This window comes from Anser cygnoides, chromosome 6 (genome assembly GCF_040182565.1).
Source record: "Anser cygnoides isolate HZ-2024a breed goose chromosome 6, Taihu_goose_T2T_genome, whole genome shotgun sequence".
In the NCBI taxonomy this organism is placed as follows: Eukaryota; Metazoa; Chordata; class Aves; order Anseriformes; family Anatidae; genus Anser; species Anser cygnoides.
In genome coordinates this window covers 7977304-8923793 of record NC_089878.1, presented here as the reverse complement: position 1 = coordinate 8923793, position 946490 = coordinate 7977304, and the positions used below count along the sequence as shown (strand labels likewise).

Sequence of the window (946490 nt, the reverse complement as noted above, 5' to 3'; positions counted from 1 at the left end):
GGGTCAGATAATGTATTCAAGTTCAGATGGAAAACAAAAACTTACCTATCCCATACAAACTCACTGTAGATGGACTTGGTTGCAAGAAGGATTTCCCAGCTTGCAGCCAGCTCTGAACATAACCACATGGCTAACTTGGAGACCCATCTGCAATACCATCCCTTATACTTATCAGAGAGTACACAGTTAGATGATGGATCTTGATTTTCACACAATGGCAGTCAGGTGTATTTTTAATTTATTTTTTCTCTCTGTGCACTGTTTCTCTAATCTTTGTTACTTCATTTTTAATTCATCATGTCCATTATTCCCTTCTAAACAATTTATCTTTTAGCTTATTTGCGGATGGAGGTGCAGAGAAAGGGAGGAGGGATTTGCCACTCTCATTTTTGCACCTGCTTGCTTACACGTACAGGGTGCTCCTTTTTCATGATCATTCTCTTATGTCTCTTTCAATTATAGGCAGTTTTCTTCAAAATGTCACCTCTAAGTAGCCTCACAAGGAGGGCGTAGCTGCTTTTGTTCCCTGCATTCCTCTCATCCAAAGATACCATTTAAGGGTTTCCCTTAGGATTTAGTGATGGTCTTCCCACAAAACAGACTACCTATTGTCATCCATCTGGGGGATTTCTCATTCCCCAGAAAGTATTTTTTTTCTGAATTATAATACTCACAGCTGCATTTGTTGGAAAATTCGCACCACTGGCAAAGGCCGAAAAACAGGTGACACTTACATGAGATACAGATCTTGAGATAGCCCAGTAAAAAGGGATACATTTCACCAACAAATAATTCATTTCTTACAGTTGTGCAATCTGACTTGCTCACAGTCATAGCTACAAATGATGCACTGATCTCAATTTCCGGATCTGTGGATAGCATATGAGTAGGAAGTCCTTAACTGAGATCCCTGTCTGGAACATAAAATAGTCCTTTTTCTAAACCAGAAATGACTGCAGAGGAGTGAGCCCGTTTTGGCTGGGTTTACTTGACCTGAGAGTGCACACACATATTGGCCATGGCCAGTGTGACATCATGTAACATCTCATTCCCTCAGTAACCAGAAAATACGCTCATCTGCTTCTTCACCTGGCACATGCAAATCATGGGCTAGGACATTCATTTAGTAAGCAGTCAGAATTACCTAGCTGTCATTTTTAACTACCTACCTCTTTTTCAGCTTTGTTTTTTGAAGATGCTGAAGACAAGCAGCCACCAGTCTCTCCAACAACTTCCTTCCTTTGTGGGAAGGTCAGGATGCCCTTGGTACCAATTGGATTGACACAGGAGTCTTCCCAGCACCCAACATTTATTTCTCCTTTCCACATTTGTCTACGTCCTTCCTTGTTCTCCCATAACTCTATCACCTGGGATGGTTTTGACAATTCTTTCCTACATGCTCAATCTGATTTAGTTTCCTTATATTTCCCTGGGGACTTGAATTGCTGTTCATGCCCCATTTAGTTTTCTTTTAGAGAGAACACCGCTCGGTGTAAATGTAGTGTCCCTAGCCCCAGGAACATAAAGAGGAGAGTAGAGCAATTTCAAGGCTGCTCAATTTCTTTGGCTCTTACTTTGTTCCCTTACCTACTGCTCTTCAAGAAGGATTCTTCACTAGACCTACAGAATTTAGTCAGAGCACCTATTTGATTTCTCATTTCATGCATTCTTTGCATTGTCTGCATGAAAACATAGCCTAGTCCCCTTGCTCTCAGCAAGATGCCACACATTTCAACTACACAATCACTCCTTGGGAAAAAAAGGAAGAAAGGAAAAGTCTTCAGGCAAGTAAAGAGCATCAAGTCCTATAAAAATGCAAGGACATTGTTTCTTAATAACCAAAGACTACCTGTGAAAGCAGTAGTTCCTTTTGTGCTCTTACGAACAATTTTTTTATTTCCTTTTTTTTTATTTTCTGGCCACCGAATGGTCAGCTGACAGGGTAGCAATGGCTTCTCACAATCTTCAGTGAGACAGGTACTACTGAAAGCAGTGGGACCAAACACTTCGCCCATGTCCAAGAATGCCAAGAGGCACTGAGACTAGAAATGCAGATCTTCAAAGTCCCAGTTGATTTTCCAAAGGTATATGCAACTTGCATTGTTCTTTGGACTGGCCTTTTCCTCTCTGGGTCTTCTGCCTGGTCTACTGTTCGGTTTGCTTTTGTGGTACAGCAAACACCTAGAAACCCATGCACTAGATCTCATTAAAGAGGCTTAATTACAAATGCTCTGATTTCCCCCAATGAAATTTCCTGATCCAAGAGGGGAACTCAACGTGGAGCCTTATAATAAATACCAAATCAGTAACATTGGAGTGTTCTCAAGTATGGCCAGTCCCCCACTACTCTCAGTTGCTCTGCCAACAGTGCAAACCTCTGGTGTGAATGAGCAGGACTGCGGCATTTCAGAGAAGTACTTGCTTGTCTCACAGGCAGGCTTTAGAAATGTAAACGTGTGTAGGAGGATCCACGCTTCAGGCTGGCTCCTCAAAACAGAACAACTTTTAATTATTTTTTTTAAACACTGCCACAGGCTCCTCTTAAATTGATGAGAAGTGTATTCCAATTTTCTTTACAGAAAAGCATTGTATATTACACTTAATCTGATTAGGTAGGAAAAAGGAAGAAAGCCAGCTGTGCTCCTAAGAGCTTTAAATATCTCCTTTTAAACAGAGAACACTGTTTATATCAATTCATTTGAATATGCGGTAAAACACATATAAACAATCATTTTAAAATACCAGATAACTATTTTGTCATGGCAGTCCCCTCATGAAGACACCTTACAGTAAAAAAAATAAATAAATAATAAATTCTCAGCAAAAACTGCTGTCACCAAATTGTAATTTACTGACTCTGAAAGTGTTAAAGAATTAGAGCAATAGAGATTTAAGATTATCCACCAAGGAAATGAGCCTTGAAACCTGTATCACAATGTATTTGGTTACAATTTCATTTCTGAGGGAAATGATATTAAGAAAAAAAAAATCACATAAATCTTTTCAAATAAGGAAAGAGATACCAGGGAATCAGGATGAGATTATATTCCTGGCCATTACTTCCATCCAGAGGACTTTATTTTGCAAAGCAGTTGAATAACCTTGCCCGCATGAGCAATGAAAAGCCAGTTCATCACTTTAAATCAATGGTCCCAGTTGACTTAATTGCACCTTAAAAAAGGCCCCTGGGGTTAGACTGTGATGGTGAAGGCTGCCCTGGTTATGGCGTTCGGGCAAAGCAAGGACCAGAATCCCAGCCTAGCTCTTTTTCAACTTTACTATACCACATGCTTGTTTGCTAATGAAGAAAGTGTGAACATAAAGACTGTCATTAACAAGAGAGATGAAATTGTAACCCAGCCTTGTAGTGTGGATATTTGTCCCACACAAACAAAAACAAACCCAACATTTAGCCAATGACTCTGACACAATCTCTTCTATGAGGTAGAGACCAGTGCATGAGGGGATGTTAAAGAAAAGGTTAAAAAATTACAGCTACAAGTAGCCGTCAGTGTTTAGGAGGTGAATAGGTGCACTACGTGACCAAGCTCTGTGTGTTGTAGAAGGATGCAATGGACTGAAACTAAAAAGAGGTAAATTGTAATTTGTATTATGTAACATGACTAAAAGGAGGATAGAATAGAATAGAATAGAATAGAATAGAATAGAATAGAATAGAATAGAACAGAACAGAACAGAACAGAACAGAACAGTTCAATTGGAATGGACCTTCAAAGATTATCTAGTCCAACTGCCTTATCAGAAATCAGTAAGGAAATGGAAAAATTTGCCAAATGATTTACAAGCATCCAAAGGAAGACAAAGTACTTACAAGTGTGTAATGTTGAGGACAACCCTTCACTTTTGGAACTGGCTGGACAGTGGCATTCAGGAGTACTTTGTCAGCTCTCTTATTTGTTTGTTGCTGGTGGCCTCTGTCACCTGATATTCAGAAAACCAAGGAAAGGTTGTATTTTGTTGCTGCTTTTATATTTTTTCCTTTCCCAAAATCCTGTGAGCCACAAGATGTAAGGCACTTTGGGGAATCTGGTGTCATCTGGAGAACTCTTAGGATAAACATTGCTGCAAAGAGCAGAAAATCTGGACCCATTTCTACACTCACAGCCACACCCAAGCTCTTACTAGTTTCTTCAAAGTCAACTTAAGGCAAGACTCTAAGCAGACTCTAAGCAGCATGGTCAGAAAGTTCACACCAAACAGGCTATCAGATCACCTTATAAAGCACAATACCCAGTTAACAAGATGTCCACATTGTTATATACTTTATCCAGCACAAAATGATACATGAAACCTTATCATCTTTACCCCGAAGATCAATAGGAAATAACAATAAAATAGGAAAATAATATTAACAACAAAATAGGAAATAGGAAGATAACAACAGCCTACATTCCTGGAAAAGCATGGCATAAGCAGCATAGGACATGTAATCAGCCTGGCCCTGCTCATTCAGTGAGATCCTCTGATCGGACACTTACAGAGCCAACTCCTACCCCTTAAAGATGATACCATTTATTTCATTCCAGAAGCAATCCACCTTCTAAAATCATGTCCTACCTACTAAAATCATGAAATTCTAGAACATTCAAATGTTCTCCCCATACAGAGTTTTAATCACTTCCGCTTTGAAATTCAAATTGGGCATAACACTTGAGCACCTACAATTGTCTTTATGATAGCGAAGATCTCCATTAGGTTAGGGAACTTTACATACATCAGAGAAATTACAAGACTCAGGGACCAAAAAATTGAAAATGTATAGGGGCTCTGATTCAAAATAAGATTCACAATTTCAGCGATGAAGATAATTAACTACAGGAACATAGGAGTGTGACGGATTTACCACCACTTTATATCAGAATTGCACGACCTTCATCAGGGCCTGCTGTAGCTCACATGCAAGTCACATGCTCACACGGAGCGAGTAGGTGTTATCAAAGGACATTTTTCATATTGTGTTATACATGACATCCAAACATCTGCAATGACTTCCTCTGTTTTTATTTAAAAAAACAAATTGCAATTGTTACTATATGCAGTCCATTTAGAGGCTTTATCATAGAATAAACTTAAAAGGAGGAGGTGATGTTGTTAAACAATAGAGCTCAGCCAAAGACACCAGTGCATGTCATACAGCTAGTTTTAAGATTAAGATGTAAAATTGGTATGTCGATATCCTACTATCATTCATAATTCAAAAATCAGCCAGTAGGGCAGGAACCAAAATAACAAATGTATGAGCTGTAACTGTATCACTAGGCACCCTTTATGTCTCTAATAAAATACTGGAGCTTAGTTTCTGCTGGGGGGGGGGAGGGGAAACGTGATAGTACTCTGGTTGGTGTTGCAGTGCAAAGCAGAGAAGCCTCATCTGCAGATAAAAGAAACATAAGCTCTAATGAAGACATGCTTTAAGAAAAAAAAAAAAAAAAGAACCCCCTCCAAGTCTAATAGCCTAAAGGCATCTTAACTAAAATGTCTGAGAATGAAAACTGATCTGTTTAATTAATGCTGAGCTCTAATCGTTAACAGCAATTACATAACAAAAACTATCTCAAGACAGGGATTCATGCACTAGGAAATTAAATACAGTAGACAAAACAATAATTAAAGAGCTTCTGGAACATTGCTTCTGGAACAGCATCTAGTACATGTACATTTCTGTAAATGCAGGACTGTATCCTTCAACTGTGGCACAGAAGAACCATCTGGGCTGGTGATCTACGTGATGCTGGACTTCCAACATGGTCTGTGAGGTGCACCGCTATGTTTTGCTTCTATGCATGTGAAGAAGCCAGAAGCGGCCATTTCCCATGGTTAAAACTGGTTCAAGAGTTAGGTGACCATTGCTACCTTTGAGAGTAGCATAAGCCACAGCAGAAGGAATTGAAAGGCATCAAATGAAGTCAGGAAGTAACAAGTTTAGAATAAATAGAGACGTACTGAGACGTACTTCAAATACCACAGAAGGCTATGGATCCTACAATTGAAACAGATTCCAACAGTGACTGGATAAAGCAGTGGTATATCATCATCATCAGTGCAAAACCACAATGCTTCTGACTTGGAAGTCGAAGCTGCAAAAGGCAAAAAACAGTATGAAGACTCAGGAAGTACTAAATGACTGCCTTGTTCCTGTGGCCTAACCCTTTTCTGTGGCTACTGCTGGCACACAAGACACAGGGCCCTTTCAAAGTCACCCTTTTACTTGGAGATTTGGAGGGAGGGCCTGTCTTTATTTCGTCCCTCCAAATTATTATTTTTTGTCACAACAAATTAGAAATCACTATAACGATTTCAAAAGGCTGGAGTAACACGGTTACTTACTTGGCAGATTTATGCAATTTCTTGGCAAATGGCTAGCACTGTGGCCACCAGCCTTGACAGCAGCACATTTTCATCTTAACTGCACCTTGAGGCCTTTGCCTTCTGCTGGGGCAAGTACTGGAGATGCTTTTCTCATGGCAAAGGTGACTGCTGCCTCGACAGCTGCAGCAAGCTCTGCTCTCCAGGTAGGGCTGGAACTGCTGACTGCCTGCAGCTAAAATGATCGCATCTCTCCCTTGCACCATAACAGATAATGTGTGATTACTGGGCTCCTGCAATCTTGGCTTCCTGAGCTATTTTCAAGGGAGCGCGTGGATCTGCTGGAGCAGCAATCTTCACTCCCAAATACCTGCATCGCTCCCCGGCTCTCCCTTTTGCCTCCAATACCTTTGCTCCCAGTTGCTGTTCCCTCCTTTAAGTCTAACTGGATGGACCGAGCCATCCAAAAGCGAATCCAAATGGATCATTTTCTTGTCTGACTCGGATTTCTGCAACATGCGAGGCGTACCCCTCCTGCTGCTTGGTGTTCCCCCAGCATCGAACCGCAGCAGTGCCTCCAAGAGACACAATATTTGATGTTGTCAAGAAACTCTGCTGGGCTGCCATGGCTGATGCACTCCCCACAAAGCAGCCACTCCCACCCAACCTAACACACAGCCCGGGGTTAGCTCGCTCTTTCCCTTCCCAGCTCCCACAGACACTTGCTCAATGTAGGTCATTTGGTCAGAATTGTCTCGGCTCACCATGTAAAGAAACGAACAGACCCCCTTCCCCTCCCTCCCTGTTTATATTTTCTCTCCACTTTCCACAAAAAAATGAGAGCAGAATTTGGCTCAGTCCATGTTCTCCCTCCTGTCTCCCACTCCCCGCTCACAAAAGCTTCCCTTTGTCAGATTTGTTGGCCTGTGACTGACAAGCAATTACAATAAGTAATTTCATTTCAGTGGAAGATAATAAAACGTGATACCATAACTACCCACAGAGCCTCCAAAGTATTCATGTTCACTCTAATAACCTGGCGAGATGCTGTTAATCTTGACAGAGGCTGCCCAGCAGGTGCCAGGGAGCTGAATCTTCATATTCCTTCACTGTTTGCTGATCCTTCCACAGGGAAAGCTCCAAGCTGTTAAAATGCAATGGCCCTGCTCTATTTTTTAATTACATTTAGTTTATTAGAGGCACAGTCAGATGCATAACTAATTCTGGAGCCTGCCCTGCCTTGCTGAGGAGGGAGAGGAAGGCCTGGCGCAGTCAGGCTCAGCCTTGTGGAGCCGCTTTCCTCTGGGACATGGAGACACAGGGAAGGGAATGTGTGGTGCTGGGGAACTCTGCTGTTTTCCAAAGCTGATGGTTTTTACTAATACTTCCCTCCCCTGCCTGGAGACCCCTTCAGTGCAGGCTGGTTTTGTTTTCCACTATTCTTGCTGAAGTACAGATTGGTGCTGCTTTGTCCCTTCCACTCCGCCCGTCTGTCCCCTCAGGAGCAGAGTGCAAATGGGATGTGCACAGGCAAGGGGACGGGGGCACGTGGTACTGAATAGAATCATAGAATCATAGAATCACAGAATATCCCGAGTTGGAAGGGACCCATAAGGATCATCAAGTCCAACTCCTGGCACCACACAGGTCTGCCCAAAAGTTTAGACCATGTGACTAAGCGCACAGTCCAAACGCTTCTTAAATTCAGACAGGCTTGGTGCAGTGACTACTTCACTGGGGAGCCTGTTCCAGTGTGCAACCGCTTTCTCGGTGAAGAACCTCTTCCTGATGTCCAGCCTAAACTTCCCCTGCCTCAGCTTAACACCGTTCCCGTGGGTCCTGTCACTGGTGATAACGGAGAACAGGTCACCTGCCTCTCCACTCCCTCTCACGAGGAAGTTGTAGACTGCGATGAGGTCCCCCCTCACCCTCCTCTTCTCCAGGCTGAACAGGCCCAGTGACCTCAGCCGCTCCTCATACATCTTCCCCTCTAGGCCCTTCACCATCTTCGTTGCCCTCCTCTGGACACTCTCCAACACTTTCACGCCCTTTTTGTGCTGTGGTGCCCAGAACTGCACACAGTACTCGAGGTGAGGCCGCACCAGCGCAGAGTAGAGCGGGACAATCCCTTCCCTCGACCGACTAGCGATGCCGTGCTTGATGCACCCCAGGATATGGTTGGCCCTCCTGGCTGCCAGGGCACACTGAATAATTACAGACATCTCCCTTAGGAAAGCTGCATTTACCAATCCTGTGGGAACAATACTGCCTTTCCCTGAGATGCCTCCCAAAGGTGCCCATCAGCACGAGAGGAAGGGCAGGGAGAAAGGAGAAGAAAGGCAGTGGCAGTGATTGCCTAGGAAAGGAGGCCACTGCTGCACTTCTCAGCTTTCTGCTCCCCCTTGGAAGCACAGGGGGAAATGAGGGCCTTCCGGCCAAGTACCGGGTATGTACGGCCCCTCTGCTCCCAGATGCCTTACTGGCTGTTCTGTATGGCAGACCCTAGATCTCTGAACTGAGAAAGCAGCACTTGTACCACGAGCACCTCAGTGTCCTGACATTCAAATGGCGATGCTCATTCCTCTTCAAAAGCCTGGTTACTTCTCAGGCCATGCATCGCTTTGGTGCACAAGCAAGCTCTGGCCTCCCCTCCTGAGACAGCAGAATCCCACCCTGCTGCCAGAGCAGAGGCAAAACCGCCCCACTCAGCATCCTGCAGCACTGCGGAGGGGAAGATTTAATGCACGTGAGCTGCTGAGTCCAGCAAGGAGCTCACAGAGAGAAGAGCAGTCTGAGTGGTGGCCTTCCCAGAGACCAGCCTGACCTCCCCGCCCCCATGCAATGCCGAGAAGGCAGCAGAGGGAGGGCAGGGCACAGTTTGGCTGGACATGTTTCCACAGCATCAATGGTGGTAGTTGGCTTTTTCTGACAACACTATTTTCAAAATTTCTGTAACCAGAAGCACATCAAAACAGAGGTGAGATAGCAAAGATCTCTTTGGGTGGTTTGAGGACTAAAAACCAGATGAGATGGGCGGTTTGAGGACTAAATTGTTGTAAGGATGTGTCTTTTAAAGAGGGAAAGCCAGAGGAACTGCTCCCAGACAAGGGCAAAAGATCTAAAAGGCCATTGCTAACACTTCCAAATGCTAAGCAAGAGTCCAGCTATAAGATAAACTGAAGTACCAGATTAAAATCCACCTGGCTGCTGTTCTGTAGTTTCTTGTTCTTGTTAAATCCACAATTGTTATTAAATTGTGTTCCAAGCTCTTGAGAAGTAACTGAAATGCTTAGAAATACTCTGAAGGAAATTACAACAACAGTGATAGGACTGTCTCCATCTTCCAAACACGAAGATATAACACGAAGATCTCTATCTGCCAGTGGGTGGGTTCCATAATAAAACCTGCAATATTAAGCTCTTTGGAAAGAAAGTTACATAGGGCCCAGGTCTGACTTTTTCCCAAACCAGGGAGTGGAAAAGGCAAGAACATCACTTCAGTCTTCTATTCTTCAACCAGTATACCTCTAGACCCTTCCAAATTTGGGTGGAACTCAGTATTCATGGTGGAGAACACTCCCATGAAGCACACTTCATGGACCTCTCAGAGAGTTAAGTCCTTTGCTCTCCTGTCATTTCTTCACAGCTGGATGAAGCTTTGGAAGGGAGGCGTAATACTTAATTTGAACATAGTTGAGCTGTGGTTTTCTCCAAATAATGCTCAAAGCGAAAGATATGGGATGTTCCTGGTGTTGTTTGGAAATCTACTTATCTTACAACTTTAGACATACTGCCCTTTAATCCAGAGGGCCTTCCTGAGTTTGCATAGTGAAAATGGGAAAAAAATGAAATTCTGTATTTTTGAATAGTGAGAACACGGGAAATAAATAACCTTGGGCTTTCTCTCCTCCAAGAAGAGAGGTGATGTAAGAGCAAGCTAAGTGCAGCTGACTTGTCTGGATTCAGAAGTATGGTCCAAACCAACAAGAGAGCCTCTTGCATAAAATAAAAAGGTCAAGAGTATAAAGATGTGATCTCGCTGGGGGAAGAGAGCCAAGAAAACAGTTCGCTATTTAAAGAGCTGATTAAACAAAATATAATTAGGGCTAACTTGGCCCCTTTCCCAGAGTTCATAAACCCACACAAGGAATCTCCTCTGGGGGCAGTACAGCCTGACGTGTGCCTTATTTAAATCAGGCCATTTAAATAGCTGACCTTTTTTAGTGTTGGCTTCTGCTTGTCCATACACCAGCACCTCTTTCTGCAGCTAACCTTTTAAATTGCAGCCTGCCTGCTTGTGTCTCCCACACCTGTAGTCACAGCACTGAGGTAGCAGGAGCCAACTGAAGAAACCAGAACTACAAAAGAATGTGAAGTTCCAGGAAACCCTTTGCTGCATTTTTTTTCCTCTGTCCCATTTGTCAAGCAATGGCCTGGATTACATAGCCTCAGAGGACTGGGTGAGCCCAGCTCTCTATAGACTGAAAATCCCAAACTGAAAAGACAAAACTAACTTTTGAGGGCAGCATTGTGCAGAGCTAATCCAGGTGGGGATCTGGCCTGTTGTCATCAAGCTTTCAGGCTCTCCAAAGCCTCATTTTGCCTTCAGCAGCCTGATGTGCTCCCTGCTGGACTGATATCAGTAACCCACTGCTCTGCTAAACCTGAGGAACAGATTTTTAGCAGCAAATTAAATGACTTGGGCACAAACCCAGCCTAACCTGTTTCACAGCTTCCAGGCAGGTGGCTTGCATTTTATTAGCCCATTGCTCAGGTAGAGTTGGCTTTCCATGCCAGCACTGACCATACGGACATGTCATGTTTCTTTGTCCTTGGATGGAGCACAGGGAATTCCTCCTCTGAAAAGAAAAAATCACATCAGAAAAGCACCTGCAGGCTCATCACCATGAAAGCCAAGAGAAAGAATGGGAGAAGAGTGGGATGGAGAAGCTGTAACTGCTTTTCTCTGTGTCTAGAAAACTCACTAATGTCTGACTCAAAACCCTTGAAGTCAGCAAGAGTTTTTGCATTGACTACAGGAGGCTTTGGATCAAAATTTGATTTGGGAAGGAAGAATTGCAGCTATCAAGGGCTTTCATTAAAGTAAAACAGTGATTACAGAATAAGAGCTAGAGTTAACAAAAGAACAAATGATGGTGCACTGCTTGGCGAGACATGTATGCTTATCCTGCACAATAAGTTGTGCAGTAGACACCTCCCTTCCAGGTTGTTTGGATGCTTTTACTTTATTTTAATTTGTCTCAAGGCTTATTTGCAGGAGAACGATGTAAATTCGGCAAGCGATCTCCCAGAGATACACATAGAGAGTGTAAAATATGTCCATTCAGTAAGTCCAAAAGCTAGTCAAATATCCCCTCCCACCTTTTTACAACACTGCAAATATTTTCTGAGTTCTTGATTGAAATATATGTAATTATACTGATTTTAGTCTGAATTGATACTCCTCCACATATTCTGCACACACGGCTGTTTCTACACTCTTCAGCGGAACACTACTGTCAAACGTTTTCAGAAGCAGAGTGGACACAGTCTAAACAAACAGACCGATTCCAACAAACTGGTGTCGAACGAGGCTGATGGAGAGAAGGAGTGTTTGCCTTTTTGTATCACAGACCCTGGGAAATGTCCAAGGAGCCTTTATTATCCCCATCACAGTAGGCAGTGCAGATGGATCTGTGAGATGGAAGGCCATGGACAAAATGCACATCAATATTGTGGAGCTGCCCAAGGCCAAAGAATAACTCACAGCAGCTTTACCAGACCTTCTGGATTTACCGCTTGTTCCTCTATCCCTCCTGTATGAAGTTCCTTTGAATTGTATCCGTTGCATGTCAGGACCAGAATGTCCACATGAAAACTGACTCTCCTGGCTAGCAGCTTCACATCCACTTAGTCTTCCTTTCAGAGAGTTACAGCCCCGAACTGGAAACACCAGAAGAAAGCTTCTTGGAGATTTCAGCCTATTAGTTTAAAGGTAGAGTTAAGATGAATTGAAACTCCCATTTTAGTGGCTCATTAAGTAAATCTAGGGGTGCCAAAAAAGGCACAGACCACAGCAGTGTAAAAAAAAAAAAAAAAAAACCAGCAACAACAACAACAAATACCCCTCTTGCCCCATCCTTTAGCCACCAGCCAGCATGTTTTCTAACATATGAAGTGAGGTTTTTTTAATAAACAGCTGTGCCTGATCTGAAGTAATGGCCACAAAGCTATTTTCTTGCTAATTCCCATACTCATTTAGATTCATGTCTAAAATGTTTATTTTTTTTTAATGTGTCATAATTAATAACATTTTTTTTCTGACTGACCTATTGTCCCTACCAAAACATTTCTCTTTGTTTTCTCCCTTGTAATACTTTAGAAGGGAGGCAATTTCTTGAAACAATTATCTAGGGTTAACAACACGGAGCCTAAGAACACTTACCTCCTCCAGAGCTGCAGGAGACTGGGGTTTCACTGAGGGACACGCACCACCCTGAACACAAACAGGCCCAAATAGTCCATTCAGGATCATTCTGATTTTCCTGAATTTCCGTGGATGCCTTCTCCAACAAGTTTCGTTTGTCCTGGTACTTTGTGACCCCAGGAGGAAGGAAGTTGCTATTACAATCATGAAAGAATCAAAAGATACAGCCCAACTCCAATTCAAGCCAAGTCTTTATGCCAGGCTCCTGTTCCGATCACAGGGCAGTCACACAGGAGGACTGGCAGCCTAAAAACCTGCTCAAAAATCCCAACTTCAGTCTGAGCCAGTTTTCCATTTGTGGCACAGAAAGAAATAAAGACACATAGGCTCTTCCTTCCCTCCTTGAGGTAACCCCATCTCCATCCTCCCTCCGAGAAACAACCACATTTCCAAACACAGACAATGACAGACTGCAAAATGCAAATTCTGCACATTTTGCCAAATATCCTGACTTACACGTCAGCATAATGGCTTCCTTCTCTCAGGAGAAGATTCTGATAGCCCAGATCAATCTATTCACAAAGGTTAAGAGAACTTCTCTTTATCCCCTTAACAAAATTATCTTGGTCATCAGATCTACAGTAGAAATTGGCTTGTGCCTACTGAATTTGCAGAGTCTGCTTTTTCTCACATGTGTGGTTTGTTTTATACCTCACTTATATAACACTTATTTATCACAGCCACACAGGCTAATTCATGTATATGCATTTAGTATAAGAGCATTTGAATTAACGTTCCCAGCTTGTTTACTTTGAAGGACCGAATGCCCCCTCAGGAAGACATATTGATCTTGAAGGAGGCCGTTCTCTGATGAACACTGGTTCCTGCAATATTTATGGCATCTGAAGCCTTTTCTCTACTCTTGATCTTTTGAAAAGAGATCCCAAAGGAGGGTGACAAAGCTTGGAGAGGGGAGGAGGGAGAACAAGTACAGGAGGGGTCCCTTTGCTCCAAGTGCAATGTTGAAATGTAAACAGGACAGTGATCAAGGACTGTGTCTGTTTCTAAATTAAGCATTTAGAATGTATATTAATGAACGTGAGAGGAAAAAACCATTGAGCCAACTTTATAGAGAATACTAGAATGGAAAAAAAAAAAATCTGCAGCTTTTCTCAGTTTTGCAGCTCAATTCTGCTAATTTAGGCCGTATAAACTGTGATTTTGAGGCCAGCCAAAAGAACTGATGTCAGTGGAAACATCAGAAAGTAACCTCTTCACAGTCTAGCACTTGCCATCTTTATAATTACTCCACATGGCTATATTAATTATTAAAACTAACATTTGTTCTTGCTAGGATTCTGCTTCCTCACCATAAACTGGGGTAGTTTCTCCCCCTTCTGTCCTTGGGCTACTTGTAAATCTCCAGGTGCAGGAGCAGGTACTTGTTTAGAGAATGCCTAGCAAATGGGATCTTCTTTCTCAGTTAAAGCCATTTTTATTGCATTGCAGAGGATGGACAACATACAGGCAGATCGTGCCCAAATTCCACTGAGGAGCTATTATCCCCATTCCTTTCAATCCCTCGATGAGCAGGAAACATCCAGTGTCTTGTGGCTCAGGAGAAACCAGTGCTGGCGACTGCAGCTATATCCCAAATTCATTTCACCCTCTTTGTGGCTATAAACAAGCCATAGAGCAGGGGTGGTTGAAGACATCAGATGGGACCACCACTTCTCTCTGAGTCTCAGCCCACATGGACAAGGAGCAAAGGCCAAGGCAGAGGGCAAATGGCTTTGCTGCTGGGGTGCTCCCATCTATCCCCTCCTCCATGCTTTTAATTCTCTTTATCACATGCTGTACACAAGCCTAGGGCTAACCCACCTCGCATATCCAAGTGTGGATATCCAAGTGTGTCTGCATATGCTGAGATGGGACAGGTGAGCAAGGCACGCTGCACAGTTACCAGCCACAGCCCTTTGTGTTCTCATGGCAAGGTACAGGCAATGAGCAGAAAACCATATCTTTCTCCCATTTCTGAAGGATGTGCCATGATATCCTGCAAAACAGGTAATAAGCAGAGTCATTTGCCCTGCTCTGTTGAATGGAAGAGGTCTGTGAGGCTGCCAACTTTGAGCTGTGTCTCCTCTCTGTATTTTGTCAGGAAAATCCACGCTAACATTCAGAAACCATGGCTGAGCCAGGCTGGGAAACAATGAGGCCAGGGGCCAAGGTTACATTGTAAAAGATGCATTTTTCACTCAAAGAGCTTTGTTGCACCTAGCTGAAAAGAATTTGATGGAAGATTTGATCAAAACAAATTATTCATAGGTGCAATGTGATGAGAAAAGTAAAGATTCGGGGATTTAAAAAAAAAGTGTGGGGGAAGGGGTGGATTTTAAAAGCATTAGCTTCAAAATGAGTCTGGCAAGTTCTGATTCCTCAGAATTGACCTGCATTTGAAACTTCCTTGCAGGGACAGTGGATGCAGATGGGATTTCTAAAGAGGACAATAAGGGAATGATAGAGGTTTAGAGCATCAAGAGCAGGATAAAGAAGTTGATGATGACACATATGCTCTTGCTAGCACCTTTTCCACACAATACGAAGGAGATTCATCTCCCTGCTATATTAAGATGAGCTACTGAAAGAAAATTTCTCCCCATAGACTCAGTCAGTGGAATGGACTGCCCCAAGGTATTTTGGTGGCCAAGAGCAAAATCTTTTTAAAAAGCTGTTACAAAAACCATTACTCATATTCTTGCAGTTACAGCCTGTGTGGAATATATATCCTCAGCAACAAACCTCCTGGTGAGTCTTATTAAGAAAATCCCTCTAAATTAGGAAACCAGAAGTGTCACTTGTCTCGGGCATCCCACACCAACCTGAAGCTCTGTATTGCTGCAGCTGTTCCTGTGCTCCCCAGGGGCTGTAACACCACACATCCGAGTAAAGAAAGGTCGCTCTCACCTGCGTAAAACACTCCAGATCTCTGTGGCTGCAGGATGGGGTGACCAGGAATGACCAGAAGCTGTAGAGGCACAGCCTGCTGTCTGTCAAAGCCAGCATCAGCCCTCTCTCTGCTTTCAGTGGGTTTCTGCACTTATTTTGTTCACACGTCGAGATCTGGTAGGGTTGTGGTGTACTGTCAAGATTTCTACCTGAAAAATTAAAATAACCAATTTTAGGTTAGCTTTGTGTTTAGTTACTTGTTGCAGCTTGTCACCAAAGCTCACGCCTCTCTCAGCTGTGTGAGGCACATCCCTGGCTCAGTCGCACGGAAGAAAGAAGTCGAAGCGCTTCTTTCATCCAAATATTTGTTTTAAAGGGAGATCAGAAAACTTAACCATGGCAATGACTCTACAGGAGAGGTGGGAAGACCAGTGTTCATCAAGCAGTTCAGCGCTGAACAGAGAAATGGACATTCAAGCTCATTTCACTACATAATGTTATTAGTTATATGAAATTAGACTGTCAAATACAGCTTTATAAAACGCGAGGGGAACGCAAGAGGGCAAGGAGGAGAATGAACACACAGGGGACAAATCACTGTCACTCACAACGGAGTGCCTGGCAGACTAAGAATTAAGTTCACTCCTCAGGGCAAGCCATCCCCAGCTGTTATAAATACATTTTAATGCCCCTGTCAGAATGCTGAAAGAGTGAGGCAGCCTTCCCCAGCGCAGGATGTCAGGTGTTTTCCGTCATTCAGAGAGCTCGAAAAAGCCACATTACGATGGGGGCTTTGTCACTTTTCCCTCTAGCAGTGCTACGGTGGCTTCTCCAGCAGTCAGACGGGGCGGGCGATGGTGTGTGAGAGGGCACGGGCTGCTGCCATGCTCCACCCTGCGCTGCTAAGGCAGGCAAAGGGTTTGTTGGGCTCCTTCAGTCCCCCTCCGGACTGTATCGCCAAATCAGCATTTAAGAGGCTGCCTGGGCTTCTCCTCGGGGGACTGACGCAGCAGGAGGACTCCAGCCATGCTTGGGTGGTGACAGCCAGCCTCTGGGAGGCCTTGTTCAAGATCGCACCACGAACTGTGGCTTCCCAGAGGAATGAGGTGAGGCCAAGCCTCCCGTGCAAACAACAACCCTGTGCAGCCCCCAGAGTATGGTGTCACCTCCCTTTCCCTGTTAGTCCAGGTCCCACGCTCCTCCCTTAGCTGCAGCCCAGCTACAAAGAGCTTTGTGGTGACTGTGGTGGCTGGAGCCAATTCTCTTTGCTGCTACTTTTATTTTTTCATTTCTGAAAAGTCTTTCTTCAGAAATGAATGCCAGGAGGGGACCTTTCCCCCCGCTGCCAGGTGTGCCCTGTTACAGCTGCCAGCCCACAACACCCTCTCCAGCAAAAGCAGAGCCCAGGTCAGGGCTCCTGCAAACCTCCAAAATGGAGATGGGCTCTCTTCTAGATCAGCAGCTCTCAAATACGGTTCTAACAGCCCAAGAGTGAAATGGCATCCCCACTTTTGGGTTCCTGCTGCCTTTCACTTCCCTGTGGAACACAAATCTGCCCTGGCTAGACTGCAGGCAGGAACGACAGGGCATTTAGCACCCAGGAGACCAGGCACATCGACAAAATTGGAGGTAGCCATGAACAGGAAACCCAAATGGGCGACTCTGGAAGAGGAGCTCATTTCAAATAGAGAGCACTTCCAGCAGGAATGGGCTACTGCCAGGCAGCACGCAGGCAGCTGCCAATCCCAGGAGAGGGGCTTCCAGGGCTAAGCACTCCTCGTGTTTTCTCTTTGGGTTCTTGTCGGTATTTGGTCCTCTTGCTGGCACCAGGATGACATGGCAAACCCTTCCCAGTTCCCCCAGTTATACCAGTACAACATCTTGCAGGGTTTTCCCTAACCAATGAAACAAAAAAAAACAAGCCTTTGGAAGTCGCTGAAATGCCCCCACCTCTCATCACTGTGCAGTTATGAGTGGAGAGCATGGCCCCCGGAGGACAAGAGGGAGGCAGCGAGGCTCACTATTCCTGCCAGAGAAGCCCAGCTGTCAGCACGAGGCACGCGTTCAGAAGCCGAGCCTCTGCCTTGAGAGGCAGACATTGCCGACTTCCCACTAAGTCGCTGCTGAGGGTGATAAAAACGAGCTTGCTGCTCTTGCACTGCTACGTCTGCGGCTTTGCTGATGTGAATTTCTGACCTCGGGTCTCGACTGGTGCCAAACCAAGCAAGAAGATGGACAACGCAGCAGCTACCGACTCGATCCGCGGTGATGCTCAGGGCCGAGAGACAAAGGCATCCTTTTGAATCAGAAAGCCTTTGTTTCTATGATTTGTTTCATTCCCATTTCATTTCTAAATGGCTCCTGTTTGCCTGCAACCGCCTTGGCGATAGTTCACGTACAGTAACACGCCAACCTACCGCAAAATGTCTCGGGGAGAGATATTTCACTTGGCTCAGCAGCCCTTAAAGGGAAGCGTCTGCCGTCGGACGCGTGCGCTCGTCACCCGCTGATGCATGGGCCTGTCTGAGCACAGACTGTGGTTCAGCGCGCGCTCCCTGCGAGAGGCAGATTTTATCAGCATTACTGTTGCGGCAGTTCTTTAAAAACCAATGTGGGATCTCATATTTCTGGGAGCACACGCGTGCGATTTACAACCTCGCAGCCAGCAGCACAGAAACACAGATTACTCAATTCATCATTTCCCGGGAAGGGAAGGCAGCTGCTGAGGCACGAGGAGGCTTCAGTTGGGTGAGACCTGGTCATTATCTACTGAAGTAACAGCTTCAGGAAACACACTCTGCTTCCTAAACTTCAGCTGGAAACAAGACTGCATTCCCAAAACTGGAGCTCCCATCCCTCCCTTAGCTCCACGCAACCAAGACCCATTGTTGGAAGCAGCCACAGCACTAATTCTACTTAAAAATGCTCGTGAGACACACAAAGATAAATAGCAAGTCTCTAAGGCTAATCCTCCTGAGCCTAGGGATATGGCACTGGGGCCCCTCCTGAGCCTAGGGACATGGCACTGGGGCCAAACTACCATGCTCCAAAAGAGAAACTCTCCTCTAGCACGTGGCTTTTTAGTGTCCCCCTAACCCATTTTTTTTCCCAGTAGGTATCTTATTGCCACCACTGATGATGACAAAACAGCCTAAAGCATTTCAAACTGCTTCTCCTTTTGCTATACTGGTTAAACAGCAGCACAATGAAGGGAAGAAAAGTGTTTTCTAGTTATATACTACCTCTCTGGGACACCTGGCCACAGGTCACTGATCCGATCAGAGACGGCTGATAACAAGATTGAGATGTGAATGTCTACTCTTCGCTGGTGAGAGCTGAGAAAGCTTATACTTGATTACACTGAGTTCAAGTCTTCTGAGTTAAACTTGAGAAGGTGAAACTTCTGGTTCATCAACCTGACACTACGCTGTGTGCAAAGAACACTGCAAACAAAATTAACATCACGTTATGCAAAGTTCTTGTCTTCCAGCCTCTGCACCCTACGCTGATTTCATCCTCGAGTATCCCAATCCACAGGTGTCCCGTTTTCTCCGGGAGTTTCCAAGGGTTCTGCATGCAGAGGGTACCAGAAGCACAAACACAGCTCTGTGAACGGCCACCAGTACAAGATGTTATGTATGACCTTGCTCAGCACTTCAGAAATCCTGCCCTCCCTTCCTGAGAGAAGAACTGGCTTCATCACAAAGTGACACAACCTTCACAACATCCAGCAGTCTGATTTTGTAATATGTAACTTCTCTCTTACTTATACAGCTGAAGAAAACTACTGCACACCTCTCCCTGGGCTTGTAGCCATAAGGTGGAGGCTTGTGCTATCATACTGCCAGCCCCAGCACCAGAGAGCACCTGGTCCAAAGAGGCTCCATGAATTCTGCAAAGCAACATGAAGGAGGAAATAAAAATGCTTCAGTGCCTTTGCAGCTCAGCAGATGGCATGAATGACGTGGGGTTAATTAGGCTGCATGTCCCTAGAGATGTGTCACTGGGCTGCGTCTCCCTTCTCCCAACAAAATATTATAAAACCACAGCAACTATTTCTTCACTGAACCAACACTCTCTTACAGGAGATCCTCAGCCGTTCCCATTGGGGGAAAGGTGATTTTTTCTGTTTGACACAGGATCACTTTTTCTACTTTCTAAAGTTCACCGGGCTGGTGGGCACCAGGAACTCCAGGTTACAATGTGGAAAAACAGGTGGGAGGAAGGGGAAAAAGGGATAAAAAATCACAACTAGTACAACTCTGTCCTAACCTTTCAGCATATGAGCATAGAGCTTAATAAAGCCATAATGAATATATTCTTGGGTACATGTGCTTTTCCAGCAGCCTTTGCAGCTCTTGTGTAAGAACGACAGCTCTGTCTCCTGGGGCATAGCTCAGTCCCTGGGCCATTAACAAAGTCCTTGAAAGGGCTCCTTCTTTTTTCCTTTTTTTTCCTAGTGTTGAAGAATCCCCTGTAACAGTATGCAGAAACTGTGTGGGAGTGGGAGGAAGGAGAGCATCTTGTTTTGCTGGTTTTTAGACTTCAACCCTTCAGAGGTGGTTGACACGGCATTGCCAACATTCAGCTTGCAGGCTTGGGGCTTAGAACGAAGGCCATGACCCACTGGTTCATTTCAGGGGAAGCTCATGTCTGTCCCTGGCAAACTGGGTAAGTCTTTCCCTTCTACATCCCATCTTTCTGCCTGGCAGGACAAGGAAGAGCTGACCCTACCACCTCATTCTCAGATAGGATGCGAGTTTGCACCCATCCGTGCCTCTGGGGCTTTGGGTTTGCCTCACTCACACTACAGCTCTCAAACCCCCTTGGCTCCTGAAGCAGGGGCTGATGCACAAGACTCACAACCAGAAGGCAGGGTTTGGTTAGATTTGTTGACTGAAAAAACAGTGGCAGTTTAAAGGTGTAGGGCATATAACTACGAAAGGCAAAATATTTTAGGGGAATACATTGCAAGAGTTAATACCCAACATTAATAATGAATTCTTGCAAATAAAGCAGAATATGGTCTAAAAATGCTGGCTGCAAGTACTTGTAATAAAATAATGACAAGATAAAACCGCAGCTATTTTTATTAGAAAATATTATTGAGTTCTTATGAGGACAGTGTCTAGCAGCTTCAGCTGGGGCAGGACTCAATTACAAAGAAAAGAACATTACGCCTCAAGGCATCTACATGCCTAATTCCCACTCCAGCCAGTATCTTCAAAGATACAGCCAGAACGGCCTTGCCAGGGAAAGCCTGCCGTCCAGTCCTGCAGAGGACACGGCGACCAGGGCTACACACCTTCTGTAGCACAGGGGTGACAGCTTCCATCAGCCCTGGGACTCCTGAGGCACCGCCTGGTGCTGCCTTTCAGTATTCAGGACTACGCTGCAGGGTGGCAGCCCGGGGTGGCAGTTAATGCGATGGGCGAAGGCATAATGCTGGAGGACATTAGAAGGCAAATCATAAAAATAATTTAAAAGAAATTACTTTACAGCTTTACAATAAAAATGAGCATATAAAAGAGGTTCAGAAGAGATCACTGCTTCATTCTAAAGCAAGTCTGGAAATTAGCTAGAATTTATCAGACAGCTTTTGGATCAGAGACACAATAAATGCTGATGTAGTTGTTACAGAAGGTCTCTGATCTATTGTTCAGAATAGAAAATATAAACTTATCTACAGTTTATCTTTTCCCTTGGGTTGCTTTTTTCATTGCTTTTCTCTTTGCTCCAGACAATTAAATGACGCTATCTTTAGTGCCCACTTGATACAGATACCCCCAGCCAGAGTGGTGTTAGTCTGAACTGTGTAAAATAAGCTTGTACATGTATGCCCCATATATATATTATATATAGATGCCCCACAGTGCTAGCAAGCACAGGTCAATGACATACATAGGTGACACAAATTGCCCTTAAACAGTCTTAACTATCTGGGGGAGGAAGGCTGGGGGTAGGAGGAAAGTGTGCAAATGTCAAGAAAGAAACATTATCACTTTCCCCAACAAGTCATGTATCCCATCCCTAGCAGCTTATGATCTGCTTGCTCTTCTCTTAAGCTGAAGCTCTGTCTTTTGTGGGATAGGAATTAATCTCTACCTATTTACTAGGCAATATTAAAAAAACCCGTGAGCTCCACTTTCTTTTTACAGCCAAAGAAGCTAGAAAAAAGAAGATCCAGGGTGAGATTTTTCCACCAGTTCTCATTACTGTCATCCCTCTGCTCTTGACAGCAAAGGGCCAACTGATCCCTGACCTGCGCACGGATGCTCCTGGTGCCCGTCAGTGCCTGTATAATGTGAACATTAATTTTGGCCAAAGAGACTGTTTCAGCTACTATAGACTAATAGAGCTGATGACTTTAATATTCACATGGAAAGAGCCACCCTTTAATTTCAAGGCCCTGCCAAAGATGTTTCGTGGCAGTAAAGCGTGCAGGAATTGCTCTAGGCAGGAGCATCCCTTTGCCAGGACCCAGACTGACATTTCAGGGAACCAAGGTTTATAGAGACACCCAGACCTTTACTCAAGGCATCTGGCACACTGGGACAGATCAGGGGTATGTCTTAGCCCCTGTTAACCCTAAACTTTCTTCTAAAGCTCACTGCTCCAGAGAAATGTTACATTTCTCCACACTGGCTCCAGGCATCTGTGCGTAGCCACACTGGCCCAGGGACAGTGGGAATAAAGCCATCCGGAGCCTGCCACCAGTCATCTTATATCCTGACGCGTGAGGTTTAATTACCCGTGTCATTAGCACAGTTTGCTTCAAAAGTAGTATTTAACAGACACCATAAAAGACCATCATACAAGTTCATTATCTCCTGGCTAGATGGAAACATAAGAGATTAATTTGGTATAAATTATTTTTTTTAAAAGCATAAAACAAAACACAATACAACCATTACCTAGAAGCCAGGGGGTAGAGCTAAATGCAGCCCTGCATTTCAAAAGGTGCTTTTGGAAGAAATGTTTAAACACAGATAATGAATTTCTTTTACCCCACTCTTAAAAAAGGGAAATTGCAAGGGTTTTGAAAAACACCTAAGCACAAATATTCATCACACAGATGAACATTTATCCAATAAGAAACCTCTTTGGATGCTTTCATCCAAAGCAGTGTGTTTTGTGGTACCTTTAAGTATGGAAAGCATTGCTCCTTTACTCTCCTGACTTGCACAATCCGCCGGTGGCCCCAGGTCCCCACAGGGTTCTACCACTGCTTGTTTCCCGTGGCAGTAGTTAGTGCTTCGACTGCACCACCAAGAATGAAAAAATGAAAAAATAAACTGGATTTGCCAGGGCTGCTTGTGCCAAAGAAGAAGAACAGGAAAGATGAAGGGAAGGGAAAACCCCTACTGATTTTTCTCCATTGCCAGGACGCTTGCTGGGGGAGAACGGAGCCAAGACATCTCTTTTTATTTCCTCGAGATGAAGTTTTAAGGGGCAGGCTGAAAGCTTGTGCTGATGCCAGACTCCGTGTGGACAGGGACTCCGTGCTACCGCTGGGTCAGATTCACTTCTGTGCTGCCTTGCCAATGCCCTCAGCGTTTCCTCCTGCACAGACAGACCCAAACCACATGAGATGGAGTCAAATTAAATTACTGTGCGATTTCTTTGGTTTGCACAGACGGTTTGTGGGATGGAAGTAAAACAGGCCCACGGTGTCCCCCAGACGTCAAACCAGTCGGGAGCCCACAGGCAGCAGGGCCCCTGCAGCCTTGATGCAGTGCCCGTGGTGAAAGCCTCATCCCTGGGAGCCACAGGGAGTGGGAAGGAGGAGTGGGCATAAAAGAGAAGAGGGGCAGATTCTCAACAGGACAAACCCGCCTTGCTCCACTCTCCAAGTCCAATTGCTTCAGGTGAACATCAATCCTGCAGTCCAAAAACCACTTCCAAATGCATCGAAGAAATTCTCTTTGCTTTCTGAAGCTGCTCAATCCCACTCCACAAAGGCATATCTCCATTTCCACTCCCTCTCCCCTTCCAACCTCACCTCATTAAGAGTTTTTTAAATGCATCCCACAGTGCCAAAACTTTAAAAAAAAAAAAAAAAAGAAAAGAAAAATCCCTCTCTCTTCTGCTCCAAAGAGCAATTAAATCCCATTACCCTTCAGCTGGCCCACTCAGGCACGACGGTCACTGACAGCCTGTGAAACTGTCACTGAGCTATCAGCAGCACGGTGGCTCCGAGCTGCAGTCGCTGAGCCACCAGCACCGCTCGGAGAAGCCTCGTTCATGGATTTGCTTCATGTTCACTCCATACTTGCATGGAGCTGTCTGCTAGGATTGGCACGGCTGTCTTCTCGCTGCAGACGGGAGCAAAGAGCACACGTGTGAGCACCTAACACCCAGGGGAACCACGGGCTTACAATTACACAGCTATTTCTGGAAGCAAAAAAAAAACCAAACAACAACATGGCAAACAGCGAAACACAACAGCAAGGCTGTGAGCTGTCAGAAGCTGGCTGCATGGGTGGCAATGCCATGAAATGTCCTGCTTTGCCTCTGCTTGAGTTAGTGAGGCATTGCTTACCCTGCTTGTTTTACAGCTAGGATTGGGGTAATGTACTGAATTCCCTTTGACTCTTCTTGCTAGCATTTGGAGGGATTTTCAGCAGGTGCTGTAGGCATGATACAATTTGTGGAGTCTTTAGCAGCATTTCGCTGTTCCTCAGTGTTCCTAGAGGTCAAGAAGAAAGACTTAAATAAAGACAAACCCACCAGCATGATGCATATAACAGAAAATAATGAAAAATGGATCTTGGTCAGGCAGAAAATTACCCAAAGGAAAAGGAGGGCTAAGGGTTCAGAGAATAGCCCCCAACAGACCAATCTCAGCTGATCTATTCATGCCTTGGGCTCAAAGGTGGCTTTGCTTTGAGCCGCAAGCAAAATGAAATTAAAAAAAGAAAAAAAACTCTCTTGAGGAGTGCCTAAGAAGAAAGCAAAAAAGCCATCTGGAGCATCAAGTCTGTTCCACCTTGTTTCAGGCAGCTCCAGAAAAGGCATCGTGCTACCTCAGAAGGCCAGGCCAACTTGTCCAAGGGCACGTTCCAGGGGCACACCCAGGGAAGACCTCATCCCTTCCCAGCTGGGCCCTTGGATCAAAGAATGGGAAGTTTATATTCCCTCTGCACTGTTTGCTGGTCGCTACATGCAACTCAGTAAATAGCACAGTGAAGACAGGCATCACTTCTCTAAAATCTGCAGCCCTTAAGATGTACCAAGTTATGTATCAAACAGTGACATCTTAAAATCACAAGTGTCTCCTGAAAGTGTTGGCTTCTATTTTTGGAAGGCAATTCCTTCCCTTGAAGCATCTTGTTTAAAAAAAAATAACAGTTTTTCCTTCCTTCCATTGATATTTGTGATAGAATGATCGCAAGGTCTCAGTTACTCTGTATTCAGTGTGCTAATCCCCTTGGAGGTAATGTGTTGCAGTCATCACAAAACCAGGCACTTAATGAGATGATGGAAAATAGGAATCAGGCACTAGGTGAAATGCCTAACCTCTGGCTATTTGGGATTACTCACTCCAGAGGACAACTTGAATTATTTTTCTATTACATTTATTCATACATCCATACAAGCTTTTTAAACTAGCTTCCAAAATATATAAGCAAAGTGTTTCACTTCACAGAACTACACTTACTGCCACAGCTGAGACCACAGGTCAATGTGGCTGAAAATGTAAGTATCAAAACCCAAACTTACCCAGCACATCTGTGCTTCCTGGCCAGGAACCTTTCCTTCCCTGAATTCCTCCTCTGCGGTCAGTTTGCATGGTGGTGGGGAGTTTGCAGACGAATGCCCACTCCTGAACGATTTCAACATCCCTGTACTTTCCATGTTGATGTCTTCCCGTGACTGTGGCTGCCCTAGAGGGGAACAGCCAGCTCCTCCACAGCCCTCAAGGGTCCTGGTTTCAGGCTGGCAGGGAGCATCCAGTGCCAGCCAACAGAAGAGAAGTTGCTGGCACCACAGGAAGCAGATAGGAACCAAATCTAGTAACAGGGCAACAGCTCTGGGCCTGCAAGACAAAGACTCCTGTCCAGAAGCTCTTGCTGACATGCCGTGGTCTACACAGTAGATGTTTCTCCAACCTCCTTAACACAAGATGACCAAAACAAAATACAAATATGAAAGGAAACGGTCTCAAAACTAGAAGTTTTTTAGGGGAAACAAAAGTAAAGGAGTCTTCACCTCAAGCTTAGACTGGCTGAGTGGAAATGAGAAGAGAGGCAAAGATTTTCTTTAAGGATTTCCCCTGTTTATGTGCACCCCCATCAGTTGGGACTTTCTGGGGTTGCTCTGTTCCTGGGAAGACTCCACTTTTCAGGCTCACAGAATAGCTAAAAGCCCACGCAGCAGCTGTGTCAGCCCTCCACAAAGCAGGCCACGACCCACAGGACATCCCAGGCTCTGTATGTTCACCCACCCCACAGCTTGCCTTTTACAGCAGACACGACCACCACCAGCTCTATAAGCACTACATCTCAAGACATAAATAAGAACCTAAAGCAACCAGGCCAATTTCCCCATTAAATGCATATTGCCACCATGAGGCTAAAACGAAGGCCTGGGGCTGAATGTATTGTTGACAGGAATCCATTTCCAGAGGCATCAATTATTTACAGCTGCAATAAATCATTTACATAGTGCTGTAAATTCCAAACAGGGCTGAACAAACACAAGGCTTCATCATCACCCATTTCTCTTACAGCCAGAGCTGGGCTGGGAAGAGGTGCCTATCTTGAACAGGATTTATTGGAGGTGTTGTACTCAGGGCTTTGTACTCTGACTACAGTGAGAGGTAAAACTTTATAAAATAAAGGGTAAATTAAGGTTAAACCTCGTTCTAGCAGTTCCAGGACTGCCGTGTTAACTGGTAGCAACATGTGAAGTTGGTTTGTTACGGCCAGCTTGGGGATTGCTGGAAGAGGACCAGATAGGGTTATTCTGCCATAGAGCCATGTGAGTGCAGAACAGGATCTGAAAACTCTGGAAAAGTTTGGAAAGCACTGCCCAGCATCTTCCACCCAAACCTGGGGCGTCACTGCACGGAGCTGTGACTGTGCCCAAGTCACCTGGGTAGGGACAGCCTCGACCAGTGGTATCTGTCCACCAATATTAGGGCTCAGAACTTCTCTTACCTCCACTTGCATCTGAAATTTGGGGCAGATGCTGAGAACAAAGCCATGTGAGGGTTTCACAAGGCATGCAGTAAGTAATCTGCAAAACAGGGGAACGCTTTTGCCCAGTGTGACAGGAATCCCAGATCGAGATGCTGCAGCCCAGCTAACCCAAGGTCGGATCCTGCTCACGCTACTCAGGAGCTCGCTGGCCGGAGTCTGATCCAACTGGGGGGACCCACTGCCAGGATCAACCTTTGCAGTATAAAAAACAACCCCTGGGCTTCGGGAGCTTCTACAACTTGGCTGCTATCCTGCAAACCCCCTCCTTATAAATAAATAACTAAAGCAACAGATAGATGACGGTGACACAAGAGAGCAGCAAAATCAGTGCGCCTGTTTAAATCATTTGCTGTTGGGGATATATTTTCTCTGCCAGCCTGTTACTCGGAGCCCTGTGGTTCACTTTCCCTCTTTTTTTTCTGGACCAGAAACCTGCTGCTGTTTCTGTGTGAGCCCGAGTGCTGCCGACTCCTTTGTCTGAGCCAGATGCTATTAGTCATTTGGGGCTAATTCCTGCCAGGGTTTTATTCACTGCAAGACCCACAGAGGGATTTAAAGCTTTGCAGCAAGCCACAAAGGCCTCGTTGATCATTTAGCCAAACCTGGGGCTCTCTGTCACCTACCCACATCAGCTGAGGGACTCGAGCAAGACGAAGGGTGACGTGACACCGCAGTGGATCCAGCCTTGTGGCAGTGAGATCAGAGCCCAACCTTCAGGTCTGAGAGGCCATCTGGCCCAAGAAGGAGGCACGGCCATGATTTCTCTTCACAGGGGCATCACTGGCAATGCAACAAAGCAGAAACAGGACATTTGGAAGCAACGAGAGCTGTGATCCAATGTCACAAGACTTGGCATTGACACCTGCACCACCGAGCCAGCAGTGCTTTTCCCATACAGACTTACCTTGAAAACATCCCCAGCATGCTGGCAGTGACTCGGAGAGACACGCTGAAATATTCTGGACCATTGTGTATGCCATATATCACGTTTCAGTGCAATTTTAAGAACTGCAGCATCAGCCACATCTCCACAGAATATTAAAGATATAAAAGAATTTATAAATATTTCACATTAAAATTCATTGGTGACAGTTTGCGAGCTTCCTGCCGCAGCCTAAAGCAGTCAATAGGTGATTCGCTTTGCTCGGTTTGGGGGAACATTCGTCTGGTCATGTAATTTCCAGATTACCCATGTGTTGTGGGCAGTAATGGTCCTCCCCAGGGGCACAGGCATGGCACACAGCACAGTACTTACAATGGAGTGCTAAGAAACAAACATGAGGAACAGCAGCAGAGGAAGAGCGGGCTCTCGTGATGAACAACTGGTGAAGACATCAAGATGTGATTCCCCTTTGTCTCTCTCACTGCCTGATTGGAAACCTCTGCCATGCATTACTTGCAGCCAGGCTGTCAGTCCTGGTCGTACCACGGTTCCTGGGGTCCCCCTGCCAAAACTGAGAGCCTCGGGCCATGCATCCACGGGCTGAGGCAAGGAGCTCTGCCTCGTCCACGTGCTTTCTGCTGAAACGAGCAATCTGTGCTCTTCTAGCAAGGACAACAAGCACTGTCTGCAAGGGGTCTGGAGTTTCCCACAAAAAAAAAGTAGCAAATAAGTTATTCCCACCAGAAAAGGACAGAAGGAGAATTAACTTTGTTTTTCTGATTGACATGAAGGCATTTGAAAGCCATTTTGGGTTCCCCCTACTTCCTTTCTGTTCGGCTTTATCTGAGAGCTTGCCTTTGCACTTTCTAAGCAGGGACACTTAGTGACTTGAGAGGGGAAAAAATGCCCAATTTGCCTTGCTTCTCTAGAACCAAAATAACATCTAAACACATCAGTATTCCTCTGAGAGGCACTTCACTTTCTGAATGTCCACAATCACGTGTCTGTATCTGCATACGTGCATTTTCTTTCTTAGAAAATATTTGTATCACCCTTTGCAAGCAGACAAAAGGCCACTGTGCCTATTCTAAAACCAGCCAAATGCCATTTACCTGTGCAAGGATGGCATTAGACCAGTACCAGCACACCCAGCACTGCTCGTGGGAAGGCACCACCCTTGCTCAGACTTTTCTGGCCTTCCTCCTTCAATTTTCCTAGCTGTGCATGAAAGTTACACAATTAAATTCTTGCACCTCTTTTGATATTTTGGCTAATTATCATTGCCTTCTGGGTGACCTGAGATCACACGGGTTTCAGGAGTATTCCACCTCCCTTCTGAAGCAGCCAAATCTACAGGCGAGGAATTTGGCCAGTCGTCTTAAAAGCAAGCAGTGCATACCTATGGCAAAAGCGAGCCCGCAGGCCATGCAAACAACGCCATCAGACTTTGGGGTATGCTTCCCGTTTGCATGCTGACTACACACAAACCTTCTAATTTCCACAACCCCCCTGAAATCATGTCCCTTCAAGCATGTGAGGAAGTCTGAAAGTACAGAAGAGTTTTTCTGTCCAGCTCGTTCAGTAGGAACCCCTAAAGGGGAAAGAAGGAAACCAATGCTCTTGCCCAGAGATTGGGAATTTTCCAGTTGGGGCTTTTGTGGCTCCCGCCCATCTGCACTAGGACAACAGTGGGGCCATGTCTGGCTCTGTGGCAAACTCACATGCAATTGGCAGAAAGGGGGAAAGATATAATTGTTTTTCTCCATGGAAAGTGGTCATTAGGAGGGTATTATCTGGATGGTGGTTACATAAACCGTGGCTGAATGGGCTCTATTTACAATAAGAAAAACTGCCAGAAAGTGATCAGAACATATGCGATCTGATGAAAAGGCTGCACTTGAGCAACACGAAAAGCCAATAATCTGTGAGGAAGTAGCTGTTGGATAGCTAGGAATTGTAAGCAGGGACACTGCTGGGAGAGGGATTTCAAGCTAATCAGACCACCAGCTTCAAAATTTCTCAGTAGTCCCAAGCCTCTTCTGAACCTTGGAGTGACAGAGAGAAAGACTGAGAAGGCTGCTGCAGCCTAGGGGCCAGGCTCCGACCTGCTCTGTACTTTCTCCAAATCCTCGGTGTTTGTAACAGTGCATCCCTTGCCGTTTGGTATATAACCTTTTTTGTCGAGGCAAAGTCCTGTCCTCACACGTTCACTATCGTGGAGGTCGCACACGCTTGGAAGAAGAAATCTGTCCCATTACACCACAGTTCGCCCCACTAGGCCAATGTCAATTGTGACATCTCTGTAATAACTCCTAGCAGCCCCGAGATTCAGTCTCTCAGTATCTCTTCTCTACTTGTAGCCTCAAAGCACTGCATCAACCCCAGTCAAATTCCTCTTTCATATCTCGCTGAAAATGATTGTGAATGACTGCAAGCTACACTCAGGAGGTTTTATCTTAGATACCTGCCTTCACTGCACACATCCTAGCATGGCTTCAACAGTATTATTTTTCCTTAAGACAATACTTTCTAGAAAGAGGCACGATATTTTTGGCACTATCGTTGTGAATTTGCAGGCACAGACTGGGTCATAAAGAATGTGGCCTACCAGAAGAGCTCAGCTCAGTTTGCCAGGTTTGAGACCTTATGGGGAGAATTCTGCTGAGGTTTTAAGCAGTTCAGTGAAGTCAGACACATACTTGGGTGCCAAGGTTTCTAGGACTATGGACTATAAATCACCAACTTACTGCACATACGTGAACCTCATAGAGCAGCACAACCTCCTCTAGGCAAAGGACAAGCTCCCTCTGAGGTTTTGCCATGCAGACTTTTTCCTTTCCTTCCCTTGCTGTCAACAGTGCTGAAAACCACAAGATACAGTACAGCATACTCCGTGGACATGCAACGTCCACTTTCCCACAACGTATCTATATTTTTGGATGTTTAGTCTCAATCTTTTCCTTCTCTCAAATGTAAAGTCTGAGAAACCCTTTCTCTGCAGATCACCGAGTCTTACTGCACATCCTACGTAATGGCCACCTGCAATTTTACACACAGCATACAGAGGGAGATGGAGTTGTACTTGTATGAGTCTCATTCATTCAGCTTGATTAGTCCTTGATCTTCCCGTGCAGATGTTAACACATATGGCCGCTATCCTCTCATGCTCATGAAACAAGCAAAACCAACTTGCTTGTAACTTCAAGTTTTAGAGTACTTCCAGGCTGACAGTCCTAACCCTAATTCCCCTTCTTGTTATTTTCCTTCTCTGTTCAGCTAGACAAATGACCACTGCACTCTCTGAACTGAAAAGAGAAGCACGATGACTATCCATTTGGAAACGAGCATCTGATTTGTGAGAAATGCAGACAGTTCTACTGGATTTCTTTTTTTTATGAATTGTTCTCACAAAAAATAACTTCCAGCTGCCCTACAAATGCACAAGGTTGTACTTACTCCATATTTAGAGTCATTTAAAGGTGACCTTTAAGAAAAGATGGAGTATCAGTGATTCAATAAAGTGTCTCCTTCTCTTTCAGAGTTAATGACGAACAATAGCCCGTTCTGCAGTTGACTGGAGGAAAGAGGTTGGTTTTGGTACAGTGTCAGTGAGATGGTCCAGCTGTTCTGCTTATTTGTACTGTTTGAGTATCTGATGCTAAAGCGCTGGGACAAAAGAAATAATTTTAATAAAGCTGTTGAAAATTTTCTTTAATTTGTCAGCTTTCGAAATAGTCCATCTTGCAGCACTCTTACTAAGAGATTTGAGAACTTTTCTGCTGCGTTTGTAAAACCAAACCCACTTCCCAGACCACTTTCTGAAGTTTAACGAGAACAGCAATTTCTTTTCAAAATAAGAGTAGTCACATGCAATCTCTAAGATGTTGCCAAAACTAGATACACAAAAAAGCCCTCACAACACAAATCCTATCGATCAGCCACTTGAACGCTGCAGAAGCATTTCTGGTGAAAATCTGCTTAGCATAATTACACCCTAAGCAAATTTCCTCACAAGCTCAACCCGAAGTTGGGTGCTGCCTGTCCTGTCATAGCACAGAGATGTTTGGTAGCATGGCCCACATCTTTACCTGGATGACTACCTCATTTGTGCTATGTGTTTCACAGCAAAGTACACTGAGCACCTACTACACCATTCATGAATGCACCATGTTCCCATGACAGCCTAAAGCCATTGCTTATATCCTAAAATATTAGGACATACGTATATATATATGTGTGCGTTCTTGCTTCTTTTCCCAGATGCAAACAGTGAAAGGAGTGTCAGCTCAGGGAGAGAAGAAGAGAAGCTGTAAATCTGTTTGATCCCTTCATATCTCGGGAAGTCACCCTCTGAGATCTCCATCAAACCCAAAGAAATTAATGGAAAATCTTCCATGGGGATTTACTGGGCTTCAGGTCAGAAACTGCATCCCCAGTACAGATATTCACAGATGCATTCTTCAGCAGAACAGGGAATACCTGCTTTTTCCTGTTTATCAAGGAGGAGAAGAGATGAAAAAACAGATCTGAATGGGATTAAGAATCCCAAAATAGGTTTTGGTACAAATTAGGATTTACAAAAGTATGCAACTTCCACTGATCTGCATTGTTAGATACCTCATTGCTTTAAAATCGTGGTCCTAGGTGACTACTGCCCCGAATGCTACCTGCTGCCGTGGCGCTTTTCCCTGGCAAGCTGTCAGAAGCGCAGGACTGCCTTGGCCAAGACTTGGCCAAGACAAGGGAGCTGCTCCTTGGCTGCATGCCTCACAGCTCGTCCCTAAGCACCACGTGGGGGCACTGGGTGAATCGTCAGCCCGCGACGGGCTTGCAGAGATGCCACTGAGGATGTCACTTGCCTGCAGGATATTTACTATCAGAGATTAGGAATAAAGAGTAAATAAACCAGCAGGAGCCTGCCGGCTCAGGTTGGATTTGCAGGATTGCCAGCAAAGAGGGAGGGCACGAAGGATGCACAATGAGAAAAATTCAGTAAAACCTTTGTGCTTGTAAGCAGAGCGCATTTTTGGTTGTGTGACTGAGAGGCAATAAGCAGAGAGCCAAAGACAATAAGCAGGAAGGTGTTTTCACAGAGCCTCTTCTCAGATTAATCTTCATTTCCCACTAGCTCATCATTACTTTGATTAGAGGACTGTTGCTACTGGTATATCATAGCCTGAGACAAAACACTGCCAACACACGAGAACACCACAACCCCTCACCAAGTGGCTCTTCCAGGAAGCTCGCTGCTATTACGGGCTGGAAGCACTCTAGAAAACACTTCCAACCTACAAGAGGCCAGCTCACTAGCAGGAATTAGGAGAGGTAAACTGTACCATAAATCCAGACAAGGAAAACCAGGTTAGAACTCAGTGGTGTTGGACTAGGACCCAAAAAAATAAAAATTAACTCTCAACTTTGCAAGGGGTTCATTGCATCAAGTGGGCTGGGAGGCTGCCCAGGGCTTTCCTTTCTTTGCCTGCATTCCCCAACGACACCAAAGGAAACCAGGAATAGGACAGAAGTCAAACAACAAGGGAGCACCATCAGCTCACTGGTCTGCTACAGGACCCCAGGGGATGTTCCAAGGAGACCTATAGATAAATGCATTTTCCTTGCAATCACACATATCTGCCCATCAGCACCATCAATCTGCTTTAAACAAGCCACAAATGACTTGACGAAGCCAATGCTGTAACAATTTAAAACACCTGCTGCCAAGCTAGCTATTCACTATCTGGCTATAAATCTTGACCTGACATATGCATGTGCTATGTTTTCCAGCTTTCTGGCTTTCCAGCCTTTGTTTTGCAATCCCAGAATGATTGCAATTAAGGAGTACTACCTCATCAAAATGCCTATCAGCACACTAGCCCGTAAACACTCATAATAAGTATGGCTAATAAAATACAGTTTATTAGCCAACCTTGTACAGTATTTTTACAGCCTTTTCCACTCATCATTGAGAAAAATAAATCCTCCACAGCTGTGCTGGAGCTGGCATTGCTGCCAGCCTCCCTTGGTCTCACCTGTAACGAGGTGAGTAATTAAAGTCCTTATTGGAGCAGCAGGGATTTTTTATTGCCTGCCACAATCCCATCCTCTTGCTCTCCTGCCTGACTCAGAGAGGAGCTGCCACAAATGTTGTTTCCAAAATAGCTCAGCAACGAATCTTGCTTTTGTTGCGTTGAGCAATGGAAAAATTCAGTCTCAGCTGCTCAACAATTCTCATTTCCAGCCCCACAACACCAAGGAGAAATTGAATGGCCCCTGCCAACTCTGGTCCAAAATTCCTGGTCGGGAGCACCGAAGAGCTGCCTGCAAATCACTGCAGCTGAAATGGGAACAAGCAAATTGCTGGAAGCAAGCAGTGGGGGGAAAATGCCTTTGCTCCATAAAGTTCTCAGGAATCAATTAGTCTGGAGTGATGGTAGATAAGCGATGATTTGTTTGGGGTTTAAGGGAACTATAAACGTTTTGCTTTTATTTATGCCATGACCTTGCTTGTTCTCAGCCACCAACTGGGCAAATGAACCACTAAATAGGAACATTGTAAAAAGCTTAAACTATTGATTCAAAGGAGAATGTTTTACTTAGTGGAAAAACCATGCACAGTCTCCTCTCACACAAGATGTTGTTTTGTAGCAGGTTTGTTTTTTCACCCCCCCAAAGGTACTTGGTGAAGTCAATTATCGTGATATATGGAGTTACTTTCCATGAGATAAACATAAAAACAAATGCTTGGCAGTAAACATAAACCTCCCAAGTTTTTCCTCCTTCTTCTGGCCTTTTATCTCTTTTTATTACCACATTCAGAAGTATAAATTGGTAACTTATTGAAAAATGAATGGCAACGTTTACTAAAGTGGCACTATTTGCTACCCATTTTACTGTGAAGAGCCTGGTTTTAGGAGCTTCTTTCTTTATGTTTTTAAGACAAATGTAAACAAAAACGATCCTCAAAAGATGACTTAAATATTTTCCTGGTTTTCTTGTGTTCTTTAGAAATAGAGACACTGGAGGAAAAAAAGAAAATCATTGAAAGGAGTTAAGATTTCTGTATGAATCCTTTTCCCCTCATCAGAGCATGCTGTGGCATGCCAGCACCGCATCCTAGAGGAAAGACCACAGAGATGGGCCCTGGGCGCCTGAGAACCAGTCAGCAAAACAGAAAAACAGCTTCGCTCTGGGATCCTGCTCCGGGGTAACAAAGATTCCTGTGACCCCAGGTAAGAATGGAAATGTTTGACCTGCTTAAGGCAATGAAGTCATCAAAGAGATTGCCCCCTCTTGGCAGCCAAGCTGCTGGGCTATACCTACTGCCCTAGGAACAGCACGTTGCTCTTTCAGCTGATGCCAGCAGTCACTTGCCTGCAGCAAGGTTTGTAGGGAAGTGAAAAGTGAATTGCTGTTGGTGGCACAATCGACAGACCTGGGGGGGATAAAAAGGTAGGGGCATGGAAAAGGGATGGGGAATCACCAGGGAGTGAGCTTGGAGTAACTGAGCTGGCCCTGAGACCTAAGTGGCCTTGAGGACACTGAGTCAGAGACACGTCCCAACAGCCAGTGTGTTCCCCAAAGACATCAGTCCATGAAGCTGGCTCATTTTCCTTGACACTTCAATGTGCAATGCATGCACACTCCATCAGCTACTGCACTGCAACAAAGGCCAGGTTGTCTCCAGATGCCACCTGGTAACTTCTGCAGACCTCAGTTCCTTGTGGAGGAGCTCAAGGTTATCATTTTTTCCCCTCCCGCAGGGATCAAAGTGATTGTGTGATGCTGCTAAATCACAAAGTGCTGTAAATAGATGTTCCGCATACAGCCTTGCAAGGTTCCCTACAGAACATCACCTCCTGGTCTTCCTGAGGCTCCTTCTTACCCAAGCCCCTGCCGACAGATTAATGGCTGAACTGAGCAATTGAGGGCACTCCTCGCTGCCTCTTACACATAATGAAACTAGTTTTATTAATGTCTTCACATAAGTAATTCAGCTGGACTGGAAGCTGTCCACATAAATTCTCTGTGACTACGCTACTTACCCCCTAATACTCCCATTTCTAAAGAGCAAATCACTCATACCTTCTGCTGTGTCCTGGAGCTGAATAGACAGTGATAACTTTCTACAGGACAGATAATAAAATTAAATCCATTCAATTCCAGAAGTTATCACAATTCAGAGGAAGGAAGTCATTGCTATATTTTCCTTGTTTGTAACAAAGAGCCCATATAATTCCTATAATGACAAGTGTATGAAAATTGTGTAGGATTTTTCCATAAGAGCAGCATCCTAGATTGAGAGAAAACATCTCCTTCTAAATTCATCCTCTAAAGCACTCTAACCCTCTAAAAATACAGTCTAAGAGTGAAGTCACACTGTATTAAACACTGTAATATTCTATTTTATACAGTTCTTACACAACCCCCTTCACCAGATGCCTTACGCAGTGCCCTCTAATGATTCAGGCATCCTTAAGTTGTCCTCTCCGCAGTGGAGAACAACCACATGTGAGTAGCCTAGGGATGGATTTGGATTGGGTTCTCTGTCTAAATGGATTTTATACAGCTGCCTGTTGCTACACTTTAATGTCAGAGATGTAAGGCAAAACGGTTCCACTGTGCGTGGAGGGAAAGGCTGCAGGATGTGTGTTTAGAAGAGCAACCCACAAAAAAGCATGAGGACGAGGAGCCCTGCTCTTCAGTTGAGCCCCAGGAGCACTGCTGTAAGCGCTGCCCTCAGCCTGCAGCTCCTGGAAGCTGCTACATGGGTTAGAGGCTCTTGGACAGGAGGCTTGGGATCCTGGCCTGCCCAGATAGTGTTTGAGAGAGCTAATGTAGGATTAAAACCAAGTTTCTTTTCCAGACGCCTTCCAATACAAACAGTTACCAGGTGGTAAGGGAACACAAGCAGTGAAATGAATGCCATGCAACAGGGGAAGACCAGGAATTACACCCTGATCCTTTCATGCTGGCTAGAAGGGCCCTGGACACTGCAAATCAAGGGGCAGTGGGAGCTTTCTCAGGCAAACCCCAACAGGCAAGGGATGAGTACGGACAAAGAATGAGATGTGGCTGGTCTGCCAAGGCATACTCTGATGCCATGGGAGGGCTGGAGGATTTGCAAGTCCCACCCAGTACCCAAAATCAAGTTTAATAAAAGGCACAGCTCTAAGGATTGGAAGGGCAGAGTCAAGCCCAGCAAACTAGTGAGAAAGGGGTCTTAAATCAGTGTAACAGCAACTAAAGCCAACTACCACACTGCAGCACATGAGCAAATGTGTAAAACATCTTCTCCCCTACGCAGGATTAATCCTCAGATTAGCACCACAAAACCACTTAAAGGAGAATTCAAATATGGCACTCAGTCCTAATGCATGACTGTGAAAACCTAACCCATGTGGCAGTGGATTTCTCCATCACCTTCCCTGCAAAACAAAATATTTCTGTTTAAACATTGGGAGAAGCCATTCTGTTCACTTAATCCCGATCTGTTGAAGAAGACAAATCCACACCTGTCATTTTTTTTTTTGTAACTCCTCAGAGCAATGGATTTACTCTGTGAGGAACGTAACAGAAAGGGATTGTGGTAAATGAAGGAATCCTGCAAAAAGCCACTCCCAATTTAAAGCAGATAATGAGCACCAGAGCTCGTGTGGAAGCAATTAATTCTAATCACTTATGAGACAATAAAATTTAATTATGGGTTCTTTGAAAACTAAAAACCCAACAATTACTGTTAATAGGCTTTTCTTGATGGCAGATAGCGAACAGAATTTGTTGAGGCTGTTTTTCCTGCAGTTAATTAAAAAAAAATCATCTTTTAGTTAAGATACATTATACTCCGCTTACACCGATACATGAAATGGTGCTACTGCACTTAGTTTAGATTCACACAGGACAGAAAAACAATCTTTGAGCAACTCAGCTCTTGGATATGCTTTCGTATAATTGGCATTTTCCTTTCTGCCGAGGTTTCAGATCTTTATTATGTGTTCAGAGGTACTCTTCTCCCATCTCAGAACAGCTGGATGTCTCCAGCTTCATTTCAGCTACATTCATGCTAGTAAGAACAGAAATTGCAAGTGGTTTTTTCGTCATGCACTCATTTTGGAGCTGTAGGAGAGCTCTGGTTGGGGAGTAACACTGCTGCTAGCCTGGAACACAAAACAACCAAGCAGCTCCTTCTCTGGGGTGACAAGGCTGTGGCCCATATTCATTCTTTCCCTGGACCTGACGGCACTGAGAAGTTTGAAATAAACTATTTCCCTTCAGTCTAGCAGCATATCTCCTCTCACCCAGCCTGAACTGCACGAGGATGGAGAAGGACCATCAGTTAAACTCTGGTATGTCTCATTTTGATGCTCCACTCATTTTCTCTCCCAGATATGTACAGAGCCTCACTTCTCTTGCAGTTGAAGTATCTTCTAGCCTTTTCAAACTGTGATTCTATTGTATCTATCAGAAATGACTTAAAAGCATTTACTAATAAATGTAAGCTAACAAATCTGGAATCTGCCCAGTAGCTTAAACATCAGTCCTTCTTCCCCAATACTCTTTATCTATGCCCTCTGGGACCTGTACCTAAGTGCCCTTAGGGGTCTGCATTGTCTCTGTCTACCTGCACAGTGTTCAGATAGTTAATTATTGTACTACACGTCACTGGTGTCCGTGATATCATGGGCACATACCTCCTCCCCTCCACCTTTACAGAACGCCTTTGCTTACCTCTGCCAAGATCTAACAGCCATATTTTGTTGTCTGCATGAACACTGCACAAGAGACACTCCCCATATTACTGAGGCACTATGTGCTTGGTGTCCATGTAGCATCTTAGAAGGAGATGTCAATGATACAGGACTGCTGAGGCCTTCCATTCAGGACTAACAGGCTAAGCTGCAAAACAGATAAACACTGGTACCCTTATAGATGCTGGAAGCACTACGAAAGACTTTAACACTTATTTTAGGATACACTAAGAACTCAGACCTGCCCGCAGTAAGAACACGCTATGTATTTGCTTTCAGCTGGCCACATCAATACATTTAAAATTTGACTAACGGCTCAGGTTTGATCCTCAGCAAAGGTCAGCTTTTGACCATGTCATCGTATTTCCCACCTTCACCATTCTGTCTCCAATGAATCATGAAAGGTAGCAAACATTTCATCCCACGCCACATGATGCTTAGTCAAAACATAACCCACTTTTCCAAAAGTTGCTCTAAGATGCTTCTGTCGTAAGGGCATGGACTATAATGCCTCTCTCTCAGAGATGGTGAATAGCAGAGGGCCATTTTAAGCTCTAATGAGGTCTCATTACTATAAGAGATCTTGGAGTACAAGAGCTTGGCAGTATTTAGTAATGCTCAGGAAGTCAGAAAAAAGAACAAGATTGTCTAGAACTGGAAGAGCAAATGTTTTTTTTTCCTGAAAAAAAGCATCTGATTCTCTTTAATAAATAACTTGGGCAATCATTTACACCAGAGGCTAAAAGCAGCATAAAAGCAGCACATTATGCTGGCTTTGCACTAGTGTTAGCAACTCAGTAGAGCCTGACAGAAACCAGATCTGGAGTGTTTAAGAAATTTCATGCTTCAGGAGTAAAAGCTTGACCTTTAATAACAAGAAACTTACCCTGGTAAAATGAGTTGTGCCAGAACTACAAACTCTCAGCACTCCTCGCAGCTCCCTGTAAAACAGTTGGCACTTGCTGCTCTTGGATACCGGTTTAGATGAACCAGAGCATTCATCCAAGATTGTGATAACCCCAAAGCACTGGTTTACTCCCTAACAAATCTTTGTCATTTCCCCAAAGCACATTATCATAACGCTCGAACGTAATTTGCAACAAATGCTTTTGTCTCTCAGTTTCATCTTTGCAAACTTCCCTGAATTAAAAGAGTTTATCTCAACTGGTATTATCACTCTGCTGAATTCAATATATTTTAATTATGAGGATGAGGTAGAGTTTAGCCTACCTACCTAATGACAAAATATCATGTTCTCCATTTAATTAGGACAAATTAAAAGGTTCGTATTTAAATTCTATTCAATGGTAAGAGTGAAACAAATGTTCCACTGTAACTAGATTATTCCCTGTAAATTGCCTTATGCAGTATTACACATTAAGATGCAGTAGGAACAAAACCAGAAGCTTTGGGTAATATTTGGCAGCAGATCTCAACGTCCTGCAGATGGCTACAGCAGTAGCACTTGCATGCTTCATATGGCATTGCAGTGCCTCCTGTCCTTGCAGTGACAACAGCAGTAATTATGTCTGCTGAAAGCTTCCCAAGGTCAAGGGCTGCTCTGACCACGATTTGGTGTTATAAATGCTATAAACAGGAGGAGACAGAGGTGCTCTTTCCTTTTACCACCTCATCTCAGCTGTTCCCTGAGCCCAGCTTCCTGCTCGTGGTTGTTTGCATATGGCAGGGATACAGGTAGAAGGTACGCACCGAGCTGCTGATACTGCACACTGCAGCTGTGGGTTTTGGTATAGTGCTAACAATTCCTTCCCTGCTTTTATGAATCACTTTACCATACAGACATAGAGGTGGTAAGCTCCCAGCCAGACTGCTAGATGCCTCTGATGCAAGCACAGAGAACCCATGCACAAACAGGCTTTTTAACCCAACATCCAGCCCAGCAAAACCTGAACGCCAAACAAGGCATTGCTCTGCTTGCTGCCAAGAGCTTTTTCAGATCATGAAGTCTTTCCTACTTGTGTACTTCCTACGACTTTCAGAAACCTGATCTTGATAGTTACAAATGGAGCAAATAAGTTTCCCAAGATTTCCACTGCTTGTTTCACTTACATAAAGCGTACACCTTCCTCTCCCTGTGTTCTAAGACCTCTGCCAAGAAAGCAGAAAGTAATAGCACTGAGTTGTCTTCCCTCTCTTACACTCTTTTCTTCTTTCTTTCAATACACCAAACTATGTTTGCTCCAATCTCCAAGTGATTTAAATGATGCTAACTGCAGAGGAGTAAATCCAGGGAGCTGAACAACTGGGTGACGACCCTGACCTCCGTAAGTCGAGCCTCCAGAGCGTCCTAGCACTTAGCACCCTTGGAGAGAGACAGCTCCAGGGAGTGACTCAGCAGACAGACTACTGAGAAAAACACATCCCTGTTATTAAAATTAGGTTCCTTCTTATTTCAGTATGGCTCTTGCCACCTTTTATTGTGCTGATCTCAGAAGTTGTGCTTCAGTCTCTTATACCTTCATGTGTCTCTTTATCATCCCTTTTTTGAAGACACTAAAAAAGCATAAAACAATTTGACAGCTCATAGATTAGCAAATGGCCTTTTCTTGCTCTGAACAGTATCTTCTTTCATCAGTCATTGTCACTCTCCACAAGATTAATAAGACAGACATTTATAAGGCAGAATCTGTTGAAAGCAGAGATAAGCATGGTAGAAAAGATACTAATTGTAACTTTTTTTTTGCACATCTGCATTGATCCCAACAACTGTAAGTATTTAAAAATTTTCCTATAGTGTCGGCCCCTTTGTTACTGCAAAGAAGAAAAGGATATAGAGAAAAAAATAGCATTCACTGTTGGCACAAGGTAAGCTTGGGGATGACTTCCTGGCTCCTCCTGACCTTTATACGAGGTACAGTTTATCTTACATCAGTTGGGGGAAACAAAAACTTTTTTCTTCAGCAGGGGAAGGAGAAGAGGCACCAAAAGGAGATGTAGGAAAGCACAGCTCAGGATGGTGTATGGGTCTGCTTAAGTGGGGAGCGTAGCAGTGACACCTGCTTTGGAGGAGCAGGGAAGGGACTGGTGTTTAGCACTAGCAGCAAAATGTTAACCCTAATGCATAATTACAGAGTACTCAGCATATATTCAGCCCTGGTGTGTTTCTCTACTAAATTCCACTCTAATTTTATGAGAGTCTGTGGACACCAAAGAAGCTGTGGTTTAAGTACCTGCAGCTGCTGCAATAAATAACGGGACTGTATAGATAGATGTACACGTAGAGCTTTGTCATCAGTGCTTAAAAAACAACAAACCTTTTTATTAAAAAAAATGAAGATTTCGAGAATGAGTGGCTGTGACAATCCAGGGCATTTATTTCATTTTCAGCTCATGAGGAAAGTTACAAAATAGAAAAAAAAGAACAAGAGAATACAGACATTTGAAGATGTCACTTTGTTCAGTACTAGAGGTAAAGACAGGCTGGGAAGATGTGAGATGACAACAGTTGTTAATGGGATTTTTGCCACTGGAAAAAAAAGTGCAGGATGCATTTAGAGAGTACTGCTTCATTAAGCACCGTTAGTCATTCCTTTCACAGCTGAATGGGTGAACAGTTGATGGCTCTGGCCTCTTCTGGATTGGTGGTTTTGTTTTTTGATTTTGTTTTTGTTTGTTTAATAACATTTCTACTCTAGAAGTGCAAAAGCTTTCCCTATGCACAGGGGACAGGATTGTGTTCATCGCAGAAGTTAGTCCTGACAACAAGCCCACGATCAGAGCACTTGGAACATCAACCAGATCAGGAATAAAGTCTACACCTAGCTCTAAATTTGGTCCTGGCACTCAGCATCAATTGTTCGGGGATCCCCAGGGTACTCAAAGTCATCACAGCCTCTGTCCCTTCCTTTGCACCTTTCGATAACAGCTCTCATCAGATTTAGTAACCTTCCTGAAATGTTTTAGCATTAGTCCAACTTTGAATCTTCTGGCTCCAGGGTATACTGTGCACATACTGCAACATGGGGGAAAAAAGACAAATGTGTGGACCCTAGCTGGTAAGCACTTAGGGGCAGGTACAGTGTCTGCTGCATACATATGTAGGATGAAGCACTGTTGGCCATGGAGCTGCTAAAGCCTTCTGCTGTGCTACCAGTACATGATAATGTGCAACACATGGCACAGTGGGAGTCTGCTCTGTGGGCAGCATTTTCAGGCATTGCTAGAGCTGAAAAAGCAGCAGAGAAGGCTGAAGTGGAAGTGAAGGGGTCGCTTAGCTGGAAGGGTTAAAGCACTGCAACACTTTCACCTCATTCTGAGAAGATTCAATTTTAATGCCCAGAGTCACAGTACAAAGATGTCTTCGGGGAGTTCCCCACTTTTGAAGCCAGACACAAAGCTGAGAGCTTTTACGATACAGTGATGGCAGCTTGAATTCAGAATGATGAGCTAGAATTTAAAAAATAGTAATAATAACAGCCTGAAGGACTGAGCAAAACGTGGAAGCAATTCCAGCACACACACGTAGCCTCTGTCCCTCATCAGATCTGCAGGCTGCAGAAGAAGATGCTTAGCCAGGGTTAATAAAACAAACAAAAGTAGGTGAGTCATGCCCCTTAGCTACTGCAGGGAATCGTGGGGAATTTGTGTTCCTTTATCTTTAAAGAGCTTCTATCACACCCAACACCCTCAGCAGTTCTGTACCATGACAGGTGTCCATGGTATAAGTTGAGCAGGAGGATTTCTAATCATTATATAAAGTATATATTATATAAAGGAGCTATACAACTTGCTATGGAAGTTTGGGGCCAGGCTACAGCAGTTCAGCATGAGAACAGCTGGGAGTATGGACCCAAAAAAGGTCTTTCTAAGGAACAGGCTTGGTCATCAAAAGAAGGAGCTACTCGCATATAGGAGCATTTGTATCTCCTTCCGTCTCCTCTGCTATGGTGGTGTCCAGATCTACCCATCTAGTAAGTGATATTTGTTCCTAAGTGGAAGTGGAGACAAGACGGTGGAGAGGCTGAGGAGAGGATGGGTTTCCAATGAACAATCAGAAGTATTCACTGGGAATTAGTTTGTGTAAGCTGGAAAGACAAACAGTGCAGATGCTATAAAATGCACGGTTAGGTGGATGATCTGAGATCCCCTCTCCCATGGTGCCAGAAGCAGTAAGATAGCAGGCTGGACATAGCTCTTCTACGCAGCATTTCCATTGTCAAACTGTCTGTAGTGGAAGAGACTCTTGGAGTCCAATTTCCCAGAGTATTTGACAGCTTCAGCAAAAAGCTTTGTCACCTGTCAATACAAAGCAGAGGAGGACTGAGCATTGCAAAGCCTTCTGCAGAAGACTAACAGCAGGCACCACACTTCTACACCCTCACCCGGGAACTGCCCTGTGCAGGTCCACTCCTCTAGTCCATCCATACTGATACCAATTTCAAGGTGGCTTCACATAGCTGTTGGCTCCAGCATGCTGGAGCCCTCCTGCCCATCTGGAGGGATGTAGAGCTGCTGGGCTGCTTTGGCAAGACGGTTCTGTCCCATGAGAGCTCTTGTTCCCCCTACCACCCAAGCCTTTAAGAGAACACAGGGCTGTTCTTCTCAAACTCAAACTCTGTAATCGAAAGTGCTCACCTGCATCAAGCAGGTCTGGTAATAAATTTTGGCTAGAAGCCCTGTCTTGGCTGTCAGTGTGTGTTTTGCTAGGAGGCAGAGGATGGGTCTTCAATTCCCCTTTCCTGCTAATTATGTTTGGCATTATCCTGTCTAGGAACTTAGAGCTTGGCACTCCCTCTGCTCTCCACTCACTCCAATCACAGCAGAAGATTTTGCACAGCTGGACACAAGCTCAAGTCACTGGGTTCTACATCAGTGCCCAGTGAAATCAAGGGGAATTTGGTTGCTGTGTTCAATGAGAGCTAGATGAGGCCCTTTTGTGACAGTTGAAGCCACTTGCAAAGGAAGTCAAGCTACCCTGGCCAGCAGGAGTCCCACTTTCATTTCTAAATATCCCTTCCCCTATCAGTATGTGAATGGGGTTTGTCAGGAGCTACAAACACAGAACGACTTGCAACTGGGGACTACAACAGGACTAAATACACAGGCAGCAATTCCGTTTGGATGGTACTCTGGAACTGGATTGACCCATGGGTCATTCAAGAAAGCTCAACTACATCCTGCTTGAAGCTTTAAGAACCACGAACTAGAAAAACACCCCACTAAAAAATTCTTTCCGTGCATAATTTAAACATGTTGCAGGGAATCCTGTGAAAGAAGTTTGCTCCGAATTGAAAATGATACAGCAACAATTTCAGGTGCATTACAGGACCCAAGATAATTTTTTCTTCTATGTTCAATTTTGAGCAATGTTATTTTGCATAATAACAAAACGAAAATACACTCAATTGTGTTGCCCTGATTTTCTGGCACATTATTATTTATCAGAAATAACGAGGGTCCAAATGTACTGGAACCTAGTGCTTCAAGTGCTTCAAAGCTCTGAAGGCTCCTGTGACTAAGAACAACATGGGGAGTACCTGGAAGTTAGTGAGTAGAGCAATCCCGCTGTCAATAGCCATCCTCCGGATCATGTAATTATCATGGACAAACTTGGTGTTGCTGTTGGGCAGGTTAATCACCAGATCTATTTTCCCATCCCTTATCAGCCTGAAGAAACAATGCACAAGATAGTATCACAGTGTATCTTGCTTAATGAAAATCTGTGATGAATACAAAGGCATGCAAGTAAACAACACTGAAAATTTTCATTCGCATTTGGTTTTTGATGTCAAGTCCTACATCCCAAGAAGGGAGGGTTGAGGCACTAAGCCAGGACTCGAGAATTTGGGCTTTATCTCTGTTCTATTCATTGATACAAAGCAATATTCAGCCTTCACACAGCTCAGAACAACTCTGTTAAAGGTGGGATGGTCTGTTATTACAGGCTACATATCTAGATCCCACATACTTTTGCATTGAAACGTAACATGGAGCAATACATCCATGCTGTATTAAATAGGACTGTTCAACAAGATGTCCGTTAATTAAGCTAAAACCTCCCTGCTGTCCCAATTCCAGGCATAATCAGGTAAAATTTTTGCACTGAATCCTTAAGTCCCGTTAAATCACTATTAGTGATCCCAACAGGACCACAAATTTGCCCCTTGTACTTGATATCCTGGATGTTAATGCAATTTCAACAAGGTGAGAATCACTCCTACCTCCTGACTGAAGGGAGGCTGGGATGCTGGTTTTCCTGTGATGGCCATGCCACAGGGTTTGCTGGGATACTGTTTGCATTGAGCCAGTCAGAGGTTGCTTCTGTGGCATAAAGCTGTTGAGGGAAAAGAAAAGGTTACCGTGTGCCTCATAATACGGAAACGTTTCATTTAACTCATGTGAGTATGACCCAACGCACAAATCTTGTTGTCAGAGGTGATTTCGGATGGCATTTTTCATCACAAGGGCATCTCTCCACGTAAAGAGACACACACAGAAGAGCATGACTTTCCCAACTTTCTGTTATCTATTGTCTGCTGATGGATGACAGTCAGTGAATAGTAGTAACACATCCAGAAACTGTTAAGTGGCTTAGGAAAACCTAAATCCTTCTGAATTTCAATAGGGCTTACGTTCCAACCGCTTATGATTTTTTTTGCCCTTTTTTTTTTTCTTCTGCCTGGCACTAAGTTTTGAAAGGCAAAACTGTAAATCCAGTAGTTACACTAATGCCACTGAGGAAAATAGTGCTTAAATACTTAATACTATAAACCTCTCCCCAGTCTTCTGCGGTCATGTTGTTAACTTTCTAAGTATGTGGATTCAAAATGATGTAATTACAAAAGGGATGTAAACACCTCAAATTTCCTACGTCTGCAGCTTGTGAGTGTCACTGAAGATGAAGCACTGTGAAGAATTTCTCTCCATATAACAAGAAAGTTTTTCTTCCTCTTCCTGGCTTTTTTTGTTTGTTTGTTTCTTGGAAAACTTATTTTTTTAGTGTGACACCCTGGCTGCTGGCTGATAGCAGAGCCAGGGTTGTTCTTGCCATGACTTGTGACTTAGGCCTGCTTGTTCAATTTAACGATCATGAAAACTTTTAGTTGGGTGATACCTACTGACTTGACAGATCACTCAGCCAAAAATCCCTGTTGTACTTCGAAAATTTCCTTTTTTTCTGTCTCCAAATAAACTCCAAAGTTCTCCCATTCCTATGGAAGGCTGAGTACGTTTCAAATTTTGAAAACTCTCTAGCTCTAAATAACTGAAACCACCTACCTTGAAGCCCTCCTCACACAGCAGTTCTGCTACACTGAGGAATTTGGGGCGGAAGGACTTCTGAAAAAGGAAAATAATTAGATGAAGTATCAAAGCTAGGATTTAGAAACGGGATTTTGTATACCAACGCGGAGTTCCTCCAGCCTGTGCAGAGACAAGTACCTTTCTGTACACAGCATGTGTACGCACACATGGCTGAACATGCCTGTCCAGTGCCATTCCAAGAAAACTGTCTGGATCCCAAAGCCCAGAGTCACTCTCAGCTGAGACATGTTTCATTACAACACCAGGGCGTTCCCATATTAATTTCTACTGCAATTACAAAACAGCCCTGTATATGAAATATTAGAGCAATTGTCTTCTCAAATACACAAACCAGAGTCCCTTCTACTCTTAATTAAACATCTTTTCTAACACTGCTCAAACATTTAGCCTTCTATTCTGGCAAACAGCATGAACAGGCATTGGGCTGCCTATGGATGCTCTGTTTGCAGATTCCCATGACGAAGAGCCCATATATACACAAGTTCATTTTTAACTCCCATGGCCACATGGAAAGGGCAAACTCAAAACCACTCAGGAGACAGGAACACCCTGTTCCCATGAGGACGCGAATGCCAGGTACTTCGGGCACCCGTGAAAGATTCAGGCTGCACACCTAGATCTAACATCATTTAGAAGAAATAGAGATAAGACGACCTCCTGTAGACACCTGCACGTGAACAAGCCACTTTAGAGCAACTGATGAGCAAACATTTGATCCCAGCATAACTTTTGTCTGGACGTTGAAGGTACAGCAATGAAAAGATCAGAATCAGCACACGCCCTACTCACTGCCAAGCCTGGCTGAACCTCGCTTATAACTTTAGCTTCATCTGGCCATTTTGCAAATCAGATTACTGCAAGCTCCTTTCTCAAGCTACTCATGGCTTAACCTTTATGGCTGAGTGCAACATTTTGAAGGGTGAACTATTTCCTACAAAGAAAAGGAGTCAACAGGGGTTTTTTTGAGCAGTATAGGCTTTGGAAAGAACCTCATTCTGAAGCCATCCTGCTTTCTACACTAACTGGAGAATATAAATATACAGTGTGACAGGGTTGGCAGCTTCCCAGTCAGAGAGAACCGTTCTGCCTTCTGGTCAGGGGGCTGGCTTTCACAACAGTATTATAAACTTATATCAAACATGTACTGAACACTTGTGACACATAAAACAGCCTCTCCATGAAAAGAAATTACAGCTGTCAGCTCGCATCCGAGCAGCCTCAGATTTACAAGCTGACTGAGAGAACTTGTGTAAGAAGCCATTAGTTACTAAAGGTGAAAAGTACAAGCAGATTTATTTAGTGGAAGATATTTATTGCAGAAGAATTGTATTCTTTTTCCATTATAGCAAAAGTTCTGCTACACCCTCTCTGTCATGTTTGCTAGCATGCCTTGCTATTTGTAGAGGGCTACATCCTCAGTTCTTTAAACACCACTATGCCAGTTCTCACTAAGATCAGGCTCAAAATGAAGCCAGCTCATCTTCTGTGCTCATCTTGAATTCTGTATCCAAATCAGCCATGGAGCATACTAAGCTTTCCATACTTAAGGAACCAAGAGAGAAGGTTACCTTGAAACAACAGACTCGGAGTGCTGGGATTTAAAAATAAAATACTCCATTAGTGTTTTCCGCATCTCGTGGTCACCACCACAGATGTAAGACAGATGCACTCCCTCCCAGAGATAGCACTGAATAGCCCAATCAGGAAAGAAAATAAAATGAGCTTTTCAACTCCTCTTGCATAAAATATAAATTATTTGATGGCAGACTCAGGGTTTTAGCATCACAGATTTCTCTGAATTGTGAAAAGAAAAGAGGTCAGATTATCATCTCTCACAAACTGGCAGCAATTCTTTCGTCTAACAAGAAAGCCATGCCCCATTTAACCTGGGAGGGCACAAGGCTTCTAAAATTCTGGGGAACCTTGATGTTTGCAATGCAAGGCAGCGCTCACAACTGAGGAACAATCCAGGGGGCTTGTGGTCCAGGCTGGCTGCCGTTCCACCTGGTGCTGGCCAGCAGATGTGAAGGAGTGCTTGCCCGCTTGATCTTGAGGATGACTGCTTTGTTAGCAATAGTTTTGAGTGGCTACTGAAATAGGATTACCACTGGAATTGCAAACTGTGAGTACATCAACATGGAAAGCTCTCAGCAAGGCTGGGTACGCTACCTGAGTTCACTACTCTTGATCTGCAAAATACCCTAGACCAGAACATTTGCAAGGAAGCTAAGATTTTCCTCTCTACTATTATTAACTGCATCTATGTGACTTTTGTCCTCGCTTAGGCAGCTGCCTCCCACCCCTACATAATTAATACTGAGGACAAAAATGCGCACTACACTGAATAACTTCAGTATGTTGAACCAGACACTTCTGAGGGAAGCAGAATTTACCACTATTTGGCTTCTTATTTCTCTTCCTGCAAGACCTAATAATCCAGCCTAAAAAACAGAGAAAGTAGCTAATTATAAAGCAATGAAGTCTCCAAAAGGGGAGTTTTGACCTGACCATCCACAGCAGAGGAAATAATAGCACCTGCAGCTTGAAAGCCAGGGTCTCCACCTCATCAGCCCTCAGAGCTATGCAGTTTTAAATATTGAGCAGTCATGGAGACTGGTGTCCTGGTATCTGCCCTTCTGAACCTGTATTTCCCTTCTGAGGATGCACTGCCACCTTTGCAGTTTGAAGCATATGACCTCGTGTTTGGGATTAAAACAAGAACCAGGCTGCTGGCGGTCTCTGCCCAACCTGTGCCTCCTGTCTGTGCAGCGAGGGGCTTCTGTTTTCTCCAGCCTTTACTGAGGGAAGACCACTCACAGCTTACGCATCGGGTTCAGGTCAGGATGTCAACCTTCCCTTCTTACAAGGTTTAATTTCTCCTCTCTGTCTGCAGAGCTGGCAGATTTTCAAGCAGACCACTGAAAAGCAGGTAGGCGACAAACTCCAGAGTGGTACAGCAATAGCTGCTTCTCAGCACTGCCTTTACACTTCTTGTTTCAGAGTTTAATTATGTAAGAAATATGCCGAGATGGAAAGAGACATTTCATCAATTGATCTGTTGTTTTTCAGACTCTTTCCCAAGAAAATGAACTGTAAACCACTCATTACAAAAGACAGAATCTTGTTATTTTTAAAAGGTTTGTGGGCTTGAGCTTTTGGGGTTGATTTTTTTATTACTTTTTCCTTAAGACCTTTGTACAAAGAACATTTGGCTCAGTTTAAGAGACACTGACACCAAAGCTACATAAATGCTTTCCACAGCTAAAATTACTCTCTGCTGCCTGTTCCCTTTTAGCTGTTATCAGGAAAATAAGCTTAAATTTTAGACACTGGGCTCTTCCTTCTCCTGTTTTTTTTTTTTTTTTTTTTTTTTTTTTTTTTAAGTACTGCAGTGATTAGATATACATGTATCAACTACCCAGAGTCTCATACTGAAGTTTTAAAGCAGGTAGCAAGCAAAGACTTTTTTGCTAATTTGATGTAACTTAGAGCAACAGCTTCAATCTGTGTGTCTTTTTTTTTTTTTTTTTTTTTAAGGACTAAGTGGTGATCTGTGTTAGCAGAAGTCACGTTCCTTCCTGGCCACTTTTCACACACATCCCTTACATCCCCTGCTGGAACAGATAGCCCAACACATTTTTCACACCCCCATTGTCTGACAGGAGTATTCATGGGCTCTACTTTTTTGTTTATTGGCTTTATGCAATCATGGCATAAAATTATTACCAGCACAACAGGGATATGGCAGGAGGCATTCAGTCGTCTTTAAGCAGCCCAAGAATGTTATAGTTACAGAGGAAATGTTTGATTTCTTTTTTTTTTTTTGAGTAACACACATACACCTCAAAGTTTATAAGTCTATCTACCCCCAGCATCCCCTACCATTGGTAACTATGCCTCGATAAGGATTTAACCCTTTTTGCTTTTCTCCCTGGCCACCTTTCCATCCCGAAATGCATATCCTTTTTATTGACACAACACTATGAAGAGAACGGGGCTGTTCCTAAAGCTAACCTATCAAGTAAAGGCTCTCTGCAGAAGCCATTGCACTGGAGGACGTTCCTGAAATTACACTGTTTTAACTTGTTGTCACGTATAGCAACTGTGAGGGATGTAGACAGCAAGAGATGAAACCCTAGACTCCAAGGTCTGCTCTGATATGGAGTCACTGGACCTGTAGGGTATATATCCAAGATGTGGTCCCAATATTTCTATCGTGACTCCAATGAGGAGAGGAATGCAACAGTGCCATACCTGGTGGAGGTATGGTGGCTTGACAGTGTTATAGCCACATAATAACCTAGCAGCAGCATGTTTTTCGCACTGCTGGATGACATTACAGCTCTGCCTGGAATTAAATCTGCCATTTATGGGGAAAACTTAGCAGGTCCAGCTTTGTGATATGGAAACGGTGCGCTGACAGGAAGCGGTTTCAATTGGTTTCAATGAATGGATCATCTTTATGCATTATTCCCTTCAGAAAGGTGGCTTCTAATTTCCCAAAGCCTCTGCTTACAGTGATCTGAGGGTCCTGCCCTCAGCAAACCCTTGCACCTCTCAGCAGAAACCACCAGGAGCCAGAGGAAAAAACACTGGGCTAGCCCCAGTAAAGATCTCCCTATTGTGTTTGTTCCTCTGTCTCAATGTACTTCCAGACAGATTGCAGAGGAACACATTCACAGACGTGTGAATGAAAACAAGACAACAATTACTCAGTTCCTCTGTCAGTCCTTCCTCAACTTTGGTTTTTAGCAGTTACCTGGATTCCGATCAAAATTCCTTTCTTAGGAAACGTAAACCCAGTGGCAAGCATAGCTTTCTGGAAGGCAGAGTACACATCCTCCCCGAAGCATGCAACCTAGGAAAAGGCACAAAGAAGAAGGCATGAGTGGAGAAAAAATAAATACAAAAACAACCCAAGAACAGTGCTTTAAAAAACAACAAGGTGAAAATATTTAAATACGCTCTTTTGACTTCTTCAGGCAGAATAAGACTGCTTTTGCACAGAGTCTGCAGGCATGGGAAAAAATAAATCAGAAAATCATTGCAGACAAATCTCAATTTTAATGAAGCAATAACGAAGGAATAGACAACACTTTAGTTTCAAACGGCACACCAAGGAGTAACAGCAATTGATTTTGCTGAGTTATGTGAATGCTGCACACAGCTTCTGCTCCAGTGTTTGTAAGTGCATTAAAAATGCTTAACGTTATATAATGCTTAAATACCAGTGAGTGTTCTGCATGCAGGCGTGCCTCTGTGTGTGGACACAGCAAACTCCAATAAAACTGCACGTGTGCCGTCATGCACTCCTGGAAGTTTCTTGTGAAGATAAGCCACAATAAATAAAAATGTTTTTCCATTAGAATTTCACAAACTCATGAAATACAAGCAAAATGCCAGTACATACTGAAGAAAATAACAAAAAGAAATGTCCCAATTCATAAGATTTTTTTTTTTTTAACAAGTAAAAACCTGATAAATCATTAAAAGTCATTTAGCAGTTCTCCATCACTCAGAACTGCCTTTGGAGCTCAGTTGCTTACAGACCATCAGATGATAATGATTTCTGCAAGAACTGAACTGTGTTCCTTACCCAAATCTGGAATTCTGATGACAGAAAGAGGTTTTTTGAAAGTTTAGGAAAAGAAAACAGCCCTTGCCTTTTCTGGCCAACTCCACACTTGTTGAAAAACAGGCAGAAGCAGAAAGCATCACAGCTTTTTCTCTTTGAAATAACAAATCTACACACATATACAGATGAGATAAAGAGGCTGATTGAGAATTGCTCTCCCATTTTCCTCTTATGGTCCTTCCCATCACAGAGTGAGCCTTCACATTCATGGTCTCACTGTTACCATGGTGAGCAAAAACCAGAACGTCACGTACAAAGAACAAATGGTGATTTGCCAGATCTTCTGAAGTGGAAAAAAAAATATATACAAACAAAAATCCCACAAGGGAATGGAGGGAAAAAAAATCATGACAACTTGTTTCTCAGCTTCTCTCTAAAAACCCACCCTTGAGTGTTCAGTATGTTCTCCTGTGCTGATTTCCTGAGGGGTTATGCATCTCCTAGACTTTCTAGATGGTGGAGAGTCCTACCCTATACGCTTGGGCCAGGGGCTTTCACCCAGGAGAGGATTACCTAATATTACAGGGGGACCAAAACACCCACAAAACTTGAAGGGACCCCCAGGACTGTGTCTGCTACTGTTATAGGAACCGAGACTTCCAGTAAAACACATCTCTCCCAGGTAGACGTGACAAATTCAAGCCCAAATCAAGCCGTTTGTTAAAAATGTCTTTGAGGAATAATTGAGCATTTTACCCAAGGAGAGTTATTATCCTTACTTCACTCATAAGAAAGACCTTCATAACTGTCACATTTTACGGCATTTGTGAATATGGATCTTTCCAACTCATAAAAGTTAATAATCCCTCCCTTATGACCAAGGTAATCTCTGACTCCATATAAAGCACAGAAGGATAATTCTTGCCCTTAGTTACATTTTTATTCCTTCTTTTGGGGGTGGATGGGGGCAAATGTTTTCTGTGTAGTCATTATTGTTCTGAAAATAAGGAAGTCACTTGGCTTTTTTCTGCCCATTAACTACATTGAAAGGAAATCTTCCGCAATACTGATTTCCCACACGTTAAAAAGAGCAAAATAAAGTAATTCTGGAGAGATGTAGGAGACCTAAGGCTGTTCTAACCATCTATTTGGGTCTAATAATGTTTCATACTAAAAGGGTAAGTCTTTTCTAACAAAAACAGCTCATGGAGACATACCCAAGCTCATGTCAAATGAAGCTGCCCAGGCTCTGCTACCTGCCTAGCTATGGCAGAGAAGACCTAATGTAATAGCTTCATCATCTAATCACTTCCCAAGTGGGCTTTCCAGAGAAAAATCTGTTATTGCAACTCTTCTCAAGAAGTAACTGAGCAAGCAAGTTTAGAGGTATCTTGGATATGTCTGCAGAAGCTCTTGGTAGATCAGGAAGAACTCAAAAATCCCTCTTTGTTCCATGTGAGCTAGTATCTCTTCAAAAGGTGTATACAGAAACATGTACCTCTTGAAGGGTAAGGGCTCCCATCAGTGCCGAGCCCATGCAGGAAGAGGAACAGCTCTGTGCCTTTACAGCGTGCTATTTGCATGCCAGACACGTTTCAGAAGCACCTCGCAGCCCTGCTGCAGAAAGAGCGGGTAAAGCAGCCCCGTCTCCCCCTCGTCCTGCTGACAGCCAACACTGCAACCATTGCATTTTATTTGTTCTTTCTCACCTTTTGCGCCTTGGGACATGTCTTGATGGTTACCAGGCAACAACAAAAATATCCCCACATGTAGTTGTTGCCTTTAAGTAACCAGCACGTTCCAAGACGAAAGGCTTGTGACCTGGAATCTTGATATTGCTATTCTGGTATGTGCCAAGGGGGGGGGCTCGAAAGCTGAACATGCTTGTCTGTCAGGAAGCAGGTGATTAATAAGATGGACTGATGCACTGAGAACCTCCCAGAACCCGACAGCTCTCAGACAAACTCATTCCAGGCTGTCACACCAACCAGGTCCAAGTCAGGGAGTCAACATGCAGGTAAAGAGGGACATCCAGTGGCTGAATCAATCGGGTTTTCCAGAACAATGTGTTTTTACAGATAAGAAAGATGTTTTCAATTTTCCAAAGAAGCTACAGATGCCATTGTGATTCAGGCAGCAATAAGATCACTTTCAAAGATTCATGTTTACAGACAACTTGTTAAAAAAAAATAATCTAAAAGATACCTCCCCAGTAGAGGCCATTTCACATCGCAGAACAGGGTCTGCATCTCTCAGTCGGGTCCAGGAAAACATCGGGGCCTGGTAAGAGAAAGAGGGTGGGCGTGAGAAGGGGATGAACCATATTTAATGCATCAGTGCAAAAAAAAAAAAAACAGCTACATTTTAAGCGACAGAAAGAGACAGACATGAATTAATCCAAAAGAAGCGCTGGTCAAGGCTGATAAGCAAAGGAGTACTTGGCAAAGGAGCTTCCCCAGCATCTCGATGGACTGGAACAAATAAATACCTATTTCACCAATAAATCTTCCTCTTAACTATTGCAATCTTGCTCTCTCGCTCACATCCTGACAGCAGATTTCTAATCTGTGATAACCGACTATCATTTTTAAGACACATTTTGAAACAGGAAGTGTGTGAAGTGTTTAATTCATGAAACAAGAAGAGATACTATCTGAAGCAAGTAAGTTTTTCTGAGAAAACATTTCTCCGGCAGAAATTTTCATCCACAGGATCAAACCATTCCACAGGAACACACTCTTTTGGTGGAAAGTAGCTGAATCTTGGCAAACAATTTTCACATCTTTTTATTCTCTCCTCCAAAAAACACGTATCACTACTTCTTTGACCTTTCATAAGGATATGTTATAACTCCTGGTTATCTTCATGATTATTCTGAGGATATAGGACACTGCAGTCTTTGTTAGCCTCTGAGATCTCATCTAACTTGACTATGAAACAAACAAAAAACAAAACAAAACAAAACAACTCCCTCATAAAAAGCCAATGACCACATGTTGCAGATATTCCAAAACAACTTTCTGCTAGCAAATAACTTCCTATAGGGCTTCTCTATCTTAAACTACTACGGGTATTTACATTAGGACAACATCCTTAATGCTTAGAAAATATTCTGCTTTTAAATCCAGAGACACAATTCTGTGCTTGGAAGTCTCTGAGGCAATGCTGCAGACAAGACAGATGCTGTTTCACAACACCTAACAATGACCAACTAAAATGTGACAGCAGAATTTCTCTGAGGAAGGTTTGTCGATAAACGTCACCTGTCTTGGTGAATTTTAGACCAGTTTTGTTTCTCTTGTAAGAGAAGATTTTTACAGTAGCCAATTCTACAGTCTTAAGCTAAGCTCTGACAGTCAAAGTGGATCATTTTTAATGCATATTTTGCCTTGAAAGGGAACAATCAAGAAAAGCCTTCCAACCAGTTCCCTAAACTTTTGTCTGCCACAAGCATGAACGTGAATCAGCAGGAACAGACTCTGGTACTGCAAATAAATCTTATTTAAAAACTTAGTCAGTGATGCTCTACCCAGGATTTAAACTTAGGCAGGCTGTACTTGTGTCACTCTGAAAGCAAACATGGCATAACAGTATTTCAGTCACTAAAGCTAAAATGGTGGGAGTTCAAATTCACAAAGGAGCAGCTACATCGAGAAAGAAACCGGTTTCATATTCTCTTTTCAGAGCACTTAAGAACTGCTGGAGAAACAAAATCCCATTTCCATGCAAATATTCCTAGCAATAAAACCATTAGAGGACAAAAAATATGACGCTCAAATAACAAGAACCAGGTTTAACAGGAATATTTTTCAAAGTTTAGCATTTCCAAAGGCATTATCAGTTTTTTTACATCTGACAAATCCATACAGAACACCAGCAGTACAAAAGCCTTTGTAGTGAAGTTTTCAAGAACATAGCTGGGTTTTCCATTCTGTAGCCCACACTCCCAGGAGAGACCAAACTCTTGACTGGTTAGCTAACAACAGCACAGGAGCCCTAAGCCTAAATAATTGAAATCTATAGAAACGAGACTCAAGAATAAAAAAATCTCAGATTAGAATTTCAGAAAAATACTCATCTGTGGCTTCAAAATAAAATGTAAAACTACTTCCAGGCTAACTGGCTTGCCAATAACCTGAGATGGCTTGGGTCATGGATGTGGCTTGTATTTTAACAGGTCTGAAGATTTTATTAGCAGAAAGATGTTAGCTATTTTCTGTTTCCTCAGTTTTCACTTATTATGGGAACTATTAAAGCTGGAAAGTGTCTGTATGAACAATTTTCATTATCAATCATGTTTTCTGCACTGCTGTTCTAGATTTTTATGATTAGGTACTTCAATTAATTTTTTTTCTTCCACCAAGCTTTCAAAAACATCTAAAGTACACTTTGGTATCTTGGGTGCCGTATAAGCTCAGTAATTAAGAAGAGGGAAAACTTGGTGCCACTGAAAGCAAAGGATCCAGTACTTTCACCCCCTTTAACTAATTGGTCATACATATAAGGGAGATTCTGTGCATCCAACAGCCCACACCCCAAATCTTGAACGTAAAATCTAGGGGTACTCAAAACATAAATTTGTGCATGTCCAAACATATTTCAGACAGCATTACAAAAAAGCCTGAACTTCAGTATTCAATCCCACAAGTACGTATTTTTCAGGCAGTTTAGAAACATAATTGAGTGGGTTCAAAGTAAGAAATAAAAGGAGATTGATTTTGTTAATAAGCACTGGAAATTTTTCCTTTGATGTCTCTAAAATTCCCAATGTACATTGTAACAGAAACTGGAAAGGGTCAATTTGGCCCTTGGCTAATGAGTAAATTGTTCTCCAGGCATTAAAATACTATAACCTATTAATGTGATAAGTGCTGACACTGTTTTGTTCTTTTGTGTGCTTTTTGAAACCATACCTTAATTCCAATGTATTTGGAGGGAATAATGGGCTGCTCCAGCGTGGGGAGGGTTGACTCGTTAACCTCTTTTCCAATCATCACTTTCGTGGCCACATCGATGAAATCCACACCCAGAGTCTTGGATACAAAAGGGAAGGAGCGTGAAGCCCGCAAGTTGCACTCTATCACCTGATGGGATTATAAAGGAGAAATACCAGGGTCAGGCACTGTGCAGTGAAAAAACAGATTACTTCATGTTTCTGGAAATCAGTCCTTACTCCTCTTGGCAGAGATGCTCTTCAGATTGCCAAATAAGAGGCACAGAAATGGTGTTTGGTATTACAGACACCAGTGAGGAATGGGAAGTGGACAGTCTGAGACAGGACTCCAGGGTTCCGCAGCTGAGTTTCAGCTCTGTTGTCTGAAAATTAGACCCCAGATTAATTTAGAAATCACTCTGGAAATTGTGTTGTACCATACCCTAAATTAGTGCACAAGAAGCAAGGGAATTTATGCACCTGTATTAGGTACAAGCTTTAGAAGCCCACCTTCTTTTTCCATGGTAATGTTACTTCCCAAATGCCCAGGTTACCACTCGTTACTGACTTTCCTCATCTACGTTTGGGAGTCATTGAGTGACCCAAGCAAGAAACAGAAGTTCTGCACCCTGCTGAGAAGCATGCCACGGAGTTCATTAGCAAGAGAGAAATTGCTGTAAGTTAGAATGAAGGGGTAATGAACCAGGGCAAGACTAGGTAAGCCAGGACAGGAGGAAAAAGAGGGGTTATCCAGAGAAAAGGCAAACACCACTGAGGGACAGCAAGGAAGGAAAGACTCCATTCTGTCCCTCTGTGGAGTTTCTTCTGTTTCATAGTTATTCAGGAAGGTGAAGAACAGTTAAGAACATTCTTCTCAACTACTAGCCCAAACAGAATCTTTCACCAGTACTCTTCTATACCATGGCAGAATTTCCTTCCATTCACTGCTTCCTCAGTCAAACTGTTCGCATTCCTCTGACCTTCCTCCATTAGCCACAGAAAGCTAGCTGTTACCCATAAAGGGTCAGACATCTGCCGTACTGCTCTTACTGATAGTTTCCTACGTAGTAAGGTCTTAGTAGCTATCTTAACAGCTTATATTAAAGGCTTAAACACGGAAATTGTCTGTCTTTCTTTCCAGTGACATGGAAGACTTATCTTAACAATCAAAACATATAAAGATCAGAGAGGATAACAGAGCTGAAAGCAATGATATGCTGTTTATAGGATGAGGCACAGGTCTCAGTGCTGTCCATCACATTAAACACTGATGATTTGTGGAAGGACAAAAGCCTACAGTGAAATGAAGCTATTGCTGACAGACAGTGCAACCAGACTCACTTCGCTCTCAGTGGCAGCACTGCACAGGCATGGAAGGATGTTCTCTCCCAGCCAGGCAGGGAGAACTGTGTGTCACAGGGATGACACAGGTGAGCCACACACAATCAGACAAGGCAGGTTAGAAACCCACAGCTGGGACTGCCACAGAGCTTCCGTGACAGGGACTACAGAAACCATGCACCGAGCTATCCAGAGCAGAGTCTGATTTCCTTCGACAGTCACAAGAGCTCTTACCATCACATCATTGCCTCGCACCAAGAACTGAATGTTGAACGGACCAGAAATGGCAAATGCATTTGCAATCTTCTTTGTAGCAGCTTTTACCTACAAAAAACAGTATGTGTGTGGTTATTATATATGAAATAAAATCCTACAAAGCAGCCACACGTCAATAAATGACCTCACGTGTATTTCTTTAAATCCCATCTCTCTGCTATAGCATAGCTTTTCACTATACCCTCATTTTGGCAAGAGCATTATCTTTCAGAAGCAAACAGTGTCAAATCTGTCTGATAATCCAGAGCCTGGGGCTCCATTTGAGGGCAGAAGTAAAAACACAGCTTCATGTGCATGTGAGAAGGGGAGAGAAAGACAGAATAAAAGCCTGTCCTGTCTGTTGTAATTCCTACATTGCACACTGGAGCCTGTATAACTCTCTTTGTGAAATAATGAATAATGATGTTTTGCCATTCGAGATTAACTACTTGCTATTATAGGCATCCCAAGAGTCTTCCACCAACAAGCCTGTCCCATCACAGATAAGTGGAAGGTGTGTCAGCAGAAATACTCTGGAACAAATTGGGAGAAAACGCTATGGCCATATTTTCCAAGTTGTCAAGAAATCACACCATTTCAGTACAAGTGTTTGAATAGCTTGGCTCCAGAAGATGGCTATTTTCGGAAGCAAGGCCTTGAATATTTTCATAAATAGAGTTCGAACACAGGCAGGATGACGTCACGGAGGACTGCACATTTTGTTTCGAAAATGCATGTTGACAGCTAACTCTGTATTACTAGGTTTATTCTTCAAAGAGGAACAAGTCAAAATTAGGTGAGGTTCATTCATTCCAAAATCCCTTCCAGAAAAGGCAGGCAGCTATAAACTCATGCATCTGACCTAATCACTTAAAGACTAGGAGAAGTGGACCACAGCATGCTCATCAATTAGACACTCCTCCACTGCTATGAAAGTTTGTCCTAAAAAGGATGAAAAAAAAAATATCTAAAAGCATGTACCTCTACCCCTAAATTTAACGGGGTACAATTCAGATGATCAGTACAGTGCAGTATGTACAGTAGAGCCATTCACAGGGTACACACTAAAATCATACATTCACAGAAATCATATTGACATTTAAAAAGCATTGTTGATTTGATTTCTCCTGAATTCCTCTTTTAAGTTCTCCCAAGCAAGGAGAAAGGTGATTCAAACTCTTATTTTCCTTTTCTTTTCAGTGCAAGAGCAAAACCTACCTTCTCCAAGGCTCCCTGGCTAATAGTCTGTGTGGGTAACATGAGAGTGGCATCTCCAGAGTGAACGCCTGCATCCTCCACATGCTCTGAAACAGCATGTGAGATAACCTGCATACAATAATGACACAGTAATTAGTCCCCTCACACACTCTCATGAACTGTGCCCCGAAGTCCAAACCCTCTGCTGTGTACAGAGCGGCAGTCTCCTGAATAGAGCTCTATCCAAAAGTCAAAAGAGATGGGTCAAAAACGGAATCTCCCAAGATTTTGGGAAGAACAGGCCTACAGCAGACACAGGGCATAAGAAAAAGAGGATCGTGTTAGTGTCTTTCATACTGTGGTTAAGCAAACTGAAAATGATAGAAGCTACCACAGTCTGGAGATCCTATGACCCCCTCTAACACTGCTGACTCAGAAGGCAAGGCCTCATTAGGCTTTAAACCAGCTCTTTAAGTTCTCCTTGCCACAAACACAAACAAGTTGTCATTCCCCATCATTTGTAAACATTTGCTTACTCTTTCATGGGGTTTTAATTGTGGAGAAAAACCAAGCAGGGGAAACTCAGGCCCTAAGGTTTTAAGCTAAATGACTTGCATCAAGGTGCACTACCTTGATATCCAAAAAAGACAATAATCTTGTCTGTTGGTTAAAAATGAATATTGAAAACAGTATTTCTATTAAATGACAAGTTTGTGAGCTTTTTTTTGGGGAGAACTGTATTTGATTAGTAACGACATGCAAGGCGAAGCTGTAGTAATAAAACTGTGGTGATACTGTAAAACATGCTGACAATTCTGATACAAGTCATTTGCGAAGCCAGTGATTTGTGAATCCAATAGAAGTTATATCCTAAAGGATTCAGGCATGTGGTTAAGCAATGTTTAAAACAATTATTTAGGTGTATACAATAAGGTAGGCTGAGCTTTTCAAGCATAATGTTTTTGGACCTCAGAGGAATTCATCTTTTCTTGTTTCTCTTCTCTTCTAGGCACAAATCCATGGCTGTATAAAATAAATCATTAAAACCCACATATTTTTGCAAATTGTTGATCTTTTATAAAAAAAAAAAAAGTTTATTATTAATGAAAAGCAAAAGTTCTTACTCTTCCTGCCTTGGCTACAGCATCCATTTCCACCTCACGGGCATCTTCAATAAATTTAGTGAGTACCACAGGGTGATCCTGTCATGACGACAAACCAAAAGAAGCAAGCTTTTAGTTGAGAGTATTTGTGGATCATCCAAGTGCTCACTATTCATCACTGCAAAACCTTTGGAAGCAGAATCCCACAAGGCCAATCTATTAATATCCTTATTTCCAAAGATCAGCGATCTTTGCCAAGGAAATAATAGGGGGAAAGTTGGCATAATTTCCCCAAAGCCACTGAAGCACTCCATAAAGTGTCACCATGACAGTGAATATTTGGGGAAAAATGCAAAGAGCTTTTAGGTGAGACCATGATAGAAGGAAGATAGTGGAACACTTGCATGGATCCAGGGGCCTCTGATCTTGTCTCCCAAAGATGTTCCTTACTTCTAAGATCTTCAGTTTGTCTGCGAGCCTCAAGGGCACCTCACTTGCCTTTTGTTAATTCAGGTTGACTAAAATATGTGACTTAACTATCTACTCCTTTCTCATTTATCTGCCCGGTTTCTTATGTCTCCCAGGGAGAAGTTGCCACTAATTATAGCTGGCCAGGAATGACCCGTCCTTGAGTTTCAACATGTTCCCTGGTATACACAGTTTTCCTTCCTCTTCCTTCTGCCTGTCTCTGGGATGCCAGCACACACTTCTCCATTGCTTTCTTCTCCCAGGCACTCACTCCAGCAGATGGTTAAAAATCTAATCCACATTCTTCCAGGCCAGCTTTATGTCTCAACATTTTATCTGTCCCATCCACTATTAACTGTCTGTTATTTATTAGAGAATAAAATGGAATAAATGACAGCTTATGCATGCTCAAAAGGCTCCTCTTGAAAAAATATAAAGCAACTTCAAAAGTTACAAGACACAATTCCTTACATTTATCAGTGCAAGGGTAAATTCACAGGCAAGGACAATGCCACAGCCTAGGTTGTTTCATAAATTTAGTGGCCTGTGTCGTGTAACTTTCTGTCTTGCTGCAGTTTTTCACCAGGAGATTTTATATGTGCACACAACCTTGTCTATTCCAGTCTGTCTCAACTCTTGCAAGAAGTTTGGACCGTTATTGACAACATATATAGTGAGACAACATATATAGTGAGACAACACCATCACTGCAAAGTGGCTAAAACAACACATTGCAGGTCAGGCACTTTATCTGGAGATGCTTTGTTGGGTGGAACAAAAATAGATAAGGCTTTGTAACCAGAAAGATGAACTCTGTGTCTCACACACAGATGCTCACATTCAGTTCTATGCTCACAGGTAATTCAGTGGAACCAGTCACGGCCTATAAAGCCTTGACAAAGTTAAAAAACCTCCTTAATTTAGAAGCAGAATACAGTACTTTTGTTCTGTTGTGCTTTTTGCCTGCTTAGCTTCTACTATACTAAGGCTGTTGTCAGTACAAATATACTACACAAAGAAGGAAGTCTTCCCTTTGCAGTCTGACTACACTAGCAAAGATTTAGCATGTAAATCTAGCATACTTTTCTGCAGGATCAAGGCCAGAGTACCCAAAACCTCACGGTGTGGCCACGAAGCACAGCTGGTTGTGTTTGCAGCAAGCATTGATGCCTTATTTGTGCAGCAGGACCGGCCATCTCAAGGACCCCGTGCAAACACCCACTCTTTTCCCCAGGAAAATGCTCCCACAGCTCCTCTCCTTCAGCTCCCCATGGGGCCTCCTGTGCCAGGGCTCAGACCTCTCAGCGAGGACGAGCATCATTGCCCAATTAAAGTTTATCAAGCTGTGACAAGTTAAGCTGACCAAGGGTTACTTTCCTGGGCACTACCATCATAAAGATGCCCACAGAAAGTGTTCTGTCCCACTGAGCACTGCTGTCTGCTTTGTTTCTGTGAGCGCATGGGGAAATACAAATGAAGTACAGAGAGAAGCTCAGTGTTTTGGGTGGCTGAGCATTGCTGAAAATCTGTTTTCCACCACTGTTTGCAAATGAAACTGAGTGGTCTTCTTTCTTCCACATTAACCTACCCTTCAGGATATTACTACTTTGCAAGGTCTCTCCATTTGACTAGCTCTTTTCTTACCAAAAGGTTAAACTTCCATCATTTGCCTCATACATTTAAAAATCACGTTGGTTTTTTTTTTTTTAATTCTTGCTCAAACTTAAGAAATCCACCACCTAAGAAATCCTCTGAGTAAGCAGCAATGTGTCTGCTTCCTCAGCCAGTTGTGTTTTCAGAGAGCTCCTCTAACTACTTAACTCCAAGATTCCCCATGAGAGCAGTGTTTATGGCATTACAGCACTTTTCTGAACAGGGATCATTCCAAAAAACACAAAAATAAAAAATGCGGGAGAGGTTGGGGGGAACAAGAAAACAGGCCAAAAGGCCAAGCCAAACTCTGAGGCTGTTGAAAGGTCAGACTCCAAATTCTGTATATTGTTCATTCGAGCTCAATCATTTCACTTTTTCCTCCTCCCACACTCTCAGCTCTCCAAACATCCCTTACACACTAACACTGATAGCAAGGATAGAAAAAAAAAAGTCAGCTTTGAGCTGTTTTACTATGTTTTGAAGCACTCAGGTCTTCGGGAAATTGCTCAGATTTTTTCTTTTCTAAATTTCAGTGTTCTAGACCAAAACCTTCCCCTTGCTGGAAAAAAAAGACACTAAAAAAGCCAAAATAACTTTTAAAAACATTTAAAACTGACACCTTTCATCTTCTGCTTTACATACTCTGCAGATCAGTAATCCCACTGGATTAACAGTAAGCAAGCACCAGTCTGCTTCTGTACCAAAGGAAACTCAGTACGTGATTTGGAGAGCTAAATGCCATAGCAAAAGCTTGCAAAGGTTCCTGCATTCAAGATCCACCCTTTGGGGAATGAACAGAGGGGTCAAACTTGAATTTCCCTGGCTCCTCCCCAGGCAAGGAAGAGAGTTGGGAAAAAGCAACACAGAAACAGAAGGAAAGCACAGCACGGGTGGAAGAAACACAGCAAACACAAAAAGCAAAAGCAGTGGCAGGGCAAATACCAGTACCTGAGAGACTCTTGTGGCTTCTGCTAAGAACTTCTTCATTTCATCTTCGGTGAATACCACATTCATTGCAGAGCCACTGTAAGAATGACACATAGAAAAGAAAAAAAAAGGTAAACCAAAACCAGATCATCCTCCCTCATAATGATAAGGGAGACATTATAGCATTAGACAGCCCAGCACAACCACCTTTATGTGACAGGCTAGCTGAGCAAGACCCTGGCTTAAGCTACCTGCTCCTTCTACTCTGGACTGAAAGAAAGGCAGAGCTGGTACCTCACGAACCTCCACCAGCCTTCCAGAGATGACAGGTAACTTCCAGAGATGACAGGTAACCTCCAGAACCATGATGAAAAATCACGCAATGAACTGGAGCTGTGCAGCCTTAGCACTGCTGGGAAATCCCCTTTCTGACCCAAGCTTTTGAAGCTCCCCCTAAGCTGGAGAAGGTGGCTAGTCAACCACATATCCCCGCTCAAGACGCAGCCTCCTTCACCATATCGTGCGGCTTAGCTGTGAGCTCATGACAAAACAGACTCTTTGCCCACTGTCAGCCTGATTGCTCTTCAGTGGCCAGGCCACTGGTGATGGTTGTGACAATACAAATGCAGGTGACAACGGGCTGCTCTTTGCTGGCTGTCTTCTTAGACTATAGGGGAGGGGCACAGCAGATACAGATACGGTGTCTGAAAGCTACTTTGAAATGTAGCTCTCTGTAGTATCAGACAGGGATTTGGCAGAACATAGATTGACAGTAGTTCAGTCCCTTTGAAAGGCAGGATGTTTTTAAATTTATTTCTTAAGATCTAACATTGCCCACTTCTACTACTGCCACTCAGCTTCCCCTTTGCTTTGGTGGGTAAGCCCACAGAGGCTGTGGGGAAAAGTGAAGGAAGGACCTATCCCATGAAATCAGGCCCTTGAACCTAAGATAAATAGCCACAAGTACCTACATGCTTATACTTTATTGGAGTACAACTTCAGCTGATGTAGATCAATAGAGTTCAATTAAATCCAGGGACCTATGTCAGCCGCACCACTGAGGATGTGAACGGGTGCACACGGTACATAAATGGTGGGGAAATGCATTTAGTTTTCAAAGGCAACTGGCAAATATTAAAGGCCATATCTGTACAAAGGATGAAGAAGCCTAGCTGTGGACCTGCTGCTGTTCTGCAAATAGAGGCCAGACTATATGCTGTGCAAGGGCTTTTCACTTTATATTTCTTCAAGTTTGACATTCTGCAGTTTCATCTCCCTGAAATTCCCCTAACCTTGAAATGCTCAAAATACCTTGGAAATACTGCGTTAAGAAATACTTACATGGTAAGGGGCTATGCTTAATTTGATACAAATGGAAACAATAGGCTAAAAGGAGTGTGCCCTAAAAATCTAGAAAGTGACATCAGGAGCACTTTCTAAGTTGTCCTCCTGATCAGAGTGCTGGCTTTTAACTTTGCTTTGCAACTCCACTGCAAGCTTCAGAAACTGAATAGAAAAGTCACAATCAGCAGTCTTCTAAGAGATATTTTCTTGAGGTTGAACATATATGAAATGCTTCTTTTTTCCCCTGTTTTAAATGAAAAGATTTTTTTTGCTCCCCTGAAAATGAATATTGTGTCTCCTCATTTTGATATGTTTCTTTTCATATGAAAAGGATCCTGTCTCCAATTTATTTGCACTTGTAAATTGTGCCCAGCAAACTGCCTCTTTGTGCCTAGTCAGCTATGAAGAAACTCCTCACAGAGAAGAGTGATCATTCAAAACCTGTTTGAGCACTGATGTAACTTCTTCAAAAAGTCTAGCTGTCGGAAATGTGCAGTTCTGTACAATGTCTATTTAAAGAAAAACAGCTGCCACAGTGTAGGGACATAAAACATGCCTGTAAGCAGAGAAGCTTGGCAAATAAGAAGCTGAATTCAAAAGACATGCTGTCATTTTCTGATAACAGATGTCAACCCCAATAAATGGCCTCAGCACACTGCCTTCTGTTTTTCCTGGTGGCAAACAATCTTCTGGCTTAATTGTACAGCTAGGCTCAGGAACCTTAAGGAGCATCCCAGATGGCTCATGTTTTTGGTCTTCAGACATGAAGAAGGCAGTTCAGCTAAACAGACATTCTTAGGATTGTGTTCTGCCTTTGATCTGTGCCTGATGGACATAAGGGAACCATTGGCTCCCTTTACTGGTACAGGCAGTCGTTCCACCTGTTAAGACTGGCAGCTCTATACTGCGTGTACCTAGCACAGTGTATTCCAAGTTCCCTAAAACAATTCTCTCCCTTGACTCAAAAAGGCTTTTTTACTTCATACCCCCCAGCTTGATGAGCTCTGATGTTTGAGCCTTACCTCAGAACATAGGAAGGCCTCAGCAAACATGGGTAACTCACAGAGCCTGCAAATTCAACTGCATCTCTCTAAAGACAGGGAGGGAAAACATGCTGTGAACAAGAACATATTTTGAAGTCATTCCATAGTATCACTCTAGCTGCATTTGCACTTGAAATAAAGAAAGATGTACGGGACTGAACAGGGACTGAACAGAATACACAGCTTCTCTGTTCCAGAGTTGTCCTCTTCAGAACCTCCCTGTCCATAGAGCTTCACTGGGAAAAAAAAAAAAAAGGTGCTGACATGTCTCTAGTCCTTTGCCATCTCCATGTAATAGAGTAGTTTTCAAGGCCAGCAGAATAAACCAGAGTAGCCTGACAGTGGTGCTAACATTTGCTGGTTATATATCCCATGATGTGTGAGGATAATATGAAGACACTTCCCTTCCAGTTCCCATTCCACTCCCGTACCTGAGCTACAGCATCATTTTGCAAGGATCAAAAAGTTCTTTAACATGGATAGTAAAAAAATGTCAAATATCTTCAGAATCTTGAAACGTATCAGTAAGTTGGTCCCTCCAGCAGATGCTCACAACACCTAGGAACTTTATCGTTTCCCAGATCATTTCCCAACTTACCAGAGTGCTAACTGCCTTCCAGGGAGCCTGGGCCACACGCAGCTCATCCAGAACAGCTGAGAAAACAGAGCGATCTTCTGCCCGGTCAATCTGCAAAGGATTCGTGCCAAGAATCTTCACTCCACTCTGGTACAGTGGCACTGCCAAGTTATTGGGAATCTGCCCACCTACAGAAATAATGCAACCACTGCATCCCTGTTGGCAGACAGAAAGAAGCACAGTCACGTCCAAGTTAGCTTAACATTAAAAACTGTTATAATTAGGGACCCAGCCTATAGATTATTCATTTTTAGATTGTTATGAGTAAAGGCTGATGATAACTTTTCTGATCCAGAGGTACCCAGATTGCGAAGTCTGATTCAGAGCGTAGCCTCTCTAAAAACACACTATCCTCCTTGATGTCATCAACAGGCAGCAGTAACTTGAGGTCAAATTCCCCAGGAAACCAAAGGAGTCTGCAGTGTTCACATCTCTTTTGATATCAAACCAAGATTCTATCATTTCTGCCAGAACCACAGACTACTACCTTATTTTCATGTCATGTCTGGGGTCTTCTGCTTTCCCAGTGAGGATAAGCACAGAGCTGACACATGCTCTCTCACTTTGCAGAGGAAAGGAGCCATGCTACAAGAATATTACAGCCTGCAAGAAAACTCACAGCTCTGCTCACTGGGGGCAAGTCTCCCTCCCTTCCTCCTGCATGTGTGGACATGGAGACCTTCACTTCAGCCAAGTCCTGCTGTGGCCACTGGACACCATAGCATGGCCACACGGGATGTTTTAGGTCCTCTTCTCTCATAGACCAGCTCTTCAGGGAAAGCAGCCTCTCCCATGGCCAGGGACTGCCAGAGCAGCAGACGTTCACAAAAACTCTTTTGTACTAGGGTTGCAAGGCAGTAACCTCCAGCAGAGGGCCAACAGAAACCAACTGGAAGACTTCTTTTTCCCCTCCCATGCCAAGAGCATTATTTGCTAAGCAAACACCCTCCCCTGGCCCCAGAAGGCAAGCTTTAGGGAGCCCTCACTGCTGACCCCTTGCTGTCCTGCACAGAGCAGGGCCTAGCTCACCAGAGCCCAACCCACCAGGCAGCCCGTGGTGGTGAGTCAGGATACATTCAGCTCTTTATTTTAATTTGTCTTCATTATTTGTGCCTAGCTCTTCGTTGCTGGTAGCACACTCCACAGTAACAAATATTTCAGCCGAACTCTCACACATGCTCATTGCCATGCAGGTTGGTTGCAAGCACTTAAATTCTGGAAACAGATGAGTCAGGACAGGTGACACAGCATCCTCCAGCCTCAAAGGCACGTTTTGTGTTTGTGGCTGGGTAACCACAACATTTTAAGCAAGGAAATAATAAACGTCAAATAACAAGGAGACAGCTGAGCTTCCTCGTAAACGTACATCCTCCTTCAGGTGCAAATATGGCTTTTTTTTTTTTTGCTCTTTTCCTTACATAAACCCCTGAAGGCTTTCAAGTACAGTAGAGTTTGGTGGGGAAATTTTCAGCGGTAAAAATAACAGGCTTTGGAGAACCTGCAACAATTATAAGGATGTGAATTACATTTAGATCATTTAATAATTCAGGGTAATTAAATAACGGGCACTTTAATTCCAAATTAAAGCTGGTGAAACTTTGCCCAAAGGAGAATCCGGCCTGCAGTACAGCTGTAGCGATGGGCTCCTTTGAACCAAATGTGTTTTACACAGTTTCACCCACCTCTAGCAAATGAGAAGCATAAATCAACATCCAATGCGCAGTGATCCACGGTTTGGCTCTATCCTTTAGAGTATCAATGTTCTTTTAATTAACAAGTGTGTTTTTCCTGAAGAAGGTTAACCCCACTGGCCTTCCTGGAAGAGGAACTTCTTAATGAGGGATTGAAAGGGATTTAGAGTGGGAGATCTGTGAGCCGCGAGCAGGATGGACTAGAAGTGACTCAGAAAAAAAACAGATGATAAATGCTAGAACAAACCCTGCTTAACTTTAATGTGGATAATTTCCTACCATAATAAGGATCCACTAAAAAAGCTTGGCATTTAAACAGCAGTTATTATCCCAAGGTCTACAAGATTACTCATTTGCCTCGCATGCTAATAATATATAGTGATGGAGCTGATGTTTTTTCCTACTCTCCATGCATTCGTTTCTGGGATGACGTGCAGCTGCTAGCCAACAGCAGCCATCTGAAAGAGCTTAGGACTGGGAGGGAAAAACACCTCGTTAGCAGAGGGTGGGGCAGGGACAGAAGCTGTTTGGTGCTCACTTGGGGCTGGCCCGTGGCATCAGAGCTCTCCTTCTCCAGCTCTGAAGAAAAATCTGTTCATTACTGGGTCTAAAACCCCCTCAAGCTTCCAGAGCCATCCAAAATACAGAACGTATCTCCAGTCTCTGGACTACTTAGCATCCCAGATGGAGGAGAACCAGATAACAAATAAGCAAACCCCCCTCTTGCAGCTTGGAACCATTCTGGTTTGATAACGACCCAAACTAGCTTTGATGCCAAGGTCAACCATCATCACAATGTATCCCAAACATATTTCAGCCACAAATGTCCCAGCTAACAGCCTCTCTTCAGCTGCTGCTTATTTCTTCCTTTAAAACAATTCCAGCCACTGAGCCCCTAAAATCAAAACGCTGCCCACGTCCAAGCTGGGATGGCATCGGGGTCACCAAAGAGACAGAGGAGATGGCTTCTCAAGCAGATAGCAAAGAATCACGTGCTCATTTTTACTCAAAAAGAACCATGAATTGAGACCCAGCTGCTGCATATTTTTTCCTTCAAAATTCTGCTTTTCTTTCCCAAAGAATGCCTTTGCCCAAGGAGCAGCCCGTTGCCCAGGCAGGGAACAGGTCTGTGCTGCTGAGGAACGTGGGTAGACTGAAAACGGACTCGACCGCATATCACTTTGTCATCAGCCATATTTTAATTATAAAGAAAATGAATAACATCCTTGCCAACAGAAAGCTTTAAAATATACACTGTACATAATCTAGTGAAAGAAGTCTGGGGAGAATTATTTTCCCCTTTATTATAAAAATCACTCTTTTTATTACTACCTTGCTTTTATGTCATTAGTAATAGAGTTGGGTTTTCTTTTTCCCTGAGTTTGAAAACAAATTAGACCATTAAAATTGTACCTAAGAGCCTCCTTTAGTTTTATGAATTGTTTCAGAATGATCCTAGAAACTGAAAAAGAACCAGAAGAGGCCCTCAAGCAGAGAGATATTAAAATAAAAAGGGAACATCTTCTCTGGAAACAAAAAGCCAATAAATCTGAGGGAAGGGACTTTTTTTTATTTTATATTTTTTTAATTGTTATCCTCACAGACTACCACCTAACTTTGCATGTTCCCAGTAAATTAAACTTCCCTCCAAAGCACAGCTCCGTCTGCAGAGCTCAGTCTCTGGTGTGTCAGAGCAGCTGTGGATGTCAACTAGCGAGGGAGATGTGAGGACACAAGGGACAGAAAGAGGAGCAGCAGCTGAGGACGTCCCTGGGACAGCACCGTGCCAAACTATGAGCAGTACTTGGAAGGCAGGTTGGGGTCCCCATCATCTCATTAGTCAACCCACCTCTCAACGTAGCCTAATTTGTCTAATTAGAAAACTGGGAGTAGTTGCCCAAGGTTTGATGTTAAACCTAACAGCGCTTAGAGAGTTGATGCATCACCCCTACTAGGGGACGAGGGCTTTGTCCTTTGTTTACTGGTGGTTCTACCTAGGGTGCACCCACGCTCCAGGACTTTTAGAGTATTTGTCCCACTGACACTACTTATCGTACACTGAAAAACTAGAGGAAGCTAATTAGCAGCAAAGTTTAAAAGCCTGGACTGAAACCCTGGCAGTGTTCCATTCATGTGTTCCATACTAAACTGGGATAGGAAGGAGGTTATTTGCAGGATCTTTGAGGGATCTCAGAATCAAATCCTAAGTTTTTAACTTGGTTGTTTCCTTAGGGACCAACTTCCAGCTGCACTTGCCTGAGGAAATGCTCTGTTAACAGGGCATTAGCAATTGGCTCACTCATTTTTAAAAAATGACACAGCAAATAGTGTATTTTAGTCTATACTTTGCTGGAGGTCTGGAGTCTGTCCCCAGGTCTGCCCACATCCTTTGGCAGACTCTGTGCAGTCTCTCCCCTCCTCAGAGATTCAGTTTCCTCACTTGCAAATTAGGCATAACGATGCCATTCCCTGTGGCCACTGCTTAAGAAGTGCTCTAAAACAGTTAAGTACTTATTCTTCTTCTTGGGATTTACTAGACAGTACACCCTAACTTTGGACGTTTAGACTCAGACCCTAACAGGTTTAATGTCTCCAGAGAAAACCCCTTCAGTTCCAGGTAGCACAGCATGCTGCTATTAGACCTGGAGATCCACAGCACATCCCAGCATAAGCAAGGTCAGCCTACAGGCTGAGAAACGTGACTTCCAACTCACCAAACCCTGCTGCAACAAGCAGGATGCTGCAAGCTTCAATACGCGTGCATTATTCTTTTCACATATTTTTCTTACCCGACTTGCTAATTGCCAGCACTGTGTGTTTAAATGAGTAGTTGCTCCTCATCACCTATACCTACCTTCTCTTTTGATCCTGCAGTAATTAGATGCTGTGTTTCATCAGTGTTATTTCTCTGACAAACTGTCACACCAATTTGCTCCATGCCCCAAGTTCAGAAGTTCAGTTTTGGTTAAATAAACAAGAGTTCAATGTTTATAGAGCTGGGCCTTGGGGATACTCCTAAAGCATTCAAAAATTAGCCTTTAAGACTCCAGCAAGCCACTAGAGTCTTTTAACCCACCCTAAATCAACACTTTGCAGTAACTGCATCTGTCTTTATGAAAATTTAAAGAAGAGGTACAACAACATGGAAAAAAGAAAGTATGAAGATGCAATCTAAAAATGGTCCCCCTAAAGTATTTTGCAAATGGCTTAAGAACAGAGCCTAGGGACTGGGACTTGACTTGTGATGGGCTTTTGCTTGGTCCTGTATTTGGGAATGATCAAAATGTAGCCAGGTTATAAAACCTTTTTGAGAACTACCTCCCATTCACAAAAGGGCTGAGCTCAAATTGGCATGTACTGGAAAAGAGACAAGAAAAATCACAAGCTTGATATGACCTGGGCTCCTCAATGTCACTTCAGCAAGTTACAACTCACACTGAATTTCAAGGAAGATTAAAGTTCCTGTAAGCACCTCTGAAAACTTCAGTGATAAAATCTAAGATGAGTGTGTTACCAGCTAGAAATACAAATTTTCCATAGTGGAACCACCTGTTTTCACCACGTACCCTCCCATCATCAAATCTCCCTGGGACTCATCTCTGTCTCTTAGTATTGGCAGCTCTGAGCACTTGAAAACTCCCAGCAGACAAGGGCAATATCTGGATCAGGAGCCAGCCCATCTTTCAGTTTGATGGTGATTCAGCTGCCCTTCTGGCCTGCCTGCACGCCGACGATGTTCACCACACTGCCACTGTACTGTAAGGCCCAAGACTGCAAGCTCCTGAGCACGCAGAAGTGTTGTTCTGTTTGCTTCAGGGGGAGCACTTGTGCTTAAAGTCAAGGATATGCTTAAGTGCTAAAGCTCAGCACTGCAAGGGCAGAACAATTTGTGCGATAAATGACTGTGCAGCAAATTAAATCTGCTTGTAAATATTGCACAATATGGCATCTTGCAAAATAATTTAATATTTATTTGGCATTCATTATTGAGCAGTCTGCTAGGAACATCAACGATGTGTAAAATGCAACACTGGGATCCAAACCAAACAGCTTTAGCTAGTAAGCTCTCCCCTCCTTGCCCACAGCTGCTCCGCCAAAGCAAGCTGGTGACATGAATTTTGAAAAATTTGGGCCACTTCGTGGCTTTTTGTTGCTGCTTCTGCTTTTCTTTACCTCATATTGGTAGATGTCCAGGATCCTTTCCAACGACAGCTCCTCAAAGTACAGTCTGTCACACTCATCAAAATCCGTGCTCACCGTCTCCGGGTTGCAATTCACCACGACGGTCTTGTTGCCAAGCTGACGCAGTGTGCGGATGCTGGAGACAGCACACCAATCAAACTCCACGCTGCTGCCTGCCAGGAGACAGAAAAGTGGGCAAGGGAAGGATAGATGCACAGAAGAAAACAAACAGACGTTCTCAGCATTCACGCTGAAAAGAAAAAGAGGAAAAAAAGCCAACAGTGCCTCCTGTCAGCTCAGAGCAAGAAATCCAACTGTCCTCCCACGGAAACTAATCATCCCCAAACATGGTCTTCCAAGAGCATCAGGTAAGCTGGCTCAGCTCCTCCAGCTCTTGCTGCCTCTCAGCTGACACACTTTGAGAAGGACTCAAGAGGCAGAACCTAGAGGTGACCAAAATGAGTGCACATTACAAGGCAGCACTGTTTACTCCAGGGAACACAAAGTATTTTTATAGATGCTATTTTAAAAACAGAAGACTGGAGTGGTTTTGCCTCTTAGAAAAGCAGAGTGTGGTTAACCAAGAAGAGAGATTACAAGGTTTGACTTTCCCAAGCACTGACTCTAGGTAAGGCAAATTGATGGATGAACTTTTGAAGCCACTCTGCAATCCTTTTACCTTGGTTTAAAGGCCTCAGCAACTGTGGCATCACTGGGGCAGGCACATCCTAACTGTTCTGGACTCCGAGTAAGCACTGTGCCTGCCTCCAAAGGAAAGGGAGAAAGAGGGAGTCAACTGGCACACTGTAAATGCCCTGCTCTATGCAACTTTTGGCAATGCTGCAGGCTTCAGGCAGTGCCAGAGTCTAGACATGAGGTAACAGCCACCATCCTATAAATTTCTGCACACAAACATCCAAGAGAGGTACCATAAACAGAGAATGATGCATTCTAAAGAACATCATTAAATGGTTATGCTAATGGTCTACAAGAAAACCTTGACCTCATCGTGATATGTTCACAGTCATTACATGATCGTTAACCACTGATTTAATATTTTTATATATATATATTTGTGTGACAAGATGCATTGGAAATTCAAGCTGTGCTTAATTGCTGCCTCCACAACACCTAGTTACAAACAGATGGCTGGCACAGGTCACTCACTGACAAGCACAGTATTTATTTCCCTGCTTCTGTCAAACGGGGATCTCAAAACATGCCTGGACCTCAGCTAAAACCCCACAGAAAAGACAGGGAAATCAATTTTGAAACAGGATGTTTCCCAGAAAGGTCACCGTTCACCTTTTTTATTCCACCTCAATAATGCAGGCATTCTTATACATAAGAAACCTCAAATATAGGTCATGATGGTAACCTGCAGTCCCCAGCAGACTGCCTTGGATACTACCTGGGAAAACAGCTGAACATGCAGAGGTCAAATCCAGCTGCATCAAGTAAGGGTCATATCCAAGCAGTGGAAAAAGTGAAGACAACAAATCATTAGTAATGCTTGTAATGTCTCGTGTAACATAACCAGACGCTGCTCCAGAGAAGGTAATTACTACAATACAGGCCTGGTTTTGAACTCACTTTCAGGTTTCAGTCGTGTTATGTTTGAGTACACCACACAATTAACAGCATTCTGCTGGTCAAGAGGCTCAGTGCAATTGCTTGTTTGTACTCTTTTCAGGGCTGCCTCTGACACAGACAAAGCTTGATCGGGTTGTTCCCTGCAGAGGACAGGACATACCCTCCTGGCAGGAAGTGAGGGGCAAGCAATCCACAGCTAACACTCAGCTGATCCCACTCAATTATGGTTGTAATTCAGAAGGTGCAGAGCAAAGCCAAGCATGCTGCTCACTTGCCTTCAGAGGATAACAAAGAAAAAGAATCAACTTGACTAGAGCACCTAGAAAAAAATCTTTTAGAGGTGTTAAGTAATGGTTTCCCCTATTAGCAGGCTTTATTTAGTTGCAATCTCTTTCAAAGATTGATCTGATCTTCTTCCAAAGTCCTGATCTAATCAGCTACAGAGCAGATAAGACCAGTATCAGATGTGAATGCTTGATCTAAACAATTACAAGTTTTAGGCAAACAGCACAAAATGCATTTGCATAAATTCGATCAAGTTACTAAACAATATTGCCATCCTTTTCGTGTTCACATTTTGCAGCCATCATACACAGCCTGTTGACTGGCAGAAGCATTCACAACAAAATTAGTGCAATCTTGGAGCGTTCCTCCTGATTTCACTCATCTCAACATTCACACTGGAAACTGAGTTAAAAAAGACACATCCTACCAACAGCACCAGGAGCACACCACGTGGCCCATCCATCCAAGCAAGACAAATGGATGCAGTTTATGTTTCAGCTTTCAAAACCCATCACCGTTACTTGTGAGATGCAGAGCAAAAATATTTTTGAAGAACAATCTTTTTCTTGTCAATGATAGTGAGCTATTTGGAGGGATCCATGAAAAGAAAAAGTAGTAATATAAAGAATTCAGCATGGTCTGTCTACCTAATATCCATAGCCATGAGGAAACTCTTATGCTGCATAATCATCAGAGTGGATTGAACCAAGCTGCATACACAGAATTGCTTACTCGAAAGTAGCTGAAGTTATCCAAATCTTTATTGTAGTCACCTATACTTACAATATTAAAATGCATAATGTACAACAATGCAGTCATGAGCTGACAGTATACTTATCTGAGATGTGTGCAGCAGCAGCAAACTTCCATATGAGGTATCAGTTTCTGAATGCCTTAACATTTGCCAAAAGTAAGGTTAAAAAAATTCCCTAAAACTTTGTGGAAATCACAACCAGGTGACATGCTCCTGAGTTTCAAGTAATAAAAAGTCTCCTGTTTTTCCAGGGCGTGAAATGAAGTCTCCAAGCAAGTGTAAAAGGCAAACTTTCTGCTAGGAATTGATGTCCTGTGCACTGTGCTCCAGAGGGTTTTGTCACCATATGAGAAGAGGAACAAATGAACCACAGGAATATCCAAAGAAGGCTCGGGGGTGCAAGGAAAACAGAGGAGTTGTAAGAAAGATTTACCTATGTGATACGGTCCGCAGCCCAACACCATCACTCCACAGTCATCAAATTTTACATCGTGTTCCTGAGGAGGGAGGGAGAAAAGTCATTAGGGCCCGCACTCAGCAGCACCTAACTCCGTGCTTCTCAGAACAAACAGTTTCTGGCATTCAGCCCGTATCCAACAGCCTGATCCTTCAGGGCTCAAGTCTGATCTAATTTACTGCGGTGTAAATGAAGTGCTACTCCACTGGAGCTAGTGGTGCTGCACCCAAACCAAGGGAGACCCAGCACCTTTGACTTGGCTATCCGAGCAGCCCAAGGAGCTACAAGTTTTCATAAAAAAATGCTAGGACAAGATGAGTGAGACAAGTTCTGCATTCCTAGCGCCTGACCTGGGCACAGAGGATATCAGTACAGGTATTACAAGACAGAGTCATAACAACACAGGAGCATTAACTCCAAATGCACTGGAGCACAAGGCAAGACACAGTACCAGGCCTGCTGAAAGAGGATTCTATGTAATAGCATTCAAAATAATTGCTACAGAGACTGAGGCATTTTTGCAAGATCTCCAGAAATACTGCAGCACAGGGGAAAGAGATCAAACTAGACAGCAACGAGAGTGTTGTTCCCAAACGCACCTACCTGCCCACTGTACGTGACGTACAGGTAATTAGTTACTGCAGGGTACTCTGCCGCCAGCGTGTCAATCTGTAGGGGAGGAGAGCAGGGGCTGTGACTTGTCCAGTGCAAGATTCTTATGTACTGTTTCTTCCTCCCCCGCCCTCCTCTTTTCATATTTTTTACTTACTATTTTTCCCACCGTGCCTTTCCTCAGAAAGTGACCTGAACTGTGATGTGCTGGCAATGCAGCAAATGCCTGCCCTGCCCCCAGGCCTTGCAGTTCAGCCAACAAGAGGCTCTACCATCTCTTTCTAAGCTGCAAACTTAGCGCTGCACCTGCTTGGTAAAACATCTTCACAGCCCAGAAGTTTTTTCTAGCAATCCCTTCTTGTCTCAGCCTTCTTCATTCTCTGAATAGTTTGGCAGTATTAATTACAAAGACCTCTATTCATCCAGGTCTTTTGTCTTCTTTAGCTATGCCATCTTGGATCTCCACACTTGGCTCCATTTACTCACACACTGACCACAAACATACACACAATAACACTTTGAGATCACCCTGAGTAGCAGACAGCAGTGGAAGTACTCCATAGTTATGTTAGAACATACCTCTTGCTTTGGTAATTAAATGGTGCACAAAGCAAGAGTGATTTTCAACCACCCCTTATATGTAGTTTTCAACAATCTCCTATGTAATTAGTCACCAGAGAGTCCAGAAGAATCATTTGCCTACCAGGCTGTTCAAACTGTTTGTGTCAACTACTTACTGCATGTTATACACAGTAACTGGTCCATCTAGGTCACCCTACTGCTCAAATTTTCTGAATGAACAGCTGAAACATTTCTACACAGCATACTGAACAGGGAACAACGTTAAAGCAGCCCTGACATGAATTTTTACATGCTACCACTTAAAAATCTTTCCAATTGTCAAGTACTTTCATGAATCCCCACTGGCAGTGCAAATCCTTGTGAATAATGAAGAATGTGACCTTACGTCATTAGCGCTGTGTAAGTGTCTGCTGCTCATTACTGCTGCTAATGCTGCAACTTGTACTTCATGGCTCAGGAAGAAACATATGCTTTGATGCCACAACTGCTGCGTAAGTCAAATGACCTTATTAAGGGTACCTTGGCACACAAATCAATCCTGCACTGCAGTGCCATATGCAAGAAGGAACGTAGTGCAAGAGCAGGCACGTTCCTGCAGGCCAGGTGAGGACAAAGAAGGAAAACAGCAGCTGGGGAACAGAAGGAGATTTGGCATCTGGAATTGGGCCTGAGGATACAGATGGGCTTTTTCAGAAACATTGAGTAGCTTGGTTTGTTTCCCCCCCCCAGCTTTAAGGACAAAAATCCCAGCTGGTGGCAGTTTAATACCACCGTACCTTAAATGCAGCGACAGAACACCTAGCAAAGCATTTGTGACACTGCCATGAATACTAGATGAGCTCATTACACTCAGTACTATTACAATGAATAGCAAATGAACCCATAAACAATAGGGCGCTTCAAATAAAGTGCTACCCTGTAAAAAGTTACTACCAAGACAAAATACATATTACACCTTACATTGTCACCCCATGGAGGGCCAGTATCAGTCTTCTCAGCCTTTTTCTGAAGCCAGGTAGCTGTGTCTCCACCTCAGCCACAAAGAAAATGAAAAATAGTTTGTATCTCTTTGGGGATGTTCAATCTATAGATGGATGGCACTATGTTAAGGCGTGCAGTGCAGAGGTAACAGCTAGATGGGCAAAATTTGCTCTTCTCTAATGTCAATGTCAAAACTCCCGTTGATGACAACAGAGCCTAGGTTTTCACTTTGTTTACCTCGACTGTGTCTAAGGGCAGAGAAACCTCCTGCTCCTTGCCCCCTTAGAAGCCCTCACCCCAAAGAGGGAGGTTTCTCCCGGTACCTTTTTCACCCAGGGAGCTATGTTCTTCCTCAGTCTCAGCTGCCGGCACTGCAGTTCAGTCAGCCCCAGGCACTTCCCAACTTGCTTGTCCGAGAAGCCGAGCTGTTTGGCCCTCCTCAGGGTCTCTTCTGGAATGGCTTCACTGGTATGAAACAAACAAAGAAAAATGCATGAAGCTTTACAGCAATACTTCGAAGACATACGTGTACTCATGTCTCCCATACTGCATTGGGGGGCAGTCGCTACAGGAGCATGCACATGAAGGCCAGAAAAGGAAGACAACCCTGCTAAGCCATGCACTCCTCATACACAAAAGATCTTTTCTTGGGCTGGATGTCCCATGCAAATACTTACTAGGAAAAGCCTGCAGGCAGACTAGTGGTGCTGAAAATGAAAGCATTTCTTTCACTTTGAGACAGGAGTGACTCACGCCAGGCCTGCGATCTCCCCAGCAGCATTCTCCACCAAGCTACTATAAGGTCACCATATCCATGTCTGTGTGGCCTTTTACCATTACAGCCTCCACAGAAGACTCACAGTGGTTCCTTTCTTGGATTCCTTATCCCCACATCTCCACGTCTAAATTTTAACTGAGTCTCTCCCTCACCTTCCTCCTCCCAGTCCAAATCTTAAAATATAGGCCTCACCTCACTGTGCTGGCTCCGTAACCGTGAATGCTCATGCCTCCACCACACACAAAGCAGTGAAATTCCTAAAGCTCTGGGGTGAGCCACTCAGATGTCCCCTGACCCTGCCAAGCTGTGGGGCAACTTGCCTCAAAGCACCACAACTCATCCCAAACACGCCCTTCTTTCTGCTCTTTGGGCTGCTCTGCATTCGGATACGGCCGCTGCTTCGAAAAACCATGTCACTTCAGAGATGCATAGCAAAAATGGCCTTCATCTGCGCACGTGCAGAGGTAGGTTTTTCCCTTTTGCCAGTCTCAAGCAGGCTTTTTCCCCATGTCGCCTGTGCTAATTCTTGCATTATGAAAAGGGGGAGAGGGAGATAAGGTGCCCCAGTTTACTCTTTTTGGTTTCATATCTTTGTTTCAGGGTCCCTCATTACTTCCATATGTTCTTGTTCTCCCACTTTTTAGCGCTCCTAACTTTTGCTGTTTATTTCACATGCATTGCTTTCCCCCAGACATCTCTGCACCTCGATGGTTTCTTGTCCGTTTTGATTTTTCCACCTTCTCCATCCTCTCTTTATTCACTCTATCGCACACTTTTTTCTCCCATGCTCTTTTTGTTTCACTTTGTTTTGACTCCACCTATACCCCTGGTAGTTCCTGCCTGTCTCTGTTTCTAAGCTACCTTTTCTAAGCTTAGCTTTTAGAAAAACATAAAAAGCCTATGTATTTTTATCAGCACTTCTGCTTTTCATCTTCATTGCCAAGAGCATCCTTGCCTGCCCAATAAATCAATATTTTATGAGCAAGCAAGCTCTGAATCAGGAAAAAGGAAATGATTAACAAACAAGCAATTTTCCTAAATCAGAGCTTTTGAATTATGTCCTTTGCTTGATGGTATTTTTAAATAAATAGCATTATGTTATTTGAGTGGGAGGAGAGGGCTAAGGCCGCTTTATTGGAATGTGTCAGGAAGCTGAAGCATGAAAGAGTCACTGGATTTTCCACTTCAGCTTATAGAGCAGCTCCACTGCCCTCAGTGAAGCCAGGCAAAACAGGTGAGAGGCACAGAAGTGTTGAGCCAGCTAATTCTGAAAGCAGAACTGGGGACCAGAAACTTTGGAGTTCAAGCTCCTGGGTAGGAGTTCTAACTGCCCCCATCACATCACTCCTTACTCCAACAGATCCTGCTCCTTGCTACTCTCTTAAGGAAACGGCCCTGCCTAACCCAGCAGGGTGAGCTTCCCAGGATTTGGATCTAGTCCTAAAAGCAGAAAGGTTTCCCGAAGACAGACCCGCTTTCCAGCACCCCAGCAATTAAAGCCTGCAGTTTCCACGCGCTGACTCCTCTGCTGCAACAACTGCCCTGCTTCTCCAGAGCCCTTCCTCCTTTCTGATTACAGCTCAGAGGCAGGACTTCTTGCGTGAAGTGTGAACGCCAGAACTGAAGGCATGGATGAGTGCTTTACAAGAGGAAACACAGCAAGCAAAATCTGCCTACTCCCTGGCAAAACAGATGCTAGTCATCGCCAGCTGTTAGAAAGGATGCAGCCATGTTTGATTCCTCTCCTGAATTTGGCATTCCTTAAGTACAAGTGACCAGACCTGACGAGGCAGTTCCCATGCATGTTTGCTCCCTTGCTCTCCCTCCCTTCTGTCTCAGAAACACACATTGCTGGCTGCCATCTGATTAGCAACAGAAAGAAAATTGCCTTCATTTGCAGCTGGTTTCAACTCTTTTTTTTAAATATATCATTATAACAATATCATTCATTGTCCTCCCCATCAGCAGGGTGGGCAGAAAAGCAGCAGTGATAATTTTGCAACACGATTCCTTGCCTTGGGCTAGCAGCTCAAGTCAGGTCAGGACATTTAATGGCACATCCTAGTCGGGTTAGGATGTCCATGCAAAAAGGGAACAGGTTTTGCACAGGCCAACCAGCTTGCAAGAGAAAAGCTGAGTACCTAAAGGGGAGATAAAACTGAGTTTTGTCTCTAGTAGTCCCAGTGCATGATAAAGGTAAGAGATGTGGCTTTCAACACATCCTTAATACAAGGGATGCATGTGGTGGGAAGGTCTGTTCAAGCAGCACCTAGGCAGGAAAGGTTTCCTCTTTTCTCACTGCCATGGAGGCAGCTTAATGTGGAGGAAACACACGAGGATCACCACCAGGCAGGAGAGATTTGAAGTGACAACCCAACCCCATGGATATAAGCAAGACTTTTGCCATATAACAGTTAAAGAAAATCAGCACAAGTCAAACACCCAGCAGTGCTGCTTTCCAACTACTTGAAACGATGATCTGCCATGAGATTTCCATTTCCTGATACTGATGATTTTTAGCATTTATATCCCAACTTCCATGTGAAAAATATCAAGAAACATGCAAACAGTAGGTAGGGTGATGATTATATTGCCAATAGCAAGACTGAGACACACAGAGGTGAAGGGGTGATGATTTTTCAGATCTAGCATTAACCTAGTTCTGTTCCCACAGCCTCTGCTCCCACCCAGCCCTTTAGACTTGCTGGGGACACTGAATCCAGAAAGGGCACTATCAGGCTGATCTCTTTGAAGGCTTGAGTGTGTATGACCCTTTCAAGAGCTCACCAGAAATCCAGCACTAAAATGAGAAGAGGAAATCTCAGTTCTTCCCCTGGAGTGTCACTTACTCTTCAAGTACAGGCCAAAAGACTTCTAAAGATTGAACTTCCTCACTAATTTATAATCAATTCTGAAAGAAGGGAAGATGAAATGGCCACGATTCCTCTAACACTCCTTCTCCTAACAGTCACCTTTGCAAAACGGCCGGAGTGTCAGAGCTTCAAAACCAGATGATCAGCCTTCTTCCACGCTGCCACAATCACTTAGTGGCCATTCACTTCTCAAAAAGCCAAGTCCACGCCCCCATTTCTCAGTTTATAAACAATATAAGCCTTTCCCAAACCTTGCTCATGCCCCTTTTCAGCTTCCAGTGTTGACTTGTTGCTTTTTGTTTAAAATTCTACCCTGTCATCTTTGGAACGCCATCCACTCCCTTCTTCTTCAATAACAAACGATAAGAGGAAACGGAATAAATTCCCCTTAATGAGGAAATTTTCACCTGGCACAGAGGACCTGGGGAAATCTATTAACTGACTGGAAGAATGCTGGCAGCATTGCAATTACCAGGAGAGGCTGCTCGCTCCAGCACAGCCCTCTCTTCCACTTGACTGGCTTTCATCTGATCCACCAGTTTAGGAGTAAAGCTAAATAAATGGGCTGGCAGAAAGCCCCAGCTCCATATGGAAAGCAGCGCTCTTCTTAGCCCCCAGATCAAGCTCTGCTTCATTTTAGGTACATTGTCATGTTTATGCCCATCCTGCACATTACCTAGGCACATGCTAGGGAGCCTTAAGCAAAATAAAATAAAATGAAATTTAAGAGAAAAATAAAAATCAGGACCAGTTTGTGAACTGAGAGGCAAAGCCTGGACTGTGAGCATCTGGGACATGTTTGGGCTTTGGTTCACACCTGCCCTGTACGCCCATGGGACACTCCTGCAGATCACCTCTGGTTTATCCCAGCAACTATTCCCGTGGTATGGGCACACAGCGGGGATCTGCACAGGTGAGCCAGCTTAGTCCTGAGCTCAGCTCCCCCTAAACCTGGAGGGGGTGAATTCAACACCAGTTTGGCTCTTGCAAGCAAAGCAGACCAAAAGCAAGAAGTGCTGGAGCCAAGATTCCTGATGTCCAGTCCTGAGGGATCTCTTCTTTACCCAGGAGTGTCACAGAATTGGAGCCTACCTGACTTCAGGGTGGACTGCCTACAAAGAGGTCTTCTTCCTCTCTCCCTCTCTGTCCCTCTCCACTAAAGACTCCTAATGGCTTCCTTGATGCTCCTGATGTTCTTACACAATTTTGAACATGCTACAATTAAAATAATGAGACTGGTGTGTAAATTCCCTCCCTGCTTCACTTCTCAAGGAGACAGATTGTTACCACCTTTCCCCTCCTGAGAAACTCAAAAAGCTGCCAAAGGGGGTTCAGGAAAGCAGGAGCTGTAAACCAACAAGCTTCACTCACTGAACTATCACCACTTCAGTGCTCTGCATCTTTAACGTTCACATCTTTGGCTAATAAATCTCGTGGAGATCCTCGATTTAAGTAATGTTACAGCCTCACGTTGTGCCATAAGACCCGAACAACTCACACCTACAATTAAGCAATGTGCTAAAGCAGCAGCTCGAACAGCAGCACTGCCAAGAAACGGGTCCTAGATGCTTCCTCCAAGCTTGTTTCCCACCCCAGGTAAAGAGAGATCTTTGGGGTGTTGGCTGGGATGCTGCACTACAGACTCCCCACAGCAGTATGTGCAGTACTGGAAGCAGAGATTCCCCCAAATGCTTTTGAAGAGCAATGCCAGGCTATCGTGAGTATCAGGGAAGAAAATGCATACTGAGTTTCCACAGACGTGCAGATGCTTTAAAGGAAAATACAGCTGTGAAGTTACCAATGGCTCTATAAGACAAATAGAGAGTATCCTGCGTTGGATCCTACGAAGCACAAACCGCCCTGAATGACTACTTGTACTGTATTCCCCTCATGCACTGAATTCCTAATTTGTTCCTCAGTCTGCCCTGCCCTCCAGTTCACTCAGAAGACAAAAGTAATCTTCCCAGTTAGTTAAACAACAAATATGTCAGCGACAGCTCCTCAAACAGCACAAACCCGTGCAGCCCCGTGTTGAGGCACTGGGCCCGCTCTGCTGTATACCCACGCAAGATCTGACCTGGGCTCTCTGACCTGTCCCAAAAGCACCCAAGTCAGCAGAAAAACTGCTCCTGAGGGGAGCAGATGTGCAACGCCCACTGTGGAGCAGCACGGTTTATTGATGGCCTGTCTGCTTTTTCCTCTGGTTTCTTTCCTGAGTCACCTGCTGGAGCTGGGCTTTAATTCCAGCACCTGTAATGCTGTGGCTACTCCACCACAGCAACATTTTGAAATCAAGTCATGCTTTCAAAACACACCTTTCACAGACACAGGCTTCTAAAAGGAATTCACAATAAACCACGGGCCGCTGAGCAGAGCACCTGGCTCCAAACGCTGGGCTGAGGCGGGACTCCCACTTTCCTCTGCTTCCCCACTTCCGAGCCTGTGTCTCCTGAGGAAGGAGAAGGGCAACGCTCAGGGCTGCACCTACCCCTTTCAAACACACCACAGGCCAGGAGGTGTTTTTATTCCCTGTCCACAGAGCAAGGACACGCTCTCCACCAGAACAAAGCTCTGAAGTACAACACTATAAACTATGGTGGTGTCATTATTCCCCACTGCTAGCGGGCTAGCAAATTTGTTATCCGCCAAAATGGAGGATCTGCTGTTCTTATTAATATTAACCTGAGAAATTGAGCTTTAAGGAGACAGAGTTCAGCTCCCTGCTCTGCCAGACTGTCTTTGAGACTTTGGGTAAGCCTTACCATCTGTACTCACAGCTCCACTGCAAAGTGGGGGTTTACCATGCTCCTCTTCTCTCACTGGAATTCAACTAGACAGCCTGTTATCGATACCAAAATGTTCCTTTTGGGGCACTATGCTCACACTTCTGACTACTGCAAGATGGCCCAACCTCCCCTAGATCTCGTTCAGATTTACCCCAGGAGAGAACTGGACCCCACTATCCCTTCTTTTCACCCATCCATAACCCCGGCCTTAAAGTCCCATCTCACTCCCGGTTGTCTCAGACACCTAGATGTCATCTGTTCAAATTTCCTTCTCGATCACAAGCTGACAGCGTGACGAACAGCCACTGGGGTCACTCCAGGGCCCTCCCCTCCATTTTCTTTCATGAGACAGGCAAGGCCAAATCTAGGGAAAGAATTTCCTGATAACTGCACGTCCTATTGCACGCCACTGCTCTGTCCACCACTGTCCAGTCATGAACTGGCAGCATGAGATCAGGCTTTTTCTTGCCATGCGCATACGTACACATGTAAGTGCAGTGGGGCATGCTGCACGTAAGATTTCTTTACTGAAGGTATGAAGGTAACAGACAAAAACAACAACAATGCAAGTCATGACTTAAAATGAGAAATACGGAGGTTACAGGCGAAACGTGTTTGATGTGTGTGATATTACTGGATATTCTTGAAGGTACCCTCAAAACGTCTCTCTTTTCCCCATTCAACTCAGGCCATTTGCTTTCCTGCAGACAAATTGCAACACCTGAAGCAACACTTCCTCCATCTTAGAGGACCCAGAAGCAGGGCTGAATTGAAACATTGCTGCAGTATGACCAAACCTACGCAGTCTCATAAGCACCGGGTCCAATCCTCCCTAGAAAGAAGTTTGCTGGGACAAACATAAGTGAGGCAATGGGTGCCTTTCCCAATTTCTGCTGTTTCTGCAAATGATTGGCCTTGCCAAGACAACAGTGAGACCAGACAAATGTTTGTAAGTTAGAAAGGTCTGTTGCCCCCCTAATGTTATTCCATATAACACTTCACACATGGAAACAGCTTCCCTGCATAAATCAGTGAGGCCTGGTGCTACCTTTTTAATCACTCCATGCAGGTCTGGCATGGCAGCACGCAGTGTGAGTGCTGCCTGCTGAACTGCTCACAAAGGTCTCCCTCTGCTTCCGATCCCCCTTCCCCACCTGCCTGCCATACCTGCTTGTTCTAGCTCTGAATTTCCTCTTGGCAGAGACCAACTCCTTGTTACCAGTTTCTACAACAGCTCTGCTGGGCCCAAACCAAGACTCTGGACAGAGCTGTTCTTCCAACTATGTCCAAAATCTTGCCACAGAGCACCCCCAAACCAACCAGGAGACAAAAAGGAAGGGATGGGCTCAACTGAACAAAAAGTATTGTCTGTAACCAGCAGCAGTGCCTGGGAACAGAAAAATGCTTTTGCTTATGGTAACTGTATTTCAACAACAAAGATTTGGAGCGACGATTGTATCACAGCCCATTCTTTTCAATTGGAAATAATCCCACAGCACAGGTAAAACTCGATGCCAGGCATGCTGGGGGACTGGAAACAGCTGGCTGCAGGAGGAGCACAGGAATGCCAAGTCTCATTTGCATCACTCAATTAGCTTTCCCTTGGCTATTGCGGAGATGTGCTTCCTGATGTGGCTTGCTGGACCAGCCTCCTAGCTCGGGTCAGGAGTGCTTTTTCCCAGCTCTTTGTCTCTGTGCCAATGTGCCTTCAGCATAACGCAGCCGGACAGTCTGTCCCCACTCTTCAGTGCAGTCTGCGAGGTAAGAGTTTCCTTGGGAAGGTTTGAGTAGGGATGCCAGACTGAAAAGCTGCACTGACCAGTGAATAAAACTGACTGTATTCATACACCTGAGCCGCGTTGCATGAATCCACTTACAGGGGACACAACACTGGCTGCGTGATACAAAGGCAAGGCTGGATACCACAAAAGGGCTTGCTGGAGCAGGTCAGCTCTGCAGCCTGTTGCTTAGTCACCAGGAGGATGAAAAACAGTGTGGGATGGCATTGGCTACTGGTTGCATTACTAGAACTACTATTTCCTGCCACCCATAGCAGAGAAAGGGAAAAGAACCTCAGTGATAAAGAGCAGTTTGGCATGATTAGCATCTCTGGAGTGATGATGGTGGATTTAGAGCAGCTGAGGCTGGGACCAACCTCTGGGGTCCAGAGTGCACCGTTCCTGAGTGTGCCACTCCAACAGCAAGGAAATCAAACTGATTTGGGGCTTTTTTTCTTTTTCTCCTTCATCAGGAGCTGCACGTATATTTTTAAGGCATTCAAGACAAATGCAACATGACACAGATGTTAGAGGGCAAAAGCTTGTGCAGCTGAACAACAGACTTCTGTAAATAATCAAGCTACTCCTTCTCTTCGACATCTCCCTCCACATTTATTTCTGTTTAGCTCCAGATCCAGCTTGTTCCGGGGGGCAAAGGAGACCGAGAGCTGCTCAATTAAAACCGTGCAGCTGGTCAAAGAAGCAGAAATCACAGGAGATGAAGTTAGTGACGCGCTGGCTACAGTGCGCTCCCAGTGCCATCATGTGGTGAATCGTGGTTAAGACAACAAAAATGCGAAGCAGAAAAGCAGGCCAACACACAGCCAATAACTCAGCAAGGAGGTTCTCCCAACCTCATAAACCATGAAGGGAAAGCTCAAGTCAGCAAGAGGCTGGAACTGAAATATAGCTGAGCACTCTAATTTACTGCTATCTTTCCGACTTAGCTTTAGATGGTCATTTTTCTCAAGGAAGGAAGATTTATATTTAAATATGTCTGAAATTATAGGTGTTTGAAAGTGCAGCGCTAAAGCAACACATACCACATGAATACATACCACATGATCACAGCAAGGCAGAAAAAATTAAAAATCCATCAGCCAGGCCCAAAACAAGCCCTGCATTTGACCCTCGCGTATAGTAAGGAGAACTTGTTAGTGTTAGGTCAGAGGTTGGACTACGTGATCTTGGAGGTCTCTTCCAAGCTAGATGATTCTGTGATTCCGGATGAGTCCCATGTTGGAAGGCAAACTCTGTCCTAGGTACGTGAGTGCAGCCTGTTGTTACTACTGCAGGCCATCCACATCCCCAGTCCCAGCCTCAAAGATGCAGTAAGGATTTTCCAAAGTAAACCAGCACTTACAAAATCCCCATGGGCAGCGAGATGCCTGAACCCTCGAAGTTCTTTTCCCCAAAAGCACATTCTCGGACATCTCCTTGGTTTAGGTGAGGCAGTCAGCTGGGGTTTAAGGCAACTCCACTTACACTGAGCACCAAAATAAACTCCTCAGCATCAACTGCATCAGTGCCCAGGGCCTACCACGGTTTTCCCACCAGTAAGACCCCTAGTAAGAGCAATATGTTCTAGGACAAAGCTGTTTTCTCTTACCTGTTTGCTTCCTTCAGGATCTTCTCCATGTTCACAATGCCACGCATCTTATACAGGAACCACTTGTCAATGGCTGTGAGCTTGCAAATGACATCCACAGGGACTTTGTTAGCCAAAGCCTGCCAAAAAGAGGAGAGCACCAACCACACATGAATCCACGCTCTGCAAATAGGGCAAACAGCAGCAGCAGCTGTGGAACAGAGACATACGTAGTGGCACAGGTCAACAAATCAAAGGTCTGCCAGGGGAACCCAAAACATGCCCCTCAAGCAGGACATAGGGAGGGACCAAGCCACTTCTGCACACCCTCCGGTAACGACAGCTGGCTCCTGTTTGAAGAGCTGAAGGATCTGCTTTTTACAGAGCCAGCAGCCAAACTTCAACTGATGGCAGCAAGGCCTGGTGGCCACGGAGTATGTGTCTTAACTACCTCTGGCCAGGCACGTTCAGTCTGCAGAACTGACTCCTCAACTGTACCCCTTACCCCCAAGTCACTTAAATCTCCATCCCACTGTCACCTCATACCTGGAGATATTAAGCAGGAAGGTCCAGATTCTCAGCTGTGGAGCAACTCACTGCTTTGGAGCATAAGTCTCAATTCACCTTTGAAAAACTAGACTGACTCAGAACACATGGCCTTGAAATACCCCTGAAGTGAAGGAGAGTCCAGTCCTCGGTGACACTCAGCCACAGTTATGCTGTAGCTGTGGTCTTGCTGGAGCTGTTTTATTTATTTCTAATTTTTATCCAACTACCCACACAAAGGATCCTCACAGAGCTATGCAAAAGACAGCATTTGACAGGACACCACACTATTTAAAAAAAAAAAACTCAGAAATTTGTTAGACAGTGCCCCAGCATGGATACAGTTTTATCTTCTATCACTGATACTTCCTGGGTCTCACCAGTGGTGTACGGCTACAACTCTCCTGATAAAACAACCATAATCAACCTTGATGATAATACCAGCACACTATCTTCGCTGAGCTGAAGAAATCAGGCTCATTAATTTGTTACCATGCTTAATTGTTTTCTTGCAGGGCAACATCCCTGGAACAAAGCCAGAGCAACGCCACTGAAGAAAACGCCAACAGTAATCCAGGGATGAGCTCAGCCACTGCACACCGGCATCATTCCTCCCAGTCACCAGGCTGCAGACACGATGTCGTACTGTCAACACTTGCTTCGGTGCAGTGATAGGGTGATTTTATGGCAGCAGAGAGAAATGTGGGCCACGTCACTGCTGTGCTCCACAGTGACATTAAATAACTGAATTTAATTTGGGATGGGGACAGCTCTCTCATAGGGCACTGCAAAATACTGACACCACCTCAAAGCAACTTCTGCTTTCTCTAAAGGATTCCCAGGTTGCTCGCCCAGGCCTCCCTCTCATGTCCTGAGAGGTAGTAAGTTGCTGACTGAATTAATGGCCTGCCCTTAGCACCCAGCAGCCACTGGGTGTTTGGAGGGTGAGGTCACACTGCAATGTTAGCGGGATTCCTTCTGCCCACCTGTTTTCACAAAGTATGGGCATGGTTTTGGGATCTCCAACCTTCAGTCATGGGTCGCTGAGCCAGACACACACAGGTAACATGACCACACACACTTATTCTGCTTAAGATACTTTATTTAAAAGTCCTTCATGGGAAACCGAAGAAAACAAATGCCTACCTCTCTTTCATCAGAGGAGGGGAAGAGAAACTAAATTACCTTAGTAGTTTAGCTCAGCCACCCGTGCTGTCTCTAGGGCACCCTTGTTCCTTCTGTCTCATCCCTGCTCCCCAGAGGAAGTATTTAGCTGTCTGTGGATGGGAGCACGAGTGTAAGCTAACGTGGCTGCAGCATGGACACCTAGGAGACCATGACCCTTGTGTGAAACAGTACAGACTGAGTCCACAGCATAAATCTACTTACATACAAACCCTAAGAATCACAAAAAAAAGCTATAACCCAAACAGCCCTCCTTGCCCATCAGGTGCAGCTACACCCTTGCAGCACTTGGCCACTTCTCAGAGAGCAATTGTCATCTATTTCAGCCTCTCTCCCAGTGGCCTTTTTCTTCTTTTTTGAAAAAAACACATTACAACAGGGAGTCTCACTACAACAGCAGTAACTCTGAATGACAGCTGAACTGCCTTCTCTTTCACCTGAACAGTTACTGTTTTCATCAGTCAAGGAGACAAAGGAGAGGGAGAGAAAGAGCAAAAAGCCTTGGAGAGCTGGCAAGTGGGGCTTGCGGAGGGGAGGAGAAGACACACAATGAGGCTCCATCCGGTTTCAAACAAAGCTGAGGGCTAATAGGGACTAGCTATTGGCTTTTAAATGTCAGCAAGCTGGAAAGGGATTTCCAGGCCCAATGCCCCAGCTGCTGGAGGTACCCCTTCCTGATATTGCTCGCCTCAGTTATTAATGGAGATGAATTAGTGCACAGTGTCAGACAGAGGCAGCTCTTTACAGGGAGGGATTAAGACTTTGATCTGGCTTTTTTTGATAGCTGACAGTGAAAATGCCACCAGCTGGGAACACCCAGAATGTTAAGCTTGGCCCTAACTCACCTTTATCTGCCTGAATCCCCTGTGTTAACATGGGGCTAAGATTAACCTTTATAAAAGCCCCCTGAGCCACTCAGAGAGATGAGAAAAGATTTTCCCTCAGTTGCAAGAGAAAGCTGTAATAGAGACCAAGCGCAGCTGCTGAAGGATGTTGTACACTTATGAAGACGCATATTTCCCCAGCTTGAAAAGCAAGAGTCAACAGCTGGACAAGCCGTACGCTCACAGAACATCTTGTGCTTTTCATTCAGATCATTTATAAGAGGGACAGCAACGTGAAAACCTTTTTACAGACACAGTACAACCCCAGCTCCCCACTGGAGTAATGAGTTATTTACATGAGCACAAGGGTCTTAAAGACTCTGCCATGCCAAGTCAGCAACAGAAAACACAGTAAGTGGGCTTTTCTACCAGGAAGGCTTCTGACCCTAAAAAAAAAAAAAAAAAAGGCTTGCAAACAAAAAAAAAAATGTCTTAAGTGTGAGCTATAGAAGACAACTGTCCCCTTTTCTTCAAAGACGGTGTGGGCAGATGGACAAGTTAACTGCAGAAAAGCCAAGAGGTGAAATTGCCTCTACTCTGTACATTGACTAACCCCACACTTACCATGAGATATAGACAGGCAAACGCCATGGAACTGAAGGCAGAAATAATTTCGTACCCTTGCTCCTCTTACAGTAACACGAACGCTTACCCAGAAACCTTGAAAGATAAAGTGGTTTGCCTACTGTGACAGGAGACAGGTTAACGAATGCTAGGGAAGAAGTTGAGCCTGTTTCAAAGAACAGGGGATTCCTGGATGCTAAATTTAATGTGGAGTCTTAATTGCTTTCATGTTTCAAGCCGATACCAATGCAACAATTGCAAAAAGACAGTACTCTCAGACTGCAGCTTATCACTCCATTGTCCTTTGTTTCAGTTCGCTTCGTTTTTTTCCTTCATCCCTTTCCATAAAAGGAATGGCAACCTGCCAAACTGGCCAACTTGACTGTAGCTTCCGCCAGTGCAAATAAGGGCTGAATATTGGCCAGCATTTAGCAAGCAAGTGTATTATAGAAATAAACAAAAGCAAGCGATCCAGATTTCCACCAACACTGCCACAGACTGAACTGCCAGGACACAGGAACACAACAAGCATGGACTTGGATTGCATCAAAAGGCAAACATGTTACCTGAATACCAAAGATCCAAGAAAACACAGATGTCAGCAAGAGAAAGTAAATATATCCCCCCAGCTGTTGTGCTCTACAGAAGAAATTACGCGTGATAGAGATTACCTGGACTTGAACAGCAGCAAAGACGCTACACAAACAGTTCAAGTGTGCTTGACAGAGGAAAGCAAGGGGGTGAGGAATGCTTGACCTCTGCCACCTCAGTGGACCCAAGCCCTTAGCAATCATTCAAGGCACATCGGTCAAGGGCTTTTGATCTTTTGTTACCTTGGCCATTGCATATATCCGAGTGCTGGATGGCTCAGAGAGTTCCTTCTGGAGATCTGTGCTGGCTGGCCAGGCTTTATTCAGGGGCAGGAGTGAACTGAAGCCATCTACAGAGGGGTGGCACATTCTCAGGGCTTTTTGGAAGCTCTCTTCAAAAGTGCGGCCGATAGCCATAACCTGTAAGGGAGAGCACATCAGTTACGGTGAGCTGCTGCCCAGCTCTCCCCGGAGTAAAAGATGGGTGCAAGTTTAAACCACAAGGATGGACAGACAGAAAGCTCACAGCCTTCAACCCGCTCCCCAAGATAGCCATACTGGCTTTAAAACAGGTGCAGCTGGCTGAGCCTTGGGAGTCCCACCGCTAGGCCTGCCTCTGCCAGTAATTACCGACAGGGAGTTTTGGACAAGTGACTCCTATCTGGTTTTGTCTCCCTACCTGTAAAATACAGGCAATTGCTGCTCTCCTCATAAACTGCTTTGAAGCGCTGCAGTAGCAGAAAGCATTATGCAGCAGCATGGGTGTAGTAATACAGAAGGATATTTCTGTTTAACAACCTGTTAGAGGGAGAAACTCACAGGGGGAATTTTAAGGTTCAGAAGAAATCTGCTCCTCTTCCTGTAAATTACATTTAACAGTGACACTCCCCTGTGAGGGCTCTCTTAAAGCATTATTCCTCCTTGGCACAGCAGCACTGGGGTTTCCCACCTTCAATCTTGACTTCACGTCCAGTAAGAAAAAGAGACTTTCTCTGTGGAAATCTGTGAGGTAACAGAGCCCTTTCTCAAATTTCTACATTTATATTTCCCAGTGCGGCAAAACCCTAACAACATAAAAATCTTCTCAAACACAATGTTGAAAAATGTCAAAGAAAAAAATAATATTGTTTTCTCTTTTCTCACAGCTCCAAGCCCATTGCCCAGCACAACAGAGCTCTGGAGAAGAAAAAAAAACAAAAACCAAATCAAAACAGGCAAAGCCAGACTGTTCAATTAATAAAAATGCAGTAGGTGCTGCCATCTGCTTTCAGGTTCAGGCCTAGGAAGATGATTGTGCCATACTAATAGAGACAACGCTGCAAGAAGCCCTTTGCTTTGCAGACACCCTCTCCTCCCGGAGACTAGTCTTTCTGGTGAGTGCCTCTGCCAGCAGCAAGCTGCATCTCCTAAGCTTCTCCATCCTTGTGTCAGTTCACCCCCGGCAATGGTAGACCAGAACAGTCGGGACTCTTTCCCCTCTCTCTTTACCCAACATCCCCTTTTAAGAAGGATAAGAAGGACAGGGGATTACGTGGTTCTGCTTTTGTGATAGACAGCCACAGGAAGGAGTCAGTATTTTCCCCCTGCAAATGCCTATGGCCAGCAAGTGATGGCCATACGGCTGATGGTTCATAAGACAACTGCATTTAGGAGCTGCAGCTCTACAGAACAGTCCAAAAAACCCTTAAGCAGAAAGAGTTAATATCAGTAGGCATCAGCTCACTGAAAAAAAGCTCATTAACATTAAAAGCCAAAACTGCAAATGAAAAACGAAGTTCTAATTAATCCTTCTAATTGTGATGAAGGTTCATTGTGTGAGCAAGGTAGAATTGATGTTAGGAAGGTCTCGTGTCAAAATAATTTAATAAAATAGCTACTTGAAAAGCATTAGGAAAAAAAAGGCAGCTAAAAAAAAACACAAAATTAATTATTTTGCTTTGGTAGCTGATATGTAATTAACTAATTAAGAGCATAATTTATCCATTTCCCTCCCTCTTAAAACTTGGTCTGAAAATGCTGCTATTGTCCCAGACACATTAAAATCAGGGTTTAAAAGTCCCACTATCATGTTCCAGACATAAGAGACTTAATCATGAAGATAAATAAGTCAGAACTTCAGAGCCATATCACACATTGTGTTTGGATTTCAAGAGCAGAAGTAGGCCAACGTTTGGCATGTGGATTTAACAGGGAGGACAAATAACTACGGGAACAACTGAGAGCTGTTGTTCATCTACATCACTGAAAATCTTAAACTACAGTTCTTAAAGTTATACTCAAATTAACCATCACTACAGAACTCCAAACAAAGAATAACTCTGGGAGTCCTGTCATGAGCGTCAAGAATGTAGCAAACCTCAGGTGATCCAAAGTGGTCTCTTCCTTTAATAGTCAAACCATTTATGAATCCTCACTGTGATATCCAAGATTACACAGCCCAAACTCCTTTCATTTAGATAGAGTACTGGATACAAATCTTCTGAATGGAATTGATGTCTTCAAAAGCCTTTGGGCCCAGGAAGATAGATATCCTGAGGACTTTCAAGAAAGAGAAATGTCTTTCCCGAGTGGTACAGTGGAAGGGAAGGAGAGGATCTCACACTCACCTCTCCCACACTTTTCATGGAGCTTCCAATTCGGTTAGAAGTGCCCTGAAAGCGGTCCAGATCCCAGCGGGGTATCTTGGTAACAACATAATCCAGGCTGGGCTCAAAGCAGGCCGAGGTGTTTCCTGTCATCACGTTTTTGATTTCCGGTAAGGGGATCCCCAAGGCAATTTTGGCAGCGATGAAAGCTAATGGATACCTGCCACAGAGGAAAGGTAGAGAACAGTAGAGTGGGAAGTACTTGCTTTTGCATTTTGCTTGCACTTCAAATGACAAGGAAACGTCATAAACCCCTCAACCTGCTTTATTTAAAGTATTTGCAATACTAAATTGCAACAGTTCTGTGTTCCTGGCACATTTCTGTTAGGCGTAAACTCAGACTTGTCTTCCTAGATCAGCTTCTGGAGAGAATTTCACCCTGCATGCCTTCACTCTCTTGATACAAATCAGCTGTTGAAAAGAAAGCAGAGCCCCAAGCTTAAGCTGCAGCCATAAAGTTCAGGACATTTGGATCAGGTTCCTGGGTTTTGCCACCAACTTCTTAATTCCCCTCTGCCTCACTTTGCACATGTAAAATTAGAACTATGAGTTGTTTGGTTTTGTTCTTCTTTCTTCAAATAGTGAGCTTCTGAGGGCCTGGACTATGCTTTGCAGGTGGCTAGGTGACATAATCCCTGCTTGGTTGCAGTCACAGGCAGTCTACCAGTAAGAACACTTAGACTAATTGCCCCAGAGTCTTAAGGACAGACCCTCTAAACAGGATGCCCTGTGCCCCAGCTAAAAGGTGTTTGATACACAGTACTATAACCAACCACAAGTGACCTGGTGTGGTACCGTGGCTGACCGATCCCCAAAACTGGGAGATCAGTGTTTCTCCTTTCCTGTTTTTCATTTAGCAGATGAAGAAAATGAACTTCATTTTTTTTGCCCCTTCTTTTTTCTCCCTTTTCTTTTTCCTCAAAAGGAAAGGTGGCTTCCCCACACTGTTGCAGAAAGTTGTAGACTTCCTCCAAGCCTCAAAAGTGTTACTTTTCATTTGAACACAGGAATCACAAGAGGAAAAAAATTATACTGGGGGCTTCAATAGTCTACAAAGAATTAGACTTAGTTCAAGGATGGCATTAGGAATGGAGATGACCAGTCTGCAAAGCTGGCCCAGCTGGAGTGGAGGGAATGCAGTCAGCCTGTAAACCTGCCTGTTATTCTCATTTTGCTAAGGATGTCATCCTTCACAATTTTCACTTGGCTGGAAAAGTCTCATCAGCGAACAAGCTGCTTTATTCCAATATTAGAAGGAAAGTCTCATCTTGAAAAATCACCTGCAATATTCCCCACATCTTCTTACGCCACATACTTTTTTATGATGGGTACTGACAGCAGAACCACTCCATTATAAAATACACACTGAGTAAGCAGCCAGAGCACTTCTGTATCAGGTGCTGTATACATCAAACAGCCCTCAGCCTAACTTCCTAACTATGATACTGTAAGCATTTCCTTCCCCATAAATCTTCCAGAGTCTTTTGCTCATTCACTGGAAAGGATATTTGAGGTAACCAGTCACCAGCACCATCTGCAAGAAGCCTCTAGCTTGATGAATCCAGGTATCGCATTGCATCACAGGCCTAATCCAAACGTGCTTTTTGGAACCTTCCTCTGCACAAACAGTTCCCTCCCTCAGGACCATTTTCCTGCAACATTTCCATCAAAGCCAGTTTCACAATGACTTGTTTGAGGTGCTTCCAGTCACACACAATCCATTTGCAACAGCTCTTCGGAAATCCCCCAGTGCTTCACCACACCCAAAGTGAGTCCAAGAACTCAGCACAAAGCTGCCTGAAACCCAAGCAGCTTCAGCCTTTCCAGTGCATCATTCAAAAGCGAGATCCTGGTTGTTTTTTGAGAATCCCAGATGCGTGGTGATTGTCCCTCCTCAATGCAACAGAAGGGTACTGCTTCCTACCCTAATACATTGCAGAGCTACCTACCTAGGTCTGGATCTCGCTTTAATACCCACAAAGCCACCATTTTAAAGATGTATCATGCCCGCAGTGAGACCACACAAACAGGTATGTTTTGCTGCAAGTCTGTCATCCAAAAAGAAAACAATCCAACGCCCACTGTCCAGCATCCCGGCTTATCTCCGCTCTGCTATGGCACTGCAGCAACACAGGAGTTGTTGAAAACTGCAAATTACAGATTAATTTGCACCTCTCAACAGCATCTGCAAAGTGCAATTAGGAAGCCAATTTTTAAACTGCCTGCTCTGACCATCCTTATCTTGATTAGTTTATGATTAGCCAACAAAACAAAGCAGCTAGCAATACCATTTGCATCAATCTGACAGGCAGCTCGTTAATTACTGTGTCCTCTGGGTCCCAGAGATGATTTGCAGCCAACGTATGGATACAGTGGATATGCTTTGTAAGGAGAGCTAGTGGGCTCTCCTCCCACACACCTCCTGGGAGTTTTTCCATTTGCAGCAACAGCATCGGCAGGCAGGAATGGACCTGGAAGGCTCACTAACCCCTTCTTCCACCTCCCTGCAGGACTGATTCTCTCAGGGTCATTCCTAGGAGGTGCTGACAGGGACCACCATCCTTAGAAACTTCCCATGCAAGAATCTACATCTCACTGCTCTGACTGCTACAGAGTCGCCCCTAATAGCCACCTTTAGTCTTCCATGCTGCAAATTAAGCTTGCACCTCTTTGTCTTAATGGCATGGACAGCAGATGCAAGAGCTCTTCTTCCTTGCAGCTGTCACTTACGTATTTAAATAATACCCCAATCCAAGTCATTGCCTTAATTCTCTTTCTGATCTTCTTCACTCAGTTTCTGTTTGCTCATTTGTTTGTTTTGTGATTGTTCTTTAGATAAACTTACCCTGTTGCCTTGGATGCCAAAGCTGAACTTCTCGAGAGTCTGGCATTAACTTCAATGATGTAGTACTCCAGGGAAGTTGGATGCAGAGCAAACTGGATATTGCACTCTCCCACAATGCCCAAATGTCGGACAACCTTGATGGCACGATCCCTCAGCATCTGAAATTCCTCATTAGCAAGTGTCTGGCTCGGAGCCACTACAACAGAATCCCCTGTTTGTCACAAGGTAGCAGAGAAGAAAAATGAGAAGCAGTTCAGCAACAGAAAATTCTAGCCACATAGGTCACTTTCTTTGCTAACCCATTGCCAGTAATGAAGTTATCACAAACATTCAAAAGTGTGGATGCAATGAAAAATACAGATAGTCAGAGTCCCAGAACTGGATTTTGGAGAAGCCAAAAGCCATCTTAGGAAAAATGAGATCTTGGGGACAGGTTCAGCCTAACAATGTCTGTTTTACACACTAATTGGCTGCATCAGAGAACCGAAGAGCATTTCTAGAGCCCACTTCATCGACACAACTACATAAACTACTGCATAAAAATAAACAAGAGCAATTTCCAGTGAGCCAGTCTATGCCCAAGCCTACCTGTGTGGACTCCCATGGCATCGATGTTTTCCATACTGCAGACAGCAATACAGTTATCAACAGCATCTCTCACAACTTCATACTCTATCTCCTTCCAGCCAACAACTGACTTTTCCACCAGAATTTGGTTAGTCATTGCAAATGCCTAGGAATATGTTAAAAAAAAAAACGAACAGTAGAAAAGAAAACTTTGTTAGAACATGCTTTGTTACACCTTGTTAGAACATATTCAAGGCTTCTGTTCTTCTCCAGACATCCCAGGCCAACATGAAAAGTGAAAGATGAATATAAGTGAAGTTCATAGCACCAATGACAAGCACTCCATGCATTTCTTCAGAAAAAAAATCATTAGCTTTATACGAAAGGCACAGAAAATATTTATGTGATCAGATGGTTAAAAAAGCAGGGCACTTGGGCTCACAATGGCATGTAAATAACAAATAGGAATACAAAAATATCTAAGGCTCCAATCACACAATAGACACATGCTTTTGTTTGTGCATATAAGCAGCCCCATGGGATATTCATGGGAATTCAGTGGGATAACTCTGCAGAATGCTAAATGACTAAGTGATGGGAAGTGTGGGTGCCAGCAAACACTACTTAATTAATAGCACTAATAATGTTGCTTATCATTGGCATACTAACCAGAAGCAAGATTCGTGATTTATTCTGAAACTAATCTTGCAAGTACTCCTCAGCACAAGAGACAAAAATGAAAAATACAGTTTGTTGGTAAATGAGCATAGTCTAAGTGAATAAATGGCCTTAATATTAGCAGATAGAAAACATTAATCACATCTCGCTTAAAAACTTAGAAAGTAACGGGCACATTATCAATCCATCCTTTAGCAAAGCTTCTTCTTTTAATGCGGCACATGAATCAGTTTTCAGCCTTGTCCCCTCTGCAGTCAGCTCAAGCTGTTATTCAAATGCTACCCTTAGGACAGTTGCCAAACTCATGCACAAGAAAAAAAGAAATAGTTTGAAGAGTGGCACTTCACCCAGCCTAAGGAGGCACTGAATTTGTGGTGATGTATCAGGAACACCTAACCGTGCTTGTAGAACAATCTATGCTTCTCTTCTGGTACTGTCTACTGCCTCCTCTCACTCAAATTGAGCTGATGCAGGAGACATGAACTCAAGGCCAGGTTACTTGAGCTAGCTGTGCTGTGAAGAAATACACCCACAGGTGTTCAGTTGTCTGAACCTGCCCAGAGTCCAGTGTCTGAAAATCTGGTTCACAGAATTACTGCAGACCATCTCCATAGCTGAAATGGGAAGACGAGTGTTTCTGCTGGGCTGCTGAAATGAGAAACCAAAGCTGAGCTAATCCAAAAACACCCAAACTGTTTTTCACTGTCAATTTTGAAACATGGTTCTTCACTCAGAATGCTGAAGTTCTCAGTATCAATTTTGAAAGAAATGAAATTCTTTAAAGTAAAACAGAATCAGACTTTTGATAAAAATAAAGTTTCAGAAAGACCAAAATTTTCCTAAAATATGAAACTGCTCCATTCCTAAAATTTTACAAAAGCAAGATGCTTATGAAATGCTATTGCTTTACTTTTGTTCACGGAAAACTGGAGACGTTCTGAACCACAAAGGATAAAGTGCTGATCAAAACCATGTTCTCTTATGGAAAAAGATTTTGATATAAACCTTCCAGACAGCTGCACTCACAAGCTTTCTGGGTGAATTTCTGCCTCCTCTAAACAGAAGACCGTGTGTAAGCTTGGGTGAGTGAAGTGTTTCCAACCTCAGCCATCAATCCTTAAGATAGGGTTACAGTACCCGCTGCCACCTCCTGCATCTGCCAGTCCTGTCCACTGAGCCTCCCAGGGACAGGCATTGCCTAAGCAGATGTTTGCTAAACACTATGTACACCGGCCCCAGAATTTGTTTGCATGACAACAGTGTAAAGGAGAAAGAAAAAAAGGGCTATTTTCACATACAGCTCTTAAAGCCATCAGCAATATTTCTTTCTAGAGATACATGAAAGATTAAGAAGGTTAGAAAATCAGGAAAAGAGAAAAACAGGAATTTTAAAGACTTTGATGGAGACTTATTTCCTAAAATTCAGGATTTGGGGCAGGAAGAAAAAAGCATTTTATTTTTTTTTTGATCTTCCCAAATTATTTTACTTTTCATGGCAAATTTAAAGAAAACAATCCCAGATTTCCAACAGAAAGTTGTTTCTTCACAGCCAGACACAGCTGGTAGATGTCAAATTATGAAGAGCATCATCCCATTAAATTTTTACATCAGCTTTTGACTTAGAAAAATACTTTAGACTGAAATACAGCAGAGGCCCAAGTCTCTCAGCTCTTCTGACTCTGACACTACATTATCACTGAGCTCTTCAAAGGTTTCGACTTCCTTGACATCTGTCATGTGCCATTCACTCCTGAAAGCAGGTGAAAATAATTCACTATGATTCTTCCCAGACTAAAATTGCTGAAACACTTGCTCAGATGAAGACTAGTTTAATCATTTTCATTACCCAAGTCAGTAGCAGGAATTACAAAAAAAAAAAAAAAAAAAGAGAAGGGCATTAGAAGGAATCAGGATAACATTTTACAGGTAAGATGAAAGGCAGGGTATGTACAACTCCAGTATCTGTGACTATCAGGTGAATACCTATTTAAAAAAAAAAAATCAGATGTCCAGACTATACCTAGAACTTGCAATCACAGACTTACCTTAGTACCAAGGTCCAGCAAACTTTCCTCATCAGGACATATGCCTGACCCCAGACCACCAAGGGCATAAGCAGAACGTATCATGACAGGGTAGCTGATCTTCTCAGCTGCCTTCAAAGCATCTTCAATCTTAAAGGAGATAGGAATACATTTCAGAGACAATGAGAACAACTCAGATGGATAAAGTCAACCAACTCAGGTTACTCTGATAACTGGAAATCCCATCAATAAGACATTCAGCTGTCTGAAGACAAAATGAAAAGAACGATGTTGGCATTTTAACATTACTTTGTTCTGCCTAATAGCAGAAAAAATGAAACATGGGCTCAAGAAGGTGACTTCTGTCCTCACCGTGGCCTTCCTCACTGATTTCTCATGTCCTTACCTGGTCTGTCTTCACAGACTATAGCATCGAATAACCCCTCCGACAGACATCCTGGTTTGAGACTGTTTCCTCCAAACTCAAACATACCTTCCACTGAACTAATTACTTTTTCACACTCTCATCCTCAAGAGGGATTTCAGAACTAGGGATTTTTGAGGACTTGAAATCCTAAGCCTAAATGGCTTGTATAAGATTTTTAAAAAAAAGTGGCCACTGAAATTTTATAAACCTTTGTACTGCAGCACAGAAGTCACCCAACCCTAATTTACTCTTCCTTTCAATGGATAAATTAGCTTAGGCCTTCCAAGTGCTTAACTGCATTTTCATCCATTTTAAATCACTGCGAACCAGCACCAATCCCCATGAAGTGCCGATGAAAGAGCACAAGCTACAGTATCCACAGTTGTATTTAGCTTTCACTGAACAAAACTAGAAATATTTATTTTTTTGCATAACTCTGGCAACAATAACAGTAATGACATCTTCAAAATTGTCTGATTTACCGATTCCACTGCAAAGCTAGGAGCAATCTTTTCATTTAGCTCAGTCAGTTTATCAGAAAAAAGCTTTCTATCCTCTGTAGCCATGATGGATTCAACTGATGTACCTAGGACCTTCACACCATACTGCTGCAGGACTCCTTGCTTGAAGAGTTCCACTCCTGCAGAGCAAACAAAGCCACAGCTTTGAGGGCTGATGGTAAATGAAGAAGAAAGCATTCAGAAGATATCTGACTACCTGACCACTTGTCTGGCAACATCAACAGATACAGTTATTATTCTTTGTCAATATTAGAACTCAGAACCATTACACAAACATTTCTTCTCTAAAATCTAAGAAACACTGGGTTACTACTAAAGTTACTGCTTGGCAGTCATCTAAGAGACAAAGCAGTATAGGTGGATACTATTGCAAGAAGGTTAAATGAATCACAGAATCACAGAATTGAAGAGGTTGGAAGGGACCTCGAAAGATCATCGGGTCCACCCCCCCTGCCAAAGCAGGTTCCTTAGAGCATGCTGCCCAGGTAGGCGTCCAGATGGGCCTTGAATATCTCCAGAGAAGGAGACTCCACAACCTCCCTGGGCAGCCTGTTCCAGTGCTCCGTCACCCTCACTGTGAAGAAGTTCTTTCGCATGTTGGTGCGAACTTCCTGTGCTCTATCTTGTGGCCATTGCCCCTTGTCCTGTCCCCACAAACCACTGAAAAGAGGTTGGCCAAATCCCTCTGTCTCCCACACCTCAGGTATTTATACACATTGATGAGATCCCCTCTCAGTCTTCTTTTCTCCAGGCTGAACAGACCCAGGCCTCTCAGCCTTTCTTCATAGGGAAGATGCTCCAGGCCCCGTATCATCTTTGTGGCCCTCCGCTGGACTCTTTCCAGGAGATCCCTGTCTTTTTTGTACCGGGGAGCCCAGAACTGGACACAGTACTCCAGGTGAGGCCTGACCAGGGTGGAGTAGAGGGGGAGGATCACCTCCCTTGACCTGCTGGCCATGCTCCTTTTAATGCACGCCAGGACCCCATTGGCCCTCTTGGCCACCAAGGCACACTGCTGGCTCATGGTCAACCTGTCGTCCACCAGGACCCCCAGGTCCCTCTCCTCAGAGCTCCTCTCCAGCAGGTCGTCCCCCAGCCTGTACTGATACATCGGGTTGTTCCTTCCCAGGTGCAGGACTCTACACTTGCTCTTATTAAACCTCATTTGGTTTCTTCCTGCCCAGGTCTCGCTGAATGGCAGCACGGCCTTCTGGCGTGTCAGCCACTCCTCCCAGCTTTGTGTCATCGGCGTACTTGCTGAGGGCAGACACTATTCCCTCATCAAGGTTGTCGATGAAGATGTTGAAAAAGAGTGGACCCAGCACTGAGCCCTGGGGAACACCGCTAGTAACAGGTCTCCAGCCAGACTCTGCGCCGCCGATCACCACCCTCTGAGCTTGGCCAGTCATCCAGTTCTCAACCCACCTTACTGTCCACTCCTCTATCCCACACTTTCTCAGTTTTGCTATCAGGATGCCATGGGAGACAGTATCGAAAGCCTTGCTAAAGTCAAGGTAGATGACATCCACTGCTCTCCCCCCATCTACCCAGCTGGTGATGCCGTCATAGAAGGCAATGAGGTTGGTCGAGCACGATTTCCCCTTGGTGAATCCATGCTGACTACTCCTCATAACATTCTTATCTTCCAATTGCTTGGAGATGGCATCCAGAACAAGCTGTTCCAACACCTTCCCAGTGACAGAGGTGAGACTGACTGGCCTGTAGTTTCCTGGATCCTCCTTCTTGCCCTTCTTGAAGACCAGAGTGACATTGGCTATCCTCCAACCTTCAGGCACCTCTCCTGTTCTCCAGGACCTTTCAAAGATGATAGAGAGCAGTTCGGCGATCACCTCTGCCAATTCCCTTAGCACACGTGGATGCATCCCATCGGGACCCATGGATTTGTGTGCATTGAGGCCACTCAGACACTCCCGAACCACTCTCTCGTCAGCCAGGGGGGAGCCCTCCATTTCCCAGACCCTTTGTCCTCCCGCCAGGGTCGAGGAGTCCCGGGGGGGGACTAACCTGAAGCTAACCTTTCCTTTTGATCTCTGCCTGCATGGTCTGAGTACCCCCAATTCAGCTATGGTAACCAAGAGATGAGCTTCCAGAATGGTTTACTTTTAAGTACTGAAAACAGTGATTAGATGCTACGTCCGTAGCTTAGCAATCACTCATTCTGCCATGATCAGCATCTCTGCCTGTGCCTATAGGCAACACAACAGAGACACAGGTCTTGCACATTTGCACATGAGGAGTCTGCTGAACGTGTGGTGAGAGCAATGAGCTGGCCAGCAAGGGCTGCCGAGGCATCTGTACTGTACTCACCACAGTTGAGAGCTGTTTGGCCACCCATGCCCAAAATTAATCCATCAGGGCGTTCTGCCTTGATGACTTCCGTGACAAAGTGGGGAGTGATGGGGAGGAAGTAGACAGCATCAGCCTGCTTTATGCCAGTCTCATTGGTCTGCACTGAAGCAATGTTAGGATTCATGAGGACAGTTCTCACATTTTCTTCCTAAAAAAAATGAAAATCTGCATTAAAGCTAGGTAGGCCTACATGGAAAAAGAGCTAACAGCAGCAGCAAGGACAGAAGGCGTTCAACAAGCAGCTCCATCAACAGCAGAATGTAGAAAGCCTGGTTCCTCATGATATTGTGTGCACTAAAAGATAAACTCTGCCTCTATATGCAAGAGGAAGGTTAGCCAAAACTTTATACCCTTTTTTCTCTATCACAGATGAGAAACTGAGATAAAGAGATAATAAAGTTTATCATGTTTCCTGCTATAACAGTAAGAGGTTTACAGCTCTTTTGGCTGCAGATGGAATTTCACTACAGTTTGCTCAACAATGGAAAAGTTTGAGACAGAGCTAGGCAGATCAACTCTTCTCACTCTCAAAATACCAGTGCATAAAGAGGAAGCCAACCAAGTTTTGCTAAAGAGTCCAGCATATGGTCATGCTTAAAAGAAAAAACAAAACCCAGCCAACCCCCAAAAAAGCCAACACACCAACCACAGGCAGATAAAGAGCAACACATTACTGCTTTGTTGAAAAGACGTACTGGGAAGCACGCCTCATTTTTATGGGAACTCATTATAATCTCCAACTATGTCTGGTAAGGCAATACACTTCTACAGATGAATAAACCCTTTACAAACAAAGCTAGCTATGGATGCAAAATACTTTTTAAGAGAAATATTTGCCATATAGGAATAGTGAAGGCTAAGAAACAAGAGAGGAAACTTTCAGAACAAACAGGAACTGTGATCAGAAATAAAGAAAGGTAAGAAGAAAGAGGAAAAGGGTTGGTAGATTAAGTCAGCCACCATTCCTCAAGCAAGTGGTATGGAAGAGTTGCTGGGACTGGTATAAAAATTACTATTTTTCTTCTGTTCACAGAAAGCACGAGAACATTCTGAGATTGTTTGACCCACTGGTTTGGGGAAACAAATACACAGCTCACTTAGAGCAGTGGGATTCTTACTCAGTGCTCTCTCTGATTACTTATTTCAGTTACTGGGTAACATTTCTTCTTCTTCCCTTGATAACTTAAAATACCGCTTTAAAGACTGACTGTAAATTTCTGTTGACGCTTTTTTTTCCCCAAGAAAAGTTGGATTTTTTCCACTGAACAGAGAACTGTGCTTTCCTTGAAAATGTGCATAGCCGGGAAAGGAATAAAAAGAAAATCCTTACAGAAAAGATTTCAGTTTTAGACTAAGGACTCCAAACTGGGCAGTTTTCTTGCAGGTGCTGAGGGAGAAGGGTAGCTCACCGACCATAACATTCTTCTCTAATAAATATGCTCAGAAATTCATAGCTATACTTCTGCTGCAACAAACAGGGAGGGGAAAGGTACAGCACTTTCCAATAAGCTGGTGTATCTGTACATCTCAGCCTTTTCTTTCCTACTTATCTGGGGCAAGGTGTCTTAAGGACCAGCTGGCAGTGATGAGGAACATAATTAATGAGCAGAATTAATGCCCGCTGTGCTAAGAGAGAAGTTTTTACTGATATCACATCCCCAGGCCTAGTTATTTGGGATTCTAGATTTGAATCCACTTGCTGTTTGCCCTTGTAACCCTTTCCTTCAACTTCTGCCTTTTTAATTTTCCTTTTTTGTTGTTGTTGTATGCACATAACGCTACGTACAACGTCCACCCATCCTAGCTGGAGATCTTTATCACAACTTAATTAAAACAGCAAATTAATAATGGAGTCTTCCTGAAGTATTCTTCCTTTTGTGCAATAGCCACCTGTACACAGAACAGTTGGGAGAATCCCCAGCCCAGGTAATCATGAAGATTTTTCAGATGACCACGAGCCACTCTCCGCTGTTCACAGATGCTTCCTGGCCTCCCTCTTCATAGTTTGTTCCTGCCTTCGATGAACATTCTTGCAAATACAAATTCACCAACTGGGGCAGCCCCAGCTCCATGGGGTCTTACTCTAAAAAGAGGCACACACGTAACTGTGTAGGACTCAATGTAAACTGCAGCACCTTCTTGTAAGGACCTGGCATCCAGCAGACTAGGAAGAACAGCAATGCGTAGCAGAGTGAATCAGAACATCCAGCAGTGAGAATCAATATCGATTTTTTAAACGAAAATAAAACTAAGATGTCTAAGGGGAAAGAAATCTCTTTTTTTTTTTTTTTTGTCTCCTGTTAATTGTCCCTGTTCTCTCCCATCCATGTTCTGCAGCTTTCTCCTGGCAGCTACTGACCAACTGCCTTCTCTCCTGCATGCAGCTGTAAATCACACTGCCAGAGGCAAGGTCAGGAAGAGCAAGTGTTGCTGCTGGAATGGCTGATTAGCCTGCAGCAGATCAGAGCAGCTGGCTGGTGGCCACAGAAAGGGAAAGAGCACTGCAGGAGGTCAAGCTAGGGAGATTTATCATAAAAAAAATAAAACAACACACACACACACACACACACACACACAAAAACAAAACAAAACACTTTTTTTTCCCAACAAACCGGAGCTGAGTTTGAAGTACGAAAGAGAAAAAGAAGGGGAAGAAGGGACAGAGAGGCCTCTTGTCCAACCCAGGTCATTATCTGCACTCACCAGCTCTGGGATCCTCCACTCCTAACTTGTCATCATCTTGACAACATGGCCACTTCAAGCTAGCAGCCAGCAATAGCAATACAGGACACAAAGCACATACAATACGTGTTGTAACATTAAGACCGATGCAGACCTACCCCAGACTGTATTTAAGATTACTGTAATTGATTTTTTCCCCTTTGCTGACTCCAGGGTCAGCACAGGAATAGAATGGCCCTGACTTTAGTTAGCTTCAGTGCAGATCACAGTAATCACCTTGTCTGAGGGCAGCTGCTATAACTGCTCTGATTCTGTCAGACGGACCCATACAGTCTCTCCTTCTTCAAATTAGGAGAATAATAAAGCTCTCCAGGCTTCAGAAAGGGGACTTCAGAAGTGGGATATTAAATTTATTGGACAAAAGTCATCCAAAAGGATGACTTTTCATTTATTCCTTTCAAAATCATGAATTCACTCTGGAAACAAAACTTGGCATATGTGAACTTTAAAACACTCATTCCATTTAAAATAAACATTTAGAAAAACTGTTTTGATAAGGGGTTCAAAATCTTTTGCATAATGGTCTTGATAGCAGCCAACTGCTCTGCTGCTGTTATTATTTGTCTGCCTTGCATTGTCAGCACACCACAAGTTTCAGTGATTTCAGCTCAGCTGTTGCTAACCATATTCCTCCTCTTCATTCAACCAGAGTGCAGGACAATATGACAAGCCTGGAGTGATCAGTCACATAACAAAAATAACAAACCATCTGAAGGCTGAAATGGAAACCTCAAGAATGTCGCTCTTCAGTTGATACTTCTGAGTGGTTAACTCAGATCACACAACCAACAAATTCATAAACCAAAAATGGGTAATTTTATTATTTATTCTACCAGCTTCCCTGACCCTGCAATAACAGAGTTGGACAAACATTCACTGTGACAAGGGAAAATAAATTAAATAAAGTTAGCATTTCTGAAGTATCTGTCTCACCTTCATGGCTTTCACAGCCTGAGATCCAGAGTAATCGAATTCCCCTGCCTGACCGATGGACAAGCCCCCAGATCCAAGAATGAGAACTTTGGAGACCTAGAGGTGTGAAACAGTATGGAAAAATTCAGTCCCATGGTGGTGGATAGTAAAATGAACAGAGACTGTGCAGCACAGAACAATCTCAAGTTAAAAATCTTAAGTTCTAAAAAGAAAATAAAAGTCACCTCCAAGAACTCTGCAGTTTTTACTTCTAAGAATATTTCTACAGGAATTGTCCCATATCTCTCTGGTTAGAGAAACACAGCTTATGCATAAGGCATGCAATACATGTGTTAATTTTATCATGTGCTCATAGACAACCATGCCTCATTTTGGCTGATCACAAAGTCCAGCTGCCTTCTAAGATAGCAAAACTGTCTGAAATTCAGCTCACGCTAGGTATTTCAGACTTCTTTGCCAAGCAACAGGGCATCAATATTATGATGCTGGCACAAGATATCATGGCTGGATTATCCCTGGGCACCTCCTATACTGCTGTGAGAGCACCTTTCTTGGGAGAACTAGAAAGAAAAATACACAAAATGTCAGATCTTACAAATTTCCAAAAGAAAAGGGAGTCAACAACACAAGAAAAGCTAGATGACTCTAGGACAGGCCTTTTGTACAGGGAGGAATCCTTTGACCTCCATGGCCTGCTTTTTATGCCATTTAGTACAGTGGGTTCAGCAGGAGTCAGCAAGCTTCTAGCCTTACTGACAGGCAGGAACAAAGACCGTCTGTGCACTGACCTCCACTCTAGAAGCTGCTGCTCCAGCCTTGGGCAGGACCGAAGCAATGGTAGTGCCTTTCCCTCTCTTAACCAGTGAAATAAATGAGTCAAACAGGAACTAGGAAAAATAAACACATGAATTTAATCTCCAAAGTGGAACTAAACAAATAATATGCAAAGAAGAAAAAAAAAAAACAGGCCATTTGTGAGCTCAAGCTATCAACTCTGCTCCGCTGCCTTCTGAAGGCACATTCATACCACCAGAGAAGAGGGGACCATTATTTATAATGACTTTGCTGTATCTGACAAAGCTGCATTCAAGAAAGTGCGGTCATATCAGGGAGAAAACACTTATAAATCATGTCTGTGAGCTCTGCTTATATATGGCTGGCAGCATAAGGAAAGAGTGTGCACTGAAAACTAAAATACAGAAGAGCAGATGCTTAACTAACTCAAGCGAGCGATGTGGAATGGAGTCTGCTACAGAGCTGGGGTCTGAACAGGTGTGTCTAAGTGTCAGCTGTTTGGTCCCTCCAGAGGAGATCCCAGAGCAGCTGTGAGGGAAGTTTTCTCTAGCTTCCATGTGCCTCATCCCACAGGAGAAGCAGCAGCAGGACACAGCGAGGCAGGCTGTGACTGCATCTGACTGATGGGGCCCACAAGGGGTCCAGGTTCCCAAATCCATCCAAGCAGTAGAAGTGCATATACTTGGAGAAGCCAGAGCCAAGGGTTGTTTCACATTCTCTGAGATTTACAGGTCAGATTGGTAGGAAACGTCTTGATATCAAGAGATTTACTTGCAGGTTTAATCAACAACATCAAACTAAGATTAAAATAAGCACTTCCATGTATTCTTCCACCTTCTCAAGAAACACTAAGTGTATTTCTGTTCAGATGTGCTTTCTCTGCCTTCCACATCCCCTGCTGCTGCTTAGTCATACTCTGTGACTATGCAACCAGTTGTTATAGAATTTGTGCGAAGTCACAGATGGGGGATTAAAATTTCATTTCACTTAGGAGAACCAGAGTGAGGAAGTGTGAATTCATTTACATAACTCTACAGTAATTATAAAATTTGAAAGTGGAACTAAAATGTATTAGAAAGTTAATGATTTTATTACAAAACATCTGGCTAGTGTTTTTTCTGTAAGATGAAATCCTTTTCCTTTTGCAATCACCCCAGGTACAAGAGATTTGAGCCTGATCCTGCAAAGCCTTAAGCACTTCAGTAACTTCCAACACACAAATAATCCCACCAGGACTCAAAGCATGCGCATCATGTGAATGGAATCATTGATCCAAAGCACACAGAAGTCAATAGACGCCTTGCTGCTGATTGTAATTAGCTGTGGATCAAGCTAAGCAGACACAAGCCTATGCATGACTGGGTCCTCTGTGAGGATTCTGACTTCTCCGAAAACAAGATTTAGAACCATCAACAACATAAAGACTTGTTATTGTAGCCGATACGTATCTGCACTCCCCAGGCCCCCTAAAAGCAAGCCCAGATCAATCCTCATACAATACCTCTGTGTCTGTCGGCCCGGGATTTGCATCTGGGTAGAACTGTGCTGTGAAAATTGGTCTGGTCTCATGCATAATTCCCTGCGGGAATAAAAACAATCATCGTAGATGACTCCTTGCAAGTAGGAAAGACAGCAGAAAGCCAGATCTTATCCCTGTAAGCACTGAAGGCCAAGGGGCTGAGATGTTTTTAGTGGCTGCCAAATTGAAACCTGTTTCATGCACAGTCTTCAAACTACGTCCTACTTGAGGAGCCTTACCATGGAGCCTTTTGCTCTTCTGCTAATGTTCCAATGCGTGCATTACCCACTGAGCTGTGCGTGGCTGAGAAGCATGGTAGAGACATCACTTCCATTACAGTAGCAAACCCTATTAAATTGCATGCACTTAGCAGAACAGATAGGCTGGTCTCCCTCCAGAGGGGATCCTGGACCAGGCAAAGAAGCAAAAACATGCAGAGCGAGTAAAAGATCACTCTGAAGAAGGCTGTTTCACTGTTTTTACTGCTCTGATTTGGCTGGTGCTGTTACAGAAGAAAGATATTTTGGTCATGCTCTTTACTTCCATAACTCACTTCAAATGCTGACACAAGGCCATGCCCTTGGGTCATTTGCAGGCCTGTGACGAAGTGGGACCACTGCTCTGGATGAGCAATGGTATGAAAGACCTAAGCTGAGTTTGGAGATGGTGCTTGTATTTCCACTTGGAGCCAGGCAAAACAAATCTCTCATTTGCATGGCCTGACAGCACCAGGCAGTGTAGTCCACTGGCAGACTACATTGTAGCTGTCACTGCTCATGGCCCCTGATTCCAGATGGAAGAAACCAAGGTTCCCTTAAGAGAGAATCCCGGAAAAAATAGCTCAGATATAAACCTGTTACCCTCACGAACAGGCAAAGGAGCCCCAGAAGCTCCTACAGAGTAACAGTGCCATCCCAGGCTGCAGGGATAAGACAGGGACATGAGATGAGCTCCTGCCCACAGTAAGAGTTACTGCCCTCAGAGTAAAGAACATCCTGAGTCTGCCACATTTTCCCTGAATGCTCATGTTGTTTCTAGTTCCGTACTAACACCTTTTCAAAATATATTCACTCCATGGCTTGTCAGTATTTAGAAACCTGTGCTGGCCCTGTCCAACTGTGTTGTGCCAGGTCGGTCACAGGAAGTGTTTCTTCTCTTCCAAATAGAGGAATGCAGACTGCAGAGGAGAGCCCATCCAGTCCTGTTCCTGTTTGTGCACCCCATGCTAGAACTGCAATGTCTCTTGTCCCTCTCCACCATATGGACAGATCTATAAAGGTTTAGGAGCCTGATGCTGCTTTGGGGGTTGCAGAAATGCTTCGTTCAGGTCACATAAAAGAATATGCTTCTAGATCCAGAAGACCCACGTCCAGCCTTACCACCTGATTTAAGCAAAAACACCATGACATTTGTCCCCAAAATTCACCTAAAGCAAGCATGAAAGGCCTGAGAATGGAAGGGTTCAGTGTGCCAACACAGCCAAAACAAAGTCACTTCAAAAACTGAATGACACTTGTAAATCCTTTGTATTAATACATTGTTTGGCAACATTTGTCTCTGCTTAAATACACCTGCAAGGACAAAGACAACACGAAGTGATGAACAACAATCTTACTCTCAAACCATCAGCTGGAAATTACTGCTCCTTGATCCTGCAAAGTATAGCCGGGATATGCCAGAGCAGCACTGTCCGTTCTGCCAGACTCAATGTGGGGCATTTATACGAAACAGAAGACCCCTCCACACGGAGTATTACTTGGCATGAGGCCTCTTCATCAGATCCTGTAAATTGTTCTCTAAAGGCAGTTACCTGTCTGCCTCCTGATCTTTAGGCCTTTGGATTCTATTTACATTAACAAAACAAACCAGACTCCAGTAATATCCCTTTTCTGTGCAGTATAAAACAGAACTGACACAACATTACAGTGGCACAGGCTAGCACCCTTGCAGTGGGGAAGTCACAGAAGTTAATAAGGCAGCACTTCCAGGGAAATCATGAGGTCACTGCTGCAGTCCTACACGTTGGGCTAGCATGGACAGAGGTAATGGTTCACCCCCTTTGGGGCTGTAAGGCAGGACCCCGAGTAAAGGATATGGCCATGTCATCAAGTTTAGTTTTGAGGACTAATTGTAACCTGACTGCAAGCTTCAAGGAGGAAAAATAAAGTGAGACAGTCTTTGTTTATTAGAGGCTGCTATGTGTAGGTATCTAGAAAGCATGCACTCACCTCATTTGTTTGATCATTGGCATTGACAAAGAGAGGTTTCCAGCCAGGTGGGAGGGTAGAGCTGTCGATGGCATAACCGTGGTTCTGAGCAGTGATGACAGCCTGTCCATTCACTGCATTCAGGACAGGTTGGTTCTGTCCTCTGAAAGAGAAAGGCAGAACGAAAGGGTCAGAGAACAGAGGACAGAAGTGCTGGATATGTCTAAAAGCCACAATTAGTAGGGACTCATAGCTGAGGAACTATACATAGCAGTTCAGCAGTAGCTGTTCAATACTGGTAGCCATTCTCAAAATGATAAATCCTGGGAGAAACTTTGCTGTCCTTCAGTTTGGTGGGGGACCAGTTACTCAAACTCAATGAAGCACCTTCAAAAAAAAAAAAAGCAATGCACACCATGGCAGTTTAAATTAAAGGCAGATGAGAATGGCAAGAATGAAGAATTAACATTACTGCCAAGCTAGCTCCTGTTAAGGCACTTTGAAGCAAGGCACTGCTACTGTGTGTTCAGCACTGAGCTGGTCTGTCCGGGCCCCGGGGAGCAGAAGAGATGCCGTACCTGTTGGCCGTCTGCATCTTGTAGGAAGTAGCTCCGGCTGCTATTCCAGTGATTACATGCCCCATGCTAATTCCAAACAGAGGCTCTGGGCGATTGCTCTCCAGCACCTGTAATGAAAAGGTTTTCAAAAGCTATTGGAGTGTCACTGTTCAGCACTTCCAGCATAACCCATGCTACGCTCCTAGCCCTCCTGCACTTCCCCCACAGCAGCCACACAGCCTTTGGGAAGTGGAGAAGGGAAGAGTGGAATGAAAGGCTGGCAACAGCCTATAAAGGAAAGATTTCTCCTCTCCTCAGAGGGAAAGCTCAGAGCACAGCTTGGTGTCTCGGTCTACTCAAGGGGAATGAGCAAGGATGCTTTACATTAAAGCACGACATTATTTCAAACGGGAGCACTGTGAAATCAAGGCTCTTCTTTCACAAGGTCACAAAGGTGCTGAAGGACCAACTGTTTAGACCTCAGACACTTGGAAAAGAAGGCAAATAAACATGAAAAAATGGCCTGTGGCTATCATACTCTACCTTTCTGACACTCTGAATCACCTCCTGGGCATTCATCGGATTCCCTGGACCTCCAGAAATTACAAGGCCATCATACTCCATGCTGGTAAAATCATGGTCCCATGGAACCAGATGTACTTCGGCACCTCGCTGGGAGAAAATCAAAGGGAAAGACAAGCAATGAGGGGAGCAAAGGAACAAATGAATGTGTGTCTGGAGGCGGCTGAATTGGGATTTCAGCCGTTCCCTTGTCAGGAACAATAACGAGGCTATTATTAATTATGTCCAGATTATTTCTACAAGCCTGCTACGATTTTTCGTCTTTGAGCCACCTCAGTGTTTGCCAAGTATTTTTGAAATTCACTAATGAGATCAAAAGTTAGTAATTGAATGCAAAAGAGGTGTGTATACACAAGTAACACATTCACTTTTACACAGTGCATTCATCCTAACTGCCAACACAGGGCTTCTCAGCCTCTACAACATGCCAGCAATAGTCCTGCACACCTTAAAGGGGATGAACATACACATTAACTAGAAAACTGAAACAAGTAAACCTTGTGCATCTAAAGAATAAGAGGACACCACCTTCATTCCTCCTGTACAGCTAGAGAAGTAAGGACTGCTCCATGTCAGTGCTAACAATAGGAAAAGATTTTCAAAGAATCCTAGAATTAAAGAATCTGGCTGGAGGGAGCTCAGGACGTCATCTGGTCCAATCCCTGCTCAAAGCAGGGGTGACTTCCACTTTAGGGCAGTTTTCAGCATCTTCGGGGACAGACATTCCACAACTTTTCTGGTTACCTGTTTCAGCCATTCACCAACCACTCTCACTGCAAAGTTTTTCCCGTTTATTCGTTTTTGGCAATGTTGGGTTGGTTGTTCTTAAGAGACAGAGCACCACAGCTTCTCTAAAGATCATCTTTCTGGGATTCTTCAAGGCTGAAAGGTTGCTGCACAATTCCTCTTCCTCACCCCCCTCAATACCATGCATCAAATTCAGAAAACACCTCACAGTCCATAAAAATCATCCTAAAAATAAAACCACCTGTACCTCATTTTAGGAGGGAGACTGCTATTGGAATGAATGTGTCCAGCTGAAAGGAAGGCTACCGAGTACAGGCAAGGTTCTTATCAAAGCAAAACAGGAAATAAGGATATAAAGCACTGACCTACCTTTACCAGCAGACGAATAACGTTGTACTTCAACCCACAGTCAACTGCTACAACTTTAATTGGATTCCCTCTGCCATATACCTTGACTTCCTACAAAAAGAAAGGCCATGCTGTAAATGACAGATCACCTCCTGCCCCCCAAAACACAGGGAAGGTGAGCAGCAAAATAACTCTTCACCAACATGCAGCAACTGGTGCTTAACAGTCCTCTTACAAAGAAATCTCCAAAAGTACCACACATGTTAACACTTTATATTTTTTTTGTTAAAATAAAAGTTACAATACCATTTTATATACTGTTGATTACAGCAGTAACAGCAATCCCTAAGAAACCACTTGTTTCCATAGCTAATGACAACCTTTTTTCCAGTGTTTCACCTCATTAGCAGTGAAGTAGCAAGTCGGTTCTCACAGATCATTGCAGCCCAATCGAATTGCCAGATACATGGGGAGAGGTTTCCAGCTGAAGGGAAGTCATCGTGCTGATGCCAGTGGAGCAAGCCTGCTTCACAACCACCAGCTATGGCTCCATCACATTAAACACAACCCTGAGCCTCCAGTCACAGCAGGACCAAAGCACGGCATGGCTGGATATGATATATTCTGCGATAGACCTCCAGTGGGTGCCACTGAGCATCACAGATGTTCGTGTGGCAGCAGCAGTTGTACACATCAGACTACACTTCTGGCACCTTCTCTTCCAGCTGTTGTTCCCATCCCACAAAGTAAATTGTCACTACACATCCCCTGCCTCTGGACCATTTCAGTACACCCACTTATCCTTCCTGGTTGCAACCAGGATGGAAGATGATGGAGCCAAACCACCATCTATTTTATGGGTCTTGATACTGCAACATGGAGACATTGAGAGATGGCTCTAGCACTGATGTTGGGATCTTTATGGACAGCTTCTTTCTGAAGTTTCTGAAGTCTGCTGAATTATTTTACTGGTTATACAACTGCGGTTAGTGCCAGCATGGGATGCCGCTCACCAATAAGCACATAAGACAGCCTTCTACTTTCTAAAAGCAAACACTGTGCTTACCTTCAGCTACTCTCAGCTCCTGAAAGTTGATATTCATAAGTGTACTTTATCTAAAGTGTCCTTCCTCTTGTGCAATACACCATTTTTTTTATTTTTTATTTTTTGTAAGCTAAAATCTCCCTTTTAATTGGCTTCCCTGACATTGAAATTTCACAGCTGGGCCTTTTTAGGAAAAGATGCTAAAGACCATTCCCAATATGCCATGGTGCTGGTGACAAACAATCTTTTCAAGGGAGATTAGGACCAGCCAGAAGGAAAAAACATCCCCTCTACAGGGAGTATAAGAAGAAGTTTTAGCAGCATATTACAGTCCCTCACTTTGTGTTATCCTAATTAAGTTCTTGTTTTAATTGTTTTCTTCTCAAAAAACAAGAAGAGATTTTTAATGATGGAAGCAAGAGCATGTCCTGTGTGAGGACGTCTCGGATCATCATCAGGAGTGACTGCCTGTCGTTTCAGGAGCAGAGGTGAAAGAAACGGGGTGCGAGAAGCCATCTCCCTTCGCTACAAGGTTTCTAGCTGCTGCTCACCAGCCATCATTTGGTCTGTACTCCACCCTTACATGGGACAAGAATCAGCACAGAGCCAGCAGTGTTACCACTGCTGTTGCGACTCCTGCTCTGTAATGCTGAAAGGAGATTTTGTATCAGAACATCTCATAGCTCACACCACATAAAGCAATGGCAAAGTGCCTCACAATCCCTTTTTTGAGAATGAGTACAGTGAATCTGCTATTGATACTCGGCCTTGAGAGGTATGACAGTACCTTCAGTCAGGAGTACACAAGCAGATTCTTCTTGCATAGGCTGGTGGAACTGCATTGCTGCAAAGCAACTGCAAGGGTCTTCTACCTGCTGCCTTTCAACCTTCTAGGGAAAAGGACTTCAACAATCCCAAGAGAATCGATGTACCCAGTTTTCACAGAAATTAACTTTGTGCTATGTGCCAGAGTCCCTTAGGAAAAACTCACCCACCTTTTTAGAAGGGCTTTTGGGGACTCCTCATTTCCTCACAACACCCCTACTAAAAAAAATCTGTGAAACATTATGAACCAAACATCTCCCTCAAATGTTCTCCTTGGCTGTTCTAACGGCCAGAGAGAATTGTGGAACAAAACTTCTTTGAGTTATTTTAATTGCTTCCTCCTCAAAACTTTCCCCTGTCCAATTAATTAGGCTATTATTTGTTAACACCTTTCCCAACTGATTTTAGGTGCTGCTGTCTTCACAAGCCTTCCCCCACTTCTCACACTTACTCTTCCTCTGTACTGCAGAGCACTGACCCCTACATCTGGTCGAGAGTATGTCTACGCAGAAGCTAGACCAGAAGCTCAAGTAGGGAACTGTTAAAATATATTCCTTCTAAAGCCAGAGGATTTCCCTCATGTGGTCACAGCACAACCTATAAAAAACTTCCCAGTCCGAGAGGATGATGCGGGAAGGTTCTGAGCCAGCAGTCAGGGAGAAGAGAAAGTCCTGCTGGCAACAGTGGTGACAGCAAAAAGACTACATGGGACTATATGTGTAGATAGAAGTGACCTATTAGTTTCAAGCATTTAAATACCTCTCATATGCTCCAGGACCCCGAACATCACAGGCACCAAAATAAATCTCCAACAAAAGTTCCTGCAAAACACTGGCAGTTTTCTACATTCCCCGCCCTGTATAAGTAGCGTTAGTCTATCGAATCTATATCACTAATACCTAAAGATGTGGGGGACAGGAAGAAAAAAATAAATGATTAAAATCACTCCAAAGGTACAACTGATGAGCAGGTCTTACTGTATTCTGGTTAACACAAAAATAGCTGTTTAGAAACAGATAGATTATCCTGGCCAGTAACTACCAACACTGAACAGCTTACTTCATTGTCAGCTTCATTTGTGATGTTGCTTTTTAAGCCTACAAAATGAAGTTATAAACATAATAAGATCACCAAAGCTCCGTTAATCTTATCATATTGCCCTTTTAGAAGCCATTTTCAGCATCTTTAGAGCAATTCTGTCTTAGTAATTGCTGAGTTTAGCATCAGCAACCTTACCTATTGCTAAGTTACTGCTCAAAATGACTTCACCTGCATCTTGCAATTACAGATCACAAACACCTCAATAAGCAACTGCCATATTTCCGTGTAGCAACAAGGACCTAACTCAAAATACAGTGGAGGCATGGCATAAGTTGGTGAGATCCCTGACTTGCAAGGCTGCCTGTGTATTCCAGTAGCATTTCAGGTAACCTGTTAGTATTGTAAATCCAAGCCTGGCTTCAGGCTTGCGCTTCATTTTCCCACCCTTGCCACTCACACATCAGCTTGTGTGAGGAACCGTACACAAGCAATTATTTGCAGAGCTCTTCCACAGCCTCAGTGATCTTAAAGGAATTGTAAGCATCACAGTAAGCATGGAATTTGCAAATGGGGACTCATGCTCAGTTGTCACCTCAGTCAATGCACCTATGGCAGTCTATCCTATAATTAAAACCCCAAAGGGTCCACGATTCAAGACATTGACCCTTGCATTGGTAGAAGAACAGTTACCATTTTTAGCGTAAGCCTGGTTTACTACGACCTGGTAAGTTACAGTGCTCTTCTCAGCTTGTGGTTGAGCACAGTTTGCATGTCCTGCTAACAGGAGTACAAACATAGCTGCTGTTCAGTCCACAGCTATACAAAAAGCAGCTAATGCCAGCAATATTAGAGCCAGGGAACTCCTACGCTGGTCTCTTTTTGAGGCCTACGAATACCTTCTGGAATCACCTCAACAGAATTATGCCTGAGCACAAGCTATCAAATGTGAGCTTTCCTGAAATTCATTCAAGTAAAGCAACCTTTCTTTTGGTTAGTTGTTTGAAAGTGTGCCCCCCACACCAGGTCTAACTGTATCCCCAATACTTCTCAGTCCTGTCTTCGAAACAGACAGTCCCCTGATCAGAGCACTGTTCAGAGTACATCCAGCTCAACGTAGCCTATTTTACAGCTTCAGCACAGCACCTAGTAAGCCACAGGGACCATACAAGGACCATGTTGAGGTCACAGCCCTCCAAAGCTCTAGAAAGGTGAATGGTTTAAAAAAGGTCCCCAGATTGTTTAGAAAAATTGGATGATCCCCAGAGCAAATGGGGAGCAGTTAATACCTGTAGTGTATAGACCTGGGACTAGAAAAAGTTCTCACCTTTGTTGAAACTTCTGCTATTAAGTTCTGCTTATTTGGGTCTGCAAACTCTGTGGGTTGACCTTCAAATTCAATCTTCCCAAGTACTGTGCCCTGTGGAAATACACCAGTAAACAAAGAAGCACAAGTAAAGAAGCTGTGAACACTGGGGCAAGGTGCTGACAGGCACAGCAACCTGAGCAGCTGTTAGAGATGGTTTCTTGACAGCTTATAGCCACTTCCAGCATCTTCAGAAGTTTATGATCCCTTCCTAGTATTAAAAACAATTTTCAACATCCTTCTTCTGAGGGAGAGGCAGTGCCACCAGTAAAATCTGTAAACAGCTTGGCAAGCCGTCTAATGACAGTAAAACAGGTTGCCTTCCAAGAAGATCAGGTTTCAGATGTCCAAATAAGATCTGGGAGTAATCCCCAAGGCAGTTCGCAGCTTTTTGGTTTTAGACACCCACTGAGAGGTCTTCAGCCACATACTGTAGATAGCTATAATGCAGCAGAGCTGTAAAGCAAAGCTGTGTGGGAGGCAGGTCAGCAGAGCTGTTCGCTGAATAATCTGTTAAAAAAAATTACCTCCAGCAAGCTCTGCTCTTTACTGCTGTTATCACCTCACAGAAGCTAGGACACCCTTGATCTGCCAGCAGCACATCCTACTCTGTGTTCTGTTCATTAAAGTTCAGTGGAAAAAAATCCCCATTTTGGCTTTGCTCCACTCCTAGAATAAGTGGGATTAAGCTAGGGTTAAACTCTCCTCAGCATGGGGACAGTGTGTGCAATACAGAACTTTCCAAGGATGGAAGGGGATGGTCAAGCAGAAGAAGTCAATGTTTTGTGATAACTCTTGACATATCACACTTCCTTGAGATACTTCCATGCTTGGTCATACTTGAAGTATCCTTGCCAACTTCTGAAGACAGGAAAGTGTCATGACCTTGCATTGCCAGGTGCACTATTAAGGGTAAGTTCTGAAGACAGATCTTAACAGTGACTGACATTCTTCGTCACCTTGAGGTGGCATCTTACACCACAAGGTGCTCCAAACTGCTTTGTGTGCATCAGAGCTGAGCAAGTCAGCATCACCTTAAAGAAGTCAAGTTCTTGGGAGCCACAGAAACAGCCGAGTGCCACTGCATTGCCAGTCCCGTAAAAGCTGATGACAAAGCCCTAAAGCCTTTCTCACAAATAGTCTGTCTTACCTTGCCACTGGATTACTCAGCCAAATGGTGTTCTGCATTTATCTTTAGAGTAGCTTTAACAAATTGCTGCTCATTTCTGCATTTGTCACAATAAAGCCCTGTTCTCTCCCCCAATTAATATTTCATTCCATGTCTAGTTATAAAGTTTTTGTTTGTTTGTTTGTTTCCCCAATCTGACTGAGAAGTCTAGGAGACAAAGCTACATTATCCACTATTTTAAAAGCCATAAACCAATACCACTCAGAGTCCCAGTATAACGGGCATTACTGCTCTACACTGTCTGATAAGCTACTGGATAAACACTGAAAGTGTATTTACTTTGGATGAAAGGAACACGGACCCATTAAACGGTATGTCTCAAGAAAGCAGAAAAATGTATTGCCGTTTTCCATTGCATTAAACTGCACTTGTCTGCTGTCTGTAAGAGCAGGACAAACCCTTATCTTCCCATAAGAATTAATTTCTACAAATATTCCTCTATTCAGGCTTGATATTCATATTTTGTTGTGGAATGAATGGGGGAGTGGACTTGCACTACAGATTGCAGACTGGTCAACTGAAGAAAAGAGCAGCTTCAGATAATCCATTACAAAAGAAAAGCCTCCGAGGCACAACAATTTACCTTCGGAATGGCTTTGATCACTGTTTGAGCAGATGTGAAAGTACCTTAACACCACCTTCCATTCAGTAACATAATCGTGCTGATGTCCTTCAATTGTCAGCTCTCAGAAACCAGAGAAAAGTAATGGCTATTATAAATAATGAAAGGTTTCAGTCAAAGAAAACCAGCCTGAGTTAGGAATCCAGGTTAGGTTAACATAGCCATTCCTTAAGTCTCTGAGGAACCGGAAAATTTCCATTGACCAAAGCTGGTGCTGTCTATGAACTAATATGCACAAAATATCACAGAATTTTTGCCATCTCTGTTACTACCTGAGGCAACAGGCAGGTGACACTACCAGCTGTTGTGTCTGACACAACTACCAGAGGAGTTTCATGTACATCAGCACGTGCTGGTTCACTCTCATGTGGAATAGAAAACCCAGAACCTTTGGAAGAGCATGGGGATCTGAGCAGCACCTGAGGTCCAGGCAACCCAGCAGCAGCATTGCTACCTCAGGTTTGCTGCACTGTTAGAAAAATGTCCCAGAAAACGGCAAGGTTAATGAAACTGAATCGAGGGAAGGGGATCATACCTTGTCACGAATTAATTTGGACAGCATTCTGGTATCGATCCCATAGAGAGCAGGCACCTGAAGAAATCAAAAGAGAAGTATAAGTTAGAGAACAAGCAGCTAAGGCACGTGAAGACAACAGCCAGATCACTTTGCTGAGAAGAACGTGCCCTTTGTTAAAGGGCTCTGGCTCTTAGCAGCTCTATTGCCAAGGCTGCCCCACTTGCAGTTCTTCACCTTTCCTCCCTACTCCCCACTCATAAATAGCTTGGTTCTTCAAGACTTCTAGTTTCTGCACTAGAAAGCTCAAAATAAAAAGCTTATATGGCAAATATTGGTCTCATTTCTGAGCCACATTTTTCCTTCCTCCTGAACACCTAACCCTCCCAGCTGTTACAAGTCAGTTGCACTCCACTGGCATATCCTCAACTCCCGCCGCTTCAAGTCAGAGGGATTCCTGCAGCTAACAGCTCTTGAGGTTACCACCATGGCAGTCACTAGGAGCAGCAGTACAGAAACATCTGATGAGATGCTGGAATATAATCGAACGTGGATCATTTTTTTATTAAGAACCAAACATCCCCAAAGAACCAGAGAACTAAGGAACACAGAACAAGCCCAGTACAGACTGGTGAAGACATCTCAAGAGAAAAGTGGTTAGCAGCTCAAAGCTGGTTGTTCTTTCCCTTGTTCCCAGACACACAGGCCTGTTCTCTTCATGTAGTTATCCCTGGATTTCTCACCTTTTCTTCCTGCAACCACTCCCCAAGACTCCTTGCAGCCTGCCAGTGACTGTACTCATTGCTGTAATCCAGCACCAGCAAACCTGAAACCTGCAGAGAGAAGAAATGTAATTTTGCACTGAAGAATCACTCTGTACTAGCCATGTGCCTTCTGGTACATTCATCCGCTGCAAACCGTATCACGTAAGACACAACGCCAGGCAGACTTGGTGTGGCTGTTCTGACAGAACAAAAAGACAGCAAACCTGATAGTGCACAGTGGGAGAGCATAGAAGAGATACCAGGCAAAGGGGTAAAGACATCAGCAGTTTATCATTAATGTACCCAGGCCATTTTAATTATGAAATCCACAGAACAGCGTGGCTTCCAAGTAACTAAAACTGCGAATTGTATTGAATGAAGAAAACAGTTCTTGTTAGAAAGGAAATGGAAGTTTAAGACAAGACAAAACATTCCATTTTGATTCATTTTTTAAAGAAAGCTTTTCACTTCCTTAGTGACATTTCATTTCAAAAGTCAACTTCATTTTCCAGTGGAGTTAGATAGTTTATAAAGGAGTCATTTCACCTCAGGACAGATAAAACATTTCACTGGCTCTGCAATTACATGGGTTTTATTTCATTTTTCAGTACTGCCACAACAGCATGGACACAGTCTTGATCTTAGCCCATGTGCCCTGTCACCAAAGCACAAACTAGTTCCTGCACTAGTAAGGGCAGCCTTCTTCACACAGGTATCACCTCCTCTATTTGTGGCGGAACAGGCATATGGAAAAGAGTTTCTGCACAGAGAAACTTCTCATTCTTAACAGCATTTGCTCTCCCTGTGGAAACCAGTCCTGGACAAACCCAGAGAAATATGAAGCAGACATGAATGTGAGAAAAAAAGCCATCAAGGGGAGCAGTTCACAAAAACTGTGTCATTTGTATCATTGAGGGGAAACACACCACTTCCAGACAGAGCCTAGCCAGGTGCAGAAAGCACAGTGATTACCTTTTGCCACCATTTCTCCAGAAGACAACACCCAGAGGAAGAAAGAGAAAAGTTGAGTATCATTGATTCATTTTAACTTCTATGAGGTGCCAGTAAATTCTTACACACACACACACATTCACACACTCAGGCTCCTAGCACCGTCCTTCGCTCAGCTCCTGCGTTGCCACCATTACCTTGATTCCATCAGACTCCAGAAACCTCCTGAGGCCCATTTCGTCCAAGACAGCTGTGTCAGGCACCCCACTGTTCCCAACAATGGGGTTAGCCAGAGTAAGAATCTGTCCTTTGTAGCTGGGATCTGTCAAGGCTTCGGTGTATCTAGATGAAGAAGCAACAGAAGAAAAAGTATGTTGTTCTGGAGTTGAAAAGAAAATAAAAGAGCCAGTGAGAGGACAGCCCTGATTTCTCATATGACAAAAGACAAAAACAGTAGTCATGTGAAAACATCCTTAGTAGCAAGCACATTTGTGAATACACCTCATCTTTGCTATCTGCAATTAAGCATTTGACACTGAGAACAAGGAAAGGCTTTTGCTTCTCCTGCTTCATCGAAGAAAAGCACGAGAGCTATTCGACTCAGACCCCTTACAATTTAACATATCGCTTGAACCACAGATGACAGCTGGGGCTTGGCCATTCCCTGGGCACCCCATGCGGCCACTGCTTTGTCACCACCATCCCTTCCTTCCACGTGGTGTAAGAACTTCCCCTCTGAGTAGGGGTAGAAAGCTCAAACTGAAAAGCCAGCTGACAATGCAGTTGTTTGCCCAGTCTTGTTCCCTTCCCCAGCCTGTAGTCTTCAGATGTCTGGGGCTGTAACTGCCCTTTCCACGACGGAACAGGCAGATTAATCAACATCCGTCTTTTCCTCTGGGCTCAGGGAAGCAGCTACAATCACCCTTACAATTCCTCACTACTTCTCTGGGTTCTTTCCTCCTCCCTGTTCTGTCAGAAAGCTCTGTCAGGGCACCAGTTCTGCAGCTTCTCCCAGCACAGAGGCCTGACATCCCTTCCAGGCCATCTCCTGGATCCCATCCACGGGACAGCCCACGTCCCACCTGACCAGATCCCTATGTGCTTTGAAGGCGGTTTGTGTATCGCTGAAGAAGGCAGGCTGAAGACAACGCTTTGGGATTCAGCAGCCCGTGCTTGTCCCATAGCCCCAGAGCCCTCATCTTTAGCCAGAGGAAGAAGCCCCAGAGACTGCAACTCTATTCCAGCACCTGCCTGAGCACTGTTCTCAGCAAGGACAGATCTACAAGTGCAGTGGAACATCCTCCTGCAATGGAGGACTGAACCTAAGGTTTTATCAAACCTACAATTTTTGCATAGTCTACTGGATCAGCTCTTGATCCAGTGGATCCAGTTGGTCCTGTCTCACTTTCAACCCCAAACAGGGTAAATACATTCTACTTACTCATGCCCCTAATTCTGCAGCTTCAAAGTGAGCAGCCTTTCACTTTCTCCCTTACACCCTAGCATACTGTTGCACCAATCTGTTAAGCATTTGCTGTCTTTCTACTCAAAAGCAGCTGTAATTTAGCAACAGATGAACTTATCCATATAGATATTAAGCCAAATGCATCAAGACACTGCAGAATGAATCTGCCCTATACAAAATATAATTTATTATTGTCATCGCTGTTTAAACAATACATAACTGGCAACTCCAGCCATCTACCAGATATCAGCAAGTCACAAGAGACATTTTTATGGTGCTTTGGACTTACAGCCAGCAGATTAATTGTCAAACACTGGGAAACTCTTCACAAAACCCGGAATGGTTGCAGGCAGATACATACAACGCAGCACACCAGCCAGCTCTGAGAAATGACACATCGAATCAACAATGGCCATGAGATATTTCCAGGTAGGCCTCCCCTGCTGTTCAGATCTATACTTCCTGCTGCAGGTAAACAGCCACACAAAGTGCAGTGTGATCACAGAACTGCAGCAAGCGTATGACGTGCACATTTAGCATCTCGCTTTCCTTCCGAGTCAATTGGTTATGCTTCCAAAAGCCTCTGTTAATGACGAAGGCAATGTAATTAACCTTTGCATGTTATTTGTAATCAGCAAACAAGGACAGAGAGCCACTGGGTTTCGCTGGGCTATGAAGGCGCAGCTCTGCATTAAGACAAAATGCCCTTTAAGCAGGCACAACGCTCGTGGAGCAGAGAGGAGCAGATGGGAGCAGGAGCTCCAAAGATGCTGCAAGGTCCAACCCCTGCTGTGCCTGCCCAAAGCCCTGCCTGACTTCAGTAAACTCCCATCAATCAGTTCTCTCAGAACATCATGTGAGGCACACACAGTGGCACACTGGAGGCAAATGCATTTACCGAGCTGATGCAAACATGGTCACATTTTACGGGTTGTAGTTCTTCTCTCATCTGAAAACCTCCCCCCTTCCTCTCCCTGCCCCATTCTAAACACTAGGATTTTTTATTTCAAACACTTCTGAGAAGTTCATCCTTGTGCTCTTCTAATGAAAATTCAACATTGCACCCCCAAAACATTGCTCTCTGGCCTCTATTCTAGGGTAATCTGACAACATTTCAGCCAGCTTCAGCTACTTCAGACCTGAAAGCTAGGTGTACATAAAGTGCTTTGCCTCCCCATTCTGATACGGATCAGGACGTGGGAGTCCAGATGAGGAGACAAGGTGCAGAGCAGCACACCAGTTCCCTCCACACAGAGCTCACACTGACTCCACCCACGGTCTAGAAACACCCAGTTCACAGAAAGCAGTGGTCTGAGACCTAAAGCCAGCCATGGCAAAACCACCCCTGCACTAGCCTCCTGCTGGCTGTGCTAATTGCTACGAGCCCAGACAATCTGCAAAAGGCCCCAGCCCTGGCACAGCACCTCCTTCCCACAGGCACAGCCTCCTGCTGTGTCAGGGAAGAGAGGTAGCGGGGTCCTTCGGATACGTGAGGTCTTGATCTCTGTGCTCACGAGCACGAGGCAGAGCTGGAGGGTTTCTTTCACCGGCCAGCAGTGCCACGACTGGTAGCAAATCCTGTCACTTTTATGACCTACAGCAATTCTGCAAGCTCTTATCCTCCTCTTCCCTAAACCAATCGAGTTCACATTCCTGGAGTGCGCTCTGAAGACACAGCCCTATGTTTTGAATGTTCTCTCCATCCCCATATGCTCCCCAGCCCAGAAGAGATCTCTCATTTCACAGGCATCCTCTCCAAATCACTAGAAAATGAGCAAACAGCTTCTGCTGCCACAGTAACATGTGGAGGGGAAATTAATCCATCAGGTCCTCCTTGACTTTTGTGATGTGACAAGATTTATTGCCCATAATCCATCACAGAGAAGAGAACTCTGGTGCCCTCCATCACTCTGATCTATATTAAACAGTTGTTTGTTGGCAGGTATATTAACAAAGCAAGTAATTAGTGCTGTCAAAATACTTAAATAATTGCCTCCTAATGCAAAGCTTTGCAAACAGATTCCCCTCTGCAGCTATTTAACATCCTCACCAATGAGATCATTTAAAACTCATCCCGTGAGTACTGTTTTCTCCAAAGGAGAGCAGAATTTGGGGAATACAAGGCAGCTGGGCAAAGACTATTATGAAAGACTGCAGGCAAAGACAGCTATGGATAGCTGCAGAAAAAGCTCAAGCTTCAGCAGCCTCAGAGCTGTCTCACCTCCCCAGAACACACCCCGCTCCTAACCAACAGCCTCAATCCTCTGGGCAGCTTTCTCTCTGCTCAAGCAGTTCAACTTCGCAGCCCTGGGTTGCAATCCTAAGCCAGCTATCAGCTTCTGTCACTTGAGAGGACACACAGTCATGCCAGGTTAGGAACAAACTTGATCCTCCCCTATCCCTGGAAAGGGCAGAGGGCTCAAATACATCCTCAGCTGTGCTGTGAGCCACCACACACCAAGATGGATGGTTCATATATGAGAACCCAACTTAGGAACATTAGGAGTTAAGAATTTTGCACTCAGAGGCCAAGTTATGTTATTCAGGAGGCTGCAGATACTTCAAACCTTTACTTTCGATCTGAAAATGGGAGGGAGAACAACGACGCGTCAGATGAAGGTTCTTGCTGTCCTGGTTTTGTGTTACTCAGCAGTAACTCTGCTCTGACTCAGCAGTGGCTGCATTTCATGGGGAGATGAGCAGATCTCTCCACACCTCACTATGACAGTTAGTTATATGAGTCCTTAAAGTTGCCTGTCAGCACAAATGTGATGATGCAAGAGGACTGCCTGAAGTCTTACTGTTAACTGGCTCCCTCTCTGCATTCCTAGAGCACGGTGTTTTCTGTACAGCACATCATTTGCTTGGATTGGGACCCTATAATCTTGAGAAAAGCATCTGCACCAACTACCCCTTTCACACTTTTACAAGCTCCCAAAACAGTTTTCTTCCTTATTTCTCAATTGCTTTTGCCTTACCCAGAAATACCAGTGTTGAATACGACTTCCCCTGCTGTGGAGGATGGATAGCCAAAAGAATAGCCCTTCATCTTCGTTCCATCTTTCAGCACCAAGTTCGCTGTCTGCGCCTAGAGAAAGGCACATGAAGAGACTCAAATACAGGAGGAAAAGGCTTGATGTTTACACAAGTCACGCCGAGGACACCTGCCTTTCCTGCCTTGTGCTGTATGTATTTTTGCCCCCTCCCATTACCAGCTGCCAAGGTACTGTCTCTTTTACTAGTCTGATGCTCTTTTTCTTTCTAATACTTAAACATTGTGCTCCTAGAGGTGGCAAGGAAGCTGGAAAACCTCACCATGAGCAAAGCATGAGCTCCTTTTACTACTGGACCACCCTGGCTCTTTCCACATCGCTTTGTTCATTTCTTTCACTCAGCGTATCTTGCAATTTTCCTACAGAGTTAAAATATTGGTTAAGAGTTGCCTCTCCTCAGTGTTTGCTCAAGGCTAGCTGCTGAGTACACTGGCTCTCATCCAGTCACGAGCTTCTATAGGCGCTTAACTTCTGTTGTAACCATACAGCTAAGCCATTAAAAAGCAGTGCATGCATAGGCGGACTGGCGTCAGAAGGCAAAATTCACAATACAAGTCCATCCTGCTGTAGGACACGGGTAGAGAGGAGCTCACAGATCAGACACTCATGGTCCCAGTTACCTCAGGGATAGGATTAAATTGTCCTGGCAGAGAGGTAGCTACCTAATGAGCAGCCTAAAGGAAAGCTTCCCATAAGCAGCAACACTTTCAAAAAGTGTTTAGCAGAACGGAGTCCCAACCAAGAAGAAGGGATGTTGGGTTCTGATGGGATAATCTGCCAGAATTTGATAACCCTAACAAAATTAGCAGTGCTGTTGGGAGCTGAAGGCAGAAGCAGCTTTTGCTTTTTGCTGATCAGCATCAGGTTCCCTATCACGCAAGGAGACACAGGTACAGTGCCCGAATTTAAAATAAATGCTGTGAGGCAGCAAGTTACTGGTATCAGCTCTCTAGATCACACTTCTGTTGTTTTTTGTTTTTGTTTTTTTCCCCTCCAGCAAGCCCCAGCCAGGGAAGGAGGGGATCAATCTCCTTGATCGTCCACCAAGTTTGTCCACCAGGCAGTAGCTCTTACCTTCATATCAGGGTGCATCTGGGTTTCTTTTTTGGTAGTTTTTTTTTTTAAAACAGAATTCCTTATGTTGGAATCTTATTAAAAAGAAGAATTAAGTTCAGTTTGCTGTAGAAGGGAGCAGGAGAGCTACTTTCCATTAGCTGTAAATCAGCTGAACAATCTCAGCAAGGAGACATTTCAGCCCCAGCATTGAACATTTTGTAACAATCACAGCAAACATTCATCTAGAGCTCTTCTGCAGTTATAAATACTGCACAGATCAATTACTAATGTACTTCAAAATACACTAAAAAAATCAAACTACACTGCCAAGTAATTGAATTCTGTGCATCTGGGATGGTTTTAGCCTTGCATTTGTTTCTCATTAATGTCAAACATTGAGTCATTCTCAAAAGGTTTAGCCATCACTTTCTGAGCCTTCTTGTATGATTGGATGGGATAGTCAGCAACACCACAATCCTCCCACAGTTATTTATACAATTTTTATGGCCGTAGATCTAGCCCAAATAAGAATTACAGGTTGGCCAGCCCCCTAATCTCTTTAAAAGCCTCTCACCACAGAAAGCTGCCACATACTGAAGGTGTTACGGAGGAAGAGCACCTGGGTGCCTCAGACTGAGCTTTGGGTAGGACTTCTGCCCCTTCTGAAGCCTGCTCAAAATCCAGCCCACACTACCGACATGGGAGAGTGACTGTAAGAACCAGCTTCCCTCAGGCTTGACTTCAAGAGACGGATCCCTCCCCTCAGCAGAGCAAATATTTGGAGTCCACCCAATTATCAACTCCAGTTTCAGGCAAGTCCCAGCACCCAGAGCCAGTTGGGTCATCGCTTCAACCAGCCACAGCTGCAAACACAGCCTGGCAGGATCCTCCACAATGGGGGAACGACCTGAAATCTAAAACCCATCTAGCTCCTGAGGGCTAAAATGCAGCACAATTAGCGTGACCTTCAAGTCTCACCCTCATCTTGGCAGTTTGCAGGCATCTCCTGCAGACTTCCTGCCCGCCTCTGCACCAGACCAGCACAGAAATCATTTCTGCCAAACAGAAGCCCCGCTGTACTATCAGAGCCCCTACACAGTGTTCGGGTAATGCAGAGGGATGTCCCTGAGCTACCATAACCTGCCTGCAAGTTCAGCTACAGAAGGGATAGATGTTCAGATGGATCCCTCCTCTCCTTGATTTATTATTCTTAATTAAGAGCTTAGTTTGTTTGTTGAGCATTTCTGAAGCAATTATTCTTGCCTACATATCCAGCAGAGGTGTTACCACATCCCTCAGCTGCCAGCCTACCTTGTCTTTTCAGTTTTGTCTTTAATGTGAAAAGTGATTTACAGGCTATAAAAAAGGCCAATTGGCTCAATCGGGGATTAGCTGGAGAGATTTTCATTTGTAAAAAAAAACAAACAAACAAACCAACAAGCAAGAAATAAACAAATATCCCGGAGTTGCCTTGAGGTCCTTTTGTCTCCACTCCTCAGAAGCATCCCTATGCCGTCTAGTACCGATCTCTGCTGTAGTCCCAATTTAAATGTTTCCCCCACTCACAGCCCCGCTGCAATCCCATTTCTCTCCTACACACCAGAGGCTTTAACTCAGCAGAGGTCCCTGTTCTCCAGAGAGGCTGCAGAGCTCTTGAAGAGCTTTAAGGACGGAGGTGGCTAACAGAAAGGGTGACTGCTGCAGCGTTGCAAGATTTGGTGCATCTTTCCAAAGCAGCTTGAAGAGTTCGCTGGCTCAGGTCCCGCTTCACTAAGCACTTCACACGTGAGGTAAAAGCACTGTAGCAGTTAAAAATAACTAAATAAATGAATTTAGTTCTGTTGGCTTCCCTGCTCTAGCAGCCCTTCCCATCTACAAAATAGATGATAAAGATCTGCTGAATCCAAAAAGTTCTGCAGTATGATTTGTTTTTTAAAGCACGTCTGCCATAAACGCCTGTTCTGGAAAGCAAGCAGGTAATTTTCGTTCTTTCACACGTGCCTCACAGAGTAAACAGTCAAGGAAGTCAAGTTTTTCCTCTCCAAAGAAATCCCTCAGCTTGTCTTGGCAAGGCCAAGCTGACCCCTGAACGCTGGGCTGCTGCAAAAGATGTATGCCCGGAACAGAGGGCACTGGTGTGTGGCAGGGACCCAGCTGGGATTTGCTCTCAGCACAGGCCAGTTTACTTCCCTGCAGCACGAAGGCGGGGAAATGCCTCCTTCCTCAGGCAGGCCACGATTCCACGCAGCACAACAGCCTCTGGCACGCTTCTCAGCACACAGATCACGCAGATCTGGCTAGCTGCATAATGGGCAGCATATCACAAGTGCAGAAGAAGCCCAAAGCCACCAGATTTCCAGCACAGCAGAAGGCTGGTGCCAGGGCTGCGTTGCACTCTCTCCAGACCAAATAACCAGCAACAATCTTTGCTAGAAAAATGTCTTCTTGTGCGCACTATGTCATCACAGGCTGGAGATCCATCTGGACATTGCTAACAGTCGGCTTCCTTCGCCAGCCTTTTCTTTCCTCCTTTAAATACATATTATCACATTTGCTTCTAGCTAAAATTAGCAAGTAGAAAGGAACTAAAAAGGAATAAAGAGCCAATTCAAGGTCTTGTATATCCCCAAGATGATTCACACTTAGGCTAACTTCAGGGAGAAGCTTTGGATTAGCTCCATTACTGTCCATGTCAAAGAGAAAGCAACGCCAGAACCACCCCACAGATACCAGGGCAGAAAAGTCACATTTCCTACAACCTGAACTCTTAAAACTTCTTAAGGCTGTTCACAACAATGCCACGGATAGTTGTTCCTGACAAAAATCAGAGGGGGAAGGGGAACCAAGACAGGCAAGGCAGCTAGTGGAAGTCGTGAAGCACCTGAGGAAATGAGCATTCCCCTTTTCTCCCCATCTCTGGAGGAACGGGCCCCACTTCACACACAGCCCCATCACTTTCACCTCCAAAGGGAGAGGAGCAGAATTACGTGAGTGATCCTTTACCTTCTCATCCACCTCTCTCCTTCCCAGTCATTTTCTCAGTTACTTTCCACCTGCCTCAAAACGTATTTGAAGAATCCTTTAACAGTCATCTGAAATAGTTTCTAAAGCCAGTGCTCAAAAATTCGCTCCCTCTCATTTCTAGCTATATTTTTAGCTTGCTCCTGGTGCGTGCTTTTTTCTTTTTCTTTTTTATAGCTCTCCCAATCCCCTCCTTACTGAGCCGGCTATACTGTTACAAGCCACCTATTTATTGCTCATACTACTCTTTACATCCCCGTATAACTGCACGGGCCTCAGATGAGCATTAAATGATACGAGCTTCAAGCTGCGATCTCTCTGCCCATTACTGAATTACAAAGAAGTGTGATTACCTTGAAACCACTGATGCAAAGCAGCCCTACGGAGAGCCCACAGGGGTCTCAGCTCTGCTCCCCGTGCCCCCCTTCCACCCATGGATGCTCCATCTCTCCTCCAGAACTGACGGATGGGATGCAGTAAGGGAATACGAACCTCTGAGTCCCCGTATCTCTGACTGCTCATGTACAATGATGTTTCCTCACATATGCTGAGCTTAACTGGACAGAAAACAGACTTGGGAGAATAAATATTAGGCACTCTACTAAACCTACCACCTCTCCCTCATGCTCTCTAATACTTTACTTAGCTTATACATAGATCAGAACTATGTTTTCATTGCATTTTGTTTTGCTCCCTAGAATAGCCTACTGAGAAAGAGCAATCAAAGGCAACTAAACACTCATTTAAGCCTACAATAATGCAAGAACAGGATCATTACCTATACTGCCATTAGCCCACACACCTTAATTACTCTGCATTTCAAACCCTCTCCAAAATTCTTACCAATATCCATTACCCTTAATGATGGCTGGAACTCCAAACCCAGCCGTAAGTCACTACTCAGCCACTTGTGTCACAATTCCAGTCAACCACCTTGCTCCTAGGCAAAGCTAGGCAATAGGTCGGCCCTTTAAGACCACTTATCCTTAAATTCTCCCTCAGGCCTGCTGCTTTACTGCTTGCATATGTCTATTAGAGAATCTCTGACTTCTGCTTCTGTATGTGCCATAGAAGGAGGTATATGAGCCTGGTACTGCCTTAAAGAAAAGCCCCGAGCAGGAAAGGTTCAACATTTTGTGTACCAGATTCTGAATTCAAACACACGTGTGGCCCCTGGCAAAGGTGGAGTTAGAAATAAGAACTGAGGTCTCAGATTAAACAAGTTATCAACCCTGTTGCTTTCTGTGAGTTCAAGCATCCACTTGGGCAGCACGAACTCCTTTAAGTATTAAACTCAAATAAGCAAATCCAACATGGAAACAGCTTTCCCCAGAGTCAATGCCAAGGCAGAACACAGCACATAATGTCAGAAAGACACCTCTGGGGCTGGCTGGCTGGCACCACAGCCAGTCACTGTGCAGATACTCCACTGGACTCAGCACTTGTAGTGCACATTAGGTCTTGGATACCCCGCAATAGGTCCTGTCATACACCTTGAAATACAAGCGGGCCCCATTCAGTCTCATGCTTCTGCGGGGTGTTTGCTATCACTGACACTGAGGTTAAAATAGCTCCGAAGGGTTTCATTGGCCTTGTCTTTTGATTTTAAAATATATATTCATCCTCTTCGCCATTGAAATTGGTGGTGTTGGCTTTGAGCACTCACTTCACAAGCACAGGATTAGGTAGATGCTAGACCAGCTGGTGCTGTAACTCCATCAGAGTTGGACAGCAATTTTCCATGAGCCTAAAACTTCTTAACTGGGCACCTCAGCATTACGAGGTATGACCTTGTAGGTCTGTCACTGTGCAGTCCTTGAATGAGTGACAAAACATCCACTTAACACATCAATCTGTCATTTAAGATGCCAAATCCAAACTTCACGTGCTAATCCACCAGTAGAAAAACACATCAGATCCAGCCTGCTACAGATGCCTACCAGGATTATCCTGGGATGTATAAAGTAAGATGCTATCTCATCAAAATCTGAACCATCGATCTTAACCAGGGGCTACACAGCTTTACCAGCAGAAGACACCTCTTCCTGTAGCAGACTTACAGCCACAGGCTGAAGTGCCTGTGAACTCACCTCTCTCTGCATCACAAGACTTCCAGCTGCTGCACTCTACAGAAGACGGCAGAAGTGACTGAACCAGCTCCAAGCAGCGAGATAGCTATCAAAGGCAAGAGACAAGCAGGGATGGCCTTCCAGCAGAGCTCTTCAGTCCCGCTTAGATGGCTAGACAGTGTCTAGTGTATCTGCAGGGACTTAAGTGCATCTACATGGACACCTGTTCTGCGATACGCAACATCAGCATACTGATGCTCTACTCTGTCAGCAGTGACAAACCAAGCTACGAAGTAGGAAACCTGGCCTCCTATACTTCAGACACTGATTTTTGCCACCAGTACCTCTCAGTGCATTCACAGTTCCTCTTATCCAGCAACACTGGCAGTAAAATCGTCTCCATTTTCTCCTGGCCCATTCCAATTTGAAGCAAAAAGCCCAGAGAGGAGAGGTGGTTGGAAGTGTGTTGCTCTGTCACACCAACAGACATTTTCTAGCTCAGTGCTGAGATTTCAAAATGGCACAGAAGCTGGCATCTGCCCTGGAAGAGCTGATGTAAGAAATGGCACTGCCCTACATGAGATTTTGTATAGTATTAACGTATTTTTGTCAAATCAACATAGCTTCAGTAGCCTGCAGAACTGCAGAGGAACTTGCTTCCCACATCAGAGACCTACTTCCTCTTCAAGTAGTGTTGCAGGAGAGACTGGTGCCCTCGGTGGCTTTACAATTCCCAAACAGGACTCCTGTTGTAATCACAAGGAGGAAAAACATCCTGCTCAGCCAGATCTAAATGCAGAGGAAGGGGAAGATTACCATGCTGTGCTTTAAGATGGTGAACGAGGTAGCAGTTCACGACTGCTGTGCGCTCTCAGGGAGGGGAAGACGGGTCCATTAACAAGTACACTGGCCACAAAACAACCTGTCTTTAAAAGCATGAGGCAAAACTGAACTGAAAACTCACACGCTAGAAGAAGAAATAAGAATAGTGATGCCTCTTTCCTAGTTCAGTTTTTCTCTGCAGCCAATTTTGGTTTAAGAAGTAACATGTCTTTTGCCAGGAGCTCAGAGAACTTTTTATTGCAAATCAGTGCCCACGGGACCAGCAAGAGAAACCTGAGCCCTCAGTGGACAGAAGTGATATTAATCAGGCCTCTACTCCACCCACCAGCTAAGGTGGCACCCTCTGGATATCCACAGCCCAAATCTCCCAGAGATTTTCCCCACTACCCACTGAAACATCACTCCTCAGGTTGCTAATCCTATTACACTGGTGATCCACAAACAGAAACGTGCAAGAGCCCCTTTTCCATGCAAAGTGCCAAAGCACCTCGAGTACTGTGGAATTCACGAAGTCCTAGTTCCCCACTGTGCCATGCTGCACCCGCCTGAGTTGCACTAGCGAAGCTGGTCAAATGCAGCTTTTGCATTTGAAGAAACTGGGGATGTGAACCGAGGGGTTCAAGCCCCTAAAATCAAGGGCTGATACCATGATGCATTCAAAAAGAGCCATCTACTTCTCTGATTAAGCTGAGCCAGCTTGTTTTCCAAGACATTGAAAATGGATCCTACATGGACCCACTGGGATTGCTCGCATGCTTCAAGTGATGCTCGCTTTTAAATACCTAATTGATTCATGATGACGTGGAATGAAAGAACTGCTCTGTAGACTATCAGTCCTATAGAAAGGTGGGGTGTTTGTAGAGAAAATACTATATAATAATTAACTGAAACCTTGAACTTCTACCTTTTGGTGCTATTTACCCTATAATTTTCATTCCAGACTACACAAAAGTGTTTGCTTATCTAATGGAACTGTTTAGCCAAGCAAACCCCTTGCTTCAGGTTCAGACAAATCTCCTTCAGTTCAGTTTTACATGCCTATGTAAACCCTGTTATCTGCAGCAAGCTATCTCTCAGCATGCCAAACACCTCTATCAGACCACAGTAGCTCCCTGTTAGCAGTTACTGTTACCTTGATGCTCAACAACCTGGTACCAGTCCTTGAGAAACTCCAGTGATCAGCAGACACTTTGCAAAACTCCAATCTGCCTTTCAAAGTCTTCACCACTTTGCAAGCTGTCAAAATTCTTGTCATCTTGAGAGTTGCTGATGGGTAACTGAAGTTTCGAGAAAACAAAAGTAAAAAAAAAAATCCACTTGTATGTGTTTCTTCAAGATTTAGTGCAGATAATACGCTCTTGCAGAATGCAGGGGAAGAGAACAGAGACAGCTGGTGGACTGACCGTACAGCACTGCCCTCCACCTTCCCATTTATTCTGCCATTAAAAGTCTCTGGTGCAGCCCCACCTCCTCCCGCCCATCCTTGGAGGGGCGCTTGCTTAGAGCCCTTGCAACACTTTTCTTTAGGTTTGTCTGTGAGCAGGGGTTGTGTCACAGGCCAGGTACAAGCTTCACCTACTGGAAGACAGCAAAGCTTGCTGAGAAATTGCACCCACAGCAATGAAGACAGTCCTCACACACCAAAACACACACCTTACATTTCGGTAAGAGACCAAGAACCTGTAAACAGCCCGTGGTCTGTGCAAATTAGGAGTCTGTCCATAGTGTGCTTTCTAGAGCTCTCCAACATGTGATCTGGGGTCCACCATTAGCTAGTGGGACAGCCTGGGACTGCTGGAAGCATTCTTGTACTGGAAGATGGAGAACAGGAAGACTAAATTCTGCAGAAAGCTGTAGTCTTTTTATTCTGAGTACATAGCCACCAGCAGCCCCAGCGCAGGTCCCAAAGTACTGCCCCCTCTCCCCAAGAAAATGAAAAAGACATCAATAGGAAAAATAAACAGTTGCACCAGGAAAAACACCTTTTGTCAAAATGCTATTGGACAACAGCTGAAATAAGGCAAAATGTTCCATCTCCTAACTGACCGCAGGCCTTTGTAACTATCATATTTCCTATAACCCTACACTGTAGTCTTCAGAATCATGGTCCTCATTAGCCAGAGAGGAAAATGCCTAATGAAGACAAAGGCTATGGGAGAAGCATGCATATTATTATTCTTTATGAACTAAGATGGTGCGCCATCTGAAATCCGACTGATCCGACTTCAATTAGCACAGAGCAAGGAAAAAAAGCTTTTTCTTTTGCCCCCCATTTTTTTTTTCGCAGCTGGACACATGCTGCTCTGAAGGATTTAGGTAACCTTTTTCCATCACTGACAGTACCAACTAGGACTTCTCTGTACACAGTTGAGATTAGCCTGAGTTGATGCCAGCATCACATGAAAGCATTTCCTGCACAGCTCGTTATCGCACCGAGCTGAAGCATGGCACACAGAATAAAAGGCAGAAGAGAGGACCGTGGGTTTAGGTGCCCTCTTTGATGGAGAGCATAGTGGAGACTTGGATGAGAAAAGCATAGGAAAAGCCTGAATCCAGACAATGGAAAGGGATGGATAGAAATATGGTGGAAGACAGGCTGTAGAGAACTTCAGCTTTACCATGAGCTTTACAAGTGTGCAGAGTTGAGAGACGCAAGCCAACAATGTTTCATGGGGACTAGAGCATGGTTTAGGAAAGACAAACTTTTTTCCAACAGGAAGATACCTGACAATCGTTCTGACTCATAGAAGGAGCTTGAGAGATGTGGAAACATGGAATCTATTTATTCAGCAAAGATCTACAGGGAACTGGGAATTGGTTTGTTGTTAAATAGTCCTCTACATGCTTGACTTTAGCCTGTAGCGATCCAGGTTGGAGATGCACATGGGAGAACAGATGTACAAAAAGCAGAGGTACAGCTATAAGTGAAAGGACTGCAAAGACACCTTGCACAAGAAAAGTCATCTTAATATCCAAACACACGTGCATTCACACATGCAATTCAGAAACTAGTTTTCTTTTAAAGCCACAATTCACGTTACGTTGACTTTACGCTGCTACACACATGGTGTTTGGAAGGTTACAAGCACTGCCTTTTGTTATGGCTATACTGAAGGGCGAATCCTGCACTCCATTTTACCAGCAGGAAAGTCACACTGAGCGCCAGGTACACATGTATTTGAACCAGAATCAGCCCACGCTACCAGCTTAAACACCCTGACTGCCAATTCCTCACTTTCTCCTTCCACTGCAGGACTTTTAATGCGGCTGCATGAGGCAGACAGATCAAGCTAAAAAGCCTACCCTTTCCTTTTGCTGGGAGGCCGTTCATGAACGGAGAGGGACAGAAGTGAGCAGAAAAAGGACAGAGCAGAACTTTTTGCCAGGTGAAAGCAGCTGTAAGACCACATCATGAACTAGGTTCAATATGTCAGGGATCTGCAGTACATACTCAGATCTCTTGTGGCAGCCGTATATTATAAATGAAGTGCTGTATGTGGGAACAACAGCCAAAAAAATACTTTCCTTTATCACCTCCACAGCAAGGATGCCACATTCCCTACTGCTATGGGTTTTACCCTGCTGTTTTTCCCTTTCATCAACCATGTTGTATGAGAATTGATTGATAAAGCCCACCTCAGACCTTCTGAGATCAGGAGGGTTATTCCTTCAGTGCAAGAACCACGTTCCAAAGCTTCCACCAACAATGCACGGCAAAAGGAACTTCTACCAAAACCAGGAAAAAGCATCCAAGCCATATATTTCATTGCCAGTGCACTAAAAAGAGATAATTTACCAGCCTTAGAGTCAACAGTTTACGTATTATGTATTCCTGACAGAAGCCTCAGTTCAGAAAAGCCTGTCAACGTACAAACAGGCCTTCTGTGGCTTAGACAGATCTTAAATATGTGCTGCATTTAACAAATATTCCGTAGAGGTGATGGTAAAAAACAAACAACAAAAAAAATCACATAGATGAGTGGAGAAAGGAAAGCAGAGACCAATGGTTTTACTGGAAATGCAACCAGAGCATATAGGCTTTAAACTTGCCTGCCAGTACACAACTTGAATTTGTATCATCTTTTCAGGAAATGAAGGTTGGACAGGGGCTGAGGAGGAAGGACACATATCAGAGAAGCCAGGAATGTAAAGCCATGAAGGTAGATGATCACTCAGACAAGAACAGCTCAGATGCTAGGAAATTACACAAAAAAAAGTAAACAAAAGTTAGGCTTCCTAACCATTGGATTTATTTGGCATAGCTGTTTAGAGAAAGGCAGACTGCATTTTGTTTCAAATTCACTTGTTCTATATCCTACACAGATAGGGAATAGGGCAGAGAGAGGAAAGTGCTCATTAAAATGAAGGGTTTTTTCTTACTGTTTACAAGTGAAAAACACCAGAAATGAAATTCATCATACAGTACCACTGTACCGTAAAATCAAAGTCAATGGTCTGTAGCTTTGTAAATCCCCAAGGCTAAGATATTCAAAGAAAACTAAGTGCCTGCGCTTTCAGAGGCTTAAAACCAACTGCCTGATTTTCAGAAAAGAAGTGCTCAGAGAGTATTTGAGGCCCTGCTTAGGTGGCACCCCAAAAAGGGAGCTCCTGAAGCTGCTCGTCACAGCTGGGAAGCTCTGCTAGAAGCCACCAAGCTCTGCAGGACTTCCATGCTGCAAGCACTTATCTCCTGGAGAGTAGGAAGTGTCTGGTAAAGGAACGGAAAAGGGGGGAGAACTTGTCACCAGGCCAAATTAAACAGCCCTCCATGGAGGGAAATGCTGCAAACCTGCCATTTTGCAATGTTCCCTGCAGCAGAAGTAGTAGCAGATCACATCAGGCCTGGCATCACGGTGGCAGATGCTGGCAATGGGAAACGGGAGTAGTTGCCCTGTGTGATTTCATTCGTGCCCATCAGGGGACGTCCCTCGCTCTGGCTTAGCACTGTTTTATTCCACATCAGCGTAGTGCTTTGCAGTAAACCCAGGAGCAGGAAAGCAGCAAGACACTTCTGCACAGCCACCAGCACTCCCCAGACCTACACTGTTTGGGATGTGCAGGGACAGCCCAGTACTTTCTTCTGGAAGAACTCAGAGGAAGTTCTCCAAACACATGGAGACTCCTAATGCGGAAAGGACAAATTTGGATTACGACTCTGAAAATGAAGACAGGGTAATTTTATGAATTTCTGAATTCTGAGCAACTTTTCAAGTCTGTGACAGAAGGGGAAAAAAGCCAAGACTCTCCAGACTGTGCCTGTTCGAGCAATTACCACACACTCCCCACCCAAGGTTAGCAATTTCTAGCTGCCTTTGCAGAACCCAGTAACAGGTCTATCCACACATCCATGTCAACTTTTACAGCCATTACAGTAAAAAGACTGTCCTTTCCAAGTTCTCCGTAAAATAAATAAGTAAATCCCATGATCCGTTCTGTTCTTATTGGAAGAGAAGAGATCAGAGCTCATTTGTAGGCACGCTGGCCCAGCTCCACGCCAGTGGAAGTCCCAAGTAACTGCCTCCAACTCAGTGGAGCTCCAGTGGCACAAATCTCCCCTGGATTGGGATCAGTGGAACAAGCAGCCCACAGGAATTGCTTGGACTTCCCTCCTTGCAGCTGAGATCTGAGGGGAGTTTTTTCCAAGTGTCCTTCAGACGCTTTTGAAAATCTCCCCTGCCATCTGTCAGGCCACATCTGATTTCTGACCACCCTGCCTTGCCCTGACTAAAACACACTCCAAAAATCGTGAGGGGAAAAGCAGAGGAGTTGAAGTAGGAAGCAAAAATGAAATTTTCTGCTGCCACAGGGAACAAGACAAATTCTTTCCTCCCCTCAGCTAGCAGAAAAGCCCTCAAAGTGATTTGGAAATGCTGCCTTCCATTTCAAGGGAAGGTCCAATTGCTTCCCAAGGAACTTGGAGGAAAAGTTTCAAAAGCACGTGAATTATGCTAACGTTCCCATCCATTTTCTTATCAGGTGTTTATCAAGTAAGATCAGTGCAGTGGATACAACGCTAAGTTTAAGATAGGTAACATTTTTTTTTCCCCACAGCACACTGCTAACAGCTCTATCAAATCCATTACCTCAGAGACCACAACTTTTTATTTTTGGTATAGCGGAGGGGGGAAATAACCTAAAATTATCTTGTTCCCTTGCAAATGAACTAAGAGCATCCAGGCATCCCCTGTCACCTGTTCCTCTTGGACTGCTGCAGAAGAGAAAGCATGCTCAGTCACACTTGCAGATCTGCTGCTCTGAGCCAATCTCAGATCAAATGAAGCATTTCAAGCAAAACCCACAATGTTTAAAAACCACAGTAATTGTGATGCAAAGTGCCACAAGCCAAGAATTTCAAAACTAGGGCTGATCTTCACCTGAGTACATGACGAGAAGCTGAAAGGAGTAAGAATCGAGTACAAGCCTTACCCCTTGGCTCTCCTGACTTCTCTTATTTAAGCGACAGCCAGAATGTTTTTCCCCCACATAGTTTTTTTTATATTTTAGACGAGGTCTGGGGAAAATACCATTTTAAAATTTAATGGGAGAAGTTCACAGTAGATCAAAAGAAAACCTTCAGATCTGGGAGCTGCATTCTGATTCACCCTTAGCAAGTCACCTGATGTTTTTCCTTTTTCCTGAAGTCCAGCCAAACAGTATCAGTTTGTTATTAGAAAACTTAAGCTCTCATAGAAAAAGTAAAAACAGTTTGTAGATGTGATAGAGAATTTTGGGACAGTTCCAACCACAGCACAGAAGATTAATTAAAAAAAAAAGTTACATTTCAAATGATTGCACATTCAAGTCTTACCAGACCCTCTCTTTTCCAGACAAAAATCCTGCATTAGCAGAAGCTGATGATTTTATATACCGGTTCAGGATCTCTGCAAAGCTAGAAATCCCGATTGTATCCTCTGCCTGTACAGACTGACTGTCTAGAACTTGCGCATGATGATTCAAGTTTTGTGGAAGCATCAGGCCTCCCGCATGTGCACAGCTCAACACCACACCTGCTTCAAAGGCAAGCCTAGCACTGCCCTGCCATCGGGAATTCACAAGAACTATGCTGCACATCTGCAGACGTATGACTGGGAAAGTTCGTGAAAGCTGGCAGAACAATACACGCAGGTTAGTGTGTCAGGATTTGGGGGAATGGCTGATCTGTTCTGCAACACCTGGGACCCAACAGTTCCTGACAACTGGTCCTTCGACAGAAGTTACTACATACAGATTAAAAAAGGAGATCAAAGTTTGCCTGTAGCAGTTCCTCTTCCGTTTCAGCTGCATTTTGAGTAACCAGTACACTCTGAAGCCTGTGTGCTCTCTTATTGTTTCAGAGTGCCTTCATGTGGCATAAAAAATTGATAAGCACTGTCTTCACTTGCCTAACTTAGTGACAAGCCAAATAAAGCTTATTAAAAATCCACCTGCTTGTTCCTCAGAGATGGAGAGACTGACAGTTACCCAAAAGGCCAAACATTGCTGATTGTTGACTTTTCTTTTACTTATTATCCTATCATTGACCTGACTGCATTTGGGTAAACTGTGAGCCTTCCTTGCACTATTCCAGTTTCAGCAGAGCAGAGAATTGATGCAACAATAGCCCAAATAACCTAGAACTCTCAAAACTTTACTCTTCCCTGAGCTTCCCAAAGAAGACCAAATTAATTCTAAACTGATTAAAAAAAACCACACAGGAACGATCAAACAGAAACCATGATGATTTATTTTTCTTAGTTGGAAACAATCCCAGGCACCAAGGAAAGCAAGAACAGGAATTAAAAAGGGACCGTGCCTACACCTGGCTTCCCACCGTGTCCCTCCAGGTGCACTCTTGCTTGCAGGTTGTTTTCCAGCCACCCCATTCTGTTGCTGTGCTGCTGCAAACTGCCCTGTCCTCTCCCTAGTCTTTTCAGCCCCTGAGACCTGGCTATTTACTCTGTTTCCTTCTGTGGTTTCTCTACATGAATAACCTTCTCCCAGCTACTTGATGGGACCCTCCTGCCCACCACATTTTTTATGGGCGTTGAAAGCTGCTTTCCCTTGAGCACACTTCAAGGTTGGACTAGATGATATTAGAGGTCTTTCCCAACTAAATGGTCCTGTGATTCAGAGGAAAGAACTCTCCCTCCCTGTCTGCAGGAATTCAGTTTCCCCAGTTATTTCTCACTTACAGGAACATGACACAAAGTAAAAATGAACAAATGAGTTGTTGCTTTTTTTTGTTTGTTTTTGGACTTTGCATAGTGATGGCCTTGGTGCTTTACAGCACACTTCTGTGATTCCTCAAAAATCTCTGTGATCCCTCTGATCTGTTAATCAATACCACATCAGCCTGACAGGGCAGCTGATGTCTTACTTTATGAATAAGCATGATGCCTTCACCAGGTCTATTCTTTAAAGTCACGTACGACTTTGTAAGCACAGCAGCATTTAACCATAAACTTTTAAATGCAGCTTTTCACCCACCAGATTAAAACGCATCAGGGCACCATCCTCTGCAGTCCTCCACAAGTCCACTTCATTGTTTCCTCATGACGAATGTTTTACCTCGTGAGAGTTTCAAAAGATCGGCTCTGCTCTTTTCAGTTGAGTGTCTCTGAGAAAGGCCCTCCTGTTGAAGAAAAGCAGCTACAAAATAACATGGTTGAGTAAAAATTGTTAGGGAGAACCATCTGGAAAAATCTTACTCCTAGCCATCATAATGATAGCAAGTTCAGATTGGTTACACGATCGGATGTTTAATTTTCGTTTGCCTTTTTCTATCTTCACTCTCATTTATTTCCTATCATCTGTATTTACTAGCCAAAGACAGCTAAATATGGAGAGAACACAAGGGCAGTTTACCTGCTTCCAAAGACAAAGATGTAAAGCTTTTATTGACAGCTGTAACTGGCTTGTACAAGTTCACCAGCAGAACTGACTCCCACCTTTTCCCCTTGTTTTCATATTCTTTTTATTTGATGCTTTTCCCTGCAAGGACACATTCCGACCCATCTCTGCTGAGCAGACCTTGCATGAGAAACGGCAAGAATCCTACTGAAGCAGACATAACAGTTCAATGCAGAAGGGAATACTCAATATGAAAGAGTGCGAAATCCAGTTTTAACAGCACAAAGAAATTTTATTCCTAAATCCCAGTGCTGCAGTTCTCACTGACAACAACATGGGTGTCTGGGTGAAGGAGAACTTCCAGATCTGAGCCCTGAGACAACTTACATTAATGGAAAACACAACATGCAATTATTCTTTCGATAAGATGCACAAAACTCAGGTTGGTGAGGGTTTGAGATACAGTGCAAAATTCAGCTTGTTTTTCCTCATAGGTCTTTGCCTCGAATGCCTCAGTCTGAAGAAAATAGATACCTTCGTACTTTTGGATGGAAAACACAGCAACTGTTAACTCAAACCATCTTTCCAGTTCTGACCGAAAGTTTGGGAATCCAAGGAAACAAAGCAACAACAACAACAAATGTTTAAAAGAGAATTGTCACATTTCACTGAAATCAGATTTTGGACAAGTAGTTATTTGAACTTCTGCTGAACTTTTTCTTTCTTAATAGAGAATCATAATTTTCCTTTTAAATTAAAAATTTCCTTACTTTCTTTGTTTTCAAAACAGAAACCAAAAAAGCAAATTAAGAAATAAATGAAGATTTTGATTGTGTTTTTTTTGTTTGTTTGTTTGTTTAAACCGACATGTCAAAAAGCATTAGAACCAATCTAGAATGCAGTTTCACTTCTCTTCAGAAACGTTGGTTTGGCCTAGCTGACAGCTAGTAGTAACTTAGGTCTGCGAGGTAAACAGCTCTGGAAACATACTCTCATGGCCAATGCATGGTTTCACAAAACGAAGGAAACGTGCCTCCAAATAACCAAAGTATCCAGGGGCAGCTGCAAATACGAAAGGGATTCAGGACACAGTCACTGATCACCAGGGCCCTGTGACACTTTCACTTAACATCCTATGTAATGCTTTTAAACAACAATAAAGACTTCTGACTTTGTAAAAGGTTAAAAAAAAATACTGTGACAAAATAATCGAAAAATCTCAAACCAAAATCACATAAAGAGACAGCTTGTACAAAACAATAAAGGATAAATTTCTTGTTAACTGCAACCACTATGGCACCTCCCTTCTTTTCCAAATTTTGCGTATAAGCTGTGATCCAGACAGCTTTTGACCAGGAAGGTTTATATAATGCTTGACAACACGACTGTTATATCTATTCTCAGGTTAGAGAAAATCCATTTTCAAGGAGATTAAACTTTTCTTTCAGGCTTGAGTATCTCAGGGCGTGCTGATCTGCTGTCTGGAATATGGAGTCTATGCCTCACCCAAACTTGACAAAGATAAGGCTCTTATCTTTAGCAAGAGAAAAAGAATCAAAGTCTTGAAAATGGGTCGAATTCCATTGCCACTGGGATTAGCAGCTCCTTTTAGATCAGCTGACTTGGAACAAAAATAAAGAAAACCCTTAGAGCATCTGAAATTACTCCAAAAGGCCAGCTTCAGAAAACCCTTACTCAGCTAAAACTGAGGGCAGCCAGAAGAGCACTGCCCGTGGGTAATAATGACCATACAAAGTGCAGTTTGCTCCCAGCACCCAGCTGAGCACCACACCTCAAACACAACTCTTATTTTCACAGCAATACAACTAAGGGAGACCAGCCCCAGGAGCCCTGGAGCCACCCACATAGGAGTCCTGCAGTGTCTGACTTCAGTCCAGAGCTGAACTCTATTTACTGGACGATGTTTGGAGCCCGCAAGATTTCTCCTTCCCTGACATTTTGTAAAAAGACATTTTTACAAATGAGGGCCAGGATTAGGAGTCATCCCTTTTCCCTTGTGGTTACAGAGGCTCAGCCACTTCACCGGCTTGTTCCCATGGATCACTAAAAAGGCCAAACTGGCTTTAAGAAATAAAAACAAATCAAAAGGGCTGCACAAACACTGTCTCCCCTATGCTACTCATTCTTTACCCAGTTTAAAAATAACATGACCTTACAACGCAAGATTAGCTACATTTGCTCAAGATCTGTGCTGTGCTCGCTGCCTTCTGTGGCTGTCCCATCATGGGTGAATATTTGATAGGTTATCATACCCCACTGTTTGCTCCAGGAAAGGAAAACAAAACTGCCTTGCCCTTGATTAGACTGTAAATAAATAGATTTTTATCTGGAACGAAGGCCACAATGTAAACAGTCCCTTAGCTGCTAACTTATGCACTCAAAATTGTGTGCGCACATTCACACCAGCACACATTGTGGGACAACACGGGACAGTTTTGTTTTTCTTTTTGACTTGATAATCACTTTTCCCCAGTTAAACATAACTTCACTGAAATCAAAACTTTTATGACCAAATTGTTTTCCTGGGCATTTTGATGTGGTACAGGCTGGTCAGTCCAACTTCATGGTGGAAGTCTACAGAGGATGTTGGCAAGGCCCATCACAACCCACCCCGGGGCTGGGACCTCAGAGCTACGACCAGGACCCAAAAGGGAAGCCAGGAATGGAGGAGAGCGAGCAAGCATCCACCAGAAAAGAGAACCAGATCAGAAGAGCATGTCATGGATGTACGTTTCCTAGAACAACAGGGCATCACAGCCAGCTCTGAAATCCAATTCACCGTAACTGCCACTGCTAGGCCAGTTTATTGCTACCTAGCCCCTGTACTAAATAAAACGCTCCCAAAACAACATGCTTGCTGGTCCCAGCACATACGGATGGGCCAGGCCTAAACCTAGGCTCAGGAAAACACATCAGCTCCACTGAAACAGTGGAACATGTGTCCAGTTCCAATTGTTGGGCTAATACCTTGAGTATTTGGGTAAGTTTCATCTCCCAGCCTCATTCAACCAAACTCATCCTAAGCAGGAAATACTCTGCTATAATAGGCTCTAACGTTTCTTTTACTGCAACAAATGTCACGTGAGAAGATACGGAAAGCTTTCCACAGAAAGTTTCTTCCCAAAGTTGGAAAGCTTAAGAGTCATTTAATCTTCCCTTTTAGAAATAGTTACTCTTTGAAAAGGAAATACACATCATCTCTTCAGCCTAGTTTTGTATCTTTTTTTTTTCCTCCCTTCTTCTCCTTTTACCCCCTTTAGCACCAGCCCAGGCAGTGCTGGATGTTCCCGGGTTTGGTAGGAGCGTAAGTTAACATTTCATAGGTGTTACTTAAGGTGGCCTTGGCCTCTCACCATACATACAGCATCCCTGATCAATCAGCACTTGCCTTGTTGCTTCATGCCTGGTGCCCCAGACTGGCAGGATTTGCAAAATTGGGTTGTTTTTTTTGTTTGACTGATTTTTTTTTTTAAATTCTTCTTGTTCCTACTCCTCCCCCCTTCCTACGGTTACCCTGGGAGAGAAAAATATAGGATAAAAAGCTTCAAATGCTGTACACAGGGCTTTGCATTGAAGCATTTGCCTCAACTTACAGATAGATAAGCACTAAGCAGATACACTTGCTTGAGGTTGGCTCTGTCTTTAAACAGGACAGCAAACATAGGCGATATGGATCTATAATGGCATTTAGCTGGGAAGGAGAGAAGGGACATGATTTTGACAAACTGGAAAACTTTTTTTTCTAGGGCAGGAGAGCAGAGAAGTTTGAAAAAATAACTGAGGCTCTCAAGTAAGCTTTCAGGACTTTAACCCAAGAACCGCAACTCTGTCTATTCAGCTGATATCTTTATAACAGTGAAGAAACTTTAAGAGTAAGGGAATTAATTAATTGTGTAATGGCATCATCATCCATGGGGATGGGAGACACTTTGATCACGTGTTATACGCAACAATATATACTAATGTTTCTGCCCTTCAACAAACACACCCCTCTGCACTAGCATTTTCCTTAGAGGAACCCCCAGAAACAGGCTTCTCCCCACAAAGGCCAGTTGGCTTAAGCAGAGTCTGTGCTTTTGAGCAGGGGCTTTTATTGCACACCATTACAGAGGGCACAGGAGCGGAACTTGGGCTGGAGGCTTTGGGTGCAGTGAAGACTGCCTTTCCCTGAAGATGTTCTACACTGGGGTGTCCTTGTCACTCCTTTCACTCTGGCACTAACCAATGTTCAGCAGGATTTAAATTAACCACCCCATGGGAAGAAACCCATTTTATACCCAAAGGCAGCAGGGTCCTAGCTCTTTGTTCACTTGAGGAAGGCAGGATCTGAAATACTCTACCATGTCATCTCATTCACCTTCAGGACAGACAAAGCAGATGATCACAGAGGAAAACTAGGGAACGCCAGTCCCAGCTCATAAGGCTGAAGCAGCAAGATGCCTTTTCTCCCTCTGAGCACACAGAGATCCCCGCACAAGAGCACAGCAACTCTTCCCACAGAGCTGGAGACATCGAAGAAACCTATCTGTTAATGCTCCCCCAACAGCCATCTGAACTCCTTACACAGCCACTCACAACAGTATCAACACGGTATGGTACTATCAGGAAAAAAAAAGGCAAAAAAATCTGGGATTGGTTCCACCCCACGAGAGTCAAAGCTGTGGTGTGAATATATCAAATGCACACTGACTGAAATTGCCTGTCCATGCCTACTTCAGCTGAGAGCTCTAAACACAGGAGTCAAGTGTTCAGCTAGTTAACTTCATGAACTGGTGCAATTACAACACTACCAGACATTAGCAAAATAAGCAATCGAATTGTAAAGGAAAGCAGAACAGAAGTAGCACATTCACTTTCCTGTATTGATTTAAGTCATCTAAATACTCAGATTTTCATGTTTATCTACTGCCATAAATAAAATCAATTTCATTAATTTATTTCCACTTCCTATGGATTCCACCATGCTACAACCCATTATAGCCAAAGCAATCATCAACTACCACACCTAATGCAATAAGATGACAAAATCCACAAGAGCTAAATATGCTCGGAAAGTTTTCATCTCATTAGTCAAACGCCAGAGGTCTCAACAACAGCGTGTGCTTGTGAGACCCCAGCAAAGATCAGGAGTTGGCTTACACAGGCCATGTGGTTAGGAAGAGCCTCAGCTTGTGATTTCTAGGAAATAAAGGAAGGAAATAAAGGCTGAAAAATGTAGATCCCTCGGAAGTGGCAGCACCTGAATAGCATGTACACATTTCCTCTGAGCAGCAAGTCCCAGGAACAGAAAGCACCGTCTGAATTAAGCACACAAGATTTAGAAAGGACACAGGGGAAAGAGTGCATTGGGCAATGGGCAGTGTGGGTGAAAATGTCATTAGGAATGTCAGCTGCAGGAGTGCTTTATATGAGTGTTAGCTCTATCCTGTTCCAGTCAGGGAGTCAGCCAGTCACGCACTCCTGCTATCACATTTAACTTTTCCAGTCAACCCAATTCTCTCTCTCCTTCCCTTCCGCCCCTCACAAACCCCCGGCAGCTATGGCACCCCCAGGAGTATGCTTTGAAGAATCTGGAAGCTTGTTTCAGGCAGCATGGGTCTGATTTCCATCATCAACAACAGAAGAAATTGGTCTCAAGCCAGGCTCAGAATGACCTTGGAAAAGACCCAAACTTTTTCCTCTGCTGATTTGCATGAAGCTTAGCAACTCTGCTCATCCAAGTTCCTGGCTTTGCCCCAGCCCTGCTCCTCTCCTGACCCTTGCCACAACACCTTGTCCTGGCAAAACACACTTTCCGTCAGAGCTCTGCCCCTAACACATTTACCTGTGTGATCCAGCAAGTAGAACAGCACTGCTGGTACACCCCAAATGCTTCTAGTTTTGTGTTTACCACAGTCATCCCTCCATGAGCTTCCTACAACAAACGGAGATTTCATAGGCACAAGAAGATTCAGTAACTAGATGGGAGAAGCAGGAAGGGCTGCTGCTTCAGTAGCAAGAACCCAGATGAAAAAAAAAATCCCAAAGATTTTACAAGAAACATGGAGAACTGTGTTTAAGCACCCAGGCCAGCATCAGCTATGATTATACCTCCACCTCAGCCCATTCAGTCTGCCTTCTGGAGCTAGTTCTGCCTTTTCCAGGGAAACGGGTTCCACAAAAAGCAGCTAAAGACGTGCTAAATCTCAAACTATGTTCCTTCTGTTGGGATCACATCCATTTTACTAACATTAGCCACAGAGATCTCCAGTAAAGGTCCCTAACAACATTTTCATCCATCCTGCCAGTCAGCTAACAGATACTCTCCCCCACTTCACAAATGACCAGGAGGGGAAGCAAGATGAATTTCCTGCTTTTGTTGCTTCCATCCCCCCAGAAATGTCACAATGCAACTTTTTTTTAGGTTTCTCCAAAGGGCAAACAAATAACAACTAAAAATCATCCAAGCAAACTAAGGACTGAGAAATTCTTCATGTTGTGACAGTCATCAGCTTTCAAACTCACCACACTGGAAATGCTGTGGTGTTGCACACTCCCTTTTCCCGCCCTATACGTGCCTAAAATAACACGTATGGAATGATTCCATCAGATTGCTCCAAGCCTGCCAGTAAAGGACCGTGTCGCTGTACCTTCCTCGTTCCAAAAGGAAACAATATCAACCGATCTAGTCAAGCGAACAAGTGATAACCTGCAGACGGGCTCACATTTTAAGTGTCAAAAATCTGCACTCTGCTGCCCCCTGAATCCAGGAGCCTTCTTTGGGAAGAGTCCCTCCATATGCATCAGGTTCCTTCTTGTTAGCTTGCTGATTTGAAAACACCTTGGGAGGGATGCAGAAATCCCAAAGGAGAAATATCTTCATTACTACATGTCCACCTACACCACAAGCAGTTCATTTCTCTTCAATTCATCTGCATTGTAAGAAGAGCCCACAAGAAAGTGAACTGAGATGAAACATTACTTGTGTCAGGTTGAAAGCCATGAGGTTGGAAATTTCGCAAGAAAACTGCCCCTTTGCTTCAAGCAACTTTATGAGCTGCCAAATACTTACAATTCTTAAAAGCTTAGCTTTAAAAAGCCCATCTGAAAACAAAAACACAGTAAAATACATAAAAGACGAGCAGCAAGCAGCTCTCCAGCACAGACCAAGCCCTGTCCCCACGTTCCAGGCAGTGACCCATCAGCAGGTGTCCTGCTGGTGCTGCACCCTGGCACGGGCAGCACAGCTCGGGGCTGAGCTGCAGGCAGCTGGAATGGCCACGTGCCAGCCAGGACCAGCCCCCCAGAAAGCCTCAGCAGCCCAGCAGCTTGCTTGTCATGAGGAGAAAAACCACACAGGGTTATTGCACAGCTGACGTATGACCACGTTCTCCAAGGTCACGTCCGTGTCCATGCTGGCATTTCAGCAGTGTGTTGGTCAGGGGCAGCTCCTTCCCTGGAGAGAGATCCAGCCCCAGCAGAGCTTTTATTTTTATTTTTTTTCCCTGGGAAATGCTCTTTTCATCCACTTTCTTTCTGTGCCATGCCTAAAGGGCAGCAGTGCACAGAGCAGCACCAGGCCCAGCACCACAGCTGAGGAAGAGGAGCCGCACTGTGCCTGCCTGTTGAGACGCCCAGCAGCTACTACGACCAGTGATCCCAGCACGCTTCTGTTAGAGCTCCAGTCCCGGAAAACCAGCAAGGCAGTTAAACGTGTCAGAAAGGACAACCCCGCCGCCTCCATCTCCTACATCCCAGGTAACTCCAAGCCCAGCTTCGCTCCAAGAAGCCTCCAGCTGTAACGGGGGCACACCCAGCACTAGAAAGTCTCTGCAAAGAGAACCGCTATGAACCATGGGGCAAACCCAAGCCATTCTGATTCTGTTGGGAATCACAGGGTTGGAATCAGAGGATCTTTAAGGCCCCTTCCAAGCTGAGCCATTCTATGGGAAAAAGAGCTCAGCAGAAGTTCTCAGCTTATTAGTCCCTGGAGTATTCAGCAGGAGACAGATGGGGGGATAGGATTTGCCTTAGAAGCTGCCTCTGGGCTTGCGTGCGCTGACACAGCTAACTGCAGCTATTTCCAGCCCAGGGGCTGTCCAGTGATGCCAATGACGACCTGCCTCTCACAGGTGTGCCTTACTGACCATACCTGCAGGAGGGAGAGCGGCCAGAAGAGCCTCTGTAAGCTACAGCAAGACTTCTAGCACACCAGTTGTGAGGAAACATTTTGGGCTGAAATTGAGCTATGGATTTTATCAGTACCAGTCTCCGGGCAGCAGGATGCTGATTGCACACCACCTGCTCTGGCTTGCTTTGCGTTGGAACAGGAATCCCTTCTTCCTCACCAGCTGCCTTCTCTTCTCTTTCTAGCTCTGAAAACACTGACCGCAATATTCACAAAGCGCACCAGCTGGGAGAAGATCCAGAAGGAGAGACCTTCAGAGAACTGCAGAGTGCCCAGTGCTTTCACGGCAGATACTCAAAACCTTCCTGAATGGCAAACCTGGCACCTGAAGCCACAAATTTACTGACCAGGACAAGTCCAGGCAAACCTATTGCCCTAGTGGTGGCTGTGGAGAATGAACATCAAGATACTGGCACGGGTGCTGAAGAATTGCTGCGTCAGAGAAGGCCCTGCAACACTGTCAGGGTGTCCCAGGGGGGCAGGCACTCCATATTGAAGGTTCATGAAAAACACGACCCCCAAAACATTTGCACACTGCGAGCAATACGTTATTTTACAAGGTATACAGTACCAGGTACCTTCATAGTGTACCAAATGAAACACCAGGGGCTTTTCAGCGCTACTCGGAGACCTTAGGTCACCTGTCAAGCTTAATTTTATTGCTCAATGTCATGAAGACCCCGGTCACTGCCACCCTAAACTGTCCATATAGCTAAGCAAACAAGACAACAGTCATGCTCGTGCACTGCTCACCCTCCAGACGTGCAAAGGTGAGCACAGGTACAGACAGATGTCAAATACAGAGTCAGGCTGAGCACTGAGCCATATCCATATCATGTTTTCATCGGTGATCACATCCAATCCTGACACTGAACTTTAAAGACATCATTGAAGATGCAAGTGTCTGATGCAGAACTGTGTTAGTCATCACAGCAAAGCAAAATAGATCTGATATGATGTCAGTTCTGTCCGGGGAGCAGAGTCGATTAAAGTCACAGCAAGACTTACTGTCTTCCAGACGTATTTTGCATTGACCTCACCACCAAAACAGAGAGCTCGATCCAGCTCTCAGCAGCTTTCTGCCTGGTTCTCCTTGCTTCTGCCCACATGTAGCCGTTCCTGATCTCTTCTCACCCAGGTCTGCTCTCCAAACTCTCTCCTTCACCAAGAAAGGATGGATTCCCACCCTAGCCGAAGGGTGCACTGCGGGCTGATGCCTCAAAGAGGTGGAAATGACAAATGACAAAATGTCACAGAGGACTGCAACATGCATTTCTCCAAGGAGCCGTGGCCCGATGCTCAGAACCACCGATCTCCCCTCGTCGCCTACTGCAAAAACAGCCACACGAAGCAGCTGCTTTCCCACTGCAAAGTCTCCTCCGGTTTCCTGCTTGTGGGACAGGGGCACCTAGTGGCTGAGCCCCGAAAGAGCAGGGCACAGCCACAGCAAGGCAGCTAACACCTACCCACACTGCACCTAGCGACGCGTTGGTAGCTGGAGCGAGAGGCGGCTGCTGCTGGCACGGAGACAGACCATTACAACGCCCTTAGGCTACTAACTGCTCTACCCAGACTAACATGTAAAGCAAAATATAAACACACAGCATCAGGCATACCGAAACCCTCTCACACCAGCTTCCATGCCAGATGCTCAGGGAACAGGATAGTGAAGGCACACAGCGATATCCCCTAACTCCGTGGCTCGGGAGCCTCCTGTGCACAGGCACAGCGGTATGTTTTTACTAAACAGCCTGCCACAGCTTAACGATGTGAATAATCTTCACCTTGGAAGGCTGCTCCGTCATTTCAGTTGACGTCTGTTAGCTTTGAAAGCCAGCGTGCCACCTTTCCCCATTAGGTTCGCAATGCTGTTTAAAGACTACAGACATCACCTAGAACCGGCTTTAGATGACTCTTTCGGTTTGAACAGCCCTAAGCGTGGATACTTACTCCGTGTACATTAAGCCATTCCACACAACTTATTTTTGGCCTGGTCAGTTCTGTAATTTGTACCTCTCTTCTAGTTCTGCCACACTTTTTGAGATAGGAAGTAAACGCGGCATTTCAGAAGCAGGTGAGCCACCAACATACATAACAGCGCTCAGTTTTGTTCTCTTTTCCCTTCCTAATAAAAACTGACTTTCTGCTGAGCAGAACGCTGGTGCTTTTGCAGAACCACCTACCACATCTCCGAGGTCTCTTTTCTGGATGAAAATCACTGCTCAAAGCCCACCACTGTGTGTGCTTAGATGGGATTATTTTTTTTAACCAAATTCTCAGCCTACCATCTGGCCCCAATAAATGGGGGCAGGATATGGCAAGGTTTGCCCCAGATATACTATCAATATAATTGACTAGCTTCGCTCAGCTTCTCTGACCAATACTCAGGCTTTGATCTCTTCATAGAAGCTGCTAAAATAAAATAATCAATGCTACCTGCAATCATGCTTACAGCGTACTTGGAAAGAATGAATCCAATAAAATAAAATATAGTTTTCCCCCTGCTGGATATCCTAAAATGAAAAATTTTGTCATCATAAAGCCAAGATACAATACTTGTTTTACTTTCCAAAAGCAAGTCTTCTTAGCTTCAGAATGGCACTAAAAGTTTCAGTTTTTTAATATAAATTTGAGGTTTTTATTGAGATCAAATACAGTGAGCCAGAACTCTAGTATTAAAGAATAGCATTTTTTCTAGAATTATCACTGTTTTATACACAGTATTACAGAGAAAACAATGTCCGATATTCTTAATTGTAATTTTTAAGGAAGAAAAGGACATTTCTGGTTTTGATCTTTCATATGTCTTCGTACACTTTGGACTCCAAGCCTAATTATGTAGTAACTTTATCCATGATGTTGCTTAATAAATAATGTGTAAGAGAGGCTGATCAATGCAGATGGGAAGCTTCGTGATGTTACCCCGTACTATCCGAAGCTTGAGTGCAAAGGAGCCAACACAAAAATAAAAAAACTAAACAGAGATAGAGAGATGAATACAACCTTGATCCCTTGAACCTTGAACTACAAAATTTTGTACTGCAGTAGTTCTCCGAAAGCCCCGAGACATCCCCGGGGTGATTTTCCGCAGGTGAAACTCCTCCCACCACCCAAGTGCTTCATCTGGGCAGTTTTCTTTAATACCCACCCCCACACACACACACACACAGAGCATGTTCTCTGAAACACTTCCACATGGAGCCTCACAAATTCCTTTTTCTATCTCAGGAGGCCCCGAAGGACAAGTCATCCTTGCTCACAGCACTCCCTCACATCCAGCACACAGTAGCAAAAACAGGACAAGCAAGCCTTGCATTATTGTTACTGGGTTACCACGCCAAGCCCATCTGGTCCACAGCAGGGAGGCCGCTGTCTGAGGTCAGTCTGACCCTGACAGGAGAGGTAGATGCCAAACCACCATTTTGGAAAGGCCACGTGCAAGTCTGCATCTACACTGCCCAACCTGGCATCTGCTGACCGGAGATCAGCTGTAGGTGAGGTTACAAACCCGAAGGATGCCTACCAGCAGAGGCCCCAGGAGGAGCCATTTCCTCTCTGGCAGGAGGTGGGTCAGCCAGTCCTCAGGCAGGACGCCAGGTAGTCAGCAGGCAGCTCTAACAACTGGCAGAGACTTGGAATTTGCATCATCACAGGATAAGGAAGGAACACACACTCAGGCATCCTGATGCTTTCTTCAGGGAGAACCGTGAAACATGAATTTTAGTCACGTAACTACAGGACCCACAGGCACGCTACCAGTCTAGTAGGGACCACCAACACCCAGGACTCTTATGCTGCTAAAACATGGTAAAGATTTGTACTTTAGCTGTTGCAGTGGACAAGGAAATATTACACGCTGTTCTTTTCTCACTTGTAGAAAGATTCTGGGACATCTTTTCAGCCATTGATTGCAAGTCACTTCAGGAACAGAGATTTTTTTCTAAGAACAACTTCGGGATGGGACTGCCAGGAAGACCAACTGAAGCCTGTTTTCTTTCCGTTTTCTCTGTCTACTCTGACAGTTGCTTCCACACAAAAGTAGTTTCTAGATGTGTTCTGAACATATTTTCTCTCCTCACTTTTTCCCGATGAATCCAGCATGACCCTTTTCAGATGCAACAAACAAGAAAGTCCCCCCCCTCCACACCCAAACACCTCAAAGTGACTGAAATTGCAGTAAGAACATGGGAACAGATTCCCACACCTCATTTGCTTCTTTCCTGCCCTATTCTGCATAGGCAAGTTATTAAGAGCATCTTTTTCTTGAAGTGATCTGAAGAGAAAAGAAAATATGGAAGGAATCAAAGATAAGACAAAGATTCTAAAGTTGAAAAAAAAGATTCTAAAGATTTCAAAGATTCAAAGATTCTAAAGTAGCATTCTTTACACTAAAAGTTTATATTGAACTGTGCCTGGGGGAAGGAAGGTAGGAAATATAATTTTGACCTGCAGATGGAAGACTAACACAGGCTATGAACCTGGCCCTACATTATTTTGTGCTTGTTTATCAACATTCCCTGCAGTATTTTTTTTTCTTTGAGCTCTGATTTTACAAATTATAATAAACAGACATACAGTCAGAAAACCAGAATCCCTAATATAAAGCAGTTGCCCCAAACATAAATGCAACTGCCTAATGCATTCCCATAGGTGTTCCTGACCGCCACCAAAAGGAAAATTCTTAAAGCAGATGTTTCCCTCTAACCCACCCAGATGGGTTCAGCTCCCACATGGGAGGATGCCACTGCACTTAGACCTCTCTACAAGCCACCAAAAAGTCATGCACTTCAGCAAGCCAGACCCTAAGCAGGGCTGCCATGCTGTGCCAAAGGTCTGCAGGGTTAGAAAGGGAACGGGGCACAGTATGACCCCAGACAGAATCAGAAACACAGCACGTAAGGGCAACTTAGCCCAATTCAGGCTAATGAACACCATCCCACAGACTTTCACTTTACATGGTGCACAGGGACACGCATCACAGGAGGGCTGCAGGGAGACCCCAAACACCAGGACATTACTGCTACGGCGCATTTGGGATAAAAAGCAGGACAGGTGGCACTGCTCAGGGCTGGAAGTCACGGTCACCTACCCTTCTGTCACAGAGATGATGCAGCTCAGCTAGCACAGGCAACAAGCAGCAGCACTGGAAGTGAGCAGCAGCAAGCGGAGATCTGTGCTGTGTCTGGCCCCACAGCAGGGTGAAGAAGTGCTGCTGCTGGAGGGGAGCAGGGCCCAACGCGTGCTCCTGGGACAGACTCTCTGTCACCACCTGCATCAGGCAGGTACCACATCCACGGGGCCTCCAGTTCCATTGGGTTAACTATGTGGGGCCCAAAACCCCACTGGGGCCCCTGAAACCCCACAGGGCTCAAGCTTGAAAGATGGAGCCACAATGGGCCTCTAAATCCCACAAGGCCAGCCACAAGGGGCCTCTAAATCCCACAAGGCCTGCAAATCCCACAGGGACATCCATAAGGGAATCCTAAACCCCACAGGGCTCCTAAAACCCAATAGGGCCTGCAAACCTCACAGGACCCCCTCATACAGCTGACCACACAGCCTGAACACTACAGGGACTCCTAAATGCCACAAGGCCTGACTCTCTGGGCCCCCAAATCCCTCAGAGCCAGCCAACAGGAGCCCCAAACCCCACAGGGGCAGCCGCATGGGGGCTCTAAGCCCTGTAGGGCCCCCAAACCGCTCAGGATCAGCCAAAAGGAGCCCCAAACCCCACAAAGCCTGCAAAATCCACAGAGCCAGCCACATGGGGCCTCTAAGTCCCCCAGAGTCCCCTAAATCCCAGGGTCAGTTACAACAGGCCCCATATACCACAGAGCCAGCCACAAGGGATTCCCTAAATCCCACAAGAACTCCAAGCCCCACAGGGTCAGCCACAAAGTGCCCCCAAGCCCCATAGGGCCTGAAAACCCCACAGGGCCTGCCACATGGGGCCCCTAAAGCCCAGCGGGCCCCTTAACCTCATGCAGCTACCATGCATCCTAAGCCTCACAAGGCCCCCTAAATGCCCCAGGATTTGCCACATAATACCCCCAAAATATCCAGGTCCAGACAAAAGGGGATCCCTAAACCCAATGGAACCCCCTAAACCCCTCAGGGCCAGCCAAAAGGTGCCCCAAACCTCACAGCACCTACAAGCCCCACGCAGCTAGCTAGACATGGCCCCCAAATCACACAGGGCCAGCAAAAAGGTATCCCCTAAACCCCCCAGGGTCCCCAAATTCCACTGAAACAATCAAAATGTACCTCAAACCCCACAGGAACACTTGCAGAGAATCCCTCAGTCCCACAGGGCCCCTAAGCCCTGCAGGAACAGCTGCAAGGTGCCCATGAATTCCCCACGTCCCTCAGAGAGGGTCAAAATGGCTCCCAAACCCTCACAGGGCCCCCAGATCCCTTGGCATCAACTGAAAGGAGCCTCAAGCCCCATAAGGCCTGCAAACCCCACAGGACCTGACACATGGGGCCTCTAAACCCCACCAGGACCCTTAACCTCATGCGGCTACCACACAGCCTAAGCCTCACAGGGCCCCTTAAACAACACAGGGCCAGCTAAATGGTGCCCTAAACCACACAGTACCTACAAACCCCACACAACCAGCTAGACAGGGCCCTGAAATGACACAGGTCCAGCCAAAAGGCATCCCCTAAACCTGACAGAGTTCCCAAGCCCCACAGGAACATTTGCAGGGAGTCTCACAGGATCCCTAAAACCCCCCAGAGCCAGCTGCAAGGGGCCCACAAATTCCCCAGTCCTATGACCCTCTTAGCCAGCCAAAATGGCTCCCAAACCCTCAGAGGACCCCTAAAACCCTAAGATCCCACCCCCTCGGCCCCACGAGGGGTCTCAGACCGCGACCCAAGCCTCACGCAGCCCCATAGGGCCGGGGCTGGCGCTGTGGGGCGGTGTTCCTCGGCCCGGCCTCCCGCAGCCTCACGGCGGCCTCCGCCATTTGGGCGGGGCGGGCAGCGAGCGGCCGGCACCATGATGGCGCAGCGGGCTCTGCCCAACCCCTATGCGGACTACGATAAATCCCTGGCCACTGGCTACTTCGATGCCGCCGGGCGGGTGAGTGGGGATGCGGTGACCGGGCTGGGTGAGGGGGAGCGGCTGGGGACTGTCGCTTTTCCCCGGCCGCCCGCCGAGTCCCTGCCAGCGCGGCCCCGCGCCCGGCGGTGGCTGCGGGGAGAAGCCCCTCAGGCTGGGGGGGCTGCCCTGCGGTGGTTCACAAGGTGGGCTTTTTTAAGCAACAGCAAAAAGAAGTGGATTTTCTTTTTTTGAAGCAAAATAAAAGGTGTTGTGGTCATCTCGGTGACTGTGTTTTGTACTGAGGGTCTGTTTGTCAGGGGGTGGCAGCGGGTGAGGATGTGTGTGTGTGGTGTTGTGGTCCTCGTCTGCCCATGGTAAGGTGAGAGCTCGACTGCTGTGTCCTCCTTCAAGGTGGGCAGTTATCGGAGCATCTCCTGTGACACTGGCAAAACCTGAGGTAACAGAAAATCTCTGTAGGTTTTTCACTCTCTCTGGTGTGGTAGCCCAGCTGTTTCTGAGAGGTTAAAGACCTGACAATCCTATCCCAGCAGAGCTTTCCAGAAAGAAGAAGGTGCCCAGGACTTCCAAGATAGCTTCCAACCTGCCCATCTCCAGCCTGGCTATGGTTTAAAGCCAGGACAAGAAATTATCTTCCTCCAGCATGGCTTTGAGGCCTTACAGGTGCTGGCACTGCAGCCCCAGGGCAGGGCATGGCCCTGGTGGTGGTGGGGTAGCAGTTGCCAGCAAAGACTTCTCAGATGCTTGCTAGGAGGTGAATGCTACCAGTAGTTAGAGAAGATACCTGGTGTGTGCCCCCCTGGCTCTTCCACATGTGTTCAGCCATTTACCAAGACCTCCCCCAGTGTGCTGATGTTGCTTTTCTCTGGTGTTTCTTGATTCTGCACAGCTGACGCCTGAGTTCACGCAGCGTCTGAACAACAAAATAAGGGAGCTGCTCCAGCAGATGGAGAGGGGCCTCAAGTCTGCTGACCCACAGGACTGCACGGCTTACACTGGCTGGACAGGTAGGGTGGCCCCCTGGGCACAAAAATCAGCCATCTGGTCTGAAGGGAGCTTGACCCCGCTGAATCTGTCCTCAAGGTTAGGCTAAGTCAGCCCCTGTTTCTTTGTAGTTTGATGACAGTAGATCTGTACCACGAATGGCACTTCTCCCGCATGATGGTTTAATCTGTTAAACCAAGGGTTCATCGTTCAGTGACTCACCTTTTTTTGGCAGCAGAACTCAAACTGCAGAGGGAGGACCATAGCACTGCAGATTAAGTAAGACTAGATCTTGAGTAACAGTGCCAAACTTCTGCAACAAATAAAGCCAGAGGATTGAAACGTATCTTCTTGAGAGCAAGTATTGGAGCCTTTGAAGAGACTAGTTCCAAATGTAGGAACTAGGTGAGGGTATTTACAATTACTACTCTGTGAAGTACGCATATATGCCTAGTAGGCCATTTCCCTGTAAGGCCTTCTTGCAGAGTGGCAGTTATGAGCTTAGAGCCTGAACTAATGTCCGTCGTTTTGGTTTGGGCTGAGTTTTATCTTGTGATGCTGTTTGTCAAATTGTGCCACTCCTTCTCCCCAGGTAATGCCCCTCCACTCAGCCAGGGCTAGTTCTGCTCCTGGAGCTGCTAGAGGGAGCGGAAATCCAAATATAACCATGGATGGAAGCCTTCTTCGCACAAACTCTTCTATCCTAAGCTTCCAGGACCTTTTCTTTTTCCTGTGGTGCGTTTTCAATGCGCTCTTCCTACTTTGGGAGCGTGCCCTACCTTCTCCACCCTATTCCTACCCCCTGGAGCCAGGGAGGACACATTTCTCTGCCTCGTCCTCTTTGGCTTTTGGCTTCTGCTGTGCGCTTTGTCAGCTTTCAAGGTGCTTTTTTCTGCACTGTGCCAGGCTCTAGGGAGGGATCTTGGGATAGGTGCAGTTACTTTTGTGACTGCTGCAGGATTTTTTTTTGCTGTCGTGGCTTTTTTTTTTTTCCCAATACACTGCAATCCTAAATGGCAATTTTCCATGTTATAATCCAGGCGTGGCTGGTTTGTGCTTAGATACAATGGAACTTGATGTCAACGGTTTGCTTGGAAGAATAGTGACCATTGTGTTGACGCTAAGCTAATGTTGCAGCTTGGTGAAAGCAGCACCAGAAATGGCTGCTTGAAAATTTTGGTAAGGTAAACAGGCACTAAGAGCACTCCAACACAGTTCATAAGAAATGCTACCATGCCACTGTTGAATTCCAGCGTGGGAGAAGACTATTGTGTGTTGTCTTTTTTTTTTTTTTTCTTTTCAATTGCTGCCTGGCAGCACTTTGATGCTGCTGCGTGTGAATTTCTGTTCAGTACTGGCTGAGTTCATCCTGGGAGAGAGGGGTTCAGCCTTCCCTCAGCTCCCTTCATGTGAAAAAGCACTCTGGATGTGATGATGGCCTTCACGTGTGATGACACTGCTTGGCTTGGCAGTAGAGTCTACCTCTGGCCAGAGGAATTCAGGAGGTAAAGCAGGAGGACAGCTAGCTGATGTTAGGTGTACTCTGAAAGTCTGCAGGGAGAAGGTAAACACTTTCCTTTTAGTAGGGTGGCCTTAAGGAGCTTCATGTTGGAAAGTGACAGTGGCTGTGAGCTAGTAGGATTTCTGCTTTCTTTTTTTTATTAATTTTTATTATTTTAGAAAACGGTTTCTTGAGAGGCATTTCTCTTTTCTTTTCCTCCCTGGGATCATTCCTATTTGGGCATACAACCTTCTTGCCTTGGCTAATAGGATTAGAAAAAGCCTGTGGACAGATTTCCTATGGGTCACAGCCGAAGAAGTGAAGTTTGCAGATATTACACTGTATGCGAGTCATCCTCCTTTCTTTTCTAATCCTAGCTATATTAATTTATTCAGTGCTGGTTTCCAGAGAGCAAATTAATTGGGCCAAGACAGCAGCTTTTTCCCTTAATTGCTTAAGTAGAAGAGGCTTGTTGAGTATCTTCTCATGTAAATCATTGCCCAGCAGTCTGAAATCAACCCGCACTCTTGTGACTGCTAATAAGAGAGATTTGAAATGTGCCTCTCTTAGCATAAACTCTGCGTGAAATGTAACATACTTGAGCGTACTACATTACACCCCGTAATATGCAGCATATGCTGGCATTTTACTTTGGTGCCTGTTTCTTTCCCAACACACTTGAGAGCCCTGCTCCCCCATACAGCCACAGCTTCTTGGCACGTGAAGTTGGAGCAGAGGGAAGGTAGGACTTGCATTTTCAGCTCAGAGGCAGTGACAGTGCGCTTCGGATCCAGATTATCCAGTGTACAGCTGAATGCCCTCAAAACACGTTTGAATCTGCTCGTTACGGTTTCATTCAGTTCCCCATAGCGATCAGGGCCCTGTAGGCAAAGCCTGGTACGTGCCTGGCTGTAGATCAGGCTCAGCTGTTGTGTTCCATTTTGTCTTATAATCAGTTTAGCTAGACTGCTGCAAAAGCTCTTGCAGTCTTCATCTGTTTCACTAGTATCAAAGTATTGACTGAGGAAAGGTAAACTGCCCTAAGTTAATTTTGATTCAGAAGCAGTTCAAATCCTTGCAGAAGTATGACGCTCTTGCCTGTTTTCAAACATGAGGATGCCTAAGAGTTACCAGTATGTGTTGGTCTTTCTTGTAGCGCAGGAGGCTGTGCTTGAAAGACTACCTAGACTGGAAGGACAGATGGTGGAAAAGAAATGGAACAAGTCACACTTCACCGTTGTCACCTCTTTGCTGACTATCAAAGCTGGGAAGCTCCTGAGTCTGCTCCCTGTTGGCTGTTGATGTCCCAAGATGATGGGGTGGTCTGCCCTCTGAAATGTTGTAAAAGGGAGAGATTCTCCTGCCTGCACATTTTGGCAGTGCTTTTGGGATTTGTTTGCCATGCAAGCATTCCCCTCCCTAGCAGCATACTAGTCATGGCTTTTAGAGCTTGAGGGCGTCTGAACCAAACCAGTGAGTCCAGGTGGCTTGCCCCTGCTGCAGCTTTTGGCTGGCCTCTGGGCAAGTGGAGAAGAGAAGGGCTGAGCTGCCTTTTGAAAGGACTCTTCAAAGGACACGCTAGATGAAAGAAAAGCGACTTAAGAATGAGTAAAAATTCTGACAGTACCAGTTCAAGAAGGGTTCTGGAAAAACGCCTTTCGTTCACTTCAATGTAATATCCTAGTTTTAACCTCATAACCCAGAGAACTTGCATCCCCTTACAGCTCTGTTCAGAAAAACAGAAACGCTCAGATAATCCCTACAGAGTAAGATGCAGTGGGGCTGCATTTGAGGAGAGAGAAGAGAATGCTTTGTGTCACCCACATCCTGCCAGGTGCCTGGTGGGTAGTTTTTGTGAAATCTCCATTCTTGGAGATGCTCAGTATTAGACTGGACAAGGCTCTGAGCAATGAGGTGTAATTTTGAAGTTGGCTTTAATTCCAGGTGTTGGATCAGATGATCTCTGTATGTCCCTTCTAACCCAGCCTCTTCTAGGATTCAGTGATGAGGTAAAGGGTTGTTGTTTTTTTTTTTTCCTGGAAGGAGAAAAGTAAGTGTTATTACCAGGTTTTCTTGTCGGAGATGCTGAGGGATCCTGAGAGACACCCTGTATCCCACAACACACTAGGAAGGCAAGCTGCAGTAAAATGCACCTGTGAGCCCCCCGGCAGTTTCAAACACAGGACTATAGACCCTCTATAGAAGACAGCTCATTTTCCCATTCAGCACGCCTTTGGCATGCATTTGTGAGTGTGAGATAACATGCCACACCTCTGCACCAGAAAAGTTGCTCATTATCCTTTGAGCTGGGCAGTAGAGCTTTTCCACCCCCTCTGTAACTTTCACCCCATGCCTGACTCATTAAAATGTCATCAGGTTTCACGCTAAAAACCATCAGGCTTTCTTGCTATGTGCAGAGATCAGTTTCTGCTTCTTCCCTCTAAATTTGACATCCTGCTTTAAGGGTGCTGGCTGGCTGAGTGACCCAGAAATCTCCTCCTGTGGCAACCTGGGGAAATCTGTGAAAGGACCACGCTAGGTCAGCTGCTGGTGTGGTCCAGCACCTGAACTGGAATCAGCTGTCAGGCACCAGCAGCTGAACCAGCATGGTCCTTTCACAAAGGAAAGGAGGCGCATTCAGAGCAGTCCCATGGGTGTCCCTGCTGGTGTTGTCAACAGGGGGACTGCAGCAGAGCTGACACCAAGCAGTGCTTCCTCTCATCTTCATCCAGCACGAGGAGGGAGCTTTGTCTCACTGCTGTCTCCCGCCAGCAGAACTGTTGGCAGTGGTAGTGCAACCCAACAGAAGGAACCTGGGGGGAAGTCCATACACAGCTTTACTTCTGTTTGACCAACAGAACGGTCATATGATTGAGGGTTTTTTTCAGCCTGTTGCAGTGCTTTAGCTCTTCAGCAAGAACGTGTCTTCTGTCTACAGCAATGTCTGCTCTGTTGGAGGTAATGGCTTCTAAAATCAGGACCATCAGCGTTAGCTGATTGATGCAAACACATCTGTTCCCAGTGCATGCATTTAAGTCTTCTCCTATGCCTCCCCAAAAGAAGTCTTTAACACAAAGCAACCCTCTACATCTGCTCATATAGGATGGCAAGAGGAGAGAGATGCTGCTTACCGTCCTAATGAAGGTGTTAAATAAACAGGCTTTGATGTGAGATACACAGAACTGATCTTTGCCTCGTGATTCTCTGCAGCTAGCGGGTGTCTCGGTCATTCTCTCTCCAGTGCATTGGCTCCCTGCACCCTAGGGATGGCAGTTTTGGTTATCAGAGCCCTAGTAAAAGGATGCGCTGTCAATAGCTCACATGTTCACCACTGTCCCGCACCACCAAGTGATGTCTGATGCATTCTCTGCCACATGTGGGTATGCAGCAAGGTCTTACACTGCAAGGAGAAAAAAAATGAAGTCTGGAGAAACTATAGTGAGGAAGACCAATAATAACTGATAAACAGAACAAAGCCCCTAAAATTTTGGCAGTAGCAGATGACAGCTGCAGTGTGGCAGTTCTGCTGGGAACAATCAGGAGTCTCAGAGGTCACCAAAACAGGTCACAGACATTTCCAGCTGTGACACTGAACGCAGACCTCCAGGGTGCATGGCAGTGGAGCAGATCCACTGTCTACAGGGTTCCATTTGATCAAGGATGCAATGTTTGTATGGCATGGAAAGCATACCAAAAACCCACCATGTCAGCCTGCAAACCCTACAAACCTCATAGCTGGGGTGAGGAAGGTATTGGAGAGGGATTGAGGCAGAGGTGTGGGTTAACTTCTGCAGAGCAGCACAGCTTACTTGAGCCAAGGCCATTGGGGGAACTCTTGTCTGCAAACTGCACTGCTTCTGAAATGACCATCTGCATCTTGGCAGGCAGGTCAGTACGCAACGTTTCCCATGCAGGTGACTGCGTTTTGTATCCTTCTACATGCATCTGTAAACACCGCGGTTTTGTGCATGCTCCTGCTCTCCTCTGCTGATTTTCCCTATTTCTGGGTTGACAGGCAGCAACAGAGCAAGCTGCAGGCAGCACTGCCCCATGCCCTGCTGATCGACCTGGGAGCATGAGTTCCTTGAGGCATGAGTTGAGAAAGTTGTCTTTAGATGCAGTTTGACGGCTTTTCTTTTTTAAAGAAGAAGGAAAGACAAATGATTTGGGCAAGCAAAGGTTTTAGTCCCATCCCTTAATACAGGTTAACGTTTTTTGGAGTCTTCTCCAAAAGAGCGATTGTTGGAGAATGCTTGGGCTGGGAGGGAAGGATGGTGAGAAATGTTAAAAAGAGGAGAGGCAACAAAGTCAGAGGAAAACAATGGTGAGACATTTACTTTCTCAAAATTCAGTCCTAGCAGCTTTCTTGGTGTGGTAGTTACGTACATAATTAGGGTGGTATGATGGCAGTGGGAATAGAAGCTACTTAGAAAGCAAAAAGTTGTATATTAAAGCAGATAACTCAAGAGTGCAAGTTGTGCGCAGACAGCTATCAGGCCTATTAAGAGCCTAGAGGCTGTGCTAGGTGCTAAATAAATCAAGGAGAGTCGCTTTGCATTTGCTGGCTGGAAGAGGAGGGTTCTCTTTAAAGAAGGGCTTCGTGTCCATGTCCTTATAAACCTGAGTGATGGTACCATGCAGCTGGGCTTCTCTCCCTGGAAATACTGACACTAAACTGCTTTGAGAGAGGACAAGGTTATTAACTTCAGTGGGAAATGGAAATTTGCCCTTAATATACATGTGAAATTGAATTGTCTGTAGCACAAAGCTTTGGAGATTACCCATGCAAAATGAGAAAGTGATCTAAATTTAAAATTGTCCTCGCTACCTTATAAAGTAATTTTGCAGCATGTTTCTTCCTACCCTACCCGCCTTGCAACACCAAAATCTGCGGAGGTTGGCTCAATTAATTTAGGCTTAAACACAGAACCCATGGCTTCACAGAAATGGTTGCTGGTGAGGAGAGAAAGGAGCCTTTCTCAGGGGGATACAGACCAGTAGCTTTCTCCAGTGCATGATCAAGGATGCTTTCCAGATCAGAAGGATGTTTGAACGTGGCAGACCTTTCAAATGCAGTTACATACTAAAAGCTTCAAGAGCTGGATGAAGGCAGGGCAGACAGAGTCCAGGGATAGCAATTGATGCGACTTCTTAGTAGCAGAGCTGTTTCTGTAACTGCCCACCCCACTGAAAACATCCAGGGAAGACCATGCATCTGTTTCCAGCATTCCAGGTAGCTTATCTTTTTCAGACCAGGACTACTCTCGACAACAATGTGCAGCTTCTTTCCTTTAGTAGGATGCACCAGCCCCTCTAGTAGGGCTCGGGACCTGCTCATCAGCAGCTGGTGTCCACAGAGTTGTAGCAGTCCTGCTGATACTTCCCAGTGGGAAGGGTAAAAATAAAAAAAGTAGAGCCAGGTAGGATGCTTCTCAGTGCTGATGATCTGTCACTTTAATCAGATCCAAGCTAAGGGACCCAGCCCTTCACTTCCTGGCATGGGAAAGAGCAGTTGAGACAGGGAAACACCTCAGCACCACTCTGCCACAAGTTCTGTCTTGCCTGATGTTTTCTGCTGTTTTGGTGGTTTGTTTTTTTTTAATTCCACTGTTTTGCAACACAGTCCCAGGTGCAGTTTGTAGGCTTAGATGGGTTTGTCTAGGTCTCCTCTTTTGCTCCCAACTACTAAAACAGCGTGTAACCTGTGTATCAGGGGCTCTGCTGTCCTCCAGGCCTTCCTGGGTCAGACACTGCTGTTTGTCTCCACTTGCAGCCCATTCAGGAGCAGCATGAGGCACAAAGAGGTCACAAAGCAGGAAAAGAAGCTGTGGATACTGCAGCAGGGGGTTACGCCTGAGATGAGGCTGAGGGCCAGACTTTTAGGGTTGTTAAAGCAGCCAAGGTGCAACTAAGATGCATACTTTTCTGGGGGTTACAATCTTAGTGTTCCTTTTGCAGGCATTGCCTTGCTGTACTTGCATCTCTATGATGTGTACGGAGACCCAGCCTACCTCCACGTGGCCCAGGAGTACGTGAAGAAGAGCTTGAGCTGTCTGACGAGACGATCCATCACTTTCTTGTGTGGAGACGCCGGGCCTCTGGCAGTGGCTGCTGTCGTCTACCACAAACTGCAGAACCAGAAGCAGTCAGAAGACTGCATCACTCGGTAAAACGCGTGGTTATGTCTTTGACTTGACGTTCATCCTGCACTTGCTTGTAGAGCTGGTCTGGGCTTGTTCCAGGCCCTCTTCTCCAAGCCTGAGTAGATTTTGGCACTGTCTTAGAGGCAGGGAATCCATTAACATAGCAAGGCAACGCAAACTTCTGCCCTGAAGAAGCTTGCCTGGCTGGGGCTGCAGGTAGGGGAGCCAGGATATTGCTTAGCTGTCATTGCCACTTTAGAAATAATTCAGGTAACACAGGGAAAAAATTGCCCAAATTAAAGAATAAATAAATAAAAATAATGGGAGGTTTGGGATTTTTTCGGAACCCTTAAATTTAGCTTTACAGCCATTTTGATAAAAAGGAGAAGCGTGTCACTTGCTTCCACTTGCTATTTGTTAGTTGGCTTTGACTTAGACCTATGATTGACAGCATCCTTTTCAACTGCTGAATGCAGCTGGTTATGATTCATTTATTTCTATTTCCTGCCTTTCTTCAACTGTTTTCAAATGTATTTTTGTTGGATACTTAAGAAAAAACAGGACATACAAGCAGTCCTACAATCAGATCAGCAAATAGCAAAGGAAGGAAAAAAAAAGAGAGGAGGAGATTGCAGTTGCAAGCTTTTCTTGCTTAAGGGAGATAAGTTTAAGAGGCTGAGAAACAGCCCTGCGTAGAGATGCTGTTTATGAGCGGTCAGCACACAAACAAGACAAAACCCAAGCACTTCAGAATGACGCTGAATGTCCTTAAAACAGCCATGAGCACATCATGCATGATATGGATTAAAAACACCACGGATGGCTATCTGAGGGTCTGGTATGACTTGGACACCCAGTTCCCACCCCTTCAACTAAGAATAGCTCCTCATCACATAGATATGGTCAGTCTGAAGACAGATCTCCCTTTTTTATTCTTAAAATACTCTGTGGTTTGGGTTTTGCTTAAGACTGTGTCAAAGTGGTGAATCTCACTATGATTAATATATTTGCTAACAAGGCAACCGATCTGTCAACCGTTACCAGCCAGTTGTGGTCAGTACATAAGCCCCAAGTTATGGAAAATCCATGATTTTTCTTGCTGTAGATCTTCCCCTCACGTATCCCTGTTCTGCTTACAATGTTGTGGCAGAATGGAAACTCGTGATTAATCCTGCACTGCCATCTAATGGCATAATGAGGGCAGAGCCTTGGAAATGGGTTTCTTCATACATCTGAGAGGAAGAAAGAGAAAATTGTGTCATTATTGAAGGAACTGTCCTTGCTCTACCACCAATTCCCAGAGCAGTTAGCCTGACCATGCTACCTTTAAAAAGAGAGTATTTCTCTTTGAGAAATAGTTCCCTTGATCAAAGCTCTTAAGTGGGTTTTGAATATGCTGTTTAGTTACAGAAGGGTTGCTAAGTTATGCAGTGTCTGGAAAGTGCACTTCTGTTACAGCTGTGGAGAAGGAGAGCCTCTCTCCATTTTGTTCTGCCTTTTAAAGCGCCTCATCTTCGGGTACTGAGGAGAGAATTCATCAGTCAGGTTCTCCCTGCAGTGGGAAAGACAGGAGCTTACTTTTCTTCTCTCCTTGCTCTCGCCTAAATGAGTTCATGACCAAGAAATGTGCTTTTATGCTCTGGAGAGTAGCATTTCAGGGCAGCCCATTTTCCGAGACCATGTGAAAATCTGAGCTGTGTTCCAGGAGCTCTTTTCCCTGCTGTCTCGCACCAATTCAGCAGGTCAGAGGTGTGCTTTTAGAGCCAGTGGCGTACAACCCCCCCCCGCCTTGCTTTGCAGCTGCCTCACTTTCCCTCTGACCAGAAACTAGTGGTTTTTGGCAGTTGAGATAACAGGCTGATTTGCGAGCAGTGGCTCTTTCTTTCAGGGTCCTTGATTTACCCCCTCACACCTGAGAAACACATTCAGATTGTAGTCTGTACAGCAGCACCCTGGGTATGTCTCACTGCACACATGCTGTGCAGCCCTGCCCCGTGTATCTAAAGGACAGAAACTGCTGGTAAGCTTCTCCCCTGATGGCCCTGGCTGGGAAGGCAGCTAGAAGCAGTAATGTGAAGGGAGCAAGAATAGTAGCTGCTCCAGATTTCTCAGTAAGAGAAGATTTGACATGCACACTGCTGAAAATCCCTAGCATGGGTGTTACTGTTTATGCAGCCACCCATTCCTGCTACTGCACCTGACATTTTCCTGACATCCTCAGAGCTGAGCATCGTCACCAGACAGCATCTGTTCCTGTCAGCTTGCCGCTGGGCACAGCCCGTCTGCTGAAGCGCTGCATTCCTCCTTGGAAGCCCTCCTTGTCATCTGCTTTCCTTGGACATGGGGACAGGGGACATGGGGAAGCAGAGGGGCTTTCCCTTCAGCCCATACTGCTAGGAGCAGGATCCCTGCCAGATAGGCTTGCCAGGACCCTGATTATTCCTAGTCATGTGTGCAAAAGCTGTCTCTTGGGTTTAGTCTGTGAGAAACCTCCCCAGGGATCGATGCAAGAGGAGACGGGGCCAATCCACCTCAAGATGTTGTTCTCTCCTTTCTCCTCTGATATCTCTGCTCGCTTTGAGTCCGGTGCCAAGGGAGACTCTCCTGCCAAAAGGAGTCAGAGCCCAGCGTCCTCTCTGTGCTCTGGGGGTACCTGGGACATTTGCTTGCCTCTTTCCCTCGCAGCACCTAGTTCTGCCTGGCAGCAAGGGCTGCCAAAGCACCTCTTCTGTTCCTCACACTGCTGTGATGGGGAAGCCCTGCACACAGTGCTCTCGTGTTTTAGCCCTTTCCCTCTTGCAGCCACAGCAGGAATCAGCTGAAGAAACAGCCTTGAAGCTGCTTATGGTGGTGTTTCAAAAGTGATGGCATTTTTCAGAGTGCCATCATTTCTTGGAGATGAACAGGAAAATAAAGCTAGAACCAGGCACAGCCCTGCCTGCTGCTCTGACACGGAAGGACATCCAGCCGTGAGGGTGGTGTGGAGAGGGGCGAAAAGGAAGAGTTGCACTGAGAGTGAATTGGACTATGGAGTACCATCCTGAAGAGCTCTGTCACCATTAGCACAACAGGAATATCACCAACTTCACAACATGATAATAGACAGAAAAATGGCTCGGAAAGTTTCCGACTCCAGCAGAGCTCCCACTCTGCAGCTGTGGGCTAAAGCCTGGTGCCAGCCCAGCAGTTGTCATTGTGGGGCTGCCCCACAGGCAGCCCACAGCACTCATACTCTCCTGAGCGGTCCACTGTTGTTTAACTCTTCCTATAGAAGGTTTCTTCCATGTCCTACAGAAGCTTGATGTTAAACAATGTGTCCAGGTGCTTCTTCCCACCTCTTACCTAGATTTTTAGCTCACACAAGCACCTCTCCCTCCACTGACAGCGTAGTTCTGGACACCTGCAGGCATAGCAGTAAAGGGGCTTTGCTATCAGGACTTCGGAGAATAAGGGGTGAGCTTTTTTCACATACGTGCAGCACTAGCTTGACTTTCTAGCATGCAGCATTGCAGGGAGCTAAACAGACTAAAGCAATAAGCCAAACAAAAAGCAGAGGAGAATGAGAGATTTTTCACCTTGCATAACTGGGACACTGAGACACAGGGACTTGTCTGACAGATCTCAGGGCGTGGGCAGGACTGGGGGACAAACTTTTGTGTTTTTTTTAGCTCCGGTCTCACTGCTTGTGTACATGGCTTTGACTGTCCTCTGATCTCCCTCATGAATTTTTCTTTATAGTTTGCTCCACCTACACAAGGTTGACCCTCGAGTGCCAGACGAACTGCTGTATGGCCGCATGGGCTACCTCTATGCACTGCTCTTTGTGAACAAGCACTTTGGAGAGGAAAAGATCCCTCAAAGTCACATTCAGCAGGTACTATGGCTTCTCAACAGTGGAGGCTGAATTAGCCACCTGGTGATTTGTTAGCTGTCTCTTCCCATCCTGCTCACCTTTGAGCAGGTAAAAAATCAGTGCCAGATGCAGACAATTCTGGCAACAAGTGAGAAACCACCTTGAGGCTTCCCTGCTGCTGTTCTTTTTAAGAGAAGCAGCAGTACATCCCCTCCTCCCCCCTTACTCTATATAAATGCCCAGACTGAATTGACATCACTTTCACTCCACCCATGCTCCCCACTGCATGAGGGGAGTTAACAGCAGCTTTGTTCTTTACCAGGATACCCACTGTGCTGGCTCCAAGACAGCAGCATTTCCCTCATCCACATCTCTTCCCACCCACAGGTCTGTGAAGCAGTTGTGGCCTCTGGAGAGAGCTTGGCCAAAAGGAGGAATTTTACAACTAAGAGCCCACTGATGTACGAGTGGTACCAGGAGTACTACATCGGGGCGGCCCATGGCTTGGCTGGGATTTATTACTACCTCATGCAGGTAAGAGGCACCTGGAGGGAAGAGGCTGGTAGCACTTGTTTCACTTTCCTACAAGGAGGGGCATCTGAATAGGCTCGTGGTGGTGTCAGGCTAAGCAAGACCCCTTGCCTGAGAGGCTTACTCCTGTGTTTGATCATGTATCACCAGTTTTGATGGTTTTCTCCAAGTATGTGAGATTGTTTTTTCCACCTCCATGGAAATCTGTAGGATCTGTGTTATACCAGCACTTTCACATAGTGAAGGCCTGTGGGTCAGCAGGGTCTGAGCATCCCTACCTTGTATTAATTACTTATAATGTATTTCCCTTTGTTGGTATCTGGGGGCTTTCTGCATTATTTGGTTGAGTTGGTTACTTAGAGCAATCTCAGATCATTACAGAACAATAATCTGTAAGAAAAACATGGTGAAAGAGATTATATGCATAGAAGAAAAGTGGGAAATGCCTTCCAAAATCAGGCCTTCTATCTAAACGTTAAAGTGGTGGGACTTTTTACTTCCATAAAGCAGCTGGGAGCTGCAGTGCCTTTTTGCTTTGATGCTGTCTTACAGTTTTGTGCAACTCAGTGGAGTTCTAGGAATCTTCCCTTCCCTAGCTCTGAAATCAGTGTGATAATTCCCCTGTGTGGGTCACCTTGTGCATAAATTTACAGTGCTTAAGCTCTGTAATAACAGCAATAAACAACATTGCATCTTCAAAGCATTAAGAGTGCCCAGCGAGCGATGCAATTTATTTTAACATAGCAAGGTTCATAGATATAGGTGGGGGGTTTTTGGGGTATTTTTTTTTTTTTAGACCTAACTCACAGCAGGTGGAAAAAATTCACCAGGTTTCAAGGGCTTTAGCTTTATTTCAGGTCTGAAGTAGGAGCCTCAAAGTTAATGCCTACATACAGGAGTGGAGTTCCTGTGAATTTAACTCTCTTATATGACTCAGAGAGTAAGGGGTGGTTGGTGCTTTTGAAGCAGAAGGAGATTTGCAGAAGAGGATGGTGGGTGATTATTGCCCAGGAGTAAAGAACAGTTGACTGGGGGCAAGGAAGACAGCAGTGTGCTGTGAGCTCAAATTTGCACTGAGTTTTAGGCTGTTTAAATTTTTTTTAAGTCTGAGTCTCCCATAAAATGCCATGCTGTGTGAAGCACAAAGAGCACAGATGAGCTGAACATAACGTACAAAAACCCTTGGGGGAAGCAGACAAGGGGAACACAGAGAGGAGGATGTTGGACTCCTATCTCCAGTGCTTTTACAGCACAAGTACTGACTTTAATTTCCAAGTTACCAGCCTGGGAACAGCGTGATCCCTAGATTGGAGTCCTCCTTGCAGCCTGCCACAGGAGGTCAGAGCTGTGCAGTTTTCATTTGGAGAGGACACTGAAGCCACTCCCTTGCTCTCATCTGAGGTCAGTGGTGAAGTCACTGCCTTGCAATTACCTAGAAACATCTGTGAAAACGCAACATCACAGCCTGCCAGAGGGGCTGGCCCAGCAGCTCTGAGCTGAGGTGCTCTAGGTGCTAGGAATCATTCCTGGTATTCACCCTTAATGCTGTTTTTATACAATTTAGCTCTTTACTCCAAAGCCGGGTACCTGAGACTATTCTTACTTTTCTTCAGGAAAAGACTTTTCTTCTCTTGCTTTGAGGGCTGCATCACACTCTTGGGGAAGTCTTTGTTTTTGGGGATACATGAGGTATCTGGGAACGAGTCCCTGCTGAAGGGCAGCCTGGGGCCAAGCAGGTACTTGGGACACGTGAAAGCCTGGACTAAAGAAAACACTTCATTTACAAGGAGCAAGAAGGGACATAGCCATAGGTGGCTTCGTTTCTACCTTTCAGGTGGATTTTGGACCTTTTAGGGAGGGACAGAACGGTCTCCCGGATTTAACACTTTCTCTCTTTTAGCCTGGCCTGGGAGTGAGCCAAGTAAAGCTGCACAACGCAGTCAAACCCAGCGTGGATTACGTCTGCCAGCTCAAGTTCCCATCGGGCAATTACCCTCCCTGCATCGATGATACCAGAGACCTACTCGTCCATTGGTGCCATGGGGCACCGGGTGTTATCTACATGCTTCTCCAGGCATACAAGGTACCGGAAATCTTGTAAAGATCCTTTGGGGGCCCCTAAATGTGGAATTTCATCATGCAGAAAACATATGAGACCCCCCCTGCCTGAAGGCAGGATGGCTTCTGACAAAGAAATAACATCATCATCCCGCAGAGCCCACTGACTGAGGCAGATAATGTTTTAAAGACTTCATTTTCTTAATGATTTTTATAATTATATTGTTTTTTAAATTATTAAATTATGTTTTTTAATTTATTCCTGAAAATAACCCATCAGCCTTGCAGGGTGTCCCATTGCAGGTGGCTGATGGTGATAGCTAGTAGTATGGTAAGTAACGGTCACACAGCCCCATTCATCACATCGAAACATCCTCCAAAACAGGCAGCAGAGTCGTACCGTTAAGCAGGAGAGGAGCTAATTAACCCAGGCCTCCCGACTCACACAGGGATGCTCTCTCTGTGTGGAGGAAATCGGCTCAGCATGGAGGAATATTTCTTGTCTCTACAGGTGTTTGGGGAACAGCAGTACCTAAATGATGCCCTGCAGTGTGCAGAAGTGATCTGGCAGTACGGGTTACTGAAGAAAGGCTACGGGCTCTGTCACGGGACGGCCGGCAATGCCTACGGTTTCCTAGCACTGTACAACCTCACTCAGAACATGAAATGCTTGTACAGGGCCTGCAAGGTGAGAGCCTGCGTGAGGAAGGGAGAGAGGATTATTCACTTTTGCATATTTTACATCACGGCCCTTTCCTTTGAAGCCTCATTTCTAGCATGGCAGAAGTGCAGCTAGCTCTGACCAGCTCCACCAGCATAGTCCTTGAGCAGCGCAGTCATTGCCTGACAGCCTGCACAGAAGGAATATCCTGCAGAAGCCTTGTCCTGCAAACAGATAATGTGAAGATGAGGGTGGTATTTGTTTTAAGACATCTCCAAGAAAATGTAGATGCTTTTTGTTCCTCTTTTCCCAGTTTGCCGAGTGGTGTTTAAGCTATGGTCAACACGGGTGTCGGACTCCAGATACGCCGTTCTCGCTCTTTGAAGGTAACCTCCATTTCTAAGCTTGTGTTTTGCTCCTGGGCCTGAGCCAGTCCAGCACTGAAAAAAAATGAATACATGCTCCACTGAGGTCTTTGCAAAACTCAGCATAAAGAATGGGAGGGAAATTGTGTTCACTGATTTTACCCTTTCCCAGAAGCAGATTCTTGTAAGACAGGCCAGTAGCTCCAGCTGGAGGGAGCATCTTGTCCTCTTGGGCCTCCTGCACAGATTCTGCATACAGATCTTGAGGGGAATTCATTAATGGGTGTGGGCCAAAGTCTGCCATATGGTAACTCGTACCCTGGCTTCTCAGGCAGTCTCTCCTCTGTGCCTTTTTAAGGATTAAAATCCTCCATGGGCTTTCCAGTTCTATTTCAAACATGAGTGAAGAACAAGTGGGGCCGCTTTTGTAGGCTTTTTTGGCTCCCGTAGAACTTTGTCACTGCTGCTAAAGGCTCCCCAAAAGTCTGCCATCAGCAGGTGTTGCTGAAAGAACTGGCTCCTCAGGTAACCTAAGTCTCCCTAGACCTGCTGCAGGCCAACAAACAAGGGCAGATGCATCTGTGAGGATCTGAGGCAACAGTATCACGGGGTCCAAGACGCAGGGTGCAGACGTTCAGATTCTTAAGCCAGGTAAAGCCAGAAGGGAGGGGGTTGGAAGGGGGGAGACCCATTGTGTTTTCCCAGGTGTTTTTCAACATTTGATTAACTTCAAAATGCTCTCCCTGCAGAAGTACCTAAGCTGCTTGGGAAACCTAGGCTCAGACTTTGGAAATTATCTTAGGTCCTTCTGAAAACGTTTTCCTGTCTTCTGTCTTCCTGACTCATTCACACCCTAGATAACCAATAGCATTGGTGCTCATACAGAATCTCCTGAAGCACATTGCCTGTTTTTCTTGTTCTCAGGAATGGCTGGAACCATTTACTTTCTTGCTGACCTGCTGGTGCCAACCAAGGCCAAGTTCCCGGCATTTGAACTCTAAACCTGAGCTTGGCAGCTCCTTGCCTGAATCCTTCTGCACTAGGAAGAGCAGTTCAAAGCTGCTTTCTCCTCCTTCCAAACTCATCGTTGTTTACCTAACTAACTGAACATACATCCATCCCTTGGAGGGCACGCTAAGTTCTCTGATATTTCTAGTCATCTCATTGCGTTGTTTCAGTTTAAAACACAGAATGCAGGGTTTGCTGGTGTCTCTTGAAAATGTGGGGCTGCAGTTGGGAGCTGGGGGAAAATGTACAGTATTTTGTTGGCTAGAAAGTTTTGCTATTTTCTGTATCCCATTTTCTGGGAGAAAGATTTATATTGAATGTAACTTTGCCTATTTAATTTAATATTTTTTTTCTTTTGTGCTGACAAATAGTTGCAGGAAGATGCCTTTGGAAAACAAAAGATGAAATACTGAGACCATTGCCCTGCAATGCGCTTTTAAGTGTTTTATTTCTGACCGTCCATGGAGTAGGTAGTTTAGGAGCTGGGCTGCTCCATAAGAAGTGAATGTGAGGGGCTGTGGAGTCTTTATATATGCTTTTTTAATGTCAGATTGCAAGTGGTACAGCTGGAACTGACAAGCCAAAGCTTCGTCCAGAATTTACACCTGTCTGCTTTATAGGCAAAGGCTCTTACGTATAGCTTTTTTGTGCATTTTTTCCAGTGACAGACGAATAAATAATCCACTGGTTTTTGTGCTTACTTGCTGTCGTGCAAAAGTCCATTGATCATTTAATGGAAAACTCCAATTTAAGTAAGCTAAGACTGCTTGCTGGTGTGGTTGCTGCTGTTTAGCTTTGAAAACTTACTTTGCAATCTTTCTTTAAAACTGTATATGAATATTACAGGTGGCTACCAGCAGCAGCATAGGAAAAGAAATGTATTCCACTGAGTTCTGTCAGTGTTTAGCCTGTTACCTGTGTAGCTGTTGTTTAAAGGCTTTGTTTTAATAAGCTTTCCTGAACCTGGTTAATTTGAGTCACTTGTTACTGCTTCCTGGAGTTTGGCATGCAAAATGTACCCATCCAGCTGGAAAATCTGTCCTAGGTTAAATAGGTTTGGCCTGTCAGCACACTGTATAGGGATAAATATGTTTTGTTGTCCTTTGCTGATGCTATGCTAATGTGCAGCAGCTGGGGACCTGACCCCCTTCAGCCACTTTCTTAGCACCAAGCATGACCCAAGTGCAGAGTACAGCAGACCTTACTGACTCCACTTTACTCCCTTGTGCTGTTTGATGGCAGCTCCATGGCCCGCACAGGGGTGGACATGGGTTTGGTCTTTAAAGGGCGCAGCTGATGATTGCCCGAGGCCACCTACAAGCAGGTGAGCAGCTACAGGGCGGCGTGGGCAGCCTCCAAGCCAGCAGCATGAAGAGCAGCAGCAGTCCGAGCCCTCTCCGGCCAGCATAGTGCACTTGTCCTGAGGACCAAAGCTGGCATGCTCACAGCTAGCTCATGTGTGTCTGAAGGCAGGGCAGTCTCTTCTTTAGCAGTGGAGTAGGCAGACCTGAAAGAACCTCCGCAAAGGGTAGAAAGCATTACCTGCAGGCTGCCACCGTCTTCAAATCCCAGCTTTTTGCAGAGGAGGTGGTTCATGCAGCCTGATGTTGTGGCAGCATTGCATCCCAGGGTTCATACAAGGGTCAGGTAAATCACCAGGGCTGATATACAACTGACAAATGGAGCGCTGATCAGTAAAATACTAAAATGACCAAGCTTTGGGTTATTTTTTCCCCCCCGCTTTGTGACAAGGATTTATTTCTGAAGAGATCAGGATATGCAACAACCACCACGCTGGTGAAGTTGCTGAAATGTTCCCAGGTGCATCCATGAGCTGGACAGTGCCTGTGGATTACAGGAACACTGTTAGCAGTTAAATGCTGCTGGGACACTCTAGACAGTTTTGACCCTGTCATTGCAGCAGTCCAAAGCAGCTTTATCACAGGTGCTTTCTCTTTTCAACAAGCTACCTGAGACCGTAGTTGCATAGACTTCATAGTCAGAAGCGTACACATTTAACCATTGACTAAAAACTACACATTATGTTACTCATGGTACTGTTTTGGTTTAAAAACCTAGTGCTGCATACTCCCAAGAAATAAATGAAAACCACAGCTTGGAGGCACTGCCACCCAGCTCCATTTGTGGTACCAATAAGATGGAAAACATCCCAGATGCTGCCAGCCAAACAGCATCCGCAGGTGTGCATTTCCCCGCAAAACCCTGCTGTGGTTTCAGCTCTCCAGAAATGACAGCAGGCTCAGTGATGTGTGATGTATGAGGTGACAAAGGCAGAGACAGTGTGAGGGAACAGATCTGTTACTGTTCCTTCTGCCCGACTTTCTTTAATCTCCCATTCCCACACTCGGTTTGGGTACAGGGCAGGCTTGGGGCCCCAAAAAGCTGCTGCTGGAGAAGCAGCCACACAGGGCAGAAAATTACTGGCACAGGGCTTCTTTTACATGAGTTACCCAGCCAGACTCCACTTTTCTCCAGCATTCCCCCCATAATCTCACCTTTCCCCTTCCACTTTTAATTTAGTTTCTTTTTTCATCCAAAGGACAACAACCTGGCCAAATTTGAGTGGGATTTTCTTACCGTAGCAACCAAGGGAACATGGTTAGTCCCAGTGAGACCACAAATCCTGCTCCAAGCCTGACGTACAGCTGATTAGTTGCAAGAGAATACTTTTTAACATTGGGGAGAACAAGATAGGTTGCTTGGATCTTCCCGCCCACAGCAGCCGAGCCCTTTAGCCAAAGTGTTGCCCTGGTCCCTGCAGCCGCACCCAGGAAGGAAGCCCTGACCTGAAGGCCAGCAACCAGACTGAACCCCCAGGAATTACAGCTCACAACACTATCAAGTGCCCGAAGATAAAATCCAACTGAGCACAAGGCAGCAGATTGAAGATGCAGGAGGGGGAGAGCAGATCTGACTGAACTGCATGCCGCAGGGAATGAGCTGGAGCCCAGCTAGGCTTGCTCCTGGCACGGGAGTGGGCTTGGAAGCTGCCCTCATCTAAGCTTGGGTGGAGGTGGCCTCGGAATGGGTCTGTCCCCACCAGCAGGTGGCAATGCAGCCAGACCGCTGCTGCACTCCTGCTGTCACATACCCACAGCCAGGGTGGCCCTGAGCTGGGCTGCAGCTGCGGTGCGTGCTTCCTCAGCATCCTCTGCATTTATACACACACCAGGTCCTTCTGCCCTCCTCCCAGGATGCCAGGAGCTGGCGAGTCTGTGCCATGCCCTACCTGGGTCCAGTTGCCTGTGGCTCGCACAGAAGCTTTGCACACACTTAGCTTAAGGCAGCCGAGCCCGGCAGCTGGGCAGCCGCATCCCTGGGGCTGCTACGAGCAGGGCAGAGCCCTGCAAGGTTCTTGCAGCACCCCAAGGGGTCTGCCTCTCCCTTGCAGCCACCTCTCTGTGCTTTCCAGGCAAGCACAAGCTTGCTGGAGCCACCCTGAGCCCCAGGAGCTCTCAGTATGCAGGGGGGAGAGTGGGATTTTCACAGCTATACCCTGCATGGGCCTGCCTGCTCATCCCAGGGCTTCTCATTTGACCTGAAGCTGTGATACTGCAACAAGCAGGAGCAGATTAAGTCTTTTCACGAGGCAGCTCTTAAAACAGCTTAAACACACAGAAATGTCTGATCTGGAACCAATAGGGGCCATGAAAAGGGTAAGTTACTCCAAGCTAGCCCCTCCTGATTTGGCCAGGGAAGGCTGTGACCAAGATTGTGCTCACAAAGAAGACACCACCACCCCAAAACATCTAGACAGAGCCTCCAGTAAAGAGTTACTCTGAGGTAACTGATTTTAAAAGCAACAGGAATTCTTTTTAACAGGATATAGGCGGTGCGTCCCACCTCCAATGGAGCAGTGTGTCAGGGCATGGAGAATCTGAGGTGACAGAAGGGCTGAGGGGGGCACAGCCCCTTCTCTCCTCCTTTGCTACCAGGAACGAACACTTCTCAAAGACTGCAGCGTTAGGAAGAAAGAAAGAGAAGAAAAGCCCATCCAAAGCAGAATTCCCAAATAAAATCTTTTTACCCTGATCTAAACTTAAACCTCCGATGACACGACCTTATCCAAACACACAGCAAGCTTCACAGAGACATGTAGCTTAGTGCAAATATCTGGCCATTTACTGCTAGGTGCAATGTACTCTCCAGGTATAAGAGGAAATGTCATGCTGGATAGAAGGGGCTAATTCAGCAGGCTGCTAAAACACCAGGAATATTGCAGGAAACCTAGCAAGAAAGGAGAGGCTTGTAGTTCAGTTGCTACATCATGCCTGAAAGAGCTGGGATTCAGTTCATGTAGAGCCCTGGGAAAGTCGCAGGAACCAAAAAGCCCACGTGGATGAGGTTGTATTCGTACAGTGTGAGGAGTGAGAGGGAGCTGAGAAATGTGGACGCCTCTCAGAAGTGCACAGCCTCAAAATGAGGCTTGAAAAAACACATCTTAAAAAGAAAAATAAAAGTAGGCAAAACAAATGCATCTTTCCCAATCCTACCTGCAGCTGCCCAAACTCCTCCACAAGCTCCAGCAGGGGGAGGACAACAACTCATTTCCTTTCGCCATGCAGACAGGATTTCAAGAAAATGCTTCACATCACACGGAAGTGCTCTGTGCCTCCCCAGTTTTCCAGATGTTGCACAAATATTTCCCCCATCCCTACAGGCTGCTCCGGGCTCTGAGAGGTCCTCCTGCACCAAACCTGCCTCCCCAGGACCCTCATGTGGCTTGGAGGCATCCCACAATGGCAAGAGCTTCAAGAAAACCCAGCTCATTATGTGGAAGGACGTCAAGGCTCACCATGGAAATATTTGCAGTGAGCTTCCAAATACGTTAGCTTCCAAACTCACTGTCAAGCCAGGAGGAAGCATACCTAGCGTCTTCAGAGCTGGGCTTTTTAACGTACGAAGCTTTTTAACCTTGGCAACAGGGCTAAGCATGGATTTTCAGATTACAGCTGAATCTGAGAAGATTGCTTCATTAGCTGTTCTCTTCCTGAATCAATCAAAATAACACATTTAATACCTTCTCCTTTTTTTTCCTTTTTTTTTTTTGGTAATATTTTTATTTTTCTCCTTACTACCTTTGTTTTTCTCAGTAGCAGTGATGCTGTGGAAAAATCATCTCTGTGGGTCAGATCTGGAGCCAGTGCCTGAGCTGAGTAAAGCCCATGGAATTAAGCTGGTTTAGAGCAGTTTAGGACCCAGCCCGTCTGCAACAGCTGAGCGTAGGAGTCATGGGGAGTTCAGTATACTTTGAATGGTTGATCACATTTCAGGCCTACCTAATAAACGTGTTTGTGCCTGACCTTAAAAGCAAGTCTTGTTATATTAACTAAAGGACCCCAGTGTCAAAGACATGACAGGCATGGTTTGGTTTTGTGTTTGTTTTTCTTTTTCCCTTTTAGAAAGAACAGGTGAACTCTCCCATCATTGACACAGCAGCAGAATGCCCCCCAAATACCCCTTTTCCATAAGCTGGAAAAAAGACACAACACTCTCCCTTTAACACAAACACGTTTATATCCCATGTGTATGCTCCAAGGCCCTTTGGCAAAGGCAGGGAGCTTCTTTGTGGCTCTGGAGTGAGAATTATGGATGCTGCCACTGCAGAAGTGACATTGCTTGGCTTGGGTGATGCTTTGCAAGCCCACAGGGGAAATGAAGGGTAAGGGGCTTGCTGCACTGGTGGTCATGCTAGCACCACTGTGAATATGTTGTTTGGTGTCTGCAGACAAGCATCATCCACCATCCTGGTACCAACCCAAGGGTGTAACTGACCTGTGAAAGCAGAGGGTGAGCACCAAGACCTGGGCAGCTGCTCTGAGACCTGGAGAGGACCATCACGTCATCGCATACTCGGGGGTTTCTGCTGCTTCAGAATCAAAACCACTCCCTTGGAAGCTGTTGGGGAGAAAACAGGACAAAGTGGCTGTCAATACAGCTGCTGCTTTAAGGCAGAGCCTGCTTTTGCATCACCCACAAAGCTCAGTATTCCCAACTGCTGCTCAAGCCACCCTTCACTCCCAGTGTAGCGGTCCTTGCCATTTTCTTCTGTAGCAGAGCTGTCTGAAGACAATTCTGTTTCACCTCTCTCCCCACTTCACCCTTGCCCACTTATTTCTGCCTCCATGCAGCCCTTTTGGGGGAAGAAGTTGGTAGTTTTTACTCTGGATCATTTCAGAACTCCAGTTCACAGCATCGCAGCAAGGGAAAGGCAAGATGCAGTGTGGGATAAAGGCTTAACCCAAGGAAACCTGTGTCCTCCCTGCTGCTCGTGGGGAACAGCACCCCCAGGAGCACCCAAAAGAGACTTCATACTCAATATTTAGGTAATCTAGATGCTAAGAGGTTCCAGCAGAAGGCGAGATGAATGAACTCTTTCTCATGTAGCCCTCAAATCCAGGGAGGGGCATTTCTTTTTAACACCCAATGCCGGAAAGGACACCTTGCAGCCAGCCCTGCACCCTCAGATGCTATGCATCCCCTCTGCTCTTTCCAGAGGGGAAAATTCAGCAAATTTGCCCCAAAAGTCGAACAGAGACTGTAGTGAATGGCCACCTTTCATTCATACACAGTCACTCGTGTGGATGATAGGGCACAACTTGGCTTCCTCGTGGTGAGGAAGACAACCAGCGATAGAGAAGGCCCTGAGGTGCTCCAAATGGTGCTCTGAAAGCCTTAAGGAGAGAAAGCCACGCCTGCGGGGAGCCATTTCACTCCATCTCCTCATGGCCGGGGAATTTCTCACCAGCAGGACCCGCGTCATGCAGCCCACACTTTGCGGCCGTTGCAGTTTGCTGCAGCATTTGCAGAGATCTCAGCCGGTAATCGAATCTGCTGGTAGGGCTTCATCCTCCATAAATCCCGTTGGAGCCTGGCCCATAAATAGTTACACTATGGCATGCAGCTGCGTACGGGGCAGGAGCAAATGTTCCACATAATGGCTGTTGGCTCTAATCGGATTAATTGAGGGGTTGATCATATTTCCACCACTTGGCCAAGTTTTATTATAGCTGCTCCCTCCTTAAGGCATGCTTCTGCCAGCAAGGGGGAGACCACGGCACCAGCAAGCAGCTTCGTTGCAGGAGACCCCCAGAGCACCTCTTAGCTGCAGGGGTTTCCCCATTCCCCGGGTTTATTTGGGGCTGGTTTTTTTTAGCACTTTCTCTGCCACTGAGATGTTGCCACCTCTGTGGCCCCAGTGATGCTCCTGGTGGCGGAGAGGAAGAAATTGGTAAGATTTTACAGGTGGCTGAAAAAATGAGAGCGAGACTGCAGAAGACAAAGCCTAAAAGACCATAAGAAAGTCACAGACTTTGAGAGCACATCCCACATCCAGGATACCCTCATTAGGGATTCGTAGCTCCTTTCTCCCTCTGGGAAAGAGGACAAAGCCCATCTCCCAGAACAGGACTCACCTCCCCACCAGACCACAGCCCAGAGCATTTACAAGCCTGACAAATTCATCTGCAAGAAGCTGGTCTCTGCATAGAGAGCAGGGAGTTGCCAGTGGAAGTGTTTGGGAACCCCCAGTGTTCAACAGCACAGAGGGTGAACTCCAGGGGGTCCACACCCCCCAGAGCTGGGGAATATCCCTTTCCAGCAAGGCTGACTCTGTGTTTTAGGAACATACAGAAAAGACCGAGCCTGATGTAGGGATCCCAAATGAGTACTAACAACTGTGGGTTTTGGAAGCACACAGATCTGATATCTGGGATCCTATTTAAAATAAGACAAGCATTTTTCCCCCTCTCATTATTTTCACAATAGCAATAGTTCCAGTTCCCTGGTTTTCATCAGCAATAATCTAATTCATTCATACCAACAGCCACCCAGACTTCCTCTGAGAAATTTATGAATCCAGGTATTGAGTTACTGCCTTGTAAAATGGAGGAGCAAAGTTGTTAGCACTCACTGTCCTGATTTGTGACAGGAGGTAGCAGTGAGGGGGAAACAAAGAGACATTCCTCATAGCAAGAAAAGAAGTGGCCCAGTATCCTCTCCTTGCTTTTCTCGCTCTAAGATTTAGTATGAGGTGCTTTATAATAAGATATATTATTTGATCACAGGTTGGTTCACTTCTAAAGCCAGGACACATGAATTTCCATGCTTTTGTGCCTTCCTTCCCTAATTCTGCCTTATTCTGAGTAATCTCAGATCCTCTGCATCTGTAACAGGAGCCGCTGCAGGACACAGGCAATAGAAATAGGGGCTGTACCGAAGCTATGCACTGACTGGGACACACTTTTTATTGTAAAAGGTTCATGCTGTGTCCATGCAGACAAAGCTGAAGCGTTTAATAGTTGCAAATAGCCAAAGTTTCACATGCCATCCTGCTATGGCTCCTGAGCTGCTAGGAGAGGCAGCAGGAATCCCACACCACTTCTGAAGTAGTTTGGGGAGCTCCATTAGGAACTGGGAGAAAACCTCTGTCTGCTTGGGTCCACCTAGGAAGTTCAGGCCAAAGGGTTGGACTCAAGCCTACAAAGCCTCTATGTGATGCCCTGACAATTCTATAATCTTCGTTTCAACCAAAAGGAGGAAACTTAAAGAGCAGGGGCTGGAGGAGATGTCTGAGAGCTGCTCCTGAGAGCACGTTCCCATAAACATGCCTCACCTTGGACTGGGGCTCAGCAGACAAATCTCTGTCCTCTGTCTGCAAATGCCAAGCTTGGGCTCCTCCAGCAAGTCATTTGGCTGCTCTCTGCTTCAGTTTTCTCCTATTTGTTTTAGTTTAATTTACAGCACCTCTGAGGAAGGGATTCTCACTATTTCTTGGTGTGGTATGTAACATAGGGACCCCAGTCAGAGCTTAGAATCTGGCAATACTTCCTTTGCATTTGCCCTAGGAAAAGTAGTAACTTTTGTATAGCATTTTCCAAGTGCTTAAAAGCTGCTGAGGAAGAAGTCACAACCTTGTAAGCCAAACATACAAATAAAACTGAAAGTCATGCAAAATTAATAGCACGTCTCCAACATTACACCTTCCAAACTTTGTGAGATAATATCTGGGGGAAAAAATGTTTATAGAAGTGCTTAATTTCCCCAGTGAAGGAACATCTGAATCATTTCTCCTCTGGTTGATCTGTTCTCATCACACACTGCCACCGATTTCTCCCTGTACTTTGCAGTCGAGGCACAGCCGTGGCAATGGGGTGTTTGACAGATTTGCAGTAGCCACGCAGAGAAAAAGAGAGCAGCATCCCATGTCTCGCAGCCCCCCACTACTGCAGAACTCCCCTCTCCCTCTCTGACCATGCCTACCAGCGCAGCTAGATGGGGAAAGCTGAGCAGGCAACCCTGCATGGCCCAGCCCTGGAGGCCTGCAGGAGATGTGCACTGTGAAGGCAGGTCCCAGGGACTTGGGATTTGTTATGATGTGGATCACACAACCCTGTCCTCTGCCCACGTGCAAGCCTGTGCCCTGGATGAACCCCAGGGAGTGCACAGCCCAGCAGCAAGGAAGCTGCCACCAGCTCTTTAAAAGGACTGTGAAAGTTGACGGTGAGAGGTGCTTTGCTTAACCGCTCCAAAGGTCACCTGCCTGCATGAAAACCAAGTTATAATAAATGTGCCACATTTGCTGGCCAAGACTGTCAGAGAGCTATTAAAAACAGCGGGGATGTCTTGGCCATCTATTCCACAGCAGGCCAGGCACCCCAGCTAGCTGCTGGGCATGCTTGCTTCAGCTCCAGCTAAATCACTGGACGTAACCTTTAGAGATGACACAGGGCTGGGAGTCTTGCATGGGCATGAAATTAGGGCTGGGAGAAAAGACAACACAGAGAAACCCAACTGGCAGTTTGTAGGGGCCCTGGGAAGGTGAAAAGCTTCATCTGTCAGGAACATATAGAAGGTGGAAACACATGAATGAATGCCAAAAAAAATAGAAGTCGTACCAGGAGTCTCCTCTAACCCTGAAGCAGAACTGGAAACCACACTGAATGGTGTTCTTCCCAAACTGCACTGGAAATAAAATAATAAAAAAAAAAATCCCCCATCTTTGCTTTCCAAAGGGGTTGAGCACTTGTTTGTCTCATGACAGCACTGGGATGGGAATTCAGGCCCCACGACATGGTCACCCTGTTCCCCAGAGCTCAGAGGGGAAAGGTGTGCCAGAGCCCAGTTAAACCGTTCCCATCAGTGCAACATCCAAGTCTTTGCAAGTGACACCACTTCAGTGAGCTGGGTACCAGAACCCTGTTCAAACATTTTTTGAGCTCTCCCCTGTTCCTTGAACCCACCTACCAGACTGCTCAACCATATTTACACCTTTGCTTTCATCCTCCCTGCATGGAGGTTTCCCATTAGGTTCTTTGTCTCCTTAATTTGAACCCTAATCATGCAGCATACAATGTACAGCACACTACACGATCTTGTGGCCCCAGAGACCTTGTTAGGAGCAGAGTCGGCTGCTGCTTGCTCTTCAGAAACCCACCCATAGTAACACAGTTTCAAAGTGAAGTGATTTGAGACACCTTGATTTGGAAGATGCTCAACTTAAAAATCCATGAAAGGAGGCTGCTTTATTTTTTTTTTTAATGGGGGAAAATGTTCATCACTTTCTGAAAACGACAAAATTGGTCTTAGAAAATCACTTGCAACTGCTGAAATCCTTGGCCAATAAATAACAATTACCATCCTCATTACTGAGCAAAGGGTGACAGGGAAAGCAGGTCTGCACCAGAGTGCACAGAGGAGAAGAGCAGCCCGCAGCTGCCAACAACACATTCCTCCTGGCAGATGTCTTCTTGTCCCAAGAGCTACCATTACCACTTCTTGCTGGACTCTTTTCTTCAGCTGTCTAACCCCCAGCTGCAGCAGCTCTCCTCCCAGTGAACAGAGTGCGGGAACAGGCGCTCACAGCCATGCTGCAGCTTTGGGTTTCTCCTTTGCTTTGAAGGGACAGGACCGTGGGACAAAATGCACTTGTTAAGTTAATTAGGAACTGGGGAAACGTCAGGTATTAGCTCTAGTATGCAGGCAGAAGATCTGCTAAGCCAGATACGCTTTTCAGTGTTCAGCACCCTCAGGTAGAGGAGCAAACGTGCAGCCGAGAACAAGCAGCACGCTTGCGGTAAACTTTAAAGCCCACAGCAGGCTGAGAGTTATCATTGTAACAATATTTAAAGAATAACAGCACTACACAAAACTGCTTGTGGAAACTGAACCTTTCAGAAAGGGAGATAAAAACCTCACATCCATAATGACAACAAAAGGGAACCGGAAGAGGTTGACAAAATAAAATGAAAGGTGATGCCAAGTAAAGCCAGCAGGGACTGCATCCCTGCTGGAAGCTTTCTTGGGGACATCTCCACAGTGATGCTCCACAAGAGCATAAGCCCCAGCTAACGTTTTAAGATGGCTTAGAGTCTCAATTGATTTAAGATCACAAAAAGCACAAAGGGAAGAGAGAGACTCCCCAACTCTAACTCCTATCAAACACAGCAGGCACAAACATGACACTCCAGCCTCGCACCTCTCAGGATAGTAACTATGGCGGTATTAAAAATACAGCTGTCTCCCCCGATATTAAGCTATCTTGTAAAAGCTGTATGAAAATGGCATTCAACATGGGAAGAGAGAGAAGGGAGGAACAGGCAGGAGGTTGCCAACATTACAGCGATTCCCATCCCTTGAGAGATGCATCTGACAACATGAAGGTTGGATCCAAGTTCCACCCCTAGCAATAGACAGATTTCCAGATGTCTTGATTTTCATAACCCTTAATTATTTCGACAGGATTTTATCATAATAAGAAATCCTGTACACTCATTGCAGGGAACAAAGCAGAAGTTAGGAGAACACATCTTTTTACATGGCCATTATACAAACACTAAGTTTTCCAAAGCTTGTGATTTGTGAAAGCCATCTCCTTTGCCCCTGCCAATTTACGTAAGCACAATAAGAGAAGAATTAATCAAGTGCCTCTAATCATCATCTGTACGTAATGTTCACAATGGCAAATCAAACAAAATGATTTCATAATATTTTCTGAAAGAGAAGCACTGGCTTGAGTTCACTGCAGCACATATGGCTTCATGTTATTACTGGTTAAAAGTATTCAAACATTATCTAAATTGTTTATTTTAGACATCTACCAGGAAACAGACCCAACTCCACTTGCCACAAGGAATCAGCAACAAAACATGTCACAGATAAAGGGGAGCCAATACCCGCCAGCCAGAAACACTGCATGCAACGCCTGGAGACAAAAAGGTTACACGATCCCACGTCCCAGAGCACAAAGCCAGCACAGGATCATCCTGTCTTCCTCCCGGGGAGGCTAAAGCCACAAGGCATTTGCGATTGCAACAGTAGAGGAAGCTCCTTTATGTTGAAACTAACTTTATTTCATTTCATCACGTTAGTTGCAAAACATTTCTGCTCCTTTGAGATGGTACAGGTACCCTAGATTATTGCTGGAAAAGCAGATAAATACCAGAAACCAGCATTTCATCTCTACACAATAGATGGAAGCTTGTTTGAATTTTGCAAAACCCTCTAAATTCCTTCCTTAATGGACAACGTTGTTGTATGAATATGAATAAAAGTACTACAAAATAGTCACTTGAATTTCTAAATTGCTTCAGTTTAGTTGAAATGTCTTATATTCTTTGGCAAAAGCCTTTACCAAGTCTATTCACCTTACACAATTTTTTTCACAATATTTGCTGAAAACTAATGACGAATCTGCAGGAAATAAATTACTACGTAGTCTACTAGTTAATCAAAATGGCCCAGAGTTTACACTGAGAATAGTTACCATTACCCATCCTTGACAAATCCAGAAACTAAAGCTCATTTGCCAAAATGAACAGATAAATAATTTCAATGTGACCACTGCTAAACAAAAAGGGTGGCACAACCGATTTTAAGAAGTTGTGGGGCTGGACTTTGTGTCAGGCAACTCTCCTGTGGCAGCATCACCTTCCATGATCTGATGTCTCACGTTTACTTCGGAGGCCCCAAAACTAGAAAAGCAATAACTTCTATGCTGCACTTACCACTGTCATTTCAAACTGTTCTTTCTGCAAACATTCATCCAAATCAGTGTTAGCACTCATTGCACTTGTTTCCACTTCTTTGGTCTGAAATTTCTCTAGGAAAAAAGAAGATAAGCTCATAAGAGAAAGGGTTAAAAATAGAAGTTGCACCTGCACACATGCGAACAGCACCCGGCAGCAAACTGTTGCAACCCTATTGAGTTAATGGAGCTGCTTGAGAGAGATGAGTTTGGGACAAAAGTATGTAATAAAAATAACAGGCATTCCTGAACTACCTTTGGGGGTAACAGTCTTCATAAAGTATGTCATCAGCCGCTCGCTGGCAGCTCTGAAGCCATCTCATGTTGCAAAGCGACTGACTTTGACAGAAGTTTAACAAGCAGGAAAAACCACCTCGGGGCCAGCTATTCAAGCACAAGGGGCTCAGGTTGAAACTTTGCTCGTATCGCACCCTGCAGGTGGACCGCCAGAGCCCTGAATACCTGTATCTGAGAGGAGACGGCAGCTTTCACTGTAATGCTTGAGGGCTCTAGGTGGAGGCAGAGGCAGCTTGCGCTGGCTGCCAAGCACTGTCACACGAAGATTTCGTCGTGGTTGAGGTGCTCCCCACGGCCAGAGGGTCCCCCTGGTCCTTCAGCACCCGTGCGCTGACACCCTGCCTCACCCTGCTGGGTTTCCAGGTCCTGCATCCAGCTGCACTTTCGGGGAGGGTCACTGTACATCTCCCGCTAACAACCTCTGATCTCATCGGTCACACGAGAAGCAAAATGACATTCTTGAGCATCACCGTGTCACTCGTCTCCCTACAGCTAAATAAGGGGTGCAGAACCAACAGGCTATTTAAAGAAAGCCAGCATAGCGACTTGACATCCTGAAGAAGAGGCATTGCACGCATATGCATTCTCGCTCCCCAAAAAGAGGCTCGCAGCTCCAACATGATGATTTCAGAGCCTTACTGAGGTCAGTTTTCACACGCAGAAGGAACGCAGAGGTGCTACATGCACAGTACAAAAGGCCAAGCTCCATCACAGACAGTTTTAAGTGACCTGGACGGGTTTGCCCAGGGAATTGGTGGCAGTGCTGAGACAAAGACCTCCCTGCTGCCCATCAGAAGCACCCAGCAGCTTGCTGCATGCTCTGTCCCCCCACGTGGCAGCACGAGGGGTTGCTGAGTCTCCCCTCTCGCACTGAGAGCGCTAAGGGACCCACACCGTCCTCCCATGACATTTCTGAAGGGAGGCTACTTTACCTGCTGGCTGGTGGATGCCTCTCCAGTTATGGGCAGACAGTGGGAATGAAAATCCCAGCAGGGTAAGAGGTGCCATGAGACAGCACCTGCTGATGCTATGGGAGAAAGCAAGTCCATAGACACCAGACTGACAATGATGGTGGCCAGAAGACTGGACCAAAAGGCATATTGTCAACTGTACAGGGCTGCTACAGCCGGGGTGCCAGCAGGCAATGCCCTGCCACCAGACACAAAATAATAGCCTCAAATCTCAAAAGCTCCCAAGCAAAACATCAGCTCCATGTCTCCATGCTGATTCTCTGCCACAGCTACTTTACAGGCAGCAACAGACACGTTAAGAAGGCACACGGGATGCTCAGAAACGCTCTGAGTGATTTGTGAGAAAGGAGCTGCTCCCCAAGCGCTGTACTCGTGTCCAGTCTGACAACCATGGCACAGGTTATGTCCACAATACTTCCATGGATCTCTGCCAAAGCTTATTAAGCCATGACAATGCAGTTAGACCCTTAAAAGGACTTTCTGAGATACATACAATACAATCCATCACCTGATAGCATAGTTCTATAACCTTCTCTCCCAGAAGAGCATCATCTTCAGGGATATGATCCAAAATGCATAAGTATTATCTGAAACCCATATAGATCCCATAAATCCGAAGTATTTACTGCAAGACATGGAAATAACTGAAAACTTTGAGTTCCTACAGCTTCATTCTTGCTGGGCCATCTCAACTCTAAAACTCGTGCATACAGTTAGAAAATGGGGCGTTCTGGTGTACCCAGCACATTTTGGAGAGCCTGGACATTTGGCAATATTTAAGCAAACGCAGACTGCATGCTTGGCAGAGACAGGATGTCAATGATGAGGACAGCATGTGTATGATCAAAGAGTGATGCTCGCATCTCTAAGCTGCAGACCTTGAAGGCTGTCCATACCTCCAGTCATTGAGAAGCTTATTAATGGCCAAAGAAGAAAGATCAAGATTCCAACACTAGATTTCCCCAAAATCAAATTATGTCCAAAAGGAGAGGGAGAAAAGAGGGAAAGAAAAGAGGTTGTTGCCCCATAAGTCACTTTGAGACTTTCCAGGCAACGCAGGTACACAGGGACCCTGTGCCCTATATCAGCTATCTTTCAGTGCCCTTTCCAAGGCTGAAGCCATTCCATCTCCTAGTAGATTATTGAAAGGGGATCTGAGAAAGGCACAGTTCATTTAAATGAGCAGTAATGTGACTCCTCTGCTGCGCGTCCTGAGGAAGAGGGAAGAAGGGAAAGGCAGTGAGATCTGCAGCTCAGACACAGGTTTCGGGACCAGGAATCCTGATTGCCTAAAGCAGCACCAGCATGATTTTATCGTATGTTGTGAGAGAGAGTGTGCCAGGATTAGTGTCTTACGCAGTGCTTAATCTCCACATCTAAAACCACACAGCACTCCTCAGGGCCTGCAGTAAGGAGTCCTGCCTGGCAGAATTTGATATACACGTCCTGCCTCTGCCCAGCAGGAGCCAGGCACAGCGCTGCTCACACAGTGTGGCTGCATTTAGCCAAGGTGCTTGCACTTCAGAGCTGCTGTATGATCTACAAACAGACCCTTGTACAGCCACGGAGGCCAAAAATAACAGAGTTTTATGGGACAGTGAAAAGCAAACTGCAAAGTGCTCTTGGGCAACTCAAATTCTTCCCCCAAGAACAGCAGTGTCAGGAAGGTTTCTACACGGCTGAACGTGAGCCAGAGGCGGCCCCAAGTAGCCCAGCACCTCCTTCAGGGAGCTGCTTCTCCCCGGTCAGCCCTCCTTGTGGGCACAGAGATGCTCTCGAGCTCTGTGAGGAATGCCTTGTATGTCTCGCCGCCGCTTGCTGGGGGACGCTGACATCGTCTGGGACAGAATTAGAAAACCTTGAGCGGGAGGGAGGGCGACTGGGCACAAGTGCTAAGTCAGCCGCAGGCTATATGTGGCACACCAGCTGGTGCCTCCCCTCCCTCCCGACCTGGGGCACACGCACGCTTTCCCCAACCCTTCTCAAGCATCCCCCGTGCAGGTAAAGGGCAAACGCACTCTCTCAGGCTGCCCGTAACCAAATCCACCACAGCAGGCTTGTATTTTCAGATATCCATTCCCTTGCCTGCTCCTTTGAAGCCATTTGACTTCAGCCTGCACCACTGACAGCCTAGGCACAGCCTAGGGTATCAGTGCCTTACGCAGCACTTGGAGGAGCCAAAAGGCAAATCCTCCTTTCTTCGGCACGCCCATCGCCTCCCTCGAGCCAGCAGAGCCCTTCACTTGTGCCCGTAACCCAACCTTCGTGCCATTCACTCGTCACTGCCTTATTTCCCACCACCTGCAAGTCCTGTGATGCCGGCACTGTTCACTGGTCACATTCCTGTGGTCACCTCCCTGCGCTCTCCCCTCCCTGTCCGAGGACAGGGCAATGTGCTGTCTCAAAGGGTTTTGGGGAAGACTCACCCGTTATGGTGCCTTAGACAAAATCCAGCAGAATGCACAGCCATGTGCCCATAAACACACGTGCGTAGAAGACCTCTTTTGACCAAGACAGCTCTGAACACGCTGACCCCACCATTTATTGAGCAAGACTCTTCCCCTTAAGTTTCCCCAGCTGGCCAGGGTGCCATGTAGCTGCAAGTGCCTCAGGTAGGAATAGGCTTCACTTTTCTGTGTTGAAAGGACCTTGCACTGACAAAGCCGAATCACTGGTAGAATAATTTGGTGCCTTGTTGCATGTTGTCAGCATTGTAGCCTGAAGCTGAGATCTTGAGAGAATTTGCTGGCAGCAAATCCCCAGCTTGTTACTTTAAACCTGTGGTGAAACATGGGAGAATCAAAGCAGACAAGCAGTCTGGCCAAGGCAGAAATCTCTCTTACAACCCCAAATCCCACGTTTAAGAGAGCACAAGAACCTCCGCAGCATCTTGACATGGAAAGATGTAATTAGCCTCTATCACCTCATGAACAGCCTATTGTGGTGAAATGGATTATATATTCCTTTCAAACTTGTTACAAATTAGAGTAACTCCGATAACTGCCTAAATGTTTGGTTCCTTTCTACATCTTGTTATGTTCTTGGCCTTAAGTAGTCCCCCTGACAACGAGTTTCACAGCCTCACTAGTGCAGGAAAAACCACCGTACTCACGTATTGGTTCTGTAGTTCACTGAACCTCCTTTGTTTGGTTTCAACAAGCTTCTCCATGGAATTCCCTGTGCATCTTGTGACTTTGGATAATAGGATCACTTCCCACTTATCAGCTAAACAAAGTAGGTGGTTGTACCAGGGCACAGCTCCAAGCCGTTGCAATCTTTCTCAAAGCTCAGTGCTTGCCAAATGGCGCGCACACGCTTACAGCTTTTCCTGCTGACACTGCAGCCACCCAACCTTCAGCAGAGAAACACTGCAAATGCTCAACAGCAACAGGTGTCAGACAGGAGTTTATCACAGGAAACGAAGGACATGTCAGACAGCTGAAACGATAGAAGATGAGTAGGTACGGGACAGCAGAAATGCTCCAGGAAGAGACCAAAATAGGTAATTGTAAATACTGTCTGTATGCTGAGTACTGCACACCTTGCCTGAAAGCAAGCTCCCCCTGGGCCCTCCCTATGACTGCTATCTCGAGCAGCCTAAGGCACCCAGAGGGAAACCACTGGCCTGAGCCCTTCTGAGCAAACCTGCACTGGAAGTAGCAGGCTTTACCTCCTGATCACTGTGCAACATGCTGCAGATACACTGGGAGCAGCAAAGTGTTTCTTGGGCACTCGTTATAGTGTGTGGGGCTTGGTGGACATACCGTAAGCATAAGAGGAAAATGAAGGTCCTTCCTAGACAACCAAAAACCCAAGTAGATATATTTTTTAATTACTAGGAAAATGGGAAACAAGGTAATTGCATCTTTAGTCATTTTAGACAGCAAAAGGCAAAAGTCTCAAAGGGAGCACACTGTGAGACAGAGCAGAAGTGGTGCTGACCCTTGCATCCAACAGCTCCATAGCTTGCTCATTCCCCTAGCATATGGAAGATCTTCTACTTCGGTGCCTGGATTTAAACCAGCATCTCCCTCCTCCAAAAGGAGCACCTGGCTCCCTGGGCTATAGGAAACCCCCAGGCAGAGGCATCTTGGTAAAGACTGGACCAGAAAGGCAGAGACTTAAAAGCAACTGCAGAGGGATGGCAGCCCTCCCTGGTGCTGCAATCAGCACCATCTCTGTGACCCTAGCTTGAAAAAGCCACATGCTTCATTTCGGAAGTGTCAGAATAAATCGTATCAGTGCTTCGGAAGGAAGAACACACCTCCCTTTATTAAACCAACCAAATTTGGCCCAAATGCATAAAGTTTTGCATTGGCTAATACTGCATCTTCATCAAACTTTGGGAAAAAAATAAAAAAATAAAAAATAAAAAAGCAGACCCAAACCTGTTTCTGCAAGTGACAGGACTGACAGAGCATGGCACCAAACAAACAACGTCCCCCCTGCTGCATTTTCTGGGGTCTGGTGAAACCCGAAGCCCCTTCCCCGCTGACGCTGCCTCCCCCTGCTGCGGGATTCTCCTGCGGGATGGAGGTGCCCACACACCCCCCGGGAGCCACACAACCGGCAGGACAGATGCCAGTGATACCTCGCATCCTCAGCTGCTGCCGCTTTCCCTTAGAAGTGGATCTGGGCAAATCCCAGCAAGCGTGAGGCTGGGGGTTTGCTCGAGTGCTGGCGGGAAGCGGCTGCTAACAGCACAGGAGGAGCCCTCCTGCTGTGGCACCTGGCCCCAGAGCTCAGGGACACATCTCCTCCACGTCGCCTGGGGCTTCGCTCCCTGGGGACAGGCAGGGGCACACCACACACGCTCCCAGGGATGCCTTGGGACACATCCAAGCTCACCCACAGCACCTTGTCCCAAGAAACATGACAGGATCCAAATCCTTAACCTGGCTGATAAAATAAGGACCTGCCACCCACTTCCTTCTTTGCATTTGTTCATCTTCCCACCTGATCAATATACAATTATTTTGTGGCAGCTCCTCACAAAATCTCCTTTCCTGGTGGCCATCTCCCATCTTAGGCCACAGTGTGCAGAGCCAGCAGTAAATTCATGCTTCATTTCTGGGAGCCTATCTTCCTTAGTTTAACAAATATTTGATGGTGGCTTTCAGGATTATTTCATTGCAAACCTCAGGTGACCGCAGAAATTACTGGACTGTCACTGTTTTTTCCAATTAAAGTTCTCATAGGTGTAGAGATGCATTAAAAAAAAATAATCGGATTTCCAACTAAGTTACATCTCCAGGATCCATTTCTGCTGGTGGATTTTGCAAAAGTTTGGTTTGTGCAGTGTAGGACAACAGCATCACACAAAGGCCGTTGAGCTCTGAATTTCTAAACACTTGCAGAGCACAGTTCACAAAACTAATAATGGCCTCACCAAAAGCCTTGCACTCAGGAGACTGAAGAGTGAATGGAAGAGAGACTGCTGGACAAGGGAAGAGTAAAGAGCAGCCCTGCATTTCTCTGCAGATCTCAACCATGCAGATCTCAACCATACAGACCAGAGAAACCAGGTTTGAAAGTCAGAAGCTGCTTTGTTGTGCTGAGAAGAGCCTGGTGAAAACAAAGCCACCTCCTGCTGAAAGCTGCATCTTCCATCGAGAGCACGGGGAGCAGGGAGGCCCATCAGGAGACCGTGGAGTAGGAGAAACAGACATAGGATGGGCAATCAAACAAGGTGACAACAGAAATGCCTCCTGTGCCTGACGGCTAGTTTCCGATTATAACTACTTTATGAAAAGGAAACCTTTTGTGAGGGAAAACACTGCATCCAGCTGATCTCCAGTCTATTGCGGGCTCAGCTTATCCAAAGAAACGGGAAAAAAAAGATCAAAGGAAAAAATTAAAGGAAGCAATTTTCAATTTTAAACAGGGTCTTAATGTGATAGAAAGGAAGTCAGAGCAGCTGAGAAATGCCCAGGGTTTGGAGAGACGCCTTGGTTGAAGGCACTGCGGTGTTTTCCATATTTGTCTGCTTTATTTTTAAACACCCAGAGCCTTTGCTTGATCAACACTTCCTCGTAAAAGAAGGAAGCAGAGGAGGAGTGCAGGGCTTTGGGGAGAGAGGCAAATGAGGCTGGAAATTGATGATCTTCCCAGCCATGAAAGTCAAATTCCTGCTTGAAACCAAACCCTCCTGGAGCACTACGCAGGCATGGGGGAGAAGGGGAGGGGAGGGAAGGAGAGAATATTTATTACTTCAGCAGAACTGAAGTTCTGATGAGAAAAAAGGACCAGTCAACCCATGTCTGAATGTCAACAGTAGATCTGAAGTTGGGTTTGTCATGTATCCCCTCCAATTTCCACACATTCAAAAAAAAAGAAAATGCAGGGAAGGTGGCTGGGGTTTTTTAAGAGGGGTGTGGGGGAAGCCACTGAGGTCCCTTGATCTTATGAAGCCCTGAACTCTTATATTCCATTTATAGCCCGAGCTGGAATGACATCCCCCTCGATTAGCAAGCTGTCCAATCCAGCTGCATGTGTCAGGACTGTACAAGGCACTAAGTGAAATATATATATGCCCTTTTAGATTTTAGCACATTGGGTCCACCCCTAGGGCACAGGCTGTAGCTCATTCTGACCACTGCTTCTCTCCCAGGAATCACTTTTAAGGGGTTTTTAAACTTTTTTGGGGGGTTACCTTTACTCTCAAGTTTAAGCAACACAAAATGGCACCAAAGAAGGACGTAAAGAAACCAGCAGCAGCCGCAGCACCAGCACCAGCACCCGCACCCGCACCAGCACCAGCACCGGCGCCTGCTAAACCCAAAGAACCAGCAATTGATCTCAAGAGCATCAAGGTAATGGATGAACGTGTGCTGATCGCTGACCCCGAGCGCTCCCAAAGGGGAAAGTTAGCAGAGTGCTTGCTGAAACCAGCAGGGAAGCATTGTGTGTGTTTGTTTCCTGCTTGGGGACTGTGGTGAAATGAATGAGTAACCCCCCCGGTGATGGATTTCTTGATCTGCCTGAGCTTTCGGTTGTTTTAGTAGCTGGAGGGATGTGAGGCATGGCGCATGATTTAACACAAGAATGAAGCCTGGTGATTTCAAACATATTGTAGAAGGTGGCCCTCAGAACATTTTACCAAAACAATATCAGTCTGACCTGTTTTGTAAAGCTGAATTTTAAAGTTCCACCAAAAAAATCCTCAACTCCAAAACCCTGACCTAAGTGCATGAGAGCTGGAAAGGGTTACTGAAACGTGAAATGAAATGTTTTCCCATAGCATGATACTAATACCAGATGTTATTTTGTAGTTTCCCCTCAAATTTATTTCCAAATTTTTGCAAATACCTGATAACCCTTTGGCCATGTGTTCTGAGATCAGCACTCCGTATCTTTAAAAGCAAAGATGAAAAGGATTTGCCAATTTCATCTATTTTCATTCTCTTTGCACAACAAACATTGAGAGAGACCCATGAGCTAGAAAGCCAAGAAGGGAAGCATTTCAAGTGATTTCCCCTCATCTTTTCATGTTTACTCAAAATTTGAAATTTGCTTCATATTGAAAGTAACCAAGAAAAGATTTGCAGAGGTTTCCCTTGACCGCACGTCCATTGGAACTTGCACTGAATCGAGACTTTGCATGCCATCCGACATCACCAATTGCTGCCTTGACCCTTGAAAGAGAATTCCTCAATTTCCTTCAAAGGAAAATTCTCTATTTAGAAAGAGCAGAGGGAGGTTAAGCAGTTAAAGAGATGAAGGGACAGACCCACTTCTCTGGGCATGACTATACATAGTTATTCTCCACCTACCTGACAAGCTGATTGGTCCCAGGACCAGTTTGCTGAATGCTGCATAAGGAATCATGCCTACTAGGAAGAAAAGAAGGAGTACAAGGTCTCCTAATAGGACCTACTCATTTTAATTTCATGATGAACTCTGCTTCAGGTACCTTAGTACATACAGTCTGTCACCCATACAGTCCCAGGATTGTGACCCATTTTGTACAATTTCTTGAAGTTTTCTCTTTCACCACTAGTAGCCAGTCCCTTGCTGAAAGGGCACGTAGTTTCTCATAAGACTGAAGCTGAACTCACTGGCAAAGCAAAACCAAGAGCAAGAGGGGGTGGAAAAAGACACTGAAATATTTAGAGTGATCTTAGTCAAGGCTACAAAGAAAGCCAACTGTTTTTGAGAATACCGTCTGAAAATTAGATTAGACCTCACATTTCACCCATCTCCAGAGATGAAGGGGAACGCAAGCTAGATTGCCTACTAAATAATTTAATATGATTTGATAGCTCTCTGTGTCCAGTTCATTAGGAGAAAATAGAATTTTCAACTCCAGTGATCCCAGCTAATCTATCTTTACATAAATAGACTTAACAGTATATTACCCGCTGAAAAATGGCTGGCTGCAGTCTGAGGCATCTCCGTGGTTCAGTACAACCCGCTCCTTTACCCAGACAGCTCTCTGTCACAGCAGGATATGTATACAGGTAGCCAAGAGAACGCTCTGGGTTTTTCATGTTGGGACTGAGAAAAGATAGCCTTCCTAAATTCTTTCTTTTGAAAGATAACATCAGACACTATTCTTCCTCTCTGAAGTGCAGAAAAACCTGGGCTGAGTAAGACAAAACTATTCTCTTACCATTAGCGGAAGCATATAAGCATTACCATTTTTATTTGCAAATGAGTAAAGCTATGAGCGGCACGATGGATAGTGCAGGGCTGCCCTGCAATGTGCTGGGTGGCACAGCCCCTGCCCCACGTGCTTGTCAGCATTGTACATCCCTCTATGAGCATCCCCTCTGCTCTTCATCCTAACCTCACAAAGCAAGGGCCAGGAAGCCTCGAGGCACTGCAAGGAGGGACGGAGTCCCCCGGCAGTGTGGTGTCCACCCAACCACACAGCAGTCACCACAGGATGATGTAGGAGCCCATGGTGCCTGTGAGGGTGACATGTCCCCTCTGTCCCCAGCCTTCCCCTCTTACCTGAGCCTCCACAGCAGGCCAGGGCTGCCCAGGTAGACCGTGGCACCTCCAGGGCTGGCTCTTTGGGAAGATACCAGGAACAATCACAGCACCTTTGACACAGCCTTGGAACAGGAGCAGGGGCTGGAAAACCTCCTGAGGTCCCAGCCAGCCACCCTGGGCTACCCACCTGCATTCTTTGAGACCTCAGGCAGTGATGGGAAATAGCATCCTCCTCTAAACAATTTGCTTGGGAGATGTACGTGGCAGAGTCAGGAATCAAAATTCACGTTTTCTGAGTTTTAGCTCAATCCCTTCTTTAGCATTAATTAATCCTGATTCCTTCCAGTTGGCCAGGAAAGCATCAGCACAAGAAAAAGCAGAGCACCATTTCCAGCAAAAATCTGGAGCCAAAGAGTACTTAAAGCTAAGCTTCTGACCAGGACTCTCAGTAAACAATCCAAGTCCTGGGGCTCTTTGCACTGATCTACCAGTCAAAGCCTCCAGCCCTCCCAACAAGTCCCTTTCCAAACAGACTCCCCTGTGCTCACCAGGGGAATTAGCAGCCATACTGCAGCTTGCTGCTAACAAGGGATTCCTGGGAACACCAAGCTGTGGGGCCGGTGATAATCTGGGGAGTCACAAAGCAGGCAGATGCACAGAAAAGCTTCCGTAATTTTTACAAAAGTTCCCCCAAGCTCCTTCCATCTCTCACAGCTGGAGCAGGTAAGAGTAGAGCTGCCTAATCAGGGTACAGCAGCTAACTAAGCCAAATTTGGCAGTGCACTTCATTTCAATTGGCATCTGAGATAATGTTCTCCAGAACAAACAAGAAAGAGGTTTAGCAATATGATGGGGGTTTCTTTTGGGGGCACCCCTCCCCTTGGATGCCCTGCTTGGTCTGCCTTCAAGGAATATGGTTTTGGGCCTCTTAGGGCGCATGCTTTGATAGCCAGCCCTATTTATGAAGTTTCAAGCTGGGTTCTTGCAAAAGCAGGCACCCCAAAATCATCTGGCATCCTCAGAATTGATAGGCCTTTCACCCTCTCTCATCAATATTGTCTGTTCTTTCTCCCCCCTCCACTCTAAATTAACCAAATTAAAGCAAATCTTTGGTGATTTCCTAGTAGCTAGTACAAGATTTTCTATTTTTGAGCACCACCTATTGACTCCAGCGCTGAGTAACAGGAATACCAGACTGCTAAAGAGTCAAATCTAAACTCAGCCCTTTATCACCTCACCTCACCGTAACCAGGACAGGAAGGGAATCAAGGCAAAGACTGTGAGGAGGAGGAATTTGTCTCGATGTGGAAAATTAAGAGACCCTTTTTCCTCCTACTCAAGAAAACAAAACTGAGAAGTTACCTTGTACAAACCTTTCCAGCCTTAATTTATATTTCCAATTTTCCTTATCACTTTTGCATCCTGGGACTTAAATGTCAGGTACACAGGTCAACAGTTAAATCATAACTGACAGGAGAAGAACAGGGTGATGGACACAATGGAGCGTTACCAACTGGACTTTAACAGGAACCAACAGCAATTAAGAGATAAATGACCATTTGGGTCATTTTGTTAAGAGACCCCTGGATTTTTTTTATTTTTCACTTAAAACTGTAGGAAGGGCATTTTTACAAAAGGTAGCTCGTTTGTTTTGTCAGCTTTTTTCTCCCATGCACACCTAAGCAAGAAACTCTGAGCTGATGAACAGCACTACTATGGGACACTTACGATGAGGATTTCTCATGTGTTGGGTTTTGCAGCAGAGGCAGGGAGAAATGCCTAAACGTTATACTGTCCAAATCAGAAGCAGGTAGAGAGGGTTTGTTGTGTTCAACTTTGTCCATATCACCAACACAAAGAGTGTGCTTTTGCTGTTTTTTTTACTGGAAATCTAAGGGCCCTGCCCAGCACATGCAACACGTCATTGGACCAAACCCAGCCTCACAGCATTGGCCATAAGGCTTTGGGATCCGGAGATGCTGAGCTCAGTGCTTTGTAGGCTCCTGCTCTGCAGAAGGTGACCTGAATACACAGTGTTACACCAGGCCCTTTGCTTAAAAGGGTACACCTGAGGGTCCTTGCAAATACCCGTGGTATAAGTGACGCTTGTTTGGTACAAGAGGCTTCCCACACTGCTGCTTTCAAGATGAAATTCCATGGACATGGACCAATTATGCTAATGCCTGTTGCAGATAAGCTACCTATATCCGCGGGGGAAAGTAATTCAGAGCTATCCACTAGTAAAGACTTGCTAAGGCCTCGTGCAACCGCGTGATGCATGATAGAGCCTGCTGCACGGAAAACAAACCTGTGTGATTGTTTTGCTTTTAAATATGGAGCTCTTAAGGCTGTAAAAAGTTTCTTCAAACGTCCTAACTTTTATTACGTTTACTACTCAAGGAGGTCACCTCTGAACAGGCATTGCGTTGGATATAACCAGAGAGAGGTAATGTCCCTAAATGCACTGACAGAAAACTGCTGGGCTGGAGGGCAAGCAGGACTGCAAATGTCAGCTGAAGTGCCCAGAGCGACTACACTGCAGACAAGCTCCTTGTGAACCTGCACAGTGAGAACAGGAAGGTTAGCAGGAGCTGTGCTCATAGCACTAAAGGCTTTCTTGGGAACTGGCAGGTTCTTGGCTGAAGTTTTTGGCGCAGGCCTCTAGGTTATGCCTGATCCAACCCCAGTGATGACTCCAGAAAGATTCTTTAGGACGGACATACCTGCTGGACAAGGTCACCAGTCCCAAGCGCCCTTCAGGCAGGACAGAGACGAACACAAATATGACTTTGCCTGGAGAGATGTACAAGTGCCTACCTGACCATCCAGGCCAGCTTCCTCCTATCACTTTGACTGCTGAGACACAGCAGCATTCGGGATCCACTCCAGAGCAGCCCCAGCCACCATTCAGGAAGTTTTCTTTACAAATTTTTCAGAACTTTGCCTCCTTTTTTTTTTCCTCCTTTTCCTCCTAAAGCGCTAAGCAAGGAGTCCCTCAGAAGTAGAAATTTCCCCATATATTTTAGCAGACATGTTCTTACAGCTGCTAAAGTGAAAAATGGTTTGAAAAGCAATGATTTTTGGCAGGACTAATTCTTAGTAATTCACAGCTTTGACAGTATTTAAAAGATACCTATAGCCTTTGGAGGGTCTGGAGAGTGACAAAATTTGGTAGAAACAATGGAATTCAGAGAAAATTACAGAGAGAGTAGCATCTCAAAAGCTCACTTAGAGTACTTTCTAGTGCTAACATGGTACAGACTTTCTCCCATCACCAGATAAACTGAAAGAACCTAACAGTATTTATAAAACAGTTTTAAACCACTCAGTGCACAGAGAGATCATTACAGATAGCAACAAGATATTTGAGTTTATCTTACATAAGGTAAGAAGAAGGTGACTAATTTAGCCAGTGACAAGTAAAGAAAGAAGTTGCCTGTAAGGAGATATGAAACAGACAAAATAGAAATTTGCCCCTGGTTCCTTGAGGCTTTATTACATCTTACACCCACTGCCAAAAAGTGCTTCCAGCTGGCTGCTTTACTGCATAGCATTTAAATGTCAAGTAGCAAGAGTTTAAAATAATGTTAATACTCTACCACTGCCACTGGGAGGCATGTTAAAACAAGGGATCCCTCGAACAGCAGAGCTCAGAGCCTCACATTTCCTTGCACATCCCCTCACTGAGGCACATTCATGCAAAACTAAATGCAATTAGAAAAGGGACACGCTAACAAATGAGCACATCTGAGTATCCTTCCCCCTGTAAAGCCAATACAATCTGTGCAAAATTGTATTATCAGCAGCTGCAGCACATTTCACTCCCAGGCATTTCAGAAGGGCACATTTAATTAACTGCCAAGGTTCATCTAAAAGTTTTTGCCTAACTGTAAAGTTGCAAACTAAAGTCAGCAAATCAGGAAGTTACCCAGAGTACTTGGAAAGGGAAAAAATAATCGAATTCATGTGTGTTAAGTCCATTAAACTAAGAGATTTTGAACTATTCTTCCAAACCTTGTAGTATCTCGTTTCTTTCCCATATATTAGCAGTGTTCATCTTTATTCTTTCTTCTATTATATTTTCAGGCAGTTTCATTCTCAAAACCTGCATTTAGCGTTTCTTTGCCTTCTAAAAGACATGAGGCTAAATCCATCAGGCTGCTGCTTCTCTCTTAAACGAGAAGCAGCCTCTATGAAATCTACAGCATTGATTGCACCAGTTACTGAACCAGGGTGAGGGTCAGCACAACAACTGCCTGCTTTCCAGTGGGGTTTGAGAGCTCTGCAATCCTGCATTGCAGACATCGGTCATGTCTGCTAGAAAATACATGCATCTGTATTAATCAAGGAGCAGGCAGTAGTGGTGAGCAGACACTACGTGAACTACAGTAGGCACAATCCTAGCTATATCCACCCAGATTTAAAGGAAATCCTTTAAGACCTGTATAAACTGCTAAACATATAACAGGCATCCTCAGGGACTCTCTGATATTCCCCCCTCTGATTTTCCAAGACATCCAATGAATTCTCAGTCTCTTCTATGGAGACAGCACCTTGAACTATCTGGGGGCCCTCTAATCAAATCCCAGCTAAAATGATTCTCTTTTCTGTAACTCACCCAAAGGGTACCAAGCAGATGGAGCATCTTTAGCTTCCAGCAGCATCCTTTCCTGGGACTTTTCACCCTGCCCAGACACAAACCGAGCACAAAGTGACTGTGGCTCAGCACAGCTGTAGTTACTGTGCCCACCAGCCCAAACTGGTGAGAACAGCACTACACAACAAAGACCTGGACCAGAGGTCTAGGAACCAGTAATTTTTTGAGAGAAAAGTTAGGAACTACGAAGAATTTGGAAGTGAAGGTTTGGATGGATTGGGTCTTCTGCTTATCTAGTGATAAGGAGTTGCATATAACCCTCTCCACCCTACCCTACATAACTAGGTTCTGGTCAAAACACTTCTAATTTGCAATGAGAGGAATAGAAGGTGGTCATAAGCTATACCTGGAAAAGCATTAACTGAAAAATAAACAGCACTTTTCCTTGGTATAGATATCATCCTGGATAATAACTTAGTCCATAAGTAAGGGCTGAATCGAGTTAGAGAAATCCAGTTCCTCCTGGTTTTTCCCCTATCTTACAACACGTTTCAACAGAACAAAGTTTACATCATTGGAAGATCTTCCTTTCTACCTTGGGAAATTTTTGAAAGCTTCTTACAGAATCACAAGTCTTACCTTTGACATTTTTTTTTAAAGGAATGATTGTTGCATTTGCTTTACTGAGGGCATTTATAGATGCACTTACTCAAAGTGAGTAGCATTTTAAGCCCCCAACAGACCCTTAAACAGGCTTAAAACCCCCAACAGGCTTAAAACAGGGTGATTCTTAATTCAATTGTATGTGATGTGCCCATGCTAGAAAATTTCTCCCCAGCAAAATTCTGTCTAGGACACTTTTATTTGACAAGTAATGAGATGAAGGGCTGATGTGGTGCACAAGTATTTCCTCATCTAAAACCTGAGCCAAAGTCTCATACAGTCAAGAGTTCAGTTGGCTTATATGGAGAACCCTCTCCATTTATACACACTTGATAAACCATTCAAGCCAGATACTTAATCCAGGTATCAGTTTTCTATATTCAAGACAAATGTGCCCCAATTATTTTCTGGTTGTCATCTAACGTGTTTTGGGATAGGTTTTGTTGTAGCCAACCATAGAGCTGACCAGGAAGTGAAGGTATCAAGAAATGTTTTCTTTGAACCAAAATTCAGTCATGTTCCAGGGGAACATTTTCTAGTTGCCAGCACTGGACAGCGAGAGGCTGAGGGCAGGAGGAAAATTCCACAAAAGGCAACACACCGCTTTGACCCAGGCAACATTTCAGCTCTGCCAAAGTCTTTAGAAAGCTTCTCTATTAATGCATCAGGACTGATGGCCAAGATCCATATTAGCTTTCTCACTGCCTGTGCTCCAGCCCCAGGCAGTATTTAATTAGGAGGTCTGAACTGTGCTAAGCCTATGTTGGATAATTCAGACAAAAAACATCAAACATCTTTCCTACACAGCCCCATAGCCATGCTCTGTTCTGAATATGGCCCTGCTCCCACATGATAATAGTAGCAGATAAAAATAGCAGAGGAATCAAAAGTGAAGAACTGGCAGCAGAGCATTTTTCATGCTCAGTATGTGTTCCACATATTCCCCAAAAATGCAAACAATAATCTGTTTGGACACAGTGTTTTCTAACTAAAATGACTAGCTTGAAAACTTCTTTGCAGTTGTATCTTTAGTTTTTAAGAGGGGAAGTAGGAGGTTAAAGTCTCAAATCTAACTAAATATTTTGATTTATTTTGATTGTTTGGTTTTTTAAAAATGTTAACAGTCTGCTTGGATTGGATTATTTTTTCAGACCACTCAACATACTGAAAAACGCCAAATATTCAAAAAGGTTATGCTTATCTTCAGGGTAACTAAGTGAACTACAGCAGAAAGTTTCTCACTAATCACATTTTATCATTAGAAAAAGAGTGGCAAGTGCACAGCAAAGGAAAAAAAATTAGAGAGGGGATGTGTTTGTAACATGGAGTCTGTTGCTGTCACAACCATTTCCACCCCAGCTTCATGACCCTACTTACCCATTTGAGGTGACAGGGAGCAAGGTTTGGAGCAGTTTTTCTCCCTCTTTTACCACTCGTAGCACCCGTTTGGAGATTGTGATGCAGGCTTAGGAGACGGTACATAATAGGAATTGGTCTTTGCTACTGAAGAAACTGCAGCACCTCCTTCCTCAAACCTATCCTGAAACTCTCCACTTGTAGTCCCAACAGGACACCGTCTGCAACCCAAAAAGCAAGCGCTGCCTTTCCCCGCCATGAACAGTCACCCTTCCAATACCCAAAGCTTTCTGGAGGCCCTTGCTTCCATCACGGCTTCTTCCATATGCCTGTATAACAAAAACCTCTCCAATTCTGACCCCAGCAGCTGCTCTCCTTGCCACACCAGTGAGCTCTGAAGCTGGCACGCTAGTATCCTAACCCAAACACTAGAAGGAGGGTATCCTAAGTGTCCCACTGCCCTGCAAGGTACTTGCACATCAGCTGCAAACCTAGTAATAATATAGCTGGGTCCAAGACACTTGCATAATTTTTTCCTTAGAATCATTCAAAATTTGGAAAACACAATCATCAGAGGAAGACCTTCAGGGGGGCACTTCAGCAGGTGAATCTTCTGCTCAGTGCCAACACCTGGATTGCACCAAACAGACAAGCAGCAACGCCACTCATCTAATGCAGAGCACCATATTATCCAAAAAAGGGATCGAGAACAGCCCAGGGAAGGTACAAGGAATATGAGTGGTTTCATGGGCTTTGAAACAAGCCCAAAGCACGCCATCCAGCTACACCTAACATGCAACCTGCAGGCTACATGGAAAAACAGCCAGCTGGGCAAAAATGTTGCACCTCTTGCCCCAAGTGCTCCTCAGTTGCTAACTATATAGCTTATTGGAAAAATAGGAGCCTTCCCTAAAGGGAACTCTTGGTAGGCTTGGACAGGGAATATCCCCACTTGATGGTCCGGACCCAGAAATTGCTGACATGATTCAAACTTACTGCTTGCTACTCCCCTGTCCCTCTCCAGCCTCCTAAAAATAGCCGTTGTAAGATGCCCATTGAGGCACGGAGCCTCCTGTCACTTTGCCCTAAGAAAGCTAAAGAACTCACCGAGGGGAGGGGCAGCTTCCTTCTGACACCTAATCCAGGCAATGCCGTCAGCGCCGCCAGATAAATAAGAGGAAGAAAGGCCAGGAAAGCAGGACCACTCTCAGAGACATCTCAGCTAATCCCTCCTGCCCGTCCGCCGCTCTACTTTTCCAACTTTCAATCATGGTGGGTCCACTGGAAAGCTAAAATAGTTAGCAGCAAGCCAGTGTATTTTACATGATTAAATCCAGCTTCTCGCTCAATTTAGTTCTAAGTGGGGAAGATAGACCAAAAGACAACAGCTTAGGTTTGCTTGATTTTCCTCCTCAAGCCTAAAGGACTGTGGGGGGCTTTCCAGTCAGCCTCAAGTTCTGCTCCAGGCAGTGGTAGACGTGTGGCTCCTGCAGCTTCAGACAGAAGGGTTACAGTTTGCTGGTGCTATAAGCATTTTTTTAATCTAATGCAAAAGTGGCAAAGGAAAATAGTAATATTTTTGGTATAAGAAAGTATCATAGTTTAATACTTTATGAAACAATGTACTGTCAAAAGCTAATTGGAAACAAACTTTAAGGGCACGGTTTATTTTCTTTGTTAACGTATAAAAAGCTGCTTGTTAAGCAATATTACTTCAAATGGTCATAATAAAGCAGGTCTACACTAAAACTGTAAGTGACCTGATGGTATATTAACAACTTATATGTTAGTTAAGAGATTTTAGATTGTTATTGCTTCTAGCCACAACCTTGGCTTTTCCCGGGATGCAGATTTTAACAAAACGTTTAAAAATAGACCTGGTGATTCATTTTTATAAGGCAGGTTAGTAGTTTAGTTGCCAGTTTAGGTTGCCAAGGCCTAATTAGGCAAGACAGAAGTGAGACCACTCAGCTACCTTGTGCTATTTGCTTTCTCTCAGTGCATTTTCAGCAGTACTAGCTGTCTCTTTTTTTCTCTCTCTCTCTTCCCAACTGCAGTCCTTCACTCCTGACCAAATTAATGGTAAGTGAAACAAAAATTAAACTTTACCAGGGAGCGGGGGGGGAACGTAATGGCTACTGAATGCTAAGTATTCACCAGTCTTAACAGCTCTTTTGCTACCTGCATTACTTCTGCGCATCTGACAGGCCATATTTTTGCTGTTTTGGAAGATACTCATGGATTGAGCTGGATGCTTTAGAAAACAAGCAGGTTCTCCCCAAGCCCCCCCCTTCCTAAGCTATTTTTTGTGATTGATTTCCTTCCAACAGATCGAGTTCTCCAAGGAGCAACAGGATGGTAAGTTACAAGACAGCCAATGTGTTTTACATGTATGTGAGTTCAGAGAGGAGCTACAGGCTTGAACGTTTAACCTTTACCAAAAGATGAGCTAGGACTTCGGCCAGCACAAGTCACCACACACTTGACTTCAGAAAAACTGTGCTGACTTAAACTGAACAGGAACATGGCCTCAGATTTACATGCAATTTATCTGTGTGCTTACTGTGCAACCCCAACCCAAGCTGAGAAGTTTATGAGCTTGTTTGAGTGGAAATACTGTAGTGTTACCAGCTGTACCTGCTGGACATTTTTCAGCTGTGCTGGCTGTTCAAAAGGATGCTGAAAAGTGGTCTTTATTATAAGCCATGAGTGAAAGAGGCAGATGAAATACAACAGGAGAAAGTGAGTTGAGAATTTACTTTAGCTGTGACTTTATATGAACAGAAGTAGGGGATTCTGCCAACGGCCCACTTGTCACTTTTGCTGAGAGATGCTATGGAAGAGGAAGCAGAGGGGCTGTTTTATTGTAAATATATTTATGAAGCATGGGAATGTTTGGCAAATAAGCGACTTGTGTAAATTGTTGCATATAATGTAATGGGCTGGATATTATGCTGCAATTCTCAAGGACCTTGCTGTATTTCCTGCTGGAGATTTGTTGAGCACCAAGTTGCAAATGTTTTTTTCAATCTATTAGACATGCTGATAAAAAAAATCCTGACATGAGTAGTCCCCCCTGAAGCCCAGGAAATTTAAGCTGAAGCGTTTTAAATACCTTAAAAGATGCAGTTGGGTTATATTAAATAATATACTTTTTAAAGACAACGTCAAAAATTCCCTATCAAGTATAGCAGACCTCACTGTGAACAATGTATTTAGAACAGAAGATACAGGGATTTACTAGAAATCTAGAGGAAGAGGAACAGCTTGAATTAGCTCTTAAGAGAGCTCGAAACTTCCTGAACATGTCTTCTCTGGGTTACACCATCAAAATCAACAGGGAGAGGTACCGTGCAGCAGGTAGGCACGGAAACCTTCTTCTGGCAGTCCAAACAGTCCTGGTCACAAAGGAAATTAACTTTTTCTTACTTTGTAATTCTGAAAATTTTACAAAAGGGTAGGGAGGGTTTAATAGAGAAATGTCATCAATTCAAAACTATTGGCACATACAACAAAGATTTTTTTTCCACCTTCCCTTCATATGCTATATCTAATGCTATTACACTGTTTATTAAAGCAAGCAGAGTAGCAATTAATAACCACTTGAGAGAGGGAGGATTTCCCTGGAATAGAGATGTCCCACCCTCAGTAGCTATTTCCATCCACACCAGCTGCTGGGCATTGCCCCCCTTAGAGAGGAATTTTAGATTTGCTTATTCCAGAGGTATAAACTCAGACTGGCTATTAAAAAAAATGAAAAATAGATACTGCAGTGAAGTGCATGCTTGAGACAAAAGTAAAATTTTTTTTTTCTGAGCTGAGGAGCTGTGTTCAGAGCCCAATGAGCATAAACTTCCATGGGATTTACAAAGAAAGAGAAACTCTCCCGCTGACTTTGCTAATAACACACTGGAACAGTTTTATATCTTGCTCTGGCTAAATGTCATGAATGCACCAGATAGAAGATCTGATTGTATGGTATAAATCAGCACAGCTCCATCGACCACGTCTGCTAGAGCAGGGGCTGATATGAAGCTGGGATATTGTAAGGGGAAGCTCTACACAGATCCAGAAGGCCTTGATTTCATCGTCTGCAATAAAAGCTGTAAGGGGAGAGGGTTAGCAGTGAAGGGTTATAGGTCTCACACATCAAACAGTAAGAAGATTAGTTTCAGATGTATTAGATTACAGCCTAGCAGACTGACATCCTGTATCAGCAGTTTTACTGGGTGCCAGCAACTCCTCCACTAACGCAGTGTATGGATGGCTAGAGCAAGAACCTAAGTACCTCTGTATCATACGTCCCCAGCATAAGATGAATGAGGACATGACTTGATGTGGTTTATTACTTCTAAATCTGCCCTGAAGCACAATGGACATTCCACCTACATGCACTGCAGGACACAAAGGCTCTTGCTAGCTGCTGGGAGAGCATCACAGCCGAGGGAAGGGCATTCAGCTGCTTTACTTGGAGTTAAAACACAGCACTATTAGACACTGCAGTGCAGGAAAAGATCAATACAACGGCACAGACCAAAATGCCCTGGACATATGAGGTTTGAAGATGGCCTTTTAGATAAAAAAAAGAACAAGTCATGGGCTTAAGATATCTTTACTCATTGCAATAAACAGCTTAAAAGGCTTGAAGAATACAGTAAGATGATTAACATGGAGTTTTGTAGCAGAAAATGAAGACAGGTGATGTGTTGAAGGCAACTGCTTGCACTGATTTGTATAGGACAAGTGTCAATACCCCAAAGTCCTTTGTCAGAAGCAAGGGGGAGATAATTGAACTGAAAGCAGCACTAAAAGAAGCAAAGTCTCAAAGTTGTATGCACTGGGAACGTGCCAGAATAAGGCAACACAAAAGTGTTGCCACTGGAAAAAGCTGGACATTCACCCATCTGTAAGAAGCGGGGACAGACAGGAGAGGGAATAAAGCAGAAGTGTCACTGTAAGGCAGCTTTAAGGAAAAGCAAGAGTAGCAGCATTTGAAATCTACCTTCAAGTTTCCCATTAGTACTGTGTGGTTGAGATGCTGGAATTGCAGGCAGGACCAATGGAAGCAGGCAGATGTTTTCCACTCCTATGTGCTTTGGCAGAAGAGTCCCAGTCCTTGGGCAGGATAAAATGGAGTGGATTATTCAATAGCATTTTTACCTTCTACTACCATGTCCTGTAAAGAAACCTGTTCTTGAATGGCAAAGTCTGTAGAAAGCTTATCTTCCTCTGTGCTTGAAATAACTACAGGGTCAATCACAAAGCTACTGATGGTTATTAACGCCAGGAAAGCTACAAAAGGTAGATATAAAAGTTTAAAAATAGTGAAACCAAAATGTCAGAGGGGAAGAGTTTTTCTTGGGACTATGGGTCAAAGATTTCCCTGCTAACTCCCCGGGAGTCGGTGGAACGGTGCCAGGAGACAACAGGCCCACATCTTTGTCCATACAACTTGTCACTGCAGAGCTGTCTGGCTTGACTTAACCACTGTTCTTCCCTTGCAGACTTCAAGGAGGCCTTCCTCCTCTTTGACAGGACTGGTGATGCCAAGATCACCCTGAGCCAGGTCGGTGACATCATCCGGGCGCTGGGGCAGAACCCCACAAATGCTGAGATCAATAAGATCCTGGGCAACCCCAGCAAAGAGGGTGAGTGCCCTGCAGTCTCTTACAGGCCCTTTTTCAAACTGAGGAACTGTAATTAGGCACAGTAGGAGGGAGAAGATTTTTTGCTCCAATAGGGAAGTCAGGTGGGATCTCAAGCAGGAACACATGGAATTTCACCAGTTCCTTTTGAAGGGGACAGTGGTAGCAGGGACTACAGTGCTCAGAAGAAGGAAAGCCATCTCCTTAAGCTACAAGGAAGTCTCTTTTAAGATCACTTTGTTGTCAGCTTGGTGTACATCTAGCATCCACTCATAAGTGCTCACAGTCCATCTGTGTCCCAGACCCCTGCTCCTCAGCTGGGGCTATTTCTAGCAGCAGTCCCTTGCATTAGCCAAGACATGCCCCAAGACTGGCAGCCCATGCATATATTTCAGCTGAATGGGGTGGTCTGCTTAAAACTGGTACAAGCAGAGACATATTAGGTGTAGGCTGGATGTCTGTTAGTGGCCTTTTACCAGCTGCCACTTTCTATTTCCTTTCCTCCCCCTTTTAGAAATAAAAGTAGTAAGTACTATGGTAATCTTTTAACAAGAGCTTAGGTATGGGACATCCCTGAGTTCACTGAAGCAGTCGCATATTAACATGGGCTAAATCATATCCAAACCCTCACATTTGGCAAAAGAGGCTCTGAGGATTGACTCAGAAGTCCTGAGTTCAGTATTAGCACCAGTGGGAGCACTAAGCAGAGGATTAACACTGAGGTGAGACCATCAAGGTGCTTTAAGTGACTACAGCCATAACTGTCAGGGGTTTTTATGTAGTTGGGTAGCAAAATACTTTCAGTAACAACTCTACATTCAAAAGTCTCTTATGTTTCCATCTATTATATTTCATTCCTGCCCAAATGAAAACTGCTCTTTGCAAAGATACAGGTAAGAAAAAAAAAAAGTGATCCTTCTGGCAGCATTGCTCTAATAAAAACCACACGGGGAAAGGCCTCACTGGAAACCACAGCTTCTGGCTCAAAGAAAGAAAGGGGCTAGATGCACTAAGCTTGTGAGACCTTCAGCATCCATACTGAATATGTGGAATATTCATATTCTTCTGGACATTCTTATTCTTAATTAGCTTATTCTTTTGCAAATAGCCTCTGCTTCCACATCCAAGAGAACCCAAAGAGGTCAGTAACATGATGTTGGCAACCCCAGGGGCTTGCCTAAGTCTCAACATCCCACTCTTGTCTTTCCCCACTGCTTGGGGTTCAAGATCCATTTTACCATATTCTGTAGCTCCCACCCATCAAAATCTTTTCAAAGATCAACTCATGCAGCAAGTTTCATTTCTGAAAAAAAACGTGTAAACTTATAAAACCGTGTGAAAAGAGGGCATGAGCAAGTATGTGAAAAAACATATGGATGTGAAAATTAACTCCCATGGTAAGAGGGAAGCCAGATTCCATGCCAAATCCCATGGGAAAGGCTGGAGTAAGCTGGAGAAAGACACGTGCAAGTGAGGTGGGAGGCTTCCCTGCATGCGGCGGTGAATATCCCAAGTGAACACACATTGAAGTGTGTAGTAGCATAGCAACTGGTGCTGTCTTTCCAGAACTGAATGCCAAGAAAATTACTTTTGAAGAGTTCCTGCCCATGCTGCAAGCAGCTGCTAACAACAAGGAACAGGGTACCTATGAAGACTTCGTTGAAGGTCTGCGTGTTTTCGACAAGGAAGGCAACGGCACAGTCATGGGGGCTGAACTCCGTCACGTACTGGCTACGCTGGGTAAGGGATTATCACCTCTGAACATTAAATTGTTGCTGTTTGAAGGCATGAGAGAAAGGAAAGATGTTCTAACTAGCTTGGAGAGACAGGAAGCTACAAGGCCAGACAAGACTGGGTTTCTGACCTGGGAATCCAAAGGGAAAGGTGATATAAAACACAATAGAAAGCTTAAAAGAAAGGCCTTATAACTTCTAAACTCAAACCAGGTACTAGGAGTCCCTCTTGAGTGATAGAGAGAACAGGCTGTAAACTTCAGTGAAGTAAAGCGCACAAAGAGGATTTGCTGTGTAGTTTCTTCACTCTGTAGAAATAACTATGATTGCTGTGTCTATGTGCATGTACAGAACTTCTAAAGAAAGTTAAAATGAATAAATCTCAGTTCAGCTGTAGGCCTTTGTTAATAACCCAGAAAACAAAGGAAACGTTTGGAAGAGCTGTAGGATCCAGCATCATGTGTCTGTGTAAGAATTAACCAGGATGTATCTGTTCTCCAGGCGAGAAGATGACAGAAGAGGAAGTAGATGAACTGATGAAAGGTCAGGAAGACTCCAATGGCTGCATCAACTACGAGGGTAGGTGTGGGGGTTCACCACCCTCGTCCTACATTTCAGCGCTGAGTCTCATTGCACTTGGCTTTTAACTTCTCCAGCAAATCAGTTCGACAGAGCTACAGCTGAGTTATGTTGAAAGGTTTACGCATGAAAACAAGCATTGCAACACACTTAGCCTGCAGTCACACTGCTGAAAAGGCTAGCTTTGGTCACAGCAGAGAAGGCTACTGCTGTCAGCCCTGGGTCTCTAGACGCTGACTTTCTGTAGAAGAGCTGTAGTGGGGGGAAGTAAACTAACCCATGGCAAATGGCTTTGGCAAAGCACTCAATTTGTCATTTGTCTCATCACACCCAGGCTGAAAGAGAATATGGTTTGTACAATATTTAATTCTTCAAGCTTTCCATCACATTACCAAATCAAATCCGATCAGAAGTGTCTTTTCGACACCATCAGCTCCTGAACAGCTCTTGCTTTTAAGAGTATTTCCCAAATTAGTATTTACTGCTCCTTCTAACCACCACATTCGTATTTTTCCACAGCATTTGTAAAGCACATCTTGTCTGTCTAAGTGGACATCCCCAGATATCAAATGGTAGGTTCTTCTCATTTGCCGTCTTAACCTTGTCTCTTTGCTATGCTTAAAGGCTCCTACAAGTCCATGGTTATAGGCACAGGTTATGAAATCAACATGACACCATCTCCCCAATGATACAATAAAATTAAACTGTTTTCCAAGAGCAAAGAAAACAGGAGTGCTGATTCCTGGGCCTTAATCCCAGCTCCACAACTAGCTGGAAACTGAGGCAGTGTTCAGTGCGTTTTTTCAAATATCTGTACCATGAAAAAACATTCAGTTTACCCATGATCAAAAACACAAACTTAAATATCATCTTAGATTTCTGTTGTCATACAAAATTAGAGTTTGCACTGTGCAAATTGACAGCTTAAGACATTTATCCTATAATCACAGAGAACTTCTGTTTAAAGAAAAAACAAGTCTAAGCAACACCTTGTAATATATAGATTACTGTAGAGAGTAGCCTTAATACAGTTGTGAACTACAACAGCTCTTCAAATAAAATGAAGTAATCACCTGAAAAAAGTATTTTAAGTCATGATCGATAGCCAAAAGAAGGCTTCAGAAGTATTTGAGCATTTAGCAGTATTTCTACAAACAGAGGGAAAAACCCCATAACCTTGACATGATCCTCTTTTGTCAACAGAAAAGGCCAGCAGCTCTCTTTAAAGTGCAAAAAGAAATACTATGGGTCTATGGGCTCCTTTGGATTGTTATTCTATCCTGGGAAAGACAGTCTCAACTTTCATATGAAACAGACACCTCAAGATAGAAATCAAGGGCTCAGTTTGTTATTTTGCAAGTGTTTTTTCAGCCAAAGGTGACTTCAAGTTCAACTCTCTCATTCCTTCCTAGAACAAGTCAAATTTGGAAAGACCAGATGGCACCTAAGATCTGCCCGAGTGAAATTCGTGCTCTGGCAGGCACCATCAACATGGAAACTGCAGAGGACTGGACGATGTGCCTCTAAGCCCACTAATTTCTACCAGTGCATCCATAGGTATTGCCTCTGGGTCACTACACTTCCAAAAACTGAACTTTCATCAAGGCAAGCTAGATGGAAAAACTGCTACCATCCAGCATTCATCCATCCCAAGCATCTCTTTCCATGTTGTTTCCCATGAAACAATGTAATCCATTGGAAAAATAAAGCATCAATAAAACCCTGTGGTCACTTTGAGGCTATAAAGTCTTTTTTTCCCCACCTAAAGCAGTTCAAACCTACTCAAAGCAGAACTCAGCACTTAATTTATTTCTGTATATTGTATTCCACAAAATAAAGTTTTATGAAAAAACATATTTAAACTTTTTCCAGAGGTCACTCTACTTAGTTTGGATGAAAAGGGTTTTCTTGGGGAACTGGCAGAAGGAACAATTAGGGAGCCGCCACCTACATCAGCACTTGATTGTTTTGGGGAGAAGGACACCTGCTAGCTGGCATCAGAGCAGCTCCTGGGGTGGCATCTGCCCTGAGACCCCAGGCAAGACCAACCATGGTGACTCTAAATTGGGGAGCCATGCAGAGCCACCCTTCCTGGCAAAATCTCCTCCTTAATACTACGACAGTGGGTCCACACCACAATTTGGAAGGGATCCTAGCTACCTGCGGTATTTGTAGTCTTATGGACAAGTGGAACAGCAGCTGCCCATACAGGCTCTGTACTGGGGGAACCAACCCCATGGCTGTAACCCCCCAGGCCTGGGAGTAACCAGCTCTCAGGGCTGTATTGTTACCCACACCTCCCTGCCCTAAGCATAGCTCCTTGCTCCTTTCCTTGAGTGTTCCCAAAACTGCCTTACCCTCCTTTCTGAGGGTCAGCTTGTTCCATAAAAATCCGGCTTAGCCTTATTAAGTTACCCAAGAACCATAATTCAAGAGCCAACAGGTGCTGCAAGGGCAGCTGGCATGAGAATAAGCCACAGCACAACCAGTGAAGCAGCAGCTGCATCTTTTCCAAGGCTTCCCAGAAAAAGTCTCCCACTTAAACCCTCAACATGCTGGCAGATGGGGCCAAGAGAGACCCAGAGATAAGCCCTGCCCAGAGACCTATGCCAACAGGTAGTTTACAGGTGGTTGCTTCGTGCACAGTGGGAAAAACCCTTGATAGAAAGGAAAAAAAAAAAGGAGGTGGTTGCTTAGCCTGTCCTAAAAAGGTAAGGAAAAAGGCATGAGATGCATTAACCAAACTATTTATAGGGCCTCAGCCTGAAGGAAGTTTCTCAAGGGACTGCTGGACACCCTGCTGTTTTTGAACATACTGCATAGACAAGTCCTGTGTGCTTCCTCCTTCCAAGAAAACCATAGATCTCAATTGCTGGGAAAGCAAATAAAAAACAAAACAACACTTCACCATTTACACTGTCAGTCTCCTTCTGATGCTTCCCTGCTACACTATCCCAACATGCAGTCAAATAGCCAGCCCAGTCCAGGGTTGGACACGGCCTGAAGAACCAGAATTCCCATCATTCACTCCTCTCTAAATTGCAAGTTCATTTAACTTTTCAGATATTTGGGGCCCAACCCCAGACTAGTAGCAGAATGGGATGACTTCTCATTTGTGGAGAAATAGGCTGGATTAAGCCACCCATTTAAAAAAAACATTTCATATTTTTAAAACAGTCCCATGTTATGAGACATAACCAGCTTGACAGTATTTCTCTGAACTCTAATTGCAAGCAATCAAGACAACGTCACCTACATTACTCCACTACAGTAAGATCAGAGCAGAAATAATTTTCCGATAAAACAGATGAAGATAAAGAGAATACTCCTTTCCCACTAAACAGTCTGAGCGTTAAGGTATTTCATTGAGCTACACAGGAAATGGATTTTTATGATAGAGTTTTGGTAGTTAGAAGTTCCCCATCCCAAACATAAACAATTATTTGTAAAAAAAAAAGTTCATATTCTGATAAGACAACATTTGGGGGTTATATTCATTCAGCCATTTATAAAGAAAGACCCACTCCTTAAATAGTAGCCTCTTCCAGCTAATGACAGCTTCAACCAGCCACTCTCATTCAACCATAATGACAACAACAAGAAAACTGTTACTACAACTTCAAATGAAAACAAGATGTTTTGACAATTTAAGGAAAAAAAGATTTTTGAGAGAAAGAACAAACCCAGACCACTCAGTTTTAATTCCATTGATAAACCCCATCCCAAAAGGTACCCAACCTGAAAGCACAACTTGGAAATGCATAAAAAGCTCTAGTGTGTTTTTTCATGAGCTGCTGAACCTTCTGCTTTGCCTCAAAACCATTTATAAAGTTAAACTTCTTGATTCGACCTACTGCCCACATGCTAGTAACCCCTGCATTGCTCAGAGCTCTAATCCTGGGGGATGCTCCTGAAAAAAAGGCCTCCTCTCCTTATTTTTTGCTCCCTGAGGAAAGATGTGCCCAGCACAAGCAGCACCATGCTGCATTCCCATATAGAACATTCTTGCACAGTGCCAAGCTCCTCAGCTCCTCCTCACCCCACAGAGAGAGACCGGAGACCCCAGCAGCTGGGGAAGGCTGCCCTGCATCTGCTCAGGCTCCAAACGGAAAGAATAATTCTCAGTCCCGGTCATCTGACACCTCTTGCTATCATTGCATTTGCTTTGTATTTTAAATAGAACATTGTTAATGAACATACTTTCCATTACTCAAAGCAGTCGAGTTTAACTCCTCAGGAGCAGGGCTAGATCCCAAGGGAAAGGTCAAGCTGCAAAATGCTGGTCCTTGATACGCAGCAGTACACAGGGTGACCGACACTGCAGAGCTGGCACCATACAAAACCAAGGCAGAAAGTGCAGAACAACTGAGGAAAGGTAGCTCCAACACATGCCACCATGGAAAACCCAATGAGGAAGTTCCGCATAGGCATCTTCCTTCTGGCAGAAAAATTTGGCTGTCCACATCACTGAGCCCACCCAACTTTCACACCCACCCTCTCTACATTAGTGTTAAGAGGTGTTAAGAAGCCACAGCATGTACAAGGCTCCTGACTGAACAAAGTCCTCTAACGTAACCCACCCAGTGATGTAAACCTGCTCCCCCATAGCAATATTTTCCTTTTTCCACACAGCTCTCCTTCTACAGTATTTCATACCATAATTACAAGATCATTCCACTTCAGCAGGTTTTCAAACTAATCTCAGTTTTTCAACTGAACAGGTTCAGTCTTTTTCCAAGCAGTATCTTGTTGTCCATGTAGCCCTGACGTAGCTTAAACCTGCATCCTTCTTACAGCAGGGAGGCTGACTTTTATAGGGGTACAAGGAAGGGCTTAAGTGTGTCATGAAAAAAGAACAGTTCCTTAGTAACCTATTATTTCTCATTTATTTTATCATGAAGAATGCCACGCTTCCTCATCTACCCAGGTACTTACACTTATTTCAGAATGAAGACTGAAACATTGCTGAAGATACAGGATTTCACTCTCACATCTACCTTCTAGATTAATTGGCACAGCATATATCAGACCACAGTTTATTAGAGCATTAAACTGAACTTTCCATTACCAAAATCTATGGTTTGGGAGGATGGTATAGATTAGCCCATAAACATTTCATTTCTTCACCAATGTAGTGATGATAGGCAGCAGCACTCCAAATCAAACTGTTTGTTGTAAAAGAAAGGCTATTGCCAATCCTCTGGAAAGGATTTGCACTAAGAAATGTACAAGGGAGATTGATAGAAAGCAATAAAAACATGTGCACGTATTTCCTTAGCAGCATGAAAAGTATTACAAGATGGATAGTTCATGCTGATTAAAAGAAACAGCCATGGTAATTGGTATTCATAATTATACTCTAAAGTATATACAAAAATGCAAAGTGGTTTAGAGACTCACTTCCCAAAGCAAGCAAGGTTTCCAGACTGTTTTCCAGACTTCCTGGTGCTCCATAATAATAAAATGTCTCTTTTCTTTGAGGAGAAGCTCCTCTTCCCAAGCTCTCAACCCCCATTAAACTCTTTCCCCCCCAGGGCTTGGGCAGACACAAGCCCTGTTGAATCTCAAAAACCCTAACAAAAGTAACAGAAAATTATCTCTCTTTCCAGGTAAAAGGAATTTATTGCTTCCTACACTCTAGTAACAGAGGACATGCATACCCTAAACCGCACATCACTCCATAAACAGCATATATGTTAACACGCACCATACACCTGGTACCCAGGGGAAACCAGGGATGTGCGTTTTAGGCTCTGTCCTTTAGTTGTTACGCTTCTTAGGTCTACCAAACTGGAGTCGGAAAAACAAAATAAGTTTTATCTTATCTTCCCAAGTATCAGCCCTCCAGATTGCTTGCTCAAGAAAGAGTTTTCTTTAGGTCTTTGTGAAACAAAAAAGGACTCATTTTTTACTCCATGCTATACTAAACACTATCATTTTTCAAGCTGTTCTCCACACAAATGACAGCGCTTATTTACCACCTCATTAATTTAAAAAGTGGTTTCAGTTCAAAATTTGTCATCTGTAATGCTCCTGCATATACGAAAAGTTAAGTTTGGTTTTAATCAACAACAAACATTTCTGCCTTTGTTTAACTTACAAGGCTTCTTCTGCTCTATTCCTTCATAATTCAGTACCATCACTGATCTTCTGAGTGAGGGCTGATGTTATTATTGTATCTTTTGCACCTCCCTGACAAAATAAAAACCAGCAATTAGATGAACCATATAGGTCACATCACATATATCAAGAACAATTTAAAAAGAGCAGGAGTTACCTACCTTTTGACAAGTTCGCTAAGGTTCTGTAACAAGCCAAACAAATAACGGAGATCAATACTTACACAAGCTCAGATTACAGCCCTACAATCATAAAATAACCCTACTAACCGCTCCAGAGCAATGCAACCATCCCATTATACCTTTCTGCAATCTCTAAACACAACACCTACACCTATGTGAGACTGGTGCTCAGCTGACTGAGGTTCTTAAAAGCTGTGAAATATCTGTTAAAGAAATCCTTTGTTCCCCAGTGTATGTTAAAGTGACGACATTAATTTATCCAGGTCAGTAGGAGCTTCCATCACCCCAGTTCTGACAGGTTCTGCACTACTCCATTAAACACAGACTGACTCTCTCCCAGCCCCTTGCTACACTGGGGATAAGAAAACTTACTTTTCTATTTGCCTGCACTAATAGGTACAGCCTCAGCTGATCAATGGCTCCTAGCCTCCGTGTCTAACACAATTAGCACAAAGCAGGGGAATGAATTCATAGCACAAGCTGAAACTGAGACCTCTCAAACTCATTTCACACCACTAACACTGAATTGGTGAGAACGTTTTTGGTTAATGCTTGAGTCAGGCTGGATTTCAGCTGAAGGCCCTGAAGGAAATGGAGGAAACGCTGAGTATCTTCTTAGCACTACAGCATCCAAAACCTCAGAGATGGTTAATTGAAAAAAAAGAAATGTTGCAATGCATTATGCAAATAAAATATCTACGTTAAAAGAGCAGAAAAGCTACATAATTTGGAATCAGGAGACCTTAGCATCATAGTCACTTGGCACTTATAAAGAAACAGTTAATGGGACTGATCTCAGCATTAACTTTATCATTTGAGCACTATTAAAGCAGTCAAATGGAACAGCTTTCCCTCAAATACCAAACAAATAATGAATGTGAAGTCTGAGGCTGTAAGCATTGATATTGCTTGAGGAAGGACAGTTTAAAATGCTATTGGAAGTGCTTGTTGCCAGCACACAGGATGCCACTCATCTTGATTCTGATATAATAGAAAGCAAAGAAGTACATTTTCATCCTTATATAAATACACCATTGATTACATACGCAGGCAGTAAACCAGTTCTGGGAGATGAGGCCATATGTGCACAGCCCTGTTTCAGACAACAACAATACTTTCAACCTCCAGCAACATAGATTTCACATATTAACATCCATTGTGTTCAGTAAATGCCATTGTGTGCCTTTTATATTCAGAAAGTGCAGCTCTGATCTGTGTCACTTGAAAAATAAGTAAATTTTAAATGGTCTGTGACTGATGTACATAGGCTGACAGATCTGAGTAAGAGACAAACTTTGTTGAATTTTTGAATTCTTCACAGCCATCTTTGAGAACTTTTATCCCATGCCATGTGCTAAAGTGAACATAGACTGATGAACATCTCAGTAGCTGAAGTTTCCTTCTATGGTGACAGACATAATAAATTCTCCCTACAGTTGAAACCCCTCCAACTTCTTCACTGGGAGTGCTGCTGTTCTTGAGCCCTGATGGAAATGATTTTGAAAAAAAATTCTGAGTAACTCACATAATCCTGCTCCAAATCAGTACCGGCACATGTTGAAAACTTCTGACAGCTGCCCAACTACTAGAAGAAGACGTGCTGGCACATGTATGCATAAGAAGCCTTCACAGACTCAAGACCAGCGCCCTAGATTGGCAACTCCATTTTAAACATGATGGTTTGAAGTTTCTCATAAAAAGACATAAGGAAAAAAATCTTGTCCCTTGGATGGACATCATCTCCATCGTCTTCAGGCCAAGCCATGTTCTCTGCTCATGAGACTCACACGCTTGATTCCCACATCCCTCTTCAAGCTGATACCCAGCTGACTGAATTCCCATAAAGGTCTTGGAGGGCTGTGGTGTCTCTCCAGTGAGAAGGCGCTGGATCTCCTGGTAGCGGTGTGTCTATATGCTACATGTGGTCAGAGAGTGAGAGCCTGACCGTGGTGCTCTGTCAGGACGGAGGAAGGTTACCAGCGCCCCAAAGGAGGCCCACCACTCATCAGCCACAGCCTGTCTCTCTGTCACACCACCTCGCACATGCATATTAACACCGTGTAACCCCAAGCAAAGGCTCACTAAGGACAGTCACATACCAGAGAAGTAAGTTGAGAGCCTGCATCTTGTTCAAGCTTGCCCTGCACTATAATGCCAACATAGAAAAGTTGGACGAAGATCATGCAGGTCCCCTGATGGCCAGACGTGCTAAACTGGCACCTGGGCTCTTCTTGAAAGAAGACAACACATAAGCTTTAAATAAACTACTCAGAAACCAAAGCTCTAGGGTATTCATACCAGACATGAATAGTTGGGCACTCTCTTTGCAAGAGACTGAAAGTCTAAAAAGGGAATAAGGAGCTTTGTGAGAGGGCTCGGTGCTGTCACTTACTGTGTTTTCAAAGCTTCTGTTTTTTCCTGCAGCTTGACTTTACAAACAGCAGCACCACTACATGTAGCAAGACAGAGGAATACACAGAACCATAGGTCTTTTAAAAGGAGTCTCTATTACCCAAACATGCACACAGCCGAGGCCCTCTGGCAGAAGTCACCTTCAGGGCTTGTACCCACTGTTTACCTGCTGTCTGAGGGCCTCTGCTCAATGACTGATCAGCTGTGAAAAACGTGCCTGCAGGTGGGTCCTCCACTTCAAATTGGATATCAAAAATGATTGGAAAGCCACATATCTGCCAATCGCACAGGAAAAGCTCTAAGAAAAACTAGGACATTTGCATTCAAGGCCTGCAGTTACTTGTAGTTTCCCACATATAATCATCTGTTGTCAAAACTAAACCCAACACACCTATTCCTGGAGGAGAATTGCACAGCAATAGCTGCTGCTGCAGATGTCATAGGACTAATGATGTCCTAGTCCAGGAACACAAGTGGAAGCTTGTAGATGGCTTATTTGACAGAAAAAAAATGCATGTAATGGGATTTGTTTGCTCAATTCCTTTATAATTACTTACCTGCAGTGGAAATAAAAGGCAGCAAAGAATAAGTCTTGGAAAAAAAAAGAAGAGAAATCCTGACAAAGAACTGTTCAGACCTGGATAGACTTGCACAGTCTTTGTATCTGGAGAAGATATATTCCTCAGATGAAAAATAGGAACATTTTGACCAAAACGAGAACAAATTTCATTTAACCTGTCTTACCCACAGATCTCCACTTGAACACTTTTTCTCCAGGTAATCTACAACTTCCTTGTTTATAAGTTTTGCATTTTACTAGGCCCCATGCACTTTTTCGGCATTATAATGCTTTAAATTACATTCCTTTTAGTAAACACATTTGACATTGTTCCCAAAAAAGGAGGCACTGAAGAGACTATGGGTCCTTTCCAGCTATAGCAATGACCTATAAATGCTGAAAATCGTAAAAAAAGAACATAAACAGTGACCCAAAAGACGGGTTCAGCCAAACCAAATTGCAACAAAGCCCAGATGTCACAGTGTCCTCAGATCAGGGCAGTAATGCACTGTGTTAGAGCCCACTGAATCGGTGCCTTTATGGCATGCTGGCAGCACTCATGGTATGAGAAAGGTGGTGATACTAACGCTGGGTATGACTGGGGACGGTAGTGCTTACTGGTATAACACCGATTGCTCTAGCAGTTTGGAGTCTTAAAGGAAAAAGTCTGGCACTAGCCACACAATATGAGAGCAGGAGAGCTACTAGTTCAAGAGAATTTACGACTATGAATGTATGGCAATCTGTATCTCTCCCCTGAGACATCTGTACCACAGGTCAGGACGGACAGACAGGCCGCTTACTGGTATGGCAGATGACCATAAAAAAGAGAAAGATTTACCATGAAGAGGGGGAAAATCAAAATCAGAGACTCACCCTGTGACCATGTCCACATGAGGAATGAAGATGAAGAGACCAGAAGGAAGGTGTACACCACTGTCACTTAACACAGTGCTGTGTCTCTGCAAACATGCAGAAGGCTGCGATGATGAAAGCACTATCACAGACTGAAAACGGCACCTAGAAGAAGGCCGGCGATGTATCTGCACTTTCTGCTTTGCTGTGGTAACTATTTCTGTCCTGTTTTCTGCAAGCAGAAAATAAGTAAATAAATAAAAAGAAAATCATTTTTCTTAATGTCTATTTTTTCACAACCACCCTTATTCCCCCCCAAAATATGAAAAATATCAGTCTGCTTGCCACTGTCTGAGGCATTTCCTGACCTCAGGAACTGATATAGGAAGCCTAGGCAAAGCTTGTTTTTCTGTGGCTTAGGGCAGCATCTACCATCTCATAGCTCTTTTATAATTTTATCCTGTGTGTGGGCAGTGGGATTTGTCCTGCCAGATCTCACTGCAACAAAGCCACCAACTCTGTGAGCAGGGTGACCAGGGCACCCCCAAGAACGTGAATCTCCTTCTCAGCCTCAACAGACCCAGGACCAAGGTGCTAGGCTCACCCTGGAGCCAGTCCATGGAGTGTACTCCATGCATGATGGGACCTCACAGGCAGGCTCAAATCTTACCTCTGGGCACCCAGATTCAGCAATTCCCACCAGTTTGTTTTATTATTGCCTCTTGACACCCCTCTGCATTAACACTTTCCCGTGCATGCTTCTCTCCTGCCTAATCTGATATAATACAGGATCAGGCTCCTGAATGAAAAAATGGTGTGTATTTTCAGGCTGCAGTTAGTCTTCCGGTAAGGGTGCTTCTGGTAGCACAAACTGCATTGCCAGAATATCAGACCAAAACCAGGAGAAGCAACACTCCCTTCAGGATGCCCATCAGTAGCAATAGAAATGCCTCTGGCGCCATCTTGTGGCTTACGCACAACATTGCTGACCAAAAATGAGGAATTTTTGTCTGTTAAAAAGAATCACAACAGGTTTAGACTATGGCCTGATGTACAGAAACACCCAGATCATGAGAATTCTCTCAGGAGATTATGTTCTGTTCACCTCCTTGTAAATTACTAGCTTTAAAATTACGACTTTGAAAGCTATCTTCTGTGTTGCTCTGCTTTTGAGTTTTGAGCCATTACAATCTTGTTTTTGTTTTGTTTCTCAACAAACATGAGGGTTTGAAACCTACTTTTTGCTTACAAATTTGTGCCACCTCATGACTCCAGGAGATAATGCCTGAAGTTTCCCCTCCACCATGTGGGGAGCAAGGAAAGCATATAAAATCTCACTGCCTGGGGCTATGTATTGTTTTAATCCAATCCTCATCACAACAACCATTAATAGGCAATATTTATTTTCTAGGCAGTTTGTATTTCAGGGCTTCTTTGTTAAAGGAAGCAGGTAGGAGCGCCTTTCTGAGTGGAAAGATGCTCATTGATAGCTCAAAACCATCCCAGATGGCTGACCCAGGAGAGAGGGGACACCACCAACAAAGCCTTGGGAGAAAGGGCATAACAGGGATGTGGTCGTGAGGTAAAAATAAGAACGCCAAAAATTTTGGCACACTTGTTCTGTAAATTAAAACCCACCTGGGGCCTGTGGAGCTGTCTGGCTGCTGAGAAGGACCGTGAAGGGTGCTGCTGGGTCTGGCTGTGACTCCTCTTGGGCACAACCCTGAGGGACAGCCGCATCCCTGAGGGGACATTGCCTCAGAGGAGGCAGGACACAGCCGAGTCAAAGGCCTCCCAGAGGTTGGGAAGGATTAATGCCCAGTGAAATCACTCAAATAACCCCCTAAATAACTCCTAAATACACAGCCCCCTTCACCCCAGTACCCACTCCCCTCCTCACCCTGCTGTGGGGTGCCTGAGCCAAGATTGTTTCTGCTTCCTCGCTTCCTTCCATAACGTGATTTCCAAACTACACTTAAAAAAGCACAGATATTTCATCGTAATCCTGTTGTAAACACGGATGAATTAGAAGGAATTTATAAATCAAGGTAGGCAGAAGTGCACTTGATCACACAGGCGTGTATTTCATGACAGACTTCAGGGAGCAGAAATCCTTCCCTTTACGACACAGGGCAAGGAGGGGAGCAACGCCTCCCTGACTGAAAGTTACCTCTGAACAAACCGAGGGATTATATATTATACATATAAATATAAAATCAACTCCCGGGGAGGCGCCCCAGCAGCCGGGATCGGCGGCCGGGGCCTGGCGCTGCCCCACCGCCACGCCCCGGCGCAAAATGGCGGCGCGGCTGCTCCGCTTGCGTGGGCTCTTGCGGGCCGCCGGCCCCCGGCCCTTCTCTGCCCAGGCCAGGTAGGGGGGCGTCGGGCCGCGGCGGGGGCACGGTGCCGCGGTCCCTGGGGGCTTTGAGGAGTGGGGAGGCGGCGTGGACGGGTGTGTGGGGGGTATCCGGGCGGCTGTGTTTGGGGCTGGAAGGGGGAAGAAAGAGCTCATCAGGGGAGGGGGGTGTCCGTTCGTTGGGCGTTATGTGGGGGCACAGATGTCTAGGCAAATGTACAATGTGCGTGTTTAGTCACAAATGTGTTGCGTTCCCCTGTCTATGTGGGGGTGGGTGTGTAAGTGCTCGTGGGGTTACTCACAGTGTATGTACCCATGTATGTACATGTATATGGTCATACATGTGAGTGGTGTACATGCCTGTATGTATCTGGAGGGGTTATAGGCATGTGCTCATGTGGCAGGAAGCTTTTAGGCACAAATACACATCTCTAGCTATATAAGCATATATACACATCTATAGGTGTCTGTCTATATGCGTATGTCTGTGCCCCACTTGCAGGAGGGCAGCCAGGATCCGTGCGAGCCCCCGGAGCATCCTAGGCCCAGCAGCCTTGGGAGCGCCCTCGCAGGGCCGGGGCTGACCTTTGCTCCACTTCTGGTCACGCTCAGGGACACGGAGTCCCGGTGGTGACAGCAGGTGACAGGGAGGACGTGTCCTTGCCCTTGTGAGACAGGCTATCCCACTGCAGAAGAGGTTTTAGGGCGAGCAGCAGGGCCCTGGTGGCCTTGGGCAGCCTCTAAATTTTGAGCTGTGCCACCGTGGGGTGGTGGAAGGTGGTGGAAGAGCCCTTGTCTGCGTGCCAAGTGGGCTGTGCGCCCCCAGTCAACAAAAGAGCCATCTTAAATGTAGCTCGGTGTTGTCATAAGTAGTTTTAAAAATAAGCTGCAGCTTTTGGGAAAGTCGTTGTATACCTAGCGTGGGAAGCCTGCGTCTGAAAGCACAAAATATTAGCAAGCAAGTTGCAATACTGCATAGTTTGGGAAAGGATTGGAGAATGTCTTTTCCATTATAATATAGCTCAGCTCTGTGGATATAATTTCTGATGTTTTGTGGCAATAAAGTAAAAGCAAGTCAAAGAACCCAACACACAAAGGTGATAAATGAAATCTCAATTCAGCCATAAAGTGGTATGTCATCCTTTACACTGTAAGCTCCTGGAAAAGTTTTAAACCTTACTTACTGATTTTATTTATGCTTTCCTCATGCGGTTTCCACTACTGAAATCTATCACTGTTTCAGTTTTCCTTTTTTTTTTTTTTTATATATTTAAAAAAAAGCTTATTTTTGCAGATGTTGGTGTCAAGAGTTCTGGGATGATTAGCCTTCCTGTGCTAACTTTTTAATGTATGCAAAAATAATAAAAGCTAGATGTTAGTATTATTTTCAAGGTTAAAACTTTGCAGAAGTTTATGATAATGCAGGGTCTAATACCCTGCGTGTAAGAGTGTGCAAATCCATGTTGTACTTTTATTTTGGAGAGTTTAAATTTTTGCCATTATGGATTTCAAGTTTTGGGGCTTTGGGGACTGTGTATGGGAATTAACTAAATAAGTCTGAAGGATCACAACCCACAAAAAAAACTTTGCTCGTTCAAAAAGTTTGTTATTTGAACTGAACTGCTTTTGGGGGTTGTGCCATGGGGTGATGAGGAGGTAGTGATTTTTAGCATCTCTAAGGATGAGAAATTTTATCCCCTTACTTACGTATGTATTATTATTGTTTTTAATGTATTTGAAGTGTTAAGGACAAAATGTTCTTGCTTTACTGTCTCTCAAAGCCCAACAAAGTACGGTATTTATTGTGAGTATCCTTTGGATGTAATAGCAGGCTAGACTTGTGATATGAACTAAGTTTAGCAGGCAGATGTTTCCTTTCTTGTAAAAGGGCTACGTAAATAGGGGTGCCTGTGTTCAAACGGATGTTCACTTTTCTTTTTTAGCCCTGCGCACACTGAACAGCATGGCACAAAGCGCCAAGAACCCTCTTCGGCTAAAAGTTTAACCGATATAGGAACTCGGAGGATCTTCACATCTGATCATGATATCTTCAGGGAGAGTGCCAGGAAATTCTTTCAGGAAGAAGTGCTGCCTTTTCATGCAGAGTAAGATACCTTTCAAACATTCTGGTTTGCCAAATAATTTGCTTTTATTCCAAATACGCTTTTTTGGGTGTTACTTAATACGACAAGGTAAACAGGATATTTGTTTTCTTTTACCTTTTATTTTCAAATTGACTTGATTAAAACAAACCTGCCTATAAAACTCACATGTTGATGAGTTGCACACAATCAAAATTCACTGAATGCTGAGCTGGCACCACCATTTTAGGCATTTAAGCAGGACAAATGCAGTTTGTACAGTTTCAGCCGAAGTATCCATATTAACTCTGACACCTGTGTCTTGATGGTAAAGTTAAGGAGACAGTTACCATGTTGTCATCTGAAAAGCATTAACATTGTGTCTAGATTAGTGCAATGGATATTGCAGATACAGTCCATGCAGGATGGTAAGCTGGAGTATGCATTACCCAGAAAATTACACAAAATATTGTGGTTTAAATTCGCATGTTTTTTGCTTCCGTGGAAGTGTGCATGCTCTCTTCTACACAGTAGAGGTGCCGTTCTTCCACTGAAGTGGAGCTGGAGTTTTTTTCCCCTTATTTTAGTTGTATAATATTATAGTTGGGGGAGGTGAGGTGGGAAGGAACTGAGAACATTTTTTTGAAGGGAATGAACTTAGAACATGTTTTCTTGTAGCATTAAGCTGCAGTACTGTCTTGAGCAATTTCACTTTACTTGAAAAAACAGGCCTGTAGAAGCAGTGGGGGGGATAACGAAGGGCTTATTCTTCAGTCATGCTGCAGGACATATTTCCTGATGCAGTTCAGAGTGTATCTACAAGCAATCGAGATGGCACAACTGAGTGGGTGAGGTGTTGTGGCTCTGGGGCAGAAATGAACAGCAGGAGGCAAAAGAAACTGCTTATATCAGGATTGTTGCCAGTTTTGTTTTTTTTTTTTACCCTCTAACCAGGACCTCAAAGTCATGGAAAAGTGGATTTTCCACTATATAATCATATTCTGTGCACAAAAACAGATAGTTTCCTTCATCTTTTGTTAGAATGACTTCTGTTTACAAAGCTGCACCAGATACTGGATCTGCTTGAGGTTAATTATGATCTATTTACTAGCTTGCTGACACAACTAGGTAGATTGGAACAAGTCAGACTTCTGTTCTTGCATCACTTCAGCGACCTCTGAAACATTTTGTTCTCACACCTTTGAAGTAAACAAGTAGGCTTCAGGCACAGAATATCAATTGGCTGAGCCAACACGAAGAGACTGGCATTGCATCAATGAACGTGGATGATTGTGAGGAAGAGAAACTTTAGTGATGAGTGATGTAGAGTCAGGAATAGCCCTGAAAATGGGGGGACAAAAAGCAAGTATGGTCATTAGAGGGATTTGTTTAAGGTTTCCAGTGCAGGAGCAAAAGCTCTGGGAATAAGCTTAAGTGTATAGGGTAAGATACATTATTAACTGTGGATAAAGTGCTGTGGTATAGCTCTAACACACACGGGTGCGTCGGAGGAGTCTCTCTCATCCAATTTATCTACCATATTTTTTCAAAAAGGTGGTTTAAAAAAAAAAAGCTGTTCTGTGCCATTAATAGCCATCCAGCTTCCTAATACGTTGGCAAACTCAGTTAAAAGGTAATATTTTTCTGAGAACAAGTGATTCCTGTAGTTTTAAATCTGCAGGCTGTCAGCAGATGAGCCTTAACTGTCTATTTGTGGACTTGAAACCACCGTACAGCGTTAATTTACCAAAGTACAGTGCAAAGTACACAGACGGTTGTTTTTTTTTTTATGTATATATAAAGGTTGCTAATGTGTTGACACTTCTTCCTTAAAAAGCAGTTCTCATTGATGGATTTGAAATCTTTCACAAACTGATGTGTTTATATGCATTTTGTATGTGGGGAAAATAGAGTGTCTGGAAGACAAAGACCTGCTTGTAATTATCCAGATGGTTGTGGCTAAATCTCCTAAATCCTGGTCTAGTGCTCAGACCAATAGGCAGCACAGCCTTTCATAACAAGGCTTAAAGAGATGTCGGGTTATATATTGGAAACAGGAGTTCAAACGTGTTATATAGTTGGTGTCTGTGGAATGCCACTGGCGTTTGTGGGCTTGGAGAATGGAAAACCTGTTATTAAGCCACCACTTCTTAGCTGGGAAATGTAGTTGTCTCTGCACCCCACTTGTGTATTGCTGAGACTGAAAGTCTCCTGAGCAGTGAAACCTGCCTGCAGGTGCTCTAGTGTGAAGTGGCAGCCATGACAAATGAGAGAGAGCATGGGGGGAATTTAATGGATGACTCTGTTGTTGTGCTGTTTGCAGATGGGAGAAGGATGGCCAGGTGAGCAGGGAGCTCTGGGAAAAAGCTGGACAGCAGGGCTTGCTGGGTGTTGCTATTGCTGAAAAGCATGGAGGCATTGGAGCGGATATTCTCTCTTCTGCCGTGGTCTGGGAGGAGCAGTAAGTACTAAACACATCAGGAACAGTTTCAATCATATTACCAATAAACTGTTTTTGTCATAAGATTTCCTCTACGGTTACAGAAAATAGTGTTTCTCATGAGATGGATACTTTAGACCTATGTAAGTCCCTCCTGCTTCAAGTATTCCAGATGATTGTTTAAGTAATAAATGTCATTGTGCTCTACTGCTAGGACTTTGTGGCCAAGGGAAGCACTTTCATTAGTCTTCTAGGTTATACAACAATTTGGCTGTGAACATACATTCTATAAATAACAGTACAAATGCTACATGTTCAGGTTATGCCTGAGACTTCTGTGGGGTCGCACTTTTTTTCAGTGTTGGGGCCATGTTGTAAAGTTGTCAGGTTCACTGGTTAAATTTCTGCCTGAACTGTTTTGTTTTTTTCCCCACTTTCCAAGGATGTATGTTAACTGTACTGGCCCAGGCTTCAGCCTTCATTCAGATATAGTCATGCCTTACATTGCAAACTATGGCTCTGAAGAACAGATTAAACGCTTTATCCCTGAAATGGTTGCAGGCAAGTGTATTGGTGCCATTGCCATGACAGAACCTGGGGCTGGCAGGTAAGCTAAAAGCAAAGACAGATGGTCGTAATGTTATGTGCAGTCTACTGATTTCTCAGTGGAAAAAAATTCACGAGTATCCTGGTTATATGGTCATCTTAGTAACTACACAATAACCCAGTATAGGTAGGACTTCAGACTTACAGATTACAGCTTTGTCATTTCAATATTCTTGCTTAGAAAGCATTTCCTTATTGTATTGCCATCGGCAAATACGCTTCGCATTTGCTTTTATAATATGAATTTAGAGTTAATAATCTGCTTGTCATGTGAATATAATTTTAATATGAAATGTAATAAGGAGAAAATTACATACATCAGCAAAGAAGGTTTGACTTCTTTGGTATTAGATTTGTTGTGAAACAGAGCGTTGTATTGTTCTTTTCCCCTCTGAATCCTTTCAAAACAGAAGTGTCCCTCCTTCACTGTCATTATTGAAGGACAGACAGCACATGTTTTGGGTAGACACAGCTGATCTGGCCAGTTTCCAAAACAGAGGAACAGGTGAAGAGCAAAACCTTTTGGTGTCACACTTCTCCAGCTGGTAGACATTGCCAATGGCTTTTTGCAGAGCCTCCTCATTAGGACTGAGCCTGCTTGGAAGATGTCCTTTTGTCTGGCATTTGTCTTCTGAAGCATATCAGCATAAGGGGGGCTGACCCATTACTGATGCATCGGTGTCAGTTCTTGATTATTACCACCTCCCAAAAGCCAGTACATTAAAATAGGACCTCATGCTCTTGTACAATGGCGTAGATTTACATCCCTTGCTGCAGTAGGCTTTTGGTTTGTTACACTCCAAACCATTTCACCATGTTCTGTTATCCTGTGCATTTTCACTGACTGCGTGTAGGGATGGTATGAAGTCTACTTTATATTGGATAGAATTTAAGATACAAATTGCAACTTCTGGAACAGTTTCTTGAAGGACCTTTTGAATTTCGTTCTAGTGATTTGCAAGGAGTACGAACATATGCAAAAAAAGATGGAAGTGACTGGATTCTTAACGGGAGTAAGGTAAGTGAGCAGACATATGTGCCACTTGAAGCCTTTGGTAGCTGAATGCACTCAGTGAGGGATGTACACTGGAATCAGTGTTTCCTCCTAGTCCTTCCGCTTTTTTTTTTCCAGTTGCTTTTTTTTTTTTTTGTAAGACTTATTATACTTTTGCTATTGGCAATTTGTGGACCAATTTATGGAAGGGTTTGAGCAGGTAGCTTTGTAGCTTTTAAATAACCATATGTAAGGTTTTTCTTTTTCCTTGAACTGGAAGAAGTCCTGCATAGTATAAGCAGAACCAGGGTTATTTCTCAGTGCTGAGGTTGAACAACAAAATATATGTGCTACCAGTGTGAAATCTTCTGTGGTCTGAGTGGCTTGTTAAAATGCAAGCTGTGGAATCTTTATTCAGGAATCTGCTGCTCATATTAGAAAGACAAAACCACTGCATTAGATTCCAAGTGTACGCTGTCAAGCTGTTACAAAGCTGGCAGCATTAACCTCATCTTTTGTTCCCATAATAAGAAAGCAAGAGGGCAGAAGTAAGGTGTTGAAATAGAAGTGTGGGTTCAACAGGTGTGTGATAGGGTTGTTTTTGTTTTTTTAAAGCTTCATCTTTCTGTCCCCTTATTTTGTAACCCTGTTGGAGTCATAGTACTGACAGAGACTTAAGGCCTTAGCAGAATTTCAGGTGGTGAGAATGCATGCAAGCAATTTTTCACAGCAGGTGTTTAAAAGGATACTCACTTGTTCTGTGTAGCTGAAGTCAAGACTGCGTTTCTTTGGTGGAGTTAGGATGAGTCATTATGGCAGGTGGATGGATAATTCTGCAGAACTGTAGCAAGCAGTTGTTAGTAGAAACCATCAATACTTTTTGTGTTTTATACCTTGCTAACTCATATTTTTTAAAAGAGAACCTCTCTTTTAATTTGATGTATACAGTTGATAGCACTTTCTGTCTTTATCATGGGACAGACAAACGAAACAGATTTGTGTTCTTTAACTTCACAATTCTGATCCAAACCATGCCTCTCAAACTAATTCCTCCCTTTGACAGACCTTGTTCTAAAGCAAGTTTTTGTTTTTTTTTTTTCCTTATACAGGTATTCATCACCAATGGTTGGATGAGTGATGTAGTGATTGTGGTTGCAGTTACAAACCGAGAAGCCCGATCTCCTGCCCATGGAATCAGCCTTTTTCTCGTGGAAAATGGAACAAAAGGTTTCATCAAAGGACGCAAGCTGAACAAGATTGGCCTGAAAGCTCAAGTAAGTTCATACAACCTCTAACCCATAGTAGACTTGGAGGAATTGTAAAACTGGTTAATTCCTGGCACTAGCTAAATAAAGATAGAATGGAACTGTGGTGTTATCTTAACTCTTAGGCTTTAGAACACAAAAAATATATATCCAAAGTACGTATGCTGAGTTTGCATATAGATGTCTGAAGCACATGACGTGCAAGGAGAGGTTACAAAGCTGGATTTCTTCACTCTGAAGAAGCTTGGAAGGGATGGGATCATGTTGCTGTCTTTAGCTTTGTAAACGGTGTCTGTAGAGATGGAGGAGAACAGTGAAAGGGTAGCAAAGCACACAGGTTATGCTGAGGAAATTTCTACTTTGGCGCTTCAGGAAGTGTAACTGTACAAGGCCCTCAGCTGTCTGCGTTGCTGAAGCTGCTTCGAGTAGGAGGATATGGGTGACCTCAGGAGTCAATTAATAATGCAATAGCATGAAAAAATGGGGCGCAAAAACAGTGAAATGAAGAGATGAGAATGTTAGACTGAAAACCCTTGCACTTAAAATCCTCTTAGGACACAGCAGAGCTGTTTTTCGAAGATGTGCGGTTGCCAGCAAGCGCCTTGCTTGGAAAAGAAAACAAAGGCTTCTATTATTTGATGGCAGAGCTCCCTCAGGTAAGAGGACTGAAAGTGTTTGTTGTCTTTAGGAAGAATACAGAGACCCAACTTTTTTCATTGCAAGAATCTGCCTTAATCTTGGAGATGATCAATCTTGGAGAGCCACATCTGTCTCAGAATTGGGATGTCTGTAAGCAGTGTCCTGTTGATACTACTGCTTTCTACCTGAGTTATGCAGTTTCTAGTGCTAAAAAGCTCAGTTCTTTGGGCATTAGTAACAGTGTTGACATCCTACCAGCTTAAAGCCAGAGCTCTGAATCCCAGTTATTGAAGAACCTGAACGTAGGGTATTATATTAAAGAACATGTCAGTTTCCTTGTGCACTTCTAGTATGGAACCATTTTGCTCAGTAGACTACATACACCTTGGAGCTCTCATGCATTTGGCATTCTCTAAAGAAAGACCAAGCGTTGCTGTTCTAGCTTTTCTAATTGTAGAAGCATATTAAAGATATAAGATTTTTTTTCTTTACCCATATAGCAAAGTAAAGAAGTTGTTACCAAAATGTTTTGCTAGTGAAAATTAACAGTTTGACTTCTGAAGCTTTGGAATGATTTGGGAGGACAAAGAGGCAATGTGATTTTTTTTCAAAACACAACTGTGCTTTGTCAAAACTGACTGTTTGCCTCATCTGGTAAAGATCATGTTTATTTAATTTTATACTGTGAGTAAATATGAAACCTGATTAAAGGAAATGTACTGCTTTAAAAAAATAGATGCACTCACAGACAGATTCAATAGGATGCATAAGATGTCATAAGATGACTTCACCTGTGCGAGAAGCAATCGTTCTGTACTTTGTTTTTCAACATTTTATGAGAGGAAGGAAAAACAGGCAGTGTTCTTGTAGGTTTTGTTTTTTCAAGGGTTGTCCTATTGAAATAGGTAAACACTGTATGTTGTTTTTGTTTTGTTTTTTTTTTTTCTTAAACTGAACCATGAAAACTAATAATTAAGCAGAAATTGATGTGAAGCTTTCAGTCAGTAGGAATCCTATGGTTGACATGTAGCTATTTTTCTGGGGTGATGTTCTATCAGAAAAATGACCAACAAGCCTTTAAAGTGGACTTCAAGCATCAAGACATCTGTCCCGCTCATTAATTTCAGTAACGTAGTGTCTGGTTTGATCCCTAGTGTGACTTCTGCCCCCCTTTCTCAATGAACATCACGGAACATCTGTTTCCCAGTTGTGCATTTACGTGTGTGTGTCTGATGCACAGAAATGTAGGACTAATTCCCCTGTATTCTGTAATTTGTGTTTCTAAAGGAGAGACTGTTAATTGCTGATATGGCTCTTGCTGGCTGTGAGTTCATGTTTGAAGAAACAAGGAATTATGTGAAGCAAAGAAAAGCCTTTGGGAAGACGATTGCACACTTGCAGGTGAGTTTAAATTGTAAGACTTGTAAAGCCAGATGCACAATGGAATTTGTATACATTTGTACCTGTAATGTTGAGCAAGTGAAAGTCACCGGACTGTTACCAAAGGATTGCTCGCAGAGGCTTCACTCTTGGGCTGTGGCTGTTTCCTTTATGCCCAACGTTTTTAAAAACCACTAAAAGGCAACGCGTGTATTTTAAGTCAATAAGGTACCCTACAGCAGTACCGCTTTTGGAAGTGAAATATGCTGTAGAAACTATACTGGCTTTTTGCTGGTGATGAAGTAAAAATATTTTATTGCTCTTAGGCTTGCATTTTACCATCAGAGGTCCCAATCACAGGGTATATTACACCTGCTTGGATTCCTGTATGTGCCTGGAATCCTACAGACTGCAGAAGAGCTTGGTGCATGTGCAGGTACTGCAAAACTCTGCACATAATGCATTGCAGCAACGTGATCTTTGTGAGAGTGATGCTCAGGGTCCCCAAGCAGTGACCTTGCTGCCTGAATGCCTGCAAAGGTGTTTGTATTCAGCTTTATGGGTGTAGTAACAAGATTCCTCAACTACCAGGTAGCTGGATATTCAAGTGATAGCATTGTAAAACTGTTGGATTTATTGCTGGAGTATAGCTCACTTTTGACAGTGCTAATTAAATTATATTTTGAGGCATGCTTGTGCTATTTAGCTGCTGTCATAAAACCCAATAACATGGAAATCAATGTTTGATGTTTTAATTTTCCTGAAAACTTCATCTTTTAGGGCTGAAACAGACCAAGCTCCTGTATGTTTCGTCTGTAGGATAGGAGTGACTCCTATGCATTGGAGGATGTTAGCTTCTTTTGATATACTTCAGAGATAATTGGAGCTGGAGTATTTTTATTTTTGTCTTGACTTCCCTTGTCAAAATCAAATATTTAATTGTGAATAGCAGCAGAACTGAGCTCTTCAGAAGCTGGAATATAAGGTATCCTTCAGGAAATTATGATCTTCTTTTCTTTTTGAACTTAGTATTCAGAAATACTGGAATTTAGTATGTGCTAGGAGCAGTTTTAACACAAATGTATTTTAGAGTTTATGTAGGTGTTGAATGCTTTCTGATTGTAGTAGTTCACTGTGCAGAGACCTCCAAAATAATGTTTTCTACGGTAAAACGTTGCCAATCACTAGGAGGCCAAATTTGAGTCAAAAAAAAAAAAATCCATTCTTGCATACCTTTTCAGTTTCCTTTTTGCACTTAAATGTGCATGGAATCAAAAATCCTTTCTAATTAGAGCTTTGACTTGCCTAATTCTTTGAGTCCTGCTATAGTACGGTATTAAAAACTGGTTAGGTTAATTGTCCGGGGAAGCAAGAAGGTTTTTTCTATAAAAGCTTAAAACTGTGAGATCGGGCAAAACTTCTGCTCCTGTTTGGTGCTTTGATCCAGTTCCTACCAGAATTGCTCCAAGACGGTGACATACTTGCCTTATTGGATTTTAGGTATCCTTAGCAATGGATTTTACCTTTTCCATCTAGAAAGTCTTTTCCAGTGTGGCAGAACTCAGTGTCAGAAAACTTTCTGATAGTTGGTCTAAAAATTCCTTTGTTTTTGCATATCTCTTGGCATCGCTTAAACTCTGAAAAACTGAATGCTCAGGAAGTGCATCCAATGTATGATGAAATAAATGTTACAGCTAGAGTGAAAGTACATTCTCCCACAAGAGGGAGCAGAGAGTAACAGAGCTCCCACTACCTCTTAACTCTGTGCTGTCTAGGAACTTGTTTTCAGGCTCTTGGGGGGTTTTCCCCATAATGCCACGTTTTGAGTTGGTCTAGAGGATTAAAGGGCAGTAATTGTCTCTAATAAGATTGGTAAAGATGTAATTGTATTGAAAACAAGCTACATTTAGATACAAAGAGCCCAAACTGTTTTGAAACAGTGATATCTAATAGAAATGCTTCTAGAAAATGCTTACCTTTCTACTTCAAATGTAGCTTAAAAACAGTACTACTGCTGCTCTTTCTTTCCTCTGTCTTGTCCGTCCACTCCCAAAATAAGACGGTACAGCACAAGTTGGCAGAAATGAAAACGCAGATTTGTGTGGGACGAGCCTTTTTGGACAACTGTTTGCAGCTTCATGCAGATAAACGCCTGGACTCCTCCACAGCTTCTATGGCTAAGTATTGGTATGTGGTTAAAGTAATTTGGAAATGTTATTTGTATAATCTTAACGGGAGTCTAATAATAAAAATGCTGAACTGCTCAGATTTGAACAAAAGATAAAATTACTGTCTGATTAATAACATTGTCAGTTTCTAGTAGAGGCCATTAGCTTTAACTTAAATTAAGTAGTCAACAACAGTCAGTTATGTTGAAAACCAGGGCTGCTAAAACAAATCAATTTCAAAGTAATAGCATGCTTTTAAAACAGGCTTCCATAAATACTAAGGCTAGGACTGAGCCTCAATTAAAAGTGAGCATTTCATTGGTATTCAAATAGTTACATTTTTCTATAACAAATCATTTGATTTTTTCTTTTTTCTTAATCACAAGTTAATTTGAAGCTCATATGATATAGAATACTTTTCAGTTAGCGTTACTTAGCAATAGTTGTTTGGCCCAGCTACTTTTCGAAGCTATTTGGTTTTGGGAAGAAATAGTTGGCTACAGCCATTGCTGCAATTGAGACTAAACAGTTCTTTCTTTTATTAGCCAGAACTTCTCCTCCCTCTCCCTGTATTTGATGGTGTTATCTGTTAACTTAGGCTTAACCAGAGAAATCCTGATGAGTACAAGCATCTAAGATAAGGCACATGAATTTGTAATCTGTGTAGTTTTATCTTGGTTGCAAAGATAGGAGGAAAAAAGCATGCCAGGCATTAACAAATAATGTTATAGAAAATAGAGATTTACAGGTTCTAGACCTTCAAAAGTAAATGTAGAGTTAATAAGCAGAAAATGCTGATGGAATCCAGTGAGAATACCTACTACGAAAGTAAGGATTTTGTTTGAATGCTATTCCTAGCACTGTTTACCTAGAAATAACAGGTATGTAAGTAGACGCATTCAGTTCTGAGGAGGAGGAAACAGCTAGTGCCAGCTCAGATGCAGACTTACTTCCTCAACAGATTTTTCCAAAGCAAGGAATTTGAAACTCCTCTATCCACTCACGTGTTAGTGCCACAGTTTGTCATGGGTTTCCCCGTTCCCTAATAGAGTTCCCTTGTCTCCTTTCCATAGCACTCTTAGATGGTCTAGAAACTGTTTGAAAGTAGAATTGCTTCATTCAGGAAGGAATATTTCAGGAGACTATCTCCCATTAATTTTGCTTATTAACTTTTGCCCGGTCAATGACTTGATTTAGAGGTTGGGTGAATTTTGAAGTGTAGCTTGTGTCTCTCTCCTGATGCCTGGTGAAAGGTCTGTAGACTTTGTGGTGACCAGTTGTACTATATAGCTAAATTTGGAGATATAATTAAAGAAGGCAGTTGGCAGTAACTCACTGTTGCAGATTTAAAATTGGTATAATAAACTGGAAGAACCTAGCTGAAGGGTTGGTTTGGAGAAAGGACTCCTCCTACATTCTTCCATGAAAAGCAATTGACTCCAATGGTCATTGTCTTTACTTCTGTTATCACTCTGAAACTGTTTTGCTTTTTTTATTTATTTTTTTTTCCCCAGGTCATTTAACTTTAGCTTGAACTTCTAGTGCAGTTAAAATCCTAGGGGTTCTTATGTCTGATTTTCATTGATTGTTTGAAATAACATGAAGTATGCAGCTTGCCAGAAGCTGAGAGATGCAGGACATCAACTTCAAAGGGCATGTTATCCCTCACATTCTAGACGGAAGGTTTACAAAACTGAATGCTTTAAGAAAATTATTTTAGATCATAAAATTACTGAATATTTTGCAGTGAGCAGTCCTGTTTAAGAATTAAAGTATTCCTGAGAATTTAAATCTATAAAATATTTTTGGGAAAATAAAGTATTCCCTAATAATGGTTATATTTAAAGAGCATCATGGTGGGAGGGGGGGGAGGAGAAGCCTGCAGTGTTCTTAAATTTTATGATGCAACTGAAGGATTTGATAAGAACGGAGAATATACCAACCTGCTTTACAAAAGAAGTCTCGGCCTGTGAGAAAGGTAAACAGATTTGTTTGTCTTGAAAGCTTTCCTTCTCTGAAAGCTCTTCTGTAAGGGGAGCAGATCTTAAATGCTTTTCAATTCAATGTATACGTTTCTCATCACGCAGGAAGAAAATAGCCCTCACAATCTAAAGTATTTTAATGGCCAACGCTTTAGATCAGTTATATGAAATAAAAAGGTTGGCTATATTTTTGTCTTGGTAACTTATCTGTGTCTCTGGTAATGTTTCCCAGCATACATCCTTCTACCAACCAATTTCTTTTTCATCATTTAAGGTCGTCTGATCTCCAGAACAGCATAGCTACTCAGTGTGTGCAACTGCACGGAGGCTGGGGGTACATGTGGGAGTATCCAATTGCAAAGTAAGTGAAGTCTGAAATCTTACAATGATGAAGGATTACTAGCAAAGTAAAATGAGGCACTTTTACATCTACTTGTCAGTTGTTTTGTGTCAGTACTGATTTACTGTTCCTTTTCTCATCATGCTTATTGAAAGGCAATCCTCTGTACAGGTGTCTACAGGAAAGCTTTGTTTTGATCCTCCAAATAATTCATAACCTGTTGAGCAATTGCCTGTTTTTCACAAAACAAGTTCTCCTTGTAGGAGTAATAGGGGGGGAAAAAAGGTATTTAAAAAGAAAATGAGCTAGTGTACATAATTTACCTGGAATTAAATATATATGCATGAAGGAAAGAAAATGTTGGTCAGCCTAAAGCTTCCTAATACTGTAAAATAACAAGTTGCCTAATCAAGAGCATGAGTGGTTATGTTCAGCTTTTTGTACCTTTTTAAATGATAAAGCTGAGGGATTTACATGTAGAGGGAGATTTGTCATTCCCAATTTCTTGCTTGCTTTATGTATTTTGGAACAGTTACAGAGTTTTTACTATTTCCTTATATTATCTAGGAAGACTTTTGGTTTTATTTTTCTGTATATTCCATTGCCACAATAACATATGTAGAGCTTCTGTTTAAAAAAAAAAAAAAAAGTTAAAGGGTTAAACTGAAGTTAAAAGAAGAGTAGAAGGGTTAACCCCAGTTGCTATAAGCAGATATCTAGAGTTCATTTTTATAAAGTGAGCAGGTTTAGATTTGTTATTCTAAATATACTTAGAGTATGAAAAGTTACTTTAAAATAGCTGGTTAACGTGTGTTTTTAATGCTCACACACTTGTTTTTTTTGGGTGTCCTGCATGCTATCTCATTAAGTAGGGAGGTCAGCAAGCCCCGCTCAGGGTGTCTTTGAAGTGCTGCTTATCTGTGTGTGCAGCAGCTGTCCGTATGGGGATGGTGATTCCTGTAGTTCAGCAACTGAGCTACAGGGATCTACAGGGATTCAGTGGGCTGCACTCCCCCTATAATGACGCAGAATTAGGATGGAAAAGCACACTGTCACCCTGTGTGCTGTCACCAGCCATGCATGTCCTGGGGCCAGTTCCAGCACAGAGATGGAAATGCGCTGGCTGCATGCAGCTTTTCAGCTGCTGGCCCACATGGAGCTGGAGCTGGTACCAGCAGAAAGCTGTAGCCAGGCTGACGGGAAGAAAATTGGCACTTTTCCTCCCAAGGTGTTTAAGGCCCACCTGAAAGAAAGAACTGACAGCGCTGGTAGCAGTCCTGTTGACAGGATCAGACAGGCCAGGGCATTAGAGCAAATTACCATGATAACTATCAGGTTGGCTCTGCGGGAGTTGTTTTTTCACAACAAGGAGGCACCTGGCTCTCAGAGTTTATGCAGGCGTGCTGTTATCGAACAGGACGTGGGCGGGGCCGAGTGGGGTTTTGGTGGCCAGAGCTGAGTTAATGCGCAGGGGATGTGAGGGAAAGAGGGAGCAAGAAGCAGGGGGGGGAAAAAAGCGGTAGGAGTCTGGTTTTGTAGAGCTTTTAAAATACCTTGATGTATGTGAATCTTTTTAAAAATGGGAAGAATAGCTTACTGTGAAAAGTGGGATCTTCAAAGATAAAAGTTGGTACTCTTCTATTTTTATTGTATATACATTTTGAGGAATCTTTATTTAAATAATCTTTTTTCTTTTCTTCCCCACCCTCAGAGCTTTTGTGGATGCCCGTGTTCAACCGATCTACGGCGGCACCAATGAAATAATGAAAGAGCTTATTGCTAGAGACATTGTCAGTGACAAGTAGGGCGGATGCTTGCTCCTCTGAGAACCTCCCCCACCCCTTTTATAGTAATATATGGCATAAAATCAGACACCAGAATGTAAGTAAAAGAGATTTATGTAGCACACCGAGCTCCTTCAAGGAGGCGAAACCCAGTAAAGCGAGGTGGTAGCAGCAGGGAGGTGCAGGAGGTGAAGGAGTGGAGTTTAAAGGCGGTACGTTGGGGTAGGAGCTGGGGGGAGGAGGACTGGCCACACCCCTTGCTCAGGACAAGAAGCCCCCCGTTCGATGGAAGCCGCCTGCTGGCGCCGCCCTGGCTCTGCTGCAGTGCCCCGTGTTTACAGCCGCCCCGTGCCTTACCCCCGTTCCCCTCGGGCTCGTTGAAATAAAGCATTTCTATGCACACCCCGCCTCCCTCGCTGCCAGCGCCGAGCGCGCCGCCGCGCCCACGGGAGCGCGCGGGAGGGGCGGAGCGGCGCAGGCCCCGCCCCCCTGCAGGCCCCGCCCCCGGGGCGCGGCGCGCTTTAGCTGGGCGCGGACTGTTCAACCGCGGCACTGCGGCCGCGCCGCGCGGGCCGGAGGCGGCGGCGCCGCTGCTGCTGGGGGAGCCGGCGGGCGGAGGCAAGCGCGGGGCGGCGGGGAGCGGCGCGGGAGGGGAGGGGAGGGGAGGGGGAGCAGGGCGAGGGGAGGGGGGACGGGGCGCGGGGGGGGGAGCGGGGAGAGGGGACGGGGGGAACCGCGGCCCGGCGGCGGTTGGGTCCCGCGGCGCTGGCGCGCATGCGCGAGGAGGGCTGGGTGGGGGCGGGGCGGGAGGGGGTAACGGTCGGGGAGGGGCGGGGGTTGGCGCGAGGCTTGGGCGGGAGGGGCCGCGCCTCAGCGCCGTGCCTCAGCCCCGTCGCGGTGTTAATCCGTTCCTCCCCGTCTGTGCTGGGGACCTTAGCTCCCCGTCAGTGACACCCCTCAGTGCTGGGGACCGTAACTCCCCGTCAGTGACACCCCGTCTGTGTTGGGGGCCTTAGCTCCCCGTCAGTGACACCCCGTCTGTGTTGGGGGCCTTAACACCCCGTCAGTGACACCCCTCGGTGCTGGGGACCTTAGCTCCCCGTCAGTGATACCCCCTCAGAGGTGGGGACCTTAACTCCCGACACCATACCTTGTGTCTAAGAGTGGCACCGGTCTCGTCTAAGCCCGTTTTTTATGTCCCTCCCCAAAGCCACAACTCCACAGGACGGCTGGGCTGTCGGTATGGACCTTGCAGCGGATCTAAAAGTAATACGAATGTTATCTCTATTAGTAGCATCCATTAAAAATGACTTCAGATGCTATGCTCCAAATATATGGTACTGCAGACTGAGCAGGAATTAGTTGATGGCGCGGTAATAAACTTGGAAATTATCCTCTGTGCAGCAGCACTGGTGAGCAGGGAGAAAAACAACCCTGTGAGGAGATTTTAATGAGTCATGGGTTTTATCATAAATGAATACTAATGAGTTCCACTTGAAGTATGTCCTTTTTGATGTTTTTTTATGATTAGAACTGTTTGGGTGGTCTGTCCTAAATTGCATTCTTGCTGTTCAAAGAGGGATCCTTTGTAGGTGTGTGGCGGTGTTTCGTTTTTTTTTTTTTCCAGAGAGGAGAGATTTATGCTTGTATCTCCTGGGGAGTGCAAAACCCCAGGGTTTGTAGTTTTATCTCTTTGGTACGGACTGCACGGTGAGCGCTGCTGAAAGCTGAGACTCCCCGCATAATCCCGTTGGTTTGTTTTTTCAATCTATTAATAGAACAAAATACTAAAATGCTTAAATACTCGTCATGAGTAACGGGGCTGCTCTCGAACTGAAAACAAAGGCTGCCTATCGAGACGATTTCTTTTCTGAAGGAACAGTCCCAGGCATGCTAAATATGGACTTCTTCCCTTTTTCTTTCATACTCCTAACCAGGACATACCCGGTGGGACCTGTACCTCCTTTGTGGCTGTTGCTGCCAACTGCTCTATCAGAAAATGCAGACTATGCTGTGAGCTGTTCCCTCTATTCTTAGTAATCATTATGATCCCGTTCCTCTGGTGAAAATTGGGAGGGCGAGGTAACGTAGACCCGCGTGAATGGATGCCGTGGAGAAGCTGCCCGCGCTCCGCTCGGCGGCGGCTGGCGGTCCCAGCCAGCCAAGAAGCGCCGCAGTAGCGCCTGTCTGCCAGAGCAGCGCTTTATTTTTGTCTGGCGATAATCGGAGGGGCGGGCTGAGAGCAACTAGGGGTTACGGGACAAACAGCTCAATGCTGTAGGAAACCAGGTATTGCCAGTTCTGTTGCAGGTGGTATCTAAGGGGCTGTAACGCAGCTCTTGTCAGTTGGAAATAGAATATTTTTGTACACTCTTACTGAACTTAATGTGGGGTATTTCAGCAGATGCTGTCATCTGCTGGTGACTTTGCTTTGCTTTCGGAATGTTTTCTAAAGGAGTAAATATTGGAAGTTCCTCTATCTAAAATACAGTTAGTCTGTAAATAAACCGGAGACAAGTTAGTTATATTTGTTTGAAATGTAATTTGTGGGCAGAGTAGACACCTAAATTTGAAAGTCAAAAAAATAATACAGAGGAGCCTTACAAACCCTCCCACAAGTGGAAGTTTTAAAAAAGATGACAAAAATCATGAAGAGACAAACTAACACCCCTGCCAAGCAAAAGTCCCCCAGCATATTGTCTGTAGTGTTGTGTAACATAAGTGATATTGTTATGCAAGGGGGGAAAGAGTCAAAAAGCGAGAGGACTATAAACAAAAGCTGCAGGCTGGGAAGGGAATGCCAGCTTGCATGCAGCAGGGCTTGCTCTTGTTGTTTAATAGGGTGCTACTGCTGGCCTACGTGAAGACATTAGATTCAGCAGTCAGACAAATTATAGTGAGGTAAGGTGGGTAGAGAAGGGTGTAAGAGCGAAACATCTGGTAAGGAGTAAGAAGAGGTGGCAGGGTGGAGGGCAGCAGCAGAAAAACAGGGGTAGCTGCGGCATTAGGGGTTGGTAGTTGTCATGTTCAGTGGCGAGAGAAGGCAGCAGGGTGTGGGTCGGGGCAAACTGCAGTCCCAGGCTATATCCTGCTGGGTAATTAAGGCATTACGGAGGATAAGCATAAAGTCACTTGAAACATCAGTTGCTATCCTGTGCGTGTCTGGTACTTGTTTCTTCCCTTCCCCTTATTTTACATCAGCTTTCCTTTTTACAATACTTTTTAGTCTTTCAAGTGAAATATATATTACACAGACAAAAAGCAAAACATTTGCCAGTTTAGTGTGGAGGTTTCAACATCAGCACAGCAGAAATGCAAGTAGAACACAATGGAAAAAATCCTTGAAATGGTTTACCTGTGACAAAAAAGCTTTTTCCAGAATGACAACAGAGACTTTTCCTCAGTACTGTATTACACTACTTGCCCTCCCTCCCCTTGCTTTTTTTTTTTTTTTTTTTTTTTTTTTCCCAGAAGGTAATAGGTTTGGCTCTGAAAACTCAGTTCCAATAAGGGTGGAGTGAGATTATTTTTTGCTGCTTTCTGCCAAAATGAAATAAAATGTGTCAACATGAAAATTGTACAATTTCTGTGCAGCCAAGTGCTTGTACTAAAGTTTGTTTTTAATTTTTTTTGCAGCTCGTAGTTAGTTTTGCTGGTGTGCCAATGACATTTTGTGTGTTTGTGTGTGAACTTCTTGGAGAAACGCCAAGGGCTGGAGTCTGGGATAGTACCAGCTTTTATAAAGTCTTTTTGATGTCGCTGAAATTAGAGGAACACACGTGAAGCGTCTCACACAGCTGTCTTCAGGGCAGAAACGTTGTGTGAAGTTTGTAAGTTCCTGGATGAGGGGTTAGGTGGGAGATTTTTCTCTTTGAAAGCATTTACTTTTTAGTTGTGTTTTAGCTTAACTATCTTTTGTCAGAAACTGATAATTGGTGGCTTGTCTGGTGCTCTTTAGTTCAATGTTAGGGGTTTAATTTGAAGCTACTTCAATTTTCCTTTTCTTTCCATCTTTCCCCTAAAGAAGGAAAAAAAAAAAAGTCCCCCAAGCTAAAATAATTGTGCCTGTTAGTTCCTACAGGGGTAGAAGGACACAGAGCTGTCAGCCAGCCTGATCCGGAGAGCATCGCAGCATCACAGGCGTGTCCTTGTCAGGTCCCAGTCACAGGGCTCTTACTCTGAACAGCTCACTGCTAGGCAGAGTGAAAGTTAAAATCCTGTGGGTTTTTTTAGTACTGTTGTTTAGGGTTAGCGTGAGGGCTGCTGAACCTGGTCCCGGTGATGCTGAGTAGGAGCTGTACAGAGGTGAAAACGGCTGAGCTCCTAACTGCTTTTCAGGTTAATCAGAGAATTTACGGTGAAGTTACTGCGCTACTCTCACTTTTGCCACCCTTCTCTTGTTTCTGGTTTTGCCTCTAGTTTCTTAACCAAGAACAGACAGTAGCTTGCTGTCCAGGCTTCTGCGGGCCAGGCTCAGTTCAACCTTCCTTTGTGTTTATTTAACCATCTCCTAAACAGAGTTGAAAGTAGGGTATAAGACAATGATTCCTGCACTGCAGGCTGTGGAATGATAAAATGGGGCATGTCGGGATAGCCGGTGACAAGAAGTGGTGAAGGTTTACCCTGGTCTTTCCATCCCAAAAGTTTGGGAACCCTTGATCTAAGCTATGACAAGCCACAGGCAAAAGAGTCATTGTAGGAAAGCTGATTGTTTTTACTCCAGGGGATATCGAGGAGTGTTGGGTTTGTATTAAACAAACAGTGCCTGATGAGTAAAAAACGGGATACAAAAGCAGGGGAAGGATTTTAGGAAACATTCAGAACTCGCACTTCCCTGTTTTTAGAGCACTAGCCTTGATGACTAGTTCCTTAAGTGTTCTGTGAGCATATATAATTAAATAATCAAATACTTGCTATACGTAAATTGACTTTGAATACGTTTCTCCTAGTAGTGTCTCTGAGTTTATTTCAGAGTGTTTCATCATGTGGTAGGTGTTCTGCTTAGCTGCACTTGTAATAGGTAGCTGCATATCTCCCATTCTCCTGTTTCTGTCGTGCTGTTGTTGACTCATTTAAAGTATAAAAAAAAAAACACCTTGAACGAAGACCAAATGCAACTTAAAGTACTTATCTCCAGAGCAGATTAAAACAAAATCCCACCAGAGTTCTGGGTTGGGAATATGTAGATGTGCATCTGTGTTTGTGCATCTACATACACACGCGTGTGCTCGTTTTAAAATGCATCCTTCTAGCCCTACGGCTTTTGGTCATGTTTTGAGTTTAAGCAAGGTTAGATGACAGTCGTGAACTCTGAGAGGCTTATTTCTAAGACTGATAGGATCAGAAATGCGATGAGGTGTGAACACTTACTCCCCTGCGAGGTGGAGGCTTTTATTGTACATGGGACAACCTCTGCGTGAAATAAATTAAAACTCGAGTGTGCTTGTTTGCCTCATGGGAGGGCGTAGTCTGTGCGTGTTCTTTAGATAATGTCCTTTTTATGACATATTTAAATAATATTTAAGTGTTGAAAAACTGAAGTGCCTGAGCAAGTTGTTGTATTTGTATCGTGTCATGAAAATGAGAAAATTTACATGGCCCGTGTTGTTTTCAGGTTTGCTGTAAACTACCTACAGTAGCTATAATGACACCAGCCCTCAGAGAGGCAGCAACAAAAGGTCATGGTATCCACTTGTCACCTTCTTTGTCCTCTAGAGCTATGGAGTCTGATACAACTTTGTGCATGGAAAATTCCAGAGCAGTGGAAGAGAAGATAAGAGAGGACTCCATCGCACGGATTACTTGCTCAGTCCTGGGGTTCCCCACTGCTGAGCCCAGCCTCAGGAATGATATCTTCAGCGTGCAGCATTTCGCTTCTCCGCCGTCCTCCAAGCGCTATCAGTCTGTCTTGTTAATGAGCACAAATTCTGCATTTAGCAACAAAACCGGTAAGCCAATGAAATCGGGAGAGCCTGACTGCTCCAGGATGAGAAGCGCATTACATAATGGTGCTGACACATCGCTCGGTCAGATCAGTCATTCGGGACCTGAGGAGCAGGTCAAAGGGATCGCTTTTCCAGACACCGCATCTCCAAATCTGGCAGAAACGCCAAGACTTTTGGATTCAAATGTGACCGAATCCAGTAATGCAGAAGAAATGCAGCTCTTAAATGGTAAATGGTACAAGAAGAATGGGTTTTGGGGTAGGGCTTTGGGAGTCTGCGCTGAAACAATAAAAGGGGATTTATTACACCAAATTCTTCACGGGCCTTCAGAAGGGATTTTGAGCAGCACCCGGGAGGAGGTGTATGCTCGCTTACTCCAGTGTGTCACTAAGCAACAAAAGGAAATCAGCCGCGCCAAAAGGACTCAGAAACGTTTACAAATGCTCCTGGCAAAGCACGTTATCAAACACTGTGATCAGCAGCTGAAATGCTTCGTAAAACATCAGTTACAAAGAATGAAGGTTTTCCATGAGCCAACCAGGTTTTTGAGCAGTAGCTCCCTCAGGTGTGCGGAAGGTTGGCCAGAAAACAGCGCAACTACTTTGGAAAGTAGTTCCAGTGCGGATGTGCAGAACGGAGTTTGTGTTGCACCTGGGGAAATCCGGGGCTTTGCACTTTCTGCCGGAGGGCTGCTCTCTCGTGTGGAGAAGGACCTGGACTCAGATGCAACGTGTAGCAGCTCAGATGAAGACTGTGACGAACAGACTGTAAGAACAACTATGGAAGCGTAAGTGTTAAATTCCTGCTAGACTCATGTGCTTGATGCTTATAAATCAAGCTGGAGGGGGCTAGACCTGCAAATTCCTTCTGGTGTGAGTAACCTCACTCAGTAGGTAGGCCTCCTGCGGGAGGACTGCCGACGTGAGCCAGGTTTGGCAGGGTCCAGCCAGAAGTAGGAGCATGGAACTGTGCAGCATTTACGGAGCAGTAACTTCAGCAGGCTGTAGAGCTAGACTTTGTACTGCATCCTGTCAGTTTGCATTGCATTAGCACTGCTAATTATTCAACACTCCGATGATGCTGTAAATCAAAACAAATAGCGATAGCAGTGCAGTAAGGGAAACTTTAGGCCAGTAAAAAAAAAAAAAATCATTTTATTTGTGTTCTGAGTTATTAAGTATCAGTCAACATTAGGATATTGAAGTCCACTATGACATGGTAAAGACTAAATATGGTCATCAATGCAGATGTCAAGCCATCCAGAATTTGGGGGGTGCACATTGAAAAAGTTTGGTTCTTTGAATTATAATTAAAAATGTTAATTTACTTAATGAGGTTGTTCTGTTAATTTGAAGCTGGCAGGATTGTTTTTGTTGTTACTGGTATCTTTTTCAAGAAGTACTAGAGTGAAATTAATGTAATTAACTAATTCTGCAGTTCTCTGGGTCTATTAAATTGACAAGTAACCTGTCAATACAAATTATTGTAGCTTTGGAAATTGGTGATGGGGAAGAGAAGTGGATGGTTAAATTGTTTTAGCCTGTTTTTTCTTTTTTTCTTACCTTACTACAATGTTAACTCACTATCTGCCGTTGAGAAATTGTAGAAAGCAGTGAGAAGACAGCTTCTTTCCCCTTCTGACAGGTGAAGAGAACAGAGCACGTCTTAAGATCTGGTAGGATGTGATGGTGAGAGTAGATAGGTAGGAACTTTCTGGTGCTTACATTTGTAGCACTTGAACTCAGGACCGTTTTTGTGTTTGCTGATCTCCTATTACAGGAGACGACTTTTAGGGAGTTTCTGGAAAGCACTAAGAGTGACACTGGTGTTGAAGGAAAATCAGGTATTTAAAAAAAAAATTTCTTAGTTTTTTCAAAAGCTTAATGTATCAAATCCCTGCTGCATTTTGTTAAACTCTGTAGATCTCGAAAACAGTAGAAGAAATGCAACATAAACATGAGTTTTCATTTTCTTTTACATATTGTCAGTGATAAATACAATATTAAAAAGACCAAAGCGTAATGAGTTGCCAGCTGAGCTATGATCGCTTTAAATATTTGAGTCTGCACAAAATTATTCTTTTGAAATACTTCAGTGCAAACACAGCCTCGTGCTCCTGCTGCTGGAGAATCAGCATTCTTCTCTTAGCTGATACATTTGAACTTCTGAGTACCAGCTCTGCCTCTGGGGTTCTTATCTGGTGATTACATGAGCTGAATAGGGAGAACTGATGAGAAATGCTGATTCTCAGAGGGTTGTGAATAGTCTAAAACTTGGACTGAAGTTCTGTGCAAGGGCTTTCTTTTTTATTCTTGCCAGGGACAGTCCAGTTTCTCATTCTGCCAGTCCTTTATTTCTTTTAGTTTTCGAATTCCTTAAGTTATCTTTCCACTTAAGGCTTATTCAGTTTGTTTTGTTGCACTGACAAAAAAAATGCAGAGGCTTGTTAAGTACACAGACACCACCTTTGGCTTAGGACATCCGCAACCTGCAGCTGCTGGAAGCTGAGGGAGTATTCTTGAGAAGTGCTGCTCTGTGCTGCCCCGTTTCAAGGCTGTTACCTGGCCACTGCTTAGAGGCAGGAGACTTGGTAGATCATCTGTAGGCTGACTTGGTGCAACCTCTTTTTTTCTTTTTCCTCTTCTTTTTATGTTCCTCCAGTAAAGCAGCAGGGATGTCGTGGTTAGCAGTGTGCATTGGCAAAGGCTTTGCTGTGTTGTCAGCACAAGAATCGCTGGTGTTTGAACTGTGCTGCTGGACCCACAAGCTCAGAGTTAAAAGCACTGGCTGATTTAAGTTGAAGACTTTTGTCTGTGTGCACAGGTTGAGCCAATGCTTGAATTAACATTGCAGCAAGAACAGGCTGTCTCTCATCTGAATTTATCACTATCTTAAGCTTGGAATGGTTTTCTTCCTTCTCCACCTTTCCCAAGATGTATCTGCCCGGCTAAAAGGCTGCACTTTTCCTCCAGGATGGCAAAGGTACATCAGTTTTGCAGCAGTGCAGCTGCTGAGCCTTGCTTTTCTCCTGAGCTTTACCACTTGGAAGTTTCTTTGGGTCGTCTTTGAGCAGGACAAAAACCTAAAAGTTAGCATCCATTTTTACTTCCACTTAGTGGATTTATGTTGCTTTGAAATGCCTTTCTCTCCTAGGGAATTGGTTCTTAGTGTTTTCCAGAAATATTGTGATTATGTGGGTGAGGGAATGCTCGTTGCCTCGCTTTTTGACTTTTATTTCTCACCTGGAAAGACTCCTCCTCTCTGTTATATTCTAGATGTTATGAGGTTCTATTAATGCAGTGACAGATGGGGAAAATGTTTGTGGTTTGCCTATATCACCTTATACTGATTGCATTTAACTTTCACAAATCATCATGCTAGTCGGAGGCTATTTGCAGTAGGTCATTGCTACATCCTTGTTTTGTGTGGGGGGGAGGGGGTATCAATCCAAAACGTAAGGGGAGAGTGAGGACCTTCTCCGTCCGTGTTTACCTGAGACCAGGCTGTTTCCCATCAGCATGGAGAAGTTCCGATTCCAGCCCAAATTTTTCATGGCAGGAAAAAAAAAATGGATCTATTTTTAACTTTTTGAACCTGTTCATTCTCGTTACCCTGAAAAGGGTTTTGCCCGATGAGTGTTGACATAAGCTCTTCTGAGCTGTGTCTCGGTGCTTGGTGTCTCAAGTAAGATTGTCTCTATCCATCTATTTCAATACCCATGTTGGTCAGTTGCAAATAGCCCCTGCAAGGCGCTTAGACTGTTGCTCATCCCTTGGGCCTTGCATCGGTGCTGTCCTCACACTAGAGGTTCTCGGTCTGCTGGTGAGCGCAGTTCTTTTAGTTGACAGTTTACAGTGCTTCTCTGGTTTTTAGAGGGACTGGAAAATCTTGTCCCGTTTCAGAAACTTTATCAAAACATATTTGGGCTTTTGAGTATTTGTCAATATGAAGAAACAGTTGGCTCATCGCAGGAATTTTGGCGTTTTGCTGCTGGTGTCAGCTCTTTAACTTGTCACATCTTCCATGGAAGGTTTCTTAGGCACTGTACTAAACTTTCATCAGTAGCTTGTCATTTCCTAGTACTGTTCTGGCCTTTGGGCAAGAAATTCCCAGCGACACTGTGTAGGGGATATGGTAGTGCTTCTCTGTGCTTTCTTAAAGACAGACGTTAGGTGCTAGCTCCATGTTCAGTGCATTAACCAAAGCGGATGGAGCACCCAGGGAGGCCATCAGAAAGCTGAGCATAGGCAGTTCCCTCAGGAAGTCACAGCTCACAGCAGCCAGCTAAAATGCAGCATAGACAACGCTGCACCAGCCGAGTTTACTTGGAACTTTTCGATCTTTCTTTATGGTTCATGAACATGGAAGATTTACCGTGGAAAATGATCCCAGATTTCAAACAAGGTGACCGGGGGGAGGATGTGAGTTTGCAGTGTTTTCAAGAGCATCTCTCTGCTCAGGGAGCTGCCTATCATACCTTCCTGGGCTAACTCTGCATCCTCAGTCAGGTGTTTTGTGTGATTCTGATGTGGCTGGAGGTTCTGGTTGTTTGCAGTGTACTTCCAAATGCCCTGAGTGATCTTCCAGAATCAAAAGGTCCATCCCTGGGGTTCTTTGAAGGCACAGCTGCTCACCCCATCAAACAGTAATGTCTGTACCTAATTGATTAGAGAGAAAAGCTTCTTACAATAGATTTTTCTGTGAAACAAGTAGCTGTCTGTCTACTTGGGAAAAGTCCCGTGCCCTCTTCCCCCATCTGAATACAATCCTTTTGCATCATGTGGCGGGATTTTTTCCTTCTGAAATATTTTCATGCTTTTCCTCTGATTTTGAAAGACATGTTTTACTGATTATCTTCCAGCAACCTCAAGCCTGACGAAGTAGCACTGTTGTACTTTTCCATGCCCACAGGGTTCATTGCGCCTGGAAACTTTTTTAATGAATGTGCAGCGATAGTAAATCTTCCCCCACCCCCTGCTTTTTCTTTTTTCCTTTAATTTCTAGTTGGAACGAGAAAAGATTGGAAATCTACTTTTAGTACAAATACTTGGCGGGGAGGGGAGCGGTAAGGCGGAGAGAATACAGGAAGGAAGAAAATATTATGACTGGTATCTCCAGATCTCATCTGTTTGTTCTAGATTATTTTCCATTTTTGCTAGCATTTTTCTCATGGCTAATTGAGGAATATCAGTGCACTTCTGCAGGCCTCGCGACAGAAGGCACTGCTTAAGGGCTGGGGCTCATTGCCCATCTTTGAGCCATGTTGTAAGGTGAAGCTATTTGTTTTTGCAAGATCAGGTCCTAATTTTCCACTCTGAGCTGTAATTTCACTTCAAACCTGATAAGAGGACTGGATTCTGGTTTTTGGAAGGGGAGGGAGACAGTCTGCCAGCACTAAATGCTGTTCTCCGTTTCTCTTAAGCACAAAACCCCAATTGTTTCCAGTTTTTAAGACCTTTTTAGTTTACAAGTCAGGGAAATGTCTTATTTGCATAAAAGATTAATGTGAGGGCTTTTGAATACGTATAAATTCATAGGTGCTAATAATATGCTGATTTCAAAATGTTTTACACATTGCTTTTTCACGAATTCCATTCTCTTAATTCTTGGCTCCTGTCACTAGGATGTGGGAGGAGAGTTGTTACCAGGGAATGAAAGAAAAACTAGCTTTCTATTACCTTCTGTTTTCTTTCTAGGGGCACAGGTATTATTTCAGAATATATTTTAACCTCATTTGGTTGGATTTCCATAAGAGGGATTTACAACTTCAGGGTCGCCCATGCGTTTACTGTTTTTCTTTAGAAATCTGATGTACGGCAATAGCAACTTGGTTTTGTGCAAGACTTCCTTCTTGCAATACCAGAGTAATGCTCTTGTGAATGAGGATCCTGATTTCGAACCTGTAATTACCTTAATATTTCTGCAGCTGCTGAAAGCAGGCTGAATGGTTGTAATGAAAGGCAGCAAGTTTGACAAGTTGTAACATGCAAGGGAATCTCAGAGCTGGGAATGTCAAAGCTTTTGAGCTAAATAAGTGCTGAATGCATATTAAATAAAAACTTGGCAGTGCTCTTCTGAATGACAACTTAATACACAGTCAACACAGCATAGTAGAGCAGAGACTCTAATAAGCAGACATGTATGTACATGATATCCTCGCGCGCTTAATTAAATGGTAGATCAAGAAGAGTTTGGTGCTCAATGGGAACTGCTGATTAATCAGGGCTTTACAGTGAGCATTTCTTCTGTTGCTAAGCTGTGAAATGTGCTTGTTTTAATGGCGAGATTTGTTTACAATGAACAGCAAACTGTCTCCGTTACATCTTGTGGAGTAAGGGCATTGCGATTTCAGTTTGCAGATAACGTTGATTTCAGAAGAATCGACTTCAAAGGGATACATCCAGTGCCTTTGAAAATCAGTGTTCGTGGGCCCCTGATACAGGAAATCATTTAAATGCTTTCCGTTTCACATGAAATAAAAAGTGTGCATAAAGGCTTCCCAAAATAGGAATGCTCTCCTGTAACAGGGTTTCATTCATACTGCTAAATATGGGTTAGGAATGTAACTTTAGGTCTCAGATTTAAATATATTGACCTATGCTCTTTTTTATTGAAACCGAAATCGCTGTAAATTATTTTATTTTCATCCCAACATTCTACCTAGCTGCTGTGGACCTTGTGTTGGGGAATTTAAATTGACGACTTCCCAATTAACAAACTTCTAATTATCAACTCTGGCATTAAAAGAAATGCAAACTGAAGCACGTGCATCGTAACCTGCCCTTCCTCCCAGCCAGCAGGGGCGCACAGTGTAACCATGAAATTCAGTAGGCCTCCACCCCAGGATCCAGCCAAACCCCCAAACCAAGAAGGTTGCAACTGTCCAAACACAGATTCGTCCTTCTGTCCGTCCCTTGCCCCTGCAGCCCCTGGCGCTCCGTACCGCCAGAGTGAGGCCAGTTGGAAGCTGGAGTGAGATGTCACGGCACTGCCACACCTGCCTCCAGAAGAATATAAGTGCAGATTTGGGGACAAACTTCTGAGGTTGCAAAGGAGCATTGATACTCTGCCTGCAGGCTGCAATAATGTGCCAATGTACTTGTCTTTAAAGGATTATATTGTAAGCTCTATCTTATTTTATGTTGATCGTGGGATGCAAACGTAGCACTGCTTCCTTGATGTCTTTTTTCAAGGGCAGTTGTGTAATACTTACAGGGAATTTCTAGGCTTGTGTTCCTGGTGTGTTGTTGTTAGCCTATTGGTGTTGTGCCGTTTCAAAGACGAGAAAAAAAGCCTGATTCCAGGCAGCCCTGGTGTTCCTGAGGTTTTTTTTTTTTTTTTATTTTTTCCTATGCATGTTAGCACTACCTGCTTCTGTGCTCTGTTGATCTGCTCTGCAGCATGCAAAAGTTAAGTGGAAGAAGCTGGCGTGCTGGAGCAGCCCATGGAAACTTAAAAACTCATTCCAAAATATTCTGAGCAAATGGCATTTATGGCTAAGCATTTTGCAGGTGTTTTTATTTTATTTTATTAAAAGGTGAAACGGTGCCGACTGTTTACCTTTTGCAGGTTTTTACTTCTCGGGTGGTTAATATTCTAACCGACCCTACCTCCACCAGCCAGTTTGGCCTTTTATCATTAACATCTGTGAAGAATTACGTAAAGAGAACTGAAGATGAAAAGCACCTACCAGTTCATGAAGTCAGCCGTCGGAGTTCAGCACCGTAACAGATAACTGTTTTAAGAAGCTGAATGTATTTCTTTCGTTGAACCCTAAACTAACAGTTCAGTGCGAGTGTGACGATTCAGTCTCTGTATAAGAGCTATAGTAATCGTATGATTTGGTGCAGGAGCCCTGTAGCTGGAAAATACTGGCTGTAGCATCTCCTTGGATTAGAAGATGTAATTTCTCCTTTTCTAGGATATCCAAGCACAGAAACTCCTTTTTTCTCTTTATATTTTCAGTTATCCTACAGTTGTGTTTTTTTTCCCAAATACTGATTTCTCCCCTTGCTTCTCCCCTTCTCACTTTCCCTTCTAAACTTATTTGTTGAAGACGTAAAAATCTTACTGTGTTGCCGCTTATTTTTTTTCCCCACTCTAACTCTGTATCATGAATTTTCTTTTCTAGGGAAACCCACAGCTATGGTTGATAATTTGAGGTATTAGTGCCTAAATTCCTCAGGCCTGCTGGTTCAGCACAAATATTCAGCTGCATAAAGTTTGCCAGTTTGGGAAGACAAGAGATGGTGGGCGCCAGTAATTGTTGCGATAAGCCGATGTCTGTAGACGATAGGGAGAGCTGTAACCCATCTGCTGGGAGGCCGGGTAGTGTTTCGGAGTGAAATCTCTGCCAGGTAAAAACTCCTGGTGAATGCCAAAGAAGATAACAAGCCCAACTGCAGACCTTTGCTGAGGTCTCAGCATAACTCTGCATACCAGAGAGCCTCTCTCAACCCATGAGGGGTTTTTAAGTGTGTAGTTTGGTTTGGTGCCTGTTAGCGCAAAACGGTGGCATATTGCTCTCCGTGTTTGGTCTGTGGTGACTGTCAGAGTAAATAAGCAGTGTTCTGTTGTGTGGTGCGATGCCAGAGGATGATACTAGCTGCAGTTTGTTTTAATCTTGTTTTCACTCTGGGATGCATGGAAGAGGTTGAGTTCATGAGGCAGCGCTCTGATTTTTCTTTCATGTCCTTATTATGGATTTAACAGTTAACCAGTCCAGGGGAATTAATACTTCAACAGCAACTGAAGTTAGTTAATTCTGAAAACAAACACTGAGTAGGCGTGCTGGAAGAATTAGTCCTTGAGAAAGCATTTACGGGTCATTTCATAGTTGGACATGTTTGTTTAGCCATTATGAGGATTGGAAGTTTTTGGTGGGAGTGGGCATTTTTATCTCATGAGTAAAATCTAGATAAGATTGTCTAGAGTACATTCACTACATGTCTGAATTCACCTAATTTAAGCATTTTTTTTATATGATAGCATCTCCTGGTTTTCACAGGTTAACTCTTGTTGACTGGCAGTGTCTGGAGAGAGGAGAAAAGTAGCCCTGCTGAATTTCACTGATGTGCTGTCAGAAGCCCCGCACTCACCTTAATGCCTTGCAAAAACGCTCGTATCCAAGCCAGCTGCGTTTTGAGCATTGCCACGTGTAGTCCCAGGCAAGCTGCCTGTAATGCTGGTGTAAAATTAGGGCCAGTTCAGGATGTTCACAGGCTCGTGGCTCCGCTCCTGTGGGACCCCACAGAGCTAGCGTGCTGTTAAGCTGGGGTGAGACAGTGCCACGGGGTGGATGTGAACTCTTTGGTGTTTTCATACAATTGAGTGAGCTTCCCAAGACAACCGGGGGATTTGTGATTTTTTTTTTTCCAGTGTGTGTTAAGTCTCATGAATTTCAGTATGAGTCATACCATGTCTGGATAGGATTTAAAGATCGGGAGAGTTTTCTGATTGTTCACTTTTCAATTTCCAGACTCGAGTCCTTCATCAGAATAGTGAAGTTCTGCTGTTGTTCACAGTGACTCCTCACAAGACAGGTGATGAGCTTTTTATCCTGAGAGTAATTAGTCTGTAGTTTATGAGCTGATCCTTGCTCCCAAATACTTCATTGTCACACAGTTGGCAGTAGGCATCTGGTAGCACAGGAGATCCCAGCGAGAGGAGGAGATGAACCAGCAGGGCTGGCCACGGTCAGGATCACTGCATCGCTTTGGGACTAAATCATATGAAAACTGGATACCAGAAATATGTGGGATTAAATGGAAGGGGACCCGGCACAGCAGAGAGAGCAAAAACCACAGGGTTAGGAAACCGAGGTGGGCATGTAAGTGTGAGAGGACGTCAGGAGCAGCTGCCATTCTTACATTTCCTGCGGAATTTCGGAGTTTTTCCCATCCACCCAACGTGAATGCCTTCCTTCCCTGCTTGTCCTTGTTGAAGAATGTCGTAACTTGACAATTTTGACGTTCTTTGAAACAAAGCTTTTGGGAGGAGCCTGTGTTTTGAGTTGGCAAACCTGTGTTCTGGAGTCTTGGTGTGGGTCTGCCGCAAGCATCCTCCTTTCCTGTGCGGTAGGAAGCACCCTGTCATTGTCCCTGCAGGCATGTCATGGTAGGGGCATGCTAAGTGTTCCCTCTTGAAATTAGGAGGCTGGAAGGCTTTGCTTTCCTTTTAATTTTCACAGCTTAAGATAAGCCTGGAGAACCTTGCTTTGCATTCAGCTGTATGCTCTGAAGTATTGGCTTTCCAGAGCACCTGTGCAAGACCCAAACAGCAATGTGTGCCTAGCACAGCAGTTGTTATTTTGGCTAGCAGTTCCTCTTTGCAGTTGGTTAAGTAGCCTGGGGTTGTTCTTTGGGACAGGCTGATCTTAGCTATTGGAAAACATAAATCTCACCCTCAACTTCAGGGAGGCCCTGGGAGGGGAAGACACTTCCAAAGTCCTCTTGCTTTCTTCAGTGTTGGTCTGATTACGTAAATGCATGGTCTGTTCTTGTTTCTCTGTTTTGGGAGAAAGGTAGGAGTGCTGTGGGGTTGTAGGGAGCTGGGAGGACAGATTCGTAGCCTGGAGTATTCCTCCTTATAGTCTGTCCACAGATCATGGCTAAAAACTTTCCAGACCAATAGTACCAGCTGTAACATCAGTGCATTATTGGTGCTCATCTGTTGCCTGTTCAGCCTCAGCAGAAGAGAGTAGCTTTGAAATACTCATACTGCCTCTGCTGGTGTCAATCCCAGTTTGAATCCTTTCCCATACTTCAGGGCCATGCAGTACAGCTCCCTAGTTACATTTTCATCGCACTTAGTCTGCATTCTGTGCTCTTTGTGGCTTGTTTGTTCTTTTGCATTTCTTTTTTCTCTTTCCTCTTGCAAGTCATGCAGGACTGATCTCCTGCAGTTCAGCCAAAACAGTAGAAATGCCAGCCAGCGTCTCAGCGGAAAACAGATTTTGCCTCTGCTGCAATTCCAACATGTTTTTCTGGGGAAATTCAAATGGTTTGTTTGTGCAAAATGAATATTCTTCCCATTCTTGTGGCCCTGAAGTAGTGCAAGAGATCACCTGCAGATCTAGAGTCAGCTCAAGAGCAATCAGTTTATCTGCTGATAAATGTTTCACTGTACTGTAGCACCGACCATTAGTAACTGTTGGAAATACGACATGGTTTGTATGGACTTGCCAGCAGAATTTGAAATTCCTGTGGAGGAGGTAGGAGGGGGAAAGCACGGAAACCAAGTAGAGATGCCTGCAAAAGGAGCCCAGAGGAGGCAGGACAGACAGCTGCTTCTTTTCTTGTCTCCTTCCCAGCAGAGAACCAGAGCTGGGAGCTTCTGCTGTAGTACCTGATCTGACTTCTTCCATCAGACCTGGTTCTTTTTGTAACCTTGGTGGGTGCTTTTTTGTGTTTGTTTTTTTTTTTTTTTTTCCCTTCTCTGGATCTGTAGAAGTAATGAGTTTCACCTTGAAACAGCTTTCTTTATCCACCTAAACCAACAAAGCGAAAGAAAGAGGGACACTGGAGTTACTAGTTATCCTAGTGTTAAAAGTATTCAGTCATCTACTCCTGTTCATCAAAAACTGTCCGCAAATTCTTGTTGTCTCATTTCTTTGCTGAGTGAATGTTAGACTGTACACTCCAACATACCAGGAATATGATATACATCAATTATATTTTATTGCTTTATTGGGATAGCGGCTTGTTACTCTTCATTGCTTGGGTTACTGTAATGTTTGCTTGCATACAGCTCACTGTAAGAGCATAAAGGTAGCTTATAAAGATGTTATCATTTGCTGAGGTGTTACAGGATTTACTAAATAGGTTGTAGAGAAACACATTTGGAAGCAAAGATGGTAAATAAATAACGTGAGCTCAAACAAAGGGCGAGGGACCGAGATGGGAACAGAATTTTGCAGCTTGGTACTTGGCTTGCACCTCCAGCACCTTCCCTTGTGCACCAGTCTGTCTGTCTGTCTGCAGGGCATCAGAACTAGGGAAGGGATCGAGCCTTTAACTTGCTTCATTCACCTTCCTCCTGAGGTTAAAATTAACCACAAGCAATTCTGCGCCCGTGTCACCGTGCAGCTGCCCAGCTGCTTGCGCTGACACCAACACGGGACAGCCAGGGCTGGCGGGGAAGAGAAGCTGAAGTCGCTTCCTTTGGCGTGAGCCTGGTCTTGGAACTGGAGGAAACTTTCTCGCAGAGGAGCCTCAGGACATCGTTATTATAGTGTAATTAAACTAACAGGATTTAATTGTATACCACTCTTACTTTAAGGCTTTAAGAAATACCTATGTAGTATTTTAGAAGTGAACATCTACATAATAGATTTAACACCAAATGCAGTGAATTCAAGACTGAATTCTGTGTTTAAGGAAAAAAAAAACTCTGCAAACACGTTTTTGAAAAATAACTGGTGATGCAACTTTGGAACGGATTTGTTTGAGATGAAAGGCAGTAATATACAGATAGGATTTGTTTATCTTAAGGTTACAAAATTTAATTGCTCTTCTGTTATCTGTTGCGGTTAGCTATCTGAGCATGGATTCCCTTACTGACACGCTGGTTTCATACATAAGACCAGCTGCGGCCCTTGCCATTCCTCTTTTTTTGTTTCCCAGCTGTATGGGCAGGCTTCCCCCCCCCCCCCCTTCTGCTCTGCTCCTCCCTCCGTGGTCTGCTTTAGAGCAGCAGTGTTCTCCCAGAACTGCAGCATCTGGCTTGGGCTGTATTTCTGGCAGTGTGCTCCACCTTCTTTCACCTGGCCTTTCTTGGGGTATTGTCCTGCTTCTGTGGAGATTTTTTTGCACCCATCATCTTTATTCCTATTTAACTTCCTGCGTTAAAATTAACTAAGGGAAATGTTACAGCCTCAGTAAGCAGCTTTTTCCTTAGGGCTAGCATTTTGCCATCCTTAGGTCGCAAGACAAATCCTCTCTTCCAGCCACCACAGTTGCTCGAACAGCCGATTTCATTGAACTCCACCTTGGGCCAACTGGGAATTCAGATCCTTCACCCCAAGTTATTTTACGCCTTCCAGAAGCACAAACATGCAAAATCTGTCAATCCCAGAGAAAAGTTCTCCCTGTCTAAAGCAGAATTCACCAGGGTTATTTACTGAGGGCTAGTGGTAATGGGAAAGCAAAGAGAAAGAAGAAGGGATCATCAGAAAAAGGGGTATTCATTCCCAAGATGGCTTCCTTCTTCCCTACTTCCTACTTTTTTCCTAGGATAAAATCAGTACAATTTACATTTATTACAATACATATTTATGATGTTTTTGAATTTTCTGTTTGATGGTAATCTTTATGTGGTTGCACCCACAATCTGGACTTGAACAGGATGTTTCCGTCTCCTGTCTAATTTCCCATGTTCATTTTGTCTGTGCAGCAGAGAGTTTAAGTTGGTTGTAAAATATGTGGGCAGAAACGGGGAGATAATTCATGGTAAAAATGGGAGATGGTGTATTTTAGAGGTAACCTACCAGAGACTGTGTCTAGTTTTCCTTTTATGATAGTTAAAGTAGACAATGTTCTGAGATTTTGAGTTATGTTTTATAATCTTTTCCTTAAAAAATACCAGGATTTTCAAATTTGGTGATTGTTCATGCCAGGAAATGTCTAGCATCTTCTACAGAGTGCTGTGTTACCTTTTCTTTCCTTGTTGAGATTGTTGAGGTAGTTGGCACACAGTTCTGCATGAAACAGCAGTTTGTGAGCAGTGTTCCTGTGCCAGTTTGCTTCCAAGTGCTGGTGTCTGTCTTTTCTTTTTTCTCTTGTGATACGTTGGTATTCTTCATTGCCAGGGGAACGAGGGATCACAAATTCTGCCTGTGTAAAACTGACAGTGCAGTGTTACCAAGGGTTGTTCCGATCCAGTAGTTTCTCCCAATAACTTGTTGGAACAAAAGCACTTCTTTTCCAGAAGTTCGGTTTTATTTTATTTATTTATTTTTATTTATTTATTTTTACTATTATTTTAAATTAGTTATGGCAAACTATTTGACAGCCTCGGTAGGGGAAAAAAATAAATGCCAGTCATTTTCTTAAAATAAATAAGCCTGGTTAATGGTAGGGTGGTGGTGGAAGATGCATGTAGAAATACTGTTGTATTATCTCTGTTCCTTAAATTTATCTGACCGTTAAAATGATTTGTTGAGTGGTACCATATGCCATTCATTTGCTTAATACGTAGGTTGAGTAAAGCTTGCTGATAGCAGTAACAAATTTAGCATAATGAAGTTAAGCTAATCATAATGTCAAGTACCTGGAGGCATATACTTTGTTAAAAATACGCCTATTTGTAAACTGCAGCAAGAGCCTTTATTTTGACCTATCTATACTATACTTACCCAGCTGTGTTTGTAAAACAACTTGAATGAAAGAAAGCTAAACTACTTGGTAGCATTCTTGGCCAGTGACTTGATAGCTCACTGGTCATTGCTGGATGATGTCTTAGTAGATTGCAGTTGTTAGCAACTGATATTCATGGAAGCTTGTGGGAGGAAGTGTGCTGGAAGAATTTGGATGCTGGCTGATGGAGTGGCTGGAATTCTTCACAAATCTGTAATCTGCATTAACTAACATAGCTGGGTAGTTTCTCCAGCTCTGGGTTTGTAATACCAAACAGAAAAGTAGCCTAGCCTGGGAATAGTTAGCGAATGTTGATGGTACTGGTTTGGGCAAGTTCTGTAGTTATAGAAATAAGCTGATGTGAAACTGGATGGGTATAATCAGATATTTTTTGAAAGCAACTGAGCTGCTTGCAACATGAGGCACAGCAGCTGTCAAAAATGTTCTTGTGCAAATGTGGTTATCTTTATTTTTGGACTAACCAGCATTTTGTCTTCACAGCAGCTATACTTCTGAATGGAAGTGGCTTGCAGACAGAGCTAGAATTGGCAGCCGTTGGACATGGCTTCAAGCCCAGATTTCAGAACTAGAATACAAAATCCAACAACTAACTGACCTTCACAGGCAAATACGTGCCACCAAGGTATTGTCTGTAAGCTCATAACTGGGCTTTTCCAATCTTTTTTTTTTTTTTTTGACAGTGTTTCTTGTAATATTTATTTCTTTGGTTCCTCGTTGTTGTTGTTGTTTGTTTTGCCCTGGAGTTCTTGTATCTGAGTGGACTGTTGCACACGAAGGTTTAATGACAAAGACATCAGGAGTTGAAAAGTGTTGTACCCTAGAGGCATCAGTACAGGTCTGGGAGTCAGGAACCTTCCTATCTGTGATAGTCAGAGACTTTGTTAGTGACTTTGAGGGTCCTGGCACAAGGTACTTCATTTATCACACTATTTTCCCCTCAGTAGAGAGGCAAGATTTAGCTTTTAGGAGGGGTGGTTGGCTATTCATTTTCATGTTGTCAGGTTTGGGGGGCTTTTTTTGTTATTTACAGTGCGTGTTTATTCTGAGGATTAGTTAGTTAATGTTTGTACAGCACTTTGAACAGGTCAAGGATTAATTATTACTGAAATTCCAAAGTGTATAACTCATGTACTGGCCTTTGTAAATCGAACTGGCTAGACAGTGGTAAAGTCACATTCCTAAAACATTAATTATCTATCTATCTATCAATTTAATGGCTTGTCCAGGTCAGTCTCCTGAGCAAGAAGCCTAAGTCTGTGATCATTCTGTTGGTGTGATAGTAGCAGGTTTTGGAGAAGGGCTCGTTGACGAACCTCATGTAAGTTGTGTGATGTGTGCTGGGGTCAGATAAGCACAGGTGGAGAGGAGCCAGGAGATGCTTTATGTTTTACGTGGCTGAACATGAGACTTGGAGGGAGGAAAAAGGAGAGGGAAATCATGCTAGAGAATGTTTCCTTCTGATCACATAAAGAAGAATTATTCCCTCTGCCATTGTATTTTGCTGAATGCTGAGAATGTCCCTATTTTAATGTTGTCCTAAATACCAGATATATGCTAGATATGCTAAATACCAGATACATGACAGATACATGCAGCCTGATATGCCCTAAACCTATCACACTTTCAGGTGGCATAGATCTCATGAGCTGCAGAACAGGGAGAAAGAAATAGCAGAGAAATGAGGGAAAGAGAGCGTTCTTTTAGTCATGCATTTTCTTCGCATTAGGCGGCATGTTGGCTTGCAGCCTAGTCATCTTCCTGGTGGAGATCTTTAGTGACATTCCTTTTTGCAAACTTCATGCCCCTTTCACCAGCTGTGGTGTTCAGCGCTTGGCTTTGTGTCCCACGGTGAAGGTGGATGTGTATTTTCTTTGGCTCTGGTCGTTCTGTATGCGCGTTTGTAGCATACCAGTGCAGTGGCTATGGAAGGACGTGTGGGCTGATAGAAGAGCTCTTTGTTTTCATTTAGTGGCTGCAGAGTAGTTACACAATATTGTTCGAGTTTGTATGCTTTTTAGTGGTTTCAAAGTGCTTTCTGTATGTTTTGAGTGGAAAAAAATGTGATTCATAGCCAGTGAACAATGACTTCAGGCACAACAGGAAGGGAGATGGTTAACTTGTGGGCAGTTTTTTGGCCTGATGCATTGTGTCTTCTGCATCCCCGTGCACACAGCAGTAGAAGCTTTGGATCTTTGAGAGTTGGTCCATTTAAAAACTGCTTATCTGCCAAACAAAAGAATTTGATTTAATTTTGGGGGAAGCGGGCAGGGGAAGTTGATTGCCAAAACATACTGGTTGTAACCAGTTTGACTTGTAATGCCTATATAATCAAGGTTAGTCTTCTAATCCTTTTGTCTTCCTCTTTTATGCCTATTCTGTCTATTCCTTTTCATATTTTTCAATTTATTCCTCCTTCCTTTTCCACTTCCCTCTTTCCATGCTTGTCAGCAGGATTCCACAACTTCAAAAAATAAAATTTCAATGGAAAGAGGTGGGTGTGGGGGGTTCCGTCTTTTGAGTGCTTTTCCTGTGAGCTTCTGATTTCAGAATTTGTTTTAGACATTTATGGATTGTTTTTAGCCTCTTCCCATGATCAAGACCTGGGATCTTTTTGCTGCCTTACTTTCTAAAGCTGTTGAGCTGGCTTGTCCTCCTGCTGTGGCACATAAAAATTAGAACTATACTTGAACTTCCTTGAATGTACTGCCCACTTTGTAACTGTTGTGGCCTACAGATTAGAGTATGATACTGTCTGGCTTCATTTCCATCTGCCAGAAATTGAAAAGCGCAGATGGTGAGCTACTGTCTAATAGCAAATGTGGAAGATCTTGTGTTGACCTGGTGGAAATCCAGAATCTCTGTGGGCCTTTTGGACACGGAAGCAAGTTTTGAAGCACCTGAGTTTATTTTTGAAGTATTTTGTTGTCAGGCTTGAAGTTACAGCTTAAACAGAGGAATAGGTTAGAGGCACGAGGAGGACTGGACAATTTATTGTTTTCTCCTGGTCTCATCTTTGAAGCCTCTTTGAGAATTGCTTTCGTGTTTTAGGGCAAGCTGCTGCTGAGGCAGAAGGCAAGGCACAATTAAAACTACAGGACCCTTGATTTTCCACGACCTAGGTGAAGTCTGTCCCACCATCTTACAGGGGTTCCTTGTGTTCATACAGTGACAGTTTTCCCTTGCTTTTAGTGGAATATTCTCACTAGAAAGAAAAATTTGAGGCAAAGCAATTGAATGATCCCATTCTTTCAATATCTGGTTGATCTGAGTAACAGTCAGTAAGTCCTTTCTCTTTGGAATATGTCTGTAGAGGCTTGGTAGCCTTTTCTGAGTATTACCTGTATTTGCTTAAGATAATGACAAATTTAAGAGGACATTTGAGGAACTGTTTCCAAGGTTTTTTTGTGTATTTTGTTTAATGTTTTAAGTTTGCTAAACCAACTGAGATGTTACCTGGGAATGTATTTTACACTTCCGTTTTTCTTATCTGTGAAGTGGAAAGCACAATGGGGTGTTCTTTTCCTACTTTCATTTCTGAAACTGTTATTTCCCTACCATGTAAAGCTGTATTTATCTTATTAGGTGACGTACTTCAGATGATAGATCATGTCTCATACCGTGTTTGTGCAGAATGTCTTGAAAAGTAATGAGATTGCTAGAATACGTAGGGTAGTTGCCTCTGTAATTATGAAACTCTAAAAATGCTCACCTTAAAAATCAATTATTAAACCGTAAAAGGCTTTTGTTTTGACTTGTAGCAGTCTGTACTACATAAAACAACAACCTTGATGCGTTTCGTTTAGAATATGGATAAGAATAAGAAAAATAGAGTGCTTTAAAATGCCTCAGAGAAATCCATTGGCTGCAGACCGTAACCAACTTCAAATCAAAGTGTGGTTGTTTCTTACAGAAAAACCTCTTCTTAAATCAGCAGGCAAATGATCGTGTAGTTGCTCTAATAAGTATGAATTTCTGATTTGAATTTTGGCACAGATGTTTAAACAGTGGTTTAAGACTGTAGAGTGATTGCTATTATAGGGAGTAGCATGAGCGATGCAATTTTTCATTAATAAAAATACCTGCTATTTCTATATTTTGTGTATTTAAAATCTGGGCTAAGTGCTCCAGAGAGTTGCTGGAAGGATTTAAGGGGGATGTGCCAGGTTCAGCTGCCCCTTAAACATGATTTAGGAGGGTTAATTCATTGTCAACCAACTGTGTTCAATTGCTGTTGTCTAGGGGATGGTGATCTTAGAAGAATTCCCATTTCCAAAAGACATTTTGAAGAAGCAAATACAATTGACAGACCAAGAAGCTTTATTAAACGCCACAGGGAATTCGCAAGCTGCCATTGAGAGACAGGATTCTTTGCCGGAGCATGACTTTGAAATGTCACCCAGCAGTCCTACCCTGCTTTTACGAAACATAGAAAAACAGGTAAAGTAAAATAAGAACTGAATGGTCAATGGAGCCAAATGATTTACTTCAGAAGCAGGGCAGGTTCCATGGCGATGCCATCCAAAAAGGAAGGTATTTTGCACTCCTGAGAGTGGGTGCTGTTGGATTCAAGGGCTTAAATAATACATTGTACACAGGTTTACAAATTAACCTTTTATTTCTGACGTGTCTGCGTTACTGCGTTGTCTCCATCAAAGTGGCCACATAACCGCTTCTAAAAGCTATCCCCAAACCTGCCTCTCCCCTGTAGTTAGGTTTCGTGTAGAGTTGCCACAGGTTATTTCAGGAAATACTTGTGTGAGATGAAAGAGTGCAACTGAGGATGGAGGTATGCTGCATTTTACGAAAGCCCCAGCTGGATATAATTGTTGGGCTGGCTTTTCAAGCATTGCAGGAGCAATCCGGTTAGGAGCTGAGGAATTCAAGGTACTTCCCAGGCAGAGCCGTGAGCAGAGTTTTGGTTCATGGTGTTCAAAACAGTCATTTCCAAGATGAATTCCAGGAAATAAGATAGAGACTCCATCAGGGTTTTCTTTTGCTAGAAAGTGCGTAAGGAATATGGTAGGATCACATTGCCGGAGGAGATACAGGAAATTTGTTTTCTGAATGAGTTTATGGGGTTAGCGTAAAGCAAACCTAACAAAAGCAGTATGGTGCATTAGTTACCTTGCTGCTGTCCCTAAATTCTTGGTCATATGCACGTTGTTTAAATGGGGTAAAAGCAGCTTTAGATACCATGTCTGTTACTGAATCTCTGTGCCAATTTTTCTTATTTGATAGTCATACTTTCCTGTTCTTAAAATGCTTCCCTTGTTTGATGGATCTTAACCACAACAGACAGGAGCGTGGAAGTGATGAAACAGGAAATCTATATGCACAGTGCTGGCAATTGCACAAGTTAAACGAAAGAGCATTTTTAGAATGTGGTGAATGTCCCCTCTTAAGTGATTATTTGGAGAATTAAACACAATTTTCTTTTAATTAGACACTTAACAATGAGGTACTAGGACTGTGTTTGCTGGTACCAAAGCATTTACAAACAGAGGTCCAAAAACTGCGATGACTTGAAAGTAAAGGTGTTCTTTTAATGCATCTCTCAGATTACACCAGATTTCTTCCTTTTTGACCACACAAAGATTTGGGGTTCGATTTTGGTTTTGTTTTATTTTTTTTTGACTATTGGTTCTATAAATCAACCTGGACCCTGGGTTTCTTCTTGTTCACCGTGAAGAATAGCGATGCTGTAGGCTGAAGTATATCCGCACATGTTCCCACATAATTCTTCAGTCCTATGTTAGAGCATTGCTTTGTTAAAAATAAGTAATTTTACATGTGAACAAAAAAAATGAAACAAAATACAAAATGACTCAGCCTCTCTTTTTTAATACTGTTTTCAAGTTCTTTTCAAAGCTATGCAACGTTTTAAAAACATGTAATTTTTTCCTTGCAGTTTGGACGTCTGCCATTGTTGCGGTGTTTTGACATTCAGTAGAGTCTTTGCTTCTTACGGATTGAATGCTGTTGAGATTTTGAAATCAATCTGCTAAATATTTTACTGACAGCATGTTTGCTTTGTCCAGACCCTTTATAATTGACTTGCTATTTCTGTGCTTTAATATCCATCCCTGAATATTTTATTCTGACGTGAAATTTCTACCTGATTACCCAACTGCATCACTTAAACATTAACAGAAAAGACGTGACTTGTAATAAAACGGAAAATAATTTTTTCAGCCTCTTTCTACATAAATGGTAGTGCCTGAAAACGTAAGCCAAACGTATGGAGTAACCTTTAGTAATTCTTGTTTTAAGCAATCATAGTCCTGAACGATAAATCCACAAAAATTTTAGAAGTTTAAGAAAACGTACTCCATTTCAGATACATTTCATTTATGTTTAGTATGCAGCAGACAGTTTCCTCTAAGTAAACTTGTGGCTACGTTTACTGTTGGGAATAACCATTAAGGTTTGACATTTAAAACAAAAACATTGTGAAATGTTATCTGGAGTCAGTCCACAGCTGCATTGCTTTACAGGGAGTAATTCTTAGTTTTAACAAACAACCTGCATTTGTTTTGGGACAACCTTAAAAGTCTGGGATTCTGGGGGGTGGGCACTTGTTGCTAGTTTTGAGGACATCAGAAGATTTTAGCCATTCTGTCTGTAGTTAACTCTTGTAGATTTCTTTTTAACTACAGTGAGCAATGAGGAGTATTCTTTTAACAAGAAAAAATACTCTGGGTGAACAAAATGTACAATGAATAGCAGACTTTTTTTTTCCTGTTGAAATGCTTTCTGGACAGCCAGTTAGCTCTGAGCTGCAGCTGTTGTAATGTCAGCTGTAAAGTGTTCTGGTTTCTTCTACCTTTCAAAAAATGTTGGGCTAAAATACTGAAATCACTAATTTATTTTCTATATCATGTATTCAATGTCTGTGGCTGGAAGTTCAGAGTTGTTTTTTTTGTTTGTTCGTTTGTTTTTGTTCTGTATAGCTGAATATGATAATTGTGAAAGAAAAAAATAAAACCTCTTGATTATTCAACAAGAAGAAACTAAATATGTTTGTTCCATGATGTATGAGACTGGAACCCTAAGCAGGAAAACAACAAAAGCCCAGGACCTTTGTGCTGTTGAGTATGGATAAGGGTCTGACTACCTTCCATTTTTTTTATTTTCCAGAGTGCGCAACTGAGTGAAATCATCAGTAGCCTAATTGCTCCACTCAACCTGTCTCCAGCCTCTTCTTCTCTCTCATCCAAAGCTTGTAGGCACAGGCAGCTGGTCAACGGCATCTCCTTCAGGTAGGTGACAGCGTGGTAGTGTTTTGGTTGAGACCAACTGGTAAAGTGAGATAAATGGAACATATAATCCTTATGGTAACAAATTAGGAAAAGAGAACTGCTTTCTGTAAATTTCAGGAGAGACAAAGTCTTGCTTGTAAAGTTGAGTGTAGTAAGTTTCTGTTTGGTTCTTAAAGGCATCATAAAATAATGCTGTCACTGTAGTTGCACTTAAGTACTGGGTTGGAGAACGTGTCTGTGTAGTAGTGAAAGGATACAGTAAATATCATGCTACTTTTGATTATTTTAGTCTTAATATATTCAGTCAGCATGAATTCAACTTGGATTACTTGAAAACTGACAAACTAGACTTCACTAGGTTAGTAGAAATCACAAGCAATGCCAGCTGTGGCACCGCGGGTCAGGGTCTGTTTATTTGTGACAGTTTCATTAGTTTGCTCTTCTTCATTTTGAGGCCAAATTTATCTTTGCCAGCTGCTTTTTCAGGAATTTGAGAGAATATTTTTTTAGTTTGTGGTCTTCTGTTCTGGATGGATTTACTTTCCATGTATGTAGCAGCTTGAAATTAATACTGTAGACAAATGTTTCTCAGTACTATCTATACGTTGTAATAATACCATTCATTATTCATGAATTTTCTAATAAGCTAGAGGTACTAATCGGTATTATTCTCAAAACGATACTGAGATAATTATCTACAGTCCTGTCTTACAAAAGACCTAGGTATGTAGGGTATTTCTCTTGAGATATTGGTAATGTGATTTGGGGGGATGGAGGAGCTGCTGAGTTATTCACAGGTCTTGATTAAAATGAAGCGGATGAAGAAGGTGTTCCCTATCAGAGCTGGGGCCTTCCTGGCAGTGTCTACAGCAGAACCTAATTCCCTGGCTCCTAGCTCCGCGTGGGGCTGGCCACACCGTCTGTTTCTGCAGCTTTGCTGCAGAAGCTTGAGCTTCCCCCGAGGAGATTATAATGAGCAGCTTGGATGGGCAGCTTCTTTAACCACCGTCTGTTACCAAAGCGATTGAGGACTGTGCCCTAAATTTAAGGATGAAGGGGTCCCGTCATGTAGCATTCGTGTTCCTGACGTGTCAGTTGTTTACAAATAACGCAGGGAAAAATCAGAAGCTTCTGCTGAGCTTTGGAGTAGAAGTAGCCCTGAAACAGAGTTGCTATTAGAGCTGGGGCTATGGAAGAAGAGAGGAATTTATGCTCTTGGAAACCCATGTCTTGAATCAGTGATTTCCTCATGGAACAGATGAGGACGGGTTCCTGCTTTTAAAAGTGTTTTTAGATGTGTATGAAGTTGACTTCATGACGAGGAGGACTAATGGTGTAACTTCAAGTCACTTTTCTGCATTTTACTTGCCATCAGACGTTTATCAGGAACTCTCCAAAATCAGTCTTCTTTCGGCTTTGTGATCAGCACACTGGTTTGAGCAGCTCAGGGAGTGCTCGCTCTAAGGCTATTTTTTTTTTTTTGTTTTACTGATGATCTCTAACAGCCCAAAGAAGAATGGGAAGACTTGGAAGATTTTCTCAGTGCTGTAGCTCTGAACTGAGAGGCGTGTGACCTTTCTATTTATCATCTTGGAAAATCAGTTAAATTAGTTTAATTTTTCACTTCTTGTGAAGTGTTTTGAAATCTTTAAAAAAAAAAAAAAATGCAGTTCATTAAAGATGGTAATTAAGCACAGGGTAGTGGTTACCATAAGAATCCTGCAGGGAAATTTCACTGACTCTTACTTGTGGTTTTGAGTATGTTTCAGGTTTTCATTATATTTTGTTGCTGTTGTTTAGTGTGCAATTAATTCAGGGAGTTACCTACTGGAGTTAACTTAATTTATTGGCGGCTTCTCCCCTCACTCTTCCCAGAGCATTGTGACTGAGTTATGTACTTGAGAAAGTACAACAATCAAAGTCAACTGAAAAGTAGGGTGATTCGGAAGACAAAATAGAAGGGATGATAGCTATTTTTACTTAGGTAAATTGTTGAAATTAGTTGTAGGCTCCTGACTTGAAATATGTGATAGGCCATGTTTAACATAGGTCAGCATGTGAGGGGCTTTGAGGTTGGTAGTCATGGGTTTGCAGTATGGTTGGTTACTTGGGCTGTTCCCACTGGAATTGGTGGTGCATGCATGCACCTTCTGGTTGATTAAACGCGAGTAACCTTGAACTGCCATTTGTCAAGGTCTAATTCCATTAGTGGCTTCCTTTTTCCATGTAGCTTTTCTTCAGTCAGTTGAATCTGGATCCCAGTATCAGCCAGGAGCATTGTATGAAGTTAAATGTTTGTCGCAGCAGTTACTTAAGCTAGTGAAAACCACTTTCTTAGCAGGAGAAAGGAGAGAAAAAAATTCTTTAGTTGAGAACAGATAGTCCGTTCTGTGGCTTCTGGTGCGTATGCGTGTCTGTAAGGTCTTGCTCTTCACCTAGGCTACAGTGCCAGAAAAGCCACCCTGCAAGCTTTGAAAGGAGTGCTTCAGCAAATCCGTGGATTTTACATGTGGGGATAGTTCGCCTCTGTTCTTCTGTAGAATCTTGTTTTGAAAACCATCCTCAGTTAAGATCTAAATACACAGATAACTTCAGCCTTGACTGGGAAGCCTATTTGCACCAGGGGCAGGAAAACCATACTGCTGTGTATTGGAGCTGCATGCCACAGAACTGACAATTCTGCTTCCTCTGAAAATGGAGCTGAACGTTCCTGGAAGGCACAGGAGGGTAAATAGAGCAGCTGGAAATATTGCAGAGAGATTATCAAAGACCTAGGCAGACCACCAGAACAAAGGCAGGGATTGCAGAAATTGAGGAGCGAGATTTTGGAGCTTTTTGTGCTAATATTCTTGTCCAAGTTGTCTTGTACGTAACAGGGAGGTAGTGGAAGTCCAGAAATTTGTCTTGACATTGTCTGACATGAAGGGAGGTAATGAGAGAGAAATCGGGTTTTGAGAATTCTGAGAAAGTATTTTAAGGAAACTTTTGTGTGGACTTCAAATATTTAATTTCTTTCTCAAGTCTTAAAAGTTCAGCATTAGCATTGAGAATGTCATGCTTCAGTATTTTGGGCTGTTTCTTGGCACTTAACATGTCCCTCTAAATAAATTATACCCTTCTTCTTTTAATTAGCACATTTTTTCATTGAGTGCATGTTGCTTGTTGGGATGGTTTTGATATATTAAAAGGCTGGTTCAAATTCAAGCCAATCAAGCGTTATTACCACACCAGTACAACGTGGGACAGTGTTTAATCAAGCTTTCATAGCAAGTGCTTCTGTTTAATAAAATGTTCTGTTAGCAGATAGTTACTTGTCAAAAAAGATTGATAAATGGCTTCATAATAAATTCATTTTCAGATTGTATTAAGTTTTTTAATGAATCTGTATCTTGCCAGATGAAGTTCCTGAGAGAAAATAATTCTTGGTTCAGAGAAAATAATGCTTGGTGCAGATAGATGACCTGTTAGGAACCAAGGCTGAAATATCCTGTGTACTTGCACTTCTCGGGTAGTTCAGAGTTGCAGTCCAGGTCTTCAGTATCATAAAAAATAAATGCACGCTTGAGTGTTTTCCGCAGTAAGTAGTTTTCTTTGCAGGCAGGTGTTGCTACAGCAACAAAATAAATTTGGGACACGTATAAAAGAGAAGCATGTTCTTCCCGTTGAATCATTCCTACCCAAATGGAGGGTATTTTGAATTCTCACCTTGTAGCCTACCTTGTTCAGATGAGCAGGCAGGCTGCAGTTAGGTGAGAGTGATCCAGGCATGTTAAACGAAGGCAGTTGTTACTGTTCTTGGCCCTGTGCTGGCACGTGGCTTTTTTGCTCGTGTTCTGTATAATAAATATTATTATATACATTCTGTATATATACACATATATATATGTATATATACATTCTGTATATAATAAAAGTGAAAATAAAAAAATACCATATGGTTGTAATAGCCCTCGCTCAGTCCCGCACGCCACTCCAGCAGTTACTACTCTTTTCTCCAGCCAGATTAGCAGCTGTCATCTCATCTCTTTGAGCTTATGTATAAGGTAGATACTGTTTGGTGATAATGAGTGAATAGATAAACAGGCTAATGCAATTTGATTGTTCTTAGTGGCTTCACTGTAATAATTCTTAAAGGAAGTGTCAAATACCTTTCCCAAGCAAGGCAGTTCCCATCATTTCCCTGAAAGTGAGGTTTAATGGCCTTGTGTTGGACAAACTAAACGTGCAGAATTCCTGATTCTGATACAAAAGTTTCACAGTGAGTTGCAGCCCCTACAGGAATGGACTCTGGTTTGTAAGACATTAGTAAAGCTTCAGTCCTTGAGCAAAACTACACAAGCTGAAAGTATTCTGGCAGGACTCTAGGTCTTCTTTATGTTAGCACGACTGTTGCTTTGAGTGGAATGTAAGTTTATAGGGAATTATTAATTGTAATTTAACGTTCATAGGTATTAGAAGTGTCGGAGAGAGTTCTTGATTTGGAAAACCCAAGAACTGTTACATGCTCAAAATCTTAACTTTATTTCAACATTGGCTTCTGCGACCAGAAAAGTGAGCAAGAATGATAAACTTCCTTTTGTAACGTAACACAGAATTAATCAAAGAGCAAACAAAGCACGTACATGGTTTCCTGAAACAGTAAACTAAAATACTTCAGTATGTCTTAAAATTAGATGGCTAATGCTAATCAGAGCTTGAAATCTTGGCCTGTGTACATGGAGTGTATTTAACTTTATGGTTTTCCTCCCTTATTAATTATGAAATTGCAGAGCTTCAGACAACAGAGAAGTATCCTCTTCGAGCAGCTGGTTGCTTGATCATCAGCACATCAAGAAAAGAAGAAGAGACAGGACAAGACTAAGATCTCTCTCTGTGACCAATGTCAGCACATCTGCCCGAACGAGGCCACTACACAGCTTCCAGAAGAGAAAACTCTACAGAATGCACGGTGCCTGCTACTGGAATCAGCAGGTAGGCCCTTGCCTCTCTCTCCAGGAGACAAAACCAAAGAATCCGACTGCTAGAGTCAGTGTGTGTCTGTCTGGTATGTCAGAAGCATAGTGCATGCTGTGTTGGTTATTTGTTAAGTTTGGGGAGCATATAGCGTGTGTGGTGGGAGTACTTGCTGTGTCAGCAGGAGCTCAGAGTTAATGAGTCGAACATAAAAATTAAAGATCTTGCAGAATCCTGCTTTTCAAACCAGTTTGTTGCATGGCTATCTGTAAAGTCTTTGTACAGTCTAAGGACAGCTCAAGAGCTTCCTTGGGAGGCTTGACTGCTGAGGAAGCATGCTATGGTGTAAATCAGCTGCCTGCTTGTTTTCAGAGTATTTGTTTTAACTACAAGAAAGTTTACACAGCTGGTGGCACATTATTTTCTAGGAAATTAAATTGCAATATCTTAATCTCGTTTCCGTTTTTACTGTTCTTGATTAGCTACATCGCCTCTTTCATGACTTTTTATGACTGCTTTAAAACTCCTAAAATTTTCTACATTACAAAGAAATTAATACTTTAAAATGGGGAAAAAAATGTGTAGTGCAAGACAAGGCATATCTGTTCACAGCTGATATTAATAGCATATTGCTGTTAGGAATGTATAATGAATTTAGCTGTGGCACTTAAAGCAACAGTAGCTAATTTGGGAGCAGAGACAGTATGAACTCATTCTTTAGAGCAGTGTTAGTCCCAAGTGATTTTAATTTCTTGGTTACTTTGCCTTTTAGAAACAGCATTACAGTGACAGAAATCTCTATGTCTCCTGTTAACAATCTAGAAAATACAAAGTGTACCAATGGTCTGGGGGGAGAAATTTTCCCCGCAAGGATGTTCTGTGTGAGTGTGCTGATTCAGCATGCTCTGCAAAATTGCAGTAAGTGTCCTAGTTTTAGATAAAGACGAGCAGAAAGCAAGAATTTTGTCGAAAAGCTGTCTGGTTTCTTATTAGCTTGACTTCTCAGCTTCCTGGCCGTGGGGCATAAAGACTTGGCAGTCTGCCTGGAGGGTTGATGGTGGGGGTTACAGTTTGGGAGCTATAGCTCCTAGTCTCTTAGGCATCTCCTCTTGCATTAGCCAAGGAGACTGTTGCTGACCTGGGCTTGTTTCCCATTCAGTCCAGTCCGTGTCCTGTTAAAGAGCTTAGAGGCCTCGATCCCAGGCTGAGGCCTGACCAGTGCTTCTTGTTGCTCTTCAGCAGGAGACTCCAGGACCTTCCCTTCTCCTTAAACATGCTGGGTTTCCGTTCCAGATGCAGCTTCTAAATAGCAAGCTCTTTTGGAAGCCTGCATCCTGCAGGTTCAAAAATCTCAAATACACACCTAGGCATGCAGGCAGAAGTTTCTACAATTGCCGCTTATGTGTCTCTGTCTTTTCAAAGCTGGTCTAGAGCAACTACAGTCCAGAAAATAGCAGTAGAAGCTTGTGAATAGAAACTTCATTTCTGCAGACCAGCAGTGGGAGCACAAAGCAGTTTATGTCTTTATCTTCAACCAGCTGGAGAGCCGAGCTGCTTTGGGTGCTCAGTAGTTTACCTAGACTGTAATCAGCAGGCATGTTTTATGTTATCAGTTAAGGCTTCAAATTTTGGAGCTGGGTAACTGTGTGTCTGCTCCATGCTCTTTACATTTCTAGTGCTGGTGGTCTAAACCATCTCATGTCTCTATACTGAAAGCACAGAGATGGCCAAAGATGGTGTGGTAAAGACCTGTGCAGGGAATGCTGTGTCAGAGAGGCCTTCCAGAGCTCGATGAACGTAATCTCTTGCTGCCTTCCTTTTAAAAAATGACCACTCCCACTCTCCCTCTAAAAAAAACTAAGCATTCCCATTCTTCCCACAGAGGAGCCTTTAGCATTAGTGAAATGGAAGCAAAAATGTCCTCCATGTTAAAGGAATTCCAGTCTAAATTCCTGTAATTTTAAGGCATATGAAGTGTTTTTATATTTCTTCTGCAGTGATGCGATCCCAGATCAAATTGGTTTGGAATCTCTAGGCTGCTTTCCAAATACCTAAAACACAGTCTTATCATTGTTGAGTTTTAGTAATGGACCTCGTGGGTGAAGGGGAGAGATCTGTTCATTTGCATCTCTTGCCTAGTGATCTCTTTATTGACTCTGAATCTCAGCATCTTCAGGGTGTTTGAAGGCCACATAACTTGGATGCCACTGATAGCTGCTGGAAACGTGTGCACCAAGACTGCAGGTCAAATGTATCTTCTACTTTATGATCAGGTGCTTGCTTGGAAGGGTTTGTAAAATCATTGCTAGCCTTAGCCAGCTTGTGATGGTTGACTTTATGTGTTGTGATGATGAGTTAATGCTTACCGCAGCTCTCAGCACAGAAATCTGTGGTTATGCTGTGCTTTCTACCTGGGGAGTTAACCAAGGGGCTGCATGGAGAGCTGTGTTATGTGCTACAGAGGGATTCCGCTCATGTTCCTGGAGAAAATAAGAGGTGGTGGCAGCAATCAAGCTGTCAGCTTCAGACTTGATGCAAGTGCCAAACTCAATTAAAGTTTTCAAAATTGAGGTAAAGATTTAACAGAGGTGCATACAGTGTTGGTTAAAAACAGAGATCCTGCTGGGGAAGTAAGTGATAAAATTGAAGTAGACAATTTCAGCATGTTCTGACAATCAAACCTGAATGCTTATCAAGTCTTAGAGTTAAGAGCCATCAACAGTGTACAGTTTCATTCAAGAAGTTTGATTCTAACAGGCACTGGCACTGTCTGACTCGTGCACTCGCTACACTTGGTCACCCAGCTGTTGATGAGATTGCTCAGCTTGAAATGGAAGAACACTGGATATCAGCCCAGGCTGAGCTGTAGATTAGGCAGATGTCTAAGGGTAAGGCTGCAAAATGTGGAGTGGCCTCTGGGACTGATACCTATTTTTCTTAGAAAATGCATTTATTTTCCAATTAGTAATCCAGCAAATTTCCTCTGGCCTTTCATAGAAAAATTAGTTATTCCTTAGCAACATGGAAAACAGTTGGATTTTTAATGTAATGTTACTGTGCTGCCTCTGGCAGGTGATTCCCCCTCATTTCTTTGAGTTTTAAATATTTTTATAGCCCATGGTACCATGGTTTGTGAGGATCCCCCTTTCTTTAGGGACATTGGCCTGAAAGCAAGCTGCAGCTAGAGTAGACTTGCTGCTACCTCCCTGCAGCAGCGGTGGAGTTAACAGAGAGCAGCTTGCCAAAGTCTGAAGGAGAAGATTGGATCTTCTGAAAGCTGCAGCTCCTCTGCCAGCTTCTGGTTCACACAGCCAGCGAGTGCTTGGCGGTGCGGATGGACGATGCAATCTGAGCAAATGAGGACTACTAGAGGAATCACAGCAAATGCAGACTTCCCGTGTGTAGGATGTAAGAAATGCTGGCATAGCTTTGAGGAATGTGTTTTTTCAGGAGGGCAGATGACCGACTATATGCCCTTTTGTTTATTGAATGGCATTCAGAGCGTTGTCCTTCACATCTCTTCAAATTCTTTTGGGAAGCTTGTTTTCCCCGTGCAGCCCCCAACATCCATGTTAGGAAAAGGAAAGTATGAAACTGTGAGCTGCTATCCCATCTGCCAGTTCATAAGGTCACTGGGAAGAGAGCCACATTTTTTCTCTATCTACTGCCATGCTGCATACATTTGCAATGCTGTCAAAAGTTTGAGTCCTCAGTGACCTAGTAGCCTCCCAGTGCTTACTGAGAGATGCCCTGCATTGTCCTCTGCTTTGCTGTATTTCTCTTCTGAAGAAGAGTATACCTTGCCCTACTCCAGTATTTTAGGTAATGGTTATACTGTCTACAAGAAAGCAAAGAACTCATGCAAGAAGCAGTGCAAAACTAGATGAATCCTTGAAATTGCCCTGGGAGTGCAAAAGACCTGCCAGATGAACAAGATAGCTAGGCTGCAGTGGGATAAATAAAACAGGATGTGGGGTGTTTGCCTTATCTGTCACCATCCAGTATCCTCAGGAACTTAAAACATCCTTTGGGGCCAGATTCGCTTGTCCACTAATTCAGAATGAGTAAGTACCCCAGACGATCTGCTTGTCATCTTTTGGCTGTGGAATCTGTTTTGCATCTCTCTTCTTTCTTCATCTAAACATCTCAGTAAGAACTTAGGCCATCTCTGGGTTGCGAGTCAGTGCACAAGCCACTCAGAACAACCCCCTTGCACAGTGAACCCTGGAACTACGGTTTGTTTTGGAGTAGAGGACGTGATTGTAGTGATGATTTCTTCAGCCTGAGTTTTCAATGAGTGTTAAGAACTTGCATGCGGGGTAAAACTATGAAGCAGCTGCAGGCATGCTCTAGTAGGAGGGACACATGCTCCTGGACGGGGGCTGGAGTCCTGAGATGGCTTCATTTGAAGCACTGAGCTGCAATTGAATCTTTTCCTGGTGTTTGTGGCATTTATAACTTTATATTTATAACATTTCCACACGCACCCACTGTGGATTCTCTAATGTCTGGGTGCTCCCACAAATATTTTTTCTGCAGCAGGGACCTGGAGTATCTCTGGCTACTTTTTGCCTAAACTTGGAGGAACTGAATTTATCTTTGAGATTTCAAAAGCTCTATAAAATTTATTTAATAGCGGCCAACAAGTGTTACTACTACTCTGGTAGTCTCAGCGAGGTCTTTGCTTAGCTCACATGTCCTGGTGTTTACTAGAATGTATTTCATCTGTGTGCCTTGTTGCAGGGTTTGTGTTTCGCTGTTGTTTTTTTGTTGTAACAAGGAATTTGTTTTGCCCAGGTCATTTTGTTAGTTTTTCGTGTCATTAGCTAGGATGTTACATTAGTTTCACATCTTTTGGTTAAGTGTTGCTTCACCAAGAGGTGTCACTGGGGCTAGGTAGTTAAAACATACAGGGGTGCCTAAAGGTAATAGGCCAAAGAGGAGTGAGATCTGCCTACTATCAAATTTGGTCCTCTCAAGTTTTTGCGGGGTTCTGGAGCATGGTGGTTTTTTTTTTTTTTTTTTTTTTTTAATCAGAAAATTCTCATTGTATTCTGTATCTCCACCTGCTGGAGGAAGGCATGGTTGTGTGGACTGAGGCACATGTGGGGAAAACTGCAATTTAAATTTGCAGAGGTGCCAACACCTTCAAAGTCAGGAGCTGAGGTGCAAAAGCTTGCATTTTAGATGCGAGGAGCAAACAATTGGTATAATGTTGCCATCTCTTGCGGTTGAGTATTGCTATGTTTTTCTCTTCAGTCTCAATCCGGAGTTCAGTGAGAGCATAAGAATATCTGCTTTCATTTAGTGGTTTAAAAAAATATTCCTGCTAGTCTCAAAAGATAAAAATAAAAAAGTGAGTGCTTATTCAGAAGGCTCAAAATCGGGGGAAAAAAAAGATATTTGGGTTTCATGTTTTAATCTGCTTCTCACACCAGTTCTATGATTTTTGCATCCCATTGCTTTCCCAGTGCATGCTTAGTGCTAGTGATACTTTTTGTAGATGTCACTTGATAAATGCATAAGGATCTGTGACCAAGTCTTGTTAGTATATGTATTTTATATCTATGTATAATCTGTATGATACCTAGCATGCAGAGCCTTTCCCTTAATTGCTGAGCACGTGCTATCTACAAGTGGTCTGTAGCTAGCACCAAAAATCACAGGAAGGGAGAATATGGGACAGGGCATGTGTGCGGGCAGGCAGCTCCCCAGGGTACTGCACATACTGTGGAAGCTGGACCCTCTTTTCTGCCAGGTGTACGCCTGTCTGGGGATGAGAGTTTTATCAACTTGCTTCTTAGAATACCATCCCATTTCCCCTGCCAGATTGTCCCATGTCGTGGTTTATTTGCTTTTAAGGAGATTGAGGAGATACAGGTGAGTTCTTTGTGGCTGTTATCAGTTGACGGTTTCTCTAGCTCACTCAGTCTGCAAATGATGGAAAAAAAAAAGGCACTGATAGTAACTAACGTATCATTCAGTAGCCAGCCAGCAATTCTGCCCTGAGGCAGAGAAGCAGCCATTTCCCCATAGTTGCACTGAAGAAGCCTACTGGTTGTCGTTCCCCTCGGTGTGTCGCTAGGTGTTGGCTCCACCACCTGCTTCTGCATAGCTCACTGGCACCGCTGGATTCTCAAGCTGTGAGTACAAGGAGTGGTGCTGTCTTGCCAAGTCTCCTGCAAACTGTTTTCAAGAAGAGGATGCATCCGGCTTTAGTGAAAGTGGTGGAGTGCCTCTGTGGATGTGTCAGTCTTCTGGTCTCGGAGGAGAATCCATTGGTTCTGGTTTACCAAGTTTGTAAGTGAAAGTAATAGCTGATAAAGTTACTGTTTTAACTCTGGAAGCTTTAAAAAGAAACTCTCCTATATGTAAAATCAGGAGAGAAAAAAAAACTCATCTGGAAAAAAAAAGTATTTCTATGCATTCAACTATTCTGAATGTATGATAAGACTTATCTATTGGGGAGGAAGGAAGGGAGAACACCTTTTGCTTTGTAATGCTGTGATATGAGTAGAACTAAATCCCTCTTGGTAAGGTTTATGTTAAGCCAGTCAATCTGTAAATTCGCTTTTCTAGAACAAAAAACTCGAAGTGTTCTTTTCACAGTGTTGCAACTTTAGCTTACTAAAATGAGTGTTCTACTGATTACATCTACTCTTAATGTCTATATGGCATTTTTACAAAACATATCTACATGGGTTAAAATATCTTTCCTTCTTTGGATTTATGTGATTGGTCAAAGATTGATCACTAACCTTGAATTTTTTCAATTGATTTGCTTCTTCAACAAAAGGGTTTTGTTTCAGAATGTTGAAGACAGCATACGTGTCCACAGAGCAGATGGAAATCCATCTCCCATTGGCTTAAAACTGGATTAAGGAAACCAAACTACATTTGTACTTGTGAGAGGTGGGTGGTCTGTGAGAAAGGTACAAGCTACCAGTTCTTTTATGACACTGACCAAAGATCTGAATTTGAGACGGGCTGGATGCTGAGTAAGTTGTCGCTAGGCTTTATGAAAGTCAGTTTCTTTCAGTTCTCTCCCTGGAAAAACTAACCTCTGCCACAGGCTCTGCCTTACTGACAGCTTCAGCGGGGCCAGAGGCAGACTGCCTGTTGTACATCCTAGGGCAGCTCTCTCTGCTGCACCTGCTGCACCTATGTATAGATGGCAGGCAAGTGCGTGGGAAAGGTCATCTATAGAAACCGGAGCTGGCGGGGAGGCTCTGCAACGCAGCGTGCATCTCTGGCACCATCTGTTAGGCACCTTCCCATGTAGGGCTGTCTGAGATGCTTCGCCCATCTTCCCCCCGCACCACAAGTTGGTAAGGGAGGAGGTCTTTGGGGCTTTCAGAGTTACCTTTCACTATCCCCATGTTGTGTGTTTCCTAAAGGTATTCTGTTGTTAAGCTCTCTCTAGGGAGCCCCAGAGGGTTAGCATGTGAATTAAGAAATGTCATTTAAGTGCATGTTCTGCCAGAGGGACACACTTCTGCTCAGAGCAGTTCGTTGTGTGTGGAAGAGGGAGGCCGTGGAGAAGTGGACTGGCCTCTAAGGTGGGTGCTAAAGCACAGAAGCAAGTGGGTAACACGGTGCTCTGTTGGTTTGAGCTACACGTAGCACTGCTAGAGGATTAAAAGTGAGCAGTGTGTTTGTTCAGAGAGGGGGCATCAGCCATCCATACGGTGGTTCTCTCCTGTCCCACAGGTAAGCCTCTGCAATGCAGTTGGCTGCTCTTTTACTGAAGAGCAGCCTTTAATATTTATGGAGGTAGCTCTTCTTTGATATTGCTGTAAAGTTCTGTGTGTGTGTGGGGAGAATAAATACTTTTTCAGGCTTATAAGAGTAATCAGAAGCAGACGTGACAGGTATTCAGCAGAGTGTATTCGAGCTGACTTAATTAACTTAGTGGATTCATACACATTGGTGTAATTGAACCGGGGCTCCCTTGTACTGTTACACTTATACCATTTTTGGAAACGTGCCTGAGTTTCAGTAATCAGTAGCTGAAACCATGAGGCGAGTATTCAGAAGTCTCAACTGGGAGCACAAAACATTTTTCTTTTCAGTTGTGGCACACTTCACAAACTTTTTTCTCACTGCAGGGCGATGGTCGGCTGGCACTGCTCAGCTTTCTGATCTTTCTAGAATAATGGCATGACCCCATCGTGCTTTGGCTAATGCATCAATTTATCACAAGCAAGTGCAAAAACTGTTTTGAATATCAAAATTAATTGCTCACTGCATTGTCTGTGACCCAGTAAGACAGTACTAAGAAAAAAAAAGTCCAAGAAGATTAAAATTCATAATATTATGGAAAATTAGATTCTGTTGGTGATACCACTCCTTAGGAAGTTTAAAACAGAGCTGCTCTTTTAGCTTAGGATTTAAAGGTCACACACTTCTGATTTCCTCATAAGTACAGCATGTTTTCTTCTCCATAATAGAATAAACCAAATGTAATGCTATTCTTCATATCTACTTACACTCAGGAAGCATGAGGTTTTGTATTGCAGTGCTGAAGAAAAATGTTTCAGTAGATGCGTAAGGTATTGTATATCAGGAGAAAAATGATACGGGTTGAGTAATATCTTTCTTGCCTTCTGAAGGGAAGGTTGGCATTGTAGCCAGGCTTGTAGACACCTGTCTTCTGAGAGTTCAGTGCCTCTGTTTTCATAAAACCACTTGTCTTTGCTGTGGCTGAGTGTCTGTGTTAGTGGGGTTGTTTTGTTGAGTTGTTTTTGGTGGTTGGTGGGGTGTTTTTTTGGTTGGTTGGTTTGGGGTTTCTTTTTTTGATGTATTGCAAAATCAGTAACTAACGGCTGTAAAAGTCAAGCTGTAGACTCTGATGCTGAATTGGAAGGGGGGAGAGTTTTGTTCTCCAATAACGAGTTCTTCAGTTTTATTTCATTAAGGTTGAAGCGCTTTCTTTGAGCAGCATGCTTCCATTCCAGAATGAAGGGCTTCAGAAATTGTTTCATCAAGACTTGATTAAATCAACATTCCTGACAAACATCGTGATTTCACTAATTCAGCATTTTCCAGTGGAAAACTACTGCATTAGAAATTTAAACCAGATCTAGTAACTAGGATGGCAGACACTGCCAGGCCTTTTTTTTAAAGCTTTTTTCTAGTAATTTCAGAGGGTTTAACTAAAATTGCTCGTTACTATATAAGTCCTTATTTTCTTTTGAATTATGGACTGACTTAATGAAAGATGGAATTATTTAGGTGTCGATGCCAGAGCATTGAAGGAAATAATGCACAAACTCAGGCATAAGCATTGGAAACTCCAACCACAGACAAGATGAGGAAAAGAATTGGTCACTTACCAATGTTGGCAATTTGATTTCATTACTATTTCAAAATAGACTGTGGAGGTTATTTGACCATTTTATGCATGTTTTTCAGCAGGCTTAGCTTTAAGCTGTATTGTAAACGTGTTTGCAAATGAAGTGCATTAAAGCAAGTCAGGACTAAGGGACTGGCTGTCAGCATGTGTTGGTCTTATCTATGTCTTTTCTAGGTAATTTTACTGATTACCATTTGGGGATTTATTTTTTAAAAAATTATTTACTGTGGATTCATTTCTGAAAAAAACGAGGCAGAGTGAGTGCAGTAGCAATTTAACTAGTGGACATTCAGGAAACTGGTTCATTTCTGAAAAATATCTCTGGAAACAGCTTTTTGTGTAATTTTGAAAGCAAAATTTTGAAATTGCATTGAAGGCAAAAGCTCTTCAGGCTTTAGCTTAATGGTCCATATAATGGGAGACATTAAGTTTGCTTTACAACTTACTGCTTGCTATATATTGGCTTCTATGCCAGCACTTCGTGGATATTTAAAGTTTAACAGAAGAAGCATGCCATATGTCTGCCACAGGAAATGACAGACAGTGTTTTGAAGGAGTCCTGGGCTGGAGAAGAATTGTTTCCAAAGTAAGCCAAAAGTGCTTCTGCATAAACGTGTGTATGGAGATCACAGTGGCCTAGGGACTGTTAAAGTTTTCGTTTGTGAAAACTGGGAAATAAAACAAACAGCCCTCACTACCAAGGGGTCTCCTCTGCTCCAACATCCTAACAGGCAGCTTACATGATTTTAAGAGATCCTGCAGTTTGTTGATGGCGAAAAGAAGAAATGGAAAGGGGAATTTTTCATGGGATATTTTCAGGCTTAGCATGGGTTGCAAAACCTGATGCCACCTGACAGAAGTACTGATTTCAGCAAGGGGAGGGATTGTTTCTGTGGTGGATACAAGCACTGCATCGCTAACAGATGAGTGATGCTGCTAGAATACAGCCTGGAGTACCCCAGGCAGAAGGAGGCAGCTAAAGAGATTTCTTTAAGCAGAAGTACTTAGAAATACAAGCGATTGTCTTTCCTCTGATGCAGCTGCTAGATGTTTTCCTCTTATTCCATAAAAAGTCCTAAGAAAATCAAGACAACCACTGTTAAATCCATTCTTACAGTTTATTAAGTTGAAATCCTTTTCCAGGAGATGATAGATGTGGCTGTTTGCACGGTGTTAGGCTGAGAACCTCGAAGTACCTCAGTTGTCCCCGTTTTAGGATTCTGCAGCATTTGGCAAAGTAACAAAAACCTCATTTTCTGCATAGCAATGGAAGCCCTTAATGTCAGTACCTTTGGGGTTGCTACCGCTAGTATCCAGAAAGGCTGAAAGTGGCATCAGCAGCACTATTTCCCTGTAGTGGTTTTGTAGCATATTCTGAAGCATGGACTTGAGTTGCTTCTTACTTAGTAGTACCTTGTACAACTCTTCCCTTCTGTCTTTGAGAGCTCAGCATATTGCGTGCACCTCCTACTTATTTCTGCCCATTTTCACCCTGCGTTTTGCCTTACTGTCTTGCTACTTTGCACCCACCAGTTCTGTGCAACCCATCATTTAACTCGCTGTGCTCTAACAAGCCTTGCAAAGAAGCAGCTAAATTGATCTTTCTCAGCTCTCTTCCTAGTAGTAACTCCTCTTCCTACCTATTAATGAATTGTTAGTGCATCCCTCTCCTGCATTTATTGTTCTATATCTTCTTTTGTTTCTGTTGCTTATCTGACATTTAAGTTATAACAAGACAAGGGCTTTGCCCTCTTGCTTTGTGTAAATATGCTGCGTGCACAAAATATTTAATGTTAATTTAATGTTGTATCTTGCATTAAAATGTACAAGCTGTCTAGAGATGTAGTTACTAAGAATGATACTAAAGGGATAAATTGAGGAGACCCCTGTGCATAGTTCTGTGTTAGTATTGTTTGTGCATCCATGTTGTGCCTATTGTGCTGGAATGGCATTGTAAGCGGTGGTGGTTGGTCACAGAACATATCAGAATAATGATTGGAAACAGCTATGTTTTGCTCTGGAAACCCTGACAACTGTTTCCTGGTCCTAATTAAAGGGTATTTTTATATTGTTTGTATTGTGCACCGTAGTTCATAAGAAGTGGGGTTAGTCATGTTTAGACTAACTAAGTTTGTAGGAATATTTTTTCCATTCACACATCAAGGAGTCACTCTTAAGTTTTTTTCTTTTCTTCTGGTCCAGTTTGAGAGAAGTGAGTAAAGGAGAAGTTAACCTTTCTTTCTGTGCATCCATGCAGACTTCGCCATCTAGAGATGCCCCCTGTCTGTACAAAACTCAGTTACCATGCATGGTGCCAGCCTCAGCGTTGATCAGCCGTGAGTACAGAACAGAATCTAGAATACTGGATTATGTGCAAGAGCTGGACTCTTCCTTCCATCCCGTCTTATCATTCCCTTCAGGTAAGTACCTCAAACCCCATGCCTCTAACAGGGTTGGGCTTGTGAAAGCTGTAGAGCTTGTGGACTACTTTTCCTTACGAGTGATTTTTTTTAGAATTTAGTTTTCTTACAGAAAACTTCACGCTGGCAGAACAGGAGTTTAGACTAAATGAAAGCCTTAGCTTCATCCTGACATATGAAAAACACACTGTCTAGATGTCCCATGCCAGTAACACAGTTGCAATTCAGAAAGACTGACCCAGGAAAAATACGGGGATAATCAGTGGCTTGTTTCACAGCATGGCTGATAAGTCAGTGCTAGTCACTTCAGTGATGCTTTTGCCCACGCACTGCTCCATCTTGGTTCTCTCGTTTTCATGAGCCACTTTCAGTTCAGGCCCTTTGCACTAGGCAAGAAAGCTTTTTTTTTTTTTTTTTTCCAGTTTTTGTAATCGTTCTTGTAATAGCCTTTTTGGTGATCTTGTTTAAACCATATTTATGGTTTCTGTCATCTGATTCTTTAAATTTTTGAACAATAATGCAGATGTTTCTGACTCTTCTTGGCCCTGAAACTAGTGCAGGTGCAACTTGGCAGCACTTAGGGCTTCAAAATTGCACATTAAGCGCTGCTGTCTGCAGGAAGGATTTGTACTGTTAGATTTTTTTGATGTTTTTGAGATATTTGTTGACCAGTACAGCAATACTGCTGTTCTGGGTGTTGTCTTTGCCACAAAATAAACCTGAACGTGAGGCTTGGACTTCGATGGAACTGTGTGAGCCTTTAATCACACCCCCTGGCTTCCCAGAATGACAGAGCTTATGCTTCATCCTGCCACTGGGAAGTCAGGGATTAAAGGAAGTGTTGGGTTTGGTGAACGCATCGCTGGCCAGTGGAGAAGAGCTGGGTGTGGATATGGAACCCTGAGGAGGTCTCAGCTCCTGCAAGTTTACATCCCACGTGTGGGATACAGAGGAGATTACCTCGAGGAGCAGACGGGGAAGAAAACACTCCAGGAGTGCAACAGCAAAAATCCCAATCAGCAGTATTCCTCTGGGGAGAGGAGAGAGAAGCAAAGCACCTCTTAAATCTTTGTTCTTTCCAGAGCCTTTCCCTCACTTAGCCCGTGTCTCTGGCTGCCCAGCTGGACAGGAGCCAGGGGGATAGGCAGTTCCCAAATCCCTACAGAGGAGAGCTGTCCCCACACGCTGCTGCTTGGGTGGCTGCCAGTGTGTCTAACTCATCAGATTGTTTCCTTGCTTCCGCTTCTGTGCGAGCTTCACTGTACTACAGTGTATATGTTTTGGGTGGCTTTTTTCAGTGTTTCTTAAGACATCTGTTCAAGGATAGTCATTTAAGGCTATGCCCCTTGCTTTCATTTTTGCCTTAATCTCAAGGGAGACTAGGAAGTTCGACAAGAATGTTGGAAATCTCTTTTCTTAGAAAAGACGGCTCTAATCGTCATGAAAATGAAAGAGTCTGAAAGGCTTTTGATTGCCTTGTGGCTGCTGTTGGTCACTTTGCCAGGAGGGAGGAAGAAAAATGTTATTTTAGTTTCATTCTGATACCAAGGACATCTTTCTTTTGAGGAATATTTATTCTCTCTTCCAGGAACCTTAGCCTTGCTAATAATAGATGAGACAGGAAGAGCACTATGCTACTATCTCCTGCTCAGATGCAGTCCTTGCTTTTGAGGACTGTGCTGTGCACTCCACTGTTTCTCCCTCCTCACGAGGACTGCTAGTCTTTTTGTCATTTTATTTTATATGAACAAATTATGAAGAAGTGCATGATAGAAATTTTCCAGTTTGGTCAGGTAGTCTGATTCACTTTTATCTTTTGTTTGCAGCTTCCTTTGTTATCTCTTTCCAGAGGGACAACTTCTCTTAAAATACCACTTGTGGCGTGCCCACATCTTTTATCATCCTCTTTTGAACAAGGAAAATTTGTCAGCAGAGTAGAAGAAAAGATTTTTTTTGTTTGTTTGTTTTTTAAATTTCCTCTGTGTGTTAGAAAATATTATTGGTATTTGTCTTATTTCAAAACTCTGTGAATTAGATTCTTCAGTGTGTGAGGGGGGATTCAGATTGAATATTCAGATGTTGTTCTCTGTTGTATTTTTTTTATTATTTTTTACTTCCAAAGAAGAATCATAATTTGCAGACAATTTAATCGTATAGTGCAATTGGACTGGCTCACAGCGTACTTGCGTCTGGAAGTATAATGCTCGTTACAGATCTAAGTCCTGCCCTTAAATATTTCCATATTATTACCAAGGGTCTTTACCAAAAATATGTGAGTGGTTGCATTATACCTTGAGCATAGAAGTGCCTTTTCAAACTTGCACCTTGACAGCTGGAAAATTGTAGTTTGCTTCTGATGTTTGGGTCTGGTATTTGTGCATCTAGCTTGTGGATAATCTGGGACAAATACTCCTGCCCTTTTAATTAAGGCACAGGAGTGCATAATAACCTCTGAAACATCAAGGTGGTTCCCCAGGAAAAAAAAAAAGGCAGGAGAAGCATTTGTTGTTGTTGTTTGCATAAATGTCATGACCAATAAACCTTTCAGACCTTATCTATGCTTTACTCAGAGGTAGAATAAAAAGCATGCTAAAAAGCTTTTGCAGGTCACCTTTAGTCTTGTGACAAAATACCTGCTTAGATCAGTATCAAATTGAAATAATTTGTCATTTTTAGTTAGCAAAATATGTTGAAAGCTTCTGTCCTGGCAAGTCCTCAAGGCTAAGATTGTATGTAAATAAAAATACTTCAGCGCCCACCCTGTGGCCCTGTGTTCAGCCCTCTTCTCATTCTGAATGTAATGGTTGTCAAGCGTGCTGCTTACGATGACATATTTCTTTCTACTTAATTTCTTTCATTTAATTTTGTTTCCGGAAAGGCTTTTCAAACAGAGACCAATTTTTCTTAAGCCTTCCTGTCCTAACAACAGTGGCTGAATTCCTTACCACTTGAGATGTTTTGCAGACTAATTCTTGGTTAGAGCTCCCTCGGGAAATGAATTGCATTTCCCTGCTGTAGCCTTTGCCAGGGAGAGAAAGAAGGAATGTACCTTGAAATTACCTCTAGGCTCCCAGCAGTAGTAATTTTCAAAAGCGTTAATTACTTGTACCCAGAAGGATGAACTGAAGGCTTTTCAGATTACAGGGGAAGTGCACTGTGTGCTCTCCACCGTGCTGGGTTTTGCGCAGGAGTTAGTCAAGAGGGGAAGACCCCGGTCCTGCTCCCACCATACCCTCCAGAGCTTGTTTTCAGTCATGGGGTCGCTGCAGGTACAGACATAGTTTATTCCAGAGTAAGACAATCCTGCACTTTCTTACTTTGGCTTTGAAGACTAAAAAAATGCTGTTAATCTACAAAGTGCCTACACTGAGATTTGTTGAGGAGCATCACTTAGGTTTGAGTCCTACTTTGATCTTAGTTGTCTTGTCAGCCCTTAGAGCTCATAGTGGTAGAGAGCTTGGAACCACTTCAGCATACTGCCTTGGTCAGCACATGTGGCTGCATAGCTTCACAGCTAAAAATGGATTTGTTTTTACCCTGGCATAGCTCTCACTTTCCAGTAGCAGAAAGAAAGGTACCTTCAGTTCTTACCTCCCTGAAATTACAGGACATTATCTTGTGTAGTACTTGTCTTGGAGAACAGATAGAAAAGGCTACGGATCTTCGCCTGCAGTGCAGGATGCCACACGTGCAATAACTGTCTTGCTGAGAATTACCTTGCCTCAAGTTTTTTACTTATGTATGCAAAACTCACACCTCTGAAGTGTCTGGTTGGGCTTTTTTTGATCGTTGTCATCAGATTTTCCTTTTGCCAGTCTCAGGTGCTTCCCTATATTGTGTCCAGCTTGACCGTGTCAAGATACTGCACCCATGTAGCAGTTAGTCCTCATGGCATTGATGTTCTGTATGAGCTGAAGGACTCAAAGCAGTATTGCTCATAGATTATATTACGTAGCATTGTGTAAATCCACTCCCAGACCTTCAGTGATGATGCACAATTCATTATGTCATAGGTTGCCATCTTCCCAATACAGACTCCATTCACTTTGTGGTTTTTTTTTTTCTCCGTCAGATATTCCTCTTCACATATACTTTGAAACATTATTAAGGAAGGATGACATCAAAGGAGAACCTGTTGATGCCGCATCTCTGGGAGTGGAGTTTAAAATATCTCCAGATAATGGTATGTAAGGCAAGACATTTTAATATTTCCACGACTGTTTTTCATTAGTTCGCCCTGAAAATGTTCCATGTGTAAACTTACCACAAAGCAGGTTATCAGAGAAGGTAACAGGCTAGGGATGTAGGTGGAAGAGGAATCTCTTCACCAAACACAGTGTCAGGTACTCTGCTGTTACACTGAAGCAATCCATTCAGAGCTGCAGGATGGCACCAGTACAAGTGCAGGGAGTTTGGACCATGAGGTCTCTGCAAATGCAGGTGCCTGACTGCAGTATTCCCTACTACCTGGATTCCTATCAGAAGTCTTTTTTTTTTCTATATTAAGTAGTTCACCGAGACTGCCTGTAAATCGCAGCAATGGAAAATAAGTTTACAACGTGATACATGTTTCTGTTGTAGACTACAATCAACATAATGTTTCTCTCAAACAATGGAGCAGTGACTTTTTATCTAATTCCAAATCTCAATCAATGTCAGGAACGTCTGACCAGCTGTCGGAGGGAAGAAAGAAAAGACATCTAAGTGAGACAGCAGTAGGTAAGAGACAAATTGTGTTAAGACAGTACTATTTTTTAAAACATATGTACTGTAGAAATGAGTTTATCACTGGGCTTTTGAGAATGAATTTTAAGGTATCTCCAAAAAGGATACTATTATGAAACTTTACAGGAGCAAAGAAATGGATTTAGGATTCCGTGAAAATAATGTGCTATTTTAAAGCATCTCTTTCTTCATCGGTGTGTATTACAAAAGGAGACAAGCCTCTGTATTTTATTTTTGGAATACTCTAAGGAAGCTGCTCAGCAAGTCCCACTGTGTTTTGCTGTGTCATTATTTTCACTATGAATGTTTTATATTAGTGTAGTGAAACAGATGAACTGCAAATTTATCTGTCAAATCATGCACCCAACCAAACGTTTACTATTCCTAGCAGCTTTGGTCAGCTATGTTTCATTTGTGTACTGTCATTTGTGGTTCTGGCTTCCTTCCAGACAGTTAAGAGGACTTGTGGGCTACCAGTGCTTATAATTAGTGTTTTCACTCTTCTTATCTTTATATTTTAAGCCCTTGAATCTGTACTTCAGCAGTAGGTAAATTAATAGAAACTGCCCTGCAAGTTCTGTAGAGCTACATAGAATAATGTGGTAATTTAGGGACAAAAATTCAGCATGCCCTTGTAGAGATAAATAGCATCTTACTTCTGCAGGCTATTAGGATGTAAAACTTAACAGATTCTGTTAGAGATTGATTTATGTGAACCTTTAGAAAACGCTTAGCAAAGTTCCCCCCAAGGTATTTGAGGAAAATGACTAATTACATTATTCTCAAATTTCCCCTAAGAAAGAACAAAAACATATAAATCATCAGTTAACGTTATGGAAAAATACACTTCCAGTGCATATCCAGGTAAAATTGCTGGTGTAACCTTGCAATAGAGGTGGGAGAACGGGAATTGCTGCAGATGATTTAACCAAAACTTATGACCTGTTTAAAAGCACAACAGCAACAACAACGAAAAGCAACGTATTGGTTAGGAAGTTGCAGGGGGGGCTGAAAGATGTGTTTGGACAGACTAAAAACTCTCTGATTTAGATGAGTTTGTGGGTTTGGGGTGGGGTTTTTTTGTTTTTCTTTGTTTTGCTCGTGTTTTTTCTTTTTTTGTTTTGTTTTTTGTCCTTCCCTTCCCTTTGCCATGCACTCTTCCCTTGTGCTTTGTGCCTGTCTCCTCCTGGGGGGTGCTTTCCCCTGTTCCCTCTCGCCAGCAGCAATCTTTTTTGTCCATGCCACCTGCTGCCCTAACCAGTCACCGGCCCCCAAAAGGCAGGTGCTGGCCCAGTGCTCCTGGAACCACACTGTTTCCCTAAGTGAACAACTGGAATTACTTGGGAGCACTAGTAAGAGAGAAAACTTTGTGGTATAAACCTTTTGAACTTACAGTTAGGCTTCTGCCAATAGTATTTGGCTATTTGAGGTAACAGAAGGAAAGAAACAAAAACAACATCTTTATCATAAGGATCATTTCCCAATGCCAGAAAACTGCAGTGTGGTATAGTTGTGAGTAGCAGCAGCAGTTCTAGCTTATTAGTGCTGGGGGTGTAGTACTACATATTTATTCCTAATTTGGGCTCTGTCTAGGAGAAATTATCCATGGGGAAGGTCAGCCTGATGAACAAGGCCAAAAATAAAAGCTGTGTGCCAGGGAGCTGCAGAGCCGCCGGGGAGATGAGAGTTCACGTACTTGACCCAGCCTGTGCAATTCAGGATTTAGGATCTGTCTTATCTCTTCTTTTCATGTTGGAATCCACCGGCCCTTTTTATTAGTCACTATTTTAAGTTTGAGTTCTCGTTGTCTGCTGGAAATTTAGGTAGAAGAAAAGCAGAATACTGGTGGTTAACTTCTGAATCCCCCTCAGCTTTGCTTACACTGGGACTGAGTAAGAGTAAACAAGAATTACGATTTGTCTGGGGCAGTGGACCACTGCTAAAAGAAACCGCACATGGAGATCGAGAAACTAACTTCGTTTGTTACCCTTACTGCCACTTTTATTTTATCATTTATCCAGGAGGAATCTGTCAGTTAGGGATCAGTATGTCAGTGGGATGAAGCACTGTGCAGGGACACTCAGAGCATTCCTCTAGGCCCAATTGTATTTGCTGTGTGTGTAGTCTAGGGCAGTTTCTGTAAAAAGAAGCAGGATTTGCCCATATGAAGCTGGTTCCAGCAGAAGAAATCCTTTGTAGAAAGAGAGGGATGAGTTGTGTGGAACAGCAATGACAGGATGAGTAACAAGTGTTTATTTAGACAGCTTTTTTTAGTATTTGTTAAATCTTAAGTGGTTAGCTGTGGGCTTCTAGAAATGACTGTACTCTTACTGTATGGAAAAATATCCTTAGTCTAACAGACAACAGTCAGTGCGCAATATTGTTTTTTACTGTTTTTGTGACAGGCGAACGTAACACTAGGTTTGAGACGTTCTCCTTTCAACATGCAGAACCAGAATCCCCGAGCAGTTTTGCTGCCGTGAGCAATGTCAATGCGATGTCTAGGCCCACTCACAGCACTTCATCACAGGTAAACTAAAAGCGTGTCCCTGTCTTAACTGAAATGTTAACAGTTATGCAAACTAATAATCCGCAAATTAATAATCCACAAATATGGGCTCTTTATATATAAGCTAATGTTAAGTTACAGTAAAGAACATTGTAGAGTGAATTAAGTGAATTACATTAAGAAATTTCTTCCAGATTTAGTATGTGGTGCCCCTAAAACAGATAATTGGTTGTTAAGAGTTTTACAGATAACAGAACTGAAATGGATGCTTCATTTAGTGGCATTGGGCCTTTCATTTTACTTTTTTTCCCCTTAAATTTCATTAAATATACTGTGATATATGCTCCCAGTTTTACACAAGAGCTCTTGCTCTTGGTGCAGCTATGTCAAATGGCATCACTGTGCAAATATAGTCACAGCACTTGTTAAGTCTCAGCTTTGCTATTTAAAACCTCTTGTGCAGCACTACTGGCAAAGTCTCTGGTATATAAATTTGCTGAGGAGCAGCAGAGCTCTGATTCAGCGAAGTCCTTGCAGAAACACACTTGGTTTTAATTCTATTGGAATTAATTGAGAAATTCATAATACTCAAATTGCGGGCCCACAGTTCTGTTAAGCCTGGTGGTATGCTGGTGTTCAGTAAGTCGTCGTTTTAATCTGGCGATGATGACTGGAGAACTGAATTAAGATCTGCATTCTCCAAGCAGTTTTGATAATGCTCACTTACATTCTTGAGGCCAGCTTTAAAGAATGCCTAAAAGAGCATTTTAGAACAGACTGCTTCCATTAACTGTCAGCTAAAAACTGAGATCTTGGAATATGGAGTATATGATTTAAAACTAAACTTTCTCCTGTAATCTAGAAAATTCAGTTTTTGACACTGGTAAGTTCCATGAACTGTTGGGCAGAGAACACCAGGAATCTAGTATGATTGTTCAGTTTCTGTCTTTTGTGTGTCTTTTAGGAAAATATTTCCACGTAAGTTGTTCTTCACTGCTAAATGTAGATTCATTCTCTTGGAATTAATTGTGTCACGCTGAAAAACCACTCAGGTTATGTGTCAGTAGATAGGTTACAGAAGGTCTTCCTTATAGGCTGAATGTTAGGAAGAACACAGCATTAAAGTTCTCTTAAGTATTCAAAATTAACTGTACGTGAAGTTAGAGAAGCATCCTTTGATATCAGTAAGAGCTATGCAAGCAAGGAGTAAATCTTAAGAGGTGAGATAGTCTTAAGATTTGTTTAAATTCCTTTTTAAAACAAATTATAATTTGGCCTCTAGAAAATCCGTTACAGAATATCTCAACTAACATGGATTTCCTGTCATATAAAGCTGATAAATCTCCTCTTTTATTGATTCTGTTACACAGCATAACTCAAGGAGGAGGTTGAGAAGTGAGAGCTCCTATGACATAGACAACATTGTTATTCCAATGTCGCTGGTGGCACCGTCAAAGCTGGAGAAACTACAGTACAAAGAAATCCTTACACCGAGGTTTGTTCATGACCTCCTTAGTTGCAAAATGAACACGAGAATGCTATTAAAGATATTGTTAACATCTAGTTAGATGTTGTAATACTAATACGATCTTTTCACGTGCTTGTGGGGTTTTGTTTGGTTTTGGTTTTGTTTTTTACTGTGCACATCAGTTTGTGTATAGGAGTGGATGAAAGATCAGTGGTGGGAAGACTGGACAGCTGATAGCACAAGGGAAATAACGTGATAGGCGCAGAGTGGTGGCAGATGCACAGACTGGCTAAAATAGAAGTGGTTTTATATCATCTTAATTGTAGTGATACTCAGGGGCTTAAAAGTGCTGTTGGGCTGACATGCTCTTAGTTATTTGGAGATTGCCGTCTTTTGTGATACGGTTCACTAAAAAAGTAGCTAACGGCAAATGAAACAGAATTGTTTTAGCACATATATTTTTTTAAATTTCTATTTTGATACTATGGATTAAACTGAACTCTTTCCATATAATGTAAATGCATTATTTGTAATCCACAATTCTAGAGATGTAATAAACAAATACATCAATAAAAGAACATCTTTAGGTTGCTAGAACAGAGTAATTGATCTCCTGTGCTGTAATTCAGTGTCTTTTAAGTACTGCAAGTTGCCTGAAATACTGTAGCTGTTGCATATTTCAATCTCTAATTTGCATTTGTTTTTATATTGTCTCTAAAGATAAAACACTCTGAGTAACTTAAAGAGTTTGTTGGGGAAAGGAAAGGTTAAATGTTGGGTTAAGAAAAGAGAATTACATTGTGAGCATCTGCTATTGGCACCTGAAATTTGAAATTATTTTATCTGTAGAAACAGAAGAGTCTTTACAGCTGAAACAATGAAGCAGCATGTAGGTAAACTAATTTGACTTGTCTTGTTTCATTTCTAGTTGGAGAGTTGTTGAATTTCAACCTTTGGAAAGATCTCATACAGATGATGAAGAGGTAAGCTGTATTTTAATTAAACTAACAGTTTAGTTAAATTAGATACATAATTGGGATAATCAGTATCTGTTTTTCAAAGTCATTGACTTCATGCAAATCCTGGTAAGTTTCAGATTTCAAAAATAAACTATTAGGTATCAGGCTGTGGCAATGTGTCCTACCCCAACGTACTTGACCCTGGAGATAATTCACATTTCTGTCATCCACTACATTAAGACTTGCTGTTCGCTTGTTCTGCCCCTTGCTGTCAGCACAGTCAGAGCTCCTGGAGGATCCCTTTGAGGCCTCAGCTCCCCCATGCTCCTGGCCACTCTGATGCTGGGTTCCCCTAGTGTGACTCTCTCTTTGGGGCTACCTCTGCTATAATGCCTGTCCTCCTCTTTCATCCTTTTCTTTCATGGCCAGTTCCCGTGGCCTCTTGTTATTGAGGAGGTAATTTGGCATTTTGCTTGCAGGTTTCCTCAGTTTTCTTCTCAGTGTTCCTGCAACCCTCCTGTTGGAAGCAAGCTTTTCTGTTTTCTGCCCTGTCAGGGGCAACGTAACCATCAGCATTTCCCACTCACCTTTTTTGTTAGGTGTGCACACTGTGTGCTACTTTTGCTTCCTCCAGATGTAAGAATCCCCCTTTTTCTTTCAGAGTATGCCCATGGACTTTGGGGCTGGGAGATTTGTTTATCCCCCAATGGTGGGTTTGAGGTGTTTCCTAACCCCAGTGTGAACATAGCAGTGTGTCTGGTCTCTGGGCTGGCTTTCTACTCTTCCTGTCTTATTGTGGCTCCTTTTCCAGAGTCAGAAGAGGAACCTGCCAGTTTTGCTGTCCTTTGGACATCTGTAGCCTCCCTTCAGTCCCTGCTGTAGGCCCCTACCAGCTGTTGTAGCTGTAGGACTTGCGTTTTACCTTCATCCACAATATCCATTCTAGAGCTCGTTTTACAGAGAACCCCTACATCCAGGATTAGAGACCTTAGTAGGAGACAAAGACTGCATTTATGTAGCAGTACAGCAGGGTATGCTAAGCACCCTAGACAAGTGAAATTACTGTGCCACTCCCTTGGGGTAGAAAATACACTCTCCACAAAGGCCAAGCTTCCCCAGGAGAGATTTACAAGGCCTGTAGCTTCTTCCTACCTGGAAATCGATGCTTGCAGAGGGCATCACAGCCTCACCTGCCTACCTGGCATAGTTGCAGTCATTTAACATGGTACTCCTGGCTCTGAAGCAAGGGAACAACTTCCTCTGACCCTGCCTTTTTCGTGCACTTGTGAAATTCTTGGTGGTGGTCAGATTTTGTCACGTCCATCACTGCGTGTTAGCTTGGTACTGTCTCTCCTAGCAGGAAACCTGCCTGATCTTCTTTAGGAGTGAGAAGGTCAAACTATAATACACAGGAGAACTCTCCTGCAAGGATATTTAATTAAACTACGTGGAGAATTACTAATAAGGCAGCAAGGGCGCAGTGTCCCTTGAGCCTGCTATTCATTATGCTCTCCTCGTCCTGGTACTGGGGGGGGTAGAAAAAGAATTTCGACAGTGATTTGCCTTTCTTCAGGGCTTCAAGGGACTTGCTTGGAGCACTCGGTGGATTTCTCTTCTAGCCCCCAGATCCTATACAGACTACTTATCTTGCATACTTTTAGCCCATTTTTGCTGAATGGACTTCAAGGAGTCTGTGAAGTTTGTGCACTTACTGCTTGTTTAATAGCCCTCCCAGTCCATTTGTATCTGGCATTACTAGTTTGTGTATGATTCATCATTTGGCCAGGAAATACTTGAGTACAATAAAGCAGCCTAGCCTCCTGCTGTGGTCCACTGCTCCAATATTGTCTGTCAGCTGCTGGGTATAACAAGAGAGGAGAGATGTCAGATGAGAAAAATGCTAAAGATCTTACTCATCTAAATCATCCTTTGCCAATTTTCTCCCTTTCTGTTGGAATCATATTAATTGGTTTGGATGTTCTTCTGAGGACTGAGAAAAGGTGGCTGTTTGATCTTAGTTCTTTCACTGCCTTGCTTCAGGTTTTAGGCTGAGTTAATTTGTTACTGTGTAAGCTTGAGAAAAAAACATCAGAAAACAGGAGCGTTACCTTTTCTTTTCTTTGCTCACATTCTGCCACTCGAAATTGTTCCATGTGCTGAAATCAAGGCAAGCTTCATCTAGCAGATCATTTGGGAAGGAGAAGAGAGAAGGCAAAATGTACTGTCTGCTTTTATACAAAAGCTTTTTCTTTGCTTTCCACTGCATAGCAGTCTGTGGTGGTACTGCGTAATACTTTCTGCCTGCCTGCCTTATGTGTGGCCAAATTTAAAACTCCTGGAGTTGTCCTTGCATTGTCCAGCACTTAAGGATTTCTCTCACTTCATGCAATGGGCTCACACCAGAGTTTCCACAAGTTACAAACAAATGTGGTGTCCCAAATTTGTCAGGTTCTACAGGAGCTGCACTTGCAAGGACAGGAACTCAGCACTTTCTGAAAATCAGGCCCATTCACGGTACTTTATTAGAGTCCAAATAGCATTTTATGGGGTGTCACAGTTTTGTTTCTGGAAATTTTGCCTTACAAGGACAAACACATAGAAGGTGGACAATCTAAAAATTAATCTACTATCTATGTCTGCTCCGCTGCTCACTCTAAAAGTACTTAGTTTTGGGACATTACAGCGTGTGCATTTCCTGGTTTGCATGTGTGAATTTGCACTCTGCTGCTGCTTTAGTGCAGGGGAGGGTGCGGCATGGGCTTTCCTGTTTTGTTTGCAATTTGTTTTGTCCAGGTTAAAGTTTCTGGCAAGGCATGGATATAAAGTAGTGTTAAAGTTTATTTTGTAGTTGTTTTAGCAATTGCAAATACTTCAGAATAATTCTTTGTGTAATTAGTTTTGCATAAGTGTTTTTATGGCGTATGACTCAGCGTTTCCCATGGAGCTGACGACTGAAGCACTAACTTTGTTGTTTTGAGAACCTTTCAGAAATATTCCTGCCTGTTTTTTCCTGGTATTATTCCTGACTATCCAACATTAATGCATAGTGTCTCGTAGCTTAACTAGATGAGATAGGAGGGATTCAAATCTTAGTTTGCTTCAGGTCTTTCTTTGAATGAAACCATTAGACATGCCTCACAAACACACCTTCCTAAATAGTCTTTTCTCTCCACGTCATTGCTAGATCCTTCTGGCAAGCAATGACAGCTCTTTGGCCTTTTTCAAACTACCCTTGGTGGAAAAAAAAATTCAGTTTTCTCTAGTTATAGTAACTATAAATTAACGTGAAGTTGTTTGAGGATATATAAAATCTTAGAAAGATGAGGAAGGGCAGAGGCTGTACTGAACCAAGCAGAGGTCTTTTATTCTGAGGTAATGTGATTTTATCTGTAGAACAAAGAATAATTTTAAAGTAAGAAACTGTATTAATGGTTGGTCTTCAGTGGAATAGGGTAAAACTCAAGTAGTTAAATCTCTGCTATCAGCTGTGGAGAAGGTACAGTAAGGCTTACTTGTAATATTTTTCAAAACTTGTAGAGAAATGTAGGGTTGGGTTTTGAAAGGAAGCTTGTTAAAAATAAAGTTTCTTCCCAGCATGAAAAGTTTTGGCAATTTGCTAAGAAAAGTAATTTCAAAGTCTAAGTTTTTCTTTGAAAATTATCTTTTGTTTGCACTTCAAAGGAAATTGAGCACACAGAAAAATCCTGCATTTTCCCTGAGGGAATAGCACTTTTGTAGTCCATAAAATTCTCGCTTTCACACTGTACATCATTGACCTTGGAAAGGCAGAATGTGAACTGAGATGCAGCCCCAGACCCATGCCATCCAGGCGACAAGAGCTGGTGAATTCCAGAGAGGAAGAGACCCATTTGGTTGAGTTACGTGAAGGGAAGCAAGCAGCTAACAAAGTGGTTTGTGTTCAACATAAATAAAAGCAAGGAGGAGTCTTTAAAAAGAAATCTTGAGCTGAGCAAACAAAGCAGGCCTGTTTGTCTGAGGGTTCCTCTTGAGTGCTGGGCTGAGGAGAAACCAGGCAGCACCAGTTCTGGCAAACGGGTCCCGTGGCTGGTTCAGATCACACAGAAGTCTTTGAGATCCTTTTCAGTGACCCAGCTAAATTTGGTTGTGGGGCTGTAGCTCGTGGCCAGCAGCCTAGGTTGGAGGTGTGTGCTCTGGCTGACTGAGGAATGCCGCTGTCAGGTATGTTTGCAGCAGCATCAGTGCGTTGTATTTTGCATTTGTACCCGTAATGGTCATGCACTGCTTTGGTGCTGCAGGTCCTCGTACAGAGAACAGCTCCTGCAGAAACCCCGGGGCAGATAGCTGTCTGCTGCAGAGTGAATCCTGCTGACAACATAACCGTCTCTCTGGTAGTGCAGCTAGGACTCTGCATTTAGTTCTCTATTTTATCAAACTAAATCAGAAGATGAACCATGTTGCTTGTGTAGCAGCCATGAGAACTTTATTTCATGGAAAATCAATTTAATTTTCTATAACCTCCCAGTTCTTGGTATAGTTCTTGTCCAGGACTGATCTGGCAGTGCAGCTTCACAGTTCCTACAACCAGGAATTTTCTTTCCTAGAATTTCTCTGCTTTGAAGGTGGGAGTGGCTGGCATAAAAATCCATGGCTGCAGCACTCCTGTGCTCTTGCCAACCACAGCTTTTTAGATGAACTTTGAGGCTGAATGGTTTGGAGCACTTTGAAGTAATGCTGAGCTGTGCTGGAGTGGTACACCCCGCAGTCTGGGGAGTGAGAGGGAAGGGCAGCGCTGTGCTCCTCGCCCAGCTGCGTACACACAGCAGACTTAGACACAGGAAAAATGAAGATGGCTCTTCCTAAGTGAAAGTCAGAGGTAAGAGCTGCATCTGAGGAGCTTTGCATAAAAAGCTGGCTCGTTTGACTCTGCGAGCGGTTAAAGTACATTTACATTAGGTCTGTGTTAGGTTGTGCTGGGCTCATGCAGCTAAGAAATGCTCTCTTCACAGCAGAAACCATTTTCTGCTTGGTTTCATAGCAGGAATGTGGCACCTCAGGTTTGCTGCATGCCTCTCCATGTGGAGCTATCGCAAGCCCCGGTGATGTCAGACCTGCTTCTCTGTGCTTAAAGAGCACCTGGCAAATCCTGCTGCCTCCCAGCCTCCTCCTAAATCAGTCTCTAAAAACTCCTCGGATTTTTGCTTGTCTTCACTTGGTGCTTTTAATGCTGCCTTGATTTTACAAATGAATACTTGTCTTTTTAATTTTCTGTAGGGAAAACACATTTCACCGTACGGAGAAATGTGCTAGTTGCATAGGGGTGTAACTTCTGTATCCCTTCAGATACAACCACAGACACACAAAGAAATGAACAGAAGGTGACAGCGTCCCATAAACTGTGGCTCTAAGTGAGAGTGCCAGCTGACTGCTAGCACACATTGTCTTGTTTGCTTGTGTTTGGTGAACAAACATTCACAGAACTACATATATTAGCACCTGTCTTTGTTTCTAGTGATGTTCATAATTACAGCAGCTATCCCTCATTTTTCATTACAGATAGAAGATCTCTCAGATGAAGTCTTTTCCTTACGTCATGCAAAGTATGAAGAAAGAGAGCGAGCAAGGTGGTCGCTGTGGGAGCAGAGCCGCTGGCCCAGGAGGAATAGCAGGCAGGTGTATTGACTTTGATAAGAGCGTTCCCATGGGACCGGGGTGCAGCAGTTTCAGAAATGCTGCCACAGAGATCTGCTTATTTATCAGCTCGTTAGAGACACTACCAGGCATAAATTGTTTTTGCAGTTGAAAAGGGAAGGCCAGGCAGTTCTGAAGCATGTAGAACTTACAGAAAGTTGGCACATTAGTGATCTGGCACCACGAAGATTGTAGTGCCATACACAACACACAGCTCTGTTGGTTTGTGCCACTCCCTGTTATCATGACTTTAGCCACCCCGCGTAACGCGAGCCTTTCTTCACTGACCTGGCTCAGCTGAACGCCTGCTGCATTCAGAGATGTGTTACTGAATGTTCCGTACGCTTAAAAAGTCGTTGCTGATATGAAAAATTTAATTCTCACAAATTTGCTGTCTGGTGCAAAACTCATCTGAATCAAGTATAATCCCTGTAAGTCTTGGAAAAAATAGTGTATATAAGGCCAAACATCATACTGCGGCTGTATCTACAATTTTGGTCTGGGAAAATGATTCCCATAAATTGCTTCAGAATCTGCCACAACAAAAAGCATCCTATAAATGTTAGGGTAACTGTTCCTGCTATTTACCATATATATGCCTGTGTCTGCTCCTGGCTGAAATTGAATCATGACGCTATGAATAAATATGCAAAGGTAGCTTTTATACTGCAGAATAAAATTAGAGGTAAAATATATTCAGGAATTAATTCTGAGCACTTTTGAACATAAAGTGACTTTAGAAGCTATACTGAAAAAAGACTAAATCTTATGAAAATATAGACTTTATACATACCTTTAATTTTGAAAATCTGTGAGGTCTTTGGTGAAATCTTAGTGTAATTTGAAATCAGAAGTAAAACTTCCATTTTAGGAAGGTCAGTCTTCTACGTGACATTTGAAATGTGTGCCAGTATTTTAGATATTTTAGTTCAAATTTACAATAAAGGTGAGGTCAAAATTTCTAATCTTACTACACAAAGTATTTTGCCTGCTTTGGAGATTGTGGCTACCTTACCCTATGGGCTAGAGGAGCCCAGAGGAGAGGTGGGAAAGGGGAGTGAGGACCTGCTGTTCCTTCTCGAGTTCTGTTGGCACAGCCGGGTGGCAGTGCAGTTTGGGCACCTGTGCGTGACGCTGCGCTCCTGAGTGGGCCCAGCCACCCGCTGTTTTGCAGCCAGGGTGTGCCCGTTGCAGCTGGTTAGCTCCTCCACACAGCACTCTTTGCTTTGGCTTGCAGCAGCAGGGTTGTTAAGAACCACGTGTGTTTTTGTTCCTTTAGTTTAAGTAAGCAGAGCTCAGGTAGCACTTGCAGAGACACTGAACACTTTGAAAAGAAAACCTAAACGACTCCTGGTGATGTGAAAGGGCAGGGAGTAGGTCTTAAGACTCTCGGTGATGTGAAAGGGCAGGGAGTAGGTCTTAAGACTCTCGTCTCTTTTATTCTGCACTAGATCTTACAGCAAAAATGCAGACGGACGACACAGCCAAGAGGCGGTGCACAAAGACCACCACAGCAGCTCCTGTGCCTCGCTGCATTGCGCTGCTGAACCTGTTCCCGACCTGACTTCGGAAGCCCACGGCTCTGTTTGTTCAGGGATTGCACAGCTCTGCAGGGAGAGCCAGGAAGCCAAGGTGGGTGCTCCTGATGGCCTCCAGGTCTGCTGAGGGCCTCAGTGACCATCGGCCCTTAACGAAACAGGGAACTCAAACGTAGCCGCATCCTTCCCTGCTCAGAATGTTGCCCTAGTTTATGTGGACTGAATGTAGCCCTCCTGTTTAGAAGTAGACGTGTGTTTTTTATGAATGAAACCTAACATTTGTCAACAGGCTCACTGCTCAGTGAACACGGTGCATGTTTTAGAGGCAAGTGTGGCAGGCCTGGGTTCAGGGACGCGGAATCTTTCCTCGGGGATGCTGGCTGGGGCTCCACGGGCCTGATACGATCGTTTTGGGGCCAGGTAACCTGCTTGCCTGGCAGTGTGGAAAGGAGCCCTCCCCCTTCCTGTGCTGTGCCTGCACAGTTGCAGCTCTGTTACGGGTTCAAACCCACATGCAGCCAGCGTACACTGACAGCTGGTGCCTAGCAGTGTCACATTCTTTATCTGAAGAGCCCTGCAAACATTGTGAAGAACGACACTCATTTGTTACTTGATAGCAGAGCATTCTGCACACAGCTAATCAGACTCAACTGAAACCTCTTTTTTCCCCTCTTTTCTCTTTTTCCACCCTCACTCCTACCCTTCTGATTCCTTTCAGTCGGGGCTGTGGGAACTTCGAGTTTTTCCACTAAAAGATGAAGAGGTAGAAGCTTTACTGTGCCAAGATCAAGTAACGAATCAGACTGAAATGTCAAGTGCAGCTTTCCCCAGCGACTCGCTCTGTACTTCATGTACGCCCATTGGTTTGCCAGACAATGGCTATCCACCAAGAAAACAATCTACAGAAGAGTCAGAAGACTGCGAAAATGTTTGCCTGGGAATCAACAATACGAGAAAACAAAGGTGACAGGGAATAATGTGGTTCATTAAGAAAGCCAATTAAGGTGGAGAAAAGTGTAAGGTAAAATCTCTCTTGTTCACACAGCATATGACAGCACAATTCAAAACCTGTACGTTAGCTGCATATAATATATTTTCTTTCTTGCTTTGTAACAGGCAGGATAAATCCCAAAGACAACACTTTCTTCTTCCTGAACCCCAAGAGAAAGTAATTATTTCAAGCTGGAAGTCTAATATTCCCAGTGTCGGGAGTGGGCGCACATAAATTGCTGGCACCATTCACTGCTTTCTGTTGTCATATTGCCACATTCGTTAATAATCATCCTTTTTTGTTTTGTTTGTTTTCAAATGTGTTTCTGGTTCTAGTGGATTCTGGTGCAGCAGGATATGCTGTCTACCTTAAACCAACAACTTCAACTGAACACAGAAAAACTACTTGAAAAAACAGTGGTGAGAAGCGATAACCACAGATTATTTTCCTGTGTGGCATGAATGTGTGGCAGAAAATCCACCTCTCTTTAAATGCATGCGTGCAACCCACGCGTGAGAGAAGGGCAGGTGAGAACCAGCAGTCTGAAAGCAGGCCTTGTTGAAGCCTTGCATCTAGCTTAAAATCTGTACTGAGCTCTCAGTAGTGCCAGAGCATGTTTCATATAGACGTCCTCGAGCAGTAAGATAGACATAGACCACTGCATTTCAATAGTCCGTGTATCTGCTACTCAGAGTAGGGTTCCTGTTTGTTGTGTGGGTGTAGAGAAAGGGAAGGGAAGAGGAGGCGCGTCAAATCTCTGATGCAGCTCTCTGGATGTTGCGTTTTGGGTCATCTTACTTCCTTAGTCCTTCAGTAGCAAATGAGGCTCATAATATTTTGCTTTAATATGTTAAAGATGAAGTCTAGTTCAAATTTCTGTACAGTGCCTTGCAAGAGTCTCATAAGTATGCCAACATTTGGTGACTAGCTGAAAAGGAAAAGATGATTGATGTCTAGAAGACCAATAAAGAAAAAAGCCCCAAAGCTCTCCATTGTGATTCCAGATAGATTTTTAATTGCCCAGCAAGTTCACGGTGAGGAAACAAAAGCAAGTTGCTGAAACTTGCATTTAATAGCATAGTTTGGAATGTATCTGCAATCTCAAGAGGTATTAACAAAGATTAAACACTGAATGTAGGTATAATTCACCAACGGGAAGTTTTTCTGTGTAGGACAGTTGAAGGCAATTTTATAGGAGTCTCTGTTTTTGTGCAAAATTTCCTCCATGTACAATATCTGGAACTGAATGGCACTGGACAGATGACCCAGTTTTAGTGTCAATTCTTTTTCTTTTGTCAAAATAACAGGAAGTACACACTGGACATCTGAAAACAGTTCAGTAAAGTTTCAACACTACAACCTATTGCTACATTGTAGTTTATTGCACATTCTGATTATTTTTTTAAACACTTTTTTAACACTGGTTTGTCTTAAACTTGAATCTTGCCTCAATGTCTGATACAATAATCTTTGATGCAAGGTTGTTTTTTAATTAAAAGCTATTTCTATATATATAGATACATATATGTGTGTTGTATATAGTCTGAATTGGATGGCCTTTTAGAAGTGGAGAACTAGCTTTAATGCTTTCTCTTGGCACAGAGACCTGCTCGGCCCAAGCGTAGCTTTGCAGACACACCGGCCTGGCAGTGGCACTAAGCTTTGCTGTCGTACTCAATGTTGCACTGGTGCTGGGAGACTTACGGTTCCCTCCAGCACCTAAAGTCAGAGGTGAGCTGTTCCACCTGTCATCCTGCATGTGCAGCTACTGCTGGGAGAAGCTTTCTGAATTCAAATGCCTCAGGTACCTCCAGATGTGTCGCCCTTCATGAAGAAGGCTGACCCGACCAGCTCTCACCCAGCTTGTTGTAAGGTCAGGGCTTCCTGCTGGCTGATCCCTGGGGCAGCGCGAGATGTTTCTGATGTAGGGTGGGACAGGCGCAGTAGGGCAGCCAGCTAGCTGCCTGACGTGGCCTGAAGACGGTGTCAGGAAGCGGAAACGCATTCCAGTGTTGTATGGGAAGGAGGCAAAAGGCGGGGGGGGGGGGGGGGGGGGGGGGGGGGGGGGGGGGGCTGAAGAGAACGTTAAAATGTGAGCAAGGAGACATGAACCAAATTTGGTCAGTCTCAGGAACTGTAAAGCTGCTCCTGCACGGCTGTTGCGTTCCCAGCTGTGGGCTCCTGTTGAACCATTGTGTAGTTTTTGGGTTGGTCCCCAGTGTGCTGCTCTAAAGCAGCTGTTCGTTACCTTGCCAGCTGCAGGGGCTGCACAGGCAGTTGCTGATGAGAACAAGGGTAAGCACACTTTCTTTGCCCTCTCTTTAGATGCTTTCGCTCAGCCATTGTGGGAAACAGCCATGCAGCAATAAAAAGCCTAGGCAAAGAAAGCCAGAATACTACGGGGAGAAAAAAAAAAAGCTTGTTGGAACTATAACAATGTCTATTGGGTCATACCCCGCCCCAGCCCTGTCAGCTTCTCTTAACATCTGCCTCTCAGCTGGCTGGACCTGCAACAGCAGCCTGCAAGTGCCTCTGCACAGAGCTGCCTGAGTGACCGTGAGGCTGGAGAACTGCGCCAGGGCACTGCTTCCTCCCCACGCCTCTGCCCTGGGGCTGCTCCCAAAGCCTCGCCCGTGTGCAGCTTGTGCCATCAGGTGAGAAGCACACGCGAACACGGTGGGCAAAGGCCGGTGGCTGCAGTTGCTGCTTTTCTGCCCCCCTCTGGCAGGGGCAGCTTGGAGCAGGCAGGGTGTGCACGTGTGCTGCCTCACCTGCAGCACCCATACTTGCTGCCTTCTTGCAGGAAGTAGACCATGCACCGCGCCCTGCTCTCTCTCCACTGATTTTTCATTAGCCTCATTTCACTGCTGCAACACGGTTAGAGAACTTGGTCACAAGACCACCACCCCCTTCCTTTCCTCTTCTCTCCCTGTGCTCTATGCATCTGCAGTTGGCACTAGTGCTCTATTTCACTGCCTGCAGCCCTTTTCCCCTGCAGAGCTGGACTCCCACCTTGGGTCAGGTTTTGCGTGACTCCTGGTGTCCTGAGGATGGCACCGGTGGTGGGAGTGGGCTGAGAGCTCAGAGCCAGGATCATGCTTGAGGCCATGAAATGGGCAAGAACCCCCTGCTTGTTTTCTTTTCGAAAAGTTAAACAACAGGGGGAAAAAAAAAAGCTGTTTGTCTTTGGGCTGTTAAGCTGTAAGAACAGCTGTCAGCACTGCTTCCAGTGAAGGTACTACAAAGGCTGACTGTTAAATACCAACTCAAACATATGCGGTAAGGCCCCCCCCCCCCCCCCCCCCCCAACTGGGGTGTTGCAGTGTTGCAGCCTCACAAAGAAAGCCATTTCCCTTGCACTTTATTTACCATTCTCAATAGAAAACTTTCTAAGGCCACTTTCGTTCTGCTCCGTGCTGCTACAAAGGTTTAAATGCTTCATCTCTGCATTTGGGACCCTGACGGACTGTAAGTACAAATACACCCTTCTGAGCCCCGTTACAGTTAAGCCATGCATGCGTCCTGCATTTTTCCTCCTGCTCAGGGATGGGCGCTGTTCGCCCTGCGCAGCGCACACCCAGCCTCACTCAGGACGTACCCAAGTGCCTTTTCTCCCGCTTTCCAGTGGGGACAGTGCCCGTGCTCTGTCAGCGCACCCTGGACTGGTGTAGCCCATGTGACTCAGCGTCACCATTGCCTCCCCGGTGCGTCGTTGCTGAAACGTTATCAGAGCGTTGCAACATGTAACGGCTCTGGGGTTTGGTGGCCCTGTAGATATGCAAACACCTCTTCTGTTTTCAAGTCCTGCAGCTGGGGTGCTTCCTCTGTGGCGCTGCGTTACTGCGCCTAGAAGGACAAGCCTAAATACAGACTAACGGATTACTCCAGTTTATGTATCAAGGCACAAAACTGGACAAGTCCTAAGCAGTAAAGGAACACCTATTGTTGCTGTTATTTTCATGGATTCTTCAGCTCTGTGGTCACAAATAGTTTTAACCTTAGGTGTGTAAAGGGACACTGCCATAGCAACCAGCTGCGCAGATCCACCTGGGTGGGACTTACACAGAAAGAAGCAACTGAGCCATTTTCCTGTGTGTCTAATTCTCTTCTCCCACAACAGTGCTAAGGTAAGGCTCAATGGAAGTAGAACTACCCCATTTAAACAGGGACAAAGTAACTAAAAACCTCTGAAAGAAAACATACTGCATGGTTCTGTGCTCAGAACACAATGTAAAGCTCTCAATCAAGTGGCATGACTTCGGGCCTTTTTTTTTTTTTTTCCCCAAATTAATGAGAAAAAGTAATGGAAATGGTTTGAATGCCCTTCAAACCAGCTTGAGATCAACTGTAGGAGGCAAATACTGCTTACAACAGCACGAAAAGTCATACTTCCAAATCCTGAACTAAACTTCTGATAGCTGTTTTTTACTGCTTAGCCCTGCATTTTAACTACCAAAGCGTTGATTTTTTTTTTTCTATGTGCACAATGTTTTATACTCTACACAGCTGCTTTCCAGCTTTAATGTGTCTAATGGGCACATGGACCATTACCTTTTTCCTAGCCAAGCTTTTTTTTTGGCTTCTTCTGAGATGCTTTCAGAGCAGTAGCTCCAGAAGACTCGATTTTTCTCTTGCTAGCTCTCATCTGGGGTTGCAAATGGAAACAGGAAGCGAAGACATTTGTTCACCTAAACCACAACAAACCACACAGGAAAAGGAAGCAGCTTAGCCATTTCAGAGACCTGCCTGGATTGTCTGAACACCCCCTCCTCCTGAGTGGGGGCAGCAACCCGCACTATCAGCACCCCGTGTCTCCCTGCCCAGGACCAAGCGTTTCACCCTCCTGCACTGTTCCGCTGCTGTGGGACCGAGTGCTGCTGCCACAGCGGGTAGGTGACGCATGCCCAGCTTTGCTGTGAGAACAAATTTGACTACGGTCTTCTTGAACTGACCTGGATGCAATTGCTGAGCCTTCGGGCCTGGTCCCTTAAACCAGCAGACTACTTCCAGCCCTTCTGTAACTTACAGGAAAAAATGCCACACAGAATACAATAAAATATTAAAGGAGTGAGCACTACTAATTAGAGCCGTGGGAGGCAGGTCTATCTAAAAATGACCTGCTCACATCTTCCTCTAGTGGGTTTTAACGCCCCTATTCCACATGTCCAAACAGGACAGGCTAAGAAGTTAGAGCAAATAAACAGAAGGTATGAGAACTATTTGGCTTTCTAACTGTGAGAATTGAGCTATTTAACAGTTGAAGAACCACCTCCACCTACTGTATGTATCTCAAGCTACATACAGCGAAATCACTTCAGTACATAACATGCCTCTATGTCACTATCCTAACCATTCACTTGGCCATACGCACAAATTAAGGAGATTAGGGATCAAGATACTGCATTTGAACATTCCCCCATGGAGTCCTGTCACTTCCAGGAATTTCAGAGCTGTCTTACCTGGCTATTTGAAAGGTGAACAAGAAAATATTTCCCAGTTTGTAACCTGGTAAAGATGTTTAACAGACTCGTGTGGTGTTTAAACAACTTAGGTAGGTCAAGCATTTCTAAGCAGTAAAAGCAAAACAAAAATATTTCTGTCATCCACAGGTTTACCCAGCCCTAATAAACTGCATCTTCCCCAAACTTACTATTCCAACTACTCATTTTTGACAGTCAATTTAAAGGAGACTTACCACACCAGGAGAAGTGTGTTTAATGCAGACATTGGAAAAGTTTTGTAGGAATGCACAGATCAAGTGACAAAATACAGACAGCAGAAGGCAGGTTCATTAGAGTCTTCCACAAGAGAGATTGCAGGTGGTGATGCTACACTCTTCTAGCAAGCAAAAACTGACTGAATTTTAGTTCGATCCACTCAGCATTAAAGGTTGTTGCGTAAAATTAGCCTCCATAAAATCAAGAAATAGGTTCAAACCATTGCATTTCCAACCCTGAAAGACAGCCAGAATGTTTTTCACTGCTGCTTGCTTCATTGCAGTGAAGGAATGATTCCTCTGTTCAGCAGCAACAAATTTCCATAATTAATGTTCATCAGCCCTCCCTTACGCATGAGAAACAAAGGTTCTCCTGCACGCACAGAGCCTTCTTGAACACTGTTCGAGTAGGTCTCATCGATCCAGACACCGCTTTTGAGCAGCTTCTGAACACACATTCCTTAGAAGATTGATCACAGATCTTGGATCTGCGCTCCTCATAATAGCACTGCCAGATACAATCATATTCGCACCTGCCTGGAAGACATTAAACACCCACTCAGTAACACAGAACAGACCCATTTCTTACGACTTTTCTCACTGTAAAACACACAAGGAGATAGCAATTTGTAGGCTGAGGAACAAACGGGCACTACCTGCAAGACACAAGTAACATGCCTCTAACTACACCTGCAAATCAACTTTGGAAAAGACAGCACCTCCCCACACAGCTAACTGCTTCATTGCTGCTCCTGCTTAGCTGAGTGTACAACAAACAACTTAGGAAGGGCTTCACTAGCCACTATTAAAAAAAAGGCACAAATGATTTTGATACTATGTCAGCTTTACTCTTCCTTCTGAAAATGACTGCTCAAAAGGCTCATCCTCCTACGCTTTATTTTCCAAGGGATGACTGAGTCTCTTAACACACTGACCAAGAGTGCTGTGCTATTTCAGCCTCTTACCTCTGCACACTTGTGGATGGTGTCAGGCCCAACTCCTCCATCCACTTCAATATCCAGTGATGGAAACTGCGTCCTCAGCCACTGAACCTGAGAGACAGCGTTAAAAGGTTGGCATTGAGAGCCACGCTCAGCTGCACGCAGCCTCTCACACACCCAGGCAAGGTTTATTCAGTTCCCCACTACTCTCTATACGGTTAACTTTACGCTCAATAGATAGGAGATGTTTGGTTCACCTTTGGCATCATGTCCTCCATAAATTTCTGCCCTCCAAATCCCGGTTCCACTGTCATCACCAGCGCCATGTCTATCTGGTTGGCCCAGGGTGCCAACTGTTCGACCGTCGTGCCGGGTTTGATAGCCAAGCCCACCTGCGGCAGAGGACAGACAGACCCAGCTGCACACAGACACGGCAGGACAGCCCTGGGGCGGGCAGAGTTACAGAAGGACGGTGTGCGCGGTAAGGGCAGGCTGCGTTACGCGGAGTGCCGCTTGTTCGCGCCGAGGACCACGCGGGGAGCGCGAGGGCACAGCCGCCCCCTGCCCCCTGCCCCGTCCCGGCCCCTCACCTTCATGCCGTTCTCCCGGATGTCCTTGATGAGCGCCCCGGGGTTGTCCGCGGCCTCCAGGTGGAAGGTGTACTGGTTGGCGCCGGCGACGGCCATCGGCTTCACCCACTGCTCCGGCCTGGCCACCATCATGTGCATATCTGCGGGGCGGGACGGGACGGGACGGGACGGGGACGGGACGGGACGGGGACGGGCGGCGGCGCCGTCAGGGCTGCGGAGAGCCGGGCCCGGCCCCGCGGCGCCCCCCGGCCGCTTACCGAAGAAGGGCTCCTGGCCCAGCCGGCGGCGCAGGCTCTCCACCACGGGGTGCCCGAAGGTGATGTTGGGCACGAAGTGCCTTGGGGCCGAACACACAGGTTACTCCGCGCCGCGCGGCCCCGCCGCCCCGCCCCCCCCGGCCGTTACCCGTCCATCACGTCGAGGTGCAGGTAGTCGGCGCCGCACTCCAGCAGCCGCCCGCACTCGGCGCCCAGCGCCGCCAGGTCGCCGTTGAGGACGGACGGCCCGACCCGGCACCCCGACGCCATCGCCGCCGCCCCGCGCATGCGCCGGCGCCGCGCGGGCACACGGGACGGCCGCCCCGACACGGCCGCGAGCGCCCCGCCGCGACCGGCGCCATCTTGGCGGCTCCGCGCGCTTCGGTTCTGGGTGCCCGGCGGCCTCCCCGCAGCCGGCCGCCCCTCAGACACCTCCCTGGAACCGGCCTCCCTTTACCCGAGCTCCCCTCAGCCAGCCTTCCTTCGGCCGCCCTGCCCTCAGCCCCTCTCCCTCACAGCCCCCCGCAGCGCCCCCGGACACACACAGCTCCGGCCCCTTGCCGCCAGGCTCCTCTGTATTTAGTCGGCGAAATAACAACGTCTGCGCAAAAGGCTGAGGCAACGGGACTGGCTGAAACACCGACACGACTCGTACAGCCCGGACGCTGGTTGAACGCAACATGCACTTAAGGCCTCTAACACTAATTAAGCAGCATCGTTTGTCTTCACAGAGATACACCAGTTCTGTTACAGACAAGAAAGCACAAAACCAGCTCAGTACAGGTGCGTGCACCTCGTGGCACAGCGCTGAGTGCAACCGATGTGACAGTACGACACGAGGAAACAGACCGGCCGCCTGCCCGCCTGCTCCATCTCTCCACAACCACCTAACGAAATCAAAGCCATCCGCCAGGCCACCTGAATAATAAAACTGAATTACAGATTACATCATTTATAGGCTGCACTGTTTTCTAACGGGGTAGACATTAAAAAGAGGCATTTCAGTCCTTGCTATGGCTTACTACTGTGAATTCACCGGTGACAGTGGGAGACCTTAATGGCAACATTTATCACATACACTGAATTAAATGAAGTAAATCACAGTTATTTTCTCAGCGTTAGAGCGGAGTACCACGGTGAGGTTATCCACTTTTCATTAAGGTAGATTCTCCCTTCTCCTTTTCAGCAGAAAAGGTCACTCTATAAAATGCACCATGAATTCTGCATGTGTAGCGTCCCAGCTGTTTACTCAGCTTGCATCTAAGCTCTCCTCCTCCCTGCCCGCCTGCAACCCAGCCTACCTTGGGATTTGAAAGCAAAGCTGTGTTTTTTTCTCATTTGTGCGTCACTGTTAATAATAAAACTTAGCATCTGGAATTTAGCAATTCTTTGAGCGACCTCCAAGCAAGGAGATAATCCAGAGCAGTCTGCCATAGGTAGCTGGCGCTGGCTCCAGCATGCTGAGGAGATAAGAAGCAGTACAGCACATTTTGGTCAGCAAAGCAAGCAGTCTGTCACTCAGGACACCCACTGAGCAGGAGAGCTGAGATGCTGCCACCCAGTCAGCTCTCTTACAAAGCCACGTACACTTTAAAGTTGCATTAGTGCACCACCTATGGATGGATGGATGGATGGATGGGTAGATAGACAGATACAGACAGACAGACACAGAATTTGCCTCCAATGCAGAGGACTCAGCACATGCTCAAGACCCCTGAGCCTGGGAGAAGGATGGCTTTTGCTATCATCTGCAGATGTTTGATGTGCACGAGTTCCCTCCTCAGACTGGTATGCGCAGCTCCCATCAAATGTGAGCGTTTGGCAAATACCGGGCCATGCAGCCCGAGGGCTCCATGGGTTTGAACAGGCTGAAACCTGCTGCCAGGTATACAGTTAGTTTTCCACACAACAGCAAAACCTGCATGCTGCACCACAGCAGTGAGACTATCGTTTGTACGGCAGTACTTTAAACAGCTATTTCGGAGTTGTTGATGAGGGATGCGAGTCCTTTCTTTGGAGATGGATAGGATATTGTTCTATCTCCGCAGTAAGGCTGGTTTATGACGCATACGTTCAAATTACAAGCCCCAGGGGCCAAACTGGTAATTAGCACATTTTGCAAACTCTCAGGGTGATCTAAGACATTTTCCTCTGCACAATAATGCCACGATTACAAACCGCAGTATCTAGCTCTTCTAATGTAAGCTGAAAAAGGCTTTATGTGAATCCCAAAGCACAGGGTAACTTTGGGTGTTGCTTATGATTTCATGGTTTGATTCACAGCTGTTTTGCAGTTTGTCTGTAAGCAGCTAATGGATAAATTCACATTTCAGTGTAATTCCATGATGCTGCAGCATAGCCCATAACTCAGCTGTGACTTCAGCTGATCCCCCACAGGGATCGCCTCCTAGGTATAAATGTAACACGTATATATCTAATACTTGCAGCCATCAGCATTACGTACATAAAATGGAACCTTTGTAAATACAATCTCAGCATGCCAAAAATAGATTCTTTCATCAAGTTTCTGCCCTGCAATATGCATCTTTTGTTTACAATGTACATATATATTTTTATATATAGGAACATGAAAATACCATATATAAATATTTACTTTAAATCCATATATATCTAAGGACGTAAGACAGCATCAGTGGAGCAGTTGCTAGGTACTGGAAGGTCCACGCATTCCAGATGCGGTTTCTTGTTTTTTTTTTTAACCTATGGGGATGAATTACTCAGTACATTAAAGCAGGACAGAGTGGATTATTTATACCATCTGCAGACCACTCACCCCCTGCCCATCTATATCTGTGCACAGCATGTGCATTCCTTCTTATGGTATGTACTGTATTTAGCTTTACAGAGCAAATATTTGTGTAGCACAAGGGCAGTATCTTACAAAGTGGAATGAAACCAACAGACAAAAGTAAACTCAACTAAAGGCTGCAGTGCCAGAAAAAAAAAAAAAGGGTGGGGTATCTAATTGCTCCATGGCGCTTACATTGCTCGGCAAGTTAGAAACAGTAGTCCCAGGCTTGTGAAAATCGAGCTTTAGATTGGTACTTTTTGTCAGCATTTTCAGTGTCAGTACCAAACTGTAAGAGCCTTGGATACAGCTGCTATATAGCCCTCCTCTCAAAAAAGCTACAAAAATAAATCTTGGGCACAGTCTCAAAAGAGGTTTCTCTTTCCTGTCTTGTACAGTACAACAGCCTGCTTACCCAAAGAGGCTGCTGATCAAAGTACGTGGCTGCCAGATCAAGGTTTTGAGGACCACACATACTTGCCCACACCTCCTACCCTGAGAATTTTTAAAAAATTCTGAGAATTTTTAAAATTTCAGAAAACTGAGAATTTTTAAAAAATTCTCTGCTCCTACAGTCTTGCCCTGAACAGAAATAGATTTCGCAAACAGAAATTAGCTGGTCTACAGCAATAGGCTGTTAGCTATATTCTGCTTTTGGATAATAAAGTGCTCATTTGAATTAGTTACTAGTTACCAGGGAACTCAAAGGAGAAGGTACAGTTTCTCTTCCTCCTCGCACTACTGCACTTCCCCAAGAGTTAAACGTGAGATTCATCTAGATCGACGTCGGTCTCCCCAAGCTCCACATGTGTGAAGCTGAAGTGAGTGGCCAGCAAGGGGTTCTCCATCCCATTGTCCTCACTGATGTGAAGGACCGTGTCCCCGTGCTGCAGTAAGCTGGTGGTCTCAAGGCCAGCGTAGTCCTCGGTGTCAGAGAGCTGGGTGGGTGGGGTGCTTTGTGCTGTGGCTGGCCGGGAGTCCAAACCCTCCTCTTTCTCTTTCTCCTTCTCAGTAGAAAGTGCCTCACTCTGCAATTGAGGAGAGCCAGTGGTCATGTTCAGAGAAAAAGGGTGAGGCGGGGAAGAGCTAGGGAACACCTATAAAGTATTTTCTCATTCAGAACTACTTTTTACCATTAAAGGGCCATTTGCAGATTATAAATCCCTAAAAATCTGCCCTAACTATTAAATTTTTTTGCTGGTGAATGAAATCTGTAACAATAACCAGAAAAGTTGTCTGCTTTCAGTTGTTAACACTTCCTCATTTCATTTTATAGTATATTTTCAAGAAAGATGTCCTATACTTGTTCGTGGCAAAGTCCATACACCCAAAAGACATGAGATAGCTGGGGTATAAAAGTGACCACAATGTCACTAATGTGTTGAAGTGGCGATTGTGATTGTCTCTCACTGTGCTCAGTGGTGTCCAACAAAGAAAAATGTTGGACAAGCAGCTTCTTTTGAAATGTGATGCTTTTGCTAAAACAACCCTGAGTGAGTTTTCGAAGTAATCCTTCCTGAAGGACTCATTTCTCAGAGAACAAGCTGTAATTGCCAGCTGATGAAAACTTGCACAGGTCCAGAAAGACTTGTAGGTATGATGGAAAGATGCAGGAAATATATTTACAAATTAAGAATTACTGCAAAGACCGAGAAGCAGGTAGTTTATAAAAGCAGAGGGTAGGACAGCAAATTCAGCCTTAAGAAAAGATGCTGCCTTTACTCATCAGCCAGCTTTTGTTATACTGCTGTAATGCAGCGATAAATATTTGCCCTGCAACTTAAATCAGCAAAGCTGAGATGAAGCAGTGGGCAGACGTGATAAAACTGTCAGTCGTGTTACCTGGCCAATGGCCTGGCTGTGGAGATCAGCTACAACGATGGCGGGCGAGGAAGTCAGCACAGGTTTACTTGGCGCTTCCTGCTTGCTGCTCCCCTGGGGGCTGCTGTGGCTGCAGCCCTGCGGCTGAGCTGCTGGAGCAGGGGGGTCGGCTGGGGACGGTGGTGTTGCCTCAGGCTGAGCTTCAGTGAAAGTCACCGACCGCTTCTGCTCCGCTGAAGGGTACAAAGCCCAGAAAGCTGAGTATTAAAATGCTACGATTTGGGAAGGAAAACACAGTAAGAGAGCAGAGAGCATCCCTAGTGTTTTTACAGCTAAGACGGGATTCGTGATTCATTCCATCTTTATAAGCTGTCTAAATGGCGTCTCATCTCAAAGCCTTTTACTCCTAGGCTTCCTCTAAAGCCACAGCAAGAGTCAGGGATCTTCTGAAGACTATTGACCCTACCTGTCTTTGTCATGGCTTGGTGAGATAAATATCACCCATAACATCTTTCCACCCCAGAATATAATGAATTGGATTCCCATGTGACTTAGGCATTTTTGCCCTTAACTAAAAAAGAAAACTAAGATCAAATACATAAGGGAGTTGCCCCAGGTTTTGCAGGAAAATTGGAAAAGAAAGAGGGCAGCTGATTACCCCTCATTCTTGCCATTGACTGAGTTCACTACCCAGCAATAACAAAGAATATCATGGGTTGACAACAGCTAGACTAAAGCTTAACAGTAGAACAAATATCCCTGCTCCCACTCTTAATCATTCTGGTCAAGTTTTATGTTTCAAGTATCTCCAGCAGCGCTGTTGCCCCAGCACAGTCCTGTCTGGAAACCCAGGAAGTTCTGAAGCAACCTTTGCTTTTTGAGGTGTTTCCTCCAAAGTTAATTGCTCACTTTAGATATACAGAATAGAGCTACCCGCTCTGCTCGACAATGCTGACTCCTGGAAACACATTGCACGGACAGTCCCATATTCATTTCCATATACAGAACTTTAAACTCAGAACTGTTAAGCTTGCAAATGGTGGGAATTTTCCTTCGTTCTCCCACTCTTACTAGCAGCTTCAAGATTTGCACATCCAGAGCTTTTAGACAAGGCATCCTGAATGGAGGACACATACCCTATATCCTCCACACTTTTAAGAAACACGATCATTGACTGCCCATGTCCAGTTTCACCTTGCTGGCCTTGACACCATTAAAGTGTTTTGAGGGGGCGATTTTCTGATCCATTTACTAGGGAAAAGGATAAGCATGCTGGGGCTTCCCTTTAGTACAGGCTACTGAAGAGCAAGTTGATGATAACGATTTCCAGTCATTACCAACCTCAACACAAACTAGTTAAACATGGCACTCTTATTTCTACGATGAAAACAGCTTACATATTCTTCAAACGTGCTAACTTTTCCTTTAATCTAAAACAACAACATTGTATTTTCTACTTTAAAATATGAAGTGCTGGCTCTGGAAATGCAGCACTGCCTTACCGCTAGGTTTTGGTTTTGGCTGGATGCTCCGCCGGGTGGTTGAAAGTCTAGCTCCGTGACGGCTACGAGGTTCAGTTTGAGTTTTTTGACGTGACAGTAGGGGTCGTCGAAGCTAGATATTGGAAGAAAGAGTCACGTTAGGCTGAGGTATGTTCATGTACTGCACAACTTGTCCTCTGTAGGGAGGATACAGATACACGTTTTAAGGTTTCAATGGCTCAGACATCTCCTTCATATGAAAACAGCTACTGAACTTCTGTGTTTTGGATCTTTTCAGTTTTAATACTGAATGTAATTGATGTGCTTTGTGTAACCATCATTTGAATTTAAAAAACAAACAAAACCCACAAAACCAACAAAAGTTCACAGAGGAAAGAACCGGGGAACTCAAAGTGCGCCTTCTTTCTTACCAGTTTGCCAGGTCTCACAACTACAACTTGCACTACGGTCCTGCTAACTTAGCCAGAGTATCACAGAACCCGTAAAAGGGAAACATTACATGCAGAAATCATTTCAAAACATATGAAATTAGAAAAAAAAAAAACAACAAAACAACTCAAAGAGAAGGAAAGGTTTGTTCACGCCCCGTGGTCTCACCTGCCGTAGGCCTCTCTTCCGCCCCAGGGGTTGCTGCAGAAGAAGGTTCTGCTGTCCGGGCTCACTCTGCACGCTTGCCACCCTGTTAGATGTCGACAGCGTTAGGCCAAGCACAGAAGCACCCTGTGTAACTAGCAGGTGTCCTGGCAATTGTGACTGACATAAATAAATAAATAGATAGGTAGATAAACCACTAATGGCACAGTCACTTCAAAGAGCAAATACTGTCTTTGAAGGATGGGGGGGACGTGTCTGTTGGGTTGTGGCTTCCAAGGCTTAGGAGAGGGTGGGAGGTGGAGTCATGGCATTCAGGACTTGGCCACGCACACGTAGCATCCAACTATAAATAACTGCAAATTTCAGTTTTCAGTCATTGATTGATGCATCCCACTGAGCCAACACTCACTTCTCTGCATCCTTTGCCACGTAGGCTTTGTCAACAAAGGCAAGAATATCAGCTCCTAGCTCAAAAGCCTTCTTGTTTGCATTTCCGTTTTTAAGGACAATGTTGTAAAAGATATTTTTTTCCTCCCAAATAGACTCCACAGCCTCATCACAATTTTGTCATCTGGTTTTAATTTCAATTTAAGTCAACAAACAAAAAAACAAACACAAAGTGACGAAGGATCTATTCACATAATGGATGCATGAGTTATGTGAACAAGGCCTCACACTCAACACTTGCAGCCTTGAGTCTCTTTGTAGCGAATGAACAAAAAATACAAATAAACATAAATTATATATATACATTTATAAAAGCACACATTTTTAGTTTTTAATATCTTGGTACAAAACAGTTGAAAATCTGCAGTAAAACAACCTTTAGCAATAAAACAGACTCAGCTACACACCATCTCATTCTACTATTCAACTGATCATTAAATCTACTTCATACAAAAATACCACCCTCCCCTCATTTTCATCAAAGTAGTATATTCCTCCAAACAGTTAAAAATTGTTCATTTAGCAGACAGCGGTCACAAAACATTTTAACTGAATGAACTATGTCTGGGAGACATATGGTTACAATAGCAACTAACATTTAGATGGACTTCCTTTAGAGAAGGCAGCTGCTTATCTGGGACAGACTGGAATCCACTGAGCCACACGTCCTATTTAAGCAATTCCCAGCTATATCTGGAATGCATTGTTGAGGATTCGGTATTACAATCCATTTTGCCTTTGGCCTGCATTAATCTAAAGAAAAACAACATTCTTTTCTCTAGATGTTTTCCTTGGATCTCCCCAGAGGAGCTCAGTACCACCAACAGAGTGAAGGTTTAATATCTGCCTTTACAGGAGCGGAGGAAGAAGGTAAACCTAAGGTTTGACATGGCCAGACAAGACATGAAGGATGTCTGTGGAGAGGCTTAAAAAGTCCTCTCTCCTGAACAGCTCATTCTTCCCTTTGGCAGAAGTTACTGCTTGTCATAGGTTTGGTAGAAGAGAACATGAGAGCTTCCTGGTCTGCTTCAGGTCAAAGTCTGGTTAACTGAGCTCAAAGTCCTACTCCTTCCTCTCATCAGTTTAAACCGAAGCCCGACTTTGCATTTAAACCATATGTATGTGCTTCCACCAGCTCTGCTGGCGAGACAACTGGCAACTTCAGGGGAGAGACACTACCTTCAGCCCCCCAAAGCTGTTTCTCTTCTCATTGTCTGACCACAGCCTCCTAAGCCTAGCCATGCCTTCGGCAATCTCACCACAGCTGCAGTGGTTTGGAAAAAAGGAAAAGCTTATGCAAGCTCAAAGCCAGAACAAACAAGATATATTTGAGTCCTTTTCTCCCCCAGACAGCCCTTCCAAATGAGATCACCAGCCTCTGGAACGTATTTTCCAGCTTTTACGTAGGGTATTGACATGATTTACATACAAAGCATCCTAAACACCATGCAAACACCCGTCCATGAATAAGCAGAGTCCTCAGAGTTACTTCCTGTGAGCAAGACTGTGTTCTTAACCCAGGCAGTAACTGCAGCACACATGACTGGTAGGTCCAGAAGCAGCACATTGTTCCTTATTAGAGCAGAGAGACCACGCTCAAATTTTTATTTGTGATCCAGACTACCTGAAATTGCAGCTTGTAGAACTTTCCTCATCTCCTGTTTCTATGTTTACATAAAAACCGATTCCTGCCAGTATGTGAATTAAGTAGGAATTGGCTGGAGAAAGTCTTGAAAAAATAATTTGCTGTTGGACTGGCTTTTGCCAATACTGTTACAATGTCTGATGAAGGAACAGCAGCTCTTGGCTCTACGGGTGATGTGACATACCTGTCTGTAGCAGGCAGACTACAGATGTATTCAGTACAAAACACTGTTTAGAGTGGTAAAACAAATTCACTTCACATGCATCATGAAAATACTTCGAAAAAGTCATTAGATAAAGAGAGCAGATGGACCACGTGAGTGCACAGAGGCTATACATGAGGAGAAAAATGATTCCCATGGAGCAACCTGTGCACTGAAGACAAACAATAGAAAGGTGAACAACAGAAAGGCTGGATTTCGTGTCTTCCTGCTGGAGTCTGTGATTTTCAGCCTGGCTTATATCATAAGTGAAATGAGTTTAGTGAGCTGGTGGATGCTTATTTCCAGCACTGAATCATTACACAAATTGGTATAATTCAGGATGATCTTATGAGCTGAAATTGCAGATAACTATTGCAGACAAATGGTGGATCAGAGAGCAGCACAGTTTGGCAGAGCTGCCAGCACACAGCACAGTCCTGCTGTGGCTGTCTTTTTGCCTTTTATCCCCAAATTTCGAAGAAGGGATGGGGGGGGGGGAGGGAAGAAGGGGAGAGAGTCATGAAGACTGCAAATTTCAGATGAGTGGCTGAAATTTCAGATACAACCTTTCACTTTGTGAGGGTTTGTTTTCACATCAAAGAATGGCACTGCTGATCGTATTTCCATGAAAATTAGTGTGGCAGACAGATTGTTGACTCCGTGTAAACCCTCCCTCCTTTTCTGTCTCTCCTTGTTTACCAGACCTGACCAGAAACATACTGCGTTTCCGGCAGCCTGCGGAACCCAATCAAGGAACACTGAATCAAATGGCATTTCAGCTGGCAGTACCTTTCCCTCCTGAGGCACTGTGATCAATAAGGGGTTTGCTACACTACATAGATTTATTTGGGATATAAATTTATTTGTGAAGAACGAAATAGAAAAATTTCCTGCCCATCACAAAGATGCTCTATCACTCCCTGAGTATCTCTGTCAGAGGTTTTATCTTCACAGTAATGTTACTCCTGCTTCATAGTTAGGGCAGACAGGTGAGTAAAAGATCAAACAAACCCAGCTTCATGGGAGCATGTTGCCATCCCTACATGAAATGACAGCCAGTCACACAGTGGGGGCTAAAAGAAACTTTGTCAGGTTGGAATTATAAGTGATAAACCATGCAGCCAAAAAAAAAAAAAAAAGAAAAACTAAAACACAAACAAAGGAAACAAGGAGTTTAAAGGTCCATTAAAGGTGTACATGCTTGCCAAGCCACTGTGGTAGAATGTACACACTATCTATGTCCCAAGGCATCTGAGTGATGGGGTTAGTAGACAAAGGCCAGTGGAAAATGCGTTAAAATGTAGATGAACTCCAGCTCTCGTATTCCCAGACACATCCTAGTCATGTTGGTGTTAGATCTGCTACGCTTGCAATACGAATTTGCTCTGATGTTCCCTAATAGGCACCATGAAGCTAGGTTAGGCGTAACTACAAACATTAAGGACAATGTCTTCGTACAACAGATTTCCATTACAGTGAGTTCTCATTTTTCCTTTCCTGATTTATGGAAATGTCCTTTCCTCTCAAATTATTACTACAACTCATGATGCTGGATACATATGCTCCAAGTACCTCATGCTATCTGTTTACTTCTGAGCACCTAAATGCTGTCCCCTTACCGTCTTCCCTGCTTTTCTACACAGCTGTCTCTAATTGTTCTAGAACAAAGGGAAACAGGCTTTATTCTTTCTTGTGTTTATCACTATTTATTTATTTAAAACTCCTACCTTCCATAGAGGTCTAGTCTCCATATGATTTATTTCTTTGTGTCAGTTGACTAAACATCAGCTTTTGAATTCAGAAGGCAATCATAAACTGTTGCTACTGTGCTCCAGCCAAAATCAAAGTTATGTAAGAAAAACCGAAGCCTGCTTTATTCAAAGTTGATGTTCCTGAATGTAAAAACACATTTATTCTGTCCTGTGATCCCCATAGCACAATAAACTCCTGCAGTGTCTGCTTCATTACTTCTGTGCTTTAGAGTAGGAATCCAATTTGCAAATTTAACAACGCAGTTGAAATGACTTTTCTCGCTCACGGAACTGTAATCTAGCTTTTTCATATGAATTTGCAGTATTTCCCCGTCTTCATTTCTTTCTAAGGTTTTGCAGCTCTCATGCCCGCTACTTGAAAAAAATAATAAACCTTAACAGAATTGACTCCCAAGTACATCTGTTAAGCTCTTTATCTAGGAAAAGCTCCGTACCAAAGAGCAGGGGGGAGGATACAGTGTCCTGGTCCCTAGCAAAAATTGGTCTGACAGAAATTAGTAGGAACCCACTGTACAGTTGATTGCATTTCAGGGTTCAAAATAAATTATTGCTTTTGAACTCATCTGTTGACTTGGCTGTCTCATATTCCTCAGCCTCATCACCGTTATTAGGAGTGACTCCCACTTAACAAGATCAAAACATTTCAAACTCAACAGTGATGTAACCTGATATCAGGTCACGATGGCTTTAACTCAGATCCAGACCTTCTCCTCTCCTCATCCTCCCCAACTGGGGTGAGCTTTTAGCTCCACATAAGGGATGGCCCTTGGCTTCTTTGGTTGAATGGCTACTGTTCTCTTTAAGCATGCTCAGATGACCATGCAATCAATTTTCCTGCATCACAAAAGCAGATAACCATATTCCTGCCTCTGCCAACAAGCTGATGTCTTTTCCTAATGCCACTCCTACAGCAGCACCATTTAGAGACCTATCTGCCAAAGCAGGAGTCATGCACGCAAAGGCCACTATGAATCATGAGATGATCTCAGTGACACAACCAACGATAAACTCTCCATTTGTCAGCTGAGAGGAATTAACAAATGAACAAAGCAGCCTGTCCCCACCCCAAACGCCTCTCAGCATATCCACATCTTCAGCTGGGGTGGTCAAGTAATGAAGTAGTGTGTTATCCTAGTGCTGCCAATGGAATGGGCCATGTTCCCCTGGAAGGAGAGAGATGCTCTTGGGACTCACGAGAGCTCTCCGACCTCGTGAGGATGGGTTGCAAGGTGTGAGCAGAGCAGCGGGACCAAAAGGATGACAGGCATGACTGAGGTGGCCGTTAAAGGTGCAGACCTCCCTTCCAAGCTCACTTCTGACCCATTTGACAGGCACGGCCCTAACAGTACTTGCACACAAACTCCCCTGTCCACAGGTAATGGTCAACAGCTTGGCCTGAACTCCAGTTCTGATGGGGCAATTTTAAGTATGGATTCATGGTGTTCACCTGCAAGCTTTCTAAAGCTGCCATTTGAGAATTAGGAACACTTTGCAAAAACAATGAGAATTACTGCAAAGCATCCACGGAGAACTTTGTTCTGCAGGAGTTATCGTAATTAGTTTTATTAGTGAACGTTAAAGAAAACAGCTTGATATTGTTATTAAGTCTTTTGTGGTGACAGCATCGTGAGATGAATGGAAAAACAGATGTCTGTTTTGTGTAAGCCTCCAGACTAATGCTTATAACAGGCTACAGCTAATGCCTCATGGATAATCTTTCTCATGCCTTTCAAGCAATTGCTAAACAAGGGGAAAAACCCAGGCTAGCCAGACAGACCACTACTTCACTTGCTATTTCCCCTTCCCCTTAGTTTCCTCCAAGTTATTGGCAATCAAAGCTGAAAACTGAAGGTGGGTTGCTACACCTTTGACTTGCAGGCCTGAATATCAATGAGCCACAAGAGACAGAGATGGAGAGAGCAACAAAAGGTGAGGGGAAGAGACAGAGGAGGTTGGAAACGGCTTGTTTCCCAGCACACACACTGACAGACAGGTAGTGTTAACACTGTACCTAGAGAGGCTGCCCTCAGTGGCCAGGCTCGGGGAGTCATCGAGGACATTAGGTTCACTGCAGGAGGGGCAGGGAGATTAAGAATTTAGGGAAAGAAAATGCAAAAAAAAAAAAGCATGCGATTGTCTCTGTTTTAAAGGGAAAAAATATCAACGGAATAAAAAGTAAAAAAGGACGGTAACATTAATTGGTCTCGCACGCTCAGCAGCACATATATGAGTCAGAGGAGCTGAAAGAACATCTGATAACAGGAGCAGTTGTTAGAGGAGTTTACACTACATGGAGACGTCTACATCTCTGCTCTGAACTGGGGAGCTAAGGACTTCAGTAGGATGTATTTCCACAGGAAATAAGGTCAGGGAACTGTTTTCAAAGCCATTTTCCTGTGGCATTTTCATTTATTTTGGTTCTATTTACTTCCAGCTTCATAGAAAGCTTTTTTCTTTCCTCTTCCCCATGAGTCAGTTCTTCCTGAGGGAGGACTAATCTGCCTCCCAAGAGCTACAGACCACTCTCATTCTGGTACAGCTCTAAGGACAAACATCTGGAAAACAAAGTCTTGTAGTGCAATGAAACTGTAAGTAAACAGCTGGCGTGGATCCTGGCAAACAAGTACACAATCACTTTGCTTTTCTATACTTCAGCCACTGAGGCAGGAGCAGCTCTCTCAGCCACAGGAAAATCATGAAAGAAAGAAGGCAGTCTGCTGGCTTACCAGCAGGAAAGCAGTAATAATATTACTTAGCATTAATTAGTTTACATTTGTGAGGCAGCCTGAAAGCCCAGAGACCATCCATAACTAAAAAGGGCATGATATTGTAGACTTTGATTGTGCTTGCTGAGCTTGTACTTTCCCTGCATAGATGAAAAGCGATTCTCCTGGTATATGGTGTACATCAAAAGTAGAAAGTAAAGCTCTGTTGTAATTAAACTCTTTTTTTCTCAGAAGAACCATGACTTGGGATTGCACAAAGCAAACATTGCTATCAGTCAGCTGTGACTCCTATGAAGTTTATGCATTCAAGATTGTAGTGAAAGATTGGGGAAAATGCAGTCTTGCATATTAATTTCTTAAGAAACAAAGGGACTGAATCAATTGGGTTCAAAAGTCAAATGAGTTCCTGTAAGCCCTTTTGTGAAAACTCCCAGATAAAATCTGTGTAACTCCTCTCTTGTAAATCACTTCTCCTCTCTCTGCTGGTATGTACCACAGCTGTTACTTTTCCTTCATGTATCAAGGTTATTTCTTTACTTCCAAGCAAGACTGGGAGGGAACAATGTTGTTTGATTTTCCAAGGTTGGTCAAGAGATAATGCAGAATTTACAGTTTAAAGGTTCAAAGGAGTTAACAAAAATTAATCTATCCATTGTCAGATATGTTTGGATAACTATGCCACAGAAAAACAAAACAATAAACACTGTTTACTTAGAAAAAAAGTCACGTTTAACTGCAAAACTTCTCTCTACACTCTAAAGGCGCACATTTTCCAAATTCCTATCTCTTTCTCACCACTCCATGTCAACCAGGAATAAGGCATTCAAGGGTATCTCTATCAACATTAATATTTCTGGCTTTAAACTGTTAAATCCTGTCTTTCAGCTGGACATTCGGTGTCCAAGATGAGCTAGTTAATGTTCTAAGAAGGATAAAGTCTGCATGGAAAAAAAAAAAGTAAATCAAACAAACTACCTCTGCCCTCTGTCCAGCATCTGGGGATTACTCCCTGCTCCCAACGCAGATTGTGTACAGTCCCCTGGTTCATTACGGAACCTAGAAATCACATCTGCTCTTTGTGCTATCCACTGTAGTAGCAGAGGAAAAAAACTGCTGGAGATGTCTGAAACTGTTTCAGAGGAAGGTTTCTAGAAATGACAGCTCCTTCTTTTGGACCTTATGCAACACAAGTCATCCTGGAAAATCATTATTTCCAAAGCTGCACCCTTGGTCCAATGCTATTTTTAAGATGAATAAATTTATTATCACTGTGCTGGTGCTGATCCTCCTATCCCACATTTCTGATTTACACATAATATACCTGCACCATTTCTGCTCTCATGAATATAATGGAAAAGGTGAAAAGCCCATGTTGTTACCTTTGGCTGGGTAACATGCCCACCTCAGCCTGAGGTGCAGACACGCTGGAGAGATGGCTGGAGAACCGCCTCCTCCCAATGGCACCCATAAGGTATGCTTCTTGTTCACTTACCACACTGGGCATGCTCAAGGAGTCATCTAGAAAGAAAGAAAGAAAAAAAAAAGAAAACAAGAAAGGAGAGGGAACAACCATCCCAAACCCCCACCTCCACATTTAAATAATAAATTTAAATTTAAATAATACATTTAAATTTAATCAAACAATAATACAATACCCAACAATACCCAGCATTTACTTACCAAGTCCCCAAGTCTGCAAATTTGACTGCTTCCACTAGATTTTACAATCACTGTTCAGAAAGACATACGCATAAAACCCTGCAGATCGAGGAGCACCGCACACAGGAGGCAGGGATTTATGTCTGCTTTCAGCTTATATAGCTCCCAGGAAAATGCGTTTGGGGAATTTGGTTTCTACTAAGGCTTAATTTCTGTGATTAATAAATTGTTGGGTGATATATAGTGATTGCTGACATAAAAGTTGTAGCTGGACACGTTATGGTATGAATCAATGGCTGCTCCAGTACAGCACAGCACTGTTACAAAAGATAAAATCCATAACAAAGCAAAAGGCAGGATTGACAGCCTTTAACACCCTTTGGGATATGTGTTTTAAAATGTCACCAAAAAAATTGGATAAATTGACTCAAGCATATCATACTGCAGCTGAGCTTTGCAGACAGTTGGATTGTGATCAGGACTGCTTGAAATTTTCAGTGCTGTTTCAAATTACATGAAGTATCTGGAAAGAAATGACTCTGTTGTGGTTTTTACCACAACAACTTCTAATTATAAATAAACAAATGAAACAAAGGGGAAGTTTTGTGTAATTTTCTCTTCTCTTTTGCCCTTTTCCAATTTTGATATACTGAAATACTTTACGGCAGCATTAAGCCAAGGCAGGGCTGAGGTAACACTGCCATAAGCAAATAGGAAGACAGCACTCATCATTCCACACAGTGGCTCGTAATTAATCTGAGGCTGAAAACAGCGTTGGCCACAATGTGTAACAGAGAAACGTATCAGCAGCACAATGCTGGGTGGACTGTGCAATGTTTAGCAATGAACCCAGCTGAAATAACGCTGGGCTGAACCTGAAAAGTTTCAGGCTAACTGTTCTTTCCCAAAAGGCAGCTCTGTCTCAACTGCACAGGCCCTTCTTTTGAGCCACCCATTTTCACCCCTTTTACTTAATGTCTTTTGGGAATAGTCAGCAGTCCTAAAATACAAAAGCAAAATGCTTGAGTTTCAAGACATTGAGGCAACCAACCCTTGCAGCACCAGAAGACAATATCCCTGCTAAAGTACGGGGAAACCCTGATGACATATAAGCAGAGTTTTCTACCCTGGCTTTCAGTGATGGACAACTCAGAAGCAGATGGACAGCTCACAAGCAGAGAGAAGGCAAAATTCCAAGAATAACATGAAACTCAGCTGAAATGACAAAGCAACATTGAGGTCATTGCAAATTAGTCCCCAAAATATTCACCATCCCATTCCTTTTAAACCGGCACCAGAAAGCCTGGCAACCCTGGAACCTGCCAGCTACCCACATGAGATCAAGCTTTCGCTGTCAGAAGGTTTAAGGCTTAATTTCCTCTCTGTGAATCAAGTGACACAAGTGCACAGACATTCTACCCTGCAGAGCCACAGCTGGATCCCATGCAGCACAAGGTCAACATATTCCATGTCAGAGCATCTAGACAGAAGTGATGAGCAGGAAATACTCAGACCCTGCAGCAACTGGACCATAACTACAGAGCCAGCCACCACCCCTGCCTTCTGCCAGGATGAAGGTCAAAGAGAGGACTGATCGCTAATGCCTTGTCAGCACTGTGGGGACTGCATGTCAGCCCAGGTCTCACACACTAGATGTCTGCTTAGGCCCTTCCTTTTCTCTACCCAGAGATCAGGAAGGGATGAGGAGGTATGGAATGACCCAAGCTTTAAGACCATGGACTGTGTAGCTGCAACACCAGATTCATAGCCTTGTGCCCCCATGGGCTTTTTGTTCACACTGGGACAGTGACAACTGTCTTCCCCTCCTATCTGTCCTTGGGGGCATCCAGAAAACACCTTCAGTGTTGGGAGCTTTGCTCAAATCAGTAACCACGTACTTTCTTCATCTTCCTCATCTGTGCGGCTCAGCGTGTCCTGCGAGGCCTGCTGAGATGGCTCGCTGTCCTGCTCCCAGACCGTGCCAGTGCCCGTGTTGGAGCGGGACATGGTGGCCAGACTCAGGCGGTACGCGGAGGTGGAGGTGCCCACGGTGCTCACAGACGTCTTCCCTTGATAAGCTGCACAAGAGTGGGAAAATCAAACCCAAGTCAGTGACAGCACTGGAAATCAGCAACCAACTACACATTCCTGTCACGCTGGGCACCTGACTGCTAGGAGCAGTGGGGCAGTGGCTGGGCAGTGGTGATAAAGCAGACACAGATACTCCGGCTCACCCCATCCCAAATCTCTGTTGTGTCTGTTTTTTTTTGTTTGCAGTTTGGTTTTCTCCCTCAACCTTACTGCTTCAACATTTAGGAACAAGGCAAATTATTACTGAGGAAAAAAAGGTTGAGGAATTTTCTTTTTTTCTTTCATTTCTTAAGAACAAAGCACGTAAAATCTCTTGCTGTGCATAAGCAGCGGCTGCCCTCTTGTGGCAACAAGGGTGACTGTTACAGCAGACGTCCCCTCATGGAAGGAAAGTGGTGAAAAAGCTTCAGTACGCTGTGAGCCCATTGGTAACAGTACAGAAAATCAAAATAAGACCAAGAGGAGAAAGGAGGAGACAGATCTGCTGCTGAACTACGAACAGACATCCGTTTCTACACGAGCAGCTCAAGATTTACAGAGATGTAGGTAAGGGCTTGCTGTGTTGTGGGTTCTGGGTTGCGGCTGCACAGGCCAGCCGTGGCAATGAGAGGCTGCTGCTGGGACATGGTCTTAGTAGAAAAAAATGGGCACAACAAGGTGTGTTTCACAACCACTCTGCACTTCTGGTGGCTGTCCAGCAGCAAAGCTGGGCTGGGCATGGAGCTAGAGGCAGCGACAAGCTGTCAGGGCGTGAGGGAATTATCCCAAGCCCCTCCTTGAGAGCAGGCAGGTTTGTCTCACAAGTTAATTCCCAGGTGAACCTGCTGGCCAAACTGGGCTGATGGCCCTCTGGCTCTCCCCTCTCCTCCTTACCAGACCCACTGTGCACTGCCTCCTTCAGGATCTTCAGCTCGTTATTGAATTCTGCGATGAGGGAGCTCTTACAGAGAGGGCGTGGTATGAACCGTCTCTCCAGCTGGTCAGCGATGTGCTGTCGGGCAGTCAGCTCCTCATGGTTCTCAGCCGGCTGGGCCAGCAGCTGAGAAGGGCATTAACAACATTGGGACACGTTAGCATGGCGAGTAAGTGATGCCCAGGGAGCTGGGACTGGTCTTCAGATCAGCATGAGCCTGTAGCCAGCAGACTGTCCTCTTTGTAGGCATGGTTTTGACTGCAGCTATGAGAAGTTTCTGCCTGTCTTTCAGGGACAACCTTATATTTGACTGAGCAGACACAGAATCTCACTGGTACATGAAGATCAGGGCTTCCTTAAGCTGAACTCTACTGTTAGACATGAGACAGCTCCTGCCTCCAAGATGATTTAGTCTGTCCAAATGGTGAGAAGGCTAAATAAGGTGGAGCACCATGTCTCAATTTACCTGGCAAGGAGGGAAGAGCTGTGACTAGCTTAAGCCCGGGCTGCCCCAGCCCAGCAGCTGTCTGTCCATCCGCAAGAGCCCCATCAGAACCATCACCCAAGACGTGTAAGGTGAAGTACTGCTCCCTGCCTATTAGTTGCATTGCCCAGCTCTGTTTGGAGGAGCTTTTGGGGAAAATTTCTGCCAACCATTCCAACACCCTCCTAGGTTCAGTGCATCCATGATAGTCTCAAGTGCTTTCAGCGTCTTTGTTGTGAAACTAAGTCCACATGCAAACCCTCTTGGTCAAGCCTAGTAGGTACCTTCCTACCCAGGGGAACTAAGTCTAGCTACACTCTGGGGCTTCTTACATCAGAGCTCCTGCATGATGGGCATACTCTTTGCTGTTGTTTGGGAAAAGCCTTCTGATTCAGTTTCAAAGGGTTCACAGGCCTACTAACAAATCACTCCCTACATAAACACCTGGTTCTTCCAGGAGTGCTGTTGCCTCTGTTTTCAGCAAGGGAATAAAGGATATCTTGCCTTCAGGGAGTGATCTAGCAGGAGCCAAAGCAACTGTTACCTTGCACTGGATGAAGGGCCGAAGGAGCACAAAGATAGGGATCCGTGTTCGCACGATAAAGTCGAGGAAATCCCACAGGGCCAGCCCTCCCACCTTCCGCAGTGCCATCTCTTTGACTTGCAGGCTCAGCCAGTACCACTGGCTGTCCAGTTGGCGTTCAAAGCAAACAAGGATCACCTTCAGGGCTACATGGGAACACACACCAGCAAAGGACAGTCAGAGATGTTATTAGTGTCCCTTACAAGCACTGAGGGAGGAATGGGGGGGCCACAGGGGGCACAAACCTAGGCATGCATGCATGCACGTGCACATGCACACCCACACACCTCAGAGTCACAAGTGTCTTTTCTATCAGTCTGCAAACAGCGCAGGGAAGGAGGGGAACCTTGTCCTAATAAAGGGCCTTGGGATCAGGACTGAGAGTCCCTCCTCCAGTTTTACCTATGAGAAATGTTCCTACTTCACACCCAAGTTCCTCTGTATTTTTTTGCTCTTCCCCTCTCCCTCCCTGCAGAGTTCTAACATAATTTGATTGTCTTCCTGGAATTCAGGTATTGGTATCAATTTTGGTATGTCAAAAGCAGCTCAGGATGGGAATGCAGCCCTGTCTGATCAGACAACCTCAAAAACCTCTATTAAGCACAGCCACAGAAAGGGCCACCCTGTGAGCACAATCACCTCCAGGTTACTTTCAGGGTAAGGAAAAGGACCTTTCTAGCAGTGCAGCTGCTTGAGCCCCAGTCAAACTGAATCTGAAACAAAATCTGAACAACAACAAAAACAGTCCAAGGGCCATAATTCACAAGAGCACTGCATTACAAATGGGGACAAACAGAGATGAGGTTCAAAACAATGCTCTACATTGAAGTGGGCTGTGACCAACAGCTCACAGGAGAGACAAGGAATCTACCCTGTGGAACAAAGGAGGCCTGGAAATTGCTGGGGGAATGGTTGACTACTCCACTCCATCTCTCTTGATGGCCACGACATCTCAGCCATCACACATCTGTATACAGGTTTGTTGGAGCAGGGAGCTAAATCAGTGAATTGCCAGTTTTTCATCAGTAGTACAGAATCACAGAATCACAGAATTGTCTAGGTTGGAAGAGACCTCTAAGATCACCGAGTCCAACCTCTGCCCTAACACTAACAAGTCCTCCACTAAACCATATCACTAAGCTCTACATCTAAACGTCTTTTAAAGACCTCCAGGGATGGTGACTCAACCACCTCCCTGGGCAGCCCATTCCAATGCCTAACAACCCTTTCAGTAAAGAAGTTCTTCCTAACATCCAACCTAAACCTCCCCTGGCGCAACTTTAGCCCATTCCCCCTCGTCCTGTCACCAGGCACGTGGGAGAATAGACCAACCCCCACCTCTCTACAGCCTCCTTTAAGGTACCTATAGAGAGCGATGAGGTCTCCCCTGAGCCTCCTCTTCTCGAGGCTAAACAACCCCAGCTCCCTCAGCCGCTCCTCATAAGACTTGTTCTCCAGACCCCTCACCAGCTTCGTTGCCCTTCTCTGGACTCTCTCGAGCACCTCCATGTCCTTCTTGTAGCGAGGGGCCCAAAACTGAACACAGTACTCGAGGTGCGGCCTCACCAGAGCCGAGTACAGGGGGACAATCACCTCCTTAGACCTGCTGGCCACACTGCTTCTTATGCAGGCCAGGATGCTGTTGGCCTTCTTGGCCACCTGAACACACTGCTGGCTCATATTCAGCCGACTATCAACCAATACTCCCAGGTCCTTCTCAGCCAGGCAGCTTTCCAACCACTCATCTCCCAGCCCGTAGCGCTGCTTGGGGTTGTTGCGCCCCAGGTGCAGGACCCGGCACTTGGCCTTGTTGAACTTCATACAGTTGGCCTCAGCCCATCGCTCCAGCCTATCCAGATCCTCCTGCAGAGCCTTCCTGCCCTCGAGCAGATCGACACACGCACCTAACTTGGTGTCATCTGCAAACTTACTGAGGGTGCACTCGATCCCCTCATCCAGGTCATCGATAAAGATATTAAAGAGGACCGGCCCCAGCACTGAGCCCTGGGGGACTCCATTAGTAACCGGCCTCCAACTGGGTTTGGCTCCATTCACCACAACTCTTTGGGCCCGGCCATCCAGCCAGTTTTTAACCCAACAAAGCGTACGCCAGTCCAAGCCACGAGCAGCCAGTTTCTTGAGGAGAATGTTGTGGGAAACGGTGTCAAAAGCCTTACTGAAGTCAAGGTAGATCACATCCACAGCCTTCCCCTCATCCACCAAGCGCGTCACTTGGTCATAGAAGGAGACCAGGTTCGTCAAGCAGGACCTACCTTTCATAAACCCATGCTGACTGGGCCTGTTCGCCTGGTTGCCCTGCAAGTGCTGCGTGATGACATTCAAGATAATCTGCTCCATGAGCTTCCCTGGCACTGAGGTCAAGCTAACAGGCCTATAGTTCCCCGGGTCTACCCTCTACCCCATACCTCAGATAGGGGTTAACAAATACCTGAATGTAAGTCTTTGGGTAAGTGCCCTCACAAAATCAGACACAGAGAAGCTGTGTGGAGGGCCCCCCAATATAGCTCTGATAACCTGTACTGCTGCTGGATCTCTGATTTCATTGTTTTCTCTTTCCTTTCACCTGCGGGTCACATGTGAGAAAATACAGTACTACCTTGCAGCAGCATACAGTGAGCAGGGGGAATAAGAGTCAGGAAACACCACGTGTGCATAGGGCCAGCAGGCAGGCAGACTGCCTCACATTTCACCTGCATTACAGAGCTAACCATGGGCCAGTGAAGCTGTGACATTAGGGCCTGGTAGGCAGAGGACCAGCCTTTTTTGGCTTCACTGCTATATACTGGCAGTATGAAAACTGAGGGACTTCTACCTGTGCTGCAACCTCCTCCAGGTGCAGTGCAGACACCGCTCACAGTGCAATACTTCCCAGAACTACTCCTGGCTTCATGCTCTGGCCTGTCCCCCTATTCAGGACAAGACCTAAAGCAGCTCTGAAGAGCTCAGTTAGCTCCTGCCTGAGATGGTTTTCTTTGGTGCTATCTACAGTCTTGAACGCTCCATTTTATCTCTGTCTCTTCCCAGAGGTGAGCAGAAGCCATCACTCACCCAGGTAGGCAGCCTGGCTGGTGGACTCTGCGAGCCCTTCCCGCCGCAGGTCCTTCCCCGCATCCCCCGGCGTGGAGCAATGGGCAGGGGAACTCTCCAGCATAAAATTCTTGCTGCGGGAAGTGCTGATGATGCGAGGTGGCAGGAGGATATTGATAACAGTCTGGAGCAGCAGCAGGACCTCAGGCTGCTCCAGCCAGGGGCTGTCTGAGATGCATTGGGAGGGGAGAGAGAGAGAGAGATCAGGCTACTTCCCATCAAAGACAACCAAAAGATCCAGACCCTGTTCCATTCCAAAATGTGGGGCAATCTCAAATGTCCCCCAAGCAAAAACTCCGTCCCCCACACCTTGTTATGCTGCTTCTCCTCCTGCAAGCAAAGGCAAAGTTTATTTTAACACCAACACAGACAGACACAAACACAGAGCTACACAGCACAGCAGAATGTCCCGTTCAGTGGTCTCATGATCTCATTTCCTTTTTTTACCTCCCCCTCTCCCTTCTTCTTTGCTTTTGTTTAGGAATTTACCAATGATCACCCTCTATAGAAGAAAGCAAGGAGCAGGACTTGTGCCAGACAAGTGGCATGGATTGGGCAGACAGCAAACCACAAGGGCACACAATTTTTGTGACCTCTGCTCCCCGCTGTGGCTTCTGCTACAACACATTTGCCTTGCCCCGCACTCCAGTTTCAAAAGAAGGAGCATGTCTATGAAAGACCTAACTCAAGAACCATGGCCCAGCTGAAACAAAGAGGAGAAACAACAACTTCTCCCAGTGGGATTCTTTTCTGTCTCAGACCCAAAGGGCACTTAGCTGACACACTGTAAGTGACAGGAAACCAAATTAAAAAAAAATAATAACAAAAAAAGATCAACAGAGAGCAGGGAAAGTGCAAACATCAGTTGTCAGAAAAGGGGGAGAAAATTTCTTTTTGTTAAATTAGTCAGACCTTTGCTTCCAGATCCTACTGTGAGCACAAATGGAATCAGTAGGTTTAAAAGCATTCCTTCCCTTCTTTCCTGATTGGTGAATGGGGAGACGACATGGCTTAGGGGGAAATCTTCTTTCAAAGCCTGTGCAGTAATAATAAGAAAGGATTAAACAATTCCATCAGCAGATCACGCACATAAGTTACTGCAGGGAATGACGATCCCCCAGGCACCCTGTTTACACAGTACAACACAGGCATTGATGACCTGATTGAATTAGAAGCACTGAAACCACTTAGGAGTAAAAGGATTTCACAAAGTAACATAGGTATGACCTGCTTTTGTCATAATCAAGAGGTAAGAAGCCCAGATTCCTTACTCATAGGCATCATTAACAATATCAGATGCATCCCACAGGAGTTGGCTGGGTGTTAGTCCCAAACTCTGTACTGCTGTGAACGGGAACAGGATTTGACCCAGACTACAGGGAATAAAAAAAATGAACAGAGAAAATAGAACAAATGACATAACCTATATATTCTGCTGTCTAAACATGAAGGTTATTCTTGAACACATTTTTTGTTCTGCCTCACTTTGTGCTGCTCTGTCATCTTCCCTAACATAAACACTGAACTGAAAAATAAACAAAATGCACATTTACTTCTTGACTCACTGAAGCCTAAATTGAAAGGTCTTTCGTCTTCTCTAGAGGAGGTAACACAAATGACTATCAGTAAAACCTCTGCTCATCTGCAATTTCCCAGTTGCTATAGACTTAGCTGTGAAATGCAACTGAACCTTGTAACCCCTTGAGCTTGTAGACCTGGGCTGAGAAATTCCAGGAAATGATTTCTTGTGGGGTGTGAAGCACTTCTATTTTATATCCTGCTGGAAGTGTTAGGAATATGGCTTCTCGTGTTTTTCTGACATGTTTGGTTTTTGTTCCATTTAAAACCCATGAAAAGAAGGAGTGAACACAGAGGAGAGGATACTATAAGTGAAAACTCCCAATATGGTTTAAAAATGATTATTTTGGCACCTAGTTTAAAAAAAAAAAAAAGAGAAGATTTCAGAGAAGGTGAGGGTGGCCCTTTTTAGCTTGTGATTAAAGAAATATTACCTCAGAGCTGGAAGAAATCTGTCCTTCATGTGCGAGTCAGTATCAAAAAGTCCTTTTGTGCCTCATGCTCTGAAGAAAAGCAGTGTGTCTCGATCCCTCTAACCCTTACTTCCCAAGCAGCCCCACCGCTCAAAACTACCTGCTGAAGTATCCAGCTGGATGTGCCAATACATACTTAAAAATGCAAGTTGGAGCTAAATTAGGAAATTTCTCTCTTCATTCTGTTGCTGCCAATGTCTCCATTTTGTCTGATTTCATGCCAATGGGGAGGGAAAGGAATATGGAGGCAGAAAGACTCTGTAGTAGTTGTGGCTCTGCTATGAGAAATGAAAAGTGATGAATTTCCAACAGTACTGGATGGGTTTGTTATTCTGGACAAGGATGCTCTTAACTAAGCAGCTGAAAAGCCAAGTTGCCCTGCCTCTTTGAGCTAGCACACTGTACAACCAGCTCAGGTAAGAGCAGAAGAGCACAAACTCCACTCTCAGTTACGCACATGCACCCAACGAGAAAGAAGGTCGAGCTGCATGGACGTGACCCAGGCCAGGGCACATCTCCCCATGGCAGGAAACTTCTGCTAGCTCCTTAGGTACCGCAGAGAATCCTAATATGCTTGTCAGAGCCTTAAACAGCATCAATCAGCCGAACTCCCTGGACATGAATTGGCAGTGTTAAGCTGATGGATGCTTGTTGTAGACAGGCGAATTCTGAGCTCAGTTCAAGCTGTCAAAAAGATGGCAGAATTTACATGTTGCTTCTCTTTGAGTTTTGGTGTATGTTCCACAGTTTTTGCCCAGCTTTTGCAGAAAGAAAACAGAGCACCGATGTGATGGTGTCTCAACCAGAAGCTAAAACTTGCCTGGCCACAGGCCAGGGCAGACACACCTGTATCTGCAATGCTACAAGCCGGACAACAGCTGTGCTGAAGGGCAGAGGTGGCGAGAGATAAGGGCTGAGATGAAGAAGGGGTAATCCGTCAGCCACACTGGAGGGTCCTACCACTCCCATCACCTGCAATACAAACAGAGCACATCACCACAACTGACTGCTTACAGTTTCATCCATGCCATATCCTCCAACATCAATGAAATGGAGGGGCCTTTCATTCGAGCACTGGGTTGGGGTGGCTGTAGGAGAACCAGCCCCCGCCCAGTGGTCTTTGTGGGAGCTGGGGCCAGTGAGGAGGAGTTCTAGCAGGGAAGGTGAGGGGAGAAGAGGGAACCAGCAAGGGTGGGAGGAGTGCACAGGTAACCTGGTACATTTAGAAATGTACCCTGTACCAGCCCTGAATGACCAGCACTGGACCGGTGGAACAGTTAGAGTTGGAGGATACGTCATGTAATGACTGTAACAAATAAAATATGTCATCAAAGCAAAAAGTCTGCATTGAAACTGGACATCTTTTCCCTTCTCTTGCTTATCTACTGGAAAAATAATGTCCTAAGTCTGACCCTAGCCGGGTTTTGTACAATGTTCAGATTCCTCTCAAGCACACTCTGTTCTTACAGATTCTAAGCATGGTTCATCTTGCTTGTCCCAAGATGTCTAAAATAGAGTCACCTGCCAGTGACCTGGTTGTCTGGAACCCCATGAACTATCAGCACAAGAAAACAGCGCTTCTAGGGGAGGGTTACTTGAACTGTTTTGGATGTGTCCTTCAGGAGAAAATTAAATCACAGGCCTACTTCTGTGTGCTTCTCTCCATGACTACACACATCTAGATGATGGGAACAGGCAGAAGCTAACTCATAGACTGCTGAGCTTAGGGGAGATGAATGCACACTGTACTCCCAAATTCAGCTTAGGGAGAAAGACAGCAACGAGTTTTCTCCCAGAACACCAAAGGACAATTTAGAAGGGGAGAAGGTGAAGCCCTTTCTCCATTTGAGTATGGATTATCATTTAGACATTTCCCCACCTTCCTGCCTGATGTCTTTTTGGCTTCATGATGCAACTGGTCTACACATAAATATTAGCATGCAGTCAGGGGTGATCCTACAGCAGCTATAGTTCTTGGCAGCTAAAGGTGAAATTCTCTTAATGTTAAAAGTACATTTTTTCCTGGTACCTCTTCCTGGTGTTCCCAGCCAGCTGAATGCAAGCACTATGACTGACTGCACTTCAGCACTGCAGAGCTTTCTGCTTTTTTTAGAGCACTGGCTAATTCTTAATGCAGGCCTTTTGGAGAACTTGCTGGTGTGATTCACTCCAGCTTGTCTGCCTGCCAAACTACAAGTCCATTCTCAACCTGTATTTGAGCTAACTCTGTAGTAACTTCCCTGGGTAACAACCCTAAGTACTTTTGAGGGTCCAGATTTGCAACATCTCCAAGCAGCTATCTCTGCATGAATAAAAAAGAAGTCTCGTGGACTCTGACAGCTTGGAACTTCCCTACCCTTGCAGCTATGAGTGATGTATGGGCTCAACGGACAGGAGCCTGGCGAACACTGATACTGCATTAAAATTGGTGATCATTGTTTTTAAAATTCCTCAAAGCACTGGTGAACCCTGAGAGGTTTTCTGTTACTGCTACAGAAAGTTCCACCATCTGCATTCTAAGAAAAAAATGTTATTAAACCCAATATCACTAACAATGCTAGGGCAGCCTTTCCCCCTTTATTTGTATTTTTTCCACACAGAATGTGAGTGTGTGTGTTTGTACAAGTACCTGGAGTTACACTAATACCAAACTGAGGGTTTGTCCCCAGTGTTACAGCTGCAGAAACTGCAATCTATAACTGAATGACCAGACAGGCTCTGTCCGTATAACCTCTCTGTTGTGACACACTTATGAACAAAAGTTCTACTAAGAGTGGGATCTGAACATTGTACTGTGCAAACCTGTACTAGATCAAGCCAGGGACATTGCAAACAGAGGACTGAATCCACCCATGTAAACCCTTCTAACTAGCCAACATCTGATGGCCTCTGACAGAGCCACCAGGGCCCTCCCCACTGGAGACGGTAGGTATCTCCAGTGCCACCCTCTCCCCGCCTCTACCAGGTGTGTGCAGTCTCCACCACCCCACTCTCCAACTTGCAGCCCTCAACTCTCAGCTCAGCATGGCAAAGGTGGATCTTCAAAGTGGTGCGTGGGAAGCGACGGAAATAAATCACTCGAGCACCGCTACCGGTCACTGTATCTCCCCATGCACCACTTCAAAAATGAACCTTGCTATCTCTAGTGTCACTTGCGAAGTCCCCTTGTGAGGGGTAAGGGGACAGGTAAAATGACAGGAATGGGAATGAACTGTCATCTTCAATCCAGAGAAGTCAACAAGCAGACTGAGGTTTAGCTAAGGTTCACGGGGTTGCCGCTCAGCTACTCACCAGATTGACACACACATTGATCAGAGACCTAAGGTGAGGCAGGAAGGATATGATTGGCTGCCTCTGAAGTGTCAAACAAACCCCTTCAATCAAATTGCTGGCAGGCTCCCACTCAACCTGGCGCCTGCAATACAACAGTAGGTGCCGTTAGCCGCTGGCCTCCTGCCCCCCACCAGACGCTCGCAAACACGGCGACCGACACACAGTGACGCCCACAGAGGAAACGTTTCAGACAGCGATGACGTCCAAGATGAGCACAAAGTGTGCAACAGAGAAAAGGTTTGACCCACGCAGCTCGGGAAAGCACAGAGCACACTGGGTGTTGGGAGACCAAAAATGTAGCAGAGGTGTCTGCAGTAGTGACACAAAACCCCTCACAATAGGAATGGTGGATGGGCTGTGCTTCACTCCCTGACTCTTTCTTCTGACAGACGGTGGATGAAAGGGAGCCACCAGACAGCTCTCTAGGTGTGCCTGTGTGTGGGAAGACATCTACTGGGCCATGCTCCCATCTGAGAGCGACTCCTCCATCTCTTGTGGCTTGTGGATGTTCAACAAACCTTGCCAGCTGTGTGCATCCTCCATAAACTACTGTGCAATCCTGTCTGCTCTGCCAGAGTGACTCCCTGAACTTAAGCTGGCCCAACAGTGTAAACCTCACCTTCCGCACCCCGTGTAGGAGGTCTGATTCATTCCTTACCGGCACTAAAGTCCTTCGTTCCAGGACGCCTTCCTTCTTCCCTGACACTTTGCCTTTTTCACCAAAACAGCTTTTAGGGCCTGTGACAGATGCTGAATGGAGTCCTTCCTAACCATAAGCTGACACATCACAGATAACAACAAAGTGGCTCCTGCCCTTCATCTCAGGGCCTCACTCTTCAGAGGTTGCGTATTTCCCAAGCCAACATTTAACTGTGTGCTGACTGGGACAGGAGGACAAGGCTTGAATAACTGGTTAGCTGAAGAATAAACAATACCCTAGTCAAGCTCCTCAGTAGACTTCTCAGACATTCACGGAGGATCAAGGGTTCCCTACATTTATACCTCATTTTTCATCATCCACTGTTCCTAAACCTACTCCAAAATAGTATGCATTTTACTTGTTCTTATTCCCTGGTTTGGAGCAGGGTGCCCGCAGGGGGCAGCATGTAAGATTCTGATGAGAATACCCTAGTGGATACTGTGGTATCCACAGTAGTGGTGAGACTACTTCTCTGGTCTGTCACCCAGCAATGTGTGATCTCTGTCCCATCTCTAAGAAGCTTCTTGCTTAAATGATACTTAATGATGCTTAAATGTAGTTGCTGTATCTGGTCCAGTGGCTCTGCTGTCTCTGTCCCTGTGAGTACAGAAGAGTAGTTTCATCCAGGCATAGATGGAGGGAATATGAAGGGAATTTTAACTTATGAGCATTCATTCAGCTTAGACAAAAGGAAAGCTCTTTGGGAACAGGAATAACCTTAAGCTGCCTTTTGAGGCAACAGAAAGTATGAGCAAGAAAAGAAAGAAATGGCAAGAAGCAGGCAAAACCTGGCAGAGTCAAACCATCAGGAAGGGGAAGCACCAACATTTCTGCCTCTAAATTCCCTGCAAGGGCAGGAGTTTCTAAAAGGAGATTGTTAACCGAGAGGAAGTGATAGGTGGGGTGCCAGAAAGAAGAGATCACCTCTGTATTATTTGCTCCATCTCAGTTGTGTACATGATTAGTTTTGTGTCTGAGTCCCAAATTCTGATATTCTCTAACATCAGTTGGCTTCTCAGCTCATATTGCCAACAAGCTGACTGATTCAAGCAGCTGAGGACATTTGTCCATGAAGTGACTGAGACCAATGACTCTTTTCACTCAAATAACTGGAAAATTTGCAGGGTTGACAGATTTCACACTACCCAGACTGGATTTATATCACTGCCTCTGAGGTGGAAATGCTCCATATTGAATATTTCTTGAAGGCCTGAATTCTACTTTGTGATGCAGCAGGCTTTCACTAGCCACAGACGAGATGCCATTACTGCAGTTCTGTTCCCTTTATGCAGGAACATTCAGAAGCTACTGGGTAGCTCCAGATTACTTTTATCTTTACAGAGAATATTACAGTATTTTTGTGAGAAGGTACTCTAGAGATACTGTTACTACAGTTAACTTTCCATTAAAAAGAAATAAAATTAATGTTCTTCACTCACAGCTAAAAAAAAAACAGAGGGCAGACAGATGGTACGAATCGGAAGACTTATTTTGGAGAAAGAGAAAAGATTTCTGTACGTTCTCTCTGTAGTTCTTAATAACCATGCATTTCTTCTCTACCAGAAGCCACAACAAACACGTCAACATAAATGCACACTTACAGAGAAAAAAAAAACTTCATTTTCTGATACGTTGTAAAGGTTCACTGCGACACAACAGTTTTAGGTAGATGACATACCCACACTTCAAGGCTTGCAACATCAGAAACGGACCCCAGAGGGTTGTTGTTATACCTGCTTACCTCAGAGTAGGCATCTTGTGAATTTTATTGAACATACGATCCAATCTCTTTAAGATGAGGATAAGGGCAGGTCTCACCGCCTCAGCTGTCCAGTCAGTGATGGGTAGCATCTCCATGATGTAGCGCCGGAGACCTCGGCTTTCCATCGTCTGCGTGTCATAAGGTGCCAATTTCAGCAGGGAATGTGCGATTTCTGCCAACCTAAAACCAGGCTTTGTTAAGAGGGAAATCCAATACTCTACAACTTGCATTTCTCCACACATGCTAATGAACTAGCAGATAAATGATCACTAGACCAGTAAAAAGAAAAAGATGCACAAGTCAAATGTGCTGCTATTTAAATCCTGAGGCCCAGTAGCAACAGTTTCTGGTCTATTAAGATTCTTTTGCAGGTATCACTGTTTATATTTATATATTTTTATTTTATATAATGAATAGTCTAAAGAATGTCCAAGCCTGTGTCCTTTTATGCTGACATTAAATGCACTGAAGGAAAATCAGGAATCACGTGTTGCTAAAAACGAAGTAACTGAGCTGTTAGTAAGATTACAGCATTGCCAATGCCTGTGAAACACAGACACTGTATGTCAACTGATGAGTGACTGATTTTAGTTTTGTGCTTGTTTTTCAGTGACACTACTTTAAGAGATCTCACTATGCAATTTAGAGGTGTTAAACTTTAAAAATAATGTGCTGTCCCTCAGGCTTACACATGTACTGTGTATGACTACTCCCTGCAGCTTTGATCTGTTTCTCTTAACACCTCTACAGACTGTGTTGCTGTCATTCCTTCTAACCCTCCCAGGTGGCCTTGCCAATGGCTTTTTCTGTATTGACTGTGAAATGCCATGGCAACATTTAACTTAGACTTGTAGTTGGACAAATAGCTGCTAAAATACTTGAAGATTTGTGGTAGACAAAGACAAGTAATAAAGCCACATCTACTAATAAAAGGAACAGAAACTTGTATATTCCCTGTACTGCCACTAGACTTTGTAGTGGACAATTATAGGATAATCCTACTCATATTGTGGGGCTTCTTCTGAAATGCCTTCAACTAATGGAACATATTTCCATTCTCTTTAAAATCTACCTAGCAATAGCAAAGGCAATGAGTTCCTCAGATTAACCCAAAGTGCTATAAACATGTTTCTTTATCCAATATCTCTTTATTCTTACTTTTTACAACTACTTTGTCATGCTATGGAGTAGGTCTATTTTCTTAAACACTCTGAAATTTAAATCATCTTGTAATTATGCTTCTTTCTGATAACACAATATCAATGGTACATAATGGTATATCAAATTTGCTTATGCATTATGAAGTGTGAGATCCATCTCATCCAACATGAGATGCCTATCTCAATTAGTCTTCTAGCTCTGTTCCTATAGAAATAAGGAACCTGGGAAATTCTAATCTTCCTGAAATACTGTGATAAAGAGCCCATTGGATTGCATCTCCCTTTGCATTGCGTCCAGAAAGAACTTTATGACTCGATCGGACTAAACATTTCACTTTTAAATGTCTAAATTTGGGTTAGATGAACCCTGTCTGAAGTGAATAGCCGTATTATCTTGTTTTCTGAAGTCTCTGAAATGGAATCCGTTAGCCTCTGAAGACCATAGCTGTCACATCACATTCTGGTAAATCTGCTGTCTACTTAGAAAAGATTTTTTCCTGCAGCTAAATCCTGTTAGTCATTTAACTGATACTTATGAAATTAATTCATGTAAGAATCAGGAGGATGTTCCTTTTATTTAGGGCTAACTGCGATAAAGCAATTCTGGCTCCAACCATAATAAAGGAGTCATTTCTAGCACTTCCCAGGAGACATAGGAGAATCAGAGCACAACTCGTTACCTTCTGTAAATCAAACTCTTGGCGTTATTGCTGTAACCTTTGACCATAAAAGACCCTGTCTCTTGAAAGGAATGCAGTAGTTAGCAGCTAGTACTGTGTTCTGTGACTGTTTTACTGAAATCTTCTATCAAGAAAGTATCTTTTCAAAAACATATATCAATAACATCTTCTGTACACATAGATTTAGGAGCAATTAAGCTTAATTTCTCTGGAATGTGAAAAAATGCAGAAATGAAGTTCCCACATTACTGTTAAACAGCAAATATTTCCAGGTAGTGCACTCAGAGTGCTCTTATGTTACATGCAACTGTAAGACCAGGATTGTAATTTAATGTGGAAAAAAAATAGCAAGCCCTTTACTTTACTGCACTGAAGTTCATTCATCAGACATGTATTTCTTGCTCCCACTGAAATCCTCAAAAAAACCCCAAACATGTGTAACCAAGGATGTAATCTGGTCTGAGAATTTCACCTTTGTTTTCTAACATAAAGTTCTTATCTCAGACTCTTACTGATAATGTCTCAGACTCTTATTGAGTTTGTAATGCAGTTAAACAGCTGTATTAATTTCTGATGCTTGTGTTCCTTGGAAAAAATATAAAAGTGGTACTGCAGAAGAATCCAAGTCCATCAGAACTTTAGTTTGCAGCCAAGCATTACATAAATGACATGCATCTGTGGTAAGAGACATCTCTTGTTTAAAATTACCTTCTAAATTATTAAATATTTACCAGAGGGGGGAAGAGAAACATTCAATTCATGTGCAAACACACAAACGAATCAAAAAACACTTCCCAACTCCCCAGTGAATTTGGGGTATTTGTTAAACAAGATCTAAATTAATCTGAAACACAATTTTGTGTTCTATAGAGACAGCCTGAATCCAAAGATCTCTAATTGTGTCAGAATCTGCCAGCTAAGGGGCTTTGCCATCTGTTTTCAGAGCATGCATGTAAAGGTAGAGGAGTTTTGTGAGGGTTTGCCTTGGTCCCGGGGGCAGGAACAGACTTGGTTTGGTGCACTACTATCATCAACCTCCCTTCAGCTTGCTTCACAAGGCTTTCCAGGCAAAAAAAGGCATAAAGCTCAGACAAAAGAGTTTCCTCTGAAGATGATTGAATAACTGACAACAGAATCAGGTCCATTCCCTCGTGTTCCACTGCTCTACTGCTTTTTTGTCTTTAACATCTGGGCAAGCTTCTCAGTAGCAACTTATCCCTATTTTCTGGTTACTATGAACAGCATAGCAGAGAATGAGGTCCAAAGTGCTGATTAAAAGCCTATACACAATTCCTTCTAGGCCTGAACCCCACAAAACAGTTGGAATGCTACAATGAGTATGCAACCAGCCAGCTGGGCTCAGTACTGCACCTTAATAAAAGACTTGTGTGCCTGCTGTATCACACACCAAGGTGGTGGTCCTGTAAATGCCTCCTGACCCATTCTCCCCTTTCAGGCATGTACGTCATATGGTGCAGTGGTTTTTCTCCCTTTCTCCTTGTTTGTTGGCTGCTAGTTCTGGTGCACAGTGTCACAAGAGAAGATTCAGCCAGCCGTGCAGCTTCCCCACACCTTGGGGGGAAGAGGCAGTCTTATCTACTCTACTCTTCAGCATAACTTACTCTGATGTGTCAGGTGGGCCTCCACATGTGTTTCATCCACAGGAGATGTGGGTCTGAATGAGACCAGAGGAGAGCCTATGAAACCCTTTTATACACAAGCAGCATCAGGTACAATCTAAGGAACATTAAAATACGCATGCTTCAGACAGCAAAAGTAGTCTACACTACCAAAAAGTCATTCATTCTGTCTGCTATTATGAAAAAATAAGAGCTAAAATAAAGGAATCCCCCTGACATGAACAAGTAGAAGCAGAATGCCTGTGGAATACCTCATGTGGGACTTCACATCCAGCAGTTCCAGAGAAGTCACTCTGGGCTCTCCAGCAAGGTTCTGTAAAATCTTCAGCCTTGGACCACAGTGCTTGTAAAACTCAGTGCAGATATTCAGCAGTGACTCCCGGGGTCTCCTGAACTCCTCCCTGGCAATTCGTTCATCCAGTTCCTCTCGGGGAAGACCCTGGCCCTCCTCCAGTAAGTGAAGGTTCTCCCTGGAAGATAGAAAATGAGAAAAAAGTAAGTGCTGTAGGCAGTGGAAGAGCAGGGATAGACTGTAACTATCTACTAGATTATTTCACTCAGAGGGTGGTGAGGCCCTGGCACAGGCTGCCCAGGGAAGCTGTGGATGCCCCATCCCTAGAGGTGTTCAAGGCCAAGTTGTACGAGGCCCTGAGCAACCTGACCTAGTAGGAGATGTCCCTGCCTGTGGCAGGGGGTTTGGAACCAGATGGGCTTTAAGGTCCCTTCCAACCCAAGTTGTTCTGTGATTCTATGATTATAACAACTTCTCCAGCTTGTTTTGCAACAGATGCTTTCCTCTGCAAATGAAAAGAAAAATAGTTGCATCTGCAATTGAAAAAGGGAAACTATCACCTGCAAAGTCTTGTTGAGAATGAGAAAAATTTCTATACGAACTATCCTTTGTTACCTTACCCTGCAAAAAGGCTGCAACAACAACAGTGGGTGGGACCCAGTAAATCTGGAAACTGCTGCAGAGCAGTTCACAGAATCACAGAATCACAGAATTGTCTAGGTTGGAAGAGGCCTCCAAGATCACCGAGTCCAACCTCTGCCCTAACACTAACAAGTCCTCCACTAAACCATATCACTAAGCTCTACATCTAACCGTCTTTTAAAGACCTCCAGGGATGGTGACTCAACCACCTCCCTGGGCAGCCCATTCCAATGCCTAACAACCCTTTCAGTAAAGAAGTTCTTCCTAACATCCAACCTAAACCTCACCTAGCGCAACTTTAGCCCATTCCCCCTTGTCCTGTCACCAGGCACGTGGGAGAATAGACCAACCCCCACCACGCTACAGCCTCCTTTAAGGTACCTGTAGAGTGTGATAAGGTCACCCCTGAGCCTCCTCTTCTCCAGGCTGAACAATCCCAGCTCCCTCAGCCGCTCCTCATAAGACTTGTTCCCCAGACCCCTCACCAGCTTCGTTGCCCCTTCTTCTTGTAGCGAGGGGCCCAAAACTGAACACAGTACTCGAGGTGCGGCCTCACCAGAGCCGAGTACAGGGGGATGATCTCTTCCCTAGCCCTGCTGGCCACCCTGTTTCTTATACAAGCCAGGATGCTGTTGGCCTTCTTGGCCACCTGAGCACACTGCTGGCTCATATTCAGCCGACTATCAACCAGTACTCCCAGGTCCTTCTCCGCCAGGCAGCTTTCCAGCCACTCATCTCCCAGCCTGTAGCGCTGCTTGGGGTTGTTGCGCCCCAGGTGCAGGACCCGGCACTTGTCCTTGTTGAACTTCATGCAGTTGACCTCAGCCCATCGCTCCAGCCTATCCAGATCCTCCTGCAGAGCCTTCCTTCCCTCGAGCAGATCGACACACGCACTTAGCTTGGTGTCATCTGCAAACTTACTGAGGGTGCACTCGATCCCCTCATCCAGGTCATCGATACAGATATTAAAGAGAACTGGCCCTAGTACTGAGCCCTGGGGGACTCCACTAGTGACCGGCCTCCAACTGGATTTAACTCCATTCACCATGGCTCTTTGGGCCCAGCTACCCAGCCAGTTTCTAACCCAATGAAGCGAACGCCAGTCCAAGCCATGAGCAGACAGCTCATCACATGTCAGAGAAGACTGGGTGAAGATTTTACTGTACCTGATAAAGTGTAGTTTGGCTCCCTGTTCTGGGTACCTGAGAAAAGAGAAACAGTGGAGTTTTAAAACAGCAACTTAAGAATGCCGTAACTGTGCCTTGCTGAGAGAGAGTGACAATGTTCTAGCCCAGAGGTACACTCTTCACAGACAGGATGGTACTTTTTATCACTGGAACAATGGCTACATGTAGTTAGTGACCACAATGAATAGCCTTTATCTCCCAACTAGCAGCAAAAAACAGATTGTCATAGTTACTGCCCGTGTTACGAAAGAAAAAAATCAGGCTTTCAAACAATTTCTCTTACTGATTTTCACCCCAGTGCTTGGCCTCTCTCACGAAGCCACAGCTCACCTCCTGGAAATCAGAGTTTTGTTTTGTTGTCATTTTCTCTTGCTACTTTTTGTTGAGAAAGAATTAACAAACCCTGCATCACATGTCCAAGGCTGGAACAGTGACCATTCCACCATCATGAGGCTCCTGCTGTTGTCAACATATGCCTGTTGCAATAACAGGACAAATAAGGGCAGGAAACCTGGAGCAGTGCAAAAATATTTTGGATCAGAAACTGACTGCTTGATCATCAGAAAGATCTGGAAATGAAAGCCAAGATATTCAAGTCACACAGCATCAGGAATCTCTATGTTGCCTCTCAGCAGATATGTATTAACTGCTTTTTAAAATCAGCAGACAAACTACTATCTATTACATCTTATTTTTCTTAGATGGGGCATTTTTGCAATGGAAGTAAACAGCATATATCCATTTCAGGCTTGGGCATGAAGGGGTTTCTCTGATCCTGGATCCAGGCTTCTCAGATCCTGGATTGAAGCGCAAAGCTGTGCTGAATGCACTGTTGAGATTCCAAGCCTGGATGAAACAGTCTGTTAAAGAGTAACAGACTGATCCCAGGAGTTACCAACCAAGATGTGTGCATTCCACATTTATAAAGTAATACAATAGCCCTTTGATGATTAATGCAGAAGGGGATTTCTATCTCCCTTCAATACGAAAGAAGACACGGAACAACTTGGAAGGCATGTCTTGCCAGAAAGGTATTACTGATTTACAGTCCAATATAGCCCGTGGTACTTTACTGTACCATGCTATGCACAGACTTAGTATCAGCTGTTACTGACAAAAGAATTCAAGAAGGAATATTCTGCCCTGGAAGAACTGCTACTCCAGGAAAACACTCTGCTCTGGAAGAACAGCTAGGTGAAAATTCCTCCTCCAGGTCAGCACAAACACAGAGATTTTAAGCACAGTAAGGCATAATCTTTCAAAAAAGCAAAGGAAAATGATAAAAAGAAAACTAGAGGAGGCGCTAATTTCTGTGAGTCTTAAGTGACATGCAGTTTGAGCTCTTACTGCTGCTCAGCGTCTCAGAATGAGGCTAGAAGGATCCAACCCTTCTGCTATACACTGATAATAACTATTCTGCTAACCACTGGCTTCTGCCCAGTGGTCTCTTTGATGGTGGACTTGGAAAGAAGCAAAGCGGAAAACTCAGGGGCATAGCTGCTTTGTCAGTATACTTCAGGATTAATATCCTGGTCTTCTATTTATGGTTTCATAACCAAAATTTATACTATTGGGAACTTTGGTTACTGTCAGAGATTCAGTCCTGGCTATGTGCTCTTTTTATCTGACTGTTTTTTGTCCCACAGTACCTAGAGCACTTCCTCAGACAACTGAGGAAGCACTCTGCACTCTGAGGAGTGGGATATTACCTTACCCCCCCAAAAAAAAGCTGTTCAGAAAAACAAGAAAGAAAGAAAAACCCACTGACTTACCTGGTGTTCACACCTGCTGACATGGTGTGGTTAGCTGTTGTGGTCCCTTTATGGCCTTGGTCACATCGACTCATCTGCGGGGCTGTCATAGGCCTGGCAAAGAGAAGGTAACACACTGGAGATTGAATATAACAAGTGCACTGAAATCCTCCTTGTGGGCTGGTGAAACCTAGCACTCATTTTAACATGTCTAAAACTCAACCATTATCCAAAATAACATGCATATTGTGAGCTCCCGTGAGCTCCTTTTCCCCACACTGATGACCAAATACACGCTCAGACCTTTGAAAGATGTGAGTTACCTGGTGAGAACTTCGACACTGTACAAGAGGGCCTGCAAAGAGGTGGCAAGTGCAGCCATAGCAGCAATCTCCTCACGAGCTGCTGTCACAGTCTCCGCTTGACAGGTTTGCCGCTTCAGTTTCTGCAAGTAACAGGGAACCAGCGCTTCCAAGACCATCAGCATTTGGAGGCTGGAAAAATAACCAAAACTTGGTCTGTTATATCCTGTCAATCCTGAAACTTACATCAGATGGAGGCTTAAGTTTCTATCTGAAAACCCCTGGATCTCCCACTGGCCTGTGGTTTCATTGCTTCTCACTTGTTAAGCAGCCATGGGCCAAAGAAACTCTTGTATGAGGGACTTCAGGGAAAAAAAATTGGCTGATGCATGAAACAATAATAGAAACAGCCTGAACTTTTAGATATCTTCTGAATAAGTCATCTACTTGCAGGCATTCATTTTCTCTTTCAGAGACTTCTTTCTTCTCTGGTTCCCTCTTGGAGCGTAACCTTTTTGTACTCCTAGTTTACTTTCTCTCTCTCTGTATCTTCATTTTCTTTTCAGCTGCCTGTTTCTGCCCTCCAGTGCTCTATCCATTGCCTCTCTGACAACAGAAACCTTAATAACACACCGTGATCCCCATCTGGAAGTGCAGCCTACATTACTGCTGCTCAAGCTGCCATCCAGCTCAGTGTTGCAGCCTGAGACATGGCCTCACAGGGAATCCTAGTACTTACAATGCATTTCTATATCCTCTGCCTTGATTTGTCTGCCTTGCTTTCTGATGCCATGTGCCACTTTTAGGCCTCATTTGAGTCTCTACAAACCAAGAAAACAAAATCAGACCAGCACCTTCTGAATGACTCAGGAGCATAGGCCACCACTGTCACACACAGCTTGATGGCTTCACTGATCGAAAAGGTCAAGTCTTCATTCCCATAGCAGAAGTCTGAGGGAGTAAAACAATATGAGAAAAGTAGTACACAAACATATTGAATATGAAAAAAAGATAGCACACTCCTTTCTTTCCCCCATTTTCAACTATTTGCTTCTCATGTTAACAATCCCCAATAGGCTCCTGATTTTTGACAAAAATGAATCTACAAAACAGAAACATGTGCTGCACTCCCACTTGCACCCTGACATTCAAGAACCCAGCAGGTGAGAAACAATTCTTAGCCGGTCAAACCACTGCGGAGCATAAGGCCTACAGCTGCTACTGGAGTCTTGTTTCAAACATCACCCATCACAAGCAAAATCTTAAGCTCACACATGACAAGGACACGTGAGCTTAAGCACAATTTTTATGCTTCCTCTTTTTTTCCTAGGTGTTCCTACCAAACTGAAAATGACACTGATGCACCACTGATGGAATAAGATAGTTACATTTCTAAAAATTAAGCCCCTTCTATACCGGCAGCCAGATGACCTCCAGCACAAAAGTGACTCTGATCGTGATTTGAGAAAAAGTTTCAAAAGCCTTTCAGTCTCAGACTACAAATTTTACGTACCAAAAAAACAATGTACCCAAAGAGTAATATTCGCAATAATGTTACAGTCCCATTTTTAGAAGTGACTTTGGTGTACAGGAGCTCAAGTTAAAGCTAAGGTCCCAAAGTGCGTAAGTCACTTTGAAAAATGGAACTTGGAAGTCAGATTTTTAGATAATTCTGATTTTATATGGAAAATACCAGGCACAAACATACTCATCTATGGTCTCACTGTCAATATACACTTGGAAAGTGCAAATTTGAAAAATAACTCAAAGGTACTTATAGAAATCAGCCAAAATTACTTCCCTGCAAATCACAAAACAGCCAAGTTTTTAAATGCTGCATTGCATGGATAACTACCAAGAGACACAGTGTCCTGGGCACATCACACAGCTGTATATATTCTGCTTTGTGATAAATCAGCTCCCCTCCTAGAACTCAGCATGGTCAAATGTCTGAATGGCATCCATCACTTACTAGTCATAGTCTGCCCACAGGAAAGGGTGCTTTCGTTTCCTGCCCACATGGAACAGTGCAGAGGATGACACTGATCTTGTCAGCATGATAACATTTATTAGGCATCTTCATTCTTCACCCACACACGACAAAATTCAAAATGCCAGGGGCTAGTTTCAGACTAGCACGCTCAATGCAGAAAAACGAGCTTTGGAATAAAATAAATTAATAATACCCTTCCTGCAGAAAATATCCAGTGGATGGTGGTAATAAAGTCAACCTTAAAGGATTCATGAGGCATAAGAAACAGATATTACTACGTTGTGGGAGAAGAAAAAGACCCTGAACAAATCTTACTGCATGAAATACATGTTTAATCAATAAATAACAAACCAGAATTACTGAATAAAGGATGACTTGCTGTTACCTAATGACTTGAGAGGCTTTTCTGCTTTCACCAGCTCTAAGATGTCCAAAATGTCTGGCGTATCTCCCTCTAAAGACTGCAGCAGGTCAAACAGGCACTGAGCTGACACTCCTTTGCAGGTTCCATTGTTCGTAGCATCCTGTTTCAATGACACACATTTGTGGTTGATTTTCTGAGGACCTGTGTGCATCCTGGGAACCTCAAGGAGTTGGCAACCCTTCCTCACTCCCCCCACCCTCCCTTTTTTTTTTTTTAAATCTTGATTCAATAGACTGATGTTATAATGGAAGCATAATCTGAAAACGGCACACAGCTTTACTCCCCCCAAAAATCAGATCTGTGAAGAAGGATGTGTGTGCTTGCAGTGTAAGTGCAGTTAGGTTTGGCACTCCCACTTTAAATTAAAATTCCATTAATTAATTTTAACTCACTAAAATGTTAAAAAGAGATTAGTGAAGACTTCAAAACATGGCTAATCCAGTTTTATAGTTCACACGTACTAAAACTTGGCACTAAGTTTTCTGTTCTTACTGCTGGATTCTAAGAAATGATTTCTATATGAAGAGTTACAAATCATTATTGTCCTTTTATAACCTATTTATACACAGAAACTTAAAGAGAAACTACATTTACTAGCCTGGATACCAGCGGCTCATCAACTCAGTGCCCCGCTCAATCAACTGATGAACACAAGTGTGAAGAAATAAGTTCAGGAAATGGTTCTGTGTAGCACCAAGTGCAGCAAGCATGTGTTCAGTCTGAACTGTGCTGATGCTCCAGCTGTTTTCTTTTTGTGATCTCTGAGGGGGGCTGTCTGCATACACAGGCTTCCCCACACCAAGCCTAGGGAATGCTTTTACTCACAGGGAACTCCAGGAGAGGGGCCACACTTGCGAACAGTTGCAGAATGAAAGGCTTGCGATGCAGAACGTAGAACTGGCGGCAAGCAAACTCTATCGCTTGGCGTAACTGTGGGTTGCTTTCATAGTCAGCATAAACCTGAGCAGATATAAAATGACATGGAAGTACTACTCCAATGGAAGGGCATGTCATCTCCTGATCCCAGACTGAATCAACTACAGCCTGACTCCAAGTCAGGAGTGCTGCTGATTGCAGTAGCAGAATTATTCCATGCGTCTTTCACAAGATACAATTCTGTATAGTCACCCCAGAATGGTATGTGACATTTTCTTTTTCTTTTTTTGTCCTTCAACAGAAAATATTTAGTTTCAGAGCTGTAACAACTCCAATATTCTGTCCTGCAGAAGTGTTACTGAATCAGCAATTTTCCATTACATGTTTATGTGGCTGATTATTCTTAATCAAGAACCTACATTTGCCCAACCTCATCAACATCATGTTTGTTTTTTTTTCACTTTTTTTCAGACTGCATCTCCAGTTTGTCAAGATAATTTGAACTTCTAGCCCATTCTCCAACACACTGACATTTCCACCCACTTTAAAGATATTTTAAGTTTTGTAGAGTGGCATTTCCCTCAGAGCTGGCCACTGAACCATGCAGCAAACATGTTGCCAAAGATGTGGGATTTGTTTCTCAGAGTTATGTAAACAGTATAACATTGCTAGGAAAAACTTCACTGTGCTTCCATCTTTTGTCTGTATCAATTGCCTGTCTGCACATCTCTGCTGGTACAAGTCTTTGGGAGCTTTGGGGCGGGGGTGGTTAGCATTTTCTTGCTATTTGCTGGTAACAGGTAATGCTGAGATTTTATGGTGGTGCAAAACTCACAATATAGCACAAGGCTCTTTGAAGGTTTCTAAAAAATTTTTCCTGTGTGAGACCTTTGCAGAGATGTACTCATTTTTCAGCGGTTTAGTAGCCTGAAGTGTGTCTTGTAGTATGTCTTTAGTACAATCACAAGCCTTTAGCTTGCTTTTGAGGTCACTCAATGGCCTGTTTCACTCACAAGAATTTATTTATTTACTAAATCTCTATTTAGATACATGCTTTGAGCCCTGCAGAAAGTCTTACTGTCTATAGAAGACCTATATTGATGTTTCTTTATTTTCAGTATCTAATTTTCCCCAAATATTAACAGAAAAAGGGTGTGTATATATATATACCTCAAAGTGAAAAGAAACTCCACCTCTAATGCTTGCAATGTTTTCCATCACTCACATGGAAAAGATGCATACAGTTTTTTAAAAACACTTAGTGTAATTTTCTGTTGCTATTTAAATTGCAGATAATATATTTATTGTACTTAAAGAAGTTAATATAATTCAGTTTAAGTCAGCGAGTAGCTTCTCTAGATATTTCAACTATTCCCCAAATTTCAGCCATCCCTGGAGGAAAAAAACACCAAGGGAAACCCAGAGTCTGCACATTTTCAAGAACTTCATATTTCTGTGTGAAAGTAAAGAGTGAGGGAGACAGACATCTATTTACTTAAAGAAGAGAAGAAAACATAGTCATTTACTCAAGCAGATATGCGAATGTAGTCCCAGGAATGCTGATTTGTGGCTTCCCACCCTGATCTGATGTTTGTCTTCTCAGAACCCCCAGAGCCTGTAACCTCACCAGGACTCATCAGATGGCTACAGTCAGGCATAAAGTTTATCCATTAACTCCCAGTTCTATAACAAAATGCCCGCTCTGCAGTCTTCCCTTGTATTGTTCATGGAAATGGCTCACCTGCAGCATGCTGGGGAGGACCCACTGGTACCCGCTGAGGGAGAAGAGGTGGTTAAAGTGCACGGCTGTGTTAATTACTGTGGCAGCGTACTGCCTCAACAAGGCACTGTCTTCAGGGTGCAGGATCAGGGCACCGTTGAAGACGTTCAAGAACAGCATGATCTCATCCCCCCAGGGGAACTCGCTAGGCATGCCAAGGAACATCTCCTCCAGCAGCTTAATCCACAAGCTTTTCTGAAGAGTGTCAAGACCAAAGAGCTCTTTTCCAGCTGTGGGGGAGAAGAGGCAACAACAGTCATCTCTGTCTACAACAGCCAGACTCACAACACTCCCACAGGCTAAAGGCTTCTCCAGAGAACCCTTCCACAAACATTGACCTTAGTTCTGCCTTTTCAAAGTGATCGCACCCATCCTGCACTTCTGCAAGTGCCTACAGGGCTTGAGCCAACCATGATTAAAAACAAAACACATGAAGACTAAGACTGATGAATATCACACGGCAAATCTGCTCCCCTAATTGGAAATTCTCTTCTTAAAAAGTGAAAGCAAATTTGAGCTTGTACATATAAGCAGGCATTCATCATCTGTCTCACACAACCTGGATGGATGCATGGATTTATGCTGAATTTTTATCCTTCAGGTGTCCCACACATTACAGGACATTGATGCATAGCTCCAATAACGCTTCTGAAAGCAAGTGTCTTTAGGGCCTGTTACAGAACTGGCCAATGTTTACCACTCTGCAGCAGTGGCCTGTTTAATTCTCAAGTCAGCCTGGAAACTCTACTTGAATTTCAGAGCAAAGTGCCTAAAAAGAGAGCTGTTTCTATATTCCTGCTACAGAGTATGCCCAATCTTCGTTTAGAGGCTGATGCTTCCACAAAGTACATTTTGTGCTCCTCTTTTAATGTACGGTTATGCATAGTGGGGTCTTATGAACTTTCTCTGAACTGTTTCATATGTCCAGATTTGAAAACACTGACCCGATGGCAGGATGCTCGTGTGGAACAAGCTGGCAACTGGAGTTCTTGAGTTCAGAGAAATCAGTGCAAATACTCCCATGACAGTTACAGAAAAATTCAAGCTAGATGAGACAACCATAGGTCCCTGACTCAGGCAAGGTGAACTTTAAAGCTAATTAGGTGGCTCGAGCCCTTGATTGACCGACTTTTACAAATCTCTGTGGATGAAGACTGCACTGCCTCTCTGTTTCTGACTGTAATGTAAAGATTTTTTTTTTTGTCCAACTGTGATTTCCTTGGACGCAATTTGTGTTTGCTGCCTCTTGTCCTTTTGCTGCACATTTCTGAGAAGAGCCTGGCTGTTCTCACCACAATGCTGCTTTACTGGAAGTCTGCCATGAGGTGCCCTGCCTCATGTCCAAGCCTTCTCTTCTTCAAACTGAAGAAGTCCAGGTCCTCGTATGACCTCTCCTCATATGACAAGTGCCCTGGCTCACTAACCACCACAGCGGCCCTTCCCTAAACCTACTCTGGTTTGTCAAAAACTCCTGTGCTCCTGTGTTCTGGTGAGTCCAGAACTGGACACAGTATTCCAGCTGTAGCCTCATGCATAATTTTAATACATAATTATATTCTCATCTGGGTCCAAAGAAAGTAACTTTGTCTAGAGATGCCTAACATAGCAAAACTTTTTCTGCTGTTATGCTTACAAACCATCAGCTATGTATCATTTTCCCTAGGAAGAGATTTATCAGCCTTCAGTGATGCCACAGGCCTGTGTGTTTCTAAGGCAAATGAAGTTCCTCACATAAACCTTCTGGGCCCTATACAACCAGCAGAGAAATTCATTAAAAGGCCGTACCTTGGGGATCACTGAAGAGTGAGAACTCAGCATCAATGGCACTTCGGGGAAATGAAGGCAAACGGAGCAGGTCCTCCTGAAGCATTGATACGTGTGACTGCTTGTGGGCAGTGGGGATTTTCTGGGTCAGCGATATGAGGAACAACACCCGCCCCACCTCTTCTAGTTTGCGGGTGAACACCTGGAAGAGAAAAAGAGACAAGGATCAGTATCAGTCTGGTCAAAAAGCTCTTTACAAAGTATGTACTCTTTTCTAGGTTAGCTTCCACAGCTTTCTCTGATGGTAAAGAGATTGCACTCAAGCCCCAGAGGAACCTGCTGAAACTCAGAAAGCAAGTGCTGTGCCCTTCTTCTAGAATTTGCAATGACTGGTGGGTTTTAGCCCCACTCAGCAAAGATGGATTGTTTTCATAAAGAAGTTTTAACACCACTTTCTATTTCAGCCTTGTAGAGGACCCTGAATGGCTGTCAAATGTTTTGCAACTGTGCTGTGTGGTCTTTTGTAGATCAGTGGAAACTGCCTGTGTAAACCCCAAGGTGATCAGAGGCAAACCAACTCCAAACTGAAAGCCATACAGTTGCACCTGCTCTCTGCAAAGTCTTAGACAATGGTCAACATCATGTCTGGTTTTTGGCTAGCATAATAAAACTATTAATACCAAACGTTAAAAGTTTAACCACATTCCCCTTCCTTTTTATTTCCTGGTTAGTATCGTCCTTTGCAGATATAGCTAGAGCAACTTTCTTCCCTACTTTTCCCTGTGCTACTGTGACAAGTTTTGCTTTTGTGGAAACCAAAGTATGCAGCTTCCTACAGATGGAGTGAATTCAATATTGTTGTCTTACTGTCTAAGGAAATGACACCCTCAGGGGTCTGAAGCACATTAAAAGCACTGCCCTGACATTTTAGGTAGGGTTTAGTTCCTATGAGAGCGCTCCCGGAAGCTGCAGAACATTAGCAGGATCAGACAGATTATCAGGTCATGAGGCTGGAAGATGGGCAGGACAGTGTCTTTCTGAGACAGATTTTGTGCCAAATGCTCCTTCTCCAGTAGAGCTCTCTATCCGCATGCAGCGTGAGTGGAGGTCTTTAAAGGGAAAGGAAGGTTTATTTACATGATTTGTTTCTGGGCAGAGGTGTTCAGTGACAGCAAGATACCTGCTTCTGAATGAGCTCTTGACCCTTTTCAGGATGCATCTGTACCAGGTTGAGCTGGGGAGAAACTGACCTCCGGAAAGGATAAATGTCACGGACGTAGGTCTGCCAGGAAAGGAAACAATAAAGTGAATTTTAAACAAATGCAAATTGTAACAACATCACTAGTTAGAACTAAGTAAGAGGCTCTTTAGTCTTTTCAGAAACTTTTGGGCAGGGCCTTCCAGACACTGTGAAACATTATGTGAAGCTTTTCTGAGAAAGCTAGACATTAATAATTTAAGAGCCAAGGGACTCCACTTCTGCCTCTCCCCTGTTCTGACAAACTCCCATCTTTCACCACACAACTAAATACCAGACATGTGGTGCCCGCAGGACTGAATTCTGCTTATGGGATGCCTGTTCTCCTGTAGATAACCCTGATGTTTAAAAAGGGATGAGATGGAAAGGACAAAGTAATCAGTACCTGACCTTTGCCTTACCTTGTTGTAATGAATAAGATTCCATCGCTTATCCATTAAAAAGTAATGAGAAGACTGTGTTTCAGGTATGTTAAAAAACTCCAAACACTCCTGAAGGGGAAGTAAGAGAAACATCCTATTACTTATTAGTTATCTTGTAGAAAGACCTCAATATCCAAAAGATGAATATCCAGCTAATAATGTATAAAGGCATAAACCTGCTAGGCTCTCACTCTTTTGGCATTAATTCTTAATTTCTTTTTAATCATGAAGTACATTAATATGTTTGTGACAATCAAGGCATGCTGGTTTCACAGTCCTGAAGACCAATGTTACTTATTTTGATGTCTTCATATTGCATGTATTTGCCTGGCCATATGACCCATATGGGTATTGCAGCTTCCATTTCTATACTACATATTTATCAAGTTTTAGAGGTTGGGGATGTACAGAGACATTACAGTTCAGACCTTTCAAAGCACTGAGGTGCATGTTTCCCATCAAAACAATGTTGGACAAACCTGTGTCTTTTATAAGTCTGTTTCTTATGTAGTTCACATAAAGTCATCCAGGAATGTTTGACCAAAAGGGAAATGACCTCACAACTCCTGAATCCCAACATATCATTCATCGTGGCTAATGAGTCATCATTTCTGCTCTTTCTAATCCTGATCATTCTGTTTAGTGTTGATAAAACCAAACATTTCAGTGATTTATGTATTTATCCAAGGCATAATATACAGCAAATGCCCAACAAGCTGCAGTGTATTCAAATGTACTTGCATTTGTGGGGCTTTGGCTGACTATAAGGTGAGGGCATTTCTATTACCCTTTAATATGGGATTCTGTTTTCTTGCAACCAAGATCTCTTAATATGAAGACAGAATTGCCTGTCACAACAAGGTGTCTCCCCTGACATTGAACCAGGAAGATCAGGCAGAATGTATTGCTGGCATACAGGTATGTCAGGTAAACGTACTACTGAGCAGTTTGTTCAGTTCAAAAACTCAATCCAACCTTCAGAAGGGCCTCAAACTGTGTGTCCTCATGGACTGGTAACTGAGTTGGGATGTCGCACTCATTCTGTCCATGTACAACAAGGGTCTTTGTGCCTAAAAGAAGAAAAGCAGATGTACTCTTCCTGGGCTTTTACTTACTTCAATTTCAAAAGACTGCCCATATAGGATAAGCGATAGTTAAAATTAATTCCTGGGCAGACAGACGTCAGTCCTGCCTGGAATACATTATGCAATGTTAGCACAGTCTCATACTTCTACAGTCAATGAGACATTGATCTGTTCCTAAAACATAGAGCTGGCGACTTTAGCAGCAAGCCAACTCTGGGGAAGGAACAGGCATAAAAGGTCAAATTTGTTTTTCAGCAAGAAATCTCTTGCTTACTCATGAAGTCCTAGGCTCACAGCACACCCTTCTTGGGCTTTCTTGAGACTTAAATGATAGGTTGCATCAAATCAAACTGAGTCTGAATGGTACAGTCCTAAAAGGATCATCCTGCCAGTCTTTCACAGCCCAACTGGCACAAAGCCCTGAGTTGAAATAACTGTTCTCATTCACCTTCTGTTTGCTTCTTTCAGAGCTCTTAAAGCCATTTTCCGAACCTCAAGGAATTAGAGGTGGAATTTACCGACTGAACCCTCAACTCAAGGAAAACTGACTTAGAAAATGCAGCCATTTGTAGCAGGTCTGATCCAGTTCTGACAGATCTCCCTTTTGGTAGAGGGCGGTTGTGAACTTGGAAGTATAGTAGATGTAAAGACTCTTTTCTCATACCTGGCATTGAGGCAGTCACCAGCAGTTTCACTTCACACTGTTCCTTCTTCATAGTCTGTTTGAGATCCTTGAAAAAAAGGCCTTCAACATAACCCACCACTTCCCAAAGGAAAGTCAGTGTTGCAGAAATGGCATCCATGCCCCATTCACATGGAGTGCGTACAAAATACATGATCAGTCCCACCTGCAATTAATAAGAGGAATACCAGGTTATAGGCATTCTAGCTGTGCAGGGCATTGTATAAACACAGAACAAGAACATGATTCTTCTGTCTTTCTTCACTCAGGATAAATTCATTAAACTTAACATCCTGAAAGTTTACACATACTGCAGAACAATCTGCCTCTACTATTCTTCCTTTTTTTTTTATAGAAGATGAGGAGTGGGGGCAAAAAGGGCAATTACAGCCCAGCCTTAAAAGACATTGTAGATGAGGAAAAGGGAAACCATCTGCAGTAAGAGACTTCTTTGCCTTATGCTCTGATGTGCTGCCACCTGACAAACACTGGAAGGCTCCTGGAGTAGCATACATCTTGTCTGGTTTTTCATCTCTTAACTGAAAGAACTGCAGCAAATGCATTTTCCACAATCATAAAAGAAGCTCCTAGTTTTATTTCAGTGGGACTGTCCAAAAGTAAAGCACTTTCTGAATGAAAATTAAGTAAAATAATTAAAGGTTTCTGGCATTGTGACCCTCCTATTGGTTTACAACTCATCATCTACGATTCAACTCAGAAATTCACGACAGGAAGTCTAGCGGTTTAATAAAAAGTAAAAGGTTCCTCTTCCTTTTCCTATAAGGAATAAAAAGCTGATGTAAGCCTGGTATTTTGCAACTACAGCCAGAAGCAGATATGAACCATAAATGAAAAGACACAGAGTATTTATTTCTTTGCAGATTGTGACATTAACTTCTTACGACACATGCAGATAGTGGTGAGATTATGAGCTGCACAGTTGACTCACAAGCTACTCACCAAATAGTTAAAGAGGATATGAGATGTCTGCGCAGGAAAGTCCCCAATGTTCAACAAAAGCTTCCTTAACATATACATCAGCTCATCCTAAAAGAAGAGCAAATGTTTTCTTTCCATCACAAAATGGAAAACAGATTTCTCCACTTGTCTTCCCCAGCTTTGTTACCTCCCATTTTTCTGCATCCCTTTGTTCAGCTCTGTCTGTTGGTGCTTGAAGTGGTACTCTATGCTTGTGACTGTTCCTACATTTCCCAAAATAAGACCCAGGGCACAGCACTCAGGTCAACGTCCTTATTTTTCATTGGAGAGAGGCCAATACCTCCTACTGCCGTTTGTCCTGACTGTAGCATCCTGATTCTGCACTTCCATCCCTGTAATAATGCTAATCCTTGCTTACCACAACAAATGGCTGCCTAGATAATCTTGCTGAGACACTGTGAAATCTAGCACAGCTCAACTCAGTAACTGTGGTTGCTGGGTAGGAGATCGGGGCAGAATCTAACATTCCTTCTTCTAGAAGCTGCTTTCTGTAATGCAGACTAATTAATTTCTTGAGGTGTAGAGGAAGGCAGGTAGAAGGAGAAGAGTTTCACTGTCAGCCAAGGACAGACAGACTGAGAGACAAGGCCACAAGACCTTTGAGAAAAAACTGAACAGGATGGCATGGGTGGAGGTAATATGGCCTGTTTTTGATAGAAAGGGCTGTGCTTCACTAAGCATCTGTTCAAGGCTAGGCTTAGAGCAAGTCACATCCTTAGCAGGGGTAAATGAGCTGTGTGTCCCATTTACACCAGTGGGCAGTGCCTGAAGCCAACTGATGATATGGCCTAAAAGACTTTGAGGCACATTATAATTGCAGATGTTCTTCTCCAGACACTACCCACAGAGGGACTTTGCTTGCAGCTGTTCTCCCCTGCTCTAAGCAATATACAAGCCCAATGGGGAGAAGAGGAGTTTACCTGTCGGTTGCTTATTGTGAGCTTCTCAAGGAAATGGCGCAGGACTGTAGAGGGGTCTTCAATTAAGCAGTTCCACAGGACCTGCTGAGCAACAGCACTTACTGTAAAACAGAAAGAAAACATGGTCAGAACTCTCTCCCTTAGAAAAGCCTTGAAATAGTGCACTTAGATGCAAATGTTCCTAACCTTCTACTACAATTAGCATTTTTGTACTGAAACACACAGAAGCTACTTTGAGGCACTAGGATTCCTGTTCACCACTGCAGTCATTTGAAGCAAAAGTCTAAAAATAGAATCGTAGGGGTTGGAAGGGACCTCTGGAGATCATCTAGTCCAACCCCCTGCTAGAAGCAGGTTCCCTAGAGTAGGTTGAGCAGGAAAGCATCCAGGCAGGTCCTGAATTTCCCCAGAGAAGCAGAAATTCTTTTACACTGTAAAGAAGTTCTTATGCATGTTTGTGTGGAACTTCCTGCGTTCCAGTTTCTGGCCATTGCCTCTTGTCCTGTCGCTGCCTTCCCTAAATTCTGGTGATAGGATAGGAATCACTTCAGCACTGTAGTCAGAAAAATAATAAAGAAATAACTGCTTGGATTCACAACTCCATATGGGCAAATATGTCAATTAAAAAAAAAAAGATCATATACTTTTCTTCATTCATGGAAACGCCACCTCATGGTGATTCACTGACTTTATCTGGTATTAATGGACAGTATTAGATAGTCGGCAGGGGATTATGTTGATGATCAACTCCCCAAAGTGTAATTAATCGTAGCCCTGTGAAGATTAACAACAGCAGAGCATTATTCATTGTTTTGTTTTCAGTGCTCAGTTCTTTGTCACAAAATGACATATTATTTAGATGACTGGCTACACCCACCCAAAACTGAATAAAGAATGTGACAGAAAGTTAAGTGTGCAATCAGCCATCATGATGAGTGATGAGAAAGGAAGAGCAACAGTCCACCATCTATAACCATTTAAGAGAAACAAATACAGAAGAACCTCTTATTACTTTACAAATACATCACAGACCATAAACAAAATGTTAGAACTGTTTATAGCTGGATTTCCACTTGTCATAGGATCAAAGAAATATTAGTGGGAATAGGCTTCGGGACGTCTCTAGTCCAAGCCCTGCTTGGAGCAAGACTGTCACCAACACCAGATTATGTCAACCACAGCTTTGTCTAGCCAGGGCTTGATAGCTGCTGTGGAAGGAGAGGGATGGAGACTCCATGGAGACTGCACTATGCTCCTGGTAGGCAAGTTCTTTCCTAATTTGCATCCTGAACCTCCCAGGCTGCAACCTGTGTGGTAGAGTTCCTCTGTTTGTTTCCTTTTTATTACACAAAACAAGCCCAGCTTCCACAATCACTCCTCACAGAACACCTGTTTTAGGCCTCTTACTGTCCTGGTATCCCCTTGCTAGATCCTTTCCAGCTTCCCCAAATCCTTCTTGAACTGGGAGCCTTTTCAGGGTCCCAAAAGATAGCAAATATCATTTGAAACCCAGAGCAAAGAAGAAAAAGAGCCTACAAGATCACATTTCTGTTGTCCACCCATTTGCAACTAGTTTGTGAGGATTGAAAAGGTTATTCATAAGCTTTGTAACAAATATATATACTCATAACATACTACTACTAGGAAACATGAACTATGAGCAAATACAAGGTTGTATTATACCTGTTCCCACTTTAGTTATGGCACCTAACAAATGAAAATATTTTAAGCGCTGGCAGATTCTGCCACTCCTAAGCAAGGATCACTTGAAGTGTAAACTAGGTCAGTACCAGCTACTCCATCCTCCCGGACTTCTCCGTCTTCCATCAGATGGACAATGGGGAGCACTGCTGCACAGATGCATGCTGGAAACACAGCCTGAGGTGGTTGTGGCACGTGATGGTTCGGAGTATGCTCTGTAGTGTGTTCTTCATCTGGAGTAGTAAGAAGAGTAGAAGGTAAGTGTCCATGAATAAGCTGTGACACTGCACAGGCAGGTCAGATAAAAATCTATGTTAGCTGGTGAACAAACAGAACAAAATGATAGGCTGCCTGGTCACTGTGCAAGCACTGCAGCTTTACTGTTATCTCCAAGAAGAAACAGCGTCTCCAGTCAACTTCTTGATCAAGAATTTTCATTGTCAATATTATCTTTTCTACTTTAAATTCCTTTTCTTCTAGACATTACCTTTTCTTTTTTATGAAATCTCATTTCATTACCATTTTTTGGCCACAGTGGTCTCCAAGGCATGACTCAGTGTAAACGAAACACGAAAGGTAAGGGAGGACATTGTGACAGGAAGAATGAATAAAATAATGCATGGCAGTAATTTATTATAAAGAGTTCAAGCCTGAGAATACATTCAGCAAAAGAAAATGCCATCAGCTTTAAAGGTTAGCAGGAAAGGCTTCCAATAAGTGAAATCCTAGGAAAGTATACTCCAAAGTGAAGTCAACCCACCTTCTGCACTGACTGCTGAGCGCACTGACCAGACAGAGCCACGGCGGAAGGAATAGTTCCTATGAGATGTACTGGAGGTGCAGGAAGGACTCACAGAGAGACGGCGGGAGGCCAGGTTGGCAACTTCTTCTACTGACAAAGAGAATGGGAAATGTCAATCCAGATCTAACTGACAGACTTTAGGGAGCTTTCTGAAGGAGAGCACTTGCAACCAAACTGGAACATTGACAATTGAACTCAGGTAACACTCAGAAGGAACAATTTCAGATCTATAAAGAGCGGGTAGGCAATTTGCTCATGCTTTGAGAAACAGCTGAATATTGCTCCATAGGAGTGTTCAGTGCTTTGGTGAGTCACATCTTAAATGAGGTGGCTCTATGCTTCTCTTCGTCTACACCCTATTATCCACCATGGTTGGTGGTGCTTAGTTTTTCCTAAGAATTGGGAATTCTGCTCACATACTTCCCAATGCATGTTTAAATCCAGACACCAGTGTAATTATCTAATTGCATATGCCTTGTAATGACTTCAATAAAATCTTTGTGCTCTGTTAGCTTGAACCAATGAAAATCCTCACCCATAGACTAAGTTTTCAGGGCACAACTCATGCCATGTAACTTTAACCATCTGAAACTTTAGTAATGAGTTTGAGCTGGTCATCTAGACCCTCCCCGCTAGATACCATAAAGACAGAAAATTCTGGAGGCAATTCAGTCTGTCCTAAGCTATGTGTCTTAAGACAAACACTGCCAAATACTCCCACCCTTTAATTATCAAAGGGTTAAAGTTAAGAAAGAAAATTTCATTCTTTTTGTCCCATATTCTCACTGCATTAAAATCAGACCTCCCAAAACGCTGGAAGCATTGATATATTAAGAGCTCTGAAGTTACACTGATGCTGGCTGAGGGGAAAAGGGGTAAGTGGGGCTTGGGACACAGTGTTAAATATATCTCAGGTTTTGTGGGTTTTTTTTGCACTTATTTTTAGTTATGATTTTTTCTCAGTCACTTAGACTCTTCAACAAATGAGTGTGGCTGCTCACCACCTTTACAGAGGTATTAAACTGTGGTAGTACTTGCTCATGCTCTGAGGTGGTGAGCACACCAAAGCAGGGACTTTCCTAGCACTATCGACTGCTTTTCCTGGATGTCACATCCCTAAGCAGTGCTGTATGTTGGTGGCAGGTGCTCCCTGGTTCCTGGAAGGCTTTTCCTGGCCCTGGAGCACACCTTCTTCTTCCTGCTCTGAGCTCGGTGTGCAGGTTGGCTCATAGCAGGCCTCCTGAGTGATTGGGATGGCAGTGATGAGACTGGCTTCCCGACCCAGACGTTTCTTCTCTTCCTCCTGCTGCAGGTTTTTTAAGATGTGCTCTGCTCGCTGATGGGAACGTGACACTGCTCTGGCTGAAAAGGACTTCTGTCAGGAAGAAAAGAGAAGAAGCACAGCCTGAAGCTGTTGGTTAAGATGCACACATCCTAGGTTTTTCACTAGGGTCCTCAGTGACATTCAGCAACTCAGTTTGTAAATACAAATCACAATAGTTCTAGTTGCACCAGGAGCTATGTCTATAACAAGCCTTGGTGCTGACTTCTCCCACGAGGAACTGCACAAATTGGCACATAGGAAATTGTCAGACAGTTCAAGTGAACTAATTCTCTGGGGACATAACAGCTGTCTGCTCCTAAGATCTGACTTACTGTCTCTCACAGGCATGTGTTATACAGTAGAGTGCCCCATTGAACAAACAGACAGAAAAGCCTTATGCTCATACAGGATGTCCCATGCCCTACATGGACAGTGTACTGACTAGATTTTCCCCAGCAGAGGATGACAAGAAAACTCAGAGTTTAGGCCACATCTTTTGGTTTTAGTTCCCTCCATGCCCTTACTGAGAAACAGCACTACTCACCCTCATGATATAGAATCATAGAAGGGTTTGGGTTGGAAGGGACCTTAAAGATCATCCAGTTCCAGCCTGCTGCATGGGGCAGCGACACCTCCCACTAGAACAGGCTCCTCAAAGCCCCATCCAGCCTGGCCTTGAGCACTGCCAGGGATGGGGCATCCACAGCTTCTCTGGGCAACATGGGCCAGTGCCTCACCACCTTCATAGCAAAGAATTTCTTAATGTGTAATCTTTATCTCCCCTCTTTTAACTAGAAGCCATTACTCCCTGTCCTGTCACTACACTCCCTGAAATATAGTCCCTCTCCTACTTTCCTGTAGGCCCCCTGTAGATACTGGAAGACTGCTATAAGGTCTCACTGGAGCATTCTTTTCTCCAAGCTGAACAACCCCAACTCTCCCAGCCTGTCTTCCTAGGAGAGGTGCTCCAGCCATCTGAGCATCCTCGTGGCCTCCTCTGGACCCGCTCCAGTAAGTTCCTGTCGTTATATTACGGGACGCAGATCTGCTTATGTCTGGGGGTCCCAGATATCTCTGCTTACCGACTGGTCTTCGTTTATAGGGTCTTGCACACTCCCGCTGCACTGAGGAACCCAGGGGGGATCAAACATTGGCACAGATGGCATCCCCAGGACAGGGGAAGGCAAAGTGAAGTTTATACTCGGAGGAGGAATCTAAACAAATCCATAAAACACATTTTGTATGACAGCATTCTAATATTAATGTCTGTAGTGCTAATTAAATACGAGCACAAGTACCCAAGACATTAATTACCTCTGCAAATTATTCCCAACTCTGCATTTCACTACAACGTAAGACTACGACAGACAGATTTCTTTCTTTCTCTGGTGTTTATCTTGACCCCATTCTGCTTCTCCCATTTTTAAACAGGAGTTCTACACATCATCTCCCCCTCTGGTGTGACTTACATGATGATTTCTTTCTCTAAACTGATTTTGTGGCAATTTCATGGCAGCATGTCACAACACGTCTACCCCAGAAGACAAGCCACACATGGCAACGTTGTGTTTCATGTGTCCTATCTACCTTAAAGATCTGTTGTGCTCCTTCTTCCATCCTTGGCCAGACTTGATATCTAAACCTCCAGAGTGTGTGAAATTTGAGAATGGCATTCAGTCTTTGCACTGTCTCTGGGTGATGAAATTCGGACATCAGCATGTCAGAAACAGCCTCTGGCACTTTCACAGCACACAGCAGGAACATGGCAGCTGCAGGGAGAGAACATCTGATCATCTGTTTTGCTTATTACTGTGTTTATCTGGCAGGAAAAATTGCAGCTGTATAAACTCCCAACAGAAAGAAACTTTGGCTCCAAAAATAAAATCAGCAGTCTACCAGGCTTAGCAAAAATTGTACTGCTTCATGAAACCAAGCATATGTGATTCTACCTTTTGGAGCCATGCAGCATTATATGTGCAATGCTTTAAAAAGGTTCTGTCAAATCTGCTTTTAAAATAAAATACAGCTTTGCTCTTCTCACTAACATCTCAGCCATGAGTGGTTTAAAGTAAGAAGCATCTCTTGAATAGCAGGACTAATTCAGTTTGGCTGTCTAAAATTTTATTTCCGAGTGCCTTCTGTGATGATTAGCAAATGCTGGTTTAACAGTTCAGCCTTTCCCTCAGTGCAGGAGGCAGTGGCCCAACAGAAGACTCACTTGTCTATTTTCATGGGATAAAAACAAAAAGAACGGTTCTTATCTACCTAGGCACCATGCAGTGACTGCAATCTGCTCAAAGACAAAATTGAGTTGCTATATATTGGGAACCAAAGGACAAGATCACAATGGAAGACAGCACAGCAGAAGTTGAACTGGCCCATAGTTGCTTCATTGGAGCATATTTGAATATAAACAGACATAGTCCAACTCCAGCCCTGTGGAGGCCAATTCATTTAGATGTGTACCTCAGGGGCACTGAGCAGGAACCAAAGGAACAGTGCTGCTGTGGGAGTTTTGTGGGTGTCAGCGCCCACGGCTTCTTTGACCACTAGCTTACCACAGAAAGACTGGAGGCAATTTGTCTAGATTTGGTGACAGCTCCTCTCCATAGCAGAAAGAGGACATTTGCCATCTTGTTTGCCTCACCACTTATTCAGAAGGTGCAAGGCACGAGTTGTGCTAATGAGAGGCAGTCAGAACACGTGCAGAAGAACACAGCTGCTCTTTGACTGCTTAGGTCCTGCCTTGCACTGCAGAAGCTCCCGGTTCTGCTCCAGCATCATTCTCCAAATCTGCAGGGCCCCTCCTGTTTCACCATCTCAGAGAACGTTCCGCTCTTCATTGTTTTAACTGCATCTGTGTCGGGTCTTAGTAGGGCTGATGTGAAAGTGTGAGCTCATGCTGAAAGCTTTCCATACCCCCAGAAAAGAAATACATCCTGGAATGGGGTCAGTAGATGGTGCTGTTGTCCAGTAACACGGGAGTTTCTTTTACCCAGCTTGGAGATACCAATGTTGTGAGTGTTCAGGTCCGCCCTTGATGACTGATTTATGCTGGGGCTGAAATCACTCTTGCTAATAGCATAGCTACCTACAGACTCTCAAATGGATTTTAATCCTCCCTTCAGGAAGGGGAAAAGGAGCAAGATGTATCTAACAGGCTGTACTGGAGGAGCAACCAGCTAGCACTCCTCAGAAAGAGCAGCAAAGCTTTCTTACCTTCTCTGTGAGCCCGAGTAAGGTTTTGATACAGGAAAAAGAACAGTCAAAATTATTCCTCCAGAAAGGAGCCGAAGGGGGGGGAAAGGAGTGCAGCCTCAGGCAGCTTGTTTCTCTTTATTTTGCTCCTCTCTATTCCTGTTTGCACATTTGGCCCCGTGTATTGGGTTTACATGGTGAGGCGTTGGTAGCGGGGCGGCTGCAGAGTGGTCTCTGTGAGAAGAGACCAGGGGCTGCTCCTGTGTTGGACAGAGACAGTTCCAGCTGGCTCCCAGATGGAGCTGCTGCTGGCCAAAGCTGAGCTCATGAGCTGGTAGAGCCCCTGTGAAAATGTATTTAAGAGGGCAAAAAACGCTGTGCAGCAGCTGCAAAAGAGAGGATTGAGAAAAAAAAAAAACAGGAGAAAAACAACCCCACAGACCCCAAGATCAAGTGAAGGAGTGCTCCAGGCATCAGAGCAAAAGTTCCCCCTGCAACCCAAGGAGAAAGCCATAGTGATGCAGGCTGCCCCCCTGCAGCCTGCGGAGAGGAGCCCGTGCTGGAGCAGTCCGTTCCTGAAGGACCGCACCTTGTGGTACACACCCGTCCTGGGGCAGTTCTTGAAGAATTGCAGCCCGTGGGAAGGACCCATGCTGGGGCAGCTCATGAAGGACTGTAGCCCATGGGAGGGTCCCCATGCTGGAGCAGGGGAAGAGCGTGAGGAGGAAGGAGCGGCAAAGTTATGAACTGACATCAACCCAATTCCCCATCCCCCTGCACCGTTCAGGGAGGAGGAGGATGTAGAAGAATCAGAAGTGAAGATGAGCCTGGAAAGAAGGGGGACATGGGGAGAAGGTGTTTTCAGTTCTCGGTATCCTAATCTGTTACTAAATGGCAGTAAAATAAAATAATATTCCGCAATGCAAGCCTGTTTTGCCTGTGACAGTAACTGCTAAGCAAACTCCATCCTTATCTTGACCCTCATTTTTTTTTCACTGTTATTTTCTCCCCTTGCCTTGCTGAAGAAGGGGAGTGAGAGCATAGCTTGGTGGGCATCTGAGGCACTAAAGAGGACTGTAGTGGGTTAGCTTTGTCTGGTCTCTCGCTGAGATAAAAGCCCTTTAATGAGAGAAAAATAAAGGCTGCATGTGGTAGCAAAAAGAAAAAGAAGATTTATTCTCTACTCCCCGTAAGCAGGTGATGTCCAGCCACTTTCTGGGAAGCAGGGCCTCAGTATGCATAGCTGTTGCTTCAGAAAACAAATGCCTTCATAATGAATGTCCCCTGCCTCCTACTCCCTTCTTTTAGCTTTTACTGCTGAGCACAGCATCGAATGGTACGGAATAACAGACCTTTTGGTCAGTTTATGTCAGCTGTCCCGGGTATGTCCCCTCCCAGCCTTTTGACCACCCCCAGCTTGGTTGGTGACTTTGTTGGAGGCAGAGGGTTGGAGAGACAGCCTTGGTACTGTGAGAGCACTGCTCAACAGTATGCAAAATTTGTGTGCCATCAGCACTGTTCTAGCCACAAATGCAAGGCACAGCACTATACGGGCTGTAATGAGGAAAGCTAACTCCATCCCAGCCAGACTCAATACACCTGGAAAACACAAAGGGAAAGGGAAGAGCACAGAGAAGGCCCATGGGCTGAAGAAGTGCACTGTGTACTGAAGGAGCAGATAGAAAGTGAAGAAACCAGAACTGATGGAGAGCATTGAATGCAGATTCAAACAATGGACTTCAGGGCAGAATTTATTGCTGCCTGTGGAAAATGAAGGACTGGTAAGCTAGATGGAAGTGTGAGGGAGAAAGCAGAGAAGTCTGAGAACACTTCAAAGGTCTTTCATGGCCAGCAGCTTTTGATAAAAATACCCATAATTTAATCTCCACTGTAAAAACATCTGTGATGGCTCCCTTAGGTGTACAAATGTGGGGAAGATGGCAGTATTTAAGCTATTCGCTTGGGTGGGTGCTGGGGGAAGAGAAAGGTAAAATTTGAAATTTGTGGGAGATTGGCTTAGATATGAATTTGATTGCTTTAATTTGTGGTTTAAGAAATCTGTTTCTTGCATCTGAGCCACGTTCACTGTTTCTAGTGTTGTGGCCCATGATCTCTGAACATCCGACATTAGCATACATTGGCTAAGAGTATTTGGACAGGACAATAAAACTAGAAGGGACCTCCTGAGTCACATCATCTACTTTCTTTCACAAATTATTAAACCTGAGTGCATTTGCTCTCTTTCCTGGTGGTTAGAAATCTTGTTTTCCAGCTGGAAGAAATCATACTCATCTTTATGCTACCATGGCTTAAATATTTCTTCCTCCTTGCCAGGTCTACTGTATTAATGGAAAGCAAGAGTATTGCCTCTCAGTCTTCACCTCAATCAATTAAATAAATATCCTTATCATACAGATTCTTCGTTCTTCCTCCTGTCCTCACAGTCTTTCATTGTACCTGTCCATGCAAATGTCTCTTCTTCAGTGACTGGAATTGTGCCCAAATGTGCTGTGCTCTAGGTAATTGTAGGATATGCTTTACAACAGCATCAATACTTTTTATCTCCAACACAATACCTCTTCTAACACATCCTGACTGCATTTATTGCTTCCACATCTGAATCCTGCTTGGTAACTCACAGTCGTCCTGTGGCCAACTGATACACACTCTGAACTCCTCTGCATGTCTATCAGTTCCATGGGAAAAGATCCAAACTCATAACAGAAAATTCACTGCTAGTTTGTAAGGACAGTCTTACATTTTGTAGTAAGAGATTTCATCCCCTTTTTGGAGTTCCTTTTCCAAGGTAACACACTCCCAGGTATGTGGTATTCTGATATTCTTCAGTCTTAAAGATGCCTCTCAATTATGTGCCATCAGCAAATATCTGCACAATCTAATACCAAGTGGGAATGTAAAATTTAAATACCACACCATACTACTACCCATTAAGAAACACTGCTGTTTCCATGCAACAGGAGAATTTTTCTTTCAGCACAACAGAAGTAGCTATGACAGTTCCACTTCCATTCCATTTCCCGGTTTTTGCATCAGCTCTCAAATGGTACTAACAATTTCCACGAGGCAACATACCAAATACTTCAGTAAACTCTGGTCAGATTATATCACTGTGTTTCCTCTGCCTAGAAACCCTAGAAACACAAATCACCCATTTTATTTCTCTTATCATCGACCACAACCAGGGCTGTGCAGATTGTCTTCCTTCTGACCACCTCTTTTATACAGAGCACAAAAGCACATGGTCTATGAAAACCAAACAGCCATCAGGAAACCCTTGGTGTCATTAAGACCTCCTCCACTAGAAAGCTGTCTTGCAAGGCCCTGTGACCTGCTGTGAGTTGATCTGTCTGGCTAGCCACAATGATTTGGTTCCCTTACCTGCTGCTCCAGCCATGTGCTCATCCACACTGAGAAGGAGCTCCCATGCTGCAGGCTGGATGTCCCCATACATCTCTTCTGTGAGGATAGGAGCTGCTTTGATTAGCAGTGACAAAGGTGCAGGGGAGAGGCTCATTACCTGGGGTGGAAAAAAAAAAAAAAAAAAAGCTGTGCCTTACAGCTGAGCTGTATAATCTATCCCCAGTGAACAATACACACAGTAAAATTTAAAAAAAAAAAAAAAAACACCCTAGTTTTGGACTGCACATTACTCATTGATCGCTTCTAGTTTCAGCCATTTCAGATAATGTTCCACAGAAAAATGTTGCTTTTAGCCTACACTAAAACAGCAGTGTTTGCAAGCTAGTTTCATGTCTGTTGCTAGTCACGTGTGTCACCAAAGCATGGATAAAGAGGACAAAAAGAAAGCAAAACTCTTCCAAGGTGATGCACAAACAGTGATATACACCCATGAAAATCCCACAGACAACCAAGAAAAGGCCTGTGAACAGCCTGTTGCTTCTTCAGAAACATGGAACAAGAAAGGACATAGCAAACTACTGCTATACACTGGCAGGTTGTTTCTAAACATATTTGTGGATTCATTTTTATTTTTTGTATCGCCAATCTTGATGCACTTATCTCCATGGGAAGCCAGAGATGCTGATTACCATTTAATGGAGCTGCAAGTTTAAAGGACTTTTTTTTTGACAGGAGTTACCTCAAGAGGCTTAAATTTAGCATTACTCAGCTGGGGAAAACATGCAGGGCTGAATTAATCAATATTCAGCAACGACAGTTCTTTCCTTCACACAGGCTTAAAGATCCATACATATTTTCCTTCCTGTTGCAGTTAGACCTGACATTTATGTAGCAATCTCCCCAACCAGCATATGGCCCAGCCAGTACCTGGTGCCTGATATATTTTAACATTCCAGAGTCCTTCTTCCCTTCCAAGTTGATATCGATCACTCTCTTTTTTAGAGAGGGAGTTCTGAGGCATGACTTGTCTGAGCACTGAAAGGAAAAAACAAAAAAGAAAGGCGAGTTCACGTTTTGATTTCCCAAAATTTAGAAAGGGAAATCATAGATAAAAGAAATTTCCACACGCTAGAAGCTGCCCAGTACCAGAGGTACAGTACAAAGCCTTCTCTAGTGCTAGCAACATGCCTGGTATCAGTGAATGAGATGGTATATCTCATCCCATTTTCTTCTCTTTTTAACAGTACTTTTCCCAATAAAAGCTTAAAGCAGTAGCCTGTGAACCAAATCATGAATGTGAATATGCTTTGCGTAATCTTCACAGGTGGTACAACCAAGTATTTTAGGTGAACAGCACTTTTAGCGCTAAGAGGTACAAAGTCCACAGCTTCCCCCAAAAAATCCAACTCAGCCGTTTGCTGTATACAACTTCAAAATTCCTCTTAGCTACGCTTATCTTTTCCTGCTCCTCAGAAAGCATGTGACAACTCGCTTCAAGACTTGAGCTCATGCCAGCCTGAGAGACGTCCCTAGCAGATTGCCAATGACAGTGACAAGGACAGATCCTGTTAGTGTTCATGATTCACAATACCAGGAACCTTTCCCAGAATGACAGGTTTCCATAGACTTTTCTCCTCAAGCCGGTGGTCTGTTGATTAAAACAGGGTCTCTCATTTATCAAGGGGCTCACAAGCCCCATGGAACACACAGCCAGATCTGCATGGTGCAGCTACCTCCAACCTTTCATACTGCAAACTGAGAGAGTAAAGGAGAGGTTCCTCTGGAACCAAGATAACTGGAAACGGTACCTAGGCAGTCAGAAAATGACAGCACGTCAGGTATACCAGAGCATGAGGAACAGAGGAGGCCTACAGTTATGTAAGATACTAATGTGATAGATCGCTCTTCTGCAGCGAGGTCTGTACAAACACAGGACATGTATTTGGAGGAAACCTTATTGCCTCCCAAACTCTTTTTTCCTTGCTGTTGATTAATGGCCATGACCGTTTGAAGGATGATGAAACATATACAACACTGCTTTGCAATTCAAAGCTGGAGATGAAACAATACACAGTAACACAGTGTTCTTTTGCTACCTTTCATGAATGCTGCCAGCTGCTCATCTCAAGCCTGCTTTCTTTGCAGAAAGCAACTGTCTCTCCTCCTTAATATCTAATTGATACACTGCTTTTTCTGTGCCAGAGGGAATATATGGGGGTAACTCTTTCCAGAAAAGCAGAACCATTATCTCTTGTTTCATCTGCTCTGTGCTTTGCTCCATAAAGGTACCCTTCAAAATCTAACTTGGCAGGAAACAAACAATCTGCTGGTTGATAAAGAAACATTTTAAACTTGTCTCATAACTCCTACATCCACTTATATGGATGATAACCTCTTTACCCAACTGAAATCTTGATGAGAGTTTCCTGAACACTTTTGCTTTCAATGTTACTGCTAAGCAGTTGGATGACTCCACCATTACAGGTACTCAGAATAATTGTCATCTGTCTTCTGCAGTCAAGACTATGAAAGTATTTACCAGACATTGACATTATTCATTTGGTACCTCTGTGGGCATTTTACTGAAAGCACAAATCTATTTCCACTGAAGATACAGGCGCCACTCCTATGGCAAAAAGGGCACAATCTTGTTTATCTTGCAGAACTGATCATTAAAAGTGTGTCACTAACAACAGTATAACATTAAAGACTAATGAATGCAACTCTTGGAACCGATCTGAGAGTTCAGACCTAAAAGAAAATTTATGCAAGATTTTACAAGAATTTCAAGAATGATTCTTATTAACAGACAAGAAGGAACAAGAAAAAAAGGGACTAGACTCCAGGGGGTGATCAGCAACCAACATTTTTCCTAAACAACACAGATTACATTCTTTCCGTAGTGCTAAATGACTCAACAGCTTTTTAAGCAGGACTGGGTTTAGGAAAGTGCTGTGTTCATTTTGTCATGAAAGTACTCTGTCTGAATGCATTATGCAGTCCTTGAAGGTAATTATGCCCTGTCCAGAAAAAATAATAAATAAATAAATAAAACCACAAAAACAGTCTGCTTTTTCCAACTACTCACTTCCTTTTGCTTTTTGCCTCTTGCAGCACTGTTCAACGTGCTGTTTTCTCGGAGAGAGTCCACAGTGTCTCCATACAGGAGTTTGATGGCGCGGACAAGGCGAGCACAGGACCGGCTGTGATGGAGGTAGCAGTGTGGGTGACAGTAGTCAATGTGGGTACATATGAAACTTTGCTGATTGCATAATAGGATCATAACCTTGAAAGGAATAAGAGGACAGTTACCTATAGAAAGGAGAGTTGCACAGAGAACTGCACAGCTAGTGATGGGGATAGTCAAGCTGACTTCCACAACCTAGTCAGGGAGGCAAAAAGCTCAACACAGCCCTTTGAAAAGTTAAGCCTGTCTATGCTGAGCTCCATACTTGGAAGTAGTTCACAAACTGACTGGGCACAGCTAACTAAATATCAGCGTTAACAAAGCAGACAAAGAGACAGAGCTCGTGTAGCTATGTATATTTGGCTAGTAGCAAGATTAAGGTTGAGGAAAACAACGTTCTCTTCAATTCTCTTCAGAAAAGCTGTTGTATCACCACTCTAAGATGAGGGCTTAGACTAGAAATTGTCAACTACTCAATCATCGTCAAATCTGCAAACCCAGCAAGTTCACCGGTTAGTTTCCTTCAATGAAAAGGAAATGAAATGTCTCAGTATGCTCTCAATCAGGAATAAGTTGCACCAGTGGTTACTGTATGCTTCCCTTGCTGTGCTCAGGTAGGCCCACCCAGCCTAGCTTTATGTTAGCTGCCTCAGTTATTATTTCTTGTGGTGGTGCCATATGGCAGGACAGAGCTGCAAAACCCATCTAAGAATAAATATTTGGGCATTTAGCTATACTGAACCCTGCTTTGCTGCAGCAACACAACTATTAGTCCCTAAACTACTTAATTAAAAGCAACCTTGGGTAAGTCTACACTTCAGTGAGCGCACTCAGGTGTTAAAGACCTGTACACAGGTCTTCATGTCACACACAAAACCAGCCACTTTGAAGCACTCTGAGGAAAACCCCCTGGGTTTTCTTTTTTTTTCCCCCCTGGCATCTGTAAGCTGTTCACATTGTAGGTATTGTAGGTCATAACTGGCCTTTATGAACCTTCCTCTTCATCCCACAATCTAGTGTGGAAATACCCAGAACTAACAGAAAGAGGCTACCCCACATTTTCCATGCATTTATTGTCCGTGCCACTGCGGTCTCCCTGCTCTCTCAAGTTAAGACAGCCACATCACTCTCCACTCTCAAATATTTAGGCTTTTGGAAAGTCAGGAGCTTAATTTAGGATAAATCTGAGTGGCATATGTATGATTCTTGTCTTTGCCAGCCTGTTCTGGCATCACATTATTTTGGGGTCAATCAGGAATAACTCAAGCCACTAGTGTTGTATCAACCTGTGAACGGTAAATCTGATCAGCCTTCTATCTAGCCTCCGGTAAGCTGCTATAACTTGTATTTTCAGCACACTGGCACAGCGCGAGGACTTCATACTTGGTGCTGCCATAGAAGAAATACTGGTGCATGCACAGAAGCAACAAGATCCAGTGATGCTTTTGAGTGGTTTGCTCATGATTGTAAAGTAAAGCTTTTTGTTTTGCTGCAGTTTTAGTTACCATCTACCCACACCTTTCCAATAAAAACAAAAAAATAAAGTTCTCATGCAATATTGGTACTTGCGTGGCATTAACTTGAAGAGGTGATTTTTCAAATCTTCCTTTCTCATATGCAGGCTAACCACACAAAGTGAGAAAAACAGCTCAAGTTCCATTCAGTTTATGCCTCATATTTCTGAGTCCATACATCCCCCCACTTTGAGAGGCACCATGCCTTATCCTAAGCTGCTAGGTAGGGAGATGACTTTATCCTCTAGTAATTCATCTTGGAGTGTACACGTTCATGTCTACATACTCAGATTAGTTCACTGGAATTCCCAGTTGAAATGTAATCATTACCAATAGCATTAGCATAGTGACAGAGAAGCAGGGAGACAGTCCAGGGATTCAAGTACTGGCTTGGAAAACAGGACATTCAAGTTTCCTGCCCTGCCACCCTCTTCTAAAAATTACAGCTATCAAGAACTGCTTCTGACAACACAGTGCTGGATTAAGCCTGTTCTTGTCCACATCCTGGAGTAATAGGGCAGCTGAGAGCAGGCTGTGTGAAACACCTGGGGGAAAGAGGAGGATATTGACTCATTCTTGGCAGCTGTCTTTCCCTCAGGAAAGGCAACTCAGAAGTCAAAAGGAAACTCTGGGAGGAATCAGTCCTCGCACACACATGCAAGACACAATTAGCGTGTGCACAGGGAGTCAATCCAGCTTCTCTGTGAAGACTGTACTGCACCATCACAGTGGGTCCGTTGTGAGGCAACAGATTTGTATAGTTGGCTTGGCTGTGGACTGAACTGTTAGATTTGCCCATGCTACCTGCATGACAGATAGTCAAAATTACTCAAGGCCCTGCTGGGTTAGATGTGGCGATAGAAGGCATCAATGGAATCAAATAAAAAATTAGTAAAGTAGGCATTTTTCCCTGTAAGACGTATAACTAAAATCATTGCCATTAGATTTAATGGACACAAAAATATGTAAACTGATTTGAAAAAGGGGTGAGACAAGCTCCCCAGTGAAAAGTCTTCTGTAGCTAGTAAACACAGTGGTCACAACAGAATCTCCAGCTCAAGTAGCTTCTAAAATACCTTCTTTCCAGAAGCTGGGAGCCCAGGTCATGCTATAGACCTTTCTGTTACTGCCCAGTCCCAGCCAGGATGGAGATAAGATACTGAGCTGATGGATTTTTCAGCTGAAGTGACATGGCTATTTCTCACTTGCCACACCATATACTTACATACATAAAGCACCTATCACCATATTGATAAGCTCTCTTTGGAACCACTCTGATGGCAAGGTAAGAACACGAGTTGGCCTGTTAGTACCTCACCTAGTGAGAAATAGCCCCTTTTCCATTACAAACTAAATATATGAAATGGACAGAGGTAGCAAGAAAGAAACTTATTGCTTTTAGTCTTTTAGAAATGGCAAACAGCCAATTCTGCAAAGGTCACAGCTTACTTACACTTGAGATCCTTGATGCTACATAGAGAAAGCACAGATTGTGATCTGTTGTTTGGTTGCTGGTTATTGCCAGCACACAGGTTTCCTACCAAAAACGCCAGCCTTGAGAGCACAGCCAGCAACACATACTTACATGCAGCCACGACATGTTCCGATGATAGTTCTCCTCCGTGCCTGTGCTGCTCAGCACCTCTGGCTCAATGCTAGGTTCGCTTGCGCTCCAGGGGCTCCCTTCTTCAAAAGAAAAATACCCAAAGGTGGTTGTTTTTATTGCTCCCTGTGTGCTTAAAGCCTAGGGACAGCACTTGTAAGCCAGGCCAGCCTTGTGGAAACAGACCACAGTAGACAGAATATGCCACACTGGAAAAACTGTGTTTGGACACCCCTCCCCAGTCCTGGTATCATGCTGGCTTGACAATTACAAGAACCATTCAGACTGACAGGCCAACTTGTCAGCAGCAAACACTGCTACCTCCCCACTTTCTTCTTTAATGGAAGGGGAGAAGGCAAACAAATAAATATCAGAAAGAAATTCTTTGCACCATTCAGATGCTGCAAATGGTTGGTGTAGTGATCTGCATTGACTGGGCTCTGTGTTTAAAAATACCAACAAAAATCCAACCAGAAGTGGCATCCAACTGGAAGTGCCGGTGGGCCACATAACTGCTAAGTGCCCATGGAAACTGCTAACGTTACGGGGATGAAAGGGGAAAAAAATCCTGATTCTAGCACACTAGTTCTAAAGAACTCAGGCAAGGGAGAGATTCATGTGGGAACTGCACCAATCCCTCTGTTTCCTGCAGCTATTTCATTACCTATGGACCTCCTATAATACTAACAATACTGGGGATGAACTCTGGTTAATCCTTTCTATCTTCTTGTTAAGTGAACTTTCACTTGCCCATGACTACAGAACAGGCAATCCCATTCTCCACGTTTACCTAACAAACATCTTTTGGTCAACATAAAAATGACTATAAAGCTTGGGAAGTTACTTCTCCTCCAAATGTACCCAAACCTTAGTTTCTGATTAACATCCCTAGCAGAGGGAGCCCCCTTAGTTCAGCTGGGACAGAGATTTCTTCTGATAGGATGCACATTTGGTTTCCATAACATAAATATATTGGGATCCATCTTTTGAAGACTAAGAAGGCATCTGTAAACTGTAAAAATATATGTATATGCCAATATGTAGAAATACAGTATGTAGCACGCACATGTTATGTTCTACATATAGTAACATATATATTACATGTCGTACGACATGCCTATGATACCATGTGCTACACAGAACGCGAAGCCCATGTGCGTACATATATATATCCTATCCGTTAATACAGACAATATCATATATGCATATGACCGCAGGTATTCATTGTATCGTCTGATTTAGGGGTGTGTGTATGTGCATATACACACATGCATGTGCTCCCCTAAAGCCAGCATGCATCCAGCTGGCAGACACCAGCATTCCAAGAGTTCATGCTCTAACACACCACTCTAAATGGACAACCTGTGCGCAGAGCTGATGCTGCACCCAGGGCACCAGAGGCAGGATTTGAACCGTGTTCTTCCCAGGCCCTACTTCAGGCAGTCCATGAAGAGGACTCTAGTTTTTTTTCTAGCCTGTTGGGGTGGGGGTCTCGTCATTTCTAGCTCTGCTGCAATAACATCAAGAGTTTAGGTCCTGACTATTCGTCCCCTCCCTTTCCACCCACTCGTCTAAGTTACCTATATCAGTGACAGTGTCCCTGCTGTGGGACAGCTGCAGCTCCTCATTCTCAGACTCTGAGTCCTGCCGTGATAACTTGGTGCTCTTTAGGCTGCCGGCCCGGCGAATGCTGGAAAGGGAACCCCCCTTCTTCACCCGGAAACTGCGGGTTCCTTTAATCTGGAGCAAGCGGGAGCCTCCTATCCTGATCTTCCTGCTGGGAACTGTATTAAAAGAATAAAAGAGGACTTTTTTCCCCTTAATTTTTCCCCATTTAAAAAAAGAAATATATCCTGGCCCGCCCCTCCCACCCAACCCTCTGCTGCCAGCCTGTATTGCAGCATCTTTTCTTCTCCCAAGGAATGTGGGGCCAGAGGCTCCCTCCAAAGCCACCGCCAATGCAGCTCTGTCAATCAGGCAGTAAAGATGCTTTACGGAAATGTGTTCTGCACCTCTTTTCCTGGAGACCTGGTACCTCACCTCAGGCCTTGTCTGTATTTGGAATTAGCCCTTCTTCAACCACCAGCAAGTAGTCAGCTGCTCTAACAGAAACCCAAAAAGTGGACAAGGAAAAACTACGATTCACACCACTTTGAATCAATTCCTGCCAGGAAACAGAAACCACCCAATGGATGTAAATTGCAGTTTCCTTTGTCAGCTTCTGGGGTTTTTCATTAGTGCAGAATCACCTCTTGCTAGGGATAGATGGCTGAATCCCAGTCATGAACAAGGCACCATGGACAAACCTATTTTCTTGTAGGCCTGGGTTCTGTAAACCCCACTGAGCTCTGCAGTAGGATCAACTATTTATTCATACAGCACGTGTGACTGCAGAAGGGTAGTCTGCTTCGTGAGGCTGGCACACATGACTTCTTTGAAGTAAGATTTGCATAAATCCATTTCTCTGCATGTTACTCTTCATCATTAGAATGCTTTAGAGGAAACGGGAGCACGTAGATCCTCTCCTTCAGACAAATCAGCAGCTTTCAGGCATTAACAACATCCATTGACACTCTGCATTTTTGATGAGCACAGACATGAAATGGTTCAATGTTCAAAGCACCAACCGTTTGCACTTTCATTCTCCTCTTAGTTCAAAGGCAGTACATGGCAGCATGTCAGTCCAAATGTTGCAACACCCAGTCATTTCACTGCAGATCTAATCAGGCAAGGCCATGTGTGATTGATCACCTTTTGGCATCTTGTTGAGAATGAACAGGATACAGCTTTTTGGATATCATGGGTAAGATAGTATTTCAATAGAATTGCATTTTGGCTTCTGGATAAGTCAAACGCACCTTTACTCCTGGGAATGCCCCTAATTCCTCCTGGACCCAATTCCCACTCCACTTCCAGTGACTAACACCCTGGCTGAAGAAAGCTGGATGGGTTTTGAGAGATACTCCTCAGTCCTCATGAACCAGCTGGGCAAATCACTGCCAAGTGATCTGAGAAACTCCCTCCAAGTGGCCATGCTGAGTTCTTTAGCAATCACTACTGGTTGGATTCTGCTCAGATCAACCTCTATACAGCTGCTCAGTTCACCCGAAAGCCAAACTATTTTAGGTCTTGTAACTGTTATTTCACGAAGTTTGTAGAATCCCATGTTAGGACCTAAATAGTATGTATGATCCTCTGAGAGCCTGCATCTACCTAGCTTTAGTGTCTATATTTCAGACCTACCTGGAGCAGATTCTAGACAGTAAACCCGAAGCTTTTGGATAGCTGTTAAGCCACACCTGGGGTGAACAATGACAGCAAAGTTTTTAACACTCAGAAAGAAATGAAAGGAAACAGATTAGTACTCATCAAATAGGTTGAGATAAAGAGACCTGCCACTGCAGGCAAGAAAAATTTAGTTACAGTCACTCAGCAACATTTTCTTGTCTAGGAAAGAGTAAATTATGGAAGATGCCTCTGCATCTGTTGTGTTTGGCCCAGGTAGATCCCCTGATGAGTATGCTGTGGCCAGAGAAAATAATGTAATTATTGTAATTTTTACCTAAAACATTATCTTGCATTTACTTAGATTCCAAAACACTTCAAACTCATTTTTTCGGTACTACATATTTAGGAGTCAGCCTTCTTACTATAGTCACTTTGCCCATCTCTAAAATGTAGTAAATAAGCAGCTTTAGTAAAGGAATACTAAGTGACAGATTAGGAAGAAGGGATAATGGGATAAAAACAAACAAACAACTAAAACTGCAGGGAAAATGAGTTAAACAGAGTCAAGGATGCAGAAAGTTAATACTGTCTTTGCAAAAATAACTCAAGTCTGCATTATGCCTGCAGCACATTAACACGTGGAGGCACACCTCAGTCAGCACTGTCTCTAAGAACAGGACAGTTAAAATTTTCCAGCACCACATGCTTGTAGGCTTTCTTCCACTCAGGTGATGCCCCAGTGGATGGGACTGCTGCCTGAGAGGCTGAAAAGGGGTAGTCAATAGCTATCTTCAAAGAAAGAAAGAATGAACGAAGGAACTTTTCCTCATCTAAATAGCTGGAGACATCTTATCTCACTGATCTTGGACTATGAGACAGATCATAGGGCTGTTTGCTTCTCTGAGCTGCCAATATGCCGAGAGTACAAAACATTAGGTTGAGTGTGAATTTAATCCACTTGACCTTTCTTAAGTGGACACCTAGCTGTCTTCACAGAAGTAACCGTCCCATCTGACACACAAATTTGGAAGCAGTTTTACACCACATGAATTTTGGAAATGTTTCTAATACTTTCTCCAGTAATTGTGGCAGGGTCAAAGCTGAAGACAACACAGACTTTATCCAAAGCACTCTGAAGTCAATAAAAGCGCCTCTGAATCATCAATACACATTACAGTTCCTGGAGGATAACCAGCCACAGAATTCATTCTTTTCAAACAATCATAAAACATTTATCCTTTTTAAGCAATCATTAAAATTATCATTCAAACATCTGTACCTTCATACGGCTATTACAATACAAGATTTAAACAGTTCTAGAAAACATGTTAGAGGGAGAATCATGTACAGGTAACTAACTATCTGGCAGTTTAGCCTCTAATTGCAAATATGAACAATGACTGTATATTGTATTGCAACACTTGTACCATCAGATAGTATGTGAGTTTTGCATGAGATGGCTTAAAAATGGAAACAATCTGCTGTTCTCAGCAAACACAGTGAGCTTGAGGTTTGCTTGTACAGTATACAGTATGTTGGTAACATTAATCTGCTAGCCATCAAAAGCCACATAAGTGTGTGTTTGTCATGTGGTAGCAAAGAATTCAAGAGATCAAGTGATCACCCACTAATTCTGTGAGATGCCATGACTTCCAAACCAGTACAGATTTTCATAGAAAGATCCCAATCTTCTCTCCTATCTGTGGTTTTCCCAAAATAAATAATAAGAAAATGTAATCAGAATAAGAAACAAAAACACCTTTGATCTTTATTTTTAAAGTGAATCAAATAATGATGCTTCTAACAGCATTCCACTAAGTTATTTTCAAATAAGGGATCCTCCTTTTTAGAAAACTTGCAATGCTCTTATTTGGTTTCAGTCATAGCAGTGTTTTATAAAATTTCAGATCTTTGCTTCTCACATTTGTTATATTGAAACCTGAAGGCCAGAAGCGTCTCAGAAATGATTCAAAGCCACGTGACTCCATGGCCCCCTGCTTTTTAACACAGTCTATGCAAATGAAAACATAAAATCAAGCACCACTTCACAAGCCCCGAGAATACAAAAGCTTTGTTGTGCCAACAAACCTTTTTTCTCCTCGAAGCCAGCCTCAGATTTGAGGGTGTGGCTGCTGCTGTGCAGGGAATCCTTTGAATCTTCATTTTCATCCAGGACCCCAGCAAAGCTGATCTTTCTTTCATACCTGTGCCGGTCCATCTCAGGGTCCAGACGCAGTCTGCAGCTCTCCAGATCCTGTTGGCAGCATGTAGACCACACAGATGTGCAACCAGTATGAGCCACCATCTTTTTCACTACAACCACAGAAACTTCAGGAAGAATTGCTTCAGACAGGTATTTATTTCTGGATGGTCCAAAACAGTTATTTTGGTCAAAATTCTGCAGGCTTAAGAGGTTTCTTATTGGAATTTACAATATAAATTCCTACAGAATTTACCGGGAGCTACCTGGCTGGTGACAAAGTCTGTTACTCTAAGAGTTGATTTGAAAAAAAGAGAAGGGTTTTCTCAAACATATGTTCTAGACTGAGCTGTGATGAAATGGGTTAGCTGATATTAGCCAACTAATGGCAACTGGAGGTCCCAAACAGTTTGCAGTCAACTTTGCATCTCCATGGAAAATGATCATAAATGACTGACAGAGAAGCTAGCAGTTATTTGTAATATGGGAAATATTTTGACTTTGCTTAACAACAAAAGCTGGGATATAAAAAAGCGGGTGCCTAAAGCAATGGTTTGTAGTATCTCTGGCACTGAAAACATCTATGTAAATGGTTTAAAATGTAGTGAACACAAACAACTTAGGATATGAAACAAAGGCTAAAGCAGATCACAGGCTTTTATCCTGAACAAATCTGCCCGAATTACAGCAGCTTCAGAAATTACCATGCATAAATTAAGCTGTAATAGTACTACAGGTATATTCCTAGGGCATAGGTAGAATTCCCCTCCCAAAAACGTTTGAACACATTATTCCTCCCTGCAGTTTGTCAACATGCACACATTACAAATTGCTGCCCCCACAAATTAACTGACAGAATAAAAGACATCCTCTCAGCACGGTTAGCCTGACAACTTTATCTATTTTCATCAGCTTCTTAAGCTATAATGTATGACTTTGTGCCACAGCAAATGACACGTTCTAGTTATTTGGCTCTACTGTGGGAGCAATGGGCTCCAAAAAAAATATTCACCACTACCAGCCATTTGCAAAGGGAGTTTGTATCTACTTCACCAGCTTTATTAAAAGGCTCTGGATGAAACTTCAGTCAGGACTGCCTTTCTCGCTCAAAGGTATGGGTGCTTAAGACCTCAGGCTGACAAGTCTGGATGGGCTGTGGGTAGTTAAACTGGTTCACCACAACTAGTTCAGTTAAGAATGCTTCAGTTCTCCAAGGCAGGTAAGTGTATTCGTATTTACAGAACAGGGAAGGGTTCAGGTTTGACCCAGGAACAGCCTGCCTGCAAAAGCAATGGAAGTGAGAGTTGCTCTACTTGAATTCCAGCTTTATTGACTGTAACATTATGTACCTGATTCTCTCTGAAATGAAGCATCAGGCCATAAATACAGGGACTTCATTTTTTACCCTGGAGTGCTGTTGGCTTTTTTTTTTTTTTTTTTTGTATAAAGTTAAAAGAACCCATCTATGGCCATTTTCTCTAATAGGCTCTTGAATAACATGACCTTAAGTTTTCTTCGGCCTATGCATCACAAAATAATTCCTCCTCCTTCTCTCCCATATATGAGTCTGAAAAGCTATTAATCAGTTGCATTTCTATCTAGTACAAAAGCACACATTTCTATTGACCCTCATTACCCAACATATTCTAAGTTTGAAGTCAGCTACTTTCCTGAGATGAATTCTAAATCCTGGTATTATCGTGCTTTTGGATGCTGTTATTTATTATGCGGTAAAAATATCAACAAAGTGTTTAGGAAGACTCATTCTGAATTTCTCCCCATCTTTTAGAATTACCCTTCTTGCATACCTGGAGGCTGAGTAACTTCATCATAGGCCAACTACTGTTTTAAAACCAATTTCAGACCCCGACTACAACAACGCCAAGTCATATCAACCTGTCAAGCATGCCTGTCATCAGAAAAATTTGATCTAAGTCATCCATTAACAGGAAACAGAACAGCATGGCTAAATCCTTTGTGCTCACTTAGAAAGTTAACTTCTCATTCTCTCTTTTAAAGAATTACTCTGATTTCCTGAAGAAATTAAGCTTAAAATATCATACTGCTTGTCTGCCATTCGATTCTCATCTCATTCTGTGCTTACCACCTCTGAAGCTGCTGGCCACTTTCAACACAACTTGACAGAAGACAGCTGAATGTCTGTGTACTTTGTGAAAGAACAGGCTGAAGGCAATGTGGAACCACAGTATTAGACATAAGAAAATCCACACAAGAATGAACTGCTGGAAATCATGGGGTTCTGCTATCCATGTTGTATCCATGTTTCTGCTATCCAGTTGTCATCTCATCAGTCATTTAGCTTATTATTCATGCCAGTATTTGCCTGTGCCTCTCTTAGTCTCATGGAGGTTTCTTTCATTCCTTGCCTCTGCCTCTGTTTCTTTCCTTTCTTCCCCCAGTCCCCATCAATTCTCTTGGTAAGACAACAGGAAAACCGCAACCAGGACAAAAGAAGTGCAACCTCTAAACTTCAGCAAATGCTCTGTAAACCATCCTCTTCCCCTTCTCCTAAGTGCCCAGCTCAGTTCCCTGTCAACTGACCCTCCTCATTAGCTATGTAGCACTTGAGCTGGCATTTGCTGCAGTCCATCTCCCACACCTCTCAGGCCCCCTCCACAGTTTCTCAGTCCATCTGCTGCCTTCTCTATTTTGAAGCTTTCATGGACTTCCAGTGCACACTCTGCTTCTCCAGTCTTATCTTAACCAACCCATGTGATGTGCCCTGCCCATCTTCTCACCAGACAAAGGCTCCTTTCTCCCTGCATCAGACATTTCCTTGAGTTACTACCCCATCAAACCTCTCCTCAGAAAGGCACAGAGCACAGTGACTTTGTGGGCATGTCTCCCTCTCCAATTTCCATTGCTCACTTACCACAAGAGGCTCAGTACGTGGCCTGGGCATGTACGGGAAGGTCTCTCGAAGGAAAGTGGTTATCTCCAGGAGAAGCTGGCAGGCTGCCATTTTCAGTGCAAAAGGGCAACAACATTTGGTAGGATTCACAGTGCCTAGGAAAAAAAAATACTTCTACGGTGAGCAAGAAGATTATGCAAAATCTTGAACCAAGAGGTGACGGACATTTTCATGTATGGTGCACAATACAAGCTGCACTAAAAAAAGAGGAAAATCCAGACTTCTATCTATGCTACTATTCCTACACGAAAAGGCTCGTAGTCATACAAATATCGGTCCATGTATTTACCAGCACATGCTACAGTATCAGCATGCTATAGTGTTTTATCATATTTATTACAGTAAATAGTGATGAATCTACTAAACTAACATAATCTTACAGCATTTTATATAAACCTTCTCATTTAACTTTAGTACAGGTGAAGAAGTGGATACCCTTCTGTCCCTTTAGAGTTTTACGTTCAGACAAATCTGCAGTTCTGTAAATATATAAAAATTTCTCAAAATATATGTGGAATTATGATGAGCCAGTAAAAACGTACTGTGCCTATTACTGGTTACTACCCTGAGAACTGGAAAAGACAGTCTTCTCTGAAATCAGGCTTCTTTATTTGTGCATAGAATCCAAGTGCCATTTAGAGATAATTAAGGAATAAACAATCAGAGAATGATTTGGGTTGGAAGGGACCTTAAAGATCAAACTACTTATTCAAGTTGTACATTTAAATGCTTAACCTAAAACAAAGGGAGAAGGGAACAGGCTGCCCAGGGGGGTTGTGGAGTCTCCTTCTCTGGGAACTTTCAAAACCCGCCTGGACGCGTTCCTGTGTGACATGATTTAGGTATTCCTGCTCCGGCAGGGGGATTGGACTAGATGATCTTTCACGGTCCCTTCCAATCCCTAATATTCTGTGATTCTGTGAAAGGGATTATCCAAATACTTGAAGTTTTGCTTCAACTGTGTCTAGACAATCAGCTTCAAAAGTCCTACACTTTGTAAGCAATCCAAGTTTGAAAAGTTATGAAGCATTCTTTGATGCCTCATAAATTTGAGAAATACTATTTTGGATAATGAACAGTAAAAAAAAAAAAAGTACATAAAAATTATTTGTGACAATAAATAACCACGCCCATTTTTAGTATTGCCTAATATTACCATTTACAGGCATTTCAAAGAAATCCGCAGCTTTGCTCGCTTTCCCTGATGTATGATCTAATTATTTTTTGCAAAGAAACAGTCCAAACCAGACAGATGAGAGGACACTGAAGGCATCAGATAAAAACAGATTAATTCTGTGAAGCTTGTTTATTCCTCTGTATGCGCTACCTGTAATGGAGATGGACTTCATAGGGACTAAAATAGCCTGAACTGTTAAATACAGATGAGATGTACAAGGTAAAGGAATATCAAACTGAAAGTTTTACGCTCCTCAGTCCAATTTCTACAGCGCACAGCGCAGCTTTAGGAAAAATCTCTGCCTTCAGCGAGAAAGCAAACTGTACATCTTTTACCTATACCCTGGCTTTCAGAGAAATATTTGAGATTTTATACAGCTTTCTAGACCACAACCTGCTCTCTGTTTCCATGTCTTAGGCCGCTCTGTTAAAGCAGCTCCATGTACCCTTACGAGTGCCTGCTATCAGTGGCTGAACATGCCTGCTATCAGTGGCTGAACAGGGACAAGAAAGCCTGTTCCATCTCTTAATTACGGAAATACAGTTGTTCACCTTTCAAAAGCCATTCATTGTGCAGGAGAGGAAAAACCTTATGTGCACTCTCCTGCTTTGGATACAACTCCTAAAGAACCAATAAAATATCTGGAACCCAGGCTCATGTTGCTGCTAGGGTTGACACACTACATACATAGTGGCACATATCTAAGTCTAAGCTTAGTGCTAATACCTTGTCTTGACATTATTTCCCACAAACGCCATTTCACTGCTCCTTCTATCCCAAAGCTGACCTTGATTCAGTAAGAACAAACTTACAGCCACAGAAAATGAAACCACAAGATACACAAACAGTGCTAGCACACTATATCCAATGGCAAACAACAGTACATGTATACAGTGGTACATTACGGCACAGACATATATACAATGGTGTCTGGAGAGGACAAAATGTTTGTTACCACCTTCACCTACGACAGTATCTGTTTTGACTTAACTTATTTTGATTCACAGACTGTGTTATAATTTAATTTGTATGCCTATCTAGACTTTCAGAATCAATGATTTATCACCCTCCTCCCACTCTCATGTACAGACACACACACACAAATGTGTGTACTTTAGTCATCTTGTCACACAGGTTTTAATGATACTTTTTATATTGTGCTAAGATTCTGCTTGAGAATCAGGCAAATATAGTGAAGTCAAGATTTAAAAGCCTTTGGCAGAGTTGTGCCAATTTATATCAGGTGAGGAGATGACTCTTTTTCAATGCTAAGAAACAGAAAAGCAGCTAATCCTACAAAAATACTTTGGCAGAAATAACTGGAAAGAATGGGAGTCTGAACCACTTTGGACATTTGAGTGACAGCAAGACTCAAGAAATAAATTATTACCCTGCTTATAATTGCTTTTGCTACTATATAGGAATTACAACTCACTACCTGTTTTTGCCCCTCTTTTCCTTCAAAGTTTCCCAGTACTCCTATCCATCTGTCATGTTGTACATCCAGGCACAGAAAGAACAGGGAAAGAAGCTGAGGTGGAGGTGAGGGACTGGGAAATACAGCTGAGTGGCAAGAAGATGAAAAGAGAAGAAAAATTAAGTGCTCCTAAAGCAGAGGTTCTTACAAGCGGGGGTTCTTGTAGTAAAGGGAGTCTCCTTACTGTCATCTAAAAAGTCTTCTTCCTCATCCTCCTTTCTCAGGCGCCTCTTGGTCTCCTCATCATAAATGAGGCCCAGCAGGTTGGCAGGGCTCTCACTCTCAGCGTGGCACAGCTCGTTGAGGCGGACACCAATTGCCTGCAGACAGGGAGGAAGAGAAAGTACAACGATGTGAGAATTTCAGCCCAACTCAGCGGTGGTCCTTGCAGGCTGTGAAGATGTTCCAGCCAGAAGAGAATGTCCCAGCTCCATTTCTGTTGTCTGCAAATGCAGTAAAATAAACAAAGAGATGATAAGAGAGTAATTGCTACCGAAAACATTATTTATTTCTCTGTTTTTTTCAACCAAAATTTGAAAACTGCCAGATTTCAGGAGATTTTTTGCAGATTGTGTCAAATAACAACAACAGAAATGACAAATATGTCAGTATTTTGTATGAATTTCTTCCACTTTTCTCTCTTCTCAATATATATGTGCCAGATTTTTGCCAAGCCTTTCCACCAAGAATGTACATCCCCTGTTTGAACAACCATCCTGTGGCTTAAGAATCCAGTAACAATCCACATTTCCTCCATAAAACAGTTGCACGCCCATGATAAAGCCTGCTTCCATTTACAAAGAAGAGATTTCCTGATCCACTTTCCAACAACAAGCTGACCATATGCCCATAAAAGCTGGGAAGGTGCATGGGTAATGGTGTAGAGGGGATTGACATGAGGAAGACAGGCAGACTGAATTTCCACTGTTACATTCTCTAGAAGGGCATTGACTGTTTATTTGTGACTGTTTGTTAGCACCTTTATCAGCACGTAAACAGCCCTTGTGGTGCTGTCAGCAAAGCTACAGATAAGGGTGTGTTAGCAAGAAGTATGCTTTCCTGCTAAGACACTTCAGAGCTTTTGATTTTCTTTGCTGCACATAGCTAAAGAGAACACGGACAACTATGTAAAACTTTATCCTGTGATAATATCACTTTGTGAAGAAGGAAATGTGTTTAATTACAGAGTTTTAACCAACACTTGCCCTGTGGCCTTCTTGGCTTTGCATAGTTTCAGAGAAAGATATTAGAGAGGCTTTCTGAATCTTCTGGAAGTTGGAACTGATGGTCATGCTAGCACTATATAATTTTCCTGTCTCAGCTCAAGTGAAGCAGAAGCAAATAAACAGTCACAAAGAAGGCAGCATTACAGCTTTTCTTCCCTGTTATTAAGTAGTTCCTGTGAAATCCAGCAACAATGAAGAGAGTAGACTGCTACACAAAGAGAAAAAGGTGGTATTATTGTGGTTTGCAAGCTGATGCCAATAGTTGTTATCTCAGTTATCTGTATATTGTTAAATAAACTCCACATCTCAATTTTTTCCCCTTCATGTTTCAGTCATTTAAGTAAGAAATGGTCTGCTTGTGTCTCCACAAAGCAGTAATCAATCTATCACATATTATTTACGCCGTGTTCTCCAACCTTACATTAAAGCAATCATAGATCTTTAACTACTGTTGGATTTCCTAGCAAATGGAGAATGGAGAACCTGCCCACCCCCCCTCCCCCTTTTTTTTGATCATGACACTCTGTAAAAATGACTGGTTTTGTGTAAAGAGGTGAGAATCAGTAAGCTCAATTCCAGCTAGACATATGTACCAGGTACCATGGAGGTCAAAGGAACTCCTCCCAGTATTTTTAATCGTGTGAAACGACTTGCAGTAAGCATCAGACCTTCAGCAGGTATGGGCTTCCAAAGAAACTGCAAGTGCACTGACAGGACCAGGCAGGGCAACTGCCTTGATCACATATTGCAAAAGACTGTGATCAAATAAAACATGAAGAAGCCAAGCTCAGTTCTTTAGATGACATGTAGTAGCTATGCAGAATTCCTTGCCAAAGAATGATGAGTGCTAACAGTTTTGTAAGGGTGCAAAGAGAGACTGGACAAGTACCTTGAAGAAATCCACTGAAGGTTACTAAATACACAGCACCACATCTAGTCCAAACAGCCCTGGTCTGTTTTTAAAGAGATGGAAGCTAGAAAAAGAGCAAGTATTATCATACACACTACTCTTACTCTTCCTTAAGCATTCATATACAGTAAGTGCTGGAGACAGGAGAGTGGGCTGAAAGGATCCTCATACTGAACACGGCAAGGACAAGGGAAGGGTCACTGCTACATGCAGTGACCAAAAATGTTCATTCTGATTACAAGAGCTTATCTTGGCAGGCTGTGAACTGCAATTTGGAAAGGACGCTCCTGAGTCCCCATTTTACTTAAACTGAAATCCTGCAGATGATCAAATTACCTTGACGTTTTGGTTTATGTTTAAATGTAAAGAGAAGAGAAACAAGCTCTTACATCTCCCCATTGGTAGAAGAGCTTAGCTGCATTCCACTGCAGCTTCTGGTTCCTTTTGTTGCCGACAATAGGAGAACGTCCACGGGACAAGCCTTTCTTGGTAATGTTCACGTGGTGGCCTTTCATCCACTCGGGCCAGTTGCCACGGTTGCAGCGATGAACAAAACGAGCGCACTCAAGGAACAGGGCTGCTCTTGCTACTACAGGAGCTTCCTGAAATATTTGTAAAAAACCACCTTAAATACAAATACATTTGGAAAAACAAATATTAGAGGATTTTGTGTTTTATTCAATTACTTCGCAGGCTTGCCATGCAGTCACACAGACTGAGTGATCTCTGCAAAATCTGAAAACAGGATCTCTGCCATGAATCTCACCTCAAGCCAATAAAATCAAGGCCCACAGTGACTGAGCAGTCATGCTTAGTTGGACCACCAAAGGGGCAAAAAGAGCCACATTATAAACAATCTTCTGTTTCACCACCCTTGCTATAACACTTTCTTTCAGAAACCACATAGCTGCCACAAAGCAGAAGTGTTTATCTGACACTTCTACTGGAGTCAAGTTTTCTTTTCATCTTCTCTAGTAAACCTGCAAATACTGCAAGCACAATTAGTAGCATAGACACACAAATCCTAGCATTTGCCCTGTTAAGTTTTGCTTGTGCAGCTTGGGAGTGGAAGCATGAATGCAGCCTTGCTAAACTAGGAAAAGTGCTGTTTTGCCCTCATAACAAGCAGATATGGAGAGTGAAATCCTTTACTGGCATAAGTCAGTTACGCAGAGAAGCTGTGGATGCCCCATCCCTGGAGGTGTTCAAGGCCAGGTTGGATGAGGCCCTGGGCACCCTGACCTAGTGGGAGGTGTCCCTGCCTGTGGCAGGGGGGTTGGAACTGGGTGATCTTTGAGGACTCTTCCAACCCAAGCTGTTCTATGAATCTATGATAAGTCAAAAGAATTTCACTGGCCTAACTGCTTTAGCAGTGCCGTAATAATAACAATAACTTAAGCAAGTACCATACAATTTAGTATTGGAACTTCACATCAGGCAGCCGAGCTCTGAAGTAATGGCCTTGACAAATTTTCAGGGGGACCCCCTCCTCCCCCCCAACTTGGAAGAGTACTTTTATTTAATGGGAGATATGATAGTGAGTCTACCTTGGTTTGTATGAATTGGCCCAGCAGGATCCAAGTTAGACCAATAAAATGTACTTCTGAAACTCACAAGTATGTCCAAAAACGGACACTGCAATTTGTTTCCTAAAGGGTAGCTTAGCCTCAGGAAGGAGCTTTCTTCCCAGCAGTCTACAGCTGCGTTCAAAATAACATCTTTACAAGCCATGGAAAGTGACTAAAATTAAATGGTCCTCCACATTTCCATTTAATCTTACCCCTCTTTTCCTGCAATTTTCACAAGCAAAAACCACTGTGGCCCGCAAGTTTTAAAACTAACAATGAAACAATGTCCACAATTCACAAGTTGGCTTTGAAGGTTCCCTAGTTGGGATTTTACAGAGCACAAACACATGTTCTATGCACTTAGATACTGGCAGCTTTAATGAGATAATTTAAACAGATCAGCATCTATTTATAAGGGCAGGTTCTTCAACTATTGTCCATTAACAAATTTAGTTGGTCTGTATAACATTATTAAATAGTGCCTCCAATAGTGCTTTAATCAAAAGTTGAAAGCAAGAAATTTTCAAAGAATGCTCCAAAAATTTGGGAATTGATTTAAGAAATTCTGTACTGCATAAATTACACTTAACAGGATGGAAGAGAGTCATCCCTTTCAGGAGACAGTCAAAAAAAAAAAAAAAAAAGAAGAAGAAAAAATATTATGTGCTGTCTACACTAACAAGAAAAAATATGTTAATTGCTTCCTGATGCAACATCCTGTTGCAGCTAAAAACTGCAGATGGTTATTTTCTTCCATCATTTGAATAAAATGCAAGCCTTTTGATTATATTTTATTCAAATGATGGAAGAAAATAGCAATCTTTCAGCAATTCTTTTGAACAGGATGAACATTAAAGCTGACCCAATGTTCTGACCAGGAAGGCAGAAATCTGAAGTCAGACACTCATCCGCAACCAGAAACAAAACTCATATCTAGCACCTTGAAAAACCCTTACAGATTGCTTGTTGTCCATATGAAATATGGAACACAGAAATAGGTAAGGACTTTATTTTCTTATTCTCACATAGTAAAACCTTCACCAGACCTGGAGACATGTAAGCATTGAAAAGATGGAAACCCAGTCTTGGTCTCCTGTTTTAGTTCACCACTCATAAAATCACAATTTCTTAGCATACAGGAATCTTGTAAAGACATGTTGTAAGGGTTGTGGGAGCACTCAACTACTATAACTAAAGGAGCATATCTAGAATAGGGTGTGAGGGCAGGAGGAATGTGTCCTGGCACAGGAATTCCAAATTCAGAAGCACTGTGAACACCCCTTGCATGAGAGAGGATTTTCTGAACAACATGGGGCACAAGCTCCTTGTGATTGCTTACCTGAGGCTCAGTGAAACCTGAAGCAGCAGAAAGAGAAAGATGAAGATGTGACAGAATGGACAGGGATGGATTCACACCACAGAGAAACACATCACAAATGGAGAGAAATGAATCAGGCAGGCGATGCATAGCTGAAAAGAACACAAGTTACCACGGTCACTATCAAAACTTTACACAGTAGCAATACTCTCACATGCCTGTCCCTGCCTGTGAAACCGTTCACAAGTCCACCTTTAATATTAGACATACTTTATTGCTTTGCCTTTTGAAAATTATTTTTGTACTGCCTAAATTGACATGAATAAGAATCCACCACTTTCTTAACAAAATTTCAAGTACTCCCAATGGAGCTTTTCAACAGATAACCTGATTTGTACTAAAGGAGCAAAAGCAATGACTTGGGAGGGAGCAAATACAGAATGGATTTGGAAATTTATAGCATCACATTACTGTTCAAGTACAGCTGATTGTGGAGAGGTTTATGACCACAGAGTGTTTAGGTCCAGTTTTGGCTTCAAGGACAATGAATTTTATAAAACAAATCAACCACTAGTAATTTTCTTTTGCCCTCTTTTATACTCTGCAAGGCACTTTGAGCAAAAATTTATTTCCACTGGTCTCTATGAGAAAAAAAAAAAAAAAAGGCAAAATAGCAACAATCTACTTCTGAAGTACATAAAGTAAATGCGTGTACTCTCAAAAGCTGCTGTCTGGATAGCTCTGTTTTGTCCATGAGGTTAAGTCTGGCATGAGAAGTAGCCAAGCACATGTACTGAAAACAGGTCATGAGTGAATTATTAAGCAAAGTCTAGGAGAATTGCCTCAAAAATATTAGTTCAAATCTCTCTGATTATGTGCAAAAACGGTCAAGTAAAATCCATGACACAACTCCTTGCTTCCGTTCCCAGTCATCTGTTGTGGGGACCTGTTCAGTGCAATCTCTGATTTCCTTCCGGGTGCTATGTCCTCCTGTGGACAAACATTTCTCCTACCCAAACAGGGACATGGGAACAATGGAGCCCGCCTGAGGCCTCTGGTTACATGCAGTTAAGATACTGGAAAGCATTCCTGTTCTTGCAGCTTAGACTTTCCTTCTGCCCTCCCACTCCTTGGTAGGTCCTCTCGAACACAATCCTGCGGTAAAGCAGTGCCATTATGGCATTTCTATTAGGATAAGAGATACACGTTAGAACAGATCAGATCACACTTCTCAAGAATGTACTGGAGAAGCGGAATAGTGGTAAGCATCACTGCTAAACTCATCAAAGGAAAGCTCATGTTTTGCCACCTGAGTCATTTACGCTAGTCTAATTAGGATAATTTAGGTAATCTTTATAAAGTGCTAGACAGTGGCCTTTTGGAACCCTTTACAGAAACTTGACCAGACTGAAACATCGTATCATTTGCCGTCCAACCTCCAAAGTTTCTTATAAGGGAAAGAAATTCAGTTTTATTATTGCCCAGTCTGGATTTCAGCTAGTGATACAGAGATGAAACTGTCTGCAACATATTATCAAGTGTCATTAAATGCTTGCAAAGCCATAAATTGCTTGCAGCTTTATAAAATTCAGTCAAGGATGGGTGGTGTTTCTGGGAAAATATGTTAACTACATGGTTTCTAATTCTAAGTAAATCCTGAGTTTAATGTATAAATAAATCATTATCTCCATAAGGATGTAGCCTTTGTTTCACCGTTCTCATTTCCTTAAGTCACTGTGGCAAACCTGTATAAACATCCAGGCTAATCAAAGATCTTTAAGTCCGTATAAGAATGGAATTTCTTGTCAAAATATGCATGAAAGAGTATGCTGAAAAAGTTTATGAAAACTGAAACTGGAGTATTTTGCCTTTAATTTTTTAGAGGTTGCCATAGCAACTAGGCTGGATAAAATGAATTAAGCAGCTTTTAATTCACATCAAACCTGATTCCAACAATTACTTCAAAAGCCTGAAAACAGAAGTTAAAAAAACCAGAATGTTTTCTGCTGGGTGTGCTCTACTGAAATAAAATATGGGAATTTTCCATAACAGCATACATTGCCATTAAGTGGTACAGTGAGATGACAAGCTGTCATCTTTCGAAACCTGCAGTGCATGCGAGTTCTTAACTTCCACATATCTCTAATACTTTGTAGAAAAAATGCCAGCTGAACAGGTACTTGAAAGCAGTTTCCAAAGTCTGTAATTTCAACAAGGTTTCCTTCATCTTTAGCTGCAGACTTTCTAGAAACTCTGATCCCAGAACCTTGGGCTCTCATTCAAATCCATAGCTACTCCATAATGATACCCCTGTGTACAGCACTTCACACAGCCCAAAGAAAATCTGCATGCAAAGCAATGAGAAAATGTAGAGAAAAAGACCAAATCATGGCCACTGGAATGACAGACTGAGGTTTAAGTTGTCTCATTCTCAGATTGCTGATGTTACAAGGAACATACAACAGAAGACAACAAGTGAAGGAGAAGGTGTGTATGCATTCCAATAGATGTCACAAATTTCTGCCTCATGGTATATAACCACTTTGTGCGTATCTTCTGAAGGGGCAGTTTATTCGAGCCAGCTTATCTGGCTCCCTGCTACTAGGCTGCAGAATTACGAATTCACATAATGTAAAAATCTGTGCTTTGTATCAGGTCACACCCTCTCTGAAACCACACAGTAGAAGTCCAAGAAAGAAAAAAAAAAAGAATTTCAGGCAGCTATAGTATTACTCTTCTGCTCTGTATCACAATCCCAGTCACAAGTAGCAAGAAAAGGCCTTGGTCCAGATTTTTCAATAATCTTGGGAAGTATTAGAAATTTTTCATAGCAGATACTGTGCTACAGTTCTGCCTTCACTAGATGATTGCAGACTGATAGCAAATACAGAAATACAGAATCTAAGTGCCTGACAATCTCCAAAGGCAACTTGTCAGAACTGAAATCCACCCAGAAATTAATTAAAATGTGCTGACGGTACTGACTTAAGAATACTACCAAATCCTCTAAAATTTTATAGTGCTTTATATGCATTTAAGTATTAATACTCTTATGTGCAGAGGCTGTAGTGAAATCAACACTTTATTCACTATAATAATTTTGATTCTACTGATTTTAAATGAGTCACTGTGGACCAACAAACACTATTCAGACTAGCCTTCATAGCCAGACTTTAACAAGGCTGCTCTCTTACCATGTGCTCTGGCCAGAGAGCTACCTTACACTGCTGCCCCTCACTGAAGCCATCTGCATCATTACATGGGACAGGAAACAGAGCGAAACTTTGTTTTGTAAAAGCCAGCCTGGGAAGTCAGAACAGACATCTCCAAATCGTTCACTTATATCAGTAGTTTCCAGTTGACTTCATACATAGGCACATAATAAGCCGGTCTGCGGCTTAAGCATGTGTCAAATTTAAAAAATAAATAGGACATTTTCAAACAATAAGGTGATAATTGCCAAATCCATGTTTTACAGGATGATGCATAAGCACACAAAGTAACACATCCCCAGAAGGATTTTAGCGGCATACTGGACAGCAATGACTTCTCCCTGCCCACGCACAATGGGGTAGTAGTAGCCTGGCAGCCTTGAAGAATGATTTTGTCTTTGTGCAGCACGCAAAGCAGGAGTGACTATCTTCCCAAGCCATTTTCCAAGCTCACTGCAACCCTGACTGGTAGGAACCACTTCTGGCTGTGAGGCTGTACGACAGACTTCACAACCAGCAACTCCTTCCATAGCTTTCAGCCAGAGGGACAACAAACCCTACCAGGAAGAGTGGGAACTAGTGAAGAAAGCATCTGTCCACTGGAAGAGAGACAGGAAGCAGTCCAAAGAGTAGAACTAGCTGTGATGTGATAGCAACAGTGACTTTTGGCCAATATTAAGGCAGACTTGCTGGGAGCTACAACCTAAGGATGCAAGGTTAAGAATGATGTAAAGAGTTGGTGCACAGAGTATATCACCCGCAGAACTATGAAGTAGACAAGACAGCACAGCTCAGAGCGTGGCGCTAGCAGAATGGGAGTCCATAGGTCTTGCATCTCCAGCAGGGAGCAAAAAAACTGAATATGAGTACAAATGGCACGACAGTTTAAGAGGCAAGAAGTGGCAAGTAGGAAGACAATGGGATAGAGGATGTGGATGCTTTGAGAGCAGTGGCTTTCAACCTTTCTCAGTTTGTGGACACCCAAAAACTTACAGAAATAGAAGAACACTGTGCAGACAAGTTAGAAATAACTGGATGGCTTTTCTTGACTGTCTTCGTCACACCCTCTCACAAGCACCTCAGAGCCCCACTGGCCCATGAACCACAGGCTGAAAGCCACTGCTTTATAAACAGAAGGGAGTGTTAAAAAAAGCAGCTGCAAGGAAAGGAAGGAATGAGGTACAGAAGAGGCACTCACTGTCAGGCAGGAGAGACTGAATTGTGTCACTTTTGTGTCTTAGATCTGCAAATTAGCAGTACCTGCATTTAAAAGCACACATAGCAGCATTTGAAGTTTTTTCCACTGACTGGCTCTAGTGACTAATAGTTTAATGTTGCCTAGTGTATTTATAACTCTATCAGAACTCCTGAGTGGAATTACTGTGCCTCCCCAGGTAGTCACTTAGTCTTCACTCCTTATTCTGAAGGTTAGTATTGACAGTAGGAGCAGAAGCAGAACAGCTGTGAGCAAAATTTGAAGTCTGACAATAAAAAGCTTTGTGCTAGCAATAATCTATTTGTGTGGAGCCGTGTAATAAAAAAAGACCCAATTTCTCTGCACGCTCATCCAGTCATGGGTGCTAAAACTCCAGCTGCTAACAGCACCGCCCGTTGGCATTGCTATAAATGCTTTACCTGCTTTCTGCGTGGGCATGACTGACATCAGTGAATGACAACGGACCACCACGTATGCACATGCTCTCACTCAGCAGGTAAAAACAAACCAAAGAATGACTTACAAGATCTAGGGCTGCTGCCAAAATGGAGGCATCGGGGATAGTGCCTGGTTCACAGCAATTCAGGAGAAACTGAAAGCGCTTCATTCCTTGGCGGATTGCTCCCAGGTTCACAACGTTCTTGGATTTTCCTCCTTCTTGGTTGGAGGTCAAATGATCATCAAAGCTATGGCAACCTAAAGAGGTAAAGAGTACAGAGGGGATTGCAGGGAGGGGTAGGGAGAAAGGAACACAGTCTCTCACCAACTAAAATAGTGGTACAAAAATCTTGAGGAGCAGAGTCTTGGTCTAAATCCCTTCCTCACCTTGATGTACTAGCTTGAAGATAACAGGGCCATTTTTACACTGTTCATGACTTCCATGAAATAGGTGTACAGCGAGACAGATTCTGGTCTTGGTCACGCTGATGTCTGCCCAAAACAATGCCACCCTACCTGGCATGGAAAACCCAAACCTACTCCAACACAGGTGAACCAGAACATGACCCTTCCTCCCTGCTTCTTTAATACAGAAAATCATGCTTACTCTATCTTTTTCCTGAATACCCTCCTACCTTACTTGCTTTTCTATCAGCCTCAAACTTTACTTTAAAGTGGAGCATACATAAACCTAATTGCCCATATATTAAGTAATACTATATCATCTAATAGGTTATAAAAAGCAGTAGTAAATATTATAAACGTTCCATGTGGAAATCACATATTGTCTAATTTTTACGCATACATCTTCTGCAATGACCAGAACACCCAAAGTGAGACTGGACTCTGTTTCTAGGTATCTTCCATCATTCCAGCCTCTCTCCCTTAAAGTGTATTGCATTGAGAATTAAGTTAGCAATTCCCTTTAGGGCTTCTTTCAAGCATGATTTCAAACTCCATGTACTGAGGTCACATGGTAGATCGACAAATCCCATTGCAGATTGGAATTAATGCTTCCTAATGCAGAAGATCATTGTGCAGTCTGTACCCAGAGTTGAGAGAGTGACAGAAAGACACAGATGAGAAATCACGAAATAAGTTTTAAGGCCAAGGTGGCTGGCCAAAATAAGAATAGTCAGTTTCTGGGGCTTTTTGTCTTTATCTACAATACTCTCTCTGTTTAGGTGTGAAAGTACAAAAGGTTACAGAATACTGAAGGGTGAAGCACTGAAGAAGACAACACTGAGTGAAGAATTCAAGATTTGCTTTAAACATGGGTTTGGAAGACAAGAGGCAAAATGTCAGCTCTACAGGACTTTGTGACTTTTCCTTCATCAGGAAAGAACAATGACTGAAAATTCAAAGTCCCGTTGAGATTTCAGTTCCCAGCATTACTTAGAAAGCACTTATCCACTACAAATAGTCACAACAGAAAATGGCAACGTGTTATCTTCATTTTTCCCCTGATATCAAATATCAAGAGACTTCTTTACAACATCTGTGGTTTTTCTCTCTCAGTGAAGCTGTACATAGTTTTCCAGTAAACAAAATGTTCCTATGTTGGGAAATACTTCATCAAAATGGAACAAACAAACAAATAAAAAAGTAGAAAGAACAGGCAGAACACTTACATAAATAAGCAGGCACAAATACCCTTTTCTTTCAACTCCTCCTGTTTCCTTAGAGCCTGTAGAATCCTCCCTGAGCTTTCCTGCTATGCGTGTTGTAACACTAACTCATGTCTGAGGTACAAAAAATGTTTCATAGCCAAAGCCCTGTTAGGGTTGTGCCTCTTATGAGATAAAGAACTGAAACTTGACTTTCTGATAAATAAAGGTTTGTCTAAGGCACCTCCCTAACACCCCATTATAAAGACCTTTATATAAAGATCACCTGGGGTCAGTGGTACTACCTAGAGTCAATCACTCCAGCCCTCTGCAGTCCCAGCCTTGCACTTCCGTTGATGCTTTGCAAGGGAATCCTTCAGAAGCAGCTGATGGTTGTCCTCTGCTATGCCTTGCTGTCAGCAGGGGAGCTCTCTCTGGCTTACAAAGCGTTAGTGTGACTTAACCCTGCAGGAATCTCACCCAGTGAGCCTCAAGATCATTTTCTAGCATAGGAGGACACTGGGTGTCCAAGCGCCCGCCCCCCCAGAGCTGCTTCCAGGGTAGATGCAAGATCGTCCCTTGGAGCAAGTACATGCTGTGATTCGCCCATACTGTATGGCTTGAACATCCTGGGCAACCTCTATGGTCACTGAAAATGTCTTCAGTAAGTGTCTGAAGAAACAGCAAGGCTCTCGTGTAAACATACGGTAACTCACTTCCGTATATATGCTGTGTTCTTAGTATAAAGATCATTAAAGTAAACAATTTTTTATGCATGAATGTGCATATATTTATGTGTATATATATGTATACATATGCACACATACAGATATATACACAAACACATACACACGCACACAAATGCATACATACATATCTGACACAGACAGAATTTCCAGTCGTCTAGATGATGTATCACAATGAAGATTACAATTCATAAATGATGTGACAGATTATTCTATATGTTAAAATATCTGTATATTTACTTTCTGTGTTTTCTTTTTAAATTTGGCCTACTGTGTTAAAAAACCCAAAAACACAAGAGGAAGTACCACATGGAAAATTATGAGCACAGTAATGGCATAGCATCGTGAATGTCAGGAATGGGAAGGCAGAAATATGTTCCAAAACAATACTTCAGTGTCATACCTTGAGGGATCTAATAGTACACCCATTCATCTTGACAGGCTTCTGCTTTCCTCTCCATAAACACATAAAACATGTTGATTTCTACGGAATACACAGAAGCACTGCAAATGTGAAAGCACTATATATGATCCTGTTCTACTGTGTCATAAACCACCTGAAAAGGCCTCACATTGATTTCAAAATGCACGTACATGTACATATACACAGGTATGTACAACTAAACTAATGTTTTTGCTAATGGTAAGTTGCACCGTTTTTATTATCCCATTTCTAATGCACTTGTATGTCAAAACTAAGCATGTGAAATGTACATCTCTTCTCTCACAGGTATATAAAAAGTCTCAAGTTCTTGCCACTGATTAGACAAAATCTGATGTTATTCACAGAAGGCTGAAATGTGGACAACACTTCCAAAGTTCACAAAGTCAGTAACTAATGTGCCATCTGAGTTTTATATAGATTTAAGATCTGCCACACACATGGAGCAAGGCTATTGCTGCTCACAGGGCCAAGACTAAGTCTGTGTGATTAAATCAAGACAAAAGCACTCTAGACAAAAGCAAACTCACAGCGGTGAAAAATCAGCACTGTCAAGGTGAAAAAACAGTATTTCCTGCAAGAAAATATGAAGCAAATCACAATATGAGCGCCATAGAAACAGCTGTGGAAGTCTAAAGATCTTGCTGCCCGAGTCGTTTGTTCCCAGTAAGAGCTGGGACAAAAGATGGTGGAAGCATTTCACACCCGCTTCAGCGCAAAGTAGTGGATGAGGAAAACAATGCAATTCATTCTATTGTCAGGGTTTTCACCTTCAGCTAAATAATACAAAAAACAATAAACAATAAAAAAATAAACAATAAACAATACAAAAAGCTACTGGGCTGAGGCAACCTCCTTCTAGAGGAACATATTTTTAACTTGGGAGATGGGCTGAAAACCAGCACCAGTGTTTCTGCAGTGGTGGAATGACGACCAGTTTATGAGACATGCTCATCCTTTGCTAATACGACTTGCCTAAACAATGGCTTACACACATTGCATGGCAGGTCTGGGACAGATGATGGTAAAATACATGCAAAGCAGTGCCAAAGTGTAATGTCAGAAAATAAAAAACATAATGCCAGAGAATAGACCAGCTAATGTAAAGCTACAGAGGTCATGGTGAAAAAGAAAAGCTACACTTTTTCATGTGTTTTTGGGAGGCTTTTGTTTGTTTGTTTTGAAAAACAGGAATAGAACTTCAAGATACAAGGTTGTCTTCCTGACAACAAAGATGAACTCTGAGCCGAGGACATGAGCATGTGAATGGCTGCATGACATTTGAAAAGAGAATATATCATGACCTCGTATTATTCATAAAGGCACTTTTTAAACATTGCTGATTTTGAAAACGCATTGCAATTAAATATACTTTTGTGGAAAGGAAAAGTAGTGTTATCATTATGTTGTGTGCTAAGAAAAAGGGACAGCATCCCTAAGGAATGGTATGCAGACACTAGACATGCAACACAGAAGAAAAGAGATAATTATAACAAGGTTTGTGCAGGGTTTTCCATTTCATCAGTGCTGATCTTTGCTAAAACTGTCAAATGGCCACAAATTAGAAAATAAAAAACAAAAAACAAAAGGACTGATGGAATACCCATTGCTATATAAGGCAATGAAAGATTTACACACCTAATTTCAAACTGAATCAGTGCTTTGAAGCAAGCATTAATTTTTCAAGTGTGTTGATCAAATTCAATTTGATTTAAGAAGCCCAAATGTTGTATTTGCATAATTTATTTGGATCGTCTGGAAAAAAATGACTTTGCTAGAGGTTTTTCTAAATTAAAACAAAAGAAAGAAGGAAGGTAAAGAAAACAGTTACAGAGACTAAAAAGTCGGAGAAGGCAAGAATGGATACAAAAACTATGGAGAAAGCAGGAAAAAAGGGAAAGGGATGAAATACAGAAAGAAAGAGGTTAAAAAATAAAATAAAAAGAAAGAAAAAAGGAGACGAGAACCCTGATTTCTAACCATCTTTTTCTTCTGTGTGATGAAGCTTGGATGGGTGTCTTCGGCAGGTGCGCCATTTACCAAGACGCTTGAAGAAATTCTCCTCTTCATCTCGCCCATTGTCCAGGCCACCTCCTGGCCCCCCTCCTTCTGACAGCTTCACTGCGCTGGTAAACTTCACCTGAGCAAAGACAGAGGGCCAGGTCAGGCTGTGCCACGCCACCATCTCCTGTCTAAGCAAGAAGACCAAAGCGTCTACAGCAGTGCAGGAGTACAGTGGATCGCCATAGCAATACAAGTGGGTCTGCACAGACTTACGTAGGCTGAAGCACTTAATCTTTTAAGCTTTCTGCTTAAAGGATTGGTCTTTCACATGAGGCTGTAAAGGCACAAAGCATGGAGAAATGTGACCAACAGTTAAAACTTAAGTGTATTGACAGGGCCTGCACTTCTCTCTCAAAGAACAAAGACAGACAAGTACAGCGGAGGTTTAACCCAGTCTTCTTCGCATTCCAGAAGAGTCTACAAGGAACTACTCACATACCACAGCCACCATCACCACATCCCTCGTGCAGAGGATCAGCTCCATTGTTCTTCCTGACAAGGTCTTAACACTTCTTGACCTTATCCTCTTTTACCAAGACTGCATTCTGAACTTCATTATCAGATAACTATACTCTTATCTCCCAAACACCCTGGCAACAACATCATACTCTTCAATGTTATACCAAATATTGGTAGTGCTTCATTAAATCTTCTCCTCAGTATTTTTCCAGTATTATAAAGTACAGGACCGCTTACACATTAAAAAAAAAAAAGGTGCCCAAATATAGCTTGTCTCCAGTCAATACCACTTTCATTTAAAGATAAGAGGAAAAGCTGCTGTTTTCCATAAGAATGTTCTCACTTGCATGAAGCTGGGGGACACGACGTGCTGCATCTGCTGCAGAAGGTAGTGCATCAGCATTTAGAGACAGACAGGATTTGGAAATCCTGCAACAAGGAATGGCAAAAGGTGGAGCTCTGCCACGCTTTTTCACAGACAGAAGTGAGTAATAGACTGGTAGAAGAATGAACACACACCCTATTACATAGAAGCTCTTTTTTTCTACTGTGCAAGGACTGGGGTGGAGAAGACGTAAGAGTATAGGGGGGAAATAAAAAAGACATTCTTGCTTTCAGAGAACAACAGTGCTGTAATGTGCATTGCCAGGACAAATACTTTCCTCCTTGCCCTTACTCTGAGGACTCTTTATACTTGACACAAATACTTATGTATTACTCTAAGAAGTGGACAGACACCTAAATGTGAGACTCCCTTACAGTGCTGAAGTCCAGTACCAAATTCTGATGTTCTTTGTTCTGAAGACTTCTGTCACATTGGCTACAATGCCAACCCTGATAAGAGTGTTTCCTTGGACAGCTACAAACAGTCAGATCCTGTCCTTACAAGCTCTCTGCAACTGAGTCTAATGCATTTACCTTGGAACTCTGCCTGATGAAAGACAAACGGTCAACGGAGCTGATATCTAGGAGATCTTCCACCCCGTCAGCCAGGCCAGAGAGGGAGGAGCGCTTCAGCCAGTTCCCTGTTGCAGAATAAGCTACTCAGAACAGTTCTGAAAATGCTTCCAAACAGAATTGATTTATTAGCAATTGTGCACATATCCTCTGAAACAGCCATGCCAGGATATAGGAAAAGGGAAGGAAAGGGGAGGAAACCGTTTAATGTTACATGCATTAACTACCATGCAAGGCTGGGTTCTGAGATCTGTAAATGATGTATGTTTTATCTATCAAATGCTATTTGGATTATTTCTCTTCAATGCCTAGAAGATTAAGCTACTAGCAAACTATGGAGAAACGGATTGCGTGTTCTGTTTTGCCACAGATACTCTCTGCTACCTTTGGCAGATTGGATATGTTTCCCTTTGCCTCAGTTCTCCATTTGCAAAGTGGAGAGAGTGTGCAGCATTCCCCACCTTGTCTTGGGAGAATATACAGTATACTTGGACAATAAGGAACTGTGTTACAATATATCTTAAGACAGATATATCTATCTGTGTTTCTCTGCACATGCAGTATGTATATAGAACATGAAGAGACATACATTTACCTATGGGGAGTTTGAGTTTCTTTCGAAGGGAGATTCGTCGGGAACGGGAGCGGGAGCGCCTGTCCGTAGTGGTTCCAGAGTGAGCAGTGGTGCATTCGGATGTGTCCTGCTCAGACTGACTGCTGGTATCACTTGCTGCACTCTGTGACTTGAACATCTTTCGCCAGAAGTCCTTGCGTCCCAGAACAGCGCCTTGGATTTGCTCATCACTGGAAGAAAAGGGATGCAGAACACGAACTGAACTTCAGTGAAGTTTGGATGCTCAGGGGAATGAGGCCTCCTTCCCACAGCCCCCTCCTGACCTCTCTATTCTTTGAGGTTGTTACATTTTGAATTCCAAACATACTCTTCTCAGTGGGACATAATCAAGTTTGACAACTTGCTCAATATTGTTCAAAGCACATAATAACAATCTTTTCTACCCTGAAGAGCTTGCCCACTGAACAGGTCATTCCAATTTTCTGTTCCTAAAAGTGAAAACCAAATCATCTTCTTTAGGTCAAAACGACCCATATTGACAAGACTACACTGGTGCTTTCTACAAGTGTGTGTACTGAAGAGCTTTAGAACATCATGATAGCCGTTTGTGAATCTGTTGGAGTCACAGTTCTCATTAAGTTATTGGAATGGGGACAGCATATTTTGCTGTATTCTTGCAATCTCCTATGGCTGTGGCAGGGCTCAGAGAAGAACAGCTTGCCGTAATTCTGCACAATAAAGGCCTTTCTGTTATCCTTGCAGTCTCAGCAAGGGAGAGACTTTGCAGGCTCAGATAATGCCAGAGAATACATAATAATAGAGCTCAGGCCCTTGTGCAAGCAATGTCTTCTTACAGTGCATCTCAAAACACTTTAACAAGACAGACTGGTATTCAGAGGCACGGAGAAGTTAAAAGACTTGTCCAAAGTAACTTAGGAGACCAGTAGCTATTCATAAAATTTTCTAAAATTCTTAGGAATACCAATTAAGTTTACTTCAATATTAAATGGTATGGTTGTTTGGACAGCAGAGACTTCAAATATGCAATGCCTTACAGCAGTTATCTATATGCCAATTATTTAATATGCAATGCACTAATCCCAGATGGAGGCTGCTGGCAATAATGCAGTGAAATAGTATTTACTTACTGTTCTGGAGTTTGCATTGGGCGGCTTGAGATGTAACTGCGACATTCATCGGGTGCAGCTGATGCCTGACCTTTGTCAATGATGATGCTTCCCACCTCGGACCTATACAGACAATGTACATCATCAGCTAAAGTGAATGGATGGTCCATCCTGTGGTCATCACACAGCTACACGACACAGAAATCAGCACTGCTGAACACTGAAACAGCTTTACAGATGCACCATCTCTTCAGCAACTTACTGCCACTCTGTATGTCATTCTTGAAAAAGGCACCAGCCCTTAGAGGCAAAGTCAAGGTTTTTAGGAGCTTTTCAGCTTTCTTAATCCTCCTTCACAGCATTGTAATAAGGCAAGCCTCAAAGCACAAGAAAAAATTTCTTTTTGATAAAGAAACATGTCAGGTTTAGATTTCTTTTGGGACTTGTTTCATACACCAGGGTTTACCTGTCAGATAAGCAACACTAACCTCCTCAGGATGTGACACACATTAAAAGCTATGTTCATGCAGTGCTGTGGGACTGACACTATGCTTTTTACTTCTTTTAGCCTTTTCTCTCCCCAGTGTGTCCACTGTGCTGTTCCCTTCAACATCTTCTATGCAAGGGTTAACATCTTTTGTTGTAAATCTATGACTGTCTCAGTTCATTAAATTTTAAAGAAGGCTGCCGCCATAGGACAGTTCTGTGCATCAGGAACTAACATAAGCTCTGAAGAGAAAACACACAAGCCCTTGGACTTTTTGCATTTGTGTTCATTGCATATAGTCATACAGCCATATGCAAATTAATCATTTGCCTTCTCCCTCCCAGACACCAACCTTTTGCTCCCTGAAGGTTTCTGCTCTTGCTCTGTTTCCTCTGTTTTTTTTCCTGGTATTAACTTCTCAGCACTGTCCAACAGGGCGCTAAGTGCTACTCTCCGAAAGACATTCCCATGAGCCTCCTTGATAAACTGGACAAGCTGACGGATATCACAGTACAAGCCCTAGGTAGCACGACATCACGAGGAGAAAAGAGAATTCAGTTTGCAGTTTGTGAAGAAACAGTGAGAATTAATAGTTTTTAAGGTACTATGCAGGCCACTACTTCCTTTGGTTGTTGTCTGATGTCTCCGTGCACAGGGCTTATGTTTTCTGGCTGAGATCAAAAGCTGGCAAAGTTGCCATTTAGTGTGCTCTGAAGAAGCAGACAGTGAGGAGCATTATTGTTATGGAACATGCTCTGCAGCAGGCTGAAGCAAATGTAAGGGTATCAGAGGCTAGATGAGGAAGCTGCAAAGATGGCTTAAATCCTGTTTTATCCCATTCATCTAGCCCATAACCTTAAAAAGCATGAAAAAGCCAAGTGAAGGGGTGGGAGGGAAAGCATAGTGCAAAAAACTGCATGTTTTGTTTCAAAACCAGTGGGTGTCTTGGAATTTTTCTTAATTATTTTAGAGCTCTACACCATGGGAAGAGAGAGGAATGACTCATTCCCCAGCTTACTCCTACACTCAAGGCTCTTTTTAGTTCTGAACATTCATACAGATCTGTGATGTGGCAAGTCATCTCTACCTCTGAGGTCAAGAAGGTGGAGGGAAGACTTACAGGATCTGGTTTTCAGTCTGTGAACTTTGCCGAAAGAGCCTGCATTATTCTGAAAGTTCCCAGCCTAGGAACTTCCTAACAAGCCTTCAACAAAAAAAAAAAATTGCTATGCTCATGGTATTTGACTACAGTGAATTCTTTCTTCACTGCGAAGCCTCACTGGTCACACCCAAGTGAAAAAGTAACTTTGCAGATATGAAATCAGCTGCTTACCAGGTTTTCTGGGCTGTGCAGCTCATGTGTAGTAGAAGCACAGCGAGTGATCAACGACTTGAACATGGCGCTCACAATAATACCTTCCACGTTCTGTGCTGTAGACTTGTTGTCCACTGTGGTGAAGTTATTCCCAAATCCAGCCTTGTCTGTGAAATTCAAGTACAAGCAAACACCCTGGTTAAGAATGTTTTAAAAAAGATGGCTTAAATATAATTGTTACGGTATTTAGATATACAAGAAAAGGGCAGGTCCCTGTCTAAAATCTTATGCTCAGTTCTGGCAATCTCACCTCACAAAAAATAAGGCAGAAAGGAAGTGTAAAATAAATGAAAATGATGAAATCTTCCCAGAAATAGTAGTATGAAACAGGATCAAGAAGATTAGAGCAAGTCAGGCTTCCATTTATCCACATCTCTCACTTAGAGATGTATAAAATAAGACATAAAATTTGAAGAAAACCTCTAGCACTTCTATTTACTATTCTAAAGAATAAGAGATGTTTGATTAAATGGAAAAGTGACAATACCCATGAAAAGAAAATCTTCTGAACTAGAGGAACGCTGTTCTTGCAAGGTGAATAAGGAGACCAAGCTCTCAAAGATTCAAAAAAGCATTACACGTTCATATGACAAGAAACATCTCAGTTTTATTAGGTGAAAGGAAAAACTTTCAAAAGCTGCATGAGCTGTCACTCTTCAAAGCTTAAGCATGTCAATAATTAGTGAACATTGAGGAAGTTTTCCATGGGCATCTCCTTCACAAAAGCCTGCTACATTGATTTTTTGATGCTCTCTCTGAAATGCCTGTGATCAGAGAGAGGCTAACAGACAAGACAGACTCCTTGAATACCTGGGAACAGTTATTTTTATTCTGTAAACAATCATTGTTAATTACTGTCATAAACAGTGGCCAATCAGAAATGTCTGGTCATTTAAATAGCATCCTAAATAATTTTCCTAACTAAAAAAAGAAAATAAAAAACATATACATGCACACACACAGTTGTATTGCAGGCATGCACATCTGTGTGTTCATATTCTTGTTTTTTTTCAATCTGTTCTTGCTTTTTCCTGCCTCACCTGAGGCACCATGAAGGGTTTTAATGCTCAATTATATCTCCATTCAGAATAAACCCTGGATTAAACAGGCCATTTCAGCTGGCGCCTGGTCATGTCATGAGATAGCAAAGTTCCTTCCTGAGGCATAGTTGAATGAAGATATTTTCTTTCAAGAGCCATGATCAACAGGTAGGATGAATCAAAAGAGATGCCTTCAATTTCAGGTGCACCGGGTAATGCCAGTTCACAGTATGAGATCACCAGGTGGTCAAATCAGAGGAGTTCCAACTCCGCTGACCTGCGCTGGCTGAGGATATGGTCTGTATATTCTGAAGATTTACATTCACTTTTTTTTTTTTATTTTTTTAAAGGCCAAGAAAAAGACACGGCTTCTTTCTGACAGTAAAGTTTAGGAACATTCAAGTGAGTGTTGTTGATGCCAGCTGTACTTACTGTCTGTGACTGGCTCCATGCAGAATCCTAGTAAAGCATGCAGGAAATCCACCACATTATTGAGAGAATCCCTGTTCACATAATCCCTCATGGTCTGCCGGAACTGCATCCTATCCAGTTTGTACAGCTTTGTGAGGCAGTTCTGAGCCTGCAACGACATCCATCAAATCATATCACATCACATCAAAGTACAGGTCTAAGTTTCGCTAATAGCAGCTGGGTATTCTAGGGTCCCTTTCTGCTCTAGCTAAATAAGTGCTCTGCTGTGCTGTCTAAAGTAACCTAGGATCCAGAAGGTTTAGGTCCTGTAACAGAACACAAGGTTTGCCTCTGAAGCAAACATGAAATTCAGCACAAGGCGAGAGTGGACCAGTATGGGTACCACTGTTTGGAGGTGGTGGTGAAGCCATTCCCAGCCAGGCCTCAAGGCCTCCCTTCTTCCCACCTCCTCCGCCAAGGTAAAATCCCACTGAACAGGAGTGAAGGAGGAATGTATCACCTCGGTCAAGGCTTATTGACTTGAAACAAGTTCTCAGCCTCAAGCATCTGACTTTCAGCCAAGGCTCAGACCCAAGCCTGCACCTGCACCCTGTGACCAATTTATATCATGCAAAACATTAGCTTCATATTTAAAAGCTACTAACTGTCAACTTCTTATCAGAAAAGTGTCCATCCTACTGGGACCCCAAACAGGATGGAATTAGTGAGTCTGAAATATCAGCTCTACGGGGAGCATCAACTCTTCTGCTACCTACAAAAGGGTGCTTAGCTTTCTAGTAAACTCAGACGTGATTGTGCATGCAGTCAACACAAATGGTGCATGCAAAGCAGTCTGGCCAGACAAAGACACAGAAAAAGCAGAAGACTTTGACACGTAGGAAAGTCTCTTCCCATAAAGACCTCAGTTCAATGAGCCTGATAAGAACCTTGGCTCCAAGAGACTTGTTCATTTATGCCTAATGTTATGCATAGGCCTGAATGTTCTGCTGGCTGAGCTCCAACACAATGTAAAAGCTTTAACTGACACCTTGATGAATATTGGTGTATATTCAACCAGCGCTCTGTACACAACCTTTCTGCTGTTACCACCGTGACTCTTACCCCATCGAGTCTCCCTGTGTCCACAATTAGTATCACTGCTGCAGGCTCCTTAGTAACCAGGAGTCAAGCTAACAGAAGAAGGGTGCATGATATGGAAGCAGTCAATCCAGCTCTGAACCATCTAGCTCAGATCCCAGAACCAAATCGCAGCTCCGTTGGCATGGCTCAGGCTAACCAAATCATGGAGAAGCACCTGGTTCCCACCCCCAGTGTGGACGGGGGTAAATTCTCATTACAGTCATCAAAAATGTTCTCTGCAGCAAGCACAGAAGGCAAGGAGGAGGCATGTGCTGGAGAAAGCTTTTGGAAGGCTCCCATTTGACAGGGCATTGGGCTGATCTCAGGAAGTCAAACTCCTCCAGATGAAGTCAAAATGTCTGGGTTACATCCTGGGTGCTTTCCGCTGCCTCAACTTCGGCAGAATCAAAAGTGTAAGGAATCAATGGTAACCGTTCACCCTGGCATTCAACAAGCCACGAGCCTTCTGCTTCCTCGCAGTACATGAGTATGCCTGCAAGCACAGTGCACTCCAACTATCGGGAGCTTATGGAGCAGCCCAGCAGCAACTAGTCATAATTGCCATTAGGGAAGATGGACGTAACGACGTCTTGGACTTCTCAATTCAGATATGCAACCCACAATAGCGGCACCTCTTGTAAACAGCATACTGTGTTGGCGTACCACCAATGTAAAAAACGACTTAGAGCAGCACATATGGAGCTTTGCTCCAATGTTTGTGTGCCTCTTCAGACAACCTATCCACTGGGGTGCTGAGAAGCACCCTGGGTCGCAGGTGTGCTCTTAGCAAGCCCCAGGGTCTGGAAGGTAACAAGATATGAAAATCTGCTACAGCTGGGCTGCAACACAGTCTGTGAGCTCAGACAAAGAGCAACACATCTACTGCCAGTACAGAAAAAGCTACAGAGGGGGCAGACAGCAATCTCAGCAGCTGATGTCAAAAGTACAAGGGGGACATTTTAATGAGCTTTAATTTTCTTACATTCTCCCGGAATACCTGGTGTCTCAGGCGATCTCCGGAGAGCCCTCGGTGTCCTTCTCCACAACCATAGGCACAACCCAGGGACTTGACAATTTTTATCAGCATTGTGAGGGCCAGCCTATGGGTGCTGACAGATGGACCTTCATCCTGAGAATCACAGAAAGTCAGTGTGAAACCCCGGCACAACCACTGGCATTTTGTTACCATTTTACTTTTAAAAAATTGCTGTCCATTTCTCCTCCCAGACACTTCCTTACAAAGTTGTTATTCTTAAAACGCATACTGCATAGGGGCTAGCCCCCTCCCTTTCAACTCCTGTCAAAAAGCCACGTTATAAATGCAAAGGCCCCTCCATGTTGCTGTGAATACTATTCAGCACTTACCTCAAAAAAATATGCTTGAAAAGAGTGAGCTGGTTAGCTTGGGCAGAAAAACAACATTTTTAAAATGCCTTCAGTATTATACTACTATGAATCACAACTTTGGAGGTCAGGAAAAGCTCCTCTTGGCCAATTCTCACAGCAATACTGAAAAATTTATGATTTCTGGTCATCAAAGAAAAACTGTGCTCACACACTGGATTCTGTTTTTTCTTATAAGCCATGCACAGTAAACAAAAATCATTGTGATTGAGGGTTTCAGGCACTTTGACGGGATACTGAAAATGCCCATGCAAGGCTCACAAGCTCTGCTTCTGGCAGTTGCTTCACTGGAGTAGTTACAGCACTTAAATTCCCAATCACGTTGCTTCAGCAGAACCTTGGCGAGCACCAGAAGAAAACAAATTAAATTGTCATTGTTGTGCAAAGTAAAAGGAGGGAAAACAGAAGGGCAATTGCATACACACACATCCTCTATCTTAACAAACACCACATTCCAAAATGGTATAAAGGCAAGCACAACAAACCTTTTCTTGTTTTTTGTCGTTTTTCTCATAGGGCCCTCCTCCTCCACCACCACCTCCATCACTTCCACCTCCACCTCCTCCACCACTTCCACCACCTGCTTCTTCTCCATCTCCAGCTCCGCTGACTGGGGGAGGCCCAAATCCACAAGCTGAACCTCCGGAAGCAGCCCCTTTGAGTTGGAAGGATCCTTCACTTGGTCTCTTTTCAGGGGCCTCATTTTCCTTGTTCTCACTCTTCCTCCGTACCTTCTCTACACATGGCACCACACCAAGCTGAAGTAAACACTCCACAATGTTCAGTGCCACATCACAAATCCTGGAGCTGATGTCATGATTCAGGACTAAGTAAACAGCCTTCAGGACCACCTGGTAGATTCAAACATCATATTTACAGTCAGATTTGTTTGCTCTCCTAGTACTATTCGGTGCCTGGAGTTCTAGGCACAGTACAAACTCAAAATGAAAAACACACAACCCTCAATCCCAAGAGCCTACAATCTAGGTGTAGACAAGAAACCACAGGTTGGGCACAGTCAGGCAGAAAGGTAAACCATGAGATGACATCTGTGAGCCTGAGAACACTGCTTCAGTGCTCCAGGAGCTGTCAAGTCATCATGAGAAAATGCAGCAAAGGTGAGTTTTAAGGTGCCATTAAGGTGCTTATTCAGTTTTATACTGTTTTACAGAGAATTTGGTGCATGCTCCAGGAACACAGCAAGTAAATGATATCACTTAAGGTTTGATGTGTGCATTCCACATGCACATGCACTCCTTGCAAGGAGTAATAGGAGTTGCAGTATCTCAGAGGAGGCTTTTATGATATGCACAAATGTATCTGACTGACCTTTATGTACAGCTGAGAGAAGTCATATAAAGAGGTGGAGGAAAAGCCCGTCAAAACCCTGATCTCAATGGTACAGCTATATTGACAGAAGAGGGACCTGGCTTTCCTCATTCCTTGCCAATTACCGAGAGATCCAGCATGCCGTTCTTGTGGACAAAGTTGTTGGTTCCATCAATGTGGTCCGTATCCTCCAAGCAACTGTAATTGATGCAGGAGTCTGTCAGGCTCCGCGGGAGGTTGGCACACGCAAGCGGCTCGTGCGGCATCTCAGGGATGGGCACCTGGTTGCAAAGCTTCCTCATGTGCTCGCTGAAGAAATCGGCATAGCCCACATTGAACGAGGCCAGGGTGGTGTTGAAGGTGGCCACCGTGATGGTGGAGATCTGGGACCGCACTGCAGGGAGGAAAATGGCTACCTGTGAGTTTCCATCTCTAGAGTTATAATACAGCAAATAGAGGCTGTGCTTGTTTACAAGAAAGGTGCAGCTCTTAATGCGCTTTGTAATGCCGAAAGGCAAAACAGCCTCCTAATTCCTATCATGGGTACAGGGATGAAAGCAAAGATTCATTTCTTCCTTTAAGCCACTGCACAGTAGAACACCAGCAACGTTGCTCTAGCAGTATAGTTCCATGGCAGCTTACATTGATCTCAGTCTACTGGGCAGCTAAGCACACCAGGGAGCTCAGACAGTTTAAATTTAATCCAAAAGGGGGATTAGATTTTTGGCTAGCTTTGCTCTCTCTACTGGTGAAGTGCCTGGTGTCAGAAGCAGCTGCACCACTGCAAGGGGAAGAGGAAGGACTCTGCAGCTGGATGCAGGAGTGCAGGTAGGGTAAGAACAGCACCAATTCAAAACAGCTTTCTAAGTCACACCAGCTTGAAAGATCTCATCATACCAGTTAGAAAAAAAATAATGGAGCAGTATGCTCCTAACACTACCCGTGGCAGTCTAAACCATCTCCAAAATGTAAAAATGACTGATGAGAAAGGCAGTGTGGCATCTAAGCTCACAGTGCCCAGAGAAAGGACATCATGACATAGCTAAGCTTAACTTTAAATTGGTCAGCTCAGGCAGTGACAGCCTTTTGGCAACACAGGCTAATTTTTATCAAGGATTCACTGTAGTGTTAACAACTCATGATGAACTCCAGGCCATGGTATGAGTAATTTCCTACACTTGGTGCTTTGTAAGTAGGTCTACACACTCTGTAGTGTAGAAAGACCCCATGTGTCCCAAAGTGTTGACTGGACTACCTTCTCTGAGGCAGTACAGTAACAGGACTACAGAATAACAAAGAACTTCTGTCTAAGGCTAATTAATGTGTTCTAATTAATAAAATAGCATAAATCTGAACATAGTCTTCAAGGACTGACTCAACAGTGGACTAGCTACGTTTTGCAAATAACAACTTGCCAGAGCAGTGGTTACATTTCCTTTGCGTAACCTGTGCAACCCTGCCAGCACTGAACGAGCAGCTTTTTATTAAGATAAATGTTCTAAGGTCAATGGCATTACCTTGAACTGGGCTACAAATTGGTCAATGATTAGGACAGGAAGTAACTGCTGTACCTAATGTGACATCAGGATTACTTGCTGGCATGTGTGACTTTTTAATGGCAATCACCGACATTTATATGGTGAAGAGAACAATAATGAAAATATGGAATTAGGAAACTTTGTTCCCGAGCTATAAAGTTTTATGACTATCTACGGTTAGCTATTTTTTTGTTTCATTGAGGTTTTGCTTAGTTTGTTTTGAAATGGGTAACAAAAATCCATTACTAAGACCTACATAAAATATCTTTTCCTGTACTGCACCTTTATTTCATTATCACTGGAAGAGCTGACTGCTGGATGGGATGCACAGAGGCAGAGAAGGAGGACTAAAGACTCTTAATTTACATCCATGGAGGCCTGCAGCATGTGTCCATGACTTCTCTTGAGCAGCTACATAGGACATAACTAATTTTTCATCTCTGACTGTGTGCCAGCCAGAAAAATTAGTTTATTAGCAAATTTCTCCTGGCCATGGAAATTAGACAACACATAGGAAATTATGGATGGCCAGCACGTATGAATATAATTGGGCACATAAAACAGAACCAAAAGGTAATATTTGTACTTATCCTTTAACTACAGAATGTTTCATTCAAAGTTGTATACTAGCCCTGAAAATAGTGTTATATGTCCTACTGTTCATGTAGTTGCAGGACAATTGTACCTGGGGTGCAACCAGGAAAAGATGCATTGCATATAACTACTTTTTAGAAAATATTTGGCTAGAAAGCTGTTGTCGTGTGTGGGATTACTCTCCCACAGAACAAGTGCAGATCAGGTATACAGAGACTTCATAAAACTGATCCAGGAGAAGAGTTTCACCCCAGAGTCACAAAGCAGAGATGAAGGAGATGTTCCCATGCTAGATTAGAGCTGACACAAATCCATCCTCTCTGACTTTTCAGATTTACTGTGCTAAAAGAGCACAGTGAGGATCTCTGAGAGCTCATAAGGCTACAGCATGTAACATGTGAGTATCCCCCTAGGTATGGTGCCTGACAGCTTGTGCAGATAGACTGTGCCTTGCTCCATGGGGTTTGTGATTTTCTGTTCCCTGATCAAGGTTTAGGGTTGCACTTGCCTAAAGTGAGGCTTGACCTCCATGGCCAGGTTTGCCAGTAGCACTGCTCATGAGGGAGAAAAATTCACTATGTTTAGGCAGCAGAAGCAGCACCAGCAAAGCCCTCTGGTGCAGACAGCTCTGCTGACAGAAAAGAATTTTCCTCTGCTTGGCTAATGTTTGACAAAGGTGGAGTTGTCCTGCCAACAGAAAGACTCCTCCTTCTGGAATAGACTTCATCCCACCAGGGGCTCTCCCATAGTGGTCACACTGGCACTGCTCTTTCTGTAGAAGGTTCCCAGACAGATGGGCCCAAGGAGACTGAGCAAATTTGAAAGCCTGGCTTCTATTTAGAACCAAGGAAAAATAAGAAAAAAGTGGTATTTTCAGCATATTCGAGCAACTGAGGACTGACAAAGGGCATTAAGTATCACAACATTCCCCATGAAACCACAGAAGTTAGCAACTCCAAGTTTCTGCCCAAAGATCTGCACTGTGTTGTGGTACAGCAAAAAAAATCCAAACCCTTTCTCTTCTCCCTGCTGATGGCTGACTATTTATTTATTTATTTATTTATGGATAAATTGCACAAGGTAAACATGAAAGGGTTGGAAGATGTTTCTACATAGAACAAGACAGACCTCAAGAGATGCAGAAAAAAATAGGAAAAAACAATTAAGTCATATATTCATACATGGAAACAGTAACACCTCCTCAGATTCTTGGAGTTCATATTCCAGTGAAATGTTTCTTTCTTGATGTGTTAGATTTACCTTCTTTGACTGTGTTCTCTCCATGGCTGTTTGAGTGGTCTGGCAGATCAGAGACAAGAGTGTGGTGAGAGTGTGAATGCCTAGCACTTAGGCTTTCCATCTCGGTTGCTGTGTCAGAGCTCCCCCGTCTGGTGAACTTTCCTAGGGTGAAGACAAGAATTTGATATTTAGTTCACTCATCTGAGAAGTGCTTGGAGGCAAGAGACAGTAGCTGAGGTTAGAAATCGAATGACTGGAGTCAGCAGAAGTCAAGGCCTTCCAGGACCCTGTGAAGCAGAACCAAACAGGTAATAGTGGGATATCTTTCAGGGGGTCATTGACATAAAAACTAAGAACATGAGAATGCTCTGGCATGGCCTTAGACAATCATTTTTTACTTTGTACCATCTCCAAGAAAGTATGCTAGGATGAAAATCTATGACATTCCGAGTAAGTCTGTGAAACAGAAACCATGCCTAGATAATGCTGAGTGAACTTGGAAGATTGAACAAGCCCATATTTAAATTTAAACACTGCATCTTTGCAAAAATCAAGACAGTTACCTGGTAAGCTTCACTACCTGAGGCGATACTCTATTTTGTATCCAACATTCACTTGAAGAAGACTGAACATTTTTTGTCATGCATCTAACAACCATATTGCTGCTTCTCCAGAGATTTCTTTTTAAAAGAAAAGAATGCAGCCATTCCTCAAACCTATTTTAAGCTGCAGTTGTATAATGCTTCCTACCACTCAGGAGAAAGTATAGTCATGACCATACTGCTTGAATACAAGTTGCTACAATAGCTATTACTACATTATATGATGGTAGCTCTCAGAGAAAAAGTGAATTAAAGAAAGTGTAAGTTATTCAAGGTCTGTTGTCAGCGCAGTTGCCACCTCTGTGAGCAGGTGTTTAATGCTGTAAACAGAACTGGGTATATAAGGCTGCAATAGGATGGATGGAGAAACAAAGAGCCTCTGCCGTTCTCTGAATGTTGAGAACAGAAATGACACAGAACCTGGGGCAGAGATAAAAATGCTTCACCTAATATGGTGGTTTGCCATCCTCCTCTCTCAATGCCACGCCGGTCCTCTCCGATTCCAGAGAAACTGCCGAAAGAGAAAGTGCTGCGAGTGGGCGAGACATCCAAGTGGTCCTCGTGGAGAAGGAAGGGCACCCCCATCCTCCGTTGCCGCTTCTTCCCAGTATGGTGGAAAGGAATTGACCCTTTGCGCTCACGCTCCCTGTCCTCTTTGCGGCTTTTAAACTGCAGGAGAAAAATGAGCAGAGATGAGAGCAGGTAGAGGCTTTGAGGCATTCAACTACTATTTGAGGGAAAAAAGTAAAAGAGGTATATGGCCCAGCTGTAACCTTACACACTGAGCTTTTTGTCTTCGCCATTCACTATGATAGGAACTATCTACACTCTGGGACCATATAAATATTTTAAGGAACTCAGTCTTCCCATAGGATGGGATGAATGCCCTTTTAAAATTTTATGGCATGTTCATACCTGAAAGCTGGATTTGCAGAATACGCAAAACTCTGCTAAGTATCTTGGATGGTTGCAAACCCAGGGCTTCATAGCATAAAAACATCAGAAAAACTTCACTGAACTATCTGGAATTACAGCAAGAACCAGCACTTAAAAATCTGGACATTAAACTGCATTGTTTGAGTACCCTCCTCCATGCAGTTTCAGCAGGATAACTATTTGAATAAAGGTTTTAGTATTGTGATTGGAAAGTGCACATAAAAATCTAGGTAATTACAAATAAAATCACTCCCAATTAAAAAAAAAGATGTCAATCTCACATACAGCATGTATATACAGTCCAAGCAGACCTTCATTTGCTACTTAGCAGAACATTTAGGTGCTGAATCACTGGAAAATTTGATTAAGTATAATTTTCTTCCACTCACTTTTTTGAAGATGTTCATCCCCAGGTCAGTGGAGAGATCTGGAACTGCTGGCCTACGCAAGTTGGTCAGTGAAACCTTGGAAAATGCTTCCGTGCTTAGTGATTTTTCTTCTTCGTTACATTTCATTGTAAGATCCTGCAGCTCCCAAAACAAGACAATAAGCACAACGAGAACTAGACGATAAGCAGCTTAATAGAAGAGCTGCATCCAAGAGCTGTCATAGGAGAAGCACAACAGCAGAGAAGGACATTCAATTCATCACAGAAAACACCATTCACACATTTAAAGAAAAATAAATAAAAACATTTAGAATTTCCTAGAATTACTGACCTGTCTAATATTATTGTCATCATGAACAAAAAAAAAAGGGGGTCAGCACACTGTGCTGCCACAGAAGAGATTCAGGCATTGCTGTCAGTGTGGTCTAGTGGGACAGAAGACTCATGGTCTGCTCTGCTCCAATTCTGATCCCAAGTACGGTCTTTGGTGGCAGACGATCTTCCTGACGCCTTGGTTTACATTTATATGCAGTTATAGCTGCTGCTTTTTGTGAAATGTTTTAAGTTATGAGAGAATATGACCTTAATGATGTACGCTCTTAATCACGTATTTTGGAACTGAGCTGTAATGCGCAGCACTGTCCCCTCGAGAGATTTGATTTTTAAAAGTACTTTTGATACAAAATTTCGTAACTACAAGACTTTCTGTGAATGCTACAAGCCTATTTTTGCTGTGGGCTGTTGTGGGAGAAGGAAGGAAGACAGGACTGAGGCAGCACTCATCTTTAATTTTATTTACCCACTAAAACAACCTAAGACTTCAAAATCAGTAAGCATCCCTCACTTGTAATAACAGTGCTGCAAGATCTGTCCACATCATGGTTCTCTTCTCATATTTGTGAAAGCCCCTACAACTTCAAGCACAGAACGTTCCAAGGCAAGGAAAACGGCCAGAGTAATTTACTGACACCTCAGTAGAGGGCACTCTGCTCCCCTTCTGCACTGAGCAGAATACATTACAGCTGCCTGCTGTATTGGAAAAGGCTTTGCTACAAAAGGTAGCTCAGCTCCCGACCATCTGTTCTCATTAAAGATTTGATGCCACTTTCCATGAGATGTTTGTGCAGCTGACCTGACCAAATTCCCTCAGGATAAATTTCACCTGCCTAAATATCAGCTTGTTTCCAACGGAGATGCTCTTCTGCCTTCCTTCCCCTTTAGACAGCTCGTGCTGATCAACTGGTCACGTTAAAACACCTTTTCCCTTTCAATCCAGAGAGCCATATGCCATCTATAGCTGAAGACTCCTACAGAATAAAAGGTAGAGATCCTGGCTCTGCAACACACAGGAGTGTGCAGTTTTATGCACATGAAGGTCCTGCAGAAGCCAGTGACACTTTGCAGCTGAAGCGTTAAGGACCAGTTACAGTGTTTGTGTTACTGGGATTACTGGGGACCAGACATTCTCTGGGGACTTTTCATAGCAGTCAAGGAGTACCCTTAAACCCTTCCTGTTTATTTTTATCAAAACACATGAATGAAGGAGACCCAACAATAGAAAGATTCCACTTCACAATTGTTTTCAGTCACATTCAGTCAAGGCATGCTTTTAAATCATTTTGCATATTTGACTAAAGATTCACGGGAGAAGTCATACACAAAATCCATCAGACAGCAAATTAAGATTCAGCCCTAGATTCTCTCAACAGCAAGGCCAGCAAGTACTCCGTAAGGTTTGGTTCTTGGTTTTTACAGCTCTTTGGCTCCTTCTGGCTGGAAAACATATGCATTTAATTCTGATTCATTACCCTCCACCAAAAGGACAGAGTGAGGATCAGGACCTACACCATGACACGAGCATATAAACACACAGAAAGACAGTTCCAGTTCTAAAAAACAGCTTAGGATAGGTATCAAGCAACAAAAATGCAAGTTATAGAATTAGCTTTAACCTACAGTGTGGTATGTGACCTATTTTAATGAATCAAGCTAGTACTCCTGTTGAAGACTGATCAAAAATGTAGCTATGGCTTCTGTGCAGTACATTATCTTTGTATTCATGATATGCATATGATGCAAAAGAAAGTAAAATAGTTTGGGGGCTGCTACTCTAGATCTTGTTCTGTTTTCTATTGCCTTCCTTCTGCACGACCGTAAAGATAGCAGCTCATTAGTACTTCTCTCAGCTCTCAAGGTATTGCTCTTGAGACTCTTGATTTTATATTAGCACTGCAGTGAGTCACTGCAGCTGCACTGGTCTAATGTTTAATTTAAGCTTTGGCTCTTCGCCCCTGCAACATTACTGCAAGACCGTAGATGTTCCTGAGCCTCATGATGTCTCATTTCTCAGACTTGTCCTTACACTAATTCACTGCATACAGGTGCAGTGCAGGTTTCCCTCATCATGTGTTGCCAGCTCTGAAATCTGTTTGGATTAAAGTCGGTTTCCAGAGGAACCCAGTATTCTCTTTATTCACACCACACCCCGTACCCTTTTGCTATGCAACAAGGAGCACTGGCATGCTGCACTGAATCTCTCCCTACTTTGCTCTTCATTTTACTAGGCAAGATATGGAGGATGTTTCCTGCATTCTCTCAACACATGATCCCAACTTCTTTAGCCCCAGATTATATTTAAAATGTTACTTCACACACAGAAACCAACAAGAAGTGCAAGAGTTTTGCTGAGGCTTACGGAAATGCAGGAAGTTACCCTGATAAACAGCAGAATAACATAAGTAACATGGATTTATCAGAAAAATCTACTGGTCCCTGATCTGCCTTGCATGCAGCTATTTTTGTCTTTTATCAGTTTGTGCGTGACACTTTAAACCTATCCCACTGAAACAGAGAGTGATATTTTTGAGAACGTATTCATCAACCTGTGAGCAGAAAACATGACATTTAGTTTGGAAGATCCAGAGCAAAAAAGAAGTTTTTAAGCATATCCCTGTGTCTGACCGATGACCTGGTAAAGTCTCAGCATACAACCTCTTGTGCAGTTAGAAAGAAATGACAAATCTCAGTCCTTTGGAGGTGGATCTCTCTCTTCTGACTAGCACAAAGCCTTGAGTGATGAGACTGAATTTAAGAACCTCAGTTAAGTGCCTACAGTCAGCCAGGATGAATGGTAGGGAATGCTGTCTGTGTTGCACAGACTTCAGCCTTCAGAATTGTAAAGAAGGGGGGAGACGAGCTTCAGGAAGGCTGTTTCACCATCTCCATCACAGCTGTTCTGCTTAACAAATTGGAAACCTTTTTAAACAGGATTCCAGTTTGATGAAGCACAGTAAAAATACACAGGACTGACACAGAGGTTACAAAAAGCAATCAAATCTAGCCCTGGAGGGAAGAATGCCCTGGACAGAGTCCTCACATTAACAGCCAGAAAGTACCCAGTGGAATTGCCAAATGGGTTTAACAGAAAAACGTTAGTGAAGAGCAATTGAGTAAAGAAATCTTCTGCAAGAGAAACATCCTGAAAAAGCAAGAAACAGCCAAGTGTGTGAAAGGAGGAAAGTGTCTTATTGCACAGAGAAGAACCAGCACAATGCTAACGCAAACAGCGCCTACAGAGGACAACCCCATGCACGCTGCCAGTGTGCTGAGAACCACTGACTGCAGTCCTGCTGCACTAGTAGCTACCATGTTCACGTGCAAAATAACTGGGCTGTTCTGAGCAAAGAAACAGTACGAGGGTGGAAAGAGTGAACCACCTCAACAGCAGTATCTTCCAATGTACTGTTCTACTTAGGCAGCATTCCCTCCAGGAGAGGATATTAAAATGAGGATTTTCTGTACTTGTACAGCAATCCTATAAAATCCCCATGCAAAGGTAGATTAAGACGGAATAGTAATTCGTATCACCTGGCCTTTATGGAGATATATCAAGCCTTTACAGGGATAAAACAGGCAACATTTTATAGAAATGCCACTAAAATTTAACAGTTTAAACAAGACCGCCACTGCTGAGCCTTTAAAATCACAAGTAACCACCAGCCCTAACAAAAATTATGAGAATGGCTACAAGATCCTGAGACTTTAAAATAAAAATATTATTATTTACATTGTTTATGCTTGTCTTCTGTCTTATGAGTATCTTGGCTGTACAGGAGAAAAGACATTCCGCCCTTTATGCTTATAAAATGACAGATCAAAAACTGCCAGAACACTGAATACAAGGCTTTTAAGAAAAAAAAAAAAAAAAAATTCTAAGAGTTCTGACTCAAAAAGACATTTGACAGCAACATTAGCAGAAGATAGAGCCTCTTACTTGAGCTGTGTCATAAAATTAGATTGCAAAAATAGAATCCTGTATTACTGTATTAAATTTTGTAAGGCAGTTCCACCAACTCAGTAAATCAGAATTTGCTGTTAGAAGCCCACATGACAGGAAGAGTGCACAACCTAAAAGTATCACAAATCAACAAGGAGATTAACAGAAACTGCAGCCGCATCCCCTTTTTATCCCTTGATCAACCATGAGCTACCCAAAAGTTAAAAGCTACCCAAAAGTTAAAAAACAGTTACGCTCTAACACAGAGATCTTTACTGCACTGAGGTCAGGAGTCTGGGGTTTCTGTTCCAGCCAAATAGGGAGTAAATTTTGACACCTATTAGGACAGTTTGTCCACTGAGGTTTTGCTGGCAAATACAAAGAGTACACACTAAGAGTTACACACTAAGATTAACATCAGGAGAAGAGGTAACTGCACAGAGGTCTTTCGCTCACTGCCAGAGCTTTCAAAGTCTACTTTGCTATTATAACACGAGCGTTTGCCTGAAGTGTGCAGTGCTATATGAAGAGCAATTCCTTTTCTCTCTTGTGAGGGGTTATGCCAAAGAGAGCTCAGTAAAGCAAGTCTGATTTCTTCTGACAAACCCATTAGTATATTACCACATTAAAAACTAATTTTATCACTGTTCACCCTAGAATAATCATCCTAAAACAACTCTCAAGCTTTCAGCAGTCACCAGCTCAGAGTCAGATTCTGCCTCCAAACCCCTTATCGTTCTCAGGGTCTCCTTCTGAATCAATGCCCACGTCTGACCTCTGGGCACTTTAACCAATACCAAAGCTATGCTTTTCACTAGTCATCCAGCCACCACTTCCCAGCATCACCACAACAGTTTGTTTTTTTTTTAATTATTATTTTTTTGATTTTTATTCAACTGATGGCAGCTGCTTACCTGAGTTTTGTGGGTATTCACCAGAGAGGGTGCGGCAGCCACCATGGAGCTGCTGCGAGGTCTCGGCAAAGGGGTGATCTCTGGCTCGGGTGGTTTCTCTGGCTTTTCCTGTAACATATGCCTCAGCCTCTGCAGGTAGTACATCAGTGACCACTGCGTGCCCTCCTCAGACCAATGGGGCTGCAGCAAGCAGCGCAGCACTGCCACATCAAAGTATGTGGCATAGCGAGATTTGTGGCATGGTGGGATCACCATGGACAGCCTGTTCCAAAAAGTAAGAGCAGAAACGTTAATCAGGCTCCTAAGACCCTTCTTAAGTACTCTGCTCCCTGAATAAAGAGACACTCAAGGATGATCTGTTAGGTTTGTATGTTCAACTGTTCTTAAGAGGTCATTCAATGCCACAAAGTTTTCTTTGATAGCTGGAGACCAGTTCTGTCCTAGCACACATGCTGGTCCACCCCAAGACCCAACAGCTCCACTCAGAAGCCTAAACAGCCAAGAGCTGTAAGCCACTCACTTTCTCCTGCCATCTGCAGCAATCACCAGGACGTGCACACAGCTGTGCCTGCCTGAGCTTGCGGGGACATTTGATGCTGACCCTTTGGGACTAAGGCCCTGGCTGAGGAAAGCATTACTGATGACGTGTAAGTGGATATTTAGCTTTCAGCTCCCTAGGGGGCTCAGGCACAGGTTTTGTTAAGTGTTTTCTTGGATAGGGTTGCTTTCTCAAGCTGCTGTCTGAAGACAAGCCTAATGCACCTGTGCTAACTGAATAATTTGTTCAGCTGGAAACAGATAACTCATGAGCATCTGCTCTTCAGACACTCATAATTTATATTTAGGAACTGTTTACAGTTGTACACATCAGGCCCTATTACAGAACAAGCAGGCAGGGCAGCTAAATTAAGTAACCATTTAATCTAATTAAATTGATCTCATACAAGTAAAAACTACTTTTATAGACCCTCCTTGACAAGGTGTGCTAGAGAAAAGGAAAACATTTTAGCCTTCACTATGGCTTTCCTGCCTTTCAGGTGGTGTCATTTCCTGACAAGTTTTAGCACAGAATTTCCTAAGTATTGTAGACGAACTTCTGTGATTTTTGGATTCTATGAAAATTAAAACCACTTATGTGAAATGTATTCTTAATCACTTGGGAGACAACACAAGAACAAATATTTTTTTAAGCCATTTATATTATCAGCTCCACTAAACAACATGTGAACAGCAATGGCAGGACACCCCTGTCTCCAGCTAGGTGTCACCACATTCAGAGCAGAGGAGTCCAAGGCCACCCAAAACATTACAGAAGAAGCAGCAATGACTAGTGGAACTCCTCTAAGTGCTAAGAGCGAAGTGCATGCTTAAAGCGCTTTACTGGATCACTGCTCAGTGTCACAGAGATGCCCTGCACATCCCAGGCAGGTACACGACTGGCAGAGGAGAAAGAAGTGTGCAGCAAATGCTGACACCACCGGGAATCACAAGAACCCTCCTCCACACTGCATGGCTGGCAACAGGGGCAGGAGGCAAGGCTGGGCTTGGAGCAATGTGTGTGGATCTAGAACTCAAACCTGCAGGAGCTGGTTTGCTGCCAGCCCCACAGGCCAATGTTGAAGGCATGTGGTGATTGCAGACCAGCCTGTCTGTGTCAGCATATGTCACAGAACGCAATCTATAGACTCAAAGCTTTTCCCTAGTGCTGTATTCAAGGTACGATGTTACAAATTTGATGACTTTAAAATGAGCTGTTATAAAAAATAAAAATTAAAAAAATAAAAAGGAGAAAGCAATGATAAATGGAAACATGCTATGAAGTTTTTCCCATATACTTGACTTCAAGGCTGCCTTTGTCCAAGTTAAGATTGTGTCGAATAGACACAGACTATCCAAAAACACAAACTAAGCTGGGATATTCAAAAGTATACCAGCAAGGGAAATAACGCCCATCACCTCAGCAGCAAATGCAAAGGAAACGTAAAGGATGATGCATTGCTCCCTGGTCACTTTGCAGGACCCAGATCAGTGTTCGTGCTCCTCTGTATGCAGCACAGGCAAATGCTAGGCACACGAAGCCTGGAGCAAGACATGTTCTCCTTATGAACCATTTGCCACTGAAGTCCTGCAAAGCGTATTTCCAAAGCAGAGCGTTCAAGGCAGCAGCTGGACCACAGGCTGTGGCTTTAATTGCTGCAGAGCCTTATACTGTGGTCATCTGTAAGTGGAGCACTTCACTGAAAGGAGCAGGGTAATTAGCCAGGATCAGAGGAACAAGCCATTTTCTTAAGTGTCTGAAGAACTAGAAATTAAATTCTGTGCTTCATTTAGAAGGAAACCTGGTGTTCATTTCCACTGCTCGTGGCTGCCTGTGATTGCAGGGAGAGTGGCAAGGAAGTCTTCCTCCAACCCCAGGCCCAAGGACAAAGGAATACTGCAGCTGTTGGTAAGCAGAGTAAACAATATTCGCTCCCCAGTTGTCTGTTGCGTGGCAACCAAAGCTCCCCGTACAGTTTTAACTGATCAATGAGTCCTGCGATCGAGGAGACATAATGACGCTCTCTTCAGTGCCTGTCTGCAGCTCCATCTCCCTAGCAACCACCAGAGCCAGCCTGACAAATTGATCACCTGATTCCGTCTTCTCAGAAGAGACTGCTTCCCCCCCCCCTTTTTTTTTTCCTGTACAGCTGTGCCTCTCTGAGCAGCAGTGTTTACACAGAAAGGCAGTTCTGTGCCCAATTTCAGTTTTACTGGCTCACATTAATACAAATTAAATAAACACCTAGAATTGACAGGAGGCTTGATAAAAAATCCCATGGGAAACCTCCTGATAGGATCAGAGCCATAGAGGATAGCTTTGCCCTTTCCACCAGGGAAAAAGGTGCATCAAATCCCTTTTTGAGAAATCTGAGCTGTTCCTAGATTCTATCCAGAAACCCACTCCATCCCACATTTCTTCTGTTTCTGTAATGAAGCAATTTCTTAAAACATTGCTGTTTTGGGTATGACATTTCCCCAAACAGATAAGCACCAGAACCAAAATTGTCATGAGGAGTTGAAGTGAGACTCCTACATCCACCACAGAGACCTTGAAATACAGTTAGGTTTCAGTTCCTCATCATTACTACCCCCGGCCCACCCCCCAAAAAATACTCATCAGCTTCATTTACTTTATAGCACTACTGAGTGTCCAGCAATACTGAAAATTTGGTTCTATCTTTACCTGCCCAATCCTAGATTAAAATAAATTAATGTAGCAGTGCCACGCTGGAAAACTGTGGCCTGAACTCTGCAGGGCAAGCTGGGAGGATGTTTGTGTGGCTGTGCTTTTTTGTCAGTCTGTTTCTTTTGGTCAGGAGTCCAAAGCAAGCTGACTAAGCAGCAGGATGAAGAGAAAGCATAATGACAGCAATGGAGAGAAAATTACAAAAATCCTTGCTAAAGGGAAATAAAATTTGTTCAGAAGGAAGACAGAAAAGATACTAGTTGCTGAATTCAGCTAAGAAGAGCTGAATTTGCAGGTTATTTGAAGGTCTCTAATTATGAGAAACCAGAAACCAGTGTATTAGAAAAGACCAAATAAAGCGCCACAACAGGCCAGCTGGAGATTTCTCCGATGAGTGCCACTGAATATCAAGTGTCACCACCTTGTTCAGCCCCCAAAACAGATCTGTTGAATTACAAGTCTGAGATAAACATCCAGCACCCTTGGGGTTTAGGAACAATAGCAGATTCATGAGGACCTCTGTGACCTCCCCCATTGAGTTACAACAGCTTAACTTTCTGCTGAAGGGGTTTGTACCTGGGATGTGGGGTGCCTCTCTCCTGAGAGGTTTGGGAGGACACGCTTCCATCCAGGGAATTTCCACGATGACATGCTGAAACAGTGGGCTTTGGAGGTACGGAATCTGGCTGGGTTGTCTCACAGACCACCTGTAGTCCCTTTGGATAGTTTCAATAAATGGAAATAGGTAGACAAACGTATTTATCCGTCCTGTATTAGTTTCCTTACTGCAGTTTATGCTTAGACACAAGTATTACTTATACCATAATAACACGGGCAGTTAAGCCTTGGGCTTTCACAGTATGAGGAACTGTATAACCAAAGGGTAAGACAGGGCTCTAACCCAAGAAAATATGTAACATCAGGCTTCCATCCTGTGAGACACAATAAGCCCGAGAAGACCCTGACAACTATCTCAATACCCTTTGGTTCCACTGCAGACAAGGCTGGGAGCTGTCAGGAGAACTGTGAGCAACTGTAATTTCTGAACACGGATTACTTTAGGGTAATGACTGCAGCTGCTGTTTTGGCATTCATTTCCCTCCTCCCTCAGCTCCTCACTCAAGCCATCTAGGGCTTCGCATGGAACTCACCTCTGTATGACCACTGTCCAGATTAGGGGATTCGCAAGTCACGCTCTGATTGTTGGTAGGAGAACTTCTTTTAGCTGACAAAATAAAGTGAAATATCATTTCAGAAACCACCTCTAATATGTAAACTGCACCAACTGAAATGATAAAGAAAAAAAAAAAAAAGCAGCATCTCTCTGCTGCAAACTTCCTAGGCATTAACCATTAAAAAAAAACATTTAACTTTTGCACATTTTTAAATTGTTCTGTCAACAGCATTGTCTACTGAAAATCACCATTTCTTTAAAAACAAAAATTGAATTTACATTTTATCCTAAGTCCATATGACATTATACTGTTTTCCTGTGCATACTAGTGCATTTTATTTTGTGTCTCCTTCCCCCTCCTATTTCCATGTATATTCAGCTTCTTTTCTAGGTTACATCTCTCTGAATGTGTTGTGATTTCCAATTTGACAAATGCCTTCATCACAGAAAGCACACAAATGTCACAGAGAAAGTTTGATCAGCAGTACTGAAGAAGAACAAGGGCATCACAAAGACTAGGATGACAGTTCTTGAAATCCTGTCATATCACAAGCTATCCAGATGCAACTTAGTATCAGACCGACTCCAAGTAAAATACTGCAAAGCTTCTGCAGTAGATTTTTTTTTTCGATTTCTCATTTGAAGGAGAACTTAAGTAAAATTAACTTTGTCACAATTTGAGACAAGAATGCTACAACATCAGAAGCTCCCTTGACATATAGAATGTCCTTCCAATTACTATTTCCATTCTCTTGAAACATTTTCAAAACATAACAGAATATTTTCCTATTAGACTTCACTCTTGAAGGGAGTAACTTTAGGGTTTTTCTGACCATACGCCAAAACATTCAAGAAAAAATTCTAAGGGTCAAAGAAAATTTAGGACTAGTTGCTTCTGTTATTTTCAGGGCTGAAATCCTATTTTCTAATTCCAAAAGTTGAAGCCTGGTAAAGGGAGAGCTAGATGTCACAGACTATTTCAAATCAGTTGAAAGATTTCTACCTTTCCAATCCTGTACTGTCCCAGAGGCCTGTAAAACCTTCAGAATGAAATACAATATCCAAAGTAACTTGCTACATTTGAAAAATCAGATTTAGCTAACTACATTTTCACTTCTATGAAAATTACAGTTCTGTGCTTTTAAGAACGAGCAAGCAATGCCACAGTGATATAACCAGCACACTTACAATTGACTAGTTTATAGGAATTATGCAAAACTATTATCTAAAAATGCAATAGTAAAAAAGGATTTTTAGAACTAAGTCTGACACAAAGGTTTAGAAGCCTAAGGACCCCACTCCAGTCTCATTATGGCTGAGGAACAAATGAGGAGCAACCCCTTACAGTATATAAAAGTGAATTGGCAATCTAAGTCTGCCTTGGAGCAAGCCTCTTGAAACTACTTCATTTAATTACACAGCATGGTGAAATTTGTATTTTAGATAGGAAGAGAACCTACACTGATGACTGTGTGCTCTTCACTGTTAATATGTCCAGTACCAGTCTGGAAAAACCTTCCCCAGCATTGGACTGCTGCTAGATACTGCCTTTACCCTTCTTAGCAACTAAGGAAGATATTGGGAAACAGAGATATGAGGCTGACAGAAAACGGTAACTCCACTGAAGTTTCTCATTTCCTATTTGTGATTTCTCTCATCTCCTATTTAAATATTATGCAAATATTACTTGTTTCTGAAGAGAAACAGCCTGAAACTACTCTCAAAGACTTAACTAGTTCCTGCAGTATTAACATACTGCTCAAGTATGATGGCTACAGAACATAAGGCAGAAGCAGCCAAGAAAAGGAAAGGTTTCCCACCTGCACAGCAAAGTCACAGACCTGTAACGATGTTCCTGATTGGTTTAACAAGGGCATTGAAGGCAGAAACTTCAGGCTGCCTGTGTTCCCACATAGGCTGCCAAATAACAAGGCCACTAGCCAACCGAAATGTCAGGTCAGACTCCTAGAAAGACAAACAGAGATTGTATCACATGGAAGAGCACTGTTTCCAGACTAAAAGGACTGTCCATTCCCTGATGGACAGATTTTACAAGAAATAAGCGACACTACATGCCATTCTGCGGCCAGTATATGCTAACTCAGTGGCCACTGACACCACTCAGCAGGCATCAATACATTCCAAGTACAGCTATGAAAAAACAACAGGGAAACCTCAATATACAAAAATATACAAAAGGCTTCTTCCAAAATGAAACTTCCACACTAATGAAATCTCTTTTTTCAGGACCTTAAGATATAAGAGGAAAGGCCATGCCTATGTCAAGAGCCTTGGTGACCCTTCTGACTATAAATAACAACTTCATATTTAGTATTCAATTTCATCTTAACCTTAGCATTTACACTTCTGAGACTTGGTCTTATGCCCCAGAAGAATAATATTAAATATTAATATATTGGTTAGAAATTGAGATAACATGAAATGCATCAAATCAGTATGAAATATTAATATAAAATAATGTTCTTATTAATAGCAACACTGTTACTACTTGAGATATGTCTATGGAGAGACATCGGCACTGCTAGCACTTGCACCATCATGGATTTTTACATGTGCAAGTAGCTGAAATTGTGTAAATCAGCACACAAATAAATCTTGGCAAGATCAAGGTGCAGGTATGCCCGTACCCGACCGAAGGTCAGACCTACATGAGGAGTCACTAGTGTTAGCATAGTCCCACTATCCCCCTTAAGCCCCAGAAACACTGGTAATAGCAATCTCAGTAGCATCCTTGCAGCCACTGTCTTCTGTTGACACAGCCTCATCTGCCTCACTGTCTGTAATCAGAAAGTGGGAGCAATAACGTGTTGCATTTTTACTTTGCACTGCCAGCTTTTGGAAATGTAAACACTTAACTCAAGTTGTTAAATTACAGGATTACATGCTTACCACCCCATGCCCACAAAGTCTCGTTTAAGAATACATTGCAAAATATGTAAATCCTCCCAGAAGTCATTAAAATTCCATCACTTAGGCCTTCCTTTGTAAACAAGTATCATCTTCCTTGACACATCCACTATTTCAGTTAGTAGGTCATATTCTTCCCCCGACACCCCTACCTACATGAAACACAGGGGTGGCAATGCTGACTTAGAAAGCCAGTTATATGCCTCATTTACCTTATCCTTTTTAAGCTTTGCTTTGATGACAGAAATGCATGTTTTCATGGGCTTTTCAAGTGTTCATCACTACAATATCTCAGAGATTCATGGATATTTCCTACATTTTTTTCAAGGTGAACCTGAGATACTGTTATTAATCCCATCTCGTAAATGGGAAATAAATCTGAGAAAGATGATTACAGAAAATTTGGAAACACTGTCTCAAACAACCAGGGTCTACCTCCAGCTTCATTTTATTTTTTCAAATGATAGCCCACAGTGGTGCATGTAGCACTGGGAAGAACTCAGTGCTTCTTTCTTCCATGTCTCCATAGCTCACAGAGAAAATGGAGAACTAGTAAATGACTAAGAAGAATTTGGGTTACATAAATTGAGCTGTACAGACACTTGGTAACAGAAGTAGGGAAGGAAGTTTGCTCTCCAGACCCACTTTCACCTGCCTTAACAGAATGATTATCCTTTCTCTCCTCTACTTCCTTATCTTCTTCAACTGCTGTAGCGCACAAGGCGGTGTTAGAACACACAACAGACTCCAGTCCTTCATGACTTTACAGACCTTTTCTGACCACCTGCTCTCCAGACCCAGTTTCTCATTTGAAGCCTACCTGGAAGTGTGAAGTCTAAATAGCAGCTCTCTAGAGAGCATAAAGACAAGAGGGAGGAGTCAGAGCATGCAGAAAATGACTCCTCGTTACACAGCTCTGCAAAGCTGATGCACTCAGCATAAAACCAACCGAAGGACTCTGGCAGACAGGGAGCCTGCAGCCCGCTTCCAAGTTCAGAACAAAGGAATGCTTAATTGCCTCTGCCACTTCATGCTTATACCACTATAAAGCAATCTTGGTAATCAGCATCAAGATGATTAGTAATGACAACAACAAGCCTCAGCAGCAGCCCCATGGTGGAATTCCTGAAAAGCTAGCACAGTCCTTATGAGCAATGAGTGAGAGACACTGGAGCAAGCTAAAGCTTGCAATCCTTTCAGCAGGTTCCAGGCTCCCAAATATTCCATATGGGCCACAGATCTTTGATATTCCTAGGGCCTGAAAATGCCTCAGTTCAGATTTATGTTCCTTTGTACCTGCCTGATGTTACAGTGATTGTTCATGTCACTGGAAAGGCTGAATCACTGTTTCCCTGCTCAGAGGCATCTCTACACAAGTACCCCACTGATGTTCTACTTACTTTAATCCTGTGAACAAGAGGAGCAAAGAGGAACACGAAGAGCTCCACTGTGGCCATGGAGTTCTGGAAGAACTTCCTTCTGTTATTCTCCTCCTCATCATTTGTGGCACTGGGCCGGGGATGTCCGGGTGATCCCTGGTTTTCAGCCTGGTGGATAAAGGCACTACCGCTCCCTCCCCAGCTAGAACCTCTGTCTCCTCCAAATCGGTCATTGCTGCAGTCCTGAGGGGCCTCCAGCAGCATCCAGTGAAGAGTGTGAAGCAGCTTTGTTTCAGCTACACCAAGTTTATCCTGATGTCCTGAATGAGAAAAACGCATCACAGTATCTCACAGGCTTTCCATTAATGGTACTGTCAAAAATTTCAGAGCCATACAGGAAACTGGGCATCCAACCTCCCTCCTAATGGGAGCTTGAAAATTAAAGTTCTGCGTTAACAGTCTCAACATTCTGTTCTATTTGAAAACTCCTAATTCACAAGCCTCCATTTATTTCACAGCATTTGCAATTCAGTCCCTGAAAAGTCAGTGGCAGGGCCACTGAATGCATAGACACAGTGCGGTCCTAAAAGATGGCAGCTTGAAAGCCTCATCTGTTTGACTCCATCAAATAAGACAAAATGCAAGTAAGTACTGTGAGGCTTCTGCTAAAGCTAGTTTTAGCGTATCTGGAAATTAACTATCAAAATGTCATTGAACTACTTTGACTCTTCAGCTCATGATTTCTAAAGTTAGCACACCACTGACTTCACTGAGGAAACCCTCCCAGGTAACCCTGCTATAAATGAGAACAGAACATGAAATGTGTAACCCACAGAATATACTAGGATTCCTCGTTAGAATCCTAATTCTAGGGTTTAAAGCATGTTTTGTGGCATGCTGAGCATCAATCTTATGTTCAGACTGATAACTTCAGTAATGGAAAAACAAATTCATGAGCACTAACCTAGCTTGTTTCGGTTGGAGAGCAATGTGGCAGTGCAGTGCAGCACATGTGGGAGCGCAGCCTGGACAAGTTCCCAGCGAGAAATGCTCTGGATGGCTTCAGAGAGTGCTGGAGAAAGGCCATGCAGCTTGTTCTCTACTAAAACTCGTTCAAAAGACTGTAAGAAAAGAGGAAAAAAAGACTCTGTACATCTATTTCTGCACAGACATTCTAGGACATAAAACATTCTGTTTTAAAAAACTGTGATCTGTAAGTTTTCAGTATACAACTAAATCATACCTTAGAATATTCCTCCTGTAAGATATGGACGGTAGCTAAAGCTCGGACACATGGACACACTCAATTAGGAAACGAATGGGCCACTCAATATAATACAATAATAAAATGTATGATACAAAACTCAATATAACATAACAATAAAAAAGAGTTAAAGTAAATATCACACATATATAAGTAAGTCCTGGCATCAAGCCAGATTTACAGTTGTGCTGGGTATTAACCTGGCATGCCAGTAATCCTGTTGGAAGTCCCAGGAGCTAATGAAGCCTGTATGTGTGGAGCTGAGAGCTGGGTATACTTCTCTTTCACACACACACACATGCTCTTTCAGTTTAGTGTAACATAAAGGGCAACCCATTAAAGGTATACGTGCCTTAGGAAATGTTTTCACACCCTGCCACAAAAATACTCAGTATACAATTTTTTTCAGCTAGCCATGATGCCGTAGTTTATGAACACTTAAAAGAGCTGATAGCTGCAGCAAGTTCATTATTTCCACCTCAAACAACACAAAATAAGACTATCTGCCCTTGAAATCCCCAAGGAAGTTCTTTATTGCTAGTTGCTCTAACTATTTCAATACGCTCTTACTCTGACCAGATAGGAAGATCTCATTATGGGTCACAAAAGCAGTTATACTCCCTCACTGAAGTTCCTAAAGCTAAGAAATACATGACTGGTAATGTACGTCCTTCCACAGACAAGCTTAGCCTCCTGGCTACCTATTTGTTCACAAGCTGTTTCCACCAATTTCATCAGGCTCCAGGCATTCAAGCAACTGTTGGCATTCGTGACCTAATGGATGTTTCAAATGCCCTCACTCCAGATTCGTAAAGCTTATCCTTCAACACTAGTCATAACAATTTTTCCCGTATAAACGTGGTATTGATAGGAACAGATTTAATTAGAAAAAAGGAAAGCTGAAAGGGCAGCAGTCTCAAACCAGCTCTCCTACATGACCAGCCACTCCAGTGCACGCCATGATAACCAGCGGTAACGTGCACTCTTCTGCATGCCCCAGCGGCTGCACACACTCCCCTCTCAGGTTGTGGCCATGTCCCATGGTGGGGACGAACATGAGCCCCTCTGCTGAGAGGCAGGATGTGCCAGTGCACATAGTCACCATGGGGTGACAGCACCCCCGTAGGAGCTGGCTCTGCTCTGTACAGCGTGGAGGCAGAAAAATGTACATCTGTACTTACAACCAAAGACTAACACCCCATTAGCAGCGCAAAGAGTAAGAGAAGGGCAGACAGACAGTACAACGTAGCAAAGGTATTTGGTACTGAGTATGCTTGCAGAGGACTACACCTGTAGTCACACAAATCAACCCTTAGAAAATGCTGACATGAAATGTCAGAGCTGCCAACAAACATAACTGTGGAAAGTTGCCCACTTACTAGAAACCCCCAGGTTCTGGTCAGAAAAGTCAACCAACTCTCATTATGGAGCAACAGCAGAAATCGGAAGGCATCAGTCATAGTATGTGGACAAAAGAGCTGGCTTCCTAGGGATTAGTAAAAAAAAAAATAATAAAAAAGTGCCATGGATTAGGTTGTCAGTAACATGTATTCTTAGCACCAGGACTAGATAACATGGCTATCACAGAAAGGAAGACCCAAATCACTCTCCCTGTAAGAGATCTGTTGGGTGTCACCAGCCCTACAAAGGGAACCAGTCCCCTGCCATTCATCCTACCCGTGCAGGGACACAAGCAGTAACAGCAGACGAACCCCACCCCTTCAAGGCAGGGAGCCTGGTGCTCGTTTTATGGTCTGAGTATTCTGTCCAAATCTGGAACTACAAAGTCATTAAACCACAGAAGCACCCACAAAAGCATTAGGACAAAGGCAACAGAGGTCCTGAACAACTATCCCAGCCAGGGTTACCTAACAAAAGGGGGAATGAAGTCGCACAGTGTCCCTGGAAGCAAGATAAGAGGCGCAGGGTTAACAAGTGGTCACAAACAACACACAGCCTGAAAGGGCCACTGCAAAACTTGTTTTGATTTTTGCCCAAAGGGGTCAGGGTGCCACCCTTCATTCCCCATCTGTTGCTTCAGCCATGCACTCCCACCTCTGCTGTTGCATCAGCTGTGGGGCTCACAGCCAAGTCAAGCCTCTCCACAGGCCAAAATGAAGCTCAGCGCAGAAGTTCTTAGTTTCTACCAGGCTAGTGAGCTGAATTAGCTCCCTGGATGGCCTGCCAAGCACAAGAATCAGAACTGAGCCAGGCTTCACACTTCAGCACTGTGACAAAGCTATTCGCTTTATACAGCAGGACGAGGAAAACAGAAGTCACTGGAAACAGCAACACTGTTCTGAAATGGGATAGAAGACACATTGCTGTGCTCTGACCTTCCATTCAAGGTCTTATTTGCACGCTTGTCAATGGTGTCAGGGAGAAAGTCCTGCAACAACTGCCTTCTGGAAGCTCTGGCCTATATTCTGAATACTTCAGAGGCTCCAGGGGAGGCCACGGAGTCTGCAATTGCATCTTTAAAATTAGGCTTACATTCTCTTCAACGTTTTAGTTTTCTGAGCCACATGAAGCTTTTCGTATACGATTGCCACAAGATTCTTCTGTTCTTTCCTGGCCTGAGCATAAAGCTAAATATCTTTCTGCAGCCCAATGCAATACTAACTTCTGGAACAGCGTATGTTATCCCAGGCATCTGAGATAACATTTTTCTGGCAGCATACAGCATTCCTAGCACAAAGGCTCCTGTACAGAAACTACTGAGCATCCCTGTATGCTACAGGCACTGGCTGGTACAAAATTACCACTGTGTACGTACTATCAGCGTGAGACCCAGTTGGCATCACTCCCCACACTGATAACGCCAGCCACAAGCAGTCCAACAGCAGTATGTGGCTCTTCGAACAAGTGCTCCCGTGGGATTTGCCTCAAGTTCTTCATAAAGGTCCAGCTCACAGCAGCTTCTGCCTATACCACACATTCAAGATGCAAGGCTCCAGGTTAGCATTTGCTTCTGTAGCACCTCCTTGTTGCTCTGCAATGGCTCTACTCTAGTTTTCAGGACGTGCTAAAGAATACACAGACATTAAGACCTAACTTTCAACCCTCAAAAACTTAGCAGGTGCTGCTACAGCTGAGAGGAGTTACATGCTTTAATGAGAAGGTTAAATGAGAACGTCCGAAGCAAGCTCCCTCTAAGTCAGTCAGAAGAGGGATATTGTAATGCCGTGGATATGTCTGGGGCTGCAGTCTCAGGACTGCTAGTTGGCTAAGAAAACAAAGTTACCTACTTACAGAAGCTAGTCCCTGACGGCAACACCCCATATGTCAAAGGAGGATAAAGAACATCAGCCAAGGCCAAGGTGGCAGAGAGGAAAATCAGTGCTATGTCTTGGCTGGAGAAAGGGCAGCCGCTTTCAGCAGGGCTGTGTGTGTGCATTCAGCTCCCTCAGGGCCACTTACACATGCATTCTTCCTTTTGGCCTGGTGATGCCATCTGTTTTCACAGGGAATAGCGGTCAGCCTTGTCTGGCTGCCTTCCCACTGCTACTGTTCTCCTTTTACCCTCCTCTCCAACCAAGAATCAAAGAGGCCGTCAAATACCACGTGATCAGGGTCAGCATGTGCCACCTTCCTGTTGCAGAGGGTGCCTGAAGCCTAGAGAAGCCGTACAGAACAGAACAGCTCCTGCTGGGCTTTGCCACGGGTTCCTATACAACTTTGCTCAAGTCCTATGAGCTTCCCCTGCTCTAAGCCCAGGGGAGCCGTACCTGCAGCACCCCATGTAAGGCAGCCCTCCAGATCCATCCTCTCAGGAGTGCCAGAAGAGCTGCAGCACTCCTCCAGGGAAGTAGCCCTAGAGGATCTGACTCAAGGAGAGGAAGAAAAAAATTAAAAAAAAAAAAAGCAGTAAGTTAGGACAGCAGGGTTACTGAACTATTGCCCCTTTTCCCATCCATTATCTTAGTCCAGACACCTTGAGATCTGACCTCCCGAAGCACACGTTTTGCATGAAATAGCCCTCTCACGCTCTCACAGCTACTATCCTAGAACTTTTCTGCTTCGTATAAAGCTGTCTAGCACAGAATTTCTCTTACTGCCCTCTTCTCCCAAAGCTCAGACTGCATCATGGTAGGAAGCAGAGAACCAGTGCTAATGTCGCTTCAGACTGACTGGAGAGAACTTGAAATGCAGGCAGACAGAATTGTCAGTCTAGGGAAGGTCCTCCAAGTAAGAATTGTACCTACAAAGATTGAAAACATTAATCTAGGAGCACAGAGCACAGGAGAGGGTCTGGTTCTGTTTTTTATGAATACATGGCTATTGTAAAATTAACAAAAAAGATACTCATAGTACAACCATTGACAATGAAGCACAGATGCCACACACTTTATTCAGAGAAAATTCCTGCGTCCACGGATTCAGTCTTCTACAACCATTACCAATGGCTTTTTTTTTTACATGTTATTCCATATCTACCCTTTAATTGTTTACAACAACAAAACCACATTTGCAAAACAAAAAGCATTAACTTTGAATTTGCTGGATCCTCCAGAAAGCACCTGGGTTCTTCCATGGCCAATGTAAACCATTGAAAAAAATTCACAATCGATCCCTTAGTCCCTTACCCTCACCCCAAAAAGCACATTGTCTCTGCATAACACATACATTCCACTGAGGTCATTTACAGCTTTTATTCAGGCACATTAGAAATTTGATTGAGTCAGGGCAGAAGAGCTTCAGAAGAGGGAGAAGGAAGAACATTAAATCTATACTCAGACACGGGTTCATTTAGACAGTTTAAGACAATAGGGGGTGTTTATCTTTATGCCGATATTCATAGACCAACTAAAGTCAGTGAGGTTGTTTGGGTAAGGAAACAATGAAAGGGCTATGAAAGGGCTACATTTCACTCAAGTATTAAAAATTATAAAGTGTACAGCAAAGCTCAACTAACCAAAACAATCTGCTCGTACAAAATAGATGCTGTACTGACTGAGTCTAGGCCTCCAGCATCTGCTTCCTCAATGCACAATATGCAGCAAATCCTAGTGCAGCAAGTTGAGAGCCAAGAATAATAATACACAGCACTGTGCAGTCGTGTCAGACAGTTAACGGCCTGTAGCATGTCTAGAACTATTCTGGCAAGAGAATTTAAAAAGGACGGATCGTATAACAGGTGCACGGTATTCTTAGGCAGGCTAGTCAATACAGCAGTGTTAGATAAACAGCCTGATGTTTCAGAAGATAAGCCAACTACCTGCCAAGCTCTGGAAACCTGTCTCACCCACTTACCCAGCACCCTGCTGACCTACCAGATAATGTGGAAGGTGCTGATATGGGCAGGCATTCCTGGGGATTGCTAGGGATAGGAAAGCAAAGGGCAAAAGAAGGTGGCAGATACAACAGTTCAGGTTGCATCCCATCATTTCCTCAAAATGAAACCCCACCTTTGGAAGCTTTTGCTCATTATTTCATGATTATGTTAAGAAGTGGAGAATAATCAAGCTCTCCTTTATCTAAACAGCTGAAGCAGGCTGCACCTTCACGGAAGCTAGTTGCATGAAAACTCCATATTTATATCTGCAAGAGCCATACATAATTGTAAAATGCCTTTGGTAATCCCAGATCTCTTTTCCAGGCACTGATGCAGTCTCTGTGCATTCACGGTGAACCCATTTCTTTCTTCTCCCCATCTCCGGAGACACTAAGCTCCCCTACCCTTTGGGGTGTTGGGGTTTCTTACAAAGCATGGCACCACAGACCTTGGGTCACAGAGGTTCAATTGGTTTAAAAAAAATGCCAAGCTCATCCACGCCTAAGCTGTGACTCTTCAGCACCAAGGCATTTTGCCAGGACTACAGCATGTTCAGTATGTAACTGCACAATTCTGTGGCACAATCCAGGCTGGGTTGCCAGGCAAGGCACCAGCTGAAGGAAGGAAGCAACCCCCTGGTCTTTAAGGCAGGCATGGCTTTATTGCCCTGGTACCATCTGCACCCCTGACCACTTGAGGACCATCCCCAAGCCCAAAGGCCCCTTCCTTCCTGAGCCTTTTTCCAGAGCTCCTTTTCCTTTGACTGAAACGTTTGATTTACGCTGTTCTGCAGCTTTTTACACTTAGTAAATTCTGGTACGTGCTCCTGAAAGAAAGAGGCTTTAGAATCAATCTGTGAGACAGAGAGGGGCTGCTCTCAATAGCATAGCATGAACCACCAGGAAGTCACATACACAGATAGGTAGAAGGACACAGCTTCCATATGCCTAAGGCACACCAATGCAGAAGGAAGCTCTGTCCCTCTACCCAACAACAACAGATGACACAAGCTCACAGGTGGGTCCACAGCCTCAGATTAGAGGTGCATCAAGCCATGGCTCCTGCACACTCCTGAGACTCCTGCACGACGTGAGGCAACAGACTCCATGCTGTATCCTCTGAGCTGTCAATGGTATAAACCGGAGATGATGCTTTGAGCTCCACATACCAGAATTGCCATGCATTTCACCCACCAACACACTAAGACAACAGTCCTCTGCCAGTATTTGGTATCTAGGAACAACCCTGAAAAATTTATGGATTTCTTAGAAGAAAATTAGTCAGCAGTAGCTAGGACTTCTCCAGCTTAATATCTTGTGAGAAGGAAGTCAGAAAATTGCTGCAGCGAGACCTAAGTACTTTAAACTATTAAGATACACGTCCAGACCACATTTTTCCAGTCTGTCAGGTTTGGCTGCAACTGCTTAATGTACTTTAAGTCATCCAAAGATCAGCAACAGTTCAAGGATTGTGCGGTTCCCTAGATAACCATCCTATCTGAACTTGCTGCTTGTCTTCCCTTTCTCCCTCTACACACTAGGTTGAGGTTTAATACTAAATACATTTACAAATAACAGTTACCAGCATCTGCATAATAGTCCCTTCAATTATGCCGCTAAAATACGGTCCCCTCTTTTCCAATGGAGGAGACATTTTCATTTTGCACAATGGTAGAAAGTATTGGTTAAAGCCTGTTGTTAACATTGTTTAGATTTTCAATGTTGTCACTCTGAAAAAGATCCAATAATCACAAACCAAAATGACATCAATCTCATCTGAGCACATGCACACGTGATGAACTGCAAGTTTAGACCCAGGTTGTCTCAGCTCAGTCTGTCTGCGCCATTCTTTACTGTGTCAGTCCAACTACTAATACCAAAAGCAATAAATTTTTGTTGTGCCTAGAGATGTGCACAATATCTAAATTCTCTAGATGGGAAAAGGTTTCAAATCCTTCACATGGTGAAAGTACAAAATTAAGCTGGGTGGACTAAATCCACTCCTGCTATGAGCTGAGAAGCTTGCGGATCAGCCACCAGGGTCAGATCAAATTGCATAAAATGTTAGTTGCTAATAAGAGCTGAAAAAGAGAAATGGGTACATACCACACAGGAAGCTTCATATTGTTTCCCCAGTTTAGGTCTTAGAAATGCACTGAAGGAGGGGGAAAAAAAAAAAAAAAAAGCATTAGAAAGGCAATACTTCAAGTTTGAACTCTGCTTAGTTATTTTCAGGATTTTCTCATGTCAAAAGGTTGGCAAAAGGCTGAGAAACTCAACGTAAAGGAAGGCAGAAGAATGCCCAGATACCTGTTGATGACATCTGCCAAAGTGCCACTACCTTTTCTAGAAGACAGTATCCACGCTAAAATGCCAAATGGCAGTTTAACCATGGGGAACAGAACATGTCTTGAGGGCAGATTAAATCTTCCATTAGACAATTTTCAGCCACTTCACCACACTGAAAAGCTTTCACAATGTTCTGTTTAACAAGTGTTAAATATTACCGAACTTTGCCCTGCCTATATTTTAAGCTAGGGATCCATGTGCCAGTTCTGTATTAATTATTTCCCTCCATTACTGCTGACGCGGAAGGCTTCTGACGAAATGCAGGCCTGTTCTCTGTAGCTAGAAAACAACCACCCTCTGCTGTCATTCCCCTCCAAAATGGAATCTGTTACACCAAGGGCAAAAAAGGGTGGGGGGGACACATTAATCGAGTCACCCTATTATATATTATTCTTGGAGGATGTGGAAACTGTGTGATAAAGGGATTTTGTGACTGAGGCTTTTAATTAGAGCTACAACCTTCAAACCTTCCACCCTCCCCCCACATCCCCCTCGGTGTTTTCAGTTTAAAATTCTTGCAAGTCAGGAGACAGCCAGGATTCACAAGGAACATAAAGCCCCAACCATACACTCAGCCTGCCCCTCACACATCATTACTCTCCAATCCAATGAAATAGGGTGAGACTTTGACGTATGTTTGCATGCTGACCTCTCAAAGCATAGATTACACTTCCAGAACGGCTGCAAATAAAGATGCAGGCAGAGCGGCAAGTCCGATGCAGCACCAAGGGACGCTGCTCCTAGCACCTGAGCTCCACAAGTCCTCTTAAAGGGGGGAGACGGGGAGCAGCAAGGAGGGGTGAGGCGCACAGACACACACACGCGGATGTTTTAAAGTCAAATCAAGATGCTGCCTGTGACTGCCATTGGATTAACCTGCCTCAAATCCTTCCCCTGTTCCCAAAACACACCGATTGCTCTACACAGAGTGCAAAAAGAACAGCTTGTTTCTCACCTTCGCGTTGTGGCTGTGATCACCGCTGCCTCCCCACCACTGGGCAGCAGCTGGCCTGCCCCCTCCCCGCCCCCCCCATTCTCCCCCACCCTGTTGAGCTGTATCCTCAGCACCCAGGGCTTGCTGCTCTCACCTGGTTTGCCTCCATAGGAAGGTCTGGATGGGCAGAGGGATGCCACGGCCGCTCTCCTGCTCCTGGCCCTCGGAGCTTTTCCTTTTCACCATGATGCTGATGACAGCTGCTGCTGCGAGGCAGTCTCAGCAGACATACCGGTGGGGATCTCCCACGGCCGCCTCTTTGCTCTCCGCAACTCTTTACCCCCTTCCCTTCATCCTCCCCAGCCCCCCCGCTCCCCTCCTACACCTCCTTCGGCTGTGCTGGTGCAAAATGGCTGCAGGAGGCAGGGAGGAAATTGGGGGAGCGAAGATGTCCGCGTCCCTCCGCTTCCTCCCTGCCTTCAGCACCTCCCTCTGCGGACAGCTCCGGCACCGCCAGCCGCCGGGCGGGGGCAGGGGCGGGGGGCACCGGCCGGGACCGCCCCGGGACCCGGCTTCCCCCAGCGCCGGGCCGCGGCTGCCTCCTCCTGCTTCCTCCTCCTCCTCCTCCTCCTCGGGCAAGTTTCCGAGCGGCGCCAACCTGCAGCCGGGGGCCGGCCGGCTCGGCACAGCGTCCCCCCCCTACCGCAAAGGAAAAGGGATTTTCCTGCCGCTCGTCTGTTGCTGTAGGGTGAGCTGCGTCCCCGCGTCCCTCCCGTCCAGGAAGGCAGCGGCCCTCCAGGAGCAGAAGGCTGTTGGGAGGGGAGATACCTGTGTGCCTCCAGAGGGAGGGAAGGGAAGCAAGCCGTAAACCCTCACAGTGGCGGGCAGTGGTAGAAGCACTTAGTCCACGCTTTTTTCCCCACGTGGATGTAGCTGAGAGAAGCACTGGCACTCACCACCACCTCTGCCTAAGTAGATCTACTCGTGCTTCCAACCAGCAATCGGCCAGGTTTGAGTAACACTAACGTACAACCAACTCAGGTTTGCTGGAAGTGTTTCTGTTAGATTAGCCCTGATTACGTATCACGGGATATCAGCAGATAACATGCCACCACAGCTAGCTAACAGAACAAAATGGAACACCAACAAAAGCCCACCCTTTTTATTGTTTTCAAGGATTTTTGTGAAATTCCATTGTTTTTATTAAAAAAAAAAAAAGCAAGTTTAAGGAGAGATGCTCCTGGAAGTCAAGGCCACATCTCTGACGGTCTTTCAATTACCCCACTTAATATCAGGCACTTAAAGAAAAAGGTTCACTGAGGTCATTCCTTCCTGGAACAGGAGAGGAGCTGATCAACACCACTTACTTTGTTCCTCCAGGATTTGCTGCTCCACCTGGATCCATACAAGTCCATGGGTCCGCATGGGATTCATCCCAGGGTGCTCAGAGAGCTGGCTGACATCATTGCGGGACCTCTCAATTATTTTTCAACAGTATTGGGAATCTGGAGAGGTCCCAGCAGACTGGAAGCTGGCAAATGTGCCCATTTTCAAGATGGGCAAGAAAGAAGACCCTAGCAATTACAGGTCTGTCAGTCTCATGTCAGTGCCTAGTAAAATTATGGAGAGGATGATCCTTGAAGTTATTGAAGCGCACCTGGGGGACAATGCAGCCATTGGTCCCAGCCAACATGGGTTCACAAGCGGTAGGTCCTGTTTGACTAACTTGATTTCCTTTTATGATAAGGTCACCCACCTAGTCGATCAAGGGAAACCAGCTGATGTGATCTTTTTGGACTTCAGCAAAGCTTTTGACACGGTTTCCCACAGGATCCTACTGGACAAAATGTCCGGCATACAGCTAAACAAAAACATCATGCGATGGGTGAGCAATTGGCTGATGGGCAGGGCTCAAAGGGTTGTGGTAAATGGGGCACATCTGGCTGGCGGATGGTCACTAGTGGGGTCCTCCAAGGCTCCATTTTAGGGCCAGTCCTCTTCAATGTTTTTATAAATGATTTGGATGTAGGACTAGAAGGTGTTCTGAGCAAATTTGCTGACACCAAACTTGGAGGAGTTGTGGACTCGGATGAGGGTGGAAAGGCCTTGCAGAGAGATCTGGACAGATTGGAGAGCTGGGTGGTCACCAACCGCATGAAGTTTAACAAGAGCAAGTGCTGGGTCCTGCACCTGGGACGGGGCAACCCTGGCTATACGTACAGACTGGGCGACGAGATGCTGGAGAGCAGCCCCGCAGAGAGGGATCTGGGGGTTGTGGTTGACAGCACACTGAATATGAGCCAGCAGTGTGTCCTGGCAGCCAGGAAGGCCAACCGTACCCTGGGGGGCATCAAGCACGGCATCGCTAGTCGGTCGAGGGAAGGGATTGTCCCGCTCTACTCTGCGCTGGTCTGGCCTCACCTCGAGTACTGTGTGCAGTTCTGGGCACCACAGTACAAAAAGGGCGTGAAACTGTTGGAGAGTGTCCAGAGGAGGGCTGGTGAAGATGGTGAAGGGCCTAGAGGGGAAGACGTATGAGGAACGGCTGAGGTCACTTGGCCTGTTCAGCCTGGAGAAGAGGAGGCTGAGGGGGGACCTCATCGCGGCCTATAGCTTCCTTACGAGGGGGAGTGGAGGGGCAGGCGCCGATCTGATCTGTTCTCTTTAGTAACCAGCAATAGGACCTGCGGGAATGATGTCAAGCTGCGGCAGGGGAGGTTCAGGCTGGATATCAGGAAGAGGTTCTTCACTGAGAGGGTGGTCGCACACTGGAACAGGCTCCCCAGGGAAGTAGTCACTGCACCAAGCCTGTCTGAGTTTAAGAAGCACTTGGACTGTGCACTTAGTCACATGGTCTGAATTTTTGGGTAGACCTGTGTGGTGCCAGGAGTTGGACTCGATGATCCTTATGGGTCCCTTCCAACTCGGGATATTCTGTGATTCTATGATTACAGGTATGTGGTGGAACAGATTTGCTGAAAAGCCAGTGCCACTACTTCAATAACCTGTATTTACTCCTACTGGAGGTTTTTCTGAGTCCCCAAGCCAGCACTTCCCTGCAGTGACTTCAGCTGGCCCTGCTCTCCACTCACGGACAACAGGACCCCAAGGGGCCTACGCTTTGCTAAAATCCTCCTCTTGCACAAAAGCAATATTAGAACAGTTATTTGGGAGGTAATCTGTTAAATAAAGTCTAAAGAATATGTTTACAACCAAGAAATTATAAAGATTTTTTTTTCTTTTGTGTGTGCTTGTTTCTTTTTGTTTGACTAGCAGTAACTTTTTCTGCTGGTGAGCAGAAATAAGGCCTCTTTAGTTTCAGGATTAGCTCGCTCAAACAAAAGTTTCTAATTTTCTTTTTCTTTTTTTTTTCCCTCAAGTCAGGTCAGAAAGAGGGGAGGAGGAGGAAACAACCTTGATTTCTAAAATCTTTTAAGAACTAACTGCAGAGAAAAGTTGGTTAAAACAAATTACTTCTACATGCAAACTTTTATGTCTGGAAAGTGAATTTGAGTTTAATCCCTTACAGAATGCCTCTTGACAGTCAGAAGTGAAACAATGCATTAGGAATGATAAATGTGTTTTTAAAAAACTGCTTTTTCTAGTCCTGTAATATATTATAAAGGTATTGAATATAGCATAATTTCAGTAAGCAACAAATCTGAAATTTAATTTTAGTCTGAGTTTTAGTAATTATAAGGCAGTGACAATCACCCTTTCAAAGAACAGCATGATATGATGACAAAGAAAGTTTTAATGATATTTGCAATTAAAGAAAAAGAAATCAACTGATTTTGTTAAGGCCTCAACAAGTGCAAGGTTGGCATCTCTCCTTATTCTGCGTTCTCGAAGCAGCCACTTACACCACCTTCCCACTTGCTGCTCTAACTGTGAGCTTACTGTTCCCATCCTCTGCTACACAGAAACAGAGGCAAGAGCAGAAGGAGCACTGCAGCTTACTCACAGACTGCTACAGCTGCTACTGATTGACGGGGACCCCAGAGGCACTCACTGGTCAGTCCAGGCCAGCCACTTAGGGGTAAACAGAGAGGGACAAAAATGTGGCCACAAAGTTCCCCACAACAACTATGGGCCATTCACTGCTTTCAGCCCCCCATTAAACATCACTGCCGCCCCAAAGGGAGGCACTCCAAGGGAGGGCAGTTTGGAAGCTCGCCAGCAGCACTTCCCCAAGCTCCAAGGGGAATCCAAAAGTCCTCTTCTCAGCCCAAAGAAGAGCAGGCCTAGGGCACACACTATGTCACTGGGTGCCAGCTCCACACCCTGCAACACCAGCCATTGCTCAAAATACAGGAAGACTAATTTCAGTACACCTGCCTGGCTTTCTGTTACATCCTCGGAGGGCTCTACAGGAGAAAAGCATCACTTTGAAGTACAGCATTACCTTTATCCTTCCCCATGCACAGCCAGCTCCTCATGCTGTCACACCAGCATTAGCAAGTCAAGCTTGGGCAGCCCCAGACACCCATGGGGAAGGGCCAACACAGCCGGAGCCAGGCAAGCTGGGAAGGAACAACCCAGCTCACCTCAGCCGCTTTGGCAGCAGGGAGGGCCCAAGGTGGCCAGCTGCAGGGCTGGGTTAATTTGCAGCTGTAACTAAGACAAATACATGCAGGAGGTATCAATTCATCTAACTGATGCAAGAGCCAAAAAAGGCCTTCTCCAAGTTAGCTGTTTGTAGCTCAGTAATTTTTAACAGCTTCCTGTGACAACAGGTAGATTAAAGAGTCAAGTGTATATCTTATGCAAAAAAAAAAAAAAAAAAGGAATGTAACATCAAGCCTAATGTGACAAATACTTACCAGGTGTACCCTGGAGCACCGAGCTGAAACCACTGTACTCCAGCTGGAACATCTCAATATAAATAGCAACCTCAGTGCCGCCTGCAGGTCTGGACAAAGCTGCCACTGAGTTCAGAGCACTGCTCTCCAACAGACTGCCACAGAGACACCTGAACAACTCTACTTGTACTGGGATTTGAGGCTACAGAACTTTTTACACACTGATGAAAAACAAATTGGAGAGCAAATCAACAGCTGTCACTCTTTTAAAAACGGCAGTTACAAAGGTGCAGGTTCTCCAATCTCACCAGGCTGTGACCAGCACTAAACCCAAGAGGCAGCAAGTGTGGTTATATTACTTCAATAGCATCTAGAGGCCAATTTTTATTCTCACCTTGTTTTGCAGACAATGCCCCCAGCCCCACCACAAGGGACACACAAACTCTCTGTTACCCACGTAAGTAAGCGAACCAGCTTGCAGCTTGGGAATTGCAAGTTTAAGAGAAGGAACTTTATAGCCTGGAAGATTTTAAATACCTACACTGAACTTTTGCTTGCAGCGGAGGCTCTCAGATTTGCAGTCAGCATTTGATGGCACCCAAGTACTAGCACTCCAGTGGTGCCACAAAGAGAGAACTTCCGATCAGTCCCCTGCTTTCCTTAGTTCCTAATATTGTATATATGGCTTTTGTTTAAACAAAAAAGATGCAAACACAAAATAATAAAAAACAGGAGGCGAAGGTCAATATTGCACACTAAGTTTGACAAAAAAACGTCCTCAGAAAGACCTCTGTGTTACGTACTACCAAACAGCACTTCCCACTAGAGCTGCTCTGCAGATGAGACGTGCGGGAGGCCAGGACGAGCGCCGGGCAGTTGCTATGACACCTGCCTGCACTCCTGGGCACAGTGCAGCAGTGAAAATCGACTTGCCTAATTTCGTGAAGCATAGGAAACGCAGGTAGGTGGTTCACAGATACGGAGTAGAATGATCACATTAGCTGCACCTCTGAGATCACAGCACACTGTACTGAGGAGCACAGAGAACCTCGCTAAACACAGCCAAGGTCTGCACAAGCGCTTTCAAGTCTGTCTGTGCAATACACCCTCCATTTTAGAGCTGCTTTTGGCTCCACTATCATCCCAGCTTCAGCACATGCATGAGGTGTCCCTGCATCTGGCTCTGCATTTTTCCAAGAGCCTACCAGGTATGTCCCACTTGCTTCTCAGTCTGCAGAACCCCAGTGAGGCAGACAGCTCTTTTCTGGAGTCTCTCCTCATGTTTTTTCCCTAGCCCAACACCGCACCACCACCACTTCGTTCAACACTAAACAACCAAGTTGTTCTGTTGCTTCAGGCCTCCCAGAACACGGAGGGGTCTCCTGGAGGTCTGGACAGACCGGCTGTGGCAACAAACGTCGCAGAGCTGTTTCCCTTGTCTCTGACCCTTCCCAGAGAAGAGCATCACATCAACAGAGACAGCAAGGAAGGGGAACAGCTACAGCTACCTGAAAAAAAAAAAAAGGGCTAACAGAGAAAATAGACAGAGTAGGTCAGAAGCAAGAATAAGCAGAAGAAAAAGCAGAAGACCTTAATTTGTTCTTCATGCAATTATGCTCAGGAAAAACTATTTCTATCATGGCTGTGTCAAGATTGTGCCTTGCAACACTTTCCAAGTAAGTTCTGGCTAATATAAATGCACGAGACAATAGGAGAAAGGCAGAGAAGAGATCAGAATCACAATCTCTTTACAGATGGGGAAGGGATAAGCAGCTGCCTCCTCCAGCCACTCCTGGGCCCAGGGTTTCCTCCTGCCTGGCCACCGGAGCCCAGAGACCCAGGACATCCATCCCAGGACAATGGACAAGGCTGCTGCTATCCTATTCGCAGATTCAGTCAGTAGTGAAGTTAAGCTTGCATCCCAAAGACACACACGTATACACAAGACACCAACGCAGACAGCCACAAAGACCGCTGCAGACAAGATGCTGCCTTCAACTGCACCTATCTGTAGGGCTCTCATGAGACTTCAGTACAGGCAGCCAAGCCCCCTCCCTCCTTGCCGGCTGGTGAAGTTCACTCATGAAAGCCCTGCCCCAGATTGACCAGCACAACACATTTGTACACCTCTCAAGTACCCAGGACAGCCCCTCTGACCATCCAATACCACTGCCCAGATCCCAGGCCCTCTTATCCTCTTCACAGCTCTCCTCCTTGCCAGGCAGTCCACCCTGATGCTTGCCAGCAGACACATGCACCCACGTGCTCATCTCACATGCACTCTACACATGTGTACCCCACCACCAGCACAGCCCCTCCACCCTTCTGATATCCCCACCCAGACCTGGGGTCTCCTACTCACCAGCTTGCTGAGCTGGAAGCGTGTTAGGGAATTACCCATCCCAAATTTCCAGGTTTGGGGAAGACAAACACTCAGGCCCTGTTGCCTGGGGGCAAGCCCATGGGGCTGTGACCTGCAGCCCCACTCTAGCCACTGGTGCCGAGCCCCTCACTTGCTTCACTCATCTGGTCCCCAGTCTGACTCCAACTGCTGCCCCGGTGCCCACAGAAGCTGGCACTCTGGACACACCGTCTACAGGACCTGTGGAGATGCTCCCATGAGCTGTGGTCCCTCCAGCTACTGACATTAAGACCCTCACTCTCGGTCTCCAGCTGCTGGCACCACCACCTCAGGGGTACCTACATCCCCAGTCTGACTCCAGCTGTTGGCCCAGCATCCATACCAGTCATGCCTGTAGCTGGCATTTAATCCTTGCACCACGAACATGTGAATGTACACACAGGATTACATAGAAAGGTAGTTAAGAACTGTTGCTTTGTTTTGGAAAAAAATAAAGATGAACCCAAACAAACAAAAAAGGAACACAAAAGAAGACCCAAACAGGTCCATCACCTTTTTCCAGAAGTGGGAATTTCCTGTTCCATTCAGTTACCAAACCATTCCCCATGTGGTTTTTTTTTCTACCACTCTCCTGTACAGTGCCAGGAATGGATTGTAATACATGAATTGTGACACATGACAGGAAGACCCTCTATATATCTAGTAAATACTGGTGCAGTATTCCTGGGCTACCCTGGCTTACAATAACTGTAGTTAATTGAGATCTGATTTGCAGCTGCTACTGACCACAGTGCTCCAACATCACAACTTGCTAGCAAATCATAAAATACACCACTTACCACGTGCTGCTAATAAAACGCAATGAGCATCAGAAATACCATCTCTTCTTCATTCACTTTGAAAGGAAGACATGGGTTCTTACCAGCTGCCCGCAACCATTACTCTAGCTATAAATGCTTAAATGAGGATTTATGCTTTTGTTCTCAACCTTTTAATCCTTTTCCTTTTTGAAGATGATACATTAGCTTTGCCTTGTGCCTAACAATTCTAATGGATAGTTAATAGCACTTAATGATTCTCTCAGGTTGACCGCATTTATTTATGAACATTGCAGAATTACGTCAAAAGTCCAGCTCACTCAGAGGCTGGAAGACTGTAGGTAATGCACTCAGACTCCTACTTCTGGGACTACAATATTCAGAGGGTATTTTTCTTACTGAGACCCCAGCCTGTGGTACACACAGAACTCAAGGAGCAGCTGATGCTAAAGGTCCCGCTTCATCTGTGTCGTGACATACCCGAATGGCACAGGCTTGAAACCCATCTTGGGCAGGCATCAGAGCAGGAGGAGGCAGCAGAGGCTGCCCTATGTGGGCCGTACAAGTGCAGGTCAGCCTGTGAGGAGAGGTTTCTGCTTCCCCATACCACAGCCCCACGGTGAGAAGGCAACTGGACAGACACACACAGCTGTCCTGGCCCATGTTCTGGAGCGTTCCACCTGCAACACCGACCCGAGGCAAGGGTTTAAACCCCCATCAGCAGCCCCAGAGCAACAAAGTACCTCGGGCCGTTCCCTCAATACCTTTCAGGGCAGCCCAAAATGCCCACCAACCGCTGCTCCCATTACCTCCCACCCACCCCAGCGCCAGCAGGCTGCAGGGAGCGGAGCACAAGCGGACCACAGCGGCGCTCACCCGTCTCTCCAAGCCAGACCACGAGCACCTGTCCCTGTCAGCGCCATCCCCTCAGCGGCTCCCCTCAGCGTCCCAACGGTCGCCCAGCGGCCGTTAACGGCCTCGCGCTATAGCCCCGCCCGAGCGCGCGCGCCCCCCAGCGGGCGCGAGGCAGCCGAGCGCCATTTTGGCGCTGAGGGAAGGGGCCGGTATCCGCCATCTTAGGGCAGCGGCTGGGGTCCCTAGCGTGGCTGCGCCCATGGGTGACACCTCGGCGCGGCTCTGAGGGCAGCCCGAGTGACGACAAGAAGGGGAAAGTGGTGCAGCTGTGGGCTCGGTCCTCTGTCAGAAGGGCGTAACTGTCTCCACACGTGGTTGTGCTGAACCTTGCTCCAGGCTAGGGCCCCACAATGAGATAACGTATTTACCTGGTAGATAACAGCCCTGCAGATGAGGGTGCTAGCAGTAAAATCAGATCTTTTGTCAATAACAGGGCTGAAAAATATGACTTAATCTGCTCTGGCCTCTCTTGGCAGAGCACGCCAGCAGGTGTGTGCAGTGGTTTTTCATGCAGGGGTTAAATGCACAAAGAACTCCATCACGAACAGTGGAAACTAACACAAGCAATTAGATGACAAGCGGTTTTATTTTGCAAAACAATCACTATACAGCAACAAATACAATTGCAAATTGGATTGAAAAACATGAACTACCTACCACCAGCCATTCAAGAAATGCCTCTTATGGTAACAGGCTCTAGAATTATCAGAAAAAACACAGGTTTGTAACAGCAGACTGTATTCCTTGAAATCCCAGCATACAGCATGTTTATTCGTTGGCTTTTTCTCTTTGCTAAAGTTGAAGTGGCTTTTATATGCTTTACTTTTCCAAGTGTGAAACTAATTTACCTTCCTGCAGTGGGAATTGCTTGAGTTGCAGCGGAAATTGCTTTAGCAACCTGATGAGAGGGTGAACTCTACACACACCTAGGCTAGATTCTACCTGCTTGGGTTTTTATAGCAAACGTGTTCTACTCTTCAAGGCATCTGCCTTTGAAGGGGCATGGGTGCTTGGGTTTCAAACGGTGTTTGGTCCAGCACGGCAAAAACTGCTGCTCACATGTAGTTGCACACAGGCTGCCTTTCGACTCCCTTTGGGTCGTGTATATAGGCAAACATCTATTTGTAAGCAGTCACGATGAGGTTACTACTGTACCTTAGCATAACACTGAATGGATAATACCATTTACTGCTGTACAGTGAAAATATACATGGCCCTGGTGGGCACAAAATTACCCTCATCAATATTAGTTTTTCCTTTACTGTTGCTGGACAGAGGTTTGCTTAACTTTGATTTCTTTCTGCTTGTGGTTACATAGGAACAGAACTCTGCAGATGGGGCAGAAGCTCCTTTTGTCTCTACAACTTCACAGACTATTAATTTGGGGCTCTCCCCTAGCCATCCAAACAGGTTTCACTGTTCCATTTATCTGGATAATCTCTGCTTTGTTACAAAGTTAGGTCTCAAACACCCAACATACCTGCTGGCTCAACATGCCTGCAAAAAGAAACACAATGGATGCAGTTTCCAGGAAGCTGGCTCTATCTTCTTTAGTGGACATTACATATTTACAAAACATTATTTTTTTAAACCAACACTCTTCTTGAGAATTTAAGATTAATATGAGCTTTTTCAGTGAACATCTAGAGTCATGTAACATAACTTTTTTTTTTAACAGCACAAAACTCTTGATTTCTTTTACCTTCATCTAACTCCACAGCATTCTAGGATTCTTTCTATGGAAGGATGATTACGATTACAGAGGTCTTTGCCTGAATCAAGACAAGAAAGCTCATTTTAATGCATGAAATAAATGACTTGGTGGGTTACACCACTCTAACTTTGGACTCATAGGTGGATGATCTAAGCATTGTTATCTAGAGTATGTCAATTTTAAAAGCAGAATTAAAAAAAAAAGGCAAAAAACTACGAGTCACAGGTTAACACTGTTCTCACTAGCTGGTGTTCAGCTTCAGAGAAGCTGAGGTTCAGTAGTACCATAGACTCTCTCACCCACATTTGCAAAAGGCATAAAAAAAAACACTGCAAGGCTAATTTATATCGTGTGATCACAGCAATGTGATATAAATACTGTTTGATGTGTTTTCCTTGTTCTTCTTCTTCTGTCTTTTGCTCTCCTGGAAAAAATGGGAAGAGGCTTTTAAAGCACCTCTCTTGACTTGTTTCCATGTGAATTCATACAATTAATTCTATGCAAGAGTTAACTCTATACAAATACAAGGCAGAAATCAGAACCCATTTAGCATGGTTCCAAGCTCACTGTCCTTTGTATAAAACAGCTGACTTACCAACAGTATTAGGTACTTTACAGTGTGAAAAAGCTTTTTGCAGAGCTGAAATGTCATGTGTGTGGCTGTTAGGAGTTCATTTTCAGTAAAGTTTATAGAGATTTAATAACTTTGTTTTGTCTTTGTACTGCTGTGACAGCTTAGCCAAAATCCTCATTTGGTCCACTGAAGATTTACTGCTTAGTAACTGTGCATTTACTACCTGAATTATTTGGAATCCTGTGCTATTAATTATTAGAATCCTTCTCCACAGACATAAAAATGTTCTCTATGAGTCTTTTTGGTTCAAACCCCAACACACACGCACACATACAAATTAAGGAAGAAAAAGAACAGATCAGAAGCTTCCAACACACAATGTTAACCTAATACATGTATCAAATATAGCTCAACTGACAGTGCAAAGTTTAGTTAAGAGATTTCAAAAGGAAAAGATCAATCTGCAAGAATGTAAACTGGTCATTTCATAATGTCTACTGTACATATAGTATCAGCAGATTATTATCTGCTGATGAGTAATACTACCATATTACCTTCAGTGTTCTCTTAGTGTCCATAAGACAGCGTTGGAGTTCTCGCACGTAACTCCATTAGATTGGATGTTTATATATCTCTGCCCTTTATATTTTATGCACACTTTTTCTTATACTTTTTATAGTCAATATAATCCCACTTTGCTCAGATTTTAAGATGCCCTATTTATTGATTAATCACTATGGCAACCCAGTTTAGGGAGCTCAATTTTTTTATTCATGTACTATAATTTACAAGCATCTCTGTTATGCTTATCACTGTTATCTGAGTGCCTGAGTGTATACATAAGACATCACTGAAGGAGTGGAAACAACACCTTAACACTTGTTTTTGTGTTTCAACTTTAGCAAAAGAAAAAAATAAATAAATCTAACATTCACTGTTACTACAGGAGTTAAAAAAAAAAAAGCCAAACTATTTTGGATTTTTAAAAAATCCAGAATCCAAACCCAACCATCTTTGGAGACCGTTTTACAAACTTCTGGACCCCACAAAAATCGTAACTTTGTGGAAAAAAAAGAAGGGAGGGGAAGAGGGAAGGAATCATTTTTCTAGCATCACAGAAAAGACTTGCATCTGGCACTAAAACAGGGTCACGGCTTTTAGTTGTTACAGAAAGCAACTTCATGCTAAAAGTTTTCATCATTTCAAAATGTATTTTTATGAAGAGGGAAAAAAAACCCTGCTAACATCTACTTTTACATACCTAAAATTGCAACACCAAAGGGTGCAAGAGACACAGATACTGTGAATAAAGTAGAATATTCAAGTATATGAGGAGGGCGTATCACAAATGACCACAGAGAAATATATATATCTATAATACTGTATTAAACAGATGGAAAGGATGTGAAACTGGTGGTGCGTACACAAATCTAGCCGCTTAACCAACTTTCTAATCAGACACAAGTCCATTGGGGTGGAAGTGCTTGCTTTCAGTAGCTTTTTTACGTCACTTCCCCAAGCATTGTTCAAATGTTTTCAACTACTAGTTTTAGTTATTAGTTAAATAATTTATTGGCTTTTCAGCTATACACTGACATAATTACCCAGGTCCAAAAAAAAAAAAAAAGTTAATAACTTAATTCAACTTTTGTTCTACTTATTTATACAAAATAACACTTTTTTTTTTTAATTAAACTTGAATTTCTCTATATGCCCTTCCTTCTGGTAAGCAGACTCTTAATCTAACCTGTAATAACTTACAATGGGCAACTTTTTTTTCTTTTTCCCCCATCTATCAACAGAACAGCAAAATGAGCAACTTGGGATATTAACAAGGCTCTTTAGAAAGAGGTGGATGGCCTTCAGGCACATGAAAGGTAAAAATGCATTTTATCATAGTACGGTACTCCATGCAAGACAGAGCAGAGCAACAATAATTGTCCAATGTAACATACTGCAGTTGTATACCCATATAAAGCCAGTGTCTTCCTGTTGTAAATGGAGATCAGGCCAATTTCTGCATCTATTTAATTATTTTTTTCTTTTTTTTTCTTTTTGTTTTTTTTTTTAACTGTATGATAACTACAAGTCTTGGGATGTGACTTAGTTTTAGACATGGTAAAGAATGAATGTAACACCTGCTCTGAGCCCATTCTTGCCAAGAGCTCATGCCTAAATATTATTACTTCATACAATGCAAAATGAGCAAATTCATAAGCCCTGCTTAGCAAGGGCTGCCGTGACATCTTCAGCGAGGGTAGCAAGCTGGGGCGATTCAAGCAGGTTGATGCTTCCAGAGGATGAGACGTTGCTGAGTCTGCGTGGTGAAGCCACGCTGGACCTGCCTGGTGACTGCGTGATGATCTCAGCCCCGTGATCAACACGGGCTTTAGCGTGCTCTCTGAAGTTTAGTTTCTGGCTGTCAATCTGTTCCAGGAAAGCAAAGAATTTAATGTGTTATATATTCACAACATTTTCTCATTATAGATTATCATTTGGGTCTGCTTTTGTTTATTTTTAAGAACTCTTAAAAGGATTGAAGCTTCTTCAGTCCCTAGAAGGACTGAAACTGAAGATTTTTTTACCTTGTTTAATGCATAACTGGCTCACTATGTTACATCCTCTCTTACTATTTCTGTCTCTCATGGATGGTCTAATGAGCAATACCACTGTTCTTAGCTGTATGAATTTAATAGACATTTTATGGGCACTGTGATTTGTTTCTGAAATTTGTGTTTTCACATGCTTGTGGGGGTGATCTTACTTTCAAGATGTTTTCCTCATGTTTCACACAGCAGTCCTGATCCTCTGGGATATCCACACTATAAAATATTATATCATGCCTGTTCTATACAGCAGTCCTAAGCAAGGTTTTTCTTTAGATGGAAAGCCAGTGCACAAACTACAGAAGGTTTCACTGTAAGGTTCAAATTTATCTTAGATGTGGATGTGAGCTTGATCATTCCAAATTCCAGAGGGAGCAAATGGCATGTGAATGGGCTCGATGCAGAACAAACATTTCCTACTCAGCTTAGAGCCACCACTGAATTCACAGCTCTGGAAATTGGTAATTTCACCACAGAATTTGGGCCAGGGCAGAGTGGTAGCCTTTTCCCTGAGGGCTGTCCCCTTACCTTGACATTACCACCGCCAGGTACATGGTGGGCATTTTCAAGTGAACCAACTTTAGCCTGAGCTTTCTCTTTGAAATCCAGTTTCACGCTCTCAATTTTCACACGCCCACCTCCTACACAGAAAAAGGAAATAAAGAGTGGAATGGCTCAGGAGAAAGTCTGACATAATGCACATGGGTGCATTCAGATTAGTTCCCTTTTAGTTGGGATCTAATGATTTCAGAGAAGCACAGAATAACATGGAAAAACAGAAATTCTTTACTATGAGGGTGGTGGGGCACTGGCACAAGCTGCCCAGAGAAGCTGTAAATGCCACATCCCTGGAAGTGCTCAAGGCCAGGTTGGATGGGGCTTTGGGCAACCTGAGCTGGTGGGAGGTGTCCATGCCCATGGCAGGGGGGTTGGAATTAAATGATTTTAAGGTACCTTCCAACCCAAACCATTCTATGATTCTAAAACACTGCACGTTTAAGTAAAATATAAAATCTTCAACACATATTCAAGCTGCAAGCGTGTGCTGCAGTCCTATTGATTTTCATAGGATTTAGGCACATGCTTAAGTATTTTGCCAACTTCAGTCTGCATATCGGTATTTTATCAAACTGACATCAAGTCCCAGCAGAATCCTTCTGCATTATTTTTTTTAATCTCATCTCTGAAGTAGGTGGTCCCAGATATTTGTCTTTATACATTTAGTTAAGTAGAACATTATTTGTATTACCTAAGTGTATTTATTTTCTTTTGGACTATAAAAGAGAATGGTATCATCCATGTTTTTTCTTTCACATACAGTATTATTCTTTCCTTTGTCCCACATCCCATAAATTCCTATGTTACCTGGCTTGTGATGGATGTTCTTGAGCGAGCCACACTTGGAAGTCACATGACTCAAGTCAATCTTCTTGGTTACGATCTGTACCTGTCAAAAGCACACACAAACACAGATTACAAGAATGAAAAGAATAGAATAAATAAAGAGCCAAGGCCTGCAGAGGAAGAGCCCAGGCCCCTATAAGCCCCTGGGAAAAGGAGAGATGGTTAGTAGAAAACAGACCGTGCCACAAAGGAGGAAACACCTGGATTAATACAGCAAGATTCCTTTCCACCTAGGAAAATCACAGAGCTGGGTTAAGCTTTTCTATTAGCAAAATGAAGAGGAGGATGAAGCAGGTCAGTTTGTAGGTTCTTTTTAAAATGTTCCTGAGCCTCCTTTCAGGGCAGATGCTCCAAAGCCCTGCATGCAGCAGGATCTGCCCTGTTTGGTTCTGGTTTTGAACATGCATCCTGACAACTAGGAATATTTTGGTGACTGCTTTTTTCTTGGCCATCTGTTTCATATTTTTCTCCAGCTAAACAGAGTATGCATTTCAGCTCAATCTGCTGCAGAGAGCCTGGTGAATCTACAAATGCGACTCCTGCAGCTGCACCTGAGCTGGTGCTCAGTCACCGGGAGTAGTGGCACTGCACTGCTCAGCCAGGCAGCAACACAGGCACCCTCCGTCCTTCTGCAGCACTGTGCCCTGCACTGCTGTGGCTGCACTGAACCCAGCTTGGGAACAGCTACAGCAAGGCTCCTACTTTGCTCCCAGGTGTGGCTGTGTTAGCAGGCCTTAAGAAGCTGCAGCCCTTCCAGGCCAGGCCACGCAGGAGCTCAAAGGTGACTGCAATGCCACTGGTTTGCTCTTCTATCTGAGGAGGTAGCTCAAATCCTCCTTATGCTATTCCAGTGTGACTGCTGGATCGCACCCTGAGCAACCTCAGCTGGTTATACTGCAATAATGCTGCAGTATTAGCACGCAGCACGCTAACTGATCACGCCCATTCTCTGAGCTTTCTTTGTCCTCATGTTTTCTTTCTTTTCTCTCTCTCTGATGACTGTACGTAACCGACAAGGTTAGCTGAGGAAGGACTGACATGCTGGAGGATGTCCAACTGTGAGCTAGAGTGTCTTTTTGGAAAAGACTTTCTCAGGCCACTCGTATGAAAGGCACTGAACCATTTTGGCTCACACTAGACTTTTACTGACAGCATCCTTGGGGATTTAGAGATAACCAAACTTTTTAATTTTCTTTTCCTGGCCAAGTCCTGGAAACGTGTAGTGCTCTGTAGAGGAAGATCAGAAGGCCACCACTGCAAACACAGGGCTCACATGGCTACCAGACCAGACTCACATGTGAAACAGCAGTAAGAAGGAAAATAGCGCTCAGAGGAAGGGAGATGGGGGGGGGGGGGGGGGGGGCTGGCTGTGCAAGGTGGGTCACCACAGTGGAGATGCCTGCTCACAGGCTGTCTGTGCTACTTACATTTCCTCCCCCCGCAGAATGTTTGATGTTATCTCTGGAACCACACCGGGACTGAATATCGCTAAAATCGATCTTCTTGTTTAAAATCCTAACCTAAAAGGAATTGGAGGTAACTTACTATATATAATACACACACTCCATCGGGGTGCAGGACAAGGGAGCCAGAGTAATTTTGCCTCCTGCTGTGACTCCTTCTTCTGACACTTGTATTGAAATGTGAGAAAGTCAGTCACACCAATCTCTGTGCTTAGGATGTTAACGCAGCATATGCTCTTTTTCTACCTCATGAAATGGTAGTTAAATGCAAAGGGGAGAGTTTTTATACGGAGAGATGAGAGGTGGCTTTTCCCTGAAAAGCTCAAAGAATTCCTTACTTGCCTGGACATAGTCCTTGGAAAGCCTATTATAGGCTCTCTAAAGTGATGGCCAGTGTTCCTGCTGAACTGGACACGAGAAGATGGAAACCCTCTTTCTCACAGCTCAGCACTCCAGCCTTCAGTGCAGCAATCTGAGATCCAGCCAGCTCAGGCACTGGCTGAAATCCTGAGGTATCTCACCCCTCCTTCTGTCACACAGCCCTAACAGTGACTGCGTTCACACAACAGACCTCTGATCTCAGTGTGTCTCATTAAAGGTGACCGACAAGTGGATTAAAATGAAGTCAGGGCTCACTGCTGCTCTCTCTCTACTGTCTTCTACCAAAGGGCAGTGCAGAAAACAACAACACCTGGACACTTCAAGCTGCAGCCCCTGTTTCTTGATTCACAGCGCTGCCTGTACTATATGGTGGCCTCAACAACTTTCTGGTGCTAGCAGCATTGTGCCTCTCCTCCCCCGTGGACTTGGTTTTTGGCAGAAATGCCACCTGACTTTCCCTTGATGGTGCCAGCCTCCCTTACAGATGCCAGGAGCCTGCATTTCTTCTGTGTCACCTTAGTCACGGAGGCACTGCAGGCATATGACAGTGCCTGGAGGGAACTCTGTGAAGGACAGGCCAAGCCACGCTGTCCCACACTTGACCCCCACATCAAACCAGTCCCTCCACCTAGCAGATCTCAGGTGCCGCCAACGCTTGTGCTCCCAGGGAACGATGTGCTGCTGGGTGGCAGTTACCAGGAGGCAGAGGCACCTGGGCACACAACCGGGTGACACCACCTCCGGGCTCTTGTCTGAGCAAGGGCAGGGGATTGTGCTCACCTGCATTAGACTTTGCAGGTATGAGAGTAGGATTTCTAGCCAGGGCTCCCCCGGCCTTCTTTGTACCAGGAGCTTTTACTTACTCAAAGAGTGCTGCTGCTGCAGCATATTCTCTTCTCTGGGTTAAATATGAGGTCATTACTCACATATTATGGTGCATTTTATTCATTCTTATCTTACTAATATGCAATATGAGTTCATACTCTCTTTCCTGTACAAGCCACATTCATTTGGGCATTATCTATTCATTATTAAATGATACTTCTATTGCCTTCAATAATATCATTTAGCACAGTTCTGTCAGCTGCTGTTTTAGGTAAAATTACAGGGACTAACTGATATGTAGGTAAGAGACAGGCACAGATATATGGGTTACCTTCTTCCTGCTTCTTACCGCTCCAGAAACACAAAGCAGCTGCACACCAGCTGAAGTGCTCAGCAGGAGGAAGAAAGAACCCCATGCAGTTTCTGCCTCCTGGTTTCAGGTCCCCAAACTGCCCCAGGCTCCCTGTTAAATCTCTGAAAGAAATCACTCACTTCCTCTGTGCCTCACCTCTCCAAACTAGGAAAAGAAAACCTGCCTGCCTTACAGGGACATCAGATTTTGCAGTTCTTGCAGTGTGGATAATGCCACACCTAGACGCCGAGTCAAATATCCTCTGGCACTGAGCAGCTGGAGTGCTACTCTTAACTTGCGTCCAGTAAACTCCAAGAAGGAACTTCCAGAGGGCCACCACACTTCGCAGCTAATGCAAAGGATTTCTTGACAGCAAGCTGTTCCATGGGTCCCCCTCATTACATATTATGTAACCACTACATCAGTCAAACCCATTAGGACATTAAATGCTTCCTGGCCTAAACTGGTAAAGTTTGGTAATGGCACACTCAGCAAGGAAGGCGATGACAGCACCAGAAAGCTCCACAACTGGTAGGTCACCTTCAGCCCTTCAGAAGGGCGTCTTCAGTAGGCAAGCTGATTTCTGTCTTTCTCCCATCTGCTTAATCCATGTAAGTAAACCAATGTACACTGAAATATGAAAGGAAATGCCACTGGAGTTTTAGGCTTGTGCTTCAATACGCCATTTGTTTAAAAAACGTACCCTGGTACCATACGAGATAGGTGTCACATTAGTTACAGAGACACACATCAAATGTGCAGTCAGATCGCGGTCTCAGAGAGCTTCGGGCCAGACAGAACTGGGCAAAACAGAAAGCCTCCCTAGCACTTATCTGAGCACATCTCCCTCAGCAATGGATCAGCAGCACCTCTTCACAGTGGCCACAGGGATGCATTTGCTCTGAAAATGCTGACTTTGGTCATGACAAGACCTCTGTGCTGTGGACTGGGGGCCTGTAGCTTAAAAGTGAAGCCAAAGCAAGGTGATAAGCTGAGAGGGCACCTTTGATCGAGTGCCTGAAGGTTGATTTGCACCCAGAAGTCTGACAGATTACGAGTCTCATGGCCCATGGACCCAGCTAGCGGATATGCAATGGAACAATCATCTCAATTATCCTCTCTGTCTCACTGCGTGAAATGTGCCCCTGTGTAGAGGGGCCAGCAGGAGACCTATGTACCACTTATGTCCTGTGCTGAGGGCTGAACTGAGATGAGTGATGTAGACGTGCTGGTCACCCATCACAGGCAGGAAGTACGCTGAGACAAGGTTTTCCTCATGATCTGTTTCTCCCTTCCCTGGAATACATCGATATCCCTGCGCGTTTACATCACGACTGCCCTCTATAACTAAGCATTCTATGAACTAATTAATCTTACAGATTAATGCCTTAAACCACGTAATCCCTCCATCCTGTATTCTTGAGCAAGGCCTACCCCCTCCTGCCAGCAATACCCACCCAGCTTTCTCTCAGGTCTGTTAGACTGGGCAAGCAGGAGCCAAGGTCTCTGACTGTGCAGCAGGGGCTGAGTTATTGCTGCCTTCTCCCCAGTGGCAGTGTGATGCTGAGTCTGTTTTGTATCAATCAACAACTATCACCAAACTTGGAGGGACTGCATGTGTTTGTAACCCCTGCTCCCCTGCCAGCACTATTTGAAATTGGCCAGCAAGTTACAAATGAGTTGAAGATGGCTGGGACTGCCAGCCAGACAGCATGACTGCATGAGCTTTGTTTCCTTTGGGAAATCAGACTGTAAACATCAGAGGGAAAGTACCAGAGAGGGACAGGCACCATTTAGGCTAAAGAGAATCTTTGGCTTGCAAACAAAGAGCATAAACTGACTGTGAATTATTTGAAGCTGGAATCTAGAGGGAAATTTAACTATCAGAGCAGGGAGGCTCTGAACTGCCTCCCGAGGGAACAGAGCTACAAAAAGAAAATGGTAAACTTTCATGATGGCACTTGATAAAAGGAATTAAACGATGCATCTGCCTGGGATAGAGACAGCACAAATACCATGACTCACCAGGAAGGTCTCCATGTTCCTGAATGCATATGTACATCTTGTGTGGGGGTGGAGGTGTGGTAGGGATGTACGTATAATTCTATATTCTAATATACACGCACATTAAATGAAAGATCAAGCCTGCTTGTGCTCTCATTCAGGAAAGGGAACATTTTACTTTGCATCAGGAACAGGACTGCCTTCTCTTCACACCCACTAAACATCTCAACTGGCTAATATCCTGACAGACTCCCTCATAACCCATGCACTGCCCCGCCAGTCTGAGATGAGTAAATTCTCTTCTACTGATCTGATGCTGGGTTATCAAAATATGCTGCACGGGGGCTGGATGGTAGTATTTTAATTAGAACAAGGTGAGGTTCCTCAGCATTTGTCATAACCAGGTGAAGTGAAACCACAGTGGAAAAATTAAGCCTTACAGACAATGCTGGGTTTATTCCACAAAACCACGTTGTCCACGGATAAAGCTGGCTTCTGTCTGGAGCCCTGGCAGACTGACAGCCCTTGCCCTCACTCTGGCCTCTGATGACTCCTCAGCAGTGCTCCAGAAGTGAAGCTCGGGGCAGATTGTGCCGATGGGCACACAATGCAGCCTCTCGGACTTGCACTGCTTCCAGGTCCCCAGCAGAAGTCAGCCACTGTGCTCCAGTGCCTTCTGTGCTGTTTGAAAGTTGTCTGACCAAGTGCTGGGAGATGCATGGCATTTACGGATAGGCAGCTAAGAAACCAAGTGTTGAAGATATCTTTCTCAGAGTTCACTGAGATGAGGCCTATGTTGACCTGCACACAGCAGGGTAAACTTCAACTCCCTACATATAGTGGCCTGGCTAGCAATCTAAGCAGGAAGGGTCTGTGGTCTGAGGGCAATGTCTAAACTAGACCAAAAGGGATGTTTTTGGGTTAAGCTGACTGACGGGACAAGAAGCAACTCGCTGGCAATACTTATGAATCTCCTAGTGAGATATACGGCTCCCTGTGGCTGTTCACAGAAAGTGAATTTGGATTTCAAAGTCTTCATGTACAACAGCCTCCTGCTGGGGGCCTGGAGCAGGCCTCCTCTGTCAGTCCTGCATCTCTACATTCATCGGGAGCAGGAATTTGTGGAAGCATTGAGTGGAAGGCAGAGAAATGCAAGAGAGAATTTAGTTCAGCTGTGCCCCACTGCTAAAGAAATCAATGTTTGAAAACAGCTTATGAAAGACAAAGAATTAAGTTTCATTGCTGCCTCTAATCATTCAGTTCAACTTTCCCAAGAACAAGGGAAGCCCATAACTTATCAGTGTCTGGGCAGATAATCCATAAAAAAAAATCTCTCCTGTGGCTTACTGGTGCACACCAAAATGAAGATACTCAAAGAACAAACATTGAGAGGCTGATTAAATTACAGGCTCTGCATGCATTTTCCAAGAAGCTGATGATTTATATTCTCCCTGCCATGCAATTATGGTCTTTGAGAAGTTCTACCACAAACACTGAGCCTAAAGCCTTTAAAATTACTCTAGCCTGGTTCCACTTGTCATTTGAACATGCTGTGGGGCTGTGATCTTGGAAAAAGCTCCCAGACTCCTAACAACTTATCAAAGAAGGCAGGTTCCTCCTACTTAGCCCAGCATCACAGTCATTTGACACAGCTGCACCCCAGAAACTAGACATTATTTCAGTGTTTGCTCTGCTGGTTAACAAAGGGATTGAATGAGACATGAATTTGCTGTGCATAGGAAGTGAGGGTAAGGTTAACACCTGATTAGAACCAAGAAGCAGTTTTAATTGCTTCCACATCCCTGTGCTCCCAAGGACAGATGATACTACAGTTCTGATGCTCCTGGCAGAGGCTACAGGTAGAGGAAAGGGAGGGGAAGGGTATTTCTTTGACCTAGCAAAGCCCCTGAAAAGAAAGTGTGTGCCCCAGACATTCCACCTCTGCACACAGAGCTTGAGATAATATTCAGCCTCTGTTACTGAATTTATTCACAAGAAGTTGCTGGTTGCACACACCAGTGAAGCTGCCAGCCTGAGCACTAGTGAAATTCAAAATAAAAGGCTGCACTGGACACTGCACGGAGAAAATGATGTACCATCCTCATCTGATTCTTAGCAAAGGGTGAGCAAAATAGGTTCATTTCTGACCTTTAAAAACATAGCCAGAGGCAGACACTGGCCACGTAGTATTTTGGCCTGAACAGCTGAACTATAAAACAATTAGAAACTGAAAATAGATACTTTCGACGAGAAGTGTCAATAAAATAAAAGAAATGCCTTGCAATCAATCATGTCTTTAGTACTCGCACAGGATAATGATGGGTGATTTACATCTCTCACTGTGAAGAACTTGCAAGCTTCCTTCCTCCCATTTGCACATCACGGGATTCATCTAATTAATAAGGTGGCCACATTGATCTAGGCATGTCAGTGTAAGTAAAGGGAAGAAAAGCCATCATCAGCATTGTTATGTATAAGAGCAAAAGAAATATTTTCTGAGGGCATCTTTACTACCAAAATCTCATACTTTAAATAAATTTGAATATTTATATTATGCCCACTGATTAATATGACATATATGTTATTAATTGCCCCAAGCACATAGATTTCTGTTAGAAGATGTTTTCATATTTATCACAGAGAAAAAAAACAGATGTGATTGTCTCTTAAAGAATTAATCACTGAAATAGAAACTAATATTTTACCTTTAAATCTAACATCTAGCATGGTAAACTTTGTTCTGATTGCATGATTGTGGTAGAAATACTGAGAGGTTTTGTGTAATTGTGCTAGAAAATGCAAAGGAAAATGACCACTTCCTGTGCTGAAGAGTTTACAGTCAAGAGACAAAATCTCAATCTAACAGAGAGCTCAAGGAACTGCAAGATCCAAGGCAGATACATTTTAACAACTGCTCTGTGATCATACTTCTCACTAAATCTGGGGAGCTGATGAAATGAATGGAAAAGGAAATCGAAAGATATTCACGTACTGCAAGTAAAAAAAAATCATAGGAGCAAAATTAATTCAGCTAAAACCCATGATTCCACAGATCTCTGTTTTAGTACTGCCATAAACAAACAAAAAACCACAAATCAAAACAGATTTTGCTAGACTACAATGTTTGATCCTTAAATTTTAGAAGGAACGGTTGCTATTCATGGAAGCAGTACTGATAACCTCAGGTATCAAAAGTATCAAGGTTTTTAAATCATTTCCACAGCTTTAAGAAATGAATTCTGAGTCACAGTGCCTGGGTTTTCTTTACTCCAGCATAATGGAGAAAATTAGGCTGGTCAGTCCAAGTCAGAAAAACATCTTGTGTTTTATTTTTTTATGCAAGCTTGGTTTTCTCAAAGATAAGCAGACCCTTAGCATTTCTTTTCCTTGTTCAAATCCAAATTTCCAAGATAAAAACTAAGTTTTTTATCCTTTCCTTTCCTGTCCCTTCCCATCCAGCGTTAAACTTTTTTTCATTTTCCCATGCAAGATAGAACACTATTAGATAACTAAACAGCTCTGGTCCAGATTGTGTATTGCCTGAACATTTTCCCAATAAGAACAACATTCTCCATTTTCTTGCCAAAATCCAGGCTCCCTAGAGCTGAGCTGAAAATGCCTCCCGTGCTGAATTTGCTGCTGGGATGACTCAGGCTTTCAGAGGAATGTATGTCCTGGTACCTTCAACCTACTCCAGAAAACGGTACAGCTTCTCCCCTTGCTATTAATGAGACCAACACGGTGTGGCACATCATGGCCAGGATTTGTCTCTAACATTAATTAGCCAGCTAAGAGTTGGAACTGGCTGCTTAAGCTGCTGCTGTGGTAGGTGGAAAGATAGACTGGGGTTCCCAGTCCGTCCTCCATGCACATGATGCACACTTTACAGATGGCTGAGGCATGGCAGTGATGTTACTCTCTTCCAGCCATATATCGAGTGAACGTCAGATCTGGACTGAAAGTCCCAGTTCCCTGCTCATTTCTACCAGCCAAACACCTTTCCTCAAATAAACTTTCTGAAACTTGCTAAGGCCTGGCAGTGATTGCCACATTTTTTTTTCCTAAAATGTGAGTCAGGAAAAAGAATCTTTCTTGTTTTTTTCCAGAATAATTCAAGGCTTAACTGTACAGACTGTACGCAGGCAAGCTTTCCATTAAATGAGTGTCATCTGAACACAGGAGCTGCAAGATGTTATTTCTGTACAATAGGCAACGATCAGCCAAAATTATAAATTTCAAAAACTTAAAAATTATGTTTTTGAGCTATGAGAGAGTGTTGAAATTGTGCCTGAAACTCCTAATTTCTCTTTGCATTTGTAGATCTGCAATTAACATGGGATGGATTAGTTTCTAATTTTAAACATAAACAGGCAAACATACAAATTGACAAACAACTACTCATCATTTCCTACATTTCCCCTAATTTTCAGTCCAGAACAAATCCTATAAATGTCTTCTAAATCCGGAAAACGTGGAATGTATAAAGGAAACAAAAACAGACTGACAGAGATGAAATTACCTTACAGTTAAGAACTATTGATTTGGTAAATTCACAAACTAATTTCAATGAACGCAGCTAACAGTGTGGAAACAATTGCCTACCAGTCCCTCATTAGCTAACTCCTTAACCAATGGCCAGGTTATAATGCGCAGGGAGCTGATCCACATCTCCCTGCAGATGCCTCCTGTGGCCCTGGTTTTGGAAAGCACCAATACCTGGGATTTCCTTAAACCTTAGGGCTCATTTATGTTCATCACTTCTGTCCTGAACAGAGACTCTCTTAACTTGAGCCACAGTGTTTTTGACTCGATTATGTAGCAGACTGCAACAGATAAGAGGAAAAAGTGCCAGAAGGAGGTGAGAGAGAAGGGGACTAAGTAACAGTTCAGATTGCCATTTTTGCTGTGCCTATATTCTCCACTGTCTTATAGGATGCTTTTCATCAGCCAATGCACTGATAGCACATAATCTGGATTTTCAGATTGATTTTTGGGCCATCATCCGTGTTTGTAACTTGGCACAAAGACATGAAGCAGAAGGAAGAGGACTTACAATATGATGTCTCAAGGGGAACTTGCTGAATACCCTTCCGACCTGCAGCTCTCCCAGGAGGTGGTCCAGCTGTTGGTGGACCACCAACATGTCTGTCTCTGCTCTGGCTTTGCAGCTAAGGCAGGGAAGACGTCAGGAGCCCACCGTTCTCTGCAGACCAGGTCATAAATTGTGATGATGGGGCAATGTGTGTTTGTGCATTGTGGGGTAACCTCTCCTGCCAACCAAATGGATCTTGAAGCTAACAGGAAAGGACTCGAGCAAAAAAAAAATGTACAAAGACAATGACATCTATTCAAGTCTCCTCTTCTGCCCAGGTCTGAGATGTCTTATCCTTCCATGTGCCGGTTTCTTTTATCATTTAATGCTGATGCCTGTTGATTTTTGCCAGCATTTTTGTGGTTTCTAGACAGGTTCTGCTGAAGAGTGGTATCATCAATTTATTCAGACTTTCTTACCCATAACTCAGTGCACCTTGTTTTCTACAGTTTAGGGAAAATTGTGACGTTCTCTCTTTAATCTTCCTAAAAACCTTCAAGGAACAATTCATTCTCCAACATGGCTTGCGTATTTCATTTTAATACCTGTCATCTTACTCCTTACAAGACCCCTGGCTGTTACCATAGTTAGTGATATTTTAGACCTTATGTACAGCGTTCCAGTCTGTACAGCCCCATGCACTTTTACGGGGCTGTGCTGATTCACAACCGCTGAAATTCTTGCCCATGGCTGAGATTTTATATATACATTTCAAGATTAAATTAAAAGAAATCTAAGTTGGCTTTATCCTTGGTTGCTGGCCTACAATGCTTTATAAATACCCTACCTGGTCAGTAATGAAAAGATTCAATTGATAGACCTTTGTACACTGACATGGCACAAACCACATCCATAGGCAGAATTTCAAGATGACAAAAAATCAAACAGAAAAGCAAAACCTAAGTCTTGGCATGTGCAACAGATTTCCAACCCTTCCCCCAGCTCCCCCCATGCTTCCCTTGGGCTGTCTGAGAAATAACAGATGCAAATGGGTTACTTTTGAAAGCACAGCATTTCCTCCACAGCTGATGCAGTGCTAAAATCCATCTGAAGCCCAGCAGACATACCCATGAGCAAGTCGCCTCTGAGCCTTGCCAAGAATGATACATTTCACCATACTTTACTATAAAGAGAAAACCAGACAACCACCTACTGGCTGCATCACAGCGCAGAGAAGCCCTCATTTCTCCAGACTGCAGAACAGCAATTAAACACATCTCAAGCGATCTATTCCTCACAGGAGCTTAATGCACCGCAATGTTGGCTTGCTTCTTCCCCTAGACGTGTTTTTTTTTTTTTTTGCCTGTCAGGTGGAGTAATTTCTCTCCTTTTCTTTGTTTCTGTGGCTGGCAAGTTAAAGCTGAATTAAAATGAGTCTGCTGGCTGATGAGCATTTGATGAAATTCAAGGCTGAAGCACTGCACTTCTTTTATTTAGCATTCAAACCTCCCCTGCTGTTTCAGTTCTGCACCTCAGCCTCTGGCAGTTTCACAGTGCGGCTGCATTCTCTAGGACAGCTGTAAGCTAAGAAAAGACCTTGTGCTAGGTTAAGATATGCCTCTGGTAAAAGGATAGTCTGTCTCCAAATGACAGTTTTGGGCTGCATATCTGTATTCCTTTAGTGATTTGCATGTCATGTTTATGTACTTAACTTGCCCAGATATATGCTGGCTTTTTGTCTGCTAGTTTTTCCTTTGGTTACTGCTATCAGCACTTCCAGTTCAGGTTATAAAACTTGAGCAGCCTTCTGTTTGTTCCGTGTATCATCACTAAAAGCAGAGAGCAGATAACAGCTCATTTTAGCCAGTGCAGTATTTGCCACCAGGCGTTAAGGAAGCGAGCAGACACAAGGAAATGAAATTAGCTTTCATGTGTTCCTCTGACAGACCATATAAAATTCAACCGCATAAATTAGAAAAGAATTAATCCTAAAACCTTTTGTCTAGACTGAGCAACCATGGCATAAAGGAAACACAAAGCAAAAACTCAATGAGTCTTCCTTTGCCCAACCCACAGCTCAGTGGCCACACAGCAGTGGGAATTAAAAAATGCTTTAGCTTCAGTGACATTATGTCCACTCAGCAGATTTCCCCTGTGATTCCCAGAAGAGTGAAATGCCAACTGCTGTGCCATTCTTCACTATGCTGCGTAGACTGTGGGCAACTGTAGAACTGCTAAGCTGTCTGGGCATGGTGTTTACACAGGAATACAATTCACTGTGGTCCTCTAGCGCTCACGATCCACAGAGAGCAACAGGAAGGAGGAGGTTAGGCTAACGTGGTGCTGGTTTTGAGCTCCATGTCCAGCAGCTGGGCTTGTTACAAGCAATGCCAATCCAGAAGCGCTGTCTGAACTTGCCTTCCAAGCCCCTGTGCCCCCTGACCATCTGCTATGCAATACGTCAAGTGAGAGCTGGCCTCATACAAAATAGTTACACCAACACTTGTCAAAATAAAGGCAGAAGAACCTTTGCTGAGGCATTATCTTCTCGACTTTATCTGAGTAACTGGCTACTGTCCAAATCCTGGAAAGCACTGAATGTGTTAATTTACCGTGAAAACAGGATCAATGCTTAAGAGATACCTTACTGTTTAACACGAGCCTGCTTTTTTCTTTGGAAGACCTGCCATAGGCATAGCTTAGCAACATCAAAAATTTTTTTTTTTTCATTTGCTTGTTTTTTTTTTGAGGCAGCATTAGGCAAACATTACTGTTCTGTATGTTTCACTGTGTATTCCAAAACTCAGATATTTATAGAAGTATCTGATCTGGAAACACTGTGTAACCCAGCTTCCCAGGATGATGAGCTTTGAAGACAGATGAATGGGGAAGCACGTTAATCACCCTGATGTCCTGTCCCTGGGGGTGGTTGAGAAGTGAACCTGCCCAGAATCCACTCACATTGCCAGTGCTGTAACTCAGCAGTCCAAGGAAAATAAAAGGGAGCTGGGGACACAGTGTTTTCATGGTCAGGTTGTGCCCACAATCAACATGAAAGGAAGATCTATGGTATTCCCTATCTGTTCTTTCCTCAGTCTTCAAAAGATCCTGCTTACCTTGTAAGCCTGTATGTTTACTGTCCTTTTCAATGTCTAGTAAGTTCTGTCTATAGTAACAGGATTTTCTTACCCTACATACATGTTCAGTCTTTAGCTGACAGCAATATTCACGATAATGTGCTTCAGGGTGTAACTGTGCAAGGTATGAAAAACTTCATCCTTTTTTCAGCTTTTAATTGCATCAACACGCCCGTGAATTCTTCTGCTTTCAGAAAGTGAGAACAGAAAATTGCCATCTGCCTTCTTACACATTCTCCTTTTCTTATTTTATATGCCTTCTCCAGTTTATACAATTTAAGTCCTGTGCCTGCTCATTCACACTCTGAAGCAATAAAAACAGCTAAGTCTAATACCTGTCCCCTCCCATCATCTTTAACTTGGGGTGGATTTACTATGTTGGAGGCTGCAAGTCTCATTAACACTGCCCAACACAATGCACATGGCATGTAAAATGACACAGGGAAAGGTCATGGTGCTGTGCAATCCTGCTAACGTCTATCTAGGTCGAAGCTGAACTTGCATGAATTAAAGCAAACCTCCTTAATTTTCTGGTATCGATGAAGAGTAAAGAAGCAACAACTGCTCATACTCAGGCTAAAACATATTTATGACATGGAGTACAATCTCTTGTTTGAAACTTCTCCCCCGATCTCAGTGAGGCACTGTTAGTTTTCAGGTGGCAAGATAATTTTTCTGAAGACAGTCCTGACCCCTGCAAGTTAATGTCACTTAAACAACCAGTGTATATGGCAGTGACAACAGAAACAGCATTTGCAAGGAAACTCAAAATGGCTCCCATCCCATACCCATCCTGAATGTGCACGTGAGGCTAAATAACATATGGATAAACAGAAAGACTAAAATCCTTACCTGACCTCCCTTAGGCTGGTATTTGATGTTATCTGTTGATCCAATTTTGGACCTGACATTCTTGAGGTCAGGCAGAGGCTGATTAATAACTCGCAGCTGCTTTGGAGTGGCTGGAGATTTAGGAGGAGTGCGAATTATGGCAACTTTTTTCTCAGTTGGTACCAGTATGGCAGATTTGGGGGTCCCAGGAGTGTGTGGGGTTCTGGAGTAGCTGGGTGTCCCTGGAGTGCCCGGCGTACGGGAGGAATAGCTCGGTGGTGTCCCTGGAGTGATGGCAGTGGAGCCAGGAGTAGTGGGGGTAGAAGTTCCGCTTTTTCCTGTTCTGCTACGAATTGGTTCTGATCCTACATGCAAGAAAAACAGCATTAGACTCACAGAAATACAGCTTTGCTTCTTTATGTACCTCCCAAGACTTCAACCCTGTCTGCCACGCAAGACCCAGCTCTAAGATGTCTGTGCTAGTGCTGAGCAGCAGGCTGGAGGTCTGTCTGTGGGACTCCTTTGCTTATCAGCCCTGCTAGGAGGTACCTTGTCACATGTGGCTCAGCTGGTAAGGCACCCACATGGTGGCTGAGCTCTCCACGCTGCCACACGGATGTGCTTCCCACAACGCTTACTCTTCCTGAAAAGCTCATGCAAGGCACAGTATCACCGCACTGATTTCCCTCTTAGGAAAGCACTAGAAGCGCCATCTGAATCCAGCCTTCGGGACTTGGCCTGACAGCCTGACTCACCAGTAAGAACTGTGTCACCCAGTTCAGCGGATTTGGGGGTTAAACCAGAGTGGTGAAAATTTTGATGGTAATCCCGAAACTCTAGGCTGCTTCTGGTCACATAGCACCACTGGGCAGCTGCTCTCTGCAGCTGAGCCCCGGGCAAGCATTCAGCTGATGGTGAACAAGTCTGTTGTGTGGATGGGCAGATGTCCCTCATGTTCAATTGCTATTTTCAAGTAGTGCAGTGAAACAAAGCAGCTACAGAAGCCAACCTTGATTAAAAGTCATATTCTAGTTACATTGACAAGCAAGTTAAAAACATATAAATAGTGGAACATTTTGTAGCAGCTCCATTCCCTGTTAATAGCATTACCAGTCCTTTTCACTGAGGACAAAAACCAGTTTAATAGCGGCACTGTGCTTTCTGCAGCCAGCTCTGTTGGTAACTCTCAAAGGCAAATAAACAGAAGCTGAGATCTCGCCATAAGCTGCTTAAAGGAAGCTTTGCTAAGAATACTCAGGGAGAGAAAGACCAAACCAATGCTCAAAGCCTGTGAACCCCAGCGCTGAACAGGTGTTATGTGTTTTCACCTTTAAAAGGTTTGGGAATTATAAATGCAGTGGGACTTTCTAGAGCAGTGTGACTAATCAAAATCCCAGTTAAGTGATTTGTTAATCATTCTGTTTATTTCATGCCAGTTAACAAAAACAACAAAAAATGCAAATTCTTTACATGACTCACCAGATAGAATGAACATACTCCAATCTCACCTTCAGTTTTCCCTGAACAGTTTCTTCCTTTCCCAACCACCCTTAAACCAGAACTTTTTCACTACATCAACTGAGATAGAAAGGGAATCTTTTTTTCCAATTCTCTGTAGTTTTGGTATATTTAATTTTCATTCCTCAGCCCTTCACCACATTGGCAAATACTTCATGGCCTCTCAGTCTAGAGAATGGGCTGCTGTGCCAGCTGGCAGTCACTCTGTTTTACCCTTGGAGCATCACCCAAGAATTTCAAAGGATTTCTTTTTTGGTAGAATGTAATCATCTGCTTCCCTTAGGTTCTCTTAAAAAGGTCTGAAATTGTTTTCTAAAGCTACAGGAATTCCCACTGGAAAGTAGGGAGTCACATCCACTTTCTGAGGCCTAGGCTGAAATCAAACCAGCAAAAAGTTATGGGAGTATTTATTAAAATTCTCATTGTCCTGTAATTCCTTTTCGCTTCCGAGTTAATATAACTAGTCCTGATAAAAGGACCTGGCTGGTTTACTATCCTCACTTCTGGTTTACTATCCTCACTTCCTCCAGTGAGTCACTCCACTGGCTAACATCTTTGCATTTATCACCTGAGAGGGTTTTTACTCTAGGACTAGAGGCACAGGGAGATTGTTACTGTGAAACAACAAATTCGTAACATTAACTGTTATGTTCACTTTTCTAAGATACACCAGAATATTTTGTATTACCTACTTCACATTTGTCTCATTTTTGTCATGGAAGACACCCACAGCAGTAGGAGAGAGTTAACATGCAAAAAAACATACGTGTGGTCCGTCGTACTGAAGAGGAAAGGGATGTTGTGAGGGAGAGAGAGTTCTCCTCTCTGTCTCGGTCTCCTGATACAGCTCTTCGAGGAGGAAGGATAGAGGAAGGTCTTGGTAAAGAGGAACGTTTTTCAGGACTCTTGCTTACTCCATCCTAATAGTAACAAAATAAAAACAGGTTTAGTTTTCAAAATGTCCCACTTTAGCCCGTGATTTCTCTCAACCTACATACAAAGGGCAAAGCCTCATTCTTTGGGCCCAGTTTACTATTCATGGAGGAAGCTGTGGGATCTAGCCACTTCCCATGCTCTGATCAGCTCCTTGGTGCTTCTTTACTGCATGAAAATGCTCACTAGGAAAAGTCTGGCTCTGGTACCCAGTACGGACAGAACTCCGTTTTTGGAGAGATATTTCCCTGCGAATTTCCCAAATGTGGTATTTTGCCAGTCTCACCCTATCTTGAACAATCTACTGCTTCCTCAAAATAAACCCTCCCTTTGTAGCAGGCAAAGCCTTTCTTTTTCTACAGGTTTGACTGAGCATGTATCAATGACTGGTTTTACTCCCACTGAAGGCAAAGCTGTATCTCCCAGTGACTGCAGAGGATGCTAGTGGACTACTGGATTATGATCTAAATCCCTGTGAAGCCATCACAGATATCATCTCCATCAAAACAAAGGCAATCAACTTCTGATTATTCTGAAATATGGATGGGTTCAGCATCTGGTTCCTTAGTAAGGGCTTTTTTTTAGTACAAACAGAAAGTAAAAGAACTCCTCTGGTGCTCAGGTGTGAAATTCTTATGTGAATTCACCTGCAAAGTACCCACAATACTGGGACACCACACTATATTGTTTGGTGATGTGTGATTTGATGATGAAGAAGTATAACGATGGCCCCAACCAGTACGAGACACAACAAGCACAGTGAAAACAGCTTTCAAATGACATAACAGTCATCAGCTCAGCATCAAGTAGATTTGCAAGACAAGTGAACAGTAAACACGGGGAAGCTCAGATGAACTGCCAACCATCTCTTTAAATTTATACTGCAACTTCCTGAACTTAGTCCTAGGCACAGACCAAATTTGGGTCCTAAAGCCTTTGGCTTCTGCCCTTGTTGCTGGTGATAAGAACTGTACACTCTTACACTGGGGATTTAATTCGTTTTCAGAGTATTAACTGGTTGAAAATTGCTTTTTAAAATTTTCTCCTGGAAAACGAATTAGTACTGCTGGTTTTGCTACTTACCCTTGTGCAAAATGGGTGCAACTTCTCAGCAGTCAATGAAGCACCATCCATATCATCAATAGAAAGAAGACATCTCTTGCTAGTTATAATAAATTTCACTTATGTTTCCTTTGGAGACTTTGCTTCATTTCTACCTATTTGTGGCACAAATCACGTAGCCTAGTAATAAATTTTCCTGCCACTGGAAATTAATCCCAGGTAAACTTCACAGATAATTACCCAGATGTAGCGGGGAGTGAATGTGATCCAGGGAATTTACCTACACATCTCCGAGCTAACTCTCTCTACCAACTCTGCTACCTTACCTTAGCATCTGATTTTGAGTAGGGCAGGCAGTCTCTTGGGCCTGCTGAGGAGGGCCGTACATAATAACTGTCTGTATCGAGAAAAGTGGCCCTTTTAGTAGTTAATGAGCAAGCTGAGCTGGGTCTTGGAGGAAGCAATGACTTTGCTTTAGACTTTGAGGCAGGAATCTTTGACAAAGAGGCAGTCTAGTCACGAGAAAACAAAAGAAAACACAACATGAAGCTGGACAAAAGGAAAACACATGCAACATGGACCAAAAAAAATGCGAAGCTATGAATTAATACTTTTCCTGTGTCTGGTAATGGTGTCTATGCAGTTCTGACATGCAAAGTTTTAGTTCTGTGTTGTTTGACTGAAACCATCTGTGTCTGGACAGATTTACTGATTCTAGAGAGTGCCTTTTTGTGTAAATGCTATTTTTGCCATGTGTTAATAGGACAGAACTGGTGCCAGGCACGGCACTTAGCTGGTACAACTGCTGGCTGGCTGCATCAGAAGCAAGTGCAAAACTACAGGAGCACCAACACATCCTGGTCTTTTAAAACTAAGTTGTGCATTTGTAATATATCCCTCCCGGCTACACTCAGGAATAAAACAGGAGGAGTCTTAGAACAAGGTTACAGCAGCATTCCCAAGATGGCAGAAGGACATGATAGCAGTGCTACTTATGCCACTGCATGCACACAAAAATCCCCAGTGCACCACAAACACTCTATTTTGTGCATTTGGTGTCACAACAGGAATTTGTAAACCTGTCTTGACAATGTGGGGTCCTGGGATAACGAAAGCTTTATACTCTTGAAAGGCTGACATCATGTGTCATTTTGGTCAGGTACTGCTGTGATTCTGAATAATGGTAATATCCCACTGAAGGAACAACCAGACATCAACAAGGCAGACTGCAAATTCTTTGTTGATGCTTAGGAGACCTAGCTGTTCTGCACAAAGAAATTTCCACGAAAGAAAAGAGGGCTACTTGATTAAGCAACACTGTTCTTTCTCCTACAAGGATAACTGATATGACAAAGAACAATTGCAAGGCTGTTGTCTTGGCAATGTAGTCCTGATTCTCTCTGTATTCATACAAGCATGAAGTTACTAATAGGAGCAATCTTACTGTAAGTATGGGATTTAGTAGGGAACTTTAGCCATGAAAAATTTGGCATTTGGTCTCAGCCAGCCATCTAGATGTCCTCAACGTTTGGAAAAGATGCACGAGTTACTCCTCAAGCTGTCTTTTTTAGAAAATGAGAAAAGAATGGGATGAAACATAACTCACAGTTGTTCAGCCCCCTACGGACTGGCATCTGGCTTAGGCTACATAGCCAGCCTGAAGAAAACTGAGGCTGGGGTCATCCACAGTGTGTATGTACTAATGAGCATGATTAAGAGTTACAGAGCTGCCTAACAACTCCAGTCCTACAGTACAGCTGTGACGTCTACAGATATCACTAGCCCTATCCAGTAGCCCTACTGGCCATGACAAGAAATCCATTCAAAGGATCGGAGTGCTTCACTAGCAAGAAAGTATTTCTAGAATGAACTCTGCAACATATTTATCTTTTAATAATGAAAATAATTATTTTAAACAGAAACTGAACAGTGTGTGTTTCTGTCACAACAAAGGCTTCTCCAGGTTTTGAATGATTTGTCATAATTGAATTTACAGGTACCATCCACTTGAGAAAATTTGGGCTATATTTCTAAGAACACTAAAGCTGAAACTATGTGGAAGCATAGCATCTATCTCGTGTGGCTCCAAAAAGCAGATGTTATGCCAGCACTTTTCACCGGGGTTTCTGAACTTGGGATATAACTAAGCACGCACAGTCTGAGGCCCAAATGTTCATTCAGCCAATTTCAACTTTTCCAACTTGAGGGTCATGCAACAAGACCCCAGTGAGACTGGAAAATCCTTGCAGATTTAGATTCTAGGCACAGTGCAATCTAGGAGATCCCATTGTTTTCACTCACAGTGCACAATGTCCTCCATGAATATGTGCATCTAATGGGGATGCTAAAGATGGACGAGACCGAGATCTTTCAATGGAAAGCCTGGGGAAAAGGCATGACCCTGAGCTAACACATTGCTCTGCCATTAATACAATCTGCATCCCCTCTGTTACTTAGCAAGCAAGGCACTTTTTAGCATCAGTAATAGCAGCAGAGTCTGGCCCAAACAGATTTCAGTGACATGCTCAAGACTGCTAGAGCAAGCAAAGACCGAATGCTTCAATCCCTGCCTGTGCTTTACCCAGAACACTATTCCCATTATGTTAGCAATAGATTACATTTAACCTCTGCTGTAATTCATACTGCTGGACATGCCAGCTGTCCACAGGACAAACATCTATGTAACCCTAGCCAAGACCCAGTGATTCGGGGACTGCTGAAGCTGGGATGCAGAAATCTCAGTTTATTTCAGAGGCACTGCTAAGGCACGGCCAATGTTCTCAGCATCTCACTACTACAGGTACACAGCTCCTTCCAGCAGATGGAACTGCTTAGCCTTTCCTGAAGTTGTTCTGCAAAGCACTATGAAAAACGTAGTTTGAAGACGGATAACAAACTGACTGGGTTGGATGATCTAACATTACCAGCGGAGAGGAAAATGCTGCACTTGAAGGACATATAAGCTGAAAATCAGGAAGGAACACAACAACAAAAAGGAAGAGGACTTTACAAAAGCAGAGGTGAAGACAAGGCACAAAAGAGAAAACATCCAAGAGATAAGTGAACATGGCAATCACAGAAGGGAAGCAACAGGGAGAGAAAGTAAGGAGGGACTAGACTTCTAATCTTTGCCATAAGGTAAAGGACGGGAATAAGAAAGGTGCATAGAAAACAGATCATTTCAGAGAATGACTTTGCAGTGCTTGTCCTTAGAGCACTCCATGATCACAGAAGACTCTGAAAATGAGCTAGTATCGACTTCACTCAGGTGTTAATCAGCCCCCGAGAAAAGAGAGTCACAAACCATACTTTTGACTAAGGAGCAAAGCCTACCCAGATATTTCATATTGTACTAGGAAAGAAGTTCTAACAGTTTCCCAGTTATGAGCTGAAATGGGCCAGACATCTCAAATCACATGAAATCCTAGAATCCATGGCTGAATTCAGGTCTAAATTTCAGCGCTGCTTCACAGCCTCAAATCAGTTATGCTGCTTTCATCATGAACAATTTCTTACGATTCATAAATAATGTGTAGCACTTTATAAGACATAGTTTTTTGTTCCCCAAATAAATGACAATCTGGTTAGACAGACGAAACAAATCAGCCATGGAATATATTAGGAAATACGGGGGAATCCTAAGGAACAGCCACACTGTTAACGATGGCTAGCAATGACAAAGTATTGTCACACTGCAGATGTAAGTTAGTTTGTGTCAGTGTCATGAAAGAAAGAATTGCATAGGGGGTAGTGAAAGAAGGACGATTTGCTGGGGATTTTGGAATGGTAGGATAGAAAGAGCATAGGGTCAGCACAGGAGCAGGGCAGAGAGACACTTTGCTGTAGTACTGCTGTATTTCTTTAGTATTTGCAATACTTCCTGAAGAAAACTCAGCAGAGGAGAGGCAGAAGCAGGGAGCAGAACAGGCTGCAGAGCAGCTGAAGGCAGGGCACAGGATTGTCAGGGTAAAACAGATAGAAATCAGTGGTCCAGGAACTAGTCAATCCGAAAGCACTTATTCACGTGTAAAATGCTACTGGCCAATAATTTCCACACAGGCAGGGCCTCTGCAGAATGCATGCGTATGTAATGGTGCATCAAAATATACCCTGTGAGTCCTGGGGAGGATTTCTGCCTAGGTGGCAATAGAGCAAGGTGGCAGCACGAGCTGGGTGCTGTGGAAAGGACGCAGCTTATCCCAGAGGATGACCTTGTTCAAAATGCTGAACAACATCCAACTCCTGCAGCTTGGAGTCTGTGTGCCCCCTATAGATCTGCAAGCTGTCATCATCATCTACCTGGGCTGTAAGTCAGAGCTAGTAGAAGTTATTATTCAGGAAAGGTGGGTTTAATTACCTTTTTAAATGAATAATGAATATGTCAAACAAATTCTAAATGGAACACACAATGAAGTACTGAATTAACACAGGAAGATCTGAAATAAGGACAAAAGGAGATTATAAAGATGGGCAATAAGATGATTTTACTCACTGAGAGTTTTTCCTTTGCTTGTTTAAATACACCAGGAGCCTGGTTTGTTTCACCACCTGCTGCTGAGAGACCCAAAGAAAGACTTGATGGTTAAAAATAATAGTAATAAGCATTTCCACTTGGTACACTTGTTAGAACACTCATACACCTTGAACTACCATGCAAAACAATTACCTTGTAAAGTAGTCTCAGCGAACTGTACATAGAAATGTGCTTACCTTAAAAATGTCCTGTATTCATTTTACTTGAGGTAAAGTGGCATTCTATGTATTTCAAACAAATCCAAGTTTTGTACTTATGTCCCTGGAAATCTAGGAACCACAGTAAAAAGTTCAAAGAACAGCTGACAGGTGTAAGAGACTCTAGTTCTGAAGGTTCAACCTAAGACACCTTATCACCCTGATTTTCATAAAGTTCTGAACAACTGTCCTCTAAAAATCAGGTTCCTTTAAGCAATCCACAAATGAAAATTTTAAAATAAAGGACCCTGAAGTCACCGCTTTTTAAAATATTAGCCAAAATTCGTAATGGAAAGAGAGCGATTGACTACTGAATTATCACTGCAATTGTGTCAATAAGGTCAGTGTGTCATGGCTCAACCAAGCCCTCAGACTTTAGCATTCACGTTATACCTGGGGAATCAAGTATAATAATGCACCATTTCGTTTATTTGATACAACATGATTTGAGATGAGATTTTTCTTTCTGACTTAGATTCTCTCCTTACAAAATTGTGGAACAAGGGAGCTTTTCAGAAAACAGGCTATTAGGTCCGCTCCAACACCACTGCTCAGGAAGTGATTTGCTACACAAAATCTATCTGGATGTGAAATCCTTTGGCATCTGTGCCAAAACAGCCCTTAGTAAATAAAGAAGCAAGATAGTGGACACGGATGACAATCTCTAGGATGTCTTCTAACTGCAAAACCAGCCCTAACAGAGTGTATGGGACACAACCAATTGATTTTCTCCTCTCCTTGTATCCCAGGAATGGTGAGGGGAATCTCTGGTTTTCTGCCACACTTCCCACTCAGTAGTTCTGCCCTCTTAATATAATTTCCTTGCTGCTTTTCTAAATTGAAGGAGTAGGAGAGAAAACTTTTCAGGAGGAAATTAATGTATATGGCTGCATACGACACTTCTGAATTTGTACCAGGCTTAAGTGTAACAAAGCCCTCCTGTATCACATTTTACCCCATCTGTTACTGCTGGTTTTGGTGTGTTTTGCATCTCTTCTAAATAATCACAAATAATATATTTCTTCCTTCCTTCCAAATCAGCCACCACTATGAAGTGGAAAGCATAGCTGTGCTGCTCATGCTGACTTACCTGAAAGCGCCACAACTTCTCCATCTGAACAAAAGATCTCTCTGTGCTCTGCTACCAGTTTAGGTACACAACAAACATGTCTTACCTCAGTCGGTGACCCCAGAACTGCAGACACGGAACAGAAGCATATTGCATACTGACTCCTGCTCATAACTGGGCAATTGGCCTGGCCTTGCCCCTGTAACCACTCCTCTCATGGCACAACAGCAGCAGCATCTCACAGCCACAAAGCAAGAGTTGGACTGAGGTTTTGCTCCCGTAACTACATCAGGCAAGGCAAAGATTTCACTACTCCTTCCTTAGAGTTGGCCTTGCAGTTTTTTTTCTAAATGGCAAGGATGAATTTCAAACAGCGGTCCCTCCCTTGAGGATACGGCAGCATACGTTAGCAGTATTTGCCAATGCTTACCTCACAGTGACATGGGAAGTTTTTTTTCCCCTGCTATTGAGGGGAATAGATGAATGATTTCATTTCCTGGACAACTACGTAGAAAATATGAGCAAATACTAACTTCTTGTTGTAGACTATTCCATCTTATGACTGGACATACTTCATTTTAAAGATGCAGAAAATGCAACACAGAGGTTTTAAACACCTCGAATATACTCAAAGTTGTAGACTACACCATGGAGGTACTTTTGGTGGGGCTTAGGCATCATGACAGTTAACAGGACCATTCCACATAGGACATACTGACAGCTGGCTGTCAGTACAAGAAATGGTGCTGTATAAATTGTATTACATAAAAGGAAAACAGGAGGAAAATAACAGAATCACAGAATCATCTAGGTTGGAAGAGACCTCCAAGATCACCTAGTCCAACCTCTGACCTAACACTAACAAGTCCTCCACTATAACGTCCCTGTAAGTTCCAGATCCTGAAAAGAACTGGATGACTGGTTCAGGCTCAGGGATACGTAGGTTAACATATGGCTGCCTACTCTCTCAGTGTGCAGCGCTATGCGATATAGTTGCGCTTGGTGTCTCTTCAAGTCCCCTCAGTAAGTTAAAAAAAAGGGGGGTGGGGTGGGGTGGGCGGGGAGGAACATAGAAGAAAATAAGGGAGAACTGAGTTTTCCAGCAACACTGAGTACGGTGAAACATTTTTAGATATATTTTTATTCACTTTGTGGAATGGTTCAAGCTATTTTGCTTTAGAGCCCAAACCAACATTGCTGCAAATTTTAAGATAGAGTCCCTCTTTTCGGTTGCTCTCTGTCTCAGTATTTAAAATGCACTGGGATTTTGTTCTTGTATTACATTTTTCACTTCAACTAATACATCTGCATCACTACATATCAAGAATGAGAGGAAAAAAAGCTCTGACTGTTGCCAGGCAGCACACATTTCAGGCACTGAACAGATTTCCTTATGCAAGTCTATCAGTATGACTCAGGTCTCTGAGATGCTGCTGGGCCAGGAGAGTTCTGAGGAGGTAAGAGAATCAGAGGGCAAGACAACACCGACCACATAGCTGTTGAAGTGCAGTCGGAGTTAGAAAGCTGCAAAACCAACACTATTTTGTGACATGAAGAATCAACTCCCCATTCCCACTGTTCATCAACCCCCCTTTTGATAGAATGGTGGACGTCATAACTTCTGAGCTGATGAAGCTGTGCTCCAGCAAACAGTAAAAAAGATAGCAGGAACTATTTTAATCTCTTTTAAATTTTAATTCCTTTCACCTTCCTCTACTAAATATTATTATTATTTTTTATTTGGAATCCATTCGTAGTGTGAGCCCAGATTTCTTCTCTCAGCTCCATGCTGCATGTGGCTGGATTCCCCCTGTGGATTTTGACTGTACATCATAAACATCAGTAACAGATTGTGACGTGTGAATGTGAATAACATTAATCAACAAAATATAAGTCTGAAACACTTCTTATTATGCATGAGAGTAAAAAGCAAAATAATGGAAATGCATACTATGCTGTCAACATTTTCCCACCAGAAAAAAAGGCATAATAAAAATAATTAAAAAAAAGAACAAAATGATGAGCAGAGATTCCTACAACAACACACTGTAAGCACAATGCCAAGTTACAACCACAGCACTTGGAGGTCCAAGCAATGACAAGCATACATGATCATGGCCTCCATTAAATAAACAAACAAATACCGGGAAAGAAAAAGAAAAGAAAAATGATACAAAACACTAAAAAAGCAATACTATTTGTGAAGATATTCTTGGAGGAAAAAATAAAAAATAAAAATAAAAAATAGAGAAGCTGCCATAGCCATGAGATTTAAAAAAAAAAATATATGTCTATGTTTGCCAGCCACATTGCATAAACTGAACAGAATGCAGTCACCTGTCTGCTTCCGTTTAACACAGGAGAGATGAGTTGGTCTAGTATATTTGATAGCAGGTTTTAAAATGATTTTCCTGGAAGGAGAGTGGGCCTGAACTTCAGTTTTTTTAGCAAGTTCAGCTTTCTTATACACTGCTATGGACAAGAAAACACAAAAACACACAATCAGGAAAAAAAAACAGCAAAGTTTCATACGACAATACATCAAGTGGCAGGCCCACTGCTCCACAACTGCAGCTTGAAGCATTGCTTCTACTGGGGCAGACAAATCCTAAGTCAGGAGAGAGTGAGCACCTGTGCATTAACCTCAGGTGTGCTACTCAGTGATCTGTGGGGGTGTCTAGAGTAAAACGGGACTGGTGGAGCAGTGAGCCTTGCACATGGCTTTTCATATAATTGTACAATGTCTCATTAAAAAGCACCGCACTTAATACTGTTAAAGTGCATCTACAACAGAGTAACCTGACAGTACTGCACAATAGTACAAAAATACATAAATATATTGTAATAGGGAGTGTTAAATGAACCTTTTTTCCTTCTCACTTCATCTCTGGAGAGTGTGCTAGGTTCCTTTTTAGCTAGTTTCCTTTCAGGAGTAGAAATCCTGCCTCGCCCAGTTTTAAAAGGTTTTTCTTTTTTATGCTTATCAAGAGATGGTCTTCGCAATTCTCTGTCTGCCTTCTCCTCTTTAGGAACAGTCTCTAACTGTTCAGTCATGATGCTCCTATCATCATCTGTAGGATCAGAGCAAATTGTAATAAACAAAAGATTAGTAACAAATGTTAACAATACTGCAGCGGATGCAGCGTAAAAATAGTTGAAGACCGAGCAGACGGATTAATAAAAGAAAAAAAAGCAGGCTATTTAATATTTTTTTGAAACATGCTGAGATTACTGTTACTATTACAGTAACTTTGCTTTTTGATCATTATGATTTGGAAGCAAAAATATTTAACACACAAAACAAAAAGGATAATGCACACCTTGAGTATCTGCCCAGAGACTGTCTGTGTCCATGATGGAGTCGTCGATTGTTGTTTCATCTTTGTAATCATCACACGTCTCTGTTTTGTAGTCGGTGAGCAAGATTTCTTCTCTCTCGGGTGAAGCAGGAGCTTCTGGGGAGCCCTCCTTGGGCTCAGCTTGAATGTCAGCCACTTCCTCAACCTCCAGCTCCTCTTCAGCCTGGGAGTCCACAGTTTCGATGTCTTCCTGCTGGGTAGCAGCAAAGCGTACACTGTGAGACGCAGATTCACCCTCATCAACGGTTGTCTGCACCACTGTGATAAAGTCATCCTCTACTGTCACCACGGATTCAATAATGCCTTTGAGTTCAGGCAGTGCTTCTGGGCAAACCTTGGCTAGCATTTCTTCACCGGTAGGTTTCCCAAGGTCCATTTCTTGGGGCATTTCTGGTATAAGATGCTGTTTATCCTCTTCTTTTTCTTCTTGTCCCCCTTCTACCTCTTCTTCCTCATGTTCTTCCCTTCTTGCGGCCCCAGCTGTCACTTCGGATGGCAGCAGTGTTTGGATTTCTGTAGGTTTCACAGCTGTATCAGGAATCTTTTCAATTTCCTCTGTAGGCTGTGGTATGGTCTCCATCTGAATCTCAGCAGGCTCTTCTTGGGGAGGCTCAGTTTTTGGAAGGAGGAGCTCCAGAGAAGGCTCCTTTGCTGGCAACTGTGCAGGCACCTCTTCCCCAGACACAGTAGGTTTTGGAGGTTCTCCTTTGATATCCTCTTGTTTCAAGGGTTCTCCGTTCAAACCTTCCTGGGCTTGATCATGCTCTCCACTAGATTCATAAGATTCCTCTTTATCAACTGCCTCTTGATGTACAAGATCGGGCTTAGCTACTTTTTCCTTAATTTCTGTTTCAGACAGTTTGGTGCTGTCCTTCACGTAAGTAGGCTCCGTCTTGGAAAGTACATCTGCATCCTTTGCTTCTCTGGACAAGATGGTCTGATCTTTCTGTTGAGTTTCTTTGGGTTCAGGCCCTGCTCTTTTAACAGGAGTTTTGTCCTTCCCTGAAGGGAGAGAACCTTCACTGATCTTACTTTCTAACTGACTCTGATATTCTTGGTCGGCTCTCCTTGCAGCCACTTCCAAATCATGCTTTATAGCATTGTAATCTGGTTTTACTGGAGCTTCTATCTCAGCCATTTCAGGAACAACACTAAGAGTCTTCTCCTCCATCAAGAAGGAAACAGCATCTTTTTCTGTTGTTACCTCTGTAGACAATATTCTGTCATACGTTGTATCAGCAGGCACATGAACTTTGTCAGCAACACTTTCTTCTTTCATTTCTAAGATTGCCTCAGGTCTTGTCCTCTCTGACTCTGCACCTTTAATGGGATAGACCTCTTTAGAGTCAATTTGATCTTCACTTTTTTCTAGCACAGTATCCAGCTTCTCTTTCTTCTCCTGCTCAAAGTCCCTCCCCAGAACGGACTCACCAGCGGCATGCTGAGCTAAATCTTTTTCACTGAGGAATTCTTCTTTCGATTTTTCAGCTGCTGCCAGCTTCACTTCTATTAAGGACAGGTCAGGAGCTAGGCTGCGTCTCAATTTTTCATCTGTGCCTTCATAAAAGGGACAGGTTTCGCTTGTTAAATTCTCACTGTCCTGAACTGGAGAAGGGAGTGGGACTGTGTACTTATTGAAAACACAGTAGCCCAAGTCTTCTAGCTGGCTTTCAGCTTTTAGAGTTACATGGTTTTCATCTGTCACAGGTGGCAGGGCTGCGCTGCTGTCTTCCAAAACAGTGTCAGAAGGAACTGACTTCTTTTGCGCCGCCTCGGCATCTGCACTCACAGATGCTAATCTAGATCTTGTCCCTGCTAGGTCTAACATTTCAGGCAGGTCAGGAGCCAAGACAGCCCCATTTTTGTAATAATCTTTGGCTGGGAAAGGCGATTCAACCGAAGTCTCAGGCTGGACTTTTTCTTCTGCCATTGCTTTTTCTTCTTCAATGTGCTCATCTTCCTCTCTACTATCAATGGGGAAGCAAGGGGCCTTCTCTAATGCTGGTGTGGTTGCTGGCAAGTAGTCGTCACCTTCATCCATACTGCCACTAGTATTGGTTAGAATATCCGAAGCCAGGGGAGAAAGATCATGTGCGCGGCCAAAGCTAAATCCTAGAGCTATAGAATCCAGGCAGGACATGGGCAGGTTAATAGACATACTTCTCTGTTCAATTGCAGATCTACCCCCAAGTCCCAGGCTCCTGCTCAGAGTTAGGTCATCTTTATTTTTACTGTGGAGCTCTCGTTTGTCCCCATAGACTTTGGGGTCAATAGTGAACATTCGTTCTGTTGGGGAACTTGGTTCTTCGGATTTGTCTGGTGTATAGCTCTGAGCCAGGGTACTGTACCCTATTTCATGAGCAGGCATACCTTGCTGCTGGCCCAATTCTGTCTGTAATTCTTCCTCCTCTTCCTCTTTGTCTTCAGGTATTAGACGACCTGTCTGATAAGGCTCATACGCACTCTCTTTAGTGTCGCTTAGCTCATAGTAATCACTGCCTTGTTTCAGAGCGTCTGCTTTGAAGGCTTCCTCTTTTAGTGCAGAGGTTTCAAAATACTTCGACATTCCTGATCGATCCACTTCTGCTTTCATTTCATCAGTAGCCGAAACACTTGTCTTATCATCCTTGGTATCCTTTTTAACATCTTTCTCTTGAGAAGGTTCTAGAGGAGCCTTATCTGTGGTTAAACTTTGTGCCTCAGGGGTCTTCTCTGTTGTTTGGGATAACTGTGTGGTATCAGGGTGCTCTGTTGTTTTCTCAAGGGTCAGTTCAGGGCTTAACTTGCCTGGGGATACCTCTGTGCTTGGCTGCACATCTTTTTTCATGTCTACTGTTGCTGGAAGCCCACTTTGGTCCATTTCTTTTTCTGCTTTGAAAAGATCAGATGACATTTTAGCTTCAGCATCCTTTTGAAAGTCTGCTTTGTCTTGGGAAAGGGTCTTAACTTCAGGTTTTGTGGTAAATTTACCATCGTCTAATATTCGAGCCTCCCCTTTATCATAGAAGTCATACCTTTCTTCCTCATCACTCTCCTCCTTAGTCATGTCCTTTTCCTCCCCCCATGCAGGGATTTTCTGGGCACTTGGTGTTTTCAGGCCATCTACAGCTACTTCTTCATGCAGAGCTAGGGTCATGTCTCTGTGGATCTGTTCATCTTTAGCGAGATCTTTGGCAAACAGTTGGTCAGTGGGTTCCTGTTTTGTTTTGTAACTGTCTTTGAGAGGAAGCTCCTGGGGGACAGCAGGAGATGGGCCTGAACGTAGTTCACTTTTGGCTGCCTCTGCCTTGGGTTCTGACAGCATCAGAGAACTTCCCTCATGGCTTATGGCAAGATCTTGGACATCTTTAAGGTCATCTCTAAATGTCATAGACATAATTTGGTTGGATGATGAGGGCACATCTGCAGTCCTTTCTTCTGTTTTGCTCCCTTTAGGCAGTTCAGATGGCAAGTCCTTTTGTTCTTGAAAACCAGGAAGCTTGGAGGCAGGTTCTGCAAAACTGGCTTCCCCTTTCTTCTGTGAATCAGTTTCCGAGATCTGTTCTGTTGGATGTGAAGGCGTTTTTTCTTTGTCTTTGCTCTGTGAATCCTTTTTATCCTCTGTTTTTGCTGGCTGTGGAACTAAGGCATCATGTTTAGGTTGCTCAGTCTTACTGTCTTTTCCAGATTCCTGTTGCTTTGTATCTAACGGTTCTGTTGTGAAAGGGCATGTGCCCTCCTGGACACGGAATTCCATCTTCGTGGCTGCAAGTAAATCTGAAGTAGTTTGTTTGGGTTTTATAACACAATTATTTAAAGCACTTACAAGCAGGCAGTCATGTGGCGTACACAACATCTTGGTATGAATGATGGAAAGGAGAGGGAGAAAGATGCAAACATGCAGCGAGGCTTTCCACATAGAAATCTGCTCTAAGGCATTAAGTCCTAGTTTCCTTTCAATATATGATGTCCTATAGTGAAAATGTGAGTTGTACACATCTAAATATGTGACCACTGAAATGAGATGATTTCATGTGACTTCATCTTCACGGTTTGTATACAAAAATAAAACCAGAAATAATCCTCACTTCATTGGTATGTTCCACTGGACTACGAAGCTTATGCTAGATTTGCTTTAGTAAGGTCTGTAATGAACCTGGCATGTATAAATCATCAGCAGAGCCATTAACAGTCACAGATCTCAAAGGCCTCATCTTCAAAACTGTCAGCCATCTTCAACTGTAGTCAAAGAATACTGGGCATGTTTCAATGACTGTAGCACAGACCCCAATCAAGTTAATTTAAAACTAAAAATGCTATACTTACAACCTGCCACTATATTTGTATGGAGTAATACCTAGTTAAGTTTTTTCATCCATGCTTTGTTAATCATTAATAGCATGTTCTTTTTTAATATCCTATGGAAAACAATGATTCCTATCATATATAAAAAACACAAAGAGGTACTACAGAATGTGGTAGAACTTTCTGCAGTAATCTGCAAAAAAAAAAAAAAAAAGAAAGAAAAGATTTTTTTTCCCCTAAAACTTGTCACAATAAGCATTATGCCAAATCTGAATATCCTCATATGTGATTTGAAGACCATGGAGCCATCTTCTGACTCAGACAAATATTAAGTTTTAAGAATAATTAATATCAAAATATTGGTCATTCTTTAAATATTTGCATATGTTAACATTTAGTCAAAAAGCTACTGCCATTCTACACTCTGTGGTTACCAAAAAAACCCATCAGAATTCTACAACTATAGTAATTTTAATCTTTTATGCTTTCAAATTTGTTGACTTGCAAACCCTATGAAGTATAGAAACAAGGCCACTGAGCTGATTTTATCCTTGTTTCACAGAAATTAATGAGCTACATACTGATTTTTCTTATGTATTCTATCTATCATGCCTCCTAATGTAGTGCCAATGAACAAGACCAATGGCATCAAAATATATTCTGATTGCCAAGGGAATTTGATCTTCTTTAGCTGGGCCAGTCCAAAAACCATCCTCCCAAACATGGCACTTCTTAGTCAGGTACTTCACTACTCCATACAATGCGTCTTTACACCTTGTTGCACTGACTAATGAGAAACACCCTTGAAAGGCCTATCTTGAAGCCTAGTTCTCATGTACTGAAAAACAATTGCTTGGAATTGCTTGCCCTAGGAACCAGATCAGAACTTAATGCACCCAATCCTGAACTTCATACAAAAGGCAAATATCTCCGTGGAAGTGATGGGTTTTTGCCTGAGCAGGGCACTCCAGCCAAGTTAAACATTTGTAATAAGGCAAGGCACACAAAAAAATCAGAGTTCTGGCAATGATCAAGGAGAGAAGGGGTGGACTGCAATGAATGGCAAGGATATGACATAAGAAGCAATAGCTTTAGGGAAGCTAAACCAGAATGCTGAAGCACACACACAAAAAAATACTGCACGCTGCAAATGAAAACATTTCTACAGTTTAAGCCTCTTTATGTCATAGTCAAAGTCAATAAATCTACTTTTTGAAAGAAAAGCAGATGAATCTCTGCACCAAAAAAAAATATACACAGATTAGCAATGTGACTGGCAAACATCTGAGATGGGGGGAAAAAGCCTTGCGCAGAGGAATCAGCTTAGCTGCAAAGCATTTGTATCATGGCAAAGTAAAAAAAAAATCAGGAATCAGCTGCAGTGGTGGGAAACCATGTTGTCATACAGCACCTATGCAATCATAGTATCTGCTACACACTCTTCAAGCATAATAACAAGAGCAGTCATACTGATTAATGGGAAGAACAGGAAATGAAGCAGCCTCAGAAAGCACTGGAGAAAGCTGGAGGATTCACTGGCAGCAAACGCATGCAATCCTAGGGAGGACACACCTTCCTCGGCCAAGGAAGGGGATGTGTCTTTCAGAGGCGTTTCCGCCACAACTGTTACGCTCGCCCTGCTGGATGCCACACTTGGCACTTTGTCTTCGTGACACACTTTGGCCTCCAAACCAGATTCCGGCTGACCCTCACCGAGGCCCCTGGCCTGGTCTGAAGGCTCAGCAGGCCCGTGCTCTTTCCCCGCTTGCTTCCCAGGAAGAGCAGCAGGTTTCGCTTCCACAGCCATCGGACTCTCTACTGGTTCTTCTTCTTGGGGATGGAAAAAGGAGGCGACATCAACACCAACAGTAAACACCAAGCACAAAGCTCAACAGGACTGGTTTTACATAACACTTTCAGCTCTGAACAATTTAGATTCGTGTGTCAAAGGTTTGCTAGAATCCAGCCCATTTTAATCACAATGGAACTGAATTTTCCCAAGGGAAAAAAAAGAAAAAACACAAAAAGCCCTCTCCCCCAGCAAAGCATATTTATGCTCTAAGATGAGAGCTGAAAGTGTTTTATAGGTATACCTCTTCCAAAAATGGCTGTGAGTCAAATATTCATTGCAAATGGAGATGATATTGAATGATGGATGGCTCTGACAACACCAATGCATCAATGCGCACAGAAAGTATGCTGATTTTTTTCTGATAGATGTGCTGATTAATCCAGTACAAGACATTCAGTTGAGGTGGGGGAAGGTATGAGTCATTAATTTCTTTCCATTGACCTTGGTGATAATGACTGCTAAATGCCAGCAAGTCTGTCCTGGATTTGGCAAAATATTCAGCCACTTGAACAGCCTTAATAAGCCCTGAACATAGCTGGTAACTAACGGTTTCACAAGAATTCAGCCAAGATTCTTACACTGAATGGGTTTATAAACCGTTTCTCCCTTAGGCTGCATGAGGTCTGAACTCTATGTGCAAATCACAGGTTTAACACAAGGACTCTTCATTTGCTTTTCTGTCTCCCTCATTAGCCCCCAGGCTCCTCATCACCAATTAAATTAGAGAAATCAGTGAGTGCAATATAACTATTTGTTCATCTGAATTTCTGGAACACATTACTCAGCCTACAGGCTGTTAGGATCAGTATACTAGTGCCAACAGTGGTCTTCATTCTACTCTCGCCATGGCAGAAAGTCTCCTTTCTGGACTGAAGTCTTGTCATTGCTATTCAGACCGAATATTACTTTGCTCCATTGGTGTCCCCTCTGACTGGAAAGTAGTATTAAGCGTGAAATCTTCGATTCAGCAAAATACTTAAGTAGCTGACCACCAGCCAATCTGAAGTCAACCTGATGACCTCTCTGGGTTTTTAAGTATGTCCCATGTTTAAGGATTTTGCCGAATCAGACTGCGAACGAAGTGGTTTTGAATCTGGAAGTGGCTGCTCAAACTAGCCAATCAACCACCCACTTCAGTTATGGCCTTTAGAAAGTGATTAACAGAACACAAAAACTATCTGAGGCTAAGAAAATACCACTATGTTAAATACAATATTATTAATAACATGTAAACATGTAATTAGGGCTAGATGCTGTATCTTAAATGCACAGAAGCCAAAAGATTCAGAATCAGAACTGAACCAATGCCTGAGTGTCACAGGGATATTTACTCAAAGGCAGACTGTAAAAGCAGCCTAGCACAACAGCAGGTATCCAGCTACAAGAGGCCCCTACACAAATAACTTGCTTTACTTCTCTTTTTCCAATTTTATGTAGTTGTGTGCATTCCCTTCAGTTAAAAATAAATAAAGCGTCTCATTTTATCTTTATGGCAGTTACTTCACTCAATGCCACGTGATTATAACTAATTACTCACCAAAGCAGAAATAATTCCCTTCCATTATTTTTTTATTAGCTGAAAGCTCTGCATACCTAGCTTGAAATGTCTAAAGGTTAGGCATCCAGTGCAAAGAATTGTCTAGGTTTCCTCTAGCGTGGTGGAAGAAAAAGCCTTAGGAGGTCGAATCATCTTAGTTATGTTAGATACCCATTTTGGCAACTTATTATGCATAGAGGTACAGAGCTCTGAAATGGTTAAAATCAGGAGAGATTAATCCCATCCTGAATACCAATGCAAAGGGAACATTGTGATTCTCTCAGTATTATTACAGCTCATCAGATAAACATTTTGAGAATATAGACACTAAAAAGAAAAGAAACATTGAAAAAGAACTTGCATGAAGTAAGTGGACTTCACTGCAGTTGCCGTAAAAGCCCTGGCAATAGCTGCAGACGAAAGTGTTTTCTAGAATGGATAAGCACACATCTACAGAGGCAAACAACTAAACACACATAAACACTGCTATGGATATTAAAAGTTTGCCTGAGCTCAGAAACTGGAAAAAAGACATCATCTCCAAGCTGCAAACTGGAATCTCAGCACATCCTTGGGGAAAGCATCGTTACAGGACTGCACTGCTCCTGTGTTTTCTCTAAGCAAATGCTGCTGGCTGCTGTCAGCTAACTGCCTAGGCAGACTGCTGATCGGAGCTGGACATCCTTCTCACGTTCCCCTGCACCTGCTCCTAGCTCTGCCTCACCTTAGATTAAGTATTCAGTATTCCAATGATATTTTTCTCCTGAAAACATACTTACCTCATTTGTACCAACTGAATCATATCCTTTTTTTCCATGTTATGGCAGTAAGCTATCGGTGCCTTAATAAAGGAATCCTACAGAGACTCCCTTTGGGCAGCAGACTCTTTTGTGCCAAACAGACTGCTTACGCACAAGCAGCAAGTGAGGAGGGGGAGGTTCATAATGCCTACCTCTTCACTGATAAACCAGTTTATTTCCTATTTTCCAATTTCACTAGACATGGAGGCATATGACTGAAATCGATGCTGCTCCTGAACTAAATAGTGCAGGAAAGTTTTCATTACAGATACAGGCACCCAGCTATAGCAAGGCCGCTCCTGCCATTTTCTGTCTCCCCCAGCTTCAAGCAGACATCCTGACATGAACAATATGCAGTTATTAGCATTGATCTCATTCTGGTGCTGCTGCAGTGCTGGGCTACGTTATCCTATTAACTCTGGACAACTCTGGTTTTCTTGAAATGCCCCACTGAGCTCTTTGAGTCACATACCTCTACTGTCCTCAGGCACAAATCCCTACAGAATTCAGTACTGTTTTTAACTTAACCTCCTGTGTCCCAGGATTGAGTTAATCAAATGCTGTGTGATGAAACATGATCCATTTTGCTTGGATAAGAAGTCAGAATTCCTGCTAGTCACTGAAATAGATTCTCCCTTGATCCCTCAAAAAACATTTGACTTTTATGTAACCCCCACAGCTAAAATAATACTTACTGATGTGCTCAGGCCATAGAAAGAGGGGGTACAGAAACACAGTAACAGTGAACTTCTTAAAATGTCTGCCTTGTTTGCAGTCAGTTGACAGAGTTTTACTGGGTGCAGCCACAAAATAACCAGAGATCAAACATGACCCAGCACTGCCTTAAGTCACCAGTGTGTACTGGGGAAAACGTTGTTTTCCTTTGCCTAGTGGAGAATTAAAGATCTTCCACTGCTAACTCTGGTATAGGTATGAGGTTTTTCCCATTGTGTTACCAACTCAGCTGACTTACCTCCAGTAACAATCTTTTGGCCTATTCTGCACTGTTCTTGGCAGTGGTTCTCTGGCACAGAACAAATGATCGTATGCTTCTTTTAACTAGCTGCTCCTTTCGCGTCTGCTCTAAGCCAGGCCAGTAGCCTGAGAGCCCTGTTTGAGCAGGGACCATGGTTTCATTGACCCCAAAGCTGCATTCATGGCTCATGCTGCAGCTCTGCTTTGAGACGGAGAGACTCCGGAGGGGGCATCATTTCCGTGTGGGGACAACACACATCTTCCCTCCCCAGAAAGCAGCAACCCCAGGCACATATATAATGGAATGGATGGCAGGTGGGGAGAGGGGAAGAGGAACAAAATGGGACCATGCTCAGTTCACCTTCATCATGGCCCAACAAGACCTCTGTGCTCTTCACTGTGGCACTGGGATGTGTACTAGAGCCAGTCCACTCCGAGCTGAACAAAGGGTGTTCATAGTACTCCTCATCCGAATTGTAGGGCTCATCATCAGGCACAGACACTGAGATGGAGGGGGCCAGGCGTTTACACCACTCCCTGCTGGCAGCGGGCCCGCAGCCGGGGCAGTGGTGTAGCGGTCCCACCTTATCCTCCGCCCCTTCATCTACAAATAGACACACACAGACAAAAACTGCAGGACAGACAGACAGACAGAGACAAGACAAGACAGGATGGACGCATGCACTAGCAACACTAGCCACTGTGTCATACTGCAGAGTGGATGAAACCAGGCAAGCTGCAAACTGATGCTGGATGGAGGCATGGGCAGTGCATTTTAACATGGGGGCCGTGTGTGTGGCACTTCCTGCAGGGTTTGGGCACTGGAAACCTACTGAAATAAATGCATTTCAAGACTATTCACTCAGTATTTAGAGGAATACATATTGTACACAAACCACAACTTGCATTGAGAATCATATGTATTTTACAGCTGGAGTGACTGTTTTAGAAACTTCTGAAGTATCCTGACACACTTGTATCCTTTGCAGTCATTGGGTGAGGTACTTGAAGACGTAAATGAAAAAAAAAAAAGTCCTTTAATTGGAAGTGGTTTGCTTTTTGTCAGTGACGATCTTATTTCTCATTTATATCTATTTCAATCTTACTTCTTTCCTTTTCCTATAACTAAGTATCATTTAAACAAAGAAAAAACCAAACACACAACCCTTCCTCTAATTGCTAGCTACCTTTTTTCCTGAAAAAGGCCATGCAGAGCCGCTCACAGCACGCTGTTAGTCCTGTATTTGATGCTGTTGTGTCATATTTCTGTTGGTGAACTAGCTCCCACCTCTGAGTTTGCCAATACTTCAGAATGACAGCTTTATTCACCCGTCACTGCGGCATCACAGATAATCACTTAATCATTTCAGGACTACACCAGCTACTGACAGCTACAGCGAGGGGGAGCTTGGGTTTGTTTTTCTAAGACAACGAAAAAAATAGAGCACAATTAAAGTGAATGGCCTGCCATCTGACCCATACACACCTGAAGGGGAGACCTGAGAGCTTGTGCAAGCTAAGGCACTCTCAGACTCCTAACTGAGCCATGAAAAACTAAAAACTTCTAATCCTATAGAAAATACATTTAAAGTCCCTTCTCTGTGACTTCTTGGTGCCTTTAGCAGCTGCTGCTGCTAACCCTCTGGATTTCCTACTAGCTGCAAAAAGGAGTCCATGCTCAGTGTCCCTGGCCTTTCTCCAAGCAATTACAGCTTAAAGAGCTTCCAAAACCTTCCTCTCAGATCCAAAACACTGACTCAGAAAGCAAGGCTCTAACACAGACAGTAAAACCGACATTAACCACATCTCTGTGAGACCCCGAACCAAGAAAGCTCATGACTGCTGCTGTTACTGCCATTACCCAAGTCTTGGAAGGTGATTTTTAACCATCTGTATCATCAGGTTGCATATTGTGACCAAACCAATTCCATCTATAAGAGCTCTGAGCTTCTTCCTGGAATATAACAGTAAGTTTCAAGTTTCTTTCTAGAGCACACCAGAACAAGACAACATCTGTGTCTTTAAATAAAAAGGCACCCTCTGCTTTCTTCAGCAATGTGGCAGCAAGTGTCCTGTAGTGTAATGACATCTGCTTCTTCCGCCTTGGAAAAGGATGCTGTAACTTCAACCCAGTAAGGCTCAATCAATGCAGAAAAATATATGTATATTCATCAAATGTAATATTAGAAGCTCCAACATGTCTCATCGCGCTGCCAAAGGATGATTATCCACGTTTAAGAATCTGTGACAGCCCGGAGGTGGGCCAGGAATGAATGTATGCTATGCACACCTGTGCACATACACAAATACTGCCCCATAGAACTTAAGAGAACTATTTTCACAATTTCTTTCAGGGGACAAAGAGCGCCTTGAACTACGGATAATTTAGAGGCTTCACCCTTGTAGTGGAATCTAAACCACCGATTCAGTGGTTGATGCATGTTTAAAAGCTAGGAGTGGAAAGATAAGCCATCACCTGTCTCTGCTGAGCAGGCAGCTCTGCAGAGCACTGAAATAGGAGATGCTAAACACAGGACTGAACCTGAGCTCCCTGCCTTTTTCCTAGTACTTAAGAGCAATAAGGTTGCAGCAAAGCATCTTCACATCTTAATCCACGTGCAATGCAAAACCTGCAGATTTCTTTTCTATATAAGCTTCTACAAAATTCAGTGACAGATTTGAGGTGGCTCACTGTTTGCAAAAGGCTCGTTCCAGAGGGTGAAGCTGTGTCTCAGCATGTGACAGACCAGAAGTCAGCTTCCTCCTAGACCTGAGAACATTCAAGACTACAACTCCCACTTCTGTGCAGGGTGCCCTCATGCTAGTTTATGTATCACTGCGAGCAAGAGCAGAAAGCGGTGCGATGCACTTGCCATCTCTTCTGCTGGAACTGGTGCATTGTGGAAGAAAGAAGAGAGGTTGAAGAGGCCAGAAGTAGAACAGGGAAGGAGGAGGCGGTGCATTATGGAGATGGAGGGGCAAATGGAAAAGGGGAGGCTCTCCTTCCAGCTGTAGGTCGTATTTATCCAGGGACTCTTCAAAAGTAAAATGCGCCAAGAATGAAGATGGAACTCCAGGACTTCTCTATATTGACGCAAACAGGGCTGGAAATTGCTTCTGCATGGGTTGTGGTGGGGAAAAAAGCACACTAAAACAACCAAGCGCTGCCTCTGCTCCTTAACACTACAGCAAATGACAACAGTAAAGATGCTCAATGCACAGAAATGTGATGGGCCAAAATCATTAGTAGTGCAAAATCTAGCTGGAGCTATTATGTCTGTGTCTATCACACATCTACATCATTTATCACTTTCAATAAAGATATCTGCAAACTTACTGCAGATAATTCCATTAACATGACAATTCATTCTTTAAAGAAGTATATGCTTTTATTTCTGCAACAAGAAAATTCCTTTGCTGTTGTAGTCCCTTCTAATAGTTTCCATGTCAAAGTGTGGGAAAAATTCCCAGTGTATTCTAAAGACCAAGATTAAAATCACTTCTCACAAAGGATAATTCAGCTTGAGCTTCCAGGTATCTTTTCAAAATGCCTTTCATGAAATAATTTTTACTGTAAAAGGATTTTTTTTTAGGACACTTGGTTCCTTTCAATTTGCAGTGTTCTTATTTGGTACATAAAGCTTATCCTGAAACACCTATTTCAAAATGGAAGGCAGTCCTTCAAGGCATCCTGCTATCTTGTAACATTTAGAAGATTTTTTACATGAAGACATTTCTAACCATTGTCAAAAGATGCAGAGCACAAAAGAAATGCCAAGTTTGCAAGAGAACACTGCATCAGCCCTGAATGAGCAGATACAACCGATAAAAGGATTAGACAGTGCTAGAGAAAATTTCATTTCCTGAGTAAAATTATGTTACAGTAGGTGAAATAAATGAAATAATGTCGATAGGGCAAATTAGTTATCTTACCTTCTGCAGCAGTATAAAGGAACAGGCTCATCTGAATGATTTTCTGCAGCCAAATGAAAGAATGAAACCTACATCCACTGACTCCTTACTCTCATGAAATACACTTGACCCACAAACCTCTCTCTCTTTTCTACCTTTTTTTTTTTCCTTTTAATTTGTGTTTGCTGCATGGCTGGCCACATCCACCTTTGTCATGTCTACAGCAGTGATTTCTTTCTGACTATGACTGAAGGAAGTCTCCTTTGGATTCAGTGCAATGCAACACACACTGACAAGCGTGTTAGAAAACGTTCTCCGAGAGAAGAGGGATGAAGGAAGCCTGAGACAGATACACACATCAAATACTCGCCTTTTCTTGTTCAACAACTTTAGAACTGAGTTAAATTCATAAATTGTATGCTACTGACCAGAAAGATAGACAATGTAAAGGTACATGGGGATGGATAGCCAGATGGTATAGGAAACAGAAGGCCGAAGCAGGTACAGTACAAATTGCATCAAAACCTGATGAGGTAAACTCTCCCGAATGGGAGCTCTGCCTGAATCAAAATGACAGGACTGGCTCCCTCAAGTCAGCAAAAGCTCCACTTACCCACAGAAAATAAGGATGACATCTAACACAGAGCAGAACACAAGATTTTGTGTTTCTTCTGGCTTACTAACTACACTAAAAGTTGACAACACTGATACTTTGGGCAAAAGCAACTGAAGTGCTATTATATTAATTCTACATGCAAGGAAGGAGAAAAACAGTAACATTAAGTGATGTGCTGAGTCATATACACACTGGGAACACCACAGTCCTGTAGCTAGTTGATAATAAAGTCAAGTTACATAGCTTTTTGCCACCTTCTTGTCTTGGTACTAAGCAGCAAGATGTGCTAGGGGACAGTTTTTAACCTCCTGTCAATTAATCAATATGTTTGCATCATAAAATCCTAAAATACCTACAAATAATACTGCCAATACTTAAAGCTGACCCTAAGCTAAGAGTAATGGAAGAACCTTGACATTTGCCTGAAGCAGAAGAACAAGCCCTTTATTGTAATAGGAAAAATCAAAAAGCATATGCTGAATTACTCTACAAAAACAGAAAACAGTGGGGAAAACCTTGGTAACAATCCTAAAAGCATTTGTTAATGCCCTACTAGCTTCCTTTTCAGTTAGTAGTTTTGATTGCCATTTCTTCTTGGTGATAAGTCAAGAATTATTGGAGTATTTTATTCAAAACACATACACAAAAACCAACCACACAATGAATCAAGTTTTATGTCCTGGTTACTGACCACATACGCTGGGTATTTCCAGTACAGTGGACTGTCAAATGTTGTTGTTAGCACAGTCTGTAATTGCATTATCTCAAAAATGACCAAAGGATTGAAAATGCTGAATTGCAGTGCCCTTATAAACTGAGAGTCAGACTATATTAGCACACGAAGCAGGAACTATCCACTTGCAAAATTAATAGAAGCTCTGCATTAAAATACTAACAAAGTTTGGTCAGCAGATGATGATAAATTATTTCCATGCTCTTATTGAAAAAAAGAAAAAAATGAAGAAGGAAGTAAATGGAAACACAAAAATGCTGTTCACATGGCAGAGTTCAGCTGACAGTCCCCTGGAGATTCTGAACCCAAATACCTTCCTCAGACTGATAAGACATGGCTCAGTATTGATATATTGCTGTCTCTTATACTGATGGCCTTGACACAGCACTCTTTTGCTGCTAACAAAGCATTGACATATATCCTTACCATTGTGACAACTTCACTGGGATTTAGACTTCTTCTTAAAATTAAGCAAATGCTTAAGTGAAGTTCGCTGAAGGGGATTTTAGGAGGAGGAAAATGCAGAGATCATGGGCTACTGAAACCGAATATTCATGGTGCAGAACAGAGTACAAATTTGCTTAGTGAGACTAGAATTTGACTCCCACACTCTGCGTACAGAACCCCCAATACATGTAGGCATTGAAGCATGAATTACAGGCTGAAGACCAACAAAATGATCCAACTCTGAATCTTCTCACTTTCATGCATTTAAGATTCTAAATACAAAGTTAATGACTATTAAAAGAAAAAGCCAAACAAATCCTAAGAAAACAAAAATTACCTATATTGAATCACAGTTTTGGTGAGCACACTGGGATAGCAGACATCTTTGCTCATGTTGCATGTGACAGATAAAAGAGTTATCATCACCTTTTTTTTTTTTTGTTGTTTAATATGGATGTACTTAACTTAGGCTGTCAGTTACCTCTGTGCATATGTGTCTACCTCATCCATGCATTGCAGTTGGTTTGCAGATGGGGAGTTATTGGGGGGAATGCCTTATCTTTCCACATGAAGCTACAGTAAGGATCACCATTTTCTGATTTCCCCCTCCTTTAGACTTACGTCTCATCCCTCTGCTGACAGCTGTACACTGCAAGGTCTGGGAGACCCTTACCTTCCTCCAGAGCTCCAGTTTGCTCAGAAGCTGGTGATGGAGGCGGGGAAGGAGGCAGGTTGGCTGACTCTTCGACTGCTGCAAATCAAACAATGAAAACAAGATACAGCAATTAATTCCCAGGAGATCAATGCTTGATACAAGCTGTAGTCAGCCTGTGCTGCCCAGCTGAGAGAATTAGTTGATGGGGACTGCTGCACCAGGGATTTTCAGGAGGAGACCCTTCTTTACCTGGATTGTTAAAGCTATAATAAAAGGATTTATTTTTTCAGATGAAATGCATTATTTTCAAAATTCTGGTCACAGAGTACAACACAGAAATGAAGAACAAAATCATTGTTTAGATCAGTGTTGCCACTTAAAAAGCCTTCAGTTATTCAAAGCAACAACAAAACAGCATCTGTGCAGGAGAGATTTTATAAATTCAGGCTGATTAACTGTAATGGTGAGAAACTAATCTCTTCAGTTTACCTTGAGTACATGAACAAGAAACACTCTACAAGCTTTTTTTCTTTTCTTGATACTGAGTTCAAGGTTAATCACAGAATACATGCAAATACTCCTCATCTAAATACAAAAGACATCAGCACAAGGAACTTATGTCAGCCATGACTTATTAATGATTCAGCTGAGCAAGGTGCTGTGAAATCTTAGATTCACTTAGGTTACATTTTAGATTCATTCCCAGTCACAAGGCTAGATGCTGAAACCAGATGATGTTTTTCCAATGATTGCAATAGAAGCACGACAAATCCTGTACAAGCTGCTTCTTAAATGAACTCAGCATAATCTCCGCATCTGATTTCATACTAATCATTTTGAGATTTTTTTTTCTTTAAAACCAAATCCACTACTGGGAATTAACCTGTGTTTTTTGAAAAAAAAAAAAAAAAAGAATAAAAGGGAAAAAAAGTAACAAGTCTGTTTTACAGCCTGCGTTACAAATGTCACCTCTCAACAAGCACATCTAAGTTTATGATTCAGGGCTTCTTTCCAAGCGTAGAAAGGCCAATTTCAGAAGCCCCAGAAGAATTGTCCTGGCTTCCTTTCTATTGATGTCAATGTGGTTTGGAAGACAGACCTATGTGACTTATTCTTAAGATTTGCTTGTCCTGGGACAGAGTATTTCTATCTTCATTACAGTGCAATTCCAGCTGCATTCATGTAATAGTGACTGACCACAGGAACTGCAATATCAGCATTTGCTAACTGTAGATGTACTTCTCCCAATATGTTTAAAATCTCTTACCTAACCAGATGTAACTGAATACTCATTTTGCTTCACGCAGGCCCCAGTGAAGCACTCAAGGCTTAAATATGTATGAAATGTTTTGTGAAATTGGGGTCTTTCACGTAATATCGAGCATTTGTAAAGAAGGGAATTATCAAGCTACACATCTCTCTGCTGTACTTTCAGCTCAAAATTAATTCAACGAAGCAGAAGACCTTGGGAACCAGACTTACAACAAGTATTTTTAATTACTCATTGACTTTAATTCATTCCTAAGCAGGGTCCAGCTGCTGCACCAAATAAAGTGAAGTGCCTGTGGGGAAAATACCACAAGGTATTATTCTGATTTGATCACAACATACACACGCTCAGCAGAACTTATCCCAGGGGAAGGCTTGCAAGACATTCACTACCTGAGGACAGTGTATGGCCTTTCTCTGGCCTTTGGTGTACATGCTCAGGGCTACTGTGGAAGTTTTCTGGCAGTGAGGAAGCACTGTAGGTATGAAGTGCTGAATACTTACTCATATACATACACACTTGGATTTTGGAGAGACGTTCCACAAAGGAGACAGCAGGAGGACGAGGAAGCAGCATGGACCAGTGGCAGTGGTACCACTCCCAGTCTGGACCACTGGCATTTGCTTCTATCCACTGTCACTCCCTCCCTCTCACCCCGCTGACCGCTATCCCCTCTCCCATCCCCTTCTATGGTGCCCTCTTTGCTTCCTGTCGAGATGCTCTTCCTCCATCTTCTGGAGCAGCTACCACCAACCAGCAAAACCTTGCTGTCTTTTTACATGCCCCTCCTGTAATCTTTGCCTCTTCAGACATCTTCTTCTTCAGTCTTCTTCTCTCAGGGCTGAACACACAGGGGCTCTGAGCATGGCTTGGTCCCACCAAACACAACGATAACAAAACCAACGACAACTACAGTCACAGCTGCTCCGCTCGGGAGTCAGACACCAGGTGGAAAGCTGCTGCTACGAGCACAGAGTGAATGAGACAGCCAAAGGGGCACGAAGAACTGGGGCAACAAGGGTAACACTATTACGTGGTCCTTTACTTTACCCACGACTATAACCTACTTGAATACACACTTGTATTTTTCTTTTTAAAATACGTATAACATTTGCAAACACAAGGATATTTTCAATACGTTTCATCTTGTTTTACCTATAGGTAGTGGTCCAGGCTGGTCTTTGTGCTGGGCTTCTTTTTCCTGTTCACCTTTTAGGACTGCTACAGCTTCAGCTGTTACTACTTGTACTATCCTCGCAGACACTTCTTCTGTGGTAGCAGGAAAAAAAAAAAAAAAAAAACAGAAAAAAGAAAACAAAAATATGCTAATTAGAATGTTTTTCTTAAATTGCAAAAATTAGCTCAAAAAATAAAGAATGGAGACTGACTCAATTTTGAAAAAGTTAATCTTTTCCCTGAAATATAAGCAAATCATTAAAAATGAAATAGAAGGACCAAATAGTCAGTGGAAAATGCTGAGTATTTATGAAAACCAGGACGCTAGCCTTTGCAGGAAGATGCACAAAAAATCGTTATTAAATGCTCTTTCTTATGTCTGTTAGGGACAATGTGCAGAGACTGCAAAATTTTAAGGTGATCATTTATTAAATGCCTTGCAATTTTTTTCCCCATGTACTGTTTTGCAGACAGGGGTAGAACAGCCCGCCGAGTAATGGGATTTCTTGACATTTAATGTATGGAGTCAGTGTCACTCTCAGGTGTACTCTGGATGGTATTTCCTCCCCATCAGCACGCAGTTAAGAGGCAATAAAGGCACTTCCCAGACACATCTAAGGATATGCTGATGAGGGACTTGAAACAGAAGCACCAAATAACATTTCAATACGACACAAACGTACGCTTTGTCCTCCTCACCCCTTTTAAGACTGCAACATAAAGCTTTCTTCAAGGGAAAGCTCGAATAGCACACAAACGGATTGCAGTGGGTAACATCTGCAGCGTAGGACGGGTTTGCAGACCTGGACCTGGGACTCTGTCGTGGCTCCCAGTCACTGGGGTGATCGACAGAGCTGGCTGCCAGGGGACCTGTGCTCTGCTTCTCCCCACCACCATCAGTGTGCAACAGGTCCAGGAGCGGTGAGGAACCCTTTGGTGCTGCTCCACCCCACGGGTGGACAGAGCCCCCATTAATCAACCCCCCAAGGACAGAAACAAAAGCTCTCTGCTCACCCATTACTGCTTCCTTCAGGCGAAGGAAGGGGAAGTATATTTAAATCAATGCCCTAGATGTAACTTTACAGAAACCATCCTAACAAGGGACGCTGCCCGTTACATTAATAGTGATTTCTTTCTGGCAGAATTCCTTGGTGCTTTTAATGTGAAGTTATTCCTCTTCATTTGTCCTTTAGAAAAGCTGATTTTTTTCTCCCAGGAAGCATAGATGCAAGTTACTCGACTTTCACGGTCATGTTTGTCTAAAAACAAAATGCTACGTTAATCTCTCTTTTGCACAAACTGAGTACGTAATGAGATATTAAAAAACCAACCCACTGGCAAAGAACATTCATAATTGTTGGTATTTATATCTTACAATTCACTTCCCTCTTGACTGGTCGCCAGGAGGGCAGGGACTGCAATACAGCGTTATTGGCTGCAGCCAATAGTGAGAGTTGATGGATGAATATGTCAGAGCCACCACCGAGCAACGAAAAAATAAGCTGATTTAGAGAACTGTTAGTCCAAGAATAAATGAGCACAAACTTGCCAAGGATAAATTCAGACTAGAAATCAGATGTTTTCCTGCTCTCAGGGGTGTGAAGTTCTGGCACAGATTTCCCCATAGAAGGAAGAAAACTCGACTGATTTTGAGATGGAGCTCGGTACATTCACGAAAGGGACTACACAATATGGATGTCTGCATCAGCAGGAGGCTGGGCATGGCAGCTCTGCTTCTCTGTCCCTTTGGTGCACAACGTGCCCTCAGTAAATTAATGAGATTCCACTTTGTTGTTATGTAGATCGAATCAAGCAACTTAATCAAGCCATGCATGCAGCTAGTCGTAGGCACCAAAGAACAGTCATGTCGATTCAAACCCATCACTCTCCCCGGCTGCCTTCTAGTGTCCTGTACCTCATATAGGGGTTTTGAATTTCCCCCACTTAAATGCTTGCTGGGTGTGCTTCTTGGCACCTCTCAGTTCCTCTTGTGAGGAACAGGGAACAGATACTTTACAAACCCTCCCGGACTGTTGCACGGACCGCACACAAACAGCTCCTTGCCATCCGTACAGGTCCTGGCAATTCCCTGTGTTGCGAGGCAGACGCAGACTGCAAAGCACAAGCAACACAGGAGAAAAGGGGGAGAACGTGCCCTGCAGATCAGCCCTTCCTCTTCCTGCAGGTGCCTCTGCCCTCTCCCATGCCTCACCACGCAGCTGGCGCGCTGCAGCACCCTGCCCGGGCAGGACGTGCAGGTAGGAAACAAGCCTCCCATCCACAGAGCATCCCTTGAAAGGTGGCGTTCCCCTGCTCTGGCCCTGCTCTTTCAGAATAGGAAGGCGCATCGCCCTGACTGCTTTGATAAGGGTGGAGGACAGCAGCGAGCTTCGCAGGGAAGGCCACAGCTCCGAAAGGCCCCACGCTGATCGCCAGCCCATTTGTAAGCTTATTTGCTCATGAAAATTATACTTAATTTCAATAATTTACAATTAGTTTCTCAGATACAGAATATGCAAACACATACCGGATTTAGTACCTTGGAGTACGTCCAGACAAAACCCACGTGGTCACCTGCTCTCCATCCCCCAAGCTACCACAAGCCTCCTCCCAGCAAGGTAAGACAAACCTCTACTAAAAATGATCTTTTTTGTTACAGAATTCATACTTGTATGCATCCAGCCTGCTTCTGGGGTGCAGATGGGCTCTCCAAGGCCCTCTCAGCTCTCTTCCCGATTTAATTAGCCTGGGACAAACATTATGTTCACCAGGGAGAAGCTGCTGGGGGTAAGAGGTTGCCTCCTGAAAAACGGTCATTTCAGACTATGCAGAATAAACACACAAAAATATAATGGCCTGTGGGTTTTTTTGTTTGTTTGTTTGGTTTTTTTTCCTTTTTAAAATCAAGAAAGGCTCACTTTGAGCACTCTGTTGATGGATATTTTGGGTGACACAGGAGGCACAGGCAGTTCGCCAGAACAGCAGTGTTTTTGCTATACATGACTGCTGCAAAAGGACAGACATTTCTGTACTAATGGACACTATAAATAGCAGATCCAATGGGCAAGTCAAATCCTCACAGGGCAGCTATTGAGACTGTTCATAGTTTCCTTATGGTTCAGTTAAAGTTCAAGGAAGCCTAATGATAAAAGAACAAAAAAAAAAGAAAAAGAAAAAGAAAAAGGAGAGTTAGCCAGCCTGGATGCCAGGCAAATTCCTCACAGCCTATAAGCTTTGGCTTCGTTAGAGAGAGTTTTGTTGTAGAGTTTTATTTTCCCTCTTTAACCAGGTAGACGTTGGCTGATTCTGCCTTGTGCCATAGAAAGAGCAATAACAAGTGGAAAGTAACACCAAAAGTATGTTTCTTAAAGGCAGCACAGACCTGGGCCTCAGCTATGGCTCCAGCACAACAGAGGAGCAGCAGCACAGTTTCCCTTGGCAATCTTGCAGAGTGAAATGCCGCTCCTTTTTACCAAGCTGCTCACGGTACAGGACGCAGACTGAGTCTCCCACGTTGGTTACAGGCAGTGCAGCACCCAAAAGCCTAGGTGGCTTTTCGGTTACAAGGTTACAGACCAGAGGATGGCTACCGCAGCTAGAGATCTGGGACCAGACCCTGTAGAAGGCCAAAATGTCATTTCCGAGCCCTCCTTCATTTCTTATTGATGCTGCTGCAGTCATCAAGGGACTGCAGATGTCTCTGCTGGCACCTGAATCCATTACTGACATTACTTTCATTTCCCAGGAAACCTTTCCAGTCCATTAAGTTGTTTAACACACAGATTTACCAGCCCCAGTGACAGATGTATGGATGGCCACAAAAGTCTTTTAAAAATGTGTCTGAGCTTTCACCAAGTATTTCCTGAAAACTTAGAAATATCTGGAAATGGTAATGGCGAGAGCAAAAATTAGATCTGTGACAGATCTGCGCAGCGATGCACACTGTGTCTGTTCCCTTTGTGCCCTTTCTAATGGCTCACCTCCAGCCTCGGGCACTTTCTCCTCTTCCAAGCTACCATAACCTCAGGCTCAAGCCATTGAGGAAATGGGTTGTGAACACCCCTTCCTACATGGAACTGCTCAGGCTCTGACAGCTCCCATCCAGCAGTACCTCTTTTATACCTCCCATCTCTCTCTGCAGTGCAGCGGTGTTATTCTGAAGGCTGGGTTTGATGGGAGAAACTCCCAAAGAGCTGTGCCCACAGCATCTTCCTGCCTCACAGGCAGGTGCCCTGTGATTTCACCTTCCCAGGTAGGAGCAGCATTGCCCCTTGAGGCTTTATCCTGCCAGCAGCTCTATCTTACCCCGCTACGGTGGCAGCAGATCTTCAGAGCCAGCTGGGCTCTGCAAAGCAGAACTCGTCCAGGGCATAAACAAGGTTCGACGTGCTGGAACTGCACAGCACACCAAATGCTCCAGGAGAAAACTGAAGGAAAAGGATGACAGGAAGGAGGGATAGAGGGGAGGAGACTGAAAATTGTGTCGAAACTTCCCAAGCATTCACAATGTCATCCCTCAGACTCCGACCAAGAAAATTAACAGGGAGCTCGTTTAAAGCAAAGGGTAATTAATGCTCACGGAGGGCTGAGGCTAAAACAGGGAGAAAGAAAGATGCAAACAGATGGGAAGGACAAAATAATATGTTTCACTAATTTTGCTACCTTTTAGGCAAGGAACACAGGCAGGGCACAGCAAAAGGATTAGCTACATGTGTGCTTGCAGAATTGGGAAAACAAAGCAATTTCAGTCAAAATGTGCCTGTCAAAATCCTCAGCAGGGTGCAGAGCAGTTTCCAAGGTAACCAGCACTAATTGTTGGCACAGCCGGCTCGAGTCAACAACAAAAGCACCGAGGAACCTGTGCTGCTTAGCAAGGCAAAACACCCCAACCATATTCCCTGCAGAAAAGAAAGATCCAACACTGGCTATTTGCTATCTTTGACAATTTGAAAAGCTAACAGGGCCTATGGATTTTTTTCCCCTGGGTGCTGCAGTTCCAGTGCTGCAGGACTACAAACCAAATAGCTATTGGATTTGTTTGGAGGCATCAGGCAGTCCCCTCAGGATGAGTCCTGACTTCCCTCAGCTCTGCTGAGGCTGGTGGGACTGCTGAAACACAGGCAAAGAGACCGGGGCTTCAGCTGGTGGTTTTTCCAATGTAAAATCTGAAGACACGCCTTGGACTTTATTACTGCAATTCCTAAAACCTCTAAGCACTGCCTTTTATACTTGGATTAAGAGAGAAATTCACAGTAGCAAGCGAAGCAGTATGAATAAGTCGTATAAAACACAAATAATGCCAGCAGATTAGTGCTTGTGGTTGAAGGAAAAAAAGCAGTAACATAGCTTTACAGAATTCAAATATTTGCTCTCCAATGGCTTTTGTGAGTGCAAATATTTTGCCACAAGTAGGTCCTTGATCTTGATGTTGGCAATATCAACAGTAATTGGCAGGAGGTATGAAGGGAAATAATGGGAACAACAGCTTTTAAATTAAACGAAACCACAACACAACTGACAAGCATCACTTCCCTAATAAACTCATTGACTTTAAGCTGCTGCAGCATCAAAGAGGGTGGTGACAGATTAAATTAATCAGCAGGACTTAGCAGCTCGCCAACTGAACAGGTCAAAAAAGGCTCATGTTTTGGGAAAGAAAACCCCGTGATTGTGTGACACACTGAACCCCAAAGGTACGGGGGCTCAGGACTGCCTTTGGGGGAAGACGCACTGCAGTGACTACGTGAAAAGAGCAAGCACAGGGGGAGCTATGGCTGGCAGGAGCCGTGTGGCCCCGGCTGCTCTGCAGAGGTCAGGAAAGCAGCAGCCCAGGGCTGGGGCTGCCCATCCTTGAACCGCTTCCACACCTTCTACCTTTACTTCGGCTCCACGGTGTTTTCCTGATCACGCTCCCAGCGAGAGCTGAACAGGCAGCTCAAATCTCAGCGGCGTGCAAGTGGCAAAATCCAACGGCAAATCTGTGCTAGGAGCTGGGAGCACCTCCGAGCTCCAGCGAGCCCTCCTCCAGCTCCCAAACACACGTGCAGCAGGCAGGGGCCTCTGCCATGCTGTCTAGCCCCTGTAAAACAAACACCAAGGGATCGGTTCCTGTACATGCACACCCTTTAAATATGAAATGTCATTAAAAAGGAGCTATACGAATGTCAGCACAATAAAGCAACGCTTTATAAATGAGCCCTCATTACTGCAAATACTTGCTCCCTGCACATCCCCTGAGTCGTATCTTCTTAAGTTTACTGTCTGGAACAAAGTATTTACTACTGTCAGCATTTCCCAACCAAGCCAGAGGTGGGAAAACCTAATCGCTTCTGGTTTGTCTGACGCATCAGCAATGCGATTTACAGCTGATGTGCAATACCGAAGCAGCCACCGTGAGACCCCCAGCCAGGGTGATGCAGAGAGCTCCCACTGCCTTTCCCAGGACGTGCTAACAGCTAAAAAGCAGCACTTGCATGAAATAAGCAGATATATTTATCCTTCATTAAAAATGAACTCCTTGTAGGACTCATGCAGGAAGAAACCACTTCAGATTCAAAGCAAAGCACCGGATATTTAATCCTTTGAGTGTGAGTAAATATGCAGAACAGGTACCTCATTTCTAATTGGGTATTTGTTTGGGACTTCAGTACGTGTTAACATTTTAAATAAGCACAATTTTAAGAACTAACTGTTTTCAGTATAAGTGAACAATGCACAGAAGCCAGTAGAGCTACAGCAACCTACAGCAGGAGAGAACATGTCCCTACAGTTCTTTTTTAGCTCCTTTTTAATACAGTTTTTACAGCGCTTTCTGTGATCTTTAAAATAAAAGGGAAAAAAAAAAAAACAAAACACAACAAAGTATGCTACACAAGCTCTGCTGAACTTAAGATTAACATTAACAATAACCCGTGCATGCTTTGTGTGAAGGCTTCCAGTTGTGCCCAGTTGTGCCCAGTTCAGCAGAACCAAAGACCATTCTGGCAGTGTAACACAGTTTAGGTTCGTCCTGTTAGGGGACCTGGTAACACCGAACGCAGCAATACGATGCACCTTCGCCCTACAGCTCATGCTGCCAGTCAAACCCTGCCCCAGCAGCAGCTCTGCAATGCAGCAGCAGCTGTGCTGCTGATCTCCTCCGGGCTGCGCTTCCCGGCCGAGCCCCTGCCTGTACCCAGACAGGCATCTCTCCCTTGCTGACTGCAAGGGATGGCCCTGTGTACTCACACAAGATGCTGGACCTTCCTGGAGGCAGGCAAAATAAAGAAGATCCCATGTCACAGCCAAATTAATCCCAAAGTTCTTGATTTGGGTGAACTGCTGGAGCAGCTGCAGCCCTGCTTAGAAGCTCTGCGCCCCCCGTCTCCTCCGGCAGCATCCCAGCAGAAGCAAGTCTTGTCCCTGCCAGGTCACCACCTCTGACCAGGTCCCAGCCCTGACCCTTCCCATGGTCTTCTCCTGCTGCCTGCCCACCCATGGAAACCGCTAGCCCACACCTCTGGTTGTATGAAGTGATTGGGAAAGAGACGCACCTACTCCTCTAGACTGAAGGTGCAAAAGAGAAGGAGGAAGAGCTGACAGAGCAATTGTCTGGCAGGACAATATACTCTTAAATAGAAAGGAAGAGAAAGCAACTCCTGGACAGACACAGCAAAGGATCAGCTGCTTCCCAGCTCACCAACACCCTGTGCAGGCTCACTGCCCTGGATTTGGCACAGACCCTGGCTTTTGGGGAAAAAACTGCAGCTCCAGTTGAAGCCGTTTTCTTCTCTCCCATGCGGGGATGCAAGCGGTTTTGCTAAGTAAGCCAGACTGCCACATCCAGGCAGCACTGGCAGCTGGTACTCCTGCTCCTCTGCATCAAGGCACCTGCCTGGGCAGCCCGCGGGCTGTAAGCGAGTTTCCTTCTAACTGCTGCAGGCAGCAGGGCTTGCTGGGACCTGCACCAAACCAGTCGTGTGCTGCTACGAATTAGTCTCAAGGAAAGAAATATGAACAAAAAAATGAAATACCTGGGGTTTATGTTCCCCTCCCAAAGTATATGTTCCTTCTAAGTGAATTTGATTTCCATGAAGTATTCAATTTAGCCAGTCCTGAATGAGAATGACTCTCTGGAAAGCAGTTAGCAGGTTTTCCTGCCTTGGAAATAATGGCATCTCACAATTCTTTTCCACATACTGCATGCAGTTAGAGACGAAGTGCTGAAGTTTTGAGCCAGTATTTGCCTCATGCAGGAGAAGAGCTCATGCATGTGATCTCACGTACACAGCTGGGGTGACTTGAGTTTCCTGCATTGTTTGCACGTCTCGAGTAAGAACTCAATAACAACAAAACCCCCCAAACAATCAAGACTGCATTTCCAAACCATCACCTCAAAATGAGCTTTCTAAGCACCACTGGCTCTGCTCTGCAGTCGGTCTGCACAACAGCACAGGGAAATGTAAATGTTTTGCTCAGCATCTCCTGAAGAACAAGCGATGGAGTCAAAACCAGCACACAGCCCTCTCGCTTTGAACCTTGCCTTTGAATTTCCAGATCAACCTTTTCACAGCTGGTGCGGACAGGCACTGGATTAGCAGTGCTCACATGCCAGCTAATGCCAGCCGCTTTATGCTGATTTCCATCCCTTCAGCTGGCAAAGGCAAGCAAACCTGTATTAATTATCATTATAATGGCTTAAAGCGAGCAGTTGATCTACCAGCAGCAAACAGGAGGAACCCAAGCCAAAGCACCAGTACATAACTACTGGTTTTGCTGTCCTAATTCAGGATATGAATGTCGTGTGAGACAAGATTACTTGTTTCTCTGTATATTAACCTCACAGCTTAAAACAGCAGGGAAGACAAAGGCAGGTGTTTTATCCCTGGCTCCCTCCTCATCTTTCATTTGAGCTCCTTGCTTGAATTAAAACCCAGCTTGCTTTGCCTTCCCATTTTAATACAGAGTAGCTCATTAGGGTTAGTTGAACCAAGAAACGTGTGCATATACATATATCTCTATATAAATGCATCTATATAATCTCACACACATCTATCTTGCACCACAAATGCCCCCCAAAGCAACACGTCCCTTTCGTTTTCATGGAAGTTGTGCCTCAGTGAGGTCCCACTGAATGGTGCTCCCTGTCTCTCTCCCCATCTACCCCGTCTTGAGAAGCAAATTTGGGAGGAGAAGGGAAAACCAAAAAGAAGACTGCTCCTTCCCTTTGTCAGACAGCCTGACTGCGCCTCGGAGCCGTTACAGAGAGGCTGTGCACTCCTGAATGCTAAATAAGCTCCCAGGCTACAGACTCTCTCTCAGCGGAGCTTAAAAAGAGATCTGGCTCAGCACAGGGACCAGTTGGCATGGCAACGTGGAAAAAGGCAGCCAGCAGCGCCTGGCACTCCTCGCAGTAGTAGCAGCGGACTCGTGTTTTCGTAGCCGCTCTGACGGCACCAGGGTCAGCCCCGCACCACCCGCAGGGAACGGGACCGGCCTCCAGCAGGCACAGCCACGGGGAGCTCAGCTTAGCCACGGCTGGGCACCAAGCCACGCACGGGGGGTTCTGTAACGGGAAAAGGGAGGAAGAGCACGGGCTGTCACACCTGGGAACCTGCTGCTTCCCTTTCAAGGTGACTCTGGGGAAGAAGTTGCCATTTCAGCTGCGCCTGAAACAGAGGGGCTGTGTGCCTGCAAGACAAGGCTCTGTTGTTTGTTAAAGAACCCTCCTCCAAACCCTCCTGCCCTCAGATCAGAGCTGGAACAGAAAAGCTCCCTCTCACGAAGCTCCTGGTGTCACAACAAAACACCAAGGTGCAGCAGAAAGAACAGGGAGCACGAAGGAAGGAGCTGGTCGGTGCCGTCTCTCAGCCACATTCGACCCCAGTCCTCTGCTGCCTCCACCGGCACTCTCTCCAGCAACACCCCTTGAACACGTCTAAAATATTCCAGTAACAAGTCCCAGAAAATGACACTTGCATTACTCTTAACATAAAGAAGAAAAGTTTCCGAAGTCTGGTATGTTTGTCTGTCTCTAAATTGGCAAAGATGATGGTGCACAGTAATTACTGTCACATTTCCTGGGCAAAGGGAGGGAGATCAAAATGCCTAATTAACAGCTTCTGTCCCACGGGAGCTATCTATGACATGGTAAGATGCGTTCTTCAAGCTTTGCAAAACAAACAACCGATACGGGACGAGCACGGCAATCGCATTCATCCTTCAACATCCCTCGTTTTGCATCCTTCTATGCATTTTGTCTGCAGTGCTCGAGACGTGCTGGCTGCTGAAAATGCCCACCTGAGGGAGGCACCTTTAGGGAACAGGCGATCAGGGAGCTTTGGGGGGGTTGGGCAGCAGCAGGACAGGCAGTGCCAGCAGCCAAATGAAAAGGAGAGCTGTGACAAAGCAGTGCTGTTGGGAAGAAAGGCTAAAAAGGCCTCTGGATGAAGAAGGCCTGTTTATATGTTTACTGGCAGTGCCATCTGTATCATAAAGAGAGAAAGACAAACATGCAAAGGAAAGATTAAATGACAAGTCCCTGGCAGGGGACACGAATCACTAACACATCCCAGGACCAAGCACTGACCTGCCTGGTGCAGTTTCAGCACGGAGAGGCCGTTGTGTTTGCTGACCCCGTGCACAGCACCGCAGTCCTGCCCCCGAGCCAGCCATCGCAGCTCCGGTCCTGCCCCAGTGGATGCAGCGCCTGGAGCCAGCAGAACTAGGGGTCACAGTGATTTTCTAACCGCGCAGTAGTGGTGAGGACGGTGAGGAAGAGCCTCTCTGCCTGGAGACGGGCTGCTACAAAGCTAGGCAAGATGATGGGACACGGATGGTTTCCTTGTTGTGCTGCCAGGTGGCTGGAACACGCACAGTCCCTACCTGCACCACAACTCTTTTGCACAGACTAAAGGGACCCCGCATCTCTGCTCATCTGTTCACTGGCTGTGACAGGGCACTCCTTCAGGCTGACATTCCCTGCAGCTTATTTCAATACGCTTTTTTAAGGAGTAGCTGGTCACAGGAACACATTTGTTGCAGACGCCCAGTTAGTCTGGCTGAACAAAGCCTTAAAACAAATGGCTGAATTAGGACAGACTACATCCAGGGCTGGAACTTGAATTACCCCTTCCCACTTTCTTCCTCGGTTATTCCCTGTAGACGCTGCCATTCCCTGCTGAGTCCCCTCTTCTCTGGGGCAATACTTGCCATCACGCAAAGGAGGTGTTGGCTTCGGATGAACAGGTATAACTGAACCACTTTCCACTCTCCTTTTCTTCCATTTTTCCTTCTTTCCCTGCCACCTCCTGCCCCTGCTTTGCTCCCTCACGTCTTTCCTCTCACCAGTTCTCTGCCCACCACCTATCCTAACTTTCCCAGTGCTGGGTTTGGTCCCTTCCTTGGTCCCTCATGCCTCCCTCAGCTCAGCACTGCCCCTTTTTCATCCCTCTCCATGGGTCTAGGGCTCTCTCCTCTTTCTGTTTCTCTTACAGACTAACACATACCCATCTCTGGGTCTCCACAGCCACCAGAAACACTTGCCTCTCTCATTTATCTGGCCTGACCTTCCTCACATCCACCTTCCCTATGACTCAAAGGCTCTGAAAAACAATGCAGGAGAGCTCAACCTGTGATGCTCTGTGCTGTCTCATGAAGTCTGCTCCAATTTTCCAGCAGTCTTTTTGCATCCCACGCAGTTTGGGTACTCTGCCAATTAATGAAGAGCTCTGTCACTTTGGCAGGGCACGTTACTGTCCTTAATATCAACTGACACGCGGATGGAGCCACTGTCCTGCGGCTCTGATGACAGGATTTCAGGAAATGCTTTCCCTTAATCTGTCAGAAAAATAATTCATCAGATAACTGTGTGGGTAACCCACCCCCCCTCCGATTATAAGCCTGCATTTGGAATATAATGAAGAAAGCCCTCAATCAGCTGAGTCACTGTACATAGACAGAGCAGAGAAGAAGCTCCACAATACAGCTAACTGCTCTCACCCCTAATTATATCAATTTGACAGGTTAGTCATTACATTACTGAAAAGAAAAATAAATGCATTTTAAGTGCAGAAAAACAAACCTTTGCAGCTTGATGCTCCTTGCAAGTTAAACACGATGGATGGTGTTGAAGCGCTGCTTCCCAGGGGCTGCTGAAGCACATCTGCACTGCTCCTCGCTGCTTCCTCCTAACTAGCTGACCACAACTTCTCAGTATGCCAGGAAAAGGCTGCCACGCTCATACTTCTTCACAAGCCCAACACATCCTGTGCTCTACCATGGCTCCAATCCAAAGCTTTCCACATCAGCCCACTTCGGAGTGAGTTTCCAGAGATTCTACCATCACGCCCCCTGTGCAGCACACGTCTCATGTGACGTGGAAATGTTTGGCTTGACAAAAGCTACAGCCCCGATCCTCCACGCTTCAGACTCACAAGATCCTCACCGAAGATGCTCTGTGTGTGCACGCACACATCAGCAAGAACGTGAAGAGGCAGGGATCAGGGAGAGGACGTTAAAACTTGGTGGGGTGCTGCAGCCTGCCCAAGGGCAAGGTGCCTTCAGGAACAACTTGGGAGCAGTGTGGGACCTGTGGTAGCCCAAATACGTATACATACACACACACACTGAAAACGAGTATCTGCTTTAGCACCCTTGCTTATATCACTTCCATAACAGCTTCCCATGCATTGTGCCAATAAACCAGGCCCATTCTCTCGCACGTATTCACCTTTGACTTCAGCGGATGCCGTATCAGGCCCCGAGGCTGCCCTGCCCGCAGCACTGTGCGCTCTCCCACGTTCCCGTGGGCCCATTAGAAAGGAGGGCATTGATGTGCCTCTATAATGCAGCCATTACCAGCACGATACAGAGGCAGATCAATCAAAGGCAACACAACAGCCAGATTCAGAGGATTCCAAAATTGAGGCCAGACTCAATAACTCTTAGATAGACGCCAAGAGAGAGAGACACACACATCTATACAGGAAGGCAAATTGTAACTGTGCAAACCTAAAAACGTCACTTGCAGTGATAGATTGGATGTGTTGCTGCTCTCCTCCCCCACTAGCACCCCTCGCCTCCGCATCAGTGTTGGCATAAGGTGCCTTTGTCCTGGTGGCTCTAACCTTCCCTTTAACACACAGACTGTACAGCACGAGCCCTGCAAGCTGAGCCATGCCCCCGGGGCGATAGGGCACTGCTGCTGAATGCCCCCCTCTGGGGGATGCCTGTTTCACGAACGAATCCCAGCTCGTGGGTCAGTTGGTGCCGGGGAGCTGATGCGAAATGCCTCAAACCACAACTGAAATCTCACCAACGGGGATCGGGCAGCGTGCAGCTGCCCAGGGAAATGCCCTGCTCGTACCTGTGCTCCATTCGGATGAGCTTCTTCTTGCTGATACTGGGGATTTATGGACTCTGACACGAAAGCTGAGAAGCCAGAGCAGCCTAGGTTATTGGTCTGGACTTAACTCCAGGGAAAATAAAATCCCTATAAATCCACAGAAACTCAGTTTGGCTTAATTATCTCGGTCGACCTTGGCTTCCTGTGCATTTTCTCCTCAGCTGTTTGGAGTCAGAAAGCTACTACAAATGATTAAATGATTTGCATTATTGGTAATTATGTGTATCACAGTGGCATTTAAACGTCGTATCTGATACAACACCCCACTGCAGTTACAATTTACAAGCAAACAGAGCAAAGATGGCTGAAGTCAGCGACAAATGGCAATCCTGGTTTCAAGATCAATCTCTGAATCAAATTGCTTCATGATGCTGTAAGTATGTCCTGCTAGCAAACACCAGTGTGGCTTTGGCAACCCATGCCCCCCTTCATTTCTGTCACTCCCCTAAATTGCTGACAGGTTTCTCCTGATGGCCTTTAAAAGGAGTGAAATGATTAAAAATATATTTTATGTACCCTAAGATGCTTTACCTTGCATTAATGTTCCTCTAAGTCAGAGCTCAAGGATCTGAATTTCCAGAGAACTAGAAATTCATGCATGAAGGCAAGCAGTTTTAGGGATTTTTCTGGTTTTCAAGGACAAAGAAAGATGCCATGAAATAAGCTATATTAAGACTCCCTAGCAATAACTGCATGTATTGACAGTAAGTCCCCACATAAGAGATCTTGCAATCTAAGTAGACAGTGAGAAAAAAGCAGGGGAGGAGGAAACGAGGCCACAAAGTGGTGATCGAAGCAAACTTCACACGGATCAAGAGCAGTCTCATTCCCTCGGTAAGTGCACTTCTCTGGTCCTGCTGCCACATTTGGATTTGTTCTGCTCTTTAATCCCTCATCTAAAAAAGTGATGTGAAAATACACTACTGCAATGCCCAATGATTTGCTGCACTGGGCTCCTGCTTCCTCTCAGCCATTAGCTGCAAATTCCCCAATTAAACGTCCACGTCTCTGAGACACTGCCCCAAGCTTTGAGAGCATCTGGGAAGAGTATTTCTCTTCTCCTTTTATAAGGAGAGGAAATTCCTCTTCATTCTGTCGAGAATTACTTCTCCATGTGTACTTCTCATTACTTCTCCATGTGTACGGGTGACTTGTCCAAGGTTGTTTGAAACATTTGTGGCAAAGGAGAAAAACACTCCAGTCTTTCCCCAGCCCTAAGAACGGTAGCATCTTACCTCTGTGATCCTGCACAGCTGCTCCTGTTAATTTGCTGGCTAAGCACAGTACAAAGTTAGGTTAGATCAAAGGAAAGAGATTTTGTTATCATCCTCCCAAACTATCACCAACAACGTGCTCACCTGAATGCTTACACAGGATTTCTTTTACTGATGGCTTCTAGTTTTGGCTATCCACAAAAAGAGACTCTTAAAATCCAAACCCATTTCCTTGTAGCAGAAGTATTCATTTCTAGCAGAATTGCTTATGAAATGACTTTAGGGTCTGAGAGCCTTAACATTCTCCAACTGCTGAGAAATTATGGATAACATCTCAAAGTGCTGTCAACAGCCAACAAACACTGCTAGAAAGATCTCTTTAGCATGCATGGATGGATGCATCAAGGGCACTAGCGCCTGTACAAGAGACATTCCTCTTGCATTGTGCATTTGGGGTTTAAAGAGGGAGCTCTGCACAGAGTGAATTAGCATTTACTTCTAAAACAGGAAATCTGCTTTGCATATTTCATTTTAACACAGTCACACTTTTTTCTCCCCCAAATAACAAGCTGAATCCTAAAATCCTAACATCGTTTACAAAGAGACAAGGCCCCAGAGAGTATCCCAGCCTAGCCAATGGTGAATAAATGCTGACTGTGCTATTCCTGGCCAGACTGATCAACAGGTTATTCTGCAAACAGTCGGTAGGTTTCTAGAAGTTGTTACTTGTGAGCAGTAACAGCAGAAACCAAACTTTGCACACACACGCACGCAAGAGCAGGACACTATCAGTGCTCAGCACCTGAGTGGTTTCCTGCTCCCAGCCCCAAGCAGCCATGTGGTTCCTCTGCACTGGCTGCTCTCCCCATCCCCAGTGAGGTGATCCTCGCACCTACCAGGATGCCCTAAGCCGCCCTCATGGCTTTCCTAAAATCTTCTCAGAGCACTGCCCAGTGTTCAGCTGTGCTCAGCTGCAGGGTGTTGAGGTATGTTACCTGCGGTCTCCCTGTCCCCTGCCGACAGCTCTCCGTTGATCCCGTTCTCTTTGGTCCGAGCGTACGTCCCCGGCTGCTCCCGGCCGCCCAGCCCGGGCTCCTCGTCCTCTTGGTAGGGAAACCCATTGGCACTTCTGACCAGTCCGGCACCCGCGCCACCCTGTTCCTTGATTTCGGGTGAATGCGGGTGTGAAGAAGCCTCTGTTAGCTGACCCGAAGTCCAGTGCGGTGCCTTGGCTTCGTCTTTCCTATCCTCCGCCATTTCTCCTCTCCTTCACCGCTTGTCCTGTAACGACACGAGCAGGAGAGATCAGCACCGAGGGGGCGACTGTGCCCCGGCCAGCACACAGCCACCAGGCACAGCACAGGGGTGGTACCAGCAGCTCTTGTTCTGCAGATGAGAGAGGGCTTAAATGTAGAAGTGTCTCTGCTTGCTTGTCCTGGCCACGAGTGAGCCAGCTTTGAAACCAACACAAGCCATGAGTGGTAAAAAATCATGGGTCAAATCCTCCCTGACTCCCAGGTGCCACTAACACTGACTTCTGGAGCGCTGCCTTTTGCTAATCTGATTTTAACTCATTGATGACAGTGAAATGTAAACCCTTGATGAGAAGTGAATCAATATCAGGATGCAATGACGTCTTCCAGGGTGACAGACGGAATGCAGGATAGATATAGAGGATATTCCAGGGCAGAGGGAATGCAGTAGCTGCTTAGAGACATGAAGCTGCTAGTAACATTTTCGCTGCAGTCACAAATAACGGGTGCAGCTATGAGCTCAGCCTTCGCCTAACAGGGAGCTCTTCAGGCCCAGGATCCGTCCTGTACAGCATCTGCAGCCTGCTGCGATCTGCGGCAGAGACAACACTTCAGAACATTCACTGGGCTCCCGAACATATGTGCTGTCTGACCCTGCGTGCATCCCCTCGTACTGTTCTGGGAGCATTTGCACCCATTTGTTTTTGTCCCAAACAGTGCGTGGGAAACATTTGTTTCCCATACAAGTGTTTGCATTCTCCTATGACTATCAGTATTTATACATAAACAAAACTAATAATTATTTGCTACTTCACATGTGTTTCACTGCTGTTAATTAGCTCACATTTGTCCAAGCCAGGAAAGAAGCCACTGCACAAGCCACAGGCTTTGGCTGTGCCTCATGGACCAGTAGCTCCTCAGTAGGTAAGCTTAGGAAGACAGCATATTTTAACCTGTGTTTCCACGATAAGGTAAATTCTGCGGGGACAGAAAGGCTTGACCACTGCCAGCAACATCAAAGTGAAAACCAAAAACCAGAAGGCCTTATCCAACAGCACTTGCCACCTTTTTTTTTTTTCCTGGGAGTAAAAAAAAAAAAAAAAAAAAACACCTAAAAAAAATCAGCTGAATGCGGTCGAGCAACCAGGTATTGCAAAGGCTGAGCAGTCCAGAAACAAACGCAGAAGACTACACGGTGCGTATATTCTGCAGACACTGAATTAAAATCCCACCATGACAGAACAACGGTTTGCACAGAGCCGGGTCAATTTGCAGAAAGTATCTAAGCATGATGAAAGACTATTATTAGTTGTCTTATAATTATTCACCATTGATAACTCAACCCCCTTCTGATCAGATATCGTTTAATAATAATGGCTTTCCGTGCTGCTTTAAATTAAAAATCACGGTGAATCATGAATATGGTATTTCATTCATAATAAAGGTGTGACTCAAACTCTAATTCTACCCCAAAATGGAATAACAACTCTTTCTCCACCCGGTGAAACCCTGTGGTTTGGGAGGTGCAGCTCTGCTCTCACACCCACCCAGCACTGTTCCCTGGGGATATATAACTGCATGAAGACTGCAGGAGCAGGTGAAAACTCACACCCAGCATTTTTGTCTGAGCTGTAACAAAAACGGTGGGCTGAGCAGTGTCACAGAGCTCGGTGGCCCCGAGACGTGCCCCCATGGGCTGCAGACATCATAAACACATCTGCATCCCTTTGCCTTCCCTGCCTCCTTTACCCCGGCCATCAGGGAGCGATTCCACACGTACAGCCAGAGCCTCGATGCGGCCGTCTGGAGTCCAGCCGGGAGAGATGAAGGGGTGATAACCAAGGAGGGAGCCCAAGCTGGGGAAAAGGCCCTCTCCTGTGTACCAAAGAGACAATGCTCTGCCTCTAGGTGCTTACCGCATGAGATCAGAACGCAATCTCTGATTCACCTTTCCAAAATGTGTGTCCACAGGACAGATGTCTCCCTCAGTACAGGAGCAAGCAGCACATAATCAAAGCCACCAATGCCTGGGGTCCGAGGGCAGGATGGAGCCTGTTCTGGGCAGACCAGTGAGATTCTCATCTACACCCCTCAAGGAGGCTCAGAAAACAACCCCCTCAACCCAATCCCTGGCTCAGCTTTCCCCCACCCACCCCATGCATCTCGAACCCCAGGAGCAGCCTGAACCTGCGGCAGCTCAGCCCCTGGGTAACACAAACAGAGCCCGGAGCCTCTGCGGGGAGCGAGAGGGTAACGTCAGACATGACCATGGGGAAACGCATTTCTGAAAATCCCTTGGACGAAGGTAACGGTTCTGACCCCACCGCCGCAGCCTGCAGGCTGTTATCTCTGAAGTGCCCTTCCCCGTCCCTGGCAGACACTCCCCGCTTCTCTTCAAGCTCTTGAGGAAGGATATTCACATCCTTACAATGGACTGTGTCACAGAAGTCCTCTGTGGAAGCAACAGAAGTGCTTTTATCTTTAAAAATAAATACAGTGGGCAGGCTTCAATGAGAGTTGTACGTATCTGGAGGCAGAATTTGGCTCAGTATTTATAATAGACCGTTATAGAGTGAAACATGGATGAATTCATTCTTGACTCTCTGTTATTCATCAAGTGCTCTCAGAGTTTATAATGGTAGTAGAAACACTGCGAGTGAGTCAAACAATGCATCTTTGTGCTCGGCAATCTAGCAATGACTCTCTGCTGTACGGCGTCATTCACTCGCGGCTCAGGTTCACAGCCAGCACACAGGTGGGCCTTACGCCATCAGGTCAGTTGTTTTTCTGCCATTTTTTACCTGAAATTCATGTCCTCCTAACTCATGCAGAGCACTTGGGATGGCATTACGGATCTGAGCTGGATATTCTGCCTTCTAAACTAATAGCTTGTACAGGAATGGGGGTAAAAACTGACTGCCTCATCCTTTTCAGCCATTTGGGAACTGTAGAGAGAAGGGAAATACTTACATAACTTGGAATTAAGACAGAGGGACAAACCTCATGGGGAACATGCGGTCCAGCTTTGCAGCTACCTCTTCCTTTCAGAGGTGCTGTACGTGTATTTCTCCACCCGTGTGCTCTTTGGTGTGACAGCGGCTCCTGCTGCCGTGGCTGGGCTGACCCAAGCCTGAGCGCCGCGAGCTGCAGGCACAGCAAATCACCCACCGTGATGCAGCACGAGGGTGTGCTGTGCAACGCCCAACATCATGCTGATTTACACAACTTGCTGTGCTAGCTGCCCTTCCATATATTTCGTGACTTCAGCTTAGCATTACACTAACGTTGCCTTGGCATGTAAGAGGATGAATTTTCTAAGAGTCTCACTTTTTAAGAGAACAGAATTAGGCCAATATTGGAGGATTTTGCAAAGCCCTTGCTTTCCTGCAGGCTGCAAACTAGCTCATACTGGCAAATAACAGGGAAAACCTTAAATTCTTGTCTGTGTACCAACTGCCAATTGGGGTGATGTACCTGCATACTAAATATCAGGCAGAGCGGATTAAAGGGTCCCAAGAGAATTTGCTGTTAAATTTACCTTACTGACAGCTGTGCCTCGAGAAGCCGAGGAAAGCAGTTGGGTATCAGGAACAAAAACGAGAGAGGAGGTGGGAAATCTGGGAGGACAAATTCTGGTAATCTCCTGCCACCATCAGAAGCTCAGCCTTAGCTTTTGCACATAGGACATGAACACTGCCAGTGCTCCTGTTTTAAGTGCAATCTCCGAGTATTTAGAAAACAGGAGGGCTGATTTTGGATGCCGCTAAGAACCACACCAACACACGAAGAGATCTGTACCAAATTTCACCCTTTCATTTCTATTAACATGCGCCTTTTCCCAAACTAATTGAATTCCTTGCAGCTGTGAGCGGCGTGCCTCACACGGCTCAGAGAGAAGGGCAGCAAACAGACCACGAACCGGGAGGAAGCCTCGCGGCGTCTGGCAGGAGCCATGTTCACCTTCCCCGTGCTTAAATATTCAGTCACAGTCCACGAGCTGCTGGGCGATTAACAACACTCACCAGTTGATCCTAGGCGTGTAAGTACCATAATTCTAGTAACATAATGTATTATCAGGACAAATTAAACCTCTCTCTCAATTGGAGCCACTCTACTTCTCAAGCCTAATAAAGGACAAATAGGTTTTTCTGTTAATTTATAACAAATCTGATTTATTTCTTCCTTGCCCATTCCTTGAGTTATTAGCTTGCAGCTAGATCTCTCTTTCTAGACAATACGAGCAAGACAAATCCTCTTAAATACCACCTTGCATCTGTTACAAATACAGGCAGCGTTCATCTGCTCCCATCTGTATTAGCTTTCAGGGCTTTTAAAAGCTTTGCCAACCCTACACTGCAGACCATTAGTCGACAGCCATGCATTTTTTGTAGAAAATTCCTTCACTCACTTTTTTGGTCATACCTTGAGTTACAATACCGATGAAAAAGAGCGGATGGTGCCTGGACCACAGGCAGAACAAAGGCAGCTCGCTGTGGGAAGAGCAAGAAAATGTACTGCAACCTGCATCCTTGCCAGCACTGAAAATGAAGGATGGCTCCAGCCTGCGCAGCAGCTGAGCTGACTTCCAGCACTGGCATCGCAGAGGACGAGCAGAGAGCCAGAGGAGCTGCTTGAGCTTCCCCGCTCCTCCTTGCCCCTTGATTTAGCAGCCAGGCAGCCCATCACCAGCAGGACGAGGTAACTGGTACGTACTGGTCTGCAGGCAGAACACTTGCTGGGGCACGCGAAGTGGGGGAATGATTTCCCCTGTAGAAACACGACTCCTGACAAATTCCCCCTGCTCCGCACCAAGCCCCTCACGGCCAGCCAGGACACCCGAATGACGTAGAGGCGGGCCGAGAGGCAGCACCGGTCTGTTCCTTGGTGACTGGAGCAGGAAGACATTTTAAGAAAAGGTTTTTGCCTGGTGAGTACCTCCGAACAGGATGCTCTGGCTCCTCCCTGCAGTGCAGCACAGCCAGGACTGCAGCTCCTTTGGCAGCAGCTAGGTCCTCCCCGCTGCAGGGACACAGGAGCAGGTGAGTGGATGAGGAGGAGTCTTTCAACTGCCACGCCTGACCGACACAGCTCTTCCTCGCTGGGGAAGGTATTAATTCCCTGTGGCTGCTGGAAAGGAGCTTAGAGCATGACCAAGCCAGGCTGCCATCGGCTGCTGCCCTCCAGACATGTGGCGGCTCCTGCTCCTGCGCCCAGGGACCGCACAACTCGCTCAGGCTTCAGAAATCTAAACCCAGGCACCTCTTGCGATTGTGCAATAATGGCACCAGCAGCTTCTGCCTTTAAAAAAAATCATCCACCACGGGGCTCAGCTCTAGTTAAAAAGCTCCATGAATCCCTACCCACCCGTTCCCGCGGCAACACCACCCCTTTTTGACAGTTTCCATCCAGGATGCTGCATTTTTACACCATTTACCATTCATCAAATACGCTCCCAGGCGCGCATCTATCACTAGCCATGATTGCTTCCTGCAGGAGAGAGGAGAGGTATTTTAGCTGGTGAAGGAGCTGGTAACCATGACAACAGTGCCATGACAACTATAACGGATATCTGCAACGAGAAAGAAGGCAAAAAACTTATTACCTATAAATTTGGTCCCTGCTAAGGATAGCAAAAGCATCAAAGAAGCCAGAGCAGCCAGTAAAGGTGCTGACCCTGGACTGAATCACGCCCAGCCCTGCGGGTTTAAGGCACCACGAGCACCTCGTCCTCTCCTGCTCAGCAGCAGAGGGCAGGCCATGCTCCATCCCTGCTGACATCCTCATCCTCCTCCTCCTCGCCCTCCTAAGGGGCTGACGGGTAAAGCCAGAGGGCTGGCAGCTTTCCGCAGGAGCCTGGTGCTCCCCCCTGAAGCCAGTTCTCAGCAAGGCCAGGATTGCTCCCACGGAGCATCTCAGAGCCAAATTCCTCACCTGTTTTTTCTACCAAGTAGGCGTTGGGAGCCTCTCCTCGTGTTTTTGGGAAGGAATTGCCTTTGGCACGCTTGTTGAGGGTCCCCAGCCCTTAGCCAGCGCCTGCAGGTGTTCCAGCAGGAGCCGCTCACCGGGATGCTCAGGAGGCAGCGCTCAAGTGGTCTTTCCCCATAAAAATCTTGTGTCACCCTCTGAGCAGCTTTCCTCTCCTGGCCTCCTTGCTGCTGAAAGCTCTTGAAATCAAAACTTTCCATGTGGAGTGCTTTGGTTCCTCCAAACAAATGGAGGTTTGCAACTGTATATTAAGGAGTTAGCGCAATGAACACTTGTCTCCACAACACGGTCCTTGTTTGAGTTTTTATGGTCTGCTTCTCTCTACTGAATTGTTACAGATTTGCCTCACTTATCTCACATAAGGTTTCAAAAAAGACCAGATGAAACCTTTAGATGATTTAAGATGATTTTAAAGGGCAAAGGAGACCCAGCAAGCACTCAGGGAGTATGTCTCCAATAAAAAGTAAGATCTGTGCTTTTCTTACTTCCCCCTTACCACAGCGTCACTCCAAACCTTGGCAAGAAGAAAGCTTAAAAGGCCTAACACACCACAGCTGAGCTGTAGGACGGGCTGCACAAGCCAACCGATGTCCAGAACAGCACCAAGGGAACAATTCTTCAGCAGCCAGGAGCACGCAGCTTCATACAGTCACTGCAGCCCGGGAACGAGCCTGGGGAAAAAAGGTAGCGCCAACCAAACCGTGTACGTGCCATGGCTGCTGCAAACAGGCTTCAGAGCTACATGCCTGCTTTGCTCTCAGCTCACGCTATGATACCTCCATCTAAAAGCCCACAACAAGGCGAGGGTCCAATTTTGCAAGATTTCTTTTTTCCCCGCAGTGACCTTGCTAAGATACATTGATTTGATGCCGCATCTCTTCTCTCGAGAGGCTCCATGATGGATGACAGCTCCAATTAGGTAGCGAGGGTTATAATTAACTCTGCTACTATGTGACTTGCATACTGGGCGTGCAGGACAGGTCAGTGCTCTCACCGACATCAGCGGGGCCACTCTGCGTGCCGGTGAGACAAGCTGGACTGTTGAGCAGGGAGGTGCCATGCTGGTGCCTGCTAAGCAAAACTCACATAAGCAGAATCTCACCCAGAACAAGCACATCATCTACACTGGGGAGTCTTGTCCTTCTCCACATATGTGAATCACTTCCATATCCCTTGTTTCTTTCAGTTGTGCCAAGATCTCATTAAACATGACAACGTTTTCACATGATCTTAACTTTACTCCATGAACTTTTAATAAAAAATAAAAAAAAAAGCTGCCTCTATAAATGTGCCTGCATTTTTGATTTTTCAAAGGTCTTGCCTAACTTTCAGAACTAATTCCGTCCCTGCTGCAGCACAATCTTTGAAATACCCAGATGCTATCTTTGGAGCATCATCACGTCAGCTCCTAGAAATGGTAAGACGGATGTCCTGGCCTAATTTCGGGCAGGCTCTTCTCCGTAAATACACGCAGGAGAACCAGCCCGTAGACAAGACTCTGGAACGCTGCTTTTGTAACCTCTCCAGGCCCACGGAGCCCCAAAGAGGGGCAGTTCAGTACCTCCAGAGGCAGATTTCCTGATCCAGCCACAATCTCAGCTTATTTCTGCCCTTCCATGCGCTGAGGTTAAGGAACGCTGTCATTATTCTGCAACTGAGCAAGCAACACAAGGATGCTGACGTGAAAATGAAGCACTGAAATGGTAACAGGAAAGGATCTTCAAGGCCATGTGCTGCTCCCATTTGTATGGGCAAGTCTTGGCTCACGTGAAGAAGGTTTTCTCCCCAGGTCAGGGGCAGATTACTCTTTTGCTGAGAGTGCTTTTAGCTTCACTTCACAATGCTCAGACACACCAGGCAATCATGTCAGGCACACAGCGGAAGCAGAAACATCTTACTGTTGAGCAGAAGCATTGTTTATTCATGCTGAAAAAGAGCATCAGACAGAAGAAAGCTTGTTCAGAGGTCCCTCCGTCCAGACTCACTTAAGCATCTCTGATTCTCCGTGTCGTGGTTAGCAAACCTTGGAGGCAGAGGCCCAGGACCCATTACAGCCAACATAAACCAACGCTTTTAACTGCAGCACAAAACATCTAACTGGAAATAAATAAATAGAAATGAAGGGACAAAGGCTTGCAAAGCTGATGGGAAAAGAGGTTATTTGCAAACCTGCTTGCTTTTATGATTGCAGCAAACTTGGCATGGGGAAGCGAGCGCTCGAGTTGTCTTTCCTAGGGAACATCTGAGCAATGACTGCTGTGCTGCAAAACCTCGGTCCTACCCAAGCGGTAGGATTATTTCATCTCTTCATCCTATTTGCTAACTAACAATGGTACAAACAAAATAATTCTATTAACTTAAATATCCCCTCATGCTTGCAAGACTTAAAAATATGCTATCCAGCCACCCACTTTTCTGACCCACGGCTCTATACCCAGGCAAATAAAACACTCTCTCCCTACCTGGAAATGAGAACACCCAGAAATCTTTTGTGCCTTTAAACACTTCAGACAGCGAAATCACAATATTTGGGATACAATGTTATCACGTGATAGCTTTTCCCTGCCAAATCTTTGCTCAACCAACCCTACCGCTGACAAGAGGAAAGAAATGGAGCAGCCACTACCCAGCCTGCTTGGGCCCAGGGGACGCAGGGCAGGGAGGACACAACAGGTAATGCAGGAACCCAAAATCGTGGTGTTGATTTTGCAGCCCTCACTTTCAGAGGTGTTTTTTCCCCTTGAAAGGACTTCGGTTAAGATCTTGGGATGGTCACTGAAACAGAACCAGGAGTTTACGTGATCTGGCTTGTATTTTAACTACAAGGCTTCTTTTTAATTTTGAATCCTTTTTTTTTTTTTCTGAGTTAAGAAAATTAAGGTATTAATGTGTAAGGAGGAACCAACTCACTGAGTCATTCAGCCTTTCTGAAATCTTAATTGCAGGACTTGCTGTCACAGCAAAGGCCTATTTCAGAGCCTCGTTTCCTCCCCGGGCTCCCCCGGGTGCGTGCAATTACCTTCTTCTTGCTACAGGTTGGGTTTAACCTTGTTCTGCTGCCACACTGCCCCCACCCCGTGCCAAGGGGCTGACGTACGTGTGTGAAGTCAGTGGTGTTCTCCTGGGATAAGACGAGGAATGAATGAGTTTTGTGGGAGGCGAGAAGCAAGCCCAGGGCCAGGGAAGTGCAAACAAGTTGCGTTGGGTGCAGAAAGCGCGTGTCAGGAACGATAAGACTGACTGATGAACAAGTTCAGTAACTGAGGAAAAAGTCTAGAAACAAACAAGCCATGGGGCTGAATGAGTGTCATTTTAATGTAAAGAGACAGCCAAGGGGAAGGAGGAAAGCTAGGATTTGCCATCTCCGATCGAACCACCGAGCCCAGACCCGGGCCATGAGCAGCGGGCAGCATGCGCTGCTCCACACGAAGAGGCAAGGAGCTCTGCGGAGCTGCAGCCTCAGGTCAGCGTGTTACCACCACCCGTGGTCCCCACCTGGTGGCACAACCTGCTGCTTTCCAGCACAGCCCGGGGCTACACGCCTAGAGGACCCAGATGACGGGGTGCTTTCCAGGCTGTGCACGCACGAGACGCCCTCAAGGTCACTTTCTGGCCATGGGGAGTAACGTATCTGCCAGGCAGCTCCTGCCCGGACTGCAGGCAGAAATTTCCACTCAAAGGGCAACAAAAAGCACGACGGGATAGAAGACGTGCAGAGCACAGATGGACAGAAAATTCACAAAAGCATTTGTGTGTTCGGGTGCTTCTGATGGCTTTTTTGAGCAGTACCAGGATCTAACATGTGATAATTTAGGCCACTGGAAAAAATCCTCTGGATTTTGTCTTTTGCAGTCTTTCAGGAGCACCAATACTGCTGTTGGTTTAGAATGTCTGAAGGCATTAAGTATTAATCACAAACGAAATACAGGCAGCCTGGAAAGGTGCAGAGAGTGCAAGCAGGGTGATTAAAGATCCAGAGAAGCTTCTGTGCAAGGAATGGCTAAACAGGCTGAGGCTCTTCCTCCTAGGAAAGAGGGGAATGGGACGGGTCTAAAAAACACACGCAGCATAGAGAAGGCAAGAAGAGAAAACAAACGACCCCTCTTTCCATGAAGAGTAACAGTGCAGCAACCAGAGGGGATTCTTCCCACTGTAGGGAATTACTCTGGGATTAGCTGCTGCAGAAAGCTCCAATGATAAAAGTTCACAGAGGTTCAAAAGGCACCTGCTGAATTTGCCGTCCATTAATTTGCTCATGGTTTCTCAATACGAGAGCCTTTTCTGGCAGAGGACTGTTTTTACCACGTAAATAAAATGTAGATCAAATGCGGCTTGGGGCCTTTACTTGCTAGTATAATATGAATATTAAATAATTGCGTGGTTTCTTGTCATTGCTTTTTAAAGAAGGGATGGAATATCACCAAGAGGGATGGAATATCACAGCTCCTTGCTGAGCACCGCAACGTTTAATAAACTGTGAAGGAAAATGCACAGAGCAGACTGTATCACACTGCAAATAAAAAAAACACCTATTGCTAGCAATGAACAGCTTCGTTGGTCTCCTAAGTTTCTAACTGAAACAGGGTGTTACAGCTCGGATGCATGTCCATCCCTCTGCTGATGCAGCCAAACAAGCTCTGTAGGCTACATCTCGCCACCTGCCTGGGGCTGGTGGAAAGGGGTTGCTCCTTTTCAACCTGTCCTGCAGAATCAGCCTGACCTCCTCCTGCTAAAATTCTGCAGCCAAGACACTGACACGGAGATGATGGTTAGGCTGGGGCCAAATGGGAGGATCAGCTGAGGGAAGAGGTTGGGGTAGGGGTGCCCGTGAAGACAAAAAGCATGTGAGGAGACAGGAAGACAGATGGCCCTGCCAGAAGGACCTGGTTATGTATCCAGAGCTGCCACTGCGAAGAGGTCCCACGAGATACCAAACGTAAATGTTTTATAGACGAGATGCTCAAAGCTGCAGCAGCGTAAGCAGCGCCTTGTATGTTTTCTTTTTCATTTAGGGCAAGCAGTCTGAAACACATGCCCTACCACTGACCTCAGCCCCGACCCAGAGGGGCTGTCTCTGTTCGGGAGGATGATTCATTCACTCTGCTAGAAGGGCTGGATGAATAGGCACTATTCACTCCGCAGGACGCTTAGCGCCCGGGATTCCCTCAAAATTTAGGTCTGACATGACTGGGTCAGTAACCACGCGCTTTTGTTCCTGTCTCCTTGAACAGAAACGTCTCTTTGCATCCTTCAGTGGTTCCCACAAATCAGGTCGATTTTTATGGCTTGCTAATTATTACTGCTAGACTTCAGGACAAAAAGAAGAAAATTTCTGAAGGCTCAGGGCACAGAACTTGCAGAATAAATCACTGTCTATCCGGCAGCAATGAAAGCCAGCCATGGCAGCCGCTTACTTACACATCTGTACAGTGCTGGACTTTATTTGTTTAGGAATGGAAAGTTTTGTTCTGCTTCTGCTGACGAAGAACATTAAAGACAGACCAAAAAGGCTAAAAAAAAAAACCCTCTGTCACAAACCAGATTTTGTCAAGAGGTACATCAGCATACATCATGCATATGAAGCCATCTGCAAGGACGTTGGGGTTGCAAGGTTATACCTCGAGAGTTTGGCTGCGGAAGAAATTAGAGGTGACGGCACAGTCCTAACTGGGTCTCCTTGTGCATATGTTCCAGGTTTGAGCCTAGTTCAGTAAACAGGTTTTACTCTTCCCCTTCCCTCTGCCTACATCATCCCAGTCTGGGCATCAACCCCGGGGGCTCCAGTCCCCCACCTGTCCACGTTTGCTGTCCAGATTAAACATTTCACTGTTGCACACTTAAATGTATTATCCTCCTCAAACCGGGAGGAGGTATCAAGTCCTCTCCTGCAGCTTTCATCCCAAGCAGCATTTTCCTCATTCCCATTCCTCTGTCACCTTCCAATTTTCCTTCCTGAACTTCTCACCCAGTTTCTTCTCTACAATCTGCCTAAAAGTCCTCCTGAGGCTCCTCGCAGCCCAGGGAGCAGCGCTACACGGAGGGATGGATGGCATGAGGGACAGAGGGGCGCCTTGCTTCTTAGTCCAGACATCCAAAGCTGGTCTGAAGCGAGACACAGCCATCACTCTCTGCACCGAGACTTACCCCACATCAAACACTAAGCATCCTTACAGAGCTGTGAAGACACATCCATAAAGAATTTTTAAGACAATACCTATATATTATATAAAGGAGGCCTTTGCTGCTGCCCTCGTAGCTGTTTCCAATCTGAAAGCATTTACAGGAGCAAGGCTGCAGCACAAACTAGAAGAATAAAACCCCAGAGCTCCTTTTCCTGAAGCACTGCTAAGATCAAACCCTACTGTGGGCCTGCCAGCCAGTGGAGATTTCCAGGAAGGATTTATGCTGGTGCTTTGTCAGGGCTCTCTGGGAACACTACAACAGTCAGGAAATTCTTCTTGAAGCAAATATTTACTTGTCCTTCAAGGAGGGACTTTATTTGACACAGAAGGACTTGATATGAAAGGACACTGCAAAACTGTAATCCTCGTTACATTTCAGTTGTCTTTTGCATTTCTGAACATTTCAGAGGGGCTTTCCTTGGTGAACTGGGAATTGTTAACATCAGGCTAATAAAGACTACAATACCCAAATCATTGTATTTGACATGAAGCCCACGATCAAGTGCAAAAAATTATCATTTAAAAGGTAGGGTTGGTATTTCAAACACCGACCATTCAAACGATGTGCTGCTTTGAAGAAGGTACTGAGCTTTACTGTGCTGTGCAGCTTCCAAGGAGCATTGCTCACAGCCACTTGCAGCTTCTGAAGTGAGGGTGGCATTCTTCCTCTCTGCACTGCAAGAAACGACTACTGAGACAAGGTGTTTTTCAATAGAAGGCTTCTTTCTGTCAATACTAACTGCACATGACGGTGACAGGAAGTGACTGTATAATAAGTTCTCTCCATATAGCTACTACTTCATTGCTCCATTACTGAAGAAAAAAAAAAAGGATGTGGGTATATTTTCTTTGGCTCTTGACCTTTCCCTACTGCTTTACCTGTTCAGAATCCCAGGATGCTTTAACGTGAATGATTTCCAAAGTCTGTCGGGAGATTGATGAACACTGTCCAATGCTCCTCTAACAGGCCAAAACAACTTGCTGCTGCAAGAGAGGAGCAGGAGGATGCAGGAGGAGCTGGTCTTGTGGTGGTTCAGTGCAGCATTCAGTTCCTGCTGAAATTCCCAGAGCAGTTCTCAGTCAGTGGTATAGAAAATGGCCAGGGAAAATATTCTGATGACACAGCATTATGTCACTTTTCACTCCAGGTCTTAAAAATCCAGATTAAAAATTCCTTCTGACTTGATTCCTAACATCCATTTCTCCATTTCAGCAACTGCTGAAGAAGGAAGTTACGAGATCACAGAAAGGGAGGGCAGCAGCAAAGTGATGCAGCCATACTAAAGAACACGTTAGGGTCCCACGACTGTCCCATTTCTTCTAACCACTGGGAAGTGTTTATGCATGGCCAAATTAGACAGGAAAGGGTAAAACTGAACCCTTACACACCACAACAAATAACTAGCCCCTTTGCACCAAAAGGTCTAAGCAGCCGACGTGTTCTTGAGGAGGATGTAGAGCAGCCTAAGTGCACAGCAGATAAATAACTGGGGAAGTCCAGGGAGACACCAAGTCTCTTCTACATAGCTGAGATGGTCTTGTCCTTTCCCAAAGCCTAACTGCAGCATTCTGTCTTACAGGCAATCTTGCTACCTCTCTAAATTTTATTTTCAATGCTTCTTTGGAGGTGTGGGCTTGGCCTTACTGACAAAGCCAGGTATGGGAGGTCACCAGTGGGCCTTAACCTTCCCCAAAAGGCAGCTCCCCAGAGAAGGCAGTAATTCTTCTGCAGGTGAGCTAGGCAAGGACGTGGGGAAATAGCAGTAGCCTCCTGCAGGCAGGCTGTAGTTTAAAAAACAAAAGTTACCAGCACTTCACTTCCACAAGTATTTAACAGCAGGAAACAGCCAATACAGTTTCTGATTGTAAACTAACCTCTTGCTCAGCAAAGAGCAAGTTGTAGTTTACGTCTTCTGACACCCTGCAGAATTACTGACCTGCGTTCCCGCGTTCCCTGCCTTTATGCCAGACTACAGACACATCCCAGTATAAATTCATTAGGTGTAGCACACGAAGCACAAAATGCAATGGAAATGTTTACATCGGACAGCCAAGCAGACCGTCTAGAGATCAGACACTATCACCCCATTTCCAGGAGTTTGCATGTTGTAGACGTGTGGTGCTTTCCAGATCAATTCATTAACAGAAATGAACCATTCGATTCAGATCCTCCCTGATTTCCCTTTAACCCCTTCCTGCTGCTCTTCTCTGCAGCTGTTCGCATGTACCACGATAAATGACAGCCCCGTACACGCCCCCCAGCTTCCTGAGCGTTATATGGGTGTTTTGATGGAGGGTCGTGCTCTCAGTAGTGAATCAAAGTACCTGTCAGTCAAGCTGCCTCTTTCAGAATTATAGACACAGCAGAAGCGTGATGCCAGAATACAGCAACATAAGGAGCACCTTACACATCGCTTTAATTGTGCCCTCTTTACAGAAAAGACAACAATAGAACCTGGTAAAAAACAGACCACGATTTTCTGCATTCAGCAACACTTCCTTCCATTTTCCTTCCCTTGTCATCTCTGCACCAGCAATACTGAAATAACCAGCATCGCTGCAGTTGTAATGACTTAACACCCACCTCGAGCACATACAGAAAAAGACTAATTTAGTAGGCTTCAGTGCTTTTAAATTATGTTTGTTACCATGAGAACTTGATTAAAATGCCACCCACAAGCTTGCAGAAAGGGGGGAAAAACAACAACAACAACAACAATCTACTTTTAATCAGTGGTAGTACACTTGCTGCATTGCAGCATTTTCATAAGCTCCACAACCTCCTGCAGTAAGAGGCAGCAGAGATGCCCAGACAGATATATTTTGCTGAATGCTTTATTCTAGAAAAAATGTAGCTGACAGTATGGTTGTCACCCACTACTATTACACAATATTCCATTCAAGGAACATAAAGCACATCTACAAGTTCTGTTCCATGCTACAAATTGGAAAACCAGAGATTTGCGTGTTTGTGCAAGGCAGAGGCAACCCTGACAGCCACTCGGGACAGAAATTTATTTTTGGTGAGATCTGAGACTAATCAAAGCTATGTAGCACTCTGGATTCTTCTCCATTTGGTCCATTTGCTAGTTGTATAAAATTAGGCTGATTTTTATGTGTATATACGTTTCTGGACATTCCTATGATACCACTGTGTCTGTCTGTTTGTTGTGCTGAAATTCACAGCCCCATGGCCTTTGGACTAACAGCTATGGACACTCAATTACTGCAGTTTGACTAGGAGGCACCCCGAGCCTGCAGCCACTTCAGAGCAGATAATTAGCACTGTGGCTCAATCAAGAGCCAGTAATAAGCTGCATAAATTAGCTTGTTCAGTAGGGTATGTTTTAAATGCAGGAGCTGATGCAGATGCTGATGGCACGAGAAGGGGGAAGAGTTTCACACCTCAAATTAGAATAACTGACTAGCCACTTACTCAAGGAGTCATCTCACGCAACTCTTTAAGAAGACACTCATTTATTCGTCCATGGGACAGAAACTGCCGTTATTCTAATTAAGAGAACGGCCAGAGCGCATCCCATTTGAGATGGGAACAGAATGAACCTTCCTGTGAAAGATCGATCACCCTCTTGGGGACACTGTCCCTGTCACAGCACTAGGCATCCTCTGCACGACTTCACACGAATCAGCCTGAGGAGCAAAAACCTATCCCCCAGAGAGGGACGGCATGCACCAAGCCAGAAACCCCAGCTACCATCTTAGGAGGAGGGAAACAGAGAGCTGAAAGAAAGGAGAAAAATGGTCCTTTGGTACAACGTCGGAGGAGCAGGAAGGTCTGTCTTTTTTTCGCTCATATCTTCATACATTATCAGCTGTTCTATCCCTTTAAGCACTGCAGATGACAACACGTTCTTCACCAGGGGAGGTAAGGAGCCCATGATCCAGCAGCTAACTGCAGCAAACCTGGGACCATGCCCCCATAGGGTTACAAAAAGAGGAAGAAGAACGGCACGATTAGCCAGACCTCCTGGTGATGAAAACATAACTGCTCTACTTTGTGTTCAAGGAAAAGCTTGGCTTACTTTTCATAGACATGCATTTTCCAGGAGATTAATATCGTTAGCAATTATAAGGTACTTTGAATAAGGAGATTTCCCTTTTATTATCTGTGGGCTGCTGAGATTATGATTGTCTCACCTCTTCTCTGGATTAATGTAATTATTATTTGCTGGCAATTTGTCCTCTTCCAGTGGGTATTAGCTGCACGCAGTTCGCTAAAAATTGACGAAAGGAGGAAGAAATCCATGCACTGATTTAAATATCTATCAGATCATCTCAAATAGAGTTTCCATGAGGAAACTTTCCATGAGGATCTTTCCAAGGGCTCTATGTTTAAGGCACTGAGCTGCAAGATCAAAGTTCAGTCCAGGGCTCTGCTGTTCACCTGCTCCACGACCTTGAACTTATGAAAAAATAAGCCTGTGCCTCAGCTCTCCCAACTGTGAAAGAGGGATTATAACGTTCATGCTGTCCATTACTTGCCTGTTTGCGCTGCAAACCCTTCGGGGCAAGGGCTGTCTCTTTTTATCTGCGTGACGACGCTCTGGCTCCCAACCAATGCCTTCACATCCAGATTTCAGAAAGTTGTGTTTGAGGAAGGACACTGACCAGACACAGCATCTGCCTGGAGGCAGCATGACAAACTTTTTCAGCAATAACCCAAAAGGAGAGGATTGTAGCACTTGCCTCGGAGATCTGAGCTTGAGCTGCTGCCTGGGCACGCTGGGGCAGCAGAGGGGGCTGGGATGCCACCAGCCTCCTTGGCTGCCCTGAGCTTTGGCTGTCCAACAGCTCCAGCCCCTGGGAGCCCAAAAAGTCTGCTCAGGCCCCTGGCGCTGCTGAAAGGGATCTTGAGCCCTTAAAACCCTTGAAAATCAGCCAGGACTGGCAAGAATAACCACAGTTTAAAAACATGTGTGTGAAGTCTCTGATGAAGGTTGCAGCCTGCACACCACACTAAGGAGCCCCTGTTATTGATGTTAGCATAAAAAAACAACAAAAACAACAACAAATGAAAATGCAAAATCTTATTTCAGCTCTGTAGGGCTGCTGGCCTCGCCAAGTGGATTGTCTCTAAATGACTTAATTCCTTCACAGACTCTCCCTAACACTTTCCCCCTCTTTCCTCCAGGGAGCTATATAAAGCTTTCTGCATTTCTCCTTCTGATGGCTGCTCATTTCTAAAAATACTTTTACAAAGAACTGCCTTGGGTAGCAATTAAAAATGTGACACGTTGTAGTGCCAGAACCCACTTAAGCAAACATAAATCACAAGGTATGCACCAAGTCCTTGATAGCAGCCTCTCTCCACAACTACATAACAGGTCCTTAAAATTTCTCCCTGCCATTAAAGCAGCATCGTCAGCCCCCTGCTTGATTGTGCTGGTTAGCTCAGCTGAAGATGTGTGAATGTGCAAGCAATCCAAAAATACTTGCTCCCTAATTCTCTCATGATGTCTGTGCTCCTGTTGCCTTTCTCTGCTGTCTGCTGTGTCTATCCACATGCAGAATTGTGAATCACACCGGCCAATTTCGATCATGTTTGACAGAAGACACTAAGCTCCTACCTACCACCTCAGGAAACCTCCAGATGGGTAGAGGAGATGGAAGGCATTAATGCCTCTGGGGACAGAAGGAGAAGAGCTCAACCCCTATTCCTTCTGCTTGGCAGCTTCCTGCTGGTCTACTCAGCAGATGTGGAGCTCATGCTCAGCCACATCATAGGTTGCTTCTGGCCCAATTCACTGTCTGAGCAGAGACAGGTAGGGGATGAACCAGGTGCTGGTTAAGCTGCAGGGGGAAAGCACTGCAGAGAGGTCTTGGAGAGCTGCTGAGGAAATGCTGCGTGGAACTGAAATTAATTCAGGGGACCCCGATGGTCCAGGGAGTAAATGGAGACAGCAAATGGAGATATTTTGGTAAACAAGCAGAAAGAACATAGGGGAATAGAGCCAGGGATGAAAGGAAGAACCAGGTGTTGTGGTCTGAAGAATCACAAGAGAAGGTGTGAATCTTCCACGGGGAGTCAAGGGGATGAGGAAACCAGTGGTACCCCAGGGAGGGAGCAGCAGGGCTGGAGAGCAGAGCATAGACTGCAGGCAGCACAATGGAAAAGGTGAGCTGTGAGAGCTGGCACCAGGCTCCAACTCACACTGCCAAATAATGCCAATCACTTCAATTTACAAAACTGTTTAATTGGCCATTTCCAGCAATGAGCTGAACTCAAACCAATATGGAGACCCAACTCCGGGCATTTCAAAGCAGATTTGCCCTAAAAGGCATAGGAACAGCTCAGTTTCAGAAAGGAGGCTTTACCACATCTTCCCCACTTTCTTCAGGCCAGAAAAAAATAGCTTTTCTTGCCTTAATTTGGTACTTTTGTTGCTAGCTGAAGCCCGTTATCTAAACACTCAGAATGGGGGTCGGGAAGCAAAAGAGTAGCATCTGATTCCATTTTAAGGCCAACATTTGGACCAGTTTTCAATGGAGTCGAACTGTTTTGTCCATTTCTGCCATTTGCTACAAGCGTTGCGTTAGTAGCTGTTCTGTTGCTGTATTAGAAAAAATATTCCCAGTGGAAAACATGCTAAACAGCAGAGACAGACTAAAGATGAAGCCAGCAGCATGTATTTTGTAACTCATAATACACTCGATATTAAGTCAAAACCAAAACAAAACAAGTAAAAGAGCATTAGGTCCCATGTCAGATGCATAATCAATGTGCTTTCATGCTGATAATGTCTCAGGTGAACTGCATCACGTGAGAATTGATTTCCCAGCATGAGCTATGGGGTCTCTAAGCCAGTAATTACACTGGCAAACACAGTCTTACCAGCCTGCTGCTCACACCTCCACGTCTCTTTGTAGATCTGACTGTAAGCTCTTTGGGGTCTGGAACAACTGCGCTGTTTGAGCACGCAGCTTCTAACACAGCAGTGATCTAATCCAGACTTGGACACCTAGTCGCTAATATTATGGTAGCTACAGCAATGAATCAGAGCGTTAACAAGAGTCACAGCAAAAGCTGTTGCACACAGTAGCTAGCTCCCAGGCATCCCGCCATTAACCCTAGACTCGATCCTGTTGTGTCTAATTTTGTTTTCATTCCACCCATAAAGCAGAACCCTAATTCTTCTGTTACATTTCCTCACGGCAAAATTACGCAAGGGTAATTGTATAAGCAAAATATTTTTTTGCACAAAGAAGTTGTAACTAAAATAAGGGTACCAGGGAGATTTTATTAAGGGTATGCTGCAGAGAAACCTTATGGATGTAGGTAGGGGTAACATTATAAATTAACTGTTGATACAGGGCTGATGAGCAGAGTGCCTTGAAACCTGCCCTGGATATTCCATGCAAACATGGTAAAAGGCCGAAGAACAGGCAAACTTACAATTTTATTACAAAAATGTCCTGAAGCCTTCTGATAAAGAATTGGAGGATGATTAGGAAAACGAAGAAGAGAACACGCTGTCTCTGTGACGCCAGGATTCCCCTTTACACGTGAAGCCCTCAGCAGGACGTGACTCGTGCAGTGCATCCTGTCCCTCTCCCGGTGCAACTCCTCCAGCTGCCCACCATGTCCTAGCCAGAGCCCGGGCTGAATGATAACTTCCTGCTTCAGGAGGGACCAAAGCCTCAGAGGGATTAGAAACGAGGGGAAAAAAATGACTCATCTTAAGGATGACAACTAGAATATCTTTGGTCACGATTATGAAGAGTTTTCTTTCATCAGCTGTGCTGGAAAGAACATTAGGAACAAACATCTGCTCTTCGCATAAGCCTCGCTGCTCAATACAAACGAAGCTGTGCCTCTCTCTTGCAGGCTCCCCTCCTGCTAGAACGCACACAGCACTCCTGTTCCTCCCCCTGGCTGTTCCAAAAGCATGTTTACTAACATGACTGCTTAAATACACCTAACTCAGGCTGAACTCTGAGCATCAGGCTTTCTAGCACTGAACCTGAAGGGGTTGGTAGCGCTTAAGCAGCCGGGGACTTGCACTACAAAGCCATTTAAAGATAGCAAGTCGGGATGGGATCATTTTTTCCATGATTGCCTTGCAGGCAGCAGTGATTCCAGCCCCCAGTGTTGATGTGCGAGAGCAGATCCCCGTGTCCTGACACCAGCCAGAACCAGATGCTTTGCAGGAGAGTTCAAGAGAACTTGGCACTACAAGCTGGGGATAAAGCTGGCTTTAGGCAGCAGCAGCGTCTGCTGTGGGAGACAAACAAGGGACACCTGGTAGGTCAGACTACACGAGGAGGCAAGCAACACAAAGCTTTCTTCGCCAGCTCACTGCCCCAGATGCACCTCGACAGGTTTGGTTTTGCAACTCATTGTTTCTGCAACTCCTTCTTCACACCGATGTGAAGCTATAATCCTTAGAAAATGATATATTTTTAGAAGAAAATCCATGGCAAAGCTTCAACTGACTTTAGGAGAGCTGAGCTCCTACTCCCGGTGTGGAGTTTTCTCTCGAGATGTGATTCAGGAGACAAACCTTGCAGCTGGGAAAGTTCAACATTAGCACACTGGACTGGTTCTCGAGCTGCAGGAAGCACTCTGTTGATTTTACTGTCAGAGATGCAAAAGAAAATACGCTTCTCATCTGCTGAAAGTTTTCACATGAGCAAAAACCCGCTCGCCAGCTCACCTTGCTTATTTTGGTTCCACTGTGCAGGCAGTGCCCTATTACGGCACAGGAGGGGAAAGGCTGAGCACTGGGGTCGGCTGCTGAACCTGAGAAAAGCACCGAGCACTCAGCACACAGAACGGTCCGGCTTTGCTTCCTCACCAACCTCTTCCTGCAAATGAACCTGTCACTGCTCATCATCACAGAGGGGAAAGTAAGGACGACATTTCCCTCTTCCTCTCCCCTCCAGGTCTCTCCGACCCACCTCCCATGTCCAAAATACCCACCAAAAAGCTGCAGCAAGCCATGTACTCTCTGCCTGCCAATTCCTGCCTCAAGACTCCCGTTGCTTGGCTGTAAACAAGTGTTAAGCATCTACCAGTGACTCAGCCCAACAGGTAGGCTTATTACCACCACCACCATCAGCATGATTTACTAGTGACAGGGGACATTCTCCTTCCTTTCCATCACTTAACAACCACGCCTGAGGCCTTTCAAGATGTAGCAAATGCTGATGACGGGATAAGTACAACTAACAGGGTGTTCTGCTTTTATGGCTTCTGTTCAAAACAGGTGTTTGCAAACGGGAGTGCAGAAACTGGCTATTAAGATGATCAGAAGAAAGGAGGAAGAGGCAGGTTGATCATAAAATCAATGACAGCACTGCCTTCAGAGGAAGCAGCAGGTAGGCTGACGACAAGGGTGAGCACAAGGCAGCTAAAACCACAGGCTAGTTTGGTACAAGAACACTGCGGCTGTCGATAAATTTTAGCTGGAGGCTAGGGAGAGGTTTCCAGCTAGCAGTGGAGTTGGAGACCAGCCTACGGGTCAGAGGAGACTATTTTTAAGAGGGCAGCTGATGAAGGTGGCTTGGATGCGGGCACACCAAGAGCCTCCTTCAGCCCTGTGCCACAGCACCCAGGCAGGGACACCTCCCTGCAGCCTTCCCAAAGCCGAACAGGAGACACGCAAGCCAGTGGCATGGAGAAAAGGGAAGACAGAGCCAACAACATCACCAAGTTGTATCTCGTGCTCTGCCTGCTTATCACCTTTCTGTTACGCGTCCTCCCCACCTGACAGCCCGGCCCTGGAGGACGCTCAGAACCCATCACGCACCTGCAGCGCACTATTTCCACTACTACCCCACACTGCTTTCCCTGTTAGTCACTGTGTGACAAAGGACAGCTAATGCTCACGAGATGTCACCGTCAAATTTCTCCCCCCTAACCGCTGATGTAGTGACTTTGCATGGAAAATGCTAGCTCTGGCATTTTCTCTAGTCTGAGGATGTATTTCATCACCAGCGGAACACTACCAACGGAGGAATGGTGAACACAGTAGAAGTGCCCATTACTTTAAGTCTTCAGAGCCCGCTTAATCCTTCACTGGGCACTTGCACATGGCTGCACGGGTATCGCAGGGCCATGGGAAAATTCCTAAAGCACGCAGGATCGCTGCAAGCGGCCTTGTGCTGCCCTGGCAGGGGCTGGCAGGCAGCCGGGCCCAGCGGGGAGGCCAGCGCTCCTAACCCAGCTGCTGGGCTGCCCTGAACGCCAAGCACTCATGCTGCCACCAGACAGACAGACCTCCTGCGGGTTTAGGGTTAAAATGTGTCCTGCAAGTACCAGTGCAGCCAGGGGCGGGCAGCCCTGTGCCCCCTCGCCAGCAGCACGCCCCTCGGGGACAGGAGAGGCTGGCACACGGCTCTAATCTGACTTTCAGGTCTGGGTTGATACAGCTTGCAAGAGAGAATAAATAGTTTAGAAAGAGAGAGAGTGCCTGGCACTTGTGTGTGCTCTCTATGCACCCTCAAATCCCAGAGGGACAAGTCTGATCCCTGATTTCCTTTTCCTTCAACCCCACAGGGCCAGGAGAGACGGCATGCAGATGTCAACTAAGGGGTTGTTCAGGAAATGAGTACATTTATGGGTTTGTAAGAGCTGAAACAGTCCAAAAGCAGCCTCAGACCCCATACATACACTTAGATATACAAGTGCGTGTGTGCACGTATACACAGATGCCAGATCTCATGCTATCAATGTTTTTGCATTCTGTACTATCAGCTTGCTTTCCTTTAAAGTTGTTTGATGTTTCCCCTTTTTCATCATTAAATATCTTGGCAGCCTCAGAAGCATGGCACAGACTACTCGGTGGGAATAGGGGAAACTCATTTTGGTCAGAAAAGAGCAGAAAAAACATGAGAAGTTTAAAAATACTCTATGACTCCTTAGTCTATTCTGTATAAACAAAATTGCTGCCATGCTTTTCCAACATCAAAAAATGGCAGCTTGCAGAATTTCAGTAAAACAAAGCCCTGAATGGCCTGCCCACTGGCTCATGAATATCACCCATTATTAATTGTTACTCCCTTCCCCTCGAAATACAATCTCACAGAAGGAACACAGAGGAGGTAGCTTTACCAGCTGAAGAAAACGTTTGTTTCCACACTCCTCCAAGGATGCAGAGCCTGAACCGTCTCCAGCTTGCTGAGCTGACAGGAGACCCTGGGAAGCTGCCCACCCTCCCAGTACGCCTTACATCTGTCACTTTACTACCGGCATCCCCTTCATCTTCCTGAAAGCCTTGTTTTGCTCGTACTGCAAGGCCAGGGTGAGTACAACCAGAAGAACAGCAATATTTCACCCTACCTGCTCAAGAGTAGTTATAGCAGCAGAAACCCGGTCACTTTGGCACCCTATTCGCTCTGCCCTACTGCATTTCTCCCTTACGCTTCGTAGGAAGTCTTTTAAATGAAATCCATTCCCGTAGCAGTAACACCGTCACCTCTCTCAGATGCCCTCCTTTAGCACCAACACCATCTTAACTCTTTCCACCCTGAGCTGTAAGGTGGTTCTTGCTAAACCAGAAGCAGGGAGACAATTGAGTAGACAAGGGGCCTGGTGGCTCCCATCAGACATAAAAGGCTTTTAAAATAAAAAACAAGGAGGATTACAAAAGTGGGAACTAACCCCAGAAAAACAAATTGTTCCAGGAGTTACAGAAGTTTTCTTCTTGCTCTTTTCTCAAGCCTCCCTGGCCTGGTGAAGCAGCCTCCGTGCGAAAATAGCTAACAAGGAAAAAGGTCATACCTGTTCAAGCGGATGACAGGATGCCGCGTCTGGTTGTTAAACAAGGAAAACTCTCTGTTCCTATGAAGAAATAGAGAGAGATACATGCTATTTAGTCGCTATTCAGTTAGTTTAGCATTAACTCAATACTGCAAGGACTATAGGATAGTACATACACAGACACCTACATCCAAGACTTTCTCCCAGCTTTCTTTCCCAAGGCTCACTTGAGACACAATAACCCAGATCCCCTCTTGTGTCCAGCCTGCTCTGGGACCACCAAGGGGCTCCTTAATCCCTAGGCCTGCCCTAAGGACAGCCAGCTGGTGATGGCCCCAAAAATCCCCGCAGCAGGGATGGCAAATGGAGCACGACACACTCCTGGCCAAAGCCCCTCCACTTGAGGTCTGGCCGGGCTGCTCCACACGCAGCCCTGCCGCCGGAGGGCTGCAAACAGGAACTAGGAAGGTGCTTGCAAAGATGCCCACAAAGTAATGGAAGAAGAGCTGGAGGAGCTCACTGAATGGAAGAAGACCCTGGAGTCTGTTCCCTGCCAGTCCGAGAGCAGTGCTCTCCACTGCCTTTTATCTGCCTTGGCCCATAAGTGCTACAGCTCACGCCTAAAGCTCTTGTGCTGCACACTCCCACAGCTCCATAGCCATCTGGGGACAACAAGTTCAAGTGCTTGGCTCCGCGTTGTCCTCTGCATGCCCCCCAGCACTGCCTTCCCTCCACTTTGCACCTCCTGATGATGAAATCCCCTGAAACAGCACCCCAGCGAGTCCCCAGTGTGCCATTTCAGAGCAGCTGGGGATGCCAGTGGACAGATGCCAGTCAGGGAGCAAGGTGCCTCTTCACCACGTGTCCCCTTTGAGTATCCTCAAAGGTGTCTGATGGGGACAGCTGGTATGATCACCTGTGCTTAATGCTGCCTCCCATTTGCTTTTAACTTGGCTGATTTTAATTTGAGTCATTCTTTTCATGCAGAGTACATCTCCCACGCCAGCGTGGGGCCGTGCTTACCACGGCTTTTCACCAGTTTGCCCAGGCAATGCTCAGCAAGAACTGAAAGGTTTTGCTGCCTCAAAGTGGAGGGCTGCAGACACTTCTGACAGCAAACAAACAGGGAGTGACTGCTGCGCTGTCCTGCAGCAGCTGCCAGCGGCGCACACTGTTCGCTCACACGCAGTCATCAGTTACATGAGCTGAGCTGTGTGGGAACACAGCCCCAGCCAGCATCAGTTCTGCCCAGTCGCTGGATGAAGAGGAATGGTAAATAAGCTAATTAAACTTGCTCTGGCTCAGCAGAAAGATGGATACTCTCGGCAGCTGAGCGTTCAGCACTCAGCATCCCAGCAGCCCTCCGATGTGTCAGCGGTGCGGAATCGCGCCACGCAGGCAGAGCCCGAGGAGGTGGAAACGCCTCTCCTGGGAGGGCTAAACACGGGAGAGAGCAGCATTCAACACGAACTGAAGGGTGGATGCACCTGCAACACGCATCCCAGCTGCCTAGGTGGCATTTTAGGGAATTTAAAACAGAAAGATTGAGCTCTGTACTTTTACATTGTCTGTTATCATTGAACATAGGCTCTGGTGGCTTGCACTGAAACTCCAATCATCTCTCTGCTAAAGGTCTACCATAATAAATGCGATCTTAGCCTGCAGCTGAATACCAAAAATACCAGACAATCAAAATACAGCATGCCAGAAGGGGGAAGCAGTTTTGCTGTCCCAGGAATTTGCTGGGGACAGGCTGTAAGCGGCATTCCTACCTCTTCCTGACCGGGAAGAAAAGAGGACATTCAGAGATTTCTCAGAAAACACGAGACCCCCACCCACAGAGGAGCCAACAGCTCCAGATTTGGGGTATTTATCTAGAAAGCAAGAAGGTAACGTTTAAGTGTCTGGTCAGAATCTGGCAGCACAGGCTTGAATGGGGTCTTCCACTTCCTATAAGCATCTTCTAGCCGTCACAGTGCAGAATGCATTAGAAAACATTTTTTTTTCTTTTTTTTTTTTCCCCCTTGTCCCTCTTGCTTCAGGCAGAAATCCCCGAAGAACCTGTCCCAGAGAGGAGTTCAGTGAAACTGGCAGTCTTCGCAGCTGTTTTGTGCTCTGATGAAGGCAGACACCGCCCGTCGGTGCCGCGGCGCCGGGGCCGCAGGGGATGGCGCCTCGCTGCTCTGAGCGTCCCCTTTCCCAGGGGACACGGCACAGAACAGACGAGCTGCTTTTCACCCCAAACGTTTTCACTTGCCCAGGCAGCACGGTGGGTAAGGAAAGCTCTTCTTCCTTCTCCTGCTTCTCCTCCTCCTAATCGTTCAAAACCAACTCCTTTGATAGATTCATACATTGTATTCCATAGAAAAAAGCACCTGTCTTCTACAGCAGCTGTTTCTCTTCCTTTTCCTTTCAGTTTTGGGGTGTTTTCCGAAGACCTGCATGACCCCTCAGGCAGTTGCTGTGATTAGAATTACAAGGACTACGGGCATACTTTTCCCAGGCTGTTCCACCTCCCCCCGATAGCGCTGTCGATCTGGGATCAGCCCCTGTACCCTAGGGCCCGCCTCTGGTAGCCATTAGCTTCACCCCGCTGCCTGCACAATGGCACTTAGAAGACTATTAACTCGTGGGTCTGGGAGCTTGTCTTCTGCTACGCATTCCCCCGGAGCGGCATGAAAGCAATGATAAAGCTGAAATTGCCACCAATTACTTGGAAGCATTTAGTGTTTTGCCCAACAACGCATTACACACAGCAGTCTGCAAACAGGAAGGCTGCAAATGGATCCGATCCATTAGCACCAAAGTGTTTTCCGAGTAGCTTTCTCCTTCCAGAGCACTCTCCTCCTCCTTTCCATCCCTTCCCTTCAGCAGCAGAGCCTCAAAAGCAGAGAGGGGACCTGAACCTGCACATTGAGAGCCCGGTGTTGTCCAGATAGAGGAAAATCCTGGAGGAAAATCCACACCGAAACCTTCGCCGCAGGCTTGCCGTAGAGCTCGGTCTGAATTCTCCTCTCCCTTGCCAAAGATCCCGACCTCTGAAAGCTGGCTTAGCTGTCCTGTTAGGAAGTGTTCCCTTTCTACCCGGCTGCAAAAACAAGCACTGCTGATCATGCCGCCACAAATTTGTTTATTCTAAACGCTATTAAATTGCCTCTGAGTTACAAATGACTGGAATACTCTTAACACGTCTTAATTCCCACCGCTTAAGCAGCGCTGCTTGTCTGCTGACCAGAGAAATCCCCTTCCCACTATACTAATACACAATCACAATTTTCAGTGGGTTAAAATAAACGTAAAAATCCCCTATAACTTGGGAAAAGTCTTTTTATGGGGAATAAGCATCCCGGGACTGCTACTGCTAGCTCACAGCCATGAAGGAGGACGTGGCCAGAACCAAACCTGACCAGGAGGCAGAAATGGGGAAGACTGAAAGCTCTCTCAGCACCCAAGCATCTCGGGTAGGCAGAGCCTGAACTAAGCTGCCGACAGAACACTGTTCAATCATTTATGGAAATCAAGGTTAGCGGTGTCAGCACAGTTGGCTTGGGAGGAAAGACTTTCCTCATCCTCTTGGCACAGAAGTAACTTGGCTGCGCCAGTGGCTGCCAGTGAGGAATAAAGAAAGGAACCAGCAAAGGACAAGGAAGGCAAAGGATAAAACGAGCACATCAATATTTTCACAGCTTGCATGCAGCAGCCCAGCTAGGACCCCAAAGGGGTTGTGCTTCAGGAGCCTGGGAGATGGAGACAGCCGCTACCTTTAATGAAAACATACAGTGTCTGGGTTTTACAAACGGTGTCTCTAACAGCACAGCTGATTTTATAACTAGCAGGAAAGAAATTGTTCTGATGGCAATTACCACAGAGGCATTTTGCCGTTCGCTGGCATAGGCCTGTCGGTAACACTGCGTTTCTCTTAACTACAACTCACTTCCTTTGTGGCTGCTCAGTGAAGGCAGGTCTGGGGGCTGTTTTCCTGATCTTGCCGAGATGAATTTTCATGCATACTGCTTGAAAGATGTGCCACCTGCTATTTTATATCTATAATTTATCGTATAATGAACTCTATAAATTCTTACGATAGCTTAAGAGACTTGTAAAACAAGTCGCTGGCCTATTTTTTTCTCAGCTCGTCAGCAAAGCGGGAAGAGCCCCGGTCGCTCTGAGCTCCCCCCGCCTGCGATGTGTTGCTCCCAGGTGCGCCTGCAGCCACGGCTCTAGCTGGCTGCCTCCAGGAGAAGGGCACCATAAAACTCACTGCTGAGAGGTGCTGGCATAGCAACAACCCGCATCTTTTGCCATGAGCTTCAAGAAACCTCAGCTATTTCAGACAGACGTTAAACTGTAGCATAGACACAAGATCCTTCATAGGCTGGAGAGGAAAAGCTCACTAGCATCCTTGCTGGACAAGGACTGTCTGCTAGAGTCATTTTAGTTCAGACTTTAGAAGAGCGTATGGTACCGCATGCACCTTATTAAGCACTGCATTTAATCTGTCCTTAGACTAACAGCACTTTCCAAAACCAAGCCCACGGCCTGCAGTAAGCTCACGACTGCAAAACCAAAAGCATGTGTTGAAATGAGGCTGTTCCTAAGCAGAGTGCTTGCAGTGAAGCAAGCCAGGATGTGTCAAGACTGCAGAGGGCTTTCTGTCTCAGTCATGGGTGACAGACACCATCGGCACAGAAACTCAGCCCCTGCCTTTCATGCACTGACAAAAGCCGTGACAGCCAAGCTGTTGCAAACCAACTGCACAGGAGTCTCTCTCTCCCTTAGCTATCGCGCTAATTTGGGGGGAGGCGTGGGAAGAGGAGGGCTGAGGAGCCGGGACACAGCATCGCCCTGAGAAAAGACCGGTGGCTGGGCAGAGCCACTTCCAGCTTCCCTAAAGCCCTTAGCGAAGCTGGAAGCTGCACTGCCCAGAGCAGGTAGGAGCTCCACAGCCCAGCCCAACTGCAGGGCAGGCCCCTGCTGCCTCCAGCGATGCTCCAGGGCCGTGCTTCCACCCAGCAGCACGGAGAGCACGTCGTGGAGTCCCGTCCTACCGGGGAACCGCAGCTGGGGCGGGCAAGGCAGCTGCAGCCACTGCCTTGCACAGCTCAGGAGTCTTCCCCATTTCTGTGGCTCTTAAGCAGGCAGCAAGGGGTCTTTCCGCAACTGGGAAATAAAGGAGGATGTAAGAGTGGGCAGACAGCAAGAGGTACTGCACCAGCTTGGCTCCATCCTCCTGCCTGAGGATCCTCTCCTAACACGCTGCTTTTATCCATCCTGCAGATTTCCCTGTGTTCTAGTAGGCAGGCAGAAAAATTTCACAGTACATCTTAGAAGTCAACAGTACTTCAGAGGTGTGATGGAAATGTCAAGTAAGACACAAAAATGTCATTTTTTTTTGGCTTGGGTTGGGTTTGCTTTTCCCATCAGTAGGGTATTACACAACGTAAGGGTGCCAATTTAGCTGCAGAAGAGGATTGTGATGACAAAGTCAGACAACCCCACTGTGAGAACTTGGATTTCTGCTTCTCCCTTCTCCCCATTTCAAAGCACCTTAGCTAGTCACTGATTGCGTCCCATGATATATGAAGGAAGTTTGTTTTTCCTGGCACTTTTGGAAGGAGCCATGTCGCCTTGCTAATGCTCGTATCTGCCTGTCCCCCTTTCCGTGCATCCCAGCAGCACACGCGCTTCCACATCCGCGGAGCCCGGAGGCTTTAAGCCTTTCACCTTTTAAACCACCCCTAAACTGCTTATCTCCACCAGCAAGCTGGAATGCACAAGTCACCTGTCACAGGGTGAAGGGGAACTGAGGAAAGCAAAGTCTTTCGGTAGTCAACAATTGGGAGCTTTTACTTGTTTTGCTGGGGCTTTAGGCATGTCCCCTACTGTCGCTGCCCCCAGAGACGCCCGCGGGCTCCCACCCCACAGGCACAGCCTCCACGAGCTGCCAGCAGCCCAACAAGGCCATGTCACAGCAGCTCAGGAGATGGTAAGTGGGACAGCCCAGCGTGCAGCTCCCTCCTTCAGCTGCAGAAATGTCAAGGAAGCCTCTGAGGGGCCACGAAGAGACTTCACCAGACTGGACTTGAAGCTTGGTGGGTGTGAGCTTCCCTCTCCTGCCAGGGCAGCACTCAGAGGAACCAGAGGTAACAATCTTGGATAAAATTCAGCTCCATCTCACTCAGATGCCATCAATCCCCAGATGTGAGATGCAGCATCACCTTATTTTCTGCTTGACCAGCGTGAGTGCTGATAAAAGCAGGCTGTCTCTCCCAGCCCAGGGCCTGCGCTGGCTCTGCACCGCTGAAACAACCGCACCTGCACCAAAACTCTTCTGCACACGCAGCTGGGTCCTGCTCTGCAGGAAAACTAGCGACCTGCTGCTGACTTCAATAAATGAATAATGCTCCTCACCAGAGAGAAAGTGATGCCAGGACCACCAGGAAGAGATGCTCCCACCGTGAAACAGAGCTCACAGCAGCCACACGTTTGGCCTGGAACCACTGTGCTGACACGCGTGGGGGCACCAGCACATCCGTACCCTGCTTCTCTGCCTCCTCCTGTTCTCCCTCATTCCCCTGCCTGCCCGTGACTGCCGTCCTCCTTGCTAAACTCCGAAGAGCAGCAAAGAGAAACATTATTTGCCCAGCACAAGGCATGTGGAAAGAAATGCCAGTCTGTGGAGGATTCAGTGACGCTTAAAGGAGGTTTTAAGTGCCACAATCACATTGTCCCCAGAGAGTTAAGACAGTAGGAAATCTCGGTGCCCACCAACACCCCCTGCCCTGCTCACCCACCCCCCCAAGCCTCCTGCCAAGGACCCAAGGCCCCGGCAGCGACGCTGCCATCTCCGCGACACGCGGCACAAAGGGCCAGCCTCGCAGCTGGGAGCAGCGATTGCGCTTCCCAGCTGTGTTTAAGGTTCGTGGGCACTCGGGAGTGCATCCTGTCATTAATCCACTCCGCCTGTCTGCCGGGGCTCGTCAGAGATCCTGCTTCGTTTCTTCGTTTCCAGGGCTTTCTGTTCAGGACGTGGGCAGCAGGGGCAGAACGAAACAACGTGCCCATAAATAAAGCTAACGACAAGCTTGCTGCTACCCACTTGACCATGACCAAAACATGTTGGTTTTTTAAAATTTGACGATTCTCTCAATTCTAAAGAAACACTTACCACGTGCTGGTAAGCAGGCTGACCTTGCAGCATCTTCAGTGCACGCTGCGGGGACCTCTCGGCTCCTGCAGCAGCTGGAGCCCAGCTTGGGTGCACACCCCGCACCCCGAGCCCGTGAGCCTTGCAGGAACACAAGGCTTTTAGCTGAGGACTCTCTCATGTCATGTATATATCCCAGCCAGTTGTTTATTTGAAAATTCTCTGGTTCCTGTGAAACCAAATGTTCTGTATTTAACAGTTTAAGCTATAAGTCATAAAAGCCAAATTCAGCAGGCTATATGTTAGTAGGAAATAGGGATCCAGATGGCTAGCTGAGGTCAAGCTGAGGCCAGCCTTCCCATAAAGGATACACACTTGTGTGTCCTTATTAAAGTTAAGGGATTTAGTAAAAACGTGAATGTTTTTCTTCTGAGCACTCATTTCAGACAATTTTGTTGACTTTACTGAGAAAACTACATCTTTCGCAGTGTTTAAAATGACCAGAAGCTGCCAGAAGCAGGAGACCACTATCTTGTGGTTTCACAAGGAATTGGTGCACAGCTTTCTCACTTCATTAAAATATGAAGCTAACGAGTAACTACCTCTGTTACAAGCCAGAAGCCGTGTTGAGGTTCTGCAGTCTTGGGAAAACTTCCTGTGGCTTCCTTTCCACCAGCAAGCAGCACCACCTCCTCTTTGACAGCCGTCTGCTCAGCTGGGATGAGACCCCTGTTCCTCCGCTCTATTTTCTATCACCCCATCTGATAATTCCCTTTATTCAGGGAATTATGAGGCAGTGCTGAGATGAGAAACCATGGCACGACACAGCAGAAAGCATTAGTTGCCCCATTTCCTCCCTCAAAAAGACCTGTGTGGTGCTTCTGAAAACACTTAGTGAGTGGCGAGCCAACAAGAAAAACAGGGTAAATACAGATTTCGAACCTCTCGAAACCAAATCCCTGTAAAGAAAGTTATTATTCTCTCAGCGCCACATGCTTCTGATTGTATTGAAATGCATTCAAATAACAGTGCTTTTTCCTAAGCTGACCAAATCTCAGGAAATGATCTGGGGCTGAAAGCTGCACTTCACTTGCCCGGGACTACGTAAGTACTGGGCTGCACCGGTGGCTCGCAGCGCCACGCTTTTTCCAACAAAAGGCAACGCTGATTTCAACACTCTTATCAAGACAGAACGAGCCAAAAATAGTGCTTCGACCTTAAGATGATGGACTTCGTGGGTCACAGCAAAGCCATTACCACCAAATACTTGTTTGAGCAACTTCAAAACCAAGTTTTTTCGTACTTTATCTAGCAAGCCTCTTTTTTTTTTTTTTTTTGAACCCCCACATAAGTCTTGGGGAAAATTCAAAATAGAAACTCATTGCTCAGAAGTGCATAATAGCTTCCTTAAAACACCGTTCTGTTCTATAAATACCTGCAATGAGACTAAAGAAAATAACTGAATACCCAAGTATTACCGATCCATTTGACCCCAAGGGCTGCAGCCTCCTGTAGCAGGGTATTTCAGGTACTTCAGCACGATTTAAACCTGATGCCAAGTGAGTCATGTGTAGTATGGAAAGTCCTAAAGGAAAGGCGGTTATCCAGAGAGCAGCAGTTCTGCCCACTCACCAGATACTTTTTTTTTTTTTTTTTTAATTCCTGATCCACTTTCAATTCACACATTTGGAAATGGATTCACAGACGATGTTATGAAGCAATAGAAAGCACGTTTTTGGTTTAAAAACATTTGCGTATAGCAGCAAAAAAAAAAAACACAACAGAGCAAGGAGAACCTCCATTTCTGCGCTGACACAGATGTTTTGCTAACAAAATTTATACTTTCTATTTTGAGGATATAATTTAAAAAAACCAACCCTTATAGCTCAAAACCTATTTCCATAAAGGTAGAGAGATACTGGATCTCCTTAAAAGAAGGGGACGAACCACTCTGCTTAGGGATACAGCATGATGCCATGGGTAAAAGCCTGATTTTGTCCTCATTTTCTGCTCATCCCATCACATACAAGAGGACGGGGCAACACTTGCAGTCCTTGGCCCAAAGTTTGGGGGCTGCTCCTGGCTGAGCATCCATCAGGCAGCGAGCTCTGCTGGGAACAAACCTCTGAGCTAGCAGAGCACAAGCCAAGTGAGCGATGCATCAAAATCCTCCTCGGCTGGGAGGAGCTGCCAGTGGCCGTGGTGCTGTGCAATAGGCGTAGGTGCTGAGCGCATCCATAACACACGAGGGTTTTGGCTGAGTGGGACCTGTCACTGTAGGCACTGAGAAGAGGCGCTGGTCCTTGAAGAGTTTATAACCCAATACACAGACAGAACACAGAAAAAGAAAACGTGGTTATTGCCATGTACTTGTATTTATGACGCAGAGGCTCTCTGTAATAAAAAAAATGTAATTCAGCATCAGCATGGGCTATGTTCCTAGGAAGTAATACCACAGCAACGTTATCTGCCTCTGGTCTTCCATAACCTGCCTCCTATTCCCCAGCTGTCGTGCTATCTCCTCTTCCCTGCCTCTCATTTCTTAAGGCTATCTGTGGATTCAATTTCAAGGAAAATAGTTCTAAAAAAAAATAAAAATGCACTGCATTGTGCCCTTTTTTATTTTTAAAAGACTGTGAATTGATGCCAAGGAAGATGAAATGCCTTCCCTGAAATCACAGCCGGGCTCTACAGCCCAGCAGGGCAGTGCGGGCAGCTTCTGACTTCCCGTCTGAGCTCTGAGGACAGCATCCCCACCCCTGCTCAGCCAAGGGCTGCAGCCTCTGCCTGCAGTAAACACATCATATGGGCATAGGCTGAAGTTTATCTTAAGCTCCTTTAAAAGCACTGCTCATCATTCAAAGGAAAACGTGTGACCTTTTGTGGCATCTCTCTGGAAGGAGCTTTCACGGCTGTTGGAGATGATTAGGAGACACGGTGTTTTGCATGCAAATGAAGAAATCCCACTGCTGCTTATTCTCTGGCATTAAGAAGCAGATTTCTCTGGGTTTTGTGTGAGTTGGGGAAATGCACCAAAGCAGGACCTGAGCAATGGAGCGGCAGGGAGCTGTCTGGCCCCTCCTTCCTCTTGTGGGGAAGCCCCGCTCTTCTCCTCTCAGGTGCATGAGGGCACCCTCTGGCTGCAGAGCGGTCAGAAAAAGGTGCCCCCAGCCAAAACGGAGGCAAGGAAGGAGTTCAAGTTCACCTATTGCTGCTGGGCAGCCGAAAGAGGGGTATTCCCAGCTGGCCTGACCCAATAAGTTGTGCCACTGACCTAAGTGGAACAGCTCCAGACCGTATGGCCGAGCAGCTAGTTCAGGCAGACCTCAAAGCCTGATGCTAGTACAACCTCCGGTCATGGCAGCTGAACCCCCAGCGCTCCTGGGAGCCAGGGGGCATCCGTCCTGAGCCCCCGAGAGGTTATTCGGATGGGATCTGCCTTTATGAAGCTCCCCGTTCCTTCAAGGCCCCCGCGTCCACATGGTTGGTGCCAATGTTCTGGTGGCCTCTTGTTGCTGAGCTGGCCAGGTTCCCAGAAAACATATGCCATGTGAAGTAGCTCACCCCAAATTACTCCAAAACAATTAAAACAGTTTTCAGAATGAATTGCCTCTTGGCCGAGCACGCTTTGCGCAAGCCGTGTTTTGCTCTCCTTACTGACAGCTGTGGGCTTTGTGCCCCTGCTCTGCCTCTGTCAGGGCAGAGGCAAAGGCATCAGCCCTAAATTACCTGAGGGAAACTACAGCCTTCCGTCCCATGGCCCAAGAGAAAGTAAGCCAACACCAGGCTTCACCCAGAAGTAAATACGGAGCCCACTTGTCTGGGAAACAGAAAACGAATCTCCTGTAACTCCGTACATGGGCTCGGTGCCACAAGGCTGAAGATAAATAATCGATGCCGTAACTGGGTGGCATCCTCCTGCCGCACAGCTCTGCTTGACAACTACATGGCAAGGTGAGACCAGCCCTTACGCAGCAGGAATTACTGGATACAACCTTAATTTTGCTGTATCCCTGCATCGCAGGGGCTCGCTCTGTGAATGAGCCAGGGTATTTTTAATTTGTATGTAGGTAAGCGGGGGCATACTTCATCCACAGTGCCACGAGTGACAACGGGGGGAGAGGATTTCGTCCATCGGCGCAAACAGCACTCCAGGGAAACCGAACCAAAGAGATGCTGACGTAAAGACTGAGCACACACCTGGTGTAAAGGTAACTGCTTAAAGCAAGAAAATATTACTACTAAATTCAAAGTGATTCTTTGTATGTGTGTGTACTTGTGATAGATTTGCTCCAGCCATCTTCAGCTGTTGATTAACAGTCGATGAACGAATACTACTGCATGTGGCTCTTCCCATGCCAAGAGACCAATGGGTGCTCAAGAGGCTGTAAGAGAGGACATGGTCTTCTCGATAAACTGTGTTGTGAATTACTTACTTCTATCTTATTCCTAAGAAAAATTAGGTAGCGGTTAAATTAGGTAATGTTTAAAATTATCCACCCTAATCTTGCTGCCCACAGAAAAGGTCTTGCAGAAGCTCTTTTATCATCTGGACTGAGAAGGGAATCCAGTCCCAGCCCCAGGACAGCCCTGCTGAGCACCACGTGTTCATTACCTTTTTACCCATCCAAGCCCATCCCAAAGGAAAGAGTTTATTGATTATAACTGTGCCAAAAAACCTCACCCACTGAAAGTTGTTTTACTGCTGATTATTAACAGAAACAACCAACAGAAAATAATTTTTCTTGCATCCAACTTCCACCACGCTCCACCAGCTGCAAAGGTGCCTAGATGGGGACCAATCGTTTCTTACGTGATCTGAAATCCTGAAATGTGTACAAGGAAGCTAAAAGCCATCTCCCAAGTCTGCTCCGTGTTCACATTGTTAATGAGCCCCATTCTGTATGAAACACACATCCTCGGTGGGTTTATGGAGAACATATGTAGGGACTTCTGCCACTGGGATTTCCGTAGACAGAAAGAGTAAATAACATGCAGTAAAGAACTACGCTGTAGGAAACACTGCCCTAATTTTGATGGCATATGCTTTAATGTGCTGTTTGCAACCAGTCAATAAAACCACACAAATCTGTTTGAATATGGAAATGAAAGCATTTCAACGTGAGTTTAATTTTTAAGGTTGTGCCCACACAGCCGCGCGTGCTGTTATTAAACCACCCTGAAGAAATCGAACTCTGACAGCCTTTTCGATATTTGTCCCACACCGTCCTCACCTTTAAATGTTCAGCTAAGTCCATCACAATGACTGCCTGTTACAGTCACCACAAATACTGAACGTTACATATAAATTAAAGCCATGTAGATGGGAATTAAAACATCTCCACTGGTATAAACACAGCATATATCTGAACGCCTCCACATTCATACCACAACTACACCTTGACCGACAACGTATGGGATGTCATTACACCAACTTACTAAAGATCAACCAAGAAACAGACACCATCAGCAAAACCGGGACATGGCTTAGGGCTTTTCAGGTTTAAGGGCTGCATTAGAAGTGTATTGCTAGCAGCCATAAGCATCGTAGAAGAAAGGGCAATGTGGGAACCAAAGCAAGCCAAAGCTCTAGCAGCTCAACATGAGTGAATAACTACAAGGTGAATGTCAGTAGTTAATATTTAACAATAATTTGTCCCATTCTGCCAAATTCATTAATGTCACTTTTCAGCATAACGATAGCCTCTGGCAAGAGGCTCCGCAGTGACAATTTCAATTAAGTTTCCCCATCTTTATCTCACAGGTCACCTGCTAAAAACCGCATGTTTACAACTTTTTTCAGAACCAGACTGACTGCAGCGGAGGTGAAGCGCTAACCTGAGCCAGGCAGGTCACACCGTTGTAGCTCCACCTGGCGTAAGTGGCTCTGCACGGTGTGCAAGCTGCCGTGCCCTGCACCTTGCTCCCTGGCGTGCAGGTGGGGTGCCTTACCTTCCCTTAGCAGTGAAAGGGGGCTCGAGGAGGTGAGAAATCCCTCACAAGGCGATGCCAGGCACAAGGATGGCTGCCACTGGAAGAGACTCGTGCACAGAGGCTATTGTAGGGGCCGAGCATTTGTCCCTGAGTACGTCAGCCCCAGCCCCTGCCCCTCTCCTCAGCAGTGAGAGCTCTCCCTGCACATCTCTCTGAGAGCACTCTTTGCAGAGTGCTTTTACCAAACGAGGCACCACGCGACATCAGGACCTTTAAGCACCTAAGAGACAGACTGAAAAGAAGAGGAGGGACATGGTCCTGAATGAAGCTAACTTCAGAGTTTAAGACCATAATAAAGAAAAGAAAACGCACATTTGTCCATAACCACTTAGGGAAAGCCACTCACAGCATTACAGCAAACATCCCAGCATAGTCACACTGGGGTCATGCTTCTGGACAGGAATGTCGAGGCTTCGGGATTTTTAGGTACGTGCACACACACGCCTAAAATCCCCCAAACCCTCTCCTTTAGCTTTGCCCCTGAATTGCCACAAGCAGCAGGTGCCACACTACAGGCCGCAGTGCTTTGCTTGCTCCACAAAGCACCATCTCCCAGCTCTTTGTGTTTGCCCACCGACAGCACATTCGCACAGCCCTGCCTGCAACCTGCCTGTCCCCCAGGAGGGCTGCGACCCTTCTGTGAGATCCAGGTCCCATCTCAGCAAGGGACTGACCTGGTCACCCTAGCTTCAAGCCGATATAGGGCACGCACGGGCTTTAGATAACTATATAAATACATGTGTCTTCAGTATCTACCTCACAGCATCCAGATATGGGAAGGTTTTTCATTTTTTCACATTTTTTAGGCAAGAAACCAAGTAATGCAGTCAGCTGCGAGGCCGGGAATTAAATGACTTGTCCGAAGTTGCAGAGCAATCAATAATAGATCTGGGAGAGAACTGCCTTCATGCAAGCAATTTTCTGCAAGAGCATCCCAGAACACTCTTTCCATGAAGCACTGCAGAGCTGCCCCATCACGTGAGCTGCTTAAACTTCATGAATTGCTCCTTCATCCCCATCCTCCTCTTTCTCCCCTCACAGACACTGCAGCTGATACCAAGGAAGCAGGATGAAAACCAGGGCTTGCGAAGAATCACCAGACACCTGATTGAAGCCTAAAAAGACAAAACCAGACCTGAAACCCCAGAAGAGGGAACAACCAGAAAGGCAGGACAACCCAGACGAGTCAGCAAACACACAACTGCTGCTGGACAAACCGCAGCCAGGGCAACGCAGCGCAGGCACAGCAAAACCCCAAGTGCCCATTTCCACAGGCATCCAGAATCTTTTATACCCGAATATGTTTTCTTTAATCCATTTTTTGCCATCTAAACGTACTGATACATTTTGTTGCTTTGAACTTAAAAATCACAACCAGGGAAGAGTGCTTCGTAACTAAGAATACATTTTCATACGTGCAGTCGTGTTGTGTCTGAGTGTCCCCACACCAGCTTCACAACTCTCAAACTGTTTTATTCAGTGTGCCTAGCCAGCTACAATTCCTCACATTTGCTTTCACAACAGCCTATCTGCTTCCTAGTTGCTTCGTACTTTTGCTTAAGTGAGCCTGCAGCTGTCACGCAGTCCTTTCGCCTCCCGTCCTGAACGCCGACGATGCAGGGGGGTGCTTGGTGCAGGGGGAATAAAGGTGCTTGTTCTTGTGTCTGACAACACCAAAGCCACACTAAAAGCTGGGCTTAACAAGAATCCAAAACAGAAGATAATCTTTTCCTTCTGGGGGGGCTCCGAACTCGTGCTGGCTGACCTCTCTGGGGACCACAACCACCCGCAGAAGCCTCCCAGAACACCCCTGCTTCCCTGCACCCCCTGAAGTGGTCATGGCTTGGGCAGCTTGTCAACGGGAAGAACTTCACTTGGGTGCTTCAGTGTCCGCAGCCCTGTAAAGGAGCCTCCGTTACCGCTGCTAAGAACATCTGGCTAAAACACATCACAGAAACATCGGCTGCAGCCCGCCTGCTCCCGCACGCGTGTGCTGCTGCAGACCTTGGGCAGCTGCTGCACGTAACCAGCGCTGGACCCGGCCCAGACGCACGAAGAACCTCAGCATGCTCACTGCTGCCAGGCTTATGAATCACTACCATCTCTCGACAGCAGGTGAGCAGACTGACTTTGATGCCAACAGGCACAAAGACCAGTCTCGGCACTATGCTGCACACTTACCCTTGCGCTTTTAGTGCTGTTAGCCCCCTTCGAGCTCCTTCAACCCTCTCAACTCCTGCTTGCAAAATTTGCAACATGTTCCCTGGAGCATCTTCCACGTCCAGCCCTTGCCTTCTCAAAACCTTGATTTCCCTGCTATTGTATTAAATCATAACATGTATTTCAGCTTTTTTACCTAATGCTACGGCTATTGCTTATATAGCTCCTGCTTCCTGTTCAGAGCACAGCACCCCATTAAAGAGCACTGATTAACCAGGAGGGCAAATGCTGCAGTAAGGTCCCTGCTATCAACCCCATTTCTTGCGCAGTAAGTCACTCATGCCAAAAACATGGGGGCGAAAGGCAGATTTACCAGCATTACAGAGGGACATGATTTTCTGTGAAGAAAAGCAGCGGCTCCTTTATCCAGCAATGAATGCAGACTGGCCAGTGGTTTAGAGAGCTCGTAAGACTCGGGTAAAGATAACAACAAAACCAAGTCACGCTGCATGAAGAGGACAGATGGCAGCCACACAATAGCCATCGAGTCCATTTAAACAGCCAAGAGCTCTCTCTCCCCACGCCCAGCCCAGCTCTAGCCGTGCCATTCAAAGCGCAGCTCTCGGTGCGTGGAGCCCTCTAACCTGGAGCAGGTGCAGGGGGCACGGTTTTTCCTCCCACACCATCATTTACAAATTCACCCATTCTCCCCGACAAGTACGAAAGAAGCAAAGCTGGGACAGATGCTCCTGCCCGGCAGTGATAAGCTGTGCCTCTGACTCGCAAGCACAAGTGCAGGAGCCTGGGACAAAGCAGCACAGCTCCGGGGAAGGCATGGGAGTGCTGCAGAAGAAAGGCAGTGCACAGCCTCTGTGCCAGGAGAGAACCGGCAGCAGGCATGGGGAAAGGGGACCAAGAAAGAACTGCTGGCAGCTGGGTGCTTGCAGGGGGCAGGCTGCAGTGAGTTTTGAATATGGATCAGCGAAAGACAACTCCGCTAAGCAGCCCAGGGCTTCAGATCCAACGCCAGTTCCTGCTGCAGGCAGCAGCGCCCCGAAACCAAAGCGCTGCCGAGCCAAGTCAGCAGCCAGAGATGAGCGGAAAAGCCAGAGGGGAGGCAGCGGGGCGGTGGGACAGAGCATCCCAGCGAGCCTCTCGGAGTCTGACAGCACTTCCCTCACACAGAGGGCGAGGCAGGGGCTTTTGCTATTGTAGGGATTCCTCAAGCCCATGGGCTTAGGCAGAGGGCTGCCAGGGTGCCTCGCAGGGGCTGACCGCTGCGGCCTCCACCTGAGCAGCGTGCTGCTTTGCTTCCTCACCTCCGGTGAGCGCTGCAAGGAGCTTTGGTGGGAAACAGAAATGCTCAGGGTTCAGTTCTTGTAAACACTCAGTTGTAAGTCCTCAAGTTAAGCTGTAAGCCGGAGCTGGGTGCAGGGCTCTGGGTGGGGTCTGATCAGAGCGGAGCAGAGGGGCACAGTGCCCTCCCTCCCCTGCTGCCCACACCGTGTCGGTGCAGCCCAGGACACGGCTGGCTTTCTGGGCTGCAAGCACACACTGCTGCCTTGTGTTTTGCTTCTCGTCAACCAACACCCCCAGGTCCTTAGCCTCAGGGCTGCTCTCAATCCATTCTCTGCCCAGCCTGTATTTGGGTTTGGGATTGCCCCAAAAAATACAGCCCAAAGACTGAGTTTGTAAAACAGTGAAATTTCAGGCAAGTGAAGAAAGGTACATTCCTTTTTTCCCTTAACATCACAGATTTAATACCTGCTTCTCTTTATTCTATATGATTACATATCCGTATGTACAGGCTAAATTCGTATTTGGTTTCTGAAGGAAGCTGATTTGCTCCAGGAATCAGTTTATCCACAGTACTTTATCCCAACAGCCCCTCATAAAACTGCTGCTAACTCCATTGCTCCTCCGCTGACAGCATGGAGAAGAGTTTGATTTGACATCTCCCCTGCCCACCTGGATACTGCCTGAAGGCATTTCATGGGGTAAACTGTTCTTACAAGGGCTAATATAATGTAAGAGAGAGCTTCAGTAAACGTATGCAAACACCCGAGAGATGCAAGTGAACACATGGACACAAATGCAATGATTTGACTGTACCCCTTTGCCCTAGGTCTCACTGTTTGTTTTATTATTTTTTTTTCATTTTCAATTAGAGGCTGGTATATTGCAAGGAAAAATTACAAATATTTTGCAAAGCTGAATCCATTGCCAAATACTTATGTTTGCGCAGATTAAACCTTGCTTAAAAGATGAAACCTGACTGAACCGCTGGTGCTCCTGCTCACGGGAGCAAGGACCACTTCATGTCGGCCCTGACTCCTCTAACCCACGGGCAAACGCTGCCCTTGAGGAACAGGGACAGCACTGTGCTGGTGCTGTGCTTGGCAAAACCCTGCCCTGCGCCTACCCACAGCATCCCAGCTGGCTGCAGACACCTCCCCCTGACTTCCTTCCCAGAAATAGTTTCAGCATCACCGTGGGCTGGTGCCGGCAGGCATGCCAGGTTGCAACGAACAGTCACATCCACACCAGATCTGGGTTGTCCCTATTATGTGCCCAAGGTCTCAAAATGCATCTTTTTGGCACAGTCCCTTTTCCCTGCTTGTCTTTCATCGCTGCCTGCCAAGGCATGGCACAACAGAGCTGGCTTGGGATGATGCTGCTGCCTCCTCCAAGGCCCTCGGACAGCAGCTGGTACGGGGAACCCGAGCACTGCTTTAAAGCAGGGCTGGCTGGGGAGAGACTCTGATGACTGTGGAATGATAGAGGAAAAGAAAACAATCCAAAAGCCCCACCAAGCTGGGTTTAAGCACTGGCAGATCTGTAAAATACAGCCAAGGTGAGACAGAGTTACAGGGCAAGAACACAAAACTCTTTCAGTGAGTTATTCTTGGTTTGCAAGACACATGGACGTGTTAACTCGTATCATGGAGCACAGTCTCCATCCCTCATGTTCCATAATTTATCACTGAAGTGCTCAAGCTTCCTCCTTGTGTGTAAGGCACACAACTGTATAAGGTTTTTGCAGATGATACAATTGTAAAACTACATTTAGTAGTTTTATACGTGAGTCTAGAATTTACCTTTCATAATTGCTTTCATGAGTATTCGCTGAAAGACGTTTTCACTAACGGACACCAAACAACAAACCTAAGAAATAAGCACATTCGTTAAAATACTCGAGGGCATTCCCTGTATTTTGCAGGAAACGTTGCTGCAGCAAGCAGCTCTGTCCATTTCTCACGGCTGCTGTTACAAACACTGCTCTTCTCCTTGTTAATTATGTAACGCCACCTCTAAAAATAATAGCGACAGTTCTTAGTTTAATGATTATTCATGTGCTTAGTTGCATTGCAGGAGTACTTCGTGGCAACTTCCCAAGGACTCAGTCCTCCTAGGCATCGCGCACACACCCAAGGAGGAGCCGAGCTCCTGCCCAGCGGGACATCAACGGCACCGCTGGGGACAGCGCGCCCATGGCACCAGGGCTGAGAGCCGGAACCTCTGGGGATCCCGGTGGGTTTGCCAAAAACTGAGGCCTCTTTGCTCTATGTGGAGGGCTATGGAGCAAGTAAAGATCACAAAGTTGTACACATCAGATTTCTGAGCATCCCAATTTGTTGCTCTAACTTCTATTTTAACATGACTATAGGAAAGAAAAAAAAAAATCCATCAGTGCAGTCTTGAGTCATTCTTTGGCATCTAATGTTCCTTTAGTCTTACCGTGTTGCTAAGCTCAAGATCACTCAACCACGGCCTTGTCCTTGTGGAGATGCAGAGCACAGGGTGCAGGAGTAGCGCGCTGACCCCACTACAGAGTGTCCTGAGCAAGGAGCCCACCATACAGCACTTTCACCTACATTGTGCTTACCTCCAAAATAAAGAACTGCGCTTCTGATTTCTTAAAGAATTTTAAAATTTCTTTAGAAACACACAAGAGCAACAGTCAGACCCCACAAGAAACGTATGGGGCTGGGCATGTGTTCTTGCTGGGCAGCAGATCCCAATCCTGGGCAAGCACCACCACAGCTGCCCAGGGTTACAGCCCGCTGCAGCACTGCGATGGGGCCCGGACACATGGGCTTGTTGGCACACCTCCAGCTGCAGCCGTGCCCTGATGTAACATCCAGTTATCAGCACAGCTATCAGCCATCTCGAGTCTTTATGAACTTGGTTTGCGCTGCATTAAGGCAATATGGAAGACCCTAAAGGCAAGCAAACAGCAGAGCCACTGCAGTGACGCTAAGAAACGCTGCGAAGGGTTTGGGATTGATGCGAGTAAATCCCCCCTTAAACAGATTTCAGGTCAGCTGCTGTGACGACAGACATCCCAAAGCAGGTAGGTCTGTCCTGAATTATTAAATGCCACTGGCTTTGTCCCTGCTCTGACCCCAGAGAGATCACTTGAGGTGGACTGTGACTGCGCACTGGGTTTTATATCCTGGCTTTCAGACGAAACGAAAGCAAGCTGGTGCTAGCAGCGGGGCTGCTCGCTGGGTGCTCAGGGCTGACAGCGAGGTGCTGCAGTGCCGGTTCCTGGACGTGACAGCAGGGTCTCCAGGCCTACAACATCCTAAGGCAGAATATGATCCACCTCCAAATCCTTGCAGCCCTGTGCTATCCAATTTCTCCTTGATGTCTGCCTCAAATATCTAAAAAAGAAATAAATAGCAGGGAAAAAACACGCTGGCAAGAGAGGATTCTAGCCACGCGGAACTCCAAATTAACTCCAATGCCATCTTCTCTTGGAAATGACCAACACAGAAACGATCAGACACTAGCATTCTTCCTGATGCTCACTGAGGATGCAAAGTACAGTTGCAGGAGAGCAGCAGGCATTGCCTGAGCGTTGCTGCCAGCAGTGTGCCGGGACCGGAGGCACTCTGCCCAACGCTGCTGCGAGGCCACACGGGGCAGGTGGCAGAGCTCCCTGCTGCAGGACAGAGCCAGGGGCCCTCCCGAGCACCAAAAGCAGACGCTGGTTTCGCACCATGTCCTCTCTGCTGTGCTGCATATGCGACGGACCGTGCTGTCCTGTCCACGAAGGTGTCGGTGATTTGTTGAGGAACATTTCACCGGGACGTGCTGCGGGTTTCTTCCGCAACCGCCTGTGGGCTCCAACCACAACCCAAACAATGGAATGGGGAAGGGGAAGACGTGCCACACACACGTCCCCAGGGCTGCCACACATACCTTGCTCTCCCCAGCCAGTCTCAGGTCTGAGGTTTCCACCACATGATGACGTTTGTCAGTCCTACACTCTATGATGCGGAGCAGCACAGTGCTCGGGTGCCCTCAGGCCCATGGCTGGATGTGACTGGGGAACAGCAGACACCGGCTCCCGAGGGGACTGGACGACAGCAGGAGTTTTGCCCTGACATTTACGTACACAGCCCTGCCACCTCTCCCCCACTGCTCGCCATCCCTATCTCTAGCACTCCCGAACCTCTCCCCCTTGATGATGAAAAGGCTAAAGAAAGACACTTTCTTCAGTGTGACTCATCTTCTTTTAGCCAATTAAGGAATGCATTTGCATTTTTAAGAACATTTACACACGCAAAGTAAGAAAAGGAAAAAGTGAATCCAGTTTACTAACCACACACACTGAAAAATCACCTTATCGCAAGAACCAGGATGACTCAGAAAACAAATGTAAATAGCTTCTGTGATTTAGCACTGACTGACACCCAATGTATTAAAATAAATTGCCCATGATTTCTCGCAAGCTCCATGCTAATGCACTCCAAAAAATGTCAGTGAAAATGCAGCAGTGCCTAACTATCTAGAGGCTTCAGTCGGTGGCAAATAATATAGTGAACTGTCCTCTGACCAGACCAGGGAAAGGAAGTCAATCTCTGGCCTTTGGGGGAATGTTCCAGGCTTGCAAAGTGTGAGTCAGCAGCATTGCTGTTATGTAGGGTTTGTTTTTTTTTTTTTTTTCTACCATGCTGCCAGCAACACAGCCCCTCCTGGCTTCTCCAGCTCCAGCCTGCTGGCTTATTCTCCATCACAGAATAGACACCTTTTGTATCAAGTGGGACAGGTGAATTGATTGATCATCTCCACCATCATCACGCTAAAAGCCACCACAGATCTGTACGACCACAACAATTTTATACAGCAAAGAGCTCTACAGGAAGGAAGAGTTAAGCTGATGGGTGAAGGTGGGGGGAATCAAGTATTTTACTAAATGATTCTAACCTTTTTACTGTTCCTGCTATGACATCAATACCAAAACCACCTTCACTACTGCAAACAAGACAGAAGCCACCATTCTAAGTCCCACACCCACAATTTGCACATACATAGCTTCCCCTAGCTAAAGATCTTAATTATTTTGAAAAGTTGATGAATATACCCCTATTGAGGAATGCACTGGTATTTTGCTTTATATATACAAATAAAATAACCAAGAGCTGAGGACACAAGCTTCCGAAACGAGCCTGGCAGCCTGTAGCCCTTCACACAAACTTGCAGGCCTGCACCTAATCAGTTCTTCCTCCAACCAGGGCCACGTGAGCTGAGCTCCTGGACAGTTCCTCCTCTGCTGGATTTCTGTGCTTTGACAATTTTCTTGACAGGTTACACAGGGTATCCTTCCTACAGTTACTAACCCAAACTTCTGCCATTGTGAATGTCTGAGTGTCCTTAATTCTTAAGATTTAACCACAGACAGAGAGCAAAGGACATGAAATGTCCTAGAAGTGAAAAACAAAGCTGAAACAAGTCCTCCCCTCCCTCACATGGAGAAAACACCAACACAAGCTCACCACTTACCTGCTGCCTCTCCTCTTCCATCCAGGCAGTACATGCACATGCCAGCCAGCAGCCCAAAGCAGCTTTAGCATACACTGTGCCCTGCCCAGAGGGCAGCAAGGGGCCACAGAAATACTGGGATACTCTGGTGCAAACGTAATGGAAGATACAGTGGGAGGAGAGGTACGAAAGATAAAACCCATATGAAAGCAAATTCCATTAGGGCCATGAACTATTAGCTCCAGCTAACCCACAGAAACAAGTTTTCTGGGGATTTCCTTCTTCCCAGCTAATAAATTGAGCCCATTGGCTAACTTCAGCCTGTTTTGGTGCAGAATCACAAACAACTACGTTCCTTCAAGTCACATGAAAGCAGACATCCAAGTGGATGACACATACGCTACAAGGGACCCCACTTCGGTGCCCCAAATGAAAGGAAAGCCATGACATAGGACCCTTATCTGCCAGCGAAAAAATACCTAGGAGACAGCCTTTCTAATCAGTAAAATAGCAAGGAAATCTTCACCGAGAACTCATCATCAAGCACAAGACATAAATCAACAGGAAGGTCAGCACCAAAAAACAAAACCAACCAAAAACTGCTTGGTTCATGTATTCATGAGAAAAGACTGCATTAACACTGGTGGTCTAACCCCAACCCCAGTGAGAAAACTGGGGACATGAAGCCCCTGCGTGGAACACCGTACAGCCAAACTCCTCCTTACCTCCATCGCACGTGCTGAGGAAGGGTTGCCTAGAGAGCGGGGTTAAAACTGGATGCCGATCCCGGGACGCGGGCAAACATGGGGCCCAGGCTCGCTCCTGGTGCCGCTGCCTGCCCGAGAGCCGCGGGGACGAAGTAACAGCGTGTCGCTTCTGAGCGCCTCTGGCGCATTTGGTCACCGTGTCGTTTGTTTCAGCGAAGGAGAGCGCCAAGCATCACGTCATTCTGGGTGCCTGCCCTGAGCCACAGAGTGTAACCCAACACACCTCAGCGCTACCGCAAGCTCTGGCTTCTGCTGCCTTTCTGTATCAGCTAATAAAAGGTTTTCCTTGTGACAGTCCAAGACATCTTTTTCTACCCCTATGGCCATTGAGTTTTTAAACCCTGTCAATCTACAATTAATTCTGTTCTTGCAAAATAAGCGCCCCTTACCTCTACTTCAAGAAAACAGTGATATTTTAAATTATTTCAAATTTTGCCAGCACAGCATCTCATTTTCCTCTCTGCAGCCAGAGGGAATGATTTGTAATGTGCATCTCAAAAGCTCAGATCAAGGGAGGAGGTTAAAATGACTGATAAAACAGAGGTGCAAGAAACGTATTTCTTTTGCTTATTTAAAATAAAATAAAAAGCCATCTCCACACCAACTCTGATTCATTACCATATAGCTGACACCCTTTGTTTTTTGTTGTTTTTTGGAGACCGCAGAGGTCTGATAAGACGCTGCGTACAAGAGATAAGAAACATTTCCAGAGGAGACGAAAACCATTCACCCAAAGGGATCGCATTGTCAACAATTTTGACTCGTTTTCCACTGATACTGTAAAAACTAGGCGGTTCTGCTTGTCTGCTAACAAAGCCATCACTTCTGTTTGTCAGAGATCCTTCCTCTTCCCTTCTCCAGTGCTGCAGCAAAACCTTGGATTTTGACATCAAGCCCAGCAAGCAGCATTAGTCCTTGAGACAGAGTTTGCAAAACATTAATGAAATCAGAATGAGACTGCAGTTTGGCTGGCTGCCCTTCTATAATGGAAGTGAAATTAAAAGTACGGGGAAGAGAAGGGACCTGCTCTTCGCTAAAAAGACATCACTGAATACATTTTTCAAGAATTAAAGCATTTTATCCACTATTTACTTCAGGTTTTTCTATTTCAATGAGTCCAGTGATAATTGATACCAGGAGGAATACCAGTACGAAAAGCAACTAAGGAAAACTAACTAGTAAAGCACTCTTTTGAAGAATTTTATTTAGCCAGGAAAGCCTATTAGGCAAGAAGGCTTCTGCCAAAGACAGAAAGAATGCAAAGGCCAAGAAAACAGAAAGACATGTAGAAGAGAAAAACAAGGAATAGAATGGCACGTAAGATGACCACGAAGGAAAATGTCCTGAAAAATGCAGTAATGCTTTCCCCCCAGAAAGAACACAGCCTCAGCAACTTCACAGAATCACAGAATCGTCTAGGTTGGAAGAGACCTCCAAGATCACCCAGTCCAACCTCTGACCTAACATTATCAAGTTCTCCACTAAACCATATCACTAAGCTCTTACTGCAATGAAATTGATGATTGATAAAATTTTGGGGATCTGTTGCTGCTAGCAGTGGCCCTCAGCTTTGCCTGTGCTGAAGTTCTGGCTGGCAGTTGCTGCCCATTCTGGGACCCAGAGGGGGTACGTCATGAGAGCAGGCTTCCTCCCAGAGTTACCATTATTCCTGGGATACCCACACTAGAAATGTAACCGCCTTTCCTGCAAACTAAAGACACGTACAAATTTTGTTTCCTGCCCTACAAACACACTTACTGCCTTCAGGTCTAAATGCAGAGCTAAGAAGTACGATGAGCTGTATGACACCTGAGCAGAACAACGCACGGTAACGCCTGGTTTGGAAGGTACTGGGTGAGAACTAGCACCTGAAAAGTTAATACAAGATGAACATTGCTTTTCCTTCTCTCCATCAAGGTGAACGAAGAAGGTTTGCAGTCCTGCCTTGCTTGGTTGTTTTTTTTTAAATCCTTTCTTCTATAAAGGCACAGTCCCTGCTGCAACTCAATGAGATCAATATTCCTTAATCACTTGACACATCTGACAGTTCAACCCAAAGAAAATTGCTTCACGCGTTCTATTCTGCAGGGCTTTATCCCCCCATTTCCCTTCCAGCCTTAAAGGGTTAGAGCAACCAAAGCCAAAGGGCATTGGGGGAAGGAGAATAATAAATTTCTCCTGGGAACTACCAATGACAATGTCAAAAAAAAAAAGTCTGCTTGCTTTATTCTGGTAGATAGAAATGATTTCTGAAGTGCTGGTGATGCCTCCGGACGCCGTCAGATGGAAGCTCTCCCAGCCCCGCCCCGCCCTGCCAGGCTTCTGGGGCGCTGTGTATCAGTCCCTGAGCTGAGCACCGCACTTGCAGGCAGCAGTGAACGGGTTAAAAGAAGTTTCCCTCCTCCCTGGGAGCCAGACAGCATGAAGCCAGCCCTCTGCTTTCGGCTGCTCTGATGGATTGTACCTGCTTGGAACAGGGCAGGGGGTTTAACCCTGTTCATGCTAGCCTGCAAGGACCCCGGGGAAGCTGAAACCAATGTTAGCAAGCCCCCAGGTTGGGTAGGAAAGGCGAGGGCTCTGTACCCTGCCCGTTCCGACCCAAGGCAACCGGCGAGCATGCGGACTTCTGTTCACCCTCCGCTAGCTGCAGCTGGGAGGACTAATTACATAGCTGCAGCGTATGCATGCACATCGAAAATAACTTCAGACTGCCTGCCAAAGCAATCTGAAAATCTACGCGAAGCTGCAACACAGCACAGTTTGACCAAACGAAGAATAACTGTTGTTAAAAAAAACCCACACACACAAAAAAACAAACCACAAAGGAAACCCACGCCCTGCATCAGACTCAATCCCCCGTTCAGCTCCAGAGGTGCCCTACCTTTGCGATCTGTGAACGAGCCGATTCCAATCAGTGCGTCAGGTCCAAGGCTATATGCTGGAGAATCTGTTAAAATACACCAAAGGTGGGGGGAAAAAAAAAGTGAAAATGCTTAATTTTTGATGAAAAACAGTTTCCAGCTATAAGAAAAGAGTTTTTTTCACGATACAAAGATGCATACATATAATACCCAGTATACGTGCATGAAGGTGTGTGCTTATAATATATTACGTATGCATCAAATAAATGAATAAGCAAAACCACAGAGGTTTATTACCTATGCAGTTTAATTCATTCGGTGGGCACCATTACAAAATTTAATCTACAGCAGGCTAAATTCAAAAAGCTACAGCACAAAGGTATAACAACTCTTGCAAATCCTCAAAAAAGCAAACAAAGCTGACATTTTTAAAAGAAAATCATTACCGGCTCATAGGCTGCCATACCCCCAAAGCCTATCCTTAAATAACTGCTGCATAATCACTCTCCTGGCGTGCTGTTATCCATCGGCTCGCTGCCTATCTCCAGACAGACGCAGTCTGCAAGCCACCAGCTTGTATCTACCATGTGTACGTCAGGAAAAGGAAAACTGCAAATTAGAAGAAGTCCCCGCAGTGGTGAAAAGGAAAAGAGGGTGAGTGGGAGAGGAAGAGGGAGTTCACTGGCCACAGAAATTTCCAGAACGATGACAAACCAGCCGGCTCCGCCATCAGCCACTTACAATAGGATGCCGCACCTCGCGGCTGCCTAAGCGGTTTGTCAAGGGCTTGCCGGTCTCCAGCGCCTGACGGGCATTTTAATTGCCCCCGACCAAGCGTGTCCCCAGGAAGCGGCCCTCTGAGCCCGTGAATCTCATCAACCGGCTCCTTTTGTGCTGCTGCCAAGCACACGCGAGCACGCCCGGCGCGCAGGCAGCGGCGCGCGCGGTTTCCATTGCGCTGCCGATCCAAATCCTACACAGGTTTTACGGACGGTACGCGCCCAAAAGGAGGTCTGGAGGGATTTAGCGCTTTCTGCATTACGGATTAGGAGGGCGGCGCGCTCTCCCCCTTTAGTTTGCTACCCAGCACTCGTGTTCACGTGTCGCGGGCAGCTCCTTTACGCTGCTGTCGGAGCCTTGCATCTGCTTATTCACACCGATGGGAAATAAAAATGAGGAAAACCGAGAAGTGCTGCCGGGAGGAGCGGGGACCCCTCAGGACTGATGCTGCCCAGCCTTGCCTACATGCCTCACGGCTGTCCCAAAAGAGCCCCAGCCCTGGCAGGACGAGGAAGCCGGGAGCTGAGAAGCGGCCCCGTGCTCTGGGAGGGGGCACGGCACGGCTGGGGAGGGGCAGAGGAGGATGAAGGCATGAGGTGAAAGATGAATGCTTTTTGGCGGTTTTGAGTTTTGTGATTCTGGAATGAAATATCAGGGTAGGCACACAGAGGCTTGGAGCAACAGAGCAGCCACGAGAACCTCGTGAGGGAATCAGTTCCTCCTGCCTTCCCTCACAGCCACGAGAAGACGACATTTCACACACCCATCAAGCTCCACATCAGCAAGAAGTTCCACCTTCATCCCTGCAAACAGGTCCCAGTGCCTTAGCAGCACCCGCCCTGCCCGCTGCCTCCCACTCCCTAAATCACCCGAGCAGGAGGAAAGGAGGAAGGAAGCCCCCAAAGCCAGCCTGTACGGGCCAAGGATGATGGTGGAGCGGGTACCGCGTGGCAGCAAAAAGGCCTCCAGAAGGAAAGGAAGGAGAGAGTGAGAGCAGCACTAGCGCAGTTCTTGGACCTTCCCTCTGAGAAAGCCTCCTGTGACTCATCGGAAGGGGTGCCTGCTGCTGCCAAGCCTCCCACTGCAGAGCTCATCCTCTGCAGAAACCAAGGAAACTCTCCTCCTGCCCTCGCCCCCCTCAGCTCCACCAGCAGTTGGTAACAGCGGGTGCTTGCTCGCAGCTGTGCCGCCAGCCCCCCGCACCTCCACGGCTCCTCTCCTCCGGCCGCTCTTCCTCCAGCATGTCCAGGAAGTCCCGAAACACCACCACGGGGCTGGGAGGGTGCAGGGCTTACAACAGATCCCCAAAACCATCCTGAAATGGCTCTCAGATGTTCCTGGCATGGCTCACAAGGGGCTGACGCATATTGGCAGGCTGGGCCCTGCACCCCAGAGCCCACGGCTCTCCCACCAGCCCCCCAGACCGGCACCGCTCTGCCCGTGCTGGGGCTCAGGGGACACAGCCCTGCCTGGGACTTGGCCCCAGGACCTCCTGGCCCAGCCAGGAAGGCAGAGGCAGCCACAAAGCAAACTCAGCCCACAAAACTCTTGTACCCATCATGCTGAACCAGGAAACCTGTGAGCAAAAAAACCACGAACATTAGTATGTTGACACACCAAGGGATTGCAAGTGCTTCAATTATGAACCCGGGGCCACTCGGCATGCATTTTCTTCACCCTGCCACCTCTCAAAGAGTAACACAGACATTGCCACTCCCAGCAGAGGTGCTGGTGAGACCAACTGAAGCCTGGTCTAAACTCTGAAAGATCCTGCACGTTCAGGCGGGTTTTTCTCTTCAATGCTGACATTCGTGTGGGATTGATGTAGGACAGGGCACTCAGCTTCGTTACCATGCTGTGGGAGTGCTCAGAAAACCCACTGGCATCCTGGGTCACACTGTGCAAGGTGCTGGGAAAAGAGGAGACCATTTCTGTTACCACTTTTTACTTAAAAAAGCCAAAACACAGGGTGTGTGTGTGTAGTGGCAACATTCTCATTTTAAGGATGATGGAAAAAGAGCAATTACGGGGCTACAGCTTGCCCAAGGTCACACCGCCTCTGTGGCCAAGCTCAGCTGGCAGACCCTCTCCAGACATCCACCTCAGCCCTTTCCACCCAAGGCCCTGCCGAAATGGTGCAGCCAGCCTTGAACAAAGGACTCGGGGAGTGGCTCCTGCTTTTTTCCACCAGAGGTTGGGTGAACATTTTATGCAACGCCCGAAATAGCAGCTAATATGATCGGTGATGTAGATGAAGAGGAATAAGCCTGCTGAACAGAAATTGCACCACTCGGGTAAAAATAGCCCTGGAACAAGGCATTTTCTTTTTATCCTTCATTGTCTTAGCACTTACGACAGTCTTGGGGACGGCTTCCTGCTGGAGAGGAGGCAGGTGCTTTTCCACACTTATTGCCTCTTCTTCTGCGGCAGTGAGGAACGCCAGAGCACCCCGTTTCATCAGCAGTTTGAGGGAGAACCTTGCTTTTCTTCCCTTTCCTCCCTCGAGGAGGAAATAAGCAGAAGGGAGGACACCCATTCATGGTGGCAAGGCACACGCAGCATGGCACACCGGCTCCTTCACCGGGTCTCCACGGTGGGGATGCTGGGGCTGGAGCCAGTGCCTGCATCGCTATGGTTACTGCTAGGAGCGCTGCAGGCTGGGGAGGAGTTAGCTAAAGCTGCAGGCTGAGCTTGCAGCTCCTCTGGTTAGCAAGGTGCAGAGGATTTCCAGCAGGGTAGGAAGTTTCAGGACGCAGGGGGGGCTGGCTTTGGTTTTAGTCTCCTCATTAGGTTTTTTCCCCCCTCAAACAGCCAAGCTCCCCACCTGTGCAGCGCTGTTTTAAAACTGCCAGGCAGTATTTTCAGGCACGAGCTCCTTTGTGAAGCCAAGCTGACTCCTCAAGTAAATAATAGATTGGAGGAATACCTAGAAAGGGACCTCATTTCCATGTCGCTCCGTGCTAGCGTGTCACTGAGATCACGCTGAAAGATGGGGGCTGTCAAGTCCTTGCAGGCCTGCTTTTCAGAAGGTCCAGTGCTGCTCAGAACCCTTTGAAGCTGCCAGATAAACATGTCCCTGGATTTTCTTAGAAATTCCTTGGTTTCCAGCTAAGAGATTGACGACAGCAAAGGAGTAAGAAACCACAATTCGTGACAGCTGCTTGCTAGCCCCCAAACCTTGTACAAAGATGTGGTATAGTTGCTGCCAACTTGTGTATGGCCACCCCCTAACAAAGCAGCAGCTCTGCCTGGTACAGCATGGGGAGACAAAGTGCTCAGCGCTCAGCCTCTCTGCTCAGTCAGCCCGCTGCTCTTTGTAAGCTCATCTGATGCACCCTCGTAGCACAGCCCCGAAGGTCCCAAACACACTGGGCCCAGAAATTTCCCCACTACCCCTGGAAGATGATTTCAATTTCCAGTCAATTCCTGGCACCTGCACTATCAGAAATAGTCCGCTGCACCAGCACTGCTACACAAACCAATGCCACTGAAGCATGTCTCAGCTTTGAACAAAACCAGGTCCCCGAACTGTGCATGCACACGTGCACAGCCTCTCTGGCGGGCAGCAGTAGGGAACTGCTCTGTACGCGCTGCATTAGGAGCTTCAAACACAACAGGAGCCAACACCAAGCTCGATCACACAGTCCTGAGCTGCTGTAGGTAGATAACATCTTCAACAGAGTCGCTGCTGTTATAAACACGTAGGTGAAAGAGGTGAGTTTGTTCTTTTTCATATTTTTGCCTTTAATTCCATAACCCACCTGGGGATACGTGGCACAGCTCCACACTACCACAACGCAGGAGCTGCAGCGTTGCAGCCACAGCAAGACAGGAAGCGAGGGAAAGCAGATTTTCTCGGAAAAGTATTTGCTCTTATGAAAGCAGCGCTGGCGCACACTGCAGTCAAAACAGAAGTGATCATTAATCAACCCTCACAAACAGCACCGAGCTGAGTCAAGGCGAGGGTTGAGGGTGTCTGAAAAGGCAAAGGTGAACTGCCAGGGTTAAGAGCAATGCTGGTGGTGTTCCCTTCACTTCTATGAGCTAACCAAACTGCTTTTTGGAAGTCCAGTTCTCAAATCCCCGCCCCCCCCCCCCCCCCCCCCCCCCCCCCCCCGTTACCTGGCTGTTTGCACAGGTAGCCCTATTCAGAGATGCCTAAAGCAGGCTCCTAAAGCTGTAGGATCCCAAGAAGCCAGCAGTTAATGCTGAGAACTATGGACAATTTCCCTGCTGCACCCAGAACAAGAGGCGATCCCACGCACACCTCTGTGCTGGCCCCATCAGTCCCAGCCTTGCCCTGCCCCTAGGCCACACGGCTTTGGTGGCACAGTCCTGTCCTGGTACAGCCCCAAGGGAGCCTGGATCAACCCAAAATTTCATTTTCAATTTCAATGATGCTCAGCGAGTGTGGATCTCAGGCACTCACCAAGCACTTCTCTGCATTCCTGAGGGGATTTCTGGCTACGGAAATACTGCAGATGCAGACCATATAGTTTCTTCTCTTCATCTCTCTCTCCTGGCCTACCAGTGGGGTGATGAATCAAGACAAAAACTTGCTTACAGTGAAATATCACAGCTACTGTGACAGAATTTGTTCAAATGTCAATCTGTACTTCATTTCACCATGTAGCCTAATGGTTCTCAATTAACTGTCATGTCATACCTCATCACAAAAGCTTTGGTTATTATTCTGCATTAAATTTATAAATAAAATGTTTTAAATTCATGATTCATTTGTTGAATCAGATTTTGCATGACATGCAATTAAAATATAACCTCTGAGCTGGCACAGCCTTAAATATGTTAAAGCAATGTAAAACACATGAGTTTATCTGTTTTGCCTAATCGCGGGGGGTTTAGACAGCATTTCGATTCCATTTATATTTAGGAGAATGTAAGCAAACGCTTAAGTTCAGTTCAATTCCGTGGGATGCTGGCACGTAGTGAAACGCAGTACCACAAATGGAGGTTTTCCTGAAATGGGCCTGTATCCATGAGCCCCTTCAGGGAAAAAGCACTTGATTCTTCATTTCTGCAGTGCTAACAAAGCAACTTCAAGATCCCCCTGTCTTCAGAGATACCTTTCTAAGCAGCTAAACGCAGTCTTCCTAACATCACCCAGCTAGTTATTTTCCCCCATGCCCACAGATTCATTTCAGCAACTTGAAAGAACTGGTTAGCTCTACTCACTCACCGATTTTCCTCGACAGCGAGGCCCGGGAGCCAGGCGAAAGAGATGGCAGCACCAGTAGCAGCGTGCAGCAGAGTGGGTTAGAGCAGCTTCTCCCTTAGCGGCTCTTTATGTAACGAGGGCAGCCAGGCAGAAACCCGTGTGAGAGCTACCAGCCACGCGGAGCAGGAGCCGCAGCGCGCTCGCTGAAGAGGAGAGGTGGCAAAAGCTGCCTTGTGAGGAAGGTGCTGACCCACCTGGACGCTGGTGTGACACCGTGCCACGCTGCTGCAACCGCTTACAACCTCCTTGCACGGGCACCTGGGTGCTCTGCGTGGAGGCGAGCCTCTCCAACAGCTGCCCTTCGCAGACCGCAGGTTTCCAGTAAAAAACAACCATAATCAATAGCCACGGTGACCCCTAAGACAAAACCCCGCTAAAAAAACCTGAGGCCCTTCCCTGACTCCCACACATCTGGAGCAGAACTTGCACTTTGTGCACACTCCCGTGCCTCAGATGGAGGCAAGGTGAGGGCAACGTGCGCACTGCACGTTGCAGACACCCTCTTCGCAGAGGACCCCTTTGCAAGGGCTTCTTAATGGATTTTGACTGTTGCATTTACTGCGAAATGAACATCGCAGACACTGCCAGCTAATTCATTAGCTACTTGTGATTGATTCTTGTTCTCATCACCATAAAAGCCCATTTCCCGTGGTTAGCGTAATGATCCTGATCCCCCTTTTGCTTACACACATCAAATCAGCTACAGCTCCACCGAGCCCACAGCAGTTGCTACACCAAGGCTAAACCCTGTCTAATGACTGCAGACGGAGCAGGTAGCTCACACGTAGGTTTAGCCTGGCCTCACAGCACTGTGCAAGGTGATTTTGAAGCTCTCCGTGCACGAGAATCGCTTCCCCATCTCTGGCAGGTAGAGCGCTCCGTTTCACAGCGCTCCACCAAGCTGCCCAGGAGCTTGGGGTACGGAGCGAAGGCTGCCACATCCCATGGCCATCGGTGGGGAGGTTTGGGGAGCTGGAAGGTGATTATGGTCAAACCTGGCTCATCAGAGCAAGCTGGAAGATGAGAAAGTCATTTGGCAAGATGGAATTTTGGAGAAAGGAAGGATCTTGGAACGGACCTCGAGGGATGTGACCTTCTTTAGAGGGAGAGGTGCTTTATCAGTGGCACGTTAGATGACAGGCTCAGATGGCAGCGCTGCTGTAAGCTGGGGAGCTTCTCACGCTGTTCCAACCACCTTCAGGGGAACTCTTGCTACCAAAAGCCACCCAGACACTGTTTTACAGAAAACTGCATCAGCACTTAAAAAGAATATTCAGAGACCAATACAACCGCACTAAGCTTTTTAAGAGCCTGAATATCAAACAAAATCATACACAAAAGCAGAGACAAAAGCCATGTAACTTAGGGACAGCAAAAGCACAGGAACATGGTCAGAAAAGCTAAGGAACAAAATGAATTAGAATTAGTACGAAACATAAAAGGCAACCAAAAAGATGCAATGCGATCTGAAAAGCAAACCGGGCAAGTCATGGTTCAGCAGAGAGGCACCGCAAAGATGATGCAGAGTAGAGTAGGATGCAACATACTCAACATTTGCCTCAATTTTCACAAATAAAATCAACTGTGAGCAAACACTGCATGCAATTAATTTTAAAAAGAAGCAAAACCTTGGGTCAGAATGGGAAAGAGCAGCATACAAAACACTCAAAACAAGCTAGCCAGAGTGCAAAGCATTCTAGGAGTCCTTCCTGACTCCAGAAGAGCATTGAAGGTTTCAGAGATGATGCTACAGAAGACCAAACACCGCACCCTCTCTTAAAAGGAAGCTGTGGGAAATTACAAACCAGTCTCATCTCTGCAAACATTTAGGCAGAAATACCCAAAGAAGCAATTTCTAAGCACCTACAGGACAGAAGGAGAACTGAAAAATTCCTGCGGGCAGCTAAGGTTGTCAATAACAAATCCCAGCAAACTGATCTCTTTTTCTCCCTAGTTTGCATTTCTAAAATTTGGTTTTGACCCCAAGCTGGGCTGAGCTTTTCACATGTAGGAAAGCACGCCCAAAAGCCAAGGTGATCGCAGCAACTACAGAGCACCTCCCGAATCTGGGAGCAGGAAATCAGAACAGAAAAGACTGCACAGTGCACTGAGAGCCGAGGCCTCAGACACAACCAGACAAATAGAGAGCAAGTAGCTAGGCAGTAGCTTGGCAGGAAAAGGCTTTCTGCGGGCAAAAAAAGACAAATCACAGTTCTATTTATCTTAATGGGGACGCTGTCCCTAAAACACTGGAATAATTATTCCTTTTTCTTTGTCGGTGGTGATGTCTCAGCTGGAGAATTGCCAAAACTTGGGTTTTGCACAGTAAGAAAGATATTGGCAAACTAGGGAGAGTCCAGACACCAGCAAGATGGAGAGCTTGGGAAAACATTCTTCTGATCTTTCCTTGTAAAACACAGGTTTCCACATTGCTACGTTGCTTTCTGTAAAGCACAGAAAAGCAGTAAAAATCTTCCAAAGTCTAAGTTGTGAAGATAAAGTGAGCAATTTCATCCCAGGTCAGCTGGGATGGAGGGGTGTAAAAGAAGAATTCACTCACCTAACTAAAAGCAAAGACGATTTTTTGGTGAAGTACTAGAGAAAACACAAGTGGTACTGAGGAAGATCAAACGATGTACTTATTTTTATACAGAGAGCGGCAGGGACATGGCCCAGACGTGCTGGCATCCTCCCTGGAGAGAAGGAGGGTCCTGCTGTCCTGCCTGACACATGCCTGCTTTCCTTAACTCTGCAACCCATCCCATGGGTAGGCTGGAGTCTGTACGGCCCCCAGCAAAACCCACCTGGCCACAGGACCAGTGTGTCTTATTGTGCCTTCCTCCCATCCTCCAGCTGCCTTCCCCAGAACCCGAACCTCTCCGCAGTGCCCCGGGAGGTTACCTTTGGGTCTGAGAGCAAGGAGCTTACTGAGGTGGTGACCTGCCACCTCCGGGCTTCCAGCCGGTCCCCGGGGTGGGACAGGCTCCGATGAAGCTGTTTGCCCACATGTTAACACCACAGCAGAGGGTGAAGAAGGCAGCTGCTCCCAGCACTTGCAAGGAGGCTCCCACCTCTTTCTAGCACGGTTCAGAACCAAAGTCAGCCTTTGGGACCTCTCATGTTTGAGCAAAAGCCCCAGGCAATCATGTTGAACTTGGAAATGAAAAACCAGGAGCACAACACCTCAAAAAGTCTGCAGAAGGAAAGAAGAGGAGACAGTAACTGGAATAACTCTGGCACACATTTGCTCCAAGGTTCTCTCTGCACCAATTGGCAAAAAGAATACAAGTGACTCATTAATCATTGAAGGAGCTGGAAGACAAAGGCATTTTCAGCCAACAGGAGACGAAGGGATGAAAGAGGGCTGTAATGAGAACGAGATGACGGTATCACTTATGGGGGCGCTGGGAAGGAGGGTGTTATATTTAAAAGAAATGGTCCCTTGTAAAATTAGAGCGAGCACTCATTCCTAATGCAGACAGACACATCTGAAAGGCCTTATTCAGCTGAGAGTGTCACTGAACACCCTTTTGGACACTAGCTGTCCACTAGCAGTATTAAACAAGGATATGAGACTTGTAGCAAATATAAAGTGTCACTTGTTTATGGATTTTAGCCTCATAAATCATTAAGGGATGAATATTAACAAGCACCCAGCGTTCTGAGCTGCTTCTCAACTCTGCTGATTCCCTGCACGTAGCTGGTGGAAGATTTAGGCCAGCTTGAGCCTTCAGTGCTCTTTGAAGGCGGCCCTGCAGCCCACGTCAGGTCAGACAGCACCAGCGCAGGATGGATGCTGGGCAGCGCCTCTCAGGAGCCACATCTCAGGCAAAGGAATTTCCACCATACCTCCAAGGGCCAGCTGAAGCAGGTCAGGCATGTTCACGTCTGCCTCTGGTTTCGCACGGGACAGTTTCTGAGCAATCAAGCCATGCACAGAGACAATCAAGGGGAATGTTAATTTTACTGGCTCACTTCGATATTTTTGGGGAAAGATGGTCATGAAAACTCAGTAGGAATAAAAAGCATTGCTTCAGTCATAAAGGATAAAGCCTACAACTTAAAAAACACTACAGAAAAGATCAGATTAGATGAACTTCCTAGGAGAACAAAAACCACCCTGCATCATCTGCGGAAAAGACTAGTAGCGACCGGCCACAAAACAACGCTCACACTATCAGGCCAACCATCTCCAGAATAACTGGCTGTGTTGCCCCAAAAAGCTATTCTCACAAGCCCTTCCAGGCCTGAGGAATATGGCTGGGCAAACCATGAAGGCCTTTACAGAATCACCTTATAACATCCCTCACCACAGCTGACATGGAGGGGAAGTGACCAGCCAGGCCCATCCCACTACCCTGCAAGGAGACGGAAAATACAGCAGAGCACCAGGTAACAGCAAAACCCTTGCAATCCCACACAAACCATAGCAATAACCAGCAGGAGGGTGGCCCGCTATGACTGCTTGCCCCCAGACGACTTCTTCCCAACTCCACACGAAGATGATGATTTCCGCTCTACTACAGTTCCTCAACCCCAGAAAGAGCGGCAGAAGAGGCCCTCCAGAGCCTCTTATTGGCTCTGCTCTGCAGTCACAAGCATGGAGCCACAGAAGCAGAACGTGCAGAAGCCATTTTAGGAGGACAGCACTTTTTTTTTCTTCACATTATCTTATTTTAGCTACTGGAGGATGCTAACAGGCAGAGCCGACCTTCATACCTCCTGGCTTTTGGGCACGTTATTTTCTCCGGTCTCCTTAGGATGCGCGTACTTTCCTGCTGCTGCTACGAGCCTGGAATCACCTGGTGGACAAGGAACAGCCATCCCATCCCACCCTATTCAACCTCAGCAGGACACGGCCACCCCAAGGCACACGCCGACCTCCCAGCCCTGCTCTCCTCCCCAGCCCAGCTGCCACACCTACACCCGGCAGCTCAAGGGCGTTCAGCCAGGCCTTCACCTCATTTAACAGCAGCCCTGCGACTTGCAAACTGCCCATTATTTCATACTGCCCTCGTTAATCATTTTTAACTGCTTTCCAGTCACTGCAAACCAAAGAAAACCTCAAAACTTGGACAACTGGCAACACCTTTCTTCAACATCTCATTGCTTGCAAATGTAAATCTTCTGCCTGACAGCTGTCGCGGAACAACAGATTAGCAGAAAAGGAATGGGCTTTTGTTATAGAATTTATTGTCTGTCCACTGCATGTGTGGAGTTTTTAAAGCACTAAATCAGCCTGTGTTTTCATTTGACAACTACTAACCCTCTCCCAACTTAATTTCTTCCGCCTTCCTACTGAGAGACTGATTTTGAAGAACAAAGAAATAGTTACTGCACTTCTTAATGAAAGGGAACCATAAAAAGTTATTAATAAATCACAAACATCTTTACTGCTCAAAAACTATAAGGCCATGCCAAAAAAAAATAAAATCACATCTAAAAAACCAGCATGCAAAGAAAACACAGGAAACCTACACCTGCTGCAGCAAGTCACCAGGTCAAGAGTCAGAAATTTCACATCCGCTAAGGCTGCCGAAGCCTCTGCGAACATCTGATATTTGTCCAGAATATTTCAATTCTTTGCTGCAAGATACTCTCTGCTGAAGCTGTCAAAGGAATGGAAGTTACAGGAAAATTCACGCTAAGTGTGTCTCCAACAGCCTCCACTGGTTACACCTGAGCACAAGTCACTCGAGCTTTAACCAGTACACCACTGGGAAGCACACCTCCATTCCAGCCCTTTTTGTTCCCTCAGATTGGCTTTGCTGACCCTTCTCGCTGGATTTAGACCACTTCCAGTTGCCGACCCCTTCAGTCCCTCAGGAGGGGCCCCAACAAAACCAGCCTTCTCAAAGCAAATTTTCCCCCTGCTGCCCTTCCCCACAGTCACGTTCACTGATCTCTTCTCTGTTCCCTTCTCTTGCTGCTCCTGAGGGCAGGGGTCACCATTACAGAGGCAAATCACGTCAGGAACATATGCCAAGGTTCAGCAAAAGGCACTGGCAGAACGAAAGGCCTTTCTTTTCCTTACACCTTGTGGGGAGGTTTAGAATATTTTCTCAGAAAAAAAGACATCTCTTCATATGTCCCATCTGCTGACCATCAAGCAGACCAGCTGAGTCTCGCCTCCCACCTTTCCCAAAATCCCAATTTAACAGGATTTTTCAGCCATTAAAAGCACTTATAAGCTGTGAATACTTACAAGTATTCAACCTTTAAAAAAAAAAACAAAAAGCATGAGCTTATCTTATCCTCTGATTTCTGTTTCCTGACTCACTACTCAGGGTCCATGCCTGCTGGTGGGGAAGAAAACAGCAGCTCTCCCTCTCCGAGCCAGGCAAAGGAAACGCTGTCTTCTGCTCAAAGATCTAGGAGTAATTCTGAAACGTTTCTGTGCTATAAAACAGAAGTGGTTGTAAACAAATTTATCTAAAATCAGATAAACGTGGAAAATGCACACATTACTAGCATTCCCTTTATTCCATCTTTTCTTTCCTCTTAACAATTCTCTTACCCTCTGGCTTCTGCCCATCTTTCCCCTTTCTGCTGCTCCTTTCCATCTCAAAGCTCTCTTCCACTCAATTCCCACCCGTCTCCACCACCCACGTCCTCGAGGCCTGTGTCAGCCCTGCCACAGCACCCTGCTCACCCTCACTCCTGCAGACCATGCCTTCCCTCCGACCTCGTCCCTCTTTGAGGTCCCCCAGCCCTCCTTAGGACAGGGCTCGCTCCTCCCTGTGCCCCGAACCCGCACAGCATCCCCGGTGCATCCTTGGCTGCAGTGCTCCAACCTCCAGCCCTCTTCCCCTCGTGCCCTGCCCAAAGGCACAGGTAGCCCTCGCTCTGCAACGCGTGTCACAGCCCTCCAGGGACAGCCGGTCACGACGTGGGCTGGGCCCTGGTGGCAAACTGCTGCCAAAAATTCAGTGAGCGAGCCACCAGAGCGATCAAAATGCAGCAGTGTGTTCTCTTCAGGTTCTGCAGCTAACCTCAAAGCCTTTCTCCTTGTCTCTTCCCATCCCCTTGAACAAGAGAGAAGCCCCACGTACAGCCTGCTCTACAAAAAGTTATCTTTTATTAATAAGCATACACTCACACGTATGTTCAGATTGACTCCAACATACTGCTGAGACAGAAATAACTGAACATTGTTTTATTTTTTAATGCCTCGGTAAAAGTGATTTTACACTTCGCTACCTTCAAAACCAAGTCACTGTGACCGGCAGACGCCCTCTGTCCTCTCCATGCAACACGGGGAGCAGAAGGCAGGGTGCAGAAGGCAGGTACCACTGCAAGACAGAAATCCTGACAGCACGTGCCTAATAACCACGCACCGAGCAGGTGTTTGCATCTGATGGAGAACCCAGAGAACAAGATAAGCAAAGAAGCTTAAGCTTTTTTGTGATCTCGTTTTGTTTTTGTTCAACTACTCCTCGTGGTGCCACTTAATTTCTGCAGCTCAAGGTTTTGCCCCTTTAAAAGGCCACTAAACCCTCCCCGTCCCGGATTTATCTTCCATTAGTGAAAGGCACCGAGCTGAATCTCCTCATTTCCCCTGGATACACCAGGGGCAGCGGCAGCTGATACTTGCCTGCCCAGCCAATTATTGTTATTTTCCTTCCAAAGCCCACAAAGACCCTCCAGGAATGAAAGCCCTTTCGGCGCGAGGCTCTGCGCAAACACCTGCTGAGGAACAAAGGGGGAGAGGAGACAGCACGTGGGAGGATTGAGGCTGGAAGGGGATCTGCCACGACTTCCAGGAACAGGGCGAGGAGAGATTTCTTACAACCTAGCTAGTTTTTTGGCCAATTTGACGGATCTTACCTGATAGGTAAGGCCTCAGTACTCTGGGGCTACATACATTTGGGACTAGGTAACGCACCTGCTTGCAGAGAGCTCATCAGCTGCTCTGGGAACAAATGACAGGGGAGATGCTGACGGACAACATTTGTCAGCAGCCTCTCAGCTGGGACATACTGATGCATTTTCAGCTGGCACCAAGGGACACAGGGATCCTCTGGGGACAGCACGGTGGCTTGGCTGACTCTCCTCGCACCTCGTACACATGGAGGGGCAGTGGGAAAGAAAGCAAGAAGGATGGAAAGCAAAAAGGATGGAGCCTGAAAACCCGCAGCAAGTGGCCCTCCCGGCAAACCTCTCCCCCAGCGAGCTCCCAGCAGGAGCAGAGGCTCCAAAGGCAAGGCGCTCGCCAACACAGGCTAGCTGGTGCAGAGCAGAGCCCAAGCTGACAAACAGGCTTATTCATTTGCTTGCTGTTTGTTATCTCCAAGCACTGCGCCATCTGCTTTGCTCTATCCTTTAAAAGGCTGCGGCAGCGAGGGGAAGGCAGCCTGCTTGCCATCCTCCTGCCGCCCCAATCCTGCCCAGCTCAGAGGGGAGGCTGCTGGCAGGATGGAGCCAGGGGAGGGAAGGAGAGAGCTCCTCACACAGCCCGGTGGCTCAGCACCCATCCTGACACTGCTGCTGAGGGGAGCCAGGCACGACCGAGGCCCAGGTCTCTGAAGAGTTTGCTTACTGACTTCAGAGCGGCTCTGAACCAGGAGACACGGCCGCTTTAGGCAGGCTGTCTTGAGGTTGCCACCAAACGCAACCAAGCTGCAAGCTACTGGACCGGTTGTTGAACATGTGCACATCTCACAGGGTGCAGGGGATCCCAATATTAGATCGATCACTCATCCCATCCCACCACCGCTTACCGCATCCTCTACCCCACGCACGCCCAGCCTGAGTGGCTGGTAAAGCCTGAGAGCAGCCCTGTGGAATCAAGTGCTAGAGAACTTCATATATGTATATATATATATATAAATATAAATGTATGTATATATATACACACACCGCATAACTGTGAAACACCCCATCTGCTCACGTTACGACACTCCAAGTGCATGCAATTAACTGAACCAAAATGGCATAAGGATCTGGATCAGGCAGTGGCTTTTTCCCCGACTCCCACTATTTCCACCTTCCTCTCACCCTAACATATGGAATGCCATATGAATTACTGAATGGATCATGCTAAAAGTGGAGCCTCTAAAGCCTATTTTTAACGCGGATTGCAGGGGGATATTGTCAGTCCGTGGTGCAGCATTGTTTGCCTTACGAGCTTGGTCTGTCACTACTTCTGGCAATCCCCGCTTCCAGCGCTGACAACGGATCTCCGAACTCGTCAATATTTCCCCCGGCACTCTGAATTCAGTGTCCTTTCTGAGTTACCCGGGGAGGCTCTGCAGGAGCAGCAGGTCAGGTGAGAGTTAGTGCGGAGTCAGAGCCTCTGCAAGTTTTGTTCCCTGTACAAGGAAGGATCAAACCTTTTCAGCCCCTCGCTGAAACGCCCTCTGCCCTGAGGAGCCACAACAGCACGGTCAAAGTCGTAGCAGGAGAAATAATCAGAGCAACCAGGTTCGTTTACGTGCCGATAATTAAATCCTGATGTAGAGCCAGGAGACTCAGAGCTGCTCAAGCTGCAGACACCACGCCTTTATGAAGCCACAATGAGCCCTACTAGGCATCTAAAGCCAGGGCAGGCAGGCAGGCAGGGTACTGCTAGCTCCGAGCAACCCATTCATCACTTTCTGCACACGGTACCTGAAATCGCAGCGGTTATCAAGCACTGCATTTTCTCATACCCTTGAAAAATCAGTTAAACCATTCCCAACCTAATCTTTATAGCCAAGCGCACCATCAGCAGTGCAGAGTCAAGCCAAAACCAATGGCAGATAAAAGGCTTCAGGTGAAGCAGTACAAACTTAGAGGGAACAGCAAGTGCCTAAAGAAAGCAGTTTCTGGACAGTAGCTGGTGCTTTTTTTTTATTATTATTATTATTTTTAAAGCTATACAGGCTCATATGAACTGAGCTTCACTGGAAGTGTTTTCTTCCCCAGTGAATCTAACCACCCAAAGAAAAGCAGCTCCCCCCCCAGCCACATGGATGCACAGTTTCTCACTGATTCCCAAAGTGATGCTCACGGCTGTGTACTAGATTTTACCTGAGGAAATGCAGGTGCTGTCTGGGCAGAGCAGGAGACCAGGACCAATCCAACATTTCCAGCCCCTGCCGGAGCGATGACAAACAAGCCAGTGGTTCAGAGAGTTCCCAGCAGTTGGGGAAGTGATGCTGGGTGCACTGAAGCAGCTTTAAAAGCGCTTAACAAAGCAGAAACTGGAACTGATGTGTCACAAAACACCATCAATTACCATGAAACAGTTACCTCATTTTAGTGGATAACAAATCTAAGCCTGCCTCTTCAGGGCACCACCATTTCCTAAGCCGAGGCAGCTCAGACCCTCACACAAATGTTTTCACAGATGTCCCTCAATGAAAAAGAAATCCCCAGCCGTTCCTTCCTGGTTACTCTCCGCAGGACTCAAGCTTTTGAAATGCTCTCATGTCTTTCCCTGTGACTTGGAAATTTGTTGGCAAGGCTCTGCCTTCCTGTTGCGTATCAGCAGATCAGACTTTCTCCCTTCACATACAAGCTCCTGGTCCTCTCCACCACTCCATGCCATCAGCATTTTACTTTCCTTTCCCTGATGTAAGCATGATGAAGTGACTTGAAGCATTTTCGAAGCAGTGCTGGGATGTGAGCCTCCTCCAGGAGAGCTAGGGAGAAAAAGGTGGGCCCATGCTTCTTCCAGCGGGCCTACACGAGGCTGGGAGGGTGGCCCGAGCTGGGAGACAACCAGCAGGAAAGGGCAGCAAGAACTGACCCCAGGGGAGCAGCAGGGCTCGGGTGAGGTGCCACACGAGAGATGGAGCCCGGTCTCTGCCCTCGCTCGGAGCAGTGCCTCCCATCCCAGCAGAGCCCTTGGGCTGCTGCAGCTCCCCCAGCCCATATGTTCCTTTGGCTCACAACCTGCGATACGCTATGCCTTCGCTAAGGCGAGGGGGAGAGGGGAGGGAGAAGGGGGACGAATTAATTCAGAAGCTCTTGGCAGCCAGGAGTAACAAAATAAAGGCAGAAGTTATGTAGAGCAGGCCTACGCTGCCAAATGAAGTCACAAGTGGCTCGGTTCAGATCCGAGTCTTTTTATTATTATTATTGTTATTATTATTATTAGCATTTGGCAAGAGGATCCAGGAAATACCTTGCTGGTGATGTCTGCTTCTCCCAGCACGAGTCTGTTAGGAATGTTGAATGGTTTACCCTGGAAAAGGGAGAACTGTGCTATTTCCGAGCCACCGACTTCTACTGCCATTGAGCTAAGTCACATTGCAACAAATTCATTTTATTGTTTTTGAAAAAGTTTATACCTAACGAGAGCAAACCTTCCAAAGAATGCTTCCCCTCCATGAACTGGACACGGTGTCAGGGAGAGGGGGAGATTTCCACCGGTGAGAAGCTGGGTTTGATTTAACAGGAAAAAGCCTCTGATCACTATGAAGCCTTATAAAGGAAAGAACCCCCAAGAATCCTGTCTTTCAGATAAGTAAACACAAGACCAGAATGCATCATCTGAGAAGTGAAACGCACGATCCCACTGCAGGACATAAATAGCTCCCAGGCAAGGCGACGTGGATGACTTGCTCCCTGCAGCAGCAGAGCGCATGGTCTGACAGGGCAGCTAATTGTGATGCAACCTGCATTTAACTTCTGGCCACGAAGCTGCGTAAGCTTAAGGAGGGTGAAAACTTCTGTATGTTACTTACAAAAAAAGGACCCAGATCAGCAGTACATAGAATACACGCTGAATTCATAGAACGCTAAGCAAGCCACCTAGAAACCTCTTGCTTGAAGTGAAAGCCAGAAATACGGATCTCTCTTTCACAGACCATACCCCGCCATCTGTTTGCTGCTTCAGGTCACGTTAAATACTGCAGCTCCTTAGAAAGCTAAATAAACTTTACCTAAAGGGACCCTCAAATGCTGACGTGCGACTCTGGCCAGCTTTCTGCCTCCTCTCCAGTCTGCAGCCACACAGAGACCCGTGGGACCTCCAAGAGACTCGCCATGCTCCCGCGAGGCAGCGCTCCCTTGCCCCAGGCTCCTGCTCACCTCCAGCACGTGGCAAAAAGCAAAGCTGCGTGCTGCTTCTGGGTGGGCCCCAGGACCTGATTTCTGTTTCTGCCAGCTGAACTTCCTTCAAAAAGCAAGCTCCAATCCACGAACACTTAGGAAAACTCTATTTCAGAGGCAGCGTTATGTGCTTTACAAGGCTGCATGCCCGAACCAGCTCTGTTCTAGTGTCTCATGAACTGCACAAAACTCATTGTCCTTCTAGCTTAAACCACCACAGACTCCCGACAGAAATACAGCTCCGGTAGCAAGCCATTTATAGATTGCTCTCACATCTCAGCCTCGCCCACCCATTTTCCTATAGCCACGGCTGACAGAAGCCACAGGTGTGGGCTCTGCGTGGAAGCAGGAATTGCTAGATTTAGTCACTACTAAAACAAACGAGAAGCCAGCAAACGGACCAGGGAACAGGATATAATTTCTACCACATTACATGTATCTCATGGTTAAGAGCAAGACGAAACAAACCACAACATCTACACAGTTCTTCAAGAAACAGGAGGAGAAGCACTGAAAAGCAGCAGGCAGACAGGAGCCGGATGACAAAAGCTGTCATCGCAAGGTAACCTGCATGCTTCAAGTCATCACTGCATGGTCGTGCTGCCTTCTTACTGTTAAATCCCCACTCCTTCCTCTCTGTAGGACAGTGAGGTGTGGCTACATGTACAAACAAACCTAAATATCCCTAAGTCTGCAGGCTGATGCAAAAGTCCTGATGCCTGGATCCGGGTAGGTTTGCTATATGGCCAAAGAAGCGCTGCGCTCACAGTATGGAAAGACAAATCTCTCAATGGCAAGAGGGTGCTCATTCATGCTCATAGCCACCAGAACAGGTGCCACCCTGCAGGACAGCATCCTACACAGAAGGCCAGGATGGCACAAAGACCTGCGTCTCCTCCTGAACCAAATGCAATTCTGCCCCTTTGTCAGCTCGTCCCTCTCCACCCCTCGTTGTCCCCCTAAGCTGAAAGAGAAAAGCTCCAGTTTGACAGAACCGCAGGGAAATGCAAGGATGCAAACACGTTATTCACAATCCAGAAAATCTGCCTTCTGAATTAGAAGCAGCCAAGGGCTGAGTTCTCCAAGGCAACTTGCTCCAAGTACTTGATGTGGCCGGGGATAAAGCTGACAGGGCAGAAAAAAAAAACCTCAGATTTAAGCAATCAATTGCTGAGTTGCTGAACCGAACACAACTGCAGACAGGACTGCAGAACATTACTAGACACGCTTTGTTTTAATTTGTGCAGCAGCAGCAGCCTCCCCCTCCTCACCTGTGCCGTGCAGCCGCAGCCGAGGTCAGCAGAACTGTCAAAGCCGATGCAGTCCCTCCGCAAACACCCCCCGACTGATGGCCATTTCTCCGTAAGGATTATATGCAGTTCATTCACTCTGGCTAGCCTACTTCGCTGCAGCAATAAAAATAACCCTATTTCAATAACGCAAGACCTGTGTGGAGAGGCTGAATCAACAGGAGTTAAGTTTGGAGAGAACTGAGAAGAGAGATGCTAGGAGTGGCATGTCCAAGCATTTAAAGATCTCCGTGCATGCAGGGAACGTGCGCAGTGGGTATGGAAAATAAGTCCATCGAAGCAACAAAATCTAAGTTATGGGAAGAAACTTTCTGTTAGTAAGGACACTGAATCAAAAGAAAGCAGCACCAGCTCCAATGTAGACACTGCATTCCTGAGCTAGAGCCAGTGAAAAGGGGGCACAAGCTCCAGCTCCTGGCTAACCAATTCCCTTCACCAACCAAACAGTTTTATTTGCAGTTTCAGCAGCTCCCAACACGGCTGCTTCTCCCCTCCATTACCGTGGTTTTCAGTTTAACACACCATCATTTCATCCTAGGTTCCTTCTGAGCTAACACCCTGCTGCTAGGGGCAGCAAAGAGCCTTCCTGCCAGATTGTAACCTTCCATTTTCCACGATGTGCAGCGCACCACGGGGTGCACATCGCTATGCGGCATAAAGTTTTAATCCAGAAGCAGTCCACGAGTGCCCAAAGGCCAGGCCATTTGGTGAGACAACGCCGCCTAGGCAAGCAAAAGGAAACCACCTTGCGCATGCCATAAAGAGCCCCTTCATTCCTTCAAGCGACAGGGTGCCGTGGGGCACGCCGCGAGGCACCATGGCACTGGGACACTACAAGACCCCGGCTGTCCCCACGCTCTCAGCCTTACGTAAGGCTCTCCCCCGCCGGACACAGGAGCCCTTTGAGACACCGGTGCCCATCCAGCCCTGCTCCCGGCACAGGGTTTAATGAGGGCTGCTTTCGAGCAAGGTTAGGAGGAGACCAATTATCTTCTTTTTTATTTGTATGAGCACTGAAAGCGATGGAGCAGAGTAAGGAGGAGTGGGCAGGAGGGACAGAATGCATGGCCTTTCCCCTCTCCTGCATATAGCTCTGAGCCTCACAAGTACTGGTAAAAACCTCAAGTCCAAGGGATACATAGTACCTGAACTGGAAAAATATAAAAGAAAGTAAAAGAAAAGCATCCACAAAACCTTTCAGCCTTTTTCCTTGACCATCCTTTCCTTGACCCCCCCCTTTTTTCTTCAGTATCTCTCTTGTTTAAACGCAAGTAAAAACATTCACAATCCCATTAGCACCCACAAATATATTTAAAGTTAAGCACCCCAGAGTGTTTATCCTCAGTTTAAAAACTATCATAAGTGATGGATCATAAATATGAGCTTGAGTGGAAAGATTCCCTTCCTATTTTAACGTTTTCTAAACTATCTCTAGAAAGGAAAGAATTATTCACAACCTTGAAGGGATGGACTGTCTGAGAAATTCTGTCCTGTTTCCATCTATACTACTTCTATACTCAAGTCAGATTTTGTTTTCATACTGACTGAACTGTCCAAACTCTTTATACTGTGTGTATACCTACACATGCACACAGAAGTAAAAATCACACTTCCTGGTGATTTGTTTTCATAGTAAAACCTTCGAGAGCTAAATTGCACTAGTGGTTCTTGTAGCCTCTGAGCACTGCACCAGGTCCCCATCATCTTTGCTTACTTCAGTGGAAGTTAGTGCAGCATCCTTTGGGATAAAGTCCTTAAACACTGAGTTTACAAAGCATTTAAGCATCTATTTAGGCATTTGGGCAATCCGTCCTCACTTAGCAGAGCACTTAGGCACTTACAGTAAATCATGCGCTTGGTGGCTTCCCTGATTCACGGCTTCAATATTCCAGCTTCCACAGTGCAACTGCAATAGAGAGCCAGCAGCTCCAGGAGTTACAGTCCCTGTTGGCTAGGCTTTGTGAAGACAGCACGGTTAACAGGGAGAGCGTGCATACAATGAGCCTGCTATGGACACTGCAGAAAGAGCTCTGACTGGGACCAGGTGTGGCAGGGGGCATGAACTTGTTAAAAAATAAAAGTATACACTGTGTCAAGTAAGCTTTGGAAATCAGCTGTATATATACAAGTACTCTTCTGCACCAAGACAGGATTGTGACAGCAGCAGGTTCAGCACCATGTACCCGATTCCCTGCAAACAGCAACGCTGGAGTCTCTGCTTCTGCCATGATTTCCAGCTACAGATAAATCCGAGTTTTGCTGGATTTTATCAGCTATTGCCGCCATGGAAACACATCTAAAGCCAAGGGATACTTGCTCCTCCCTCTCCCCTTCCATCAGCCAACTACGAACAGATGTGGGGTTGTTTATGTGGCTTTTATTTAGAACTTTCCCTGATACGCTCACCTCCAAACGCTGAGTTCCGACAGGTGCTCCAACCAGCGAGGCTCTGTGTTTTGCCCTCTGCAGACCCCGAAGTTAACGGCCTGTATGATTTACTTCTGGCATTGATTTCTGCACACCAGTTGAGTTGCGTGTAAATTACTTAACAGTTTTCATCACAAGCCCACCAGAGTAAATGGAAAGCTTGCTACTGATTCAGTTACTGCTGTTCCCATTCATCTGATCAGATAAAATCTTTTTTTTTTTTTTAAATGGCTCTGAATTCCAAGGCAATAATATCAGTCTCTGGATTATCTACCCTTTATCACCTAGGTTTGGAAGTTTTCAATAGAGACCTAAATGACAAGGACTCACCTTCAGCATTTACAACTCTTTTCCTTGAGTTTCCATAAGTGATGGCAAAACTTACACTTATGAGCCTAGAAATGCCATAAACAGGACAGCAAGATGTTTCTCTTTCAGAAGAACCCTGTTTTTGCATACACAGAAGAAAAAGTTAACTAGGACACAACAGAACACTGGTTGAAGAGAAAACTGAGCCAGCAAGCTGTGCGGGCAGGACCAAGCCATCCTCAGAAAGCCCCGAGGAACAGAAGCCGTGGTTACACCAGCAGTTAAGGGCCTGCTGTCAGATCAGCCTCACCCACCATCCATATTGCAAATCCCTGGCTCGTGCTAAGAGGATGCTTCAACCCAAGCTCTCTGGACGTAGAGATCAGTCATATTCACCATCTTAGCACGGGCCCAGGCTACTCACGATTGCACAGACAAGGCAAAGCATGCTACTGTCTGCTGGTGGGCTGCGTGGAGAAGATGGCTCCCCCTTCGCTGCTTCGATCCAGACACATTCCTTACCGCAGGAAGGGCCTGAGCTAAGAGGGGTGCAAGAAAGACCACAAAAAGGCCACAGTTTTCTAGACCACCGTGATGAAGTACCAACATGTGCAGAGGGATGAAAGAGCAAGGAGGAATTTGAGAAAAGGTAACTCACAGGACTGGAAACATCTCAAATGAAACACTCGGAAAACCTAAAAAACCAAGCAAGCTACTTCATAAAAGACATAAGTCCTCAGGCCTTCCCAGAACAGCACTTCCTGCTGCCCGAGGTTGGCAGGGACCTTGGGAGATGTCTCAGTCCAACCCCTCTGCTCAAAGCTGTTCATCTCAGCAATTATTTCTCCAGAAGCAAAAAATTTAAAATAACCCATTGGTCTGGTTTTGGAAAAATTGAAAAATCACAGTCTTGCACGTTAACTGATCGGGTCAGTGGATGTTAGACTTAAGTCTAACATGAAATTTCCTATGTGAAAACACCGATTTTCATCATCATGATGAATTGTATGACCAGTCCCTGGCCTTATATGGCCCTAATCCAAACTCATACCTGGACCCAAGCTTGGTACCCAAGCCACTTTTGTGATGCATTCCACAGAAGCGCCCTACGAGTGTTTTCTGCTACACACACAAGTCTGAGCAAATGAGTCAGCACACACTGTGTGTGAACTTGTATTGCTCTTTATTCCCTTTGCATTTATGTAGGTATAAGGCAGGAACAGCCCCACTGCTGTCAACTTAATTACATCAAAGAAAGAAAGGAGAAGCACACAGCCTTCTAAGTGGAAGACGCAGGATCATGTTTTATTGCTTGCATAAACCAGTGCGTGCCATTACAGGCTCACACAACCATGAGTGTTTTATGTGCTGTTTATTAGGCCATCCTTTCTGTCCTAATACAAAAGCAACACCAAAAGTACAGGGCATAAGAGTCTTCCACACAAATGCAAACCCAGGTAGCTCCTTTCTGAATCCCTACCAACACCAGCATACACACACACCTGCTATAAGGATCACGAGAAAAAGAAAGCAAAAAAAAAGGAAAGGGATGCAAGACAGAAGACTGAGATGCACAGCAGGTAAGAAAATAGGCTGCAGCAGCCCCCTGATGACATTGGGGACCCTCAGAGATGCCTCCCGCAGTCTCCTGCCTGGAAAGGGTCTTGCATCTTTCCTTGCTTTGCATGACGAGAGCAAGGAAAGTGCCTTGGCCACCCAAAGGGTAGAAATGCAATACAGGATGCTCACCTCAGCACTGTTACACTGGAAGGACAGCCGTTTAATCAGTACTGATTAAGTATGGGTGGGGGGAATTTCTACAGCTTAAGGCAGTTTAAAGGCAGAAAGAAATCTGTGCATTTTCAAAGATGGGGATAGCAGTGAGCTGTTCGGTTTTGCTAAGGAAAGTTGTAGGGATGAATGTGCACACACACACACCAAGACTACACCATGCGAAGGTTTAAATGTTTGAGCTGCGATTAGGGAAACAACGGCTCTTATCTGGTGTGTTGTTAAATACCTGTCGATTCCCTATTTGGGTAGTGTAAATACACTTTTTCTTTAGAGAGATGTGATCTATGTTTCCCAAATGTGAGAAGAGAGGAATTAATAAAAAAGGGCTTAGTGTCTCTCCTATGCTCTCAGCACATCGGGCAGATGATAACAGGGCTGCAGACTCTGCCAGTCTGGAAAGGACCAGAGCTTGCACCAAGCTTGTACCCCATTACTAGACACTGTAGCAAATCATCTCCATTATGTATATATGTTGGTTGTTTTTGGTTTTGTTTCCTTTTTTGGCATATTTTGTTCCATTCACTCAGCCCCTCCACTTACTGCAAGGTTGATTTTCACAGGACAGGAGCAGAGGTCAGTAATGCTCCTGCATATCCAAAATCCAGAGCAGAAGGACACTGGAGCTGACAAACAGCAAACAGCAACATTAACACCCAAGAGTTCTGCCCACAGCCTTAAAAAAAAAGTCTGATGCAGGAACATAATTGTAGCCATGTACATAATCCCCCAGAGTCAATTTGAGGGGTTGAAAGTTAAGCTTGTACTTGATTATTTTTCTGGAGGGAGGAACTCTGTGATTTCCTAAAGCGATGGAAAGAACAGCGTTCCAAAGCAATTTTATTTACTTTGTCATTTAATGTCCGCATTCCTCAGGTTAGCACTTAAGAACTAAATGCCTTTAAACAGTCTACCTGCAGCACTAGCTATACGATTAATTCAACACTTTCCAGTCATCCACAGTTATTTAAGTGAAAAACAAACAAACAAACAAACCCACAACAGAATAAAACAGAACACCTTTGGAGTTCACGAATAACAAAAAGCGCCTCCTGTTCTTTACCATGTTTTCCACACACACCAGAATATTTGTTGCTAGAGTGAAAAGGAATGAGGCCCTTCAGCTCAAAGGTAAATTGCAAAACAGCTCATGGAAGGGGAAAAAAGACACAAAGGAAGAAAAAGAAGGGATTCAGAACAGAAATGTCATCTTGCTAACAACTATTGTTTCTCTATCAAATACTCTCCATTAGCGAGGATGATTCACAGCAAACACCACTTGCACTGCCAGCCTACCCCCAGCAGCACTGAGTCAAAACGATGTGGCAACTCCCAGGACTAACGTGAAAGAACCATATGACTCCCTGCAAGGAGATGTCAGCCCCGAGCCCAAGCTGCAGCTGTGCCTAACGAAGAACAGGAGGTGCCCTGGCCCCAGCAGTGCCCCCCAGCACCTCGGCAGGAGGGCAGAAGTCTCACCTCTCTGCAAATCCGCTGCTCTGACGGGTTGCTGTCATGGTAGCAGAAAAAATTGCCAACATTTCACATGAAAAAGGGCCATTTCAGCACACGCCTTGCTGAATAGATTTCTTCAAAATATATGGAAGCATTTGTTCACTGAAAACAAGTGATCAGCAGTTTGAAGGAGCAGTACCAGCGACCAGGAAAATATCCTGAAGGCAACTGGACTAACGTAGCCCCTTCCCAAGATTAGGGGACCAGATGTATTCAGCCTAGAGCAGCCGAGTTAATAAATGCTTAAAACAAACCAGGAACCATTCACAACAACGCTGCCATGGGAGAAATAGGCAACTGCTGCTAGATCTGACTTCCCAAGGACCGAGCTTCCCATGCCAAGTGACTGCTGGGGCTAAATTCTCTGCATCTTTTGTCAACTGTTACTATCTATGAGAAACCAGGGCTGCTCACCTTCTTAATTAAATATCTAATTACCTTACTGTGGGCACAAACCAGGGTGTCTGCAAGCACCAGAATGCACAGCCACCTTCCTGGAGTCAGGGAACTGTCCCTTTGCTCTGGGCGCACGCTGCATCCTGCTAGTATCTGAGTGCAGGACATGCAGCTTTCTTGATCCAGGGGGCAAAAAATCGTGCTTGAGGAAAATACTGATCTTTTCCAAGTAACACCTGCGAAACACTAACCATCACAGCACTGCCTTTTGTATTTCTGGGAATCCATGTGAATGTCCTTCAAGCAAAGTGGTACTCATCCAGTGGTACCTCCAAGCAGCCCGCTCTCCAGCACCACGCTAGCTGTTTTCCAAAAGGTTCCCAGATTCCTTGGAAGAACGTTCAAACAGACTGAGATCGGGATTAAACACACACGTGCCTTGCAGGATGACATGGATGTAACTGCAGCCAGAATTTTCATTAACTTTAACAGAAAGAGACTGTTCTAAAGGAGCCCCCCCTCACAACTCTACCCTCCTTGGCTCTCCTTTCATTTCCTCACTTCCCCCATACGTTGGGATCTCTTTCAGCCCCTTCACTGACAGCTGGATTCCTTCTGCACCCTCACTGTAAGTCTCCCCAGCTTTATTTGCTAGAGCCAGGTGAACAGCAGACCTCGTACTGCAACTACTTACATGCACACGTGCTTATTCACACGAAACGTGGTGCACCAACACAGATGTTTGCAGTAATGCTCTAATCAAACAGGATCAGGATACGCTTTGCCTTCGTGGCTTTTGTTGGTGCCTTTTAAAACTGTACCCTGGCCTGGGTGCAGGAAACATTGGAAGAACATTATGCCAAACAAACATCCTTTACAAAAAAAAACTAGAAAAAAACTAGAAAAAAATAGGCAAAAAAATAAAAAGAAGAAAAAGGTGGTAAAAATAGAACTGGCTGGAAACCAGAGACCACAAGAAGAGCTGGCTTACAGGAAACTGTCCTCATCAGTTACTAGATGGGAAATTTTTTCCCATGTATTACATGGATCACGCAGAGACAGGATGGTTGTACACACATGGAAGTGCATTATTGTGGGACAACCTAGCTTGTAGTCCTGTACGGCTGGGGAGAAAGACAGCTGCTGGGTTTTTTTCAGCCCATACCAGCAAATTAGAAAGGATCACAGAAGATGCTTTGTCCGGTGCCTTAGCAAGCTGCAGTTACTGAATTGTAAAATAAAACAGTTTGGCCAACATAAAGCGTCAAAAAGAAGCCAACAAAACAGTAACAAATACACCCCAAAACACAGGTGTAGGCCCACTGACTTCAGAGGCCCCACGAGGGAGCATTATTCATGGTAATGCCTTGTTTGCTCAAGTCGTAGCACGCCAGTTCATTGCAGAAGTATTACACCTATTTTCACTGTGCCACTCCAATTGAGCTTAATAACATATTACTTAAGCAGGTCTGCAGCTACAGGGAAAGCTTACCTAGTGCCTTTTAATACAGAAATGCTACATTTCCTAACCTGCCAATGTGGTGCTTTTGTCACAGAATAAGCAAATGTTTGCACAAACGTGGTTTCCACGACGGAGTCTAACCTGTGAATGAACAGCTAAGTCCCCTCCCCAACAGACAGCTTTTGTGACGTGCAATCAATCACAATTTGGCTCTAATGCCTGGCCAGGACTTCAAGCAGCTTTTACTAGTTACACCCCGGTGCTCTGCAGGCAGCAAAGCGTAGGCTTCTTTCAGAACGTACCAAGTTATTCCCTGACAAGTTGTTTTTGTTTATGCAAGCAGTTGTTCTAATACACGCGTAGCAGCAGCACGCCAGCCCCACAGCACGGTAAGTGCATCATTAGCCTGATTTCGGTACTGCTTGAAGTCACCCAGGAAGTCAGTAGCAGGGCTGGGTTTTGAGCACAGCCCACCCCAAGGCTATTCTCCTTGTGTTGGTTACAGGGCTGATACGCACACAGAGGTCGTGCCATGCTCTGCCTCACGACGCAGCATCCAAAGCCTGCATGGGCACAGAGGGAGTCCTTCCACCACCACAGCCAGCTTTGGATCAACACTGACATCACGCCGATGAGCAATAAAAGCTGGGACTGCTTTCCAACACTTGCCAAGCTTCCATCAGCTCACTGACTCATTTTATTTCCACTACGTGGCTCAAAATTATCATCCCTAGAAGAAGCACTCAGCAGCAGAGACTCGTTAACTCCCCCATCCCCAGCACCTCTTCTCTGTACCTCTTACAGAGCACGTTCCGCCTGCCACGTGCACACCAACCAGCACCTTCTTCCCCAAAAACTCCCATCGATGCACTGCACAGGGGGCACTGCAGCAGAGCTTGGCTCTCATGCAGCTGGCAGGGCCATGCAGGACCAGCACTTGGCTACAGAACTTAACAGGGCTGCAGCCACTGACACAAAGGCCAAGCTTTGGACCACAAGGATGGACCAGTCCGGGGAAGAAGTTATATAATATTGCAGAATTTATACATATAACATGTGAAACATCTGGTCTAGGAAGTCTAGATAAGTTGACATTCCCTACCTGATTTTGCAGGCCAGATGCAGCATTACCGTCCTCTCTCAGTGCTTGCTCCCAGAATTACATAATGGCAGAAAATTGCAACAATTAAGTTTTAAGACCACTGATATGCTGATTTTACGTCCTTCATGGTACTGTCATGCAGCAACTGCTCCTATATATATATTATTTTTTTTTAAACAAGTGTCTTTTCTCGTTTGTATTTTAAAAGAAAAATGTTTTAAAAATGTGTCCCATAATATGCAAAAGTGTGTTTTTCCCCCAAACACGCACCATAAAACTTACATTGACAGCTTGGGACAAATAATCAGGTCATAATTTTGCTTGATGAAATCTTCAGCTGTCAGCAGTCAGCAAACAGAGAAGGTGATCTGAAATTTGCTGTTATGAAAAGCCGACAGAAAATCCCAGCTGCTTAGGACACAACACCTCTCCCTTGGCTCTCCACCAGCATTTAACCCCTGCCCCAGCACTGCTCCCTGTATACAGAAAGATGCGTTTACAGAAGCCAGTGCTGAACAGAAAGGCTCTAAGGAGCCTTTACCAACAGTTTTACACCCATGTAGCCATCAGAAGGCAGACCAGAGGCTCCCAGACCCTTGCAAAGCTCACATTTGCTGGACTCCCCCTTGCTCCCAGGGCCATGCTGTCTCTCTACTCCTGTATCATACAAGGCTCTAGAGCCACTGCAAGAGACAGTAAAGCAGGAAAGCTGTTAAAATGAACATCCTGACAGAGCACTGAAGTTTTACACCAGTTCTCTACGTGCAGGCCGTGCCGTACTAACTTTATCGCAGCAAATTCCCTGTGAATTCCAGCTCCTACATCAGAACAGCCAGTCACTGTCAGCACAATTCTCCTTGTCAAGGACTACGGCAGCACACATCACCTCTGGGATGACAATCAGGGCTCTCGCTGCCCCTGTCCCCCAGCACGGCTCATTTACCTGACTCTGAGCACTGACCTTATGGTCGCTTTTAGTTCCTGGCTGCTGCACTCCCTGCAGCTGCCACTATCCCCAGCCTAACCCCCTGACGGTGAACAGTCACAGCCTGTGCTCTGCGCTCAGGCAAAATTTTCATCTGCACTGCTTGATTTGGCATGATTTTCCTAAACTTTGTTACTCCGTCTTGAATAAATTATTTCCTCATCTCTGCATGACTTTGAGTCCTTATCTCTGTCTTTTCCACCCCATCTCCTTCAGCGCCCAGGAAGTCTACAGATGCCTCTGCAGCTAACCTGTAAGAACATTCCTGCTATTTACCAGGTTGCCCAGAAAGCAGAATGCTACAGAGGTCTTTGCTCTGCCTCGAGGAGCAGAGGAAAGGTCGTGCCTAACACTGCTTTCCTGATGATAATCCAAGCAATCCTTCCCGTCCAATCTGCAATCAGCACTCAGCAGCCCTGCAGTTTAAAAGTACGTCCCAGCACAACCGCGTTACGTGAGAGCCAGCTGAGAGCCGCTATGGCAGGGCTGCGGGGAGAGCCATGGGGCTGCTCCTCAGGAACGTGGATTTACTTCACAATTCAAATATTTTGTTCTATCTGCCCGGAGAACAAGCTAGGACTAATCTGACTTGACCAGGTCCCAGGCGCTTTCTTTAGCGTAACAACTTGTTTCTGCTCTGCTCAGAGGGGTCTGTTTTCGGAGTCCTAAGGTAGATGATGGTCTCCTGACACCTGTTGATCCTGTGAAAGTTGATAGGAAGAAAATATTGTTGGTTAAAGTCTCCCGAGAGTCTCTTCATTACATGTGCACCTGCAAATGCTAAACTCGGACTTCCTTCCCTCCCTGCCCCACGGCTTCCAACTCCACACATCATTGCTGAACCTGTACCTGAATCTGATCTTCCAACTGCCACATGAAGCTAATTAGGAAGCACTTCTACTTCCTAATGAAGGCAGATACAGGGAGGGCAGTGTCTGTGTGTCATTAGAGAAAGACAGAGACCACCCCTTCGCCTCACAGCAAGGGTTCAGCTACACCCAGCTGGCTGCCGGGCTGAGCCATGGCACCCTCTGCTTGAAGGCTCTACAAGATGCTTCCCCTGCTCCTGCTCCAAAGGCTCTGCAGGGCTCTGTGCAAAGGGCAGACGCAGGATCCACGGACAGGACAGCAATATTTTGAGACCTGTAGGGCTAAGATTGTTTCTTCCCCCACTCAACATCTCCAAACCAATACTTAACACAGAAAAATAGCCCCCAGCTTTTGGAAAACTCTCAGTCACTCCGCTTTGTCTGTACGGCCATCCACTTCTCTTTTTTCCTGCAAGAGCAAGTTGAATCCACAAAGTTATGCGCTTTAAAAATGCCCCAAACCCACAAATCACAGTCGCTGTGCCCAGGCATGCGATTCTTAACCACAGTAAGGTTGTTTGAGGCTTTTCCTCTCTCCTGCACTGACACTAACTCTGCAGATTAAAAATCAAGTGCAAATTGCTTCTTCTGCAAATAGACTTCACGAGAACTGGGCAACCTCCAGGCTCAGCTTGGTTCTGTACCTACGAGGCAGGTCCCAGAAGGGCTAGCTGCTGCCCTCACACCTCCCCTGCCTGGTTTCTCTCCTTAACAGAGCTGTAAGTACAGCAACAAGACCCGGGCACACTCAGAGCAGCTCTAAGATCCCACATTTTTGCAACGCCGATCTTTGTCGTCAGACACAGGCCGGAGAAAGGAGCTCTGGCAACATCACATGGAGCTGGACCCTTCTCAGGGAGCCCTTCACCCTCCCCTCACAGGCGGGTGCTCATTTGGGTGGCAGGGCAGCAGAGGAGCGCTCCAAAAGCCTCCAAGAAGGCTGGTCACAACGAGGAGGTCACACGACTGCCTGACATAGCGCAGCTCAAGCAGCAGACAGCATGACGTTTGCGCTGGGGTATGCCTGAAGAAACTGCAGCTGAAAGAAGCCTGCTACAAGTACGTCAGTGGCCGGCGTCTGGGATCTGTCAGACAGATGCTGCTCCCAAAAGAAGTGCTCGCATCGTCAATACCTCATCTTTTCAGCCACAAAGGCAGCAGGCATTTCCACACGCGACAGAAGTGCCCCTTATGCCAGCCGAGGCTTTTGCTCTTCTCCCAGCAGCAGGACTCACTGAGGATGGGGGGGTGAAGTCAGCACGAAGAAACAAATCCTGGCCCTGATTGCTGTCTCAAAAAAAAAGACAGGTTCGTCCCTACCCCCTACAGGCAAAAACAGGCTACAGGATTTTTCTGAACTGCAAGTGGTTTTATTATTTTTTGTCAATGATTATTAGTGCTGTAGAAACAGAATGAACAACTCTAGTTTGGGTTTGAAAACTTAAAAATGAAATGTGCTCTTCCCTCTGCTGCACTTGTAAAAACAGAGTAATTTTTGTCTACTCACAGGAAGACCTGACAGCCATTAAAATAATAAAAAGGAAGGAATTAGCCTATGATGGGCAGAACCAAACGAGAAGAGTCCCTACACTACAGTAGTTTTATGAGACTTGCTGCTTCTGTCTCACACACATTGACAAATGAATGCTGAAAGCAATTTTACATCTTGTTCTGTCAGCACCCGAGACACCTAATAAATCCCAAGACGCAGAAAACACCCAGAAGGCTTTTTTCTGTTTGTCTTGGCTGCATAATTACAGGCAGCAGTTACTACACTAATGCTACCTCCCCTTCTGCCCTTGCAGAAATAATAGGCAAACAATGTGAAAAACACAAAAGACACCAGCAGAAAACCTAATTGCTCCATTTCGAGTAAATACAGGACATCTTTCTGGCATCTGTCTGGCTTGTACAGGGTCTGGTGCTATTCTTTACAGAACGGCTTGATCCGTTGTAATTCATTTTCTTAAGTGGTTCATTTGCATAAGTCCATGAGACACCTGACAGCAGGCAAAGAGCAGCCGCAGCAGCAGGTGCTGCGCTGATCCCAGCCCTCGGTGCTGATTACTACTGGCAGAGATGCTGGTCCCAAGGAATACACAAACGCTGCCTGTAGCCCCCACTATTTTGTTGGCCCGGTACCTCACTCTCTGCACAAAGGGGCTTCCTTTTCATCCCCACGCAACATGGCAAAGCCAAGGGGCTTCCGCTGCCCACACAGCCTGCAACAGAGCTCAGAGGTACTGCAAAGAGAAAAAGACAGGAGGTCCAGACCCTGCTGGTAAAGCTTTGGAGGGCTTCAGGAAGGCCAGACTTCACACGGTGAAACATGAACGCCATATGGAAAACAAAAACGATTTGTGGAGATCTGATGCACTGACCCCTGTGAACCAAAGCTGGGTCCTGGTACCACAAGCCCAGCTGGCTCTGGTTTCCCCTTTGGTGGGCACTGCGTTCCCAGGCAGTCTGACCGGCCTTACGAGAGCCTGCCACCAAAGAAAGCACCCCGCCAGCACACGATGGCTATTACCACCACCATCTGAGACCAGCAGGAACGAGACCAGCACGGAGCCTTTCCCGTTGCTACGTTACAGATGTTGCTCGGTGCCTCTTGTGTGCATTTCTGAGGCTCGAGAGACTGTTTGCCGGCCGTTACGAATGCGTGTGGGTGCACATCTACGGAAACCAGCAGAGCTACAGCAATTTCAGAGGTAAATAAGCATCTGGGCCCGATGCTTCTAGCTTCCTAGCACAAACAATGCACACAACTGCGTTCTGACATAAAGAGCTTCAGCACAGCAACCTTCAGTCTCAGCTCTTATCACGAAACTGTGTACTAGTGAATACAGAAATGCAATTCTGACTGATCCTGCCAGTATTTAGAAGTCCGAGCTTTCTTGACCTGACCCCGCAGCTTACCCATGAAACTTACCTTTGCTCTTGCTTGAGCAACACAACAGCTTTTCATCCAAAGCAACCGCTTCCTACCTGATGAGTTGGGGTTCACGTTTTCTCCTTCCGAGCACGTTATAACGCAGCTCAAACACATGCCCCTGTTCTAGTTATAAAACAAACAAGTTCATACACATACGTGCCCTTACTGTGACTGTTTGCACTTCGGAGCTTTTTCTTAGCTGTTAGGTCAGGATAAGCAGGCAATTAGGATGTATTGTACCACAGACCCCTGTGCAACAGTGGTTAAAGAAGGACACAGACTCCTAACCAAATATTTTCTTCTCTTTTGTCAGGAGAAAAGCATTAGGAGGTCCCATTCAAGCACAACAAGAGCTTTCCAAGCACAGTGTGCATGTGGAAATCAACGGAGCAATGCCAAGACCTCTCCTGGGCTCTTTAGCTCCTGCTACACCACAGAAAGGCACATAGAGGGAGCTAAAACAGGATTTGTCTTCTCTCATCCATACAAGATTCAGACACACACTCTGTACTGGTTGTTATAGTCCCACCAGCACGAAGAGAAATAGATGAGTCCCCAAAAATCAGACCATCCTTCCCAACCAGGTGGGATGACTCACACTTAAGATGTGCCCAAGTTCCTTCGTTCCTTTGCAGCAGGAGGACTCCCAGATTTTACTTTTGTTTTCCATCTGGCAGTGACTTGGCCAAGACTAGATGGGAAATTGTGGACAGGAAGATCACTCCCAGGTGTCTCAGCTCCTACACTTAAATTCCCCCTGCTGAATCAACCTGCGTTCCCTAGAAGCATAGGGCTGACTTGATTTCATCAGAATTTGAGACACCAGTCCTAAACAGACTAGGAATTATAAACCCAGTGGCTTGACAAACAGATGCTTCTGAAATACACAAACATCCTGAGAGGAGGTAACAGAAAATGTACGATTTGTGTATCCTCAAGTGTGTTGTGTGTTTAGTTCTTCATGCAGTAAAATAACCAGATGATGATAATAGCAAAAGGATAAATCAGTTCCAAGTGAAAACAGTGGGGTTTCACATGAAAGTTATACAATTAAGTACTTCCTGGCCTTACACATCACTCAGACAAGGGAGCCGAAGCTCAGACAAATGAACTGAATTCTACAATCCACCTTTCAAATCTGAAATAAGCATTTGGTGAACATCTCCCATTCATACGTGCAATTCCCCGTGCTTCCCAGGTGAGCATCAACACTGAAAGAGATGGTGTTATACCTCCAGAGAGTGAGACATTGCTTATGCCAGCAGCAGTTAACAGCTGAAAGAAGAAAAATGACCACTTCTTCTAATGAAGAAGGATACTTATAGGCCTGGCCACAAGGAAAAATTGACATTACCTTCAGCAGAGCTGCTGTGAGACCCTTCGTGGTGCCCCATCAGATGTAACTTTGACCCTGGTTCTGTTGGTACTGCTATCAGTGGAAAAAAGCTAGAGCCGACTTCATGGGAACAATGAAAGACTCTTGACATAACATCTAGTGACCAGTGACAGTTCCAGAAAGGTATGAGAATATGAGGAATGGAGATAAAAATCTATGAACAGGATATGAGCCGGGACTGAAAGTAACAGAAGAGCTTTCATTCATAAGTGGTACACACTGAAATGCTCTCCCCACACACAACGAAACATCCTCGAGTCATAAAAGGCATTACAGTCACTGAGCTCAAAGGCTGGAAGTGAAGCAAGTCTTGTAGATAAAGATAACATCTACAGCTGGAAGAAAAAAAAACTAAGAAAAGCTTTTGGGAACAGAAACCTTTATCCAGGTCTACACCACTCACATGCAAACTTGGCTGTTCTTTTTCCTGCTCTATCAGATAATCTAATTAAAGATGTTTTCCCTCCCAGAAGAAACTTGTCTTGCTTAATTTAAACTTTCCAGGTTAGAATTAAAGGGCATAACACCTCTTCTTTAACACTGGCTCAGAAGCCGTCACTGCTGTATTACACAGCAAGGGCCTGGCTCCTGCTCCCATTGAAGTGAAGAGCCGAAGTCCCAACCATGCCAGCGAAGAAGGCCCTAACCAATACTATTCCCCTACTGCCTCCCAACCTCCTGCTACGGCTCGCATGGTAACAAGGGAGGTTTCTACCCCACTGAATTACTAAAACAAGGATTAAAAAAAAAACGGTATAGTAAGGGCCCACTGGCTGGTCAAGTAATTTATTCCACATAAGTTAACTGCATCAGATAGTGGAGATTTAGCATTAAGCAGAAGCAGATGTTTGCAGTTCTACAATATGCTGTTTCCTTTAAAAAAAACAACACATCGTGTACCACCTGCTCCTTCCATTTGCTGTTTTGTTTTTTTTTTGCTGTTTCTTTTTTTTCCTCCTCAATACATTGCTGGCAATGGAATTAGTCATTAATAACAGCCCACAACCACTTACTTGCTTAACTAACCAGCACTCGGGAGCTGCTGGTGTCAAGAAGAACAACTTCCTCGGATACTCCCTCAATAAATATTTTTCTGGCCCTGCCTCTGGGTCTCACATCTGGTGTTTGGTAGAATATGAACTCAAGCATTTGCCATCACACAGAAAACTGCTGCTTTTTCAACTCTGCCTCTTTATATACTGTCCGTAATCTCAGGCAATGAAAAACAAAGCTGGCCTTAAAAAGAGCACCTATTTCTGTGTACATATAACCTCAGTCCTTGAAGATACCAGGGCACAGGGCTTCAGACAGGCTGAAGGCCCAGAGGCACCTGCAAGAACAAACGCAAGCCCGTGCTGCTGCTGAGCAGTAGTGACACACGCGTGCTGACTTCAGCATTGCCACGCCACCCAGAAAGCCATCAGAGCCTATCCTGCAAGCACAGCTGGTTCTGAGCCATATGGGTGCCAGCTGGCCTCCCTGCACCAGAGGGGAAAGATCCTACAGCTACAACCCTCCTTTGACACTTCCTACTTGCCTTCCTCCCTGGCACACGTCCTAGGGCAAACGGGTGTCCCTGGTCCCCATCCTACCCTCAGCTTTCCCAGGAGGCAGGCTTCAGGCCCTTCCAGCTCTCCAGGTATCACCACGGGGAGCGCCACACAGGTCCGTGAGGCAGGGCTGGTTAATGGCATGGCGGGATAGCCTCGTTCCTGAGCGCCCCGCTGGATGCGGCCCAGAACACGTTTGTCTAACCCGTGAGGGTCCTGGCCAGACCACAGCTCTCCTGCAGCACGCTGCACATCCCAGCCACGTGCTGCTGGGGGCAGACACTGCGAGACCTCCAGACGGAGAAACTCTGCCTCTCTGCCCCCACACACTTCCTACGAGAGGAGCACTGTGAACAACGATATAAGGAGCACTTCCTATCAACTGGATTTTTTTCCTGTAAGCTCAAGTTCCTTGTGACTTCTACACGCACAGCCAAGGTTCAGTTTAAATAGCTCCTGCCTCACATGACAGAAAGCACACTCTCTTTCTAGCCAAGGTATTTAACATCAAACCAAGTGATGCTGGATAGGATGGTAATGACTTCAACAGGGAAGCTCTTTCCCTTTTCTTTTTTAAAGTGGCACAAAGAACATCACACATAAAACATGTAAGAGAGAAAGGAGTCAGCCTGAGCATAACATCCTTGTTGGACTGTCCCCACTCCCCTGTAGCACACGGGAATGATTACCCTCCTACAGGACTGTCCTCACAGTTTCTGCCCCTAGAAGTAGAGTGGGAGAGACTGGTAGTAGTGAATCTACACTAGGAGATCCATAAAACAACTTGGTGCATTATCCTACATTGGCAGCTAGAGACCCAGTACACTCTGGAGCGGTGACACTTGGATGTCTGCAAGAGAGCAGGTACCTTCTTCCAATCACTTATTTGCAGCAGTACAGGCAGGCCACTCTTATGAGATAAATGGCCTCAAACGGCAGCGGTTTTCAAGACAGAAGCCAAAAAGACTCCATAGCATTAGTGGTGATCACAGCTGACGTATCACTCTTAACAGCCTAGAGGTAAACGCTCAGCTACCTCTCCTGCTGTTTACAGGACTTTTAAAACACCAGCTCACTCAGTTCCTTCATACTTCACAGCTGACAGAGGAGAGGTCTGTGAAAACCGAAAGCTTTCTTTAGATTCATGGAAGGAGAAAGGTTCAACCGCACAGACCTCAACAGACCTCCAAAGGTGCAGATCTGCAGACTGCTCTCAGCTGAAGGAGAGCAGGGTGAGCATGTACCTTGCAAGCAGTATCTACACACAAGGGCCTAACATTAGGTTAGGTTATGCAGGTCTTCGAGCTTCTATAAAAAGTCTCTTCCATACCACTTGGAAATTAACCATGAATTAGTACAGGTCTGGAAATTATTTGCTATGCATATTAACATTCTTCCAGTTAAATGTTCTGATAAGATTTAAAAATACAATTTTGTTGCATGCTTCCATTTTATTTTTCAGATTCTCAGTCAAACACAGCTGTCACACATTTCACACTTTGTTTTGAAGCTGTGGGTTTCATTGCCACACAAGTATGAAAAATTAAGTAACATTTAGGTTTGTTTTGTGCCTGAGCTTGCAGAGACAGGCCTGAGACAAACTGTCTTGCTTTCATTCCTTTGCGCAAGACATACAACAGCAAGCAAGGAGAAGGAAGGTGCTTTGGGGCAGTCCGGAAAGTAATGCAAGAGTCAGACCAAGAAATGGGTGAAGATTTTTTCAGTGCCATCACATGGGCTGTCTAAAAGGTTAAGAGAGCATCATAAGGAAGGCTATCAAGATGAAAGCGAGAGCTGAACACGTAGCATGCTGTGACAACAAAGTAACATCATCTGAACATGGCTTAGATATACCTGGCAGAAGGAAAGAACAGTACCAAGGAGAACCCCCACCAAAATTCAACATTTAAAATGTTTATTCAGCCTTGGTTTGGGGCTGCTCCTGCAGCCTGCACTGTCTCAACCTTAATGATTCTATGATCAGCTTACAAAAATGGAATTTAGGCAACTAATTATGCAAAGATTTTTTGCTTTCCACTTAACGCAGGAACACAACTTCTCCCCATGGTAACCTGTGAGCAGCCCAAACAGCTGGAAGTACCCGTGTTCTGCTGTTTGTCACTGGCAGAATTGGATTACCACTTTTTTCTAAGAGCAGATGGGAGGATGGGAGTTCACCTAACCCTTTCAGCCAACAGCTCACCTGCCGGCACTGACTTTCCCGGTTACAGACACCACTGTTTGTGAAGAGCCTTTGGTAGGAGTAGACAGCATATTTGACACCTGCCACCAGGACTCCTGAAGCTCAGACTTGCACTAGTGAATTAAAAAGCAGAATGAACTCTCCTCCACTTCACTGCTGCTCTTTGCAAAGAGCACCAAACAAATAGCTCTGTCTACGCTTTAAGCCCAGATCCTCAGCCTCCTCTCCCCATCCGACTTATTGGACTTTACTTCATCACAGCTTTCAAAGTCCTAGCTCTCACTAATAATTTACCTTCTCACCTAATGCATCACACACAATGCACTGAAAAGTCCTGACATGCAGAGACTGACAAGGAGCAACTAAAAAGCAACTAAACCTTGCACTCACTGAAATCTCCTTGTCACAGCAAAGGACAACTAGAGACACTTTTATCCCCAAGATTTGCTAGGACCAACTCACATGTGGCCATTTAGTCTCAGAGATCAGCCTACTCCAGATACCTACAGAAAGAAAAAAATCCGTTCCCTTAGACGTAGGAAAAAGATCTATGACTTCCAAGAGAGAAAAAAGGGGTTACAGTAAGAGGAGCAACACTGCAGCCAGAAGAAACTGCCCCCAGCACACAGATCCAGGCAACACATGCCCCAGTTTTTACTGCATTCTGCCCCCTAGCAAGAAAGAGAGCAAGAAGCAGCTCCAGGGGAAAGAAAAAAGGAAGAAAATGCACAGAACTCTAACTTAATAATGGCTATGCAGTGTCACCAGATAAGCATGGTGCTTGAAAACTTCAAGTAGATCAGTATTCTTCTTGGCTGAAGTAAAAAGATCAAATAATTGTTCTTGCAACAACCACTGGATAAAGTGAAAATGGTATTTACCACTTCTGTGTGTTATTTTTCACTTGTGCTGTTCAGACAACCAAAAGCTGTCTGCACCCATTACATAAGCCTTCCTCTAAACAGATAATACCAGGGTGCAGTGGGAAATCCATGTATCAGCATTTTTTTTCCATTTGTGCCGTGTTGTTTATGGAATATTCACATCTGCAACCTCAACAAAACGTTTCAACAAAGCAGAGGAACAATTCCTCAAAGTAGGTGAGCACGTGGGGACTGACAGACAAGTAACCAGCCCATGTCGCAGAGAACATTGCTGGCAACCACAACCCCTAAATGTGAAACGTGAGAAGAGAAAAATGCAACATCAGATTGAGCTCGCAGTGCTTATACTCGGCAGCACTGGCATTTGGATAGCTCAACTCGCACCGCAAGTAGGTCATTTCCTACAGAAAACAAACACCAGCACCAAAAAAAAAGTTGGCAACACTTCAGTGAGTTTTTCTTTTCACTTAAGTTCTCTACCTCTGCGCCACCAACTCCTGTGCTGTACAGCCCAGAAAGTGTACTCATTGTCCTTGTTTAAACCACCATCAAAATACATCAACACGCACGCACGCGGGCAGAGGAATCCTGTCAAACTATTTTGCTGCTTGAACAAGCCACAGACACTCGCTAAGCAATCCGATCTGGTAAAGTCAGAGATGTGCAGCACTGCCAGTGCTCTGAACAACTGATAGAAACCAACAGAAACAGAAAACCCACCTTTTGGTGTAGTTGTCACGTTGTCAGTCACAGGATGTGTTAGTTCAGGTTTCCACAAGCTGAAACAAAGAAAACCCTCCAGTTAGTGGCAGCTTTTAAAGGGATAAGACTTTTTTTTTAAATGAATTAAAGACTTGTGAATTGCAGCCTGTGATTAACAAAATAACTTCCTCCCCTGCTCTTGGTAACATCCAAAGTTACACCAAATTCACCTTTCCAGCAGCCACTAGTACCTCTCCTGCCATCTTAGATTACATTCCTTGACATGCATCAGAGCACGTCCCACCGTAGAGGCTAGATTCTTCAGAATGCCTGTTCTTGTATAAAGTCAATATCCACAGAAAAACAGATTCCAGTGAAACATGGGCTACACTAATGGCTTCTATTAGGACCAAAGTTTCACATAAAAAACTAAATCCCTTCTTACAGAAAGGAGATTATCTGCAAGCAGAAGACTTATGTATCTGGGTTTACCAACAATGATTCACCAAAAAAAAAAAAAGATGGTAACACCAAAACCCAAAAGTACAGAGAATCTGCAAACAAAGTGCATAAATAATACGCCAGTTTACCAAAAGCTTCATTTTTTTTCCCCCAAGGAATCCCAGTTATTCCACACAATAAGAGAAGAGATGCTTATTAAGCTGCAGACCAGTGTGATGGGGCCTATAAACCAAAGTTCACTGACCACAGCAAAGCAGCAGCGGGGAATTGCTGCTGAGCAGTTGCAGAGAACTCTGGTGCTACAGCTGTTTCTGGTGTGTCCTTAATTACCCTGTGCTCTAGGTGCTACCATATCTTAAACTGGGTATCCTATTGCAGCAGCATAAATGAGGATTAATTACTGCTTTGCAAGTCCTGAGAGAGGTTGGGCAGGGGTGAAGCACCTATAAAGTGCAAAATGTTATTTACAAAGTGCATTGAATTGCCTAAGCAGGAGGGTGAGCAGACAGGATTCTCTTCCCAGCTTCAAGCCAACAGCAAGCAAAAGCCCATTTTCCAGTGCTATCACTCTTAATCGACGTGTACCCTACCTGAAGGATTAACTTCTACCCAAACATGGCTAACAAATCGCAGCTGAACAAAGCTATATTCAATATTCACTGCTTGACAGGGAAAAGGTAGGGAGAGGATAAATGCCAGCAGGATGAAACACTTTGTACTTTTAGTCAACTTTGCCATGTCTCACTGTACCCATGAGCGTAGAATCGTCAATGAAAGCAACAGAAGCCTTGCCAATGACTCCATCAAACTCAGAATCAAAGCATAAAGAAAGGAAATTAAAAGCACATTCGGTGCCTGCCTTGCCAAAGTTAGCACAAGGCATGGGCTGAAACAGGAGCAGAAAGCAAGGACCCCCTCCCTACCTTCTGCTTTTAAGAATGGGGCAACTTTCTGATAACAAAGAAAATTTGTATTGCACACTGCTGTCATAATTGAGGAAAAAATGAAGGCAAAATCAGGAGAAAAGTGGAAGAAAACAGCTCAGCTATTTCTTCTTTCCTCCCATTACCAGAAAATAAAAAGTCAGTTCTTACAATGCTCTGGCCAGGCGTGGTCCCTATTATCTGTGGTTAATTCCGTATGTCTGAGAAGGCAATCAGCCCTAAGCCGGTTAGACTTGCTAAATGAGATTTGTCTACAGCCCCACGCCCAGGTGCAGCGTCACGCACCAAAGATTCAGTGTTCTTAGGAAGATGCCACTTGTCCAGACACTGCTGCTAATGGCCAGCAGCACGCAACCACGTAATGCCTTGCACAGAATATTCCCTTCTTGAGCAAAACCCCATTTGGCACCTCCTAAGCTCCAAGGAGCCCCCAGCCCATGCCCAAAGGGAGACACAAGTAGGGCCAGTACCAGCAGGCTCCCTTCTGCGAAGTTTCTGATGAGCATATGATGGAGAAGTGCATGAGGCCAATGTCTCCAACAAGCAGAACTTCCAGCATCTTTACAGACTGATCCGCAATGTCAGAGACTCTAGATTCATCCTAGTATCTTGGGTAACAATAAAAGGGATACAGAGTATTGCTAGCAAGGTAACATGGCTGTGACACGGACCAGACATACTCCTTGGGTTCAGTTACACTGTAAATCCTGCTTTGGAAACCTCGGGATTTCTAGAATCACAGCCCTGACTTGCACAGCCTGCGGTGAACACCCAGGACATGTTTAGGAAAAGACTGCTAATAAATAAAAGTACCGTGCCAATTGCTTGACTCAGACAAAAAACTATTAGCACTGCTACATGTCGGCATTTTGTCCTCTGAATGCTTGCTGGCTAATAAAATCAGGTGTTTTTAAATGATAAGCCTGTATCAAATAGTTTATCTACCCCCTTCCTGTAACTACAGTGGCATTTGCTAATGGTGTCAGCTTTTATGTGAAGCCAGTGTTCCTGCAAGGAGTCCCACTGCCATAGGCGGGTAGCAGTCTTTCAGTATCCACAGTCCATCCTTCAGCCTACACAAGCTCTGAGAAATGCGCGTGCACCACGAAGGGAGGTTTTTTTATCCAAATTATCCCAGCTGGACACATCAGCAACATCTCACATCTGGGTGTATTTCATTTCTGTAGGTGCAGTTAGTTACGGCTAAATGAGGGACTCTGAACATCTGAAGGCAGAAGATGGACTAGGTAACTGTGATCATGAAGTGGCAGCACCAGCTATTCCGACAGGAGGAAGGAAAAGCACGGCTGACTCAGGATACTGAAAGACAGATTTCAAGCAGCTCTGCACAGGTCAGCAGTGCCTCATGAGAGGCCAGACAAGTGCTGAAGAGCTAATGAAGACACAAAGGTAGACTACTCTGTGGCACAGGAAAGCTGGGATCAAGTAATAATAGTGCAAACCAAAGCAGAGAAGGAGATGTTTAAGGAATATTAAGAAGGGACTCGTGTTGATAAGTTAGCTGGACAAAAGGAAGTTTATCCATGGTTATTTAAAAACCAAAACTGTCGTGGAAGGAACAACTGCAAACTCACGAGAGATGGGAGAAGTCCCACAGTGCTGCCTGAAGGTGACATAGGGTCACCTGAGCAGGGCACAGAAGGGTGACAAACCCAGAGACCTAGAGACCTGTCACCCTAACTCAGACTCCTGAAACAAATTGTTACCCCATTGTAAATACTCAAAAGATGGTCAGACAATCAAAACCAAAACTTTTATTAAAAGACACAAACTGGTCTACTCTGGTTTTCTTTTACAGTACAACATTTACTGGAAAAAAGGGTAGCACAAACATGCTGTGCTCTGCAGGGGCTTGAATGGCTTCTCAGAGGGGCTGGGCTGCTGGTCAGCTGAAAGCACCGAGCAGCAAGAGTTTGCAGGCATTTCACTAAATTGTCAGAAATCAACACTGCCAAATTCAGTGATGCAAAGCACTGCCGCGCTTAGAAGAAAACGAGAAGGGAGGCCAGCACTGACAGCAACCCTGCGAGACCACTGCCGTGCTTGCTGCCAACAGAGCAGCTAGCTTGTTAGTAAGTTGGACATGCAAGCTCTGGAAAAATCAAATGTCTTGATACAAAATGTTCCTGCTCTTGCGCTGCAGGGAACTGCCCTAGCAGAGGCAGCAAGACGACACGTTTCAGCACACAGCTTCTTCCACCAGCATCTTAGCTGAAGCCCAAGAGGCTGAGCCCAGGTACAAGACTTCACACAGGAGCAGCTGGGGTGCAAACACACACTCCTCCGCTGTGCTTACTCCTAGGCGGAGGCAAGTCACATCCTGCAGGAAAGCCAAGCGAGTAACTGGATATTCGGCTTCCACAGACGTTTTCCAGAGTTGTTCTGTCAGAGCCGTCACCCTAGCACTGGTACCACTGATCTGTGACACAGACATGCCTTAACACAGGCGATAATCCTCCGAAGCATAAAGCTAGCAGTTGTTGAACATGTCTGAAAGACTTGCAAAGGAGATTGATGCTAATCTAACTAAATTAGATACTTACTGAAGCACAGTAGGCCACCTTCACCGGGCAGTCTAAAAAACCAGGTAAACAGGACAAGGATATCTCAGGGAACCTGCCTCCACAACAGAGGTCTGCTTTGTCTTCTTGTGATTCCTTCCTGCCTCGCACATTTACCTTTCTTTCATCTGCCTGCTGCAGAAAACGGACAGCCCGAGATTTTGTTGCTCGCCTGTCCGCATGAGATGAAGCCGAGCGGCAGGAGCTGTAGACATACTCTGAAGGTCTCGTCCCTCGCAACACCCTAGGTTAATTCACATTTCAGACTGAGGTTCACATTTGAAGCACATTGCTGCAGCCCACTTAGAGCAATCTGTGTGAGGAGAGAACAAATGCATCTTTTGTTTCTTGAAAAAGTCAGAAATTTCAAAGCATATTTCATCTGTAATTGGAGCAGGACTGTTCCTCATCTGCTGGGGTACTTTTGATACTGGCTCTTGCCACATCTCACAGAATGAAAAGTTTAAATGAGTTCTAAAAATCCCAGAATATTTCAGATTGTTTACACATGAAAAATGATCTATGGCTCAGAGCGAGAGAGGTGAATAACACAGCAGATATGTGGGGCATCTTCCCTGCTGTGCAGAAGAGGAGCAGACACACATCGGGTACGGTTAATGGGAGCTGAGAGCCTAGTTTCCCAGGAGCTATTCGGCACACATACCCTTTCAGCTTTCATCTCCCGGTTTCAGGGACAGGAATTCACACCAAAAGTACGCTGCATGCTGTCTGTGCTGCTGCAGCAACAGAACCTCAGAGCTTCTGTTTGGTCCTCTGACTGTTCCTGTTACCCTTTTGCCATTTTTTGAGGCTTGGACACATTTTCAAGATGTGACTCAATGCACTGCAAGGGTAAAAACGGTGCAAGAAAATATGTAACAAAAGGAATGACTTGATTTTCAAGAGCAATCAGCGTTGCTCCAGCTCTTCTCCTATTCAAGTGAGTCCTACATCCTCCTGTGACAAGGCACTTCTGATAATCTGAACCTGCCAATTCCTAAGTGCTTCCAGTTCTCATTCATAGGCAACGTCTTCCTCATAGCACTGATGATTTCCAGGGAGCTTATCCTGGATTTATACGGTTGCAAGTAAATTTAACCACATCCTTTTATTACCTGCTTAGCCAATTCCCAGTTTACTGGCATTAACACTGCATGAGGTAACACGGTTGGAAGCTTTCAGTGAAAGGGGAATTGTCCCAAACCTTTTTCTCTTCAATAGCATTTAACACCCAGAAGTCTGACCTGGAGCCAGGACAGATGAGCGAAGCTCAAACTGCCCAATGCCACAGATTCACAGCAGCTAAGAACCAGCCTAGGACACACACGTGGACCTTAGGACAAACACAGCCTAAGGTGTCAGAAGAGGCACGCAGCAACGAAATGAACATTTCTGTCCTACAGGCAACATGAAAACAGAGGAGTTTAGATCTCGAACCACAGGAAGAAATGCTGGCTGACTTTTCCACAGATGGCTGTGGCCACAACAGCCTTGACCAGCAGCCAAACACTACTAAGTACCTTTAAACAAACACAGCACCCTCCTGCTGAAAGCTTAAATGCTTTTAACTTAAATGAGAGGTACACCTCTGAGAAACAAGTATTTTTGAGCAGAGGACTGTGCTTGTCCTCATGGCTGAGGATCCAGGCTGAACTGCCAGCATTCACCCTTCAGCAGTCACCATTATTTACAAACAGAGGCACTACCAATGTAAAGCGAGAGGAAAGAACACCACACAACTTTTAATTAATTTAAGAATGACACAAGGAAGAAGCTTGCAAATTTACTTCCAAACCAGGTATCTGGGATTTCCGTGACTTAATTTATTAGCACAGTCATGCCAAAACTTTTAGGATAGGGGCACAGCAATTTTACAGAGATTTCTTTCCTTTCAAAGGGAAAGATCCCCCAGACCACAGCAACAGCTAGATGGTTTTCACTCATGGAAGAGTGATTTGGACTGAACTTGCATGTACAGCACAAGAAACCCTTTCTGCTATGACGGAGGCGCGGAGTGCCCAAGCACCCGCTGCACCTGCCCGCACTGCCCCGGAACGGGGCACAGGGAAGCGCTGCACACAGCCGCCTCCACAGCTGGCAGCGAGAAATGCCAACAAAGCCAGACTCAGGGGGACGTGCAGCATGTTGAGTCACATCTTGCAAACGTGTCCAAGCCTTAAAAATGTTGATAACCGGATCAGTCAAAGAAGCGAAGAGAAGCTTTGAGATACTTTGGATACTGGCTCTTACCACAACTCATGAAATTAAAAGTTTAAATGAGTTCTAAAAATCAGCTGGAATAAGGACAGGTACAGGCACCAGAAACTTTGGGAGACTTCTCAGGACAGAAAGGGACGCGTGCTCCAGCACGTGACAACCCCGGTTGCCTTCTGTTCAGCACCGCTCAGCACCCTACCCATCACCGCCTCAGCAACAGGAGGGGACCCCAGCTGCTCCGTGACTCTCAGCGAGCTGTCGAGAAAAAAAAAACTCCTCAAGAACTACCAGAGGCAGATTCTTTTCAACAAGCAGCAAGTTATAGAAGGATATAAAGCAAAGCTTGGATAAGAGAGAAGAATCAAAACAGCAGCCAAACTATGCTCGTTTCTAAAAATCAGTTCAACTTAAGGCTTTCTATTGGAAATCAATGAGGGCTTTTCAGGAGTTTCTAAGTGTTGCAATTATGAAGATTTACTTTTTGGAAATGAATCTTTCCTAATGGGCTAGCAGATCAATTCAATCTATAGAAGACTTTCAGATCAGAAACACTCAAATGGGGATGGGGAAATCAGCATGGAGGTGGGAAAAGAATGGCCTGAAAGCAAAAGCAAGAAATCCTCGACAACTGTTTCTAACCCAGCACCCAGGGCCTGGTGCCCAACCGACACCACCATGCCCAAGCAGCTCACAGGGTCAGGACGGAGCATGGACTGCTGCAAAGACAGCCTGGGCAATTTCTGCTGGGCACCTACAAGGAGAGATGCTTGGGCTTCAAACGTTTCTTCCACCTCTGAAGTGCGAGTGCACCTCTATTTCACTGCAGGGCTCTGAAATACTAAGTCCTAAACGTGAAGTGGCAAGGTAATGCAAGAATGACTGATGGAAAATCCAGTAGTTACAGGACACAGTCGTATGCAGTCTGCAGAAGACAAAAAAGATTGGAGACGTGCACTGAAAATGCAAGAGAAAGAACAAAATCACTGAGTAGCTGTTCCCAAATGGAGCAACATCCATACCGTGCACTTAATGAGGCAGGAGTTCTGTGGAAACAAGTAATAATGTGATCACATAATTAAAGCCTGCTTTATAATACACATGCAGAAGGCAGCCACAAAGGCTGCACAAACACCCTTTATTCCAGTATTTCCTGAAATGAGCCATTTGACTCAGCAGCGTTAAAAGGTTCCTTTAACAGCTGTTTTGGTCTGCGATACATCATCTAGATGCAACTGAGGTCAAGTGGATTAAGAATCTGAGTAACATTTTGTGCAGCAACACGACAAAAGAGGCACTGTCTCAGCTGCACGGGTTGACTAGCACTCAGGCTGCTTCTACAGCCATACAAGAGACATGTACACACATACGCTGTACAGCACTTGGAATTCATAAACTGTCTACATCAGGAGGTTATTAGTAGTATTTTGAACAAAATAGAAATGCTAAGTCTTTGGTGGCCTCTTAGTCCCTTGTATGAAGGACAGTGGCATTACAGAAAGAGCACAGCAGCAACACAACCCAGTCCAAAGATGAACTGAGGAAAACAAACACAGAGCAAGGCTTTCTGCATGCCTCAGCCTGCGACCTGTCACAAGGAGCAATGGCAAACTGATTCAAATCTGGCTCAGAGGCCCCACTTCTTAAAGATTCATTAACTTTTAATTAGTAGGCACAAGCATCATTCTCATTTCAAACAATCCCTCCTTGGCAAGTGACATTATCTCTATTGTATTTGTGTTTCAGCCAAGAAGAAGGCACTTTTTGCTTTATTAAAAGGGCTGACACTCAGTAACATAATTAATGAGCAGCTTTGACTATAGCCTCCTTTTAAAACCCCCTATTCAGGATCAAAATGCTGTTTATAATTACAGGTGCCGAGTGCAGAGCTTGTCTTAGTACATTTCAAATTGTTACACTATATAATTCGTCTCCAACTTTTTTTCCCCACTTCTTCAAAAGGTAGACGTTTTCAAAAGTTTAAGATGCCTTCAGAACAGAAGGGGCTGATTTAATAGGGGCTGGTCACTCCATGTGGACACCCAGAAAACTGCTCCAGCAGCCTTAAACTGACCACTGTGATGGCTACGTTAGATACAAGTAAAGACACTTGTGAAGATACAAGCAAAGTACTTGTGAGCAAGTGCCTTGTGCTATGTCAGTTTATACTTGCAAAGGATGTAGCCACTTGGTCCCACTTTTAAAGAAGTTTACATTTTTTAAAATCCTGTATCACAGTAACTCCGATGCTGAGTCCTTCCACGGTGGTTGAAGCGCACATCTCAGGATAATGCCTTGTGCTGGCTGCCAAAGGCTGAATGAAGCTAATCGGCAGTGTGCTGCTGCATGCTGATGTTGACACTTGAAGGAATCGCAAAATATTCAGTTCAACTCATTAATCCCTTAATGCTGCTTCCCATCTATCACGGAGCTCAGTGTAATTGCAGGTTTCAGAAAGCACCACTAGGATTATTAGTGCAGCAATGCACAGGACAGCACAACAAGAAAGGGATGTCAGATACCAAACCATTTCTAGGCAAAGCCTGTACTAGTGGCTGCAATCTCCCCAGGGGCATCAGCGTCAAGCCACTGCAGTTACCTGTATGTAATCAGAGGTGTAGGAAGTCAACAAGCTGCAAGAACACACCGCAGATGTGCCAAACCTTTTTGTAGGTGCACTACCTAAATTTAGGGGCAGGCACCTCAAAGGCTGAGTCCAGAAACCGGGCTGCACCCTGCTGGATGTTTGGGCCAGGGACTTTGTTTCAGACTCTCCCCGCTCTGCTGCTCCCAACTCACCGTGCAGCATCCTGCCATCTCTGCGCAGACAGATCACTCCCAGCGGTGTCTTCCTTCCACCACTTGTCTTGAAAGGCCCAGCGTAACGTCACCAGACACATCAGGAGGCACATGCACTGTTAGGTGACCCTGGTATGGGTGTTTACCCCACCACTTCACATCAGCATTTAAAATCAGCTGCCTTTGGCTAGGACACTCGGTGCTCAAGTACCTCTTGTCATCAGCCTGGACCCTAATTAATGCCATTCCAGAATTTCTTCCTCAATTTTCAATCCTCAGCAGGTTGCTCTGTAAATACACAGCTTTTCCCTCTGATTTCCCGCCGTCTCCTTGCAAACCCTGGGTACCTTACCCCTGCATCACTTCACCTTAACGTGCTGGTGTAAGGCCAGCTACTGGCACCCTTGTCAGCACTTCTTTCTACTCCTCCCAAAAGCCCAGAGGAACATCTGACATCATCTCAGCTGTTCCACCTGACGAAGCCCAAGATACAAACCACTCGTGTTTCAGCACAAAGATGACTATCAGCAGGCTGCAGCAAAATCCTGCCATCTGTAGCCCTCAGGCAGACATGGGATGCATTCACTCGAGGCAATTTTTTTGTGCTAAAACCCTACAGATAACACTATGGCTGTAATTGCTTTACACAGGACTCTTCTGCACTTGACCGTGGAAGGAAAAGAGCATTCAGTAGAGCAAATTACCAAGCAACAGTCAGCTAACTGCACTCAAGTCAAACACAATCACGGTTCCGCACAGGAGTACATTGAGCTGATGAGGTCTTTAAGGCTAGAGCCAATTTCGCACTGCCTCCAGCTCGAAGGCAAACACGCCGGCAGTAACGGTAACTGAACCAAAGAACTGGATAATTCTGCCCTGAGGAGGGAGCGTGTGCTGCTACAGGGTGACTCAAGAGCCACAACAGCCTTGGTAAGAGAAAGCTCCAGCTTGAGCGCCACGATCAGATCTTACCAAAGGCTGACAACACACCCGGTCCTGGCACAGCAGGGGAAGCCACGTGCAGCAGACCCAGCACCGCAGCAGCAGGACCCAGCAGCACCGCAGACAACTACAGGTACAACCACCAGCCGTGCATGCAACACACGAGAGGGACTGGATTGTGTGGTCACAGCCTGTTTTCTTTCATTCACGTTTACGCAAAGTACCAGCCTTAAGAAAAGGTGAAGAACCAAAACACAACTTCCCAACTGAGCCCATAAATACAAATTTAAGCAAGGTAAGCAAGACAAGCAAAGAGAACAGACCTCACCACCACCCATAAGTGAACACTGTTTTCAGTATTCCTTTCCTGGAAGGATAATGGATTGGCACATAAAACCAAACCAATGGTTGCTAGAAGTTTTTAGTAATTTCCAGGTGTTTATGCTTACCAGAACAATATTTTCATCATACTCAGAGTTAACTGCAACAATATGAACTAAGAGATTTGCTTTCACCATTCACACCTGTCCAGGCCAGCAGTTCTGGTTCAGGTCCAAGAATTAAAATCATTAGCCTGCTAATATCACAGATTCAAAGAACAGTTTGGGTTGGAAGAGACCTTAAAGATCATCCAATTCCAACCCCCTGCCACAGGCAGGGACACGTCCCACCAGGTCAGGCTCCTCAAAGCCCCATCCAGCCTGGCCCTGAACACCTCCAGGGATGGGGCATCCACAGCATCTCTAGACAGCTTGTGCCAGTGCCTCACCACCCTCATAGTAAAGAATTTCTTCCTATATGTTCTATCCCTGTTAACCTCTGAAGCATCTCAATTTTTCAGTGATCTGCTATAATACGGATTTCTTTAGATAAGACTTGCTAAACATGTGGGCCTTCGCATATATGGAACCCATTTCACTAAAGAATTTATCTTCTGGTCATACTAGTATTGCAATATCAAGAAAATATGCTCATAAAATTACTCTGCAATTCCAAGGTAATGGACGTGTAACACTATTCTTTACATTTATTATATCTAGGGTGGAAATTCCAAAAACATGGAAGCTTCTGGTTGACTACAGAACACCTTCCAAAAAAAGGCACAGCTTCAAACATTCAGACCTCCTAGAAGAAGGTAACAGGTGCCACAGCTCTAGATATACCCAAACTAAGATCTAGAACTCGGGATTATCAACCACAGTCTTTGCCTTCTCTTAATTCATCAAGCAATATCAAAGAGACTTCTGCAACTAAGAAGGAAGAAAGAAAAACCTACATGGTGCTGCAAAGCAAGGATCTTCTCCTTGCATACATTTAGTTTGAATACTTTACAACTGACTCACTGAGAAAATATGGAGACACACCTCAAACTCCAGTGCTGGCTTCTCCACAGCAGTGCAAGCTGGATATCCCACTCCCTCCTCTCTTCCCAGATGTCTGGAAAACCCTGATGGATTTCCAAGAGCAGAAACCGCAGCTGTCCTGTTAAACACACAGCAGCGGCTTTTGGATGCCTACCAAACACATCTTCACTCGAGCCAGGGAAAACCATCCCGAATCGCAGCCTGGGGGCCCTGCCCTGAGATTTTCCCCTCTCCTGGTGCTATAGGGGAGCATGGAGTTGGGCTGTGCCAGCACCAACAGGCATCATGCACACAGCTGGACGCTGACCCATGGGATGGCGGCTCCCTCTTGCAGTGACATCCTCAGAAGTAAGGACGAAGCGAGGAGGTGGTTGGGGCCCGGCTAATCCTGTAATCAAATGACCTCTTACCAGCTCTCCGGGGGTGCATAATGCTGGCAGAAGAATTATGTGGCTTTTGTGAAAAGTTATCAGGGAAATCTGTTTTTCTGCTGGGATTTTGGGCATAATTTTAATGTTTTCTTTCAACTGCAGGCAAGAGGTTTCAGTTTTTCTTTAAAATACTTCTATAAAAGCTTGAAGTTTATCCGCATTAAACTTTTAGACAACTAAGGCTATGGAAGAATAGCTGGAGTAACCAGAATACAAAAGTTCAAACTGTGCTACAGCCGGAAATAAAGAATTTTCATACAATAACCTGCTCTACAATAATATAACCTTCAATGTTGTTTTCCAGAAAATGTACAGGGGGAAAAAAACAGTCATCATGCTTGTAAGTGTCTTTGGGAGAAGGTGCACAGAGTACTCCTTTTTCTGCAAAGGAAAAAGAAAATGACGTTTCTCACTGTCATGCCATAACCAAGAAGGCCATTTAATGGGGCTGCTTCAGCAGCTGTCATATAAAAAAATACTGCCTTGAGAGCAGGCTTATTGCACTCTCATCTATTTAAAACTTGAATAAATACACATGGGTGAATTTTTGTTAAATCTAGTTTTATCCAGATGGAAAAAAAAGCAACAATGGGAACACACCCTTTTTCAGTTCTGCCTTGTCTACAGACTACAACAGGTAAAATCTTGGGAAAAAATTGCTACTCAGTAATGTGAAACCAAAAAGAAAAGCCTTCCATTTTGACTCAAGCCTCCTTAATTTACAGGGTGCTTGCATTTCTTTGACCAGCAATAAGAGACAGATTTTCTTAATTTCAAATCGTTAGAAAACAATATGGAAGTAGTTCACTCAGAAGAAAAACTTGCAAAAATAAAAAAGCCATTTTCCCTTAGTTTTGCCAGTCATCATTTGCCATCCTTTTCAACGGGGCAGTAATGCTTATTTACATTACTCAAGCCATCCTCATTACGTTACATAAAATCGATTTCAGCAGTGATGCTGTTCCCTATCTCACAATTAAGATATTTATTAGTCATTATAAGATCCTGGTGCCACAAAAAGACTTCACTGTTTTTGAGACTTGTCCATCAGAAACAAATGGTTCAGATTCTTTTCTAAATTAGCTCCTATAACAGCATGACAGACTGTGAAAACAATTTCAGCAGTGCGGATGTCAGACGTAGCAAAGCAGGCTATCCGCATGCTCTCCTTCAGCCAGCTTTTTGCATACAAGAATCAGAGTTTTCAGAATCTTAGTTTTCTATTTTATGCAGTATTCCTGATGGTGATTCCTCAGATCTCAGTTTTCCCAATGGAAATCCCTCTATTTCCTTATCAAACATATCAAAGCTTTAAAAGGAGACTGCATGCTCAAATTGCTGAAGGAGTTTCATTTGAAAACAGCAGCCTTCTGGGAAAATGTATTTTACTCGCTACTGTTGTTTTCACTTTGTTGTCGATGCTACTTAAATCAGCACAAATAGCTGCTTGACAAGTCTCTTGCCCTCTGCCCCCAAGAAATGTGTTGAAACCGGAGAAGATCAGCACTTTTTTTTTTCCCCTCAATGAATGTTTGCAGCACATTACACAGCAGCAAACCTCATCAGCTTAAAAAAAAAGTCTCAGCATAGTACAAGGGTAGAGTGGTAGAGATGATCCTAACTCCTCAGCCTTCTTTCTTCTGACAACTCTACCAGTTTGGCAATGGACGAGGACAAAGCAGGGCACTCCACCCAGACCACACAGCAAGGAAATCTGGATATTGCTCACAGCACGCACTGCAGAGCTGGGAACCTGACTGGCCCCTTCCTTTCATCTCTCCATTGAGGATCAATATACGGAAAGATGTCTCTTAGAAGCACATGTATTTACCTCACATTTTACATTTAACTGCTCCATCTTTTAAGATCTGCTCTTTTTAGGAAAGAGTTTTTGCCTGTAGCGATCCTACACTGCAGCCTCGGTGCTCGGGACAGCTGGGATATTCGATTTCAGAGTCGCTCCTTGAACTTACCATTGTTTTCCCACTGGGGCAGTCAGTCTTACCCATTCGTGTAAAGCTTTGAAATAGCAGTGCTACTGCTGCATAAGCTACACCGGTATCAGAAGGCACCTGCACGATCCCAGAGGCTGGGTTTGAGACAACTAAAATAACCCGCACGGATGCTGGTACAGCTTTCAGAGCCCTAGCCACAACCGTGCCAGCTGCTGCACTGCCACCAGGCCAGTGTGACAGCACCACAGGCCAGAGCAGAGCCCGGTGTGCCAGACTCCCGGGGCAGCTGCTCGGACCTCCCAGCCCAAAACCCCACTGGGCACCGCAGCCCAGAGCTGTACAGCCGCATTAGCGCAGCAGTTACTCACAGGCTAATTGTCTCCACACCTCCATTAATATCCCCACTCATGGGTCTCAGGCTGCAGCTGGGATCTCTGCAGCATACAGCACACTGCTTGGCTCACCACACATGCCCACCATCCCCTAAACAACGCCTAAACCTGGCTTTCCGGGTGCAATTCAGTGTCAGATTTCTTAGAGCAGCGCCCCAAGCTTTTATTACTACACAGAAATTCAGTGCAACAGAAATACGGTTCCCTGTGAAAGCACAGAGACTTAAATAGCACTTGCCCTTGTTCAATGTAATTTGCAAAATCCCAAATCCAGTTTCGCAATCAGTTTTAAATGCATCTGTCACCCAGCGGGCAACATCTGCTGCACAGTGCTCAGACCTACTTGTGCGACACAGGAAGGGAGCCTGCCGCTGCTGCCAGCTGGGCCAGGCTCTCACCAAGAAGTAGGTCTGGGCCGACACACGGACAGCTACATGGCGCTCCAACTACACAAATAAGTATAGAGACATATATTCTTGCTTGCCAACGTATACTACCCCTGGTGATGCTAAGTGGTTCAGACAGCCTGTGATTCTAAGCTCACAGGCAAGAACTAGATGGCGTGTTCGAAGGGGGAAAAATCCTCTCCCATTCAAATACAGAGGAAAAAAACTAATTTAAACTTAATTAGACCCCATAATAGTTAGGTTAAAACATCACGACTGTCCTCTTTGGGTGTCCAGGGCTGTCGGACATACTTAGCCTAACGAGCATCATTTATTACTCTTTGACCTCTCTTTTCAAGAGTGCCCAGCCATGTGCTATGCTCCTCGGCCCTGCGGGAATGACAGGACACGGCGCTGTTCAACAGGATGGGACCAACAACACAACACGATGGGAAACTGGGGACAGGAGCAGGGCATAAACACCCAGAAACAGAACAATCCAAAAAGAAAAAAAAAAGGTACAAAAATGATGCAGAAGGGAACCAACTCCTGCAGGTCCTCTGATAAAAATCACCTTTCAGGAGAAAGATAATGCCACAAGGAGAGAAGAGGAGGTGTGATACAGCAGGGTGAGCAGCTGGTACAGCCTCACGTCTCATTACCCACCAACAGCAACATGAACACCTCACACCTGGTCCCAGGCATTTTGGAGCAGAGCTCGCAGTTCAGTTATTAACACAGGAGCTGTTGCAACCCAATTCGTTACAAGTACTGCTAGCCAAAGACGTAATTTTTCTGTCCTTCTGAAAGCAAGCCCTGGAAGAGCCAGCCCTAACCGGCCCAGGGAAGATACTATCTTCTGTTTCAAAGCAAAGTCCTCCAAAGGCAGCCACCCCCCAACACGTGCAGGCTGGGGGACACCAGAAAGGAAACACCTGACAGATGTGTTGGGAACGCTGGCGTGGCAGTGAGCAGGTCTGAATTCCACTCGATACACGTGGCCAGCCACCCCGAATCAGCGAATCCCAGGCAGGGCGAATCCCAGTTCACCCCATCTGGGTGAGTCAGTGCCCAGCACAACTTGTGCTATATCTCACGCCTCACTTGCAGATGCTACTGCAGCACAAACAGTTTTATAGCAAGGACACTTAGCATCCATGTAAGCAATGTGAAAACTTAAGCCCCAGCTTCTAGAGTCACTTGAACACTTCTCAGCTTTGCTGCAGGCTCCACTTGACATCTCTCTGCAGGCACTAAGATTTCCGTAGAGCTACTTCACTTCTCCCAGGGCTGAATGAAAGAGGGAAAGCTCTGTTTTAGGAGCTAAACAAAATCTTCAAGTCCAGTAACAAAAATAATATATATATACACATCATGGCATGTATCAGAACATACTCTAAATACTAGTAAAGTTTGGGTTTTGCTGCCCTCCATGACCTTTTGTCCTAAATTAGCTGCTGGAATCAAAACTGATTTTCTTCTCTGTTCCTTTGGCTTTCAGATGGTTCTGACAGCCCCATTACTATCGCCTTGCTTATCTCCTCCTCATGGCTTCTCAGCTGGACACGTATGTTTATTTCTTCTTAACCGTGTATGCTGTTTTCATTACCACCAGAAGGCCCTTCAGAAGGATTAAGAATAATTTCCATACTCACTTGACAGACACTGCTCTGTTTTCCACTCTATTTAGGAAGGGAAGAAAAGTATTGATTAACAATCGTCAATTTGTTGTTCAGCTTCTCTCCCAGGACCTGTATTACTGCCTCCTTTGCAATAACAGTTATGCCCTTAAGCCCGGTTAAGAAGTGGCTTCATGGATTATGGCTCCAAATACCAGAGGCCCAAAGGAAACTAGTTATCTCCTTGGAAAATAAATCTTCTTGCTGTCTTGATGCACATCTGGCACAGCCCTATCAATCTTAGCCAAAAATGTAAAATCTACAAATATATTTGTCAGCAGAAGACTATCTGTCTAGACACACGCCTTGTAATTAAGGTAACAGTAATAACCTGAAGGATTTCAGGTCCAGGCAATCAATAGCTCTATAAGGCACACCTGTAAAAAAAACCTGCCAAATATTTTCAGCCTATTACCCAGCATGGGGGAAGAAGCCTATAATGCAGTCAGTCCTCAATACTGATTTTTGAATGGGTAAGAAGCACCTCCAGCTTTGCAGTGGCAGCAGTGATATGCTTGGTTTTCACTATTCTAAAACATTAACTGTGTAATGTAACTTCTTTTTTTAAACCATTAACAGAAGACCACTTTTACTGCCTGCAATAAACTTGTTTTTTAAATCATAATACGATTATCATCAGCGGAAACAAACTTACCACCCTGCTAAGAAAAAGTCAACAGGGTGCAACAACTTACCAAGTGTCCATTTTTATTTTATACCAAACATGTCATGGAGCCACAGATGAAATAAGGACCTCACAGAGTTATGTACTGCATCATAAATTTTATAAGGCCTTCTGTTCTGGAGAGTTGCTCACTTAAAGAGCTGCCCCCCCTTCCCCAAAGGGGCAATACCCAAATACTACATGTTTTGGAAATACCAATGTATTTATTTTTAATCCTAACCCAAGCAGTGTTAGCAGGATGAAAGGGAGACCACACAGGAGAACTAATTAAGCATCTCTAGCCAGACAGAGCTGTTTTGTTCCTTTGCTTGTTGTTGGTTTGGCTGGTCTTCCTTTGCTGCTGCTATGTTTATTTCTGTGCGCGCGATCCATCTATTCAAGCACAACCCCAAAGGATGCATCAACATTTTTTTGTGTAGCAGTAACACTGGGACAGCAAAAACAAAAGGTTTTACTCCCAGAGAACTTACTAATTTCTCTCGGCCCCCGTCTGAAGCCCATGTGAGCAGGGGCATCTCAACCTACAGCTGCCGGCTGCAGTCTTCGGGAGATGTAAGAGACTCGGGGACATCACCAGCTGTGGCATCACACAAAAGCAGAGCCTTCAGGCCTGCCTCAAACTGCAAGATTTAAACTAATTCTGTCTCATCAGAACCCACCAGATAAAATTGCAGGGGTCAGAAAGATCTCTGCTCTGTTAGGGCGACACACACACTAATGCCACGTTCAGATGTTCACCTGCCATGCTCATTTGCTCAGACCTGGCAGAGCCCAACTGTACTCACGCACAACGATTAAGAGATCATAACCACAGCAATATGTCTCAATCATCTGATATTATCCACAAACGAAGCGCGCTGCTTCTCTCAAGAACTTGTTAAGGGCTCCTGAAAGATGTTCTCAACTTTTAAAGAAAGAAATCTTACAGTCCAACCATTACACACACCTGAAGCCAGGATCGCTTCCTGCTTTTTTTTCCTCCAGCACTTCTCACGTCCTACCTCCAGAAGCCAACCTTAACCAGGCAGATGAGATTTAACCTTGGCACAAGCTGCAGCGACAGCCAGCAGCTTTATCTTGGTAAAAGCATTTGTCACCCACAGACTGGCCAGAGGAGAATAAAAGTGACCTCCGAGTGGCAGACATGTTCTGCTGCTGCCAGAGAATAGCTGCAGTGCAGAAACAGCTATTTTGGTCACCATTTGCCTGCAGACCCTGTGGTTGTTCAGCAGCTGAACTGTAAGTGTCAGAGACAGAAGCTGCCTCTTCCTATCTGTGCTATTATCTTCTGCTGACCCACTTGGCCTGTCTGCCCTCTCTGTTCACAACAACACTACAGCTTCTTCCCTGGCACATCAACCGGCCTTTCCCAGGCCAAGAACATCCCACAGAGGAGTTCCTCTTAGAAACTGGGTACTTCATGCAGGGACAGGAGAGGAAAATTCCTTGTGTTATGGAAAGCTACACTGCTAGTTTTGCACATCCCCTGATGTTCCTCCACCGTTCTTCACTTCCACGACTCCACTCGTATTTAAATGTATATCCTTGTTCAACAACTTACTGCAAACTCCCCAGGAGAGAATGTCAGCAGAGAGTGAACTGGGACAGAGCGAGGTGAACACCTGCGTTACTCTGTTGCAGTCGGTCAATGCCAGAACTCCAGCTGATGGCTGCAGTCACCCCACAGCCAACTGCCCTCAGCACATCTGATCTTCGGCACCAGTTTCCATTCGTGAGGCCCCAGTCTTTACACAGAAGGCAGCAATAATACTCCCCTGTAGGCTCCTCTCTTCCAGACAGGAGAAAGGCATGTCTCTCCTCATACCTCATTATCTCCTTAATCACCCTAGCAGCCCTCCACTGGACTGACTCCAGAGCATATCGATGTCCTTCTTACGCTGGGGAACCTGAAACTGGACAGAATATTCCAGATGTGAGCTCCTGGACACAGCTGTGATTCTACAGATGACCTGTCTAAAGGGTGGGTTGTATGCTCCAGCTAAAAACAATGCACATAAAAAAGATAGGAAAGCACTATAATTTTTTTTTTTTTTTTTTAACAGAAACAGAAGAGTGAAGTTCAGAAAAATCAGTACAGTAAGTTAGAGTATCTGTTCTGCATATTTTCTGGCAAACCTTTGTTCTTAACTCACTTTGCAGAGAGACCTCTGCTCCTGGAACAAAGTGTTTTGGAAATTCCACTGCGCTTCCTCCATCTTGAAAGCTCACCTCTATACACCAATGTAACGTATTTTATCTTCACAAAAGTAGCTACTTTATGGGTACAAGCTCCAGTTTTGAGCAGCTGCGGTGAGACACACAGGGTTCAGGTCTATCAGCACCGCCCGCTGGGCCAAACTGTACTTACACAGAAAAAAGCCCTTTGAGCTCCCAGTGGAGGGACTTCCTACCAAGAAAAAAAAAAAATTAATAGAACTTCCCTAAGCAACTCAAAGTTGAGCCCAAGTGAAAGGCAAAACCCTCAGCAAGTCCTGGAAACCAACGTGAGTCTCTGTGCAGCAACAGCATTTAAATGGCTAAGGAAGATGCTCTAGTGGCACATGATGCTCTCAGCTAAACAAAAGTCTGGAAGATGAACCTTTTTCAACCGTTTCTGATCCCTCACATTTTTAAGTGACTGCAATCCTCTTAAAAAAAAAAAAAAAAGTGAAGCACTCAGTTTTTGCCAGCAAGTATCTGCTGTGTAAGGGCAAGTCAAGTCTAAGTGCAGAGAAGGCCTAGCAATACCAGAGGGGACAAAGGCTAGCATACATCCCTAACCTGCCAGCAGGAGCTACACGATCCTTCCAGCTGTGAAACACCACTGGTTTATGTCAGCAGAGATTGCCCTCGGCTGCCACCTCAAACACACAACCCTGGTCAGTGAGTGCAGGGCCCTGGAAGGGCCGAGGACTGAAAGGTCGCATATCTCAGATGGAAAAGGATGACTTGCTCCCCAGTAATTTATTCAGTTATTGATCGAAAAACATGTGCTAATTCCTTAAACGTTACGTCTCCATCTTTGAGACTAGACAAATAATGCAAGAATGATTCAAACAGCAAAACAGCCACCAAGATGTGTTATTTACAGGGAGTTGTTTCGGCACCTCCACATCCCAGGGCAGCGTCTCCAGGTCTGTCTCTGCACAGCAGGACAGTATCTCCAACATTGCACTCATGCTGCACATTCACTATTCCAGCTCCTGTGCTTCCAGGACTTTCCATCCAGCTTTCAGAAAAGCGTAACAATTTCTTTTCAAAACAAAACCACCAATTAACTCTCCATATTAAAGGGAGGTATTTGTTTTTCCTTCAGGAAACTGCACTCAACATGCCTGACACTACTGCTGGTTTGCCAAACAAAACACTTGGACTTAAAGAGAGAATTACTGCAAAGCAGGCTGGAATGACTTCTTGGAGATCACTCAGGTTTTGTGCCAGACATCGTTTCTCCTTGAGATGCAGGAGAAGGGAGGGCCGTCCCCCACAGAGTCGCAGTGAAGGCACGGCTTCTCAGAGTAAACCGCTCTTCTTCCAGGAACTTGAGTGAAAGCAGAAAGGTTCTGCTGTGTGGATCAGGACCTGCATCCGCAAACGTGCGTGGTCACAGAGTGCCTGCCTGCCTAAGAAGCCAGCTCCACTAAAAGCCAGTGGCATGCAGGGACAGAGCCATAAATGCAAATGTCTCTGGCGAGGCAGGTGGGTGCGTGCCAGAACTTACCCCTGCCACCCAGGCACCTCACCTCCCAGCACTTCCAATATCAGCTCAAATCTGTGCACATCGGGACTACTTGCAAGTACATCAAGTTTCGACACCGTAAAAAAAAACCCTAGCCCCAGAAATCCCCAATGAACTTTAAGAATTTCTACACAAAAAGTAAGACTTCTACAAAATTGCATTTCTCCTTTTAAGTTAGCAGTTCTCATCACAGAGATCCAGCCCCAGATGATAGACTGCTAGGAATTTTTTTAATCTCACTCTAAATATAACTTTTTTTTTTTTATATGATGTGGTTAAAGAAATCTACTCTCAGGAGAATATATCTGAAGCCAGCTTCCAACCCTAAATAACTTTAACTGCCAAGTTATTATTATCCTATAATCCCTAAAAATACGGAAGGTCTTTATAATACACAGTCTTCACTGCAGAAAAATAGTTCTATAATATCTAAGCACACTCGATATATTTTTCAGTTGACATCAGATGCTAATGAAGTTACAATTCCCATTTTCCTGAAGTTGCATACTTTTCTTTGTCAGAATACTTACTTCCCCAGGAGCAAAACATAAACCTCCCGTGACAGGTGGTTTTCACCACTATAACCACCTGATCCAGGAGACAAGCCAGGGCTTTTCTATTTTTAGACACTAAATCAACTTCCACTAAACAGAGCTCTTGTCTTTTCAAACCACAAAACCTACTGCTGTAGAACACTGACTTTCATCACGATAGCACAGATGAGAAATGGGGGAGAAAATGAAAGGAGTCATTGGAAGCTGATTAGATAATCTGAACACAATGCAAATGCATTGAAGGCAAATTTACAGAGCATTAGGAAAAGTTAATTGAGCAAAAAGCTCACACATGCTCTCCGTATTAAAATAAAAAAGGTGCCTATGACCACTAAGGCTCTTTTCCTCTTTCATGAGCTGAAATGGTGACATTTTTTGGAGACACACTGTCCCCCCCTGCTCAAGACCTAAAGGCCTTCATCTCCTCTGGTCTCGTACCACATCAAGGGAACTGAGCCACCCACAGTCGTACCGCCACCAACACCCAGGTACTCTGCTTCCCCTCCAGCAGAGGGCCCCAGGTCCCCTGGGACATCTCCAAGGCAGCTGGGGATGCAGGGTTTTTAGCCAGGGGTCCACCCCACGCGGCCCCCTGCAGCCACATATCCAAGCAGGGAGCTCAACTGGGAAACCTGCTCCTTGGCGTTACATATGAGGGGATGCCAAGCGCACAGCAGCAAGCCCCGGGGAGTTGCGTGCACGCTGCCTTGTGATTTCATGGGACTGTGTACAAAAAATAAAGTAAAAATCAGGATTTGTGTTCATCCCACTGCATTTCACAGAGGCATGCATGCCGAAAGCCCTTAGATCCTTTTGAAAACATCAGTCTTACAAGTTTTGGCCCCACGTCCATATCTGCAAGCACATGGAAGGCAACACATCAATCCACGTAAGAAACAAATGTTTGTAGTCATTTTCTTTGAGAACCTGCATTTTTCAGGCTAACAGGAAAGATCCGGTGCTCAAAGTCTGCTCAACCTGAACTGCACAAACTGTAGCCTACACCACAGATCCGGTGGGCTGGGAAACATACAGACTTATTGCAAAGCAGAGTAGCATTTGTGTTTTGGAAGAAAAATGACTAACAAAAAACTCTTGCAGCATTAACTATAAAGGGAAGAGCAAGAATGGGGGAAACTGGGAGCAAAGCACATTTTCTACAAGGCACTGTAACAGCACAATTATTCTGACCCATGGACATTTTTGTGTCATGTTAAGAAGTTATTGCGTGCTAGGACTTCAGGGAGAGTTTGAAGCTGATTTTTTTTTCCTCCTCCCTACTGAGTGCTGAGGTTTCTGGCCTACCTGCCCCTGCAGGAGGTTCAATGTGAGGCCGTTACGCACCCACACATCACGCAGAGCAAGCAAAGAAGCATGCAGAAGGAGCCTGCCACTCTCAGAAGGAAGCCGGGAGCCCCAGCTGTACCTCACTTCCACTAGCTGCTTCAGAAAGCGTTCTCACAAGGGAATGTCTTCTGAAAAAATACACACACACTTTGATTAAGTAAATTATGAGGAGTTCATTTGGAATTCCACAATCCCCACGGGACTCCGAGACCAATCTCCCTGGTGTTTCATCTACAGTAATTTAATAGTTTATGTTCTAAGACCTGTGGCCTGCAAGGAAGATCCCAGGACAAATCTTGAGTACGTTATTTGCCCCACTGACTCAAAAGCACTACTAGGCCAATTACAGCAAACAAGATTTAGCGGTCCATTACCGACCCCAGTGATTAGCAGAACAAGCCGGTTTTGTTGCTGTGATCAACAGCTCTACTGCTAACAGCTCCCACCTGCAAGCACACTCAGGGTGGGCATGCAAAAAGAGGCAAAGCCAAACGTGTCCTTCCATTCATATTCCACTCTGCTGAAGCCACTATACAATTCCCCACTCCAACAGATACATGCAACTTCAGGAGAACCTTCTAGATTCACACGTATTTAGCTATACTAAACCATGTGCCCTCTTTTCCACTTGAGGCTGGAGGCTTTTTGTTTGTCTTCTTCCCTCAGCCCCTTCCTTTGCTTGCCAGGAACTTAGTTTGTCATTATTACTTCAAGTAACGTTGCCCAAGCCCTGCAGCATCTCAGAGCTCTGCAACAGTGAAACACTCGTTTTATAGAGTGCACTTGACAACAAGATTAAGAAAAACTACAAAGCATCTTTAAAAGACCATCTCATATCAGCGCAGCAAAAGTGCAAGCGCTTAACGACAGACAAAAGGAGAGCAAACCAGACAGCCCTGAGAGTCCAGGCAGCCCTAAACCTCTCCTGCTGTGATTCCACCTGACTGAACAGCCCCTGAGGAGTGCCTCCACCTTCAGGCTGTGCTGGGCACTCTCAAGTAGTCAGAAAGTGACTGTCCGTGCTCTTTTAAGGAACTCGCCTGCATACCCTTTACATAAGCATCATAATTCATTTCCGTAAGGAAGTCTGAATGAAAAGCATCTTCAGATTTGGTTACAATAAAGAAAACAGTCTATCAGGCTTGTCAGTATACCGTTCTAAAGCAAATGATGCGTGTAAACTGGTGACAAGCATCCCTCCCATGCCGCAATCTGTAGCAGATGTAAATGTAAGTGTGAAGATTAATTTCTCATCTACTGAGAGAACTGAAGTTTCACCAAGAATGACTTTAGCCCAACAATTCTCCCTCTTATCAAGAAGTGATGTGATTACAAAAAGCTTTTGAGTTGCTTTCTTAAAAAAAATGATAGATGTTCATGCTAATTTTCAGGTTTTGCAGCCTAAATATCAGAGATAGTAACAAAAAAATATTCAGTTTACCAGTGAAGGGATGCAACTTAAATCCTTTGACGCAGAATACCTGAACACTCTTTTCAGTGCAACCACGAGTATGAGTAATTCTGCTGGAAAATGTGAGGAGGTGATAAATGACTCGCAGAGTTCTCCAACTGGTTTTCTATACACATGCTCCAGTTGATAAAACCCAACTTACATAACTAGGACAAGACAATTGAGCAGTGAAGTCAGCACAGGAAATGCCATTTCTGCCTTTAGCCAAAATGCTCATGTGGCATTTACATTCTCAGAGAATCATCAGGAAAGTTTGTTCCTTTTTTCTTCCTTGAGAACAGAAGCACAAGTGTTTGTAAGAATTGAGAACACCACCTTTCTTCTCCACCCACATGAACTTGGCAGCACGTCCCAGCATTTTGTGATGTCAGCGTTGAAAAACCTGCATTACATTGCTTCAGGGCCTCTGGGAAAATAAAAACAATCAAACCATACACTGATTTAAGACCTGCCCTTTTCTCCTCTGTGTGCCCTGCATTCAAAGAGAGACTTGTTGGTTCCCCTAATGAGTCTGGCCCCAATTCAGCTGCTGATTGGAGCTGGCTCATGGGATTCAAGTTTATGATGTGCATTGATGAAAGTTTATGAATCGGGAGGTCAGTACCTGGGCAGTTCACAGTGCTATCAGCAGTGCCGCTGGGAAGAGCATTAGGGCTTTAAGACCCTATGCTTAGAGCAACACTCTTCAGCTCAAACACTAAAGAAGGCAACAAGATGACCCAGAGATCCTTGCACAACAGAGGAGATGCAAAGTACCATTTGCCCAGAAGAAGGCAGCCTCCTTCTGCCTCAGAAGTAATGCAGGAAGCCAGGAGCAGGGGAGCAGGAACAGATAAGTTCATAAGAACGGGGTAAGTTTTACCCCACAGGCCTGAAAGGTCTAAGGACAATGCCACAGCAGGGTATGCACTGTCCGAAGGGCAACAAAGGGAATAATCACGCCGGTAAGCACATAATCATGCTTTAGTTGCTAATCCTGCAACATAGCCTACAAGCAGACTCCTCCTCACCCCAGTGAAGTCACTGGGACCTCACATGCCTGCATTGATTAGCCACAGATAGCCTGGCTTTTGCTAGAAGACTTGGGCCTCAAATCACCAGCGTAAAAAAAAAAAAAAAAAAAAAAAAAAAAACACAAAAAAAAACAACAACAAATTTTGGCTTTCATTACCAAATGCCAAAATTAAATTCTAATCCAGTAAACTAGAGATTAATTAATGGCCAACAAGTAATTCGGGCAAAGATTTCACTTACACCCAAACAGCAGCCTGGTTTAGCAGCATTTGAGCAGGTGACCCTCCACTGACACATCAAGAGCCATAAAGCCTGCTAGCTATTTTACTGGAAAATAACTATCACACTCATAACAAGCAATCCAGACTCTACCGTCTGGTCCCAACTGTTGTACCATCAAGTCTGCAGCATACTACATAAAGCAAGAGTAATTAGAAATATCAGCTCTCTTTAAAACAATGTGGTTAGGCTCAACTAGCACAAGCTGATCTCTCCCTGCTACTTCAGTGTACAGAAAAGCAATATGAATGCTTACCTTTACATATGCACTTACATTTTTACACGCATTTGCCTGCTTACATTCATGGCCCAATCAAGTGGGAGACCTCCCTCCTCCTCCCCAAAAGTCACTGCCCCAAGTTACACACAGCAATTGGCAAGTGATGCTCCGAGGGATCTACGCTTTCCCCCTCTGAAGAGGGGTAATGCTGTTACACACTGCCCTCGGCTCCCAGGGAATCTCATCATAAATCCCAGACATCAACAATTAAGACACCATCTTTAGCAAGGTCTATATGCTGCTCATAGGACATTCTAGAAAACTATGGCAAATTTACTATTTCCAATAGGTTTAATGAATAAAGACAAAGAAAAAAAACTGCAAATCCCTAACAATCTCATCCAAGTCTTTATCGTCCTTGCCCCAGATTTGTGGAGAACAAACAAGAGCTATGACCAGGTTATAAAACAGCTGCTGTACTAACTTTACTTGATTTCTTCTGAGGGTCCCATGTAACAAATGTCTGCGAGTCAAAGACCACATTGGTGAGGATTGTGAGGATTACGGGTTCTTCCACAACAGACAGTGTGCCCTCTGAAACTTTTTCAATGCAAGATGCTATTTAACAATACATGGCTCTTTTCACTGAATCAAACACAACCTAGATCACATATCATCGTTTTGCTATCATTTAGTCCTTCTCTCCAGTTGGATTCATGCTAAAACGCCAGGGCCCTTGCTGAAGTCCTCCACAGCAGCTGCCTTCCTTCAGATCAGTGCAGCGCTTGACAAGCACTTTACAACCACAGACCTTCCTCCAGTGCAGAGGGAACAGACCATGGAGCCTTCCCCCTCTCAGAGCAACAAACAAAACCTCTTTCTGCCTACTAAGGTCCTCGTAGTTACAGTCTGTAAAACCAAAAATGCTACCATGCCACTGAGGGAGAGGAGCAAGGGGCGTACTTATCAATAACTACAGTCACCCAAGTGTCAGCAGGGCAATTTGGGGCAAAACAGGAAACAAGTGAGATGAGTTAATAGCTGTTTTCTTGTCAGTAGATTATCAAGATGGTTACCAGATGAATGTTCGTATTTCAACACACATGCTGTCCTTCGTATCTCAGAGTTTTCCATGGGACAGATTACATACACATTTTTACATACCACGTTTGCCAGATTACCCAAATATTTTCTCTCCAACAACTTATTCCCTTTGGTACAGTACTAAGTTATTCTTATCCCAGAAGTCATTACTGTCATAGGAAAAGCTTCCTATTTATGGTCCTTCTGTATGTGGAGGAGCTATTGCTGTAGCATGGGAAGGTGGGACGCAGTTAGTCATTCACATGCCTCAGCAGCACACTGGCTGAAGCAGCACTGATGACTACAAGTGAAACGTGTTTCACTTGGAAACTGCCCAGGTGACAGCCCTCATGTATGGACAGCAACGGCCCTATTGCTGACACTTCCTACTTAGCACTGTCCGAGTATTCAACTCCAGTGGTATTTGGATAACAAGTTCCATTCAGCCCAGTGGAGTTATATATGTGCACGCTTACATACATATACATGCCTAAATGTTTGCAAGAACGAGGCTGTAAAATGGGAAGTTGGCTGAGAATTAATAAAAGGCACCTACACTGAGCAGCACAGGAAAGCCTTGGGGAACTTCAGAGGGATGCAGCTCAGCTCTGTAAGAAATCCTGACGCCCTCAGCACTCTAGAAGAAAAAAAAATTCTTTCTGCAGAATTTTTGGTAACTAACAGATGGCATTGGGGAACAGAGATAATTCTCTAGTAAGGGACAGGTGTTGATTTAAAACTTTGACAGAAATGCAGCTATCCCTACAAAACTGTCAGATTCAGGATTAGGCTCTTGTGGAAAGTCCCCTATATACCAGTCTCATCCCTAAAATAAAAAAAAAAATCCTGAATATACAAGATTTAAAGCAGACCTTTATATGACTCCAGCAGATCACAAAAAAATAAAATTAATAAAATTAATAAAAAATAAAATGGGCATCAGCTCAGCCAGGCATTTTCCAGTTATCTTAAATGACATTTTACAAACATGTACTTCTCCATCTGACAAGCAGCATGACTTTACCAATTGTCACCATAGAAATCTAAATGGCAAAACCAAAATTAAACCACAGCCTTTTTAGAATGGAAAAAAAAAATCTGCTTTGTTTTCTTCTTCAATGTTTAAAGTGATTTAATGTATTAAGCTAGCTAGTGTGAAAAAAATGCTGTTTTAAAACACCACTCTAACATTATTCATGCCTCTTAGCCTTCAAAGTTAAACATCAGTGTACAAGACCATGCCTACATCAAACACACCACCGCTTCATAGCACTGTTAAGAAGCCAGGCTGAAAGGGGTCTCTCTCCATTTTGAAACTGTAGGCAGGCCCTAGCAATAAAACTCAGACCATTTAAGATCTCTTTAGATCATGAACATCTGTATCAAACTTACCCGAAGAAGGCAAAGTACTTCACCGCATTCCCTAGGCAAGGTAATATTATAAACCTTAGTTACTACTACTTAAGAGGGTACAAGTTTGGAGTCTTGAAACTATTCTACCATTAACATCCCATACATAATTACATCACAGGACTTACTGGAAAAAAAAGAAGTGTGCAGAAACAAGGAAAGGGAGCTGCACACCTATCAGGCTGATATCCCAAAGCTGTCAGACACACACACAGCTTTAAGCACCTCTACACAGATGTGCAGCACTCCTGACAGTGTGAAAGCAGGTGCCAAAAACCTAATAGGGAAAAGCGACAAACACTGCAGACAGCTTCCAGCTGGGAACCATCCCAGCCTGCTCCTCCAGGCCCGTTCCAACCACAGCTTAGCTCCCACTCTCCCTACCACTTCATACACGCTCAGGCCTCCTGCCCTACAATTAACTCAAAACCCCCTGACCAAAAACACAATCAGTGTGCCTGGTTTTCTGCTTTCTATGTCTCTACAAAGTATGCCCCTTTAAGGACTAGCTTGAGGTTTGTTCTTTCAAGTCCCCAAGTACGACATTTTGATTCCACAAATACCATACAAAATGTATGGCACAGGATGCATACCAGCATCTTCTGCTTGTTGTTAGTATCAGTGTTAGTGGAGCAGTAATTCACATTTAGAAGCTTAAGTCTTCACCAGGTTTACTCATATTACCAGCAGATCTGGCAGGGGAAAAGCACAAGCTCTCTGCTCTGTCACAACTTTCCTGAGCTGGGGAGCACCATCACAGCACGCAGCTGCTCCTCACCCCCCCCTTCATTACTGCTTGAACACCTCTTTGTTATTAAAAACACACACCCTCCAAGGACTGAAGCTGCCTGCATGAGACATTGTCTCAAGGAAGTGCCCTAATTATGCCTGTCTCATAATTTACATTTTTATTTCAGCTTCCAAACAGCTGGGTTCCTCTCTGGGGAAAAACAACAGCAGCACAGTAAATCCTCCGAGCACATTCTCCCTGTTCTTCTTTCTAAGATGCTGCTGTGGGGCTTTATACAGGTCAAAGACACAATCAGTCCACTAAAAAAAAAAAAAAAAAAGATATTCAAACCTCTGTACCTCTCTGGATAACAAACTGTTAATGTAAAGATTGTCTAACCTGGGGCAGTAGCTTTCAAGAACTGAGATTTATTTTTCCTCTCCCATGGCTAAAATAAGAAATGCTATATAGTCTTCCAGATTCACAGAGATTAGAAAAAGAAAAGACTTACTGAACAACTTGATCCACCCTTTCATGACAGAGTTGTTCCATATTCATGTGGCCGCACCACATCATGTGGTAGGGTGTTACTGGCTCATCTTTAAAAAAATATACTCAACACTTCCATTGCGCAATGCAAGTTACCTTGTCTTTAACAGGGATCTCAGCTGCAGGACCAACCCCACTGGTAGAAACCTGAGAACTGAAATTATATTTAAAACATGGATTTTGAGTCGGATTCCTCAGAACTCACTGCAGGAAATTCACAACAGACTGCAATATAAACAGTAACAGCTAACTAAAGTGGTATTTGAATGGTAAATGCTTTCAAGTTATGCTGAGCAAGTTTTAAAATGAAAGCGACAAGATCTATTGTCTGCAAAGAAGATGCTCAGGGAATATAGTGGACAAAAGCCAGTAATACTCTTATTATCCCATCAGTGGCACGAGAACGGAAGCAATGAACAACCCACTCGAGCTTCCTGCGGATGCCCCAAAGCGTCTGTAAGGAAGGCAATCACACCTCGCACAGCCACAAGACTACCAAAGCTTGTGCCTGGCACCTCGTGCCCACGACCTACCTAGAGCCCTTGCCAAGCAGGGAAGGGCTGCATCAGCCCCAAACTCAGCCAGAGCCTGAAGATGAGGGCCACGGACTCCCAGAAATGGCTCCCGTCCTCCAGCACTGCAGTGAGGCAGCCGAAACCCACCCACGCATCTCAGTCCTGCCGTGCCTCTTTCACCTTCCCGCGTAGGCAGGCAAGTACGGGGGCTGTAGGAGGGAGAGCAATTTCCTCACAACCACTTCTGAGCACCCGCATGGGGCCAGCCTGAATTCCTGCCCCACCACGTGCCTCCACCTGCTGCTGCCGACTGGTCAGCAGCACAGAAAGGATGCGTGTTAGCACAATTAAAAAAAAAAACTACATGAGTTTGCATTTTCTGAATTGCAGGCACACTGAAGGGGAAATACAAAATGAAATACAGACCAAACGTTAGTGTAAGACACCGAGTGATGCTTCTGTAAATCACAGTGCAAAGCACACGTTCCTACCCTGCTAACGGCCTGGGCAGCCTGCAACCCTTCTGTGCTGCTCACATAACTGTTCAGAAAGCCCCAAAGCCAGCTGCCCGAGGGGAGCGCAATAATACCAGTTCCACGGTGCTGTCTCTGGCCCACCTGCCACCACCCCACGCTGCTTTGTGTCAGACCAAAGAGCACGGGCTCTTTTGTTGGGCACCTGGAAAACACCACGCAAGCCCTAACATTTCAAGTAGCTCTAAGTCAGCTTCCAGCTCGGCTCTTTGTCCTCTAAAAATAACTTAGGTTTAATTGCAACTGGCCACAATTTTCTAATTCTCAGTGACCCCAAACCTCTAAATCTATTACCCGGAGACAGCCAGGGTAATCCCTAATGAAGGTGTGGGTACGATGCAGTGCGCAAGGGGCCATCTGGCTGCCAGGTGCTTCCTGGCTTAGCTTTTCCTCGAGGCACACATCCCTCCTCTAAATCTAAGGCCAGCAATTTCCACCTCGGGACACTCCTCCATTAAAGACACAGGCAAGGGCTTTCTTGCAAGCAGGTTGCTTTTCTGCCTGCAGCAGAAAGCCTGGAAGGGTTGCTTTTTACCACACACACCTCCCTGTGACTACCAGCAAAAGACGGCACCGAGTGTATTTCTGACCGTCAGCAGGAAGGGAGCCAAGTACAACATTTCCAAGGTGGCCCCGCATCTTCTGCCCTTCACTTATAATCAAAAAAAAAAAAAATAAAAAAATAAAAAACTAGGGTAGTGTTTGAGAACTAACAGAACTATTCATGTAAAGAGGTGATTGAAAAAGTACGGGATAAGCTTGTCAGACAGTGTAATCTGACATCTTTCAAGGAGCGACACAGCCTATGCAGGGAGGTTAGATCCCGGTTTTTACTTTCAAAAGGGGGCATTAACTTCCCTAAAGTCCCTGTCTTTCCGACAAGCAAAGGCCTTCCAGCTCCCGGATACAAACCCCTGCCCGTCCCTTTCGCCAGCACTCTGGAGCATTTTAGGGCAGCGGGCTGGCAGCGAGCGAGCCCTTTTTGCACAGTGCTGGGGCTGCCCTGGCTCCGCTTCCCGAGCTGCCTTCCCACGGGGTCAGGCGAGGACCAGGCGCCGTGGGAGCAGGCAGGGCAGGACCCCCAAGGCACAGCTGAGATAAGCCCGGGCTGCCAAGAGACCTCGTCCCAGGCTGCTCAGAGGGGAGGCTGCTCCAGGTTCCCACCGGTTGACAGGCCAGAGGGGACCCTGCTGCTGCACTGATGTTCGGGGTGCACAGAGCATCTCCTGAATTTTGCTACAGCAAAGAGAAAAGGCTTGCGGACTGCTTGCAGCACACAGAAAGGGATGCAGGGCTGGGGAGCTCTGGAGAGTCAGCCTCGATGCTCCAGCTGTCCTCAGGGTTAAAAAAAAAACAGCAGTTACTGGAGGAGCACCTCCACATCTCAAAACAGGGTCCAGTGGGAGAATATCACAGGTTCTTCTTCCATAGTTTCATCTAATTATTTGGAAAGCGAACCCAACTTTTTTATCATGAGCTTATTTATGCAGAGCTCTGCCCAGAGCTGTTTCAATGTAAAATGAGTGACTAAACTGAAAAGCAACAAATGGAGAGACAGACACACTTAGAGGAAACCAGAACTACACTACCAGGGGAAATAGCTCAGCTCTACTGCCAGTTTTGAAGCATTTTCAAACTCAGCTGCGAAGCAAATCCAGCATGGAAAGGGAAATATTAACAAGTGACTACAGACACAGCACCTTTAGTCTTGAGGCACACTTGCTTGCTCATTTGACTATTTGCATATTTTAATCTCTTTTATAGCAGAAACTCTCTGTATAAAAATTATTTTCGCAATCCTCAAAACATTCTTCAGGGAGCTACTCATCTGCCTAGTGACACACGCGCGGGGCAGGGCTTGTTTACTAATCCAGGAGGACGACGCTTTGATCTGGATCATGCCTTGCCTGCAGGTAAGGGCAGCAGAGCAGACAGTAGGTACGCCAGACTTTCAAACTGCAAACACATGAGGGGAACAGAGCGCAAAAGAAAGTTGTGTTTGGATGGCGAGAAGAGGGGAGCATATGGAGACAGCTGCTTCTTTATATCTATTGTACAACAGTCTGTCCAAACGTCCTGGACAGGCAAATTCTGTTCCTACTGTTGCATCAACTCTGAAAATAAACCCTAGAGCTACAGCTGAAACTAGTCTCCCCACCAAGTTTTTCAAAGAAAAATGTAATGCATGCATCAGACCTCCCTTTTTGCCTTTTAAATACATGCATAGATCACTCCCCCGCCAGAAGAAAGCTAGTATTTCACTTACCTTTCCTCTCCCTTTGGCACGTGAGACAAAACCACCAAAACACTGCCAGATGAGAGACAGAAAAACCATACTGCACCTCAAGTAGTAATTCTCCAAGGGAAGTGCAGACAGGTGACTACACGATGCATGCCATGGTTTGGTATTTTTCTGAGTGGTGGCTCCACTGGAAGCACACGTACATCATAAAATCCTCCTGCCCGTTCCAGGACAGCAGCAGATCACTTACCCCATCACACACTGGGTAAGCAATGCCACCGATGCTGATCTTACACTAGTTTAAAATGCAAAAAAAAAAAAAAAAAAAAAAACAAACACCCTCTTCAGAAAAATCTTACTATGAGATATAAAACAAATTAGAAACAAAAATGAGTCAGATCTCGCCAAAAGACTGGAACTTCAGAACTGAAATTCATGTGAGAATGACAGGGCAAGAGGGGCAAACCCATCGCCTGGTGCTGACCACAAGGATATTTCAGACAAATGACCCATCACGCCAGCTCTGCACTAACTGTAGCTCCATATCCTGAAGTATGGAAACCATTAGGTTTGCCCAATATTTTTTCCTAAATTCTTATTCCCTCTGCCTGCTTGTAATAGGCTGTAAAATAAATTTAGTCCTAAAACACTTAATTTGAAGTGTAAACAAGTAACTTACTCTAAGTACTACCATCACCACGATGCTCTGCCCCAGCACCTGAAGCAAACAGAAGGCGTGACCCCACCCAAAAAAGGAGCATCTGCCCTGTAACAGTCATCAGCATTTCTATCTGCTGGCTCAGGATTAGCAAATCAAATCGACCTGTCAAAACAGGAAGGTACTCACTCCGCACCAAACAAACTGCTGCTGTCAGCCTCTTCCAGAAGTCAGTTACAAAGGCTACTCTCTCATCAGCAGCGTACATATCCACTGGTGTTACAGGGCAACGAGCAGGGTCAAGTTCACGCGAGGATTTCACAGCAAGATTTTGTGACTGACCCAAGCATCCCTGGAACCAACAAACTCCGAAAGTTAGAAGCAACAGACTGATACTTAGCCAGTAGGCAGTGAACAGACCTGGGAACACCGCACTAAGCCCCTCAGGTAGCACAGACTCCGTTTGGGGCTGCCGACCTCCCCAAGCTTTGGACACAGCATCGCTCCCGCAGGCGCTCCTTGGCTGGCTGCCAGTGCCTTAATTTGAGTTTGCAATCTGGGCTTCCAAGATGACTTAGTCCAGCCAAACCAGACAGCTGAAAAGCACCATGATTACACATCAAGCAACATGGGCAGCACCTGCACGAGTCATCCCTCACCCAGAAGACAACGAAACAGACACGAGGGCTACAGAGGTGGGTGAGCAGAACGGCCCGCCTGGCTCCTGCGCCTGCTGGCAGATCCCAGTGATAATCCCAGTCAGGGCTGGCCCCCTCCTGCCAGGTCACACGCGTGTCAAATCCCCAGACATCTAAACAGACACACACAGCCACCCGGGCACGTGCAGAATCAATGTAATAACGCTGTTGTAAAGGTGATCAAGTGTGCTTCTAACTCGAGGGTGATGGTAGCCATTAATTCATTAAAACACTGCAACATATTATTAATTCCACTTATTGCTAACAGCAGATGACAACGAGAAGGGAAAACCTGACTGAAATCAGCTTTCACGCCAATAGAAATAGCATTATACTAGAGGTCACTGTAAGCAAATGCAGCTTGACTACAGATATTTTTTCCCCCCAAGCGTTCCATTAAAAGAAGTTCTCAATTATTCACACTGAAATACACGTTTAATATTTTTTTAGTTTTCATGGTGCAATCCAAATACTGACACCGTTTTAAGCAACACTAGTAGCATGCCATTTAAGTGATCTAACTGAAGAATTATAAATATTAGCTATAAATCACTGCTGCTAATTTTGGCAGACTGTTAAATTACAGATATTATCATATTATCAAATGCCTTGCATTCAACATCTCAGACATAGATTTATTATCTGCTCTAACAGATAGCACTGGGTAATACGAGATGCTCACATTCAATATTTTGCTAAGTCTTATTCAAAAACACAAGCAGCTCTCTATATCCTGAAAAGCTTCACTTTGCGGAACACCACGGCATGAAAGCCCTTATTTACCATGCTCCATCCCTCGCTCTTTGGAATGAATCATGTTATTAACTGCTCCCCCCCCCACAGAGAGAGGGTTGTGTGGTTTTCTTCTTTTTTTTTTTTAATTACTCTCGTGTGTGTCTGCCAACTTTCCCTTTACCGTTCCACAAAATATGTATGTTTTCTCTCTCCAAACCAGAAGGAATATACAGTTTCCTTCCTCGTGGTTTATGGGTTTCTCCATCATTTCCCCGGAGGAAATTTTTTTAATGGGACATCTAATCAATCATAGGAGAAAGAAGGGGGAGGTGCTAGCGACAAAAACACCTAGCTTGTCACTTTCTTTCCTGACATGCCAAGCCTCTCCACCAGGTCCGTTCTGGACTCCCAGGCAGGCAGACCCCAGCTCCCCAGCATATTCTGAACACACCGACAGCCTGGGAGAGCATTCTGAGGGCCAAACTCTGCTCTCCTCGTACCAGTGCAAATTGAGAGCAACTCTGATCCAAGTCTAGAGGAGCTTACTCAATCCATGCAGAAATCTCCCTCTGCACCTGCAAGCAGTTACATCTTCTGGTTCTGTCCATTTAGCTGGAAAATAATCCTCCCTCCTAGTCTCGTGTCTGTCTCCCACAGATTTGGGAATACAGGTGCAGGGAAGTGCTGCAGGACAGCAGGGTAACCGTGGAGGCCAGGAAGCAGCACGGGACTGGCACACCCAGCTTCAGCTCTGGTCCACCCCAAGCACAGTGGGATGTGAATTACTGAGCATCCAGAGCAGCCCTTGAGGAGCGAGCAGTGCTACCATGTTCCTTCACAAATCATTCAGCTACACACCTGTGTCTCTCCTCTCAAAGCCCCTGGATGTTTTCCTCAGCCTTCTTGAATGATTTCTAATTGCTGAGGGAAATAAAAGCTGGTATGGATTTCAGCATGACTCAAGCGAAGCAGGCAAATGCCTAACTGTGTGAACACAGACTCGCTGCGAACAGGAGCAGCAGCAGCCTGCCCACCACACCCTGCGATACAACCCCTGAGCAGCAGCCGGGGACACCTGAAAAGCACGTCAGGCACCGGCAAACAGGGATCCCTCACTGAGAGGCACGATGGCTGCACACGTACAGCTGCTGTTAATCAAGCTATAGTCACAGTAGCTCAAACAAAGGTAGCAGCCCTGCTTTCTGAGCGATACCACATGGCCAGAGCAGGAGCGGGTACCCAAACACATCCTACCTGATGACGTGGAAGCAGATGAAAGAATGGGGCAGGGGCTCTTGGAGGCTGTGGGGTCCCTTTGTCCCACAGTCAGCAAGGGGATAGGCGAATCAGGTTGACCTTTACAAGTGTGGGCTAAGAGTGCTCGGAGTGCAGAGTGCTGCAGTGCACAGTCCTGGGTCCAGAGCCCTGACGCGGCCCCCATCGGGGGATCAGATCTTTCTGCCCTGCCCTGGTGGTCACAGCAAGGCTGCTGCAGCAAACAGAACAGCTTGGCACAGAAAGAGCTGGTAGCAAACACAAGCCCCGCAGCATAAGGATTCCGATCCAGACCTGAACCCTCCTTAAAATTCAGGGATTTTGAACACACAGTTTCAGACCATTCACAGCAGAGAGCAAACATGCTGGCCTCACAGCCCCCAGTAGTTTCTAAGCCTCCCTGAGGTTAGGAGGGCCCCTACACTTGAGGCACGGCACCTTGCAATTTGCCTGCATGGGCTTAGCAACATATTACAGATAGCTTCCACAGAAAATGACGGGAGGAAAAAAAAGAGGGAGACTTAGCTCCACCTCAAAGGCAGCTGGGCTTCCTTTGGACACAGCCTGGACAAGGCCACGGTTGAGTTATGCAGGGAAGGAGGCCAAGCAACGCAGATCTGCTCCAACAGGCAGCAGGTCTGGGTTTCTGGCCCAGCAGTAAAGCACCCAGGTCACTTTTGAAGGTCTGCAGCACTTCTGCTGTTCATCTCAGGATCAAATTTGGCCTGGGGCCAGTAGTTTCAAAAGCACAAACCTACCTCTGCTCTGAGCTTTTGTAACATCCCTGCCCTACGTTCGCATTTTGAGGCGTTTTCTCACCTCATTCATCAAAACTGCACCCGAGATCAGAAGCTCAGGAAAAGAGGCAAGTTTCACGGGGCAAGGCGAGATCAGAAGCTCAGGAAAAGAGGCAAGTTTCACAGGGCAAGGCAGCTGCTCTACCAGATAATGCATGTTCCTCAAAACAGAGCTGACAGCTTCTAGGTTTGAACCAGAAACCAGCCCCTATCATTCTCTCCAGAAAATAAAGTGAAAACATAGGGCTGATTGAATCAATAGGTCTTATAATTAAATGCTGCCAAGTTAGCTGACATGATTGGCCTACTGTGTCGGTTTTTTTAATATTGTTCATCCAGAGGTTGCATACACATTAAATACAGCTAATTTTGCAAACAGATACTGGAAATTTAATTTAAACCTCCCTCAGGGGTAGCAAATGACATGTTTCACAAACAGAATAGCAAGTTTTCATAGACTCAACTCACTGGAAGCTGCTGAGATCTAACTGCATTAGGGCTAGGCAGTGCTACTATCAGAAATCTCCTCCTAATTCTTCCCAAGGGGGCTCGACCAACAGAAGGCAAGGAATATTCCTCAGATCCCTGTATCCAGGAGTATCAATTGCAAATGAAGGAGGAGAATTCACCGGAAGAGCTGAATTCAACCTACAAATCCACAACCCAGGAATTCCCAGGTATAAACAGATTATTCCCCTTAAGTAGAAAAGTATCCCAGATTTTCACTAACAAGGAGACAGAACTGAAAAGGGAATTATCTTTTTCCAGATGGTGCAAGTCAGGTGCAGATTCAATGAAGTCAATGCAGTTGTATTGATTTTCTCTACCTAACACCCCTGGTAATAACAGGGTCAGCATCATCCTCGTACAAATACACATGTATATTTTGTCTGGAAGATAGACACCATGTGCTAAAATAAACAAATACTTACCACGCTACATAAAATTAGAAAACCAACATGTTTTGAAGTGTTAGAAGAGAAACCACGTACTATAATTTTGGTCATGACTACTCGACCAGCGCTGACCTGTCTCACTGATTGGAGGAATCAAAGATTAGTAAATCTTTACATTATCAAGGTTGCCTAAGTCTCATATTTTCACCACAACTCCTCTTGAATTAGCACCCTAACAAAGACACTGGATATTGCATACCAACACCGGCACTGCTGCCTCGTTAGCATTTTGAATGATTGTGACAGGCCCCACCTCTCCAATCAAGACAAAAGAACAAAGCTAAGTTTCATCTGCTGTAGGGAAAAACACTAGTGAGTGTAAAACCATAAGGAGCAACTGCATTAGCTCATCTATTCTTCCTAATAAAGCAGCAAACAATTAGAGTTAAAGTAAAATGGGTCAATCAAGACCTCAAATCTTCTTAACAGCTAGCACTGTTAACCCATGTGGCCACAGCAACCCAAATTAACCCCCTGGATGCATCAGTCTTCTTCCAACACCTAGAAAGCAATTACAAATGCCACATTGAATGTCCTTCCAAAACACTCTCCTACAGCTTAGTAGCATAACCAGTGATTAAATCCTCCCCTGAAAGAAAAGCTTTTTCCTCTGCTGAGGCAGATGGCTTAAGAAACCACCTTTGTTTCCATCAGTGTCCCTCTAAATCAGCTCCACCCTGTGGAAATCAGTCTCTTGCTGTTTTGTTTTTTTTTCTTAGGTGCTAAAATACATTACAGAAATGCTGCTAATAAGCACACCTGTACATGAAGCAAAAAGGAGACCCATACTGTCCTTCGGTGTGTGTTTGGGGAAGGATAAGCAATCCAGTCATTTCAAGGAACATTGTTCACTTCTATGCTTTCTCCAGAGGTCCTCAGCACCACCAAACATCACCAGGGGTTTTCCACAACTGAGCCTATGTACCCTGCATTTAGACTCTCTCTTTTCAGCAAAACAGCTAAAAACATGCTTAACTTCAAAGCATGCTTACGGCTCACTTTCAAGAGCAATTAAGCATATGTTTAAACAACTGAATAAATCCAGATGGACCAAAGCAAGCATCTTTGAGTCCTGGGGAACAATTGTACATATAAACACACACATAATTTTATTTCCTAATCAAGTACACGCATGGAGTTTAAAGCGGCACACAAATACAACACCCAGCTCACCAGCTAATTCAGTTTAGGAGGTACCTTGGGAAGTCACCTAGTCCCGAGACCCCAGCATATCAGTTTTCCAAATTTCTGTCACTGCCAGTACCTTGTACTATAGGGTAAAAGAGGTCTGCACTCAGGGCTTTGGAGCATCCCGCAGTTTGTAGAGAAGTACTGCTATCAGAGCATTCCTTTTAGTTTTTCCTCCCTTAAGCTAGCTGTCACTTGTCTTATCACGGCATATCAGATTTCAGATCTGACAGATGCTGCAGCTGCATTACAAGTTCTCTCAGGACCTTCCAAGTTTGTAGAGCTGGTAGGAATAAAAAGGCAGCTTTTTGAAAGCCATTATCATACAGTCCTCACAAGTCTTTTTGACTTCTCCCTCTTCTCACCCCGTTAAAAAAACAAACCCATCTCTAACATATATATGTGAAATGCCACATTTGGGGGTGACTGCTGAAACAGTCCAGCAGAGCGTGCAATGGGCCTCACCCACCCATTTCTGTGTTTAGATATTTCTAGCAATTTCCACAGCTCAGCCAACTGTTCACCAAAAACGGGGCCAGGAACCGCTCTGGTGTCAGTATGAAGAGCAAACGTTTCCTCTCATGAAGCCAGGTATATGGCTTAGCAAACACTAACTCATACACAAAGCAGCATGACACAGGCTAAAAGGAAGGCATGCTTCCTAAAAAACGACGAGCATAAAGGGAATTCTTAACCCAGACTGCAGCAATTCATTTGGGGACTACTGTGATCACTCATGCCCAGGCACAAGACCTCAGGGGTCACTAAATGACGAATATTTTTGTTATTGTCAGAATATATTTAAAGAGCACAGCCAAGTGGGCACTGACATAACATACCATAAAAATTACATCAGATCCCTAAATCCAGGGTTCAGATGCTGCTTTACATAACAAACTGTGTTACAGGCTTAATGAACTGCCCTCCGCATTCAAAGTGGGCTAAAATGCTCCGCAGAACAATGGTGACTTTTTACTCTCAGGATGACAGCTCTTTGGTTTCTCTCAAACACCAAAGGCAATCCGCAATATGGGTGCAACAAATTGTAAAGTGCCGTTAACCAAATCCTGTCCCTCGGTACAAGAGATGAAGAAGGGGAACTTGCACCACTGCACCTGACTGCTGAAATCACCTTTCTTCCCAGAGCCCTGCTGCATGAGGACTCACTCGTGTGCTTTATTTGTGCTCTGTGAATGCTCTCACTGAGCCAAAGGGGTGCAGGGTGCTGGTGTAGCTCATCTGAAAGCTCCACAGGGCTGTGGCCTGAGTGCTGTGAGACTTGGTACCACATCTAGTTTGGGGTCCTGCCCACTGCCAAGTGCATCATTTCGCAAACAGCAGAAATAAAATGCACGGTGAGGAAGTCAGTGGTTCCTAAACCTAGGTGCTACAGTGGTGAGTTTGAGGTTTGCCATACGTCTTATGTTTTGGAAACATTCTCAGCAGAAATACACACCTATCCACAAACTGAACAGGACTGCCTCTGTGCTAACTGAAGGGAGTTTCTATCGCAGGCAGGGGAGATGCCCATTTTCTCTTTGTTAGTGATTCACTCCTTCGTGATCTATGAAGTAATGGCAGGGGCAATTTTACTAGGTAATGCTCTCTCAGCACATTCTCCCTCTCTTCTCAGCAAGGGCTGAGATGCTATAATCACGTCATCCAGTAGGGTGGGAAGGGAGAGAAGCTATAGAAAACAAACACATCCTGCAGCTGAACCTCTTCTTGGGTGCATCGGTTCTGACATCTCAAGTCTAGACATCCCCACAAGTCTAAACCAGCACGGGTGGAAAGAAACAGGCTCTTTCACAAGGAGAAGACAAAGGTTTGCGGAGGAACGGGGACAGCCAGAACAGAAAGGATACGCGCTTCAACCTTGTGAAAAAGAACCTGTCTGAAAACAAAAGGGGTAGGTTTGCTGAACCGGGAGCAGCACACATGCTGGACAGCAAATGATTTCTTTGAGAAAGGACGGAGAAAGGTTCCTTGACACAGCCACAATGGCTTGACAGATTGTGAAAAGGGATGACAGAAGCCTAGAATAAGTAAGACTTACAGAATATGTATGTATACCTCGCCTTCTAATGCAGGATTTTATGTTAATGATCACTCCTGTGTGAAAGCCTGCTATTTTATATCAGGAAGAAGCCTACATGAAACGCAAAGAATATCTTTATTCAGAGGAAAACTGAAAGTTCCAGCTTAGCATAGGGAAATACATTACATTTGTATCTTAAACACCGAAAGCAGCTCTGCCGGCATGCGGCACACCCCCTTCTTTCCCAAAGGTGTTTCACAAAGCACATCTTATTCAAATGGCAGGTTGCAATTAGTGTCTCAAACATTATACGCAACAAATTGAGGCAAGCAGTCTTTATTTGCAGATCATACTCCACGCAACCTTCCGGCACCGCAGCGCTGCACACACTCACCGTACCTGCAGCACCTCGAGCGGGGCGCGTTTTGCATCATTTTTTCCTCACATAAAAAGGCTTTGTTCACGATTATCAGCCTCCCCGTGCACGGCTGCCTCCTCTCCGTGGCAGAACCAGTCAATGCAGGGAATTATTTTTTTATTTGTTTGCTTCCCCGGTGCAAATTGGAAGGGGGAAATCGCCCCCCCCACACCCCCCCCCCACCCCCCCCCCTTCTCTCAGCGCTCTTTGTTCAGCCTCGCAGATCCCTTCAGAGGAGCTTAAGGCGGGCGGGAGGGGAGGCAAGGCTCCATCCTTCCCGGGCTTTTACGCTCTGGAGATGCTCGAAACCCTAAAGGCAGCCGGCAGAAAGCCGACGGGCTCCTACGAGGGTAAAAGAAGCGTTATGGGGCAGCGGGCACCCCCCCGGTTACCTCAAGCGGGGCTGCGGGGGCGCCAACTTCGCGTCCTGTCAGCGCCTGCCTCGCCCTGCCTCGCGCCCCCACCGGTCCCCAACGGATCCCAACGGTCCCCAACGGCCCCTTACCTGAGCGCCACAGCGGCCGCCGGCACTGGGACGCCGAGGGGCTGAGAGAGGAGGCGCCGCCGCCACCGCCTCAGCCCGCCCCGCCGCTCTCGGGGCTGTCGCCGGGCCGCGAAGCCCCGCGGCCCGCCCCCCGCTCCGCCCCGGCCCCGGCCCCGCTCCCTCAGGGCCCCCCGGCGGTGGTGGAGGTGGTGATGGAGGTGGTGGAGGTGGTGGAGGCGGCGGCGGGGCCGGCCCCTCGCCGCCCGCCCCGCCCCGAGCCCGGCGCCCGCAGCGGCCCCTGCATTGCGGAGGGGCCCGGCCGCTGCGCGAAATGGCGGGGCCGGCTCTGAGGGATCGCCCCCGCCACGGTAGGAGATGCCCCGAAGGTCCCTAACCTCGGGGTCTCGCCGTGATGCTCGAGCAGATTTTCTTTTCCTTCCAGGAGGCGGCTCGGTGAGATAGGTACGGAGATGTACCTCAGAAACCGCACCGCTGGCTTGCAGACTGTGTGGTGACAGACCCTCCAACTGCTCCCCGCACTGACTTCGGCAGTAAAAGGTATCCCGTTTGTCACTTACCTGCTTCCCAAACTAATTGAACAGGCCTCCTCTGCCCCTCAGGATATGCCCCTTAATACTTCCCTGGTCCTCTGGCAAAAGTAAAAGACACCATAATCTCACCTTTCAGTCAGTGCCCCCTGGTTTCAGTTCCCTTTGCTGGATATCAAAGAGTGGAATAGGGCTCTATTAGCTTTTCCATTTCCTAAACAAATTAGTTTTCTTTGTTTTTTATTTTTAATGAAAATGCAAAAGCCAGTCTGACAGAACCTTAACCAGCAATTCCCTCTATAAGTATTAATCTGTGGAAAGGTTCTGAAACAGGTAGTGTATTTTGCTCTATTAAAGATAAATATTCCTACTCTTTACATTTGGGTGCCCAGAATATGTACTAATATCAACCCATATGACAGTGCAAAACCTTTAAACTGTGACTTCAGTTTTGTCTAATTCTGCTGCAGCACTCTGAGCAAGTCCCCTGTCTTTATTTTTTCCAAAGCTCCACTAATTCCAGGTACCATGAATCATGCATAATATCAAGCATGATTTTCAGAAGCACTGAGCACTCATTTTCTTCACAGACCTTAGCAGGTGATCTGGAACATTTCAGCTCTGTAATTTGGGCCTCAGCTCTCTTCGACAGGGTGGTCAGGGCACAGGCTCAGGAAAGCACAGGCCTCACTGCCATAGCTGTTTCTTTGGCTGCCATCTTGAGATGGCAATCCCTCAGCTACTGCATTGGGTTGTATTTCAGTCCCACATCAAGGTCCATAACGGGACTTGAGGGTGCCAAATTATTCTGTGAAGTATTTTTTAAAATATATTTATATATCGTGCTTTTTTTTCCTGTAAAGATCTGAGTGCGTAAATTAAGGCTACAGACATTCCCTTCCAGTCCTTTTTCCTTGGCCCTCCTCGAGTTATCTGGGAGAACTTCCCACCACTGCCGCTTCCCTGGTCTAGCATTTCATCTATAAATCAGTGGCATGCAAAGGGAGCAGAATCATGCCAAGAGGACAAAGCCATCATGTTCCCCTCTGGCTGCTCACTGTCAGTGATGTATATCCATCTGGAGGAGATGCTTCCAGAGGAACCATTTGCTGCAGGCAGTCATTCTTCCAGACTGTCAGGAGTGAAGACTGTCAAGGACAGTGTACCTGCATACCCAGCACCCAGGGCCCCAGCAGTGCCTCCCTTTGAAGGCCCACACAGCCATACAAAGACCCCAGAGGAGCTCTCCCCACAAGCTCAGCTTATTTTGAGCTTACACTATTAAAAAAAAATAAAATTAAAAAAAAAGGAAAGGACAGCTTATATTTTTGTGGGAAATAAGCCCTGTGATGACTATCATGGAAGAGAGCTCTCAGTGGAAAGACACCATGCACAATAAATAGGCTTCATGCTGTCTACAAATGATCCTAGAGTTCACGGTGATAAAACAGACCAGAGAAAGGCTCAGAATATTCCATGTGCTGTGGAGAAATCAATGCCTCTAGCTCCAATGCAGTACTTTAGCAGCCCCTTTTCAGCAGCAGGCTGCAGAGAGAAAAGGTGAATCTTGGAAGTTAGTCATTCAGCTGCAGCTCTCCTTTAAACAGTCATCAAAGATGATGAAAAATAAACACAGAAAAAACAATGTGGCATTCACGATTTTCCACCAGATAATTATCTAGTCAAATTACATTATACTTTACATTAAATATTCAGCAACGGTGTTGACACTAGACGTTTTAAGACAGGGAAAATTCTTATAATTTATGTTAGAGATGTTAAGATACACACACGTTATCTTTATTAGAAATATTCATGCAGAGATCAAAAAGCATCATCCCACTAAGAGATAGTGGGGAAATATTTTTTACAAAGGAGATTTTTACATAACCTCACAAATGATGAGCTTTATAGTAAAGCTTTGACGCACTGAATTATGAATGTCTATATGAAGGTCTAGTATGTGAAATAGAGGATTTTTGCCTGCCTGCTAAAAGAAGGAAGGACATTGTCTGTAGTCTTTTTTAAAATGATTCATTTGAAATAGCAGCTGAGAAACACCACACTCCAAAAGGGACCACGTCAATATACGTTCTTTTCTTTATATAGCTATGACAACAAACTCCTGTTTCTCCTCTGCCAGTTTATCAAGCTGTAATTGTTGGCAACTTAGGTGTTTGGCTTCCCTTCAGAACAGAGAAGGAAACATTTAATCTCTCAAAAACACAGTATGACCCAAGACTTGGTGCCAATGTCACAGCATTAGCTAAGTGAACAGAGCAGTCAAGTCAAAGCCAACTCTTATTTATTCGTGATCGGAAGAGCTACAAGCAGAAATGAGAATTATGAAGCGATGGAAAGTATTCTGTGGTGCTTTTGTGCACTTTCCCCGGTGGCATGTTCTCAGTCGCTGGGCATGCGCCACAACCGGTTGAGCAGTTTTTGCCACCTTTCCCTTTGGAAGCACCTAGGCTAAGGTGACCGTGAAGGCATGATTACTGCCTCGGTTTGGCTGAGATGTTTCTCACAGTGACAGAGCTCTAGGGTCCCCCTAGTGCCCAGCTGAGGCAATGAGGAAAAAAAAAAAAAAAAAAAAGGTGAGCTGAATAGCTCTTTAAAATGTGTTACCAACCTCAAAGCAAAACAAAAGCATCCACTGAAAATATTACATATTTGTCCCTGGCTTTACAGAAGAGACTATGTTCCAGTTGCTTCTGACTTGGACAGGAAACTCAATTGTATCATTAGCTCATGTGGTAAAATTTCTGTTTAAAAGACCTTTTTTCTGCCTGTCTTCCATTTGATAACATCTACGTTCTAAAGATTATTTGGAGATATTACCTGTCAGTAAATGAATGCCTCAGGTTACCACGGGAAAGCTTTAAGCAAGGATCTAGCCACAGTGGCAGGGCTGTCACCAGAGCAGCTCTGCCTTGTAGACCTTTGCTATCTTTGGTCTTTGTGTCTGAGGGAACTAGATTCCCACGTGAATTATGATGGATTAATTAGCTTTAGGGAGCTACGCTCTCATTTACCAAATGCTTTAGATGTCAAAAGCCAGTTTTTACATTAGAGCTAGAATGATTTGAAAGCAAGCAGAGTACTAAATACTGCTGGCACCTGCTCTTGGGGACTCAAGGAGACAAGAATTACAGTAGAAACTCCACTCCAGGGGGCATCTGGATCCTCAGTTCTCAGTGCTGTGATTGAAAGCAGAGGGTCCCCAGATACACGTGACAGTGAAAAATGCACAGCAGAGGTCCCTTACTGAGGACACAGGTCTGTGCAGAGCCTCCTTTTTTCCCCTGTCATCTACCTAACCCAGATACATTTTCTCTCAGCTCTTGAGGCTTTGTGACATCTTGGTTATGGGGCTGCTTGCCTTTACTGAAGAGGAAAAAGCAGATGTCAGGCTTGTCATGTTAGGGACATCTCACAGGAGGTTTTGTAAATGTATTCAAAAGGAAGCGAGGGGTGTACCGATCCTGGCAGAATGCAGATGGTGAAGGTTCCTAACCTAAGCCATTTTTCACTGCTTTAACCCATGTTCTGGGGTAGAGAGGAACAGTTCATCTGTTAAATTCCCATCTCCACAAGAAAGGAAAAGAAGGCTCTCCAGAAAATAAGGTTTGTTGCTCTTAACATTTTCTAGTTATAGCAGGGAATGTTGATTGCCAGGAAGTATCGAATGCAAGTTTATGAGTTTGGTTTATTCGCTTTGCCATCTCTAGCTTCTCACTAGTATAAGCACTTTCTTCTTTATCTAGCATGAAAGCTGTGGGAACAAAACTACTGCCCCATTCAGCCTTACTAGGTCTGCTAATGCAATAGGAAAATAAACAGCCACTGCCTACCTAAAGAGGAACAGAATACACATTAAGGTTTAAGTAGTGAAATCTCTTTGCACATTGCATCTGTAGGAAATTATATGGAAAAGTTGCATTTTAAAGTAAAAAGGATGTATAAATTACTAAATATTCAAATTGGTTAGAACATAAGGGGTATCCTATTTTTGATATTTAATTTCCTGTTCTAGTGGAAAGTCTGATTTTTCCCAACAGTATCTACTGAGAATTAAAACCTCAGAAGGAGTCTATTACTACGCTTGCATGCTTGCACATGGAAGCTCTTCAACTCTCTGATGCACTGATAGCTTGTTTTATTAATGTGGAATTTTGATAAGGCTTTTTACTTCTTAATATGCTCATCTTATGTTCAAACATGTAAATGTTACTACATTTTCCATGCCTAGAGCTTAAATTATCAGCTGAAAAAAATTAGCCTAATCAGGTTAACGCTACAATACAGGGCAACATAGTTCATCTTGGGGTTGGGGATTCATATTTCTATAGGTTCCCCTTTCTATGAATAAAACACCGCTGTTATTTGTTGAGAGAGGGGAGGCATCTACAGACAGAATGAGGGGCTGTTTATTCACATAGGCTACAAACGTTGCCAGTTTGCTGCTACAAGTCCTCAGTCAGTTTTGGAAAAGACAAAACTGCATCACTCCAGCCCTGGCCTGAAGGTAGCACAGGAGTCCATGTCCTGAAGTCCTAAAAGCACTGAAGAATTAAGGCAATTCACAGAGGGCTGTGATAGACCTCACCCTCTTATGTGGATCAGCCATGAGAACAGCATAAAGGCCGTGAGGCAGGGTCTGCCCAAAGGAAAGAGGGACTTGGAAGTAGCCTCATGGACACCACACACTTCGCAAGGGCCCTGCTGGCTGCTAGCCCAGCGGTGCTTCAGGCTCATTGATCACAGTCCTCAGGAAAACTCAAGTTCAGAAGATTCATTTGTAAGTCACATCACTCTGCCTTGCCAGAACTGTGGCTAGAGGTTAAACATCAAACGTGTTTGGGCTCTTTCCCACCAACAAGCTTCAAGCTCTGCCTCAAACTCAGCTTCCATGCAAACAACAAATGTGGTGGTGTAGTCCAGGTTTGAGAATGGCCTCAGTCTGACCAATGGACACACCCATTATGTCTTAGTGTGGCTGAAATAAGTCCCTGGCCTGAGGAAGATGGTTCTGAATGCCTGAAGATTACCTGTGGGTTTGCTGTCTTACAAAATGGCTCCCCATTCAGGGTCATCACCAGCACATCACTCTAAAGGTCTGCTTTGTACATGAAAGATGAGGGGTGGAGATGAGGTGCCCCTAAAGGGCAGCACGTACAAAACATCTGTAAATTCCTGCTAGCTTCTGCCCATATATTTGCCGATGGTTATCTAGCAGCACAAATCAGTACTTCATGTGCAGTTATCTATCTGAATTAGAGATGTTTCCCCATGTAAGCCCCTGGGTTAATGAACTGATACATTTGCTGCAACCAGCTTCTGAATTGCAGCCTGTGTGCCTGAATGTTCTCTCCTGAAAGCAGAGCTGAAGAACCCATGGGATCTGTGAAGAGAAGCAGCTGTAGTTGCTTTAGCATAGTCTCTGCCATGCCAGCAGGTAGATGAAGTTATATAAAAAGGTTCAGATCTTATTAAATCCGCTGTCACAATAAGAAAGCAGTAGTTCACGCAACTCTTGGGCAGATCACAAAGCAGCCTAGCAGTCACACAGCTACCTGCGTTAGCTCTGAAACACATTGGGCTAATAGAGGCTACATCTTTTTCAACTAGTACTTTGGATTTTTCATTCGGAGAGCCTGTGCTCCAATCCGGTTCAAAGAGGAGAGTCAACAGAGCAACTTGGGGTGCTCATTCCTTTAAGTTACCTCAGCCAGCAGTTCGAATGAAAAAAAAAAAAAAAGGTCAGAATTGGGATTAATTCTGCCTTGAGTCTTGTATCCTGACAAAGGAGCTGTAAGAGAAATGCAAAGCATGTTATAATCAAAGACCTGATGGGTGGAGAGAGAACCATTTCAGGTGGTTGTGAAACGCATCAACATCTATTGTCTGCAGCAACTCCTTGTCATCACTTGATATTTCTGATTTTCAAAGTGTCTGTGGATGCTTTGCGCAGGCTGCTGTGTTGCCATGGATACAGTGGTGTCAGCGCTGAGGCCGTTAGTAAATGGGCTGATCTGTTTGTGCACCTACAGAACGAAAAGAAAGACAAATCCCATCGTTTGTGGGGCTGTTAGCAAAGGGAGGCTGACAGTAAAACAAAGTGACTCCGCGTAATGGTTTTCAGAATGTCCTCCTCCTCATAATGATGGTGGAGTAAAGAGAGGGAAGATAATGAAGCCAAGGGATGAGGAGAGCTGTCAGGCACTTACCAAAACCCTGCTTGCATAGCTTAAGGCAAAGGTCCCTACATGATAGCATCAACTACATGGTCAAGGAAAATCAATCAGGTTTAATAATTCAGTTTCCTAATGGCTTGGCAACACTTTCTGCAAGAGCAAGGCAAATCAACAACAGCAACATCAAAAATACCAAAGCAAACAGGAGTGATCAATAGACAACATAACAAAACAGAGCAACTTGCTTTTAAGAGATACCCTGGGAGCAAGCAACAGATCCACAGTATAAAGCTAATATTTAGATAGTACACGTTTAATGCTTTTATCCAGGCACAGCTCCACTGCTAAGTGAGAGGCAAAACAGGTTTAGAAGTGACAGGCTAGTGTATGCACAGGAAATCAAGTAAAAAACCCGGGCAGCAGTCCAGTCTGTTTTCAAACTTTTGCTTTTTTCTTGGTATTAGAACAATCTCATTAGTTGTCCATATAAACAGCACAGATCTGAGAGCTGAATTCCTATACATTCACGCAAGGCTTTTTATTATTTTTATTAGGCAACAACACAAGATTGTTTAATTTGATTATGACTTTTCATTTTCTGTTCTGTTATTCTAAAGGGAGCTCTGCACAGATTAGGCACATGACCGTGCATTTCACTGAGAGCTTCTCTTGCCTTTGAATTCGGGGTCAAGCACCAAAACTTTCAGAGGGAAGGTTTGTTCCCCACTGCTGACATAGATGTTTAAGGTAAATAGCTGTTAACCAATAAGAAGGAAGAATAATACGAGGTCACCCCTAGCGTACCTTTTCTCAGTGAGGCTGCATCACTGAATATGAACCAGAAATAGAATGCAGAATGTTTTATAGGGATCTCTTCTTAACCGATGAAGTTTGATCCACTTGGTTTCTCTGCCATAAATCAGGGAAAACAAAGTCGGCCAGTTCTGCAGTCAGCTGTAGTGTCCTCCCAGACTCACATCTGCAATGGAAGCACCAAGAACAATCTTTAGAGGAGTTGAAAATAAGCAGAAAGCCAGAACTCCAATCCTTGGCCTTCCTGTAAGTCCTCTCAGTCTGGCATCTCTCCAGAGGTGTGGAAAAGACTTGGTGTCTTTCCAGCTCTAGACCAACACGGCCAGGAGCTCCAAGGAAGCTTCTCCAGCCCAGAGCCACTTCAGCCTCTCCTCACGGCTTTGCTCTGCGGACAGGCCCAGCAGCACAGCTCTGTCAGGGTGCTGGCTCCACTCCTTTACCTCCTGCTGCCGACTCACACTGAAGACAGCTGAGCCCAGAGAAACGCTTTGCACACCAGCCACTGCGGTCACCCCAGAGGGAAAGTGAGTGCAGAGAGGTGGTCTTTGCCCTCCCAGCTGCAGCAGGAGGGAACCCTGAAGTACATCTCTTCATTTTGATAAGACTTGCTTCTCATTACACTGGCATTGAAAGATAGCAGGCCCCAGTCTGTTCTCGTTTCTCTGAGGTAATTCTGCTGATGCCAAATCAATCACCATGTCCTGTCTCTTTATGGCTCTCTTATTTTTTTTTTCCTGGCATAAATGAGACACAGAATTGTCTGAGCACAGCTCTGCTTCAGCCTCATCTGTGCAGCATCTCTCCCCAGCCACCTTGAGAGCAGACTATGGCAGAAGTCAGCAAGTGCTTCTGCAATATAACAGGAGGTCCTGGTGTCCACAGGGACAAGATCAAGCTTGGAAAATAAGGGACGAGCTCAAGATAGAAGTAGTCAGCACTCTTTTGATCCGTGTTCCCTGGCACTACAGACAGACAGGCATGTGAGAACCGTGCGTAATGCCATAATGCCTAAAAAATTTTCAGCGGTGCAAGTTTCACACAGCCCTTTCCTGTTGAGAGGCTGGCTTATGCCCTGGAAAATGACAAATTGCATCCCTTCCAAAAATCTTGATTATCGCTTAAGTCCTCGTGTTCACAGTCCTCCCAGATCCTCGTGGAGGTTCAGAGCAGCCTTCTCCTGCGTACAGATAACTGTGATTAAATTTGGCTGTCAAGCTGAGACCTCACCTCCAGACTGTTAATTAGTGTTCAAAGCACAGCACTGCTGTCTTTTGCGTGCAGCCACCCTGGGACCCAGAAACGTATCCGGGGCACTCAGAGGTGTTCGTTTTCATGACACTGCAAAAACGCAGCCACGGTTAGTAGAGCTCTAAGATGGAACACCAAAGCAAACTGGCAGGGAAAAGCTGAAAGGCGTCAGCACTGCGTACAGACAGATCGATACGCACACAACGCGTAAGGGCAGCTCTGCTGCTCGCGTTGCCAGCACGTGATGTAGCCTGGCTCCAGTAACCGGGGTTTAACTGGGAATCAATCTTCCTACTGGGAGTTGTACGTCAGCAGCAAAGTAAACGGGGGGTTGCAGGGCAAATTTTCCTCTAAGTCTGCAAAATTTAAAAGGCATCTTAAAAACAAACTTCACTTTTCATCCTAGAGACCTCTGCTTTTTAACTGCTCTGCCGTTGAGCCATAGGAACCTGCTTCCACTAATTAATGATTCATAAAAGAATTTATAGAAGGGGTGGGGAGGTGCCTGGTCAAGCCAAAAGCTGTACATCTCGCTATTTTTGCAACTATGTTTGAACTGATTTCTGGAAAGCAGTGACAGAGCTGACTGTGTAAGCCAAGACAATTTCAGAAATGCAAACAGGCTACAGCAGGTTGTTCTCTTCAGCAGCCTTTATCCTTTCCCCCAAATATTTTGTAGCCCTGTCAGAGGAGTATGCAGCTACTGACATTTCCACAGCATTGCAATAGGTACCAGAAACCAACTGCAGAGATCATTAGGGCTTTTCCTTGCAGGAGCCCCCAAGGAGTCCCTCTCTTATCTTGTTTCCCCCTTTCAAGGGCTTTTATTCAATAATTCCCCCCCAAACCCAGCCACAGCCTGCAAACACCCCAGCTACAGCAAAAGCAGAGCTAGTGGCAGTGCACTCTCCTGTAATCAGCACCGTGTAAGCTTGAAGCCAACAGTCACGGTCACTAAAACCTCAGCATATGGGACCTGTAATGTTCCTGTGTGTCCTCTGATGAGCATCCTTTGGGTCTTGTCATATTTGAAATGCTTCAGTGCCTGCTCTGCCGCAGCTTGGGCTGTTTTCGTAGAGCCTTGTAGCTAAGCAACAGTAACCTCAGCTGGGCAGCCTGAGCAATGTGGCAAGGGTGATTTATCCCGCAGGAAACCTGTCCTCTCAACCAGGCCCGCTGGCCCCAGCTAATCCTGACGACTGCCCGCATTTTAGCGTGCTGCTGGCTAAAGAAATTTAGGCTCTGAAAAGCGTCGGATGGGAAACAAGGCAGTTAATAGGCAGTGCTGACACTTGGGGTGCTGCTGAGGGGAGGACTGCTGCAACGGGAATAAAATGAGCTGTACCTCTGCACAAACAAGCACGTAGCAGCGACAGGTATTGAGTGCAGGAGGCAATTCAGGAGGAAGGCAATGCTTCCAAACTGGGTGCATTAAGCACGCTGGGAGAACCTCTTCTGCCTTCAGCAGGCTTCAGATTAATTCCTAAAGCTCAAAATCAGCAAGTGAGGATAAGAGAGCAGGTCCACACTCACCGTGGCTGAGAAACAAACCCATGGAAGGGGTCTTGCCCAGAGAAATGATCTGCAGGGTGGGGAACTCCTGGCCTTCCATTTGCTGGGACAAGGAATGTGGAAAAGCATCAGCAAGGCTGAAGAAATATGGAAAGTTTTCTAAACACTCGAAATAGAGAGAAAAACCCTAATCCAACCACAGCTGGTCACAGAACTGCTGCACTGGACTTGGAGACTGAAGAGGAGTCATTAGGAAGGGCAAACCAAAACCTCTATTAACATAAACATTTAACAGAAGGCTGTCTCTTTCTGGGGCCATGGGGTGGGGGTCAGGCTGTAATCCCCTCATTTAGTCCTGGGCTGGGGAAGCACCACCTTCACCCTTGTCACAGCCTCTTGTTAGAGCCCCAAGCCTGAGCACAAACAATTTCAGCCCAAACAGTGCTTGCTCCAAGTCAGGCCCTTGGTCCCAGCATGGTCAAGCCATATAAAGACCTGCAGGCACTTTTTGGCCAAGAAAGCATGGAAATTAATTTTTTTTCATCTGAACAGAGCTCCAAGGTATGAATCAAATGCCATTTGGCAGCATTCCTGTAGCAAAGTACATGCACCATCAAATATTACTGCAGCCCTTATCCATTCCTGCTGCTGCTGCCCAACCTACATGCTAATGCACTTCTCTTCTAATATCACCCTGTTTTTCTGAAGACATTTGCAAACATTTATGAATTAAGCCTCACAACACAGTCACACTTTACAAAAGGGCTGGTCTTCAGGCACAGCAGCCCAGTGGTTAAGAAACCAAGCTGCAACTGAGAGCACTGATTCAAAGGGTGACCTTGGGTAAATGGCTTTGTTTCCACCTGAGACAGGGTCACAGATCTTGTCCTCCAAATTAGTGAGGACAAATATGTTGATACATGCCAAGTAGCCTGCCCCCATGTGCTGGGAGCTGCATAAGTTTTCGGTTAAAAGTAATATTTCTGTCTCCTTTTCAGATGGAGGCAGGCAGACATTTTAGGGTTGGGCAGAAACTTGGTAGCAGATGCAGAACCACAGAGATTTCCAACCCAGCACCATAAGATCCTGTACTTCACCACTCACTTGAATTCAGTTTTGCTCATCTCACCTCGGTTGAGAAATTGATATTTTATTCTTGCTATGGAAATCACAAAAACTTCCCATTAGAGCTGCCTGAAGTTTGGATTCTTGACTCCAAATTTCGGAACTAGCTTTATCATCAGTGACTCTGCAGCTCTCCCTGCTTTCCATCAGGATTTACACAGGATCTAACAGGGACATTAGCCTCAGGCTATTCTCTGCCTAGCGGGAAACATCTTTATGAGGACACATGATTTGCAGAACTCACTGATAGAGGACTCTGTGAAGGTGAAGAGCCTAGATGGCTTCAAAGGAAGTATAGAGAAATTGAGGAGGGATGAAGGAGGGGGTTCGACATCTCACTCAGACATCACTGAGCAGCCAGCTGCTGTAAGGGGTTCTGTGAATAGGACCTCTGCAAGCAACCTCTGCTTCTTAAAAACTTTCCCTAAGCATGCAGTGCTTTCCTTTCTACTGTCTGTCTGCTACAGGGCTGTTCAGTCTGAAACAGCTACAACAATTCTTTCATTACCAGGGAGACCTTAAAAAAAAATGTGATTTAAACAATGCATCAAATTGAGCTGTTTCTTAAAAAGTCTTTTCAACTAATAACCCCAGAGAAGAAATAGAGGCATTTCTGTTGTCAGTGTGCAAAGCTCTTTCCTCATCTTGCAAAGCAAGTTGACAGACATAAGGTATAGCATGATCTGATTTCAGAATTATCATATAAGTCTCCAAATTTATTTTATTAAAGGGAGCTATAACTAAATTTTGATGCCATTAGATCATACAATTAAATGTTGGCTTTCTTGAAGGCCTTTTGTATTTTGCCCCACATAAGAAGAACTATATTTACAGATGGAAGTCTTTTGAGATTTTCTCCTACTGGACATTTAACAGCTACTGATATATGAAATATATCCTTAAAAATCTAAGCCATTTTTTAAAAATCTACAGAACTGAACGGAAGAAAAATTGCTGCTTGATATGGAGGACCTGCTAAATGTTTTCTACTCTGTGAGCTCCACAAGTTCTAAACTCCTCCAGGTAAGTGAAAAATAATTAACTTTAGTTTTTTTCCCTTTCTATATGAGACGGTAAACAGAACTCTCCAGGTTTTCTTCGGAAATGAAAAGAATACAGAACATGAAACAGATTAACTATTGTCATATCATCGTTAAATCTCATTAATATCGCCTATCCAGCTAAAAAAAAAGTCTTGGTAAATCAATTAGTTTTGGATATCAAAAGTTACAGTTAATTAATACAACAACAGAGTTTTAGAGGGCAGAGGGTTTGGGACCCATCAAAGGTTTGGAATTTAACAGTCACAATTTGAAAATTACTTTTTCCCTAACACCCAGCATACCACCCTAATATAACTTGATCCTTCCAGCAGCAAGGAAAAATGCTCAACTCCTAAACTTTAATAGAGAAGGCCTGGGCTAGTTTTCTCAGTTCATTGCCAAAACACCTGTGGAAGCAAAGCACAGCATTATTAAAGATCCGTTAGAGGTGATGTTTTACCCAGAATAGCTCAATATTTGCTTATATATTAACATGTTTGTCAACACACTGACTCAACTATTTATGTTGGCTTTTAAAAATAAAAAAGCCCTATATACCTTGCTATTAATAGATACTGATAATAATATCATATTATAAAATAAAATATTGATAATAATAAATCATAAGCTATTTAATTTGTAAGAGCTGGTTCATGCATGGGATGGTTTCAGAGGGGACCATTAACCATTGTTATTACTTACATATGAAAAGTTAAAGAGAAAAGCAAGGATATCCTGTAGCTTGCAGATATTAAAGATAAAACCACCAGCCGCCGCCCTTTGTCTATGTCCTGGAGAAAGAGGGAAAAAAAAGGTGAATATGAATATAAATTTACTTTGGGAAACAGCTATAAATCTCCTTTATTACATTTCATAGCGAGTCCTGAATGACTTCTAACAATTGCAGGTAAGGAGGTGAATTTGATATTAACAAAATCTTCGCTGTGTGTCCATGTTATCAATTTACAGCTATCATGTAATTAAAACTCTCTTATTCATTCTAGAAGGTACAACTTCCACAGGGTTACAGTCTGGGCCAAATTAAACGACCTATTCAACACAACTACTTGCTTGATCAGATTTATTTATCCTTTCTGACTTTTCCATTAAAAGATATAACTGTGTCTCAGCGGTTGAGTTGTCTTAGAGAAGGCATAGCATATAGTTTAAAACTGCAGATTCAGGATATGAAAAATATCTGTGCAGCATAACCGTGTTGTAAACTGTTATGGTGCCTGAACTGTTCCTAAGCAGCTTGGACATCTGCACGAGGAAACAGCTGGAAGCCCTAATTTTACTGTCTGGTCGAAGCTAAGCCATCCCCAGTGTTAAAGCAGAGCCCTCATTCTTTTGGGCTGCCAGAGAGATTTCAGTTCTCATGGAAGTGCTGACAGACAGCACTCAGAGACAGTCTGCTTCCTCAGAGAAGCTTTACCTTGAATTTTCCTTCATTAAATATATATGCACACACGTATATTCTATACATATATATATCAAAAAAAAAATCCTTCTCAAAAAGATTATGCCAAGAAACTAATAAAGTTGATGAAATGGCTCCTATCGCCTTCCTCAGGCACTCATTCAAAATATTAATCTGATTACCATTATGGCTCACATTCAGCAAGGTTGTTAAGTACCTACCTAACGGAAAGCATGTGAACAGTCCCATTATGATTCATGGATTTAAAAACAGAAATATGTTTAACTGCTCTGTTGAATGCTCAGGTCGAAACAAAATCAATACATGCCGTGGTTTTTATTCATGAAATATTAAGCGAAGATCCATAATTTATTGTGCTCTGTGTATGCGTATGTACTTTGCACTGATTATACTGTAATATACTGAGCTATGCATAATTTAAACTGTATAGCACATGGGGGGAAAAAATCATTGTTAAACCCAGAACAGCGCACTTTTTGGTGAACTGGGGATTTATATTATTCTTAAATCTGTTCGCACGTGCTTAAAAGCCCTTTTCCAGAGGGAAAGTAGTAATAACTTCCTCTCAAACCCTGGGAGGGGACCAACACCAGTGCGCAGCTTGTACAAGCTGCCAGCCAGCACAGAGGTCCTTTGCTGACCTCTGGTGACAGGCAGAGCCACAGCCGGCACGCAGATCACTGCAAGAGCCTCCCTCCCCCTCTGCTCAGGACCATCCATGAGCAGCAAAGCTAAAAAAATAAAAAAATTATTTCTAGCATTTAATGGTGCAGCCAGCTGGACAGGAAAAAAAAAAGGAGGCCATCATAGTAAAGTCCACATTATTTATTGACTACTGTGGATAACTGTCGCTATTACTGGTTATAAGCCCTTTTTCTGTTCTGCCAGGGGCATCACGGTAGCTGCGGGCCTTCCAGTAATACATTAAGGGACTTGCTGGGAGAAGCGCTCAAGGGCAGACTTAGCTGTATTTATGGAAGGAAGCACACTTCTGCTCTGCAGCACACATCAGGGAGTGTGTAATTAACCTGCTTAAAGTCAGCGTGCATTTAAAAGCTTTGCTCAGCTGGGAGATGCAGGATGTAGTTAGCACCTGCCTCGCAGAGAGGACTTTGAAAGCTTTGCTTCATTTTATTGCAACGTGACCCTTCCCTACCCACACCTGGACCAAACTCCTCCTCTGCTGGAGAAGGCTGCACTGCAATTCAGATGCCTCCGTGCCCTGCAAAGGCAATTAGCTCTAAGGATGATGCAAGTCAGTCAGCACAGCCAGATTTCCCAGCAGGGATGCTGCAATAAGACCAAAAACCCTGCTGTTTCTCGATCTCATTCTGGATTGCTTTTGCTGAGAAGCAGCAAGTTCAGCAACACAACAGCTACTGAGCAGCAGCTGGAAATAGTCTGAAACCTCGCTGCTTTCCCAGCCTGTGCATAATGGCTAAGGATGGCCCAGTTACTGATAACCAAACAGATACTAAGTAAATTATGTCCCTTCCTTTCTTCCTGTGCTCCATCACATTGCTTTTTGCATCTTCCTTGTTTCTGTTGCTACTTAAGCAGAGGAGAGAAGAAGCCACTGCACTCAAGTGCCTAGAGGGAGACACATCTGCCACATCCCTGGCCACAACCTGATGCAGCAGGACACTCGGCACCTCCAAACACCTTCTGCCACCACTGACCTTGAATGGGGGTCTCAGCACACCTCATTTCATTTGCTTAGATTCATCTGTTTCTTTACCTCTAAGCATGAGGGGAAAAAAAGTAAATAAAATCACCAGATATGTTTGAGTTAGAGCTAATCTAACCACGATTTCATGTGACTTATGGCAGATAATGATGAAGTGAGCAAACTTCGATCAAATCCTCTTCAACTTAATCTTTTTTTCCCCCTCTTAAGTCTTCAAACAAAAGGTTCCATTGGTAACATCATGGGATATAAACATTTGGCACTGGTGGTCGTTGTTTTCACCAAATTATTATACCTAAAAACCAGACAGCTAATATGTCACCCATGATTTCCCCATACCAATCATTTACTAAGCATTCAATGATTAACACTTGGCAGAGAACATGCCTCCAAGCTAGCTGCTTTGCAAACACCTCTGGAAAGTAGGCAGAAATTAGCCTGAGCCTCCTGAAATGCAGGAGGATCATCCCCAGGAGACACGCACTGGGCTGCAAGCAGGGAAGCAGTTGTACACATGGCCACCTTGGTTGGGTGCACCAGAAATGCACTTGCAGCCTAGTAGTCAATTGAGATAAAAATTTGGAGAAACAAATTTAATGTCAGGATTCAATGAGTAGGTCAGAAAGATAGAAAGGGCAAAAAACTATGGAAATCTGCTCCTACAACTTTTTTTTTTAATACATAACATACCCAGATAAGCTTCAAACTCACTGACTTGCTGTTCTTGCAGATGCACACAGTATTACAAAACACCCCACAAACTAAGATCTATGAATTATTATTTTCCACCCCCAGAAATTGTTAGTGTTGCTGAAAAGGTTACTACATTACTTCTCTATAATGCAGCTACCAATGCTTAGTGATAGATGGCGCCACATGAACATGAATTTTGTTTTGAAATAACTTGACTATTAAATATTACTTATACTTACATGTAAAGTGTGCCTAAGCAGTATCAGCAGTTTATTATTTCTTATGCATGCATAAATGGTATATTAGAAATAAAAATGAGGAAGACCATTTATTGGGATGTCAGATTCCACACATGTTTTGCAAGGAGAGGGCTGGTGTCACATTTACAGGCACAGGTCAGGCAGTGTCAAAATCAGTCCTCTTCTGTATGTGCAGAACATTCTATAGCCCAACTTGGCTTGCTGATAAAGGTGTCCCAAACTGAAATGTGTGTGTAGCCTGCCCAACCCCAGGTCTAAGTGACTGTACCAAAGAGGAGGTGGTTGTGGGCAACACAGTGGAGTCAATCTGATAGACCTAACTAAATTTTGGGTTTCCTGGGTCCCAAATTATGCTGGCAGAGTGCGCTGTTTCTAATGAAGCCAGCAGAACAAAATGTTTAAACTGAACTGGCAAGTGCAAAAACAGCGGAAATAAGTTTCCATTTGATCTAAACACTGGTCCTGGTTGTTACCTGTGTGCTGGCAAGGCAACCTGCCGCAGGAGAAGACATCAGCAAATGATAGACAGGAGAGGGAGAACTGCATGAATAGAGTGAAGCACAGAGTGAGAAGGAAATTGAAATAACACATAGCAGTAGTCACACTGGGGAGTAAGATTTGCAGAGACCCATAGTAATGTGAAACGTACAGAGCAACAGCAACAGAAAGCTCCCACTTCTCTTTCAAGAAGTACCAGTCTTTACTCTCAGTATGTATGGGGGGAAAAAAAGTTTCTACCAACTCATGACAACACTCTCTCTGCCTCTCACACACCTGCATTCATAGACTAGATGCTGAAACAGCAAATGTGGCAAGCAAAGTGCATTTACTTTGATTTCCCATTTTACTGCTGGCAAGATCAAGATCAGCAATTGCTCCAAACCAGCCTGGACCAGCTTACATTTGGGACTGTTCTATAAAAGACATCACAGTAATGGCTAAGTAGTAAAAATGCTTGTTAAGGAACAAGGGGAAAAAAAAAATCAAGGAAATGCCATGGTTGAGAGAAGAACAAAAAAAGCTAAGTCACAAGGTTTTGTAAAAGGTAATTACCTCGTACTGTGAGCACATGAGAGCATGAGAAGTTTTACTTGCTCCTCCACATTCATGGATTAAACCAATGCAGGCTTCTTTTCTTCACTAGCAATTTAGAGAAACTATAGCACACTGAGACAAAGTGAAAAGCGGGGAAGTTCATCTCCTGAGGCTGAAATCCAGAGGACATTGAGCAGCAACGCCAGGATGCATTTGGAGCGGTCATCTTCTCTTGCTCCCACCTTCAAAGCAGATCTTCTGGTTGTTCTCAGCTCTTGCACATTGTTTCACATTGCAGGGCAGCCTCAGAGCACCTAAACCAGACTCTTCTAGGATGGAATTAAACTGACTGGCCTGGTCCTATCACCACGGTGAGCTCAGACCCCAGGAGCAGACTAGAGCTAGTCTGAGTAAAGCCTGGAAAACACGCACAGTGCACAGGTCAGGTCTTCAGCACCCACCACTGCTCTCTGCGGGGGCTCTGCCCTTGTGCCACCTACCCCGTTAGTGTAAATGCAGCCCTCACAGCTGGCCAAGAGGCTCTAGTCAGCAACACAAGGTACACCAGCACTGCAGCTGCTTTGGGAGGACAGACTCATGCTCTGGCCAAAGAAAAAGCCTGTGTCACCCTCTTCTGTCCTTCTCACCATGCGTTATCTTGCTTGGTACCCAGAGCTTCTCTCTTAGCTTTTCCTTGGGATCAGCATCACGTAGTGACAGCTGATGAAGCCCAACTCCTCCTCCTCCTCATAAACCACCATCCCCACCTCCTCACAGCATTAAACATGAATTGAGATAGGTCCTAGAGAGTTTTTCTTGCAGAATTGAAACAGAAATCACATCATCTTCGATATTAGCTACATTATTAAATCTGTACGACGTGAACCGTATTTAATAACATGCTTGCTCCAAGCAAAGATAGTTAATTTCCCTTTATCAGCTCTTAGCCATCAAAATATTTATACTCTAGCTCTCAGTTTTGTATGGGCTAAACAATAATTAGAAAATTTAAGTAGCATCCAGGAAAGCTTCCTGTACTGTTTTGCATTTGCTCATTGAAGTTTGCAGGTCAAATAAAACTGTTGTTCTGTCATCTAAGAGAAACCTGCTATTTCCTAAAACTCAGTTAGCCTGTGGGAAGACTGACGTGGGTTGAAATGATAACTGTGGAAGGAAAAGCCAGCTTCCACAGCCACTTGAAGTGGCCGTGAGCATCAGGTAAGACTTCTGAGACAAAGGGAGGGAAGGAAGAGCACTGATGATTCCCTTTTGTGCAATTACGTAGATCTTGTCTGGTGAGTGATGAAATACTGTGGGAGACGCAGCCTGCAGCCAGGCATCCCCCATGGGCTGATCCACCACCCTTCACAGAGCAGGAATTAAGCCATGAGTTGTGTCAAGAAGAGATATACATCCACCCCTCGGGGTCCCTGGTGCAGTTGATGTGGTGACACTTTGTACCAGCTCTTCCAGCCTTGATAACAAAAGAGCAGGAAAAAAGCAAGGTCCAGCCCATATTTGAGACTCCTCATCTGTGGGGCTGCCTGTCACAGGCAACCAGCTTCCAGTTTCCAAGGAAAAAAAGATCATAAAGCACTTGAAGAAAATCATCCTTGTTCAGGCCAACACTTGAGCTAATTCTTCCATCCCTTGGAGATTAAGGCATTTACTGTGGCCCCCAACTGCCTTTGTGAAGGTGAAGTGGAGCGGTTACACAGCTGAGTGAGCCCATGCTACAGAGAAGGTGAAAAATCTTCTACAGAGCAGTCAGTCCAGAGACAGTGCATATTACAGTGAGAGCCATGGCTGTCTGCTCAAGCAGAGCATGCAAGAGTCGTTTACACCTGTGTTCGGCTGTGAACATCACCTGGGGATAGACCCTGCCACTTCTCCCTCCCCCACTATTCAAGCTCTGTACCCCTTCTACAGGCTGACATCAATGACCTCTACCCTGAGCTGATGCCGGTGTCGTTTCCCCTGTAACCACTGCTGTTCTCTCTCCCTTTCCCCACCTCCGTGGGAAAAAGGAAGCAAGATTTTTACAAGCAAGGAGCAGAGAAACCAAGACAAAGGCATGCAACATGCTGCTGAACCAAGTCCTCGGTGTCACTTGGCAAGCCTGCACAACTTGCTGTCAATCATAAACATCCCTAACTTCATGGACTCGTTACAAGCTTTTTAGGATTACATATTCTACCTAGCTGATTATACATTACTGTTAGATTTTACTACACATATCTATCCTTTTCCTAGAAGTTTACCCTATAAACCCTGCAGCCTGGGAGCAGGTAGCCTGCTGCTCTCATTTTGGGTTGTGGATCCAGTTCCATTGGCTGGAAAAGATAGTGAAAATATAGTATTGAGTATTTTGCACAAACTACCAAGTACTAAGATAAAACTAGTGTTTGAGAATTTAAAAAGGTACATTTTTTAATGCAATTTTTCAGAAATTTTACCAGACCAATAAGAACTTTATGAATAAAGAAAAACAAATGAGAGAAATGTTCTTTCTCAATATTTCAATGAAAATAGAAGGAGCATCTGCTATTTCAGATTAAATAAACAATCTTGCATGAGAACTAACAAGGTGGTTACCATTTACACACACAAATTTAAGCATCTACTGGATATAGATAAAGGACAGCAGGGTTGGATGGACATCATCCTTTCGGACAACAGGAAAACATAAGCTTTCTGAGGAAAGCAGGGAGATTTCCTGGGTTGTGAGAATAACATCAGGTAAATGGATCCACAGCCTAATACAGAGAAAAGGGGCATCTCAGAAGAGAAAGAAATGGCTCAAGTGCTCTGACTGTAATAGTAGGCAAGAACTGAAGATCTGTTTTTCTACAACCAGGAGAACCATAAATACAGACGTTTGGCACATTAGCACACAAGTGCAGGCAAAGTATTTGAGCCACAATCATGTTTGTAGGGATACAGGAAATATTCAAGCTACTACAAAAACATTAATTAAATAAGCAACTGTTCATCCCTTTGTCAATTCATTTATATCTATCACCTGAAATTGTAGATCAAGCTACCAGTTACCAACTAAAGGATATTTGTAACATTAACACCAGATTTTTAGAAGTAAATAAGCAAACTTCTGCACAGTCTGTGCTTGGTATTTTTTTTTCATGTATCTGTATCCTGCTCCAAGAGTGAAGTTGTTTCAGCAGCCTGATACAGAATTCATCTGGGAAATGCTGGAGGGAAGTATAAGATTGCAAGTGCTTCCCCTCCACCTCCCTCCCTTTCTCTTTAGTTCCTGTTATTTGTCTGCACAATTGTGTCTTAATTTATCTTAAAAGTATTAATAAAGCCCATTGTACTTTGTATCTCTATGCAAATAGCTGGAATTCCAGAGAGTGGTAGTATCAAAAAAATGCCACTTTCTTGCCTGGATAAATACCTGCAGTTCTTCAGCAACCGTGCATTGTCAAACTCCTCCTGCAGCATGCTATTTCTCAGCACCAAGAGGAATGTACAATAAAGCTCTACTAACTGCTGCCACCCTCAAGCCATCATACCATTATCTTGGTCTGTATTTCAGGATAAAGTAGGAGGAGGAACATTCATGCTGCTTGTACAGATTTTCCAGTGCACTGAAGGGAATTGCTTATGTCGAATGATAGCAATGGACTGCATTGCCCCACTGCTTGGAAAGATCAATCCAGTTTCATGTTTGCTTTGCCTTTTGGGGTAGGGCGTATTCAATATTGCATTCACGTATTCACAAACATATTTTATATCCACCACTTGCTATGGATCCTGTTAAACTGCAGCATTAAGACCAGATGTAGGCTTCAGCAGGCCATAGAAGATCACAGATAATCACATATATGTTAGATAAGAGGAAAACTGTTTTCACCTTGAGGGTAGTCAAATACCAGAGCAGACTGCAGACCTCCAGCCTTGGAGACAGCAAAACTCCAGTGGACAAACTCCTGAGCAAACTCTAAAGGGACTTAGATGACCTCAGGCAGTCCTTTCAGATCTGAATTATACATTTCAGGCATCGGTAGAGGATGCCAAAAGTAATAAGAGAAATTTTTGCAAGAATTATCTCATTGTAAAGAGCTGGCAAATTCTTAACCCACCCCCTTCCAGTCAGGTTTTGAAGAAGTGAAGATGTCTACATAACATTATGGCACCCTGCATGACATGCCGCGGTATGTAGAATATTTCTGGATACTGAAAACACACACTGGCAAACAAATGACCTCTTTTTCCAGAAAATCATTTACAAAATCCCTATTGTCTTGGTCAGCCAAATGTTTGTTTCCTTGCTTGTTTTCGTTAGGAGGGTAAATAGGAAGTTGGTGAAGTTTTTCATGTTCACTTCAAGTGTAGCTCCAATAGAAGATGTTTTGTGAAAATTCATGTCACCATAGAGGACAGAGAAACATGGGAAAATTAAAAGATATGGGTCTTTGTTCTCAAGCGTACAGTCCTATACAGACTTGGCAGGCTTGTGTGCACCACTGTTTTTGAGGATTTTAGAACCACTTCGCCCTTTTCTTGTACTTCCGCAGTTTGAAATTAACCTTCTCCATATTTCTCCTATGCATACCTGTGCCTACTCAGCTGGTCTCCACCTTGGGAACTGGGGACAGAGAGATGCTGTAATTCTGCATCTGCTCAGCTGTGGTAAGCCTACTAGCCCACTCCAGTCCCTTATGCATCCCACCTGCTGCAGGTAAACAAGCCAAAATCACCCTAGATCTTCTCATACCCCTACAAGGACAGTTCCTTTACCTCTGTTTGGAGACCATCACCCGAACACTCTTACTAAGGGAACTCAGAAGCTAAGCAAGCAGAAAAATCACAACTGCTTTATTTGGATAGGTCCCTGAACTGACCTAGTAGAACATGTTGGGAGTCAAAAGATATGTTGTGCAGCAAGATGTCTCCAAATTTCTGAAGTCATCCTTTTTGGGAACTCAATAATGGATTTTCTGCACTCCTTACAAGCTGCCAGTGGGCGCATATCTGCATTACTGTCAGAAGAACGAAGGGAGTTAAGAATGAGAACATTTTTGGCTTTGGAATTGCCCAATTTCCTGGGACTTCTGACAAGTCCTTGGCTTCCAGTCAATTCCCGATCTTGTAGTGAAACCAAGAAAGTAAAATCGAAGAAGTTAACTCATATCTGACAAAAATGTAAACTAAAAAAAAAAAGCTAACTACATTTTCTAAGTTTTGCTCTAGTCTGTGCTACTGGACTCATAATCCACTTCAGAAAGGATATTTTGTGGTTTTCTTTGTAATATCAGTGATGTCAAAATGCTGCAGCTTAGTAGGAAGCACTTCTAGTAGCCAGTATATTTCTTCAAGACTATACATTTCCCCCTGCCTCTTCTTTTAGTGGCAAACAGCAAAACCAGGGAAAAATCTCACCGCGGCACTGCTCACAGCAAAGAGCCAACAGGACCAACGGGGCAAAGAGCACTCAACTTCGGCCTTTCTTCTCCCTTCTCTGCCACTTCCAAACACTGCGAGTCTGTCTGCCTGCTGGAATGTTACCGCTCAGATGACTCAAGCAAGATGATCTGGCCATATTCCCATAGATTTGGTTAAATAATACTGCTCTGACATCTTCTTCAGAGAATGAATCACACATGTAAAAACAGGCAGCCATTCAGATGCGTAAAATGAAACAAAGCGAGTCATTCTCCTTGAAAGTTCAGGGAGAAAGGAAATTTGACTCCAAACTAAGCCTTTAATTTGTAGTGTAACCTACAGTCCTCCGCTCTTATAGAAAGGGCAGAACTTTTAATGAGATCATCTGGGAATGCATATTTAGCATATTTTTAATCCATATGCCTAAAAGTAGATTTGTTTACTTAACATGTGCAAAGAAAAACACCTGACATACTACAGCCACAAAGACTGACCTGTTTGCAAAACCACTTTGAGCCAGTGAGAATCTCGACACACATTGCACTGAGGCTTCAGCAATCTTTCCAAATAAAATTAAAAGAGGCAAGATAAACAGCATCACATCAACCTTTGGAAACGGTGATGCACTTCTGGTTTATATGCTCGTTTCTCCTCTGAAGAGATTACAACACAATAAAAAGTTGCTTTGCATTCTTTACCTAAAAGTTACTTTATTTGTTTAAAAAGTCGCATTTCTTTTATGTGTCCTGGTGGTGACCTTTGAGTAGGTAGGATTCCTAAATGTTTCTGGGATTATGAATGGAGAAACCTGTGTACTTCGTGTGCATCTAAGTGTTTGAGTATTTCCATTACGACCAACTTTAATTACTTAAAACGTGAAAGTGACAACATTTTTTCTTGCCATAATAACAGAAGAAACATGAAGAAAAGCCATGGGTACAGATCTTAACTTGCTCACTGTCAGGAAAGACACTTTATAAAGCTGGACAGCACAGCCCATTTGTTCCAGATAACATGACTTCCCATTGCTTTCATTATGTACACCTTCTGAAGTGGTCTCAAATACTGCACCTGACTTCTGCATGCATAACAACGATACCTGGACTACTGCTTAACCACTCTGGGTACGTTAGCACCAAACAGGAGGGAAAACTCAGACTAATAGTAAATATTTGAGGAACAAATGGGAGTGTGTGTGAGAGAGTGATCAAGAAGGAGGGGGAAAAAACACTCAAAAACTCAACCCCCCCCATTCCAAGAATATTGTCAAGTGGCAAACAGAAGCAACAGACAGAGGAGGAACGTAGCAGAAATATCTTTTACTTGGCTCATATGAAACTTACCTTGGAAATGATGGCCTAAAAATTGCCTGTGTATATCCTGAGACTTTAGGCATCCCTTGCAAAAGCGTAGGTAAAGTAGCTTCTTAAAGAGCCAGAAGGAAATCACTCTTCAGTGCTCTGCAGTTGAGCATGGTCAGGGCTATGTGCATCTCCTTGGAAATATCTTCTGCTCCACTTCCTGGAGGAGACACAAGTTGAAGTCTGGCTTGCCAACCTGCAGACCCCTATCCCAAGGAGAAGTTTGGCCCTGATGTATAGACATCTTTTCCACCATGAGGAGAGGCGGCAGGGGAGCAGGCTGCATCCTTGGAGCTTTTCAAGGACCAACCAGATGAAGCTGCAATGAACCTGATCTGATGTTGTAATGCAGCCTAAGTGCAAGAAGCAATTGGACTTGATGCCTCTGAAAGTCCCTCCTGCTGTCAGCTCTTTACAATTCTGTAATTTTATGGTTGGATAACAAATATTTGCTAAGGAAGAAGCTGCTAGCACTGTTTTCCAAATGCAGGACAGTACAAGAAAGAACAAAAACCCAAATGACAAATCCCCTTCTATTAAATTCAGTATATTCACAGTTTCTTAGCAGCAGTCACAAAAATAAGTATCTTTGTGAAATTAGAGCAAAATCTTAAATTCAGATTCCCTGGCTCTGTTGCACATACACAGATCATTTAACACTGAATACAGCTCTTGCAACAGAAAGGAAGAAAAACAGAAATAAAATCTAAAAAACTGAGGAAAAAAAAATAATCAAGAAGTTACTTGACTGTCAGCCAAACCTGCCAGTTTTCTACAAGGCCTGGCATTTATTTCTGAATAACTTTCAGGAACAATATTTGCAAGCTTGATGAAATGTTTACAACTCCTCTTGCAGGGGACTTGCATTTTTACAGACCTTTGTCACAGATTACAGTTGTGGAAACACAGGGTCCAAACACACCACCAAAAAGCAAACAAACAGCAACTAGTCAGCATTACAAAGTAAGACAATACCTTATGTGTTATTGTAACAGGCAAAAGCCAGCCACACCATACCAGCTACTTTTTAGCAAACTGCTCTAATTACTCCTTTTCTGTCCTACTCAGAGGGCCAGTAATTGGCCAAAGCTGGTAGCACTTAGTGTCACACTGCTCCCAGCAGCTGGAGCCCTGGCTTCACTTTGGGCACAACTTTAATTAGCTGTGATATTTTGGGTGTAATTACAGCTTAAAGTTGATTTCTCTCTTTTGCCTTTTGTTTGTTGCTATTGTTTTCTATAATTATTGACAGGGGTATTCTTTGTCTCTCCCTGTGAAAAGGGTAGAAATAGTAAAGCTCCCATATTAAAAGGGAAGACAAGTAACCTAAAGCAAGGCTAAGTGGCACAAAGATTTTTTGTGAGAAGTTTTATTGCATGGGAGTTGATGCAGAGTTTGCAGGTTAATGATGAGCAAGCTCAAGTTTTGCTGCTCGTAATTGTACAGTGTAAATCAGGCAAGTGTCCCAAAAAGGTCACTGGAGCTTGTCGCTTCCTTGAGGGATGATGCAAACCATATGCTCTTGTAGGACACAAGGCTTGAGGTCCGGAATGTAAACCCAGAGCAAGCTTTTTGCATTTTGGTGAAATGCAATGTATGGGCCATCTAAACCCACAGGCAAAACACTGGTTTAAAAAAAAAAAAAAAGATCAAGCTCATAATTGTTAAGACAGGCTGGAAATATTGAAAAATACCATTACAATGGCTCTATCATCATTGCAGAGATATGGAAAGCATTTCCCACTTTGAGTAATCCTTACCATTTGAATGAAATTCTTTAACTTGACTTTAAAATATGCCAAACAAATTATAGCCTAACTGCTTCCTTTGGGAAAGAACTGACTGTACCTAGCATCCCTGAGGACATCTCCATCTGTGACTAAATATATCAGCATACAGGAAAACATCCTGCCTTGTTATTGCTTCTACATTCGTGGATGGAGCAGAAAATAATGCTGCCTACAATGAAGTTAAAAGCCCCATGCATGGAATGAACAAATGAAGCCTTTTTGAATGAGTTACCTCTTCTGTGCTTTGTGGACAGCTGCTAGGAGTCCTGAGCTAACAGCACAAAGTTGGCACAACTTAGCATTCCTCCTAAAAGCCAAATTACTGCTACAATCAAAAACCTGGTTAAATTAACATAAATATTTTAGCAAACTGCTGTCTTTCTATTTAAAATACGTTTAAACTAAATAAGCAAACTTTTTTCTTTGTAAAGCAAGCTGTCAAGTAATAAATAGCATTGAACATTGACAGTCCCAAATGGGCACCGTCTGAAATACGTAATTCCAGGAGAACATCAGTTGTTTGTCAAAGACAATCCCCAGTGAGAAAAGGTATCCAATTTACTGGCTTTTCAATATAATTCTCTCTCGTTACCCAATTTTACTCTATTCTGAGGCAATTTTCCCTGATAATGGTTTGTCACAGCCTTGTGAAGAGGTCACTGCTTGAATATGCTTCCATTTTGTTCCAAAATTTTCACTAAAACTGGATGTATCTATCATAAAAACATAATAATGATTAAAAAAGTATTTTCTTTATGAAGAAATAAGTTAGCATACAACTTCCTCATATACAAGCAGTTCAGTTGCTGGTTAACTGGAGGTAACATCATATTGTCAGCTTCAGCTTCTATTTTTCACTTTGGAAGCCCATTGCAATGATATTACTGCCTTTTGAATCTGCACTGCCTCTTTTTGAGACTAGTAGCTTTGTTGTGACAGCTACATCATGGTGAATTGAAAAAAATCACATTTTTGATGTGGTAAATCTACTGCGTGTAACATGCTCTTTGTCAGGATGCATCTGCTCTACACTTCTAAATAGCACCTTTAGATTTCCTTGCATCTCCCTTCTTTAGTTAAAGTGGCATTGAGCTAATATTTACGAACTTTTCCACTGAAAACAGAAACTCTTCACTTGCAAACACTGCAAACTTTATATACCCACATATGTCTGAAAAAACCTGCGTGTGTATAGCTTAGAGCTTGGTCCACATTACTCCAATTTTGTATTTGCTTTCATTCTGCTTAGCATCCAAAAAAACTCAAAGGAGGCCAAGAAAAATCAGCAGCACTTGTATCAAGAGATTATGTTAGACTTTGAATTTATTCAACCTTTCTGCAATGAAATGAGCCATTGTCCTCATGGGTGATGCACAATGCAAAGCAGCTTTAGCAGCCTCTAACACGGCACGTGGCAATGGAATACCTGTTTCCGCTTACCGAGTGAGTGATAGCACAAAGCCACGTGTATTCATCCAACGTATATCCTTAATACACGGCACAGAAATGGTAAAGGCTTCAGGCTTATGCCACTGTTACCTTGGCTAAACAAAGTAGTCGGAGATGAGATGCCTGAGATGGGACATCAGCTTGGGCGGCAGAAGGCTGGCAACCCTTAGCAAGTGATTTTCCAGTAGCGGTGCCAGTCATTGTCACAAGAATAACTGCATGGTTTTGTCCCAGAAAATCTTGGGAAGACTGTCTTCTTGTGTCTTTTGTTGGCTCACAAGCTTGGCTTTCCCTGGATTCTGCTGCCTGCGGGGTTATGAAGTGATTTTCCTAGCTGTTTCTCTGGCAGCCCTGGGAGAAGCAGCAGGTAGCTTCCCACCAAGTTTCCGTAGCTCAAAAGGGCAGTGTTAGGTGTCTGCTTTTCTTGGTTTGTTCCTCACTGCTCAGTGACCATGCACAGGAAGCCTGCAAGGTTGAAATGGCTTGGCAGTAAGGGCCAGTAGTGCCCTATAGATAGGGCTAACTAAAGGAAAATCAGAAAATGAGGTGTCATTTTTATCATTTATTGCATTTCTTGAAAATTAAATAGTGGGAGAGAAAGGGACCTGGAACAGGAATTAAAAGCTTCAGCTACCCTTCGACAGCAGTTGGAAATGGGGATGTTTACCCCATACGGGTTACTTTGTGAAATTTCTGTTTGTTTGCTTTTAAGACCAGCACTACCTCTCCTAATATACAAGCGTTGTCCTTAAATAATTGTGGAGTGAACAAGTATCCATGCTCACACCCCTGCCGTGTTCCTGGGATGCCCTGGTACTCCTCGGGCTCCTGTCCAAGCCTGTTCACCTCACCTGCACCACAGAAAACCGTCTGAGACCAAGCCAGCAAACAAAGGAAAGGAGACCTGCCCCTCTGGGCTGCAGGAAGCCCAGGGGGCTGGGAAATGATGTTTTTAAAACGTGGCATTTGAGCTGTTTTCACCTGGTCCCCAACTGCATGTGTTATGCCACATGTGAGCAGTCCTCATCTCAGCGCTGTCTTATCTGAGCTGAATGTAACAGGGCTCAATATGGAAGAAACAGCGATATGGAAGAAATTCCTGTGGGGTTTATTCAGTGTAACCGCCCTTCTGTCAAAAGCTGTTGCAAATCTTAAGCAAAGTCTGAGGCCGTGAGGCTTGGCCGTGCTGCTGGTGTTGATTATGTTGACTTACTGTTTGTCTCCCTGGAAAGGAGCAAGATATATTGAGACACTGGTGTAACAAATCCCTGCTTTATTAGGCTGCAACCCTGAGCTTTTATCCCACCCAGAGCTGGCTGCCGTTTATCTCAAAGTTGCCTGCACAGTGCATAACTCACCGTAAATGATTTTGCCTTCTGAGCTACAGTCACCTCCTCCCCAACCTTACTTCCTCAGCCCTAAAGTCCAGCAGCAGAGCTCTGCTAGTTGTTAACCCGTGCCTTTCCCCAAAACAACATTAAAACCCAATGACTACCACACTCAGAAGTGCTTGTAAAGTATATCTCATGCACAGTGATGCTGTGGCCGGTTTCAGGCATGCTGAAACTCCCTTTTTGTTGCAGATAGTGAAGAACAAACAACTTGAGGTTTTTAGTTTTTTGTCTCTCAAGCATCCCTGGAATAACTCATCGCCATATAATTCCTTCTTCAGTTTCTGACCAGACTGCATTGTTTCAAGTCATGTTTTTCTCCTATCTCCAAAAAAGTATAGACACCAAAAGTAAAGGACCCCTCATCTGACAAATATGTACTCATCAGGGAGTTCCATGCCTAACTCTCACACATCCTTGGCTCTTGTACTTTGGAGATCACCCACATTTCTCTCACTGAGTCATTCAGATCATACTCCTTAACTTACTGCAGAAGATGAGTCTTTCAATGCTTTACATATTTTTTTTCTTTGTCAAAAGCTGAAGTCTATCATTGGGAGTGTGGAATGCAAGGGGAGATTAATCCAAACCACATAATTCACAACAGCATGAAACCTACCTACATCATTTTCGTTTATAGGTAGAAATAGGTCTGTAGGTCACACAACCATCTTCCACATACCACCGAAGCATATCATGTAACAAGACTCCTGATATGAAACAGTTTTGGAATCAGTCACAGTCCAAACAAACACTCTTAGAATATGATCAGATTAAGTTGTTTAAAGTAGGGGGCATGTGGAAGTCATCACAAGCTGACATCAGATGTAAATCAGGCCTCTACTCTGAAGGGGCTGAACACAGGGTAGGTTGTAGTGTAAGCTCAGCAACTTTCCTGGACTATTTCCTGTTCTCAAATGTTTTAGCAAAATGCTTTCTAAAATGTGATAGAGATCCAGAAGGGTTTTACAAAGTGCTGTTAAATGATATCTATCATTTTACTAGATGCTGGGGTTGCTACTTTAGAAAGCAGAATGCAAGTAGGAAAAAACAAACAAACTGCAGTGTTTTCCGTCGAGCAGGAATCAGACCTCAAACATACTTCATATTCGACAAAGTATGCCAGCATGGAAAGCCTACCCGAAGCATGCCAGGAGACCCAAGAGGACCTTCAACATTTTGCTGAATCAATTTTCCAGTGAAAGCATGCCCTTGACAAGGAGGCATGTTTAGCTTCCTACAGAAAGTCCAGGAGATCCATTACCCGTAGGTGACAATGGCATTTTTGAAGATATCTGTGGATAACGATACTAGAAGAAGCAGTTACCTTCTATAGGCATGCCTGTCTTAGGTGCCATAAGAGACATTCAGAAACACCTCAGAGGTAAAAATATTACTATAATAACTATAATAAACTAGTTTAAGTTGTTTGGGAAAATAACAGCAATGACCTCGCCTACCATGTCTGATGGATGTGACACACAAGGAGACAATTCCCTTGACGTACCTTTGCAAAATGCGCAGTGTGATGATCAGAAGAGTGAAAGCAGCACACACAAACCCTCAGCCAAGTTGAAGGGAAGGCATCACTCACTGTTGCTGTCTGCTGGACAAGAGAGGAAGCTGCTGGACTCTTCCTCCGAGCCCTTGCTGACTTCCCCAGCCTGCGGAAGGGCCCGCTCCTGCCTCCCCACCCCGTTTGCTCCCCGCTCTGCACAGCACCACAACTAGGCTGAGCAGCCCCATAAGGACTGGACTTGGTGGCCTTTGGTCAGGGCAGGGAGCATGGACTGAGAGCAGTGAAGGGGAAAGCTGGTTGTTAAACAGATTTTCCAAGAACATGCTGGCAAAGGAAGAAATACCCTGACATTTACCTTTTCCTTGCAACCTTCCAGGAACAAAACACTCTAAAAGGCAGCTGAATGCAAAGACATGTCTCCTGGCTCTTTTGGAAACTGTCCTTGGCAAATTTGTCAGCAACTGCCTGTACCATTCTGCTAGTGTGTGGAAGGTATGAATTAATTCCCCATGGTTGATCCAACCCTCTAACCCTGCACAAATGTCTGCACTGAAACCAAGAATTTCCTTGCTCCCAGGCAGGAAAGGTTAACTCCTTCTTTGCTGAAACTGCAGCTTTCAAACACACACTGAGTTTCAGAGCCATTCAGCCAGCAGGAGCACAAAGAGACTTCAAACAGTCTTCAGGGTCTGCATCCAGTTTGATTTTTGGAATGAGGGAGTTCTTCAAACAAAATACCACAGGTCTGGTATCACTCGTAAAATATTGTGCAGCAGTGGGGGAAGAGCAGGGCTTCCTCTGTAGGTTGAGGCAAGAGGGTGATTTACAGACATGCCCAAGTGGTGTTTGGGATGAGCAATGAAGCCCAGCCTTCATTTCTTGTCACTAAAAGGCCTGAAAGCACATTGCATCCCCATCAGCCTCATGCAGCTGATGCTCAGAGACTTCCCGTTATTTCTATTCATCTCATTCAAGGACCGCTGGAGAAACACTACCCCAAACAAGCAGTGTCTGAGGAAGACAAATGAGCTCTCCTGGAGCTAAACATCTGGCAGACTGCAGAGGGATGGGGATGCAGAGAACCCCTACCTCCAAGCACATGGGCAGGTACAGATTTGTGGCAAAATCCTGCGAAACCTATTTCCCATTGGCTCCATCACGCATAGCCCATGGGAGCGAACCAGCAGGACTCACAAAGCATTATTTGCAAATGTAAATCAAGCTCCAGAGGCATCTAAATATTTAAGAAGACAAAGATGTAAATCATTAGGAAGGACATCAAAAGCTAAAAAGAGTTTTAGCTGAAGGCAGTCAATCAGTGCTCTGGGAATTAACAGCCTTTACAATGGCTAAGAGAGGGTTACCAGGGGTTCGGCATGAAAATTCAAGGATTAGAGACCTTTGAGCTAACCTGTTCTCAGGATAATGATGACAGGAATGTGGGCATCAGCATTTGCTTACGCTTTGCTATGTGATTTTAAGCAGGGGCAGGCCCAAAAGTCCGACTGATCTTCAGGGCCATTTAAGGTAAAACGCACATATTGGCTTTCCCAGTTGCTCCCAGAAATATCTGGAATGCACAAGAACATTTTGGGATCCAGCTGATAATGAGTGGTTTTCACAGCAGCCACGTGCTGCTGGATTGATGGGAATTTCTCTGCAACAGGGCTGTTAGCCCAAGGAGCCTCCCTAGTGTTTCTCAGAGCTGGCCCTCCTTCCAGCTGCATACACATGCTGACATTGAGCAAGAATAAATGTGCTAAAGCCCACTGAAATTCAACTGGCAAACTCTTTAACATCTTTTTTTTCCCCCTGAAGTAGCGTGTTAAGAACAGCCCGTGCCAGACTTTTGCGCTCAGGAAGCTGGGCAATGTGCTGCTCAGGATTTAGGAGTCACCTGGGGGGCCCTGCACACCACAGTGCTGATGGGTGCCCAGAATTCCTCCAGCCTTCCTCCTGAGCTGAAATATTTAGCACTGCATATTTGCACAGCCTGAAATATTAAATAGCAGCTGGCTAGGGGCTGGGGTTTTGTTGTTGTTTGTTTGTTTGTTATGCTCTGGTTTTCAGATTCAGTCATTTCCAGGGGCAAAGCTAGGGAAGAAAGCTTCACCCACCCACACAGGCAAGGAGAAGCCAGTCCTTCCATGCAGCAGCTCCAGCACATTCATCTCTGGGCGATTTGGGAGGGGAGGAATTTGACATTAAATCGTGAGTGTCAACAACGTACCAAGAGCTCTTTGACATTTCAGTTCCATTCCCCAGATGGGTCTGGTTGTTAAATTCCCAGAAGATGGAGCACATTCCCCTGTAAGCGATACCCGCAGACCACCTTGAAACTGGATGCAGGCTGCAGGGAGGGAGCGGACGTCCCCAGAGCCCAAAAGTCAGCGGTGGGAGGCTGGCTGCAGCTGCAGGAATGGGGCTGCAGCAGACAATGAGCGGAAGAAAGGGAGATAAGCAGCCAGGAAACAGGCAGGAGAAAACTGTGAGGCGGCAGAAAAGGGAGAGCTGCAAGGGGAAGAGCAAGACCAGCATCCAGCAGTGAACAGGAGGGAAGCCCATATCGGAAAGAAAGCCCTCAGGAAACGTTGGATGAGGTGGCTGAGCAAGGATGCTGGGGGAAAGGCTCCACGAGGAAGGAAAAAGATGCTGGCAAGGGGGAGCAGAGGGACTAGCATTCTCTCTGTGAAGTCTGCTGGCGGATGGAGACCAGAGCATGGGATGGAGGAGCCTGGACATCCCGTGCCATGGTGACCAACATCCAGTTAGAGAGACTCAGTCTGGAGCAAAAAACGGTGGTTGACCTGTGATGGTGTGATAGTGCCCTTAGTTACACATGTTCTTTATTTTATCCATGGGATCCCAATTTTTCTCTACTCAGTGCTCCCTTTCCCTTCACCAGCAGCTCCTAAAGCTGCCAAGCAGCCACCAGTTGCACAGTGTTTCAGCAGTGGTTCTCACAGGAGTGAATGGATTTGTCTTCCCTGAGAAGTGTTCATGCCATCTCCTCTACCTCCAGGTTCCCACCTTGAGACAGGACGTTTGGGAGGCTGACATGCTGTGTTTCACTGCGTAACACCTCATGTGCCATCCTTGGTAACCACAGAGAAGCTGCCCATTAAAAAATACTGCTGTTTTAACGTGGCTGAGGGAATTCTGCATCTCTGTCCATTTCTTCAGTACAAGCCAAACACTGAGGTTACTGCTCATTTGGAAAGCTTCAAGCACAGCCCCTCCAGGTCAGGAGCACGGTCCTCGCTTTCCGGTGGTGTGGAAGCGTGGAAAGAACCCAGCACAGCTCACTGCCAGAGCTCAGGGGAAAGGGATGGAAACCCCCAGGTGGCAGCTCAGTAGGGTGGACAAATACATTTCCCTCAAGGGAACAAAGCTTTTTTTCCCCCCAAAAGACAGAAAGCAAGAACATGCCTCTGACACATGGCTCACTTGTTTATCACTAGTAAAGGACAAATGCATCTCAGGAAAATTTACATTTTGTTTTCCTCCCTCCGTTCATTCATTTTACTGCAGGCTTGCAAAGATCTGGGAAGAAAATGCTAGCCATGCCTCACATACGATACAGCAATCAGCACTGGAGCCTGCATCTCCCAGTGCTCTACCACCAGTGTCCAAAGTGAGTAATAACCTGGCTAACACCTTAAGGGGGGATTAAAAATTCCTTCCCCAGGGATCACATAATGACTCCTATTGGATGGCAAGCTGTTGTACTGCACTATAGGTGAAGCCAAGCACATTTGTGTGGTTAGTGGTGCCAGGGAGCTGGGAGGCAGCTCAGAGGTCCCAACTTTGTGTGCTCTGCAAATTGTTGGACTGCACAGGGAATAGGAATTACCAGCAGGCATGGCTTTGGTCTCATTTCCTAAGAGTGAAGGGAACCAGTGGTAGCCAGCACCTCTTGCATAGCTGGATTTAAGCACTCCCCAGCTGTAGTACCTCCCCAGCACATAGTGTTCATTTGTTCATTCATCCTACTATCCCATTGCCTTACCTGCCTAATCTGCACCGCATACCCCTCGGGGTGTTGATTTTGGCAGCTCTCTCTGCACATTGTGCTGTCTGGTAAGCTGCTGATCGCACTGGCAGCTCCCAGGCTGGGGTCCCTACAGTCAGCTGCTCCCTAGCCAGCCCCACATTTGTTCAGGGTTTTAACTTGGTGTAGACATACTTATTGCCAGCACTGATATTACACTCTACTAATACTTGTTCTCAGGTTTGGTACACCAGAATCTTTAAAAAAACAAAACAAACAAAACCCACCCTGATGCTAGTTAAGTCATTTATATAGTATTACTCTTTGATGCCTTCCCCTCCCTTTGAAGACACTGATGTTTTCCCTTCCACTTGAATCCTGACCCCCCCAGCACACACCCCGAGGATCCTGATTTGGCATTTTTCTCAGAACAAAGACTCCGAGAACAAGAGGCCTTTATTCTTCCTACTTCTGGCACTCTCTCTGCAAAGCTGTTAAAATGAACAGTGCTCTCGTTTGCACTAATTTGAAAGTTGTTTTCACCATATAGACTCTGCTTACTCTTGGCTTTCCTAGGAGGAATTGCACGTCAAAACAACTGTACACGGACTGAAAGGGAGGCATGTTATTTTCATGATGTTTCTAACATGCCCAGCACCTTCTGTGCAGATTTATTAACACTACGAGTGAACCCCTGCCAAAAACTTGACATGGCTCGTGAATAGCAACTTTGGTGTTTATTCCTCCTGCCTTCTCATCTGCCGAGCTGTGATAGGAAAGGGTGCCTTCTGATAAGCAACATGTCAGGCTAATTATCCGCAGGGATTTTAGGCTGCATATTTGCTCTCTGGAATAATATAACCCAGATGTGGGAAAGGCATGGTTTCAATCAATCCTTCTATACATCCCATGACACTTGGTCACATGTGCATGCATAGGTATGTGCATCACCCAGTGAAACAACCGCATTGTACACAATTAATAAGCTGGCTATCACACTTTTTGTTGTTGTTGTTGTTATGTGCACTCCTTTTATACAACTTTAGTGCTGCCTCCAAAAAAAACTCTAAAAGAGAAAGACTTTGCGTTTTCAACTGAAACAACTAAATGCTCGCGGTCATTACAGAGCACTCTTTCCACAGCTACAGAGATTTTCACAGCAGATTGACGACGACCCTCAAGTGATTTCACTGCAGGTAAAAATGGAAAATGAAGAGATACATGCTGCCTCTCTGCTGTTACAGAGGAGCTTGGGAAAAAGAGTGAAAACAGCTTTCTCTCCAGCATCCGGATGGCCATTCAAAGGGACTCACCAGCAAAGCCCCTGTTTGGTGCAGCCCATGATGTGACTGCCGTAACAGGTATGAACAAGCCCCCCCTTACCTCTTCGACTGCTCTCCTAGCTGAGCAGGAGAGGTGACCAGCTGTCCTCACGAGCGTGCTGCAGAGAAACCAAACTGCTAGCACCTCCACTCACCTTCACAGGATGTCACGGTGCCCCACTGTCCTCGCTGAAAATGCGCAACAGCAGAGGTTAACAGCATTAAAAACATCTGCCCCACTCTCTGGTCATCGTGTTGTCGACTGCACAAAGACTGGGCACGAGTTCAAGCCTAGCAAATAAAGAAAGCATTAAGGACTTGAAGCTGACCGCAAACCAGCTCTTCTCAATAACTGAAGTGGAGCTACTGCTTTCCTTCTCTTTGTCCCCAGAAGGCATTACTTTCCCTTTGTCCCCAGCTAGTGTGATTAAAAGATGAAGAGCGTATCTTAGTTCCAGAGACAAATGGAGCAGATGCTAGATGGGGAGGAGGACCTTTACAAACAATGTAACTGAGTTAAATGCTACCTGTTAGCAGAAGCTGACTTTCTTTGAGTGAAGGACTGAGTTATTGACGAGAGAGTAGCACTAGGCAAAGCTCAGCAGAATTTGGGGACAAAACAAAAAAAATTCACACCACAGAAACTAAAATATGTGAGACATAAATCTCTAATTGAGACTTAATTAAGTAGGGTGCAATACTACAAACTTACTAGCTTTCTTCAGACAGCTCTGAGGATGGGGTTATGAGCACAGCAGCAAACAGGACTACTCAGAAGTTTGGTTATCTTGGCGTCTTGTGCAACAAACTTTCCTTCTAATATGAACTGCCTACTATTCACTGCATTAAATAAAAAGTCCAAAGCTCAATAAGTAAGTATGATTGATAACATTGGCGAGGGGCCTCACAGCACTTGCTGCTTACTCAACCCTTGACTCTGTTTGCTGCTGCAGTGATGATGTTCGTCCTGATGTACCTGTATCCCACCACAGGCAGAGAGACCTGCTTGCTGACAGCATGGCTGGAAAAAAAAAACAGGAGCCAAGCAACAAAGCAGATGAAAAAGAACAACGTCCAAAATAGACCAGAGCAAAGTATCCAGATATTGTTGTTTTGTTTAAATTCAGCTTTTCTTTTGAAATCCCTTCCACAGCTTCTGATCCAGCCTGCGCAGTATCTGGAGCAAACAATGAACCAGCTGGAGACTTAATGTCCCACTTCAAACCTTCACAACCCATCTCCTCCCTAAACGACCCCTTATTTTTAAAAAACAAACAACAAAACAAAAAGAAAACCCAACAGATTTCAAATTTTGCAGGACACAGGTCTATGTTTCAACTTGCCTGATATCCAGCCTGAGGGAAAACTTGCCCTGAAACCTTTGGTTATTGACTGCAATCTTAAAATAACATTATATTATAAACATTCCCAAATACTTCTGGGTTTACTTGTTATTAGCACATTTTCAACCTAACAACTGCAGCACTTCTGTGTTAACAAGAGACAGCCCAAATGCATTTAAATGTGCTAGGGTGACCACAGAAAATACAAGCTGAGAACGCAAAAACCATTTGCATCTTGAGTAGTTCCCCTCTGTAACTACAAGTGGAGAGGACTGTTATTTTATTTACATCACTTTAATTTCTTTTGAGCAAGAGAGAATAGAAAAACAGAAGAACAGAGTGATAATTTCAAATACGTTGTTACTATCTGCAAAGAATTTTATAAAAGTACAAAAACAAAGGGGTTTTGGTTTTTATATTTTGAACAGCAATATAAAAATATGATGTTGGTTCAAAAGTCAGATAAGGTCCATGTTGAGAACTACAAGATTTTTATTGGACGTATTTTACTGAGCATTGAACACTTGCTTATGTAGGCACAGACTGAAGAATAAAACCACAAAATCCAAATGATAAAGTGCAGACCTGTACTGAGAAGCAGGCCTGGTAAGTCAGTCTATTCCTACAACTCAGCAGAGAGAAGAAAAAAGAGGAAAAAAAAAAAAAAGAAACTGCCATTATAAGAGAAGAAGTGTATGATAAATTAAGTCCTGGGGTGGCACAACTATGAGGTTTCCTACAAAGTCCAGAATATTCAAATTTTATTTTCTTTTCCATTATTTTTCCAGAAGTGCCATGTGACTTTAACTGTGTGTAAATTAATACATATATGGCTATTTTGTTTCAGAATAAAAAATTATGCACTTACATCAACAAATTCCCCTCCCCAGCAAGGGGTTTCTGCAAACAATGACCATGGCTGTGACGGGGACTGGCCCAAGGAAGCCAGTGTGGGTCATGATTTAAAGATGGGTTGTGCCAAATCTCCTGCTTGCACCTGTTCTTCCCCTAAGAAGATCTGGGAGATAAAATGGCAACTTCAGCACGTCCTGACCGCTCCCCACCTCATAAGGGCAGTTTTTTCGTAACAGAAAAATATCTATATATTTCCAGAGCTTGCACACATCCAAAACCAAACCAAACCAAAAAGGCAGAAAACAAAGAGGAAGAATAAAAACTAATATAAGCTAAAACATTATTCTGTAGTAAACAATAGAATATAACGTGCAATAGTGCAATTTCTCCTTTGCTGCTCCAACAGTGAAGTCTTGACAGATAGTCCACTGAATTTCGGCGTAGGGCACTTCACTTCTAGCTGCGAGCTTGCCGGGGGTTGCTGGCCTTGCTGGGCTTGGGCGCCGCATCACTTTGTCCTGGCTCTCCTTTCCCCTTGCCGAGGTGGCGGAGCTTTTGATCCCAGCGCTGCGTATCAAAATGCAGACGGATTGCAAAGAGTTAGCAGAAGAAGGAGCAGTAAGTTTTTATAAATAATAAATATTACAAGTAGGACAACTACGTGCATTTGCAAACAACACTGACAAAAAAAAAGCTGTCATTGTTGCCCTCACAATACTCTACGTTGGGCCCAACTAGAGGAATGTGAAGTTGTAAGTATTATTATTTCAAACAGAGAGGAGCATCCATTTCCTGGCCTGATTTTCTTGTATATTCTTTGAATGAAAGGGCCGATGCAAAGTACATTGGCTTCAGCAGAAAAGTGTTTCACCTTTTCATCGGCTTCTGCACCTCACAAACATAACACAGTCTGAAGTTATCAAGCCATCAATGCCATAAATTCCTAATCAGTAATTTCTTGCCCTTTATACTTTAAATTATACTACTAGTTTCCTGATGCAAGCACCACTGCTGTACCAGAAATCATTTCATATAGTGACACAAAAACCTTCATAAGCCTTATCCACAGCTAATATCTATCAGGACCTACCAGAACTGGAAGTGTGGCAAGAACGAACAAGATTAAGAAATCACAGGATTAGGAAAAAAAATAAAAATGGAGTTCAGTTATTGCTTTTTTATATCTGTGGGCCTCTTCACTGCTGAGGCTCTAGAGCCACCACAAAAACGCTCTGCATATTGAAACCCGTGCTGGACAGAAAAACAACTGAATTGAACTGAAACCAATCCCTAATACAAGGCAATCCCAGCTGTGCAAAACGTGAGAAAATAAGTGAGCTCCCAAGAAAGAAACCATAAATCACCCTGCCACCCCCAGGCTGGGACTGAGCAGAGATCAGCCCACAGCAGCAACGCGGTGTTTGCTCTGCGGCACTGCATCTTGGAAAGTTCTGCCAAATCAAACAGCAACTTGGAATAAGATCCCCATATCTTTTCCCTCATGTAATCTCTGTGGATGTACCAAATCTTGTATTTGTAACGAGAACAATATTTTCCTGCCAGTCACCATTAAAACAGTTGAAGAAAGATTTCAGTGGAAGAGGAGCCTGGTTTGCACAGGCACAACCACTGTGTTAAGACAGCAGTTAAGAAACTGTTTGAAAATAAGAATCTGTGTAAAATGACACTCCTAGCAATGTCAAAATCACCAATACTCTGCTGTGCATCGAAGCATAAAGGCCATGCTTCCAGGACTTGGAAGGTATTAGAATACTTTACAATTAGAAAACATTTGAGTATATTCTCATATATCGTTTACGTTTGTTGCTTCCAACTGGATACTATGCATAAAACGCAAGACTTCCTCATCATGCACCTCCGCGATCTAAGCCAGAGAGACAAATTTACAATATTTGCTAACCCACATAATTTGTGAACTAGATTTAAAGAGTATTAAAATCTGAAAAGTATAATTCTGACTTAGTCTGGAAGACACTTGTAAAGCTTTCTCTTTTTCATTAGCCTTATGATCCCAATGAAGTACATAGCGTTGCAGAAGGCACAGTTTGCCTACAGAGTTAAAACACTCCTATTAATTAACTGGGGTCAGCATGTGCATTTTCTTTCTTAATTTCGACAAGCTTTGGTAGCTGTTTCATGGTATTTACAACATTTGACTTCTGGTGAGCCATTTTCTTACCTTGACTTTTTTACCAAGTCGATCCTTCCATTTCTCAGCTATGGAGCCTTCCACCAAGAGTAACCTGCAGAAGGAGACAATCCAACATCAGCAGGCACGCACAACCTATACAACCCAAGACTCTGCAGGCCTGCAGAGCTCTGTGACCCTTGGCAGTCCCCCTAGCAGAGAAGATGATTATTATATTAGAAGGTGATCCAAAGAGTGACACCAAGTTTCTCTTAGCGGGTGACTCTATGCAAGCTCCAGGGGCAGGGAAACAAACAACAAATAACACCTCAAGGGTAATGCTGCAAGTTACCTGGAGCGCTCCTCATCTTCGTAGCCCATAATGATGTACTCTTCGTTGGCACTGAGTGGTGGGCACAGGCAGCCGGAGTTTGTGTAAAGGTTTACAGTGTCCTTTTGGATGTTCACAAGGGAAGATTTGAGAATCTCCTTTACTTCCACTACTGCAGTGACGTCGTGACATTTAGTCTTCACCTCCTTCACTTTCGCCCGAATGACTGGGAAGAAATGACAAAAAGTATAGTTAACGGCAGTGGATAATGCAGGTCACCCCTGGGCCGTTCTCAGTGACCTCTGGGATTAGTCTTTTGTATGGTCCATTATCAGGAGCTTAGCTGGACTCAAGCAACCCCCTGCCCCCATCTCTTCACTGCTTCACCCTCCACCAAGAGGCTGCAGGTAGCTGGGTATATCTCAAAACAGTGTGGGTCTCAAATAGGAATTATGTACCAGTTGGATTTGTGTCCTATTAAATTTGGGCTTTACTTTTAGCATCCCCTCCTCTTTGCTCTTTCCACTTCATGCATTTAATTCATTCCATGTGTGCCCTTCTTCTCCCTTGTGCTACAACTACTCCCTCTTTGACTGCTTGCAGCACACATGACCGAACTTAATTTGTCACTCTTGGCCTTTCACGAAATGTGAATATGCATTAAAACTTATTGTATCGCTATCTTTACTGGATGACAGGCCCTTACCTTTTTGATTCTCTCTCCACTGACCCAGCACCAATCTGCTCTGTTCTTTATGAACTCCAAACGCTCCTGATCTTGACCTGGTGACCTGCTTAATTGTTTCTTCCCTTGCCCTTTCTTTTTGCCTTAAGTTGCATAGGAGGGAAAGTTGCCTTTCAAAGACAACAGATTTTTGGGCCTCTCGCGGTGACCAGTGAACTGATGCCACATGAAATGCAAAGCAAATCCAGAGGTCACACTCTAGAGAATATCACATCTTTAACAGCTTGCAAATGAAAACCATTACAGATCTGAAAACCGTGGACTTGTACAACTCATCTCTTCGCATATATTTTCCATAAAGACAATCAGCCAGCATGTCTTGCAGCCACATTAAAAACAACTGCCAACAATCAATAACTGTTATGCATTTAACATATTTTACCTAGTGATTCGCTTTCTTAAAACCTCTTAAGAGTTCAAAACAAAATCCTACTTCAGTTTGGAGTTCTTTCCAATGCATTTTGAAACCTCTTTAATTCCACAAGTGAGAAGAGAGGGATATAATATGACAGAGAATACAAAGTAGTGAGGGGTCATCTCCACCAGCTCCCGTGCAGCCATCTGCAGCATGCTCAGTGACTCCACCACGTGCAATGGTAGATGGTATGTAAACCCACTACAGAATAGCCTGTAGCAATTCCCCAAACAAATCCACCAAAACAGTGCAAAGCAACTAGTCACCCTCAAATACAACAACGTCTGACTGAATGCAGTTACAAGCTTTTAGCTGTCAGTAGGATTTATTTTTAAAAAGAAGCTTATCTGGCAACAGTTGGATAAATGCATAATCTTAATAAATATTAAGCAATCAGTACCACTGAAATGAATTGTTTAAGTTCAGTGAACTTAAGGCAGTTCACATGAGTAACAGGAGCAAGAACAGACCCGACTGTTCAATTCCCCTAAGTGATACATATTCATCAACCTCCTCGGCTTAATTTGGTTGAAACAAGCAGCATGAATAGAAGTAGCAGAGTGGACCTGTGATAGAAGACCAGGGCAATCTAGGCAACAGAAGACATAATACCGACACCGTGCACTTTTACAGGTGTTACTGCCAGCATAACACAGTTGGAAAGACGTTAATTGATGGCTTCAATGCACGAGAAGGCAAAAGCCTGGTATGTCTGTAAGATGCCATCGTGAGTTTGTAGGCCTAAGAATTGCCAAAAACATCCCTTCCTGTGCAAGCAGAACGCATCGGAGCTGTAAATCCAAGAGGAAGTTCAAGCGCAGCAGCCCACAATGTCACTTCTGCTAAATGACTCTTCACACTAAAGAAGTGCATGAACCCCAAATGCCCATGCTGACGCTGAAATAACTACCGTTCAGTGTCAACAAAGACACTCTTGTACTACCATATTAAGCTAATCCCCTTCATCCCTCTACAAACACTCTCAGTTTTGAATTTGGAAATGTTTCAGGCCACATCTGTAACAAGTACTACTGGATTAACCATCAGTAATTGGGTCCATGGGCTATTTTTGTGAAATTCTTCCCAGCCCCATTTAATTCTCTTACTGTAGCCTTCTCCTAAAAGGCTTGGGAGCTGGCCATGCAGCTGTCCTTACCGTAGTTGTAATTGTTGCGTAGATAAGTCTTCTGGGTAGCTTTTATAGGCTTGCATTTGCAGCGCTCTACAAAACAGAAACTTTTGTTTAGAAAGAAAACAGCATTTGTTCACTGACAATCTCCCCCAAACCCCAAGGTCACACCTGACAAGTATCTCCCTGAATTTACTTAGTTATTACAGAGAAGTTAAATGTTAAAAAGCACAGGGTACTTCTGCTGGAAGATGTTCTGAAACTGACCAGCAGAGGTTTCCAGAAGAAAATTGACAAGATGAAATTAAAAAAAAAAAAAAAGAATGAAAACAAACAGCAACAACAACAAAACCCTAGCCTCCAACAAAAAAAACACAACCATTTTTTTTCATATATGTCCTATAGGCAGTGCTTCATCTAAAATACAGATCCAACTGAGAAATTAAGGGCTACATTCAGCACAGGACTTTGACACATCCCAGGGCATAACTTCCAGGTCTCGTGTCAGTAGCAGAGAGTCCCTGGTCAAGAGGGAGCAGCAAGCAGTGGTCAGGCAGGGTGCTCATTCAGGACGTGGAGGAAACCCACCTGGCACTGGCACTATATTTCATCCTAAAGGTAAAAGCCATGTAGCAGCAAGGGATAAAGGCAAGAAACCAGGATCCTTCAGCGCAGGGATGTTGCTTCCTCAGTTCCCAACTAATTTCGCTTGAAACAACCTAAGGAGGGGCAGTGCTGAATTCTCCCTTAAGAAATTATGAGGACTGAAAATTCCTTGAGTAACAAATGTCTGCGTAGGTGTAACTAAAACAAGGAGCTACTCATGAGCCCGTGTTATGGAGTGTGGGACTGAAAACTGAGAGCCAGAGGAGGGAATGGAGGCATTGACCAGCAGGGCCAGCAGCTGAAAACCTCCGATTCAGGGCAACAACCACCTCATTGAGCACAGAACTCAGCAGATGCCTGCAGCTTGCGCTTTCCAAGGAGGAAAGATCAGCAGTTTCTTGGCAACATCCCCTAGAACCTACTGTGGTTCCACCAGCACACTCGCTGTCTAAACTAGAAAGAGTAACGTGGAGAGGCTGCCATCAGCCTCCTGATAAACCTACACCGTGGGCCATCGGCCCTGGGTATAATGGGAGCTTGTGCCAGACGTGTGGGATTTGGACACGCCTAACAACAAACCTGGGCCTCTTGCTCAGGCTCACTGTATAACATCGTGAGCCTGTACCTCAGGTTTAATTAAAGCAGGGAAATTACTAGCCTGTCTAGCAGGATGGATGACCTTCAAAACACAACACAAATGAGCGCTGTCAGAGCAGCACACCCAACGGTATGGCTTCCAGACAGCTAGAAACAATACTGGAGATAAAAACACTTAGTATCCGGAGAGTGCTAATGCTGAAGCCCCGGGCTCCTACCAATATTTCACTGCTGGGTATTCTAATGCAGATATCCATTTCTTTCAAGCTAGCGTGCAATTAGTTTGGTGACCTCTCACTGTCAGACCCAGCAAGAAATGTCACCCATTTCCAACCACAGGTCCCAGTATTACACATGCGTGGTCATCCAGTTTGATGTATCAGTGGAAACAAAATCTAGTTCGGGAAAGAACAGGTGAGCTGTGAGTGTGACTCCGGTGTCCTCACTCGTACTCTGTGTCCTAAATACCACCCCTGCCTCCTGGCTACATTTCACCCAGCATTTGAGTGAAAGAAGACTTGATACAGCCTATTTCTATACATCACTGTTCTAAAATAATGACACAAGGGATTTAGTTAAATCCACCATGAAGAGTTTGGGGAAGAACTTTTATTTTCTTTTTAAGATTTCTGCATTAAATACAAAGATGGTATCTTGTGGTTATGGACTTCTCAAATTATTATTTATTTTGGATTGCAAGGATTTTTGTAGTTGAAAGTACAAAAAATACAGGAAAGAGAAGAACATCTCACAAGAAGAATTGTTTCCTTGAATTTCAAATGTCCTCAGGAATCTATATATAGGATCCTACAGACTTCAGCTTTTGTATGGGAATGTGTTAAAATAATAAAAGCTGAGAAGGGAAGTGATTTTTGGCTTCCCTTCTGCCTGTGGGAGCTCATACATATTTTAGACCAAATTATGGCCCATTTTATAAGCTGCCTCAAAACAGGCCATACAAGAGGCGCTCCTACGACCCACACTCACACGGGCATGTCGGCATTCACATCCAACACGTTTTACACTCTAATTTTCTCCTGCTCAATGACACTTTGCTCTGTGGCACAAGTAGAAAAATATAGTCTAAATTACAGGACAAGAATATATAGCCTCACAATTCCCTTCGTTTTAAAGTAATACTGGATTGCCTTTTAACTTTATTTATTTACTTTAAATTTGAGGAATGCCTTTGATTATTCTTGGTGTAGAACTTACTGGATAGACCTGCCTGTGTTCTTCATGAAGGGTACCTTCTCACTGTCCTCGTCCTTTACAAATTTTATATTTCCAAGAACTTTACAAAATGATGCATTGTTTCTCATTACGACTTAGAAATGTAGAGACTGGCACAGGGGCACTTGCCAAGGTCAGCCAGCTGTAGAGCGAGAAGCAGCTCATCTCTCCCAACGCCTGGTACAGTGGCTTTCAAAGGGAGCGCAACGTGAGTATTAGAAAACACTATTTTGATTGGTGCATATTACTTGTAAATCTGAGCCTTCCCAGAGCAGGGAACATCCACAGAGGGTGGCTGCAAAAGAATTGTGTTAAAAATGCACTATGTCTCTTGATGCTAAGGGCAGGTCCCATTTGACGTGATTCTCTCCTCCAAAGCCACCAGAAGAGCTCTGAAACTGCAAACTCATTATAAACCAAGACAGGGAGCAGAGGCTCACATCAGTTTGGGCTGAGATCTCAGCTGACTTTTCCATTAAATGTTCTTTTTTAATACAAGTCAACACAGTACTAAAGTATACTCAGCATCTATACCATGGGAAACATCTCCCTGTAAATACCCAAACCAATGGATTACAGGGGAAAAGATTCTCTGTTATAGCTGCTACCTACAAACATGCCATCTTAAATACACGTGTGCACAACCTAAACATGTGCTCGAACCTGGCAAATGTTTCCCTGATAAGTTAATGGATAAAAAAGCCTGGAAAAAATGTCTCAATGACCTGAAAAGCATCTCAGGAAGCTGACAAAAATCTAGTTTACTTCCAAGAGGCAAAAAAGACAGCTGAAATGGGTATAGCACATTGAACCACAATCTGTGTTCCTACAGTAAAAGCTAGCAATGAAAACATTGTCCTTCTTCTTCATCAGCTCTGCATCTTCACCCTCTCTTTTGGATGTGCGTTTTCAAGTCTGCATCCCTAAAGACAGGCAGTTCTGAAGATATGTTTAATATTTTTGATATAAGGTGGCAGGAGATCAGTGCTGAAGTTAGCAAAACTTGGTATCTAATTGTACATTCCACAACCATATTTAGGTGCTTACATTAATAAACTGGACATCGGCATGTACTGTAGCTGGTCAGCACCTCTGGAGAGGAAAACTTCCATGGGAATGGTAATAAAATTCAAGAAAACCTATAGTCATTGGCTTGCTTGAACAACAAATGCACCTTTCTATAATCTGCTAGCTACTGAACTGGGCTTTGCTTTGCACTGCCTGTGAATAGCGGCAGCACTCAAGGGATTTTACTTAGTTCCAGCAAAAACAAAATGAAACAACAACAACAAAAAAAGCAACAGGGGAGCTGTTGGAATAAAAACAGCCTCAGAAGGTCTCATTCTCCATCTCCTCAGGTTAACGAGAGTTTTGCCATTATCTACAGAGAGGTCAGAATTTAATTTGCGAACTTTCAAGTCAGAATGAACAACGACCCTGTTTTTACCCTCAATGACTGAGAGAGCTAGCCTACTCACCAGTGCGCCACAAAGGGAATTAAAATTAAGGAAAATAGGGCAGAAAGTGATATATTTTTCCTTTTCAACTGAATCTCAAACAGCCTGCTTGAATCTAGCCTCCTTTGGCTAAAACGAATAAATAACAAAAGGAACATTAAATCTCTAACTTCTTTCACTTTACTTCTGCAGCACATTACTGTGAACATCTGCAACTTCACTGCTTCTTTCCTTACAACTTACAGCAATGGTATTTATACATGTAAAGACATTTCTTTTGGTACGTACAGTCCCAACGTCCTACTGTGTCGCTTTGTGGTTTAAACACTTGGGATTTTCATCATTGCAGTAAGCATTTCTCAGTTAAATAAAAACTCATACTGGTATGCTAGTTAAAGCCTGCCAACGACTACAGCATTATTTTCCTCCCTGCATTTTCAGTTATGCATGGAAAAACAACTGGAAGAGTTGAAGAAATAATGACATTTTTGGTAGGAGGGAGGAAAATTCATGTAATAATCATTCTCACTGTTCGAGACAGAACTCGTCATGAAACCAGCACAGCCACCTTGACTTCATGGGAATTTTGCCCTGGCAAAAGCAGAAGAAACAAGAGCTGGAGGGTTGATTTGGCCAGAAGCACACAGGTTTACCAGCCCCAAATCTCACCTTCCTGTGATGGATACAGGTACAAGTCAAAAGCACAATCTACAGGATCTCAAGACAAAGCAGGGTGTTTATGCATCACTTAGTACTGCTCTTTCTTAAGTATTAAAAGGACGTGCTTATGCAGCTCATTATACAGCTTTATAAAAATGTACTCACCGATGCCGGAGCCTCTACAGTTGCCATTATTAGAATCCATCGGGAAATCTGCCACAGATTTGTAAAATACAGAAAGAAATGTTAGTATGTTTAATAGTGGATTATTTCAACACACCCCCATTGCAATGCTTTCTCTTTCTCTCATATTTAGTATATTAAAACTTAATGAATAATCAGATTGTAATGTTCCAGAGGCCAGCTTGTTCCTGCTAGAGTTGACATCAATTCTTATCTGCACTTCATCCAAACACAGCACACAACATTACTTGCTGAAGCAGATTAAACAGCCCATTTCTAGAGGTGCACAGACTGGCAGGTTTAGGACAAGGAGGGAAATTTATGGCAGGAATTAGCAGCATCTACAAAAAGTACACATAGTGTTTGCATTTCATTAGATGATGAAGGAGAAATTACTTTTGGTTTGTTTTTTTGGTTACTGAGGAAATCAACCACAATCGTATCATTGAAGCAAATGCCAAAACAAGTATTTCAGACCTTCCCCTTCCCCTCAATTTAAAAACATGCTGATTATTTGAAGGACAGATAAAGAACAGGACGAAAAAAACCAGGCCCTGTGCCAAACTTCCAAAGAACTGCTTTTGGATGCACTTGTACATAGAATGTGCCTTGCATTAGTGAAATGCATAACTTCAAATCTATTATTAAATTGCACAGTTTAATGGACTTACACATATACTTGATCTTGAAAAACGAGTATGTTAATGCATACAACCTTGTATAAGTTAAGAAAAAAGATGCAAGAGAAACAAGACTGGGGAGAGAAGTAGCATACTTTATTAGAAGGACAAATAAAATGGGAAACAAATGAGCTTTCAGATCAAGCCCCCTTCTGTAAGCGTTCACGCCCAAAAGTTTCCGCAGGTTTTTCAGCTGTCGAAGCTGGTATCGTACCAACATCATCTTTCTTAGATGCTTACATTGTCTTGGATACAACAACCTTGCTACTGCAATACAGAACAAGTGAACACACAGCCACGTAACGGCAGCTCCTCTCTTGCAGCTGCAGCTGTAAGGACGTGGTTTCAATATGGCCTCAGCTGATACTTGGCATAGGTGAAGGATTTCGACGCACAGACTAAATTTTAAGGGCAGGGGCTGTTATTTAATCATAGATTATTTAAATACATAATTAAAATACCTGTTTACGAGAGATCTAGTATTAGTTATTTGATGTTCCAATTTGGCCATATATTTCAAATAAAAAACATACCTTCATCTCAATGCATATTTATCTTTGTACTTTTCATCGCAACATGAAACTTCCCTTACATGAACGGAGATAGGTTAAAGGACAAGCAAGATGCAAGGAAATCTGAAAAACATGCAAATCACTTACCTACTTAATGATTAATTTCACAAAATTGGGACTTCAGAGGTAAGTACTCCTACTCACTATGAAATTTTTGACTTTTTGCTCCTAATGAGCAAAAGATTTAGCAAACAGTCTTGAATGATTGCATAGATGCTCCTTTACGTCCAATACCCAGTTGCTACCTCAAATCAAATGCGCTTTCTTCCAAAAAAAGCATCAAACTGCTGTGGTACGTTAGCTTGTGGAACAAAAACAACATTTTAATGGTGCCAATTTGGTCTTCAGTAACCATGTACTTCCATGGTAGCTGCAAGGCTTTTCCATGCTGCCTTCTAACAAGTCAAGTTATACACACTAATCCTTACTTATGTGTTTCATTTGGATTAATCACCAGGGCTATTCTTGAATTTTAAAAAATAAGTTCTTATCATCAGGTGGTGGTGGAAGATTCCTTCTAGCGTGGTAACAGCATGACGAGTGCTTGAGCCTCCAGCCTGGTACTTCTCTGGCTGCTCCCATGGCAGACACAAGTCTGCAAGAGCTCCCAGCAGCAGCCTCGTGTTGGGTTTCCTTGGCCAAATTCCCTGCTTGCTTTTAGGGCTGGCTGGCTTTGCAAATGCCCTAGACAACTCCTTCTGATGCTTCATGTGACGCAGCAAGCTCCAATCTTGACAAGATTTCATTAATAACCATTTGACATGACAATAAATCTGTATGTTAGGGTACAACGCCTGAATTGCAACCACAGCTTATTTAATTTGAAATCGAACCTACAACTGGATCCCGTTTGGTACCACTCCAGCATCAGCTGAAGGTCCAGTTCCCTCTGGTATTACACCTAAACACAATGCAGAGCTATCCTCATTTGCACTGGCTGAGGAACTCTCCTCAGAAGTAACGCTGATGCAATGAGGGTGGTGAACACTCAAGGTGCCTAATATAAGCCTGCCACCACAAACACACACCAAACTGAACTGCTTTCCACAAAACGTTCTCTTCCACTCCTAGTTACGCAACTTAATTGTATTATTATTATTATTTTTACAAAACCAAATTCCAGCACACCACGACCTCAGCCCACTTCCTAATTCTGCACACATTCGTTTGCCAGGCCACATGCCCTACCCCCAGGCCAGTGGCTATGGGTATATGAGGAGACAGCTGGCTGCGCGGCAGGCAAGTAGCTCAGAAGGTGTGTGCAGAGCAGCTGTTCAGGGAAACGGGTGCAATTTCTGTGCTGTGCTCAGGCTGCGGCGCGTGGGGTATTGTGCTCTGCAATTGTGGTCAGCACGTGGTGTTTGTCCGTGAACGACAGAGGAGTAAACAGGCACCTTCATGTCACTTCATGACTCATCTCCTGACTTTGGAGGGCTTGGGACAGACGAGTACCAGCCTTAAGGCGATGCTAATCATTCTCAGGACACTTGTGTGTGTTGAGGGACGAGTGGTTTCTACTGAGGGAGAGAAGCGCAGGCTTGGGCAGGCAGCTGGAGACCTTCCCCACTACATGACACATCTTGGGAAAGGCTTCCCGTTCCCCGGTCTTCTCCATGGCCATCAACAGGTCAGGCTCTCCCCACCTGGTCCCTTCCCACCTACCAGGGAAGGGAGGAGGACAAAGGTCTGGGCCAGCCCGAGCAGCAGCCACAGCACCCCAGTCTCTGACCCCAGCTGTCGGACAGGCAGGGAGGAACCTCTCCATCAGGCTTGTCCACGTGCTGCTTGGACCTCCAGTCGTCAGAATGGCACAAAAAATTAAAAAAGCTATTTTTAAAAAATAAACAGCTGACTTCCTATTGTTCCTCTTCTCTTCAGCGTGGGCCTCTTTGCCAAGTTTTGTCTATGCAAAACAATCTTTTGAAAGAAATATCTGTCAGCGATGATTAGCAGAACTGCCAAAGAGGAAATATTCTCCAGAGCTCCGATTCAAAGGCTTCCTACTAAATCCTGGTTAAGAGTGGGGGAAAAAATCCAAACTGATTTTTTCCAATAAGCTGTTTTAATTAATCATTTTTCAGAGGAATGCTATTAAAAAACAAAACAAACAAACAAAAAAACACGAACGAAGAGAAGATAAAAGCCGCTTGCATAGTAAGTGCACAAAATAACAATTCTCGGACCACAGGTTTGGGTGAGAGCCTTGGGAAAAAGGAGCAATTTGGCAAAACTTACTTTTGACATCTCAAGTATCTTATCTAACTGCAAGAAAAGAAAAAGCACAAACAACAGAAGTAATGTGAAGATCAATCCCAGTTAAAACTGAATGCAGACCATGTGAGCTCCAAGACCACAGGGCGGCTCTGTAGGCAAACGATGATGCTGAGCCCCTCATCGCCCACTCCCACCAAAATGGAGCCGGTAGGTTCAGAGCCATCACCAGGTCAAGGAGCAGAACGTTTCCTCTCACTTCCATCCCCAGATCTGTCAGGTTTTGATTACATTTAATGGCACAGATCCTGACTCTATGCTTAGACCACAAAAGCCACCCTGGGGAATTCAGTCTGAAGGCAGACAAACTGAAGTCAGAGTATAGTGCCACCAGGGGCATCACCATTAACAAGGTCTTCTCCAAGGCTCAAAGCCTGCGATTATTTTATACTTTAACTAAGAAATGAGACTGCCTGCAAGTTTTGAGCAAATGCCTAAAATGAATCTCAGCTTTAAGATGACAACCTGGGAAAAACTGCTCAGCCTTGGCACGGTCTCAAATCCTCCCCTAACACTCGTGTGTTTTGACTGCCCTACGTAGAGCTATGCAAAGCACAAGCAGGAGCAAATTTGATCTTGAGTTTCGAAACCACTCCTTTGGAAATGAAGTTCACAATGTGTGAAAAGCAAGCATGGGAAAGGGTTCTTTCGCTTTTGTTTGAAGTGTACAATGACAAATTCAGATAATGGGTTACTATAATTTCATCTAGGTGTACAGGCAGATGTAGAGGACTCGGACTACATGGAGAAACCATGGCTTCATTTAAGATCTAAGAACACGTCTCCATCAATTAAATAATCTTTCCTTTTCATTAATGTTTAAGAGGTTGTATTTCTGAAGGGACTCGGAATTCTAATCCCCTGTTTTATGATGATCACCCAAAATGGTTCTGACGCTTATTGTACTCATTTATGATGTTTCCCTTTTCTCCAACATCTCACTGATGGCCTGATGTGCCTTCAAGCCACTTTTATGTCTACTTTTAATCCAGGCTGCTCTTCTTCCAGGTCAAAGGGATGAAGTACGTGCAGTGACGAGCAGATGGTTTGGAGCAGCAGAGAGGCCACTTTGACTGATACAGAAACCCACAAGCACTTAAACCAGACACAGATCTCCATGTGATAGGAGCAGGAGGACTCCTGCCGTCTCCTGGGGCAGCAGCATGTGTGAGCTTCCTAGAAGTAACAAAACACTTAAGAAAATAAGATATGGTGAAATGTGACTGCCTTTACCAAGGCACCACTCACAATTGCTCAAGGTAAACATCAAGGACTGCAAAGTCACTCCTGCACCTACTGGAAAAGCTGGACATTCACCTATTTTCCTAAAGTATGGCCCACCGATATCATGACTTTAACATTTGCAGAGCCAGAAATTCAACTGATGGACCTGTTCCCCAGTACAGGCAGCACCCAGTTCCCTCTTCAAAGCAGGGACAAACATGTCAGTGGAGACAAGAACAGCGCGAGAGGCAGCAGCAGGGGAGCACACAGGCTGAAGTGTGCGTGCCTCTGAGCATCAGCAATGAACATTTTGGAGACCAGCACAAGCCCTGGGGTTCCCCCAGCCCCTCTTAACTCTGCCTGCACAGCTTTCCTCCCGCTGAGCCCTAAACAAAGCACTTCCACTACCCTTAGCAGCCTTCTCCATCACGGACATAGCAGTGGCTATTTGATCCCCAGCAGGCAAGGGGAGCACAACTGATGAGGAATCTTTCATCCCTTACTGCGATATCAACCGAAAAAGAAACAAGTGAACTTCAACTGATCTTCAACTTGGCATCAGCAACATGAGAGCCAAGACCAACTGCTTCAGTGGTGAGAGGGAGTTTTAGCAAGGTGTGCCCTTGGTCAGAGGAGCCTTTCCACCTCATGTATCAAAGACCCATGGTCTGGAAAAAGAATGGAAATGGGGCTTTCTGACCCGTGTCTCTGCTCTGATCATGATAACCATCTGACCGTGCTGTCCTTCAGGCTGCCACCTTACCAAAAGGACAAGGCAAACATGTTAAAATCCTCACCAGAACTAACTCGGAGACCTTGGGAGGACAGAACAGTCAACTACTCTTACTTCGCAGGCAGCATACTCCTTTATTAAAACAAAAAATCAAGATTTCACTTCCAAACAATAAGAACACCCTCTTCCACAAGAAAAGACTGTTAAAAATGGATTTATGTTTCTGCCTGCTCTATTAGATGGGGTCTGCAAACAGCCTGAGGTCTGGGAGTGCTGAGGAGATAAAGCAAGAGCAGGTATTCTGTGTGCCAGCTGTCCAGCAGCTTGCTCTCCGTGTCTTCTAGTTGGCTGCAATCCTTTATTTGGAGAATTAAACTTGGAAGTGTTCACCTTACCTCTTCCTCAAACAGGAATCCTTCCTTCTGCTCTCTAAAGGAGCATTTTTATTCCCTCAAGAAGGATTCTTTCAGTCTGGTGCATAATGCATCAGTTCAGCATTTTGAGCCCAGAAATGAGAATGTCATCAGGTTCTCATTCACTGAAAGGGAGTTTTCATGGATCTGGCACTGGAATCCCTCAAAGAGGTCATTGTGCTGCTGAGGTCCTCAGAAATAGGTAACTCGGGGGCAATTTTAGCAAAACTTCCTCCCTCCAGGTTTGACTGCGATCGCTTTCGAATCACTGCAGCCTTGCCAAGCCTTGCTGGGTCTGGATCTGTTTTTGAGGCAGTTTTGCAGGCACGTCGGCGCTGCCGAGAAAGGTGCTCGGTATTCGAGACCTTCCCCAAAGTGTCCCCGGGGGTCTGCAGCCCTTGGAGGCGGCAGGAGGGGGTCCGCTGACACGGACCTCTGGTGCGTGGGGGGACGGAGGACAGGCAAGAGGGGCACAGCGGGCGGCAAACACCCCAAGAGCTGGGGCTGCAGGGGTAGGGGCACCACGGCATGGGGTCGGGCAAGGAGCCTGCAAGGTGCGGGGCTCCCCTCGCCAAACCCCGCTACCCCTGGCCCCGGGGGAGCCCCAACCCGGGGCCAGCCACCTGCGCCCGTCGGGGCTGAGGCCGCCTCCCTCCCTCAGCGGGCACCCTGAGGAGGAAGAGAAGGAGGAAGGCTGGGGGCCAAGGGGGGGGGGGGGGGGGGGGGGGCTCGGCGGGCACTCACCGGCGCCCTCGGCGGTGACGATGGCCTCGGGGGAGATGCAGACGCCGCGGTCGTAGAGGGGCAGCTCGTCGCAGGCCAGGCTCTCGGGCCAGGCGTGGCGGTAGCGGACGAGGACGGGCTCGCAGCCGGCCCGGGCGCGCTCGCAGACGGCCCGGCAGGGCTTGATGGGCTCCTGCTGGAAGTCGATGGTGCAGATGGGCGCGTACATGGCGCACAGGAAGAAGAGCAGGTCCGGGCTGCAGTTGGTGCCCAGCAGCCCCTCGAACTGCTCCATGGCCAGCACGGCGTTGGCCTGCGTGCTGTGGTGCAGGTGGTTGGGCATCTTGGTCACGTTCCAGGGCAGCGGCCGGCACAGCGGGATGCGCACCGGCTCGCAGGCCGCCGCCCGCCCCGCCGCCGCCCGCCCCAGCAGCAGCAGCGCGGCCAGGGCCAGCGCCCGCAGCCCCCGCCGCATGCCGCCGCGCCGCCCCGAGGTCTGAGGGCACCGCGGGCTCCGCGCACCGGCGGCCGACGGCTCCGGGCCACGAGCGGCTGAGGGGCCGAGCGCCGCCGCCGCTCCCCCGCTCGGCCCCGGGCCCGGCCCCGGCCGCGGGCCCGCCCCCAGGGCAGGGAGGGCGCGGGGCAGGGCCGCGAACAAAGGAGCGGGGCGGGGGCCGGCGAGGCTCCCGGCGGATCCCGGCGGCTCGCAGCGGCTCGGCCCGGCCGGGGACGGGCCCGGGAGCCTCCGGCACGGCCCGGCCCGGCCCCCCGGCGGCGGGGAGGGCGCCGAGCACCTGTCCCGGGCGGAGCGGGGCGCGGAGCTGCCGGCCGGGGGCACGCCGGCCTCGGCTGCCTGCCCGAAGGAAGTTTCAGCGCGGGGCTGCTCCGAGGCGCTCGTTCCTACAAAGCAAAGTTTCGTTCCGAGTCTCAGCACTCTCCCGGTGTGGGTTCGAGCTCCAAAGGGGCACCCCACGCTACAGGGAAAGCCGTGGCCCCAAAGCAGCCACCTCAGGACCCGCACCCGAGGCCCGCATCCCAAACACCTCGCTGCCTGCTGCCTTGCCTACCACTCTAAGATTGTTCCCTTGTAAAAGAGGTCGGCTGGAGCAGCTGCCAGTGACAGGTGAGGAATGCCAGGCACGCTGACACCACAAAGGAGGCAGGAAAGGAGCTTTAGGGTGGGTGCTGCTGCTCTGCTAGTGGGATTCCCATCCTCTCCGCTCCATAAGATTTAAGGAGGGAAAATAATCCTGCTGTGATGTGCAGTGTTAAACCCTCGGGGTGGATGGTGACAACAGTCAGATTCCTGGTCTCGTATAGCAGAGAGCCATCCCCAAAAGGGACCGGTCTAACAGCAGCAACCATGTTAGCAGTGTACCAGCCTGGTGGGGCATGGTGTTAGCACAAAGTCCTTGATAAAAGCAGGTCCAGGGTTTGCTGGGGGGCTGTGAAGGTTTCGTTAAGACCCATAAATCTAAATAATAATAGTAAGGGAACAGTATCACACACAGCCATTTCCTAGAATAAAGCAGTGCTCAGCAGGGCTGACTCCTTAGGTGAGGATTTGCCCCCAGAATAGCTCATAGGAGAAATCAAGACAAAGCTCGTTACCATATCACACAAGAACCATGCTAATCCACAGCAAGTTGCCCTCATTTCTCTTCTATAAATCCATTTAAATTTGTAAAAAAACAGAGAATCAATCAGTGGAGCTGTGGTACCAGCAGGGCAGATTTCAGCGAGCAGTGGCTTGCTAACACAGATGTGGGGGTGCCAGCCTCTTTATTCGGGTACACACACGTAATGGCATGGGGAGGGCTGCTAAGAACAGGAACAGGGAACTGCCATCTTTGCTCTTCTTGCACCAAAAGGAAGCGGAGTTAGCCCAGACGGCTGGGATTGATTTATTCCTCTGTTGGTTTTTCTTCCCCCCTTTCACAGTGTCTGTACACTCCCTCCCCAAGCTTGTTTCTCTCTCACAGGAGTCAGATAAACGGCAACTGTTTGTTTAAGAAGCCAGAGCCGGCTTCCTGAGAGAGGCTGATGTCCCCTTTGCTTGTTAGGAGTGTACATGAGCATGGCTTTGTGGCTTACAGTATCTAAGTGTGTGTATTTTAAGGTGAAAGGAATACAGAGCCGCATGCAGCACACAAATAGAAATACTACATTATAAGCAAAACAAATTCCAATTTGTGACAGAAAGAGACTCCAAACTGCCCTGACTTGCGCTGCAACGTGGCTGCTTCGTGCTGCAATGGTGACGGAGGGACTGCAGCCAGGGCACTGCCCAGAGCATGTCACAGTTGTGTCCTCCCTCCAGTGCTGTCGTCCCGCGGTGCGACACGCGGCAGCCCCGCACGCATGTCGTAGCAGCTCACCCCTGAGACCAGGGGAGGCCCCGGGGAGGCCTGGAGGCCAGGCAGAGCGGGCAGCCTCCCCTCGGCTCTGGGCAGGGCTCAGTAGCCGACATAGGTTTGTCAGGGGAATGACCCCAAACAGGTGCTGTGTACGTGTTAACCCCCTCGGCTGGTAGGACCTGTTGAGAATTGAGCGCGTCTAAAATTAACAAATTCAGAAAAGGCAAAATTCAGAAAGGGAAAATTACAGCAAGGACCGGGAAAAAACGCAAGACAGGTGCACCTTTTTTAGTCTTTTTCCCTGGTGTAACAACTTCCTGCAGAGAGAGGCAAAGTGCCCTCGTTGCTGGGTATGTTTACGTTTCAGACACCACAAAACGCATCTGTAGAGCAGGGAATAGCTTGCATTAGGCTGTAAGCACTGCACCTTCCACCTTTCTGCTCACATACTCCCCAGACCCTGTATCTGCTCAGAAAACCAGCTGAGATGAGAAAATACTTATTCAGAACAGGTTTTCACTTTCCTAAGCCTTTCCATAGCGACCTCAGGATTACCTACATTTTAATTTCCTTACGTATGCTGCCTTGGAAAATAAAAACACAAAAACCCACCAAAACCCCCAAACCTACAATACTTCTTTACATGGCAGTTACTAAAACCATAAAGCCATTGACTTACAGAGTCATAAAAATGGGATTTATTGTACATTTCCTGCTCCAGCTGGGGTCTTACAACTCCCTCAGGTAGACAAAACACAGGGGACTATTAACTTATTTTAATAATCTCTCAAGCTTCTATGTGGATGACTTGAAAACAGAAAGGAAGAAGAAAAGGTTCTTTCAATGCAGCCTCTTCCAGACTTGTAATTTTTCAGGCTGTTTTTATGAGACAGCTCGTTATTAACTATCCTGTGCCCTCGGGGTCTGCGTGCGTCCCAGAGACGAATTTTTCACGTTCATATTTGCTCACATTACCTGTCGTCTTGAAATCTTAGCAAAAAGCTGTTTGCCTAGCACTTTGCATCCTATTCTACTCTCTCATTTCTATTTAACTCTATTGAAGAAACACAGCCTACAAAAACACACCAATAAATATGTATAAACCAATATGTATAAATGTATATACCAATATACATGTGTGTATCTACCACTGAAGTCTCATTTTGCAGGGTGAATATGTCTGCTGCTTATGACTTTCCCAGCTTTCATGGCCATGCAGAGGCTTACACCTCCTTGCTAATGAAGTTTCCTACCTGCAGTGCTCTCTTCCCATCTGGGCGCTGGCAATTGCACGGGTTTTGCTGCAGAAAACCTGCAAGATGTGTGTGCTTGACAAAGTGTTCAGCCACGCCAGAGACTTGCAGCAGAAGACAGAAAGCTGAGCCCCACGACGCATCTTTTGGACAATCCTCCCATCTTGTTTCAAGTGCAGCAGTCTTTCAGGAGATAAACTGTGCAAATTCAGGCATGGTAGATTCCAGCTGAAAGAGAAATGCTCCTGTTTGTTGTTCAGCTGGAATTACGTCCACAACTTGCCCCATCCCAGGGTCTGGCATGCAGTAGGTGCACATTGGAGGAAAGCAGTGGCTGGGACTCCCATCTTTTCTCCTGGGAGAGCACAGCTTAAATTTAGAGCATTAAATGCTATCTTTAATCTGTAGCCTCTCAAACCTGTGACCATTACACAAAGTCAAAACTTACACCAGAGAGCGTTTCATTGCTACAAATTTTATAAAATGACTGAAATACCATGTGCACTGTAATTCTTCTTGTAAATAAGTCACCTACAGCCTGTGATGGCACTCAGAACCAGTGTTTTTACAGTACACAAGTGCTTTTTCTGACATATCACCATGTATACAGATCTCTTGCCATTTAAGAATTCATACAAAGATAATGTTTTTGCAGTTGTGCATGTTTATGACTAAAAGTGTAAAAAAAAATAAGCTAAAAGTGTCAGATAGGTACTTAAAACTAAGAAACATCAGAAGAGCTGACTTTTCAGAGGCATCAAAAACTGAAGTTAACGGAAACTTTGTCCCCAGTTCCACAAGTGTGCCCTTCAGATAACAACACTGCAAGTGCTGTGGACTACCTTGTTTGCCTAAATATTTACAGAATCCATCTACATTGCAGAAAACATGAAGAAAACAGCGCGAAGGAACTAGGCTGAACACACACCCAAAGCACAGTCAGCTGGGCAGCACCCGGGCTTGCAGATTTAAGATTAACAAAGTTTTTTGTGTGTTTTTAAAACTGCTGCTCAAGTATTTATGCATATGAGATAACCTCCATGGTAGCATTATGTACAGATGTTCGGTTTAGATGTGCATTTAGTTTTGTTATTCTAGTGCAACAAATGCTGTACACTGTTACAATGATTGTGCTGATAACAAAAAAAATACATCCTTCCCTCCCACTGTGGCCATACTAAAGACACAACAGAACCCACTTAACCCTCTCAGAGTTATAATCACCTCCAGATGGGGTATTTAAGGCAAAAATTGCAAATCTCTATAAGATCACATACATTATGAAGCATTTCTATTCTGCCCTCTGTAGAAACAACCTGAGCTGCCTAGCTTCAATGCCATAACCACTCCAAATTTAATTTTGTTAAACCATAAATTTGCTGCTTGAGATTTATAACCTCTCCGGTTGCACTGCCGCAGTCTGCCTCTGCTCCTGCTTACAGAGATTTATTAGCAGCGTGCAGCAGCATTAAGTACCGAATCACACCCACGCCTAAAAATAAAACCTGCAAAAACAGTCCAGTTTTACAGCACCGGCACCACATTGCCAGGTGCTGAAACGCAGACTTACCACTGATTTCAGTGGGAGCTGATTGGGTTTGACATGTTCTAGGATCAAGCTTTTCTAATAAATAGGAGCCGTGTGTATTTTACTCCTGTTTTTAGCAACTACTAGTGGGATGACAAGGGGTCTGTAGTGGAGCCTCAGCAATTTTAGGACAAGAAACAGTGCCTTTCCTGAAAGCTTTCCCTCACACACCTGCTAGACGCACAGACAGCAAACGATCTAGAAAACAGAAAACCATGAAATCTAATCCTGTAAAAGTAACTGCATTTCAAGTCAACCACACTCGCAGACATTTTAACTCTCCCAAGCAAAGATTTTCAGGTTCCCTGATGCCGATTTGTTACGCTCTGAGCCTTGATAGCAGGCTTTCTCCACCAGCCCCCTTACAGAGGTTAGCAGTGTGCACAGCAGAGGATGCTCCGCACATGTAGCTGCCTGATGCTTACTTCTAGCTTCACAAGTGACATTTATCGGCCCATTTCAGACTTACAAGAAGTCTAAAAAATTGTGCAAGTTATCAAGGCTGCTGTCACTCTGTGAGGGCATCCACGTTTTTCTGCTGTATTTCTATTAAACCAAGTACAAAGGTAGAAAATAGGTATAGACTCGTAAGAATTAGGGAAGAGCTGGTGATCTATAGGGTGGGGCTGAATGCAAATACTGGGACTTAAGTGAGGCCCATATGCAGTTGGAGTTATTTTGGGAACTCTGTGACTTTCAGATCATCATTCTTAATCCCACGACGACTTTGGTGGTGGCAGATTAAGAATCACGCCCAGGGAGCTATTGAAATGTTTATCTCCTAGTTCCCGATGGTATTATTTAACCAAACATAAAACAAGTGAAACAATGGGATGACAGCGCTGGTAACTAAAATGTTTTAAAGCTGCTTTACTTCTCCACTCAGTGAACTTCCACAGCTCAAACACTGCCAAGGGAAAGAGTTAGTGGCACTCTTCCAGACAGTATTTATAGTTTTTAAACGCAGGCCATTTTGTTATCCTCACCTAGTATTACTTTCACGAGGTCCATAAAACAAACCTCCCAATGAGCTTTTTGTCAGCCTAGTTTTTCACACATTTCTAGACTGTTGCTATAAGAACGCTGCTTTTTCCCTCCCTGAAGCCACAGGCTTGTTTACTAAATTCGGAAACACAAATCCTTTTATAGCAGTATAACTCACAACCATAGATAGAAACATTTGGCTAATTTAAATGGATAGGAATAGATTTGATTAAAGTTTTGTGACTTATGAAAGCTCACGCTCAACCTGCTCACTAATTACACCTACAATGACCCAGTCCCCTGTCCGTGGGGTGGACTGTCCCCCCGCTGGAACCATTGGAATACAAATTCAGAGAAACGTATCTTCCAACACCACTGGATTTTTTTTATTGGCAGCTTTCCTTCGGGAGAAAACAGCAGTGCTTTTGTCTGCTTCGCATCTCAGCTCCAACGCTGCTGGAAGCTACCCGGCCTCTCACCGCCCTGGCCCACTTGTCTCAAAGAGCCTATGGGTGGTTTTACACTGCTCCTGCATGGTTTTCCCTGCCTTGAATTTCATTCCCCCCTGCCGTCTAGGGGCTTGCTAAATGCTCAACAGCACGCAGACCTAAAAGCTGAGGTGCAGGCACCTTGATGCTACACCAGAGGCTACATCCTTACTCACTCTTCCCTGTTCCCAACACCTACCTGCAAAATAACAAAACTGATGTGCAACTTGTTTTTTTGGCTGCTCGGATCTTCTGCAATCGCTGGGATTTTGAAAAGCTCCAAGGTGATGTTGGTTGGAAAAGATCCTTCTTGAAAGGCATCTGAGGCCTCAGGCAGCTGTGCCTGTGCCAAGGGTCAGCCCGGTCCCACAATCCACGGGCCAGTGTCCATCCCCGCCAGCTGAAGAGATTTAACATCAAGAGAACTGACTCCACGCACTTCTCTGGAAATGATTGCGACCAGTTTCAACTGGCTTCGGTGTTATCATTTATTAGCCATGTCATTTTAATACTGTAAATTAGCATTACAGATAAAAGTCAAACAGATGTTCCAGGGTAATCGTTACAATTTTCCTCTGAACTTTCATTAGGTTAACAGTTCACTTAGCACTCAAACAAAAATCCTTATGGAAGTAGTAGTGCAATTATTTCCCTAGTTTAGCTTAAAGCAAGTGTCACAGGCTCAGACAATTCTAAGAACTGCTTCTTAGCCTCTCCAAGGGCTTTGCTATGCAAGATAATAAACTGCTGAGACAAACCCTTTCGCTTATCTGACCCCACTGTAGTGCTATCGCTAAGCATCACTCCTATCTTCCCCTTTAAAGGCATAAATGGAACCAAATCCAAACAGCAGTCTTTACGGTTTCACTGTAACAGAAATGACAGAGATGTTCCTATCCAGTTTTGCTGGCTTGGGCTTTCCAAATACATGTTCACTCAAGATGCCTCACAATTTTACACTTTAAAGCATCCTTTATTTACACACGATCCTATGCTTGGACAAATTTGCTGCTTTGTCTGTGGAGTGGAGAACAGATGTCATCTCTGTTGAGGCTTTTAATGCAATTGTGGAGTCTGAGAGATACGATCTGGATTTAATGCTTAAAGTGTCAGAATGAAGACTTCAGTTCGGAAATGGACTCGGAGTTCTTGAGCAACATTGTCTCTGACTTCTCCAAGCACTCTGATAACTGCTTTCAGCTCCCCTCTTACCTCCCTTTTCTTTTTACTCCTCCTCTTTCATATATCCCAAGACACATTTACAGGGCATTCTAACTTTCATTCTTCTTTCCTCTGTGTGGCTCTGCAACGAATGGATTTGGTTTTGTTACTGTTGTGTCCTTACTATTAAAGAGATTATCATTTAGGTTTAATTTAGAAATAATACTGCTTTTACTAAACATGAGTCTTCTTCTCTCTGCACTGGCTGCCCATTTGTGTTTACTTCAAATGTAGCCAAACTCAAAGCCCATACAGCAACAACCATAGAGGGAAGGGCAGGGAGCGAAAAGCAGAAAACTTGGCTGACACCATGTGCGAATGCCTTCCTCGCCTTCTGGTGGCAACGTCAAGTGACCAGCAAAAAGATAGGAAATTACGTTGTTAATGGAAAATGAACAAGACTTACTAGCATCGGGCTTTCAAGCACTCAGCTCTAATAGCTTTGCAACTCTCATCTGTACTCACAGGTGTCAGTATTACTATTTTTATTTAAATACCTTTATTATTTCTGAGAAAACACTTCTTTAAAGATAACTACAATCATCATCAAGGTAAATATCCTGAATGTCAAAGCAAGAAACTATTCCAATCCCCGTGCTGTAATGCTAAGCAAAACATATGCTTTTGATTCAGAATTTAGTACATTTTCAATTAATGAATTGTGTAAGACACACTGAGACTATATCCAGACAGCAGGTCATTTTAACCTCCTAGCACTAGAAACAGCATGACTAATAGCTAATTAGATACGGTTTTGGACACAGGCCTGGGGGGTGGTGGTGGTACATTTTGTTATGCATTAGTACAAATGTCTACAGACTTCATAACACAAAAAACAGCAAAAGCACACAAGAAGTGTTCGTTTTCTAGCAAAAAAAAATTTGTCATTTCAGTGGGAGATTTAATTATCATAAAAATGATTCAAAATGTGTACTTAAAGAAGAAAATAGGCAGAATTAGAACATTTTTGAAAATTGGTTATTTGACAATCCTGAAAACAGTGGCTCCCATTCACAAAACCAATCAAATGTGGGTAGCTGTTGTTTAAACTACCTTGCTTTGCACAGCAAGCCATGTCAGTGTTTCAGGACTAGCCAGAAGTATTCAAGTGAAAGCAGCTTCCCTGTATTTATTCAATCCTTAATTTATCAACCAATAAAACTAAAGTAAATTTCTGTAGTACCCAAAATGCACTATGGAATTAAAAGATGCTTGAATTTCTATGTTAAAACAATTTGAAGAAAAAAATAACTGATTCAACAGAATAAATTGCTACATCTATAAGCCTAGCTTTGAGTGTGGTTCAGCTCAACAGAGTGATTCACCAAAAAATATTACAGCATTAGTGCAGACATAATTGTACTTACAGGATGTGTAAGTTACTGGTAAGGCACCCAGCACTCACCCTTCAGTATGTGCATCAGTGCTGAATCCCAGGGACTGGGGAAAATTTGGCAAAAACACAGTTCATCAACAAGGGATGTTTATTGGCTTGTGGTCGAGAAGTCTTGAATCCGGAATAAATAAGCTATGAAGTCCTACAACAAGCTTATGATGACCAGCTGAAGGCTCCTGTCTTTCCTCAAATCACCACCCGATTTCAACATTTTCTGGGGAGAATGCCATTCTCCAGTGCATCAGAAGAAGTATAGCCTGAGTGTCAGTTGGACTACCGACTGCTTTTCCTCTCTAGAAAAGGAACTGCTAAAAAGGTTTACCAGTAACCATTATTTTTGGTGGTAATCTTTTACCCAGATGGACACTTCAATTGAAAAATAGTTTTCTGGGCAGCAACAGGACATTCTTCTTCCATGCTCTTTCCTGTGTGTTACACACCTACGAGTTACACACCCAATCCAAACTGGCTCCACGTGGGACCAGCTCAGCCACCGTGCTTCATGCTTCAGAACTACAAGCGCTTGTGCAAATCAAGTGCCACGTGAAGTGACTCAATATACAACACCAACAGACGAGAAATACTCCTTCTCTAACTTCTCCAATAATCTCGGTTCAACAGAGTTATTACTGTTCACAGAGTGCACAGACACAGGTTGCCTCGAGGAAACCAAAATGAAACCAGAAGTAAGAGCAATACAGTAAGAACAAAGCAAGAACAACCCCTGCCCCTAAAAGACAGCCCAAACCTCTCATGGCTGAGTCCAAACCTTGGGTTTGGTTCTGAGCTTGCTCTGAGTCCTCTTAAGGAAGGATAGTTCAAAAGACATCTGACATTTACGTGCCAGACAGTATAGCACAATCATAGAAGGGCTCCTAGAGAAACTACCAAGTCCAAAAAGTTCGGGACAATCTCACTGGACTGCTTTGGAAGTAGCTTCCTGCAGAGATACTGTACTTGTTATCTATTCGTTACACATTAGCTATTTTCTAGGATTAGTTCAGTAACACCTTAGGATAGTGGAAAGCTAATAAGGATCGGAGGTAAATGACCAAAATACAATTCCTTTGAACTTTAAAAGATAAAAGACAAAAAAGGTTATTTCTTAAACCACAAGTAACATGAGTTTTTCATTGGTCAGTCTTGAAAATAGGCATCATTTTTTCCACAAAAGGCTACTTACAATCAAAGTCTTAATAAGACATCTGAACGTATTAGATTTTAAATATAGAACAAAACTCTCAGGTCTCACATTTGACCTAACCTCTTTATGAACAAACTTATTTGTCATGTTACTAAACTATTAATTTTAAAAACAGCTCTATAGTTCTAAGACAAAAAGCATAATTAGGAAAAATATGGATGTACTGTCTTGCTTCCTTAGGACAATTTTATTCCAGTACTTTTTTCCTCCGGACAGAGGAAGCTATTGTAACTGAGCTTACAACAGCTCTTTCATAATAGAAAAAGTTACCAGCATGCACGTAAGTTGCATTGAGAACAGGGGCTCTATACAATGCCCAGAGCCCGTGCCACTGAGAGCCACGCAGCTCTCTCCCGCTGTGGCTTAGACAGCACAGCCAGCCGGTCAGCTTTTGAGCTACACGAGCCAATGCTAGCCCACATGCCAATTTGCACAATCGATTAAAAATAGGCCTTTTGTGTATCTGTCTCGGTGATGTTACAGTTTTAGCAACACTGTTTTATGGTTATTTCAGGTTTTATACTTCAACAATTCACTTGTTTCTACGGGTATAACTGGCGTCGCTACGTACTGCATAAATGCTTTTCTTGTTTTGTTACGTACACGTAAGATTCAAAGGATAATGGCACTAAACTGACACTTTTTACACTGGTTTTTAATTCCTTCTTCCACTTTTTACAAGATTCAGTATCACAGAAGCCAAAAGGTGAAGGATTAAAAGAAATCTTCACATAAAAGCTCCAAGGATTGATATTTAATGAACTGTGAGATGTAAATCAATGCACAACAGCACAGTTTAAGCTTAAAATACTAGGATAACATTTATATTAAAAATAATTCACCTACAGATAATACAGTCTAGTGTTTATTGTATGTTATGGAAGGTACACTTGAATTTCAAAAATTTAAAACATATAAAAAGTGGTTAAGGGCTAACATTTTATCAACATGTGATAAAGGTGTAAGAATGTTTATTATACAGCAGGGTACAATGGTAGTGTTAATGCCAACAGGGCACCACAGAAGTTAGTTTAAAAAAAATTTCCACTATGCTTTATACAAACAACATCACTTGCTGTTGTTTAAGGGTATCAGGAGAGGACTGCTGTCCCAGGGATAAGCAGTCCTATAACATTTTATGTTAGATAGTGTCATAGTACATAGATTGGTGAATGTTTCAAAATAAAACTAGAAATGCTGTAATTACTTCACAGAAATGCACATCCAATATTTGTTTTCAATAAGAACAATAGGTACAAGATTATAACTCTCCCTATATGAAATAATTTACACACAGATGAAAGCTACACTATCTAAAATAATCACTAAATACATTTTTCTTCTGGGAAATAAACAAGCAATTTTTGTTTTGCATGATCAATATCAAAAACATATAGCAGAAGTAGTATTTCTTTAACATAACTGATGCTCTAAAATAAAAAAGGAAGAAATGAGAAAAAAAAAGATTTTTCCATGAATGTGCAACCTAAAATCAACCAAGCTTATATTGTAGTACAACCATATTAAGAAACCACTGATCAGAAATACAACTTTATGGAAAAAGTTTATAATCCACAAAACTGTTCATCAGGCCATAAAGTAAAATAGCTCCACAGTTTACAGATAAAACTGAGGCCACAGAGATGCGTGCTATGTCTTATCTCCAGAAAGTAGATACTTAGGCAGAGGATGTGACACTTTGTTTGTAGACAGCATGGTATGCATTTCTCAGCAAGACATAAGGGAAACAAGACTCCAAGAGATCCATTGTCAGGAATGGAGACTCCTGCACAATCTGAAAAACACCAGAAACACAAGATTTTGCAGAACACCTTCTACTGGTTGCTGCTGATAATCTCTTCAATATAAGTATCTCTGGTCTGTACCACACCACCGACATTTTTCATAGCAAAAAGAAATAATACAAAGTTTGGGGACAGACACGAGAGAAAAAGACTACTATAAATTCACTGCTCCTCAAAGCTAGTCATATGTATACATAAAACCATGCATCATTCCTTCAATTTTCACAATATACAGAATATTAAAAGGAAAACCTCCCAGCAAAGAGGCTTTTACCCCCAATGATCTGAACAGCACTTCTTTAATGCAAAGTTTTATTTTAATATTGTATATACTAAATCAACAATGCAAATCATCTGAACAATGTGATACAATGCTCTAGGCAACAAAGACAATGGTAAAAATGTGTCGGTGCTGGGGGAACAAAAAAGATTAATTCCTGACATTAGAATGCCAACAAGAATGACATCAAGTGTTACTTCTACTAGCTGATGAACTACAACAACAAACATGACTGTTGAAGCTCCTTGTTGAACAATGTGATGTGGAGACTATTTTTTCAGTTAATAACACAAATAAAATGGACAAACGCTTACCATGTCTAACAGTAGGTAAACAGACTCTCTGTTCCTCGTAGTAGTTTTGTCTGTCTCCTGGCCAATCTTCAGTAGACTAGACGATGCAAGCTACATAAATTGAGTATTTCAAAGCAATAAGAAAAAAAAACAAAACAACAACATTGATCAGCTTCAGCTACTTTACTATACACACGTACACACACACACACACACACCCATCTGAATACATTGATAACCTATCCGATAGCACTGCACCTTACTAGCAACTACAAAGGAAAATAAACCTGAGGGCACTAACCATCACCGGGTTTCACTCTCATGGAGACATTTCTGTTTACTTCTGGACTGTTTAATAAGCAGTTTGTGCTATTTTAATATAAGAAAAGCCAATTCGTTTATTGTGAAGAACTTGTAGTTGTATTCAAAATAGCTAAGCTGACTGTAGTCAAGTTTACTGAAGTCAGTAACAGATGCCTCACGGAACAAGATCTCACTTGTTAAAAAAAAAAAAAAATCACTTTCCTAATATGCTTATAAACTTACTACATTAGAAAAGGTAGAGTTTTCACTATTTGAAGTTATACCATTTTGTAGCAGAATGAAAAGCTGTTTCACTTTCAAAGCTGTATGTTTAATTGAAGTAATGTCACCCTGACTGTAAATGAATCATGTTTTTATAGACCATGAGCAACCTCACTTTACTAGTTTTTATAAAGATATCCTAGAAACCAGATATTCTAGAAACTTATACATAGAGTCAGCTATAAACAAGCTCAGGATTACAGAATACTGTAAAATACATAATCTGCAGATGATTTTGTAAACCATGTTTTCATGCCTTACAGAAACATGGAGGGAAAAAAAAACACACCTCTTTTCAACTTTCAGATGTACAATCTTTTATGCACTCATACCAAGCAACAGCAATATGCCTAAACCGCATTTATCAGAAATGGATTTAAATTTAAAATATTAACTTGAACATCTAACTCAGCATTCCTCTGGAACAAATATTCACCAAAATCTGTAGCATAAAGTGAATATGCTTGCTTCAAAAGAATCTTAGCACATACTCATCAGTACTAGATAACCTAGGAAGTTTTTTTCCCCATTTAACTAACTTTGACAGGAAAGCAGATCATCTCCAGCAGCACATTTTCTTCTAGAGAGATGTTTTCCTTTCAGACTAACAGTAAGTGGTACATAAAAGGTGTCATAAAAGATAGATTAACAAAATATCTGAACCATCAAGTCATGGTCTGTGCAGCAAAAGCAGTGGTCTGAAACCAGTTCATGAACACTGAAAAACCTCATACCAGAAGTGTTTTTATCACATGAAACTATACTGGTTTCCTTCACTTGTCAAATGTACGCAACTTGACACGACCATCTCTCTTTCATCTTTTACAGCCAGCAGTTGCATTAGACAAGGTCAATGGCTAAAGGTTTTTTCAGTTTAACAAAATGCAATGAGCTTCCAGGAGGGAAAGATCCTTTGAAGGAAAAAAAATGAAAACTGCTTCTGTGGTCTTCTTGTTACAGGAAACTACCATTACCCAAACCTCGTAACTCTGTAAGGCACCAAAAATAAGAGGTGGGGGAATGTTTTGTCTCAGTTCGAGGACAAGCACCCAAAAGCAAGAATCAGTGGCTTTTTAGAAAAATTGAAGTGAAGCTGCCATTTCAGCCATTTCAAGTAGTGGGTAATAAACTTTACAAATTCTATTTCTAGTTAAGAAGCACACCAAAATGAATTTAAAACACATCTCCAGCACCTACGGGCTTCTGGCTCTTTTCTAAGCAGCACTAAAGATTTCAGAAACTTTGATCTTCAACCTACACTAAAGTGTAACAAATTCCTCTCCCCAAATATCCTTGTAACATGCAGCTACCAGACAGCTACTGTGTAAGGAGGGCTGACAAGTCAAAAGGTACAATGCAAAAAGCCACTCTGGAGTTACCTTCCATGAGAAGGTAAAATAAACTAAAAAGAATCCAATACTTCATGGGAAAAGCCTGCTAGACAGAATCGTGACTTTATCTGCATTGCTCATTTCTTTTGCCAGTCCCCAGACTACTCAATGCAAAAGATGGTATGTGCTAAAATGCTAATAAACAAAGGGTCATATTGAAAAAAAATTATGACACCAGTAGTCATTTGCCACTGTTACTTTCTAACATTGAACACAACTGACTACTGCTACAGGACTATCACTAGATTTAATTTATGTATACACTGCTATTAACTATGTGTTTTGTGTGTTTTTTTTTTTTGTGCACCAAAACCAACCTTTTACAAAATTAGTTGCATTACATCCCAAATTACAATTTCAACTTCTACGTGAATTTGGAAGTGCTTCCTGAAGTCAACAGGTATTTTTCTTAAAATATGAATTTAAACCTATCGCTAGACTTGAAAAAAAGTAACTTACATCTGATTTCCTGCTAATCAAAATCAAGACTGCATAATACAACAATCTCAATTTCTCTGCAATCTGTAACTACGCAAAAACAGGTAACATTGCAGTATGAAACAGTATTGCTACTGCAATAATCGTTGTTTATCAATATCCATCCATGCTAGTCTAAATCTTTATAGTATGTACTTGTGATTAAGATCACTCATGGCTGATTACTGCAGTCAAGACAACACTTTGGAATCACAAACACATCGACACTTTAATGACAGATCTATGAAAGATGAACTATGTATCAAATGGATTGGGGGACAGTAGGGAGCCAGAGTTCCCTCTTTTTAGAGAAGCTATCTTTAGAAATTAAATTATACATACAGCCAAAAATTCTTTTAGACGGTCTTCAATGCTTCCCTTGTGGATGGTAAATAAAGCTGCAGCAATCTGGTTGATAGCTTTTGCCAAGCAATGAATGTTGTTGCAATGCCCTAAACAAAAACATATACAAATTACGTCAGCATTGTGTTCGAAAATGACAGTGTTTTGGAAAATATTACCAAAGAGTAAACAGACTTGTCACAATGAAAGATCAACTGCTAGCGCCTTACACAACAGCAGCCAAGCACTCGTTCACACTGAACTTGGAATCAGGAGAGCAACCAGAAGTACGGATCTCCCCTCCAAATGCTGTAATGGTCACAACAACCTGACAAAGATCCTCGTGGCTTTTAGAAGGAAGGAAAAACATATACTGGGAATTTATTTGGTTATTACAGAATTTGAGAGTATTACCACTTGACGAGGCTAAAAGTCCTGTACAAACAGGATTTTCTCGAGGTAATTGGCTGTCTGTCTCCCCTTTGTGTAAATGAACAAGTCTCCAGGCTTGGATGGTATTCACACAAGAGAACTACAGGAACAAAACTGGTGAACAGAACAAGGAGCAATGGCTTTGAACTGAGAGAGGGTAGATTTAGATCAGAAATTATTTACTCAGGGGGTGGTGAGGCACTGGCACAAGCTGTCCAGAGCTGTGGATGCCCCATCCCTGGAGGTGTTCAGGGCCAGGCTGGCTGGGGCTTGGGGCAGCCTGGTCTGGTGGGAGGTGTCCTTGGTCATGGCAGGGGGCTGGAATTAGTGATTCTATGAATTCTGTGATTCTATGAATTACTGACTGCTGTATATAACACCTTGCCAAAATTCACCTAAGCTTCAGAGGACTGGAAGGTGATTAGATGACACCAGTTTTCAAAGGGAGCTACAGCTGAAAAGCAAGAAGAACTGCTCATCAGTAAGCCTGCTACCTCTTCTAGGCAACTTAGTCAAGTCTGCCACTTTAAAACAAAATTCATACATACCTAAACAAATACCTTGGGAAAGTGCTAGAGCCTGAAAAGGAAGAGGTCTTTGAAGGAGTTAAAAAGCATGGATGCATGCAAATAATGCTGACAGGTTATTCTTACCAACCCACTTTTTGACCATTGCTGAGGACTGAGCTCATTTTTTTATTCAGTCATTTACCATAACTCCAAGATCATGCTCAAATAGTGAGGTCAGCTAGACCCTGTGTGGTTCCCCCCCCGCATATTACTGTACTCATTTACAAGGGGTTTAACTTGGTGTTTTATTATCCATTTTACTCAGTGTCAGGTTATCTATCTGCAGCTCCTCACTCCTCTAACATCCTCATGAACTTCACAGACACAAAAACTCTCACCTCACCCTTCACCACCGTTTCCAGGTGGACTATGAATAGGCTGACCTGTAGGTCCCAGCAAAGATCGCTGTGGTTCTCCCCCAGCAGGCCCTCTTACTCATCTGGGCAAGAGCCAATACTCCTACTCTGTCTCCTATTTTTTAATTAAATAGGCTGTGTAAATATGCTAATCAAGAAATGAATAGTCACTTTGGATCAGTCAAGAACACATGCTCAGCTTAATTCTGCTGATTTAAATTTACTTTCTCAAGTGACTTGACTTCTGTGATGAAGAGACTGTACAAAAACTATCAGGAAGGAGAATTCAACCAACAAACTGTGGTCTTGCAGTCTGTGGCAGGTTTCAGGTATTCGGAAAATGCTGTCTCTTGTAGACCAGTATTCTTGTCTAGCCTCTAGACAGCGAACGAGCATTCTAGTCTGGTATTTGACTAAATTCGGATTTCTTACTGGGAACAAAAACAATGGTCTGTTAGAGCCTGAGCCTTTATCTGGAGCTAGTGGAAGAAACAGCCTTGATCTTGAAGAAGGCAGAGAGAACACAGACATTGCTAAAGCTATCCAAGAACTGCCTGTAATTGGGAGGCACGTCTTGCCAGAGCAGAAAGCTGAAACTCCTTCAAATCTGTGGCTTCTTGATGGTAAAAAAATTCAGGATTTGGCCAGAGAATTTACTTCATAAAAAGCAGCATTTATTAAGTTCCCATTTGGCAAATAGTATCTATATTTAAAGTGTTTAAAGCCAGATGTTCTACAATACGGGGCAGAACAAAAAAAATATTATTATGCAAGGAAGGCAGGACTGACAAGGTCTATTCTGTTTGTTCAGTTATTTTTGTAGAGTGAACATATTTATATAGTTCTTTTGCCAGACTATTTTTCTCTTAATAAAAAAGAGTCTACTCAGTAAAGAATTACATAATACAGGGGCCACATCTCATAAAATCAGTGCCAACTCCTAATACAGGCTTATTTGAGTTCTAGATGTAATTTCTCTCCAGTCACAGTTTTATGAGATTTTATTAACTTAAGAAACCACTTATGAAACAGGCTTTGCCTGACTTCGCAGTAAGAGTTACCAAATATAAATTAAATTATAGAAACTGGAATATTTAAGCTACATCATATAAAACAGATACAAGATAACCTTATCTACTGTTTCAGCCTGCCAGCAACCTACAGACTAAGATGGTCCTTAGTAGAGAGGGAAATTCAAACAAAACAAAACCACACAAGCTCCAGCCTTCTGGGGAAAGCACATGGGCAGTAACATCTAGCGGGCTTGACCTGGGTTCCTAGAAATAGATTTTTAGAGGGCTGGGTGTTTCTCACAGACTGCTCTTACAAATAAATATTAAGAAAATATAATCATAATAAAAATTTTAATACTGTCCCTCTGGCAAATAGTATAAGCTTTGAGACTAGTAGGTAAGATGCTCTTGAAAGAAAAACTGGTATCAAAACGTGCTTCCAGCTGATTTCTTTTACAAAACTACAAACAAGAAATATTTAAGAGATGTGGTCTTAAGCATGCATAAGTGAGTTCATTTGGATGAAGTTAAGAAAACCACCCTAGCTGTGCTTTAACAAGCAAGTTTCTCCCTGTCCCTACCGACCATTTCATAGTCCTTCTTGCCTGCATTTTGAGTTTTTCCTTCAGCCATCATGACTTTGAAAACACACAGAGCGATAGAAATACTGAGTGCAGATAACATGAAACAACTCTGCAGGACACAAACTGTTCTCCCTGTTCATCAGAACAAGCTGTTAACTTCAAAATTCTTGACCTTTCAAATTACTATTCAGGTTCTACTCACAGCATCAGAAATTTATTCAACTTCTTCATAATGGGCAAAAGGCTATGCTGTTTAAAATGAAACTAGAGTTAACAAAACCCTGATCTGCAAATTGAAAAAAATGTTTCCCTATCAAGAAAGATAATTTACACATATAATTACAAAATCTTTAACCCCATTTAAAACACCAACCTTGGGTGGGGAGCGGTCTCAAGAAAAAAGCGATTTGGATACCACAAAGTGATAGAAGTCTTTCAGAATATTTGTATTTTATATTTTCAGAAGTCACTTTAGACACTGCGTGAGTTACACTTTGTCCTGATTTACAGTAAAGCAACTTAATAAATAGGAAAAAAAACCTCCCACTGTATCCGGTAAATGGGTGCAGAACAAATGTGGTCTTTTATGCAAGCCATGCTACGCACCACATCAGAAATAGTCTGATCAGCTAAAAGGTGACTTTTGTATGTACTGGAACAGATTTGTCAGTCATTCTTTTTCAACTGAGATTTGTCTGAAAGAGCCTTTTTTTGGTGGATAACATGCAAAGAATTTCCTTGAGGCAAAGCTTTCTCTCTCTTTCCCTTCAAGTTGAACTATTCTGTAGGATACAATTCTGTCCATAGCTCATACCTCCCAGATCCCGTCTTCAAAATGTTATACTTAGTAATATGAACAGCACATTAAATATATAGAAGATACCTCATATGAGTTTCACAAAGCCAATAAAACTATTGCTAAAATATCTGTACTGTTGCACTAATTAACAGAGAATATATACTCTACCATTTCCACATATTAGTCCAAGATTGCCCCCTACAGTATCTGAACTGCTCTCAAAATCTCAAGTAAGAGACTCCTTACAGAAAGTTATCTCAAACAAGAGTTAAGTAAATGCTTTTCAAAGTACCTTTCAAAAGACCTTTTCTGGATTGGGGATAGTTGAGCTTTAAATTTTCTTCACTGCAAAATTTAAGTAAATATTTACAGCAAAAGTACTCAAGAAACTCCCACGACTACTACGAAGAAAACATTCATAGCAAACAGTTAGCTAACTCTACATTACCTTCAATGGCAGGGCTATACTGAGACATCACGTTGCTAGCCAAAGTCGGCAAGGACACTGCCACGAAGACCATGAGAAGGCAAGCGATTTTGTATTCTTCTTCTGGACTAATGTTTTCTGAAAACAAAAATAATAAAAGCTCTTTAATTCAAAAATCATCTACAAATGTGTATTTTCAGCTGTAGGTTGTTTAAAGTGTTTGACCAAACTGAAATTTAAAACCAAACCAACAAAATCAATGGCAGTATTGTGAAGGAAGGAATACTATCTCAGTTGTGCCAGAAGACACAGGGTGGAGCTTCAAAATGTCCAGCTTGTTATCTACAGGGATGAAGACTGCTGCCAGTCTATTACTGCTAACTATTTAGTTTGAAGATTTTAATATGTTGAGTAGTTTTCATGTAGTAGTTTTCATGCTGGTGTAAATCCGGTTATCACTCTGAGGAGAGCTCCTCCAGCACTCTTCCGTTGGTAAATGAGCAGAAGGCGGTGAAGTGCACTCATCACAACTCACACTAAAAGGATGTCCTTTCAAAAACATCATTGCCACCACACCTCAGTGTTAAGTTTACTTTAAAAAAGTCAATGGTTGGTGAAATGCAGAACCTAAATCTCTACAAACTCATTTACTAGAAGTAGAACACAAACAACAAAGAAGGTAAGAATCAAAATACAAGATCCTAACCAATCATGAAAACACAGAAATTCCCTGGCCTGTTCACACAGCTTAAATATTTCAGGGCAGAACAATGAAAACAATCTATTTAAAATGCCATTTCTGAAACTAGCTGCCTTCCAAAGATATACCTATGTATTTTACACATACGGTGCATATAAACAAATACACATTTATATTTTAAGGTATGTGAATATATTGTGCTTGACACATTTAAGTTTTAATGCTAAATTACCCCTTGTGAGTTATTTGTATTTTCTCCTCGCAAATAGCTACTAAAGCAAAAAAAAAATCAGGTTAACATTTAAAATAGTCACAATCTGATTAGAACATTAACTATCCATTACACATGGGAACAAAAGCAATAAAGTAGTCAGTAAGGAAGACAGGGAACAAAGCTGAAGACTGCCAGAAAGCACTTAAGGATCTTAATTCATGCCTTCAAAACTGCCAGTGTAAACAAAACTGAAAAGCTTCAACGGTGGTGCTTTAAAGCGAGAGGAAGCACTATACATGTGAGGACATCAGTATGCTTGTTTTACATGTTTCCCCCTTGTAAGCTGCACGTTAGCACTTGTATAATAAAGCAGTAATAATGTTGTGAAATTCACAAATTCAGCTGGCATTTACCTTCTAGTGCCTACTTAACATGACACAGACTTGTTACAGGCCTATAAAAGGGAACTGATCACATCTGTAGCTGTTCACAATCAAGTCCTACTTTCATTGTCCTCAAATTATTGAAGTTCTTAACCATTAGGCATTAAACTCCTTCAGCATCTATCCATTACCCTTCTCTAGGTCAAGAAGGTAATTTGTATGTGGTTGAAAAGATTCTCAGATAACATCTGCGTATTCTAGGCAGTAGGCACAAAATATTCATGATATGTCGTTTATGAAGTTCATCAAAGGAATACAAAGGACCCAAACATACAAGTCTCCTAGCTCTCTAAACGCTTCCATCCCTCAGGCCGCTTTTTTTTACTTCTCCTGTGATTTTTTCCCCACTTAGATCTTTTAAATTGTAATTTCTTACCTGATTTTTGGGAAGACAGTGCTACAACCAAGGCAGGATCAATCTCACAAGGCAATCCAGCAGCTGATGACAGTTCGTATACATTCATTGCCACCTGAGGACCAGAAGAAAGATAATTACAAGGAAGACAACACTTTTGTGTAAACATGGTGAAGCAGTTATGCTGACATGCTTAAAATGTTTATATTAGTTTGAAGCATTAAGGGAATTTCAGCTTAGCTAAAACGAGGTAAACAGCCTCTGCATTTTTTTTATTTTTATTTTTTTGCCTCTAACCTAGACTGAACAACTTGGTCAGTACTTTGTGTGCTAGATTATCATTTCTTTTTGTCAGGCCAAACAAAGCTTGTATACTTTCCTACATCACCTCCAAAGCAAACATCCTGACTTCCAATTATCTGTTTTCTGCCCTTCTTTACTGCTCAAAAAACTAACAGATTTTCTCTACCAGATCTATCAACTAACATCTATAAACACAGCATTTTTAGACAGAAGCCAAAACTCATGATTTGATAAAATATTAGAGTAAGGCAGAAAAGAAATCTTACAACATTCAAATTTGATACAGATTCGGTGTCCAGAGATTCCAAGTGCCAGGATCACTTACAGTCTAATTCTTAACAGTTGGAGGAACTAAAAACACCTTGAAATGTAGTCCATTTTCAAGCATGCCCAAGGCTGTACTTTATATTGTCACTTGCAACTCTATTTCTTTCCTTCCCTAATTTAGGCTTTGAATTAAGTACCTGAACCTGTAGCTCAGATCGAATCTCTCCAAAAGCAGGTCTCTACCAAATACAAAGGACTGTGAGAAATGCTGATGAAGTGCCTTACTGACATTAACAGTTGAGAAGTTTTACACCTCTCCCATAAATTCTCACATAGAGTTGGTTAGCTGCAGGCAGGGGCTATTGTGCAGACTGTATTTACTCATTTTGCCCAGCCTGGACACCTGAGGGCTAGTTCTGATATGAAAATACACTGCTTTGTTCACATGGTGCTCTGCTGCCAGCAGGACATAAGATAACTTGAGTACAGAGCTGCATTAAAACAGTTACCAACATCTGAATGGCAGCTAGCTCACAACAAAACCGTTAAGGAATACAAAGTGGATCAAGAATAGGCCTGTCTCTAAAAGCCTATATAGACATCCCAACAGCTTAACATTGAGAATAACCAAATAAAGGGAGAACAAATCCTCATTTTACCAGCCATCCCAAATCATAAATTGGAGGGATGCCAAAAGAAAAATAACATTTCATATCAAGTATGTATTTCATTAGCAGATTTAGAGCTATTTATGCTTTATAGTAAATTCATCATATAGGATATTATTGCGTTACTATACCCTAAAATATGTGATTGTTCTAATCCACTGTACAATGACTTGTGAGATCTGTACACAACTAGACCAGGGAGAAAGTTCAAACAAGGAACTGCTGATTTTCTACAGGGCTTAATTGTTAGCAGGCTCGTAGCTCTGGCTGCACCAACAAGCTGTTTTCAAGACAAAGCTCTGGCAGAGTTACGGGATAGCACATGCCAGAGTTCCCAGTATTCCCAGTAGGCACTATGGATAAGACTACACAGGTTTGGCTCCTTCTCCATGCACAGTCCTCCGACATTAGCCTTGCAAGCCTGTACTCTCAAACAAGACTACATGGCATCATGCCACACCACAAGATGTGATATCTAAGCTGATACCATACAAACACCATACTGGTGGACTGAACTATAGCCCTTGTATTATTTTAGACACTTTGAACTGGAAAAAATGCACACAAAATAGGTGTATCTAAGAATCATAGGGAAAACAGACAGGGCCCAGAAAAGGCCAGCAGCCAACTATCATATAAAGCAGGGGTGACCAGGTGGTGCTATGTGGCGTATGAGCCAGAGAACAGTCCTCAACACGGTTTCATTTAGCAGTAGACAACCTTTGTTGTTGTCATCTAATTGTTCCAATGACTGCAAGTCACTCTAGAGACTTCCAGAACAGAAGCAGCAAGTACTATACGTATGCTTCACTGTATATGCTAACACAAATGAGTTCAGTGATGTCTTTAGAGATCCATTTAGATGTTCAACATGATCTAGAATCACCAACTTTAAAACGTCAATAGTAAAAAGATTATCTTCAAGTATTTATTACTGTTGCAGCCTTTATCCTATACTATTTTTCAGTACTTCTTTGGTATCAGAGGTCATAAGATGCCTTTTGAAAAGATCAGGCACAAGCAAGCAGTGAACTTTCCTTCTCATCTCTTCCACATTCTTGATTCCCCAAGTTCAATAAACATGATACTGTTGCAAAGAAAATAATTGATAACTGAAGTAGGTGAGAATTTTTCTCTGAAAAAGGCTTTTCTTGAGAACTGCAAAGGCAACTTGCATCATTTTAATATAATTACCATGAGCCAGCATCCTGGAAGTTCATTTTCCATAGTATTTCCACAGAATTTCTGTTGTGCTATGAATTTCAGTCTTCTGTGGGACATCAAACATTTATGTCCAGCTTGCCAGCATTAGAAGTTTCAGAAAGCATGTGAAATTTTAATAAGTTATATTCTTCACACAACCTCTGACATTTTCAGAATGCATAACTGTGCCTTGTCAAACGATGATGTTCACTGCAGTGGGCTACGAACTGTTTTTGTCATCAATACAAATATGCACACCTACGTTTTTTGTTTTGTTTAGAGGAGAAGAATTTATTTATTTAATAAATTCCAATAAACAACAGAACTTTTGCACAAAGAATAAACAGCAAAACATAACCTTCAAGTTCAGGCATAACACATTCCAGCCTTTAAAAACCATACTTGACTCAAGAGGAGTTTTCTAAAAATTGCTTCTGTCAAAATGAAACTCTCTGTCAAGAGTTGTGCAAGGTATGGCTGCTACACACTTTCTGCATCACCATGATACCTTTAAGAAGGCTTGCAGCCCTTCACGGGCTCCAAGTGGGAATGAGAAGGTGAAAACCAAGCTAAGCTGCAGCTACTGTGTATCCAAAACGAGCAGCCATATAATATACTAAGAAGGATTTTGGAATGGAAGCATACTACCATTAAGAAACAAGGCATGTAATCTATGTTGCTAGCTTTTTTCAAACATGTCAGAGACTAGGTTCAGAAGAATTTTCAATTCAATGTGAAAATCCATGCCCAGACCTCCAAACACGCACAGAGTCCTTGGAACGTTTAGTTTTACCAGTTGCACTGCTCATACTGTGAAGAAGCACAGCATTCTTCTTATTGCTTAGTCATGTTTTAACAATTGATAAATTTTGTTCTTAACTCTTTCCATGAAAGTTCTCAAATGTGATCACAGGCAAATAGAGACTCGTGCTCATCTCATCAGTTTTTTTCCCAGAACATCAGTAGACTGCAGAAGCACAACTACGTAGCTCTTTGGAAAAAACGATGTTCTTTGTTTCAACATTTATCATTTAAGTAAGGGGCACGAAAGTCTTGCCCCTTAGGTATTTTCAGTCACCTCCAAAAATGACTCCATCACCCATTGGACCCAACATTACCTTCATGTCAGTCTCTCTTGGAATGTGATCTTTGAAGTCCTCAATGGAACTTACAAGGAAAGGAATGTGGTAGGACAAGACCTACAAGAGACAAATGCAGAAAATGAGAAAACAATACTTTCAATGTTAATGATCAATTAGACGCCACCATTATTTTACTGCATTCATTTTTTGATGAGCTATTTTATGCATATTATTTTATGGATTTAAGACATAAGTCCAATAAACCCCAAAATCAAGCTGTTGGTGAACAAGCAGAAAGCAAGCTTTTAAAGCTTACTAAACACTGAAAACATTGAGAGACATGCTTGAACTAAAACCTGAATGGTTTAATGTAGTACTTCTCTGAGCAGTACTCAAAAAGTAGACCTTTTTTCTCCCACAACTTGCAATTCAACGTTCAGTTATGACAGAGTATTTTACCCATGTGCCAACCTTTTAAGTAGCATCATTTCTGAACACTGAAGTTTCAAATACCTTATTATTAAATTTAATGAAAATTATTTGGAATATATTCAGTTATTTCTTACATCTCTAAGTGCTTCCTGTGCCAGCGACCGGAAAGACAAGATTACACCAATAATTGTCATTCTCTTCAAAACACTGTCAACAGCTGCAGAGAAACAAGAACAATAGTTTTCAAGAACCTCTTGATGATTACAAGCTAAATTCTTAAAAAAAGAAAAAGGAAAAAAACCACTTAAAATACTGAAAGACACATGGTACTGAGAAGCACAGGCATTCCTTAATACAGCCAAAAAAAACATGTGCTTAAGCAGGTTTTTACATCTGATCTGATGATGGGATTTCCAGTAGAAGACATTTCCTGTTAACCACTTCATGGAATGACCCCATTAGATACAGTTGACAGTATTTGACGCTAACACTAGTTCTGCGTTTTCTTGAGACCAAAATGTTCCACTACAATAATAATTTGTTAAAAAAAATACTACTTATTAGTTATTTTGCAAAAATTCTTTCAATAAATGCAATAATTAATTCACTGTGGAGGAATCAGAAGTACGTGCGTCAAAAAGACCAATGCTTCCTATTTTATAACTATGTGTTCATCTAGATAATTGTTGTTATGGCTATACATTATCAGCCTTGGAGGAAAAAACAATGCTAAAAGCTCAACAGTACTGTACTGCCTGCACTGAAATCTCATTTTTGTCTGTACATGAGAAGACTGGAAAAGTTTGAAAAGGTGCATCAGTTTATGAGTTCACATATAGTAACTAGCGTACATTCTGCTGCTTCTGTAAGCTTTATACAGCAACATTAATTCTTCTTAAGTTCTTTACAAAGGTAAGGATAAAAACAACTCTGTACCAATAGTAGCACCCTGCTAATTACCCACATGATAATCTTTTAAAGAGTGCTGCCATCTGGTCTGGCTTGTCAAAGCTGGTCCTCATTTGTGTTAGAACTTCAACATTCTCCACCACAAGTTTCTAAAGAGAAGCAAGGATTCAGGTCAGCTATAGATTCAGACACGTTAGCAGGATAAATGCATGATTTCAGTTTGGCAGAGAATAAACTGAGCTTATGGAATACAGACATACCCAGTGCATTCTAAATGGCACTACAGCATCAAAATTACCCTCAGGACCCGCTCTACGCAAAAGCAAGCTCTGAATCAAAAAGCAGAAGATCAGATAACCCTTTAAACATTTTTATATTCAGAAAAATGTACTTAAAACAAAGGAATGAAACTCAGTAAAACTAAGCAGTAACTCCTCATGTTATTTAGATTTTTATAAGAAAAATAAGCTTGTGTTAACAAAAAGGCAGATTCCAAAAGCAATTCCTTCTCGTGGGTTGCTCCTTCCACTGGATATAAATTTAAGACTGGCCTGACGTCAGGACTACAAATTTAATGATGGAAAAATTGAAAAATGGAATAAAGAATGCAAGAGTCAGATCGTTAAATATTGGTGCAGTTTACTTGGAATTTTCTTCCATTACAAAATAAAAGCATAAATAAAATTTGTCACAACTCCCACATATGCATATTATAGGATATAGGTAGAAGTAATATCTTCCCTGTAATCATTCTCCAAATATGTATCAGATTCATATTTAAATTACTAAAATTGCATAATCAGATCTATAAAATGTTACATCCAAAAAGCATTTCTTGCTAGCTGAGAAACTTATGCTTTGCCAAGTAGCATTTTTAAACTCTCTTCAGGCAAGAAATAGGTACTTTATTCTTAAAAATAATGTTTTTGCAGTTTGATTACCAACTACTCCATTTCGGAAATGGAAAATATGATTCTCTCTCTTTTTATAGAGGAAAACCAGCAGCTAAAGAAGTTTAGAAAACTAATGTGGTATGTGCTTCTGAAGATTAAGTGAGGAAAACTTTTCCCTACTGTTGAAGAGAACATAATTCAGTGCTTTGTGTACTAAACAGTAGGAAAAAAAATTAAGGATAGAAACAGAAAACAAGATATTCTGGACTGGGGGCAATCTTTCAAAGGGATTATTACTAGTTTTATTTTTTAGGTGGATGCATCCCGACCCAGCTCAATTACTTAGCAGCAGAACCAAAAGGGCAATGGGGAGTGACCAGGAAAGCTAACATTCATCAGACAAGCAGGTCATTATAGGCCTGGAGCTTAATTTAAGATATACCACGTATAACCTAAAAGAAGAAACACACAGGAACTTACTGCTAGGGACCCAAGAATAATTGACCTTTGACAGTTCTGCTACCTGCTTTAATAGCTTTATCTTATTCAACCCATGCTGAAAACAGGGCAAAACATAGCAACTGGCAAGCAGTGAAATTAAATATTAGAGTAAATATTCCTGTGACCACAGGAAGAGAATAAACAAGATGACTTAAACCATAATGCTGCTATGAAATAAACTGTGGTCTCTGTTTACTCACACCAGTCAAGTAGCCCATGCAAACCAGATCTGTCCAACAGCTTAGACCTCTCAGATTCCAGTACATTGTGTCATAGTTGTGCTATTTCCATAACCTCTAGTCTATCCATAATTCACCCAAGTCTTCCCACTTTCACTCTTATTTTAAACGAGAAGCAAAGAAAGAAAGAAGCTACAAAAGATGCAGCAAAACAACTGCTTCCAAGAATTTGCACGTGTGTGTGCACATAGAAAAAAATGAATTTATGAATTTCTATGCTGAAAGCCAAAACCAACAAACAGATCGATCACTGGTTTGCACTGAAATCAAGATGGGCAATTTTAAACCAACTGATGTATCAGAACTTGGCAGATGTGTGACATTTGAATTTCAATCCTTTAACGCTCCAGAATGCGAGATTGAAGGCAATAGCCCACACACTGTTATTGAGTCAAGCTTTCAGCTTCACAAAAATAACCAGCATACTGGTTTAAGATTTAAAAGGGACAGGCTGGATTACAGTTCAAACAGTTAGTTAAATGAGGCAATATCCAACACCCCTCTCCCTCGTCTTAACCTCCAGATATAAAACCAACACCTGGTCCCACTGCGGGAAGCAAAGCAAGCATTTTGAACCCTCTTAATGAATTCCCCATTCTATCCTCTTGGTGTTTCCTTTCCCCCAAACACAGATGTTTCTCCGTGCTCTCTGCAAAGCCAACTGCATCTGAGCCAAAGAGATGAACATTTTATTGCTTTATTGTCCTCCTCCAAATATGTGGTCATGTGCACGTGGATCTACCTTGTGTTCTGCTTATCCTTAGCAGCATCAGAAAACAAACGTCAGAGAATTTAAAGTTGTCTTTTTAAAAAGCATATACGGAGCTACAATAACAAGCATGTTGATTTTAAGGAAGACAACCTAAGAGTAAGCGGAGAAAGCAGCTCCCAGAGAACGTCTGTCCATTGGCTTTGTGTTTTACTTGAAACGTGACAGATGTCACTGTGCATAGCCAGGACCTATTTAATTTAACCTTCAAAATTACAGCATTCTTAACTAGCAACCCTCATCCTAAAACTCAGCAACTGGAAGGGGCACAAAGAACCAACTGCCCTGTCCAGCTCTGTGTTGGTCACTTGGGTCAGGGTTGCTTTTGTGGCGCCTGGTGAAAAAGCACCCTCTCTCCTTAAGGTGTGCCAACAAAAGGCTTCAAATCTTTTAGGGCATCGTATGTCCTAACACCTCAGCAGCACTAGCATTCACAATGTTTACAGAGAATGAGATCTTGGAAAATGTAACATCGGATGTATTAAAAAGACACAAGGCCAGGTTGGATGGGGCTTTGAGCAACTTGGTCTAGAGGGAGGTGTCCCTGCCCATGGCAGGAGGGTTGGGACTAGATGATCTTTGAAGTCCCTTCCAACCCAAACCATTCTATGGTTCTATAACACACGCTTCTAAAGGCTTGGTGTGCTAATAATAGTAATAAATAGTTGAAGAAACAGTGAAAGTTCCTTATATCCATAAGTACTGAATGTGCCTCTTTAAAAAAACAACACACATGAATGGATACGAAAAATATTTTTTGCAATTATTGGTTAAATAAATTAAAGATGAGATGTAGTAACTTGGAAATGACTCTAGAAAAGTAAGTCATGAAAAACAAATATATGCCTATTAGTGGCATTTTTATAGCATGACTATCATGGGAAAGTAGTATATGCTGTTGAGTTTATTAAAGCATGTTTCCGGAAAGAGTTAATTACACTGGCACCACATGCTTCCCTGTCAATACACACTGACATACATGATAAAGAAAATAAGTCCTTGAAGATGCCTGCAGGTTTGTCTAAGACACACGTGAGTTTTTCACGCTGAGTTTTGGAAGTCAACAGAGATAGTGAAGCTCTCTGCAAGCATCTGAAGGTCTTGAAGAGCATTTCTCTTCCCACTTATGAGAAGAAGAGACTTGTCTCCTAACTCAGGGCATCTAGCAAAAATAAAGAGAGACAGCATAAAGTCCTGACCATTCAGCTACTGAAGAGTGTGGTATACACATGTACTACATGGACAAGGGTACTACAAAGTAATGGTAAAATTCACAGCTTTATCAGTTTGTGTGATGCAGTCACTTCATATGGATGGCATGCAGAAACATAGCTATTAAATATCCTAAAGGAAGCTGAAACAGAAAACTCCCCTTCTTCCCACCCAGTCTTGGTTACCTTAAACTCCCGTTCTTCCCACCCAAATTTCCTTGGTTACCTTAAGCTCAGCAACCTGAGATGAAATGTGCCACATCAGACTTTCACTTAGGAACTTCATGCCATATGGTCCCAGAAGTTCTGAAAGGGCTCTCATTTCTGAGAAATAAAACAAACTGTTCTACTTCAAACGTTTCTTATTCAGTTATATGATGTTCATCATCTATATAGCAATAGCATTTTAATTACAAAATTATTTTACATCTAAAAAAAATTTTAGATACTAGAACTTGGAACAAAACTGGAGCAACAGTCACCAACACATCATACTCCCATTGCTGTAGCTCAAACGCCCAGCTCTTTAACTTTTTTTAAAAGAAAATAGGAAAAACAAGCTCTCTCAAGGCACAAAGGCAATAGGAATAAAAAACTGAAATACTACTGAAAATTAACAAGTGCTGTCTATAATGTAATACAATACGTTAAGAGTTGCTCTAGTTCCAATTACTCAAGCAGATAACTATCTCTGAAACATTCAACAGAAACATCGCACAAAGTTTACCTGATATGTCGGAGTATTCTTCAGCATTAAATGTTAATTCATTTTCTGTAGGCAAATTCACAAAAGCCTTCATGGCTGGAAAATAGGCTATGTGACCATTGCTGACTTGTCTTAGCAAAGTTTCCAAATACCTTATCAGAAAGGGAACAAGTTTTAGATGAAGACATTCACAGATACCTCTATACAAATGAAATGCCCTTGTGTGATAAAGGGACAGCAAAGCCTGTAGACTTCAGTTTTACTTTCATAGTTCAAGTGAATACCTGTATCTTATGCTACATCTCCCCTGAGAAAGACTGAATTTCACAACGGGCCAACTTCAAAGTGCTTTTATAGCAGGTACTGGGAGAAGTAAACTTGAGAAGTCTGGAACTTAAGAAAATTCCAAACACCTAAACCACATGCAACTCCAGTTCTCCAATTCCAGCTTTTTATTTAAGTAAAAGTAATATAAAGAGCTTGTAACAAGTATTCATATAATTACTTACCAATTTGTGTACAGACTGGTAATGGTTGGCTCACCATGACTATCTAAATGCTGGGTTTGCTGAAGCAGAACATTGTTAAATACTCGTGTGATGTCAATCTGTACATAGTTTTCTATTGACTGGAGGACTGTCATATAGGCTCTTACGCTGGTTAACAGCTCTGAAGGCTTTGCGATCTCTTGTGTTGCTTGATTATACATAGTCATTCCAACAATTGACCTTTTAAAAACAAAAAATAGGAGTTACAAGCGTTTCTTAGTGAAATTGAAGAAGGATGCAGCTATTAAAATCATCAGTGATTATCATTTTCATATTCATGATTACAATATTACTCAAAGCTTTTAGAATTCTTCCTTAATCTGCAAGTATGAAGCTCTAAATCATGGCTACACTACATCAGCAGTTTTAAAAGAAGATTTTTTGGAAAAAAAAATCTAGATGAAAATCTTGGTTGCTGTCACAGTTTTAGTTTCAAACGAGTAGACTCAAATACCTGAAACAAAGCCAGAAATGGTGCAAAAGAGTCTCTATAAATGCCTAAAAAAAAAAAGTATCACCAGTGCCTACAGAACACACAGGACTAGGAGCGCAGGATCAGGCTGTTAAGTAGGTGATACTAATTTCCATATATTTTAAAGAACTAACAACTATTTATGTCTGTACATATAAACTTAACTGTAACGTCAGTAAGAATTTGACCTAAGAGTTTTGCCATCTACCTTTAAAAATGAATCTTATATAGTAAGCACACAATACTCCTAATGTCAAACCAAGGATTTATCTTGTTTATGAGTACAACTGTCTTTACAATATTTCTTACTTGGTAAAGCGGATTTCCAGGTGAGATGTTAAATATTCTCTTGGGGTAAATGTGTGTTCCCAAACCACCATGTTTGGTACATAATTGATTGAGAAACAGAGCTCAGAAAGTGCAGTGTGCAGTTTGTCCAGGCTTTATGAACAGTTAAAAAATAACAACAAAGAAATTAATTTAACATTAGAATATATTATCGTGGAAAGCATACAGTTAATGGAAGATGCCTCAAGACCACCCACAGCTCTAACTTTCCTTTCATCAGCTTTATCTGCTTTCATCAGACATACAACTCTAGCTTATAACATCGAAAATCAGCATTTTGGGTAAGAACAGAAACCTACAACTGTATATTGATCTGCGTTATGCACAGTGATGTAATGTATATGTTTTTATATAGTTATACACATACACAAACAATTTCCCTCTAAATGTCTGTTAAGGTGGTTCCTTCTTAACTGAACTTAGTAATAGAAGTAATGCTTGCTACCAACCGGTACTAAATACAGGGAAAACGAATCTTAAGCTATAAGTTATTTTTCCTCAACTTCTCTAGTCAATTATGGTTTTCTGATGTTTGACTGTTGCAACTGTAACAAAAAGACTTCCTTTTCATCAGTGTGCATTTAGCAGCACCCAGCCACAATACCGAACGTTTATTGTCTCCTTTTCACAGCTTCCTTCCTCCTCTTACTTCTGTTGCTCTACCAACTCGTCCTGTTATCCTTCCCAAGAATCATCTACCTCGCTGTTTTTCCTCTCCTATTACCTCTTACACCTCAAACTGGACTTACTCATCTTTCCCTTTCTTTTTCAGGTTGGTCTTATTTTGTTTTGTTTCTAGTTTGCTCTGATGCAGGCACAAAAGCCTCAACTCCGCTCCAGCAGATGAAGGCACCGAACTGCATTTCAGCAGCAACAACTTCCGGCCCAGCCCATACATTATCCTGATCCCAATGTTAAGCAAAGCAGAATTAAGATGCCATCCACACCTTCAACTCCCACTTCCTCAATTGATATGACTATGCAGGAAACCTAACTACAGCACAGGGACCCTTTCTGCTCAAAAAAAGGAAAGAGTCAAGGTGATTAATAAATGAGATGTACATTCCTATTGCTCTAAATACATTATTTCGGGCTCTGTTCAAGCTATAGAAGGACCACATGCTCACAAACTAGAAACTTGCCATATTTACAGTCAACCTTACTGGAATAGTATAAGCAAGAAGTATTTAACATGTAAAAAACACAAGTTTTGACTTGGGATTCATGGTGAAAGGTACAGAAGAGGCAGCTTACTTTGTCACAACCAATCTGTTTTTTCTCATGCTTTCTACTCCTGGTTTCTCCCTTTCAGGTTCTCCTTTCTTTCCGGTCTGTTTTTTTGACTTTTTGTTCACTGCTTGACTGATAGTTTTGGCACAATGCTTTGGCAGCAACTAGTAGAAGGAAAGAAATCCCCCCCCAAATTAAAATACAACTTCTTTGCAGCCATGAGATACAAAATAAGCTTATATGTAGGTGGAGACTTCATCACACAAGTAACACCTCCTTCGACTACTAACTATACCATTTAATATAAAAAGTCTTCCTCGAGCCACTTTCCACTTCATGAACAGAAAACTTTCCGAAGTCAGGGGGAGAAGGAGGAAGGGGAAACACAGCCATAATTCCGAAGGTCAAACTACCTAGAAAACCTCAAAGAAGAATTAAAAGAGACAGAACAACACTCACCTGATCACTCAGCGTACATTGTTCTGTGCAAATATCTGTGATAAGATTCCGAGCTTGCTTAGCCATTTCATCCAGGAACATGTTACATAAGGAAAGACTACGATCTCCAATATGATGTCGCTGTTAAAAATAGAAATAAGCAAGTCTGTTTTTCAGTTTCCTTAGTCCTATGCTATTCATAAAATGCATACACTGTTCTGCAGGTAACAGTTCGCTAAATCACAGAACTGGGGTAACAAAAAATATAAATTAGTCCTTAATAACTTCAATGCCTTTCATTTACCGTGGGTTTTTGTTGGTGTTGTTGTGGGCAACCTGAACTGTGAAATCTTCAGTCACTGACACAGCATATTAAAAAAACAAACAAACAAACACCTTTGTTGCAACAAAAATCCTCTAAAAGGAGGCAAAAAATCTAAAAGGAGGTTTTCATCTTCAATTCTGTACTAACTCTAAAGTGTCCAACACTCAAGGTTTCTGTGAATCTCCTCTTAGATTTAGTACTGGTACAAATTAACGAAGAGAAAGAGTATGCAACTCAAATTACAGCGAAAGCAGTGTCATTCATACCCCCGAAGGTCAATAATGAAGCCCCGCTTCATACGTTTCTGGATTCAGTTCCTTTGTTACTGGATCTGCACAAGTACAGCATTCTGTCTTAATGAAATCCTTCTTTCACCACTTATGTGTACTTCGTAACAGCTACGCTACCACACATTGTACACAGTGCAGTGAATATTATTTTTCCAAAATTATAGTAGCTACGAGTTAGAATTCTTATACTGAATTCAAAGTTCTGTTGGCTGTGGCAAAATATGCTTGCTACAGCTGAATTCTCAGTAACTAGCACACCGTGGACTTTGGCTACAAGATTCCTTACTGTTACTAGAATGGTTCTGAAAGACATCTCTTGTCCTGAAGGTACGTTTTCCTGGAAACTTTTTAGTGGTTCTCTAATATAAATAAAGTTTGCAGCTGTTTAAAGCAAAGTGTACGAGGAAAATAATGATATAGACGTATATGGAAATGAAGCTTGGCAGAAGAAGATTTAATTTTTAACTACGAAAAACCCACACTGTGCATACTCCAGTATATCTTTTTCATCCAATTATTTCAGATTAGCACTCAAGAATGAAAAGACACTTTCACAAGCACTACAGAACATTGGCCAAGGCAACCCCTGGAGTAATTCCAAAGTCAATGGACATACAGGCAATGTACTAAAAGATCTATTTCATTACAACATCACAATATAAATAATTTTCCAAAGTAACAAAAATGCCACAATTTGTTTGTGGCAGCATTTTGAGATCTATGGACGAAGCATCATATAGTAAGGTGCCCACTTGTTTTACTTCCCTGAATCTTACACTGCTATAACAAACACCTTCTTGCAGCATTCAGCACTAGTTCTCTTTGCTTTAGATGAGAGCTGAAAATATCTAAAGATGATGTATTTAAAAATTACCTCTTCTGGGCATAGTTCATGGGTGCAGCTCATAAAATGAGTACAAAGCAGTGGGAATGCAATTGAGTATCTTGATTGAGAGGGAAGCTCCAAACACTGCTGAAACATCTTCTCAAAAGCACGACTATAAAAACTGACCAAAAATAGACAATTTAATGTAACACATGCATAACTTTACTGCAAATGAAGTCTAGTTCATACAAATCAAATATGCTAAATTAATGCCAGGTCTGTAATTATAACTTATCTGATACCAAAAAACACATCATGCTTTCAAATAAGTTTTCCACATGCAATACTAATGCATTCTGTTTACATCTCTTAATTAGATCATCTTTGTTCTGCTGTTTGACACACAGACGCTGCAAAAAATTTACAGCTTTAGCAGGTATTATTACAGAATCTGCAGTTGACCCCAGATCAGTTAAATGACTGCTTGAAGAATCTGTCAGACCTTCAGAAACACCTTTATTAAATTCTGATGGAACACTTATACAACTCTTGTTCCATGGTTGCTTCATAAATCTTCAGAAAAAAAAAATTCTTAAAACACAAGCAAAAGAAATAAACTACATTGAAGTCTCCTTTCAACATAAACTTGACCACCATATAAAGACTGGCCTTTCACCTTAAAATCTAGCCCCTATAAATCATTGTGTATGCTTCTCCACCGGAAACTAAAAAATAAGAACCTAAAATAGGACTGAGGAAGTTTCTCAAAGAACAGTACTCTCACACAGGGACTTCCGATGATTTATTTCAATGACTGCTTATTTATCTGCTGATACTGCAAACACTTAATTATTTCAGCTTACACAGCCGCAGAAAGATTCCTATCAACCTGCTTCCTGATCCTGTTTTCACAGACCTTTTCCAAGAGTTAAACGTTTTTGCTTTACTTTTTCCAAAGCAACTAATGCTAACAAACTAAACAAAAAATAAAGCCTACTACGAAAAATCACTATATGGAAGTGGCAATGCAAAGCTAGGTCTTCCTGTTTGGAAACAGGGGAAGAAAGAAGGGAATCAACTGTTTTTCTTTGCTGCTGCAGGAACTCCACGGATCTTTTACAACTACACTAAAGTAGTAGTAAAAAATTTCATTTCTTGCTTAAACAATGTAATTGTCTACGGCTTTAACTTCAGCTGGGGACATGAGCTGCAGACACATAAAAGAACTTCAACTGCTGGAAGAGAACTCCTATTTTAACTGTTGCTTTGAGGGATTTATACTTTGTCGTGAAGCTCTGAAGAATCAATACTTAACAATGGGAGAAGAAAATTAAAATTCTTTACATTAGAAAAAATTATACACGTGTTGATAGGTAGACTTTGCAAAAAGACTAGTATAAAAGAAAGTAAATAAATAAATAAAAATAAAACCCAAACCGTAAAACAGCAACTCTTTTGAAGGAAAATTGCTGTTAACCAGATTCTAATTGATTCTCTGCTGGATCATTTTCCTACAATTCGGTATTTAAAAGCTACACGTGCAAGGACAAACAATAAATTAAAAGCTTCTACTGTCAGGTTAGTAACTTACCAAAATATAGAAAGATCTGATGTTTCAACCAACATCTCCACCAAAGAATCTACCATTTTTGTGTGGAAAATGATTGTGTTCATCATTTTTCCTAGTTCTCTGTGGTCTGCAAGACTAAGTGAGGCTTTAGAAACACTGGTGTAGGCCTGGAAAAACGGAAGAAAAAATCTGTATCTACTGTTGCTTTTTTTTGCAAATTCCATCACTATTGCCAAACATAAAGGGTAAGTACTGCTTATGCTGTGCATAGAACAATTGTTTTTAAAGACTCTGCAAAGACTTATTTTATTTTTCTACTGTAACCTAAGAAAAGCAAACTGCCTTTCAATGAAGTCACCAAATGTCTTAAGTACAACAGCAATGCAGAAAAAAACTGCAGAACAAACGCACTGACAAAACACGTATGCAAGCTAGTGGAATCAAGTTCGCTGAAGCCACTCCCTGCTCCTTTTAATAATCAGGTTTGGGTATGCAAGAAGACGACTGCATATTTTAAAAATATAAAAATAACATGTCTAATATTGGGACAATTAGTTTACAGTCTAAACAGTACTCCCCCTTATCAAGTTAACTGAAGGCACTATTACTGCAACACACCAAACTGATCTCACTGAACATTATCTTCCCTTGGCTGGGAAGGCTGAATCATACTCTGTACAGTGCCAATAAACTGCTCACCCTCAACACATTCCACTTCCAAACTGTTATAAATCCTTCAAAGACTTATTTGCAAAAAGTATGCAATGCAAAGGCAAAAACAAAGTTACATCAAATTATTTGCTTAAGTATTTGTTTGATTTTAAATGCCAAGAAGTTACCCTTATACAGCCTGTGATCCACTTGCAGTGTGAGAGTAATCTAGAAGAGCAGTAAGTTATTACTAGCTTTAAACCAAAATGTGCATTAACTTAAATGTCAAGCAGATATTCAGACATCTTACCTGCAATCTAAACCAATCTAATCTCATTCCTCTGAAGTCAAATACCTCTCCATCTTCAACTGTAGCATGGAAAAATACAGAATATAAAGCCTTTAGGGAAACAACTACAATTCAGAAATACTAAATCAGATCTTCTAAAGAAATCAAAAACAAAAACAAAAACCACCAAAGTACTTGAAAACTTAAAGCGTTTGCTTTTATCGAAGAATTTCAAACCAGCACAACCATGCTAATAGGAATTTAAATAGACAAAATATGTATAATATACTTTCTAAATTAAAAGGTAGGATTATTTCAAAATAGCATCCTTCAAAAACCTTATCTGTACAGACCTACCCAGGAAAAGGGACACAGAACAAGAAGCAGATATCATAATAGAAGAGAAACAGAGGAATAAATACAGTTTATGCAAGTTATCTGCTACCACTGATTGCACAAAACAAAAAGCAATGAAGCTTTCAAGGAGAATCTTTCATTCAGTTACCATTTTCCCAAGTTCATTTGAACAGACTTACCTTGTTTCACGCTTAGTGAAGTCATAGTGTTTACAAAAGAGGACATGATGATTGATTCATCCTCTGGGCACACTGAAAGATTCTAAAATAAATGTTGTTACTATTTCAAACTTCATTTGTGAAAAAGTGTCAAATCCCACAACCAATTTATCAGCTGCAGTCTGAAAAATGTTTTATATAGTTTACGCAAAGTAACTTTATCAATGGATTATCGCGAATAGTACTATTTCACAACTTCTATTTTTTTAATTCATTGGTTGATGAAAAACACCTAAAAAAAGGCTGCTTCTAAACCAACATAGACTCAAAAGAGAAAAATCTGTCAGTAAACATGCCCACACATTTTCAGGCTGCAGTCATTTACAGAACGGACACACAACATGTTTTTGTTATACAGCAGACACCAAACATTTACCTGACCTCTCCAGGCATCTGATCCGTCTGCACAGAAAATTTAGCCACGGCAAAATATAACAGAGCCGACATCAGCATCACTTTGCTTCCCGCAGAACCATCTAACAACAGATTTCTACTAACACTGAATCGAATGATTTCTAACACCTGAAAAATAGCCCCTCAAAAGTCCTACAATAAGCAATAGTTCATGGAGAAGCAGTTTCAGCAACTAAGATCACACTTCTGTCGAATAGAAGATTCATGTAATTACAGATATGACTGACATTTTTAACCTAAAGGTTGAAAAAAATCCTAACTATCACTCGTTTCTGTCTACTCTTGTATTTTATACTTTTTATGAGTTAACTACATCTAAAATGCAAGCCACTCTTTCTTTTTTCCCCTCATTTCAGTTTGACCCTAAGGATTATCCTACAAATAACACAATATTTGTGCCATTTGTATAACTTTTAGAATTCTTTCACTAAATCTAGAAAACCGTTTCAGGAATCGATGACTAATCTCAAAAAATATTTCATTTTGTTATCAACAGAACTGTTAACATGTAAGTATATAGTTACGAGCAAAAAAAACAAATAGAGTTGTTTTGGCATTAAAAGTAAAATGAAGGATTCATTTATATTTAATAGTTTAAACAACTGTGATATAAACAGTATTTAAACTGTTTCAATAGTTTGTTATATAACAAACATGAACAGCAGAGTGAAAATAATAAATGAACAGCACAGTATATAAGTTCCACCTTCTGGTCATCGATGTATTACTGTTTGACGCATATAAGTGGTTTCTGAAAACAACATAAAAGCTTAAAATTCAATGTAAGTTTGTCCAGTTTGAGGAGCTCAAGTTTTCACAAAATTTGGGCTCCACCTAGTGGTCACTAGGGAATCAAATCAAAACAGTGCAGAAGTCCTGTCATTTCCTTGTCAGCGTAGACAAGAAAAATAATTTCTGCACTGCTCCTTCAGCGGCAGTATCTGTTTATCTGGATTACATCAAATCAGTCCTGAAAATTCAGTTCATGACCTCAAATAATTTATACTGCCTTTACTTTAGGAACATCTTCTGCTTAGCAATAGGTGCTACTCAGTACAGAGTAATAAAGACACTTGCAGCTCTGGATGCAAACCTACATGGAACAAGAGAGGATGGTCTTCCATTAAAAACCCACCTCTCTCTTCTCTGTAAGAGCACCTCCCTACTCTTATAGAGCCACACTCCATGATGTTTTCAACAACCTGGGATGTCAAATCTGATGACTTTAATACTGTTCTCTTTCACTTCTGTTTACCTTCTCTTTTTGCACAAGTTCATTATTTCCACATTCAACCTTACCTACTATAAAAGATAATGTCCCCGTCACTCTCTAGAGCAGGAGGTTTTTTCTGACATGACACCCCATCGAAGTTTATCAAGTTTGCCTTTAACTTCAGTGAGAGTGGTATTTCATGTCTGAACTCTTCTCGCAAATGTGTGTGTTTCTCATGCCCATATACAAGCGTAATTTAACTGCAAGTATAATTCACTTCCAGAGAATTTAAATTGAAATAGTCACTGAAGACACATACAACTTGACATCCTATTTAGGCTTAAGAATTTCAAACTACCTCCATTGTCTCTTTTTTTTTTTTCCTGGCAGCACACAAGAATGCAGATTCTCAACCATTAGCTTGGATAACCAATTCTGACATTTGGTTTCTAAATGGTGCTGGCATGATACAGTACTGATCCCAAGTACTTAAACTGCTTCTTAAACACAGTGATGCTGAACAAGGGAAATCATCCATTCGCAGAATATGTTAAAACAGGATACCACGAGATTCTAGTTTCTCTCTTCGCCATCATTTGTTAAACAACACAGGCCATGTTTTCTCCATCACGTCAGAAAGCAACATCTTGAAACAGCATTAAGGGTATTATTCAGGCAGCACTGCTGCTTTCAAAAAATTCAGAGAAGAAACATCCTACATAAAAGAATCACACTAATCAAGATCAGCTCGGTGCTCCTACAAGCACAATTACTTTTTCTTTTTTACTCTCAAAAGCATGGCAATGCAAAACTGTAACGCACTTAAAGAATAAAGCAAACAATCGCAGGAATTCCTGGAAATGTTAAAAGGAACCTCAGACCCCCAAGAGAAGCCTTTCATAAAATTCTTGCCAATCTCTATAGCCTGATGTTAAAATAAATTATAGTTTCCTCCTTGAGGAGAAAGGTAGTTTAATTGTCTCTGAAGAGAACATTGCTTAATAACATTTAAGTATTCATATGGCAACCAAAAGCACAACTCTATATCCCAGAATTAAACAGCAAGCTCGGTTAATTTTGCCTTATTCCATAGGGTTCACTAAAATACACAAAACCAGAATACATTTCATGCATTTTGGACAAAAAGCCCTTCTTAAAGCCTGCAGAACTCCAAACCATTGTCTTGCCGTACCTGAACAAGCTCATTTAAGACCACTGCATCAAAGCCAGAGAGATACTGCACGTAGTATCTCTGCATCACTGGTCCATATTTCCGCACGTGTGCTCGGAGCTCCTCCATGTAGAATATTAGCTCAGCTATGTGCCTAGCCAAAAAGACAAGGAAAAGCTTACAAATAGGAAACATGTAAAATATGGAAAATTATTTCCATCAGTAGAATACTTCCCATGGAAATTCCCTCCTGTACCTTGCTTCTATTATTAATACATAACTCTTGTATTAAAATATTTGCTCACATTATAAAGTAAGTTTACATAAGAAACTTTCATCTGTAAAGTAAAATACATTCAACAGGAGATAAGTTAACAGGACCCCCTCATGGTAATACTCAAAGGTTTGTACAACCCATGTATTTTCTGAAGAAGCCCTTTTGTAATGCTCAATTTGAATAAGTGTATTTTCTCATGAAGCAGTTAAATCCAAAAAACAGAATTGTAATAATTGCTTTTCTGAGCTCATGTCAGTAGGCCTTTATTCTTAAAAAGACTTTTCAAGATGGTAAAATTTTGCCCTCTGTTGAAAGCGCTGTACAGAGGACTTCATACCACCTGCTGGGCAGACATGAAATAAACTAAAAATAGTTAACACAGAGCAATTTTCTATGAGTAACTATCAATATTCTAACACCTGCAACACAAACTGAAAGCTTAAAATGCAGTTATTAGACCGACAGCTTCTTGGATTAAATCCCATACTGCCTGAGCAACAATCAGATGGCTTGACAAACTTCTCCAACATGCATTTTCTTTTGGCAGAAAAACTTCACTCACATTTCACCTATTTAAACAAGACCAAGAAGAATACAGCCTTCAGAAGACCAAGAAGGCATAGTGCTAGAATTTTATGATGATTTTTAAATCCAGGATTATGACTCATGACATGAAAAGGAAACACCTTAACAGTGAGTTTTTTGATCCCCAGGTTGTAAATAAAACTTAGCAACTGTAATGGATGCTGACCACCCACACTTCGATCCAAGAGCATTACCAGGGAAGCTGTATAACAATAAAGATGGCTTTTACAGTAGAAGATGTACACAAAAAAATTTCTGTAACATTTCAGAAAGACAACGTATTTATCTGTGGTAACTCCATCCCTAGCACCTAGTCCAGTGAAGGAAACTCAACGTTTTTCTGTTCCAGCTCTAGAAATAGCCTTGTGATTGACTGTCACTTGTTGTCACATGAATACTCTTTAAGATTTCTTTCCCCAGATTGAACTGATGTGCTCTATTATTTTGAGAACAACTCAAGAACAACCAGTACTCTTCTGCCTACCCACATTCCTAAGGTTTCTTAATCCCATTTCTCATTTCTGACCTGTTTATGAGGATGCTAATGCTGTATTACATGAATAAATCTTACCTGATTTTAAAGACAGTTCTGCTATGATAAAGGAGACATTTACAAACCAATCTTTTTGACAGTTTCCTTCCCAACTCATCATTCATTTGTTCAATGCAAATAAAACTTTCATGAAATCGTTTTTATTTTAGAAATAAACTCTCTGCAGAAAATCAATTTTCACCAATGGGCTCCAGTTTCTAACACAATAAATACCCTAGCTTTCTGTTTTTGATGGAAACATTAAGATTGTAAAGATTTTCTGAATAGTCCCAATTCTTTTTATCTAGTCATCATTTCCTGCTATTTCTTGCCTTCAAATGCATTTCCTCCATGAAGTTCACATGAATATTTAAGGTATCACACTAAAAATTGTTAACGTACTTATCTATGAAATCATCTGCACTCTTCTTCGGCATATTGTCTGCATGACGAAGAAGCCAAATAATTTCATCACGAGCAAAGGATAATGCCATAAATACAAAAAGTGCCTGAAAAAAAAATCATAAGATATATATAACAGTTGGACACCTTGTGCACACTAAGTAACAACTAGTCTCTACAACTAAACAATCTTAAAACCTAAGCAGGTTTTATCTTAGAGTAGGGGTTTTGGGTGGGTTTTGCCCTCCCTCAGACAAACTGAATGGCACGGTATCACTGATGAACAAACTGTACCATTACCTAAAGATGAAACTCAAGGACTGTAATTACCTTGGGGCCCAGCAGGCCTGGCTGATCAGACAGGACAGTAGCCAGTTCTTTGAGTGCAGAACGTAAAAACTTGCGCCTCTCTCTGTGCATTGAACCACTACATCAAAAGAATAAACCAAAACATCATCCAATGTGCTAATCACAGTCATTTAATTTTTTCCCAGACATTTAAGGCCAAGTGTAGGTAGTTCACATCATACTAACTTCAGAAGTTCAGTATTTCAAAGGACATGGTTCATACGAAATTGGCATCTCCACCATCCATGCTGTATATTCCTGAAGTAAGGTTAAATTTAAAAACTGAGTCCTCTGCCTCTGGTCTGTGCTTTGCATTTGACTTCACTAAAACTTTCCTATTTAATTAACATTCACATTAAGTAACTAGACAAGAAAAAAATGGAAAATGCATTAATGCTTTCTCTCTGACAACTTAACAAATAACCTAAGACTTGGGAAGTTAAATCAATAATGGTATACCATTAGGCAAATCCAGAACAATCAGTGTATGGCCTCACATTTGAAAACGCATAATTAGGTCGAGATTCAACAAGTCCTGTTTAGTCATTCTTTATAACTTCTTTGAGAAGAAAAACACTAAAAACTTACGCATGTGAAACAGCAGCTTCTTTACACTCTCTGATGTCATTAATACGTTTGTTGTAGCTGCAAGTAAACAAATAACCCAATGTGGTTAAAAGTATCAGTAGCACAATTCAGCAAGAGTTGGGACTTGGGAGGGGCTGCAATTCCATAGCTAGCAGGATACAGCAAAAAGCTCACCCTCAGAACAACTCAGGCAAGACTTCTTTCCCTGATCAGATAAATTCTAAAACCAGATACCCAAGCCAAAACCTCTCTCTACTGAAGTGCTCCTGGTTTTCTCTGGTAGAGACATCTCAACTTCATTTTTGCCTGAGTTTTCTTATGATGTATTGCAGGAATCGTGACAAATGCTTGCAACTTTTCAAGCAAACCCTGCATTCACAACATCATTTCTCTTCCCTAGATTAAGGTTTGTGGGCAAGATCATTAATTTTAAACATTTGCCATTTTAAAGACTGATTCACCAACATTTTTCAGAACTAAGATTAAAAAAAAAAAAGCATGATGGTTATGAATCAGGCTCCTGGAAGATATGCATTAAAGAAACAGTCAAGCCACTAAGCAAAAATGTTTTGGTATTGATTATCTGCAAGTGGATCTTACATGAAGTACAATTAACATTTTCAGGACAGTTCTTAAAGAAATGATACATTTTTAACAGATGATCTGAAAGGAGAAAAAAAGACAAAGAAAACTTACCCTCGTATGTTTACAAACAGGTCTTCTGCAGCTTTGTGAATATGAAATACTTCATCTCTAAACAGAGCCAAGCAAGAGCTGCTTTGCAGTGCAAGTTTCCAAAGGTTCAAAGCTGTAGCATCACTATTCAGGACTCCATGGCACAAAATAAATCCAACTTCAGAAGTTCACAATCACCGTGTGTCACAAACAAGATGCAGAGACAGTAAGAGAACAGTGAGATTATTATGCATTTTCTCTTAAATTGTTTAATTAGCTTACTGAAACTCTGTATGGATAACATAATTATCCATCCGTATATGTATACAAATGAAAATACCCCACACTATGCTGTAGTAGAGGAATTCTTAGATTTTTGCACTATTCTTGTAATGAATTACTTGATACTTATACAACTCAACTATTTTCATCAGAATTACTAAAGCCACCATTTCTTAGTTTAAGTCACGAATAAGTTTATGACAAACTCCATTCCAGAATAAGCTGAAGTCTAGCTTCACTGTAGGAAAAGTATGATACATATACCCAAGGTTTAATCAAGTTCTCCAGAATCTGTTTTGAATCCAACAGCTTTTGTATGGAACAGGAAAACAAGTTGCCTTTCAAAAAAAATTTTTTTAATACAACCATGAGCTGTTTCAGAAGATTTTACTCACAAATAATCCATTTTTCCATTGCATCCAGAGAGAGGTATTCACATGGCATCTGCAGGAAAAAACAGTAATTTGTAGCAAACTAATTATATCCAAAACAATACATTTCATGAGAAGTACTTTTTAGAAAAAGAGACAAAGTCTTAAATGCTGATGAATCACAGAAGACTGCTTCTGATTACTAACAAGTCATTGTTTCATCCCTTTTGAAACTAAGAACTTGAACATAAGATTCCATACCCTCCTATACCATGAACAAAAGTTGGACTTGATAATCCTTGTGGGTCCCTTCCAACTCGGATATTCTATGATTCTATGAAATGTTTTGTTTCAACCAACATTGTATTTAAGAATATTCAAGAACAAAAGGCTGCTGATGTATTCCGATCACAACCTGACAGTTGTTAATGCTTGATTATCTCCCCTCCCCCCCCCAAAAGATAACCGTTCATACCCCAAATGAGACAGCAAATGTAAATAGTTAATTTTTAAAGGATGTATCAGTTCTGATTTTCAGTCTTTTGCCCCAAAACATCCAGAGTACACAGGATTCCTTCACTCTACACTGCAGGAGTAATACCGCTTCCCTTCATCAGATTATCAGATACTAGAAATGAAGGCATGGGCTAATATACCAGAAGCTTTAATTAATGCAAAAAAATCTTTCCCCTGTATAAAAGGATGCAGCTCTACCAACAAACCTATTAATTTCCCTTTTTCAAAAGCCATGTAAAGGTTAGCAAATAGAAAACGAAACATCCCTACGCTGTTTCACAGAAAATACTGCTTAAATTTATCATATAAACCAAATTAAAAGGCCATACTGTGTCAGACTGTGCAGGATTAAGCATTGTACTAGGTGCACTGATGAGGCTCAGTAGTTGTGCGTTTCTCCACTGGTCCGCTGAGAGATTTCTTCGAGGATAGACCATCTGGAGTGAAATCAGAGCATCTGAAAGGGACTGAAAAGACGACAGACAAAGGAGGTTGGTTAGAAGCTATGGTAATGCATTAGCACAAGAGTCTTAATTCACGAAACGATCAGAAATTGAAACTGATGCAAATCGCTACACGCTAACACTATAGTTCAAAAATTGGCATATTCCAAGCACAAAAGAAGCTAAATACTATTTGTTCATTACTTATTCAAGCATCTTAATTGGGTTATTCCCTTCTCTGGCACTTCATTTATTATGTCCTTCCCACCTTGCAAGCAAACTGCAATGGTTTTGAGCAGATACTACAGGAGAATCTTCATAACAGATTGAGCAGATCCAAGTAAGTGTGGTCCCATGCTTTTTCCCTGTCTTCTGTATCAATCCTGACGCTTGCATGAGCCTATGGGGAGCCAGGTCGAAGCAATAAACCAGCAGATTAAGATCACTCAGGGAAAAGAAAAGTTCTCTGCTGGAGCTAATATAAAGGGGTAAATGGCATGGCTACTGCAAAACTGTGGGATGATAGAAGGACAACTTATGTGCACTCTTCTGTGACAACCTAACTAAGTATGTACTTCTGCAGCATACTGCCTGAAGGGATCCCTGACCCCAATTTATACCTCTAGCAGAGAATCAGCAGAAGAGCAGAAATTGGCCTGGAAAATGGCTTCACAAAACATTTCAAGGTAAAGGATTGGTCCATTATGAAAGGCAAATGCATAAACAAAGATGATACCAAAAAGTGGAGCATCTTTGCTACAATGCACACGAGAAAAGATTACCTGGAAATCAGATCTTTAGCAACTTAAGTCTTAACAAGACAGGAATCATGCACAGGAAAGTGTAAAAAAAAAAAAAGTAAGATTACTGATTATTTAGACAAAAGTATTTAAAACCAGTTCAGAGCACTTAGAGAAGCAGCTGAAAAATTCTCTGAACTTCTACTATCTTCAAAAGTTTAAGGAAATGCATTAAATCTCAAGAGGACTACAACCAGTACCCAGATTTCAAAACATGAAGACAAAACAACTTTAAGACTTTAGGCAGTTACTTAGGATTTAACTTAAACTCCTGCCAAAAATTCCAAAATAAGGTGTTAGGCAAACCATCTGCAAGCACCTAGAGAACAACACCTGCCATTACAGGTTGGTCAGTACTGATCACATCAAACAAATCTAGTTTCCTTTGACAGGGCAGCACGCCTAGTCAACATGTGGGAAGTGATAAACAAGATATACATTGACTTTGGCAAGGCTTCCATCACTTTTCCAAAGGTATTCTCATATGAAAACACAGTTTAGATAAATCACCAGAGAACTGGTACACAACCAGTTGTGTAAGAATACTGGTTTAAAAACATTTGTACAAAAGATGCTAAAGGCTCATTTAACTTGGCAGGGTCAACTGAGCAGGATACACAATGCCAGCTTTTGCATACAGGAGATATTATTAAAGAGGTAGTGGTGATCAACCATTCTCCATGATGCCCAATTTAAGGGTATTCCAAAGAAAAAACCCTCAGGTTACAAAACAGAAAGAGAAACTCAACTAGGATAGCAAGCCAGAAAAGAATAGTTTCGTAGAAACGTTACAAATCTCCTTCATTTCAAGCTACAAAGCAAACCAAAACACAGAATCAGCCATAGCAGATGAACCACAACTGATTTTTAAGCAATTTTTACTCCTTACTGAATAAACTGGAACCTTACCAATGGGTCCTAGCATTCCTGTATTTCTATAGTTTTCATTTAATAGGGTATGAATCCTCAGCACCATCCATTATAATTAAGATCCCCTGTAAAATTTATACCTAATAGTATTGGACAAAAACTCCTGTGTATTTATTTATTTATTTTAATCTCTGCTTCTCTCAATTAAGGTTACCGCGTTCCTGTGAAAAGTGGTTACATACTTTACTGTGAGGTACAAATTCCTCCATCATTTTCTTTAAAGGATTTTCATAGTCCACAATCATCTGGCCAAGGCGTGGATATTCTCTGTCGCTAAAAGCAACAACAAATAATTCACGCAGGTGTAGTTATTTATTACGTGTTTTTTTAAATACGTTTCCTACACAGCAGATTTTTACCTTGCTCCATGTGTCATTTCATGAGCATAGTTATACAATCCAATGATAGCCTTCCTTTCTTCAATTCGAGACAGCAGTATCATTAGAGTCGTGTAGGTTATAATCAAATCTAGGTAGTTCTTCGTTAAATCAAAGTTTACAGTCTAAAGATTTAAAAAAAAATATCATTTTGAAACTCTTAGAAATAAGCATAAAACTTTCCTCATCTCTCCACCCATTTTCAGCCTTTTAAAAATACAATGGACTGTCTTGACCAGTACTTTTGTTCTGTTTGCACATAGACTTTGTATGATCTTAATTTATTCATCCAAATCCCCAGAACTGCTTGTATTTGTGAAAGCAAGCATGCAAATAAATCTTTTCAGGCCCAGACATCACAGCCGACAGACAGAAAAGCTTTTCTTGGGTGTTACTAAGCACTCAACAAGTGTTGAACTGTATTTTAATAAGACTGTCTGAACTGTCCTGTATTAAGACTCCAGTGTAAAAAACCAGCACACAGGCACTGACCTGCGACAATCATTCAGTAGGATACATGCCTGCTCCTCTTTTGCATTATGAAACTAAGTCAGCCAAAATTAAGAATAACTAAAACTAACAAGGTGGCATTATGAACAATAGGAAAGAAAGCTGAAACCAAAAGGAAAAGGTGTTTGAGTTATTTTATTTTAAATATAACACTCAGGTGTTTGTTCTTGCTTTAGCCAACAGAAGCGATGCCCACAAACATCCCACATATGCTAGGGGGAAACCGTTAATATTCTTGTTTTTGAGCCTCACATGACTTAAGCATACAGATTGCAGTAAATCTCTAAGAATTAACTAGCAGAAGCAACAGTGCAAAAAATACAGTCTGTATTTTGCTGTTACTACTGTCCATAATTAGCCTGTTTAAAAGTACTCAGGAGATTTTACAATATTTATGAAAGTTAGAGATGTGAACATTATGATACTTGTATTTCTCTTGTGTTTATAACTGAAGATGTCATGTTTCTTGAGCTAAAATAAACGTCTTTTTTAACTGTCCATGCAGAACTTGGATCAGAAACATTTTTAAGTGGCTTTTAAAAATTTAAACCCAGAAACTTACAATATCAAAGAAGACTTGGCAAGCATCAATAGTGTTCAGCAGCTCACAAACATGGTCCTTGGAAAACAAAAGGGATCATTTTAAAGAGATTTAAGTAAATCACTTTGCTATGCTTAGTGACCAAGACTATGTTGATTTAAAAAAAAAAAAAAAACATAACTACGAGTTCAAATGTTTCACTATGAAGTATTCATTAACAAATAAAAACCAGAAGCCTGATGTGACATACGTGCTGTACCTTACCTTAAATTCCATTACATCAACAAACGTGAAGTAGTATAATGCCAGGTTCTTCAAAATCTCTGATTTTTCTTTCTGTAGCTGAGCAAGCTGTTGCTAGAAGAGAAACAGAAACATGTTTACAGTTCTGAGATCTTGAGAAGACAGCTGAAAAATAATACCTGAGAGATGCAGATTAACCACCAGGACATATAAATAAATCTTAACATAGTTTTCTAAGCCTGAGGTTCTGTGTGTCTCTTAAATGCACACAAACTTCTCAAAACGAATCATTTAATAGCTGCTGACTATACTCTGCAGATAAAAATCAAATTAGTACACATTAGTACCAAAGTAATATTGTTTAGCTCAACTAGAGACGAAAATGGACAGTTAGGAAAACAGTGTTATCGTGTGTAAAATTAGCAAAAGCAGAACGGTACGTGAGCACAAATCAGTATGATAAAAAAATAATGACGTTACTTGAGGTGGGAAAAAAGGTGGCAGGTTACAAATTTTACTACAGAAAAACATTATGCTTTTAAAGTCTGAACTTACCAAAAAGAATATCCAGGCAAAGCCACGTTAAGCATGCAAAATAAAATGTAGATACAAACATAAAATACAGTAACGGTTCTTTGACCAGTTCCATATAACACAATAATACAATCAAACAAAAGCAACAAAATAAAGAAACAAAAAAGAAGCAAAACACTAGCATTAGACACTGGTGGATAAAATGGAAGAGGCAAATGTGAATACAAAGGCGCAAAATAGTCCACATAGATTATTATTATTTTAAATCTGACGAAGAAATCTCATTGAATTTCCTTTTTTTTTTTCATAATTTTCTTGCAGCCAGACTGCTCACTTAAATGATTACAATCCAGTTACTAATTACTCTCTTGATATGTGAATTGAAGTGAATAAAAGCAATCTTATAACACTTAATACAAAAAATTGCCCTAAGTATCTGTAACATTTTAAATTAAAGACTGGTCAAATTAAACAGGGTTGTATTCCGAGCAAGAGCAATCAATTATTTAAAAAAAATAAAATTGTTCTGTTTTCAAGATTGAATAAAATGAAATGCATTCCTTTTGTGACTTCTCCTGATACTCACATCTACTAGGAAATAGGTTATTGCCATTCAAACGGCAGTGGTACAAGATCTGTTTTCAAACAGTCCTTTGAGCTCTACTTTGACACTTGGTATGAATTTGCTACCAACTTTACACTTTAGCTGTCTTGTGCTCAGAAAATGAAGCATCCATAATCATTGTACGTAGAGGAAAGAGAACGTTGTACTTTCAGGGCTGCTTCATTAGTCCACAGTCATTACACAACCAAAGTGAATTGCCTAAAATGTTTGGGTTTAGTCTTCAGCTTAACCCAAGATGCTTAAAAAATTTATTGCAAATAAACTGCATTTAAAATACTAAGAAAAATAGGGTTTATTTCTGTGTAACTAACACAAGTGTGAACTGCATGAATCTGAGGAGTCATTTCATGAATTTTCAGTACCAGACTACAGGATACTGTTCAGAAATAAGTGTACTTGAGTGCAGAGAGGAAAAAAAAGTGGCATTGCAAGTGCACATGTGGCTTAACACTTTTTTCCTAGAGCAATCCTAACTCAGCCAAAGGAAGGGGGCAATGCTAAGATGAGACCATCACAGCAGTAGGGTGCTGTATAGGGCACCTACACAGTGTGGTTAGGACAAGACTGCTTTGAGGCCGCACTGCCCGGAGCGGGGAGTTATGGCACTACAGGAGGTGGTGCTGGAAACCGTGCTTGCAAGAGCAGTAAGTTATTTTCAGAAATTATCTGAAGTTGTTCATTAAATAAAAGTATATCGGGAGGTATTAACTACACTCCCCCACAAATTAAGGCATTGCTGCTGTGTGCTGTTAACTAGTTACCTTCCTAGTTATCTTCTCAAAAATATTTAAAGAAAACTACGGCATCCTTACAGAGTGAAGCTCATTGTTCTTTGAGCTTTGAGGCTTAAGAAGGTAGGAGCAAGTTTTTCTTTGCAGTATAAAAATCCAAATAAAATAATATGTCAACTGCAATCTGTTAGGTAAGGATGGTGCAAAAAGTGCAACTCATATAACGCAGACCCAACAGTGAGATTTAAAAGTAGTTTACAGCATGTAGTGTCTTGGATGCCTATTTGCATTTTTATCGCTCAGGAATGCGGATGTAGCTCTTTCCACACCCACTGCAACAAAACTTTCCATTACCAATTCTCTAACAGCTGTTTAGATGCATCGGGTGCTATATGGTTATGTGTTTGGTTTAAGGCTGTTTTCCTCAGCTTTAATTCTCATTTATCAGCAAACGCTTTTGATTGCAATATTCAGCAAACATTTTAAAATAGGATAAGCTGAAGAAGTAACTCCTAAAACATTACTATCACCACAAGATTGTTTTAACTATAGATAAATGATTTGGTGATTGGTCAGATGTAAGAGTTTTACTTATTCTTACAGAACTGGAAGTACAAAACCTACCCAAAAGGATAACAATGTTTTCTTGAAGAAGGTTAGATTTAAGACATATGAAAAGCTGTAGAAATTTTAGAACTAGAGCAGGATCAGAAAAAATTTGAAACCATTTATATGAAATCATTTCTGCTGACAAAATACCACCTCTCCAGTCATATTGGAATATTATTTAGAAATTGGAATTTTGAATACCAGAGACTGAAGCTGACAGTTTGTGAAGCACGTTATCTGCAGGAGAGGAACTGACCTTTACCAAGTTGTCTTGTGTTTTTCCTTCTTCATATTAACCCCCCTAAGTCTTCATGTAATTGATTGTGTTCACAGAGAAAGTATATTTAAAGAAGCAATAAACAAATCAGGAATTGCAACATCACTTAAAGCTTGTATGAATGCTCAGAGACAATAGTAACAACACAGATGTTGGCATATTAATGACATCAATAAATACAAATTTAATATGAATACACAGGAAAAATATAAGACAACTGGAAAGGTTGTTCAGAGAGCTGTGTGTGGAAAAACAGAATAACTGTCCTTCTGTAATTATTTTATCATATTTATTTGACTGGTAACAGCAGCATGTGAACAAATGTCTTATTCCATGATCCAGGAGTAGATAGTAGGGAAGGAAATTTTCTGCTTCTTACATCATTGACATTTTTCCTGCATTAAACACTATTTGTTTTGTATAAACCAACACCACAGATACTACAATCCCCTCAGAGAACACACCACCACCTTCATCTTCCCAGCTGACATGTATGTCCCAAAAAGCACTATTACAAATTCTGACTGTTAAAATTTGTGGGATACAGGGAAAGAAATGTCTGCCAGTATTCTTGCTGTCATTTATTTTATTCAATATGCCTGCCATGTGTAGGGTTTTAGACTCAAGACTTCAAAGATTCAATTCCTTGGAACAAAACTCTGCATCGACAAAAGCCATAGCAGAACGATGAAGAGAAAGAAGGATCTAACTAAATGAAGAAAAAGTTTTAAATTATGTAAATTAACTGTAGAATGATGGACGTGTCCTTGATTTTATGATCTCCAATTAAAAGCAGGCTCTAAAGTGGCAGACTGCAGATAAAAAAGATGTAACAGAATATTTAACATGTTTACTAACTAATGCATTTGTACCATATGATCTACTTTTTGTTTGTTCTCATGCTTCTAGCACTAAAGCAGCTCTTCTGAAAAGGAAATAACCACCCATGACCCTCCACAACTGTTACTGTCCCTAGGTTGACCACCTTATCAATAATGACAGTCAATGTACCTTGGGGGCAGTGAGGCTCCTCTTCAGAAACCAACCAACCAGTCAATCTTAAGGGACAGTTTCCCCATTCCCTCAATTTTACATTAATTCCTGCATTAATTCCTACAGTAAGCTCAATATGTATTACTGTATCACCCAAAGCATGGTCGCAGGTCTTGATGTCACTGTGGCAACTGTCTGTGGAATAAAGTGCTCTGCCATGATGTTGTACAGATAAATGTTTGGGACAGAAGTCTAGCTACTTGCATACTTATATTTATAGCATGAAATCATGAAGGAACTCTTCACTCAAAATGCATGATAACTAATTTTGAAATGCCATTTCAGTAACACTGAATAACTAATACAGTGTTTAGGTACTAATGAGTTTGTGGTGCCTTTTTTTGTTGCTTTCTTTTTAATGGCCAAGCTGTTAAGTTCTCAATCATCAAATCAAAATAAGATTTTGATGTGAATGGATGAAGCAAACAGTTTAAGTGTTACACACATTTGTTCTTTTGCAAGTACTGCATATGCTATTAAGCAACAAGAGCCACATTACAAGTTCGGCTTACCTTGGCAAGTGACTCATAAGGACTGATTTCACTTACAGCAGCATAATCCAATGATTTATTACAAATAGTGATAAAATGAAATTGTGTTTGGACGCTGCTCCATCTCAAATTCATGCACAATCAAGGGTTAAACCATGAACAAACATCAGTGCTAAGAGGGCTTACAGTTTTCACGAAAAATAAATTACTTTAAAATGTTCACCAAAGAGAACTGTCATAAATAGAAGTTAACATTTCACATTACTTGTTGGGACTGCTAATGAAAAATAATCAAAATGTTCACTTTCAAAAGACTTAGTTTGAAAATTACTACCTAGTATTTTCCGATTATGTTAAAGCCTAAGCCACTTTAACTTGTGAAGTCATGTGAGAATTGAAGACATCAGACATAATACTGCATAGAAGACTACAAACAGAAGGCAGGAGTGTATCAGAGTAAGGCATTAGCAGAGAAATTCATATTTGAATGATTCTTAGGAAATACATAGATAAAATGTTAATTGTTGCAGAGAATATACGGTTTCTTCTGAAATAGTATCATCACAACCACCAGTAGAAAACACTATGGCTAGTGCAAAGCTGAAGAGAAAGCAGTTGTTACTCGGATTACTTTACTCACACAGGGCATCTCCTGTAAGCTAAATGACTGCGCTGGGGAGCTCAGGGAAGCCCATCTCATTGTGGTGCCTCCAGCGCTGCAGGCTCCTCAAGCAGCACAGGAGCTGAACAAGCAGCCATGCAAGGAGAGCACAGCATCCTCTTACCCAGAAAGGGTTTCCGTCTTCCTGGCCAGGAAGCCAGGTAACTTTGTGGTGGCATACAGGGACTTGTTTTTTTTATTGCTTAGACAATAAGGTGTCTGAAAAAAAAAATTAAGTCTCCCAGGCAAGAAATCCAGCACTTCAGAAAGCTGGAGAAACAGATTTAGTCTTGAGTTTACTGACTAGGGGGATTTAAGTTGCCTGACTTTTAAAAAAACAGCTGCAGTAGGTGTTAATACCTTACCATTTCCTGGAAAGTAAGTGATTAGTTTTTCATGAAGAAGTATTACTAATACATGAGGCAGCAAAGCTAAGACCTAGAAATTCCCTTGGATGAAAAACTACTCCAGGATTATCTTCATTAGCACTGTGCAAATGACAATACTAAGATCTTCATTAAAAACAAGCAACCAACCAACACCTGCTTATTGGCACTGTACTCGCAGGGCCTGAAAGAAGTAATTTTAAAATCAAAGTTAAAAAAATGTTTTTTATTTGTATTGTGTTTTGAAAAGGAAAAAATATTGGAAGAACCTACCACAAATTAATATCAAGGTTGATTATAAAGCCCATATTTAAACAATTATACAAGAAAACATTTAATAAAGGCATGCATTAATGTCATCTAGTAAGCTTCAGCCAAGGAGGGCCAGCTACCCCGTGCCTGCAGCACCTCTCCCACAGGCTGTGCAACCAACTTGCTGTGCAACCAGGTCACTCCAAAGTGAAAGTGGGAAAGGGACAGCCAGCAGCCCAGGCATACCTGTTGGGATCTAAAAGGAAGAAGCCAAAACACCAAGGGACAATAAATAAAAATCAGAGTGAACTAATTCACGTAGACAGACCCTAACCCACGCAGGCCAGAAGCGGGCTCACCACTTGCACTGTGTTCTCATCTGATCTTATTTCCAGTCCCCACTGGCACAAAGCAGCAGATACAGTTGGATTGGTCAGCTGGGAGGTATTCCCCTATCTCAAGAATTTGAGTGGGCAGTCAGCACAAAACCCATCTGAAGAGATAAGCACAGTACTGGGAATGTAGCTACTAGCAAATCTAGATTAACAGGAGCTGCAAAACATGGACATTCCCCCCCATTAAGCACTCCTTGGGAGGAAAGTCTCACTGCTCTGCTGGCTGTTAAGCAATGACTAAGGCTCAACATCACCAGAAGACATTTCAAAATATAGGAAGGTTTTCTACAGGAAAACTGCTCAGGAGCAATGTGAGTAGAACAACATATGTTCGGGAAAAAATGCAGAAATCCTCACTACTTCCCATATGTGCTGTTTTGGAAAGCAAAAGGAGGCTAGCTTTATTACATAAAACAGAGCTTTACCTATGCAGACAGTAGATTTTCACTTCCTACCCACAATCTACAGAAAATCTATGTCTTTTCTCCCTCCACCTCCACTACCTGATTGTGAAGTGCTTTATTCCTGCTTTGCAATGTAATTAAATGTTAGCACTGGCTAAGAAAAGAGTCATTTTTACGTCCTCCTACACTTTTGGGAAGACCGGGATGTTCTCCTCGGATTTGTCTACAGTGAGCACTTAGCCCATACACCTTGTAAGAGGATACATCCCTAAAACACTTCAGAAAAATCAGACCGCTTCCATGTCCCTTACTGAGGAACTTCTCTTCTGAAGCCAATCAAAGAAATTCAGTACAAATAAATTCCCCTGTGCCAGTTTTAACACAACCAGCTCACTGATCTGACCCAGAATGGTGGAGCTGCAAAGCTTTGGGAGGGCTTCTCCAGTCTAGAAGACTTCTCTGAAACAAACATTAAGTCAATTTAAAGTAAGTATCAATACCAGGATTTCCCAAAGACAGAAAGCAGATATTTTTTGTTATATAGTTTCCTTTTCAAATACCACTCTGAAGTGCTCCAGCTTCTCTTCGTCAGTCCTTCAGATCACTATTTACACAATAGCATGTTTCATACTCTGTAAAGCAATGCTGCCTTGCTGGCCAACAGCTGTAACAGTTAATTTAAGAGCTCAGTCTTCAACCTACATGTTTACAAGGTTATATGGCTCAAGACAGTGATTGGAGATTAAAGGCCAAGTGTAAGATCACTGGGACTGCCCTCTGACAGAAGGAGAGAGAGAGAGTTATGAACTGATGAGCTCCACAGTTATCTATAATCAATCTTTTGGAAGACAGACTACTCCACTTAATTTTCCAGCCTGGTCAGCAAGGTTTCACTGGATGCTTCATTTTTATTTTAACTGCTCAAACGCTCACTCTTGTTGCAATATTGAAGCTACTGCAGCGATTGTCAGGCATGAATCTAGTCTGACTCAGCAAGCCAAACACTGAAGGTGGATCACAACCAGAAGCCATGGATTTTACCAATAAAAACGTAAAAGCTATCCATGGTAAATGTAACAGAACCACTGGTTACAGCGGAATAAAATGCACACATTTGAAGATCAGGCATCCATTTAATTACAGTGCAGACTGCTCATACTCCTTAATAAAACATGTTCTTCACCTCTGACACACACAGTACTATACATGATGGAATGTGAGAAAAAACAATCTAACAGCTAAGAATAGGTTAAAAAAATATCCAAAAAGCAAGTACTTATGATTCTCCATCTGAATGCAAGCTTGTTTGTTTGGCAACATTACCTACTAATGTATCAGTAGGCATTACAAACTGTGCAGATGCACAATGCTAAGCAATAGCAACTGCTGCAATTGTATGTACAAAATCCAAAAATCATCCTTGAAAGGCTGTCCTGGAGTTTTCATCGCAAGGACACAGCTTGTGATTTCTCAACTATTTCCCCTCTAATTATCCTCAATAATATGAACTGATGTTTCCCTGTGCCAATAAACTTTTTGCCCTTTTCAATCCCTAAGCGTGTTTCCCTGCTGAAGGAACTTACTGGTCTGCCTTTCTAATTTGTAGTAAGCTGGTTTTTGGCCAGTGGGAGAAAGGAGACAAAGAGCAAGGAGGGAAGCTCAGCCTCTTCCTGACTCGGAGCTAGATGCTTACGCCTTTTTGAACCTAAGCTTTATGAACGAAAGTTCATCTCACTTCAAACTTGTGAACCTTCCCTGCAACATGACATGGCTTTTGCCTCAGTAGGTACCTCTTATGGGTAAAGGTTTCTTTTGGAAGATACAATGCTCCACAGAAAAATGCGTAAATAACTTAAGAAAAGCAAACTGCTGTCTGCTGAGTCCACAGGGAGGGAAAGCCCCCAGTTGCCTATTGCTGCAAGACAAAATCCAAGGTTTAAACTGTGCTCAAAGATACAGTGCAGGCTTTTGATAACTTTGCTTAATAACATTGCTTTTGTTAAACACAGGCCTGGCTGCCTCATGGTAAATAAATGCAAGGCAACAAGGAAACATTATGAGTGTGTCTTATTTTAAAAAATGGAATTGTCAAAATACCTCAAATTAGCTTTCATCAACTTCCATAAACTTCACCGTAACAAATCCTTCAATATCATTATTTAAGCTCTAAATTCATAGTCAACAATTGGGGGACTCTTAGAGCATACACATTATTGCACTGAACAAGTTCTTATGTACATAATAACCTTTTGTTTTTAACAAGTCTGCCACAGAAGTTTAGAGAACACAGAAGCACTTACAGAACATGGTTTGAAGTATTTACTGTTCACGTAAATTTGATAAAGAATTGCCTGCATTTGTTAGCAACACAATCATATTCAATATAAAGACAAGCAATATTAAACGGTACAAAACATGAGTAAGTTCTAAAAGAGAAAGCACATTGTCACTGAAATAGTTCCACCATAAGGGAGAGTTTTTCTGATTTTGTGTGTTGGCATTACTGGAGACATTGCATGGGAGTTCTAGAAGGTATTATAAAAGAAACTAATTATTCCCATTGCTACTACCACTACCACTCTGCAGAAACCAGAATGCTTAAAGCAAGCCTAAACGTCTCAAGCATACATGCAAGTAACTGCATGCAGGGAACATGCAAACCCCATCACCTACCTCCACTTTCCACCTTTTGAAAGAAATATAAGCAGTTAAAAAATCCTTCCCTTTACTTTCAAATTGAAACAGAGAAACTAATGTTCATCACCTGCCAAAAGACACCTGTAAACCTGTAATCTAATTACCTTATTAACCCCCCAAAGACTACAAAGTCATATTCAGCAATACTGGATCACTCAGAAGGGTGAAGTATGATTTTCTATTGCAACTGAACTCACCACATCTGAAAAGGAAATAATTATATTTCCTCGGGATCCGTGTTTTTGTACTTTGCAAGGTTTCTCCTACATACTAACACATTCTTTATTCCCATGGAGACTGCCCCCACAGGCAAGAACACCTGTGTGGTACATTTTCCCATTTTTCAGTCAGTTGGTTTTTACTGATCTGCTGGTGAGGTCTCATCACAAAATGTTATGCAGCTTCCAATTTCCACAATCAAAATGTCACCAACAATTTCTGGTATCAAAGTATGGCAGGACATAAATTTAGATCTTTGTGTAGGATTATTTCCCATTGATAATTCTTTGAAATTGAACAAAGAGTAAGTAAAAAGAAAACCCTAATCAAAAAGAAGACAGAATTACAGTATAATAATCTAACTTTGCAGTTAATTCATTCTATAGTATCTTGTCAGACATCCAAATCAACAACTGTTGGGCATTTGAATCAACAACTGTATTCCAAGTATGACTGTCAGTGTCAGATGTTTTCTAAGAACACACAAAACCTCTAAGATCCAAGCAACATATGTTGAACAGTACCAAAAAGAATAGTATTTGTATAGCCATTTAGTTACTTACATTGTTGTTGCGTGTTTCTACTGCTGGAAACTTCCTGACTATGAATTTGACAGCAGATTCCAGGTTTTTGTCAATAAGATAGGATGGTTTGGCTTTGGGGTCACCACATGCCTATAAAAAAATACAATACAAAATGAAATAAAAAAACACAATCATCCACCTAAAGTAAAGTGATAGTTGCAAATCTGAAGACAAACTAGAAAGATTTTGTTTTGTTTTGCTTTAAGTGAGCAGGTGATAATGAGAGGCAAAGTGCAGGGACTGTCACAGCTGAAATATGCAATGGGAAACAGTACAGAGATGCTCTTCTACTGAAAAAGATGCATGGAAGTATCAAAGCAGTTAGTGCAGAACAGCAGTGAGGGAAAAAAACTCAATCCTAAAAGAAAGAAAAATACGTTTTCTTTTTACTGCTATTCCTGGTTTGAGGTAGTGTTGTATTCATTCATCTGGAGTTAATAAACTGTTAGAAAATTCAATCATTTCATCATCTGTGGAGGACTATCCTTTGTGAAACAAAACTAAAAAGCCCCACCACCAATCTGCGTTTAATTTTTCTTTAAATTGTTAACTGCAAGAGAGCTTTCCATCCCACAATAAAACCACCAGTACTTGCCTAAAATGCCCTATTTCCTTAAATTAGGAACTAATGTTTTGCTCATTCTCTTTATTCCTACAGAAGCATAAGCTGTGCTTTAAAAGCAGCACTCAAGAAATTTCATTAAATTTCGATTTGAACAGAAGTCACAACTAAATGTCAAGTCTTTTAAAGAGCCTACGCGGACATATCAGAAGAACAGGTTCAGTGAACAAGCAACTGATGAAGAACCTACTTTTGCCAGCTGCAGTGCATGCTGTCAGACACACTACTTATTCTCAACTACCCTAACAAGCCATGCTATATGCTTTAGTTGGGAGAAACATACTTAAAAGCAGCATTATTAACCTAACAAAATTGGTGCTCAAATTGTATTTTCTTTCAAACATGTGTTCAGCTTTATAGTCCTCAGAGGGATTTGCAAAGAAGTTCAGTGTCTCATGCAAAACTAAATTACATGCTATGCGTTTCTACGCAACATAGTGAACTCAAATGGCAGCTCATTTAAACTTTCCACATCGATTTCTATGGCTGAGTTGCAGACCGTAGAGACAGAAGTCATGGAGTATGAGACCGATTCTGAAAGCGGGCAAGCGGGCAAAGGGAAGGTGAAAAGCTTTGCAAACCTTCCAAACTTGTCCTTGCTGGGAAAGCATTGTAATAAAAAGAGAGAAAAATTACATATAAACAAATGACTCTTAAATTCTAAAATATGTTACAGTTAAGTGAACTAATACACTATTACCTACATCCGAGAGAACATTAAGACCGTCTGTTACTATAGACTGCACATGTTCTACTGGATAGTGATTATTTTGGTACTCACAAACACATTTACATGTACTTTTTAGTTACTATTGTAAAAAGCTCTGAGTATATGTTGAAACATGTAACTGCTAATAGTACTTCCAAACTTAAGTTCAGGTAGGGAGAGAAAAAAGGAGTTAAACATCACATGCATCTACAGGGGGAAAAAGGAGAGAAACTCAGTGAAGTTTTACATACCTGAAAAAGAAACGGTAGCCAAGAAAAAAAAACAAAACAAAAAGAGTCATTATTGTAAGTTTCTAAAACTTCTGCCTGCAGTACATGACCATTAAAATATATGCTAATGTACTACTCTAATACCCAAAGTCTTACATTTGCTAGTTTTTTTCCCAAAACGAATACTAAATTTTGTTAAAAGTTACATCCATAACACTCCAAGAGGAATTTATAACAAATTCAGCAATGTTCACATCATTGACTAGATATGAAATAGTTGCTCTCATGTTCTTGCAAGAGCAAACAATGTGTGCCACGAGACTTTTCTATACACACTTTAAAGTCTTGACACAATTTCTAAAGTAAAGATTATACTATAAATAGGTTTGAAAAATTAAACAACTCGCTCTTCAATGAAGTGTTAATTAATTAGATGTCATGGATTTCTCAAAAGCTGTGTCAGATGAATGCAATTTACCAGCTTTGCCACACACTATGTAACTTTCTCTACCAAAAGAAGTATTACAAACTACGAAAACAGCTTAGCAGACAACATATACCTGTGTTCCAATTTGAATGTGCTTGCTCTCATACAGGAGATGAAAAATCTTCATCTTGCCATCGCTGACTTCCTAAACTTTTCAGTCTGAATTCCAACATTACTTCTACATACACTATTTCTTAATTCTTCCTAGCAACAGATGTGCTTTCCTCCTATAAATCAAAGGTTTACTATTCTAGAAATGACATTCTATCCAGGCCCTTGCATGCAGATTATTCACACGGAAACAAATATCTGAAAATACTAACACCAACATCCTCACAAGGTTTCGGGAACTCGGTTCTTTGCAGTGACAAATATTATCCACAGCCTAAGTGGCGAACCCCTAAATACATACGAATATGTGAGAGACAGCTTTGTTCCTTTCCATCGTGTGTTTGCTGTCGTCGCACTTAGAGCAACCGTAATTCTTCCTCCAGTACTCTACTACACAAGATTAATCCACAGAGTAGAAAGAAGACTTCTGCAAGATGAGAGGTTGGAAGTATTGTTCGCCCAAGCTGCACCTGCAGGAAGCTGGGCGAGCCTACCCACGCGGACTGTTCCAGCAGCTCAGCCCACTTCTAACAACTCTATTTACTTATTTGATTACCAGCTTTCTTTCATCCATACATTTTCCATCCGTGCTGTTACCTGTATTCAACATGGCTTGTAAAGTCTGTATAAGCCAAACCTTTCCTAAACTGCATACTGACCTACAAGGCTCATGCTCAGGTCACTTCACTCTAGAAAGCATACAGGCATGAAAAGACAAACCCCCGTCCTAGAGGACGTACTTTTCTGCGCAAGTGTGGAAATGTGGTAAGGCACCTAACCACAGTTTTGCACTGTAGAAAGAACAAAGACATTGAGGGCAATGGTCGTGGGTAGAATGCAGATAAGAAGGGTGGGTTTTGCTTTTATTAATACAAATCCCTTGTCAATATTGCAATAGGCAGGCACGCTGTGGTATGACATACAAAAATCACTTTGCCACATACAGATCTCCAGCAGTTCAACAGGAATACTGCACCGACACTCAACGTTCATTCTCAGCCTCAGAAATCACTTCTTCCCCCAAGTGGGCTGCAATAACCTTTTTTTTTTTTTTCTTTTTTAAAAACAGCAGAATGGCTACATGTCTGAGCATTAAACAGAAATCCAGGAGTTGAAATGGTCTTGGTGGCGCAACATTCATGGCATACAGCTCTCAGAAGTTATGGGATTCCAGCCCCTTCAGGCCCGAAATACTACACGCTCAGAATCTCCCCGCAGCCATCTCCAAATTCTTTTGTACATTATTCAACAGCTGCCAAGCAGTTATGATAAAAAAGACGACGCAAAGCTACCATTAAGACTGATCTACATAATTATTTTTTTAAAAAAAGGACTCAGACACTGGAATTCTATCAAATTAGGCATCATTTCTTTCCACGGCACTTCAGAACGGTACCCTATTATGACCAGCTCTGAACCAAGTAAGCATCTTTTCTTGATCCAACTCGGTGCATCCAACACTAACAACAACACGATTTCTACGGCTATAGGGGATTCATTACCCCGACTACTTCTTTGCCATCATATGCACAGGTCATCATTCCAGACAAGGTGGACCAAATTCCATCAAGCGTTCAGAACTGTTCCACTATGCCATGCCATATGAACTAAAGCAACATTTTCCTCTCTCAGGAAAACAAGGTATTATTATTATCAAACAAAATTGAGGTTATTCTTCACTTGAGGCTATTAGAGTTCTTCTATACAATTGTCACTTTGAAAATGAAGAATACTACAAAGCTTCACTTTCTAGGTGGCACTCTCTAAGAGGCACCCTACGATGAAGCACCCAGCAACAAAAATGTGCTTAAGTTCTACATTTATGGTAAGCAGTCCCTAAAAAACGGCCCAGAATCTAGTACAGCTGCCCAGGGACCACAGTATACCTACTTTAAGAGGCATACCAAAGAGATCTTTTGCCCCGATACAGTTAGAGTTACCACTGCAAAAATCAAAGCCTAACATTTCACTTCTTTGTTGAGGACAGCGGGTGTTGGACAACGATGATAAAAGATCCAGCAACATAATTCCTACAGAAAGCAAGCTGATATCACGCAAATTAAGTTTACGTTCAGGCAATCGTCCAAAGCCAGTGGCATGGCACAGCGTACGGGTGCAAAACTGCATTGCAAAAAAATGAGCTTTGTTCTTGCCTTTTTTGCATAGACCTGTGACGTGCTCACATGAGAGCATAGGGAAACACACCTGAGTTACACCATGAATAAAAAAGCCTAAGCTCCTGTCATATGGAAATCGCTTTTATACCTTTCTTTTTAGTGCTAAAGCCAATCTATTCCAAATAATTAGCAGGGTTGTTGCCCCCCCCCCCCCCCCCCCCCCCCCAAAAAAAAGAGAAACGGGGCCAGCAGAGTTATCATTTGAATTGGTATTTCCTATTTTTCATCCTCCAAACTGTCAGCGTCAGAAGACAATCATAAAACAAGTCATATTTTGCAGCAGTTGAACATGGTTTTATTACTTTAAGAGAACTAGATTTTACTGTAACTGCGGACTTGATGTAAAATACTCCTGAGCACAGTTCTTTCCACTGGTAGCAACAGACACCAAAGTAATCTTGGTTAGCAAATCACCCCACCTTCAATTTTCATTTATGAGTGAATCTGCATTAAATTTGCAGTGTTTCTTAACCAGCAAATAGATGGAATTTCTGTGACAGCAAGAAAAAAAAAAACAACCTTCCATCCCCGAGCTAGTAACTTTCATTAGAAAATAGAAATACACTAAGATTTCTAGCATTAAGAAAGGAAAAACTCCTGTGTGAACCATTTACAGCTTACTACAGCACATTCCCTTGACACACAGGAAAGGCATGTGCAGTAAAACCATTCTCCCCTTGTACTAGCTGCTGACATTAAAGACTTCACCCTAAAGTTTATCTGTAAGCTTGAATGCCTGGTTTGTGGCCGTGCATCCTACAAAATTATACTAACACATGGCAAAGAAGTATTCAGAGACAGGTTCGTCAAAAACTTTGTTTCTGCAAGCCAGCAGGTATTATTTATTCTCCACTTATGTCATGCATTTAAAACAAATGAGATTACCACCCGACAATCTCTAATTTTGAAAAAGCAAAACTATTGAGCACAGAGAGGTGAATAATCGATGAAGAGCTGCTTTGAATGCTGAATACATTAGGAAACAGTTCACACTACGTTTGCTTTAACATTGCTCATGAATCCTACCACAGACACTTTGTTGTATTTTAGGTTTTGTGGAAGCCTGAATTTAATAATACACAGGCTTGCCCCAGATAAGCCTTGTGAATGAAGCCTTGTCCCTCTTAACAGCTATGAAAGAAGATGCGAAAATTAACTGGTCACACAGAGACAAATTATTATAGTTCAATATTTTGATGGCTAAAATTTAACTGTCCTACTCTAGTATCACTTGGGTAATCTTGTACCAAGTAAATTCACTTACTGGCATTTGCAATTACATAAATGGTGCTCGTACAAAATGTGAACCTATTCCGTACATTTCATATGTGTTGTTCCCATGATCCAACTAGGATCTGGAATACAGGGGAAAGGCTCCAGTTACCTCATTTCAGGACATATATATAGGCCTTGAACTTATCCAAACTATGGCTCAAAATTATTATAAATGTAATGGCTATTTCATTTTCACACACAAAGGTTGAGTTTGAAGGATACTGCACTTTCACCCCACAGTATATACTTCATTTTGAATCCCGGTATCTCTGTACTCAGAGATCCAACCCATTAAATGTAAGCTCATGTGAAGCCAGAAAAAACAAGGCTAGGACAGACACCAAAAAATTGCTTACCCTACTTTCCTGTTCCAAAGCAGGATCAGCTATATCTCTGTTGCTCCTGGGAGATATCTGCCACATCTTTACTTACAGGTCTCCAATGGACTATATTCAAAAACGTCCTCAGACAGCCTTTTCCATTATTTAACTAACTTGATCATCAGGAAGTTCTAAAATATAACCTGCACTTTTCTTGCTACAATTTAATCCAGAGAACTTCACGTTCTCTGTGCCCATACTGACTTGGACAAGTTATTTCCCTTCTCCTTACAGAAGTGTTAAGTACTTAAAAACCTGCATTAATCATAATTTACTTTTCAAAAAAATCCCCTGCTTTTTTTTTTTTTTTTAAAGGGATCAAATTGTCTGCATCTCTGGTCATCCTCGCTTTTCTTCTTTGCACTTTCTGCATTTTGTCCACATCCCTCTTGAAGAGCATGTTGAATCACATACTTTAGAGCATGTTGAATCACATACTTTTCAGATGAGTCTTCATGCACGCCACATACCTACTCATACATTTCTGAAATCTCCCCTTATTTTTTTGCAATTCAGCCTACTTGGCTGAAGTTTACCCTACCTTCTCCCAACTACCTTCTGCAGGCTTACTGCCTCATTACTCTTCATCTTCCATTTTACATTTCAGTAAGCACAAAATAAGTTAGATTCACACTTGCTCAGCCGCCTCCAAAATACGTTAGAGCATACCTATGATTTGGTAGGCTCAAACTGAATTCTAATTACATTTTTCATTATTTCTGCAGCTCCTGCCAGTTTCCTACCTGCAAAGTTAATAAGCAGGCCGGATTCATCACCTAGGTTGTTAACGCGGAGACTGGCTGGAGCAGAGCTAGGGGACAGCCCAGTGAGACCTGTTGGACTGCAGTCTGACGACAGGATCTCCATAACCGCTCCCTTATATGGTTGTCCATCTGCTTTCATTATTACGATTTCACCCAGGCTCTATTTCCTCAGATTGTTCTTACGAACAATCAGATGAGGTAATGTCAGCAGCCTTGCTAAGGTCAATGTGTAAAATATCTACCCAGTTGTCCTTACTGGAGCAACCTGTCACCTCACCGATGAAAGAAATACACTTGGTTTGGCACTATCTGTACATGACAAACTCATATCTTCTGTTTGTAGCACCTGTTTAAATAAGCAGTTAGGTCTATTAATCAAATACATGGCAGGTGAGATGCAAACAAAAAAAATGAAGAGGAGTTTCACCACCACAAAAATTTCCTTAAACGTAATTTATCAAGTAAGACTCTAAAAAGAAAAACAAGACAATGGGCACGTCCAGTCCATTTGGACTCTAGAGCAGGAATTGTTACGAACTTTCAGCTGCATCTCCTCTGCAGACAATCTTAAAAGTCTCCTGCAACTAAAACTGGATTTGCTTTTGTGTCAGCACACAGCAGGGCAAACGAACAGCAGCTGGGGGGGAGGGTGGGCAGGTAATGTTCATATTCCTAAACAAAGAAAGAATGCAAGGTGATTTGGGGCATCTGTAAGTGATGCAAGAGGATAAGCCCATCTGGATTTCTTTCTGTATATTTGAGAAGATTCAATAAGGGATTTTTGAATTGTATTAAGAAGTATCATTGCTTCCTTACAAAATCCTAGAATTGCTCAGGTTGGAAGGGACCTTAAAGCCCATCTGGTTCCAACTCCCTGGCATGGGCAGGATGCCACTAACTAGATCAGGTTGCTCAGGGCCTCATCTAACTTGGCCTTGAACAACACCTCCAGGGATGGGGCATCCACAGCTTCACTGAGTGGCCTGTGCCAGGGTCTCACCATGCTCCAAGTGAAGAATTTCCTCCTAACCTCTAATCTAAATCTCCCCTCTTTTACTTTAAAACCATTCCCCCTTGTCCTGTCATTATCTGAACGAGCAAAAAGTTGTTCTCCATCTTCTTTATAACCCCCCTTAAGTACTGAAAAGCTGCAATGAGGTCTCCGTGGAGCCTTCTCTTCTCAGGCTGAGAGAGCTGGGGCTGTTCAGCCTGTTCTTCATAGGAGACTGAATTTTAGATCTGAAAAAAAATGACATGATACCACCAGTTTGTTTTTGCTTCCTGACCAAAGCAATTAGCTTTTTTGCTTCACCAGGACTGATCATGTTTGAGGTTTTCTCCTCTATTATCAGCTGGGCAGGACCATTCCTCTACGATTACAAACGCAAACGGACCAACATATACTGCCATCTCAACCTTTAAGGAACCGCTAGTATCTATCGCACTAAGAACACTGCCCCACCCTAAGTCACTTCCTGAAGCCTGGAAGACAATCTGTCCCTTCCAATACCAACCTTTCAGTTCAGAACAAGATTATCAGTGAGCTTCTCCTCTCAGCTCGAAGCTCTGCACTCCCGCATAGAGCCCTGTGTCAAAAAAGTGATCCAGTCCTACACCCTTCCGGACTTAAGAGCTCTACAGACTGGAAATTTCTCCATGCTCTGCCCGTCACTTAAGAGGCTTTTCTACAAAGTTTTGGTTTAGAACGGTAAAGATAAGGGCAATTAAAACCCTTGCAAATATTTTTCTCTTCTTTACCTGTTACTTAGGTTTGGTTTTGCGGTTTGTATTTAAGAGTCTGTTGTAGAGTCTCATTTTTCAGATACTATGTGATCGTAGGAGTTGTGAATCTTGTACTAATGACTTTTTAAGAAAAAAAATGCACAAAAGTTAAAACCTGTATCATAAATAACAGAACAACACTGCTAGCAAAGCAATTAACACTAAGTAACAGGCTCATCATTTTTGATTAACATATACTGTAAATAATTCAAAAACCGTAACTTTTATCCTGAACAGTTCAGAGTAGCGTGACATTCTGCTCTGACATTCACCAAAATCATACTCTCTTGATTTGATCTAAGTCTATGGTTCAGGTGTTTTAACATGGAATCTCTTATTGCAAATACTTTCTGTTATCCACATAGTTTATAAACAAGCAAACCCTGACTCATAGAAAATAAGATTATTTCTCTGCAACCACTCTTGAACAACATGCTCACTTCACAGTACTGGCAGCATTACACAAAGCATACCAACATGGTCTGTCTGCTCTGACAGGTAACAACAGAATTCAAGTTTCACCCAAAGCAGGATGGCACAAAAAACAACTGCGTGTGATTTATAGACATTTAGTTGAATGCACAACAACAAGAGTGATAATACAATTGTTAGCCTGTATAAATGAGGATAAATGCTTAAAAAGCAGAAGGAAAAAAACAGGAGAGAAACTGCAATAATACCGTTCTCAAATTCAGGACCAATACTAGTCCCAGTACAAAAGACAGCTAAAGACAGCTGAAAGCAACAGGCAAAGGGTTATCCTTTAAAAAAAATAAAAAAATATCCACCTCCATACAGATCAAACAGGAATTTAGTCTCATCATCCACTATTACTTCAGTAACTCTACATCTCATATTTTCCATGCCACTCTCAAAGAGGCAGAAAATCATGCCTTCAGACACTCTATCTTAAAAACAAACTAAACTGTTTCAGAAGACAACAGCACAGGAGGTCAGCAAACAGGAAATGATGAGCAATCAACAGTTATAAGCAAAACGAGATCAAAATTGAATTCTTTACAGGAAAAGGAAGTATAAATATCAAGTTTCTAACTGCTTTTAACAATTTCTGTAATTCCCCACGAAGAAAAATTTTCCAGCAATCAAGAAAATTCACAACCCTTTAAAATCTCTGCTCCCTAGACAGCATCTACAGCAATCTGTAAGGCTTCACCTCTCACTTCCTCTTACTAAAAAGAGTCCTAACCATTTCCTTTAACCGCAATACCACATATTGTGTAGTTCTCTACTAACTTGAGTTTTGATATTGTCTTCTGTGGAGGAAGCTATGAAAACCTTAAGCAGCAGTTTTGAAATCAACTGCTTTCAAAAAGGGTAAAAGTGGGGAAAAAAGAGGAAAAGAAGAAAGTGTTGCAGGAAGCCAGCTATGCTGAAGCTGATCTCCCAAGAGATAAAACAATTACCGATCTCAAGACTTCTAGGTCTCGCCATTAGAGCCAGCCAGCCACCACTGTCATGCAGTGTTTACTGCAGCTCAAGAAAATAACTACTTGGATCTCAAACCACCATTTGAATACGCAGTGCTGTACGTGGGGCAGCTCCAGATCTGCCCAGCTGTACGTCCCGCAATAACAGAGCTGCTTGGACATGCCTCCCATCTGCGTATTCAAGACCTAAGCAGTTTTGGACTCGGTTCATGGCCTTTGCAGGAAAAACTGTTGTCACCTCCACTGCTGACGCTCCCACACTGAGAGCCCATCCACTCGCATCACTTCACCGACACCGGCAGAGCTTCCATATGGACAAACCTGTGCAGGGCTCCGTCAGCCAAACACGGCAGCGGAAACCTGCCTCCAGGCACTGGACCACGCACCGTAAGCACCCCCAAAGCAGTAATCAAACAGAGCCCACACTTACAGTTTTCAAAACACAGCTATATGTCACAAGGTCTGGCTTCTCCTGCCTCTTTTCCTGCCTTCTTCCCATAAAGCACGGCCACGCCGGCCAAGGGCCTCGCTCAGGCAAAATTCCACTGGGCTGGGCTTTTTTTCAGCTGACATTTCTCTTGAAGCACAACAAATACACACATAAGTGACTTCAACATTTTGATGTTTCTCCTCATAAATAGGGAACCATTACCATTAATGAGTTGCTGCAGTTTTCTAACATGAAAAACTGCAAGCTAAAAGGAACCTCATTTCTATTTCTGGAAGATACCAGATAGCAATATTTTAGTCGGAATAGCTGATTTATACCGGTGAAGATCTGCATAAACACTTAAGTGCCCCAAACTAAAGGAATTGCTTTGGATTAGCACTGACTTTGGAATACCACAACCCTTCTTTTTTTTCCTGGAGACACCAGCTTGAGTCAGATCAGCCCGGTGCTTGGGACAACCAAGCGGCCCTCCTGGAGCAGAGGTCTCCCCTGGGAGTGGGGCAGCCTGGCAGAGCACAGCCCTCAGCCCCAACCCGCTGGGAAGCGGGGTGCAGAGCTCTCAGTGGGTAAGCAGGAGCTGCAACCCCCTGGGCTGTCCCTGACGGCTGATGGTGCCCAGCTCGGGGCCTCTTCACCCGCCTCACCCTGCAGCAGCGTAACGGCACGCGCATTTTGACTCGCTCAGCCTACGAGGGCTCGCTCCTTGCTCGACCGCAGCGGCTGAAGTTTTCTTTGCCGCAGGATGAACAGCCTCGGAAGCGAGCACCGCGTCCGAGGCCGGCCTGCACAACCAGGGCTGAAAATCCCCCGGAGGAGCCGCATTACGCAAACGCGGGCGTTCACACGGGGCGCTGCCACCGGGGTACCGAGGCGGGCAGGCCGGGCCGGGCTGGGGCCGGCGGCCCAGCGGGGCCAGCCCCCTCCCGCGGCCTCCCCGGCCGACACCGAAGCCGGGAGTCCCCGGGGAGCCCCGGGAGCCCTCCCGCAGCCCCCTGCGCGCCGCAGCCGACGCGACGGGGCCCGGGGCCGGGCCTAGGCCCCGCGGCGGCGGCTGGGGGGCTCCGGGCCCTGCGCTCCGGGTCTGCCCAACGCCGGGTCACCGGGCCCGGGCCTCCCCGCCCTGCCCTGCCCGAGGCTAGGCCGCGCCACCGCCCGGGGCTGCCTCCTCCTCCTTCCTCCTCCTCGTCCGTCCTTTTCACCGTCTTCTTCCTCCCGCCCCTCCCCCGCCCCGGCGGGGCCCCCCGCACCTTCTTGATGTTGTAGAGCCGGGTGAGCATGCCGACGCCCCGGTCGTTGAGGATGGTGAGCTTCTCCGCCAGCTTCTGCTGGCTCGGCTGCAGCACCGAGCGCGACATCCTGCCGCGCTGCCCGCCCGCAACGCCGACACCGCTCGCAGCCCCGCCGTAGCGCGGCCGCCGGCCCGGCGCTGCTGCTGCTGCCGCCGCCGCCGCCTCCTCCTCTTCCTCCTCCTCCTCCTCCTCCCCGCCGGCCTCGCTCGCTGCCTCCGCGAGGCGCCGGCCTCCGTCACGCGGTGCCGCTCTCGGCCGCCCCCTGCGGCCCGGCGGCGGAGGCGCTGAGAGGGCCCGGGGAGAGGCGCCCCCTGCCCGCCCGCCTCTACCGACCTGCGGTCGTTTTTACCCCTTCCACCCACTTGAGCTCGCTTTTCGATTTCAGAGCCGTGAGTTACAATTCCAAGTCGCACTTCAGGGCAATGCAGAACGTTCTTCAGAGTTCATAATGAAAAGTGCTTTTCCCTTAACCACCTGAAATCAAGAACTGAGGCATAGGAGGGCGTTGTGTGCCGTGCGCTGTCCCAGTCACACCTACGCTCTGTGGGGTACCACACAAGTGCACCTGTGACACACCTGCAGGCAGGGACAAAGTGCATAGAATCACAGCATCATTTAGGTTGGAAAAGACCTCCAAGGTCATCTGGTCCAACCCTCACTCTACTACCGACGTCACCCACTAGACCATGTCCCCAGGCACCACGTCCAACCTTTCCCTAAACGCCCCCAGGGACGGTGACTCCACCACCTCCCTGGGCAACCCGTCCCAATGCCTGACCGCTCTTTCTGAGAAGAAATGTCTCCTCATTTCCAACCTGAACCTCCCCAGGCACAACTTGAGGCCACTCCCTCTAGTCCTATCACTAAGTTATCTGTGAGAAGAGGCCGACCCCCAGCTCCCCACAACTTCCTTTAGGAAGTTTATCAATAAGGTCTCCCCTGAGCCTCCTCTTCTCCAGACTTCTCCCCCAGTTCCCTCAGCTGCTCATCACAGGACTTGTCTTCCAGGCCCTTCACCAGCTTCATAGCCCTGTTCTGGACACGCTCCAGGGCCTCGATGTCCTTCTTGTAGTGAGGGGCCCAAAACTGAACACAGCATGGCCAACCCCCAGACCGAGCCAGCCCGCACATTGGCGGCTCTCGGAAATGGAGGAGGCTTGGGCCCTTTCTCTGAGCCATGGCTCTAGATTGCCACGCAGCAAATTCAGAGAGATGCCATTTCACCAATTAGATGAGTCACATCCCGACTATTTTTACTCTCAAAGCCATGAGAATTAAAAGCATATATTTGAAGTACGAGTGAGGTTCCCATGCTGTGAATGTCAGCGAGAGGCCTCCATGGGACCTACCCCTCACTGCCAGCCCTGCTGATTACCGGCTCTGAGACTGTGCTCTGCTTAGCAGCCAGCACAGCCAGCTGGCATGAAGGGCTCCCTAACCTAGTTTATGGGAGAGAAGCTTAAGAATTAACCTTCTAATCTAATTTTTTAAAATAATTGCACCACCATCTGTGCTTTATATATATATATTAATACTTACGTTTAATTTTCAGTTTGTATTTTTACATTATAAATCAGAATCAGATTACCTCAGTCTTTCAGTAGTTTTAAACAAATAGATTTTAGAAAGCATAGAAATGAATGTGAGAAGCCTAAATGTAATTAAATTGTTGCTGACCTTCTTTTTAGCAGTTACAAGATAATTTATGATTCAGAATGAAACCAGGAAGCAAGAACTTAGAGTTCCAATCTTAAGCCTGCTATTGACTCATTTTTTGGCCTTTATCAGATAATTTTCTGTCCCAGCTTTGTGTCCAAGAGTTGGGAATACCTAGCAACAATGCTGTACTGATTAATTGGGTTAGACCTGACCTTTCAGTACTGGAGCCTATTGAAAACATCAGAAGCATTCAAATCAGTCTTTAAATTAATAAAGCATAAAATGCTATGTAATGTCAAAGTGTTTAATGAAATGTCTATAGTAATAATCCTTCCTTTGCAGGATTGTTCCTTCTATTCTGAATTCATTAAAAATAAATATTACTATTTCTAGTTACAATAAAGATGTTTCCCATGTAGTTGCACTGCAAAGTAAGAAATACTATCACTGAGTGCATTTTTTTTCCTCATCTACAGCTAAAACAAGTAGCAGCCAATTTTTAATTCTGTATTCAATTATTTCTGAGCCATATTCAGTCTTCTGGTAGTTTCAAAAAATAACAGTCACAGAATATGTCATTTATATATAGCCTAGCAAGTAGAATGACAGTAACATCGTGACAGTTCATTGTGAGTTTTTGGGTGTCATATTAAATCATCTGTGCTCTAATATCCCAATCTTTCTCTCCCTGAAATGAGTATGTAAGCTATGGATTACGATGGAGACCAGATCACTTGGTTTTAATAAGGTTTGTGCTTATAGAGCTTGCTGGAGAGCTTTCAAGCTCCCTGTAACTACTAACATAGTTTTCAACATGAAAGCAATCACAATTGCTCTCCATGCTGCAAAGATAACAGCAAGCTGAGGCAGAGAAGGAAATAATGACTGACTCTTTCTCCTTTGTACTAATGGCAGAGCATCCTGGTTTTAAACTCCCACGCTATTCATGAGGCTATTTACAAAATCCTATTATAGAGAGCACCCCTGGTTGCTATAATTTTTAATGCAAATGACGCTGAGTTAGCTGCATTACTTGAAAACATACTGTATAACAGAATAGGGAAGGGATCAACATCCGTAAGCAAGAATCTCTCATACTTACACGGAATTTTTACTATCTTGCAGCTGTACATATCTACTCCTAAATAGAATATTATCTGAATTATCACTGTAACATGTTTAGTTGGACTTTTAATGATTTTCTATTGATATTTAAGCAGATACTTTAAAACAAAAAAGTATCTCTTTGTTAAGTGAAGCCTGACCAAGTAGACCAGATGTTTTCAAGTACAGACTGTCCCTTACAAACCTCGGTAGAACAAGGTTTTTTCAGCAAAGGTATCAGCAAGGTGCCGAGACCTGATTAGAAGCAGTAGGTGTGTCTAAACTCTGCTCAGAGGAAGATGTGAAAGGCGAGTTCAGAACTCAGTGACAGAAGATGTTACTGCCCACGCAGACACAAGATGCTGCTGATCACATAACTGGCAGCATCTTGCTAATCAGTGTCAGGACTGGTGTCAAGTTTGGAACTACAAAGCATGCATTTTTTCCTTTTGCTTCAAAACACTCCACTCCTTATTAGAGGGAGAAAATGTGCACATCTCTTAGGGACCATAGGATGTAACTGAAAAGTTACATTTCATAGAAACTGCATCAGAAAGAAAAACAGCTCAGAAACCTTCGATATATGTGAATGGAGAAATCACAGCTACAGAAAGCAGATGTTACCGAGATCAAACTTAGTTAACATGATTGTATACACTTAAGCAGTCAACAGAAATTTGTCATTGCTTTTGATGGCTGTACATATTGTCATACTACTTTTGCTGGAACTTAATGTAGAAACTGCTGGCCTATGTATAGGTTTTCAGTAGGAAGATCTATTGCTTATTGGATTATAATAACATGTCTCCATCGTACAATCTGGGTTCACCAGTCTAGCAACAAGCATAACAATAAAGTGGAAATACAAGCTTTGTCAGTAACAGCATAGCTCTTACAGGTGTGGCAAAATTAAATGAAGGGAAGGGGGAAAAAAAAGGCTTTACACAATTATTTTTAAAACACAACTATTTGTTTGACATTTGATTAATGATTAACATTCAAATGGCTTTCTACATTCCAAAATTACTAATTTAGATAAGTTTCAAACAACATTTTAGATTTGTTTTGGGCTCAGCTCTGGTCCTTTTAAAGCCAACTTTCAGTTCAGTCCAGTGTTTAACAGTGCAATTCACTATGGGACTTTCAGACAGTAATGAAAATTTTGTCTGAGAACTTTAGACAGAGAATCGCCAGAAGCCAAGTAGCTCCACATGCACCAACTCCAGCTGGTGTTTTGCAAAGTATGTAAATTGTATGCATACTTTTCTAGCACTGCAACTTTAAAATATGCAATGGGCAATTCATTACTGCAGAGCAGACAGGATTGTCACCTAGGTCCTTGCTACTCTTCCAACTTATATTTCTCTATATATTTCCTTACCTGTCTGCACTTTATTCCTGGTTAAACTTCTGACTTGGGGACTGTTAATGACTCCACAAACACTGTGAAATGGCGGCCATAAGGAGCTGATGGCAAGTGATCTAGCACGGTCCTCTGCAAGGCTACTGCCAATTTGGCCAACAGAACTCAAGAAGCAATTCTTACGCAGACTCATTTTGTTCAGTATCTCCTTTTCAAACAGAAATCAGAACAAAGCCAAACTGTTATTTGAACTGGCTTACTAGAATTTTTAAATGATCACCAGTGTAATCCCAATTATTTAGTTTATGTCACAGTATTTATTGGTTAGTAATAGCAAATATTTATTGCATAGTTAATCTTGCACCAAAAGGCACACAGGCTGAAAACTTTACCGTACAAAGTCTATACCATTTGTTAGATCACCTGTAAAAATAATAAATAGCATGGAACAAATGCTATTGAACAGGCTTTTGTCCAGAGGGGCAACAGGTTCAAAAGACATATCATCCTCACTAAATCAAGCTGACACAGATTTGTTATATTTCAATCTGCAGTTTCCTTGATGAATCTCAACCTTTTTCATTATTTAAACTGTCAGTAAGCTACCATGTCTGCAATTTTCCATGTCCTTTTTTTCTTCTCTTGAGAAGTATTTGGACATTATTTTAATTTATTCTGTCATTAACAACTGAGCGTTGTCTGCTCCTTGCTCAGTTTTGTGCACATCTCAGTAAGTCCTAGTAGCTGAGCTGGTATATGACACACAGCAGTTGCTCAGGGTATACTAGGTTTTTGAATTCTAAAGAAAATACCTTAAACATTGGATATGGAGGACACGAAAGGTGTGCAAAACTGGTTTGAAACAGGTGAAGAATACTGTAACAGCTGTTATCTAATGAAGAAACCTGCTGGTTTGAGAATGCATGAGCCCTTCTGCTCATACTGGAAGGACAAGTATAATGAGCCTACTCCAGAACATCTAGTCCTACACTATGCCAATGAGCCTTAATCAGTAGAGAAGCAGGTTGTTATCAACGTCTGAGAGAGAGCGTTCTCAGCGTGTCCCAGGTCCTTGATATATCAGTCATAATTGGCAAATCAATGTCAGCCTGGTGCCTACAGAAGTCTGTGACAGCAGAAAGAAAGTTGTTATCTGTGAGCTACCAGTATGGCTAAACAGAAGGAACTTAGAAAGTTTTGGTGGGCTCGGATTTGTCTTGTTTCAGAATGAAGCACTGGCCACTTTAGAACAAAGGTAGGATCAAAGTGCTAGCTTAGATCTAATTGTATGGTTTCAGAGCTAGGGTTACAGTTGGCTCTTGCAGAACCCATTGAACAAATGGATTAAAGAATTTTCTCTCTGACTATCAAATAAAGCCCAGGAAGCCCGTCAGAATGAGTCACCCAACTAAATTAAAGCCCTAATCTGACATGGGCGTAGACCTTAAGTTAGGTTTCTAGGCAGAGGTTACATCACCAGGTTTAAATACACCCTGGTAAGTATTGAAATCAGAAAGGGCACCGGATTAGGAGTCCACCTAGAGCAGAAAGCAGATTTATTTGCAGTTTCCTTATAGGCTGAGAAGTAAAGATGAACCATCAGCAATCTCTGAGGTGTCCATGCAGCTACCAATTAGAGACAATGCCTAATGGGCCTGCAAATCTTTACCATAAAGATGAGTTAGCCTACATTAACCGGTCACTGGCTAGAATAAGTCACAAGTGATCAGTTTGCAAGGAACGATCTCCATCCCCTTTGAAACTGGGATGTGGTCAGAAAGTAATGGGTTGCTGCTGGAATACAGCTGCCAGCTAGTCAAACAGGACCCATCAAGGTGGTCCTGCACACAAAAACTGTGGGGCTCCTGCTGTCCCCACAGTCTTTTTCCAGTATCTTGCTCTACCTACAGAGCCTTCTCTGGCAGGCACGTAGAAGTTCATGTGCTCTGACCTACTTTCTTCAGACTGTGTCCTAGACAAATGGAGTAGCACCAGGGACTAATGTGTGGCTGCAGCTATAACTGTACAAAAATAACCTCTTATGGGTTTCTTTGTCTCACCCCTTCCCCCAAGAGAATGCTGGGGAATAGCACATATACCTTTAAATACAATAGCTTTTATGGTCTATCCAAAGATTGAGAAAAAAAACCCTGATGCATTAAATTTACCCTACATTTAGGGGTGGGAAATTTTAGTCAGGGAACAGCCAAAGAAGGAAGGGCTATCCCTTGCTGTTGCTAGGAATCATGTTTACCGACCAGTGGGGAATACCAACTTGAATACCAACTATAGTAAAAATCAAGCTAAAAAGTTTTAGGTTTACATATAACAGAGCAATCCAACAGTAGATTTTTATAGTAAAAAAAAAAGTGCGTGGAGAGAAGAAAGCTAGCAGGGGATGACACCAGCATCACCCAAATTGTCACACCCATGAGCTAGCATCAAACTGGGGAAAAAAAAATTGAAAAACTACTACAGTTATCCTCTACATCTCCATCTGTAATGTTTTCTTGATTTGACAAAAATATGAATCACTCGAGGGTATAGAAAACATAACACTTGTTTCACACAACGCAGAAATATACAACTCAAAACAGAAGTGGAAGCAATACTGTGATAGATATGACAAAAGTATATCTCTAGTATGCAGTGTGAATCCATATGTGTGGAGAAGGGCAGCTCGACAGGATAAGGCTATGAACACTAAGGAGTGCTCATGCTTCAAATAATTTTAGCTCAGATCTAAAGTTCAGTGATTATTAAGATTGCTACGATAAAAATGATGTGATCATCACTTCAAATTCAGATCATTTGAAACACAGATGGGATGAACTGGCATCTTAATATTTGCTGTTCAAACAGCATAGTTTGTTGAATTCCTTGAAATAAGATGCAGAAGGTGCTGCTTATGGGGAAACCAGGTACAATAACTTTACTACAGGGAACATAAGTACTTCAAAAGTATTTATTTCCTAATGCTTTGATTCTCTAGGGAAACACCGCATGATTGCTTTCACTGAAGTAGAGGACTAGATATCAAAGAATCTGGTTGTGTAGGTTACTGAAACAACTAATTTGTGTATTTTTATTTTTTTTTTATTTTCAGTTTATGTAATACGAGTGATAAAGCAGAATGTTAAACAATACAAACAATTTTAAGGAAGTATAAAAGGTGATAAAATCATTAAGATCTATACAGATTATTTCTAGTGGATCTACTTAGATAGATTAGTTCTACTGCATTTAGAATATTTCACATACATTTCTCCTTTGGTGATAAAATTTTCAGGATTTGTCAGGTTTTGTTTCATTTTTTGTTATATTTTTAAACATATGTTCCCCTGAATACCTTTAAACATGTCTGAAAAAAAGTTTGGCTTACAGGTATAACTCACCTCTATGTATCTTCCAGATTTTTTTTTTTTTTGCTTTTTTTTTTCAATATTTCATGACATTGATAACAAAGCTGTTAATGGTCTAGCATGTACTACTCACAAACAAGTATCATTTCTAATCCATAAAAATCCTGTCCTTTTATAGGTAGTGCTAACATCGCAAATAGCTTCTTGTTGAGGTTCAACTTTTTGAATTATGTTTCAGTAATAAGGGATGCCATTAGCACACCAGCATCAGAGATTTCATCTGCTTGAATTAATGAAGCTCATTGTTTAGGGTTGGACAGAAAACAGCTATTCAATCTTCGGAAAAATTGCGAAGTTTCAAAATTAAGGCAAAGCCAAGAACTCCAAATGCTACTCACAAAAAAAAGTCAGTGACTGGTACTTAAAATATTAAACAGCCTTTTTGGTAGGATGCTTGTCCTGCCAACCAAATCTGAATGGATTTCTTTCACATTCAAGAACAATGTTATTCAGTAATTCTTTTGGTGATTTTGAAAATGTGGTTAAAAGATGTGGGGGAAACAGGAAGAAAGGGAAAAGCTCATCATGACTTGCTCTGAAAAGACAGTCCCAAAGGTAAGAACTATTCCTAATTAAGATGTTATCAAAGTAGTAAATTAATTTAAATGTATCCCCATTGAATTCCAAATTTGTAATTTTCTACCATAAGTCTAAGTCTAAATGATTGACATGTTTTTTTTCTGAAGTAAATCAGAAAATCATCTAGAATTTCAAAAAAATATTGAATATATGACTTTTTTTTTTTTCAATGAGCAAACAGAATGGAAGCCTTTGGTTACTTTCAGTCATGATTAAATAAGATAAAGTTAGGAGTAACTTTTGAACTGAAGCAGAATGATTCTGTACTTTTTCTTTTCTGAAAAGAAAAAGAGAAGGAAGTTAAAAAAAATAAAATAAAATAAAAAGGAACCTTTCAACCTGTCTGCTTATTAAAGAATAAAAGGGAAATATTAAATACACTGTACGAGACCTCTTAGGTCAATCTGGGTCATTCTTTGACAGTGCAGTATAGCAAAAATGATTTTTTTTTTTTCAGATTGTGTGTGCATGTGTGTATTCCAGGATCTAGCCTCTTTTTCTAGAAGTGTCTTTCCTTCATGTTATCACTTCTCTTAGCTTCTTTGAAGCCATGGTTTTCAAATAGTTTCAGCTATCACCAAAATATTGATAGATACATCTATCTCAGTCCCCATAATGAAAATAAATCCCAGCAGCATCACTTTCTTTGCTGACACAAGTAATACCACCACGTTACAAACTTAGTTACGACGTTTTTTTATCCCATAAACATTATTGACTAGAAGGGCTTTACTCCGTCATCTGTGATTTCTATTCCCTTACAGTTCACAGATATAATCTCTGGGGTCAGGGGGGTTATGTAATTAAAATATTACATGAATTTATGAAAATTTTAAGCTTTTTAATGTTTATCATATTCATTTTTATTATTCACTTGACAAGGAAGAAGATTGGAACATGTGAACTTCCTCAGATCCAAAGTAAGTCCATCCATCCTCAGTATCCTGTATCTTAGCTGTGGCTAAAGAACGGAGCCCTGAGGAAGTACAAGAACAAAGTGCATTATCTGTGCTTCTGCAGAATATACTCGCAGATTCCCAGCAATTTGTGGCTCTGGGATGTTGTGAGCCAGAGACACCATCTTGCATGTAATAGCTGTTGATCTGCTCTTATCTGAATGCGTCCATCACTTTCTGAACCCATGCAAACTTTTGCAATTCTGTTGTAAAGGCTCACTGAGCTTAATTTGTGTGCAGGAATTTGAAGGAATAATGTAGGCCCACTCCTGCCTCAACATATTTGTATTTTGAGAGGGAAAGACAAATCAGATTTCTCCTTGTTAGTGGGACCGAAGTTATTAGGAAGCTCTGCTCTGGCTAGATCAAGCTATAGATGTAGAATGAGATAGGGCACAGATAGCTTTGTTTTCCTTCCCTGCCTGCAGGGAACTTCTTCCCACACATGAACATACAAGCACAATGCAATATTAGCAGTATGTAGACAAGAAAAGGGTATGCTGAGAAAACACGTTCTCTGATTTTATTTTTTTTTTAGCAGGAAGTGAGATGCTATGCTCATGCATGTTCCATCTCACCTTAACCCCCACTTATAGAAGACGTACCTTCACGGTGAACAGTAAGAACAGGTCCTACTTCCATGTCTGACTAAGCTAATCTACAAAATAATTCTCTTACTGCAGTTGGGTTTTGATCCTGGCATCAAATACAGCTAGAAGCTATAATGATATCCCTCTTGAGCTCTGAAGCTAGAAAAACTTGTAATGCATCTTTGTACAAATCTGAATATTTTATTATGCCTGTGGAACTACACGTAAGCAAAACCTACACATAAGATGCTACGACAGTTGTGAAATTAACTTTGATTTGATCTTTTTTAACTTCAACTTTCCAGGCTGTAGGCTTGGCCTTTGCTGCAAGAGAAAGTTTTGAGAACTTTTATTCTTAAATAACTCTTGTGTCTTTGAATGACCACTGAAATAAAACTGTACAGAAACAAGGTTAGGAGAAAGATTAATTGGTTTTATGCAGAAGCACGCTGCTAGAACCTGAGGTGCAGCATAGATGTTGCTCTTTTGAGTGTTCTGGTAGAACAACAAATTGCGAATGGTCTAATGATCAGCTATTGAAAAATTATATATATATATATAAAATTTTATTTTTTTGACTGGAGAAGGAAAGCTATGATACGGTTTTCAAAGGACTTGAAAACATTGCAGAAGTTCACCAATGTTAACATTATTTCTCCTGAAAAGCTCATTTTTTCTCTTCTTTTTGTGAAAGTCCTGAACCCTACATGTTCTTTTCAGGCCTTTCTGCAAAGTTATCTTTTCTAAAGTCACTGTTTCTTAAGTGAAGGCATTCTTAAAATACAGTAACACAAACAGTGGAGAACAACTGCACAGTCTGTGCTAACCGTATAGTTAGCCATCACTCATTTGCAGAGCAGGGAGTATGGGTGGAAAGCATTTTGTATGTGGACATTTCTGTTAAAATAAGTCATGTTTTTGTAGTCTCCCCTTTCCCTGCTAACTGACAGACTGCCCCTTCCCCTGATTAACTATGTGTCATTACTATGAGCTCACACAGCCCGTGTATCTTTATATATTTCTTTGTATATCTTAGCTCATAAATGACTGCACTGAAGCAAGATGGAGGGCTTCTGCAAAAGAAAAACTTGAGTGCAAATGGGAATGGAATTCAGATTCTACTTATTTTATACAGAAATTAGTTGTGCCAGAGCTTCCTCACACCAACACGTCCCCAGGGATATGGCTTAAACTTTTCAGCTCTGGAGTCTACCCTGTTCCTCAGTGCTCATTATTCAGCACAATTTCTGACACATTATAAAAATACACATCTTCAGATCAGTGAATCAGCCTGCTCATTTGCATGGATTGCTCACAAAGTGTGGTGAGAGCAGAGAGGAATGCCTTGATAAGTGTTTGTAGGGCCATGCCTGGTTATGGGCACGGCTTTGCTTCTGGGGGAATTTCCCTGCAGCAATATGAGAAGATACCCAACTGGGAACACCATTGGTTCAGGCTAGCTTTATAGGAACCAGCAAACAATACTGCCTGAATAAATAATATAAACTGCCTACCTCTAGTCCATAGACATAAGGTGGTGTTTGGAGCAGGTCAACAGATCTGCCAAGATTATTAGGAACTAAGGCCTCTGGTTGTCTGCAGTTTTCTGCAGCATGAACTGGGCTTTCATTTGTGCATTTTCGGAGTCAGATCACCAATTTGGCATCCTGGGCTACAAACAGCTCAAAGACTTGAGGAGACGGCTGTCTTTCCAAGATTGACCAATATCCATCCTCTGTTTTCACCTAAAAAAAAAAAAAAAAAGATATGTAAGTAAAGCTGGTCAAGAATGACATAGCCTACTCCAGAAGCATAGCTTTAACAGAAATTTTGATTTGTATGTTAAGGGGTATAAGAAAAGGGGATATACTTATTGTGTGCTTCAGATACATACTACCCCCTACAGTGGGAAACCCTCTGTAGCAGTAAGTGAGCACTACGGATACGCAGAACCAAAGCACAAAGAAGTTTCAAGAAGGCTCCCACTACTTCTGGTCTCACCCCATTCCCGAGCACAGGCAACTGGACATTGCTTGGCCAATGGCATCTAGTGCTTCTAATGCATTACAAACAGGCAGCCAGATATCTGGAAACAAACACCTTACACCAAAGCTTAACTCACTGACAAGCAGGTCACAGTATGTGCAACTGCAGCAGTGGGTAACATGCAGGAATGCCCTGGTAACTTGTGCTAAATTTCTGTACAGAGCCTTCAGCACAGTTTGGCTACCCATAACTTTCCCTCTTTAGATCAACTACTATGGCAATATTTAAATGCCATATACTTACCAACCCACCCCTGCCCTTACCCCTTCTTCCTATGTTCCTAGGGGAAAAAACAAACAAACAAAACCAACCAACTAACCAATCCAACCCAACCCAACCCAAAGCAAAACAAAACAAACCACCACCCACCCCGCCCACTATCCCAGAATCACAGAATCATAGAATGGTTCGGGTTGGAAGGGACCTTAAAGATCACCCAGTTCCAACCCCCCTGCCACAGGCAGGGACACCTCCCACTAGGTCAGGTTGCCCAGGGCCTCGTCCAACCTGGCCTTGAACACCTCCAGGGATGGGGCATTCAAAGTTTCTCTTGGGCAGCCTGTGCCAGGACCTTACCACCCTCTGAGTGAAGAATTTCTTCCTAATATCTAATCTAAATCTACCCTTTTTTAGTTTAAAACCATTCCCCCTTGTCCTGTCATTACCTGCCTTAGAGAAATGGGGACAGGTAATTCTTAAATGACATCACTGACGCTTTGCTGGTACCCCAGTTTTCTTCCAGAAAATTCTTTTCATGCCTGCTTTGCCTCATGCCTTTTTCATGGATGTAGATTCACCTCTAGTCATGACAAGTCTTAAGAAAGGAAACAAATGGATGAGAACAAATGAGCAGTTGTCTCTCAGTTAAAACCTCTCTACATGAGGGATATGGTATGGGATGCAGACTTGTACCAAAACAAACAACTCAAAAGGGAAATGTGATTTTTGTCCTCTTTTTTTTCTAGAAGGAATAAAAGCATTTCCTCCGTTATGCTCTAGACATCCTCCCATGTGTCATCTTGTCCTTCTGCTTCGGGTGTGAACAATCCTGACCTTGTTACTCCAAACTGCTACTTCAGTGATATGAAGGGCAGCAAGAGTAGGCATCATGACCTGACAATTTTGCAAAGCTGAAACTGAGACTCTGCACCAGATTAGGGCCCCTGCACTGTGTGAGGCACACCATTCCGGAGTGTATGAAGCAGGGAGGTCATTGCTAGAAGTGCTGGTGTGTGCAGTGGCACAAATGGTGGGGAAATACCTACTATGCCAGGGGGCTATTCCTGCTCGGGTTAGTATGGACATGAGCTGCCTGTCCCAAGAGGTCATTGTACCACGGAGTGCTTTGTCAAGTGTCCAACACATACAGAGCAATTTAAGCTATTCTGTGCGCTTGTTTCATATATCCTTTTAAAATATGGTCATCCCCAAGCAGCACAATGCATTTCAGAACAGGCTTACAGAACTTCATGCAATAGCATTATCATTTCCCCCTCTCTACTTCAATTATATCTTGATGCATTCTATGGTCACGCTTGCCTTTCTCATCACCACAGTACAGTCATGATTCACAGTCACCCTGTGACCAACTGGTACACACAGTTATTTTCAACTTCTCATTTATTTTCTGCTATTAAAGTTCCAGAGTGCAACAGAAGTTTGTATTATTAGTTAGATATGAGCTAACTAACTAATTAACTAACTATATATGTGTATATATATATATATATATTTATTTTTGTGTGTGTGGGGGGGGTCATTTCTCTTACAACAGTCCTCAAAGTCATCTGGCTACCTCAGTTTGAAATAACTAGCATACTAGTTATGGTTTAATTCTCTGCTTCACTTAAGTTATTGATATAAGCAATCTATGTTCAAATTTTGGTGCATTTTGCAATCAAGTTCAACTCTCTACCGTACACATTCTTTAGAGTACAAGACTGGTTTCTCAAAGTCAGCTATCTGGAATCTCTGATTATCATTTCAGATAGAAGCTGGCTCTTTTGCATGGATGAGTAAGAGCAGTATCTAGGCCAAAATGAATAGTGGAAGGAAATGAATACAACAGAGAGATGATACATATTGTCATATGGTCTTTCTGAATGTGTAAAAGCTGTTTTCTGTAACAGTTGATAACTACTAGAACAGGTTCTGTTGAATTTCTTGACAGAAAACAGAAGAACCGTGAACTTAAAGACAACTTCAAACTCTACTTCATATGCATTGGTAGGTAGCTTATTCAAAAACTGAAGATTCAGCAATACCATAAATGCATTCAGCCAGTTAAGTAGAGACAGTATCCAACTCCTGACATATCTTTAGAGAATTCTTCTATCTTCAGAAAAGCATGCAAGAAAAGAATGGACTGAGATCCCAATTTTAAACTCTAATCTCACAATCATCTTTTTTTTTTCATCTTGCAATGTAGAGCATGAACAACTTGACAGCAGCATGTAAATGCCTGCATGACAACAAATTGTTTGTCAATATTCAGGCTCGATCTAATGCTTACAATATTGACACATTAATAATTAATATACGAGTTCCTTATTAAGTATCTGCTGAATATTTGCTTTTAAAGAGATAAAAATAGTGCAGATTTTATGTCCAGTAGTGACGCCTGGTGGCTAAGGTAGTTATAGCAATGACAACCATTCCTGGCAGAAGATCACAGAATCATAGAATCATTAAGGTCGGAAAAGACCTCCAAGATCATCTGGTCCAATCCTCACTCTACTACTAATGTCACCCACTAAACCACGTCCCTAAGCACCACATCCAAACCTTTCCTTGAACACCCTCAAAGACAGTGATGCCACCACCTCCCTGGGCAACCCGTTCCAAGGCCTGAGAGATCTTTCTGAGAAGAAACGTCTCCTAATTTCCAACCTAAACCTCCCCTGGTGCAACTTGAGGCCATTCCCTCCAGTCCTATCACTACTTATCTGCGAGAAGAGGCCGACCCCCAGCTCCCCGCAACTTCCTTTAGGAAGTTTATCAATAAGGTCTCCCCTGAGCCTCCTCTTCTCCAGACCAAACACCCCCAGTTCCCTCAGCCGCTCATCACAGGACTTGTGTTCCAGGCCCTTCACCAGCTTCATAGCCCTTCTCTGGACACACTCCAGGGCCTCGATGTCCTTCTTGTACTGAGGGGCTCAAAACTGAACACAGTACTCTAGGTGTGGTCTCACCAGAGCAGAGTACAGGGGGGGATGATCACCTCTCTTGCCCTGCTGGTTACACTATTCCTGATACAAACCAGGATGCCATTGGCCTTCTTGGCCACCTGGGCACACTGCTGGCTCATGTTCAGACGAGCATTGACCCAGACTCTTTTCCTGTGCACAGCTTTCCAGCCACTCCGCCCCAAGTCTGTAGTGTTGCATGGGGTTGTTGTGACCAATGTGCAGGACCCGGCACTTAGCCACATTGAACCTCATCCCCTTGGCATCTGCCCATCGAGCCAACCTGTCCAGGTCCCTCTGCAGAGCCTTCCTACCCTCTGGCAGATAGACACTTCCACCCAGCTTTGTGTCATGTGCAAATTTACTGAGGGTGCACTCAATTTCCTCATCCAAATTATCAATAAATCTGTTAAAGAGGATAGGCCGTACAACAACCCCTGGGGAACAACAGTTGTGAATGAGAGTGAGATACTTTGGAACGAGATACTTTGGAATCAGCTCCTCTTCTGTGCCCACATGTATTGCAGACTCTTCCTCAGAGATCAAGGAACAATATACAAATGTATTATTAAGTTTTAATCATAAACATCTTGCAGTTCTGTCACAGTTTTGTCTTGCAGACTCCTACCCAATGTGCCCCATAGTTGTATGGTGCAGAAGTCAATTATAAGGCACATCCTAGAGCCCTGCTACTGCAGTGGCAGGCTCCTGAGTTTAGACTGCAAGGAGATTTTGCTGAGGCCTTGCCAAAATTCCTGACATAAGAGGCTCTCTGCATTCTTGTGGGATACCCTACAGTTGGCCTTTCACCATTTCTCAACGGCAGCTGTAGCAAGCAACGCAACCTAAGTATAGCCAGGAACTACTGTGTAATTTCTGGCCTAACCCACAGCCCCCCATTGCTTACAGCTGATCTATTTCATCAAAATTATTCAGTAGACCTTGATAAAAAATGAATGATCTTCTATCTCACTGTTTGAACGTAACTGCTATAAGCCACAGACCACGTTCAGAGAGACTACAGAATACAGAGCTATTGTGCAGAACATTATAAAATCTGCTGCTTGTATTTTGAATGTAAATTTAGTTGTAGAAAATGATTGCTGAAAGCTATGTTTAGTCCTGGAGCCTTCTGTTTGGCACCTTTGTTACCTTGGTCTCTTCTCTGCCTTCCTGTCCCCATCCTAACTCTTTTCCTTAGTTTTATCTCTCAGTTTTCACTGTTGCTTTTCCCGACACCATAGCATTCTGCCTTTCTCAGATGAACTTAATTTTACGTCTAATTCCTGTGATAAGATTGCCTCTCTAGTCCCTACAAATAACTTATGCTGTTGCAGCTCCTAACACTGCTTTATACTTCTTGAGTTGACCAGGTATTTGTAGACCTCCCTATGTGGAACTAAATTGCCTGTACTTGGTTCTGTACTAGGGAACTATCAGAAGGATCTTTCCAGTCATATCCTGTCAGCACAAGGATATTTATGGATATTTTAACATCAGAGGGGATGTACTGTAATTTATGCAACTTTATGCTATTAACTGATATGGAGAATTTAAAAAAAAAACAAACTGACATGAATTTTGGGCACAATCTACGTTAATGGCAATACCATGTAACTTTATGAATAAAAATGTCACACATAACACTATATTTACTGTTGTTTATAACTGTATTTAGCGTTATATGTCATGTATATACTATATGTACTGTCTAACACTAACATAGAGTACAGAAACACATGGGCATTAAGTGGCTTAGGAACAAACAGAAGGGAAGAAAGCTTCCTGTTGCCTTCTTCATTTGGCTCTTCACCTAAGAGGCTGATTTTGATTACTCTTTGGTTACTAGCCCATGATTTCATTCCCGTATTTCCCATTTAACCGTTCACGGTACATTTTTCTTGCTTCCCATGCAGCGAGGCAAGGTTTGGCCGGGGGAGGCGCACACATTCCCTCAGCGCGGCCGGGCGGGGCCGGGCGGGCGGCAATGGCGGCAACGGGGGCGGTGCAACTGTGCGCCCAGGCACCGCCCCGGGGCCGAGCCGGGCCGGGCCGGGTCGGGCCGAGCGGCGGGCAGCCGGGTGCCGGTGCCATGCAGTCCCTCGCCCAGGAGATCCGGAGCTTCTCCAGGGCCAACCTGCGGCAGCAGCGCACGCGGGTGACGACGCTGACGGGCAGGCGGCTGGTCGAGACGTGGCGGGGCGCCTGCCTGCAGGTGTCCGAGGAGGAGGAGGCGCTGCCGGGCGGCGGCTTCGTGCGGGACCCGAGCTGCGACCTGCAGGTCGGCGCCGTGCGGCCGTGGCTGCTGCTGGGTGAGTGCGGGGCGAGGGGCGGCCGCGGAGGGGCGTGAGGTGAGCGGCGGCGGTGGCAACGGGCTCGCTCTCTTCGCAGGGTCGCAGGACGCCGCTCACGATCTGGACACCCTCACCAAGCACAAGGTAACGTCGCGCCAAGGCGGGCCGGGGATGGTTATTTTCGAGTTGGAAATGCTGAGGTGTCCTCGAGTAACTTCGAGTTACTAGTCCTTGTAAAAGGCAGTCGCTCGCAGCTGCTCCATGCCTCAGGGCTTCGCAAGAAGCCAGAGTGTTCCGCTACACAACTTGTACTCTGGTGACAAGTGAATTCCTCATTGCCCTGTGTGTGTTCATGGTTTGGATGCTGAGCAGAACCAGATCCACGGCCTTACAGCGGCTGCTGGAACAAGGAAAACAAAGCAATAGCTCCAAGCTTGTCCTCAAGTCCGGTCTTTTCAGAGTAACGTGGTGATATGGCCTATGGACAGTTCAGCAGGGCAGGGAATGCACCAGTCTGGCATCTATTGCCATCTAAACATCAGTTCAGAGTAAATTAAAATAATCCACAAGCTGGCCTTACCCTGAACAGAGCACAGATGGCAGGAGGCCAGACTCGGTGTCTTCTGCCAAGTGCAGGTATAGTTTACTTGGAGATCCTTGTGCTCCGGCAAACAGTGTGGGTAACTCAGCACAAACATTAGGCTGATGGGTTTGGGCAGGCTTTAAATCTGGGGAATCATTGGGTGATCTGTGCTCTCCCATTGCTTTCTGTTTTATCATGCACCTGTGGACTGACATCTCTCTTTTCTGCTGAAAATCCTTCCTTCAGTCTCTGTATTTGGGTGAGCACAGATCTTTTCATGTCCTCTCATTTGTCTTGAGAGGGAAAGGAAAACTCTTCAAGCACATGGTTTGTAGCAGGAGGTTTAAAGCTCACTGACCAGATTGACAGCAGGTCTTCCTTGCTGTGGTACTAAATGTTGAGGTGTTAAGAGTCATCTGTGACTATTGAGGTATTTATGGTCACTTGAAATTTCTTGGCATTTCCCCGCAATATGTTGACTGTCACATTCAGTGTACCTAAAAACTTTTTTTACAAATTGATATTTATTCTTTTCCCATTGGACAGTGTGTCTGCACTGTAAAACAGAACTTCTGTTCCATCCTGAGTTGTTTAAACTGCAGTGCTGAATCACATGATTCCTACTTGTAAACTGAAATGGATCTTGAATACCCACACAGACATTAAATAAATGAAAACTAAGACTTGAAATAGCTTCAGTAGGTATGAAGACTTGAAATACCCCTGTTGCCTGGATGGTAATTGACAGTTTGTTTCAATTAAAGTGAAATTTAGCACAATATACATATATATATATGTGTGTGTGTGTGTTGTGCTATATTTTAACTCATAGTAAAACTTGTAGAAAAGCACGTCATATGTATGTAAAACTGACCAATGTGATTAGACATATACAGATTGTAACTTACACAAAGAATTATTTACCATTGTTACTGCTCATTTTGCTTGCTGTCTTTAGAAAATGCCTTTTTTTTTTTTTTTAACTTAGGTTACGCATATTCTAAATGTGGCATATGGAGTCCAAAATGCCTTCGTTAATGACTTTATATACAAGACCATTTCTATTCTGGACATCCCAGAAACTGATATCACCTCCTATTTCCCAGAATGTTTTGAGTTTATTGAGAAGGCCAAGATCCAGGTACAGTATGTCAATAACTAATGCTATTAGTTATTTATTTCCTTATTTGAAATCTAAAGCGGCTTCTTCTGTCAAAAACCATGCATCCACATACAGTTATGTACCAAGACTGTCAGAGAATGCATTAGTAGGCTTGGAGCCAACCAGCGATTTTAACTGCTGAAAAAAAAAGACATAGCATAGGAAATAACATGATGGGACTGCATTTGGGGTTGCTTGGCAGCCCTGCATATAGCCGAGACTATCCCCGACTCTTACTTGTTATATTTGGGTTTATTGTATAATTTGTAACAACCATTGTTTGTTTTAAACACAATGATGTGACAACCAGATGTTACTGTACCTTATTTTACGATATCTACCATATTCATTACTTACATAGCTTGAGATAAAAGAAGATAATCTTGCCCCAGCTTGCTTTGTGTCACACAATGTTCTTTCCTCTCATATATCATTCATAAGCTATGTGATACACATCGTCAATGACCAATTCAAAGTTTCTTGTTACGGTTTCCACTTCATTTCTAAACGAGACTTGCCATTTATAACTGCATGGTGTTGTTTTCTGCTTCTGCTATTTATGTTCCAGTTACTATTTTGTAAACTAGGCGGTTTTCCTGATTTTTTTACAGAAATATCAGTAGTTTTGTAATGAAAAAGTTACTCGAAAGATCAGGTAGTTGATGGAATAGATGTTCTGCAAGGTCAGTTCATGAAGCATATGACAGTAGTGTGGGGGCAAATCTCCAGATGTTTTTGAATCACTTTATTTGCTTTGTCAAGCTGGTGTTAAAAGTCCTTTTGATAAAGCGTAGCATGAAGTGCTATTTTGTGTAAGTAATTACAAAGAGGTACTCCTGTTTCATCTCCTGAGGTGGCAGAGGAAGAGACCCTTCTCTGGTGAGAAAACATGCTATATAAGAAATTATTACTAAAATATTGTTAATAATAAAGTAGTGTGAGAGCATTTAAATTAGAGAATGTAAATAAAGCATGCACTGTTCAGTAAGTTGCTGACAGCTGGTACTTGTAACAGGATCGAGTTTTCTAAAACTGTTAACTGCTTGAGTCTGTAGACATCACGGTACAAATTCTGATACTGATCAGAGCTCACCTCTTCCTCTAGGCTGCAAATTGGCAGGCAGATTTTCCATGACATGGTGACCTGTGTCAAATCATATTGCTCATATATAATTCAAAATTAGTCAAGAATTATGTGCCAAATTCAACTTCATATAAATAAGCAACAGGGTTTAGCAAGGAAAAATGAATGTGCTCAGTATTATATTTGATTTAATGTGATTCCCCATGTTTTCAAGTCTACTCTTTGGATATCATTATATAATTTTTGGCAATGTATAACAAAGTAGGCATAAATAGAAACTTTAAAGCAATGTGAACGTGGAAAATAAAGCATGAACTCTACAAAGAAAAAAAATGGATAACTTTCAATGCTTATTTTTTATCTTCAGTGCCACTGCAAGATATTCATCTCAATTATGGTAGGTTTGCCTGGAAAAAAAAAATCAGTAAAATAATATTTTTCTGAGTAAAATCACTAAAAACTGATTAAATCAGTAAAAACTACTCCGGATCTACAGTGGTTAAACTGGAGTAATTGCTTCATTAGCTGTAGCATAACAGTAATTTTAATGGTTTATTTTTGTAAAGGAGACAGTGGATTACAGGTTGCCAGTGACAATTCCTACATGAGGGGAAGTACATGCAGAAGTCTGCCTTCTACTGTGCTACAGTCTGTGTGATTAGGAAACACACCCCTATGAATGTGAGCAAGTGAATGAAGGTTACAGTTTCCAGCAGGTGATGTGAAGGGGATGTGATTTCCATTGCGAAAAAAGAGTGGGTTTGTGATTCATTTTGCTGGGATGCACAAGCTTAGATTGAGTTCCTAGTTCCACCATAATCTATCTTACTGTGTTAACTTGAGCAAGTCATTCCTCTCCTCTCAGCTTAGCATTTCATCAACAAGGATAATAAAACTCATACTTGGTCTTATTTTTTAAACTGGAAGATTTTTGGAGCAGGAACCATTTTCTGCTCTGTGTGTACATTAATACACCAGGTAACTGGAACTCCCAGCTCTGTGACATAAATCATAAAGTTCTTGCAGCCCTGTTGGCTACAACATCTTTTTTTCCTTTGGGCAACATGTCCATTGAATAATTTGTGCATGTTAAGGACAGACAGAGCAGGCTGTTTATATCTAGAATATATTTGTGTAGCCTCAAATATCTGAGCAGGTTGTATCGTGTTTTAATATTTTTATTCAGAATATGGAGATGCTCATGATTTTGTTGTTGTTGCTGTTGAAAAGTGGTGTTTGGCAAACAGTTCAGGCCAAGCCTTTGCCAGGCCATAGTCTGGCACACAACCATGACAAGGTCACAGAGCCTGGGTACTGGACATGTGTATGAAGCCACACTAGATTATCTAGATGTCTTTGTGTTCAGTATTTTGTAATGGAACTTGCAGCATCTTTTTAGAGTCATTCAGGTGTCTCAAAGATTGTGTGAGAAATTTTTAAGTAGGCTAATAATACTAATTCTGTATATAATACAGGCTAAGCCTGATTTTAACCACCAGGAGAAACATTTTTGAATTGACAAGAAGCTCAGTAGTGTTGGATTTTGCACCTTAGTCCCCAGGCAAGGGACCATAGTTGAGCCAGCTGTACCAACCACTACAATTGTATCAGCAGTGCGATGGTGAGGTGGAGATCTGTTGCAAATCACACGATATCTTTTCTGATTTTTCTATTCCTATGCATGATCCTGCTTACCCAGAATCTTCACTGAAGAAGTCCAGAGTATGCAAGAAGCGTGTGACTGAAACTACAGGATGTTCTAATATCTGCCTCTGTGCCTAGCTGTTTGCTGCCTTTCTGTATTTTTAACCTGGTAACAAGATAGAGTTAAGTTCCTTTCCATATTGCAAATAAAATAAATTGTAAAGTTAGCACCCAAGTAGATCAAGGATCTTAGTATCCCAGGTATCTGTGATTTGGTTTTTACGTGAGGGGGCAGTTGGAAGGTGTTGGGCAAAGGGACACAGGAATGTTTTTTAGTTCTGAAACATTAGTTAGATCTGAAGTATTTGGTAATTATAAAGTGGCCTTGATTACAGAAATATTCAATTTGGGCTCATATATCTGTTTTTTGAGTTGTCTATATGTATATATATTTGCTTTGAGCTCAGCAAGGAACTTTTAATAAATTTGAATAGATTGTAAATAAAGTTCCTCTGCTATAATGTTTCTTGTTGTTATCTACTTAATGAATATCCCAACTAATGTTTCATTTATTTTTTGAAGGATGGTGTGGTGCTGGTCCACTGTAATGCAGGAGTCTCTCGTGCAGCAGCAATAGTCATTGGTTTTCTGATGAATTCAGAAAGACTGAGTTTTGCTAGAGCCTATTCCTTGGTGAAAAGTGCAAGGCCTGCTGTTTGTCCAAATCCTGGCTTCATGGAACAGCTTCACAAGTACGAAGAACAGAATATAAAGGCAAATGGAAGCATAGATGATCACGACTGATCAAAGGGTGAAGTGAAACAATCTGTTCTGACTATACAGTACCAGATGCTGGTTGTACTTCAATCTCTCGTTTTGCAGTCCCCTTTCACAGGTGCATTTTAAACTCTTTATGTTTTTTTTTCCCCTGTGTTCACCCTTCTGTCCCCATTTTTCAGCATCTAGTCTAAAGGCCATATGGTACTACACTGATTTGAGAGATGATTTAGCCCAAGAGCAAGCTTTTCCTAGAGCAAGGATAAAAGATAATTTTTCTTTGCAATAGTAGAATAAAGAGATTTTTTTAAAAAAATTTTTATTGAACCATCAAAGAATGTAGGCAGTAGAGAAAGGAAATAATATCTTAACTAAGATAATAAAGTTGCCCTATTTTCTTTAATGCTAAACCAAATCTTTATCCATCCTAGCTGGTTGTAAAATCTAGATAATAAGATGTTCATATAATAAAGTACCTTGCTATTGGATCTTAAATTGATAGTGCAACTAAAAACGATTTTATTACTTTCTGTGGGCTAGCCAACCATTAAATATTTTTAGAAATTAAAACAGATGGTCTTTTGATGGAAGTAAAAAGGTGTAGGATGCTTTAATGCTTCATTTCTTTCTACTATTTCCTATCAAGCAGTGACTTGTGACGTTTGTGAAGTGGTGGGAACCAAGCTATCAGGTTTTTTTTTTTTTTTGGTAATTCAGTGGAGATATGAAGAACATTTATATCTCCCTGCTACTGCCTTGTCTTTGCATTCAGTCCTCCACTGCTGTCCCCTCACTCTATTGCACGTCACATATAAAGTACAGACACCATAGGATAGATGGCACTGGTTTATTTTTCTTCTTACCATCCTGACAGATCTCAGGCTGGAAAAAGCGCCTTAAGTTTATGTGTGGAAAAAAAAAAAACACAAAACCACACCACAGAATCTGTTAAAAAAAAAAAAGATGTTATTAATAGCTGTATTTTTGTGGCCTTCACGCCAGTTCTAAATGGTTGGATATGTTGATACACAATAAAATAATAGAAGAAAAGCACTGCGTGTGGCTGTTCTGTGTTGGCGGGCTGAAGGCGAAGGGACGCCCCCCCCCCGTCCCTCAGTCGGGAGGCGGACCCGGCACAAGATGGCGGCCGGGCGGCTCGGAAGTGACGGCGGGAGGAAGGGCCGGCCCGTTTGAAAGCGCTGCCGCCGCCGGCCCTTTCCCGCCGCCTCCGCCATGGAGCCGCCGACCGCAGGTGAGCTGCGGGGCTGCCTCCGACCCTCTTTGCTCCTTTCCCTTCTCTCCCCGTCCTCCGGGAGGCTGCGGGGGGCCGCATGCCTGGCCGCGGCGGCTGGGCTGAGGGGAAGCGGCGAGGTGGGCGCGGTGGGCCCGGGCCAGGCGGAGTGGGAGGCCGGGCTCGTCAGGATTTCACTTCGTGTAACAAACACCCCTAAAACAACGTGCCACCACAGCGATGTTTGTTAGGAACAGTGTCTCAGCGTGGCGGTTCGTGCTGTTCTTAAAAATAAAAGACTGAGATAAGTTATGTTTCAAGTAGGCGAAGTTGCAGCGCCTTACTCACTATATGTTCTTCTATTTTAAATAGAACCGCTGATTAAGCAATGCAATGGTCTAGACCATTTGGCTTCCTCAATGTTTTTAACTCTCGTTTGCGTTACAACAGGAGCTGAGCCGATGACTCTGGGCTCCCCCACGTCTCCCAAGCCAGGAGCCAGCGCTCAGTTCCTCCCCGGGTTCCTGATGGGAGACCTACCTGCTCCGGTGACTCCGCAGCCCCGCTCCTTGAGCGGCCCTTCTGTTGGCGTAATGGAAATGAGATCTCCTCTGCTTGCAGGTCAGGGCTCATAAAATGCTGAACATTTATCCCGAAAGAAAAAAAAATCGGTTCATCTTACTGCTTAGCATGACTGTTGCAGGCTTTATAATTTGCTTAATGCTGAGTTCATGTATGTTCAATAAAGTTTGTCAAAGTTCTTTAAAGTAGACTTAAGATTAATAAATGCTTTAAACATAGAAGCTTTGGTACCAGAAACAGTTGCTTTTACAGGGAAGGTAACATGAGCCTTGCCTAACATAAACTCAGTTTATATATCTCTTTACAGGTTGATTGTATGTAGAGCTATCAATGTTTTCTTTGCTTGAAGCAGAAAGATGCGCTTGCTAACTTGTACAAGTGGCTTGTGGAAGTAGCTGATTTCTTTACAATGAATTCTAGAAAGCCTTTTTTTAGTTTTCAGACTTAAAAAAACTGGAAAGAGAAAAATTAAGAAATAATTAGGATGTAGTGATTTAATTTTACACTATTAGTGTCTGCTGTAATTGGGTTGGAGTAGTGATATTTCCCAGAAGTAGATGCAGAAGAATTTTTTTTTACCTGTGCTTCAGGGATGATGTCATTACATGTCAGTTTCATAGAGGAATGAAGTAATAGTTGTAACGCTGTCTTCTGTATCATGGGTGGTGTTGGCTTTTGTAATGAATTATTGGGCCTAATATAAATATGAGGTGGTCTTAGTGTGCTGGTTCTTTTGAAAGAAATCTAAGGTGAAAGTACTCCGAGACGATCTTTTTCTTTCAGTTTCATAGTAGGATTGGTTGTCTGTTGTTTTCCTACTTTTGGTTTGTTTCTTCTCCTTGAATACAAGCCTCTTAGGAAACTTGGGCATATGATTATTTTGTGTGTATTTGGCCTAATAATTTTTTAAAAGGGATTATTACAGCCACAGAGTTTCAGTTATAGAAAAGGAGGAATGAATAAGACACTAACCAAAATGAGTGGTTAAGTACATGGTTTAAACTTAGGCCTTGAGGGTGGAGTGCTTTATTAATGCAGTATAGCAGTTCTTGCGTGTGTTACACTATTGAGAGAGTACTGAAGCTCAGAGTTAAGGATTGAAAAGTACTTCTGAAAAGCATAAGTGACATATTTTTTTTTCTGTAAGTAAAAACTGTTAGTTCAAACTGCTTTTTCTGGGGTAAACCTACACAAAGTATTCAAAGGTACATACAAAAATATTTCAGTCAGTGTAATTCTCTGGTATGCTGGAAGCCCTAGGATAAATATAAGAAAAAAGAGAGATTAGTTTACTTAACTTCATCCTGTCCAAATGCAAGGTAGTTCCTGCTTTCAAGAGCTTACGCTTTTCTTTCTAATGAAGTTTCATATTAAATATAGAGTTTGGACAGCGGGATTGTGGTGGCATGTGCAATATTTGTGAACTTCTTCGGATGATTCTTTAGCATGTAGTATGCCCCCTTAAGTCTTAAACCATGCTTTTTCATCTCTGCTACAAGACATCATTCTTTGAAACAATGAAGCTCTATTACTAATCTGCCTCAGAATAGAAAAATGTAGCTATGCTCAGAACTGCTCATAAAGAGCAAGTGCGTACAAGTAGTGAATGTGTCGCGTTTAATCAAGTGTGGTTGGTATCCAGAGATCTAAAAGTTTTAAATGATATTTCTGTAAAGAGACAGTTTCTGGTAAATAGGTGGTATTCTCGCACAGAACATTCAAACATGAACAGTTTGGTCAGCTTGTATTAACTCCTAGTGAAAGAATCAAGTCTGTCATGACTAAATTTCTGTTGAACTTCCCAGAACAATTAGCCCTAGACTAAAATTACAAGTTTTCTTACATTTTTCATTTTATTATTTTAATTGCAGGTGGCTCTCCCCCACAGCCAGTAGTCCCTACGCACAAAGATAAAAGCGGTGCTCCACCAGTTAGAAGCATATATGATGAATTATCTAGTCCTGGGCTTGGATCTACACCGCTAACCTCAAGAAGACCAGTAAGTGTTTTAAGTACTGCCTTTTTCTTAGCAGAAGATGTGAGATAGCTCCATAACTGCATCTCTCAGAGTACAGAGGAACAGGCACACAAAATAACTGAATTAAGTAACAGCATGATCTGAAGACTCACCAGACACTTTTCTAAATTCTCAGTTATATAAACCGTTGTAGTAAAGTGAAGTAATAAGCTATCTCCTGTCGTTAAGGTTTTTCGATAGACTGCAGAGAAAGAAAAATAGGAATCATTCTTCTGTTGTGCTTTGTTTGTGACAAATGCAAACTTGTTACAGCTTTTCACCTTCCTGTCAATTTATTAAGCTGCTGATTGCCAGAAAGGTCCAAATATGTGTTCTTTTTCTTTTAGTAGGCAACAGAGGTAATGCTACCAAGGTAGAAGGAAACTTATGCTGAGTAAAATATCTGATCAAAATTTGGGTGAGGGGGTGGGGTTAACTTCAAAAGAACATGAGTAAAATTTCTAGAAGGTTATGCTAATAATAAGCTCCGCTGCTTACCTCAACTGAGCAGTCAAGCGTTAGTGGGTTAGCGTCAGTGAACATGCATCTGTTGATGCAGGGAGAAGGCCTTTCACTGGTTGAGTAGACCTTTCATTGAATTTTGCCTTCTGAAAGTTTTCCAAAGAGGGAGAGAATCCTTTACTGTGTTAAAGGACTATTTAACTTCAAAAAAATAATGAGAATGCATGTGGCTGGGCTGACAGGTGCTGCAGTTCATTTGAACTTCTTTCTAAGATATGCCATGATTGAGGATAAAAATATGCTAAAATTGTTTCAAAAATTGAAATTCCGTGTTTCTGTAAAAAAAAACAAAAAACCAAAACACAAAAAGCAACCCCCCAAACTATTAGCAATTAAAACTTGACACTAAATAGTTTAGAGGGAAAGTAGTGATGACTACAATTGTTCTTAGCTGTTTAGAAGGTGAAAATCAGATGCTGGTAATTTATGATACTGGCATCCTTTCCATCAGGATGTACTTAGTGTGAATTGCTGGCTGATAGCAGTGGTGAAATGCCTATTTTGAGAAAGATGAAGTATAAGATTTCTGAATATTGATACCAGAAGTTACTAAGCTTCACCAAGTACATGTGATTGGTGTTAAGCGAAGGGTTTGTTGACCAAATTTTCCAATGCTTAAAGCTTGACCTAAATTTAAGTAAGCCTTTTTTCTCGTCTAACAGCAGTGCTTTTTTGTTAGATAAAATACCCTAGATGCTTTCAATCCTGTTGCTTGTGTTGCTTGCCTTATGTGAAGTAGCTTGGTCTGCATTCCGATACGCTCTAATACTTAACTCTTGATAAGAGGCTTAAATTTAACTGCATATTTTAAGGCTTACTAATCAGTTGGAAACTCCAGAATGTAATAGTTGAGGCCTACTGGGTGCTGGAATGTAAAAGGTGTCAAATAGCTTCTTTAGGAACTTTGTGTTAAATATAAATGTAAATGTCTGCTATTACTCTTAAGTTACTCCTGACTTAAGTTACTCCTGACTTAAGGCAGGCTTAATATTCCCGCCTGACACTTAAGTTGCCTGAAAAAGATCTCCTCTGGTCTGAAAAGCGTACCAGTAAGAATGATTTGTTACTTTCTGTGTTTTTAATGCAGGCCAGCTTTTCCCTAACACAGAGCCCGCTGGTTGGAAATATGCCATCAACCCCTGGAACAGGTAGATATTCTATCAAAATAGGCAATCTACTTTCTTAATTCATTCCTTAGTAGGCAAAAATCATCAATGTCCAAACTACACCAACTCCTTGCTAATTTGCAAAGGACCTGCATCTGTTCTTTTAACTAGCTTTTCAGATTGTATGTGGATGTGGATAGGAAATTCTTTTCCACTCAGACTGGTTGAGTTTGTCAGCTTTACTTACTCCTTATATAGAATCTTTCTGAAGTGAGCACAGAGGTGTTTATACTTGAGTTAAACTGCAGAGATTGACTGGTCTTCCATCTTCATAGTTTCTGTATGAACCTGTGGCTTCTTGCGAAGCTTAACTCTGGGTGCATTGTTCCTATTTGATACCTGTATTCATCTGCTGCTGTTTAGGGGTTAAGGAGGAAGCTAGGTAACTAGTCACAAAACTTAGTAGTATCTTGTCAGTTATGAAGTTTGGATTGACTTACTGTCTGTCTGCAAATAAACCTCTACCAAACCTCTTTCACGTACAAGTGAAACACTTGATACTGAATTTATTCTTTTAGTAGAGGCTTTTAAGCTAAGTTGTCTTGCAAAAATAATTTGTTAAACAGTACCATTTCAATTTAACAGCTTCAAGTATGTTCAGTCCTGCAAGTATTGGACAGCCTAGAAAGACTACTCTATCTCCTGCTCAGCTAGATCCTTTTTATACTCAGGGTGATTCCCTAACTTCAGAAGATCAACTTGATGACACATGGGTAACTGTATTTGGGTAAGTTAATATCTCAAATATTAGGAGAATCATGGGCAAAGTCTTGGCAATGTATGGGAACAAGTAGCACTTGGACATTGTTACTGTCTGGCAATCCTGGGTTATGCAGGAAGTACAGCTGTGGTTAAAGCCAGCAGTTGCACATATCTGTTACCTTAAACTGCATTATCATTATTTTAAGTTGAAAAGGCACCATTCTACAATTTTGTGTGGCAAAGTAAAATTGCCTAGAAGATAGCATTACACAAGTTACTGCTTCTAAAACAGTTTTAACGTATTGGTCTGTTCTGGATTTCTAAAAGCCCTTCACAGAGTTGAATTTTAGCACCAAAAATCCTGAACAACTCAATTTTTGGAGAATTTTTCCTGTCTTTCAGATTTCCTCAAGCGTCTGCTTCATATATTCTTCTACAGTTTGCTCAGTATGGAAACATATTAAAGCACGTGGTATGTCTTTCAAAACTTATTTCTGAAAACACTGTCTCGTTTAAAAAGGCTAAATCTCACAATTTTTTTTCATTTAATCGCATGTAGATGTCCAACACAGGAAATTGGATGCATATTCGATATCAGTCTAAGCTTCAAGCCCGAAAAGCCTTAAGCAAAGATGGAAGAATTTTTGGTGAATCTATCATGATCGGTGTCAAACCTTGTATAGATAAAGTAAGTTAACAACTGCTCTCATTTAAATGTAAGGTACTCTGCTTTTGAGATTCCTCTTTATTTCTTCCACTCCCTTTATTTTATTTTTTTTTGTTTGAGTAACAAAGCATTATGTAGTTGTTACATATAGTCTATTATACCTTACCTGAATTTTTCTTACTTAGTCAACAAAATGACCTGCTGAGAAGGATCGTTATGGGAAATCTGTGACGGATGGAAGCTATAAGGCATGGAGTTGTGTTGCTGTGTAAGATAAAGTGAAACCGTAACATAGAGACAATTGAGGGACTGGGGTAGATGTGTGAGGGTGGATTAAGACTGCTATTGCTCCCAGCTGTCGCTTGAATCTTCTGACTCCTTTTTATGTGACTACTTGCCTGATGCTGACTCTTTAGTTTATCTTAGTACATTAGGCAGAAAACTTGCTAGCAACACAGTTCTAACCCTATTTTTCTTTTGGTCTACTCTAAGGATAAGTGACACTAAGGAGTAATGTAAGCTTTCAATTGTAAACCTTCTGAGAAGAAGGTCCTAGAAATTGAGCTTGAAATTACTTGATCTTTTATCAGATTGAAACATTCCTTATATTGATTTAAAATTCAGAAACAAACATAGTTCAGTGCCACTTTCCTCCATGGGCTTCTAATGGTAGAGGTTTTGTTCTCTCTTCTTATTAATTTAATATTTTGCTTTCTAGTTTGTATCACTGACTGAATTTCCTGTAAACTGAAACTCTACACCTGATGATTTGGGACATTTGTCAGATATCTGATCTCTTCTTTGTTTTTGAAGTCTTATTGCCTCTTGTGTATAGTGTCTGCTTTAAAATATGAACAAACATAGTCTGTACTGTGGAGGTACAAGAGAATTCTGGAGACTAAGCCATTGAGAGCTTGGCATTAGCCTGTAAAACTTTTCCTTTCAATTGAAAAGTAAATAAGATGGATTTGATATCAGTATGGGCTTCTGATTTAAAAGTAGATATAAGCATGAGGGGAACACATGGAAATGAGTGAGCAGTCAGCAGCCACCTACGCTAGATGCTAATCCTACCCAGTATTTTTGGAAAGCTTTCTTCTGCCACATGTGTTTCTGGATTTCTGCTTTCCTTAGGCTGGTTGAACGCTGTGTATGAATGCTCCACTGAGTCTAAATCCAATAAATCAGGTCTCTCCTGATTGGTTGTCATTTTCCCATCTTGTCTTCTCTGGATCCTTCTTGGAATTCATAGTTTACATCAAGTTGCTTGCTGTCTCTTCCATTCCATGTGCATTCCCTTCTAAATGTGAGCTTAGAAAAGGAGCCTGAAGACTCCATTTTGTAGCATTTGCCAAGGGGAGTAAATGAAACTTCTTGGTAAACTGAATCTGACCCAAAAGGTACAAGTTCATAAAGACTTGGAGGCTCTCCTAAACAGAACAGGTAAAATATTTTAGAAGTATCTAGGAGGAGGATGTTATGCTACTTGTATTCAAATGGGCCTGAAAAAGACGAGGCTTGCTGCAAGTTTTACAGTATTTTCTTCTATATATGATTTCAAACTTGGCTGATGTTTAGTAAGTGCAGCCAATGGATTATGAGCTTTAATTTGCAGTGGCACATAATGCAACATGCACATAACTGCGGTTAGGAAAATGCTTGGAGTTTTGTATGTAAGCACCTTCTGTGCTCTCTACTGACAGGCACTTTAAGTGTACTCATTGCTTTCTATGGCACATGAACGTTTCTATCAACTCTAGATAAATTTACAAACGCTGCTGTTAAATATTCGCTTATATTGCATTAACCTTCTTTTTAGACTGTGATGGAAAACTTTGAAAGAAGCTCTACATCTTCAGTGTCTTCAGTTTTCACTCCACCTACAAAATCTGTAGGCACACCAGTACAACCTGCAAATACTACAAGAATTTCTACAATGAGACCTCTTGCAACAGCATATAAAGCTTCCACTAGTGACTACCAGGTATTTTAAGGGAAACGGAAATGTGTGTTTTTTCTGTTATGTGTGAGGCGTGACACACGTTGACTTTAATGGGACCTTGGGCCTTTTTCTTGTCAGTTCTTATAGTGACTGGGTAAAGATGTGGCACAGGTACAAACTTAGTCAGTTTGGCCTATAAAATCATTTTAAAAAAACAAAACAAAACAAAACTCTTCACTTTTCCAGAGATTGAGAACTACTTTTGAAACTTAGATATCTGTCAATATATGGTAACACTTAAATTACAAAAAAAAAAAAGTGTAAAAAGAATTAACTATACATGAACTGATTTTTTTTCTCTTGCTGTTTTTCCTTGCATTCTAGGTGGTTTCTGACAGACAAACGCCTAGGAAAGATGAAAGTATTGTATCTAAAGCAATGGAATATATGTTTGGCTGGTAATATACAAGAGGAAGTAACATACTGAGTTGGTCAGGGTTTGAAATATGCTGCTGTCATCAGTGGTTAGTTGTATAACTACTGGTGTCAGTATTTTAATTTGCATCTCACCTGTTATGCCTTCAAGGAATTCAGCAGACATGTAGCTTGCACTTTAAATGATGGCAATGTACACATGGTTTTAAAAACTGAATCTGTGTAAATAAGTGCTTGTTTCCTGTTTGTGCTCTGAATGCATGATTGTAAAAATATAAGCACTGACTTTTCCTCTGTGATGACTTTCTGTGAATTACTTCCCAGTAAAGATGATGGGCTACTTGCAGGAAGAATGCTATTTACAGCTGGCTCCCGGGGACAAGGACGGTTCTTAGTACGTGTGATTTTAATTCTTTTTTAGTCTGGATTCATTGCTGTTTTACTATTATCTGACATCTTGTTCTAAATGTCACATCAACATTTTAATTGTTTTATTAATAAAGCTAAGTAAAGTTAAGTTTTCTTAGGTTCTTTTTAGAGAAGTATGAGTTCTAGTTCTATTAGGAAATACTGTTTGCATTACTCTTAATAGTATGATGCTGCTTAATCTTTATAGAAGTGTTTATCAGCCGAGCAGATGCTGTTGAATCTTATTGAAGTACCAACCTGTGTTAAAACTAGTTCGGGTTTCAGTATTTTTACTTGTAAGAATGCTTAAACTACATATTCCTATGTAAGTTATCTCCATGGGTATTTCCTTGTGGTATGCACTTCATAAGTTAACACATTGTAGCACCTTCTACACTGTAAAATGTTGAGCTAAAATAACTGAATAGAAAAATGCAGTATGTTAGTGACTAGAGCTGCGTTCATTTCAGGACCCTAATTCCTTCTAAGATATTGTGTGAACGATGAATTTTGTTTTTACAATTGAACACTTCCCCTTCATCCCCCCCCCCCCCCCCCCCCCCCCCCCCCCCCCCCCAAGTGTTTTCTTGGAGTTGAGCCACTTGAGAAATCACGTTCATTGTATGAGCTCATAGTCTTTGAGATGGCTGGGAAAAGAAAATATTTTTTTTCTGCAGTACTTGGTAAACTACATGCAACTATTACTGTTTTACGATTTTTTTTGGCTGCTTTAGGGATGGCCATTTTAGTTTGGGTCAATAGTGTATGCTCCTAAAGTGAAGCTCCAGTCATACCTAATCATAATGTTTTGCTTCATACTGCAATGTGGTCTCAAAATTCATCAGCTGCACTTTTTGGATTATTTTAGCTGAGAAGATTAGTCCACGAGTATGGCTAATATACTCTGGATGCTAATGGGCATTCAATTTATAGGGTCAAGCTCAAGAAAGTCCTGAGTAAAATCCCTAAAGTGCTGAGTGAGAAGCCAAGTTCTCTGCACTTACTGTGGTTGGGCTGCATGACTTTCTTATGTAAGTTGACTTGATGTACTATGCCTGTGCTCCTTACGGCTGGGGGTGGTGGTGGAGGAAGGATGAAGAGGAAAAATAACTTGAAGCTGAAAGGCTATATTTATCAGATGTGGTTATAGTCTAGTGAAAACTACCTTTCCACAGATTCTCATAGGAAGAACTACTGTAATGGCTCTTGATCTTCTGCCTTTTTGCAGATGGTTGGAATTTAGGGAGAGTTAGAACCCGAGTCTGATTTGGTTCAGGTTTTAAAATGAGTTTAAATGAATCATGGCAGGCTAGGGCGGAAGAGAGTGAATGGCTGAGTGAAAATAAAGAACTGTGGTCTAATTAGAAAAGTGGAGTTTATTTGTAGATGCACCTGGGGATTAGGACCAGTTGTGCCAAGGTATGCTTCCAAAGCTAATCGATTAGCCAAGTGTGGAGAAGCAGGTTTGTTTACCACACAGAACTCCAGCCAGACGCAGCCATCAACAGCACTTCCGAGGCCTTAAACTTTGGAAGTCAGCCCAGAGATCTCTGGGTCTAACAAGCTGTGTTTCTACTCTGATAGTTCATTTAACAATAGTTGTGGGACATACTATAACCCCATTTGGTTGGAGGTTGTCTGTTAGTTGCATGTTTACATAGAATGTGAGTAAATCTGCTAGTGCATATCTTTTTTTTGCACTGTCCTTGTGTACTTCAGTCTCTCTTTTGCATGAAAGCAGCATGCCTGTATTGTTCCTTTGTTGCAGTACAGCTAATTAGTCCTCAGTGTTGGCAGGGCAAATGGATTCACAATATAGCACTGTGCTGTACTATTTCCAGTTCTGATACTAACTTGTTCTTTTCTATCTCAGGGTGCTTTGTACTTCGCTTTATGGTTTAAAAGTAACCTATGTGCAGGCAGGTTCAGAAGGTTTTTGAGATGCATTTAACTGTATTTGCTGGCTGACACTTTAAGAAAGGAGTTGGAGACGAAGTTGTTAGTTTGGTTGAACTATTATACCGTTAGGTACCAAATTTAAAACTGCTAGTATTTTTTTCACCACTTATTTAACTTAGTCCCTTGATCCTTGAAGCTGTAGGGATGATTTTTCTTATAAGTCATTGCAGTTTCCTGTTCAGTGAAAGCGCAAGGGAGTACTGGATGTAGTTTACTTTGTTCTGAAGGCAGTCAATAGGAGAAGACAAATGAGAACAGATAACATCTGTGTCCTTGTGGTCAGTAGCATTAGCAGCTTCTCTTCATATGGCTTCTGCTGGTGAAGGCTCCCCTTAATATGTTGACTTAGTTTCACGCACTAGGTAAGCCCTGATGTCTGGGTTTACTGAATATGAGAACATTATGGTCCAACACTGCCAAAAGCACAGCATGGTTTTGTTGCAGCGTGGTCCTCATGGTCTTCATTAGTCACATAAGTGTACAGGGGCCATGTGTGATGAAAGGGCTGGGGAGACAAAAGTGAAGAATCCCTAACACACGTGGGAGATCCTCAAGTAAACCTTTTCAAGGCTGACTGCTGTTGGTAGGTAGTATTGCATCTAAAAATCCAGTTCTGCCTCTTTGTTAACTATGTATCTGCTGCTTGATAATAAGGAAGGATTCTCTTCTAGCTGCAGCTACCAGTGACTTGCATTATAACCAAGGCTAAGGACTTCAGCTACTGATGCATAATGTTCATGAAACTCTGTTCTGGTTTCAGTTGTAGGGGGCTTCTTGAAAGATTGCAGACTGTTTTTCATGGGATCATTACTTTAAAATAAACCTGTAATGAATATTTGCTTTCTGTCTGACTCAATTGCAAGCGAGTTACTCAGGAATCTAGTCCATTTACCTAAATCGACAGTTTTTTAAATTCTATAGGGATTTGTTGTGTTGTTTCTATGGTAACTTCACTATTTTTTGGTAGGGGTTTTTATAGCTAGCAAATAGTATTCTTGTCTTCTCTTTCTTACAACCCCTCCTCAAACTAGTTTTCTAGTAACTTTGAAAGCGAGCGATGTTTATTTGGGTAGTATGTTTACAGTAGCACAACGATGAAATGTTAGAATACATCATCATGTCTACCTTTCTATTTTAAACTAGTTTCAAGTTGTAGGCATCTACCTCCACCTTGTGGCAGTTCATCAGAACTTCATTAGGAGGTTTAACTGATATTGAGTGGGCTATGGTATGTTAATAATACTCTGGTTAGGCAGTGCATAGACAGTCCTGTGAGAAAATAGTACTTAAATGTTTCTTAGTGCTTACATAGTAAAGGAAGAGATCAAGATGAATTTATCCAGTATCTTAATGTAGGGGTAATTCAGACTTTTAATTGTTGCTTCAATAAAATAGTTATTAAGCTTTATTTCAAGTATTTACTCATCTTGTTGTTTTGTGATGGATAAACAGAAGAAAATTTACTTTTGTGGATAATACAGTAAAATCCATTTTGTGTGAACGTAGTAGGCTTTTTTTTGATACTGGATACATGTATAAGTATACAAGATTTTAACCAGTTTAATTTGACTGTAAACGTCTGGACCACAGATGTGTCTTCATAAATGTTGTGCTGCTTAAATATGTTTTTAAAAAAAGTAAGCTATTCAACTGTTAGATAAGTGAAAACAAAATAAACTAGGTTATGAATAACTTGGAATCAGGAGTGGGTTTTCTAAATTTCAGACTGCAGGTGGTAAGGCACTGGAATAAACATCCTAGATCTCTAGTGAAAACATCAGTCCTTAGGCAACTCTGTGGCTTTGTGGTAAGCTACTTTTTTATTGTTTGTTTGGGTAAGAGTAAAAGATGTTCTTTTCATGTGGTGCATGTCTCGTTATTCAAGTGCAAGCAGCACTGACTGTCAGACATTTATCAATGTTCATAAATGAGAGTTCAGCCTTCCAAGCTGTGTGTGTGTTGGGGGGGGGGGGGGGGGGGGAGCAAACCCACAGGTGTATGTTAAATAATGAACTGGAAACTGTCAATAACAGCCTGATGTTGGTGAAGTTACCACTAAAGAACAAGTGTGTAAATATAAGCTTAAACAAGGATTTTATTGCTCACATAAGCAGATGCTGTTAAAGTGACCCAGAATTCCAGTCTCTGTAGATGAAGCACTGTTTCCTGCTACACTCCTTTTGTTCATAAACATGGATACTCTGCTGATTAGAAACAGTACAGAGAAGTCGAGAACTGCTTTGAACACTGTTTTATTTTGCTCAGTTATTACATGGTATTTTGGTGTAGCTTTACTGCAAAAATCTGCTTAGGAACATGTTTCCTTGGAGGGATGAATTCAGTTTTCAGTAGGAAAAACTATAGAGCTTTTTCCATGTGTTGTTTTCCTTTCTGTGTATGTCAACTACCTGATTACCATCTTTTTTGGCTGCCCTGGGAGCCATGTGTGTTCTGTGAATCTTTCCCTTGCTGCAGAATTATGTTTCAAAAAATACAGTTTTCTTTTTTTTTTTTTGAAGATCTCTGCCATCCCTCTGGTGTTAAGAAGATATCCTTGCTTCAGATATTCAAGGTTAACCTGACAAATGGATGTCTGTGGAGAGTTTGGAAACAACATTTCTGTTCTGTATTATCCAGTTCGTTTTAGTAGATTATTTGTTTGAAACCTGAAGAGAGTTCAAAATATTTTCTTCTAGACTAATTATCAGGTAAAATGCCATGGCTGAATATTTTGATGACAACCAAGACTGCTTTTGTTTTGGTTTGTTTTTGGATTTGTTTTTGAGTGCAAGTAGCTAGATGGCTCTCAACCCTTTACCAAACCTTTGTTTTCCTCCTCGTAACTTAATGTTGAGCTGGCTTGGAAAAATCATGGTTGAAACACTGTAAAATGAACTTATTAAGCTGTTTAGATAATGTTAATAACACACACAATTAATTTGAAGTATTGTCAGCTTCCAGTCTACTGCTCAAAAATTCTCAGTGATACAGACTACAGCAGAACTCAGACTTTGCTTTCCAGTCTCGTGTGGTTATGGTTTGGTGCTGACAGCTTTGGTCTTCACTATCAAACTGCATCAACAACTTCCTCTTTAAAAACAACAGAAAAGGACTTTGCAAAGTGACAAGCTTCTCTTGCACAACACGTTTCTCAGCTGGCAATTACTTTGACTTACTGGGCTTTCCCTCTGAGCATGCTCAGCTCCTGAGGTGAACACATTTGCTTTGTTTCCCATGTAGGACTGATCCCCAGATGCACCACTGGGGACAGGATTATTCTGCTGCCTTCAGTGAGATTGAGCAAAGGCCTGCAATATTTTCTAAGCATGCAATATAATAGCACATAGGGTCACATTTCAGTAGATGAAATAAAGTTAAAATTACCCATCATAGAATAGTGTAATGGGCTATTGATTTTAGGTCTAACAATTTCTTTCTTTGAATTGTGTTTGTAAACATATGAAAATGTTGATACAGCAGTAGCAGTTGGCATTCTGTGAAATGGAAGCAAGTTTACGGGGTAGATGAATTACAGCTGTAACAGCATATCAAAATGGGATGCTGGCACAGCTGCATAGCTTGTTTATTTCTAGAAGAATTGAGGTATCTGACTCTCGATGGGCATATAATGAACCTTGGGAAATATCCTGAATATCTGGTATACACACAGTACCATCTACAATATATATTGTAACAATAAACAAACCATTTCTTCAAAAACTAATAACAATCTTAAGGAATGAAGAGTAGTTTGAAAAAGCGATTGCGAAACGTTTCTGTTGCATAAATATTTGTCATGGCGCTACTTCAAAGTTCAAGTATTGGAAGGTTATGTTTTGTTATCTTCTGTTTCAGATGCATTTGAAAAGTTTAAAGCTCTAACTTAAATTTAACTTTGCAGAACTGTAGCAATGATGCATTTATCTCAACCTTAGCACCTTGCATAGCAAAATGAGGTTATGTAAATTTGTCATTTGCTTTCAGGCCTACTACAGCATGAAGAGGAAGAAATGTGGTTCAGGAATATTTCCCAAACATTATTTCTCTGCCTCTTTCTTGTGCAATTGAAGCAGTGTGATAAGAATTGCCGCCTCTGTTTCTGGAAAAAACTGCCACCTCTGCGCTGTTTGAAGTGGCAAGTGCATGAAATATGGTTGACCTAGCAATGATGTAGGTGCTTGTAGTGAAAGGACAGCACGGTGTTTTCTATACCTACTATATTTTTTTGACTGGTGCTATATGCCAGGTCTTTACTTGCTGGGTGAACGATTTCTTTTTCACAATTAGAAGTGATCTTGTGGGTATCATTCTCTGACCGTCTGGAATTGCTGACATTTGAGTCCCTGTAGGATGTACAGAGAACAACTCTACACACAGTTTGTGTGAAGTCTTTTGGCTGGGAAAATACTGTGCAGGGATTTGATTCCACAATCTCTGTGTTAAGTTCTGGTACACTTTTTTCTCGCTCCTCTATCAAAAATTCTGCACTGTGAATTGGGAGAGATCAGTTCTACCGAAAGATGTGCCAGCTTTGTTAGAAAACTGAAAGAAGTGAGATAATGTTGGGTGTTGTCCTTTTCTAAAGAGAGAAGGAGCTGGAAGCTTGACAAGCTTCCTTGCAGCAGTGTTGCTGCACTGCTATTTTAGCCTACTGAAGTTTGAGCTACCAGTGTAAATAACACCTTGCAGACACCGTGGTAGCTTTAGGTCAAATGTTCCTACTGATTGGAAATAATGGTCCCCAAAAGATTGTGGGGTTTCCCTGTAATTATATATTTTTATATCAAAACACTATATTGTGGTAAATGGAGAAGACAGTTTGGCTTAAACTTACTGGCTTATTTATTGGAAGTAGTGTGTATAGACTTTGTTTTTTTTGGATAGAACTGATTCATAAGGTTGTTTGCTCTTACTGCAGTTGAAATTGCAGTTAAGGGTATTTTGTGATTGTTCTTTTAAGCCATTAAACAGCCACAAAATCGTTTCACTTAAACTGTAAATCTCAAGACTTACAATACCATATTTTAGACCATGTGTTCTTAATAAGAAAGTTTTCTTCAAGCTTCTTTATAAGTCAGTGGGAATCTTAAAATTGAAATTGCCAATTCTGTAATGACAGGACTTAAATAGCCAATGAGTTTGATGGTGTGTTAAATGAATTGCAGGTATATTTTGCTTTTATAACCTTATACAGAACAAATGTACTAATGACAAAGCAAGTTCAGTAGAAGCAGTGTAAGCTTTTATGCAACTTGTAAGCTAATGGAAGAAGAGATGATGTTTTCAGCACTGCCTCTTAAATTGTCTAAATGTTCACGTGAAATGTCTTTTCCAACAGCAGCCCAGGACTGTTAGGCCTCCTAGTGTAGACTTTGTGATTAATAATATACGTAGAATATAAAACTAGCTGTTTTGAAAACAAAAATGAATGATTTATTGCAGCAAATTCAAGCAGCAATATCATCTGGTATACTAGGTCAGTGCTTGCTGACACAGGATCTAGAGTCTCACAGTAAGGTTAAATATGAACATCTTACTGTAGCTACTTGCAGAATAGGAAAGGATCTGTTATTAATCTGCATACTCTTATAATGGATGATAATATGATTCTCTTGATCAATATCTTCTATCCTATCCATTATTTTTATCCAGCGTTTTTCTTCCCAATTTGTTGTATACAAAGTGTAAAAAAAAAAATATTTGCATTCCACAGGAAGCAAAAATGTTCTGCAGTAGAAAATGTAAACAACTATTTCACCATCTTTGCACACAAGTGTACTTAGTGGACCTATGAAACTTCTTTTCTTCGGTGTTGTCAGTGTTCAGATTCTCTGTCTTCTTTTCTTATATTTCAGGTTGAACTTGGCACAGCAGGAAAGGCTGTCTCAATTTAAAAAAGACCAATAATATAATTCATATGCGAAAACCAGTGAATTATTATTTTTTTCATTTTTATCTGCCAAAATGTTAGGCAAGGAAAAAAGCTGCATGGTATTTACAGTGGTGGGAGACGAATATGATGGTTGTCATGTTAATGGCAAATCCCATAAAGCATGATGGCCTAGAAGCTTCAGGTTGCTGTGAAAGTATGTTACCAGAGTTACACTATGACATGGAAAGAATCTTTCTCTTGCAGGAGAATCTGTGTGTAAGCCAGGGATCTCCTCTTTTATGCTGAAGATTGTCCTCAGCAGAAATATCTGGAATCATCTGCATGGATGTCTGGGGCCTGTTGGAACACAGAACTATTTGTTTGGCATTTGTACATTTTGGCATTTAGACTTCTAATCTTGTGATAGTGCCTTTCCTCAGCACTACGTGGCCACTTCATAAGTAGGTACTGCCTGGCAGGACTTGCAGCCTGTAAATATGAGATTGAACTGCAACCAACAGTACACTCTACCCAATTTCTGTCAATTTATATATCTGTAAAATGAAAGATTAAGTGACTGATTCCAGATTACACGGTAGATTTGGAGCAGCATAACACATGCAAGCCAGAGATTGGTTTAGCACTGCAATAGGAAGAAAGTTCACTTTCTGTTGTTCCTAATGTCACTATGGAACTAGAAATTTTTTTTAAGAGACCTCAGTGCTGGGTAGCTTCTGCTAGAAAAGTAATATGATTAAAACTATTAAATCACCCATTCTTTTGCTGCATAAACATACAGAGATGAAAATACCTGCTTCCCTCTCCCCATCCTGCCTCTTTGTTTGCGCAATATTTGCAAATAGGAAGCCAAACTTGTTGAGAAGTGTAGAAATAATGCTCTCAGGCAATACTTTTTACCTTGTCCATATGCAAAAACAATAGAAATCTGATGTTACATAGAAAAGTAGAAAAACACTTCCATATTTTAGGTATTAACTGCATAATAAGGCTTATGTGAGAGGAAAGAAGGCTTGCTTTTTTCCCCCAGCAGAGGCCCTGTCAGTTTGAGAGATTAATTTTGTGGGGTAGTCTGGGTATTTATATCTTTGCAAATATCAGGATATGTTTACTAATATTTTGCAAGCATAAGCTTGGTAGGGATATTTTAGTGGATTGAAATTTCAGTGACAAATAGAAGTCATATGTCACTAATATTTTCCTCCTTGTTTCTCCCATTTTCAATAATCAATTTCAGTAATGAGTTGCTGTGTATATTTTCTTCATAAGGATAAGGATTGTAAGCTTAAAATCAGCATCTTGGCAGTGGGAAATGTCTTATATATAGTCTGTATAAAAGCAAAGAGCAAATATGTCAGTATATCACAGGCTTTGCAAGCCTTTACCTCTGGAGGGGCTGTATGGGTTTGAAAAGTTGGCAGAGATGACTGCAGAGAGTAATAAGCTCATGACCTAGGCTTTTGAAGCAGTGTATTGATCCAAATGTGGTAATTGGGATCTCAAAAGTGACTGCTGCAGCTAAGATTTTTGCTAGATTTCATCTGGTCTTCCTACTGGTAGCGTGGTTTTAAACAAAAACCTCAGCAAAAAGATACTCAGGATGGGAAAGAACTTAATGAGATGCCGTTTGGAGTAGTATTGCCAACTAAGTAAGTATGCAATACTTGAATATTTTCTGGTGAGACAAATTAGTCTTGCTTCTGCCCCCTAGAAATACGAGGGATGCTGCTTTGTGCCTGGTGGAATTAGAAGTCTGACTCACAGTACTCTAAAATTACTTTATTGACTTTGAGAGTTAGGCCCTATTTATAGCAGATATAGATACATTATATTAGATTGATATTAGATTGATTTTTGAGCTATGTGCCGTATTATCATTTGGAAGAGACAAATAATTGAATCAAATAACCAAAATTGTCACTGTTAAAAAGAAAAAAAAAAAGCTGGAAATAGATTGGTGTGAGAGTAATAATTATGATATCTGCTGTTGTATTGAAACTTAACTTTTTTGCAACATTGAGCAAGTCAGAAACAGTAGATCTCTATTACAGTGTGATCAGTATAGTAATGTCACTTAGTTTTATATTTTGTTTCATCAGATGTTGGCAGTGTAAGCTCTTGTTTTGCTTCTGCATCAGCATGAGGGTGCTTGGAACCTAATTCTTCAGGGAACTGAATGCTTTCACAGGCTTGCTGCTCGGGTAAGGATGTTACAGTAGACAAAAACAAACCCTGAAGGAGAGCGTTAGATAGCCTGTGTGATGTCACCTTACAAATTCTCCGTCAAGATGACTTAAAACAAAAAGAAAGGAATAGTCAATTTGTTTTGCTGGTCTTGTTTGATGATAGTCTACTTGGTTTAAACTTTCACAGTATTGTTAGTGTTTGCAATATAGAATTTATAACGTTGAAATGGGAAATCCACTTGTCCCAAATCAGAAGTCAGGTATTGGATTCATTTGTAATTGGAGTGTCTACTTGTAAATCCTTTGCCAACAGATGCAGCCTTACTGGAGACTGGACACTTGCCTAACTAGTTGTAATGTTGTCCTCCCTTATGTAATGAGGTTGAGCTGTACCTTCTCTATTTTAGAGCCAGAAAGAGAATACTTTTATTCACTGAAGCATCAGGTAAGTTTATCAAAATGAAGCTCTAATTTATTCAATTTCAAAATGTTTTCACTGTGCTCACAAAATAGCCTGTAATTCAATATATATCTGCTGTCTCATGTCTGTCTTAATTGGTTTGTAAATACAGTCTACTCTGAGTAGCAGGCTGGCTTTGTAGAGCTGCCATTGTCCATCCGGGTTTACTAGTTCCAGTGTCACATTGTGTTAGTACAATTTGGGACCTGAGCTGGCTTTACATGTTCATGAGATTTGCTGAAATTAGGAAGTTGTCCTGGTGCAGGGGAGCAAGGCACAGAGGCCCTGTCCCTCGTGGGCTCTAGAGTGTAAGTTTGGTTTATCCCAGTTGCAAACTGTCCCAAGTAGTGGAAAAGTAATCATGTAAGAACATCAAGGTAAATTATATCATGTTTTTTATAATACAGAAATACATATTTTCATATATATATTGTTATTAAATTGCCTTTCATGCACACTTAGGTGTTTGTCCTGTTTTGTCCTAAGAAAATTGGAGCAAAAGAACCAAAGCAAATGCAAGACAATAGATACAAATAAAAGAGGAGGAAGATGGCACTGGGACTATAACTATAGTGACTCACAAGAAGGGCTGTCATGGGGAGACAGCAAACAGGCCACCCCGTACTGTTTCATTTATTTTCACTGAATGTCTCTTCCTTTAAAATGCAGCACTGTTGTCTTGCTCTTTAAAGTTAGTTATTAGAGAGTTTTCTTCTAATATATTCTCATATTGATAAATAAAATCTTTAGGGTATTTGATACTATTGAAATGAACTGTTGAGTACTGCTAAACTGTTCATTTTGTGTTTAAACTGTAGGACAGCTTGACAACCATCTTGGATAATACTGTTTCTTGGCAACGATCAGTTCAGGTTCATGTTCACCCGGTCTGAGGATAAGGGTCCTTATTCAAGGAGTAATATGTAAGTTCTTATGAAATCCCCATTAAGCAAATTATTTGGGGATACATTCCACCTAACCAGGTACTTAAATACCATTGACTTAAATGTAAGCTTCACAGGAGGCCTAAAGCTTAGCTTATGCATCAATACCGTACTGAATAGAAAAACAGAGAAAGTCAGAAATGCTTAAATATAATTTTTTGGTAAAAAGGAAATGCATTAAAAAAATCTTCATTTGTTTACTAACTTAGCGTTGTATTACTAGTACATAGTTAAGCTTGCATGTGCTTACGTGCATCCATATACAAAACTTACCTGTTTTGTATTTTTCAGATGTGAAAATATATGTAACAATGTACACAAAGCAGAGATTTGGTTGTTGTCTTTAGTGAAAACTAGAAAGAAAGGCATTTTAAGTTGATCTTGTTTTCAATCTGAATGTTAGATGTCAAAGATCAAAACCTGTTTTATTTCTATTACCTAAGGAATGCTATGGCCTAATCTGCATGGAATGTGATATGTTTTCAAGGTAATACTTAAAATGCATTTTTCAACAGCTTAAACTAAGCAAGCTGAGAATGTAGAAGTAAACTCTGTTCCATCATTAGCTCTCTATGGTTCATTAGTTCTAACATTTGGAATTGGAATGCCACCTGGGTAAGAATGCTTTAGATTATTTTCTGCAGTGCTGTCTATCTTGATATAATGCTGACTCTGTTATTCTTGCATCTAATGTATTCAAGTTGGCATGAATGTGAAAGACATAATTCTCATTACATGTGCTAAGCCAGGCAGCAAGGGAAACAAGCTTGACTAAATGCTTAAATTTCAACCAACGATGCAGCAAACTAATGTTGTTTCTGAAAATGAAAACTGTTTCTATATTTTCATGAGTTGGAAAAACTGAGTTTTGAGTGTTTTTTAAAGAAACTGAGGACACAGTTTTGGCAAGGTAATGCTTCTCAGTTTCAAAGCATCAGAATGAAAATTCCTGTGAATAATAAAGGTACTTGTTACTAATAAATTGGTGATTTTATGCTGAAGGACGTTGTGTGGCACTTGTATTTTGAGTTGATGCACTCCTTGGCAGCAACAGACAATAAAAAATGGATAAAATTTTTGAGTACCAGTAGTTGCTTCAAGAACTCCTGTAGGTCAGTTTTTCAGAATGTTTTAAAGCTAAGAAAGTTGCATCAGCAGAGTTCCAGTTGTCCTTGAGAGCTTGCTACCAACTTTGAACTCCTTGCTTTCACTGCAGTATGTAATTGTCCCACTGTGTTTGTGTACTGGCAGTGCTCTCAAGAAGAGTACTGCCCTGCTCTTGGAAACAGGCTATTCTCCCTTACACAGCTCAGCTTCTTCCACAGCTTAAAAGCATTTTCATCTATTTTTTTCTCTTCCAAATGCGTGCAGAGTGCATGGCTATTTATTAGCACGTGTGACAGCTTAAATGGCTCTCGTCAACAATTACCATTTAGAAAAGTGGCAGTCTTCATTTGTGGTGCTGTAACAAACGTGATCTCTGAAGAAAAGTCTTGTGTGACTCTTAAAATATAAAGTGATATCTCTAATGTGTATTCTGTGTGAGGCTGAAAACAATTCAGAGAATGTGTTCTAACAGGTCAATATGCAGTATAGTGCTAAGATTTTTTTTCTGTTTACGTTTTGAAGACCAACTGACTCATGTGTTTAATAGCAAAGTTATGGCTCCAACATTATTGCTATAGTCAGTAGAATTTGTTTAACAAAAGTATCAGGGATATAGGGTAAAGCAGGTGGCATTATATTTGTGTCAAATGTAAAATAAAGTGTGTGTGTGGGGGGGGGTTGTATTTCTAGTGGTTACAGCAATACCTATATTCTGGAATATTGGCTCTTTCTCAAAATATTTCAGTGTGTTTTAAATATAGCAAGCAATTCTGTGACCATTGAAACTGATGCTTGGTAAAACTGATTCCTATGTGGTAAGGGTTTGACCTTTAGAGTCCTCCTCATCCACTGGTGACCGTGCATTGTTTCTGCAAACTAGCAGAGATTTGCCAGTGTTGCTAAATAGCTGTGTGAATAACTGCTGAAATCCAGAATGGATTTAAGATCAGAAAGTTCTCAGTAAAAAATAAATGCATCTGTTCCAACTAATATGAAGCTTTAGTAGGGAAATAGAGAAAATCATGCTGTGTGATGACCATACTTCCTTCGTCTGAAAGCATACAAAAACAGTAGCTGTGACTTAAGATAAATTAACAGGGAGCACTTTAATGAAGAATATAGTATATGTGTGCCTCTATCTCTGTAATAGCAGCCACCTCTCAATTGTGTGTGTAACTGCAAGGTGTTCAGTCTCTCTTCTCAGATGTAAGCAATTCTGTAGAATTCTAGGCATAAAATAAATAATTGAGCAAACTTTTATCCATCTACTTTAATGTAAATCTGTTTGTGTTGTTGAGATGAGCCTCAAACCTATTCAATTTTTCTCATGCTTTTTCCAGTCTTTCACTTGACAATGACTTCAAGCTGTTTATAGCTAATTCCAGGGCAGATAGATGCATTGCTTGCATGGAGGGAGGGCGTGCATACTTCCAGAGTATCTGTCTTTCTGAAGCAGGTAACGCAATTGAAATTATTTAATCATTATAATTTATGTGCATAATTACATGCATAATATGTATGTAATTTATGTGTAGACAAGGGGGGAAAATCCTTTGCTGCGGAACTAGGACTCAGAAAATTAAGAGGTGAGTTGTCTCAAGATGAGAGAAGATTGCAAATTTTAGTATCACATTTTTTCCTTTCCATTTTAATTGTTGCTATCTTATGGGCATATTTTGTGTGGAATCCTGTTTTGAGGAGAAACCTGAAAGCTAAAGTGGAAGCCTGATAGGTTGTGGGGAAAGAATTCGAAATATTCTGTGTCTCAGGTATATCTTGCTGCATACTGTATGTTTGTAGCACAATCGGGTTTACTTGATACTTTTTTCAAAACTCAGTGGTGTAATTGCTATACAGTAGCTTCATGTTAACAATTGAACAACCAAATACATGAGACATCTTGATCTCATGGATTTATGTCTCTCTAAGAGTGCCCCTATTGAGGGAGTTTCTGGGCATAACTAAAAATGCTGCTGATATAAAGCCCATAAATTGTTCACTAACCTTTTCTTAAACTGCAAGAAAGGGTGACCTACTTGATGAATAACGAATGGACTATACTAAGTAGCCTGGAAACAGGTCAAAGAAAACTATAGCTGTTGTTCTTAATCATATTAAAATACTGCCCTTGAGCACTTCATTATGCTAGCCTGTAGCACAGGATCAGAGAACTGTAGCATAATCTTTTTTTCCCCATCCCACAGTTTTTGTCTTCCTTAGCTTGTGTGGTTTTCTTTTCCCTGGAGCCAACTGTTCTGTTTTCTTTCAAACTGTGCAAAATAATACTGTAGGTAAGGTGGGAATCCATGCTTTATGAACAAAGTTTCTGATTTAGGAAAATATTTTAAGAGGTAAATGCCTTTAATTTCCAGATATACTTGTATGGAGTCAATGTTATGGGCTACGAATAATGTTCCTGATTGTGCTGCGTGGTTTTCAATTAACTTTGTTTTAAAACAGATGTTTTCTTAAGTACAATTACTATACAACAGAAACATGGACATCCAAAAGTAACTGCTTTAGATTTAACAAATATACAGACAACCAGACTGGGGACATACTTTAGCCTTTATATATGGTAACAGTAAACAGTGAATATATGGAGAGTTCAGATTTAAATTGTCTTTTGTGCCACTGAAATTTTTAGAGAAACATGAATTCACTAGGCATTTTTATTAATAGACACTATTATCGGGGAAACACGCAGCCATCCAGGTCTTGGGCTGCAGGGTGTGCCCGAGTCTTCTGTCGGTATCCGACAGCAGCAGTGAGGGGTATGCCTGTGGGAGGTGTGCCCAGGTTGAAGAGCTGCTCAGCCAGGTAGCGGAGCTTCGGGAGGAGGTGAGCAGGCTCAGGAGCATCAGGGAGTCAGAGAGGGAAATTGACTGGTGGAGGTGTACTCTACCCTCTCTGAGACAGACTCAAGAGCCTGTCATAGCACAAATGTCTCCTGCTACGCAGAAGACAAAAGTTTCCTCATCCCGCCAGGCAGTAGGAGGAGACCTAGGCCAAGGTGGGGAATGGAGGCAGGTTCCTGCTCGGGGCGGTAGGCGAGCCCTGTCCCTGCCCACCTCACCTTCCCATCTACCCTTATATAACAGGTATGAGGCTCTAGAACACGACGGTCAGAACAACGAAGTAGACGAAAGCCCGTCCCAGTTGGAGAGGATGCCTAAGGCAAGGTAACCTATCCCACGCATTGCTACATCAACTGTCAAAAAAGAAAGAAGGGTTATTGTCATGGGGGATTCCCTTTTGAAAGGGACAGAGGGCCCAATATGCTGACCGGACCCAACCCACAGGGAAGTCTGTTGCCTCCCTGGGGCTCGGGTGAGAGACTTCTCTAAGAAAGTCAAGTGCCTGGTATGGCCCACGAACTACTACCCGCTACTGGTCTTTCAGGCTGGTAATGACGAGGTAGCAACGAGAAGTCCGAGAGCGATCAAAAGGGACTTTGGGGCGACTACTTAAAGGATCAGGGGCACAGGTTCTGTTTGCCTCTGTCCTTCTTATAGGGGGGATTGATGCTGACAAACAGACTCATCACATTAACATGTGGCTTCGGGACTGGTGCAACCGGCAGAATTTCGGGTTTTTCAATCACGGGAAGGTTTACGCGACACCGGGCCTGATGGCACGAGATGGGATGTGCCTCTCTCAGAGAGGGGTGAGGATTTTTGCTCAGGAGTTGGCAGGGCTGATAGACAGGGCTTTAAACTAGAGTCGAAGGGGGAAGGGGATAAAACCAGGCATGCTGGTGATGAGCTAAGGGATGGTGTGCTAGAATCAGAGGGACTGTGTGCTAGTGAGGCCCTTCAGTCGGCTACACAAGGTGCTGCGTGTAGGGAGGCGCATTTGAAGTGCTTCTACACAAACGCATGCAGTATGAGGAATAAAATGGATGAGCTAGAAGTCTTGGCCCAGTCCCACAGCTATGACATCATTGGCATAAGCGAAACCTGGTGGGATGAGTCCTGTGGCTGGTGTGTTGCAATAGATGGTTACAGGCTCTTCAAGAGGGACAGGCAGGGTAGGCGAGGTGGCAGGGTGGCAATGTATGTGAAGCATGGGCTGGACTGCATGGAACTTCAGGTCGGCGATGGCAAAGTTGAGAGCCTCTGGGTAAGGATTAAGGGACGAACAAATAAAGGGGATGTCGTTGTGGGAGTCTATTACAGACCACCTGGCCAGGACGACAACACCGATGAATTATTCTTTGCAGAACTAAGAGATGCCTCGAGATCAACTCCCCTTGTCCTAATGGAGGATTTCAACTTGCCAGACATCAACTGGAATCACCACATGGCTGACACGAGCAAGTCCAGGAGGTTCATAAAGCACCTAGATGATAACTTCCTGGTGCAGGTGCTAAGAGAGCCAACTAGGAAAGGTGCCCTCCTAGATCTGTTGCTGGAGAACAGAGAGGGTCTTGTGGGAGACGTGGCAATTGGCGGCCATCTCGCTCATAGTGACCATGAAGTGGTTGAGTTTAGAATTTATGGTGACAGAAGGAAAACTGCCACCAAAACTTCAGCCCTGGATATGGGGAAAGCAGACTTCAGGCTGCTCAGGGAACTAGTCAGCAAGGTCCCCTGGGAAACTGCTTTTGAAGGCATTGGCATCCATCAGTGCTGGTCAATCTTTAAGCACTGCCTCCTAAAAGCACAAGATCAGGCAATTCCAAAATATCAGAAGTCAGGCAAGCAGGGCAGAAGGCTGGCCTGGCTGACCAGGAAACTTCTACTGGAGCTTAGGTGAAAAAAGGAAGTGTACGGCTGCTGGAAGGAGGGTCAGATGACGAGGAAGGAATACAGGGATGCTGTTCGTGTTTGTAGGGAGAAAATTCATGTGGCCAAAGCCCAACTAGAGTTGAAGCTGGCCATGTCTGTGGGAGACAATAAAAAAAGTTTTCTTTAGATATGTGAACTGAAAAAGGAGAACCAAAGAAAATATAGGTCCGCTACTAGATGGGGAGGGTCTCCTCACAGACAATGACATAGGCAAAGCAGAGGCGTTTAACGCCTTCTTCACCTCTGTCTTCAACACTGATGATGGGCTTCGGGACCCAGGGTACTCTGAGCTGGAGGACCATGATGGTGGGAATGACAAACTCCCAACCGACCCTGAACATGTGCGGGAATTGCTTCTCCACCTGAATCCATACAAGTCCATGGGTCCAGATGGGATTCATCCCAGGGTGCTTAAAGAGCTGGCTGACATCATCATGGGACCTCTCTCAATTATTTTTCAACAATCTTGGGAATCTGGAGAGGTTCCATGGACTGGAAGCTGGCAAATGTTGTGCCAATTTTCAAGAAGGGTAAGAAAGAAGACCCTAGCAATTACAGGCCTGTCAGTCTCACGTCAGTGCCTGGTAAAATTATGGAGAGGATGATCCTTGAAGTTATTGAAGTGCACCTGGGGGACAATGCAGTCATTGGTCCCAGCCAACATGGGTTCTTGAGGGGTAGGTCCTGCCTAGCAGATTTGATTTCCTTTTCTGATAAGGTCACCCATCTAGTCGATCAAGGGAAACCAGCTGATGTGATCTTTTTGGACTTCAGCAAAGCTTTTGACACGGTTTCCCATAGGAACCTACTGGACAAAATGTCCAGCATACAGCTAAAAAAAAAACATCATGCAATGGGTGAGCAATTGGCTGACGGGCAGGGCTCAAAGGGTTGTGGTAAATGGGGCCACATCTGGCTGGCGGATGGTCACTAGTGGGGTCCCTCAAGGCTCCATTTTAGGGCCAGTCCTCTTCAATGTTTTTATAAATGATTTGGATGTAGGACTAGAAGGTGTTTTGAACAAATTTGCCGACGACACCAAACTTGGAGGAGTTGTGGACTCGGATGAGGGTGGAAAGGCCTTGCAGGGAGATCTGGACAGATTGGAGAGCTGGGCGGTCACCAACCACATGAAGTTTAACGAGAGCAAGTGCCGGGTCCTGCACCTGGGACGGGGCAACCCTGGCTATATGTACAGACTGGGCGACGAGACGCTGGAGAGCAGCCCCGCAGAGAGGGATCTGGGGGTTGTGGTTGACAGCAAGTTGAACATGAGCCAGCAGTGTGCCCTGGCAGCCAGGAGGGCCAACCGTATCCTGGGGTGCATCAAGCACGGCATCGCTAGTCGGTCGAGGGAAGGGATTGTCCCGCTCTACTCTGCGCTGGTGCGGCCTCACCTCGCCTCGAGTACTGTGTGCAGTTCTGGGCACCACAGCACAAAAAGGGCGTGAAACTGTTGGAGAGCCTCCAGGGGAGGGCGACGAAGATGGTGAAGGGCCTAGAGGGGAAGACATATGAGGAGCGGCTGAGGTCACTGGGCCTGTTCAGCCTGGAGAAGAGGAGGCTGAGGGGGGACCTTATCGCAGTCTACAACTTCCTCGCGAGGGGGAGTGGAGAGGCAGGTGACCTATTCTCTGTTACCACCAGTGACAGGACCCGTGGGAACGGCGTCAGGCAGAGGCAGGGGAAGTTTAGGCTGGACATCAGGAAGAGGTTCTTCACTGAGAAAGCGGTTGCACACTGGAACAGGCTCCCCAGTGAAGTACTCACTGCACCGAGCCTGTCTGAATTTAAGAAGCGTTTGGACTGTGCGCTTAGTCACATGGTCTGAACTTTTGGTCAGACCTGTGTGGTGCCAGGAGTTGGACTCAATGATCCTCATGGGTCCCTTCCAACTCGGGATATTCTATGATTCTATTGTTCTTTGGTTCTAATGGGGCAAAATCTAAACCTGCACTTTACTGCTGCCTTCTCTACTATTCTTGGGCTGTCATGATGGCTTTGACAGAGAACAATACAACTCAAATACAGCAGTTGTTACAGCACTACTGACAACATCCTAGTTTAAGTATTTATAATTGCAGTTTCGGTACTTCAACTCTGTCTTCAAAAAAAAAAAAGTGAAATCTATGTGATAGATACCCTAGATTAGGAGACAAAATAATGTGTTTTTGTTCTGTTTTGAGATGTATTTGGCAGGGGTGATCTTACAGAAGTATTCACTCTCAGGTTGGAATTTGTGTCACTATTCTGTACGGCACTGACAATAACGAATTGGTTATGTAGTGCTTGAGTTTTTTGCTGTTATGGGTGAAAGAATCATAGATTATCTCAAGTTGGAAGGGACCCACAAGGAGCATCGAGTCCAAGCCCTGGCTCCACACCAGACTATCCAAAAATCAAACCCTATGTCTGAGAGTGTTGTCCAAATGCTTTGTGAACTCGGGCAGGCACCAGGCTGTGACCACGGCCCCGGGGAGCCTGTTCAGTGCCTGACCACCCTCTGGGTGAAGAACTTTTTCCTAACACCCAGCCCGACCCTCCCCTGTCCCAGCTCCACGCTGTTCCCTCAGGCCCTGTCACTGTCCCCAGAGAGCAGAGCTCAGGGCCTGACCTCGCACTCCCCTCCTGAGGGAGCTGCAGGCTGCCATGAGGCCTCCCCTCAGCCTGCTCTGCTCTGGACTGAACGAACCAAGGGACCCAAGCTACTCTTCGTATGTCTTGCCCTCCAGATCTGTAACCATGTTTGTAGCCCTCCTTTGGGCACTCTCTAATGGTTGTATGTCTCTTAAATTGTGGTGCCCAAAGCAGTATGCAGTGCTTGAGGTGAGGCCGCACCAGTGGAGAGTAAAGCAGGAAAATTTGTATGCATTGAAAGGCTTGGAAAAGTTAGAGCACTGTCATCTTAGAGTAGTTAATTTGCTGTTTTGGTAGAGAAGGATCAAAACCTGTATAAAAAACAACCTATCTATATACTTTTACACATGGCACGTTGAGGATAAGACAGTATAGTAGGAAAGCAGACCAGCTGAAACAGGACAACTTTCATCTGTGCCACTCAAGGCAGCCGCACAGCATTGGAGTGAATTATGATAACTTTACCTTTGAGGTTCTTCTTGAAAATGTGGCAAGCTTGTTGGAAAAGCTGTAGGGAAGATTGTGAAAACCAGAAATATGAACTAAACATGAATGGTTACAGCATCTCTGCAGGGGCAAGTGAACAACTAAGATTTGTATGTGATGAAGGAGATGTCCCCTTTCTCTTGCCCTAGAACTTTGCTTTAGGAGGGGATTCTGCAAAATTCAGGGTAATTTTTGGAAGTGCTAACAACTTCTGCATGAAGTTTGTATCTGAATCACCTTTTGGAGATGAGAATTTCCAGAAGTAGCTCCGACAGACTTTTCTATGAATTGTAAGCAAAAGGAGGACGAGACTGATTCTGAGAAGGAATTAAAGGTTTAGTTTCATTCTTAAGAATGTTACCGATAATTGCACTGTGATTACTATTTAGATGCTGCTTGCCAACAATAGAATACTTGAACTTCAGAAATGTATTGATAATGACCTTCAGAATACTTTTCCTTGGCCCTGTAGTGAAATAAATGCTTCCTGTGTAGTGGATCAAAGATATTAAGCATTACTAAAAGCTGGGCTGTGTGCTACAGAACTTATTTATTCTTTATGTATAATGCATTTGCCTCTTTTGAACAACAGTGTATGATGAAGAGCTGTGAACACAAAACAACCAAGTTACAACAGAGTATCTCGGCTCAACAGCTGTAAGCACCTGCATGTTTGAGAAGACCAAAACCTTAAAGTGACAGATGCCAGGGATTATGAGGTACTAAACTTGTACAAGTAAACAGTCATACTTGTGGGACTATTGCTTATAAAGTTTTCAGACTAGATACAATATGGGCAACAAAACTGAAACTATCAGTGAAGGCCTTTGAAAGCGGGGAGGATATAGTCCATATAACCAATTCAGTTAGTGCTGTGTCAGAATATTAAGGGTAAATGTGAATAGGAAAGCTATAGCTTTTCACAATAAAAGCACAATACTAAAAGTAACTGGGTAGAAACTATGCGGTGTGTCTGGGGGATAATTAACTATTGGAAACTTTAGAGTTTATTTGGAATGGTGGTAGATGCAATCCCGTAATCAGTTATTCTTTATAAAGCTCCTTCTCCTTATCTTATGCATGCAAACACATTCAAATGTTTGTTCTGCAGATGTATGGGTGCATAAAACAGGCAGATAACTTTTTTTAAAAATTAAACTTGATAATAAGTGCTATAAGGCATTCTTGTTAAAGTTTGACATAAAATAATCTCATGATTTTTCCAGATTAAGAGTAACTTGTTTATGATAAGGCCAGGGAAAAACTCAGCTTTGAGATTGAGGGCATCTAATCTTTTGTTTGCTGTGCTACTTACTGTTTGATGAAGATTAATCAATTTGCCCTGTGTTCTTTGCTGCAGATATAGAGTCTATGAAAGCCTTTTAATCTATGTCTGAAATAGTCTTGCTATTACTGAAATTGAATCTGCTGTGACCTGTCATCAAATAGATGCACCAGACACATTCTTTTTCACTTTAGAACATGTAGCTTTCCCATTAGCTAAACTGTCCAAATGCTTTGCTGTGTCAATTTGCTTAGGACACTGAGTGAACTCCTTTCCACGTACACTTTTCCACTAGACTATGCAGGAGCTGGGGAGGTGGAGGTATTGGGCATGTGTAGGGACAGCAGAATTAGTCATCAGTAGGGGTAGTGGTGTGAGGAAGATGAAAGTGAACTGGGAATGGCAGGTGAGAAACTGGCATCTTCCCTTCAGATATTTTCACTGTTACATAGCCCCTAAGTTCTTCAGAGACAAACTCAAAATCTAGCAGTTTGCTTTCCTTTTTGTCCAGCAAGGTAGATGAATTAAAAAATTGGGTGTTGCTTGGGCAGACTGAAGGTCTTTGGGCATTAAAAAATAAAATAAAATGTATGTAAATATATATATATATATATATATAGAGAGAGAGAGAGAGAAATCAGGGATCTGTACCAATTTAACCTAAGAAAATAACTCTTCTCTGTGACACTGCGTAATGTGTTCCACACTTGCTGTTTTAGGGAAATACTATTTATCACTGGATCTGCAGGTTGCTTTTGTTCTGGGGATCCTTTGAACTAAAAGGCAGTGGATAAAATTGGTTTTGACTCTTATTTTTTGAAACAGCATTTTGAAGGAGGACAGGAGTGCCTGCATCTGTGGCCTCAGTGTAAAACCAAGAGCTTCTTGGAGTCCTGAGGAGAGCAACAGAGCAAACAAGCACTTGCTCTGTAGCCTCAGGTCTCTGTCAAATGAGAGGAGAGCCATGAAGCAGCACAGCAAACTGGCAAGAATAATTTTCCCAATAGCAATGATGCAGTCTTTAAAAGAAAATAAAAATTATAGCTTAAAAAATAAGCTTTGAAAACTTCTTTGCTAACTGGTTAAAATTAGTACAAAAATACTGAGACGGGCATGGTGCTAGAGGCAACAAGATCTTTTGTAGTCTAGCTTCGTTGTGGTTAGAAATACTTATCTGTGAAGAAGAGACTTGCCACCAGGATTTTGTTTGTCAGCCTTTTTGAGATAGAGGCATTAGCTGTAGAAGGACCTCAGGAGAGGGCTGTTGATGGTGAAATAGTATTCTTTTCTTTTCTGGTATTTATCGGAGGCTTCAGGTCCATCACTCTGCAACTGAAGAGCTCATGCTTCATTCCTTCCAAACCAACTGTAATCCGTAGTAGCTCGTTGAGCTAATTGTTTGCTTGTTTGAGTGTTTGGAAACAACAAAATGAAGAGAGAGATAGAAAGAGGCAGGCTGCCTTCTTAACAAACTCCCAGAAGTAACAGTCATTTTCAGTGTGCTGAAAAAGCCTGCAGCCCAAGTCTCTCTTGTCTAAATGTGACATATTAGAGTTCTTTGGGAAAGAGGAAAATTACTGGCCAGTGGGGCCATTTATTTTTGTTTCTGTGTGTTCAAGGAAAAAAACCGCCACAGTAGCTATTGCCTGGATCAAAATGAGTTGTTCACTAGATTTTTTTCGCCACTCCAGATTCAGAAAACAAATACCCATAGTGAAATTCTAACGATCATGTTCTGAATTTTGATGCCCTTCCAGTTAAAATACTAAATTTTGAAACTACTAAGGAATTGCATATGCATAAGTACACAAAATAACAGATTAATGGTTGAATTTCTAGCTATTTCTCTACCACTCAGGGTCTCAGCTGCATACCTAAGAGCAGAAATTTATACTTAAGTTATTTTTTTGACCAAGTTCCCTCCATTTTGCAAAGCAACCTGTGAATGAAAGTAGGTACAATTTGTGTTGGGTGTTAGAGCAATGGCCAAGAAGGCATTAAACTCTAAATTTTTAGCAACTCTTGGAACCAAGAAAAAATAAAAGCTGGCTGAGAAACCTGTTCCTGCTCTTGGGAAGCTCCTTGTGCAAATCCACTGATGCTAGGAGGTAACCCAAAAACAAGATCTCTTACAGGAGCTTAATGGCTACTGACTCTTAATTAGTCATAATCCTGGCAACTAGATTGCAAATATGTTTACTTCTTAATTTTTAATTGTGACTATTGTAATTTCTAAGCAGCCCTTTTATGCTTTAAAAACAAACAAAACTCACTAGTTTTAATATTGGATTAATTACTCATTTTGCTGCCTGCACGTTCCTTTTGTGATAACTATCATTAAGAATTGTTTGGTTATAGTAGTAGCTAGAGGCTTGAACAGACTTGAGGGTTCTTCCATACCTCTACAAAATTAGAAACATGAGAGGAAGAGAAAGGATGGGGAAAAATATTGAGGTAAATTAACCTGTCTCGATCTATGTAGTAGTTAATCTTTGAGGTTGGCTGAGGAAGTCTAAAGATGTAGGGCTCATTCTCACTGAACAAAGATGTTACTACCCTTCAGCTGAGTGTTTCTGTCCCTGCTGCAGGTCAAGCTCATAGTCCTGCATTTCAGTGTGAATTGCTTCATCACAGTGCAGGTAGCTGGGGAGCTGTATCAGGTTGACACCCTGGATAGCAGTGTTGACCACAGCTTGCCTTGCTTGGAAGTCTTTTATTTGATCATTTTTTCTCTCCTGAGTGCTTGCTTAAATTTCCTGACGAGAACGTGGTGATATGCCGTTTTTTTTTTTTGTAAACTGAAGTGATACATAGTGCTAAATAGAAAAGTGAAAGCTACGTGTATTTTATCTGCAGTGTGCAGAGGTTGAGCTGTTACACTTACTCAGATCTTATGTGGTCATTTGGATGAGGCTTCAACAACAGTTCTTAAAAAAAAACAACACAAAACAACAAAAAATTACAATGAAACAGTAGTTTGGAAGGATTCCGTTTTGTGCAGTGCTTGTTTTTTTCCTAATATTGAATTTTTAATCGCATAGAGTAGCAGAATACAGCAGGATGGAAATGCTGTGAACACAGTCCTTTAGGCTTATCCTTCCTATTCTTAATGTGCTTATCTGTCTGTATTAAAACTATCTGGGATCTGCATAGCTGTGAAATTCCCCAAACATGAAAAGCTTCATGCAAATATAACTTCCTTAATAGTCTAACTTTCATCTGCTTTGATTTATCAAGCTTTCTTGTAATTAGCGGAGAAATCCTCCACTCAGTGTGTACATGAGAGCAGTGTGCAGGATTTATATGTCTATTTGAAAACCTGTTTCTGAAGTCTCTGAACTTGTTTGACAAATCAGTGGAGCAAAGTAGCTTTTGTGGAATTATTCCTATAAATAAAAGAATCAGCCTGCTATCTGGAGAATTAGATCTCGGAATAGGTTTCACTGTGAACTTGTACTGTTTTTGCAAAGTCAGGTCTAAACGTGGTTAAAAACACCAAGGGCTATGTTATCCTCCTAGATATATATATATATATATGAGAAGTAGTCAATGAACGGTGTGTACATATCCAAAGGCTAATTTACTTCCTTGGGGAAGTTATGTCTATTCTTGGATTTCAGGATTTTTTTTTTTGTAAAGATATTGAAGAAAGAAAGCAAAGAAAGAATTCCCTGCTGTGGAAGACCAGCTTCTCCTTGACTGGTTATGCTGGCTAGCAAGTTCTGCAGTATGCCCAAATGCAGACCTTTAATCTGTTAATGCATTTAATGCATGAAACAAAGTACTTTTCAGAGCAGTCATAAATGAGTAAGTGCCTAATTTGCAGCATTTTTTAATTCCTACTTTGTTGGTGTAGCTATAGCAAGCATTAATTTCCTTTTTTTTTTTAAGTCTGGTTAAAATGATTGGGCACAGCACTTTATGTATACACAAACTTGCTATCTTGCAGTACCACCTCTGCATTGGAAGCACCATAAATGACAGCAGTAAGTTGCTAGATGTGGGGTGTCACAGGGAGCTCAGTAAGGTGCTTGGAGTGTGATCAGCACATATTTGTTCTGGAGGGGATGCAGCTTCCAAAGGTCCTACTTATATGTGCAGGAGACCCATGGGGTTTTAAGATGAAGGACAAAATCCAACTACTTAAGGTAGGGCTGTGCTTGACTAATCCTCAGGACTTTCCCTGGAGGATTTGCATAGAGCTTTCATGCTAATAAGACTCCTCTACATGCACAGGAATGCATTACAGACATCACATGCTGTGCTCATCCTATTTGAGGTGACTGGTGGGGGCACTGGTGTATAACATGCTTTTTCACTCTTGGAGACCAAGGGCACCATATATCTCTCGTGGAGCTTGTTGCACACAGGAACGTGAGGCAAGCTTCTGCTGATGGGAGAAAAAAAAAAAATGAAAATCAGACTTTACCATGCTGCCCTTGTAGTCTTACAAAGTCTTTGCACTTTTAGCTGTGTAGCAGCAAGAGAAAACATTACTTTGATTACTAAACTTACATGTGAGCAGCAGAAAGGGTCTGTTTCCTGCTGCTGTTTTGAAGGTCCTATTTTGTCTTCTTCCCCTCTGATATTAGAGGAAGGGTAGTCTTTTGGAAATCAAAACAAACCAGATATTAAACTCATGGTAAAATCACAGTTGTTGCTGTTTCTTGGTGTTTGTGCTTCTGATAAAGAGACTTTCAACAACTGCTTGCCCCTGTGGGTGCTGTGCCCCTTAGGATGATATAAAATGCCTGGAGAAAAAACTCACTGATGTATATTTAAATGTGTTATGTGCAGATTATGTGCTGGATGTTCTAAAGGGAACATAGGGGAAGCTTCGACAGAGAGGGTTTTTGGGGGCTGGACTTATTTATTTATTTTTTAAATGGTAAATGTGAAGAATGGAAACCACGATGATGATTTTCTCAACTGATTAATAATTCCCTCCCATGCTTCAAGAAAACTATACAAAATGCTACTTTATAAAGATCTGTCTGTTAATTTTCAATCCTGCTAGTTTCCATTAGAGGAAGCAAAGCCTCTCTGTTCACAAGACTTGGCTTTTTGGAAGGGTGGAAGTTTGTACTTTGGATAGCGGAGGAGGGTTGGATTTTACTATTCTTCCCTTTCTTTAAATCTTTTTTTGCTTGAACTGACAGCTAGATTCTGTCCTTGTCCTTCATGTACATGAGTCTCAGGAGAACAGCGCATACCATTTCTGTGCTATTTTTATTCCTTCCTCCTGGTAATCTACTGGTACATTCAGCCTAAATCAGGTCACCTTGAGGATTAAATAATGGTGGTATGGGAAGCCATTTCTGGAAGAAATTCACTTGTTTTATTTTTTTATTTTGTTTTGCTGTATGAGGAAAAGGGATTTTTTTTCCCTCTGGAGAAGATTCTTGAGTAGCTTTTTATTTTTGGTAAATTTAAGCTATAATATAAAGGTCTGGGGCACTTGATATGTTTTTCATGCTAACAGAATAATTAATCTTAATTACACTGTTTATTTTACCATACTTTAGAGGGTAAGTGATTAGAAATAGCTTTATATCATGTGACAGAATAAGGTGTCTTATCCAAATGTCTCTGAGTTGGCAAAAAATAGCTACCATTTGGTGCGTGGAAAATGGAATTGCCTTGGCTATGCTGCTGTAGCGATACAGCCTTCTACATCCTTCTCTTTAGCCTGTTTGCGTGTGGAGCTACCCCCATGAAAGCAGGAGATGAGCTATAGCATGTTTGCAGCTCTGCTTTTCCTGGGTTAGGGGTAATCAAAGCATGGGTTCAAGCAATGGCTCTGGTTGAAGAAAAATTGCTCATCAGATGAATTCTGCTGCTGAGAGTACCAGTTTTGTGTGTATAATATGTATGTTTTATAGATATCGTGCTTACGTTCTGTATATATAAATGATATATGTATACACATATTCAAGTCCTATAGAGAATTACAGCTAAATGCAGCCCTTCATTTTTGATCATCTTTGATCTTCAAATACCAGAGGCCTCCCCAGGATGTAATGGGACCTCTGGAAGCTGGCTCCCCCGCATGTCTGTGCTGATCACACTCTGAATACCTTACTGAATGCGCTGATATGAGGTACGTATAAAAACATCAGAAGAACAGAAAGTCTGGAAATCCATGTGGAAATTGCATGCAGGCTCTTGGCAAGCAGCCAGAGCAAATGTGAGGGGAAATATTCATATCTTTTTTTTTTCCAGGTAGCTGGGCAGTGATACTCATCTATCCCAGACAGTTTAGGGATGCATTTACGTGCAGTAGAGCTGTAATGATGCATATTTCCCCATTATGTTTATCTCTAAACTTGTCTTCCAGCAACAGTGCTACATGCTGAGAGTCAAGTGGGGCTTTTGACACCCATATTCACGATGATGTCTATTCTAATGAATTACATTGTGTACTTAATACTTTTGTTTTAGGGCATGAAGTCATTAGTAGGAATGGATCCCAGTTCTCCAGCCTTCCAGCAGTGTATGTACTTAATAAGCCCAAACCAACGCTTTGTCAGCTCAGATCAGCCAAAACTACTTTGTATTTTATTCTATCTGGCTGTAATTTCTACCTGGATCATATTACTTAGTGTCTAAGCTGTACGCATGTATTCTGGTATACAAGTGAGGGATGTCGCCATAAAAAATGCCTGAAATAACCACTCATTTTTCCTTTCTGTCCAGTTTATTTCCTAGAGGTTCTATACTTACTGACTGCTGATGCATTGCTCTACAATTTTAGCTGGATCCTAGGTATTTTGAGTGCCCTCAGTCTTGTAAACCTTGGCAGCTGGTTTGTGATTGCAACAGCAGTACTCTTTCAGCCTCTGGAGACCTCTCCATGTATGCTTCTGTGTCAGGGCTAAATTATGGAGAAGCCAATTAGGACCTACACCCAACAAATTCTCTGCTGAGGTAAAGCAGTCTGCAGAGAGGTTATTTCTGCTTACAGAGGTGTTTCTTAATAGGATGCAGCAGATCCAGAAACTATGTGATTACTGGGGAGTTTTTTTGAGAGGGCCCTTGAAAAATTACAGAAACCTGAATTTTCAGGATGATTTTCATGTTGCCTTGTCTGAGTGAGGCACAGTCTGAGCTCGGATTTTTTTTTTTTCCTGGATACTTCTTGCTTTAACTCCTCCTTCTCTGCCATGAACTTGGTGTAACTGAAAGGAGGAGAGGGCAAAGATTTCAGCAACTCAAATGGCAGCAGAACTCGGTCAACTACATTAAAAACAAATGTTAGAGCTAGTTTTACTGCTGAGACGGGAGGGAAGAAAGGATTGTGTAAAGTGTCACTAGGGCATGAGAGCTATTGCAGAGTCCAGTTGCCCCTGAGCTTTGAATTCCCTCAAAGTTTTTTGAAATTGTATAGTGTTTCATGTTTGCTTTCAGCCACTTTAGCTTTTAACAAGGAGGAGGAGGAATCAGGGCAATGGTGTCAGCAGAACTACAGGTGAATAAAATTACAGGGCTGGAGCTGGAAGAGAGATGGTTTTTGGTGATATCTCCTAGAATAGCCTCGGATTGCTGGGCAGGACGCTGTGCTTTCCATTCAGAGCCCCTCAGAGTGAGGACAATGGGTGGCTCTCCCCGAAAGCCAAGGAAAAAAATAGCTTTCAGGTACTTCTGTCACCAATAACCAATGTAGGGGATAACTGCTCTGTTCACTTTTTTTTTTTAGTATACAGAGCTGCTGAGTTTTATACTGTGGCTTGGATGAAAATGTGATTTCTCCATAGTCTAGGAGAATCATGGGGTGCTTGAACACAGGCTGACTTTTTGAGTCCCTGACCACCTGGTTAGGAGCAAGGAAGAAATTTTGCATGAGATTTCAAACACGTCCACCATAACTGCTTTATCTGTAGCATCAATTACTGATGCACAGACAATTTTACATGGAAATTCAGGCTCAGTGATGTGGTCTTTGGGGGTTCCGAAGTGTGTTTTGTGCTCATCTTCCTTGTTAATTGTCAGCTTTTGCTATCTGCTGCTCAGAAGTCTGAATTTAAATGTAAACCTTGTGAATATAGCAATTACACTTTCTTCATTTTGTTTTCAGACTTGCTGAGGAAGCATTTGGGGACAGAAAAGACATCAAAAGAACAAGTTGATGATAAGCATATTTTTAGGCATTTCCAAGTGCTATTGTTTCTGTCAGCTGAAAAAGTCTGAACTGCTAACCAAAACAGCTGGACAAATTTAAATGTAGAAGTATAATACTCCTCGGTCCCTACTGTCTTTTTTAAAATAAGATGTTAACGTGGTCATTTGTAGTGGATGGATTAGTTTTATCTCTGTCCATTGGAACTGGGAGTTGGAGCCATGTAGGGTTTCTCTAAAGTCAACACCAAAATGTGAACTAGAAATCAGCTGAAATTTTATCTGGCAAAATCAGAATCATCTGCGTGACGGTGGGTTTACTCCTGAAGTCAAGCTGCATAGCCATATAGCCCATGTAGGATTAACACTTGGGGTTGGAGAGTTTGCTCATGCTTCTTTTTATGAGGCTGGCATATCAAAACGGAAAGTGCTCAGAAGAGCTGCCCATGGTGTTGGTAAACTCCAATTTTTTATAACTTATCAGAAATACTGAAGCTCAGAAGGATTTTAGAGATTTGCAGTTACTGCCTTTTGACGCAGTGCTTGTGCCTGAGCTGAGAGTCTGAAATAAGCAACATATTATACCTGCGGATAGCAGCAGCTTTTTCAGAACGTGGCTTAAAAAGTGTCCAGCAGATGGCGCAATGCGCTTTATTTAGTTGCAGAAACGCTGAGATCGTGAAGTTTCCTTTTGTTTGAAATTAAATGAAGAAGTTTTATATGCTCTGGTCAGAAGTTACCATTTGAAAGAACTGAATTTTAGAAATAAATATACAGGTTCTGTACTGGAACTTAGCATCTTTGTAACGTGCAACAAATAAGAGACGCTTAATGCTTTGTTGGTAGGAGGGTAAGTCTGTTCCTTGTATAGTATGTTTGTAGTTTAAAACCAGTTGGCAGTTAAAAAAGTTACTTTTTACCCCCAAACAGTAATTTCCTGATGTTAAGTGCCAGACGAGACCTTTCCAAATTTCTAGTTGATAAGGATTAGGCAACTTTTTTTTTTTTCCACAGATAAATACATGGCTTGGTTGTTTGCTATTGATACTTTTCTTCTCCTACAAAATCAAAGGGTTAATTTGCTACTGGGAACTGCAATCTGGAATGCTGTCAACCACCCGAGTAGCCTAAGATGCCACTGCTTTTTATGAGTTGTCTGCATCCCGGACCCCTTTACAACTGTAACTCAAGAAAACAAAACAGAACAAAAAAACCTAGGCCACTCCCACCCTGGCAAGTGTATGTATGTATATTTACATATGTAAGGGTCAAAACTGGTAGAAATCACAGTAACGGGAATTTTAGCAGTGCAAAGACAACGTGAATTAGTTTACCTTCTCTGGTTCTCTTAATGTGCCCCCAACTTCTTAAAACTTCAGAGAGGCTGTGATGCTGAAAAATGCAGGCTGAAAATCAAGAGAAGCTGTAGAGCTCTACAGAGTCTTGAATTCCTTGCAGCAAGTGCTCTTTCTGTGTGTTCTGCTCCCTTTTCTCAATTTTTGCTATACAAACTTAGGTTTGGAGCCACAAGTGATGCGGAAGTACAAAAATGGTCTTTTTTTTGGAGGAAAAAAGTCAGTGCCTAGAAAAGCATGCACAAATTCCTTCTAGAGTTGTATGGGCTTGCTTCAACAATTTCCTCATAATGTTTAAAAGCCATTAAATTACTTGGCCATCTCCTGTTAATAATGGAAAACTTCTCATAGAACTGAAGGGCTGAACAACAGAGATAAATCGTTGATTGTCCCAAAAGTGCCATAGGTTTTACTGTAATCGTGAAACCACAGTCTATAAATATTTTAAATCTCTTAAAACTGTGTTTCTAACTCTCCCTTCTGTGGGCTCCTGAATGCAGCACTAATGTAAGTGAAATGCTTCTGGGAAAGCCAAGGAAATGCAGTCGGATTTAATTTAATCCCTACCTACTTCCTTGTGCCTGCTGGATTTTGGCGGTAAATCAGCTGTAGGCCACTTAGTGTTTCTTTCTGCAAAATGTGAGTACAGGGAGGAATCCAGGTTGACTTCTGGACTTCAAACGCTAACTGCATAAGCTGGTGTGGGGTGGGAACACTGAAGAAGTGGGCAGCTTAGTTCTTGTAGGAGGAACTATAGCTCTTGTTGTCATTTTATAGAAGTTTTTTTCAGTTTATTAGGCACTGATGCAAGTCCCCTGGCTCTGAGCGATGGGGCACTGAGTGTGATGTGTCCTAGCTGGAAAATCTGTATGGCATGGACATGAGGAAGCAGAGTAGTACCTTTGCCACATTGTGTGGGCTGGTGTGTGATGTTTCTGAATTCTGAAACACTCTTCAGCCCTTAATTGTGTGGCTATTCCCAAGTTAGGGAGTTTCTTGTATGCCGTGGAGGTTAATTTGCAACATAGCATCAGCCTGGCCTTTCACTGAGAGGCATGCTACTGTCAGATGTGCTGACTGATGTGCTTTCCAAAAGTTTCCCTGCTAGACTGCTCCTGATTAATAAAATATATGAAAGCAAAAGAGAAGTCCTCCATAGCTTTTTTCCTGTATTTAAGACTAGCTTACATGCATAGAAGCATCTTTAGGACCTATATGGTCTTTCTTTCAGCTACACTAAGATTGTTCTGCCTGCATTTTAAGCAGTTCAGATGCAGACCTGGTCTATGCTGGACACTGTTGATGCATCAGCACAAGTCTTTGTCCATTCTAATAGCCCTTGGTGAGCAGCAGGCTGCTACAGTAATACAGTGTAATGGCTTCTTGATGGGAGCTGCTGAAGGTCCGACTGATTTGGAGGATAAATATTTGGAGGATAAATTCTTCCACAGACACGGCCAACAGGCAATAGACAAGAATGCTGGGATTCTAATGACAGCTATGAAAATATTTCAAAATCCAAACAATGCACTTTTCAATATGTAGTTATTATCAAGTCAAATCTTGAAGCCCATTGACTGTGTTTTGTCTGCATAAAGACACAATAAACAGCCAGCACTACTAATAAACTAAATCTGAAAAGTCTTCAAAGTTAGTCCTTCTTTAATAAAAGATGAGTCACTATTTACTCCCCTTCTGTTTTCCAGGCTGGAAGCAACACAAGATTTATGTCAGCAGGAACAACATGTGGCTGATCTGCATGGTATTCACAAATAGGCAGGAGCACTCTCTTCCCCCAAGCGTCTCATTTCTCATTCCTTGGATGATCTTTCAAATAGATATGCAGCATAGCTGGAACTTCAGAAATGTTTAAACAGGTGAACGTCTTCCTCTAGCAGAGCATAATGGAGCAGAATTAATAAGGATAATAAGGTGTTGAAAGGCACATTGGGCACTCAGTGCAAGTAAGTATACAGTACCTAAATGGGCTGTCCAGTGGGTGAATGGGTCTGCCTTCATTTCTCTGTCCTTTTTTGGGAGATACCCTCTCTTTTGTTGCTGTTTTGCCACTTGACTGGCAGTCCCCGTTTTGCTCTCCTGGGACAGGATTATGCCTGTGAAATGCAGGTTGCTGTAGATGATCTGGATTTCTCTTTTGTGAATGAGGATTCAATGAATTGTTCCATTTCATCCTCATCCTGAGAATCTGGGCACAAGGCGTTCATTTGGGGAAGTCAGCACAGACTGGTTGGTTATCAGACCCTTGCTTTTCAACTCATCCAGCATGATTACATCAGACACTTCTGCTATTTAAACCCACTGGAAGTTTATGGACTCATTTACTGCACAGGCTGTTCTTGTTTTCCCACTTATTGCTGTGAGCCAGAAGGCACTTGCTGTTTTACATGCGGTGCAAGCAACATGGGTCAGTAACAGAAGCAATTGATTCAAGTAAGTCAGGAGACGTAAAACCAAGTCAGTAGCTTGCAGACTTGTGCTCCCAGTCTCATACTCAGAAATCAAGTCATCTACTCTCCCATATTAATACCCCGGGCAAACTCTTAATTATTAAATCTATTTACCTGTTTCATTTTAAGGTTTAGGGATAGCACTGCTGATTTATCTGTCCAGTGAAACAGAGGTATATACAGCCTATTATTTCCTGATAAAAATTACATGCTGGTTGTATGTGAAACATGTAGCATTTATAATTTTAAGCTTGCAATTGTCACTTGAACTCAACTTTCTATCACACCACACTTATGGTAAGGAAAACATGTCCTAGATTTCACTACAAACGAGTGGTAAGTTAACATAATGGTAGCATAGCTTTAAGTACATTTTACTTTGTAAGGAAAAGCTGGAAACAGATAATGCACAGCAATTACTTCTATTCTTTGTCTTTTTGCACTTAGTAGTCTGATTTGAATTCAGAATGCTTTGACTAAGCAGCAGTGCTGGTGGACTTGGATCCCTTGTTTTCCTTGCTAAGGATTTAATTTAGAATGCTGATTTAAAATAACTTTTAATGGCAACTGAGCTAGCTGTCTCTTTAAATAAATTTTCACTAACTTTTTCTGGGTAAATATTCTAAGATGCTTCCCTTCTGAAACTGTTGTGTATATATCCAGTTTATTCTGAAACCTCTAATGCATTCACAAAATCCCCTTCCCTTTTTCTTCCTTCCTAGGCAACAGAAAACTGCCATCTCGCATCTTAGAGTAGAACGCTATTAATGGCCCCTTTAGGTTTTGAAAGATGATCATTGTTCTTTTTACTCAGGGCTTTTTCCTATATACCATTTTTGTGGCCTTACACAGAGGGAGAATGTGGCTCCTCAACCCCACCAGAAAGGGAGTGGAGATGGGATGCACAAAATGATCTCTCAGACTGGGTCTTGCTTGACACTGTCTTTTACATGTGCTGTTGCCATTGCAGAACCTGGTGGGAACAAAGCAGAAGAGATTTATTGGAGAGGCTTACAGTTAGGGCTACACCGATTATAGCAATAATCATAATGAATTTGCTATAATAAGGATTTCAGAAAAGGGTGAATATCTAATCAAAATAGCATTGAATCCCAAAGGAAAGGTAAAATCGGTGAGATAGGAGGCACAGCTTGATTTTTTTTTTTTCAGGATTTATCACCTAATTTATTCACTTCAGATAGATTAGAACATAAAACGTAGCTATCATTGTGCAAACATCAACAGGATTAAATAATGTAGTCTTTGGAGACAACTACTTAAGTCAAGTAATTTAGCCAATCATTTAAACTTTTCCTTCCCAAACATGCATTTTAGCTCTTATCTGCAATGCAGATCACTTGCATTCTGCTCAGCATTTGGTGTGTATGAATAACTTCCAGTAGGAGTTCAGGATGCAGAATCAGGTGAGAACGCACGTAGAGCTCTGCCATGGGGCAAGGATTTTTAAATTGGACATCTCCTTTGAAAAGGGCAGTTCTGTATCTGTAGCCATGTGATCCTATATATGAACCTATATGTAAAAAATAAAACCCTGTATTTCGATCTTCAGTTCCACTGCAGAGTCAATCTTGCTTATTGCTGCATCCATTGGATTGGAGGATGGTCAGGTACTTCTTCCAAGTTCAGGCCTTTGGCTGTTTCAGGTCAAAGAGACAACTATCAGAAATATCTTGCCCTATCAATAGTTTATTATAACCTTTGCAAAATATGGAAAACAAAATGCTAATGTAAGCTGCAATATAAAGCAGGCAACAAATGAAGCCTTTGAGACCTTCTGAGGCATGTCTAGACCCTTCTTCCTTGTGATTTTTTTTTCTTTTTTTTGCTTAAGGGTCAAATGATCCCATCTAGTGATTCAAGTGGCCAACCACTTTTACTCTCACTTTCTTTTCTTCCTAACGCTCCTTTGGCAAACTCTTCACTGCCAATAAGGCAGCCCCAGGGCTTGGGTGAAGGTGTAATTCTCAGTACGTGGCACTTTTGCCACGGCCACATCATCTATGTGGGGAGCTCCAGAATTGGTACACCTGCCTGTTTTGGCTCGAATATGAATTTATTTTGCTGTTTAGTCTCAAAGCAGCCTATCTAGCTGCATGTTCTTAGCTGAGAAATGATCTGGGGAGGGAGCTGCTCTGGCTCCAGCATTTCTGCTCCCTTCTTCCTGTTTTCATCCCTGAATAACTTTCACTTTTCTGAAGAAATCATCTCCTTTTAATTGTCTTCCGAGTGTTGCAGGTTTCCTTTTTCTCCTTTGTTATTCACATTGTTGCTGCTCTGGTTGGCTTTGTCATTACAGCTGTTAATATTGCATGGTAAAATGAAATGTTAATTGCTGAACCTCTGAAGAACAGGCAACAGGCTGCTTATGGCGGGCAAACCTGCCTACAGGAAATGTGGGAGGCTGTCTAGTGCTGTTGGGACCTAGTGTCAGATCAATCACAGGCCGGAGGTTTACATCAGAAAGTAGTTTCGAAAGCGAGAAAGCAGCTCCGGTGTTAAGAATATACCTCAAACTGATCGGTTCCTCCCTGTTGCTGAAAGGCGCTCCTTGAAGTGTCAGTCCAGCTTAGCTGAATTACTTGCTGGATGTAAGCAGTACTAGCTCATGTTAGTACTGCTAGAAGCTCCTACAAACTGAATTTGCACTTGATGTGGGAAAAATTGGATATGTTTTTCTTCCATAGGTTTGTCTGAATCTGTATTCCTCATTGTAGGAGTTATTTAGAGACATGGACACAACAAATCATAGCAGTGCGTGAGGATGCTGATTTGTTTTCTCCTTTCCCCTCCTTACGTCAACAGGGACCAGCTGTCTCTGTGAGCACTGCTGCCTGCCATTGTGTGACTGCTGTTATTTAAGGAAAGTTGATGCAGATTTGTTGTTTTCACTTAGTTTTATGAGCATGTGAGGATATTTTGCTTCCTAGGCAACACAATTTTTTTTCCCGGCCTCAGCTCATTTTTAGCTCTCCCCAAAGTATTAGGGAATACTATTTAGAAACACAGAAGAAAAAAAATAACACAAGAAAAGCTGGAGAGCAGCTTGCTGAGTGGGTCCTTTAGTTTGAGATTAGGCAAATAGTTCCATATGAATTTATGATGTGACATGGCAGCATAAAGAGCAAATGTAATTTCATATTGCATTATTATTTATTGGATTTATAATAAAACTGCAATTACATGCGAACCTGGCTCGTTCAAATGTACTGAGACATGATCAGCATGCACACTAGAAGAAGTTTGTATTATTGCAAAGTATGCACAAAAATGTGTTCTTCAGAGATAGAGGTGAGCTTTTGTTGGGAAATAATGAAACTGTGACTTAAAAATGCAAGTTCCAAAAAAAAAAAAAAAAGTCTTGTGGTGGCAGTGGTCTGAGAACAGACTGGTGGCAACAGACTTTCAGCACTTGTGCTCTTTGAGTCACTTTTACGAATTAAAGAGACTTTCCACAGATGGATGTCCCATCTATTCTTTTGGCTTCTGCTTATAAACAGTTGGTGAAACTTCTGACCCACTTTCTACCTCTGAAAAACAAGCAAACAACAAAAAACCACTATAGTATATATTTGCTGTGGTGACAACAGAAAGGTAAAATCTTAGTAACAACTCGGTACAAAGGTGGCATGAATTACAGTCTTCCCTGATTCTCTGAATTCTTGTAGAACTGGTGGTTATATTTTGAGAAGCCACAGTGTTGGAAAATTCACAGGCAAAGAGTAACTTGTTCTTGTAAATGCCAATTCCCACTGTCTTCCATTTTTTCTTGAATCTTGTGACAGGACCAACAGAGGAAGGATGGAAAGGGTTATTGAGAAAGGTCCTGGAGAAGGTCAGTCCAACAGTTCATCTTTATTTTAATCTGTATTGATTCATTACAATGACTTCTGCAGAAATTAAAATCGTACTGATCAAATACAACAATACTATCTGGTAACCAGCATTTGGGAAGATAGTCATTCATGCGCACAAAGGTGGCATGATGCTGAAGTAAGAGAATTGCTTGCTAGTCTATTCCTTTTACTTGGAAAAAGCTGTCAGGATGATACGCTCTAGTGTTTTTTGGAGAAATTGCACCTGAAGAATATGTTCACTTTGAAGTAAAGACAGTAAGAAGCTGGAGGAGTTCAGGGACAGAACACAAAAGGCTTTCATGACCAAGGTTATCCATCTCTCCCTATTATTCTTTTCCTAATTTACAGTGATGTTGGGTAGTTAGCACAAGCACAAAAGCAGTGAACATCAGGTGTATAAGATCATTCCCACGTTCAGCTGACAACTCTGTGCCAGAAGTGCAGTGCTACAGGATGCACCTTGGTGGACCTTTGCGGACGCTGTTATGCCTGATGACGGCAGATAATGCTCTCTGGGCTTTTTTTCTGTGCAGTTCTGTTCTTGCTGAAATAATAATAATAATAAATTAGCCCAATGTGTTTACTGGAAGAGAGGAACAGCAGTATGAAGAAAGAGTAAGGCTCTGCTGGAACTTGTCCATATTTTGCAAGTATAGGCTAATGATCAAATGTGATTGTAAGGGAAACTCATTTTCTTGAGAGCATACATTTAAAAAGAGATATTAATGCTGTAGTGTGGTAATCAGACACTGCAATATCTGTGGTAAAATGCCAGCCTTCCAGAGATCTGATAAACTCAACATTTGTTATTTACCTATCCAGAAATCTTGGCTTTGAAAAAACAGTGTTGAGTGCCAGCAGAAGGGCGATCATTACAAATTCAACACAACGTGCAGTCAGCTGCAGCATGGAGCTAACGGCAGGGGGTTTCTTTGGCGCTGCTTATAGGATAGAAAGTATATTAATCTGTCCATAATTCAAGCTGAAATAAGAACAGGAGAAAGTGAGAGAGGATGAGCTGTCAAAGGAAATAGCTAGGTGATTTTTAGGTAACAAGTTGAGGGAAGGGAGCACCTACCCTTGAGAACTGTACAAAATCATTTGTAAAGTCATTAGTCTTGTGACTTATTTTGACTGCTACTGTTATTAATTATTTGTGCTGAAGTAGCACTCAGAGATAAGACTTATGCTAAAAATCCTACTGTACTGACTGCTGTAACAGCACACAATAAAAAGGGAATCTTTCCCCTGAAGAGCTTTTAATCTGAAAGCCACTCATTATTCACACTTTTTTCTTCTGATTTTCATCACTACATTTGGTATTTCATTTGGTACTTCCATCCTCTGTTGTATTCTGGTGAACGGCATCTGAACCTCTTCCTCACAGCTGTATTGGTGTTTGGCAAACACGAAAGTCATGCATCTGCACTCTCTCTGACTGTTCTTTGGTGTTCTTCTCGTCAGTTCGCATTTCTCCCAGTTAATTTCTCGTTATTTTTTCTGTTATCTCTTTTATTAGCAGTCTTCCTTTTTTAAACTTTCTCACACTTCAGCTTTCTATCATCTTTGTGCACTCTTTTTCTATGACAGTCTTCCCTCTTGGCTTTTTTTCCCAATTTCAGGGGAGACTTGGGAAGAAATAATGCTTATCTTCATTTGTCTTAACTGCGCTTTCTCTAGTGAGCTGTTCCACCCCTCCTTACTTCTTACATCCATCAAGAATCTGCCAACATCCGAATTTATTTGGGGAAAGCATGCCTTTTAACAGGACAATATTGCTTCATGACTCAGGACAGTGCTGGGTATCACCAACTGCTGAAAGGTCCAGCTGGAAGATTTTGCTTCTGGAGGGCCCTCAGTAAGGGACAACTGCACTAAATGCACTTGGGCTATAACCTAGTTATGTTTTTTTATAAATAAGTTTACTTCATGAGCACCCTAGCAAAATTCCTACATGATCTCTTAGATCATGGTGAAGAAGCAGAAACCAGGGGAAAAGGGCAAAGTTAGCTGTTGGCAGCTTGTCCTTCTGCTCTGCTTTTAATTATTGTGGTTTGTAATAGTTTGCTTGCAATAATTACAGCTACATTGCCAAAGTAGCCTTTAAACGGGATTGTTGTTGTTGTCATAACTGTTATTGTTCAAGAACTGCATTTTTCAATTAGGGGAAATACATGAGATACATTATCTATAACAATCTCTTTTAATGATAACAACGGATATGGAAATTAGTCCAGAGCATAAAATTAAAGATATTTGAATAATTATAGTGTAATCAAGTCAAAATTACTGATGCCTTTATTTGAGGCTAGATTATGTGGAAAACAGCGCAAGAAAATACGTGCTTTGAAATCTGAAAGGCACCAGTATTTGACAGCACATTTGCATGTATTGCACCAAATAATAATTTTGCTTTATGTCTGTCAAATATTTAAAACATAAATAACAGTCACTACGCTACTTTTCAGATGCTTGGGAGTGTTGACAAACTCCCTTGTAGTTCAGTTTGCTGGCATGTCTCGGGTGTTTTGATATGGTGGATTTGCAGAATAAAGGTGAATTTAAAAATGCTCAGCAAGGTGGCTTAGAAACGTCTGCATTTTAAATACCTGTATTGGATTTTCTTGGAGAAGTTTCAATTTCTGTCAATTCCTTCTCCCCTTCCTTACCTAATGCTACACATACTTTTTATTTAAGTCAAGTAAAAAAAAGGCCAGGGAGCCCAAGGGAGGTCAGAGATAAAAGTTCTAGGGATAAATATCTAATTTTTATCGTAAATAAATAAATATATGCATATATATACTTTACCCTCTGTGGGGAAAAAAGCCCAACACTTCTTTTCAAATTCTTTACCTTTAATAGCAAATGCTGACTCACCAAGGCAGAAGAAATGGAAGGAACAGTTGAAAGCTCTGCAGACTACCAGCTGGTGAGTCTCAGACACTGTCTGTGTCAAAGGAAAACTGGAAATGGAGCTGTGAACTGTGTAAAAAGGGTGATAAGAAAAATATTTGTATTGTTTGACTCCACTGCAGTAGGTGAAAAAGACTAAATTTATACTTTAACTTTATTTGGGGATTTTGATTTCCAAATGTAACATGAAAAGTTGAAGGCAAAACTTTTATAAGAATTCTATATCCCTAAGCCAGCTGGTAGATAGTCATGAGCTTTATGTGAGTGGAAAGAAAGGCATTATAGTTCAGTTACTTGTTAAGACTTAAAATAGCAGCACTAAGAAATCTTTTGGAAAGTTGGTGCTAAAATCAGTGAGCACTGGTTTTCATGCAACTGGTCAAGTATAGATGGGTAATTCAGGATTCTCCAATGTATATCTATTTTAGATAAGAAATAGGTGGAAATAGGCCAAAACAGCTAAGAGAGAATTTCCTCACACCAGTAAAGTACTGTTGGGAATAACAGTGTAGTTATTCTGACATCAGGCTCACAAATCTGATAAAAATCAGAACTGCAAAAGGTAGGAATAAACATGGACGGCAGTGGTCAAGAGGCATTTTACTGCCTTATGATAAGCTTGTGCTGCATTCAAACAGTGTTTTGAAACAAAATCTGAACTGTAATACCTAGTGAAAACAAGATTGCTGTTTTTCATCTTCATATAATAAGGAAAGGTAGAGAATGAAGAAGATTTGGGGCTTCAATTCTTGATGCTGGCTCTGGTCCAGAAAGCGTAAGAAGAATTTCTTTGGGGATGGCCAGGCAGAAATTATGGGCAGTCTTGGTTAGTAATGGGGAGAAATATTTTCACTGGCAGTTAAGCATTACTGTAGTTGAGCAATTTTACTATAGTGCTGCCTAATGAAATTTTCACGAGTTGTGTAGTGATCTCTGTGTGTAGTCTTGTGCTGCATGGAGAGTTCCACCATCATAATGCTTCATAACCTGTAACGTAGGCTCCTCACCTGCAAAATCCCCAGAGTATTGAATCAAAAATGTGCAGGAAGTATTCTGTGTTAATAAACTGTATGACCTATTTTTATAGCAAGCAGAACAGTTTTCAAAAGATTAAGTAGCAAGTTTTGGGAAACGGATAAGAAACTTAATAAAGCCGAGTGGTTCTTCAGTCTGGCTGAGGCAGCTAATGTTGCAGATGTATTATGGAGCTGAAGTTGATCCAAATGAGGCCTTTGGCATATGCAGCTAATGAGAGGGGGGGAGTAAGCAGCACTTCCAAGTTCAAGAACTCAAGAACTTGAAGTTCTTATGATATTGTGTATATTTAAATCTTCCAGCTACTAATTTTGGGAATTACTTGTTTAAAACTTTGTTCGTTGCCAGTTAAATTAATTCGCTAATGAACTCAGAAGTGAATCTGTTGTGAATTGGACTATGGGGTCTTAAACCATGTTGTTGTTTTAGACCATCTGAACCAGTAGATGTTTAGTAATGCCTTGCAATATTGCCTCTAATTTGAAGAACAAGAGAAAAATGAGAAAAGATTTGATATTTCTATTTAGCTTTTAGTCTCTTAGAAGAGTTCAGAGTCTCTGTGCAGATCAGGCATATCAGGTATGACCATATACTAGAACCAACTCTTTTCCTGAGACCCTAGGAGATGACTGTAGTGAGTTACAGAAGATCAGAGTGGGATTTGTGCAAGGCATGGGATGTTGAACCAAACTTTGCTTTCAGTTAGGGTTATAATCAGGGTTCCTTGAGTTGTAAACCAATACCTTGTGTGTTGGGACCATACTATTGCCCCTCTCCCCGCTCCGGCCCTGAAGTGTAGCCAGCCCAGTGTTAAATCAAAAACAGATTTATTGAAGTCAAGGGCAAAATTTAATGCAATCTAATGTGAGAAAACAGACTCCTACAACTGAATTATAAACAGAAGACAGTACAAGCAAATAAATCTGCATTTCTGTTGATATTCAGGCCAAGCTCGGTGCAGCTTCAGGTGTCAGTTCCACCACCTTTGTGGTATCATGGTAGGCTTGAAATGACCAGGAGAAAAGGGTTCATTACCTAACCTACTGCAATAAGTTCAAGTCCATTTTATAACCTCTCATTACTTGTGTTTCCTCTGTCACTCCTGCTATTATTTCATTTGAGCTGTTGACAATTACTTGTGAAGAGGTTGGGCTTCTGCTGCTTCAAAAGGTTTTTCATTCTAAGAAGGGAGGAACGTGTTTCCAGTGGGAAGAGTCAAGGAAGAAAGGAAACTCAGTTCTGCTGTGGGTTTTCCTTAACTACTACTAATCCAAGGCTATTTAGTTGTCACTAAAATCTTGTTTTTCTTCTGAATGGAAGTTGTTGTTAAGTATTCAAATTGCATCCTCTAATACCTGCATGTGGTTAGAGATAGTGAAAATCATTTCAAAGTTCTTTTGTTCTTGAAGAATTCAAATAAATTAATTTTTTTTTAAAGGAAAACAAACTGGATTTGCTTGGAAAAGGGAAGGGTTTGAAAAGGAATATAGCCTGTTTCAAAGAAAATTTGTTATTGCTTTGCTCGAGTCTAACTCTGAGTGGAGAAAAATATTGCTCAAAAATCATGATTCAGTATGTGTTCTTTTTGGGTGAGTGAAGGGGTTCTTCCTTAAACCCCATTATTCATTTGAAATGCATTGACTGGTTTTATGAAATGTTAGAGTTAAGTGCTGGGTTTTCCTGAGAGCCTTGTCTCACCGTCAGAGGTAGAGTTCCATGAAGAACAGTGCTTAACCATCCCATATATAGTGGTGTGCCAAATAGTCCTTGAGACCTCCTTCTAGCTTAACCTGTAGCAACCACTGGTGAGCATTTACGGAGTGAACTAATTCAGAATTTACCATTTCCTATTAAATGTGTTTTCCTTACTTTTAATGGATTATACAAATGAGACAACATTATTCCTTCCCAGGAAGAAAACAAAACAGAAAAATAATGAAACGGACTAAAGAACTTGATTCTCAAAATGCGCATGTGATTGCCGGAGTTAGAAATATAATTGACAGATCAATTATACTTTCATTTCCTTGAGCCATTCTTCCATGCCATTTCAAACCTAGAGCTGGCAGGTCAGAGAAAATAACTGTCAGCCTGTGTGCTGCAATTGGGTATCTGGCAAAGCCCTCTACCAAGAAGTCACTTTGTAGGAGGTTTTCTTCTCCACTGCATTTGACAATAATGTGAATGAGAGCTTTGACTCTTTCTTGGCTTATGATGGTGAGCTACTTATTTTTTTCAGGCGGTCTCTTGTCAACTAAGGATCTACAAAATAAGCTCAACAAATAGTGCATAAAAATGTTTATCTAAGATATCCTTCTTCCAGTGTGTCAAACATGAGACGTTCTTTAAGCAGTGCATAAATAGTAAATGGATCTTCTAAGCTTAAAGCTAGGCCACTTTTATTCATTTAAAGTCAATTTATATTGCTACAAAATGCCTGTTTTGCATTAACGTCTAGGAAATAATCAAGGCTCAGGTTCAGATCTTGCAAGCTCATTTTAAATTAATTTTCATACGCACACGTGTGCTGACTCAAGGCAGTGGGTTGTGCACACCCAAATGAATCTGGGTCAGACTATTAAACGAAATCAAATTCTACTCTTCAGTGGAGCTGAACATGCATCTGGAAACATTTGATGGACTTAAAATCCAGTAGTGCTATATATTCCTATTTATAACAGAAATTGTGGAATTCTTTCCTTTGTGGGAATTTTTCTTTCTCTCTTACAGAGAGGAAGGCTGGTCTTCCTCATCTGAAGACCAGAGGCTGAAGGCTGAAGACCAGCCTTTCTTTCAGTGCACAGCAGGCTGGTGTTGGTATAGCTAGCTTCTAGGCAAGGAAGTGGGCTTTCTTGCAAAAGGTACTGAGGTGGACCAATACTATTATAAGAAAATTACAGATCAGTGCTATACTGAAATGATTGGAAACATAGAACAACCTTTCTCTTAAAACTTGGATGACTGCAGCGGTGCTACAATTACAAAAATGGTACCGGCATGCAGCAAAGCAAGTACATGTTTCTATTTAAACTGAACCAAATCTTACTGAGCTGTACACAATATCAGTGATGTGCAGATGTTTGTTTTGCTCATCAAAAATGTCTGTCTTCTAAGTTTAGAAACAAAATTCACTCATTTCTTTTTGTCCCTCATGGTAGATGCTACTTATAAAAATATAGTTATTCAGTGTAAAAAATAAATGAAGCAGCAACTAAAACCCCTTTATACTTTCTCATTTATTCACATATCCATGTTATCTTGGTGTATCTTTACATTTAGTTTCTGGATATGTTTAAAATATACAGATTATTTATATTTATGTTGTAGTTATTCTGTAACTCAAAAAAGACTTCAGGATTGTATTTTTCCCCACTAAACCTAAATATCTAAATAACAGAAAAAATACTGTAGTTATTTCCTGAAACCATGAACGGTTTTGTGATGATCAGCTGACCATAGCTGCCACGTAGGAAAAGTCAGATTCAAAATTCATTCATGCAAAGGGTTTCAATTTACATTCTTCATAGAAATTTGATGTGTTTCACTAGCATTTGTCATGCTTTTTGTCCCCTTTGCCTAATATCCATGTTTATAACAGTTCCTAAGGTTTGAGGGTACCTTTTTCAAATTTCCATCTATTACAACAGATCCCTTGCCATATGGTGTTGCTTCAGTTGTACACAGAAAAAAACAAATGCAGTAGTGCAATAAATCAGTTATGTTCAGACTGAAGGGAAAGAGTCTTAAGATGGGTGTAATTGCAGAGTCTGAAGCAGAAACGAGCAAGCTAGCAAGAAGTGAACATACGAACAGACTACAATGTCCTTCTGCAGCTGGGCCCTTCTTGAGGTTCTCCCTGATGCATGGAACCCATTTCTTCCTTCTCACCTTGCCAGGCTCTAGCACTTACCCAATTCAGGATAACGAGCCTGTTAAGTAGGTCAGGTAAGACTCCCAGCAAGGGTTCTAGAGGTTGGAGTTAATGCTTTCTTTTCCTTCAACCCCCTTCTGCAGTGGATGTCAGCGCTGAGGATGCCTGTGGGGGGAATACAGATGTCTCCTGGGAAGCTGTTGGTTGAGCTACTGTCTGCTGGATTGTCAAAACATTTTATTTTTTTAATTATTTTTTAGCCTGATCATTGATTTTTCTTCACCAGAAAAAGTAGCAGAGTGCAAGGAAGGCATTTATCATATACCTAAGTCTCTAAAATGTCAAATTTTACTTAAATATAAGCCCCTAATGAAGTGTGTGGTTTCTAAATACAGATGAAATACCTTATACATTAGGGGCTTGTGGTATCAAAAGGCCAGCTAACTTCCTATGGAGTTTATTTTAAATCTTGGTGTGCCTGCTGGGTATTACATTCCCTAGAGTCTCTGTAAGAACAGCAGGAGAATTTTATTATGAAATAAGAACTAGGTGGCTCATTACCTTTGTAGTGCATCATTCCCCATAGGATCATCTAATTGTTTCCTGAATGATTCCAATAGTTTTGCTCCAACACCCTTGCCTGGGAAGAGGCTTTCTCTCAGGATTGATGATTAACTGCATGAATGGATTAACTTTTTTTGTATTTTACTTATGTTGATTTTTTTTAAAAAGTATCATATTTCTGACTATACTTATTTGTGACATGTAGTGCACTTAATTCCCATTACCTTCGTCCATTTTTAAATCTCTTAGGCTGTCTGTAAATGCTTGTACTTGGAAGGTGACTCTCTTTTAAAAACAGTGTAGTTCCACTGTCTGAGGTGCTCTTGTGCTGAACCATGACGAGTAACTTTTCTGGAGTTTGTGGAACTATACTGGCATAGCACCTGACCAGACTTACTTGATGACAGATCATGAACAGGATGTTAAATGGAAGAGCTTGTCAGACTTGAGGACGGAAAGAAAAGCAGAAATATTTGCTCCTCCCAAGATAGGCAGAGGAGATACCTATGACTCACGTGATAAGATGACTAGACAGCATTGATGCAGTTTCCATGACAATATTTCCTTACAGCTTCAAAAGGATGGAAGCACAAGGAAAATTAAGTGGAGGTGAGCAGGGATTCTTCTAATTATTTGGAGAATACTGGATTGCACAATGCCTTCCCAATTCCTGAGGCAATGTGTGCTGCCTGGATTCTGCTGTAAGAGCAGGTTAGATGTTGCTCTGTGGTATACATCTATGTCAGGGACCCTACAGGGCTGTGAGGACAAACTTTGGTTAACAGTTTTTAACAGAAATCCTAAGGAGGTCTTTGTTGTCTGAGCCACACCCTAATATCAGCCACAGAGATGACATCTATGGTATAGTAAATACATTGTTTGCATGTTGCTGATGATCTTCCTATACTCATTCCTTGTATAGATTGATTTATCTTTTAAGGTTCTTTTTTTCTAGTATGTAGCCTAAATCAGTTCCAGTTCAGGGAGGATTTGTCCCGGTATTTCTGTCTAAAACCTTACAGTATAACTTTGTGAAAACAAAGGATTCTGACATGACATCATGCTGGCAAAATAAGTCACTTGGATTGAAAGATTTTTCTCACTAGAATCCTCTGAGATGAGGAATGTAATGATACATTTATTTTCTGTCCATGACAGATTGAGTAGGATGGCAATGGTGGAAGGCTATCTCTGGGGGCAGTCCAAGGAGTAAGCTATGTAAAATTGCTTGTAATCAGATCATTTCTATCAGTGGGTATCCAGAGAAACTCAAAGGTTGCCTAACTCACACAGACTCAGAGATGTCTGTAGCCCATCTTAATACCAGTGGGATCTTATGTTAACAGCATGTAAGTGGTTAGAGAGAGAGAGCTTGTCTAGGACATATAAAAACATTTTTGCTATAGAGAAGGCTCTGTTGTGTCCTACTCTGGCTAGATGAACCTGCAGTAGAGGCAACTTCTGCCTGTAAACCACCAGGCACTTGCACGATAAAATGTTGAGGTGTTTTCAGGTGCTTTCTGGAGCACTTCTGGAGCTCACGTTGCAAGCGCAGATGAGATGGTAGTGGGTGTTGAAGGTTGGCAGGTTGCAGAGCATTGCTTCCAGGTCCTCATGACACTGACTGTGGTGAGACGTGCCCTCAGCTTTTAGGTAATTGTATAGGAGTGGTTTTGAGCTTGCTACTTCCAGTCTTTCAAGCAAGCCTGCCTTGAGAGGGATGGCTTGGAAAAACTTTACACTCTACTCCCATTAATATACCTCTACCCTGTATTGCTCACAGGGACAGAATTTTGACCATGGGCCTTCAAAGGTAGTCGTCTCATTGTGTCCAAGAAATCTCTAGTGGCAAACTAAGAAAACAGTAGGAGATGTGATTTTTAGACAAATAGCTGTCTCCTGTCCCTGTCAGTCTTTCTTAAAGTCAAAGCTTGATGTATGGCTTATGAGCAATGACTAGGAACAGGAAAGTGTAACTGTATAGTAGTACATTCTGCTATTTCTGTGAGTGATTGGATATATTTCAGACAGCTTTAATTCACTTTAAAATAACACCACTGAGTTGTTTTCAGCTGTTACCTGTCAGCTCCCTGATTTCCTTCTTGCTTTATCTTTGTCTGTGGGTTGTAGAGGTACAGCTGGAGAAAGACAGCAGAGATAGGCTTTTAGGATCCTGTTACCTGTGAGAAGAAAAGAAGCCTCAACCTCGGAAGCACTAATGTATTTGCTTGATTGTATACACTCCAGTTGTTCCATTGACTTCACTGGGAGCACTCATCTATTTTGAGTTGAGCACGTGCTTAATTTTAATTACCTTACTAAATCAGGGCCTGTGTGCATAAAATTAAGTATATGTGTAAGTGTCTGCATATTCAGGGCCCTAACGGAAACCAGAGTAAAATACAGAGTTGCATTTTACATTCATTAACTGAGGAAAAATCTCCTTGAAGTCAACAGGCATTTTGCCGAGTAAGGCCAAGAGGCATCTGGCCCATACAGCTTGCATCCCCAGCTGTGACTCTCCACGTACAAGACTTAAAATACAGCGCTGATGCACCAGGCTGCAAGTGCAGGAAGAGGGGCCTGATCAGCAATTTGCCATGTTTGTGAGAAAAAGTTCTAAAATAAGGCTTTAGAAGGGCACAAAATACTCAGTTTAGTCAGAGGGATAGAAGAAAGCAATTTAATTCATGGTTTACTACGTGCTTGTAACAGAGATAGAGCCTGATATTGTTGCATTGTGAGCAATGGGTGCCTTGCTGAGGGACAGCACAATTGTGACAAAATACATATTAATGTCATGTAAGTTTTAAAAAGAAAAAGAAAAACCTAAACATATAAAACCATGTGGGACTGTGTAAAACCACACCTAGCAAGCAGTTATAATCTAATTGTTTGAATTATAACAGGCACTTAAGGAATGCTCATGGAGGGAAGAGTCCCAGATGTGATTTTTATGCATCTCCGCAGGTTTCCCTTAACAGGAAAAAATATCAAAGATACCAATATCAGTTCTTGACACCCCATTCTTCTGCATGTACTGAAAGAGAGCTTTTCTCTTTGGGAAAATGATGATACTGGGAGAAGACGACCAAGGGCTGATCTTTGAACTGGGGCTGGATGCTGAGTAAATCCTTAATGGATTCCTTAATTAAGAGTCCAAATGGCTTAGGTCAGTAGGTGCCACCTCATTTTGCCTGATGTTTAACCCATGCTACCAGGTTATAGAGTCCTGCCCAAAGGAAGAACAAGGTCTCTCTTCGATTTAGGGCTTACAGTTAGGTACCTGGAGATGCTGTAAATAGTTCTGAAATATTCTGATGTAGATGATTTCTAATTCTCTTTCCTCTTTGTTAAAGCTGTGTCATGAGAAAAGCCTGATTTGGGTTAGCTGTCTTTCTCCAGGACAGTTTGCTGATGTCAGTCCTAAGGAGGTGGTAGCATACTCTACCAGGTGAGCACTAGGACCTGAATTCCTCAGATGGTTAAAGGAGGATGGTGTCTTATCACTTAGCTTCCTGGTATCTAGTTTGAATAGCCCTTTATTCAGCCTACTGACTCTAGAGAATTGATCCTTAGGTTTCAGTTTCTCTCCAAGCAAAAGTCACTGCAAAAGAGGGCAACAGTTGCAGTCTGAGATCTGATGAGTTGTAGAGAGGCTGTTTACATCACAAGTCTAGGAAAAAAAATTAGTTGAAATGATGAAAAAGTCAAAGACATTGGTTTAAACACACAGTAGTTTATATAGCATGTTATAGTGATTGTGTTTTCTATACTATGGTCATAATAAGCATGCAAATTTAATTGCTAGTTTTCTTAAAAACAAACTTTTCAACAATGCAAAATAAACCCTGTTGAAAAATCATCTCTGAGAAAAACCAGAAGCAAATACTTATTAGATTCAGAGTAGGCTATGGTAGTTCAAAGACTTGTTTATAATTGATAATCTCATTTATAATCAGTAATTGACTTAGTAAATTGAAATAATTTCATTTTTTGGACCTAAGAAGTTTCTGTAAATTCTAGGAATCACAATTTATTTTTATTTTTTTTAAATCTGAACTTCTAGTAGTTCTTAAGGTTTTCTTCAGGTTTTCTGCTTCTAATACTGGATTAAAGTCATACAGTTAAGGCAGACCAGAGCAATAACTGAAGGTGTAATGCAGACCACTGCCATAATCTATATTTCCAATCTGAAAAGCAGTTTATAGTCTAGCTCTTGTGACTCTCAACCAAACTACTCTCTGTCCTCTGGTCTGAGAACTGCATTTCTCAGTTTGACTTGAGGTGGTAAATGTGGTCAGCTTTCCTTGGAGTGGAAACCTCAAAGCATCTTGGTGCTTTTCCCTCCTGTAGACTGCACAAAGGAGAAGATGTGTTTCAGCCAGTAAAAGCTTTGAGCGCTTCAGAGGGCAAAGGAGCATCTCATATTGCCGATGTTATCGCAACCTTTAGCTAAGATATTGAGAGGGAGAGGGACAGAGCCTGTGCTCCAGCTGAGGTAGCAAAAGCACTGCTTGCAGCAGTGGGCTTGGGAAATATCTAGGCATTAGGTGTAACCTGAAGGATTTAATGGGTGGTTGAAAGTCAGAGCTAATCAGACAACATGGACAATTTACTGAGAAATAAAGAGGAAATATAAAGAAGGGAGAATAAAAAGTCTAAGGGAGATTGCAAAAGAAAACTCTTGTTTCATATTTACATGGAATCAAAGTGAAAATAGATAAACAGCAGGTTTGGAAGGAAAAGAAAGGGTAGGCTACGCAAGTAGAAAAGTGATGCATTTGGAGATGGTGGAGCAAGAAATAAAGCAAGAGATGATAAAAGGTAAAATGCAATCTGGGGGGAAGAGATTATTGCTGGGAGTTAAGTAAACCAGGAGATGGAGTCACAGAGGAGAGGCCATAGGAAAAAACAAGACTACCAGGGCACTAGCAAGAAGCATATGAGGTAGAATTAAATAGTTAACTGGAAGAATTGACTGAGACTTGTCCTTATATGTATTCTTTGTAACTATATTTCTCTTTCTGCCTGTTCCAGATGTTTGTGGTTTGCACCAGTAAAAGGCCCAAACTTGCAGTCCTGGCTTCTTCACTTCTCATGGGGTTATTTAATGCACAATTTATTGTGCAGTTATTGCTAAAAAATAATTGCAAAATTGAACAAAGAACAAATAGTGGTTTATGGTATCCACACTGAAAACAAGCAAGAACACAGATTCAGGAAATGAAATGAGGTTACAAAGCAAGTTGCTTCTGCATTTAGGCAACTGGGGGTTGTTTTATATGAAGATCTTTCTGCAGAGTCCTATTTTTTTTTGCAAACAATATGTTTAACTAGTTAATAACTAGCTTTCTCTCTAGACACTTCTGTAACTTTCCCTAAAGACAAGTATACTCCTAGAAAGCTTTGAATCACAAAAAGTGGTAAATTAGATGAAATTTAACTTAAATGCCCTTTTCTTCAGGTTAGAAAATGTATACCTAATTTTTGGTGTGTCACACAGAATGAGATTTGACCTGTTAATGACTTTATTTAATGCAGTTGAATAATTTCTACTCAGAGTTTATTTACTTTTTCATTGTCTTGCTTAATTTGTTTTGTGAATCTTCCTCTCTTTTTTTGTTTGAAAGTCAGTTTTTAATTTCAGTTTTTCAAATGCCTCAGCAGTAACTTCTGTTATCCTTGACATTTCTGTGTCACCATAATGTGAACTGCTGCAGTGGGAAACATAATCCTCTAATCTGGCTAGCTCAGACGCATTGTTCGTATAGAGACATTTTCCAATTCAGTGTATTTATTAACAGCTCTGAGCACTCTGTTTGCTTTGGCATCTGCACTGGGAACAGTCTTCTGAATGGAAATTGTAGTCCAACAGTGGGTTTGTGCCTATGACTTCTTACATTAACTAGAATAACAGTGCTGGCTCATATGACAGTAGTACCCAGATCTCTGCCTTTAGCTTCAAAAAGCTGTAAAATATGCATATGCACACATGCACGTGTGTGTGCATACATATATATATATACATGTATGTACTCAGATTGCCAGTTAATAAACTCTTTTATTGAGAAAGCACATCTGAATATTCACCCAAAACTTTTTGAGCAATCCTGAAAATCACATGCTGTATCGAGTTGAGAAAGCAAACTCTTTTAGCCATTTTAGGTTTTCAGACGAGTGTTCAGTTTTCTGTGGAAACGTTCCATGCTATTTATTCAGAACCTCAGTTTTAGAAAACTGAACATTTCTGAGCAGCTTTAGTATTTAATTACCTTAATTTTCATCTATTACAGCTAAAGCTTACATTGAGTTGCTATCTCTGGGTATCCTAAGCATGAGCCTGACATGATGACTGCATTCAGTTCTAGCATATGCAGACATTTGGCCTGTGAGATTTGTCACTGCTTTTGTGAGACATGTTTTGTGAGTCCATGTTGTGCTTTCTCTGTCACTTCAGGGATGTTGTACACAGCTGCCTGCAGGAGGCACTTTTAGGAATCATGCCCATTAATGAAGAGCTTGCTAGCGGCCACTGTTGAAATCAGGAAACTGATGTGGATGATTCTGCAGTATAACCAATCTGCCACTTAGGTTTTCATTTGAGTGCAAAAAAGGACATGCAGCAGAGTGAATATATAATATATAGAAATACTCTTATAGATTTAAATAATACCTGGATATGCAGTTACTTTTAGTAAAGTCAAGGCAAGCTGCTGCTTAAATATGTAGAAAATCCCAGGGTGGGGTGGAAGATCATTAATGATATGATTTAATTTAGAAGGTCATACAGTTGAACTAGAGGTTAATGGCAAATACCATCATGATCTTTAGACAGGAGATGGAATCATCAATATAGCGAATTACCGTACTGTATTTCCATGAAATTAAGATTTGTCTTAATATGGATATGATATGCTAGAAGCATGGCATATGTTGCTGTAGGTGCAAAACTTTCTTTGCTCTCTCCTTCCCCTTGAAAAAGCCAAAGGGGGGAAAAAATTAAATTTACACGTAGTTTCTCAGAATAAAACAGAGGATAAAAACATTGATCAAGCTGCGAAACAAGAAGGAAGGCCCTTGGAGCTAATGATGTTTTCTATTACCAAATGCTCTGAGATGTGAAAATTAAAAACAAGAGCAAATATTATTTGTATTTATCTGTATGTGCTATATTAAACACATGCTCAAAGGTTTAATGTTTTTTGAATAAATACTCATTAATGGCTGTGATTCATTGTAAAAAAAAAATAAAATATATATATATAAGCTGATTGGGAAAAAGATTAGTTTATAACATGCAGTTTTTGAAGAATGGGAAATGAATTTTCTGAAAATTGGGCACATTTATTAGGATGTTATAACAACTAGCTTTTGGAGAAACAAATAGTGCTAGTTGGTTTCATATTGACACTGGCATTTTGGATTTGGACAGTTAAGATTTGGCAGTGTATGGAAAACTGTTTTCAGCTGAAGTTGATGGCACCATCACTTAGTGATGCTATCATTGTAAAGAGAAAATTAATTTCAACCCTACTGAGGGTTGCACTGAGATCACAGAAAAGATATCTGTTCAGGTTGCAACGTAACATGCTAAAAAGCTGCAAAAAGGTGCATTTTGACCATGTTGGAAACAAAGGGAGTCTTCACTAGCAGTGTTTCCATTATACTGTTATTGGGTGCTCTTGTTCCCCAGTAACTGAAATATCCGTCTTGTATCCATATGTATTGCCCACAAATTATTCCTTGTTACTACCTGACCTTTTGAATCTTCCCTCTTTAGGTCAAGATTTCCTCCTAATTCTTCCCTGTTCGCACACTTCTGTTTCTTTCTGTACCTTTGTGCTATTCCTTCCATATGCTAATGACTGGAAATGTCAACCATGTACATGTGTATTTAACATCTCCATCAGCTTCCTCACTTAAAATTTCTTGGAAAGCTGTAAATCAATGTTCCTAATAAAAACTGTTTGAAAAAGTCCTGTGGTGTCTACACGAACTAGAAATATGTGATTACACCTGTCTATGTATTCGATTTACTAATGAGGGTAATTTTGTACAAAATGACAACCCCGAAGTTACTGAATATATTTAGAAAAATCTGTTGTATATCATTGATATTTCCTTTTGCAGCAAATAAACCCTTAAAATAGCTGCAGTGTGAAATTCAGTGAGCCTGACTACTCTCACCTGCCCATTGTATTTATCATTTCTGTTCTCACTGACCCTTTCTAGGGAGTCACTGAGCCCAGTACAATAGTTTGCTGCAAGTAGCTTTTATTCAAATGAAGGATTGCTCACAAGAATTATAAGTTCATATAGTGATAGTTCTTACAGGATCAGATCTAATAAAAGTTCACCTGATACAATTTCTTATGTAAACGAGTTTTCCACACCATTTCTTTCTGGTTTCTCTGTTGCCAATGCTTCCCACCATACTCCACAGAAATTCATTATTCCTCCATTTCTTTACTTTAAATGAAATGTTTGCTGAACTTAATTGATATTGCAATGTCTCTTCTTGCAGGGCAAAAAGAATTGTGCAAGAGTAATTCAGTCTATTGAGTTATTCACAGTCATTGTGTTTGACTGTGCTCTACTGACACTGTATTTTTCTGAAAATATTGGAAATCATTTTCACTGATGGAACCAATGGGAAACAATGAGTCAATCACATGAGACAGTGGATTCAGAAAGCTCAATGCAAATTACTGTAGAAAGTTCTAAGTGCCTTAGTCCATACACTGTCAGTGTTTTTTTTTTTTTTCCTTCCTCAAGGTTACTTGAAAGCAAATATTTGGAGGCTACCACACATTCTTGATTATTGAGAGCCAGTGAAGAAAGAAAACAAATATCTGCAGTAAGAGAAAAACATTGGCAAAGACTAGAAGTGAACAGAAGTGCAGCCAGTTCTGTGGACTTCGGGCATGGTGGTGCAGGTTTTTGTCTGTTTCTGTAAGATAGGAACTTGGGGTCTTTTTCTTATAGACTCTGATGAGCCACTTAGGTATAAGGGTGAACCACAGAGCATTGCAAGTTTCTTTTCCACCCTGGCAATCCACGAGAGCAAACGTGTCATGCCAGTCAGCAACAGTTCCTGTAATATGTTCAAAATACAAATACGTAAGTGGTTAGTCAGACTATTCTATGGATAATTATTTTTTTTTTTGGCTAATGCTAATGTACACTGCTAGATTTGGTCCCATCAGTCTCACATTGAGCTCTGCTTCTGACGGTGGCAGTGTCCTAAGGCCATGCACATATTTCCTCTTCTGTGTGAATGAACACCTCTAATTTGTTTTGGCAAGAGTTTGCTGGCGTGGTCTCAGTCCATGAGCAACTTGCTTTCTTCTGCTCTTCAAGAGCTCCATTCATTCAGGCAAAAAAAATGAATAATTTTCAAGTATTATTTTATCTTGCATTAATTTAGCATTAATTGCTTTAAAAATATGGTAGGCATTAATTTTGAATGTTAGTTGATTGTACCGTGTTCTTGATTTTACTGCTTATCTTCGTAAAGTTAATGGAGTGCATTCCTCTTGTCTTTGTTTGACAGCTTATGAAGAGTGAGCATTAAATATAAACTGGTTTTAGAGTGAAATTACTTGATAAAAGAAGGGTTTTTATTTTGGTGAAGAGACTATGTCTAAGGAAACAGATTAAGGAGGAAGTTTAGATGTGAGAGAAATACACTTGTGTTCATTTTCCCCTTTGTCTAACACAGCAATCTTCGTGGTCATGATTACTGTACTACATTTATATGCAAGGTATTTCACGGTGTGAAATTTTTATTTCCTTCTGATTACCATTTCTCTTTTCTTTGTAGCCTTGATAACTTTAAGAAAAAACAATAACAACAAAAAACTGATGACAATCAAAGTATAGAATACGTGAAATGCTTAAAGTACACTGCTTTTCTGCCAATTGCCCAACAAATGAGATCCTGTACTCTTGAGTCTATATTTTTCAGACAAAGGCTGTGAGAACAGCAAGTGGCACAACGTGAGTCTATTCTTGTGTCAATTACTGTAGTGAAAATGGAAAACAGTGCTACTGCAGCCTGTGAGTACCCTTGAAATGGTCAAGAACTGCAAACGTATTAGCCATTCTGCTCAGCGCAGCTGGTTTAAGTACGCACACCATCTCCGGAAAACTGCTCTGCGGAGCTTAGTAATTTTCTTCCCACTGTGAGGGGATGTTATACAGGGTTGTTTATTATAAACTTTAATGGAATTGAAAGCCAAAGTATATAGACACCTTGTATCAGAGATGGCCTTATGATGAAAGTGCACAGCATGCCTTGCTCTCGAGACACCTCAGTATAGACTCCGATGTTCAGGGAAGAATGTAACAAGGCTGAACCACAAGAAATAGCATAGCTCTCCATCTATATATATAAAAATAAAACTAAAATTATCTACAAAATACATAAAAAGCAGACAATTTAAGTCACTGTCTGACTGCAGATCTAGTGCTATTCCTTTATGGTAGCAGGTTGCATACGAATAACTGAAATTAACTTGCTGTTAAAAAATTTTTCACAGCTCATCTTTAGAAATGACACCAGTATCAACTTAGTTGTGAAACACAGTCTGCAAGCCTGTAATCTTATTGTGTTGCATAGCCATGTAACTGTGGTTGGAGCTCCTTTTTCTTGTCCTCTTGCTTAACAAAGACTGCAAGTGCAACATGAGAAGCTTATCAAGCCTGTTAGCAATCCTGTTGATATATGCAATCCATGCTTTATTTTTGTAGCCTTCTGAAACAGGGTATGTTGTTTATGAAACTCTTCCTAGCCTGTCAGAAGTAAGTGCTTTATTGGTGATTTTTTTGATATACATGTTGGAAATCGAGTCACAGTGAGCGCTAGGCAGCTGAATGAACACTTGTGCTACTAGTACCTAGAACTTGAATTTACTGAAGGAGTATTTTCCCAAATATCTTCAAAAAAAGCAATCCTGACAGCAGTTCTATCTGCCCTCCTGCTTTTTATTAATCCAGATTCTGTTCTCAAAAAACTTCCAGCACAGATTCAAACCCCACCTTGAAGTTCAAGTGAAGTCCGTGGGCACTTGTGAAGACTTAGGTACTTCAATTCTAAAATCACAGATCCATTAAAGACAATTTCGGAATTACCCTCCCAGCAACCGCAATTTTCTCATCTTTCAAAGCTTAGCCAGCTTTGTCCTCAGCTTGAATCTTTTTTTCAAAGCTTTTTCTGTCTGTTGTACAAGATGAAAAGCTGCAAAAAGAAAAATGCGTAAGGAGAGGGCACAACGGATAAAGCGTAGTTACACAGCAGTTGAATTTGAAAGATATGCTCACTCTTTTAATGTCTACTTTCAGCATTGTAAAAGACTATCCTCCACAATAATCTCTTAAGTGCTTTATCTAGTGCTGGCACTCAGTGCTCACTGGTACAAACTGTGCTAACATCTTGGCTAAACTGATAGTTGGCAAGTTCTGTTACACATGTAAGTTCTCTATTGTTTATAGAGCAGCAGTGGTGGGTCTCTGCCACAGAAACGCTTATTCTAACAAGAAATATTGAACCAATCCAGAAAGTTCCTATTCTTAAATTAAAAATAGTTTTGAACTAAACCCAAGCGGCGTGTGGAGTTTTCGCTGAATATAACTCTTGCATACACGTGTCATGCCCTGCAGCACTGCATAAATGCAATTATAAAATTGAATTACAGCATTTTGGTTATGAAGAATTGATTTTAAGCATCTGATTTCTGATCAGAGAGCAAAAGTTCTTGTGAAGAATTCATTTATGGCAAGGAGGAATTTTATAAATAAGAACTTTTTCCTTCTCTAATAAGGCAAATTTGTTTGTGCTGTTTTAAACCAAGTTCATTGTAAAAGGAAGACAGTTGAAGGGATTATAAAAAGTCCCCCCGCTTTTTTTTTTTTTTTTAAAAAAAAAAGTGCAATTCCAGTCCTGGATGTGCTTACAGACTTCTGGCAAATTTTTTTAATAATAAGTAGTTCATGCTAAATTCTTCTTTGTGATAATGTTAGGCCAAATTCTCTGTTTGAGAATGTAGCAGGGAATGAAGGTTCCCTGACAACTTTATCCCATCAAGGATTGTTAAAAAAGCTTACTGAAATGTCTACATCTAAACGTATGCTTTAAACCTAAGACTTTATTATGCCAATAACGGTTTTATACAGTTTAAAAATAAAAAAGTTCCCCAGGGTCTGTTCAGTCCTTTCTTCTTAATGATATTATGCCAGTGGTGTGTACTGCTATTTGAAAATAACTTATAAGAGCTATTTTATCAGAAATTATGTTCTAAATAGAGAAATCAGGACACATTGAATAGGGAAAGTTGATTTTTTTGTGCAGACATTTTTCAGTGTAGTTGGTTTCACGGCATGAGTCTATGGTAGACAGAAATAGAGGTAAATTTCACTTTCAGAAATTTGTTCCAGATGGAGGTAATCCACTGTTTAGCAGAACTGAGGTCTGGGGTTTAAAAAACTGGTAGTGACTTGTACTTCAGTTGAGACCTACTTTCTGTTTGGAGGACCGGGATTTTTGTTCCATCTTTAGTTGGCTAGGTCTTATATGTGCATATCTTAAAAACACCTATGTGGCTTTAAAACTGTCCTAACTGAATTAATTGTAATAATGGTGAAATGGAACTGTACAAAAGAGAACAGGCAGATCAAATAGCTGAGCTGCACAGCATTATATTTTTGGAGCACTTCATCCTTTTATAACACTGCATGCTTTCCTTTCTTTTCTTTGTAGCTGACGTGTGTCTATTCTGCTTTAGTCTACAATACATCTTTTGAGGCATGGTGTTCCAAAGAAGTCCTTGTGCTGTAGATATTTGAGATCAAAGCAAGGACCTATCAAACATGCTAATGAAAACACCTTAAAGCCAGTTTAGTACATAAATACATTTCAAGAAGTGGAAAAAAGTTACTTGGCTAACAACAGCAGTTTTCATGTAGCATGTAATGGAAGATGGTTGATGTATCTACAGCACAAATTAATTCACTTTATGAAGTGGACAGAGTTAAGAGACGTAAAAAGAATTGCATTATGCTATTGCAGTGAATATCAAACAGTCATTTCAGGTAGTTTGCATTTGTAATTCTACTTAGAATATTAGACGTAGGAAATGTTTCTGTTGCTCAATTACATTTAATATGGCAAATTAATTCAGGCAAAATGTGGCCGCCCCATTCAATTCTAAAGTTAACTTTTTATGGAGCATCGAGGTGCTGCAAGTAAATCCAGACTATTTGGTCTAATGCATATTAAGAGCTGTAACACTGTGAATAGATACATGGTTTAAATGTATCCTCTAACTAAGGTATAGCTCGTTAGTGTTTGCTTAACTATAAACTAATCTATCTCAGATGAACAGCAAACAAAGCAATTCTGCAACCACTACAAGATCCTAAACCGTCACCCAGTGTCTGGACAAGAGGCAATGGGCACAAACTGGAGCACAGGAGGTTCCATCTAAACATCAGGAAACAATCCCTTACTGTGCAGGTCACCAAGGGCTCAAACACTTGAGGTTTCCTGGAGAGGCTGTAGAGCCTCCCCCCTTGGTGATCTTCAAAAGCCAGCAGGATATGGTGCTGGGCAGCCTGCTCCAGCTGTCCCTGCATGAGCACAGGGCTGGACCAGATGACCTCCAGAGGTTCCTGCCAACCTCAACTGTTCTGTGCTTCTAAACATTTCTAAATGAGGATTGAAGAAAAAAAATTACATGTACATCTATGATAATCTCTAGATAAAATGTTCTCAAGTTGAAAATGTAGTTTCTTTCAATTTTTCTAATCTCCTGATGTCTCTGTGTGTGGCACCACACAGACTTCTCATAGAAACCACACAAAATAAGGGGTCCTTATTCTTATGCTGTGAAATGTTTTGTTGCACATATTGATCCTAGGGATTTCAGTGGGCTGTGCTCTGTTCTTCTCTGGTTGCTTTAAAGGTCTCTGGGTAGGTATTAGCTATTAGCTCCAGGGGTGAAATGGCAAACCAGAAAATGAACTGAAATGCCTGCTTTTCTGTTCCCCAGCTCTCAGTGCACTGAGCCACATGGTTCAGTGCAGGAGGAGAGTGAAGGACAGTTTATGGGAGGAGTGGGTAGTATGTGGTCTCCCTTAGATGTTCCTATACGCTTACCATACGTCTATTAAACACAGAGAAATAAGGGAACTTCTAATGCATCTTCCTGGACGATCATAAAGCACCACTCTGAATTTAGTCTAGAAAAAGTGCTTCTCATGTCAGACAAGGAAGCATGATCATCCAATCAAAAACAAGAGAGAATGTTATTAATCTGTGTTAAAAAGACTGCTGAAATGGAGTGCGATATCCTGCCAGCTGTGGTTTAGAAATCTCCCTTCTTTATTTGCATTGTGAAGCAGGAAAATCCGTAATCAGTGCAGGGCATGGAAGTGATGGAGAAGGAAGTAATTTAAGTGTTTTTTTCATTTCCCACATGTGTAGGCCTGGAGGGACCCTTTCAGTTCTTCATTCCAATAAGAGCAGACATCTGACAGGCTGTATCCAGAAATCACAAGTCAAAGTCTGGGCGGTGAGAATAGAACGCATGAATTTCTTCTTATGTTTTGATCCTTCATGTGTAGGAAATTACTATTGGAGGGAGATTTGTCCTGTGCCTGGTAGTAGACAAGTTACCTGGGCATATCAAAGGTCTGATCCTGCATCTGCAAGTCTGCATGTTCAGAAGCAACAGTTTCTGCAAGTTTTGGTCACTGCACTTCATGGTTCTTCCAATCTTCTATAACATTTTCTTTCTATAACATTTTGTTATATAACATTTTGTTATATAACATCTTCTATAACAGATTTTAATAATACTGGACTTAAGCTGTGCTTTGCGATCAAATAAAAATGGCTTTCTGGAATGGCAGCAGGTATGAGGTGCTGGTATAGAAATTGTTTTCTACAAAAGAAGTCATAACATTGCCCCTGAAAATATCTGTTATGCATTTTGAAGTGCACTGAGCAAATATTCCAAAAGGAAAAGGGCATGTTATTGCAGTCCTGGGGCAATAACCAGAGTTATAAGATCGATTTTTATCTGATATTTATTCAGCTTTTCTAAATGAAGTGCATCATCACTCTGCAACACTGCATTATGTGAAGCCCTGAAATCCTGTGCAGTTTCTGTCAAAATATACCTCAGTGTATAATTGTGTGCTGCAAATAAGGTCAAAATGTAATGCCGCAGGTCAACTTCACCTGTGAAAAGGTGCACCAAATGTAAGCTTTAGGATTCCTAACTGCAGTTTTGTGGGACAACTTCTTAGGTTTTGTGTTTTGTTACTATCAAACCGTAAGAATAGTGTATTCCTAGTCCACTCCTATACCTTTTCTTCTAATGTGTTGATCACTGCTGAGATGCATATAAATGCCTGGTAAATGCAGGCCGGCTGAGCTCACCAGGCTTAGTCCGGGCTATTTATGTGGAAGAGCATGTACAAACAGGGCCACTGAAGTCCCCAGCCCTGCAGGGCTCACCTGTGTGAGCTGAGCAAGGGAGCTACCACTCCAGAAATTAGCGGTCCTTCTCTCGGAGTTAGGTGTCCACAGATAATTAAGAGGACAACATAATTTTGTGGCAAAATCCCAGGGCAGGTAGGACAGCAGAGGAGGAAAAGGGAAACCTGGAGGTAAGCTTGCAAATGGACTTACTTATTTGTCTTGTGCAAATAAGTAGTTGTTCAAGCACATAAATGGTCATTCAGAGGGTAATATCCATCCAAAATATTGTAGGTTATCACAGTAGCTGTGTTTATATGAAGTTGTATACCAATTAATTCCAAGCTTGCTTAGTGAAACCTTTGTATAAAGATCCCAGAAAGCAAGTAGCATCGCCTCATTTAAAAAAAAATGAAGATAAAAAAAAATCAGATCCCCTCTCCTAACACATTGAGCATCGTATTAATGCTTAGAGCTATCAAAACTACAGTAGCTTGAACTAGATAGATAGATAGAACTATGATTTTATTACTGCAACAGAACATCATACTACAAATTTGGATAAATTCTTAATGTTTTCCTGTGTAATCCATGACATTTATTACAGTTCAAAGGGTTAGGACATATGTGAGAAGACATTTTATCAGCATTTAAGAAGAGAACGCATTTCACTGGAATATTGAAACAATGCAGGAGCTGATTAGACGTGTTTGCTGTGTCACCTAAGCATGAACTTGAACTAAAGGAAACCAGGGAAATGTAACGCTACTGACATTGTGCTCTGCAATGTTGTAACTCAGAAATTAAGTCTATACGCACCACTTGTTTTCAAATTCGGTGTCATCCCTTTATCTAGAGTATAATTAGTGTTTAAAAAACAAGCACCAACCAACCAAAGCCATATAAATATATAATTATTTATATATAAACTTGAAGATGTTTATATTGAGCAAAGGTTCTCCACAATGTGTTGCCTTTTATTTTAGTATCCAGTATTTCTTAATTCCACTCAAATCTGAATTTCTGATATAAATTACTTAGATGAAGTAAACTTGTGATTCCAGTGGATTTCTTGAGGAGCAGGGCACGCACTCAAATGAGTAATGGAGGGAAATTTTTAAAAATTGCAAACTGACCTTTGAAATGTCAGATCTTGGATGTTTCCTGTAATCAACGTTCTGTGATAAATGAGAGCAGTAAATGTAAAGATCCTCAGTTCAAAAGTGTGTGTAATCGAAACCCAATGAGGGATCGATGCCCTTTTGGTGACCTTTTCTGAAAAGGTCAGATGACAACATTCATAGGAAGCTTTTCTTGTACTTGGAGGATGATGATAAATGGATTTGTAGCGTTTTGGTGTCCTAGCTGTGTAGAAAACCTATGTCTGTATGTCTGAATTCCATATATTTATATAGGTATGAATCTATAAAATTCACAGAACTGTTTGCTTTCCTCATGAAAATTCAAATGGAGGTCTAAGAGATCAGCGGAATCGTTCTCTCCTTTTGCATCATGCATCATTAATGATCTAACATGGATAATAATGTAATTACTCTGTTCATAATAAAAAGGTTTGATGACTACAGAGTCAAGCAACCTGGTCACACACTTTGCTATACAGTTTCTGTACTCGTAAGAGTAAAAAAAAAAAAAAAAAAAATAGGAGGGGGGCTTGAGGAAAGAAAAACAAGAGATTTGACTATGCAAAATAGTAAAAATGACTGGAGGTAGAAATAAATCTGTAGAAAGGTAAACAATTTTTACTGTGTTCTCATAAAGAGTTGAACTGCAGTTTAAATTGCATGAAGACTGCTTCCATAGGAGAAAATAGTAGTATGTCTTAGGTGACATATTCCATGAGTATGCAAATATATAATGTCAAATCACGGTGATAAAAAGCACAGGTGCTCTGATTTCAAAGTGGTCTGTTCTACTAATACTTTTTTACAGTACGCAACTAATTTGGGAACTATTCGAAGCTTAAAGATGTCCATTATTTCACAGCATTGTTCTGCGTTCTGAAACTTGAACTACAGTTTTCAAGTGTTGTGTTTTTACTTGCATTGCCAGATGGTTTGATGTTGCAGACAAACGGGAAATTGAATCTAATTCTCCTGCGATGGCTGACTGATGCATTTTATACCAGATACAGTAAGTAAAAATGGGCTGGGAATATCTCGTTTCATGACTATTACAACTTTGATTAAAAGATGGGGTACGCTAAGACAGTTTTGTCACAGTCTTCTTTTGAAAGGCAAGCTAAATATCTTTAAGTTCAGGCAGTATACACAGCATGTTAAATTGTTGTCTTTCAAAGTAGAGTGGAAAGAATTACTTCCTTTCCTAAGCATTTTAGACTTAACTATGAAATGAGTTTTCAGTAAATGATTTCTCTAACAATAGCATAGATGAGAATAGCAAATTAGAATAGTAGAAGTCAGTGAAAAGGTCAAGAATGCAACCATTTACTCGCTTATTTTTGTACTTCGTGTAAATTTTCAGCACTGTGCACAATGCACCTTTATTATAACAAAGAGACCTGGCATTTTAATTCACTGCACATAGCAAACCTTTATAAACCTTTCTGTTTAACCAAAAATGATAAATGCCAGAACCTTGCATGCTCTAATCTATTGTTTAACCACAAAGGTGGAAACGTATTAAGACCTTCAATCTCTCACTATGCTACATACTTTGTTATGAACAGAGAAGTTAGTAATAGCGATTGTACAGAAGATGGCATGTTGTTTGGAGACTAAACCCTTGGACATCCGTGTCACATAAGCAGTAAATATTCAGAACAATGACTTTCTTCATGTGAGCTAATATTTCACCTGCAGTTTTGCACTTATCTTTACAAATCTTAGTTTGATTCTAAATATAAAAGAGCAAATCAGGCACTTGGTGACGCAATTACTGGATTTTGTTTTCATAACTTAGTTTGTAAATGTACATTGCATTTCCAGGTAGTGAGGTCAGGCCTTAATTTCGCTGTAAAAACACCTGTCATAGTAAAATATTTGTCCTCGTAACATGAAACAATTTTTTAAGCTGTTACTGGAGAATATTAATTCAAAGACTTTTTTTGGCTGGTACTTTTTACTGATAAAATAGTGTGGTGTTTACCTGAAAACACACTCCATCGGGGATGTATTTTTTTGTAGAAACAAAGCATTTGAAGACACTTTGAAGCTCCAGCTAGCGTTATGAAATCTGTTTGAAAGTCCTCAGGAAGTTGTCTCCATTGATACATGAGAAAACCTGATCTAACTTATTTAAGTATTTATTGTTATCTTTTGTCCTCTTGTCTTCTCTTCAAACTAGATCAATTCATAAAGTTAAACTTGTCATGATGCCCCACATGAAACTTCTGCTGTGCTAGAAAAAGCACTAGTTGTTTCATTACCTGTGTGTGACAGCTGGTTTTAAGAACAAACCAATTCTGTTCAACAAGGTGGGTTTTGGGTTATCAAAAGCTGCCAATAAAGAGTGTAAGAGTGCAGCAATAATATGCAAAGTTTTAAAAGTTTTTTTCTTTTTAAGAAAGTCTACTTGCCTTGAATTAAGATTTCTCTCATAGAGTTACAGGCTCTTGATTTATTATTAAAGTGTGTATTTTGTGAAAGTTCATCTAAAGAAACAACTGCCACCCAGTTGGCTGTTACAGCAAACATATCTGAAATACCATCAAATGCCATCATTTTGACCTCCTGTCATGTGCGTGTCCTTTCACTGTGTTTGGCCAAAGATAACTATGATGATAGAGTTATTTTTTGGGGAAAGATGGTAAAGCTCTGTGAACTGGTATAATCATAACATTTCTGCATCTTTATCTGATAACGATGTTCCAGTAGAAAAAAATGCTGTGGTAATTTATAAAGGAGACTTTCTACTATCATTACATTTTCAATTGCTGAAAAGATGTATGGCATTTATAAATGCCAGTTTCAAAAGAGAAAGCTAGCATCAGTTTTTTCTTTTCAGTGTTTCTTTAGATATTTCCATAAAGAGTTTGTCATTATCATTTTCCTTTCATGAATAGAGCTCAAAATGCTGATGCTACCAACTTTCAGCTTTGTAGAAATAAACAATTCATGTTCATACAACACAGTCCCTGACTGAGGGAGTGTAGAGATATATAGATTTGTGGTGACTTGCTATTTGGTTATTTGGAAGGGAAATAAATGTATTCAGGAGACGAAATAAGTTCTCTCAGGGCAATTTCATAAGTTTGAGCCATAGAAAAATTTTTGGGAAAAAAACAAACATAAAAATCCCACACTTTGTGGCTCTTCTCTGCTTTGTGGCTCTTCTCTGCTTTTTTTTTTTTTTTTTTTTTTAATGTATTAGTCTCAGCTCTGCTCAGAGCTTACATCAATGTTAGACAATTCATCTTTCCACGGAAATGATCTTCTTTAGCTTGGACTCATTTCTGTAGCATAACACAAATGCTTCCTATTAGTGTGAACTGGTTCTAACCTCAGCAAAGATGGGGAATGAGCCTGATATAATACAAATTTTCCCTTGGCACAGAACAGTTGAAAAAAACTCTTATGCAACTTCTTATAGGTACATCAGCACAGAGAGGCAGCATGACTGATGCAAAGGGAAAATGTCCAACTGCAGCTGTGCCACAAAAAGATTTTGCAAATTCATAGCTATCTATTTTCAGCCCAGGTTAGTACATACTTAGTTTTTCCATATTTTCTTTTGTGTGAGTGTCAGTCTTGGTGGGTGAAAGCATGGATTTTATTCATGTGAAAGGCAAAATGAGCTTCTCTGAGAACTGTTAAAACCATGAGGTTTAAGTTTGGCTTCAGGAAGACAGCAGCTCAGGGGTAAGAGGTGTAAAGCAGGCACAAAAGAGCACACTGCTCTATAATAAAAATTTAGCACAGGCAGTATACTTCAGTGTGCAAGGAAGTGCAGTTGTCTTTCTGAGTTTTAATCCCCATTCATGAATTGATCAAAAAGGCCATAAGTGACCTTTCCTCCCTTTTGCTTCTCATTATTGGAGGTGAAAAATAAATAAAAAAGCAAATAAACCACACTTTTGGAAATCAGACTGTCAACTCTGACATTGCATTTGGTGTTTTTACTAGAATCTGACTCAAAGAACTAGGAAACGTTAACAAAGTTAGTAGATGCTATATAGTTTTAGGAAGGAAAAGTAGGATTCTTAGCATTTTTATCTTTTTCTTGGATAAGGCATAACCACTGCTTGCGTGGAGTCACCTGTAGCTGAACTAGGAGGTGATGGTACAAGACTGGCTGCTGATGGGCCACTAGGAAAGAGAGGCGGCTTGAAGGACTGTGGACAGCTGCAACATGATCAGTGACTAGTGGTTGGTGATAAAATACTGCCAGTCACTGTGTGGGAGATTTATAATGGTTTCCTTCAAGTACTCACATTTCAGACCTGGTGGCTGAGTGTATGAAGCAGATGTTTGACTGCTCCTGTGATTTGAGACCACGATGGTGATAAACAGTCTGACATCAAATGAGCAGCAGTAGATTCAAACCTGTTGCATGGGAGATAGACACAGTAACATATTATATGTGGGATGAGCAATTTACTGAAGATTCAGAGCTTGAGTTATGACACTAAGTTATCAATCACATGAGATTTGCATTGAGAGGTGTTTGCTTTCTGCCTACAGATAAAAATCTCCTGTGAATAACTTGAGAAATTTGCATGTAAACCTGCTCTGCAATGTAAATGTGAGTCAGGGTCTTTTATTTTCTGTTTTGTCATGAAGAGGTATGTTTAAAAATATACTTAAAGTGTATTTGTATACTTTTTGTATTTTGTACAAATGTACAATGTACAATTTGTATTGTGTATACTTTATATACATATACTTTATTTACATCAAATAAATCTCAGTTTGGGTACCTAGATAACTACAGTGCTCTTTGTACAAAGCACTGAGAAATTTTTAATTAAATCTGCAGTTTTTCTAAATGTTCCATCTATTGAGACATACCATTTTAAACCCTCAGTTATTGTTCAGGGGCTCTAATGTTTTCACATGAAACAATGCATCCTGCTTGTTGGACACTGAATCTGAAAACATAGGAAACTTCGATGTTTAATCTGTCTATATCCCTATAAAAATCTGGTATCAATATACTGATAATTTTGTAGGATGAAATTTAATTTTGTTGTTGATGTTCAGGGCTATTTCTGCTTAGAAGGGATAAAGTATTCTTCTTCAATTCACTGTTGTTGTAATTCTTAAGTTATCTCTTTGAATAATTGATTTTTTATTCAGATGTTGTAATGAATCTCACTGCAATAGTCCGTTATACTAGGATTTTCCTAAGATAAGCAAGAAATTACTTTCTGCAAAATTTTTATAAAAGGTTAACCCAGAGCCTGAAACACATTTGCACTCTATCTATCCATTGAGCCATTTGAAATAATGAAATCCAACAACAGAAACTTCCAATCTTGTCCACCAAAACGCTGCATGGGAAGCAGAACCCACCTGTACAAATCTGATCATTGCACCAACACTTAGCCTCATAAATGTCACCTCATGCCATGATTTTTTTTTTTTAACAGCAAATAAGGTTACAATCAAAGCTGAACATATTTTAATCAGCTCTAGATAACTCATTCCATAGAAGAAAACTTAAATAAATGGGAATCCGTTGAGGCAGAATTTAGGTCTCATTCTGTTTGTGTTTAAATTGGCAGGAATTTTGCAATCAACTCTAATTAGATCTGGATGCAGAGCTATTCCGAGTTTCCTATGGAAATTTTACTGAATTGCATTTCATGAGATTCTGCTATCTCCTGGTAAGTGCTGAAGACACATAGATGGTATTTTTGTCTTTTTGAATACAAGACGAGCTTTGTCAGATGGCTCTTGATAGGATTGTGAGACCATGGTCTTTTGGACAGTAATTTTCCAGAATTCAGGTCTCTGCCAATTTGTTTAGGAATCAGGTTGCACACTCCCTCTCCCCTTAGCACTTAATTGTGTTCTTGTCAATTAGCTAGACCACAGGGCCTGGATGCCATCAGAGGGGAGGCCTCATATTCCAAGGCCTCAATTGTATAAATAACAGGCGTTAAAGGGAGTGAGGCAAGAGGTCAGGCTTCACCACAGTCTGTAGATAACATAGGAATGGTGTCAAGATGACTTTTCCTTTGATTATGGAAAGAGATGAGGCACCATATTTATTAGAGAAGGTGGTTGATTTGTAGTCAGGTGCCATATTTATTAGATAAAATGATTGATTCGTAGTCAAGATCAGATTCCATCATTACTTACCATGATAGATTTCATGGGAATAAGCTCTGCCTGGGACCCTGTTGCTAACGAGCTGTCCAGTTCAAGGAGCAATAACATGGAGGCCTGCTATGGCTCACAAGCCTGAGTAAGACTTATATGAAGTACAGGAGCAGTGTGTGTACCCATCACACTTCTGTATCAAAACCTTTGCATGCAATTGCATGAAGAAGATGGTGTCTTTAGCAGCAGGTTCTGTTTGAGAGGTCTACTGCCTAACAGGCAACTGTCATTGGAAGTATCCCAGAATTAATTTTTCTAATTAGATTGGTTGCTTTGCTTCTTTTAACGTATAAAAGACCATATATTTTCATTTTTGTTAATGTCCATTCATTCCTCAAAGACATTTTTAAAACTACCTTTTTTTTTTTTTTTTTAAATAACTAGTACACTCTTGAAGATACCTTATTTATGGTAAGAATTTTGGCTAACTATTTAAGCTTGCCATCACTGGATCAACATCTACACATCCCATATAATCTGAACACAAAACATGAAAATTTTTGTTGTGTACTTTTTCCTACTTCATAATATTATCCACTTTTATTTCTGCGGAACTACAAGAAAATAATAGGCTGGCAATTCAAAGTGGGTTTGGAAGGGAAAAAAAAAACACAGAAGATATAACATGCAGAGGTCAAGGCAGTCTTACTAATTTTGTGTGAGTTAAATTTTTATTACTTAGATCAATGATTTAATGGTCAAATGAAAAAAGTTGCTATTTAGGTAACTAACTACTTAGATCTATGTTTCATACTTCAGTAAGTTTTAAGTGCTGCAATTACTATTTGAAATTATAAATAGGTTTTTTAAAACATATTCTTTAGGTAGGCAACCTAGCAATCAGTACTGAACTACAAAATGCTAGAATAATGGGTTCATTGCTCAGTTCAGCTCACAAAGAAAATAGTTTTTTCCTCTAGCTTTTTTTTTTTTTTTTTCCATAGGAAGGGAGATAATGAAAGAAAAGGATGTCAGGTGTGGGAGTAAACTGGGTAAAAAGTATTTTAGTCTCTGAAGAGAAAGCTTCATATGCCAACACTAAGCAGTTGATCAAAATGGGATAAATGATCACTTGTATATAATATCTTTTGCTATTTATGCTTGTGAAAAATCAAATGAGTAGCAACGTTTTAAAATTTAGTTTGTTAAACATTTAATTTTTTAAAAAAGAAGTGCAACAATATTAAAAATCTGAATGTTCCCAGAACTGGGACTGGGGCTTTCTTTTATCTTTTACCTGGCTGACATCACTAGAGCATATGAAAAATGAGAAATAGATACAAAAAAAGTATTTTGTGCTTATATGTACAAAAGCTCTGGGAGAGATTAGGGGATCCATTTCCTGCAGAAAAAAAAACACACAAGAAACATCATTAATGCTTGGTGGACACTGAATCTGAACACAATGGAAAATCCAGATGTTTAGCCTGTCTGTACCCCTGAAAAAACTGGTATCGATGTGCTGAAGATTTGGTAGAATGAACTTCGAATCTTTTTCTTTTATTCTGGGCTATTTCTGCTTAAAACTGATAAAGTATTACGTTTCCGTTCTACATGACTGCAGTTTTTAATTCTTCTCTTTGAATAATTGATTTTATATTTTATTGCTCCATATTTTATATCTGTGTAAAGGATAAAGTATTTGAAGCACAAAGCATTCTTCTTAGATATTAATCTATGGAAAACAGAAGGCATTATATTACTAGATTTGCTATAAAGAGCAATGACATTAATATTGGACCAAAGCTAATACAAAGGTTATTTTCGATTTTAAAAGCTAGTAATTGGCATGTTAGATACTGACTATTAAAAAGCACTATAAAGAGGAAGGTCTGATTTGAAGACTACCAGCAAGGCTGTCTACAAAAAAAAATGCTGTGCAAACGGAAGGATGTAAATGGAAAGAAGAGAATATTCTTTTATTTGATATACAGTCCAGGAGTACACACAAATAAAGAAAGCTTTCTGAAAGCTATGGCAATTTGAAGATATGCCATGAAGAAATCTGGATGAGAGAGAAATTTATATACAGACCTGAGATACTAGACTGGAGAGGGTATTCATTTTCATCTCTTGCACCTAGTTCAACATGATGGACTATGAAAGTCAAAAGCACAGACTGTGACTTATTTGATATGAACATTTCTGTACCTTTTCTTGATCTTTGTCTTAGCACATCTTTTTCTAACTGTCTGGATTCCTCTGTATTCTCATGCACACATTTAACAACTTTCTTGGGTCTCTCCTACTTTTATGCTATCTTAAGAGGTCTTTGAACTGAACCCTTCTAGGCATTCCCAAAGGAGTTAGGCACTCCTAAGTCCTTTTTGTATCTTCATGTGGAAATACTTTCTTTTGTTGTTGTTCTTCTAATCTAGTTTAGGGCTGTGATTCACAAAGAACCTTTTTATCTGTTCTTGTGCAAACGAGGTGCTGGATGAATGCAGGCTCTCTGCAGCCTCCAGTTCCACTCGCCTCTATTATCTCTTTAAGACCCCAAGGACTTTTTAAATCCATTCTCTTTTCAGGTATCATAATCATTATCTTGACTTTATCCCATTAATTACTATCATACGTCTTTATTGCAGATTATAGCTTGACAGTGAAACATAGAAAAACATGTGGGCATGAGCACAAGCATGCATGTAATTTTTCCACGTGATTTTCACTGAATTTAGAATTAGATGGTTATTTTCTTTTTGAAATAACTTTTCAACTGGGGGGGAGAAAGTACCTAGGCTTCCTGAAAAGGTTATAATGTTATTTTCTGGATTAGTCCCGAAGTCTTTTGTTCCAATAAGTCCCTGGAGGTTGGATAACCAACAGAGCTTTGGATTAGCTGTCTGAAACTAATGGCATTAAATCAATTGCTACAAGAATATATTTAGGCTGAACATTAATAATATGGCAGGCTGGATGGCATAATGATGGAACATTGGCCTGGGACTCAGGAGTTCTGGACTGTGTTCTTGGCTCAGCCAGTAACTTGCTGGGCGACCTTAGGAAAGTCACTTTACCTACTTTTGCCTTATTAAAAAGTTCAATGTGGAAAATGCTTTGAACTCCCATGATGTCAACTGTTATATCCCTGCCATATACATTATAAGTGAAATCTGTTAAATGTCAAACAATGAAAGTGGTGAGTGCCTCTGGTTAAAGAACCATTTATGGAAATGCTTTGGACTTCTGTCAAATCTTTATTTCTATAACAATCTTCTAAAAGACATGGAAGCAACATGAAGATGCACAAGACCCTTGTTTTTTTTTTTTTTTTTTTTTTTTGTCTTACAAATAGCCCTTTATGCTTCTAAGAGTGGTTTAATAATGAAATAGTGTACAATGTAAGATAAAACTAGAATGATGTATCAAGGGGGGTTCTGCAAGAGTTCATCCTAGTTATTGTAGTAGTCAGCATTTTCATTAAAGCACAAAATAAGACACCAGGAGGAAATATAGATAGTATCAACACTGGAGAATGCTGATCTATTGTTTTAGATAGCAATTTTATTGATAAGTAACTGAGAAAACCAAAATGCTTTATACCTTCTTTATTTTCTTCTGGATCAGAGTTCAAATCTCTGTAGGAAAACCAACTGCACATTACTAGTGGCAAAAAGGCAAGATTTTGGGCTATAGCTGGGGAAGGACTCATCAGAGAGAACCAAGCAAAGTTCAGTTTTTTAAATAGGATGAACTTGGTCTCTCTTCATTGGGAAGCCAGGAATGAGGGGAATCAAATGGTGCCATTAAAGGCTATCTTTGAGGAAATGTAAAGGATTTCCAGAGTCTGGAGAAGGGAAAATGCAATCCTTATCTTTAAAAAGATTAAGCACACTTACACACAAAAGCAACAGGAGGATCAGGAATGAAAGACCAGTCAACCTTCCCAGAAAAAAAACTACTGAAGAAACAACCAAATAAATCATTTGTAAGGAGGAGAAGAAACCAACCAACCAAAAACCCAACCAACTAAAATAACCAACACAAGAAAATGTGAAGCAACAAGGATCCATCAAAAAAAAATTATCTGAGTTTTAAGCCAGTTTTTTTTGCTGTGAAAGCGTAGAGTGGCTACAGGAGAACTAGTCAGTGTCACGTACTTGGACCTTTGTTAGTGTAACATAACAGCTTCACTGGGAAAAGTGTATCTATAAGTCAAGTGCCCTAAGATTAGTACAAGACTGTGTGAAAACTGTATTATTAACAGAGAGGTTATTAATGATTTACTGCCAAGCTCTCCAGCAGGATCACGTGTGTTCTGGTTGCAGTAGTTCTTAACATATTCATCAATAACTTGGATAATGAAACAAACCCTATGCTTTGAACTTGTGCAGCAATAACCAGCTGTGCAGCTTCAGGTCAGGTGGGTGGCGGATCTGCAGGAGGATCTGGAGTCTTAGCATCACTAGTGGGAGGCTGTCAACTCTTGAGTGAAATGCAAGATGAACAAAAAGAAACACGGTCCACAGGATCAGCGAAGATATCCTACTGAAATCCTATGTCCATTTTCAACACTATGCGTCACGGAGGATGAGACTGGAGAACAGCCAGAGTAAGGCAATGAGGATGACTGTACTAGCGAAGAGTTAATGAGCTGGTTCTATTTCATCTAAAGAGAAAAGAAGACAAAGGTGCTGTAAAATAATTGCCTTCAAGTTCATTAGGAGAGCATTGCAAAGATGGGGGGAATAATTTTTCTCCATGTTCAAGGGAATGAGACATGAAGTAACAAGTTAAAACTGGAGCAACCAATTTTAGACATCAAGAAAAAGTTCCTGACAGTACAGGCAGTCCAGTGCGAGAACAGATCCTGTGCTCTGCCCAGACAACCTCTGCAACTGGAAATTGCTGAGAACAGATTAGACTAGTGTCTGACAGAGTGATCACTGTTTTGACTCAGCCCTAAAGCAACCACACTGCCCAAATCTTACTGCTCTTCGAGGAGGGCAGACTAGAAGTTGGGACAGCTACCTGTGCCATGTAGGGTTTGGGGCTTTCATTCCAGTCCTCTGTTTCTTTTCCTGTGGCATGTTTTCTCTTCTACTTTTTGTTACCTCAGTGCAATTTATATACAGCTAGTCTATGATAGTTTCATTAGAAGGACAATGTAAATAAAAGTGGTGAGAAAAATATATTAAAGTTTGTAAAGCACTTTAAGAACCTCAGATGAAAGGCAGTATATAAGCACAAACATTATTATGGGAAATCAATGAATAAAGTAATAAATCAAATTGAATAAAAAACGAAACAACCCTCCCTCCCCCCAAAGTGCTGAATGCTGCACACAAACCCCATAAACTATATATTAAACTTAAATAATAACAGTCCATTTTCAGGATTTTTTTAAAACTAATTAGGGCTTTTTCATTTACCAAAGATCAAACAATTAATCACAGGCCTATGTAATCAAAAGTAAAGTTTGTTTCTTATTACCTATTCATATTGCAATCCTAGCATTTGAGATGATTACATGCTATATATAAACACATACCTGGTATGCAATCATTTAAAGTGCTGGGAGCAGTGTATAGGTAGCTCCAAACGAACACCGTATGTGTGGCACAAAACATTAATAGCATCCCAGAGCACGATGCATTATGAGAGAGAGTCTAATCTGTCCCTGAAATGAATTTGACTTATTCATTAGTGAGATGAAGAAAACTGATTATGGTGAACTATTTTCTTGTACATCAAATAAGGGATAATCTTACCCTCTAGATTTTTTTCTTTAAAGAAAAAATATGTTTTGATGAAGACAGTGTTTTTAGAGCTGTAACCAATCAATCCTGGATCCTGTGGCATTATTTTTATTGATTTTACTTAATCATTTAATTCTAAGATGACCTGCTCTGCTTTATAGCAAATAAATATGATTTTCCTGTTTCTTAAATGATAATAGCTTCTTTGGCATTAGTCCAGCACTCTTTGGGTAGTTAAAGAAAAAATAAAGATGCAGAAGCATTAATTGAAGAATTGTTTGAATTGGAAAATGAATGAATAGTTCAGGCAACAGGGTTTGGAGGAAAAAGTTCAGGATCATAGCCTAAAACGAGCAAATGCATTAATCACAAAGAACAACATTTGTTTGTTCATTAATGTTTACAGGATACATAAAAGTGCATAGGAACAAATAAAAAAACCTGTGAACAGCCTGTTTGTTTCCTTTCATAACCAGGTTATTCAAATTTGCACTTCGTCTAACATTAATCCCCAGCTGCAGTTGGAAAGAGTTCCAGAGGCAGCAGCACCTTGATAAGGACATTGGGAGGAGGTCACAGAGGTAGTTTATGAAATGCATTAATTAGACATAATAATGTATTCTACATTTACAAGTCCTTTCATCTAAGGCTCTTAGAGCAATTTATAAACATTGCTGCACTGCTGCAAAAGAATAAATAGTTACTGCATAAAACTCTCAAGAGTATTTAAGTATTACTGATCTGCTGTAGTAACTAGGCATCAAAATGACCATGTCACCATAGAAAATACAACTTCAACACCTGAATTTAGATGCGTTTAATAGCATCTAAATGTTTTTAATTCATCCCAATTTCCTTTATTTATTAAAGACTATACAGGCACAGAACCAGACCTCTCATCCAGTTAGGAGATGTTGGCGCCAACAAAGCTTGAATCCACGAAATGCTGAATTTCTTCAGTTCATAAAATAAACAGCAGGAAATGGATATATCTTGTATTCGCAGCATCTTAAAGGGTTCCTCTGATCAGAATCAGGCCTGTAAATGCAAGGTTGCCTAACTAATGTTGTGTAAGGAGTCAAGTAATTGCGGCCAAGTATCAAGATTGTAACCATGCCTGTACTTAAACCACAGAAACTATCTACTTGCAGTCACAGATTACTAAAATTCAGTGAAGTGCTTGCAGAAAAACAACAAACCAATTAGCTTTTAAGGATAATTTGTTTTCCGAATGGTGAAGAGAAGCAGCCAGAATAGGGAAAGAACTGCACACCAAGCACCAGGCTCAGTCAAAGTAATAAAAATTAAAACCACATTGGGACATAAGAATTCTAACTTCTCCTAGGAAGTGTTTCAAAACCGTACAAAAGTCTCATTTCATAATTGCTACAAATGAAACGTGATATTGTATGTAACAGGATATTACCTAGGTACAAAACTGAAGAATTTTAGGAAAATCCTGCTGCCCCACCTTCAAGCAGTGGGACTGAACTGTGACTCCAACCTGGCAAAACACTAAGCCAGCCTAAGCTATTTCTTCACAAAAATGTGCAAATGCACCAAATAAACATACCACTGACAGTTTGTGTTGATACCTGCTTATGCAAATTATTCTTGATTGGGACCCAGAAACGCACACCTCCACCTGAAGAAGTACATGCCTGAAGGTAGGTCAAGTGTTTTCTGCTCACACTGGTGTTGTTTGGGCTACAAGTGCACCGAAGTTTCCCTGGTGTGAAGGAATGGCCTGTGAAGAAATGCCACATGGAGAGGGTGGGATAGGAGATGGCCACCAGCTTGGTATAACACAGGATCTTCTAATTTTACGTAATTCTGCTGTTAAAGACACATCAGTTATTTTGGCTCAGCAAAGCGTGCTCTGAAATACTTCTGCACAGGGGGCTTTGTGTGTGGGCATGTGTTTGCAGACAAGCATGTGTTAACAGCTCAAGATGATGTTTGTCTTCAATTTCTCTTTTTTTGTTTTGTTTTGTTTTGTTTTTGTTTTACCTAGTGCTCAGACAGAAGATTGAAGTCTGCCAAATGTGATATAAACCACATTTTTACTGCTAAAAAATCAAGGTCGCCCAATGTGAAGTATATAGATGATAACATGATCACAGTGCCTTAGGAAAAGAAAGAATGAACATTTTGAAGGGAGAAAAACATCACACACTCCAATAACTGCATGTTAGATGCAAAACACTGTACAAAACTTTATTACGAAACAATAAATCAGCACCCTGAGGCTTCATTAACTTCAGTGGAACCAGACTGATTTATGCCAGCTCAGTACATGGCTGTGTATATATGTCTACATAAGTCAAAATTAGCTATATTTGGAAAAATGGCAGATTCTGGGAATACATCCCAGCAGAGATGATACGTGACCAAAACAAGTTTTATAATTCAAGAAATAAAATGCGATAAACAAGAATGAAAAAGGAAGAACCCAAATACAAAACTTGCACTATGTAGGCATTTTCCATTACCAAACATAGGAGAAACTGCATTGTCCTTGGAGAAGAGAAGACCAGACAAAGCATTTTACTTTCTTTGTTTTCTTGTTTCTTAGATGGTATTTGGCATGGGCTTGTGTGCCTTCCTACAGGACTCTGAGCGACACAACTGTCCTGAGGTGGTCATTTGCCCTCTTGCATGGAAAGAAACAGGTACAGTTAAAGCATCGTGATACTTTGGCTGTTTCTTGAGACAACAGAGAACCATGGGATGGATCATCACTTTTTTGGTTAAAATTTCTTCAAAGTATCACAGTTGCTCAATGAGTGAATACAACAAGCTGTGTGAGCACAGCTGGCTTTTCAGTTGGTGGAAATAGGCAGAGGGGGTCCACACTGTCTGAGGAAGCTTCCCCCAACGTCTGGATTCCTTAAGGTGAAATAAAATAAGATTTGTTGGCAGTATTTGGTGTTTGGCACTTAAGTAGAGTACAACTTCTCAGAACTGATGGTTTTATGGTCTCAAACAGTTCACTGGGATGCAATTTGGCTGGTTCAACAGAACTTGGCTCAGGAGTTTACTGTGTTACATCATGTTTGTACCCAGTTCTTGCTTTTTGGCATTTAGCTGTAGTTTTTGCCCTCTATCCGGTAAAGGATGAGAGGAAATTGTGAAGATTTAAGTGGTAATGAATCAGCATCATTGTCTGAAAGGTTTGAAGTTGCTGACCACTGCCTCAAACAGCATAGTCTCTGCAAGAGGGTGACTGGTTGATAGATATCTCTACATTTAGACAGAAGACCAGGCTTGGGTTCTCATTTGTCTTGTGTGTTTGAGTGGAGATGATCAACTCACTGCTCAGGAAGAAATGTGACGCAAGAGCTTTTGGACCTCTGCAATTTCTGATTTGTCTGGTTGTGAGTCTGAATACTTCATCCTAACTCTGACGTAGTTTTCGGTGTAATAATCTGTGAGTGAGTGTAACGTCACTCCATCTAGCTGTTTTCACTGTCAGATGAAAGGATTAGAATGAAATGGCTTGGCTTAGACCTCTTTGGACTTGATTTATGCAGAGAACACAACCAAAATTGATTGAGTACGACAGCATTAATTTCTTCTTCTGATGTTAGATCCAAATCTGAATCTCACAATTATCTTTTAATTTGTATCAGTGAAAAATGGGGGAATCCACTGATTTCTTAAACTAAGATGCTATATGTCTTTGACTCACATAATGTTCAAGCTTAAAAAAGAGGAGACTGTGCTTAGTATCTCTAAGTCAACCACACCACAATCAGTCTGAGAAAGGACAGTTTTATAGTTCAATCACAAAAGTTTTATGAAGAATCAAACTTTCCTGCCAAAATGTTTTGTCTAGTGCTTGCTTTAATTCCCGACAGAGTAAAAGAAGGTGTTCCTATTTGATAATATTTGGATCTGACTTACAATGAATCATAGTATTTCAAGTACCGCAGCACAGGCTTTTTTTCTTTCTTTTTTTCTTTTTTTTCTTTTTGATTATTTTGTAGTTTCCTGTCCGTTTGTAATGTTGACACAGTTCGCCTGAGTTCGTCTCAGATACGCACGTCCTCTGCCAGTACTCCACATCTCCAGCATTTGGACGAGGTGCTCTTGCTACCTTCCTGTTAGACCACATCCTAATACAGTCTTCTCAGTAAGAGGAAGAGAGTTGTGGAGAGCAGAATAGTTGTGGTTTCTCCTATGGTATATCAGAACTGAAAAGTAAAATATCATCCATGGGCTTGAGTGAACAAATAGCAGCTCATTCTTCAGGATCTTTCCCTAAAAATGCAACACGAGAGCTGTCATTAGTGTAGCCCTGACTAGTGCCCATCTGAAATGTGATCGTATACCATTTTATTTGAGATCCACTCCAAGGAAATGAAAAACCCTCTATTTTTCCAGTTTAGGGAATTTGCCAGTAGATGGTGCTAGCAATTGCTCCATTCACAATGGCAGCATGTGGCACTGACATCTGAAAAAAGCGATGTTTTATGACAGCAGCAAGAATTACTTCTCTTTGTGAATCTATATTCTGTCAAAGAGTTTATATTTGGCCTTGCTGAAGTGCTGTCATTTTCATTTAAGCTAAAGGTCCTCTGCAGCAGTCAGCTCCACAAAGGGTCTCACCTCGTCAACAGCAATTTTGTACAAGTGTGAGATTAGCAGAGAAGCTGCTGGAAAAAAAGATACTTGTTAAATACAGCAAGGGTCAACTACACGAGGGTGATGCTCGATGTTTCAAAAACAAGGCCTCAAGGTGCACGGAATAGGTGCAAACTCTTATTAAGAGTGACTGCAGCCCGTGCTAACGCGTGTGCTTTGCAAACTGGAGGTTTGGCAGTGGTGCTCCACAGCTCCTGCACTGGGCTTGAACAGGAGTGGAGCACAGTTGAGGGAGATGCGCTTAAATCAAAGTTACAGGGCAGGAGTCTGCTGATCATCAAGCTTCCTATTAATAGATGGCACCTTTGCAAATCTGGGAGGTGAGTTAAGAAGCCTAAAAGTCTCCCATAAGTCAGTAAACTCAAAACTGGCTGAGACAGACCTTTCTGTGATGTACTCGGAAAGTACTCAGCCAGATCTGTTACATTCTTCTCGATTTTGAAGTCTTAAAACAAGCAGAGGAACCAAAGCCCACAGTCATACTTTCACCAAAAATCATGGAACCATGTTACTTTGCTTATTGTTGGTGTACATGGAACAAGGTGACGTAACATACTGCCTGGAGGACACCAGATTGGAAAAAAATGTTAATGGCATTTTACAGGTGGAATTTCACAACAGAGTGAGACTTAGGTGGGAAGCAAGTTGTCTTAGACCTCAGTTTTAGCTTCCTGTTCCTCCCGTAAGACTGCCAGAGCTGGACTCTCCAACTAATTAGAGAATTTTCAAAAACTACCTCTTCATGAAAAACTGAAAATACAGTATCTGCCATTAGCTGGCTTGGTTTTCCAGACTGCATAGCATTCATCATTTCTCTGTTGTTTCAGTGCTCAGCACTAAATCAAGCTTCTTATTTAAGTTTCTGAAGGTTAGGGTCCTAGTTTTAGACACATTGCTTTGAAGATTGTGGTCAGCAGCTGTACAGACTTCAAGAAAAAGTTACCCTGACAAAGCAGCTCTCCTCCTGAGTTTTAACCCTGAAAAGTTTTTAATTTCTTTTGTCCCTCCCAGGGAAGGGATTCTCTAAAGATACAAAGCACTTTAAAGCTGTCAGATCAGATGCATGAAATGTATAATTAATGACATAGAACAAAGAGATAAACCCTACCCTGAAAATCATATATATATATATATATATATTATATATATATATTTTTTTTATATTGCCTCCTGCTTTCACCCTTCCAATTTCTGTAGAACTGTGTAATGTGGTTTAGATGAAATCAGTTACTTCAGGGTAAGAAAACAGTACCAGTGTTTTAGTTTTCATCTGCACAGAAACATTTCTAAACCTGAGAAAGAATCACTGGCTCGTGGCTTTCCTTTGGCCCTGATGTTACCTCTCCAGTTTTCAAAGAAATACTTGCTTGCTATGTGTTGAGCTGATGATTGCTTTGGCGAACTGTATCACAAAGGTCACTTGCATTCCCAAATCACGGTATGATTCAGGCAAATCAAAAGTGAGGGGCTCCTATCTATGGCACATTTGACAGGTATGGTAGAAAATGCAGACATTATGTTTTCTTGAAGAATTGCTGAGAAAGCAGATGATGGTTCTGGAGCCTACATGAAAGCCATAGTATAAGCTTGTCTTAACTTCTTTCATCTTTAATTAGCAAGTATTCATGTTAAGATGCAGGATGTAGAGTTTGCATAGTTAATTTAGATAATTTAGATTTAATAATTTAGATTTTTTAAAAAAATCAAACCTTAGTTGTTTTAGAAATCCTTGTTTGTCAAGTTACTTTGGAAGGCAAAATGGGGCTTTCTGATTCTTTTGGAGGTCTCTTGAAAAAGATCCCATTTAAGGGACAGACTACGCATAATCACATCTGGTAATTATAGGTGCAGGTACTACTGGATCTTTATTCTTCTTTGGCTTCTTACTTTTATAAGCAAATTTAAATAAAATATGGTAAAGGAGAAATAATTTACACATAGAAAAATATCACAAAGAAACCTGAAATATAATAGCCATCAGAAATAATTACCTTAAAACTACCATTCTGAGAGTCAAGATACCATACTCCGTAAGGGGAATCTTAAAGTTGAAATGCTCGCAATCTGCTGAGCAGTTACATTTATACAACCCCAACGTGCCTTGCAGACAGCCTAAGTGTTAAGGTTGAGGCCCAGTAAATCATAGAATCATATACAATCTACGGGGCAAAAAATACGGTAGAAAGTATTTAATGTGGCCTGAGGTTTTAATAATTATTCTTTGGGCCTCTACAGAATCACAGATCGGTTGAAGTTGGAAGGGACCTCTGGAGGTTATCTTCTCCAATCCTCTGCTCAAATGGCCACACAGAGCCTGTTACCCAGGACCATGTCCAGATGGCTTTTGAGTATCTCCAGGGATGGAGACTCCACGACGGTTACACTATGGTGAAACTTTATGAACCAGGTATCGATCACATACTGAAGAAATACTACCTTTTCCTGACATGGTAACTGCTGAAAGGTCTAGTTAGTAGTGTGCAAAGGCATGGCCTGACCACAGCTCCCTGGCACAGTAATACAGCTGTGTCTTTGGGTATTCAGCTTCCGTCTGAAATTATTTTTCAAGTGCATCAGATGGTAATTGTTTAGAGGAATAAAATAAAGAAATCATAAGGATGCTTTCGATCTCCTTCAGGCAACGGAATGATTTGGCTTTCATCTCTGAGGGAAAATTGGAAAGTTTAAAAACTTAATCTTCAAGTGAATAGTTTGCATTTTTCTTTTGGCATGGAAACTATGATATGCACTAAATGTATGTCAGATGAAATGTTCTGCATGTCTGAATATTATTGCTCATGTCAGGAAAGAGGACTCCTTTTCAGAGAAGGACTCCAGGGAGTTAGTTGTCATTGGAAAATTCTCTGTATTTCAGTGGAATTGGGTATGACATGGAAAACCAAAGATGACAGAGGCAGTGCTGCGGTAGGGGATTAAGTGTCTGTTGTGATGGCCCTTTGGCTCATAGGACACGCAAACTTGGAAGAAGAATCACCATCCATTCTGTGAAGTGTGTCTAATAAAAGTTGCTGACTTTGGGAATAATCAGGAGTGGTTTATACAGAGATACAGCTGGCATTGCTTCCTTCCTTACAGGGCCTAACTGCAGGGAAGAGGCTGACCTATGGAGAGGTAAAACTAGAAAACTTGTTAGAGAGTGTTTGATGTTTCTAGTATTTGCTAAATGTGTTGTTTAGTGTTTCTGTTGGGTAGCAGATGTACAAAGTAGAACACATGAGCCAAAGGGAATGCTTTCTGATGCTTGATGCAGGGAGAACAAGTCTATTCTACTCTAAAAGTCTCAGTTCATGCAATGTCCTTTTGAAATCTGAGCAGGTTTCACTAACCTGCTGTGTTTAATCTCAATATGTACTCTGTCATTAAAGAGCTGCTTTGTTCTTTCATCTGTATTGAAAATTACAGTGTTCTCATGGAAACTGCCATCGCCTCTGGAGAGGGCTATAGCAAGTCTTCTGAACCTTTCTAAGTGGACATTAATGACTTTATATGTCTTTAATGTAAAATAAATAGCAAAATGCCACAGTTCAGCACAGGAAATGAACTGAAGCTTACAGTGATTTAGTTTCCAAAAGTTTGCTCATGGAATTTAACTTTGATATGGTGTCTATTTTAGAAGTTAATTTTTGAGAGAGAAATATAGAACACAGAGAAGACTAATAGCTGTTTTGGTCAGGAGTGCTTGAAAAAAGCCATCTGCTTTCATAGACATATGAGGAGTGGCTGAGGTCCCTCTCTTTGTTCAGCCCAGAGCAGAGCAGGCTGAGGGGAGGCCTCATGGCGGCCTGCAGCTCCTTCACGAGGGGAGTGCGAGGTCAGGCCCTGAGCTCTGCTCTCTGGTGACAGTGACAGGGCCTGAGGGAACAGCGTGGAGCTGGGACACGGAGGGTCAGGCTGAGCATCAGGAAAAGCTTCTTCACCCAGAGGGTGGTCAGGCACTGAGCAGGCTCCCCAGGGCCTTTGGTCACGGCCTGGTGCCTGCCGGCATTCAAGAAGCTTTTGGGCAATGCTCTCAGACACAAGGTCTGATTTTTGGGTGGTCCTGTGCAGACCCAGGACTTGGACCCGATGCTCCTTGTGGGTCCCTTCCAACTTGAGATATTCTGTGAGCCTGTGATTCACAGACTTTCATTAGAGATGGTAAACGGAGAGACTGGATTTGTGTGCCTGAGATGGTATGTTCTACCTATATTTTCTGAGGCAAAGTGGCAATATAGTTTTCCTTCTGGCAGTATTTGTATTATTAATTTATGGAAACTACAGGCAGAGAGGAATCCAGAAAAGTGTTTTTAAATGCTTGTAATCCAGGCATCTAAAAATAAAACATAACAGTTCTTTCTATAGCCTGTTGTTTTGTGACTTCTTTTTAGTTCTTTCTTGAGTGAACTCCTTTCTTTTTCTGTTTGGTAAGTCTACTACTTCAGTATAACCCAGTATGTGTTAAAAAAAAATGCTTAGAAACATCTGCTCTGATTTTGTTTTTTTATTTAATTAACAACTAAATGCTCTTCTGGTTGTGGTGAATGTAGCAACCTGAGTTGGCTTCATTTGTTCTCTTAAAATTGAAAAATTTGAAGATTTCAATTTCATCACTGCCTTCGTCCTCAGACAATTCTGAGATGATGCAGTTTCAATTTGCATAGTGTCTCGTAATATTTTGCATGTTTTTAATATGAAGTTCCAGTTTATTAACTTTGCAGTGCTACAGTATGCTATTAGACAACCAGGTTATAAGGACAGAACTCAGCACACATTTCAGTTTCCTTACCCTTACAAACAGGGCTCCAGGTACCACAGAGATGTATTCCTCCTTGTTCTTTCAGACTCTAAGTCTTTATACTCTGTACTTCATCTTTATTCCAGACACCGCTAGAGTAGATGAGCAAAGTTACGGTAAAGTCTTTATTCATAAAGGGCTTATCTTCCCTCCTTTATGTCTGCAGGTTGTATCATACATCAATTTGTGGTCATAAGGTACAAAACGATATTTTTGCACTGAAACAAAATTCTTGACTTGGTTCAGAGCAGGGCTCCAGGGTACCTCTTCGGGTTATAAGTTATAGGCATCCCCTGCCCAATGGGACTTTCTTTTGCCTTTTCTGCATTTCCAGAGAGGTGCAATGTAGCAGAGAGGTGTTCAAAATGAGGGTCTGGGGCTTTTCCACCTTTGGTGACACTGGGCCACCTGGGGTCATAACCAGCAAGAGCAGCAACTGGTTCACTTGCCTGGCAGCAGAGCCCAGTGAGCACCTGCTCTGCTTGCTCTGGTGAATGCATTTAACTATGGATTAGTTAATTGGTTACAACACATGAGATTGTGAGGTGTTCCTCATAGTTCCTTCATCTTCCTTGTCCCAGAATGGCTTTTAGGTAGGACCCCTGGGGACTGAACCAAGCAGTTTCATGTTTTCTTGCAGAAGAAGAGACTGAAGATTTATAGTCAGCTATGAAATGATGAACGAGGTGGCAGTGGTCCCTCCTCCTGCTATTTGGTGAAATCTAATCTTGCATTTCAGTCATTGAGTGCAGTCTGTTTTGTTCCAGATCAAATGAAACCTTTTTTGTGGAAATGACCTTTTTGTTTAAGCAAGGAAAATAGAACAAATGTATTTGTTTCAGATTGAACTGATTTAATTTTTGGTTCAGTTTTTGATCTAACATCATGGTATTGAGGACAAAATATTAAGCAGCTAAGTAAAGAAGGTTACACTGGAGTTACAGCTCCTAGCTGAGACACCTCAGTTGGTCTGAAATACTACTACAACAAATGAAGTGTTAGTGACCGGAAACCTTTCTAGTGACTTTCTGAGCCATTGATTTGGTGTGCTGTACAGATCACATATGAGTTTCTTATTTTGTGAGGTTCTGACTTGGTTCCTTGTCCCATATATTTTGGTGCATAATAAAATTAGAGATCTAACAAGAGAGCATGAGAATGTATTTTTGAGTATTGGAAAATACAGCCCCAGTAGCTAGCCCTTTGGGAACTATTTATTTATGTATAGCTAAGGTCTGCCTCCTGCATGTGTTATCTGATGATTGCCTGTATGGAAAATACATAATTTTATACGTAATGAAGTAGTGTACCATTCATACAGACATACCATGTCAAGCAGACAGGCTAGAAGTTAAACCATGAAAGAGAGTATTTCCGTACACTATTCTCAATGCTGTTCTGGGAACATATGATTTCCTAAATCACACCTGGTCATCTCCGATAGGTACATCATTAGTTGCTTCATACAGAACTTAGTTGGCGGTGCAAAATAACCAGAATATATCATGACAAATGTAGCTTCAATGATTTTTTTAAAAAACAAAAACACAGTTTTATGTTGCATTATTTTAAATTTATTTTCAGTTTTTAGTATCAATAATAATAAAGAAAACACTTTTTCTTTAATGTACTTTTTTTTTTTTTTAAGCTTCCTCTAGACAAACTACCAAGCCAGCGTCATGGCACCATCCTTTCTTGTGAGCACACTAGTTAGCTGTGTGCAATACCTTCATGAGGTTTTGGAAGAAGGAAAGTTAATGGTATGGTTGCCTGCAGAAATATTTATTTATTTTTTCTCAGACTGAATATGGGGTTGCTTTTTTTTTTTTGGTTGTTTTGTTTTTTTCATCTAGGACAAGTGAGTTTCAAAAAATGTTTTATTTCTATTCTTTTGCCAGTTTCTTTGAAAAAAGAAAGCCATTTGGCACAGTAAATGTAAATGGCTGAAATAAAAGGTATCCCAATATGCTGCCAAATAATTAAAATGCATTATAAAGTGATGCATACAGAGAAGGTTTTTTCTTTTTTTTTTTTTCTTTTTAAATCTCCCTTTCTCCCTTGCATACCTCATCACAACTAACTACTTCTGAAGTATGCCAGATTGATAGCCCTGGAGACAAAATGTAACGCTGCATGGGCCAGAACAGTGTTAGGTACCTGCCTGTTAGGATGCTTCAGCTAGAACAGGAGTGATCGCTTTGGAAGTATGTCATCTCACATCATTAATCTTACCCACTCGGTCCTTTCTGAGTTGTCCAACAAAGACACCTTTGTATCAGTTACTACATCTGCTACCATCAAAGAAGCTTTTGTAATGCGAATATACTTTTACTTACAACTGAGTGGAGAGAAGCTCATTTTTTTTCTAAATTTAATTTATATTCCTGCTTTTATTTGTCCATTTTAACATAGATTTAGAACATTGTAATTCCAAAAATACTCCTAGCTTGTATATGGCTCTCTATAGCTCAGAACAACACCACAGGACATCGGAGGGACAAAATGAAATACAGATAGATGTGGTATTTCTGTATCCTGCCAGTATATAATGAAAAGGTCCCTACTGATGAAGAGTATTTAATCATACTTTATATTTGAGTGTGTCCATATACATATGATCTCTTTTTTCCCAATTAGATGGAAAATAGGACTATTCATATAGTAAACCTCTTTTTTTTTTTTTTTGTTACATGAAGAACTGCAGGTAGGATAATCTGGGTTTAGTTCATATTCTGTAAAACTGACAACTCTGTAAATTCCATTTTTTTTCCTGGGAGTGCAAAGCTGCAGTTGAAGTTACTATTAATGAAGCGGTATGTTAGGATAAAGAAATCCTTACAAATATTTGATTTCTTCTGGTAAACAGACTTGGACTGGGATTCCTGGAGCTGTTCCTACACAGTCCTTTGTGTTCAGCCCTCTCCGAAGGTCCAAAGTGCCCCTTTTCTGGCTAAATGATTTTTTCCTGCAGACTTTTTTTGACGTTCCACGTATACAGGCCACCAAATTAATTGTAGATATAACTTGCTGGAATTTTCCAGTCATTCTTCTTTTCACTTTGTTTTGCTTCCATTGAAGGTCTCTCTCCTATCAGATATAGTTTTGCTAGGCAACAAAAAGTATGTTTTTTCAACGGGTGTATGATGAGAGTTATGAAATGTGGTACTGATTTTTAGAAATGACAGTCATCCTTAATTCCAACTGAGGTCTGTGGGTGCCGCAGAAAATGAGACCTGTGTGAGCTCAGAAGAGAAAGCAAAATGCTGTCTTTTCCTACACTGAGGAATTCACTATTTCTTGAGCATTGACGTGGATTTGATGATTCAGGTCAATGCAACATTTCCTACTATCTTTTTTACTTAAAAACTTTTTTTTTTTTCCTTGAGAAATAACTGTCTTTGTTCTAGACGTGTTTGTACAGACATCACTGCCGCACTGGACCTGATATGAAATTGTTCATAGTTCAGTGAGAAGCCATTTAAAAACCAGTCCTGGCTCCACAGATGCTATAAACATCCATTTTGATCCGTTAGAAAACATGGTTGCTTTTAGTAAAAGTACAATCTGGGATGATTTTGTTTTGATTGTTCAGCGCTGTTGATGTTGAAAATAGGTATGTCAGCATTCGAAAGATGGTCCTGAGGCACTCAGATTTTTTAATAGCAAGCAAAATTCTCATTAACAGGCAATTTTAAAAAGCAATAACATTCATTTTTTGGACTATTAAGCATACAGAGTGTTTATATTTCCAGCAAAGAATGAACTAATGGAAAATAAAATTCTGTCATGCACTAGTGCCACAGCATTGCAACATAATGTATGTGAGGCTGATTACAATTCAGTCTTTCAACAGGATTATACATGATCAAAGCTTCTGGAGTGAGAACTATGTAACTTAAATGATTGAAAACAGTTTTAATGTTTAATTTAGTCTTCTCTCTCCTTTCAAATCAAAGCTCATTTCTTGTTAATGCATTAAACTAAAAAAAACAACTGTCGATCTATATACCTTCCTAATTACAGGCAGACGTGTTCAGTGTCATATTCATTAGATATACAGCCTACGCAGGTGCATGTTACTGATAAGATTAACTGTATTTGCCTAAAAATATCTGCCATTCTTGCTAAGTAACAGATCAGTGCCAGTTCACGCAAAGGCAAAATGCAGTTCTTCAAAGTCTATTTCCATGCCGGTGCGAGAGAACTTCCCAGACCTCTTCAGAAGGCTGCACTTCCACCGAGAAGTATGGCCCAACTCTTTTGCAGTGACGTGACTTTCTGTGCTCACCTCCTGCTACCTGCGACTTCTCTGAGAGTGATAATTCACTTTGGAAGGCCTGGTAGGTGGAGTAGTTATCCATCACGATCAGCACATCTCAAACTGTCAGACACACTTCCCGTGGGACTCTGTCAGATGTTAGCTTAATGGTTTTAAGTCACTGAAGTTTCTTCTGAATTTTTATGGACATTGGCACAATGCCAATGTCAAGAAAAATTCTGTAGTTTTGAAAAAAGTAGTAATGAGAGCTAGCAATGAGCCTCTTATTAAACCAACTGTTAATCAGTTCCCAAAAAAGACTCATGAAATCAAAAGCAGTCTTCTGGTTTTGATACAGAACTCATGAAGACGTAAACTCATTCTCTTTATTTTCCTACAAGCTGGTATCCACATCAAGCAACTTTCTGAAGGGCCTGGTACCTGATGCTGTTTGATGCTCGGAACAAAACCAGGGCTGCTTCACAAGGACCAGAATATGTTCTCTTTCATGACTACTTTCACAATCACATTGATACATCTTCTTAGCAAATTAAACCTTTGTTTTACTTGCTTTTATTTTAACTCATACCAAAGCCCACACAGCAGAAATCTCAATTTATCACTGCAATCCCTGTCTATTAGTTAATTATCCCAGACCCAGATATGTAGAGCTTCTTTCAGTCTTTACAGGTGAACTGCTAAGCTCTCACAGTGTACAATGCCCTTCAAAGACCCTTGATATCAGAATATTCAGATAATCTGTTTCACCACACTCACAGCTTGGCTGCACAAGTGCTAGAGCACAACCAGCTGATGTGGCCTAGGAAAGACGCAGAATCAAATGGCAGAGAAAATCTGCTCGCAAGTGTAATTAACAGACAAATCAAATAAAGGAACGATGTATGTAAGTACTTTTCTTGAAGAGAGAACACTTGTCAGGAAAATTTCAAAAGCAAAATAAATGGAAACATGAAAAAAGATTTGAAACATGCAAAAATATTGTCCCCTTTTTTCCCCTCCTCTTCTCTTTTCCCCTCCAATTTCATCCACCATTCTAATGGATGAAAATGCAAAGTATTTTAGCCATAATATATCAGTTAATTGGGTTGTCTGCTCTTCTAGAAATATATACTTTTTTAATGAAAAAATTATTTTTCTTATATTTGATGGTGGCATTGAATTCTTCCAAAAAAGAATTTTATGGTTACCTGAAAGTAAAGAAAATGAACTATTTTGCTTTAGAACTGTTATCAAATGTCTTATCTATATCATCATCAGAGTGTTTTATCTGCCTACTAACACAAAATTATGCTTATATTAGAGAGTAAAGAGACAAGTTCTGTAAATTAGCACTTCAAAGGAATTGGCTGATGTCAAAAGAGATGCAATTTGCACAACACTTTTTCCATCTATTTTCCTTGCTTCCAGATCTCTTTGGAAATCATTATGGAAAGTGTTGAACTGGCAATTTCTGACATTGATATGTTGCACAACGTCTCCGCAGCATATTAAAACTCTGTGTAAGCTTCTAGCGTACTGATATGCATCAGCTAGAAACAGTAGACTTTGTCATATTCTCATGTTTTTCTAGTGAGACTGCCCTCGAGGCAATTTACAACACTGCTGTGAACATATGAAATCCTTCTTCCACTGAGATGTCAGCCTGCCACTGGACTTAACGGAGCCAAGACATCATATTCATTCAGTGGAGTGAGGCACGGCTTGGACAACCAATGGTGTAAAAATCAGAGAGTCAGCAAATTTTTGGTATGTTTGCAAATGAGAATCAGACACAGAAATTCATGCCCCAATTTTAAAAAGCATATTAGGAAAAGATTGGCCCTCACTGTTGTAGCAGCAACATAACATGTATAACCAAGTCCTAAAATCCAAAGTAACATTTATCAGCCCATCAGCCCTTGCAACAGCATACATCTACTTTTATTTCTGCATTTAAAGTTGTCCTCGCTTCTTTTTCTGAAGGCCCCCAAGATTCTGATTATGCCTTTCAGTGAATGTCTATATGAAATAAACAACATTTGTAGCCCAAGACAGGCAACAGCACTGAACAACCTTTTTTTCAGTTTCTTGTACAATAACAATTAATCGTTAGATAAGAATGTGGGTATAAATTAATTTCACTTCTTTTTACTTTCCTTAAACAATTTCTTCTGCTAGTGAGCTGATAGAACTTTTGTTTGGTTCATTCCTATTTAAAATTAGTAACAGTTTTAGGTTACTGATTGTTTAGAAATTGGTAATGTGGAAGAAGAATGCAATAATGCAATTCCCTGTGCTTTTATCTACCAGTTGTGTGTTCCTTTTTTTTTTTTTTTTTTTTTTTTTTTTTCCCCTGAGTCCACAGATCTGCCTGGAAAGTGCAGTAAGACCACGGAGCTTATGTTGTACTAATGACAGGTAAATCCATTTCAGGAAAGGCTTGCAATTGAACTGCTATGGAAATTTGCTCCTACCACTGTTAATAGCAAATCACAGTCTGGAACCGTCAATGACCTTAACTGCATTAGAAGCTACTTCTTTTTTTTATGCAAATTTGAAAAACAAAAAACCAGTGACTTAGGTTCCATAACCTAATTCTCCCCCCCCCCCATTCCCCCCTCCCGATTTCTATTAGATACTGTATGAACAGGATGGAAAGAAACTGAACTTAGGAGTTTTTAAGAGTTTCTAAAAGTGTTAAAAGTTTTTATAGATAGCTCCTAGCAGCGCTGTCATGAATGCAGAATGTCCATGAACTCAAGAAACAACTCCATTTTAATGAAGTCCATTTTCTCATCCAAACTGAAATAAAACATTGCCTCCCTGTCATGTAATAGGTTTCCCATTTTGATTGCTTGTTCAGATGCCCTCGTGCTACTGCATGAGGGCATCTGAACATTTACCTTTCCCTCTGCTTATACTGGTCATCAGTGTTCTTTTCCAAAAAAGCAAGGAGAGAGAAAGTCGTTAGGTACTTTTAACAGGTACCAGCCATTCACTAGCAAGGAAATTTGAGGAGGACCAAATAGTGTTATCAAAGGCAGAAAAAAGAATTTCTCTATAACATTTTTTGTGTCTTCCCACGCTGCTCTTCACTCTTCAGCACACCGTAATTTTTACATGGCTTTGTGTTTCCCCCAGTTTACCAGAAGGTCGACAGATTGAATGGTTATAGGTTTTCATGGCAAGAAAGGGTATTACAAAAGTCACAAGTGAAAAAAGCAGCACTGGAAACCTGTTTCCTTACGGATGCTCCAGTCGAGCTGTTATAATTTCCAACACAGTCATAATTATTTAAGGAGGGAAAACATCACACACTAAATACGTATAATTATTTGGATAATTTTCTACTTTGGACAGATTGCGACAATCTTACATAAACACTGGCACAAAGCATTAGGGCTGTCTGATTTTTGACCCAGATCTGATTATTTTGCAGTACACACAACCGTGCTTCCAGTGGTAGATTCCCCCATGTAAAGTTTCTAAATGTGGTAAATAAAGCCATCTGTTGTGGAAGCTGGGTTTTTAAATTATATGCCCCGTTAACCACTGGTCTGCATATGGAGCTATTCATGTCTTAAAACACAACTGTGTGCCTTTCTAAAAGGAGTTTTGTTCTCCTCATTTTACATAGTTCTGGGTCAGTTATCAGATATCTTTATTCTTACATTTACTTGTGTCAGACTGACTTCAATCTTTTCCCTTTTTATTGACCTTTTTACTTTCTTTCCACTTCCTACATTCTGTTCATCTCTATCATAAATACAAATTCAATAAAAAAATTATCAAGAGTTTAATTAATGAAACTGGATATTTATTTAAAATTATAAACACAGCATACATAAATAGTAATCAAAGAAAGTATCTCATATGGAAGTGATCTCATCAGCCTCTAGTCCAACTTAAACATCGTCCTCTCTGTTGAAATGAGTGAAAAGCACTCTAAGTAAGGGGGAATTTCTATGGTAGTCATGATTTTTCTGAACCTGTTAAACAGCTGTTTAATAAAAATAAAAACCTTTGTTTTCCTCTTTGATAATTTGTTTAGGTAAATTGTTGTTGGGTGAGCGAGTGATTAAATTGCTATTTCCAGTACTACTCTTTTGCTCCAGTCATTCTCTTTAGTCACTAAGAGTACTAGTTCTGGTTAGAAGAGAGGAATGAATGTAAGTTTGTGCTGCAAATCTGCATATGGAAGGAGCATTGTGTGCTGTTCCATCAAACATTTTATCACCTACGCAGTCTGTATGGGTTATTTCAATAGGGATAGTTTAGTATTTGTCCTGTTTTTTATTCTTATGGGAGTAGACATAATACATCAGACTGATCTCTCCTTAAGGAAACTGGGGCAACATCTGGATTGATGACAGCTAAGATTCTGCTCAGCTGGATTTATTTTTATCTAAGTCCTAGAGATTTTTTTTTTTAAAGAAGTACTTTTATATGGTTTTGCATCGTTAATTGTTTGTGGAACAATAGCACATTATTTCCTATGCCAGAGTCTTGCCCTATTAGTCTACGCCAAGGCTTCATGGCTCTTTGTGATTTTGGCATTACAAATATTCCACCAGTCACACAATTTGCAAAAAGGAAGTTAAAACTATGGAATGGTACTGTGGGTAACAATAAAGTGTAAACATACCTCCCAATAGTATATGTTTTTTTGCCAATTTTTAGATCTCTGGTCTACCTTTCAGTAAAGCATACGCTTCTGTGTCTGCCCTGATACCTGTGTTTGAAGTATCAAATACCCTAACTGAAGTTGGAAAGACTAAGTGATGTTTTTTTAATAGTTACTATTCTCATAAGGCAAATCTTCCAGCATTGCTCTGAAGATAAGGATTTGAATTTTTATCAATCAATCCACAGCTTATTGGAGCTTGTTTCAGTGGTCAATTACCCTTGTTGTTAAAAATCCGTGCTCAATGTCTGTGCTTACTTTAAAACTTCATTTTCTGTCATATCTATTAATGAAAATACAATTTTATGATGAAAATTAGAAACAGGAATAGCTACAAGAAATACTGAGGAAATGAATTGGAAAAGATCTGAGGTAAGTCTTGGCTATTTCTGAATCTCAGAAGCGGCCAGAAGAAAACCAGAACTTTTCACTTGAACCAAGAACTGAGCAAACATTTCTAAATTATTCAATCAGTTGAATTAAAAATACAAATTAATATCTTTAAAGTGGAATGTTTTATATAGTAGCTACTCTCACTGACCCCTACCTTAAAGATTATTTGAGGATGAAATACATATTTTTTTTATAGTCTGAAAAATGTTTCACATTAATCATTTCAGAGGGCAGATAAACAAAATCAACACCTTGACAGAAAATATAACGAAATGTTCTGATTAGATAGATGTAACAGAGTATTTGAAATGCAAACATTGAAAAATGGCTAAATTATTTGACATCCATTTTTTTTTTCATATTCTTTTTCTCTGTAATTTTGCTTTTTTGCTAAAGGCTTAATCCTGCTACTTTTAAAATGGTACATTACCCACAAGATCAAATGAGATCCTGAGGGAAGTATTCAAAAAGAAGGAAAATGGGGATGTTTCTTCTTCTTGCCATTTGGCAATTAACTGAAATGTCTGAATTAGAAGAATAGTTTCCCTCAGTTTACCACACGATTGATATAGAAAGGACATTTGAGCACACAATTCAAAGTGCTAACCTAAGTTCTTGCTATGAATGGTCTTTTGGAGGTCCTGTATATTTTCCCCTAGCCTGCATAAAGAGCTTACGAAGTGTAAGATAATTACTTAAATTTAGGGGATGTTAATAGCCCTGAAAAGTGTTGGTAGACTCCTGAACAAATAAATGCCACCTGATACCGAATGCTGGACTATTATGCCATATGGGCAGTTAATCTAGAACTGCTTAGAATTTATTGGTAAATAAACTAGTTAGAAGTGGATATAATTCAATCCAACTTTTTCTAGGAATTTAGTGCTATAAAAAAGTACACTGAAAATCTATATAGAGAACATTTTGCAATTAATTACAATGGTCTTCATTATTTTATTATTATTATTATTCTTTATTTATTTATTATTAATGAGTAATTTACCCCGTGCCTGAAAGATTGCAGGCATCTTAAGAAAAATGTCTCATTTGCACAGAGCTGAGATGGTCTGTTTAGTTAGATTTTCTGCATGCTCACATCAGGAAACAATTTCCTTAGGCCTTCAACTTTGTATATATTTAAAATATTTCATTTCTTTTCCTTTTTCCATTCTTCTCATTTTTCCTTGTGACCGGCTACAGCATTCTTCTGAACTTCTTCATCATGGTAAATATGCTGCAAGAACAGCACAGTGACACAGAAAACAAAATGGATCCATCATTTATTCAGCTTTACAGGGACAGGCACACAGACATCCGGATTCACTCCCTGTTAAATCAGTCTTCTCCATACTAGGAACACAGTTATAAAGCAAAACAGACTAGCTGCAGTTTAGTAGGTCATTAACTGTTTTGAAAGCTCCATCATGTCTCTCTTACTGCCAGGCAGTTGTGTGCACTAACGGAGCACGAATAAAACTGATGCACCACAGAACACGCAGGGGAATGGGTGCATCTCCCTGCTGTAATCCACCTGTATCTGCAGGGGGAGAGAACTGCATCCTCTCCTGTTACATGACATCTTCATCCTTTTCCTGCAGGACTATGCCCGTTTTGAAAGAATAACCTATCTAATATATTTTTCATCATTGAAAATACCTTTAATTTTTTTTTTTTTTTTCAGACTAGTGAAACTATGTTATTTCTGGTTTAACTGGGCTTCTCTCATTGGTATTTCCTAACATTTTAAAAACTGCCCCACTTCTCACTTCACAACCGGTCTCAACTTGAAGGCTTCTTGTCTTTCACCCTTCAAGCAAGACCTAGTTTTGCATAATCTACACGCTTTTGCAATTCAGAAGCTTTTTGTATGATATCCCATAACGATGCTCAGCTCTTTTGTTTTAAAGACAGCTTGCTACTATTTGACAGAAACATCAACAGAAGCCCATAGCAGTGAATGATCATCACTAACTCACTTTGGAAAGTATGCTCCACAGTCATTGTTAAAAAAAAAATAAAAAAAAAGGGTGTTAAGAGTAAGAATAAAGACAAGGCAATGATGCATAATTAAATTAATAACAAGGTAAAAAAAAAAAAAGGTAAATTATTCCTTGATATAACCATGATACTCTGGATTGACTGACATGAAAGCCGTAGCTCCACCATGCCCTATTACCAGTGATAAATATTTCGTTTTGTATTAGGTATGTTTAAAGGACTCCACGCTGAAACACAAAAAAATACTAAATCTAACATTAACTATGAAGTTAATATAGCAGAATGTGCAGATTTAAATAACTGTCAATGTAACTTCTGTTTTTCCTTTATCATATTTTTATGTGCGATCTACCTGATTTTAAATGTGATGCTTATTGAAAATGCAAAGTATGCCATACATAAAACATGGACATGTGTCCATGTTTTATGTGAGAAATTTAACTTTGCTTCGTGGTCACATATAGTATAGCAATATGTATACTGTCCTCCCACTAGATGGATCTGTTCTGTTCCCTCTCCCATATGTATTCGCATCTGCCATAGTAGGAGGTAACCAGTTTAGAAATGGAGAGCAGATCCTTGGACTTAATTCTGATCTAATTTACATCACTTAGTAACAGGGTTAGCAGCCCTCTGTGCTGAACATCCACTTTAGTTGTGATTTCTAACCCCTTCACCCAATAAGGATTTATTTTTGTCAGGTAATTCCCACATACATTATAATACAGTTTCTATATGTATGGACAGTGGCAGAGGCAAATCTGCTTTAGCATTTTGAGATGCATGGAAAGATCTGAAATATTTTTATTTTTGAAATATTGCCTTCTGTGTCTTCTGTTGAATACAAACAACTCCATCTTTAAGTTTCTTTCCAAAGGACAGCTTTTTCTGTCTTAATCCCTTTTGCCGCATAACTTTTCTGATACGGATCAGTATCGAGCACAGTATTACCGCTGTACCTAAGAGCATTATAAATACCATTGATGTTAGTCTCATTTCTTATACATCTGAATATCTTGTTCAATTTTTTGGTTTCATTGAACAGAGACCTTCACTGAACTATCCCTGACAGTTTTGTCCAATTTCAGAGCTGTTACAGTGAACTGAATCCTGTTAAATCCTACGAACCCTGAAATTTGTAGGAAGTAGACAGGTTGGTCATAAGCACTAGCTTCTTCGGTCCCTTTTTGGATGTTTTTAACTGCATTGCTTTTTTTTTTTTTTTTTTTTTTAATGTTCTGTATAATTGCATTTAGCTTCCCAACAATTGATTACGGTCCTATATAAAAGGACACAAAAAGCACAAACAAATAATTAAGTCTGTAGACTGCTTATTGAAAACGAGAGAAGGATGGGGCACTAGATGTCACCTTGTACAAAAAGTGGATATTGACAGCAGCAGACCAATGGAAGTCAGAAACAGGGAGCATATCAAAAAAGATTAATTCTCAGTGGAAAGGTGATTTTCTCCTAAGAAAATGCTTAACGCTTGCTGTGAAGTTAAAGAAGAGCACACAGCAGAAAATGATACCTGATAGCAACCACAACTTTGCTGCTCATAAAACTGTTAACTAAGCACACACAGTATTTGCAGCTCAGAAATGTGCAACTTTCCATAAAAATTTCAATCTGTGGGAAACTATGTGTATTGAAATTCATAGAAATGCTTGCTCACTGCAAAAATGTTCCACGTCCAAATTGGATGCCTTTCGTGAGGCGCTAAAATATTACAAATTCACTATCTTTACCTGCACGCTTTCAAGTTGACTTTACACTAGATTTGTAATAGTATCAACATTGGCAGACTTCTACCATTTAAAAAGTAATTAGTATATGAATACTGAGGTCCATTTCTAAGTTCACACAGACAGTCACAACTGTGCACTGAAGGACACCTTACAGTTGATCTTTCTTCCCTCACAGAGGCTGTGTCTTTAGGTAGATGTCAGTAACACAAATGACAGCAGTGACTTATTTTCCCTATCTCATGTACTTAGTTGGGGAAGATCAGAGTCCACAGAGGATCTTGGAGGCTCTGTGCAATTTTTGTTGTCCTCAGGAGGTACGCTGCCCTATACACAGGATAAGAAAGGGGAAGGTGAGGCTTTCCTTCCTGCCACCCCCATGCTGAACAATTCTTTCTGTGATGTCCTCCTGCCTAACACCCCGTGTGTCAGCACTGCTAGGTGAGCACTGATTCCACAGAGAATGCCATAGGAAAGCAAATGCAGAGCAGAAGGAGGACACTGAGGTCCTTCGCATCCTTCCAGCACTTTCCACAAGGCTTTACCACCACACATCCTATATCATTTGCACCTGCGCCCTTGAGGGCCTGCAGCACCCACTAGCTGGTCCCAATTAACCAAGTGATGGTTCAGGTGCACTCTGGCAAATCAGATCAGGGATCTGGTCTATAAAATCAGGGGAGAGAGGGTGCTGCTCCTCTGGCAGAAATGTTCCCTGCAGCACTAAGTGTGGAGGAAACAGGATTGCATCCCTTACTCTCCTATGGGGAAAAAAAAAAAAAGCAGCCTATTGCAGCTCAACCTGGAGAAAGGTATCATCTTTGCTGTGATTATTAATGGATGATGCTCTCCGGGTTTTGTGCTGACTGGATGTGCTGACTGAGCTGCTTTTATACAGTGGGGCTGAAGCATTTGCTGCCTTGGCTGGAGGGACAGGTGCCTGCCCTCAAGCCTGTGCTGCTTGCTTGGTGGCTTGCCACCGCCCGTAAAAGCCAGAGGCTTGAGGCTATTTAATCAGCACAGCCCACGTCGTGGCGGTGACGCGTAAATACATAAGCCTGCACGGGCTCGGTGCACATTTAACAAAATGGACGCCTCCCCAGCCGTCCCCTCAGGTCCGGCCTCGCCCCAGGCCGGCCATTGGCCGCCACTTCGCGCCGCTGCTGCCGAGACAAAATGGCGGGCTGGCGGCCGGCGCTGCCATTGGCTGCCGCTAGTGGCGGGGCGCTGTTGCGGGGCGGACTTGTGTTGCTAGGCGACCTGGCAGTGCGCGCGCCCAGGGCCGGCCCTCAGGGTCTGGGGGAGGTGAGCCGGGGGGTGTGCGGGCATGAGGCGCTTAGCTCGCGCTCAGAGCAGGCTTTAAGGAGAAAAAAACACCCTCTCCGGGGGTTAACCGTGCTTTGAAGCCCGGTGTAGGGGGCTTGGAAGCGTCATTCTCCCTGTGGAGGTGTGTCCTGGGGGTCTGTGGCATGAGCCTCTCCTGAGTGGGGCCTTGGGGTGCCCTGAGGCAGAGGGGTCTGCTTGTGAGGCATGCCTCTTGTCAGAATATCGGCCTTTATACCATAAAGATACTGGGTTCCTTCAAAGAAAGTGCTTGAGATGCTGAAGAAGTTTAGTGCTTGATGATTCTGTTGAAAGCTCGCATAGAAGCTTACAGTTTTAATTCTGTTCTAAAGGAGTTCGAAACAGTTTTTCTCCAAGAGTCTTTATTTCAAGTTAAAGCTCTTTACAATAGTATCCGCTGTATGTTCCAGCTCTGCAATTCCAGTTCAATTTCTCCCTTGAAGACCAAACCCAGCTAGAGATAATGCTTTTGCCTGCATGAACCTTCAATAAAGATGTGTAAGCACAATACAAAAAGCAGTGTTATTGTATATTACACTGTGGTGAGAGATTATAAATGAGGATCTCTCTAGAATGCTTGGTGCTGCTCAAGAGATGTTGGTGCAGACTGAGACCAAGGCAGGGCTGAGGTGATTTTCCCAAGGCACAACACCCTAGCCAGTCTGGTTACCTTTCTTTCCTAAACCTCACATACAAGTTTATACATGGCCCCCAGCTATTCAGGGCAGGCTCAGTTGGCTTTTTAACTGTGGCAGTCCTTGTTACAAACTAGGAGCTATTTCTGAAGGGAAAGCTTGCGCTAAGAGAATGTTACATTGTACTGCAGGATAACTGGGGCTTAAAGAGGTGTCTGGAGCTCATCAGCTCCAGGCTTGTGCTTAAAGCATGGGCCTGCATCAGAATTGGTCCGTGCTGCCCAGGAGGATGTTTATTTCAATCCTGGAAGTCTTGAGATGTGGAGGCTCCTTTTTAGGCTGGTGATGCCACTGCTTAACTATTTCCACCAAGAAGTTCTTATTTTCTTGTGTGTAGTTGGAATTTCCTCTGCTGCAAGTTGTGGTTACTCCCGCGTGTCATTTTGCTGACACTGTCTTAGAAGAGCTTGCTTCATGTCTTCTCTGTAACCTCGTCTTACATTGTTGAGGACAGCAGTAATATTTCCCTACTATAGGATATCTCCACGGTGAACAGCACCTGTTTGTTCAACCCCTGTCTATAATTACATTGCTCCAGCCTCAACATTAGTGGCCTGTTAGAGGTCCGTACCATTTTGGCCTCCATTTAGAGGGCCGTTTTAGTGGCCCAGTGCTGGGTTTGTTCCAGTTGTCAATTCTTGAGCACAGAGGCTCGAAGCAAGGCAGGGCATTCAGGGTATGGCCTTACAGCTGCCAAGGAGGGGGATGCAGGCACTTGACTTTCTTTATCCTTGCCGTGCTCGCTAATCTGCACACTATCAACTCGAGTTGAAATCCTTGGCCAGATGAGACCCCACAGGTCCTTTTCCAGCCTGTACTGTTTGATGGGGTATTCTGTCCACGGAGCAGGACTCTGCATTTGTCTGCTTATTTTATCAACTTCTCTTTCTACTCCTTTAAAGCAATAACGTAGAGCAGCAGTGCAGAACGAGAGCCTGCAATCTTGATACTGGGTATTACAGCTTCCTTACTCTCTCATAGCAGATGCATCCGGAATATCTGAGTTAGCTTTAAAGTTTTGTGCCTCTTAAAAAATGAGGAAAAGATGTCCCTTTCTCAAGTGTCTTCTGGATTACTTTGCAAACTGCAATAAAGTACAAAGCAAAATCTGAAATCTGGTTGTATGAGTTCAGGATAATGTGCTAGTCACTGTTATCTGCTGTAGTGAGTGGAATTGAAGGTACATCAGCCTGGCACAGATAATGATTCCTTCGTATCTCTTTTGCTGAGGTACTTGGAATATCCACCCTACCTTCAAAAGACTGTAAAATCTGACAATTTGCAGGTTTACATTCTGAATTTTTATCTTTTGGCAGGGTCTGCCAGCTATATTGAAGTGATATTGTATCATGTATGGGGAAATAGAAAGCTATCATCTCAAAATAGACCATAATATTGCACCTTATTAAAAAATACAAGTGGATTTTCTGCCAGCAACCATGACTTATGATAATGACTGTTATCAATATGCAATTACTTCTGTTACCCTAGAACATATTGACATTCATTTATTTAAAGATAATGTAACACATTTGTATTCATTGAGGTAATCTATGGATATGATTAAATGTGAATGCCCATCTTATACCAAATAGTAAAATGGAAAAAAAAATGTAATCAGACCTTCTGCAGTGCTAAAAATAGGCTGCATTAAATTCTGGAAATTGTATTTGAGCTTATTTGAAACGGTGTCAAACAACCATAAAGAAGGAAAAGCACAACTTAGGTGATTACTAATACCTACATTCATCTGTAGTAATGATGTAGGGGGAAAGTTGGCAATAAGGAAGATTTCCAACTGTAATTCTCTGTTTGTGGACTACAGAGCACACAGTGTAGGACAGAAGTCCATTTAAATGGTGAATCAGTAGTGCTGTGCGAGAGTGGTTCTCCAGTGTCAGGTTGTTATGATGATAACTTTGAGGTCCACTCCAGAGCCACAAATCATCCTGAATATTTTGAGCTTGGAAGTACTTTGGTGGTGTTTTGAGAGTGAAGCTCAGCATGTTTGCTTCTCTAATTATATGGTATGAAATGTTAAATGCGTTTTTACAGCTAATTATGTATGCTGTTAGCTGAGACTAAGATTTCTGGACAAAAGCCTGTGTATTGTTTCTGGTTTCTTGCTTGAAAATTACAGGTATCCCAGTAAAAAGTCAGCTACTTCAGAGCCAGATCGCTGATCAATTGTTATTTCTTTCCAAATAATGAAGCAGCATTTTGTCAAGTATCACTAAATGTGCGGATGCATTGCTCAGGGTTTTCCTGAAATGTGTACAGATACAATACGGACGTATAACCTTGAACTGTATGTCGCGGAAGGGCATGCTGCCTTAGTAGGTATTTCTAGCTTAATATGATTAAGAAGAGAAAAGAAGAGACTGTCTTCGCTTCCTTGGCTGTCTCTGTCAGTAACTGCAGAACAAAACAGTGATTTCAAGAGGTCCATCTCCAGAATGTCATCGTCCAAAGCTGAAAAAGAGAAAGTTAAGTTTCTCAGAAGCCTATTTATTATAGACTGGGCATAGTGGACAACAGCCAAGAACTCTCATGTGCACAGTAATCACAAAGCTGTGCCTGTCAAACTAAGCTTTTAAAGTGAAGTTAAGCATCTGTTGCTTTGCATGGGGCCTCACTGCAATACTACCAACGCTGTTAACTGTTTCTCTTCCCATTTATCTGACTATCAGTTTGTTTTGTAACATGGTTCAGGCTGTCACTGAGAACTCCCTTCACTTAAGGGGATTTTGCATCAAATTGGGGAAAAAAGAAGTCTCCCACTCGACTTGGGGCTGATGACTTGTTTGTCCTGTGCTGTAGGGATGTCTGTTCCTCCTATGAATAATTCCTTTTGAATGGGTGATGCTTATCTGTGCTGAGAGCTCCCGCTGGAGCTTGCAAATGCTCATGAAGCGGTTTCATCCATCAAAGGCTTTATATACCTCTGTGTAAGCCAGTGAGTGGGTTCTGCTCTGTGCCCTGACCCTAATCATGGACACACATTGATGAAGGGACTTCGATGCTCTGGGGCAGCATTCACAGTCTGTTAATGTGGTCAGGCTCGTGGTGCCCCACTCCCTGTAGGTCAGCCTTTCTATCCAACATCCCTGTGTGACAGGAAACCCTGCTATTTCCACTGGGCAGTCGTTATGAGTTAGTGAATATGATTGACTTAGTTTGCTGTTCAGACCCTCACTACACTTAAAAAAGATAATAAATAATAATTAAAAAATCCCCTTCTGTTCCCTTCCAGGAATTCCCCGTACTTGCAGGTAGACTCTTGCATGTAAACCAGGATGCAGCTTTGAAGATGGCTGTCAACAATGCCAGGTTAATCTTCAGAGCCTCCAAACCCCAGGGCATTTGGACACACCAAGAACTCTTCTCTAGAGCTTTGCTCAATGTCTCCCAGTTGCTTGCCCTTGCCCTCCTTGAGGGTTTTGAACATTTAGACATCAGTGGAAGCAATCCAGGGTTTTCTACACTCTTCCATAACCCATACCATAGTCAAACATCAAAGTTGGGGCCTGTAGTCATGCTCAAGATGATGGTTCTAATGTTAGCCCTCAGCTGCCGTTTACAGCTTCTTCCAAATCTTATTCCTAGATTATCATCTGTATTTCTTCTGTCTGGAGCCTTTAAACCTTGTCTATTATTTCTGTGCATGGGCTGTTGCTACTGAAAAGGCACGGTGTCAAGCCGATGAACCTCTGACATGGGGCAGCTCCAGTAGCAGGCGTTATTCCCCAGGAGGAAACTGCATTTCCCTGAAGGGCATCTCCAGGCAGACAGTATTTCTTGAAGAGAAGGCTGTCCACTCTTCAGAAGCTCTAACTCTAATGCAGCTTGGGTCGGAAGAGAGATGGCCTAAATTAATACCTGTCTTCCGTAACTTTTCCTTGCAGAATACTTAATTATATTCTTGCATGTGTCCCCAGTAATACTCCTGGAGGGAAAAATCAGATGATATTGAACAATACAGAAATGGAGACTTTTAAAATAAACATACTAACAAAGTCTCCTGCCAGAAACTCTTAGAAAAAGCTTGAATGCTGTAATTTATTTTAAAGTGGCCAGATCTCTACATATAATTTTTCATCAATTATTGTATAAACTATTTTGGATTTTGAAAAACTGTAGTAGGTTTGACAAGCACTTGACTGACATCATGTTGATTAAATATAATTTCCTCTGACAACCCCAGTGAGACCTCCTACTCAGAGTAAATGTGTGAGCTAATAGAATCCTCTTGTTAAATCTACTTTTACATTTGAAAATACCAAAGTGACACCAGGCCCCCTCCGTCTCCTGCACAGCTCAAATATAAGTCTTTCTGGTGGTTCATTTTGGCGTTGCCACTTAAGCAACATCAGTGTTTGGGCAAGTGCATCAGGATATTTATACTCTGTTCAGAGTGAGAAATTTGGAATTACAGGTTTGGGGTAATTTTCTGGGGAAAGATAGGCTGAGTTCAAGCACAGAACCATCAATTTCCAGTTCTGTGGGTGATCAAAAGCCTGCAATAGCGCAGGTCTATAAAGACAGCGTGACAAGGTTGGATTGATTTAGCAGTGATCTTCTTGTCTCAGTTTCAGTGGAATAAAATTCTATTAGGTAATAGGGTTGCTGGGAGGAAATAAGGCTCTGCATACACCTTATTGCATAGTTTCTGTAAAAGATGGATTTTTTCCTTGTAGAACAAGAATAAATTTTTGATATCGAGGCATGATAGGAATAACTTTTCTCATTTCATAGGAATAAATCATTAAAAAAAAATCCTGGATACTGTAGCTTTGCTTTAAAAGAAGCCAATATGTTGATGTTTGAGCACACATCACTGATGCAGCCCAGGTTACCTGGCAGAAGCTACCTGGTCACACCTGGATATTGATAAAAGCAGTGAGTAAGGTTGAGGGAGGCACTACTGGGTACTTGCACTGCTGATGTTCATGTGTAACAAAGTCTGCATTCCGGTTGCAATTCCTAATACTGACAGCAATAATTGAGGAACAAAGTGTGAGAAACAAAAATGTGTTTTTGCAGTGGAAAATTCCACTAACCTTGCATGTTCAAAAGACATTGTGCAGGCGGAGAGTATGTTAAGCAGCTAAGGGGAAGGTCCCACTGTCCCAAAATAAGGAGGATAGCGAAGAAAAACAGGACGAGCAGTGCAAAATCAGTAAAAACAATAAACACAGGCCCTGTAGTCACAAAAGAAGAAGGAAAAAAAAAAAGGAAAAGGAGAAATTACTGGTTGGTCAAATACAATTGTACATATACGGTATAGTAGTAAGCGTCGAGTAGTTTGTGAACCTGTAGTACTCAGTCAATGAGGAAACAGGGGAGGAATCAAGCGTCGGGTACTAGGGAATATAAGGTTATGGTGGACTTCTACTGGGCGCTCCTGCTTGCTGAACGCCCGCCATTGCAATTGTCAATAAAATAGCTTCAGAGAAGACCCTGTCAGAAAAAAAAAAAGTTTTTCTCACAAAAGATAAACCATTGTAATGACTGCAGTTTTTTGAAGATGCAATCTAAGAAGGGAAAATAGGGCCTGTACACCTTGAGTGCAGTGTATGCCACTGCCTGTCTCTTTGCATTCTGCTTTGTACAGAGCTGGGCACTCTGTCATTACCTAAATAACACGGCACAACATATTAACCAGAACACTTAATGGAGGTACATCATACTCTTCCAGCTCTAACTATAAATTAATTTTATTTCTGTCTACACTTAGGAGTTTATTATCCAGACATTAATGGTTATCTGGGGAATTCTGCTGGCATGGGCGTGATACTCTCAGAAGTGAGATACTTATGTTCTAATGTAAAACTGCTTTACAATAACAATTTATAATAATAAGTAATAAAACTGCTTTACAAGTAAATGGTAACTGGGAGTGTACACAGATCTCCAGTTTCCTTCCCCAGCAGGAACTGGCAAAAACTTTTCAAACATTCAAAGAAAAATGCAAATATAACAGTGCCATTTCACTGTTCACAAGGAAGTGAAGATTCACACATCTAAATACAGAGTTTAGAGCCTGAATGAATGAGTAACTCACAATAGCAAGTAGCTTTAAGAAGCTGAGTTACTGTCGTCCCTTTCTAGTCACAGACTGTCTGTGAGCAGGGTTCTGGTAGCTCGGAGCGATGAGTGGCTTCAGTGGGTGTTGGAAACTTGTGTGTGTGTGTTGATTGACATAATCTGAGCCTTAATCTGTCACATCCGGAGAGGTCGGTGTGTTATGGCACAGCCTGGTTCTCTCTTGGTGTGTAGCAACAAACTTGCTCCACCAAGAGAAATACCTCTTGTCTCTTGCCATCAAGCCTCATTTCTTTCAAGCAAGACCTTGGTAATCCTGTTCAAGGGCTCCAACTGGCTGTTAGTGTGGCTCTACGTGTAGCTATGGGAAGTAGCTCTAACCTTGAGCTGAATACTTCCACAAAACCCATGTCAAAATGCTGCAGTACTTCGGCATTCTCTAATGGGGGTAGGGATGAGGGTGGGTTGGGTTGGGGGTGTCTCTTCTAATGCTAATTTAATGTCTGTAAATTGAAGATACATTTTTTGCCTAAATATATTCAACTCCCACGTGAACTGACCAGTAAATGAACATATTAATCTGCTAATATTTGGAAAACATGGTTGCTTTTCCTTAAGATAAGCCTAGCTCCAGTGTTGGGTAGTGCTTGGAGTGGGTTGCTCCTGTATCGTTTTCTAATTAGAGACAATGAGTGGAAACTTGTTCAAGAGATTAAATTATGTAGTTATTTTGACATGTCAGGTGTTTCCCATTTTCATTTATTTTTTTATAGCATTGGGCTGCAAAACTTGGCTCGCCTGAACTTCTCCCCTTGTTTTGTAAATAAAATTTGGGATTATCATGAAATAACTTGAACAGAAAATTGTATTTTATACCCTAGCATCAATTTAGAAGTGATTTCCACCTCAACATTTACTGTAATTTTATGCACACAGGAATAGAGGTAGTAATTGCAATGAGAGTTTAATGGTCACACTTTATGATGGAAGACTACTATATTGCTGTGTTCCAGCTAAAGTATCTGTAGCAAGTCCAGCTAGTTTGGTTAGCACTCGACTACAGGAAGCTATTTAATGGCTCATTATAAGTTGACTTAACTGCCGGGGGCATGCAGAGTTTTGCAGTATCTTTCAGCTTTTCTGCTATCGAGTGCCTTAAAGTCTGAGTAGACTTTGAAATACCAAGCTAAATTTTATTTCAGTAACTTTGATATCAAATTCACCTCCTGTTTTTTTTTGTGCCTTTCAAGTAGCCAACACTTGATCCCAGTGTCTGGCTCATGTCACCAGCAGTGGTCATTGTCACCTTCCACACTCAGTGGCTGCGTTGCCTATTGAGGCTCTTCCACTAGGATCTCCCTTCCCTTCAGTAGGTGACGGGAATCCTGGTGGGTCCTGGGTGTAGCTGGTCAGTGTTTTAGCTGAACCCATTTCATTTCATCCCATTTCAGTGTATGAAGAGGGGTGGTGAGGATGGTTGGGAGAAACAAAGTTGTGTTTTTGCAGTGGAAAATTCCACTAACCTTGCATATTCAGTAGGGAGGATGTTAAGCAGCTAAGGGGAAGGTCCTACTGTCCCAAAATAAGGAGGATAGCTAAGAAAAGCAGGAGGAGCAGTGCGAAATCAGTGAAAACAAAAAATCATGAGAGAAGAAAGGAGGAAAAAAAACAAAAGGAAAAGGAGAAATTACTGGTTGGTCAAATACAATTGTACATATATGGTATAGTAGTAAGCGTCGAGTAGTTTGTGAACCTGTAGTACTCAGTCAATGAGGAAACAGGGGAGGAATCAAGCGTCGGGTACTAGGGAATATAAGGTTATGGTGGACTTCTACTGGGCGTTCCTGCTTGCCGAACGCCCGCCATTGCAATCGTGAATAAAATAGCTTCAGAGAAGACCCTGTCTGAGAAAACTGAGGTATTTCTCAGTGTCACGCTGGAGTAGAGAAATGGCAGGTGTTAAGACCAGCTCTACAGATGAGCAAGGCTGCTCCAAGCCAGTTGTGTCCCCTTGGGTCTTCAGGAAATAACAGGCCTCTCAGGTCGTGTTCAGACAAAAGCAGGTCAAATCTCTCTTCCCTGACATCTCTCCAGGGAGTTGAAGCGATACCCCAGGCTGGTGTTTTCTCAGCAAACAAGAAAAAAAACTGAACTCTTCCTAAACATATGAAGGGCTTTGTTTATGGTGTGTGATATAACCCAAATACAAGCAGGCTCTTGAAAATTCAGTTCTTGAAAGTATGATGTATGTGACAGATGGCAAGGCCATGGAAGCACGCTGGCTCGGGAAGGTGCTAGACGTAACAGTGATGTGACCTGCTCACTGGTTTGGTACAACATGTTGCATGGTGCCCTGAGGAACATCATTTCTGCTGGGTGGCTAATGGATGGTTCCAACAGCCCACAAATTAGCAGAGGCCTTGCTAGCTCCTTTCTTTATCAAGCAAAGAAAGGCTTGCAGTATGTAGTAAGAATAGCTTAGAATGATCAAATATTTGGTATGGACATTATTGAGATGTGACAACTCAGACTTTAAATATCAAGCTATTCTTGCAGGAACTGATGTGCAGGCAGCTGCTATGGGCCCCACCTGCAGCCCCTGGGCTGTACTGCTTGACCTCGCAGAGCAAATGGGGATTAAATAAAGCTGTAAAGAAATGTACTGTACTGAACACAAACTTCTAGAAGGTTGCTGTTTTGGTATAATGTTTATGTATATCAAAAATATATCTAAATAATCTAAGTAAAGATGTAAGTACTGCCTGAGGTGGTTTGTACCACTTAATGAAACTTATTTAGAATTCAACGTTGATCTTCAAGGTTTCGTTTCAAAGCACCCATCCTGCTTTCTTGCAGGCGATCTTCAGCAAACCTTCCTGACCAGTGTAGCTAGAGCAAGTATGGCTGTAGGTGCTCCTTTGCATTTCTGAGCATTGCATCTTTATTTGCAATGACTTTGTGAAAACTTGTCATGTAGTTTTTTTTTTTTTTTTTAAATCTCAACTCTGATAAAATTATGTGGGTGGCCTGTGCTCGGATGGAGTTCATGTCTGCAAGGACACCTGGCTTGGTCCTGACAAAGTCCACGTCTGGAGCTGTTGCTGCAAACTTGTGAGTTCAGGCACAGCTTACTGTAGCAGGTGTTTAGTACCACAGGATTATATTTGCTCAGTCTGAGTTGTGAGTCAAGGCTTCCTTATCAAGTCTTGCAAGAAGTGACATTATCTGAGAATCTTAGATGATACTGAGGTTTGGGGGTGTTTGGTAACTTCCTTCTACCAAAGATTTCTCTCCAGTTTAGCTTCTGTTGATTGTGCTGCCTATCCATTTCAAAATTGCTTTGTGGTCAAAGCATATCTATACTTTAGAGAACAAATTTCTGTACTATTTCTGTATCTGAATCCTACAAATACTTGTAGGCATCAGTATTAACTATACCAGTACTTCTAGGGCAACAAATAAAACTAGTTTTCTGAACAAAAGTCAACTCTGCAGGCTTTTCTTAAAAATAAATAAATAAATAAAAATAATGTTGAACCTCATGTAACTAAACCCCAAGTAACCTATTCCATATGTAAATGTCAATATATATCCATACTCTGTCAGACTAGAAGCAACTTTGAGATGATTCAGGGATATTGGACTTCCAGCCTTTGCTGTAGACAATGTGCCGTTTGACTTGAAAGGGAGTTTTCAGATCAGTTTAGCGTGCTGAAGCACCTCAGTTTCTCAAATTTCCAACTAGTTTGTTCAAGATACTGTCACATCTTCAGGTTGACATTTTTGATTGCATTAAATGAGAGCTTTCTTTAGGAGTGTTATGTAGCATTCTGTTCAGCATTGGCTAGAAAGTAACTTTGGATATTTTTACATAAAAAAAATTGTCCAAGTTCTAGGGGATCTTGAGCAAAGCTTGAAAGCGAAGAATACATATAGCAAATATAACTTGAAATTAGAAATTGAATTGCCTATTCACAAAATTTGTGGCTCATTTATTAAACTTTATTAAACCTTACCCTTTGAACCAGTTAGCAATTTTCTATGGATTGTCTTTTGTATTTAAGAATTCAGATTTCAGTTGAACCTCAGTGTATGCAAAGATGAGCTTAAATTTTGTTTGGTATTCATAGATTTTATCCTCACTTTTTTTTGAATAACTTGCCAAGTAAATGGGTATTAAGATGGTGATAATTGATGCGTTAGTGTAGTTACTGTAGCCTGTCACCTGTGTTGATGACAAGCTACAGGTGGAATATTAATTGCATAAGAAATAAACTTATATTTTTTGAGATGTTAAGGTCCCTTCCAACCCAAACCGTTATAATACCAGGTTGGCTTTGTGGGGGCTCTGTCACTCCACCTCTTGGCCACTTATGGGTCACGAAGAATGGGACTAGGCCATGGCTGGTGTCTTTCCTCTCCTAATATGTAACATGGAGGAGACATATCCACCTGGAGCCCAGGGTGGTTGTAACTCCTGAGAGGGTTTGTCAGCTGGGCACAAGCTTGCAGTACTGCTTTAGGTAAGCGCACACGGAGACTTGATACCAGTGCTGGAGGCTCTGGGTGACTGCAGACGCAAAGGGAAAAGAGACTTCTCCATCGATTAGCACCAGCAGCATCTCACATTATCTCTATTTATATAGGTATATGGTATAAGTATAGGTATATGGTTATAAGTATAACTGTATGCCTATACCTGTATAGGTATATGGTCATTAGTATATACTACAGAACTCCAGCTAGGGAAGGATGTAACTTTTAATATATACACTTTCCTAGTAGTAATCTTGGACTAACCTTACAAATTACTACTATGAAACGGATATAATACAGAAATTCAGGCCTCTGTGTCTTTTGTGTGTGATGGGATCTCATGAACCCATGGCCATGACTTTACACTCCCATGGTCACCCTCAGTTATGGCTAGAAGAGTGATACATGAGGGAAAAATGTTGGCTGGAAATATTAGCAAGTTGATGAAGACTTGCCTCGTATGGTTATAAGCAACATTCCAGTATTGGCTTTGAAAAATGGTAGCAAGTGCTGTGTATTGGTGCTTGTGTGTAGCCCAACTTTGTTTAACATGATTTGGGAAGAAAACACTGATCATTATCAAAACTGTGAATATGAAGGTGGTGTTTACAGAAGTGTTTTTAAATGTCTGAGGGAAGTAAGGCTGTGTTTCTTGGGACCACAATGAGCATATTAATATAGTATAAATGGTGTTGATAATAAGTGGCTGTGACAATATATTGCAGGGATGTACAAGGAAGCCCTGATCTTTAACATAACAGGAGTAATCACCAAGGTTTCAGTATGGATGGGAGGGAGAGAATTGACAATGATGTGCAAGTGATGAGCTTGGAGATAGCACAGCATCAGCTTGCATGACTAGGAGAAGAAGAGTTAACTTGAGTGGGAAGATCAGGATTTCCTTTTTTGCCTCATTGAGCTATAGCTGAAATGTCAACAGTCATAAGGAGATAGCAGAATAGGAAGGTGAGAGATGAGTCATTCCTTCAAATGATGGTTGTATCTGGATTTCCAGAGAAGACCAGCCTGGGGCATGGTACAAAAGGAGGTAAAAGAAGAGCAGGTGGAAAGTCCTGTACCATTGCTGAAGTTCAGATTCCCCCTCTGGAGCAGAAACTTAGAAGGTTGTCTGACCTTCCTTAAGGAAGATTAAAAATCCAGAGAATTCAATTTATTATGTGAATTCCTCTGGCTCCTTTATAGAGGTCACTTCCTCAAATTACTTCTCTTTTTCTAGTTTCTTTGAATACACTCCTCTGAGATCTTTTAAAGGATCATCTTAAAGTGTGCCTTGTCACCATGCATCTGTTTTACTTTTAAAGCCTTGAGACAATTTCTCTTCCATATATCACCATTATCAACAAGTCAAACTAAAGAACCTATTGCTGTAACAATGCAGGTATTTCATTCCACTGTTGTAGTTGTACGTTGGTTGTGTGGTTATCCTTTTCATCTGAAAATAAGCAGCCATGTTTGAAACATGAGCATATTGCCTAATGGCAACAAGTCATTTGAGCTGCTTTAAAAAAAATACATTGTGGTACTAGCTCAGAGCTATTTTGCAATTAGCTACCCCAGAAAGTGGTAATTTTCCCCATGGAATGGGTAGGGGAAGGTGGAAATGAACAACTGAAAAACTTGCTTATGTAAATCAGCATCTTGTCACTGATGGAACAGTAGTGGTTCAGAGCAGTAGATGACATGCTGACTTTCTTCACCTTGTGCTGAAGTGTGCTGTTAAACCAGAGAAGAGAATCTTCATGCAGTAACAGCCAGGAGTTTTCTTACATTTGTTCCTTGGCAAATTGTTTGCCTTGAGATAAGTTTTTCACTTATCACTGTGTCTTAATAGTTGACCTTGCTCCTTTTGAAATACTTGAAGGAGAAAACTCTTAATACAGAATAGGACAGGGAATGTGTCTTGTGCTATGTCATTGTATGTTAGATATGTGTGTATCCTGTATGTACTTTATTCTAGCTAGCCGGTACTTTGCGTCTTATTTCTGCCAAGAAATGTGAATCTAATGCAGTTTTAAAATTCTCAAGACCTCATGAGGTCTTGTAGCCATTCTCCATTGGCTGTCAGCTGGCTGGTCAAGCCATGGCCTAAGGGCATACTCATCTGCACTTGGGGTCGCTCCTGTATGCAGATGGACTGACAGTTGAATCTGCCTGTGATTAAAAATGGACTTTGCAAGGAAAGTTGAGAAATAAAAAAATGGGAGACCCAGAGATATTCCAACTATTTTACTGGTTTACCTTATTAGAATGTTTTTACTGACTCACTGAGCCGAGGATTTCTGTTCCGATTTCAGGGACAGGAAGCTTTTTTTGAGCTTTTTCCATCTGATTCTCAATATTGGACATAGCTAGATTTAAAAAAAGGCACAGTGGTTTGCTTTATTCAGGAATGTGTGCCTACAGTGACTCAGAACACTTGGGCACACGATTGCTGAAGTCTAACTTTGAAAAACGGGCTCATAATTCCACTGCTGCCTTCCGCGCTTAGGACGCAGTGTGGGACAAAATGGCGTGCGTGCTTTCCACAGGCGACTCAGTGTTGTGGTGAGCACTGAAAATTGTTTCTGGCCTTTTTGTTGGGGTACCACAGCACTTGCCTCTAGGGTATGTGTAGTCGGTATGTTTTGTGTGACTATATCCTGCCGAGTGTAGGACTCCTGTGAGGTGAATATACTTGAAGTCCTCGTGCATTCCTTCAGGCCGCGGCCTACACTGAGCGTTAGTGTAGTGGCACGTCATGCACTGTAACTACACCACAAGGAAATGGCCTCCTTAGGAACAGACTCTGACCGTCACCTGGAGAGATGTGCTGCAGTCAACTTAGACCTTGATTCCTGTTAAAGGCGAGTATAAGTTCATGTGTTTAAGTATTGTTACTGGGTATGAGTAAAATTCAACATTTTTTTGTCATGCTTTCAAGGAACGAAGTGATTTCTTCTGAGTTTTAAGCAGATTAGCTTAGATTGTGACAAGATTTATCCAAAAGGTTTGTCCTTCTGACACATGTGAAACTTCTCTGTAAAAATACCTTTGAGTACATTGATATACTGTAAATACCTTCTGCTTTGAAGAGCAGAGTCCCCACTTAACAAATTACTGTCACTTTTGCTATCAACTATGGTGGTCTACTTAATTTCTCCAGTCATATGTTGATATTCATCAACAGCCTCTTCTATGTATAAAATATTTTCATATTGCAGAGGACTTGAGTCAGGCTTGCATATTTTCCCTAAGGAAAAAATATTAAAGCAGTCTGCTAGGTGTTAAAGGATGTTTTATGGTGTCTGTTTAAAGTAGCTCAGTTGACTTGTTGCCATTAGGCAATATGTTTTAATACTAGCTTAGAGCTATTTTGCTGTTAGCAATCCCAGAAAGTGATGATTTTCCCCTGTGGAATGGGTAGGGGAAGGTGGGAATGAACAGAATGGTTACTTCTTGAACAAATAGATATAATTTTCTGCCTTTATTTTTTTTCCCAAAATCATAAGCTAATGAAGAAACAAGTCTGTATATTGTAACAGCTCTTTACCATTAGAAAGTAAATGGGACGATTATGTAAGTATTACTGATAAATGAATGTTTACCTAAGCAGCTTGAGTTCAGTAGTAGATAATGGGGGAGTAGATGCTATTGCTAACTATCACTTTCATGAAACAATTGTAAAGATGAGCAAAACTTTATTTTAGAAAAATATTGCCGCACCAAGTTGGTTTGCGTGACTTGCTGTTTTGTCGAGCAGCACTGATTGATTGTAAATACTTGACTTAAGTTGATTACTGAGCAATTATATGCTCAGAATAAATTGCAACAGCGATAGCACAAGCATACCAAGAGGCCAAGCCATCTTTAGATCCACATATGCCAAGACATCTTTGTTCCCAGAGCATTATATTGAAATGCAACATAGGACAGCACAGCATTGCAGCAACTTTCTGAGACCTCTGCCATGTGCAACACTGATTTGTAGTAAAGATCACATTTGGAAATGCATCTGCAATCTTTGCTCCAAAAAAAGATTTCTTGCTGGAAAAAGTTTGAAGGCATATCTCTTTGTACAGGTCCTCCTGGGTGTCAGATGCTGACTGTAACCGAGCAGGTGATACAGTGCAGATCTGCACTCTTGCAGTAGGGAGGTCCTGTCATTACGTGCTGGATTATGTTCAGAAAGACAAATTCTGCATATGGAGCAGAACCTGTCATCCACTTGTACCGTGTGGACAACTTGATTATTAGATGAACAGGTAGCTCCACAACAGTGCTTTTCTATAGCTCAGAAGAATGAGCAGCTACTGGACAAAGCTCTTTAATTTTGTACTTTGTGATCCTAATCCAAGCTTAAGTATGTTTAACTTGAGCATCCTGAGAGGCCAGGATGCTCAACATCATGTAGGCCTAGTACTGGAGATCTGGTCTAGATGTATTTTATAGTAAGGATGGGCTTTCGGGGTTAAATAAGTGGAAATGACAGTGTTTGTCTCAGATAAAAGGTTTGTAAGTACTTCATGAAGCTGTATTGCAGTGGGGCTCATAGAATGCAAAGAAGAACACAGAAGCACTGAAATAACCCTTAACCTGTAGCTCCTGGGCATATTTTGCTGGAACCTCTGCAAATGGATGGGAGCTAATAAGTAAGTTAACTTCTTAAGGAAAGCTGTGCCTGCTTAAATGAATAGTCTAATGAATTGGACTAACATCCATGAACTGGCCAGTACACATCCCCTGCCCAGTACCAAAGCTGTTGTGAGCACACAGGCATGCTCGATGTGTCCTAGTTGGTGCTGAGCACACTGCAGGTGAGTGCAGGCACAGGCAAGGATCTTGCCCATCACCTTGGCATTATTGCCTCAGTCCTGGGAGCCCTGCTCCTTCAGGTGCTCTTCTGCTTGTGTGTGTGTAGTAAAAAAAAAAAAAAAAAAGTGGCAGTGCTGCAATTCAAACAAAAGAACCTAAAATCACTTAAAATTTCCCTTAGAATTCTCAGGTTTCCCAAACAAGGCTGCATTATTTAACTGGTTTGGTGCTCTTTTTGTGGAAGAGATGGAAAACCCAAAATCATTACATAATCAAAGATGCTTTAAAAAAGCATAAATACAGCCATGAGAAATGGTAATGAGTAGCAACAGATGTTTTTCTCTTTACAGCAATTATGGGAGGGTAATTACAGATAGAAATAGAGCCTCACAGTGACAGTGAGCTTTATCAGGGAGTTCTCAAGAATGAAGCAAGAATAGCTTTGAACATAAAAGAAAAGAATGAGAAGTTAATTCTTAAGTGAGAAAATTGCATGTGGAAACATGCGCGTTTTTTGTGATGACTGGACACGCTGTCACCAGATATCCTCTGTTTGTTAGCTGCTTTTTAGTGTAGGTTAATAAACAGGGGTGTTTAGGAGGCAGTAATCACTGTAAAACTTTAATGATTTTTTTTTAAAGTAGCTTTTATGCAAAGGTAAAAGTGGTTCTACTTGCTGTGCTTCCAAAGATTACTGATATGTAACCTTTTTATTTTAATTATCAATATTTCTTCTATTTCTTCATCTGTTGGTTTTTGTGAGGTATGAAGTGTTAATATAGCTTGCTAATTCTCACATATGAAATCCTCCTGACGCCAGATGTGATGTCACACGTTTTTCCATATTTGTCTTTTTCCTCTAAGTTGTTAAATTAATATGAATTCATATGAAAGAAAAGGATGCTCTACATTAGTACAGACTTGTGGACTTCCCTGCTCTTGTGTCTTCGGTCAGCTAATACTCCATGCAGAGGAAAATGCGAGTTCCAGGAAAAAGAAATGTAAAACTGTAATGTAACATGGGTGAGAAACACCTGGACTGAACTCTGAAGTACTCAGTATGAGAGCAACAGGACCTTGTGATTTTTTTTTTCATATGCAAGTAAAGAAAAAAGTGGTTTCTGGTTAAAAGTACTTACCTTTTTCTTCAAATTCTTAGAAAATATTTATTTACCAAAACAACTTGAATAGGTAAGATTTTCTGAATAATGCTAAAACTGATGGTGGGTTTCTGAGTGTTAGCAAAGTTACTTGTTGAAGAGAGCTCTTTCTCTGTAGGTAAATTTGGTGTCTAAAGCTCTTATATTGTAAATCTGCTGTTGCTTGTGGTGTGAGGCACTTCATTTATAGCTAGTCCAGCTTTTTTAGAAGCAATGACTCTGGCTCTTTGAGTAAGCCAGCATTTGTAAATGGTCTTGCGTTATCTCAGCTTGCAGATCCGATGCTTGAACAAACTCAGAAAGGCTGGAAGCTGCTCCCCACAGACCATCAGTTTGGAAGTTGTCGTGTGGCTGGTCGTTACAACACAAGCACTGGTTTGATTTCTCTGAAATATCTGTTCATTAAGATCCACTCTGATTGCCTGGGGGAAATGTCTGCTTTTTATATATTTTCAGTGAAAATAAGCTCATTCTTAATATCTTATGGTTTTGAACTTTGATCCAAAAGAGTGACAGTCATTTGAGAACTGAGATAATTTAAAAAACAGGATAGATACTAATGGTCAGTTATTATATGGGACTCTTTAAGTATATTGTTTTTATTGGCCTTATCCTAGGAATTATGCAGACTTTCCTGATGTATCTGATACTGAATATTTTTTCTATCTTGTTGTTAATATTACTAGATTAGTGTATCAGTAAGAGTGTATTATTATAATTTGGTCTGAGGAAGGGGTTCAAGGATGCGCTAAAACTTGCTCCAGTTTTCTTGTCATGTTTATATGAGAATCTTAATTTTGTCTGTATTTGTAATCAATTTCCATGTTCAAATTTTACAAGTAATAGTAGTAGAAGGCCAATAGTGAATTTGCTGGTCCCAAACAGCAACAGAATCTTGTTAATAGTTGGAAGTAGAGGTGGTGACAATCCTAGCAGTCCAGCAGTGTATCTGGCTGAATGGAGGACTCTCACCCTCTGAAAACAGACACAGACTGTCCGATAAGCTGTTAAGAACTATGCAGTCCCTATATATTTCCCTATCACATTTTTGTAAGGATTTCCCTGTCATAAATAACCTGAGATGTCTGTCTCCATGACTAGTTAAAACATCATGCACCAACATTTCTACTAGCACAAGGTATTACCTGCAGGTTTTATAGGAATAATACTTTCTTCTGTCTTGGCATGGAAAAGTGCTTTAGCGATGTAGGTTGTTGCAGGAAGTTCTCAGTCAAATTTCAGTGAGGTGTTATTCTGCAAGTGAAGGGTTTTTGTGTTTCCACATGATTTCTTCATTTAAGTTTTCCTTAAGATGGTATGTTATGCATTTTTGGTTAACGTTGTTGCTTTTTTACCTGTTCATCTGTGATGAAGGCTGGCAGCATCTGTGATAATCAAGGATGCAGCACTCAGGAGATGCCAGTGAGCAAAAAGGGAAGAAGTTGAGCTGCTGAGCGACTAGAGGCCACAATTTCTGTGAGTTCTTAATATTAACGTTTAACAAAAGGTCAGCAAGACTTCTGCACCAGCACGTATTTTCCTGTGAGCCTTCTTACAGAAAGCTATTGAGCTATTTTTCCTCATAATTCTGATATTCAGGATTTGGATGTCTTCCCTTCAGTGAATGGCCTATTGAAGGAAATGTGATTTGAAACCCAGCTTGAGTCAAACTCAAACAAGGAATAAGCTTTCTGTTTTAGAATTATAAATTACAATTACTGTGATTTACTCAAAGTTGTGAAGTGATCTTAGAGTGTTTGAGTGAGCAAGAATCAGTTTCTTGTACTACCTGGAAATCCCCCTTTTTAGGAGAACTATTTCAGACTCCATTCTGTGGGGTTTTCTGTGTCGTGTTGAGTCCTGTCTATTAATCCTCATCACCTTCATGTCAGTTATTCTGCAGGAATATAAACCTCAATGTAGGTAGTCTGCTTGCAGTGTGACTGCCTGTTGTGATGAAAAAATAAAGCTTTCTGATCCTCTAAGGGCAGGCCAGTAATTGTTTGCAGGTGCTTTGTCAGCAGTGTGTATATGCACCTTGGTGTTGGATTATCGTGACCATTAGAAATACAAAGAAATTCATTTGAGCTTGTTTGTCATGGCATTTTGTTCACAAGCTTACCCTTAGCTGACTTACTGCAAAGCAAGCAGATGGCATGTATCATGTTTATCATCACCAGTTTGTGATGGGAAAGTAGTTTTTCACAGCGTGTGATTAATGACTTTGAAATTGTTTTGTGTATTGAATTCTGTATCAGAGTACTTTACAAACCTGTTTTACTGCTGAATAATCTCTAAATCTCAAGGCATTTAGGTGCACAGTATTCGCTGTTCTGTCTAACTACAGTTGTGAGAGGAGAGATGATAATTTCATTTTCTTCTTGTCTTCTTGAACTGCTTTGCCCTGTTGGTCGCAGTGCATAAACGCATGTTATCCAGGCTGGTTCATCAGGGATTGCATCTCCCCTGGATAAACTTATTTCTGACTCCATTTAGCTGCTTAGCAAATAATGTTCATGTTTATGAATTTAAAAAAGTGAACTGTGGTATGAAAATAGAAGGAAAGCAGATGATCTAGAGACACATCCCTTTGAGGTATTATTCTAAGAGTCGGAGAAACACTGTTCACGAGTATTTTCTGTTCAGTGAAGATTCTCTAGACAGACTGCGCTGAAGCAGAAACAGGTAAAATAATCAAGCAGCTGAGGGATCTCTCTCTTGTTCCATGTAAGTTGATAAATACAAAAGGCTTGGGGGCATCGGAGGCCTGGTGGGTGGCACAGTCCTTGCTGCCAGGAGCACTCTCAGTGGCTTTAGAGCCATATTTGGGAGGAGGGAGAATCAATTTTGGTACTCGACCCCTAGGGCTGAAATCAGCATGACAACAAAATCTTCACTAAAACATAATTATTTCTGTGAAGGAGGTAAAAGGCAAGACTATATTATGTCTCTTTTTACTCATTTGACATCTGGGCATGTGTTGGTTCACTGGAAAACTGGGAAGCGACTGACACTTGGGAAGCTGGATAGTTGGGGAAGATGAACATGAAATAGTCAGTGTACATTAAGGCTTTCTGTTCTCCCTTCAGGAGAAAAGGGTAAGGCTATAAAAATTAAAATGGGACTACATAAAATAGCTGTGGAAAGAGATACTATATTACCAATCTGTTTTTATAGGGAACACTAACAAAGATAAAATACGATGCTTTATGAAAGACAAAAGTAAAATGTAATTTATTCACATCAACTGTTCCTATATATCCACTTCCAATAAAAATTCAGCTGGTCACATTTAACTTAAAGAAATCCTCACTAAAAAAATGTAAACTTCAATTTTTGCCCTTCTGCCTAGGTAATTTAATTCATAGAAGTTGTAACAGAATCATAATGCAATTGCATGGCTAGGTTCAGTTCCTGGGTAACTTAAGTGGTACAAACCCTGGAGCAAATGGTGCTTCCTGAGTAACAGGGGCTGGGTTTGGGTGAAACTGAGGGCATGTCATGCTGAAGACTCTGAATGGCAAGCTACTGCAAACAAATAGGCATTTAGAACAAACCTATTTGTTAATGTAGAACTGGGGGGAGTGTTGATAAATTGAGCAGCAGCAATCAGCAAGCACGTGTGCGTGCTTATATGGCTAGGTCTAGTGCTAGTTTTTGTTTAGGTATTGAGAAACAGCTTGATTCCCTTGATGGCAAGGGCTGTGGTACATGTCCAGCTGTTAGAGCTGACCTGTGTTACACAGCATGCACACGCGCTTCTGAATAGACAGCCAAGGCAGACGTTTGTCTCCTAAAGAAATTATAGGGTAATTCTTCATTGGTATCCAGTGATTGAACAAAACTGCTGCCTTGATTAATGTTGGCCTAGCTGTATTACTGTCCTTTAATACAGGATGCCACAGATGCCACAGAGGGGGGAAAAAGTACTCCTTTGGGGGGAAATATTTATTTTAGAGAAAGCATGTCACACACCATGGTATCCTTTTCATTTTCCCTTCAAGCCTCAGTGTTTAGGCCAGCGACCAAGCAAGAAGTGATCAGACTGGATTTGAATCAGTGACTCATTTTGGTGTTGTCCACCCTTGGAGCAAAACAGAGGTGTAGCAGTGAGACTGGTGTACACTAAAGAGCCTAGGAGATGCCAGATGTACAGGTTATATGTGGATTTAAATAGGATGGAAGGGTGTTGTATGCTGTGCTGTTGCTGCTGGGAATGTGGCTTTACCTGAGGAGGGACTGCAGACTTGTGTTACATAGGTTAAGAGAATGAGGTATGCCGATGGGTTGTCCTGGGTCTTGCAATGTACTGCACTGGGCATAACTGGGAGGTGAGGGAACTCGAGTGTATTATCTATAGAGTCTCTCTATTTCCAGAGATGTACCAAAGGACAACGAAGTGTCTCTTGCTATTTCTCATGTGTATGATTTGTGGGTTATAAACTATGGTAGCACTTCTGAAGCTTAGCTTATAGTGCCTCTTGACAGGGTGACATACCATTGTCTTGGTGATTTCCTGAGTATCTCCTGTGTACAAGGTGATATGCAAGCTTTAGAGAATGTGATGGATGACTTTACAGAGCCTCACAAAGTCAAATGACATATCAGAGTTGATCTAAGTCACAAAGCGACTGAATGCTGCAGCCAGGTTTTTGTGATAGATGAGATGTGTGGGTGATTTACCTACAGGGGAAAGGCTGACGGACATGAAACTTGCACTCCCTTTTATTTCCATCGCAGCTATACCTCATACTAGGCACATACTCCAGCTAAACTGATCTAAGTAGCCGTTGCTGTCAGGGGATATTTTGTTCTGAAATGCAGTCAGATTACTGTTTTTCCTTATTTTCAGTGATACATCAAAATAAATCCATTTATTGTTGGAAAAGATTGGATAAAACTGACTTCATGCAGCTTTCCATTGCAAATGATGCTAGGTAATCATGTTGTGAGACAAAAAAATAACTTTTGTAAGTGCAACCGTTTGCAGACCTTCAGTTATTTCCCTCCAAGTTCTGCAATCCAGCGTGGTTTCACTGAAGTTGTGTTGGTTCCAAGAACAGTCATTTCTGCAACACGTCCATTCTTGTCTTTCTTGCTTGCTCCAACAGGGAACGTAGATGAGAAGGGAGGTGGATCTCTGAGAAACTTCCCATTGCCAATATAATTTGCCACACGGAAAATATTCAGGCAGGTTTTCTTGAGGCTGTTAATGGAGTCTGTTGGCTATTTTGACTATGTGTCAGATGAGCGTTTGCCTGGTACGGGGTCTCTCATAGTCTAATTTTCATTAGAACATAGGTGCAAAAGAAAGGGGGGGGGGGATGTAAATGTGAGAATGAAGCAGTTCTGTCATCTCTGCTGTTCATATAAAAAGTAGCAAATATCACTATTTTCTAATTAGGCAATAAAACATCTTAGGATAGCTACTTCTGTTTTGGCTTGTATTCCTAGATTTCCATGGAATTGCTTGCAAGTGGCTTGCAAGTGCTTTCTCTAGTCTTCCTTGGGGGAAAAAAAATACTCAAAGGGGTAATTGTATTTTATGGAAACGGTAGGACAACAACTTCAGTATTTTGTTTGATAATAACTGAAAATCACTTTAAAAAGTAGAAAAGCCAACAGTGCTATCAGTATTTCCAATCTGTGAGACTTTAAGCACAAAGATACTGCTCTGGTGCCTCCAAACAGATGGATACAAACAAAATGGATCCTTGTGTCCTTTAAAAAAGGGGGGTGGTGGTGAAATCAGTTGCCATGCAGAGCCTTTGAAGTTACATATATGAAATGAATTGCATAGATTTTTATCCATGTAAGTGTTTTTTTAAGGATTGATGTGGCTCTTCATTAATCTTATTTCTTTGATTAGAAGGTGTTAATAGAGAAGGTTCGTAGTGAGGATGGAATCAGTACTGGTCTTTGCTGGCTTACTACTCTTTTAATACTTGTTCTGGAGAACAAGTCTTAAGAGGAGCGGCTGAGGGAGCTGGGATTGTTCAGCCTGCAGAAGGGGAGGCTCGGGGCGACCTTATCACTCTCTATAGGTACCTTAAAGGAGGCTGTAGAGAGGTGGGGGTTGGTCTATTCTCCCACGTGCCTGGTGACAGGATGAGGGGGAATGGGCTAAAGTTGCGCCAGGGGAGGTTTAGGTTGGATATTAGGAAGAACTTCTTTACTGAAAGGGTTGTTAGGCATTGGAATGGGCTGCCCAGGGAGGTGGTTGAGTCGCCATCCCTGGAGGTCTTTAAGAAATGTTTAGATGTTGAGCTTAGTGATATGGTTTAGTGGAGGACTTGTTAGTGTTAGGTCAGAGGTTGGACTAGGTGATCTTGGAGGTCTCTTCCAACCTAGATGATTCTGTGATTCTGTAATAAAGACAGACATAGATTAACAGTGAGGTGGTATGGGAAATAAGTCATTAACTGCAATAAAGTGCTGGTAATATGAGGAGACACATTAATAATGACAATGGCAATGTCACTGATGAAAAATGCAACTTCTAGACTTTGTAGAAGTATTTTTTTTTGGGGGGGGGGAATTGCTATTAATTGTCTGTTCTGTGGTCTCCCTCTCTAGCTTTTTTTTTTTTTTTTCTCTGACTGGATTATTTTATTAACAAACTAAGAGAACAAAAAATTAGTAACAGAGGAATCATCTGGTGAGTACTGCAAGCATGTTGTTCACAGGTAGTACTAAACCCAGGAATAAAAAGCTTTCCTGAGGCATAAAAATGTTAATAGTTCAGAGCGATAAACCTCAAGAATTCTGTCCAAAGTCAATTAATACTTTAGATGGAATATATATCACTGCACAACTGGAACTTCCCAGAAGTCTTTCATAGCTGGGCATTGAAAACCTCATTTAAGTGATGCAAAGGGCTGTCACAAAGTCTGTGCACTAGAAAAATCCAGTTGAAGATGAATTTTACATTCAGAAAAGTATAGTTTAAATTCATAGCTTAAACTGTTGCTCTTTGCACTAAGTGTCCATGTATCACCTATTTATGGTCTATAATTCATTGCTGAACATGTTGTTATTCTATAAAGAGATTTACACTAGAAAAATAGAAATTAAATACAGTTAAAGAATGATACAGTAAGTGGCTGTTCATGCGATATTTATTGGTGTTCATTGTTAATGTTCCATAAATACTCAGTTATTTGTATATTAGCACTTCATTAGTCAAAAATGACTATCCAGTTATAGGAAACTGTTACTAAGAACATTATGGCTGTGCATTTTAAAATGTTTCCCAGACTGTACTGAAGATTGTGCTGGGATGGAGTGAAGAGAGCTGTGTGCTTCTAGGGGTGTGCATTGCCAGAACGTTGTGGATTGTGATTCAGGAGGGAGACAGGCCAAAAATGGAGTGAGTCTCTTACAGTGGAGTCTGCCTTGGTTAAAAATCTATCAATATAAGTTTCTACAAGGTTGCTTTTGTGTGGAAGTGGCATTTCCCATATCCTGTTATTTCATAATTTCTTGGAACTTGCAAGCAAACCCTCAGACATCAGGAGCATTAATGCCACGTGAGGTACTCTTGCTATGTTACTAAAAGCATGGAAAAATAAAGGTGAAAATAGCTTTCTTAGGTGGATTATTTATCAGAATTACTTGAGAGTGACACAAGTTTTGCTTTTAGCTACAAAGGAGCTGCAACCCAAAGAATGTCTTGTCAGACTTCTGGGAAGATGGCAAAGCAACCAGCTCAGTGGCAGTAACCTATGATCTTTTAGAGAAAATACGTGGGTGAATGCTTGTTGGACACTTCTTTGGAGCTTTTCCTTCTGCAGTTTACAGATGTGGTGTAACCAGCCTTCAGCTGTGGGCAGTGATTTTCCCCTTGCTGGGATGGGCCTGCTCTTGTCTCTGCTAGGACACATAAGGTGCACATGCTCGCTTGCTGTCTCCAGGGCTCTCTTTTGCAGAGCTGTTCCTGGCCGGTGTTGTAGCAAGGGACTTTCATACTAGGGTGGGACTTCACGTTGTCCTTCCTGAATTTCTGGAGGCTCCCATCAGTTCATTCTTCCAGCCTGTCTAAGCCTCTCTGGAATAGCAGCCCCTTAAGGTTTTTCCAACCTTAATGAGTCTATGATAATTAGCTTTTTCTCATTTGTGTCCAGAAATGTGTTGCAAGAGGACCTGCTCCATGATTTCAGTCAAGTTAGTGCATAACCTAAAAGCATCAGACTTCATGTGGCAACAGCAGCATGGTAAATGACATGCCTAATGTTGTATTTAATGAGTAATTGTGTAAAAATGATTAATGGTTCAAGCTGTACTATTTGGGTTGGGTTTTAATTGAGTAATTAGCAGCATTAGTAAAAGATATATGTACTCCGTGATACACTTCCAATAAACTTGCAGGGGTAGTTTCTCATGCACTGAAGATCAAACAATATTTTGTTTCACAATTAGTTTAAGTATTTTCTACACTTTTGAGTAATTGTTCTACATTTTGACCTAGTGAAATGATTATTAATATGGGCCAAAATGAAAAAGAATGAGGGTGTGGGAGAACATCTTGTCTTTGTTTTGGCAGGGTTCCTAACAGTCTTATTTACAGTCCATGTAATAATATTAATTTGCATGGATTTGGGAATATTGGTGGAATAAAAGACTATGCTAATCTGTCAGAAAAGAGGAAGAAAGTGCTCTGATATAAATTGCTTCATAAGTAAGTCTGGAGAATCAATTTCATGACATTAGGTTCTGTATCTCTTGAGTGCTTTTTGCCTTTTTTGTGTAACTGGACTATATTAAAAGCGGATGCATTCTGACTGCAAATCTAGGAAACTTGGTACCACAGTATTTCTTTAGCATAAAATGTATTTGAGGGTGGATTCTTGACTTGCTAAATGCTTGGAAGTTAGTAAGAGCCTCATACTAGTTAAAAATGACAGATCAAAGGTGCCAGCCTTGCAGAGCTGTCTGAGAAGGGTGGAGAAGAGCATGTAGAGGACAGACTTCATATTTTGTACAAAGTGATTGCAAGTGAGGTAATTGCTTTTCTGCTTGTTCACCATTTGACTTTGGGTTGAGGCAATGTCTGAAGTTCTAACACGCGTGATGATGAAAAAACAGTGGCAGTGACAGCGTTTATCCTGCTGTGTTCAGTGACAGTGTCCCCAGACAGTTATATTCAAGTTATGAAGAGGAGCGTGGTGATAGTGCTATAGGGACGTTGCTTCAGGGCTTTGTGTTCAGTGTTACTAGAGGTGATGATGAAAAAAATGCTCTTGAAAGGGGCCCTTCTTCCCGAAGACACGGAAGCAATATAACTGGAATCACATTTATGTCAAAGTATCAGTTGAAAGCCAAAAAGCAGTCTTGGAGATGGTTATTTACACCCAACATTAAAGTATAGGTGATATTCACTTGGATGTGATGATGCAACCCCTCCCCAGCCCTGGCAAATACTGTGGAGTATTTAATGACGGCTTTTCCAAAGGACAAGCCTTGAGGGTATCTCACAAAGATCTGTCCTGTCAAACAGGTAAGCATGGTAGTTGTCTTACCACTGTAATCAGTCTGTGTTGTCTTAAATTATTTTTATTGAAAAGGGATACTTTAAGTAATTGCAATAGATTTTCACTAAAATAAATGTTTATTTTGTAAAAATCAATGCGTTTTAATTTGTGTTGTTGCATTTCACATATGCCGGCAGACACTCTGGGCTGATATGGGAGAACATAAAGAAACAAAACAACTTTCACTGGATCATGCTTTCTACTTCATCACTTTTCAGTGCCTCTACCTTGGTCATTCCCTCTTTCCAGGTCAATTGCATTCCTCTTCTGAAAGGACTTCCCAAGCCCTTTTCTTGAGTTCTTTGTAATGGATATCAGGCTTCATTTCACATCCAAAACATGTTTAAAGTATAACTGGAAACTTGCTGTACTTCTGCTTGGTGTGCCAGTGCAGAGCTCGTTTCAGTGCAGTCCCTTGTACAGCATTTAGACTGGGAATGGTCTGTTTGAAAAGTATAGTTCTGTTTTTTTTTTTTTTTTTTTTTTTTCTTGAAACTGTGGACTGACCCTGTGATTCTTGCAGTGTATTTTACTGACACCACTGGTCAGTCCTATCATTGCCTTCTTACTGTATAGAACAACTTCTCTCTATCTGCCGTAAAAGGTTGTGATTACTGAGAAGGCAGCTGGCAAACTTCTCCCTGAAATGGGTGTTACTGTTGGTGCTCCTTCTTCTGCTTCAAACTGAGTAGTGGTCTTCTCCTTCCCCCCTATGGCAGGAAGTGCTGTGCCTTGGTTAAGGCAAGAGAAGGAGAGGAGATCTCAGTTCTTTAGGTTTTCAAGCCAAACTCTTGGGGTTGTTTGTCTATGCAAGTAGCCACTGTATGAAACTTTGTGAGATCAGCCACCCTTTTTGCCCAAAATATGGTTTGGAGTAACACAATCAGTGGCGGTTTCTTAATCTTAGGAGAATAAGAGGATATTTCTAGCATAAAGTATACAAAGTAATGACTGCTAGCCAAAGCTCTTGCTAATTATTTGTAATTGAGTGCACTCTGCACTCAGTGTTACACCTCACTGGTGCAAGGCTTTTGCTGGACTTGAAAACCTGCCTGTAAGTGTCAGGTATCTGGAAATGCAGAGTTGTCATGAGCAGAGGGGAAAAAGGAGTCACCTAAGGTAGTTCCTACAAACAGTTTAAAGGGATCTTGTCACTTGATATGACTGCAGACAGCCGTCTTAATTCCTAGATGAGTGGTAATTTTCTTTTTCATAGCAGGCTCTTTAATTCAAAAATGACGTTTCTAACTTCATATTCTCGGTGCATTTATTTAGAGCAATGTTCTTTTCTGCTTCCAAAAGGAAACTGGAGGTGGTTTTCTCTGTGGTGTCTTCAGCCTTCAGTGTGCCAATCGCCAGGGAAGAGCAGGCTGACAGTAAGAGCTGTTACCGCATTTGCTTATGTTTTGCTGTGGACAGTTAGTGTGGAAGAGCCAGGGTATGAGTCAAGCTCATTTTTTAGATGACACGGCATATGCTGTCAGTGGTTCTGGTGTATTGCAGTAGGTAGAGGTGGTAAGGAGAACTGTGAATAAAAGTGAGCCAGTTGTTCAATAAATCACAGGGCTAGACCTTAATCATTTAAATGATTTATAGATTAAATGCAAGGGAAATAAAATCTTTGTAGAAGAAGGATGGTGACTGTTCTTGTTTTGCTTAGTACTTATACTGGAAAATATGACAAAAACTACAGTAAATATGGGTTTGACAAACCAATTTAACTTCCATATGAGTCTCAGGCTTGTGATGCAGATGTTTAATGAAGTGAGCTGATTCCCCACTGACTTTGCATTACCATTTTGAGTCATTTCCCTAACTTGTAGTGCTTTGTAGAATCTCTTCAAAGGAAAATTAACAGCTGTCTAGTCTGGCATTTTTCCTGTGTATTATGTTGAGGAGAAAATCACTTTAGTTCATGCAAACAATTTGATAATACTGTGGTGGGAGAGAAACCTGAAACCCAGTGTTGCAGCTAATGTGAGAATGTTCTACTTAAAAGCTTTCAATATTGAGAGTCTTAAAAGAAGTGTACAGTTAAAGCTTTGTGGGGTAATAATTCCATTTTTTTTTTTAACAGTAGACTTTCATGGTTGTGCGTTTACTTGGTATACTGCGGTGCTCAAGACTTTGCATCTAGGAGCAGAAATAAATTTAATAATCTTGTAATCCAAACAATAGTTTAATATAGCTAATATATAGTTAAGTTTCAACAGTTTAATGTAGCTAATCATTGATACTATATTAATGTTATTATAAGTAATCATAATAATGATTCTTAACCTATTAATAATACACTTCCAAAGCATTTGTAGAGTTGATGCTAAGAGGGGAGAACAGTCACTCCCCCACAAGTGGAATGAAGGGACCAAAAGACCTTTAGTAAGACGTAGCAGTCTGTCTTCTGGGAAACAATTACTGAAATGCATTCAGCCAGGAGAAACCAAAGATTCTTGGGGAAAAATGTCTTGCAACCCAATTAAAGCAATTCTGAAAGTGTTTTGGATAAAATCTGAGATACTTTGGCTGAAAAATGCAGTCTTTACATGCAGAAGCCTATGAAAAAATTAATTGTATTTGAAGTACTTTGTAAGGAACCTCAGTATGCATTGAGGAGAACTGGACTTTAATGGGATGTGATCAGTTGGAACTCTGTTTCAGTGAGCTTCAGAAACAGTAAGTGGTGTAATCCTTTTTCCCCAGTGTTACTTCATAAAGGACAAAATTGGATGTGGTCTTGACATTACGATGGGTACTTGTCCTTCTTTAATGATGATATGCCATTCTCATCAGGTTGAAGGATAAATGCTAATAAATGTGCGAAAACTCCTTGCTCTAATCACCTGCTAGTACCTCAAATGTTTAGAGAAGCTTGAGATCAACTTCACAATATTGGATCACCATGGGATGTGTAAATATAATGTTATAATCAGTTTTCATTGCACTTTTCGTCCTGTGACCATTACTCTTATACACCTCTTCTGTTTGGTGTTGCTGATAATATCCTAAAGTGAAACTGTTTTGGAAGCAACCCTTTGATTCTGTTCACTTGTTTCCTTGTTCTTTTATTTTTTCCAATAACAAGATAACTGTTTGAAACTTTTGCAGATGAAAACCTGCATCTGATTCAGTTACATACTTTCTGTAACTGGATTCAAGGTGCAAAAAACCCAACAACCTAGGGTGAAGTTGCAGGGTTGGGATGGCTGTGTACTGCTGCTGACAGCAAACTGCTGCTTTTCAAAGTGAATTTCAAGTAACTGGCTAGCTCATTAAGATGCTCAAGTTGTCTTACCTGTCTTAGGATACCTGTTCTCCAAAAGGAGATAGCACTTTGTTCAGTTTCACCATTACTGAGGATATTTGATACAAATATTTGAAAATGCTTTGCTTCAAAACAGATATGTCAGCACTTGATTATTCTCCCTCTAAACTTTTTTTCTCTTCACTCCTGGTAAGGTTTTCTTTACAGTCACTGATGTGTTCATTGCCACTTTACCGTAGAGCTGTGAACATATTTCTAGTAGTCTGTGAATGTGTCTAGGAGTAATCTTAAATATTGTATTTGATTTTTTGTATAATGCTGAAAAAATGGAGAAAGGCATGAGCATACATTTAGTGGTTTGGTTCTGATTCTCCTCAACGAAAGCAAACAGCCTGTTTTGAAACTGACAATTTTGCTGTGATGTTGCAGCCATGAAGCTATTTTTGGGTGCAGCCCAATCCCCACTGGTAAGTATGGGCTGAGAGACACGGAGGGCGATGAGGAGCAGACATGATGACACATGCTGTTGCTGTCCCCAGCAGTTTGCTCCCTCCTCCTAAGGGCTGTTTCTGGCCCCAAGGCAGGTGTACTTCATCAGGTCCCGAAGAGCAGCAGTTCTCAATGCGGGGTGCTATGAACTTCTATTTGTGCTTGCCTCACTACAAGGGGCTAAATATAAAATATATCACTTTATATTAAGTGATTTGAGACTGGTTGATTACATCAGAAATAAAGAGAAGCTGTGTAACTATTGAAGAAACACTTCCTTCAAACATCTTTTACATATTTCTTCTTGCCATATGCTAATTTTAATTTGTTAGTACGTAGTTAGGAGTTCATGCATGTTGTTTATCTTCTTACAAAACTTCTCATAAAGGGCCTAAATGTGCCAGAGCACTTCTGAATGTGTTACTTGGTGTCTGGAAGAAGAATCAAAATGCGGAGTATGACAGGCAGTCACTCATAGTATTAAATTTGCTGCTTTCGCAAGGTTTAGCAGGTACCCCACTGGAAATGCCACAAGCTGAGATGCAATGGTCTGGCTTTCTGCTCTAGTGGGACTGGGTCAGAAAAGCTTGTGAGCACGTCCTAACTCTGTCCTGGATGCAGCTGAAGCTATTCATTCATTCCTTTGTTTTCTTTTGAACTTAGACCTGAAGCTGTTTTTTAAATAATGGCACATGTGATGACGTAACTAGGATTTGGTGAACTTTCATATATTTTTAGATGAATATTAGACTTATTACTTACATTTTTTTTTTTTGCTAGATAGCATTTAAGTAATTTTAAGCACTTCTAATTTTGTTAACTCCAAAGACTCAACAGGGAATAATACTTAAGGTAAAAGTAAAGTGTGAATTTAGTGTTGTGTTTTTTTTTTTTTTTTGACCTGGGAATGATTAATTAGTTGGAGATAAATTTGCACACATTTGCTGCATTTTTTTGGTCTGTAATGTTTCTCATTAGCTCTTTCATAAAAGCATAACTAATTGTGCAAAATACATTGAGAATACAAATCAAACAATCAGAACAGTCTTATTTATAATTGGTGAAGACTTAATGAATACTTATGTGCTCTTAGTTTTTGCGTAAGCAAACCTGTGTTGCATGTCTAGCATGCTATGAAGTTTGTAATGCTGGCCATTTATTTCACCTGACACAGACGTGCACACAAACCAACACATCTTAACATTGTTTTAGCATGGAGGCCATGAAAAAGTAGGAAGCATTGCAACCCTGCATTTAGAGAAGAGATCTGGGAGCTCCTTGTTTCTTCTGCCACCTTCTAGCAAGCTTGCATAGCTGCAGGAGCTGCAGTGTCAGCTCCAGTGCAGTATTTTACCCTGAGACAAATGGAAATGAGATGCTCTGACTTGATTGTTGCTGCCTGAGGTGTGATTCTCCTAATTCTGCAAGGGAAGGCCACCAAGCATCCCAGCTCACCTCTTGCAGCAGGTGAAGTACAGTGCATCTCAAGGTGTTACCTTTTAACGTCCTCAAACTCAACGGGTTCCATGTCATAGGCCAGGACTTTGCACTGTACCTGAATATAAACTAAACCCTGGTGTCACAGACTGTAACAACCTTGTGTATAACGCCTAATGTGGGGCTAAAATGGGTTTTAATTAATGAGGGATTTTAAGAACGTAGCAGTATTAGAGGCAATACTTCCTGGTTGGCAGGTGGGCATGGTTTAGAGATGTCTAGCTTCTGTGATGTTAAAAGTGTGCCGTGGTATAAGCTGCAACCTCAAGGATTCAGTTGGGAAAACACATGTCAATTTAGATTTTGACTTGGCTCCTATTGAGGCCATGTTCAACGAAGCACTGTAGTGCTGCAGCAAGTGTAACGTTGCTGAGCTCTGAGATTTTCTGGAACAGAAAGCAGGAGAAAAGGCAAAATGTAGGAGAAATGATAAAATGAAAATGCTGACAGGAAAGACAAATAGATGAGATTTAATCTAGGTATACTCAAGTTTCTGGATTACATGTAGTATGCAGGAAAAGTGCATTGTACTTAATTACTTGAAAATTTGGCTATTATGCCATTACTGTCTTTTTTCAATTGAAAGGAATTTTAGTTTTCCTCACTGCATCACTTGTCTTTATCAATTCTAATGTTTTAATTGTTACACTTGCTCCTGTGTTCTGCAGGTTCTTGTTTTTAAAGTGAATGCTTTGCTCTCCTTCCTAAAGGTGCTTTTCATAAAGTATTTGAAGGTAGATCTATAGAGGGGAAGCATCTGCACCTTTTTTTTCCCCTTTTCAATTGTAGGAAAGGTCCGCATCTGAATTGCATGCTGTGTTTGTACGCACAGAGATCATAGTGCATTAGAATATACACGAGTTACTGAGTGGAAGTCTCTGTTGCGGTGCTGGAGTCATCTAAGCATCACGGATAAATACAACAGCAAACAGCCGTGGGGTTTGTGTGCAGCCAAGTGTTACAGTTCACTCCTCTTGCTATTGAAATGCTAAAATGTCTACTAGTAAAATGTGCTCTACTCCTCTCATTGAATGTATAATAAAAGAATGTTCTTAAAAAAAGCTTTTCTCACAGTAGGTAACTTCTGACCTTAAGTACTTGTCAAACCCGCAGTGAAACAAAAGTAGCTTTGTGGGTTGAAATCAAGCCCAAGCATGGAGCTCATTAATTTTTATCTAAAAAATCAAAGTAGATTTTCTCGTGTTTAGGTGAAGTCCTGTTTACCTGTTTTGTTTTAGAATTGCATTACAGCTTGGCAAAGAGATGTTCCTGTATTTAAATGCAAGGCCGAGAAGTGTGCTCTATGCTGTTTGACTCGGGCAGTACTGCTGGTGTTACTGGCCAGTGAGTTCCTCTGCCCTGGTGTGAGCATCAAATTTGTGCTGTGGGGAAATGCCTTGAAGGCGTCAGCCTTGGGAAATCATGTGAGTAGGTTGTAGCTGCTTTGCCCTGTGCCTTCTCCACACTTCATGCAAGTGTTGCTCCAGCTGTGTGTATGGTGTGAGCGTGGAACCCTGCAGTGTGCTACTGCCACTGCCATTTTGCGCTGCTTCAGTTTTGCACTCAGGCCTTGGGATGGAGGCTTGCCAGGCGTGCCTGGTGTGAACTCTTCCTGAGCTGTCTGCAGCTTTGTTTCACCTGGCGTGGCTGCAACAGTGATTTCTCCAATTGATCCACTGAGTGGATGCTAGAGTGAGGAAGAACAAACCATCCGTGTGGACATCATCTTCCTCCTGGCAAAGGACAAGGGATGCTGACAGCTCTAATGCCACCGGCACCAGAATGAAACCCTGGATGTGAGGACCCAGAGGAGCAGGGGAGGGGTAAGCATAACATCATAAAAAGGTGGAAACTGTGCTTGTATAATGAGTTTTATTGTTCATTTTTCTGTAATAATTAGATCTAAATTAACAAGGATTAAATGGTTAGGATTTAAGATGGACTAAATACATTCTTGGCGTATGTTTTAGGATATCTAATTTGCATAAATGATGTGCTTCTTCTTTGCCCATGAAATGAGATTTAAGCATAATGATAGCATAGTGGCTTTCTTTCTCAGGGGAGACGTTTCTGTAGACTTGAAAGCTTTTTGAAGTCATCTGCTTTCATGCTCAGACGGGATGCCAGGTTGTGATTCTCTAATTCCATCTTAAAAATCAGATGAATAAGCTATCAGCAATCATGAATATTGTGCCAGAACCACATATTGAGTACAAGTGTAGAGATTGATTACTCTGTGCTTTTGCACCGAGGTATTTTGCAGGAAATCTACATCACAATACACAGCTTCCTATTGGATTGGATTTAATAAAACAAACTAGAGGTTCAGCATTTTTATACGTTCCACTTTTGGTGATGGCCAGATCTATTGCTCTCCAAAAATAATGTTATTCTGCAGCTGAGGAATACAGAACGTTCTCTCAGTTATTGCAACATCAGTGTTTTGCCATCTATTTTTCTAGCACGTGTTAAAATGATCCCTTTTATGAATCGCAATGTGTCAGCATTATGGATGAGAATAGCAGGGATGGACGTGAACCATAAACTAAAAGCCAGAGCCCCCTTGATTTAAAGGGAACACTTTAAAACTGGCCAGGTTAAGATCCTGGCATCAAGTACTCCTGACTCTGATCTTCTGGCTTCATTTTAAGTAAGTAATTTCCTTTATTACGGAGAAAGGAAAAAAGGTTGCCATTTAAGTGGTAGTTGTTGGCTAACTTCTGTTAGATACTGGGAATATTTTTATGTAGTAACATAAAAGCTGTAGATCCAAATCATTTGACTCTACACCAAGGGACTGAGATGAGCAGGCATGAATAGAGCCATACCTAGACTTGGGCGCTATGTTTTGGGGCTATGGCTTTATAACTGGACTCTGAATGCCCAAAATATTAAGTCCGAGTGGGATTCTGCAGCTGTAATCCATTTCTGTGAAGTACTGTATTGCAGTGGTGGTGATAAAAACTACTTGAACCTCTAGTAGCTTGCGGCTCTGATGTACATGCAGCAAAAAATATTGAAAACATTTTCTCTGTACTGTAATTGAAGTCCTTGGTGGTTGTTGGCGCATCTCCGGAGAGGGCTATCAAATCTGATCATGAAGCAGTTATGGGATGACTGCGTTTTTCTGCTTGTATTTGGAAATTTTAACCATTTTCCCTAAAAATGCTGATCTGAAACTGTCATGGTCCCTGAGGCGATGGAGGTCAAACAAACCTGCCACTGGGATGGTTTGTCCATAGAGCTGAGCGCGGGGACAAGGGGTGGTGAGTGTCTGCTGCCACATGTCTGTCAAGGCACTGACTCCCCTGGAGATCTGTGTCTGAAGTGGGAGATAATTCTCCTTTCTTTCCTCTTGTAAACCAAACAGATTGGTGTGCTACTTCTGGTACTCTGGTTATGGCAAGTCAGAATCAAACCCAGTCTGATTTTGTTTTATACTGTTTTAGTCCTGTGTCAAAAAGGGATCCTTGTTCTGTAGCCTAGCTTGATGGCCAACTATTATAGGTAGATGACTTGTAGCATCTTACCTACCTGACTGCATGTTTATGAAACCCAAAATGCCACTGAGCGTAAAAATAAAAATTCCAGCTGAACTTGGCAAAGGAAAATGTGCAAAGTGTTGAGAAAATCATCTAATTTTGACAAGTTGAGAGTTTTAGAGTGGGAGCTTGTACTGCATCTAAAAAAAAAAAAGAAACAAACCCTGTGCCTCTACATCATATTTTCTAACAGCTTTTCATCCTGAAAACACATTAGCATTCTTTGTGGAGAAAAAAATGTTCACTATATATAGCAATATCTCATACAGTTTTATTGTGTTGATGTGTGTAATGAGCTGAAGCAAAATACACAGAGCGGGGAAAAAAGTACATAATAGAGGATGTTATAAATACAAGATTTTAAGTCTGCTAATATTTAATCTGTAGTTCTTCTGACAAGTTGAAGAAAATGCCCTGATGAGGTGGAATTTTAAGAAAGGAACAGGTGAATTTGGCACACCTTGCTTTTAATTTGGGAAACAATAACTTGGTGTAAAGCTTAACCTCCCAACAATTGGTGTAAAACTTGTGACAGCCAGTTGTATCTGAAATAACATATCAAAAATCATCTCTGTAAACAAAGGGTAGGAAAGGACCTAATGATGTACTGCATACTATTCTATAACAAACTTGCATTGCTTTGACATGAAATACAACCTCCTGAGTACATATGTGCTGTCTATATGATGTGTGCATGAAAAGCAGGGCAGATTGTGGTGGTTGAAATATAGCCTTGGTTCCAGTGCAAGCTTCAAAAAGAAATTTGTTAGAATTCAAGAAGGGTTTGCACATCATATCTTTGTGACAAAGCAGTCGGGATTATGTTATTTCAGAAATGACATATAGCAGTAGTCTCTACTTTTGCAGCTGCTGTTTTGCAGAATGAAACGTGGAAAAGCTTCATCGTGTTTGCCACTTCTCAGGACTCCCCTGAGGCTGCTGGGCTTGTACACTCATGGCCTCAGTTGCTTTTAGGAATCTAGATCAGGAGGAATGTAACTTCCCATGGTAGCAAGTTTTTCATGGAAGGGAATAGTTTAAGGTAGAAGAGGGTGCCTGTGAACACTGCTTCAAGCAGAAGTACTATCAAGGGTGCACTGTTGGTTTCCCTGATCTGACAGCTCCAGGCCAATGGCCGCATTCAACTCCAGGTGAATTGCTCTGCAGCTGCCAGAATTGACCTTTAAAAATACAGCTTATTCATTGGTCCAATCAGAAACAAAACCAAACCCCCCAAGCCTACATACTACAGTCCTTTTTGGACTGAACCAAATAGCTGTGCGAGTGAGAAGGGTAGCATTCCATACAGGTTTCTGTCTCCTTGAGAGACAGAAATAATTTTGTCATTGAAAAAAGAGGCTTGTCAAAATATTGTTTAATCGGCACTATCAAGTCAGTCCAGGATGTAAATAGTATGAGTCCAGCCCCACACAGCTCTGTTGCGTTGCCAGGAATATGCTCCTCTCGTGCTTCTACCAGTGGTGATGTGGTGCTCCTGTCTTCACAATGGTGTCTGGTCTGGGGACACAGCTGTGCTGCTATTTCTGCAGGAGAGTTGGATGAGACGTCTGTTATCTGGGAAATGCCTGACTAGTATTGACTTGGGAGATTTTGCTCCACTAGCTCTAGTGAAGTGTAAATAATATCACTCAGTGTACACTTCTTGAGGTTTACTCTTGCCTTGTATCATCTTTCATCTCTCTACCTGGCCAGCTGAACTCTACAAGGAGCAGTAGGAGATCTGAGGAACGTACCTGTTAGGCAGTATGATCCCAATAGAGGAGTACGGGGGGAGTGAGCTGCAAAAAACAGATACTTGGAAAATTTTTTAAAGCTTTCATAATATTTTTTACTTAAAATGAGCCATCTATGGTATGCCACAACAGATTTAGTAGCAGGGTAAATGGTATTATTAGCTTTGCTAGCTTTCTGCTCCTGAAGGCGAGTGTTCAACTTGGTTTTGTCATATCAGACAATTTGTTAATTTTGGTTCAGCTCGCATTGACTTGTTGGAAAATACAGTGCTCTTGTGCCTGCAGCAAAACGCAAATGAATGCATCTGCAGAAATTTCCTGTTGAATTTTTCAGGTGTCCTTAAGACTGACCTCAAGGATATGCATAACCTTTTGGTATATCTACTTGGCTGATAACTTGAAATTACATAGGACAACTCTCTCTAAAATCATGGCAAGAATCATGAGGTGTTTGCCTACTGAATTTTGAGACCAAAGTGTTAAAGCATTTATGTTGATAAATTGCAGTATCTAATCAGCAGGTCTTACTCTGTTCGTGTTCATAACTGTCTAATACTGAGAACTGGTATAGCATTTCAAAACCAGGAAAATCTGGAAAAGAATTGATCCTCTAATGAAAATCACAGCAAAACTTATGCATTAGATCTGGTCTTGGAGTAGAACACTGCCAAATTCATTTGGGTGATGTGGTCTTTGCACCGATGGTAGCTTATAAAGACAGAATGGGGGGGTATTAAGTGTTAATACTGCTCAAAATCGGCTTCATCTGGTTGTGTAATTGTTGAAGGAACTTAAATGACTCATCTGGAAAAGAAAAGCAAGCAACAAAACAGATTGAAAGAGCAGAGGTAACTATCAGTTAATTCGCTAGACAGAAAAATCCTTCTAATACTTCATATGCCTTAATGTACTCAAAATATCTTGAGGAAAAGGTATGAATCATGATGGCACTCAAAGTACAAGCCCTGTTGAAAAGGGATTGCACTCTATTTTTGGGTAAATATAATTTAGCTAACTGTAGAAATAGCTTACCATCAGGCTGTCAATTGTCTCTGAATAGCAGAGGCACCAGTGTTCAGTTGAGAAGTGCTTTATACGAAAAGCTGTGCTAACAAAAGCAGGTGCTTAGGTGTAGATCCCGTCTTGTGGGAATGCTGTAGATGAAATTCGTTGTCGCTGTGGCTGCTGAGTAGGAGTCCGAGGCTGCTGTGGAGGCTTGATGCTGCTTTATTCTGGTAGTGGTGTCTAGAGGCCAATTGAAATTAAGGCATGGAGATGCCAAACACTTCATGAATTTACTCTTTTCTTAGAAATTTTATAATCTTAAAGGATTAAACTCTGGAAGGATGTGGGGAAAAGGAGATAAATGTCATATGTACGCATTATCTCTAGAGGTGCCTCCTTAAACTGCTTAGTTAGACTTATTCTCCTGCAAAAGCACAGGAACATCTTGGGAGAGGTCTGCAGGAGGGTGGGTTTTTTTTGGGAGAACGTTCCCTGTATAGGGGACACAGCAGGAGATGCATAAAAATGGTGAGAAACTAGGTAGAAATGTATTTGTCACTTATGCCTCTTGTTTCTTTTCTACCCTTCACCATTGTTCATACACTTCTTAGGAGGCGTACGGTGGTAGCAAAGGAGAGAGGAGGTGACTGCACCATAATACCACTTCTCTATCAGGTTAAATATCAAGCTCATTGTCATTGAAATCAGTCCAAACTGAACCTGCTTTTAGAAGATGCATAGGGGATCCCTAGTGGTTCTGGTGCTTCTCCTAGTTTCTGTGGCCATAGCTACTAATTCTCTTAGAGGTGCTGTTTATACATTCATACTAATATTAAGGAAAAAATATTTTTTAGATATCTCTGGCCCTTCAGATATGAAAAGAGTCATTAAAGTCAATCATATCTAGGTAATGTGTGTGTCAGTAGTTTGATATGAGGTTAGTAATTACTAGGAAACTATTTTTTATCCATAATGTCACTACATTATAGACCGGTAATCTCTTATAATCACTGATAAACTACCAGGAATATACATTTATCAAGAAACAATACTGTAGCTTGAAGTAAATATGTAGCGGTAATATATAAGAAACAAAAACTGTTTCAGACTGTTAATTAAGTTGTTGAGTCAAAACACCAAAACTTAGGAAATGGTGAAGTTGCAGTGGCCTAAGCAATACTTATTTATTTTGAATCCAAACCCCACTAAATGAGGTGGGAAGCTGGGTGGTGGTGGTTATGCAGTTAAGGACTGTTTCATAACATATCTGCAGAGTGGGGAAGGAAAAGACTTTAAAAAACAAAACCACTTTAAATCCTAAAGGAAATCCTTTGTATGGAGAGAAGCTGTTCTTTAAAGTGATTCAAGGTGAATTATCAGGGGGCTGCTCCGTGCAGTGGGGATGTAAAATGGTTGTTTCTCAGCCTATTAAAATAGGAATTGTCACCCCCTGATGAAAGGCAGGTGCTGTGATAACCAGAATTAGTGAAGTGTATTTTTCAACCCTCAATCTTGGTTTTGGTTGCATTCAACACTTTCATATGGTGTTTTCCGTTCCGGTTATTATCTTCTGCCTCCCCCTTGCCCTGCAGTTCATTCGGCATTTCCTGGGTTGGTGCAACACTGAACACATCTGGGTTGTGGTGGATTGATGCAGGGTGCTTGTGGAGAGCCCCTGTCCCCATCTGCTTGAAGCCCACAGGCTGATGTTGCCCCAGCCCTGCAGGTCAATGTGAGCTGTTTCTGCTGCCAAAAATTAAATACTCCCATCCCCTGTGGTCTCTACCCACTTGTCTGTGTCCAGACATCTGTCCTTTCTTTGCCAGCCATGAATACTTCAGCTGTCTGGCAGTAAACAGTATTAGTGCAAGTGGTTTGTTGTATTAGCTAATTAACTGAGCTCCCCAGCGTAGTTCATTGCTTGGCATGTAGTTGGCAGCATAATGAAGGAAAGCAAGTGGACTATTGCAATTGTACACTGAACTATGGCAGAGTTGTCGCTGTTTTCAATGAGCTTTTGCTGTGGGATAATGAGACTTAGCTTAAATCAGTGAAATAACACAGCATGTCACCTAAAAGTAAGGAATAAAAAGAAGGAATAAATTTGAATAGTTATACTAGAACTTTACATTTGGTGATATATTGATTGGGTAGGAAGGTTTTAGGCTG

General features: G+C 43.0%; 12 protein-coding genes and 10 long non-coding RNA genes across 99 annotated transcripts; 11 read left to right on the top strand and 11 right to left on the bottom strand.

Annotated features, from left to right (window-relative positions):
* Positions 1-15514: 15514 nt before the first annotated feature.
* CPS1 (carbamoyl-phosphate synthase 1) lies at positions 15515-158255 on the bottom strand. Of its 4 annotated transcripts, XM_066999292.1 has the most exons (40): positions 156438-158255; positions 142798-142942; positions 135464-135608; positions 127268-127377; positions 123022-123166; positions 121853-121942; positions 121131-121187; positions 118746-118838; positions 114532-114621; positions 113377-113505; positions 112855-112961; positions 112298-112439; positions 110052-110129; positions 108544-108642; positions 107756-107851; positions 104039-104228; positions 101672-101829; positions 100784-100912; positions 98082-98226; positions 97494-97704; positions 94610-94808; positions 92247-92423; positions 88256-88374; positions 78755-78896; positions 76860-76925; positions 76233-76296; positions 73159-73340; positions 67256-67450; positions 66637-66704; positions 64292-64367; positions 61244-61321; positions 60141-60248; positions 58902-58991; positions 57307-57477; positions 54599-54673; positions 51578-51676; positions 46774-46833; positions 45717-45829; positions 45033-45162; positions 41793-43791 (listed from the first exon to the last, which is right to left on the bottom strand). In XM_066999292.1, the coding sequence occupies exons 3-40, from the start codon at positions 135584-135586 to the stop codon at positions 43693-43695; spliced, it is 4503 nt and encodes a 1500-aa protein (XP_066855393.1). In that variant the 5' UTR covers positions 135587-135608; positions 142798-142942; positions 156438-158255; the 3' UTR covers positions 41793-43692. The 4 variants fall into 4 exon arrangements, with proteins under 4 accessions (XP_066855394.1, XP_066855393.1, XP_066855396.1 ...); XM_066999293.1 differs by lacking the exon at positions 41793-43791 and adding an exon at positions 15515-15912 and having other exon boundaries at positions 142798-158255; XM_066999295.1 differs by lacking the exon at positions 135464-135608 and having other exon boundaries at positions 41794-43791; positions 142798-158255.
* On the bottom strand, positions 24183-37221 carry LOC125182133 (uncharacterized). Its single transcript, XR_007161177.2, has 3 exons — positions 27531-37221; positions 25427-25742; positions 24183-24392 (listed from the first exon to the last, which is right to left on the bottom strand). It is a non-coding gene; the product is annotated as an uncharacterized lncRNA (long non-coding RNA).
* Positions 158256-158298: 43 nt separating the features above from the next.
* LANCL1 (LanC like glutathione S-transferase 1) lies at positions 158299-176218 on the top strand. Its single transcript, XM_048058302.2, has 9 exons — positions 158299-158435; positions 159304-159421; positions 166858-167065; positions 170781-170916; positions 171283-171429; positions 173327-173509; positions 173996-174172; positions 174459-174531; positions 175435-176218. The coding sequence occupies exons 1-9, from the start codon at positions 158352-158354 to the stop codon at positions 175509-175511; spliced, it is 1203 nt and encodes a 400-aa protein (XP_047914259.2). The 5' UTR covers positions 158299-158351; the 3' UTR covers positions 175512-176218.
* LOC125182132 (uncharacterized) lies at positions 175983-225576 on the bottom strand. 4 transcript variants are annotated; one of them, XR_007161176.2, is made up of 6 exons: positions 225370-225576; positions 223491-223701; positions 219442-219533; positions 188544-188638; positions 181315-181437; positions 175983-177190 (listed from the first exon to the last, which is right to left on the bottom strand). It is a non-coding gene; the product is annotated as an uncharacterized lncRNA (long non-coding RNA). The 4 variants fall into 4 exon arrangements; XR_007161175.2 differs by lacking the exon at positions 225370-225576 and adding an exon at positions 225108-225353; XR_010832274.1 differs by lacking the exons at positions 219442-219533; positions 223491-223701; positions 225370-225576 and adding exons at positions 189026-192609; positions 192944-194282.
* On the top strand, positions 196389-215078 carry MYL1 (myosin light chain 1). 2 transcript variants are annotated; one of them, XM_013178690.3, is made up of 7 exons: positions 196389-196643; positions 207715-207742; positions 210889-211032; positions 212596-212769; positions 213264-213341; positions 213861-213913; positions 214754-215078. In XM_013178690.3, the coding sequence occupies exons 1-6, from the start codon at positions 196512-196514 to the stop codon at positions 213887-213889; spliced, it is 585 nt and encodes a 194-aa protein (XP_013034144.1). In that variant the 5' UTR covers positions 196389-196511; the 3' UTR covers positions 213890-213913; positions 214754-215078. The 2 variants fall into 2 exon arrangements, with proteins under 2 accessions (XP_013034144.1, XP_047914260.1); XM_048058303.2 differs by lacking the exons at positions 196389-196643; positions 207715-207742 and adding exons at positions 206518-206656; positions 207442-207466.
* A 104-nt stretch (positions 225577-225680) lies between the features above and the next one.
* Positions 225681-241906, top strand: ACADL (acyl-CoA dehydrogenase long chain). The gene is made up of 11 exons (XM_048058301.2): positions 225681-225840; positions 227769-227930; positions 230230-230367; positions 230789-230953; positions 231904-231970; positions 233056-233220; positions 233766-233867; positions 235138-235251; positions 237290-237417; positions 239655-239741; positions 241432-241906. Exons 1-11 carry the CDS (start codon positions 225767-225769, stop codon positions 241523-241525), a joined length of 1296 nt encoding a protein of 431 aa, XP_047914258.1. The 5' UTR covers positions 225681-225766; the 3' UTR covers positions 241526-241906.
* Position 241907: 1 nt separating this feature from the next.
* Positions 241908-305059, top strand: KANSL1L (KAT8 regulatory NSL complex subunit 1 like). Of its 8 annotated transcripts, none has more exons than XM_066999303.1 (15): positions 241908-242122; positions 247220-248236; positions 262305-262446; positions 266064-266261; positions 268962-269083; positions 273853-274054; positions 285649-285811; positions 289884-289994; positions 290393-290530; positions 292942-293066; positions 294416-294540; positions 295442-295496; positions 301008-301120; positions 302594-302774; positions 303399-305059. In XM_066999303.1, exons 2-15 carry the CDS (start codon positions 247224-247226, stop codon positions 303645-303647), a joined length of 2937 nt encoding a protein of 978 aa, XP_066855404.1. In that variant the 5' UTR covers positions 241908-242122; positions 247220-247223; the 3' UTR covers positions 303648-305059. The 8 variants fall into 8 exon arrangements, with proteins under 8 accessions (XP_066855404.1, XP_066855402.1, XP_066855403.1 ...); XM_066999301.1 differs by having other exon boundaries at positions 242001-242122; positions 247119-248236; positions 262308-262446; XM_066999302.1 differs by having other exon boundaries at positions 242001-242122; positions 247119-248236; positions 292987-293066.
* LOC136791068 (uncharacterized) lies at positions 267347-273855 on the bottom strand. The gene is made up of 2 exons (XR_010832278.1): positions 272801-273855; positions 267347-272690 (listed from the first exon to the last, which is right to left on the bottom strand). It is a non-coding gene; the product is annotated as an uncharacterized lncRNA (long non-coding RNA).
* Positions 304664-311857, bottom strand: RPE (ribulose-5-phosphate-3-epimerase). 5 transcript variants are annotated; one of them, XR_010832272.1, is made up of 7 exons: positions 311324-311463; positions 311176-311255; positions 310919-311058; positions 310586-310720; positions 310353-310439; positions 308223-308359; positions 304664-306809 (listed from the first exon to the last, which is right to left on the bottom strand). XR_010832272.1 is itself a non-coding variant. In XM_066999313.1 (6 exons), the coding sequence occupies exons 1-6, from the start codon at positions 311461-311463 to the stop codon at positions 308306-308308; spliced, it is 636 nt and encodes a 211-aa protein (XP_066855414.1). In that variant the 3' UTR covers positions 304664-308305. The 5 variants fall into 5 exon arrangements, 4 of the variants coding, with proteins under 4 accessions (XP_066855414.1, XP_066855412.1, XP_047914256.1 ...); XM_066999313.1 differs by having other exon boundaries at positions 304664-308359; XM_066999311.1 differs by lacking the exons at positions 304664-306809; positions 308223-308359; positions 311324-311463 and adding exons at positions 309371-310043; positions 311721-311857.
* On the top strand, positions 307663-309600 carry LOC136791067 (uncharacterized). The gene is made up of 2 exons (XR_010832277.1): positions 307663-307798; positions 308310-309600. It is a non-coding gene; the product is annotated as an uncharacterized lncRNA (long non-coding RNA).
* A 2819-nt stretch (positions 311858-314676) lies between the features above and the next one.
* UNC80 (unc-80 homolog, NALCN channel complex subunit) lies at positions 314677-451984 on the bottom strand. 15 transcript variants are annotated; one of them, XM_048058236.2, is made up of 65 exons: positions 451882-451984; positions 441847-441895; positions 434167-434323; positions 433224-433522; positions 430737-430860; positions 428873-428946; positions 428298-428437; positions 424496-424757; positions 419307-419441; positions 418428-418650; positions 417401-417541; positions 414134-414402; positions 413165-413530; positions 412258-412404; positions 410157-410304; positions 408643-408791; positions 407662-407828; positions 406844-406945; positions 405711-405925; positions 405083-405189; positions 403622-403781; positions 398932-399104; positions 391484-391696; positions 389107-389278; positions 386266-386399; positions 383261-383426; positions 379525-379728; positions 377927-378027; positions 374729-374926; positions 372568-372675; positions 371659-371797; positions 366649-366830; positions 366144-366275; positions 364926-365112; positions 363696-363827; positions 363025-363168; positions 361235-361335; positions 360276-360362; positions 359298-359481; positions 358524-358618; positions 357528-357617; positions 357049-357150; positions 355890-356070; positions 354066-354334; positions 352274-352408; positions 351410-351548; positions 349886-349982; positions 349053-349223; positions 348751-348843; positions 346958-346993; positions 345109-345327; positions 341357-341557; positions 338874-338997; positions 336429-336554; positions 334444-334567; positions 333493-333699; positions 330385-330569; positions 329317-329482; positions 328251-328430; positions 326073-326211; positions 323979-324035; positions 317905-317986; positions 317308-317419; positions 315827-316038; positions 314677-315012 (listed from the first exon to the last, which is right to left on the bottom strand). In XM_048058236.2, exons 1-65 carry the CDS (start codon positions 451926-451928, stop codon positions 314743-314745), a joined length of 10050 nt encoding a protein of 3349 aa, XP_047914193.2. In that variant the 5' UTR covers positions 451929-451984; the 3' UTR covers positions 314677-314742. The 15 variants fall into 15 exon arrangements, with proteins under 15 accessions (XP_047914193.2, XP_047914189.2, XP_066855376.1 ...); XM_048058232.2 differs by lacking the exon at positions 451882-451984 and adding an exon at positions 443178-443536 and having other exon boundaries at positions 363696-363824; XM_066999275.1 differs by lacking the exon at positions 451882-451984 and adding an exon at positions 443178-443536 and having other exon boundaries at positions 377927-378024.
* Positions 451985-452487: 503 nt separating this feature from the next.
* On the bottom strand, positions 452488-650432 carry MAP2 (microtubule associated protein 2). Of its 32 annotated transcripts, none has more exons than XM_048058262.2 (18): positions 650293-650432; positions 608522-608580; positions 568633-568698; positions 542934-542993; positions 518766-519051; positions 503152-503265; positions 500745-500822; positions 490772-491029; positions 484877-488671; positions 484421-484627; positions 483894-484028; positions 480249-480310; positions 474528-474681; positions 472265-472608; positions 459646-459738; positions 458180-458261; positions 457343-457455; positions 452488-456635 (listed from the first exon to the last, which is right to left on the bottom strand). In XM_048058262.2, exons 5-18 carry the CDS (start codon positions 519025-519027, stop codon positions 456420-456422), a joined length of 5913 nt encoding a protein of 1970 aa, XP_047914219.2. In that variant the 5' UTR covers positions 519028-519051; positions 542934-542993; positions 568633-568698; positions 608522-608580; positions 650293-650432; the 3' UTR covers positions 452488-456419. The 32 variants fall into 32 exon arrangements, with proteins under 32 accessions (XP_047914219.2, XP_047914220.2, XP_047914221.2 ...); XM_048058263.2 differs by having other exon boundaries at positions 480249-480307; XM_048058264.2 differs by having other exon boundaries at positions 483894-484025.
* A 60-nt stretch (positions 650433-650492) lies between these two features.
* LOC106034515 (uncharacterized) lies at positions 650493-703679 on the top strand. Of its 2 annotated transcripts, none has more exons than XR_007161173.2 (4): positions 650493-650639; positions 650714-650829; positions 662648-662737; positions 665087-668380. It is a non-coding gene; the product is annotated as an uncharacterized lncRNA (long non-coding RNA). The 2 variants fall into 2 exon arrangements; XR_010832276.1 differs by lacking the exon at positions 665087-668380 and adding an exon at positions 702337-703679 and having other exon boundaries at positions 650494-650639.
* LOC106034513 (uncharacterized) lies at positions 653551-682006 on the bottom strand. 5 transcript variants are annotated; one of them, XR_010832273.1, is made up of 5 exons: positions 675616-682006; positions 674623-674800; positions 663460-663548; positions 657821-659433; positions 653551-656866 (listed from the first exon to the last, which is right to left on the bottom strand). It is a non-coding gene; the product is annotated as an uncharacterized lncRNA (long non-coding RNA). The 5 variants fall into 5 exon arrangements; XR_001206127.3 differs by lacking the exon at positions 653551-656866 and having other exon boundaries at positions 656908-659433; positions 675616-681996; XR_007161170.2 differs by lacking the exon at positions 653551-656866 and having other exon boundaries at positions 656908-659006; positions 675616-681996.
* On the bottom strand, positions 687920-705018 carry FRZB (frizzled related protein). Its single transcript, XM_048058506.2, has 6 exons — positions 704443-705018; positions 697788-697835; positions 693097-693162; positions 690802-691006; positions 690501-690564; positions 687920-688867 (listed from the first exon to the last, which is right to left on the bottom strand). The coding sequence occupies exons 1-6, from the start codon at positions 704894-704896 to the stop codon at positions 688757-688759; spliced, it is 948 nt and encodes a 315-aa protein (XP_047914463.2). The 5' UTR covers positions 704897-705018; the 3' UTR covers positions 687920-688756.
* A 10633-nt stretch (positions 705019-715651) lies between these two features.
* On the bottom strand, positions 715652-775778 carry NCKAP1 (NCK associated protein 1). Of its 9 annotated transcripts, none has more exons than XM_048058288.2 (32): positions 775542-775778; positions 765062-765079; positions 763838-763948; positions 753962-754048; positions 753719-753775; positions 752629-752771; positions 752452-752542; positions 750426-750563; positions 749605-749653; positions 748949-749105; positions 748253-748309; positions 747647-747743; positions 747317-747423; positions 745542-745674; positions 742684-742765; positions 742169-742227; positions 741229-741374; positions 739686-739818; positions 738218-738337; positions 737783-737922; positions 736490-736621; positions 735670-735888; positions 735182-735312; positions 734681-734778; positions 730897-730990; positions 730067-730149; positions 729537-729617; positions 725999-726092; positions 724287-724403; positions 720086-720195; positions 717312-717401; positions 715652-716707 (listed from the first exon to the last, which is right to left on the bottom strand). In XM_048058288.2, the coding sequence occupies exons 1-32, from the start codon at positions 775647-775649 to the stop codon at positions 716591-716593; spliced, it is 3399 nt and encodes a 1132-aa protein (XP_047914245.1). In that variant the 5' UTR covers positions 775650-775778; the 3' UTR covers positions 715652-716590. The 9 variants fall into 9 exon arrangements, with proteins under 9 accessions (XP_047914245.1, XP_047914244.1, XP_047914248.1 ...); XM_048058287.2 differs by having other exon boundaries at positions 753962-754054; positions 775542-775777; XM_048058291.2 differs by lacking the exon at positions 775542-775778 and adding an exon at positions 774274-774357 and having other exon boundaries at positions 753962-754054.
* Positions 775779-783693: 7915 nt separating this feature from the next.
* LOC106034471 (uncharacterized) lies at positions 783694-788398 on the bottom strand. The gene is made up of 3 exons (XR_001206087.3): positions 787968-788398; positions 786771-787001; positions 783694-784686 (listed from the first exon to the last, which is right to left on the bottom strand). It is a non-coding gene; the product is annotated as an uncharacterized lncRNA (long non-coding RNA).
* Positions 788399-792499: 4101 nt separating this feature from the next.
* On the top strand, positions 792500-799084 carry DUSP19 (dual specificity phosphatase 19). The gene is made up of 4 exons (XM_048058511.2): positions 792500-792799; positions 792879-792925; positions 794353-794505; positions 797837-799084. Exons 1-4 carry the CDS (start codon positions 792580-792582, stop codon positions 798056-798058), a joined length of 642 nt encoding a protein of 213 aa, XP_047914468.2. The 5' UTR covers positions 792500-792579; the 3' UTR covers positions 798059-799084.
* Positions 794512-797806, top strand: LOC136791055 (uncharacterized). The gene is made up of 2 exons (XR_010832219.1): positions 794512-796766; positions 797310-797806. It is a non-coding gene; the product is annotated as an uncharacterized lncRNA (long non-coding RNA).
* Positions 799085-799131: 47 nt separating the features above from the next.
* On the top strand, positions 799132-807812 carry NUP35 (nucleoporin 35). The gene is made up of 9 exons (XM_048058510.2): positions 799132-799283; positions 799713-799883; positions 801716-801843; positions 803471-803531; positions 804135-804276; positions 804654-804723; positions 804811-804939; positions 806738-806902; positions 807245-807812. The coding sequence occupies exons 1-9, from the start codon at positions 799265-799267 to the stop codon at positions 807320-807322; spliced, it is 963 nt and encodes a 320-aa protein (XP_047914467.1). The 5' UTR covers positions 799132-799264; the 3' UTR covers positions 807323-807812.
* Positions 807813-826667: 18855 nt separating this feature from the next.
* On the top strand, positions 826668-875540 carry LOC106034435 (uncharacterized). Of its 2 annotated transcripts, XR_001206070.3 has the most exons (7): positions 826668-828881; positions 840624-840881; positions 845189-845238; positions 848123-848189; positions 871198-871278; positions 873697-873804; positions 874336-875540. It is a non-coding gene; the product is annotated as an uncharacterized lncRNA (long non-coding RNA). The 2 variants fall into 2 exon arrangements; XR_010832362.1 differs by lacking the exon at positions 845189-845238.
* An 8-nt stretch (positions 875541-875548) lies between these two features.
* On the top strand, positions 875549-891460 carry LOC136791100 (uncharacterized). The gene is made up of 3 exons (XR_010832364.1): positions 875549-875932; positions 884706-884802; positions 889013-891460. It is a non-coding gene; the product is annotated as an uncharacterized lncRNA (long non-coding RNA).
* Positions 891461-946490: the final 55030 nt, after the last annotated feature.

What these genes read in the sequence shown, in the direction of transcription:
- NUP35 (XM_048058510.2), top strand. An exon ending in GCCATCAACCCCTGGAACAG is followed by an intron (nt 803,532 to 804,134) that starts GTAGATATTCTA and finishes TCAATTTAACAG; the next exon opens with CTTCAAGTATGTTCAGTCCT. An exon ending in TCAAACCTTGTATAGATAAA is followed by an intron (nt 804,940 to 806,737) that starts GTAAGTTAACAA and finishes CCTTCTTTTTAG; the next exon opens with ACTGTGATGGAAAACTTTGA.
- MAP2 (XM_048058262.2), bottom strand. Translation starts at nt 519,027, where the DNA reads ATGGCGGAGGATAGGAAAGACGAAGCCAAGGCACCGCACTGGACTTCG. An exon ending in AACTGGAGCTCTGGAGGAAG is followed by an intron (nt 491,030 to 500,744) that starts GTAAGGGTCTCC and finishes TCCATCCCCAAG; the next exon opens with AAGAAGAACCAGTAGAGAGT. An exon ending in TGTTAAACGGAAGCAGACAG is followed by an intron (nt 480,311 to 483,893) that starts GTGACTGCATTC and finishes TGGGTCTCTCAG; the next exon opens with CAGCAGGTGGTGAAACAAAC.
- CPS1 (XM_066999292.1), bottom strand. Translation starts at nt 135,586, where the DNA reads ATGACAAGAATTTTGACAGCTTGCAAAGTGGTGAAGACTTTGAAAGGC. An exon ending in TGCTGGACCTTGGTACTAAG is followed by an intron (nt 98,227 to 100,783) that starts GTAAGTCTGTGA and finishes ACATATTCCTAG; the next exon opens with GCATTTGCAATGACTAACCA. An exon ending in CCATGAAAAGTGTGGGAGAG is followed by an intron (nt 92,424 to 94,609) that starts GTGAGTGTGAGA and finishes TCTCCCTTACAG; the next exon opens with GTTATGGCTATCGGCCGCAC.
- MYL1 (XM_013178690.3), top strand. Translation starts at nt 196,512, where the DNA reads ATGGCACCAAAGAAGGACGTAAAGAAACCAGCAGCAGCCGCAGCACCA. An exon ending in TCACGTACTGGCTACGCTGG is followed by an intron (nt 212,770 to 213,263) that starts GTAAGGGATTAT and finishes TCTGTTCTCCAG; the next exon opens with GCGAGAAGATGACAGAAGAG. An exon ending in TGGCTGCATCAACTACGAGG is followed by an intron (nt 213,342 to 213,860) that starts GTAGGTGTGGGG and finishes ATTTTTCCACAG; the next exon opens with CATTTGTAAAGCACATCTTG.
- RPE (XM_066999310.1), bottom strand. Translation starts at nt 311,463, where the DNA reads ATGCGCGGGGCGGCGGCGATGGCGTCGGGGTGCCGGGTCGGGCCGTCC. An exon ending in CACCTCGACGTGATGGACGG is followed by an intron (nt 311,256 to 311,323) that starts GTAACGGCCGGG and finishes TTCGGCCCCAAG; the next exon opens with GCACTTCGTGCCCAACATCA. An exon ending in TGGAGGACATGATGCCAAAG is followed by an intron (nt 310,440 to 310,585) that starts GTGAACCAAACA and finishes GCTGTCTCTCAG; the next exon opens with GTTCAGTGGCTGAGGACGCA.
- LANCL1 (XM_048058302.2), top strand. Translation starts at nt 158,352, where the DNA reads ATGATGGCGCAGCGGGCTCTGCCCAACCCCTATGCGGACTACGATAAA. An exon ending in ACTTCGATGCCGCCGGGCGG is followed by an intron (nt 158,436 to 159,303) that starts GTGAGTGGGGAT and finishes GATTCTGCACAG; the next exon opens with CTGACGCCTGAGTTCACGCA. An exon ending in TTTATTACTACCTCATGCAG is followed by an intron (nt 171,430 to 173,326) that starts GTAAGAGGCACC and finishes TCTCTCTTTTAG; the next exon opens with CCTGGCCTGGGAGTGAGCCA.
- UNC80 (XM_048058231.2), bottom strand. Translation starts at nt 443,269, where the DNA reads ATGGTGAAAAGGAAAAGCTCCGAGGGCCAGGAGCAGGAGAGCGGCCGT. An exon ending in TGAATACCCACAAAACTCAG is followed by an intron (nt 419,442 to 424,495) that starts GTAAGCAGCTGC and finishes TGGGAGCTGCAG; the next exon opens with GATCTTACAATGAAATGTAA. An exon ending in GGTGACTGCCTCAATGCCAG is followed by an intron (nt 358,619 to 359,297) that starts GTATGAGAAAAG and finishes TTCTTCTTTTAG; the next exon opens with GCACAAAGACCCTTGTTGTA.
- ACADL (XM_048058301.2), top strand. Translation starts at nt 225,767, where the DNA reads ATGGCGGCGCGGCTGCTCCGCTTGCGTGGGCTCTTGCGGGCCGCCGGC. An exon ending in GCCGTGGTCTGGGAGGAGCA is followed by an intron (nt 230,368 to 230,788) that starts GTAAGTACTAAA and finishes CCACTTTCCAAG; the next exon opens with GATGTATGTTAACTGTACTG. An exon ending in ACAGAACCTGGGGCTGGCAG is followed by an intron (nt 230,954 to 231,903) that starts GTAAGCTAAAAG and finishes ATTTCGTTCTAG; the next exon opens with TGATTTGCAAGGAGTACGAA.
- NCKAP1 (XM_048058287.2), bottom strand. Translation starts at nt 775,649, where the DNA reads ATGTCGCGCTCGGTGCTGCAGCCGAGCCAGCAGAAGCTGGCGGAGAAG. An exon ending in GAAATGACACATGGAGCAAG is followed by an intron (nt 752,543 to 752,628) that starts GTAAAAATCTGC and finishes TGTTGCTTTTAG; the next exon opens with CGACAGAGAATATCCACGCC. An exon ending in ACTGTCTTCCCAAAAATCAG is followed by an intron (nt 724,404 to 725,998) that starts GTAAGAAATTAC and finishes TTTTGTTTTCAG; the next exon opens with AAAACATTAGTCCAGAAGAA.
- FRZB (XM_048058506.2), bottom strand. Translation starts at nt 704,896, where the DNA reads ATGCGGCGGGGGCTGCGGGCGCTGGCCCTGGCCGCGCTGCTGCTGCTG. An exon ending in CTGTAGAGGCTCCGGCATCG is followed by an intron (nt 693,163 to 697,787) that starts GTGAGTACATTT and finishes TCTGTTTTGTAG; the next exon opens with AGCGCTGCAAATGCAAGCCT. An exon ending in GACTTGGTAAAAAAGTCAAG is followed by an intron (nt 688,868 to 690,500) that starts GTAAGAAAATGG and finishes TTTGATACGCAG; the next exon opens with CGCTGGGATCAAAAGCTCCG.
- DUSP19 (XM_048058511.2), top strand. Translation starts at nt 792,580, where the DNA reads ATGCAGTCCCTCGCCCAGGAGATCCGGAGCTTCTCCAGGGCCAACCTG. An exon ending in GCGGCCGTGGCTGCTGCTGG is followed by an intron (nt 792,800 to 792,878) that starts GTGAGTGCGGGG and finishes CTCTCTTCGCAG; the next exon opens with GGTCGCAGGACGCCGCTCAC. An exon ending in ACACCCTCACCAAGCACAAG is followed by an intron (nt 792,926 to 794,352) that starts GTAACGTCGCGC and finishes TTTTTAACTTAG; the next exon opens with GTTACGCATATTCTAAATGT.
- KANSL1L (XM_066999309.1), top strand. Translation starts at nt 244,302, where the DNA reads ATGCCAGCTTGCATGCAGCAGGGCTTGCTCTTGTTGTTTAATAGGGTG. An exon ending in GGCAAATACGTGCCACCAAG is followed by an intron (nt 262,447 to 266,063) that starts GTATTGTCTGTA and finishes GCTGTTGTCTAG; the next exon opens with GGGATGGTGATCTTAGAAGA. An exon ending in TAAAATATCTCCAGATAATG is followed by an intron (nt 289,995 to 290,392) that starts GTATGTAAGGCA and finishes TTTCTGTTGTAG; the next exon opens with ACTACAATCAACATAATGTT.